The following is a 986,177-nucleotide window of genomic DNA, read 5'->3' as shown; positions in this document are numbered from 1 at the left end:
CGCTGCGTAACCCTAGTAGCGCTCTAGAAATGTTAAGTAGTAGTAGTAGTAGTAGTTCTTCAAATAGTACGGTTGGGATACACTCTCAATCTGGTTTCCAAGCCACCAAATTGCCAACCGAGAGCTCAATCCTTCAGCTTCCAGCACAAGCAGGTACTTGTAGAGGTACTCTCCACCCTTCTAAAGGCCAATGCGGTCGAACCCGTTCCACCAGGGGAAGAAGGGCTGGGATTCTATTCCAGGTACTTCCTTGTGCAAAAGAAAACAGGGGAGATGCGTCCCATCCTAGACCTAAGGGCCCTGAACAAATTCCTTCTCCGAGAGAAGTTCAGGATGGTTTCCCTGGGCACCCTTCTTCCCATGATTCAGGAAAACGATTGGCTATGCTCTCTGGACTTAAAGGATGCCTATACTCACATATTGATACTCCTAGCTCACAGGATGTATCTTCAATTTCAACTGGGAACTCGCCACTTTCAGTACTATGTACTGCCCTTTAGCCTCTCATCTGTGCCCAGGGTCTTCACAAAGTGCTTGGCAGTTGTTGCAGCATCGCTACGCAGACTGGGAGAGAATGTGTTCCCTTATCTCTATGACTGGCTGGTGAAGAGCACCTCGGAGGCAGGGGCTCTACAGTCCATGCGCATGACTATTCAATTGCTCGAACTACTGGGGTTTGTAATCAATTATCCCAAGTCCCACCTTGTCCCAGTTCAAAAATTGGAATTCATTGGAGCTCTGTTGGACACACGGACGTCTCAAGCTTATCGTCCCCAGGCAAGGGCAGACAACCTGACCCTTGTGTTCTTGGCTTGAGCGTCTCAACAGATTACAGCTTGGCAGATGTTGAGACTCTTAGGGCACATGGCTTCCATAGTTCATGTGACTCCCATGGCACGCCTACATATGAGATCAGCTCAATGGACCCTAGCTTCCCAGTGGTGCCAAGCCACAGGGGATCTAGAGGATATAATTCATCTGTCCACTGACTTTTCCAGTTCCCTTCAGTGGTGGACCATTCGATCCAATCTGACCTTGGGACGTCCATTCCAAATTCCTCAGCCACAAAAAGTGCAGACGACGGATGCATCCCTCCTAGGGTGGGGAGCCCATGTAGATGGTCTTCACACTCAGGGAGCTTGGTCCCTTCAGGAAAAGGATCTTCAGATCAATCTCCTGGAGTTACGAGCGATTTGGAACGCTCTCAAGGCTTTCAGAGATCGGTTGTCCAATTATATCATTTCAATCCAGACAGATAGGTTGCAATGTATTATACCAACAAGCAGGGGGGCACCAGATCTCGCCTTCTGTGTCAGGAAGCCGTCAGGATGTGGCTTTGGGCACACCACCACAGTATGCTTCTTCAGGCCACGTATCTGGCAGGTGTAAAAAATAGTCTGGCCGACAGGTTGAGCAGGATTATGCAACCTCACGAGTGGTCACTAAACATGGATGTTGTCCGCAAGATCTTCCGAGCGTGGGGCATCCCTCGGTGGATCTTTTTGCCACTCAGCTCAATCACAAGGTCCTTCAGTTTTGCTCCAGGCCCACAACAGACTAGAGTCAGATGCCTTTCTCCTTCATTGGGGAACAGGCCTTCTATATGCGTATCCTCCCATACCTCTAGTAGCAAAAACTTTGCTGAAACTAAAGCAAGATCGCGGAAACATGATCCTGATTATGCCCTTTTGGCCCCGTCAGATCTGGTTCCCTCTTCTTCTGGAATTGTCCTCCAAAGAACCGTGGCGATTGGAGTGTTTTCCGTCCCTCATCACCCAGAACAAGGGGTCGCTTCTACATCCCAAACTCCGGTCTCTGGCTCTCACAGCCTGGATGTTGAGAGCTTAGAGGTTGCCTCTTTAGGTCTGTCGGAGGGTGTCTCCCGAGTCTTGCTTGCTTCCAGGAAAGATTCCACAAAGAAGTGTTACTCTTTTAAATGGAGGAGGTTTGCCATCTGGTGTGACAGCAAGGCCCTAGACCCCTTTTCTTGTCCTACACGAGCCTTGCTTGAATACCTTCTACACTTATCAGAGTCTGGTCTCAAGACCAACTCCGTAAGGGTTCATCTTAGTGCAATTAGTGCTTATCATCAACGTGTAGAAGGTCAGCCTATCTCTGGACAGCCTTTAGTGATTTGTTTCATGAGAGGTTTGCTTTTGTCAAAGCCCCCAGTCAAACCTCCACCAGTGTCATGGGATCTCAACGTCGTTCTCACCCAGCTGATGAAAGCTCCTTTTAAGCCATTGAATTCCTGCCATCTGAAGTACTTGACCTGGAAGGTCATTCTCTTTGTGGCTGTTACTTCAGCTCGTAGAGTCAGTGAGCTCCAAGCCCTGGTAGTACATGCACCTTATATCAAGTTTCATCACAACAGAGTAGTCCTCCGCACTCACTCTAAGTTCCTGCTGAAGGTGGTGTCGGAGTTCCATCTGAACCAGTCAATTGTCTTGCCAACATTTTTTCTCCGTCCACATACTCGCCCTGGTGAGGACAAGTTGCACACCTTCGACTGTAAGAGAGCACTGGTCTTTTATGTGGAGCGGACGAAGCCCTTTAGACAGTCCACCCAGTTGTTTTGTCTCTTTTGATCCCAACAGGAGGGGAGTCGCCATCAGAAAACACTTAATCTCCAATTGGCTAGCAGATTGCATTTCCTTCACTTATGCCCAAGCTGGGCTGACTCTGGAGGGCATTGTCACGGCTCATAATGTTAGAGCCATGGCTGCGTCAGTGGCTCACTTGAAGTCAGCCTCCATTGAAGAGATTTGCAAGGCTGCAACATGGTCATCAGTCCACACATTCACATCTCACTACTGCCTTCAGCAGGATACCCGACGCAGCAGTCGGTTTGGGCAGTCAGTGCTGCAGAATCTGTTTGGGGTTTAGAATCCAACTCCACCCTCCTAGGCCCATTCATGTTCTGTTCCAGGCCGCACTCTCACTTAGCATTGTTTCTTTTTAGGTCAATCCATGTTATGTCCTCGCCGTTGCAAGGCCCAACTGACCAAAGTTTTTTGAATGAGCCTGGAGGCTAGGGATACCCCATCATGAGAATATTGAGCCTGTTTGTCCTTGGAGAAAATGAAGATACATACCTGTAGCAAGTATTCTCCGAGGACAGTAGGCTGAATATTCTCACAACCCACCCTCCTCCCCTTTGGAGTTGTTCCAGTTCTCTCTTTTGCTGTTTATTTAACTAGTAAGGACATGCTTGTGTTGCGGGCGGGAAGCCGTTTGTGCATGCGCAGTGCACTCAGGCTCGCACGACAGAGCGTTCTACAAACTTCTAGTTTTTTCTAAAGAATTCCGGTCTCCTGGTCCGTCGCAGAGGATGACTCATCTTGAGAATATTCAGCCTGCTGTCCTCGGGGAATACCTGCTACAGGTATGTATCTTCATTATATTGTATAGTATTGGAGAAAAGCACTCAGAAACCAGAGGAAAACACTCCTTGGTTTAAACTGGTTATATTGATTGACCAGCGTTTTCAGTTTCTATCATGGGGCTGAAAAACTCCAAATTAAATTTTTTCTCTTGTGATGTGAATCTTTATCTTTAAACATGTGTCAGTGCTTAAATTAAAGTGCAACTTAAAGTTTTCCCAAACACACTGGAAAGAATTTTTCAAACAGCAGCACTTAGCTTGTAAGGTTCATAGAGGCATACCGTCCAGGGACAAAACCCACCTGGTCTTCATGGATAACACTGGGAAGAAAAGTATTCATCCTCCGCACAAGAATAGCAGCTAAAAGCTTGATATCCTGGTTAAGTAGGAATATTGGGCAGTACGAACCCACTTGTGTGGGGTCCTTCCCTGGTTTAGATAGCATAATGTGAGTTAGGTTTTGTTGGAGGCCTACCCCTCCCTGTACTAAGCTTGTTATACATATCAGCCAAAGGCTGTGCCACTACATCCGACAGAATTCGGTAATACTCTGGGCCAAAACTATCGGGCCCTGGAGCTTTTGTCAATTTTAATGATTTAATACCCAATCTGATCTCCTTTGCAGAAATTGGATGGTTCAAAGTCTGTACTTGATCCATGGTGAATCTAGGGACCACTAAATCCTGAAAAAAATGCATCCCTCTTTTCCATATCTAAGTCCCTCGCCTCGTATAGAGATCAGTATATTGAACAAACTGGGTTTGAATTTGGGATTCTTTACGATAGCTCTGCCTAGACCCATCCTTAATATAGGTAATGACCTGTCATTTCTTATAAGTTTGCACTAAGTTGGCCAGACGTTTTCCAGCCTTACTGTCCCACTTAAACAATTTAAACCTTTGATAGTAAGTATCCCTCTCAGCCCGACCAGTGAGTAAAAGATCAACCTGACGTCTGATCCCCAGCATGGCATCTTTAGAAGATTTGTCTAAACGATGTAGATGTTACCAATGAATATGTTGCCAACGAAGGGACTGGTATTCCTGTGATAGTCTTAATAACTCAGCCTCCAATGGTTTCTTCTTGCTCGATGTGTATGCCAAAACATGTCCCCTTAATACAAACTTAGATGCCTCCCAAAAAATAACTGGGCTCACTTCTGAGGTCTCGTTAGTAAATTGGTAGTCTAACCATTTTTCCCTCAAGTAAATTCAGAAGGCAATGTCATTATAAAGTGAAGGCGAGAATTTCCAGGCCCTCTCCGGCAGATCTGCTGCAAAGGATAGGGCAAGCGATATTGCGAAATGATCTGATAAAGAGTTGTCAAGAATATGTACCTCCCTTGCTATTGAGAATAGTGATTGTGATATTAAAAAGTAGTCTATTCTAGAGTAAGTATCAAAGGGGTAGGAGTAGAAAGTAAAGTCCGCATCATGCGGATGCAATATCCGCCATATATCCAGGGCCGTGCCGACACGATAAGCGAGGTAAGCACGGCAGGGGGGCACCATCCTCTGGGGGGCGCCGCCGCACCGTACTTACCTCGCCCTCCCGCTCCCATGTCCCAACTGCCCGCCCTCTTCTCCCCCCCCCCCCCCCCACCAAGATCCCTTTCCTTTTTTTTTCCTTTTAAATTTACCTCCGTCCGGCAGCACAGCATCAGTGAAGGAGGCGGCGGTCCCAACATCTCTAGCCAGCCTTCCCTTCGCTCAGTGTTCTGCCTTCTTCTGACGTCAAGGAAATGATGTCAGAAGAAGGCGGGACACTGAGCGAAGGGAAGGCTGGCTAGAGACGTCGGGAGCGCCGCCTCCTTCACTGACACTGCGCTGCTGGATGGAAGTAAATTTAAAAGAAAAAAAAAAGGAAAGGGATCTTGGGGGGGTGGGGAGAAGACGGCGGGCAGTTGGGACATGGGAGCGGGAGGGCAGGGGAGAGAGAGGAGCATGGATGGGAGGGGAGAGAGAAGCATGGATAGGAGAGAGGGGAATTGCTGGATAGAGATGAATGGAGGGGGCAGGGGACAGATGGGCATGGATGGATATGAATTGCAGGGCTCAGGGAGAGAGGGGAATTGCTGGATAGAGATGAATGGAGGGGGCATGGGACAGATGGGCATGGATGGATATGGATTGCAGGGCTCAGGGAGAGAGGGAAATTGCTGGATAGGGATGAATGGAGGGGGCAGGGGACAGATGGGCATGGATGGATATGGATTGCAGGACTCAGGGAGAGAGGGGAATTGCTGGATAGGGATGAATGGAGGGGGCAGGGGACAGATGGGCATGGATGGATATGGATTGCAGGACTCAGGGAGAGAGGAAAATTGATGGATAGAGATGAATGGAGGGGACAGATGGGCATGGATGGATATGGATTGCAGGGCTCAGGGAGAGAGGGGAATTGCTGCATAGGGATGAATGGAGGGGGCAGGGGATATAGAGCAAGAAATGAAGAAGAAAGGAGGAAAGTAAAGAAATAAATGGAAAGGAAGCTCTGGAAACGGAGTTAAGAGGACAGGTAGCAGCAGAATCAGATACTGGGCCAGCATGATCAGAAAAAGAAAGTCAACAGACAACAAAGGTAGAAAAAAATCATTTTATTTTCATTTTAGTGTTTGGAATATGTCCACTTTGAGAATTTACATCTGCTATCTTATTTTGCAATGTATAGCAATTTGTTTCTAAGAATATTGCTGACAATTCCTGTCAGTGTGGCAAGTGGTGAGCGATCATTTTCACGGGGCGGGGGGGGGGGGCGCCAACTGATAGTCTGCAGGGGGGCGCCAGAGACCCTAGGCACGGCCCTGCATATATCCACCGTCCCCAACTGGTGCATCATGACATTGACCCCCTTATTCCCAAGAGCTCTCCCCCCCTAATTTAGCTGGTTTACAGTCAATAGTTGGATCTGCCTGGGTGTTGAAGTCAGGGGTGTAGCTACAGGTGGGCCTGGGTGGGCCCAGGCCCACCCAATTCCAGCCCAGGCCTGCCCAGCGCCAGCTCCCATTGCCGGCCACTGCTGCTTTTCCTGATGAGCAGCAGGGCCGGCGCCTGGCGCTACAAAAAGAAGAAGCGCTCAGCTGACTGAGCTGAGCGCCAACGCGTCGCTAAGGACAAGAAAAAATGTTTTTAAAAAAATGTGGCACCGCAGGCAGCCTCGAAGCATTGGCTGCTGGCTCTGTTCAGGCTCTTCCCGTCTCTTACATCACTGCCCCTGTAGCGAAGCAAGGGCAGTGACGTAAGAGACAGAAGGAGCCTGCAGAGCCAGCAGCCAATGCTTCGAGGCTGCCTGCAGTGCCGCGTTTTTTTTAAAACATTTTTTCTTGTCGGGTTAGCGACGCGTTGGCGCTCAGCTCAGTCAGCTGAGCGCTTCTTCTTTTTGTAGCGCCAGGCGCCGGCCCTGCTGCTCATCAGGAAAAGCAGCAGTGGCCGGCAATGGGAGCTGGCGCTGGTGGGCCTGAATGGGAGAGGGAAAATGGATGGCAGGATGGGGAGAAAGAGGAAAAATGGAAGGATGGGGAGAGAAAGAGGAAAAACAGATGGGAGGATGGCAGAGAAAGAGGGAAAATGGAAGGATGGGGAGAGAAAGAGGGAAAATGGAAGGATGGGGAGAGAAAGAGGGAAAACAGATGGGAGGATGGCAGAGAAAGAGGGAAAATGGAAGGATGGGGAGAGAAAGAGGGAAAACAGATGGCAGGATGGGGAGAAAGAGGGAAAATGGAAGGATGGGGAGAGAAAGAGGGAAAACAGATGGCAGGATGGGGAGAAAGAGGGAAAATGGAAGGATGGGGAGAGAAAGAGGGAAAATGGAAGGATGGGGAGAGAAAGAGGGAAAACAGATGGGAGGATGGCAGAGAAAGAGGGAAAACAGATGGGAGGATGGCAGAGAAAGAGGGAAAACGGAAGGATGGGGAGAGAAAGAGGGAAAACAGATGGGAGGATGGCAGAGAAAGAGGGAAAACGGAAGGATGGGGAGAGAAAGAGGGAAAACAGATGGGAGGATGGCAGAGAAAGAGGGGAGATGGATGAAAGGATGCAGAGAAAAAGGGGAGAGTGGAAGGATGTGGAGAGAGAAGGGACACTGAAAAGGGTAGAGAGATAGACACTGGTTAGAAGGAGGGATAGAGACATTAGATGAAAGGATCAGGAGAGAGGGTAGATGGGTGGAAGGATGGGGAGAGAAAGAGGGAAGACGCTGGATGGAAGGGTAGGGAGAAAGAGGTGACACTGGATGGAAGGATGCAGAAAGAAAGAGGGGAGACTATTGGAAGGATGGGGAGAGAGAGGGGAGACACTGGAAGGATGGGGAGAGAAAGAGGAGAGCTGCTGCATGGAAAGGGGGAGTAGTGAAAGATTGGAGAATAAGAGGAAGGGGCATGGGGAGAACAAGGGTGAGAAAAATATGAAAAGCCATAAGTAGATGAAGGAAATTAAAGAATGGATAGTAAGAATGAATTAAATCTGGACACAGAGAGAGGCAGAAAAATATTGAAGAAAGCAAAGAAAAAGGAGAGAAAAATGACAAATGGCCAGGAAACCCTGGCAGAAGAGTCAAGCGAAAACGAAGGAAAGCAGAATCTAGAGACTGGGAGCAACACAATGAGAAAAAGTAAATGGCCATACAACAAAGGTAAAGAAAATAATTTTATTTTTAATTTAGGATAAAGTAATATGGTGTTAATAAAGTTTCAGAGACCAATACTTCCTTCCTTAGGTCAGGAGAGGATACCGTAACAGCATTATACTGACCTGAGGCAGGAGGTTTTGGCCTCTGAAAGCTCACTGAAAAGGGTGTTAAGGCTATTAAATAAATTGTCTGAAATCTGATGCACTGAAAAGCAGCACTTTACCCTGTGTGACAAATGCATCTGAGTGTGACTACATTTTGCTGGGGGGGGGGGGGGGGGGGTAGAGAGAAATTTTTGTGCCCACCCACTTTGGGTTCAGGCCCACCCAAAATTGGCAGTCTGGCCACGCCACTGGTTGAAGTCCCCTCCTAAAACAAGTTGATAATCTAATGTGGTATCAGCTTGGCCACTACATCAGAGAAAAAGTTATGATTGTATAAATTAGGACAGTCAAGGTTACAAAAGTTTAGTTTGCGTCCCAAAGTTCACCTAGCAAAATAACATATCTGCTCTATCTTGAATTATTTTATGAATATTAAGAGGAAGCTGTTTATGAATTAATATAGCCACCCCCTCCCCTGGCCTGGTATTATATGAGGAGCAAACCACTTCCCCAACCAGTTCCTTTTCAGCTTAACATGTTCAGCGCTGGACAAGTTAGTTTCCTGCAGATAAGCAATGTCAACCTTTTCAGATTTCAACTATGCTAAAATTTGGTTGCGTTTAACAGGAGAGTGTATGCCATCCACATTAATAAATATGAATTTTAAATTAACCATGGCATGTAAACAGTCTGTTATTTTTCACATTATGCTCATTCCACGTCCCACAGGCCTCCCAACTGAGCCTACTGAACTCTTTCATCCCCGGAACAATGACCCAGACCGAATAACAGCAACAATGATTCCAGAATGCAGTACCTGCCCCCAGTGGTGTGCTGGAGCCGGTTGTTAAATTTTTTACCGACTTGCAAGCCGGTTTTTCCCGAGAGCGAGCCGGCTCTCCTTCCTTCCTTCCTTCCTCCCTCCCTCCTACAGGGTCCGTTCCCTCACCTCCCTTGTCCAGCGAATTCTTTGGGGCAGGTAGTCTTGCCTGCCCGCTGCCGGCGCTGACCATCCCCAGCTGCTGGATTGCTCTTTAAAAATGGCCGCCGAGACTTCCAGTGGCGACCTCGCGAGACTTCTGCTGAAGTCTTGGAGGCCGCCCTTGTAAGTCGTGGTGGCCATTTTGAAGAGCGATCCAGCAGCGGGGAAGAGTCAGCGCCGGCAACGGGCAGGCAAGACTGCCTGCCCTGAAGAATTCGCTGAACAACCTCAGTGGCTGCAGGGGGTGACAGGGGAGAGAAGGGAGTCGCTGGACATGGGTGGCTGGAGGGGGGGGGCAGGGGAGAGAAAGGAGTTGCTGGGCATGGGTGGCAGGAGGGGGGGCAGGGGAGAGAAGGGAGTTGTTGGACATGGGTGGCTGGAGGGGGGGCAGGGGAGAGAGGACATTCGCTGGGTATGGGTGGTTGGAGGGGGGCGCAGGGGAGAGAAGACAATCGCTGGCATGGGTGGCTAGAGGGGGGGGAGGGGAAAGAGGACAATCACTGGGTATGGGTGGCTGGAGGGGAGGGGCGAGGAGGGCAGGGCAGGGGGAGAAGAAATGCTGGACATGGATGGAGGAGCGGGAAGAGTGAGGAAGGAGATGAGATGAGGAGAAAAACTGCACATGGATGAAGAAAATAGGCAGAAGCTGGATCCACTGGACAGTCAAGTCTGTGGAGGACCCAGCTTTTACTTACGGACGTAGGGCAAGAAATGAAGAAAGGAGGAAAGTAAAGAAATAAATGGAAAGGAAGCCCTGGAAACGGAGTTAAGAGGACAGATAGCAGCAGAATCGGATATTGGGCCAGCATGATCAGAAAAACAAAGTCACCAGACAACAAAGGTAGAAAAAATCATTTTATTTTCATTATAGTGTTTGGAATATGTCCACTTTGAAAATCAGGTGCTCAACATTAAAAGTTTATATTTATTTACTTATTTATGGCATTTTATCCCACATGAATTAGATTGGAACCTGTGATCATTTAATTTTTTTTTCCTGGAGTAATGCATTGCCCCCCCAGGCTCTCTCCCCGGCTCTAGCCAGCTCTGCAATTTGAGGGGGCGCAGAGGTGGACCGGGGGGGGGGGGCACAGAAGTGGACCGGGGGAAGAGCCTGTTAAACATTTACCAGCACACCACTGCCTGCCCCCTCTCTCCTCTTACATTGCCATTCTTCTCTTCCCCATACACCCCCCAGTCATACCCCCTCCCTCTCAAACAAACCATTCATACACCACCCATCCCATCTCCTCTCCCCTTCCCCCCATTTAAACCTCTCTTCCCTCTTAAGGAACAAAGCCATCCTCCCCCCTCACTGAACAACAGAATATACACACCCCACACCCTCTCTGCCATCTGATTATGGTAAATGTTTGTCTTGTTTCGAATACTGTGAGCCCTTGGGTCCTGCTGGAGGCAGATGAACCACTGGCCTCCAAAGGACAGCTGGACAACCCCTAACTTCACCCGCGGCGACCACCGTTCACCGGGAGTTGAGCCCCCAGCTGCAGGCGGCCAACGGGACTTCAGGAACCACAGGGGTTGGTGGACTGGCCTGAAGAAAGAGGCAGGAGCAAGCAGAGATGATCAGGCAGTAGTCAGGGCTGGCAGCAAACATGGATAGTCAGGAACAAGCAGTAGTCAGGGCTGGCAGCAATCACGGGTAGACAGGAACAAGCAGTAAAGTCCAGAACCAGGAATACAGACAACAGATTCACACGCACTGCAACTTCCCTGGAACAGAGTAGTAGCCAAAGCACAGAAGGACTGAAGGCAGGGCTTTAAATAGAGAAGCAATCAGAGCCAACCATACTCAGCTGTATCCAACATGGCTGCCCCCATAGGAGATCCTCCCAAGACCAAATATGGAGTTCCTTCCTGTTCTCGTTACTACAAAATGGCTGCCCCCTCCTGAGCTAGCTAAGATGGCTGCTGTCCTTAGTCCAAATCGGATAACGGCTGCTGGACTAGGAAAACCGAAACATGGCTGATCCTCTGAGTTAACCAAGATGGCTGTGGTCTTGCTCCAAGCTAGATGACGGCTGCCGGACTCTGGAAACCGAACCAACCTTTCCTAAGCCTGATCCTCCTCTCTTTCTGAGGAGCCCGTGGCCGGTCGCAGTCGGGGGGAGCGCCGAACAGATGAGGAACGTGACAATGTTCCTCTCCATACGTTCTCCACAATCTATCAGAATGCCCTCCCCAAATCAGTACAATAAGCTATTTCAATAGAGAATATGTATAACTGTTTAACCCTTAATGTCTATGAATAAGAGGCCCTGGAAGCCCCATAAAGTCACCCCACTCCTCCAGTCTTATCTGCCCTTCTGTTGTAGGATTCCAGAGTGAGTGAGTCAACATCTGTGGAACCGCTGAATCCTATCTGCGTGGACTAGTACCCAGGAATATGGTGTCTGATATTAGATTCCCTGAGCGATCTCTTGTGGCCCCTCTCTATTAAGGCTGTCCAGAAAAGCCTGAGCTGCTGGTACTTCTGAAAACAAGACCGTTTGTCTTGCATATGGGAAACAGGTTCTGGAAGCCAAATTTAGGCTTTTAGGAAGAAAGCTCAAATCCAGATCCTCTAGGGTGGCATTTTCTGAAATACTACCCGTTCCACGCGCAGGGCCCAAGAGGCAGGCAGAGCTCTAGTCTCAATGTGTGGATGAGATGATGGTGCAGGGAGGAGGGTTTTAGATTTGTTAGGAGCTGGGCAACATTCTGGGGAAGGGGGAGCCTATTCCGAAACAATGGGCTCCATCTTAACCAGGGTGGGACCAGGCTGCTGGCGTAAGCATTCAAAAAAAGAGATAGAGCAGCTTTTAAACTAGATATGGGGGAAAGGCCGACAGTCGCACAACAGCGCATGGTTCGGGATAAGGTATCTTGCAAGGATACCTCACAAACCGGGAAGGTACGGTTTCTGAATAGTGAGGTTGCACAAGAGACCGTGGTAGGCCAGGTGCCTTTAAATACAACTAAAGATCAGACAAAAGATGGGAATCAATAGTGTCAAGTACTAAGCATCAAGCAAACAGGAACAACAAACATACTCTGAAATGTCTATATGTAAATGCTAGGAGTCTAAGAAATAAGATGGGAGAGTTGGAATATATTGCACTAAATGAAAAATTGGATATAATAGGCATTACTGAGACCTGGTGGAAGGAGGATAACCAGTGGGACACTGTCATACCGGGGTACAAAGTATATCGTAGTGATAGGGTGGACCGGACTGCTGGAGGGGTAGCATTGTATATTAATGAGAGCCTTGACTCAGATAGATTACAAATTCAGCAGGACATAAATCACACCTTTGAATCATTGTGGGTTGAAATTCCATGTATAAAAGGGAAAAGGATGGTGATAGGAGTGTACTACCATCCGCCTCGCCAGGATGAGCAGGAGGACGCAGAAATGATAAAAGGAATCAGAGATGCAAACAAAATGGGCAATGCGATAATAATGGGTGACTTCAATTACCCAAATAAAGACTGGGCAAATGTGACATCGGGACACGCTAGAGAGGTACAATTCCTTGATGAAATCAAGGCCGGCTTTATGGAGCAGCTGGTGCAGGAGCCGACAAGAGAAGAAAAAATTCTAGACTTGGTCCTTAGTGGAGTGCATGATCTGGTGGGCAACGTTATGGTACTGGGGCCGCTTGATAACAGTGATCATAATATGATCAGTTTTGATATCAACCTTGAAGTAACTATACATAGGAAGTCAAATACGTTAGCGTTTAACTTTAAAAAAAAAAGACTACGATAAAATGAGAAGAACAGTTAAGAAAAAACTTAAAGGGGCAACTGAGAGGGTAAAAACTGTACAACAGGCGTGGATGCTATTCAAAAATACCAACCTGGAGGCCCAGGCCAAACATATTCCGCGAATTAGAAAAGAAAGGTGGAAGTCCAAAAGACAGCCGGCGTGGTTAAAAAGTGAGGTGAAGGAAGCTATTAGGGCTAAAAGAAACGCCTTCAGAAAATGGAAGAAGGAACCATCTGAAAATAACAAGAAGCAGCATAAGGAGTGTCAAAGCAAATGCAAGGTGCAGATAAAGAAGGCCAAGAGGGATTATGAAAAAAAGATAGCAGTAGAGGCAAAAAAACATAGCAAAAATATTTTTCGGTATATTAAAAGCAGGAAGCCGGCAAAAGAATCGGTTGGGCCGCTGGATGACCGAGGGGTAAAAGGGGCGATCAAGGAAGACAAAGACGTAGTGATTAAATGAATTCTTTGCTTCGGTCTTCACCGAGGAAGATTTGGGTGGGATACTGGTGTCGGAAATGGTATTTCAAGCGGACGAGTCGGAGAAACTTACTGAATTCACGGTAAACCTGGAGGACGTAATGGGGCAGTTCGGCAAACTGAAGAGTAGCAAATCACCTGGACCAGATGGTATTCATCCTAGAGTACTGATAGAACTGAAAAATGAACTTCCGGAGCTACTGTTAGTGATATGCAATTTATCCTTAAAATCGAGCATGGTACTGGAAGATTGGAGGGTGGCTAATGTAACGCCGATTTTTAAAAAAGGTTCCAGGGGAGATATGGGAAATCATAGACCGGTGAGTCTGACGTCGGTGCCGGGGAAAATGGTAGAGGCTATTATTAAAAACAAAATTATAGAGCACATCCGAGGACATGGATTACTGAGAACCAAGTCAGCACGGCTTTAGTGTGGGGAAATCTTGCCTGACCAATTTACTTCAATTCTTTGAAGGAGTAAACAAACATGTGGACAAAGTAGAACCGGTTGATATTGTGTATCTGGATTTTCAAAAGGCGTTTGACAAGGTGCCTCATGAAAGGCTACAGAGGAATTGGAGGGTCATGGGATAAGAGGTAATGTCCTACTGTGGATTAAAAACTGGTTGAAGGATAGGAAACAGAAAGTGGAGTTAAATGGGCAGTATTCACAATGGAGAAGGGTAGTTAGTGGGGTTCCTCAGGGGTCAGTGCTAGGACCGCTGCTCTTTAATATATTTATAAATGATTTAGACATGGGAGTAACTAGCGAGGTAATTAAATTTGCTGATGACACAAAGTTATTCAAAGTCGTTAATTCGCGAGAGGATTGTGAAAAATTACAGAAGGACCTTACGAGACTGGAAGACTGGGCGGCTAAATGGCAGATGACGTTTAATGTGAGCAAGTGCAAGGTGATGCATGTGGGAAAAAAAGAACCCGAATTATAGCTACATCATACAAGGTTCCACATTAGGAGTTACGGACCAAGAAAGGGATCTGGGTGCCGTCATTGATAATACACTGAAACCTTCTGCTCAGTGTGCTGCTGTGGCTAGGAAAGCAAATGTTGGGTATTATTAGGAAAGGTATAGAAAACAGGTGTGAGGATGTTATAATGCCGTTGTATTGTTCCATGGTGCAACCGCAACTTGAGTATTATGTCCAATTCTGGTCGATGCATTTCAAGAAAGATATAGTAGAATTGGAAAAGGTGCAGCGAAGGGTGACTAAAATGATAGCGGGAATGGGACGACTTCCCTATGAAGAAAGACTAAGGAGGCTAGGGCTTTTCAGCTTGGAGAAGAGACGGCTGAGGGGAGACATGATAGAGGTATATAAAATAATGAGTGGAGTGGAACAGGTGGATGTGAAGTGTCTGTTCACGCTTTCCAGAAATAGTAGGACTAGGGGGCATGCGATGAAACTACAGTGTAGTACATTTAAAACAAATAGGAGAAAATTTTTCTTCACCCAACGTGTAATTAAACTCTGGAATTCGTTGCCGGAGAACGTGGTGAAGGCGGTTAGCTTGGCAGAGTTTAAAAAGGGTTTGGACGGTTTCCTAAAGGACAAGTCCATAGACCGCTACTAATGGACTTGGAAAAATCCACAATTTCGGGAACAATATGTATAGAATGTTTGTACGTTTGGGAAGCTACCAGGTGCCCTTGACCTGGATTGGCTGCTGTCGGGGACAGGATGCTGGGCTTGATGGGCCTTTGGTCTTTTCCCAGTATGGCATTACTCATGTACTTATGTCAGATCCAGAGTTTAACAGGGTACAAAAGTGAAAAATGTATACCCTTTCTATGCAGCATTGTACATATTGGCGCCATAACTCTTCGCTACCCCAGCTGAATAATCATTAAACAGTAGCAGACGGTGTCCCTCATACTCCAGTGACATCTTCTTAGATTGAAAGGTTTTCAGCAGTTGCTCTTTTTCTAGCCAGTTCATATAATGTATGATGGCGGTTCACGGTTTACTTTCGAGCTCTCCTCGCATCCCAATCTGATGTGCACAGTCACATTGAAATGTATTTATACGTCCTTCTATGCCCAGCTGTACTGGCAGCCACGTACTAAAGAACTGGTAAAGATCTTTATCTCTAACTGATTCGGGCAGTCCAATGACACGAAGACTGTTGCAGCAGTTCTGATTCTCCTGCTCTTCCAGACGATCTTCAAGGGCTGCCGCTTCTTTTTGTAATTCCACAATCTGCATCGCCATGCCATGTGCTGTATCTTCTTGCACCGACACACACTGCTCCACCTCGGAGATTCTCCGGGCCCGAGTGTCGAATTTCTCATTGATCTCATCCACCGCAGATTGGATTTTATTTAGCCGGACATCCAGAGCCATTGCAACATTACAAGAAATCTCCTGAACCCAATCTCCCGGCTGCAGCACATTCATTTGCTGTGGCTCTTGGCCCGCTGCCATCTTAGTTGCTTTTAGTGGGAGAGCATTTTTAGTTTTCAGGCCCCTCTGGCTCCTCGTGGGCATGCCATCACCCAGGACGTCCCCTCGTTCGCTCAGTTACCTGAGCATTTTCCGATTGGAGTGTATGTGGAGAAAATTCCACAGACTTGGAGAAAAGTCAGGTATTTAGCAGATTTTTGCAGAGATTTGGCGGACCTGTCTTTCCTGCTGCCTTTCAGGTGGCAAGAATCACGTGACCCCACTCTCACTCGATCTTACAGCTGCGTTTGACTTCGTTGATCATTCACTTTTCCTTTCCTGCCTCCACTCGATGGGGCTTCAAAGATACGGTATACAGTTGGTTCGGTTCTTATCTAGACCAATGCACCTATATAATATGGACTGCCCGTTCTGACTCTCTCTCTTTTCCCCATCCCTCTAGTGTGCCACAGGGCTCGATCTTGATTAGCACCTTCTTAGCACCATTTCTTACCCTGCTGCATTCCCTCTGGTTCACTGCATATGTCTATGAAGACAATATACAGTTACTCTGTACCCTTGACACAACCAACTTACAGGAAATTTCTTCCCTCAACTCCAAGCTTAGGCATTTAACTGACTGGCTCTGGTCCAATAAGCTAGCTTTGAACTCCCCCAAAATGCAAATTTCTTCTTTTTACTGGTGAAAAAGAATCATGGGCGTAGTTTGACTGTTTCATTCAGGGGGACAAAGGATGGGGGTGGGGCATATTAGCATATTCATTTTAACATTTACATATGCAAAGTAATATGCTAATATGGAGGAAGGAAGGGAGAAAGAGCTGGCTTTTTTGGGAATAACCATAATGAATATGTATGAGAGAATATGTATGAGTACATAAGTATATAAGTACATAAGTAATGCCACACTGGGAAAAGACCAAGGGTCCATCGAGCCCAGCATCCTGTCCACGACAGCGGCCAATCCAGGCCAAGGGCACCTGGCGAGCTTCCCAAACGTACAAACATTCTATACATGTTATTCCTGGAATTGTGGATTTTTCCCAAGTCCATTTAGTAGTGGTTTATGGACTTGTCCTTTAGGAAACCGTCTAACCCCTTTTAAAACTCTGCTAAGCTAACCGCCTTCACCACGTTCTCCGGCAACGAATTCCATATTCATTATGGTTATTCCCAAAAAAGCCAGCTCTTCCTTCCTTCCTTTCTCCTTATCCAGAACTCCTTCTTCCTCTCCAGTAGTATTTCCCCACCCCGTTTCCCATACCATGCCAGTGTAGACCTTAGAAATGCATAAGCTCTATATGTAGATCCTTCAAAAGATAGTGTGTCATGATTTAGGCTCTACACCCTTTCTGATGTTTTGGTGCCACCTCAGTAAGGCCAACACACAATCTCTCCACTGCAAAACACTATACACAAACTTGTGCAAAAACACACTCATAACCTTACCAAACCATAACAGCACTAATTCCAAGGCCAAGACGAACTACAATCCTATGCGTGGAAAGGCAGCACTGTAATTACACTGTGCTCTAAAACATTAATACACTTACCTAGTGAAAAAAAACAGAACAAAAAGGGCTGCAAATACTACACCCTAGCAGAATACTGCACCTTGATCACACATGAAAAACACATCACACAACTACTACTACTTAACATTTCTAAAACGCTACTAGGGTTACGCAGCGCTGTATAGTATGACACAAGGAACTAGAAATAAAAGAATATGAAGGCAAAATACTGAACTAGAAAGTTATCTCAAGAAGCCAGACTCAGCATGCAGCAATACTAGACAAATTGAAACTTTCATGCAAAATATCACAGATGCACATTTCCAAAAGCTGACATATTCCAATTAATAAATTCTGAATAAAATACTTTTCTACCTTTGTTGTCTGATCATTTAGTTTTTCTATTCGCTTTGGTCCCAGTGTCTTCTTTATTATTATTATTATTTATTGTATTTGTACCCCACATTTTCCCACCTTTTTGCAGGCTCAATGTGGCTTACAGAGTATAGATATGATAACGTCGTTACATGATTTAAAAACAGTCGATCATAAGCAGAGGTGAAAGAGGATTTAGATGGAAGGTGTTAGGTAAGGTCGTGTGAGAGGTGTTTTTTGGTGTACTTGGGTGGTTTAAGGAATGATTTGTTTCATTGAGGGTGACTTTTGTAGGCTTTGTTGAAGAGATGTGTTTTCAAAGCTTTGCGAAAGCTGGTTAGATTGGTCATGTTTTCCGGGCCATGGGTAGTGCGTTCCAAGACTGTGTGCTTTTGTACGCAAAGGTAGTACCATAAGCTTGTTTGTATTTCATTCCTTTACAGCTGGGGAAGTTCAGATTGAGGAATTTGCGGGCCGATCTTTTGGCATTTCTGGGCGGTAAGTCCACTAGGTTTAACATATAGAGTGGTGCATCTGCATGAATGATTTTGTGTACAGTCGTGCAGATCTTGAACTCAATTCGTTCCTTGAGCGGGAGCCAGTGCAGTTTCTCTCTTAGGGCTTTCGCACTTTCGTATTTAGGTGTTCCAAAAATGAGTCTGGCTGCGGTGTTCTGGGCTGTTTGGAGTTTTTTTGATGGTCTGTTCTTCTTTATTATGCAGTGTCTTCTTTCCATTTGATATTTTTTCACTCACCATGTGTCAGGTCTCTCAGGGAAATGTGAGCCCTTGGGCCGCTGTCACGGAGGTGGCAGCAGCAGGCAAAACCACCCAACAGGAGACAGGCAAACCTAAGACGGGCTGAAGTAGACAGGACTGGAGTGGCTGGGCTGGAGCTGAAGAGGAAAGCAATAAGGAATCCAGGAACAACGTCCTACAGCAGGGTTCAGGCTTGAGAAGTAGGAAACAGGATACTCAATACAGGCTTCTCCCACAGGATTCGGGAAACTGGCACAGCTTGACTGGATCCGGGTTCACCCAAACACTAGGCAGGCAGGGTGTTCATGGAAGCTTAGCTTGGCAGGAAAGAGGGTACAGGAGCTACATACAAGCTAAGCTCAAGGGAATGGAAATGACAGATACGCTTGCCAGAGGAAGGGTTAGACTGGAGCTACAGTAGCTAACAGATAGAAAGGAGAGAAATGGCTGCAGCATCAGCCACTAACCAACCTCAGACAGGGAGCAGAGCCACTGAACAGGGTTAACAGAAAGGCTAGAAGCCCACAGAGAATAATATACACAGAAAGGCTGAAAGCCTACAGGTCAGAGAGATACACCCAGAAAGGCTGGAAGCCCACAGAAGGGCTGGAAACCCCCAGACCGCAGTAATACACCCAGAAGGCCTAGAAGCCCACAGATAAGAGTGATATACACAGATAGACTGGAGGCCCTCAGAGCAATGGACACAGAAGGGATGGAAGCCCACAGAGCAATAGACACAGAAGGGCTGGAAGCCCACAGAACAGTAGACACAGAAGAGCTGAAAGCCCACAGAACAATAGACACAGAAGAGCTGAAAGCCCACAGCGCAATAATACCCTGAGCAGGAAAGCAAGAAGCCCACAGGTAAGTAGTAGACTAGGCAGAAAGCCTACGAGCAATAATACCCTGAGCCAGAAGGCAAGGCCCACAGGTGATAGTAACTAGCAAAGCAGAAGGGCTGGAAGCCCACAAGAAAAGACAAGGAAAGCTAACTGTGCAAACAGCACACTAACCTCAGGACCTAAGGCACTGCGGAGGCATTGGCAATGCAAAGGCACCGAAGACTAGAACACCAATTCCATAACAAGGCCCTGACAGATGAGGTCACCCCTTCAGGCCACAGGCATGGAGCATACAGAAGCCCAGAGAGACCTAACCCACACAGGTGTAGTCTAGTGAGGCTGGAAGCAGCCAGCCCACCCAGCCTGAGACAGAGCTACCTCAGGAACAGCCCACTGAAGTACAGAGAGGCCCAATACACACAAGTGTAGAGTAGTGAAGCAATTAGAGCAGCCAGCCCACAGTGACAGAGATACAGCTAACTCAGGAACAGTATACTGAAGCACAGAGAGGTTACACCCACACAGGTGCAGTATACTGAGGCAATCAGCGCCATGCTGGAAGTGGCCAGCACCTAGAGACAGAAACAGAGCCAACTCAGAAGTAGACCGAAACCAGCACAGACACTGATTCCCAGAAATAGGGTAAGTCTGTGGGTGGTCACGACCACAGACGTGACACCATGTCCACCATCCTCCTGTGTTCTTATGCGTCCTGTCTACCATCTGTAACCCTGTCCCTATCCTTCCTCCAGTTTCAGCATCTGCCCTCAAAGTGTTCCAATCCAGCCCTTAAATTCAGCAGTTTCTCCTCCATCCATTTCCAGTATTTCTCCTCACTCCCCTCCTCTCCATCCATGTGCATCTACTTCCTCTTTCCCTCCCCTCCATCCATGTCCAGCATTTCTCCTCTCTCCCTTCCCCTCCATCCGTGTGCATCTCCTTCGTCTTTCCTTCCCTCCATCCTTGTCCAACATTTCTCCTCTGTTCCCTGCCCTCCACTCCATCCATGTCTAGCATTTCTCCTCTCTTCCCTCCCCTCCATCCATGTGCATCTCTTACCTGACTTCCCTCCCCTCCATCCATCCATCCATCCATGTCCAGCAACTCTCCATTCTCCCCTGCCCTCTCTTCCATCCACCAATATCCAGCAAATTTCCTCTCTCCCCTGCCCCCTCCATTCATCCATCCATGTCAAGCAATTCTCCTCTCTCTCCTGTCCTCCCCTCCATCCATCCATGTCCAGCAATTCTCCTCTCTCCCCTGCCCTCCCCTCCTATCCATGTCTAGCGATCTCTTCTCTCCCCCTGCCCTTTCCTCTCATCCATGTCCAGCGATTCTCCTCTGCCCTCCCCCATCTATGTCCAACTATTCTCCTTTGACCCCACCCTCCCCTCCATGTCCAGTGACTTCCCCAGCTCCCCCTTTTCAGACCCCGAGTTCTAGTTCCCTCCTCTTCATCCATCCATGTCCAGCAACTCTCCATTCTCCCCTGCCCCCTCCATCCATCCATGTCCAGCAATTCTCTTCTGCCCTCCCCTCCATGTCCAGTGATTCTCCTCTGCCCTCCCCCCATCCACGTTCACCGATTCTCCTTTGAACCCCCCACCCTCCCTTCCCCTCCATGTCCAATGACTTCCCCAGCTCCCCTTTTCAGTCTCCTTCAGTTCCAACCCAGCCCCACCTGCCCGCCCTCAGCTCCCTGACAGCCCTCCTCTCCGTTTCTTCCTGCCCCCCCCCCCCCCCGTGTTTAAACCTTTTTATTTTCAGTGGAGAAAACAGCACAGCGGGCTTGCCTCCAGCCTTTCCCTTCCCTCACACAGTGTCCCGCCCTTGCAGAAACAGGAAATACATCATCACAGGAAGGCGGGACACTGAGTAAGGGAAGGGAGAAGCTGGATGTGAGCCCGCTGTGCTGTCTTCTTCACTGCCATCGCTACGACTGAAAATGAAAGGTTTAAACGCGGGGGGGGGGGGGGAAGGAAGGAACAGAGAGGAGGGTTGTAGGGGAGCTGAGGGTGGGAAGGAGGGACCGAGAGCTGCCTGCAGCATTGCGCCAGCCCTGCGTCTGGGGGGGCAATGCCCCTCATCGCTACCCCCAAACTACGCCCATGAAAAGAACTTGTGCTTGGCTCTCCACTGTTGATTTGACATACCCTTGTTCCTCTAGTACAAAATATGCAAATTCTTAGCATCATTCTGATTACTGCAGTTCCCCTGTAAGTCGCTTAGATTGAAGAATACTGCAGTTAAACTTACCCACAGTGCTCGCAAATATGATCATGTCACCCCACTGCTACATGCTTCTCACTGGCTTTCTCTCTCCTTTCATATTATCTCCAAAATTTGCTCATGGTTTTTAAGATATGTTCAACTGGAGATTGCTCGTTTCTCGCTTGTCTACTGTCTCAATATGCTCCAACTCAATCTCTCCGTTCTGCCACCCAACACTGCTCGATTGTCCCTTCTTTTTGAGAAATTGTTTACTCTAAAATCAGGAACTCTGTCTTCTCTGTCCAGGGCAACAAACAACCACCAAGGTAGAGAAACTGATTCCGCGAGAGGAACTATGCTGCAGAGGAGGAGTAGCGTGATCAACAAGACACTTTTAAAAAGCCAAGGAGACGGATGCTAGAAAAATGTTCTTTAATAACAGATAAGACTCGACACATGCAGACAATGCCTGCCTCAAGAGTCTAGAGATGAAAAAATCAAATACATAAATACCAAACCATAAAGATATATATAATACTTAAAAATGTATACATAAAAACTATATATATAAAAAATACATAAAAAGCTGTCACAGAGCCACCTGAAAGAACATTGATGCTGACCTGTATATGATGATAATTTGAAGGTGAATCAGAGGATGAACAAACCAAAGCAAGTCTAGAGTGAAGTTGAATACAGCATGCATATTCAACTTCACTCTGATCACTCTGTCCAGGGCCCAGAGCTCTGGAACCAGCTCTTAGAACATCTCAGATCACACACCACCTTGGAATGATTTAAATCTGAACTCAAAACTTATTCACAGAAGCATTTCATTGACCTCTGCTGTCTTACAGGACGGTTACGCACCAGCTGACTCTGAGAATACTCCCCTTCCTACTGTGTTTCCCTGCCCCTCTTTCCTATTTTGATTATTCTTATTTGTTACATTTGTATCCCACATTTTCCCACCTATTTGCAGGCTCAATGTGGCTTACATAGTACCATAGAGGCGTTCGCCATCTACAGCAGAGAGAAAAATACAAAGAGTTATTGTGGTCGAATAGGTTCATGTGTTATAGACACATTGGGGGATCGCAGAGAGCAAGAGTTATGCAATGTCTGTTTCTGGGTTTGGTTTTGTCGTGTTTATTTATTTATTTTATTTGTTGCATTTATACCCCGCTCTTTCCCGCTCGGTAGCAGGCTCAGTGCGGCTTACATAGTATGGAATTACATAGTATCACAGAAAGAACACAGCTGTAGAAATAGTAGAGGTATGATGTGGTTGTTAGGAAATAGGTTGAGATAGGTGAAATGGGCAGGGGATGTAGGGGTAGGAGAGGTAGGAGTGGTGTAGAGTGTGTTCATAGGTTAAGTCTGGTCATTTGGGTAGGCTTGTTTGAAGAGGTAAGTTTTTAGCAACTTCCAGAAGGGTAGATGGTCGCTGACTGTTCGAATGGGTCTTGGTAAGGCATTCCAGTGTTGGCTGCCTATAACGGAGAAGTTGGATGCGTAGTACGTTTTGTACTTGAGACCTTTGCAGTTGGGAAAGTGTAGATTGAGATATGTTCGAGAGGATTTTGATCCGTTTCTAGCTGGTAGGTCAATTAGGTTGGTCATGTAGCATGGAGATTCTCCGTAATCTTGTGAATCAGTGATTGGACTTTAAAGTTTATTCGTTCGTTGACAGGGAGCCAATGGAGTTTTTCACGAAGAGGTGTTGCGCTTTCAAATCGTGATTTACCAAAAATGAGTCTGGCTGCCGTGTTCTGGGCAGTCTGGAGTTTTTTCAGGATTTGGGCCTTACAGCCAATGAAAATGCTGTTGCAGTAGTCAGCGTGGGTAAGTACAGAGGATTGTACCAAAATGCGGAAAGTTTTTAGGGGGAGATATGGTTTTACTCGTTTCAGCACCCACATCATGTTGAACATCTTCTTCGTCATGGCTTTTGCGTGAGCTTCCAGAGTTAGGTGATTGTCTAATGTTACTCCTAGGATTTTTAGATTGTCGGATATGGGGATTGAGACATCAGGGGTAATCAGGGTAGTTGGGAGGAGTGTAGAGTATTGGGATGAGAGGATTAGGCATTGTGTTTTCTCCTTATTCATTTTCATCTTAAAAGTGTTAGCCCAGGAGGCTAAGATGTTCATGCCAGTGATTATTTTATTGGAGATTTCTGCTAGGTTGGATTGGAAAGGGATGAATATGGTAACGTCATCTGCATAAATGAAGGGGTTTAGTCCATGTTTAGATAGAGTCTTTGCCAAGGGGATCATCATAAGATTGAAGAGGATCGGGGATAGAGGCGATCCTTGGGGAACTCCGCATTTTGATGACCACGCAGACGAGATTATTGTGGTTGATTTGACTTGGTAGGATCTTGTGGTGATGAAACTTTTTATCCATTTAATGATGTTTCCGCTGATCCCTAGTTTGTCCAGTAGTTTTGTAAGAACGTCATGATTTACCATGTCAAATGCGCTAGATACGTCAAACTGCAGGGGAAGTATGTTGTTTCCGAATGATATTTCTTGTTTGAACTTGGATATTAAGGTGAGTAGTACCGTTTCAGTGCTGTGTGCAGGCCTAAAGCCCAATTACGACTCATGCAGTATGGAGAATCTATACAAATAATGGCCAAAGACCAAGCAAAACCAGGCAGACTTATCTGTGGTCTTTCAATACTGGAGGCTGGATTCAAAAGACCTCATGGGAGGCTCCAGTTCCCTCAAGCAGAATTTTAAACCACACCCAGGCAATTCAAAACTGTTTAGAGGAAACCAGGTGGGGGAGGGGGGGCTTCAGCACACTTTTTGATCAGAGGGAAAGAGCACTGCAGATTACAAACAGCCTTAATTCCAGTGTTCAGAGTGACAGACATCAATAAGATAATCAATAAGCAAGCAAATTTAGTAGAGCACATAAACTTAAGACTTGTGGACTGTTTCCTGCAAAATCTATCTGTAGAATCTATACAAATAATGGCCAAAGACCAAGCAAAACCAGACAGACTTATCTGTGGTCTTGCAATACTGGAGGCTAGATTCAAAAAGGTTTAGGCATTTAGGTTGGGTCAAAGGGGTATGCCTTTTTGAACAGGTTTGTTTTTAGTGATTTCCGGAAGTTTAGGTGGTTGTACGTTTTCACGGCTTTTGGTAGTGCGTTCCACAGTTGTGTGCTGATGTAGGAGAAGCTGGATGCATAAGTTAATTTGTATTTGAGTCCTTTGCAGCTTGGGTGGTGGAGATTTAGATATGTTCATGCTGATCTGATTGTATTTCTTGTTGGTAGGTCTATGAGGTCTGTCATGTAACCCGGGGCTTCACCGTAGATAATTTTATGGACCAGCGTGCAGATTTTGAAAGCAATACATTCTTTGATTGGTAGCCAGTGTAGTTTTTCTCAGAGGGGTCTGGCGTTTTCGAATCGCTTTTTTCCAAATATAAGGCTGGCTGCTGTGTTTTGAGCGGTTTGAAGTTTCTTTATGAGTTGTTCTTTGCATCCCACATAAATTCCATTGCAGTAGTCTACATGGCTTAGTACCATTGATTGTATCAAGTTGCGAAATGTTTCCCTTGGGAAGAATGGTTTCACACATTTGAGATTCCACATTGAGTGGAACATTTTCTTTGTTGTACAGTTAACTTGGCCCTCAAGTGTAAGGTTGTGGTTGATAGTAACGCCAAGGATTTTCAGGCTGTCTGAGATAGGGAGGGTGTAGTCTGGGGTGTTTATGTTTGTGGGTTTGTTCGTATTGTGTTGGGATGAGAGGATGAGGCAGTGTGTTTTATCTGTATTGAGTTTTAGTTGAAATGCATTTGCCCATGAGTTCATGATGTTTAGGCTGAGCTTGATTTCATTGGAGATTTCTGTCAGGTCATGTTTGTAAGGTATGTATATTGTGACGTTGTCTGCATAGATGAATGGGTTGAGGCCTTGGTTGGATAAGGACTTGGCTAGTGGTGTCATCATTAGATTGGTCGGTGATAGTGGTGATCCTTGGGGTACTCTGCATTCGGCTTTCCACGGTGATGATATGTTTGAATTTGATTTCACTTGGTATGTTCTAGTGGTTAGGAAACCCTTGATCTAACTATGTTGCCGTCAATACCGAAATAATCTAGGAGTCTTAGTAGTATGTTATGGTTTACCATGTCGAATGCACTAGACATGTCGAATTGAAGGAGAAGAATGCTTTTGCCTGTTGCTATTTCCTGTTTGAATTTGGCCAGGAGAGTAATGAGTACTGTTTCAGTGCTATGGAGGGGGCGGAATCCTGATTGTCGTTCATGTAAGATTGAGAATTTGTTTATGTAATCGCTGAGTTGTTGTTATGATTGGGGTCCGAACCCCTCTCAAACTTACCTCTTTCCTGGGGGTCAGCTTCTTAGCTGGCTTCTGTTTCTTTTGTCTGTCCTTTCTGAGCTGGCTCTGTCTCTCTGTGCTGGCAGCTTCCAGCAGCATGGGGTTAATTGTTTCACTATACTGCACCTGTGTGTGTTGCCTGAGTTGCTCTACCTCTCTTTGGGTGTACTGGCTTCAAGTGCTTCACGGTGTTGCATTGGTGTGGGTTGGGCCTCTATGAGTTTCAGTGTGCTTTCTGGGTCAGTGTGCTGTTGCCTAGGTCAAGGGAGTGTGACATCATCAGGGAGGGCCTTGATAAGGAAGTGGTGTTGTTTCCTTCAGAGCCTTTGCAACAGTGGTGTTTGCTTTAGGTAGGGTGGTGCAGTATGCACTTCTGACTTTGTGTCTAGTTTCCCTGCTTGCTTTTGCTAAGGGCCAGGTTAGTGTTAGTGCACTGTGCACTGGTGACTGTGTGTTTAGCTTTCCTGCTTTTCCTTTGGTTCCCCTGCTTTTCCCTCTTGGTTTTGGAAGCATTGCTGTGTGTAGGGCTTTGGAAGCTCTGTTGCTGATAGAAGTACTTCAGGGTTTGATGTTGTTAGGAACACTGCAGAGTTTGCTGTTAGAAGTACTTCTGGTGTTTGTGCTATTGGGAGCATTGCAGTCTTTGCTGTTGGTGTTTGGTGATTTAGAATCACTTTTGGCTTATGTGTTAGCTTCCCTGCTTTTTCCTTGTGGCTCCCTTGTCTTCCCTTTTAGTGCTAGGAGCTCTTCTGGTTGCTTGCCAGAGTAGTGCTTAGGAAGCTCCTTGTTAGTTTTGTATCTAGCTTGCTAGAGCAGTGCTTAGGTAGCTTGTTAGTTTTGTGTTTAGCTTGTTAGTGTAGAGCTCTGCTTGTAGCTTGGTGCTTAGTAGCACCTGTGTTAGCTTTGTGTTTAGTTCCCTGCTTTGTTAGTTTAGGGCTTAGGAGTCCCTTTCTTGAGCAGGGCTTAGGAGCTCCTGTTTAGTATAGGGCTTAGGAAGTCCTTTTGTCAGTTTACTGTTAGGAACACTCCTGCTGGTTTAGGGCTTGGGAGCACGTAGATCAGTTTAGGTTTAGGAGTACTTCTGTTTCCAGTCCTGGTCCCTGTGTCATCCGGTATCCAGTAAGTCCTGCCGGCTACTCGAACCCAGGAGCTCAACTCCTGGGGGGCTTAGTAGCTAAGTGCAGGTGAAGCTGTGTGGACCAGTCCGGTGTGCTCCAGTCCGGGGATTCCAGTCCAGGGGATTCCAGTCCAGTGTTCCAGTCCGGGGGATTCCAGTCCATGTGTTCCGGTTCGCTGGGCAGTGCCTGCAGTCCCTGCAGGTGTGCTTGCCCAGTATTGGTTGGTGGGTTTTGCCTGCTGCTGTCGCTCCTTGGCAGCAGCCCAAGGGCTCACGTTTGCTCCAGAGCCCGGCCCCGCGGGCTCTGAACCTGAGAACCTGACAGTTGTTTGGTTACCATGCTTTCCATCAGTTTGACTGCTAGTGGGATGGATGCAACTGGGCGGCAATTGGTGAGTTCACTTGTCTTTTTCTTGATGTCTTTTGGAATTGGGGTGAATAGGATGTTGCCTTTTTCCTTAGGGAAGAGACCTTGTTGGAGCAAGTAGTTTAGGTGGGATGTGAGGTCTGCTATGAAGCGGTCGGGGGCGGATTTTATTAGGTAGCTGGGGCACGTGTCCAATTTGCAGTGGGTGTTGGAGAACTTGTGGATTGCATGGGTAACTGTTTTGGTGGTGAGGAGGGCGAAGTTTGACCAGATTCGGTCCGCTGGGTATTCTCCAGGGGTTGGGTCCAGGCCGTTGATGAAGTTTTCGATATCAGTATTGACAAGAGGAAGTGTTTTGCGTAGATTTACAATTTTTTTGTTGAAATATTTAGCAAGTTTGTCTGCAGATGGGATGTCTGTGTTGGCTGAGGTGACCAAGGTGGTATCTAGTAGTTTGTTTACGAGTTGGTATAGTTTCTTCGTGTCTTTGTAGTCTGGTTCTATTTTAGTTCTGTAATATGACCTTTTGGCCTGTCTTATTGCGTATTTGTATTTTCTTTGTGCTTGTTTCCAAGCGTTGAGCGTGTGATCTTCTTTTATTTTTTTCCATGCTCTTTCGAGTTTCCTGGATTGTGTTTTTAGTTTTTTCAGTTCGTCGTTGAACCATGGTATCGAGATGTGTCTTTGTGATGTTCTTGTTTGTAAGGGTGCTATTTCGTCTAGTATTTTTCTGCATCTATTGTCCCAGTTAGAGAGGTAGTGTATGGAGTCTGTTTGTGTTGTCCATTCGCTATTATATATTTGTTGCCAGAATGATTTTGAGTCTATTTGGCCTCTTGTGCTGTAGGTTTTGTGTTTTTGTGTGCGGTGTCAGCCCTTCTTCCACCAATTTAGTGGTAGGTTTAGTTTGTAGTGGTCGGTCCATGGTGTTTCTGTTCATTTAGTATCAGTTATTATTAGGTTTTGGTCTGTGGACAATTTATGTGAAATGAGGTCAAGTGTGTGCCCTTTGATGTGGGTTGCTTGCATGTGTGGCCATTTAAGATCCCATAAGTAGAGGAATTCCTTGCATTCTCGTGCATTGGCGGAGTTTGGGTCTTCTAGGTGGAGGTTGATGTCTCCTAGTAGCAGTATGTTAGAGTTGGTTGTACAAGTGTTTGAGATAAAGTCCATGAAGTTTGACTGGCTTTTGTTCCAATTACCTGGTGGTCTGTAAAACAAGATAAAATTCAGGTGATCAAGCAGGGATTTGTTATGGATTCTGATTGAGGCAATTTCAAGTTGGGTTGTTATGGACTCGGCAGTGGTTTCGGTTGTAAAGTGGGATCAATAAATTAGTGCTATGCCTCCGCCTCTCTTTTCCTTTCTGGTCCAGTGAGTGGTTTTGTATCCTGGAGGGCATAGGTCAAGGATTATGGGGTCCTTTTGATCATGGATCCAGGTTTCACTGATTAAGATTAGATCAAGGTTTTCTGACGTGATCCAGTCTGTTACTGCTGTTGTTTTGTTTACGACGGATCTGGCGTTGATGTAACCCACTTGAAGTTTTTGGTATGGGGCTTCTATGTTTGGTGTTATATGGATTTTTGTTAGTTGTCGTTTCTTTGTTTGTGTGTTTTTGGTTTGACCTTTCTTTCTGTTCTGTTGATGTTGTCCGCATGTTGGTATTCTTCCTGTGTTATGGTTATTGTCAGTTTGTTGAGGTGTGGGGTATCTGGTCAGTCTTTGGTGATTATGTAGTATGGGTACGATGTTATTTTCTGCGAGTGGGATGGATAGAGTTAGATGGATCAGTGATAAGGAGTAGATGTTCATTTTGGATTAGTTCAGTTTGGCTGCTAGTAAGCCGTGTTCGAATGGGAGGGGAGGATAGTTCTGGGTGAGGTTCGTTCTTTAGGTTGTCTCCATCATCTAATTACTGTAGTTCTCCCCTCCTTCCCTCTCTATGTTGTTATGGTTGCTCTTCTCATATTTTTCTCCTTCTTTTATTAGCATGTAAGCCGCTTAATTGGTAACCCCAATAGGCTGGATAGTAAATCGTAAATAAACTTGACTTGAAACTTGAAACATTAACAAACTATGATTGACCAGGACGAATGTAGTTGATAAATTGAATTGCCTAATAACAGATTGTTTTCTTTTACTTAGTAAATGTCTGATCTGTGTCACTATACAGGCTCATTTTCAAAGCACTTAGCCTCCCAAAGTTCCATAGAAACCTATGGAACTTAGCCTCCCAAAGTGCTTTGAAAATATGCCTCCAAGGTTCCTAACACTGTCTCTGTGCTGTGGTCAGCACGGAACCGGATTGAGAGTTATGGAGAATGTTATATTGGTCTAAATAATCATCCAATTGTTTTATGACCAGACCTTCCATGATTTTAATGAAATATAAGGGACAGATGCTACTAGTCTGAAGTTTGAAGGGACTTTTACATTTTTCAAGGTTCAAGGTTCAAAGCAGATATTTGATAAAATCAATAGAAAGAAAAGAACTCGAGGGGGCGCTGGTGAGCTTTGTGCAGCATGGTTGCTTAATTCCCTTGATCCCAACTCCATTATAGAATCCTGCAATTACTTATAACCTAGAGACAATTTTCAGTATATTTTTGGACAATCATTCTTCCAAATCTTGCTTTTTCCATGGCCGGAAGAAATATAAAGATTGATACTAGCTCTGTTCCACTGCCAACTTCTAAAAGGCAAAAACAGGAGCCACACTCACCATCTAAAACGGCATCAAACAAGGGAAACAAAATTTCAATAAATTTCAATACAAGCGATTATGGAAGAGATACTTTTCCTTAAAGGACTAATGCAAGATAATCAAATCGCTCCGGCCAATATCACTGAAATGAAATTGCAAATTAATAATATTGGCACATGTACAGAAGCACTGGCTAAAGAAATTGATCATATTAAAAAAAGGGTTAGAAGATATGAACAATAGATCCCGCCACAATAATATTCGCATTCTCCGTATTCAGGAAGGAGCAGAAGGTACTGATCCTGTTGCCTGCCTTCAAAAATTGCTGCCGAAGTTATTGAATCTGAGCCCTGCCATACCAATTTAAAATCGAGCAAGCAGATCACACTCCACGACATCTGCTTCTCAAACTTTTCTGAGAGCATTCGTTGTTAAGCTACTAAGAGGCATATTTTCAAAGCACTTTGGGAGGCTAAGTTCCATAGGTTTCTATGGAACTTTGGGAGGCTAAGTGCTTTGAAAATGAGCCCCTAAGTTACCAAGAAGTTATCGAAATTTTGCAAAGGGCAAAACTTAAATCTCCAATCAACTTCAAAAGATATGCAGATCTCTTTTTCCTGATTTAAATAAAACCATCATGCAAAGAAGGAGAGCTTTCCTGTCTTACTGCCTCATGAATCTGGGAGCGCAATATGGGCTTTTCTATCCCATCCGAATGCAAGTCATCGTTCACAACACGAGGAATTTTGATGAACCGGACAGCTTAAAAGCCTTCTTAAGACACCTTTTCTGTACAAAATGGTGATATTAAGATTTTTTTAACCCAGATGTTATGATACCTGAATCCAAAACTTTTTAATATTATGCTTGCAATAGCATCTTGTCTCATTATTTGCAACTGGAAGGACAACTCCAAATTAGACTCCTCTAAATGGTAGACCCACCTCTGTGTTGTTAAAATAATGTGAAGCGGCTCTAGCTCTCAAACATCAGTCGTAAACATATGGGCACCGCTAGACTCATTTTGTGAACAAAATATGCAGTAAATATTTATTTTTATGTGTAGCTTAATCTTTATTCTATGTTTTCTTTGGAAGTAATTGAATGTTATTGTTCTCAAGTTTGTTTTTCCTGTGTGTACTTGAACATACTCAATAAAAATATTTAAAAAAGAAAAAGAACGAAAAGAACTCTATGTCATCAAATAGGAAAGAGAACAATAAATAAAAAGGAGAACACAACCAAAAAATTAAAAAAACAGAAAGATTAAAGATAGGGGTAAGTCTCAGAGCACAAGTTGGTATAATATTCTCACATGTGGGTGACATCATCCTCGGAACCTGGTGCAGACACTGCCATAGTGCACTGTCAATTTAAAACTTTGAGGCACTGCCCACACCATGCATGTGCCTTCCCGCCCAACCTCAAGCACCGGACCAGCAAATTAGCGTTTTCTATGGAGCAAAGTGGTTGGTTTTTTCATCTCTCAGCATGTCAAGCTTTTCTTTTTGGTGCCTTCCCTTTTTTGAGATTATTTTTCATATTTTTCTTTTCTTTATTAATTCTGTTCAATGTATTCATTATTTCCTAATTAATTTTCATTTTCCTTTTTTAGGTCTTTGAGGCCTCTGAGCCCTTCTTTCAGCTGGAGAGCATCAACCATTTTCAGGCACAGAACTACTCAAGCTCCCCAGGTCATTCAGCCTTTTCACCTCGCATTGGCCATTATTCCCTCCATGTCAATGAGGGTGCTGGGTGGCTTTAAGAAGTGTACTCATTGCAATGAGCCATTTTAGGCACAGACTTCCATAACTGGTGTGTTCAGTGCTTGGGTCCGGAGCACCAAGACATACAGTGTGGACTCTGTCTGCGCATGCAAAAGAGAACACTTAAAGCCCGCAGAGCCCAGTGTGAAAAACTGGACTCTGCATGGCAGAGGATTCAACTTTAGAAGCGGAACATGCATTGGTGTCAGCATCGATATCAGGTATGTCCGACATTGGACAGCGTAACCTCACAATGATAGTTCCTCTCCTGCCCCCTCCCCTTTTTGTGTGTGCTCCTTCCTCCCATTCTCCTCTCTTTTCCTATGCGCGTGTGTTGTTGCTTTCCTATCATATTTTGTAGTTCTTTTCCTTTTCTGAAATGTGTCTTAGCATTGTAAACTGCCAAATACTGCCAGTCAGTCCTGGTGGTATAGTAAATCTTAATAAACTATAAACTATCAGAAGCATCGCCATCGTTCTCCCTCCAGGCACTCTGCCAACACTTCTCCTGCTTCAACATCCTCGATGCACAGGAAGCATCCATGCCGCAGTGACTGCTCTCCTTCTCTACAACTTATTTCTCAGTGAGAGCCTCTGAGGTCCTTAGATCTCCTACGCCTGCACAGGCTATACCTCAGACGGCACTAATGCCTACTCTACAGGATGAAATCCGGGCTATTCTCAAACAAGAGCTCTCAGGGATACTGCAACACAGCCTATTCAGGCTTACAGGGTACTTGCACCAGCCTCAGCCCACCCGTTGATACATTGAAGAGATAGTCATGGGAAAGGTTCCACACACAAGCTCAGCATCAACCATCGTGGGGACCACGAACCCAACTGACACATGCGTCGACATTGGCAGAGGAACTTTCTCCAGCCTCAGAGACTCATCTGCCTCAATGCACTTCCACACAGAGCTGACACTTTAATCAACACAATCTTCCTCAAACTACCCAAGAGGAGAACTTTCAAGAGTCAGACTCAGACCTCCCTGGGACCCACTGGACCTTTCTCTGCCACCTGAGAGATGTAAGTTTGCTCCAGAAAGTATATCCTCTCCTGTCTTTGTCTGAGAGATGACCCAACCCATACCTTTCAAATTAGACATGGATGAGAAGCCTCGTTCAGACTTTTTGAGGTTCTAGACTATGATTCTCCTTCTAGAGAGAGACTCACTGTCCCACTTCATACAGTGATGAAGAATATTCTGATAAAAAAAACTGGGAGACCCCACTAACAGTTCAAATTGCTCCAAAGAAAATTGATACCATGTACAGAATACAGAAATGCCCTGGGTTTGAAAAAACTCAGTTACCCATTATTCTTTAGTAGTAGAATCTGCATTAAAGCATACTTGCAGTGTGAGATCTCATGCTTCAGCTGCTCTAGGCAAAGGAGCTAGAACATTAGACTCTTTTGGCAGGAGAACATTTCAGGTCTCTATGCTAACCAACCGCATATTAGATTCAGAAGTGTAGCTAGGTGGGGTGCAAGGGGAGCGGCCACTTCCCCATACGGATTTTAAATAAAATGGTACCTATGCGGATCAGCCCTTCAGCTTCACACAGATGCCTATTTTACAAAAGGTCTGCTCCCCATGACATCAAAACCTCACTATGCTTCTGATTAGATTATAAGCTTTTTTCCACAATTTACTTGAAGACTCTTTTTTCTTTGTTACATTTGTACCCCGTGCTTTCCCACTCATGGCAGGCTCAATGCGGCTTACATGGGGCAATGGAGGGTTAAGTGACTTGCCCAGAGTCACAAGGAGCTGCCTGTGCCTGAAGTGGGAACTGAACTCAGTTCCCCAGGACCAAAGTCCACCACCCTAACCACTAGGCCACTCCTCCACTCCACTTATACAAAGTACTCTCTCTTTTGCAGACTTCCTTCCTCCTGAAAATGCTGATGAGCTCCTCAAAATTCACAGCAAACTTCTAGATTGTCATAAATATCCAGGCCTTTGATGCCTTTGACATCTCTTTTTGCATTTCCGCCTTGGGAGTGGCAATGAGATGTCTTTCCTGGCTCAGAGTTTCCAACCTCGAAGCTACCGTCCAGGAGTGTCTGGTAGATGTCCCTTGTTGGGGAGACAACTTAGTCGGGAACAAAGTTGAGGCAGTAGCGAACCTAATAAAAAAAGCATACAGATACTATTAAAACTATCAGGCCCCAGACTTCTGCCTCTTCTTCTTTTTCTAGAAAATTTGCGGGAGGATTTCAACACTCTAATTACTATACATCTATGCATCTTTATACTACTATGCCTCCTCCAGCTCAAAGGACTATGCCCCAGCAGCCAAGGCAGCAGCAGGGACAGAAATTATAGACCCCTTCTCAAACTAAACAACAATCCAGTTTTTGACTCCTTCCTAGAAAGCATTGCCACTGTCCGGTTGTCCGTGCCAAGTAACCTACTAGTAGGAGACAGACTAATTCTCTTTCAATGGATGTGGCCACTCATAACCTCAGACTGTTGGGTGTTATGAACCATTCAGCATGGTTACACTCTGTGCTGGGAGAAAAGATCTCCCGACCACCCACCAAGAGAGCTCTTGGCCCTCGTCTGGCAGAATTCAATAGAACCAGTTCCTCCACTGGAGAGGGGTTGAGGGTTTTACTCCAGGTATTTTCTTATACTAAAAAAGATAGCGGGAGTATAACCAATTCTTGATCTATGAGATTTAAACAAATTCCTACTGAAAGAAAATTTTTGTATGATTTCCCTAGGATCACTTCTTCCCATGATCCAACTCAACAACTGGCTTTGCTCTCTAGAAGGCATACACTCGCATACCTATTTTCCCGGCCCACACAAACTTCCTGAGCTTCCGCTGTGGGTCTCTGCATTACCAGTATAAGGTCTTACCATTCAGCTTGGCTTCAGCTCCTTGAGTCTTCACAAAATCTGATGAATTGCTTGCAAAGTGTTGGCAAATCCAGCAATACTATTATTCCCAGATTCATCTGGCAAAAAGGAATTTTTCTTGTAGACAAATCCAAGAGGCAGGGAATTTGGCCAAACAGCTTTTTCGTATTTTTAATAATCTTACTGCAACTTTAAGTGAGAAAAAGATGACTATTCCATCAGAAGATCTATTATTGTATTTTACTGTGAATTTAGAAAAGCTTAGGGCTCCTTTTCTCTTATCAATACAATCCACTCGTATACATAGCCAGGTTTCACATGGGCCCTCCTCAATTACATCTGCTTCATGGTCATCATTTAATATTCCTATGCCTACATTAGTCTCCCAGCTCTGAATAGACTACATAAGACTTTTTGTTCACTTGATCCTTTTCCATCAGTATGGCTGAAACAGGAAAACTTGGGAGTGCTTCCATTTCTTCAGTCCATTATTGAACACAGTTTGACTGTAAGGACAATACCATCATCATTAAAACATGTGTCAGCTTGTCCCTCTTCCACTCTCCGGCCAGGGTCAACTCAGTTTAGCTTGTAGGATTCAATGTAGGCCCAGACACTCGGTCTACGCTCTTGTCCTTATTCCAGACACCCAGCTTCTGCAGCTCCTTTCAGGTAGCCGCTACTCAAGCTGTCCTTATGGTAGTAGTTAAACAAATGGGCAGCAACTCCAATACTTTTATAGGTCAAGGGTTTTTATTTACACAGGTTTAGTCACACAGTCTTATTCCTTTCCCAACTTCATCACTACAGGACAGTTCACCACTTCGAGCTTCTTACATTTATTCCACCTGAACAATATAGTTCAAGCTCCTGTCTCAAGACATTTTAACTACAGTCCAGTTTCTCTTGGCACTACCTTCTGTCCTTAGGTAGTTTACTGGCTACTTTCACTTTTCACAGTCAGTTCATTTCATTAACATAGCTTCAGCCTCCTCTCCTACAGTTGTCAGCTGCTTCTCTCGGCCGCGTAATTGTCTCTCTCCCTTATCCGTACTGTCCGCTTCCGACTCCACACTCATCAGTGCAGTTCGCTCTCACCGCCACACAGTCCTGCTAGCAAGGCTGTGCAACACAATTTAGCTTACCAGTCTTTTCAAACAAAGTTCAGCTAGTCAGGCTTTAAACACAGTTCTGCTAGCCAGGCTTTCCAACACAGCCCGCTTCAGCAAGGCCACAAAACAGTTTAACTTAGCTAGGCTTTACACCCAGCACAGCTTAGCCAGGCTTTCCCACAAAGTTCAGCTAGCCAAGCTTCCAAACACAGCCCTCTTCAGCAAGGCCTCAAAACAGTTCAGCTTAGCTAGGTTTTTTACACAGCACAGCCTAGCCAGGCTTTCCAACAAAGTTCAGCTAGCCAAGCTTCCAAACACAGCCCTCTTCAGCAAGGCCTCAAAATAGTTCAGCTCAGCTAGACTCTTTACCCAGCACAGCTTAGCCAGGCTTTAAAGATCCACCACCCTCATCTGTCAACACTTTACCTCTTGATATCCACCCGCCGAATCTCTCCTATTATTCTTTCCTTGTTACTTTGGGCTCATCTAGAAGTCACTCTTCTTCCCCAGCAACGTCCTCTATCACCTCCATTTCCTCTTCCACACCTTCTCCTCCTACTTGCTCCAACTCCTCCCATTCCATCCCCTCATTCTCCACCCCCTCCCTCAGGTGTTCCACCCTCTCCTCAGCTGATTCCATCTCCCAATCAGCCCCCTCTCTTTCCTTCTCCTGCGGCTCAGGTACTCGTTTGTCCTCCTCTCTCTTATTCATCCAGGCAGTCTGAAATCTGTGTTCTCTATGCTCCTGCCTCCTCCCCTCCCGCAATGCATTCTGGGATCTGTAGTTTCTCTGCTTCTCACAAAGTCCAACCTTTCAAGGCACTACCTTCTGTTCTCAGTTAATCTGCTGGGTTAATCTCCTCCACAGGTTCCTCCCCAACCGCATCAGTTTTGTTTCCCCAATCTTAAACAGTTGAGGTAATACTGTAGCTAGGAAACCTCTCACCTTGCCATCTGGAGCCTGTGCTAATGCCGAAACCTCCATGCTCTCCTCCCATATCGCCTCCCCTGCCTCCATTTTATCCCATTCCATATCCTCCTCCCTACAGGGTTCCCCCAGGTGCTCCCCATCTCCCTGATCAGAAACCATCTCCCAGTCCTGCCCCTCCCCCTCTATTTCCTGCGAGTCCTGCATAGGGTCTGGTGGGTTGTGGGAATGGTAGTTCCTACCCTTAGTTAGTATTCTGGTCGGTCTTTTGGCCACTAGGGGGCGAATTCCATGTCTATAATGAACCTGTGAACGAAATTTGCCCTTCTTCACGAGCACACCTTCCTCCCGCCTCTGCCTTTGCCCTTCTTGAAGCAGGCTTCTCTCAAACCCCTTAGACACGCTATCATTAAACCTATTCTTAAAAAGTCTACAATGGATCCTTCTCAACCAACTAACTATCATCCTATATCTAATCTTTCTTTTCTATCAAAAATACTGGAGACAGTTGTTTTTGAACAGCTTCAGCTTTGTACTGAATCTATTAATGCTTTGCACCCACACCAATCAAGATTCAAAACTGGACACAGTACTGAAACTGTTGTAACAGCACTGTTAAGTGACGTTTGTTCAGATCTGGAACTTGGCAAAATTGCATTACTTGTATCACTGAATCTATCGGCGGCTTTTGATCTTATTGATCATTCTCTTCTTCTATCACATTTAGCATCTTTGGGTATTTCATGGACAATTCACCTCCTTTCTGGAGAGTTGGTCTTTTACAGTAGGTCAATAAACATGTTCTTTATTATCTCACTCACTGTCTTGTGGTGTTCCTCAGGATTTGGTTCTTTTTCTTTCTCTCTTTAATCTTTTTGTAAGTCCTCTTGCACTTCTTATCCAAACTTGTGGTATTCGTTCAAATTCTTATGACAATGATTTCCTTCTGATATATTCTACTTCCCAGTCATGCCCCAACATTGATCCTCTCCAAGATTGCTTAGGAAATGTTGCTACTTGGCTTAAGGAACATCATCTTATTCTTAGCCCTTAAAAGACAACAGCATGTTGGATCACAGGATCTTCCTCCTTCACCCCATCTTTGGGACCAGCGTTATTTAACTGGCCAATCACCCCTGTTTTGTCATTTAGATATCTGAGAATAATTCTAGATACAGCCCTGACCTTTTCTCCTCAAATATCACAAGTTGTAAAATCTTGTAAAACTTTTTCTTTTGTGTTGTTTAAGAGCGGTTCGTAACATCTTGGATCAGCCTTCACTACATTATGCTTACATCAACTCCCGGTATGACTATTATAACTCTATCTATGCGGGTGTTACTAAAACTAATTTCAAACATTTACAAACATTACAAAATACTGCAGCACACACTATGTGCAATGCCAAACAACATGATCATGTTTCTCCTCTATTACAGCGCCTACACTGGCTTCCCATTGAATCCCGGATAAAATTCAAAATTTACTACTACTACTACTTAACATTTCTAGAGCGCTACTAGGGTTACACAGCGCTGTACAGTTTAACAAAAAGGACAGTCCCTGCTCAAAAGAGCTTACAATCTAATGGGCGAAATGTCAAGTGTCAAGTGGGGACAGTCTAGATTTCCTGAATAGAGGTATGGTGGTTAGGTGCCAAAGGCGACATTGAAGAGGTGGGCTTTGAGCAAGGCTTTGAAGATGGGCAGGGAGGGGGCCTGGCATATGGGCTCAGGGAGTTTATTCCAGGCATGGGGTGAGGCGAGGCAGAAAGGAAAATCCTTACGATGACCTTCAAAATTATGCACACCAGCCACTCCATCTTACTTCACTAGCCATATCATTCCCTACACGCCATTTCGTACACTTCGCTCCTTAACAGATAAGTTCTTCTGTCCCCATTAAGAGCCCGTTGGGAATCAATACATTCGGCTGCTTTTTACTTCTTGGCCCCGGCCCTCTGGAACTCGCTCCCTCTGCATTTATGACGCACAGAGTCAAATGAATCTTTTAGAGTCTTGCTGAAAACTATTTTTTAAATCTGGCTTTTGGACTAATATTTCTACCATCTGATGTATGGGGTGTTCAGACTACCTAGTTACACTTCTGCAACGGGAACAGGAAACAGTATTTGTGATATGCCTCACAAAATGAAATCTGGATTTTAATTACTTGTCTGTCAGTGATTTGAATATGAGGAATGCCTGTGTTATGATGATCGGTCTTGAGTGCATGAACTTCCTAATAAACATGGATTTCCAATGTTTATAGGTTTTATGTATTGTTTATATTTTTTGTTTATTGGTATATTGTAAACCATTTTGGTTTGACTACAAGGAAAACGGTATATCAAGTGAAATAAACAATACATGATAGTGGTGCTCCACAATGGGGCATACATGTCTTCCCCTACCCCAACAACTGGTTAATCAAGGAGCCTCCTGAGAGTGGCACAGACTTTAATCCTACATAAGAACATAAGCATTGCCATACTGGGACATATCAAAGGTCCATCGAGCCCAGCATTCTTTTCCAACAGTGGCCAATCCAGGTTACAAGTCCCTGGCAAGATCCCAAAACAATACAATACATTTCATGCTGCTTATCCTAGAAATAAGCAGTGGATTTTCCCAAGTCCGTCTTAATAATGGCTTATGGACTTTTCTTTTTAGGAAGTTATCCAAACCTTTTTGAAACCCTGCTAAGCTAACTGTTTTTACCACATTCACTGGCCATGAATGCCAGAGTTTAATTACACGCTGAGTGAAGAAATATTTTTTCCAATTTGTTTTAAATTTACTACAAAGTAGCTTCTTTTTTTTACTATGATATTTTATTGTTTTTAATATAATGTAAATAGTACATAACAATAACAAAACAGCAAAATATGGTAATGCATTTTAAAGGAAGTGTGCCAGAGAATTACACAATTATAAGTGTGATTTCGAGATGGGTATTCATTATCTTCTATGTAGTCTCAACAGCATTGGAAGCCAGATAGGAAGCAATTGGAGACCATAAAATATTTGTTTTGATTATTGATCCAGTAAGACTGGCTGAGGCCAATTCAAGTTTGTGATACATTAAAACAGATTGCCACCAAAAGTGTTCATTAAGTATTGAAGAGGTTTTCCAATTGGCAAGAATCATACGCTGTGCTATTGTAATTAAAATATCAAATAGTCTATAATTATGGGGAGAGAAGATGAAATCTGGAGAGCAGGATTTTAATATTATTATTATTTTTTAATTTATATGAAGTCTTTATTAATAAATGCTACATTCTTCCAACAGTACAATCAGTAATATTCATACCGATTAAAACATTATATAATGACAGAGGTATTAAGTTACAAATCAGGTTTCTCCAAACAATACTAAGATCACGGCACTTTAGCAGATGATATGTGTTACCTCCGCACCAGGGCGAGAAAGAAGTAATATTGATATCTTTCGGAACTTCAAATTTTTTATAGAATTTTTACAATAAAAGACAAACAAACTCCACTCCCCCCCCCCCCTCCCCTAACCCCCCCCTCCCTCACCCAACCCGAACTGGTTTTATGAATCAACAGTTAAATTATGTATGAAGGAGAAAGGAGTCCCAAATCAGGTGCCATCTATTGGTACGATTACTCCGCTCAGCAATAAGCCACTCCATCTCACACACATATCTCAGCTTTCGAATCCACCGAGTTAAAGGTGGGGTCGTAGTCTGTTTCCAACAGGCTGCTATAACAATTCGAGCTGCACATGTGGCATACACAACAGTGTTTGTTGATTAGATAAGAGGCCTGCTGCTTTAGTAGAGAATAAGTAGATAGTAGGTTGCCATGAAATCTGTACCCCCAGCCATACCTGCAGCCTACTGCGAACCGCTTTCCAGAAAGCTCTTATTTTCCTACAGTGCCACCAAATGTGTCCCATGGTTCCCTTCACACCACATCCTCTCCAACACAGCCCAGACAAGGTAGGGTAAATACGCTGTAAACGCTCTGGTGTCATATACCACCTAAATAGGACTTTAATGGCATTTTCTTTAAATGGCACATGAGATGACACCCCCGCCGCAGCCTGTTCCATCCTCTCCCATGCCCCCTTCTCTAGTTCAATACCCAAGTCCCTCTGCCAGCTTTTCCTGTGAAGTATGTAACAGGGTGTTTGTTGAGTAATAATGTGATGTAGGCGGGATATCAGTCCTGTAGTCGTGCCCGGCCCCTCACAAGTTTGCTTGAGAGCGGATTGCTTCCTGTGCAATACTTCCTGTATAGCTTTTGTCTTAAGAAAGTGGGTAAGTTGAAAATATGCATATTTATCAGTCACCACTGTCGGGAACTGTTGTTGAGCTTCTGCAAAGGACAGTAGGGCCTCGCCAACAATCAGTTGCCCCCATGTTCGCAAACCTCCCTCATACCATCTAGTAAATATGCCCCTCTCTGTCCCCGGAACAAACAATGGGTTATATGCTATAGGGGAGAGGCGCATCAATAGGCAGCTGCGCTGTGGAAATAGACTGTCCCAATTAGCCATGGTTACATATATAGAAGGACATAGCCCCTCTTCTAACAACCTAAGGGACCTCGGTAGCCACATTAATGCTCCCAGCGGTCTATCGCCCAAGGTAAACTGCTCCAAATCCACCCATTGCCGATCAGGATAGGCCTGAAACCATTCCACAGCAGCACGCACCTGAGCTGCTCTATAGTACCAAGCTATGTTAGGGACCCCAAGCCCTCCTCTTTTTCTATCCTGATACAAAAAGGCCCTCGCTAACCTCGGACATTTACCGGCCCAGATGAATCGCACAATACGATCTTGCAGTGCAGCAAGAAATTTGCGGGGCAACGAGATCGGAAGAGCCTGAAATAGATACAATAAGCGTGGTAATATGTTCAATTTAACTGCAGCGATATGGCCAAGCCAGGAAAGCGCAATATCTCCCCATCTCTCCATGTCAGCAACAAGAACCCGGCCCAGTCCCTTATAATTTGCTGTAAAGAGGTCAGGAAGCCTAACAGTTATGTTCACCCCCAAGTAGCGTATACTCCCACTAGCCCACCGAAAGGCATACGTATCCTTTAAGGTTTCCACCTGGTCTTCGGGTAGGGTCACGTTTAGAGCCTCAGATTTTGACATATTTACTTTAAAGCCGGAGACTGTCGAATACTGTTCAATATTTTTCAGGAGCTCAGGAAAGGATGTCAAAGGGCGAGTAATAAACAATAGCACGTCATCTGCAAAGAGGGCCAATTTATGTGCTCTCCCTGCTATTGTAATTCCAGTGATCCCCGGATTAGATCTAACCCTGGAAGCAAAGGGTTCCATAACCATGGCAAACAACAACGGGGAGAGTGGGCAACCCTGCCTAGTACCTCTGTGCAAGGTAAAAAAGTCAGAGTAGCCTCCATTCAGTCTGATACATGCTTTAGGCGAAGCATAAAATGCTTGAATCCATCTACAAAATTGGGGTCCTATCCCAAAGGTCTTCATCACCTTGTACATAAATGGCCAGTGCACCCTGTCAAAGGCCTTTTCAGCATCTAAGCTAAGAAGGCACATAGGCCTTCGCATTTTTTTTGCCAAATACATTAAATCTACCACTCGCCTCGTATTGTCCATTGCTTTTCTATAGGAAACAAAACCAACCTGATCAGGGTGGATAATCGCTGGAAGCAAGGGGGCTAGTCTATTGGCTAAAACTTTGGCTAATATTTTGACATCTGCATTTAGAACAGATATGGGACGATAAGACCCACATTCCGTGTGATCTTTGTCTGGTTTCGGTATCACTGCTATCCAGGCCTCTAGCATGGAAACTGGCAGAGACTCCCCCCGCCCAATTTGGTTAAACAGATCTGCCAGGAGTGGAGACAGTTCTGGGGCAAACATTTTATAGAACTCACTAGGGAGCCCATCCAGTCCAGAGGATTTACAAGATGGTAAATGTTGAATAGCTTTGTTTATCTCAAGCGGCATGACCAGCTCATCCAGCATGTCTCGTTGCTGGACTGTTAGAGAAGCTAGATCAGTCTCAGTTATGTAGTTTACAATGGAGTCTGCTGGGGGGGTTTATTTCACGAGTGTATAACTCCCGGTAAAATTCACTAAATTGCCTCCTAATAGCCTCGGATGTATGCAACATGTTTCCTCCCCTCTCCCGAATATGGGTTACAGCCCTTTCCACCTTTTGCCTACGCAACCGCAAGGCCAGGAGGCGTCCCACCTTATTGGAAAATTCATAAGAATAGACTTTCGATCTAGATTGCAGTTGGCTTAACTGTTCAGAGTAAATAGAGTCCAACTGAAGGCGCTGACCTCGCAATTCCTCCAGCACAGCCAAAGAGCCCTCTACTTTGTGCTGTGCTTCTAACTTCTTGATCCTATCCAAGCATTGGGCCACTTGCTCTCTACGAATCCGCGTTCTCTTACTGGCCAGCTGTAAAAAGTAGCCTCTCGACACTGCCTTCATAGCATCCCACACAATGTTCAGGGGGGGGCCCAGACTCCCTATTGATCTCCAGGTACTCTCTCTACATTTTCTTACAACCCTCCACCACCTCGCCCTCTTGTAACACTGTGGCATTAAGTGCCCATCTCGTATCTTTGATCTCCGTCTTAATTGTTGGTAAATTAACCCAAACCGGGGCATGATCTGATAGAGTTGCATTACCAATTCCCGCACCTGGCCCCTGCTCAGCTAAAGCTACATCCAGGAAGATATAGTCAATGCGTGAGTACGATGCATGCACTGCGGAGTAGTATGTATAGTCTCTCACTTGCGCATTATTCAAACGCCACACGTCTAGGGTCCCTAAGGAGGTGGTCAGGGATCCCAACGCCCATGCATCCCGGGTGCCTACAGGCTGTACAGGCCCAGACCGGTCCAAACTCGGGTCCATAACTCCGTTGAAATCGCCCCCCCCCCCCCCCCCCCCCCCCCCCCATTATTATAGATCCCTGGGCAAATGTTGCTAAAAGATTTTTTATTTATTTTTGTGTAGTAAGCCCTCTGGTGATCATTCGGAGCGTATATACAGGCTAGGGTTATTTCCATTTGATCTAATATTATGTGTATGAACAGATAACGCCCACCAAGGTCCCTTTTGATCTTTACTATTTGGGCTGCGATTGATTCATGAAACAACACTGCCACCCCCCTTTTTTTAGGTCCCTCATTTGAAGAGGCAAAGAAGGACTTGATAGCTAGGGTGGGAGAGAAGTCTTTCATGTTTTCGGCGGAGGTGTGTCTCCTGCAACAGGACTATATGAGCCTCTAACTGTCTGAGTTCTTCGAATAATTTCTGCCATTTTTGTGGCATGTTCAGCCCCTTCACATTATAAGATAGAATCTTAAGGTGTGTGTTCATAATTAAAACACAGGAGAAAACAATACAAGCATAGTATAACACCCACAGGGCTCCCTCCCTCCCCCATCCTCTTACAAAATACCAGTCCGATCCCACCCTCCCTTACCTTCTCCTTAAACCCTTTAATCAACCCTCCCTTCCCCCCCCCCCTTTGAACACCATCCCGAAGATACTTTCTCTCCGAGTGGGATGTGAGAAAGTAACCCACTGAGTAGCAGGCAGACCCAGCTCCCCCCCCCCCCCCAGCAATTACCATACTGCCATCAAGACCAAGAGCCCTCCTCTCCCTCATCTAATCAGATCAACTTCAAACATAGCTTACTTTATATAGATCATTTCTCTTCATATTACTCTTCTAATTACCCCTCTGGTAGTACTAAGACAATTCCCAACACATTATACACTTCTCCCCCTTAGGAGAGAATCCCCCTCTCCCCCTTCCAATAGTGGCGCATATACAGACCCTCCCCATATTAACCTTAGTACATCAAGTAAGCTTAAAGCAGGATAGTCCGAGAAACTCAATAATCATAGTCTTTTGGTTACCACGACTGTATCCATTTTCCTTCCGATATCCACAGAAACCAGGAACACAAGTGACGAGCCCCCCTGAAGCCGTCACACCAACATTCAGGTCCCCTCCGCTGCCACTTTCCTCTTCGGATTACTGCGTTTGTTGGGTGCAGGGATCCTCTGCCATTTTTGTAGTTTTGCTTTCGTTACGGGTGCCAGCTCTCCTGAAGGCGCCTTCGTGCTCACCAGGCCCTCTGCGTGCAAGATCGCCCAGGCTTCAGTTAAGGAGCAAACCCTGTGTCTAGATCCTTTGATGGTAAAATTCAATGAAAAAGGGAAACCCCATCTATAGATAATCCGCTCCTTGATTAAAATGTCCAGAGCCGGTTTCAGGAGGCGTCTCTGCTGCAGCGTGAACTGGGAAAGATCTTGATATACCATAATCCCGGCTCCGCCAAACTCCAGATCCTGTTTCTTCCGAGCCCAGGCAAGAATTTGTTCTTTTATTTCATATTTGTGAAATCAGACAATAATGTCTCGCGCTCTGTTTTCTTGACGCGGGCCCAAGGCTCTATGAGCTCTGTCCAGTTTAATGGTCTCTACTGCTGTCTCAGTTCCCCTCAGGGTTGTGCATATGGTTTGCACAATTTGTGGGACATCCTCCGTTTCTCCACCCTCTGGAACTCCGCGAAACCGGAGATTATTTCTTCGACCTCGATTTTCCAGGTCGTCCAGTTTGTAGGTCAGATCTTTTGCCTTTTCATCCAGTTCCTGCAGTTGTGCCTCATGAGCGGTTAAAGAATCCGTGTGCTCATCCAGCCGAAGTTCTGCTTCCTCGACTCGGCCCCTCAATTCGCGGAGGTCTGCGCTGAGCACCTCCATTTTATCTAATATTTCTTCTTTCGATTTTTGGATGTCCTCCTGGATACCAGACAGAATCTGTCTGAGTTCGCCCGAAACACCCTTTTTAGTAGAGGGCCTCCATGATTCCACCAGCGATAAAGCCGAATCAGAGTCAGAGGGTGAGGCCTGCGCCATTGCCTCGTGGCGCTTTGGAGTTTTACTCAGCCCACCGCTCGTCGACTTCTCCAGGTCTTTATTCCGCGCTGAATGCGATTTGCTCATGCTGATCGTCGATAGTTGCCTACCGAGAGCGCTTTGAGGTGGCAAAAATAGTAGATGGCTCCTATATTTAGCTTTTTATTGCTGCGGGGATCGGGAGCTAAGAAGCTAGGCAGCCATTGCCAGTGGTGACGTCACTTCCTCAGGATTTTAATATTATTAATGAATAAGTTATGTTAGATTCAAATATTTTACATATGGGATTCCATATTGCTTTCCAAAATATCTGAATGTGAGGACATTCAAATAACATGTGCAATAATGTTCCAGATGATTCATTACAATGCCACCAAATATTTGTGGGTATTAAATGTGCAGAGTGTAGCTTTTGTGGAGTCCATACAGATCTGTGGTAAAGAAAATACATTGATTGTATAAAGCTGGCAGATGGCAATGGTTTAATGAGAGAAGACCATAGTTTATCTTTAGACTCTTCTGGAAGTATAAGATGTAAATCCAAGAAGACAGGAGGAGCCTCCACGGAGAGTCAAAGCAAAACAGCAGAAGTAGAGGCTGACAAATGCGCAAACCAATAGGGAGATAATATCAAAAAACTGTTTATTCAGAATATTCATATCAAGGACCCGACACGGTCCGTTTTTCGGCGCCAAAGCACCTGCCTCAGGGTTCACAAACAACTTTCTCTGAGAAGAAGCTGATTGGCTTGAATAATTCTTTTATGTATGCACGTGGTTATAAAAACAAGTTAATACACAGAGAGAACAAAAGACCAGCCACATGGTGTTTGCTGATCGGTTGGCTGGTCTTTTGTTCTCTGTGTGGATTAACTTGTACATAAAAGAATTATTCAAGCCAATCAGCTTCTTCTCAGAGAAAGTTGTTTGTGACCCCTGAGGCAGGCGCTTTAGAGCGGAAGCACGGACCGTGTCAGGTCCTTGATATGAATATTCTGAATAAACTGTTTTTTGATATTATCTCTCTATTGGTTTGCGCATTTGTCAGCCTCTACTTCTGCTATTTTGTTTAGTATAAGATGTAAATCATTTTCCCAAATTTGTATAAGAGTGTTATAATTTTTATACATTGAAGACAAGAAAAATTTGTACAAGGCAGATGCAACATGCCCTGTATTGAGCAAAGTTTCAGAAAACTGAAGAACGGTAGGATCAGAGCCAGAAAAAGGCTTCCTTTTTAAGTGAATTTATACAATGTGATAGTTGTAACCATCTATAGTGTTGAGAGGAAGGAATATGAAATTTAGATTGCAAATCTGTAAATGAGCAAATATATTGTTCATTACTATTATATATATCTTTGAGATGCCAAATATTACAGTCAGACCATACTTTCCAATAAAAAGATTTATTATTTATAAGGAAATCTGGATTATGCCATAATGAGGAATGTATGGATTTAATTACCGGAGGCTCAAGAAGATTATCTAGGAACAAAAGGCTTGTTTTAGTGTTAGTGATGACTGGATTTTCTCTTTGTGCTGAGCTTAATGTAGATGTGAGGAGAGAAGAAATGGTTTAGCTAAGGTTTGTTCCAAAGATAGCCAAGCTGGTGTGTAGTTAGTGTTAGAGTAAAACCAATGACAGCCTTGCTGAGCTATGAAGGCTTTATGGTAGAGTAGGAAGTCTGGAAAAAGTATACCAAATTTTTCCTTTGGTGCCCTAAGCTTTTTAAGTGATATTCTGATTTGTTTGGATTTCCATAGAAAAGAGGTTAAGAGTGTATCGATTTGTTTGTAAAATGAAGAATGGAATAATACTGGTAAAGCAAAAGACACAGTCCAGCTCCAGGTAAAGGTTCAAGGCAGGTGGCAAGCAAAAGACACAGTCCAGTTCCAGGCAAAGGTTCAAAGGCAGTCCAAACAACGAGAGAAACAGGCGCCCAGGAATCCACACCAGTAGAAGCCAAAACAACGAGATCCACTAGCTGCTCCTCTTAAATAGCCCCCTCCAGGGCCGTGCCTAGGGTCTCTGGCGCCCCCCCGCAGACTATCAGTTGGCGGCGGCGGCGGCGGCGGCGGCGGCGGCGGGCCCCCCCCCCCCCCCCCCCCGTGAAAATGATCGCTCACCACTTGCCACACTGACAGGAATTGTCAGCAATATTCTTAGAAACAGATTGCTATACATTGCAAAATAAGATAGCAGATGTAAATTCTCAAAGTGGACATATTCCAAACACTAAAATGAAAATAAAATGATTTTTTTCTACCTTTGGTGACATTCTTTTTCTGATCATGCTGGCCCAGTATCTGATTCTGCTGCTATCTGTCCTCTTAACTCCGTTTCCAGGGCTTCCTTTCCATTTATTTCTTTCCTTTCCTCCTTTCTTCTTCATTTCTGGTCCTCAGCTTCTGCCTATTTTCTTCATCCATGTGCAGTTTTTCTCCTCTCTTCCTTTTCCCTCATTTCATCTCCTTCATCTTTCTTCCCTCCCCTCTATGTCAATAATTTCTCCTCTCTCCCTGAGCCCTGCCCTCCCAATCCATGCCCATCCATGCTCCTCTGTCCCCTGCCCCCTCCATTCATCCTTTTCCAGCAATTCCCCTCTCTCCCTGAGCCCTGCCCTCCCAATCCATGCTCATCCATGCTCCTCTGTCCCCTGCCCCTTCCATTCATCCTTTTCCAGCAATTCCCCTCTCTCCCTGAGCCCTGCCCTCCCAATCCATGCCCATCCATGCTCCTCTGTCCCCTGCCCCCTCCATTCATCCCTATCCAGCAATTCCCCTCTCTCCCTGAGCCCTGCCCTCCCAATCCATGCCCATCCATGCTCCTCTGTCCCCTGCCCCCTCCATTCATCCTTTTCCAGCAATTCCCCTCTCTCCCTGAGGCCTGCCCTCCCAATCCATGCCCATCCATGCTCCTCTGTCCCCTGCCCCCTCCATTCATCCTTCTCTAGCAATTCCCCTCTCTCCCTGAGCCCTGCCCTCCCAATCCATGCCCATCCATGCTCCTCTGTCCCCTGCCCCCTCCATTCATCCTTTTCCAGCAATTCCCCTCTCTCCCTGAGCCCTGCCCTCCCAATCCATGCCCATCCATGCTCCTCTGTCCCCTGCCCCATCCATTCATCCTTTTCCAGCAATTTCCCTCTCTCCCTTCCATGACCGCCCCCCCCTCGCATCCATGCTCTCGTCTCTCCCCTGCCCTCCCGCTCCCATTGTTCAATTCAACTGCCCGCCCTCTTCTCTCCCCCAACATCCTTTTTCTTTTTTTTTCTTTTTAAATTTACCTCCGTAGCGGTTCCGGCAGCGTCAGTGAAGGAGGCGGCGCTCCCGACGTCACTAGCCTTCCCTTCGCTGTGTTCCGCCTTCTTCTGACGTCATTTCCTTGACGTCAGAAGAAGGCGGAACACAGCGAAGGGAAGGCTAGCGACGTCGGGAGCGCCGCCTCCTTCACTGACGCTGCGCTGCTGGAACCGCTACGGAGGTACATTTAAAAATGAAAAAAAAAGAAAAGGGATGTTGGGGGGAGGGCGAGCGAGGTGAGCATGGTGCGGCGGCGCCCCCCAGAGGGAAGCGCCCCCTGCCATGCTTACCTCGCTTACCGTGTTGGCACGGCCCTGGCCCCCTCCATAGGAAGACAGGGAACAGCTGACAGGAGGCGTTCCCCTCAGGTAACCTTCCAAGAACCCCGGATTGGTCGACCAGCAGAAGGAGACGGCATCCAGCCGCGATTAGCCAATCCGAGCGTCGGAGGAGTGTCCACAGCGTTCCTGGGCTCCGCGCCCAGAAGAGAGTACCATCTTCGGAGATGCCGGCGCTGCAAAGATGGCCGGCGTTCCCCAGCAGTCACCAACGTGGCGCAGAGAGCCGGAGAAGCCCAGACGGCTGACAGAACACCTCTGGAGTGACGGGGAAGCCCAGCATCTGACCGCCCTTCCTGGCCAGCGCCTCCTCCAGCAGACCCGAAGTGCCAAACGGCCAAAGAGAGAGCGTCACGGGTGAGGGACGTGACACAGCATCAATTAAAGCTAAACTTAAATGACCTCATAGCTGGATTGAGCTTCAGAAGTTGGGAAGTAAGATCAATGAAGGGCAGACTTTTATGGTCTGGGTCCCGTAAATGGCAAAGACATAGGATCAAGGCTAGAGTGGGCTTTGATGGCAACTCCAGTAGTTGGGAAGTAGGAACAGTGCCGGGCAGACTTCTGCAGTCTGTGCACCAAAACTGGCAGGGAGAGATAAAGATTAAGTATACCAATGTTTATTTATGAACAAGTGGAAGCTATGCAGAGTACAAGATTTGACTCTAGCCACCTTGTTGGGCAGACTGGATAGGCCATGCAAGTCTTTATCTGCCGACATTTAATATGTTACTATGACTGTTTCACCAATTTCTTTTAGCTTTTCCAGATACTGTTTGTTGCCTGTCTTTCTCTTTCTGCAATTTCTTGTAGTTTATAATAACTAAACTCTCGGACTTCCGGTGATGCGGTGAGCGGGTCGGCAGCAGCTTAACTCGGCTCTGAGGTCCCTCGCTGTTGAGCGCCAACATTTATGAGGAATTAAACTAAAACAATCGCCTGCCACGATAGCGAACAGTGCACACACTGTATGGACAAGGTCCTCCACAAATCGCCGACGGAAATGGCACAGAAATCATCAAAAAAAGAAAAAACTAAAGCGGGGGGAAGCGAGTCCAAAATGGCGGACGCGATCGCGGTCACGGCACCAACTCCTATATTCACGGACGCACAATTGGAACAAATAACAGCGGCAGTAATAAAAGCCATGGATCCGCGCTGGAACACGCTATCTGAACAATTGGAGTCCTTCCAGGCAAGATTGGACGGCTAGGGGAAAAGAACTGGAGATTTAGAAACAAGAGTTTCAACTATTGAGGACGAAACTCAATCACAGACCCCAGACTTAGCTTTGTTAAAAAAACAATTAGCAGAGAAAGCCCAGAAACTGGAACACCTGGAAAACAGATCCAGGAGAAACAATATAAGAATCGTGGGCATTCCGGAGAAGGTTCCAGAGAAGAACTTGGAAACGTGGCTGGAGGCATGGCTGGCAAAGGAGCTAGCAGTAACAGATTCTGGAAACCCGCTAGTGGTGGAATGGGCGCACCGCGTGGACCGTAAGGATGACTCTAAAAACCGCCCCAGGGTGATTGTGGCGAAGATACTCAACTTTAAACACAAAGTGGAAATAATGAACGGATTTCGCCTCAGGAGAACAGAACTCGAGTATGAAGGGCACAAGATATTGATTTTCCAAGACTACTCTCAGTCTGTTCAGGAACAGCGGAGAGGATTTCATCCGTTATGCTCCTGGTTAATTACCAAACATCTGAAATTTGCCTTGATGTATCCAGCCCGCCTTAAGATTCTGTTTCAGGACAAGTGGCATCATTTTCAAACTGTGGCTGCAGCTAAATCTTTCCTCGCAGATAATGGGCATGCAGTGGAAGGTTGAGTAGATGCGTGTTAGATATTGTGCACTGTTATGTGAAATTTTGTGGTTATATTACAGAGTGGTGGTTGTTACTTAGGATGTTACAGGGAGCGCTGGGAGCGAGGGCCTCTTGCCTCTAACGGGAGAGAACATTCTGTGTTTGTTCACAGAATGACTGGGGTGCAAGATTGGGTATTGGGGAGAAGGGATGGGGGGGAGGAAGGGAGGGGGGTTGGGAGTTGGGTAAGGGGGGTAGGGTTAAGTATGGGGAAGGGAACAAGGAGGTTAATGAGGAATGTCATGTGCTCCATAGAATGAGGACAAGGCCACTGCTGCATAGGATGTGGAGAAGAGCTGTTAGTATTAGAATGATTATTTATACAACTCACTGGGGGGAGGCTGGGTCCCCTAGGGAGAAGATCAAAGATGGGAATGGCTACTGGGGTACGTTATTCACAATGTATAGCACACATTAAGAAAACACGTTTCATTTCATGGAATGTGGGAGGGATTACGTCGCCAGTAAAGCGGGCAAAAATACTAGCGGCATTGCGGCAACATGAGGTAGATATCGCTTGTTTACAAGAAACTCGTCTCTCAGAGGTAGAACACATGAAGTTAAAGAGGTCTTGGGTGGGAGAAGTATTCTCAGCCTCGGCAGATGGGAGGAGGCGAGGGGTAGCGGTTCTCCTTAAAAGGAGTGTGGCTGCTAAGGCAGAACTAATATCAAAGGATGAACAAGGAAGATACGTTTTAATAAAATTGTGGCTACAGGGGAAGGAAATGGCGTTGCTGGGTGTCTATGGCCCCAATATATATGAACCCACTTTTTACCAAACATTAATACGTCAGTGCGCTAAGCTGCAGTGCCCGCTGATAGTACTGGGTGATTTCAATTTAGTGGTGGACCCAATGCAAGACTGTTCAACTCCTAAAGGGGATACACAGGGAGGAAGTAAGGCAAAGGCGCTGAAGGTGTTTATGAATACCTTGGGGGTGTTGGATACATGGAGAGTAATGCACCCGGGCGAGAAAGAATTCACCCACTTGTCACGAGCACATGGGACTCTCTCCAGAATAGATTACATTATGGTAAGCAGAGAGCTATTCCCAACAGTCTTACAAGCAGAAATAGGCCCTGAGGAGATATCAGATCACAGCATGGTGTGGGTGGACATGGAGGCGCCTAGTTATTTTCAATCTAGCCGGGGATGGAGATTCCCAGGGTACCTTTATGGGAACAAAGACTTTGCGCAATTCATTGTAACAAAATGGGAAGATTATGCCAAATTCAATAGCCAACATTCAGATAATCCCAGTTTATATTGGATGGCAGCGAAAGCGGTCCTCAGAGGAGATGTTATAGCGTACGTGACGGCACGGAATAAAAAGATAGCTAGGGCTATAGTACAACTGGAAAAACAGGCACAGAGGGCAAAACGACAATATGCGGCTAGCCCAAATAAAAAGACATGGGAACATTATAAGACAATACAAGTAGGCCTTAACTCATACCTGCATGAGAAAACCACTAGAGCGATGTTTTATCAAAAATACAGATTGCATAGGCATGGGAACAGAGCAGGCCCCCTACTAGCAAAGTTAGTAACGAATTGGAAACCCCACCGGGTGGTCACAGCTGTGAGAGATAGTCAGGGGGCGCTAAGGACCAAAAATGAGGACATTAGACAGATATTCGTGCAATATTACTCCAAGCTATATCAGAAACAACAAACGATTAGAGAACAGTCTCTGGATACCTATTTGGGGAGGCTGGGTGTTCCGCGCTTGCAAGACCAGGAAATTAGACAGCTGAACGAACCTATTCAGGGCCAAGAGCTCCAAAAAGTGGTTAGAGGACTGGCGCTCTCCTCTGCACCAGGCCCTGATGGATTCTCAGGGGAGTTCTACAAACTATTGCCCGAGGCTTCCCTGGGCGTCCTCGGGGCATATTATGATACTGTAGTGGAGGCTCAGAGGTTTCCGCAGTACGCAAATACAGCGCTTATAACTCTGTTACCGAAACCGGGCAAGCCCGAAGACCAAGCTGAGGGCTATCGGCCAATATCACTACTTAATGTGGATAACAAAATTTTGGCAAAGATATTGGCTGATAGACTAGCAAAAATTCTGCCGAGGCTAATCAGGGAAGACCAGACAGGGTTTGTGCGCAATAGACAAGCAGGTGGGAATGTCCGTAAGTTACTCTTGGGAATGGCCCGTAGCAAACATGAGGAAGTACCAGCACTACTTCTGAGCCTCGATGCGTAAAAAGCATTCGATAAAGTGGACTGGGAATTCATGTTTGATACGATGCGCTATATGGGCTTTCATGGCTGGTTTTATGAGGCTACCACTGCATTATACACAGAGCCCTCAGCCGCGATCCTTCTTAATGGAGTGAAAAGTGAGAATTTTCAGATATGCAGGGGGACACGTCAGGGATGCCCCTTATCGCCCTTATTATTTATCATAGCGCTGGAACCCCTGCTCAGAGCAATAAAATTGGAAAGGGCAATACAAGGGGCTAAGATAGGAGCCAATGAGATTAAGGTGTTGGCATTTGCTGATGACCTGCTAATTTTGACTACTAACCCTAATGAAGCACTCCCGATATTATTAAATATAATTGAGAGGTATAGCCAACTCTCAGGGTTCACTCTTAACCTAGCAAAGTCAACAGCCATGATGGTGCATGGGGAAGGGACTCCCAGCTCTAGACAACTTAAGGTGAACTGGGTGGATAGCGAAATTCGGTATCTGGGGGTCCGTATACCAAAAGATTTAACGCAATTGTACCACCTAAATGTTTCCAAATTGATGAGGGACACATTTACAAGATTGCAATTGTGGCATGACTACCCACTTTCTCTGTTGGGTCGCATTGCTATAATTAATATGATAGTGCCTAGGTGGCTATATGTTTTTCAGGTACTTCCGCTATTCTTAACAACTTCAGTGGAAAAGAAATGGACTAGAGTCATCCAACGTTTCCTCTGGCGGGGGAAACGGGCACGAATACCGTTGTGGATACTTCACACCCCAGTGGAATATGGGGGTCTGGGGCTCTTGAAAATCAGACATTTAACAATAGCTAGTGGCATGCGCCACATAAATGACTGGCTCAGAGGAACGAGCTACTTTTCGGCCACAGCAATAGAAACCGCAGCGCTACAACAAGTACATCCTGGATACATGCTGCATGCTTCAAAAGCGATAATAAGTAAGGAGTTTGTGGACACAGGAATCTTCACATCAGCACGAGCGGTCTGGAGATGGGTTTGCAGACTACACCGCTTTTCAGCAAAGACGACACTGTACATGCCCATATGTGGGAATTTGGACTTTCCACCAGGGCAGCTACATAGCGCTTACCGGAGATGGAAAACACAGGGACTGACTTTTCTGGCACAGGTGTTGACAGCGGAAGGAAAGATTCAGCCCTTTGGGGAATTACAAAAAAGTTATCAGTTACCACCATCGGACATTTTTTATTATTATCAATTGAAACACTACATCACCGGTTTACCCTGGGACGATTTGACTGAGGATGTCCAGGAGGAGTTGGCGGAGGCATATACCATCAGATCCCAGCAGAAGGTTCCATTGAAGTTCCATCATAGACACCTTAAAGATGCAAATACAGAACTTGACACTGGAAAGCTGGCAGAGGCATGGAGTGCGGAGCTGGGTGTAACTATAAAAGCTGCAACATTAAAGGAACACATTTTGGGATTGAGGCAAATAACCCAATCCTCAAAACATTGGGAGATGCAGTACAAGGTAGCGCTCAGAGCATATATACCGCCAAGGCGGGCCTTTCATATGGGCTTATCCCCAGATGGGGCATGCCCAAAATGCGGGGCTGCAGGAGCCACTCTTGGACACATGTTTTGGGTCTGCCCGCAAATACGTACCTTCTGGGACAGACTTTTGAAATGGATCTCACATGCTTGGCAGGCTGGCTGGCAACCCAATCTGGAGATGCTGTTTGGAAAACTGCAAATACTTGAACCAATCCCACAGGGCATGCGTGAATTCTCGCTTCGAGCTATAATTGTGGCCAAGTTAAACATTTTAAAATCATGGTTGTCCATAAGAGCCCCCTTGCTTCAGTCTTGGAGAGGGGAGATGATACAGCTTATGAGATTTGAAAGGTTGGAAGCAAAACGACAACCCCCCGCCAGAGAGAAACGATTCTTTCGCAGATGGGGCCCCTTTTTGGACACATTGACTCCTAGAGCACGAGGCCATTTATTGAATATGTGAAAAGTAAAGCACGGACTTGATTAACAGGTTAAGAGACTGAGTTACCTCCAAAGGGGGGGGGGGAAGGGAGAGGGTGGGTAGTAGATTAACCAGGGAAGGGGGGAGGTGGGAGGGGGATGGGAGGTAAGGAAGGTTAAAGGGTTGGAAGATTAGTTGTTAGATGCAGAGACTTACAATGCTGGGAGTATGTTGCATAACGTTGAATGTATATGTTTTTTGAAAAAAATCAATAAAAATCATTTAAACATAACTAAACTCTCTTTCCTTATCATTTCAGCTACTACTTTTGAAAACCAAAGCAGCCTTCTTTTTCTCTTATTTTTATGTACTTTACTTACAAAAGGGTTTATTGCCCTTAAAATAGATCTTTTCAGTTTTGTCCACTGCTTTTCTACTTCTCTCAGCTGTTTCCATCTAGCTAAGAACTCCTTGAGGTATTCCCCCTTCTCAACAACGTTAGTTTTTTAAAGTCTAGGACCCTCTCCTCACCTTCTTAAAACTGAACCAATCCATCTGATGATCACTGGATGCCAAATATCTATAACATCAGAAACACTGTCCCCATTTGTAAGTCCTAAGTCCAGTATGGCCTCAACCCGCGTAGATTCCATTACCAATTGCTGGAACAGTTCCACTTGCAGAGAATCCAGGATCTCCCTACTTCTAGACCACCCCACAAAAAGGATATTCAGATCAACATTTGGCATATTAAAATCATCTATTAATAGCATGTCCCCTTTTAATGCTATATTTTGAATGCCTTCAATTAAATCTCTTTCCACCTCTTCTGCCTGTGAAGGAGGCCTGCATACCACACCAATGTAAATAGAATTTCCATTCCCTTTTTCCAGATTAATCCACATTGCCTCTAAGCCCTGCAATTCTGTTACTTTAATATTAAATAAGACCTCTCTTTCTTCCTACCCTATCCTTCCTGAACAGATTTCAGCCATGGTTCTCCATATGACTGCCACTAAATCCAAGAAAATGTGGTTAAATGGTAGAGAACAGCACTAGCTTACAGGACACAAACAGCAAGAACTGTATTTCTGAAAAGGCAACACTGACGATACAACATTAACACACCTCCTATTGGAAAAAGAAAACAAGACAGACTGCTATAGTTCTCAATAAATAAATATTTATGCCAATAGAATCCCTCCCTTTAGTCACCTCTACATATCTCACCTTCCAATCCACTCTACCATACCCCTTCCCTGTCCTTCTTTCAAACTACTGTCCGTCTGTCCTGATTTGGCACTACCCTCGCACTTCTTCCTTCTATACCATCCTTTCTGCCCTTCTCTCTTTCAGTTCAAGTTCACCACTCCTTACTAACTCAAATTAGTTTGGAGCACGAGCACTTCTTTTTATTAGATGACCTCGATTTCCATCTTGATGACCTTCAAGCTCCTTTCACACTAGACTTCTGTCAGCTAATCCAGGACCTTGACCTTATTCAAGATATCATTCTGCTAACACAATGCAGGTCATACTCTTAACATTATTCAATCTCTCTTTCTGGCCATATTAAGATTTCTCTTCTGGTCCCCCACCCTTGGACCAATCACCACTGTTCTCAAAGTGCATTGCTGCATTGTATTTTCAGTCACTATGGACAGGCAGGTTCCCTGGAGTCCTGCAGAGCTTGCCTGTCCCTCATTATTGAAAATGTGATAGTGAAATAGCACCCCCCCCCCCCCACACACACACACACACACAATGGCTAGACTATAGGTGGAGGACTCCTGTTCAGCTTAGCGGGAACAGTGCTGATCACTTCTCAGTTACCTTTACTATTCCTGTCCTAAGCCCCTAGAATCCCAATCTCACTTTATTTGTGACTTACATAACACTTCAGAAATTTTCTGAACAACTTCCCTTAGTACCAGCCGCTGTCTCTGGAGACACAGATTACCACATAGAACTCTGAAATGAGCTCACTTTATAACAATGTCTCCTCCCAAACCAAAAGATCCCTCAATGCCATCAGAAGCCACAAAGATCTGTGGTTCAACCCTGCTCTTCTACTTCTTAAACAATAGTTATGCCATTCAGAAACGCAATGGCACAAACGTCAATCGCCTTCTAGCTTATGGAGATATAAATCAATTGCATTCGCTTATAAAAACATCCATCACAAAAGCAAATACTATTCCACCCAAATTACTAAAACACCTCATTCAGCTAAAATGTATATCAGTGGTTCCCAAACCTGATCCTGTATGCACACCAGCCAGTCAGGTTTTCAGAATACCCACAATGAGTATTCATGAGAGAGATTTGCATGCTACTATGATTAAATCAGATTTAGCATCTTTCTTTTCTTTTTTTTTTTTTTTTCCAAATTTGTTTTATTATTTTCCATTAGAAACATAACAGTATTCACATTTTATCTTTGTACAGAAATTAGAGTTCCTCTTTCAACTAACATGTTTCCATCTAATACCCTCCCTCCCCTATTGTAGTCCCTCCTCTTAGGAAGTTTTGTGACCAATTCTCTTTAGACTTGTCCATGTGACACATCGATCTGGGGTGTCCGAGAGGTTAACCATTGTTCATAAGGGAGCATCTTTCTTTTCTGATAAAGTATCTCCTCTAACATCATTACCAGTTCCTGCAAGTCAACCCCTTTCTTTGTTTCAGTCCACCTCCTCATCCAATTTCTCCCTATCCAGTTCTCTGTCTTCTTTCAATCTCTCTACACCCTCAGTAATTGCACAAAAACTGAAGACTATAAAAAATCACAACTTCCCCTCTTGACCTCCTCTCCTGCTTCTATGATAAAAAAAATTTGAACCTGTTGTCATAATCACAGTCCATGATCACTACTGGGCTGATATGCAAAGCGATTTAAGTGGGCAGGAGAGGCTCCTGCCCACTTTAATCGCCTGTTGCTGCCTACCTCCCGATACTCCGGGACATTAAAGCGCCGCTGAATATCACCTCTGACCATCCCCACAAAAAAGGGGCAGGTCAGGGGTGGTATGGGGAGCAGCATTAGGGAGAATCCCGGGGTTATGCGGGTGCCAGTAATATTAAATGCCGACCCATGAATCGCTCAGTGACCTGATTTAGGACAGCTCAAATACTATCCTAAATTAGGCTGTGAGCATGCAGATGCCAGCACTAAATACTTGGCTGGCAATTGCATAATGTTTTTTTTTAAATATGAGCCCCCCCCCCCCCCCCCCACAAGCCCCTTCCTGTCCCCCAACAAGCGCTCTTCTTTCCTCCCCCCAGCTTGCGGACAGCAAGAAGTCCCCCCCTACTCCCCAGAACACCTCCCTGCCCCCAGCCATTCAGATAGTCCCCCGGGCTTTCTGTCTCTCCGGTGGTCCAATGGAGGTCATTGGGGGAAGGAGCACAACCCCCTTGCTTCTGCTCTTGCAGCTGCCTGTCAAAATTGCTGACATGACCTCTTGCGGCAGCTCGTAGTGTTACATGAAGTACTGCGAGCTGCTGTGAGAGTTTGCAGCAGCCATTTTGGATAACCACCACAAGGGGCAGGAGGAAGAGGGCTTCCTCCTGCTTGACCGTAATGGGAGTAGAGGGAGAGATAACAGAAGTGGGGAGGAGGGAGAGATGTCAGACCATTGGTGGTAGGGAAGGGAGAGATGACAGACCTACAGTGGGGGGGGGGGGAGATGCCAGACTGCAACGAGGAAAGATGCTGGCTGGCCCAAGGGTAGGGGGTAGGGGTGGCAGGGGAGAGAGAGGGAGAGTTGTTGGTTTGGAGGTGGGGGTTGTGAGAGGAATTGAGAGATGGGGAAGCTGGATATGAAGAGGGCCAGGGAAACAAAGACGAAATAACAGACATGGAAGGAGCATAGGGACAAGGACACAGAGTGGAGTGGAGGAGTGGCCTAGTGGTTAGGGTGGTGGACTTTGGTCCTGGAGAACTGAGGAACTGAGTTCAATTCCCAGCACAGGCAGCTCCTTGTGATGCTGGGCAAGTCACTTAACCCTCCATTGCCTGCCGCATTGAGCCTGCCATGAGTGGGAAAGCGCGGGGTACAAAATGTAACAAAAATAAAAATAAAAAAAAAATAAGAGGGGTGATGCTAGACATGGGGAGGGAAAAGGACACTGATGGCAAATGCTGGACATTTGAGGAGGCTAACTATGATTAAATCAGATTTGGGGTTACTAATACTGTATAAAACAATTCTGACTAGTGTTGTAATTGGTAATGCAATTTTTCTGGTTACGTGTGTCACCAGAACAGTACAGGGTCAATATTCAAAGTGATTTAACCAGACAGGAGAGCCTCCTGCCTGGTTAAATTGCTTGTGCTTGGCTCTCCGCTGATATTAAGCAGCGTTTAACCGGGTAGTGCTGCTGAATATCACCACTGACTGCCCCCATGCTAACCAGGTAGTGTTGGGAGTGGCCTGGAGTGGAGCTAGGTGGGTACAGCTCTTATCTGGGTGCTGGAAATATTCAGTGTCAGTGCCCAGATAGCTACCTGGGCAGATAGGACCACATAAACAGCAGATGCTAGACACAGAGTGAGGGATAAGGACACAGAGAGGAGATGCTGAACATGGCGGGGGGGGGGGGGTGAACACAGAGGGCAGATGCTGAACATGGGGCAAGGATAGGGATATGGGCACTGAGGGTAGATGCTGGACAAGACGGCTAGGAATACACAGGAAAGACGGATGGTGGGGGTGGGCATGGTGAGAGAAGAAATGTAAAATGGACAGGAGACCCTGGAGAGAGAGGAAAAACAGAGAGAAGCAAAAAAGAGAAACTGGGACCAAAGTGAATGGAAAAATAAAATGCTCAGACAACAAAGGTAAACAAAAGTATTGTATTCTGAATGTATTAATTGGAATATATCAGATTTGGGAAACATACATCTCTGACATCTTACATTTCAATTTCTATTTCTCTAATTTTACTTTACATGCAGAAGTTCTTGAGGTTTCCACTTAATTTTTGCCTTTATATTTCTTCTATGGATCACTGTTTCCTCTAAGCTGAACGGCAGTCTTGCCAGTAGGGGATGCTGTTTCACTGTTTCATTTTCAATAGCAAGGGGCAGCCTAGGCAAGCTCTGCAGGAACTCCAGGGAACCTGCCTGTCTCTACTGATTGAAAACATGATAATGAAACATCACCCTCTACTGGAAGAACTACAGTTGGATGACTCCTACTCAACTTAGAATGAACACTGCTACTGATTACTGGTTGTCCCCCACCCCCCACCCCCCACACTTGAGAGAGATGGTGCTATAATAGTCCATCATAATTTTTCCACCTGGGGATAATTTAATCCTAAAAATGGCACTGAAGTGCAATGGTGTTGAACTGCCAATGGAGAGGAGGGAAGCAGGCCCACAATATTTCCAGCTCAAACTGATAGCAACAGTGATCACTAGTATTGTGGAAAGCACAAATACGTATAGGAATTTCAAGTGTCCTTTTGTGCTCTACCCAGCCTGGAGGCACACATGGTTAAGGAAAAAATGGGTTTATTGTCTGTCAAAATTTGGGGGACACTCTGGTTGAGAACCACTGATCCAGGGGCATAACACATTCATCTTTATCTCTTACATTTGTTTAAAAACCAGCATGTGTGCTTTCATGGTAGGTGCACTCTATAACAGAACAGAAACATGGACTGCACTATGTGAGGCCTGCATGTAAGCCATATAGCCTATTTTCCATATGTCATACAGTATTTAAAGCACTGAATGCTAAAGAAAAATGTCTCTGTATTTTTTCATTCCAACCATTTTTTAACCACCTGCCGCCCACCACTGAAAACTGATGGAGTTTAGAACCCTCTCAGCATTAGAGTTTCTGAGATTGGTCTCTTGCTCACCTGCTGTACTGGTATAACTAGGAAAGCTCCACCCCCAGCACATTCCATCACTACAGCAATGAAGTGTTGGTTCACAGCGCAGAAGTGGTTATCATGCACATTTTTTGTGATAGGCACGCAGTCATAGCAGTTCTCCTTATTAGCAGCCTTGCCAAAAACATGGCGGAATTTTGAACTCCGATATTGAGGCTGCCATGACATCTGAAAGGAAATAAATAGAAATTTGGAATTTCTCTCAAAATGTACAAAGCTGTTAGGGGGGGGCAGGAAGGGTTGAAGGCAGAAATAAAAAGGAGAGGAAACGAACACAGAAACTTCATACCATACTTAAATGTAACACACCTTGAGGCTGCTATTACTGAAATGGCATTGGCCAAATCCAAAAAAATAAACAAGTCTACCCTTATACTAAGGAAGCTAGTCTCAACTTAATGGCCAGTTTAGAGTAGTTTGTTTTGCATTTACCATGACAGTAATAAACTTCACTCATAAACACAGTCTCAATCCCTCAAATTCACTGCTACTGCTCTTCCTAAGACTTATGCCAAAGAGGTTCAAAGGATGTAATTTATTTGGCTACATTTTGTTCATGCCTTATCCATGGTTGCCCAAGGTAAATCACAACATATGCATTCTAAAAATGTATACATAAACAAAACAACACAATATAAAAAAAATAGAGAGGTACCCACACGTAGCCATTAAGCAATAAAATCACAGACCTGAGTACAAACCAAATGAATCATTCTAAATTTAGGAAAATGAATTTTACAAATATCTATGGGAAACTTCTATAAATTAGTGCCAAGATGTAGGTGCCATTATGGGCGTGGTTTGAGCCAGTTCTATAATGGATTCTTGGCAAGCCTAATCCATTGTAGAACACTAGTGCAAAGCCCTTTGGTGTGCCAAAACGTAAGGTGTGCCAACTTAGGTCACTTCAATGGCTGGTGTGCCTAAGTATGCAATGCACTGTGCAAAACTGATAATATTCAATAAGTTGTGCATGTCACTTGGTGACATGTCTATGACACATCACAAAAAACGTTCTTCCTTTAAAATATTTCATTTCTTTTATTACAATACATACATCATATAAAACAACTTATACTATGCAAGTTCCGGAACTCATCCAGTCACACCTTTCACTGAACCTGGAGGTAGAATGGACATGATAGGTTTTGTCCCTTAGGTGAAAACGATTCAGTGAAATTTGATATAAGGAAGCAGTGTGATTCCCTGCTTTAGTCATTTAAGTTGCTGAGACGCTCACAGAGGGTCCTATGCTGGACTGGTGATTCCTAAGGGAAATGTTCCTCCTGAAGAAGGGGTGTTCGAAATGCGGTCTCCCATCAAGGAACAAAAGAGAGAAGGTGTGAAGAGAAGGTGCTTAAAGACTGGAAACAGTATGTAAATTCCAGGAAGCCCTTGACACACCACACTGATTCACTCTGAGGAAATAACAATACTCCGAGAAGAGTGCTGGAGAGATTTTGTTGTAACATTGTGCTCCCGTTTGATGTGATTCAGAAGATCTTCATGATTTATAAGGACTATAATTTGAATCTTTAAGGACAATAACTAAGACACAAGTGGAAGATTTGAAATTGAGGAAATAACATCAATGTGTAAAATAAGTGGGGAGAATGTACACAGTTTGTGGATATATAGAAATGTTTCCACATAAGGTTTATGTGAGTGGGTGATGAAGTGAAAGGTGTGACTGGATAAGTTCCGGAACTTGCATAGTATAAGTTGTTTTATATGATATATGTATTGTAATAAAAGAAATGAAATATTTTAAAGGAAGAACGTTTTTTGTGATATAGCTTTGAGATCTGTTCATCTAGTTTAAAGATTTATCCCCAGTAATATATATAATGTCTATGACACAGCCATACTCTGCCCACATGTATGCTCCTCCTGCAGTTGTACACTAAGCAACTTATGCACACTAGCTACAGAATAACACTTAGCACTTACACGCAAAACATTCAATTACTGGTGCCAATCGTGCGCATAAGCTGTAGAAGTCTACAACATGTGTCAGCTAAATTTTGCTGTCAGCTTTTTATAGTCTAAGTTATCTGGATAGTAGATTGAATTTTGTATTGTCCATGTAAATTCAAGGACTGCCCTGACTCTGTCAACATTCTGCCTCAGTATTATCCACATAGGGAATTGACATTATCCACATGGTGGTGGGGGGGGGGGCAATTCTATAAATGGATGCCTCCGTTTTGGTACCTCAATGTCACACTGTGAGAATTTATTCTATAACAGCATCTGGGCGCTCAGATTCCATTATAGACTACTAGTGTAACCCAGTAACACCACACCTAATATTTACATACCCACAGTTACACCAGCCATAGACCTAGCATAACTGCAAGCACCTAAATACAGCAGGGACATGTGTACCTTATAGTATTGTGTAAGTTATGTAAATGCGAATCCTTGAATACAACTTTCCCCCGATATTCAGTGTTATTAAACTAGCCAGGAACGGATCCTGGCCGGCTAAGTGCTAATATTCAGTGCGAGATAGCCAGTTATTTCCACTAAATATTAGTGCTTACCGGCTATATCGCGCTATATAAATGGGTAGCCAAGAATTTTCAGCACTTCACCGGCTAAGTTTAGCAGCCAAATTGGACCACATAAAAAATCCTATCTTTGGCCGCTATGCTCCCTCTGCCCCGGAACAGGAAGTAACCCGTTCTGGGGCAGGGGGAACGCGGAGCGGGCAGAGCAGGCAGGCGCGCGGCACCCTCCCAGCGGCGTGCACCCGGGGCAGACCGCACCCACCACCTCCCCCCCTAGGAAGACCACTGGCACTGCATACTGGGAAAAGACCAAGGGTCCATCAAGCCCAGCATCCTGTCTCTGACAGCGGCCAATCCAAGCTTCAAGAACCCAGCAACCCCCCCCCCCCCAATTTTTTAAATAATGTTCAATTGACTTTTCCCTCAGGAATCTGTCCAAACCCCCTTTAAATTCCGTAAGGCCAGCTGCTGTCACTACATTCTACGGCAACGAGTTCCAGAGTCTAACTACACGCTGAGTAAAGAAAAACGTTCTCCTATTTGTTTTAAATCTACCATATTCTAGTTTCATCTTGTGTCCCCTGGTTTTGTTGTTGTTTGAAAGTGTAAACAAACTCTTCACATCTGTCCATTATCTTGTAGACTTCTATCATATCACCCCTCAGCCGCCTTTTCTCCAAGCTGAAGAGCCCTAACCTTCTCAGCCTTTCCTTATAGGGAAGTCATTCCATTCCCTTTATCATTTTCGTCGCCCTTCTCTAACTCCTTTATATCTTTTTTGAGATGCGGCGACCAGAATTGGACACAATACTTGAGGTGTGATTGCACAATGGAGCGATACAACGGCATTATAACATTCTCGTGTTTGTTTTCCATCCCTTTCCTAATAATACTCAACATTCTGTGCGCTTTCTTAGCCGCCGCAGCACACTGAGCAGAAGTTTTTAACGTCTTATCAACGATGACTCCCAGATCCCTTTCTAGGTCCGTGACTCCTAACGCGGAACCTTGTATGACATAGCTGTAATTCAGGTTCCTCTTACCCACATGCATCACTTTGCACTTGTCAACATTGAACTTCATCTGCCACTTGGACGCCCAATCCCCCAGTCTTGTGAGGTCCTCCTGTAATCTTTCACACTCCTCCTGTGACTTGACGACCCTGAATAACTTTGTGTCATCTGCGAATTTAATTACCTCACTAGTTACTCCCATCTCTAGGTCATTTATAAATATGTTAAAAAGCAGCGGTCCCAGCACAGACCTCTGCGGGACACCGCTAACTACCCTTCTCCACTGAGAATACTGACCATTCAACCCTACTCTTTGCTTTCTATCTTTCAACCAGTTCTTAATCCATAGTAATAGCCTACCTCCGATCACATGACTCTCCAGTTTCCTCAGGAGTCTTTCATGAGGCACTTTGTCAAACGCCTTTTGAAAATCCAGATACACAATATCCACCAGCTCCCCATTGTCCACATGTTTGTTCACCCCCTCAAAAAAATGCAGTAGATTGGTGAAGCAAGACTTCCCTTCACTAAATCCGGCTGACTTTGTCTCATCAGCCCATGTTTTTGTATGTGCTCAAACGCTTGAAACCATTATTCCCAAAGGAAACATTTCGTAACCTGATTCAATCAATGGTACTAAGCCACGTAGACTACTGCAATGGAATCTATGCGGGATGCAAAGAACAAACCTTAAAGAAACTTCAGACCGCCCAAAACACGGCAGCCAGGCTTATATTTTGAAAAACGCGATTTGAAAGCGTAAAACCCCTTCGTGAAAAACTACACTGGCTCCCAATCAAAGAACGCATTGCCTTCAAAATCTGTACTTTGGTTCACAAAATAATCTATGGTGAAGCCCCAGGATACATGATAGACCTTATTGACATACCAACCAGAAACACATCCAAATCAACATGTACATAACTAAATCTGCACTACCCAAGCTGCAAAGGACTCAAATACAAATCAACTTACGCATCCAGTTTTTCTTACATAAGCACACAACTGTGGAACGCATTACCAAAAGCCTTAAAAACAACATACTACCACCTAAACTTCCAGAAATCACTAAAGACCAACTTGTTTAGTAAGGCATACCCCGCAGATCCAACTTAAATGCCTGGCCTCTGCAACACATCAAAAGTAAAGCACGTAATGGAAATAACACCACTCTTCCGCTGACTGATCCTTGCGAACTCTATCTTACCACAATATCACTTTGTATTTGTTCACACCGAAGTTCGCAAAACCACAATATCACTTCGTATTTGTTCACACCAGAGTTCGCGAACGCCTCTCTGGTACTATGTAAGCCACATTGAGCCTGCAAATAGGTGGGAAAATGTGGGATACAAATGTAACAAATAAATAAATAAATAATAAATGACTTATCCTTTCATCACAATATAACAAGATCAAAAACACCACTATAAACACCCCAGACTACACCCTTCCTGTCTCGAACAGCCTGAAACTTCTGGGAGTTACAATTAACCAAAATTTCACACTAGAAAGCCACGCAAAAAATATAACAAAGAAAATGTTCCATGCAATGTGGAAACTCAAAAGAGTAAAACCTTTCTTCCCAAGGGAAATATTCCACAGCCTGGTACAATCAATGGTGTTAAGCCACTTGGATTACTGTAATGCCATTTACATCGGATGCAAAGAACAAATCATTAAGAAACTCCAAACTGCCCAAAACACTGCAGCCGGACTCATATTTGGAAAAGCAAAATACGAAAGCGCCAAACCCCTAAGAGAAAAACTACACTGGCTCCCACTAAAAAAACCAATTACGTTCAAAATCTGTACTCTGGTTCATAGAATCATTCATGGCGCGGCCCCAGTATATATGTCAGACCTCATAGACTTGCCAACCAGGAACACAAAAAGATCATCACACACATTTTTGAACCTCCATTACCCTAGTTGCAAAGGACTTAAATATAAATCAATATATGCATCTAGCTTCTCCTACATCAGCACGCAACTAAGGAATGCACTACCAAATGCCATAAAAACAACGCACGACCTGGCAGCCTTCCGGAAATTACTAAAGACTATCCTGTTCAAAAAGACATACCATAATGATCCTTCATAATTGACCTGACATCAAAACTCTACCAGAACCAGACAAAATCGAACTCTCTATACCTGCTTGCTTCAATCAATTTGTCACTAATGAACGTTAATGCATTACCCCCTTATCTCTCACGCCTGAAATGAACTGTTTTATCTAACTTACTTTATAATTTATTTCAACATCTATGATCTTTAAATGTAATACTACTTTGTATTTCTCTTTCCGGAAATGGCAATTGCCATTACAGCATAATGTAAGCCACACTGAGCCTGCAAAAAGGTGGGAAAATGTGGGATACAAATGCAACAAATAAATAAATAAACTTAACCAGCCAGTGCTGAATATTAACTTGGCCAGTTAAGTTTAAGCCAGCCACGAAAAATTTTTTTTTTTTTGATATTCAATGCTGGTACTTGGAAACAGCCCGGCATTCAATATCCAGGCTTAGAGCCAATTGCATCAGTTAGCCAGCCGGCCTGCCACTCATGGGTTGAATATGTTTTCAGCCCTGGCTTGCAGGTTGCAGGGTGCAATGTGAAATAACCTAAAATATCTATAGCTCCCACACTTCCCTTATCAGACTGGGTCCAAACATGTTTACCATCAAAGTGTGACAACTTGGACAGTCATGAGATGGGAAATTGGAAGGTGGGCATGCAGCTGGTGCTGGGGATGAAGTTTAAGATCTGGCAGAGAAGAACAAACAGGATGTGAAAGGAAGCTGTGTATTCATGTACTTTTTTGCTGTTGGGTCTTATGTAAGGGTCATGACCCAAGGCATGACGTTCTACAAACAGTTACTGATTCTATTTTATGTTTTTAAAGAGATAACAGACAAAAAAGGGTATATTTCTTAGTCACAGAAGCCAGATGGTGGGTGAAGATAACATGACCTTGTGACTCAGGAGGCGTAACTGCTATTTTAGGGATTAGGATATGAACTGATAATTGATAGAATAGAAGTCAGATGTATTAGAACAGGAAAGTAGATGATTGATTAGTGGGATGTGCTAAGATGGTACTTAGTTTCTGGGTTATTGTCTAACTTGTGCTAAATCAATTGTATAGAAATTAGAGAAATCTATGCAGGGTGGTACTACTTTGTTCCCAGGACAGTGAACTGGTGTCAGGCTTCTTCCCTGGAAGCACTGGGTTTGTGAGCCCTTGGACCACTGCTGAGGAGCGGCAGCAGCAGGCAAGACCACCCTGGAACTGGATACACGGAAGAACAGGGCTGGACCTCTGGACTGGAGTCGGGACTGAGGCAGGCAACTGGAATACACAGGACTGGAATGCACCGGACGGGTGTGCACTGTACTGGAACCCACTGGACTGGTACACACTGGAGTGGAGCCCACTGGACTGGAACACACGGGACCGGAACCCACTGGACAGGAACACACTGGACCTAGGCTTCACCTACGCTTAGCCACCATTCTCCGAGGGTTGAGCCCTCAGGTTCGGGCAGCCGGCAGGGCTTACAGGAAAACCAGAACTGGAACTAGCAAGCAGGAACAACAGGAATCAATATACAGAAGTGCCCCCAGGCACCTAGGCAAAAGCAAGGCAGACAGGAAGGGAATGAACGGGTTCCGGCAATAGTCAGGTCTGGCCACAGGCAGAGAATATCCGGGTTCAGGCAGTAGTCGGGTCAGGCTACAGGCAGCAAGTATCGGGGTTCAGGCAGTAGTCAGGTCAGGCAGCAGGCAGAGAACAGTCAGATTCAGGCAATGGTCAGGTCAAGTAGCAAGACTATGGCTGGAGCTCCAGTAGCAAGGAGTTCTGGCAGTGGACAGGACTAGGGCTGAAGCTCCAAAAGCAAAGGGAAACACACACGGGAAAACCAGAAAGCTAAACACAAGAAAACTAGTAAAGCTGTACACAAGCTAACAAGAAAGCTATGCCCAAGTTAACTAGTCACAAGCTAGAAACTCACACTAAGCAAAACACAGAACTAGTAAAGCTGTACACAAGCTAACAAGCAAAGCTATGCCCAAGCTAACTAGTCACACGCTAGGAACTCACACTGAACTGGACAAGGTAGCAGTGCACAGAGCACTCTAACATACCAGGGACCTTAGATGATGCAAAGGCAAAGGCTGCAGTCTCTAAGTGATTAATAAAGCCCTTCAACACCTGAGGAGCAGCTGCAGCCATCAGTAAGCAACTACGGAGGCTGTCCAGGCACAAACAAGAGAGACATGTCCGGCAGCCTGGCAGAACCGGACCGGACTGGGCTAAAGTCTGGAACGGGTAGGAACAGCAAGACAAACTATGGCAGCCACTGGCTCTGGCCACCAGCGGGTGATAGGAGCACAAACCAAGGAGCAGGCAGAGCGCACACAGAACATAGAGAGACTTAGAATACCTAGGTGCAGCACAGAGGAGCAAACAGAGCCAGGCTGGAGACAGAGGTAGAGCTAACTCAGACAGCAACCCCAGATGCAGAATGGAGTAATTAGAGCCATGCTGAAAGCAGCCAGCACACAGAAGGAAAACTACTCCAGAAAGGATAGGCAAAAGCCAGCTTAGAAGCTGACCCCCAGAAATAAGGTAAGTCTGAGGGTGGTCATGGCCACAGACGTGACAACTGGTTTGGAGACAAAGTGGTCTCTCTAATTATATCTTTTCTGTATTTCAGACTTGTAATAGCCTCTGCTTGAGCTACTATTTACTTGTTTCCAGAATAAACTTTTATTTTCTTTCACTTCTGAGTATGTAAGTATTATTAGTGTAGGAAAATAAACTCCAAGAATTTGGGTATTCCAGCTGTTCCATGAAGCTGTCCTTGATTTCATCAAGAAACTTTATCTCCCTAGCGTGTACCGATGTTACATTAACCCAGTGTCACGACTGTGGTTGTGACTCCTCTTTTACTCACCTTATTTCCCGATGTTCAGCTTCCAAGATGGCTTCTGTCTGTTCAGCTTCCAAGATGGCTCCTGTCTGTCCAGCTTCCAAGAAGGCTCCTGCCTGTCCAGCTTCCAAGAAGGCTCCTATCTGTCTTTCCTGTGTGCTCACTTCCTGTATGTTCTAAGCCTCTCTTTTGTGTCAGTGTGTTCCCTGCTTCTGTCTTGCAGTAGGTGACATCATCAGTGAGAGTCTTTATAAGGAAGTGGTGTACTTGCATTCAGGGCCTTTGCATCTCCAAAGGTCGAGGTTAGTTTGAATGCAGTTTGCATTTCTGCCTTGCTTCTAGTTGGTGTGCCTGTGGCACTTCTGTTTGCTCTTGTCTAGAGTTCTGTTCCTTGTCTGTGTTTGTTAGTTACTGGAGCTTCCGCCATTGCTCTGCTCTCTGTCTGTGTTTGTCAGCTACTGGAGCTTCAGCCATTGTTCTGCTCTCTCTGTGTTTGTCAGCTACTGGAGCTTCAGCCATTGCTCTGCTCGCTGTCTGAGTTTGTCAGCTACTGGAGCTTCAGCCATTGCTCTGCTATCTGTCTGTGTTTGTCAGCTACTGGAGCTTCAGCCATTGCTCTGCTCTCTGTGTATACCCTACTTTGATTTGTACCTGTCCTCTTCAGGGCACAGACCGTATAAGTCTGCCCAGCACTATCCCCACCTCCCAACCACTGGCTCTGGCACAGACCGTATAATTCTGCCCAGCACTATCCCCGCCTCCCAACCACCAGTCCTGCCTCCCACCACCGGCTCTGGCACAGACCGTATAAGTCTGCCCAGCACTATCCCTGCCTCCCAACCACCAGCACCGCCTCCCACCACCGGCTCTGGCACAGACCGTATAATTCTGCCCAGCACTATCCCCGCCTCCCAACCACCAGTCCTGCCTCCCACCACCAGCTCTGGCACAGACCGTATAAGTCTGCTCAGCACTATCCTCGCCTCCCAACCACCAGCCCCGCCTCCCACCACCGGCTCTGCCACCCAATCTCTGCTAAGCTCCTGAGGATCCATTCCTTCTGAACAGGATTCCTTTATGTTTATCCCACGCATGTTTGAATTCCATTACCGTTTTCATTTCCACCACCTCCCGCGGGAGGGCACTCCAAGCATCCACTACTCTCTCCATGAAAAAATACTTCCTGACATTTTTCTTGAGTCTGCCCCCCTTCAATCTCATTTCATGTCCTCTCGTTCTACCGCCTTTGCATCTCCGGAAAAGGTTTGTTTGCGGATTAATACCTTTCAAGCTTGTTTCTGTATCCAATACCCTGTCTGAGTCTCCTGAATCCAGAAGTCCAGAACCCTGTTTTAGTCAAGCTTGTTTAGAGTCCTGTGTCCGGTGTGAGAATCCTGTTGGTCCAGTCTGTTTGCAGGCTCAGTCCAATAAGTCCTGCTGGCCGCCTGCACCTGGGGGCTCAACCCCTAGGGAACGGTGGTCAAGCGCAGGTGAAGACCAGCTTCTCTGTCCTGCTTATTCCTTGCTTGCCTATTGCTGTAGTTCCAGTCCTGTGGTTCCAGTTCGTACTAATATGTGGGTACTAATATGTGTTAATAAAAATCTACAATGTAATTATATAACAACATTTAGTATTACAAAAAGGCATGAACAGAATTGATCTAGAAAGGAACAAAATGAGTAAAGCTGACATGAAAGAGAAGATAAAATTCCTTACTATTATTTAATAATATATAGAAATATATTAGTATTATTAATAAAAAATATATATAAAACTGATATAAAAGAGAAGATAATAGTCCTTACCATTATTTAATAATGTTATTATTAAAAAATATATAATTAATTAGTAAATAAATATTAACAATAAAAACAACATCGCTTGAACCATCAAACACACTGGTTAGGTTAGAGGTAGGCCAGTGGTGGAGCATAGGCAGAGCTCCGAATTAGCCAGTTAGCGCCAACTTTTAGTCTGCTCACTGCCTAAGGAACCACATAAAGGGGGTCTTTTACTAAGTTGCACTATAAGCGCCTCAGCATTTAGCGTCAGCTAAAAACGCTAGTGCACCTTAGTAAAAGACCCCCAAAGTTAGGAAAGCAAAAAGGCTGCCCTAACGTTATGCACTGAGGTTAAACAGGCACCAGTCTAAATATTGACCATGCATGCAGGGTAGCATTAAATATCTGGAGTCAGTTCAGCCCGCAGCTGTGAGCAGCTCAGACACCGCTTACCGCCATGGACTGTATATCGAACGGATTATTTCCCCCATTATATGCCACAGTAATGGTAGGTCTAATAGAGCCACTGGGCTATGTAAACCTGAAGAACTGAGCAGCAGCAGCAGTTAGGAAGAGGTAACAGGAGACTACTGACAGAGTTTCTGGGGGGAGCAAGAGATATATTGCCTCGGATGCTGTACGTTTCCTGGTTTGGCTCTTTGACTTTCCTCCTACTTAACTGCTGAATCTTTGCTCTTGGTAAAGGTCAGCAGCCACCTCCCAGCTCTCGGCTCCTTGAACTAGAGACTTATTCTTTGGTCATTGGAGGAGTATCATGCAGGCAGGCCAGGACACAGTGGCTTAAGTTTGAGTGCATGCTCCCATGCCTTGGGCTGTGTAGGGGGAAAAGCCCCTTACCACAAAATAACCAGAGAATCACAGGCCTTAACTTGGCCAAGCTTGTGGTTCTAGCTATGATGCTCTGTGCTTTTTGCTTTGGGCTAATTTATGTCCTGACTTGCATCTGAGAAGGGTAGTGGCCATGACCCTGGGGAACTGTCTATCCAGTGACTCTTCTGACTCAGTTTGGAGGCATGCAAATATTGGGGAATATGTGAAGATGATGTAAAAGACATTCTTGGGGTTATGCTAAGCCACAACAGCAGATGGATGTACCCTAAAGACAGAGAGATGTCATCTAAAAAAACTTATCTGTTGGTACAAGGGCCTGTTTGCTCTTGATTTCCATGATTATGGCTTGACAGATATTCACAGTCCAAAAGAAGAAGGAGGTCCGATCCTCACGAATATGCAACAGCAACAAAGACATGGAGTGAGGAAACACAAAACGAGGATTCCAAATCACACTACCCACAGTCTTTATTGTGTGTCACATCAAAAAGTCTGTTGAGGAAAGACTTGACACAGGTGTGTTTTGGCGAAAATTGCCTATGTCAGGAGTCGATATCCCTTATAAGAAATGGAAAATGAAATCAACAAATATATAGCATAAAAATTACAATAAAAAGTCATAAATAATATAAACATACAATGTTAATATAAATAAATTAAAATATAAATAAGCAAATAAAACAAATTAAAGGCCCTGTTTACAAAGGTGTGCTAGGGTTCATTAGCATGTGCTAACTGTGTAGGCACCCACAGGAATATTATGGGCGCCTATTCAGCAAGTTAAAGAATGCTAGTGTGCATTTGTAAACAGGGCCCTAAAAGATTAATAAAAACATGCGTAAAAGCTTACAAATTAGAAAAAACACTAATGAACATCATGAATTAATAAAATACATGAATGAATTAACCAAACTAAATGGATCTCATGAGTTAGTAAATTAATGAATAAATAAAAACATGGTGAATAAATAGCAACAAATGCATGTGAAGAAAAAAAATGTAAATAATAGTAAAATGTAGCTCAAGTAAATATTAAAGAATGCACACAAAACACAAATGGCAAATGAAGTACAGTAACACTATTTGATTCTAAAAGTATATGAATATATATACAAAGATAAATTAATCAAAACAGTAAAAATACATAAATAAGTAAATTAGTATTGGAAAACCGAACTTATAAATATGAACCTGTCATAAAGTAAAGAAAATGATCCACTTAATGTGTTGTGCAGTAGCGAGGGGACTCAGACTAGCGACGATACAATTCCGACATCATATAATTGTGAAGTGAGAACAATAAAAAAGGAAGATACCAATAAAAGATGTCAAATGTGAAGTGCACAAACCCAACACGATCATGGATATAGATGGCGGAAGGCCAGTCTGTAAACCATAATCGAACCTGTAGTTTTTCACGGGAACCAACGAGGACTCCCCAAAAGAGGCACACACTTGGCCTTACTGGCCGCCCAACACCCCGTGTGGGCCATCATAGCACACTTGCCGAAACAAACGTCAGAGAAGTAAAAACGAGAACCAGTGCCGATTCCACAGCCTGCACGAAAACCAACGGCGATCGACCCATCCAACGGCACATGTTCGAGCGACCCAGCCGCCCGGTCACGATCTTGTAGACGCTATCTAGGACCCAGCCTGACACCACCGAGGTCGATAAACCGAGATCTCACCAGTTCTCACCCTGGGGTCCAATACGTGACCAACAGTGCCAGCGACCAGCTCGCGAAAGTCACCCCTGCTGATACACCTCAAGCAAAGAAGCAGCGACCCGGGGCGAGCATCGGAACCACTGGAGTACTGCTGAAAGGACTTCCAAAAATGTCCAGGCCCACTACTGTTAGGTCCTAGAAGCGACCAGGCCCTCTACCACTATACAACATCGAGAGGCGTCACAAAAAGAACCAGTGCAGAAACTACAATAAGAACTCCACCGTGACCAGCAGAGCAGACACCCGAACTACCTCACCGACCAAGCGGGATCTAACAAGGACTTCAACCGACTTGCAGAGAGAAAATCAGACATAATTACACAACCCATGTGCATGCACTCCTGACGCTCTGTAAGCTAAATTATTTATATATATAACCTGGCTTATAATACCCATATAACTACTTTTATTATATATAATATATATAATTATTATAGATAATATATATAATTATTATAGATTGTAAGCTCTTTGAGCAGGGACTGTCTTTCTTCTATGTTTGTGCAGCGCTGCGTACGCCTTGTAGCGCTATAGAAATGCTAAATAGTAGTAGTAGTAGTAATTATATACACATATATAATTATCCTTCTGTGTTCTTAGCGCTAATCTATTTATACTTTATGTTGCCATTGTCTTCTTTTATCCTACTGGGTCACCAACTGCAATGTATCCTTCTACCGTTTATCCTGTTAACAGTATCTGCTGAGACTGCCTTATTAGCATATTATAGTAGTACTAAATACAATTATTAAGCTATCTTACAGTCAGTTTACCATCTTCCAAATGAATGTATGCTACTATATTGATATGTTTGTATGCTACTATAATGACATGTTTGTCCCACCACACACATCCACTCCCCATCCAATCTAAATATTTCAACAACATGATCATCCTGATAATAACACTTACCATCCACTCACTTAATACAAGGCATACAACTCTCATAACCCCTTCACCTCAATTTACCATGACACCACTCCTCTAACAATACCCAAACATCCACACAACAACAACCTTAGAAACCTCCCAACATCCATACCATCCTTAAAAACAGGAACAACCCACCACATCACCAAAACACAAAAAACAAGACAACTTATCAAAATCCGCCCATCCCCCCACACCACCGAGCCATTTCAATCCGTCCGAATAGGATATATTAATGCTAGATCAGTGGTAAATAAAAATGAAATCATCACAGACTGGATCACATCAGAGAACCTTGATCTACTTTTCATCACAGAAACCTGGATCCGTCAACCAGAAGATCCTATCATAAACGATCTATGTCCCCCGAGCTATGAAATATCACACTGGCCCAGAAAAGACAAAAGAGGAGGAGGAATCGCACTCATCTACAGATCACACTTCTCCGCAGAACCCATCTCAACACAACTCGAAATTGCCTCTATAAAACTATATAGCCCCATGCTATACGAACATCTAACCTGCGTACTGTTTTATAGGCCACCCAATAACTGGAACCACAACCAAACTTTATTTATGGATTTTATATCAAATGCATGCATCAACAACTCCAACATACTGCTACTCGGGGACCTAAACCTTCATTTAGAAGACTCCAACTCTGCTCACACCCGGGACTGTATAGACTTCCTCCAACTATGTGATTTCAATCTTCCTCCAATAGTACCAACCCACAACAAAGGCCACTCACTTGATATCATCACTCACAAACAATCGACAGATCAAAACTTCCTACTATCTGACATGCACTGGGCCACCTCTCCCTGGTCCGACCATCACAAAGCAACCATATCCGATACTGGCAGATCGAAAAGGAAACCTTCTGGAAACGTATCTACGACAATAACTGGTCGATAGACCCAAACTCAAACCACTTCCTTACAGATTGGGACCACAGATGCAAACTCATTCTAGACGATATTGCTCCGCTACACTCCAAAACCCTAAACTCAAAGAAAAAACCCTCTCCGTGGTTCAGCGAGGAATTAAAAAAACAAAAAAAAGAAACCAGGAAACTAGAAAAGATCTGGAGCAAATCAAAAAATGATATCACTCTCAATGCTTGGAAACAAACACAAAAGAAATACAAGAATGACATTAAATGAGCCAAAAGAACTTACTACACAAAACAAATCACAACCAAAGGAACAGACATAAAAAAAACAATACAAAATAATAAAGAACCTTCTTAACACGAACCCAGTTACAACTTCACCCTCAAACTGTTCATCTGCCGACCAGATGACCAAATACTTCAACAATAAAATCACTAATCTGTGCAAAACAATTCCACACGATGACACCAATACTTTCCTTGACGAAATAGACCCTGACTCTGAAGAGGTCCCAGCTGATCACTACTGGACAAATTTTGTTCCTCTCACCACCGAGGAAATCTCCTCCACGCTATGCAAACTCTCCAAGTCTCATTGCCACCTCGACCTGTGCCCCAATTATCTGATGAAAAATGCACCAGAACGATTTATCACAGAACTCACCACCCACATAAATTTCCTACTTCAACAAGGCTCCTTCCCCTCTGAACACGGCAATATTCTACTCACACCGATACCGAAAAACCCCAAAAAACCAGCGAATGACATCACCAACTATCGACCTATGGCCGCCATCTCTCTTCTAACCAAACTGATGGAAAATAGAGTGACCTCCCAACTTAACGAATTCATACAAAAATTCTCCATACTACATGAATCACAATTGGGTTTTCGACCTGCACACAGTACAGAAACAGTATTACTCACCCTGGTAACCAAGTTCAAACAAGAAATTTCAATTGGCAACAAAATACTTCTTCTGCAGTTCAACCTATCCAGCGCATTTGACATGGTAGACCATGACATCCTTACGAAACTACTGGACAAACTAAGAATCATCAAGTGGATAAAAAGTTTTATCACCACCAGATCTTATCAGGTCAAATCAACCTCATCAATATCGCCTGCGTGGTCATCAAAATGCGGAGTCCCCCAAGGCTCACCCCTATCCCCGATCCTTTTCAACCTTATGATGATTCCTCTAGCAATATCCCTATCTAAACATGGCCTAAATCCCTACATCTACGCTGATGACGTCACAATATTCATCCCTTTCCAATCCACCCTTACAGAAATCTCGGAGAAAATAACCGCTGCCATGAACATCCTAACATCATCAAGATGAAAATGAATAAAGAAAAAACTCAATGCCTAATCCTTTTATCACAACACGCTACTCAGATCCAAACCACCCTGACCACCCCTGATGTTACAATCCCAATATCTGATAATCTAAAAATCCTAGGAGTAACATTAGACAAACACCTAACTTTAGAAACTCATGCAAAAGCCACGACGAAGAAGATGTTCAACATGATGTGGGTACTGAAAAGAGTAAAACCATTCCTCCCACAAAAAACTTTCCGCAATCTAGTACAATCCACAGTGCTCACCGATGCTGACTACTGCAACAGCATCTTCATCGGTTGCAAAGCCCACATTACGAAAAAAAACTCCAAACCGCCCAAAACACAGCAGCTAGACTCATTTTTGGCACATCACAATTCGAAAGCGCAACACCACTACGTGAAAAACTTCATTGGCGCCCCATCAAGGAACGCACAAACTTCAAAGCCCACACAATGATCCACAAGATCCTCCATGGCGAATCCCCAAGCTACATGTCCAACCTGATCGATCTTCCACCCAGGAACTGGCTCAAATCTTCACAAACATATCTCAATCTTCATCTTCCCAACTGCAAAGGCCTCAAATACAAAACCTACTACGCATTCAACTTTTCTGTTATAGGCAGCCAACTCTGGAATGCCATACCTCGACACATCAGGAAAACCAATGAACACCTACCCTTCCAGAAACTGCTGAAGACTTACCTCTTCAAACAAGCCTACCCAAATGAACCATCCTAACTCTCAAACCCAACTCCACAACACTAGTATTACCCAAACACCAATCCTTTCCCCACATCGCTCACTATTGTCCTACTCTATGTAATAATGTTATTTCTGATACTTTGTTTCATACATTGTATTAACTCTGTGATACTTGCACCATACTCCACGGGAGACGTATGTGTTAGGCGGAGAGAGTCTGATAGGTACGGACGGGGAGAGGGATCTTGGGGTGATAGTATCTGAGGATTTGAAGGTGACGAAACAGCGTGACAAGGCGGTGGCCATAGCTAGAAGGTTGTTAGGCTGTATAGAGAGAGGTGTGACCAGCAGAAGAAAGGGGGTGTTGATGCCCCTGTATAAGTCGTTGGTGAGGCCCCACCTGGAGTATTGTGTTCAGTTTTGGAGGCCGTATCTTGCTAAGGATGTAAAAAGAATTGAAGCGGTGCAAAGAAAAGCTACGAGAATGGTATGGGATTTGCGTTACAAGACGTATGAGGAGAGACTTGCTGAACTAAACATGTATACTCTGGAGGAAAGGAAAAACAGGGGTGATATGATACAGACGTTCAAATATTTGAAAGGTATTAATCCGCAAACGAACCTTTTCTGGAAATGCGAAGGCGGTAGAACGAGAGGACATGAAATGAGATTGAAGGGGGGCAGACTCAAGAAAAATGTCAGGAAGTATTTTTTCACGGAGTGAGTAGTGGATGCTTGGAATGCCCTCCCGTGGGAGGTGGTGGAAATGAAAACGGTAACGGAATTCAAACATGAGTGGGATAAGCATAAAGGAATCCTGTGCAGAAGGAATGGATCCTCAGGAGCTTAGTCGAGATCTGGAGGCGGGGCTGGTGGTTGGGAGGCAGGGATAGTGCTGGGCAGACTTATACGGTCTGTGCCAGAGCCGGTGGTGGGAGGCAGGGATAGTGCTGGGCAGATTTATACGGTCTGTGCCAGAGCCGGTGGTGGGAGGCGGGGATAGTGCTGGGCAGACTTATACGGTCTGTGCCCTGAAGAGCACAGGTACAAATCAAAGTAGGGTATACACAAAAAGTAGCACATACGAGTTATCTTGTTGGGCAGACTGGATGGACCGTGCAGGTCTTTTTCTGCCGTCATCTACTATGTTACTATTACTATGTAACTATCCTGCTTATTTTCTAAAGTGATCGACGGCCATCTTCCAACATAAATCGGGAGATGGCCGGCGATCTCGGGAAAGCAGCGAAATCGGTATAATCGACAGCTGCATTTTTTACAGCATCGCCGCTTTCCTGTCGCCTCGCCGGCAAAAGTTCAAAGGGGCGTGTCACCAGCAAAGCGAAGGCGGGACATGGGCGGGCATGGGCGTGGCTACCAGATGGTCAGCTTTCGTGGATAATGGGAAAAAAAAGCAGCATTAAGCAGTATTTCGCCGGCTTTACTTGGTTCTTTTATTTTCACGACCAAGCCTCAAAAAGGTGCCCCAACTGACCAGATGACCACTGGAGGGAATGGGGGATGACCTCCCCATAGTCCCCCAGTGGTCACCAACCCCCTCCCACACGAAAAAAATAAAAATAAAGCACTTTTTTTGCCAGCCTCTATGCCAGCCTCAAATGTCATACCCAGGTCCCTGACAGCAGTATGCAAGTCCCTGGAGCAGTTTTTAATGGGTGCAGTGCACTTCAGGCAGGCAGACCCAGGTCCATCCCCCCCCCCCCCCCCCCACCTGTTACACTTGTGGTGCTAAGTGTTGAGCCCTCCAACCCCCCCCCCCAACATCCACTGTACCCACATGTAAGTGCCCCCCTTCACCCATAAGGGCTATGGTAATGGAGTAGAAGTGTGGGGAGTGGGTTTGGGGGGGATTTGGGGGGTTTGAGATGGCCGGCATTTTATTCCATTATCGCTGAAAAACAAAACCAGCGATATCAAACCCGGTGAACTCTGGCATTTGGCCGGGATAAACCGTATTATCGGAAAAAAAAAAAGATGGCCAGCCATCTTTTTCAATAATATGGTTCCGGCCAGCTGTTGCGCCGCCGCCAAAATAGATCGCCGGCAATCTATTTCACCGGCAACGTTCGATTATGCCCCTCCACATCATCTCTGATACTCTGTTCCATACTTTCTATTAACTCTGTGTTACTTTGTACCATACCATGTAAGCCGCACTGAACTTGCTATCGAGCGGGAAAGAGCGGGGTATAAATACTACAAATAAATAAATAAATATGGACATAAAAATACCAGTACCATATTAGGAAAACCTTCAGATTTATAGACCACCTAGCACTAGGTGGTTTCCAAGAAACGTTCACAATATAACAAACATCACAAAATACATACAATACTTATAAAAGTATATATACTACTATAAATCATTTCTATAGCGCTACCAGTCGTACACAATGCTTCACAATTGAACATGAAGAAAAGACAGTCCCTGTTCAAAAGAGCTTACAATCTAAATCAGGACAGACAGACAGGACCAATATAACAATTTTCTTCATAAAATCACAAGGCTACCACAGCCAGACAAAAATCGCAGCCATAAATAATCGAGTCTTAAATAAACTGTGCAAAACTACCAAAGTGGCAGAGCTGATCAGAAAGTGCATTCCATAATGAAACTGCTGCCGGAACAAAGGCCAAAGCCCGTGTGTCAGCATAATGGAGCCGTACTACATCATCTGTACAAAGCAGCATAGCAACTTCTGACCTCAATAAACGTCTTGATAATAAACAGGCAGAACTTGCTTCAGATAGCATTGAGCATCTGTGTATAAAGCCTGATGTACAATCATCAATATCTTAAATTGTATTCTCTGTAGCGCAGGTGACCACTGCAGTTGTTTAACCACTGAAGATACATGGGAAAAGTTTGACATTCCTACTAGGACTCGAGCAGCTGCCTTCTGGACTACTTGCAATGCCCTCACACCTGAAGATGACATTCCAATGTACAGGGCATTGCAATAGTCCAGCCGTACCAAAATCATACTTTGCAGTACACATTGTCAGAAAGACACATTGGAAATCATATGCAGGTAGCATTGGTTTCAGTTTACATATCATATGTAAAAATTTGAATGCTGTTTGAACCACACTAACAACCTGAAATTTCATTGTAAGTTTATCATCCAACCCCTAATAATTTCAATTCTTTTCTCACAGGGACATACTTTCTCTGGCCACTCTAATAGTTCTTCTCTGCCAACAATCATTACTTCTCTTTTGGCCACATTCAATACAAAACCACTCTTTCTCATCCATTGCTGTATCTTCATCATGTAGTCACTCAATTGAGAATATAAATTGACAACGCAAGACAAAATCGGGAAAAAAAAAACCTGAACATCATCTGGATAATGTCACAATTGTGGCCGTGACCCCTCTTTTGACTCACCTTGTTTATGCAGGTCAGCTCATGAGCTGCCTTCTATCTGCATTGTTGTGTTTGTCCTGTGTGTTCCAAGCCTCACTTTGGTGTTCAGAGTGTAGGATTCTAATTCCTGTGTGTTTCAAGCCTCACTTTGGGTTCTGTGTATTTCCTGTCTCTGTCCTGTTATAAGGAAGTGGTGCACTTTCTTTCAGGGCCTTTGCAATGCCAAAGGTCTCCAGGTTGGTCCTGTGCTGTGTAGCACTTCTGCCTTGTTCTAGTCTCTGTGCCTGTGGGCACTTCTGTGTCTTGATTTCTTAATTAGGGTGCCTGTGTGCACTTCTACCTTTAGACTTAGTTCTGTTGTTTGTCTGTGTGGGTCAGGTTTCTATCCTGCTTGTATCTGCCCTGTCTGTCTCTGGCTTCAGTTCCCTTCCTGCTTGTCTCTGCCTTGCAAGCCTTCTGCTTTGGTTCTGACCCTGCTTGTCTGTCTTTACCCTGGTAGTCTTTAGCTCCAGTCCCCTTCCTGCTTGTCTCTGCCCTGTTTGCTTTTAGATTCCTGTTTCTGCCAAGCTTGTTTGTAAATCCTGAATCCTGTTCCAGCCAAGCCAAGTCCGTTCCAGCATTTGGTTCCAGTCCAGCCGAGTCCGTTCCAGCCATGCCAAGTGCATCCTGAATCCTGTCCAGTCCTGCTTGGGGTGGGGGGGTTGCCTCCTGCTGCCGCTTGACGACAGTAGGCCAAGGGCTCATGTTGTTCCAGAGTTCATGCCTGTTTGTTCAAAGCCTGGGATCGTGACATATAAAAGCAATAGGACAGTCCTAAAGATTGCAACAATTTATCCAGTGGTGCTAAATAGATATTAAACAGCAGCGCTGATACCGCCGACCTCTGTGGAACCCCACAATCAACCTCAACTAATACTGACAGTTGCGTTTGCAAGATGCATATTTTAATAAACTTGCCAATGCTATGATAAAGTGACATTGCTGCGGTAAAAAATAAAACAAAAGTGGTCTGTGTACAACAAAAACCTGAATAAAGTAATAATAAGAACGCCCACAATGAGAATAAATTGTTTAAACACCAATTCAATCATCGTGAAATTTGGCAGGCAAAAGAATGCATAACTGGGAAAAGTAAACTTACCAACTGTGATCTGCGCTCGATCAGAGAAACGAGCAGAATCTCGCATGCAAATGGAAGGAAACATGCATGCATCCCGACTTTAAACATACCAAATGGTGCCAAAAAGGAAAGCCAGTGTTAAACTGAAAATATGGAGTGGAATGTGATGGAAAGGGATACTTTACTACAAAAAATAGTGATATCCCCTACTAAATCAAACAGCAATAACCAAAATTTCATTTCAGTATTTTTATATACCGCTTAGACCTAAGCGGTTTAGTTTCATTTTACAGGTACTGGATCTGTCCCTAGTGGGCTGCAGAGGGAATTGAACCTGGTTCCCCAGGATCTCAACCCACTGCTGACCATTAGGCAGCAGCGGGATTCAAACCCAGTTCCCCAGGTCCACAACCCACTGCACTAACCATTAGGTTACTCCTAATAAATAACATATTCAATTAATAATAGTAAACTAATAAGCTGAAACAATAAATATTGCATCTGTCTTAAAGCAAGTGTGCTTCCCCATGGGTGACAGAGAGAGCAAAAACAAACTTAGCTATTTAAAAAAAACTGCCAATAAAAAACAGCAGAGTCAAAATGACAGAGGGGTCAGTAAAAAGGCAGAGGCATAAATGGAAAACGCAGGACATTTTGCCAATAAGAAACTACATTCTAAAAATAGATATGAAATTTGATTATATGGTAGTAGTGTATCTCACTAGCTTTTGTCAAAGCTAATTTGCATATTTTTGATCAGATGGCCATGATCAACAACCACTCAGAATTGAGGACATGCCCAAGGCTCACCCATGCCCTGCCCCCAACATATGACACCACTAAATGTGATGTTGTAGCCCTGCCCCCACTCCTTTTGCATAACTCCATCCCTAACCCCACTTATTTGTGTGAGAGAATCCACAAGCCCCCTACCCACACCCCCTCCCTTTTTCCCTGCAGTCAGCTGTATGAGATCATGCACACTGTTCCCTCTCCCTGAATCAAACCCAGGGGTGTGCTAGTAAATTTTTAACAACAAGCTCTTTCTCCGGATGTAGCCAGCTCTGCAGTTGGAAGGGCTAGGGGTGGCCGGGGTGGGGGGGAGCAACACTTGCCTCGCTCTCCTCGCTCCCTTCGTGCCGGCAGGCTAGGCATACCTTTGCTGGCAGCCAATAAATGGACTGCCACCACTCCCAAACTCTTGCTCTGAGCAGCATGCTGAAACTTCTCACACATGCTGGAGAAGTCCCAGCCTGCTGCTCAGAGCTGGAAACAAGGAGAGGGGAGCAGTAGCAGTTTATTTACTTGGCTGGCAGGGCTCAGCATCCCCACCAGCAAAGTAAAAGAGAATTCAGCAGGGGGCCCAAGCCCACATTTTGGGAGCCAGTTGTTAAAGTAGCCATGGAGGGCCCTACTTTAACAACCGGCTCCCAAAATTCTAAAAAACTTAACAACCGGCTCTTGCGAGCCTGTGAGAGCCTGCTCTAGCACACCACTGATCAAACCCCTTTATCATACATGACCCTTTGAATTTTTTTAAGTTCATTAGATTCAACAAGCCACCAAGCCTTGTTTTTGACTATCCCTTTTTGATGAATGGATATCTTAGGGGTCCTTTTACTAAGGTGCGCTGAAAAATGGCCTGCGGTAGTGTAGGCGTGTTTTGGGCGTGCGCAGATCCATTTTTCAGCGCACCTGAAAAATGCCTTATTAAAATTTTTTACCGAAAATGGCTGTGCAGCAAAATCAAAATTGGCGCATGTCCATTTTGGGACTACTACTACTACTACTACTTGACATTTCTAAAGCGCTACTAGGGTTACGCAGCACTGTACAATTTAACATAGAAGGACACTTCTATAAAGAAGTATATAGAAGGGACGGAGACCTTACTGCCAGCCATTGACCTAGAGGTAAAGTCTCACGCAATAACCAGGCGGTAATGACCTACGTGCGTCAAATGCCACTCGGCACGCGTAGCGGATGCGCACCAGTAAACAAAAATTATTTTTCGGACGCACGCCAAAAACGAAATTACTGCAAGAGCCACGCGGTAGCTGGGCGGTAACTCCATTTCCATAGCGTCCCCAGATCAATCCAGAGACTTGTGGGTTATGCCCCTCCTCTAGCAGGTTAGATAGAGAGAACTCAGAAGTTTGCTACAATAGAACATGTGCAGCCAGCCTCACTTCAGTATTCTCTCTATATAGCAGGTAGAAGGGAGCATAAAGTGCAGCTCTGTGGCCTGAGGCTCCTATCCCGTTCCCTCGGGTGTGTTGAGCTTTCTCTGGGGTTGAGGTGCTGGAGCACATTCTGGGATACACCTGGTGGTGCCAGGTCCCTACCCTTCTCCTCCTGTCAGCCTACTTCAATTCTGTTGAGGATTTTGGCTGTATTCCTCTCCTGTCTCTTGAAGAAAAAAGCGTTAACCAGGGAGTGGTGTTGCCATCCATCCTTCAAGCAAGAGGATTTCCCTCACAATTTTCAAGCTCTACGGGGTTTAGACGTTAGGAGACCTCTGATATGTTATTTGGAGGCGACTAATTCGTTTCGAAAGCAGATCATCTTTTTGTGCTGTTCGCAGGTCATAAGAAAGCGAACATGACCTCTAAGGCCACGGTCCATCGGTGGCTTAGGGAGGCTATTGCGTCAGCTTACCTGTTGTTGGGGGATTCTTTCCCTATTCGCATTCGGGCACTCTCCAAGAGGGTTCAGGCCTCTTCTTTTGCGGAGTGTCATCTGGTGTCGTTGGAGGACGTTTGTTAAGTGGCGTCTTGGTCGTCTTGGCATTCCTTTGTTAAGCATTGCCGTCTTGATGTTGCTGCGCGTCGAGAGGTGCTTGTTGAGACTTCTGTGTTGGCAGCCCGAGTAGGCCGCTCCCACCCTTGATGAGGATTGCTTTGGTACAGCCCACAAGTCTCTGGATTGATCTGGGGACGCTATGGAAGGTAAAATTATGTCTTGCCTGATAATTTTCTTTCCATTAGTCCCTCAGATCAATCCAGAGCCCCTCCCTGGAATTCGCTTTCGTAATCTCTGATCGGTTTCAGTATACTTCAGTCGGTTCACGTTCCTTTGTCTCTGGACGGGTAAGGCTGTTAGGGTGTGTTTATATTTACATTTCTAAGTTATAGCAGCTCGGAGAGTTTCTTCCAAGTTTATGCTGCTTTTCCAGAGACAGGAGAGTGTTCTATGGTTCTTACTGCTTTGGTATCGTTATACTGAAATGAGGCTGGCTGCACATGCTCTATTGTAGCAAACTTCTGAGTTCTATCTAACCTGCTAGAGGAGGGGCATAACTCACAAGTCTCTGGATTGATCTGAGGGACTAATGGAAAGAAAATTATCAGTTAAGACATAATTTTACCTTTGGCATGCATTGGGCATGCATAGACGCTTACGCGGCTTAGTAAAATGGCACCTTAGTTCATTCATTCAGTGGCACCCTCCGATCATAATCCATAACTAGCTCCTGTAGACTGCAAAAATGTATTTTCTCGCTGTTTTCGCTGTGAGTGTGATGCCTCTATACTAGTTGGGCGCTCAATAGTATTTTACAATTGACACATGCCACTTGCTTAGTATGAGTGAGTTATGCACTTAAGTGGTGCATTTATGCCTGCTGTTGACATGGCATAAGTAGGTATGCCTACAGTTAGGCACATAGATGCCATTAAATTAATGCTTTGCTACATCTAGGCACCAGAATTGGCAGTTCTGCATTTTTCACGCGAAACTGGGTGACCTTTTGACTTTTCTAAACTGGCCGCGGTTTGTTTTTGTGTGTTTTTTTAGTCATACCTGCTGGTTCCCTGCCACCACTCCTCACATTATTTGTTGGTGAGGCCACTTCCCAGGTAGCTCCAAGGGGGCCTCTCCCCCCACTACTCAGGTAGCTGTTTTGGGTGTTGGGTCACGAATTGGACTAGGAAATTTTCAGACATCTGGCACCTGTCACTTGATGCAAGTTTGTTTCACTAGACTGTGTCTGAAAGTGCAATGATAAACCTCTATAAAGACAGAGAGTCTGTTATTTATCTGTGCTCTCTCTCTCTCTCCATAATCATTTCATCAAGCCAATTAAAAAATTGATGCACTTGAACTGGAGTGTCCTAAAACTACTCAAGTGATAGTCTGCCTCCCTTCTGGCTCCATCCTCAGAAACTGGCCTGTAACCTAAATCAGGTCTCCTGAATCACAAACAAAAGGCATCTCAATTCAATGTTCGATAACACTTTATCCACAAGTTTCTGCCTGCATGCTTTTTTTGGTTTGTTTGTTTGTATTTCAGGGGAATGTTTTTCCCTTCCATGTAAGGTGTAGGAAATGGAGCCCTCATTTCAAAATTGTGCGAGCAACCTTGATTTGCCCGCTTTCCCCCAAATTCTGCATATGTTGTCCAAAGTTGAGCATGCAATTTTAAACGTGGATCACAGATCTGCATGTAAAGTACTTGCCTAAATGGTGATAATCAGTAATTGGCCTTAACAAGCACTAATTGGCACTAATTCCTGGTTATGTGCATTACTCTGTGCTCCTATTCTATAATCCGAATATCTAATTCATCTCGCACATAAATCTAAAGGGGCGTGGCCAAGGGAGGAACATGGGTGGGTCATGGGCATTCCCAGAGTTATAGAATACTTCCAGTTCCTCTCCTAACTGAAAGTAGTTAGGCACAAGCATTTACACCAGCCTTTGGCAGGTGTAAATGCTTGTACCTAAAGTTAGGAATGAAAATGACTTATGCTAGTAGTCTATAAAGACAGTTCCACACAGAACTGCCTTTACAGAATTTGTTCCTAATTTTGGGCACCCTTTACAGAATTTCCTCCTTTATGTCATTGTTACTCACCTTATACCTGATCTTTGCATAGGGCCCTAAATGGTTAATTTAAGCTACTTTCCTTTTCTATATAATATAGAAAAGGAAACCCCATGGCTCTGGAAATTCTGCTTCAAATCATGTGTTTGTTAGGCACAGCTTGGGGGATGGAGGATCAGTAACAGGGCTGTTGTAAGGGGTGAGCAAATAGTAAACTGCCCTTTTGAATCAGTCCGTGATACAAGCACATGAGCCCAAAAAAGAAAGGCAGTGCCAACAGCAACCCTCTCCTAGGTATCATTTTGGTCCAGAGAATGCCCTGGTAATATATTGTTGCAGAGGAGAAAGGGTTGATTCAGGAATAGGAGACAAGACAGCAGTTGATATTGTTGTGACTCCTGTCAACCCAAGGGGGCAGAGAAAGCCTTGGTACAGACTCCTGATAAGGGTGCTAGAATTCCTTGAGCATGTTGCTTGAGAAAGGGATGCAATCAAGTTTACAACAAATAAGCAAGGATGTGACTAGTGTTCAAAATCATACATTTGCTTAAAATAATGAAATAATTTCTCCTTAGATATGGAAAACACTGTGACAAATATATTCAGTTCACAAAAATACTAGAAGTCTCTATCTCCCCATTGTAAAATATTTGTGCTTGTTGTCTCCAGCCATGTTCACTGCAGAACTATAATAGACTCTGAAAGTCAGCATTTTTTTTAGAACGTAAGAGGTTATGTCCCTGACAAATGAAATGGACAGCTGCTAAATTCTGCAGTCTTGTGTTAAGTGCAGCAGTGGTCTTAAATGAGGCACAACTTTTGTTCCAAACAATTGTAAAAACATTTTTTTTTAAGTGATCTTCATACAAAAGACAACAGGGACCCTCCAGCCCAACTCTCAGAAACAGGTTAGCTGGTATTGTAAGGAACATAATAACATAGGAGCCAGCCCTGTGGGTTCTACTGGATGCTAAGCATCCCCAATACTGAGCAAGCTCCTTCACTGTTACTTGCGTCAGACTAGGGCGGGCCAGGGAGGAAAGTCCGAAGGGAGGCAATCAGCTGTTGCCTGCTGCAGCGCCTTCACACGCAGGTGAGAGGCGCTGTGAGGACCCGGCCTGGTTGCAGATGGAGGGGGGGCGGGTGGAGGGGGGAGCGGCGGCAGTGACGACCTCAGGGGTGCGGCGGGGGCAGGGCCTCGGATGGCAGGGAGGCCGGGGCACAGGGAAGCTGTCATTTCAATGCAGGGGGAAGGGGGAGCGGCGGCGATCTCGGGGGGGGGGCAAAGGACATTCATAGGCACAGTTTGTCTTTTTATATATATATATATATATATATATATATATATACATACATCCTATATAATAAAACGCACCTCCAACATTCTGAAGCTGACTGCATGGCTGAGGCATTCCTGCTCTCTGTATCCATCTCCTGAATTGACATCACGTACTTCCAGGTTCGTCACAAGCAGAAGTGACCAACCACATGAGGTTTCTCGGCTTCAGAATGTTGGAGGTGCATTCTATTAAATAGGATTGGTCAGTTCCTTGAAGCACAGCCAGAGCTCAGTGTCCTGCACAGTAACGCTCAGACGCCAGAGAGAGAGGGGGGGCCTGACACCAGAGAGAGGGGGGGTATCTCTGTCACACACACACTCTCTCTCACACACTCTCTCTCACAGTCAATGTCTTTCTCTCTCTCACTCTCACACACTCTATGTCTCACACTATTACATTTACTCTCTATATATCACACAGTCACTCACATACTCTCTTCGTCTCATACACTCAGTCTCACAGAGCGTCTGTGTCTCACACACACTCTCTCTCGCACACACTGTATCTGTGTGAAACACACTCTCTCTCACACTGTCTCACATACGCACTTGCACACTCTCATTCTCACACACACACACTCTCTCTCAAAGACACACTCGCACCCAGACTCACTCTCTCTCTCACATACACACACTCGCACATTCACTCTCTCTCTCACACACAGTCACTCTCACATACACTCTCTCAAACATACACACTCCGAGGAAAACCTTGCTAGCGCCCATTTCAATTGTGTCAGGAACAGGCCTTTTTTACTTATATATATATAGTGAAGGACGTCCATAAAAGACGTCCATAGGCACAGCTCGTCTTTTTATATATATAGTGAAGCCCCAACAACAGGTACAGACCTCTCGTTAGATTTTCCAGCGTTAAGGCAATCGGAAAAGGTTAGTGCATCTCATTACAATAGGGTTCCTACACAATTTGCTCATCTGCATTCTGTTTTCATTAGCTGCTACCGTCGTCGGAAAAAGGCTCTGAGAAGCCTTTAGTGCATGCCAGGGTTTACTACTTGCTCGTTAATGGCTCGTTAAGTTTAGTGCATCTGTCCAGGGAAAGGTAATTTGTATCAAGTTTGGAACCCTCAATTATTTTGAAGTGTTGACGACTATGCTTACCACTGCCAGTTGAAGGCAGAATTGGAAATAACAGTAGAGCAAGGAGAAACTGGCAGGTAAAAGCAAGGGTGCACCACACATCAGGGGCGTAGCCAGACACCCAATCTTGGGTGGGCCTGGGCCCAAGATGGGTGGGCAGAAGAACCCCGCCCCATCCCACAGGTGATTTGGTCTCTCCTTCTCTCACCTGCATGCCATATGGTCTCTCAAATATCCTCCCTCTCCTTTTCACCAGCAGCAAGCAGCAACTAATACACTGCTCATGTTGGTCCCACAGCATTCCCTCTGACGCAACTTCCTGTTTCCGCATAGGTGGGAATACGTCAGAGGGAAGGCTATGGGGCCGGTGCAAGTAGTATGTATCAGTCACTGCTGGCTATTTTTTCAAGGTATGCAGGAGGGAAAGTTGTTGGGAGTTTTCAGCTGGTGGGGCTTGGGAATCTCTGCCACCCACATCATAGGTGTTCTGCTACTAGGTGGGCCTGGGCCCACCCAGGCCCACCCTTGGCTACGCCACTGCCACATATAGCCCAGCTTCTGACCGAGCTAACTGGAATTATTTGCTAACTGTACAGGTCAGAAGAATGGTGGCAAGAGACATAGAGGTGAAAAGGGACTGCTTTCTCTATCCTTTATAAAAGTTAATTGGATACTAATCATGATAGTTAGGAAAGGCTATACAAGAATAAATCATAGTAACATAGTAGATGACGGCAGAAAAAGACCTGCATGGTCCATCCAGTCTGCCCAACAAGATAAACTCATATGTGCTACTTTTTGTGTTTACCTTACCTTGATTTGTATCTGTGATTTTCAGGGCACAGACCGTATAAGTCTGCCCAGCACTATCCCTGCCTCCCAACCACCGGCTCTGGCACAGACCGTATAAGTCTGCCCAGCAATATCCTCGCCTCCCACCACCAGCTCTGCCACCAATCTCAGCTAAGTTTCTGAGGATCCATTCCCTCGGAACAGGATTCCTTTATGTTTATCCCACGCATGTTTGAATTCCGTTACCGTTTTCCTCTCCACCACCTCCCACGGGAGAGCATTCCAAGCATCCACCACTCTCTCCGTGAAAAAATACTTCCTGACATTTTTCTTGAGTCTACCCCCCTTCAATCTCATATCGTGCCCCATGTATGTAGCCATCTTATTTTTAAAGACCAAACTTACACAAAGTAGAAAATTACACTTTGATGTTAATTTAAAGATAGTTGGGCCTGAACACAAGTACATGTGAGGCAGCCATGGGCAAAGAAAGTGTTAACTCTGAGAAATAATTATATATATATAAGAAATGATATTAAAAGCTTGAAGTTTGAATTCTTTTCACTCTGCCAGCAAAGTAGTGAAGGAATGCAGGCTGGAATTAATTAGAGTCTAGTTTGGCCGAGCTAAGGTTAGGAAAGGTCAGTGAGAAATGAAACTCTGTCCCTTGTGAATTGCCAATGCTAGCTGGCACATCTGTAAATTATTAGGCTTACTGAATAGTTTTGTAAGCAGGCACGAGCCAGACATATGACATATTGTAGTTTAAGAATAGGCTGAAATACTATTTAGAAGTGCTTAATATGTAGATAGCTTAGATATAGATATATCTGATTATGCTTATTTTAGAATATGCTGTATTCTGTGTAAATTAATAAGTTTTGTGTCTATGTAGAATGTCTGTTAAATCCTGTATTACTCTTTGTCTGACATTTCAAGCAAAGACTGCTGTGAGGAGATCAACATGTGTTTTGAATTAACTATGGTCTTAGCTAGTTCTGTGTATGGAGCTGAGAGGTGAAAAAGGTCAGAACTAGTCAGCTCTCTTCTCCTTGATTAATTATAGGTAAAATGCAGGAATGGTCTTGGAAGTAATAACCTGATATGTATGCTATTAATTAAGATTGGCTTTTGACCTCTTTAATGAATGCCAGAGTTTAGTTAGCAGTTAGTATGAACCAGACTAGGAATATGAGAATAACCAATGTTAGATGGGGCCTCTTAGTCTCTAAGGGAATCCAGTCTAAGCCATAGATGAGACATCAATCATAATGAGAAATGTAAGAGTTCTGGAGACCAAATGTCTGGCTTGAGGGGCCCCAGGTCACAGGTCAGTTTAGGATGTCTGGAACCTATGTAACTGATATTTCAAAAGTAATGATTGGTTGAGGCAAGGTAGCCAATCAATGTCTTAACCAATTGGGAGTAAAGGGGGCTGGGCTAGGCTAGGCTAGGAGGAGGGCTTAGGACCCTATTTAAGTGGGAGCAGAAGCAGTTTACGTCAGAAGGAGCTCAGAAGAAAGAGAAGGACAGAAGGAACAGACAGAAGAAGGAGAAGACAGCATAAGAAGAGAAGCAGCTGAGACAAAGACACAGAGAGCTGAGACAAAGACACAGAGAGCTGAGACAAAGACACAGAGAGCTGAGAGAGAGGAGAAGAGAGCTAGAACTGATGTCCTGCTTTGTTTGCTGGCAAATAAAGAAGATTTCTCTCTCATACTGGTGTGTGCTGTCTGACTCCTGAAGTATCACAAATTCCTATCTCAATTCCTGCAACAATTCTTGGTGGCAGCGGTGGGATTCTGAATCCTGCATTAATCCCAGCACCCAACTGACTGGAGAACATACGCCGGGTATGTATTCTGTATTTTGTATTGTAATTCTAGCTAGAAAATTGTAAACCAGCCCCTCAAGAAGGAGGGAAGGAGAATCTGATCAATTCTCAGCAAAGGCCCTAGTACCTTCTAGTCGCGGGGACTAGAAGCGAAAACGCTTGAGCTTATCTGTATCTGAGAAATCTGAAATTGTTGGGTGGGATTTTCTGTATGGAATGTGTGATGAGTGAATGCTAAATGAGTGCGGACTTCTTATAGCTGCATTTCCAATTAACGCGAGTTCAATTGGTCAGCAACGGAAGGAAGCGATTGCTGTCTGTCTACCTAGTGTCTCGAGAGTGCAGACCCCTTACTGCACTTTCAAAAACTCCCTCCCTTTTGTGTGTTGTAATTGTAAGCATTATGGGTGGGACATCATCTAGACAAATTGTTACCCCCCTAGACTGTATGCTTAGAAATTTTAAGAAAGGTTTTTTAATTAATGATTATGGACAGACTTTAAGCTCAGGTACTTTAAGAACCTTGTGTGAAGTTGAGTGGCCATCTATGGGAGTGGGGTGGCCCCCTAGTGGCAGCTTAGATATTGAAGTAATCCGGAAGGTCTACAGCATAGTTGTAGGAGAACCAGAATATTCTGAACAACTCCCTTATATAGATTCCTGGGACAGCCTTGTGACTGACCCTCCCTCGTGGTTGAAAACTTATATGGGATCCCCAGTAAAATTCATGTTAGGTCGTGTTCAAAGAAAGATTAGAAAATCTAAACTAGAAGAGGGAAAGAGCCCCAGGAAGCTTACCACCCAATCGGTGGCTTCCGCCCCTACCCTGTCCGAGAAACCCATACTCTCTGATGACCCCTCAGACCTTGAGCCACCACCTTATGGCCCATTGTTGGGGTTCCGTGCCGCCCCTAGAGATCCACGCCGCCCAGCTCAAGCCTCTCCAGTACAGGCTTCTCCGGATAGTTCTTCCCCTCCTGTGCGAACCCCACCACATCCTAGGTTGGACTTTTCACCTGGCCTCTACCCTTCTGTGCCAAATCCTCTCCTGTTAACCTCTGTAGACCCACTTTGGGCTCCACTCCCTGACTCCTCAACTCCTGACAGCCCAGCCTCTCCCTCTAGCACCCCTACCCACTCATTAGGGGCCCGGCATCCCTTTCAATGGACTGAATCACCTGTGACCACCTCTCAGTCTATGAGTACCCCTCCCCATCCCTCAGGGGTTCAACACACCTCCACTGAATGGGTTAGACCTGCTGCAATCACCTTTGAGCATGATAGGAGGGTAGCTCCTAGCTCTACCTCAGGTTCCATCCCCACTTCCTCGAGAGTTCTGCCACTTCGTCAGGTAACTACCACTCGACCGGATCCTAATAATCAGGGTCAGGTTATACAGGCACAGGCCTACCAGTATGTACCCTTCACAACCACCGATCTCCTGAATTGGAAGACGCATTACCCCTCTTATACTGAAAAGCCTCAGGCAGTGGTGGACCTAGTGACTAGCATTATGGCCACCCATAACCCAACCTGGACTGATTGTCAACAACTTCTCCTGACCCTCTTCACAACTGAGGAGAGGCGGAAGATTTTGCAAAATGCTGAGGCCATCACGCGAGAGCGTGTTCCCGACGGGACACAGGATCCAGAGGGATGGGTTAGAGCTCGGTTTCCTCGCGCAGCTCCAGCTTGGGATCCAAATGATGGGCAGCACTATGAACTGTTGTCTGGCTATTGCCGGGACTTACTGGAAGGTATGAGGAAAGGCATAAAGAGGCCCATTAATCTGGCAAAGGTCTCTGAAATTCTCCAAGGGGCAACTGAATCCCCTGGGGCCTTTCTAGAGCGACTAATTGAAGCCTACAGAACATACACCCCATTTGACCCTGAAGCCCAAGAAAACCAGAGAATGGTGAATAGCGCATTGGTGGCCCAGAGTATGCCAGATATCCGGAAGAAGTTGCAGCGTCAGGAGGGATTCGCAGGGATGAATACCACCCAGCTAATTGAGATCGCAACCAAGGTTTTCATTAATAGAGATCAGGAGGTGCGCCGAGAGGCTGACCGGAAGATGCAGAAGAAGGCCGACCTTTTAGCGGCAGCCATTACTAATTCCACCCTTAACCGAGGTCGACCTCTAGCTAATGGGAAGCCAAAGTGGGACCCCGGACCACCAGCCAGGCCCCGAGATTCCTTCAATCAATCCCGGCCAAGGGGGGAGAATCCCAGACCAAGATTGGAGAGGGACCAGTGTGCTTATTGTAAGGAAAGAGGGCACTGGAAAGATGAATGCCCCCAGAGGCGCCAGGGACTGAGAAGGGGACCAGGAGATCGAGGAAGCCGAGGCCGAGTTCGAGAGGGAAGATATGAGCCTCCTGAATCTGACATCATCGGGATAGCCGAGATGGCAGAATGGGACGAATAGGACAGACCGGGTTCCTACAAACTGGGCTCCCAGGAACCTATGGTCAAGTTAACTATAGGGAGCCGCTCAATTCCATTCATGATTGATACAGGAGCTGAACATTCTGTTGTGACGGAGCGATTAGCGCCTGTGTCTGGAAAAACTGTCCGAGTGGTGGGAGCCACGGGGGTGCAGAACCGGAGGCCCTTTCTGACAACCCGTAGATGCCAATTAGGCTCACACATAGTCACTCATGAATTCTTGTATATGCCAGACTGTCCAATCCCTTTGTTAGGTCGAGACCTGCTGTCCAAGCTTAGGGCCCAAATTTCTTTTGACTCTGATGGCCAGACTTCAGTCTCCTTTCGGCCCCCAACATCCAGCCCTAAGGGTATATTGAGTTTCTGCTGCCCTCTTGAAGAAGAATGGCGGCTGCATCAGTCGCATGGCCAAGTTGACCTACCCCTGGCAGACAGCTTTCAGGTCAGTGGGGTATGGGCAGAAGATAATCCCCCAGGGTTGGCCCGAAATATTCCTCCTGTACATGTAGACTTACTTCCAAGTGCCCGGCCAATCCATCTTCGTCAATACCCAATTCCCAGAAAGGCTCTGGAAGGGATTCAAGCACATTTGAATCGTCTGTTATCCCATGGAATTATTCGTCCTTGCCAGTCTCCATGGAATACGCCACTATTGCCAGTTCAGAAGCCAGGGACTGAGGACTACCGGCCAGTCCAAGACTTACGAGTGGTCAATAAATCCACTATCTCATTACACCCTGTAGTGCCTAATCCATATGTCCTGCTAGGATTGATACCTTCTGGGGCTACCCATTTCACAACACTAGATCTAAAAGATGCCTTCTTTTGTATTCGGGTGGCCCCAGCCAGTCAATTGCTTTTTGCCTTTCAATGGGAAAACCCAGTAACAGGAAGGAAGCTTCAGTATACATGGACCCGCCTGCCACAGGGGTTCAAGAATTCCCCCACCATTTTTGGGACAGCCCTAGGACAAGACCTTAAGACTTTTAAATCTGAGCCTTCCAGGCGAGTTTTACTCCAGTATGTAGATGACCTCCTGATTGCAGCAGTGACCCAGGAAGAGTGTTTTGAGGCTACTAGAGAATTGCTGGAGCTACTCTTGGATGCAGGCTATAAGGTCTCACGCTCAAAGGCCCAACTCTGTCAGTCAGAAGTGAAGTATTTGGGCTTCTGTATTTCCCAGGGAAGTAGGAGACTGGATGCTAGTAGGAAGCAAGCGGTAGCTGCAATTCCCCAACCCAAGTCCAGAAGAGAAGTTAGGGAATTTCTGGGAGCAGCCGGATTTTGCAGAATTTGGATTCCAAATTTTGCATTGATGGCGAAACCCCTTTACCAAGCCACAAAGGGGGGTGAAAAGGAACCATTTGAATGGGGACCTACTGCTCAACAATCCTTCATTGCCATAAAGAAAGCCCTACTCCAAGCCCCTGCGTTAGGCCTTCCTGATGTGGAGAAACCTTTCTCACTGTATGTCCATGAGCGACAGGGGGTTGCTCTGGGTGTGCTGACCCAGATGATGGGAGCCTGGCAGAGGCCTGTTGCATACCTGTCTAAACAGCTGGATGGAGTGGCTAAAGGATGGCCAGCCTGCATGAGGGCCATTGCAGCAACAGCCTTACTGGTCCAGGAAGCTGATAAGTTGACCTTGGGGCAAGAACTGGTTGTTAAAGTCCCCCATGCAGTTCTCACCCTCATGGAGTATAAGGGCAACCACTGGTTTACAAATAACCGCATGGTTAAGTACCAAGCTAGCTTGTGTGAGAATCCACGGATACACCTGGAAACAGTGGCTACATTTAATCCTGCCACCCTTTTGCCAGCATCTGAGGGACCACCGGATCATGACTGTATCCAAACCATGGATGAAGTGTACTCTAGTCGACCAGATCTTAAAGATGTTCCATGGAGGGACCCAGATGTAATTTATTTCACAGATGGAAGCAGTTATGTGGAGAACTCCAAGCGACTGGCAGGCTATGCTGTGGTGACAGAGGACAAGGTGATAGAAGCAAGAGCCCTGCCCCAAGGAACTTCAGCTCAGAAAGCAGAACTTGTGGCCCTCATACGAGCTCTGGAGCTAGCAGCAGGACTGGTGACTAACATTTATACTGATTCCAAGTATGCCTTCACAACTCTACATGCTCATGGAGCTTTGTATAAGGAAAAGGGACTCATAAATGCTGCAGGCCAACCTGTTAAGTATGGACCTGAAATACTTCAGCTGCTAGAGGCTGTGTGGGCCCCTAAGAAGGTAGCTGTCATTCACTGTAGGGGACACCAAAGAATAGATACTCCAGTGGCCCGAGGGAACCGCCATGCTGATCGGGTGGCCAAGGAAGCTGCTCGAGGACCCCCAGCAACTACTGTGACTCCCCTGTTCCAAATTCGATTGCAAGAATGGACACCTATGTATACCCAAGTGGAAGAGAAATGGGCTCAAGAAGAAGGTGCAGTAAGGAGACCTGATGGCTGGTTACATCTCCCTGATACCAGAGTTCTGGTGCCACGCCACCTAGCTTGGCCTGTAGTGTCTCAAGCTCATGACCTATCACACTTAGGGAAAACAGCACTAGCCCGTCTACTCAGCCGAGTAGTGGTGCTGGAAGGATTGGATAGTCTGGTTGCCACTGCCTCTGCCCGATGTACTCTCTGTGCCCAGAATAATGCTCGTCAGGGACCCCGTATTCCACCAGGAGTTCAGTCTAGAGGTCTAACACCCTTTGAGTCCCTAGTTATAGACTTCACAGAAATGCCCAAGAGCGGTAGGTTCCGATACCTCTTAGTCATGGTCTGTACCTTTTCTGGGTGGGTGGAAGCATATCCTACAGTCACTGAGAAAGCCACAGAAGTAGCTCGAGCTCTCCTTAGGGATGTCATCCCCAGGTATGGACTGCCCCTTGCCATAGGTTCAGATAATGGTCCCGCCTTTGTTGAAGCTACACTTCAGGCCCTGTCCCGCGCATTGCGCATTACCTGGAAATTGCATTGTGCCTATCGTCCCCAGAGTTCAGGGCAGGTTGAGCGAGCAAACAGAACCTTGAAAAATAGCCTAGCAAAGATTTGTCAGGAAACCCAACTGAAATGGCCACAGGCACTGCCACTAGCCCTCTTCCGCCTCCGATGTACCCCAACTAAAGGAACAGCCCTCTCTCCCTTTGAAATTGTGTATGGGAAGCCCCCAGCCATTTTACAGGGAATTAAGGGAGACATAGGGATTTTAGGGTCTACCCAGGTGCAGGAGCAGGTAGCCCTCTTGGGAAAGATAATTTCTGAGCTTCAGTCTTATGTGAGAGAAATAAACCCTGTCCCCTTCCAGGCTCAGGTACATTCCTTCCTGCCAGGGGATAGAGTTTGGGTGAAAGACTGGAGGCTTCAGCCTTTGGGGCCCCGATGGAAAGGACCTTTTACTGTTTTGCTTTCTACCCCTACAGCTGTGAAGGTCGCAGGGATTACTCCATGGGTCCATTGGTCTCGAATTAAGTCTGCTGATCAGACTGAGCCCAGCACGGATCAGACGGAGCCTAGACAGTGGAGAGCAGAAAGTGATCCAGCGGAGCCATTGAAGTTGCGCTTGACCCGAACCAAAGAATCTACTAGCTGAAAAGAAGGGTCAACTGCATACTGCAGGAGCGGCTGAACTTCGGCTTCACACTGAGACTCTTTCTTGCCTGATTCTGGCTTTTTTGGAATTTGAAAGCTTGATCCTTGTCAGTTGAGGGTCTATCCCAACTGGTATAAGAACTCAAAGACTGAGAACATTATATGAGAGTAATCTGTGATTAGCACAGACTGTTGAAATATTATTGCTTAATTAGTTTGCTGTATTTGTTTTAGATTAAGAAGAAAGAAAATGTTAGTACTTTGGATGCTTTTGTTGTTTTCTACTCCTTGCCTCCTTGTTCCTAATACCCCAACTCGCTCCAACCTTTGGTTACACTCAGTCCAGGAACTAATTAGCCAAGCAAAGATTACTTCCCCTTGTATTGTGTGTTCCCGATTTTCTCCTTATACCACAGATGTCCCAGCTGTTCCTGTTCCTGTGCAACTCCCAGCTCTTATACCTCCCTACTTTTCGAGTTCAGGTCCTTGGAGCCAGGATTATACTTGGTGGTCCTTTTATAATGCTACTTCCCCCTCTGAATCTTCTCTAAGGCCAGTTTTTACGTCTCCCTATCCAGCCTCTGGAGTGTTTTGTTTAACAAGAAGCATCTCAACTGTTCTTCCCATTCCCTGTAACTATACTAATGTTCTCCCAGAAAAAGGAGAATCTGTGTGGGTAGTTTCTCCAGGTACTCCTATGTGCCCTGCTACCATACCTGTAGATTATGACCCAGGTGATTATCTGGCTCCTAAGCGTACCACTGAGAAGACTATAGTGTCCAAGCTTATTTTCTACTTTCATAAGTCCCCGGGGTATGAAGAGTTACTAACAAATGAGCAGCCTGTCACAATTGGGGATTGGCGCCTATGGTGTGCAAAGTCTCCATTTCGTCTTCGTTCCCCCTGGGATAGGGGCTCGCATTATGGGCACCCTAAGTACCCTGTCCAGCCTGAGCCAACATTTATTGGGAACTTTCCTCACCCTCTCCTTGGTCATTACTGGCTCTGTGATAATGTCCTCCACATGATTCTTCCCCCCACATATGATTTTTGTGTATTGGTAACCTTGAATTATTTTCCTAAAGTTATTCCTCTTAAGCCGCTATCCCCGCACCGCTCTAAGCGAGAGGCTTTGTCCTTACCCTCCTCCGTTGCCACAGAGGATGAGGCGATTGAATTAGCCCTCCAGTATATTAATTCTACTTATCCTCTGACTAAAAAGAGACTTGTAGCCCTTTCTGCCACGGCCTGGATTCCAATTGGGGGCCCGGTAGCGGGTATTACTGAACTAGGTATGGCTACCCGGAGACTTCAATCCCTACTCCATGTTTAGTTCATGAGCTGAACGTGGTAGTCAATGCATTGCAGGATCAAATTAATGAATTAAGTATAGTTTCTCGGTATAACCGTATGGGTCTTGATTATCTCTTTGCAGCCCAGGGTGGCCTCTGCACAGTGCTAAATTCTTCAGAGTGCTGTACTATTGTCATAAATAGGACGCATGTAGTTAGGCATGCCATGGATAAAGTCCTACAGTTGGCTAGCCTTAATGTGGAGGATTACCGAGGAGGGTTAGATCTTACCTCCTGGTGGTGGTCATTGACCTCCTGGATACGTCCCTTGTTCATTTCCCTAATAGTCTTAGTTTTAGCAGGGTTTTTGTTTGTTTCCTGGCCTCATGTGCTTCGGCAGTATGCCGTCGGACCTTAACAAGTAGGGTAATGGTGATTCACAAGTCTATTCCTAGTTAGGATCACTATAATCTCCAGAGTTTGAGATGTGAGACTTATTTCTGCATAAGCTGATTTTAGTCTCAAAGGGGGGAATGAGGCAGCCATGGGCAAAGAAAGTGTTAACTCTGAGAAATAATTATATATATATAAGAAATGATATTAAAAGCTTGAAGTTTGAATTCTTTTCACTCTGCCAGCAAAGTAGTGAAGGAATGCAGGCTGGAATTAATTAGAGTCTAGTTTGGCCGAGCTAAGGTTAGGAAAGGTCAGTGAGAAATGAAACTCTGTCCCTTGTGAATTGCCAATGCTAGCTGGCACATCTGTAAATTATTAGGCTTACTGAATAGTTTTGTAAGCAGGCACGAGCCAGACATATGACATATTGTAGTTTAAGAATAGGCTGAAATACTATTTAGAAGTGCTTAATATGTAGATAGCTTAGATATAGATATATCTGATTATGCTTATTTTAGAATATGCTGTATTCTGTGTAAATTAATAAGTTTTGTGTCTATGTAGAATGTCTGTTAAATCCTGTATTACTCTTTGTCTGACATTTCAAGCAAAGACTGCTGTGAGGAGATCAACATGTGTTTTGAATTAACTATGGTCTTAGCTAGTTCTGTGTATGGAGCTGAGAGGTGAAAAAGGTCAGAACTAGTCAGCTCTCTTCTCCTTGATTAATTATAGGTAAAATGCAGGAATGGTCTTGGAAGTAATAACCTGATATGTATGCTATTAATTAAGATTGGCTTTTGACCTCTTTAATGAATGCCAGAGTTTAGTTAGCAGTTAGTATGAACCAGACTAGGAATATGAGAATAACCAATGTTAGATGGGGCCTCTTAGTCTCTAAGGGAATCCAGTCTAAGCCATAGATGAGACATCAATCATAATGAGAAATGTAAGAGTTCTGGAGACCAAATGTCTGGCTTGAGGGGCCCCAGGTCACAGGTCAGTTTAGGATGTCTGGAACCTATGTAACTGATATTTCAAAAGTAATGATTGGTTGAGGCAAGGTAGCCAATCAATGTCTTAACCAATTGGGAGTAAAGGGGGCTGGGCTAGGCTAGGCTAGGAGGAGGGCTTAGGACCCTATTTAAGTGGGAGCAGAAGCAGTTTATGTCAGAAGGAGCTCAGAAGAAAGAGAAGGACAGAAGGAACAGACAGAAGAAGGAGAAGACAGCATAAGAAGAGAAGCAGCTGAGACAAAGACACAGAGAGCTGAGACAAAGACACAGAGAGCTGAGACAAAGACACAGAGAGCTGAGAGAGAGGAGAAGAGAGCTAGAACTGATGTCCTGCTTTGTTTGCTGGCAAATAAAGAAGATTTCTCTCTCATACTGGTGTGTGCTGTCTGACTCCTGAAGTATCACAAATTCCTATCTCAATTCCTGCAACACATGCACACTATATTTCCAGACACTGTGGGTAAAAGAGTTTTTCAAGGCAGCAAGCATTGCATAAAATATTAGGGATCAACAGTATTATGGCAATTTCAAAGGTCTGCTGGGTTGAGAGGCCTCGCCCAGGCAGGGTCAAGGTGCAGTCCTCTATCAATATTTCTGCTCCTCTGCATTAAACTTTATTTTCCGTGAAAGTAACTGCAAAGCATTCCTAGCTGTAAAATGACAAACTCTGCAGAAATACATGACTAAAAATTCACTTTTACCGCCAGAAAGTCAATAGAATGAAAATGAGTAAGGAGTGGGGAACGGGAGAAGGAGGGACAGACAGAGCTCCCGCTGCTAGCAAACAGCGATCCGACGACATGCAAACCTTGTTACCTAGATCCTCTTTAATTAAACAGCGCAGGCCTCTAGGCAACCAAACACACCGCTTAAATAAACTTGTTTTTATTTTAAGTAACCAATGCAGTAACTTTCCCCTGTCAATGGAGCAAGATCAACTCACCTGCCTACTGCCAGGTGCGGTGAGAGAGGTAAGGATCGGGGTGCTGCAACAGAACTGCAGATTGGGGTCTAGGTAAAAGACGGATTTCCCGGATTGAGATTCGTCCCTTACCTTCTTCCAACAGATTGCGGCGCCCCCTGCCTCCCAAAGCTCCCCGCAAATAAGGAAAACCACAGCAGAACCAAAACAAAAAGAGAAACCACAAGGCAGGTGTACTGTCCGTAAAGATCAGACGTGTATTGCATTTCAATGCAGTGTATATATGCACACACACAGCCAGCACACGATGGTGTAGCTTAAGACCTAAGTCATCATAGGCAGGTACTTGAGGCTGGCCATCGGCGATGGAGGGAGGAGGCGGGGGCTCCTACACCACCTTGAAACCAGTATTCATGCAATTAACTCCGCAGTAAGGTGTCCACTGTCCTACCTTAGTGACAATTATACAGAACTGGATCCCTGGTCCTCCTGGTCTCGCCCAACGCACCTCAGTCTACCCCCCCCCCCCCCCCCCCCCCCCCACTGCAGTGACTCGCAGCAACTTAGCCCTTCCCCAGCTCCTACCCTCCGCCCTCCTCCTCCCACACCCAGGCAGACGGCCGAGTGGGCGAGTCAGGGATCCTGTGGCGAGCAGTGTTCATTCATAAACGCAAGACACCCGCCCTGACTTGTGGTTTCTGATTTCTTTCTCTTGATCTGGGAGATGCTCCTCACACTGAAGGGCGCCGGAGCCGAAAGAAAGGAGAAGGAAGGCCACAGACAACGGAGCGGGGAGTGGAAGCCACTGCCCTTTGTGTGCCCAAGGAACCATGCAGCCAGAAATGAGAGCCTCCCAGACAGTATTAGCACCAGACACAGGGCAGGCTTATCGCATTGGCCCAGACTAGGGCCCAAAGCGGTCCTCGTAGTTATAAAGGCTCCCAAAGCAGATGGTATAAAGGGGGGAGGGGTTGAAGAACCTATCCACAGCTTCCTGCAGAGGTCTATTTTACCAATCCTCTGTGCATTGTCCTCCAGTGATAATAAACACTTCTTACCTTCTGCTTCCTCGTCTGCCAGCTTTCCTCTGCAGTCAAAGCAGCACAGGGCCCCTTTTGTGGGAATTAAAACATGTATTTATATTATGATGGGGGGGGCACTGGTAGGTGTTTCTTTGGTTAGGGACCATCAAATGGTTACTCTTGCCCTGGTTGCCAAGGTTTTAGGGAAAACCCAGACTGCTGCCCCCCCCCCCCCCCCCCCAGAAGATTTGTATTTTAATGTGAAGGTGCCCATACTGCCCAACATCTGAAACCCTTGATAGGTTTTAAATATACTAATTGGAATTTGATAAATTAATAACATTTCAAAATATTTTTTTAAAACTTGCTAAACATAGGAGTGGTCTAGTGGTTAGGGTGGTGGACTTTGGTACTGAGGAACTGAGTTCGATTCCCACTTCAGGCACAGGCAGCTCCTTGTGACTCTGGGCAAGTCACTTAACCCTCCATTGCCCCATGTAAGCCGCACTGAGCCTGCCATGAGTGGGAAAGTGCGGGGTACAAATGTAACAAAAATTAAAAAAATTGTAATAGTTATCCAAATGGTTCCATACAGTCTGTGAATTCTAAGTGCTCTGGATCTCTACATTCATAGCATTGTGATAAACATGAATCCTGTATGGATGGCATGGAACCAAACAAGCTTAGAGGTGATTAGATGGCAGCACCAGTAATTGAGAAACAAAGCCAGTCCTGGGCAGACTTCTACAGTCTGTGCCCTGATCATGGCTGGACAGATTCAGCTTCAGCAGGGCCGCCGAGAGTCTGGGCCAGGCCCTGGACAAGGCCGCCCCTGGGCCCCCTCGAGGTCGCCGGGCCCCTTCCATCCGCCACCGGGCCGGGTCCTCTCTCCACCCCTGGGCCCTCTGCACTGACCTTAAGTGCCTCACCTTCGAAGGCGCAGCAAGCAGCGGCAGACCACTCCTTCCTTCCGTGTCCCACCCTTGCGGAAGTTACATCAGGCGAAGGCGGGACACGGAAGGAAGGAGTGGTCTGCCGCTGCTTGCTGTGCTTTCAAAGGTGAGGCGCTTAAGTTCAATGCCAGGGAGCGACGGAGGGCGGGCGGGCCGGACTGCAGCGGCGGCGCTGGGCCCCCCCCGGAGGCCCGGGCCCGGGGAATTTTGTCCCCCCTGTCCCCCCCTCTCGGCGGCCCTGAGCTTCAGTAGTTGGAGAACAAGGCCAGTGCGGGGCAGACTTCTACCGTCTGTGCCCTGAAACTGGGAAGGACAAATCAAGATCAAGAATGCATATTTAGTATCACATCATACCTTATGCTATGAGTTTATCTTGTTGGGCAGACTGGATGGACCATAAGGGTCTTTATCTACCATCATCTACTATATTACTGTATTAACTTTATGAAGACTTAACTGAGAAATAGCAACATGTGTTTCGTACCTACTGTACTCATCGTTTGGTTAATCTGTGCTGCTCTAACAACTTTATTCAGAGAGCTTTCTGACTGAAAATAAGAACTATAGCATTCCACTGCTCAAATATTCAATTTATAACAAACTTGCAACACAGCCATCTTGTTTCACATAATTTCAAAATCTTGTGGGTCTCTTCGCATGGTTTCCTGGTTCGGGGTGAAATTGTGATATTATTTACTGCTGCAAGAAAAACAGAAGCAGATACTACTACTACTACTACTTAACATTTCTAGAGCGCTACTAGGGTTACGCAGCGCTGTACAATACTCTTAACAAATGCTTCTAACCAGTCTAGAAGGCAGCTGCTTGCATTATTTATACAAAATGCAAATGAATGTCATTCACATCCCATGACAAAATGTTGGGAACATTTCTTCTTAGGTTGTGTTGGAATCCATTCTTCTACCTGTCTGGCAAATCCTATGATGTTACCAATAGGGATTTGCTTCCCTGGAAGCAGATTCCTAAAGGCAGTGTGCAGTCCTCTACTTCAATTAAAAGGGGCATTTTTGCTATAACGTTTAAATGGGGAGATAAATGTTTATCGGAAAACATCTGAAAACCAAAGTCCATAATGGAAGAAAAAAGATGTTTTGCAGTATTTGAAAATACCTAAAATAAACGTTTTGCAAAAGGACGTACTAAATTCACCTCCATGTGAAGGCACTGCAGCAGGCAACAGCTGATGGCTTCCCTTCAGACTTCCCTCCTTTCCTCCCTGGCCCGCCCTCGTCTGATGTAAGTAACCTACGTAGGTAACTTATGTCAGACGAGGGCGGGCCAAGGAGGAAAGAAGGGAAGTCCATCAGCTGTTGCCTGCTGCAGCGCCTTCACACAGAGGTGAGAGGCGCTGTGAGGGCCCGGTGGCAGACAGAGGGGGGGGAGCGGCAGTGGGGGCGGAGCCACGGAGGTGCGGAGGATGGCGGGGAGGCCGGTGCTGAAGCTGTCATTTCGATGCAGGGGGATGGGGGAGCGGCGGCGGCAACCTCAGGGGGGGCTGAGCTGAGCTAAACGCGCTCGTCTTTTTTTGTTTTTAAAGTGTTTTTAAAGTTTTGTTTTTTAAAGTGAAGCACGTCCATAAAGGACGTCCTTGGCATGCGCAGAGCAGCCAGCATAATGCTTGGCTGCTCTGCGCATGCTCCATGGGCTGACTGGCCAACTGTTTACCCATGGAATAGAGAATGCAAGTAAGTTACAATGAGCAGCTCATTTGCATTCCTATTCCTTGATGCATGCCCGTTCCTTACCAATTCGCTAAGGGAATCGGTAAGGGAGGGGCTCTAACGATTTTTTTTAGTGCATCTGGGCCTAAGGCTGCAGTGGAGAAACAACCTTCGGAGGAAACATTGACTGAATCTGCCTCTCTTAGTAAGTCTCTTTTGCCTTTAAAACCATCAACCATTACTTTAGACTCTATTTGGGATGCGCTTGTGGGGTTGGAAACCTCATTATCTCAAAAATTAATGTCTGTGATTCAGCATACAAAGATTCCTCTAGAAAAAAAATCTCTAAGCTGGAAACAAAAACAATAGAGACATAGGCGGTCGGTGGCCCAACTGTTTGTGGAGGCTAAAGGGGGTGGGATTATGGGGTGGAGCCAGGGGCGGAGCTTATATCCATAATTGTCTGACAACACAGAGAAAAAAAAATAAGTAAAAATAAAATAGTCACAATTAATACCTTTTATAGATATTAGATATGTATCATATGTCAAAGAATAAAGTGGTTGCTCAAAGTGGCCTAGTGGTTAGGGTGGTGGACTTTGGTCCTGAGGAACTGAGTTCAATTCCCGGCCCAGCCAGCTCCTTGTGACTCTGGGCAAGTCACTTAACCCTCCATTGCCTGCCATGAGTGGGAAAAAGTGTGGGGTACAAATGTAACAAAAATAAAATAAACCACAATTGCTCAACTGCAAAACACTATGCACAAATTTGTGCAAAAACACACTCAGAACCTTACTGTACCATAACACTGGGCAGACCCTAATAAACCAATATACCACCCATACGGAAAATGCAGACCATCTCTCGACCCTTTTCCATTCAGCATGTCCTGTCTCTCCCCATCCTTCCAGTGTCTCCTCTTTCTGCCCCCCTCCTTCCAGCATTTTCCCTCTTTCTCCCTCCTTTCATTCAGCATTTCTCCACCTGACAGCTATAGAGGCTCATTTTCAAAGCACTTAGCCTCCCAAAGTTCCATAGAAACCTATGGAACTTAGCCTCCCAAAGTGCTTTGAAAATATGCCTCAGGGTCTCCCCCAGTTTCTCCCCAGCAGCTTCTCTCTCTCTCTCTCCTGCCCATGTCCCCTCTCTCTCTCTGTACCCCTCTTCCATCCAGCATCTTCTTTCTGGCTCTCCCCTGCCCTTTTGCATGTCCCTGGCTCTCCCCTGCACGTTTCCACTTTCTCTCTCTCTCCTCCAGCGTCCTCACCTCACTTTCCTATAGACTTCCTGAATCAGTACTTCAAGCTACAGCCTTTTTGAGGCTGCTTGTAACTCCTATTCACTTGTTCAGTACCCATGTCAGTTGTGTCATTTCCACCTTAAGTAATTCCCTTATCCGTATTTGTCCTGTTTGTCTGTCCTGATAAGATTGTAAGCTCTGTCTAGCAGTCTTTTACATGTTCAGTGTACAGCACTGCCTAGGTCTATGATAAGTAGTAATAGTAGTTTTCCTAATTGCTTCTCTGCCAGTTATATTATGCTCACCTGGTTATCTCAAATTTTGTTATTCCAATATGAAGGTAATTAGAGTTGACCTGATGATCAATTAGAAAAGAATAAATAAGAGTCCATGGAACATAAGCCTCTGAAAATTGTATCTCAGCATAAACATACTTTGTAGATGTTTGCAATTGTATAAAAAGCTATGGAAAAGTTTAATCTCCACTTTTCTAAAAGCAGGAATTAGCCTATAGAGAATCAGCAAACATCAGGATTTTAAAAAGTCACTTTTTACAGGGAGCATAATTTTACAGAGGCTGTATCAGAGTGCTTTAAGAGCCATTTACTTTGTGTGGGGGGGGGGGGGGAACGACACTTACATAAAAGCAGTTTAGCTGCCAGGCTACTTGTAACCACTGAAAAAAAGGTTACAGTATCTTTCTTGTAACCACTGAAAAAAAGGTTACAGTATCTTTCCCTGGACCCAGGAGGTGTTAATAGACCCATCCATAATAAATCTCTGTCTGCAAGGGCAATGGCTTTTGAGAGGGGAAAGGGGGCTCCAATTCATTAGCACAGCCCAGGATGGAGTTTGCACACCTGCTCTGTACCCAGGGCTTGGAATATGCTTTATTTAAAGAGACTCTTCTTTTCAAGAATTCAAACAGAAAAGGAGCTTAGAACAAAGTCATTTTTTAACGTCGCTCTCATTTAGATGTCGCATGAAAGAGCTCTTTCAACAAAGTTGGATTAGGTGGAGTTTTCTGTTCGGGGTCATAATAATAAATGCTCGAGTGGAGTGGCTGAGTGATGTTTAGATAGGAAGGAAATAGCCAGCTCTCGTCCGATAGTTAAATAGTTAACGATGTCTGAACGAAGTCCTCCATGGGTACAGCTAAATATCTATTGCGCTCCAAAGTACTACCAACTCTTCCAATCGACACACTTTGTAACAGCTGTATGGACCCTTACCGTTTCCATTTTCCAGCCATGTTCCCTCCCTCCTCCAGGCCTCTTTAAAGCGCCGCTGACAAGAACAAAAAGAAGCACGGGGCCACACCAGCCTTCAGGCATGCGCTGTCGGCTCTGCCGCTCCTCTGCTACCGGAACAGGAAATTGACGTCAGTGAGGGCAGAGGACGGCAGAGTCGACTGCGCGTGCCTGAAAGCTGGTGCGGCCCCACGCTTCTTTTTGTTCTAATGATGGCTGTCGAGAGAAGCAACGGCTTAGCGCTGTGCTTGTTCCTGTCGCTGCTCAACAGAAGCAGCGGCAGAGGCAGAATTTAGCAGGACGGGAGTCTCGGGACATTTGGAGGAGAACGAGCGAGGCAGGCGGGGAAGACCACAGCTGGGCTGCCAAGCCTCTTATACGGGGTGCCTACGAATAGAGATGAAAAAGAATATCAAAACTAATACTAGTAATATAGGTAAATTTCAACAAGTTCAAGTGAACTTGATTAAAGAAAATTTGCAGCTACAATATGAGGTGGAAAACTTGGAAAATCAGCAAAGAGCTAAAACTTTGCATTTGATAAACTTTCCTAAAGTGTCTTCTATTGCTCCTCTTATTACCTTTAAAAAATACCTATCAGAGATACTGAAGATCCCGCAACAAGCTTTTCCTCCAGTCTCCAAGATATACTATTTGTCATTATATAAAAAGAAAGAAACGAATCAACGTATAACTGAAGGAGCTGATGTCTCGTTTGATACTTTAAACCTTACACAATTCCTTGAAGAGGATGAGCTGGGCTCCAAACCAGCAACTCTAATAATAACTTTTGTATTACAACCAGATCGAGACTGGATATTAAAACAATTTTTCCGGCATAGAGAAGAACTTTTTATGAATTATAAGATTAGAGTGTTTCTGGATATTGCTAGAGTAACTCAAAAGCGACGGCAACTTTTTCTTAAACTTCGCCCTCGGGTCACACAAATGGGTGGTCTATTTTGGTTGAATTTTCCTTGTAAATGTGTATTGAAAGTAAATTCGGTAAAATAAGTTTTTTATGATCCTACACATTTAATTTCCTTTTTAGACTCCAAGACTGTTGTAACTCCAACTACGCAACCTATGTAATATCTTTGTCCACTCCATAATTAACTTAATAGTCAGAGTTTCTCTTCTATTTGCTTAACCTAATTAATAGAATTTATATTTCCTAGAATTGTACCTTGTTCTCTCTCTCTACTGTGGACTAAAGATCGGATAGATTATATATTACCTGTAGTAAATTTGAGTAATATGATGTAATATTACTAATTCTTTCTGTATCTTTTTATTATCAAGTATGTTCTTGATTTAGTTTGTGAAAGTTCAATTAAAAAAAAAAGAAAGGAGCCTCAGTCCCTGAGACTGAATTCCTAGTTCACATATTCAAATTTCACCATCACCTGCCCCCACATAATCTAGCTTATTTTCGAAAGAGAAGGACATCCATCTTCCAACACAAATCGGGAGATTATTATTATTATTATTATTTATTACATTTGTACCCCGCGCTTTCCCACACAATGCAGGCTTAATGCGGCTAACATAGTAATTTGAAATACAAAGTTAAGAATAGAATTTTCAATAAAACAGTAGTAAAACAATGTAAAGTCGGGCTTAGTAGTGTATGATAAGTTGAGCTAGATAATATATGACCAGGATAAAAGAGAGTAGACAGGATAGGATAGTGTAATTTGGGAGAAAAGGGGTAAGAGATGGGTGTCCTTCTGTCAGGGTTGCCCAAATTGGCATAATCAAAAGCCGATTTGGGGCGTCCTCAACTGCTTTCCGTCGCGGGGATGACCAAAGTTCACAGGGGCGTGTCGGCAGTGAACCAAAGGCGGGGCAGAGGCGTGGTTAAGAGATGGGCGTCCTCGGCCGATAATGGAAAAATGAAGGGTGTCCCTAATGAGCATTTCGCCGACTTTACTTGCTCCCTTTTTTTTCACGACCAAGCCTCGAAAAGGTGCCCGAACTGACCCCCTCCCACCCAAAAAAGCAATATTAAAAAATATTTTTCCAGCCTCTATGCCAGCCTCAAATGTCATACTCAGCTCCATGACAGCAGTATGCAGGTCCCTGGAGCAGTTTTAGTGGGTGCAGTGCACTTCAGGCAGGCAGACCCAGGCCCATCCCCCCTCTACCTGTTACACTTGTGGTGGTAAATGTGAGCCCTCCAAAACCCACCACAAATCCACTGTACCCACATCTAGGTGCCTCCCTTCATCCCAAAGGGCTATGGTAGTGGTGTACAGTTGTGGGGAGTGGGTTTTGTGGGAGCTCCGCACCCAAGTTAAGGGAGCTATGCACCTGGGAGCAATTTGTGAAGTCCACTGCAGTGCCCCCTAGGGTGCCCGGTTGGTGTCCTGGCATGTGAGGGGGACCAGTGAAATACGAATGCTGGCTCCTCCCATGATCAAATGGCTTGGATTTGATCGTTTTTGAGACAGGCGTCCTCAGTGTCCATTATGGCTGAAAACCGGGGACGACTATCTCTAAGGTCGACTATCTCAATATTTAGGTCGACCATATCTGAGGTCGACCTAAATGTTGAGATTTGGGCGTCCCAGACCGTATTATCAAAACGAAAGATGGACGTCCATCTTGTTTCGAAAATACGGGTTGCCCCGCCCCTTCGCTGGAACGTCCTTAGAGATGGTCATCCCCGTTCGATTATGCCCCTCAATGTCTCCATGAGGGGCATATAAGAGCCACCCTGGGAAAGTAAGTGTGCAGCATTGTCCCCCAAGAACACAGTACCACTCGTGCAAGCGCCATACATAGGCAGGGTAACATGCACTGATGTCCCTTTCTTATTGCAATACTACTACTAAGTTATTGCTTTTTCAGAAGTTAAAAAACAACAACATTGCAGCAGAATATTTATTTATTTCATTTATATCACACATCCCAACAGATCAGGTTCAACCTGTCTAAGAACTTATTGTAATTAACAGTACAAAAAGTGATGCAGGATAGTATACATTAGTAACAGCAAAATAAATGAGGATTGAGTAATTACAATATATAATATGGAAATTAGTGCTAGATGCAAAAAGGTAACAATTTATAGTCATTCATGTATAATAATTAGAATGGAAATTGGAAATTGAAAGCACAATTAGGGGTTTAAATTAATTATGATCATCAGTGAGAAATTGCTTAAACAGAGAGGCTTTAATGTATTTCCTGAATATCAAATAATTAGATTGCCATCTGATGAATTTTGGGAGGGAATTCCACCATTTTGTACAGAAGTAAGAGACTCCTGACATGCAGACTGATTTGTAGATCACTTTTTTGCAACTTGGATAGTGGAAGGTTAGATAATCTCTTGAACCAGGGAGAGTGTTGCGAAGGGGGAGATCAAATAAAGGTTGCATATAATCAGGGGTTATGCCATATAGAGTTTTGAAAATAAATGTACATAGTTTGAATGTTATTCTGTCTTTGACTGGGAGCCAGTGTAACTTTATAAGCAAAGGGCCTGCACTTTCAAATCTTGTAGACTATTCTGGCTGCTGTATTTTGAGCTGCCTGCAGTTTTTTCAAGGAAGATTCCTTACAGCCAGTATTAATGGCATTACAATAATCAAAGTGTGATAATACTAATGTTTGTACTAAGGTTCTAAACATATCATTAGGGAAGAGATGCCTGATTCTTTTTAGTTTCCACATTGTTTTAAAGGTTTTTGTGATGACTGCTTGAACTTGAATGTCGAGTAACATGTAGGAATCAATTATTATACCAACTGCAGTGGCATAGCCAGACAGCCAGTATTGGGTGGGCCTGAGCCCAAAGTGGGTGGGCATAAAATTTTCTCTGCTCCGCCCTACCTCAAAATATAAATACTTTAGCTAATGAGGATCCTCAAGCTCAGTCAGCTGAAGACTTTCTCTGAAGGTGGCCAGAACTCTCTTTTACCAAGCTTGGCAGGCAGCAGCAATGACCCTAAGCCACTGATGCCAGAACCCCACACATGCTTAGCTGTCGATGGCTCAAGGATGCTGTTGCCAGAGCTTGGTAGAAGGGAGTTCTGGCCACCTTTGGAGGAGGTCCTTAGCTGGGGATGTCTGGGAATCCTCACCAGCTATACAGCAAGGGTTAGGACCAGTGGCGTAGCCAGAAGTCAATTTTTGGGTGGGCCAACAGGTTGGATGGGTGGGCACTAGACAGTGGTTTGCTGGTAAATGTTTAACAACAGGCTCTCTCCCCGGTCCACCTCTGCGCACCCCCCCCCCCTCAAAATTGCAGAGCTGGCTATAGCCGGGGAGAGAGCCTGGGGGGGGGGGGGGGAGGCAATGCATTACTCTCTCCAGGAAAAAAAAAATTAAATGATCCCAGGTTCCAATCTAATTCATGTTTAATGTGGGATAATATGCCATAAATAAATATAAACTTTTAATGTTGAGCACCTGATTCTCAAAGTGGACATATTCCAAACACTATAATGAAAATAAAATGATTTTTTTTTTCTACCTTTGTTGTCTGGTGACTTTGTTTTTCTGATTGTGCTGGCCCAGTATCTGATTCTGCTGCTATCTGTCCTCTTAACTCCGTTTCCAGAGCTTCCTTTCCATTTATTTCTTTACTGTCCTCCTTTCTTCTTCATTTCTTGCTCTACATCCGTAAGTAAAAGCTGGGTCCTCTGCAGACTTGACTGTCCAGTGGATCCAGCTTCTGCCTATTTTCTCCATCCATGTGCTGTTTTTCTCCTCTCTTCCTTTTCCCTCATATATCCTTCCTCTCTCTTCCCTCCCCTCCATCCATGTCAGCATTTCTTCTCTCTCCCTTTCCCTCCATCCATGTGCATCTCCTTCCTCTGTCTTCCCTCCCCTCCATCCATGTCCAGAATTTCTTCTTCTTTCTCCCCTCCATCCATGTGCATCTCCTTCCTGTCTTCCCTTCCTTTCCCTCCATCCATGTCCAACAATTCTCTCCCTGCCCTCCCCTCCATCCACCCATGTCCAGCAACCATCCTCTCTCCACTGCCCTTCCTTCCATCCATGTCCAGCAACTCTCTTCTACCCTCCCCTCCATCCACCTATGTACAACAACTCTCCTCTCCCCTGCCCTCCCCTCTATCCACCCATGTCCAGCAACTCCCCTGCCCTCCATTCATCTATCCATCCATATCCAGAAATTCTCCTCTCTCCCCTGCCCTCCCCTCCATGTCCAGCAATTTCTCCTCTCTCCCTGGTCCTTGTCCTCCCATCCATGTCCATCGATGCTCCTTTCTCCCCTTTGACCACCTCCCTCTCATTCCCTCTCCAGCACTCCCATTCCCCCCTCTGTCTCTCCCTTACCCAGTCTCCTAAATTCCTCCCCCATCTTTCACCCACTTCATTAGTCCCCCATTCCCCATACTCTGTACTTACCACCCCTCCCAGTCCCATCCATCTTCTGCGCCTTCCCTCAGCTCACTACCCCTCCCAGTCCCATCCTTCCCTCTGCTCACCACCCTCTGCTGAATAAAGAAGACAACGTGGATGCAGACAGCACAGCAGCTCACTGGTTTGCTTGCTGTGCTTTAAGTGAATGGCGACGGCTGCGCAGGGGAGTAGAAACAGATTTTTAAAAAATGGCTTCCTTCTGGAGTTGCAGCGGCGAACTGGCGGGCGGCGGCACTAAAAGCATAAAGCAGCGAAGCTCTTCGAGTCCGTCCTTCGCTTTCCATTTCCTGCCCTCTCAGCGTCCCGCCCGCCCGAAAGGAAATGACATCAAAGGAAGGCGGGACGCTGAGAGGGCAGGAAACGGAAAGCGAAGGACGGACTCGAAGAGCTTCGCTGCTTTATGCTTTTAGTGCCGCTGCCCGCCAGTTCGCCGCTGCTGCCCGCCAGTTCGCCGCTGCTGCAAATCTGGAGAGATCAGCTGGGTGGGCCTGAGCTGAAATTGGGTGGGCCTGGGCCCACCCAGGCCCACCCGTAGCTACGCCCCTGGTTAGGACTGGTGTTAGACCTGCTTGGGCCCAGGTCAGAAAATAAAGGAGGGCTCCCCTCCCCGATTCCCTCTGCTCTTTGCCTCCCCTCCAATTTCCCACCTGCCATTACTATCACACCAACAGACCCTCACCAAATACAGAACAAGGGATCACAAATTAGAAATAAAAATATTTAGACAAAAATTGAAAAGGAACCCCAAGAAGTTAAACATAGCATTACTGCAACACTGGAGACATAAAACAGAGATGCATTTCCTTTTCTACAGAACACAATACAAAGACATTTGTTATGCACATTTCCAAATGCTAACATATTCCATTTAAAACATTCAAAATAAAATGCTTTGTTTCTACCTTTGTTGTCTGGACATTTTATTTTTCCATTTTGCTGGTTCCAATTTCTCTTTTCTGCTTTCCTCTCTGTCGTCTGCTAATTCTTCTTCAAGTGGCTGCAGTCCATTTGTCTTTTCTCCTCTCTCCTGTCTGTTCCCTCACTATTCCTGCCTCTGACATATTGATCATTCCTTTGTAGCTCTTTTCTGCCTCTCTCTCACCCTTCTTTTCAACTACCTATCAAATTTCCATCTTCTTCTTTCACCCACTAGCTCTCCCATTCCTCATCTTACTCCTCCCCATCTCTACTTTCTCTTTTATCTTTAATCTACTTCCTATTACCGTATTTCTACTCTCTGTAATCACTATCTCTCATTCATTTCCTTGCCACCCCTCCTCCCCGTCTTGGCCTCTCCCACAGGGTTCCACAATTCCCATCGTCTTCCTCCCTCCACCCTTCTAACCAGCATCTGATCCCCTCCCCACCCCACCCTGGTAGCCTTATATTTTCCTGCCCTTTCTCTCTTCATTCCTGTCCTCTCCCCCATGGCCAGCATTTCCCCCCCTCACCACCTACTGTGTACCTCTCCCTCCCTCTCATCCACCCCCATGTCTATCTCCCCCTCTCATTCCCACTGTCTACCATTTCTCCCTCTCCTTTGTGTTCTGGGTCCAACATCTCTCTCCCCTTCACATACAGCATCTCTACCTTCCTCCCCTCTACCATCATGTCCAACATTTCTCTCTCTCTCTCCCTTGTGTTCTGGTCCAACATCTCTCTCCCGTTCCCATGCAGCATCTCTCCCTTCCTCCCCTCTACCATCATTTCTAACATTTTTCCCTTCCCGCCACCCCTAAGTTCAAAATTTCTTCCCCTCTCCCCCTCTTACCACCTATCCCCTCTCTATACAGCATGTCTCCCTCCCCTCCCCTCCACCTCATATGCAGCCAAGACTTCTCCCTTCCTCACCCCTCCACCCCTTTGCTGCATCTCTCCCTTCTTCCCCGTGCAGCATCTCTCCCACCCACCATGTCTCATCTTTCCATCCTCCCTCCTCCCTGTGCAGCATCTTTCCTTCCATCTTCCCTCCCCCCTGTGCAGCTGCTGTCCCATCTTCCCTCCCCCGTGCAACATCTTTTCCCCATCATCCCTTCACCTGTGTAGCAACTTTCACCCTATCTTCCCTCACCCTCCTTGCAGGCCCACCCAGCAGCGATTCCAGTCTCAGGCTCGGCTTGCAGAGGAGAGGCTTCCGGGTTAGCGCTTATAGCTGCACGGAGATTGTTGAGCAGCAGCCGTCAGGCAGCGTGTGGGAATCGATGCGACCGGAATCAGTGTGCAGGAAGGAACACTGCTGCTGGGCAGGCCTGACCCCTAATTGGGTGGGCCTGGGCCCGCCCGTGGCTACGCCCCTGATACCAAGCAGGGGCGTAGCCACGGTTGGGCCCAAGCCCACCCATTTCCACCCAAGGCCCACCCAAAAATAATGGATCAAAACCGCAACCGCAGCTTCACTTGAGTCTTCTTTTCTCTTTCCCCTCCCTCACCCCTGCCATAAGCAATAGCATCCGGTTTAAATTAAGGGCGGGGCCAGCAGTGATTCGCTGAGCACTCCAGAGCTTTCCCTCTGCCACGATCTGCCCTCTGGGAAACAGGAAGTGCACTGAAGAGAGCTGATCATGGCAGGGAAGGCTCTGGAGCAGGTCTCTTCATCTGTGATCAGTGATAGTGAGGGAGGAAAACGGAGTGAGTGGCTGTACCTGTAGGGTGGGAGAGGGACAGGCTGGGAGACAGTGGCTTCACCTGCGTGGGGGTGGGAGGTGGGGGGGGGGTCTTGAGGCATAGGGAAGGGATTGGAGAGAGGTTCTGGACCTTCAAAGGGGGGGGGGTTGGCTGGAGAAAAGGGAGAGAGGTTTGGGACCTGCAAGGGGAGAGGTTGCTGCTTGGAGGGTAGGGAGAGAGTTTTGGATCTGCAAAGGGGGGTGGTGGCTAGCTGGAAGGAAGGGAAGTTCTGGCCCTGCAATGGTGGGTGGCTGGCTGGCTGGAGGCAAGGGAGAGATGTGCTGGACCTGTGGGGAGGGGGGCTAGAGGCTGGAGGGAAGGCCTGCAGGGGAGGCTTGAGGGAAGGGAGAGAGGTGCTGTACCAGGAGGAGAGATTAGAGGGAAGGGAGAGAGATGGCAGATCAAGGGGATGAAGGAAGAGGGAGACAAATTGTTTAACCCACAGTGGGAGAAAGAGCCAAAAGCTGGAAGAGAGAAGCAGAGTAGCTGGATAGGTGGGATCGGAGAGCAGAGAGAGACATTGGTGTGAGTGAGGAAGAAAGGGGAGATACAGAAACAGATGTGAGATGCTGTATTGGAATAACATATGAACACAGAGGGGTAATGCCTGACAGAGAGGGGGGAATGTGAGAATAGAGAGGTTATGCTGGACACTTGGAGGGAGGGGTATATGGTCACAGGGGAGATACTAGACATAGGGGACAATAGGAACTCAAAAGGGAGATACTGGGCATGTGAGGGCATAGGGACACAAGGGGTGATGCTGGACACAGGGGTAGGGGATAGAAGGGTGGTGATGGATGCAGGAATTTGAACATACTGGAGATACTGGACAAGGAACTATAGGGACACAGAGATGGGAGATGGATTGTGGACATGGAGAGAGAAGAAATGACAAATAGACAGGAGACCCTGGTAAGTGAATTAAGACAGAAGAAAGCAGAAACCAGAGACTAGAACCAAGCTGATTTGAAAAATAAAATAACCAGACATCAAAAGGTAGAAAAAAAATCTTTTTTTTTCAATTTTGTGATTAAAATGTGTCACATTTGGAATGTACATCTTGCCAGAGCTGGTGTTAGACAAGGCTGGAGCCCAGGCCATAAATTTGGGAGGGAACCCCAAAGCCCATCACCAGACTGCACTGCCTTCAGCTTCCATCATGCTTGTGGCTCTCTCTGGCCAGGCCGCCAGGGGACCAAGAGCAATTGCTCTAGTTGCACTCCAACACCATCCCTGGCATGTACTATGTTTATATTTTGCACAGGAGGAAATGCATTTCTTTCTGTATCTCTGGTATTGTATTACATGCAAGTTTTGGCTTTTTGGGGTTTTGGTTATATTTATGTTTATACATTTTAGTCAATTATTCTATATTTGGCATTTTTATTCCGTGTGTGTGATCGAGGTATTCTGTTAGCATGAATTTTCTATGTAGCCTTCTGTAGTAAGTTTGGTTTGTTTAGTTTTCCCAATAGGTATATTGATATTTTACGGCCCCACTGTAATATGTAGGGCAATGCCTTTTTCATAGATAGGATCCTTCTTTTGGAAGTTAGTGCTGGCTTTGTAGATTTGCATTAGGTTATGAGTGACATTTTGTTTTAAAGATTGTTTAATTTACTATATGGCGGCTGTTGAGATTACGGTGAGTTTTGTGGGGAAATGTCCTAACTCTGCTCTGTACCCATTGGGGGAGGGACAGGGGGTTCTGTGGATGCAGAATTTATTTGCCTTTAATACTAGACTATACTTTCTGGGATCATTTCTATAGCGTGTAACTGGAAAGATATGTTGGAAAGTGTTTGGTCTTGCTATACAGGCTAAGTATGTGTGTTAGGGACCCGAGGCTCAATGGAGGCGGAAGAGTGCAATCTCTTGTACTTCCCCCTGAAGCCTGCACTGCTACCCTTATTGAAGTTATTGGGAGTGGAGTAGAGCTGGAGCATGGGGTGGGGTATCAGGTGGCAAGTTTTTCAATTTCAAAAAAGTTGGCAACCCTGGTGTCCACCCATCTGACTTGTTGGCCCACCCAAAAATTGCTTTCTGGCTACGCCACTAATACCAAGTATCTTTAGTTGGGACTCCAGTGGATGTTACATTATCAGTTGTGAAGTTGTGATAGTTTATGACACGGTGAGGGTTAAATAATAACAGAAAATTTGTTTTCTCTCTATTCAATTTTAGCTTAAAGGTGCAGGCCCAATTCTCCATCAGGTCTAGACCAGATTTGATGATAGATAGCTCTTCTACAATTGAATCTTTGAAAGGGATGTAGATGGTTCTCTGAGGACAAGCAGGCTGCTTGTTCTCACATGTGGGTCAACGTCCGCATTGGCCTAGGAATCAACATTTTACAAAGCAAAATATAAAAAAGTTTTGCCAGAGTCTTCTGGTGTGCGTGCAGCGTGTGCTGCGCATGCGCAGACTAATTTCCCAACAGCCACACGAGCACGTCTCCTCAGTTTTTTTTCCCCATGACGAGGTGCGGCAGGTGCCTCCTGTGCTCCTCGTTTAGGCCCGGGAAAAAGAGTCTTAGTTTTTGCAAGCTTTTCGCGCTTTTTATTTATTTTGTTTAAAAAAAAGAGTTCCTTCCTTTATTTTTTGTTTAGTATTACTTTTTTTTCCAATTTTTAAGTTTTATTTCTTTTTTGACGCAGCTGGCCTTTAGGCCACGCGGTTGGGTTTCTCCCCTTTTGTGCCCTTTTCTTTTTTGGCACAATCGCGTCGTTTGATTTCACTGAAGCCATTTTTCCTCCCTTGTCATCAAAGACACCCAGCGGCTTCAAACGTTGTACTCGGTGCAACCGGACCATCTCAGGTACCAACACTCACTCGTGGTGTATCCAGTGCCTTGGGCCCGACCATAGCCCAGCCGTTTGTAGTCTGTGTCTTCATATGAAGAAACGGACTCAAGTGTCTCGAGAAGCTCAGCGAAAAAACCTTTTGGGGCTCGGTCCGGTGTTTCGATATCGACATTGGTACCAAGGTCGTTGGCATCGACATCGAGGGAGGGATCGACGTTGGGAGGAGAGGTAATGGCTGCGGAGAGACCAGCTTGCGCTGGGAGCAGTGAGGCGTCAAGTGGGTCTCCACCTGCCTCAAGGCCTCCTGTTATCTGGCCATTCGCCTGTGGTGAGGTCCCTGACCTTGGTGCCGCCTGCGGCATCGGTGTCAGCTGCCACCCAGGTTGACTCCCCTTCGACGTCGGTGGAGGGAGCTTCACCGGAGTCCAGACGGGCGTCGACTTCTCGGCACCGCCATCGAGGACGTCGTTCCTCAGCATCCAGGCAGGCTTAGTTTCGGACTGCTCCGAGATACTGAAGAGGAGTGTTCGTTGGAGTCAGAGGAAGATCCCAGGTACTTTTCTTTTGATGAGTCCTATGGGATTCCCTCTGAACCTTCCCCTCCACCAGAAAGGAGACTATCTCCCCCGGAGAGTTTGTCCTTTACATCTTTTGTCCAGGAAATGACTAAAGCTATTCCTTTCCCTATGGAGGTTGAGGATGAGCCCAGAGCTGAGATGCTCGAGGTCCTGGACTATCCTTCTCCACCTAGAGAGGCTGTGATGGCTCTTCTACTGAAGAAGTCCTTATGCGGAACTGGTCCCTCCCTCTGTCTGGCCCCATGATCCCAAAGAAAGCTGAATCCCAGTATCGGATCCACGGTGAACCTGGGTTGATGAGGTCTCATCCCAGAATTCCATGGTATTGGACTCCGCCCTCAAGAGAGCCAAGAGTACTAGGGACTATGCCTCGGCGCCCCCAGGTAGAGAAGCTAGGACCTTGGACTCTTTTGGGAGGAAAACGTATCAGCTGCTATGCTCGCCGCCAGAATTCAGTCATACCAGCTCTTCACGAGCGTCCACTTGCGGAACTCGGTGAGGCAACTGTCCAGCTTGGTTGATGCCCTCCCTCCGGAGCAGGCCGAGCCTTTTCGCCAGGTGATCAGGCAGCAGAAGGCGTGTCGTAAATTCCTGGCCAGGGGTACTTTCGACACCTTTGATGTAGCATCCAGAATCGCTGCCCAGGGTATAGTGATGCACAGACTCTCATGGCTGCATGTCTCTGACCTGGACCATTCGGTCCAGCAGTGAATGGCGGATGTTCCTTGCCGGGGGGAATAACCTTTTTGGTGAAAAAGTAAAGGATCTTGATGACCAGATCAAGAAGCGCAATGATGCTATGGATTCTCTCTCCTGCTGGGCGTCTTCTGCTACAACCTCCTCAACTAGGAGGTATTTTCGAGGGAAGAAAACTGCTCCCTATTCTTATGCTAAGCGTAGGTACACTCCGGCAGTCTGCCCAGGCTCAGCCCAAGCGCGCTTATTCTCGTCAACAGCGTGCACCTAAGGCCCTTGCTGCTCCCAAGCAAAAGCAAGGGACAGGCTTTTGACTGGCTCCAGTTCAGCATAGTCTCTGTAAAAGTGTCTGTACTGAACGACTTGCCGGTTGGAGGGAGGTTAATGTTTTTTCACCAAAGGTGGCCTCTCATAACCTCCGACTGGTGGGTTCTTCAAATAGTCCAGTTAGGATACACCCTCAATCTGGAATCCAAACCTCCAAATTACCGACCGGGAGCTCATAAATATTGCCATACTGGGAAAGACCAAAGGTCCATCGAGCCCAGCTCATTCTTACACCTCCCAGCACAAGCAGGTACTTGCAAGGAAACTCTCCACCCTTCTAAAGACCCAAGCGGTTGAACCCGTTCCACCAGAAGAAGGGCTGGGATTCTATTCCAGGTACTTCCTTGTGCAGAAAAAGACAGGGGGGATGAGTCCCATCCTAGACCTAAGGGCCCTGAACAAATTCCTAGTTCGAGAAAAATTCAGGATGGTTTTCCTGGGCACCCTTCTTCTCATGATTCAAGAGAACAATTGGCTATGCTCTCTGGACTTAAAGGATGCTTACACATACATCTCGATACTTCCAGCTCATAGGAAGTATCTTCGGTTTCGGCTGGGAACACAGCGCTTTCAGTACCTTGTACTGCCCTTTGGTCTGGCGTCTGCGCCCAGAGTGTTTACAAAGTGTATGGCTGTAGTCGCAGTGTCGCTACGCAGACTGGGAGTGCATGTGTTTCCTTATCTGGACGATTGGCTGGTGACGAACACCTCGGAGGACAGTGCTCTGGAGTCCATGCGAATGACTATTCAGGTGCTGGAGCTACTGGGGTTCGTAATAAATTATTCCAAGTCCCATCTCACTCCTGTCCAAAAATTGGAGTTCATTTGAGCCCTGCTGGACACGAAGACAGGTCAGGCTTATCTTCCCGAGGCAAGGGCAGACAACCTCCTGTCCCTGGTGTCCATAGTTCGAGCGTCTCAGCAGATCACAGCTTGGCAGATGTTGAGACATTTGGGCCACATGGCCTCCACAGTTCATGTAACTCCCATGGCACGTCTACATATGAGATCAGCTCAATGGACCCTAGCTTCCCAGTGGTATCAAGCTGTGGGGGATCTGGAGGATGTGTTCCAACTCTCCACAGATTTTTAAAATTCTCTTCAGTGCTGGACAATCTGGTCCAATTTGACCATGGGACGATCATTCCAAATTCCTCAGCCACAGAAAGTGCTGACGACGGATGCATTGCTCCTAGGGTGGGGAGCTCATGTAGATGGGCTTCACACTCAAGGAGCCTGGTCCTTTCAGGAAACAGGTCTTCAGATCAACCTCCTGGATTTGCGAGCGATCTGGAACGTGCTAAAAGCTTTCAGAGATCGGTTGTCCAACCAAATCATCTTAATTCAAACAGACAATCAGGTTGCAATGTATTACACCAACAAGCAGGGGGGCACCAGATCTCGCCCTCTGTGTCAGGAAGCTGTTCAGATGTGGCTTTGGGCATGCTGGCACGGCGTGTTCCTCCAAGCCACTTATCTAGTTGGTGTAAACAACAGTCTGGCCGACAGACTGAGCAGGGTTATGCAATCTTACGAGTGGTCACTGAACATGGGCATAGCCCGCAAGCTCTTCCGAACGTGGAGCACCCCCTCAGTGGCTCCTTTTGCCACTCAGATCAATCACAAGGTCCCTCAGTTCTGTTCCAGGCTTTAGGCCCTCGACAGACTAGCATCAGATGCCTTTCTCCTTCATTGGGGAATAGGCCTTCTGTATGTGTATCCTCGCATACCTCTGGTAGGGAAGACTTTGCTGAAACTCGAGCAAGACCGCGGAACCATGATCCTGATTGCTCCCTTCTGGCCGCGCCAGATTTGGTTTCCTCTTCTTCTGGAGTTGTCCTCTGAGGAACCGTGGAGATTGGAGTGTTTCCCAACCCTCATAGGGCCAATCCCGGAGCTCTGCCGATTCCTCGGGGCTGGATTGGTGGGTCTTCCTCACAGGGGCGGGTTGGCGCCGGATTTAAACCCGGTTACCCAAGACCTCTTTGCTTCCGGTTCTGTTCTGATGCAGGTCCAGTGAAGTCGATTACCACAGACTGCTAGCCGCCCTTGCTAGCTGCTATACAGAGACTGCACTGAGGTTACCACAGACTGCTAGCCGCCCTTGCTAGCTGCTATACTGAGACTGCACTGAGGTTCCCACAGACTGCTAGCCGCCCTTGCTAGCTGCTATCCAGAGACTGTGCTGAGGTTCCCACAGACGGCTAGCCGCCCCTGCTAGCTGCTATCCAGAGACTGTGCTGAGGTTCCCACAGACTGCTAGCCGTCCTTGCTAGCTGCTATCCAGAGACTGTGCTGAGGTTCCCACAGACGGCTAGCCGCCCTTGCTAGCTGCTATCCAGAGACTGTGCTGAGGTTCCCACAGACGGCTAGCCGCCCCTGCTAGCTGCTATCCAGAGACTGTGCTGAGGTTCCCACAGACTGCTAGCCGTCCTTGCTAGCTGCTATCCAGAGACTGTGCTGAGGTTCCCACAGACTGCTAGCCGCCTTGCTAGCCGTTACCCATAGACTGAGTTTGCTGACTACCAGCCAGGCCAACCGTCAACCCCGCGGTTCCAGCAGTCCTGCTGGCCGCCTGCAGCTGAGGGCTCAACCCTTGGTGAACGGTGGCCGCCGTGGGTGAATATTCGGGGTTGCACGGCTGTCCTCTAAGGTCTTTCGAGGCCTTAGGGGACCTAAGGGCTCACCAACAAAAAGACAAGACAGAACCTTCTTCTAATTCCTCTATATCTTTTTTGAGATACAGTGACCAGAACTGAACGCAACACTCAGGGTGCGGACGCACCATGGAGTGATACAAAGGCATTATAGTATTTTAGGCAGGGCTGTGCCTAGGGTCTCTGGCGCCCCCCTACAGCCTATCAGTTGGCGCCCCCCCCCCTGCAGACTATCAGTTGGCGTTGGCGGCGCTCCCCCCCCCCCCCCCCCCGTGAAAATGATCGCTCACCACTTGCCACACTGACAGGAATTGTCAGCAATATTCTTAGAAACAAATTGCTATACATTGCAAAATAAAATAGCAGATGTAAATTCTCAAAGTGGACATATTCCAAACACTAAAATGAAAATAAAATGATTTTTTTTCTACCTTTGTTGTCTGGTGACTTTCTTTTTCTGATCATGCTGGCCCAGTATCTGATTCTGCTGCTATCTATCCTCTTAACTCCGTTTCCAGGGCTTCCTTTCCATTTATTTCTTTCCTTTCCTCCTTTTCTTCTTCATTTCTGGTCCTCAGCTTCTGCCTATTTTCTTCATCCATGTGCAGTTTTTCTCCTCTCTTCCTTTTCCCTCATTTCATCTCCTTCATCTCTCTTCCCTCCCCTCTATGTCCAGCAATTTCTCCTCTCTCCCTGAGCCCTGCCCTCCCAATCCATGCCCATCCATGCTCCTCTGTCCCCTGCCCCCTCCATTCATCCCTTTTCCAGCAATTCCCCTCTCTCCCTGAGCCCTGCCCTCCCAATCCATGCCCATCCATGCCCATCCATGCTCCTCTGTCCCCTGCCCCCTCCATTCATCCCTTTCCAGCAATTCCCCTCTCTCCCTGAGCCCTGCCCTCCCAATCCATGCCCATCCATGCTCCTCTGTCCCCTCCATTCATCCCTATCCAGCAATTCCCCTCTCTCCCTGAGCCCTGGCCTCCCAATCCATGCCCATCCATGCTCCTCTCTCCCTGAGCCCTGGCCTCCCAATCCATGCCCATCCATGCTCCTCTGTCCCCTGCCCCTCCATTCATCCTTTTCCAGCAATTCCCCTCTCTCCCTGAGCCCTGCCCCTCCCATCCATGCTCCTCTGTCACCCTCCATTAATCCCTATCCAGCAATTCCCCTCTCTCCCTTCCATGACCCCCCCTCGCATCCATGCTCCTCTCTCTCCTCTCGCTCCCATGTCCCAGCCTGGCCCGCCCTCTTCTCCCCCCTTCGCATCCATGCCCCCCTTCGCATCCATGCCCTCGTTTCTCCCCTGCCCTCCCGCTCCCATTGTTCAACTGCCCGCCCTCTTCTCTCCCCCCAACATCCCTTTTCTTTTTTTTTTCTTATTAAATTTACCTCCGTGGCGGTTCCGGCAGCGCAGCCATCCCCAGATCAATCCAGAGACTTGTGGGCTGTACCAAAGCAATCCTCATCAAGGGTGGGACCGGCCTACTCAGGCCGCCAACACAGAAGTCTCAACAAGCACCTCTCGACGCGCAGCAACATCAAGACGGCAATGCTTAACAAAGGAATGCCAAGACGACCAAGACGCCACTTAACAAACGTCCTCCAACGACACCAGATGACACTCCGCAAAAGAAGAGGCCTGAACCCTCTTGGAGAGTGCCCGAATGCGAATAGGGAAAGAATCCCCCAACAACAGGTAAGCTGACGCAATAGTCTCCCTAAGCCACCGATGGACCGTGGCCTTAGAGGTCATGTTCGCTTTCTTATGACCTGCGAACAGCACAAAAAGATGATCTGCTTTCGAAACGAATTAGTCGCCTCCAAATAACATATCAGAGGTCTCCTAACGTCTAAACCCCGTAGAGCTTGAAAATTGTGAGGGAAATCCTCTTGCTTGAAGGATGGATGGCAACACCACTCCCTGGTTAACGCTTTTTTCTTCAAGAGACAGGAGAGGAATACAGCCAAAATCCTTAACAGAATTGAAGTAGGCTGACAGGAGGAGAAGGGTAGGGACCTGGCACCACCAGGTGTATCCCAGAATGTGCTCCAGCACCTCAACCCCAGAGAAAGCTCAACACACCCGAGGGAACGGGATAGGAGTCTCAGGCCACAGAGCTGCACTTTATGCTCCCTTCTTCCTGCTATATAGAGAGAATACTGAAGTGAGGCTGGCTGCACATGTTCTATTGTAGCAAACTTCTGAGTTCTCTCTATCTAACCTGCTAGAGGAGGGGTATAACCCACAAGTCTCTGGATTGATCTGGGGACGCTATGGAAATGGAGTTACCGCCCAGCTACCGCGTGGCTCTTGCAGTAATTTCGTTTTTGGCGTGCGTCCGAAAAATAATTTTTGTTTACTGGTGCGCATCCGCTACGCGTGCCGAGTGGCATTTGATGCACGTAGGTCATTACCGCCTGGTTATTGCGTGAGACTTTACCTCTAGGTCAATGGCTGGCAGTAAGGTCTCCGTCCCTTCTATATACTTCTTTATAGAAGTGTCCTTCTATGTTAAATTGTACAGTGCTGCGTAACCCTAGTAGCGCTTTAGAAATGTCAAGTAGTAGTAGTAGTAGTAGTAGTAGTCCCAAAATGGACATGCGTCAATTTTGATTTTGCTGCACAGCCATTTTCGGTAAAAAATTGTAATAAGGCATTTTTCAGGTGCGCTGAAAAATGGATCTGCGCACGCCCAAAACACGCCTACACTACCGCAGGCCATTTTTCAGCGCACCTTAGTAAAAGGACCCCTAAGATATCCATTCATCAAAAAGGGATAGTCAAAAACAAGGCTTGGTGGCTTGTTGAATCTAATGAACTTAAAAAAATTCAAAGGGTCATGTATGATAAAGGGGTTTGATCAGTGGTGTGCTAGAGCAGGCTCTCACAGGCTCGCAAGAGCCGGTTGTTAAGTTTTTTAGAATTTTGGGAGCCGGTTGTTAAAGTAGGGCCCTCCATGGCTACTTTAACAACTGGCTCCCAAAATGTGGGCTTGGGCCCCCTGCTGAATTCTCTTTTACTTTGCTGGTGGGGATGCTGAGCCCTGCCAGCCAAGTAAATAAACTGCTACTGCTCCCCTCTTCTTGTTTCCAGCTCTGAGCAGCAGGCTGGGACTTCTCCAGCATGTGTGAGAAGTTTCAGCATGCTGCTCAGAGCAAGAGTTTGGGAGTGGTGGCAGTCCATTTATTGGCTGCCAGCAAAGGTATGCCTAGCCTGCCGGCACGAAGGGAGCGAGGAGAGCGAGGCAAGTGTTGCTCCCCCCCACCCCGGCCACCCCTAGCCCTTCCAACTGCAGAGCTGGCTACATCCGGAGAAAGAGCTTGTTGTTAAAAATTTACTAGCACACCCCTGGGTTTGATTCAGGGAGAGGGAACAGTGTGCATGATCTCATACAGCTGACTGCAGGGAAAAAGGGAGGGGGTGTGGGTAGGGGCTTGTGGATTCTCTCACACAAATAAGTGGGGTTAGGGATGGAGTTATGCAAAAGGAGTGGGGGCAGGGCTACAACATCACATTTAGTGGTGTCATATGTTGGGGGCAGGGCATGGGTGAGCCTTGGGCATGTCCTCAATTCTGAGTGGTTGTTGATCATGGCCACTTCTGATCAAAAATATGCAAATTAGCTTTGACAAAAGCTAGTGAGATACACTACTACCATATAATCAAATTTCATATCTATTTTTAGAATGTAGTTTCTTATTGGCAAAATGTCCTGCGTTTTCCATTTATGCCTCTGCCTTTTTACTGACCCCTCTGTCATTTTGACTCTGCTGTTTTTTATGTTTAAACGATTTTTATTGAAAATACAACAAAATACACATTGTCATACAGGGCTCTTCATATAGCGTACATCGAGTCTTGATACAATTATACAACGACTTATTTATCAACCTTCAGTGTTTGAACTTTATATTCCAACAAGATAATATTATTAGTATTGTTAATAACCCCCTTTTTAATGACTGAGCAGCCGTTCAACAGAGATCTAAATACATCCCCAATATCTTACCCACAACTGAAATACTCCTGTATCATACACAATGATCTCCATTTATGATACTATCCTTACAGGGATGGGCTCGCAGAGTATCGCCCCTCATAAATTATAATCAATTAAAGAACATATTCCCAATATAACCAACTTAGAAGAACCCTGAGATAAAAGCCCTCTCCCCTCTCTCAGCCCCTAACCCACCCTTTAACTACCCCCCTCCCTCCCCCTCTCTTAACTCCCCTCCCCGTCCCTCATTCTCCCCCCTCCCCCCCTCATTCCCCCCCTGAAGGAACGTTACCAAATCACCATAGGAAGTTCACCTTGCATTTAGAAGCAAGCTCCGACCTCTGGGATTTAGGATGTTTAAATAGGGACCCCAAATGGCCAAAAACGTAGTTCTCTTTCTTTGTGAGTGTCTAATCTCTCCAGCCTCCCAAGAGGCCAGTTGATGCACCTGGTTCCTCCAGTGCCAATATGCTGGAGGGTCTTTAACCGTCCAGTATTGTAAAATACATTTCCTTGCCAGTAAGCACATCTTACGAATCAATAATACTTCAAAACGATTCTGTCCTCGAAAAGAATCAGGTAAATCTAATATTAATTGTTCAACTGTCTTCCGAACTTTAATACCCAATCTCCTTTCCCAAAAGCCCCAAACCTGAGTCCAGAACCCTTTTACTCGAGTGCAACTCCAAAACATATGTAGGAACGTACCTGGGCTCTCTCCACATTTAAGGCAATTTGGGCTTCGGCTCCCTCCCATGTGTGCTAATTGTGACGTTGTTATATACCCTCTGTGGACACATCGGTATGCACATTCTCTCAAACGAGCATCCGTTACCAACAGGGGCATGCGCGCCACTATCCTCGGCACATCCCAAGACACTAATTCAAAGTTCAATTCTCTTTCCCACGCTTGTTTCAGTGGCCCATAATCTCTGGGGGGTTGCCATCTAGTTAATGCTTTACAAAGCAAGGAGACAGAAATTTCACCTTCGCCCAATGAATGAAAAAAATCTCTTAGCTTATCTCCCACTTGCCCGGTCAGAGAGGCCTCTGGCAATGCTGCCACGTAATGTTGTATTTGCTTTATGGCAAATCTGTTACCCCAGGAGTCCCCCACCTTACTCAACAAGTCTCTAGTTGAAAGGGGCCGCCCATCTCCATCCAGCAGATCAGCCAAGCACACAATTCCTCGCTTCGCCCAGTCAGCAAAATACCGACTCGACATCCCAGGTAAAAACTCACTGTTCCCACATATTGTAAGCTGGTCTGATACTGCCGGGTCTCCCCCCAGTTGGCGCACCAGCCTCCTCCACGCCTCTCTTAACGGCCGCACCAACACGCTTCTACGCAATCCCTCTGGTATGTTGCCTATTTTATGATGTAGCAATGAAAAAAGTTGATAAGGAGCCAGGTATGCCGACTCTAGTGCAGTAGGGGTGTATCGTTGCGACTTTAAGAACCAGTCCCCTAAGTGACGTAACTGGCATGCCTGATTATACAATGCTAAGTCCGGCATTCCCACCCCGCCTTGTCTCCAGTTACCTATTAAGCATGAAAACCGGACTCGTGGTTTCCTACCTTTCCAACAAAACTTAGATGCTAGTGCATAAAAGTTCTGCAAGTCCTTCTGACGCAACCAGATTGGAACCGTTTGCAGGACATAAAGCCACCTGGGGAATAGAACCATCTTTATTAAATTAATTCTACCCAGCAGCGATAGTGGCAAATCCATCCAGCCTTGTAACACATTTCGGGTCTCCCTCAGCAGCTTAGTAATATTAAGGTCATATAAGCGTGAAGTGTCCATAGGTAGCAAAAATCCCAAGTATGTAAAAGAGTTCTGTGCCTGCCTCAGAGGAAATTCGCCCCTCCAATCTCTCCATACTTCCCCAGAGGAGGCCAAGGCTTCCGACTTCTCACGGTTCAACCGAAAACCCGCATAATCTCCATATTCGGAAAAGATCTCCAGCAGCGCTTCCAACGAATCCTGCGGATTCGTCAGATGAACCAATATATCGTCGGCAAATGCAGCCACCTTAAACATCTCCCTCCCTATCTTTGTTCCCTCTATTTCCGGCTGCTCCATTATATCTCTCAATAAAGGATCTAACGTTAGTACAAACAATAGAGGCGATAGAGGACAGCCCTGTCTCGTCCCCCTTCCTATGACGAAATCTGATGTTTCAATCCCATTAACCGAGACTCGGGCTCTCGGATTCGAGTATAATGCTTTTATCCCTGAGAAAAATCTGCCCGAAAATCCATATTTCCGAAGAACCGAGTACAGAAAATCCCAGTGAACCCGGTCAAACGCTTTTTCCGCGTCGAAGCTTATTAATAGAGACGTTTTATTCTCTTTGCTGCTAGCCTCTAAGGAGGTCAGAACTTTACGGACGTTTTTAGCAATTGTTCGACCCTTCACGAACCCTGCTTGGGAATCATGTATCAACTTTGGTAAAATTTTTGCCAATCTATTTGCCATGATCTTAGCTAACAACTTAATCTCAAAATTTAAGAGCGAAATCGGCCGATATGATGCTGCCAATTCTGGATCTTTCCCTTTCTTAGGGATTACAATAATACATGCAGTGTTTAAGTTGGGGGGCACTTGCTCTTGTTCTATTAAGGTATTAAACATCGAGGTTAAGGGCTCTATTATCTCTTCCCCCATTAGTTTATAAAATTCCGCTCTATAGCCGTCCACCCCAGGTGCTTTGAACAATTGACTTTGATTAATGGCCAATGACACCTCCTCTGTTGTAATTAAATTATTAAGCCTCTGCTCATCTTGCATAGATAGCCTTGGTAGCTTTAACTGCTCCAAGTACGAATCTCCTGACAGACCTTCATCCTGTGGGCTCTCGTACAACTTTCTATAATAGTTGTAAAAAATTTCGCTAATTCCCTGATCTGTGGAAATTCGTCTATCCTGCTCATTTTTCATGATTAATATCCTAGTTCTCCCCTGTTTTGCCGCAATTAGACGCGCCATCAAACGCCCCCCTTTGTTGCCATACTTATACAGTTGGAATTTATAATAATTTTGTGCCTTCACTGCTTTTTGGTGAAGGAGTTCGTTCAACGCTGTCTGCAAAGATAGTAGATGCTGTTTACTCTCTAGGGAGGGTTGTCGGCCATATCTCCTCCTCGCCTTGCACACTAATTGGCTCAATCGTAGAATTTCCTGGAGCCGGGTTTTACGTTTATGGGCCGTATAGCTTATGATTTCCCCCCGAAACACCGCTTTAGCTGCCTCCCAATAGAGGACTGGACGTTCCACGTATGGCTCATTATGTGTCTTATATTCATTCCAGCTGCGAAACATAGAGGCCTTAAAAACTGGGTCTCGGTAAAGCTCTACAGGGAATATCCATCTACCTCCTCCTCCCCCTACTTGTTTTGGCATCCATTGCATTTCCACCCATGCATGATCTGAAATTACAGTGGCACCTATTATTGCCTTGGACACTGAACCAAACAGCTGCTCCGAGATCAACAGATAGTCTATGCGCGCCTGTGTGCCATGCGCTCTAGATAAGTGTGTGTAGTCTCTCCCTTGCAGGTCGAGAGTCCTCCAAACATCCACCAACCCCATCTGTCGACAGAGATTAGGCAGCCCCCGATTCTCCTGTCCAGGAATATGACTTCTGGGCCCAGTACTATCCATCAGAGGGTCCATCACTGTATTAAAATCCCCACCTAGTATTATGGGTAGTGGCCGCTGTTGTAACAACTTCTCCACAATCATCTTGTAGAACCTCTTATTATATTGGTTTGGGGCGTATATATTCCCAAGCAGCACTGTCTGGCGGTTTATGGTAACCTCACTGACCAAAAACCTCCCCCCCGGGTCAGTATATTTAATATCCAATTTATCTACTATCCCCTTTCTGAACAAGATGGCAACCCCTCCTTTCTTCCCTTGAGCCGCCGCCGAGGCGCACTCCCCCACCCACCAAGTGCGCAGCTTCTTATGTTCTTCATTTGATAGATGTGTTTCTTGTAATAAAGCTATATCTACTTTATGTCGTTGTAAATGTTGTAAAATTTTGGAACGTTTGATAGGGGATGAAATCCCACCCACATTCCATGTAACAACCTTCAAAGGACCTCACTCCTATTTGATATCATTCCTTGCAGTTTATACCCAACTTGCTTTAAAGGGGGGCGTCCCAGCCACCACCCCCCTTCTTTTTCAAAATTGTTACATATACTTCCCTTCCAAGCATTTCTGAGTCGTTTCCTCCAGGCCTCTGTTCCTTCCCACCCCCCAACCCCCCCCCCCTCAATCTCATAAACTCCCCCCCCCCCTAACTAGCCCCAGTCCCCCTTGATAATTCCCCCAGCCCCAAAATGGGACCATCACGTATAACGTCTCTTACCCCCCACCCTCTTGTAAGTCATTTCCCCCCATTTCTTACAGCAACGTCATTCTTAACAGATTGCATCAACATCTCTACATATTAGCATACTATATTCAACAACATTTCCACTCTTTAAACCTTCACCTGTCTTCACTGGATTGCTGAGCTGTATTTTCTCCTCTAAAGTCTTAAGAAATCCGGCAGCTCAGCCCAATATCAGTTTCCAGCTGATCTCAAACAGTTTGCACAAAAGGTATCCCTACTGATCCTCAAAGGGACATCTTATATGTTCAGCTGCCTTCTCTCCAATTCGGTTCTCGCAGCTAGCCGGTAAATTCCAGCGTTGAAATTGTTAATAATTCTCCAGAGTTTAAGCTTAGTGATTTGTAATCCATACCTGCTAGGCTGCAGTGCTGTCTTCGACTCTCAGCCTTGTTCAACACCACATGTCCTTCTTGCAGTCAGCGCTCTTCAATAGATCTCAGAAAGGCCTGCGCTTTTTCCACTGAGGTATAGATTGTTGTCTCCGCCTGATAAGTAACCCGCAGCTTCGCAGGATATTGCAAGGCAAATCGGATCTTCTTTTCAAATAATTTCGTGCAGATCGGGGAGAACTTCCTCCGTTGCATCGCAACTGCTGCCGAGTAATCCTGGAAGCATAAAATTTTCTTGTTTTCATAACGCAATTCTTGTTCTTTTCTTAGTGCCTGTAATATAGCCTCTTTATGTGCAAAGTTTAGGAGTCGACATATCACCACTCAGGATTTCGCGGTATCTGGGTGTCTGGGTCCCACTCGGTGTGCCCTCTCCACCCGGACGGTTCCCAGGTCTGCAGGCAATTGCAACTGTTTCAAAAGCCAGGATTCCAGAAAGGCTCTCAGATTAGAAGATTCTAGCGCCTCTGGTAGCCCCACAAATCTCAGATTATTTCTACGGGATCTATTTTCAAGATCCTCTAGTTTCTCTTCATAGGCCTCTAGTTGGTTCTTAAGTTTCAAATTTTCCACCTCCATTTGCGAAACTTTTTCCTCCAAGGCCCCTTGGCGCTGCTGGAACTCCGCCAGATCTTTATTTAGTTGCCCCAGGTTTTCCTGGACTAGATCTAGTTTATTGTCGATAGGTCCCAGGCGCCTGTCCAACAGCGGCTCCATGGCGTTCGTCACCTCCGCAACCACCTCTGCCACCCATGCCGAGCTCACCGTGTGCACAGGCGGACTTGGCGGGGCCGCCATTTTGTCTTCGCTGCCTCGCGTTTTGTCTTTGGCGCTACGAACATTTTTCGCTGCCATAATTTAGTTTTTAAGTCGCTCAGTTGCTGCACCTTGATTTCCGATTCTAGATTTGCAAAATTGGGGGATTCGCTGTCGATTTATTCACCCGATTTTGAGGGTTTAACGGGTAAGCTGGCAGGAGCGGGTAGTTCAGCAACCGCTCCTGTTCATGACGTCACGTGATCCTCCGACTCTGCTGTTTTTTATTGGCAGTTTTTTTAAATAGCTAAGTTTGTTTTTGCTCTCTCTGTCACCCATGGGGAAGCACACTTGCTTTAAGACAGATGCAATATTTATTGTTTCAGCTTATTAGTTTACTATTATTAATTGAATATGTTATTTATTAGGAGTAACCTAATGGTTAGTGCAGTGGGTTGTGGACCTGGGGAACTGGGTTTGAATCCCGCTGCTGCCTAATGGTCAGCAGTGGGTTGAGATCCTGGGGAACCAGGTTCAATTCCCTCTGCAGCCCACTAGGGACAGATCCAGTACCTGTAAAATGAAACTAAACCGCTTAGGTCTAAGCGGTATATAAAAATACTGAAATGAAATTTTGGTTATTGCTGTTTGATTTAGTAGGGGATATCACTATTTTTTGTAGTAAAGTATCCCTTTCCATCACATTCCACTCCATATTTTCAGTTTAACACTGGCTTTCCTTTTTGGCACCATTTGGTATGTTTAAAGTCGGGATGCATGCATGTTTCCTTCCATTTGCATGCGAGATTCTGCTCGTTTCTCTGATCGAGCGCAGATCACAGTTGGTAAGTTTACTTTTCCCAGTTATGCATTCTTTTGCCTGCCAATTTCACGATGATTGAATTGGTGTTTAAACAATTTATTCTCATTGTGGGCGTTCTTATTATTACTTTATTCAGGTTTTTGTTGTACACAGACCACTTTTGTTTTATTTTTTACCGCAGCAATGTCACTTTATCATAGCATTGGCAAGTTTATTAAAATATGCATCTTGCAAACGCAACTGTCAGTATTAGTTGAGGTTGATTGTGGGGTTCCACAGAGGTCGGCGGTATCAGCGCTGCTGTTTAATATCTATTTAGCACCACTGGATAAATTGTTGCAATCTTTAGGAGTGTCCTATTGCTTTTATATGTCACGATCCCAGGCTTTGAACAAACAGGCATGAACTCTGGAACAACATGAGCCCTTGGCCTACTGTCGTCAAGCGGCAGCAGGAGGCAACCCCCCCACCCCAAGCAGGACTGGACAGGATTCAGGATGCACTTGGCATGGCTGGAACGGACTCGGCTGGACTGGAACCAAATGCTGGAACGGACTTGGCTTGGCTGGAACAGGATTCAGGATTTACAAACAAGCTTGGCAGAAACAGGAATCTAAAAGCAAACAGGGCAGAGACAAGCAGGAAGGGGACTGGAGCTAAAGACTACCAGGGTAAAGACAGACAAGCAGGGTCAGAACCAAAGCAGAAGGCTTGCAAGGCAGAGACAAGCAGGAAGGGAACTGAAGCCAGAGACAGACAGGGCAGATACAAGCAGGATAGAAACCTGACCCACACAGACAAACAACAGAACTAAGTCTAAAGGTAGAAGTGCACACAGGCACCCTAATTAAGAAATCAAGACACAGAAGTGCCCACAGGCACAGAGACTAGAACAAGGCAGAAGTGCTACACAGCACAGGACCAACCTGGAGACCTTTGGCATTGCAAAGGCCCTGAAAGAAAGTGCACCACTTCTTTATAACAGGACAGAGACAGGAAATACACAGAACCCAAAGTGAGGCTTGAAACACACAGGAATTAGAATCCTACACTCTGAACACCAAAGTGAGGCTTGGAACACACAGGACAAACACAACAATGCAGATAGAAGGCAGCTCATGAGCTGACCAGCATAAACAAGGTGAGTCAAAAGAGGGGTCACGGCCACAATTGTGACATTATCCAGATGATGTTCAGGTTTTTTTTTTCCCGATTTTGTCTTGCGTTGTCAATTTATATTCTCAATTGAGTGACTACATGATGAAGATACAGCAATGGATGAGAAAGAGTGGTTTTGTATTGAATGTGGCCAAAAGAGAAGTAATGATTGTTGGCAGAGAAGAACTATTAGAGTGGCCAGAGAAAGTATGTCCCTGTGAGAAAAGAATTGAAATTATTAGGGGTTGGATGATAAACTTACAATGAAATTTCAGGTTGTTAGTGTGGTTCAAACAGCATTCAAATTTTACATATGATATGTAAACTGAAACCAATGCTACCTGCATATGATTTCCAATGTGTCTTTCTGACAATGTGTACTGCAAAGTATGATTTTGGTACGGCTGGACTATTGCAATGCCCTGTACATTGGAATGTCATCTTCAGGTGTGAGGGCATTGCAAGTAGTCCAGAAGGCAGCTGCTCGAGTCCTAGTAGGAATGTCAAACTTTTCCCATGTATCTTCAGTGGTTAAACAACTGCAGTGGTCACCTGCGCTACAGAGAATACAATTTAAGATATTGATGATTGTACATCAGGCTTTATACACAGATGCTCAATGCTATCTGAAGCAAGTTCTGCCTGTTTATTATCAAGACGTTTATTGAGGTCAGAAGTTGCTATGCTGCTTTGTACAGATGATGTAGTACGGCTCCATTATGCTGATACACGGGCTTTGGCCTTTGTTCCGGCAGCAGTTTCATTATGGAATGCACTTTCTGATCAGCTCTGCCACTTTGGTAGTTTTGCACAGTTTATTTAAGACTCGATTATTTATGGCTGCGATTTTTGTCTGGCTGTGGTAGCCTTGTGATTTTATGAAGAAAATTGTTATATTGGTCCTGTCTGTCTGTCCTGATTTAGATTGTAAGCTCTTTTGAACAGGGACTGTCTTTTCTTCATGTTCAATTGTGAAGCATTGTGTACGACTGGTAGCGCTATAGAAATGATTTATAGTAGTATATATACTTTTATAAGTATTGTATGTATTTTGTGATGTTTGTTATATTGTGAACGTTTCTTGGAAACCACCTAGTGCTAGGTGGTCTATAAATCTGAAGGTTTTCCTAATATGGTACTGGTATTTTTATGTCCATATTTATTTATTTATTTGTAGTATTTATACCCCGCTCTTTCCCGCTCGATAGCAAGTTCAGTGCGGCTTACATGGTATGGTACAAAGTAACACAGAGTTAATAGAAAGTATGGAACAGAGTATCAGAGATGATGTGGAGGGGCATAATCGAACGTTGCCGGTGAAATAGATTGCCGGCGATCTATTTTGGCAGCGGCGCAACAGCTGGCCGGAACCATATTATTGAAAAAGATGGCTGGCCATCTTTTTTTTTTTCCGATAATACGGTTTATCCCGGCCAAATGTCAGAGTTCACCGGGTTTGATATCGCTGGTTTTGTTTTTCAGCGATAATGGAATAAAATGCCGGCCACCTCAAACCCGGCGAAATCCAAGGCATTTTGTCGTGGTTAGGAGCCAGCATTTGTAATGCACTGGTCCCCCTCACATGCCAGGGCACCCTAGGGGGCACTTCTAAAAATGTTTAAAAAAATACAAAAAAGGTGCCAGGTGCATAGCTCCCTTACCTTGGGCTGAGCCCCCCAAATCCCCCCCAAACCCACTCCCCACACCTCTACTCCATTACCATAGCCCTTATGGGTGAAGGGGGGCACTTACATGTGGGTACAGTGGATGTTGGGGGGGGGGTTGGAGGGCTCAACACTTAGCACCACAAGTGTAACAGGTGGGGGGTGGGGATGGACCTGGGTCTGCCTGCCTGAAGTGCACTGCACCCATTAAAAACTGCTCCAGGGACTTGCATACTGCTGTCAGGGACCTGGGTATGACATTTGAGGCTGGCATAGAGGCTGGCAAAAAAAGTGCTTTATTTTTATTTTTTTCGTGTGGGAGGGGGTTGGTGACCACTGGGGGACTATGGGGAGGTCATCCCCCATTCCCTCCAGTGGTCATCTGGTCAGTTGGGGCACCTTTTTGAGGCTTGGTTGTGAAAATAAAAGAACCAAGTAAAGCCGGCGAAATACTGCTTAATGCTGCTTTTTTTCCCATTATCCACGAAAGCTGACCATCTGGTAGCCACGCCCATGCCCGCCCATGTCCAGCCTTCGCTTTGCTGGTGACACGCCCCTTTGAACTTTTGCCGGCGAGGCGACAGAAAAGCGGCGATGCTGTAAAAAAATGCAGCTGTCGATTATACCGATTTCGCTGCTTTCCCGAGATCGCCGGCCATCTCCCGATTTATGTCGGAAGATGGCCGGCGATCACTTTAGAAAATAAGCAGCATAGTTACATAGTAATAGTAACATAGTAGATGACGGCAGAAAAAGACCTGCACGGTCCATCCAGTCTGCCCAACAAGATAACTCGTATGTGCTACTTTTTGTGTATACCCTACTTTGATTTGTACCTGTGCTCTTCAGGGCACAGACCGTATAAGTCTGCCCAGCACTATCCCCGCCTCCCAACCACCAGCTCTGCCTCCCACCACCGGCTCTGGCACAGACCGTATAAATCTGCCCAGCACTATCCCTGCCTCCCAACCACCAGCCCCGCCTCCAGATCTCGACTAAGCTCCTGAGGATCCATTCCTTCTGCACAGGATTCCTTTATGCTTATCCCACTCATGTTTGAATTCCGTTACCGTTTTCATTTCCACCACCTCCCGCGGGAGGGCATTCCAAGCATCCACTACTCACTCCGTGAAAAAATACTTCCTGACATTTTTCTTGAGTCTGCCCCCCTTCAATCTCATTTCATGTCCTCTCGTTCTACCGCCTTCGCATTTCCAGAAAAGGTTCGTTTGCGGATTAATACCTTTCAAATATTTGAACGTCTGTATCATATCACCCCTGTTTTTCCTTTCCTCCAGAGTATACATGTTTAGTTCAGCAAGTCTCTCCTCATACGTCTTGTAACGCAAATCCCATACCATTCTCGTAGCTTTTCTTTGCACCGCTTCAATTCTTTTTACATCCTTAGCAAGATACGGCCTCCAAAACTGAACACAATACTCCAGGTGGGGCCTCACCAACGACTTATACAGGGGCATCAACACCCCCTTTCTTCTGCTGGTCACACCTCTCTCTATACAGCCTAACAACCTTCTAGCTATGGCCACCGCCTTGTCACACTGTTTCGTCGCCTTCAAATCCTCAGATACTATCACCCCAAGATCCCTCTCCCCGTCCGTACCTATCAGACTCTCTCCGCCTAACACATACGTCTCCCGTGGAGTATGGTGCAAGTATCACAGAGTTAATACAATGTATGAAACAAAGTATCAGAAATAACATTATTACATAGAGTAGGACAATAGTGAGCGATGTGGGGAAAGGATTGGTGTTTGGGTAATACTAGTGTTGTGGAGTTGGGTTTGAGAGTTAGGATGGTTCATTTGGGTAGGCTTGTTTGAAGAGGTAAGTCTTCAGCAGTTTCTGGAAGGGTAGGTGTTCATTGGTTTTCCTGATGTGTCGAGGTATGGCATTCCAGAGTTGGCTGCCTATAACAGAAAAGTTGAATGCGTAGTAGGTTTTGTATTTGAGGCCTTTGCAGTTGGGAAGATGAAGATTGAGATATGTTTGTGAAGATTTGAGCCAGTTCCTGGGTGGAAGATCGATCAGGTTGGACATGTAGCTTGGGGATTCGCCATGGAGGATCTTGTGGATCATTGTGTGGGCTTTGAAGTTTGTGCGTTCCTTGATGGGGCACCAATGAAGTTTTTCACGTAGTGGTGTTGCGCTTTCGAATTGTGATGTGCCAAAAATGAGTCTAGCTGCTGTGTTTTGGGCGGTTTGGAGTTTTTTTTCGTAATGTGGGCTTTGCAACCGATGAAGATGCTGTTGCAGTAGTCAGCATCGGTGAGCACTGTGGATTGTACTAGATTGCGGAAAGTTTTTTGTGGGAGGAATGGTTTTACTCTTTTCAGTACCCACATCATGTTGAACATCTTCTTCGTCGTGGCTTTTGCATGAGTTTCTAAAGTTAGGTGTTTGTCTAATGTTACTCCTAGGATTTTTAGATTATCAGATATTGGGATTGTAACATCAGGGGTGGTCAGGGTGGTTTGGATCTGAGTAGCGTGTTGTGATAAAAGGATTAGGCATTGAGTTTTTTCTTTATTCATTTTCATCTTGAAAGCGTTGGCCCATGATGTTAGGATGTTCATGGCAGTGGTTATTTTCTCCGAGATTTCTGTAAGGGTGGATTGGAAAGGGATGAATATTGTGACGTCATCAGCGTAGATGTAGGGATTTAGGCCATGTTTAGATAGGGATATTGCTAGAGGAATCATCATAAGGTTGAAAAGGATCGGGGGTAGGGGTGAGCCTTGGGGGACTCCGCATTTTGATGACCACGCAGGCGATATTGATGAGGTTGATTTGACCTGATAAGATCTGGTGGTGATAAAACTTTTTATCCACTTGATGATCCTTAGTTTGTCCAGTAGTTTCGTAAGGATGTCATGGTCTACCATGTCAAATGCGCTGGATAGGTTGAACTGCAGAAGAAGTATTTTGTTGCCAATTGAAATTTCTTGTTTGAACTTGGTTACCAGGGTGAGTAATACTATTTCTGTACTGTGTGCAGGTCGAAAACCCAATTGTGATTCATGTAGTATGGAGAATTTTTGTATGAATTCGTTGAATAACAAAGTTCACTTGATGTGTGAGCTGCTGCATGGACCATCATATATATACTTGTCTGTCTCATGGACTTGTAGCCATTGGCTATCATTGCCATATTGCATATTTATGATTCTGTAAAAACAATATAGGTAATCTTGGGTTTAGCCTGAGAGCATATAAAATGGCAGAGCCCACTGTTTGGAGTGGCAGCAGAGGCGTAGCCAGGTTTTGACATTCGGGGGGAGCAGACTTTTCTAAAATAGGCACCAGTGCAAGGATGAAGGACTGGGAGAGAGGGGAGGGTTAAAATCCTCATAGGCATATGCAGTCAGTGACTCAGCTGTTTTGGGAGGCTAGGGTGCGGTTGGGGTGGGGCTAGTTAAAATCCTTAGGGTGGGGGCAATACCCACGTAAGCAGTAAAGGGATAGTAGGGGTACTTTTGAACACAGCAGTGAAGGACCCCTTCACTGTATCTCTAGTGCATATGCACCAGCTATTTCCCCCTAGTATCTCTATTACTGATGGTATTATGCACACTGAATACACCCCAGAGAATTATGTGCCAAAAATTCAAATAATGTATGACAATAATGCAAATTATTAAACACAGGGCCGTGCCAATACGGTAAGCGAGGTGAGCATGGCAGGGGGGCGCAGTCATTTGGGGGGCGCCGCCGCACCATGCTTACCTCCTCGCCCTCCCACTCCCATTGCCCAACTGCCGGCGCTCTCTTCTCTCCTGCAGCAAGATCCCTTTTTCTTTTTTTAATACTTTTAATTTTACCTCCATCCGGCAGCGCAGCGTCAGTGCAGGAGGCGGCGCTCCTGGTCTAGCCTTCCCCTTTGCTCATGTTCCGCCTTCTTCTGACGTCATTTCCTTGACGTCAGAAGAAGGCGGAACATGAGCGAAGGGGAAGGCTACACACGTCGGGAGCGCCGGGTGGTCACGGACGTAAAATTAAAAGAAAAAAAAAAAGAAAGGGAATAGTTGCCGGAGTGCAGGGGAGAGAGAGGAGCATGCAAGGGCAGGGTTCATGGAAGGGAGAGAGAGGAATTGCTGGATAGGGTCAGGGATGAATGGAAGGGGCAAGGGACAGATGGGCATGGATTGATGGGAGGGTAGGGCTCAGGGAGAGAGGGGAATTGTTGGATAGGGATGAATGGAGGGGGCAGGGGACAGAGGGGCATGGATGAATATGGATTGCAGGGCAGGGCTCAGGGAGAGAGGGGAATTGCTGGATAGGGTGAATGGAGGGGGCAGGGGACAGAGGAGCATGGATGGGCATGGATTGGGAGGGCAGGGCTCAGGGAGAGAGGGAAATTGCTGGATAGGGTCAGAGATGAATGGAGGGGGCAAGGGACAGATGGGCATGGATTGATGGGAGGGTAGGGCTCAGGGAGAGAAGGGAATTGCTGGATAGGGATGAATGGAGGGGGCAGGGGACAGATGAGCATGGATGGATATGGATTGCAGGGCAGGGCTCAGGGAGAGAGGAGAAACTGCTGGACATAAAGGGGAGGGAAGAGAGATGAAGGAGATGAAATGAGGGAAAAGGAAAAGAGGAGAAAAATTGCACATGGATGAAGAAAATAGGCAGAAGCTGAGGACCAGAAATGAAGAAGAAAGGAGGAAAGGAAAGAAATAAATGGAAAGGAAGCCCTGGAAACGGAGTTAAGAGGACAGATAGCCGCAGAATCAGATACTGGGCCAGCATGATCAGAAAAAGAAAGTCACCAGACAACAAAGGTAGAAAAAAATCATTTTATTTTCATTTTAGCATTTGGAATATTTCCACTTTGAGAATTTACATCTGCTATCTTATTTTGCAATGTATAGCAATTTGTTTCTAAGAATATTGCTGACAATTCCTGTCAGTGTGGTAAGTGGTGAGCGATCATTTTCACCGGGGGGGGGGGGGGGGCGCCAAGTGATAGTCTGCAGGGGGGCGCCAGAGACCCTTGGCACGGCCCTGATTAAACAGAACAGTATTTGCAGTATTCTGGAAATATATGCAGGTACTTTAACACTGGACTCCTAGTCACTCCTAGCTCCCAGTCCAGCATCTTCCTGTTGGCTACGTGAACAGTGGAATTCCGCAGAACTGTAACTGAAATTTTGTGGTTACTGGCAACCATAAAATAGCCTATCAAATTTTTTAGTAAGTTCCCAAATGGCCAATAGGCTTTAGATCTGCTGGTCTTTCGTTTACTGTACAGTTACCATACATGTTTGGAAAAGTATTGTCTGTATTAACTGTTATTTAATGGGTTAGAGAAGTGAACTGAGAACCAGGGAAGCTAGGGATCACATCCCACTGCTGCTCCTTGAGAGCTTGGGCAAATTATTTAACTCTGCATTGCCTCCTGTACAAACTTAGACTGTAAACCTCTAGGGACAGGAAAATATCTGTTGTACATGAATGCATTTCACCTTCAGCTACTACTATGAGAGGTATGAGCTAAATGCAAACACAATACCAGGCATATTGTGAAGTAATATAAAAACCTACAAAAGTCATTCGGGAACAGTAGAGCAACTCTACTATAATAGCACTAACATCTAGGAATCTCACAACAAGGGTCTACCTAGGAAAAATCAGCAACATAAATATTGTAGTGGGCACTAGAACATCAGTATACCTATTGAAAAGATTAACAAGCCAGATTAATACAGACTGATCCTACACAGACATTTAGTGCTTAACAGAATACCTGGCCTCCTTCACACACAGAACATACAGACCCTCATCATATACAGAATAAGTAACCATAACCTAAAAATATAAATATATAGACAAATATTAATCTGAGCCTCCAAGAAGCCAGACATCGAATACATTGCAACACCAGAAATAAAGAAACAATGATGTGTGCAAAACAAAGATTGCAGCTGCAAATTTAAAAAAACTGATATATTCCAATCACTACATTAGAAATTAACAAATACAAATAAATAAAAAAACAGAACATAAGGTGATATATTTTCATTGCACTAACTTAACATATTTTTTGATTAGCTTTCAAAGACCAAAACTTCTTTCCTCAGGCCAGGGTGGTATAATGCTTTTATGGCATACTGTCCTGACCTGAGGAAGGTGGTTTTGGTCTCTGAAAGCTGGTCAAAAAATATATTAAGTTGGTCCAATAAAAAGTATTACCTAATTTTCCATTTGTTTTAAATTGTTTATTTTTATTAACTTTTGGAGTTGACTAACTGCACTAGCGATTCCCGGCGCAGCAAATGAGAGGAAGCCCATTCAATTCCAATGGACTTCCTCTCATTTGCCATGCATGAATCGCTTGCACAGCTTTGTAAAAGAAGCCCTAACGTGGCTACCACACTAATTTAATCAGAATTACAAATAAAATTCTTTTTCTACCTTTGTCTAGCCATTTAGTTTCTCTGGTTTCTGCTTCTTCAGTCTTCTCTTAACTCTCTTGCCAGGGTTTTCTGTCCATTTCTCCTTTTTTCTCTCTCCTTTCTTCTACACGTCCTCCACTACATTCATGTCTTGACACTCATCTTTCAACTTTCTTCTATTTTTTCTGCATTCCTAGCCATTTAGATTTTATTCATTCTTACTATCCAGTCTTTAAGCTCCCTTTTTTCACTGAATCTACCTACATTTTTCCATGTTTCCCTCACTCAAGCCCATCTATTCCTCTTTCTCTTATTCCCCAGTCTTTTGTTAACTCTTTCCGCTATTTCTTTTTCTCCCCTTCTCCCTCCTCCACTATGCAGCATCTCCTCTTAGTATCTCTTTCTCTTCCCCACCTAAATGCAGCATCTCCACTCTCTTTCTCCCCTTGCCAAGCAGCATCATCCCATTTCCTTCTTTCTCTTACTTCCCCATATTCAGCATTGCCCCATCTTTCTCTCTTCCCTGTTATCCAGAATTGTCCCATATCTCTCTGCTCCCCCATTCAGCATTAGTGTCTTTTTCTCTTCTCCCCCATCCAGCATTGTGATCTCTCTCTTCCCACATCCATCATTGCCCTCTCTCTCTTCCACTCAATTCAGCTTCACCCCATCTATCTGTGATCCCATCCACCCTCCCTGTCTCTGTCTCTCTTCCCCCCCCCCCATCACTCTCTCATCATCCATCATCGTGCAGTCTCTGTCCCCCCCCCCCATTTACTCTCTCATCAAGCATCACCTCATTTCTGAATCCCTTTTGTCTGTCTCTTCTTCCCAATATTCAACGTCATCCCCTTTTGTCTCTTCCCCTTTCTTTCCCGATCATCTTCTTTAACATGTTTTAAGTTTGGTGGAAGAGCACCCCCCCCCCCCACGTTGCATCTTTCAACCTTCTCTTCTGCCCGTCTCTCCCGTCCACGTGGTCACTTTGTACTTCCCTGAAGCCTTCTCCCTCCTGCACAGCACCGCACCGGCGATTCCCAGTCAGCCTTCTGCCAGCGTTGGGGCCTCTCCTCAGGTGTGTCCCACCTCTGCGGAAAACAGGAAGTTGCAATAGAGTAGGCGGGACGCGCCTGAGGAGAGGCCCCAACGCTGGCAGAAGGCTGACTGGGATTCGCCGGTGTGGTGCTGCGCAGGAGAAGGCTTCAGGGAAGTACAAAGTAACCACGTTGATGGGAGAGACGAGCAGAAGAGAAGAGACTGGAAATATTTATTGGCACGGGGCGCATAGGCGCCATTTTTTCAATACAGCTGTTTGGGGGAGCGACCACTCCCCCTGCGCCCCACCTAGCTACGCTTCTAAGTGGTGTGCTTGTGAAGCGTCTGTTTACGCGTTCCAAAAATACTAGGACTAGGGGGCATGTGATGAAGCTACAATGTAGTAAATTTAAAATGAATCTGAGAGAATGTTTCTTCATTCAACGTGTAATTAAACTGGAATTCGTTGCCAGAGAATGTGGTCAAGGTGGTTAGTTTAGCGGAGTTTTAAAAAGGTTTGAACGGCTTCCTAAAGGAAAAGTCCATAGACCAGTGATGGCGAACCTTTCAGAGACCGAGTGCCCAAACAGCAACCCAAAATCTAATTATTTATCGCAAAGTGCCGGTACTTTATGGGCGGGGTTCACCACCTATGACTCCACCCCTATGATAGCCACACCTCTTACACCAGCCATGGCGCATATAAACAGACATCATTGAAAATATTATACTAGTATAGGAGAAAAAAATAACATGATTTTCTTTCATTATAAATCATTTCTACAAGCTGTTACAGCTCTAGTATACCCAGTGCAAAATAAGACAGCAGATGTAAATTCTCAAATTGGATATATTCCAAACACTAAAATTAAAATAAAATGATTTTTTTCTACCTTGTTGTCTGGTGATTTTGTTTTTCTATCCATATTGGTCCTAGTCGCTGATTCTGCTGCTCTCTATCTGTTCTCTTAACTCCATTTCCAGAGCTTCCTTTCCATTTATTTCTTTACTTTCCTCCTTTCCTCTTCATTTCTTGACTCCATTTGTTTCTTTACTTTCCTCCTTTCTTCTTCATTTTTTTCCCTCCATCTATGTCCAGCCACCCTCCTCTCCCCTCCAGCCACCCTCCTCTCCAGCCACCCATGTCCAGCCACCCTCCTCTCCCCCCTGCCCTCCCGCCTGCCCTCCCAGCACCCAGCAGCACCAGGCCTCCCTCCCACCCAGCACGCAGCAGCACCCAGCAGCAGGCCTCCCTCACACCCAGCAGCACCCAGCACCAGGCCTACCTCCCTCCCACCCAGCACCAGGCCTGCCTACCTCCCTCCCTCCAACCAAACAAGCATCAGGCCGCCCGCCTGCCCGTCCTCCCTCCCTCCCAGCACCAGGGCCCCCCTCCTCCTCTGAAATTTAAAAAGCATACCGGGTTAAGGCGGCGTCGGCAGTGGCAGCAGCAGCAAAAAACATGTTCTTCATTCGGCGCGCCTTCCCTTCTGTCTCTCAAGCTCTGGTCCCGCCTATTGCCAGAACCCAGACATTTCCTGCCTGTCTGCCTTGCTTTCGCCTAGGTGCCTGGGGGCACTTCTGTATCCTGACTCCTGTTGTTCTTGCCTGCTAGTTCCAGTTCCGGTTTTCCTGTAAGCCCTGCTGGCTGCCTGAACCTGAGGGCTCAACACTCAGGGAACGGTGGCTAAGCATAGGTGAAGCCTAGGTCCAGTGTGTTCCTGTCCAGCAGGTTCCGGTCCCGTGGGCTCCACTCCAGTGTGTTTCAGTCCAGCGGGCTCCACTCCAGTGTGTACCAGTCCAGTGGGTTCCAGTCCAGTGCGCACCCGTCCAGTGCATTCCAGTCCTGTGTATTCCTGTGCAGAACTCCAGTCTGGGGTTCCAGTCCAGTCTTGCCTCGTCTCTACCTTGAAGGTGACCTTGCCTGCTACTGCCGCTCCACGGTAGTGGTCCAAGGACTCACAAACCCAGTGCTCCCGGGGAAGAAGCCTGACAGAATGCCAAGGTCCTTGAGAACGCGACAGTAATAAACAATATTAAGTGCATTTCTATAATAATATACCACTGCATTCCAACAAAACAAAAGGAATCTGTACTGGTACCGGTGCTATTTAACATATAGAAATCAGAACGACGAGTGAGGTGATTAAATTAGCAGATGATACAAAACTATTCAAGGTTATTAAAACATGTGTGGAAGACCTTAGGAAATTGGAAGACTGGGCATCCAAATGGCAGTTGAAATTTAATGTGCACAAATGCAAGGAAATGAAGCAATTGATGAGGCAAGACTTCCCTCAGCTGAACCCATGCTGACTCTGTCCCATTAAACCATGTTTGTCTAAGTGTTCTGTAATTTTATTCTTTATAATAGTTTCCACTATTTTGCCCGGCACCAACGTCAGGCTTACTGGTCTATAATTTCCTGGATCACCCCTAGAACCCTTTTTAAAAATCGGCGTCACATTGGCCACCCTCCAATCTTCAGATTATATATAATGTGCCAAAATTTCCACACGGAAATCAATGTGTATTCCATATAATGCATGTAACTTAATTGGTTAACTAGGCAATCAGTGCTTCTAATTGGTTGCTAATAAGCAATTAGCAGCACTAATTGGAATTTAGGTGCACTACTCACAAAGTGTATTGCATAATGTAGTCCATATAAATCCTACTATGCACCTCTGAAAGGAGGCATGCCAAGGAGTTTGATATGGGCATGACATAGGCATTCCTAAATTCTATGTGCATGATTAAAGAATTTGCTGCTCCACGCAGAAATTTGGACACTGGCATTTACCCAATTTCTCCTTGGAATAAAAAGCCAGGTCTTCTGGAACAGCACACATCCTGGCTTTAAGCGGATTCTATTTATGGTGCATTGGACTTAAGACTTTTTTTTGGAACAGACTACCTTTCTTATGGACTAATCTGTTTCTGTAACTTGGGCTTCAGCCATGTGAACCTTTTAGCCAAACATACTGTTAACTTCCTCAGAACTATCCAACATACACATTTGTCTCCTCACTAATACATTTAAATTGTCTCTGCAGTGTGGTCTAATGGCTAGCACACCAGCCTCTGATGCTACAGAGTGAGGTTCAAGTCATTCTGTAGCAGCTGGTCAGCAGATATATGTCAACCAATTCAGCTAGCTCGAGTCATGGAGAGATTTTGCTTTGGAGAACAGACCCAACCAGGGGCAGACTGACAGTGAGCTGGGCCCCTCAACACCTACCAAAAAAGGAAGAAACTCGGAAGCTAGGAGAAAGTGGGTCCTTTACTGCTGTGGACTCTCGGGCACTGCCCTATTGTCTCAATGGTAAGTCTTCCCATAGATGTGTGTTTGAGAAATCCCAGACTAGTTACTATGTCTCCTCTGTGAGAGGTCAAGACAGCAGTCAGTGGTCGGGTGTGCCATACTGAAGTCTTGTGTTTGTATGCTTACGAGGTGTAGGGGTCAATGGGAGATGGAGTTGCTGTTGTTGGCATGTGATAGATGCCTAACAGAATTGTTTTTCCAGCCCATTAGATATTGGCAGTTCAACCCTCTGACCTGAACATGCTGATCTCCCAAAACATCCTCAGATGACAGAGACGGTAGGTTACATAGTAGATGTGATTTGTCATATTTGGAAAAAGATCAGTGATGCACTCGGGCAGCTGCCTTGTGTACCCTGTATCATGTGGTTACTGTAATGGTACTCCTGGGAGGCTCTGGGCCCATAGATACACACTCTGTCCCCAGATCTGCAAAAGTGCCCATTCTCAGAGGGAGACTTTTGGGCTAGTCCAGAATTTCTCACCACCTCATCTGGTGCATTATGGGACCTGCCGCATTGATTGAAAGGAGAGAATCATGGACTACAGATACTACACTGCTTTGGGATGTAAGCACCAGAACCAGCCAAAAACTCTCCCTCCTGGAATGGGTAATGTAGCAGCTCTCTCTCCCTCACAATTATAAGCCTATTTCTAAATCAAGAATCTCTGTGCAACAAAAGATGAGCCATGCGGTTGAGAGAGCAAAGTACAGTATTCACCCCCTTGCTGTAGCTGAGACCAAGTCAACAGTAAATCAGTGAAAGGAGACACCAATAGGAAAGAAGACAGGCTCTGTTGAGGGCCCCTCATATAAGTGGGTGATGCTCCAATCTATAGCCTTGGGAAAGCTCCCCTAATTGTAGAAACTTCAACCTGCTGGTCTGACAAGATATGGCTACCCCGATATACAACAAGCTTACAGCATAGATGATCTGTTCAACAGGAACAGAGATCAAGAGAAAATAGCCACAAGATCATTACTTTGGCCAGAACAATAAGATTCAGTGCTTGAAAAATCAAGCAACAGATGCATGATCCTAGTAGCTGAGATGGTGTAGAGGTTAGAATAGTTGCCTTATTATTCTGGGGTTGCAAGTTCAAATCCCACCAGAAGTACCTTCTCCTGGTTCAACATGAACAGTGTTTTGTTTTGTTTTTTTACTCGGCGCTGATTTTCCACTCTAATCATGGGCACCATGTAGTGAATGTAATGACAATTAATTACCATGCCAAACCCCACAAGTGCTATAATTAGTGCTGAGGTGGACGCCATTTTGTCTTTAGGACTCCAGAGAGTGTGTTGACGTGCTCTTCTGTGATTTTGTTGTGACTTGGTGATATTTGGCGATTTTGCTGTGTGCTCTGACCCAACCGTATACCTATTTCCCCACCAACTTCCTCCCTTCTCACCTATACCTGCTCCACTTGTGTCTATTGCTCCTTTCCCACTACTTGCTCTTTCTGTCCCCTCTCCCCTATCCCAACCTGTATACCAGTGGTTCCCAAACCTGGTCCTGGAGGCACCCCAGCCAGTCAGGTTTTCAGTATATTCACAATGAATATTCATGAGATAGATTTGCATGCAGTGGAGGCAGTGGGTATCCTGAAAACCTGACTGGCTGGGGTGCCTCCAGGACCAGGTTTGGGAACCACTGCTGTATACCATCCCTGTATGCAATTTGGCATGTTTTTCTGTGTGGGGGTGTATCAGTATTGGTGTGTGTGGATTAGTATTTGGCTTAGTATTTGTATTAGTGTGTATGTATGTGTGGTGTGCTGCAGCCACTTGTCTTTGTTGTGTCCCTGTCATTTTTGTGTGTGTGTTTGTGACTGCAGCACACAGTGATGGCAGAGGTGTTCTTGGGATGGTTGATGGTATGGGAGGGACAGGCCCAACAGGGGAGGGGGAGGGGGAGAGGGAGAGGGAGGGGGAGGGTGGGGAGGGAGAGGGTGAGGTAGGTAGGTGCAGCAGTTATACAGGACCAGGTTTCTGGACCTAACAGAGGAGCAGTGTGTGGCTCGGTTCTGATTTCTTAGGGAGATCATAGCACACTTGTGTGAGGAGCTCCGGAAGGTAATTGAGCCTCTTTCCTGGAAGGGCCATGCCCTGCTGGTGCATGTGCAAGTCACCACAGCCTTGGCCATTCTGGCTACTGGAACTTGCTAGACTCCACTAGGAGCTGCAGTTGGGATCAACCAGCCAGCCAGCTGCTTCTCATATCATATCATATCTGGAGGCCTTCTTGAAAAGTGACACTGTGTATATCCGTTTCCCTATGCGTGAAGCTGAACAGCAGGAAGCAATTACAGCTTTCTAAGACATTGCTCATTTCCCCTCTATGCTTGGCACTGTTGATAGGACTCATGTGGCCCTCAGGCTACCTGCTCATAGTGAGGCTGAATATCGCAATAGAAAGGTTATCTGCAACGCAGCACTTGAGGTTACAGATGTCTATGCCAACTATCCTGGGTGTTGCCACAATTCATATCTGCTGTCATACTCAGGCATCTACGAGGCCTTCCAAAGTGGGGAAATCGGAGGCGGATGGCTAATAGTTGAGGAGCCTCCTACAACCTCTACACCCTTCTAATAATTGATCTGTTTGCTCCACAGGTGTGTGGCCAGTATGGGACTAGTGGTCTCAAGGATGGCACTTGTGGGCACTGCCAACAAAAGGTGTGTGTACTATAGAGGGGCATTTTTGACTGGGGACACCCATCTCTAAGGGTACCCATCTCCGAGGACAGCGCTGTGAAGGTGCGGAGCCAACCGTATTTTCGAAAAAGATGGCCGGCCATCTTTTTTTCGATAATACGGTTGGGGCCGGCCAAATCTCGACATAAATGTTGAGATTGCCGGGTTTGAGATGGCCGGCTTCGGTTTTCACCCATAATGGAAACCAAAGTTGGCCATCTCAAAAATGAACAAATCCAAGGCATTTGGTCGTGGGAGGGGCCAGGATTCGTAGTGCACTGGTCACTCCCACATGCCAGGGCGCCAACCGGGCACCCTAGGGGGCACTTCTAAAAATTAAAAAAAAACATTAAAATAGCTCCCAGGTGCATAGCTCCCTTACCTTGGGTGCTGAGCCCCCCAAAATCCACTCCTCACAACTATACACTATTACCATAACCCTAAGGGGTGAAGGCAGGCACCTACATGTGGGTACAGTGGATTTCGGGTGGGTTTTGGAGGGCTCCCATTTTCCACCACAAGTGTAACAGGTGGGGGGGGATGGGCCTGGGTCCACCTGCCTGAAGTCCACTGCACCCACTAAAACTGCTCCAGGGGCCTGAATACTGCTGTGATGGACCTAAGTATGACATGAGGCTGGCAAAAAATGTTTTTAAAGTTGTTTTTTTGAGGGTGGGAGGGGGTTAGTGACCACTGGGGGAGTCAGGGGAGGTGATCCCCGATTCCCTCCAGTGGTCATCTGGTCAGTTCGGGCACTATTTTGGGACTTCGACCTGAAAAAAAAGGGACCAAATAAAGTGGACCAAATTCTTGTGAAGGCTGGCTTTCTTTTTTCCATTATCAGGCGAAGCCGGCCATCTCAAAACATGCCCCCATCCCGCCTTCGCTACCCTACCAAAACATCCCCTTGAAGTTTGGCTGGCTCCGCGACAGAAAGCAGTTAGCGCTGGCCAAAATCGGCTTTCAATTATACCGATTTGGACGGCTTTAGGAGATGGTCGGCCATCTCCCGATTTGTGTCGGAAGATGGCCGGCGATCTCCTTCAAAAATAAGCTGGATAGCTAACCTCATATCCCTTCTCTGTAGCTATCTCCAAAGGAAATTGCTCATTACCCCAATCATCAATCCCCAGAGCCCAGAGGAGGTTTGGTACAATAGGGCACAAAGTGCTACCAGGGCAGTCACTGAGCATACATTTGGCCTGCTGAAAACCAGATTCTGCTGTCTCAACCACTCTGATGGCGAGCTGCAATTAAAAGGCGGATGCCAGAGCCAGAGCCACAACCCGAGCAACAGGCAAAGGTGGAGGAGAATGACAGTATGAAGTTCTATCCGTCTACTTGGCGTGCAAATGCAGATGCTGTTGTAAATTCTTGGTCAGTGTAATACTTTTTCAATTCAAAGTCTCTGTGTATCTCAGTCCAAAGCTTTTGGATACTGACTTTTGTTTGAAGCTTTGGACTGAGATACACAGAGACTTTGAATTGAAAAAGTATTACACTGACCAAGAATTTACAACAGCATCTGCATTTGCACGCCAAGTAGACGGATAGAACTTCATACTGCCAAAGCTAAGTAGAGGATATTTTCATACTTTTTAGGAAAACTATTCTCAGTTGTGCTGTGCTACAACTAGGTTGGAGGTAGGGCGTGCAATGATGTTAGCAGGGTGTTCACTTACATCTCGAGCCTTTGAGTCATTGTATATACACCAAAAAAACTGAGCACACACTTTTACTATAAAAAAGTTTTTTTGTCTTTATTTTCATTAGATTGCATAGTATTATCCTGGTTTCTGATAGTATTTACTAATTGTAACAAAAGAAACTGATTTTGTAGGACATCCAGTAATCCAATCAGTTAAAATTTAATGCCAAGAAATGCAGAGTGATGCATTTGGGGTGCAGAAACCCAAAAGAGAGATACCGGATAGGAGGGGAGAGTTTAGTAAGCTCGACTCAGGAGAGAGACCTTGGGGTGTTGGTGTCCAAGGATCTGAAGGTGAAGAAACAATGTGACAAGGCGACGGCCGTGGCCAGAGGGATGCTAGGCTGCATAGAGAGGGTATAACCATCAGAAGAAAGGAGGTGTTGATGCCCCTCTACAAGTCGTCGGTGAGGCCCCACTTGGAGTATTGTGTTCAGTTTTGGAGGCCGTATCTTGCTAAAGATGTAAAAAGGATTGGAAGCGGTACAAAGAAAAGCTAAAAAATGGTTTGGGATTTGTGTTGCAAACCGTACAAGGAGGGACTTGCTGACCTGAACATGAATACCTTGGAGGAAAGGAGAAACAGGGGTGACATGATACAGACGTTCAAATATTTGAAAAGTATTAATCCGCAAACAAACCTTTTCCAGAGACAGGAAGGTGGTAGAACTAGAGGACATAAATTGAGGTTGGAGGGGGGCAGACTCAGGAGTAATGTCAGGAAATATTTTTTCACAGAAAGGGTGGTAGATATGTGGAATGCCCTCCTGCGGGAGGTGGTGGAGATGAAAACGGTAATGGAATTCAAACATGCATGGGATAAATACAAAGGAATCCTATGTAGAAGGAATGGATCTACGGAACCTTAGCGGAGATTGAGTGGTGACACCAGTAATTGGAGAGTAAAACCAATGCTGGGCAGACTTCTACGATCTGCGCCCTGATCGTGGCTGAATGATATGGATGGGCTGGAGTGTAAAGTTTAAGGGGCTTCGACGTTAGCTTCATAACTTTTAGTACAGGAACAGTGCTGTGCGGACTTTTACTGTCTGTGCCCTGAGAAAGGCAGGGACAAATCAAATGGGTATACATTTAAAGTAGCACATACCATGTAAAATGAGTTTATCTTGTTGGGCAGGCTGGATGGACCGTTCAGGTCTTTATCTGCCGTCATTTACTATGTTACTATTGTGAGCACTCTGCAGTGCTGGGCGAGAACAGGGAGGTAGCTGTTCCTTTAAACGTCAGCGCCCTGTCTCCTTCATCCCTTCTAGGCAAACAACTTGCCCTCTAGTGGCCAGAGTGCCAGTGAAGTCTCTAGTTCAGGGAAAGAACTACTCTCCCCAGAAGCCACTGCGGTTGCAGCAGGACTTTCAGGAAGGGGAGGGAGGGGTGAATGATTGGGAGATAAGTTCTGATCCAGGAGAAGAGCAGCAGCTGGAGGAACTCAGGGAGGAGGAGGACATGGAATACAATAAAGAGGAAGTGGAGGGAGGAGAGAAACCCGGGTTACCATATGGCTCCAGAAAAAGGAGGATGGATTGAGCCAGCCGGGTTTTACTTCCATTGCTTTCAATGGAAGTAATTGAGTCAGCCGGGTTTTACTTCCATTGCAAAGCAATGGAAATAAAACCCGGCTGGCTCAATCTGTCCTCCTTTTTCTGGAGCCATATGGTAACTCCAAGAAGGAGGAGTGTATGGAGGTGGCTGGTTTTGCTCAAACTCGAGGGGAGAAGGTAAAAGGTTTTGTGGCCTCTATATTGCCTAAACTGTGGATGGTGGGTGAGACAAAAGTGAGCCAGTGGAGAAGAAACTGGTGGAGGCAACTAACCCAGAAATTGTCTGCTCATTGATGATAATGCTGAGGAGAGTTATGATAATATTGTAAGCAGGATTACAAGTGCTGATTAGAAATAGGACTGAACTAGGTGGAAACAGTGAATGTTAATGCTAAAATTGATCCTTCCTGTTGAAGAAGAGGGGATCACATGAAGACTAATGCTGTGTTAAAAGTGCTTGAGCAATAAAGCCTTGTGGTTTTCTAAGAACTTTGAGTTGGCTGGAATCCTTGAAGTTGTGTGGGAAAGAGCAGGATGGGCTCTGACTAACGGAGGGAGAGACCCGGTGGGAAGGAGCAGGTCTCGGCAGAGAGGTGAACCGATTTACACAGCCTGCAAGAGTTGGTGGAAGCTAAGCAGGGACAGCCTTGGTCCCACCTGGAAGGGTGACCTGGTTACACTATATAAATTCCGGTAAACATAGATCCCCAGTATCTTTATAACAGAAGAAAGTTATCTCCTAGTTTGATCCACCATTATATGATCCTCTAAAGGGGCAGGATTGTTATCAAAAAGTAAAAATTTGGTCTTATAGGTGTTTAACTTGAGTCGATATCGTAACATCCAGGACTTAATCAGTTTTGAACAACTGATGATATTGAATTTATAGATGAGTAAATCAGAATTAACACTGTAATATCATCGGCATAACTGTAAGTGATGTAACCCTCTCTAGTAAATTCCAAATCCAAAGAATGTAAGAAGATAATAAACAGTGTAAGTGACAAAGGAGATCCCTGAGGGACTCCACAAGGATTTCTCCATTATATTTTACTTTATATGACCTAGAAACCAAAAATCCTCTAAACCATTTCAATACATTACCATCAATACCTATATGATTAAGTTTGGAAAGCAAAACATCATAATCCACCAGATTAAAAGATGACAATAGATCGAACTGTAGGATTAAACCCTTACCATTTTGACATAGTATACACTGAACAGTGTCATAAATGGATATAATAGCTGTTTCTGTACTATGCCATGTTGGAAAGCCTGATTGGGTGAAATAGAGAAAATCATGTTGCATCAAGTATGAATTAAGATGATTACAAACTAAGCTCTCAATTTAAAGATAAATGGTATTGATGCGACCGGTCTGTAGTTACAAATTGAACCACTAGACTCTTTGAATCAAGCCCAACAACCATGACAATTATAAGCCCACAATATCAAATCATAATATTTCAATAAATCAGGATATAAAGACAGTTTTGCCTCCCCAATACACTAGCAAGCACATACAATCCTAATAACCAATTGAAAATCATTTTTGGGACTGACCCTGTTCCACTTCCTATCATCCTTAACTCCCTCTTTTTTTCTATTCAAAACCTTCCTCCTCACGAGCCAATAAGGCAAACAGATCTATATTCTTGCCCCTCACTTTGTGATCATACGTGATGATCTTAAGGTCGCCAAAACCAGTAGAAAAAGTGACAGCTAAAGCTAGAAAGATGCTTGGGTGCATAGGGAGAGGAATGGCCAGTAGGGGCACCTGTATAAGACTCTGGTGAGACTTCATTTAGAATATTGTGTACAATTCTGGAGACTGCACCTTCAAAAAGATATAAACAGGATGGAATCGGTCCAGAGAGCGGCTACTAAAATGGTCAATGGTTTTCATTATTAAGCTTTATGGGGACAAACTTAAAGATCTCAATATGTATACTTTGGAAGAAAGGCGGGATAGGGGAGATATGATAGAGACATTTAAATGACTATGCAGCATAAATGAAAGGAAGCTCTGGGGATGAAGCTGAAAGAGGATAGACTCAGAAGTAACCTGAGGAATACTTCTTCATGCAAAGGGTGGTGATTTCATGGAACAGCCTCCTTGTGGAAGTGGTGGAGACAAAAACTGTATCTGAATTCAAGAGAGCTCCCTCTAAGGGAATGGTAGCAGGGGCATAGCCATGGGTGGGCCTGGGCCTTCCCAATTTGGGCTCAGGCCAGACTAGCAGTTGGTGCATGTTGACAGTGCTGGTGTGGAGGGAATATGCTGGGCTTCTGCGGTCTTGTGTTGCTTTCTTCAATGCGGCAGTGATTCTTAGATGCTGCCTACCACCAGTGGTGTGCTGGTAAATGTTTAACAACAGGCTCTCTCCCCGGTCCACCTCTGCGCCCCCTCCCCCCAAACTGCAGAGCTGGCTATAGCTGGAGAGAGAGCCTGGGGGGGGGGGGGCAATGCATTACTCCAGGGAAAAAAAAACTAAATGATCCCAGGTTCCAATCTAATTCATGTTTAATGTGGGATAAAATGCCATAAATAAATAAGTAAATAAATATAAACTTTTAATGTTGAGCACCTGATTCTCAAAGTGGACATATTCCAAACACTATAATGAAAATAAAATGATTTTTTCTACCTTTGTTGTCTGGTGACTTTGTTTTTCTGATCATGCTGGCCCAGTATCCGATTCTGCTGCTATCTGTCCTCTTAACTCAGTTTCCAGGGCTTCCTTTCCATTTATTTCTTTACTTTCCGCCTTTCTTCTTCATTTCTTGCCCTACATCCATAAGTAAAAGCTGGGTCCTCTGCAGACTTGACTGTCCAGTGGATCCAGTTTCTGCCTATTTTCTTCATCCATGTGCAGTTTTTCTCCTCTCTTCCTTTTCCCTCATCTCATCTTCTTCCTCACTCTTCCCTCCCCTCCATCCATGTCCAGCATTTCTTCTCTCTCCCTTCCCTCTCCTCCATCCACCCATGTCCAGCAACCCTCCTCTCCCCCCTGCCCTCCCCTCTATCTACCCATGTCCAGCAACCCTCCTCTCCCCCTGCCCTCCCCTCCCCTCCAGCCACCCATACCCAGTGATTCTCTTTGCTCCCCTGCCCCCCTTCCAGCCACCCATACCCAGCAATTGTCCTCTCTCCCCTGCCCCCCCTCCAGCCACCCATACCCAGCGACTGTCCTCTCTCCCCTGCCCCCTCCAGCCACCCATACCCAGTGATTGTCCTCTCTCCCCTGCCCCCCCTCCAGCCACCCATGCCAGCGATTGTCCTCTTCCTTGCCTCCCCTTCAGCCACACTGGGCGTCCAAATGGCAGATGGCTCTCTCCTCTGCTTTGGACACCCTCGCTCCATCCACCTCCCGTCCCACAAAGCGTACTAATCCCCAGCCTTGGCTGACCCCTTCGCTCCTGCACCCGATCCGCTGAACGCCTCTGGAGGAAATCTCGTACCCATTCAGACTTCCTTCACTACAAATTCATGCTATCCTCCTTCCACTCCTCCCTATTCCTTGCAAAACAGGACTATTACACCCAATTGACCAATTCTCTCAGCTCCAACCCTCGTCGTCTCTTCACCACTCTTAACTCCCTCCTCAAAGTGCCCCCCGCTCCCACTCCCCCTTCACTCTCTCCTCAATCACTGGCTGACTACTTCCGCGACAAGGTGCAAAAGATCAACCTTGAGTTCACTACCAAGCCACCACCTCCTCTTCAGCCTGTAGTCCCATCCAACAATGCCCAAAAGGGAGGGTCCAAGAAAGCACAAAGGCAGACGGTCTGCAAACTCCAAGGTGGAAGATAAAAAAGAGCAGATCGTATAAAAAGATAAATATAGTTTATTTCAAACAATATATATATAGACAGCCCGACATGTGACTGTAATACCCACTCGATATTAGCGAGTTATGCTTTTGGCATCTCTGGTTCAGCTGTTTTTTTCAAACCAGATCCATTCTTCATACACTGGGCAATAGGACATTTTACATGTGCCTTATATCTGGTAGCAAAGCGCACCTTATATTTGGTAGTAAAGAATACTTATATAGCCCCTGAAGCAGCCCAGTTGGGCGAAACACGGCCTGTGTCGGGCTGTCTATATATATATTGTTTGAAATAAACTATATTTATCTTTTTATATGATCTGCTCTTTTTTATGTCCCATCCAACAACCAACCAACCATGGCCTCTTTCTCCTCCTTTCCTGAGATCACCGAGGATGAAACCTCCCGCCTTCTTTCCTCCTCGAAATGCACCACCTGTTCCTCCGATCCCATTCCCAGCAACTTACTTAACACCATCTCCCATACTGTCACCCCCTCCATCTGTCGCATCCTTAACCTCTCTCTCTCCACTGCAACTGTCCCTGACACCTTCAAGCACGCCGTAGTCACATCTCTCCTAAAAAAAACATTACTTGACCCTACCTGCCCCTCCAACTACCGCCCCATCTCTCTCCTACCCTTCCTCTCCAAAATACTTGAGCGCGCCGTTCACAGTCGCTGCCTTGATTTTTCTCTCCTCTCATGCCATCCTCGATCCACTTCAATCCGGTTTTCGCCCTCTACACTCGACAGAAACAGCACTCTCTAAAGTCTGCAATGACCTGCTCCTCGCCAAATCCAGAGGCCACTATTCCATCCTCATCCTCCTCGATCTATCCGCGGCGTTTGACACTGTCAATCATGATTTACTTCTTGCCACACTGTCCTCTTTTGGGTTGCAAGGTTCTGTCCTCTCCTGGTTCTCCTCTTATCTCTCCCACCGCACCTTCAGGGTTCACTCTCATGGATCTTCCTCCACTCCCATCCCACTATCTGTTGGAGTTCCCCAGGGATCTGTCCTTGGACCCCTTCTCTTCTCAATTTACACCTCTTCCCTAGGCTCACTGATCTCATCTCATGGTTTTCAGTATCATCTTTATGCTGATGACACCCAGCTATATCTCTCCACACCAGACATCACCGCGGAGAGCCAGGCCAAGGTATCGGCCTGCTTATCCTACATTGCTGCCTGGATGTCCAACCGCCACCTGAAGCTGAACATGTCCAAAACCGAGCTCCTCGTCTTTCCACCTAAACCCACTTCTCCTCTTCCTCCACTCTCTATCTCAGTTGATAACACCCTCATCCTCCCCGTCCCATCTGCCCGCAACCTCGGAGTCATCTTCGACTCCTTCCTCTCCTTCTCTGCACATATCCAACAGACTGCCAAAACCTGTTGCTTCTTCCTCTTCAACATCAGCAAAATTCGCTCTTTCCTTTCTGAGCACACCACACGAACTCTCGTCCACACTCTCATTACCTCTCGCCTTGACTACTGCAACTTACTCCTCACCGGCCTCCCACTTAGCCACCTATCCCCCCTTCAATCCATTCAGAACGCTGCCGCACGTCTTATATTCCGCCAGAACCGATATACTCATATCACCCCTCTCCTCAAGTCACTTCACTGGCTTCCGATCAGTTACCGCATACAATTCAAGCTTCTCCTCCTTACCTACAAATGCACCCGGTCTGCGGCTCCTCACTACCTCTCTACCCTCATCTCCCCCTATGTTCCCACCCGTAACCTCCGCTCACAGGACAAATCCCTCCTTTCAGTACCCTTCTCCACCACTGCCAACTCCAGGCTCCACTCATTCTGCCTTGCCTCACCCTATGCCTGGAACAATCTTCCTCAGCCCCTACGCCAAGCCCCCTCCCTACCCATCTTCAAATCTCTGCTTAAAACTCACCTCTTCAATGCTGCTTTCGGCACCTAACCTTTCGAGAAATATAGTATGCCCTATCAGATCGACTCTACACTTGTCTTTTAGATTGTACACTTGTCTTTAGATTGTACACCTGTCTTTTAGATTGTAAGCTCCTTGAGCAGGGACTGTCCTTCCATGTTAAAATTGTACAGCGCTGCGTAACCCTAGTAGCGCTTTAGAAATGTTAAGTAGTAGCAGTAGTATGAAGTTCAACGTTGACAAGTGCAAAGTGATGCACGTGGGAAGGAGGAACCCGAATTACGGCTATGTCATGCAAGGTTCCGCATTAGGAGTTACAGACCAAGAAAGGGATCTGGGAGTCATCGTGGATAGGACGTTGAAATCTTCCACTCAATGTGCTGCAGCGGCCAAGAAGGCAAACAGAATGTTGAGTATTATTAGAAAAGGGATGGAAAACAAGCATGAGGATGTTATAATGCCGTTATATCGCTCCATGGTGCGACTGCACCTGGAGTATTGTGTTCAGTTCTGGTCGCCTCATCTCAAAAAAGATATAAAGGAATTGGAGAAGGTGCAGAGAAGGGTGACGAAAATGATAAAAGGGATGGGACGACTACCTTATGAGGAGAGGTTAAGAAGGCTAGGACTCATTAGCCTGGAGAAAAGGCGGCTGAGGGGTGATATGATAGAGGTCTACAAAATTTTGAGTGGGGTAGAGCGGACAGATGTGAAGCATTTGTTTACGCTTTCTAACAATAATAGAACTAGGGGACACAAGATGAAATTAGAATGTGATAGGTTTAAAACAAATTGGAGAAAGTTTTTCTTTACTCAGCACGTGGTTAGGCTCTGGAACTCATTGCCGGAGAAGTTAGTGACGGCAGCTGGCCTTGCTGAGTTTAAAGGGGGTCTGGACAGATTCCTGAAGGAAAAATCCATTGATCGTTATTACATTTTGGGATTTTGCCAGGTTCTTGGGGCCTGGATTGGCCGCTGTCGGAGACAGAGTGCTGGGCTTGATGAACCTTTGGTCTTTTCCCAGCGTGGCAGTGCTTATGCTTATGCACCCATGCCAGTGGTTGTCTTCTCTCCCCTGCCCCCCCTCCAGCCACCCATACCCAGCGACTGTCCTCTCTCCCCTGCCCCCTCCAGCCACCCATACCCAGTGATTGTCCTCTCTCCCCTGACCCTCCTCCAGACACCCATGCCAGTGATTGTCCTCTCCCCTGCCCCCCCTCCAGCCACCCATACCCAGCGACTGTCCTCTCTCCCCTGCCCCCTCCAGCCACCCATACCCAGCGATTGCCCTCTCTTGCCTGCCCCCTCTCCAGCCACCCATGCCAGCGATTGTCATCTCTCCCCTGCCCCCCTCCAGCCACCCATACCCAGCGATTGCCCTCTCTCCCCTGCCCCCCTCCAGGCACCCATGTCCAGCGACTCCCTTCTCTCCCCTGCCACCCCCTCCAGCCACCGAGGCTGTTCAGTGAATTATTTGGGGCAGAAGTCTTGGCGGCCATTTTTAAAGAGCGATTCGGCAATGGGGGAGGGTCAGCGCCGGCAGCGGGCAGGCAAGACTGCCTGCCCCGAAGAATTTGCTGGACAAGGGAGGTGAGAGACCACCAGACCCTTTAGGAGGGAGGGAGGAAGGAAGGAAGGAAGGAGAGCCGGCTCGCTCTCAGGAACAACCGGCTCGCAAGTCGGTAAAAAATTTAACAACCAGCTCTTGCGAGCCGGCTCCAGCACACCACTGCCTACCACTAACCCAGAAGCCTCCTCCATCACTTCTTTCTGTTTCTCTGCCTGAGTGGGACACAACAGGGGAAGGCTTCTGGGTTAGCGGAAGGCAGCATGTAGGAATCAATGTTGCTGCCAGGGACTGAAGTGAGAGGGAGAATTGTGGGGTGGGTGGGGAGAGGGAAGAAACGAAGAAGAGAGGCTGAATGGGGGGGAGAGAGGGAGAATTTTTGGATATGGGGCAGAGGGGAGGAAAGGAGAGTTGCAGCAAAGAGGTGGAGAAGGGTGAGAAAGGGATGGAGAGATACTGCATGGATAGGGGAGAGGAGCAAGAGAGGGAGAAATGTTGGACATGGCGTGAAGGGGAGAGAAAGATGGTGCATGGAGGAGAGAGAAATATTGGGCGTGATGGAGGGGAGAAAGGAAAAGATGTTAGACCTGGGCACAAGGGAGGGAATAAGAGAGAGATGGTGGACAATGGGAGAGAGGGAGGGATGTTGGACAACAGGGGGTGAGAGGGAGGGAGAGATATACAGGAGGCGGAGAAGGGAAAAACAGGGAGAAGTTGCAGCCAGGTGCAGAAGGGAGTAATGGAGAGATGCCAGATGATGGGAGTGAAGGAAAAGAGGGAGAAATGCTGGACCAAGGGGGAGAGGGCAGAAGGGAAAAGAGACAGGAAGATGAGAGGCTATGAGGATGGGGAGGGGAGAAAGAGGGAACAGATGCTGAACTAGAAGGGCAGAGAGAGGAAGATGCAGAGAATTGTGGAACCATGTGGAAGAGGCCAGGAGGGAGAGGAGGAGGGGAGGTGACAAGGAAAGTAATGAGAGGATAGTGTTTACAGAGGGTAGAATATAGTAATGGGAATGGAGGGACGAGGAAGGCGTGCGATGGGGCATCTAATGGGTGACAGAAAAAGATGGAACTTTGATATGTAGTTGAAAAGTAAAAAAGAGGAGACAGGTGAGAAAGAGGGTGAAATTTGAGTTGACAGGCAGAAAAGAAAAAAAAAAGAGGAAAGAGCTAAAAAGGAATTATCAATATGTCGAGGTAGGTATAGTGAAGGAATAGAGGGGAGAGAGGAGAAAAGAAATGGACAGCAGCCACTTGAAAGAGAATTAGCAGAAATGTGCATAGCAAATGTCTTTACACTGTGTTCAATAGAAAAAGAAATGCATTTCTGTTTTTTTTTTCTAAATATTTTTATTTCTAATTTATGATCTCTTGTTCTGCATTTGGTGAGGGTCTGTTGGTGTGATAGTAATACTCAGCTAGTGGCTTGATTTAAAGTTTTAACTGAAACCATAAAGATAACAATTCTCAGGTTTCTCGGTATCCAGTCAATACTCAATATACTTATTTCGTCTGAATAAAGATCAGAATCTACTTCTTTAGCTCTTAGTTAGCTTCATTTTCTTTACATATACTCTTCATATATTATTATATATATATTTTTAGTGACCTCAGTGATGTTCATCGCCAATAACCCAAAAGTGTTTTATGGCAATGAAGATAACATCAACATCTTTATAGGTTCACTTTAAAGTATTACTCAATTTTTCTAGAAACACACTTCTCAAGTAAATTCACTTATAAAAAAATTGAGTAATACTTTAAAGTGAACCTATGAAGATGTTGATGTTATCTACATTACCATAAAACAACTTTCGGGTTTTGGCGATGAACATCACTGAGGTCACTAAAAAATATATATAATAATATATGAAGAGTATATGTAAAGTACATGAAGCTAACTAAGAGCTAAAGAAGTAGATTCTGATCTTTATTCAGACGAAATAAGCATATTGAGTATTGACTGGATACTGAAAAACCTGAGAGGTGTGATAGTAATGGCAGGTGGGGAAATTGGGGGGGGGGGGGGGAGGCAGGAAGGAGAGGTGACCCGGGGGTGGGGGCATTCTTGAGCCACTGACCAGTGGTGTAGCTAGATGGGGCGCAGGGGGAGCAGTCGCTCCCCCAAACAGCTGTTTTGAAAAAATGGCGCATATGCGCCTCGTGGCAATAAATATTATTTTATGCTCCCTCCCTCCCGAGTCTTAATATTTTCCAGTCTCTTCTGCCCGTCTCCCCCATCCGCGTGGTCACTTTTTACTTCCCTGTAGCCTTCTCCCTCCTACGCAGCACCGCACCGGCGATTCAGTCAGCCTTCTGCCAGCGTCGGGGCCTCTCAGGTGCGTCCCACCTCTGCGGAAAACAGGAAGTTGCAATAGAGTAGGTGGGACGCGCCTGAGGAGAGGCCCCGATGCTGGCAGAAGGCTGACTGTGCATCGCCAGTGCTGCGCAGGAGGGAGAAGGCTTCAGGGAAGTAAAAAGTGACCAAGCGGACAGGAGAGACTTGCAAAAGAGAAGGTGAAAGATGCAATGCTGGGGGGGGGGGGGGGGGGGGGCTTGAGAAGGGAGAAAGCTGCCCAGGGAGGCTTAATTGACCAGAGTGGAAGTGAGCCTATCTAGTCCACTTTAACAAGCCCCCCCCCCCCCCCCCGCGCAGCTGTCGTTGCCGTTCAGTTCAAAGCAAGCAAACTTAGGATCTGCTGCATACACATTGCCGTTCTTTATTGTTGGTCCATCTGTAACAATGCTAAACTGTTTTAGTTGGATAGGCAGTGCCTTAAAAGCTGGAGGAGTAAAGAAATAACAGTTGAATATCACTAAAACAGCGACAAAAATTATTGTTGCTGGTAGAATATGGTAATACTAGGGCCCAGCTGAACAAGTTATTTTGAGTTAGTCTTCACTGGATCAAAGTTACTTTCCTTCTGCCATCACTATCCAGCAGAATAGGCAGTTTCTTGAAAGGTGGAGGATAAAGGATTATTTAAAAAATATTTATATCACACATTATCCCAAGCAAAGTTGGATTCAGTGTGGCTTACATTTGAAAATACAGTGAGACAGAATAATAGAATTAAGTTATATCTTCTCTGCCCTTCTCTTGCGCCCTATGGAATGCCCGCTCTATCTGTAACAAACTCCCCTATATCCAGGACCTCTTTATCTCGCGTCACCTCCATCTGCTCGCCATAACAGAAACCTGGCTCTGCCCTGATGACTCTGCTTCAGTCGCAGCCCTGTGCCATGGCGGTTATCTATTTTCACATACTCCTCGCCCTGCTGGCCGTGGGGGCGGTGTTGGACTACTTCTCTCTCCCTCCTCCAGATTTCAACCCCTTCTTCCACCTCAATCTCACTGTTTTTCCTCCTTTGAAGTCCACTCTATCCGCCTATTCTCTCCTCTGCCTCTTCGAATAGCGGTCATTTATCGTCCCCCTGATAAGTCCCTTTCATCCTTTCTCAGTGACTTTGACGCCTGGCTTGCCTTCTTCCATGATCCTTCCTCCCCCTCTCTCATCCTTGGTGACTTTAATATTCCTGCTAATGATCCTTCCAACTCTTATATTTCCAAGTTACTCGCTTTAACGTCCTCCTTTAATCTCCAACTATGCTCCACCTCCCCCACTCATCAAAATGGTCACTGTCTTGATCTCATCTTCTCCTCCAACTGTTCACCTTCTAGTTTCCTTGTCTCTGATCATCCCTCCTCTGATCACCATCTTATAACTTTCACACTTAAATCTCCTCCCTCCCAGTCCCGTCCTATCCTATCTAATTTATCTAGGAATCTTCACGATATTGACCCTTCATCTCTATCCTCCCATGTTTCAAACCTCCTCTCTACTGTGGCACCATCCACGTCTGTCAACGAGGCTGTTTCTTCTTACAACAATACTCTATCCTCTGCCTTAGACACTCTTGCACCTTTGATGACCCGCCCTGTAAGGCGTACAAAACCCCAACCTTGGCTGACTTCTAATATCCGCTACCTACGTTCCTGTACCCGCTGCGCCGAACGCCTCTGGCGGAAATCTCGGGCCCTTGCTGATTTCTTACACTTTAAATTCATGCTGACCTCCTTCCAATCTGCTCTTTTATGTGCCAAACAGGATTATTATATCCAACTGACCAACTCTCTTGGCTCTAATCCTTGACTTCTCTTCACCACATTGAACTCTCTCCTCAAGGTGCCCCCTCCCCCAACTCCCCCTTCATTATCTCCTCAGACCCTTGCTGAATTCTTTCACAACAAGGTTCAAAAGATAAACCTTGCTTTCTCTACCTCACCACCTCTCCCTCCACTAGTCCGTTCCCCTCTCTCTCCTTCCCCTCATTCCCTTTCCTCCTTTCCTGAAGTTACTATTGAGGAAACTACACTTCTCCTTTCTTCCTCAAAATGTACCACCTGTTCCTCTGATCCCATTCCCACCCACCTTCTTAATGCCATCTCTCCTACTCTTATTCCTTTTATCTGTCACATTCTCAACCTCTCACTTTCCACTGCGACTGTCCCTGCTGCCTTTAAATATGCTGTGGTCACACCTCTCCTTAAGAAGCCTTCACTTGACCCTACTTGTCCCTCTAATTACCGACCCATCTCCCTCCTTCCTTTTCTCTCCAAATTACTTGAGCGTGCTGTTCACCGCCGCTGCCTTGATTTTCTCTCCTCACATGCTATTCTTGACCCATTACAATCTGGTTTTCGCCCTCTCCACTCAACCGAAACTGCGCTTACTAAAGTCTCCAATGACCTATTACTGGCTAAATCCAGAGGTCAATATTCCATCCTCATTCTTCTTGATCTTTCCGCTGCTTTTGACACTGTCGATCACAGCATACTTCTCGATACCCTGTCCTCACTTGGATTCCAGGGCTCTGTCCTTTCCTGGTTCTCTTCCTACCTCTCCCTCCGCACCTTTAGTGTTCACTCTGGTGGATCCTCTTCTACTTCTATCCCTCTGCCTGTCGGCGTACCTCAGGGTTCTGTTCTTGGTCCCCTCCTCTTTTCTATCTACACTTCTTCCCTTGGTTCATTAATCTCATCCCATGGCTTTTCCTACCATCTCTATGCTGATGACTCCCAAATCTACCTTTCTACCCCTGATATCTCACCTTGCATCCAAACCAAAGTTTCAGCGTGCTTGTCTGACATTGCTGCCTGGATGTCTCAACGCCACCTGAAATTAAATATGACCAAAACCGAGCTTCTCATTTTCCCCCCCAAACCCACCTCCCCGCTCCCCCCATTTTCTATTTCTGTTGATGGCTCTCTCATTCTCCCTGTCTCCTCAGCTCGAAACCTTGGGGTCATCTTTGACTCTTCTCTCTCCTTCTCTGCTCATATCCAGCAGACCGCCAAGACCTGTCGTTTCTTTCTTTACAACATCCGTAAAATCCGCCCCTTTCTTTCCGAGCACTCTACCAAAACCCTCATCCACACCCTTGTCACCTCTCGTTTAGACTACTGCAATCTGCTTCTTGCTGGCCTCCCACTTAGTCACCTCTCCCCTCTCCATTCGGTTCAAAACTCTGCTGCCCGTCTCATCTTCCGCCAGGGTCGCTTTACTCATACTACCCCTCTCCTCAAGACCCTTCACTGGCTCCCTATCCGTTTTCGCATCCTGTTCAAACTTCTTCTACTAACCTATAAATGTATTCACTCTGCTGCTCCCCAGTATCTCTCCACACTCGTCCTTCCCTACACCCCTTCCCGTGCACTCCGCTCCATGGATAAATCCTTCTTATCGGTTCCCTTCTCCACTACTGCCAACTCCAGACTTCGCGCCTTCTGTCTCGCTGCACCCTACGCCTGGAATAAACTTCCTGAGCCCCTACGTCTTGCCCCATCCTTGGCCACCTTTAAATCTAGACTGAAAGCCCACCTCTTTAACATTGCTTTTGACTCGTAACCACTTGTAACCACTCGCCTCCACCTACCCTCCTCTCTTCCTTCCCGTTCACATTAATTGATTTGATTTGCTTACTTTATTTATTTTTTGTCTATTAGATTGTAAGCTCTTTGAGCAGGGACTGTCTTTCTTCTATGTTTGTGCAGCGCTGCGTATGCCTTGTAGCGCTATAGAAATGCTAAATAGTAGTAGTAGTAGTAGTAGTAGATATGTCTGAAACATTTAACAAAGTTGAGATTAACATATATACCCAACTGGGCATTTAAAAGTTTGTCCTTTATTGATACCACATGTTCAGAAATCATAGCCATAAGTATAGACAGTTATTAAAAGATTATCACATGGGAGGGGAAGGAGATAGGGACACAAAGAGGGCACTACTGGAAAGGGGAGGAGGAGATAGGGACAGAGAGGGGCACCACTGGAAGGGAGAATGGGGATATGGGGACAATGGTGAAAATGGGTGAGATGGGGACAAAGAGGTAATGCTGGAAAAGGGGGAAGTTGGTGACAGGGGTAATGCTGGAAAAAGCAGGAAGATGGGGACACAGGACAATGTTAGAAAAAGGGAGAGGTGGGGGACACCAGGACGGCAGATGCTAGAAAGTGGGAGATGAGGAGACCAGGTAGGCTTGTGCTGAAAAGGGGGAAGATGGGGACACAGGACAATGTAAGAAAAAGGGAGAGGTGGGGACACCAGGACGGCAGATGCTAGAAAGTGGGAGATGAGGAGACCAGGTAGGCTTGTGTTGAAAAGGGGGGGGGGGGGAGATGGGGACACAGAAAGGGCAGATGCTGAGGGGTAGGATGCTGGGGGGTAGGATGCTGGGGGTAGGATAGGGACAAGGGACACAGAAGGGAGTGGAAGATGCTGGACAGGACAAATAGTGGTGCAGAGGGAAAAAGGATGGTGCACTTGGAGACAGAAGAAATGTCAGATGGACAAGAGACCCCGTAAAGGCAGAAGAAACAGAGAAAAACAGAAAAGAGACAGTGGGACCAAAGCAAATGAGAAAATAAATTGTTCAAACAACAGTAGAGGGGTCCGAGTGCATTTTCTTAAGTCATTTTGGATGTACTGCAACACAGATTTTGATGGGTAGAATCAGGGACTGCAAATCCCACATGAATTTGGGATGTGAGTTCACACTAGGACTGGTTGAAAAATCTCCCTTCTGGAACTGTATCACTTGGCAGCTCTATACACAGCTATTTGATAGTGGGGACATAAAATGAAAGATCAGTGCCAAACAGATATAGAGAACGAAAGGAAGAAGAAAAGAGGCGAGAGAAGAAATGGAAAGGCCAACCTGGAAAAGAATTTGTAAGGCTGACTCATGGAACATGGAAAAAGACTGGGACCAGCCAAATTCCCAGACAACAAAGGTAGAAAAAAATTATTTTTATTTAATACTTTGTAAGCACTGAGATGTACCTGCTTTGTAAAATGTACATTTTTTCCCATTTTTATTTTGCAAAGTACAGGAGAAAATGCATTTCTGTCTCTTTTTTTACCAGTATTGCACTGTTTAGAGTCTGGCTTCCTTGGGCAGGGGGTCTCTATTTCAATTTTTGTTGTTGTTGTTTTTTTTTTTTTTGTGGCTCCCTATTCTGCATTAGATTGGTAGCATGGAATGTTGTCACAATTTGGGTTTCTGCCAGGTGCTTGTGACCTGGGTTGGCCACGTTGGAAACAGGATACTGGGATAGATGGACCATTGGTCTGACTCAGTATGGCTACTCTTATCCTATATAATAATTGGCACCTCCAACGTTCTACGTCTGGATGCCGGGTTCTCAACACACTTTCCATTGGTCTGCCCTTGCGATGATGACAGAGGGCGGATCAGTGAAAGGGAAGGGAAGCCAGCACCAGCCAGCCACAGAACATTGGAGGTGAGTACAGAATCGCCCCCTCTCCTCCGAGTTCCAAGCCCCCCTACCTCCCTCCCTCTCCTCCGAGTTTCATGTTCCAGGCCCCCCTCCCCTTTGAGTTCCAGGATCGCCCCCTCCCCTTTGTTCCAGGACCGCCCCCTCCCTCCTTCGCCTCCCCTCTGAGTTCCATGCCCCCCTCTCCTCCCCACCCCTCCCCTCCAAGTTCCATGCCCCCCTCTCGTCCAAGTTCCAGACCCCCACGCCTCCCTCCCTCTCTCTCTCTCCCCTCCGAGTGCAAGCACGACCTGTCCTCCGCCTGCCCCTCACCTTCCTGCGTGCCGGCCAGAATTTAAAAATTCTTACCTCCAGGGTCCGGCATCAGCAGTGAAGGTGAGCGGCGCTTCAGCCTACCTTCCCTTCTGTCTCAGCTCTGCCTCTGGTCCCGCCCTTCTGGAAACAGGAAATGAGGGCGGGACCAGAGGCAGAGCTGAGACAGAAGGGAAGGCAGTCTGAAGCACCGTGCCGCCGGACCACAAGGTAACAAGTTTTAAATTACAGCCGGCACTTAGGAAGGCGAGGGGCAGGCGGACAGGTCATGCTTGCACTCGGAAGGGGGGAGAAAGAGAGGGAGGGAGGCGCGGGGGTCTGGAACTTGGACGAGAGGGAGGGCATGGAAAAGGGAGGGGAGGAGGGAGAGGGAGGTCCTGGAACTCGAAGGGGAGGGGGCCCTGGAACTCAAAGGGGAGGGGGGCCCTGGAACAAAGGGGAGGGGGAGCCCTGGAACTCGAGGGGGAAGGAGAGGCGGGGGTCCCTGGAACTCGAAGGGGAGGGAGGTAGAGGGGCATGGAACTCAGAGGGGAGGAGGAAGGAGATGGGGGGTCCCTGGAAGTCAAGGGGGAGGGGGAGGCGAGGGTCCCTGGAACTCAACGGGGACGGAGGTAGGGGGTTGGAACTCAGAGGAGAGAGAGGAAGGGAGGTAGGGAGGGGGGCTTGTAACCTGCTAGCGCCCGTTTCATTTCTATCAGAAACGTGCCTCTTTTACTAGTGTTATATAGATGAGGGTCTGTCCATATTCTGCATGTGTGACTGAGGTGAAGGATTCTGCCAGCATGTAGTATCTGTGTAGGAATGTGTAACAGTGCAGCTTGTTCCAGTTTCCTAATAGTAGGTATATTGGTGCTCCAGAGCTCAGTGTAATATATATAGCACTGTCTTCTGATAGATGGTTAGGGCTGTTATTATTATTATTAGCATTTGTATAGCGCTACCAGACGCATGCAGCGCTGAACACCTGATACAAAGAGACAGTCCCTGCTCAAAAGAGCTTACAATCTAAGTAATACAGACAAACAAGACAGTTACGGGTGAAGGAAGTAATGGGTGAGAAGGGAGGAAGGGACAAGGGGAGGGCAATTGTGGCTAGGAGCTAAAAGCAGCAGATCCCAATAATGTACAAAACATTTTATACTGCTTATCCCAGAAATAGTGGATTTTCCCCAAGTCCATTTAATAACTGTCTATGGACTTTTCCTTTAGAAAGCCGTCCAAACCTTTTTAAAACTCCGCTAAGCTAACCGCCTTTACCACATTCTCTGGCAACAATTTCCAGAGTTTAATTACACGTTGAGTGAAGAAAACTTTTCTCTGATTCGTTTTAAATTTACTACATTGTAGCTTCATCGCATGTCCCCTAGTCCTAGTATTTTTGGAAAGCGTGAACAGACGCTTCACAACTACCCGTTCAACTCCACTCATTATTTTATAGACCTCTATGATATCTCCCCTCAGCCGCCTTTTCTCCAAGCTGAAGAGCCCTAGCCGCTTTAGCCTTTCCTCATAGGGAAGTCATCCCATCCCCTTTATCATTTTCATCGCTCTTCTCTGCACCTTTTCTAATTCCACTATATCTTTCTTGAGATGCGGCAACCAGAATTGAACACAATATTCGAGATGCGGTCGCCAGCCAGTCAAAAACAAAGTACACCAATTTCAGGCGATGAGGTAGACAGCCTACATAAGCCCCATGAACAGGGCCCTACACACCAGCATTAGCAGCACACAAAATACTTGTCAGAATATGAGTGAACCAATTACCAGATCCTGTTTGAGCTGCAACCAGAGGCTTTCCTATCTGACAAAATAAAGGTGACCTACATCATCTCCCTGCTTTCCAGTGCCATGCTGGCTTGGGCGTGTCTGCTGTGGGAACAGCGGAGTCCAGTTCTGGCAAACCTGGAGGAGTTCTTGCGGCAGTTCCGGATGGTATTCGACGTTCCTGGCCGACCTTCTTCTGCCTCAGGGGAGCTGCTGCGGATCCAGCAGGGCTCCGGGTCGGTCGGGGTGTATGCCGTCCGTTTCCGTACCTTTGCTGTGGAACTCAGGTGGAACCAGGAGGCCTTGATGGCCATTTTTTGGCAGGGTCTGGATGGCCAGATAAAAGATGAATTGGCCGGCAGAGAGATTCCCGCTACTTTGGACGCCCTTATTGCACTCTGCACAAGAATCAATATCCGGTTCCAGGAGCGAGCCCAGGAGAGGGCCACGCAGCCGGCAGCACAGAGATCCAGAGGCATTCCCCGTCGCCCCGAGACACCCAGGTCCTTCGAAGAGGGTTTGGAAGGAACCAAGGAGGAACCCATGGTAATGGGGTGGCATCGCCTGTCCAAGAAGGAGAGGGCCCATCGTCTCCAGAATCAGTTATGCCTGTACTGTGGGCAGGCTGGGCACTTCATGGGCTCCTGTCCAAACAAGCCTGGGAGATCGGGAAATGCTCCGGCCCGAGCCCTATGAAGGGGGTGGCTCTGGGCCGGCTGTCTGCCCTTCCGGACAACTTGCTCTCTGTTTCCATACTGCTCCAAGGAGAGGGTTTCCAGGCTCATACTAGGGCCTTGCTAGACTTCGGGGCCGGAGGGAACTTCATCGATGCCAAATTCCTGTCGCAGCTAGGTAGCTCCACGGTGCCCTGTCACCTCCATCCAGGGGGATAGCCTTCCTCGAACCATCACCCGGATCATCTCGCCCCTGTGTCTACAGGTGGGGACGTTACATCAGGAGAAGATCCAGTTCCTGGTTCTTGCCCGAGCCATTCACCCGCTGATCCTTGGACTGCCTTGGCTCCAACTACACGCTCCTGTTATCGACTGGGCCACCGGGGAGATCAGGCAATGGGGTTCCCAGTGTGTCGAGCACTGTCTCCAGCAGGTCAAGCCTCCTCTGCCGCTCTGCTCAGCTAAGCTTCAGATTCCACAGGAAGGGTCGCCTGAGCTGCTGGAGGACTACCAGGACTTCCGTGATGTGTTTAGTGCTCGGGCAGCTGACACGCTGCCTCCCCATTGGTCCTTCGACTGCGCCATAGACCTGCTGCCAGGAACCAACCCGCCTAGGGGGCGCCTTTACACCTTGTCCCAGGAAGAGTCTCGAGCCATGAGGGAATATATCCAGGACAATCTTCACAAGGGGTTCATCCGAGCCTCCACTTCCCCTGCAGGGGCCGGATTTTTCTTTGTTTCGAAGAAGGATGGGTCACTTCGTCCGTGCATTGATTACTGAGGGTTGAATAAAATTACCATTAAAAACCGGTATCTGCTTCCACTCATCCCGGAGCTGTTTGCCCATCTTCAAGGGGCCAAGATCTTCACCAAGCTGGACCTACATGGGGCCTACAACCTGGTACAGATCCGGGAAGGAGATGAGTGGAAGATGGCTTTCAACACCCATGAAGGACACTTTGGATATCGGGTGATGCAGTTCGGTCTCTGCAATGCCCCTGCAGTATTTCAGAACTTTGTGAATTATATTTTCCAGGACTTGCTCTACTCCTCAGTGATCGTCTATCTGGATGACATTCTGATTTTCTCCGCTTCTCTGCCACAACATATTACCCACGTTCGCACCGTGCTCCAACACCTCCGGGAGCATCGGCTGTATGCCAAGCTGGAGAAGTGTTCCTTCCATCGACAGAGTCTGCCTTTCCTAGGGTATATTGTTTCCTCCACTGGGTTACAGATGGATCCCGGTAAAGTGACAGCGATTCGTGACTGGCCGGCTCCCCAGGGTCTGCGGGCCTTGCAGAGGTTCCTGGGGTTCGTTAACTACTACCAGCAGTTCATCCAGAGCTACTCCTTAATCATGGTTCCTCTTACTGCCCTCACGAGGAAGGGCGCCGACGTGAAGAACTGGACGCCGGAGGCCTTCACTGCCTTCGCCACCCTGAAGAAGGCTTTCTTTTCTGCCCCGGTTCTCCGCAGTCCGGATCCAGCCCAGCCTTTCCTGGTGGAGGTGGACGCTTCAGCTCTGGGAGTAGGGGCGGTACTCTCTCAGACATCTGCATCTGGGAAGAAGCATCCTTGCTTCTTCAACTCCCGTAAGTTCACCCCCACAGAGCGGAATTATACGGTGGGGGATCGGGAACTGCTGGTGCTCAAACTAGCCTTTGAAGAATGGCGCTACTTACTGGAGGGAGCAGCGCACCCAGTAACGGTGATCACTGATCACAAAAACCTTCTGTATCTACAAAATGCCACCAGACTGAACCCTCGCCAGGCCCGGTGGTATTTGTTTTTCGCCCGCTTTGATTTCCGTCTGATCTTCAGGCCGGGCGAGAAGAATGTCCAGGCGGATGCCCTGTCTCGCAGCTTTGAGGCTCCTGAGGACCAGAGGAGCCCTACCCTATGCTGAATCCGGCATGTATTCCCTCCATGCCCGGGGCCAGTGCCACTTGCCAGAAGGCCGTTCCGGTGGGTCTCCGTAGGAAGGTGTTGCCCCGAATGGCGCAGGATGTTCTACAAGACGTGTCTACCTGTCCGGTGTGCGCCCGAGCTAAGTCTTCACATCAGAAGCAGTGGGGGCTGATGCAGCCCATGCTGGTACCACAACAGCCATGGGAGGACCTCTCCATGAATTTTATCACCGACCTGCCACCCTCGCAGGGCAACACGGTCATTTGGGTGGTGATCGACCGGTTCTCCAAGATGGCCCACTTCATTCCTATGAAGGCTTTACCCACTGCTGCTACCCTTGCCACAAACTTCATCACACACATCTTCTGGCTCCATGGACTGTCACAGAGGATCATTAGTGACCGAGGCTTGCAGTTAAACCTCACACTTCTGGAAAGCTTTGTGTTCAGCTTTTGGGGTTACCACTTTATTCTCGTCTGCATATCACCCCCAGACCAATGGTATGGTGGAGCGGGTCATCCAGACTGTGAAGGCGTTCCTCCGGGCATACTCTAACCAGTGCCAGGATGACTGGTCTACTCTGCTACCCTGGGTTGAGTTTGCCTATAATAACAGTCTGCATTCGGCCTCCCAGACGACACCTTTCAGCACCATCTATGGACGCCACCTGCGTCTACCTCCGCCAATTTCCCCCGCGGAATTTCCACCTCAGGTGCAGTCCACCGTCTGTTCCTTTCAGGAAGCTTGGAAGAAGATCCAGGAACAGTTACGACGAGCAGCGGTCAAGGCCAAGGAGACCTATGAACATAGAAGACAAGCGGCTCCCACATTCCTGCCGGGAGAAAAGGTATGGTTGAGCACCCGATACCTGAAACTGCGGCTCCCATCTCTGAAGTTTGCTCCCCGGTTCATTGGACCTTTTGCTGTACGATCCAGGATAGGAGCAGTGACTTACCGATTGCATCTACCCAGCCAACTCCGGGTGCACAATGCCTTTCATGTGTCCCTCCTGAAACCTTTCTGCAGGTCCAAGTGGCATCCTGAACCCAAGAAGGTGGCTGTGCCTCAGAGTGATCCAGATCCAGAGTATGAGGTGGATCGCATCCTGGATTCCAAGCATCATGGAAGGAAGCTGTACTGTCTCCTCGCCTGGAAGCATTTTGGACCGGAGGATAACTCCTGGGAGCCGGCGGACAATGTGCATGCTCCAGATCTGATCCGGGAGTTCCACGCTCATCATCCTGCTAAGCCCAGACCGAACCGGTGAGGGGGAGATCTTTCCGGAGGGGGTACTGTTACGCTCTGCTACACTCCTCCAGAGGTACAGCCTGCTCACACAGGGTATGGGCATTCGAGGATGCGGCGGCCATCTTGGATGTGGTATCTCCAGGATAGGACAGCCATCTTGGAGTTGGCATCTCAGCTTGTGGCAGCCAACTTGGAGTTGAGCAGCTTCAGTAAGGAAGCCCATATTTGGGCATAGAGCATCTCCTCTGATGGGGGCGGCCATCTTAGAACAGCTGCACATGGTTGAGCCTAATCCCTGCACTATTTAAAGCCCTGTTTCCAGTCCTTCCTTGCTTCGGCTTCTATTCACATAGAGGTTGTGGTCTTCATCTGTTCCAGTGGTTTCCTGTGTTCCTGACCTCGGATTGTTTACTAACTTCACACTGTGTTGCTGCCGGCCCAGACTTTGGACTGTTCTCTTTTTGCTGCTTTGCTGACTCCTTGCTCCAGGACTGTGTCTGCGCTCCCGCTTGTCTGATCAGTGGTCGCGCAACCCCGCTGGTTCCGGAAGTCCTGCCGGCCGCTTGAACCCAGGGGCTCAACTCTTGGGGGACAGTGGCTAAATGCAGGTGAAGCTTGGGGTTGTCTGGCTGCCTGACCAAGTGCAGTGGCACTCCATCTTCGCCGTGCGCAGTCGGGGCACAAGGGCTCACATCCCCAATCATAACAGCTGGGATGGGGGGGGGGGGGGGGGGAGATGATAATGCTGTGTTAGCTCTAGGCAAGGAATCAGCATGAAGTCAAAAAGTTGAACCTAATTAGGTTTGACTCTGTTTCTCCTTCCCCACGCAGCTGTCTTTGCCGTAAACTCAAAACAAAGCAAGCAAACCTATGAGCTGCTGCATCCATGTCATTCTTTATTGTTGGTAGCATTTTTATTTAATCTCACATATTTTCAAATATGCCTGCTTTTGCTGCATACAGATGTACACAGAGGAAGTATAATAATGGAATAACGTTTCATAGGTATAGTAGTATAAATGTCATTTGGAGGGGCTAGTTATAGAGTAGCCACACTGGGTCAAATCAATGGTCCATCTAGCCCAGTATTTTGTTTTCCAAACAGTGGCCAAGCCAGGTCACAAGTACCTGGCACAAACCCAAATCACGGCAACACTCTAAACTACAAATCTTGGGGCAAGCAGTTGCTTCCTATGTCTTTCTCAATAGCAGACTATGGACTTTTCCTCCAGGAATTTGTCCAAACCTTTTTTAAACCCAGATACACTAACCGCTGATACCACATCCTCCAGCAAACAGTTCTAGAACTTAACTACTTGTTGAGTGAAAAAATATTTCCTCCTATTTGTTTTAAAAATATTTCCATGTAACTTCCTTGAATGTCTCCTAGTCTCCCCTTACCCGTCTCGTTTCCAAGCTGAAGAGCCATAACCTCTTTAGCCTTTCCTCATACGAGAGGAGTTCCATCCTCTTTATCATTTTGGTCGCTCTTCTTTGAACCTGTCATGTTCCGTGCCCCTACCTGCTCTCCCGCCGTGGGCAGTGGGAGCCAGCGGCCTCCCCGGCAATCGAGGACGGCAGGAGAGGGTCCCCGGAGGAGCCGGCGCTGCCGCGGGTCCGGTCGAGACCGGCGGCCCGCTAGGACGAACGCCGGCCTCGGGAAGAGGGGAGGTCAGAAGGAGGTTCGCGCCAGCCAAGATGGCGGCGCTGGAGCCGACGTCGCTGGGGCGTCAGAGCGGAGGGGTGCCGGAGCTCCTCCCACCTCGCCCAGGATTGGCGGACTCGGGGGATGACTCCACCCGAAGTTCGGGTGGAGCCAATCCCGGAGCTCTGCAGATTCCTCGGGGCTGGATTGGTGGGTGTTCCTCACAGGGGCGGGTTGGCGCCGGATTTAAACCCGGGAACCCAAGACCTCTTTGCTTCCGGTTCTGTTCTGATGCAGGTCCAGTGAAGTCGATTACCACAGACTGCTAGCCGCCCTTGCTAGCTGCTATACAGAGACTGCACTGAGGTTACCACAGACTGCTAGCCGCCCTTGCTAGCTGCTATACTGAGACTGCACTGAGGTTCCCACAGACTGCTAGCCGCCCTTGCTAGCTGCTATCCAGAGACTGTGCTGAGGTTCCCACAGACGGCTAGCCGCCCCTGCTAGCTGCTATCCAGAGACTGTGCTGAGGTTCCCACAGACTGCTAGCCGTCCTTGCTAGCTGCTATCCAGAGACTGTGCTGAGGTTCCCACAGACTGCTAGCCGCCTTGCTAGCCGTTACCCATAGACTGAGTTTGCTGACTACCAGCCAGGCCAACCGTCAACCCCGCGGTTCCAGCAGTCCTGCTGGCCGCCTGCAGCTGAGGGCTCAACCCTTGGTGAACGGCGGCCGCCGTGGGTGAATATTCGGGGTTGCACGGCTGTCCTCTAAGGTCTTTCGAGGCCTTAGGGGACCTAAGGGCTCACCAACAAAAAGACAAGACAGAACCTTCTTCTAATTCCTCTATATCTTTTTTGAGATACAGTGACCAGAACTGAACGCAACACTCAGGGTGCGGACGCACCATGGAGTGATACAAAGGCATTATAGTATTTTAGGCAGGGCTGTGCCTAGGGTCTCTGGCGCCCCCCTGCAGCCTATCAGTTGGCGCCCCCCCCCTGCAGACTATCAGTTGGCGTTGGCGGCGCTCCCCCCCCCCCCCCGTGAAAATGATCGCTCATCCTTGACGTCAGAAGAAGGCGGAACACAGCGAAGGGAAGGCTAGACGTCGGGAGCGCCGCCTCCTTCCCTGACGCTGCGCTGCCGGAACCGCCACCACGGAGGTAAATTTAAAAAGAAAAAAAAAAGAAAAGAAAAGGGATGTTGCGGGAGGGCGAGCGAGGTGAGCATGGTGCGGCGGCGCCCCCCAGAGGGAAGCGCCCCCCTGCCATGCTTACCTCGCTTACCGTGTTAGCACGGCCCTGATTTTAGGTCTTATTCACCATCCCTTTCCTAATAATTCATAGTATCCTGTTTGCTTTTTTGGCCACCACCGTACACTGAGCAGATGATTTTAGCGTATACAACAACACCCAGATCTTTTTCTTGAGTGCTGACCCCCAAGGTGGACCCTAGTGTCAGGTAACTATGATTCAGATTATTCTTTCCAATGTGCATAACCTTGCATTTGTGCACATTAAATTTCAACTGCCATTTGGATGCCCAGTCTTCCAATTCCTAAGGTCTTCCACACATGTTTTAATAACCTTGAATAGTTTTGTATCATCTGCTAATTTAATCACCTCACTCGTCGTTCTGATTTCTATATGTTAAATAGCACCGGTACCAGTACAGATTCCTTTTGTTTTGTTGGAATGCAGTGGTACATTATTATAGAAATGCACTTAATATTGTTTATTACTGTCGCGTTCTCGAGGACCTTGGCATTCTGTCAGGCTTCTTCCCCGGGAGCACTGGGTTTGTGAGTCCTTGGACCACTACCGTGGAGCGGCAGTAGCAGGCAAGGTCACCTTCAAGGTAGAGACGAGGCAAGACTGGACTGGAACCCCGGACTGGAGTTCTGCACAGGAATACACAGGACTGGAATGCACTGGACGGGTGCGCACTGGACTGGAACCCACTGGACTGGTACACACTGGAGTGGAGCCCGCTGGACTGAAACACACTGGAGTGGAGCCCACGGGACCGGAACCTGCTGGACAGGAACACACTGGACCTAGGCTTCACCTATGCTTAGCCACCGTTCCCTGAGTGTTGAGCCCTCAGGTTCAGGCAGCCAGCAGGGCTTATAGGAAAACCGGAACTGGAACTAGCAGGCAGGAACAACAGGAGTCAGGATACAGAAGTGCCCCCAGGCACCTAGGCGAAAGCAAGGCAGACAGGCAGGAAATGTCTGGGTTCTGGCAATAGGCGGGACCAGAGCTTGAGAGACAGAAGGGAAGGCGCGCCGAATGAAGAACATGTTTTTTGCTGCTGCTGCCACTGCCGACGCCGCCTTAACCCGGTATGCTTTTTAAATTTCAGAGGAGGGGGGGGCCCTGGTGCTGGGAGGGAGGGAGGACGGGCGGGCGGGCGGCCTGATGCTTGTTTGGTTGGAGGGAGGGAGGTAGGCAGGCCTGGTGCTGGGTGGGAGGGAGGTAGGCCTGGTGCTGGGTGCTGCTGGGTGTGAGGGAGGCCTGCTGCTGGGTGCTGCTGCGTGCTAGGTGGGAGGGAGGCCTGGTGCTGCTGGGTGCTGGGAGGGCGGGCGGGAGGGCAGGGGGGAGAGGAGGGTGGCTGGACATGGGTGGCTGGAGAGGAGGGTGGCTGGAGGGGAGAGGAGGGTGGCTGGACATGGATGGAGGGAAAAAAATGAAGAAGAAAGGAGGAAAGTAAAGAAACAAATGGAGTCAAGAAATGAAGAGGAAAGGAGGAAAGTAAAGAAATAAATGGAAAGGAAGCTCTGGAAATGGAGTTAAGAGAACAGATAGAGAGCAGCAGAATCAGCGACTAGGACCAATATGGATAGAAAAACAAAATCACCAGACAACAAAGGTAGAAAAAAATCATTTTATTTTAATTTTAGTGTTTGGAATATATCCAATTGAGAATTTACATCTGCTGTCTTATTTTGCACTGGGTATACTAGAGCTGTAACAGCTTGTAGAAATGATTTATAATGAAAGAAAATCATGTTATTTTTTTCTCCTATACTAGAATAATATTTTCAATGATGTCTGTTTATATGCGCCATGGCTGGTGTAAGAGGTGTGGCTATCATAGGGGTGGAGTCATAGGTGGTGAACCCCGCCCATAAAGTACCGGCACTTTGCGATAAATAATTAGATTTTGGGTTGCTGTTTGGGCACTCGGTCTCTGAAAGGTTCGCCATCACTGGTCTATGGACTTTTCCTTTAGGAAGCCGTCCAAACCTTTTTAAAACTCCGCTAAACTAAACACCTTGACCACATTCTCTGGCAACGAATTCCAGTTTAATTACACGTTGAATGAAGAAACATTCTCTCAGATTCATTTTAAATTTACTACATTGTAGCTTCATCACATGCCCCCTAGTCCTAGTATTTTTGGAACGCGTAAACAGACGCTTCACAAGCACACCACTTAGAAGCGTAGCTAGGTGGGGCGCAGGGGGAGCGGTCGCTCCCCCAAACAGCTGTATTGAAAAAATGGCGCCTATGCGCCCCGTGCCAATAAATATTTCCAGTCTCTTCTCTTCTGCTCGTCTCTCCCATCAACGTGGTTACTTTGTACTTCCCTGAAGCCTTCTCCTGCGCAGCACCGCACCGGCGAATCCCAGTCAGCCTTCTGCCAGCGTCGGGGCCTCTCCTCAGGCGCGTCCCGCCTACTCTATTGCAACTTCCTGTTTTCTGCAGAGGTGGGACACACCTGAGGAGAGGCCCCAACGCTGGCAGAAGGCTGACTGGGAATCGCCGGTGCGGTGCTGTGCAGGAGGGAGAAGGCTTCAGGGAAGTACAAAGTGACCACGTGGACGGGAGAGACGGGCAGAAGAGAAGGTTGAAAGATGCAACGTGGGGGGGGGGGGGTGCTCTTCCACCAAACTTAAAACATGTAAAGAAGATGATCGGGAAAGAAAGGGGAAGAGACAAAAGGGGATGACGTTGAATATTGGGAAGAAGAGACAGACAAAAGGGATTCAGAAATGAGGTGATGCTTGATGAGAGAGTGAATGGGGGGGGGGGGAACAGAGACTGCACGATGATGGATGATGAGAGAGTGATGGGGGGGGGAAGAGAGACAGAGACAGGGAGGGTGGATGGGATCACAGATAGATGGGGTGAAGCTGAATTGAGTGGAAGAGAGAGAGGGCAATGATGGATGTGGGAAGAGAGAGATCACAATGCTGGATGGGGGAGAAGAGAAAAAGACACTAATGCTGAATGGGGGAGCAGAGAGATATGGGACAATTCTGGATAACAGGGAAGAGAGAAAGATGGGGCAATGCTGAATATGGGGAAGTAAGAGAAAGAAGGAATGGGATGATGCTGCTTGGCAAGGGGAGAAAGAGAGTGGAGATGCTGCATTTAGGTGGGGAAGAGAAAGAGATACTAAGAGGAGATGCTGCATAGTGGAGGAGGGAGAAGGGGAGAAAAAGAAATAGCGGAAAGAGTTAACAAAAGACTGGGGAATAAGAGAAAGAGGAATAGATGGGCTTGAGTGAGGGAAACATGGAAAAATGTAGGTAGATTCAGTGAAAAAAGGGAGCTTAAAGACTGGATAGTAAGAATGAATAAAATCTAAATGGCTAGGAATGCAGAAAAAATAGAAGAAAGTTGAAAGATGAGTGTCAAGACATGAATGTAGTGGAGGACGTGTAGAAGAAAGGAGAGAGAAAAAGGAAAAATGGACAGAAAACCCTGGCAAGAGAGTTAAGAGAAGACTGAAGAAGCAGAAACCAGAGAAACTAAATGGCTAGACAAAGGTAGAAAAAGAATTTTATTTGTAATTCTGATTAAATTAGTGTGGTAGCCACGTTAGGGCTTCTTTTACAAAGCTGTGCAAGCGATTCATGCATGGCAAATGAGAGGAAGTCCATTGGAATTGAATGGGCTTCCTCTCATTTGCTGCGCCGGGAATCGCTAGTGCAGTTAGTCAACTCCAAAAGTTAATAAAAATAAACAATTTAAAACAATGGAAAATTAGGTAATACTTTTTATTGGACCAACTTAATATATTTTTTGACCAGCTTTCAGAGACCAAAACCACCTTCCTCAGGTCAGGACAGTATGCCATAAAAGCATTATACCACCCTGGCCTGAAGAAAGAAGTTTTGGTCTTTGAAAGCTAATCAAAAAATGTGTTAAGTTAGTGCAATGAAAATATATCACCTTATGTTCTGTTTTTTTATTTATTTGTATTTGTTAATTTCTAATGTAGTGATTGGAATATATCAGTTTTTTAAATTTGCAGCTGCAATCTTTGTTTTGCACACATCATTGTTTCTTTATTTCTGGTGTTGCAATGTATTCGATGTCTGGCTTCTTGGAGGCTCAGATTAATATTTGTCTATATATTTATATTTTTAGGTTATGGTTACTTATTCTGTATATGATGAGGGTCTGTATGTTCTGTGTGTGAAGGAGGCCAGGTATTCTGTTAAGCACTAAATGTCTGAGTAGGATCAGTCTGTATTAATCTGGCTTGTTAATCTTTTCAATAGGTATACTGATGTTCTAGTGCCCACTACAATATTTATGTTGCTGATTTTTCCTAGGTAGACCCTTGTTGTGAGATTCCTAGATGTTAGTGCTATTATAGTAGAGTTGCTCTACTGTTCCCGAATGACTTTTGTAGGTTTTTATATTACTTCACAATATGCCTGGTATTGTGTTTGCATTTAGCTCATACCTCTCATAGTAGTAGCTGAAGGTGAGATGCATTCATGTACAACAGATATTTTCCTGTCCCTAGAGGTTTACAGTCTAAGTTTGTACAGGAGGCAATGCAGAGTTAAATAATTTGCCCAAGCTCTCAAGGAGCAGCAGTGGGATGTGATCCCTAGCTTCCCTGGTTCTCAGTTCACTTCTCTAACCCATTAAATAACAGTTAATACAGACAATACTTTTCCAAACATGTATGGTAACTGTACAGTAAACGAAAGACCAGCAGATCTAAAGCCTATTGGCCATTTGGGAACTTACTAAAAAATTTGATAGGCTATTTTATGGTTGCCAGTAACCACAAAATTTCAGTTACAGTTCTGCGGAATTCCACTGTTCACGTAGCCAACAGGAAGATGCTGGACTGGGAGCTAGGAGTGACTAGAAGTCCAGTGTTAAAGTACCTGCATATATTTCCAGAATACTGCAAATACTGTTCTGTTTAATCAGGGCCGTGCCAAGGGTCTCTGGCGCCCCCCTGCAGACTATCACTTGGCGCCCCCCCCCCCCCCCCCCCCGGTGAAAATGATCGCTCACCACTTACCACACTGACAGGAATTGTCAGCAATATTCTTAGAAACAAATTGCTATACATTGCAAAATAAGATAGCAGATGTAAATTCTCAAACTGGACATATTCCAAACGCTAAAATGAAAATAAAATGATTTTTTTCTACCTTTGTTGTCTGGTGACTTTCTTTTTCTGATCATGCTGGCCCAGTATCTGATTCTGCAGCTATCTGTCCTCTTAACTCCGTTTCCAGGGCTTCCTTTCCATTTATTTCTTTCCTTTCCTCCTTTCTTCTTCATTTCTGGTCCTCAGCTTCTGCCTATTTTCTTCATCCATGTGCAATTTTTCTCCTCTTTTCCTTTTCCCTCATTTCATCTCCTTCATCTCTCTTCCCTCCCCTTTATGTCCAGCAGTTTCTCCTCTCTCCCTGAGCCCTGCCCTGCAATCCATATCCATCCATGCCCATCTGTCCCCTGCCCCCTCCATTCATCCCTATCCAGCAATTCCCTTCTCTCCCTGAGCCCTACCCTCCCCCATCAATCCATGCCCATCTGTCCCTTGCCCCCTCCATTCATCTCTGACCCTATCCAGCAATTTCCCTCTCTCCCTGAGCCCTGCCCTCCCAATCCATGCCCATCCATGCTCCTCTGTCCCCTGCCCCCTCCATTCACCCTATCCAGCAATTCCCCTCTCTCCCTGAGCCCTGCCCTGCAATCCATATCCATCCATGCCCCTCTGTCCCCTGTCCCCTCCATTCATCCATATCCAACAATTCCCCTCTCTTCCTGAGCCCTACCCTCTCATCAATCCATGCCCATCTGTCCCTTGCCCCCTCCATTCATCTCTGACCCTATCCAGCAATTTCCCTCTCTCCTTGAGCCCTGCCCTCCCAATCCATGCCCATCCATGCTCCTCTGTCCCCTGCCCCCTCCATTCACCCTATCCAGCAATTCCCCTCTCTCCCTGAGCCCTGCCCTGCAATCCATATCCATCCATGCCCCTCTGTCCCCTGTCCCCTCCATTCATCCCTATCCAACAATTCCCCTCTCTTCCTGAGCCCTACCCTCCCATCAATCCATGCCCATCTGTCCCTTGCCCCCTCCATTCATCTCTGACCCTATCCAGCAATTTCCTTCTCTCCCTGAGCCCTGCCCTCCCAATCCATGCCCATCCATGCTCCTCTGTCCCCTGCCCCCTCCATTCACCCTATCCAGCAATTCCCCTCTCTCCCTGAGCCCTGCCCTGCAATCCATATTCATCCATGCCCCTCTGTCCCCTGCCCCCTCCATTCATCCCTATCCAACAATTCCCCTCTCTCCCTGAGCCCTACCCTCCCATCAATCCATGCCCATCTGTCCCTTGCCCCCTCCATTCATCCCTGACCCTATCCAGCAATTCCTCTCTCTCCCTTCCATGAACCCTGCCCTTGCATGCTCCTCTCTCTCCCCTGCACTCCGGCAACTATTCCCTTTCTTTTTTTTTTTTCTTTTAATTTTACCTCCGTGACCACCCAGCAGCGCAGCATCAGTGCAGGAGGCGGCGCTCCCGACGTGTCTAGCCTTCCCCTTCGCTCATGTTCCGCCTTCTTCTGACGTCAAGGAAATGACGTCAGAAGAAGGCGGAACATGAGCGAAGGGGAAGGCTAGACCAGGAGCGCCGCCTCCTGCACTGACGCTGCGCTGCCGGTCGGAGGTAAAATTAAAAGTATTAAAAAAAGAAAAAGGGATCTTGCTGCAGGAGAGAAGAGAGCGCCGGCAGTTGGGCAATGGGAGTGGGAGGGCGAGGAGGTAAGCATGGTGCGGCGGCGCCCCCCAAATGACTGCGCCCCCCTGCCATGCTCACCTCGCTTACCGTATTGGCACGGCCCTGTGTTTAATAATTTGCATTATTGTCATACATTATTTGAATTTTTGGCACATAATTCTCTGGGGTGTATTCAGTGTGCATAATACCATCAGTAATAGAGATACTAGGGGGAAATAGCTGGTGCATATGCACTAGAGATACAGTGAAGGGGTCCTTCACTGCTGTGTTCAAAAGTACCCCTACTATCCCTTTACTGCTTACGTGGGTATTGCCCCCACCCTAAGGATTTTAACTAGCCCCACCCCAACCGCACCCTAGCCTCCCAAAACAGCTGAGTCACTGACTGCATATGCCTATGAGGATTTTAACCCTCCCCTCTCTCCCAGTCCTTCATCCTTGCACTGGTGCCTATTTTAGAAAAGTCTGCTCCCCCCGAATGTCAAAACCTGGCTACGCCTCTGCTGCCACTCCAAACAGTGGGCTCTGCCATTTTATATGCTCTCAGGCTAAACCCAAGATTACCTATATTGTTTTTACAGAATCACAAATATGCAATATGGCAATGATAGCCAATGGCTACAAGTCCATGAGACAGACAAGTATATATATGATGGTCCATGCAGCAGCTCACATAGCAAGTGAACTTTGTTATTCATTGAATTCTCTTCTCTAGTAAAAATGCCTGTGCATTTAAAAAATGTAGCCAAACTTTGCAATTCCTTCTAGCCAGGAATAAAGCAACCCTGTGCCAACAAGTCCCATCCTATTATATATTAAGTTTAAGTTTCAAGTTTATTACAATCTTAATATAACGCCTACTAAGAAAACCTTTCAAGGTAGTTTACAATATCATATAAAGATATAAAATAAAACTAACAGATTGAAAGGAATCACATTTGTAAATAAGAAAGCAAAAGGAGACAATTTTCTACAAAGTAAATCTCAACACTGCACACCAAGAAATGCCCACCAAGAAAGCCGAAAATTACTAAAGGCACCCGTATAAAGAAATTTTTAGCCCTGATTTAAATTTATCAAATACATTTTCTAAATGGAGATATTGAGGGAAGGAGTTCCACAAGGAGGGGACCATCACACTTAAAACACGTGTCCTGACAAAGTCAAAACAAATATGTCAGAGAGGAACAAAGGAAATGTACAGAAGAATATGGAATCAGCAGGCGGGAGAAGTAAAGTGGAGAACCAGAAAAATGGACTTTCCCCCGTTTCTGTATATGGTGTTGAGATTTCAGCATTGAAATTTGTGCATGGATCACAGATCAATGTGCAAATTGATGTTATTTCAGTTAATTGGCAATAATTAAAAAATTTTTTTGTTACATTTGTATCCTGCACTTTCCCCACTCATGGCAGGCTCAATGTGGCTATTTTAACATGGGGCAATGGAGGGTTAAGTGACTTGCCCAGAGTCACAAGGAGATGCCTGTCCTAAGGTGGGAATTGAACTCAGTTCCTCAGTTCCCCAGGACCAAAGTCCACCACCCTAACCACTAGTCCACTCCTCCACATGCCCCTGTGCCATGTTCTAAAACCTCACATGCTTAAATCCCCTAGCATATCATTCAAAAGGGGGTGTGGCCAGGGGAGTGGCTGGGCTATGCCTAAACATTTTGCACAGGGTTATAGAATAGCTCCATTTCTATGGCAAAATGCCGGAGTACGGTGCTGGCCTTTACACCAGGTTTCAGCTGGCATAAATACCAGTGCACAACTTTTGGTATGGAAATGGGCTATAAGCACTATTTCATTTCATTTAATTTAGATAAACATGGTTTAATGGGACAGAGTCTGCATGGACTCAGCCAAGGGAAGACTTACCTCTCCAATTTGCTTCATTTCTTTGAAGGCATGAATAAACATGTCAATAAAGGTGAGTTGATTGATGTAATGTATCTAGATTTTCAGAAAGCTTTTGCCAAAGTTCCTCATGAGAGACTCCTGAGAAAATTAGAGTCGTGGGATAGGAGGCAATGTTCTGTTGTGGATTAGGAATTGGTTACTGGACAGAAAACAGAGGGTAGGGTTAAATGGCCATTTCTCTCAACGGAGGAGGGTGAATAGTGGAGTGCCATAGGCATCTGTACTGGGACCAGTGCTATTTTAACATATTTATAAATAATCCGGAAATTGGAATGACAAGTGTGAAGAAACAGTGTTTTAAGCCTGTAAAATGTATTTGATATTTTCCTGTTTTAATTATGTCCTGAAGTGTATTTCTCCTATTTCGTCAGCAGGTGGTGTTTGTTTGCTGTAAAACTGTTATAGGGAACTGAGGGGCCATTTTATTAAGCCACGTAGGCACATACGCGTGCGCCCAATGTATGTCAATTTTAAGTTACCGCCCGACTACCGTGTGGCCCTTGCAGTAATTTCATTTTTGATGTGTGTCCGCTACACGTGCCGGAAATTTTTTTATTTTCTGGCGTGCAGGCGGTAATTAGACAGTAATCGCCATTTTACGTGTGTAGACCATTACCACTCAATTACTGTGTGAGGCCTTACCGCTAGGTCAATGGCTGGTGGTAAGGTCTCAGACCCAAAATGTACGCACGGCAATTTTCATTTTGCCGCATGTCTATTTTCGGCAAAAATATTAAAAAGGCATTTTTTACAGGTGCGCTGAAAAATGATTCTGCGCGTGCCCAAAACAGGCGCCTACACCAGCGCAGGCCATTTTTCACCATGCCTTTGTTAAAGGTCCCCTGAATGTTCTTTTTCTTTAACACAAGCAGGAAGCAAGCAGCAGTATACTTTTAAAACTTGTTGACTGGGTTCTGATTGGCCTGGAGTTTGAAAAATTACCCAGTAGTACTGACTATTGCTTCAATCTTAGCCCGGGAGAAAAGAGAGCCAGATCTTTTTGCTGAGGCTCAGTGAATTATATGTCCTGATCTTCCCAGGTACTGTTTAGACAGTATGCAAATGTTTAGTTAGCATTATAAGTAATCCACAATTCAGTTACCTGTTATTGTTTGCTGATTGCACATTTTTTTTGTTCAGTGTTCCAGTGTGATAACAGCAGTTAGTATATCTGGATTTAAAAAAGGTTTGGACAAGTTCTTGGAGGAAAAGTCCATAGTCTGCTATGGAGACAGACATGGGGGAAGCCACTGCTTGCCCTGTGATTGATAGCATGGAATCTTGCTATTATATGGGTTTCAGCCAGGTACTTGTGACCTGGATTGGCACAAGTACCTGGTTGGAAACAGGGTACTAGGCTAGATGGACCATTGGTCTGACCCAGTATGGGTTCTTATGTAATCCGCCCAGTATCTAGGGCGGATTACATAAGAACATAGAATAGAGCTTCGTGCCAATTTTTTCCAGCACCAAAATCTTGGTATCATTTATACAATGCCACCCTTTATCTTAAAAGTGATTCTATGGGTTCCTGGAATCCAGTGTTCTTCTCTTAGAAGTGGTGTAGCATGGTCAAATTTGCCAGAACCAGTTAAAAGTTTTATAGCCATATTTTAAACTCATCGGAGATAGCAAAGATCGGTAATACATAAGTAGTGAATATCACTAGCATTCGTCAGATTTGACAGGTGCCACGCCCCAGATTCAGCCAAACAGAAGTGACATGCCCAAGCCCCACTTACTCCCCACCTCTTTTGCTGATGTAAGCGCCCAAGCAATGCACACTCCCTGCCCCCATGGATGACATCACTGGATATGATGCATGTCCCACCCAAGCCCCACCCCTTTTGCATACCGTGCCCCTTGTCCCATCTTATTTACATAGCCCCTCCCCAAACCCCGCCCCCCTTTTGAATAGTGTCACCCCAACCCCTTTTGGTGATTTCATATATGGCCAAAACCCTTTCAAGATGGCGGCCACCTCCATATGCATCATGTCACTTCCTGTTTTCACTACTAGCCGCCATCTTGGATGGAGTCACATGATAGGAAGTGATGTCAAAACCACCCCCCTCACATTACCCTACAGCCTCGGTGGAATTTAGTCATGCATGCGCATTTCTCAAAGGAAAGAAATAGACTTTTTTTTTATTTCAAAAAAAGCTTTTAAAACTGTTTAAAAAAGGACACCTTTTTAAGCTGGATCTTTTTTTTTTTCAGCCTGCTTTATTTTTGTGAGATCAATTTACAACACGGAATCCCCAGACACCCCTCCCTCTTCTCTGTAGCCATTCACCACATAAAAAATAGACATTATCTAAATGCTTTATTTGACATTGAGCACTAAACATTCAAGATACAGATCACAAACTTCTCACACAGTCACATGTATAAAAATGTAACAACCTGCGGCAAAGCTAGGCATGGTCAAGTAAAAATAAAATCAATACCCGTAAGGCAAAGTGTTAGAATTTTGAATCAAACCCCGTTTATCATACATGACCCTTTGAATTTTTTTAAGTGGCCGCAGGATAGCACCAGGCAGGTGGGTAGGCGTTTCATGACAAAACATTTTATGCTGCTTATCCCAGAAATATTTTCCCCAAGTCCCAATTTAATAATGGTCTATGGACTTTTCCTTTAGGAAGCCGTCCAAACCTTTTGTAAACTCTGCTAAGCTAACCACCTTTACCACATTTTCTGGCAACGATTTCCAGAGTTGAATTACACGTTGAGTGAAGAAAAGATTTCTCCGATTCATTTTAAATTTACTACTTTGCAGCTTCATCGCATGCCCCCTAGTATTTTTGGAAAGCATAAACAGACGCTTCACGTCTACCTGTTCCACTCCACTCATTATTTTATATACCTCTATCATGTCTCCCCTCAGCCGTCTCTTCTCCAAGCTGAAAAGCCCTAGCCTCCTTAGTGTATACTCTAGTGGATCCTCTTCTACTTCTTTCCCACTGTCAGTTGGTGTACCTCAGGGATCTGTCCTGGGACATCTTCTCTTCTCCATCTATACTTCTTCCCTTGGTACTCTGATCTCATCCCATGGTTTTCAGTATCATCTTTACGCTGATGACTCCCAGATCTACCTCTCCACACCAGAAATCTCAGCCAAAATTCAGGCCAAAGTATCAGCCTGCCTGTCTGACATTGCTGCCTGGATGTCTCAGCGCCATCTGAAACTAAACATGACCAAGACTGAGCTTCTTATCTTTCCCCCTAAACCAACCTCTCCTCCTCCCCCATTCTCTATTTCTGTGGATAACACTCTCATCCTTCCTGTCTCATCAGCTCGTAACCTTGGGGTCATCTTTGACTCCTCCCTCTCCTCTGCACATATTCAACAGACTGCTAAAACCTGTCGTTTCTTTCTCTATAATATCAGCAAAATTCGTCCTTTCCTTTCTGAGCACACTACCAGAACCCTCATCCACGCTCTTATCACCTCTCGCTTAGATTATTGCAACTTGCTTCTCACAGGTCTCCCACTTAGCCATCTCTCTCCTCTTCAATCTGTTCAAAATTCTGCTGCACGACTAATATTCCGCCAGGGTCGTTATGCTCATATTAGCCCTCGCCTCAAGTCACTTCACTGGCTTCCTAGCCGTTTCCGCATACAGTTCAAACTCCTCTTATTGACCTATAAGTGCATTCACTCTGCAGCTCCTCAGTACCTCTCCACTCTCATCTCTCCCTACATTCCTCCCCGGGAACTCCGTTCACTGGGTAAATCTCTCTTATCTGCACCCTTCTCCTCCACTGCTAACTCCAGACTCCGTTCCTTTTATCTTGCTGCCCGGAATAGACTTCCTGAGCCGGTACGTCAAGCTCCATCTCTGACCCTCTTCAAATCTAAGCTAAAAGCCCACCTTTTTGATGCTGCTTTTAACTCCTAACCCTTGTTCACTTGTTCAGAACCCTTATTTTATCATCCTCACTTTAATATTCCCTTATCTCGTTTGTCCTGTTTATCTGTCCTAATTAGATTGTAAGCTCTGTCGAGCAGGGACTGTCTCTTCATGTTCAAGTGTACAGCGCTATGTACATCTAGTAGCGCTATAGAAATGATAAGTAGTAGTAGTAGTACTTAGTCTTTCTTCATAGGGAAGTCGTCCCATCCCCGCTATCATTTTAGTCGCCCTTCACTGCACCTTTTCCAATTCTACTATATTTTTCTTGACATGCGGCGACCAGAATTGAACACAATACTCGAGGTGCGGTCGCACCATGGAACGATACAAAGGCATTATAACGTCCTCATTTTTGTTTTCCATTCCTTTCCTAATAATACCTAACATTCTATTTGCTTTCTTAGCTGCCGCTGCACACTGAGCAGAAGATTTCAACGTATCATCAACGACAACACCTAGATCCCTTTCTTGGTCGGTGACTCCTAACGTGAAACCTTGCACGACGTAGCTATAATTTGGGTTCCTCTTTCTCACATGCATCACTTTGCACTTGCTCACATTAAACGTCATCTGCCATTTAGATGCCCAGTCTCATAAGGTCCTCTTGTAATTTTTCACAATCCTCATGCGATTTAACTACTTTGAATAACTTTGTGTCATCAGCAAATTTAATTATCTCACTAGTAGAGGAGTGTGGTAGCCATGTTAGTCCACTCTTAAGGTTATCAATAGAAATCAAACAAAATAAAACATGGAAAAGAAAATAAGATGATACCTTTTTTATTGGACATAACTTAATACATTTCTTGATTAGCTTTCGAAGGTTGCCCTTCTTCGTCAGATCGGAAATAAGCAAATGTGCTAGCTGACAGTGTATATAAGTGAAAACATTCAAGCATTACTATGACAGTCTGACAGGGTGGGAGGATGGGGGTGGGTAGGAGGTATGCATGGGGACATCAAAGCATATCATTGATATTCTAACAGGATGGGTGTGGATCAGGTGGGGTGATCAACAGAGACATACAGCTTTATGGTTTATAATGGGCTATCTCACTAGTTACCCCCATCTCTAGGTCATTTAAAAATATGTGAAAAACCAGTGGTCCCCGCACAGACCCCTGGGGAATCCCACTAATTACCCTTCTCCATTGAGAATACTGACTATTTAACCATACTCTCTGTTTTCTAGTGGTTAGGGTGGTAGACTTTGGTCCTGGGGAACTGAATTCAATTCCCACTTCAGGCACAGGCAGCTAGCTCCCTGTGACTCTGGGCAAGTCACTTAACACTCCATTGCCCCAGGTACAAATAAGTACCTGTATACAATATGTAAGCCGCATTGAGCCTGCCAAGAGTGGGAAAGCGCGGAGTACAAATGTAACAAAAAAACAAACAAAAAAAATCCACAATAGGACACTGCCTCCTATCCCATGACTCTCCAATTTCCTCTGGAGTCTTTCATGAGGTACTTTGTCAAACGCCTTCTAAAAATCCAGATATACAATATCAACTGGCTCACCTTTATCCACATGTTCATTCATCCCTTCAAAGAAATATAATAGAATGTTATAATAGGATATCCGGACTGCCCCAAATTGACTGCCCCCATCGTATTGTCTACTCACTTGTCCTTTAGATTGTAAGCTCTTTGAGCAGGGCCTGTCCTTTTATGTTAAATTGTACAGCGCTGCGTAACCCTAGTAGCGCTTTAGAAATGTTAAGTAGTAGTAGTAGATTGGTGAGGCAGGATTTCCCTTCAATAAATCCATGTTGCTTTTGTCTCATTAATCCATGCTTTTGAATATGCTCTGTAATTTTGTTCTTTATAATAGTCTCTACCATTTTGCCTGGCACCGGCGTAAGACTCACCGGTCTATAATTTCCCAGATCTTCTCTGGAACCTTTTTAAAAAGTCGGTGTTACATTGGCCACCCTCCAATTTTCTGGTACCACACTCTATTTTAAGGATAAATTACATATTACTGACAATAGTTCCGCAAGTTCATTTTTCAATTCTATCAGTACTCTGGGATGAATACCATCCGGTCCAGGAGATTTGCTATTCTTCAATTTGTCAAATTGCCCTATTACATCCTCTAGGTCAATAGAGATTTCCTTCAGTTTCTCCAAGTCGTCAGCTTTGAATACCATTTCTGGCACCAGTATCTCTCCCAAATCCTCAGTGAAGACCGAAGCAAAGAATTAATTTAATCTCTCCGCTATGGCTTTGTTTTCCCTGATTGCCCCTTTTACCCCTCGGTCATCTAGCGGTCCAACCAATTCTTTTGCTGGCTTCCTGCTTTTAATATACCTAAAAAAAATTTTACTATGTGTTTTTGCCTCCAACGCAATATTTTCTTTCAAAGTCCCTCTTAGCCTTCCTTATCAGTGCTTGCATTTGACTTGACATTCCTCATGCTGTTTCTTATTATTTATTTATAGCATTTATATCCCACATTTTAGTCTGTTCCTTCTTCCACTTTCTGAAGGATTTTCTTTTAGCTCTAATAGCTTCCTTCACCTCACTTTTTAACCATGCCGGCTGTCGTTTGGTCTTCCTCCCTCCTTTTTTAATACATGGAATATATTTGGCCTGGGCTTCCAGGATAGTATTTTTGAACAGCATTCATACCTGATGTACATTTTTGACCCTCAAAGCCGTTCCTCTAAGTTTTTTTTTTCACCGTTCTTCTCATTTTATCAGTCTCCTTTTTTAAAGTTAAACACTAACATATTGGATTTCCTGTTTATACTTACTCCAAAGCTAATATCAAATCTGATCCTATTATGATCACTATTATCAAGAGGCCCCATCACCACTACCTCCCGCACCAGATCATGTGCTTCACTAAGGACTAGGTCTAGAATTTTTCCTCCTCTTGTCAGCTCTTGTACCAACTGCTCCATAAAGCAGTCCTTGATTTCGTCAAGGAATTTTACCTCACTAGCATGGCCCGATGTTACATTTACCCAGTCAATATCAGGGTAATTGAAACCACCCACTATTATTGTGTTGTTAGCCTCCCTAATTTCCAATAACATTTCTACATCTGTCTGTTCATCCCGGCCAGGCGGACGGTAGTACACTCCTATCACTATCCTTTTCCCCTTTACACATTGTAACCCGGTACCTCTTAGTGCAGCCAAGGATAGAACAATCTCCTCCAGCCACAGGCTCCCGGTACAGTCAAGAAATAAATGTCCACCATCAACTTCAATCTTAATGACTTTATTCAATGCAGGTTTCTAGTAGACCTGATACACAGTTCCAACAGCAGCATTCACCTTCAGTCTTAAGCACATGTAAGCCACCTGAAAGTGTGTGGCAAATAGTCCCCTTTAAGCTGTAGGCTATCAGCACATATCAGGATTCAATACAGGCTCACAGTCAGCTCCAGTCTGGGCTCTTTATCCAGTGCACAATAAGCAGTAGTTCAATTCCAAATAGAAGCAGTTCATGCAATTCATCATCACAGTTAAATCACCAAGCAGCAGTTTCTACCTTCTACTCTCTTTACCTTCAGGAGAGTTCAATACTTTAGGGACTCCTCATACCCAAGGGATTTCACCCTACATCAGCTTCACTGGTAAATTCAATAGGGACCTCCCTTACCCAAGGATTTTCAGCCTGCAAATACTTTTGGAACTTCCTCACACCCAAGGGATTTCAGCCTGCTTCAGTACTTTAGGGACCTCTCTTACCCAAGGGTTTTCAGCCTGCAACTGCTTCTGCTTCTGTCTCCTGGGACTCCTTCCCACATGCTGTCATGATCATCACTGTTTTCCTGGTTTGTGCTCCCCTCGCCCTCTGGTGGCCAGTACCAATGACTGCTATAGACTAGCTGTTGCTGTTTCCCAAGCCTGTGTCAGAGGCCGGTCCGGATCTTCCTGTCTGCCAGAATTGCTTGTCTTATTTGTCAATAAGCAACACCCATACTTGTCTTGGGATTCCTGCAGCTGAGCCTCAGCAGGTGATGGTCTTTATTAAGCACCTGTGGGCTTTGCTACTTTGCCTTTGCATTGCCAAAGGTCTCTGGGTGAGTTGGTGTGCTCTGTTGCACTTCTGCCTAGTTTAGCTTCTTGTCTGAACTCCTTGTCTGGTTCTTGTTCAGTCTGTGTTGGTTAGCTTAAGCTTTATTACTTCCTAGTTTTGTTTCTTGTCTGTTTGTCTTGCCTGGTTCCTGTTCAGTCTGTGTGTAGTTTAGCTTTTAGCATATTGATTGTATCTCTCCTAGTGGCTGCTTGACAGCTTTCAGTCCCTGTTCCTTAGTCTGTCTGTTTTCTGCCTAGTGTTGTGTTATTTGTCTGTGAGTCCTAGCCTAGTATTCTGCCTTGCCTCTCATGATTATTCCTTTCCCCTCTGAACCCTAACTCTGCTTCAGTCTAGCTTGTTCCTGTACCGTGTGTCTTGTGTGGAATCCTGAAGTCCTGCAGGCCGCCCGCACCTAGGGGCTCAACCTCTGGGGAATGGTGGCCACCGCAGGTGAAGTCCAGTTGGTCCAGTCCTGTCTTTCCAGCTTTACTTGCCTATAGCTTAGTTCCACTCCAAATCTCTAGTCCTGTGTGTTCTTGCCTTGTTTGTCTGCATCTGCAGCTCCTGTCTTTGTTTGTTTGGTAATCCAGTTCTGGTTGGGGGGGTTTTGCCTGCTGCTGCCGCTTTACGGCAGTAGCCCAAGGGTTCACGTTTATCCCAGTGTCAGAGAAGCCAGAGATTGTGACAGAATGCAAAGGCCATGAGCTCGGCAAGATCACCCTACCCGCTGGGTTTCTAGCCTATGACTTTTTTTTCCCCTATTGGCAATCTGGGCCCCCACTTGGGTTTAGCTCCTGTTTCCCGTGTGAAGGTCGGTTCCAGCTTCATTATGGTTTTTGATCCTTTCATGACACTGTATAAGTATCGTGGAACACTCTTGTCTGATCCAGCTTTGAAGAGACTCCCTGAAGCAGCAGCAGAAAGAAAGCGTGTCCGGGAGCTTATGATTGCGGAAAACCCAGTGTCTGCTATTGACCCTTCTACCCCGCTCTGTGAATACCGCCACCTACTTGTCTCCTGTCCAGCCCTGCGGAATACACCGGAGGCCACCGCTGAAAGAAAGCATCTGATGGCTGCCGCTGCATAGAGCTGTTGTAACAGCGTTCCAACTTACTTGGGCAAAGCGATTTTCCTCTTCTAAAATGCCGCATACAAAGAGAAAAGGGGTGGTGAAGAAGGATCCCTTACCCTCCGCTACCTCAACACCAACCCAACTAAGTTTGGATCGATTTTTGTTATCACTCTCCCAAGTATCAAGGGAAGGTAATACCGTAGTGGAACGCACCGGAGAAGCGGAGTCTCCACCGGTTGATGAAACCTCCCTGTCTCCTCCATCGCAGTTGCTTCCTCCGTGTCCGGCAGCGTCAGCAGCCCTTGGGGCGACCCCATACACCACCGGAAGTGTGGTTGGAGAAGCGCCTGTTGAGGGACCTGAGCTGCAGTATTTGCTGCCGAGTCCTGAGAAGATTATCTCGGGAGGAAAACCGGAGGTAAATTTAAATTTGATTTGGACTATGTTGAGTAGAATGAATGAAACGTTGTTAAAAACGTCTGGGGAAGTTCATGCCATGAATGAAAAATTTGAGGAATTGAAAGTTACGATAGAGCAAGTTAAAACAGAAACCTCAACAAAGATTACGAATATCCAGAAAGAAGTAGATTTGCTACATGAATTTAAGAATGCAGCAATAAGAGATAGTGGAGATGTTCGGCGCAGAATTGAACAGATTGAGAACTACAATAGAAGACTAAATTTACGATTGCTTAATTTCCCAAAACTCCTAGGAAATTCTCCTTCTGATCTCTTTAGAAGATATCTAAATGAGATTTTAAAGTTTCCCCTTGAAAGTTTGCCGCCAGTAAATAAAATTTACTATATTGGGAATCCTATGGAGAAGATTGGGGAAAAACAGAATCTGCCGCAAACAAATGGCAATTTGGACATATCTGCTCTATTAGAACAAACTTTAGATAAATGTACTGACAGAGCGACCCTCATAGTTTCTCTGGTATTTGAGCAGGACTTGAATGCCATTATGAGAAACTACTTCAAAAATTCCACTACACCTTTTGGAGGAGAAAGGATATGGATATACCCGGACGTTACAAAGCAAACCCAGCAAAAAAGAAAACTTTTCCTGGCAATGAGAAAAAGGACATTGGAGATAGGGGGTTCTTTTTTTCTTGCCTATCCATGCAAATGTAATGTTAAGTTGGGTTTAAATAAGTATGTTTTCTATTCACCAGATCAGTTAAAATCTTTTTTAGATTTAAAGCAACTTAAATAACATCTAATAAGTAATTTTGATTGGGAGTATGCAGCGAATATTTCCTTAATATTTATTTCCACTTTGTAATCTTCTCTATTCTTTTGTTCCTCCATTTTTGAATTGTGGTCTGAGGAAGCTAAATATTTCCTTTGTTTAATTAATTATATGGCACAATCTCTTTAGCTGTATTTCATAAACAAGTTATGCTTGTTAATTATATTGAAATTAATAAACAAATAAATAAAAAAAAATAAAAAAAAGAAAGCATCTTGAGAATCCCAAGCTTCAGGCTTACCTGCAGTCCAGCCTGAGGGGCACTTCCCGCCAAATTGCTTCTGATTCCAGCATCCGTGTGGCGCTTCCAGCCAAGCCTCTGAGTCCAGTCCGAGTGGCACTTCAAACCGAGCCTCTGATTCAAGTCCAAGTAGCGCCTCCAGTCAAGCCTCGGAGTCCAGTCCGAGTGGCACTGCTAACTGAGCCTCCGATTCCAGTCCAAGTGGCGCTTCCAGCCAAGCCTCGGATTTCTGTCTGAGTGGCACTTCTTGCTGAGTCCACTCCGAGTTCCAGTTCCAGCCGAGATACTGATTCCACTACAAGTTCCAGTGCCAGCTGAGATGCTGAGTCCACTCCGAGTTCCAGTTCCAGCCAAGATGCTGAGCCCACTCCGAGTTCCAGTGCCAGCCAAGATGCTGAGTCCACTCTGAGTTCCAGTGCCAGCCGAGATGCTGAGTCTACTTTGAGTTCCAGTTCCAGCCGAGAAGCTGAGTCCACTCCGAGTTGCAGTTCCAATGCTGAGTCCAGTTCAAGTTCCAATTCCAGCCAAGATGCTGAGTTCACACCTAGTTCCAGTTCTAGCCAAGATGCTGAGCCCATGCCGAGTTCCAGGTCCCGCAGAGATGCTGAGTCTACTCTGAGTTCCAGTTCCAGCCAAGATGCTGAGTCCAGGCCGAGTTCCAGTTCTAGCCAAGATGTTCAGTCCATGCCGAGTTCCAGTTCCAGCCAAGATGCTGAGTCCATGCCGAGTTCCCGTTTCAGCCAATACACTGAGTCCAAGCCGAGTTCCAGTTCCAGCCCAGATGCTGAATCCAAGCCGAGTTTCAGTTCCAGCCCATATGCTGAGCCCAAGCCGAGTTCCAGTTCCAGCCCAGATGCTGAGTCCAAGCCAAGTTCCAGATCCAGCCAAGATGCTGAGTTCAAGTCAAGTTTCAGTTCCAGCCCAGATGCTGAGTCTGTGCCAAGTTCCAGTTCCAGCCTAGATGCTGGATCTACTCCGGGTCCTAGTCCCAGCCAAGATGCTGAGTCTTCTTCGAATTCCAGGTTCAGCCAAGATGCTGAGTCTTCTTCGAGTTCCAGATCCAGCCAAGATGCTGAGTCCACTCCAAGTTCTAGTTCTGGTCAAGATGCTGAGTCCAGTGCGAGTTTCAGTGACAGCCAAGATGTGAACTCTAGTCTTATACTCCAGGCTCACATCTCGAAATTCATCAGGAATTTTCACCATAGTTATCCGTGGAAACCTGAGTCCTCTGGGGAGACTGGAGGGCCTTTGAGAGGGAGGTACTGTCATGATTAAGACTGTTTTCCTGGTTTGTGCTCCCCTCGCCCTCTGGTGGCCAGTACCAGTGACTGCTATAGACTAGCTGTTGCTGTTTCCCAAACCTGTGTCAGAGGGCGGTCCAGTCTGGATCTTCCTGTCTGCCAGAATTGCTTGCCTTGTTTGTCCATAAGCAGCACCCGTACTTGTCTTGGGATTCCTGCAGCTGAGCCTCAGCAGGTGATGGTCTTTATTAAGCACCTGTGTTCTTTGCTACTTTGCCCTTGCATTGCCAAAGGTCTCTGGGTGAGTTGGTGTGCTCTGTTGCACTTCTGCTTAGTTTAGCTTCTTGTCGGAATTCCTTGTCTGGTTCTTGTTCAGTCTGTGTTGGTTAGCTTAAGTTTTATTACTTCCTAGTCTTGCTTCATGTCTGTTTGTCTTGCCTGGTTCCTGTTCAGTCTGTGTGTAGTTTAGCTTTTAGCATATTGATTGTATCTCTCCTAGTGGCTGCTTGACAGCTTTCAGTCCCTGTTCCTTAGTCTGTCTGTTTTCTGCCTAGTGTTGTTATTTGTCTGTGAGTCCTAGCCTAGTATTCTGCCTTGCCTTTCATGTTTATTCCTTTCCCCTCTGAACCCTAACTCTGCTTCAGTCTAGCTTGTTCCTGTACCGTGTGTCTTATGTGGAATCCTGAAGTCCTGCAGGCCGCCCGCACCTAGGGGCTCAACCTCTGGGGAACGGCGGCCACCGCAGGTGAAGTCCAGTTGGTCCAGTCCTGTCTTTCCAGCTTTGCTTGCCTAAAGCTTAGTTCCACTCCAATCTCTAGTCCTGTGTATTCTTGCCTTGTTTGTCTGCATCTGCAGCTCCTGTCTTTGTTTGTTTGGTATTCCAGTTCTGGTTGGGGGGTTTTGCCTGCTGCTGCCGCTTTACGGCAGTAGCCCAAGGGCTCACGTTTATCCCAGTGTCGGAGAAGCCAGAGATCGTGACCCCTGCCTAATCAATCCCTGACTTCTGCTCTCACAACCAATCATTCTCCTTCCATTAGCTTCCCCCACACCCATACCAGCTAAGTTAAGCATTAGACTAATGCTGAGCTCCTGCATACAGGGTTACCTATCTCTCTTTCCTCCTAGTGACAGCCAATCTACACATCCTGCCAGCTTACACCCATGTCTTCCCCCATTGCAGCTAGGAGTCCAGTCCGGGTTCTTCATCTCACCCCCTGGCTCCTTACCTGCAATACCTTCTGGGACTTGTATTTCAGACTGAAACTGCCTTAACCCAACTATCCTGGATGTGACTTTATCACAATATGGAATTTCAATCCATAGGGATTCCAAGATGTGTTTTGTCTCCTGCAGAATTTTCAATCTGTTTGATTCAAGGCCCTCATTAACATACAATGCTACCCCTCTACCAATTCGATCCACCCTATCACTACGATATAATTTGTACCCCGGTATGACAGTGTCCCACTGATTATCCTCCTTCCATCAGGTCTCAGAGATGCCTACTATATCTAATTTATCATTTTCCTGTTTTTTGGGGACATTGGTACTTGGACACCTATATTAGACTGGTGTTTCATCTCATGAGAGTTATAGGTATCGAGTCTGATGGTTGGTTGACAAGCCACTGGGGCCCTTATATTTTCTGGAAGTATTGAATTGTGAATTTTGTTCATTCAGGCGGTGACAATTCATTGAATATACTTTCCTGGAATGTCTCTGAGATTTCCTCCCCCCTGAAGCAAACAAAAATTCTTGCTGTACTAAAACATCGTCAATTGTATACAGGATCCTAAATTAAATGACTCTGAACATCTGAAGCTCAAAAAAGAATAGGTCGGCTCAGTATATCTTTCCTCTGTGGTACACAAAAGTGATGGAGTTGCAGTACTGATCCGAAGGGGCCTACCTTGTGAATTAAAGAAGTGGATACTCTATTTAGGAAGGATAGAGATGGTCGTAAAGGTGGAGGATTAGCTCTGTATGTGAGAAATGATATCACGGCAACTGAAATGACAGGGACCTAGGGAAAGGAAGAAGCGATATGGATCACCTTAAAAAGAGATGATAGAACCTCTGTCCACGTGGGTGTTGTCTACAGACCTCCGACACAATTGGAAGAACTAGATAAAGATCTGATCGCAGATATTCAAAAGTTGGGAAAGAAGAGAGGGGTGCTGTTGCTGGGAGATTTCAATCTGCCGGATGTAGATTGGAAGGTTCCGTCTGCGGAATCGGAAAGAAGTAGAGAGATCGTGGATGCTTTTCAAAGTGCTCTGCTCAGACAGACACATGAGGGAGGGAGCGACGCTGGATCTGGTGCTCACAAATGGGGATAGTGTGTCAAATGTCCGAGTGGGTGCCCACCTGGGCAGCAGTGACCATCAAACAGTTTGGTTTGATATGACGGCTGAAGTGGAGGGCAGCCACTCAAAACTCAAAGTACTGGATTTCAAGCATACTGACTTTAATAAAATGGGGGAATACCTGAGGAAGGCGCTGATGGGCTGGGAGTACGAATGAGAAGTGGAAGGACAGTGGTCCAGGCTGAAATAAGTTATAAATAGGGCCACAAACCTTTATGTAAGGAGAGTAAATAAAAGCAAGAGAAAAAGGAAACCGATATGGTTCTTCAAGCAAGTGGCTGAAAAAATAAAGGCTAAAGAGTTGGTGTTCCTGAAGTACAGAAAATCTCAAGAAGGGGAATACCGGATGAAACTGAAAGACGCCAAGAGAGAGATACGACTGGCGAAAGCGGAAGAACAAATGGCTAGAAAGGTAAGGAGGGGTGACAAAAACTTCTTCAGGTATATTAGTGAAAGGAGGAAGACTAAAAAGGGAATTGTGAAACTGAAAGATGCTGCGAACCACTATGTAGAAAATGATGAAGAAAAAGCAAATTTGCTAAACAGATACTTTTGTTCTGTTTTCACAGAAGAAAATCCTGGAGAAGGACCACGATTGACTGACAAAAGTACATATGAGAATGGAATGGATATAGCACCTTTCATGGAAAAGAGTGTGTATGAACAACTTAAAAATCTAAAGGTGGACAAAGCCATGGGACTGGACGGGATCCACCCCAGGATATTGAGGGAGCTCAGAGAGGTTTTGGCGGGTCCTCTTAAAAATTTGCTTAATATATCCTTGCAGACGGGAAAGGTTCCGAGGGATTGGAGAACGGCGGATGTGGTCCCTCTTCACAAAAGTGGTGATAGGTAAGAAGCTGGAAACTACAGGCCGGTAAGCCTCACTTCGGTTATTGGAAAAGTAATGGAAGCGATGCTGAAGGAAAGGATAGTGAATTTCCTGGAAGCCAATAAGTTGCAAGATCCGAGACAACATGGTTTTACCAAAGGAAAATTGTGCCAAACGAATCTCATTGAAGTCTTTGACTGGGTGACCGGAGAATTGAATCATGGATGTGCTATGGACGTAATCTACTTAGATTTCAGCAAAGCTTTTGACACGGTTCCCCACAGGAGGCTCTTGAATAAACTAGACAGGCTGAAGATAGGACCCGAAGTGGTGAACTGGATTAGGAACTGGTTGACGGACAGACGCCAGAGGGTGGTGGTAAATGGAATTCGATCGGATGAGGGAAAGGTGAGCAGTGGAGTGCCTCAGGGATCGGTGCTGGGGCCGATTCTGTTCAATATATTTTTGAGTGACATTGCCAAAGGATTACAAGGTAAAGTTTGCCTTTTTGCGGACGATACTAAGATTTGTAATAGAGTGGACAGCATGAAAAAGGATCTGCGGAATCTAGAAGAATGGTCTAAGGTTTGGCAATTAAAATTCAATGCGAAGAAATGCAAAGTGATGCACTTAGGGAGTAGAAATCCATGTTAGGCGGTGAGAGTCTGATATGTAAGGACGGGGAGAGGGATCTTGGGGTGATAGTATTTGAGGATCTGAAGGCGACGAAACAGTGTGACAAGGCGGTGGCTGTAGCAAGAAGATTGATAGGCTGTATAGAGAGAGGTGTGACCAGCAGAAGAAAGTGATGTTGATGCCATTGTACAAGTCATTGGTGAGGCCGCACCTGGAGTATTGTGTTCAGTTTTGGAGGCCATATCTTGCTAAGGATGTAAAAAGAATTGAAGCGGTGCAAAGGAAAGCAACAAAAATAGTATGGGATTTGCATTACAAGACATATGAGGAGAGACTTGCTGACCTGAATATCCAGCTTATAATCGAACGAGAAAAACGCCCAAGTTCCGACCTAAATCGGGAGATGGGCGTTTATCTCACAAAAACGAATAACGCGGTATAATCAAAAGCCGAATTTGGGACGCTTTCAACTGCACTCCGTCGCGGATGCGGACAAAGTGGACGGGGGCGTGTCGAAGGCGTGTCAAAGGCGGAACTGGGGCGTGGTTATCACCCGAACAGAGATGGGCGCCCTTCGCCGATAATGGATGCGTTTGTAGCTAGAATTTAGGGCACTTTTCCTGGACCCTGTTTTTTCACGAATAAGGCCCCAAAAAGTGCCCTAAATGACCAGATTACCCCCAGAGGGAATCGGGGATGACCTCCCCTGACTCCCCCAGTGGTCACTAACCCCCTCCCACCACAAAAAAATGATGTTTCACAACTTTTTATTTTCACCCTCAAATGTCATACCCTCCTCCCAGGCAGCAGTATGCAGGTCCCTGGAGCAGTTGTTAGGGGGTGCAGTGGACGTCAGGCAGGTGGACCCAGGCCCATCCCCCCTACCTGTTACAATTGTGCTGCTTAATGCTTATTAGTCGTCCAACCCCCCCCAAACCCACTGTACCCACATGTAGGTGCCCCTCTTCACCCCTTAGGGCTATAGTAATGGTGTAGACTTGTGGGCAGTGGGTTTTGAGGGGGATTTGGGGGGCTCAACACACAATGGAAGGGTGCTATGCACCTGGGAGCTCTTTTACCTGTTTTTTTGTTTTTGTAAAAGTGCCCCCTAGGGTGCCCGGTTGGTGTCCTGGCATGTGAGGGGGACCAGTGCACTACGAATCCTCGCCCCTCCCACGAACAAATGCCTTGGATTTATTCGTTTTTGAGCTGGGCACTTTCCTTTTCCACTATCGCTGAAAAGCAAAAACGCCCAGCTCACACATTGGCGAATAAAACATGGGCGTCTATTTTTTATCGATAATACGGTTCGGTCCGCCCCTTCACGGACCCGTTCTCGGAGATTAACGCCCATGGAGATAGGCGTTTCTGTTCCATTATGCCCCTCTATGTATACCCTGGAGGAAAGGATAAACAGGGGTGATATGATACAGACATTCAAATATTTGAAAGGTATTAATCCGCAAACAAATCTTTTCCGGAGATGGGAAGGCGGTAGAACTAGAGGGCATGAAATGAGATTGAAGGGGGGCAGACTCAAGAAAAATGTCAGGAAGTATTTTTTCACGGAGAGGGTGGTGGATACTTGGAATGCCCTCCCATGGGAGGTGGTGGAGATGAAAACGGTAACGGAATTCAAAAATGCGTGGGATAAACATAAAGGAATCCTGTTCAGAAGCAATGGATCCACAGAAGCTTAGCGGAGATTGGGTGGCAGAGCCGGTGGTGAGAGGCGGGGCTAGTGGTTGGGAGGCGGGGCTAGTGCTGGGCAGACTTCTACGGTCTATGCCCTGAAAATGGCAGATAATGGCAGATACAAATCAAAGTCAGGTATACACATAAAGCAGCACATATGAGTTTATCTTGTTGGGCAGACTGGATGGACCGTACAGGGCCTTCTCTGCCGTCATCTACTATGTTACTATAAGGATACTATGGGATGCTATCAGGCTTATTTACTAGTTTACTAGAGGGTACTGGGTTTAACTCAAAAGAACAGAAACAACAGTTATTTTATTTTTTGTCTATTAGATTGTAAGCTCTTTGAGCAGGGACTGTCTTTCTTCTATGTTTGTGCAGCGCTGCGTACGCCTTGTAGCGCTATAGAAATGCTAAATAGTAGTAGTAGTAGTAAATCGGAAGATGGGCGTCCTTCTCACAGAATCGTCCAATCTGTATAATCAAAAGCCAATTTTGGGCGTCCCCAACTGCTTTCCGTCGTGGGGACGACCAAAATTCCTGGGGGCGTGTCAGAGGCATAGCGAAGGCGGGACTTGGGCATGCCTAACACATGGGCGTCCTCGACCCATAATTGAAAAAAAGGGCGTCCCTTTTGACGAGCACTTGGGCGACTTTACTTGGTCCTTTTTTTGTTAAGACCAAGCCACGAAAAGGTGCCCAAACTGACCAGATGACCACCGGAGGGAATCGGGGATGACTTCCCCTTACTCCCCCAGTGGTCACTAACCCCCTCCCATCCTCAAAAAAACTTTTAAAAATATTTTTGCCAGCCTCAAATGTCATACCCAGCTCCATGACAGCAGTATGCAGGTCCCTGGAGCAGTTCTAGTGGGTGCAGCACTTCAGGCAGGCGGACTAAGGCCCATCCCCCCCTACCTGTTACACTTGTGGTGGTAAATGTGAGCCCACCACAAACCCACTGTACCCACATCTAGGTGCCCCCCTTCACCCATAAGGGCTATGGTAGTGGTGTACAGTTGTGGGTAGTGGGTTTGGGGAGCTCAGCACACAAGGTAAGGGAGCTATGCACCTGGGAGCAATTTATGACGTCCACTGCAGTGCCCCCTAGGGTGCCCGGTTGGTGTCCTGGCATGTCAGGGGGACCAGTGCACTATGAATGCTGGCTCCTCCCATGACCAAATGGCTTGGATTTGGTCGTTTCTGAGATGGGCGTCCTTGGTTTCCATTATCGCCAAAAATCAGAAACGACCAAGTCTAGGGACGACCATCTCTAAGGACAACCTAAATTTCAGGATTTGGTTGTCCCCGACCATATTACTGAAATGAAAGATAAGTACATAAGTACATAAGTAGTGCCATACTGGGAAAGACCAAAGGTCCATCTAGCCCAGCATCCTGTCACCGACAGTGGCCAATCCAGGTCAAGGGCACCTGGCACGCTCCCCAAACGTAAAAACATTCCAGACAAGTTATACCTAAAAATGCGGAATTTTTCCAAGTCCATTTAATAGCGGTCTATGGACTTGTCCTTTAGGAATCTATCTAACCCCTTTTTAAACTCCGTCAAGCTAACCGCCCGTACCACGTTCTCCGTTTCGGACGTCCTGAGGAAAACTCGGGCGTCCCTTTCGATTATGCCCCTCCACATCTTACTACAGATTACTTATCTGTCTCTTTGCAGTGTACGCTCCCAATGTGTATGACCATGCATTTTTTGTGGCTCTGACCCGTGCAGGGCTGTGTGACCTCGCGGTAACCCTGGCCCTAGTGGAAGATTTTAATCGGGTCTTAGACCCATCGCTGGATTGCTCAGTGGGGCAAGAGTCTCCTGAGGAGCGCAGTGAAATTCAGGGGGTTCGCTATTTATGTAACACCCTTAATTTGGTGGACCCTTGGAGGGTCACAACCCCTATTTGCTAACGTCCTTAAGGCTGAGCTAGGACCTCAGGGACTTTCTGATCACTCTCATTTCAGAGTGCTACTAGAATTAAGTGACCCAATAACTCACCATAGGCACTGGAGATTTCCTTATCTACAGGGGGATATGTGCTTCCGAGAATATCTGGCTAAATGGTGGCGGGAATATGTGACATTTAACAATCAGAATAAGGACTCCCCTCAGTTATCCTGGATGCAGCTAAGGCTATTCTCAGAGGGGACATTATAGCCTATGTTGCAGCTTGACAATGCATATCAATCAAGGGATCTTGCATTTGGAAAAAGTTAGTGCAAGCAAAGCGGGCATATATCCAACAGGCTATGCCCTCAGCGAGAGAAGCCTTCATGGCTACACAGGCTGCACTTCATAATTTGATTCATGAGCGGACTCGGAGAATGCTGGTCTTCTGTAAATATAACTGCCATCGTTTTGGGAATAAGCCAGGGAAACTATTGGCACATCTTACGAAGCATAGTCAGGGCACAAGGTACATGGCAAGCTTGGTCATCAGAGAAGGCCATATATTACACACGCCACAGGATATAATCAGTTTTATGTGCATTTCAAACATTTCTACTCAGTCCCCCGAGCAATACAGGCTCCTCGCTTGTGGACTATATAGAGGATTCAGGCTTACCAACCCTCACTTTGCCCCAGCAAGAAGTCTTGATGACTCCCCTACAGGCCAGAGAGCTATAGTGTGCTATTAAGCAACTACGTAAGCACTCCACCCTGGGTCTGGATGGTTATTCTTGCGAGTTTTATCAAATGCTCACACCAGACCTAGTAAGTCCTTTGTTGGCATATTATGAAGAGACCCTAAAACACGGAGCCTTCTCAGCATTTGTGGCATTGATTTCCTTGATACCTAAACTACTACTACTATTTAGCATTTCTATAGCGCTACAAGGCATACGCAGCGCTGCACAAACATAGAAGAAAGACAGTCCCTGCTCAAAGAGCTTACAATCTAATAGACAAAAAATAAATAAAGTAAGCAAATCAAATCAATTAATAAACCGGGGAAACAGGTATGAGCTGTGATATTAAGCTACTTGCTCGAATACTTGCAACTAGACTCTCAGGGGTTCTTCAGCATCTAATTGGAGATCACCAGGTGGGCTTCCTTGCTCGTCTTCATTCGGTGGTGAATGTCCGTAAAGTTCTATGGGCCATGTCACAGGCACAGTGGAGGGACATATCAGGTATAGTAGTGGGACTCGATGCGATGAAAGCTTTTGATCAAGTTGACTGGTCTTATTTCTTTCAACATTTGTGCTACGTAGGTGTTTCGGGCTGGTATTTTCAAGTCATGAAGTTACTGTATGAGGCCCCTATGGCTGCAGTGATGGCTAATGATGTCTGGTCCACTTCCTATCCAATAGAGCGTGGCATCAGACAGGGTTGCCCACTCTCCCCCCCCCCTTTTATTTGCACTTTATCTACAGCCTTTACTTCGCACAATCAGAAAAGATCCAGATATTCGAGGTCTTCCATTGGGATCAGGCTCTATAAAAAGTTTAGCTTACGTGGACGATATGTTAGTTACTCTGTCTGAATTGTAAGAGTCTTTGTCCAGAGCTTTAGATGTTATAGAGGAATTTGGCTACTTCTCTGGGCTTACATTGAACTTGTCTAAATCTATCATTTTGTCACTACAAGAGACAGTTTGTCGCGATTGGCATGGGGCCATACAGCTTAAGTGGATGAAGTATCAACTGAAATATTTGGGAGTGTGGATTCCGAGTGATTTGTCTAGCCTTGTTAAGATCAATATTCTCCCACTATTAGAAGTAGCCACTCGCAAATTGCAGACTTGGCAACACTTTCCACTTTCTCTGGCTAGTCAGATAGCTTTGTACAATATGGTACTTGTGCCGAAATGGCTATATCTGCTACAGATGATACCAATGGTTCTGACCGTAATGCAATGTCGTATTATCAATCGTCTTCTAGCTATATTTTTATGGCAAGGGAAGAGAGAGCATCTAACCATGGCAATACTGGCAAAGCCTAAAGCCAAGGGGGGCATTATTAAATCTGCATCTTTTCTCGATAGCACATGGGATGAGACATATCAACGACTGGTTTCGTGGGATGTCAGATTTTTCAGCTTGCTCGGCAGAGATTAATTTAAGTGAACGCATGCATTTTAGCTTTTTATTGCATACACATAGACCCATTGATTGTTCTTCGAGAGTGTACTCTTTGTTTTATGCTCCTCTGAGAAGAGTTTGGCATTTGGTGTGCAGACTAATGGACGGTGATGTACATACTACTCCGTTGCTCCCTATATGTGGGAATGCAGCCTTCCTACTGGGAATGGAGGGTTCAGCATTCATGTCATGGACTAAGCAAAGAGCAGTGTATCATTTGCATGTCGTTAAGGAATTGAGCAGTATGCGCTTGTTCAATGAACTATAGTGGATGTATAAGCTTTAAACACACCATTTTTTTCATTACTGTCAGCTGTGTCACTTTCAGGCTCATTTTCGAAAGATAAGGACGCCCATCTTTGGATACAAATCGGAAGATGGACGTCCTTCTCACAGGGTCGCCCAAATTGGTATAATCAAAAGCCGATTTTGGGCGTCCCCCAACTACTTTCCGTCATGGGGATGACCAAAGTTCACGGGGGCGTGTCAGAGGCATAGCAAAGGCGGGACTTGGGTGTGCCTAACACATGGATGTCCTCGACCCATAATGGAAAAAAAAGGGCATTCCTGATGAGCACTTGGACGACTTTACATGGTCCTGTTTTTTTTTACGACCAAGGCACAAAAAGGTGCCCGAACTGACCAGATGACCACCGGAGAGAATCGGGGATGACCTCCCCTTACTCCCCCAGTAGTCACTAACTCCCTCCCACCCTAAAAAAACATCTTTAAAAATATTTTTTGACAGCCTCAAATGTCATACTCAGGTCCATCACAGCAGTATGCAGGTCCCTGGAGCAGTTTTAGTAGGTGCAGTACACTTCAGGCAGGCAGACCCAGGCCCATCCCCTCCCCCCCCCCCCCGTTACACTTGCGGTGGTAAATGTGAGCCCTCCAAAACCCACCACAAACCCACTGTACCCACATCTAGGTGCCCTCCTTCACCCATAAGGGCTATGGTAGTGGTGTACAGTTGTGGGTAGTGGGTTTGGGGGGGGGGGGATTTGGGGTGGCTCAGCACACAAGGTAAGGGAGTTATGTACCTGGAAGCAATTTATGAAGTCCACTGCAGTGCCCCCTAGGGTGCCCGGTTAGTGTCCTGGCATATCAGGAGGACCAGTGCACTACAAATGATGGCTCTTCCCACGACCAAAGAGCTTGCATTTGGTCGTTTCTGAGATGGGCATCCTTGGTTTCCATTATCACTGAAAATCAGAAATGACCAAGTCTAGGGACAACCATCTCTAAGGACGACCTACATTTCAGGATTTGGGCGTCCCCGCCGTATTATTGAAACAAAAGATGGACATTCATCTTGTTTCAATAATATGGGTTCCCCCCCCCCCCCCCCCCCCACCGAGACATTTTGCGAGGACATCCTCAGAAAAACTTGGGCGTCCCTTTCGATTATGCCCCTCCACGTGTCCTCAATACTGGCAGTGGCTTTTCCGAGTTTGTTCATTAACAGCTAGTGGACACCTACTGGCTGAATCCCCAGCAATCTGGCCCTATGAAATGTTATCACAAATTTCTACAAGATAAAGATCCCAAAATAAACTACAATGTTTAATTAATTTGATGGATCACAGATCTGAGGGTCCAGCTCACAGTGGAATAATTTAAGTGTAGCCTCCTAACTCAGGACTCGCTAACGGGTAATGCATTGCATGGGGAACTGCATTATAAATGTCTTTTATGCCTCTATATTTCCCCACATAGAGCCTTTTTGGCGAGGCTCAGATCTACTGCTAATTGTATGAGGTACGAACATTTTCCTGTCACCTTTGGCCACGTTTGCATCATGTCCTGCCACTCAGTCTTTCTGGTTGGCAATTACATCTCATGTAACCTCCCTTTGGCGCTGGCAGTGGAGACCTTCTACGATATGTTTATTCGGCAAAATTGGCTGTACCATGCCCGCACCTCAGGGATATCTGGGCTTTATAAGGTGCTATATATTAATGGGTAAGAAATGTATTTTGAATTGCTGGTTGTCAGTTGAGGCCCTGACACTGGGACACTGGAGGACATTAATGCTACAGCAAGCAGCCATGCAGCATTATGGTATTGCAGACATGGATGCAGCACCGGGCAAGATATTTCAGCGTACCTGGGAACCTTTTTGAATGCCTTTAACTTCCGAAGCCTGAAGTCGTCTCCTCAACAGCTGAGGGACTTAGAGGAGGTGAATAGTGCCAGTGTGATGCTGTTTATCAGGGGGATGTGATGGGCCAGGAAAGGGTGGGTGGGGTGTGTAATGGTTCTTTTGTACCCAGTCAATTTTGCTGTTCTGGAATTGTGGTTCTGCTTTTGGACTGGTGAATAAACATGATTATAAAAAATATGTGTGATTCTTTCAGAATTCTCAAGCCTCTTGGTATCCATTGTTGTGCACAACAATATTGTAATAAAGTATCTATAACCCAAAATGAATAACTGATCAGTGATTGATTCTTCTTCCATATCATCAAACACCAAAGGTTCTTGTAATACATGGAGTAGTCTCTCTTCAGTGTAACTCAAAACATTGTCCCACCTGGAAAAGTCCATTCCTCAAAGAATGTAGAACGATCAGACTTTAGGGAATCACCAACATAAATGTAGCAAACCGAATAAACAATGAAGTGGCCCTCAGACAGGAAGCCTCTTCAGGAAGAACAATGTTTGATTTTCCATTTAAATACTCAAATACCAGTGGGTCTCAGCAGTGATATACACTGCACAGTGTTTTTGTAAATTAAGAGTTGGTTACACTGAGAGACATCCTATATAATAATTTGCACCTCCAACGTTCTACGTCTGGATGGCTGGGTTCATAACATCTATTTCCACTGGTCCGCCCTCGCGTCAAAACGTAATGACGTCAGAGGGCGGAACAATGAGAGGGAAAGGACCGCTGGAGGCGAGCTGACGTCAAGAGGGATGTTACGAACGGAACGGAAACCAGCGCCAGCCAGCCAGAGAACATTCAGGTACAAATCAAGGTGAGGCGAGAATTGCGGGACATCGAGGGGAGGGCAGGGCAGAGGAGAATTGATGGACATGGATGGGATGGGAGGACAGTAGAGGAGAGAATTGTGGGACATGGATGGGAGGGCAGGGAAGAGGAGAATCGCTGGACATGGAGGGGAGGGAGGGGAGAGAGAAAAAGCTTACAGGATAGCCTACCTAGGGCCCATTTCATTGTTGAGGAAATGGGCATGGTTCCACTAGTCTTCAACATGGCATCCAAATTAAAAACAAAAACACCTATCTCAAAATGACAAGAATAACACAGCTATAATGGATCATCAAGAAAGATTTTTTTCAATTTTCAAAAACACACCTTAAAACTGTCCACAGTTAAGACGCACCGCAGAATGGCATACACATCATCAGATAGCTGGGACACTGGGGGTAGGAATCCTGTCGTTGCAGTCACTTGAGAGAGGGAAACCCACAGAATGCTACAGGCAGAGTAACAGGCGTGCAAGACTGCAGCATAATGCTCAGTGCACAGATTTGGGAGCCCCGAGGTCACCAGTTCAAATTCTGCTCTGTCTGCCTTTTGATGTGGACTCTTACCCCCTCCCCCCAACTCCCTGAAAGGCCAAAAAGGAACAAAGCATTCCAGGCCTGCACTGACCCCTGACATTGCAGAGCACTTCCACTGTCCTGTATTCTTTACCCACCTGGTTGTGTGGCTGTAGTGCTTCCAGGGTTCTGAGGTGGACAGTGCATGAGACCCATCTTCTCCTCCACTGCAGGATCTCAGGGCATAAATAGGGTGCTGACACACAGTGGTAGTCCTCATCAATTGTGAGATTAGAGTGCTCATGAAGGGGTGTGTTCTGAGAGGGTGTGGCAGCTTAACATGGTGGCTCTAGCAGCTGAGACATGTGTTCCTGTAACAGGACCCTCAGCTGAGTAAATCAGGAGACAAGAGGTAACTGGTTCCAGCAAGGCAGCTTTATTGCTAGCAATGTACAGCACTGAGTTCCGTCTCAGAATACTGTGTGTCAGAAACCAGCTGACACTTACATTTATACCTCCCCTCTGGGCCTGCGCATTAGGCCCCTTATACATCACAGTTGTCATGCGCAGTAAACGTTTGTAGTTCTTGTAGTTCTTACAGTACATACACACGTCATAACACTGAAATGATACTGGCAGGGAAAATGAAACTTATCTCCCCTTTATAGCACACACACATAATCACACAATGCTTCTTTCACAGAGTTGATATGGCTCAATGGAGCTTAAGGCTCAGAGATGCAGGGTGGGGGTGGCTACACTCCCAGATTATCTTTTATTCATGTAGCAACTACGTGCAGGCTGATTTTGTGTACAAGCCTTGGCTACTAAATGTTACAAGCGATTATCTACTGCCCTGCATCCTGTCTCAAACAGTTATTCCAGCATCTTTGGTATAAGTACATAAGTACATAAGTACATAAGTAGTGCCATACTGGGAAAGACCAAAGGTCCATCTAGCCCAGCATCCTGTCACCGACAGTGGCCAATCCAGGTCAAGGGCACCTGGCACGCTCCCCAAACGTAAAAACATTCCAGACAAGTTGTACCTAAAAATGAGGAATTTTTCCAGTCCATTTAATAGCGGTCTATGGACTTGTCCTTTAGGAATCTATCTAACCCCTTTTTAAACTCCGTCAAGCTAACCGCCCGTACCACGTTCTCCGGCAACGAATTCCAGAGTCTAATTACACGTTGGGTGAAGAAAAATTTTCTCCGATTCGTTTTAAATTTACCACACTGTAGCTTCAACTCATGCCCTCTAGTCCTAGTATTTTTGGATAGCGTGAACAGTCGCTTCACATCCACCCGATCCATTCCACTCATTATTTTATACACTTCTATCATATCTCCCCTCAGCCGTCTCTTCTCCAAGCTGAAAAGCCCTAGCCTTCTCAGCCTCTCTTCATAGGAAAGTCGTCCCATCCCCACTATCATTTTCGTCGCCCTTCGCTGTACCTTTTCCAATTCTACTATATCTTTTTTGAGATACGGAGACCAGTACTGAACACAATACTCCAGGTGCGGTCGCACCATGGAGCGATACAACGGCATTATAACATCCGCACACCTGGACTCCATACCCTTCTTAATAACACCCAACATTCTATTCGCTTTCCTATTGCAAGCAGAAGCTGACAGTTTGTAGTTAAGGCACAGTGCAAGAGAATATAAAAGTTCTATAAAAGCTCTGGTTTGAACTGTAGTATAAAGAAGCCAAAGTCCTTGATTAAATATGCACAGGTCTTGAGGTAGTCCCATCAGTCCTGATCCGGCACCGATGCAGGCCAGATCCAGCCATCACTCCTACATTCCTAGTGCCCTTGCAGGCTAACCATGAGTTGGACTTTGAGGTGGAAGTGGGTCCCAGCAGCCTAGATCAGGGGCAGCCTGATCTTCAGGTGTAAGAGCAGACTGTGGCAAGAGAGAGCACCACAGCATCCACAGAAGCACAGGCGCAGCCAGGCCAGGTGACATCTGCAGGAGAGGAAGAGCAGCAGGAGTTAGCCCTGGAACCTGTCCCTCAACCCCCCAGCACAATAGCCACAGGGTTCACGGAGGGGAGCATCTTACCACAGATGGCAAGTTTTCAATCTGGCATCCAAAATCCTTTCTTGGATCCCATGTTCTATATACAATGTAAATGTAGGTTTTTGTATCAAACGATAAGATGTGATAAGGTGATTATGACAGTGAGAGAATTGAGGGCTATGTGTGAATGCGACGTGTGATTGTGAGTTCTGAGGATTAGGGCAAGAAATAGGTATATGTAATGCAATAAACAAGTTGAAGATACTTATGGTGTTAAGGAGTACTTTATGTAAGCAATTTCTGAGTCTGTACTCTGGTAATAAATTGAAAATCTCAGTTTGGTAGAATTGTAATCCAAAATCCTGTGACAGAACCAGCTGCTGGTGGACTAATGCTGTGAGAAGGTAGAGCTGCTCCGCCAGGCTGTCCAGCTACAGGAGCACAGTGTAGAGGCACAAGAGAGCAGCCTGCATGTGATGCGGGAGATGCAGTAGGACTCCTGGGAGGCTTGGGACAACCCGTTGCAGTAGTTCGTGGGTCACTGGAGTGACTTGCAGGCTAACCATGAGAGCCAGGCTGCCATCATGCCATCGGGTTGAGCCCTCAGGTTCGAGCAGCCGGTAGGGCTTACAGGAAAACCAGAACTGGAACCAGCAACAGGACAACCGGAGTCAGGATCCAGTGGTGCTCCCAAGTGCCTAGGCTAAAGCAAGGCAGACAGGCAGGGAAGAGGACATAGGAGCTACATACAAGCTAAGCTCAAGGGAATGGGAATGACAGCTACGCTTGCCAGAGGAAGGGTTAGACTGGAGCGACAGTAGCTAACAGATAGAAAGGAGAGAAATGGCTGCAGCATCAGCCGCTGACCAACCTCAGACAGGGTGCAGCACCACTGCACAGGGATAACAGAAAGGCTAGAAGCCCACAGAGAATAATAAACACAGAAAGGCTGAAAGCCTGCAGGTCAGAGAGATACACCCAGAAAGGCTAGAAGCCCACAGAAAGGCTGGAAACCCCCAGGCCGCAGTAATACACCCAGAAGGCCTGGAAGCCAACAGGTAAAAGGGATATACGCAGATAGACTGGAGGCCCTCAGAGCAATGGGCACAGAAGGGCTGGAAGCCCACAGAGCAATAGACACAGAAGGGCTGAAAGCCCACAGAGCAATAAACACAGAAGGGCTGAAAGCCCACAGAGCAATAAACACAAAAGAGCTGGAAGCCCACAGAGCAATAAACACAGAAGGGCTGAAAGCCCACAGAGCAATAATACCCTGAGCCAGAAGGCAAGGCCCACAGGTGATAGTAACTAGCAAAGCAGAAGGGATGGAAGCCCACAAGAAAAGACAAGGAAAGCTAACTGTGCAAACAGCACACTAACCTCGGGACCTAAGGCACTGCGGAGGCATTGGCAATGCAAAGGCTCAGAATGCCAGCACAGCACTTCCTTATGAAGGCTCTCACTGATGAGGTCACCAGCAGCAGGACAGAAGCAGGAAGTAACTTGACCCCAAAGAGAGGCTTGACACACATAGGAAGTGAGCACACAGGAAAGACAAGCAGAAGCCATCTTGGAAGCTGGCATAGAGCCGGTGGCAGCCATCTTAGATGCTGGCTCCCTAGAGAGGCATAGCCCACACAGGTGAGGTCTAGTGAAGTAATCAGCACACAGATCCAGAGACAAGACTAACACAAAGACAGACAGAAGCCAGCAGAGCTGCTGGCCCCCAGAAATGAGGTAAGTCTGAGGGTGGTCACGGCCACAGACGTGACAGTTCATTTTCATCATAAAGGCATTGGCCCAAGCGGTTAAGATGTGCATGCCCAAGTATATTTTGTCAGAAATTTCAGGTAGATTAGATTTGAAGGGAATAAATATGGTGACGTCATCAGCATATATGAAAGGGTTGAGACTATGTCTAAATAGAGCTTTTACTAGTGGGATCATCATAAGATTGAAAAGGATCGGGAATAGAGGGGAACCTTGAGGTACACCGCAGTTTGGTGGCCAGGGAGATGAGATAGTTGAGGTTGCTTTGACTTGGTAAGATCTTGAGGTGATGAAGCCTTTTATCCAATTAATGTTGTTTCCGCCAATTCCAAGTTTATCCATAGTTTGGTTAGGATATTGTGATTTACCATATCGAATGCACTGGATAAATCAAATTGTAAGAGGATTTGTATTTTGTTGACTTTGTCAGAGAAGCCTGTGGCAAATTCCTCACGTGTGATATTAGTAGATCTCAGTTTTGTGGAGCTCTCGTTTTGTGTCAGCCTCCTTACTATTAAAAACAATTCACTGGAGCTGGAGAGTGCCTGTTCAATCTCTCTGTTGTAGAACTTGCATTTGACTTTGTTAGTCATGGCTCTGTATTCAGCTAGCTTGTCCAGGTATGCAACCTGGGTCACTCAAGATGGATTCTTCCTTCATTCTCGTTCGGTTTTTCTCAGTTGTTGTTTCATAATCCTGACTTCATTGTTGAACTATGGTGCTCTGGTCAATCTTGTTGATCTTTTGTTGCACAGATGTGCAACTTTTGCTAGGGAGCTTAATAGAGCATACCATTTTCAACTAATAGATCGGCTGGGTCATCTTCACTGAGATTCATGATTGGTATTCATTATCTCTTTTTTTCAGGTCTGTTAGCTCGTATGGTTTCCTACAGAACCTTGTTTCCTGGTCTTGTAAGGGTGTGTTGTGTGTGTTGCAGTTTAGTATTATTTATTTATTGCATTTGTATCCCACATTTTCCCACCTATTGGTAGGTTCAATGTGGCTTACAAGGAACAATGGGGTCAGTTACAAGGTAACAACTGGAGTTAACAGTTCAGTAGAGACAGTGAAAGGGGTAAACAGTTCGATAGAGACAGTGAGGTTCTGTAGGGGTTTCTCACGGGAGAATTGAGCCAGGTTAAGACTTTAGGAGATTCGTTTACAAGATTCATTGTTGGAGGGTTACGAAGAGAGTCGAGTATGGTCACAACATAGTTGAGTAGGGTTACATTACTGGTCAGGCGGAATGTTGTTCCAGTGGTCAGTGGGTACGTAGTACATAGGGTGGGTTGGGTTGTAAGTTTTGTAAAGGTGTGTTATGTGTTTGGGTTGGTCGCTATAAGCTTGTGCCTTTTTCCATTCCACCTGTCTAGTTTATGGGTAGGACTGGTTGGTCCTCTGGATGGTTAGGTTGGTTCAGTGGGGATGTGTTTTTTGAATAGTTGAGTCTTTAGGTGTTTTCGGAAGGTTAGATAGTTGTCTTTCAGTTTTAGGTCTCTTGGAAGTGTGTTCCAGGTTTTTGTGCAGATATAGGACATACTAGCTGTGAGGGTAGATTTGTATTTGATGTCTTTAAATGATGGGAAGTGGAGGGTAAGGTAGGATCTTGCTGATTGTTTTGTGTTCCGGATTGGTAGGTCTATCAAGTTGGTCATGTAGCTTGGTGAGAGGCCGAATATTATTCTGTATACCAGTGAGCAGATCTTGAAGGCTATGCGGTCCTTAATCAATAGCCAGTGTAGTTTCAGGAGGAAGTGTTTGGCGCTATCAAATCTTCTTTTTCCAAAGATTAGTCTCACTGCTGTGTTTTGTGTAGTTTTTTAAGGATTTGCTCTTTGCACCCAGCGTAAATTCCGTTGCAGTAGTCCAAGTGAGCCAGGATCATGGTCTGAATCAGGTTGCGGAATATGTCTCATGGGAAGTAATGTTTTATGTGTTATAGTTTCCACATTGAGTGGAACATTTTCTTTGTGGTGACAGCTTGTTTTTCAAGAGATAAATCCTGGTCTATGGTGATACCTAGGATTTTCAGGTTGTCTGCAATTGGGAGCAGTGAGACCAGTGCATTGATTGATTTAAATTGTGTAGTGTTGTATGGGGACGAGAGTACCAGGCAATGTGTTTCTTCTCTGATAAGTTTTAGTTTGAAGGCAGATGCCCAGGCTTCCATGATGTTCATGCTGGTTGTGATTTTGGAGTCAATTGTAACGTCATCCATGTATAAGAACGGATTGAGTTCATGGTTGGATATGGACTTGGCTAGTGGGATCATCATTAGGTTGAATAAGATGGGGGAGTGTGGTGAAGAATGGTCTAACATTTGGCAATTAAAATTCAATGCGAAGAAATGCAAAGTGATGCACTTAGGGAGTAGAAATCCAAGGGAGACGTATGTGTTAGGCGGGGAGAGTCTGATAGGCACGGACGGGGAGAGGGATCTTGGGGTGATAGTATCTGAGGACCTGAAGGCGACGAAACAGTGCGACAAGGCGGTGGCAGTAGCTAGAAGATTGCTAGGCTGTATAGAGAGAGGAGTGACCAGCAGAAGAAAGGAGGTTTTAATGCCCCTGTATAAGACGTTGGTGAGGCCCCACTTGGAGTATTGTGTTCAGTTTTGGAGGCCGTATCTTGCGAAGGATGTTAAAAAAATGGAAGCGGTGCAAAGAAAAGCTACAAGGATGGTATGGGATTTACGTTCCAAGACGTATGAAGAGAGGCTTGCTGACCTGAACATGTACACCCTGGAGGAAAGAAGGAACAGGGGTGATATGATACAGACGTTCAAATATTTGAAAGGTATTAATCCGCAAACGAATCTTTTCCGGAGATGGGAAGGCGGTAGAACGAGAGGACATGAAATGAGATTGAAGGGGGGCAGACTCAGGAAAGATGTCAGGAAGTATTTCTTCACGGAGAGGGTGGTGGACGCTTGGAATGCCCTCCCGCGGGAGGTGGTAGAGATGAAAACGGTAACGGAGTTCAAACATGCGTGGGACATGCATAGAGGAATCCTGTGCAGAAGGAATGGATCCTCAGAAGCTTAGCTGAAATTGGGTGGCGGAGCAGTTGGGGGGAAGAGGGGGTGGTGGTTGGGACGAGAGGATAGGGGAGGGCAGACTTATACGGTCTGTACCAGAGCTGGTGATGGGAGGCGGGACTGGTGGTTGGGAGGCGGGAAATACTGCTGGGCAGACTTATATGGTCTGTGCCCTGAAAAGGACAGGTACAAATTCAAGGTAAGGTATACACATATGAGTTTGTCTTGGGCAGACTGGATGGACCATGCAGGTCTTTTTCTGTCGTCATCTACTATGTTACTATGTTACTATGTAACCTTGTTGGAATCCACATTCTGATTGCCAGGTGAGGGGAGATTTCTTCGTTTCCCTTGACTTGGTATGATCTAGTGGTCAGGAATCCTTTAATCCAGGAGAGTACTTTTTCTCAGATTCCTACCTTGTCCAGTATTCTTAGTTGAATTTGGTGGTCCACCATGTCGAAGGCGCTCGTCATGTTGAACTGGAGTAGTAGGATGTTGTTGCCTCTTGATATTTCATGTTTGAATTTGGTCAGTAATGTGATTAGAGGGGCAACTGAGAGGGTAAAAACTGTACAACAGGCGTGGATGCTGTTCAAAAGTACCATCCTAGAGGCCCAGGCCAAACATATTCCGCGAATTACAAAAGAAAGACAGAAGTCCAAAAGACAGCTGGCATGGTTGAAAAGTGAGGTAAAGGAAGCTATTTGGGCTAAAAGAAACGCCTTCAGAAAATGGAAGAAGGAACAGTCTGAAAATAACAAGAAGCAACATAAGGAGTGTCAAAACAAATGCTAGCACAGATATATTATGTAAGCCGCATTGAGCCTGCTAATAAGTGGAAAAGCACGGGGTATAAATGTTACAATACAATACAATAAAAAAGGCCAAGAGGGATTACAAAAAATAGATAGCATTAGAGGCAAAAAAACATAGTAAAAATTATTTTCGGTATATTAAAAGCAGGAAGCCGACAAGAGAATCGGTTGGGCCACTAAACAACCGAGGGGTAAAAGGGGCAATCAAGGATGACAAAGATGTAGTGGAGAGATTGAATGAATTCTTTGCTTCAGTCTTCACCGAGGAACATTTGGGTGGGATACCGGTGTCGGAAATAGTATTTCAAGCGGACGAGTCAGAGAAACTTACTGAAATCACAGTAAACCTGGAGGACATAATGGGGCAGTTCAGCAAACTGATTAGTAACAAATCTCCTGGACCAGATGGTATACGTCCTAGAGTACTAATAGAACTGAAAAATGAGCTTGCGGATCTTCTGTTAGTGATATGCAATTTATCCTTAAAATCGGGCATGGTACCGGAAGATTGGAGGGTGGCCAATGTAACGCCGATTTTTAAAAAAGGTTCCAGGGGAGATCTGGGAAATTATAGACCGGTGAGTCTGACGTCGGTGCCGGGGAAAATGGTAGAGGCTATTATGACAAACAAAATTACAGAGCACATCCAAGGACATGGATTACTGAGACCAAGTCAGCACAGCTTTAGTGTGGGGAAATCTTGCCTGACCAATTTACTTCAATTCTTTGAAGGAGTAAACAAACATGTGGACAAAGGGGAGCCAGTTGATATTGTGTATCTGAATTTTCAAAAGGCATTTGATAAGGTACCTCATGAAAGGCTACAGAGGAAATTGGAGAGTCATGGGATAGGAGGAAATGTCCTATTGTGGGTTAAAAACTGGTTGAAGGATAGGAAACAAAGAGTGGGGTTAAATGGGCAGTATTCACAATGGAGAAGGGTAGTTAGTGGGGTTCCTCAGGGGTCAGTGCTAGGACCGCTGCTTTTTAATATCTTTATAAATGATTTAGAGATGGGAGTAATTAGCGAGGTAATTAAATTTGCTGATGACACAAAGTTATTCAAAGTCGTTAACTCACGAGAGGATTGTGAAAAATTACAGAAGGACCTTACGAGGCTGGGAGACTGGGCGGCTAAATGGCAGATGACGTTTAATGTGAGCAAGTGCAAGGTGATGCATGTGGGAAAAAAGAACCCAAATTATAGCTACGTCATGCAAGGTTCCACTTTAGGAGTTACGGACCAAGAAAGGGATCTGGGTGTCGTCGTCGATAACACACTGAAACCTTCTGCTCAGTGGGCTGCTGCAGCTAGGAAGGCGAATAGAATGTTGGGTATTATTAGGAAAGGTATGGAAAACAGGTGTGAGGATGTTATAATGCCATTGTATCGCTCCATGGTGCGACCACACCTTGAGTACTGTGTTCAATTTTGGTCGCCGCATCTCAAGAAAGATATAGTAGAATTGGAAAAGGTGCAGCGAAGGGCAACTAAAATGATAGCGGGGATGGGACGACTTCCCTATGAAGAAAGACTAAGGAGGCTAGGGCTTTTCAGCTTGGAGAAGAGACGGCTGAGGGGAGACATGATAGAGGTATATAAAATAATGAGTGGAGTGGAACAGGTGGATGTGAAGCGTCTGTTCACGATTTCCAAAAATACTAGGACTAGGGGGCATGCAATGAAACTACAGTGTAGTAAATGTTTCTTCACCCAACGTATAATTAAACTCTGGAATTCGTTGCTGGAGAACGTGGTGAAGGCGGTTAGCTTAGCAGAGTTTAAAAAGGGGTTAGATGGTTTCCTAAAGGACAAGTCCATAAACCACTACTAAATGGACTTGGGAAAAATCCACAATTCCAGGAATAACATGTACAGTGGGGGAAATAAGTATTTGATCCCTTGCTGATTTTGTAAGTTTGCCCACTGACAAAGACATGAGCAGCCCATAATTGAAGGGTAGGTTATTGGTAACAGTGAGAGATAGCACATCACAAATTAAATCCGGAAAATCACATTGTGGAAAGTATATGAATTTATTTGCATTCTGCAGAGGGAAATAAGTATTTGATCCCTCTGGCAAACAAGACCTAATACTTGGTGGCAAAACCCTTGTTGGCAAGCACAGCGGTCAGACGTCTTCTGTAGTTGATGATGAGGTTTGCACACATGTCAGGAGGAATTTTGGTCCACTCCTCTTTGCAGATCATCTCTAAATCATTAAGAGTTCTGGGCTGTCGCTTGGCAACTCGCAGCTTCAGCTCCCTCCATAAGTTTTCAATGGGATTAAGGTCTGGTGACTGGCTAAGCCACTCCATGACCCTAATGTGCTTCTTCCTGAGCCACTCCTTTGTTGCCTTGGCTGTATGTTTTGGGTCATTGTCGTGCTGGAAGACCCAGCCACGACCCATTTTTAAGGCCCTGGCGGAGGGAAGGAGGTTGTCACTCAGAATTGTACGGTACATGGCCCCATCCATTCTCCCATTGATGCGGTGAAGTAGTCCTGTGCCCTTAGCAGAGAAACACCCCCAAAACATAACATTTCCACCTCCATGCTTGACAGTGGGGACGGTGTTCTTTGGGTCATAGGCAGCATTTCTCTTCCTCCAAACACGGCGAGTTGAGTTCATGCCAAAGAGCTCAATTTTTGTCTCATTTGACCACAGCACCTTCTCCCAATCACTCTCGGCATCATCCAGGTGTTCACTGGCAAACTTCAGACGGGCCGTCACATGTGCCTTCCGGAGCAGGGGGACCTTGCGGGCACTGCAGGATTGCAATCCGTTATGTCGTAATGTGTTACCAATGGTTTTCGTGGTGACAGTGGTCCCAGCTGCCTTGAGATCATTGACAAGTTCCCCCCTTGTAGTTGTAGGCTGATTTCTAACCTTCCTCATGATCAAGGATACCCCACGAGGTGAGATTTTGCGTGGAGCCCCAGATCTTTGTCGATTGACAGTCATTTTGTACTTCTTCCATTTTCTTACTATGGCACCAACAGTTGTCTCCTTCTCGCCCAGCGTCTTACTGATGGTTTTGTAGCCCATTCCAGCCTTGTGCAGGTGTATGATCTTGTCCCTGACATCCTTAGACAGCTCCTTGCTCTTGGCCATTTTGTAGAGGTTAGAGTCTGACTGATTCACTGAGTCTGTGGACAGGTGTCTTTCATACAGGTGACCATTGCCGACAGCTGTCTGTCATGCAGGTAACGAGTTGATTTGGAGCATCTACCTGGTCTGTAGGGGCCAGATCTCTTACTGGTTGGTGGGGGATCAAATACTTATTTCCCTCTGCAGAATGCAAATAAATTCATATACTTTCCACAATGTGATTTTCCGGATTTAATTTGTGATGTGCTATCTCTCACTGTTACCAATAACCTACCCTTCAATTATGGGCTGCTCATGTCTTTGTCAGTGGGCAAACTTACAAAATCAGCAAGGGATCAAATACTTATTTCCCCCACTGTATAGAATGTTTGTACGTTTGGGAAGCTCGCCAGGTGCCCTTGGCCTGGAATGGCCGCTGTCGTGGACAGGGTGCTGGGCTCGATGGACCTTTGGTCTTTTCCCAGTGTGGCATTACTTATGTACTTATGTACACTTCAAGTAAGCCTTACGTCAGTTAACAGAGACTATATGCTGTATGTATAATAATAAACAGTACTGTACATATGTTTATCAGATGTCAAACTTCTTTGGGTCACAACAGTTAAGTGCACGCTCTGGTTAACTGCATGTATTTCTTTGGTTCCAGACCCTTGCACTTAAGTGGATTGCACTGTATATGCCTTATGGGAAAGGGAAAGGGGACTTGATATACCACCTTTCTGTGGTTTTTGCAACTACATTCAAAGCGGTTGACATAGTATATTCAGGTACTTATTTGTACCAGGGGCAATGGAGGGTTAAGAGACTTGCCCAGAGTCACAAGGAGCTGCAGTGGGAATTGAACTCAGTTCCCCTGGATCAAAGTCTACTGCACTAACCACTAGGCTACTCCTCCACTCCACTATGGACTTTTCTTCTAGGAAATTATCCAAACCTCCTCTAAACCTTGTTAAATTAGCTTTTACCACATTCTCAGGCAACGAATTCCAGAGTTTAATTACATGTTAAGTGAAGAATTATTTTCTCTGGTTTGTTTTCAATTTACTACTTAGTAGCTTCATTGTGTACCCCCTAGTCCTAGTATTTTGAGATGCAGTGACCAGAACTGCACACAGTATTCAAGGTGCGGTTGCACCATGCAGAGATACAAAGGCATTATAACATTCTCATTTTTGTTTTCCATTCCTTTCCTAATAATTCCTAACATTCTATTTGCTTTTGTAGACGCCACTGCACACTGAGAAGAGGGTTTCAACATATTATCAACAATGACACCTAGATTCTTTTCCTGGGTGGTGACTCCTAATGTGAAACCTTGCATCATGTAGTTTGGGTTTCTCTTCCCCACATGCATCACTTTGCACTTGCTCACATTAAACATCATCTGCCATTTGGATACCCAGTCTCCCAGTCTTGCAAGGTCCTCTTGTAAATTTTCACAATCCTCTTATAATTTAACAACTTTGAATAACTTTGTGTCATCAGCAAATTTAATCACCTCACTAGTTATTCCCATCTCTAGATCATTTATAACTACGTTAAAAAGCAGCGGTTCCAGCATAGACCCCCTGGGGAACCCCACTATCTACCTTTCTGCTTTGAGAATTCTGACCATTTAACCCTACTTTCTGTTTTCTATCTTTTAACTAGTCCACAATAGGACATTACCACAATAGTCTGAGTCAATGCCTGCAGGTCACTGGAAAAACCTATCTCAATTGCTGGTGCTTAGATGTCATCCTGTCACATCCCTCCTGACTGAATCCCTCCATGTGCACATTGTCATTACAGGTGTGAGGATTGGCATTGTATGGACACACTCTATCTATGGTATAACATTCCACGTGATGGATATCCTGCATTGTACACGTCATTACCCTGGATAAAAGACATGCACACCTGTTAAAGGTAGAATAAGGGACAGTGTGAGCCCTTAGCAATGTCAGGGGTCCGTGACCCAGAGGTTTAAGGAGAGCAAAGAGGGGATAAAAGTCCCAACAACATTGAGAGGAGTGGTGGGACTCGAACCGGGTATCCTCTATTTCTTAGACCACTGGCCTATCCATTATTTTATCCTTCTGCTTCAGGCCAATACCCTCAGAAATCCTGGTGCTCTGCATGTAGCCTGTCACAGTTATATACTCTTTCTCTGAGGACAAGCAGGCTGCTTGTTCTCACACGTGGGTCGACGTCTGCATCGGCCCGGGAACCGGCATTTTGCAAGCAAAACATTAAAAAATCTTGCCAGAGTTTTCTGGTGTGCGTGCAGCGCGCAGTGCGCATGCGTGGATCGATTTCCCGCCCGTCGTGTTGAGGTGCGGTCAAGTTTTTTCCCCACTCCTCTCAGGCCCGGAAAAGAGTTTTCTTCGTTTTTCTGACTTTTGCCTTCTTTCTTTCTTAGTTTAGTAGAATTTACAGTTAAAAAAAAAACTTCCCGTAGTTTTCTTTATTTTTTTGCCCTTTTAAAGTTTCCTTTTTTTTGACGCGGCTGGCTTAGGCTGCGCGGTCGGGTTGTTCCCTTTTCGTGCCCTTTTTTCTTTTAACAGGCACGATCGCATCTTTTGATTTCGGCAAAGCTGTTTTTTCTTCCATGTCATCGAAGACACTCAGCGGCTTCAAACGTTGTAATCGGTGCAACCGGACCATCTCGGGTACCGATACCCACGCTTGGTGTATCCAGTGCCTTGGGCCCGACCATAGCACAGCCACTTGCAGTCTTTGTCTTTGCATGAAGAAACGGACCCAAGCGTCTTGAGAGCCCCAACGAGAGAAGCTTTTTGGGGCTCAGTCCGGTCCTTCGACGTCGACTTCGGGAGCGAAGGTAATGGCTGCAGAATGACCCACTCATGCTGGGAGCAGTGAGGCATCAAGTGGGTCTCCACCTGTCTCGAGGCCTCCTGTTATTTGGACCCGGCCCCGAGGAGACGTGAGGATTCCATGTCTTCCTCTTTGGTACCGAGGAGTCTCGATGGCGGGCGTCGAGCGAAGGTGAAGAAGCACCGTCATCGTTCTCCTTTGACACATGGTGCCGGGAGCTCCGGGGCATTGAGGGATTCGTCACCTGAGAAGCATTGGCTCCAAGAGGATTGCTCTCCCTTTATTCAGGAGGTGCCGATGCATTGGTCTAGCAGCCCAGAACCTGCTCCCGAGCTTCGACAGATTCTGCCACTGGCTCCATTACCGACCCCGCAGCCTTGTCCGACAGCGGCTCTCGACGAGCGCATCAGGGCCCTGATTCCAGAGCTTCTGAAAGGGTTGCTGCGCCAGTCTGCTTCGGTGTCAGGGGTGCTTGCGCCTTCCACACCGTCTGCTGCAGCGGTATCTGGCCCTTCGCCTGTGGTGAGGTCCCCGACCTCTGTGCCGCCTGCGGCATCGGTGTCAGCTGCCACCCAGGTTGACTCCCCTTCTTCGTTGGTGGAGGAAGCTTCACCGGAGTCCAGACAGGTCTCGACTTCTCGGCACCGCCATCGAGGACGTCGTTCCTCGGCGTCCAGGCAGGCTCAGTTTCGGACTGCTCTGAGAGATGTCTTATCCGATACTGAAGATGAGCGTTCGTGGGAGGAAGAGGAGGATCCCAGGTACTTTTCTTCTGATGAGCCCTATGCGATTCCTTCTGAACCTTCCCCTCCACCAGAAAGGAGACTTTCTCCACCGGAAAGTCTATCCTTTACCTCCTTTGTCCGGGAAATGGCTGCGGCTATTCCCTTCCCTATGGAGGTTGAGGATGAGCCCAGAGCTGAGATGCTCGAGGTCCTGGATTATCCTTCTCTGCCTAGAGAGACTGCAACGGCTTCTTTGCATAATGTACTGAAGGAAGTCCTTATGCGAAACTGGTCGTTCCCTCTGTCTAATCCCGTGATGCCGAAAAGGACTGAAGCCCAATATCGGATCCACAGGGAGCCTGGATTGATGAAGTCTCAGCTACCTCACAATTCCATGGTGGTAGACTCCGCTCTCAAAAGAGCCAAGAGTACTAGGGACTATGCCTCGGCACCCTCAGGCAGAGAATCTAGAACCTTGGACTCTTTTGGGAGGAAGGCGTATCTGGCCGCTATGCTCGCTGCCAAGATCCAAACATACCAGCTCTTCACAAGCATCCACTTGTGGAACTCAGTGAGGCAATTGTCTAGCTTGGTTGATGCACTCCCTCCGGAGCAAGCCAAGCCTTTTCGCCAGGTGGTCAGGCAGCAGAAGGCGTGTAGAAAATTCCTGGCCAGGGGTATGTTCGACACTTTTGATGAAGCATCCAGGATCGCTGCCCAAGGTATAGTGATGCGCAGACTGTCATGTCTGTGTGTCTCTGACCTGGATCATTCAGTCCAGCAGCGGAGGGCGGATGTTCCTTGCCAGGGGGATAACCTTTTTGGTGAAAAAGTAGAGAATCTGGTTGACCAGCTCAAGAAGCACAATTCTCCCTCCCGCCGGGCGTCTTCTGCTACTACCTCCTCATCTAGGAGGTTTTTTGGAGGGAAGAGGAGTGCTCCCTATTCCTATTATAGGCGTAGGTACACTCCTGCTTTTCAGCAGCCTGTCCAGGCTCAGTCCTAGCGCGCTCGTTCTCGTCAACAGTGTGCGCCTAAGGCCCTCTGCGGCTCCCCAGCAAAAGCAGGGGCCGGGCTTTTGACTGGCTCCAGTTCAGCATAGCCTCAGTAAAAGTGTCCGTGCCGGACAGCTTGCCGGTTGGGGGGAGGTTGATATTTTTTCATCAGAGGTGGCCTCTTATAACCTCCGACTGGTGGGTTCTACAAATAGTCCAGTCAGGATACACACTCAGTCTGGAATCCAAACCTCCAAATTGTCCACCGGGACCTCATTCTTACAGTTCCCAGAACAAACAGGTACTTGCAGAGGAACTCTCTGCCCTTCTGAAGGCCCAAGCGGTCGAACCCGTTCCACCAGGGGAAGAAGGGCTGGGATTCTATTCCAGGTACTTCCTTGTGCAAAAGAAAACAGGGGGGATGCGTCCCATCCTAGACCTAAGGGCCCTGAACAAATTTCTTGTCTGAGAAAAGTTCAGGATGGTTTCCCTAGGCACCCTTCTTCCAATGATTCAGGAAAACGATTGGCTATGCTGTCTGGACTAAGGATGCTTACACACACATCTCGATACTTCCAGTTCACAGGAAGTATCTTCGATTTTGGCTAAGAACACAGCACTTTCACTACCATGTACTGTGTTTTGGCCTGGTGTCTGCGCCCAGAGTGTTTACCAAATGCCTAGCTGTAGTCACAGCATCACTACGCAGACTGGGAATGCATGTGTTTCCTTATCTCGATGATTGGCTGGTGAAGAGCACCTCGAAGGAGGGTGCTCTAGAGTCCATGCAAATAACTATTCGAGTGCTAGAGCTACTGGAGTTTGTCATAAATTATCCCAAGTCCCATCTCACCCCAGTCCAAGCATTGGAATTCATTGGAGCCCTGTTGAACACTCAGACAGCTTGAGCTTATCTTCCCGAGACAAGGGCAAACAATCTTCTGTCCCTGGTGTCCATGGTTCGAGCGTCTCACCGTGGCTCAGCAGATGTTGAGACTTCTGGGGCACATGGCCTCCACAGTTCATGTCATAGTAACATAGTAACATACATAGTAACATAGTAGATGACGGCAGAAAAAGACCTGCACGGTCCATCCAGTCTGCCCAACAAGATAACTCATATTTGCTGCTTTTTGTGTATACCCTACTTTGATTTGTACCTATGCTCTTCAGGGCACAGACCGTATAAGTCTGCCCCGCACTATCCCCGCCTCCCATCCACCGGCTCTGGCACAGGCACAGACCGTATAAGTCTGCCCAGCACTATCTTCACCTCCCCAGCCCTGCCTCCCAACCCCGGCTCTGGCACAGACCGTATAAGTCTGCCCAGCCCTATCCCCGCCTCCCAACCTCCAGCCCCGCCTCCCGATCTTGACTAAGCTCCTGAGGATCCATGACATGTCTACATATGAGATCAGCTCAATGGACCCTAGCTTCCCAGTGGTTTCAAGCTGCGGGGGATCGAGAGGATGTCATCCAACTGTCCACCGACTTTTGGAATTCTCTCCAGTGGTGGACAATTTGACCCAATTTGTCCATGGGACGACCATTCCAAGTTCCTCAGCCACAAAAAGTGCTGACGACGGATGCATCTCTCCTGGGGTGGGAAGCTCATGTAGATGGGCTCCACAATCAGGGAGCCTGGTCCTTTCAGGAAACAGGTCTGCAGATCAACCTCCTGGAATTGAGTGATCTGGAACGCTCTAAAGGCTTTCAGAGATCGGCTGTCCAACCAAATCATTTTAAGTCAGACAATCAGGTTGCCATGTATTACACCAACAAGCAGGGGGGCACCGGATCTCGCCCTCTGTGTCAGGAAGCTGTCCAGATGTGGCTTTGGGCTCACCGTCACGGCATGTTTCTCCAAGCCACTTATCTGGCAGGAGTAAACAACAGTCTGGCCAAAAGGTTGAGCAGGTTCATTGAACACGGGCGTAGTCCGCAAAATCTTCCGAGTGTGGGGCACCCCCTCAGCGAATCTTTTTGCCACTCAGATCAATCACAAGGTCCCTCAGTTCTGTTCCAGACTTCAGGCCCATGACAGACTAGCGTCAGATGCCTTTCTCCTTCATTGGGGGACAGGCCTTCTGTAAGCGTGTCCTCCCATACCTCTAGTAGGGAAGACTTTGCTGAAACTCAAGGAAGACTGCGGAATCATGATCCTGATTGCACCCTTCTGGCCGTGTCAGATTTGGTTCCCTCTTCTTCTGGAGTTGTCGTCCAAAGAACCATGGAGATTGGACTGTTTTCCAACCCTCATCACTCAGAACGAGGGGTCGCTTTTACATCCCAACCTCCAGTCTCTGGCTGTCATGGCCTGGATGTTGAGAGCTTAGAATTCGCCTCCTTGGGTCTTTCAGAGGGTGTCTCCTGAGTCTTGCTTCCTTCCAGGAAAGATTCCACGAAGAGGTGTTACTGTTTCAAATGGAGGAGGTTTGCCATCTGGTGTAACAGCAAGGCCCTAGATCCTCTTTCTTGTCCTACACAGACCCTGCTTGAATACCTTCTACACTTGTCAGAGTCTGGTCGTTCACCTTACTACGATTAGTGCTTATCATCGTCGTGTAGAGGGTAGGCCTATCTCTGGACAGCCTTTAGTTGTTCACTTTATGAGAGGTTTGCTTTTGTCAAAGCCCCCTGTCAAACCTCCAACAGTGTCATGGGATCTCAACGTCGTTCTCACCCAGCTGATGAAAGCTCCTTTTGTGCCACTGAATTCCTGCCATCTGAAGTACTTGACCTGGAAGGTCGTTTTCTTGGTGTCTGTTACTTCAGCTCGTACAGTCAGTGAGCTTCTGGCCTTGGTAGTGCATGCACCTTATATCAAGTTCCATCACAAAAGAGTAGTCCTCTGCATTCATCCTAAGTTCCTGCCAAAGGTGGTGTCGGAGTTCCATCTGCAACGTGGTCATTAGTGCACACATTCACATCTCACTACTGCCTTCAGCAGGATACCCGACATGACAGTCGGTTTGGGCAGTCAGTGCTGCAGAATCTGTTTGGGGTTTAGAATTCAACTCCACCCCCCTAGACCCATTTTTGTTCTGTTCCAGGCTGCACTCTCAGTTAGTTGTTTATGGTTTCAGGTCAATCTCTGTTATGTCCTCGTTGTTGCGAGGCCCAATTGACCAATGTTCATTGTTTTGAGTGAGCCTGGTTGCTAGGGATACCCCATATGTGAGAACAAGCAGCCTGCTTGTCCTCGGAGAAAGTGAACATACATACCTGTAGTATGTACATACCCTTTGGAGTTGTTGTTTGTTATTTGCTTTTTGATTAAACTGAGCGGGAACGCTCATGCAATGGGCGGGAAATCGATCAGCGCATGTGTGCCAGAAGACTCTGGCAAGATTTTTTAATGTTTTGCTTGCAAAATGCCGGTTCCCGGGCCGACACGGACATCGACCCACATGCGAGAACAATCACCCTGCTGTCCTCGGAGAATACCCGCTACAGGTATGTATCTTCGCTTCTCAGATAATAGCTAGGACTGAAATGAAGAGTACCATTTCCCCTTGTGCCTGATTGCAAAGGTTGATATGGTGTGGACAGGCCAAGTGAATCCCTCTAGATAGTCAGATCCATAGGGCTGCAATCATTGTATGTGGGGTATATTCTTACCTGTTCCTCAGGATGTGCAAATCTGTCCTGGCTGCCCACTCCATGAATGGTGGCACAGGGGGAAAGTTTAGGGGATAGGAAGGTTGTTTGCGCTTGTAACAAAGCCTTCAGCCATGATTGCATAAGTACATAAGTGTTGCTATATTGGGACAGACCGAAGGTCCATCAAGCCCAGCATCCTGTTTCCAACAGTGGCCAATCCAGGTTACAAGTGCCTGGCAAGATCCTAAAACAGTACATTTTGTGCTGCGTATCCTAGAAATAAGCACTGGATTTTCCTCAAGTCCATTTTAATAATGGCTTATGGATTTTTCTTTTAGGAAGCTATCCAAACCTTTTTAAAACTCTGCTAGGCTAACTGCTTTTACTACATTCTCTGGCAACAAATTCCAGAGTTAATTACACGTTGAGTGACGACAAATTTTCTCTGATTCATTTTAAATTTGCGTGCCCTCTAGTCGTAGTATTTTTGGAAAGAGTAAACAAACGATTCACGTCTATCCTTTCCAATCCATTCGTTATTTTATAGACCTCTATCATATTCCCCTCAGCCATCTTTTCTCAAAGTGAGCCCTGCTAGCCCTTTCCTCATGTCATCCCATCCGATTTATTATTGTCATTGCCCTTCTCTGTACCTTTTCTAATTCTACTATATCTTTTTTGAGATGCGGTGACCAGAATTGCACACAATATTCAAGGTGCGGTTGCACCATGGAACAATACAAAGGCATTATAACATCCTCATTTTTGTTTTCGATTCCTTTCCTAATAATACCTAACATTCTATTTGCTTTCTTAGCTGCAGCAGCACACTGAGCAGAAGGTTTCAACGTATCTTCAACGATGACACCTAGATCCCTTTCCTGGTCAGTGACTCCTAATGTGAAACCTTGCATTACATAGCTATAGTTTGGTTTCCTCTGTTCAACATGCATCACTTTGCACTTGCTCACATTAAACGTCATCTGCTATTTGGATGCTCAGTCTCCCAGTCTCGTAAGGTCCTCTTGTAATTTATCACAATCCTCTTGTGATTTAACAACTTTGAATAACTTTGTGTCGTCAACAAATTTAATTGCCTCACTAGTTACTCCCATCTCTAGATCATTTATAAATATGTTAAAAAGCAGCTGTCCCAGCACATACCCCTGGAGAATCCCACTATCTATCCTTCTCCATTGATAATACTGACCATTTAACCCTACTCTCTGTTTTCTGTCTTTTAACCAGTTTTTAATCCACAGTAGAACACTACCTCCTTTCCCATGACTCTTCAATTTCCTCTGGAATCTTTCATGAGGTACTTTGTCAAATGCCTTTTGAAAATCTAGATACATAATATCGACCGGCTCACCTTTATCCACGTTTGTTCACCCCTTCAAAGAAATGTAATAGATTGGTGAGGCAAGATTTCCTTTTATAAATCCATGTTGGCTTTGGCTCATAATCCATGCTTTTGAATATGCTCTGTAATTTTGTTCTTTATAATAGTCTCTACCATTTTGCCTGGCACCGACGTCAGGCTCACCGATCTATAATTTTCCGGATCACCTCTGGAACCTTTTTAAAAAATCAGTGTTACATTGGCCACCCTCCAATCTTCTGGTACCATGCTTGATTTTAAAGATAAATTACATATTACTGACAATAGTTCCGCAAGTTCATTTTTCAATTCTATCAGTACTCTGGGATGAATACCATCCAGACCAGGTGATTTGCTACTCTTCAATTTGTCAAATTGCACCATTACATCCTCCAGGTTTGTAGAGATTTCATTTAGTTTGTCTGACTTGTCAGCTTTGAATACCATTTCTAGCACCGGTATCTCTCCCACTTCTTCCTCGGTGAAGACTGAAGTGAAAAATTAATTTAATCTCTCAGCTACAGCTTTGTCTTCCCTGAGTGCCTCTTTTACCCCTTGGTCATCTAGAAGTCCAACTGATTCTTTTGCAGGCTACTTGCTTTTAATATACCTAAAAAATGTTTTACTATATGTTTTTGCCTCCAACGCAATCTTTTTTTCAAACTCCCTCTTTGCCTTCCTTATCAGTGCTTTGCATTTGACTTGCCATTCCTTATACTCTTTCTTATTATTTTCATTCAGTTTCTTTTTCCATGTTCTAAAGGATTTTCTTTTAACTCTAATAGTCCTTCACCTCACTTTTTGACCATGCTGCCTGTCATTTCATCTTCCAGGATAGTATTATTGAACAAAATTCATGCCTGATGTAAATTTTTGATCTTCGCAGCTGCTCCTCTAAGTTTTTTTTCACCGTTTTTCTAATTTTATCATAGTCTCCATTTTGAAAGTTAAATGCTAACGTATTGGATTTCCTGTTTGTACTTAGTCCAAAGCCAATATCAAATCTGATCATACTATTATCATTGTTATCAAACGGCCCCAGCACCATTACCTCCTGCACCAGATCATGTGCTCCACTAAGGACTAGGTCTAGAATTTTTCCTCCTCTTATTGGCTCCTGAATCAGCTGCTCCATAAAGCAGTCCTTTCCTGCAGAATTTTCAATCTGTTTGATTAAAGGCCCTCCTTAATATACAATGCTAAACGTCCACTAATTTGATCCACCCTATCAGTACGATATAATTTGTACCCTGGTATGACAGTGTTCCACTGGTTATCATCCTTCCACCAGGTCTCAGAGATGGCTATTATATCTAATTTTTCATTTAGTGCAATATATTCTATCCCATCTTATTTCTTAGGATTCTGGCATTCGCATATAGACATTTCAAACTATGTCTGTTTTTCGTATTTACATCTTGCTCAGCAGATGAGTGTTAATTTGCAGTCTTTTGTCTGATTTTTACTTAGACATCTGGTCTACTATGGTCTCTATTGCAACCTTGCTATAGAGATACCCTATCTTCCCTGATTTGATCATATCTTTGAAAGATACCTTGTTCTGTACCATGCAATTCTGAATGACTGTCGGCCTTCCCCCAGGCTCCAGTTTAAAAGCTGTTCTATCTCCTTTTTAAATGCCGATGCCAGTAGCCTGGTCCCACCCTGATTAAAGTGGAGCCATAATTCCGGAATAGGCTCCCCCTTCCCCAGAATGTTGCCCAGTTCCTTACAAATCTAAAACACTCCTCCCTGTACCATCGACTCATCCATGCATTCAGACTCCGGAGCTCTGCCTGCCTCATGGGCTCTGCACGCGGCACTGGGAGCACTTCAGAAAATGCTACCCTAGAGGTTCTGGATTTGAGCTTTGTACCTAAGAGCCTAAATTTGGCTTCCAGAATCTTTCTCCCACATTTCCACTGCCAGCTCCTCCCCATCACTATCTAAAATCTTATCTAGGTTACAAGTGAGATCCGCCACCTTCGCACCAGGCAGGCAAGTCACCAGGCAATCCTCACGTCCACCTGCTACCCAGCAATTTACATGCCTAATAATTGAATCACCAACTACAACAGCCATCCTTACCCTTCCTTCCTGGGCAGAAGCTCCTCGAGACACATCCTTGTTGCGAGAGAATATTGTATCCCCTGGTGGGTTGGTCCTGGCTACAGGATTACTTCCAGCTGCACCAGGATGATGCTCTCCTTTTAGAAGACCTCCCTCCTCCAAGGCAGCACAGGGGCTGCCAGACTGGAGGTGGGACTTCTCTACAAAGTCCATATAGGCCTCCCCTATGTACCTCTCTGTCTCCCTCAGCTCCTCCAAGTCTGCTACTCTAGCCTCAAAATGGACTCGTTCTCTGAGAACTAGGAGCTCTTTGTATCGCGCACACACATTGAGCCTCTTTGAGAGGCCCTGTGAGCAGCTAATTGTCCTGTTCACCCCAGATACTATTTAGATAGTAAACAGATGTTTAGTTAGTTTTATAATTGATACATATTTTGGTTCCTGTTATTGTTTTGCTGATTGCACCTTTTCTGTTCATTGTTCTAATTTTTCATGACAGTAACCTAGAAATCACAGGGGATAATTTGAAAGCGGAAGAACATTACAGAAGTCCAGATTGCTAATCACAAAAGCATGGATAAGTGGGACCAAAGCATGGATGAAACAAGTGTCTGTAACAAAACAGTGGGTTTTAAGCCTGTAAAACTGTATTATTTCTTGAAGTGCATTTCTCTATTTTGGCCAGCAGGTGGTGCGTGTTTATGTTTAAAGCTTTTACAGACAACTGACTGTGCCTTCTTTAGTTAACACAGATCTGAGGTAACCTGCAGTGATGTGGCCAGCTATTTTATAAAACTTGTTGTTCTAGGCTCTGATTGGCCCAGGAGCTCAAAATTCAGCTAGGATATATTGGCCTTTTCTCCTTTCTTAGCCAGGGAGAAAAGAGACAAGGATCTCTTTGCTGAGGCCCTGTGAACAGTTATATTTGATAACCTGTGAGCAGCTATATGTCCTGTCGCCCCAGGTACTATTTAGATAGTAAACAAATGTTTAGTTACTTTTATAATTGATCCATATTTGTTACCTGTTATTGTTTTGCTGATTGCACCTTTTCTATTAATTGTTCTAAGTTTTCATGACAATAAACATTTTTATTTTATTTCCTCTTCTTGTCTGGACTAAGAATCCTGGTGGTTTGTGTGTTGGGTCCGTGAGTGCCGTCTAGGAACTGTTGGACCACTGGGAGTGTGGCACCAGTAATCTAGAAATCATTGGGGATAATTTGAGAGCAGAAGACTCGCCCAGAGGCGGTTGGGACTGAGTTGGTGGGAGGAGGGTGCTAATATAGAGTACAAACGGCAGGTGCAGGAGGACCTGAGCTGTGCTGGGGATAGAACCTCTATGTGGCAGCGGTGTAGCCCCTAGGCAGGTGGCTAGGCATTTTGTGACAGTGTCTTACAGACCTAATTTGATGTAATCTATAGAAGCGGCACTGTATAACAGATGTGATTTGCACCTGAAAATTAAGCTGATCATCTAAAAGAACACCTGGTATTTGTAATGTAGGAACAAGCTAAAGAGCCCTAACCTCTTTAGCCTTTCCTCATATTGGCGCAGTTCTATCCCCTCTATCATTCTGGTTGCTCCTCTTTGAACCTTTTCTAATTCCACTATATCTTTTTTTGAGATTCAGAAACCAGAATTGAACACCTCAAGGTGAGGTTGCACAATAGAGTCATATACAGGCATTATAGTATTTTTTGATCTTATTTTGCATCCCTCTCCTAATTATATAGCATGCTGTTTGCTTTTTTTTTGGCCACTGCTGCACACTAGGCAGAAGATTTCAGCATACTGTCTACAATGACACCTATGTCTTTTTCTTGAGTGTTAACTCCTAAAGTGGATCCTAGCAACAGATATCTATGATTCAAATTATTCTTCCCAATGTGAATCATGTTGTATTTGTCTACATGAAATTTCATCTGCAATTTGGATGCCCAGTCTTCCAACGTCCTAAGGTCTTCCTGCAATGTTTCAAAATCTGCATGCGTTTTGAAAACTTTGAATAGTTTCATGTCATCTGCAAATTTAATCACCTCACTCATCGTTCTGATTTCCACATAATTTATAAACATGTTACATAGCATCAGTCCCAGTACAGATCCCTGTGGCACTCCACTATTCACCCTCCTCCATTAAGAAAAATGGCCATTTAACCCTACCCTCTGCTTTCTATCCAATAACCAATTCTTAATCCACAGAACATTGCCTCCTACCCTGACTCCTTTATTTGTCAGAAGTCTCTCATGAGATACTGTGTCAAAAGCTTTCTGAAAATCTAGATACACTATATCAAACAACTCACCTTTATCCACATATTTATTCATGCCTTCAAAGAAATGAAGCAAATTGGTGAGGCAAGACCTCCCTTGGCTGAATCCATGCTGACTCTGTCCCGTTAAACCATGGCTGTCTACATGTTCTGTTATTTTATTCTTTATAAAAGTTTCCACTATTTTACCCGGCACTGTGTATCAACAACTTGGAAAGCTAAAGGTGGACAAAGCCATGGGACCGGACGGGATCCACCCCAGAATATTGAGGGAGCTAAGAGAGGTTCTGGCAGGTCCTCTTAAAGATTTGTTTAATAAATCCTTGGAGACGGGAGAGGTTCCGAGGGATTGGAGAACGGCGGATGTGGTCCCTCTTCACAAAAGTGGTGATAGGGAAGAAGCTGGAAACTACAGGCCGGTAAGCTTCACTTCGGTTATTGGAAAAGTAATGGAAGCGATGCTGAAGGAAAGGATAGTGAATTTCCTGGAAGCCAATAAGTTGCAAGATCCGAGACAACATGGTTTTACCAAAGGGAAATCGTGCCAAACGAATCTCATTGAATTCTTTGACTGGGTGACTGGAGCATTGAATCATCGACGTGCTATAGACATAATCTACTTAGATTTTAGCAAAGCTTTTGACACGGTTCCCCACAGGAGGCCCTTAAATAAATTCGATGGGCTGAAGATAGGTCCTGAAGTGGTGAACTGAATTAGGAACTGGTTGATGGACAGACGACAGAGGGTGGTGGTAAATGGAGTTCGCTCGGAGGAGGGAAAGGTGAGTAGTGGAGTGCCTCAGGGATCGGTGCTGGGGCCGATTCTGTTCAATATATTTGTGAGTGACATTGCCGTAGGGTTAGAAGGTAAAGTTTGCCTATTTGCGGATGATACTAAGATTTGCAACAGAGTGGACACCCAGGAGGGAGTGGAAAGCATGAAAAAGGATCTGAGGAAGATAGAAGAATGGTCTAAGGTTTGGCAATTAAAATTCAATGCGAAGAAATGCAAAGTGATGCACTTAGGGAGTAGAAACCCAAGAGAGACTTATGTGTTAGGCGGGGAGAGTCTGATAGGTACTGATGGGGAGAGGGATCTTGGGGTGATAGTATCCGAGGATCTGAAGGCGACGAAACAGTGTGACAAGGCGGTGGCTGTAGCGAGAAGGTTGCTAGGCTGTATAGAGAGAGGTGTGATCAGCAGAAGAAAGGAAGTGTTGATGCCCCTGTACAAGTCATTGGTCAGGCCCCACCTGGAGTATTGTGTTCAGTTTTGGAGGCCGTACCTTGCGAAGGATGTTAAAAAAATGGAAGCGGTGCAAAGAAAAGCTACGAGAATGGTACGGGATTTGCTTTCCAAGACGTATGAAGAGAGACTTGCTGACCTGAACATGTATACCCTGGAGGAAAGGAGAAACAGGGGTGATATGATACAGACGTTCAAATATTTGAAAGGTATTAATCCGCAAACAAATCTTTTCCGGAGATGGGAAGGTGGTAGAACGAGAGGACATGAAATGAGGTTGAAGGGGGGCAGCCTCAGGAAAGATGTCAGGAAGTATTGTTTCACAGAGAGGGTGGTGGATGCTTGGAATGCCCTCCTGCGGGAGGTGGTGGAGATGAAAACGGTAACGGAATTCAAACAAGCATGGGTTATGCATAAAGGAATCCTGTGCAGAAGGAATGGATCCTCAGAAACGTAGCCGAAATTGGGTGGCGGAGCAGGTGGGGGGAAGAGGGATGGGTGGTTGGGAGGCGAGGATAGTGGAGGGCAGACTTATACGGTCTATGCCAGAGCCGGTGATGGGAGGCGGGACTGGTGGCTGGGAGGCGGGAAGTACTGCTGGGCAGACTTGTACGGTCTGTGCCCTGAATAAGGTAGGTACAAATCAAGGTAAGGTATACACATACAGTATGTTTGTCTTGTTGGGCAGACTGGATGGACCGTGCAGGTCTTTTTCTGCCGTCATCTACTATGTTACCCGGCACTGAAGTCGGGCTTACCAGTCTATAATTTTACTGATCACCCTTAAAACCCTTTTAAAAAATCAGCATCACATTGGCCACTCTCCAGGTTATAGATCACTAGCAGCAGTTCAGCAATTTCATATTTGAGTTCTTTATGTTTCAATACCCAGGGGTGTATACTATCTCATTCAGGTGATTTATCACTGTTTAACTTTTCAATTTGGTCAGTACATCTTCCAAGTTCACTGAGATTTAATTCAATTCCTTTGCATCGTCACCCCTGAAAACCATTTCCAGTATAGGTAGAATTACATCTTCTTCTGTAAAAAAACAAAGCCTCTGGCAAATCTGATAGAATCAGCTGCAAAACTAACTACACATAAACACAATTTTTAAAAGGACATGAAGTGCTCTCTTCTTCCAGCTTTCCTCTCCCAGCTTCCCAAATATTTTCTCCTCTTCTCTCAATGTTCTCTCCCCCAACCCTCCCAAATACTTTTTCTTCTTCTTGCAGCTTTCCTCCATAACATTTTTCCTCTTCTCCCAGCTTTCCTCCTTCCCCTATCCCCTGGGGTATTCTCTCCTTTCAGCTCTCCCCTCTCAGCCTGCTACCAATAAAAGTTTTGTTAACTTTCTCATACCCCACAGCAAGAGTCATGATTCCTTTCCTCCCCGCCCCCCTGGACCTTCCTTACTCATTCCTTTCTTTTTCTCTCCTAGACTTACTGAGGAACTTTGAAATCCTTGCCAGCATTGGTGCCTGGTAGGAACATGCAGGCAAAAGAATGTGCTCAGATGCAGAGACAGTTTAAACGGTTCAGGATTGGGTTCCTCTTTGCAAGGCACATGGATTGGATAAAACGTGCCTTCTGGGGGCGGAGGGAGGCAGGGAGTGGTTGCAAAGAGGCCTCCGCATCTGTCAGAGGCACAGTGTGACACAGGGGTTATAGGGGACATACTGGGAGGCCGTCCAAAAGCCAGGGTGGGTGAGGAATCTGGGTGACAGCCATAGATGTCTGCCTTTTTTGTGTGGGGCAGGCAAGGGTAAGGAGCTCAAATTAATGGAGGAAGGTGAATTGTCTCCCCTTCTCAGATAGGCATTGACTAGCTTTCTCTTCTCTTCCCCCCCCCCCCCCCACCCCCCCCAAGCATGCATGCTATTATTATTTTCTTTTTTTGTGATAAGTATAGGTCATGCCCTGACATGAAGAAGTAACCAGGGACAGCTCTCCTAGTGAATGGCTGATGTAAGGACCTGAAGGGGCCCACTAGAGTGAGCTCCAACTTACAGATGACAGCCAAAAGCCAGAAGGCTGGAGGGAAATGATCTGCCCCTTGTATGGCTTAAGGGTGGGAGGGCCCATCACAAAAGGAAGAGAGTATTTCCCTTTTAACTGGTGGATCTTCTAGAAGCAAGAGGAGGGGCCCAAAAGGGGTGGGGAAGCTATTAGCAGCCCTATAAAAAGGCACTTCCCAGAAGAAGGAATTCAGAAGGGAAGGGGGCCTTGAAGAATGAGGAAGGATGGTGAATGGCAGTTAACGGGAGAAGCTGATTGGAACGGGCTGAGAATTCTGTGGCACGGACCCTAAAGAAGCAACTAGGAAAGCTGGACTTACAATAAGAAGGTTCTTACCTGATAGACTCAAAGGAAGAGGAGTTTTTTTTTAAGTACTTTGTGTTAGATGCCAGTGAGAAGAAAACACTGGAATAGCTTGTGACTTGGACTAACAGCCGGGGGTGGAGGACAGAGCCGTAAGGTGGCTGTCTTGAGACCCCATTTCTCCTGCAGGAGGGTTCAGTTAGAAGATTACTTTGTAAACTGTGTGTTTGAAGAATCCCCCCCCCCCCCAACATAGTGGTTGATGAAGGCTAGGAGTAGCTGATCTGCATATTGGTTGCCTAATTTGCATAATATCTGAGGCCTACTAACCAAGCATGTTTATTCCTATATGAGATGCCAGGGGGTGCATAAGATGTACCAGAACTGTTTTTGGGTCCATGAAAAACCTTAGTGGCGTTTGGACTGGATGGCTGGGGTGTGGAAAAATCACCCTACGTGTAGAGAGAACATCCTTGACATGGAGAGTACTGGCTGCTATAGTTGGGAGCTATCTCTGAGCTATTCCATAGAGCCAGACAGACACTCACTTGCACCCACTCTTCCTCCCAGGCCTGCTGCCATCAATCTCAACCTTTCCACTTGCTCAGTTGTAGCTACAGTAGGGTGACAGTAACATAATTTCAACCTTTGTATTTCCTTATATATCCTGCAATTGTTCCTCAGGGGCAGCAAAATCTCTTTTTATTTGGGGGGATCAAACAAACAAAGCTCTTTTCCTGCTCCTTCCACCCCCTGGTGCACATGTATGGAGCAACAAATTGGTAGGGTCCTGGTCCCTGTGCCCACCCCTCTCTGCAGTCTATGTTCTCCCTTCTTTCCCCTCCTCAGGACAATTTTCTTCTGTTCCTACTGCCAGACACTGTGTGAAGTAACACAAAACCCTGCAAATGGGCACTCAAGAGCTTGCCATACAGCATCAAATCCAAGAACTCAAAATGCACAACAGTACCTAATGAAAAGTCAGCAGTGCACTTCCAGTTGGGGAAAAAAGGATAAGCCAGACTATCAACTAGTAAAAATAAGATACTGTGAATTTGAAACAAATACACAGACAAAATATTAAATGGAAACCCCAAGAAATCACATACACTATCAACAGTGGAACATTGAAGAAAAGCAGAAATGCATTTTCCTCCTCTACAGAACAAAATACGAGTAATGCATATTTTTCAAAGTTGACAATCTTCATGCTCTAAAAATTGAAAAATACAGAGGGGTCACGTGGTACCATGAGAGAGAGCGGTCGCTAAAAAGCGGAGCTCCCACACTTCCTCGTTGATTAACAGCAATATCAGCAAACGACCCAAGCCCCATATCATCAAACCCTCTAAGCCATATCGGAAAGGGGAGAGCACGAGAAGCGAGCTTTAAATCGCTGGTTGGTAATAGCATGGCGTCTAAAATACAAAAGAAAGAGAAGGAGAAAAGCAAGGCCCAGGAGCCCAAAATGGCGGAAAGCCCGACGAGACAAGGCTCCTCGGTGTGTTCCGCGTGGACTGCCGAGATAACAGCTGAGGTGACGGCGGCGGTGGAAGCAGCACTAGATAAAAAATTACAAGCCTTATATGACATAGGCTGCTCACGAAAGACTGGACAGCTTTCATTTGGACCTTGATCACATGCAGCAGAGGATCGGAGACATAGAGGATCGTTTGCAAGAGGCTGAAGAACCCAGAGCGATGTTTCAGAAAAAAGTGGAGGTCTTAGAACAAAAATTAGATGATTTGGAGAACCGCGCACGGAGAAACAACCTGCGATTAGTAGGGCTCCGGGAAAATCTGAAAGATGGAGAGCTGGTGTGTTTTTTGGAGCGCTGGCTTGTAGAGACACTACATCTAAATAATCTACCAGACCCACTAAGAATTGAGCGAGCCCATAGGATCGGGCCAAGCAGCTTTAAGAAATGGCGCGGAGAAGAGTGTAATTCCACGCAATGTTCACTACAGGTTTTGCGAAGTAAGAACAAAAGGGGTGTGTGGCCCACACGGATCTGTGCGATAAGTTGACAGGCTTCAGACAAACCTCGAGTGGTAATCCTGAAGATCCTGCACTATGGGCACAAACAGGCGATATTGAAGGCGAACAGGACAGGCCCTGGGCTACAGTAAGAGGGCTGGAAGATCTTATGTTTCCAGGATTACTCGACCAGCGTGGCGGCAGCGAGGCGTGCATTCGCTCCTGTGTGTGCTGAGCTCTATGAGAGGAGGATAAAATTTTTCCTGATGTACCCAGCTAAATTACGGCTTTATCAAGACGGCGTGGAAAAGAACTTTGAAACTATGGAGAAAGCCAAAAACTTTTTGAAATCGCTACCAGCAAGAGAAGCAAAGTAAGGGTCGACCAGGCAGTTTGCATAATGGAACAAGGTTGAACCTGAGGGAATGGACCGCGGAGAACAACTGTGAAAAACTGGGACCAATTAATAGACTATACTGAGTGAAGATCTTACGAGAGAGTCAGGCAGAGCGCGCTGAAGTGTCCTCACAAGACTCTTGGAGGCCGCTTGATTTCAAAGCAGCTTTAAGAAATGGCGCGGAGAAGAGTGTAATTCCACGCAATGTTCACTACAGGTTTTGCGAAGTGAGAACAAAAGGGGTGTGTGGCCCACACGGATCTGTGCGATAAGTTGACTTTATATACTAACTAGTTATTTCTGATGTTTCCTATACCTTTTGATTTTTAGGGGTTTTGTGGGTACTAAATGCATAGAGAGATAGCATATGGTTATAAGAGGGGGGAAACTGACTGACACAGAGGCTTGGGACAAGAGGGAGAAGAGAGGGAGTGGGGTACTTATACATGACGAGTTCTGTATAGAATTCACTGGGAGGGACACTGGGGATGGGGGAGGCAGGGGGAGAGGGAAGAGGGGGAGGGCGGGGAGGGGTATCAGGGGGGACAAGAGAGGGGAGGAGGGCAGAATGAACAACTACTAGTTTCAGGCTTTATTAAAATCGGTATGATGATCGGGGGGATCGAAAAGTCACAGTTGACCAACTGGGGGAGAGGTAAGCTGGGATACCTTCTTCCCTTTGAAGATAATAACAATCATGATTATCAGCAACAGGGAATTATATAAGAAACGGGTAAGATAAAAATAATGTCATGGAATGTGGGGGGAATTATATCTCCGGTTAAAAGATCCAAAATTCTACAGGTATTGAATAGAAGTAAGGTGCATATAGCCATGCTTCAAGAAACACATTTTAATGAGTTGGAGCACAAAACGATGTGCCGATGGTGGGTTGGAGATTTGGTGGATAGTCCCACAACCAATAAGAAAGCAGGGGTGGCTATATTATTTCGAAAGGGACTTCAGTATGAAATGCAGCGACGAATTATAGACTCCCAGGGTAGATACATCATTCAACAAATTACACTAAACCAGAGGCCAATGCTGCTGGTTAACATATATGCTCCGAATCAATATGAAAAATTTTTTTTTCAGAATATTATTGGGCATATACAGAGTTTTGGCCAAATACCAGTGGTAATGGGAGGGGATTTCAACTTGGTTTACGATCCTATGGTGGTCTGCACTGGCCCTTCGCGGATTAGACCAGTGAACTATACCAGAGGGGTGCCATGGGTATGCTCGGAGTTGGGTCTTTTAGATTCCTGGCGTTTGTTACATCCTGACGGGCGCGACTATACCCACCTATCTAGGGCCCATGGCACGCAGTCACACATAGACTACTTGTTGATATCACAGCAATCTGCGACACATCTAGAGAAAGTGGAAATAGGGCCCACACAGGTATCAGATCACGCCACGATATGGATCACGCTGCACTGGGGACCGGTACTTGAGCGTCCATTTTACTGGCGGTTCCCCAGAGCTCTGTACTATGACTCACAGTTCCATACGTTTATGAAAGAGAAGTGGAAAGACTATGTAGAGACTAATGGGGATAGTTTCCAATCGGACCCTGTATTATTTTGGGAGGCGGCCAAAGCGGTGTTACGAGGGCATATTATATCCTACTCAGCCCACAAAAAGAAAATGAGGGAGGCTGCGCTTGTGCGCCTAGAAGAGCGGGTACGGAGGCTACGACAACAATATGGTAGGACACAATCACCTAATCACAAGAAACCCTTGGTAATGATGCAGATAGAACTGAATCAAATGCTTCAAGCTAGAACACAGAAATCACTGATATATTACAGATATCAGCTGTATAAACACGCAAACAAGCAGGGGATGTTGCTGGCGAGATTAGTTAACCAAGTGGGAGGGAAGAGATGGGTGACACAAATACAGGACAGTCAAGGAAAAAGACACCACACAAACGAGGATATAAATCAGGTGTTTGAAGCCTTCTATGCGAGACTTTACGCACAACCGATGGATGAGGGTCTACAGGCAGGGATGTATTTGGAGGACAAGGAGATACCAAAGATTACGGACCGACAACGGGCTACATTAAATGCGGAAATCACAGCAGATGAAGTCTGCTGGGGTATAAAAGATAGTCCATTATTTAAATCGCCAGGGGTGGACGGTTTTACGTCAGAGATGTATAAAATACTGGTGGAAGAGGGAGATCAAGTGATGCTTTGAGGGAGCAGGATGTGGAGTGTTAGCTCTCTGAAGCCTCATCCCAAAAATCGTTACCTAGACTGATTTTTCACTTGATTTTGCAAGCACCCCGACCGAGAGAAACTGGTGGAGTGGATGGAAAAATACTTGGAGAGTTCACCGAGCGGCATGGTGGGCAAGGGCCCGAAGCGCGAGAAAGGGAAGATCCCTGTGGATAGAACAAAGATGGCGGAGAAACATCAACCTGAAAGTTCGGCGTTTACAGAAGAGCAAGTTCAACAAATTACAACCGCTATGGGGATAGCGCTGGAACCAAAACTCGCGTGCCTCACAGAAAAGATAGTGAATGTTGAAGCCATGCTCGCGGATATCAACAAAAGTGCGGGAGAGTTGGAGCAAAGAGTATCAGCGCTCGAAGATGCGGCACCAGTAATGGAGACAGAGCTCGGCAAGCTGCAGAAGCAGGTGAAGGGAATGGCGGAGAAACTCGATGATCTAGAAAATAGATCTCGCAGGGCAAACCTCCGTATCATAGGGCTCCCAGAAGAGGTTGGAGAAAGGGACCTTACAACGATTCTAGAGAAGTGGCTGGCAGAAGAGCTTGCTTTGTCAGACTCGTGTGGCCCGCTGTGTTTAGAGCAGGCCCACCGTGTGGGGAAGTTACTGGAAGGCCGCCGAACACCGCGTGCGGTCATGATCAAAGTCCACAATTACACGCACAAAGTGGAGATTTTGAGAGGATATCGAATGAAGAGAGACAATTTGCAGTTCAAGGGTAATAAGATCTTAATCTTTCAGGATTACTCCCAAGCATTACAGGAACAGCGTAAGCAGTTTACTCCCCTGTGCAAAAAACTGCATGAGAAGAAGGTACGATTTTTGCTGCTGTACCCTGAAATCCTCAAAATCCACAATGATGGTCAGTGGAAGACCTATGCAGACCCAACTGATGCAAAGAATTATGTGGAACAATTATTGAATAAGTGAAGGTTATTACATATAGAAAAGGATGATAATTTGTAAGTGACAGAGATATGTTGCTGGATTTATTGATGTTTGGGTAAACAGGAGTATGGATCTCATATTGATAAGAGTTGGGGATGCTAATTGTTTAAAAGCTCAGATTGTATATTGTACGAACCTGGGATGGGGTCACAAGTGTTAAACGTGATCTTATCATCTGACTCATTATGGGTTGGATGCTAGAAAGGGATAGTGAAGAGGGGGGAAAAGAGCAGCGGGAAGTGGGGTGGGAGGGAGGGGCGGGGTGGGAGGGGAAAAGAACATGGAAGAGGCAAACACGGAGTGAGGGAGGGGTATAAGTGGGGGGGGGGGGGAGATTGCGGGTGCGACAGTGCTGGACCTACGGAGGTGGAGGGGCCATGATTTTTGTAAGTTTGGCAGTGGGGATTTGGTCACCGGGGGGAGGCTGGGCACCCCGGAGACGGACCATGAAGTGTTTGAGAAACATACTAATGATACGAGGATGATAAAATATGGTGGGACCCAAAAATAAAGGTGTTAGGATAGTGTCTTGGAATATCTGTGGGGTTAACTCGCCAGTGAAAAGAACAAAAATTCTGCAGGCGTTGAAAAGACACCATGCAGACATAGCGTGCCTGCAGGAAACAAGGCTGTCTTCTGAGGAACATCGAAAGTTGCAGCGCCACTGGGTGGGGGAAGTGTTTGACTCTCCCGCGAGTGGACGCTGGGGAGGTGTGGTGATTTTATTTAATAGAGCACTGGCGTACATGGCGAAATTGCTTTTTAAAGATACTGAGGGTAGATATGTGGGGCTGCAGGTAAATATGCAGGGACGAGATTTTTTGTTAGTGGCAGTGTACGCTCCTGTGGGCGCTAAATCGGCCTTGTTTGCGCATCTCTTAAAAGAATGCCAGGGCTACCCTAAATTACAATTAGTCCTAGAAGGGGACATGAATGCAGTTATGGACCCGGACATAGACCACACAGGCGAGGGCTCTCAACGCTATACACACCCTCCAACGGAGTTGGAGATGTTCACAACAGCAGGGATAGTGGACGCATGGAGACTGCTACATCCTGAAGAAAAAGAGTACACACATATTTCGAGAGCGCATAAAACACAAGCTAGACTAGATTACATTTTTGTAACACAAACCATTTTTCCTCAGATTCTAGAAGCCACGATGGGGACGGATCATGTGATGATCTGGGTGGACCTGGAGGCAGCAACTCATGTGCCTGGAACCCAGAACTGGCGATTCCCGACATATTTAGCGTCTTCAACGGAATTCACTAATTATTTGCAGTCTAAGTGGCAGGTGTTTGAATCTACAAATGGCCAACATCTAGAAGACCCGTTGCTGTTTTGGTCTACTGCCAAGGCAGTAATAAGAGGAGATATAATTTCTTACGTTAGTGGGAGGAATAAGAGAATAACAGCGAAATTAGTAGAGTTAGAAAACAAATTAAGGGCATTAAAAAAGAGGTACACGAGATGCCCCACACCTGCAATATATGATACCCTAATAGCAACCAGAATAGCTCTTACCAGTTTGATACATGACAGAACAACTAAAATGCTCCTCTACCAGAAATATAGATTTTTTAAATTTGGCGAGCGAGCGGGTGGCATGATGGCGCGTTTAGTTAAACGTATGCGAAGGTCTCATCATATACCTGTGGTTAGGGACGCCAAAGGCTCTCTTTGCACAGATTTATCTGAGATAGCGCGAGTTTTCCGAAATTATTATGCTAATATATATTCACAAGAAACTTTACAGAGGACGGAGGGAGAGATGGTAGACTATTTGGAGAAGTCTGGCATGCCACGTTTGACCCCAGATATGGTAGAAACCCTCAATGCATCAGTTACCATGAAGGAACTTTTAAAAACAATTAAAGCTTTGAGGTACTCCTCAGCTCCCGGGCCGGATGGGTACATGGGGGAGTTTTTCAAGATTCTACAGACCCAGGTTGCAGGCCCGCTGTTAGATTACTTTGCAACGGTAGTAGAAGAGAAAAGATTCCCACAACATGCAAATGTAGCTTTAATTAGCCTCATTCCTAAGATGGGAAAGGATCTTACAGCCAGGGTCATACAGACCAATCTCTCTGATCAATGTGGACATTAAGATCCTGTCTAGAATATTGTCGGAGAGATTGGCGAGATTGCTACCACAGATAGTGCAGAGAGATCAAACTGGATTTGTACGGGGTCGACAGTCTGGCATCAATGTAAGAAAATTATTAGTTCGCATGCTACAGGGGAGGGCCACCCAGAACCCATATTTAATAGTAAGCTTAGATGCAGAAAGAGCATTTGATCGGGTGGGGTGGCCCTTCCTGTTTGCAACTCTGAGGTGGTTGGGAATCTCGGGCTGGTTTTATGATGCTATCCAAACAATGTATTGTGACCCCCAAGCCAGCCTGCTGGCGAATGGGATAAGGACAGATTCTTTTCCTATCAACCGTGGCACTAGGCAGGGATGTCCGCTATCTCCCCTGTTGTTCCTCTTGGTGTTAGAACCATTATTATGTGTGATACGGGCAGATGAGGGCATAGGGGGAGTGCGGTTACCAGGGACAACACTGAAAGTACTCGCATATGCGGACGATTTGATAGTGCTACTGGGAGAGCCACAAGAATCGATAGTCAGGTTACTCACGGTGATAACAGAGTATGGGACTTACTCAGGCTACAAGTTGAACCCCACAAAATCGCTAGCACTGCCGATGAGTGAGGAGGTTCGGGTTAATTGGGCAGGGCTGTTTCCTCTAACATGGGCCACAGATCAGATTACATACCTGGGGGTAACTATACCAGTTGATATTACCAAATTGTATATGAAAAATGTACTGCCATTACTTATAGAAACAAAAAGAATATTGGGTCTTTGGGCAGATTGTCCTCTAACACTGGTGGGAAGAATCTCTCTATTTAATATGATGTTAGCGCCTCGTTGGATTTACATGTTTCAAATGCTACCCTTAGCGCTGCGGCGCAAAGAAGAGAAGGCCTTGCATAGAGCAATACAAGGTTTCCTGTGGAGGGGAAAGCGACCCAGGTTGCCTCTTGCAGTGCTGCAGACACCTAAGGAACAAGGTGGAATGGGATTGTTAAATGTTAAATATCTATCAGTAGCTTGTTCCATGAGACACATGAGAGACTGGCTAATGGAGACTAATCACTTTTCGGATGGAATAACAGAGGCTGCCTTAGTGCCGGACATTCATCTTAGCTGGCTTCTCCATACAATACCTGGCAAGCAAGTGAAAGAGTTGGTGCGTAACCCACTATTGCTGTCTGCCAGAGCAAACTGCAGATGGCTTTGTCGGAGACACGGGTTCTCGGCGGCGAGCACCCCATATTTACCATTACACAGAAATCCGGACTTCCCAGCTAGTGAACACTCTCAAGTATTTAGGCGATGGGAGGCAAAAGGGATAAAATACCTGAGTCAACTCGTCACAGAAGAAGGGGTTATAAAACCCTTCTTAGATATCAAGCAGTCGTTTGGTCTGTCGCATGCAGACTGGTTTGCGTACCTACAAACACGCCATTACATTGCATCCTTGGATTGGACTACCTTGACGGAAGATGTGCAGGATGTTTTCAATGAGGCACTCACACTAGGTGCGACTAATATTATACCTTTGCGCTTTCACCACAGATATCTTAAGGATACAACAGAGGAACTGGACTTTAAACAGCTGACAAGTGCTTGGGCAAAGGACTTACAAAATAATTTGACAGAGGAACAATTCCGAGCATACATGCACAAAATTCAAAAACCAGCAGTCTTCCCGAGGCACTGGGAGATGCAGTACAAGTTTGCGCTGAGACTATATATATCACCAAGGAGAGCCCTCAGAGCAACGCTGGGTTCCGACGGGACATGTCCGAAATGCTCATACGAACTAGCTACACTGGCACACATGTTTTGGCATTGCCCAGTTATTCAAGCTTTTTGGAGTCAGGTAGTGGACACAGCAGCTAAACTCTGGAAGTGGAACATTCCCATTTCATCTATGATGCTTTTTGATGAATATCAGTTGGGGAGCCAGCCCCCATCAGGGTTGACTCACTTTTTACATACGTAATTCTATGTTGATGGGGAAAAAAGTAATACTACTTTGTTGGAGAGAGGGGCATGGTCCGTTCTTGAGTGTGTGGAGAACACACGATAGACTTATTAAAATTAGAACATTGTAATTTACGTAAGAATATTTCTGCAGCCAACAAACATCAGTTCTATACTGTATGGCGCAGATTTTTGACTACACTTCACCCAGTGGCGAGAAAGAGACTTCTCTACCCACGGGGGGGGGGGGGGGGGGGGGGGGGGGGGGAGGGTACTGTGGGATGGGTAGGGGGAGGTGGGAGGAGATAGAGGGATAGGGGAGAAAAAGTAAATTGTTGCATAAGGATGTGATGATAGGACAGTTATCATGGTTTAGAATGTTCTTCTGCAGCATAATTTCTTTTTACATGACTGCCGGTTAGATAGTGAGCAGATGTATAGTTATATTGAGAGTTGAAAGTAATGCTCTGTAAAACCAAGATTGCTGATGTCTACTTTTTGATGCAATAAAAATGTTTGAATATAAAAAAAAAAAAATACTGGTGGAAGACATTGGGGCGTGTCTGGCAAAGGCTTTCAATCAACATATAGCCCGAGGGGAGCTCCCTTCTTCGCTGCGCACAGCCCAAATAGTTGTACTATTAAAACCGGGTAAAGACCCGACCCAAGCGGAGTCATATCGCCCAATTTCACTGCTACCGTACGAGGCCAAATTACTTGCAAAAATTCTGGCAAATAGACTGGCACGATTCTTACCTCAGATGGTACTGGATCCACAGGTGGGATTCATACAGGAACGGTCGGTTGCGAAGAACGTGCGAAAAATTTTACTAGCCCTAGAGCAGATAAAACTTGGTCACACTCCTTCAGTATTAATAAGTTTTGATGCCCATAAAGCGTTTGATAGGGTGAGATGGGATTTTATGTTCAAAGTGCTGGAAACATATGGGATGAACGGGTTTTTTCGGGAAGCTATTGAAACATTGTACCACGATCCCTCAGTGGAGGTGTCGGTGAACGGAGTGGTATCTAGGCGACTTAAGATTGCTAGAGGGACAAGACAGGGCTGCCCACTGTCGCCCCTCCTATTTGTGCTAGTGCTCGACCCGCTGCTGAGGGATCTTATGAAGATGCCCGAGGTGCAAGGGGTAAAATTGGGATCAGAACACTTCAAAATTTCTGCCTTTGCGGATGATCTATTGGTCGTCCTTCAGAGGCCCAGAATCTCAATGCCAGTTGTGTTGGAGATCCTCCGGGAGTACGGAGATTACTCTGGCTTCGGTCTTAATTTGGACAAGTCAGAGATACAACCACTAAATATGTCAGAGGAAGAATGGAAGGAATTAAACTGCCCACTAAAACGTACTGAACATTCATTTAAATATCTGGGAATCCAGCTTCCGGGGGATCCGGCGCGGCTGTATCAGTTAAATATAACGAAAATATTCGAGGATACAAAACAACTCCTACACCTGCCACTTTCATTACTAGGCAGAATTTCATTGTTTAATATGATAATTTTTCCGAAGTGGCTGTACTACTTCCAGACACTGCCAATATATCTTAAGAAACAGGACTGGGAGGAGAGTGATGGGAATGTTATCTAAATTCTTTTGGAATAAGAGACGACCGCAGATTGAATGGCACAATCTGTTGGATTCATGGGATAGAGGTGGATAGAGGTGGATTTGGGGTGTTAGATCTGCTGCGGTACAATAGGGCTTGCCTACTGAGACATCTAGGGGACTGGCTGTTGGGAACTACATTCTTTACCCCCCTTGGGATGGAGGAGGCATGGGTTAGCCCAATGCGGTTACAATACATGCTACAGGCCAAACAGACTTCATTGCCGAAACACATAAAACAGAGCATACTGATTAGGCCCCTTAGATTGCTGTGGAGTGAATTAGGCTGAGCGTGGGCATTTGATGCGCAAAGCAGTGGACTATTGCCCATCACTGGGAATGCTGACTTTTTCCCGGGTATGGACAATGTCCGATTTCGTAATTGGTGACAACGGGGGATAAATATTATACAGGACGTTGTGGAGGCTGAGGGGAATATCAGGAGCTTGAACTCACTGGGGCTTGGAGAGGTAACATGGGCTGATACATTTGCACACTGTCAGATCTCTCACTATGTTGCCGGGATACCTAAGCAATCTCTGGTTGTTGATGTGCCCAACCAAATAGCTCAGCTGTACGAAACACCTAATGCAGAAGCAGTATCAATCTCATTACTTCACAAAAGGCTGATGCAGAAGGAACTGCACAAAAACCTGCAACATTTGGCGCAGAAGTGGTCAGACTATTTTCAAAAGGTGGTTACACCACAAATGCTGTTGAGCTGTATGAGGAAAATTCCTAAGAGCATAGCCAGCGCAGAGTTGAGAGAGTGTCAGGGGAGGGTGCTGTTTCAAGCATATACATCTAAAACGAGGTTATACAATATGGGGGGTGTGGAAACTCCGGATTGTGAAAAATGTGAGGGAGGCCCATGCACATTCTACCATGGGTTGTGGGAGTGCCAGGGAGTTCAGACCTTTTGGGCTGCAGTATCTGGCTTTCTGGGGCGTCAGTTGAAGACACACGTCACACTTAAACCAGATCAAGCTCTATGGGGGGTGGACGTTCTGCGGGGGGTTGGTGCAGTCCATCACAACAAGTTGATATATAAAGCATGTTTAATTGGGAAAAAATGTATTATGGTCAACTGGGTTAACTCTGAATCCCCCTCATATTGGCAGTGGCGCAATAGATTCCACACTTTGTTGCTAACGGAATTGAGAGATGTAAAGCTGGCATTTAAACAACAGAAAGAGTTCTATCTTGTTTGGAAAGCTTACATACAGGGACTAGCGCCTCGCGCACGTAGTTCAATCCTCAATTAGTTGGGAGATCCCCACATTCCTACGTGACAACAGATATAATGGTAAGAGTGATAATAAAACAGCAGACATACTGGAAATAGTGACAATAGATCTCTTTGCTCGAGGGTAAGTTCATTCTGGAGGGGAGGGGGGAAAGGGGGAGATAAGGGGAGGTAAAGAGGGTATAACTTAAGTCATTAACTACATACACACTAGATGGACGGTCACACTAGAGGGTTACACAATTACTAAAAGGATCAGAGGCTGACGTTGCTGAGTTGAAGGATAGCTGACTCTACAGCTGTATAATCCAGTAGGACGGGCAAGAGAAAAAGAATAATACAGAGGGCAGCAATAGTTATTTAATCCCAAATGAAATAGCATAAATGATCTGGAACTAGGTGCCAACCTCTATAGGAATGTTGCATAAGGGATTGATGTCCGTAACAAAGTTGGCAGAATGCATGGGGAGGGGGAGGGGGAAAAACAGGGGGGGAGAGATATAAAATAATAAGTTTGATGACTGTTAATAGTATACGGTTTTATTTGTTTACATGGTTTGCATGGAACTCATGGACATTCAGTATGTGAAATGTGATAATTGTTTTGAAGTGTCATCAATAAAAACATTGAAACTTAAAAAATTGAAAAATACATATTTTGTACCTCTGTCTAATCATTTAACTTTTCCGGTTGGGTTGGTCCTGGTCTTATCTTTAGCACTTCCTCTTATTTTTGATTAAGTTCTTTTCAGGATCTCATTTCTGTTTCTTCCTTTCATCTCTCTATGGCACTGATCCTTCAGTTATAATATGCCTTTTATCTTTTAGCTGGTTTTTATTCCTTCTTTCTTGCCCTCCAGCTGTGTCCCTCCACTTCATGCACTTACCTCTCTAGTCCTCCTATTCCAACTGTCTCTCTCATTCCCCTCTTTCAACCACGTTCAAGCTCTCCATTTCCACTCTCTTTACTCATATCCTACCTGGTTTCATCTACCTCTACCTCTTAACCCCTCACTAATCCCAATCCTTCCCTGGCACTCATTCCCACTCTACCTCCAGTCCCTTTCTTATGTCTTACCCTTTTATAAAGGTTACACTTCCCGTCTTACTTCCCCATTTCCACCCTCTCTCACCTCCTTCAAAGTCTTGCCCCCTTCCTTGTCCACCCTCTTCAAAGCCCTCTGCCTCTTTCTCACCTTAGCCCAACATCCATAGCCCTGCCTCTTCTCATAATAAGATATAGCACGTGTGAGTTTGGAGTGCATTGAGGTTTTTATTGGAGTGAGTGTAGGAATTGACCCATTTTTCACTCTATGAATTATTAAAGGTATTGGATACACTTATAGCAATATTTTAACACAAGGGTGTGCCAAAAATTATTTCAAAAATACCTTTAGAGAAGTTCCATGATTGAGAATCTTATCCACCCTTAGAGGTGCCGCTTTGAATAGGGGCACCTCACTTGGGTGAGTGAATAACTCTGAGAACATCTCTATAAACAAAAAAATTTATTTATTTTTTAGATTAATTATTTGCATGGAGAGATTCTGAGTCAATTCCTTCACTTATAGATCTCCTAATAATTTGGCTCTGGTTAAATAACTTTTTTTTCTTCCCCATCCCTAGCATCTATTTCCCCATTTCATCCCCATATCCTCTTCCCAGCATCTGCCCACCTATTTCCTCCAATATGCATTTACCTTGCCTTTCCTATTTTTCCTAGAATCCATCCCTCTGCTCCTCTATCTCCATTTTTCGCTGCATATGCCCTTGCTTCATTCTCAGTATACTGTCTGTTCTCTTCTTCTTTCTTTCTGCTCCAGCATCAACCCTTTTTCCTACTGCCACCTGTCAAAACCTTTCCTCTTCTTCCAGAAACCCCTTCTATCAACTCAATCTCCAGGCCCTGTGACAGCCCTCAGCCCCTTCTCCCTAAATCAGCCCCTTTCTCTCAACTCCCCACACCCTGTGTCAATTCTCAGTCCCCTTCTCCCAGCCCCAGCATCATGCTTCCTCACTAAATCAGTTCAGAACCTCAATGTCAGCCTTCAGCCCCCTTCTCCCTAAATCAGTCCCTTTCTCCCAACTCAACTCCAAATCCCAGCTTTAAAAAAAACAAAACAGCAACCAGCACAGACTTGTGCTCAACCATTCAGGAGGAAGTGTGTGCCACAGGGGGCGTTTTAGCTGACAGTTGAAGCAATGGTAAGAAGTCATTTGAGGAGGGCAAGTTTGAAACGTGTATGTGGGGGAGGGGACAGGGAAAGCCAAGATGCTGGCCCACGTAGGGACCAGGAGGGAGGAGGCAGGCACTATGTTTTGTCCTGTTGGCAGGGGGTGGGGCAATCCCCTCCCCCTCCCAAACTAGGCATCCAGGGCAGTGTGCCTCTGGGGATGGAACAGGTGTACAGCTGCAATATGCAACTGAAGCAGGGGGAAGTATGAAAGCTTCTGTTTAATGCATTCAGGTAAGCCCTGGGCTGGCTGGCTTAACCTATGGGACTATTGATGTCAGAGCCTCAGATGTTTGGCACCCTTTATTACCTGCATCCTGAGCTAGCCATCCACTTTCTTTTTTGCAACCAGTACAGCATACACATAAAGACCAGTCAAGGAGGCATGCTGATTTCTTAGTGTCACGGTCGTGCCCAGGTTTCAGGCTCTCCGTCATCTCGCCCCCTGGTGGCCAGACCTGGTGGCTGCATTGGATTGTCTGTGTGCTGTTTCCCGTTCCAGACTTCAGCCCAGTCCGCATCTTCCAGCCTGCCAAACTTGCTTGTCTTGTTTGAGCTTGCACAGCACCCGTAGCTGCCTTGTGATTGCTGCAGCTGAATCTCAGCTGCTGCTGGGCTTATTAGCCATTTGGAAACTCTCTGCTTTGCCTTTGCATCACCTAAGGCCCTGGTATGTTGGGGTGCTGGTGCACTTCTGCCTAGTCCAGTTACAGTATAGTCTGTAATTCTTGCCTGATTCTAGTTTAGTCTTTGTGTAGCTTTGTGTTCTGTATTGCTTGTTTACTGTATTGCTTGTTTCCCAGTCTTGTTTCTTGTTTGTATGTCTTTGTCTAGTTCTTGGTTGCCTGTGTTTGTTCAGTGGCTGCCTGGCAGCTTTCAGTTCTGTCTCCTTATCTATCAGTGTTTGTTCCCTGTTTCAGTGGCTGCTTGCAGCTTTCAGTTCTGTCTCTTGTCTATCAGTGTTTGTTCCCTGTTTCAGTGGCTGCTTTCAGCTTTCAGTTCTGTCTCTTGTCTATCAGTGTTTGTTCCCTGTTTCAGTGGCTGCTTGCAGCTTTCAGTTCTGTCCCTTGTCTGTCTGAAAATCCTAGTCTAGTACTCTGCCTAGCCTCCCTGTGTGTTCTAGTCCCTGTGTGTATCCTGCTGGTGTCCAGTTCCGGCCCTGTCCGGCAAGTCCTGCCAGCCACCTGCATCCAGGGGCTCACCTCTTGAGGAATGGTGGTCAAGTGCAGGTGAAGTCTCTGCTTGTCCCAGCTTGTTTGCCTCCGCTGCAACTCCAGTCCGGGGTTCTAGTCCTGTTCTGCCTAGTCTACGGTGTGGGGTGGTTTTGCCTGCTACTGCCGCTCCTCATAAGTATATAAGCACTGCCACGCTGGGAAAAGACCAAAGGTCCATCAAGCCCAGCACTCCGTCTCCGACAGCGGCCAATCCAGGCCCCAAGAACCTGGCAAAACCCCAAAATTTAATAACGATCAATGGACTTTTCCTTCGGGAATCTGTCCAGACCCCCTTTAAACTCAGCAAGGCCAGCTGCTGTCACTACCTTCTCCGGCAATGAGTTCCAGAGTCTAACCACGCGCTGAGTAAAGAAAAGCTTTCTCCAATTTGTTTTAAACCTACCACATTCTAATTTCATCTTGTGTCCCCTGATTCTATTATTGTTAGAAAGCCCAAGGGCTCACGATCCTAGTTCCTGTGTTTTGGAAAACATGACAAACAAGACAACACAGAAAGTATTATCATGCATTATAGTTTATATTAAAACTTTTGAAGAGTGTCACATTCATGATTATGGATAGTGAAATCCTCCCTATATAGATACAACTGGTACAGCTGCAGAACATGCTTCTCCCAGACTACCTCAACCCTATTCCAGAGGGACTAGCTCATGATATGGGATGTTCAGTTCCAAAACAGTGCCTTGCTGTTCTGCCAAATTGTGACCATAGTTCTTCTGATACAGATACTTGTCCCCTTTGAACTGAACTGAGATCAAAGGTACTAAATGACTTTCACATGGCAATGATTTTCAGTTGCTGCCACTGTGTACGTGAATATGATCTTCCTTTATATACAGGAAAGCGGCAGGATACACTTCTGATTATATTTCTTCATCATCTTCACTCATGACTTCACCCAAGGGCTTAGTTCCAGAGTCATCCTTCTCCTTCACATATTTTTCTTTGATCAGCTCCAGCTCACTCAATTCTGTTTTCAGTTTTTTCATGTGTACGGCTCGCCAGTTCTGCAGCTGTTTCATGGGGAAAGGATTCATCTCATTAAATGCAATGTTCATCAACTTCCTAAAAAGAGAGAACAAAACACATGAAAAATAATATCATACAAACTGCTCATGTACTGGTTCAAAACTAGGACAGTAGGCATCACAAGCAGACCCCTACACAAAGATGAGCCCTAGAAGAAATGCGCCCTAGAAGAAAATTTACATGCCTCATTTATTAGGGTCCAAATTAAATTGCTTCCCATCAAGGGCAATTTTTGTTCAACTCATGGGCCTGCAAGCACATTTTCAAAAGGAAATCTTGCATGGGGTTTCCCTTTGAAATTTCATAGAGAGCGGACAACAGGTATTTAGTTGTACCTGCAATGAAGCAGGTAGAAATGTTTCCATACAAGGCCGCTAACATTCCTTCCTCTGACTTTTCTTCTCTCCCTTCCCACCCATTTCTGGACAGGGTAAGCAGCATGGAAGGAAGAAAATTTTCAATAGGGCTTTTCCATAGGTAAACAGCTCTTTAGCTTGGGAAAAACTGAAAATTTCTTTCTAAGGGGGAATTTTCAAATAGTGAGCATGGGCTAATTTTATAAAGATTTTTCTGTGTTTATGTAGCAATACAAGAAAATCTCAAAAATTCACAAAATTATATCATCGAGTTTCAAGGTACAGGGGCGCCATAACAGTTCACCACATACCTTTCAGTGGAGAAAAAACCTCAGTAAAGCCACCCAACCTGCAATACTTCTAAGGTATGGGCTCGGCTCACCATCATAGGAAAAAAACTCCACTTACCGCAGTGTAGGAACGTTATAAATGTTAGTCCCAATGACAATGAAGCCCACTGATCTGCTCTGTTGTTTTTCCAATTTCGATATAAGCATAAGCACAGGGACACTGAATCAGATATAACACCCCCGATGACTCACAATCTGTTTGCATTTTTAATATACACATTTTCCCGTTCTTCACATAGGTATAACAATTGGCTTCTAACATAATATGGCACACCGATCAGTGGCCACATTTTTTATGATGACCATTGACCTCCTCCAGGTGTTTACAAATCTATACATCATTAGGGCTTAACAAATTGCTCAGATTACACCCTCTTTGATAGGAAAATAGGGTGTTTGATGTTTCCAATGCCGGATGCACGTTTAACAATTCAAAATGATGTCTTATCGCACGGCTAATCTGCCCTGTATTGGCATTAAATTTCATAACAAAAGGCAGTAATCTTTTCCCACTGTTGCACAGCTTTATACTCCAGAAGCGAATCCCGTGGATTAAAGAATGCTCTTTTTGCTGCTTTTTTCACCAACGTATTGGGATAACCCTATGGGTGAATTTATTGCACAATTCTGAACTGCGTTCCTTGTACTCTGTGTCCGAAGAGCAAATTCTTCTATAGCGAAGAAATTGAGCAAAAGGAATATTAGACTTCATATGTGGCGGATGCATGCTGGAATAGTTTAACACAGAATTCCTATCGGTAGGCTTAGAATAAACCGTAGTCCAAAACCCATGATCTGCCTTCTCAATCTTCACATCCAGAAAAGTGATCCAGAATTTATTTGCTGTAACTTGAAACCGAATAGTAGGATGACAGGTGTTTAAAAAATCAACAAATTGTTGTAATTCATCATCAGTCCCAGTCCAAATACAGAAAATATCATCTATGTACCGCTTCCATCATTTAATACTTTGGGGAAAAATCTGATGTATACACCCATTTTTCCTCAAACACTGACATGAAAAGATTAGCCACCATGGGGGCAAATGATTCCCCCATGGCTATTCCTGATTTCTGCTGGTAGTAACGTCCATCAAAGATAAAAAAAAATTGGAACACATGGCTTCTTTACTTATGGCAACCAAAAATTCTGATGGAACCATGTGAGGATGTGTACGTTGTTCAGCTGCTTCTAAGATAATAGCCAATGTTTCATGCTGAGGAATGCGGGTGTATAAGGAACACACGTCCAAAGTCCACTGTGATGAAAAACTACTATTCAAGTCTTGCAGCAATTGTAAGAAATGGGTGGTATCCTTTAGAAAAGATATAACTCCAGTCAGGCATGGTTGTAGATGTTAATCGACATATTTGCATGACCATTCTAGCAACGAATCCCTGGCCAAAACTATCAGTCGGCCAGGAGGAGCCTCCAGATGTTTATGGATTTTCGGCAGCAAATAAAATACCGGTATCTTAATTCCTGTTTAGTCAGAAAACCTTGAGAAAAGCCTTGTTGAGTTATGTCCATGATTCTCTCAGCAATAGCAGGGGAAGGTTACATTGGCAGTTCAATATAGTTAGTATTATCTCGAAGCTGCATATATGCTTCCTGCATGTAGACTTCCTTATCTCATATTACTACAGGCCCTCCCTTGTCTGCACGGTAAATCACAATAGAAGCATCCTTCTGAAAGGCTTTCAAGGCTTGCCGCTTTCCATTGGACAAGTAAAATTTTACATATCCTATATAATAAAACCCACCTCCAACATTCTGAAGCTGACTGCTTGGACACAAGCCTTGAGGCATTCGTGCTTCTGTTGACGCCTCCCACTTCCGGGTGCGTCAGTAGCGAAAGTGCCCAATCGAAACACAGAAGTGTTCGGAACGTTGGAGGCGCAGTTTCAGCCCTTCACCACGCCCCCCAGGTCCCCGCTCCTCACCCCTCCACCCCCCCCCCAGGTTGCCACCGCTACCCCCTCCACCCCCCCCCCCCCGAGGTCACCACAGCCACTGCTCCACCCTCCACCCCCCAGGTCGCCGGCACTCCCCCCCTCCATTCGACATCAGCTCATCTGCCATTTCCGGCCACTGCTGCTTCTCCTGTTGAGCAGCAGCGGCTGGTACAAAAACAAAAAAAAACCAAATTGAACCTTCAAAAATGCTTTTAAAAAGGAAGCAGGGCACCGCAGGCAGCCATCGGCTGTCAGCTCTGCATCCGCTCCTCCTCTCACCTCTCTGCGCCTAGAGGAGAAAGACGAGAGGCCCCAGTGTATGCCTTGACTGAAGACATCCCAATGCTGTGATCGGGCTGAGGTAAGCCCTTGCTGCTAACTGAACTTTGCAAATTTGCTGGAGGTCTGGCCAGAGCCAGATCTGAGAAGTAAAATATAACTGAAAGGCTGTGTTTGGGGCGTGGCAACCCCACAGCCGCAGACTGTATTTGCGACTCCTGCCAGTGGCGGCTTACTGCTGTTTGCCAAACCTGCTGGGGTTTTTCCCTTCTACGCCACAGGCTCTGTGAAGAAACGGGCCCAGGAATTCCTGTTCTTAAAAATAAATACTTATTTTTGCATTCTATCTTTCAGCTGGCTGTATTATTCCTCTGTCCACGCCCGACCCCACTAGGGGTCTCACAACATATTTGAAAACTTTACTCCAGATGCAGTGATCTAATGACATGTGAATATAGCAGGTGTGAAAATGATCCTCCCCTCCGCCTGAGGGTCCTCGGGATCTCCCCTTCACCCTTGCTGCCCAACCTCCTGGTTCACTGCAGTCCACAGGGCAGGGCTCAAAGAAATCCACTTCAAAGCAAACTTAACAAGTTCTTTATTTTGCTTGGGATCCAACAGTCCAGCAGTGCAAAAAGACACAATACTTGAATCAACAAAAAAAACCTCACAATTCCCCCTGTTGCTCCTCTCAGGGGTACAAACACAGCAAGAAAAAAAAACTTTTAACTCCCAGGCTTCCAGCACCCAGCTGGGCTCCTTTTAGACAGTTTTATAGCCCTGGGTCTTCTTTCTCCCCCCCTCTACCTTGGGAGGGACCAAAACACTGCAAGCAGTTCCAAAAAAACAAACAAACACAGTTCTTGAGGCTTCAGCACACAGCTCAAACCCCTTCAGCTTCTTTTAGGCTTTTTAGCCACAGTTCACACTCCACCTTCTTCCTGCTGGGCTCAGCCCACTCCGGGAAAAATCTCTTGTCCCTCTTCAACCAGAACTCTTTAAACTCAAAGTTCATTCACAGCCTGAGCTCTGGAAAATGAAAAGGCCCCACCCATCTGGGTCACTCTCTCTAAGCACTGACCCGTCCTCCCACATGGCCTTTCCTCTTTCCTCTCTTAGCCCAGTTACCATACCATGAAGTTACCTGGTCCCTTAGCTTGTTACCTAAGGAGTGAGCCCAGGCTGAGAGGTCCATAGGCTCCTCTCTTTCTCTCTGCCCAGCTTCTTGATACTCCATGGGCTCCCCGTCCCACCCACTTTGCAGCTTTTCCTCTTTCCCTTGATTACCCTGCAGGGGCACCACCCTTTCCTTGTTAGAGTTCTCCCCCTGTTCCTGCTGGGGAAGGTAATCTCTGTACCAGGCTTTGCCCCGAGGTTGCTGGGAAATGTAGTCTCTTCCTCTCCTCCATTTTACAGGGGTCACGAACCTTTCTCTGCTCTCTCTCGGGGGATGCTGGGTAATGTAGTCTTTTTCCCTCTACCCTTTTCTAGGGGGCATTACTACTTCTCTCGCTCTCTGGGGATGGAATGGAGGGCAGGCTCTGTTCTGCCTATGTCTGCTCGTGAGCCGCCTCCCTTCTTCCTCTTCCACTTCCATCTTATCTACCCCCAGGTCCTCTCCTTCACACAGGCCGCGAAAATGCACTTTTCTATGCAGTTGCAGTAAGAATATTCTGGGGCTAAGCCTCCCCAGCCAGAAGTCCGTCGGATTTTGATAGACAGCTCAGCTGGTCGGATTCGGACCACCACGACGCCGACATGACACACACTGCATCAGCATCAGCCCCCAGTTCCGCCCGCGGGCCCCAGGGCTCGCCGCTCAGCCCAGCATCGTCTTTTTAAGACCCGCCGACGCGCGCGACCACGACGATGCCCACACACGGACGGACACACGCACCACCATCCTAAATTCAGCCCGCCCAGCCCCAGGCCCTTGAGTTCCGAACTTCCGCCCGCTCGGGCGCTCACCAGCGCGCCGGTTGGTCCTGTGCTGCTGCCTTACTGCGAATCAGAAGACAAGACGGATGTGCGGCTAGCGGCTTCTTTTTCTTTCTTCGCCCCGCCCTTGGCAGGGCTCGCCCAGGTCCTCCTCAGCTCACGTCAGCCTTCTTCGCGCGCTGGCTCGCTCCTGTCCCGTGGTGTACTGTTCCGCATAGGCGGGAATGCGCGGGACGGCACACGTAGTAGGAGAAGAAGAAAGACAGAGAGTACTCTCTATCTGATGATCCCTCCCACTTCCTTCTAGAAATTTGCCCCGGGTCTGGGGGGGCCGCTTGGATTTCAGGAGACAGAGAGGTAAGTGCTGTTCTGCTGTGCTGACTGACTGAAGGAAGGTTTTTTTAAAACAAAAGAAAGAAGTAAAAAAAAAATTTTAATATTTTGCTATTTTTGTAAGTTTCATGCAGATCTCTTTGTTTAAACATAACTTAGTTAAACAAAGAGATCTGCATGAAACTTACAAAAATAACAAAATATTTAATTTTTTTTTACTTGGGCAGTATGTTATACAAGGCTCTATGTGAACCCTTGCTTGAGCAGTAATTTCAATATTATTTGGAGCAAGTGGTAGCCATTTGTAGATAGTTTCAGTAGAATTTATGACATAAGAAATATTGCTGTTGATTTCATATCTTTTTTTGAAAGGTATATCATTTCACTAGCCATGGTAATATGGCTCAGGGCATGTTCAGACTGAGCTGGAAAACCAAAAAGGAATTAAATATTTTCCCCGTTTGGAAAAAAACATTCCTGTAACAGCTAGTGGATTTTGAAGCTGGTTTGAGAACAACCAAATAGGTCAAAGGGGATGAAGGAAATGCTGCATGTTGACAAGTACCATTAGAATTCTTACAATTCTTTTTTTTTAATCATTTATATTGGTGTATTAGGTTCTGCTCAGTGTAATATTTATGGTTCTGAGTGTGTTTTTGCACAAAGTTGTGCATAGTGTTTTGCAGTTGAGTGATTGTGGTTAGAATATGCTTTGAGAAAACCACTTTATTCTTTGACATATGATACATATCTAATATCTAAATTTAATAAAAGGTATTGTGACTTTTATTTGTATTTATTTATTTTTTATGTGTGTTATCAGACAATTATGGATTTAAGCTCCACCCCTGGCCCCACCCCTAACCCCGCCCCCTTTAGCCTCCCCAAACTGTTGGGCCACCGACCGCCTATGGTCTTCGCTCTTTCTCTCTGCCCTCCAGTGTCTGCCCTCTCTAATGTCCCTTCCATCCACTGTCTGCCCTCTCTCTCCCTTCCATCAACTGTCTGCCCTCTATTTCTGCCCCTTCCATCCACCATCTGCCCCAGTCTGCCATCTCTCTCTCCCCCTTCCATCAACAGGTGGGTGGTGGTGGTGGTGAATGGAATTCGCTCGGAGGAGGGAAAGGTGAGTAGTGGTGTGCCTCAGGGATCGGTGCTGGGGCCGATTCTGTTCAATATATTTGTGAGTGACATTGCTGAAGGGTTAGAAGGTAAAGTTTGCCTATTTGATGATACTAAGATCTGCAACAGAGTGGACACCCGGGAGGGAGTGGAAAACATGAAAAAGGATCTGAGGAAGCTAGAAGAATGGTCTAAGGTTTGGCAATTAAAATTCAATGCGAAGAAATGCAAAGTGATGCACTTACATAAGTACATAAGTACATAAGTAGTGCCATACTGGGAAAGACCAAAGGTCCATCTAGCCCAGCATCCTGTCACCGACAGTGGCCAATCCAGGTCAAGGGCACCTGGCACGCTCCCCAAACGTAAAAACATTCCAGACAAGTTATACCTAAAAATGAGGAATTTTTCCAAGTCCATTTAATAGCGGTCTATGGACTTGTCCTTTAGGAATCTATCTAACCCCTTTTTAAACTCCGTCAAGCTAACCGCCCGTACCACGTTCTCCGGCAATGAATTCCAGAGTCTAATTACACGTTGGGTGAAGAAAATTTTCTCCGATTCGTTTTAAATTTACCACACTGTAGCTTCAACTCATGCCCTCTAGTCCTAGTATTTTTGGATAGCGTGAACAGTCGCTTCACATCCACCCGATCCATTCCACTCATTATTTTATACACTTCTATCATATCTCCCCTCAGCCGTCTCTTCTCCAAGCTGAAAAGCCCTAGCCTTCTCAGCCTCTCTTCATAGGAAAGTCGTCCCATCCCCACTATCATTTTCGTCGCCCTTCGCTGTACCTTTTCCAATTCTACTATATCTTTTTTGAGATACGGAGACCAGTACTGAACACACTTAGGGAATAGAAACCCTCTGGAGATGTATGTGTTAGGCGGGGAGAATCTGATAGGTACGGACGGGGAGAGGGATCTTGGGGTGATAGTATCTGAGGATCTGAAGGCGACGAAACAGTGTGACAAGGCGGTGGCCGTAGCTAGAAGGTTGATAGGCTGTATAGAGAGGTGTGACCAGCAGAAGAAAGGAGGTGTTGATGCCCCTGTATAAGACGTTGGTGAGGCCCCACCTGGAGTACTGTGTTCAGTTTTGGAGGCCGTATCTTGTTAAGGATGTAAAAAGAATTGAAGCGGTGCAAAGAAAAGCTACAAGAATGGTAAGGGATTTGCGTTACAAGACGTATGAGGAGAGACTTGATGACCTGAACATGTATACTCTGGAAAAAAGGAGAAACAGGGGTGATATGATACAGACGTTCAAATATTTGAAAAGAATTAATCCGCAAACGAACCTTTTCCGGAGGTGCGAAGGCGGTAGAACGAGAGGACATGAAATGAGATTGAAGGGGGGCAGACTCAAGAAAAATGTCAGGAAGTATTTTTTCACAGAGAGAGTAGTGGATGCTTGGAATGCCTTCCCGCGGGAGGTGGTGGAAATGAAAACGGTAACAGAATTCAAACACGCTTGGGATAAACATAAAGGAATCATATTCAGAAGGAATGGATCCTAAGGAGCTTAGCCGAGATTGGGTGGCAGAGCCAGCCGGTGGTGGGAGGCGAGGATAGTGCTGGGCAGACTTATACGGTCTGTGCCAGAGCCAGTGGTGGGAGGCGGGGCTGGTGGTTGGGAGGCGGGGATAGTGCTGGACAGACTTATATGGTCTGTGCCCTGAAGAGGACAGGTACAAATCAAAGTAGGGTATACACAAAAAGTAGCACATATGAGTTTGTCTTGTTGGGCAGACTGGATGGACCATGCAGGTCTTTTTCTGCTGTCATTTACTATGTTACATCTGTCCTCTCTCTCTCTCCCTTCCATCCACATCTACCCTCTATCTCTGCCCCTTCCATCCACCATTTGCCCCAGTCTGCCCTCTCTCTCTCCCCCTTCCACCCACCATCTGCCCTTTCTCTCTGCCCCTTCAATCTGTCTGCCCTCTCTCTCCCATCCATCCAGGGTCTCCCATCCATCCAGGGTCTGCCCTCCCTCACATTCCCCCCTTCCATCCAGGGTCTGTCCCCTCTCTCTCTGCCCCCTCTTTTCAGCCCCCAGTTCCAGCCCCAGCCCCCCTTTTCAGCCCCACTATCCCACCAGTCCCCAGCCCTTTTCTTCCATTAGTCCCGAGCTTTAGCCCCCAGCCACTTCTCCCTATCCCCTTTTCAGCCCCCAGTTCCAGCCCCCTTCATCCACCACATGCCTTGCATCCCCCCTTTTCAGCCCTATACCCATTCTCCCACCTGCCCTAGGCATGGACCCATTTTCCCTCTTGCCCCTTGTCAGACCCCAGTTCCAGCTTCAGACCCCTTCTCCCATCTGAGAACTCCCCTCTGAGCACCCCCACCCCTCCCCAATCCCCTTCTTCCCTCTGAGCACCCCTCTGAGCTCCCCCAGCCCTTCCCAATCCCCTTCTCCCCTCCGAGCACCCCTCTGGGCTCCCCCTCCCTCCCTCCCCCCAATCCCCTTCTCCCCTCTGAGCTCCCCCACCCCTTCCCAATCCCCTTCTCCCCTCTGAGCACCCATCTGGGCGGGCTCCCCCACCTTCCCCAATCCCCTCCCATCTGAGCACTCCCCTTCTCCCCTCTGAGGTCCTCCTCTCTCATCTGACCCCCCCCCCAACCCGGTCCCGTCCCCCCTGGTGGAGAGCCAACAGAGCCCTGCCATCACCCTTCGTTTTTTTTAATCCATTGCAGCAACGCAGGCAGCGCTTCGCGTCTGCCCTGCGTGTGCTGTGAAGAGAGAAAATCACCTCGCTGGCGTCGGGCCTTCCTGCGTTGTGTCCCGCCCTCTTCTGAGGTAACTTCCTATTTCCTCGAGGACGGGACACAACGCAGGAAGGCCCAACGCCAGCGAGGTGATTTTCTCTCTTCACAGCACACGCAGGGCAGACGCAAAGCGCTGCCTGTGTCGCTGCAATGGATTTAAAAAAAAACGAAGGGTAAAAGCAGGAGACGAGGGCTGTCCGGAGCACCCCCCCACCCGCTGACACCCGGGGCGGACCGCCCCCACCGCCTCGCCCTTCCTACGCCACTGTCTCTATATATAAAGGCACCACCAACGTTCTAATGAAGCCTCCAGCCGGAAGTGTGAAGCGGCAGAGATATCCGGTTTCCCCATGAGTGTCTGCCCCGCCCACACTCTCTCGGTAACACAAACAGTGAAGGAAAACACAGAATAGCACCAAATCGCTCTCTCTGTAACAGTGAAGGACTCAGAGCGGGGAAGGGAGAGAGGGCAGATGCCCTCACTCTCTCTGTAACACAAACACAGCATAGCAGGAAACTTAACACTGAAGGACTCCACTCGAAGGGAGGAGGGGACAGAGAGCAGAGGGGACAGAAAGCACAGGGGAAGGGAGAGAGGACAGAGGGCAGGGACACACACACTCCCACATGCATACTCTGAAGAAAACCTTGCTAGCCCCCGTTTCATTTGCATCAGAAACGGGGCATTTTTACTAGTTTTATTATAATTAAGAACTGTTCCCCAACCACAATTTTACCTTTACTGTACCTATGAGATAATAATTAATAGAATTTAAGCCTGTCATTCGGTTTAATCATTTGTGTGCATTAAGAGATACAGCTTTGGAAGATCTCTGGTGTTCTAGCCACAGACCCTACTTAAAATGTTTGTGCACTGGGGTATCCCTCTGCCCCACTAAACTGAAAGGTCCTCTACCTAAATTACCGCAGCAGTAATACATGTGCAATGATGGAAAAAATATTGTAACATGCCGCTGTTTTGTGTGCCGAGCAGAGGTTTTATTTATTATTATTATTTATTACATTTGTATCCCACATTATCCCACCCTTTTGCAGGCTCAATGTGGCTTACAATTCATCGTGGATACTGGAAATAGAAAAGAATGTACATTTGGTTTTACAGCAAGTATTAGGTACATGATGGTGAAATACATAGTTCTGGAAATAGAAAAGAGTATACATTTGTTTTAGCAGAAGTTTTGGGTACATGATGGTGAGATACATGATAGTGTTATAGCCAAAGACATTAGGTACATGATAGTGTGAAAGCAAAAGACATTAGAGAATTCCTGGATATCTTAAAGAATGTAGAGTTACGCGTGTTGTTCTTTATGATATATTTTGTCGAAGAGATACGTTTTCAGGAGTTTGCAGAAATTGGTCATTTCGTAGGCCGTTTTCAGGTTACGTGGCAGTGTGTTCCAGAGCTGTGTGCTTGTATAGGAAAAGGTTGATGCATGCATTACTTTGTATTTCAAGCCTTTACATTTGGGAGGATGAAGGTTGAGGAATGTGCGGGAGGATTGTTTTGCATTTCTGGGTGGTAGTTCTATTAGGTCTGACATGTAGGCTGGGGCGTCACCATGGATGATTTTATGGACCAAGGTACAGAGTTTGAACGTGATGTGTTCTTTGAGTGGGAGCCAGTGTAGTTTTTCGCGAAGGGGTGTTGCGCTTTCGTATTTTGGTTTGCCGAATATAAGTCTGGCTGCTGTGTTCTGGGCTGTCTGGAGTTTTTTGAGTATTTGCTCTTTGCAGCCGGCAAAGAGTGAGTTACAATAGTCCAGATGACTAAGTACCAGTGATTGTACCAGGTAGCGGAAGACATTCCTTGGGAAAAATGGTCTGACTCCTTTTAGTTTCCACATTGAATGAAACATCTTTTTAGTTATGTTTTTTGCATGATTCTCAAAGTGTTAGGTGTCGATCAATGGTGACTCCAAGGATTTTTAGGGTGTCTGAGACTGGTAAACTTAGATTAGGTGTGTTGATGGTGGTAAATTCCTTCTTGTTGTATTGTGAGGTGAGAACTAGGCATTGGTTTTTTCAGCATTTAGTTTCAGTCGAAATGCATCTGCCCAGGAGTTCATTATGTGTAGGCTTGGTTGATTTCATCGGAAATTTCTCTTAGATCATGTTTGAATGGGATAAAGATTGTTACATCGTCAGCATATATATATGGGTTTAGATTCTGATTCAATAGTAGCTTAGCCAAGGGTGTCATCATTAGGTTGAATATGGTCGGTGAGAGGGGGGATCCCTTTGAAACTCCGCATTCAGGTGTCCATGTGGCTGATGTAGTCGAGTTTGATGTCACTTGATATGAGCGGGTAGTTAGGAAACCCTTGAACCATCTGAGAACGTTACCTCCGATTCCGAAGTATTCGAGTATGTGTAATAAAATTCCATGGTCAACCACGTCGAATGCGCTTGACATGTCAAATTGTAACAGTAGTATGTTGTTGCCGTTTGCTATCAGTTTGAGTTTGGTCATAAGCGTGACTAATACAGTTTCCGTACTGTGATTAAAGCGAAATCCTGACTGGGAATCGTGCAGTACCGAGAACTTGTTTAGATACTCTGTGAGTTGTTTGGTCACCATGCCTTCTGTTATTTTGGTGAATAAGGGAATGGATGCTACTGGTCTATAGTTCGTTAGTTCATTAGTATTTTTCTTTGTATCCTTGGGTATGGGGGTGAGTAGAATATTTCCTTTCTCCTTTGGGAACAGTCCATTTTGTAGCATGAAATTCACATGGTTGGTTAGGTCCATTATAAATTGTTGGGGGGCCGACTTCATGAGGTTGTTTGGGCATATATCTAATTTACAGCGAGATTTGGCGAATCTTTTAAGTGTCTGTGAGATAAGATCTTCTGGTAGTAAAGTGAATTCAGTCCAGATCCTGTCTGCTGGGTGGATTCCGGGTTCTGGGTCTAGGCATTCTAGGAGCGTAGTATATTCGATTGGGCTGGCTGGTATTTTGAGTCGTAGTTTTATGATTTTCTCGTTGAAGTATTTTGCCAGGTCGTCGGCTCCTGGAGTGTCTTTGTTGTTGTTGGTGACTGGGGTTGTGTCTAATAGTTTATTCACGAGTTGGAAGAGTTTGTGTGTGTCTTTGTAATTTGGCCCGACTTCAGTTTTGTAGTATTGTCTTTTGGTTTGTCTTATGGCATATTTGTATTTCCTTCGGAGTAGTTTCCAAGTGTTAAGGGTGGGATCATCTTTTTTTTGGTTCCACGTGCGTTCTAGTTTCCTAACTTGTGTTTTCAGTTTTTTCAGTTCTTCGTTGAACCATGGTATTGAGTTTTTCCTGTGCGAGGTTCTGGTTTGAATTGGGGCAATGTTGTCTAGTATCAGTTTGCATCTATTATCCCAATTAGAGAGGAATTGGATTGTGTCTGTCTTTGTTGTCCACCCGTCAATGTAGATCTGTTGCCAAAATTCAGCTGGGTCTATTTTCCCTCTTGTGGTGTAGGTTTTTTGTATGTGTTTGTTACGTAGGTCTTTCCTTCTCCATTGGAGGGTGATGTTTGCTATGTAATGGTCTGACCACAGTACAGGTGACCAATTAGTATTAGTTAATATAAAGTTAGCGTTGTGGTCAAATTTGTGTGTTATGATGTCTAATGTGTGTCCTTTTTCATGTGTCAGTTGCGTATTTGGTTCTTGTAGGTCCCAGAGCTGTAGGAATTCTTTGCAGTCTTGGGTACTGTTGTGGTGAGATCTTCCAGGTGTAAGTTGATATCTCCTATTATGATAAGGTTAGAGGAAGAGATACAGGTGTTCGAGATAAAGTCCATGAGGTGTGTCTGGCTATCTCGCCAGTTTCCTGGAGGTCTGTAGAGTATAACTGCGTTAAGGTGTTCCTGTAAGTTTGGGTGACTTATTCTTATGGAACTGATTTCAAGTTGTGGTAGTATGGATTCAGCTATGTTTGTGATGTTGAATTCAGATTTGTATATTATGGCTATTCCTCCTCCTCTTTTTCTGTTTCTTGTCCAGTGTGTAATTCTGTATCCTGGTGGACATAGTTCTAAGATTATAGGGTCTTGAAGGTTATGGACCCAGGTTTCGGTGATAAATAGGAGGTCAAGATTGTCTACTACTACTTAACATTTCTAGAGCGCTACAAGAGTTACGCAGTGCTGTACAAATTAACGAATAAGGACAGTCCCTGCTCAGAAGAGCTTACAATCTAAAAGACGAAATGTCAAGTTGGGGTAGATGAGATTTCCTGAGAAGAGATGAAGTGATTAGGTGCCGAAGGCGACATTGAAGAGGTGGGCTTTGAGCAATGATTTGAACATGGGTAGGGAGGGGGCCCGGCATATGGGCTCAGGGAGTTTGTTCCAAGCATGGGGTGAGGCGAGGCAGAAAGGGCGAAGCCTAGAGTTGGCGGTGGTGGAGAAGGGTACTGAAAGGAGGGATTTGTCTTGAGAGCGGAGGTTACGGGTAGGGACGTAAGGGGAGATGAGGGTAGAGAGGTAAGGAGGGGCTGCAGATCGAGTGCATTTGTAGGTGAGTAGGAGAAGCTTGAACTGTATTCGGTATCTGATCGGAAGCCAGTGAAGTGACTTGAGGAGAGGGGTGATATGAGTATATCGGTTAAGGCAGAAGATAAGACGTGCGGCAGAGTTCTGAATGGACTGAAGGGGGGATAGATGGCTAAGTGGGAGGCCGGTGAGGAGTAGGTTGCAGTAGTCAAGGCGAGAGGTAATGAGAGAGTGGATGAGAGTTCGGGTGGTGTGCTCGGAGAGGAAGGGGCGAATTTTGCTAATGTTATAGAGGAAGAAGCGACAGGTCTTGGCTATCTGCTGGATATGCGCAGAGAAGGAGAGGGAGGAGTCGAAGATAACACCGAGGTTGCGGGCAGATGAGACGGGGACGATGAGGGTGTTATCAATTGAGATAGAGAGTGAAGGGAGAGGAGAAGTGGGTTTGGGTGGGAAAACAATAAGTTCAGTCTTGGCCATGTTCAGTTTCAGGTGGCAGTTGGACATCCAGGCAGCAATGTCGGATAAGCAGGCCGATACCTTGGCCTGGGTTTCCGCAGTGATTTCTGGTGTGGAGAGATAAAGCTGGGTGTCGTCAGCATAAAGATGATAGTGGAAACCATGAGAAGAGATCAGGGAGCCTAAGGAAGAGGTGTAGATTGAGAAAAGAAGGGGCCCAAGGACAGAGCCTTGAGGAACTCCAACAGAGAGCGGGATAGGGGAGGAGGACGAACCATGAGAGTGTACTCTGAAGGTACGATGGGAGAGATAGGAGGAGAACCAGGAGAGGACAGAGCCCTGGAACCCAAAGGAGGACAGTGTGTCAAGAAGTAGGTTGTGATTGACAGTGTCGAAAGCGGCGGATAGGTCGAGGAGGATGAGGATGGAGTAGTGACCTTTGGATTTGGCGAGGAACAGGTCATTGCAGACCTTAGATAGTGCCGTTTCTGTCGAGTGTAGGGGCGAAAGCTGGATTGGAGCGGATCGAGGATGGCATGAGTGGAGAGAAAATCAATGCAGCGGCTGTGAATGGCGCGTTCAAGTATCTTGGAGAGGAAGGGTAGGAGGGAAATGGGGCGGTAGTTGTCTGCAGTAATCCAGTCTGTTATGGTTTCTGTTTTGATTACTACTGATCTAGCATTTGCGTATCCTATTTGGACTGAATGGTAGGGTTCAATTCGGGGCGTTGATGTCTTAATTTGTATTAGTTGTCTGCTTTCCTGATATCTACTTTTGCTATGTTCTTTCTTCCCTTTCTGGTGGTTATTTCCGTATATATTTGTTTTTCCTTTTAGTTGTTTGTTGTTCTTTTGTTCTGGTGGGTTATACGTAAGATGTATAAGGGGTGCGTATGTTGTGGGCAGATTGGTGTGTGTATTTGGAATAGTCCATGCGTGATATATTAGGGGGAGGAAGTAAATTATCATAATCAGTGTGTTGGTGTTCATTTTGGCTGTTATTCTGAGGTCTGTAGTATGTATTTCAATTTATGTAGCAGGTAATAGTTTGTATCTCTTTATGGTGTTATTAAATGTTTGGTAGGTTGTTTATAGAACATTTAAAAGGAAGGCTTTCAAGAATGTTTGGAATTAGGCAGATAGAGAGGTTTTGGCGTGTGTTTCACGGTAGCGAAACAGTTAATACGTTTATAATGGCATACATATTTAAATGGAGTTAAACATTTGTAATGCAATGCACTCAGAAACAATTATAAGCGGGCACTAAAAGCAATGCACTTAGGATCAATTATAAGCAGGCATCAAAAGCATTACATTCGGAAAACCTTGAGATGTATTTAAGAGTAGTAGTGCAATTGAGACATATAGGTTGGTCAGATTCTAGAGTTACTTATTGCAGTGATTTTAGTAAACATGGTAGGCATGTAGTTAGAGTGTCTATGCATGCAATTTATCATAGGAGTTCTTGCTACAATGTTGGAGCTGACAAACAAGCATGCAATCTATCATAGGAGTTCTTGCTACAATGTTGGAGCTGACAAACAAACAAAGAGTTAACCTGTGCAGGCATGCAAGAGGGGGGTTCTCTGCGTTCCCGGATGGCTTGGGGAACCGGCAGTCGAGTGATCCGGTGCTTGTTCGGATGCGCGGCTCCTCGCTTCGTCTCCTCTTTCTTGTCAGTGAGTGACCTGATCTCTATTCAGTATTTAATACTAAATGGGGGATTAGCTCACACACTGAAGGAAAGGAGTAAAAAAAAAATTCCTCCCAAAATTATCTTGTCCAGGACACCTGCAGGGTGATATGAAAGTATGGCCCAGGTAAAAGTTGATTCCATAAATATTCTGGACCTTAGCCATTCCTGGTCATAAATTTTAACCTAAAGGAAACTGCAGTTTTTTTAAACTCAAAAGCAAGAGCTGACATCAGTAGTTTCTCTGTCAAAATGACTATACATCTATATATATACTAAAAGGGTAACACCAGAACTGGTTTGAATTTAATTTGAAAGAAAGCAGATGTCAAATGTGGACTTTTGTATGGAAGCCTCTGAAAATGCTCTGAATGTTAAACAGCACCAAAAGTAATTTAGTCTCATCATCTGACTAACTCAATTCCAGTTACTTCCTATTCTATCAGTAAAACATACAAAAAGAGGCCACTTCAGAAGCGCCTGGCCCAAACATCCCCTTGAGAAAAAGAGCTTTGTGTTTTGGAGAGGCCATAGCAGGCATGCTTTTCCCAGTGCATGAAGCACCATAGGAGCTCGAAAGTAAAGAATCACAGCTGGAAATGTTTTCATCAGCTCTCTGCAGTAACTTTTTATTTTTTTTTTTGCTTTGACAGTTTGAAGTTTCATCTTTATTTGATATTACACCACACAGTACAACATTCACAGTGGTTTTATCTCCATCACAGAAAACCTGCTGCTCCTGAGTCCTTCAAGGAGATGAGAACAGAACCATACCCACCTGCCATCGCAGATCATTTTTGTGAAGAACGTGAGATACTGATAAATCTCAGCACTGTCATGGATCCGTAAGATCTCCTCCTCATTATATTTAAAGATTGCTAGCGCATAACGAAATATCACCTGTAACAAAGGACATACTTAGCAAAAGTAAATATTACAGATGTATAAGCAGGGCAGGATTAAGCCTTTGCTGAGCCCTAAGCATACAAAAGCACATTGGGCCTGCCACTGTAATTAGTTTTAAACTCACACAAGCATGTGAACCATAAAGAGGTGATTATGCCAGAAAGATGAGCTTTCCTCCCCCTATCTTTTTGGTATAATCACTTCACCCCCAACGTACTGTAATCACCTGTCCTTCTTACCCCCAGACATAATAATTATGCTAGAGAGTAAGAGTACTAGATTTGCTCAGAAGGAATCTACTAGACATCATGCTTTTTATTTTACTGTTCCCTACTTCTGGAACTCCATGCCCCTACCACTCCGTGCTGATCTCTCTCAAGTCATTTAAATCTGCCTTGAAAACCTGGCTATTTCATCAAGCGTTGGACTCCACAGAAAATGGTTAACTGTGAATTATCAATCACCATCCCCTTCCTCAAGCTTTTTCCACCCTTTCTCTTACATTATTATTATTATTTGTTGCATTTGTATCCCACATTTTCCCACCTCTTTGAAGGCTCAATGTGGCATCATGAATAATGAGAGTACATGAGAAAGTATACATTTAGTAATAACAGAAGGATTTTGGGTAACATGATAATGATAAAACATGGTAGTATTTTAACAAGCAAACATTGTAAGAGATATTTAAGAAATATATAAGAGTTATAAAGAAAATGTACATAGTAGAAGATCTTGGGTAATATGATAATGAAAAACATGATAGTAGTTTGGCAAGCGAATATTGTAGGGGCAATTCTGGATGTGTGTACAGGAATTCATATTTTTTGACCATTGTTGTATGCCTTGTTGAAGAGATGGGTCTTCAGTAGACTTCGGAAGTTGGCTTGTTCATAGGTTGTTTTTAGGTTTCGCGGTAGCGCATTCCAGAATTGTGTGCTCAGGTAGGAAAAGGTAGACGCATTTAAGACCTTTACAATTTGGGAAGTGAAGATTAAGGAATGTACGGGATGATTTTTTAGCATTCCTGGGTGTTAAGTCTATCAGGTCTGACATGTAGGCTGGTGCGTCTCTGTGAATAATTTTGTGAACTAGGGTGCAAATTTTGAACGTGATACATCTTTTAAAATTTTTTTCAAATTGAATCTTTGAAGAATGTTCCGCTTTCCTGTCAATAAACTGTAGTTCTTTCCTTTCTCTTGTCACTTACCTCTTTTGGTAAGCTTGATATAAACCGCTTGATCTGCAAGTAATGTTTAATTGCAAGTGGTAAATAAATAAATAGGGAAGAAAAAAGTAATTACTACTACTACTTAACATTTCTAGAGTGCTACTCGGTTCACGCAGGCGCTGTACAATTTAACAAAGAGAGACAGTCCCTGCTCAAAGAGCTTACAATCTAATAGACAAGTGAACGGTCGGTCCGATAGGGGCAGTCAAATTGGGGCAGTCTGGATTCATTGAACGGTAAGGGTTAGGTGCCGAACGCAGCATTGAAGAGGTGGGCTTTAAGCAAAGACTTGAAGACGGGCAGGGAGGGGGCTTGGCGTAAGAGTTCAGGAAGGTTGTTCCAAGCGTAGGGTGAGGCGAGGCAGAATGAGCGGAGCCTGGAGTTGGCGGTGGTGGAGAAGGGTACTGAGAGGAGGGATTTATCCTGTGAACGGAGGTTACGGGCGGGAACGTAAGGGGAGATGAGGGTAGAAAGATAGTGAGGGGTAGCAGACTGAGTGCATTTGTAGGTAAGAAGGAGAAGCTTGAATTGAATGCGGTATCTGATCGGAAGCCAGTGAAGTGACCTGAGGAGAGGGGTGATATGAGTATATCGGTTCTGGCGGAATATGAGACGTGCAGCAGAGTTCTGAACAGATTGAAGGGGGGATAGATGGCTAAGTGGGAGGCCGGTGAGGAGTAAGTTGCAGTAGTCCAGGCGAGAGTTAATGAGAGCGTGGACGAGAGTTCGTGTGGTGTGTTCAGAGAGGAAAGGGCGAATTTTGCTGATGTTAAAGAGGAAGAAGCGACAGGTCTTGGCTATCTGCTGGATATGCGCAGAGAAGGAGAGAGAGGAGTCAAAGATGACTCCGAGGTTGCGGGCAGATGAGACGGGGAGGATGAGGGTGTTATCAACTGAGATAGAAAGTGGAGGAAGAGGAGAAGTGGGTTTTGGTGGAAAGACGATAAGCTCGGTCTTGGACATGTTCAGTTTCAGGTCGCGGTTGGACATCCAGGCAGCAATGTCGGATAAGCAGGCCGATACCTTTGCCTGGGTCTCCGCGGTGATGTCTGGTGTGGAGAGATACAGTTGTGTGTCATCAGCATAGAGATGATACTGGAAACCATGAGATGAGATCAGGGAGACAAGGGAAGAGGTGTAGATTGAGAAGAGAAGGGGTCCAAGGACCGATCCCTGGGGAACACCAACAGATAAGGGGATGGGGGTGGAGGAAGATCCATGAGAGTGAACTTTGAAGGTGCGGTGGGAGAGATAGGAGGAGAACCAGGAGAGGACAGAGCCCTGGAACCCAAATGAGGACAGTGTGGCAAGAAGTAAGTCATGATTGACAGTGTCAAAAGCGGCAGATAGATCCAGGAGGATGAGGATGGAGTAGTGGCCTCTGGATTTGGCAAGGAACAGGTCATTACAGACTTTAGAGTGCTGTTTCTGTCGAGTGAAGAGGGCGAAAACCGGATTGAAGCGGATTGAGGATGGCATGAGAGGAGAGAAAATCAAGGCAGCGGCTGTGGACTGCGCGCTCAAGTATCTTGGAGAGGAAGGGTAGGAGGGAGATGGGGCGGTAGTTGGAGGGACAGGTAGGGTCTAGTGATGGTTTTTTGAGGAGTGGCGTGACTACGGCATGCTTGAAGGTGTCGGGGACAGTTGCAGTGGAGAAAGAGAGGTTGAGGATATGACAGATGGAGGGGGTGATAATAGGAGAGATGGTGTTAAGTAAGTTGGTGGGGATGGGATCAGAGGAACAAGTGGTGCATTTTGAGGAGGAAAGAAGGCGGGCGGTTTCCTCCTCGGAGATATCAGGAAAGGAGGAGAAGGAGGTCTGGGTTGGTTGGTTGAGGGAGAGGGTTGAAGGGTGAAGAGGAGGAGGTGGCTTGGTAGTTAACTCAAGGTTGATCTTTTGCACCTTGTCGCGGAAGTAGTCAGCCAGTGATTGAGGAGAGAGCGAGAGGGGGGTGGGAGCGGAGGGCACTTTGAGGAGGGAGTTAAGGGTGGCGAAGAGACGACGAGGGTTAGAGCTGAGAGAATTAGTCAATTGGGTGTAGTAGTCCTGTTAGGGAAGGAATAGTGAGGACTGGAAGGAGGATAGCATGAATTTGTAGTGAAGGAAATCTGAATGGGTGCGAGATGTCCTCCAGAGGCGTTCAGCAGATCGGGCGCAGGAGCGAAGGTAACGGATGCAAGGGGTCAGCCAGGGCTGGGGATTAGTACGCCTTGTGGGACGGGAGGTGGATGGTGCAAGGGTGTCCAGAGCAGAGGAGAGAGTGGCATTGTAAGCGGAGACAGCCTCGTTGACAGACTCGGAGGACATGATGGAGGGGAGGAGATTAGAAATACTAGATGATAAGGTGGGAGGGTCAATAGCCTGGAGATTCCTGGAAGTAGTGGTTAATGTTGGGCGGGGCTGAGGGGGAGGGTGAAGAAGTGTGAAGGTGATCAGGTGATGATCAGAGACAGGAAGAGCTGAGGTGTGGAAATTGGAGGGTGAGCCGGAAGAGGAGAGGACGAGGTCAAGGCAATGGCCTCACGGTGAGTAGGGGTGTGGAACATAGCTGGAGGTTGAAGGAGGATGTTAGAGTGAGGAACTGAGAAGCCTGAGAGTTGGACGGGTCATCAACGTGTATGTTAAAGTCTCCGAGAATGAGGGATGGAGATGAGGGTTCAAGAAAAACAGAAAGCCAGGCATCACTTTCCTTCTCCACCTCTTCTCCTCACATTGATCACCTGACCCCCCCCCCCCCCAAACAACTGTGATTACCTCTGGCTGGGAAGACAGAATGTATTTTACTTCCTGCCACAGCATCACCCCCTCCTGTTAGCTTTTCTACAAGACCTGGCTTCATGCTTTGACTTCCCAGGGAAGCCAGCAGAGAAAGAGAGAGCAAGCAGTGTACCTTCTCTGCTGCTAACTCCTCTTCCTGGTTGGAGGAAATTGTAAAGAGAAAGAATAGGCTAAGAATGCCAGGCTGTTGACCATTCCCTCTTCTCTCTCATTTACCATTCCAGGAAGAAGCCCCTCCCATCCATACTGCTGTGATTATGCAGATTAGCCACTTCTTCCTACCTGCCCTGTGTACTTCCAGATTCAGAGGGAAGCTGACAGGAGGAAATAGCACCTTGAAGTGGAGGGGGTCCAGAGCCCAAAGTGAGGGGTACATTTTTGGCCCACCACATACCTTGGCTGGCAGGGGTCCCCAACCCCCGCCAGCTGAAGTGTTTCTCCAGCACGCTGTCCTTACATTGCCTGCTCTTCTTCCCCTCATGTTCTGCATGCTCGATTTTAATGAAATTGAGCATGTGAAGTGTTACGGATGCTCGATGACCCCCCCTCCTGTCAGCCAAACCAGGGGCCCTGGATTCATTTTGGGAGGGGGGCCCAGACCTCCGTGGTCCCCTCCCCCCCGTAGCTACGTCATTGGTAGGTAGAAGCGCTATAATCCTCATGTGAGTGAGAAAGTGTCATACAGAAAAACAGGGAGATGAGACATGAAGATTTTGCTGTGGGTCATGAGCACGCCTGATAGAGCCCCTATAAACTTTAAGACCCTCTTTATGTGCTTAGTTTGTTTATGCCTTGATCCATTCATCCTCCCTAGGAAGGTAAGAATACTAAAAGGAAATTTCAAAACCATCCAGTAAATCTTTGAAGTTAAAATGATGAAGTATTTTGACACACGCCAGGCAGGACTTAACAAGATTTGGGTTTCCTATCACATCATCATAAACCATAAAATTATACTGCTTTGTCATCCTCTTATCACTTATCCATTTCTCCACCCCCCCCCCCCCCCCCCCCCCCCCCCCATAATCCTACCTTTCCCCATGAGACTGTCATTGGAATGCTTTTATGTTTCACATATATATTGGAGGACTGGAGGAGTTGCAATCCAGCTGGTGGCCGGTTCAAATCCCACTGCTGCTCCTTGTGATCTTGGGCAAATCACTTAACCCTCCATTGCCTCAGGTACAAACTTAGATTGTGAACCCTCCTGTGACAGATTTTAATGAAATTGAGCAGTGTGTATTGCTCATTTTTGATCTGAAGAGTAAGGTTGCTTTGTTTTATTTTATATATTACCTGGTTCAATATTCAAACTCGGCAGTTGGCTAGCTAGATAACGGTGCAGAATAGCAGGGCATAATGGGCTGAGCCCCAGATAGCAGTGATATTCAGTGCTGGTATTCAATAACCATTCGGATAACTTGGGATAGCAAATGCATCTGGCTAACAATGCTGAATATTGCCGGTCTCCAGGTAAGTCCTGCATCTGGCAGGATGCACCCTCGACCTGCTCTGGCACTATCTGGGTTGGGGGTGGGGAACAAAAGAGACTTTCACAGTGGCATTTTCTGCATGCCACTGAAATCCAGGTACAAGAAAGCACAAAGGCAGACGGTCTGCAAACTCCAAGGTGGAAGATAAAAAAGAGCAGATCGTATAAAAAGATAATATAGTTTAATTTCAAACAATATATATATATAGACAGCCCGACACGATGATGTCATTTATTTCACGCAAACAGTATATGAAGCTATTGATCTTATTTAAATAGCAGTCCTGGCTTAAGTTTTTTTAAAAATAACAAGCATCCTATGATGTTTAAAATGTAAAAGATACCATTGTGGTTATCTTATTGCGGGACCGCTACATTTCCAAACGTGACCCTTGAACTCTTGCTTCCGGTCATAAGTATTCTGTTCACCGTCTTCTTTTAGCTATCACTGAGATACGTGAGTATATAACAATTCCTGTAAGTAATACTTTTAAAGATATCACTTTCGGTTTCCTTGAGGAAAATATTGAATGACATCACTGATTTCACGCGAATAATAGCTTATGAGGATAACATTGAACGACGCTAGTTATCCTATACAAAGAATAGTCCTGTTTTTTCTAAATAGTAAGCATCATTTGAGGTTTACCTAATGCATACATATCATCACCTTCTCATTTTTTCCTCACATTAGATTAGCAAGCTATGCTTTTGGCATCTCTGGCTTAGCTGTTTTTTTCAAACCAGATCCATTCTTCATACACGTGAGTCTTTATTCAACAGTATTTTTCCAACAGCACTAATTCAAACAATATCTTCTAATTGCAATAACTTTCTTTGTGTCTTGTAGTGGCTAATAGGACATTTACATGTGCCTTATATCCTGGTAGCAAAGCGCACCTTATATATGGTAGCAAAGAATACTTATATAGGTGGGTGTCTTAATTTCTCCTTTATATTTTGGTTTGTTTTTGGTCTGTTTAATAATTTCAGTTTACTTGTCACTATGAACATATCACTATAATATAGGACATAATTATCTCTTTTTTGATATTCTTGTTTATTAATTTGTTATTAATATTCACTAGAATCTTTTTATATGGTTTTTTTATATAGAGCATGTTTTGGTATGATATCATTTAGATCTATATTTGTTGTATGTGCATATACATGTATGTATATATATGTATATATAATACATTATATATGTTTTTTTATATGTAGAATTTGATATTATAACTGTTAATTTATATGTTTTTATAGCCCCTGAAGCAGCCCAGTTGGGCGAACACGGCCTGTGTCGGGCTGTCTATATATATATATTGTTTGAAATAAACTATATTTATCTTTTATAACGATCTGCTCTTTTTTATCTTCCACACTGAAATCCAGGTATGATGGTGTGATAAGTAAGAGGGTGTCCTATAGGGGTGTAGGCCACTAGAGGGCGCTAGAAGAAGATGGAGGTCACTAGGACCGGGGAGAGCCCGGCGAGGTCCACAGGTGCAGGAGATTATGGGCTGGGTCCTGGGTAGCTAATTAACCACTTTATATCCCATCTGAGTGGTGAAAAGAAGGGTGGTGAGCTAGCAGCAGAAGAAGAGAGAGCCCCTGAAAGATACTGGCTAACCTTATGGACTTGGGGGTGGACTGGGTGTCCAAAGGAGATCAGCAGGCTGAAAATCCTGGGGTAAGAAGTCCCTAAAGCATTAGTGTTTGACTGTGTCCCCTCAGTACTTATAGGAACTGTGTGTTCAGCGGAGGGACTGTGTGTCCCAAAGAAGAAAAGACTGTGTGTCTAGAACTGTGTGTTCAAAGGAGAGACTGTGTGTCTAAAGTACTGAGAGAAGCAGGCTGCAAAGCCCTGGGGTTGAGAGTCCCCAAAGTATTGGTGTGGTACTGAGCCCATGTATCTGTGTGGGGAGGCTCAGTGTGAAGATCTATGAAAGTATAAAGTGTTAACTAGAAGAAGTGTGCCCAGGGGCTGGAATAAAGAGAAGCTAGAAGAAGTGTGCCCAGGGGCTGGAATAACGAGTTGCCTGAGAAATATGCAGTTGGTGAGACCTGCTTAATGTGCCCAGTGGAAACCAGGTCACCCTGAGTGAGAAGGGGTAGCCCACTAATCTGCATAGGATTTGCATATTGAGAACCAGATCACCCTGAGTGAGAAGGGGGATATCACACTGGGTCAGTGGCAGTTTTTCAAGTAGCAGCACCTGCTACCGATAAGAGCCACTGAATATCAGGTAGTTTATTAACCTCACAAGACATACATAATTGCAGGGAAACCTATACATGAGGGATCATTCTTTGGCTTGAGGACCACACTGGATAAGCATCCTGTGCTCTAGGAAGAGCAGGGGTGCAAGAGATCTCCTTAGAGCACTAGGGCAACTCTGTCAGCCACCACTTCCCCAGAACAGCTCTGCCTTTTACAGTGACACCATTTTTTATCTGGCGATAACCTATTATTCTTATTACAGTGGAAGGAAGTGCACTAATATGACCTGCAATGAAGGATGTAAAAGGGACATCTACCTTGGTTCCTTCATAAAGGAAGGCATCCCACACCCTTAGGAGAATGTCGCTGCCCAGACTGTCCACAAACACCACAAGGAACCAGTTGAAGGTGATGAGTGACAGGTCAATTTTGTGGTTCTCAAAGTGAGCTGTCAGTCTGGGCAGCTTCTCTGCCAAAAAGTCCTTAAACACTCTTTGATCCACCTATAGTAATAAACCAAAGAAACTTCAGAGGCAATCTGCATGCTGCAGTTGAAGCAAGAGAAATAATGCACTGGAACAAAACTATTCTAACTAAGTCATTCACTATGATTTTAATTTACTTAATCTATTTATACCCTGATTATCTAACCATACTAAACTGGTCACTGAATATCAGAAATGAATGTAACACTACCTCTTGTTATACAAACTTAACAATTCAGACAAATATTAAGACTATAACACAAGGACAGATTCCATATCATCATGCTGATCAATCCATAGACTGGTGGGTTGTGTCCATCTACCAGCAGGTGGAGATAGAGAGCAATCCTTTTGCCTCCCTATATGTGGTCATGTGCTGCCGGAAACTCCACAGTATGTTCTCTATCTCAGCAGGTGGTGGTCACACACAGCAGCAGCTCTGGCTAGGCCTCCAAGCCTAATTTTTAGGTTTTGTTGAGTGCCTGGGGTTGAGGGCTCTTCTTGAGCAAGTGTAAACCTGGTGGTGCCAGGTCCCTCCTTTTCTCCCCCCTCCCGCTGGCTCCGTTAAAAAAAAAAAAAAAAAAAAATTTTAGACGTCCTTAAAGGCGTTTATTTCGACGTTTATTTAAACGTTTATTGCAGCTACTCACTGGGACACCAGGTCGTTACAGCTCGGAGCGAGAAGCAGGTAATTTTTACCTTTTTTATAGCGGGCAGGGGGTTCCCCGATTGATCTCCACGTGGCCTATGGCGTCGGAGGGCGAGGGCGCGAAGAATCGCTCCCTGGACCGCGTGTGCGCTACTAGCGGGGATGCGGGGGTATTAAAGTCTGATTCGCCCTTGTTGGGTGTCAGTTCGGAGGCCGGTCAGTGTCCCGGGTCAGTGTGGCGATTTTTCCCGCCATAAACGCCCATCCCCCGCTGCTCGCCTCCGCCATCTTGGCCGGCCACTCTGCTCGGACGGCTTCTTCTTGGGCCGCCCTTGAGCTGGGAGACGTTCATGCCATGGCTGCCCTTGATTTGGGCGATGGCAAAAAAGCGGCTAAAGTTAAGCGCCGTTCTTCCCGCGCGGGGCTCCTTCGCGAGTGTCGCGCCGGACGCATCTTGGATGCGCAGCATGTTTCTCCCCCGCTCTTGCGAGCGCCGGTTGAGGGTGCGTCTAGGGCTGTGGCCCAGGCTGCTGAAGTGCACAGTCTGGGGGGTTTCTCCCCCGAGTTTATTTTGCTGCTGCATCAGGCCTTCATTATGCAAAACGCTGCCCCTTCTCCCTTGTCCGATAAAGGGGTTGAGGCCCCCGGAAGTAACGCCCTCGGGTGGATTCCCAGGCCTTAGAGACTCTGTTTCCTCGGATGTAGATGAGGGCAGCGTATCTGAGTTCTCCCAACGGTCCTTTGGGGATTCCTTGGAGGAGACGGATTCCCGCTCGGATGGAGCGGATGACCCCTCTGCAGCGCGGATCTTTCGCTCAGAGGATTTGTCCAACCTGTTAGTGCAGGCCATGAGCATTTTGAAGATTTCCTCTCCGGAGGACGTCTCTCCCTCAGCCCCTGTTGGCTCCGCCATTATGCTGGGGACAAAGCGCCCGCCTAGAACCTTCCACGTGCATAATGCCATGCACACCTTAATTTCGGCTCAATGGGATGTCCCGGAAGCGAGCCTCAAAGTGGCTAGGGCTATGTCCCGCCTCTATCCTTTGCCTGAAAGTGAACGGGAGGCCTTTCTTTGGCCTACTGTGGATGCTTTAATCACTGCGGTGACTAAGAAAACGGCGTTGCCGGTGGAAGGTGGCACGGCCCTAAAGGACGCCAAAGACAGAAGATTGGAAGCGGCCTTAAGGTCGTCCTTCGAGGCGGCTGCCTTAAGTTTGCAGGCCTCAGTTTGTGGCTCCTACGTGGCCAGGGCGTGCCTGACGATTGTGCAGCGGGCTTCCCCCTCGGATCCTTCCCTTGAGGGCTGATTGGCCGGCCCTGGATCAGGCTTGGCTTATTTGGCAGACTTGCTGTATGATGTCTTGAGAGCCTCGGCTAAAGGTATGGCTCATACAGTCTCTGCGCGGCGGTGGCTTTGGCTGAAACATTGGTCTGCGGACCACGCCTCTAAGTCCCGCCTGGCTAAGTTGCCTTTTAAAGGCAAGCTGCTCTTTGGGGTCGAGCTGGACAAAATTGTGACCGATCTCGGCACGTCTAAGGGCAAGAGGTTACCAGAGGTCAGGGCTCGTGGCTAGTGCTCGCCCCGGTATCTCCAGAGAACGGTTTCAGGAAGCCCGTCGGTACCGCCCGGGCAAGTCGGGCTTCCTCTGCCCCCTCTTCCTTCAAGAGGAACTTCTCCCCAAGCAGCATTCCTTTTCGCAGAGACCGCCGTCCCGGAGGTGCGCCCTCCGGTCCTCCCCCAGGGTCTCGTACCCAATGACGGGGTCCTGGTCCATGGCCCAGTGCAAATTGGAGGATGCCTGTCCTCGTTTCTGGGCGAGTGGACCAGGGTAACTTCAGACGCTTGGGTGCTGGAAGTCATCAGAGACGGCTACAAGCTAGAGTTCTGCGACCCTTAAGAGACGGGTTTTGTACTCTCTCCCTGCAAGTCTCCGGTCAAAGCTGTGGCAGTGCAGCAGACTTTGGACAATCTGATCCGCCTGGGTGCGGTCGTTCCGGTGCCACAAAATCAGCTTGGCAAGGGACCGTTACTCCATTTACTTTGTGGTACCAAAGAAAGGAGGTTCTGTACGGCCTATCCTCGACCTCAAAGGGGTCAATCGGGCCTTGAAAGTTCGGCACTTTCGCATGGAGACTCTCCGCTCTGTTATAGCGGCAGTGAAGGCAGGGGAGTTCCTGGCATCCTTGGACATCAAGGAAGCGTACTTGCATATTCCCATCTGGCCTCCTCATCAACGCTTTTCTGCGTTTGCAGTCCTGGGCCGACACTTCCAGTTCAGAGCCCTACCATTTGGGTTGGCTACTGCTCCGCGGACCTTCTCCAAAGTAATGGTGGTCATCGCGGCCTTCCTGAGAAAGGAAGGAGTACAAGTCCATCCTTATCTGGACGACTGGTTGATCCGAGCCCCCTCTATGCAGAGTGCGGCAAAGCTGTGGACCGGGTGTGATTGCTCTTTTGAGCTCCCTGGGGTGGATCATCAACTGGGAGAAAAGCCAGCTGCGCCCGACTCAGTCCCTGGAGTATCTGGGAGTTCGATTCGACACCCAATTAGGCAGAGTGTTCCTGCGGACAATCGGATTGTCAAACTTCAGGCTCAGGTGGACCAGTTCCTAGTAGCCTCTCGCTCGGGCTTGGGACTATGTGCAGCTGTTGGGCTCTATGACGGCCACGATGGAAGTAGTGCCCTGGGCCAGGGCTCATATGAGACCACTACAACACTCTCTGCTGCAGCGCTGGACTCCGGTGTCGGAGGATCTATGCTGTGCGCCTTCCCTTTGGACCCAGCAGTGCGCAAGGCGCTGAGCTGGTGGCTGCAGACAGACAAGTTGTCTGCAGGATGCCTCTTGTGACCCCGGAGTGGATTGTCGTCACGACGGACGCCTCTTTGTCGGGCTGGGGAGCCCACTGCCTTGGGAAGGAACAGCGCAGGGGCTCTGGTCTCCTGCAGAGGCAAAGTGGTCTATCAACCTCCTGGAACTCAGAGCCATTCGGTTGGCGCTTTGGAGTTCCTCCCGGTACTGGCGTTGAAGCCAGTACGGGTCCTGTCGGACAATGCCACGGCTGTGGCCTATGTCAACCGCCAGGGAGGTCGTTACCAAGAGCGCCCCTCTAGCCAAGGAGGCCATGAATCTATGCCAGTGGGCGGCAGCGAACCTGGAACAGCTGTCAGAGGCCCACATTGCCGGAGTCATGAATGTCAAGGCGGACTTCTCAGTCGCCATACCTTGGATCCCGGAGAGTGGCAGCTATCTGCTCAGGCGTTCTTGGACATCACGAAGCGCTGGGGCCAGCCGAGCCTAGATCTGATGGTGTCATCGGCCAATTGCCAAGTGCCGCACTTTTTCAGCAGAGGACGGGACCCTCGATCCCTGGGAGTAGATGCTCTTCTCCAACAGTGGCCGACACAGGAGCTTCTCTATGTGTTCCCGCCCTGGCCCATGTTGGGCAGGGTGCTAGAACGGGTGGCAAAGCATCCGGGCCGGATAATCCTGGTGGGTCCGGACTGGCCCAGACGTCCCTGGTATGCGGACTGATCAGGCTCTCAGTGGACGATCCTCTGCGGCTGCCAGTGGAGCAGGGCCTGTTGCATCAGGGTCCCGTGGTGATGGAGGATCCCTCCCCCTTTGGTCTTACGGCCTGGCTATTGAGCGGCAGCGTCTGAGAAAGAAGGGCTTCTCAGACAAGGTCATCGCCACTATGCTAAGAGCGAGGAAGCGCTCTACTTCTACTGCTTACGCCAGGGTTTGGCGTACCTTTGCAGCATGGTGTGAAGCAGGCTCACTTTCTCCCTTCACTGCTCCAATTTCTTCAGTGTTGGCGTTCCTGCAAGAAGGTCTGGAGAAAGGCCTGTCGCTCAGTTCCCTTAAAGTCCAGGTAGCGGCTCTGGCTTGCTTCAGGGGCCGCCTGAAGGGTGCTTCCCTGGCTTCGCAGCCAGATATGGTGCGCTTTCTCAAGGGAGTTAATCACCTGCGCCCTCCTCTGCACTCAGTGGTGCCTGCGTGGAATCTCAACCTGGTGCTAAGAGCATTGCAGAAGCCGCCTTTTGAACCCTTGTCAAGGGCATCTCTGAAAGACCTGACGTTGAAAGCAGTCTTTTTGGTGGCTATCACTTCAGCCAGAAGAGTTTCCGAGCTCCAGGCACTCTCATGTCGAGAGCCCTTTCTGCAGTTCACTGAGGCAGGAGTGTCTATTCGCACAGTGCCTTCCTTCCTGCCCAAGGTTGTTTCTCGCTTCCATGTGAATCAGCAGCTCTGTCTCCCTTCCTTTCGTAGGGAGGACTACCCAGAGGAATACTCTGCTCTCAAATATCTGGATGTGAGACGAGTCATCATCAGATACTTGGAAGTGACCAATGATTTCCGGAAGTCGGATCATCTGTTTGTCCTGTTTGCAGGTCCTCGTAAGGGTCTGCAGGCTGCTAAGCCTACAGTGGCAAGATGGGTCAAGGAAGCCATTGCAGCGGCTTATGTGGCCGCAGGGAAGGTGCCGCCTATCCAGCTGAAGGCTCACTCCACTAGAGCTCAGGCGGCCTCGATGGCAGAGGCCGGGTCCGTCTCCTTGGAAGAGATTTGCAAGGCGGCAACTTGGGCATCGGCCCATACCTTCTCCAGGCATTACCGCTTGACTGTGGCTGCTCGGGCAGAGGCCGGTTTGGAGCTTCAGTGTTGCGGTCAGGGATTTCTATGTCCTGCCCTGGGTGAGTACTGCTTCGGTACATCCCACCAGTCTATGGATTGATCAGCATGATGATATGGAAGGTAACATTATGTATCATACCTGATAATTTTCTTCCATTAATCATAGCTGATCAATCCATAGCCCCTCCCAGATATCTGTATTGTTTATATTCTGGTTGCATTTCAGGTTCAAGTTTAGTCTTCAGTTCCTGTTCAGGAGGACTTCGTGTTCAAGTTTTCAATGGATTCTTCAAGAGTTGAGACGAATTTGTGTTACAGTGAGCTGCTGCATTCCTCTCCCCTCCGTTTTACGGGGCTGGATTGAGACTTAAATTCTGCCGGCGCTCCCTCCCGCTTCGTGCGGCAGTAGGGCAGCTTTGTACCCCTCCCACTTCGGCGGTGTTAGGGTCAGTCAGCTCCTCCCGCGGTTGCGGTTGCAGGATAAGCCAGATCCCCCCGCATCGGCGGGTGTGGTGTCCCTCCCCCGCTCCGCCGGGGATGAGCTGGACGGATTCCCCTCCCCCACTTGTGTGGGGATGAGCTGGGTTAATTCCCTCCCCCATTTCGGCGGTGGTGAGCTGGGCAGAGTGTCCCTTTGTGGGTGTAATTCTCTAAGTGCTGAGTCCTGCGGATGGAGCTTGGATATCGACATACTGAGGAGTTTCCGGCAGCACATGACACATATAGGGAGGCAAAAGGATTGCTCTCTATCTCACCTGCTGGTAGATGGACACAACCCACCAGTCTATGGATTGATCAGCTATGATTAATGGAAAGAAAATTATCAGGTATGATACATAATTTTACCATAGCATATGGGAAAATTGATTAGCCTAGTCAAGAGAAATTTTTAAAAAATTCTTTGTTCTAGGGTACTAATAGTTTTTTCACTGTAATTATTGCTTTGCATGCTACATGTATTTTGTGGGGAACAGTTGTTCCCTCTCTGTCTCAACCTATGACATTCACTATATACTGTAACAGTAATATTTACCATTTTTACAGCACTATTGGACAGTGCGATACAAAGGTGAGAAGTATTCAGGTACAATTGTCCCTGTCCCAAAGAGCTTACAATCTAAGTAGGTCAATGAGGCAATGGGAGATAAAGGGGCTAATTTTCAAAGTACTTAGACTTGCATGTGTTTAGGGCTGAAGTGGCAGTAATGCTTAGGTGAGAATTTCAGAAATCTAACAAGGGGTATTAATAAGGTAAATACAAACCCTGAATAAGAATTATTTAACCTGGGGACAGTGAAGAAGAAGAATAACCAAAATACCTGTGAGTCCTAAACAACAGCAGTTTTCCATCAGATTAAGAAAATCCATGAGATTAAGAAACAAATGAGGAGGCGTAGATCTAGTAAGTGCCCTAGAAGTATATTCTATTGCCAATACAATCTGAAATCAAGTGACTACTCTATAGCAGATTATCATTAGACAGGACCAGTTTTAGCAATAGTGGGGCCCTGTGCAGACCAGTTCAGTGGGACCCCTTGCCCCGACTAGCCTTGCCCCTGTCTAGCCCTACCCCACCTAGCCACGCCCCTTGTTGACAAGTTGTGTTTTCACATTTTATTTATGAAATTACAAATAAAGACAAATCAAGCAAAACTTATACAGAAAAACTAATTCAAATAAGAGGGGAGGGGAAAGGGAATGGGACTTGCTAAACTGCCTTTCTGTGTTTTTTTTTGTAACTACGTTCAAAACAGTTACATAGAGGGGCATAATCGAACGAAACGTCTATCTCCATGGGCGTTTATCTCCGAGAACGGGTCCGTGAAGGGGCGGACCGAACCGTATTTTGGGAAAAAAAATAGACGTCCATGTTTATTCGACAATTTGTGAGCTGGGCGTTTTTGTTTTTCAGCGATAATGGAAAATGAAAGCGCCCAGCTCAAAAACGAATAAATCCAAGGCATTTGTTCGTGGGAGGGGCCAGGATTCATAGTGCACTGGTCCCCCTCACATGCCAGGACACCAACCGTGCACCCTAGGGGGCACTTTTACAAAAACAAATAAAAGGTAAAAGAGCTCCCAAATCCCCCCCCAAAACCCACCACTACACCATTACTATAGCCCTAAGGGTGAAGGGGGCACCTAATGTGGGTACAGTGGGTTTGGGGGGGCGGTGTGGAGGGCTCCCATTTACCAGCACCAGTGTAACAGGTGGGGGGGGATGGGCCGGGTCTACCTGCCTGACGTCCACTGCACCCCCTAATAACTGCTCCAGTGACCTGCATACTGCTGCCAGGGAGGTGGGTATGACATTGAGGGTGAACATAAAAAGTTGTGAAACGGCATATTTTTGTGGTGGGAGGGGGTTTGTGACCACTGGGGGAGTCAGGAGAGGTCATCCCCAACTCCCTCCAGTGGTCATCTGGTCATTTAGGGCACTTTTTTGGGGCCCTATTCGTGGAAAAAACAGGGTCCAGGAAAAGTGCCCCTAAATTCTCGCTAAAAACGCATATTTATTTTCCATTATCGGCGAAAGGCGCCTATCTCTGATCGGCCGATAACCACGCCCCAGTTCCGCCTTCACCACGCCTTTGACACTCCCCCATCAACTTTGTCCGCATCCGCGACGGAGTGCAGTTGAAAACGTCCAAATTCGGCTTTCGATTATACGCTTTATTCATTTTTGTGAGATAAACGTCTATCTCCCGATTTGGGTCGCAATATAGGCGTTTTTCTTTTCAATTATAAGCTGGATAGTGTTACAGGTACTTATTTGTACCTTGGGCAATGGAGGGTTTGCAATAATAGAAAACCTAATATTAAGCAATGAAAATGAACTGAATAATTTCTGGTTAAGTCCACTACAATTAGGAGTTCTAATTCTCATATCATAGAAGAGATAAAGGGAAAATATTAATTAACTAAGAAAAGATCCAGTATGTGGGCAAAGTACCTTTAAAATTCCCAAATTACTGTAACTCACCAATATAGAGAGGCAGCACCAGAGATCCCCTAGTAGCCAAAAAATGTCACAGTCACAGGTTCTCAAAAAGACATATTTCACTAAAGACAAAATCACAACATATTTACAGGTAGCAAAGTTTTCCCTAAATCAGCTATAGCAAGCCAAGAGTATCTAGGAAGACCTCAGCAGGTAGGAACACAAAGAGAAACAACCTCATCTATGAAAAGACAACCCTAAAACCCCAATACACTATCTAGTAAGAAAACAGAACTGGGACTGCTACAGATCTCTACACCGAAACTACATGCTAGCAGAATAACGTATGTTACTCACATGTGCAAAACACAGATAGACCATCAACAAAAATGAACAGGGCATGCATAGCAGGGGGCGCCAAAGACTGCCATGCTTACTCTCCCCCCACGGCCACAGCAGTCCTACTACCTTGCTGCCTTTCCTTGCGGGGGCAGGAAAGAATCTGACTCTTTCCTGCCCGCTGCCGCTACTTTGTATCTGGCGCTCTCCACTTTTCTGTGCCGCAGACGGCCCTTCCGTATTTTAAAAATGGCTGACGAGGCTTTTGGCGGCAATCTCTTTTTTTTTTTTTTTTTAATTTTTAACAAGAATCTTTATTAAAGGAATCAACATAGTACAATCGAAATCTTTACAAACATAAACCTTACAGATTCCTCTTCATATATCATCCATGATACATAGAGTCCTCAAATGACTTCTTCATATATTCTCAATAACATTTCTTGTAACATTTAAACCTTTTTATTATATATTTCCCCCTTCAAAACATCCCCTCCCCAGCACCCTCCCTCCCTTCTCTTTCCATTTCTCATCTATAAGGAGAAATTCTAACCCCCATGTCTATGCTAATGAATTTTGTACAGGTGCCCAAATTTTTTCCCATTTTGCTAGGGTTTTGTGTTCCCTAGCTATTAATTTTTCCATGTCAGTTATATACCAAACCAAATTATACCATCGCTGCATTGAGGGACATCCACTCTGTTTCCACATCCGTGCTATCAATAATCGAGCTGCATTAAAGCAATGCTTCGCCAATTGGCTTCCTACTGCGCTGAGCCCAATAATAGATTTATTAAATAAGAACACTGCTGGATCCCAGGGAATTTGTCTCTCCACCCATGCCTGCACTCTCCCCCGCCCACGATTTCCAAAAGGCTTTTACTTTTCTACAGGACACCAAATATGTCCCATTGTGCCACATGTCCCCATCCTCTCCAAACACATGTTCGATGTTCCCGGAAACATGTAATGTAACTCCTTACGGGTAAGGTACCAACGATATAATACCTTTGTACAATTTTCTTGTATATTAACTGCCCGGGAGCTATGAACCGATGCCCGCGCCATCTGTTGCCATTGTTCAGGGGTATATGTCACTTCCAATTCCCTTTCCCACTTATCACGATGTTTCGTACTACCCTCCAGTGAATCCCTCAAATGGCCATATAATTTAGAGATCAGCCCCTTAGTTTCTTCAGTCTCCACACATAGTCTTTCTAACAAAGTAACTTCCCCTCCTAATTTACTCTTCATACCTTTTGCCTGGAGAAAATGAATAATCTGATTATATGCATAACGATCTTGCTGAGGTAGGTCATATTCAGCTGCTAATTCCCCAAATGTAATAAAGTGTTCCTCTTTCATTAACTGCCCCCACCATATCAGTCTACTTTTTCGCCATTTAATAAAAGGGGATAGAGAGCAGCCAGGAGGAAATGCCGCATTATATGCTATGGGTGTCAAACGGGATTCATGGAACCCCTTCACTCTCTCCAATTTATCCCAACAGGAAAAAGTATATTGAATAATTGGATTAAGAGGCTGGGGGAGGCATCGGTTTCTAGGTGCCAACTAAAGCAGCTGTCCTAACTTTAGCGGACTATGAATCATAAATTGTTCCATCCTTATCCAGAGTTTGTGAGCTGATTCATGGAACCACTCGACTGCCGCTTTTGCTTGGGCAGCCCTATGATATAACCCCAAATGTGGCACCCCTAGTCCACCCTTACCTTTTCGAGCTACATATAAAATGGACCGGGGAAGCCGAGGCCGGCGACCCTGCCAAATAAATTGTTGAAGTCTAGCATATGCTCATCAATTGGTAGGGGTATGGACTGAAAAAGATAGAGCAATCGTGGTAAAACATTCATCTTTACAGTTGCTATTCTCCCAAACCATGACAAATGCAAGGGGTCCCACCTATCCAGATCGTTCCCAAGTTCTTTTATTAATGGCAGGTAATTAGCTGCACTCATGCCCTCCAACCATAGGCGGTCGGTGACCCAACTGTTTGGGGAGGCTAAAGGGGGTGGGGTTAGGGGTGGAGCTTAAATCCATAATTGTCTAACACACAGAAAAAATAAATAAAAATAAAAGTCACAATACCTTTTATTAAATTTAGATATTAGATATATATCATATGTCAAAGAATAAAGTGGTTGCTCAAAGCATATACTAACCACAATCGCTCAACTTCAAAACACTATGCCCAACTTTGTGCAAAAACACACTCAGAACCTTACTGTAACATAAATATTACACTGGGCAGAACCTAATACACCAATATACCACCCATACGGAAAATGCAGACCATCAACAATATGAAACTAGGGATCATAATATCACAATTCTCATGTAGAGCCACAAAACACCCTAATTCATATTTAATGTGGGATAAAATGCCATAAATAAGTAAATATAAACTTTTAATGTTGAGCACCTGATTCTCAAAGTGGACATATTCCAAACACTATAATGAAAATAAAATGATCTTTTCTACCTTTGTTGTCTGGTGACTTTGTTTTTCTGATCATGCTGGCCCAGTATCCGATTCTGCTGTTATCTGTCCTCTTAACTCCGTTTCCAGGGCTTCCTTTCCATTTATTTCTTTACTTTCCGCCTTTCTTCTTCAATTCTTGTCCTACATTCGTAAGTAAAAGCTGGGTCCTCCACAGACTTGACTGTCCAGTGGATCCAGCTTCTGCCTATTTTCTTCCTCCATGTGCAGTTTTTCTACTCTCTTCCTTTTCCCTTATCTCATCTCCTTCCTCACTCCTCCCTCCCCCTCCATCCATGTCCAGCATTTCTTCTTCTCCCTTCCCTCTCCTCCATCCATGTAATGCAACCCTCCTCTCCATCCATCCACTCATGTCCAGCAACTCTTCTCTCCCCTGCCCTCCCCCTCTATCCACCCATCCACCCACCCAGCAACCCTCCTCTCCATCCACCCATGTCCAGTAACCCTGCTTCCCCTTCATCCACCCATGTCCAGGAGCCCTCCTCTCCCCCCTGCCATCCCCTCCATCCACCCATGTCCAGGAGCCCTCCTCTCCCCCCTGCCATCCCCTCCATCCACCCATGTCCAGCAACCCTGCTCTCCCCTCCATCCACCCATGTCCAGGAGCCCTCCTCTCCCCCCTGCCCTCCCCTCCATCCACCCATGTCCAGCAACCCTGCTCTCCCCTCCATCCACCCATGTCCAGCAGTCCTCCTCTCCCCCCTGCCCTGAGCCCTCCCTGCCCACCACCAGCGACTCTTCTCTTCCCTGCTCCCCCTCCAGCCATCCTTCGATTTCCCCCCCCCTGCCCTGAGCCCTCCATGCCCACCACCAGCGACTCTTCTCTCCCTTGCTCCCCCTCCAGCCATCCTTCGATTTCCCCCTCCCTGCCCACCACCAGCGACTTTTTTCTCCCCTGCTCCCCCTCCAGCCATCCTTCGATTTCCCCCTCCCTGCCCACCACCAGCGACTCTTCTCTCCCCTGCTCCCCCTCCAGCCATCCTTCGATCCCCCCCCCCCCCCCGGGTCCTGTCTTTTCCGCCCGCCCACCCATCCGCGTTCTCTCTCACTCCGACGCCGGCGATTCAGATAGAAGCCAGCCTTAACGTGCCTGCGTCGGAGCCTCTCCCTCAGACGCGTCCCACCCACCTCTGCGTAAGACAGGAAGTTGTATTACAGGAGGCGAGACGCGTCTGAGGGAGAGGCTCCGACGCAGGCACGTTAAGGCTGGCTTCTATCTGAATCGCCGGCGTCGGAGTGAGGGAGAACGCTGATGGGTGAGAGCGAGAGTGGCGGCAACGGCGGGGGGGGGTCATCTTTTTGGGGGAGCAACCGCTCCCCCTGTGCCCCAGGAAGTCCACAATTTGGATGGGGAGGTTCAGCCTCCCCAAGCCTCTTATACGGGGCGCCTATGCCTCCAACCTACAAGTAAGTACCACCACCAGATATCGCAATCCCTTAGTGACCCAGGTTAACGGAAAGAGCTGACAACATGTCTGATATTCTACCTCCTCCATCCCTACAGCCATTGCCTCAGTCTTTGTGAAATTGATTTTAAAACCAGAGACCTGACTGTAGGACTCAATCTCAGCGAATACAACTGGCATAGTTGTTAAGGGGGAGGTTAGTGTCAGCAAGACATCGTCCGCAAAAAGGGCAATTTTGGACTCCCATGCACCTGCCTTCACCCCATGTATTCCCAAATTAGATCTAATATTATGGGCTAGTGGTTCCATGACAAGAGCAAACAATAGAGGAGAGAGGTGGCATCCTTGACGTGTACCTCTATACAATTCAAAGAAAGAGAAAGAACTGCCATTAATCTTGACACAGGCCCTAGGAGCATTATATAGTTCCTGGATCAGGCCTCTGAACATAGGTCCAAATCCGAACCTCTGTAAAACCAGATGCAGGAAGGGCCAGTGCACCCTGTCGAAAGCCTTCTCAGCATCGATACTAAGCAGGCAGCATGAGGATTGTTGTTGTTTCGCCAAATATAGGACATCTAACGTCCTTCTAATGTTATCAGAAGCTTGTCGGCCCTGAATAAAGCTGACTTGATCTGAGTGTATTAAAGTTGGTAAAATAGTCACTAGTCTAGTAGCCATGACCTTGGCCAAAATACGTACATGGGCGATAAGAAGCACCATTCCGTCACCTCTTTTTAGGTTTGGGAATAACTGCTATCCAGGCATCCTTCATGGTAGGGGGTAAGTGCCCTCCTTCCCTCACATAATTTATGACCTCTGTCAGGACAGGTGTGAGATAGGGAGCAAACGCCTTATAATACTCCCCTGTGTACCCATCTACGCCTGGAGATTTACCAGTCTTCAAAGACTTAATAGCTATGAGCACTTCCTTGACCTCAATCGGGGCCTCCAACATACTCCAATGTTCTGGTTGCAGAGAAGGGAGGTCCAGTCCTTCTAGGTATGCCTGAATAGCAGTATTTTGTATATTGGGATCTTTAGTATATAATTCAGCATAAAAATACCAAAATCTATTTCTGATAGCCTGAGATGTGGAAAGAGTCTTCCCCTCCCTGTCTTTAATTCGAAATATGTTTCTGTCCACCCTTAATTTACGCAATCTAAGTGCCAACTGGCGATTACTTTTATTTTTCTCTTTATAGGTATGTAGATGGAGTTTCTCATTAATAAAGTCAAGATCTTTAGTGTGAAGTGCATCTAATTGTAGCCTAGCCTCCTGAAGAGATCTATAGATCCTAGAAGAACCTGTTCGTTTATGTTGAGCCTCTAGATTTGCAATCCGGCTCCTCCAGTATCGTTTCAGAGAGTCATTTTGTCGTTTGAGGCGACCAGCTACTGTCATAAAGTGTCCTAGTGACACCGCTTTCAAAGCTTCCCATACTATAGCAATAGAGGGACCAGAGTGCAAATATTCTTTGAGTACTGCTACATAGTCTTTACAGATTTGTTCATCTCTAAGCATAGTATTATTTAAGGTCCACTGTTTATGTAAGACATCCTCCTTAGTGAGAGATAGCACTACCACACATGGGGCATGATCTGAAACGGTAATACTGCCTATTTGCGTATCTCTCACTTGACCCCCCCAATAATTTATCTATAAAAAGGAAATCAATATGAGAGTAGGAAGCATGTACTGAGGAGTAAAAGGAGTAATCCCGATCTAGAGGATGTCCATCTCGCCAGGCATCAAAAAGCCCTATCTCTTCTATACAGGAGGTCAGCTGTTCAGCTAGTTTTCTATCCGCTCGGGAGACCAACCCCGAACGATCTAAGTCCGGGTTTATGGTAGCATTAAAATCACCTCCTAAAATAAGCTGGCCTCCCTCTAGAGATCTTACATTCCTCTTCAATTTTTTAAAGAAAGAGGCTTGCCCCGTATTTGGCCCATAAATGGATCCCCAGGTATACTCCCTAGACTCCAGCATTCCACGAATCAAAAGGAAACGTCCAGCTGGGTCTCTCTTGATTTGCTGAACCTGTAGTGGTACACTATCATGAAAAAACAGTGCCATTCCTCCCTTCTTACTGTTTGCAATATCAGAAGCAAAATAAATTTTTGAGTAGGAGATAGGGCGAAACAAATGTTCATGTGCACGTTTCAAATGTGTTTCTTGTAACATTACCACCTGTGGACGCAGTCTAGCTATCTCTTGGTATATTAGTTGCCTTTTTCTAGGAGCATTTAGCCCCTTAACATTCCAAGTAAGTATCTTTAAATCAGACATCATCTATCTTCCAGAAGTAGAAAAAAAGCATAGACTAAAGTATATAGCATCACTTTTAATAGAAGTTTCCCTTCAAGCAAATACAAAAGAGAAGTACAATTCCCCTCCCCTCCCCCCACCCAAACAATATTTTCCATGTGGAAGAGAGAGAAAACCCTCCTCCTCTCAACCACACTGTACTCCCAACAAAATCAACCACCTCACTTCGACCTTTTATCCCGGCCTCCCGGCCCACCCAGAATAACGACCCTTCAATTCAGTATAGATATATCTCTCTTCTCACTCCTCTGATTGTGTTACCATCTCATAAGGCATAGCCTTGAAACTGTCCCAATTCAGGACGCAGGTCTTGTTGCCGCCACCCGTGGCTTCTTCGCTTTGTTAAAGACTTGCTTCCATTGGTGAACTTTATCGCGAGCCTTGTTTGCTGCCACAGTTTCAGCAGGCTCCGTTTCCATCAGACCTGCTAGCTGGAGTAGTTGCTTTGCCTCCTCTACCGTACGCATCCGATGTGCTTTACCCGATATAGTAAAGCATAATGCAAATGGAAAAGCCCATCGAAATTTAATATTGTGTTTGTTCAGAGCTTCCAGTATCGGTTTCATCTCTCTAAGCCATTGCAACGTGTGAGCAGACAAGTCTTGATATACAGTGATCTGGGTATCGTTATATATCAGTTCTTTTTGCTGGCGTGCTTGAATAAGTACATTTTCTTTATCAGAGAATTTCCAAAACCGAACAACTATATCCCTCGGTCTGTTGTTCTGAGGGGTGCCCAGGGCCCTGTGTGCTCGCTCAATTTCTGGCACAGGGGTCTCCGGTTGTGCCGCTAGCAATTGCCCACAAATCTCTTGTATAATTTTCAGGACCTCTTCCTGGGCCCCCCTTCAGGCACACCCCGAAAACGTAAATTTTTACGTCTACTGCGGTTCTCAAGATCATCAAGTTTATATTGCAGAGCGTTCATCCGCGTTCCAAATCCTTCTTCTCGCTTAACACATGGGCGTCCTCGGCCGATAAAGGAAAAAAGAAGGGCGTCCCTGACGAACATTTGGTCGACTTTACTTGGTCCTTTTTTTTACGACCAAGCCACAAAAATGTGCTCTAAATGACCAGATGACCACCGGAGGGAATCAGGGATGACCTCCCCTTACTCCCCCTCAGTGGTCACTAACCCCCTCCCACCCTCAAAAAAAGTTTTTAAAAATATTTTTTCCAGCTTCTATGCCAGCCTCAAATATCATACCCAGCTCCATGACAGCAGTATGCAGGTCCCTGGAGCAGTTTTAGTCGGTACTGCAGTGCACTTCAGGCAGGCGGACCCTGGCCCATCCCCCCTACCTGTTATACTTGTGGTGGTAAATGTGAGCCCTCCAAAACCCACCACAAACCCACTGTATCCACATCTAGGTGCCCCTCCCTTCATCCCTAAGGGCTATGGTAGTGGTGTACAGTTGCAGGGAGTGGGGTTTGGGGAGGGGGTTTGGGGGGGCTCAGCACACAAGGTAAGAGAGCTATGCACCTGGGAGCTTTTTCTGAAGTCCGCTGCAGTGCCCCCTAAGGTGCCCGGTTGGTGTCCTGGCATGTCAGAGAGACCAGTGCACTATGAATGCTGGCTCCTCCCACGACCAAATGGCTTGGATTTCGTGTTTCTGGCATGGGTGTCCTCGGTTTCCATTATCGCGAAAATCGGGGACGACCATCTCTAAGGTCGACCTAAATGTTGAGATTTGGGCGTCCCCGACCGTATTATCAAACGAAAGATGGCCGACCATCTTGTTTTGATAATACAGGTTTCCCCGCCCTTCGCTGTCCTCAGGAAAACTTGGGCGCCCCCGTTCAATTATGCCCCCTCCACACCCTCCCAGGGCAGATTACAACAACAGTTAAGAACCCCATCAGTAAACAGGACATCCTCACTGAAATTGGCGATTATAGTGCTGTAATTGTATAGAACAATGTAGTAAAAAGAGCACAAAATATAGCCTGTATTAGTGCTGTTTACATAAGTACATAAGTATTGCCAATCCAGGTCACAAATACCAGGCAAGATCCCAGAAATATGGATTTTCCCCAAGTCCATTTAATAATGGTCTATGGACTTTTCCTTTAGGAAGCCGTCCAAACCTTTTAAAACTCCGCTAAGCTAACTGCCTTTACCACATTCTCTGGCAACGAATTCCAGAATTTAATTACAAGTGAGTGAAGAAACTATTTTCTCAGATTCGTTTTAAAATTACTACCATTGTAGCTTCATCGCATGCCCCCAGTCCTAGTATTTTTGGAAAGCATGAACAGATGCTCACATCTACCCGTTCAACTCCACTCATTTTTTATAGACCTCTATCATTATTTTATTTATTTATTATAGCATTTATACCCGCTCTTTCCTGCTCAATAGCAGGCTCAGTGCGGCTTATAATGTCTAGGTACGAAGTATCACAGAGGTACTACAATGTATGGGTAAAACGTATCATTAGGATAATACAGTTATAGAGAAGGATAAAAGGAAGAGATGTGGGGGAAGGATTGAGGCATGTTTAATGTTAGTGGGTGGGTTAGAGTCATAACTTAAGTTGGGTTGTTTGGGTTTAGGCCTTGTTTGAAGAGGTATGTTTTCAGCATCTTTCAGATCGTATATGTTTCGTTTGTTGCTCGGATGAATCTTGGTGTGGTGTTCCAAAGTTGGCTGCCTATAACTGAGGAATGGTTGGATGCATAGTAGGTTTTGTATTTGAGACCTTTGCAATTAGGAAGGTGAAGATTGAGATATCTTCGAGAGGATTTGGACCTGTTCCGGCTGGAAGTCGATTAAATTGGGCATGTAACTTGGAGGACTCTCCGTGGAGGATCTTGTGGATCAGTGTGGTGGACTTTGAAGTTTATTCGTTCTTTAAGGGGGAGCCTAGTAGAGTTTTTCCACGGGAGAGTGGTGTTGCACTTTCGAACCTATGATTTACCAAAATGAGCCTGACTGCCGTGTTTTGGGCGGTTTGGAGTTTTTTTTTTAGAATGTGGGCTTTGCATCCATGAAGCATACTGTTGCAGTAGTCAGCATGGTGTGAGTACTGTTTGATTGGACCAGATTGCGGACGTGTCTTTGGGGGGAGGAATATGGTTTTACTCTTTTCAATACCCACATCATGTTGAACATCTTCTTCGTTATGGCTTTTGTGTGAGTTTCTAGAGTTAGATGGTTGTCTAACATTACTCCTAGGATTTTCAAGTTGTCGGATATTGGAATTTATTATTTATTTGATCATTATACCCCGCCTTTTTGCCCGCAGTTTTGCAGCATCAAAGCGGCTTACAATGAACCATTAAAATAAATGCAATGAGAACGTTGGGGTGATTAGGGTGGTTGGGAGTAGATTGGGTGTCTTGAAGAGAGGATTAAGCATTGAGTTTTTTCTTTGTTCAGTTTCATTTGAAGGCATTGGCCCAGGAGCTAAGATGGTTCATTCCAGTGGATACTTTATCAGAGATTTTCTGCAAGGTTGGATTGAAAAGGTATGAATATGGGTGACGTCATCAGCAATAAATGAAAGGGTTTAGGCCAGCTTTGGATAGGGACTTAGCCCAGAGGGGATCATCAGAATGTTGAAAAGGATCGGGGATAGAGGCGATCCTTGAGGGACTTCGCATTGTGTGGTCCCTCATGCAGATGATTAATCGATGAGTGTTGATTTGACTTGTGTATGTTCTTTTTTTGGTCGTGATTGAAACTTTATCCACTTAATGATGTTTCTGCCTATCCCTAGTTTGTCCAGAAGTTTTGTAAGAATATGGTGGTTCTACCATGTCAAATGCGCTGGATAGATCGAACTGCCGAAGGAAGTATATTGTTGCCAATTGAATTTCTTGTTTGAACTTGGATAATTAGGGTGAAGTAAGTACTGTTTCAGTACTGGTGTGCAGGTCTCGAAAACCCGACTGAGACTCATGAAGTATGGAGGAATTTTTTGTATGAATTTTGTTGAGTTTGGTAGGTCACTCGATTTTCCATTCGTTTGGGTTAGGCGAGGATGATGGCCACAGGTCGATTAGTGATGTCTTTTGCTTGTTTTTTTTGGTATTGGTGTGAGTAAATATTGCTGTGTTCAGAGAGGAAGGAGCCTTGTTGAAGTAGGAATTTAGGTGGGTGTGAGGTCCGTGATGATCGATCTGGTGCATTGTTTCATTAGATAATGGGGCATGGGTCCAGGAGAGAGTGAGATTTGGAGAGTTTGGATAATTGCTGTTGGAGATTTCCTTCGTAGTGAGGGGGGTGAAGTTTGTCTAGGAGCGGTTTGCCGGGATTTCTTCTGGTCGGGGTCCAGTTCGTGAGGGAAGTATCAAGGTTTGCGTTTGTCATGTGGAATGAGTACTTAGATTAAATGATTTTGTCGTTGAAATATTTGGCCAGTTTGTCAGCGGTATGGGCAATTTGAGGGTGGATGTTGTTACTGGATTCGGTTGATAAGGTTCTTTATGATTTGGTATTGTTTTTTTTATGTCTGTTCCGGTGGCCTGTGATTTGTTTTGTGTAGTATGCTCTTTTGGCTCGTTTAATGTCGTTCATTGTATTTCTTTTGTGTTTGTTTTCCACGCATTCAGGATGAATGTCATCTTTGATTTGCTCCAAGTTTGCTCGAGTTTTCTGGTTTGATTTTTAGCTGTTTTAGTTCCTTGTTCAACCATGGTTGAGGTTTTATTCGTAGAGTTTTGGAGTGTAGAGGGGCAATTTCATCCAGAGTGAGTTTGCATCTGTGTTCCCATTTTGTGAGAAAGTGGTTGAGTTGGATCAGTTGACCAGTCGTGATCGTAGATTTGTTGCCAGAAGGTTTCCTTGTCAATTCGTCCTCTGGTTTGGACTGTTATAGGGTCAGGTGGTTTGGATTGGTTCTTTTTCCGCCATTGTATGGAGAGGGTTGCTTTGTGGTGGTCTGACCAGGGGGAAGCCCTGTCCAGCTGATATCTGATGGGAGAAGAGGTTTGGTCTGTGGAGTATTTGTGTGTAATGATGTCAAGTGAGTGTCCCTTAATATGGGTTGGTACTGTTGGAGGAAGGTTGAAATCGCATATTTGGAGGAAGTCTCTGCATTCCCGGGGTGTGGACGAATTGGAATCTTCTAGATCAGTGATGGGCAACCATTTTGAGCTTGGTGTGTCAAAATTCGCCAAAAAACCGAGCATAACTCGTGGTGGTGTATCACTTCGAGAAAAAAACTATAATTTCGCGATATTTATAGTTTAAATAACAAAAAGGTATAATTGTAATATATATACCTGTATTTAATAAACAAAAAACTAATTATTTAATTACCTGCTTAGTGACTTCTTGTTATCTGTCAGTCGTTTTCTTGTTGTTGGTCTTGATATTATTTAACTTGTGTGGGGTGCGTGAACTAAGATAAGTGAGGGTGGAGGGGGAATTCTTTACTAACCTGCCTATTAGTGACTTTTTTTGGTGCTGAATTTCATTGGCTAAATCTTCAATTGAAGGTTGGTATTTGTACACTTCAAGCCCAAGCAAGCGCTACTAACTTTCATCTGTCAATCTGTTTCTTTTGTTGGTTTTGATATTATTTAACGCTGAGTAATAAGGTTTCACAAAAGTACGTAGAGGGGAAAAAATTGTGGCGTAAAGCCATTGCTATATTTTTCAGGGTGCTGAAAGTGTCTGGTAATCGGTTCCAGGCACTCCAAATTCCTGTTTTGTAGTGGCACTCCTCTGATTCTCCAAGCGGCTCTTTCCAGATTCTCAAGCTTTGACCTAAGTCGACAAACACCTGAGCCCAGATGCTGTCTTGAAATTCTACAAGTTGCATCTCCAAATCATCAATTTGCATCCATTGGAAACCATTTTTAATTCCAGACTATTGTAGACTACTACATCAGGAGACTTAATTATTTTCATGGTCTGTTCTAGGCTTCTAAATTGATTAAATCTATTCACCTGAACTGGTCAAGTACGAGTCTAAAACATGCTGTACCTTCTATGCAAGGGTACCTTATCTGCTAATATTGTGATTTACTTGCTGTGTTTTAAAAACTGGTTTTGATATCTGTTTAATCTGAAAACTAGCAAAAGAATTAGATCTTTTGTTTGCTCCCTAAAAGTGTACCCTTCCCCATCTGGCTTGTAAATCTGTAGGCTAACGGTGAGGCTGATAGTTGTGTTGTAGGAGGAGCAGTTAAACCACATGGTCTTTAATGGCTCATGCCTGAAGGATACACACAGAAAGAATTGCTCTGGCTTAATTCTGCATTTATATCTTTATATCTTTCCTGTTTTTGTTACATACTCTGCTAAAATTGTGAGTTGCATGTCCCAATTCCTTAGAGCTGTACCCTGGACAGTTTCTTCTGGTGAATTTAAGTGCAGCTCTTCAGATAGGTTACAGCGGAGACATTCCTATAGTCTTAAGCTTAAGCCCACCCACCCCAAGACGGACACTTCACTAAATAACTTCCCCAAATACACTACTTATCACAAATTAACTCCACCCATATTACACTGTCTCTGAAAAGAAACCCCTCATTATCACAGGAACCCAGTCTTCTACTCACCAGCTAAGGATTACTGCTCTCATAATAAGAATCTCAGCCAACAGATCCATAGGCTGCTGTTCTCACTATATCACACCTCTACATACCATTTCAACCAATCAGGATGACTTTTATTCTCTGTAATAATTGTGGGCTTTAGTTTCAAGACCATTATCTGGAGACTTAAGCAGTGGTGTAGCAAGGGCGGGGCGGTGGGGCGGTCCGCCCCGGGTGTCCGCGGGGTGGGGGGGGGGATTCAGGGGGGTGCTCCGTCGCGTCGCTTCTCCTGCCACCGCCTGCCTTTTTCTTTTTTTTTAAATCCGTTCAGCCACACAGGCAGCGCTTCGCGTCTGCCCCTGTCGTGTGTTGTGAAAGAAGTAAATCGCCAGCGCTGGCTTCGGGCCTTCCCTCGATGTCCCGCCCTCTTGTGAGGTAACTTCCTATTTCCTCGAGGGCGGGACACGAGGGAAGGCCCGAAGCCAGCCGTCTGGCGATTACTTCTTTCACAGCACACGCAGGGCAGACGCGAAGCGCTGCCTGCGTGGCTGCACGGATTTAAAGAAAAAGGCAGGCAGGGCAGGAGAAGAGGGCTCTGTGGCTCTCAATGGAGGGGGGACGGGACTGGGTCAGGGGGGGAGCTCAGAGTGAGAAGGGGATTGGAGAGGGGGTAGGGGGAGTTCAGAGGAGGGGTGCTCAGAGGGGAGAAGGGGATTGGAGAGGGTGGGGGGGCTCAGAGGGGAGAATGGGGAGTGGGAGGGGTGGAGGTGCTCAGAGGGGATTGGGGGAGGGGTGGGGTGTGCTCAGAAGGGTACTCAGAGGGTGAGAAGGGGATTGGGGAGGGGTGGGGGAGTTCAGAGGAGGGATGCTCAGAGGTGAGAATGGGATTGGGGAGGGTGGGGGTGCTCAGAGGGAGAATGGGGATTGGGGAGGGGTGGGGGTGCTCAGAGGGGATAAGGGACTGGGGAGGGAAGTGCTCCATGGGGAGAAGGGGTCTGGAAACTGGGGGCTGAAAAGGGGCAGGGGCTGAAACGTGGGGGACCTGGGGGCTTTAAAGGGGACAGGGAGAACTGGCTGGGCTGAAGCTCGGGACTGGTGAGAGAAAAGGGCTGGGGTTGAAACTAGGGCTGAAAAGGAGACAGGGAGAAGTGGCTAGGGGCTGAAGCCCAGGACTGATGGGAGAAAAGGGCTGGGGACCGGTGGATAGTGGGGCTGAAAAGGGTGGCATGTGGGAAATGTGGGCTGGAACTGGAACTAGGTGCAGGTGGAAAGAGGGGGCTGAAAGAGGGGGCAGAGAGAGGGGACAGACCCCAGATGGAAGGAGGGGGGAGCGTGAGGGAGGGCAGACCCTGGATGGTGGGAGAGGGGAGGGCAGACGGATTGAAGGGCAGAGAGAAAGGGCAGAGTGGTGGATGGAAGGGGAGAGAGAAAGAGGGCAGATGGTGGATGGAAGGGGCAGAGAGAGAGAGGGGCAGACACTGGATTTCAGAGAAGAGCGAAGACAAATGCTGGATGGAAGGAAGACAGTGAAAAGAAGATGAGGAAAGCGAAGAACCAGAGACAACAAACTGTAAATAAAATATATATTTTTATTTTTTTGCTTTAGGGTTATAGTATTGTATCTGTGTTTATGTGTTAATAAATGTTTATAAATAGAACATTTAATACATTTTGACTTAACTTTCAGAGAACAAAACCCCCTTCTCAGGTCAGGATAGGATCCTATAACAGCACTAACTGTATTGACCTGAGGAAGGAGGTTTTGGCCTCTGAAAGCTAAATGTATTAGTCCAATAAAATGGTATTTTATTTTCTATATTGTTTTATTTCTATTTGTTATTTGTAAAGTGGTGATCGGATTTGTTAGTTTTTTCAAATTTACATCCACTGTCTTTATATTTTGCACAGTACTAGGGGACATTTTCTGTTTCTGTGGTGTTGCACTGTATGCAGAGTCTGGCATCGAGGGTTCAGTTAATTTTTGTCTAAATAGAAAAGTTTATGATTACTTAGTTCTATAGTGGATTAGGGTGTATCTGTGTTTGTGAAATAGACATGGCTTTTGGTTGGCATTGACTGTGCAGGATCGACGATCTGTACTAATCTGTCTGTTTTCATTTTACGATAGGTGAATTGATGTTCTAGTGCTCACTGTAGCGTTTAAGATGCTTGTGTGACTTGTAGAAATGACTGCTTATGGTATGGTAGAATTGCACTATAGGTCCTGAGTGTTTTGTATTCTCGGTATGCCTAGTACTGGATTTGGGGGGGGGGGGTGTTAAAAAATGACCGGCCCCGGGTGTCAACTACCCTAGCTACGCCACTGGACTTAAGGCTTGTCCTATCTGTCTGCAACTCACTAGATTAAAACACGAGCTCAGTAAAGTAAAACAGGAACTAGATGCACTTAAAGCAGCATCTAAGACCGCACAATATCATACTGCACAGAATCATACCAAATTATCACCACTACCACAAAGGATAAAACCACCTAAAAATAGATGGATCACTGTAGGCTCAGGCAGACTTCGTTATGTGACAAGAAAACATCCGACCTCACAAGTGTTACCCCTACAAAATTCTTTGTACTCCATTACAGCAACTGTGATGTTCTGTGAAAACAGACGGAAGCCAAAGAAAAAATATAAAAGTGAACAAAAAGATATGAAGGTACCCAAGAGAAAAGAAACCCCCAAATCACTAATGTTGAACACGCATACCAGGAATGTAGATGGAAAGCGATGACCACAAATGCTCGCGTCTAAGCAATAAAGTTCATGACTTCAGGCCCTGATGTTGGAGGCAGACTTGGTATGTTGTTGCAGATCACAGAGACGGGGCTAATGGTTCCCATGATGGGATGCAACATACCAGGCTATAATCTATTTAGGAAGGGATAGAGAGGGTCGTAGAAAGTGGCGGAGTAGCTCTGTATGTGAGGAATGATATCACTGTGATTGAAATGACAGGGACCTGGGGAAAGGAAGAACCAATATGGATCACTTAAAAAAGAGATGATAGAACCCTCTGTCCACGTGGGTGTTTGTCTACAGCACCTCCGACACAATTGGAGGAATTAGATAAAGACCTGATCGCAGATATTCAAAAGTTGGGAAGCAAGAGAGAGGTGCTGTTGCTGGGAGATTTCAATCTGCCGGATGTAGATTGGAAGGTTCCGTCTGCGGAATCGGAAAGAAGTAGAGGGATCGTGGATGCTTTCCAAAGTGTTTTGCTCAGACAAATGGTGATGGAACCCATGAGGGAGGGAGCGACACTGGATCTGGTGCTCACAAATGGGGATAGCGTGTCAAATATCCGAGTGGGTGCCCACCTGGGCAGCAGTGACCATCAAACGGTTTGGTTTGATATAACAGCTAAAGTGGAGAGCGGCCACTCAAAACTCAAAGTCCTGGATTTCAAGCGTGCTGACTTTAGTAAAATGGGGGAATACCTGAGGAAGGAGATGATGGGCTGGGAGGAAGTACGAGAAGTGGAAGGACAGTGGTCCAGGCTGAAAGAAGCTATAAACAAGGGCCACGAACCTTTATGTAAGGAAAGTAAATAAAAGCAAGAGAAAAAGGAAACCGATATGGTTCTCCAAGCAAGTGGTTGAGAAAATAAAGGCTAAGGAGTTGGCGTTCCAGAAATACAGAAAAACTCAAGAAAAGGAACACATGGAGGAATACCGGATGAAAATGAAAGAAGCCAAGAGAGAGATACGACTGGCAAAAGCGCAAGCGGAAGAACAAATGGCTAGAAATGTAAGGAGGGGTGACAAAAATTTCTTCAGGTATATTAGTGAAAGGAGAATGACTAAAAAGGGAATTGTGAGACTAAAGATACTGCGAACCGCTATGTGGAAAATGATGAAGAAAAAGCAAATTTGCTAAATAGATACTTTTGTTCTGTTTTCACAGAGGAAAATCCTGGAGAAGGACCGCGATGGACTGGAAATAGTACAATTAAGAATGAAGTGGATAGAGCACCGTTCACGGAAGAAAGTGTGTATCAACAACTTGAAAAGCTAATGGTGGACAAAGCCATTGGACTGGACGGGATCCACCCCAGGATATTGAGGGAGCTCAGAGAGAGGTTTTGTAGCGGGTCCTCTTAAAGATTTGTTTAATATATCCTTGCAGAGGGAAAGGTTCCGAGGGATTGGAGAACGGCGAGGTGGTCCCTCTTCACAAAGTGGTGATAGGGAAGAAGCTGGAAACTACAGGCCGGTAAGCCTCACTTCGGTTATTGGAAAAGTAATGGAAGTGATGCTGAAGGAAAGGATAGTGAATTTCCTGGAAGCCAATAAGTTGCAAGATCCGAGACAACAGTGTTTTACGAAAGGGAAATCGTGCCAAAACTAATCTCATTGAGTTCTTGATTGGGTGACAGGAGAATTGAATCCAGGGACGAGCTATGGACATAATCTACTTAGATATCAGCAAAGCTTTTGACACGGTTCCCCACAGGAGGCTCTTAAATAAACTGGAGGGGCTGAAGATAGGCCTGAAGTGGTGAACTGGATTAGGAACTGGTTGACGGACAGACGCCAGAGGGTGGTGGTTTATTCGCTCGAAGAAGGGAAATGTGAATAGTGGATGCCTCAGGGATCGGTGCTGGGCCGATTCTCTTCAATATATTTGTGAGTGACATTGCCGAAGGTTAGAAGGTAAAGTTTGCCTATTTGCGGATGATACTAGATCTGTAACAGAGTGGACACCCGGGAGGGAGTGGAAAACATGAAAAAGGAATAGGAGGAAGCTAGAAAAATGGTCTAAGGTTTGGCAATTAAAATTCAATGCGAAGAAATGCAAAGTGATGCACTTAGGGAATAGAAATCCACGGGAGACGTATGTGTTAGGCGGGGAGAGTCTGATAGGTACGGGCGGAGAGAAGGATCTTGGGGTGATAGTATCTGAGGATTTGAAGGCGACGAAACAGTGTGACAAGGCGGTGGCCCTAGCTAGAAGGCTGTTAGGCTGTATAGAGAGAGGTGTGACCAGCAGAAGAAAGGGAGTATTGATGCCCCTGTATAAATCGTTGGTGAGGCCCCACCTGGAGTATTGTGTTCAGTTTTGGAGGCCGTATCTTGTTAAGGATGTAAAAAGAATTGAAGCGGTGCAAAGAAAAGCTACGAGAATGGTATGGGATTTTCGTTACAAGACGTATGAGGCGAGACTTGCTGAACTAAACATGTATACTCTGGAGGAAAGGAGAACAGGGTGATATGATACAGACGTTCAAATATTTGAAAGGTATTAATCCGCAAACAAACCTTTTCCGGAGATGGGAAGGTGTAGAATGAGAGGACATGAAATGAGATTGAAGGGGGGCAGACTCAAGAAAAAATGTCAGGAAGTATTTTTTCACGGAGAGAGGTAGTGGATGCTTGGAATGCCCTCCCTCGGGAGGTGGTGGAAATGAAAACGGTAACAGAATTCAAACATGCGTGGGATAAGCATAAAGGAATCATGTGCCGAAGGAATGGATCCTCAGGAGCTTAGTCAAGATCGGGAGGCGGGGCTGGTGGTTGGGAGGCGGGGATAGTGCTGGGCAGACTTATACGGTCCTGTGCCAGAAGCCGGTAGTGGGAAGCCGGACTGGTGGTTGGGAGGCGGGGATAGTGCTGGGCAGACTTATACGGCCTGTGCCAGAGCCGGTGGTTGGGAGGCGGGGCTGGGTGTTGGGAGGGCGGGGATAGTGCTGGGCAGACTTATACGATCTGTGCCCTGAAGAGCACAGGTACAAATCAAAGTAGGGTATACACAAAAAGTAGCACATATGAGTATCTTGTTTGGCAGGACTGGATGGACCGTGCAGGTCTTTTTCTGCCGTCATCTACTATGTTACTATTTAACACTGTCCATTTTGGCTCCCAAGCCTTTTCAATCGCCAGAGTTATTGTGCAACTGTAACTCTGTGAATGCTGCTCCTGGCGCGGCTATCTTGTCCGCCATCTTAGTGTCTCCGCCACTCGCTTTATTCTTCTCTCTTTTAGCGTTTTTTTGCGCCATTCCACTGGTGAATTCCTTGAGATATTTATCCATATAACAGAGCCGGCCTGCAAAGTTCTGCTATTCCATTGCCCTTTTGGAATCGGGGGTCTCAGAGCTTCGGCAGCGCGCTGCTCCTTAGCTCATGACGTCACCGGAAGTCTTAGTTACCATATACAGATCTGGGGGGAGGGGGGTGGGGGGAATGTATGATAGAAGGGGGAAGGAGAGAGGGTGAAATAACTGAGTAGTTTTGCTGATGGTTTTAAAGTGGAATTTGACAAAATGATTGAACTGAGTTGTGAGTTGTTCTGTTAGTATATCAGCCAAAAGGCTTTGAGGTAAGTGGGAGGTAGGGGAAGGGTAGTTTAGAGAAAAAGATGACTGAACTACATTTTAATCTAGTTAGAGTTATATTTTCAATTTGGAACTGTATGGTGATTATCTGGCTAGGATCTTCAGCTCAGAGAAGAGATGGCTGTGGGCAGATGTGATAGTCTATAAAATACTCAGTGGAGTGGAACAGATAGATATGAATCATTTGTTTACTCTTTCCAAAAATATAAGGACCAAGGAGATGTAATGAAGTTATAAAGTAGTACATTTAAAACAAAATAGAGAAAATACTTCACTCAAATGTGAAATTAAGCTCTGAAATTTGTTGCCAAAGAATGTGGTAAAAACAGTTAGCTTAGCAGGGTTTGTGTGTAAACATTTATTATTATTATTATTATTATAGCAGCATTTATATCCCACATTTTCCAAATATTTAATGTGGCTTACAAAAGAAGATATCAGAGGTAGAGAGTTACATTGTGGATGTACAATGGTGAATCACTGCAAAATCTATCGGTTATCTTACAGAAGGTATCTTGCAATAGAAGATACCAGAGGTACAGAATTAAATTGTGGATGTGCAGGGGTAAATTGTTATATTTAAGATGAACTATAGGCACAGAGTTATAGTTGAGCTCAATGGTAGGTAATCATCATGAGCACTTCAATAGGCAGAGAAAGGGAGGGGGCAAAGGACAGGGAAAATTTTTATTTGGTCATAATCCATCAATTCTATGTGGTCAGTTTTAGACCAAGGTTGGTTCAATTTTGTTGTCTGTGGGTAGGAACCAGGGGCGTAGCCAGACACCCAATTTTGGGTGGGCCTGGGCCCAAGATGGGTGGGCAGAAGAACTCCACCTTGTCCCACAAGTGATTTGGGTGTCTCCATCTCTCACCTGCGTGCCATATGGTTCTCAAACATACCCCCTCCCCTGCATACTTTTTAAATAGCAGATTTTCACAAATATCTGGCTGTGCCCCATAGCCTTCCATCTGATGCAACTTCCTGTTTCCAAATAGGAGGGAATACATCAGAGGAAAGGCTGTGTGGGTTAGTGTGAGCACTATGTATCAGTTGCTGCTCGCTGCAGGTGAAGATCTGCTATTTAAAAAGTATGCAGGAGGGACAGTTGTTGGGAGGTTTTGGCTGGTGGGGGCTTGGGATCCATGCCAGCACATCATAGGTATGCTGCTACTAGGTGAGCCTGGGCCCACCTGGGCCCACCTTGGCTATGCAACTGCTAGGAACTTCTTGAATAGGAGGTCTTGAGGTGTTTTCTAAATGTAGTGTGGGGTGTTAGGGACCTTAGAGATTTTGGCAGGACATTCAACATCTTGGAGCTTAGTTTGGGGAAGTTTGCAGCATTAATGGATTTGTAGACGAGTTTGTAGCAGCTGGGGTAGTGAAAGGTCAAGTAATTCTTGCCTCTTTTTAGCGTGTTTTTGAGGTGTGAGAGTGATCATGTCTAACAGGTAAGCAGAGCTTTGCCGTGGATTATGAGCCAGACCATAATACGGAGTTTGAAGGTTATGCGAGCTTTGTTGGGAGCCAGTGTAGTGAATATAGTGAGAGGTGGCTCTTCATATCTTGGTTTCCTGAAAATGAGTCTGGCTGCTGTATTTTGGACTGTTTGGAGTCTCTGATTTCCTCTTGCAACCCGAAGTAGAGAGCGTTGCAGTAGTCGTAGTGTGTAAGAGCAGGTGGATTGAACAATGAGTCAATACTTTAGTGGGGAAGTTGCTTCTAATTCTCCTGAGTTTCCACATCATGTGAATGTTTTTGTTGTAACCTTTATGACCCTGGAGTTTCGAACATCAGTGTTTGATCGATGATTACTCCCAATATTTTAGGTTGTCTGAGAGGAGGTATGTGGTGCTGTTGATGGTTATGTTTGGTGAGAGGTTTTGTTTGTGTGGTGCTGTTATTACCAGAAACTGAGTCTTGTCTCTGAGTTTGAGCTTGAAGGCAGTGGCCCAGTTTTCCAAGTGTTGTTCAGGCTTCTTTTGATTCTCTGAGATGTCTTTGATGTTGTTTTCGGATGGGATTGTATATGGTCATGTCATTTGCATATATGTAAGGGTTGAGTCTTTGATTGTCGAGAGTCTTGGCTAGAAGAATCTTCATGATGTTGAAGAGAATTGTAGAAATTACATAGTAACATAATAGATGACGGCAGACAAAGACCTGCACGGTCCATCCAGTCTGCCCAACAAGATAAACTCATATGTGCTACTTTTTGTGTATACCTTACCTTGATTTGTACCTGTCTTTTTCAGGGCACAGACCGTATAAGTCTGCCCAGCACTATCCCCGCCTCCCAACCACCAGCCCCGCCTCCCACCACCGGCTCTGGCACAGACCGTATAAGTCTGCCCAGCACTATCCCTGCCTCCCAACTACCAGTTCTGGCACAGACCGTATAAGTCTGCCCAGCATTATCCCTGCCTCCCAACCACCACCACTTCTGGCACAGACCGTATAAGTCTGCCCAGCACCATCCCCCGCCTTCCGCCACTGGCTCTGCCACCCAATCTCGGCTAAGCTCCTTAGGATCCATTCCTTCTGAACAGGATTCCTTTATGTTTATCCCACGCATGTTTGAATTCCGTTACTCGTTTTTCATTTCCACCACCTCCCGCGGGAAGGCATTCCAAGCATCCACTACTCTCTGCGGTGAAAAAATACTTCCTGACATTTTTTCTTGAGTCTGCCCCCCTTCAATCGCATTTCATGTCCTCTCGTTCTACCACCTTCACATCTCCGGAAAAGGTTCATTTGCGGATTAATACCTTTCAAATATTTCTCCTTCCTCCAGAATATACATGTTCAGGTCAGCAAGTCTCTCCTCATAAGTCTTGTAACGCAAATCCATACCATTCTCGTAGCTTTTCTTTGCATCGCTTCAATTCTTTTTATATTCTTAGCAAGATACGGCCTCCAAAAACTGAACACAATACTCCGGTGGGGCCTCACCAACGATTTATACAGGGGCAATCAACACCCCCTTTCTTCTGCTGGTCACACCTCTCTCTATACAACCTAACAACCTTCTAGCTATGGCCACCGCCTTTTCACACTGTTTCGTCGCCTTCAAAGCCTCAGATACTATCACCTCAAGATCCCTCTCCCCGTCCGTACTTATCAGACTCTCCCCGCCTAACACATACGTCTCCTGTGGATTTCTATTCCCTAAATTGCCATGTAGAGGAAAGTTTCATTTTGGCTTGGTATGATCTGTTGGTTAGGAATTTCTCGAACAGTTGGAGAACTACTCCAATCTTGTTGAGTATTCTTATTAAGGTGCTGTGGTCAACCATGTTGAAGGCTGAGGACATGTGTTGTAGTAGTAGTAGTAGTAGCAGCAGCTGCGTTGACTGATTTCCCTTCTGAAGTTGGTGAGAGTGTAGTTAGTGTCTGTTTCTGTGCTGTGGCAATTGCAATTTGGCATAAGGGGTAAGCATAAAGGAATCCTGTGCAGAAGGAAGGGATCCTCAGGAGCTTAGCCTAGAATGGGTGGCAGAGCTGGTGGTTGGAGGCGGGGCTAGTGCTGGGCAGACATATACGGTCTGTGCTGGGGCTGGTGGTTGGGAGGCGGGACTATGCTGGGCAGACTTATACGGTCTGTGCCGGGGCTGGTGGTTGGGTGGCGGGGATAGTGCTGGCCAGACTTATACGGTCCGTGCACTGAAGAGGACAGTACAAATAAAAAAGTAGCACATATGAATTTATCTTCTTGGGCAGACTGGATGGACCGTGCAGGTCTTTTTCTGCCGTCATCTACTATGTTACTATGATGTTAGAAACTGCGATGAATTACTGGGTAATGACCATGAATTGGAATAAATGTTCCAGAAGGTTTCATTGTTGATTCTGCCTCGGGATGCATAGATTGGTATGGGTGACTATGCTGTATAGATTTTTTTTATGTTTCTATAGTCTGAACCAATTATTTGCCTGTAGTGGTTGAATTTGATCTCACTTTCTCTTTTTATTGTCTTTGATTTCCAGTTTGTTTTGTTTTCATCCATTTTGTGTTCCTGCCATAACCTTCATAACCTTTCAAGTTTTTCTGCATTCTCTTTTTTGTGTTCTTTTCGTTTGCCATTATACTATCCAGCTTATTTTTGAAAGAGAAAGACGCCCATATTTCGACCCAAATCGGGAGGTGGGCGTCTTTCTCCCGTGTGCGACCAAATTGGTATAATCGAAAGCCGATTTTGGTCGTCTTCAACTGCATTCCGTTGCAGGAATGAACAAAGTTGATGGGGACGTGTCGGAGGCGTGGCAAAAGCGGGACTGGGGGCGTGGTTATCGGCCGAGGAGAGAAGGGCGTTTTTGATGAGGATTTCCACTATATTTGGACCCTTTTTTTCAGGTCCAAGTCCCAAAAAAGTGCCCCACTGACCAGATGACCACCGGAGGGAATCGGGGATCACCTCCCCTGACTCCCCCAGTGGTCACTAACCCCCTCCCACCAAAAAAAAAACCCACTTTAAAGACTGTTTTTCCAGCCTCTATGCCAGCCTCAAATGCCGTACCCCCCCCCCCTCCATGACAGCAGAATGTGTTCTATCCTGTGACAGCCTTTCCCTGGTTCTGATGTGGCTCTCAGGTGAGTGTGACACCTTTCTGTTATGCGCACTGCAGAGTCACATCAGCAATACCTTACACCCACCCAATGGTGGGTGTAAGGTATTGGGCTCCGTGATTCCACTAGCTTGTGTTAAATGCTCACGATGTTGGTAGTTGGTAGGCTCTACTCCCATGGTGCTTTTCCCCCTGGTTACTGGGTCAGAGTGTGCTCTGTTTAGTTTCCGGTAGTCCATAAGGTAGTTGCCATTTTTGTAACACAGTTGTAGATCCCTTTCATGTGTTAGCCACTTTACAGCACTTAGTTTCTTCCCTTGAATGTTGCTGAAAGATGGCATTGTACAGCATTCTGCCAGCTCTGACCTACTGCTAATCTCAGTACCAGGAAGACTCTGCCAGTGGGGTACAACCTCTGATCGGCAGTTAACTGTGAGTAAATGTGCTTATTCAAATAAAGGACGTTTTCCAAGAGATTAGTCTTCAGGTGTCACTGGTGTGCCAAGGTATACAGCAGCAACAAGGCCTAGAGGCCTGCGTGTATGCAGGTCCCGGGAGCACTTTAGTGGGTACTGCAGTGCACTTCAGGCAGGCAGACCCAGGCCCATCCCCCCTACCTGTAACACTTGTTGCTGGTAAATGGGAGGCCTCCAAAACTCACTGTACCCACATATAGGTGCCCCATTCACCCCTAAGAGCTATGGTAGTGGTTGTACATTTCTGGGTAGGGGGATTTGGGGGAGGGGGGTTGTGGGGGCTCAGCACCTGTGGTAAGGGAGCTATGCATGTGGGAGCGTTTTCTGAAGTCCACCGCACTGACCTCTAGGGTGTCCATTGGTGTCCTGGCATGTCAGGGGGGGCGAGTGTACTACGAATCCTGGCCCCTCCCATGACCAAATGGCTTGGATTAGGACTTTCCTGAGCTGGGCGTTTTTATTTTCCATTATCGCTAAAAAAACAAACTCCCAGCTCACAAATGACTAAATCCATGGCATTTTGGTCCGTACAAACCGTATTTTCGAAATGAAAGATGACGCCCATTTTTTTCGAGAATACAGTCTGTCCCACCCCTTCACGTACCAGTTCTCGGACATAGACGCCCATGGAGATGGGTGTTCGCGTTCAAGTTTTGCCCCTCCATGGTTCATCTTGGTTCTGACCATTTTCTTTGTTTTCAAAGATGCAATGTTGTTGAGGACTGTCAGACATCTGTCCTCTCAGGATGTTAGGAACTACAAGGAATTGCTGGGTAGCGACCATGAATTGGAATAAATGTTGTTCAAGAAGGCTTTGTTGATTTTGCCTTGGGATAAGTAGGTTGTATGTGGTTGGGTGGAGGCTTCCTTCCAGTTGAGGGTCGCGAGGAGTTTGAAGTGGTTGACCATGCGGAGCTACTGCTAGTGATATGCAACTTAGCCTTAAAATCGAGCATGGTAACCGGAAGATTGGAGGGTGGCCAATGGTGGGAGAGCGACCAAGGATGCCAGAAACTGGAGGATGTTCGTTAATAAAAAATTTTATTAAAAGTTTGAAGACTCGACACAGCGTCGTGTTTCAGCCGTCAGACAGTGCTTCTGACGGATTATTCCTCAACAGTCTTCTTAAAGACTACCTACGTTCCTTTTGAAGAATCATCCTTTATGTATCCAGTAATACTCTGCACAAGAGATTGCTGTGAGATCTTCAAAGGATCTCCATCATTATTGCTCTGCAGCATTCTGCACGGCAGACTCCTGATGCAGGCCTGACGGCCGAAACACGACGCTGTGTCGAGTCTTCAAAACTTTAATAAAATTCTTTATTAACGAACATCCTCCAGTTTCTGGCATCCTTGGTCGCTCTCCCACTCTTTGCATTCTTCTGTTTTTTACCGTGGGGTGTTTGAGTTTTCCGCTTGCCGGCGGATCTCCTCCCAGGGTGGCCAATGTAACACCAATTTTTAAAAAAGGCTCCAGGGGAGATCCGGGAAATTATAGACCGGTGAGTCTGCGTCAGTGCCGGGGAAAATGGTAGAGGCTATTATTAAAAACAAAATTACAGAGCACATCCTAGGACATGGATTACTGAGACCGAGTCAGAACGGCTTTTGTGTGGGAAATCTTGCCTGACCAATTTACTTCAATTCTTTGAAGGAGTAAACAAACTTGTGGACAAACGGGAACCGGTTGATATTGTGTATCTGGATTTCCAAAAGGCGTTTGACAAGGTACCTCATGAAAGGCTACAGAGGAAATTGGAGGGTCATGGGATAGGAGGAAATGTCCTATTGTGGATTAAAAACTGGTTGAAGGATAGGAAACAGAGAGTAGGATTAAATGGGCAGTATTCACAATGGAGAAGGGTAGTTAGTGGGGTTCCTCAGGGGTCTGTGCTAGGACCGCTGCTTTTAATATATTTATAAATGATTTAGAGATTGGAGTAACTAGCGAGGTAATTAAATTTGCTGATGACACAAAGTTATTCAAAGTTGTTAAATCGCGACAGAATTGTGAAAAATTACAAGAGGACATTACGAGACTGGGAGACTGGGCGGCTAAATGGCAGATGACTTTTAATGTGAGCAAGTGCAAGGTGATGCATGTGGGAAAAAAGAACCCGAATAATAGCTACGTCATGCAAGGTTCCATGTTAGAGTTACAGACCAAGAAAGGGATCTGGTGGTCGTCGTCGATAATCGCTGAAACCTTCTGCTCAGTGTGCTGCTGCGGCTAGGAAAGCGAATAGAAATGTTGGGTATTATTAGGAAAGGTATGGAAAACAGGTGTGAGGATGTTATAGTGCCGTTGTATCGCTCCATGGTGCGACCGCACCTTGAGTAATGTGTTCAGTTCTGGGTCACCGCATCTCAAGAAAGATATAGTAGAATTGGAAAGGTGCAGAGAAGGGGCGACTAAAATGATAGCGGGGATGGGACGACTTCCCTATGAAGAAAGATTAAGGAGGCTAGGGCTATTCAGCTTGGAGAAAGAGCGGCTGAGGGGAGACATGATAGAGGTATATAAAATAATGAGTGAGTGGAACAGGTGGATGTGAAGCATCTGTTCACGCTTTCCAAAAATACTAGGACTAGGTGCATGCGATGAAACTAACAGTGTAGTAAATTTAAAACAAATCGGAGAAAAGTTTTCTTCACCCAAAGCGTAATTAAACTCTGGAATTCGTTGCCGGAGAAAGTGGTGAAGGCGGTTAGCTTAGGCAGAGTTTAAAAAGGGGTCGGACGGTTTCCTAAAGGAGAAGTCCATAAACCGCTACTATATGGACTTGGGAAAAATCCACAATTCCATGAATAACATGTATAGAATGTTTGTACGTTTGGGAAGCTTGCCAGGTGCCCTTGGCCTGGATTGGCCGCTGTCGTGGACAGGATGCTGGGCTCGATGGACCCTTGGTCTTTTCCCAGTATGGCATTACTTATGTACTTATGTACTTCTAGGTGTATGTTAGATCACCGAGTAGCAGTATATTTGAGTGTGATAAGCATGTGATGGAGATGAAGATGGTGAAGTCTTGATAGGAGTCCGACCATTTTCCTGGTGGTCCGTAGAAGAGGAGGCAACAGAGTTCATTTTGGAGTGTGTTGTCTTGTATTGTGCAGGACAGTATTTCAAGCTGGGGGGAGCTGAATTTGAAAATGAGTTTTTGTTTTGAGGAAAGATTTGAAGATCAGTGCTATTCTGCCTCCTTTTTCCTGTGTCGTTGTTAGTGTGTAGGATTTTGTATCCTGAGGGGCAGATATCGTTTAGTATGGGGCCATTTTCATGATTGATCCAGGCTTCATGAATAGTGCTCCTAGGCTTTCCTCCTCTACCCAGTCTCGGATGATTTCCGTTGTTGTTCACCTACTGATCTGGCGTTTATGTATGTGATAGGTATTGTTAAGTGGGGGGGGGGGGGGGGGGGGGGGGGGGGGTGGGGGGGGGGGGGGGGGGGGGGGGGGGGTTGGGGGGGGGGGGGGGAGGAAGTCTTGTTGTTGCATCTAATTTTGATGAGTTGGGCTTGGTAGTTTTGTTTGGCAATATATTCTGTTTTTTTCCTTCTTGTTCTTCTGTAGATTGGGCTGTAGATGTTGTGCGGGTAGTGTGAGGGTAGGGTGTGCATGAGGAATGATTGGGGATGTTGTGTATGTTGGGTATGGCTGTGGTGGGGGGAAGTAGGAGTACTACGATTAGGATTGCTTTGAGGTATATGTGTTTGTTGGGTTATAGTGTTCATCTTCTCTGAAGTTTACTCTGGCGTAAGGGTTTTATTGTCATCACCTGGGTCAGGTTTGCTGTCGTTGGGCTTGATCTGGGCAGAGTTGTTGGGGATAGCATGGGATGAGCAGGGAGCAAGAGGATGTGAGGGAAAGGGGAGAGAGCAGAGGGGGAGAGGCAGAAATTTTCAGCTGAGATTTTGTGACAAATCCTGTCTCGTATGTGGTTTGTAACGGGTGGTGTGCGTCCTGAGGTCAGTTGATGCTCGTTTCTCTGTGGTGTAGTTATTCACGTGACCCTCATGTGGGTTGCATCACTGCTACTGTTCTGATACCGGTCCTTTCTGAGAGGTGGGGTCTGGGTCATGTGGGATATCTTCTTCTGGTGTAAGGGTCCGATGTCCTAGGAGCAGCTCTCTTGTCTCTGCCAGATCAGCTTCTCAGACAGCTGATGGGTGGATCAGATCATTGACTTCCTCACCTCCCAGGCTTCTAATGCCAGCTCTCCCTACCTCCGGGGTTTCCAGTGATTGCCAGTTCTCCCTGCTCTCTCAAGCCTCCATCACGTGAGAGGAAGATGTGGACTTGTTCACTGCCGCCTGCTCAGCCAGCTGTTCAGACACAGCGAGTGGGATGGCCAGCTCTCGGCACCTCTTTGTGCCTCAGGTGAGGGGGCACCTCCAATGGCAGTCGTGCATGGGGACGAAGTTGGAAGTGGTGAGTGCTATTGGCTTGATCCAGTCCCAGGGATCTTCTGCAGGTCTCTCCGCTGCTGACCGCACAAGACAGGTTCAGGTCCCCGGTCAGGCACCGCTCCAGGCAGACCGCATTCAGAGCGGTGAGCACCATTGGCACTTCTTGGGGTGCTCCGAACGGTAGCCTTGGCCGCCGGCCACATGTGCTTGCGACCACATTTCCTGACTCGGCCTGCAAGCAGACCTGGTCGCTGGTTGGTCACCTCACCTCAGGTCAGTCACCTGTTGGTCGCCCTCCACTGGTTGCCCTCGGTCAGACGTTCGATCGCAGCTAGGGTAGGTCAGGCCCACCAGGGTCCAGGAGCTTGTCACAGGGCTACCATGCTAAGTGGCCATCTTGTTAAACAGGGTTTTAAACCAAAAGTAAAACTCAGTGCAACATACATAAAAAGTGCAAAACAAGGGGGGAAAAAATGAACAAAGATGCCATGAAGCAACAATACTTGTTTAGATTAATTACTTGAATAAAAGTGCTAAGCTCCCATGTTGAGGTCCTCACAAAGCACTCATGTTCAAGTAATTTAATCTAAACAAGTATGAAAACAGTATATACAAGCAGTAAAATATTTTTCTAGATTGAGTATATACTGCTTCTTAACTTGAGTTCATTATTTTGGGTGACTAATGAAGCAACAACAACCATACATCAAAATGAGCACCACCATACATAACAAATCTTCCCCCTCATAATTCCCCAAGTGTTAGGATTTTATGATTTTTAAACAATTTTATTGAACAATTAAGAGTGATAATGCAATCTTTCCATTTCTCAGGTTGTTCAAAATTTTCCTTAACATTTTCATTCCATTTCCCAAAGAGCAAGACGATAATGAAGCATATAAACTCCCCACCCTTCCATCTCCCCTCCAAGAACCAATATCTAAATTTCAAAACTGGAGGGAATCTGTACTCTTAGAGTTCCCTCCAACATACATACAGAACAAACATAAAACCCCATCTGTCCCTAAACTCCCCCCTTCTTCCCATTCCCAACCCCCTCTCCATCCCTGTATCAACCAAACTTCAAGAACTCATACACAACATATCCAAACTCAGCCCTAAATTTAAAGCTGTCTAGAGGGTCCACCTTTATAATGGAAATTCTGGCTCTCGGAGAAAGAGAATTAAGATAAGGATCCCAGACTGTGATATTGTGAACGAGGGTCGAAGGTAGGCCTTCAAATAATTGTATGCCAGCAAAGGTAGTGGAAACAAGGTGAGTACTTCATTTGCTTAAACCTAAAGACTGTTACTTCATAGGGTCAGAAACAAAAGGTTTCTTTAATTCAGAGGGAAAGGTCTTAACATGGGCATGGGCAAGGTCCAAACATTCCATGGCTTGCCATGCCACACCCAAAACAATCTGTAGAAGTTTGCTTACCCTCACTGGGCCAGCCAAACCTCAGAACCAGATTTACAAGTATTCAAATGAAAAGGCTGGCTTACCTTAGGCAGATCATAGTAGTTACAAGTATGTAGTGCAGGTGTATGCTGGAGATCACTTCTTCCATCCCTGAGCCTCCTTAACCCAAGGAGGTTTGATAAACAGACGATGTATGTCAAGCTGAAGACAGCCCACCCACCCAAGGAGGTTTTCATTCTCCCCAGTGTAGCTGCCTTAAAAGATGGCCGACTGGTAAGATGTGCAGCAAGAAGCTCCTCCGGAATGAAGGAGACCTCTTCCTGCTAGCACCCTAAATACCCGAGATCGACTATCAAAAGTAGCTGAGGGTCAACAGAAAGCGGACCAGAATCAACTCTGCTGAGTCCGGAGTGGACCCAGAGGCTATCACCCTGCACAGAAGCACATACCTGAGCGGTCCAGAACGCCCGAAATTCCGGGGCCTCAAAGACATCGTCCTCGAGGCCCAAATCGGCGACCAGCCGAGGAAAAGAACAACTTGCGGGCACCACCCCACCAACACAACCGTCCAGTCGCGCGTGGACCAGCGAGAGCACCAGAACCCCAAGAAAGGTGAGCCTTTCCCCGGAGGCGATCAGACCTGCTGGAGCACTCCGGCCAGACGCGTGGGGACACAAAGGACCCGAGCCCCAGAGAGAAGACCAAACGGCCCTCCCGCGCTGGCCCAGGCCTGCAGGAACATCCCGTCCGTTGCGTGACGACCCGGAAAGATCCACACCCGAGAAAACAACTAAGCATCAATCCAAAACGACTAGGAATGCAGACCGCTTGGTCGGACCAAGCTAAACCCCGCACGAGTGGATAAGGCCAGGCGGCACCAAACTAGAAGACACCCCGGAATCAGCTCCAAGCTGCGGCCCACACACGCAGGCCGAATCGACCCAACACCACCTCGCCACACTGAACCCGAACGGCGATACAAACAGAAAACTTGGAGGTCACATAGAAGAACTCGAAGGAACTATGGAAAAGACCCTGTTTACATGATTTGAATCAACAACACCTCTGCATACAAAAAGTGGTACCTGCCAGAGCCCTGCTCTTCCAGCTGGTGTGTCCTCAGTTAACAGCATTGCTGTCACCTCTGAACATTAAACTATTCCTTCCTTTCCATCGGACACTACAGCAACAGCAGCAGCAGCAGCAGCAAATCTTTTCCTAATTTCAATGCAGACACTGAGCTACATCAGGATAGAGACTCCTCCCAGAACAGACTGTGAGTTAGTCCACCGGACTACCTTACTAGCATATTTTAGTAGTATTAAATGTAATTCTTTATCTATCTTTTAGTCACTATACCATCTTTCAATTGTATGTATGCTGATATATTGTTATGTTTGTCCCACCATACACATCCACCCCATCCAACCTAAATATTTCACCAGCATGATCACCCTGCTAATAACATTCACCATCCATGCAATCAATACATCGCATACAACCCTCACAAACCCTTCAACTGAATTCACCATGACACCATCCCCCCAATACTACCCAAACATCCACACAACACCCACTCCCATACAAACCAACATCCTCAGAAACCTTCCAACATCCATACCACCCTCAAAAACAGAAAAAAAAAACCCCACAACCCCAAAACACAAAAAACAAGACAACTTATCAAAATCCCCCCATCCCCCCATACCACCGATCCACTTCACCCTGTCCAAATAGGGTATATTAATGCAAGATCACTGGTAAATAAAAGCAAAATCATCACAGAGTGGATCACATCAGAGAACCTTGATCTACTTTTCATCACAGAAACCTGGATACGTCAACCAGACGACCCTATCATAAACGATCTATGTCCCACGGGCTACAAAATATCACACTGGCCTAGAAAAGACAAAAGAGGAGGAGGAATCGCACTCATCTACAGATCTCACTTCTCCACAGAACCTACCTCAGAATCCATCTCACCTCAACTCGAAATTGCCTCTATAAAACTATACAACCCCATGATATATGAACATTTAACCTGCATACTGTTCTACAGACCTCCCAATAACTGGAACCACAACCAAACCATATTCATGGACTTTGTATCAAATGCATGCGTCAACAACTCCAATATATTACTACTTGGGGACCTAAACCTCCATTTAGAAGACTCCACCTCTGCCCACACCCGGGATTGTATAGACTTCCTCCAACTATGTGATTTCAACCTTCCTCCAATAGTACCAACCCACAATAAAGACCACTCACTCGATATCATCACACATAAACAGTCTACACACCAAACTTCCTATTATCTTGCATCTATTGGGCCGCCTCTCCCTGGTCCAAACCACCACAAAGCAACCCTATCTGTACATTGGAGAAAAAAGATCAACCCAAACCACCGGGAACCCACAACAATTAAAACCAGAGGACGGCTCGAAAAGGATACCTTCTGGCAACTTATCTACGACAACAATTGGTCGATAGACCCAAACTCAAACCACTTCCTTACAGACTGGGCCCACAGATGCAAACTCATTCTAGATGAAATTGCTCCATTACACTCCAAAACCCTAAACTCAAAGAAAAACCCCTCACCGTGGTTCAACGAGGGAACTAAAAAAAAACTAAAGAAAGAAACTAGGAAATTAGAAAAGCCTGGAGCAAATCAAAAGATGACATCACCCTTAATGCGTGGAAACAAATACAAAAGAAATACAAGAATGACATTAAATGAGCCAAAAGAGCATACTACACAAAACAAATCACAGACAACCGGAACAGACATAAAAAAACAATATACAATCATAAAGAATTTTCTCAACACAAACCCAGTAACAACTTCACCCTCAAATTGTCCATCGGCCGATCAGATGGCCAAACACTTCAACAATAAAATCACTAATCTATGCAATACAATTCCACACAACGACGACACTAACATTGACACTTTCCTTGACGAACTGGACCCTGACCATGAAGAGATCCCAGCAGATCGCTACTGGACAAATTTCGCTCCCCTCAGCACCAAGGAAATCTCCTCAGCACTATCCAAACTCTCCAAGTCTCACTGTCACCTGGCTCCATGCCCCAATTATCTGATGAAAAATGCCCCAGAATGATTCATAACAGAACTCACCACCCACCTAAACTTCCTACTTCAACAAGGCTCCTTCCCCTCTGAACACGGCAATATTCTACTCACACCAATTCCGAAAACCCCCAAAAAAACCAGCGAATGACATCCACCAACTATCGACCTGTGGCCTCCATCCCTCTTCTAACCAACTGATGGAAAATAGAGTAACCTCCCAACTTAACGAATTCATACAAACGTTCTCCATACTACATGAATCACAATTGGGTTTTCGACCTGCGCACAGCACACAAACAGTACTACTCACCCTGGTATCCAAGTTCAAACATGAAATTTCAATCGACAACAAAATACTTCTTCTGCAGTTCAACCTGGCCAGCGCATTTGACATGGTAGACCATGACATCCTCACTAAATTACTGGACAAACTAGGGATCAGCGGAAACATCATTAACTGGATAAAAAGCTTTATCACCATCAGATCTTATCAGGTCAAATCAACCTCATCAATATTGCCCGCATGGTCCTCAAAATGCGGAGTCCCCCAAGGCTCACCCCTATCCGCGATCCTCTTCAACCTCATGATGATTCCTCTGGCCAAATCCCTATCCAAATCTGGCCTAAATCCCTTCATCTATGCTGATGATGTCACAATATTCATCCCTTTCAAATCCATTCTTACAGAAATTGCGGAGAAAATAATCACTGCCATGAACACCCTAGCATCCTGGGCCAACGCTTTCAAGATGAAACTGAATAAAGAAAAAACTCAATGCCTAATCCTTTCATCACAACACGCTACTCAGCTACCAACCACCCTGATCACCCCCGATGTTACAATCCCAATATCTGACAATCTAAAAATCCTAGGAGTAACATTAGACAAACACCTAACTTAGAAACTCATGCAAAAGCCACGACGTACCTAGGGTAGTTGACAACCGGGGCTGGTCATTTTTTAACAGCCCCCTCCAAAATCCAGTACTAGGCATACCGAGAATACAAAACACTCAGGACCTATAGAGCAATTCTACCATACCATAAGCAGTCATTTCTACGAGTCACACAAGGAAAAGGAAAGCACCTTAAACACTACAGTGAGCACCAGAACATCAATTCACCTATTGTAAAACGAAACCAGACAGAATAGTACAGATTTTCGATCCTGCACAGTCAATGCCAACTGAAAGCCATGTCTTTTTCACAAACACAGATACACCCTAATCCACTATAGAATAAGTAATCATAAACTTTCTATTTAGACAAAAATTAAACTGAACACCCAAGATGCCAGACTCTGCATACAATGCAACACCAAAGAAACAGAAAATGTCCCCTAGTACTGTGCAAAATATAAAGACAGCAGATGTAAATTTGAAAAAAAACTAACAGATACCAATCACCACTTTACAAATTAGCAAACAGAAATAAAACAAATATAGAAAATAAAATACCATTTTATTGGACTAATACATTTAGCTTTCAGAGGCCAAAACCTCCGTCCTCAGGTCAATACAGTATAGTGCTGTTACAGTGTCCTATCCTGACCTGAGGAAGGGGGGTTTTGTTCTCCGAAAGTTAGTCAAAATTTATTAAAATTAGTCCAATAAAAAGATTACCTTATTTACATGTTCTATTATAAACTTTATTAACACAGCTACAATACTACTTTATCCTAAAGCAAAAAAAAAAAAATATATATATATATTTTATTTACAGTTTGTTGTCTCTGGCTTCTGCTTTCCTCATCTTCTTTTCACTGTCTTCCTTCCATCCAGCATCTGTCTTCGGTCTCTCTCTGCCATCCAGTCTGCCCTCTCTGCTGCCCCTCCATCCAATGTCTGCCCTGTCTCCCTGCCCCTTCGATGCACACCTGCCCTCTATCCCTGCCCCTCCCATCCACCATCTGCCTTCTGTCTCTCCCCCTTCCATTCACTGTCTGCCCTTTCAATCCACCATTTGCCCTCCCTCTCCCCCCCCCCAATCCATCCATCCATCCTTCCACAGTCTGTCCTCCCTCTTCCCCGCTTCAATTCACTATTTGCCCTCCCTCTCCCGCCCAATCCATCCATTCATCCAGGGTCTGCCCTCCCTCTCCCCCATCCATCCATCCATGCAGGATCTGTCCCCTCTCTCTCTTTGCCCCTTTTTTCAGCCCCCAGTTCCAGCCCACATCTCCCACCCTCCCCCCCCTGTTTCAGCCCCCTTTTTCAGCTCCACTGAACCCCCCCCCTCTCCCATCTGAAACCCCCCACTCTCCCATATTAAACTCCTTCCCTCTCCCATCTGAACCCCCCTCTCCCATCTGAAACTCCTTCCCTCCCTCTCCCATCTGAAACCCCTCCCCCTCTCCCATCTGAAACTCCTTTCCTCCCTCTCCCATCTGAAACTCCTTCCCTCTCCCATGGGGAGCCGATCCGCACAGCGCACGCGCCTAGCAGTGCCTCAGAGCCCCGACTATGATGGCGCTTCCCAGAAGGTCCCCCCACACCGTTCTCTTCTTGCCATCATCACCTTCAGGCCCTTCCCTCAGTTGTCCCGTGACCACGCCTCACGTCTGCCCAGTGCCCTGCTTGTAAACGAACAAAGTAAATCTCTTCGTCGACTCGTCGGGCCTTCCCTCACTGGGTCCTGCCCTCCGCGAAGGCGGGACCCAGTGAGGGAAGGCCCGATGAGTCGACGACGAGGAGATTTACTTCGTTCATTTACAAGCAGGGCAGACGCAAGGCGCTGCCTGCCACGCCGCTTGCTTTTTCTTGGAGAAGATGAGTGCTGCTGGCTGCAGCGCCGCCAGCACCAGCGGAGCACCCCCCCACCCACTGACACCCGGGGCGGACCGCCCCCACCACCCCTCCCCCCTTGGTACGCCACTGGAATTTGGATGATCAGATCAATCTACTAGGTTGAAGGTGCTACTTAAGTCAAATTGCATAACAATTGCACATTGTCCTTTGCAGAGTAGCTCTTTAGCGTATGGCATTATGGTTGACACCACAGTTTCAGTGATGTAGTTTCTTCTGAAGCCTAATTGAGATGGATATAAAATGTCAAATTTTTGGAAATAAGTCGAGTTGTTCAGTCACATAGCTCTCCATAGTCTTAACAATTAAGGTATGGACCACAATTGGGTGGTAGTTGCTTACTTCGGATGTACTCAGTTTTGATTTTGGTATGGGTGTGAGGATGATGCTCCTGGCAAGAGGAAATGTTTCCAGGAACAGGGACATATGCAATGCATCTGAATGTAACTCACTTTGAGCTACTACTGAAAAATGTGTAAGCAAAATTCAAATAAATAAATGTTGGGGAAGCTAGCTTGATTAAATAGGGTGGGCAGATGTCAGTACAACAGGTTGATTTGGTGTATTTTGTAAAGACGTGTTTCTGGATGTCTCTCATCAAACTGGGAGCAGATTCTGTTGGCTGGTGTAGAAATGGGGGAATAAAGAGGTGGGTCGTAGATAGAATTTGAGAAGTTAAGTTGGTTTCTGACTTTCTGGATCTTGGATTAGAAATAGGTGGCTAGATCTGTTGCAGATGGGGAAGTGTTATCCTTGGTGGTTACTAAGTGGTTAACATTAGTCAGTTGATCAAGGAGCGAGAATAATTTCCTGACATTCAGTTTATCATTCCCAATTATCTTGGAGTAGTAGTTTCTTCTCTTCCTGGCCAGTAGGGATTTGTATTCCAGAATCTTGATTCACCATGCTTTGTTTTCTGGATGGTGTCTCCAAAACTGTTTAATCTTCTGCATGATCGTTTGAGGAATATGAGAGCCTGGTCTGAACCATTTGTCTGATTTACAGATGATTTTCGGTTTGCATTTAACTAGAGATAGGGTGTATAATATTAGCTCCAGTTAATAATGAGTTCCAGCTTTCAAAAAAGTTCTTGTCATGGGGGCAGGTCAAGAGAAGTTGTTATTAGCTTCAAGCCAAAATTCAGTTGGATTGATCTTGGCTCTGTAGTGAGAGAAGTATTGAGTGGCTCTTGTTTTGGACGTTTCTCCCCAAAATTTGTCTTAACCATGGGACTGTTGTGACAGTATTGAGAGACAGACAAGGATGTAGTTCCATTTGAGGATGTAGTAGATGCTATCAAATCCAATTGGTGACCTCTGGGAGTGTAGATCGACCTCTGTAGACCAACTGTTTTCTAAGGAATCAAGGAATTTCGTAACTTGGGGTTCAGAGACTTTTCTAAAATGAAGGTTGAAAAAAGTGGTGTGACAACTCTGACAGATGTGTTAGAAAACAATGGGGATATCAAACCATTGCCGCGGCTGCTAAACCATGAGGAAGTGAGTTGGCATGATACTTACGCATATTATCAACTCCAACATTATATACAAAAGCTAAATAAAGAAACACTTAACTTAGGACAGGTAACAAAATTCTCAATTTCTTTGAGGAAATTACAGAAAATGCCCCTACTATATCGCAACTGTATCAGAAAGTGTGGAGCATAACCCCTGAAAAGGACATGACTCTGTTAAGACAGAAATGGGAAAAGGATATAGGAAAAGAACTGCAAGCATGGGATATAGTAGCACAAATTAAAAGCATTCCAAATTTAATTGGAGGAATGGATTATAGAGAATGTGCATTTAGAATGATACATAGGGCATATTTTACTCAGATTCAACTGTATAAATCAGGGAGAATTGAAACAGCTCTATGCTTAAAATGTAATAGTGTTGAGAACTCCATATATCATGCGATGTGGACCTGTGTATTTATACAAAGATATTGGAGACAAATAACTACTTATCTTGCAGGAGTGTTGTGTAGCAGAGTGGCAATGAATCCGTTACAACTAATATTAGACATGAAAGAGACAAGACCGAATTTAAATGTGGATAAAATGTTGTTACGACGTAAATTGTGTCTGATAGCTAGGAAATGTATTATGCAACACTGGACGGCGCATAACCCGCCAATTTCTGGCATTGGCGGAACCAAGTACACCAATTATTGGTATGGGAAGCAAAAGAGGCTAAAGGAAATGAAAAAGAAAAAAGCAATTTCTTAGAATATGGGGGTGTTATTTGGAACAGATGTCGCAACAGGGAAGGAGTTTGATCATCAATACTTTATGAATGAATTCTATAAGATATCAGAATGAATAGAGATTGCAGAGGGTTGCAGAGGAGATTAAGAAGAAGAAGGGGAAAAAGGGGGGAGGGGGGGGGGGTAAAGGGGGGAAGGGGGGGAGGGAATAAGAAAAGAGAACTAATGGTTAAAGGTTATAAAATGAAGAAAGGCAACATACCACCATTGTGTAGATAAATATTGTTTTATTATGTTATTACAAGATAATTGAGGAACAGAAAATGCTTGTATTGGTTATATAATGCCAACAAGCTGTGGATGTGTTGATTTCTTTCATAATAAAAACAGTTGAAACATAAATGAAGGTTGAAATCCCCTAGTAGGAATGTAAAATCATAATGTACAGGGTATCTAGCAAGAATCTCCTGGAGAAGGTTTTCTGCTTCAGGCTGTTTTTCGGGAGGGACATTGCATAGGATACAGCATAATGGGTCATCCTTTATTTCACAGACTAATAGTTTGAAAGACAGGGAACTAATATTTGGGCCTTGTGTCAGTTGCTTGTTGGTCTTTTCAGAAACTTAGAACTCATTTTTGCATAGTTAGAAGGGATGTAGCCTAATAATCCTGATAAGAGTGCTACCATTAGATAGATTTGGCTGTCCCTTCATATAGTTACAGTGCCTACTATGGAACACTGCATCTGCTCCTTTGTCACAGCAGTCACTAGCAGGGGTATGAGCACCTCTGTATTGTTATCGGTACTTCCACCACCTCCATGCTAAAGCTGCGATGCTCCATGGTGCAACCACACCTTGAGTATTGTGTGCAATGCTTCATGGTGCGACCACACCTTGAGTATTGTGTGCAATTCTGGTCACCGTATCTTAAAGACATAGCAGAATTAGATTAGGTTCAAAGAAGGGCGACCAAAATGATTAAGGATGGAACTCTTCTCATATGAGGAAAGACTGAAGAGATCATGACTCCAGTTTGGAAAAGAGAGACAGTTGAGGGGGGATATGATAGAGGTCTACAAAATACTTAGGCCCAGATGCAGAAAACCTAACCTTTGAATATACTTCCACCGTGGAAGTCTGACCCTGGGATCATCTGATCAGGGACCTGAACAGACCAAACAACATTTCAAGAATGAAGCTAAGCACTGGCTTTCATACACGCAGCTTCTTTGTGTGTATGAAAGCCGTATACAAGTGCCATGCAGAGCAGCCACACTTAGCAATTGGCTGTTCGGCACATGTTCAGCTGACCGACTGGCTTCCCCTCATCGCATGCAAATGAGCTGTTCACAAAAGAAGCAAGCGGTTCATTTGCATGCGATTGGCTTTGAGAATTGCTCTGAATTTTCAACTCGGTAATTTTTACTGAAGTGAAAATACAGAATGTGCATCTGGGTCTTAGCGGTGTAGAACAGGTAAACCTAAATAGATTTTTTTTTACTCAAAGTACAAAGACTAGGGGACACTCAAGGAAGTTACATTGTACTATGATACCTTTAAAACAAACAGAAGCTATATTTGTTCACTCAACAAATAAAAGTTCTGGGTTTTAAAAAGTTTTGGACAAGTTCCTGAAGGAAATGTCCATAGTCTGCTATAGAGATAGACATGGGGAAAGCCACTGCTTGTCCCTGGGATCAATTGCATGAATCTTACTACTATTTGGGATTCTGTCAGGTACTTGACCTGAATTGACCATGGTTATTCTTATGTTGAGTGTGCTGTGCTTTTTGGAACAGTAGCCATTTCTTCTACATCATTTTCAATGCATCTAGGATGCCCTGTTATTTTATGGAACACAGAGGCAATGACCATGTGGTTGTTCCACCTACCTGAGAAGCAGATAAATTTTTGCTGTAGTATTCTGCTGGCATTATATTTTCAACGATATCAACCAGACACCAAAATGCACTCTCTTCCTCTTCTAGAACCAACAGTGCCAGGGCTGCCAATCTATGAGAGATCAAGGAAAGGAAATGGGAAAATTAAAGGGCTACTATCACAGAGTTCTTCTTGAAATGTAACATGCAATGTCATAATCTGTTGTATCTATTCTTAGAGTGTCCATACAGCACAGACCTATTTATTTTATTTACAACCCAAGTGGAATACAATAAAAACCAATTGTGTTTATAAAACAAACATGAAACAAAATATGCCTACTAGACATGGCATTAAAACAATGATTCAGACAAATAGTAAGGCCACATGTGATTTAAAAAAACAACAACACATGGACACCAAAACTTTAAATAAAATCTGAAAATGTACTGGTAACCAATGCAATCTTTGAAACACAGGAGTAATATATTGCTGTCAAGGCAAGTCACTAGCCTTGCAGCAGAATTTTGTGTCACGTGTAAAGCTTTCAGATGAGCATGAGCAATCCCCACATATAGTGCATTGCAATAATCAGTTTGTACAGCTGTTTTTAAATATCCCAGTGTGTGTGTGTGTGTGGGGGGGGGGGGGGGGGTATGCATCTGATAAAAAGACAATTTTATTTATTTATTTGTACATTTATACCCCATGTTTTTCCCATAGTTTTGCAGGCTCAAAGTGGCTTACAATGCACTGATAGGCTATTGCCAAATCAGAGGTGATACAGCTACAGTTAGAATAGAATCAAATAGATAGAATCAGTGAAACAGATAAAATAAGATAATAAGCTGACAGGTGAAAAGCGTTTAAAAATGGTCCGCAAATATGTCGCTAGGAAGGCGATATGTAGAAGCCTTGGAGTAGGCTAAATCTCTGTGGCTGCCTGTGCAAACTCCGAAGCTGAGAAGGTTTCGACCCATTGTGTGAGGCGGAATGAGATGAGAGCTGCCAAACTGGCCAAGTCGAAATAGCAGGCTGCAGGAGGAGGTGAAAGCTGCTCTTCAACCGACCACACCAGCTCCCCAGGCGATGGCTGCAGCATTCAGCTGTCGCAGTTCGAAAAGGCCCAACGGCCCGGCAACAACCATCAATGGATGAAGGCAATGCTCCGCCGCACAGCTGATCGCATTCAAAGAAGGCGGGGCCCAGGATGCAAATGGGCCCGTCAACGGCACCGCCAAGTAATGGCGCCGACATTAGATCACCTGGAGCAGAGTAACTGGAACCGGCAAGGCAGGCTGAGACATCCATGCAGTCACTTATCGTACGAACGGCCCGAGCAGGCGTCCGCAGCTGGCCGGCGACAGGCACACGGAAACGGCGGTAACCTGCCGATTCAAGCAGCCGGATGCAGTCTAACAGGCTCCCCACGACACCCCGGACCATGAGAGGCGCAGGACCAGCAATGCTATGCCAATCCGTGGCCAAATACTGGCGGTAAACCCGTGGGCCCCGGGAGCCAACGGTTTCCCGTCCCACTGTGCGGCGGCCATCTTGGACTGATCCTGCATTGTAAGCTATCCAAAATAACCTCTAAACTTGCAATTTTAGTTGTCAATGGAATTGTCTTATCCTGAAATACAACAGAAAGTGGTAGAGAAGGATCAACATTTCTCTCGACAATCATAACCTCAGTCTTAGGCAAAGTAATAGATGATCCATTCAGACAGGGTTACCACATTGCAGAGATTAAAAAAAAAAAAAAAAGGAAACCAAAAATAAAAATGGCTGCTAGCTTTGCTAATATCTAAACCAGTCTCTCAACTCCACCCCACCCCCCCATGTACCTTTTAAACAGCAGTTCTTCGCCGGCAGTGATTTGGGACTGATACATACTGCTCACGCTAGCCCCATGTATGCAGAATTATGTTGGTCCTAATCTCTTTTCCAGTTTCCTTGTGTCAGTCTTCTATATTATTTTCCAGATTTCCCTTTCCACTTTGTTTTTCTTCTTTTCATTCTCTACATCTGTCTGCCACTAATCCTTTTCCCTATTTTTCTCTGTGTTTATCTGGTAATTTGATTTTACCCTAATTCTCTCTCTCTTTGGGGCTCATTTTCAAAAGAGAAAAAAGTCCAAAAAGTGACATAAGTCTACATTTGGACGTTTATCTCACAAAAAACGTCCAAATCAGTATTTTCGAAACCTCTTTTTAGATGTTTTTCTCTGAAGTCCGTCAGAAGGACGTCTAAATCTCAAGGGGGCGTGCCAGGGGCGTGTTCAAGGCAGGACTTGGGCGTTCCTACGACTTACACATCTTTCAGCCATAATGGAACAAAACAAAAATGTCCAGGACTAAAACTTAAAGATGTTTTGAGCTAGACCTGTTTTTTTTATGAATAAGGCACAAAAAGGTGCTCCAAATGACCAGATGACCACTGGAGGGAACCAGGAATGACCTTCCCTTACTCCTCCAGTGGTCACTAACCCCCTCCCATCCCCAAAAATTGTGATGAAGAACATTACTTGCCAGCGTCAGATGTCATACTCAGGTCCATTACAGCAGCGTGCAGGGCCCTGGAGTAGTTTAGTAGTAGGTGCAGTGCACTTCAGACAGGTGGACCGAGGCTCCTACCTCCCCCTACCTGTTACACTTGTGGAGGAAACTGTGAGCCCTCCAAAACTCACCAGAAACCCACTGTACCCACATATAGGTGCCCCCTTCACCCGTAAGGGCTATGATAGTGATGTACAGTTGGGGGTGGTGGGTTTGGAGTGGGTTTTGGGGGGGGGGGGGGGCTCAGCACACAAGGTAAGGGAGCAATGGTCAGATGTGTACCTGGAAGCAGTTTATAAAGTCTACTGCAATGCCCCCTAGGGTGCCCTATTGCCAGTGGTGTGCTGGAGCAGGCTCTCACAGGCTCGCAAGAGCCGGTTGTTAAGTTTTTAAGAATTTTGGGAGCTGGTTGTTAAAGTAGGGCCCTCCATGGCTACTTTAACAACTGGCTCCCAAAATGTGGGCTTGGGCCCCTTGCTGAATTCTCTTTTACTTTGCTGGTGGGGATGCTGAGCCCTGCCAACCAAGTAAATAGACTGCTGCTGCTCCCTGCTCCTTGTTTCCAGCTCTGAGCAGCAGGCTGGGACTTCTCCAGCATGTGTGAGAAGTTCCAGCATGCTGCTCAGAGCAAGACGTTGGGAGTGGTGGCAGTCCATTTATTGGCTGCCAGCAAAGGTATGCCTAGTGTGCCTGCAGGAAGGGAGGGAGGAGAGAGGCAAGTGTTGCTCCCCCTCCCCCTCCCCCCCCCCCCCCCCCCCCCCCCCCGGCCACCCCTGGCCCTTCCAACTGCAGAGCTGGCTACGTCCGGAGAAAGAGCCTGTTGTTAAAAATTTACCAGCACACCCCTGCCTATTGCTGTCCTGGGATGTCAGGGGGACCAGTCATCTAAAAATGCCCCCCCCCCAAAAAAAAAACCCGTCCAAATCACAAAACGTCCATAGTATTTTGAACACAAAAGATAGACATCTATCTTTTTTGAAACTGACCTTCTTTCCTGTTCATTTGGGCGTTTTGTGTAAAATGTCCAAATTCTGATTTAGACATTCTATTGAAAATGCCCCTCTTAGTCTCCTCCATTTCACCTCTCATCTACCTACCAGCTTTACCCATTTCCCTCTCATGCTGAACCCAAAGTGGGTGGGTGGGCCTGTGCCTATGGCACTGTTGGGAACGATGTTTGTTTTTTTTAAAGTCTGGACAAATCAAGATCAAATATGCAAATCAAGATCAGGTATTGCATCATACCTAATGCTATGTTTATCTCGCTGGGCACACTGGATGGTTGGTACTATATGTTACTATGGTATAGCAAAATACCAAACCTCTGTCACATGCAAAACAAACAAACCTTTCATCAAATACAGAACAAGGGACCACAATTCAGAAATATATGTGAGGGGGTGTATAGCACACTTCCCCTCACCTATAAGAATAGTCCCTCAGATAGCCTGAGCCACCTTTAAAACCACTGGTTCTGCCCAGGGAGTAAGTGAGATGGGAGGGGTGGAGTCAGAACCAGGAAGTATAAAAGGCAGGGCCAGAGTGGGGGTTAAGGAGGCACAGGGAAGGAAGAACTGAAGCCTCAGCATATGCCTTTACAACCTATGTCTAGTGACTGTGACCTGGCTGAGGTAAGCCCTGTTCTGAGGTCTGGCTGGAGCTTGACCTGGAAACTCCTGGAGAGAGCGAGAAGAACTTACAGGCAGTGTTTGGGGCCCTGGTTAAGACTTATCTGAACTAAAGAAACTTTTTGTCTTTTATTCCTGTCCCTGTGATGTAACAGGTGGCCTCCGGTTTCTGTTAATAAAGCACTTGTTTCATTTTATTATTATTATTTATTGCATTTGTATCCCACATTTTCCCACCTATTTGCAGGCTCAATGTGGCTTACATAGTTTTATTAACATTGCCATTCCAGGATATCAGATACAGTTAGTATTATGCAGAGATTAAGTAGGGAAGAAGGGAGTGATTAGGGTAGTTATAGAAGGTTGGCTTTCATAACTGAGTAGGTTGGTGAGGTGGATTAGTCAAGTTATCGGTTCTCATTGTAGGCTTTGTTGAAGAAGTATGTCTTCAGAGATTTGCGAAAGGTGGTTATTTCATTGATTGTTTTCAGGTCTGTAGGTAGTGCATTCCATAACTGTGTGCTCATGTAAGAGAAGGTAGTGGCATGCATCATCTTGTATTTTATTTGACACCTTTGTGCAGGTCCACCCTCAACCCTCAACCCTTGCTTGATGTATCAAATGTGGTGTCAGGAGTAGGATCTTGAGCTTATCCTACCTGAGGAAGCCATATCCTTGACCTCCGGGGCTCTGGGCCTATTGGAGATACCAGGCCGGGCCATCGGTCAAAAGGGTTTAACCCTGCTCTAGTTTGGGTAGGCGTATAGTTAGTACCATACAGGCAGGTTTTATTTTTGTTTTCCTCACGAAGTACACGTTTCTGGTTGAGGCTGCTACAGCAGAAACATAGAGAGACTACTCCAGGCTTTAGTGGAAGGCCAGCAGCAGCTGCAGCAGCAGCAGCAAGTAGAACAGAGGCAAAGGGAACACCAACAAACCTCATAAACATCTCTGGAAGCCCAGCAGAGCTCTCTGACCCAGGTGACACAAGCCTTGTAGTCTCCCAGGTTGCATCCTCTGGTTCCGATATTACCAAAGATGGTACCGGAGGACAACCTGGACTATTTCCTGACCAATTTTGAAAGAAACTCCTGCCTTGCTGGTTGGCCAGAAGCATCGTGGACAGCTTAGTTAAAGAACGTACTGACCGGTAGCAGCCAGATGGCATTCCATGATTTCAATTCCAGTGGGACAGCCACCTAATGCATTAGTAAAAGCTGCCATTTTGGAGAGGGCAGGCTGAACCCAAGAAATCTACTGGCAGCGCTTCTGGAAGGGGTCCCTGCAAGTTACAGAAAACTGAGTTTTTTTTCTACTGACTCAAGAAGGGGGCCTAGAGATGGCTGCAACCAGAAGTCAAGACAGGCCCAGAGATCGCAAGAGTCATCCACTTGGAGCATGTTCTTTGAAGGGTTACTCCCCCCTATGAAACTGTGCTTTAGAAGCAGCTGAAGCCTTCTACCAAGCCCAACCATAGTCAGAACTCTATAAAGAAAAGTTATGGGCTGGAAGTCCTGGGAGGAAAAGAAAAAAAACCAGACCAGATAACCAAAGGGATCAAAAACCACCCTCCAGCCCAGAGTCTCTGAGGAAGGGTTCAGAGCAATGGAAGCCCTCATCCCCAGGAATGTACCACACACCTTTTACCCTGGTCATGGGATCATATAGCTAGACTGCCAGGATCTAACTGAAGATGCCATGGATGTGAATTTGGTAGCCACACACAACTGCAATTTTGTGGAAGCTTTCCATCCAGGAAGTAGAAATTGTGTATTACAAGTTAAGCTGGAAGGACATCTATACCAAGCACTAGTGGACTCCGACAGTGTTAAGACACTTGTTTGGAGAGAGATACTCAACCATCTGCAATTGAATTACGAGCGGACTGTAGGGCAAGCTCAACTGGCAGTGGCAGTCTTGCCTCAGTGGCTACCTTACCTAGTACTTTTGGTACAGAATTTCCCAAATTTCGGTGCCATATGGGTTCAGCTGATCACGGGCCCAAAGAATGAGGAGAAGTCCAAGTTTCCAAGTTTTATTATTATTTACTACCCCACCCTTAGAGACTTCAGGGCAGTTTACAATCTAAAAACACAAATAATATGGAACAAAACACTAATATAAAAACAACTAGTAAAAAAGGCCCGTTTCTCAAAGCAATGTAACGGGCGCTAGCAAGGTTTTCCTCGGAGTGTGTATGTTTGAGAGAGTGTGTATGAGAGTGACTGTGTGAGAGAGAGAGAGAGAGAGTGAATGTGCAAGTGTGTGTGTGTGACAGAGAGAGAATGAGACCGGGTGCGAGTGTGTGCCAAGGTCCCCCCCTCCCAGTTCCAGTGTCCCCCTCCCTCCGCCCCTCCGAGTTCCAGGGTCATCCCTCCAGGTTCGTCCCCTCCCTCCAACTTCCAGGGTCATCCCCCTCCCTCCCTCCGAGTTTCAGGGTCCCCCCTCCCTCCGAGTTTCAGGGTCCCTCCCAGTTCCAGGGTCCCCCCTTTCTCCCTCCCAGTTTCAGGGGCCCCCCTCCCTCCCAGTTCCAGGGTCGTCGTCCCTCCCTCCCATCCAGTTCCAGGCCCCCTCCCTCCGATTTTTAAAAGTTATCTTACCAAGTCAGGGTTACAGCGGCGGCCAGCAGCGGTAAAACGCGTGTAGGCTCAACTCTTCTCTCTCTTTCTCAGCTGTGGTCCCGCCCTTGCAGAAACAGGAAATGAGGGCGGGACCACAGCTGAAAGAGAGAAGTGCCGAGCCTGCATGCGTTTTACCGCTGCTGCCAGCCGCCATAACCCTGACTTGGTAAGTGAAGATGACTTTTAAAAATCGGAGGGAGGGAGCTTGGAACTGGAAGGGAGGGAGGGAGGAAGAGAGGAAGGGAGGGACGACGACACCCTCATGCGTGTGACGTGCCCTTCCCTCTCACTGTTCCGCCCTCGTCATCACGTTTTGACACGAGGGTGGGACAGAGACAGATGGTGACAGCCAGCACGAACCCTAAAACCCTTCACTGCCAAGGAGTCAGCTTCAGAACGCTGGAGGTGCTTTTTATTATAGTAGATTACGAGACCAGACCATAAGGATGAAAGAAGGGGTAGAAATCCAATATTTATAGGATGGGGGGGGGGGGGACAGAACAAAGATGGAAGGTATGATGAACCATTCAGAGGACCCTGACTTGTATACCAAAAACCCAAAGTTGCTTAAACCCCACCTTGGAAAAATTGCATTGCTCTCTGAATCTAGGAGCTGCAGTGGATGGAAATCCAGAGCTGGAAGAAGACAGCAGCCTGTACACCCCTTTAGACAGCCTACCTGGAGTAGTGAAGGAGCCATAGGGAATTTCAAAAGAGCACAGTCAGAGGATGAGTCCCTTAGAGAAACCCGAGCTAGGGTTGTTTAGGTAGATGGGAATCCCATGAGCAACCAGGATCCCTCTAAGGTAGTACTCCATTATTCTATAATAAAGAATAACTTGTATAGGGTGTCCAAGGGAACTCTGGAGGGGGAAGAGGTAGAGTAACTATTAGTTCCACAACCTTACTGTAGGGCAGGTCATGCAATTAGCCCACAGTCACCTATTAGGAGGTCTCCTGGGGAAACAGAAGACCTGAGAGTGGATTCTGCTTCATTTTTTCTGGCCGGGAGTATTCAAGCAAGTTGAGCTCTTTTGTCAGTCCTGCCCAACTTGCCAGCTGAGTAGTCCTGTAAGGGATTCACCTGCCCCTTGTCAACATCCCATTCGAAAGAGTAGCAATGGACTTCTCGGGACCCCTAGAACGCACCACCCGTAGCAACAAATATATCCTGCTTACTTTGGACTATGCCACTCACTTCCCAGAGGCCACTGTCCTGCATAATATGAAAATTACTATGGTGGCTAATGCACTGTGGAAAGTCTTTTTCCCAAATGGGGATCCCTGCTGAAATACTGAGTGACCAAGGCACCACCTTTATGTCCAGAGTCATGAAGCAAGTGTGTGCCCTGCTGAAAGTAAAGACCTTGCAGACATCCTATTTATCATCCGCAAACAGATGGTCTAGTGGAACGCTTCAATAAGACTGTCAAGCAGATGCTCAAGAAGTTTGTGGCCAAAGATGGGAAAAACTGGGAATCTTTACTCCCGTATGTACTATTTGCAGGGCTGCTTTAACCACCTATGGGCCCTGGGAAAACTTTTGTAGATGGAGAGGTCCCCCCTCCAGTCCAGTGGAACAGCTTCCTTAGCCCCCTGCCAAAAATAAAAAAAAGAAGAAACCAGCATAAATGTGTAGAGCCATTGCCTAGGCTATGCCATTGAAGTATCTGCTGGGTTTCCCCTCATAAAGAGGAAGCCCATGTCAGAAAGCAGCCATACAGCAGATTCATCAGCTATGTGCCATAAACATCAGCTCCATACTTTTTTAATGGGAAAGTGGAGGGGGAGGGGGTAAGGAAGCTGCTCAGTCGGGGAAGGGGAAGATGCTGGACCAGAGTGTAGAAATGCCTATGATGGCCCATTCCAAAAGGTGAAAGTGAAGACCAAAGAGTCAGTTTTTCTCATGGTGCATTTGGGGTATAAATTTGGCACGATGGTAAAGGGATCAAGGCCTGGGGAAGGGTTGCTGGCTATTTTTATTGACATGCAATATATTCATGTGAATCTAAAAATGAATTTCTGTGTCACAGGTGAAATGTTACATACTAATTATTTCAAACAAGTAGCCAACACTAAACCACACACACATCTTGTTAGTCTGGTCATAAGCCCTTGAATCTAGGCCGAGGCCTAGTATAGCTTTTAGGCCAAGGCCTAGGATGGACCGAACAGGCACTATACACGACACCAGCTACCAAGCCCTGCACACACACATGCAACCAACTTGCACTTCCAGAAAGGGGAAGATAGAGCATTCAGGCAGGCCTCACAGCCTACCGGGAACCCACTTGCTCAGAATACAGTCATACAGATCTCACGGCCTAACTGGAACCGAGTCACACCCAGGGAAGACAGAAAGGAAAAACAAGGGGTCCCCACGGGGACTAGAGCACCAACACACACTAAGTGCTCCCTAAGAACACAAGGGAAAAGGAACTAAGAGAGGTAACTATAGGAAACACGTCAGGCTGTACCCCACAGCGTACAAAGGAAATGAGGGACTGTGGAAATATGGATACAGAGAGCAGAGACCCATAGCAAATAGGAGAGGAAAAGGCAGCAAAACTAGAGTGCAGGGCCTGACACGCACCCCGCTTAGAAAGAGCAGTACACAGCAAATAGAGAGGGTAGTGACAGCAAACTAAAACAGACACAAGGGAAAAGACTGCTCTGAACACACAGCTGCCAGAGGCAGGATCACTGCAGTCAAAGGGTTAACCAGGCTCTGAATACACACAGCTACCCGAGGCAGTACACTGCAGTCAAGGGTTAACGAAGCACAGGGAAAGAACCAACAAACAACCCCCACAGTGAGAAACACAGGGTCCCGAGTTTGTTACAAGGGCAGGACATACAAAATACAGACACAGGACAAAAGGGTAACTCCAAGGGAAGGGAAGCCAAACAAACAACAGAGACAGGACGAGGCAGGAACTCACCACTCAGCCCTGAGCCATAGAGAGAGAGAATCCCAGGTGCAGGGTAAAGGGTAATTAGACACACGCTGAAAGCAGCCGGCAGACTAAGACAGTCACAGAAGGCTGAAGTAGAGTAGGAGTAACCAAACTCCACTATAACACAGAGCAATAGCCCAAAGCGCAGAAAGGCTTCAGCAGAAAAGGAATACGCCAAAGCAAGAGTTGTAGGGAAGGGGAAGCTTAAGTAGCTCAGACTGACGTCAGCTCAGCCCAGGAACGGTTCCAAGCATTCCCCTGTCAGAGTAGCAGAGTTCAAACAGAATCATAACACAGCTATGGAAACAATTCAACTGTAAAGACCCTTCAAGAGGCAGGGTCTCATAATTTAAACATGATCAGACACAATTCTGCTAAATTGACAACCCTCTCAACACACATCAGATCCTGCAAAATCTTCTAAAACCCCATCTATCATAATTAAACCTATATTACAGTTTTGATGTCCCTTCAGTAAGAACAACACACAAACAGAGGTGTAGCCAGGTTTTGACTTCAGGGGCAGCAGATTTTTCTAAAATAGGTGCCAGCCAGTGTCAGTCAGGCAGCGGTGCTGATGTTGTTGCTCAGATGCCAGCAATGATTAACACAGGCTGCCTCAGCTGCATCCTCCCTATGAGTAAACAGGAAGTTACATCAGGAGGCAGGATTCAGCAGAGGTCCCATGATTGGCTAGGGCAGGCAGCCTGTCTTCTTAACTGCAATTAAAAATGTTCAAATTTTGACCATCACCTCAGGAACAGTATATACACTGCTAGACTCTTTGTTTAAATCAGATGGGCTTTTGTTTGTGTGGTGACTTTGACCACTAGTCCTGAGCATTTTTAATTTTGGTGACAAGGGCTGCCAAAGACAGCCCTTGCCCAAGGGAATATTTTCAAATAGGGCCAGACACTGTGAAATAACACAAAACCCTGCAAAAGGACACTTAAAACCTATACAGAAAACTTACCACACTATAACAGCCCTAGCCCACCTATGAAAAAAACAGTGCTATATAAATATTACACTGAGTCCTAGACCACCAAACTTATCAAACCACAACAGCCCCAACCCATCTATGAGAAGACAGTGCTGTAAATATTACACTGGACCCTAGAACACCAATATACGTGCTACTTCAAAACTGGAACAAGCTGGACAGTTACAGATTCCTACACAGACACTACATACTAGCAGAATCTTTCACCTCAGTTGGAAGACATGGATAGATGTTCATCTGATACAGAATAAGCTCCAGGCCCTGAGGCCTGGACCGGGAGGGGCGAGACCGAGTGGCAGGCGGTGAGAGGACAGATGGCGACATCCTAACCGGTGGAGGCCAGGGAATCATCGGGACGCCGCCGAACCACACCGCCGATTCCCCGGATACAAGGAGAGGAAGGCGAACCTCTCCCCTCGGAGGACTATGCAAGGCCTGCCCGACTGCCTGAGACCTGATCCGGCGCAGCAGCGAACCTGCAGCTAAAACCAGGAGGGGGATCGCCTCCTTTCCCCGGCCGCCCGGGGCGGCGCTCACCCACCCAACCCTCTCCCTCGTGCTCACTGACCCGGGACGAGGCGAAGGCACCGGACCGCTCCACGTTGGGGACCACGAGACTGCATGGCTCCGACCCTGCGCCGATCACTGCTCTGTGCTGCCTGACCGACACCGACTAGCCCAGGAGGTTGGAGGCACGGGACCGGAGAAAATCATGTTGTTGTGGACACCTCACATAGAAAAAACTCAATACCATGGTTTAACGAAGAATTTAAATTTAGAAGATTGTTTACGAGTGAGAAGAGTTTGTGTGTATCCTTGTAATTTGGTCCTATTTTGGTTTTGTAATAGGTCCTTTTAGTTTGTCTGATAGTGTATTTGTATTTTCTTTGTAGTTGTTTCCAGTCTTTGTGTGTGTTTTCGTCTTTTTTCTTGCTCCATGCTCTTTCTAATCTTCTGACTTGTGTTTTTAGTTAACAATTTTCTAAATACTACCAAGGTCACCTCCAACAACTCAGATACCCCATCAGCAACCAACCTTGCAAACTACTTCAATGAAAAAATCATAAAGCTCCGACTCATGATACCCACTAACACAACGGATTACACAAATATCCTTGAATGTCTAGACCCTACACCCGGAGAATGCCCAGCAGATCGATCATGGACCGACTTTGACACGCGCTCATCAAAAGAAATCTCATATTGGCTCGGAAAATACGCCAAATCGCAATGCAAACTAGACATCTGCCCTAACAGTCTAATAAGATCCGCACCCAAACAATTCAATACAGACCTCACAAACCACATAAATTACAGGCTTCAAAATGGACTCTTTCCCACGGATAAAGGAAACATCCTACTCACTCCATTATCGAAAGATGCTAAAAAAAGCACAATGGACCTAACCAACTATCGACCAGTAGCATCTATTCCACTCATGACCAAACTCATGGAAGGCATAGAGGCGTATTTTCAAAGCACTTAGACTTACAAAGTTGGAAAGTAACCTATGGAACTTTGTAAGTCTAAGTGCTTTGAAAATGAGCACCATAGTGACGAAACAACTTACAGAATACCTAAATAAACACTCAATTCTACACGAGTCCCAATCAGGATTTCGGACGAATCACAGCACCGAAACTATACTAGTGTCCGCAATGAACTCATTCAAACAGGCAATTGCGACTGGTAACAACATCCTCCTACTGCAATTCGACATGTACAGCGCCTTTGACATGGTTAACCATGATATACTAATACATATACTAGAATACTTCGGAGTAGGAGGCACAGTTCTCAAATGGTTCAAAGGATTCCTGACCACAAGATCATACCAACAAAGAACGCAGACAGATCACCCCCATGGACACCTGAATGTGGAGTCCCCCAGGGATCCCCTCTCTCACCAACACTATTCAACCTAATGATGATACCTCTAGCCAAACTACTAGCCAATCAAAACCTCAACCCCTACATTTATGCAGATGACGTCACAATTTACATCCCATTCAAACATGATCTAAATGAAATCACCAACGAGATCAACCAAAGCCTCCAAATAATGCACACTTGGGCAGATGCATTCCAACTAAAACTTAACGCAAAAAAACACAATGTCTTGTACTCACCTCACAACATAATACAAAAAACTTCACCACCATAATCACACCATACTGTTCCCTTCCGGTCTCACAAAACTTGAAAATTCTTGGAGTCACCATTGATCGAAACCTCACTCTTGATACCCACGTGAAAAACACGATGAAAAAGTTTCCATGTGGAAACTTAAAAGAGTAAAACCTTTCTTCCCGAGATACATCTTCCGTACCCTGGTACAGTCAATGGTAATAAGTCATCTAGACTACTGCAATGCACTGTACGCCGGGTGCAAAGAACAGAATCAAAAAACTCCAAATTGCCCAGAATATGGCCGCCAGACTCATATTTGGAAAAACTAAATATGAAAGCGCAAAACCCCTAAGAGAAACTCCACTGGCTCCCACTTAAAGAACGCATTGCGTTCAAGATCTGCACGATTGTACACAAAATCATTCATGCAGACGCCCCAATCTACATGCTAAACCTCGTGGACCTCCCTCCCAGAAATGCCACAAGATCATCCCGCAAATTTCTCAACCTGCACTACCCCAGCTGCAAAGGACTTAAATACAAGCTGTTGCATGCCACTACCTTCTCTTACATGAGCACGCAGTTATGGAATTCATTACCTACAGACTTGAAAGCAATCAACGACACAACTATCTTTCGAAAATCTCTGAAAACATTCCTCTTCAACAAGGCCTACAATTGAGAACAAGCCTCACTAAGTCACTTCACCAACCCACTCTATTATGAACGCCCACCTTCTATAACTACCCTAATCACTCTCCTCCCTCTTCTCTCTTCCCTTCCTTGATCGCTACACATTACTAACTGTATCTGATATCATGAAATGACAATGTTAACAAATCTATGTAAGCCACATTCAGCCTGCAAATAGGTGGGGGAATGTGGGATACAAATGCAATAAAATAAATAATAGGGAACCACAAAAAAAAACATGCAGACAAAAGCTGAAATGGAGACCACCCCTCTTCAACCCTGCCCAAGAAAGCCAGACTCTATAAGCAGTACAACACTAGTAAAAGAGAAACAAATATATTTTCTCCTGTACTTTGCAAAATAAAAATAGGAAAAAAAATGTATATTTCATAAAGCAGGCACATCTCAGTCCTTAAAAAGTATTAAATAAAAATAATTGTTTTCTTTTCTACCTCTGTTGTCTGGGCATTTTATTTCTATAATTAGGCTGGGTTCAGTCTCTTTTCAACTTTCCATTTACCAGTCTTCTCTTAAATTCTTTTCTGGGTTGGCTTTTCCATTTCTTCTCTCTCCTCCTTGCCTTCTTTCTTTCTTTACATCTGTCTGGTACTGATCTTTCGTTTTATGTTTTTACCCCCACTTTTCTCTTCTCTGCGTTTATGCCCGCCCATTTGATTTGCTCTCATCATCCCTTTCTCTCACATTCAAGTCCTTAGTCTCATTTTCACTTTTCATTTACCTACTAGCTTTTCCCATCTCCCTCCCATTGCCCCTGTCTGTCCCTCTTCTCATCTTTCACCCACTTCCTTACTCTCCCATTCCCATCCTCTGCACTCGCTCTCTTACCCCTCATCTACCCTCCACTGCCTCTCATCCCCTCACCAGCCCCAGCGCCATCTCTGTCTTGCCTTCCTTCTCTTGCCTCCAGGACATTCTATCTTTTATCCTATACCCCATGTCCTACTGCCTCTTCCACCATCTTTTTAACCTCATTTCCATCCTCACACAATCTCTTCAGAGACCCAGCCCCTTCCTCCCATACCTCTCTGCAGTACCCCCATCACTTTTCAGTGCCTCTCATCCTCTCCAGTCTTCTGGGGATTTCACATTATTTATTATTTATTTATTTGTTACATTTGTATCCCACAATTTCCCACCTATTTGCAGGCTCAATGTGGCTTACATAGTACTGTAGAGGCGTTCGCCATCTCCGGCAAAGAAACAAATACAAAGAGTTATTTGTGGTCGAATAGGTTCATGTGTTATAGACACATTGGGGCATCGCAGAGAGGAAGAGTTATGCAATGTCTGTTTCCGGGTTTGGTTTCTTTGTGTTGCAAGGTTTAGGCATTTAGGTTGGGTCGAAGGGGTATGCCTTTTTGAACAGGTTGGTTTTTAGTGATTTCCAGAAGTTTAGGTGGTCGTACACTGTTTTCATGGCTTTTGGTAGTGCGTTCCACAGTTGTGTGCTGATGTAGGAGAAGCGGGATGCATAAGTTAATTTGTATTTTGAGTCCTTTACAGCTTGGGTGGTAGAGATTTAGATATGTTCATGCTGATCTGATTGTATTTCTTGTTGGTATGTCTCAAACTTCATCCCCTTTTTTTGTCCTTCTTCTCTTATACATTTCACACCCTCACTCATTCCCCCAACCCATCAACATACCCCTACTCATACTTACCAATGCCAAGTATGACCATCTCTCAAAATGCCATCTGTCCTATCTATAATTCCCTGCTCTGCTTCCCAACACTTTCTCATTGAATCACCAAGTCCCAGTCATCTTCTGATCTGTCCTCTTTCTACCCTCGTCCCATCCATCTTTTGATCTGACTCTTCTCCTCTAGTCACATCCATCATCTGCTTTCCAATGTCTCCTGTCCATTTGATATTTCTTCTTTCTTCATCTCTACCATCATTTCTTCTGTGTTCTTTATCTGTCATGTTCAGCACCATCCTCTCTGTGTCCCTGTCCTTATTTCCCTCATGCTCAGTATCTGCCCTCTGTATGATCATCTTCCCCCGTCCAGTTTCTCATCTACTCCTTTCTTTCCTTTCTCCTGTACTCCCTCCCACAAGCCAGCACTTCCTTTCTCTCCCCTGACCCTCCCCATGATAACAAATCTCTCTCGCTCTCTCTCCATCATCTTTCCTACTCTCCCCCGCACAACATAACCCATCTTTCTCTTTTCCCTTTGGTCAACCTCTCCCATCTCAGCATCTCTCCCTTTCTCTTCCCCTCTCTTCATTGGAGCTCTCTCTTTCAAGTTCCCTTTCTCCCTCCCTGTGGTCTGGTGACATCCTTATCCCTACCCCCTATGCGATGTGGCATATCTTTTACCATCCCTCCCATCTCTCACTTTCCAGCATTACACCCTGTGTCCCCATCTCCCTCCCTTTCCAGCATAACTTCCCTGGGTCCCCATCTTCCCCCTTTTCCAGCATTGTCCCCATATCTCTATCTTCCCCCTTTTCCAGTAGTGTCCCTCTGTGTCCCTATCTCCCACTTTTCCAGCATTATTGCCCTTGTGCCCCCATTTTGCTCCCTTCCTAGCATAACCTCCGCTTCCCCATCTTCCCCCTTTTCCAGCAGTGTCCCAATATCTCTAGCCCTCCTTTTCCAGCATTGTCCCCATATCTCTACCCATCCTCCTTTCCAAACAGTGGCCAAGCCAGGTCACAAGTACCTGGCAGACACACAATTAGCAGCAACATTCCATGCTACCAATCCCAGGGCAAGCAGTTGCTTCCCCATGTCTGTCTCAGTAGCAGACTATGGACTTATACTCCAGGAAATTGTCCAAACCTTTTTAAAACCCATATACACTAACCGCTGTTACCACATCCTCCAGCAAACAGTTCCAGAGCTTAACTATTTGTTGAGTGAAAAAAAAGAATTTCTTCCCATTAGTTTTAGAAGCATTTCCATGTAACTTCCTTGAGTGTCCCCTAGTATTTGTACTTTTGGAATGACGAAAAAATCGATTTACTTCTACTCTTTCTACACCACTCAAGATTTTGTAGACCTCAATCATATCTCCCCTCATCCGTCTCTTTTCCAAGCTGAAGAGCCTACTACTACTACTATTTAGCATTTCTATAGCGCTACAAGGCATACGCAGCGCTGCACAAACATAGAAGAAAGACAGTCCCTGCTCAAAGAGCTTACAATCTAATAGACAAAAAATAAATAAAGTAAGCAAATCAAATCAATTAATGTGAACGGGAAGGAAGAGAGGAGGGTAGGTGGAGGTGAGTGGTTACAAGTGGTTACGAGTCAAAAGCAATGTTAAAGAGGTGGGCTTTCAGTCTAGATTTAAAGGTGGCCAAGGATGGGGCAAGACGTAGGGGCTCAGGAAGTTTATTCCAGGCGTAGGGTGCAGCGAGACAGAAGGCGCGAAGTCTGGAGTTGGCAGTAGTGGAGAAGGGAACAGATAAGAAGGATTTATCCATGGAGCGGAGTGCACGGGAAGGGGTGTAGGGAAGGATGAGTGTGGAGAGATACTGGGGAGCAGCAGAGTGAATACATTTATAGGTTAGTAGAAGAAGTTTGAACAGGATGCGAAAACGGATAGGGAGCCAGTGAAGGGTCTTGAGGAGAGGGGTAGTATGAGTAAAGCGACCCTGGCGGAAGATGAGACGGAAGATGCGCCCTAACCTCTTTAGCCTTTCCTCATACGAGAGGTGTTCCATCCCCTTTATAATTTTGGTCTCTCTTCTTTGAACCTTTTCTAATTTTGCTATATCTTTTTTGAGATATGGTGACCAGAACTGAATGCAATACTCAAAGGTGCATTTGCAACATGAAGCTATACAAAGGAATTGTAGTGTTTTCAGTCTTATTCATCATCTCTTTCCTAATAATTCTTAGCATCCTGTTGGCTTTTTTGGCTGCCGCCACACACTGAACAGAAGATTTCAATGTATTATCTACAACGACACCTAGATCTTATTCTTGAGTTCTGATCTCCAAGGTGGACCCTAGCATCAGGTAACTATGATTTGGATTATTCATTCCAATGTGCATCACCTTGCATTTGTCCACATTATTCATCAGCCATTTGGATGCCCAGTCTTCTAATTTCCTAATGTCTCCCTGTAATATTTAATATTCCACACGTGTTTCTTGAATAGTTTTGTATAATCTGCGAATTTAATCACCTCGCTCGCTGTTCTGATTTCCATGTCATTTATAAATATGTTAAATAGGACTCCACTGTTCACCCTTCTCCATTGAGAGATATGACCATTTAACCCTAACCTCTGCTTTTTGTCCAATAACTAATTCCTAATCCATACCAGAACCTTGTGTCAGGCCTGTATCACGAAAGTGAGCCCTTGGACCAAACAACGTCTGGCAGCCAGACAGTTCTGATCTTACCTGGAGAATCAGGCCAGAGACCTCCCAAGAGGGATCGGCTTAGGGCAGACAGAAGCACAGTCCAGGTTCAACCAGAGGTTCAAAGGCCGGCGGCAGGTAATAGCAAAGTCCAGGTTCAACCAGAGGTTCAAAGGCCGGCGGCAGGTAATAGCAAAGTCCAGGTTCAATCAGAGGTTCAATGGCAGGCGGCAGGCAAAAGCAAAGTCCAGGTTCAATCAGAGGTTCAATGGCAGGCGGCAGGCCAAAGCAAAGTCCAGGTTCAATCAGAGGTTCAATGGCAGGCGGCAGGCAAAAGCAAAGTCCAGGTTCAATCAGAGGTTCAATGGCAGGCGGCAGGCAAAAGCAAAGTCCAGGTTCAATCAGAGGTTCAATGGCAGGCGGCAGGCAAAAGTAAAGTCCAGGTTCAATCAGAGGTTCAATGGCAGGCGGCAGGCAAAAGCAAAGTCCAGGTTCAATCAGAGGTTCAATGGCAGGCGGCAGGCAAAAGCAAAGTCCAGGTTCAATCAGAGGTTCAATGGCAGGCGGCAGGCAAAAGCAAAGTCCAGGTTCAATCAGAGGTTCAATGGCAGGCGGCAGGCAAAAGCAAAGTCCAGGTTCAATCAGAGGTTCCAAAGGCAGGCGGCAGGCAAAAGCAAAGTCCAGGTTCAATCAGAGGTTTCAAAGGCAGGCGGCAGGCATAAGCAAAGTCCAGGTTAAATCAGAGGTTCAAAGCAAATGGAAGGCACTCCCAAACCACAGAGCACTGGGATCCGTAAGTCGAAGCCGAAGCAACGAACACTGCCAGTGACTGCCCTTAAATAGCCCCCTCCATCTGGAGAACACTCAACAGCTGATAGAAAGGAGGGGCCCACAGCCAGCCCCAGGGCTCCGGATAGGCTGGTCCCAGAGAGAAGGCGGAGTCAAGCCGCGACCAGCCAATCTGGACCCTGAAGGGGCGTTTCCTCTGTTCCCAGGTTCCGCACCCGGAAGAGACCTGCAAGTTAGAGAGCGCCGGCCATTTTGGCAGCGCCGGCGCTCTCCGGCCGCCACCGCGCTGAAGCGGCGAACCGGCATAGCCCAGGAGGCGGGTACAACTCTCCGCCCACGCCGCCCATAGCCAGCGATACCCCGCTTTTCCCTGCTCGCGGAGAGGGGCATCCCAGCGGGCAAGGCGGCGCAGGTAAGGGTCGCGACAGTACCCCCCCCGTAAGCCCCCCCTCTCCGTCTAGGTCCAGGCTTAGTAGGATAACGAGAGTGGAACTCGTGTAACAAATCAGGGGCAAGGATGTTAGCCACTGGCTCCCAGGAGTTATCCTCAGGACCAAAGTTCTTCCACGAGATCAAATAAAACAATCGACCCCGCTGGAGTTTAGAGTCAAGTATCTCTTTTACCTCGAACTCTGGATCAGGGTCAGAATCAGGAACCAGTATCTTCTTTGGAGCAGGATGCCAGTGGGAAGTCCTAAAAGGTTTAAGCAGAGACACATGAAAAGCATTGTGAATGCGCAGATTACCAGGTAAGTGCAGGCGGTAGGCCACCGTCCCCACTCTAGATGACACAGAAAAGGGCCCGATGAAGCGAGGGGCAAACTTCAGGGAGGGAAGACGAAGCTTGAGGTACTTGGTGCTGAGCCACACTCTCTGTCCCGGCTGGAATACGGGAGCGGCACGGCGACGCTGATCAGCACATTGTTTGTACCGAGCAGCCGCCCTCCCCAACTGCTGACGGACTGTCCTCCAAGTTGCATGAATAGTGGTGAGAGTAGACTGGAGCAGTGGGGGAGCTGTAGTCAAAGGAATCGGAGGTGGAAGACGTGGATGACGCCCAAAAACAGTGAAGAAGGGTGACGTCCTCGAAGCCGAATGAAAACTATTGTTGTATGCAAATTCAGCCCAGGCCAGGAGATCAGTCCAATCATCTTGACGAGCATTAGTGAAGGCCCGAAGGAAGGCTTTAAGGGTCTGGTTTATCCGTTCTGCCATGCCGTTGGTCTGAGGATGATAAGCAGACGAGAAATGTGTGGTCACCCCAAAAGCAGAGCATAATGATCTCCAAAATTTAGAGGTGAACTGTGACCCTCTATCACTGATGATACGATGCGGCAGGCCATGCAGCCGAAAAATGTGCTGGATAAATTGGGAAGCCAGAGTCTTCGCGGATGGCAGGGACCGCATGGGAACGAAGTGAGCCATGCGAGAAAAACGATCCACCACCACCCAGATGATCGTGTTGCCCTTGGAACAGGGAAGATCCGTTATGAAGTCCATCGAGACCTCCTGCCATGGTAGATGTGGTACAGGTAACGGTTGAAGAAGCCCCCACGGCTTGCCTGGCAAGGACTTGGTACGAGCACAGGTAGGACAGGTAGAAACAAACTGCCGAATCTCCTGGGCCATGCGGGGCCACCAAAAATAACGGGAAATAAGGTGATAGGTTTTACGGAACCCAAAATGTCCCGAAAATGCCGCAGAATGACCCCACTGAAGAACCTTGCGACGAGATCGAGCAGGAACTGGAGTCTTGAGACAGGCGGATGCCCCCACCATAGGAGAAAGGCAAGCAGGGTTGAGCATAGGATAGAGCTCCTCAGGTTCCTCCGGTGCGTCAAAAGCTCGGGAGAGGGCATCTGCCTGAATATTCTTTTCTGCGGGACGAAACACCAAATGAAAAGAAAAACGAGCAAAAAATAGAGACCAACGGGCCTGCCGGGGATTCAAGCGTTTGGCATCCTGCAAATAAAGCAGGTTTTTGTGATCAGTGATGACCGTAATAGGATGCGCAGCCCCCTCCAGTAGGTACCGCCACTCCTGAAAGGCGAGCTTAAGAGCCAGCAGCTCTCTGTCCCCGATGGTATAATTACGTTCAGCTGGCGAAAACTTTTTAGAAAAAAAAAAACAAGGATGTTTCTTACCAGAAGAAGTGGTCTGGGACAGCACCGCCCCCACGCCCAGAGCAGAGGCATCGACCTCCACGATGAAAGGCTTCGTGACATCAGGACTCCGGAGCACAGATGCAGACAAGAAAGCCGTCTTTAAGGCAGAAAAAGCCTCCAGGGCAGCAGGAGACCAATGTTGAACATCCGCCCCCTTCCGAGTAAGTGCTGTCAAAGGAGCTGTGAGGAGTGAATAATGGGGAATGAATTGTCTGTAGTAATTAGCAAAGCCAAGAAAACGTTGCAAAGCACGGAGACCCTGGGGAAGCGGCCAGTCCCGGATAGCCCGCAGTTTAGCAGGATCCATTTGTAATCCAACCGCAGAGATAATATGTCCCAAAAAAGGAATGGTGGAGTGATGAAAAGCACACTTCTCCAACTTGGCAAACAGTCGATGATCCCGGAGTCGTTGAAGCACAGTGCGGACATGCCCGGGATGATCCTGAGGTGAAGCAGAGAAGATCAGAATATCGTCCAAGTAAACAATGACTGAAGAATACAGAAGATCCCGGAAAATGAAGTTGATGAAGTCTTGAAATACAGCAGGAGCATTACATAGTCCAAAGGGCATGACCCGATACTCAAAATGGCCTTCGTGAGTATTAAACGCAGTTTTCCACTCGTCCCCCTGACGGATACGAATCAAGTTGTAGGCCCCTCGCAGATCCAACTTAGTAAAGATGACCGCCCCCTGGAGTCGATCAAAAAGCTCCGGGATAAGCGGAAGGGGATAACGGTTCTTGACTGTGATGGTGTTAAGTCCTCGATAGTCAATGCAGGGCCGTAAGGACCCATCCTTTTTAGAGACAAAAAAGAACCCCGCCCCGGCAGGAGAAGAGGATGGACGGATAAATCCTTTACGAAGGTTGTCCCGAATGTAGGCCCGCATGGCAGCAGATTCCTCCCGGGACAAAGTATATAATCGCCCTCGAGGAGGCATAGTGCCGGGCAACAACTCAATGGGACAATCGAACGGGCGATGGGGCGGGAGGGAATCTGCCTCCCGGGCATCAAAAACATCAGAAAACTCCTCGTATTCCTTCGGAAGCTGAGCATCACAGGGGTGGAGGGCTCCAAGTAGCGCTGGCACATTAATAGGAAGAGGGTGCACTGGTGTCAGACAGGTTTCAAAACAATGATCACTCCATTGGCTGATCTCTCCCGAAGGCCAGTCTATGGAAGGCGCGTGCAGCCGCAGCCAGGGTATACCTAGAATTACAGGATGGATGGCCTGAGGTAAAATAAGAAATTGTATCTCCTCATGATGAAGAAGGCCCACCTGCATCTGGAGCGGGAGAGTGAGATGAGTAATAGGCTGAGGTAAAGTGGAGCCGTGAATGGAAGTGACTTGAAGAGCTGGTTTACAGGAAATGACCGGCCTTCCTAGGCCCTGAAGCAACCTAGCATCAATAAAGTTGCCTCCTGCTCCTGAATCTAGCAAGGCTAGGGTGTTTATCCTGAATTCTTGCCAACGTAAGATAATAGGTACAGTCATTAAGTTATCCGGAAGGGTTCCTGAACGACCCAAAACCACCCCCTTCACCAGGCTAGGGTCTAAGCATTTCCCGGCTTGTTGGGACACCCTTTCACAAAATGGCCAGGTTTCCCGCAGTACATACATAGTTTATTCTCCCTCCGGTGGGTTCGTTCCACAGCTGTCAATCGGTGCCTGCCAATCACCATAGGCACCTCCGGTGCCTCCACTGTTGGAACCACCGCCTCCTGGGGAGAGACAGTTCGTGGTCTTTGAGGGGAAAACCTGCGAGGCGGACGAGAGGCAGCTTGTTCTCGTGCCCGTTCCTGGAAGCGGACATCAATCCGAGTACTTAGAGAGATTAGAGCGTCCAAGGTACTAGGGATCTCCCGGCCGGCTAGCTCGTCCTTAATGCGCCCACTCAAGCCTTGCCAAAAAATGGCCGTAAGAGCCTCTTGATTCCATTTGAGTTCTGCCACCAAAGTACGGAATCGAATAGCATAGGCTCCAACCGTACTGCTTCCTTGTTGGATCCGTAGTAGTTCTCCTGCAGCAGAGGAGGGACGCCCTGGAACATCGAAGACCATGCGGAACCGACGCAGGAATTCTCCCAGTTCCGAAAGGAGAGGATCCTGTTGCTCCCAGAGAGGAGAAGCCCATGCCAGAGCCGCACCGGAGAGTAATGAGATAATGTGGGTAATTTTTTGTTTGTCCGTAGGAAAGGAGGCAGGTTGCATGTCAAAGAGCATTTGACATTGGTTCAAGAATCCGCGGCATGCGGAGGGTGTGCCGTCAAACCGGGGAGGTTCTGGCAAACGAAAGGCAGGCTGAAGTGGAGATGTCCTACTTGCCCCGGGAGTCGGTGCTCGCTGTGCTGACATCTGGGAACACACATCCTGCAGTACTCCAGACAATCGGTTGAGCTGGGCCTGCTGCTGTTGGAGAGCTTGGGCCAAGTCAGATAGATCAGGCTTATCTGGCGAGCTCATGGCTTCGGCTTTCTGTCAGGCCTGTATCACGAAAGTGAGCCCTTGGACCAAACAACGTCTGGCAGCCAGACAGTTCTGATCTTACCTGGAGAATCAGGCCAGAGACCTCCCAAGAGGGATCGGCTTAGGGCAGACAGAAGCACAGTCCAGGTTCAACCAGAGGTTCAAAGGCCGGCGGCAGGTAATAGCAAAGTCCAGGTTCAACCAGAGGTTCAAAGGCCGGCGGCAGGTAATAGCAAAGTCCAGGTTCAATCAGAGGTTCAATGGCAGGCGGCAGGCAAAAGCAAAGTCCAGGTTCAATCAGAGGTTCAATGGCAGGCGGCAGGCCAAAGCAAAGTCCAGGTTCAATCAGAGGTTCAATGGCAGGCGGCAGGCAAAAGCAAAGTCCAGGTTCAATCAGAGGTTCAATGGCAGGCGGCAGGCAAAAGCAAAGTCCAGGTTCAATCAGAGGTTCAATGGCAGGCGGCAGGCAAAAGTAAAGTCCAGGTTCAATCAGAGGTTCAATGGCAGGCGGCAGGCAAAAGCAAAGTCCAGGTTCAATCAGAGGTTCAATGGCAGGCGGCAGGCAAAAGCAAAGTCCAGGTTCAATCAGAGGTTCAATGGCAGGCGGCAGGCAAAAGCAAAGTCCAGGTTCAATCAGAGGTTCAATGGCAGGCGGCAGGCAAAAGCAAAGTCCAGGTTCAATCAGAGGTTCCAAAGGCAGGCGGCAGGCAAAAGCAAAGTCCAGGTTCAATCAGAGGTTTCAAAGGCAGGCGGCAGGCATAAGCAAAGTCCAGGTTAAATCAGAGGTTCAAAGCAAATGGAAGGCACTCCCAAACCACAGAGCACTGGGATCCGTAAGTCGAAGCCGAAGCAACGAACACTGCCAGTGACTGCCCTTAAATAGCCCCCTCCATCTGGAGAACACTCAACAGCTGATAGAAAGGAGGGGCCCACAGCCAGCCCCAGGGCTCCGGATAGGCTGGTCCCAGAGAGAAGGCGGAGTCAAGCCGCAACCAGCCAATCTGGACCCTGAAGGGGCGTTTCCTCTGTTCCCAGGTTCCGCACCCGGAAGAGACCTGCAAGTTAGAGAGCGCCGGCCATTTTGGCAGCGCCGGCGCTCTCCGGCCGCCACCGCGCTGAAGCGGCGAACCGGCATAGCCCAGGAGGCGGGTACAACTCTCCGCCCACGCCGCCCATAGCCAGCGATACCCCGCTTTTCCCTGCTCGCGGAGAGGGGCATCCCAGCGGGCAAGGCGGCGCAGGTAAGGGTCGCGACACCTTGCCTCCTATCCCATGAGTCTTTAATTTTCTCAGGAGTCTCTCATGAGGAACTTTATCAAAAGCTTTCTGATAATCAGAACACTACATCAACTGGCTCACCTTTATCCACGTTTATTCATGCCTTCAAAGAAATGAAGCAAATTGGTAAAGCAAGACTTCCCTTGGCTGAACCCATGTTGACTCTGTCCCGATAAACCATGTTTATCTACCTGTTCTGTAATCTTATTCTTTATAATAGTTTCCACTATTTTGCCCAGCATTGACATCAGGTTTACCGGTCTGTAATTTCCTGGATCACCCTTAAAACTCTTTCTAAAAATCAGAGTCACATTGGCCACCCTCCACTCTTCAGGTACTACAGACGATTTTAACAACAGGTTACATATTACTAACAGCAGATCAGCAATTTCATGCTTGAGTTCTTTGAGTAATCTTGGATATATGCCATCTGGACCAGGTAAAATAGTAAGATAGTAACATAGTAGATGACGGCAGAAAAAGACCTGCACGGTCCATCCAGTCTGCCCAACAAGATAAACTCACATGTGCTACTTTTTATGTATACCTTACCTTGATTTGTACCTGTCCTTTTCAGGGCACAGACCGTATAAGTCTGCCCAGCACTATCCCTGCCTCCCACCACCGGTTCTGGCACAGACCGTATAAGTCTGCCCAGCACTATCCCCGCCTCCCAACCACCAGTCCCGCCTCCCACCACCGGCTCTGGCACAGACCGTATAAGTCTGCCCAGCTGGTACCATCCCCGCCTCCCGCCACCGGCTCTGCCACCCAATCTCGGCTAAGCTCCTTAGGATCCATTCCTTCTGAACAGGATTCCTTTATGTTTATCCCAAGCATGTTTGAATTCCGTTACTGTTTTCGTTTCCATCACCTCCCGCGGGAGGGCATTCCAAGCATCCACTACTCTCTGCGTGAAAAAATACTTCCTGACATTTTTGAGTCTGCCCCCCTTCAATCTCATTTCATGTCCTCTCGTTCTACCGCCTTCGCATTTCCGTGAAAGGTTCGTTTGCAGATTAATACCTTTCAAATATTTGAACGTCTGTATCATATCACCCCTGTTTCTCCTTTCCTCCAGAGTATACATGTTCAGGTCCGCAAGTCTCTCCTCATACGTCTTGTAACGAAAATCCCATACCATTCTCGTAGCTTTTCTTTGCACTGCTTCAATTCTTTTTACATCCTTAACAAGATACGGCCTCCAAAACTGAACACAATACTCCAGGTGGGGCCTCACCAACGACTTATACAGGGGCATCAACACCCCTTTTCTTCTGCTGGTCACACCTCTCTCTATACAGCCTAACAACCTTCTAGCTACGGCCACCGCCTTGTCACACAGTTTGGTCGCCTTCAAATCCTCAGATACTATCACCCCAAGATCCCTCTCCCTGTCCAAACCTATCAGACTCTCCCCGCCTAACACATACGTCTCCCGTGGATTTCTACTCCCTAAGTGCATCACTTTGCATTTCTTCGCATTGAATTTTAATTGCCAAACCTTAGACCATTCTTCTAGCTTCCGTAGGTCCTTTTTCATGTTTTCCACTCCCTCCTGGGTGTCCACTCTGTTACAGATCTTAGTATCATCCGCAAATAGGCAAACTTTACCTTCTAACCCTTCGGCAATGTCACTCACAAATATATTGAACAAAATCGGCCCCAGCACCGATCCTTGAGGCACTCCATTACTCACCTTTCCCTCCTCCGAGCGAATTCCATTCACCATCACCCTCTGGTGTCTGTCCGTCAACCAGTTCCTAATCCAGTTCACCACCGGGTCCTATCTTCAGCTCATCCAGTTTATTTAAGAGCCTCCTGTGGGGAACCATGTCAAAAGCTTTGCTGAAATCTAAGTAGATTACATCCATAGCTCATCCCTGATTCAATTCTCCTGTCACCCAATCAAAGAACTCAATGAGTGTCAAGCCTATGCCCCGTGGCGTGAGCCTCTGTGCCAAACAACGTCTGGCAGCCAGACAGTTCTGATCTCACCTGAAGAGTCAGGATAGGAGAAGTCCAAGAAGAGCAGGGCGGACCCCAGCAAGTGAGCAGACAGATGACCAAAGACCAGGTCCTGGTTCCACCAGAGGAACGCAGCCGGAAGTCTCGAAGTCCAGGTCCCACCCAAGGTTCCGGGCAAGCGGAGGGCAAATGCAAAGTCCAGGTATAATCCAAGGTTCAGGGCAGGCGGAAGGCAAATGCAAAGTCCAGGAACAATCCAAGGTTCAAAGCAGGCGGAAGGCAAAGCAAAGTCCAGGTACAATCCAAGGTTCAGGGCAGGCGGAAGGCAAAAGCAACGTCCAGGTACAATCCAAGGTTCAGGGCAGGCGGAAGGCAAAAGCAAAGTCCAAGCACAATCCAAGGTACAAGGCAGGCGGAAGGCAAATGCAAAGTCCAGGAACAATCCAAGGTTCAGGGCAGGCGGAAGGCAAATGCAAAGTCCAGGAACAATCCAAGGTTCAGGGCAGGCGGAGGGCAAAGCAAAGTCCAGGTACAATCCAAGGTTCAAAGCAGGAAATCCAAAACTACAGAACTCAGGAACCCACATAAGCAGAAGCCGAAGCAACGAGTTCAGCCAGTGTTATCCTTAAATAGCCCCCTCCATCAGGAAACCACTATCAGCTGTCCGGGAGGTGGAGCCTCCAACCGAACCCCAGAGCTCCGGATAGGCTGGTCACCGAGAGAGGGCGGAGTCCAGCCGCGACCAGCCAATCCGGAGCCAGAGAGGGCGTTCTCCTTGCTCCCGGGCCCCGCGCCCGGAAGAGACTCTCCAGCTTGCGAGCGCCGGCCATCTTGGCAGCACCGGCGCTCTCCAGCCGCCACCGCGCTAAAGCGGCGAACCGGCCCCGTCCAGCAGGCAGACCAGCCTTTCAGAACATGCCGCCTGTAGCCCGCGATACCCCGCTCTCCCCTGCTCGTGGAGCGAGGCATCGCCGCGGCCAAGACGGCACAGGTAAGAGGCTTGACAGTACCCCCCCCGTAAGCCCCCCTCCTCCGTCTTGGTCCTGGTTTATGAGGGTACCGAGAGTGGAACTCGTGCAACAGATCCGGAGCCATGACATTCCCAACGGGCTCCCAGGAGTTATCCTCAGGACCAAAGTTCTTCCAGGAGATCAAGTAGAACAATCGTCCTCTTTGGAATTTAGAATCAAGGATCTCCTTCACTTCAAACTCAGGATCAGGATCCGAGTCTGGAACCTGAATCTTTCTAGGTGCAGGGTGCCAGTGGGAAGCCCGAAAAGGCTTGAGCAGAGATACATGGAACGCATTGTGAATGCGAAGGTTACCAGGTAAGTGAAGACGGTAGACCACCGTCCCCACTCTTGACTGTACAGCAAATGGACCGATGAAGCGAGGAGCAAACCGCAGAGAGGGGAGGCGCAGCTTAAGGTACCTGGTGCTGAGCCAAACTCTCTGTCCTGGCTGAAATACTGGAGCGGCACTTCGAAGTCGGTCAGCAAACCGCTTATACCTTGCGGCCGCCCTCCCCAGCTGCTGACGAACCGTCCTCCAAGTGGCATGAATGGTGGTAAGGGTAGTCCGGATCAGAGGAGATGTTCCACTCAAAGGAATCGGAGGTGGAAGCCGAGGATGACGTCCAAACACTGTAAAGAAGGGAGAAGTCCGAGAGGCAGAATGGAAGCTATTGTTGTAAGCAAATTCAGCCCAGGGCAGGAGATCCGTCCAATTGTCCTGACGAGCATTAGTGAAGGCCCGGAGAAAAGCTTTAAGGGTCTGATTAGTACGTTCTGCCATGCCATTGGTCTGAGGATGGTAAGCTGAAGAGAAATGTGTGGTAACACCGAAGGCTGAGCATAAGGCTCTCCAAAATCTAGAGGTGAATTGCGAACCTCTATCACTGATGATACGTTGTGGCAGTCCATGTAACCGAAAAATGTGCTGGATAAAATGGGAGGCAAGAGCCGCCGCAGATGGCAAGGATCGCATGGGTACGAAGTGAGCCATGCGGGAGAACCGATCCACCACCACCCAGATAATAGTGTTGCCTTTGGAGCAAGGAAGATCCGTGATAAAGTCCATCGAGACTTCTTGCCAGGGTAGCTGGGGCACCGGCAAAGGTTGAAGAAGACCCCACGGCTTGCCGGGCAAGGACTTGGTACGGGCACAGGTAGGACAAGTAGACACAAACTGCCGAATCTCCTGGGCCATGCGGGGCCACCAAAAATAACGGGAAATAAGATGGTAGGTCTTCCGAAACCCAAAATGTCCCGAAAAGGCAGCAGAATGACCCCACTGAAGAACCCTGCGACGAGACCGAGCTGGAACAGAAGTCTTGAGGCAGGCGGAGGCCCCTACCATCGGGGAAAGACAAGCAGGATTGAGCATAGGGTAGAGCTCCTCCGGTTCCTCAGGCACATCAAACGCTCGGGAGAGGGCATCCGCCTGTATGTTCTTCTCTGCAGGGCGAAATACCAAGTGAAAGGTAAAACGTGCAAAAAATAGGGACCAACGGGCCTGCCGGGGATTCAAGCGTTTGGCCTGTTGCAAATACAGCAGATTTTTGTGATCTGTAATGACAGTAATAGGATGAGCCGCGCCCTCCAGGAGGTAACGCCATTCTTAAAGGCGAGCTTCAGAGCCAGCAGTTCTCTGTCCCCGATAGTATAATTACGTTCAGCAGCTGAAAACTTCTTAGAAAAGAAAAAACAAGGATGTCTTTTACCAGAAGGGGCAGTCTGGGACAGCACCGCCCCTACACCCAGAGCAGAGGCATCGACCTCTACGATGAAAGGCTTCGTGACATCAGGACTGCGGAGCACAGATGCAGACAGGAACGCTGTCTTCAATGCAGAAAAGGCCTCCAGGGCAGCCGGAGACCAATGCCGAACATCCGCCCCCTTCCGAGTAAGGGCTGTCAAAGGAGCCGTGAGGAGCGAATAATGGGGGATGAATTGTCTGTAGTAATTAGCAAAGCCCAGAAAACGCTGCAAAGCCCGAAGACCTTGGGGAAGAGGCCAATCCCGGATAGCCTGCAGCTTGGCCGGGTCCATTTGTAATCCAACAGCAGAGATAATATGTCCCAAAAAAGGAATAGTGGATTGATGGAATGCACATTTTTCCAATTTGGCAAACAAGCGATGGTCCCGGAGTCGTTGAAGCACAGTGCGGACATGTCGAGGATGATCCTGGGGAGAAGCAGAGAAAATCAAAATATCATCCAAGTAAACAATGACTGAAGAATAAAGGAGATCCCGGAAAATGAAGTTAATGAAATCTTGAAACACAGCCGGAGCATTACAAAGTCCAAAGGGCATAACACGATACTCAAAATGGCCTTCGTGAGTATTAAAGGCAGTTTTCCACTCGTCCCCCTGGCGGATACGAATCAAGTTGTAGGCCCCTCGGAGATCCAACTTAGTAAAAATAACAGCCCCCTGGAGTCGATCAAAAAGCTCCGGGATAAGCGGAAGGGGGTAACGGTTCTTGATAGTGATCTTGTTAAGACCTCGATAGTCAATGCAGGGCCGCAAGGCCCCATCCTTTTTGGAGACAAAAAAAAATCCTGCCCCGGCAGGAGAAGAGGATGGTCGAATGAACCCCTTACGAAGATTGTCCTGAATGTAGTCCCGCATGGCCGCAGATTCATCCCGGGACAAAGCATATAATCTCCCTCTAGGCGGCATAGTGCCGGGCACCAAATCAATGGGACAATCGAACGGGCGATGAGGTGGAAGGGAATCAGCTTCTTGTGCATCAAAAACGTCAGAAAACTCCTCGTATTCCCTTGGAAGATGAGCCTCACAAGGGTGGAGAACTCCAGGTAGTGCTGGCACTTTAGTAGGAAGAGGGTGCACAGGTGTCAGACAGGTCTCAAAACAGCGAACACTCCATTGGCTGATCTCTCCCGAGGCCCAGTCTATGCACGGCGCGTGCAAGCGCAGCCAGGGTATACCCAGGATTACAGGATGAATGGCTTGGGGCAAAATAAGGAAATGTATCTCTTCATGATGAAGAAGCCCCACCTGCATCTGAAGAGGAAGAGTGAGATGAGTAATCGGTTGTGGCAGAGTCGAGCCGTGAATGGATGTTACTTGAAGAGCTGGTTTGCAGGGAATCATCGGCCTACCTAGGCCCTGAAGCAGCCTAGCATCAATAAAGTTGCCACCTGCTCCTGAATCCAGCAAGGCTAGGGTGTTTATCCTGTAGTCTTGCCAGAGCAAGATAATAGGTACAGTCATTAAGTTCTCTGGAAGGGTTCCTGATTGACCCAAAACCACCCCCTCCACAGGGCTAGGGTCTAAGCATTTCCCGGCTTATTGGGGCAGTCTTTCACAAAATGCCCAGGTTTCCCACAGTACATACATAGTTTATTCTCCCGTCGGTGCTTTCGCTCAACAGCGGTCAGTCGATACCGGCCAATTACCATCGGTACCTCCGATCCCTCTACGGTCGAGACCGCAGCTTCCTGAGGAGAGACAGTTCGTTGTCTTTGAGGGGAAAACCTGCGAGACGGGCGAGCAGCAACTTGTTCTCGTGCCCTCTCCTGGAAGCGGACATCAATCCGAGTACTTAAGGAGATCAGCGCATCCAAGGTGCTAGGGATTTCACGGCCGGCTAACTCGTCCTTGATGCGCCCACTCAAGCCCTGCCAAAAAATGGCCGTAAGAGCCTCTTGATTCCATTTAAGTTCTGCCGCCAGGGTACGGAATCGGATGGCATAGGCCCCAACCGTACTGCTCCCTTGCTGAATCCGTAAGATCTCTCCTGCAGCGGAGGAGGGCCGCCCTGGAACATCGAAGACCATACGGAACCGGCGCAGGAACTCTCCTAATTCCGAGAGGAGCGGGTCCTGTTGTTCCCAGAGAGGAGATGCCCATGCCAGGGCCGACCCGGAGAGTAGAGAAATGATGTATGTAATCTTTTGTTTGTCCGTAGGAAAAGACGCAGGTTGCATGTCAAAGAGCATTTGACATTGGTTCAGGAATCCGCGGCAGGCGGAGGGTGTGCCATCAAACCGAGGAGGTTCAGGCAGACGAAAGGCAGGCTGAGGTGGGGATGTCCTACCTGCTCCGGGAGCCGATGATCGCTGCGCTGACATCTGAGAACATACATCTTGCAATACTCCAGACAATCGGTTGAGCTGAGCTTGTTGTTGTTGAAGGGCTTGAGCCAAGTCGGTCAGATCAGGCTTATCTGGCGAGCTCATGGCTTCGGCTTTCTGTCAAGCCTATGCCCCGTGGCGTGAGCCTCTGTGCCAAACAACGTCTGGCAGCCAGACAGTTCTGATCTCACCTGAAGAGTCAGGATAGGAGAAGTCCAAGAAGAGCAGGGCGGACCCCAGCAAGTGAGCAGACAGATGACCAAAGACCAGGTCCTGGTTCCACCAGAGGAACGCAGCCGGAAGTCTCGAAGTCCAGGTCCCACCCAAGGTTCCGGGCAAGCGGAGGGCAAATGCAAAGTCCAGGTATAATCCAAGGTTCAGGGCAGGCGGAAGGCAAATGCAAAGTCCAGGAACAATCCAAGGTTCAAAGCAGGCGGAAGGCAAAGCAAAGTCCAGGTACAATCCAAGGTTCAGGGCAGGCGGAAGGCAAAAGCAACGTCCAGGTACAATCCAAGGTTCAGGGCAGGCGGAAGGCAAAAGCAAAGTCCAAGCACAATCCAAGGTACAAGGCAGGCGGAAGGCAAATGCAAAGTCCAGGAACAATCCAAGGTTCAGGGCAGGCGGAAGGCAAATGCAAAGTCCAGGAACAATCCAAGGTTCAGGGCAGGCGGAGGGCAAAGCAAAGTCCAGGTACAATCCAAGGTTCAAAGCAGGAAATCCAAAACTACAGAACTCAGGAACCCACATAAGCAGAAGCCGAAGCAACGAGTTCAGCCAGTGTTATCCTTAAATAGCCCCCTCCATCAGGAAACCACTATCAGCTGTCCGGGAGGTGGAGCCTCCAACCGAACCCCAGAGCTCCGGATAGGCTGGTCACCGAGAGAGGGCGGAGTCCAGCCGCGACCAGCCAATCCGGAGCCAGAGAGGGCGTTCTCCTTGCTCCCGGGCCCCGCGCCCGGAAGAGACTCTCCAGCTTGCGAGCGCCGGCCATCTTGGCAGCACCGGCGCTCTCCAGCCGCCACCGCGCTAAAGCGGCGAACCGGCCCCGTCCAGCAGGCAGACCAGCCTTTCAGAACATGCCGCCTGTAGCCCGCGATACCCCGCTCTCCCCTGCTCGTGGAGCGAGGCATCGCCGCGGCCAAGACGGCACAGGTAAGAGGCTTGACAATGAGATTCGTTTGGCACGATTTCCCTTTGGTAAAACCATGTTGTCTCGGATCGTGCAACTTATTGGCTTCCAGGAAATTCACTATCCTTTCCTTCAGCATCGCTTCCATTACTTTTCCAATAACCGAAGTGAGGCTTACCGGCCTGTAGTTTCCAGCTTCTTCCCTATCACCACTTTTGTGAAGAAGGACCACCTCCGCCGTTCTCCAATCCCTCAGAACCTCTCCCGTCTGCAAGGATATATTAAACAAATCTTTAAGAGGACCCGCCAGAACCTCTCTGAGCTCCCTCAATATCCTAGGGTGGATCCCATCCGGTCCCATGGCTTTGTCCACCTTTAGCTTTTCAAGTTGTTCATACACACTCTCTTCCATGAACGGTGCTCTATCCACTTCAATCTCATTTGTACTTTTTCCAGTCACCCCTTCTTACATTTCTAGCCATTTGTTCTTCCGGTTTCGCCAGATGTATCTCTCTCTTGGCTTCTTTCAGTTTCATCCGGTATTCCTCCTCGTGCTCCTTTTCTTGAGTTTTTTTTGTATTTCTGGAATGCCAACTCTTTAGCCTTTATTTTCTCAGCTATCGGTTTCCTTTTTCTCTTGCTTTTATTTACTTTCCTTACATAAAGGTTTGTGGCCCTATTTATAGCTTCTTTCAGCCTGAACCACTGTCCTTCCACTTCTTGTATTTCCTCCCATCCCATCAGCTCCTTCCTCAGGTATTCCCCCATTTTACTAAAGTCAGCATGCTTGAAATCCAGGACTGAGTGGCCACCCTCCTCTTCAGCCGTCATATCAAACCAAACCGTTTGATGGTCTCTGCTGCCCAGGTGAGCACCCACTCGGACATTTGACACATTATCCCCATTTGTGAGTACCAAATCTAGTGTCGCTCCCTCCCTCGTGGGTTCCGTCACCATTTGTCTGAGCAAAGCACTTTGAAAAGCATCCACGATCTCTCTACTTCTTTCCGATTCCGCAGACGGAACCTTCCAATCTACATCCGGCAGATTGAAATCACCCAACAACAGCACCTCTCTTTTCTTCCCCAACTTTTGAATATCAGCGATCAGATCTTTATCTCGTTCCTCCAATTGTGTCAGGGGTCTGTAGACAACACCCACGTGGACAGAGGTTCTATCCTCTCTTTTTAAGGTGATTTACTACACTATAATTTGTCAATTTGGCTCAGTACATCTTCCAGGTTCACTAAAATTTCTTTCAGTTCCTCTGCATCATCACCATTGAAAACCATTACCGATACAGGCAGGTCTCTTATATTTTCTTTTCTTTTTATTTAATATTTTATTAATTTTATCATAATTACATAAAGATGATAGTGCATCAAAATGTATAGGAAATTCATAATATCAAATAAACTGTAATACAATAAAGGAAAAAGAGAAAATTATATAATTTGTCCACAATTAGGGGATCCAAGATTAGGAAATAAATCAAGGTATCAAAGTACACTTCTGAAAATGAAACATATTATTAACACATTGATCGGAAGGATATTAGGATCATGAAGCCTAGACAGTACATTTAACTGGGAGGTACCACTTCCGGGGTATCCCTCACACTCTCTTTAGCAGTAATAAATTCTTGTAATCTCTTGGGACAAGAAAAAAGGTAATTAACACCATTTAAATAAACCATGCACCTACAAGGAAATTTAATAACAAAAGTTCCACCGAGGGAAAGAATTTTTGATTTAAAAATCATTAATTCCTTCCTTCTGACTTGAGTTTCTTTAGCTAGATGTGGGAAAATCTGAATTTTTTTCTCCCATGAAGATAGCATTTATTTTTCAGAAATAAGTACGCAATATCAAATTCTTATCCATCTCCAGTGCAAACGTGACAATCAATGTGGCTTGATCTGAAATTTCAGATCGCTCTAGAAAATCAGTTAAATTCAAATTTTGTGGAGATTCTGGTGCTTCATTTATTGACCACAAAGATTTTTTAAGATATTTTGTTCTTGTCACTGGAGGGTGACTTTCTTTAAGTATATCCAGAATCTCAGAGGAATACTTTTTCAAACGTTCAATAGGTGAGATAAATGAAGAAATCGGGAAATTCAAAAATCTGAGATTGTTCCTTCTAAGCTGATTTTCTGTATATTCCATTTTGCGTGCCTGGACTTTATTTTCCTTTATTATAGTCGCCACTATAGTTTGCAAAGATTTTAATTCAGAGTCAAAAGTATCAAGTTTAGTTTGATGGCTCTCAACTTTAGTGGACATCTGTAGATTATTTGTCTTAAGTTGACTTATTTCACTCTGAGCAAAATTAAATATCTGCTGTAGAGATGTGTTTACCCCTTGGATGGCCTCCCAGAGTGTGTCCATAGTGAGGTTTTCTGGTTTTAACAATCCACATCTTAACCTCAAAGATAAATCTCCTGGGGTTATACTTAGGGGTAAAAAACCCCTTTCTGTTGTTAAAGTACCTGGGGTAGAGGCAAGGGCTGGTCCTCCTACAGCCGACGAGAAGTCGCCAACTTCGGACGCCTCTTCATATGACCCGATCTTTGCCCTGCTTCTCCTTCCAGGTTGTGGAGGGGTCAAACCGAGAGGGGACTCAATGTTGCTCCCTCTGTACTGTGTTCCGCAGTTGGCGTTGTGGAAATTCTAGACGCTTGAGCCGACAATCCCGGTGGGCGGATTCCAAAGCTCTCCAGTGTGGGTTGCGACATGGTGGGATTACTAACTGCGCTCAGAGGTAGGAGCTACAGTTTTACCTTTTCTCTTCCCCATTTTGCCTGGGGAGCACTCCGTTTCGTCAACCTGTAGCGGTGAGTTTCAGGAGCTCACGCACGCACCTCCGGTCAGGCGGCCATCTTGGATCAGGTCTCTTATATTTTCTTCCATAAAGATAGAAGCAAAGAATTCATTCAGTTTCTCTGCTATGACCTTGTCCTCCCTGAGCACCCCTTTTGCTCCTTCATGATCTAATGGTCCCATGGATTCCCACACAGGCTACCTGCTTCTGATGTACCTGAAAAAGTTGTTACTGTGAGTTTTAGCCTCTGCAGCAAGTTTCTCTTCATATTCTCTTTTAGCCTTCTTTGCATTTGACTTGCCAATACTTATATTGCTTCTTATTTTCTTCATTTGGATCCTTTTTCCATCCTTTGAAGGACAATCTTTTGGCTATAATGGTCTCTGACAAGCTTTTAACCACACTGGTTGTCATGTTCTCTTCTTTCCATCTTTGCAAATACGTGGAATGCATCTGGACTGGGCTTCCAAGATGGTATTTTTGAATAACATCCACACCTGATTTAGTTTCTTAACCTTAGCAGCCAATCCTTTTAGGTTCTTTTTAACCGTTTTCCTCATTTTATTATAGTTGCCCTTTTGAAAATTAAATGCAGCTACAGTAGATTTCCTTTACGGGTTCATCCCAGACAGTAGGTCAGACTTGATCATGTTATGATCACTGTTTCCCAGGAGACACAACACCGACACTTCTCTCACTATGTCCTGCACACCAGCAAGCGCTAGATTCAAAATGTCTCCCCCTCTCGTCGGTTCCTGGACCAGCTGCTCCAAGAAGTAGTCGTTTATTACATCTAGAAATTTTATCTCACTGGCACTCCCTGATGTAACATTTATCCAGTCTATATCAAGGTAACTGAAATCATCCATTATGATAGTGTTGCCCAATTTGCCAGCTTTCTTAATCTCTGTAAACATTCATCTATCTGTTCGTTTTGTCCCAGTAGACAGTAGTACAGTCCTACAAGAATATTTCTTCCCTTCACACATGGAATTTCTATCCATAATGATTCCACGCTGCTATGTGTTTCATGTGGAATGTTTATTTTATTTGACTCAATTCCCTCTTTAACATATAGCGCACCCCCACTCCAATTTTATCCTCTATCATTGCGATACAATTTGTATCCTGTTAACACAGTGTCCCATTGATTGTCCTCTTTCCACCAAGTCTCTGAGATGCCTATTATATCTACCTCATCATTTAGTGCTATATATTCTAACTCTCCCATCTTGTTTTTTTAGGCTTCTAGCACATGTATACAGGCACTTCAAATTGTGTTTTTTCCTTTAACCTACAAGCTGCTTACAAGTTGAAGGGAATGAACTAACAAACCTCCGAACATTAATGAAGACCCATCTTTTTAAAAAGGCATACCACATAGAATAACAAATATAAATGTACACATCTCCCACACCTTTACTCAGAACTATTTTTATAATATCTGCTTGCTTTATACTTCTACTATATCACTCAAAATCTCTATTTAACAACAAGTAACTACTTTTATAATATCTGCTTGCTTTAAACTCTGTTATTCAACATCTCTATGTAACAGTAAGTGATTACGTTCTAATCTATTACCACCAAGAACGATACATTGTAAGCCACATTGAGCCTGCAAAGAGGTGGGATAATGTGGGATACAAATGCAATAAATAAATAAAATAAATTTGTATCCTTTATCCTGCTCTCTCATTAAGCACACCTGGCTTACTTTCAGCATTGTTGAAACCTCTCTACTGGGATTCCCTAAATGTCCTGTTTGAATAGTATCCTTCATGGATACTCCATACTGAACCATGCGCTCCTGGGTGACAGTTGGCTTTCTCCGCCATGCTACTTTAAAAGCTGCTCTATTGCCTTTTTAAAAGTGTCCCTCTGTGTCCCTATCCCCCTCCCTTTCCAGCATAACCCCCATTTCCCCTTCTTCCCCCACTTTCCAGCACTGTCCCCATTTCTCTATCCCCCCCCCCTTTTCCAGCATTGTCCCCATATTTCTATCCCCACTGTAAAGGATTTAAAAAACTGCTTTTCAAATCTGAGTGACCGACAGTGCACTCTCTCATTAAAGTGATAATTCTGTTTGTGTGAAAATGATTTAGAATGTGGAAGAAGATAAGACACGGCTCTAATTAATTTGGTATATGAAGAGTGAGGTGGAGCATGTTTCGAGTTCAGGCTGGCCACCTGAACAGAGAAACATGTGACCATATTCCCACGTTCAAGCATATTTTGTATGGCTTGTTTACCAAAACAGAGAAATTCTTAAACATTCTGTAATTTTCCTTAGCTCTGAACATGAGTTCTAAGCCTAATACAAAGGGGAATTTTTCCAGTGAAATGGGGAGCTCGTCTGTGAGTAACGTACGTACTGCATAAAGAACTACATTTCCTGGTCAAGATACTCCTGGCTTCCGCTGTGAACAGGGCCCCCCCTAGCTGATCATAAGAGCCTGGATTAGAGATTAATGATCGGTGATGTATGTATATTATGTATAGTTTATTATTGCTTTTCCTGGTCTAGAAACTACTGGCTTTGCTTGGATGTAGTGACCAGTGATGTATTGATTGTTTCTTTTTAACTATAGATAGGTATTGTTTCTTTTCAGTTATATAGCTTAATCATTTTGTATCTTAGACAATAATGACATAACTTCTAATAAAAGTCTCATTTGCCTAATATGAATCCAAAATAATCCACAGTAATTGTTGTAGTCTGTGTTAGTGCTGTGTTAGTGAGGCAGGCTGTAAAACCAGGTCAGAACACACACTTTTCCATTAGTGTCCCTATCTCCCCCTTTTCCAGCATTGCCAACCTTGTGTCCCCATCTTCCTCCAATAGGGAAACATGTGCATTCCCAGTCTGCATAGATATGTTTCAACGACCACTAAATATTTTGTGAACACTTCAGGAGCCAACACAAGACCAACTGGCAATAGATAGCACTGGTAATGGTGTTTCCCTATAATGAATTACAGATACTTTTGTGAGGCATGGATGTATCTAAATGTGAGTTTAAGCATCTTTCAGCTCCAGCTAGTCCCCTGTTTTGTAGGAATGGAATAAGGGAGCCTAAGAACACCATCCTGAACCTTTGCTTTGTAAGATATTTGTTTAGGGTGCTTAAGTCTAGAATTGGGTGGTATCCTCACCCTTTTTTTTGTAATCAGGAAATACTTGGTATAAAATCCCAGACATCTTTCTGTAGGAGCAAAATGCACTACATGCCACTATATAACAAAGTTATATAGAATTATAATACATAGTACCTTCTAGCATTACCAACCTGATATAAAAATGTAGACTTTGGCTAACTTCATATTTCACTGCTAAGGCCTGCTGTTTGTCAGGCCTCAGGCTTGCATGCAGTTTGCAAGGACACTGAAAAACATCACCAAGGTTACCAGTGGACAAGGAGAACAATAACTACATTACATCACCACCAGGGGAATTCAGAAGCATGTTGCTGCAGACTTTTGAGGCTCATCCTCATCCAAGAAAAGCACACTGTTTACTGGTATGATGATTTCAGGATTAAAGTGCACCTTCAACGTGGTGCCAGTGGGATAATATTGTGGTCCCTCAAACTGCAACATCTGAGGTGGACAAAGTTGTGCATTGACAACAAGGCCAGAATTCATGTCACCGACTCAGCTGCAGCCTGCAGTTTCTGCACAAGAAGTTCATAACTGAGGCAAATGGCTGTTTGCATTCCATCATCTGAAGTGCAATCCCTGCTCTGCCGTCTGAATGACCTGTCTGAGGAACACTCTGCCACGTGCCAGACTTCATATGTCATCACTGTCCAGGTTGTATAGTTGCCATGTAATTGCTGTGCTGGGCTAGAGTAGCTGGCTGAACTAAAAGCCTGCCTTAGGGTTCATGTGCATTTGCACTGAGCTGTTTCCATGATAAGATCATCATTGTCATTTTGTTCTTGCTGCTATGTAAATAAATAAGCAATCTATTTTTATAATAACTTTGGAGTGTTGTGTCAGTATTTGGTAGTATATCTTGAGCATTAGATCCATAGATAAAGGAAACACAGTTACTTTCCAACAGTGCACTGTCTAATGCTAAAGAGGCTGCTGTTTCATATTTTCCATAATTTATACTGAGTCACATTTCCCAATTACACTCAAAAAGAGTGTCATCTGTATATGCCCTACATTTCCCACAGTGGAACAGGTTTAATCACACTGGCCTACAAGAGTGAAGAGAGTTTCAAGTATTTCTTCATGCTAGGAGCTTAATCTTGATGCTCTCAGCAGGCGACTTGGAAGCTGATCTGCCAACTGAAGACGGTATTTATTTATTTATTCATTTACAACATTTGTATCCCACATTTTCCTACCTATTTGCAGGCTCAATGTGGCTTACATATTTCCGTAATGGTGATTACCAGTTCCAGAAAAAAAGAAATACATAGTTAAGGTAGAGGAGACAGAATGGAGTAAGTATATAGACTATTTTGAGAACCCACCTGTACAAGGTTACAAGGAGCCATCTGTTTGCAAAAAATATATAGCCTCTCTCCTACATATAGGTAATCTAGGATATGGGAACTGCGTTTATATTCTCATGGAAGCAGTCAAAACCCTATCCCTCTGTTGTTTGGGATGAGACCAAGAACCCTGCTAAAACTCGGAGAAGCAGGAGGGAGGATGATACAACCTCCACTGATCATTAATCTAGTACCTTCTGAATGATGAGGCCAGGTCAGAAGTGGGTATGGACAGAGTTACGGATGCTACTATGCTGCTTGGTGAGGGAAGCAGCTTCCTAAATCTTATCTCTGAAAAGATTCTCTATACGGCATGATACATCAGAAAGCTTTTCCTGCACATCTTGTCTACTGTCTGAGGCCTGCAGCCTGGCAAATTTGCAGGTGCCAATCCCCATAGAGGCAGCTCTTAACACCATTTTAGAAATATCATAATCACTTGACTACGTATTCACAAAATCATTTGCTTTGGCTACTAGCAAGTGGAATTCCTCTCACATGTCACCACTCTGTGCACTCTGTTCTGCAAATACATGCCCATAAAGAGCTGGTAGGATCCTATGCAGGATGAGAACTTAGCATTCTGAAAGAACCTTTTCCCAAAAGATTCCAATACCTCTCAGAGGGCAATGAGGAGCGAGACTTGGCTCTTTTGAGAGCAGATTCAGTCATTATAGAATAGTGAGAAAGATGTTTCTTCTTGAATCCCAGAATCTTCTGGACTCTATATATGAGAGTCGACCTTCTTAATGGGAGGTACAGAGAGAGGACTGTCCCACATGCTCATTTGTCTGTCCTTCAGGATCCTGTGAATAGGCAATGTTAAAGTCTCCTTAGGCTGGTGAATACTGGCCAATCTCGTATTACTGACAAAATGGTCAGGTCTCCTATGATATGCACAGAGAGGGTACAAAGTACAAGACAAAGTACAAAGCAGCAGAAAAAAAGCACTAAGATCCTTCAAAATAGGGACACAGATCTTTTTAATAACATAGCTTAAACCAGTGGCGTAGCCAGACCTGAGATTTTGGGTGGGCCCAGAGCTAATATGGGTGGGCACGCACTGTCTATATAAGTATGAGTAGTGTCTCTTGGGATCCTACAAAATAATGCCTTAGAATTCACTTGATGATGGATTTCTAAGTAGTCTGCCCAACAGCTACCCTGCATCAGTATAACCACATACATACTTAATGGAAACATTGATATTTTTAAATATAATTACATTATCCCACAATCTCTCCACTGCAAAATGCTATACACAAACTTGTGCAAAAACACACTCATATCCTTACTAAACCATAACAGCACTATTTCCAAGGACATGATGAGCTACAACCTTATGCTTGAAAAGGCAGAACTGTAATTACACTAGGCTCTAAAACACCAATACACTACCTCGTGAAAAAAAAGCAAAACAAAAAGGGCTGCAAATACTACACGCTAGCAGAATACTGCACCTTGATCACACATGAAAAACACATGACACAACAGACACGACACAAGGAACTAGAAATCAAAAAATATGAAGGCAAAATACTGAACTGGGGCATGGCATGAGAGTGGGACAAGGGAGGAGCATGGGCAGGGCAGGTGTCAGGTTTTTCTTTGGCAACTCTACCCAAGGAGAGGGCCCAGCACACCAACTGCATTAACTTTATTAGGGAAAGAACACCCTCTCATTCAGCCATGCATGCATCAAAGTGTCTCTTGGAAGAATAACATTACAATGCATTTGCAGTGCGGTAACTTTGCTGCTCTGTCTACTGTCCTTACAAAACGTGAAGAGCCGAGGGGTACTGCTTGCTTTCAACATCACAGACAGGAATTTTTCCAACCTTGTCTTCAGCTCTGGGGTCCAAGAATCCTGAAAGAGCTCTTTAAAAGAGGGATGCACTGTCAACCCCCTTCATGCATGTGCAGCACAGCACTACAGCTATGCTGCCCTCAGATGCCACGAGGCCGAGTGAGCCGACGACGGACAGACGGAGCGAGAGCGAGGCTGATGATGAGCACGCCCGCCGCTGCGCACATCCACGTCCGCGTAGGATGGATGGGAAGAAGAGAACACAACGCGCCAGAGAGATCATCAGTGAGCCGGCCCTCCCTGCCCTGAGCCGAGCGGGTGCCCGCGACATGGGGTAGCGCTTACGCTAGGCTGCTCAGCTCCAGCCTCCGCTGCTGCAGTCTGTCAGAGTATGTGCGCTTGCTTGGGTGGCGTGGTGGGGCAGGCCTGAGCTGAAATCGGGCTGGAAGGATTCAGGAATCAGCTGAGCCACAGCGCGAGCGGGTTGGTGCCGTCTCTGTCAGTCTGTCTGCCGTATGCTAGGAGGCTGCTGCTGCTGCATTGTGCGTGCGCTTGAGTCGGCGGGCCTGGGCTGAAATTGGTTGGGCTTGGGCCCACCCAGGCCCACCCATAGCTACGCCCCTGGCTTAAACATCAATCTTGTATTAATGACCCAACATGGGCCATGTTTCAGTGCACTGCACCTGAGTCAGGGGTCAATGAAATATTCTATAACAATTCTGTGATTCTGTGAATCACTTCCGGTCAATGGAGGATGGTTTCCCATTTGACTGTGAGAAGTAGAGAAATTAAATTCAATGTGCATCATGCAGGGAGGTATCTCCATTTGTGCATCAGAATTTTATAATCAGAATTGTTCAAGAATATTTCATTGATCCCTGACGCAGGCACAGTGCGCCGAAACACAGCCTATGTCAGATCATTGATACAAGACTGATGTTTAAGCTACATTATTAAAAAGATCTGTGTCCCTATTTTGAAGGCTCTTAGTGCTTTTTTTTTCTGCTGCTTTGGACCAGGTCTCCTATGGTGTCAAGATACTGATGATTCCTGGTGCCTCAATGAAGATTCATCCCCTGATGTACTAGAAATGCACACTGGTGCAGCCAACCTCAACTTCAAGCTCAGCATTGAGACATCTATTTCAGGCAGGTCATGGTTCGAATATCAGCTGATCTGTTCCCACCTTTGATATCAATGATTTCGAATCTGCAGCATTATGCTGAGTGAAGTACTCCATTCACTCATCAATCTTCTGCATGAATTGCTCCTTGGTTGCCATTGACAAAGGCAGGGACATCAACATTTATTTTCAACAAAATTAACTTTGAGGTGCTGAGGGGCCTGTGACTTGCAAAACAGCCTGAACAACTCTGCGGAAAAAATCCACTCAGAGATTCTGCACGATAGTGGAAGATAGGAAAGAGAGTGCATGCATGGTGAGGTAGGCCAAAGGTTTCTAGAAGTTGCTAGGGTACTGTCACCTATATGTGAGGATTCACAATCCTGCTTGTCCTCAGATTAAAAAAAAAATACATATATTTTAAGTGGGCTCATTTATAACATTTCTTTAAAATGTCCATCATTATGTAACACCAAAATCTAGGGGCTGGAATCAAGGAGGGTTCCAGAAGGAGCTCAGGTGCATGGCCCTAGCCAAGGGTGATTGCCACAGTGATCAGATGAGGCATACTGGAGAGGTAAAATAGGGGGAAAAATTCCTGGATAATTGTGAATGAAGAGACATGGCACCAGGGTTCCAGCTCTAATTTTCATCAAGCTAGAAGCTGCCAGGTCTAAAATGCTGGTTGTACAGATCAGTAAATTAAACTGGGATGAGTGAATGGAGCTCAGATTAATCAGGAACGGGCAACATCACCTCTGCCTTCCTCCCCCATATGCTCCCATTAGGCACAGATCTCAGAAACTATCATGACTTAAGAGGTTCACAATAGGCCACATCCACTTGTTTTCAAGGAGGGCAAGTTCATGCTATAACACCACTTTCTAAAGCAGATAATACTAAAATAATAACATTTAATAACATACACTTTTAGAAGAAACCAAGCAAACATTCAGCCTTCTCTTGCTATGCTCTGCCTGGTCCCCCTTCACTTCTTTCCAGGCTACTCAAGTTCCTGACTGCTGCCAGCTAGATTAGCCCTGGATATTCAGTGTGAGTCCTGGCACTGAATAACTGGGACTAATTTTCCCGATACAGGTCACCGAGGTTTATGTGGGCCCCGTCTGAACATGGGCCAAGACCCTAGGTAACTAACCCCTTCTTCACCCACCCCCACCCCCCATCTCCGGGCCTATCTGATGTCCCTGTTGGTCTGTGGGAGCAGGAGTGAAGGCCACTCGCTCCTGACATAGTAACATAGTAAATGACGGCAGATAAAGACCTGAACGGTCCATCCAGTCTGCCCAACAAGATAAACTCATTTTACATGGTATGTAATACTTTATATGTATATCCGAGTTTGATTTGTACCTGCCTTTCTCAGGGCACAGACCGTAGAAATCCGCCTCGCACCAGTTTTATTCTCCAAATACCAGCGTCGCCACCCAATGTCCGCTAAGATTCCATATATCCATTCCTTCTAAACAGGATTCCTTTGTGTTTATCCCACACATGTTTGAATTCGATTACCGTTTTCATCTCCACCACCTCCCGCGGGAGGGCATTCCACGTATCCACCACCTTCTCCGTGAAAAAATACTTCCTGACATTACTCCTGAGTCTGCCCCCCTTCAACCTCAATTCATGTCCTCTAGTTCCACCACCTTCCTGTCTCCAGAAAAGGTTCGTAAGCAGATTAATACCTTTCAAATATTTGAACGTCTGTATCATGTCATCCCTGTTTCTCCTTTCCTCCAAGGTATACATGTTCAGGTCGGCAAGTCTCTCCTCGTACGATTTGCAACACAAATCCCATACCATTTTCGTAGCTTATCTTTGCACCACTTCCAGACTTTTTACATCTTTAGCCAGATATGGCCTCCAAAACGGAACACAATACTCCAAGTGGGGCCTCACCAACGACTTGTAGAGAGGCATCAACACCTCCTTTCTTCTGCTAGTTATACCCCTGTCCATGCAGCATAGCATTCTTCTAGCCATGACTGTCGCCTTGTCACATTGTTTCTTCACCTTCATATCCTCCGACACCAACTCCCCAAGGTCTCTCTCCTGAGTCGAGCTTACTATCTCTCCCCTCCTATTCAGTATCTCTCTTTTGGGTTTCCACACCCCAAATGCATCACTTCTTGGCATTAAATTTTAACTTATATTATCATAAATAAATAAATATATACCACTAGAAACCACTAAGTTCTTTTATGCTTTATTTATTATTATTTTTTTATTGCTGTGATTTACGTGGCCCTAATAACCCATAGGTGGTTAAAAAAAATGCTGATCGAAGCTAAGGAAGATGAGTGTGTGCACCTTTAGGTGGATGATTATCATTACCCTTTCTTTTTGTATGTTGCAGATTACGATTAAAGAACGGGAGACTTCCATATTATCAAGTTCTCCTGATGACGCGAAAAATCGCGAAACACATTTGTGTTGAGAACTAGAAGATGAGAACTAGAAGACACAAGAGGACCAATAGCAGAACTATATTGGACTATTAAAACTTCACATTTATCACGGGCACATTATTCCACCCACTAAGCAACGGAGATCTTCTGAGGAGGACTATGTAGTACCCTGAGGATGAGAAGAATCAAGTCTTAAGCTAAGTATTCATAGTGCAGATTGCCATATGTTTGGTGCATATTGATATACACTGTAAAATATTTATTGAACTAGGCGAGAGGGAGGGCATAGTGCTATGATGTCTGGTATTGCATATTGCCTATCAGTTGACCAGTCGTTGCAATATGTGTTTTACTGAGCACTAACAAAAAATTTTTTTAGCACCTATGGGTTATTAGGGCCACGTAAATCACAGCAATAAAAAATAATAAAAAATAAAGCATAAAAGAACATAGTGGTTTCTAGTGGTATATATGATAATATAATGTTGAAACCAGAATGTTGAGCTACCCCAGTATTCGCAGAGTATCAATACATTCAATTTTAACTGCCAGACCCTCGAACATTCTTCTAACTTTCAGAGATCCCTTCTCATCGTTTCTACTCCCTCCAGGGTATCCACTCTACTGGCTATCTTCGTGTAATCCGCAAAAAGGCAAACCTTTCCTTCCAACCCTTCAGCAATATCTCTCACAAATATATTAAACAAAATGGGCCCTAGCACCGACCCCTGTGGAACCCCACTGCTCACCATCCTTTCCTTCAAGCAGATTCAGTTTACCACCACCCTCTGTCACCTGTCGGTCAACCAGTTTTCTATCCAGTTTACCACTTTTGGTCCTAAGTTCAGCCCTTACAGCTTATTCATGAGTCTTCTGTGGGGGACCGTATCAAAGGCTTTGCTGAAATCCAAGTAGATTACATCTAGCACATGGCCTTCATCCATTTCTTTTGTCACCCAGTCAAAGAAGTCAATGAGATTTGTTTGGCAGGATTTTCCTTTGGTAAAGCCATGTTGCCTCAGGTCCTGTAACCCGTTGTCTTCTAGAAAGTTAACTATCCTTTCTTTCAGCAGCGACTCCATTATTTTTCCTACCACCGACGTGAGACTTACCGGTCTGTAGTTTCCCACTTCTTCCCTGTCTCCACTTTTGTGAAGAGGGACCACATCCACTCATCTCCAATCTCACGGAACCTCTCCTGTCTCTAAAGATCTATTAAATAAGTCTTTAAGAGGTCAAACCAGGACCTCCCTATACTCCCTCAGTATCCTGGGATGTATCCCATCTGGCCCCATAGCTTTGTCCACCTTCAGATTCTCCAGCTGTTTATAAACTCTTTCTTCCGTAAATGGCGCAGTATCCACTCCATTCCCAGATATTACTTTAGCAGCCAACCACGGTCCTTCACCAGGATTTTCCTCTGTGAACACCGAAGAGAAGTAATTGTTTAGCACAGTCGCTTTATCCTCCTCACTTTCCACATAACCATTCTCATTATCTTTCAGTCTCGCAATTCCATTCTTATCTTTCTCCTATATATCTGAAAAAGGTCTTGTCACCTCTCTTTACATCTTTAGCCATTTTTTCTTCCACTCGCACTTTCGCTAGCCGTATTTTCCTCTTCTCTTCTTTGAGTTTAATCCGATAATCTTTTCCGTGATCCTCTCATTGCGTTTGTTTGTATTTCTTGAACAAAGCCTCTTTTGCTCTTATTTTTTCAGCTACTTGGTTGGAGAAACGTATAGGCTTCCTGTTTCTCTTGGTTTTTTTTACTTTCCTCGCGTAAAGATCAGTTGCCATATTTATAGCAGCCTGCAGCTTTGACCACTGATGTTCCACTTCTCCTACACCATCCCACTCCAACAGCTCCTTTTTCAGGTATTCCCCCATTTTATCAAAATCAGTATGTCTGAAATCCAGTACTTTTAGTTTTGTGCGTCCACATTCTGCCTTCGCCCTTATATCAAACCATATTGTGTGATGATCACTATTACATAGGTGGGCACGCACCTGGATATTAGAAACACTTCCTCCATTTGTAAGCACTAGATACAGCATTGACCCTTCCCTTGTGGGTTCCATCACCATTTGTCTGAGCAAGGCACTTTGACAGGCGTCCGCAATCTCCCTACTTCTTTCCGATTCCGCAGATGGCACGTTCCAATCCACATCAGACAAGTTGAAAACTCCCAACAGTAGCACCTCCCCTTTCCAAGTGGTTAGTGCAGTGGACTTTGATCCTGGGGAACTGAGTGCAGCTCCTTGTGACTCTGGGCAAGTCACTTAACCCTCCAATGCCCCTGGTACAAAATAAGTACCTGAATATATGTAAACCACTTTGAATGTAGTTGCAAAAACCTCAGAAAGGTGGTATATGAAGTCCCATTTTCCTTCATACCAATCTTTTGAATATCCTCTATCAGATCCTTGTCTGGCTTCTCTATTTGTGCCGGAGGTCTGTAGATAACCCCCATGTGGATACAGGTTCCATCTTCTCTTTCCAGGACAATCCATAAAGCTTCTTCCTTTCCCCAGGTGCCCCACATTTCAGCCGCTCTGATATTGTCTCTCACATACAGTGCCACTCCTCAACCCCTTTGGCCCTCTCTATCCTTTCTAAAAAGATTATAGCCCGGTATAGTCACATCCCATTCATGGGAATCATTGAACCACATCTCTGTAATAGCAACAATATCCAAGTTTTCTTCAAACATCAGGGCTTGCAAGTCTTGAACCTTTTTACAGCATTTGTGCTCATTGCTTTCTATCTGTGTAGAGAGTTTAGGTGGTTTTCTGTATTTAGATGGCCTTTCCCTCTGCCATCAAGTTTACTATGGGGGTGACTTTCCAAATTCCCTCGTTTCCTTTTGTCACCCCGCCTTCTAATTTAAATGTCTAGAAACATACGGTCTGAATTTCTCCCCAAGGATCCTTTTTCCTGTCACCGAAAGATGTAGCCCATCATTACAGTACAGCCTGTTATTTTTCCACTTATTACCCCATGCCCCTATGTGACTAAAACCTTCTTCTTTACACCAAGACTCAAGCCACTTATTGAATTCCACTGTTTTGCGGTCTTTTTTCTCCCTCCCCCCACATGGGAATTACTTCAGAAAAAGCCACAGTCCGAACCAAAGATTTCAGTCCCTCCCCAAGCTTCTGGAATGCTCTCTGTGCTGTAAATTTGCTATTGATGGCCAGGTCATTTGTCCCCAGGTGAATTACAACACCAATATTCGAAGCTTCGCTCTCTTCTCAGATCACTTTCTGAATCTGGTCAGTACATCTGGTAGCTGAAGCTTCTGGAAGGCATTTCACTAGGTTGGAGCCCTTGACCTGCATTCCTAAGTTAATGCCTCTGATAATGGAGTCTCCGAGCAGTAAAAGTTTTCTGCTTTTCACCAATCTGTCATTTTTGGGGGGGATAATTCTTGGGTTGTGCTGCTTTCATAGCCTCTGGTTCCACCACAGTACTTCTTTTTTCAGCATCATAATGATGCTGTCACATTTTCCAGGCAGAAACTAGGTTCGTGAGCCCTTGGGCCACTGCCATGAAGCAGCAATGGCAGGCAAAACCACCCCACACCAGAGACAAGGCAGAACTCTGACAGGAACAGCTAGACTTCACCTGCACTTGACCGCCGTTCCTCAGGAGTTGAGCTCCTGGGTGCAGGCGGCCGGCAGGACTTACCGGACAGGGCAGGAACTGGATTCCAACTAGGCTGAACATGGACTGAGGGTTAGAGGGGAAAGGAATATATATGGGCAGCAAGGCAGGAAACTGGGCTAGGACTCACAGATAGACAATACTACACAAAGCAGGAAATGGACAAGCTAAAGGACAGGAACTGAAAGCTGACAAGCAGCCACTGAAACAGGGTACAAACACTGACAGAAAAGAGACAGGACTGAAAGCTGCAGAGCAGCCACTAAGCAAGAGACACAGACAAACAGAAACTAGATCAAGAATACAAACCAGAAACAAGACTAAGAAATAAGCAATAAACCTAAGCTAAACTACACACAGACTAACTAGAATCAGACAAGGAACTATACAAGAAACCAGACTAGGCAGAAGTGCAACAAAGCACCAACAAACCAGGGACCTTAGACGATGCAAAGGCAAACACAGAAGTTTCCAGATGGCTAATAAAGCCCATCAGCAGCTGAAGTTTAGCTGCAGGAGTCACAAGGCAACTACTGGTGCTGTTCAGGTACACACATGAAAAGCAAGTCTGGCAGTCCGGAAGATCTGGACCGGATTGGGCTGAAATCTGGAACGTGTGACAGTCCATAGCAGCCACCGGTTCTGGCCACCAGACGGCGAGGTGAGAACAGACAAGGAAACATTCACATACGTGACAGTACCTCCCCCTCAAGGCCCCCCGACCTCCACGAGGGATTCAGGTCTCCATGGGTAACAATGGCGAAACCTACGGAGGAGCTTCAAAACCTGACCAGGGATAGCTGGGCTGGAGCAGGAACTCAGAGTGAACTCAACATCTTGACTGGACTCGGAACTCGGCGTGAGCTCAGCAGCTTGGCTGGGACTGGAACTCGGCGTGGATTCAGCAGCTTGGCTGGAACCGGAACTCGGCATGGACTCAGCAGCTCGGCTGGAACCGGAACTCGGCGTGGACTCCGCATCTGGGCCAGAACTGGAACTCAATCCAGCCTAAGCATCTTGGCTGGAACTGCAACTCGATCCAGGCTCAGTATCTTGGCCAAAACTGCAACTCGATCCAGACTCAGCATCTTGGCCGGAACTGCAACTCGATCCGGACTCAGCATCTTGGCTGGAACTCGATTTGGACTCCACATCTGGGCCAGAACTGGAACTCGATCCAGACTCAGCATCTTGGCCAGAATTGCAACTCGATCTGGACTCAGCATCTTGGCCGGAACTGCAACTCGATCCGGACAGCATTTTGGCTGGAACTGGAACTCGATCCGGACTCAGCATCTTGGCTGGAACTGGAACTCGGCTTGAACTCCGCATCTGGGCCAGAACTGGAACTCGATCCAGACTCAGCATCTTGGCTGGAACTGCAACTCGATCCGGACTCAGCATCTTGGCCAGAAATGCAACTCGATCCGGACTCAGCATCTTGGCCGGAACTGCAACTCGGCGTGGCCTCAGCAGCTTGGCTAGAACTGGAACTCAGCGTGGAAGCAGCTTGGCTGGAACTGGAACTTGGTGTGGACTCAGCAGCTTGGCTGGAAGCGAAGAAGGACTGCAGGAAAACCATGCACTCGGGACTTCTAACTCGCCTTCTCTCAGCGTCGGCTTCAGGAGTATCCCATAGGGCTGGATCAAAGGAAAGTCTGAGGCGGTAATTGTAGAGCTGGGTAGAAGGATCAATAGCAGAAACTGGGTTATCAATGAACCCAAGCCATGAGACACGCCTTCTCTCCGCTGCAGCTTCCAGGGTATTCTTCAGGGCTGGATCAGACAAAAGTTTATCACGGTAATTATGGAGTGTCATATAAGAGTCAAGAGCAAACATTAAGTTGAAACTGGAATCCAAACTGGAACTAGGAGCTACGCCCGGGCTGGGAGCTGGACTGCCAACAGAGAAGAAATTCATGGGCAGGAAGCCCCACTGGAAGGATGATTCTGCTGAGCTCATGGCCTTTGCATTCTGTCACGTTTTCAAAGCAGAAACTAGGTTCGTGAGCTTTTGGGCCACTGCCGTGGAGCAGCAGTGGCAGGCAAAACCACCCCACACCAGAGACAAGGGAGAACTCTGACAGGAACAGCTAGACTTCACCTGCAGTTGACCGCTGTTCCTCAGGAGTTGAGCCCCTGGGTGAAGGTGGCTGGCAGGACTTACCGGACAGGGCAGGAACTGGATACCAACTAGGCTGAAAATGGACTGAGGGTCAGAGGGGAAAGGAATATACATGGGCAGCAAGGCAGGAAACTGGGCTAGGACTCACAGACAGACAATACTACACAAAGCAGGAAATGGACAAGCTAAAGGACAGGAACTGAAAGCTGACAAGCAGCCACTGAAACAGGGTACAAACACTGACAGAAAAGAGACAGGACTGAAAGCTGCAGAGCAGCCACTAAGCAAGAGACACAGACAAACAGAAACTAGACCAAGAATACAAACCAGAAACAAGACTAAGAAATAAGCATAAACCTAAGCTAAACTACACACAGACTAACTAGAATCAGACAAGGAACTATACAAGAAACCAGGCTAGGCAGAAGTGCAACAAAGCACCAACAAACCAGGGACCTTAGACGATGCAAAGGCAAACACAGAAGTTTCCAGATGGCTAATAAAGCCCATCAGCAGCTGAAGTTTAGCTGCAGGAGTCACAAGGCCAACTACGGGTGCTGTTCAGGTACAAACAACAAAAGCAAGTCTGGCAGCCCGGAAGATCTGGACCAGATTGGGCTGAAATCTGGAACGTGTGACAGTCCATAGCAGCCACCGGTTCTGGTCACCAGAGGGCGAGGTGAGCACAGACAAGGAAACATTCACATACGTGACACAAAGCTGATAATTGGAGACATATAGGACAAGCTCTAAGGCTCCAGATAGTTTGCCTTAGGATTAAAGCATAACATGTATTGCACTGAATAAAGGACATATTGATGTGATTCACAAGTGTAAAAAAGGCTAACTATGATAGGGGTAACAAGGTATAAGTTTGACCAATTATGGTGTAATGAAGATACTTGTCCCTTGACTGCCCTATATAAAGGGAGTTCACCTAGGGGAAGGTGGGTGGGACTAGTACACAGGTAACCTCAGTTATCAATCAAACCAATTCTGAAAATGCCCAGCGTAGCTCACAGCTCCCAAGGTAAAGTGAAGTTCTGTTTCTTTTTTTTCTTTTTTTTTTTTTCTCTAACTACCCAGCTGTACACAAATTGCCCCTCCTCCCAAGGTATGTGTCACTAGGTACTATGTAACCAAATTGATTTAATTAGGTCTCTGGCACTGAAGATTCAAAACCCAATTCTAATAAACACAACTTTAAGACAGGCACCAGAACCAGAGTCACCAAATTTTGTGTAACCAAGTTGATTGGATTAAGTCACTTGGCACAGGTACAAAACACAGTTCTAGAGAGCACCTTTAAGACAATTGCAGCATAAAAATATGATATCACTGGCACAGAAGTTCAACACAGTTCAAATAAGAAACTACCAGCATAAAATTATGAAATGACAGATGAGCTATAATAGAGTCAACAGTTTTATCAGAAAGATTTTAGGACACAGGTAACCTCAGTTACCAATCAAACCAATTCCGAAAATGCCCAGCGTAGCTCACAGTTCCCAAGACACATGCAGCTTTTTAGCTGTCCTAAATTCAGCAGCTTAGCTATGCAGGTGCCAGCACTGAATATTGCCGGCACCTGCATAACCCTGGGCTCCTCCCTAATGCCACCCCCTATACCACCCCTGACCTGCCTTGCCCCCTTTTTTTTGTGTGTGGCGGTCAGTGGCAATATTAAACAGTACTACCTGCTTTAGTGCTGCTGAATTTTGGAGGTTAGGCGGCAAAAGGTGATTTAAGCTGACAGGAGCCTCTCTTGTCCACATAAATCACTTTGAATATTAGCTAGAAAGTATTTCTATAGTATAAATCTCTGACATTCTCTCATCTTACAATGACGAATCAAGACTACAGTACCTGTTCAGTCCCTGGCAGTAGCCAATGGTGGGGTTCTGCCAAGAAAAGGCAAGCAGCACACGTCGAAGCTTTTGCACAAGCTCTGAGGTAGGAGAGGAGAAGTATTTGTTGCTGGCTAGAGTGCGATGCAGGTCCAGCTCGATCTGTCGGGAAGCTGGGTGCTCAGTGCTTTCACACTTCTGCAGCAAGCTCTTGTAGTAGCTGGCAGAACGAAGATGCTGCACCCGGCAGCCAGTCACCCATTTCCAGACCCGTTGACGGTGCTCCCTTGGGATGCCACAACGGATAAGGTTCTTAAGCTCCACTGAGGGCATCAACTCGGCCAGGCTGTTCCACCGGGCTTTCAGCGGCTTCTCCACTGCCTCATGGCTCAACAGTTTGTTAGATCTGATCTCCAGTGCCTGGATTTTGGCCAGAAGCTTCAAATGCTCAACTTCACATTCAGGGATTGTCATAAAACCGTAGTCATCATATTCACTGGAAAGAAGACAAAGAAACACTGTTACTGTTCATGAATGGTATCGTAAGTGCATCACCTTTGCCTCACTGTTCCCTGGAATGAATCTCTTCTTGTAATGACATATACAGCATGCTTTAACTCACTGTAGGATCCCTTGGCCTAGGATTCCAAGCACAATGCATACAGGACTATGACAGAAACAAAGCCAGAGTCAGAAGAAAACAACAAAGCAATGGCAGTATAGGGAAGACATAGCCCAGAAAGCCAGAGAGAGAATGTTTACCTACGTCCATGATGGAAACATTCTAGTACAGTGCAGAATTATAGAACTTGCTGATAGGCCACTCTGTGGAACACGGATGATAGAGGACTGGGGTTCAAAAATCTTTGGCTTGTGAACAATATTTTTCTATAACTGAGGGATCAATTTTCAGACTGAGTTATGTTTTCACTAGAAGGTAGCAAATGCATAACTTGCTTATCCAGTGTTTACAAAAAGTTATATAATATTGAGTCACTTATCCACATAAAAAGGGGGCTGAGTTGGGGAGAGGTGAAGTCACTGAACAGATAATTTAATAATCAAGCTATAACAGTACATACAGGTCATCAAACTTTTCCCCTTTACTTACCCTCTTGTCCCACTACTACCTAAATGTAATGAATACATTGATTCTCCGAAACCATTAATAAATTATTGTTAAACCTCCACCTCCCCCATCCCCCCTCCCTACCCCCTTTCCCCCCTCCCCACATCCCTAATTTCTAACATTAGGTATCTCTTCCGATTCTCATAAGGTATTCACAATAAGGCTTCTCCCCCTAGGGCTCAAACTAGACAGGTAGGGGTTCCATATCGCCAGAAAATCCTTCCCCCTCCTAGGGGAACCCCTCGCATCTCCAGCCTCCCATGTTGCCAGTAAATGCACCTGATTCCTCTAGTTGGAAAATCAACAAAGCAGATCATTATGAAAAAATGTAATTTATTAATAGATATTAAAAATTATATACAGTACAGCCCGACACAGGCCGTGTTTCGCCCAGAAGGGCTACTTCAGGGGCTACACAATGATCCACTACTGTCAAATATGGTAGATTTGATGAAACCAAGTGTACTGAAGACCGCAGTCGTGAATCTTCTAGTATATATATTGAAAAAAACAGCTCAACCGAATAAACCAGAAAAATATGCTGACATAAGATATGTCGGACACTCTCTTGATTCTGGTAATGCTGGAAAAAAATTACATTTTTCATAACGATCTGCTTTGTTGATTTTCCATCTTGGAGTTTGCAGACCGTCTGCCCTTTTGCTTTCTTGGACCCTGATTCCTCGAGTGCCAGTATGCCGGTGGCTCCTCTGACACCCAGTTTTGTAGTATGACTTTCCGAGCCACTAGGGTCAGCTTGCGACTCAAAAGGGTTGCATGTTTCCTCAGCGGATAATATGATTTGGGCTTATCTAATACAAATTGTTCCACTGACCCCCTCACCCTCACCTCCAATATACTGGCCAAAGACCGCTGCACCTGTTCCCAAAATTGCTGTATCCGGGGGCATTCCCATATTGCGGGTAAAAACGTATGCCTGTATTGTCTACATTTATTGCAGTTTGCCCCCACCTGCGGATTCATATGGGTGAGCTGTACTCTGGTTGTGTAGGCTCGAAGTATCACCCTCGCTCCGCACTCCCTTAGTCTTTCATCTCTAGTCACCAAGGAAATTGACCTAAGCGTTGCAGCCACATCCCAATCTCCCAAAGACTTCCCCAAATCCTCCTCCCACCGTCTCTTTACCCCTGAATGATCCCTAGCCGGGGACTCCTTACTGAGAGCCTGTCGAACCCTGATACAGAAACCCCCACTTTCCACATCTGCTGAAAGAACTATCTTATCCTGGTCCCCAGCCGATTCCCTACTGAAGGCCCATCCAAATTGGACAAGTAATGTTTAATTTGCGCATATGCAAACCGATTGCCCCAGGAGGGGCCTACTCATTCTTGTATCATTTCAAATATCCTCAGCTTCCCTTCTTCCATTAACAGATCCTTCAAAAAAACTATTCCCTTCTGCTCCCACCTCCTAAATACAGGGCTAGCTAAACCCGGTCCAAAGTCCCCACTGCCTCTAATCAGAATCTGGTCTGAAATCAATGCATTGCCCCCCAATTTAGTCACTAACCCTCTCCACGCTTCTCTCAACGGGCCCAACAAAACACTCCCTTTCAAATGGGAAGGGATTTGACTTTTCTTACAATGCAGTAGGTACCTGAAGTTATATGGTTCATAGAACTCTCTTTCCAGCTCCACCGGTGTGTAATATTGCATATTCCCAAACCAATCACTCAAGTGCCTCATCAAACAAGCTTGATTGTATAGTCTTAAATCAGGCAGCCCTAACCCTCCCTGTGTCCAGAATCTCAACATATCCACCAAACAAATTTTGGGCTTTCTCCCCCTCCAACAAAAACTACTCAACATTCTATGTAAATGGTGCAAGTCTTTTTTCCTCATATACAGTGGATGACTCTGGAGGACATATAGCCAAAGAGGAAACTGAACCATCCGCATAAGGTTTATCCTCCCCAACAACGATAGCGGAAGAGCTCTCCACCTTTCCAGCTGACCTCGAGTGGCCTCCATAAGACACATAATATTGCTACGATATAGAGTACCTGTTGCCATTGTCAATCTAATCCCCAGATACTTAAAAGAATTAAACGCCCAACATAATGGGAAGTCAGAATTCCACAGTCGCTTAACTTGCTGCGATGAAGTCAACGCCTCCGACTATTCCAAAATTACATGAAACCCATACTCCCATAATCTCCATACTCCCAGAATATTTTCAATAACGCCTCCTAAGATTCCCTTGGTGTCCCCAGATGAACTAACAAGTCATCCGCAAAAGCCGCAACCTTAAAGCACTGATCCCCCACCTGAATACCTCTGATGTCCGGATTAGCCATTATCTCCCATATCAGAGGGTCTAGGGTTAACACAAAGAGTAATGGCGACAAGGGGCAACCCTGCCTTGTCCAACGCATTACTGAAAATGGCTTAGAATCCCTCCCATTGACCAGCACTGTAGCTCAGGGAGACGAGTATAACGTCCTGATGACCGAGATAAAACGACCCTCAACTCCATAGGCCTTTAAAGTATCAAAAAGAAAATCCCACTTTACATGATCAAAGGCCTTTTCGGCATCAAAACTAATGACTATAGATGGAAACCCCCTGCGTTCCCTGTATTTCAGTGAGGTCAGTATCCTCCGCATGTTCTTTGCCACCGAGTGTCCCCCTACAAAACCCACTTGAGACTCGTGTATAATATCCAGTAAGATCCTAGCTAACCGATTCGCCATTTTCTTTGCCAGTATCTTAACTTCAAAATTCAACAGTGAAGTAGGCCTATAGGAGGCCGTACAAGTGGGGTCTCTTCCTGGCTTAGGTAGCACTACAATTTGAGCTAAATCCAAGCAATGTCTCTTCCTCCACAATTTTGTTGAACATTCTAGTTAGCGGCGGAACCACCCCCCCCCCCTCCCCATAATTCTATAAAACTCCGGTCTAAAGCCATCTACCCCAGGGGCCTTTAAAAGGGGGCTGCGCTCAATTGTTGTTGCCACTTCCTCCTCCGTTATTAAAGCATTCATTAAGTTCCTCTCCCTCTGCCCCACCTGAGGCAGAGCCACATTACTCAGATATAATTCTCCCGGGAGACTCTTGTCTGGGGGAGCCGCATATAAGCCCTGGTAGTACTCCGGAAAAATCTCACATATCTCATCATCCGAGTGCACCCTCCGCCCCCCAGCAGCTTGATTCGCAAGAATCTTGCGGGGGGCTCCCCACCAGTTTAATCAGCCTTGCCATCAACCTTCCCCCTTTATTGCCATGTCGGTGTAGCATATACCTATAATATTGCTGTGATTTGTGGGTCCTCTGATGGAGAAGCATGTTTAGCGCCACTTGATATTCTAACAACCTCCTCCTACCCCCTCCCATTGGTGACAGCCCAAAGCTCTGCCTAGCTTTCCGAATCAGCCCCCCAAGCCTAAAACTTTCTTGTCCAGTGCCTTGCGTTTATAATGGGTATAACTAATTATTTCCCCCCTAAATACCGCTTTTGCTGCCTCCCAATACAATACGAGGTTATTATCATGTTCTGCATTCGTGGACCTATAGGAATCCCAACAGTTCAGCATCTTTTCCCGAAACACAGGGTCTTTATACAACTCACTAGGGAACTGCCAGTGTCTTGTGCGTACTCTAAATTGCCCCACCTCCCAATTCATCCACACTCAAGCATGGTCCGAAATAACATAGGACCCTATATTTGATTCCCGCACTTTACTAAACTCCCCCCTAGTCAGCAGCAGATAATCTATTTGAGCCTGTGTATCATGTGCTCGCGACAGGTGAGTGTAATCCCTATGCAAGGGATGTAATTCCCTCCAAACATCCACTAGGTCTAACAGTTTACTCAGCTGTAACAGTCTCACAGCATTTAACTTGCTAATTTCAACATTAAAATATCTTCCCCTCCCCCTTGAGATACACAGCACTCTCACTCATATCATATGATAATAAAATGATAAACAACAAGACATTTATGTGGGACCTGGGTGAATATTGGCTGGACCCACATAAGGGAATCTGGCCAGTTCTCGATTCCCTCTGAATATCAACAGGTCTTCCTCTTTCCCTCCATCCCTCCAACTATCCTTCACAGTACTGTGAGGCTGCTACTAGAGATCGTAGCAATCATTTTAATAGCGTATGTGATAGTGGTCATCACTCCTGCCCGTTCCTCCACTAGATCACCCTGCTGTATAAATTGCTTTAAATATCAACTAGATAATAGTTATTATACTACACAGAATTTTTAAAATGTAATGCATAGGGGGATCACGTGATGCCATGCTCGGAGGAAGACGCTACGAGGGCCCCCAGGCATCTCCCGTATAACTTGCAACGCAACTAATTAAAATCAACCCTAGATTTTGGGTGACGACGATAGCTGGAGCGATTCTGCAGCTGGTGAGGGGAGTTGGCAGAGTGAATATGGTGGCGAGGTCGGCACATAAAGAAAAATCAAAAAGGTGGCGGAGGCAAAAATGGCGGCACTTCTGAGCCCGGCAGCCCTCATGGTCTCTTCTGCATGGATTGCGGAGATGACAATGGTAATGGAGGATCTGCTGGAGATGCAGCTGGCCCCTCTGGATGCTAAACTGGAATATCTACATGCCCGAATGGAGGACCTGTCTAAAGATTGAGTGGTGGTTCAGACCCGATGGCGGACGTGGAAAACAGGATTGCCGTGGGTGATCGGGGGCTTTACAAAAGAAAGTGGTGGAGATGGAGGCCAAAATCGAGGACCTCGAAAATAGGTCTAGAAGAAATAATCTGAGACTGGTAGGCATGTCGGAGGCGCTGCCAGACAGAAACTTGCAAGGCTTTTTAAAAAAATGGATTACTGAAGAACTGCAGCTATCGGAGAGTAATGAGCCTCTACAGATTGAACGAGCACACAGGCAGCAAACAGACCTAGAGTGATTATTCTCAAGGTCCTCAACTTTGTCCAGAAACAGGAGATATTACAGGCAATCAGAGCAGGGAAAACGCTCACCTATGATAATAAAAAAAACCCTATGCTTTCAAGATTACTCTGCAGGGGTGGCAGCGCAGCGCAGAGCTTTTCCCCCCTTCTGCTCAAGGTTGTTTGCACTCAATATCAAGTCTGCATTAATGTATCTGGCAACCCTTAAAGTTACACAGGGAGGGTCGACCTCATCATATACTTTGGTGGAGGAAGCCAAGAAATTTCTGGCACAAGTGGAGGAGAGAGACGAGGAAAGAACAAGGAGGACTGCAGGAAACGCCTAGTGGAACTACAAGCTGCAAGATAGTGCGGTTGGACAGTGGAGATGGAGAGTATATTACAAACTGTATGGCTCTTTGAGCAGGGACTGTCTTTCTTCTATGTTTGTGCAGCGCTGCGTACACCTTGTAGCGCTATAGAAATGCTAAATAGTAGTAGTAGAATGGCCAAGAGAGATAAGGATTGGAGGACATTAAAGCAGTAAAGAACTTGAACTCTCTGACAATAGTTTTAATTCCGGGTGAACTAGCAGACTGGCATGATAGTGCTTGATGTCGGGGGAGTCTTGGCTCAGGGCGGCCACAGATAGTAGGTTCAGGTTGAACGGCTGAGAGGAGAATGTATGGGAGGGAGGGAGTTGGTGACTTAGAGGGGTGGGATAGGTGCATGAATCTGAATGCATGATGTGAAAAATTTGTGCTAGAGCCTGTGAAGTACAGGGATGGCTGGGGGGGGGGGCGTTTGAAGTGATTGTTCCTCTGGGGGGAACATGTTGTGGTGGGAGGGAGGGGGAGGGGAGGGGAGGGGAGGGGGGAGGAGGGAGGGTTAAGTGCAGGGGGGGAGGAGAAGGGGAAATAGGTATCTTGGTTCAGGGGGAAATGCAAGGTTAAGAATGAGGTGTTGGCAAGCAAATGAGTGGGAGAAGGGCTGGATACCGTTGGAAGGTGGGGGATGGAGGCTGGGTCGTCCCTTGGCCTGACAGGTTAAACAAGCAGTTGAAATGAAGCTGATATGTATCAGTAGGCTATGGTAAAATTAATTACTTGGAATGTGAGGGGAATACATTCGCTTATTAAGAGATCTAAAATACTGCAACATATGAATAGACACAAAGTGGATGTGGCCCTGCTTCAGGAGACGCATCTTGATGCACGGGAACATGCTAAGCTAAAAACTTGGTGGGTAGGAGGGTGTGTTGCAGTGGCTGCCCAGGGGAAGAAAGAGGGGGTGGCCAATCTGTTAAAAAAAGGAGTGGCTGAAGAGATAAAGATAATAGTGGAAGATCCAGGGGGGGCCTTTTATTTTGGTTAAAGCGGTCATTAATAGGCAAATAGTTTATATATTATATAGCAGGGTGGCTAAAGTTCTGATTACTGGAGAGTATGGCCCCTTGGTGGTAGGAGGGGATTTCAATGCAGTCTGGGATCCAAGGATAGACAAGTCTACATCAGGGCCCGTGGCTGGATATTATGCTAATAAGAGACTGTTACAGCTGAGTAAACTGTTAGACCTAGTGGATGTTTGGAGGGAATTACATCCCTTGGATAGGGATTACACTCACCTGTCACGAGCACATGATACACAGGCTCAAATAGATTATCTGCTGGTGACTAGGGGGGAGTTTAGTAAAGTGCGGGAATCAAATATAGGGTCCTATGTTATTTCACCTCCCAACCACCAGCCCCGCTTCCCACCACCAGTTCTGGCACAGACCGTATAAGTCTGCCCAGCACTATCCCCGCCTCCCGCCACCGGCTCTGCCACCCAATCTCGGCTAAGCTCCTTAGGATCCATTCCTTCTGAACAGGATTCCTTTATGTTTATCCCACGCGTGCTTGAATTCCATTACCGTTTTCATTCCAAGCATCCACTACTCTCTCCGTGAAAAAATACTTCCTGACATTTTTCTTGAGTCTGCCCCCCTTCAATCTCATTTCATGTCCTCTCGTTCTACCTCCTTTGCATCTCCGGAAAAGGTTCGTTTGCGGATTAATACTTTTCAAATATTTGAACGTCTGTATCATATCACCCCTGTTTCTCCTTTCTTCCAGAGTATACATGTTCAGGTCATGAAGTCTCTCCTCATACGTCTTGTAACGCAAATCCCTTACCATTCTCGTAGCTTTTCTTTGCACCGCTTCAGTTCTTTTTACATCCTTCGCAAGGTACGGCCTCCAAAACTGAACACAATACTCTAGGTGGGGCCTCACCAACGACTTATACAGGGGCATCAACACCCCCTTTCTTCTGCTGGTCACACCTCCCTCTATACAGCCTAACAACCTTCTAGCTACGGCCACCGCTTTGTCACACTGTTTCGTCGCCTTCAGATCCTCAGATACTATCACCCCAAGATCCTTCTCCCCGTCCGTTCCTATCAGACTCTCCCTGCCTAACACATACGTCTCCCGAGGATTTCTATTCCCTAAGTGCATCACTTTGCATTTCTTCGCATTGAATTTTAATTGCCAAACCTTAGACCATTTTTCTAGCTTCCGTAGGTCCTTTTTCATGTTTTCCACTCCCTCCCGGGTGTCCACTCTGTTACAGATCTTAGTATCATCCGCAAATAGGCAAACTTTACCTTCTAACCCTTCAGCAATGTCACTCACAAATATATTGAACAGAATCGGTCCCAGCACCGATCCTTGAGGCACACCACTACTCCGAGCGAATTCCGTTCACCACCACCCTCTGGCTTCTGTCCGTCAACCAGTTCCTAATCCAGTTCACCACTTCGGGTCCTATCTTCAGCCCATCCAGTTTATTTAAGAGCCTCCTGTGGGGAACTGTGTCAAAAGCTTTGCTGAAATCTAAGTAGATTACGTCTATAGCTCGTCCCTGATTCAATTCTCCTGTCACCCAATCAAAGAATTCAATGAGATTCGTTTGGCACGATTTCCCTTTGGTAAAACCAAGTTGTCTCGGATCTTGCAACTTATTGGCTTCCAGGAAATTCACTATCCTTTCCTTCAGCATCACTTCCATTACTTTTCCAATAATCGAAGTGAGGCTTACCGGCCTGTAGTTTCCAGCTTCTTCCCTAACACCACTTTTGTGAAGAGGGACCACCTCCGCCATTCTCCAATCCCTTGGAACCTCTCCCATCTGCAAGGATATATGAAACAAATCTTTAAGAGGACCCGCCAGAACCTCTCTGAGCTCCCTCAATATCCTGGGGTGGATCCCATCCGGTTCCATGGCTTTGTCCACCTTTAGCTTTTCAAGTTGTCCATACACACTCTCTTCCGTGAATGGTGCTCTATCCACTTCAATCTCATTTGTACTTTTTGCAATCCATCGCGGTCCTTCTCCAGGATTTTCTTCTGTAAAAACAGAACAAAAGAATCTATTTAGCAAATGCGGTTCGCAGTATCTTTTAGTCTCACAATTCCCTTTTTAGTCATTCTCCTTTCACTAATATACCTGAAGAAATTTTTGTCACCCCTTCTTACATTTCTAGCCATTTGTTCTTCCGGTTTCGCCAGATGTATCTCTCTCTTGGCTTCTTTCAGTTTCATCCGGTATTCCTCCTCGTGTTCCTTTTCTTGAGTTTTTTTGTATTTCTGGAACGCCAACTCTTTAGCTTTTATTTTCTCAGCCAATTGCTTGGAGAACCATATCGGTTTCCTTTTTCTCTTGCTTTTATTTACTTTCCTTATATAAAGGTTCGTGGCCCTATTTATAGCTTCTTTCAGCCTGGACCACTGTCCTTCCACTTCTCGTATTTCCTCCCAGCCCATCATCTCCTTCCTCAGGTATTCATTCCCCCATTTTACTAAAGATTTCTAGTTTTCCAAAGGCTGTGTTAGGTCAAGAGAATGGTTTATTCAGCCAAGATATATTTGGCTTTTGGTATTTTCTTCTCAGGAATAATTCTTACTGTAACAGAATATATAGATAGATTTCTATTTTGTGTAATTCTTAGTTATATCTTTGGTGTAATCCTAGTGGTATTAAATTTGTGTGCTTGCTTGCTATGTTGCTAAATATTATTATATAATAAAGATACATATATTTTCCACTTTGGCATATTGCTTCATTGGGTATTACCAGAGTGAAAATGAATATTGTTTGGTTTCTGTCGTACCAACCCCTAGACACAAGTACAGAGCATTGCTATATTGTCTGAACTCTGTATTTCTAAGCTTTTGCTTAGAAATTACCACTACAAATACTTGGGGGACTCATCCTTCTCCCTTTGTTGTTGTCCCTTTGAAGTTGTGCTTTGGGTGATAATTGCTGAAATGGCTGAGAATTTTTTGGCACCTTTTAAGTGCCGTGGAGAAAAAATGCTTTTTATCATGTGGCATCAGCTATTCTGTCTCGGGACAACCCTGAATGCTATTTCAATTTCTTGCTGGGAGTTTTCAAATTGCAGACAGCTGAACTGGAGAATAACACTGTCTATTTGACTAATGTTGCGGCAGAAATCTAATCTTTCTGTTGAAGCTACTGCTGAGTTTTGCTGTGGATTTTATTTATTTATTTGACATTTATATTCCACATTATCCAGAACATACTCAAGTTCAATGTGGCTAACAGTAAATAAACAGACAAGGTTTACAAAAGCCATAAACAAAATATTATATATAGACCATGGATGGCCAGTTGCAATCTAAGATACTCCATCAATGGATTGAAACCTCTCAAAGAGGAGAGTTCTCAGTCTTTTACGAAATACCAAGTAATCAGGCTGGTCCTCAATTGCCATTGGCAGTGAATTCCAGCACTTAGCACCCTGGTATCTAGTCAGCAGAGTGAACTGACTTATAATGCACTCTCTTGCAATCTGGAAGATGAAGTCTACGGTTAGTCCCTAGAACCAGAGGTTACACTGCATAGGGGAATAGTTATTAAGGGATGCATATAATCCTCTATCATGCCATATAATATTTGAAAGACAAAAACACATGATTTAAAAATAATCCTGGCCCCCTCCGAAGGGACACCACCTTGTAAGTGGAGGAGGGGCTTCCGTGTTTCAATGACTCAGAGGGCTATGCTGAAGGGTTACCCATATCAGACAGGCCTCTGAGGAGAAACCAGACAAAGAGTGTCCCAAATTAGGGAGAGGGGAAAGATGGTGACCTGAAGCTCGTACACTCAACGGCCCAGCTGTCCTCTGAAGTTCAGTTTTTGTTCACTTGAAATTTCCTCTCTGCATTGCAGTTGCCTTAACAGAGGAAGGGGACAATGGGGGGTCAGCCGCCGATGACCAGCGTTTTGTCCCCTGTGCAGCAAGTGTGGGACTGCTGTGTGACGAGCTGCCCATAGATGACTGGGTTGATGAGTCCTTTGATTAGCGCCGACGAAGGAGCGTCGATGCTCTTGGACCTGGAAACAACTTTATCGCTCAAAAATCATTTAACCACCATGCCCAAAGGAGTGGAGGAGTGAGTCAGGAGTGTATGCTGAAATGGAAGTCGTTTACAGCTGAACCCATGTCGGCGGTGCTACTCCTAAACCCTTAAGAGTTATCAGCTTGGAGTTTTTGGCTCCCGTGGAGGTTGCATTGAATGTCATCTGGAGGGTGCTCCAGGACCTGACGGTGGTAGAGAATGACTTTGCTTCAGATATAGTCTTGTTAATGAGCCACATGGATAATCTAATTGAATCCTTTGAGAATATACAGCAAATGAAGTTCTACTGAAGTAGGAAACGGTTAAGATTTGAAAATGATAAAAGACCAGAAAAATTTAAACAAAATGAATATTGTTACAGATGATTAATATCGAGATTGTTGTTTTCCCAGAGTTCCGGGTATGACTCCTAATGTTTTTTTTCCTCTGAAATGATTCCTCTTAATTCAAAAGGAGTGAAGCCTGTGAAACTGGGATTACTTTGATCAGCGGGAATTGGATTGGAGATTCAAGGGTTTGTATTGTTAAACAATTTCTGGTTTTAAAAGGGAAAAAAAATGAAATCAGGTGTATTACTTTCACTAATATTGGACAATACGTATGTTTCCAATGAAATTGATGGACTATGCACCGTTATGGTCTTGAAGAAACCAACCAGATGATCAATGTTTGCTGTTGTTTAAATTGATCTCCTTGTCTTGTTTCACTCTCCCTATTTATTTTGTGGTCTAAGAAAGAGAAAGATTGTATAAAATCCATTTATCTTGTTGAGATTGTTTTCTTCTAATATTATTTTAATGTACAATCATCTCTGTTTTACTGTTTTGCAAGTGATCCTTGTAAAATGAAAAAATTATAAATAAATAAACATAATAATAATCCTGGCTTCAATGGGCAACCAGTGCAGCTTGCATAATAATGGAATGGCTCTATCAAAACATGATACCTTGAAGACAACCCTAGCTGCAGTGTTTTGGGACATTTGTAGCCTGTTTAGGACACCCTGCTTATATCCAGCATAGATGGAATTGCAGTAATTGAACTGAGTTAAAACCAAAGATTGAACTAGCAGTCTAAAGATGTCTGGCGAGAAATATGATCTGATTCTCAGTTTCCAAAGAGACCAGAAGGATTTTTTCTCTACTGAGAAAACCTGAGGCTCAAATGTGAGGTGACTGTCCATTAATACGTCCAGTACCCTAAGCATAGAATCTAGGGATATGTCACATTGTCAACAGTAATATTATTATATGCAATACGGTCAAAGGGGTTGGTTACCACAAGAAATTTAGTCTTATCTCTAACTTAAACTTAAATTCAGAAGTCCAGGATTCCAACAAGGCCAAAGGCACTTGCATATCAAATTGCATCAATAAAAAGCCAAAGGAGATCACATGGTGCGATGCAGGAGTAAAGTCGCGTCTGACTGGAGCTCCTGTCATTCCCCCTCATCTAACGCTCTTATCAATCTCAAAGGGTGTCAACGAACCCTCATTTCGCCAGAATAACGCTTAAGCAAACGAGTGGGGTCAGCCAGTCAGTTGCGGAAAGCAGAATGGCGGCGAAAACGCTCAGAAAGGAAAAAGAGAAAGGCAAGGCCGCGGAACCTAAAATGGCGCCTGGGCAGCAATCGCCGACCTCGAGTGTTTGCTCGGCGTGGACAGCTGAAATCACCACAGAAGTAACGGTGGCTGTGGAGGCGGCCCTTGATAAAAAAATTGCAGGCGCTGTTTGACCGGGCAAAATCCGCCCATGAACGTCTGGGTGGGTTCCACCTCGACCTAGACCATATACAGCAGAGGGTCAGTGACTTGGAAGATCAGACAGCAGCGGCAGACCAACCTGCGAGGGCTCTGCAGAAGAGAGTGGTGGAGCTGGAAAACAAATTGGATGACCTAGAGAATAGGTCGCGACGTAATAATTTACGCTTGATTGGCCTTCCCAAACAGATTAAGGACTCAGAGCTGGGGAGTTTTTTAGAGTCCTGGCTTCCGACCACCCTGAAGCTGAACAATTTACCGGGCCCTCTGCAGATCAAGAGAGCACATCGTCTGGGGCTGCGGAGGCAAGGTACGGTGCGCTCATGGGCAGTGATACTGAAAATTCTTCACTATGGCCATAAACAGGCAATTTTACAGGCTGTACGGGCCGGAGGAGAACTAAGACACGAAGGTCAAAGACTACTTTGTTTTCAGGACTATTCTGCACATGTGGCCGTGGCGCAAAAGGAGTTTGCGCCCGTATGTGCGGCCCTCCACGAGAGAAAAATCAGGTTTGCACTGATCTATCCAGCGAAATTGAAGGTTCAACACGAGGGCAAGGAGCAATTCTTTGATGAGGTGTCTGCAGCCAAAGATTTTCTCCAAAGCCTGCCACAGGAGTCTGCAACTTGATGACAACAGAGACATGGAGGAGACGGCACAAAGTTTAAGGACTCACTCCTGACCCAGTAATTGAACAGGGACTCTGAGCATCGCGTTGGACTGATAAGTCTGGGACCGGGAGAATGATAACTATGAGTGCGGGAATGGCTGTTAGGATATGAGCACGTTTTAAGCGGATATTTGGTGGATGTTCCCGACTGAAGGGCTGACCTCAATAAGGGGGGGGGGGGGGGTAAGAACTACTGACAGATGTTAATGTTATGATACTCCCTAATGTGTAGCAGGGTTTATGACAAAGAGGGGAATGGGGCACCAATACGTGATGGGTTCCTTTTTGGAATTCCAGGGTTTTGGGGTATGGAGGGGAGAAGGGACATTGCTCAGGGGGAGGGGAGTGGGGGGGAAGGGAGGGGGAGAGTTTGGGGGAGGGGGAGGGTCTGCTCGGCAACAGGTTACATGGAGAAGGGGGGAGGACCATTGGGAGTGGCTGTGGGGGAAGTGGCTGGAGGAGAGAGGTGTAGGCTGGGGCGCCTTTCTCCTTATAACATACTAAACAGCGTTCCTTGCTATTTCTGGTAGGATATGGTTAAACTTATATCTTGGAAACTGGGGGGTATTTCCTCCCCAATTAAAAGGAGTAAGATTTTACAGACGTTAAATAGACAAAAGGTACATATTGCAATGTTACAAGAGACACACTTAACTGCAATAGAACATAAGAAGCTATGTAGATGGTGGGTGGGTGACTATGTGGAGAGTCCGTCGCCAAATAGGAAGGCGGGAGTTATCATTTTATTCCGCAAGGGGCTCCATATTACTAAGAAGCGGGTAATTGCGGATTCGATGGGAAGGTCCATGTGAACAACCAACCCTTTTTACTAATTAATGTGTATGCACCGAACCAATACAACAGGAGGTTGTATCAGACCTTGGTGAGACGAGCACTCCTTCGATCAGCTGCCTATAATTATGGGGGGTGACTTTAATTCAGTATATGACCCGTTACTGGACAGTACTGGTACCTCAAGAGTGGGGCCCGTGAATTTTACCAAGGGAATCCCACGGCTGTGTTCCTTACTTGATCTAGTTGACACATGGCGTCTGTATCACCCGGGAGAGAGGGATTATACTCATCTTTCCAGAGCACATGACACACTATCGCGTATTGATTACATCTTAGTTTCAGCGAGTAGGGTACCCTTCTTACAACAGGCGGAAATAGGGCTGACTCAGGTGTCGGACCATGCTTTAGTATGGATTGCCTTCTCATGCGGGGGGGGGGGGGGGGGGGGGGGAGGGGATGGAAATCCGAGAGCTCGCTGGAGGTTTCCTAGAGAACTTTACTATGATCCTCAGTTCGCCCCTTATATGCAATCCCAATGGAAAGAATATACAGAGTTCAATGAGGATAGTTACCAGAGAGACCCGCTATTATTTTGGGAAGCAGCCAAAGCTGTACTGAGGGGAGCCATCATCTCGTACTACTCCCATAAGAAAGAGCCAGAGAGGCGGAGATAATCCGGATGGGAAAGCTAGTGGGGCAGGCACGCCAGCGATTTGGAATAAGCCCAACGAGCCTCAATAAATCTAGGTTGTTGGAGGCCCAGACATCTCTGAACCAGCTACTACACGCTAAAGCAAAAAAATCAAACTACTATTATCGCTATCTCTGCAGCCGCTCCTCCTCTCCCCTGCACGTCGCTGCCCCTGGAGGAAGAAACTGGAGGAGCGCAGCGACGTCACAGGGGACAGGAGGAGCGGCTGCAGAGACGACAGCCAATGCCTGCTGGCTGTCTACGGAGCACTGTTTGAGGTTTGAAATGTTTTTTTGCTTTTTTCTTTTTGTCCAAGCCGCTGCTGCTCAACAGGAGAAGCAGCAGCAGCCGGACACTGTTAGTATTGCGGCTGCGGGTGGCGAGGGGGTTGGTGTGCCCGTGGGGGGGGGGGGGGGTAGGGGCTTGGGTTATGCGCCGGGGGAGGGGCTTCGGTGATGTGCCGAGGGGGGCTCTGGAACTCAAGAGAGAGAGAGAGAGGGAGGGAGAGAGAGGGAGAGAGGGTGGGTGGGTGGGTGGGTGGTGGTGGTGGTGGTGGTGGGATTACCTTGCTAGCGCCCGTTTCATCTGTTTCGGAAACAGGCCTTTTTTACTAGTTAATAAATAACTCAGATAAGCATCCAGAAGGCAATGTGAGGAAAAATACTATGTGAGAAAAGATTTGACAGACTCATGAGTAGGTAACAGAAAGAGGACCACTGTCGGCCAGCTGCAATACCTGCATTCGGACTAGGCTGCCTGAAGAAAGATTGAACATCAGTGGCCTTAAGTTGCAACACAGCCCCCCCCCTCCCCCAAAGTTACTTTTGTTTGAAATACATAGCTAATTGATTAGCAGAGGGAATGGCTACAGTTACTGATGTTACGTTTTCAATCAATACAAGCTTATTACTAAGGTTAAAGAGTGCTGTTTGGAACAGCACGGGGCTTCGATCATCTGCCCATAATATTCTACACTGCCTCTTCAGGAGGAGAATATCCATGAAAATCCAGTTAACCGATTTTCTCTCATTCTATATATACTGAAGCTGAGCTCCACACCCAGTTGGGCTCTGCCCTTGGTAGAGATGGTGTCGGAATAGGTTGGTTCTTGCTGAGCTCTCTGCTGGAATCTGCTTAATTTGAAAGTATAATGCATTCTGAATGCAGAATTGAAAGCCTGAACTAGATGGAATCACCCGGTGAACCCAGCTAATCATACTATGCAGAGAAAGGCAAGTAATTTTCTCCCTACCGAGATACCAGCGTAATAGCAAAGAACTAACGGCTGCCAGCAACCTACTTGCCCCACGCCGACATATTTAATTCTTCTTCACACTGCTCCGATCTAATACCTCATCCTCTGTCAATCACAGTCGAAGCGTTTGGAGGACAACGGGAAGCGGCAGAGTAAAGACATCCCCCTTCCAATTCGGCTGCCCACCCTGAACCACAGCAGCATTTAACGGTCGACGATCAGGCCTAAGCAACCAACACCTCCACCAAATCACCTGCTTGAAGACGCACTACTACAGATGGAGCTTAAGAAGACGGTCAGCTCTTCATCTTGACATCCATCTGAAACTGCAGTGTCGGGTAGCGAGCTGAGGAGGCATTAGAACAACCAGTAAGGCCCAACGAAAGGGGCAATAAACATGGCCGACGCTGCCCAGAAACGATAAGGGTGACCTGTCTCTCCCTCACAAGGCGACCACTGGGAGCCGCAAAGGATTGTCAACGTGGGGCGTCCAATTCACTCATCTCCCAAACAGGGCACCGAAGAGCGACTGTATCCCCCACCCGACAACCGAAGAACGTTCTCCTCTCCCACGTGGTGCACCACGAGGCCGACTGAGCAGAGCTCCACCTTCGAAGATACAGCACGAGAAAATAGTGCCCTGAACAGTGTCATCTAAACTACTTCTCTTCCTTCTTCCGCGGAACGCAGTATTAGAGCCTCGTGGCAGGTCAACTAAATTTCACTTTCTCTATTTTTCCTGTGGAATGCAGCACGAGAATCTCATGAGCAGGATCATCTGGATACATTGATCCGTCTCTTTATGAAGTGATAACTACAACCAGCAATACACTGGCCAATAATGTAAATCTCATCTAACAGGCAATAAATTCGCTCTGATAACTCTCACTGAATATTGCTCTCTTCCAAAATTCCAACATCCAGTACTGTTTTTGTCCTACCACAAAAATCTTTGCTCTAGTACCTGTTTCTCCTGCACTCTGGTTCCAGCACTACTACTAAAGGAATCTCTGTTTCCGGATTCTGAATATTACCTTCTCCAAACATCCAGCACTGTATTTGTCCTGCCAGAGAAATCTTTGCTCCAGTACCTGTTTCTCCTGCACTCTGGTTCCTGCACTACTACCAGGGGAATCTTTGTTTCCTTTGTGAAGTTAAGGATGTAAAAAGAATTGAAGTGGTGCAAAGAAAAGCTACGAGAATGGTATGGGATTTGCGTTACAAGACGTATGAGGAGAGACTTGCTGAACTAAACATGTATACTCTGGAGGAAAGTAGAAACAGGGGTGATATGATACAGACGTTCAAATATTTGAAAGGTATTAATCCGCAAACGAACCTTTTCCGGAGATGGGAAGGTGGTAGAACGAGAGGACATGAAATGAGATTGAAGGGGGGCAGACTCAAGAAAAATGTCAGGAAGTATTTTTTCACGGAGAGAGTAGTGGATGCTTGGAATGCCCTCCCGTGGGAGGTGGTGGAAATGAAAACAGTAACGGAATTCAAACATGCGTGGGATAAGCATAAAGGAATCCTTTGCCGAAGGAATGGATCCTCAGGAGCTTAGTCAAGATCGGGAGGCGGGGCTGGTGGTTGGGAGGCGGGGATAGGGCTGGGCAAACTTATACGGTCTGTACCAGAGCCGGTGGTGGGAAGCGGGACTGGTGGTTGGGAGGCGGGGATAGTGCTGGACAGACTTGTACGGTCTGTGCCAGAGCCGGTGGTTGGGAGGCAGGGCTGGTGGTGGGGAGGTGAGGATAGTGCTGGGCAGACTTATACGGTCTGTGCCTGTGCCAGAGCCGGTGGTTGGGAGGTGGGGCTGGTGGTTGGGAGGCGGGGATAGTGCGGGGCAGACTTATACGGTCTGTGCCCTGAAGAGCACAGGTACAAATCAAAGTAGGGTATACACAAAAAGCAGCAAATATGAGTTATCTTGTTGGGCAGACTGGATGGACCGTGCAGGTCTTTTTCTGCCGTCATCTACTATGTTACTATGATTCTGAATATTACTTTCTCCTATCATCCAGCACTGTATTGTCTTACCAAAGGAATCTCTGTCTCCTGCACCTGAATATTGCATTCTGCTCCTGTACTGTTACCTGCCGAAACTCTGTTCCCTGCACCTGAATACTGCTCTCTACAATTATTCAAAACTGTATTACCATATTTTTCGGACTATAAGACGCACCTAGGTTTTAGAGGAGGGAAATAGGAAAAAAAATTTTTTTCCTTTTTCCCTCCTCTAAAACCTAGGTGCTCCGGTGCGTCTTGTCCGAATCCCTCCCTCCGAGTTCGGGATCGCCCTCCCCCCGGCCCTGTCACCACTTCTCCCTACTCACGTCACGCGATCTTCCCTGGTGGTTTAGTGATGTCGGCGCAGGAAAGAGCCCCCTCTTTCCTGCCCAGCGCGCTGCTCTCCGTCCTCCTGTATGCTGCCTGACGGTCTCGGCGAGATTCAAAATGGCCGCCAAGAATTGAAGTCTCGGCGGCCATTTTGAATCTCGCCGAGACCGTCAGGCTGCATACAGGAGGATGGAGAGCAGCGCGCTGGGCAGGAAAGAGGGGGCTCTTTCCTGCCCCGACGTCACTAGACCACCAGGGAATATCGCATGAGTAGGGAGAAGTGGTGACAGGGCCGGGGGGGAGGGCGATCCCCAACTCGGAGGGAGGGAGGGCGGGCGGGCAGGCAGGCGATCCCGAACTCGGAGGGAGGGAGGGAGGGAAATCTCTACCTTCGGACTATAAGACGCACCCCCCATTTTCCTCCCAAATTTTGGGGGAAAAAAGTGCGTCTTATAGTCCGAAAAATACGGTACCTTACCAGAAGAATCACTTGAATTATTGCTGTTATTTACCCTATTTGCTTTAATTGTAGACAATTGTGTTTAGTAGTTGTTATTTACTTAACTGCTATTTGCTTTATTTACAGACAATTGTGCTTAGAAGTTGCTATCGAGATCCCTTTGAAAACTCCATTTGATTATAACTGCATTAAATATTATCTAATCATAGCTAGGACCAACTGCCATAACACACCTACCAATAACCTCACATAATTCCTGACTGGCACCAAAATGGAAATAACTAAACTGATTCTTATAATTTACTCCTTATCCCTGATACATCACATACTAACCACAACCCTTACTGTCAACCAAGAGCATACCTACTTTATTCAATATTAATAGCTCACCCACTAATATTTTATCCTACCAAAATAACTATAACCAGATTAACGGAAGATCCACTACATGAAGACAAAATCAATACAAAGGAAAGAAAGGACCTGTCAGGTTCTCAGGTTCAGAGCCCGCGGGGCTGGGCTCTGGAGCAAACGTGAGCCCTTGGGCTGCTGACGAGGAGCGACAGCAGCAGGCAAAACCCACCAACCAGCACTGCTCAGCGAACCGGAACACATGGACTGGAATTCCTCGGACTGGGGAACACAGGACTGGAACACTGGACTGCAATCCCCCGGACTGGAACACACACCGGACCGGAACACACTGGACTGGAGCACACCCGACTGGAACACTCACCGGACCGGAACACACTGGACTGGAGCACACTGGACTGGTCCCCCGGACTGGAGGACACAGGACTGGAACACGGGACTGGAGCACACTGGACTGGTCCACACAGCTTCACCTGCACTTAGCTACTAAGCCCCCCAAGAGTTGAGCTCATGGGTTCGAGTAGCCGGCAGGACTTACTGGACGACACAGGGACCAGGACTAGAACAAGCTGTAACTGAAGTGCACCTAACTCCTAAATTGACCAAAAGTGTTCCTAAGCCCAGCACGAACAGACAAGCTCCTAAGCCCTCCACTAACAGCAGTGCTCCTAACAGAAACTAACAGGGGTGCCCCCACGCCCTACACTAACAGAAGTGCAGGGAAACCACAAGGGAAAAGGAAGGGAAGACAAATGCCAGACCTAACACTGGTACTTCCTAAGCACCAAGCTGCAGCAGCTAAACATGGGTTCTCACCCTGGTGCTTCCTAAGCACCCAGCTACAGCAGCTAAACACAGGTCACGAGGAAAAGCGGGGAAAGCACAAGGAAACAAGCAGGAAAGCCAAATACCCAAACAACAAAAGGTGCTTCCTAAACACTTACTAACAAGGGTGCTCCCAGCACCAAACTCCAGCACTGCACTAACAGCAGTGCTACCCACTGTAACAAAAGGGAAAAACAGGGAAGACAAACACACAAGTCTCAAGTGCACACTGCACTAAACTAACCTGGACCTAAAGCAAGTAGCCAGAAGCAAACGCAACCGTTGCAAAGGCCCTGAAGGAAACAACACCACTTCCTTATCAAGGCCCTCCCTGATGATGTCACACTCCCTAGACCTAGGCAAAAGCACACTGACCCAGAGAGGCCCAACCCACACCAATGCAAAACCGTGAAACACTTGAAGCCAGTACACCCAAAGAGAGTTAGAGCAACTCAGACTACCCACATAGGTGCAGTATAGTGAAACAATTAGAGCCCTGCTGCTGGAAGCTGCAAGCACAGAGAGACAGAGCCAGCTCAGAAAGGACAGAGAAAGAAACAGAAGCCAGCTAAGAAGCTGACTCCCAGGAAAGAGGTAAGTTTGAGAGGGGTTCAGACCCCAATCATAACAGCACCTCCCCCTCAAGGCTCCCGTGTCCCCACGGGAGCCCCAGGTCTCAAAAGACAATTTAGGTCTCCATGGGTAGCTGTGATGAAATCTCCCAATGGGTTTCACAACATAAATCTGGGCGGCTGGGCAGGACGTGACAAGTACATCTGGAACTAGGAAACCAGAATGGCTTTGGCCGCCACGAGGCTCTTTAGAACGGCTGCTAGGCAAGATCAGAGTCTTGGATGCAACAAGTAGAGTTCTATTCAACAGGAACCATCTCCTGAAGGAGTCCACAACTTCCTTGACTTCCTGGCACTCCACTGTAGCAGCCAGAACTGGGCTAGAGCCCACACCCATTCTGGAATCTGAAGCCGGACAGGAACTCGAACAGGACTTCAGACTGGACCTTGACTCTTGGCTGGAGCTGGAACTCAGAAGGCGGTCAACATCTTGGCTGAAATGGGAACTCGGAGTAGACTCAGCATCTTGCCTGAGACTGCAACCTGGTCCGGCCTCAGCATCTTGGCCGGAACTGCCACTCAACTCGGACTCAGCATCTTGGCTGGATTTGGTACTCAGCATAGACTCAGCATCTCGGCTGGCACTGGAACTCGCCCCGGACTCAGCATCTTGGCTGGAACTGCAACTTGACCCAGACTCAGCCTCTTGACCGGGACTGCAACTTGACCCAGACTCAGCATCTTGCCTGGGACTGGAACTCCAACTTGACCCGGACTCAGCATCTTGCCTGGGACTGGAAATCCAACTTGATCCGGACTCAGCATCTTGCCTGGAACTGGAACTCCAACTCTCACCGGACTCAACATCTTGACCGGAGTTGCAACTTGACCCGGACTCAGCATCTTGCCTGGAACTGGAACTCCAACTTGGCCCGGACTCGGCATCTTGGCCGGGACTGCAACTTGACCCAGACTCAGCATCTTGCCTGGGACTGGAACTCCAACTCTCACCGGACTCAGCATCTTGGCCGGGACGGCAACTCTCACCGGACTCAGCATCTTGGCCGGGACTGTAACTTGACCCGGACTCTGCATCTTGCCCGGGACTGTAACTCAATTCTGATTCGGCATCTCGGCTGAACTCTGCACTCGGTGCAGACTCAGCACTCATCGTGGACTCGTCATCTTGGCTGGGCTCTGCACTCGGTGTAGACTCAGCACTCATCGTGGACTCATTGTCTCGGCTGGACTCTGTACTCAGTGCAGACTCAGCACTCATCGTGGACTCAGTATCTCGGCTGGCCTCTACACTCAGTGCAGACTCAGCACTCATCGTGGACTCATCACTCAGTGTAGACTCAGCATCCCGGCTGGGACTGCAACTCGATCCAGACTCAGCATCTTGACTGGAACTACAACTCGCTCCAGACTCAGCATCTTGACTGCCAATGCTGCAACTCGCTCCAGACTCAGCATCTTGACTGGAACTACAACTCGATCCAGACTCAGCATCTTGACTGCCAATGCTGCAACTCACTCCAGACTCAGCATCTTGACTGGAACTACAACTCGATCCAGACTCAGCATCTTGACTGGAACTGCAACTCGATCCAGACTCAGCATCTTGACTGGAACTACCACTCGATCCAGACTCCGCATCTTGACTGTCGCAACCCACGTTAGAAAACTTTGGTATCCGACCACCGGGATCGAGGGATCTTGCCTCTAGAACTTCCGTACCACTATCAACGGAACACAGCGCAGAGGGAGTAACTCTGAGCCCTCCGACTGGTCTGACCCCGCCACAACCCGGAAGGAAAGCGAGAGCTGAGAATGGGTCGACTGAACAGACGTCCGAAGTGGGCGACCTGTCGTTGGCGATGAGAGGTCCAGCCTTTGCTTCAACTCCAGGTATTGTTACAACGGAAAGGGGATATTTGCCCCTAGCCTTAACCCAAGAAGAGATATTCTCTGGGTTAGGAGGTGGTGTGGAAAAACCAGCAATTGTCACTATGGACACGATCTGGGAAGCCATACAAGGGGTAAATGCATCCCTCCAACGCATATTTAATTATACCCAGACTGAAATAAGACAATTGAATCAAAAAAACTGACCAATTAGCCACTAAAGTTGAATCCCATCAGGCTGAAATGCAAACTTTTGACTCTAATTTTAAATTAATGCAAACTAAAGTGGCGACGGTCATAAAAGAGAACAAAATCCAAGCACGAAAGATGGAATATATAGAAAACCAGTATAAGAGGGCTAATCTTAGGATATTGAGTTTTCCGATTTCACCATTCATATTACCAGCAGAACTCTTAAAAAAATATTTTCTGGAAGTTCTGGACATTCCTTTAGAAAGTCACCCTTTGGTGACTAGAATGCAATATCTTAAAAAACCTACACCAGCGACAACAGTTCCAGAAACTCCACAATATAATCTAACTGATTTTCTAGAACGATCTGAAATTTCAGATCGAGCAACTTTACTTGTCACGTTTGCATTGGAGATGGACAAAAATTTAATTTTGCGTTCTTATTTCAGAAAAATGAATGCTATTTTCATGGGCGGGAAAATTCGAATCTTTCCTGACTTAGCTAAGGAAACTCAGACCAGGAGAAGGGAATTTTTGGTATATAAACCAAGAATCCTTTCCCTGGGAGGTACTTTTATTCTTCAATATCCATGCAGATGTATGATTTCCTTAAGTGATGTTAAATACCTTTTTTTCTGTCCTATGAAACTACATGATTTCATTATAGCTAAGGAGAGTATGCAAGATGTCCCTGAGATGGCATCTCCCAGTTAATTGCACTGTCTAGGCTGCAGGCTCCCGACATCCTTCCAGTCTATATGTGATATAATTGTTAAATTCTTTTAGTAAAATTTGTTTCCTATTCTTGGATCCTCCCATTGTGGACAAAATAATAAGGAATGTTTCATTGTATTAGAATTCTTTAAAATTTATGTTTCAAATTCTTATACATTTTGATGTATTATTATCATGATGTAAACTATTGAAAAGTTATAAAAAAAAATTTAATTTAACCTCAAATCAGACCAACCCTTATCAAACAATTCGGCTGGGTTATATTAATGCTAGATCAGCTGTAAATAAAACAAATATAATAACAGACTGGATTACAACTGATAACCTTGAACTCTTACTCATCACTGAAACCTGGCTTCATGATCAAAATCACCCTACAATTTTAGACCTATGTCCTCCAGGTTATAAAATCACGCATTGGACAAGAAAAGGAAAACGAGGAGGCGGTATAGCATTAGTCTATAAATCCCAATTCATCATTACAATAACAGCCGAGTCTATAACGCCTCATCTTGAAATAGCCTCAATAAGAATCCACCATACATCCTTGATTGACCACCTGAATATTGTTCTGTTTTATAGGCCACAGGGAACCTGGCTTGAGTGACAACCACTACTTATGGAATTTATATCGAGCACATGTGTAGCTAACTCCAATGTTCTTATTATAGGGGACATAAACTTACACTTAGACGATTCTAATTCAACCAATGTTAGTGAATGTAAAGAGTTTTTTCAATTATGTGACCTTATCTGGCCAAATATACAAGCAACCCACACCAAAGGTCATACTCTTGACCTCACTACATACAAATTAACATCAGATCTAAATCTAACTCTAGTAGATACAAAATGGGAAGAAGTACCTTGGTCAGATCACCATAAATTGAACATATCCTTACAATGGAAAAGAAAAAACACACACCAGAACCAGGAACGCACAACCTATACCTCAAGAGGGAAAATAGATCCCATGACATTCTGGCAACAGCTTTATAATGACGAATGGACTATTCAAACAGACTCTAATAATTATCTCCAAGAATGGGACATTAGATGCAGGAATACACTAGACAATATAGCACCTCTACGAACAAAATCCTCACGAAGAAACAATTCGATACCATGGTTTAATGAAGAGTTAAAAAAGCTAAAAACCCAGGTTAGAAGATACGAAAGAGCATGGAATAAAAGAAAAAATGAAGATACATTAAACGCTTGAAAACAAATCCAAAGGAAGTACAAATATGCTATACGTCATTCCAAAAGATCAAAACAAAAATTGGACCAGACTTCAAAAACACACATAAACTTTTCTACTAGTGAACAAATTACTGAACACCACTCCAGTCACTTCATCTACCACAGATACTCCATCAGCAGACAGTCTTGCCAAGTACTTTAATGAGAAAATTGCTAAGATCCGAATCACATTATCATCTATTACTACCAACCATGAAATATTCTTCGACTGCTTGGATCCATCTCCTGAGGAAAATCCAGCTGACAGAATTTGGTCTAACTTCACTACCCTCACTGAAGAATCCATCACCCAAGCGATCAGTAAATTTGATAAATCCCATTGCAAGCTTGATACATGCCCCAATAACTTAATAAGATTCACCCCTCAACGCTTCATAACAGACCTCACAAAACATCTAAACCACATGTTACAACATGATCTCTTCCCTAATGATAAATGAAATATATTAATCACACCAATACCGAAGGACATAAAGAAAAAAGTAAATGATATAAGCAATTACCGCCCAGTAGCATCCATTCCTTTAGCAGTCAAACTAATGGAAGGAATGGTGACTAAGCAGCTTACCGATTATTTAAATAAGTTCTTGATTTTACATGAATCACAGTCAGGATTTCTATCTAATCACAGTACAGAAACTGTACTAATAACTCTACTAACCAAATTTAAACAAGCAATAGCAAAGGGAGATAGCATAGAAGGAATGGATCCTCAGAAGCTTAGCTGAAATTGGGTGGCGGAGCAGGTGGGGGGAAGAGGGGGTGGTGGTTGGGAGGCGAGGATAGGGGAGGGCAGACTTATACGGTCTGTACCAGAGCCGGTGATGGGAGGCGGGACTGGTGGTTGGGAGGTGGGAAATACTGCTGGGCAGACTTATATGGTCTGTGCCCTGAAAAGGACAGGTACAAATTCAAGGTAAGGTATACACATATGAGTTTGTCTTGGGCAGACCATGCAGGTCTTTTTCTGCCGTCATCTACTATGTTACTATGTTACTATGTTACTTCTTTTGCAATTCGACATGTCCAGTGCGTTTGACTTGGTTAATCACGAAATACTGTTAAATATCTAAGAATACTTGGGAATAACAGCAAACGTACTTAACTGGATCAAAGGTTTCTTAACAACTAGAACATACCAAGTGATATCAAATTCAATTTGAAAATCAGAATGTGGAGTCCCTCAAGGATCTCCACTTTCACCATCCCTTTTTAATTTAATGATGACGCCATTAGCCAAAACATTAGCTAGCCTTAATCCTTTCATTTATGCAGATGATGTTACGATTTATATCCCATTTAAACATGACTTAACAGAAATTACTAAAGCAATAAACAACAGCTTCCATATAACGAACTCATGGGCGGATGCTTTTAAATTAAAACTCAATGCTGCGAAAATACAATGTCTCAGTTTTTCATCACAGCACAATAAGTACAAACCCACTAAGTTAAACATCCCCAACTTTACTCTCCCTGTCTCTGAAACTTTGAAAATTTTAGGAGATACAATTGATCGCAACCTTACATTAGAGAACCATGCGAAAATCACAACAAAGAAAATGTTCCATTCCATGTGGAAACTCAAAAGAATTAAGCCTCTCTTTCCAAGAGAAGCATTCTGTAGACTGGTGCAATCATTGGTATTATGCCAGCTAGACTACTGCAATGCCATCTATGCTGGGTGCAAAGAACAAATTATCAAAAAAACTTCAAACTGCACAGAACACAGCAGCCAGACTCATATTTGACAAAATGAAATATGGAAGTGCCAGTCCCTTACGAGAAAAACTACACTGGCTCCCTTTAAAAGAACGTATTGCTTTTAAGGTTTGCACCCTGGTTCATAGGATCATACACGGCGAGGTTCCAGGATATATGTCAGACCTTACTGACCTACCAACCAGGAACTCTACTAGCTCATCACATAGATTCCTGAATCTCCACTAACCAAACTGTAAGGGACTGAAATATAAATTAACATATGCATCCAGCTTCTTCTACATATGCACGCAAATTTGGAATGAATTACCAAAATCCATAAAAACAACACATGATATAGTGACCTTCCGTAAACTATTTAAAACCTATTTATTTAAGAAAGCATACAATAATAACTCATCCTAAATGCACATTAACAAAACGCAACTATACAATATGTATTTTCTATATCGCAACTGTTTTTGCTAATTATCTTGATTTCAAGTTTAATGATCCCAATTGTTCAAGCTATTTTTGTCATGAATGAAGTTTAACCTATCACCTTTAGCTATCTGTCCCTCTACCTCAACTATGTATTTCTCCTATCCGGAACTGGTAATCACCACTTATGGAATTATGTAAGCCACATTGAGCCTGCAAACAGGTGGGAAAATGTGGGATACAAATGTTATAAATTAATTAAAAGGTGATTTCTAAATGTGGTGTGTTAGAACAGGAAACAATTGCTTTGTGTGCTCCATTTACTACAGCCTCTGAAAGAGTTACTCAACTGACACTACAGGCTGGTTGTTATGATTGGGGTCAGAACCCCTCTCAAACTTACCTCTTTCCTGGGGTTCAGCTTCTTAGCTGGCTTCTGTTTCTTTTCTCTATCCTTTCTGAGCTGGCTCTGTCTCTCTGTGCTGGCAGCTTCCAGCAGAATGGGGTTAATTGTTTTACTTTACTACAGCTGTGTGGGTGGACTGAGTTAGCTCTACCTCTCTTTGGGTGTACTGGCTTCAAGAGCTTCACAGTGTTGCATTGGTGTGGGTTGGGCCTCTCTGGGTCAGTGTGCTTTTGCCTAGGTCTAGGGAGTGTGACATCATCAGGGAGGGCCTTGATAAGGAAGTGGTGTTGTTTCCTTCAGAGCCTTTGCAACGGTGGCGTTTGCTTCTGGCTACTTGCTTTAGGTCCAGGTTAGTTTAGTGCAGTCAGTGTGCACTTGTGACTTGGGTGTTTGACTTCCCTGTTTTTCCCTTTGGCTCCTCTGCTTTCCCTTTTGCTATGGTGTGTAGCACTGCTGTTAGTGCAGTGCTGGAGTTTGGTGCTGGGAGCACCCTTGTTAGTAAGTGTTTAGGAAGCACCTTTTGTTGTTTGGGTATTTGGCTTTCCTGCTTGTTTCCTTGTGCTTTCCCCGCTTTTCCTCGTGACCTGTGTTTAGCTGCTGTAGCTGGGTGCTTAGGAAGCACCGGGGTGAGAACCCATGTTTAGCTGCTGCAGCTTGGTGCTTAGGAAGCAGCAGGGTTAGGTCTGGTGTTTGTCTTCCCTTCCTTTTCCCTTGTGGCTTCCCTGCACTTCTGTTAGTGTAGGGCGTAGGGGCACCCCTGTTAGTTTACTGTTAGGAACACTCCTGCTGGTTTAGGGCTTGGGAGCTCGTAGATCAGTTTAGGTTTAGGAGTACTTCTGTTTCCAGTCCTGGTCCCTGTGTCATCCGGTATCCAGTAAGTCCTGCCGGCTACTCGAACCCAGGAGCTCAACTCCTGGGGGGCTTAGTAGCTAAGTGCAGGTGAAGCTGTGTGGACCAGTCCGGTGTGCTCCAGTCCAGTGTTCCAGTCCTGTGTCCTCCTGTCGGGGGGGATTCCAGTCCAGTGTTCCAGTCCGGGGTTCCAGTCCTGTGTCCTCCAGTCCGGGGAATTCCAGTCCCGTGTTCCAGTCCGTGTGTTCCGGCTCGCTGGGCGGTGCCTGCAGTCCCTGCCGGTGTCAGTATGCTTGCCCAGCGTTGGTTGGTGGGTTTTGCCTGTTGCTGTCGCTCCTCGTCAGCAGCCCAAGGGCTCACATTTGCTCCAGAGCCCGGCCCCGCGGGCTCTGAACCTGAGAACCTGACACTGGTGGAGATCTTTTATCACTGTCTCCTACTGCTTTTAAACAGCAGGCTGCTGCTGTCCAAATTCTTTCAGATCTGTTCTCCAGGTGCCAGGAAGTGCACAAAGAATATGATTATCGAGCTTAAAAAATGCACTAGAAGCGCAAGTGACTCAGTTATGGGATGATTTATCTAACCGTACCCAGAAAGAGCGTGCATTATCTGACCATCTGGCTGCTCTGAAATGGCTCCATGCCGAGACCTTATCTAACACTAGACAACCCACCCAAAGTGATACACAGGAGAGGGCATCAAACAAATAAAATAATATATGTGAATATGGAAGGGTTTCAGTAAAGACCAATCACGGTCTATGAGCAAGTAATAGAGCGCCAATAAATTCAAAAGGGCTACATATTTATGCTTATCATACATCTTTTCACCTTCCATGTGATATAAATGCAAATATATACACAATATAAACATACTATCCATTTTAAAACAACACTCCAATTCGAGTGTGTGCTTCATATAATTCCAATATCATAGAATAACTTATAATTGGGAAGAAAGCCTTCCAACAGTTCAATCTCCACAGCACACAAAAAAGGGAAGCAAATCACTTATCTGTTTTAAAAGCGGGAAGCTGTTCAACAGAAGCTCTGTTCTGACTTTTCTTTTTCAGTAACAGATTCCCAATTCTGCACACAGAAAGACTACACCCAAGGATAACAGCGACGGCATCTTCCATTAATGTGGCGTTTATGTATAGCGCTTTTGAATTTATCAGCACTTCGTATTACTTGCTCATAGACCATGGTTGGTCTTTACTGAAATTCTTCCATATTCACATATATTTTTATTTTTTTGATGCCCTCTCTTGTGTATCACTTTGGGTCGGTTGTCTAGAGTTAGTATATAATTTTGACCCCTCCCCCCTTATTGCTTTAGGGATTATTATTTGGTGATTCCTGTGGAGACCTTATCTGAGGAAGAATTACAGGCTTCTCTCTTGGCTGCCCAGCAGCAGGCAGGCACTGATTTACAGAATCAGATCCAAGAGAAACTTAGCATATGACTGCAATTAGATACTCCTCATGTTTCTCCAAGGGTTAGCATGGGTTAACTCCAGAATGACCTATCTGAGCTTCAGCTAAAGACTTGTGATGCCCTCACTCAGTAAGCAGATTTTAAAGCCTAACAGATTATCCAGCTTCTGGGCGACAGGGATCTTTTGTTACGGTCTCTACAGATGTCTCAAATGCATCTCTCTCAGACACAGAGTGACCTTGCTTCCAAGCATACTAAATTATTTGTAATGCAACAGGAGAATAGTGATACAGGTTTCTCTGCTCCAATCTCCTGTGCCCCTTCCCCTACTGTGTTGAACCACACTCTCCCTTCCTAGGCTGAAAGCTGTCAGCTTGCTCCTCTCCAGGAGTCTGGGCTGGCTCATCAATGGGATGCCCTAAAGCAGAAAGGAATTTCTTTGTTTCAAAAGGAGAGCATGGTTCTTCTCACTTTCTTTCTGAGATGTTCTGAAAGATGAGGACATTTCTAAGTGAACATTATTTTGCTTTGGGAACTTAAAGATTGGGGTTTAAAGGAGGAATTGTAGGTCAGTGATAGGCAGAATAAAAATATAAAAAAGCAAATTTTTATCAACTAACAGTGGCGTACCAACGGGGGGCGGTCCGCCTGGATGCACGCCTGTCGGCTCCGCTCGTTCCGTGCTCCCTCTGCCCCGGAACAGGTTACTTCCTGTTCCGGGGCAGAGGGAGCATGGAACGAGTGAAGCCGACAGACACGTGGCACCCCCCCCCCCAGCAGGTAAAAATGCACCTGGGGGGGTGTCCTTTCGCCGTGGGGTCGCGCTACACCCAGGGAGGGGGGCGCATCGGCGATCCGCCCCAGGTGTCAGCCACCCTAGGAACGCCACTGTCAACTATCTCCATACTCTTTTCCCCCTAGTTTTAAAACTTGAACTTTGTACCACAGCATTAACAGCCTCTAGCAGGCACTGCAGGACCTAAAGAAAGATCTGTTCAGAAAAGCATACCCCACCGACCCAACATAAAAAACCTGGATACCTGTGACATTACGCAACCAAAGACCGTAATGGACATATCCTACTTCTTCCTCTCGCTCTCTTTTTTTTTTTAGGTCAATAAGTTTTATTGGTTTTTATAACAAAAATATGTCAACCTTGACAAAATTTAACAAAACATCCACATGTACTCAAATGAAGAAAATAAACAAATATGATACTATAAAACTAAATGGTAACACTGTTATAATTCACAGTATACAGAACAATGATTAAATAGGGGAGTGTATACACAAAAAGATAGGTTTAATACCTGATATTAGAACTCTGTTAATTGTCAGAGATATATTGTTGTAATTGTCAGAGATATATTGTTGTAATGGGGGCCACACTTTCTTAAAGGACAAAATGGATCCACATCTAACAGCAGCCACATACTCATACTGTCTGTTTTAACAGTTAAACAGACAGTATTCCACCACATGTGATATGTTAACTTTGTAAAGACTTTCCAATTATGGCGTAATAACCTGGCTGCATATGTTTTCATAGAAGTGCTTAGACCAAGATCAGCAGTGAGAATAATCTTGTAGGATAAGGTCTCTTTTATATCCAGAATTTTAGAAATAGTTTTCCATATTTGAGTCCAATATTCATCCAATAATGGACAGTAATAAAGAAGATGGTCCAATGTGCCAACATTGGAATTACAAGACCAACAGCGATTAGATGAGCCTTTAGAAATTTTAGATAATTTATTCGGGGTCCATAATGCTCTGTGTAGCACAAAGAAGGAAGATTGCATATATGCTGCTGATTTGGAAGATTTGTATATTGAAGACCACACTTGTTCCCATTGGGCAGGTGTCAGTGAATTGTTAAGTTCTTTCTAATGCAGATGGAGCTTTAAAAGACTTATCTTGTAAAATTTTATACCAACTAGAGGCAATTTTCCGTCCACTGGAGAATTGATGACATAAGTCCAAGCAACTTGGTTTATCATTCTTCTTCGTTATTATGTACAGCACTGCGTAACACTAGTAGCGCTCTATAAATGTCAAGTAGTAGTAGTAGTATCATTAGTTAGTGAGCCAATGTCAATGCTTGTAGATATGCAGTGTTTTAACTGCAACCATTGAAAATAACATTGGTGGTTCAGTTTGTATGTTGATTGTAGTGCTGTAAATGGGATCCATTTATTTCGATCTAGAAGTTGGTGTAGGTACCAGATACCAGCTGCTATCCAATTTGCCCAGGGGACATATTTATCATTGATCTTAAATCTTGGATTATTCCACATATGCATGTTTATGGCAGGGGCGTAGCCACGGGTGGGCCTGGACGGGCCCAGGCCCACCCATTTTCCCTCCAGGCCTGCCCATCCGCATCTTTCGCGCGCTGTCTCTATCCCTTTTGTCCCATGGAGGCAGCGCTTCCTTCCTGCCCTGTCTTCTCCCCAAGCTCCGCTGCATCAGTCCCTCCCTGCAAGTGGAATCCTCCTTCACCGGTCGCGCTGCGCTGCCATGCACACGCAGCTACACTCCCCCTGCTGCGTCTATCTGGCCCTCTGTGATGCACTTCCTGTTTAGGGCCGGATGAGCATGGCAGGGGGAGGAACGAAGCTGCGTGTGCATGGCAGCGCAGCGCAGCGCAACCGGCGAAGGAGGATTCCACTTGCAGGGAGGGACCGATGCAGCGGAGCTTGGGGAGAAGACAGGGCAGGAAGGAAGCGCTGCCTCCATGGGACAAAAGGGATAGAGACAGCGCGTGAAGGATGCGGATGGGCGGACCTGGAGGAAAAATGGCTGAGCTGCTGGGACATGGGAGGGAGAGGGACTGGAAGGAAGGGAGAGAGCTACTGGATATGGGAGGGAGAGGAAGAAGGGACTGGAGGGAAGGGAGAGAGCCGCTGGGACATGGGAGGGAGAGGAAGAAGGGACTGGAAGGAAGGGAGAGAGCTACTGGATATGGGAGGGAGAGGAAGAAGGGTCTGAAGGGAAGGGAGAGAGCCGCTGGGACATGGGAGGGAGAGGAAGAAGGGACTGGAGGGAAGGGAGAGAGCCGCTGGGACATGGGAGGGAGAGGAAGAAGGGACTGGAGGGAAGGGAGAGAGCCGCTGGGACATGGGAGGGAGTGGAAGAAGGGACTGGAGGGAAGGGAGAGAGCCGCTGGGACATGGGAGGAAAGGGAGAGAAAGAGGGGAGATGGATGGAAGGATGCAAAGAGAAAGGGGAGAGACTAGAAGGATGTGGAGAGAGAGAGAGGGGAGACTGAACAGAAAAGGGTAGAGAGATAGAGACACTAGATGGAAGGATCAGGAGAGAGGGTAGATGGGTGGAAGGATGAGGAGAGAAAGACACTGGATGGAAGGGTAGGGAGAAAAAGGAGACACTGGATGCAAAAGAAAGAGGGGAGCTGCTGGATGGAAAGAGGGAGAGGACAGAGTAGGGAAAGACTGGAGAATAAGAGGAAGGGGCATGTGGAGAACAAGGGTGAGGAAAAGATGAAAAGCCATAGGTGGTGAATGGACAGGAAACCCTGGCAAGAGAAAGACGAAGGAAAGCAGAATCTAGAGACTGGGAGCAACACAATGAGAAAAAGTAAATGGCCATACAACAAAGGTAAAGAAAATAATTTTATATTAATTTAGGATAAAGTAATATGGTACCTGTGTTAATAAAGTTTCAGAGACCAATACTTCCTTCCTTAGGTCAGGAGAGGATACCATAACAGCGTTATGCTGACCTGAGGCAGGAGGTTTTGGCCTCTGAAAGCTCATTGAAAAGGGTGTTAGGCTTTTAAATAAATTTTCTGAAACCTGAAAAGCAGCACTTTACCCCTATGTGACAAATGCATCTGATTAGTGTGACTAAATTTTGCTGGGGAAGGGGGATAGAGAGAAAATTTTGTGGCCACCCACTTTAGGTTCAGGCCCATCCAAAATTGGCAGTCTGGCTACGCCACTGGTTTATGGTAGTGTAAAAAGGATACTGTAACAAGAATCCATGGATTGGAAAGCTACCTGAGAGGCAGCTAATATTGGGATATTATCTGATTTAAGTAAGTATGATCAAGGTAGTAAATGTAGAGGTGTTGATTTGTATTTCCCCCCTCCCAATGTACCCATATAGGTAAATTCAGATGAAGTGATCAATTTAGAACTCTGTCAAATCATAAAGGCCATATGGTATTCCAAAAAACTAGGGAAGTTAACCCCACCATGTGATTTGGAACATTTAAGTCTCTGCAATGCAATCCACGGAGTTTTATTATTCCATAAAAATTTAGATAATAACTGTTCCATTTGTTTATATGTACAAGAATCAAGTAATATTGGGAGCATACTCAAAGTATAATTCACCTTTGTCGTAATCATCATTTTTATGGTATCTAGCCTGCCCCACCTGGATAATTTAAGTGGGGACCATTTGGTAGTCATCTCGGAGAATACCTTCTACAGGTATGTAGCATTCGCTTTCTCCAAGGACAAGCAGGCTGCTTGTTCTCACTGATGGGGTATCCCTAGCCCCCAGGCTCACTCAAAACAACAAACATGGTCAATTGGGCCTCGCAACGGCGAGGACATAACTGAGATTGACCTAACAATTTATCCAACTAACTGAGAGTGTAGCCTGGAACAGAATAAAAACTGGGCCTAGGGGGGTGGAGTTGGATTCTAAACCCCGAACAGATTCTGAAGCACCGACTGCCCGAACTGACTGTCGCGTCGGGTATCCTGCTGCAGGCAGTAATGAGATGTGAATGTGTGGACAGATGACCACGTCGCAGCTTTGCAGATCTCTTCAATAGTGGCTGACTTCAAGTGGGCCACTGACGCTGCCATGGCTCTAACATTGTGAGCCGTGACATGACCCTCAAAAGCCAGCCCAGCCTGGGCGTAAGTGAAGGAAATGCAGTCTGCTAGCCAATTTGATAAGGTGCGTTTCCCCACAGCCACTCCCCTCCTGTTGGGATCAAAAGAAACAAACATTTGGGCGGACTGTCTGTTGGGCTGTGTCCGCTCCAGATAGAAGGCCAATGCTCTTTTGCAGTCCAATGTGTGCAGCTGACGTTCAGCAGGGCAGGAATGCAGACGGGGAAAGAATGTTGGCAAGACAATTGACTGGTTCAGATGGAATTCCGACACCACCTTCGGCAAGAACTTAGGGTGAGTGCAGAGGACTACTCTGTTATGATGAAATTTGGTGTAAGGAGCATGGGCTACCAGGGCCTGAAGCTCACTGACTCTACGAGCTGAAGTTACTGCCACCAAGAAAATGACCTTCCAGGTCAAGTACTTCAGATGGCATGAATTCAGTGGCTCAAAAGGAGGTTTCATCAGCTGGGTGAGAACGACATTGAGTTCCCATGACACTGTAGGAGGTTTGATGGGGGGCTTTGACAAAAGCAAACCTCTCATAAAGCGAACAACTAAAGGCTGTCCCGAGATCGGCTTACCTTCCACACGGTAATGGTATGCACTGATTGTGCTAAGGTGAACCCTTACAGAGTTGGTCTTGAGACCAGACTCAGACAAGTGCAGAAGGTAGTCAAGCAGGGTCTGTGTAGGACAAGAGCGAGGATCTAAGGCTTTGCTGTCACACCAGATGTCAAACCTCCTCCATAAAAAGAAGTAACTCCTCTTAGTGGAATCTTTCCTGGAAGCAAGCAAGACACGGGAGACACCCTCCGACAGACCCAAAGAGGCAAAGTCTACGCTCTCAACATCCAGGCCGTGAGAGCCAGAGACTGGAGGTTGGGATGCAGAAGCGTCCCTTCATTCTGGGTGATGAGGGTCGGAAAACACTCCAATCTCCACGGTTCTTCGGAGGACAACTCCAGAAGAAGAGGGAACCAGATCTGACGCGGCCAAAAAGGAGCAATCAGAATCATGGTGCCTCGGTCCTGCTTGAGTTTCATCAAAGTCTTCCCCATCAGAGGTACAGTGGTGGAAATAAGTATTTGATCCCTTGCTGATTTTGTAAGTTTGCCCACTGACAAAGACATGAGCAGCCCATAATTGAAGGGTAGGTTATTGGTAACAGTGAGAGATAGCACATCACAAATTAAATCCGGAAAATCACATTGTGGAAAGTATATGAATTTATTTGCATTCTGCAGAGGGAAATAAGTATTTAATCCCTCTGGCAAACAAGACCTAATACTTGGTGGCAAAACCCTTGTTGGCAAGCACAGCGGTCAGACGTCTTCTGTAGTTGATGATGAGGTTTGCACACATGTCAGGAGGAATTTTGGTCCACTCCTCTTTGCAGATCATCTCTAAATCATTAAGAGTTCTGGGCTGTCGCTTGGCAACTCGCAGCTTCAGCTCCCTCCATAAGTTTTCAATGGGATTAAGGTCTGGTGACTGGCTAGGCCACTCCATGACCCTAATGTGCTTCTTCCTGAGCCACTCCTTTGTTGCCTTGGCTGTATGTTTTGGGTCATTGTCGTGCTGGAAGACCCAGCCACGACCCATTTTTAAGGCCCTGGCGGAGGGAAGGAGGTTGTCACTCAGAATTGTACGGTACATGGCCCCATCCATTCTCCCATTGATGCGGTGAAGTAGTCCTGTGCCCTTAGCAGAGAAACACCCCCAAAACATAACATTTCCACCTCCATGCTTGACTGTGGGGACGGTGTTCTTTGGGTCATAGGCAGCATTTCTCTTCCTCCAAACACGGCGAGTTGAGTTCATGCCAAAGAGCTCAATTTTTGTCTCATCTGACCACAGCACCTTCTCCCAATCACTCTCGGCATCATCCAGGTGTTCACTGGCAAACTTCAGACGGGCCGTCACATGTGCCTTCCGGAGCAGGGGGACCTTGCGGGCACTGCAGGATTGCAATCCGTTATGTCGTAATGTGTTACCAATGGTTTTCGTGGTGACAGTGGTCCCAGCTGCCTTGAGATCATTGACAAGTTCCCCCCTTGTAGTTGTAGGCTGATTTCTAACCTTCCTCATGATCAAGGATACCCCACGAGGTGAGATTTTGCGTGGAGCCCCAGATCTTTGTCGATTGACAGTCATTTTGTACTTCTTCCATTTTCTTACTATGGCACCAACAGTTGTCTCCTTCTCGCCCAGCGTCTTACTGATGGTTTTGTAGCCCATTCCAGCCTTGTGCAGGTGTATGATCTTGTCCCTGACATCCTTAGACAGCTCCTTGCTCTTGGCCATTTTGTAGAGGTTAGAGTCTGACTGATTCACTGAGTCTGTGGACAGGTGTCTTTCATACAGGTGACCATTGCCGACAGCTGTCTGTCATGCAGGTAACGAGTTGATTTGGAGCATCTACCTGGTCTGTAGGGGCCAGATCTCTTACTGGTTGGTGGGGGATCAAATACTTATTTCCCTCTGCAGAATGCAAATAAATTCATATACTTTCCACAATGTGATTTTCCGGATTTAATTTGTGATGTGCTATCTCTCACTGTTACCAATAACCTACCCTTCAATTATGGGCTGCTCATGTCTTTGTCAGTGGGCAAACTTACAAAATCAGCAAGGGATCAAATACTTATTTCCACCACTGTATGGGAGGATAAGCATACAGCAGGCCTTCCCCCCAATCCAGGAGGAAGGCATCCGATGCCAGTCGGCCGTGGGCCTGAAGTCTGGAACAGAACTGAGGGACCTTGTGGTTGGCTTGAGATGCGAAGAGATCTACCGAGGGGGTGCCCCACACTTGGAAGATCCGGCGCACTACTCTGGAGTTGAGCGACCACTCGTGAGGTTGCATAATCCTGCTCAACCTGTCGGCCAGACTGTTGTTTACGCCTGCCAGATATGTGGCTTGGAGAAACATGCCGTGACAGCGAGCCCACAGCCACATGCTGACAGCTTCCTGACACAGGGGGCGAGATCCGGTGCCCCCCTGCTTGTTGATGTAATACATGGCAACCTGGTTGTCTGTCTGAATTTGGATAATTTGGTGGGACAGCCGATCTCTGAAAGCCTTCAGAGCGTTCCAGACCACTCGTAACTCCAGGAGATTGATCTGTAGACCTTGTTCCTGGAGGGACCAGCTTCCCTGGGTGTGAAGCCCATCGACATGAGCTCCCCACCCCAGGAGAGACGCATCCGTAGTCAGCACTTTTTGCGGCTGAGGGATTTGGAAAGGGCGTCCCAGAGTCAAATTGGACCAAATCGTCCACCAGTGCAGGGATTCGAGAAAACTCGTGGACAGGTGGATCACGTCCTCTAGATCCCCAGCAGCCTGAAACCACTGGGAAGCTAGGGTCCATTGAGCAGATCACATGTGAAGGCGGGCCATGGGAGTCACATAAACTGTGGAGGCCATGTGGCCGAGCAATCTCAACATCTGCCGAGCTGTGATCTGCTGGGACGCTCGCACCCGGGAGACGAGGGACAGCAGATTGTTGGCCCTTGTCTCCGGAAGATAGGCACGAGCCATCTGAGAATCCAGCAGAGCTCCTATGAATTCGAGTCTCTGTACTGGGAGAAGATGGGACTTTGGATAATTTATCACAAACCCCAATAGCTCCAGGAGTCGAATAGTCATCTACATGGACTGTAGAGCTCCTGCCTTGGATGTGTTCTTCACCAGCCAATCGTCGAGATAAGGGAACACGTGCACTCCAAGCCTGCGAAGCGCTGCTGCTACCACAGCCAGGCACTTCGTGAACACCCTGGGCGCGGAGGCGAGCCCAAAGGGTAGCACACAGTACTGGAAGTGGCGTGTTCCCAGACGGAATCGAAGATACTGTCTGTGAGCTGGCAGTATCGGAATATGCGTGTAAGCATCCTTTAAGTCCAGAGAGCTTAGCCAATCTTTTTCCTGAATCATGGGAAGAAGGGTGCCCAGGGAAAGCATCCTGAACTTTTCCTTGACCAGATATTTGTTCAGGGCCCTTAGGTCTAGGATGGGACGCATCCCCCCTGTTTTCTTTTCCACAAGGAAGTACCTGGAATAGAATCCCAGCCCCTCTTGCCCCGGTGGCACGGGCTCGACCGCACTGGCGCTGAGAAGGGCGGAGAGTTCCTCTGCAAGTACCTGCTTGTGCTGGAAGCTGAAAGACTGAGCTCCCGGTGGGCAATTTGGAGGCATGGAGGCCGAATTGAGGGCGTATCCTTGCCGGACTATTTGAAGAATCCAACGGTCGGAGGTTATAAGAGGCCACCTTTGTTGAAAAACTTTCAACCTCCCCCCGACCGGCAGATCGTCCGGCACGGACACTGTGATATCGGCTATGCTCTGCTGGAGCCAGTCAAAAGCTCTCCACCTGCTTTTGCTGGGGAGCTGTGGGGCCTTGCTGAGGCGCACGCTGCTGACGAGAGCGCACGCGCTGGGGCTTAGTCTGGGCCGCAGGCTGTCGAGAGGGAGGATTGTACCTGATGAGGTAGATGCTGAAGGCTGCCGGCGGGAGAATTTGTCGAAAGCGTTATCCCGCTGGTGGAGCTGTTCTACCACCTGTTCGACCTTTTCTCCAAAAATGTTATCCGCTCGGCAAGGGGAGTCCGCAATCCGCTGCTGGATCCTATTCTCCAGGTCGGAGGCACGCAGCCATGAGAGTCTGCGCATCACCACACCTTGAGCAGCGGCCCTGGACGCAACATCGAAGGTATCAAATACCCCTCTGGCCAGGAATTTCCTACATGCCTTCAGCTGCCTGACCACCTCCTGAAACGGCTTGGCTTGCTCAGAAGGGAGCTTGTCCACCAAGTCCGCCAGCTTCCACACATTGTTCCGCATATGGATGCTCGTGTAGAGCTGGTATGATTGAATCTTGGCCACGAGCATGGAAGAATGATAGGCCTTCCTTCCAAAGGAGTCTAAGGTTCTGGGGTCTTTGCCCGGGGGCGCCGAAGCATGCTCCCTAGAACTCTTAGCCTTCTTCAGGGTCAGATCCACCACACCAAAGTCTTGAGGCAACTGAGTGCGCATCAGCTCTGGGTCCCCATGGATCCGATACTGGGATTCTATCTTCTTGGGAATGTGGGGATTAGTTAGTGGCTTGGTCCAGTTCGCCAGCAATGTCTTTTTTAGGACATGATGCATGGGTACTGTGGATGCTTCCTTAGGTGGAGAAGGATAGTCCAAGAGCTCAAACATCTCAGCCCTTGGCTCATCCTCTGCGACCACCGGGAAGGGGATGGCCGTAGACATCTCCCGGACAAAGGCTGAGAAAGACAGACTCTCGGGAGGAGAAAGCTGCCTTTCAGGGGAGGGAGTGGGGTCAGAAGGAAGGCCATCAGACTCCTCGTCAGAGAAATATCTGATGTCCTCCTCCACCTCCCACGAGGCCTCATCATCGGTATCAGACACAAGTTCACGAACCTGTGTCTGAAGCCGCGCCCGTTCCGACTCCGTGGAAACACGGCCACAGTGGGAGCGTCGAGAGGTGGACTCCCTGGCCGGCAGCGGCGAAGCTCCCTCCAACCAACGTCGTCGGGGAGTCCACCTGGGAGGCAGCCGAAGCTGGTACCACAAGCGGTACCGGTACCGGGGACCTCACCCCGGGCAAAGGGCCAGCCGTTGCCTCACTCGACGGCACTGGAGGCGCAAGCACCCCCGGTACCGGAGGAGAAGGGCGTAACAGCTCTTCCAGGATGCCTGGAAGAACGGCCCGGAGACTCTCGTGCAGAGCGGCTGTGGAGAAAGACTGAGAAGCCGGTGCAGGCGTCGAGGTCAGAATCTGTTCCAGGCACGGAGGCGGTACCGGGCTGTCCGGGGTAGAGTGCACCGACACCTCCTGGATGGAGGGTGAGCGGTCCTCCTGGTGCCGATGCCTGCTGGGTGCCGACTCCCTCGGCGACCCAGAGCTCCCGGTACCAAGTCGGGAAGGTGACCGGTGACGATGCCTTCAAGCAAAGCATATCACCGGAGCTCCCCAGTACCGATGAGGAGGACGTTGAATCCAGACGTCGCTTCCTCGGGGCCGGGTCCAAAGAAGGTCGATCCTGGGGGGGGGGGGGGGGGGGGGCTGTACCGCAGGAGCCCTCAGGGCAGGAGGAGACCTACCTGAAGGCTCACCGCCACCAGCAGGGGAATGGACAGCCCTCACCTGCTACTACTACTACTACTACTATTTAGCATTTCTATAGCGCTACAAGGCATACGCAGCGCTGCACAAACATAGAAGAAAGACAGTCCCTGCTCAAAGAGCTTACAATCTAATAGACGAAGCACCACCGTCCGACGACGACATCAGCACCAGCGGGGGTCCCGGTACCACCGACGCCGACGCACTCTTCCGAAGTCTCGGTACCGTCGATGCAGGAGGAATACGCCTCGATGCCGTCGACGCCGATGCACTCCCCGAAGACTTCGGTGCTGCTGACGCCGATGCACTCGACGAATCCCGAGATGCTGTTGCCGTCGAAGCGCCGGAGAACAGAACTTTCCACTGGGCTAATCTCGCTACCCGAGTCCTCTTCTGCAAAGAGCACAAAGACTACAGGCCTGCGGGCGGTGCCCAGCCCCCAGACACTGAAGACACGAAGCGTGCCTATCAGTGAGCGAGATTATCCGGGCGCACTAGGTGCACTTCTTGAAGCCGCTGGAAGGCTTCGATGACATGGGCGGAAAAATCGCGCTGGCGAAATCAAAATTCACGATGATGACAATAGGCACCGAAAGAAAAGGGGGAAAAAACCCGTACGGGCGGCCAACAAGGCCGCTCCCGAAAGCGAAAGGACACTTACACTGGGAAAAAGCTAGAAATACAGGAAAAAAGGGGAATCCTCTTTTTTTTTTTTTTTTTTACAAACAAACAGAAAAAAGTAGAAAAAACGCGAAAGACGTGCGAGGTCTTCTGAGGGGCACGAAACGGTGGCAAAACACGACCGTCCCGAGCGCGGACAAAAGAAGACTGACGAACACGAGCCGGTTCGGGCGGGAAGACGGTCGCGCATGCGCGGTGCGCATGGGAGCGCGAGGGCTAGCAAACGTCTTTGCTGGTGAAGATTCCGATTGGAGGGGGTGCCGTGGACGTCACCCATCAGTGAGAACAAGCAGCCTGCTTGTCCTCGGAGAAAAAATAATACCATTTTATTGGACTAATACGTTTAGCTTTCAGAGGCCAAAACATCCTTCCTTAGGTCAATACAGTATAGTGCTGTTACAGGATCCTATCCTGACCTGAGGAAGGGGGCTTTGTTCTCCAAAAGTTAGTCAAAGTGTATTAAAATTAGTCCAATAAAAAGATTACCTTGTTTACATGTTCTATTATAAACATTTATTAACACAGCTACAATACTACTTTATCCTAAAGCAAAAAAATAAACATATATATTTTATTTACAGTTTGTTGTCTCTGGTTTCTGCTTTCCTCATCTTCCTTCCATCCAGCATCTGTCTTCGTTCTCTCTCTGCCATCCAGTGTCTGCCCTCTCTGCTGTCCCCTCCATCCAATGTCTGCCCTCTCTCCCTGCCCCTTCCATCCACATCTGCCCTCTCTCTCTCCCCCTTCCATTCACTGTCTGCCCTTTCTATCCCTTCCATCCACTGTCTGCCCTTTCAATCCACCATTTGCCCTCCCCCTCTCCCATCCATCCAGGGTCTGCTCTCCCTCTATCCCCCCCTTCCATCCAGGATCTGTCCCCTCTCTCTGCCCCTTTTTTTAGCCCCCAGTTCCAGCCCCCTTATCCCACCTGCCCCTAGTTCTAGCCCCATCCCACATCTCCCACCTGCCCCCCTTTTCAGCCCCCAGTTTCAGCCCCACTATCCCACCAGTCCCCAGTTTCAGCCCCAGCCCTTTTCTCCCACCAGTCCCGAGCTTCAGCGCCCAGCCACTTCTCTCTGTCCCCTTTTCAGCCCCCAGTTTCAACCCCAGCCCTTTTCTCTCACCAGTCCCGAGCTTCAGCCCCAGCCACTTCTCCCTGTCTCCTTTTCAGCCCCCAGCCTCCACAGTTTCAGCCCCTGCCCCTTTTCAGCCCCCAGTTCCAGTGCTAGCCCCCTTATCCCACCTACCCTCCTTTTCAACCCCCAGTTCCAGCCCCCTTCATCCACATGCCTTGCATTAGGGCCCCCATTTTCAGCCCCAGACCCATTCTCCTACCTGCCCCAGGCATGGCCCCCATTTTCCCTCATGGCCCCTTCTCAGACCCCAGTTCCAGCCCCCTTCTCCCATCTGAGAACCCCTCCCCACCCCAGTCCGCTTCTCCCATCTAAGCCCCTGACCTGTCTACCAGCTCCATCGACAGACGACAGCCCTCTTCTCCTGCCACTACCCTGCCTTTAAAAAATATCTGTGAAGCGGCATCGCAGTCAGCGCCTCGCATCTGCCCTGCTTGTAAAAGAAGCAAATCTCTTCCTCGTTGTCGGGCCTTACCTCACTGTGTCCCGCCCTCGCAGAAATAGGAAGTTACCTCAGAGGAGGGCGGGCACAGTGAGGGAAGGCCCGAGGAGGAGGAGGAGATTTGCTTCTTTTACAAGCAGGGCAGACGCGAGGCGCTGCCTGCGACGCCGCTTCACAGATTTTTTTTTAAAGGCAGGGTGGTGGCAGGAGAAGAGGGCTGTCGTCTGTCAATGGAGCTGGTAGGCAGGTGGGGACTGCAGCGCCAGCGGCCTTTTGGGTGGGAGCAGTGGGAGCGGAGCACCCCCCCACCCACTGACACCCGGGGCAGACCGCCCCGCCTTTGCTACGCCACTGGGGATAAATGTGTCTTGAAAAGCTAAGTAGAATTCCAGTGTTAAGCCATCTGGTCCTAGGACCTTTTTTTGCCATAGATTTTATGGCCGTAACTACATCTTGTTCAGTTATGGGAGCCATCAGTACTGAATTATCTATCATCAAGAGTATTATTATTATTATTTATTGCATTTGTATCCCACATTATCCCACCTCTTTGCAGGCTCAATGTGGCTTACAATTCATCATGGATACTGGAAATAGAAGAGAATATACATTTGGTTTTACAGAGGGTTTTGGGTTACATGGTGGTGAAATACATAATAGTGTTAAAGTAAAAGACGTTATAAGACATTTCTGGATATATGAAAGATTATACAGTTAAACGTGCTGATCTTTGTGATATATTTTGTCGAAGAGATAGGTCTTCAATAGTTTACGGAAATTGGTCAACTCATAGACCGTCTTCAGGTTGCGCGGCAACGCGTTCCAGAGCTGTGTGCTCATATAGGAAAAGGTAGATGCGTGCATTAATTTGTATTTCAGACCTTTACACTTGGGAGGATGAAGATTAAGGAATGTGCGAGAAGATTTTTTTTTGCGTTCCTGGGTGGTAATTCTATTAGGTCTGACATGTAGGCTGGGGCGTCACCATGGATGATTTTATGGACTAGGGTACAAAGTTTGAACGTGATGCGTTCTTTAAGTGGGAGCCAGTGTAGTTTTTCTCGTAGAGGTTTTGCGCTTTCGTATTTTGGTTTGCTGAATATTAATCTGGCTGCCGTGTTCTGGGCTGTCTGGAGTTTGAGTATTTGCTCTTTGCAGCCAGCGTAGAGTGAGTTACAATAGTCCAGATGACTGAGTACCAATGATTGTACCAGATTGCAGAAGGCAGTACTTGGAAAAAATGGTCTCTTTTTTAGTTTCCACATTGAATGAAACATCTTTTTAGTTATGTTTTTCGCATGACTCTCAAGTGTTAGGTGTCGATCAATGGTGACTCCAAGAATTTTTAGGGTGTCTGAGACTGGTAAATTTAGTTAGGTGTGTTGATGGTGGTAAATTTATTCTTATTGTATTGTGAGGTGAGTACTAGGCATTGGGTTTTTTCTGCATTACGTTTCAGCTGAAATGCATCTGCCCAGGAATTCATGATATGTAGGCTTTGCTTGATTTCATTGGAGATTTCCCTTAGATCTTGTTTGAATGGGATGAAGATTGTTACATCATCAGCGTATATATATGGGTTTAGGTTCTTATTCGATAGTAGTTTGGCCAAGGGTGTCATCATTAGGTTGAATATGGTCGGTGAGAGGGGGGATCCCTGTGGAACTCCGCACTCAGGTGTCCATGTAGCTGATGTAGTTGAATTTGATGTCACTTGATATGAGCGTGTAGTTAGAAACCCCTTGAACCAATTGAGAACGTTGCCTCCAATTCCGAAGTATTCGAGGATGTGTAATAAAATTCCATGGTCAACCATGTCAAATGCACTTGACATGTCGAATTGTAACAGTAGTATGTTATTGCCGTTTGCTATCAATTGTTTGAGTTGGGTCATGAGGTGGGTTATGATCCAAGTCCTGTAAAAATGTTAGATCATTATCATCTAGATTAGATTCTGACTTATATAATGATGCATACAAGTGTTGAAAAGTCTTTAATATGTTTTGTTGATCTGTGATTAGAATATTATTATCATCTTTAATAGCAGAAATATCATTCTTTTCAGCTCTTGATTTTAGATAACTAGCTAACAAATGGCCAGCTTTATTATTATTGCCATAATATTGGGATGTTTTCATGAATATCTCATTATTAGCCTTAGCAGCTAGAATTAAGTTATATTTATATTTTTCCAAAGTATCTAGATCAGAAGGGGTGTACTGTTTTTTTTTTCTAAACATGATATAGATTTTTCCAAATCACTAATTTCTTGTGATTATTTCTTTTTTTTGTTTGGATGAATAACGTATGATTGAGCCCCGTATATACGCTTTGAATGCATCCCATCTAGTTATCCTAGTATTTTCCAAAGTGTTAAATTGAAAATATTCAGTAATGTCTCTCTTTATTTCTTCTATAAATTCAGGGTGTGCAAGTAAGTCAGCATTAAAGCGCCAAGATTTTGCACGTGGCTTAGAAGAAAGATCAATGAGCTGTAAAGAAATATGTGCATGATCAGATAAATTTATAGTGTCTATATTAGTATCTGAAACTTTACTTAACAATGCCTCAGAAACCAGGAAATAATCAATGCGCAAGTATGAATTATGTGGTGAAGAATAAAATGTGTAATCACGATCTTTTTCATGCAGCAGGCGTCAAACATCACATAGTTTAAGCTGTTGCATCATTTCTGTCAAAATGAACCAAGCTTTGGTTTTCTTGTATGGAAACAGGGATTTCCTGTCCATATCGGGATTCAGGATGAGATTAAAATCACCACCTATTATGTAAGATTTATCTCCTGCAGTGGCAATGAGATCAGCAATAGTATGGAAAAATTCAGGGCAATCAGTGTTTGGTGCATATAAATTCAATAACATTAAGGCATAGGTGCCCGGTATAGGAGGCTTGGGGAGGCTAAACCTTCCCAGCTGAGGTCCGCTCACTTGCTAAATCTTTTACTTGAAGTTGTGATTTTCCTCTCTCCCCTGACCAAGTCGCCCTGGCGAACTGGAAGTGAAGGCAGCACAGCAATGCTCACTGAGGCAGGCATGCTCTGCTGAATTTGCTTAAAAGAATACAACCAGTGCTATATATGTCTTTGGTATGGGAAGAATTTCTCATTCGGGGTGAGCATGAAGTGAACAACATTCAAATTAAAGAGCACAGGTTTAGAGGGAGGTGTGCAAGTGAGACTGGGGAGAAATAAAAAATAAATAGTGTAATTGTTAAAATCTTTAAATGGTTCAAAGTTTTTGTTTTTTTTCTGAGCATGTACACCGAGAGGAGGGCATGACTGCAATGATGCGTGCATAATTATCAGGTAACCTGGGATAGCTACAGCTAAAAGTCATTTCAATAGATGATGGTTCCAACAGTATGTTCAAAGAGGAAGTTTAGCTAACATAGTGTTGACAGAGCTGGTAAGTGAAAATCTGATTGCTTTTTTTGTGTTTGTTTTGTATATAAAACATTCTTGGATAGGAAGAGTTTGTGATATGTGAAAATACATTTTGCTTTAATGAAATTGCTAAACTTTAGATTCAGAGACTTATCAATGAGGGATACATACAGTGCTTTTTTTTGTGCCGGTACAGCATACCGGCACCTTTTTCCTGAGGTCCGGCTCACTTGCCCGCTCCCTTCCGTTCCTGTTCCCGCGCTCCAAAATCTTTTACCCGAAGTCGCAATTCTCCTCTCTCCCCTGCCCTCCCCTCCATGTCCAGCAATTCTCTCTCCCCTCCATGTCCAGCATGTCGCCTCCCTCCCCCGCCCTCCCCTCTCCTCTCCAAGTCGCGGCAAACTGGAAGTGAAGTCAGCGCACCAGTGCTCACTGAGGCAGGCAGGTTCATCTCCTCTCGCGTCGTTTCCCTCTCAGTGCGTCCTCTGCAGTGCCCAGGTTAAAAAAATAATAATATTATTATTTAAAAGCTTTATATTTAATGTGGGCAGGTTTCTGGGTGGGGGTGAGGGGATGCCATACTAGGGAGTTATGGGTAAGGGGGTAGGACAGGGTGAATGCTAGGCTGCGTGCAGGGAGGGCTAGGGCAGATGCCTACCAATCAGATGGATGGTGGGGAAGGGAAGGACTGATGCTGGGCTATGGGAATGGATAGTGGGGGTAGAGTAGAGAGGGGAAGGGCGGGATGGTGGGAAAGGGAAGGGAAAGGCCGATGCCAGGCTACAAGGATGGATAGGGGGGTAAGGAAGGGAAGGACTGATGCCAGGCTACAAGACAATTTCTGATTTTTGGTCCTTAATTCTATAATTGATGAGGGTTGGTCTGTGTTTTGCATGTGAACCAGCAGGTGAGAGATTTTGCTGGCATGTAGTTTGTGTGGGGGATCTAGGAGTCTGACTTGTCTGGCCTTTCCAATGAGATGCGTATTGCTGTTGTGTGTATTCACTGCTGCCTTTTTAAAGGTACTGTTATTGGCATTTGTATTCAGAATTGGTTAAGGTTTGCAACATAGACTCAAGCTTCTTTGCAGGATTTTCTGTTACTTCACAAAGTACCTGGAGGTGAAGGGATTTTGTGTTGTTATTATTGAGGTGCTACCTGAATTTAAATACATTTTTCCTATGGAAAGCTATAAGAGGAAACATTCTAGCTATGTCCTCTATATGCAACACATTCCATAGTAGGTAGAAAAGGAAGAAGTCTTCAAAGGTTACAGCTTAATAAGGCATTTATATTTATTACAATGTAAAGTTGAAGGATATGTACCAAACCGTGGTCATTTTATTTTGTCAGCATCAGAAGGGAGATAGAGTAGAGCTAGAGGAAGTGAAAAAGACTTCAAAGTTTACTTAATCAGGCATTTGTTATAAAGCAAAGTTTGAAGGATCTATGCTATTGCTGTAATTATATTGCAGGATCCTGTCATGTGTATTGAGATGTTTGCCATTATTGCAGACTTATGTCTGGTCAAGTTTAAGATATGGGATAATGTAACTGTATTACAAATATCTGTTTTTCTATTAAGTATATATGTGGTTTATATTGATGCAGGGCAGCTGTTGGGCAGACTACTTAGAAATCCATCATTAAGTGCTACACATACCTATATTTTTATTTATTTATTGCATTTGTATCCCACCTTTTCCCACCTATTTGCAGGCTCAAAGTGGCTCACATAGTATTGTTAACATAGTTATTCCAGTATCAAGTATATCAGGTATAGTTAGTATTGTGTAGAGATTAATTAAGGGAAGAAAGAGGAAGGAAGGGATTTATTAGGGTATTTATAGAAGGTGGGCTTTCATAACTGAATGGGTTGGTGAAGTGAATTAGTGGGGCTGTAGGTTTTCATTGTAGGCCTTGTTGAAGAAATATGTCTTAAGAGATTTGCGAAAGATAGTTGTTTCGTCGATTGTTTTCAGGTCTGTGGGTAATGCATTCCATAGTTGCGTGCTCATGTAAGAGAAGGTGGTGGCGTGCATCAGCTTGTATTTTAGTCCTTTACAGCTGGGGAAGTGCAGGTTGAGAAATTTGCGAGATGATCTTGTGGCGTTTCTGGGAGGTAGGTCCACGAGGTTTAGCATGTAGGTTGGGGCGTCTGCGTGAATGATTTTGTGTACAATCGTGCAGATCTTGAATGCAATGCATTCCTTAAGTGGGAGCCAGTGAAGTTTTTCTCTTAAGGGTTTTGCACTTTCATATTTAGTTTTTCCATATATGAGTCTGGCAGCCGTATTCTGGACAGTCTGGAGTTTTTTAATAGTCTGTTCTTTGCAGTCAGCGTACAGTGCGTTGCAGTAGTCCAGATGACTTATTACCATTGACTGTACACCAAGGTACGGAAGATGTACCTCGGGGAAGAAAGGTTTTACTCTTTTGAGTTTCCACATGGAGTAGAACAACTTTTTCGTGGTGTTTTTCACGTGCCCACCCATATTAGCTCCAGGCCCACCCAAAATGTCAGGTCTGGCTACGCCACTGTCTGAGAGTAGACCAGTCGACTGACTCCAGTCCTCTCTCTTCTTTGCAGTGCTGCCGGCTCACCATCACCTGAGCGCCATGCCCATGCCCAGTTCCGCCCGCCCGGGGCTACTTGGTCTCTCACTGGCGCGCTGCGTCCCTCCTCCTCTTTTTGCCTCCACACCGCCGATCCGCCTTAAACCGGCTTCGGGCTACCCAACGTCACCGATCGTCATCATGATGTTCTTCTTCGCCTCAGGCTCAGCCAGTCAGAGTCAGCCTTCCCTACGAGAGCTCCCGTCCCGTCATGATGCAACTTCCTGTTCCACATAGGCGGGAATGCGCAGGAGGGGCCGTCACTGAGAGGGAAGGCTCAAGGCTGGTTAAGAGTGGCTGTCTGAGGTGTTCCCACTTCCTTCCCAGACCCAGACCATAATAATTTGAGGAAATTGTAGCACGCAGCGCACGTTCGATTTCAGGAGAGGTAGTTGCTGACTCTGAAGGGTTTAAGTCAAAATAAAAAAATTAATATTTTGTTTCATGCAGATCTCTTTTGTTTAAACATAACTAAATGGGCTATAAGCACCTAATGCTTTTGGTTTTCCTATATTTTGTTTGTGATGACTTATACTGTGCCAAAATTGAAATTTGAAAACTCTTATCTCTATCTGGTCATTAATAAAAGGAGCTCATTGTGAACACTATCCACCCTAAAAGGGTGTTTTGTGGCTCTACATGAGAATTGTGATATTATGATCCCTTGTTTCATATTGTTGACGGTCTGCATTTTCCGTATGGGTGGTATATTGGTGTATTAAGGTCTGCTCAGTGTATTATTTATGGTACAGTAAGGTTCTGAGTGTGTTTTTGCACAAAGTTGTGCATAGTGTTTTGCAGTTGAGTGATTGTGGTTAGTATATGCTTTGAGCAACCACTTTATTCTTTGACATATGATACAGATCTAATATCTAAATTTAATAAAAGATATTAATTGTGACTATTTTATTTTTACTTATTTTTTTTTCTATGTGTTGTCAGACAATTATGGATGTAGGCTCCGCCCCTGACCACACCCCTAACCCCACCCCCTTTAGCCTCCCCAAACAGTTCGGCCACCGACCGCCTATGCATTAAGGGTTCATCATTCACTGTTAGATGGACTTTAACCCATCTACCAACTGAATCACTATCAGAGGATATTAATTTTATATTATCTTTTTTCCTTATGAGTATGGCCACAACATTTTTTTTCCATCGGCAGCAGAGAAAACAGGGGTTAAAGACCATGAGGTTTTAAGTTTAAGTGACTCACGCTCAGATAAATGTGTTTCTTGAAAAAAGATAATATTGGGTGCATATCTATTTATGTTTAAATCTTTTTATTCATCACAAGAGTGACAACTGCAATTACAATTCACAGGTAAAATTGAAAACTTAACATGTCTGCAATCCAACTCTAGTAAACATATAATGCATAAAGGAATAAGGGACTTCCCCCCTCCCTTCCCTCCCTATTCCCCCCCTCCCCCCCCCCCCAAAGCGTTCAGGCAATGCATCAGAAAGGCGTGGCACATTTCAACACTGTTTCACAGAGGCATTAACTATTAAGGAGACTGCTCCTGGCTGCGGGCTGTAGTGTGTCCCAGAAACGACTCCACACCGACCGCAAACGTCTGTCCTCCGGTGACTCAAAGTTCTTGATTCCCCGTCTCTCCAGTTTTAGTCTCTCAATCATTTGCACCCTCCATTGCGCCACAGCTGGGGCGGTCGACTCCCTCCAGTTCAGTAGCAACACTCTCTTTCCCTGCAGCACAGATCTCCTCAAGAAATCTTTCAGACCAGATACGTGAAGATCTCCTAGTTTAAAGTCCTCAAATAAGAGCAGAGGCTGCAGGGGCACTGAGTTGTTCCAATATTTCCGAATAGCTGCTAGAATCTCTGTCCAGAAGCTTGCCACTAATGGGCAAGTCCAAAACATATGGCCCAAAGTAGCTGGATTCCTGCCACACTTTGGACACGCCCCTGTAGCTCCAAAACGTGCCTTGAATGCTCTATTAGGCGCAATATATAGTCTTAGCGCAAACCTGTATTGCAGCTCCCAGTCTCGGAAGAAGGTGGCCTGTCTCAGGATGCTTCTAAGAAATTCTGTAAGCAAACTCTCCGAGACCTCCACCGCTAAGTCCTCTGCCCACTTCGCCGCATAGCCCGCATAGTCCGGATCTTCTGTCGTGTCCAACAAATTTCGATGGAAAAATCTTAATGGTACTGTATTTTGAGAGCCCAAGGTAAGGGCCGAGCTTAAAATATCTTGAACATCCTCGCATAAGTTCTCCCAGCCGAGCGATGCTGCATAATGCCGCACCTGGTAATAAGCAAAAGAGTCCTTAGCTGGTAATTTAAACTCCTGCTGCAGTTCTTTAAAGTCTTTTATCCTCCCCTCCTCATCCAGCAGCTGATATATATAATGGATCCCACATTTCTGCTAAGCGAGGAAAGTCTTTGAAGATGTGCCCACTGGGAAATCTGGGTTGCTTCTCAACGGCAAAAAAGATGTTGCTGCGGGCGAAAAATTGTGGCGCCTGCACAACCACCTCCAAGCTGCTCTTGCTGAACTGATAAATGGATTTTTCCGAATCTCCAGCTGTGGTTTTCTGCCCGTTGTATGTACCAGCCATCCCAGATGCTCTTCAGGGGCCAACGATGTTTCTATTGCAGTCGGCGTGAAGTCCTGGGTCCCCGCCAGCCAGTCTCGAACATGCCTCAAAACACAGGAAACTACCAAGTACCTAATATTCAGTAATCCCATTCCCCCATGAGCCTTTGGTTTTTGTATCACTGCCATCGGCAGTCTAGGGCGCCGATCCCTCCACAAAAAGCCTTGCACCATGCGATGTAATATCCGCTCTTCTCTGTGCCGCAAATACAGCGGCAACATTTGAAATAGGTAGAGCCACTTAGGCGCTATCATCATGTTAAAAAGTGCTATACAGCCGACAAGTGAGATGGGATAGGCGCCCCAGAGTTGTAGTAATCGACGGGTTTCCGCCAGCAGTGGGAACACATTCATTCTATATAACTTAGCTAGATCGGTCGGGACCATAACCCCCAGGTATTTTATTTTCTCAATTGCCCATCCTAAAGGGAACCGGTCTCCCCAGCCAACCTTCACCTCCTCTCCCAGGGGCAGGCCCTGTGACTTTAGTAAGTTTAGCTTAAATCCTGACATCGCCCCATAACCCCTCAGAACTTCTAACAGGCAACGCAGTGTCGAATGGGCCGGGTCTAGAATTAATAAGAGATCATCAGCATATGCAAGTATTTTGGGAACTGCCCCCTGAGTTTGGATGCCCCGTATCTGCTCCGCCGCCCGAATCTCACATAAAAGAGGCTCCAAGGAGAGCACAAATAGCAGAGGAGACAGGGGGCATCCCTGTCGTGTCCCACATCGAATCTCCATCTCTCCTGTTCTAATCCCATTTACTATCAGCATAGCTTTTGGAGATGCGTAAAGTGCTCTTATAGCCTGCAGGTGCCAACCCGTGATCCCCACCCATTGTAACACTTCGAACATAAAGGGCCAAAACACTCTGTCGAAGGCACGTTCCGCATCTAGGCTAACTATCAACCCCGATGTGCCTCCCACTGTGTTGTGTATTACTGCTGCTAGTAACTTGCGCACATTTAGAACTGACTGGCAACCTCTCACAAAGCCTACCTGATTCTCCTGAATTAACTGGGGCAACAAAGTGGCCAGTCGGTCTGCCAGGACTCGTGATAGAATCTTCACATCAACATTTATTAATGAGATCGGCCGATATGAGCCAGGGTCCAATAAATCCCTCCCGCTTTTTGGCAGAAGGCTGACTAACGCTGTATTTGCCTGAGGAGGAAACGCCTCGTGCTCAATGATTTCTGTATAATATTCCCATAATGGTCCCAGTAGCTGGGGGCCTAGCATTTTGTAAAATTCGCCCGAAAAGCCGTCAGGCCCCGGTGCTGAATGTAACTTTAGGGCCTTGATGGCTCTCTGAACTTCTTTGGCCGTTAATGGCACATTAAGCCCCTCCACTGCTTCAGCCGGGAGCTGCGGCATGCCTGACTGAGCTAAGTAGTCCCTTATTCCTTTTCGCTCCCCAGGTTCTCCTTGATATAACGCAGAGAAGTGCCTCCAGAAGGTCTCCGCCACCTCCTCAGCTCTAGACACTCTATGTCCTGCACTGTTTCTCAGGACCGGTATATAGTGTGACCTGCGCGCTCCTTTCACCAGGCGAGCTAGCTGCCCTCCCACTTTGTCTCCATATTTGTAAAGTTTAAACTTTCTATAAATATGGGAACGGGTCGTTCTCTCGTGCAAGAGTTCATTTAGTGCAACCCGCGCTGCCATTAGTGAGTCATAATTTTCTGCTACAGGGTCTTTAATGTATTGTCTCTTCGCCAGTCTAAACTGGCGCTCTCGGGTTAGAATCCCCTTTGCGATCTGACGATTTCTATGGCTCACATAGGCTATTATCTCTTAGCACAGCTTTGGCAGCTGCCCAAAAAAGAACTGGGTCTTCCGCATGCTGAGCATTGAAAGTGCTGTATTCCTCCCATTTTTTAAGAAGATATTTCTGAAATTCCGGCGATGAGTATAGATAGGCCGGGAAGCGCCAGTGCCTCGCTGCTTGATAATATTTATTTATTTATTGCATTTGTATCCCACATTTTCCCACCTTTTTGCGGGTTCAGTGTGGCTTACAATAAGAGTTAAATGTTAGAAATACATTTTGTTACAGATTGGTTATGGATTACATTGTGCAGAGTTATGCGAAACAATTGAGGTATCGTTAGGTAATGTAACAATGGAACATAAACATTGAAACTTTGGAAGAAAACACAGCGAGCTCGGAGGGTGATAAAAAGGCATGAGGACATATGGTATATATCTTTCTGTGAGTAAAGGTATGAGAGATGTGATATTACGGGAATGAGAATTTAGAGCTGAAAGTATGATGCATTAGTGAACATTAAGTGTGGCCTTTATGTGTTTTGTTTCGTTCCGTAAATTTTTTCGAAAAGATGGGTCTTCAATAACCTGCGGAAGGAATCTTGCTCGTTGATTGTTCTTAAGTTGCGCGGCAGTGTATTCCAAGACTGCGTGCTCATGTGAGAAAAGGTTGACGCGTGTAGCGCTTTGTATTTCTCGCCCTTGCAATTGGGGAAGTGGAGGTTAAGGAAGGTTCGGGATGATCTTTTGGTGTTTCTAGTTGGTAAGTCTATCAACTCGTACATGTAGGCTGGGGCTTCGCCGTGAATGATTTTGTGGACTAATGTGCATATTTTAAAAGTGACGCGTTCTTTGAGTGGGAACCAGTGCAGTTTCTCTCGTAATGGTTGTGCACTTTCATATTTTGGCTTTCCAAAGATGAGTCTGGCTGCTGTATTCTGGGCTGTTTGAAGTTTCCTCAGTATTTGTTCTTTGCAGCCTGCGTATAGTGAGTTGCAGTAATCCAAATGGCTGAGCACGAGGGATTGCACTAGGCTGCGAAAGACGGATCTTGGGAAGTATGGTCTTATCCTTTTCAGTTTCCACATGCTGTAAAACATCTTTTGTGTTGTGTTGTTAGCGTGAGTTTCAAGCGTTAGGTGGCGGTCTATAGTGATTCCAAGGATTTTTAGCGTTTCAGAGATTTGAAGGTTCAAGTTTGGTGTGTTTATGGCTGTGAATTCTTTTGTATTGTATTGGGAGGTGAGAATCAGGCATTGAGTTTTTTCTGCATTTAATTTCAGACGAAATGCATCCGCCCATGTGTTCATGATGTGTAGGCTTTGATTGATTTCATTGAAGATTTCGTTAATGTCTTGTTTGAAGGGGATGTATATTGTCACATCATCAGCGTATATATATGGGTTGAGGTTATGGCTGTGCTTCCAGGTCTATCCAAATCATGGCATGATCTGACAGCTCCTCAGGTCCTATCTTTGCTGCCTGGACCTGCGAGAACAGTTCTTGGGAAAGTAATATATAATCTAGTCTAGATTGGGTACGGTGGACCCTCGACGTATGGGTATAATCTTTCTCATCCATGTTCAGCAGCCGCCATGGATCAACTAACCCTGCGGCTTGACAAAAAGATTCTAGCAGTGTGGGCCCATCAAGCTCCCCTTTTCTCCTTGGTCCCGTACGATCCAGCCCCCAGTCAAATACCTGATTCATGTCCCCTGCTATCATTATGGGCAGACCTGGGTACTGTTGGCACTTGCTTAATAACTGTGAGTAAAACTTTTTATTCATCCCAGTTGGTGCGTAAACAGCCACCAAGAGTCTATCTCTGCCCTGCAAGTGTATCTTAACTCCAACATATCTCCCCTCGCTATCTTTGAATAAGGGCGTTACTTGACAGGCCAAGGCCTTATGTATTAAAATTACTACCCCTCCTTTTCTGCCTACCGCTGGGGAACAGAGCATCTCCCCCACCCACTGCTTTTTTAGCTTTTCCTGCTCCTCTTGGGAGAGTCTCGTCTCTTGAACGCAGGCTATCTGGGCCCCGTGACGCTTCAAAGCCTCCAATATCTTTGTTCTTTTTATTGGGGTCGTGATCCCACAAACGTTCCATAAGATCACACGAACCTCACTCCCCCGTGGCTTGCTCAAAACCCTTGTCTGGTGTTGCAGTCATATTATCTTCTCTGCATTCCCGGGAGAGCCCAGCCTCCCTCCCAGGGAATCTTCCTGTTAAAGTCCAAAGGTCAATGTCCTTCCACTTTCTCTCATGCCCCTGCCCTTTCTGTATCAAGTGATCTTTACTACAAGTGCCCCACCTTTCATTGCCCCAATTGCTCACAAAACTGGTTCTATTACCCCCCCAGTAACCCCTTCCCATGCCCACCCTCTTCTTCTGACCCCTCCCTCCCCCCGCAGCTCCCCTCTGTCTTCCTGCCCCTCCCCCTTTCGTTATCCTTCCCTTTATTGTTCCTCCCATCTCTGTGGCCCAACCCATCGCTCTCTGGGTGGGTAATCGGGGTTTCCGTGCCTCCGGGCCCCAACTCTAGCGTAATCAAGGCAGCCCTTCTATAACCGATCTTAGGCATCTCTCCCTAGATCCCTGTATGATTCTCTACTATATTATTACTAACACTCCAACATAGCAATAAACATATAATACATTACATTAGGTAAATTATTTCTCTTTCTCTCCTCTGTCAGGCCTGTTTTTCTTGTCTTCCAAGTCCTCCACGTGGTGTTGCGCTGCAGAAACTGTGTCACAGAATTTCCATTTGCCTTCACTCTTGACTTTAAGTACCGCAGGGTATATTAGCATAAATGGTACTTGCATATCATGAAGTCGCTGACACCATGGAGTAAATTTCTTTCTCTGCTCCTGCAGTGCAGCCGAATAATCCTGGTAAATTCGGACTTGGTGTCCATTGTATTTAAGTTCCTGATGTTTTTGTCTGTAGCCTTGCAGGATTTCTACTTTGTGCACGTAGTTGTGCACTTTAACTATAACTGTTCTCGGGTTTTTCTTCCCCTCTTGATATCTTCCCACCCGGTGGGCCCGCTCCAGACAAATCTTGCCCGCGTGGTCAGATAGCGCGAATTCTTCTGCTAGCCACTTTTCCAACACGGACGCTAGCGCTTGGTCTGGGACCGCTTCTGGGAGGCCCACCAGTCGCAGATTTCCCCGTCGCGACCTATTCTCTAGGTCATCCAGTTGAACCTTCAGCCGCTCCACGTTTGCTGTAAGGTCTGTTACTTGGCGCGCGGTGGGGCCCGACGCATCTTCGACGTCCGAGACTCGCTTTTCAAGCTCCCCCGTCCGCTGCACAGTGTCCGTGAGGAGCGACTCTGTTCGCGGTTCGCACACATAATTGATCTAGTCTTTGCGCCATCACCTCTTCCATCACGTCTTTGAGCTGTTTTAACTGCTCCTCCGTGAACGCGGCGTTCCCGCTCAGCGCCGGGCCTTCCTCCGCTCCACCCGCTGCCTTGGGTTTGTCTTTTTCTTTTCTCGTGCTTCTGCTAGTCATCGCTTTTGCTGGAGTGCTCAGAAACTTATCCATAAAGGTTCTCCGCTATGTTTTAATGTTTTAGGGGCTCTTGCCTTGCAATGTAATCGTTTAAATTACAGATTTCAAGGGTCAGGGCCTCGGAGCTCACGACACCACGTCTGCCTCCTTTCAGAGCATCACGTGACCCCCCGGGTGCATATCTATTTAAAGAGTTTAAAATTTTTTTACACTTGATTGGGTTGTTGAATCCCTCACATTAAGGGATAGAATGTTAAGCGTCATGTAACACTTGGGATGTGCATTGGTAAATACAGTAGTAAGCATACACTCCTAAGTAAAGGGATGAAATTATGCATATAAAGTATCATATTTTTAAAACTGAGTACATTAACATAAAACATAACTGTGTATGATAAACAAACACAATATGTCCTAACCATGGGATACGGATACCCAGATGGCCAGCATCCTCTCACTGACTCCGAGGATTATAGGAAGCCAAAAATGGCGTTAGGATTATCATTACTAATATTATTACAATCTAGTACTTATTTTAAGTCATATAAAATTTAGAAAAAAACACATTAGTCAAACTAAGACAGCCCTTGTAAAAAGTAAGAACAAGATGGAGAAGATAGAAAAGAGGAAAAATAAACCTGAGTAGTTGTTAAGGAGGCTCACATAAAAGTACAGTATAGCCCTAGGAACTACTGAAGTGTAATAAAGAACAGCCATAATTAAAGTTTAAGCTCAAATTGCGTCTATTTTACTTGGAGCTATTTCATCCAGATATGAAGCCAGGGCGTCAGCCAAGGTAAAATCTTTGGTAACATTGTTATAAGTTACCCTCAGCTTGGCAGGGTATAGCATGCCATATCTTGCATTGATCTCTTTCAGTTTTGGCCGGTAAGCCAATAATAGTTTCCGCACTTGAACCGTTGCCTTGCATAAATCTGGAAACATTTGTAGTTCTTGGCCTTTATATTTTACTGGGGCTCGAACACAGGCACGTTGTAAAATTTCCGAAGCTTGAGGGAGACGCAGTACACGCATGATGATAGGTCGTGGATATTTATGTTTAAATCATTTTTATTAAGTTTCAAAAACAACAAGACATAACTTGCAGAAAACAATCCTCAAAAGCATATTTTCATAACAGGTACAAACAACCTTCCCAATATTATTCCCTCCTATCCAAATCCCCTAACCCCTCCCCAGAGTCCTCCCTTCCCCCCTACCCCCCCCCCCCATACCCCCCATACTATCTCTGTTCTTTGCAAAGAGTCCAAGTCACATGGATCCCGTCCAACAGCGTATTCCATTCAGTATTCTGCTTCTTGCCGCTGGTTGCAGGGTATCCCAAATGTTCGCCCACGTTTTCTCTAGGCTCCTGCCCTCTTTAGAGGCGAAATCTTTAACTCCACATCTTTCTAATTTTAGTAGTTCAATCATCTGCGTCCTCCAAACGCTTATTGGCGGGGTTATTGTTTCTCGCCAGTTCAATAGTATAGTCTTTTTCCCAGTCAACACTGCTTGCCTGAGGAAGGAGGTAAGTCCCGGAACTGTGGGTGTCGCCTCTTTGTATATCCCAAAGAGCAGTAACGGATGTTTCTGTATAGTGCAACCCCAGTATATCTGAATTTCGACCAGTACCCAAGACCAGAAGTCCGCTATATTAGGGCAATGCCAAAACATATGACCAAGTGTTGCAAGTGACTGTCCACAACTGGGGCACGCCCCAGAGTCACCAAACCCCGCCTTCAGCGCTCTTGATGGAGAAACATACAGCCTCATCGCAAATTTATACTGTAACTCCCAATGACGCGTGTAAATTGCGCCGCTCTGGGCTGAACGAAGAAAGTCTCTGAATATCTCTGTTGTTACCTCGGTCTCCAAGTCTCTGGCCCAGGCCTGTGCTCTGCTAATATAGTCAATGTCCTCTGTAGAGTCCTGGAGAAACCTGTGGTGATATCGGAGGGGCACAGAGTCTTGGGCCCCAAGGGTCATAGCCGTGTTTAAAGTATCTTGTACATCTTCACTAAGGTTAATCCAGCCCAGGGCTTTCAGATAGTGCTGAATCTGCAGATATGCAAAATGATCAGCCTGAGCCAAATGGTGGTCTCGCTTAAGCTCCGCAAAGGGCCATATTTTCCCTTCTTCAGTCAGAAGTTGGTACAGATAGAATATTCCTTTGTCTCTCCAGCGTTTAAAGGATGCCGAGGAGGATCCCTCTGGGAAGTCCGGGTTGTGGTATAAAGGCAGAAAAGGGGTCACCTTCCAATCGAAGTGGTGCCTCCTGCAGAGCCACCTCCAAGCTGCTCGTGCTGATGTAACTAGTGGGTTATTCCCTACTCTGGCAGCTATCTCCCTTCCAGGTGCATGTAACAGCCAACCTAAATGCGCATTGGGAGAGAGGGACATCTCCAGTCGCGTATTAGAAAAGTCTTTCTACCCCGTCAGCTAATATCCTTAATACCTTAGCAAGTTTTAATTTATTGAAAAACTAAAAAATACTAAGAAAGAGTCAGAAGTCCAGCAGCGAGAGGGGTGCTATCTAGTCTTTTGCATTCAGTGTCACATGTATGATTATCTCCCAGTTGGTGTGCGATTATATGTGTGTGTCCGATACAAAGAGCTCCTACCTCTCAGAGAACAGGTCCGTTCTCCTGAGGCTAGAGTGGTAGACGAATAGTGGAGCTAAGGGACACAGAGAGATACTTGGAGGGGCATAACTGAACGGGGACGACCATCTCTAAGGATGGCGCTGCGAAGGGGCAGGGAAACCAGTATTATCGAAACAAGATGGGCAGCCATCTTTCGTTTCGATAATACGGTCGGGGACGCCCAAATCTCAACATTTAGGTCGACTTTAGAGATGGTCGACCTAAATGTTGAGATGGGCGAACTTAGAGATGGTCGTCCCCGGTTTTCATCCATAATGGAAACCGAGGACGCCCATCTCAAAAACGACCAAATCCAAGTCAATTGGTCATGGGAGGAGCCAGCATACGTAGTGCACTGGTCCTCCTCACATGCCAGGACACCAACCGGGCACCCTAGGGGGCACTGCAGTGGACTTCACAAATTAGTCCCAAGTGCATAGCTCCCTTACCTTGTGTGCTGAGCCACCCCAAATCCCACTCCCCACACTGTACACCACTACCATAGCCCTTATGGGTGAAGGGGGGCACCTAGATGTGGGTACAGTGGGTTTGTGGTGGGTTTTGGAGGGATCAACGTTTACCACCACAAGTGTAACAGGTGGGGGGGGGGGGATGGGCCTGGGTCCGCCTGCCTGAGGTGCACTGCACCCACTAAAACTGCTCCAGGGACCTGAATACTGCTGCAATGGACCTGAGTATGACATTTGAGGCTGGCAAAAAAAGTTTTTAAAGTTGTTTTTTTGAGGGTGGGAGGGGGTTAGTGATCACTGGGGGAGTCAGGGGAGGTCATCTCCAATTCCCTCCAGTGGTCATCTGGTCAGTTCGGGCACTTTTTTGAGGCATGGTCGTGAAAAAAAATGGACCAAGTAAAGTCCGCCAAGTGCTCGTCAGGGACGCCCTTCTTTTTTCCATTATCGGCCGAGGACGCCTATCTCTTAATCACGCCCCAGTCCTGCCTTCACTACGGTGCCGACACGCCCCCTTGAACTTTAGTCGTCCCCGTGACGGAAAGCAGTTGGGGACGCCGAAAATCGGCTTTTGATTATGCCGATTTGGGCGACCCTGAGAGAAGGACGCCCATCTCCCGATTTGTGTCGAAAGATGGGCGCCCTTCTCTTTCGATTATGCCCCTGACAGAGACCTACAGGGATGTTGTAGAGAAGTCCCACCTCCAGTCTGTCAGTCCCTGTACTGCCTTGGAGGAGGGAGGTCTCCTAGAAGGACAGCATCACCCTGGTGAAGTACTTCTGTAGCCAGAACCTGGCCACCAGGGAATGTACTATTCTCTCGCACCGAGGATAAATCTCCAAGAAATTCTGCCCAGGAGAAAAGGGTTAAGACAGCTGTTGTAGTTGGTGATTCAATCATTAGGCATATAGATAGCTGGGTGGCTGGTGGACGTGAGGATCGCCTGGTGACTTGCCTGCCTGATGCGAAGGTGGCAGACCTCACGCGCCACCTAGACAGGATCTTATATAGTGCTGGGGAGGAGCCGGCTGTCTTGGTACATGTGGGTACCAATGACATAGGAAAATGTGGGAGGGAGGTTCTGGAAGCCAAATTTAGGCTCTTAGGTAGAAAGCTGAAGTCCAGATCCTCCAGGGTTGCATTTTCAGAGATACTCCCTGTTCCACGCGCAAGACCCAAAAGGCAGGCAGAGCTCTGAAGTCTCAATGCGTGGTTGAGATGATGGTTCAGGGATGAGAGATTTAGATTTGTTAGGAACTGGGCGACATTCAGGGAAAGGGGGAGACTATTCTGAAAGAATGGGCTCCACCTTATCCGGGATGGAACCAGGCTGCTGGCGCTAACTTTTAAAAAGGCAATACAGCACCTTTTAAACTAGAATGGGGGGGGGGGGGGGGGGGGTCCAGTGGAGCTGCTGGCCAAGATGGCCGCCGTAAGCTGAGTTCCGCACAGTCACGATCATGAACTCTGAAGAAAACCGATGCTGCCTACCTCACCACAGCATAGTTGGAGGAAAACTGCAGGGAGGTAATCGAGAAGGAGATCCGACCCCCGGAAACAAAGCAGCAGCGAAAGCAGAGTGAGGAGAATCGGCAGCAGCGATCTACCCCTCCCCCATACCACGAGGCGAACGGCCAGCACCGAAAAGACACTGGAACGTAGAGCACTCTCTGGTCAGAAGATAAGAGCAGATCGAAAACAGTTCCAGCCTGCTGACAGAGTGAGTTCCATAAAGAACAAGGGTGAATCCAGGATGGGGGGGGGGGGGGCAGATAACGAGAGAGCTGGTGCCGTAGCAAGCAAAACTGAAAGTGGGGGTCGGAGTGACTAACAGAGTGGATAAACAGCAGCATAAATTATGCAATCCGTTGTAACCAGAGCTCAGAGCTGGTGCAGTAGGGTCAGAACATTTAAGGAATAACAAAAGCTCGGCTGCAAGCAAGGCAATTTGGTTTGGAGAGTACAGCATGGATATTTAAAGAGACAGGGGCACCCTTCTTCAACTAATCTAAATTTAGCCGAGGAAGAACTGTGGGTGAAGTACAGCACTTAAAATCCCAGCAGGTAGGCTACACTAGTGGTGCAGAACTTGTCTTATACTTGACTGCAGAAGCAGCAGAGCTTGGGAAGTTCCTAGACACCGAAAAAAGCCATCTCAAAAGCGCTACTTTACTATACTGTGTATGGCGACCCGTGGATCCAAAAAAGAACCGGAAAAATCCAAAGGAGGAGGCTCCAAGATGGTGGAGAAAAGCTCACCGCCATCACCGTCGGTGAGTTCTGTATGGGCCTTGGAAATCGTGGCGGAGGTTAAGATGGCGGTGGAAGACACAATGAATCACCAATTGCAACAAATAATTGACAAGCTGGATGGCATGGATCACCGCTTTACAACTTTTACAAAAGACTTTCAGGATGGAAACATCGACGCAGGAATCTTCCACAGCCATAGTAGACCTTACATGAAAAACAGCAGTTTTGGAAGATAAAGTGGATGATTTAGAAAACCGTTCTCGACGGAATAACATCAGACTGGTAGGAATACCAGAATCTATAAAGGACAATGATCTGAGAGAATATTTGGAATCCTGGTTAGCTAAGCTACTGCCCTCCGAAAGCACAGCAGGCCTCCTTAAAATAGAGCAGGCACATCGTTTGGGACCCAGGAAAGCCCCTAATGAACGGCCAAGGGTGGTCATAGCGCGGCTGCTACACTACCACCACAAAATGGAGATCCTTACAGCGCTCAGGAAAGGAGCAGCTCTCGAGATAGAGGGTCACAAGATACTGTGTTTTCAGGATTATTCCACTAAAGTCTCTCTCCAGCGTAAGCAATATTCACAGGTCTGTGGGAGACTGCAAAAACTGCAAATCCGTTTTGGCCTATTGTATCCAGCGAAATTACGGGTCCAGCACAATGGAGCAGTGAAGTTCTATGAGACTGTGGAGGCGGCCCAGGCGTTTTTCAGACCAGATGGAGAGAGAAACACCGAGTCCGTCTAAAAACAAGTAGACTGTGTTGGTGAGATGGGAATCCTGAGTAAATACGGGAAGAATAGTAGAAGAGTTGAAAAAACCTTATGCTGGGATGGAGTTAATTATCTCTGCAAAGGTTAAAGCGGTTAATGCTGTTATAAAAGTTATGTTGTTCAAAGGGGGGGCACATGGTTACATAATTTGCGACACATTTGTTAAAGGGAGTCCCCGATCGGAGACACGGAAGTCGAGCACCTTAGGTGCCCAGGAGGTCCGAGAGTAAGGGGAAGGAGATACGACAGGGGGAGGAAGGGACGGAAGTAGAGCACATGGGTGCTGCAAGGCAAGGGGGGAGGCGGGGACGCCAGGGATGGGATGGGGGGAGGGCAGAGGGGGGAACATTGAGGAACAAACATTTCATGGTTCAAGGAGAACAGGAGAAAGTCGATAACGTCTTAGAAATGACACGGAAAGCATATTCTTGTAGAACACTGTCTGACCACAGGTGGTGGGGGTATAGGCTGGGATGCCCCTCCTGCCCAATTAGCGAAGATATTGGGATCCTGTACCCTAGGTCTAAAGATCATACGTGATGATCCTTAAAATAGTGACCTGGAACGTGGGAGGGATCTCATCACTGATAAAAAGACAGAAAATACTCCAAGCACTTCATAAACAACAGGTCTCAATAGCAATGCTTCAAGAAACACATTTAAATGCCAAAGAGCATGAGAAATTATGCAGCTGGTGGGTGGGCTCATATTATGAATCTCAGGCACAGGCTAAAAAAGCGGGGGTCATAATCTTGATTAAGAAAGGGGTTCATGTTATGACACACAAAATTATTGCTGATGAGGAGGGCTGATTTGTAGTGGCACATTTAATAGTAGAGCGTCAACCTGTAGTCCTGTGTAATATCTATGCGCCCAATACATATAGCAAGGTGTTCTACAAACAACTTTTGTGCCATTTAATAAGTTTTGAAGGAACTCCCCTGCTGGTTGGAGGAGATTTCAATGCAGTGGGAGACCCTAGACTGGACAGGTCGCAGGGGGAGAAAAGGGGATTGGGAGCGGACTCCAGAGGCATAGGAATGTTGAGTGAGGTCCTTGACCTGGTGGATGTGTGGAGAACCCTGCATCCATCAGAGCGTGACTATACTCATCTGTCTCGCGCACATGCCACCATGTCAAGGATTGATTACATATTCATTTCTCGACCCCTATTTACAAAAAATTATGTGGCAGAAATAGGCCCTATCAAAATATCAGACCATGCTATGGTAACGGTAATGTGGGAAACATCAGAAGGAGATCCTGGCCCATTTCAGTGGCGATTTCCTATTCGGCTATATAAAGATCAGAGTTTTCGAGAATTCATACTTTAAAAATATAAGCAATTTCAAGACACTAATCAGGTACACAGGACGACTCCAATACTCTACTGGGATGCGGCCAAGGCTGTACTTAGAGGGGAGATTATTGCCTATACAAGTCACCAGAAAAAGGCATGGGAGAAGGAACAGCTTCGGTTAGAAAAGGAAGTAACACGGGTTCAGCGAGAATATGGACGCCATCATACCATAGCACTAAAAGCCCAGCTTTTGGAACTGCAGCAAACCATGAATGAGAGGCTGCATAGCAGGGCACAAAAAAGTTATGCCTATTATAGATATCATTTATACAAGCATGCCAATAAAAGTGGAAGAATGTTGGCTAGATTAGCAAAACCTCGGCAAGGCCCCTATAAAATAAATACATTGTACTCAGCTACAGGAACCTTGGAAAACGAGGATATCCAAATTAATAAAATCATACAGGAATACTATAAGAAATTATATGCCATTCCAGATCCACCCCCGCTAGACAGTGAGATATATTTGGATGGGCAGGATCTTCTGCATTGTCACGTTTTCACAGCAGGAACCTGGGTTTGTGAGCCCTTGGGCCACTGCCAAGGAGCAGCAGTGGCAGGCAAAACCACCCCACACCAGAAGCAAGGCTGAACAGACGTACCGGCAAATCCAGGCAAGGTCTCTAGGCAGTCAGCCAGCAAGCAGAAGACAGGTCCAGGCAACGGTTCAAAAGGCAGGCGGCAAGCAAAGCAAAGTCCAGGTCCAGGCACAGATTCAATAGGCAGGCGGCAAACAAAGCAAAGTCCAGGTCCAGGCAAAGATTCAATAGGCAGGCGGCAAACAAAGCAAAGTCCAGGTCCAGGCAAAGATTCAATAGGCAGGCGGCAAACAAAGCAAAGTCCAGGTCCAGGCAAAGGTTCAAAAGACAGGAAACCAGCAAAAGCAGAATCAGGTCCAGACAAAGTCTCTCAGGCAGAAGTGCACCAGCACCCACATACCAGGGCCTAAGACGCAATGCAAAGGCAACTGACTGCAGTCTCTAGGTGATTAATAAAGCCCATCCACACCTGAGATGCAGCTGCAGCAACTCTGAGTAACAATGGAGGCTGTTCCCACAGGAGATCTCTAAGGACCAAATAAGGGCTTCCTTCTTGTCCTCGTTACTCCAAGATGGCTTCCTATGATATGATCTATCCAAGATGGCTGTACCCCTTGAGCTATCCAAGATGGCTACGACTCTTGAGCCATCCAAGATGGCTGCCGCCATTGATCCAACCCAGATGAAACCGAAACAGATCTTCCCAAAGACAGAACTACTCCAGAAAGGATAGTCAGAAGCCAGCTCAGAAGCTGACCCCCAGAAATCAGGTAGAGGCTGTGAGGGGTCACAACCACAGATATGACACGCATATAGATACAAAGAGCCTAGACATGCTAAATGCTCCCATAACAGTAGAGGAAGTCTCATGGGCTATACAACAGGGGCCATTGGGGAAAGCTCCAGGCCCGGACAGGTATAGAGGAGAATTCTACAAACTATTAAAAGAAGAAATAGTAGCACCTCTTACCTCAATGTTTAATACCTTAGTGCAGGAGAAACAAATGCCCACCTCCTTAAGAACAGCACAGATCATAGTGATCCCGAAACCAGGGAGGGATATTCAGAAACCTGAATCTTATAGGCCAATATCGTTGCTTAATTATGAGGCTAAACTATTCGCTAAAGTCTTGGCCAATCGCCTATCTCGAATACTGCCAGACATAATTGAGGAATCCCAGGTGGGATTTTGTACAGGGCAGAACTATTACCAAAAACATGAGAAAGATTTTGGAAACATTGGAGAAGACGTCCACACAAGCCATGCCATCGGTATTAGTTAGTTTTGATGCCGAAAAGGCGTTTGACAGGGTAGTATGGGGCTTTCTATTTGGAACTTTACTTGCCTATGGTATAAAGGGATTTTTTCAAGAGGCGATTCGAGCTTTATACTATTTACCACAAGCCCAGGTGTGGGTTAATGGTATTTTGTCTTCTCCCTTTCCCATATATCGGGGAACTAGGCAGGGCTGCCCACTGTCGCCCTTATTATTTGTTCTGACCCTAGATCCATTGATAAGAAATATCCAGCAGACACCCGATGTACAAGGTGTTCAGATGGGAACAGAAACTTTCAAAATAGCAGCTTTTGTTGATGATTTACTAGCCTATGTAATTTACCCAGAAGCATCACTGACGGCTCTCTTAGAGTGTATGACAAAATATGGTGACTTCTCTGGATTTAAGCTCAATTTAGTCTGAAGTTTTGCAGAGGGAGGGAGACCAACTAAGAGATAGGCTGGGACGGTTACCGTTAAAGTGGGCAGAGGAATCTTTTAGGTATCTGGGAATTCGTCTGACAATGGACACCACCAAACTTTATAAAATCAATATAGAAAAGCAATTACAGGATACTAGACGCTCTCTTGAAAGATGGAACCATTTACCGATATCATTAATAGGTAGAATAAATCTATTTAAAATGATCATATTCCCAAGATGGCTCTACCTCTTGCAGGTACTGCCAATACATTTGATCAGTAAAGATTTACGACAGCTGAATAGGATCTGTAGGGGATTCCTATGGGGGGGGGGGGAAGAAATCCAAAGTGCGCTTTGAATATCTGAATGATGGATGGGCACGGGGTGGGCTAGGATTACCTTGTATTAAACGATACAATCAGGCATGCCTTCTGTCAGGTTCTCAGGTTCAGAGCCCGCGGGGCCGGGCTATGGAGCAAACGTGAGCCCTTGGGCTGCTGACGAGGAGCGACAGCAACAGGCAAAACCCACCAATCAACGCTGGGCAAGCACACCGACACCGGCAGGGACTGCAGGTACCGCCCAGTAGCCGGAACACACGGACTGGAACACGGGACTGGAATTCCCCGGACTGGAGGACACAGGACTGGAATTCCCCGGACTGGAACACTGGACTGGAATCCCCCGGACTTGAGGACACAGGACTGGAACACTGGACTGGAGCACACTGGACTGGTCCACACAGCTTCACCTGCACTTAGCTACTAAGCCCCCCAGGAGTTGAGCTCCTGGGTTCGAGTAGCCGGCAGGACTTACTGGATGACACAGGGACCAGGACTAGAACAAGCTGTAACTGAAGTGCACCTAACTCCTAAAGTGACCAAAAGTGTTCCTAAGCCTAGCACCAACAGAAAAGCTCCTAAGCCCTCCACTAACAGCAGTGCTCTTAACAGAAACTAACAGGGGTGCTCCTACGCCCTACACTAACAGAAGTGCAGGGAAACCACAAGGGAAAAGGAAGGGAAGACAAACGCCAGACCTAACACTGGTGCTTCCTAGTAAGCACCAAGCTGCAGCAGCTAAACACGGGTTCTCACCCCGGTGCTTCCTAAGCACCAAGCTACAGCAGCTAAACACAGGTCACGAGGAAAAGCGGGGAAGACACAAGGAAACAGGCAGGAAAGCCAAATACCCAAACAACAAAAGGTGCTTCCTAAACACTTACTAACAAGGGTGCTCCCAGCACCAAACTCCAGCACTGCACTAACAGCAGTGCTACACACCGTTGCAAAAGGGAAAGCAGAGGAGCCAAAGGGAAAAACAGGGAAGTCAAACACCCAAGTCACAAGTGCACACTGACTGCACTAAACTAACCTGGACCTAAAGCAAGTAGCCAGAAGCAAACGTTGTGAAGGCTCTGAAGGAAAGAACACCACTTCCTTATCAAGGCCCTCCCTGATGATGTCACTCTCCCTAGAGCCAGGCAGAACACATTGAAACCCCGAGATGCCCAACCCACATCAATGCAGCACCAAGAAGCTCTTGAAGCCAGTACACCCAGGGAGAAGTAGAGCAACTCAGACCACACCCACAGCTGCAGTGAAGTGAGACAATTAGCCCCATGCTAGCAGCAGCCGGCACAGAGAGACAGAACCAGCTCAGAAAGGACAGAGAAAAGAAACAGAAGCCAGCTAAGAAGCTGACCCCCAGGAAAGAGGTAAGTTTGAGAGGGGTTCTGACCCCAATCATAACACCTTCTGAGACATCTTAGGGATTGGCTGTTTAACACAAATCAATATACCCCACTTAGTTGGGAGCAGGCACTATTTAGGCCTTGGCATTTGAATTCCTTATTACAAGCAAAAACAAAAAGCTTACCACTTAGCATTCAGAACAGCATATTGCTTCAACCTCTGAGAAGTGCTTGGAGATTTCTTATGCAGTCTTGGAAATATAACCCCAATGTTAGTGACCAGCTCCCATTGCGAGGGAATGGGGCCTTTCCACCGGGGCTGGAGAAGGGTTTATTTAATAGATGGTCGGCACAGGGGATTACTTTGCTAGAACATTTAATGAATGAAGAGGGTGTTCTGTACAGTTTTCCGGACCTGCAGCAGAGATTCTCTTTAGCCACTAAAGATTATTACACATATCGACAATTGCATCACTATTGGTTCAGTGTGGACCAAGATGCACTACGCACGAGGTTGGGCTCTAGGCTTCAAGATTTTTTGAAAGAGGATGCACACGGACAGGTGTCAATATCGAGTTTACATAAAGCATTGGAGTCCCTTAGCCCCCTCCCTCCCCCCCCCCCCCCCCCCCCCGTGCCTATGAGATACTTGAAAAGACATGGAGCAAAGACTTGGGCTATGAGCTGAAAGGAATAAATTTTGCAAAATTGATAAAAGATATACCAAAACAAGTGGGAGGGGCGGAGCTGCAGGAGAGTCAATACAGGGTACATATCACAATCACAAGCAGTAAGGGCAGGATGGATATCTGATGCTCAATGTCCTAAGTGTCATAGAGATAATAACACTTTTTTGCATGCATTTTGGCGATGTGATCGAATAAAACACTTTTGGAAAATGTTACAGACATATCTTGAACAACTATTGGGACATAGACTGCTTCCCTCCTGGAGGGGAGTGCTTTTGAATAAAAGCAATGTTTATGGGATCTCAGACAAAAATCAGGAGTTATTCTTGTGTAAGGCCCATGCAGTGGGGAAAAAATGTATACTCAGACATTGGCTGCAGGCTGAGCCACCCTCCTTTTGGTACTGGAGAAATAGGTTCCATGAGCTAATGCTCTGGGAGGCCAGGGAGGCTTACGGTAACCCAAAGAAAAGAAAGATCTTTGTTAATATATGGTCTAAATATTTACAAAATGTCTCCCACAAGGCTAGAAGTGCAGTGCTTAACAAATTGCATACGTCCTAGATAGTGAGACATCCAGCAGATATTTGCTCCGGATTTTGGACTGGTTAAGACCTGTAATAGATATTGCTAGTATAATTACCATGAAATACTGTAAGTAGATAAAGGTAAAGGAGTAAAATAAAGGGGAGGTTGGGGCGGGAAGGGGGAGGAAAGGATGTAAAATAATGTTGATGATGTTAGACTAGATGCATATGCACAATTATGACATGACTGAATGTTTACAAAATGTTTGACTTTATTGGTTTTGTTTGATGTGGTACATCATCAATAAAAAACGTTGAAATATAAACTAGAATGGGGGGGGGGGGGGGGGAGCCGACAGTCACCCAGAAGCACATGGTTCCGTGTGACGTATCCTTGAAGGATACTATTGAAACAGGACATTTTGGGAATCCCAGTTTGTATAAGAGGAATACTAACCCTTTCTGTATTAGCATCACTACTGTTTTTTCCCCTACAGCTAGGGTATCAAAACTTGTTCCAAACCACCACCTTTTCAGTTTCCCATGTTCTAAAGTAGTCAGGTGAATTTACTGTAAAAAAGCAACAGTAGCTTTCTGCTTTTGTAAAGCTTGATGTATTTTGGTTTTCTTGATCGGAGAGGCAATTCCTCCAACATTCCAGGAGATAATCTTCACTTTATTAGACAGTATATGGGCATTGAGAGGACCAGTGAAATAAATGACTGCATATCAAGAAAGATTGCTCCAGCCTACAACACTTCTCTTATCTGTGCAATAATAATTTCTTCCCTTCTGGTCAAACATTTTTCCATCCCCATCCCATTCCCTCCCAACAAGAACCCTGTCACCTCACTGTTCTCCCCATCTCCATATCCTTATGAAGATCTAATCACCTACTCCCTCTAGCCCAATTTAGATCCCCTCTAAAGGATCAGTCATTTACCCGACACTAACCCTCGTTACCATCCCCCCTCCAGATTAATGTCTTGCTACCCCTTCTAAAAGCCCTACCTGCTAACATTTTCCCCTCCACCCTCTACTATTGCAAAGTCTTACTCAGTTGAGCAAATTAAACACCAAAACATCCACAACACTCAATGATATGACAAACACTATGTTAGAAATTTATTTATATAAGAAACCAGTTCCAACAAACTTCTAGTGATGGATAAGGGGGATAAAATAAGATATAAGTACTATACTATACTATACTATACTATAAAACAAAAACTCAAAATTGGAAGTCTAATGCCCTTGAAAATAATTCAGTTTTCCATTAATTAAAGTTTATATTTCAACACACTCCAATTACTTAGTGCAATAAAAAAAAAGAAAAAAATATACATAGGGAGCATGTGTGTACATTGCCAGTCAGTTGCTATCTTTATATATGGAATAACTAAGCAAGTCTTAATAGCCTCTAGAGCTGCTCTTTTGCCACTAACTGGACTTCATCCTAGAATATGTCAGTGTGTGCAATCAAGAGTCTTTCTTGGGTCTAAGATTTCCCATTCACAACTAAAAACTGCATTATGGTTGCCAACTCTCCAAGTACACGTATTAAGCTGAGCTCATTAGATCTAGGCTCTATGATAATCTTACTACAGAGGCCCTGTGATGACTTCCCATATGCATCCTGAATATACCAATAGTTGCATTATTTCCACTAATGAGTTGAGGGTTCAGTATTGAATCAAGCCCAAACTGTTTTTGCGTCTTGCACAGACTCTATATATAACATTTTGCCGTCCACACACAGTCTGGCTGGGAAAAGCAGGGCAAATTTAAACTTTTCTCTCAAATAGGCGGGGAAAGATAAGGGCAGCCACCTTGGCCAAATAATCTTGACAACAAAGAACTCAACACCCTTGGTATGTAAGAGAGCTACCAGAATGCAATGCTCAAAGGATCTCCTGTTTAAGTGAAAAGTTCAGCATTCAGAGGATTATTATTCTCAACTTGGTTCCTTTGTTCCGCTTCGAGCAGACCATGTGTGCTCATTCGATTAAGTCTGGTTTGTGAGCTGAAGTGAATTGCCAGGTCTCCAAGAACACTTGTAGCTCACCATCCAGGAATAACTCAGGAAGGCCTACCAGCTGCAAATTATTCCGCCACAACCTATTTTCTAGGTCATCAATCTTGAGTTCTAGATATGTAACTTAGTGGTCTCTCTACCCCTCACAAAGTCTCCAGATTTTGCACAATATTTTCCATCTCACTCAATCTGTCATTTTCCCAAAAAATCACGTCGAACCTCTCCAAGACTGTCTGCAACTAAATTGAGCTTTTCATTCATCTGCACACAACGTTGGAATGCACTACCGACTGTCTTAAAATCAACATATGATTTGACAGCCTTCCGGAAATCGCTGAAAACTAACTTATTCAACAAGACATATAAAAAATCCTTCATAAACATTCATCATCAGAACTGTATTAGTACTAATCAACACTGAACTCCTTAATCTGACTACTTTAATTTCACGATTATCATCTAATGTTACTCTTGATCCTACATTTTACATACCTAATATGTATTGATTATTTCTTTACTTCTAATTTTTTGATATCTTATGTACCTTAATTGTATATCATTCTGTTCTCTCATTCCGTAATTGGTGACTGCCATTACGGCATAATGTAAGCCACATTGAGCCTGCAAAGAGGTGGGAAAATGTGGGATACAAATGCAGCAAAATAAATAAATAAATAGATTGGAGCTTCTTTTCTTGTGTGCTTTCTAGTGTGGTTGTACCAACGCAGAGCTCACCGTAGGCGCAGACAGGCTGCGAGGATCTGCCATCTTGGAATAAGCAGTGTGTGGACATTCTTTGTCCTTACAGAATGATTCTGAAGCCATGTGCTCTATTTTGTGGTTCTCCAACACTAGGTCTGGTACAGTTTCACTTGGAGTGTCTCTCAGGTCTGTTCAACAGATTTTTAAGGAAACAGCAAGGAACGCAATCCACAAGATCCAAAACAGCAATATGAAAGGCGCAGATCACACAAGGAAAAGTCCCTTGAGAAATACTTTATTCATGTGAGGTCTAAAATTAAAATGAGCCTGACACTGATCGTGTTTTATCAATGCAAGGTCTGTGTCAGGGGCTCTCTCAATCAAACAGTGTAAACAAGCCACTTCACCTCCTTGGTCTAAAGCAGTATATACCAAAATAAGGCAAATTCACACAGCATTTTAGTAGTACAGCTAGCAGCCCCCGAAGCAGACCTTGTGTGGACGAAACATGGCCAGAATTGGGCTCATATAAATTTTAGACCTCACACAAATAAAGCAGTTCTCAAGGGACTTTTTCTTGTGTGATTGTCTCCTTTCATACCACCGCTTAGACGTTTGGAGGAGTTTTAGCAAGAAGGGCTCAAGAGCTCAAATTATTCACTTCTTCCCTTGAGCATGATGTCACATGACCTAAAAGCAATAGATTTTATGCAAGAAGATAACAAAGGTTATGCACAAACAGATAATCAGAATGTGTAACAAAATTTAATAGAATATCTGTTCTAAAAATAGCTCCAAGAGAAAAGGTCAAACAAGTTTGCTGTGTCAGACCTTGTTTCTTGTTTGTGGATCAACATCCCAATTCTAATTAAAAGATTCTCTCATCCTGATATAACTGATATTGTAACTTCTGATTCTGTTATAAATTAATATATTTTCTTTAATTAATTTCCATCAAGGTGGAACAGGGTTATTCTATGCTCTCTCTCACAGAATATATGCACATAAAAATAGCTATACTGGGTCAGACCAATGGTCCATCTATTCCTGTATCCTGTTTCCAACAGTGGCTAATCCACGTCACAAGCACCTGGCAGAAAGCCAAATAGTAGCAAGATTCCATGCTACCAATCCCAGGGCAAGCAGTGGCTTCCTCAAAATACTAGGACTAGGGGACATGTGATGAAACTACAGTGTAGTAAATTTAAAACAAATCGGAGAAAATTTTTCTTCACCCAACGCATAATTAAACTCTGGAATTCGTTGCTGGAGAACGTGGTGAAGGCGGTTAGCTTAGCAGAGTTTAAAAAGGGGTTAGACGGTTTCCTAAAGAACAAGTCCATAAACCACTACTAAATGGACTTGGGAAAATCCACAATTCCAGGAATAACATGCATAGAATGTTTGTACGTTTGGGAAGCTCGCCAGGTGCCCTTGGCCTGGATTGGCCGCTGTCGTGGACAGGATGCTGGGCTCGATGAACCCTTGGTCTTTTCCCATTTTCCCAGTGTGGCATTACTTATATACTTATGTCTATCTCAATAGCAGACTATGGATACTTCCTCCAGCAACTTGTCCAAACCTTTTTTAAACCCAGATATTGTAAGGTCTCCACCACCGGGAGACTCTTGGAAAAGTCCCTCGGCCCTTTAGCTGAGCTGTGTGCTGTAATCCACTGCTAAAGAGCACACGGCAATCCACAAGGTCAAATCATTATACTTTATTGTAATCCCTTTGTGTCAACTGCTCCTCCAAAGGTAGTTCCCACCACAGCATTTCAACAGCATAGTATTCAAAACAAAACAAAAAAAGCAACCCAAAAGGTTTCAAAATCTCAGCAGTTCATATAAAGCAGTTATGCAAAGCAATTCTTCAAACAAAGTAGCTCAAAAAGGGCTCAAACTCCCAGCAGTTCATGTATAGCAGGTGTGCAAAGTAATTCTCCAAACACGGTGGATCAAAAAGGGTTCAAACTCCCCAGCAGTTCATGTAAGCAGTTATACAAAACAATTCCCAAAACACAGTAGTTCAGCAAGGGTTCAAACTCCCAGCAGTTCATGTATAGCAGTTATGCCCAAAGCCACCAAAAGAAATCAAGCTAGGGAGAGTGGCAAGGGTCCCTCCCCAACCAGGCCAGCATTATACCCTGACCACCACCCGCATGACCTTTCCATGGTAAACCTGTTCTCTCAGCTCCCCTCTTTTCCCTTCTTCTACCAGGCTCTCCTCCCGAGCAGCCCTCTCCTGTTTCACCTCCTTTCCTTCCAGTTTAGTCAGAGCAGCAATCTCCATCGGCTCCTCTTGCCCTAGTTCCTCCCCCTTTTCTTCCCCTTGCCAGTCTATAGGTTCATTGCTCAGCTGCTCTCCATTTGCTTGATTGGGCAGGTTCAGAACTCCTTCCTTCATCCTGGCACTCTGGGACAGGTTTTTCCAACTCCCTTCTCTTGCCCTTCTCCTGACCTCCTCTCGGGGCTATTTGGGATTGAAGTTCCTGTTTCTACCATGGGACCTACTCAGGGGCTGCTGGGAATTGTAGTCTTTTCCTTTTCACCAATCCCCCAGGGGAAAAGACTCCTTCCTTTCTCTACCTAGTCTCCCTCCCTCTCAAGCCTCCTCGTTCCTCCATGTGCCTTCATTCTCTCTCTCACCCTCATATTCCTCACAATACGCTAACCGCTGTTACCACATCCTCTGGTAATGAGTTCCAGAACTCAACTATTCATTGAGTGAAAAAATATTTTCTTCAATACACAATAATAATAATAATTACTAGCATCCTGTTTGCTTTTTTTGCATGCTGTTGAACACTGGGCAGAAGATTTCAGCATATTGTCTACAATAATACCTAGATCATTTTCTTGGGTGCTGACTCTCAAGGTGGACCCTAGCATCAGGTAACTATGATTCAAATTATTCTACCCCATGTGCATCATTTTGCATTTGTCAACATTAAATTTCATCTGCCATTTGGATGCCCAGTCTTCCAATTTCCTAAGGTCTCCCTGAAAATTTTCACAGTCCGCTTATGTTTTAACAACTTGTCATTCCAATTTCCACATCATTTATAAATGTTAAATAGCACTGGTCCCAGCAGGGCCGCTTTAACCACCTATGGGCCCCTGGGCAAACTATTATAGACCACCCCCAGGGCCATCGGCACATCTTTTAGCCCCTTGTCTGCCAAGCTTTTTCCTGCTGAAACAAATGTGGCACAAAGTTGCAGAACCACTTTCTAGGTCACCCTGCTGATCACTCTACTGGTTCTGCACCTTAAAAATAGGACGTTCATAACAAAAGACGTAGGACCAGCAGAGCCATCAGACGTGCATCCTTGACAGCAGCTCCACACTAATACTTCTTTATTTTTTGCTGGAAGAAGTGGGGAGTAGGAGGAGGAAGCTGCTGGAGCTGGAGAAGGGAGGGAAGGAAAGACGCTGGACCACAGTACAGCATGCCACGGGTAGTTTATTTATTTATTTATTGCATTTGTATCCCACATTTTCCCACTTATTTGCAGGCTCAATGTGACTTACATTATTCCGTAATGGCGAGCGCCATTTCCGGGATGAGAAATACAAAGTGGTATTGCATTAAAGTTCCTAAGTGACAGAGTAAATTAAGCAGTAAAATACAGAGAATTCATTCCGGAATGAGAAATACAATGGTATTGCGTTAAAGTTCATTAGTGACAAAGTAAATGAAGTAGTCAAATATAGAGCGTTCGGTTATGTCCAGTTCTGGTATAAATTTCGTTGTCTGGTACATAGGATGGATTGTTATGGTATGACTTGTTAAACAGGTTGGTTTTTAGTGATTTTTCAGAAGTTTGTTAGGTCGTGCATTGTTTTTATGGCATTTGGTAGTGCATTCCATAGTTGCATGCTTATGTAGGAGAAGCTGGATGCATATGTTGATTTATATTTTAGTCCTTTGCAGCTGGGGTAGTGGAGATTCAGGAATGTGCGTACTGACCTTTTTGTGTTCCTGGTTGGTAGGTCAATAAGGTCTGACATGTAGACCGGGGCCTCGCCGGGAATGATTTTATGAACCAGGGTGCAGATTTTGAACAAATACGTTCTTGAAGTGGGAGCCAGTGTAGTTTTTCTCTTAGGGGTTTGGCGCTTTCATATTTCGTTTTTCCAAATATGAGTCTGGCTGCTGTGTTTTGGGTAGTCTGGAGTTTCTTAATGATTTGTTCTTTGCATCCGGCATAGATTGCATTGCAGTAATCTAGGTGGCTTAGCACCATTGATTGTACCAGACAACGGAATATTTCCCTTGGGAAGAAAGGTTTTACTCTTTTGAGTTTTCACTTTGAATGGAACATTTTCTTTGTTGTATTTTTTGCATGGTTTTCTAGTGTGAGATTTCGGTCAATTGTAACTCCGAGTATTTTCAGGCTATCTGAAACAGGAAGGGTGTAGTCTGGGGTGTTTATAGTGGTGGGTTTGTTCGTGTTATATTGTGATGACAGGATGAGACGTGTTTTTTCTGTGTTACGTTTTAAGTGAAATGCATCCGCCCATTAATTCATAATTTGGAGGCTGTGTTTGATTTAATTTGTGATTTCTGTTAGATCATGTTTGAATGGGATGTAGATCGTGACATCGTCTGCGTAGATGTAAGGATTAAAGCCTTGGTTGGATAGCGATTTGGCTAGAAGTGTCATCATTAGGTTGAAAAGGGTCGGTGAAAGCGGTGATCCTTGGGGTACTCCGCATTCTGGTTTCCATGGTGATGATGTATTTGAATTTGATATCTCTTGGTATGTTCTTGTGGTTAGGAAGCCTTTGAACCAACTAAGTACGCTTCCTCCATTCCAAAGAGTGAGAATGAAGACCAATGAGTGAGATTTTCCTCCTGGTACATTTGGGGTACAAATTTGGCACCGTGGTGAAGGGACTGAGGGGTAGATGCACTAAGGTCCTCGGAAGAGCCCTTCCCTTACCAATTCCATAGCGAATCAGTAGGGAACGGCCATGCATCAAGGAAATGGAATGCAAATGAGCTGCTCGTTGTAGCTCACTTGCATTCTCTATTCCCTCGGAAGCCAGTTGGCCGGTCGAGCATGCGCAGAGCAACCAAGCATTATGCTGGCTGCTCTGCGCATGCCAAGGACGTCCTTTATGGACGTCCTTCACTCAAAAAAAAACTCGTCCCCATAATCATTGCAGATTTTCACATGCCAAGGACGTCCTTCACTCAAAACACAACAAAACAAAAAGGACGTCCCTGACCAGCAGGAAACTTGTCAGCAGCCTGAAATCTCAGAAGAGAAAGAGTGCTGAAAAGAGCCCCAGTTAATTTAAGTGCTATTGCTCTTCGCTTGTGTAACATTTCCATTGTTTACTGCTTTGCATGTTAAAGGCAGGCTTACATCAGGCAATTGGGAAGGACTTCTCTGAAGAAAAAAAAAATCCAAGTGCTCGTCAGGGACGTCTAACACGAGCTGGACGTCTTCCTGCAGCTTTTGTGATGGGCGTCCTTCTTGGACGTGTTTTTCTTACCTGCAATTAGGAAGGACTTCTCTGTGGAAAAACAAAAAGGACGTCCCTGTTTTTCTTATCTGCCTAAACTGACCACAACCACAGTTCTCTCAAGTCCCCTCCAAGGTTGTTTTCAGCTTGCGCGCCTCCCCCCCCCCCCCCCCCCCACACACACACACACAAGATCGGGACATGCGAGAATGTCCAAATCAAAACTTTTTGGACGTCCCTCCCTCCAGGTCTCTCTCAGCCAATCCCAGCGCATTTAGCTGATACTGGGCTGCTTCCTCCTCTGCTGCCTCGGTTCCTGGCAGTTTCTTTAAGCCTCGCGGCTGTACAGAGGCCCACATGTCTCAAAGGTACACTTGGGCCCAGGATGGCACAGAAGCAGAAAGCAGCCTGATGTGCAGTTCTCTCCTCCTTCTCCTCTAGCACTGGACTGGTGAGTGTGCGGGGGGGGGCTCAGGAAAAATATGGTGTGGGTGCAGGTAGAGGGGCTGCAGTGTAGATGCAGGAAGGGGGGTGGAAAAAAGGATGGATGGAGTATGTGTGCAGGGTGGAACTGGAAAAAAGATGAATAGAATATGGGAGATTGAAAAAGGTGTATGGAGTGTGGATGCAGGGAAGGGGCTGAAAAAAAGATGGATGGAGTGTGGGGGAGCTGGAAAAAGGCAGATGAGATATGTGTGTGTGCCATGGGAATGAGGTCTGCATAAGAGCAAATGGAAAACTGGGGTGGGAGTGGGGGGATATTTCATGCCTGGGGGAGATGTCAGCCCTTATAATTGGGAAATTCCACACAAAAAATGCCACAAAGTGCAGAATTTTGAAGAATTTTCAATTTTTATGTGCAGAATTCCCCCTGAAATATTATATTAATGTTTTGATGTAATCTCGGTAAGGCCAACACACAATCCCTCCATTGCAAAATACTATGCACAAACCTGTACAAAAGCACACTCAGATATCAAAACAACACTAACTCCCAGGACTCAAAGAGAAACAAACTTATCCATAAAAAGATAACACTATAAATATTACACCAGGTCCTAGAACTCCAATAGACCACCTAGTGGGAAAATAGTGAGAGAGAGAGAGAAAAAAAAAGAGAACGGGACTGCTACAGCTCTCTACACACAAACTACAAGCTAGCAGAATACTGCACCTTGGTCAAAAGCAAAAAATACAGACAGACCCTAAACAAATATAAAACAAGGGACCACACATCAGTACTAGAGATATGATGGCAAAAAAACTAAATTGGAACCTAAAGAAACCAGACTCTGCATATACAGCAAATAAGAGAAATTGCAACTGAATTGCAAGCAGTGGCATAACTATGGGTGGGCAAAGGCTCACCCTGTCTGGCCCTCAAAACAGCTCAGCAGCAGCCACTTTGCTCCCCTCTCTCCCTCTCATCTGCCCCAGGATCCAGCATTTGCCCCCCCCCCCCCCCCCCCCGTCCAAGGCCGAGCAACACCCCCTCCCCGCTGTACCTCAGTACCTTCACCAATGGCAGCAGAGATGCACATCTGCTGCCTGCGCACGGCTCGAAGGCTTCTCTCTATGCATCCTGCTACCTCTCTGGTGGGATGTGGCAGAGGTAAGCTGACGGGACTAGCACAGGCAGTGGATGTGCATCACTGCTGCTGCTAGCAAAGGTGCTTATGTAAAGCGAGGAGAGGGGTTCAGAGAGGCGGAAGTTGCCAGACTGCTGGAGGGGGGGGGGGGGCAAATGCTAGGTCTCGGGGGGGGGGGGGGGGGCAGAGGAGATGGAAAGAGATGCAGGACAAAGAAGAGAAGGAAATTTGGAAGGTCCAACCAAAATAACAGGTCTGGCTACGGTCCTGATTGCAAGAAATCAGAGATGCATTTAGAAAAACTGTAGTATTACAATTAATGTGAAATTCAAAATAAAATACTTATTTCTACATTTATCCTGTCAATATTGGGATAAGTGAAATCACCCACTGTTATGCTGTTGCCCAATTTGCCAGCTTTCCTAACTTCTGTAAACATTTCTTCATCTGTCTGTTCATTCAGTCCTGGCAGACAGTAGTACTGCCCTCCTTCCCTTCATAAATGGAATTTCTATCCATATGGATTCCATGCTGCCATCTTTATTTTGTTTGACTCAATTCCCTTTTTAGTATATATTGTAACTTCCCCTCCAATTTGATCCACTCTATCATTGTGATATAATTTGTACCCTGTTAATACAGTGTCCCACTGATTGTCCTCCTTCCACCAGGTTTCTGAGATGCCTATTAGAGCTACCTCTTCATTTAGTGCTATATACTCTAACTCTCCCATCTTATTTTTTTAGGCTTCTAGCATTTGTATACAGACACTTCAAATTCAGTTTTTTTCCTTGCATCTACAAGCTGCTTAGAAGTTGTCAGGGATAATGTGCATCCTTTATTCTGTCCTCCCCTTAACACTCTTGGCTTTCTTTCTCCATTGTTGAAACCTCTCTGTTGGGATTTCCTAAATGCCCTGTTTCAATAGTATCCTTCAAGAATACCCCACACCGAACCATGCGCCTATGGGTTACTGCCGGCTTCTCCCACCCCCATTTTAGTTTAAAAGCTGCTCTATCTCCTTTTTAAATGTTAGGGCCAACAGTCTGGTTCCATCCTGGTTAAGGTGGAGTCCATCCTTCCAGAAAGGAAAGGGAAATAGGACTTGGTAAACCGCCTTTCTGTGGTTTTTGCAACTACATTCAAAGTGGTTTACATTGTATGTACAGGTACTTATTTGTACCTGGGGCAATGGAGGGTTAAGTGACTTGCCCAGAGTCACAGGGAGCTGCAGTGAGAATCAAACCCAGATCCCCAGGATCAAAGTCCACTGCACTAACCACTAGGCTACTCCTGCACGCCCCCTTTCCCAGAACGTTGCCCAGTTCCTAACAAATCTAAATCCCTCATCCCTGTACTGTCTCAACCACGAATTGAGACTTCAGAGCTCTGCCTGCCTCTCAGGTCCTGCGTATGGAACAGGGAGCATTTCCAAAAATGCCACCCTGGAGGATCTGAATTTCAGCTTTCTACCTTAAAGCCTAAATTTGGCTTCCAGAACCATCCTCCCACATTTTCCTATGCCAATGGTACCCACATGTACCAAAAGAGCTGGCTCCTCCCCAGTACTATCTAAACTCCTATCTAGGTGATGTATAAGGTCTGCCACCTTCTCACCAGGCAGGCAAGTGACCAAGCGATCCCCACGTTGACCAGCTATATGCCTAATGATCGAATCACCAACTACAACAGCTGTCCTAATTCTTCTGTCCTGGCAGAAGTTTCTAGAGACACATCCTCTGTGTGAGAGAATATTGCATTCCCTGGTGGGCAGGTTCTGACTACAGGATTACTTCCTACTTCAGGATTACTCAGTCCTCCAAGGCAGCACAGGGGCTGCCAGACTAGAGGTAGGTCTCCTCTGTGTACCTCTCTGTTTCCCTCAGCTCCACCACGTTCTAGTCTCAAGAGAACAGACTCGTTCTCTGAGAGCTAGGAGCTCTTTGCATCGAGCAAACACATATAACCTCTCACCAACTGGGAGATAATCATACGTATGATACTCAATACAAAAGACTGGATAGCACCTCTCTTGCTGCAGAACTGCAGTAGTATTATTGAGTTGTTTAACAAGTACTAGGGAAAGTAGACTAAAATAAAGAGTCTCAAGATTATATGGTATATTTTGTGATTTATTTCCCGTTTGCTTCTCAGAAAGTAATGAAATGTAATTAAAACTCTGTAATGAAAACTCCCCTCTTGTTATCCTAATTAGAATAACTGACTATAAATCAAGACTATAAATGAAGAGATGTGCTGAGGTGGGTGGGAAAGAAGACTGCCTCTAGAAGGTACAGCAGAGCTTAGTTCAATCTGTTAATGCTATAGGCTGTGGCAGAAAGTTCAAGTTTAAAACTATGGGAAAAAGGGTTTTACACTATGGAAACTAGCTAATAAAGTTTGCTTTTAAACTCAAATTGTCTTTATCAATAAACCTACAATTCCTCTTTTATCTCAAATCTTTAAATCAAAGTACAGAGCAAAATAATGTTCACTTAGAGAAATGTCTTCTCTCAGAACTTCTCAGAAAGAAGGTTACCTGAGGCCTTTCCTCTATATATATTCTAAAGGGATTGCTTCAAACAGACCATTTGAAAGCTAACACAGTAATCAGATTGCCCTAGTAACATATGCAGCTATTATATCTTCCTTGCAGTACCATAACACCTAATTCAGGTCAGTAGCACTGCTACCGCTCTCCTCCAGTCAAAGAATAGAAATAACTTTTTCTTTTAAGACAGAAAGTTTGAGCCCTGCTCTGGTACTATCCAACTGGGTGCACGATCACCAGGACAGACTTCAGAAATTCAGCTCTGCAAACTAAACAGTATTTGATTTCTCAGAGAATAGGTGAATAGAGAACACTGTTGTGTACTGCAGGCCATGAAACCATACCTACATCTTACCTGAATAGGTTCAGCCGACTGAAGGACTGCCCCGCTCTCTCCTTGTTAGGTCCCTGCAGCGCATCTTCAATCAGGCTCTTCACCATGTCATGGTACTCCGTGTCTAGGTCAGGCAAGGCTTCCTGCAACTTCCGCAGAACTACCAGGTACTTGCTTTCAAGCTGACAACTTTTGGCTTCTAGGAAGGCAGACTGTAAGATAAGGACAGTCACTGCAATCAGTGGGGAAAAGAGGTGGGATAGAGTGCTAAAAAGTCAAATCTTCCAGCCCCCAATAAGCAAATTAATCTGTAGCAAATGGAAACCTTAAAACAGACAATTAATTGTGGCTGCTACAATATTAACCAGACAGAAGCCTTCTCCAACTCAGAGAAAAAACTGTGCTTTATTTTTTCTTAAAACTCATATTGCCATGTTTATTAAGTTATTAAATCCCATTCTCCGAGGACAAGCAGGCCTATAATTCTCACAGATGGATAACACGGGTCCACGTTGCCAGTCCAGAGCTTGTAACAAGCTTTAAAAAAAATAGGTTTTGAGCACGAGACGTGCTCCATCACGAATGTGCAAGTGTCTGCCCATCCACCATGACAGAGCGGGACCAACAGATCTGTTTTTCTGCAATGGAAGAGAGGGTGTGTCATTATCCACTCCTCACAGCTGGTTTGGATGGTCTTTTGTGACTTCCTTTTCTCTCTCTTTTTTTTAAATACCTCTTTCAGGGTTTACCTTATTTTATCATTCCCTGTATATTATTTTAGGTTATTTTTGCCTTTTCTCTAAGTTTTCTTTGTTTTTACCATGTTTGCTAGGCCGCATTTAGGCCTGAGCTCTGGTCGGGTTTTTCCCTTTTCTCTGTTTTGGTGCTCTTCCTTTTGGTTTAGCACCATTAAGACATTTGATTTGGCTAGGCCTGTTTTTCCTTTCATGTCATTGAAGATTCCCAGTGGCTTTCAGTGATGCACTCAGTGCAAGAGGACCATCTCTGGCAAGGAAACCTATTCTTGGTGTCTACAGTGTTTTGGGCCTGATTATACCCTTGCAAACTGTATTCTCTGTCTTTGTATGAAGAAGAGAACACAGTTGGCCAGAGGCTCTTCTCCTCTTCCTCCACTTTCTATCTCAGTTGATAACACCCTCATCCTCCCCGTCTCATCTGCCCGCAACCTCGGAGTCATCTTTGACTCCTCTCTCTCCTTCTCTGCGCATATCCAGCAGATAGCCAAGACCTGTCGCTTCTTCCTCTTTAACATCAGCAAAATTCGCCCTTTCCTCTCTGAACACACCACACGAACTCTCGTCCACGCTCTCATTACCTCTCGCCTGGACTACTGCAACTTACTCCTCACCGGCCTCCGACTTAGCCATCTATCCCCCCTTCAGTCTGTTCAGAACTCTGCTGCACGTCTCATATTCCGCCAGAACCGATATAATCATATCACCCCTCTCCTCAGGTCACTTCACTGGCTTCCAATCAGATACCGCATTCAATTCAAGCTTCTCCTTCTTACCTACAAATGCACTCAGTCTGCTGCCCCTCACTATCTTTCTACCCTCATCTCCCCTTACGTTCCCGCCCGTAACCTCCGTTCACAGGATAAATCCCTCCTCTTAGTACCCTTCTCCACCACCGCCAACTCCAGGCTCCGCTCATTCTGCCTCGCCTCACCCTATGCTTGGAACAACCTTCCTGAACCCTTACGCCAAGCCCCCTCCCTGCCCGTCTTCAAGTCTTTGCTTAAAGCCCACCTCTTCAATGCTGCGTTCGGCACCTAACCCTTACCGTTCAGTGAATCCAGACTGCCCCAATTTGACTGCCCCTATCGGACCGACCGTTCACTTGTCTAATAGATTGTAAGCTCTTTGAGCAGGGACTGTCTCTCTTTGTTAAATTGTACAGCGCTGCGTAACCTTAGTAGCGCTCTAGAAATGTTAAGTAGTAGTAGTAGTAGAAAAGAATTTTGGAGCCAGGTCCAGAGACCACCAGATTGCCCACCAGGAACACATCACTTCAGCTCTCAGCACAAGCAGGTACTTGCAGAGGAACTCTCCGCCCTTACCAAGACTTGTGCAGTCAAACCCATTCCAGCAGGGCAAGAAGGGAGGGGATTCTATTCCAGGTGCTTCCTTGTACAAAAAAAAAAACATGAGGATGTGTCCCCTCCTAGACCTGATAGGCCTGAACAAATTCCTGTCCAAAGAGAAGTTCAGATGGTTTCCCTGGGCACCCTGCTTCTCATGCATCATGAAAATGATTGGCTATGCTCTCTGGAGTTAAAGTATGATTATAATCATATCCCAATACTTCCAGCTCACAGGAAGTATCTTTGGTTTCGGCTGGGGATATGTCACTTCCGTATTGCGTGTTGCCTTTTGGCCTCGCATCAGCTCCCAGGGTTTTAACTAAGTGTCTTGCAGTAGCTGCAGCATCACTACGCAGACTAGGAGTCTCAATGACTGGTGGGTGAAGAGCATGTCAAGGGACAGGTCTCAGGAGTTCATGCGGAGGACTATTTGGGTGTTAGAGCTACTAGGGTTCATTTTAAACTACCTCAAGTCCCATCTTCTCCCTGTCCAACGATTGGAGTTCATTGGAGCTGTGCTGGATTCTCAGCTGGCTCAGGGATTTCTCCCTGAGGCACAGGCAGATGCTCTTCTTGCCCTTGCTAATTGCGTCCAAGCAGTTTGGCAGGTCACAGCACAGCATATATTGTGGTTGTTGGGCCACATGGCCTCTGCTGTTCATGTGACACCTATGGTACAACTTCAAATAAACTGCCCAATAGACTCTAGCTTCCCAGTGGTGTCAGGCCATGGGGAACCTAGAGGATGTAATCAGAGTTCTGCAGAGCCAGTTCAGTCCCTACTCTAGTGGACAATTTGATCGAATTTGACTCTGTGACTCCCATTCCAAATTCCACAGCCCATGAAAGTGCTGACGACAAATGCATTTAGATGAGCTTCACACTCAAGGTGCTTTGTCAGTCAAGGAAACAGATCTTCTGGAGCTCTAAAGGCTTTCAGGGATCAGCTAAACAACCAAACTGTACTCATTAAAACACACAATCAGGTTGCCGTGTACTACACGAACAAGCAGCGGAGCACCGGATCACACCCTCTGTCAGGAGACCGTCCAGATGTGGTTTTGGGCAAATCAGCACAGGAAGTTCCTCAAACCTACTTATCTGGTGGGAAAATTCAATAGCCTGGCTGACAGACTGAGCAGGGTCATACAACTGCATGGGTGGTCCCTTAGCATAGGCATTGCCCGCGAGATCTTCAGAGAATGGGGCACCCCCTAGGTGGATCTCCTTGCCACTCAGTCCAATCACAAAGTTCCTCAGTTCTATTCCAGACTCCAGGCCTATGACAGACTAGCATCAGATGCCTTCCTCCTTTATTGGGGGACAGGACTTCTGTATGTATATCCTCCCATTCCTCTTCTGGGGAAGACTTTGTTGAAACTCAAGCAAGACTGCGAGACTATGATCTGGATCGCTCCCTGGCTCCGGCAGATCTGGTTCCCTCTTCTTCTGGAGTTATTCTCCAAGGAACCATGGAGACTGGAGTGTTTTCCAACTCTCATCACACAGAATGAGGGATCTCTTCTGCATCCCAACCTCCTGTCTTTGACAGGAGAAACAGGGGTGATATGATACAGACCTTCAAATATTTGAAAAGTATTAATCCGCAAACAAACCTTTTCCGGAGGTGCAAAGGAGGTAGAACGAGAGGACATGAAATGAGATTGAAGGGGGGGGCGGACTCAAGAAAAATGTCAGGAAGTATTTTTTCATGGAGAGAGTAGTAGATGCTTGGAATGCCCTCCCGCGGGAGGTGGTGGAAATGAAAACGGTAACAGAATTCAAACACACGTGGGACAAACATAAAGGAATCCTGTTCAGAAGGAATGGATCCTAAGGAGCTTAGCCGAGATTGGGTGGCAGAGCCGGTGGCGGGAGGCGGGGATAGTGCTGGGCAGACTTATACAGTCTGTGCCAGAGCCGGTGGTGGGAGGAGGGGCTGGTGGTTGGGAGGCGGGGATAGTGCTGGGCAGACTTACACGGTCTGTGCCCTGAAAAGGACAGGTACAAATCAAGGTAAGGTATACACAAAAAATAGCACTTATGAGTTTACCTTGTTGGGCAGACTGGATGGACCATGCAGGTCTTTTTATGCCGTCATCTACTATGTTACTATGTTACTCACAGCCTGGATGTTAAGAGCTTAGAATTTGCTTCCTTCATATTCCTGAGGGTCTTTCCAGGGTTTTGCTGACTTCCAGAAAAGATTCCACTATGAGGTGTTACTCTTTCAAATGAAGGTTTTCTGAATGGTGTGAGGGCAAGGCCCTAGATACTACTTTCTGCCCTGAATAGACCCTGCTTGATTAATTTCTACACCTCTCCAAGTCTCAAGACCAACTCCATAAGGGTTCACCTCAGTGCAATTAGTGCTTATCATCAATGTCTTGAGGGTAAGCCCATCTCTATACAACCTCTAGTCGTTCGCTATTGACAAAGCCCCATGTCAAACCTCCACCTATGTTATGGGGCCTCAACGTCATTCTCGCCCAGTTGATGAACGCTCCTTTTGTGCCACTTGATTCCTATCATCTGAAGTACATGACCTGGAAGGTCATACTTTTGATGGCTGTTACTTCAGCTTGCAGGGTCAGTGAACTTCAGACCTAAGTGTCCGATGCACCTAATACGAAGTTGCATCATAACACTGTAGTCCTCCGCACGCACTCTAAGTTCCTACCTAAGGTTGTGTCTGAATTCCATCTGAACCAGTTGTCTTGCCAGCATTCTTCCCCTGACCTCATGCCCATCCTAGTGAAAGAGCACTGTACACCTTGGACTACGAGTATTGGCCTTTTACGTCGAGCAGACTAGGCCCTACAGACAGTCCACCCAACTTTTAGTTTCTTTTGATCCCAATAGGATGGGGGTCACCATTGGGCAACACATCATTTCCAATTAGCCAGCAGATTGCATTTCTTTCAATTATGCCCTGGCTGCATTGACCCTTCAGGGTCATGTCAGGGCTCACAATATCAGAGCCATGGCTGTGTCGGTATCCCACTTGAGGTTGAAGAAATTTGCAAGGCTGCGATGTGGTCTTCAGTCCACACATTCACATCTCATTACTGCCTTGAGCAAAATACCCGACAGTCGGTTTGGACAGAAAGTTCTGCAGAATTTGTTTGGGGTCTAGAGTGTAAATATTTTAATTTACTTAGACCTCGCTAGCTCCCAGACCATTTTACACAGCCTGAGTACTAAGATATTCCACAAACAGGAGGACACTGGGACTTTGTAAATATGAGAAAGTAGTTCTCCAAAAGTTTATTAGTTACTTACCAAAACATTAACACAATATCATCACAGAGCATTTCAGAGACATTCTTTTCTCAGATTGGGAAAGTAGAGCACTGTGCCACATCAGGTGCCGTCACCATTTAGTATAGATTCTCCACCAATACCCTAGCTATCAGCCTTTAAATACATTTCTTCTACCATTGATCCCTATTAGCAATTCATTTTCTCACCGGCAATCTTTGCACATTATCAGCTAGTAACTCTTTAGACATCAACATCTTTGACTGCCATGACTTCACATGTTTCCAAGTTTCCCTTCAGCCCCCCCTGGATGTTCTTATTGTATTTTCGTCTGACCTACTGTTATCTGCCTTTACCCAAAACATCTTTGCTCATAACCTCTTCATATTGTCTTGTTATTGTCTGTCCACCTGTTGTTTTGAAAACAGATTCTGTCTTCCTCTGTCAGCTTCTCAGTTGCTTAATTCAGCATTTTGCTGCAGTGACATTATCTGAGTCAGACATGGTCTTTGATTTTTGGAGGCCTAGTTCTGAGCTCTAAGCCTGCCTTGATCTGTATTTCACTGAAGGCAACTGATAGCATTTTTCTACAATGCTAGGAACAGTGAAGCTGGACTTCTGTTCCAGAGAGAAGGAAGAGCAGCTGAAGGGACTGTGAGTGATACTTACTGTAAGTGTTTCTGTTGCTACTGACCTTGGAGCTACTCTGAATTTTACTCAGCTACTCGATGTTTGGCACAGCTTAGAGGGAACATTGCTCCGCTGTATGAGCACCACTCAAAAAAAAAAAAAAAAAAGGACAGTAGGGGCACTTTGAACACAGAAGGGAAAAACCCCTTCACTGTCTACCAGCTGCCTTCCCCAGTATCTCTGTTATTGATGGTATTAAGCACACTGTATACACTCCAGGGAATTATGTACCCCCCCCTCCAAATCAAAACAATATATCATATTAAACAGAAAACGCACTTTAAATCTTGGGATTCAGTCAGCCCTAGCTTCCTAGACCAGCATCTTCATCTTGGTCATGTTCAGCAGCACTGTAACAAAAATCCTAAGGTTACTGGCAATCATAAAATAATTTATCTATCAATGTTTTTGGCAGGTTGCCAAATGGCCACTAGGCTTCAGCTCTGCTAGCTTTTAGTTTACTATTCAGTTAACAAACGTTAGGCATAGCTAATATATATTATCTGTATCTAATGGTTAGAGTAGTAAGCTGAGAATCAGGGAAACTAGGATTCAAACCCCACTGCTGCTCCTTAAGAGCTTGGATGTCACTTATCCCTCACTGCCTCAGGTACAAAAAACCTAAACTGTAAGTCCTCCAGGGACAAGAAAAGACCTACTGTACCTGAAAGTATCTTCCCTTGAGCTACTACTGAGAAAGGTGTGATCTAAATCCAAATCTAAAATCCAGTACCAAGCATACTGTGAAGTAATACAAAAACACAACAAATGTCACTCAAGACCTACAGAGCAATTCTACCATAACATAATAGCAGTAACTTCCAAGAGTCATGCAACAAAAGCCTAGCAGTGGGCACTAGATCATCAATACACCTTCAGGAAAACTAATCAAGCCAAATTAGTATAGATTGACCTTGAACAGTCAATACTAACAAAAAAAAAAACATGTCTCTTTCACATATGCAGTATACAGATAAATTCTTACCTAGTACAGAATAAGAAACCACAAAATAAAAAAAGAAATATGTAGACAAAAATTAAACTGAAGCCCAAGAAGCCAGACTCTGTATACAATGCAACACCTGATAAAGAGAAACTGTGATGCATGCCCCCTGTACTGTGAAACTTATAGATAGCAGATGTAAATTTCAAAAACTGACATATTCCAAATCACTGCATTAAAAATTATGAAATACAAACAAAACCATGGAAAATAAACGGATACCATTTTATTGGACTAAATACATTTTCAATTAGCCTTCGAGACCAAAACCTTCTTCAGTTCAGGACAGTATACTGCTGTTCTGGTATCCTGTCCTTACTTGAGGAAGGAGATTATAGTCTCTGAAAATTTATTTATTAATTTGTTGCATTTGTATCCCACATTTTCCCACCTATTTGCAGGCTCAATGTGGCTTACACAGTATCGTGATGGCGATCGCCAGTTCCAGTAAGAGAAATACAGAGTGGTCTAGTGTCGATGTTTGTAAGTGACAGAGTATATTAAGCTTTCCAGGAAAGAGAGTTAAGTTTTATCCAGTTCTGGTAAGAGTTTTGATTGTGTTGCAAGGTTCAAGGTGTTTAGGTTGGATCATTCTGGTATGCCTTTATGAACAGGTTGGTTTTTAACGATTTCCGGAAGTTTGTTAGGTCATGCATTGTTTTCATGACGTTTGGAAGTGCATTCCATAGTTGCGTGCTTATATAAGAGAACCTGGATGCATATGTTGATTTATATTTTAGTCCTTTGCAAATAGGGTAGTGGAGATATAGGTATGTGCGTGCTGACCTTTTTGTGTTCCTGGTTGGTAGGTCTATAAGGTCTGCCATGTAGACTGGGGCCTCGCCGTGAATAATTTTATGAACCAGGGTGCAGATTTTGAATGCAATTCGCTCTTTGATTGGGAGCAAATGTAGTTTTTCTCGTAGGGGCTTGGCACTTTCAAATTTCGTTTTTCCAAATATGAGTCTGGCTGCGGTGTTTTGGGCAGTTTGGAGATTTGCTCTTTGCATCCAGCATAGATTGCATTGCAGTAGTCTAGGAGGTGTATTTTCAAAGAACTTAGAATTCTAAAGTTCCATAAATTACTATGGAACTGTGTAACTCTAAGTGCTTTAAAAATGAGTCCCTAGGTGACTTAGAATCATTGATTGTACCAGGTTGCGGAATATTTCCCTCGGGAAGAAAGGTTTTACTCATTTAAGTTTCCACATTGAGTGGAACATTTTCTTTGTCGTATTTTTCGCTGGCTCTCTAGCGTGAGATTTCTATCAATTGTTACTCCGAGAATTTTCAGGCTGTCTGAGACAGGAAGGGTGTAGTCCGGGGTGTTTATATGTGTGGGTTTGTTCGTGTTGTGTAGTGATGAGAGGATGAGACAGTGTGTTTTTCTGCGTTCAGTTTTAATTGAAATGTATCCGTCCATGAGTTCATGATTTGGAGGCTAAGTTTGATTTCGTTTGTGATTTCTGTTAGATCATGTTTGAACTGGATGTATATTGTGACATCGTCTGCGTAAATGTAGAGGTTAAGACCTTGTTTGGATAGGGATTTGGCTAGTGGGGTCATCATTAGGTTGAAAAGGGTTGATGATAGCGGTGATCCTTGGGGTACTCCACATTCTGGTTTCCATGGTAGTGATGTGTTCGAGTTTGCTATCACTTGGTATGTTCTTGCAGTTAGGAAGCCATTTATCCAACTGAGTACGCTTCCACCGATCCCAAAGTATTCTAGTATGTTGTCACGTTTTCAAATCTGGAACTGGGTTGTGAGCCCTTGGGCCACTGCCGAGGAGCGGCAGTGGCAGGCAAAACCACCCCCCACCAGGGGCAAGGCAGAACTCTGACAACAGATAGGCTTCACCTGTACCTGGCCACTTTCCACCAGGAGTTAAGCTCCCAGCTTCAGGTGGCCGACAGGACTTTGCAGGGCAGGGCAGGAGCTGGATAACAGCTAGGCAGCACAGGGACTGAGTGTCAGAGGGGAAAGGAAGGAACATGGGCAGCAAGGCAGAAAACTGGGCTAGACAATACAACACAAGGCAGGAACAGGACAAGCTAGGGGACAGAAACTGGAAGCTGCAAGCAGCCCCTGAAACAGGGAACAAAACACTGACTCACAAGACACAGAACTAAAAGCTGCAGAGCAGCCAGCAGGATACAAACAGACAAGGACTAAACACCAAACTACCACTCAGAGACAAGCAAACAAACAACAATCTAATCAAACTATCCACAGACTAGCAAGAACAGACAAAAATCAAGGCAGGCATAAACTAGAACTGGAAACAGCAGAAGTGCACCAGCACCCCAATATACCAGGGCCTTAGACACAATGCAAAGGCAAAGCAGAAATGTTCCAAGATGGCTGATAAGCCCAGAAGCAGTTGGAACTCAGCTGCTGCAATCACCAGGCAGCTACGGGTGCTGTGCAGGCTCAAACAGCACAAGCAACCCTGGCAGCCTGGAAGATCCGGACCGGACTGGGCTGAAATCTGGAACGGGTGACGGTCCACAGCAGTCACCAGTTCTGGCCACCAGAGGGCGAGGTGAGCACAGACGTAACATATATTTAGTAGTATTTTATAGTTGACCATGTAGAAGATGTCGAATTGTAGGAGAAGTATACTCTTGCCAGTTGCAATTTCTTGTTTGAATTTGGTTAGAAGAGTGATTAGTACTGTTTTGGTGCTGTGGTTGGAGCGGAATCCTGATTGTGATTCGTGTAGTATTGAGAATTTGTTTAGGTAGTCAGTAAGTTGCTTGGTTACCATGCTTTCCAATAGTTTGACTACCAGAGGGATAGAAGCTACCGGGCGGTAGTTGGTAATATTGTTTGCTTTTTTCTTTGAGTCTTTAGGTATTGGGGTGAGTAGTATATTGCCTTTGTCCTTAGGAAAGAGTCCATGTTGTACCAAGTAGTTTAGGTGTGATGTGAGGTCTGCTATGAAGCGTTGAGGGGTGGATTTTATTAGGTTATTGGGGCATATGTCCAGTTTACAGTGGGATTTGGCGAACCTGTTAATCGCTTGGGTGACAGTTTCAGCGTTGAGGAGTGCGAAGTTTGTCCAGATTCGGTCTGCTGGGTATTCACCTAGGATTGGGTCCAGACTGTCAGTGAACTTTTCGATGTCACTGGTGTTCTGTGGTAGCATATTGAGTAGGTTTACAATTTTCTCGTTAAAGAATTTAGCAAGTTTGTCTGCCGATGGGGTGTCTGTGCTGGTTGTGGTAACCAGTGTGGTATCTAGTAATCTGTTGACGAGTTAGTAAAGTTTATGAGTGTCTTTGTAGTCTGGCCCTATTTTGGTTTTGTAGTAAGACCTTTTGGTTTGCCTAATTGCATACTTGTATTTTCTTTGCATTTGTTTCCATGCGTTGAGTGTGTGTTCATCCTTTAATTTTATCCATGCTCGTTCAAGCCTCCTAACTTGTGTTTTTAGTTTTTTCAGTTCTTCGTTATACCATTGTATCAGGTTATGTCTTCGTGAGGTCCTTGTTTGTAGTGGTGCTATTTTGTCTAATATGCTTCTGCATCTGTTATCCCAGTCTAGGAGATAATGTATCGAGTCTGTTTGTGCTATCCATTCATTCTTGTAGATCTGTTGCCAGAATATTACCTGGTCTACTTGGCCTCTCGTGGTGTAAGTTGTACATTCTTGTTTATGGTTAGAGCCTTTTTTTCGCCATTGTAGGGATAGGTTTAATTTGTGGTGGTCAGACCATGGTATTTCTGACCATTTTGTATCTGATAGTATTTGGTTCTAGTCTGAAGATAGTTTGTGTGTGGTGAGGTCGAGTGTGTGCCCTCTGACATGGGTTGCTTGCATGTTTGGCCAATTAATGCCCCATAATTGGAGGAATTCCTTGCATTCTCATGCATTCGTGCAGTTTGGGTCTACTAGGTGTAAGTTTATGTCCCCTAATATAATTAGACTGCAATTAGTTACACAGGTGTTTGATATGAAATCCATGAAGCGTGATTGGCATTCGTGCCAGTTACCTGGTGGTCTGTAAAACCAGACACAGTTAAGGTGGTCAAGCAAGATTGTATGGTGGATTCTGACTGAGGCGATTTCAAGTTGGGGTGTTATGGACTCAGCTATGGTTTCTAAGGTGGTGGGATCTATGGATTAGTGCTATGCCTCTGCCTCGGTTTTCCTTTCTGGTCCAGTGAGTGATTTTGTAACCAGGGGGGCATAGATCTAAAATTATGGGGTCCTTTTAATCGTGGATCCAGATTTCACTGATTAATAGTAGTCTAATAAAAAGATATTACCTTATTTCTATTTTATATTTATTAACATTTATTAATACAGCTACCAAACTACTTTAACCTAAACTAAAACTAAAATTAATTTTTCTACCTTTGTTGTCTGGGCATTTACTTTTTCTAATTGTGTTGGTCCCAGTCTCTGGTTTCTCTTTTCCTCACCTTCTCTTAACTCTCTTGTCAAGGATTTCCTGTCCATTTGTCATTTTTCTGTCTCCTCCTTTTCCTTTCAGCTTTCTTCAATTTATTTTTCTGTCCAGATTTAATTCTTTCTTACTATCCAGTCTTCAAACTCCCTCTTTTAATGTGTCTATCTACAGCTTTCCAACTCTTTCCCTCACCCCAGCTCTCCTACTCCATAACTCATTCTCTCACTAATTCTATCCTCTTTCCCCTCCCTCCATTGTTACGTCCCTCACCTGTTCGACGCTCCTCCCGGCTAAGTCATTCCTCAGCTCCGTCCAAAAGGGACAAGGGTCAGTCTGTTTCAGTTTCCTAAGTCTGGCAGCCGTCATCCAGCTTGGAGCAAGGGCAGCAGCCATCTTGGCTAGCTCAGGAGGGGGCAGCCATCTTGTATAAACGAGAACAGGAAGGAACTCCATATTTGGTCTTGGGAGGATCTCCTATGGGGGCAGCCATGTTGGATTCACCTGAGTTTGGTTTGCTCAGATTGCTTCACTATTTAAAGCACTGCCTCCAGGCCTTCATTGCTTCGGCCTCAATTGTTCTGAGGAGTTGCTGTCGAGTGCTGTTCACCGAATAGCTTCTGTTCCTGTTTTCCTGGCTACTTTTCTTTGATTTAGCTTGTTTGCTGCCTGCCTTGACCCTGGACTGCTTTTGACTATTCTTTCCTATTGGAGTTCTGGTTCTGGACTGTGTCTGTTCTCTGCCATCCTGGTCAGCGGCTGTGCAACCCCGCCGGTTCCAGAAGTCCTGGTGGCCACCTGCAGCTGGGAGCTCAACTCTCGGTGAACAGTGGTCGCTTCCCAGGTAAAGCTAGAGGTTGTCTGGCTGCCTGACCGAGCGCGGCATCACTCCATCTCAGCCTTGCTCAGTCAGGGCACAGGGGCTCACTATTACTGGGTCATAACAGTAGGCCGAAGCCATGAGCTCGCCAGACGGTTCCGAGCTTCCTAAGCTGGCTCAAGCGGTACAGGAGCAGCAAGCACAGATAGCACGATTGTCCAATATGCTGCAGAACATCTGCAATCAACTTCCAGCAGCCCAGCAGCAGGCGGAGGCTTCCACCGCACGTCTGCGTCTCCCAGAGCCACCGCGTTTTGATGGGACCCTGGCAGCCTGCAGGGGGTTCCTTAATCAATGTCAGATCTTGTTTGATTTACAGCCGGAGGCTTTTCCATCTGACAGAATTAGTGACTTATATTATTTCCCTGTTGTCTGGGGCCGCCTTGGCTTGGGCGTCTCTGTTGTGGGAACAGCGGAGTCCGATACTGATTAACATGGAGGAGTTCTTGCGGCAGTTCAGTATGCTGTTCGACGTACCTCGCCAACCATCTTCTGCCTCTGGAGAACTGCTGCGGATTCAGCAGGGCTCCAGGTCGGTTGGGGCATACGCCATCTGGTTCCGCACACTGGCCGCAGAGCTCCGGGTGGAACCAGGAGGCATTGACGGCCATTTTCTGGCAAGGACTGGACGGGCGAATCAAGGATGAGCTGGCTGGCCGAGAGATTCCGGCCACGTTGGACGGCCTTATTGCTCTCTGCACTAGGATTGACATCCGGTACCAGGAGCGATCTCTGGAAGGGGGCATGTTGTGGTCAGGGCAGAGATCCAGAGGTCCGTCTCGTCATCCAGAAGCACGTGAGTTCCACGAGGAGGGTTCAGAAGGAATCCAGGAGGAACCCATGGTAATGGGCCGACATCGCCTGTCCAGGGGAGAAAGAAACATCGACTCCGAAATCGTCTGTGCTTATACTGTGGGGAGGCTGGCCATTTCTCAGGCAGTTGCCCAAGCAAGCCTAAGAGGTCGGGAAACGCTCCGGCCTGAGCCTCATGAAGGGAGTGGCTCTGGGCCGGTTGGCTTCCCTTCCAAACAATCTGCTTTCAGTCCTGGTCCTGCTCCAAGACGGAGAACGTCGAGTTCAGACTAGAGCCTTGTTGGACTCCGGGGCCGGAGGGAACTTCATTGACGCGGAGTTCCTGTCCCAGCTGGGAAGTCCCATGTTACCCTGTCAGCCGGTGCTCCGGGTCACCTCCATCCAGGGGGACCGTCTTCCCTGGGCTATTTCGCAGGTTACCACAGCTATCCATTTTCAAGTGGGGGCGCTTCATCAGGAGAAGATCCAGTTTCTGGTGCTCGCCCGAGCCATACATCCGGTGATTCTGGGACTACCCTGGCTCCGGCTGCACGCTCCTGTGATTGACTGGAACACCGGTGAGACTGGGCAGTGGGGTTCCCGATGCTTTGAACACTGCCTCCCGCACGTCAAGGCCCCTATGCCACTCTGCTCTGTGTCACTGCAGACCCCGCAGAAGGGGTTGTCTGGTTTACCCCATGACTACCAGGACTTCCAGGATGTGTTCAGCGCCCGGGCAGCGGATACATTACCCCCGCACCGGTCGTTTGACTGTGCTATTGATCTCCTGCCAGGTTTGGAGCCACCTCAGGGGCGTCTGTACACGTAATCTCGGGAAGAGTCCCGTGTTATGAGAGAGTACATTCGGGAAAATCTCATCAAAGGGTTTATCCGGCCTTCTACTTCTCCTGCAGGGGCAGGGTTCTTCTTTGTGTCCAAGAAGGACGGGTCCCTTCGCCCCTGCATAGACTATCGGGGCCTGAACAAGATCACCGTTAAGAACCGGTATCCGCTTCCACTCATTCCGGAGTTGTTTGACCGCCTTCAAGGAGCTCGGATTTTCACCAAACTGGATTTGCGTGGGGCCTACAATCTGGTGCGGATCCGTGAGGGGGATGAGTGGAAGACGGCTTTTAACACTCATGAGGGGCACTTTGAATACCGGGTCATGCCATTTGGACTCTGCAATGCCCCTGCGGTATTCCAGAACTTTGTGAACTTCATTTTTCAGGATCTATTGTACACATCTGTCATAGTGTATTTGGATGACATCTTGATCTTCTCTGCCTCACTGCCCCAGCATGTGTCCGACGTCCGCATTGTGCTTCAGCGACTCCGGGAGCATCGCTTATATGCTAAGTTGGAGAAATGTGCTTTCCACCAGCAGAGTCTTCCGTTCCTGGGATATGTGGTATCCTCCACCGGTTTGCAGATGGATCCTGGGAAGTTGACCACGATCCAGGACTGGCCGGTACCCCAGGGTCTGCGGGCCTTACAGAGGTTCCTGGGGTTCGCCAATTACTACCAGCATTTTATCCAGGACTATTCCCTCATCACGGCTCCTCTTACAGCCCTCACTAGGAAAGGAGAAGATGTCAAGAACTGGCCGCCGGAGGCGGTGGCTGCTTTTTCTACTCTGAAAAAGGCATTCCTCTCAGCACCGGTCCTCCGCAGCCCGGATCCTACTCAGCCCTTCCTAGTAGAAGTTGATGCTTCAACCTTGGGGGTAGGGGCCGTGCTCTCCCAGACGTCTGCTGCCGGTAAGAAGCATCCCTGTTTCTTCTTCTCCTGCAAGTTTACCCCCACGGAGTGGAATTATACAGTGGCGGATCAGGAGCTGCTGGCACTCAAGTTGGCTTTTGAAGAATGGCGCTACTTGTTGGAGGGGGCCGCACATCCGGTCACAGTAATCACTGACCACAAGAACTTACTGTATCTCCAGAATGCTACCAGACTAAACCCTTGCCAGGCCCGCTGGTCTCTGTTTTTCGCGAGGTTCGACTTCCGTCTGATATTTAGGCCAGGAGAGAAGAACGTCCAGGCTGATGCCCTGTCTCGCAGCTTTGAGACTCCTGGGGACCAGGAGGAGCCTTACCCCATGTTAAATCCAGCCTGCATTCCTTCCATACCCGGGGCCAGTGCCGGGTGCTGGAGAGCAGTACCCGTGGGGCTCCGCAGGAACGTGTTGCGTTGGGGGCATGCTTCCGGATTTGCGGGACATTTTGGGTTCCATAAGACCCTCCATCTGATTGCCCGGTCGTACTGGTGGCCTTGGATGGCGCAGGATGTGTTACAGTATGTCTCTATCTGTCCGGTGTGCACCCGGACAAAGAGTTCGCATCAGAAACCATGGGGTTTGATGCAGCCCATGCCAGTACCGCAGCAGCCCTGGGAGGACCTGTCCATGAATTTTATCACTGATCTATCGGTCTCCCAGGGCAACACCGTCATTTGGGTGGTAATCGACCGATTCTCCAGAATGGCTCACTTCGTTCCCATGAAGTCCTTGCCCACAGCAGCCAGCCTCGCCTCTAGTTTCATCACCCATATTTTCAGGCTCCATGGACTACCTAAAAGGATAATAAGTGACCGGGGTTCCCAATTCACCTCTTGGTTTTGGAAGGCCTTGTGTTCGGCTTTTGAGGTAACCACTCTTTTCTCATCAGCATACCACCAGCAAACTAATGGTATGGTGGAGTGGGTCAACCAGACAGTGAAGGCGTTTCTCTGGGCTTAGTCGAACCAGCACCAGGACGACTGGGCTGCTTTACTGCCTTGGGCAGAGTTCGCCTACAACAACAGCTTGCACTCGGCCTCCCGCACTACCCCGTTCCATCTCATCTTTGGGCGCCATCCACGACTTCCTCCGCCAATTTCTCCTGCTGAGGTCTCACCTCTGGTCCAGCCCATGGTGCGCACGATTCAGGAGGCTTGGGACAAGGTCCAGGCACAACTGCGTTGGGCAGCCGTCAAGGCCAAGGAGACGTATGACCGCAGGAGGCAGGCTGCTCCCATGTTCCAGCCTGGAGAGAAGGTTTGGCTAAGCACCCCATATCTGAGACTGCGACTCCCATCACTCAAGTTTGCCCCTCGGTTCATCGGTCCTTTTTCGGTACGCTCCAGGATCGGAGCGGTGACGTACTGGTTGCATATGCCCGGGCAGCTGAGGGTGCATAATGCCTTCCATGTGTCCCTCTTAAAACCTTTCCACAGGTCCAAGTGGCATCCGGAATCCAAGAAGGTGGTAGTGCCAGAGAATGATCCCGATCCTGAGTACGAGGTAGACCGAATCCTTGACTCTAAACGGCGAGGAGGAAGATTGTTTTACCTGCTGTCCTGGAAACATTTTGGCCCAGAAGATAACTCCTGGGAACCAGCAACCAACGTCTATGCTCCTGATTTGGTTCGTGAGTATCACTCTCTTCATCCTAATCGCCCCGGGCCAGGGAGAAGAGGGAGGCTTTCGGGGAGGGGGGATACTGTTACGTCCCTCACCTGTTCAACACTCCTCCTGGCTAAGTCATTCCTCAGCTCCGTCCAAAAGGGACAAGGTTCAGTCTTAGGAGGGTCTGTTCCAGTTTCCTAAGTCTGGCAGCCGTCATCCGGCTTGGAGCAAGTGCAGCAGCCATCTTGGCTAGCTCAGGAGGGGGCAGCCATCTTGTAATAAACGAGACCAGGAAGGAACTCCATATTTGGTCTTGGGAGGATCTCCTATGGGGGCGGCCATGTTGGATTCACCTGAGTTTGGTTTGCTCAGATTGCTTCACTATTTAAAGCACTGCCTCCAGGCCTTCATTGCTTCGGCCTCAATTGTTCTGAGGAGTTGCTGTCGAGTGCTGTTCACCGAATAGCTTCTGTTCCTGTTTTCCTGTGTACCGAACCTTGGCTAGTTTTCTTGGATTTGGCTTGTTTGCTGCCTGCCTTGACCCTGGACTGCTTTTGACTATTCTTTCCATGGAGTTCTGGTTCTGGATTGTGTCTGTTCTCTGCCATCCTGGTCAGCGGCTGTGCAACCCCGCCGGTTCCAGAAGTCCTGGTGGCCACCTGCAGCTGGGAGCTCAACTCTTGGTGAACAGTGGTCGCTTCCCAGGTGAAGCTAGGGGTTGTCTGGCTGCCTGACCGAGTGCAGCATCACTCCATCTCAGCCGTGCTCAGTCGGGGCACAGGGGCTCACTATTACCGGGTCATAACATCCATTTAGCATCTGCCCTCTTTCTCCCTCTGCTACCTCCATCCAGTATTGACCCTCTTTCTCTGCTCCCTTTCATCCAGCATCTCTGCTCTCTCCTTCCCTTCTATCGGTATCTCCCTCCTCATTGTCTCTCCTCCCACCGTTGCTGCTTTTCGAGACTAGCAACAGCAAAACAATGTAAAGCCACTGCAGGGTCATACTCTGCATAAGTGCAGTTGCCTGCTCTGCCCCAGGACAGGAAGATGGCATTATAGGGGGCAAGAATGGCAGCCAAATGTATGCAGAATGCAGCCCCGTAATGACCTTATTTTGTTTTTCGGAAGCAATTTTTCATTGTCCTCTAGAGATTTAACAACTTTGAATAACGTTGTGTCATCAGCAAATTTAATTATCTCACTAGTTATTCCCATATCTAGATCATTTATAAACATGTTAAAAAGCAGCAGTCCCGAGGAGGAAGTGACGTCACGAGGCTGAATGGCCGCTTAATCCCGGAGCTCCGTTCTTCCCTCCAGTTAACAGGCACTACTTGCTATAATTCATCCTCTCACTGCATTCGCACGAACTGCAATTTGTTGCTGACTTACCTGGCTCCAGTAAGATGAGTAAAAAAAAGCAGCGTGCCGCATCGGGAGAGCGAGCGTTTGTCGGTGAAGCAGACGGAACGAGGCCTAGCGCACCCCGCTTCCCCCAAGGTATGCAGACTCCCGGAATCGAGCCAGAGTTCGTCCCGTGAAGAGCGCCACGAGCCCGCCCCCATCCAGGCTCCCTCACAGGACCTGACTAAATGCTTGGAGGCGCTCAGTGCCGAAATTGTGGCGTCAAAAGAGGAAATCCTTGAACACGTGGATGCCCTGAGCGTCGACTTGAGAGAGCTGGGCGGGAGGGTGGAAGCTTTAGAAGAGCGCGCGGACGAGCTGGGAGAGCGACACGAGGAGACAGACAGACGCCTGCAAAAATTGACGGATCAGACAGAAGATCTCCGATTTAAACTGGACGATCTTGAAAACAGGGGACGCAGACAAAATCTTCGGTTTCGGGGAGTCCAGGAGAATGGGGACAAGGAGGATGTCCACATGGTCGTGCGAGCCATATGTGCACAATTGATGGGCCCGGAGTTTGATGTCAGTGAGCTAGCAATGGACAGAGCACATAGAGCGCTGGGGCCTGCAAGGGATAACAGGCTGTGAGATATTGTGGTGCGTTTCACCACCTATGCCTGCAAAGAGCGAATATGGCAAAAGGCTCGCCAATCCCCCAATCTTCAGTTTAATGGGGCCCGCGTGGCGGTCTATCAAGATCTATCCTTGTACACGTTGACCCTGAGGAGGAATATGAAGCCGGTCATAGAGATCCTAACCAAGGAAAAAATCTTCTACAGATGGGCATTTCCGTTTGCAATTTGCTTCGAGCTTAAGGGTGAGAAGCTCCGTTGTCGCACTGTGGCAGCAGCTTGGAAGAGCCTTCATGAGGTGGGCTTAACATCTACGGAAAGTCCGCCGACAGAGCTGGCTCCTTCAACAAAAGCACGGCTGCAGAGATGGAAGAGAGTTGAGAAAGGGGCAAAGAAACCGAGACCTCAGACCTGAGAAGCAACAGCTGGACAGCTTTGTGAGAACTCATTTTTGGAGTCTCAAGCCCCAATGGGGGAAGAGACGAGTTTATGTTTAAGTGAGAGTGATTTAAATGCTAGAATGCGACACAGGGTAGTAGACCTTCATGAGTAAGTGTTAAGAGAGGAGGAGGGAGGAACGTGGGAAGGGGGGATTGAGGGGAATTGTTTATTTTTGGTTAAAACGTTGTAGTAAAATATTTGAGATTTGGCTAGTGGGGTTTCTTCTTTAAAGTCCCAAGCAGTGCCGTATGGCGCTGGTTGGTGGGTTGAGGAGAGGGGATGGAAGGGAGGGGAGTTGGGGAAGAGAAGGGGATAGGGTGGGAGGGTGAGGGGGGGTTTGGGTAGTAAGGGTAGGGAAAAGTAGGGGAGGGAGGGAATTAGAGTTAGGTTTAAGTCTTCCCTGGTTCACATCTTATTCTTTTTTTCACCGAAGTCTAAATGGTGGACTTTAGGGTTTGCACATATAACATAAAGGGGCTGAACTCACCATATAAGAGGCACGCCTTGATGCGGGAATTAGATTTGATGAGACCGCAGGTGGTCTTCTTGCAGGAAACTCATTTCCTTTGAAGATATGAGGGGCTCTTGTCTTCTAAACAATACCAACAGGTGTACTGTGCCTCTGATGTTGCTGGTTCTAAGAAACGAGGGGTGGCCATAATGTTCCATAAGGATACCCAGGTGCAAGTACTACATTCTAGAAAGGACAGGGAGGGCAGATTTCTGTTATTGCATGTGTTGTTGGAGCAGGAGGAATGCACACTGGCTAGTGTATATGCCCCAAACGAGAGGCAGGATAAATTTTTCCTGCGCCTGCGGAGGGAATTACAGGCCTTTGTTAAGGGTAAATTGATAGTGGCTGGTGATTTCAATGCCACCATGCAGCCAGGTATAGATAGGTCAACTCCTCCTGCTCCGACTGACTGTAGAATTTCCCGCGCTTTGAACTGTTTGGTTGATGAGATGGGATTATATGATGTCTGGAGAATTGGGAACACCAGGGGGCGGGAATATACATTTTACTCAACAGTGCACCTCTCTTACTCCAGAATTGACTTCATTTTTTTGGATAAGATGTTGTCGGTTGGGGTGGGGGGGGGCCAATATAGGTCACATCAGTATCTCAGATCACGCTCCAGTCTGGGCCAATATCCCATCTTTGCGTGAGGAACAGAGTGATAGGAGATGGACGATTAACAATTCATTGCTACAAGACCCGGAACTGGTGGTGAGATTTTACCCAGTATTAAAAGAGTATTTTGATATTAATATGGACTCTGGACCATCACTGGGTACAGTCTGGGACACTTTTAAAGCAGTAGCGAGAGGGTATTTCCTTAAGCAGGCTGGTCAGAGGTCTCGAGTTCATAAGGAACGCCTGTCCCAATGTATGGACAAGTTGGGGGATCTGGAGCTTAAATATAGAGAGACTGGATCGGTGTCCGATTATCGGAGACTGCAGGCTATGAGACTGGAAATAACTGCCTTACACGAGGATAGTTTGAAATTTGTGCATGCAAGGGTTAACCAGGTGTATTATGCATGTACTAATAAACCAGGAAGATTATTGGCCACTAAATTACGAAAGATGAGATCTGACCGGCACATACTAAGGATGAGAGGTGCTAGAGGTGAGGTGCTGCACAAATCCACACAGATCAGAGATTGTTTTGCACAATATTATGAAAATTTATATCGAGAGGATGCTGCTGTACAGACGGACAAAATAGATGAATATTTGGCGGCGAGGGGGTTGATGGTTCTTTCTGAGGCACAGAGGTTGGAGCTAGACCGGCCGGTGGGAGTAGATGAAGTGATAAAGGTTATCAAGGCACTGCCAACAGGGAAAGTGCCGGGGCTAGATGGTTTTACTAACAAATTTTATAAGGCCTTTGCAACACAACTAGCGCCCTATTTGACTCTGATCATTAATTCGGTACGTGAGGGAGCTTCTTTGCCATCGACGATGCTGGAGGCATGGGTGGCAGTAATACCAAAGCCCGGTAAAGACAGAACTGAATGCGCCTCATACCGGCCAATATCAATACTGAACACGGATGTCAAAATTTTGGCTAAGGTTCTGGCCAACAGACTGGGGAGGGTGTTGCCTTGTTTAATCCATCCTGACCAGGTAGGCTTCGTGGCTAATAGGCAAGCTATGGACAACATCCGGAGAACAGTGGACCTCTTATACGCAACCCGGACAAGGGCTAGTCCAGTGGTTCTCTTGGGGCTGGACGCTGAAAAAGCCTTTGACAGGGTCCACTGGGGGTTCCTTGACAAGGTCCTAGCTAGAGTTGGGATAGGAATCCAATATAGGACCTGGATTGGGGCATTGTACACGGGGCCACAAGCGTGTGTGAGGGTGAACGGCGGGCACTCGGCGGCATTTCAGCTAGGTCGAGGTACGAGGCAGGGTTGCCCGCTGTCTCCCTTGCTTTTCGCCCTGGCAATGGAGCCCTTGGCGGAGGCGATTAGAGAGCATCCGGACTTTGCCGGAGTGAGGGTGGGAGGACAGGAATACAAACTAGCATTATTCGCAGACGATGTCCTCCTGTCACTGACAAATCCGCTAATTTCCTTACCTAATCTCATGAAAGTGATAGGGGAGTACGCTGGAATTTCAGGGTATAAACTCAATGCTAGTAAGTCTATGGGAATGGCGGTTGGGGTAGCCCCGAATGTAATGGAAACGTTGAAGACATCTTTTCCTTTTAAGTGGGAGGAGAGTGCCTTGAGCTATCTGGGTGTGAAGATTCCTAGTAACCTATCTGCGCTGTTTGATAATAACTACCTAGCCCTTAGGAGGGAGATACAGAGGGATTTGGACAGGTGGTTGAATATGGGCTTATCCTGGTTCGGGCGCATTGCAGCAATTAAAATGAACATTTTGCCCCGACTGCTATACTTGTTCCAGGTATTGCCTTTGAGACTGTCCAGGTCCTTCCTGTCTGGGCTTCAAGATTCTTTGATCCGGTTCATCTGGAACCATAAAAAACCGCGATTGCCCCGAGCATTGTTATACAAGAGCAAACGGGAAGGAGGTCTGGGAGTTCCCAATTTGACATGGTATTACTGGGCGGCACAGGCTAGAGGGGCTATTGATTGGTTTAGAGGGGAGGACCATAAAAGATGGGTGGCTATTGAGCAAGCTATGGTGGGTTCGCGTGCCCTAGGGCACTTAATGTGGCTACCCAGTAAGTATAGGGGAAGGATAGATAGATTTCCACCCACAGTCCATGCCACTTTTTATTACTGGGACTCAATGTTCCCGGATCGCCAACCAATCGTATCAGGCTTAGCCCCAATTGTGGATAACCCCTTATTTGAGCCAGGTATGGGCAGTAGACTTTTCTGTGACTGGGCAGCCGCAGGCCTGGATTTGCTGGGGCAGTTGCATGTGGGTGATAGGGTGGTCCCTTTTGAGACTTTGAGGAAAGATTATGGACTTGGCTCCAGTGACCATTTTGCCTACTTGCAGCTTCATCATTTTCTTAGGGGGCCTGTTTACGGTACATGCTTGAGGCGTGACACGCACCCGATGGAGGAGGTGTGTGTGGACACTAAGCGCACGCGTGGTCTGATATCCTTTTTGTATGATTACCAAATGAGGCGTTCAAAACCATCTGTATTACATAGACAGAGATGGGAGCAAGAGCTACAATTTACACTTCCAGAGGCTAGCTGGTTGACACTTGAGAAGAGTATTAGGAGTATCAGTATTGATATTGGCCTTACAAGAAAACGCGGTTAAGGTGTTTTACAGATGGTATTTGACACCCGCTAGATTACACCACATGAACGCCCAAATATCACAGAGTTGTTGGCGAAATTGCGGTGCGGTTGGAACCGCAGGGCACATTTGGTGGACATGTCCTAAAGCACAGGCTTATTGGAGGGGAATTCAGGCACGCCTTCAAAGATGGATTGGTGGGTCTGTGCGGTGGCATCCCTCGATCTTTCTGCTGGGGGCACGGCCCGAGGGTCTTGCGCCCCATCAGTGGCTCTTTGTGCGTGCCTCTCTGAATGCGGCACGGGTGAACTTAGCTCAAAGCTGGAAATCTCCATTGGTTCCCCCAATGGTAAGATGGATAACCAAGGTCAGATACATTTGTGAAATGGAAAGGTTGACCGCTGTAAAACAAAGAACGCTGCCTAAATGGCAGAGAATTTGGGAACCCTTTTTGGATAAGTGCGTAGAATAATAGAAGTTTTTGGATGAGAAAATTGGGAAGACGGGTGGGAGGGGGGAGGGAGGGTTAGAGATTGATAGAGGGGGATTAGGACACATGGGTGGGGTAGGTTCAAATGTAAAATCACAAAATGTTTGAAGTATGCTGAGCTTCTTATATGATATTGTTAATCTGTTAGCAGTTTTGCTTGTTACATTGACTAGATTGACCTGGATTGATAATGAGCCAGTATAATTTACTTGTACTATGTAAAGAAGGTTAATGGTTGTGTTTGATTAACAATGCTGAATAAAGACTTCTATAAATCAAAAAAAAAAAAAAGCAGCAGTCCCAACACAGATTCCTGCAGAACCCCTCCATTGAGAATACTGACCATTTAACCCTACTCTCTGTTTTCTATCTTTTAACCAGTTTTTAATCCACAATAAAACACTACCCCCCTATCCAATTTCCTCAGGAGACTTTTATGAGGTACTTTGTCAAATGCCTTTTGAAAATCCAGATACACAATATCGATTGGCTCATCTTTATCCACATGTCTATTCACCCCTTCAAGAAATGTAGTAGATTGGTAAGGCAATATTTCCCTTCAATAAATCCAGGTTGGCTTTGTCTCATTAATCTATGCTTATGTATATGCTCTGTAATTTTGTTTTTTATAATAGTCTCTACCATTTTGCCCAGCACCCACATCAGGCTCACCAGTCTGTAATTTCCCGGATCACCTCTTGAACACCTTTTAGAAATCAGCGTTACATTGGCTTCCCTCCAATCTTCCGGTACCACGCTTGATTTTAAAGATAAATTACATATTACTAACAATAGTTCCGCAAGTTCATTTTTCAATTCTATCAATACGCTGGGATGTATAGCATCCAGTCCAGGCAATTTGCTACTCTTCAGTTTGTCAAACTGCCCTACTACATCCTCCAGGTTTATAGAGATTTGATTCAGTTTCTCTGACTCGTTAGCATTGAATTTCTGGCACTGGTATCTTTCCCACATCTTCCTTGGTGAAGACCGAAGTTGTTGAAGGAGAGGTGAGACGATCAAAACATGAGGCTCAACAGAAAATGCGTGCGTCAATATTTTGTAAGTTTGTAGTCTTCTAAGATTGTATATAGTGAACCCTGTGAAGACGATATTACAATAGTTGTACCTAGTGTGAAGAAAAACATAGCACAGAGTGTATTGAAATCTAAAAAATGACAAATAGACTTAATTTGCGTAGAAAGAAAAAACCTTAGTGTGGAATCCAAAAATATAGGCCTATCAAACAGAAATAGAGGAATATTGGATGGAGATAATGAACCAGTGATCCAGCAAGCTACCATTTTTTCTGGGTTCAGAACTAAATGGTTGTCTTTTAACCATCCTTCCACATGCTTTAGGCAGGTTTGGAATGATTGTAATACATGGAATATATTTGGCTTGGGCTTCCAGGGTGGTATTTTGGAACAGCATTCATGCCTGATGTAAATTTTTGACCTTTGCAGCAGTGGCGTTCCTAGGGGGGCGGACACCCGGGGTGGCGCCCCGCCCCCCCGGGTGCAGCGCGGAACCCCCCCCCCCCAGGTGCACGCCACTGGGGGGGGGTGCCGCAGCGCAAGCCTGCTCAGAGTTCCCTGACTTTGCGCGTTCGCTGGAGCTCCCTCTGACCCGGAACAGGAAGTAACCTGTTCCAGGGCAGAGGGAGCTGCAGCGAAGTCAGAGAACTCACAGCAGGCGCGCGCCGCGGCACCCCCCAGCGGCGTGCACCCGGGGCGGACCGCCCCCACCGCCCCCCCGCCCCCCCTTGGTACGCCACTGCTTTGCAGCTGCTCCTCTAAACCATTTTTTCACCCTTCTTCTCATTTTATCATAGTCTTCTTTTTGAAATTTAAATGCTAACGTATTGGATTTCCTGTGTGTACTTACTCCAGAGCTTATATCAAATCTGATCATCTTATGATCAATGTTATCAAGTGGCCCTAGCACCATTACCTACTGTACCAGACTAGGTCTAGAATTGTTCCTCCTCTTGTTGGCTCCTGAACCAGCTGCTCCATAAAGCAGTCCTTGATTTCATCAAGGAATTTTACCTCTCTAGCATGACCTGACGTTACATTTACCCAGTCAATATCGGGGTAATTGAAATCACCCATTATTATTGTGTTCCCCCCCAGTTTGTTAGCCTCCATAATTTCTGATAACATTTCTACATCTGTCTGTTCATCCTGACCAGATACTATCCTCTTCCCCTTTACATTCATAGTGATTCCAAGATGTGTTTCGTGTCCTGTAGAAGTTTTGTAATGCTACCCCTCCACCAATTTGATCTACCCTATCACTGCGACATAATTTGTGTCCTGGTATGATAGTGTCTCACCAGTTATCCTCCTTCCACCAGGTCTCAGAGATGCCTATTATATCTATTTTTTCATTTAGTGCAATATATTATGAGCCTAGGAGAGTGATTTCTGTTCTATGGTTTTTACAAAAACCAGATTGATGTGGGTGAACTGTATTAGTTTTCTCAATACCAGTGGTGTTCCTAGCTTGGTCGCTGCTGTGCCCCCTGCACATCACCCCTCTCAAAGTGTGCCACCCCCCCCCCTCCCCAAAGTGCATCACCTGACCTTTCCACCCAGCAACGATGTGCAAGGAGCAGGTGCATGGTTGTCAGCTCTGCTGGTCCCCTGCCTCAAAACAGGAAGTAACGTTAGAGGGAGCAGGGGACCGGCAAGAGCCAACAGCCGTGCAAATGCTCCACGTACCCCCTTGCTGCCTGCACCCGGGACGGACTGCCCCGACCTTGGTACACTACTGATCAATAAAATTTGTAAGCTGGTTATGGACCATAGCTTCCACCACTTTCGCTAGAAATGGAAGATTTGTGATTGGACGAAAAATACTAGGATTAGATGAAGACTGGGAAATATTCTTAATTTAGGATACACTGATGCAGATTTCCAGGAAGTGGGGATTTCTCCTGATAAGAGACTTAGTTGAATCATAGTATGAATAAATGGGAAAAATGTATCCAGAGATCTTTTAAATAAGTTTGATTGGAGAGGATCAGTTGGAGATGTGGTGCTGTTAAGTGACATAATAGTACGTCGAAGATCTTGACAGGAAGGAAGATGAAAAGAAGATAGCTACAAAAAGTCGAATCAATTAATGGGGTAGAGGGGAGCAAATCTGTGAAATATAAATTATTGAAAAGAAAAGGTAGCAGTGTAGAGAAGGTACTCCTAAGCATTATGATTTTTTTCACTGAAATGATCTGAAAGCAATTGTGCTTCCAAAGGGCAAGAATTGTTAATTGCAGGAATCTGATTCGTGGTGAGTTTGTTCAGCATGGTGTATACAATGGCTGAATATGGTGCTTTCGTAATTTTACTTAAGTAGTAAGTCTTTTTAGCTTGCACAACTTTTTGCTTGTAGGAAGTACCTGCAGCTTTATAATTTGCCATTGTAAAAGAAAAGGGAGATTTATGCCAGCAATGTTCAGTCTGATGTAATTGGTGCTTATAAAGACGTAGCTCTTGTGTGAACTAGGGATTAGATAATGTGCGAGTCAAAGAAACAGCATGGGATGTAAGAGGAGCTAGATGGTCGTAAGTAGTCTTAAGGGAATTGTACCATTGGTCAATTTGGGCCTCCAATGGTAACTTTGAAAAGGAATCTAGATTAAGTGCAGAACTTTGGATCAGGTTACTGGGTATTAGATTGTTAAAGCTTCAGGTAATATAAACACGAGAAACTGGCAACATGTTATTATAAGGCAGTGATCTGTCCATGGCAGACAATGGAGGGAAATGGAATGGAATGTATAGGAAGCTAGAGTAGTAGTGAGAATGAGATCTTGTATATGGCCTACAACATGAGACAGAGACCAAATATGTTGTAGAAGATGTAAATCAGAAACAAAGGCATGAAGATCATCACTGAAAGTTGCAGTAATGTCATCAAAATGAATATTACCCCCACCCCAACCAAGTCAAGCCACCCCAACCAAGTCAACAAAAACAACACACTCCATAGTTTCTACTAATTTTAGATGTGAGATCCTTCAGCTCCCTCCATGTTCCAGAGTATGTGTGGAAACAAAGCACCATTGGTAGACCTTATGCCTCTGTTCTCATTTCCTCCATCATGTGTTTTCTACCTTGGCAGTATCACTGGTGGTGGGAGGCGGGGATAGTGCTGGGCAGACTTATACGGTCTGTGCCAGAGCCGGTGGTGGGAGGCGGGGCTGGTGGTTGGGAGGCGGGGATAGTGCTGGGCAGACTTGTATGGTCTGTGCCTTGAAAATTACAGTTACAAATCAAGGTAAGATATACACAAAAAGTAGCACATATGAGTTTGTCTTGTTGGGCAGACTGAATGGACCGTGCAGGTCTTTTTCTGCCGTCATCTACTATATTAAAATCACCCAAAATGATGGGGTTGGCTGTAGAGAGGCAATGATCAGTGATAAGAGTCTGCAAAACATTATAAGATGTTACTGTAGGTGGAGGTGGGTGATAGAGAAGTAGGAAGTCTATAGGAAGGGTGGTATGGAGACAGAAGGAAAGATAATGTAACCCTGTACTTGAGTAACTTGAAATTCTCAGAGTACATCAGAGCTATGCCTCCTCCTTCATGGATACAACAATTGGTTAAAGATAGCACTAACCAGGGGAAGTGGCTTGGTTTATGTAGGCAGCGTCAGAATCAGATAGCCAGATTTCTGTGAGAATCTAAGTCATGAGCTGTGATGAGGTCATAGATAAGATTAAATTTCCCTCGAAGAGACCTACAGTTTAAGAACTCTATAGTGATGGGACATGATTTAAAGTAGGAAGTATTATGAGAAGGAAGAGGTAATTATCGGAACATGTTGTCTTACCTGAGGTTTAATAGAGACTGGATGAGATAGCAGCGGTCGACTGCCCCAATGAACTGTAGGTAAAACAAATCATAAGGAGAAAATTGTGGCCAAATATTTAAATCTAGGGAACGTCCAAATAGATAAGATATGCGCCATCGTAGAGGTGTGCACTTGGGATGTGCACAAAGGAGCGTACAAAGGAGCACAACCTGCTTCTTATGCGCGCTCCTTTGGTGCGCACCTACACAGAATGCACCACTAAGAATCAAGATAAGAATAAGCCAGTACCCTAAGTCACTTCTGGGGGGAGGGAGTTCAAGCTGTTGCATTTGCAGTGGCTACAGAGACAGTAGAGAAGTGCAAGTAGCCCGGATGATCTGAAAAACAGAACAGCACAATCCATAAGGTATCATGTACAGCGTATTACACAAACAACAAATGTGCACCACTAAGGAATGAGATAAATCATTTTTATGTATCCAATTAATTAATGTATGTTATGATCTGATCTAGTTTTATTTATGATTTCTTATGGTATTACTAACAAGTGATTATTTATTTTAACAGTTCTTTTGCCCCTAATGCAATACTGGGTAAAGCATGGCCGTGTCAGGCACTGTTTTGTAATCTTGTAGTACCACAATAAAATTGATGGATATAATTTTATTTATTTATTGCATTTGTATCCCACATTTTCCCCACATCTTTGCAGGCTCAATGTGGCTTACAATACATCATGAATAATGGAAATACATGATAAGATAGATATTTAGTATTACAGACAGATCTTGGGTGACATGATTATGATAAGACAAGATATAAAAGACTTTCTTTCTGATTTGCTATTTTATCTCCACCTTGGCTTTTGCAGATCCATTGCCTTGTTGTTTTCTTGAAAAATAGCAGCATCACATATCCCCATCTGCAGTCTAAAGCCCTATGGGAAATAAAGAACTAGCTGAAAGCGCAGGCAACTGACAAATTCTCACAGAACTTGGAAATGAGAATAAAAGCGATTTATGCTGTGATACTAATGTCTGAATCACTGATTGTTATTGGAGGGCCAGATGTAATAAGCTGTGCTATCTATTAATATGGTGGTATACTTTTAATTTTCCCATGCTAATTTTTCTCCTAATGTGCTAAGGTTAACATTGTTGGCATGCAAATCATATGCAAACCCACTGAACTGGGGCTGAAGAATCCTATATGGGGGCAGGGTCATAAGATGAAGTGCTAGTAGGAATGGACAAACTGACTTTCAATAAAATCCAAAACGAGGCTCTCAAGGATAAACGTAGATATATTATTTATTAAAGCGCCAACTGTAGAAGACTCTATGTCTGTTTTAATACCCAAAGTCTTGATATGGAGCCATGATTCGGCATAAACTCTCAGTTTGGAAAGAACAGAGAGTGAGAGCCAGTGCACAAGTTTCAATGTTAAAAAACTGTGTGCAGCATGACTGCAGTTGAGCAGGCAGCAAAAGCTTAGCATATACAGTAATTTCCAAATGCTCTGAAATGTGGAGGCCATCAATCAGGTCTTAACTTTGTCAGCCAAATGTAGTTGCTTTGTACAACATTTAGCTGTTATAAACATTGCTGTTTCCCTATGGGCGCTTTTAAATACCCACCAACAGAGGAGGATTAAACAAGATTATATGACTCCTGAAGCAGGCGTGTTTATGCCAAAACATAGCTCCATGTCTAATCTCTGGGTACTGTAATAAGTCCTTGGGTACTGCAACAAACATTGAGTCTTTTACAATTGGTGCCTTATTAATAAAAAATATATCTACGTTTATCCTTGAGAAACTCGTTTTAGATTTTATTGAAAGCCAATTTGTCCATCCATACTCTCTCTTGCTTTCTTGGACTTGTGCAAAGAGTTGTTTTTCCTTTTTTTGTGTGTGTGATGAGATAAAGTGCACAATTGCATCTCAGAAGAGAGTGGCTCAAGCATCCAGGTAGCCAACCCAACCTGAGGCTACCTGGTCCACTGCACTATTTGGCAGACTGACCCCTAATGGTACATCCCTATGCACCACTAAGGATCAGTGTCAGGACCTCCTCTAGACAGGAATGTAGATGGGGTGGCTAGGCCCAGGGCAGGGTGGAGCAGTACTAATCCCTAGTTCACACAAGAGGAACAGGGACCAGGTGAGAAGTAGGAACTAGGTGCAGAGCAGGAACCAAGAAAAAAGACCAGTAGGGTAGAACTCTACTGGACAGTAAAGAGGAGCTGGATAGCAGTAAACATAAGGAAGCCTACCAAAAACTGCTGTACCAGCAAGGGTGTCTCTGCCTGTCTCTGCTTATATATGATCACTGATTTGACACACCTCTTGCTAGTCCAATGGCCTGCTCCTATGTGGGCAGCATTTCTTTTTACCACTGGAGCTGCTTCCTTAAACTTGTATTGCAGCTAAGTGGCCTTTGCAACTCTGAAGCCAAGTCTTCAGTCTCTAGTCATGGGTTTGAATCCTGCACCACACAGGTTTAAATGTGATAACAGGTACTTCCTTTTTTGCATTTAAACTAGTGGCAATGCAGGGAGGAGGAAAGTACAGCTGTGAGATCAGAGGAATACACTCTTGTCACGGTTTAAAGGAACAATGCTTGTGAAGCTGGCCAGAAGACATGGTAAAGAGCTGATGCTGGTGGGAAATGGCTAGAAGAGGGCTAATGCTGGGAATGGGGGAGCCGTTGTTGATACTAGGATTAGAAAAGTGCTGATGGTAAGAACTTAGATTGAAGGGGGCTTAGGCTAAAAGGGGGCTGAAACTTGGTGGGGCTCAAGCTGGGAGAATGGGACTGTAATAAAAGGTAAAACTATGTATCATACCTGATAATTTTCTTTCCATTAATCATAGCTGATCAATCCATAGACTGGTGGGTTGTGTCCATCTACCAGCAGGTGGAGATAGAGAGCAATCCTTTTGCCTCCCTATATGTGGTCATGTGCTGCCGGAAACTCCTCAGTATGTCGATATCCAAGCTCCATCCGCAGGACTCAGCACTTAGAGAATTACACCCACAAAGGGACACTCTGCCCAGCTCACCACCGCCGAAACGGGGGAGGGGAATTAACCCAGCTCATCCCCACACAAGTGGGGGAGGGGAATCCGTCCAGCTCATCCCCGCGGAGCGGGGGAGGGACACCACACCCGCCGATGCGGGGGGATCTGGCTTATCCTGCAACCGCAACCGCGGGAGGAGCTGACTGACCCTAACACCGCCAAAGCGGGAGGGGTACAAAGCTGCCCTACTGCCGCACGAAGCGGGAGGGAGCGCCGGCAGAATTTAGGTCTCAATCCAGCCCCGTAAAACGGAGGGGAGAGGAATGCAGCAGCTCACTGTAACTCAAATTCGTCTCAACTCTTGAAGAATTCATTGAAAAACTTGAACACGAAGTCCTCCTGAACAGGAACTGAAGACTAAACTTGAACCTGAAATGCAATCGGAATATAACCAATACAGATATCTGGGAGGGACTATGGATTGATCAGCTATGATTAATGGAAAGAAAATTATCAGGTATGATACATAATTTTACCTTCCATATCATCATGCTGATCAATCCATAGACTGGTGGGATGTACCGAAGCAGTACTCACCCAGGGCGGGACATTGAAATCCCTGACCGCAACACTGAAGCTCCAAACCGGGCCTCTGCCCGAGCAGCCACAGCCAAGCGGTAATGCCTGGAGAAGGTATGGACCGATGCCCAAGTTGCCGCCTTGCAAATCTCTTCCAAGGAGACAGACCCGGCCTCTGCCATCGAGGCCGCCTGAGCTCTAGTGGAGTGAGCCTTCAGCTGGATAGGCGGCACCTTCCCCGCGGCCACATAAGCCGCTGCAATGGCTTCCTTGACCCATCTTGCCACTGTAGGCTTAGCAGCCTGCAGACCCTTACGAGGACCTGCAAACAGGACAAACAGATGATCCGATTTCCGGAAATCATTGGTCACTTCCAAGTATCTGATGATGACTCGTCTCACATCCAGATATTTGAGAGCAGAGTATTCCTCTGGGTAGTCCTCCCTACAAAAGGAAGGGAGACAGAGCTGCTGATTCACATAGAAGTGAGAAACAATCTTGGGCAGGAAGGAAGGCACTGTGCGAATAGTACTCCTGCCTCAGTGAACTGCAGAAAAGGCTCTCGACATGAGAGCGCCTGGAGCTCGGAAACTTTTCTGGCTGAAGTGATAGCCACCAAAAAGACTGCTTTCAACGTCAGGTCTTTCAGAGATGCCCTCGACAAGGGTTCAAAAGGCGGCTTCTGCAAGGCTCTTAGCACCAGGTTGAGATTCCACGCAGGCACCACTGAGTGCAGAGGAGGGCGCAGGTGATTAACTCCCTTGAGAAAGCGCACCACATCTGGCTGCGAAGCCAGGGAAGCACCCTTCAGGCGGCCCCTGAAGCAAGCCAGAGCCGCTACCTGGACTTTAAGGGAACTGAGCGACAGGCCTTTCTCCAGACCTTCTTGCAGGAACGCCAACACTGAAGAAATTGGAGCAGTGAAGGGAGAAAGTGAGCCTGCTTCACACCACGCTGCAAAGGTACGCCAAACCCTGGCGTAAGCAGTAGAAGTAGAGCGCTTCCTCGCTCTCAGCATAGTGGCGATGACCTTGTCTGAGAAGCCCTTCTTTCTCAGACGCTGCCGCTCAATAGCCAGGCCGTAAGACCAAAGGGGGAGGGATCCTCCATCACCACGGGACCCTGATGTAACAGGCCCTGCTCCACTGGCAGCCGCAGAGGATTGTCGACTGAGAGCCTGATCAAGTCCGCATACCAGGGACATCTGGGCCAGTCCGGACCCACCAGGATTATCCGGCCCGGATGCTTTGCCACCCGGTCTAGCATCCTGCCCAACATGGGCCAGGGCGGGAACACATAGAGAAGCTCTTGTGTCGGCCACTGTTGGAGAAGAGCATCTACTCCCAGGGATCGAGGGTCCCGTCCTCTGCTGAAAAAGCGCGGCACTTGGCAATTGGCCGATGACGCCATCAGATCTAGGCTCGGCTGGCCCCAGCGCTTCGTGATGTCCAAGAACGCCTGAGCAGATAGCTGCCACTCTCCGGGCTCCAAGGTATGGCGACTGAGAAAGTCCGCCTTGACATTCATGACTCCGGCAATGTGGGCCGCTGACAGCTGTTCCAGGTTCGCTTCCGCCCACTGACATAGATTCATGGCCTCCTTGGCTAGAGGGGTGCTCTTGGTACCTCCCTGGCGGTTGACATAGGCCACAGCCGTGGCATTGTCCGACAGGACCCGTACTGGCTTCAACGCCAGTACCGGGATGAACTCCAAAAGCGCCAACCGAATGGCTCTGAGTTCCAGGAGGTTGATAGACCACTTTGCCTCTGCAGGAGACCAGAGCCCCTGCGCTGTCCTTCCCAAGCAGTGGGCTCCCCAGCCCGACAAAGAGGCGTCCGTCGTGACGACAATCCACTCCGGGGTCACCAGAGGCATTCCTGCAGACAACTTGTCTGTCTGCATCCACCAGCTCAGCGCCTTGCGCACTGCTGGGTCCAAGGGAAGGCGCACAGCATAATCCTCCGACATCGGAGTCCAGCGCTGCAGCAGAGAGTGCTGAAGTGGTCTCATATGAGCCCTGGCCCAGGGCACTACTTCCATCGTGGCCGTCATAGAGCCCAACAGCTGCACATAGTCCCAAGCCCGAAGAGGCTACTGGGAACTGGTTCACCTGAGCCTGAAGTTTGACAATCCGATTGTCTGGCAGGAACACTCTGCCCACTTGGGTGTCGAATCGAACTCCCAGATACTCCAGGGACTGAGTCGGGCGCAGCTGGCTCTTCTCCCAGTTGATGATCCACCCCAGGGAGCTCAAAAGAGCAACTACCCGGTCCACAGCTTTGCCGCACTCTGCATAAGAGGGGGCTCGGATCAACCAGTCGTCCAGATAAGGATGGACTTGTTCTCCTTCCTTTCGCAGGAAGGCCGCGATGACCACCATTACTTTGGAGAAGGTCCGCAGAGCAGTAGCCAACCCGAAAGGGAGGGCTCTGAACTGGAAGTGTCGGCCCAGGACTGCAAAACGCAGAAAGCGTTGATGAGGAGGCCAGATGGGAATATGCAGGTACGCTTCCTTGATGTCCAAGGAAGCCAAGAACTCTCCTGCCTTCACTGCCACTAAAACAGAGCGGAGAGTCTCCATGTGAAAGTGCCGCACTTTCAAGGCCCGATTGACCCCTTTGAGGTCGAGGATAGGCCGGACAGAACCTCCTTTCTTTGGTACCACAAAGTAAATGGAGTAACGTCCCTTGCCAATCTGATTTTCTGGCACCGGAACGACCGCACCCAGGCGTATCAGGTTGTCCAAGGTCTGCTGCACTGCCACAGCTTTGACCGGAGACTTGCAGGGAGAGAGTACAAACCCGTCTCTTAAGGGTCGGCAGAACTCTAACTTGTAGCCGTCTCTGATGACTTCCAGCACCCAAGCGTCTGAAGTTACTCTGGTCCACTCGCCCAGAAACGAGGACAGGCGTCCTCCAATCTGTACTGGGCCATGGACCAGAACCCCGTCATTGGGTACGAGACCCTGGGGGAGGACCGTAGGGCGTACCTCCGGGACGGCGGTCTCTGCGAAAGGAATGCTGCTTGGGGGAGAAGTTCCTTTTGAAGGAAGAGGAGGCAGAGGAGCCCGACTTGCCCGGGCGGTACCGACGGGCTTCCTGAAACCGTCCTCTGGAGATACCGGGGCGAGCACTGGCCCGAGCCCTGACCTCTGGTAACCTCTTGCCCTTAGACGTGCCGAGATCGGTCACGATTTTGTCCAGCTCGACCCCAAAGAGCAGCTTGCCTTTAAAAGGCAACTTAGCCAGGCGGAACTTAGAGGCGTGGTCCGCAGACCAATGTTTCAGCCAAAGCCAGCGCCGCGCAGAGACTGTCTGAGCCATGCCTTTAGCCTAGGCTCTCAAGACATCATACAGTAAGTCTGCCAAATAAGCCAAGCCCGATTCCAGGGCCGGCCAGTCAGCCCTCAAGGAAGGATCCGAGGGGGAAGCCCGCTGCACCATCGTCAGGCACACCCTGGCCACATAGGAGCCGCAAACTGAGGCCTGCAAACTTAAGGCAGCCGCCTCGAAGGACGACCTTAAAGCCGCTTCCAATCTTCTGTCTTGGGCGTCCTTTTTAGGGCCGTGCCACCTTCCACCGGCAACGCCGTTTTCTTAGTCACCGCAGTGATTAAAGAATCCACGGTAGGCCAAAGAAAGGCCTCACGTTCACTTTCAGGACATAGCCCTAGCCACTTTGAGGCTCGCTTCCGGGACATCCCATTGAGACAAAATTAAGGTGTGCATGGCATCATGCACGTGGAAGGTTCTAGGCGGGCGCTTCGTCCCCAGCATAATGGCGGAGCCAACAGGGGCTGAGGGAGAGACGTCCTCCGGAGAGGAAATCTTCAAAATGCTCATGGCCTGCATTAACAGGTTGGGCAAATCCTCTGAGCAAAAGATCCGTGCTGCAGAGGGGTCATCCGCTCCATCCGAGCGGGAATCCGTCTCCTGCAAGGAATCCCCAAAGGACCGTTGGGAGAACTCAGATACGCTGCCTTCATCTACATCAGAGGAAACAGCGTCCTCTAAGGCCTGGGCATCCACCCGAAGGCGTTTACTTCCGGGGGCCTCAACCCCTTTATCAGACAAGGGAGAAGGGGCAGCTTTCTGCATAAGGAAGGCCTGATGCAGCAGCAAAATAAACTCGGGGGAGAAACCCCCCAAACTGTGCAATTCAGCAGCCTGGGCCACAGCCCTAGACGCACCCTCAACCGGCGCTCGCAAGAGCGGGGGAGAACCATGCTGCGCATCCAAGATGGCGTCCGGCGTGACACTCCGCGAAGGAGCCGTGCGGGAAGAACGGCGCTTAACTTTAGCCGCTTTTTTGCCGTCGCCCAAATCAAGGGCGGCCATGGCATGAACGTCTCCCAGCTCAAGGGCGGCCCAAGAAGAAGCCGTCCGAGCAGAGTGGCCGGCCAAGATGGCGGAGGCGAGCAGCGGGGGATGGGCGTTTATGGCGGGAAAAACCGCCGCGCCGGAGGAAGACCTGGGACACTGACCGGCCTCCAAACTGACACCCAACAAGGGCGAATCAGACTTAAAAACCCCCGCATCCCCGCTAGAAGCGCACACGTGGTCCGGGGAGCGATTCTTCGCGCCCTCGCCCTCCGACACCATAGGCCACGTGGAGATCAATCGGGGAACCCCCTGCCCGCTATAAAAAGGTAAAAATTACCTGCTTCTCGCTCCGAGCTGTAACGACCTGGTGTCCCAGTGAGTAGCTGCAATAAACGTTTAAATAAACGTCGAAATAAACGCCCTTAAGGACGTTCAAAATTTTTTTTTTTTTTTTTAACGGAGCCAGCGGGAGGGAGGAGAAAAGGAGGGACCTGGCGCCACCAGGTTTGCACTTGCTCAAGAAGAACCCTCAACCCCAGGCACTCAACAAAACCTAAAAATTAGGCTTGGAGGCCTAGCCAGAGCTGCTGCTGTGTGTGACCACCACCTGCTGAGATAGAGAACATACTGAGGAGTTTCCGGCAGCACATGACCACATATAGGGAGGCAAAAGGATTGCTCTCTATCTCCACCTGCTGGTAGATGGACACAACCCACTAGTCTATGGATTGATCAGCATGATGATATGGAAAGGTTAATTCTGTGGGGAAAATGGAAGAAAGGCATATAATGGATTCATAAGGGAGAACAGGATAGATACTGTAGGGGAGAGGCATATGCATGGGAAGGTGGAGGATGAGGAGCATGGGGATGGTTGTTGGGGTAAGGGGAAGAAAAATCAGTGAATATGGAGGAAGAAATAAACGGGTGGGTGCTGTGGAAGGGGAAATGAGACTGGAGGGCAGATATTAGGGACATAGGGATGTCAGAGAGCAGCGATTCAGATGTATGCAGAGACTCTGGAATTGGGTGGAAGGCCAGAAGAAGACAGATTATACGACTGGCTAATTATTGGGAGTTTAAGTGGATGGGATTCAAGTTCACGTTCCATTTATTTGATATACTGCCAACATGAACAGTCTAAGCAGTTTACAACCTTAAGCAAAATAATGGGGGAAATGAATTGAAAATTACACAACAGTTAACATGAGAACAACAAAGAAAAAAATTTCCATGAGAAGGGAAAGGGTACAATGGGAAGAATTACAATTGCAACAACTGGGAGAAAAAAGGGGGTGTGGGTGGTATGCCTTGAAGTGAAACAAATTTGTCAACAGAACCTTTTAATCTGATAAAGTGGGACACCAATACAGAGGGTAGGAGCAGCCAGGTGAAACATGATGTTCTAGTAGTGTCCAAATAGGCTTGATGAAGACCTGATGAAATGAGGGCACTGTGAGAATATGCTGTTGTGCTTAGCGAAGAGTCTTTAAAGTGGCATAAAGAGTCCATCTAGCCCAGTATTCTGCTTCCCACAAGTACCTGGCAGAAACACAAATAGATCAACATTCCATGCTACCAATCTCAGGGCAAACAGTGGCTTCCAGCATGTCTATCTCAATACCAGATTGTCACGAAATGCCTAGCCACCCACCTGGGGTTACCCACAGCCACTTTGAGGGTCTAGCCCCAGCACAATTCAGGTCCACCTGCCGCTTGTGCTCTATGCTAGCATCCTCCTCCCACTGACTGTGTCACAACCGCCTCTGGGTGAGTCTCCCACTCTGAAATTATCCCCAGTGATTTCTAGGTTACAGGAGGCCACACAGTTCCCAGAAAGCGCTCACAGACCCAACACATAAATCACCAGTCCACACAAAGAGGAGGAGTGGCCTAGTGGAAAAGGGTGGTGGACTTTGGTCCTGGGGAACTGAGGAACTGAGTTCGATTCCCACTTCAGGCACAGGCAGCTCCTTGTGACTCTGGGCAAGTCACTTAACCCTCCATTGCCCCATGTAAGCCGCATTGAGCCTGCCATGAGTGGGAAAGCGCGGGGTACAAATGTAAGAAAAGGTAAAATTATGTATCATACCTGATAATTTTCTTTCCATTATTCATAGCTGATCAATCCATAGACTGGTGGGTTGTGTCCATCTACCAGCAGGTGGAGATAGAGAGCAATCCTTTTGCCTCCCTATATGTGGTCATGTGCTACCGGAAACTCCTCAGTATGTTGATATCAAAGCTCCATCCGCAGGACTCAGCACTTAGAGAATTACACCCACAAAGGGACACTCTGCCCAGCTCACCACCGCCGAAACGGGGGAGGGGAATCAACCCAGCTCATCCCCACACGAGTTGGGGAGGGGAATCCGTCCAGCTCATCCCCGCGGAGCGGGGGAGGGACACCACACCCGCCGATGCGGGGGGATCTGGCTTATCCTGCAACCGCGGGAGGAGCTGACTGACCCTAACACCGCCAAAGCGGGAGGGGTACAAAGCTGCCCTACAGCCGCACGAAGCGGGAGGGAGCGCCGGCAGAATTTAGGTCTCAATCCAGCCCCGTAAAACGGAGGGAAGAGGAATGCAGCAGCTCACTGTAACACAAAATTGTCTCAACTCCTGAAGAATCCAATTGAAAAAACTTGAACACGAAGTCCTCTTGAACAGGAACTGAAGACTAAACTTGAACCTGAAATGCAACCAGAATATAAACAGTACAGATATCTGGGAGGGGCTATGGATTGATCAGCTATGATTAATGGAAAGAAAATTATCAGGTATGATACATAATTTTACCTTCCATATCATCATGCTGATCAATCCATAGACTGGTGGGATGTACCGAAGCAGTACTCACCCAGGGCGGGACACAGAAATCCCTGACCGCAACACTGAAGCTCCAAACCGGGCCTCCGCCCGAGCAGCCACAGTCAAGCGGTAATGTCTGGAGAAGGTATGAGCCGATGCCCAAGCTGCCCCCCTACAAATCTCTTCCAAGGAGACGGACCCGGCCTCTGCCATCGAGGCCGCCTTTGCTCTAGTGGAGTGAGCCTTCAGCTTGATAGGCGGCACCTTCCCTGCGGCCACATAAGCTGCTGCAATGGGTTCCTTGACCCATCGTGCCACTGTAGGCTTGACAGCCTGCAGACCCTTACGAGGACCTGCAAACAGCACAAACAGATGATCCGACTTCCGGAATCATTGGTCACTTTCAAGCATCTGATGATGACCGGTCTCACATCTAGATATTTGAGAGCAGAGTACTCCTCTGGGTAATCCTCCCTACGAAAGGAGGGTAGACAGAGCTGCTGATTCACATGGAAGCGAGGACCAATCTTGGGCAGGAAGGAGGCAGTGTGCGAATAGACACTCCTGCCTCAGAGAACTGCAGAAAGGGCTCTCGACATGATAGTGCCTGGAGCTCGGAAACTCTTCTGGCTGAAGTGATAGCCACCAAAAGACTGCTTTCAACGTCAATTCTTTCAGAGATGCCCTCGACAAGGGTTCACCAGGTGGCTTCTGCAAGGCTCTTAGCACCAGATTGAGATTCCACGCAGGTACCACTGCGTGCAGAGGAGGGCGCAGGTGAATAACTCTCTTGAGAAAGCGCACCACATCTGGCTGCAATGCCAGGGAAAACACCCTTCAGGTGACCCCTGAAGCAAGCAAGAGCCGCTACCTGGACCTTAAGGGAACTGAGCGACAGGCCTTTTTCCAGACCTTCTTGCGCGAACGCCAACACTGATGAAATTGGAGCAGTGAAGGGAGAAAGTGAGCCTGCCTCACACCACGATGCAAAGGTACGCCAAACCCTGGCATAATCAGTAGAAGTAGAGCGCTTCCTCGCTCTCAGCATAGTGGCGATGACCTTGGCTGAGAAGCTCTGCTTGCTCCGACGCTGCCGCTCAATAGCCAGGCCGTAAGACCAAAGGGGGAGGGATCCTCCATCACCACGGGACCCTGATGCAACAGGCCCCGCTCCGCTGGCATCTGCAGAGGTCCGTTCACTGAGAGCCTGATCAAGTCCGCATACCAGGGACGTCTGGGCCAATCCGGACTCACCAGGATTATCCGGCCCGGATGCTTTGCCACCCGGCCTAGCACCCTGCCCAACATGGGCCAAGAAAGAAACACAAAGAGGAGCTCCTGTGTCGGCCACTGTGGGAGAGGAGCATCTACTCCCAGAGATCGAGGGACCCGTCCTCTGCTGAAAAAGCGCGGCACTTGGCAATTGGCTGAAGACGCCATCAGATCTAAGCTCGGCTGGCCCCAGCGCTTCGTGATGTCCAAGAACGCCTGAGCAATATTCATGACTCCCGCAATGTGGGCCGCCGACAGCTGTTCCAGGTTTGCTTCCGCCCACAGGCATAGCTTCATGGCCTCCTTGGCTAGAGGGGCGCTCCTGGTACCTCCCCGGTGATTGACATAGGCCACAGCCGTAGCATTGTCCGACAGAACCCGTACTGGCTTCGGCGCCAGGCCCGGGAGAAACTCCAAAGGCGCCAACCGAATGGCTCTGAGTTCCGGGAGGTTGATAGACCATTCTGCCTCTGCAGGGGACCAGAGCCCCTGCGCTGTCCTTCCCAAGCAGTGGGCTCCCCAGCCCCCACAAAGAGGCGTCCGCCGTGACGAAAACCCACTCTGGGGTCACAAGAGGCATTCCTGTGGACGGCTTGTCTGGCCTCAGCCACCAGCTCAGCGCCTTGCGCACCGCTGGATCCAAGGGAAGGCACACAGCGTAATCCTCCGAAGCTGGAGTCCATCGCTGCAGCAGAGAGAGCTGTATAGGTCTCATATGGGCCCTGACCCAGGGCACTACTTCCATCGTGGCCGTCATAGAGCCCAACAGCTGCCCATAGTCCCGAGCCCGAAGAGAAGAGGCTGTAAGGAACTTGTCCACCTGAGCCTGAAGCTTGACAATCCGATTGTCTGGCAGGAACACTCTGCCCACTTGGGGGTCGAATCGAACTCCCAGATACTCCAGGGACTGAGTTGGGCGCAGCTGGCTTTTCTCCCAGTTGATGATCCACCTCAGGGAGCTCTAAAGAGCAATCACCCGGTCTGAAGCTCTGCCGCACTCTGCATAAGAGGGGGGCTCGGATCAACCAGTCATCCAGATAAGGATGGACTTGTACTCCTTTCTTGTGTAGGAAGACCGCGATGACCACCATAACCTGGAGAAGGTCCGTGGAGCAGTAGCCAACCAGAAAGGGAGGGCTCTGAACTGGGAGTGTCCTCAGAACTGCAAAACGCGGAAAGCGTTGATGAGGAGGCCAGATGGGAATATGCAAGTAAGCTTCCTTGATGTCCAAGGATGCCAGGAACTCCCCTGCCTGCACTGCCGCTATAACAGAGCGGAGAGTCTCCATCTGGAAGTGCCGAACTTCCAAGGCCCGATTGACCCCTTTGAGGTCAAGGATAGGCCGGACAAAACCTCCTTTCTTAGGTACCACAAAGTAAATGGAGTAACGTCCCTTGCCAAGCTGATCTTCTGGCACCGGAACGACCGCAACCAGGCGGATCAGATTGTCCAAAGTCTGCTGCACTGCCACAGCTTGACCGGAGACTTGCAGGGAGAGTGCACAAACCCGATTCTTAAGGGTCGGCAGAACTCTAGCTTGCAGCCGTCTCTGATGACTTCCAGCACTCAAGCGTCTGAAGTTACCCTGGTCCACTCGCCCAGAAACGAGGATAGGCGTCCTCCAATCTGCTCTGGGCCATGGACCAGCGCCCCGTCATTGGGTACGAGATCCTGGGGGAGGACCGGAGGAGGCACCTCCGGGACGGTGGTCTCTGCGAAAGGAATGCTGTTTGGGGGAGAAATTCCTTTTGACGGAAGAGTGGGCAGAGGAGGTCGACTTGCCCGGGCAATACCGATGGGCTTCCTGAAACCGTCCTTTGGAGGAACCGGGGCGGGCACCATTGGCCCGAGCCCTGACCTCCGGAAACCTCTTGCCCTTAGACGTGCCGAGATCGGTCACAATCTTGTCCAGCTCGACCCCAAAGAGCAGCTTGCCTTTAAAAGGCAACTTAGCCAGGCGAGACTTAGAGGCGTGGTCAGCAGACCAATGCTTCAGCCAAAGCCACCGCCGTGCAGAGACTGTCTGAGCCATACCTTTACCCAAGGCTCAAGACATCATACAGCCAGCCTGCCAAGTAGGCCATGCCCGATTCCAGGGCTGGCCAATCAGCCCTCAAGGAAGGATCCGAGGGGGAAGCTCGCTGCGCAAGCGTCAGGCACGCCCTGGCCACATAGGAGCCACAAATTGAGGCCTGTAAACTTAAAGCAGCCGCCTCGAAGGACGACTTTAAAGCCGCCTCCAAACTCTTTTCTTGGGCGTCCTTTAGGGCCATGCCACCTTCCACCGGCAACGCCGTTTTCTTAGTCACCGCAGTGATTAAAGAATCCACGGTAGGCCCAAGAAAGGCCTCCTGTTCACCTTCAGGCAGAGGATAGAGGCGGGACATAGCCCTAGCCACTTTAAGGCTCGCTTCTGGGAAATCCCATTGAGCCGAAATCAAGGTGTGCATTCATGCACGTGGAAGCTTCTAGGCGGGCGCTTAGTCCCCCGCATAATGGCAGAGCCAACAGAGGCTGAGGAAGAGACGTCCTCCGGAGAGGGACTCTTCAAAATGCTCATGGCCTGCACTAACAGGTTGGGCAAATCCTCTGAGCGAAAGATCCGTGCTGCAGAGGGGTCATCCACTCCATCCGAGCGGGAATCCGTCTCCTCCAAGGAATCCCCAAAGGACCGTTGGGAGAACTCAGATACGCTGCCCTCATCTACATCAGAGGAGACCTAGTCCTCTAGGGCCTGGAAGTCCACCTGAGGGCGTTTGCTTCTGGAGGCCTCAGCCCCTTGATCAGAGGGGGGGAGCCGCGGCAGCATTTATCATAAGAAAAGCCTGATGCAGCAGCAAAATGAACTCAGGGGAGAAACCCCCTAGACTGTGCACTTCTGCCGCCTGGGCCATGGCCCTAGATGCACCCTCAACCGGCGCTCGCATGGGCGGGGGAGAAACATGCTGCGCATCCAAAATGGCGTCCGGCGCGAAACTCCGAGAAGAAGCCGCGTGGGAAGAACGGCGCTTAACAGTGGCCGCTTTCTTGCCGTCGCCCTTATCAACGGCGACCATAGCATTAACGTCTCCCAGCTCGAGGGCGGCCCAAGAAGAAGCCGTCCGAGCAAAGTGGCCGGCCAACATGGAGTGGGCGAGCAGCGGGGGATGGGCGCTTATGGCGGGAAAAAAAACCCGCCGCACCGGAGGAAGAACCGGGACACTGACCGGACTCCAAACTGATGCCCAACAAAGGCGATTCAGGGCTTTGAAAACCCCCGCTAGACGCACACACGCGGTCCGGGGAGCGAATCTTCACACCCTCGCCCTCCGACGCCATAAGCCACGTGGAGACCGAACGGGGAACCCCCTGCCCGCTATAAAAAGGTAAAATTACCTGTTTCTCGCTCCAAGCTGTAACGAACTGGTGTCCCAGTGAGCAGCTGCAATAAACGCTGATATAAACGTTGAAATAAACGTTGAAATAAACGCCCTTAAAGGACGTCAACATTTTTTTTTCTTTTTTTTTTTAAACGGAACCAGCGGGAGGGGGGAGAAAAGGAGGGACCTGGCACCACCAGGTTTGCACTTGCTCAAGAAGAGCCCTCAACCCCAGGTACTCAACAAAACCTAAAAATTAGGCTTGGAGACCTAGCCAGAGCTGCTGCTGTGAGTGACCACCACCTGCTGAGATAGAAAACATACTGAGGAGTTTCCGGGAGCACATGACCACATATAGGGAGGCAAAAGGATTGCTCTCTATCTCCACCTGCTGGTAGATGGACACAACCCACCAGTCTATGGATTGATCAGCATGATGATATGGAAAAAATAGTTTAATGTCTTTAAAAATTGAACAGTGTAAAAAAAATGTGCAATTAGCAAACAATAACAGATAACTGAATATGGATCAATTATAACACTAACTAAACATTTGTTTACTTTCTAAAAAGTACCTGGGAAGATCAGGACATATAGCTGCTCACAAGTTATCAAATGTAACTGTTTACAGGGCCTTAGCAAAGAGATTTGTCTATCTCTTATTCCTGGCTAAGACTGGAGCAAAATCCAGTACTCTCCAAATAAAAATGAACTCCTGTGCTAATCAAAGCCTAGAGCAAGAAAATTTCAAACACATACTGCTTCTTGCTTCCTGTTTGTGGGCTAATACTAAAGAAAGAACATTCTTTTCTCAGTAACAGCTTTACAGCAGAGAAACACTGTTACGTGTTGATATGTGCCTGACCTTTTATGGTAGGGGAATTAATATACCTAGATCAGCTAAGGTGTTGCTTCATTCTCACCTATGAAAAATAATTGTCATTTACCCTCATCTTTCACTCAGCACGAAGAGAGGAAGGAATGTGCTCAGAACTATGTCAATTTCAAAAGCAGCTAAAGCAGTTTACTGCCCAGTAAATGCATATGAACACCCAATTAGCAATTAGATATAACAGTAATATTCTATATTCCTAATATGTGCAGTAAATAAATATACTCACAAACTTTTTCACTTTTCCCCTTCTCTCATTGTTCCCTGCCACCAACACAGCTCACGTCAGCAAGATTATTCAGTAGCTGAAGTAAAACTTATGATCTCTCTTGCTCTTCTCACTAAATCAACCCCTCCCCTCTGGGTTGTCACACATGGAAGGAAAAAAAACCCTGCTGGATGCCGATTGCTCTCAGTCTCTTTCAGGTAAGTTCTCTCTGTGGTCAAACTGACATGAACTGAGAGTCTGCTCTTAGCACACGATGGAGAGACAAAGTATTTGGCAATGTTGGAGCTACGGTGTAAGGGCTCAAGTGAGATAGCTATTCAGTTAGAAGGGCTTCTGGCTTCGTGTTGGAGTATAATACTTATGATATGATACTTATGCTGACCCAGAATATTTGTTTTCTGACATGCAGAATGTTTGTTTTGACCTGTTGCTACCAGAATATTTGTTTGACAGGTTGCTACCACAACACTTCGTGCAGTGGGTAACTCACTACAGGACTGTGCTGAGAAACAAGTCCAAAGGCTGGTGTTTTCATCAGAGGGTGCCTGGGAGAGAGGAATGCAGATTGGCCACTCATTGTTCTGTTCTAGGCACACTTGTTTGTGAGCTGTTATAAAAAGAGGGGAAAGCTCTGGCTAAAACAGAAGCTCTGTACCTGGTTGAGGGACGCCTCTCCTGTGTGGAATTGTCCCGCAGAATCTCTGGGCGGTCATCGGTGCTTCCCCGATTGATGTTGCAGCTCAGATGAAGGCTACAATCCTGTGGTGATGTATGTATACTGCATAAGAGTGTTATGTAATATGTGGGTGCCTATTGATGTGTGAACTGCATAAGAGTGTTATGTAATATGTGTGTGCCTATTGATGTGTGAATAAACAATCTTTAAAGCAATATCCGAACCCTTGATTTGCTACATTTGGCGCTGTGAGCAAAAAAAACAAACAAAAAACGTTTCGGAAAGGGAAAAAACAGAACCATAACAGTATTGGTGCTGGGATATCAGAGGATACTGTGCAGGCACAGTTACCTCAGTTATTTAGTATCCTAGGGTGGGATAAGTATCCCTATCAGGCATTGGCAACTGAATGGGCTACTGATATGGGTTTAAGTGAGAATTGGGATGTTTGCCTAGGAGAGGGAAAGTGTGAGGAACTGTTGCAATATCTACAGAAAGCCCCTGTAATTATAGGCAAGGAGTTGTGCTCAACAAGTCAGCAGCAACTGCTGGAAGCACAGGGGGAAATGCTGACAGTAAAAAGTGATTTGGTAATAGCACAATATCAGGGAAAGTTGATGATGGATATGTGTACAGGGTACCAGAGAGTTGCAGAAAGGGCGGCTATAAGGGTAGCCCAGTATAAGTATCGTAAGAAATGAGGGAGAGTAAGCAAAAAGAAGGTAGCTGTTATGGTATAAGCCAATCATCAGAATTAAATGTGTAGCATGATGTTGTGTTGGATCATATATATATATACAGTATATATATTTGTGCAGCTTTTAGCAGAACTGGCTTTTATTCCAAAAGCCCTCTTCCCTCTCCCTTTGGGGAATATTTACAAGACAAAGGTACTGCTGCAGGGGCAGGGACCTCACCTTGCCTTTTCTCATTCCTTAAACAAGACTTAAGACTGCTTTAAAGTTTTAAATTGAATCTATTCCTCTGATCAACACAACAAAGATTGGACCTAACCAGAGGATGCAAGGAGACAGACAGGTGGGAAAGGTGTGAAGAGCCCATTGAAGACAAAGACTTCAGAGGGAAAACCATAAACAGGACATTTGCTTGTCAAAGGTATACCTGCCCCTCCCATCAGCTTTCAGACATGTGCAGAAAGGAAGGACTTATAATGTGGTCATGTGAACAGACTACATTAACCATAATGCCTTGCAAAATATCCAAGACATGCACACACCATGCTTCTCTGCTAACATTATAAAAGGCCTGGAAACAGCCCAGCTCGCTCTCTTGGGACCTGCCTCCTCTTGGGACCTGCTGCTCTCTTTGGGGTCTGCTGACGCCTTGCCCCTCAACATGTGCTCATCAATCAGCTGGACCACAGCATGCTTGTAACAAGGACTTGTAAGTTAACCTACCTGCTACTTTGTTCTATTTTATGCACAGATTACCTGTAAAGATCTCTTAAAACCTACCTCTCGTGTGCAATTGTATATTAAATCAACCTTTTTTGAAGCTAAAAATACGGTCTCCTTGTGTTCTGAGTATATATACTTAATTTATTTAATTTATTGCAATTATCACCTTTGGTGATTGGTGGAGAAATTAATATCCTAAAACTTATAAATACAGCGCCTGCTCTTAAATTATAAACAGTGGCGAGTTGCTCTAGAGCTATTTTCCCCAATATAAATCATTTCTTGTAACATATTAATTGGTGCAGAACGTGGGCAGGTATTCTGTGCGAGTAGCAGTGTTCTTAAATTATATTTTGTATTTTGCTGCTTTATAGAGAACTGAGTATCAGGTTTCATTAATTAAATTTCCGATTGATAAATTGATAAGGTTTTCATGGCATTTAGAATATTTAGAATGCTGTGCTGGATGGATGTTTGGTCTTATTTAGGTACTTATGCACTCATGTACTTTATGTATTTCATAATCAAATCTTTAGGCATGCTCTGGCATAAAATAAAAAACAATTTTGCAGTTTCTTTTGAGAAGGACATAGATAACCCCACTTTGCCTAAGCAATGCGTAGAATCCTCTGGCCCTAATCCTTGGACCCATAATGTAACTGAAACAAAATGTGATTTATATTCAATTAAGGAAGGGAGCAAGAGAATTTCTGCATGCACTTGGTTAATGTGGACCATATATAAGAAAGCCTTAAGGGAACATGCAGAATTGAATGAGAAATTACTAGCCAAAGAGAGAGAATGTATGCAGATAGAGAATGAAAAGGAGTTCTTAATCACAATGACTAGTTGCTTAAGTTATCAAGTAGATTCTCTTAAACAGCAAGTCCAACAGCAGGTAGCCCAAGAAAATCAGAAGCAGACCCAAATTTCAGCCTTAGAAATACAAGCCAGCCAGGTTCCAGACTTGAAGCATTTAATCAGAGAATTAACACTGCAGATGCCCCCTATAGATGAGAATATTGATCATGTACAGGATTCACATTTGCAGGGGTCAGCCATTACAGGTCTCCCATGTGCTCCTCCAGACCCAAATACAGCTACAGCCATGCCTGTTTCAGCTGTGGTAACAGTATCACAGTCCACACCCGTAGCAGGAGGTTCAACTAGAACCATTAGTTCTCAGACCCCCTCACAGCATCCAAAACCTCAGCACATATATGCACAACCTGTTCTGCAGTCTAATTTAAATGCTCATGATTCAGCTCCTCAACACACAGATGCACCACCTGGGCTGCATTCTGATCTAAGCTCCCATAGAAGGGAATCTCTAATAAAGAAATCAGCTCCTAAGTATGTAGCTACTGAAAACCGCCAGCAAGCATGTGACATTTTAAAATCTCATGGAGCCTTGCAGATATTGCAGATAGCTAACAATAAAAAGAGAAATTTGCCGCCAGATAAACAGAAACCTATAACTGCAGGTCCTACTGGACCAAAAACTGACATTCTGTCAGCTCTTCCTGCAATTTAATTCCTAATAAACATGAGGAGATGCATCCAGCCTGGACTGGACTTCTCCACAGCATGACCCACTCTGCAGATGGCAGGGAAATCCAGGTGCTAATTTTTAAAATAGGTTGGACAGGAAAATAGAAAAAGTTTTTGCTATAAACCTTTTGTAACACTGATAAGAATTAAAAATGTAGCTTCTATTGTTCTAAAGAATTTAAAATGTAGCTTCTATTGTTCTTTTAATTAAAAATGTAGCTGCTATTGCTCTTTTGAGTGTGTAAGATTTAGTAATGTCTCTTTGCAATAAGTAAGATTTAAAATGTCTCTCTATGATTAGCTTATAATTGCATAATTTGTTTTTGATAATATTAAGAATTCAGAAATGTCTTTTTTTCTGATGAGTGACTCCCACTGGAGTTGAAACTAAAATACTGGGTAAGAAGTTTTAAAAATGCCTCCTTATAATAGGTAACTCCCGCTGGAGCTGAAACTTAATATTGTGCTTTAATGTGAATTAACAAGATATGCTTACCTTTATAGAAAAGAAACTAAAGCTTAAGAAAATAAAGCCTGTCTGCACTGCACGCTGCTCGTATACAATGGTCTAAGATTATGGGAAGGAACTGTGAACAAGAGAGGGACCCCCCCCCCCCCCCCACCAGAACCAGCCATGTGACCTGCTAAAATTAATGTGAAAGTGTCTTTCTGTCTTTTTCAGTTCTACTTATGAGATATTAATATTTTTATGGCGCTAGTAATTAATACATACATGGCTATCTCAGATACTTTTCTAAATAAATAGATCTGATTCTGTTCTACGTACGAGATTAATATTTTTATGGTGCTAGGATATTTTAAAAATAAACAGATCTATGTTGTTCTACTTATGAGATAGTAAATGAAACTGCTGTGGTAATCCAAATGGATGCTGCAGGTGCTGCTTTTTGGTGCTTTATTAATTTTGCTAATTGTTGCTTAGTTCTAAATGAATGAAAATGCTTTGGCAAATCCAAGATGGATGCCGCGTACATTGTTTTTGGTTTTTTTTTATGTTCTACTTGCAGGTTAAGCTCAATCCTGGATCTGGAATGGATGATCGGAGACCTAAAGGCCTAATAGAGTTCTTTGTTTGTTTGTCATGTGGTCTCCATGTTACATGTTTGTTTTATGTTATGGGGTACCCAAGAAACTATACATAGACATTCATAGACCCTCCCTACTAACAGTCCCTCCATTAGTTCACATTGTCCAAGAAAGAAAAAAAAAAAGAGACCATTTTCAGTGGCAGAAAAGCTACGGAAAAGATTATCATACAAGCTACAGACATATATTAAGTTCTACCAATTGCTATCTAAGGTTATATATTCACAGGTGTATATTTGAAAATATGAGCAAAGGTTTCTCTTTACATGATCTATCAGGTACAATCAGTACAGGGAATGTTTCTGACCTTTTTAGTTTCTTCTACATCACAGCCAGTACGTGCAAAATGCTCTCTCTGGAATGAAATATTGGCTGTGTGCAAAGCACAATTAACATATCTTTTCTAAATTCTTTACAACATTAAACACATGAGTATTGTCTATTAAAGTGCTACATTAAACACTGCTAAAGCAGATAAATATGGTAACCTTTTACCACACTCATTACCCATAAAAGGTTTCTCTCTGAAGAATATAAAGTTTCTCTCTGAAAGGTAGTTCATGGCACTATACCATGACTCTGTTTTTGTTTATTGGTCAATGATTAAGTAAATATTATTGCATAGGATTGATAGGAATAATTGTTTTGTGTGTAATAGTAACCTAGGAAATTATTATAATTGCATACATATGTCTTTCTTGTTTCTAATGAAACAGTAGTATAATAGCTCCACATTTACACTCTTGCTTATGTATTAGAATCACTGCTGTGAATACCTCAGTTAGCCTCTGAAATAGAGAATATAGGGAAACATTCACAGTGTTAGGAAACATTCATAGAATATTTTTCCTTGGAATGTCAAACGCTGAAAATATGACTGAATAGATTGTTCCACCCCATTGTGGTGGTATAAATTGGTCAATTGTGCACTCTCATGCTATTGATTTGGTTAGCATACTGGGTAAGATATCCTGTGGCACAAACTTGGGAGCAGCCTATGCCCCTGAGCAGGTGACACAAAAAGAGGTGGTCTCTGGAAATAGAGCAAAATGGCACTTCTGTGGCTGAAGTCATATAAAGTGTACTTGCAATCCTATTTTAAACCAGAGCAAAGCCATACTCTGCCACCTGACTGAATGGAAGCCTAATGAAACTGACCACAGAAAACTTAACCCTAGCTACCTAAATGTAAGTCATGAGTAAACAAAAGTAATAATGATGAGTCTTTTTGCTTATAACAGTCATATTCCAGCTAAGGACATATTCCAAGATTCATAGTGATGTGACATAGTAGATGACGGCAGGAAAATACCTGCACGGTCCAGTCTGTTCAATGTCCATTATTAAAAGATTCACCTCTTCCAGTACACATGCCCATGTAAACAGTTCAGTACCTTTGCTATTGTTCTTTTGAAATTATGCTACTGTACTAGGTTAGAGTTGTTGTTTTTTTTTTAATTTTAGCTTTTATAGTTCATTTTATGGTTCCTCATTCCAATATATTAAAATTTTATTTTCACTCGCAACCAAGAGAGGGACTGTTATGGTATAAGCCAATCATCAGAATTAAATGTGTAGCATGATGTTGTGTTGGATCAGATATATATATATATATTTGTGCAGCTTTTAGCAGAACTGGCTTTTATTCCAAAAGCCCTCTTCCCTCTCCCTTTGGGGAATATTTACAAGACAAAGGTACTGCTGCAGGGGCAGGGACCTCACCTTGCCTTTTCTCATTCCTTAAACAAAAGACTTAAGACTGCTTTAAAGTTTTAAATTGACTCTATTCCTCTGATCAACACAACAAAGATTGGACCTAACCAGAGGATGCAAGGAGACAGACAGGTGGGAAAGGTGTGAAGAGCCCATTGAAGACAAAGACTTCAGAAGGAAAACCATAAACAGGACATTTGCTTGTCAAAGGTATACCTGCCCCTCCCATCAGCTTTCAGACATGTGCAGAAAGGAAGGACTTATAATGTGGTCATGTGAACAGACTACATTAACCATAATGCCTTGCAAAATATCCAAGACATGCACACACCATGCTTCTCTGCTAACATTATAAAAGGCCTGGAAACAGCCCAGCTCGCTCTCTTGGGACCTGCCTCCTCTTGGGACCTGCTGCTCTCTTTGGGGTCTGCTGACGCCTTGCCCCTCAACCAGCTGGACCACAGCATGCTTGTAACAAGGACTTGTAAGTTAACCTACCTGCTACTTTGTTCTATTTTATGCACAGATTACCTGTAAAGATCTCTTAAAACCTACCTCTCGTGTGCAATTGTATATTAAATCAACCTTTTTTGAAGCTAAAAATACGGTCTCCTTGTGTTCTGAGTATATATACTTAATTTATTTAATTTATTGCAATTATCACCTTTGGTGATTGGTGGAGAAATTAATATCCTAAAACTTATAAATACAGCGCCTGCTCTTAAATTATAAACAGTGGCGAGTTGCTCTAGAGCTATTTTCCCCAAAATAAATCATTTCTTGTAACAGTAGCAATGGCGATCGCGAGGGCCAGTGTAGGGGAAGACTGGGATCCTGAAACATGGGATGGCTTTTTCCCTCTTTATAAATACTTTTTTTCCCCCTTTCTCTTCTGCCTTGTCTTCAGATAAACTGGTTTTCCCAGTCTGGCTGTCTCCATATTGATAAGGATCATTCTTAGCCTGAAGTAATTACCTGCTGCCCTGACATTATTTTAACATCATGAAAGAGACACTACAACTAGTTTGCCAACTGTACCCTAATCTTTTCAGTTTTAATTCAATTGGCTTAATTCTAATATTTGTTTGATAACCTTTGTGCAGTCCATATGTATTTTGAGACATTTTGTTGTTGAACAGGTCTCAGCCCAGAGTAAGGGAGGCTAGAACTTTAGTAAAAATAGCACAACTATTTGTTTTGGTCCTATATTCTCTTCCACTGTGGAGAGGGAAGATTAAAGATTTGTTTTACATTCCTGTCTCCTCTTTACAAACTGTGTTCAGAACTCTCTGATTACGAATTATTTGTCCAGTTTGTTGAGGCTTCCTTTTGCACTGTAAATATGTGTAAAGTATGTGTTACAGTTTTAATAACTGAAAATATGAGAAACTTTTCCTTGAAATAGATATTCCTTATGCCCTGCATTTATGCCCTGCAGTGAACTTCCTGTGGGACAGTGCCCTTGTCCGATTTCATTATATTTTATCTTTCCAGTGCACTAATAACATTTTTGTATTATCATGTACTTATGTTCACAAGATTACTTGTACTGTGTTTTTTTATTTTCCCTGCTACTGAGATTCCAGAGAACCCCCCACCCCCCCATTTTGGAAAGTGAATCTAGCTGAATGTTTAGATTAAGAACTTTATGCTATTTATTTAGTTCTTAAGCAGCAACTATCTCACGCCCATATTTACACAGATTCCTGGGCAGTAGCCAATGGCTTAACTACCTGGTGGCCCATTTGGAAACAAAATAATTGGAATTATTCAAAACAGGTATGGGGTGCAGAACTCTGGAAGGAGATTGTACAAATGCTTTTCAATATGAAGGTTACTGTTTTTCATGTTGATGCACGTTTCTCCTTTAACATCTGATCATCTTTATAACCAACAGACAGACAAATTGTCTAAGATTTTACCAGTCAATGTCGTCACTGGAACAGATTCTGCGCCTATTCCTGGGGATTCGCAAGAGAGAGGTTTGGCGCAATGGGCACACCAAAAAAAAGTGGACATATGGGCAAACAAGCCACACTGCATTGGGCACGACAGCGTGGATTAGCACTCACCACTTCCCTCATTAAAGATATTATTGCACATTGTCCAATCTGCCAACATTTGACTAAACGTCCGGAACCCCATCCAGTGCGAGGTCATTTGCCCCGCGGAAAGTTGCCTGGTCAAATCTGGCAGATTGATTATATTGGCCCTTTACCTTTGTCTAGAGGATGCCAGTATGTCTGTGTCGCTGTTGGTACTTTTTCAGGTTTCCTGGTTGTACATCCCTGTCGCAGGGCAACTGCACAGAATACTGTTGTGTTATTGAACCTCATCATTCGCTACTATGGAGTGCCACTGCAAGTTTAGTCAGACAATGGGGTTCTGCAGAAGTATTTAATATCAATCCAGGAGGTCGTATTGCTCAAGTAGTGATAATTAGTATCAATACCACCACACCACAAAAACGTTTGCCACCTGCACGATCCACTACTCGTGGAGTGGCTGGTTTTGGATCCACTGATTTGCAACTTGGACAGAAGGTTTGGGTTAAGGACCCTACTGGAGCTCAGCCTCCTATGCCGGCTGAGGTGGTGGCCAGAGGACAAGATGGCACAATGGCTATTGTTAAGCCTGGTGATTCACAGTTGCATAATGTTCCCATAGATCGTTGTTATTTGCGAGAATAACATGCTTGTTGTTTATCCTTTGTAGTACGTCGTCATACTCCTTTTGGGTGGTTACCCACTAGTGTATACCCGGAAACCGGCGACGGAAATCCTCAACCAAACGAACATGGTCCGCTATTGGTAGAAGAATTCGGAGAACAAGACGCTGACTCAAGATAACTACACTTGTACTACCAGCTGCCTTATTATTTTTAAAGGGTTGTAATATGTGCAAGAAAGATTTAATAGTGATAAATCGGACCGGGGGATGGGTGTTCGCAAATGCCACCCCAATTACTAACCGAAGTACCTGGATGGACTTCTTGCATGTTTTCTGGAAACAGGAACCGAGTATGTTATCTTCCCGCGTAATGCGTCTACCACAAACTTGTAAAAATATGTCAATAAAGCATCAGCGCATGATCTTAACATATAACATCACTTTCCCTAAGATGCCACATTGTACACGGTATCGGAGGGCTTGGTATGATACCATTTTAGGAACTGTTGGTACTGGGTTGGGAGTGTTAAATACTGTAGACACTAACACTTTGTATAACAAATTATATTACTTAGGGAAAGCCTTATACGAAGAATTGAATATTTTAGCGAATTGGATGCCTGCTATTCCTTCACTGGGACAATTGGGGTTACCAGCAATGAAAGGACATAATCGTTTATTTCAGCAGGACTTTATGTTTCAAAATGATTCATGGACGAATGTCACAAAAGCTTTGAATTACACATGGTGTACCTTGCAGGTACTGTATGCTATTCAACAGAGAGATAATTTTCAGATGGCTTTGCAGTTGGGGATGCATACCCATTTGCAAACCCTGTTTGGTAAGTATTGGCGTGGAGAGGTTTGGTTGGTACCTCAGAATAGTCTTACAGTCTGCAATATGCACTTGTTATGATTGGGGTCTGAACCCCTCTCAAACTTACCTCTTTCCTGGGAGTCAGCTTCTTAGCTGGCTTCTGTTTCTTTCTCTGTCCTTTCTGAGCTGGCTCTGTCTCTCTGTGCTGGCAGCTTCCAGCAGCAGGGCTCTAATTGTTTCACTATACTGCACCTGTGTGGGTAGTCTGAGTTGCTCTAACTCTCTTTGGGTGTACTGGCTTCAAGTGTTTCATGGTTTTGCATTGGTGTGGGTTGGGCCTCTCTGGGTCAGTGTGCTTTTGCCTAGGTCTAGGGAGTGTGACATCATCAGGGAGGGCCTTGATAAGGAAGTGGATTCTTTCCTTCAGGGCCTTGGCAACAGTGGTGTTTGCTTTAGGTAGGGTGGTGCAGTGTGCACATCTGACTTTGTGTCTAGTTTCCCTGCTTGCTTTTGTTAAGGGCCAGGTTAGTGTTAGTGCAGTGTGCTCTGGTGACTGTGTGTTTAGCTTTCCTGCTTTTCCCTTTTGGTTCCCTTCTGTTCCCTCTTGGTTTTGGAAGCATTGCTGTGTGTAGGGCTTTGGAAGCTCTGTTGTTGATAGAAGTACTTCAGGGTTTGGTGTTGTTAGGAACACTGCAGAGTTTGCTGTTAGAAGTACTTCTGGTGTTTGTGCTATTAGGAGCATTGCAGTCTTTGCTGTTGGTGTTTGGTGCTTTAGAAGCACTTTTGGCTTATGTGTTAGCTTCCCTCCTTGTGGCTCCCCTGTCTTCCCTTTTAGTGCTAGGAGCTCTTCTGGTTGCTTGCCAGAGTAGTGCTTAGGAAGCACCTTGTTAGTTGTATCTAGCTTGCTAGAGCAGTGCTTAGGTAGCTGGTTTAGTTTTGTGTTTAGCTTATTAGTGTAAAGCTCTGCTTGTAGCTTGGTGCTTAGTAGCACCTGTGTTAGCTTTGTATTTAGTACCCTGCTCTGTTAGTTTAGGGCTTAGGAAGTCCCTTTCTTGAGCAGGGCTTAGGAGCTCCTGTTTAGTATAGGGCTTAGGAAGTCCTTTTGTCAGTTTACTGTTAGGAACACTCCTGCTGGTTTAGGGCTTGGGAGCAAGTAGATCAGTTTAGGTTTAGGAGCACTTCTGTTTCCAGTCCTGGTCCCTATGTCATCCGGTATCCAGTAAGTCCTGTCGGCTACTCGAACCCAGGAGCTCAACTTCTGGGGGGCTTAGTAGCTAAGTGCAGGTGAAGCTGTGTGGACCAGTCCAGTGTGCTCCAGTCCCATGTTCCAGTCCTGTGTCCTCCAGTCCGGGGGACCAGTCCAGTGTGTTCCGGTCCGGTGTGTGTTCCAGTCTGGTGTGCTCCAGTCCAGTGTGTTCCGGTCCGGTGTGTGTTCCAGTCCGAGGGATTGCAGTCCAGTGTTCCAGTCCTGTGTCCTCCAGTCCGGGGGATTCCAGTCCAGGTGTTCCGGTTCGCTGGGCAGTGCCTGCAGTCCCTGCTGGTGTGCTTACCCAGTGTTGGTTGGTGGGTTTTGCCTGCTGCTGTCGCTCCTCGGCAGCAGCCCAAGGGCTCACGTTTGCTCCAGAGCCCGGCCCCGCGGGCTCTGAACCTGAGAACCTGACAGCACTATTGTACTGGAGAACTGTATGTTTATGCAATTCAGAATACACAGATTGTATGTAAATATTATATTGTACCTATTATTGTTCAACAGAATGCACAATTACAATTTTGGAGTCCACATGTAAAGGGACAGCATATCACTAGGTATAATAATACTTACGATCTATCATATTGTATTTTTAGTTTAAATAGATTAATTTGTCCTTTACAAACACCTTTATATGAACCATGCTTATCACCTCGTTTTGGTGAATGTACCTTCACGGTGTACCCCAAAGATTATGAAATGTTTGTAGAGATATCCGCTCAGATGGTATGCGTTACCACAGCTAATAGCTCGACCGTACAACATAATCCATTTTTAGGGAATATGGTGGTTAGCCAATGTTATAGTAATATATCAGTATTTTGGTGGAAGGGTGCTAAATATTTCTTTTTCCCGTATACTGTATACAGATAAGCACCTCCACAATCTATATGTATAGTTTATTCCGTGCTCCTCTGTTATATGTTAATTATAGTAGACTACAGCAAATGCTAAATGAATCTGAGATTGTACATCAGTATTTAGAAGACACTAATCAAACTCTACGTATTATGAAGGTGGATGCCCAGTTAAATAAAACCCAAGTTCTCCTAGTCGCTGAAAATGTTCGGAGCAAACTGCAACATCATTGGTGGGATCCGTTAACTGGTCATTCTCCTGGAGCAGATAAATTTCTCCAATGGCTTGCACATCCATTACTAATAGTTTTATTACTTAGTATTGCTTTGGTGGTATGGAATTGTATTCTTACATGTAAAATTTGGCACCCTCCAGCAGGAGCGGTCCATAATACCATGTATACTTCTGTGTCAGCATAGGTATCAAGAGGTGGAATGTGTTGGAGTATAATACTTATGATATGATACTTATGCTGACCCAGAATATTTGTTTTCTGACATGCAGAATGTTTGTTTTGACCTGTTGCTACCAGAATATTTGTTTGACAGGTTGCTACCACAACACTCCGTTGCGGTGGGTAACTCACTACAGGACTGTGCTGAGAAACAAGTCCAAAGGCTGGTGTTTTCATTAGAGGGTGCCTGGGAGAGAGGAATGCAGATTGGCCACTCATTGTTCTGTTCTAGGCACACTTGTTTGTGAGCTGTTATAAAAAGAGGGGAAAGCTCTGGCTAAAACAGAAGCTCTGTACCTGGTTGAGGGACGCCTCTCCTGTGTGGAATTGTCCCGCAGAATCTCTGGGCGGGCATCGGTGCTTCCCCGATTGATGATGCAGCTCAGATGAAGACTACAATCCTGTGGTGATGTATGTATACTGCATAAGAGTGTTATGTAATATGTGGGTGCCTATTGATGTGTGAATAAACAATCTTTAAAGCAATATCCGAACCCTTGATTTGCTACAGAGTTGTATAGGGTTTTTTCCATACCAAAATCTCCCTTGTCAGATGCTGGGAAGCCTTTCATGACACTATCAGAAGACAGCAAACCTCCTTGAGCCTGGGCACTGTTCAGTAGTCAGAATTCCAGCTTCCAGCCACCTTGCCACACCTCCCCTCCCCCTTTTCTGTAGCTACTTCAGTTCACTTCCATGCAGTGTCTCTGATCATCTCTCCATCATTTCATCTCTCTTCTGTATTTTTACCTATCTCCCTCCCCCGTAAGTCAGTCTGACCTCTTTTATACTGTTTACCTTGTTAGTTCTGGAATTTTCCTTGCACAAACTATGAGAAAAACAACTGGTTTACCTCCCCATGAGATGTTGCCCGAAAGATCTCCTGATATCTATCAGAAGCATACATGCATGGGCATCTCTCATATCAGAGAGGGTCAGTCTGACAAAAATGTCATATTTCTCAGAACTGTGTACTCGTTCTTGTTCCAAATTTAAGTAAACAACCAGTCCGGTTCTTTCCACTTAGACAAATCTCAGGTCTAGTTACTCTGGCTACCTAAAAAAACAGATTAAATTACAGAAAATACCTATATTCCAATTAAAAATACCACTCCCCAATTTTGATCCTTAACACCACCACCTGCTGGCCAAATAGAAGAAATACACTTCAAAACACAATTAAAGCAGGAAAATATACAATACATTTTACAGGCTTAAAACACACTGTTTCTTCACACCTCCCCTCTTAAGAGAGAGACCCCAGACTGCGGTTTCTACAGAACACTGATTAAGTCTTGATAGTCCAGTGTCAGGGTGGTTCTGGCTCTTCCTTTCTGGAGAGGCCATCAGCTTTGCCAAGTTCCTTGCCGTTCCGGTACTTATAACAGAAGTTTTTACCACACTCAGTACATGTGAATGGTTTTACTCGTGTGTGTTTCTCTGGTGCTTTGTTAGCTATGATTTATGAATAAAGCTTTTACAACATTCAGTGCATATAAACGGTTTCTTCCCTGAATGGATTCTATGCTGCATTGACAATAATATCCTGCAACTGAAACTTTTCTTACAGTTCGTATTTGAAACTGGTCCCTCTCCTGGGTGAAATTTTGCATTTCTTGTGGAGCTTTCTTCCTGGTTGAAGGTACTGTCATAATCAGGACATGAAGATATTCTATTATCAGTGTTTTCCTGATATTTTTTTTTGTAGGAAATTTTATTGAAGTTTTCAATAACAGAATGAAATAATACAAAGATTCTGTAATGCTTGCTTTACTGATACAGCTTTTCCCATATTCTATACTTGTACATATCCCAGTTTCTTTATTATTTTTCAGGTGTAGCATTAGCTCTTTCTTCATACTGAAATCTTTCTCATATTTAGAGCATGTAAAATGTGTGTTTTATATACATGTTTCCTGTTCTTCTAGTTCTACGTTTTGACTGAAAGTTTCTCCACAGTCTGTACGTTTAGATGTTCTCTCTTCAGTGTCAGATCCCTCTGGTAATGTCTCTGCTAGAAGATCAGGTATAGGCTCACTATCCTGACATTCTTCTGGTAGGCTGCACACAGCTAGCGCCATAGCTGTGCGATTTGCATAGGCTTTTAACATATTTACATGAAAGGTATGCTGCTTTCTGTCTTGAGAGTCCATATAAATATAACATAGATTGTATCATTCAAGCACCTTATGACCTTGTAAGGTCCCACCCAATTAGCTTGAAGTTTATTCTGACGTACTGGGACTAAAACAAGCAACTGCTGGCCCTCATAAAACTCTCTATTTAAGGCCTTACGATCATACCAGGTCTTTTGCTTAGTCTGGGCTGCCTGCAAGTTATTTCTGACAAAGTCCACAAGTTCTTCTAATCTCTGCCCCATATTAACTACATATTCAATTACAGGGGTGTCAGAGGTATCAACTTTCCCCTCCCAATGTTCTCTTATTATGTCAAGGGGACCTCTCATCCTCTGGCCATAAAGCAGCTCAAATGGGGAGAACCCTGTAGACTCCTGAGGCACTTCTCTGTATGCAAACAGTAGGTAGGGCAAGTATTTTTCCCAGTCATGGTCCCGATCTCTACAAAAGGCTTTAACATATGTTTTAAGGTTCCGTTAAATCTCTCCACTAACCCATTAGTTTCAGAGTGATATGGGGTAGTGGGGTAGTATGCCCACAGATTCTGGATCAGCTCAGACATAAACTGTGTCCATAGGCGCCCCGTATAAGAGGCTTGGGGAGGCTAAGCCTCCCCAGCCCAATTGTGACCATCTTCTTGTGTTTCTTCTGCTGCCCGCCGTCTCCGTCGCCATTTTTACTGCCCTGAAGAGTTCTGCCTCAGCACCGATGATTCAATCACAGTCAGCCTTCTGCCAGCGTCGGGCCTTTCTCTTCAGGCGCGTCTCACTCCCTACCTCTGCGGAAAAGAGGAAGTTGCGTTAGAGTAGGCAGAAGTCCAGGACGCGCCTGAAGAGAAGCCCCGATGCTGGCAGAAGGCTGACTCTGAATCGCCGGTGCTGAGGGAGAACTCTTCAGGGCAGTAAAAATGACGACGGGAGACAGCAGGCAGCAGAAGAAACAGGGAGAAAGATGCAAGACTCCGGGGGGACAGCTGCCCAAGGAGGTTTAATAGACGAGTGGGCCTTTCTAGCCCAGTAAGTAAGCAAGGAAGCCAATTTGGTTAATGTGTTTCCCCCCCGTAGCCGTCATCATCACTGTCTTCTCCCCAAACAAAACAAGCAAACTTATGAGCTACTGCATCCACATTGTCGTTCCTTATTGTTGATCCGTAATAAGGCTAAAGCTGTTTCTGTTAATAGGCATTGCCTTAAAAGCTGGGGGGAGAAAGGAAATAAAACGGCTTAAAAAATTATTGCAGCTGGTAGAAAAAGCAATTATAAACTCTGTGGTTTGTGCTCATTTTTCTTCACTGTTCTTCTATACAATACATATGACCAAGATTTAAGTGAGGATATCCTGTTTCCTGATGAGTTTATCTTAACTGTTGTTGTACTCTGCCTTGGGAAGCTGGTGTTATAAAGATGATAGAATATATTGAAATTAAATGGAAGTAGAATTAAACTCACCTTTCATTGGGGCACATGGAATCACATTTTAACGTCATCTCATTTGTAGGAATTTACATTTTAGATACAAAACTGGATTATTCTGTTTTTAGGCATGTTTCAGGGACAAGTGGTTTTATAGGTCAAAATAAAAATAAATATTTTTTAATGCAGATCTCTTCTGTTTAAACATAACTAAATGGGCTATAAGCCCCTAATGGTGTATTAGGTTCTGCCCAGTGTAATATTTATGGTACAGTAAGGTTCTGAGTGTGTTTTTGCACAAAGATGTACATAGTGTTTTGCAGTTGAGCGATTGTGGTTAGTATATGCTTTGAGCAACCACTTTATTCTTTGACATATGATACATATCTAATATCTAAATTTAATAAAAGATATTAATTGTGACTTTTATTTTATTTTTTTTTCTGTGCGTTATCAGACAATTATGGATTTAAGTCCCACCCCTGGCCCCACCCCTAACCCCGCCCCTTTAGCCTCCCCAAACAGTTGGGCCACCGACTGCCTATGACTGTGTCCCTTAGTCTGAGAGTATTTCTCATGGCTATCCTACCCGGGAAAATATTTCTGGCAGGGCAGTGGCAATTTTCTCTGACTGTATGGAGGATAAGGCTACCACTTCAGGATATCTGGTAACAGAGTCCACTACTGCCAATATACATCTTTTCCCAGTCCAGCTAGGGACAGATAGAGGCCCCACTATATCCACAGCTATTCTCTCAAAGGGCTCACTGATAATGGGTAAAGGTTGCAGTGGAGCTCGAGTTTGATCTTGGGTCTTACCCAGGGGCGTAGCCAGTCTTCCGTGGGGGAGGGGTCCAGAGCCTGGGGGGAGGGGGCACATTTTAGCCCTCCCCCCGGCGCCACTCCCCCCCTCCTCCCCCCTCCTCCCGCCGCGAACCCGCCGCCGCTGCAGCCTACCTTTACTTTTGCTGGCGGGGGATCCCACTCCCCGCCAGCTGACGTCTTCTTCTCAGTCGCTTCCTGCTCTTCAATTTGTTTGCTGACGTCCTGCACGTACAACGTGCAGGACGTCCCAGATAGTGCACCCAATCTTTCTGAGGAATCTCACTGAGGCAGCAAATTTTTTCAAAGGCAGTTAGATATCCATCTATGTCACCTCTGGTATCATCAAACTGTGAAAACAGGTTGGGCCCAATCCAGGCTGTGAATCCTGCTTCTGATCTTGGCACAGAGATTGGGCGGAAGCTTTGGATATGAGCCATTCACATCTCCAGCTGGAATTCCCGTTCCCGCTGTTCATGGTACCATTCCTCTTGCCGCTGTCGCTCTTCCCATTCCTCTTGCTGCAGTTGCTGTTGGTCTAGCCGATGTCGCTCTAGAATGTAGATCTGCTGGGACACTGTTACTGCTGAACTTGTTCTGCTGCACTTGTTCACTGTGCTCTGTGTCTGGAGGTTACAGATAAAAAGACTCTGAACCACTCAGTGGATGGTGACCTTCACTCCACGCACTGAGTCTGACAATCCCACCATGCTGCCACCAAAAAAGAAGGACTAAAGGTCTGTCATGAAATGCCTAGCCACCCGCCTGGGGTTACCCCACAGCCACTTAGAGGGTGTATCCCCAGCACAGTTCAGGTCCATCTGAACCTGCTGCTTGTGCTCTACGCTAGACCCTCCTCCCACTAACTGGATCATAACCGCCTCTGGGCGAGTCTCCCACTCTCAAATTATCCCCAGTGATTTCTAGGTTACTGGAGGCTACACTCCCAGTGATCCCCCAGTTTCCAGAAAGCACTCACAGACCCAACACACAAACCACCAGGATTCTTTATCAGTCCAGACAAAGTATGGCAACACTTATATACCTATGTACTTATTATCTTTAAAAATTGAACAGTGTACAAAAAAATGTGCAATCGGCAAACAATAACAGATAACTGAAATATGGATGAAATATAACACTAACTAAACATTTGTTTACTTTCTAAATAGTACCTGGGAAGATCAGGACATATAGCTGCTCACAAGTTATCAAATGTAACTGTTTACAGGGCCTTAGCAAAGAGATCTGTCTCTCTCTTCTTCCTGGCTAAGACTGGAGTAAAAGCCAGTACTCTCCAAATGAAAATGAGCTCCTGGGTCAATCAGAGTGCAGAACAAGAAAATTTCAAAAATATAATGCTTCTTGCTTCCTGTTTGTGTGATAAAACTAAAGAAAGCACATTGTTTTCACTATAACAGCTTTACAGCAGCTTTACCACCTGCTAGCACAATAGGAGAAATACGCTTCAAGACATAATTAATGCAGGAAAATATCCAATACATTTTACAGGCTTAAAACACTTTCTGAGCTGGTACGGCAAGCTCCATCTCTGGCTGTCTTCAAATCTAGGCTAAAAGCCCACCTTTTTTATGCTGATTTTAACTCCTAATCGTGACTTCCGGTTGGGCTATGGAGGAGTAAGGAGGGGAAGAGCTGCTGCTCCGGAGCGCCCAATTAAACAGCGTACTAGTCGGCATCCAAATCCCGCAGCAAAAGTAAACGCAGAGCCTTAAAAAGACTCCAGCAGCAGAGAGGAGGTGTAGAAGGCTGGAGAAGTGTGGATGGCAACGAAAGTAACGCGAAAAGAGAGACGTGAAAAAGGGCGGCTCGCGGAATCTAAAATGGCAGAGAAAAGCTTACCACCGTCTCCCACGCCGAGCTCTCAATGGGCTGCTGAAATAATAACTGAAGTGCGAGCGGCAGTAGAGCAGGCCATAGCAACTAAGCTCCAGAGAATTATGGACAAATTAGATGGAATGGAGGAGAGGCACGTGTCCATGATGGCGGAGATCCAAGCAGTGTAGCAGCGGATGGGAGAGGCGGAGGCAGAGCTCCACACAATATCTACAGAGCAGCCAAAGCTCCTTAAAAGTGTATGGTAGCTGGAGGAGAAAATTGAAGACCTGGAGAACCGATCCAGGCGGAATAATTTGCGTCTGGTCGGTCTCCCAGAGATCCTTCCCGAGAAAGACCTGCAGAAATTCCTGAAGACCTGGATCCCAACAGCAGCGGCATTACCAGAACTGGTAGGTGAATTCCGAGTGGAAAGGGCTCATCGCCTGGGGCAGCGGGCAGCGGGAGGAGACCGCCCCAGAGTAATCATTTTTAAAATGCTTAATTATGCCCATAAAATGAAAATTTTACAAGCCCTGAGAGGAGGAAACCACTTACAATACCAAAATCAGCAAATCCTCTGTTTCCAGGACTACTCAGCAAAAGTTTCAGCTGCTCGGAGAGCATTTGTTCCAATATGCTCGAGATTATTTGAATTGAAATCCCGCTTTAGCCTCCTTTACCCAGCGTGCCTGAGAGTTCAAGATGGAGGCCAAGTGCATTATTTTGACCGCATGGAGGAGGCTAAGACTTATGTGGACAAAATGCAGGACACCAGAACACGGCAAGTGTAATCGGCGATGAGGGCACGGACAGGTGTGCTCCAATGGAGATAGTTAAGACTGTTCTACAACAGCTCACAAGACTTTTGTAGCTTCTCCCCAAGACTTTCGCTCCAAGCGTGGGCCTGTCCAGTTGGAAGTTACAGCGGGCTGGAGATTGGCGGGTTTTGAGTGTTTTCTACTATCTTGGAGACAGAAGATGGCCTAGGACGTTCTAATTGATAAGATGCAGTGGCGCTGGCTGAAACCCACAAAGACTGACAAAGGATGTAAAGATAGCTGCGATCAGGGCAGAAGTGACTGCGAAATCACAGACTGACCGTAAGAACATTGAATGAGTGGATTTTGGAGTGCATGCACTGCAGAAACTGTTCTTTGGAGTACCATGTTTGCTAAAGCAGTGGATGCGGAAGGAACGAGAGGTGGATGGTAGGATGCATGGTTGAAGGAGGGAAAGAGAAGAGAGAAAGATACATTTTTTTTTCATTTTTTTTTCTTTTTCTCTTCCTTTTTTTTCTCTCTCTTTTTTGGGGTAATGTTTATGTTCAGGGGAGTGGAGGTATAAGACGAAAAGCGTCTACAGGAGGAGGGATTGGATGATATACCTATTAGAAGGGAGGGCGGCTCTAAGTCCAGAACGGAATGGATTCGGGTGACTGAAAGGGAGGGTTGGGGGAAGAAGAGGGGGGGAGGGTTGGGGGGAAGGGGGGGAGAGGGAGAGAGAAGGGAGATATGGGGGGGTTACAGAGGGGGGGAGCACTGCTCAAGGCACGTTGGGAAAATGGAACAGGGGAGAAGGGGCGGAAAAGGAAGTGTAAAATATTGGGGGGGTGGCAGCTGGGACGCTCCCTCATAAACTAAACTCAGAGGTTGGTATTAGTTTGGCATATAGGCTACAAGGAGCGACTGGGGATAGGATAACATGTCCAAGCTAACCTTTACTACTTGGAATGTTGGAGGGTTTCAGTCGCCAATTAAGAGGCATAAAATCTTGAAAGTACTTAGAGTCAGGGGGACCTCCGTTGCCTTTCTACAGGAATCGCATCTTTCCACGACGGAACATGCCAAGCTCAAAAGATGGTGGGTGGGAGATCTTGTAGAAGCTCCAGCAGTGGGACGGAAAAGAGGTGTGGTAATCTTGTTCAAGAAGGGATTGCATTTAGAGATTAAGAAAGTTATCGCAGATCCAGAGGGCAGATATGTACTGGCATCGGTGACACTTGAACGCCAGCCTCTCCTGTTGTGTAACCTGTATACCCCGAATATTTTTGATAGAGAATTTTACACAAAGGTAATTAGACAGATACTAGAGCTAGGTGATATTCCAATAGTATTGGGGGGCGATCTAAACGATGTGGCAGACCCCATGCTAGACAGATCTCAGCCAACAGACAGAGAACCAGCAAGAACAGTGAGAGGGGTGAACTTATTAGGGTCATCTTTGGGACTAGTGGATGTGTGGCGGACTCTTAATCCTTTGGAGAAGGATTTCACACACATGTCAAGGGCTCACTCCACGCTGTCACGGATAGACTATCTGTTAATCTCCAGAGAACTTTTTACACAGGTAGATAGTACAAAGATAGGCCCTATTATGATCTCTGATCATGCGTGGGTAGAGTTGGGTTTTCAGGGATGTCGCAATCAACAGTCTGAGAGTGGCTGGAGATTTCCCTCTCACCTATATAGGGATAGTAAATTTCTGCCGTTCTTGCTTTCTAAGTGGCAGCAATATAAAGCAGACAATGACCAGCACCGGTCGGAAGTTACATTGTTTTGGGAAACAGCTAAAGTGGTTCTCCGGGGAGAAATTATCTCTTATGTGCGCTTCCAGAGGAAGGTGAGAAAACAAGAAATTTTTAGGTTAGAAAAACAAGTAACAGGCAGGGGAAAAAGCTTCCAAAGAGGACATACAAAGACAATTAAGAGATTTAGGACTTCACAAAGTAACGGAGACCCAGAAATTGGAACTGGAGAAAGCCATAACGTTGGAAGAAGTATTAAAGGTGATTAAGGGGCTAAAAGGAGGGAAAGCACCGGGATTGGATGGATACACCGGGAAATTTTATAAAGTATTTGGAAGGGACTTAGCCCCAATTCTGGTGAGAGTTGGAAATGCGAATTTTGGAGGAAATGGGCTCCCTAACAGTATGAAAATAGCGGGTATTACAGTATTACCAAAACCAGGAAGGGACCCAACATGTTGTGGATCATATAGACCTATATCATTATTAAATATAGATGTTAAAATTCTTGCAAAGGTTATGGCTGATCGCCTAGCCCGTATAATGCCACAACTTATACACTCAGACCAATCCGGATTTATACTAAATAGAAAGGTTGCTGATAATATTAGACGTACATTGAATATTATATGGGGGGCACAAAGAAGAGGAGATTCGTTGACGCTATTGGCAATAGACGCCGAGAAAGCGTTTGATAGAGTGGAGTGGGAGTACCTATGGGAGGTAATGAGGGCAATGGGCATGGGTATACCATTTATAGAATGGATAAAAGGGTTATATTCATCACCGATTGCAAGATTAAGGATAAATGGGGGATACTCCGAAATTTTCCAGATTCAAAGGGGGACACGCCAGGGATGCCCACTCTCACCCCTACTGTTTGCGTTATCCATTGAACCCCTGGCACAGAGAATTCGAACCTTGAGTGCGGTGAGGGGAATAAGACTAGGTGGAAAAGAACATAAAATTGCACTATTCGCAGACGACATTCTATTCTATGTGGGCCAACCGATACACACATCACCTATCATAATTAAAGAACTTGAAACATATGGGAGACAAGCAGGATTTAAAGTAAATTATGACAAATCCGAAATAATGGGCATTACGATAACAGAAGCAGAAGGCAACTATTTGAAGGAAAGGTGTAATTTTAAAATAACGGAACTGGGTTTCCGGTACCTAGGAATAAAAATTCCCAAAGATTTACAGAATTTATACGCTTGGAATTATGAACCCCTGCTTAGTTCAGTGAGGAAGGATTTGAATAGATGGGGGTCAGGTTGGTTGTCATGGTGGGGGCGGATAGCAGTAATAAAAATGAATATCCTGCCGAGACTTCTATTTCTGTTTCAAACATTACCCATACTGGTACCGAACAGGGAGTTGACAAGACTGCAATCAGAACTATGGAAATTTGCTTGGGGTCGGAAACCGGCTAGGTTATCCAAGAGGATAATGTGGGGAAGAGTACAGGAAGGAGGGAGAGAAATGCCAAACATGCAATGGTATTACTGGGCAGGGCAAATCACACAAATAGCAGAATGGTGTAAGGTAGATCTGTCACACATAACCACATTAGAGCAAGTGTTTGTCAAAGAGGGATACTTGGAGGGTCTTTTATGGGCCTCCATCCCAGAACAAAGTTATGGGAAAATGACATTAAATCCGTTTATAACACACTTATTGACTCTCTGGGGTACCCTAAAAAATAAGCTAAGGGGGAGACAACAGAGATCCTCATATGCGTGGATTACACAGGAGGAGGGATTCCCGGCGGGGAAAGAATCGAGGGTTTTCTCCACATGGTTTCAGAAAGGTTTAATCAGATTTCGTGACTTTATGGATGGAGGTCAAATTAGGACATTTGAAGAGCTCCAAGAGAAATACGATTTACAAGAGACAGATAAATACGCATACTTGCAAGTCAAACACTTCATCATATCAGAAAAATGGACAAAACACCCACCAGTAGACCATGAGAAATTCGAAAATTTATGGGGAGAAATAGATGTGTCAGGTAGGGGAATCTCCAAAATATATGGACACCTCCGGGGCCAAGATTTTAGAAAACATGCTTTTATGGAAGCATGGGAAAAAGACATGGGTCAGACTTTAAGCGAGGCTGAATGGAGGAGGGTGTGTATAGAAGTTAAGAAAACATCAATATGTGTGTTGATCAAAGAAAATGCCTACAAGATACTGAGTAGATGGTACTATACACCAGACAAAATTAATAAAATGTACCCTGGGGCCTCTGCGGAATGCTGGCGTTGTGGGAAAGGGAAAGGTACATTTTATCATATATGGTGGGAGTGTATCCAGATACAAGAGTATTGGAAAGAGATTGTGAACGAACTATCAATAGTTTTGGAGATTCCCTTCCCACATGAATCCAAATGGTGCTTACTTGGATGGGGAAATCATAGAGGGCAAAAATGGCAACAAAGAGTTAAACGGATAGGGCTCGCAGCAGCGAAAACGGGTATAGCACGCCATTGGAAAAGCAAATTGGGGCCCACAAAGACTGATTGGAAGGTAAAGTTAAGAGAGCTCATAGAGCTGGACAAATTAACAGATAAAAGAATAGGGAGATATAACTCTGAAGCAAAAGAATGGGCAAGATTGCAGGAACTTCTGAGAGATACGGGGTAAGAAGACATTGGTATGATATCCTGAGGATTAAAAGAAGGGGGGGAGGTTTGAGGGGAGAGGGAGGGGGGTGGAGGAGGGTTGGGGGGAAAACTGTAAAAAATATAGATGAGCATTGTTACAATATTACGAGAAATGTAATGTTAAGTCATGTTATAACGCAGTTGTGATATTTTGCTTTCAATAAACTTTACAAATTAAAAAAAAAGAAAAACAAGTAACTTCCCTGGTGTAAGCCATTCCCTGCAAGTAAAAACACAACTGTTGGAAACCCAACAAGCTTTAAATGAGTTATTACATACAGAGGCGAAGAAATCCTGGGCCTTTTATAAATTTCAACTTTATAAATATGCAAATAAGAGCAGTGCCCTGTTGGCCCGGTTAGCAAAGGGAGGTATGGGCCATGGCAAGATAACCACATTGGTGGATCCTAAAGGGGTAAGGGTGAACGAAGATAGGGCAATAAATAAAGTGCTTCGGAACTTTTTTACTAAATTATATGAGTCTCAGCATTCACAGTTGGTGGGTAGTGAGGTTTACCTAAATAGTATGGACTTGCCACAGGTATCGCGGAAGGAGTTGTCACAGCTGAGCGCCCCAATTGATAAAGAGGAAGTGGCATGGGTAATCAAGCAAAGTGCTCTGGGAAAGGCACCGAGCCTGGATGGTCTACAGAACGTGTTTTATAAACTGCTACAAGATGACATAAGCCCAGTACTGACAGAAGTCTTTCAGAGGTCTGTTAAGCAAGGCAAGCTTCCAGCACATTTAAACACAGCACAGACAATAGTACTTCCAAAACCCGAGGATCAACCAGAATCATATCGCCCCATCTCACTGCTCAATACTGAGGTCAAGCTGTTGGCCAAGATATTGGCCAACAGGCTGGCGAGAGTTCTGCCATCATTGGTAGCAGAGCCTCAGGTAGGGTTTACACGGGGGAGAGTAATAGCCAAAAATATCAGATGGATCTTGGCAGAGTGGACTGGGGCTTTTTGTTTGGGATATTGAAGGCTTATGGGATAGAAGGCTGGTTTAATAGGGCAATACGGACGCTATATGAGGACCCGGAAGCGTGTGTGTGCGCTAATGGAATTGTATCAGACAGATTTCAGATCCAAAGAGGGACCCGGCAGGGATGCCCGCTCTCCCCTTTATTATTTGTTTTAACCTTAGATCCGTTGTTGAGAGAGTTACAGCTTAACTCTGATGTGAAAGGGGTGCATATAGGGGACTTTCTCTTTAAGACAGCTGCTTTTGCAGATGATTTATTGGTATTAATAACTGATCCTCGGGATTCCCTGGGTTATCTTAGGGAGAGCTTGGAGGAATACGGGGATTTTTCGGGCTTCCGATTGAATCTATCTAAGTCGGAAGCATTGGCAAGTTCAGACGACCTGCGGCGATTGTGGGGAGAGGGGTTCCCACTACGCTGGGCGAAAGACTCGTTTAAATATTTAGGGATACAATTGACAATGGATCCATCAAAATTATATGAAATTAACGTTTCACGGTTCCTTAGGGAGATGAGGGAGCAGCTGATGAAATGGACTGCATTGCCATTAACCCTTTTGGGTCAATTACATCTGTTCCGAATGATGGTCTTTCCTAGATGGCTTTATGTATTGCAGACGCTTCCTCTGTGGTTGCTAAAAAAGGACTTAGAGGCACTCCGGAAATTAGTGGTGAAATTTTGCTGGGGGGGAGGGAAATCTAAGGTGAGGTGGAAGTATTTACTAGGGTCACAAAAGATGGGAGGTTTAGGGTTCCCTGATATAAGGAGATATAATCAGGCCTGTCTGTTAAGACACTTGAGAGACTGGTTGCTGGATTTAGATGGTTATACGCATGTGGAACTAGAACGCGCTTATCTCCGGCCTTGGCATTTGATTTCTTTGCTGCACTCGCCAAAAAGCGATTGGCCAGAGAAAGTACGGGGCAGCGTTTTGTTGAAGTCCTTGTGGTATTTGTGGAAAATGGTGCTCCCACTCTGGGGGCAAGATAGTAGGGGTAGTGTATGGTTACCATTAAGGGGGAATGTTTCCTTTGGGCCTGGAGATGGAAATGTAGTTTTTCGATCACTGGTGGACAAGGTAATACATTATTTGGAAAATTTGGTAACAGAGACTGGAGCATTACTTCCGTACACAGACTTCTTGGTGAAATGTGGGCAGGGGACAGCCACCTGGTTGGCGTATAGGTAGTTATCTCATTATGTGAGCACATTACCAAAGGATAGTCTGCGCCCACAATTCGGGAGACAACTAAGAGAATTGTTAGAAGGAGACGCAGCGGGGCAAATCTCAGTGTCCTGGTTCTATGATAGGTTGAGCAGGTTGTCAATGTCCAGGGACATGACAGAGGTTGCAACTAGCTGGAGCATAGAGTCGGGCAAAAACATCTCCTCCCAATTGATATTGGCAGCCCTTCAGAGAGGGGTGTCCATAGTACATAGTGCAGAACTACAGGAGTGTCACTTTCGCACTATAAATCGAGCCTATTTTTCTCAGAGGCAAGCTTTTCGAGCGGGAGTATCGGATACACAACACTGCAAGAAGTGTCACCGGTTAGAGGCAAATTTTTATCATGGTATCTGGCAATGTAGATCGATTTCGCTATTCTGGTCAGCGATTGGCCGCTACCTGAATAGAGTGCTGAGGAGAGCAATAACTCTGACTTTTGAAAGAGCGATATTCAGCGCACCTAGACTATGGATGGGAGGTACAAGAGGGGAGAAATTGTTCCTTGGCAAGGCTTGTATACTGGGGAAAAAATGCATTCTCCTTTATTGGATACGAGATTGCCCGCCCAACTTTTGGCACTGGAGAAATAAACTTCACGAATTGTTGGTTTGGGAATCAAGGGGGGCAGGTCTGTCACCGGGAAGGCAGCGGAGGTTCCTAGCAGTGTGGGGAGCTTATATAAATACCATCTCATCGAGGGCGAGGAGTCATATTTTGAATAGGCTCCCATGGGATAAATGAAGGGAATTTGGAGTACTGAGCAGTGCTGGAGGGGCGGGGGGAGGATTTGGAGAAGAGGGAAGAAGATTCGGGGAAGGAGATTAGGGACAAGTTATGGTTCTGTCTGTTATGGTTGGCTTGTTTGCTAGGTTAAATATGTATCAATGCACCTCAGGTTGTTCAGTTTGCACTGTGGAAAAATTGTACTACTGTTGTATGCTGATGGGTTTCTATGAGTGTCGAAGTGCAAGCATACCTGGGGAGGGGTGGGATTGGGGGGATGGGAGAAAATGGATAAAATACAAAATTGATGACAGGTGTCTTCCAGGTCGTATATTGGCGAATGACAGGATGTTGGCAATACACACATATCAGTGGCAGTTCATATAACAGACTATAGAGAAGGTGGGAGAAGGAGGATAAAACTGTTAAAAGCTTGATGACTACCACTACCAACCTATCTTTATTACATATGCTCTGATATGAATTGCTGTATACTCACACTGTTGGAAGTGTTATTTTGACATATCATCAATAAAACTGATTAAACATAACTCCTAATCGTTACTCACTTGTTGAGTACCCATATTTTATCATTACCACCTTAGTAATTCCCTTATCTCTTATTTGTCCTGTTTGTCTGTCCTAATTAGATTGTAAGCTCTGTCGAGCAGAGACTGTCTCTTCATGTTCAAGTGTACAGCACTGCGTACGTCTAGTAGCACTATAGAAATGATAAGTAGTAGTAGTAAAAGGGCCCCATAGTAAACTATGGAGAACTTTGTAAGTCTAAGTACTTTGGAAATTCTTACCTTCATCAGAAGAACTTTTTCTTTTTCTGAAACAGTCCTCCAAATATTAGCTACTTGATGGATCTCAGAGTTCAGAAATTTGTTCTGAGTCTTGTAGGCTTCAATGTCATCCTAATAAAGGAAGAATACAGAAAGGTTAATCCCTATAAACTAGAGATTCTCAAACCAGACCTTAGTACATATATCCAGTCATGAGACGGATCAGCATGCACTACTTGCATCATATGCAAATCTACCTCACACATATTGATTATGGATTCCTGAAAACCTGACTGCATGTGTCTCAAGGATTGGGTTGAGAACCACTGCTATAAACAAATTACAAAGAACCTCTAAAGAGTTCAATTGAAGAATTCCATGTAGGAATGATATCCATTTTTAATGTATAGTTTCTGTACTTCCAATTTCATTCCATACCAGGAAGCTGATGGTTGTGCATGGAAACAGATTTAGTTTGTTTTGGATCATCTTCAGATTTTCTGGTAAATTTTTGGACTTTTTTGTTTTATAAATTAATGCATGTAAAAATGTAAAGAAAGTGGACACTGCACAGAAAAGCTGGTTGGGCTAGTGACAATGAGTCTAGCATCTAATTGCCTGGTTGCCTTTTTAAAAAGTTCCTTTGAATACTTGATTTTATATTTCCCGATTAAGACAGAAAAATCTGGCAGGAATAGATTAAATGAAGACAGCAAACAAAGAAATGAGAAATAGAAGATGACCAGAAACAGAACATGTCCCTCTAAATAACATTCAAATGTTGTAGGAGGGGCAAAAGTAGTGTACCTCACCTACATTGTCTAAATTAATCGATTTTGACAGGTGACAGTCCCACTTCTGGGTTTTTAGACAATCAGAAAAGAGGATATACCTAATACAAGCCCACTCCCCATCCCCTCAAATGACATCACTGCCTAAGCAACACCCACTCCCCACACCTTTGATGGCATTATTGGATATGACATTTTGACCCCAGCAGAGCCCCACTCCTTTTGCATAGCCACGCTCCTTTCTCCGTCTTATTTGTGTAGCTGTGCCCCAAACCCTGCCCCTTTTTATGCAGCCACACCCCCAAATCCCACCCCTATGGGTGATGTCGAAGGAAGTGAAATCATAGCCGTGCCCATTTTGCTAGATGACAGCCACTACTGTATGCATCAAGTCACTTCCTGTTTCCATGACTAGCTGCCATCTTGGATGGGGTCATGTGACAAGAAGTGACATTTAAAAAAAAAAAAAAACCACCACCACCCCCTACAGCCTTGGTGGAATTTAGTTATGCATGCACACCTTAACCTTTTTTTCTCACGGGAAAGAAAAACAAGCATTTGTTTTTTCTTTTTTCTTTCAAAAAAGGACACATTTTTAAAGCTGGAAAATCTGCTTTAAGAATGATAGGAAGGGTTGCCCTGCTATACAAAGCCTCCCAGTTTTCAAGAGAAATTGCAATGGCTCTCACTCACCAGCCTTCCTTTTTTTTCAAAGTTGTTGTAAGATAAGTTTCACAAGAAACCAGAGGTTTGTTTTTCTGAACAATGTGGCAAAAAAAACCCCAACCTGTTCTCTGTCTTTGTGAGATCAATAGGGTCTATAGCCTGGTGTTTGCTTTTTCCCTCTGGCAAGCAGGCTGTTCTGTATCTGTCTGTGTGAGATCAATACAGTCTATTGTCCTCCCCTGTGATCCTTCTCCTTTCCCCTAGCTAGAAATAAACTTACAAGAAGCAATAGTCTTTAAGGCAGATGTATTTTACTCCCTGATTTTTTAAAAGAGAGATCCTAAGAAATCTGATTTTGCTTTTAGACCCATTCACACAGGCAGAAGCCTGTTCACCTTCCTTTTTTCAAAGTCTATTATAAAAAAAGTTTCACAAGTAACCGGAGTGTCAGGTTCTCAGGTTCAGAGCCCGCGGGGCCGGGCTCTGGAGCAAACGTGAGCACTTGGGCTGCTGACGAGGAGCGACAGCAGCAAGCAAAACCCACCAACCGACGCTGGGCAAGCACACCGACACCAGCAGGGACTGCAGGCACCGCCCAGCGAGCCGGAACACACGGACTGGAACACTGGACTGGAATTCCCCGGACTGGAGGACACAGGACTGGAACACCGGACTGGAGCACACCGGACTGGTCCACACAGCTTCACCTGCACTTAGCTACTAAGCCCCCCCAGGAGTTGAGCTCCTGGGTTCGAGTAGACGGCAGGACTTACTGGATACCGGATGACACAGGGACCAGGACTGGAAACAGAAGTACTCCTAAACCTAAACTGATCTACGTGCTCCCAAACCCTAAACCAGCAGGAGTGTTCCTAAAAGTAAACTGACAAAAGGACTTCCTAAGCCCTATACTAAACAGGAGCTCCTAAGCCCTGCTCAAGAAAGGGACTTCCTAAGCCCTAAACTAACAGAGCAGGGAACTAAACACAAAGCTAACACAGGTGCTACTAAGCACTACTCTGGCAAGCAACCAGAAGAGCTCCTAGCACTAAAGGGAAGACAGGGGAGCCACAAGGAAAAAGCAGGAAAGCTAAACACACAGACACCAGTGCACACTGCACTAACACTAACCTGGACCTTAGCAAAAGCAAGCAGGGAAACTAGACACAAAGTCAACAGTGCACACTGCACCACCCTACCTAAAGCAAACACCACTGTTGCAAAGGCTCTGAAGGAAACAACACCACTTCCTTATCAAGGCCCTCCCTGATGATGTCACACTCCCTAGACCTAGGCAAAAGCAAACTGACCCAGAGAGGCCCAACCCACACCAATGCAACACCGTGAAGCACTTGAAGCCAGTACACCCAAAAAGAGGTAGAGCTAACTCAGTCCACCCACACAGCTGTAGTAAAGTGAAACAATTAACCCCATGCTGCTGGAAGCTGCCAGCACAGAGAGACAGAGCCAGCTCAGAAAGGACAGACAAAAGAAACAGAAGCCAGCTAAGAAGCTGACCCCCAGGAAAGAGGTAAGTTTGAGAGGGGTTCTGACCCCAATCATAACAGCACCTCCCCCTCAAGGCTCCCGTGTCCCCAAGAGAGCTCCAGGTCTCAAAAGACAATTTAGGTCTCCATGGGTAGCTGTGATGAAATCTCCCAATGGGTTTCACAACATAAATCTGGGCGGCTGGGCAGGAAGTGACAAGTACATCTGGAACTAGGAAACCAGAATGGCTTTGGCCGCCATGAGGCTCTTTAGAACGGCTGCTAGGCAGGATCAGAGTCTTGGATGCAACAAGTGGAGTTCTATTCAACAGGAACCATCTCCTGAAGGAGTCCACAACTTCCTTGACTTCCTGGCACTCCACTGTAGCAGCCAGAACTGGCCTAGAGCCCATACCCATCCTGGAATCTGAAGCCGGACAGGGACTCGAACTGGACTTCGGACTGGACCTCGCCTCTTGGCTGGAGCTGGAACTCAGGAGGAGGTCAACATCTTGGCTGAAATGGGAACTCGGAGTAGACTCAGCATCTTGGCCGTAACTGCCACTCAATTCGGACTCAGCCTCTTGGCTGGACTCGGTACTCAATGTAGACTCAGCATCTCGGCTTGCACTGGAACTCGCTCCGGACTCAGCATCTTGACCGGGACTGCAACTTGACCCGGACTCAGCATCTTGCCTGGAACTGGAACTCCAACTTGACCCGGACTCAGCATCTTGGCCGGGACTGCAACTCCAACTTGACCCGGACTCAGCATCTTGGCTGGGACTGCAACTTGACCCGGACTCAGCATCTTGCCTGGAACTGGAACTCCAACTTGACCCGGACTCAGCATCTTGGCCAGGACTGCAACTTGACCCGGACTCAGCATCTTGACCGGGACGGCAACTCTCACCGGACTCAGCATCTTGACCGGAGCTGCAACTCGATTCTGAGTCAGCATCTCGGCTGGACTCTGCAATCGGTGCAGACTCAGCACACATCGTGGACTCGTCATCTCGGCTGGGCTCTGTACTCGGTGTAGACTCAGCACTCATCGTGGACTCATTATCTCGGCTGGGCTCTGCACTCGGTGCAGACTCAGCACTCATCATGGACTCAATATCTCGGCTGGGCTCTGCACTCGGTGCAGACTCAGCACTCATCGTGGACTCATCATCTCGGCTGGGCTCTGCACTCGGTGTAGACTCAAAATCCCGGCTGGGACTGCAACTCGATCCAGACTCAGCATCTTGACTGGAACTACAATTCGATCCAGACTCAGCATCTTGACTGGAACTACCACTCGCTCCCGACTTAGCATCTTGACTGGAACTACAACTCGCTCCAGACTCAGCATCTTGACTGGAACTGCAACTCAATCCAGACTCAGCATCTTGACTGGAACTGCAACTCAATCCAGACTCCGCATCTTGGCTGCCACTGCTGCAACTCGATCCGGACTCAGCATCACGGCTGGCCTCAGCACTCAGTGTAGACTCAGCCCACAGCGTGGACTCAGCAGCTCGGCCGGGACTGGCACTTGGCCCGGGACTATTAAGCCAACTTCTTTCAGCTTGGGCCTCAGGAGTATCCCGCAGGGCTGGATCCGATAGGAGTTGGAAGCGGTAAAAGAACAGCTTGGTAGAGGGATCAATAGCAGAAACTGGGTTTTCTTCAAACCCAAGCCAGGAGACACGCTTTCTCTCTGCGGCAGCTTCAGGGGTATCCTTCAAGGCTGGATCAGACAAAAGTGCAACCCGGTAATCCTGGAGTGTCATAAGCAGATCCAGATCAAAAATTGGGTTGGAACTGGGATCCAACCTGGTACTAGGAGGCTCGGTTTGAAGCGCCACTCGAACTGGACTCAGAGACTTGCCTGGAAGCACAGCTTGGACGGGACTCAGAGACTCGGACTGGAATCGGCGGCTCGGTCAGCGTCCCTCGGACTGGACTCCGAGGCTTGCGTGGATGCGCCACCTGAACTGGGATAGGAGGCTTGGTTCGAAGTGCCCTCTGGACTGGACTCTGAAGCTTGGCTGGACGCGCTGCTCAGACTGGATTCAGAGGCTTGTCTGGGTGCGCTGCCTGAACGGGACTGGACCCCTGCTGGGCCCAGAGCGTGGAATTCCCAAGACGTCTCCTCTCAGCGACAACTTCAGGAGTATCCCACAAAGCTGGATTCAAGACAAGGCTGCGGCGATACTCTGAGAGCATGATGAAAGGGTCCATATCTGAAACTGGGTTTTCAGCGATTCCAAGCCACCGGACACGTTTTCTCTCAGCTGCCGCTTCAGGGGTCTTCTTCAAAACAGGATGAGACAAAAGTTTCCCACGATACTGACGAAGAGTCAAAGAAGGATCAAGAACAACAATGGAGCTGGACCCCAGCTGGGTCAGCTGGACGGGGGTTCTTGCCGGGCTCATGGCCTTTGCAATCTGTCAGGTTCTCAGGTTCAGAGCCCGCGGGGCCGGGCTCTGGAGCAAACGTGAGCCCTTGGGCTGCTGACGAGGAGCGACAGCAGCAGGCAAAACCCACCAACCGACGCTGGGCAAGCACACCGACACCGGCAGGGACTGCAGGCACCGCCCAGCGAGCTGGAACACACGGACTGGAACACTGGACTGGAATTCCCCAGACTGGAAGACACAGAACTGGAACCCCCCGGACTGGAACACTGGACTGGAATCCCCCCGGACTGGAGGACACAGGACTGGAACACCGGACTGGAGCACACCGGACTGGTCCACACAGCTTCACCTGCACTTAGCTACTAAGCCCCCCAGGAGTTGAGCTCCTGGGTTCGAGTAGCCGGCAGGACTTACTGGATACTGGATGACACAGGGACCAGGACTGGAAACAGAAGTACTCCTAAACCTAAACTGATCTACGTGCTCCCAAACCCTAAACCAGCAGGAGTGTTCCTAACAGTAAACTGACAAAAGGACTTCCTAAGCCCTATACTAAACAGGAGCTCCTAAGCCCTGCTCAAAAAAGGGACTTCCTCAGCCCTAAACTAACAGAGCAGGGAACTAAACACAAAGCTAACACAGGTGCTACTAAGCACTACTCTGGCAAGCAACCAGAAGAGCTCCTAGCACTAAAGGGAAGACAGGGGAGCCACAAGGAAAAAGCAGGAAAGCTAAACACACAGACACCAGTGCACACTGCACTAACACCACTTCCTTATCAAGGCCCTCCCTGATGATGTCACACTCCCTAGACCTAGGCAAAAGCAAACTGACCCAGAGAGGCCCAACCCACACCAATGCAACACCGTGAAGCACTTGAAGCCAGTACACCCAAAGACAGGTAGAGCTAACTCAGTCCACCCACACAGCTGTAGTAAAGTGAAACAATTAACCCCATGCTGCTGGAAGCTGCCAGCACAGAGAGACAGAGCCAGCTCAGAAAGGACAGACAAAAGAAACAGAAGCCAGCTAAGAAGCTGACCCCCAGGAAAGAGGTAAGTTTGAGAGGGGTTCTGACCCCAATCATAACACGGAGGATTTAATTTCTGACCAATGCTGGAAAAAAAAATTCAATCCCTCCCCCCTACTCCCCTTCCAATACACCCCCTCCTTCCTTTTTTCGAGACATCTGTATGAGCTCAGTCTGCATGCAGTGTTCACCTGAGAAAACTACAAGTTACAGATAAGCAAACTTCTCTCTCTCTCTCTCTCTGCATCACCACTCCTCTGGACAGTCAGGCTACTGCACAAAGAGAAATGCAACGTGTGGCTAATCCTACACCCCCTTATACAGCTCTCCACCTACCCTATAGTGCTACTGTTGAAACACACACTGCTGCACGTACAAGAAAATCCTAAGCAGAATTTACTATGATCCGGAGGTGGTTGGGGATTCACATCTCTATGGCTACTGATGAGTTTGGCGCCTGCTTTTGCTACCCCTTCTCATGCATCATAGGGGGTTCCTCCAATAGTGGTAAAAGTTACTTTGTTAAAAAAATTGTTAGAATACGCTAATCTATCGTTTAACGTGAAACCCAAGCAAAATGTATGGTATTACACCTGTTGGTAACCTACATATGAATTGTTAAACTATTACCTGTTTATAACGCTGCCTGTGACATTTTAACACTGACCTGTTGTTTCAACCCTCAAAAGAAAATCTGGTCATTGTTGTTGATTTTAAGGAGACTGGTTGTAAAAATGATGAGATTGAAAAAGCCTTTACCAAATATACACACCACAGAAATTTAAAATATATATCGTCCAAAACATTTTTTGTCAAAGCAGAACAAGCTGTACCATCACCTTAAATACAAAATATATGGTGTTGTTTAAGAATCCGATAGAGATAAAGAACAGATAGCTGTTCTCACCAGACAAATGTATACGGGCAAGATACGTTTCTATCTCAAGGTCTTCGAAGAGGCTACCAGAAAACCAAACGACTTTCTCATCATGGATTTGAACATGTTGACGCCCGAGGCGTACAAATTGAAGACAGACATCTTTTTCTCCACTTTGACAATCATATATGGTGAGACAACAGCGGGGGCCTATATCAAGAAATGACGATCCGTGGCTTTTTCCACACGCTGTAATTGTACTCACAAAGGCAACAACATTCTAGCCGTCTGAAGAGGAACCTGGAACTTTTAAATCGTTTAATTCAGGCTTTGCCCCACCACAGAAAGGCCATCCTCGGTATCGCTTCGGATGACTTAATAGCGGCTATAGTGGAGAGACAGTGGCGTACCAAGGGCGGGGCGGTGGGGGAGGTCCGCCCGGGGTATAAGCATAAAGGGGGGGATGCTCCGCTCCCGCCCCGTTTTTTATTCATGCTGCTGGCGCCGCAATCCACAGTCTCCACCTGCCTACCCTCAGCTCCCTCAACAGCCCTCTTTCTCTGCCATCCGGCCCCCTGCAATGCATTTTAAAAACATCTGAATCGGCAGTGCAGCGCCACCATGCAGCGCCTCGTGTCTGCCTGTGAAAGAAGCAGATTGCCTTAGGCCTTCCCTCACTGTGTCCCACCCTCCTCTGATGTAAATTCCTATTTCCATAAGGGAAGGCCCGTTGTAATCTGCTTCTTTCACAGGCGGACACGAGGTGCTGCACACTGGCGCTGCCGATTCAGATGTTTTTAAAATGCATTGCATGGGGCCGGGTGGCAGAGAGAAGCGGGCTGTCGAGGGAGCTGAGGGTAGACAGGTGAGGAATGGGTCAGGGGGGCTCAGAAGGGGGCTGGAGCTGGAATTGGGGCCATGCCAGGGGCAGGGGCAGGAGGGAGAGTAGGGGCATGCATGGGGCGGGGTAGGTGGGAGAATGGGTCTGGGGCTGAAAAGGGGGGGCTGATGAGAGAATGGGTCTGGGGCTGAAAAGGGGGGGCCACAATGGAAGGCAAGTGGATGAAGGGGACTGGAACTGGGGGCTGAAAAGGAGGATAGGTGGGATAAGGGGATTAGTTCTGTAACTGGGGGCTGAAAAGGGGCAGGGGCTAAAACTGTGGGGGCTGGGGGCTGAAAAGGGGCCAGGGCGAAAGTGGCTGGGGCTGAAGCTCAGGTACAGGTGGAAGAAAATGGCTGGGGCCATAGGCGCCCGGTATAAGAGGCTTGGGGAGGCTAAGCCTCCCCAGCCGCAAGCCCCAAGCGTCTCTCTCTCTCATCCCCCCCCCCCCCCCCCGATGCACCGTTTATCCCTCGCACTCCCTCCCTGCAGTCCCTATAATTAGCGTCTCTCTCTATCCCTCTCACTCCCTCCAATGTGCTTTAGATCGCCCATCGCTGCCAGTAGCGGCACACCAACCTTATTACAGCTTGCTTCGGGTCTTTGTCCTGACGCTGACGGCATGACGTGCCCCGCCTCCTCTGACCAGCCTTCCTTATGATGCGTCCAGCCCTCGCGGAAGCAGGAAGGCTGGTCAGAGGAGGCGGGGCACGTCATGCCGTCAGCGTCAGGACGAAGACCCGAAGCAAGCTATAATAAGGTTGGTGTGCAGCTACCGGCAGCGATGGACGATCTAAAGCACATTGGAAGGAGTGAGAGGGATAGAGAGAGACGCTAATTATAGGGACTGCAGGGAGGGAGTGCGAGGGATAAATGGTGCATTGGGGGGAGGGGGATGAGAACCTGTCAGTAAAGGGGGGTGGGCTCATTTAAAGGCAGGGCTACAGAAATTATAGTGGGACTTAGAGGGAGAGACTGGAGGGGGGTGGCAGAAAAGAGCTTGCTTGCTGAATCTTTGGGGGAGAGAGAGATGAGGCCTTCACCTCTCTCACAAAGGTTCAGCTTGAACCTTTGGGAAAGAAAGAGAGCTGAAAGTGCTGCTCTGATAATCCTGGGTGGGGCAGGGAAGGAGGGCAGGCAGGAGGAAGAAAAAAATATGTAAGACCCTGGAGGGGGAGACAAATTATAGATGTGGACTGGGGGGCAGAGGGGGAAAGAAAGCTTGCTGAACCTGCGGGGGAGAGCTGATATTCAGCCATGGTGGTAATATTTGATTTAAAGACAGAAAAACTGCACATGGAGGAAGAAAATAGGTAGAAGCTGGATCCACTGGACAGTCAAGTCTGTGGAGGACCCAGCTTTTACTTACGGATGTAGGGCAAGAAATGAAGAAGAAAGGCAGAAAGTAAAGAAATAAATGGAAAGGAAGCCCTGGAAATGGAGTTAAGAGGACAGATAGCAGCAGAATCGGATACTGGGCCAGCATGATCAGAAAAACAAAGTCACCAGACAACAAAGGTAGAAAAGATCATTTTATTTTCATTATAGTGTTTGGAATATGTCCACTTTGAGAATTAGGTGCTCAACACTAAAAGTTTATATTTATTTACTTATTTATGGCATTTTATCCCACATTAAACAGGAATTAGGGTGTTTTGTGGCTCTACATGTATCATGATATTATGATCCCTTGTTTCATATTGTTGACGGTCTGCATTTTCCGTATGGGTGGTATATTAGTGTATTAGGTTCTGCCCAGTGTAATATTTATGGTACAGTAAGGTTCTGAGTGTGTTTTTGCACAAAGTTGTGCATAGTGTTTTGCAGTTGAGCGACTGTGGTTAGTACATGCTTTGAGCACTGTGAGGCAAGATGGCCGCCAGGTAGGAGGCTCCGTGTTGAGCTCCGGAGGTCCTAAGATTAGGACTTACCAGCGCTGTTCAGCGCTATCCTGGACCGTCCTAAATCGAACCGGAACGGACCGAGAGGAAGCACTGCGAAGAGCTCCGCTGAGAACCGATCGAAGGGTCGGTTCCCAGTGTCTCGCAATCGCAGCGTGAACCCCAGGACAGTAGCCAAGGAGGGAATCGCTCACGGAGTCAGCGCCTCCTACTGCCTCGTGTCGCTGTACGGATCGGCGTGGCTGTATCAGCGCACAAGCAGGCAGGAGGTCGAGAGCAGCGGTGGCGGGGCAATCGAAGCTGTGCGGCCCAGGACCGCGCGTCCACGTGGCAGCCGTCTCGTTCCGCTGCCTGGTGACCGGCACAGCGTGGGAGTTTGAGGTAGGGTGGTGAGTCGGCGGAGGGCGGCCGGGACCACGCGTCCACGTGGCAGCCGTTCTCCCTAGCCCATCTGAGAGCCAGGAGACCTGGGCAGCTGGCCCTGGTGTTAATCCTGCTGACGTGGGAGCTTGGGGAGCCAGGTGTCCACAGGCAGCTGTTCCCTAGGACCTCATGTTCATGTCCCGTGGCCCTCACTGGCTCTGGTCCTGCCTGTCTGCCGCCTGCCCTCTGTCCTGGCTTGCTCTGGCCCTTCAGCCTGCTCCGACCCGGCTTGCTCCAGCCCGCTGCTCTGCTCCCTCCTGCTTCTGCTTGTCCCAATCTGTCTGTTCCAGCTTACTCGGGCCCTGCTACTCCTACTCCTGCCTGTTCCAGCTTGTTCCAGCCCATCTGCCTGAGCCTGTTCCAGTCCATCCGCTCCAACTTGATCCAGGCCATCCGTTCCAGCTTGCTTAGTCCGTCTGTTCCGACTTGCTACAGTCCACCTGCACCTGCCTGTCCAAGTCCGGCTGTTCCTACTTGCCCCAGTACATCTGCACCTGCTTGTCCTAGCGTGTTCCAGTCCTGCGGTGCCGCTGTCTTCTGCTCCAACTTGATCCAGCTTATACCAGCCCATCTGGCCTAGCCTGTTCCAGCTTGTTCCAGCCCGTGTGCCAGCTCGTTCCTGCTCTAATGCTCCAGCTTGTTCCAGCCCATTCCAACCTGATCCAGCCCACTCCAGCTTGTTCCAGTCAATCCCTGCTTGCTCCAGTCAATCCGCCCCAACGTGTTCAAGCTTGTTCCAGTCCTCCTGATCCCAGTTTGTTCCAGTTCGCCTGACCCAGCTTCCCCCGCTTGTTCCACTCCATCGGCTCCAGCGTGTTCCAGCCCGCTTGTTCCAGTCCATTGGCTCCAGCGTATTCCAGCCCGCCTGATCCAGCCAGCGTGTTCCAGCTCGTTCCAGTTCTCCTGAGCCCAGCTTGTTCCAGCCCGCCTGATCCTTCCAGTCTATCGGCTCCAGTGTGTTCCAGTCCGCCTGATTCAGCTTCTTCCGGCTTGCCCCTGTCCACCGGATCCAGCGTGTCCAGCTAGTTTCAGCTGCCGATCCAGCCTTCCCCTTGCTGTCCATCGGCTCCAGTGTGTTTCAGCCTGCCTGACCCAGCCTCTCCTTGCTTACTCCAATTCTTCTGCTCCAGCGTGTTCCACCTCGTTCCAGTCTTCCTGATCCCAGCTCGTTCCAGTCTTCCTGATCCCAGCTTGTCCGTCTGCTCATCCTGACACAGTTCATCTGTTCCTGCTTGTTCCAGCTTGTCCATCTGTACCTGCCTGTTCCGGCTTGTTCCTGCTTGCTTCAGCTTGTTCCGGCTTGCTCCAATCCATCTGACTGTTAACACATCGAGTAACCTGCCTGCCTGCTTGCGAGCCTCTCAGCCATTGACTTACCTACCTGCCTGCTAGCTTATCAGCCATTGACTTATCTAATCGCCAACCCAAAACCTAGCTTCAAGCCCTATCTATCTGCTTAACACCTCAGTCATTACATAGTCACCCATTAACACCTGTTAACTGCTTAACACCTCAGTCACTATATTGTCACCTGTTACACCTCAGTCACCACCTATGGCCCCTGTCCATGTTCTCTTCCTTGCCCTGTCCCTTCCTAATCTCCTTTCCCCCCCACTCCCACTGTCTACCATTAGAACTACTCGCTGCCCTCCCACCCTGCCCGCCACCGCAATACCCTATTCACCTCCATCCCTCACATTACCATCCCTCTTGTCCCCCTCCTTCCTGGCTCTCAACCTTCGGCACTTCCTTCCTGCCATTAACCCATCCCCTTTCCTCCTCAGTACACCCCGTCTTCGTCGCCTTCGTCGCCCAACCTCCCCCACCCTCCTCCGCACTCTCTTGCTCCTCCTCCTGCTATCCGCGGGAGACATTAACCCTAATCCAGGTCCCCCTCACCTGTCCCCGTCCTATCCTTGCGAACGATCCCGGGATGTCTCCAATCTCGTCTCTATTCCCCTCCTTCCCCCCTCCTCCCTCCCCTTCTCATGCGCCTTGTGGAATGCCCACTCAGTCTGCAACAAACTGCCTCTCACCCACGATCTCTTTATCTCTCGCTCCCTTCAACTGCTCGCCCTAACCGAAACCTGGCTCTCCCCGGAAGACTCTGCCTCCGTTGCAGCCCTCTGCCATGGAGGCTATCTCTTCTCCCACACGCCCCGCCCAATTGGCCGCGGCGGAGGCGTTGGGCTACTACTCTCACCCTCCTGTAGTTTCCAACCCCTCCACCTACCGCAGTCTCACTGCTTCTCATCCTTTGAAGCCCATTCCATCCGGCTATTCTACCCGCTACCACTCAGAGTGGCAGTCATTTACCGCCCCCCTGATAAATCCTTCCCTTCCTTCCTTACCGACTTTGATGCTTGGCTCTCTGTCTTTCTTGACCCCTCATCTCCGTCCCTCATTCTCGGAGACTTTAACGTACATGCTGATGACCTATCCGACCCCCATGCTTCTAAGTTCCTCACCCTAACATCCTCCTTCAACCTCCAGCTGTGCTCCACCACCCCTACTCATCGTGACGGCCATTGTCTTGACCTCGTCCTCTCCTCCTCCAGCTCACCCTCCAATTTCCACGTCTCAGCTCTTCCTCTCTCCGACCATCACCTGATCACATTCACACTTCTTCACCCCCCCCCTCCACCCCGTCCAACTTTAACCACCACCTCCAGGAACCTCCAGGCTATTGACCCCTCCACCTTATCATCTACTATCTCTAATCTCCTCCCCTCCATCATGTCCTCCGAAACTGTCGACAAAGCGGTCTCCGCCTACAATACCGCTCTCTCCTCTGCTTTGAACACCCTTGCGCCATCCATCTCCCGTCCCACAAAGCGCACCAATCCCCAGCCCTGGCTGACTCCTTGCATCCGTTACCTTCGCTCCTGCACCCGATCCGCTGAGCGCCTCTGGAGGAAATCTCGTACCCTTCCAGACTTCCTCCACTACAAATTCATGCTATCCTCCCTCCACTCCTCCCTATTCCGTGCAAAACAGGACTATTACACCCAATTGACCAATTCTCTCAGCTCCAACCCTCGTCGTCTCTTCACCACCCTTAACTCCCTCCTAAAAGTGCCCCCCGCTCCTACTCCCCCTTCTCTCTCTCCTCAATCACTGGCCGACTATTTCCGCGACAAAGTGCAAAAGATCAACCTTGAGTTCACGACCAAGCCACCACCTCCTCTTCACCCTTTAACCCTCTCCATCAACCAACCTACCCAGGTCTCTTTCTCCTCTTTTCCTGAGATCACCGAGGATGAAACTTCCCGCCTTCTTTCCTCCTCGAAATGCACCACCTGTTCCTCTGATCCCATCCCCACCAACCTACTCAACACCATCTCCCATACTGTCACCCCCGCCATCTGTCGCATCCTCAACCTCTCTTTCTCCACTGCAACTGTCCCTGACACCTTCAAGCACGCCGTTGTCACACCTCTCCTCAAAAAACCTTCACTTGACCCTACCTGCCCCTCCAACTACCGCCCCATCTCTCTTTTACCCTTCCTTTCCAAAATACTTGAGCGCGCTGTTCACAGCCGCTGCCTTGACTTTCTCTCCTCTCATGCCATCCTCGATCCACTTCAATCCGGCTTTCGCCCTCTGCACTCGACAGAAACAGCACTCTCTAAAGTTTGCAACGACCTGCTCCTGGCCAAATCCAGAGGTCACTACTCCATCCTCATCCTCCTCGATCTTTCCGCCGCGTTTGACACTGTCAACCATGATTTACTTCTTGCCATGCTGTCCTCTTTTGGGTTCCAAGGCCCTGTCCTCTCCTGGTTCTCCTCTTATCTCTCCCACCGCACCTTCAGGGTACACTCCCATGGATCTTCCTCCACTCCCATCCCACTATCTGTTGGAGTTCCCCAGGGATCTGTCCTTGGACCCCTTCTCTTCTCAATCTACACCTCTTCCCTGGGCTCGCTGATCTCGTCTCATGGTTTTCAGTATCATCTTTATGCTGATGACACCCAGCTATACCTCTCCACACCTGACATCACCGTGGAGACCCAGGCCAAGGTATCGGCCTGTTTATCCGACATTGCGGCATGGATGTCCAACCGCCACCTGAAGCTGAACATGTCCAAGACCGAGCTCCTCGTCTTTCCTCCTAAACCCACTTCTCCTCTTCCTCCACTCTCTATCTCTGTTGATAACACCCCTATCCTCCCTGTCCCATCTGCCCGCAACCTCGGAGTCATTTTCGACTCCTCCCTCTCCTTCTCTGCGCATATCCAACAGACTGCCAAGACCTGTCGCTTCTTCCTCTTCAACATCAGCAAAATTCGCCCTTTCCTCTCTGAGCACACCACCAGAACTCTCGTCCACGCTCTCATTACCTCTCGCCTTGATTACTGCAACTTACTCCTCACCGGCCTCCCACTCAGCCATCTATCCCCCCTTCATTCAGTTCAGAACGCTGCTGCACGTCTTATATTCCGCCAAAACCGATATACTCATATCACCCCTCTCCTCAAATCACTTCACTGGCTTCCGATCAGTTATCGCATACAATTCAAGCTCCTCCTCCTTACCTACAAATGCACTCAGTCCGCGGCTCCTCACTACCTCTCCACCCTCATCTCCCCCTATGTTCCCGCCCGTAACCTCCGCTCACAGGACAAAGCCCTTCTCTCAGTACCCTTCTCCACCACTGCCAACTCCAGACTCCGCCCATTCTGCCTTGCCTCACCCCATGCCTGGAACAATCTTCCTTCACCCATACGCCATGCCCCTTCCCTACCCATCTTCAAATCTCTGCTTAAAGCTCACCTCTTCAATGCTGCCTTCGGCGCCTAACCACTCGAGATATATAAAATACCCCAATCTATCCACCCTATCAGACTAACTGTTCACTCGTCCTCTAGATTGTTCACTTGTCTTTAGATTGTTTTCTTGTCTTTTAGATTGTAAGCTCTTTGAGCAGGGACTGTCCTATGTTTAAATTGTACAGCGCTGCGTAACCCTAGTAGCGCTTTAGAAATGCTAGTTAGTAGTAGTAGTAGTAGTAGCAACCACTTTATTCTTTGACATATGATACATAGCTAAAATCTATCTAAATTTAATAAAAGGTATTGTGACTTTTATTTTTATTTTTTTCTGTGTGTAATCAGACAATTATGGATTTACGCTCCACCCCTGGCCCCATCCCTAACCCCGCCCCCTTTAGCCTCCCCAAACAGTTGGGCCACCGACCGCCTATGGCTGGGGCTGAAACTAAGCTGAAACTGGGGACTGGTGGGATAATGGGGTTGGAACTGGGGGCTGAAAAGGGGGGCAGGTGGGAGAAGTGGGCTGAGGCTGGAACTGGGAACTGGTGGGATAATGGGGTTGGAACTGGGGTCTGACAAGGGAGAGCAGGTGAGAGAAGTGGGCTAGGACTGGAACTAGGAGCAGGTGGGATAATGGGGCTGGAACTGGGGGCAGAGAGAGAGAGAGGGCAGACCCTGGATGGATGGGAGAGGGAGGGCAAATGGTGGATGGAAGGGGCAGAAAAAGAGCAGACAGTGGATGGAAGGGAGAGAAAGGGCAGACAGTGGATGAAAGGGAGAGAAAGGGCAGACAGTGGATGGAAGAGAGAGAGAGCAGACAGTGGTTGGAAGGGGGACAGAGAGAGAGGGCAGACAGGGGTAGACCTTACCTGTCCCTCCAACTACCGCCCCATTTCCCTCCTACCCTTCCTCTCCAAGATACTTGAACGCGCCGTTCACAGCCATTGTCTTGATTTTCTCTCCTCTCATGCCATCCTCGATCCACTTCAATCCGGCTTTCGCCCCCTACAATTGACAGAAACGGCACTATCTAAAGTTCGCAATGACCTGTTCCTTGCCAAATCCAAAGGTCACTACTCCATCCTCATCCTCCTCGACATATCCGCCGCTTTTGACACTGTCAATCACAATTTATTTCTTGCCACACTGTCCTCATTTGGGTTCCAGGGCCCTGTCCTCTCCTGGTTCTCCTCTTATCTCTCCCACCGTACCTTCAGAGTACATTCTCATGGTTCTTCCTCCATCCCCATCCCGCTCTCTGTTGGAGTTCCTCAGGGATCTGACCTTGGACCCCTTCTTTTTTCAATCTACACCTCTTCCCTGGGCTCTCTGATCTCATCTCACGGTTTCCAATATCATCTTTATGCTGACGACACCCAGCTTTATCTCTCCACACCAGACATCACTGCGGAAACCCAGACCAAAGTATCGGCCTGCTTATCCGACACTGCTGCCTGGATGTCCAACCGCCACCTGAAACTGAACATGGCCAAGACCGAGCTTACTGTCTTCCCACCCAAACCCACTTCTCCTCTCCCTCCACTCTCTATCTCATTCGATAACACCCTCATTGTCCCCGTCTCATCTGCCCGCAACCTTGGTGTCATCTTCGACTCCTCCCTCTCCTTCTCTGTGCATATCCAGCACATAGCCAAGACCTGTCGCTTCTTCCTCTATAACATTAGCAAAATTCGCCCTTTCCTCTCTGAACACATCACCCGAACTCTCATCCACTCTCTCATTACCTCTCGCCTTGACTACTGCAACCTACTCCTCACTGGCCTCCCACTTAGCCATCTATCCCCCCTCCAGTCCGTTCAGAACTCTGCTGCACGTCTTAGCTTCCGCCTGGACCGATATACTCACATCACCCCTCTCCTCAAGTCACTTCACTGGCTTCTGATCAGGTACCGCATACAGTTCAAGCTTCTCCTACTAACCTACAAATGCACTCGATCTGCAGCCCCTCCTTACCTCTCTACCCTCATCTCCCCTTATGTTCCTACCCGTAACCTCCGCTCTCAAGACAAATCCCTCCTTTCAGTACCCTTCTCCACCACCACCAACTCCAGGCTCTGCCCTTTCTGCCTCGCCTCACCCCATGCTTGGAATAAACTCTCATACGCCAGGCCCCCTCCCTGCCCATCTTCAAATGCTTGCTCAAAGCCCACCTCTTCAATGTCGCCTTCAGCTCCTAACCACTTTACCTCTATTCTGGAAATCTAGACTGCCCCAACTTGACAATTTGTCCTTTAGATTGTAAGCTCCTTTGAGCAGGGACTGTCCTTCTTTGTTAAACTGTACAGCACTACATAACCCTGGTAGCGCTCTAGAAATGTTAAGTTGTAGTAGTAGTAGATAGTGGATGAAAGGGGCAGAGAGAGGGCAGACACTAGATGGAAGGGAGAGAGGGCAGATAGTGGTTGGAAAGGGCAGAGGGAGAGAGAGGGCAGATGGTGGATGGAAGGAAGGAAGAGAGAGGGCAGACGGTGGATGAAGGGGCAGGAGAGAGAAGGCAGACACTGGATGGCAGGGAGAGAGCGAAGGCAGATGCTGGATGGAAGGGGGAGAAAGTGAAGAGAAGATGAGGAAAGGAGAAACCAGAGACAACAAACTGTTAATAATTTTTTACTTTTTTTGCTTTAGGATAAAGTAGTATTGTATTTGTTAATAAATGTTTATAAATACAACATGGAAATATGGTAATCTTTTTATTGGACTAATTTTAATATATTTTGACTAATTTCCAGAGAACAAAACCCCCTCCCTCAGGTCAGGATAGGATACTGTAACAGCAGTATACTGTAATTACCTGAGGAAGGAGGTTTTGGCCTCTGAAAGCTAAATGTATTAGTGCAATAAAATGGTATTATTTTATTTTTTATATTTGTTTTATTTCTATTTGTTAATTTGTAAAGTGGTGAAATTTACACCTGCTATCTTTATATTTTGCATAGTACTAGGGGACATTTTCAGTTTCTGTGGTGTTGCATTGTATGCAGAATCTGGCTTCTTGGGGGGGTTCAGTTTAATTTTTGTCTGTTAATCTGATCGTGAGCCCTTGTGCCCAGGCTATGGCTTAGGAAGGACCTTGGCCAAGGCCTAGGGTAGACCAAACAGGTGCTAAATAATACCACGGGCCACAAAGCCCCGCACACTCAGGAAACTCAACAAGCACCACCAGAAAAAGAAAATAGACCACTCAGGTGGGCCACAAGGCCAATCTGGAACCCATTCGTACAGAGTTCAAGCATACAGGCTGCAAGGCCGAACTGGAACCGAATCATACACTAGGGAAGGGAAAAGAACAACTAGGGGCCCCAGAAGGGACTGGAGTTCAAGCAGCTCACACAGTTGCAGACAGTAACACAAAGGAAAGGGCGACAGACCAAACTGGCGGATACACACTACAACCAGAGGGAGAGAATACAAACAAAGGCTACACCGTAACCCAGGTCGCGGAGGGCAGAGCCCACGGGGAAAAAGGGAAAGCCAGGATCAGAGCAGGACACTAAAGACCCGGAACCTAAAAAGAGCGAAGCTCCACAGAAATGGCTGAGTAGGAAAAAGTAGACTGAAGGAAAAGGTTGCTAGAATTCCCCAGGCAGAGGAGGGCCAGGACCCCCTCAAGAGCCAAAGCAAATATAGCAGGCCAAGGGCAAGAGCAGACAGAAAGAAAAGGCAGTTTCTAACTAACTAAACCAGGAAAGGAGGACAGAGCTCCCCAAAGTCAAATACCAGACACAGGGCACCCAGAGTAAAAGCAGAACAGAGGGAATGACCGCCTTCAAACACACAAACAAGAAAAGGGCCAGAGCCCACAGGAAAATAACAAGCAAAAGCAGACTACACAGAAAGGACAAGAAAGAAGCAGGGCACACAAGAGTACAGAAAAGGTTAAAGCAGAGTAGAGGGAAACTAAACAAACAAAGCAGGAATGAGCTTACCATGGACAGAAAGGCTGCCTAAGAGGCAGGGCTCACAGAAAGCAAATACTAAGCACTGCACATAAAGGGTTAAACCTGAGAAGAGGGAAACTAAACAAACAAAGCAGGAACAAGTTTAGCAGGGACAAAATAACACCACAGCCAGGCAGGGAGAATCGAGGCAGAGGACAGACCCAGCTGTACGGCAGTGAAGCAATCAAGGACATGCTGGTAACAACCAGCACACACACAGACCACAAACAAAGAGGAGAGCAAGCAAACTCCAAAGAATACACACTGTGCCACAAGCACAGCCTAAGTAAGAGAACCAGAACTCAGCTGAAAGGAAATAACGCTAGAGTGTCCGCTGTATGGAGAGGTAAGTTTAAATAGGTCTGACGTCTGATGTCTGCTGCTTCAGACGTCAGCTCAATCCCTGACAGGCCAATCAGAAGCGAGTCCCAGTAGAATCATAACATTGTCTAAATAGAAAGTTTATAGTTACTTATCCTATAGTGGATTAGGGTGTATCTGTGTCTGTGAAAAAAGACATGACTTTCAGTTGTCATTGACTGCGCAGGATCGACGATCTTCGTTTTATAATAGGTGAATTGGAGGGGCATAATTGAACGCCCATCTCCATGGGCGTCTATGTCCGAAAATGGGTATGTTAAGAGGCAGGACAGACCGTATTATCAAAAAAGATGGGCGTCCATCTTTTGTTTCGAAAATACGGTTTGGACTGACCAAATGCCATGGATCTGGTCCCTTCTGAGATGGGCGGGGTTTTTTTTTTTTGCGATAATGGAAACTAAAAACGCCCAGCTCAGAAACGTCCCAATCCAAACCATTTGGTCATGGGAGGGACAAATGTACAACACTACCATAGCTCTTAGGGAGAAGGGGCAACTACATGTGGGTACAGTGGGTTTTAGAGGCCTCCCATTTACCACCACAAGTGTTATGGGTGGGGGGGGGGGATGGGCCTGGGTCTGCCTGCCTGAAGTGCACTGCAGTACCCACTAAAAGTGCTCCAGGGACAGGACTTGTTGCTGCTGTATAACCTTGGCACAGCAGTTCACACCTGAAGACTAATCTCGCTGAAAACGTCCTTTATTTGAATAAGCACCTTTACTCACAGTTAACTGCAGATCAGAGGTTGTGCCCCACTGGCAACGAGTCTCGCTGGTATTGAGATTAGCAGTAGGTCCGAGCTTGCAGAATGGTATACAATGCCCTCTTTCAGCAACATTCAAGGTAAGAACTAAGTGCTGTAACGTGGCTAACACATGAAAGGGATCTAAAAGTGTCTTACACAAATGGCCACTACCTCATGGACTACCAGACACAAAACAGGGCACACTCTGACCCAGTAAGCAGAGGGAAAAGCACCATGGGAGCCTACCAACTACCAACATAGTGAGCATTTAACACAAGCTAGTGGAATCACGGAGCCCAATACCCTACACCCACCACAATGCATTGCTGATGTGACTCTGCAGTGCCCTTAACAGAAAAGGTGTCATACTCACCCGAGACCCACATCAGAACCAGGGAAAGGCTGTCAGAGGATAGAACACATTCTGCTGTCATGGAGGTGGGTACGGCATTTGAGGCTGGCATACAGGCTGGGAAAAAAAGTTTGTAAAGTGGGTTTTTTTTAGTGGGAGGGGGTTAGTGACCACTGGGGGAGTCAGGGGAGGTCATCCCCGATTCCCTCCAGTGGTCATTGTATAGAAATAAGATGGAAAATTACAGAGACTCAGAAAAAGCTGAGAAAGTAATAACCTTGACATGGTCAGCGGAAAGCTGAATTGTGTAAGACACAGGAAAGAACAAGCCTCGCCTGACATATGAGATTAGGAACAGACAATGTCTGATAAAAGAAATGCTGATTTGTGGTTAGAAGAAAAAGCAAGGACAAAGATAAGGGAAAAATAACAGGACACAGATGTGAGCAATTAGGTTATACAAAGTTTAAGTAAAGAACATTGTATGCAAAAGAACAAAAGGAATGCCAAAATATTCTGTATATAAGTAAAGACAGAAAATTGTTAGCAAGCAACTTCATCTCTGTACCTGATGAGATTGTCCTATGTATAACTTGCTTCCTATGTAAAAGTTCTTTACATAGCTCTGTCATGGTATTGACAGTTGAATAAAAAGAAAAATTATTACCTATTGGGAGAGTCTTGTACATAATTATTTTAAAAACAGAAAAGAATTTAACAATTGGCGACCTGCGCGGCAGGACGGTAATATTGTTACCTGTCCGCTTATCTACATTTTTGACGGAGATTGCCATTAAGCTCGCGATACTGGCCAGCTCGTGAGAAGGCTATCTGTCCCGTGCGCTTGATGAGAAAATAGAAAACGACGAGAAAGGTTTCGGATCCGTAAGTATATATATTTTATATTACCTACACGCTGTCTGATTTGTATTTTTTGTTATATTTAATCTGCTCTTTCTGTCTTTTTCTTCTATTTTTTGCATTACCATTTCTTTGCTGTTATTATTGTCAAATAGCTATGGCAAATTGTGCTCAGAAAGATACTGAATCGGAGACGTCCGAAGTACAGTATACATTGTATATAGATAGCACACGCATGTGTACACCTTTGCAACATGTAATGGAATCCTTTCCATTTGATAAGAAAGAGGTAGAGACAATTCATACTAAATGGGTAAAATATGCGCAGAAGGATTCTTTTTTGGGCTGGCCCCAGAATGGATCTTTTGAAAAGCACTCATTGTTGCAATTGTTTAAGTATATTGAGAACCATAAAAAGGGCAAATCGTTAGTTAAACATTTGCATTTCTGGAATCTTTTTCTGTAACAAGTGATATGTGGCATCATGATAAAAAAGAGAGCCTTAGAAAATCGTTAGAAAAACAGGCAGTTGAACAAATATGCACAAAAATAATACTGAGCCCACGGCACCACCGCCGTATAATGAAAATACAACTCCTACAGTTGTGATTCATCCCCCTACTTCACTTTATCCTTTAACATTGTTAAAAGATTTGGAAAAAGCAGAGCAGGAAGATCCCGATGGAGTAGCCGCGGGATATAAACCATGGACTACTACTGCCACTGCTAAGAAGGGAACTGAACCTGTAGTCAAACCTAAACAAAAACCTATTGTAATTGAAGTAGAAGATGTCACAGAAACTGAAGGGACAGAAGCTCCCAGTGCAGTTGTGAGTGAAGAAGCAGGTGTTGAGATAAAGGGATCATTTACAATGAAGGGCAATGTTAAGTTAATTGAGAAAAGAAGAATGAGGAGGTAAGTGAAGATGAGGAAGGGGATACGAAAGGAGATAGAGATAAAGGGATTCTCAACCAGGAACAAGTTTTAAGCCACCAGAGAAAGGAAAAGTACGGTTGACATTAGATAAGTGTATTTTCCTTGAAAATCTGTTTGCTACTCTAATACGAAAGAATATACCAGGATATGGGTTTGTGTTTTGGGATCAGTTAGTGGAAATTTAGAAGCAGAAATTAGGCTTCCCTGTAATATTAAAGGTCCTGGAAGTCTGAAAGAATTACATGAGTTAGAAAGGATTGTCACTGAAAAGGGAAAGGAATGGAAGAAACAGGAAGAATTACTTTTAGGTCTAAAAACCTGGATTGAAGTAGTACAGCAACAGATACAAGAATGTAGTAAGGATGAAGGGACCACCCAATCGGCATATCCTGTGTTTATACGTACAGATGCATTGGGCAATACTTCACGAGTTTATAAACCTTATACTCCTGTAGATATAAGTACAACGATAAATAAACTGCCCAATATTCAGAAGGGAGCAAGAATTTGGTTGGAACAGATGGATGCATTAACAGCAGGCACTCAATTAGCAGTGGGAGATTTTAAAGCATTTTGTACAGCAGCAGGAGTTAGTTTAGCACAATTGGCAGTACAGGCACAGAATCCAAACTTAGTGCTGCACACCCAAGATGGAGCTATGTTTACTGGTAATGCACGCAGAGATCTTTCCCGTGCATTGCAAGTAATGTATCCAACCGCTGTTGATTTTTCAGCAATCACAACTGTTAAATGGGACGGTAAATCTGATTTTGTTACACATTTGACCAAATGTATGCAGACTTACAAAGCACAGACAGGGGAAGATGCAGATGTAGCACCAGCATCGGCAATATTTTTGCATTTGTTTTATGCTACATTACCTAATAACATGAGAAAAAATTTGGATAATGTTGTAGCACTAGTCACGAAACCATGGCCAGAAATTAGAGCAACATTAATACATTTCAGTAATATTCACATGAAGGTCTTAGAGACAACAGCTAAGGATCATGCTAAAACGACAGAAAAGCTAATGAATATGCAGATTAGGGATTTGGAAGAAAGAAAGGAAAGACAGAATAAAAACCAGAGAAGCAGGACAGTTTATTATATGACACCGCAAACACAGTCAGCGCAGAATTTCCCTGGACAGTACCAGGCCCCATATCAACAACAACAAATGTTTCCCCCTTACCAGAATCAAATGCCGATGCAGTATACGAGGGGCAGAGGTTTGAATAGAGGGAGAGGAAGAGGACGAGGTTTTAGCCAACCATCACCAAATAGAAGAGTAAATGTTCAATGCTGGAATTGTCATAATATGGGACATTATGCTAATGAGTGTAGTATGAGAAATCAGGGAATGGGACCTGTGGTTCCCCAGGTGATACCCATAAGTCAACCAATCCCAGTGCCAGCACCAACAGTAGGACAGGTGGTAGATCCGAATAGCATTCAGGTACAACCACAACCTATACAACAGGTACAGCAACAATATGCTACCTGGGTTGATGATACGCCAGAGACAGATGAATGTTATTGACTAGCTACAGAGGGGTGTGGCGAAGAAGTTTCCTTTTCTTTAAATAATTCGGAACCATTCATTACCTTGTATATTGGAGCGTTACATGTTCCAGTTAGATTTTTGATTGACACAGGAGCAACTAAATCTGTATTGTCACAGAAACCTAAGGGCGTATATCTCAGCAGAGAAACTAATACTTTAATAGGCTTTGAGGGAAGAAAGCAGGAAAAGCGCATCACGACACCAACTGTAGTGGAATTGAATGTTAAAACAAGCAGCGAGAAGAGATAAGTCGAGTTGCATCAGTACAATTGTTATATCAGAAAATTGTCCAGTAAATTTGTGTGGACGAGATTTACTGACTCAGCTAGGCTTAACTTTAAAATTCCCGCAAGAAAAACAAAGCCTTTTAATATCTCTAGTCCAGAAAGAATTACATCTGGGAGATAGTGAAGAAGAGGATAGAATCTTGAAAGAACTCCCAGAGGAATTATGGAGTACAGATTCAGAACCCTATGGAAAGGCCAAAATGGTACCTCACGTTATTAGGCTTTTAAAAGATGGTGAGGGACCTAAATTAGGTCCATACCCTATCCGACCAGCCCTGTTATCTAAGACAATGCAACATTTAAATAAACTTTTAAAATTTGGAATAATAGAACCATCAGTATCACCGTACAATACACCCTTGTTCCCAGTACCAAACCCTAATGGAGATGTAAGAATAGTACATGATTTACGAGGATTAAATGATTTGGTGAAAGCACAATTTCCTGTGTGTGCTAATCCCTTGACGCTATTACAAAGTCAGCCTATTCATAACTATAACACTGTCATTGATCTGTCTAATGCTTTCTTTTCTATACCCCTCGCTGAAGAGTCAAGAGATTTAACATCTTTTATTGTTGGTGAAACACCGTATCGTTGGACACGGTTACCACAGGGTTATACAGAAAGTCCGTCTGTTTTTTCTAAGCAAATATTGAAAGATTTATCTGATTTCAGACAATATTTACCCGACAATATTTCCTTGTTTGTTTATGTTGATGACATACTGCTATCAGCACCCACAAGGGAGGAATGTATATATTGGACAAAACAATTATTTCAACAACTATTGCAGGCAGGATACAAATGCAATAGGGATAAGTGTGTTGTAGCCCGTACTCGGGTGACGTTTTTGGGACAAGCAATATCAGGAACATCAAAAATAGTAACACGTGAGGCTTTACAGGAAATTCTGAAGGCACCTTTGCCACGTACATTAACCCAATTACGGGGATTGCTAGGATCTTTTAATTATTGTAGACAATGGATTCCTAATTATTCGCAGATTATTGCCCCTTTGTACCGCCATCTAAAGGTTCCAGCAGGAACTCAATTAAAAACTGCTATAGAATTAACAAAAAGAGATATTGACATTATAAAGGTTGTTGTACAATATTTGTCACATCATAATCCTCTAGCAACGGTAGATCCTTGTAAGAAAGTACACATTTGGACCAAGGATATGGGAACATCATGGGCTGCAATGGTAAATCAGGAAAAGGAATTTACAAATCCTGTTTCATATTTATCAGGAAGTTTTAGTGCAGTAGAAAAGGGTTTACCTCCGTTGTCAAAATATCTAGTGGCATTAGTTGCCGCTATAGAAAAATGGAGAGCAGTTATGCCACATACTCCTATTGTTCTGCATACAGATCATACCATACATCACATGTTGTCTAATAGCCAGGCAGCACTTACAAGTACACGATATGGAAAATATCAAGCAGTACTTATAGGACAGGATATAGAAACAAAACCAATGACAAAGGAACAGAAAAATAATATGGACTTAATCTTCTGTATGGAAACAGAGGTAGAAAAAGAGATAGAACAATTGATTAACATACCTTCATTTTTTATGCTGTCTTTTTCACCATTAGACAAACTAGATGGTAAGCATTGGTTCACAGATGCAGCTCAGTCAGGTACCCAATCGTCCTTTGCAGCATTAGAAGTAACCTTATATGCTACAGATTTGAAGGTAGAAAGGAAATTACAGTATAATGCACCAGCAGGCAGCACGGCACAAGAAGCTGAACTAATGGGTGTTTGTGCCGCTTTAAAAGAAACTGAAATTAATCAGAATTGTACTATTTATACGGATAGCTCATATGTCGTGAGTTCTCTGCAGTATCATCTGTTAAAATGGCAGAGGAGGGGATTTTTGACGGCGAATGGAAAGCCCTTGCAACATTGCAAAACTTGGCAGCATGTCTTTTCAAATCTTAAGTGAGCGAGAAAGTCATGGTAGTAAAATGGCCATAGTATGGGTGGCAGCTCATACTGGTGAAAATACACTTGAAGCAAAAGGAAATGATTTAGCAGACAAAGCAGCAAAAGAAGTGTTGCAGAATAAAATAATGGTACATACGCGATCCCATACAGGGGACATTGGTGAGACACCATTCCCACCAGATCCCACACAAGAAAGGGTAGCTCCTACTGAACAAGAAAAATTGAAATGGCAAAATCTAGATTGTAAGATGGATGCGGGAAAAACAAAATGGATACACCCTAGTGGAAAAATTTGCATTTCCACTTCAGAACTGATAAATAATTTTTATAATTGGCATATAACGTTGCATTTACCAGCGTCTGACATGAGCAAAGCTATGGAAGTTTCTTTTTGGCATCCAAATATATTTGCTTATGCCACACGAATTGTATTAAATTGTATGGTTTGTTCTAAAATATAGTACATCGAGGACCAGTGATTTCTCCGGATCCATACCCATTCCATCGGGACCAGGTATAGAATGGCACCTGGATTTTACAGATATGGTAATACCGGTAAAAGGTAAAAGGTATCTTTTAGTTTGGGTGGATGCATTTACAAAGTGGGTAGAAGCATTTCCATGTACAAAAGAAAATGCTCAAGTGGTAGTGAATACTTTCTTGCATCATATACTACCAGCACATGGATGTCCAAAAAAATTAGTTTCAGATAATGGAAGTCATTTTGTAAATGCTTTGGTGAAAGATATGACTCAACTTTGTGGTATACTGCATAGACAGGTGGCAGTATATAGGCCTACTTCAAATGGCCTAGTGGAACGCTACAATGGTCTTATCAAAACAAAACTTAGAGTTCTTTTAAAGGCTTTGAATAAAAACAATGAAAAACAGTATACTTGGCTGGATGTATTACCGCTTGCCTTGTTACAACTGAGAAGTCATCCAAGCTCAAAACTACAAATCTCCCCGTTCCAATTGCATACAGGCCGAGATCCAAGAGGGATACCTGTAGTGCATGTGGATCAATCACTGGAGGGAGTAACAAATTATTGGAAACAAGTTAATCCAATAGTAAATTTGACTACGGATATGGCAATCAGAGAGTCAAAGAAACTACCTAACATGACATTTTGTTCTCATTTTTCTATAGGACAAAAGGTGCTAAGGAAGAACTTCACCCACAAGACCTGGAAAGATCCAATTTACGTAGGGCCATTTGAATAAAAGAATTGACTCATACTGCAGCAAGACTTAGCGATCACTCTACCTGGGTACATTTATCAGATATAAGGACAATAAAAGACAATGATGTATAGTGTACTCATAGTAATGTGGGTATGTATGATATCACTATTGGTGAATGGATATTCACCAGCCATGTCTATTGTTAGGATACAAAAAAATACGTTAGTGGGCAATCTCACGTTGGAATCAGAGAGGGCGACACGAAAGCAGGATAACATGACATGCTACAGTGGTACCACATGCACTTTCTGGAATACTACTCTCCATTACCATCGGAGGTTTGGCTTGAACATACTGCAATTATGCGAAGAATGAAAAGATTGCACTTTGGTCCCAATTAGTAATTCTAAAGAGTTCCTTTAATTTACTATCACTAACGCCACAAAAATACATTACTGTAAAAAACCGAAGGGATATTGGCCATTTACTTGGAAACATATAAATTGGAATAAAAGGATAGAAGATATAAAAAATTGTAATAATACACAAATACCATTTGAAATAAAGGAAGAGGTACATTTGATGATTACGAATGGGTCAGAAGTAGTTAACGGAACCTATTGGGTACATTTTATAAAGATAGAAAAAGAAGCAGAATTAAGAGAAATAAATGACACAATAATTAGACGACCAAACACATGTGAGTGGGTAGCTTATAGTCCTCAAAGACTTACTATAAGTTATAATATAACATTTCCCATATTACCAAAATGCAGACATCGTCGGGCTTGGTATGATACCTTGCTGGGAGGTGCAGGTACTGGACTAGGAGTTTTAAATACAGTGGATACCCAAACATTATATAGTCGTTTAAGTGACCTGGGCACAGATTTGAACGATGAATTACACATACTTGGAAGATGGTTGCCACGAATACCAAAGATTGTAAAATTATGGGAAATGCCTATAATGGGACATAATGATGTATTACAAGAACTAATACAATGGGAAAATGCTACATGGGAAAAAGTGACGAAATTCCTGAATAAAACATGGTGCAACATGCAATATATTTTTGCACTACACCAGAAAGATCAAGTTCAAAATGGTCTCCTTCTTGGACAGACACGAGTGCTTGATGAACTATTTGGAACAAATGAAAAAAAGGGAACAAAATATTGGTACAGCACAAAGAAAGGACAAAGTCAGTGTACAGAAAAATTTTGTTCAGGAGTAATTGTGAGGTATCAGATAAGTAAAAAAATGCAGCTTTGTAAATTCTATTTGAAACCATTATTAATAAAAATAGGATTTGAAAATTGGTTGCTTAGTCCAAAATTAAGAGGGAAATATATTGACAACGAAAATAGGATACATTCTCTAGAAAATTGCGAACAAAGTACGCTAGGATATGTCTGCCCGAGGGAAAGTGAGATAAATGAAGAATGCTTATTTACAGAGAATGGAATAAAAACTGTGAAATGATAATGTTTGATTTAAAGTATGAAAGCTTTTCTGAAATAGCACCTCAGACGCTATGTATTATTACTCATAACAATGAGACTATACAAAACAATGCCTTTTTGCGTATATGAATAATATTATTATCAATGATTGTTTTTATAATATAAGCAAATGGCAGTGGAAAATCAAACATATTGGCTGTACCCAGAGGAGATAGATAAGTATATGAACAGTATAACTATACTTTGTTAAAACAACCACAGTTAAATGTAGATATGACTCACTTATATGAAATATTGAACAACAGTAAGGAAGTGAAAGAAATGATAAGGAAAGTGCATAAAGATGTGAATATAATTACGGCTCGGGCAGTCCTGATGAGAAACAGGTGATAGTTATGAGTGAAATGATACAGAGTAAACGGCACATCATGGTGGGATCCATTGACAGGACACTCCCCATCAGCAAATAAATTTTTTAATTGGATAGCACATCCATTGTTAATAGTGTTATTGGTCAGCATTGCTTTGGTTATTTGGAATTGTTTGTTGACATGCAAAATATGGAAAAGGAAGGAAGTAAGAATTAACAACGTACAGAATATGACAAATGTACTGTATAGTAAAGTGAAACAACAAGAGGAAACAGTAGAATGATATCTGTAATCTAACCACAAAAAGGCAGTATGAATGTAATAAAATTGATTGTCCAAATTACATACACTTGAAGAAAATGTTCTGTGGCTACGACGGCCCAGTTGGAAGGAATGATGAAAAATTCCCATATCCTAAACTGGCTCAAACATGCTGGCAGAACTATAGTGTGGTGAACACTGTAAAACAGTGTTCAAGGGAGGTTTGTATAGAAATAAGATGGAAAATTACAGAGACTCAGAAAAAGCTGAGAAAGTAATAACCTTGACATGGTCAGCGGAAAGCTGAATTGTGTAAGACACAGGAAAGAACAAGCCTCGCCTGACATATGAGATTAGGAACAGACAATGTCTGATAAAAGAAATGCTGATTTGTGGTTAGAAGAAAAAGCAAGGACAAAGATAAGGGAAAAATAACAGGACACAGATGTGAGCAATTAGGTTATACAAAGTTTAAGTAAAGAACATTGTATGCAAAAGAACAAAAGGAATGCCAAAATATTCTGTATATAAGTAAAGACAGAAAAATTGTTAGCAAGCAACTTCATCTCTGTACCTGATGAGATTGTCCTATGTATAACTTGCTTCCTATGTAAAAGTTCTTTACATAGCTCTGTCATGGTATTGACAGTTGAATAAAAAGAAAAATTATTACCTATTGGGAGAGTCTTGTACATAATTATTTTAAAAACAGAAAAGAATTTAACATCATCTGGTCAGTTGGGGCACTTTTTTGGGACTTGGACCTGAAAAAAAAGGGTCCAAATAAAGCGGACCAAATTCTCGTCAAAAACGCCCTTCTTGTTTCGATTATCAGCTAAAGACGCTCATCTCTCCTTGGCCCACGCCCCAGTCTCGCCTTCGCCACACCTCCGACACGCCCCCGTGATCTTTGTTCGTCTCCGTGACGGACTGCAGTTGATGACGCCAAAAATCGGGTTTCGATTATACCGATTTGGGCCCCCACGGGAAACGGACGCCCATCTCCTGATTTGGGTCGAAATATGGGCATCTTTCTCTTTCGAAAATAAGCTGGTTAAGGTTCTAGTGCTCACTGCAGTGTTTAAGATGCTTCCTTTTCCTAGGTACACTTTGTACGACTCGTAGAAATGATTGCTTATTATATGGGAGAATTGCTCTATAGGTCCTGAGTGTTTTGTATTCTCGGTATGTCTAGTACTGGATTTTGGAGGAGGGTGTTAAAAAATGACTAGCCCTGGGTGTCAAATACCCTAGGTAAGCCACTGAGTGGAGATAGCCCTAAACATTCTGAAAGATAACATACCGTTATCACAGTATCAGATTAGTGTCCTGAAAAGAAATAAGCGTGCAATAAAGAGTCTTGGGGACAAAGGATACCTCTTAAAAAATAGAAGAAGCTGGTGATGCAGTCTGAGAGTTTTATTGGACCTTTGCTAAGCTTCACCTTACCGCTCATCATGAGCCTGATCGGTAATGCAAAACACTAAAAAGATGTACTTGGTTCCTAGCTGGCACCTCGATCATTTAAGAGGTCCTCCAGAACCCCATGAAAATATTAGTAGTTCAAAGGCTCAATAAAGAAATGAGCAGTATTCTTCAAAGTTCCGGACTAACTGACTATGAAAAGTCTATACGTTATTCAGCTGTATTACAGTGCTGCATGTCGTTTACCAGGACAGTGTGAAAAGGAAAAAGAAAAATAGGTCTGTATCTCCCCGAAAAAGTCCTGAAAAGATGGAGGTGTCGCTAGACAATGATGGACCTCCTGACCCTGTTCTTCAGGAAATGTGAAAAAGAATTGGTGAATGTTATAGGAAAAACGCCAAAGTTTTGCTAGACAAGCTATCCGGAAACAAGGATGTGCGACCTGGGATGCCAATGGGACTTTTGTATACAAGGGATATTCCATCAGTGAGTCTAATCAGCTCGACCTAGTTTGCAGGGCTAGACAGACACACCCTCTTTTTCCCAACAAAGGAAATTGATTGATTGGGAGAAATTCATGAGCTCCATGGCTGAATTCAATATGCCCTTAACTGTAGTCGGCAATGCGAGAAACAGGCATTTGCTTGAAATTCTTAAAGAAAAGCCCACTGAGGTTTCTGTGAAATTCACCACCCCTTTTAAAATGAAGAAACTCCTCCCCTTAAGAAAAAGAAATGTGTGAAATATATTAGCCTCTCCTATAAGAAACCGTTTGGATTGAACAGATGACAGTGGTTAAATATGTAATATGTATAGTTGTAATAAAAAATACTGTGTGCACAGACATATGACGTGAGAAATGTGATTCCTTTACAGAATTTTATTTATAAGCCATATGGCACTCTTTGTAGGAAACACATCTCTGTTGGTTATAAAAGACTTCAAAAAGATCTACACACACAGCACTTCGTTATTTTCACAAACTGTAACAACATTTCATCATTTTTTAGAAAGTCCTCAGAATTTTTGTTGCTACAGATACCAACTCCTGTTGTAGTGAGTAATTAAAACCTCCCTTTTCTGTCTTTTGGTCTCTGTCTGACTTTATTCGTCATGAGAATAGCTCTAAACATAACATTACATAATACAATTGTAAAACATCTTCAAAAGACAAGTCTTTACAATGGTGGTGTAAGAAAAACAAGCAGTGGTGACCACAGATAATCAATAGAGAGTGTTGTAACTGTCTGTTGTGTTACACAATGGTTTCATGGTGGTTCTGTATAAAGTCCATAATACCGCTAGGAAACAAACTATCGGGGGTGTCCGTAAGAATTAAAAAACTCGCTGACGCCGTTCTGAGACAGGTAGATGGCTAACCAGGATAGTCGTGTGGGTGGGTATTTATCACTATCACTAAAGGTCACCACTGCAAGCGCTGCCCAAGTAACCAATTGCTGGCTAACACATCTAAAAACAATTCTGCGACATACAGGTCCTCCTTCAGCAAACGATAAATCTGTAGGTGATGCATGTGGGAAAAAAGAACCTGAATTATAGCTACATCATGCAAGGTTCCACGTTAGGAGTTACGGACCAAGAAAGGGATCTGGTTGTCGTCGTCGTCGATAATACACTGAAACCTTCTGCTCAGTGTGCTGCTGCAGCTCGGAGAGCGAATAGAATGTTGGGTATTATTAGGAAAGGTATGGAAAACAGGTGTGAGGATGTTATAATGCCGTTATATCGCTCCGTGGTGTGACCGCACCTTGAGTATTGTGTTCAATTCTGGTCGCCACATCTCAAGGAAGATATAGTGGAACTGGAAAAGGTGCAGCGAAGGGCGACTAAAATGATAGCGGGGATGGGACGACTTCCCTATGAAGAAAGACTAAGGAGGCTAGGGCTTTTCAGCTTGGAGAAGACACAGCTGAGGGGAGACATGATAGAGGTATATAAAATAATGAGTGGAGTGAAACAGGTGGATGTGAAGCGTCTGTTCACGCTTTCCAAAATACTAGGACTAGGGGGCATGCGATGAAACTACAGTGTAGTAAATTTAAAACAAATCGGAGAACATTTTTCTTCACCCAACGTGTAATTAAACTCTGGACTTCATTGCCGGGAGAACGTGGTGGAAGGTGGTTAGCTTGGTTTAAAAAGGGGTTGGACGGTTTCCTAAAGGACAAGTCCATAAACCGCTACTAAATGGACTTGGGAAAAATCCACAATTCCGGGAATAACATGTATAGAAAGTTTGTACGTTTGGGAAGCTTGCCAGGTGCCCTTGGCCTGGATTGGCCGCTGTTGTGGACAGGATGCTGGGCTCGATGGACCCTTGGTCTTTTCCCAGTGTGGCATTACTTATGTACTGTGTTCACTGTTTTACATGTAGTCAAAAATGACTTTTCTTCGTTGGTTAACTTCTATTACATTGTCAAACACCTCATAGGCGATCATGTTTATGGTGCGGGGCAGAGCATTCGAAAAACAGATTTCTGCATGCAGATTACCAGTTTTGATCAAGTAGTAATCTGTGCATTCTTGGTCAGGTGACAGATCAAAAGCCTGCAAAGTATAACCTCTGTAAAATTCCATACAGTTGATCATTAAAGCGCTATTTTTCATATTTTTATCAGTCACTTGTACCAGCTATATTTATTCTCTCTTGCAATGACTGTGTTCAAAGTCTGGTTGAAGAGGCTTTTCTGACACTTGTTCGCCATCCACATACAGAGCGTCAAAGTTGATATTGTAATGTTGAAAATTAAAAGGACTTTTGCCATAGGACCCGCTGTAGGTATCATTGTCTACAAACCCCAGGACGATGAGTTTAGGCAACTGGCCCAGAAAGAGGTTTTCCAGGTTGGTAACAAGCTCTGCCGGGTATGCTAAAACCTTCAGCCACACGAGATCAATGGCACACTTGATGTTGGACTTCAACAGTGCTTCAGCATGACCCAATCTTTCTCCCAGTGACATTTTTACTCTCTTTACAAACAATGATGGAGACAGGATCTGTACTTTGTAGTGTTCGTCGGCACCCCACTCATTAACAGAACTTTTTTTTATAACAGACTTTGAAAAAAAGGAACGTGAACAGGCTTCTGCCTGTGTGAATGGGTCTAAAAGCAAAATTAGATTTCTTAGGATCTCTCTTTTAAAAAAATAGGGAAGAAAATACATCTGCCTTAAAACTATTGCTTCTTGTAAGTTTATTTCTAGATAGGGGAAAGGAGAATGGTCGCAGGGGACTGGCAACAGACTCTATTGATCTCACACAGACAGACAGAGAACAGCCTGCTTGCCAGGGGGAAAAAGCAAACACCAGGCTACAGACCCTATTGATCTCACACAGACAGAGAACAGGTGGGTTTTTTTTTTTTTTTTGCTACATTATTCAGAAAAACAAACCTCTGGTTTCTTGTGAAACTTATCTTACCAATTCAACACATATTCAAGATATCTGTAAATCATATACTGTATACATATTCTACATTGATTTATGTGTACCATAATCAATTTTTCTTTTTCATTTGATACTTTTTGTTTAAAAGAAAAAATATTTTTATACTATATAAATTTTTGAAAAGTGCTCAGTTCGCACATCAGTCATATTAACAGTGACTGGCTGAGTAGAGAACCATCATCGCACTTCAGCGTTCTCAATTTTAGGAAGTCTGTTTACTTCGCCCTTAATTATATATCTGAAATTTGACCCTCATCTCATGTGGGTACTCCTGCAGATAATCACTAAGGTTATAAAAGCCCGGCACTATTCCAAACAGTGCTCTAAAAATAGGGGCTTTACCACCCTTATGATCAGAGATAATAGCACGCAAATTTAAGCATGCTATAATCTCTGATCATAGGATAAAAGTGCAGGAGGATTGTGCCTGAACATGCACTCACAAACCCCTCGACACAACTTCACGGAAGGCTGGAGATCCACCCCTAACCCCCTCTAGCACTCCCCCCAAAAAGTCCGTGGGCTGAAAACATCAAGTGCCCCAAACTGGTGGTTAGCGGCCCCCCTTCCCAAGCACCCCTGTACCTTAGTGGTGGAGAAGGGAGTAGTACACTTCCTCCTCTTCCAGCACCCTCCTTGAAAATGGTGGCACCCAGCCCTGCCAGTGCATCCTGGCTGAGATGGGCAGGGCTTCACCACCATATAGGGAGTTCTACTACTTCCTCCTCCACCACTAAGTATGGGGGGGGCAGGGAAGGGGGATGCTAGACCACCAGATTGGAGGGGCGGCTTGCGTTTGATGGTCCACTGGGCTATCAGGGCTTTCTTTTGCAGGGGGGTGAGGGGGGCTTAATGGGGGGGGGGGGGTTGGGGGAAATGGAGGTCCGCCGGACCTCCAGCCCCCGTGTTGCTGGCTTGGAGTGGGGGCTCAAGGCTCCTACAGGAGGGGGTTCAATTGGGGGGATGGGGGGGCCTGCTAGCATGCAAATGTATGCTGGACAGGGCTCCCCATTCTTCCCCAATGTTCCGCAAATCCTAACGCCAGATCCAAGCTGATGTAGGATTTGCCAATGGCAGGGCGCCAATGTTTGGCATGCTGGCCACTGATCAATGGGGAGGAATAATAAATTCTTGTTTAGCATGCATTTGCATGCTACTTGTGGGTCAGATTCTCCGAGCAAATGTTTCACGCACTCAGGGTCTTCTGATCATTGGGCAGTAGCAAACGTGGGTGCTAGTATGGCGCTAATAGCCAACACCCGCATTTGCTTCTGATCATCGGCCGCTAGTAACTTATAAACTGCTTGTCTTCCTATCTTTGACTAGAGCACCATACCTGGAGATGGTTCTATCTTTTCAAGCTGCTGGCAAATGGTCTCAGTGGGAAAGGGCTCAGTCTCTCTCTCAGAGCTAATGTTGGTTGCTATTGATATGATCCATCAACTTGACAATGTACTGCTGCTTGGCACTGTCTTCTGCATCAGCAACTGAACATGTTCTGTCAGTTCAGTGATGTGCTCTTCCTTTTGTGCAAGGCTCTCACTCAGCTCCTGTCGATCCCTTTCCAGGGCCTCCACTTGTTTCCCCAGCTCCCTCAATCTGTCTGACTTTGTGCCGCACCAGCTCCAGACGGTCTTCTCCTTCTGGTTGCAAGCCAGGTAGGTGCTGCAGGCTCTCTTTTCCTGTTGTGCTGCTTCCAGAGCCTTATGCAAAGTCTGACAAGTTCCTAGCGGGAAAATTAAAAACAGATATTATACAATTAGATAAAGCCACATATAATCCATTCAAATAGCTGCATTCTACAAAAAAAGTTCTCATTTTTATTTTCCATAATCTAGCATGGTATTAACTGAAGTTTAGTTTCAGTTTAGTTTTACACAACTCCCCCCTACATAACCATTCCCCCACCCCCACTCGGGATTTTATACAATTGTCATCTCTTTTCCAAGCTGAAGAGCCCTAACCTGCATAGTCTTTAAAGAAGGTGTTCTCACCCTTTTATCATTTTTGTCACCCTTCTCTGCTCTGCTACATCCTTTTTGAAATGGAGAATTGCACACAAACAGATACAGAGGTACAATGATATTCTCACTTTTGTTCTCTATTCCTTTTTCAACAATCCAGAGCATTCTATTTGCTTTGTTTTTGCAAGTGCACATCATTCATTTTAAAATTTAAATGTATTATCCACAATGACCACAAGATCTTTTCCTTGGGTGGTGACTCCTAATAGAGCATTTTGTACACTGTAGTTTAGGATTATTTTTCACCATGTGCACTTCTCCACATTACAATTTCATCTGCCATTTAGATGCCACCTCCCTTAATCTCACAAGATAATTTCTGACAATCCTTTTCACTAACCTTTGCGTCATCTATAAATCTGATCATATCATTCGCCATTCCTATCTCTAGATCATTTATGAATACGTTTAAACAGCACAGATCCCAGTACAGACTCTTGGGTCATACAAAATATAAGCATTGCCATACTGGAGCAGACCAAAGGTCCATCAAGACCAGTATCCTGTTTCCAACAAAGCCCAATCCAGGTCACAAGTACAGATTTATGCTGCTTATCCTAGAATATGGTTATGGACATTTCTTTAGGAAATTATCCAATCTTTTTTTAAACTCTGCTAAGCTAACTTCTTTACCACATTCTCTGTCAATGAATTCCAGAGTTTAATTACTTGCTGAGTGAAGCAATAATTTCTCTGATTTGTTTTAATTTAATACTAGTAGCTTCATTGCACACCCCTAGAAACTAGTGTTTTTGGAAAGAATAAAAAGCGATTCACATCTACCTGTACCACTCCAATCATTATTTAAATACCTCTATCATATATTCCCCTCATCATATTCTTCTCAAGCTGAACGTAGCCCTAGCTGCATTAGCCTGTCTCATAGGGAAGTCATCCCAGCTCTTTTATCAATTTTGTTGCCCTTCTCTGTACCTTTCTAATTCCACTATATCTTTTTTTGAGTATGCGGTGACCAGAATTGTACACAGTATTCGAGGTGTGTGGTCACACCATACAGCGATACAAAGGCATTATAAACTTTCTCAGTTTGTTTTCCATTCCTTTCCTAAAAATTCATAACATTCTATTTGCTTTCTTAACCGCCACTGCACATGAGCAGAGGGTTTCAATATATCATCTACTATGACATCTGGTGGTGACTCCTATATGGAACCTTCCCCCACGTAACAATGTTTGGGTTTTCTCTCTTCCCACATGCATCATTTTGCACTTGCTCACATTAAATGTCATCTGCCATTTTGGATGTCCAGTCTCCCAGGTCATCTTGCAATTTTTCACAATCCTCTTGCAATTTAACAACTTTGAATAACCTTCTGTCATCAGCAAATGTAATAACCTCACTAGTTATTCCCATCTCTAGATCATTTATAAGTATGTTGAAAAGCAGTGGTCTCAGCAAAGACCCCTAGGGAACCCCACTATCTATCCTTCTCCAATGAGAATACTGAACATTTAACCCTACTCTCGGTTTTCTATCTTTTAACCAGTTTTTAATCCACAATAGGACATTGCCTCCTATCCCACGACTTTCTAAATTCCTCACGAATCTTTCATGAGGTACCTTGTCAAATGCCTTTTGAAAATCCAGATACATAATATCGACCAGATCACCTTTATCCATATGCTTACTCACCCCTACCATATCCGCTAAGAAAACTCTGAAATCACTATTTTGGGTCTGCTTTCCGCGTAGGACTGTCCCTGCCTGGCTTGTTTAACGTTGTTTCAGGCATTATGCCAGTTTATAGTTAATCTTATAGCTATTTCAGGGTGTTTTTTTTTTCAGTGGAGGTATATGGTGCAATTAAATTAAGTTGACAGCAATTTCAGAGTTTTCTTAGCGGATATGGTACAAAATATATAGAAAATATACTGGTATGCTACATCGGGTTCATTGAGCAAGTGCTGTGGTATCACCTTTTTAATATATATTATAATATAATATATGTTTAGCCCCTTTCCATGTTTTATGTCTTAATCGTGGTCTATATAGATTTTGCAATTATGCATATGTTCAGGTCATATTCAACTATTCATTGTTGATCTAGTATGAGTCATGTTTTATTTCATGTCTTTAAGTACGTTATATAGGTACATAGAGTTTTTTTCATATTATTATTTTTTTTCTTCACTTATTATTATTTTTATAATTTACCCCCTTCTTTTTTTCATTTTTCTGATGAATTTTGTCTGTGATCATCTCCTTATATTTTCACAATTCATATTTTTTTAATTTTATTTATTTTGAACCTATGTCATATTTATTTTCATGTATTTTTGGTTTTTTCATTTGTTATTTTTCTATATATATTTTCTCTGACATATATATATAATATATATATATATACTTTTTTCTGTAATCCTTGTTGCAATTTTCATGTGTGATAGTATCAAATATCATTTGTTTTTCATCTATTCATATTAATTTTGGTTTTTCCATTTTTATTTTTCTATATATATATATTTTTTTCTGATAATATATATTTTAAAAATCCTTGTTGTAATCTCCATGGGTGATAGTTATCTCAAATTTCATTTGGTTTTCACTACAATACATATGTAAACAGGTTTATGTATGTTCGATGTCTTTTACATCTTTCTATTAAAGTGTTTCCTGATTTGACTTTTAAATGTATAGCTTTTTTTTTTTGACATCTTTGTATGCTGCAAAGTGTTTTTTTCTGACATATATTGTTCTGAATGATGATAGTTTTTGTATTTCATGGGTAACATTTTTATCTTTTTTATCTTATTGTCTCATGATTTACTTTGATATATATAATATCTATACTATATATATCTATATCTATATATATCTATATATATATATATATATATCGTACGTTTTTTTCTAGATAACCTTTCTAGACTATTGTTTTTACACCAAAGGTCTATAGGTACGTTTCTTCAGTAGTGTTAACTATTATATTATACTAGTAAAAAAGGCCGTTTCTGGAACGAATGAAACGGGCGGGCTAGCAAGGTTTTTCCTGGGAGTGTTGTATGTTTGAGAGAGAGAGCCAGAGTGAATGTGCGGGGGTGTGTGACAGAGTGAGACTGTCTGTGTGACAGTGTGTGTGTGAGAATGAGAATGTGTGACAGGGACCCCTCCCCTGTTCATAATTCCCTCACCCCGTTCCCTCCCCTCCTTTTCCTCCTCTTTTCCCACACTTTGGGTTCCTTAAGGCTTTCAAAGGTCTATGTACCCCCGTGGGTCCAGTCTCCGGATACCCCACCGCTTTCCTCACTCACCCCTCCCCAAGATGTAATACTTTTCATGTCCTTCATTTTTTTTTTTCAGTGTCCTATGTACCCTGTGTACAAATGCCTGGCATCAGATTGTGTTCCTCTCGTAACTTTGCATTTCTTTCATTCATTCAGAACTTCCCCCCCACCCGAACTACTTTTTGGTTCCTTCAGTCTTTTAAAACTGTCCTATGTGAGGAGTCACGTGATGCGTTGAGAGAGTAGGACGTGTGTCTTTGCTCTCCGGGGCCCCCACGCCTGATTTTACCATAAAAACCGCAGAAAACGGTTGACAAGCGAACTAACATATCAGCAGAAGCAGTACAACCAATGGATAAGTTTGTAGAAACAGCAACTAAATCAATGCCGCCACGCAGCGCTAAAAAGGAGAAAGATAAGGCAAAGATGGCGGATACCTCCGAGGAGAAGGCCTTGCAGCGAAGTGAGCAGAATTTTACTCCCGCGCAGCTGGCGCAATTGACCGACGCGGTAACGCAAGCATTGGAGCCGCGATTGGAATAAATCTCGGCACAGCTAGAACAATATGAATCGCGTCTGATAGACGTAACACAACGGGCTGGGGAGCTAGAGCGGCGAGTATCAGAGATTGAGGATGCGCTTTGCCCAGTGCAGGGTCGGCTCCGGAACACGCAGTCCACGGTCGAAGCGCTGCAACAGAAGGTGGATGATCTAGAAAACCGGGCCAGAAGGAGCAACTTACGCCTGATCGGTATACCAGAATCGGTGAATGACTCGGTGCTGGCCACGGTGATACGAAAGGTGGCTGAATGCTGAATTTGCGCTGTCTGTACCATGCAGGATGTGCTGTGCTTAGATCCGAATACACCGAGTGGGCCGCACCAAGATGGCCCCCCCAGAGCCCGCGTTGCAGTCATACTGAAAGTACATACATTACCTGCACAAGATGGAGATTCTGCGAGGGTCTAACGCTTAAAGCGGGACGATCAAAGTTGAATGAGGAAAGACAATAAGAATCTTCAGGACTTTCTTTCAGTATCTTTAAGGACCGTCGATAGAATTCACCCCCCTGTGCAGAGCGACTACAGGATTGCAAATTCAAGTTCATGCTGATTTATCCCAGCAGTGTTAAAATCGCAAGATGGCAAAGGAGGCCCTTTGATTCAGATGGCTGCTGCCAAAGAGTACATAACAGCGCCGGAAACAGAGGGAACAACAAACAGGCGGCAAAGCGGTCTGAATAAGGACGATTATAAGACCCAAAGTGGGTGAGAACTAATACTAATGATTGTTCTGCATTTGTACACAGTAAAGAGCTGGTTCACAACACAATGTGGTGGATCGGGTAGGGGGGCCTCGGGCATGGCAGGGGCTCCCACACAATTTGTTGTCTAGGGCATGTTGGGGAGTGTAGAGATTAATAGGGGGGGGAGGGGAGTTAGGGAAGGGTGGGGAAGGGAGGGGGGGATTAGCAAAGGCAAAAGAAGTATCCTCAGGTATTGTAAATTGGAGAGGGAACCTACACAAAGAAGTCTAGGGTGGCCGGTGTGGAAGGAAGCAGGCAGGAAGGAAATACACATGTTGATGCAGAGGGGGAGAGAGATGTCTTCGGGCTAGGCTGGGAGCCTGGGAGACAAAGGCCTCAAAGGTATTTATCAGTGCAAGTTCCAAGACACCAAGGAGAAGGTGGTTAAAACATGTTTGATCTCTTGGAATGTAGGCGGCATCACATCCCCAATCAAGAGAACCAAAATCCTAGCAGCTATTAAACGTCATGGGGTAGGCATTGCCTGCCTGCAGGAAACGAGGCTATCCAAAGAGGAAAGTGATAAGCTAAAAAGAGGATGGGTGGGGGAGGTATTCTATTCCCCAGCAACAGGTAGGAGAGGAGGGACAGCAATTCTGCTGCACAAATCACTGATGGGCGCGGCGAAAATGCTGTTCAAAGATGGAGAAGGGAGATATGTTGGAATTCAGCTCAATTTACAAGGAAAAGAGATGCTACTGGTATCAGCGTACGGCCCTAACACCTCAGCTACACACTTTTACGCTCAGCTGTTGGCCCTTTGCCATACTCATGCATCCCTCCCAATAGTGATTGCTGGAGATACGAACCAAGTGATAGACCCAGTGTTAGATAGGTCAAGGCAAGCGCGCCCTGACGCCCTATCAGAGGTGTCCCTCCTAGATTCCTTTTGTCAGAAGGTGGGCCTTCTTGACCCCTGGAGGATATTACATGGAGATGAAAGAGATTACACGCACATCTCCAGGGCACACCATTCACAGTCTCGCTTGGATTATATATTAACCTCCCCTGACATATTCCAGAAAATAACGGGAGCGGTCATAGGCCCTGAAGAGATATCGGACCACTCCATTATATGGGTGGACTTAGAGATTGCAACATATTTTCAGCAATCCCCTGGGTGGAGGTTCCCTGCATATCTGTACACCTCAAAAGCGTTCACAGAGCACATACATAAGAAATGGGAGGAGTACCAAACACATAACCAGGCACACGTGGATGACCCCATTCTGTTCTGGTCTGCTGCTAAAGCAGTACTCAGAGGAGAGATTATAGCATACGTAAGTAGACGGAACAGGCAGATAACACAGGGTATAGTGGAGCTGGAAAGGAAGATCCGGGTTATAAGGCGGCAGTATGGCAGACACCCCACGCAGCAAAATTATGAACTCCTTACATCCACTAGAGCGGCGTTGAACAGCCTACTTCAGGAACGCACGACACGATCCCTGCTATTCAGGAAGTACAGGTTGCATAAGTTTGGAGATAAGGCGGGAGGGATGCTAGCGAGGCTGGTGAAAGGCACAAGGAAGTCCCATTATATTGCTATATGCAGACAATCGGGGGGGATCACCAACAATCCAGACGAGATAGCGCAGGTATTTCAACAGCATTTTGCTAAGCTCTACAAAGGAGAGGAGGGTGAGAGAGACGTCAGGAAGGCTATAGCTGAGTACCTAGCCACAGTTAACATGGGGAAGATACATCCAGAGCAACTAGACCCCCTCAATAAACCGATAGAGGCAAAAGAGCTTCAGAAAGCTATAGGCGCATTGAAGATGCACTCTGCACCGGGACCTGATGGTCTCTCCGGTGAATTTTACAAGATGCTGAAACTGCAGATCTTGGGACCCCTATTAGAATACCTTAACGAAGTAGTAGAGAAAGGCCGATTCCCACTACATGCCAACACGGCTCTCATCAGTTTAATACCAAAAAAAGGAAAAGATTTGCTGCAACCCAGCTCCTACAGACCAATTTCACTGATTAACATGGAGGCAAAACTGCTGTCTCGGATCTTAGCAGATAGACTAGCACCACTGCTGCCACAGCTAGTGAAGGAAGATCAGGCCGGATTTGTTCGAGGGCGTCAATCTGTCCTTAACGTGCACAAATTAATCCTAGCCACTTTAGCAGATCCTGACACAAAATCACAAAGGCTGGCGGTGAGCCTTGACGCTGAACGGGCATTTGACCGGGTACAATGGCACTTTCTGTTTGAAACATTGCAGTGGATAGGTCTTACTGGATGGCTCTTGAAGGCTATCACCACACTATACACTGACCCCCGAGCCATGATATTAGTCAATGGGATAAGAACAGAGGGGTTTGACATTAAGAAAGGGACGCGACAGGGTTGCCCACTTTCCCCACTGTTATTCTTGTTGTCCCTAGAGCCGTTGCTGAATGAGATCCGAACACACGAACAAATACAGGGCATCAGGCTCCAGCAACATGAGATTAAGGTGCTGGCGTACGCTGATGACCTGTTGCTACTGCTGAATAATCCTCAGACATCTCTAAAGCATCTCCTGCATACAGTGCATAAATATGGTAGACTCTCGGGCTTTAAATTAAATCTGGCCAAGTCACTGGCGCTGCCTCTGGATCCGGAGCTGCGGTGGGGTTGGAAGGGCGCATTCCCGCTGCAGTGGGCGGAGGATCAGATTCAGTACTTGGGGGTAATCATTCCATCAGACATAGGGCGACTGTATGATAAGAATGTGATCCCGGTTCTGAGAGAGACCAGGGGCTTGCTGCATCTTTGGGGTACATGTCCACTTTCCCTGTAAGGACGCATAGGACTGGTTAATATGCTGATAGTCCCCAAATGGCTCTACACATTCCAGATGCTTCCCTTATACCTAAGAAAGAAAGAGGAGCTGGCACTTAACAAAATGATTCAGGTATTTCTGTGGAGAGGACAACGGCCTCGGCTTCCTCTGCACATAATACAAAAACCAAGGGGGCACGGGGGGATGGGTCTACTTAACATAAGATACCTGACAATTGCATGCTCGATGAGGCACATTAGAGACTGGCTCACGGGACAGCAGGAATTTTCAAACACACAAATAGAGCAGACACTCTCTCCCGCAATGCATCTGGGGTGGTGGTTACACGCATCAGGCACGGGACTCATACATAAACATGGAAACAACCCATTTTTACTGTCAACAAGAGCAGCTTGGAAGTGGCTGTGTAAAAGACATTGGTTTAAATGGACTGCAACGCCCTTCCTGCCTCTGTTTCACAATCCAGATTTCCCAGAAGGAACATCTTCAGTGATATTCGCTCGATGGCGGAGAAAAGGAATACACTACTTGTACCAACTGCTGACAGATGAAGGTAAAGTGCGACCTTTCCAGGAACTGCAAAGAGAATTTAATCTGCCAGGGACAGACCAATTGGCGCACCTGCAGATCCAGCATTATATGACAGAACTGGGATGGATTAACTTGAGTGAAGATGTGCAGGACACGTTGAACACAGCACTGACACTGGGGGCACAGAACACAGTACCCTTGCGGTTTCACCACAGATACCTTCAAGACTCCACTGAGGACATTGATTATCGAGGCAGGGTGCAGAAATGGGCGTCAGACTTGACAGCAGAGGTCTCGGACGAGGTGTTCCAGACCTTTTTGGCCCTTGCCCTAAGGACCTCTGTATACACTCGACATTGGGAACTACAATATAAGTTTGCGCTGCGGCTATATATATCACCAGCCGAGCATCAAAGCGGGGTTTGGTTGGCACTGGAGCCTGCCCTCGCTGCGACCAGAATACCTGCGGGGGCTAGGGCACATGTTCTGGTCTTGCCCACAAGTGGTGAGCTTTTGGTCTCAAATGCTAGACAAAATCAAACGGTACTGGGGCTGTAGCACAATACAAAGACAACCACTGTTACTTTTTGGCAAATATGAATATACAGGGCTCGCCCCGCCAGGACTTAATTCCTTTCTTCATAGAGCGGTTTTTGAGTGGAAAGAAGATCATTTTGTTGACCTGGAGAAAGAGTTAGGCCCCCTCTTTTTGGGGCCTGGAGGACAAACATGATCGAACTTTTGAAAACTGGAACGGTGTGGAATTCACGATTTCTCCCCTGTCGAGGGGAAAAAGCTGGTAAAACCTGGGTGAATTTTTGGGACACATTACAACCAGCAGCTCGAAGCAGAATTTTAAATTGAGAGACTGTGTAGACGATGAGAGGACTAATACTGTGGTATGATTGAGGTTCATAGGTTCTTGGACGGGGAGGGTAGAGGGAAAGGTTGAAGGGGGGGGGGGGGAAGGGGGGTTTGAAAGAGGGAGGGGGTAGTGGGATATGTTTATAGTACATTCTGGTTAATAGTGTTAACTTGAAAGACCGGAGCAAATATGTACACTGTTTATTTACCTGCTCTAATAAAGATAATTGAAACATAAAACTGGCCAGCATTGAGATTGTTTTCCTGGTCCCAAATTTGCTTGTCTGTTCAGTCATTCAACAACTCCCCCCCCCCCCCCCTTCTCAGTTTAACGACTGTCATTTCCTTCAGTCTTTTAAAACTCTCCTATCTACCCTGTGTCCTAATGGCCAGCATTCAGATTGTTTTCCTTTCCCAAATGTTCACGTCTTTCAGACCTTCAGAAACTCCCCCCCTTCTCCAGTTTAACACTTTTCATTCCTTCAGTCTTTTAAAACTCTCCTATCAACACTGTGTTCCTAATGGCCAGCACTCAGATTGTTTTGCTTTGCCAAATTGTCTGTCACTGATGTCACTGAGGTCAGTGCGTGCCTGCCTAGCAGACCACTCCGGCAGGCACGGTCCCAAGCACATCCTGTTGGAGGTGAGAATTATTATATAGGATACTTTTGATTGTATTACAATATTTTAATCATTTCATATGTTTCATTCTGACTATTTTTATGTATAATTATTTTAAGATATGTGTGGTTTGATTTATTTGTGGTTTTTATTCATAGACCCTGAGGCAGGCCTTTGTGGCCGAAACACGATTCGCGTCGGGTCATTTTATTGATTTAAATAAGACCTTGTTTGGGAAATACCATTTGTGAGAGGACTCTTTTTGGCATCCATTGTTTTGTACATTTGACTTCCGTTTCTCCTGTGGAGAAATCACCTTTTGTGGGTGTTGAACCCCATCATCTACCCTTCTCCATTAAGAATACTGACCATTGAACTCTACTCTCTGTTTTCTATCTTTTAACCAGTTATTAATCCACATAGAATGCTACATCCTATCCCATGACTCTCCACTTTCCGCTGGAGTCTTTCATGAGGTACTTTGTCAAATGCCTTTTGAAAATCCAGATGCACAATATCGACTGGCTCACCGTTATCCACATCTTTGTTCACCCCCTTCAATGAAATGTAATAGATTGGTGAGGCAAGATTTCTTCACTAAATCCATGTTGGCTTTGTCTCATTAATGTATGCTGTTGAATATGCACTGTAATTTTGTTCTTTATATTAGTCTCTACATTTTGCCCAGCACCAAGGTCAGGGCTCACTCACCGGTCTATAATTCCCGGATCACCTCTGCAACCTTTAAAAAAAAAAAATCGGCATTACATTAGCCACCCTCCAATCTTCCGGTACCATGCTTGATTTTAAAAATAAATTATATATTCACTAACAATAGTACTGCAAGTCATTTTTTCAATTATTGGTACTCTGGGATGAATACCATTCAGTCCAGGTGATCTGCTACTCTTCAATTTGTGTCATTACATCTTCCAGGCTTATAGAGATTTCATTCTGTTTCTCTGACTCATCAGCTTTGAATATCTTTTCTGACACTGGTATCTCTACCAAATCTTCCTTGGTGAGGACCGAAGCAAAGAATTCATTTAATCTCTCTGCTATGGCTTTGTCTTCCCTGAGTGTCCCTTTTACCCCTCGGTCATCTAGCGGTCCAACTGATTCTTTTGCTGGCTTCTTGCTTTTAATATACCTAAAAAACTGTTCTACAATGTATTTTTGCCTCCAACACAATCTTTTTATTCAAAGTCCCTCTATCAGGCTTATTGTTGAAAGAGAAGGACACCCATCTTTCGACACAAATCGGAAGATGGGCGTCCTTCTCACAGAGTTGCCCAAATCGGTATAATCGAAAGCCAATTTTTTAATGTCCCCAATTGCTTTCCGTCGCAGGGACAACGGAAGTTCACAGGGGCGTGTCGGAGGCATAGCGAAGGCGGGACTTGAGTGTGCCTAACACATGGATGTCATCGACCCATAATGGAAAAAAAAAAGGGCATCCCTGACTTTACCTGGTCCTGTTTTTCTTACGACCAAGCCACAAAAAGGTGCCCAAACTGACCAGATGACCACCGGAGAGAATCGGGGATGACCTCCCCTTACCCCCCCCCCCCAGTGGTCACTAACCCCTCTCCCCCCTCAAAAAATATCTTTAAACACTATTTTGTGCCAGCCTCAAATGTCATACTCAGGTCCATCACAGCAGTACGCAGATCTCTGGACCAGTTTTAGTGGGTGCAGTGCACTTCAGACACTACCCCCCCCTACCTGTTACACTTGTGGTGGTAAATGTGAGTCCTCCAAAACCCACCACAAACCCACTGTACCCACATCTTCACCTGTAAGGACTATGGTAGTGGTGTACAGTTGTGGGTAGTGGGTTTTGGGAGGGGGTTGGGGGGCTCAGCACACAAGGTAAGGGAGCTATGTACCTGGGAGCAATTTATGAAGTCCACTGCAGTGCCCCCTAGAGTGCCCGGTTGGTGTACTGGCATGTCAGGGGGACCAATGAACTACGAATGCTGGCTCCTCCCACAACCAAAGGCATTTGGTGGTTTCTGAGATAGGCATCCTTGGTTTCCATTATCGCCGAAAATCAGAAATGACCAAGTCTAGGGACGACCATTTCTAAGGATGACCTAAATTTCAAGATTTGGGCGTCCCCAACCGTATTATTGAAACGAAAGATGGACGTCCATCTTGTTTCGACAATACGGGTTTCCCCGCCCCTCCACCGGGACGTTTTCCGAGGACATACTCAGAAAAACTTGAACATCCCTTTCGATTTTGCCCCTCTTTGCCTTCCTTATCAGTGCTTTGTATTTCACTTTCCATTCTTTATGCTGTTTCTTATTATTTTTAGTCAGATCCTTCTTCCATTTTCTGAAGGATTTTCTTTTAATTCTAATAGCTTCCTTCACTTCATTTTTTAACCATGTTGACTGTCGTTTGGTCTTCCTTCCTCCTTTTTTAAAACTGGGCTTCCAGATGGTATTTTTGAACAGCATCCATGCCTGATGTAAACTTTAGACCTTCACAGCTGCTCATCTAAGTGGTTACGATTGTTTCAGTGCTACTGCATGGTCTGAAGACTGATGAGAGATGTGAAGGACTGAGTAGTGCATTAGGTATTCCATTAATTGTTTGCTACTAGTCCCTCCATGTTTTTGACAGCAGAGGTATTGAGCCACTGGTCTGTAATTAGTGAGTTCACTGATCTTTCTGGTAGCATCATTAAGGATTGGAGTAAGTATGATGTTGCCAAATGGCCTTTCGAGACCAATTAAGCATTTGATGAACCAATCTGGAGGGTTTTCCATCATGTAATTGGGCAGCTGTCTAGTAGGCAATTGGCATGTGCATATTTTGTCAGTAGTGCTTTAACTGAACTGGTTGTTGGTATCTTAAAGGAGGATCAGACTCTATCTACCTTGATGTGGTCTTTGTTGATTTCACATTTGTGTAGGAAATCTATGAGTGTTGTTTGTGTTGCAGCTAGATTTGATCTTATTTTTATTATTTTTTCTTCAAAATATTGTTCGAGCTGATCTGCTGTTGGTGGTTTTTCGTTTGACATTAGCAGAGCTTGTGTGTTCAGTATAATTTTCATTAGTTCATATATTTTTTTTGTGTTTATCTCTTCTGGGTGCACGTATATGCTATAGTATTCCACTTTGGCTCTTTTTATGGTTTGTTTGTAATTGCTTAGGGCTTTCCTCCATGTGGTTTTGTTCATATATGATTTATTCTTGGACCATTTTCTTTCCAGATTCCGGCACAGCTTTTTCATCTCTAATGGTTCCTCATTGAACCAGGGGTGCTATTTTGCTGTGTTTCCACTTAGTTCATCCCAGTTTCTCATGAAGTGAATGTTAGTGGGTATTATGTTTGTTTGGTCATTCATTGCTGTTGACCAGAAGCTATGGTGGTCCACTTTTCCTCTGGTTAGGGCAATGTGTGTTGTCCTCGGTTCTCTGTTTTTGCAGTTCTCTTTCCATTGAAGTTTGAAGGTGAGTTTGTTATGGTCTGACCGTGGCATCTCTGCCCAGATATGATACTCTATTATATGGTTGTTATTGGCTAATAGTCTGTAAGCTAGTATGATCTTTTACATGAGATGGTGGATGGTGCCATTCTGAAGTTCCATTGGTTCAGGAAGTTTGTTAGAAGCCTGGTGTTGGCGTCATGTTGCTTATCTAGGTGTAGATAGAAATCAGCTAGTAGAAGGACGTTTGAGAAGGTTGTGCTTATATTTGGTATGAACTTTATGAAGTCGTCTTGGGTGTTGGACCATCTTCCAGGTGGGCGGTAGAAAAGTATACCGCATAACTGATCAGTTAATGTTGAGTCTGTGATTTTGCATGCCAAGATTTCAATCACAGGGGATATATGTTCAGCTATAGTTTCTACTGTAAAGAAGGATTTGTATATTAAGGCGACCCTGCCTCCTTTCTTTTTAGTTATGTTGATGTGTGTTATTTTATATCTTGGCGGGCATAAGTCAAGCAGTACTGGGTCATCTCGCATTTGCAGTCATATTTCATAGTATACCTAATTGCTCAGTTTCAATCCAGTCTCTAATTATGGTTGACTTGTTAACCGCTGATCTTACATTTATGTAACCTGTAGGAATGGGTACATATGTATCAATGTTGATATCGGTGTACTTTACAGTCTGTAAATGTCTGTGCGCTCTATCTCTTTTGATGTTGTGGCCATTGCAATCATTTGTGCTTACCTTTGTGGTATTGGTTAGGGTGTTGATCTCTGGCTTGTTTTGGTTTTTATAGTTCGGTCTTTTCAGTTGTTGAGGGGGGCATCTTCTTGCTGTAATAAGTACGGGGATTTCGTTCCATTCGTTGATTGGGGCAGCTTGTAACCCCATTATCCATAGTATTATCATGCAGTAGAAAAACCATGATCTAATATTGGTGTTAGGTTGATCATTAGCCCTTGGGCCTAGGCCAGGGACTAGGCCGAGGCCTAGGACAGACCAAACTCATGCTACAAAGAAACAAAGGACTACGAAGCCCAGCACACTCAGAGAGACCAGCGAGCACCACCAGGAAGGGAAATAGACCACTCATATGGGCCGCAAGGTCAAACTGGAACCCACACGTACAGAGTCGAAGCGTATGGGCCACAAGGCCGAACTGGAACCCAAACATGCCAAAGGGAAGGGAAAAAGAACACAGAGAAGTCCCGGAAGGGACTGGCACTCGGGCCGCACACACAGACACCAACGAAAGGTCACCAGGCCAAACACAAAGATACAGACAATAACCAATCACGCAGAGAGGAAACCCAAGCTGTGCCACACAGCTAAACGAAGGAGCGGCCTACACAAGATCCAAACAAGAGCTACAGCAAGAATAGGATAAAAGGGAAACCACATAAAAGACAAGAGCAACACAGCTAGATAAGGAGCAGTCCTCAGTATAAGCAAACAGAAGGTAAAGGGTTGGGGTAGGCTACACAGAGAGACTGCTTCTAGCTACACAGCTCAGACAAGGCGCAGAGCTCACAAGAACCAAGCAACAGATACAGCAGGTAAAGGGTTATGGCAGACTACAGAGAGAGATTGCTTCTAGCTACACAGCTCAGACGAGGAGCAGTGCTCAAAAGAACAAAGCAACAGATACAGCAGGTAAATGATTAAGGTAGACTACAGAGAGAGACTGCTTCTAGCTACACAGCTGAGACGAGGAGCAGAGCTCATAAGAACTAAGCAGCAAATAAAGCAGGTAAAGGGTCAAGGCAGACTACAGAGAGAGACTGCTTCTAGCTACACAGCTCAGACGAGGAGCAGAGCTCACAAGAACCAAGCAATGGATACAGAAGGTAAAGGGATAAGAGAGACTGCTCAAGACATGCAGCTTAGAAAAGGAACAATCCTCAACAGATACAGCAGGTAAAGAGTTAATAGGGAAACCCAATCAAAGGAAGTAAGCTCCTACCATGGACTCACCTAGTGTCAGGCTTCTGTCAGGCTTCTTCCCTGGAAGCACTGGGTTTGTGAGCCCTTGGACCACTACCATGGAGCGGCAGTGGCAGGCAAGGTCACCTTCAAAGCAGAGACGAGGCAAGGCTGGATTGGAACCCCGGACTAGAGTTCTGCACTGGAATACACAGGACTGGAATGCACCGGACGGGTGCGCACTGGACTGGAACCCACTGGACTGGTACACACTGGAGTGGAGCCCACTGGACTGGAACACATGGGACCAGTACCCGCTGGACAGGAACACACTGGACCTAGGCTTCACCTACGCTTAGTCTCCGTTCCCCGAGGGTAGAGCCCTCAGGTTCGGGCAGCTGGCAAGCAGGAACAACAGGAATCAGGATACAGAAGTGCCCCCAGGCACCTAGGCGAAAGCAAGGCAGATAGGCAGGGAATGTCCGGGTTCCGGCAATAGTCAGGTCTGGCCACAGGCAGAGAATATCCGGGTTCAGGCAGTAGTCGGGTCAGGAAGCAGGCAGAGAGTAGTCAGATTCAGGCAATGGTCAGGTCAAGTAGCAAGACTATGGCTGGAGCTCCAGTAGCAAAGAGTACTGGCAGCGGACAGGACTAGGGCTGAAGCTCCAGAAGCAAAGGAAAACACACACGGGAAAACCAGAAAGCTAAACACAAGAAAACTAGTAAAGCTGTACACAAGCTAACAAGAAAGCTATGCCCAAGCTAACTAGTCACAAGCTAGAAACTCACACTAAGCAAAACACAGGAGAACTAGTAAAGCTGTACACAAGCTAACAAGCAAAGCTATGCCCAAGCTAACTAGTCACACACTAGGAACTCACACAATACAACACATAGGAGAACTAGTAAAGCTGTACACAAGCCAACAAGAAAAGCTATGTCCAAGCTACTAGTAACAAGCTAGAAACTCACACTGAACTGGACAAGGTAGCAGTGCACAGAGCACTCTAACATACCAGGGACCTTAGACGATGCAAAGGCCAAGGCTGCAGTCTCTAAGTGATTAATAAAGCCCTTCAACAGCTGAGGAGCAGCTGCAGCCATCAGTAAGCAACTACGGAGGCTGTCCAGGCACAAACAAGAGAGACAAGTCCGGCAGCCTGGAAGAACTGGACCGGACCGGGCTAAAGTCTGGAACGGGTAGGAACAGCAAGACAAACTATGGCAGCCACTGGCTCTGGCCACCAGCGGGTGAGAGGAGCACAAACTAAGGAGCAGGCAGAGCGCACACAGAACACAGAGAGAATACCTAGGTGCACCACAGAGGAGCAAACAGAGCCAGGCTGGAGACAGAGGTAGAGCTAACTCAGGCAGCACCCCCAGGTGTACTAGAGTGGAGTAATTAGAGCCACAGACGTGACAACTAGCACATACAACAGGGAAGGGAAAGCAAGGTACACAGGGAAGCCATGTACACAGAGAAGCTGAACACAGCTGAACAGCAGCAAAGTAATCAGAGCGGGAGCTGACTCCTACAGACTCACAGAACAAACACAAAGAGAATAACGGCCACCATACAACAGAAGATACACACTGTTCCACACGCACAGACTATGCAGAAGCAAGGTAAGCTCACAGCTGAAAGAGATAACGCTAGAGTGTCCTATTCAGGCAGAGGAATGCTTAAATAGGGTCTGGCATCTGACGTCAGCTGCCTCAGATGTCAGCCCAATCCCTGACATGGCCAATCATGAGCGAGACCCAGTCACTACCCTGCCTGCCTGTAGGATCATAACAATTGGCCATAATGGGATATGTTGTGGGACTTGTGGTAGAGTGGTGGTAATCAGGGGTTAATTGTCAGAGCCACCAGTGGTCTACCCAAATCACATGGAGGGGCATAATCGAACGTAGCCGGCGAACTATTTCACCGGCAATCTATGTTGGCGGCAGCACAACAGCTGGCCGGAACCGTATTATCGAAAAGATGGCCGAACATCTTTTTTTCCGATAATATGGTTTAGCCCGGCCAAATGCCAGAGTTCGCCGGGTTTGAGATCGCCGGTTTTGTTTTTCAGCGATAATTGAAAAAAATGCTGGCCATCTCAAACCCGGCGAAATCCAAGGCATTTGGTCATGGGAGGAGCCAGCATTTGTAGTGCACTGGTCCCCCTCACATGCCAGCACACCAACCGGGCACCCCAGGGGGCACTTCTAAATTTTTTTTACAAAAAACACAAATAGCTCCCAGGTGCATAGCTCCCTTACCTTGGGTGCTGAGCCCCCCCAAACCCACTCCCCACAACTCTACACCATTACCATAGCCCTTATGGGTAAAGGGGGGCACCTACATGTGGGTACAGTGGGTTTTGGGGGGGGGGGGAGTTGGAGGGCTCAACGCTTAGCACCACAAGTGTAAGGTAGGGGGGGATGGACCTGGGTCTGCCTGCTGAAGTGCACGCACCCATTAAAAACTGCTCCACGGACTTGCATACTGCTGTCAGGGAGCTGGGTATGACATTTGAAGTTGGCATACAGGCTGGTAAAAAAAGGTTTTTATTTTTATTTTTTTAGTGTGGAGGGGGTTGGTGACCACTGGGGGAGTACGGGGAGGTCATCCCCCATTCCCTTCGGTGGTCATCTGGTCAGTTGGGACACCTTTTTGAGGCTTGGTCGTGAAAATAAAAGGACCAAGTAAACCCGGCGAAATACTGCTTAACGCCGCTATTTTTTTCCATTATCTGCGAAAGCCGGCCATCTGGTAGCCACGCCCATGCCCACCTATGTCCCGCCTTTGCTACGCCGCCGACACGCCGCCTTGAACTTTTGCGGCGAGGCGACAGGAAAGCGGCGATGCTGTCAAAAAACTGCTTTCGATTATACTGATTTTGCCGCTTTTGAGAGATCACCAGCCATCTCCCGATTTATGTTGGAAATGGCCAGCGATCACTTTCAAAATAAGCGTGTTAGTAAACTTGAATTTATTCCACAGCTTTTCATTAATGCACAATGGTGCAAATTGTGTATTATAAAGACTGAGACAGATCAGTCAACAAAAAACTTGTGACAGTAATCTGATCTATCATATCTAGGGGGCTCCACAGTCAATCAGAGCTGGAAACAGAGACCATGAAAAAAGAGTGTTTCCCTCCCTGTTATTAGGTAGGGTTTCTCTTTCAGGCTGCCATTATTCCATAGTGAGTCATGCAACTGTGAAGGGAGAGTTTAGAGCAAGCTATAGGCTACAGTGCAGCTCTCATGTTCATAGATTTCACAATTTCTTTAGTTTACTGTTTGATGGAAGGTTACAAATGCAGACAGTTCTCTTTTTCAAGATGCTGGCTTGGAAGGGGGGGAGGCGAGCTCAACAGGATAGGTATTTGTGAGACAAAGGTAACTGACCTTGAGATTGGAATGTGGCTATGAGAAAAAGCTACCACAGTGCTTGTTTTAAATCTCCACAAAACGTATCGCTCATTGTTATTAGGTATGTTCCTCTTTCATACTGCTGTTCTTCCATAGCCAGTTGTGCAGCTATGAAAGGAGAATTTAGAGAGGCCAACAGGCGATAGTGTAGATCTCATTTTCATAGATTTGTCAATTTCCTTGTTTGTTTTTTGAAGGAAGGTTACAAATGCAGACAGTTCTCTTTTTCAAGTTGCCGGCTTGGAATTACTGCGGCAATGGAGAGAGAAGGAGGGAGGTGAGCTGAGTAGGACAGGTATTTGTGAGACAAAGGTGAGTAACTGGCCTTAAGCACTTCTTGGAATGCAGATATGAGAAAAGCTTCCACAATTCTTGTTTGAAATCTCCACAAAACTTACATCTTGATAGATACATTTACATATCTTTATTCATCTTGATTTACTTTATTAATTCTTTCCCAAATGCCCTGAAACAGTTTTATTTAAGTCAGAAACATTGCTTTTCTTGAGGCTGTTGTGTCTTCTTCCCCAGATTACTAGGCTGTTTGAAGATCCTTGATTTATTTGGTCAGAGCAGATTTTTTGTATTAACGTAGGTGAGATTTCAGAACTTTCTAATCTATTCAGTACAACAAAAGTTTGTCTTTGACAGCAATTACAGGGATGTGTTAATTTCACAGACTGATAGATATGTAGTGGTTCAGTAGAACTACTTATTCTATTTATATTTTGTACTTTTATATCTTGGAACAAGGTAAAATAGTTTTCAAGGGGAACGATCCAAGATGGCTGCCTGAGCAGACGTGCAGGAAAGAGCTCCAGACATCCTCCGAAAGTTTGCTAATCGAGAAACCACGGTCCCGTAATGGGAAAGCGGAAGGGTAAACTCGGAGTACCTACCTCCACAGGTACAGTTGATCCCTCTCTCCTGCGGCAACTAACGCTGGAAGAATCTGGACTCCGAATGCCGAGACCGGAGAGAATGCTTTGGGTGGTCCGGGAGAACATGTAGACCTAAGCGCTGAAGGAGTGTCTTTGAGCCCTCCGTCGATAACGGTTCCTCCGAGACCGGGAAGGGAAACCGCGGGAGCGAGTGCACAGCCAGCTGAATCCGGAAGGCAATGTTGTCTGATAGAAACCCCGACGAACCTTCTACTAGTCTCGGAGTTTTGAATAAACCATCGACCGTTACACTGGATTCCTTGTGGGAAGCACTACAGGGACTAACTACCAACCTGCAGCAAATAACAGGTATTTTGAGGGGTGAAGTAGCGGAGGTAAAACAAATACAAAATGACCTAGTAACAAAAACTGCTTGAACAATTTACAAAGATGGAGCATTTTGATGAAGAACTTAAAAGTGTAAATTCCATTACACAGACATTGATGAAGGACAATAGTCTCCAAAAGCGGGAAGATAGAGTATCTGGAAAATCAGATTCGGGGAAATAATTTGCGCTTTTTGAATTTTCCGAAGTCTCCTCTTATACCAGCTCTAGATATGTTAAAAAAGTATTTTAATGAAGTACTAGGTATTCCCCTGAGGGATATCCACCTATTACAAAAGCATTATATATTTCCGGAGCTGGAGAGACTAGATTGCCTAATCCCCAATCTGATTTAAATTTAACAGAATTTTTAGAGTCCTCATTGGATGTTGTAACCGAGAGAACTACGCTTTTGGTTACTTTCGCATTGCAACTAGATCAGAATAATGTTTTCAAACTTTACTTCCGCCACACCAAATTCACCGTTCTTGGGCTCAAAAATACAAGTATTTCCCGATTTTGCACGAGAGATTCAAAGAAAAAGAAAGAAATTCTTGTTGTTAAAAGAAAGAGTATTACGTATAGGTGGAACCTTTATGTTAAGGTTCCCCTGTAAGTGTTATGTAAGTGTTATATTTCTTTGAATTCAGTTAATTATATTTTCTTTGAACCTGAGAAATTATCAGATTTGTTTCCTCTAAAGAAAGTACTGTAGTAGTTCCTGAGTGATAGCGTGAAGCCCAGCTGCAATCCTCTAGGCTCTGTCTGTTTCAAAAATGTATTAATTTACCCACATTATATTTCCTAGTTCTTGGATCAATATTATGTGGACTAAATGTTATAGATTTTGCCTTTATTAAGGGAATTAATTCCCATTTCAGATATTTGTTTTATTTCTAAAAGTGAATTTATGTTGATTGCATAAATGTATATTGAATAAATGTAAAAATAAAATTAAAAAAAATTGTTTTCAAGTCCATTATCTGATATCTAGAAAACACTTCTGTTCACTAGAGACATCGATCTAATGATTGTATTTCACTTCTGTGACATTATTTCGAAGTTTAATTGATGGAGAGCTTCAACAGGATATCAGAAATTTAGAGATGATATAGATTAAAGATATGAACTTTAACTCAAAGAATGACAGTTATGGTTTCATCATTATGCAGTTCCTGAATCCTGATGTTGTTTGATGATCCAACTGATCACTGAAGGCTTTTTCTTTTGTTGTTGTTGTAGATCCAGCTCTTCACAGGAAATTAAGAGGCTTCTTGCTTGTAAGGTGCAAGGAGACAAAATGTAGCTTTTACCCAGTCAAAACAAAACTTAAACTAAGTGAGAAAAGAACACTCAAAATAAATTCAGTGCCAGTAACCCAACATATACTGAGCAGAACATTCACATTAGCCCTGCCCCTAACTGCTTTATGTCATAATCTATGCTTATGTATATGCTCTGTAATTTTGTTCTTTAGAATTGTCTCTACCATTTTGCCCAGCACCAACGTCAGGCTCACCATAATTTCCAGGATCACCTCTGGAACCCTTTTAAAAAATCAGCGTTACATTGTCTACCCTCCAATCTCCTGGTACTATGCTTGATATTAAAGATAAATTACCTATTACTAACATAGCTCTGCAAGTTTATTTTTCAATTCTATCAGTACTCTGGGATATATACCTTCCAGTCCAGGTAATTTGCTACTCTTCAATTTGTCAGACTGCTCTATTATATCTTCTATATTGTTAAAGAGATTTGTTTCAGTTTCTCTGATTCATCAGCATTGATTACCATTTCCGGCACTGGTAACTCTCCCACATCTTTCTTGGTGAAGACCAAAGCACAGAATTCATTTAATATCTCTGCTACGGCCTTGTCTTCCATGATTGCCCTCAGTCATCTAGCGGTCCAACTAATTCTTTTGCTGATTTCTTGCTTCTAATTAAAAAGTTATTATTCTGTGCTTTTGCTTCCAATGCAATCTTCTTTTCAAAGTCTCTCTTTGCCTTCCTTATCAGCACTTTGCATTTGACTTGCCATTCCTTATGCTGTTTCCTCTTATTTTCAGTCAGATTCTTCTTCTATTTTCTGAAGGATTTTCTTTTAGCTCTAATAGCTTCCTTCGCCTCACTTTTTGACCATGCCAACAGTTATTTGCCCTTCCTTCCTCTTTTTTTAATACATGGAATATGTCTGGTCTGGACTTCTAGGATGATATTTTTGAACAGCATCCATGCCTGATGTAAATATTTGACCTTGGCAGCTGCTCCTCTAAGTTTGTTTTGTGTTTTTGACCTTTCTTTCATTTTATCATAGTCTCCCTTTTGAAAGTTAAATGCTAATGTATTGGATTTTCTGTGTGTACTTACTCCAGAGCTGGTCAAATCTGATCATATTATGATCACTGTTATTAAGCAGCCCTGGATAGTCAATGTTGGGCCATGTCCGGGCACTGGCTAATTTGTTTTCAATCCACAATAGAACACTACCTCCTATCCCAAATTGGAGAGTCATGGGATAGGAGGTAGCGTTATATTGTGGATTAAAAACTGGTTAAAAGATAGAAAACCAGCAGTAGGGTTAAATGGTCAGTATGCTCAATGAAGAAGGGTAGTTAGTGGGGTTCCCAGAGGTCTGTCCTGGGACCGCTGCTTTTTAATATATTTATAAATAACCTAGAGATGGGAATAACTAGTGAGGTAATTAAATTGCTGATGACACAAAGTTATTCAAAGTCGTTAAATCACAGGAGGATTGTGAAAAATTACAAGAAGACCTTACGAAACTGGGAGGACTGGACGTCTAAATGGCAAATGACGTTTAACGTGAGCAAGTGCAAAGTGATTCATGTGGGAAAGAGGAACCCGAATTATAGCTACGTCATGCAAGCTTCCACGTTAGGAATCACGGGCCAAGAAAGGGATCTAGGTGTCGTCGTTGATGATATGTTGAAACCTTATGCTCAGTGTGCTGCTGTGGCTAAGAAAGCAAATAGAATGTTGGTATTATTAGGAAAGGAATGGAAAACAAAAATGAGGATGTTATAATGCTTTGTATCGCACATTGGTGCGACCGCACCTCGAATATTGTGTTCAATTGTGTTCAATTCTGGTCGCCGTATCTCAAAAAGATATAGTGGTTGTGGCAAGGGAAAAGAGCACGAATTGGGATCAAAACACTAATGCGGCTGCAGGGGAAAGGGGGACTGGGGCTCTTAGATCTGAGACTTTTCTCCATAGCTAGCTGTCTACGTCATCTATCAGATTGGTTTCGATCCACTGAATTTTTTTCATGCACGGAGATTGAGACTGCTTTGATGGAACCCCTTCATTATGCATACTGGCTACAGGCCCCCACAGATCAACTGCCCTCCCTGGGTCCCTACAAAGTCATCCTGAACCCCTTAAGCAAAACGTGGCAATGGCTAAGCAAAACTTTCAAATGGGACAAATCAGTGTCGCCCTTACTGCCAATCCGGGGTAATCCGGCATTTCCAGAAGGAGGGTCCTCAGTCCTGTGGAGGAGTGGGTCTTCTCGGGGGATCCACTTCCTGTTCCAGGTGGTCACGGAGCAGGGATGTATGAAATTGTTTCAGTCCCTGTGTGAGGAATTTGGCCTAGATAGGGGTGATGCATTTGCTTATTTACAACTGAAACATTATGTTCGGTCACTGCCGGCTAAATCCTGGATCAGAGAGGTGTGGGAGCTCCAGGATGAACTGCTAGGGCTAGAGGCGCAACTGAGAACTCCTCTAAAATACTATCATGGTTGCTTACGAGGCTCTTTATCACCACTTGACACTACCCCTGTATGCGCCCGGTGGAGCCAGGAGCTGAAATGGCATTTGGAGCCTCAACAGCTGGAGCTTTGTCTGAAATCGCTTTGCAAAGTGACTGAGAACACGGCGTGGTGGGAGTTGAATATAAGTTTTTGCTGCGCTTACACATCTCACCCCACAGAGCCTTTAGAGCAACCTTGAGAGAGTCAGATGATTGCCCCCAAGTGTGCTGGAGGGGCGCCTCCTTGGGCCACATGTTTTGGTCATGTCCGGTGGTGCATGCATTTTGGTTGGCCATGGGCAAACAGGTATCAGGAATGTGGAAAGTGCGATGGAAGACCACCCCTGGCCAGCTGTTTGATGCATTCTCGGTGCAGGGCCTATGCCGGAGGGCATGAGAGACTTCTTGAAGAGATCTGTGTTGATGGGGAAAAGAACCATCTTGCAGCAGTGGCTCTCCCGGGAGGCCCCCTGCACGTCGCATTGGCGAAGCGCTATGATGCAATGTTGTTCAGTGGAGAAGCAGAGGGTCCGTGACCTTGCCTCTAAACGTGGAGACCACTTTTGTCTCCGTTCTGGGACTCACTCACACCCATAGCAAAAAGTAGAATTTTGAATTGTTAGGGGGGAGAGGTACTGGTGGGGTGGGCTTGCATGGGATCAGGGGGGGCAGGGGGGGGGGACATATTAAAAAACAAAAGGAAAATTGTATTTGGCATCTTTCTGTAGAGACTCCATGCTGTTCTTGTCATTCAGTGGAATGTTTCTGTGGTTCTAGTATTTTGTTACATATTGTGTTGTGCCAATAAACAATAATTATTAAAAATATATATATATAGTGGGATTAGAAAAGGTGCAGAGAAGTGCGACAAAAATGATAAAGGGGATGGGACGACTTCCCTATGAGGAAAGGCTAAAGCGGCTAGGGCTCTTCAGCTTGGAGAAAAGGCGGCTGAGGGGAGATATGATAGAGGTCTATAAAATAATGAATCGAGTGGAATGGGTAGATGTGAAGCATCTGTTTACGCTTTCCAAAAATACTAGGACTAGGGGGCATGTGATGAAGATACAATGTAGTAAATTTAAAAATCGGAGAAAATTTTCTTCACTCAACGTGTAATTAAACTCTGGAATTTGTAGACAGAGAATGTGGTAAAGGCGGTTAGCTTAGCGGAGTTTAAAAAAGGTTTGGATGGCTTCCTAAAGAAAAAGTCCATAGACCATTATTAAATGGACTTGGGGAAAATCCACTATTTTTGGGATAAGCACTATAGAATGTTTTGTACTTTTTAGGGATCTTGCAAGGTATTTGTGACCTGGATTGGCCACTGTTGGAAACAGGATGCTGGGCTTGATCGACCTTTGGTCTTTCCCAGTATGGCAATGCTTATGCACTTATGTTTTGTGCCAGGTCTTATGCGGGTTCTGGTCGATATTCAGCAGGGACCCACATAGGGATATCTGGCTAGGTACCGAATCCCCCCTCCCCAATGATTCCAATCCCTCTACCAATCCTGGAACATTCAGCAATTTCCCATCCAGTATCCCCCTTCCCTCCCTCCTACTCCCCTGAAACACATCCAGACCCCTCCTCTCAAATATACATCCTCCACTTCCCAGGTTCACCAAAGGCTTATCTGCCCGATCCTTGGTGGTCTAATGGGAAACAGACAGGAACGATGCCCCTACATGCTTCAAAGTGCTCCCATCCCTGATTACCTCTTCCTTGCGGGGCCTCTCTAAAATGGCTGCCCGACCTCTAGTGCTGGCTCACAGTACTTACCATGAGCTTTTGTGAGAAGTTGTGGCAGCCATTTTAGTGAGGCGCCGCAAAGGGCAGAAGCAAAGAGGCTGCGCTCCTGCCCACAATGACCCCGCTAGACCACCAGGGATATAGGTAGGCCTGAGGGCCTCTTTGCATGGCTGAGGGGTATTGAGGAGAAGTCTTGACACAGGCTGAGAGGAGAATGGAGGGAGCTTTTTTTATATAGAAATTTGTTTTTAAATTACACGGGCACCGGCCCGATATTCAGAGCCAGCACCTGCATAGCTAAGGGGCCTTATTTAGGACAGCTTTTGAGCTGTCCTAAATAAGGCTGCTTAGCTGAATATTGTTGACACTCGCATAACTTGGGGCTCCACCCCAGTGCTGCCCCAACGCCACCCCTGGCCTGCCCACTTTTTGATTGGGCAGTCTGTGGATATGCTCAGCAGCACTCTCCGGTTAACTGCCGCTGCACATCTTCACTTAGGTGGTGGGAAGTGATTTAAGTGGGCAGGAGCCACTTCAATCGCTTTGAATATTGGCCCATTTGTGTTCATGAGGTCCCTGCAGCATCCCAGGTGTTCATTCTGTGCTTGTAGGGGAAAACACATAGCATTGCACCAGTGGACCTACAAAATGCATTGCACCTTTATAGCGGCAGAACAAAACATAATTTTGCATGTCTGGCAGCACTAAACATATAGCACTAAATGCATAGTGGCATAAAAAAACATATAGTGCCATCACGGTCGCACAAAATGTATAGTGATAGTGCTGCTGGTATAGTACTAAATGTCTAGTGCTACACTTAAAATTCCAGTTGGCAAGAAACATCTGGTAAACTGGGGAAATCTTCCATTATCATTGAGAGGACGGATAAATTTAGTGCAGATGATGATATTTCCCACGTGGCTCTATGTGCTGCGGACACTACCGCTTCGTCTGACCCGGAAAGATTTGAAGAGGCTCTATGGAATTTTCGGCAATTTCTGTTGGGCAGCAAAGAAGCCAAAGATAAGGTTTTCCTATTTGCTAGGGAATTGGAATCAGGGGGGCATGGGAATCCCCGACCTATATGTGTATAACCAAGCTTGCTTGCTACGTCATCTGGGGGACTGGGTTTGTAGGACCAACATATATACCCCGACTGATATGGAAAGGGAGTATTTTGCCCCATATGATTTCCTCTCTTTGTTGCATATGACCCAGAAACAACTTCCGCGACAATTTAGAGGATGTGTGATACTCACATCAATGAGGGAGGTATGGAAAGGGTTGGCGAGGAAGTTGTGGGGGAGCTATACAGTGTCTGACCAACTGGCAATAAGGGGGAATCCGACTTTCCAGTCAGGCACAGATAATCCAGTATTTATAAAATGGGAAAGAGAGGGTATTAGGAAACTGGAACACCTCCTGGGGAGAGAGCGAGACCTAATAGGTTATGAAGAATTGCAGAGACGAGTAGGAGTTTCTTGGGGGAATAAGTTCGCGTATGTCCAAATTAAACACTATATATCTGCTTTAGATCAACCTATGCTGAGACAGGGTTTGGGGCAAAAAGTAAGGGACTTTTTTCAAGAAACAGAAGCAACAGGCCTGTCAGTGTCGGCACTTCATAAAGCATTGACCCGTCGGGGACCTCCTGCAAAGAATTATGAAGTTATAAAAGGTAGATGGGAACAGGAGGCAGGCAGAACCCTGGTGGGCTGGGAAGGGGGAACCATGCTGAAAGGAATAGCAACCCTTACGTCAGATGAAAGGTTACGTGAGTGTGGCTATAGGACAATCATGCGGCATATATGTCAGGGCAACAGTTGTCACATATAGGCTCCCCGCAAGGAGCGAGTTGCATTAAATGTAGTCAAACCCCGCATACATTGTTCCATGCGTTTTGGGCATGTCCAGGGGTAAGGGCTTTCTGGACACAGGTTGAGAGATTCTTGTCCCGGATGCTAGGTTCATCAGTAACGGGAACGTGGGATCACTATGTATTGGACACAAAAAGGGCCTTCAGGACACACTCAGCGGGGGCACGTACCTTATGCCGTAAGCTTAGCTTGGTGGCGCGGAAGACTGTTCTGCAGTATTGGACGGCTCCGGAGTCGCCGGCTTACTGGCACTGGAGAAATCAGGTACACCTTTAGCCACATGGGAAGCACGGGAGGCTAGGGGCTCCCGAAGAGATATGCACATTTTTAAACAGATATGGGGCCCTTATTTGGAGGCATTAAGCCCTAGAGGACGTAGTTTACTACTTAATTGGCATAATGCGACACCCTGAAGGTTAAAGATAATTCTGATCACACATATTCTGTAGTCAAAAGACAGCGGGGGGGGGGGGGGGGGGGGGGAAGGGAGGGGGAAGGGATCTCTCAGGGCTATCAGAATACAAGCCAGGAGGGAGATCGGGGAGAGAGGGGTGAAGGAGTAAACAAATGGATGGTATCATTGGAAAGAAGAGGGAGGGAGGGGTGGGGGGAGGAGGGTGAAAAGGGGGGGGGGGAAATAATGTTGGATGCTGATAATGATCACAGACGACAATTGGCTTTGTAGATTCATATGTGCAAAATTTTATTTCTGTTTCGGTTGGTCAATAAAAATGTTGAAACATAAAAAAAATTCCAGTTGGCAGCAGAAAACATTGAGTCCGCACACATACAGAGCTGCTCCTGGCAATGATCTGGCCATTCCTGTAGGCCGCACTAACAATATATATCTTGTGCCATCTACTGAAGCCTCACATGTAAGTGAAAGATAAAGGCTAGAAGGGAGAGGAACTTCTCAAAAAGGAAGAGTTACCTTGCCCTCTTGGTCCTCCAAAATGAGCTCAAACTATATACAGAGAGAGGGCACATGGAGTGTCCCAGACCACAGCTTTGAGGGTTTTGTAGGCACTTATAGAAATAGCAGATAATCATTCATATCGTAATTATTCTGGGCTCGTTTGGCTAGAGATATGACAGTGCCTAAAGCGGCTATTTGGGTCCTAGCTAGGCTGTCCTCAATGAAGGAAATCTATATATTATTTATTATATATATACAGTGGGGGAAATAAGTATTTGATCCCTTGCTGATTTTGTAAGTTTGCCCACTGACAAAGACATGAGCAGCCCATAATTGAAGGGTAGGTTATTGGTAACAGTGAGAGATAGCACATCACAAATTAAATCCGGAAAATCACATTGTGGAAAGTATATGAATTTATTTGCATTCTGCAGAGGGAAATAAGTATTTAATCCCTCTGGCAAACAAGACCTAATACTTGGTGGCAAAACCCTTGTTGGCAAGCACAGCGGTCAGACGTCTTCTGTAGTTGATGATGAGGTTTGCACACATGTCAGGAGGAATTTTGGTCCACTCCTCTTTGCAGATCATCTCTAAATCATTAAGAGTTCTGGGCTGTCGCTTGGCAACTCGCAGCTTCAGCTCCCTCCATAAGTTTTCAATGGGATTAAGGTCTGGTGACTGGCTAGGCCACTCCATGACCCTAATGTGCTTCTTCCTGAGCCACTCCTTTGTTGCCTTGGCTGTATGTTTTGGGTCATTGTCGTGCTGGAAGACCCAGCCACGACCCATTTTTAAGGCCCTGGCGGAGGGAAGGAGGTTGTCACTCAGAATTGTACGGTACATGGCCCCATCCATTCTCCCATTGATGCGGTGAAGTAGTCCTGTGCCCTTAGCAGAGAAACACCCCCAAAACATAACATTTCCACCTCCATGCTTGACAGTGGGGACGGTGTTCTTTGGGTCATAGGCAGCATTTCTCTTCCTCCAAATACGGCGAGTTGAGTTCATGCCAAAGAGCTCAATTTTTGTCTCATCTGACCACAGCACCTTCTCCCAATCACTCTCGGCATCATCCAGGTGTTCACTGGCAAACTTCAGACGGGCCGTCACATGTGCCTTCCGGAGCAGGGGGACCTTGCGGGCACTGCAGGATTGCAATCCGTTATGTCGTAATGTGTTACCAATGGTTTTCGTGGTGACAGTGGTCCCAGCTGCCTTGAGATCATTGACAAGTTCTCCCCTTGTAGTTGTAGGCTGATTTCTAACCTTCCTCATGATCAAGGATACCCCACGAGGTGAGATTTTGCGTGGAGCCCCAGATCTTTGTCGATTGACAGTCATTTTGTACTTCTTCCATTTTCTTACTATGGCACCAACAGTTGTCTCCTTCTCGCCCAGCGTCTTACTGATGGTTTTGTAGCCCATTCCAGCCTTGTGCAGGTGTATGATCTTGTCCCTGACATCCTTAGACAGCTCCTTGCTCTTGGCCATTTTGTAGAGGTTAGAGTCTGACTGATTCACTGAGTCTGTGGACAGGTGTCTTTCATACAGGTGACCATTGCCGACAGCTGTCTGTCATGCAGGTAACGAGTTGATTTGGAGCATCTACCTGGTCTGTAGGGGCCAGATCTCTTACTGGTTGGTGGGGGATCAAATACTTATTTCCCTCTGCAGAATGCAAATAAATTCATATACTTTCCACAATGTGATTTTCCGGATTTAATTTGTGATGTGCTATCTCTCACTGTTACCAATAACCTACCCTTCAATTATGGGCTGCTCATGTCTTTGTCAGTGGGCAAACTTACAAAATCAGCAAGGGATCAAATACTTATTTCCCCCACTGTATATAAGCATATATGGCAAGCAAGTTACAAAAATATATATATACTGAGCACAAAATACTGATGATTACACCTCCAAAAAAATATCTATCTATAGATAGATAGATAGATAGATAAATAGATAGATAGATAGATAGATAGATAGATAGATAGATAGATAGATAGATAGATAGATAGATAGATAGATACGTAATTACACAGCTGCAATATTATTTTGAGAAGAAATTACAAACTTAGCAGCTAGGTTAGGCTAATGACCACGTGCCTGAGCAAAACCTGTCCTTCACAGGCAAAGACCACAAACCGTTTCTCACACCCTTGTGGTTCACAACTTCAATGTCCAGATGGGATGATGAATTGGCTCTTCAGGGTTCTAGCAGAACCCCCTGTAGACCCCTCCTGATATCAGGTTGTAATCCAATGTGTCTTTTCACTGCAAAGTAGCTGCATACTCAGTCTTTGGGAAGCCACAAAGCTGCTTCTGAACTTGGCCTTGTGCTGCACTTAGTACAAAGAAATAAAGTTCACAGGTGTGCTGGCAAATCAGTCCCTCTCTTCAGAGAGATGTGTACACCATCAGAACTTATTCTCTTCTCCTTTGTTCTTTTCTTTTCTTCTCTCAAGTCCAGCATTGGTACAGCCCTCTGGGTCCCCAGGTGACAATCAGGGACCAATAATGAACTGTATACCTCTGTCCAGCAGGTTACATATGATCATCGTAATGTGGCCTTGGGCTGCAGTAGTAGTCTCACAAACGAGGTAAACAGTTAGCATTACCTCATTCATGTCCTGCAGTGTAAAACTCTCCTCCACAATTTCACACAAGATACTGGAGACATTCTGTGTGAAGTTCTCTCCTACACAGCTTCCCAGAAGAAAAACTGGAAGGTCACATTGAGGCGGCATGGGCATAATTATATATATATAAGAAATCATATTAATTGTTAATTCTGTTTAAAAATCTGGGGTTTAAAAGTTTGGAGTTTGAATTCAACTTTTCACCCTGCAAGTGAAGGAATGGCAGCTGGATTTAATTACTTAGAAAGTCTAGCTTTGGCTAAGCTAAAGGTTAGAAAGGTCAGAGACAGAAACTTTCTTTGACCCCTTGTGAGTGATGGATTGCTAATGTTAGCACATCTGTATACTATTATAAACAAAGCATGAGCCAGACATGCTGCAGTTTAAAAAGTAAGCTGAAATACTGTTTAGAAGAAAATAGTAGATTTTAGAAGTTCTGTGTATTTTAGAATATGTCTTATAAGGATGCTTATTTTAGAATATGTTTATTCTGTGTAGTTAATATGTAGAATACCTTTTTAAATCTAATGTCTGTCCAACTCTTTGTCTGACTTTCTAAGTAGGACTGCAGTGAAAAGGTCAGCATGTGGTTTGACTTAGCCACAGTCCTAGCTAGTTCAGTGTGTGAAGCTAATAGATGAAAGAGGTCAGAGAAGTCAACTCTCTTCTCCTTGATTGATTAGCTAAGTATAGGAATGGTCCTGAAAGTAATAACAGACTATATCTGTATGCTATTAAGTAAGACTGGCCCTTGACCCCTTAATGAATGCCAGAGTTCAGTTAGCAGTTAGTATGAAGTTGACTAGGAATATGAGAATGTCCCTTAGCCCCTAAATGAACTCAGTTTAAGCTATAGCTGAGAAATTAATCATAATGAAAATGTAAGAGATGGGAGCCACAATGTCTAGTGTGAGAGGCCCCAGGTCATAGGTCAGTTTAGGATATGTCTGGAACCTATGTAACTGATATTTTGAACATATGTATAGAGATGATTGGTTGAGACAAGGTAATTAATCTATTCTTTACCATCTGGAAAGTAAGGGGGGCTAGAGAGGGGGATAGCACGGTATATAAGTGGGAGCAGAAGCAGCTTACGTCAGAAGGAACAGACAGAAGAGGGAGAGACAGCAGAAGAGAAGGAGCTGAGACAGAAGCCACAAAGACACAGAGAGTTGAGAAAGGAGAGAGAAGAAGAGACTTAATGCTGATGTCCTACTTTGTTTGCTGGCAAATAAAGAAGATTTCTCCCTCATTCTGGTGTGTGCTGTTTGACTCCTGAAGTACCACAGATTCTGCTAACAATAGGGGTAATTCATGTATCAATTCCTGCAACAACATCAAGTAAACATTGTGTCCTTTAAAGATGCCAGCCAGCACAATGCTGCCAGGAAGAACTGCAGAATCCACTTTGTAGTAATAAAAGATGGACAAAAAAGTTGGTTCACACCCTTACCAGGCCTCAAACCAGCAAATGTGAGATCCAGGGAAACACCCCTACAGTTTGGTAGAAGATCTGGCAAGGTGAGCAAACACAGTCTGCAGAATACCACACACACATCTCAGAATAGAACAAGCTACACAGCTACCATACTGGAGTCCACACATGAACCCTGCTGCTCAAAGCACTGGTCACAGCACAATGCCAGGTTCCACAGTACAGCAAACCAGTGCATACATGCTGTCCAGTTCAAGAATGTGACCCCTGTGGGCCCTTCCCCCACCAGTGTGTGGGGGAGGGGCCCACAGGCACCTAAGAAACAAGAAGGCAGGCAATCTGCAAGATTTGAGATGGCATAAATAAACAGCAGACCAAATGAAGAACGTCTGTCACCAAAATAAATTCACTGCAACAAGCGCAGTCCCTCAGTCATTGTAAAAAGCTAAAGAATTCAACTCCAAGGGAAGATGGGAGGCTATGTGAGAATATTTGGCCTACTGTCCTTGGAGAACACCTACTACAGGTGAGTAACTTTGATTTTTCCAAGGACAAGCAGGCCATTGTATTCTCACAGCTGGGAATCCCTAGCTACCAGGCTCACCGAAAACACAATGCTAGGACAACAGAGGCTCGAAAATTTGAGACCTGTTATTCAATCAACCTGAAACAATTTGTTTTGTTTTGTTTGTTTTCTGCCCCAATTTGACTGCCCCTATCGGACTGACTGTTCACTTGTCCTTTAGATTGTAAGCTCTTTGAGCAGGGACTGTCCTTCTATGTTAAATTGTACAGCGCTGCGTAACCCTAGTAGCGCTTTAGAAATGTTAAGTAGTAGTAGTAGTAATAGTAGTAGTACTAATTGTGGAGGTGCAGCCTGAAACAAAAGAAAACTGGGCCTGGGGGGTGGGAGGGGGAGTTGGATTGTAGACACCAAACAAATTCTGCAGGACTGCTTACCTGAACCAGCTGTCTCGTCGGGTATCCTGCTCAAGGCAGTAATGAGATGTGATTGTGTGGACAGATGACCATGTTGCAGCTTTGCAAATCTCCTCTATGGAGGTTGACCTCAAGTGGGCTACCAACATAGCCATGGCTCTGACATTATGAGCCTTGACATGCCTCTCTAGAGTCAGCCCAGCCTGAGCAAAAGTAAAGGAGATGCAATCTGCTAACCAACTGGAAATTGTGGATTTGTCAATGGCTACCCCCATCCAGTTTGGGTCAAAAGAAACAAAATGCTTGGTGGGCAGTCTATGGGCTTTAGTCTGCTCCACATAGCAGGCTAAGGCTCGTTTGCAATTCAAGGTATGCAGTACACTTTCGCCAGGATGGGCATGTGGTTTTGAGGAAAATGTTGGTAGAACGATTGACTGATTAAGATGGAACTCTGACAATACCTTAGGAAGGAACTCAGGGTATGTGTGGAGAACTACTCTATTGTGTGAAACTTAGTGCAAGGTAGGTCAGCCTGAAGATCACTGACCCTGTGAGCTGAAGTGACCACCACTAGAAACATGACTTTCCAGTCAAATACTTCAGAAGATAGGAATCAAATGGCTCAAAAGCAGGCTTCGTCAGCTGGGTGAGGACAACACTGAGATCCCATGACACAGTTGAAGGTTTGATAGGGGGTTTTGTCAATAACAAAACTAGCATGAAGTGAATAACTAGAGGCTGTACAGAGATGGGCTTATCTCCCACACAGTGATGATAAACACTGATTGCACTGAGATGAACCCTTACAGAGTTGGTTTTCAAACCAAACTCAGAGAGGTGCAGGAGGTATTAAGAACTTGTGTAGTAACACCTCTTAGTGGATTATTTTCTGGAAGCTATCAAAATGCGGGAGACATCCTCCAGAAAATCCAAGGTTTCAAATACTATGCTTGCAACATCCAAGTTGTGAAGGCCAGGGATTGGAGGTTGGAATGCAGAAGAGACACCTCATTCTGCATGATAAGGGGCAGAAAACAGTCCAATCTCCACGGACCTTTGGAGGATAACTCCAGAAGAAGAGGGAACCAGATCTGTTTCAGCCTGCAAGGCGTAATTAGGATCATAGTTCCCTGGTCTTGCTTGAGTTTCAGTAACGTCTTCCCTATGTGAGGTATTGGAGGATACACATACAGAAGACCCTCCCCTAAATGTAGGTGAAAGGCATCTGATGCTAGTCTGCTGTGCGATCTGAACCTGCAGTACAACTGGGGAACCTTGTTTTTGAGATGAGTGGCAAAGAGATTTACCAAGGGGGTGCCCCACTGTCGGAAGATCTTGCAGGCTACACCCATATTGAAAGACCACTTGTGTGGTTGCAAAACCCTGCTCAGTCTGTCCATCAGGCAGTTGTCCTTTCCTGGGAGGAATGTGGCTCAGTGATCCATCCCATGAAGGAGGGCCCACTGCCACATCCCCACTGCTTCCTGACACAAGGGATAGAATCCTCAAGAATAATTTGGTTTTGCAGCCGATCTCTGGAAGCCTTTAGAGCGTTCCAAATGGCCCTAAGCTCAAGGAGATTGATATAGCGATCTATTTCCTAAGCAGACCAACAAATAGTTAAGCTCTGGAACACTTTGCCGGAGGATGTGATAACAGTGGTTAGCGTATCTGGGTTTTTAAAAGGTTTGGACAAATTCCTGGAAGAAAAGTCCATAGTCTGCTATTGAGACAGACATGGGAAGCAACTTCTTGCCCTGGGATTTGTAGTATGGAATGCTACCATGATTTGGGTTTCTGCAGGTACTTGTGACCTGGCTTGACCACTGTTTGGAAAACAGGATACTGGGCTAGATGGACCATTGGTCTGACCCAGTATGGCTACTCTTATGTTCTTATGAGTATGCAGCCCATCTACAGCCATCCTAGGCTGGATGCATCCATTGTTAGCACCTTCTGAGGAGGTGGAATTTGGAATGGTAGTCCCAAAGTCAAATTTGTCCAAACTGTCCATCAGAGAAGGGCATAAGTCAACTCTGAAGGAATATGGATGACATCTCCCAGGTTCCTAGCGGCCAGAGACAATCAGGAAACTAGGGTTCACTTGGCTCCTTCTCTAGTGCAAACGTGCCATGGGTATGACATTCACTGTTGAGGCCATGTGGCCTATCAAATCTCAACATTTGCTGAGCTGTGACCTGCTTGCTGCTTCGGACTTGAAAGGCAAGCACTGATAAAGTCTCTGCTCTCACTTATGTAAGTAAAGCCCAAGCCTCCAATGTATCTAGCAGGGCTCCTACGTATTCCAATCACAAATTTAGGATTTGAGGTAGTTTATGACAAACCCTAGTAACTCCAACATCTGAATAGTTAGGTGCATTGACTCTGATTCCCCCTCCTGTGATGTGCTCTTCTCCATCCAATAATCCAGACAGGTAGACAAGTACACTCCCAGCGTGGCTGAATAAGCTGCTATTACCACTAGACATTTGGTGATAACTCTGGAAGATGAGATGAGGAGATACTGGTAATGGTGTTTCCCTATTCAAAATCTGAGATACTTCCTGTTACTGGGAAGTATTGAAATGTGGGTATAGGCATCCTTTAAGTTCAGAAAGCATAGCTAATCATTTTCCTGAATCTTGGTGAGATGGGTGCTCAGGGAAATCATCCTGAACTTTTCTTTGTCCAGGAATTTGTTCAGGGTCCTTAGGTCTGGGATGGGATGAAATCCTCCTATTTTCTTGGGCACAAGGAGACACCTGGAATAGAATCCCTTCCCTTCTGCACCTGATGGCATGGGTTCAACCACATTGACCTGAAAAAGAGTGGAGGTCTATCCCTTTTCCCTATGTGTCCTATCTGTCTGTCCTTCCCTTATCCCTTATTTGTCCTGTCTGTCTGTCCTGATTTAGATTGTAAGCTCTTTTGAGCAGGGACTGTCTTTTCTTCATGTTCAATTGTGAAGCGCTGCGTACGACTGGTAGCGCTATAGAAATGATTTGTAGTAGTAGTAGATTTCCTCTACAAGTGCCTGCTTATAGTGAAATCTGAGTGAGGATGCTCTCGGTGGGCAATTTGGTGGTCTTTGATGCAAATGCAGGGCATATTAAAGAAGTACTATTTGAAGAACAGAATGTGGCCACCTGTGATGGTAAAAAATTCAGCCTCCACCCTACTGGCAGGCCGACAAGGATGGTTACTTTTGAGTACGGCTCTGCTCTTTTTGGAGCCAGTCAAAAGTTCGTCCCTTGCTTCAACTGGGGCGCCAGCTGGTGCTTCTGAGGATGGGGTTGGCAAGGCTGAAAATACTGGGCCTGGGGCTGCTGGACAAAGCCAGAAAGTGGTGGGAACCTATGCCTTTGAGAGTAGTCGGTTCGTCATCTAGGCCCACTCAAAAACCTCCATAAGGAAGAGGATGCAGCTGGAGGGTACCGAGATAGAGTTTGGATGGTGTTCTTATGTTTCTTTATGAGGTCATCAACCTCCTCCACCTTATCTCCAAAAGTCACCACAGTGAACATTTGCCAACCTCTCCTGAACCACCGGTTCTAGGTCAGTGACACACAGCCATGGGAATCCGCGTATCCCCACACCCACAGTAGAGACTCGAGACTATATATCAAAAGAGTCATACACATCCCTGGCCAGATATTTTCTACACTCCAGCTGCTTGCTGGCCAACTAGGAAAGCTCTGCAGCCTGCTCCTGTGGGAGAGAATCTGCAAGACATAGCATACTGAGGACCAAAGACTGCAAGTAAAGGCTCGTGTAGATCAGCTAGGAATGGATGCAGGCAATAAGCATCAAGGCCTGAAAAGCTTTCCTCCCAAACAAGTCTAGTGTTCTGGCCTCTCTACCTGGGGGCACCCCAACATAACAGCCCCAACAAAAAAGCCTTGTAACAAAATAGTCCTTGACAAAATGGTCCCTAACAAAATGGCCCTTGACAAAATAGCCCCTGTACCAAAATAGCCCTTCACAAAAATAAGAAGCATTGTAAAAAGTCTGTCTCGATCCCTCTGGGGGTCCAGCATCTTTTCTCACTCTCTATTCCCCACTCCCTCATCTGAGCTCTCTCTTCCTTCAACTCCCTCTCCTGTGCAGCATCTTTCACTCTGCACCCCCGTGTTCTGTCATCTCTGTCTCACTATCCCCTTCCCTGCATTCTGGCATCTCGCTCCCTTTCTCCCCTTTCCATGGTCTGGAAATGCTTCTCTCCCAGCACCTCGCATCGAGGAGGAGCGATGCCTATGCGTGTTGGGCTTTCTCCAATGCACAGCATCGCGGTCCTTCAGTGCTGATCATGACATCAAACCCATATGTGCTCTCAGTGTCAGGTCTGATGCTGACCGGTCCCTGGGCCTACTCTCAGTACCTGATGTCAACAGAGGTAGAGACCTTCTTGATGCTGTTACACTCCCTGTGGATGCTGAAATCTTCACACCATCGAGGTCAAAGCTTCTGGTGCCGATGTATTGGCCTTTGAGGAGCTAAAAAGCTTCTCCTGTTGAACCTGCTGTGCCTTCTGTGTCCTCAGCTGCATTTGCAAACAGAGAGGACAAGAGCCAGGCTCATAGTCTGGTCAAGGCACCTGATGCATCAGTTGTGTGAGTCCATCAAGGAAATCACTCAATTACATTGGCCGCACCTCCTGAAGCCACTGGGGGTCTTCTTGGACATCGAGAAAAGGATAGCGACAAAACTAAACTTCTGAATTTTGAACTGGATAAAGGGTCAGTGTTCAAATCAAGGTCAGAGCTCTGGCCTAAAAGGGTCTAGCAATACACAAAAAATAAAGAAAACTTCAGGGGCCGAAAAACTAAAAGAAATTAAAAGGAACACTGAAAAAAGGGTAAAATAATGAGAAAAATATCTGAGAGGAAAGGCACAAGAAAAAAAGCACAAATTACATTTATAGAGATCACGAATATGCACGATAAAACAGACTGAAGGACCCGCACTCGCACATCGGGCGGGAAGGCACCAGCGCATGCATGGTGGGATGCTGCCAGAAAGTTATTGATTTCGCTAGTCAGCATCCCCACCAGGCTCCTTTGGATGACGTCACCTAGCTGTGAAAATACGATGGCCTGCTTGTCCTCAGAGAAATAAAGTTACATAAGAAAAATAAAGGTAAATTATTTAAAGTCAACATCATTCATCCAAGTCCACAAACATGAGGGAGTGAAGAATAAAGTAAATATTCAGGCAAAAATCAATACATATAACAAAGAAAGGAGGATGGTAGACCATTTATATTGCCTCAGTATACCTTACTTTTGTGAGATCTCAGTGATTCCACTAAACTGAGAGGTCTGGAAGACAATAGCCTATGAGCAGTGATAAAAGATGACAACTGTGAAGGTTGGCAAAAAATATACGTGGAGGGGCATAATCGAAAGGGGTGCCCAAGTTTTCCTGAGAACGTCCTCGCAGGACGTCCCGGCGAAGGGGCGGTTAAACCCTTATTATCGAAACAAGGTGAGTGTCCATCTTTCGTTTCGATAATACGGTTGGGGACGCCCAATTCGTGAAATTTAGGTCATCCTTAGAGATGGTCGTCCCCGATTTTCGGTGATAATGAAAACCGAGGACGCCCATCTCAGAAATGACCAAATCCAAGCCCTTTGGTCGTGGGAGGAGCCAGCTTTCGTAGTGCACTGGTCCCCCTCACATGCCAGGACACCAACCGGGCACCCTAGGGGGCACTGCAGTGGACTTCAGAAAAAGCTCCCAGATGCATATAGCTCCCTTACCTTGTGTGCTGAGCACCCCAACCCCCCCTAAAACACACTCCCCACAACTGTACACCACTACAATAGCCCTAAGGGATGAAGGGGGCACCTACATGTGGGTACAGTGGGTTTGTGGTGGGTTTTGAAGGGCTCACATTTACCACCACAAGTGTAACAGGTAGGGGAGGGGGGTGGGCCTGGGTCCACCTGCCTGAAGTGCACTGCACCCACTAAAACTGCTCCAGGGACCTGCATACTGCTGTCATGGAGCTGGGTATGACATTTGAGGCTGGCCTAGAGGCTGGCAAAAAATATTTAAAAAGGTTTTTTTTAGGGTGAGAGGGGGTTGTTGACCACTGGGGGAGTAAGGGGAGGTCATCTGGTCAGTTCGGGCACCTTTTTGAGGCTTGGTTGTAACAAAAAATGGACCAAGTAAAGTCGCCCAAGTGCTCGTCAGGGACGCCCTTCTTTTTTCCATTATCGGTCGAGGACGCCCATGTGTTAGGCACGGCCCAGTCCCGCCTTCGCTACACTTCCGACACGCCCCTGTGAACTTTGGTCATCCCCGTGATGGAAAGCAGATAAGGACACCCAAAATCGGCTTTCGATTATGTCGATTTGGGCGACCCTGGGAGAAGGACGCCCATCTCCCGATTTGTGTCGAAAGATGGGCGCCCTTCTCTTTCGAAAATAAGCCTGATAGTGGACTTATATTTCAAAATACATTTACATGGAAATTTAAGAAAGAAAAGAACGCCCATCTGAATAACAGCCAGAAATTTTCTTCTGCTTTTGCTTTGTTACATCTGGAAATATTCTAATTTTAGAGTTCAGAAATAATTCATCAAGATGCTGGAAAAAAAAGAGTCTAAGGGGTCAATATTAAAAGCGATTTAACCAGCCAGAAACAGCTTCTGAGCAATTAAAATCACTTGTTCGATGCTATCTGATTATATTCATCAGCACTTAACCAGCTAGTGCCGCTGAATATAACCACAGACCACTAAACTCAAAGTCGGCTATTTTGTGGGTGGTCCTTGAGTGGAGTCAGCACTTACGCGGTTAAGTGCAGATATTCAGCACTTAACAGCTTACATTTACATAGAGGGGCATTTTCGAAAGAAATGTCTAAGTTTGGATTTGGATGTCTTTGTAAAACGTTCAAATCCAGAGGCGGGGAAAAGCGTATTTTCGAAAAAAGATGGATGTCCATCTTTCGTATCAAAAATACCAAGGATGTCCTTGGATTTGGACGACTCTAGATATGGACGTCTTTGACTTTCGGCGATTTTCGAAACCAAAGACGTCCATGTCTAAAACGTCCAAATGCAAGCCATTTGGACGTGGGAGGAGCCAGAATTTCTAGGGGTATGGGCCTGGGTCCGCCTGTCTGAAGTGCACTGCACCCACTAAAACTGCTCCAAGGACCTGAGTATGACATCTGAGGCTGGCATAGAGGCTGGAACATAATATTTTGAATGATGTTTTTTTAGGGTGGGAGGGGGATTAGTGACCACTGTGGGAGTAAACGGGAGGTCATCCCCGATTCCCTCCGGTGGTCACCTGGTCATTTCGGGCACCTTTTTGTGCCTTATTCGTAAAAAAAACACGTCCGGGTGAAAACTTCCAAGTGTTCATCATGGACGTCCCTGCTTTTTTCGATTATGGGTCAAAGACATCCAAGTCTTAGGCACGCCCAAGTCCCGCCTTCACCGCACCTCTGATACGCCCCCTTGAGATTTGGACGTCCTTGCGACGGACTTCAGCTAGAGACGTCAGGTTTCGATTATACCAATTTGGACGTCTCTGGGAGATGGACGTCCATGTTCCGATTTATGTCTGTCATGGTCTCAGGCTCTAAACAAACAGTCACGGACTCTGGAACAACATGAGCCCTTGGCCTACTCTCGTCGAGCGACAGCAGGAGGCAACCCCCCCCCAACCAGGACTGGACTAACAAGCAAGAATGGAACTGAAGCTGTAGGCAGGCAGGGCTTGAACAGACAGGACTGGAACAACAGGACTGGAGCTGAAGCTGTAGGCAGGCAATGCTGGAACAGATAAGACTTGAGCTGAAGCAGTAGGCAGGCAATGCTGGAACAGACAGGACTGGAGCTGAAGCTGTAGACAGGCAATGCTGGAACAGACAGGACTGGAGCTGAAGCTGTAGACAGGCAATGCTGGAACAGACAGGACTGGAGCTAAAGCTGTAGACAGGCAATGCTGGAACAGACAAAACTAGAACAACAGGACTGGAGCTGAAGCTGAAGGTAGAGGAGACTAGAGCAAGCATGGCAGACTAGGCAGAACACAAAGCTGACCCACACAGACAAACAACCAACAGAACTATGGCTGAAGGCTGACCCTAGCACAAAAACAAACAGAGAAGAACAGAAACAGAAGTGCACACAGGCACCCTAAACAAGAAATCAAGACAGAAGTGCTCACGGGCACACAGACTATGAACAAAGCAGAAGTGCTTCACTGCACACGGACTAACCTGGAGACCTTTGGCATTGCAAAGGCCCTGAATGAAAGTCCACAACTTCCTTATAAAGGCCCTCACTAATGATGTCACAACTACAGGACAGAAACAGGAAACACACTGAACACCAAACTGAGGCTTGAAACACACAGGAAGTGGAAACACTACAGGAAAGAAACAACAATGCAAGGTGAAAGGACAGGAGCCAGCTCAGAAGCTGACCATCGGGAAATAGGGGTCACAACAACAGTCGTGACAATGTCAAAAGATGGATGTCCATCTCTTTCAAAAATGAGCCTGATAGTAACATAGTAGATGATGGTAGATGAAGACCTGTATGGTCCATCCAGTCTATCCAATAAGATAAACGCATATGGTATGAAGTGATACATCATATGCATACCTGCTCTTGATTTATCCTTGCCATTTTTGGGGTATAGACTGTAGAAGTCTGCCTGGCATTGGCCTTTTTCTAAAAATTTCTGAAGTTATTGTCAAAGACCCTGAATAGCTCTACTCCAGCACATCCAAATCTATTCAGCCTCAATTAGGGCACAGACCGTAGAAGTCTGCCCTGCACCAGCTTTCCTACTTAAACTCCACTAAGCTTCTTTGCATCCGATTCTTCTAAACAGGATTCCTTTGTGTTTGTCCCATGCACTGTTAAATTCCATTACCATTTTCATCTCTACCACCTCCCATGGTGAAATTTAGTGGTGAAATCAGACCGCATCAAAGTCAGTTCTATCTTTATGTGGTGCCGCTTATGCTAAATATCGCACTTAACCGCATAAGAGATAGCTGGCCGCATAAATCCAGATATTCAATGCTGGTTCCCGGACATGGCCCATAACTGAATATTCGGAAATAATGCCAGTGGCAGTTAAACGCTCACCATTACTGTCTAAACATCAAACCCTAAGCAACCAGTCTCTGTCTAATTTCAGAGCAAAAGAACCCACCAGTGTTGCGGAGACCATCAATTTTCTGAGTCCAATGACTCCAAAATATCAGATATGTTTAAATTAGGATCAGAGGTCTCAACTGTCCCATCTTTAATAGGAGGCACTTTCCAAACATCCTTCATATATTGAAAAAAAGATCTCTCTAGCAGACCTCATAAGCACCTTTACGAAATTCAATACTCTCAAATTGGTAGCTCTTGATTTTCCAAAGCCTCCACTTTTAAATTCAGAAATATACTATTTTCAATCAGTGTCACATTTTGCAAAACATTCTTACAATCTTCCAATGAATCTTTCAGAGTAGAACAACTTAATTCAATATTTCTAATCTTAAATTCTCATTCCTGAATTGTATGTGAAGGAGTATTAAATTGGGAACATATAGCTTGACTTAGTTTGAGGATAGCTGGTCAGATTTGTTCTAAAGTAAATTGCTCAAGTCTTTTGGGTTGGAAAACCACCACTGGAGAGACAGTTTGTAAATAGTCGTGGAAAAGGTCAGTCTAAAAGTTAGGCATCATTGCTGGAATCCAATTACCCTCCAAACCTTCACTTTGCAGTCCTTCATTAGCCAAAACTGACCACATCTGTATCCGGGTATCTGCCTGATACATACCTCTCTGGTATCAGGCAGTTCAACACACAGAATTTTAGGCTGCGGAGGACTAGACTGCAATGGTAGTATTCTCACTTCTGGACAGCAATTTTTCAGACACCAAGGAGCCCTCTGTATCACCTGACCCAGGAAGTGCTCCAAGCAGCGTACATAAGTATTGCCATACTGGGAAAGACCAAAGGTCCATTAAGTCCAGCATCCTGTTTCCAACAGTGGCCAATCCAGGTCACAAATACCTGGCAAGATCCCAAAAAAGTACAAAACATTTTATACTGCTTATCCCAGAAATAGTGAATTTTCCCTAAGTCCATTTAATAATGGTCTATGGACTTTTCCTTTAGGAAGCCGTCCAAACCTTTTTAAAACTCTGCTAAGCTAACCGCCTTTACCACATTCTCCGGAAACAAATTCCAGAGTTTAATTACATGTTGAGAGAAGAAATTTTTCTCCGATTCATTTTAAATTTACTACATTGTAGCTTCATCGCATGCCCCTAGTCCTAGTATTTTTGGAAAGCATAAACAGATGCTTCACATCTACCCTTTCAACTCCACTCAATATTTTATAGACCTCTATCATATCTCCCCTCAGCCGCCTTTTCTTCAAGCTAAAGAGCCCTAGCTGCTTTAGCATTTCCTCATAGGAAAGTCGTCCCATTCCCTTTATCATTTTCATCGCCCTTCTCTGCACCTTTTCTAATTCCACCAGAATTGAACACAATTGAACACAATATTCGAGGTACGGTCACACCATGGAGCAATACAAAGGCATAACATCCTCATTTTTGTTTTCCATTCCTTTCCTAATAATACATAACATTCTATTTGCTTTCTTAGCCGCAGCAGCACACTAAGCAGAAGGTTTCAACATATCATCAATGACGACACCTAGATCCCTTTCTTGGTCCGTGACTCCTAACGTGGAACCTTGCATGACATAGCTATAATTCAGGTTCCTCTTTCCCACATGCATCACTTTGCACTTGCTCACATTAAACGTCATCTGCCATTTAGACGCCCAGTCTTGTAAGGTCCTCTTGTAATTTTTCACAATCCTTCTGCGATTTAACGATTTTGAATAAGTTTGTGTCATCAGCAAATTTAATTACCTCACTAGTTATTCCCATCTCTAGGTCATTTATAAATATGTTAAAAAGCAGCGGTCCCAGCACAGACCCCTGGGGAACCCCACTAACTACCCATCTCCAATGAGAATACTGACCATTTAACCCTACTCTCTGTTTTCTTTTAACCAGTTTTTAATCCACAATAGAACACTACCTCCTATCGCATGACTCTCCAATTTCCTCTGGAATTTTTCATGAGGTACTTTGTCAAACACTTTATGAAAATCCAGATACACAATATCAACCAGCTCACCTTTATCCACATGTTTGTTCACCCCTTCAAAGAAATGTAGTAGATTGGTGAGGCAAGATTTCCCTTCACTAAATCCATGTTGACTTTCAGGCTTATTTTCGAAAGAGAAGGGCGCAAGATGGGCGTCCTTCTCACAGGGTCGCCCAAATCGGCATAATCAAAAGCAGATTTTGGGCGTCCTCAACTGCTTTCTGTCGTGGGGACGACCAAAGTTCACTGGGGTGTGTTGGAGGCATAGCGAAGGCGGGACTGGGGCGTGCCTAACACATGGGTGTCCTCGACCGATAATGGAAAAAAGGGTGTCCCTGACGAACACTTGGACGACTTTACTTGGTCCTTTTTTTCTTACGAACAAACCACAAAAATGTGCCCTAAATGACCAGATGACCACCGGAGGGAATCGGGGATGACCTCCCCTTACTCCCCCAGTGGTCACTAACCCCCTCCCACCCTCAAAAAAATTTTTTTAAAATATATTTTCCAGCCTCTATGCCAGCTTCAAATATCATACCCAGCTCCCTGACAGCAGTATGCAGGCCCCTGGGGCAGTTTTAGTGGGTGCAGTACACTTCAGGCAGGCGGACCCAGGCCTGCCCCCTACCTGTTACACTTGTGGTAGTAAATGTGAGCCCTTCAAAACCCACCACAAACCCACTGTACCCACATGTAGGTGCCCACCTTCACCCATAAGGGCTATGGTAGTGGTGTACAGTTGTGGGGAGTGGGTTTTGGGGGCTCAGCACACAAGGTAAGGGAGCTATGCACCTGGGAGCAATTTCTGAAGTCCACTGCAGTGCCCCCTAGGGTGCCCGGATGGTGTCCTGACATGCGAGGGGGACCAGTGCACTATGAATGCTGGCTCCTCCCTTGACCAAAGGCTTGGATTTGGTCGTTTCTGAGATGGGCGTCCTCGGTTTCCATTATCACCGAAAATTGGGGCCGACCATCTCTAAGGACGACCATCTCTAAGGTCGACCTAAATTTCGCAATTTGGGCGTCCCCGATCGTATTATCGAAACGAAAGATGGACCTCCATCTTATTTCGATAATAAGAGTTTCCCCGCCCCTTCGCCGGGACATCCTGCGAGGACATCCTGAGGAAAACTTGGGCACCCCTTTCGATTATGCCCCTCCACATCTCATTAATCCATGCTTTTGAATATGCTCTGTAATTTTGTTCTTAATAATAGTCTCTAACATTTTGCCCGGCACCAACGTCAGATTCACCGGTCTATAATTTCCCGGATCTCCTCTGGAACCTTTTTAAAAAATTGGCGTTACATTGGCCACCCTCCAATCTTCCGGTACCACACTCGATTTTAAGGATAAATTACATATTTCTAACAATAGCTCCGCAAGCTCATTTTTCAGTTCTATCAGTACTCTGGGATGAATACCATCCGGTCCAGGAGATCTGCTACTCTTCAGTTTGTAGAACTGCCCCATCACATCCTCCAGGTTTACAGAGAATTCATTACGTTTCTCCGACTCGTCAGCTTCGAACACCATTTCTGGCACCAGTATCCCACCGAAATCTTCCTCGGAGAAGACCGAAGCAAAGAATTAATTTAATCTCTCCGCTATGGCTTTAATCTCTCCTGATCGCCCCTTTTACTCCTCGGTCATCTAGCGGTCCAACCGATTCTTTTGCTGGCTTCCTGCTTTTAATATACCTAAAAAAAGTTTTACTATGTGTTTTGGCCTCTAACGCAATTTTTTATTGAAGTCCCTCTTAGCATTCCTTATCAGCGCTTTGCATTTGACTTGACATTCCTTATGCTGTTTCTTATTATTTTCAGTTGGTTCCTTCTTCCTTTTTCTGAAGGATTTTCTTTTAGCTCTAATAGTTTCCTTCACCTCACTTTTTATCCACGCCAACTGTTGTTTGGTCTTCCGTCCTCCTTTTTTAATACGTGGAATATATTTGGCCTGGGCTTCCAGGATGGTGTTTTTGAACAGCATTCACACCTGATGTAAATTTTTGATCCTCGCAGTCACTCCTCTAAGTTTTTTTTTCACCGTTCTTCTCATTTTATCATAGTCTCCTTTTTTAAAGTTAAACGCTAACGTATTTGATTTCCTATGTATACTTACTTCAAAGCTAATATCAAATCCGATCATATCTGGAGCGTAGCTCCAGATTGCTGTGCTGAAGCCGGTCTGTGAAGGACAAGAGTCGATAAGCCCAAAGTTGGGGCAGTGTGTGCCTCCAAGTGATAGATTCTCACCTTATCACAGTATTTATTTATTTATTAATTAGGATTTATTTATCACCTTTTTGAAGGAATTCACTCAAGGCGATGTACAGCAAAAGTAAGTCAAACATAAGCAATAGAGAATTACAGCAGTAATAATATTCAAACAACAATAAAAAGTATGGCATAGTATGCTACATTGTGTGAGGGTAGGTAATCCACCAAAGTGGAAGAACACGAAATCCCATGGAAGTCAAAATATAAGAAAAGGAGTGGGAAGTGGACCAATGATTCCAGGAGGCTGTGAAGTACGATGAACAACTCCTTTTCTTACATAGTATGCTACATTACAATAGCAACAAAACATTTGTTTAGCCATGAGGAAATAAGAAACAGAGGAGCCACACAGAAACGTAAGTCATGCAGCTGCCATATCGACTCTGCCCCCTAGTTGTAAGTTTTTGTGCATAAAATCTACATATAGTTAACTTTCTACATGGCACGGTTTTATGTTTGCTGTAGAAAGCACACGATCATACACCCACGAGCAGCTCTACTGTGAGCCTTTCTGCATTGGCCCAATGTTTTTATCTTGATCCTTAGTTTTACTTTTCTTTTTTTTTGACTGGGGAGGGGGGATTGGCTCAACAGTTCCCAATTTTTCCCTAATTCATTTTGCTTCCAGCTTAGCTGGAACCAGGGCTGAGATCTATCACCATGAGCTATCATAAGTAAATATCTTTGGCCAGAGACCATGAACTTGTAGAGGCAGGAATCAAGTTACTATGTAACAGTGACAGCTAGTGATCAGATTCAAGGCCATGACTGGAAAGGTTTAGAATGTGTCCTGATGCATTGCCCTTAGCCTAGGGCTGTAACTACAATAACTGAACTAAAATAAGTTGAGAGGGGGTATAAAATAGAGGAAAAGTTCCTGGGTAGTTGCAAATGAAGGTACCTAGCACAAGATCCCAACTCTTGTTCCAAATAAGCTGGAAGTCAAAAGGAGGAGGAGGGATTTTCCAGGTCCAAAATAAAAAGAGAGGCCATTGACCAGAACTGCTTCCCAAATCTGTCAAATATGGACTCTATGGCTACATCACTTTTTCTCTTCCACTTCATGAAGATTCACTCAGAATGCTAGTGAAATATGTAAGACCATAGTTAATAATATGACTGTTTAATGAACACACATATTTTAACTTTCTGACCAAAAGTGCTAATGATTTCAATGGCAAGAAACCTTACTCTGGTTTTGTGCTTCTTTTAAGTGATTATACACAACACAAACATCAACAGCTATCCAGTGAGACTCTTACTAGGTGCCCTCTGGCATCTAATTATAGGCATCCAATTTTGTCTTCCACATGCTTTTTATCTTAATTTTACTATGAAATGCAAGGGAAAAAAACAACTTCTAAGCTTTCTAACAAATGAATCTGTTGTTGTTGGTTTGGTTTTTTTTTTGCTTGCTTCAGGGATGGTTTAGAATTGATAGAACACACATAGTAGTATCCTGTTTCTAGTCTGCTGTAATTCTCTAGCAGCTGAACTCAAAGTGAATCCTACAATTCTGCCTCCTACAGAGGTAAGGCAAAACTAATAAAGGAATAAAGGAGATAAGTGATACGTTTTTGTTTGTATTCACCTTTAAAAATGGACGACACAGCTAACCACACTGTTTTATCTTACAGAGCTGACACTTCTGGCTTAGAGAAAGCACATGAGAACCTTAACAGTCAGCACTTAACTTTTCAGCAAGATCTAACATTAGTCAGCTTTTTCAATGTGCAGTGTGATCTCAGCTAGCTCTCCTTCTCTCCTCCCTCCACCCATTCCATATACAGTTTTATTTTCTATTGATTACACAATCAGATGCACTTGCTTAATCCACTCTCTGTTTTGAGAGTTGGAAACTCACCCTTTTTCCAGAACTCCACCTCATAAGCACAAACACACACAGTGCTAACTTATTCATTCAATATGAACAGCAGCTTCTCCATGGAACTGCTAATCTCCTATCATTGCCTTGTAAGCAGTATAAGAGGCTTTGCCCAACTTTAACTTTTTTGGTCCAGAAATCTCCTAGTGCACATATTATCCATCCTAATCTTGTCCTACCTTTTGAGACTTTAGTTCCTCAGAGAGAGTGAAGACCTGTTGTTGAAGACTGGTGATCTTGTCCTGAAAGTTTCTGTCTAGCATGGTCGTTTCCAGAAGTGGAGGGATACTGGAGCTCAACTTCTTTGCCATCCTGGCTAAGTTTGCTGATGGAGATGATTTTTGTATAGCAGGCTTCATCACATTCTCCATCTGACTCTCTTTCTCAGCTGAGAGGGGACACACATGATTGTTTATCATATCATCCACTTCATCAACACATGGATTTAAAGCTGACATAATTCTACTATAATGGTAACATTAGTGTTTCACTAACACATCACTTGCTAGAATGTTACTCCCAAAACAAAGGTGTCATAAGCCTCCAAGAAATAAAGGGCAAGAATGTTTTGATTTCCAATTTTTTCAATGTTAAAATTATTTTGACTTTCAATAACATGAAAATATATAATCATTTAGATAAAAATAAATTTTAGTTTCAAAACCAAAAATCCCTACTTTATAAACCAGCTAAAAAAATAGCTGGAAGGAATCCAAACTAAACAAAAATATATCACTATCAGAAGAAAGCAAAGAAAACTGCATATTCTCTTCCACAGTCAGAGAGAACAATATCTCATCTCACCTCATACCACCAGCACATCAGATAAACTCAACACACTTTTCAATCCATCTGAGAAATATGAAGATCAAACATACCAGAAGAACATGACAGTATGCCCACACTGATGGAAATCAAGTGAAGATTATAAACCTCTCTAACTAGCAGTTAACATGAGTACTAGATAAGGGGCTTTCATTTTACCCTTCCAGTAAGCTTGATGAAATTCAACTATACTAGGATCTAGAAGAATTTTCTTTATGAAACTCCACTTGAATGTACATTTCCATAAAAGAGGCAACACCTTCAACAGACTAGATTATAGTACACAAAATGATTGAAAAATGTTATCAACACATTTCCTGACCAACAGTTACATCAGGAAAAAAACATACCAAACCATTTTTCTACATGCTTCCTAAGATTCACAAACCTGGAAACACTGACAGACCAATCCTATCTGGTATTGACACACTCAGAAGAAATACCTGGAAGTACAGAAGGAAGTTCTATAAGGAGCTGCCTAGTTTTAGACAACAGGAAGCACATAAATGGTGGTACTCTAGTCATTTCCATGCATAAATAGCCACTTATGTGGGTAAATGACCTCTTATAGAATACTAACAGAAAAGTACTGATGGATGTGCACATGGACAGAGCACACAGGTATGTGAATTACAGAATTTTATCATTTACACACTGTGAGGAATGAGGGTGAGAGGGAGAATGAAGGCACATGGAGGAACGAGGAGGCTCGAGAGGGAGGGAGACTGGGTAGAGAAAGGAAAGAGCAGTGGCGTAGCTAGGTGGGGCGCAAGGGGAGCGGTCACTCCCCCAAATGAATTTCTCAATAAACGGCGCCTATATGCACATGCGCGCTGCTGCTGCTGCTGCCTTCCCATGTGGAGTCCTGGACCATGACACCTAGAGTGCCTACTGCTGCTCTGCACCGGGAAGGGAACAGACTGTGATGAGCTGCTGCTAAGCCGAGTTACCCGCTCTCATCAGCGCTCTCGACTCATCTCAACGGCGTTCCTCCTGAGTCCTGTGACCCCTGTCCTCTTGTTTTCTCCGACACAACTCCAAATAAGCAGCGCAGCAGCACTGTGGGGCAGGCAGAGCAGAGCCCCCAGAGCCAGGACTGCCCCAGGGGTCCTCCTCAGGCACAGTGCCGCGGTCAGTATGGTGTGTTGTTAGGCACCACCAGTGCAGATCACGCTGCCCATCCACGCCCCGCTGTTCGGCGCTCAGAGAGCCTCTTGGCCTTGGCTTCAGCTGAGCTCTTCTCTGGGGTAAGGTAAGGCCAAGGGACCGCGCACGCTGTGCTGGCAGTCTGCAGGCTGACTGTGTGTGTGCCTTGGGATGTAAATTGGAAGGGTTCCTCGGGCACTAATATCATTTTCAGGGCCAGCCAGCCGGGGGGGGGGGGGGGGGGGGGGGGGGGGTTGGGTTACAGAAGGTGATCGATGGACAAGAAAGGGAGGGTACACACACAGACTTTTTTTTTTTTTAGCCCATAAAATAAAAATAAAAAAGATGGGGAGGGGTGGTGATAGTCAAAACAGGAGGGGTCATCAAGAGAAGCAAGAGGGAGATCTCAGGTGGGGGGGGAAGCAAGGGAGATCAATGGACAGGAGGGGGAAGGTATACACATCCTTTTTTTCTATTTAGCCCCTGAAATAAGAAAAGAAAGGGGAGGGGAGGGGTGGTGATAGTCAAAACAAGAGGTGTCATCAAGGGAACAAGAGGGAGATTTCAGAAGGGGGGGGGGGAAGCAAGGGAGACCCAGAGAGGAGGGGGGCCAGGGAAGCAAGGGGTGATGTCCAAGGAGACTGAAGAAAACTTTAGTTCACTCAAAACAATAGCAAATGCTAAAGCAATAGCAAAAGATTATTTAAAGCTGTTCCAGTTGGATAGGCAGTGCCTTAAAAGGTAGAAGACAAACGATTTTGTTTTCTTTTTTACTTATTTGATAGCTTTTTAATTTATTTGAAAGCTTCCCGTATCTAGATATAAATATCATGAAATAAAAATTGAACATCACTAAAATAGCTTAAAAATTATTATAGCTGGGAGAAACCACAGTTATAATCTCTGTATTTTGTGCTCATTTTTCTATATGTTCTATACTATACAAATGGCAAAATTTCAGTGAGAATATCCTGTTTCTTGTAACTGTTGCTGTAATCTGCCTTTGGGAAGCCTGGTGTTATGATGATTCAATATGCTGAAATTAAATGGAAGTAAAATTAAACTCTTCTTTCATTGGGGCACATGGAATCACATCTGCATCTGATGTCTGTTTTTGGTGACCCTTTACTAGGTGAAAACATCTCTGCACGAATACAGGGGGTGAGTCCCTATAGCCAGAGTATTTTGTAGAGTACAGGAGAAAATGCATTTCTGTTTCTCGTGTACTGATATTGCATTGTTTATAGAGCCTAGCTTTCTTGAATAGAGGGGAGGGGGTCACCATTTCAGTTTTTATGAATGTTTTTTGTGGTCTCCCTATTTTGTACCAGGTGTGTTTCTGCATGTGCCTAGATCACAGATCAATCGTTCTTAACCAAGGAAGTGTGTTGTGGACCAGCAGCATGAATTGCTCTCTGCGCCTTGCTTTGTATTTATTAACCTGTATGTCTGTAAATTCAGATTCAGTACTGTACCAGCACTGTCACTAAATCCACCTCAGCATTTTTCTAACTGCAGCCTATTGTATGAAATTCCACTTCACAGTACACAAATTCAAACGTCTTGACATGCTATAATATAGGCTGCAAGTGTAAAAAATATTTCTTCCATCTATGTTTGTATTTGTGTTTGCACTTGGCTGCCACTTGGCAGTACATTGTAAAAGGTCAGAGAAGTTCCTATTTGGTTGTTACCTTTATAGGAGAGTCATAGCCTAGGTACATTCCCCTTGGAAAATGTGCTAATCCCAATGAGACTCTAAAGCAGCCACCAGTGTCCCCTAGGCTTGGGGCGCATTAGCAGTGCCTTGATTTGTCTATGAATGTCTAGTTGCACCTTCTCTGCTGTGGGATGCTATGGCTGGCCTACCCTTCTGGCGCCTATTTTACAAAAGTCTGCTCCCCCAGACGTCAAAACCTAGCTACGCCTCTGGGAAGGAGTTTTTTCCCCTGGGGAATTGGAAAAAAGGAAAAGACTACAATTCCCAGCAGCCCCTGAGTAGGTCCCATAGTAGAAACAGGGACTTCAATCCCCAACAGCCCCCAGAGGAGGTCAGGAGAAGGGTAAGAGAAGGGACTTGGAAAAACCTATCCCAGAGAGCCAGGATGAGGGAAGGAGTTCTGAACCTGCCCAATCAAGCAAATTGAGAGCTGCTGAGCAATGGGTGTGGGGAGGAACCTATGGACCAGCAAGGGGAAGAAAAGGGAGAGAAACTAGAGCAAGAGAAGCCGATGGACATTGCTGCTCTGACTAAACTGGAAGGAAAGGAGGTGAAACAGGAGAGGGCTGCTCAGGAGGAGAGCCCAGTAGAAGGGAAAAGGTGGCTATCCCATGAGGGGAGCTGAGAGAACAGGTTTACCACAGAAGGGTCATGCGGGTGGTGGTCAGGGAATAATGCTGGCCTGGTTGGGGAGGGACCCTTGCCACTCTCCCTAGCTTGATTTCTTTTGAAAGGGAGAGAAGAGGAGTGGTGGTTTTGGGCATAACTGCTATACATGAGCTGCTGGGAGTTTGAACCCTTTCTGAACTGCTGTGTTTGGGGAATTGTTGTGTCTAACTGCTGACATGAACTGCTGGAGAGGGTTTGAACCCTTTCTGGAGTTACCATGTTTGGAGAATTACTTTGCATACCTGCTATACATGAACTGCTGGGAGTTTGAGCCCTTTCTGAGCTACTTGGTTTGAAGAACTGCTGAGATTTTGGGACCTTTTGGGTTGTTTTTTTTTGTTTTGTTTTGAATACTATGCTGTTGAACTGCTATGCTGGTTGAGAAATGCTGTGGTGGGAACTACCTTTGGAGAAGCAGTTGACACAAAGGGATTACAATAAAGTATAATGATCTGACCTTGTGGATTGCCATGTGCTCTTTAGCAGTGGATTACAGCACACAGCTCAGCTAAAGGGCCGAGGGACTCAAGAGTCTCCCGGTGGTGGAGACCTTACAACACATGTTTAAATCAGCCATAGGACTGATGTAAATAATAGCGCCTCAGTGCATGTGCATTTTTGGGAAAACTGACTGACATAAGGGGATCCTATTCATGCTCTTCTTCAAATGTAGTATATATAGTATTCAGTGCAAAAAGGTGAAGGATGCTATGATGGAGATGTAGGGGTACAAGCCCCTGCCACCATATCACAAAGTTTGACTGGGTTACACCTATACTTAAAAGAAATCAACCATCCTTCAATGCCCAGTGATTCACAATACTGAGACTTTTTGCTGACTACAAGACTTTTGCATGCCTGGACATGTTTGTGTTACTGTTGAGCTATCTGGCTGATGCAAGTGTGAAGGGGCTGCACAGCGAGAGTTTCAAAGAAAATATCCAGAATGATATTAACAGATTGACCCTCCAGTCTCTTCGGAGCTGGAGTTCCAAGAAAAGTAGCAAGAATGGCATTAAAAAACTGTGAGGAGCCAGAATTCCAAGAAATGCAACTCAAATAATGCCAAAGACATTCATGTGGTTTCATCAGCCAATCACCTTCTAAAATGTCATTCATATAGCCATTACTGGTACCAGAATTATTATTATTATTATTTATTGCATTTGTATCCCACATTCCCCCACCCATTTGCAGGCTGAATGTGGCTTACATAGGTTTGTTGATATTGTCATAACAAGATAACAGACACAATTAGTAATGTGAAGCGATCAGGTAGGGAGGAGGGAAGAAGGAAGGGAGTGATTAGGATAGTTGTATAAGGTGAGCTTTCATAATTGAGTTGGTGAGGTGACTTAGTGAGATTATTAGTGTTCATTGTAGGCCTTGTTGAAGAAGAATGTTTTCAGAGATTTTCGAAAGATAGTTGTTTCATTGATTGCTTTCAAGTCTGCGGGTAATGCATTCCATAACTGCGTGCTCGTGTACGAGAAGGTAGTGGCATGCATCAGTTTGTACTTCAGTCCTTTGCAGCTGGGGTAGTGCAGGTTGAGAAATTTGCGAGATGATCTTGTGGCGTTTCTGGGAGGTAGGTCCACGAGGTTTAGCATTTAGATTAGGGCCTCTGCATGAATGATTTTATGTACAATCGTGCAGATCTTGAAATGGTATAAAGACAGTCCTTTCTAGCTAGAAGTCAGCTTTATCTTCTTGCCCTTTCCTTCCTTAGCCTCTCTAGTTTCAGAATTTCATCTGATCTTCTGGCAAAAAACGGAGTACCCTTCAAGATATCCAACCCTGCTTCTTCAGACATTCCCAAGTGATTCTGGTAAGATATACAGGTTGTATGGTCAAACTTTGTCTTTGCTAAGAAGTGACAGACTAGGCATTAGCCTATAGGGTAAAGCATGAGTTTGTACTAACTGATTTCAGATAAGGGTATTTTATTTCAAACAACTTTATTCCTGAACATTTCTTATGTGGTAAATTGACCTACCCTCACCTCGACCCCAGAAAGATAAGGCCAGCATTCTAACCACTCTGCCACCTTTGGAGGACAGACTGCTCATGCCTTATTCTTTGCTGTGCCAATATCTTTGATTGTCCAAAGTCTGGTCCTGCTAACGCATCCTTTGCTCCTTCCTTGTTAAGACAGCGGCTGCAGCCGCGCACGGTGATGGTGAGGAGGCCACCCCAGAGGTGGCAGACACTGCTGCTGCTGGCGTTGCTTAACAGTACGGCCTAGGAGATCAGGCTGCAGCAGAGTGTGACAACATGCTGTCTCTGGAGGGAGAAGAAGACATCCAGGACACAGATGTCCGGGCAGGGGAAAAGAAAGAGGAGTAGGAGGAAGAAAGGGTGCCAGTGGAGATACCACAACATCCAGATGCCCCCTCACGTCAGCGAGAACACCTGGCCCATTCTGAGTAGAAACCAGCTGATGAACCACTACAGGGAGAGGTGAATCATCAACCAACAGGCCCTTCTCAGTGGTCGGTGGCTTGCGAAGACTGATGGTGTGCAGCAGGAGCTCGCTGCTGTGCGCCAGGAGCTGGCAGGCATCCTGAAGGCACTGGCTGGTGTGCAGCAAAGACTTGTGGCAGCTGCGGAGGACTGGGCAGTCAGGAGGCAAGCTGAGCAACAGCTGTTGCAGCTCCTGACCTCCACCCTTCCCCAGCTGTTACCAAGTCACCAGTCAGTACCCAGTTCCCACAGATCGCTGGGCCCTGTGTCACAATTGAGTCCCTCACCTGGGCCACCATCCACTGGGCCCAATGCCCCACCCCCAGCTCCTCCAACCCCATCCCATGGCAGAGGCTGTGGGGTAACCCCACCCCCAATGGCCAAACCCAGGGAAGGGAAAAGGAGAAACGGTGATGGGGTCATTTTGGCCCTACCTCTCTCCCCCAGACCTTGTGGGCCATGCTGCTGGGACTCTTGCCTTTGGTCCTCATGTCACAGTTTCACCCTGCCCATCCCTCACTTTGTCTTGATTGTGATCCTTCACACGACAGTTGGAAGTGGGCCGTTGAGGCGCTGGCCTATGTATTGTCAGAGAACAGGTTGTACATTGACCTTGACCTTAAATGCTGTAGGCCCATACAGGACATTGAAGTTTGGAGGAAGGGGGAGGGGGATGATGGAAGGCTAGGGTCAGTGTGGGAAAATTTGAACAAGTATAGCGCTGTAGGGGAGGGGTCAACATTTTGCATTTCAATTTCTGTACAGAACTGTGGCAGGAAGGATTCAATATTATGTATTTTAATTTGCATACATCGCTGTGGGGGAGGGGGAAGGCTAGGGGTCAATTGTTTTGTACATAAAAATGTAAAGTGCTATGGGGAGGGGGGACTATTCACCTTTTGTCACTTGTAGATAATAAAATAACTCACCTTCTTCATTACAAATGTGTCTGGATGAGGTTATTGCAGGTTTGTTGACCTCTCCAGCATGCCTGGGGAGGTCGCAGATCATCCAAGTGTCAATTGGGACTTTCTAACTCACTGTCACCTTTGTCTTCCATGGCCTGTTTCTCTGGTTCTGCCATATATCTTATAATAGCAAGATTGGAGTCCTCGGTGCTGGCTGCACTCTACACACAACCCTTTTCTGGCCTGTCCAAATTGGTGTGGTGAACTAGATCCTGATTTGGCTGACACGGCCGAGCCAGTCCTAAGATTACCCCATCATATGCTGGGAATTATCATCCTGTTTTTCTTAGGGAATCCAATTGGAAAATCTTTTTTTTTTAGTTCCAATATTTTTATTGTGTTTTATAAATGATAACAAATGGCTAAAATAAAGCAATTAGCCAGCTTAACAAGTTAACAGTAACAAGCATCAGCATACATGTTCAAGTTAGGGCAAGTCCGGGATTATTTCGATAACAGATCATAATCATAAGTCACAGGAGTAATACATAATTTCAATTCTGACAAAGGTTATTACGTAGTGAGTTTAGTAAAGTAGACCATATTTTGTTGTACTTAACAAGTGAGTTATGTTTTTCAGCCGCAGCATATTCATATTTAGCTAAAATACACACAGAATTCCACCATGATAAATAAGTTACTTTGTCAAGATCTTTCCAAAAAAAGAAAAGTGTTCTAAGGGCTTGATGTAACATTAAATCCAGTAATTGTGCTTGATATTTGTCTATTGATGATTGTAACATTAGTGATCCACATATAACTATATTATATGATAAAACATCTTGAATATTCAAGGTGGAAGATATTGTGTCCCATACAGAATTCCAATATTCTTGAATATATGGGCAAGAATAGATGATATGTTTAAGATTTCCAACATCTTTTTCACAGGTCCAGCATTTATTCGCACTGTTTTTTGGTTTTATTGTGTTCAATTTGGCGAGTTTAGCAGGAGTCCATAGGGCTCTGTGTGCTAAGTAGAACATAGATTGTGAAATGGACGCTGATTTGGTGGTATGAATAATTTTAAACCAAAATTTTTCCCAAGTTTTTTCATCTGAAAAAGCATTTGATCGTGTAGAATGGCCATATTTGTTCAAAGTACTACAATGGTATGGTTTATCTGCACAATCAATCAATATAATTAAAGTCCTGTATACCTCCCCAACTACATTTATTCAAATTAATGATGTAATTTCTAAGCCTTTTACACCAACAAGGGGCACTAGACAGGGTTGTCCCTTATCTCCATTATTATTTAATATAGCCCTTGAACCATTATTAACAGCGATTCGTCAACACCCCCTTATCAGTGGCGTTAAAATCGGTCAACAAAACATTAAATTAGCTGCGTATGCAGATGATGTCCTACTATTCACCTCTCCTACATCAATCCCTCACATACTGTGTTTAATATCTAAATATGCCAAAATATCCGGTTATAAATTAAATACCACAAAAACGGAACTTTTGCCCATAAATTGTGTTCATCTGAAACATATTATTCAACAATATAATTTTCAATGGAATGATAATCAAATTAAGTATTTGGGAGTTTTATTTGGCCCCACTATTGAGGACACTATTAAATATAACTCTGAAAATATAATTAAAATTACTGAATTACAAACTCAAAAATGGTCACCATTAAGGCTTAATTGGTGGGGTAGACTAGAAACCATAAAAATGATGATAGTGCCAAAAATTAACTACATTCTTAGCATGCTACCTATGTTACTAAATCCAACAACATATAAGAAGGTTGAAGCTAAATTAGTACAATTTTTATGGAATAATAAAACACCTAGAATTTCAGTTAAAAAATTGAAGGCATGTCCACTAAAAGGTGGTGTCAATTTTCCTAGTTTCTATGATTATCACATATCTTTTCTCCTAAAGCAAAACTCAGCATTTATGTATGATAAAGAACAACTCAACACCTCATCATGGTTCCAGATTGAAATGCTAAAGCAACCAGACACACCCACACATTTCTTCCCTTGGTCTCAAAAGACTAATGTTTCTTCTAATGTTTTGTTTAAAACTCTTAGAACTGTTTTTAATGAACTTGATTCAGTTGTCACACATCCCATAACACATACTATGTACATCCCAATTTGGAACAATCCAAAATTCAAAATTAACAATTGTTACATAAATTGGAATACTTGGAAAAAAGCTGGTATATGGACTCTCAATGATGTTATAAAAGATAATTCTTGGCTACCTTTTACCCCAATAAGTATAAAATATGGTCTTAAAAGTTCTCAATACTACAAATGGGTTCAACTGAAACACTGTGTAACTAACTCCGTAGATATAAAAAAATTAACTACTGATTACCCTTCTTGTTGGCAACTTTGCAAGTCTTTTATGACTTCCAAAAACGTCGCATCTAAATGGTACAAAATACTACAGTTAGCTAAATTCAAATAACCTACTAATAGGGTTTGGAGATTAACCCTTGCATGATTAACCCTTGCATAACATAACTAACTGGTAAATCAGAACTAAAGAAATTCAGGTTGCTATTATTTCAGAGCTATGTTCAGATAAGACTAGCTACAATTGAGAACCGTATCTCTGGAAGCAGATAAAGTAATAACCTTCTCTTCCTCCTTTTCCTCTCCTGAAGTATTAATTCTATGAAGACCAATTCCACCAGCATGAAGTTTTAATACGAAAACTTGAACTTACAGTTTTTGTCTGATGTTTAATCCTATCTTCAGTCACCATAATGTCCAATGCTTGTAGTGAGTAGTAAACTCAAATTAGACACAGGAAGCACCGTTATTTCATGATTTCCTTAAGACCGAATGATAGAGATTAACCCTTTGTAGTTCTTATTTTCTCTAAAGTTCATCTTTATAAATGCTTTGAACTCAGTATATGATGCAGGAATTCATTACGTGTTTCAGATTTTTAATAACTGGATGGGTTATTCTATGATTCTGTGTTATCCTTGTTACTTTGTTTAGAATTCAATTTACAATGTAGGCCTACAAGCTGTTCCATTTATCATACTGGTCCATATGAACATACCCTAAGGGTCAATTTATGCATTTATTGCATTAATAAAAATTATTATTATATCCTTGAATTTTACTAAAATGTTTTAAGAAATGCTCCTACGTGTCTCCTGCTTATAAATTGGCTCCTCCTCTGTATTTAAAATATACTCTAAATTGTAAATTGATTCCTGGGAATATATAAGCTTATTTTTAGCTATCCCTCTGAAGGTGAATCTTGATATGCTGTCATAATTTAGGGCCCAAATTGTGAAAGCATAGAAAGGATCATTTTCGAATTTGATATAATTTTCATTTTCCAAATTGGCTCTGAACTGTTACAGAGGACTATAGGTAACTGTCCTTCTCATTTGATCTATGAGGAGGCCTCATAGAAATATATAGTTTTTACATCTTTCTTTTCTGATATTGGCTTTTCTCTATCTCTCTAAATATCATATTAAAGGCTACATTTTCCTGGAGCAGACTCTGACCACGGTGTTTCCTCGGACTCTGCTGACTTCCTGTGCCGGCACCATCAACTCTTCAGAGAAAACTTGTTTTCTACTTGTAATTTGTGATATTATATATTGAGTCTATACTCCACATACTGGTGCACCAAGGAACTAACAATGCATTCTTTGATTTTTTTCTTTCTAATGATCCTGTACTAAGATTTAAATACTAGGCATTACTCGTATGTCATCTCTATTTAATCAGTACTGTAGGTTGACTGAAGACTGCAAATCCAATTCCTGATCTACCGCCTCTATTCCAGTTTAGTACTTCTGCTGCAACTGACCTCTGACAAGAAGAAGGAGCACCAACTTCTCCAATGAGAATTTTCTTTTGTCCAAATGATGTCCTTAATTTAGACCTTCTCGGTTATGCTCTTAAATATTCTGCTATATTAAATATTTTTGCAGGCTCATCTTTTCCAGAACATACAAGGCACTTTACATACGAGCTCTCTATTACAACAGACAGCGACCGTGATTCCAGAAGATACTTCCAATACCTGGACTAGTTATGAGTTTTAAATTTCTGCACATTAGTCTTCTGCTTTAACTATGACTATTTCCTAAGCTACCCTTCTTTCTGAATCATCTAGCTCGTAAGTCCTGCTGGCCTCCTGCAGCTGAGGGCTCAACCCTTGGTGAATGGTAGTCATCGTAGGTGAAGATTCCATATCTATTGGCGATAGATTGCGATGCATTGCCCTCCATACATCAATAAATGAACATTTACCATCATCTCTTTTGTTCCACATACTTAACCATTGTTATTTGATCATGTCTTCGTAAAGATTACCAATCTGTCTTGCACATTATGCAAGCCACAAGTGGAGATATATTATGCAAATCCCAATTCCTAGTATTAAGAGGGTTGAAGTTGAAGCTCTGATCCCTACCAATCAGGAGATATAATTTCATATATACTATTGCTATTTATGTAAATTGGCTTTTCATTATTGAACCCTTCTGGGTTCCCTTTTGCTTTTGCACTTAATTAGCACTGTTTTCTCCATGTTGACATTGTCTTTCATGTCTATTCAATTCACACTGATTATGCCCACTAAGATATAGCAATATATCATTCAGGCATACAGTTATTTTGCTTATTCCTTTGCCAGCCTCTGGCTCTTGATGGACTGATTATGATGGTGTATGCCTAGAATAAAGACATGAAAAGATCCCACTTTGTACACCACAAGTACGTCTTCAAAATCTATCCTGGCCCAAATGATGTTAGATCCCCCAAGTTTATGGCAATAATCGTTACACCTTGCAAACTACTGGACCACAAGTCTTGGGTCCATGTGAAAGATATACGTGTTTACTCAGCCGCAGAACCAGATGTTACGAGCCTAACCATCTCAAGACCGGCAACTTCCTTCAGCAAGCCAGCCTGAAAATCCAGCCCTGTTAGATCTTCCAGATCTTCGTCCAGATTCTTCAACGCTTCCACCGCCTCGACCATGTTCGATGAAAAAAACTTTTGAACTGATACTTAATTTGAGAACTACTGTTGCTGTTTATGGACATTATAGATTCATATTATGTTTTATTTTCAGTTTAGCTGCAATCCTGTCTAGATATTGAAAAGGTTTTATTTTTATTTTCCTATTATTTCCTTTAATTGTTCTAATTGTTTTTCCACGAGTTTCCCCGTCATTTCTGTTTATGTAATTTAAATTGAAGTCGATATTGCTCGGATACAAGGGTAACATCAAACCCTAATACTGGCTCTGATATCATAATGTAGATGTAAACTCTGTTAGTATCAACCTGTTATGCAATTGTTTAACTTTGGTGTAGGCTTACTTGAGCTGCATGTCTTTCTGTAGGTCTGACTAAGCTCCAAGAGGGGTAACGGATATATACAATGCTTCCCATACTTCCAGGTCATTATGCATATGTCAAGATCCATGCATAACCTTGGTTAATATAAATTTTCCTAGGATTGACCATTTTTGCTGTATGAGGCAACCTCATACTTGCTATCCACTTATTAGTGCTCATGATTGGATGCCAATGATGAGTACTAGTAAGGTCCAGGAATCCCGACCTGTTTAAGGATTCTGAATACCTACAACCTTAAACAGCCTATTAGTATGATCCACTTGAAATTGCTATTACCCGCATACCTATATTTCATGGGATTTTGTAAATGAGCTCATGGATTAGTCCCATTCATAAAAACATTTCTCGCTACAGGTTTGAGTAAGTCTCAACCGAAAACTAAACAAATTGTACCAGTTGATCTTAAGACTCAGATAATTTGATGGCCTCATAGAATACCTTCTGGAACGGATGGTACCAAGGTACGTTAACCCTGGTGTCACCCTATGGGATAGGGTGAAGAGGGGAATGTTAATATATGGCCTAGCTTTAAGGCTACCACTGGAATAGTGATGGCCAAAGCTATGCAGCCTAGAACAACTGAAAAAAGTACTAAGTAGGCCAAACAACAAGTAAATGATTTAATATTTGAGAATCTGCAAAAAGCAGGTCTGAATAATGACTTCTGACACAAATTGGTACAATTTTTAAATCAAATATAGCATCTGTAATGAAAGATCAGATGAATAAAATGGAGCTTATTAGTTTTGGTATACAATGATACAGAGGTAATACAGAGTTCATGAGATGGTATGAAAGGTATGAAAAGTATTGCAGCCGGAAGATGTGAAACTGTTATCTCAACGCTTCCCAAAACATGTTGATAATTAGCAGTAGCTGAGAACGGAAGGAGTTGGGTACATCAGATAGCAGATCGCGTGGGAAAGTATGATCTCAGAAAGTGAGAAAGATTAGGAGCAAGGTTTCTCACCATTCACTTCTATGGAGAGGATAGAGTATAAAAGATGGCAGATTTTGGCTTAGTTTGAGAGTCCTCTCCAAAGCTTCTGTCAGACGGCGAAGCCCTGTGCGGCTGAAACCAGAATCTGATGTCTGTATTTGTATCAACTTGAAGACTTGTGTTTGGGTAAGAAATAAAATGTACCTATCTATTTACACTATCTAAACCTATCTCTGTCTCTATTTTTATTGATTCTATCTTCTCTTTACCTAACATTTAGCCTAAGGTAGATCACATACAAGTGACACTCAGTTTTGGACAGAAAGCAGTAGTTATGGGAATTAGTTTTCAATTACAGCTCCTAATGCCACCCCCTTATGATTGGGTGACAATGGAGGTCAGAGAAACTATACAGAACCTGATATATGAAATAAGTACCTTTAGTCCCCCGTGTGACGGAGTCAGAAAGAGGTCTATAAAGAGGGGGGATTAAAAACAATTCTTAGCATGCTACCTATGTTACTAAATCCAACAACATATAAGAAGGTTGAAGCTAAATTAGTACAATTTTTATGGAATAATAAAACACCTAGAATTTCAGTTAAAAAATTGAAGGCATGTCCACTAAAAGGTGGTGTCAATTTTCCTAGTTTCTATGATTATCACATATCTTTTCTCCTAAAGCAAAACTCAGCATTTATGTATGATAAAGAACAACTCAACACCTCATCATGGTTCCAGATTGAAATGCTAAAGCAACCAGACACACCCACACATTTCTTCCCTTGGTCTCAAAAGACTAATGTTTCTTCTAATGTTTTGTTTAAAACTCTTAGAACTGTTTTTAATGAACTTGATTCAGTTGTCACACATCCCATAACACATACTATGTACATCCCAATTTGGAACAATCCAAAATTCAAAATTAACAATTGTTACATAAATTGGAATACTTGGAAAAAAGCTGGTATATGGACTCTCAATGATGTTATAAAAGATAATTCTTGGCTACCTTTTACCCCAATAAGTATAAAATATGGTCTTAAAAGTTCTCAATACTACAAATGGGTTCAACTGAAACACTGTGTAACTAACTCCGTAGATATAAAAAAATTAACTACTGATTACCCTTCTTGTTGGCAACTTTGCAAGTCTTTTATGACTTCCAAAAACGTCGCATCTAAATGGTACAAAATACTACAGTTAGCTAAATTCAAATAACCTACTAATACCATGCAATCATGGGAATGCGATCTAAATGCCCAATTGGAAAATCTGATCCACCAGTCCATGCCTGCTATGGGGTAAGGCCACAACTTTATCCACTCTGTTGCCCAAATCTGGATCTAGTTGCCAAGCCTAGTCCACAAGATAACCCCCACATCCCTCAAGGAACCACTTTGAGCTCTGGTATTGGGAACAGGGAGACACCTAAGACAAACACAAGTGGCCACAGCTGCCCACCACCACCACTACCACACTCACACTCACATTCATACCCATACTAATACACATACCAAAACTGAGACACACACACACACACAGAAGCGAGAAAGCAGGAGCAGCAAGAAAAGAATGTCATAGAAATGGTTATGGGGTTGGGTAATGGCACAGCAAACACCACATATGTTATTACATATCATTCATGTGTGGGGGGGGGGGGGGGCACTGGGAAACATGTCTTTTTTTATAGTCCCTAGCCATAGGAGATCCTGTCTCTGATATAGGAGGTTATAGGAGCGGCTGACTGCAGCTTATAATTCTCAAGCCTCATTCCCCAGAGATGTAAATGTAAACAGTATGCAACATACTGTACACAAATTACGTTCACGATTGTTGTGGTTAGGTGGCTCTGGCTACTTCCACCCTTGCTTAGGGAGCCATATTTGAATGCGAAAACCGCTGCAGAGACAGAGGCTAGTAATGGAATTTGAACTCACCAACCCAGAAGGATAAGTCCACCCACTCTGCCACCTCTGGTAAGCCACCTCATCTGCACTAGGGCCAGTATCATCACTGAGCCATTAGGAGGGCAGCATGTTCATGTCAGATTGTAGATTTTCCAAATAACACCACAAATTAGTGCTATATACTCTGCAAATCAATGCAGACTGACAATCACACCAGTATCTCTATCAGCATGTTACACTGTGAGAAGGAGGTGGAGGCAGGAACTGGCATGCCATGTTAATCAGCCGTGTGAAAAATTATGTACAGGAAGAGAGCCTTTTTCAAATGGAGAGCTCTGGAATGAGGGGGCATATGACAAAGTTAAGAGGGAATAGGCTTAGGAGAAACTTAAGGAAGTATTATTTCACAGAAAGGGTGCTGGAGGTGTGGAGTCTAGGACTGTTCCAGAATTTTAAAAGGCAAGGGATAAGCATGTGGGATCGCTTAGGAACAGGTAGAATTGGGGGGTTACAGAGGATGGGCAGACTGGATGGGTCATTTGGCCTTTATCTGTCGTCATGTTTCTATGTTTCACTTAACTTCCCTCTACCTTTCCACCTCCATAAAGATAGAGAACCTGCAGAAAAGGGAAAGGTATCTGCAGCAGCACATACAGGACTACCTCCAGGGGCTGCGTGAGGAGCTGCACACTGAGGCAGGTGACTAACACTTTAGTGTCACATGACCCTCTCCACATCTCCCTCGTCTCTATAGCAGCACTATGTGTCAAGGCCTAACCAACTGGCAACAATAGGAATCAAAATACTAGTCCCTAACTCCCATGGTTGACTCCCAAACCTCAATGCCCACCTCTGAATATGTTATGGTCAAAGGTTCAGGTGCTGGACAGTATGACGGTAACCAATGTCTATGTTTTCCATCTTTATAGCTCAACCACCACCTGCCCCACCACCCCTGGACTTGAGGCCACAGGGCCATCCCCCAAGAGGGTGGTGGAGGAGGAGGAAGATGCAGATGAAGAGGAAGGGGACACCTATGGACACAATTTCCCCACCACCAGACCCTGCCCGCCCACGCTGGAGCCCATGTGCCACCCCAGAAGCAGCTGGAGCAGCTTCAGGAGGGGCTTGCCAGCTCCCCAGGACAGGGCAATGGCCTCTTGCCTCGACCCTCGTTCTTTCCAATACAGAGAGCAGGAGCTCAACCAGTTCCAGGAACAGCTGTTCTTTGTCCCTGCCCCTGGAATTATGCCTGTATTGGAGAGGATCGAGGCTCAAGAACATTGACTGGCGACTAAGGATCAAGGACGGGGCTCTAGCTAGCCGGGCTCATGTTCAGGCCCTAGGCCCAGATCCCTCCCATTACCCTTAAGTCTGCCCTTCCCTCCTCCTGAGGCAACTCCAGGAGTTCTTTGGGGGGGGGGGGGGACCCTCCTTCCCTCTGCCCTCAGTGAACCTTTCCCCTTCAGTCATCCTTTTTACTCCTACTATAAATGTCCTCTTTTTTTGGTTAGGCAGTCATTGTGTTCCTCCCTCCTATAATAGTTTTTCAGTTTTAGATCTTTTGTACATAGTTTGGATAGTTCTATATTTTGTTCTATTCCATTACACATATTTGAGTCACATTCTTTTATTTTAGTTTATTTTATTACAAAAGTTTTCTATTTGCAGTGTATATGGGTGTCCAGTGTTTTCATCTCAATGTCTATGGCTGTCCTGTCTGATATCAACACAACTACACGTTTCTTGAGCACAGTGAAGAGGGGAAGGGATAGAGGAATAAGGAGTCCTACCACAGAGCCCTGCTACTCCAAGGGATGGTGTGAACTCGTGTCATCTTTGAACTGCAATACTTGCTCTCACTGGGCCCAGGCCTTCCAAATACAAATTGATAGAATGAGAAAAGAGGAAGTGAGCCCTTTATTGGCCTTCCACAATCACGCAAAACAGAACACGCATTGATACAAGATAACTGGATCTGTAAATGTCTACACATGGTATGACGCAGATTAAAAGTCTGGCCCACTGGTACACAAACAACGAACACAGCTTGAGAACAGAACAATGATGCTCCACACACACCTTTACCCCATGTCCCACAGCCAGAAGACAGATCCAAATGTCTAGTTTAACTGGAAAACACACTCTCAATGGGCACGGTCTATAGTACAGGGTGCCAAGATGTTACACAAATCTCTCTATGTCCCTGGTGCACACTATCCTTGTCTAGCAAACACTCAAGCTGTAAAGAGTTACATAAGTGGTTGAGCAGTATATAATGTGGAAATCTAAACCACTATCCCTGGCTTCTAGGCCCCAGCCCTGGTCTTTCTGACTCCTGGAACTTTCCTGAATCCTCTAGGAGCTGCAGCAAGGAATAGCCTATTAGAGGACCTGGAGCATACTGCTTGGAGGCTGCATGCTCTAGTGATGCATGCGCAAATAACCACAGCCCTGGCCTTCCTGGCTACTGGAACTTGCCAGACTCCACTAAGAGCAGCAGCAGGGATCAGCCAGCAAGCCAGCTGCTTCCCATATCATTAGGCATTTTCCATGAAAAGGGACACTGTGAGGGGCATAATCGAAGGGGGTGCCCAAGTTTCCCTGAGGGCGTCCTCGCAGGACGTCCCCACGAAGGGGTGGGGAAACCCGTATTATCGAAACAAGATGGGTGTCCATCTTTTGTTTCGATAATATGGTCAGTGACGCCCTTCTCTTTCGAAAATAAGCCTGTGTGTATATCAGTTCCCGCATGCATGAAGCTGAACAGCAGAAAACAATGACAGCTTTCAATTACATTGTTCATTTCCCCTCATACTTGACACCATTGATGGGATTCATGTGGCTCACCATTTGCTCATACTGAGGCCTGCTCAAACTGAGGCCAAATATGGCAACAGAATGGCATACCACTCAATCAATGTGCAGGTTATGAGCAACAAAGCACTTGAGGTTACAGATGTCTCTGATAGCCTGCACATTGATGAAGGGGTATGCTTTTCTGTTGTGATATTCAGCCTCACTATGAACAGGTGGCCTGAGTGCACATGAGTCCCATCAATGGCCCAAAGCACAGAGAGTAAAAGAGATAGAAAGCTGTCATTGTTTCCTGCTGTTCAGCTTCACACATAGAGAAACGGATATACATAGTGTCCGTTTTCATGTAAGCCTCCAGAACCTGGCTAATGATATCAAAGGCAGCTGGCTGGCTGATCCCTGCTGTAGCTCCTAGTGGAGTCTGGAAAGTTCCAGTAGTCAGGAAAGCCAGGGCTGTAGTGACTCGCACATGCAATGGAAGGGCATGACCCTCTAGGAAATAGGCTCCATGTCCTCCCGCAGCTCCTCGCACAAGTATGCTATGATCTCCCTATTAAATCTGAACCAAGCCACACTGCTCATCTGTTAGGTCCAGAAACCTGGTCCTGGGCCTTTATACCTGCTGTGCCTGCCCTCAGCCTCTCCCCCTTCCCCTGTTGGACCATTAACCACCCAGTACTCCTCTGTCATCACCGTGTGCTGCAGTCACAAACACACAGATACCTCGCTCACTCACACACACAAACACATGCAAACACAGGGACACCAACAATGACAGAAACTCAACAAAGACATTCGGCTGCAGCACTCCCCCCCATCCCCCCCACACACTGATGCAAATACTAAGCAAAATACTAATCCACACACTAAAACACACACCAATACTGATACACCCACACACAGACAAGCACACCAAGTTGCATATAGGGATGGAATACAGAGTGGGGTGGAGTGGGGAGGGGGGTTGGATAGGAAGAGCAGGTAGTGGGAAGGGAGGAATAGACAGAAGGGAGGAGGTTGAAGATGAAATGGGTATAGGGTTGGGTCAGAGCACACAGCAAATGTCACAAACCTGGAGTGTCACGTGCGGAGCCAGATGCATGCACCCACAATGCTGTTGATCCCTTCCCTTCAGGGCGCCTACAGTCTGGGCACGCCAACAGTCTGGGCGCGTCTACGTCTGGGCGTGTACACTCCGAGAGCGTCTATGACTGGGCGTGCCTACAGTGACGTCAGACGCCTTCAGCTTAAAACCAGGAGCCTTGCACTGCTTCTTCGCCTCAGCTACTGCCTTGTTGGTTGCACTGGTGCGTTCTCTCCTGTTGTTTGCTGCCTAGCCAGACCTCTGCTTGAACCTGACCTTGCTTCCTGACCGCCGCCACCTGCCTAGACCTCTGCTTGGACCTGACCTTGCTTCCTGACCGCCACCGCCTGCCTAGACCTCTGCTTGGACCTGACTGCTTCCTGCTTGCTGACCGCCTGGATTTCTGCTGAGACATGACCCTATCTGCTGTGGCTGTCTGCCTCACTCCCTTGCTGCCTAGTCTGGTTCCCTTCCTGATAGTCCTTCCCACCCAGATCCTCCAGAAATCCTGCCGGCTGCCTGCACCCAGGGGCTCAACCTGTGGGGAACGGTGGCTATCGCAGGTGAAGCACTGGGCTTTCCGACTGCCCATTCTAGAACCGATCCTGCACCTTCGGGCCTGGAACTTCTGCTCTAGGATCAGCACAAGGGCTCACAACCGGTGACTGCGCCCAGGTCGCTCGCAACAGCCTGGGATAGACCGTGACAGCAAAATTGCCAAATATCACCACATAACACCAAAATATCTGGTTTTGGTTTTATTACTGTAAACCACTTAGAACTATTTGGTATAATGTGGTATATAAGCGCAATATAATGTAAAATCACAGAAGAGCATGCCAATACAATCTCTGCTAGCATGCAGTTTGTCTATTATTAGCGATGTGTTACAGCTGATCATTGGCAGGAGAACACATTTCATAACTGAGAGCTACTGGTAAGAATTGAGACCCCCAGCACCCCTTGGTGACCAGTATTACGCTCCTTTTATATTTGATTTGCTTTTTCTTCCATACATTTTTTGTGATTTCATGATGTTTTTCCACAGTATGTAAGGGTTAGTTTAGCTGCCTTTATTGAAGCTGTATGTATTGAATATTATGTTCTTCTTTTTACTTTTTTGTTATTGTTGTTTCTTTTTTTCACTGTCTCTATACTACACACTACATATAGGCTTCGGTGGTTGTTGACTTTTTATTTCACTTTATTTTGTTTCCAGCACCAAGACCTTATTTTGATGTCTTTTTAAAGGTTTGTGACACCTCTTTTTCTTTTTCTATTTTGTTGTATAGTCACTTTTGGTAGGATTTGTTTTCTATAAGTATGTTACACTATTCCATAATCTCAACATCCATTGCAGATAATGATGTGTATATGTAATGATTCTTATTTTGCATGCTATACACCAAAATTCTGGTGGCATATAAGTTAAACACTGGGAGGGTCAACAGCAATCCGTTTGCACACTTTTCCTCATTTTATTGAATGCATACTTATATTCGTTATTTTCTCTTTTTTTAGACTGGTTTGTTATTCATTTACTGCTTATATTACGGATCATACATTGTAATATTATTTATTTATATTTATTTCAGCATTTGTACCCACATTTTCCAAACTAGTAGTCAGTTCAATGTGGCTAACTAACAGATAGCTTAGGTTATGATGTGTATCATGTTACAGATTGGGATAGGGTTGGTGTGGGCCTTGATCAGTCTTGTGATGTTCAGGTATCGTAATGTGTTGGCCGGTGATTTGCTGATTATGAGGGTTCAGTGCAATAAGATTGTTTGAAGAAGTGTGCTTTGAGGTGTTTTCGGAATGTGAGGTAGTGGTTCATGCATTTGATGTCTTTCAGTAGTGTGTTTCATAGTTTGGTGCATACGTATGAGAAGCTGGTTTTGTTTGTTGATTTGTATTTTAGTCCTAGATATCTAGAGAAGTGTAGGGTAGGTAGTTTCTTGCGTTCATGATTGCGTTGCATAATGGAAATTCTATTAGGTTTGTCATGTATTCTGTTGCAAAGCCGAAGATTATCCTGTAGGCCAGAGAACATATCTTGAAGGATTTACATGATTTGATTGGTAGCCAGTGAAGGTCTCGTAGTAATGGTCTTGCGCTTTTGAATCGATGTTTTCCAAATATTAGTCTGGCTGCTGTGTTTTGTGCACTTTAAAGCCTCTATAGTGCTTGTTCCTTGCATCTGGCGTAAATTCCATTGCAGTAGACTGCATGGGCGAGGACTGTGGATTGGATTAGAGTGTGGAATGTTTTTGTTGGGAAATAGTGTTTGATTTGTTTCAGTTTCCACATTGTGTGGACCATGTTCTTCATGGCGTTGGAAATCTGGGTTTTTAGTTTAGGATTTTTAGATACTGGTAGGTCTATTCCCGTAATAATGATCTTAGTGAATTGTTCAGTGTTGTACTGCGATGTTAGGCAGTGTGTTTTTTCCCTGTTCAGTTTTAGCTTGAAAGCTGATGCCCACAGTTCCATGGTGTGGAAGCCATCCATGATCTTGGTTATGATTTCAGCCAGATTCTTTCTGAAAGGGATGAAGATGGATATGTCATCGGCATATATGAAGGGGTTGAAGTCTTGTTTGGATAGTGATCGGGCAAGTGAGGGCTATGATTAAATTGAACAGAATTGGAGATCCGTGGGGGACCGCGCACTCTGCTTTCCATGGAGGAGAGGTTGTGGAGTTCATCTTTACTTGATACAATCTGGATGACAGAAATTCGGTGAACCATTCAAGCGCCTTCCTTCCGATGTCGAATTTGTTGAGAATTCTTCGTAGTGTAGTCGACCATGCCAAATGCACTTGATATGTCGAACTGAAGTAGGAGTATGTTGTTTCTGTTTGAGATTTCTTTCTTGAAGTTAGCCAGTAGTGTGATCAGCACTGTTTCTGTGCTGTACTGAGGGCGGAAGCCAGATTGGGATTCATGTAGTATGGAGAATTTATTAATATAATCAGCTAGCTGGTTGGCCACGATTCCTTCCATTACTTCTGTTATTAGTGGTATGGATGCCACAGGTATGGCTTTTGTATTAGCACACCTTTAAAATTGAGTGGATCTACTCTGACTATAAATATTGTCTCATTGTCATCATGTTTGTTTTTAACCTACTCATTTAATGTTATAATTTAATATTGTTCAAGGGCATCATTTTTGTTCACCTTAGATTATTTTTATGTACATTATTTTTATGTAACTTAGATTATGTACATAATTTTTACATATTATAAATTTTATTTATTTGTTACATTTGTATCCCACATTTTCCCACCTATTTGCAGGCTCAATGTGGCTTATATAGTACCGTAAAGGCATTCGCCAATTCCAGTATGAACAAATACAAAGTGATGTAGTGGTAAAATAAGGTTCCTGTGTGATAGACGTGTTAGGGGAATCGTAGAGAGGAAGAGTTATTTTATGTCCATTACGAGCTTTGGTTTCGTTGTGTTGCAGGGTTCAGGCATTTAAGTTAGGTTGGTAGGGTATGCCTTTTTGAACAGGTTCATTTTTAGTGATTTCCGGAAGTTTAGGTGGTCATAGGTTGTTTTCACAGCTGTTGGTAATGCACTCCATAGTTGTGTGCTTATGTAAGAAAAGCTGGATGCATAAGCTGATTGTATTTGAGTCCTTTGCAGCTTGGGTAATGGAGATTTAGGTATGTTTGTGTTGACCTAGTTGTATTTCTGGTTGATAGGTCTATGAGGTCTATCATGTATCCCAGGGCTTCACCGTAGATAATTTTGTGAACTAGGGTGCCGATTTTGAAAGCAATACGTTCTTTGATTGGGAGCCAGTACAGTTTTTCTTGGAGAGGTTTGGCGCTTTGAAATTGCGTTTTTCCAAATATTGGTCTGGCTGCCGTGTTTTGAGTGGTCTGAAGTTTCTTTATGATTTGTTCTTTGCATCCCGCATAAATTCCATTGCAGTAATCTGCGCGGCTTAGTAGCATTGATTGTATCAGGTTGCAAAATGTTTCCCTCGGGAAGAATGGTTTCAGGCGTTTAAGCTTCCACATTGAGTGGAACATTTTCTTTGTTGTAGTTTTCACTTGGTTCTCCAGTGAAAGGTTATGGTCGATTGTAACGCCGAGAATTTTCAGGCTGTCTGTGATTAGAAGGGTGCAACCTGGGGTGTTTATGTTTGTGGGTTTGTATGTATTTTATTGGGATGAGATGATGAGACAGCGTGTTTTTTCTGTGTTGAGTTTTAGTTGGAATGCATTTGCCCATGAGTCCATGATGTTCAAGTTGAGCTTGATTTCATTGGTGATTTCTGCCAGTTCATGTTTGTAAGGGATGTATATTGTGACATCGTCTGCACAGATGAAAGGGTTGAGGCCTTGGTTGGATAAGGACTTGGCTAGTGGGGTCATCATTAGGTAGAAAAGAGTTGGTGATAGTGGTGATCCTTGAGGTACTCCAGTCTGCTTTCCACGGTGATATGTTTGAACTTGATTTCACTTGATATGTTCTGGTGGTTAGGAAGCCCTTGATCCATTTAAGTATGTTTCCGCCAATCCCGAAGTAGTCTAGGAGTCTTAGTAGTATTTTATGGTTTACCATGTCAAACGCACTGGACGTGTCGAACTGGAGGAGAAGTATGCGTTTACCTGTTGCTATTTCCTGCTTGAATTTGGCTAGGAGAGTAATTAGTACTGTTTCAATACTATGTAGGGGGCGAAATCCTGATTGTGATTCATGTAGTATTGTGAATTTGTTTATGTAACCACTAAGTTGTTTGGTTACTATGCTTTCCATCAATTTGACTACCAGTGGGATAGATGCTACTAGGTGGTAGTTAGTGATTTCGTTTGTTTTTTTCTTGGTGTCTTTTGGTATTGGGGTGAGTAGGATGTTGCCATTTTCCTTAGGGAAGAGACCTTGTTGAAGCAAGTAGTTTAAGTGGGATGTGAGGTCTGCTATGAAGCGGTGGGGGGTGGATTTTATTAGGTAGCTAGGGCAAATATCCAATTGACAGTGAGTGTTTGAGCACCTGTTAATCGTCTGGGTAACTGTTTCGGCGGTGAGGAGAGCGAAATTTGACCAGGTTTTGTCCGTAGGGTATTCGCCAGGGGTTGGGTCCAAACCGTTGATGAAGTTATCGATATTAGTGTTGTCCTGAGGTAGAGTTTTACGTAGGTTTGCAATATTTTCATTGAAGTATTCAACAAGATTGTCTGCGGATGGGATGTCTGTATTGGTTGTAGTGACTGAGGTGATGTCTAGTAGATTGTTCACGAGTTGGTATAGTTTCTTCGTGTCTTTATATTCTGGCCTTATTTTAGTTTTATAGTATGACCTTTTAGTCTGTCTTATTGCGTATTTGTATTTTCTTTGTATTTGTTTCCATGCATTGAGTGTGTGTTCATCTTTTATTTTTTTCCATGCGCGTTTGAGTTTCCTGGATTGTGTTTTTAATTTTTTCAGTTCTTCGTTGAACCACTGTATCGAGTTATGTCTGCGTGAGGTTCTTGTTCGTAAGGGTGCTATTTTGTCCAGTATGCTTCTACATCTTTTATCCCATTCTGAGAGGTAGTATAAGGAGTCCATTTGTACTGTCCAGTCATTGTTGTATATATGTTGCCAGAATGTTTCTGAGTCTATTTGGCCTCTTGTGCTGTAAGTTGTGTGTTCTCATATGCGATGTGAACCCTTTTTACGCCATTTTAGGGATAGGTTTAGTTTGTAGTGGTCGGTCCATGGTGTTTCTGTCCATTTGATTTCTGTTATTGTTATATTCTGTTATTGTTGTTAGAATATTGTTAACATATTTTTACCTTTTTATGTTTCTATATGTTTTTTGACCCTTGACGCAGTCACTTGAGCCAAAACACGGTCCATGTGGAGTCGTTTTCATTACAATAAAGATCTTCTGCCAACCATCGTCCACTTTGCTGTTTCTGTTCTATACCATTACAATAACCGGATGATACAGGGTATGCAGGGCAACGCATCAGGGGCATCACTGCTCTTTTTTCAAGCATGACAAACCTTATCTAATATAATAAAACGCACCCTCAACTTTCTGAGGACAACGTTCTGAAGCCATCTGACGTCACTCCCAGGCTGAAGGATTCGTGGTGTGAAGCCTTCAAGCCAGCCAGCCAGCCGTCTCTGCCCCGCCCTCGCGTCAAACGTCATGACGTCGAGGGCGGAATAAAAAAAACTAAATCCGGCAGCGAAGCGTCAGGGAAGGAGGCGGCGCTCCTGACGTCTAGCCTTCCCTTCGCTGTGCTCCGCCTTCTTCTGACATCAAAAGAAGGCGGAACACAGCGAAGGGAAAGCTAGACGTCGGGAGCGCCGCCTCCTTCCCTGACGCTTCGCTGCCGGAACCGCCACGGAGGTAAATTTAAAAAAAAGAAAAAAACCAAAAAGGGATGTTGGGGGGGAGAGAAGAGGGTGGCCAGTAAAGTAGAACAATGGGAGCGGGAGGGCAGGGGAGAAACGACAGCATGGATGAGAAGGGGGGGAGAAGAGGGCGGGCCAGGCTGAGACATGGGAGAGAGAGGAGCATGGATGCGAGGGGGGGGTCATGGAAGGGAGAGAGGGGACTTGCTGGAAAAGGATGAATGGAGGCGGCAGGGGACAGAGGAGCATGGATGGGCATGGATTGGGAGGGCAGGGCTCAGGGAGAGAGGGGAATTGCAGGAAAGGGATGAATGGAGGGGGCAGGGGACAGAGGAGCATGGATGGATTGGGAGGGCAGGACTCAGGGAGAGAGGGGAATTGCTGGATAGGGATGAATGGAGGGGACAGATGTGCATGGATGGATATGGATTGCAGGGCAGGCCTCAGGGAGAGGGGAATTGCTGGATAGGGATGAATGGAGGGGGCAGGTGACAGAGGAGCATGGATGGGCATGGATTGGAAGGGCAGGACTCAGGGAGAGGGGAATTGCTGGATAGGGATGTATGGAGGGGACAGATGGGCATGGATGGATATGGATTGCAGGACAGGGCTCAGGGAGAGAGGGGAATTGCTGGATAGGGATGAATGGAGGGGGCAGGTGACAGAGGAACATGGATGGGCATGGGTTGTGTTGTAAATTTAGGGGTCCAGAGCCCCCCAAGAAGGCTGGAGTGACCTTAAATCTGACTCCATCTCTAAATAGCACTAGTACTGGGGTAATCAAGGAGTTGTGAAGTTCTAAAAGGAATTGCCACTAAGGGAGACGTTAGGTCTAAGGAAAAGATACCAGCCTTATGACAAACTGGATTTAGGTTACAGGTTATACAATGCAGTGAAAGACAGCCTGATACAGCAAAAGCATTTATACTTACAGCCTTTCATCATTAAGTGAAGCCCACAAATCATCATTTGGAATGAGGAGTTTATTTGCCAAGGTACAAGTCAAATCAGTGATTGACAACAGGCACGTACAATCAATTAGTTATAGGAATATAATAATCCAGCTGCAAACAGGTGTTAATTAGTTCCTAATCTTTTATAATTTCTCTTACCAATTAGAGGTTTTACAAGGGAAAGCAATTAGGTAATTTGTCAATTCTGCTGGGCACAATGGTTTCCCTTGGAGAGAGAGAGTGGCAACCCTTTTCTCTCTAACTTAAACCAGGAAATACCCTGATTTTTATAGGTGCCCTCAGGATATGGATAATATGACAGTATATATACCTGATTGGATCTATGCTAATGTCATGGTTGTCACTGATTGGCTCATGCTAATGAGTAGCTTCTATCTTGCTAACATGGTTTTGTCTTTAGCTCGCTTGACCACAAAGCTTAAGCAAGACCCTGCATCCAGCTACACCTTTCCTTTCTCACACCATGGCTGACCACAATCCTGCTCACAGGAAAGTCTCATTTCTCAACTTGTTTTTCTAACTTACATTACAGAAAATTCCACTTTGTAACAGATACGGCTTCCATTTTGTGCTGAAATCCTCCATTTTGTTTCCATATCTATTGACCTAACTTTTCCTAATTTAGCTTATTTAGGCCTCAATCCGGGCTACAAACTAGGCCATACTTTTCCAGTAAGCTCCCAGTTATGTCAGCCATCAGATTTCTGACTCAGCCAAGGTCTGTAATGGCCTGAGCTCTATGACTGGGCCCTCCACCATTCCAGTGGGGGGTCTCTGGCTGTACCATAATTATACATTCCCCACTTGTCACCCCCTCTGGGGAGGGGTGACACAAAGCTCGTCAAGCTTGTCATCATCCATTCCAGAAGGTGGCAAGCTATCAAACGAGAGGGCGAGTTTTGGTCTTACAAATTGCTAGAAGGTATGGTGCAAGACAGGAAACTTCATTCTCAGGTGATATATTATTTGGGGCGTATGGAATTCCCTTTATATTACCCAACCCCTTGGGCCTTAATCCTGATGTCACCTCTCTTGAGACTTACTCAAACCTGTAGTGAGAAATGTTTTATGAATGGGACAAATCCATGAGTTCATCTACAAAATCCCATGAAGTATAGGTATGTGGGTAATAGCAATTTCAGGTGGATCATACTAATAAACACTTTCAGGTCTTTCTATGGCTTCTATTGTATCTGTAGCATAGTGCATGGGGAGATAATCTAATGTATCTATCTCAGTGGTCTTGGGAAGGAATAGTGGTTTTGATTAAGCATTGTTATGGGCTCAACAAATATATGGTTAGTACTCTGATTGCAGGCTGTTTTAGGTTGTAGGTATTCAGAATCCTTAAACAGGTCGGAATTCCTGGACCTTACTATTACTCATCATTGGCATCCAATCATGAGCACTAAAAAGTGGATAGCAAGTATGAGGTTGCCTCATACAGCAAAAAATGGTCAATCCTAGGAAAATTTATATTAACAAAGGTCATGCATTTTATATATCCGTTACCCCACTTGGAGCTTAGTCAAACCTACAGAAAGACATGCAACTTAAGTAAGCCTACACCAGAGTTAAACAATTGCATAACTGGTTGATACTAACAGGGTTTACACCTACATTATGATATCTTAGCCAGTATTAGGGTTTGTTGTTACCCCTGTGTCTGAGCAATATCAACTTCAATTTAAATTACATAAACAGAAATAACGGGGAAACTCTTAGAAAAACAATAAGAACAATAAAGGAAATAATAGGAAAATAAAACCTTTTCAATATATAGACAGGATTACTGCTAAACTGAAAATAAAACAAAATATGAATCTATAATGTCCATAAACAGCAACAGTAAATCTCAAATTAAGTATCAGTTGGTTCTGAATTCTCTTTCCTTGATCATGGTTGAGGTGGTGGAAGCACTGAAGAATCTGGACAGAGATCTGGAAGATCTAACAGGGCTGGATTTTCCCAGCGACTTGGGCAAGGAATCAGTAGAAGTGACAGTCTTAATACTAGGTATTGGGATTTGCAGAATGTATCCCCACTTCTGGCTAGCATAATATGCAAGACAGATTGGTAATTACTACTAAGAGATGATCAAATAACAATAGTTAAGTATATGGAACAAAAGAAAAGGGTACCAAAAAACAATAAAAATTAAAATTTAGAGATGATGTTGATTGTTCAAGTTATTGATGTATGGAGGGTCAGAAATATGGTGCACAAAAATAGTCAAAAGGCACGGGCAATGCGTTGCAATCTAGCGCCAGTAGGTATGGAATCTTCACCTGCGATGATTACCATTCACCAAGGGTTGGGCCGTCAGCTGCAGGAGGCCAGCAGGACTTACGAGTTAGATGATTCAGAAAGAAGGGTAGCTTAGGAAATAGTCATAGTCAAAGCAGAAGACTAATGTGCAGAAATTTAAAACTCATAACTAGTCCAGGTGATGGAAGTATCTTCTGGAATCACGGTCGCTGTCTGTTGTAACAGAGAGCTCATATGTAAAGTGCCATGTAGGTTCTGGAAAAGATGAGCCTGCAAAAATATTTAATACAGTAGAATATTTAAGAGCATAACCAAGAAGGTCTAAATTAATGACATCATTTGGACAAAAGAAAATTCTCATTGGAGAAGTTGGCGCTTCTTTTTCTTGCCAGAGGTGGAATGGAGGCGGTAGATCAGTAATTGGATTAGCAGTCTTCACTCAACCTACAGGACTTAATAAATAGAGCTGATATAAGAAGTAATATCTAGTAGTCAAATCTCAGCACAGGACCATTAGAAAGAAAAGTCAAAGAATGCATTGTTAGTTCCTTGGGGCACCAGTAGGTGGAGCATAGTCTCAATATATAAAATCACAAGTTACAAGTAGAAAACAATTTGTCTCTGTAGATTAGATGTTACTGGCACAGGAAGTCAGCAGAGTCTGAGGAAACATTGTGGTCAGAGTCTGCTCCAGGAAAATACAGCCTTTAATATGATATTTAGAGAGATAGAGAAAAGCCAATATCAGAAATGTAAAAACTATATATTTCTATGAGGCCTCCTCACGTGACCTTTACAAGGTTTAAATAGGTCAAATGAGAAGGACAATAACCTATAGTCCTCTGTAATAGTTCAGAGCCAATTTGGAAAATGAAATTTATATTAAATTCTAAACTGATCATTTCTATGCTGTCACAATTTGGGCCCTAAATTATGAGAGCATATCAAGATTCACATTCAGAGGGATAGCTAAAAATAAGCTTATATATTCCCAGGAATCAATTTACAATTTAGAGTATATTTTAAAGTACAGAGGAGGAGCAGCTTTATAAGCAGGAGACAAGTAGGAGCATTTCTTAAAACATTTTAGTAAAATTCAAAAATCAAGGATATAATAACAATTTTTATTAATGCAATAAATGCATAAATTGACCAGTAGGATATGTTCATATAGACCAGTATGATAAATGGAACAGCTTGTAAGCCTACATTGTAAATTGAATTCTAAACAAAGAGTAGCAAGGATAACACAGAATCATAGAATAACCCATCTAGTTATTAAAAATCTGAAACACGTAATGAATTCCTGTATCCTATACTGAGTTCAAAGCTTTTGTAAAAATGAACTTAAGAGAAAATAAGAACTACAAGGGTTAATCTCTGTCATTCGGTCCTAAGGAAATCACGAAATAACGGTGCTTCCTGTGTCTAATTTGAGTTTACTGCTCACTGCAAGCATTGGATATTATGGTGACTGAAAATAGGACTATACATCAAACAAAAACTGTAAGTTCAAGTTTTCGTATTAAAACTTCATGCTGGTGTAATTAGTCTTCATAGAATTAATGCTTCAGGAGAGGAAAAGGAGGAAAAGAAGGTTATTACTTTATCTGCTTCCAGAGATACGGTTCTCACGCCATTTGGGGTTTGAGAACCAAAAATGCTGGAACTCTATACAATAATATATCTTAAAACTATAAATCTTTAAAAGGCAGGAAAGGAAGTTTGAAAGTAGTAGATAAGCCGTGAAAAGGAAAATTAAAACAGTTAATTCATTATTACAGAACACATCCCCAATAAAGAGCCAGGAAGTGAACATCAGCACTAGTTATTTTAAACAACGTCACAAATAAACAGTGTTTTAGATGGCATATAATATAGAACCTTTTATAGTAAATATCTGGAATAATTATGCAATTTTCAAAGAACACATACACGGACGCACACCTATAAAATTAAAACTCTAAGTGGATCTCTTTTACTAGAAAGTCTGTCATATGATACCTGAATAAGTATCATGTCCGGTATATCTGTCTTATCCAGATTTAGAATCCGGATGTGAGTACCGGAGCCAACAAAGATAAATTATTGTAAACCCTTATTCTATTTATAGCTACTAGAACTAAAAAGTGCTTGCATTTCTAGTGAAAGCAATTTACCGGAAATCAAAAACCATCAGATATTTAACATCACGTCACAAATCAAACAAACATTGCTTAAATGAAATAATATACAATCCTGGAAAAAAAACACTCCTTTGAGATTTACTACCACTGCAGTTGATAGGCAATCTCGCGGAGTAACCTTAAAGCACTAATTTAAAACTAAAGAGATGATTCCTTAATAATTAGCTGGTTTAATATATGCCATTTACCACAGGACACACAGGAACATATAGACATAAAATTAAAACAGTAACCTAATCCTGATAAGTAGAAAACTTAAAGCTTAGAAGAGGAAGCGAGATATTTCTAAATGTAGTTTAAAACCAATCATTGGAATTGTGCACGGTTAAGGAATTGCTTAGGGTTTCAAAACAAAAAACATAAAAATAAATATTCCAGTAGCCAATCACAAGTCACAGCACACAGACAGAATAGAAAAGGAAAACCACACTCATACACATACACAGTTATTGTCCCACATACAGAGGTGTCCCTATGTATTGAGGACAAAATCTTAATCCTAAATTTGGTAAAATAAAACATTTAAATTAGAGCTAATCCAACAGGCCATGAAAGTATACAAAGGCAAGCTTAATAGTAACACATACAATAAATGAAAATATACTCACGATTCGTGCAATGTACTCTCCAGCGCAGAAAATCAATTGAGAAAGAGGACAGTTGGCGGGATCACTACGCCCTTCCGAACTCTCGGTGGCATAGGGAGGTCAACCGCAAAATAGAAAGGTTTGTTTCAGAAAGTCCTTACCAGAGATCTGAATAGATGTCAGATCACCAGTATCTGGTGTTGGGTGCGGAGAGGAAGATATGATATAATGGGTAGTGAACAACATCACCCAATATGTATAATAACGGGACCTAGTGAGCAAGTGGTCTACAAATAAGCTTCAGACCTGTAACATGCTATAGAAAAATGAACTAGATTAGTAATATATATATATTGACCAGACCTAGAACCTGGTACAAGGTCAGTGGTTCAAAAAGCAGCTTCAGAGATAACAGGGAGACCTAGAAATGATAATGTGCTAACAGGTTACAAAAACATGCAATGATTATCCTGATAGCAAAACATGCAGAGACATAACACAATCATACTCACGCATCTGCTAATGTTCTCCAACAGAGGGACCCAAAATAAAAAGTACTAATTGGCGGAAAGCTCCACGCTTTGACCGTAAGTGACATTAGGAGAAAGCAAGACAAAAACTGCAAACAGAAATGCACCTAAAGAGTGGGTGTATAAGTGAATAAATACCTAGTGTCAGCTAACGTATGTATCCTTCTCTACCAATTCAATAAATACTACTCCCCAGAGTGTGCTTCTAAAGACAGGAACAAACCCTGTTTCTACTGCCTGCCAAGAACTATCCCGGTTACTATTGGCCATGGGCTCCAACCCATGATAGAGCCCCCAAAAAGGGACAATGGCACTACTCCCAAAAAGAACCCAAAAAACCAGCGAATAAGGTCTCATAAGTCGAAGAGCAGCGGTCCAATGGGTTTCCGCTGATTAGGAAGCCTCTCGTTTGCGACTAACCACCCCAATGGACCTCCAGTGGTTTGGAAACATCTGCGCTTACGACAAACCACTCAAAAATTTATGGTTAGGAAGCATCTCGTTTACAACTAACCAGGGTTAGGAAGCATCTCGTTTACAACTAACCATCCTAAAATATTGAAAGGTTAGGAAGCATCTCGTTTACAACTAACCGTCCAAAAATATTGAAAGGCCCTAGTCAACTAGTCCAAATTTGCAACTTAAGGATTTTAGACGTCTCTGTATATCCCCAGCGCGCATCTGTGCTAGATAACTCCTGTGTGGGCAATAATCCCGAATAGTGGAAGCAGGCCACTCCGAAAATGGAATGGAATTTCTGCTCAAAATCTAGTAATTGAGATACCGTCATCCATCGAAGGGTCTCCGACCCTCGGATGGGTGTAAGCCCCAGGCATCGATATCAAAGCCAATGGTTATAGCGTGACACTGGTACATAAGAAAGTAATAAAAGTATAGCATATCCCAGGGAAAAGCCCCTGAAACCTACTTCAGAGGTGGTGAAATAAAAGAGGATAAAAAGGAAATAAATATTTTAAAGCAAAACAAAACACATGTAAGCTCATGGGGAAAAAGGAGCCATTAGTTGGAACACATTAGCCAGAACAAAAAATGTGAAAAATTCCACGTTCATCATTCACTAGACAATATATTTTCCACTCAACAAACCACGGGAAGGAAACTCTAAAGCATTAGAACGGAACAGCTGACAGTAAAGAAGCCTGCAATGCAAGGGCAAACAGTACAAAAAATTCATTCATGCAGTTATACCTGTAGTAAAAGAAGAAAACTATTTAGGATAAATAAGGAAAGAAAAAAGTTTTGCAGCTTGGCAACAAATCTAAATTCAAAAGTGAGTACTGCAATTCAAGCATGAAAGTCTGAAAGAAAAGTGACATGCACTAAAGAGGGAAGTGGGTGGGATAAAAAAAATTGACAGACAACTTTAAGAAGGTTTGTTCTTCCAGCTATTAAAGCCTAAACCCTGCATTGCCAACTAGGAAGACTGCTGATCTACAGGGTGTACTCCAAAGAGTGGATTGCAGCGCCACCCAGTGAAATTTTACCTAACTAGCTTCTGACACAAAAATGTGTTATGCAAGCATCCCAGAAGTGTGTGGGAGAGGAAACCATAACCCCAACAAACCAAAGAGAAGGCAAAAGAGCAAGAGGTCAAACACCTACATAACAGTACTTAAAAGATCACCTCATTGTCACACCAAAGCTACCACAGCACCCCCAGACCACCCTTGGGAACTATAGGACTGGTGAATGCCAGATCAGCTGCAAAGAAATCCTTGGTGATCCATGATGCCATATATGAACAGCATCTTGACATCCTAGGAATAAGTGAAACCTGGCTAGATGAAAGTGGGGGTTTACCACTGACTGAACTATGCCCAAAAGGTTTCAACATCCAACATCAACCAAGACCTGGAAGACAGGGTGGAGGGGTAGCAGTCTTGATTTGAGACACAATCAAACTGCGCAGAATATCCATCCCCCAGCTACATGGATCAGAATCTCTTTTAATCTAACTTGAAGAGGAGAAACCAATCTGGCTGCTCATGGTTTTACAGAGCAACTCGTAACAACACATTATCTGTGCAAGAACTCCTAGACCTGATTACTCAAGTGACCCTGAATTACCCTAGGTTGGTGATCATGGGAGACTTCAATCTATACATCAAAACACTAGATACCACCACAGCTGCCTTTCTGGACACGATGACAGCTCTAGGATTTACACAGGTGATCAATTCTCCAACCCACAAAAAGGGTCACATACTAGACCTGGTATTCTACAAAGGGGTGGATATCTCTGAATTCTGGGATAAAAGTATTAAAATAACACCCCTATCATGGTCAGACCATTTTCTAATTAAATTCTCCCTAAGTGACCACCTGAAACAAATGGCACCTTCCAGAGTTTGGAAGGAGATCAGAGACAAAAAGCTGACCGCTGAGAATTTCCTAGAGGCCTTGGACTATCCACATGTAGATGAAAAGACAACACTGTCAGAACAAGTTGACATCTGGAATACACACTTAGCCAAGACCTTAGAGAAAACAACACCACTAAAAAAGATCTTATGCCCCACTCACAAACGCTCACCTTGGTTTTCTCCAGAACTTCGGATCCTTAAACGCGAAGGACGAAAACTGGAAACGAGATGGCGCAAATCTCACCTGGATGAAGACAGGCTAAACTGCAGGAAGCACATGGCAAAGTACCGCCAAGCCTTAACAGCAACCAAAAAACAGTATTTCTCTCAATGCATTGCACAGGCTGCCAATTCAACCAAGCAGCTATTCAGTATAGTAAACAGCCTACTGCAACCCCCACAACAGAACTAGCCTGCCCAGTCTAAACTGAACTGCAATGATTTTGCTGCATACTTTGCCAACAAAATTAAAAATCTCCACCAGGATTTACAGGCAATCCCACCCAGTGCCCAACCAGTCAACCAGGGGTGCACAAACTCGCCCCCTCCAAACAGAGACAGATGGAACACTTTTAACCTAATGACAGACGAGACCATTGACAAAATCCTAAGAGACCTTCGACCAACTACCTGCCCTCGATCCCTGCTCATCAAAGATAGTACAGCAGGCAAGTATGGGCCTTATAGAAGGCGACACAAAAATTGTAAACATCTCTCTTTATAATGGGCAATTACTAACAACATTAAAAAGGGCAGTGGTTCGCCCTCTGCTGAAGAAAAACAACCTTGACCAGGACAAACTTGAAAGTTACAGGCCAGTATCCAACATCGCATTTCTAGGGAAACTCATAGAACAAACAGTCTGTGTTCAACTTAATGAATGGCTAGAAAAGAGTAACTGGCTAGAACCATGTCAATCTGGATTCAGACCTGGTTATGAAACAGAAATGGTCCTCGTATCCCTGCTAGATGATCTTCACAGAAACCGAGACAAGGTATTTGCCTCGATGTTAGTACTGCTAGATTTCTCAGCAGCTTTTGACACTGTGGATCATGATATCTTGCTAGCATGACTGACAGAAACAGGTATCAATGGAACAGTACTTGCCTGGTTCAGATCCTATCTATCAGACAGGCAACAATCCATAATCTTTGGCAGCAACTCATCACCACCATGGACACTGACCTGCGGGGTACCACAAGGATCGATACTGTCACCTATTCTGTTCAATATCTACCTCAAGCCACTAGCTGAGCTGATTCGGTCAATGGACACTGAGTTCTACATCTATGTGGATGATGTGCAGCTACTCATACCCATTGAACCTGACTTACCTACAGCCTGTCTAACATCAATTCAAGAATGGGCTAAACACAACAAACTTTGCCTGAACCCAAGTAAAACCAAGCTTCTCTGGGTCCCTAACACAAGTGGATACATACCTGACATCAAAATCCCTTTTGGTAAGTATGAACTCCCCCTCAAATCACAAGTCAGGAACCTTGGAATACAGCTAGATTCAACACTTACACTGATTCCTCAAATCCAAGCAACCTTCAAGAGCTGCTTCTACTATTTGCGACAGCTACGCTGCCTCTCTCCTTACATCGAGAAGGTAAATCTTATCCCAGTTGTGCATGCCATGGTAACATCAAGACTGGATTACTGCAATGCACTACACAATGGTCTGACTACAAAGGGCCTGCACCAGCTCAAGTTGATTCAGAATGCAGCAGCAAGACTCATAGAAGGTTGCAAGCGACGTGAACACATCACACCATTTTTGCAAAAACTTCACTGGCTACCAGTACAATACAGGGGCGTAGCCACGGGTGGGCCTGGATGGGCCCAGGCCCACCCACTTTCCCTCCAGGCCCGCCCATCCACATTCTTCCTCACTGGCTGCCTTTTCTCCCCAGGCTCTGCTTCACTGCATGGCTCTGCATTCTTCTTCTCGCCTGTCACGCTGCACGCAGCACTGCCATTCACACAGGCAGCTGCGCTCCCCCCTATCACGTCTATCCGGTCCTAACAGGAAGTGCATCAGAGGACCGGATGGACGCGGCAAAGGGGAGCGCAGCTGCCTGTTTGAATGGCAGCGCTGCGTGCAGAGTGACAGGCGAGAAGAAGAATGCAGGGAGCAACGATCATGCAGCGAAGCGGAACCTGGGGAGAAGTGCGCATAGCTACATTTTGGGCTCAGCCAAGGTACCGGGCAGGCAGCGGAGCAGAGGGAGAAATCAGTTGTATATAGTGGGAGGAGAGGGAGAAATGCTGCCTGGAGGGAGAGGGGGATAGGGACATGGGGTGGATGGAGAAGGAGAAATGTTGCATGGAGGGGGAGGGAGAACACAGGGAGAAATGTTGAACACAGAGGTGAAGGGGAGGGAGAGATGGTGCATGAGGGTGGAGGGGAGGAAGGGAGAGAGAGACAAAGGGGTAGAGGAGGGCAAGAAAGGGAGAAATCTTGTATATGGGGGTGGAGGGGAGGGAGAGATGGTGCACGGAGAAGAGAGGGAGAAATGTTGGGCATGACAGTGGATGGGAGGAAGGGAGAGATGCTGTTTGGGAGGAGGAGAAAGAGATATTGGACCTGGGGCACAAGGGAGGGGGAGACAGAGATGGTGGACAGTGGGAGAGAGGCAGAAATGTTGGACATGGTGGAGGAAGGAAGAGAATGCTGCATGGGAGGGAGGGGGAAGACAGATATTGGATCTGGGGTACAAGGGAGGGGGAAAGAAGAATGTGGACAATGGGAGAGAGGGGGAGAAGTAGGACATGGGGTTGGATGAGAGGCAGGGGAGATTCATGGGAGAGAGGGAGATATTGGATCCAGGAGCAAATGAGAATGATGGAGAGATGCCAGACAATGGGAGTGAGGGAAGAGAGAGGGAGAAATGCTGGACCATGGGGGACAGGGGAGGAGAGAAGAGAAGGGACAGGGAGATGTTGGGCTACAAGAGCAGGGAGGGAAGAAAGAGGGAGTAGATACTGAGCTAGAAGGGTGGATGGAGGAAGATGCTGGGAATGGTGGAACCATGTGGAAGAGGGTGGCAAGGAAATGGATGAGAGGATAGTGATTACAGAGGATAGAAATATAGTAATGGGGAGTAGATTAAAGATGAAAGGGAATGGCTAGAGAAGGAGTGAGTTGGGTAATGGGAGAGGTAGTGGGTGAGAGAAGATGACGATCTGATAGGCAGCTGTAAAGTAAAAAGAAGGAGAAAGGCCAGAAAGAGAGTAAAATCTGAGTTGACAGAGAGGCAGAAAATAAAAAAAATAAAAAAAAGAAGAAAGACCTAAAAAGGAATGATCAGTATGTCAGAGGTAGATGTAGTGAGGGAATAGACAGTAGAGAGGAGAAAAGACAAATGGACAAAAGTCACTTGAAGGAGAATTAGTAGACGACAGACAGGAAATTAGAAGCAACATAATGGAAAAATAAAATGTCCAGACATCAAAGGTAGAAAAAAGCATTTTATTTTGAATGTTTAAATGGAATAAGTTAGCTTTGTGAAAAGTGCATAGCAAATGTCTTTGCATTGTGTTCAGTAGAAAGGAAATGCATTTTTGTTTTTATTTCTCCAGGGTTGTAGTACATGTTAAGTTTAACTTCTTGGGGTTCTCAATTCAATTTTTGTGTAAATATTTTTATTTCTAACTTGTGATCCCTTGTTCTGTTTTTGGTGAGGGTCTGTCAGTGTGATAGTAATGGCAGGTACAGAAATCGGAAGGGAGGCAGGGAAGAGAGGGGATTGGAGAGAGTGCACTTCTTTATTTTCTGACCTGGGCCAGAGCATGTCTAACACTGGCTCTTACCCTTGCTTTATAGCTGGTGGGGCTCCCCAAGCATCCCAGCTGAGGACCTCCTCCAAAGGCAGTCAGAACTCCCTTCTACCAAGCTCTGCAGTTGGCAACAGCATCTTTGAGTTACTGACAACTAAGGATGCAAGGGGTGCCAGCTTCGGTCGCTTAGGGATGTTGCTACTGCCTGCCAAGCTTGGTAAAAGGAAGTTCTGGCCACTTTCAGAGGAAGTCTTCAGCTGACAGAGTTTGAGGATCCTCATTAGCTAAAGTATTTATACTTTGAGGTGAAGGTAGGGCGAGGCAGAAAAACTTTTCTGCCACCCACTTTGGGCTCAGGCCCACCCAAAATTGGCTTTCTGGCTATGCCACTGGTACAATACAGGGCTAAATTTAAAACTCTATGTCTGATATTCAAGACCCTGAAAGGAAATGGCCCGAGTATCTAAAGAATAGGATGATCCTCCACATACTGGCAAGGACACTAAGGTCTTCCCAAGAACTTTCACTAACTACACCCTCTCCAAAAGACAATACACGATGTCATACCCGCAAGCGAACCTTCTCCGGAGTACCCCCACACTCTGGAATGCATTGCCTGAAAGGCTCCGCTTAACACAAGACTACCTCTACTTCAGGAAGCAGGTGGAAGCTTGGATCGTCAACCAAGCCTTTAATGGAAGAAGTAACTAACTTGTTAGTCTCACACACACACACACACACACACACACACACGCAAGGAGTGACTCAGGCTGCACATACTGAAGCGGGACATGTTTATCCAATCCTCCATGTGCAATTTTCTTCAAATCAAACTTTACTTTCTAATTCTTCCTACTTTCTAACCCATCTATATGTTACAACTTTGCCTTACCCTTCACTACCAATTATAATGTTGTATTAAGTATTGTGTTGACATTGCTACTATACCATGCCATACTTTGTATTGTTTTCGAATATTTTTACTGCTGTAATTGCCTATTGCTCATGTTTGATCTATTCTTACTGTACACCGCCTTGAGTGAACTCCTTCAAAAAGGTGGTAAATAAATCCTAATAAATAAATAAATACTTTGAATGTATTAAGAAGTCCATGTCATGGAAAACCGCTAATATGCAAGCTCATAAGTCAAGAGTATACTGCAGTACACAAAAGCAATAATGGAAACGTACAGCATCTGTTACATAGTAACATAGTACATGTATACCTTACCTTGATTTGTACCTGCCTTATTCAGGGCACAGACCGTACAAGTCTGCCCAGCAGTACTTCCCGCCTCCCAACCACCAGTCCCGCCTCCCATCACCGGCTATGGACAGACCGTATAAGTCTGCCCTCCGCTATCCTCGCCTCCCAACCACCAACCCCTCTTTCATCCACCTGCTCCGCCACCCAATTTCGGCTAAGCTTCTGAGGATCCATTCCTTCTGCACAGGATTCCTTAATGCATATCCCACGCATGTTTGAAATCCGTTACCGTTTTCATCTCCACCACCTCCCGCGGGAGGGCATTCCAAGCATCCTCCACCCTCTCTGTGAAAAAATACTTCCTGACATCTTTCCTGAGTCTGCCCCCCTTCAACCTCATTTCATGTCCTCTCGTTCTACCGCCTTCCCATCTCCGGAAAAGATTTGTTTGCGGATTAATACCTTTCAAATATTTGAACGTCTGTATCATATCACTGTTCCTCCTTTCCTCCAGGGTATACATGTTCAGGTCAGCAAGTCTCTCTTCATAAGTCTTGGAACGCAAATCTTGTACCATTCTCGTAGCTTTTCTTTGCACCGCTTCCATTTTTTTAACATCCTTCGCAAGATACAGCCTCCAAAACTGAACACAATACTCCAGGTGGGGCCTCACCAACAACTTATACAGGGGCATCAACACTTCCTTTCTTCTGCTGGTCACACCTCTCTCTATACAGCCTAGCAACCTTCTGGCTACGGCCACCGCCTTGTCACACTGTTTCGTCGCCTTCAGATCCTCAGATACTATCACCCCAAAATCCCTCTCCTCCTCAGTACCTATCAGACTCTCACCGCCTAACACATAAGTCTCTCTTGGGTTTCTACTCCCTAAGTGCATCACTTTGCATTTCTTCGCATTGAATTTTAATTGCCAAACCTTAGACCATTCTTCTAGCTTCCTCAGATCCTTTTTCATGCTTTCCACTCCCTCCCGGGTGTCCACTCTGTTGCAAATCTTAGTATCATCCGCAAATAGGCAAACTTTACCTTCTAACCCTTCGGCAATGTCACTCACAAATATATTGAACAGAATCGGCCCCAGCACCGATCCCTGAGCCACTCCACTACTCACCTTTCCCTCCTCCGAGTGAACTCCATTTACCACCACCCTCTGTCGTCTGTCCGTCAACCAGTTCCTAATCCAGTTCACCACTTCGGGACCTATCTTCAGCCCATCGAGTTTATTTAAGAGCCTCCTGTGGGGAACAGTGTCAAAAGCTTTGCTAAAATCTAAGTAGATTATGTCTATAGCACGTCGATGATTCAATTCTCCAGTTACCCAATCAAAGAATTCAATGAGATTTGTTTGGCACGATTTCCCTCTGGTAAAACCGTGTTGTCTTGGATCTTGCAACTTATTGACTTCCAGGAAATTCACTATCCTTTCCTTCAGCATCGCTTCCATTACTTTTCCAATAACCGAAGTGAGGCTTACCGGCCTGTAGTTTCCAGCTTCTTCCCTATCACTACTTTTGTGAAGAGGGACCACATCCGCCGTTCTCCAATCCCTCGGAACCTCTCCAGTCTCCAAGGATTTATTAAACAAATCTTTAAGAGGACCCGCCAGAACCTCTCTGAGCTCCCTCAATATTCTGGGGTGGATCCCGTCCGGTCCCATGGCTTTGTCCACTTTTAGCTTTCCAAGTTGCTGATACACACTCTCTTCCGTGAACAGTGCTTTATCCACTCCATTCTCAGGTGTACTTTTGCCAGTGCCTCTCGGTCCTTCTCCAGGATTTTCTTCAGTGAAAACAGAACAAAAGTATCTATTTAGCAAATTGGCTTTTTCTTCATCATTATCTACATAGCGTTTCGCTGTGTCTTTTAGTCTCACAATTCCCTTTTTAGTCATTCTCCTTTCACTAATACAGGTCAGTACAAGTGGAATAAAATATCAACAATGCTAAGTATTGCAAGCAAAGCTATTAATACCATGTATGAGTAGGAAACACATCTTTATGATGGAAAAAAAACTACAGAATTTATTTGCACTAGTATAACAGTGGAGTTCATTTTAAAATAGTAACAACCTATTATATATTATAGACAATGCAGATAAGTACACAAGTATTGCCATACTGGAACAGACCAAAGGTCTATCAAACCCAGCATCCTGTTTCCAACCGTGGCCAATCCAGATCACAAATACCTGCCAACATCCCAAAAAAGTACAAAACATTTTATGCTGCTCATCCCAGAAATAAGCAGTGGATTTTATATAAGTATTTAAGTATTGCCATACTGGGACAGACCAGAGGTCCGTCAAGCCCAGCATCCTGTTTCCAATAGTGGCCAATCCAGGTCATAAATACCTGGCAAGATCCCAACAAAGTACTAAACATTTTATACTGCTTATCCCAGAAATGGTGGATTTTCCCTAAGTCCAATTTAATAATGGTCTTTGGACTTTTCCTTTAGGAAGCCATCGAAACCTTTTTTAAACTCTGCTAAGCTAACCGCCTTTACCACATTCTCCGGCAACGAATTCCAGAGTTTAATTACACGTTGAATGAAGAAATATTTTCTCTGATTCATTTTATATTTACTACTTTGTAGCTTCATCGCGTGCCCCCTAGTCCTAGTATTTTTGGAAAGCATAAACAGACACTTCACATCTACCCTTTCAACTCCACTCATTATTTTACAGACCTTTATCATATCTACCCTCAGCCGCCTTTTCTCCAAGCTGAAGAGCCCTAGTTGCTTTAGCTTTCCTCATAGGGAAGTCGTCCCATTCCCTTTATCATTTTCATCGCCCTTCTCTGCACCTTTTCTAATTCTACTGTATCTTTTTTGAGATGCGGCAACCAGAATTGAACACAATATTCGAGGTGTGGTCACACCATGGAGTGATACAAAGGCATTATAACGTCCTCATTTGTATTATTATTATTATTTGTTACATTTGTACCCCACATTTTCCCACCTATTTCCAGGCTAAATGTGGCTTACATAGTACCATCAAGGCAATTGCCAGGTCGGTTGATAACAAATACATGGATGCATAGTGCTTGAATGAGGTAATTATAGAGGGTCGAAGGTAATGAAGACTGTATATTGTATATTGTTTTCCATTCCTTTCCTAATAATATCTAACATTCTATTTGCTTTCTAAGCCGCAGCAGCACTCTGAGCAGAAGGTTTCAATATATCATCAATAACGACACCTACATCCCTTTCTTGGTCCGTGACTCCTAACATGGAACCTTGCATGATGTAACTATAATTGGGGTTCCTCTTTCTCACATGCATCACTTTGCACTTGCTCACATTAAACGTCATCTGCCATTTAGATGCCCAATCTCCCAGTCTCGTAAGGTCCTCTTGTAATTTTTCACAATCCTCCTGCGATTTAATGACTTTGAATAACTTTGTGTCACCAGCAAATTTAATTACCTCACTAGCTACACCCATCTCTAGGTCATTTATAAATATGTTAAAAAGCAGTGGTCATAGCACAGACCCCTGGGGAACCCCACTAACTACCCTTCTCCATTGAGAATACTGACCATTTAACCCTACTCTCTGTTTTCTATCTTTTAACCAGTTTTAATCCACAATAGGACACTACCTCCTATCCCATGACTCTCCAATTTCCTCAGGAGTCTTTCATGATGTACTTTGTCAACGCCTTTTGAAAATCCAGATACACAATATCAACCAGCTCACCTTTATCTACAGTACATGTTTGTTCACCCCTTCAAAGAAATGTAGATTGGTGAGGCAAGATTTCCCTTCACTAAATCCATGTTGGCTTTGTCTCCTTAATCCATGCTTTTGAATATGCTCTGTAATTTTGTTTTCTATAAAAGTCTCTACCATTTTGCCCGCCACCAACGTCAGGTTCATCGGTCTATAATTTCCTGGATCTCCTCTGGAACCATTTTTAAAAATTGGCGTTACTTTGGCCACCTTCCAATCTTCAGGTACCACGCTCGATTTTAAAGATAAATTACATATTACTAACAATAGTTCCGCAAGTTCATGTTTCAATTCTATCAGTACTCTGGGATGGATACCATTCGGTCCAGGAGATTTGCTACTCTTCAATTTGTCAAATTGCCCCATTACATCCTCCAGGTTTATAGAGTTTTCATTCAGATAAAATGAAAGTAATACATGCAATAGTAATATACTTGGAGGTATATTTTCAAAGCACTCAAACTTACAAAGTTACATAGAGGGGCATAATCGAAAGGTCGTCCAAGTACAAATTAGGACGTTCTCACGAAATCGTGCAAAATCAGGCATGTATAATCGAAAAATAGTGTGGACGTTCTTCGACATTCGATTATCACAGTTCCAAACGACCAGATGAGGGGCGCACAAAGGTTAGTAAAAAGGGCGCCCTACACATTCGATTATCGCAGGTGAAAACGACCAAATCAGAAAGTATAGTAAAAGAATGTACATAGTTGTTCCGCAAGTACAGTGCATGCAGTTCTGGACATCCAGGTACGGGAAATATGAAGAACGTTCATAAGCGTAAAATACAGGAGGATCATGCTGGTCCACCGAATATTCCTCATATTTCACGTATCTGGATGTCCAGAACTGCACCTTTTCACATATACACAATATGCATATAGCTGCATGTTCAGTAGGTATGAAAAGGTTCGCATTCTTCATACTGATCTATATAAGGCAAGCTCCGCACGCATCAAGGGCCCGCACGCATAACAGGGACGTCTATGCTTACGACGGCGTCCACGTGCTGACTCGGCCATATATGAGATGGTAATCCATATATGGAGCTGTGCAGGAAACGACGTCCATCACGCAAGGGCGTCCATATAAGGCGCTTGTTTTCCAACGCTTATTCACTGAGAAATATGGAGGAGCTCCGTAGAGAGCCCAATTTCAGTGAGGCCGAGAGCCTGCTGCTGGTGCGGCTGTGCCTTAGGCACCGGCTGTTCATCCACCACCACCACCTGCCCCCCAGGGTACAGGCAATGAGAGCCTGGTCCCGCATAAGGGACAGGCTGGAAAGGTAAGTGTTTGCTCCCCCCCATCAGGTCCCCCTCCTGTAGCTACACATATAACAGCTCCGTCATCAATGTAAGCACTAACTGGAGTCTGAATTCAAGGATAATGAGTAATAGGTGTACATGCACAATCAGTAATAAAATGAATGTACTACAAAGGAACACCATTCCCACATCCCTACAATAATGCATACAAATGGTACTTTCTGGCCTCATGGCCACCTCTATGACATCATCTGTACCAATGGAATGTCCCATTCCCCCAACATTGTTGTGCCTCTCTGCTATTTGATTTACAAATGAATTTGTGTGCTGAAGGCAAGAAGGCTCATCCCCTGACTCCTGCTGTACAAACTTATATCTTGCAGAAGGTTTGGTATTCACAGAGACTTGGAGTCCCTGCGCAGGAGGTTCCGCCGTGTAAGGCGGGAGAGCCCTGACATCATCAGGGCAGTGCGACGGCACCTGAGGGCTCGACGTAAGTATTAAAAACAGGACACCTGTACTCATTTGTAAATGTATTTATCAAATAATGCAAATGTACTGTACAATATCAGTTTCCATGTGGCTAATATGCAACTAGTAAGTCATAAAGTGAATGATACATACCTGTAGCAGGTGTTCTCCGAGGACAGCAGGCTGATTGTTCTCACGACTGGGTGACGTCCGCGGCAGCCCCCACCAACCGGAAAAAAGCTTCGCGGGACGGTCGGCACGCAGGGCACGCCCACCGCGCATGCGCGGCCGTCTTCCCGCCCGTGCGCGACCGCTCCCGCCAGTTGAATGACTAGCAAAAGATGAAACACACAACTCCAAAGGGGAGGAGGGAGAGTAGGTGAGAACAATCAGCCTGCTGTCCTCGGAGAACACCTGCTACAGGTATGTATCATTCACTTTCTCCGAGGACAAGCAGGCTGCTTGTTCTCACGACTGGGGTATCCCTAGCTCTCAGGCTCACTCAAAACAAGAACCCAGGTCAATTGAACCTCGCAACGGCGAGGGCATAACAGAAATTGACCTATGAAGAACAACTAACTGAGAGTGCAGCCTGACCAGAATAAATTCGGGTCCTGGAGGGTGGAGTTGGATTTACACCCCAAACAGATTCTGCAGCACCGACTGCCCGAACCGACTGTCGCGTCGGGTATCCTGCTGGAGGCAGTAATGTGATGTGAATGTGTGGACAGATGACCACGTCGCAGCCTTGCAAATCTCTTCAATAGTGGCTGACTTCAAGTGGGCCACCGACGCTGCCATGGCTCTAACACTAAGAGCCGTGACATGACCCTCAAGAGCCAGCCCAGCCTGGGCGTAAGTGAAGGAAATGCAATCTGCTAGCCAATTGGAGATGGTGCGTTTCCCGACAGCGACCCCTAGCCTGTTAGGGTCGAAAGAAACAAACAATTGGGCGGACTGTCTGTGGGGCTGTGTCCGCTCCAAGTAGAAGGCCAATGCTCTCTTGCAGTCCAATGTGTGCAACTGACGTTCAGCAGGGTGGGTATGCGGCCTGGGGAAGAATGTTGGCAAGACAATTGACTGGTTAAGATGGAACTCCGACACCACCTTTGGCAGGAACTTTGGGTGGGTGCGGAGCACTACTCTGTTGTGATGAAATTTGGTATACGGAGCATGAGCTACCAGGGCTTGAAGCTCACTGACCCTACGAGCTGAAGTAACTGCCACCAAGAAAATGACCTTCCAGGTCAAGTACTTCAGATGGCAGGAATTCAGCGGCTCAAAAGGAGGTTTCATCAGCTGGGTGAGGACGACGTTGAGATCCCATGACACTGTAGGAGGCTTGATAGGGGGCTTTGACAAAAGCAAGCCTCGCATGAATCGAACGACTAAAGGCTCTCCAGAGATGGCTTTACCCTCCACACGATAATGGTAAGCACTAATCGCACTAAGGTGATTCCTTACTGAGTTGGTCTTGAGGCCAGACTCTGATAAGTGCAGAAGGTATTCAAGCAGGTTCTGTGCAGGGCAAGAACGAGGTTCTAGGGCCTTGCTCTCACACCAAACGACAAACCTCCTCCACTTGAAAAAGTAACTCTTTTTAGTGGAATCCTTCCTAGAGGCAAGCAAGACCCGGGAGACACCCTCAGACAGACCCAACGCAGCGAAGTCTACGCCCTCAACATCCAGGCCGTGAGAGCCAGGGATTGAAGGTTGGGGTGCAGCAACGCTCCGTCGTTCTGCGAAATGAGAGTCGGAAAACACTCCAATCTCCACGGTTCTTCTGAGGACAACTCCAGAAGAAGAGGGAACCAGATCTGACGGGGCCAAAAGGGCGCTATCAGAATCATGGTGCTGTGGTCTTGCTTGAGCTTCAGTAAGGTCTTCCCCACCAAAGGTATGGGAGGATAAGCATACAGGAGGCCGGTCCCCCAATGAAGGAGAAAGGCATCTGACGCTAGCCTGCCGTGTGTCTGAAGTCTGGAACAGAACAGAGGCAGCTTGTGGTTGGTCTGAGAGGCGAAAAGATCCACCGAGGGGGTGCCCCACTCTCGGAAGATCTTGCGTACCACTCTGGAATGGAGCGACCACTCGTGCGGTTGCATGACTCTGCTCAGTCTGTCGGCCAGACTGTTGTTTACGCCTGCCAGGTACGTGGCTTGGAGGAGCATGCCAAACCGGCACGCCCAACGCCACATCCCGACGGCTTCCTGACACAGGGGGCGAGATCCGGTGCCCCCCTGCTTGTTGACGTAATACATTGCAACCTGGTTGTCTGTCCGAATTTGGATAATTTGGTAGGACAGCCGATCTCTGAAAGCCTTCAGTGCGTTCCAGATCGCTCGGAGCTCCAGGAGGTTGATCTGCAGATCCTTTTCCTGGAGGGACCACAGACCCTGGGTGTGAAGCCCATCGACATGAGCTCCCCACCCCAGGCGAGATGCATCCGTCGTCAGCACTTTCGTGGGCTGCGGAATTTGGAATGGACGTCCCAGGGTCAAATTGGTCCGGATGGTCCACCAGAGCAGTGAAGTGCAGCAACTGGTGGAGAGGCGGATGACATCTTCTAGATTCCCGGTGGCTTGAAACCACTGGGAAGCTAGGGTCCATTGAGCAGATCTCATGTGAAGACGAGCCATGGGAGTCACATGAACTGTGGAGGCCATATGACCCAGAAGTCTCAACATCTGCCGAGCTGTGATCTGCTGAGATGCTCTGGTCTGCGAAGCCAGGGCCAAGAGATTGGTGGCCCTCGCTTCGGGAAGGTAGGCCTGAGCCGTCTGGGTATTCAGCAGCGCTCCTATGAATTCCAGAGACTGAGTTGGCTGGAGATGGGACTTTGGGTAATTTATCACAAACCCCAGCAGCTCCAGAAGTTGAATAGTGCACTGCATGGACCGGAGGGCTCCTGCCTCCGAGGTGCTCTTGACCAGCCAATCGTCGAGATATGGGAACACGTGCACTCCCAGCTTGCGTAGATACGCCGCCACCACCACGAGGCACTTTGTAAACACTCGTGGGGCAGAGGCGAGCCCAAAGGGTAGCACACAATACTGAAAGTGCCGTGCGCCCAGGCGGAATCTGAGATACTGTCTGTGAGCTGGCAGTATCGGGATGTGAGTGTATGCGTCCTTCAAATCCAGGGAACATAGCCAATCGTTTTTCTGAATCATTGGCAGAAGGGTGCCCAAGGAAAGCATCCTGAACTTTTCTTTGACCAGGAATTTGTTCAGGCCTCTCAGGTCTAGGATGGGACGCATCCCCCCTGTTTTCTTTTCCACAAGGAAGTACCTGGAATAGAATCCCTGCCCTTCCTGCCCGGGTGGTACGGGCTCGACCGCATTGGCGCTGAGAAGGGCGGAGAGTTCCTCTGCAAGTACCTGCTTGTGATGGGAGCTGAAAGACTGAGCTCCCGGAGGACAATTTGGAGGCAGGGAGGCCAAATTCAGGGCGTATCCGCACCGCACTATTTGGAGAACCCACTGGTCGGAGGTTACGAGAGGCCACCTTTGGTGAAAAAATTTTAACCTCCCTCCGACCGGCAGATCGTCCGGTACGGACACTTGTAGGGCGGCTATGTTCCCGTGGATCCAGTCAAAAGCCCGTCCCCGGCTTTTGCTGTGGAGGCGCAGGGGGCTGCTTAGGCGCACGCTGTTGACGAGAACGAGCGCGCTGGGGCTGTCCCTGTGCCTGACGAGGCCTTCGGGGCGGCTGGTTGTACCTACGCTTCGCGAAAGAATAGGGTGCAGCCTGCCGGGCCCGGGAAAAACGTCCACCTGCAGAGGTGGACGCTGAAGGCGCCTGGTGGGAGAGCTTGTCGAGAGCAGTTTCCCGCTGGTGTAGTTGGTCCACCATCTGCTCGACCTTCTCACCAAAAATGTTATCCCCCCGGCAAGGGACGTCGGCCAGTCTCTGCTGGGTGCGGTTGTCCAGGTCAGAGGCACGCAGCCATGAGAGCCTGCGCATCACTATCCCTTGGGCCGCAGCACGAGATGCCACGTCACAGGTGTCATATATACCCCTGGACAGGAACTTTCTGCACGCCTTCAGCTGCCTGACCACCTCCTGATAAGGCCTGGACTGCTCCGGCGGGAGCTTCTCGACCAGGTCCGCCAGTTGTTGCACATTGGTCCGCATGTGAATGCTCATATAGAGCAGGTATGACTGGATGCGGGTCACGAGCATGGAGGATTGGTAGGCCTTCCTCCCAAACGAGTCCAGAGTGCGAGACTCCCGCCCCGGGGGCGCCGAGGCGGTATCCCTCGAACTCCGTGCCCTCTTGAGAGCAGAATCCACGACCGCCGAGTCATGGGGCAATTGTGGCCGCATTAGCTCTGGGTCAGAGTGGATCCTGTACTGGGACTCTGCTTTCTTGGGAATGGTGGGGTTAGTTAATGGTCGCACCCAGTTCCGAAGCAGCGTCTCCTTAAGGACATTGTGCAGCGGCACCGTGGAGGACTCTCTAGGTGGTGATGGATAGTCGAGGACCTCGAGCATCTCGGCCCTCGGCTCTTCCACAGAGACCACGGGAAAGGGAATGGTAATAGACATATCCCGCACAAAGGAGGCAAAGGAGAGACTCTCGGGAGGTGAGAGTTTCCTCTCCGGTGAAGGCGTGGGGTCCGAGGGAAGGCCCGTAGACTCCTCTGAGGAGAAATATCTAGGGTCCTCCTCTTCCCCCCACGAGTCCTCATCCTCGGTGTCGGACATAAGCTCATGTAGCTGAGTCCTGAACCGGGCCCGGCTCGACGTCGAGGCACCAGGGTCTCGGTGTCGTCGAGCGGTGGACTCCCGCGCCGGCGGGGACGGAGCTCCCTCCATCGACGTCGACGGGGACTCCACCTGCGTGGCGGTCGAGACCGGCACCGCAAGCGGCGGCGGTGTCGACGGCCCCGGCGCCGGGCTAGAGCTCGCCGGCGCCACAGTCATCGGCGCCGAGAGCGCAAGCACCCCCGGCGCCGGCACAGCCTGGCGCATCAGCCCTTCCAGGATCCCCGGAAGGATGGCTCTGAGGCACTCGTCCAGGCCCGCTGCCGAGAAAGGCGGTGGGGCCGGTAGGGGTGTCGGTGCCCGAATCTGGTGGGAGCCAGGAGACTGCACCGAGGTGCCGGGACCCTGTTGCGTCGGCACCTCTATCACCGACGGGGATCTCTCCTCTCGATGGAGAAGTCGACTCCTCTCCGATGTGCATCGAGGGCGACCGGTGACGGCGCTTCTTATCCTTCTTCCGATGCCCGTCACCGGCGCCGGGAGGCATGGAGGAGGAGGATGACGATCCCCCTCGGTCTCGAGGAACCGGGTCAGACAGGGTTCGGTCCCGTGGGCCATGGGCTGAGGGAGTGACCGGGGCCGACTGCCCACGCGGCCTCTCACCTCTACCCTCACCGGAGGACCGGCGGGCCGACGGGACCTGTTCTCCTGGGGTCGATGCCATCGGTGCCGATGTCTCGGGCATCGATACCGGTACCGAAGGACCGGGCGTCGATACCGATGCCGTCGAGGTCGACGTCGAGGGGCCGGCGCAAGTTCCAAAAATACGGTCCCGTTGAACTTGCCTCGCAACCTGAGTCCGTTTCCGGAGACCGAGACACAGGGGACACGACTTGAAATTGTGCTCCGGCCCGAGGCACTGGAGGCACCAAGCGTGGGTGTCGGTCTGCGAGATGGGCCGGCCGCACCGACCACACTTTTTAAATCCACTCGGGACCTTCGAGGACATTGACGGAAAAATCGCGTCGGCGAAATTAAAGTCGTCGATGGTGGCGGAAATCACACCTCGAAAATGAAAAACGACCGTGCGGCCACCAGGCCGCAACGCAACGTCCCCGCTGGAAGCGAGAGAAAATGGGAGCGCGTGCTCCTTTTTTTTTTTTAAAGAAAAGAAAAGTGGAGCGCGCGGCAATTAATTAAATATAAAAGAAATTAAAAGAGGTTCGCGTAAACACGACGGTTTTTCCGGGGCTGAAACAGAGAGAGCGGCACAGGCACGACTCTCTCCAGGCGCGGAAAAAAAGGAACTGGCGGGAGCGGTCGCGCACGGGCGGGAAGACGGCCGCGCATGAGCGGTGGGCGTGCCCTGCGTGCCGACCGTCCCGCGAAGCTTTTTTCCGGTTGGTGGGGGCTGCCGCGGACGTCACCCAGTCGTGAGAACAAGCAGCCTGCTTGTCCTCGGAGAACACCTCTGTCCCAGATTAAGGCCTCAGGTTGCAGGTGCCCTCCCATGAGTGTGGCTGCAACTTCCAACGAACCTCCTCTGAGATGAATGAGATGACATGCCTCACTTTAGTATCCCCCTTTCTGGGGTGGGTGGATACTGTTTCCTGGTGGTCCTGCCTGAGGTCCTACTTTTAGTGGATGTCATTGCCTCATATTAAAGTTATGTGCTTAACCCCCTCCCCCCCCCAAAAAAAAAACAATACAAAGAACAAAAACAGGTCAGCAAACCCTAGTCACATATCATAATGCAAACATGCTGGTCACCAATGAGTGTTGTCTGCCAACATGTCCTGTGTGTTCTGTGTCAGAGCAGCTTCCAGGGTTCCCTGTCATGTCATCTGAAGCATCTCAGTCCCCATGGGTATAGGCTACACCTCACCACACCTTTCCCCATCCCCCACCTCAGGCCACCCAGCTCCTGCACTATGCAAGCCATGTTGCATGTGCTGATCTCAACCACAATCCTTTTACATACACAGGGCTCCAGCAGGAGGAGGAAGCGGACGAGGAGGAGGAGGCGGACGAGGAGGGCAAGCAGGAGGAGGAGGAGGCCGAGGAGGCGGACAAGGAGGGCCAGCAGGAGGAGGAGGAGGGGGTCCTTATCATCAATGAGGCCATTATGGAGGAGCCCTCACCACCTGCAGCTCCATCCCCTGGGCCAGCTCCATCCCCTGGCCCAGCTCCAGCCCTGCGCCTCCTGCAGCAGCTGGTAGATGGCCAGAACCACGTGCTGCAGGAGCTCGCAGCCATAAGGCAGGGCAATGAGCAGCTCCACAGGCCACTGAAGGTGCTTCTGGTGCTGCTCATTACCCTGCTACAAAGGGCAGTACACACAGGGCATGGCCGCCCTTGAAAGACTTTGGGGGTTTGGGGGGGATTTGTAGGGTTGGTGGGGATTTGTAGGGTTTGGGGGAGGGGGAATGTGTCCCCATTTTTCAATAAATATATGTTTTCTATATTGCATATAACAGGGTGTGTGTGTGTCTGTACCTTGTGCGTTACATATTATCAAATGCTGGTGTTGATGTGAGGAGGCAGCAATATGGATTGCATGAAATGTGAAGTGTGAAAGAGAAATTTGATGCATATCTGTGATAATTGTGGCCATACAGAAGGCCACCTGTTCATTCCGACCTGCATGGCTGTATGTGTGTGTGTGGGGGGGGGGGGGGGGGGAGGCTATGAGGCATATTTTCAAAGCACTTAGCCTTCCAAAGTTCCATAGGTTTCTATGGAACTTTGGAAAGCTAAGTGCTTTGAAAATATGCCTCTAAGTGGCCATTACTGTTGAGGAACACAAGCCAAGCCAAGCCAAGCCAAGTCCCCTCCCTGCCCATCTTCAAGTCTCTGCTTAAAACCCACCTCTTCATTGCTGCGTTCGGCACCTAACTCTTACCATTCAGTAAATCCAGACTGCCCCAATTTGACCGTTCACTTGTCTTCTAGATTGTAAGCTCTATGAGCAGGGACTGTCCCTCTATGTAAATTGTACAGCGCTGCATAACCCTAGTAGCGCTTTAGAAATGTTAAGTAGTAGTAGTAGTAGTAGTAGGAACACAAATGGCCATCCAGCCTCTCTCCCTCCCCCTTACCATAAAGCCCCACAGCACAGAGTGCTGTAAATAATAGATTTGTTGTCTAGCACTTGTGATCTGCCAAGTAGAAACTTGCAGATAACCCTAGGTAGCGCATAGACGATGTTTGCTCTCTGATCACCAGACACCCTTACCCACAACCACACCACATTGGTGGGGGCCACAAAGGAGCTACAAACAGCTGGCTCATCTTTTCACATTCAATGCATCAGCAATGGTATATAGTGCTGAGGAGAAAAGGGAATAGAGTGTTACTAACATTACATGGATGGTTACTTCAGCACAATTGCAATATAATACAACACAAGGGCACAGGCTAGGGGACATAAATAAATATGTTTCTAATTATTTGGATTCTGCTCACACTTTTTTTCAGTAGTAGCTCAAGGTGAGTTACATTCAGGTATTCTGGGTATTTCTCTGTCCCAGGATGGGTCTAAGTTTGTACCTGAGGCAATGGAGGGTTAAGTGACTTGCCCAACATCACAAGGAGCAGCAGTGGGAATTGAACTGGCAACCTTTGGATTACAAGGCTGGTGCTGTAACCACTAGGCCACTGCAACCACCAGGCTGTAGCCACCTGCAAGTAATTTGGGTTGGGGCCTGTAACCACAAACCCTCTCCCTCACCATGACTTCAGGGCTCAGTAGGCAGTACCTGTGGCCACCTTGAAACTAGTTTGCAGGCTACATGTTAGAAATGTTGTTGTTCCATAGCTATGAAGGATTGTAGGACTGTGTTTGATAATGTGGTAAAGACATTCATTGCATATATTAAGCCCTCCTCCCCCTCCCAGCACACTTCAGAATGGGTGGGTACTTCATAAATGGGGACTGGGGTTCACCACATAAAGAAGGATGGAACATACCGGGAAGCAGTACAGCAGCTACAACAGCTGGAGCACAGCATTGAGGACCTACGGCAAAACCACACAGTACAGCCCTGATGGTCTCCAACCATCACTGCTACAACCACTGCACAGCAACCTGGTGAAAAGAGAGTTAACAGTTGAATGCACCATACATACAGTGAATGGAGAGTCCTTGATCATGAGCAGAAAGAGAAGAGGTGGCTGAGAAGTATGAGCTTACCTTGAACTTCTGTTGCAAGATTGTGTATATGATTGGTGTGTCTTTTATTTATGTATTTATTTATTGCATTTGTATCCCACCTCTTTGCAGGCTCAATGTGGTTTACAACATATCGTTCTTGGTGGTGATAGATTAGAACGTAATCACTTATTGTTACATAGAGATGTTGAATAACATATGAGTTTAAAGCAAGCAGATATTATAAAAATAGTTCTGAGCAAAGATGTGGAAGATGTATACATTTGTATTTGTTATTCTATATGGTATGCCTTTTTAAAAAGATGGGTCTTCAGTGATGTTTGAAAGTTTGTTAGTTCGTAAATCCCTCTCAGGTTGTGAGGCAGTGCGTTCCATAGCTTGGCATTCAATAGGTGAAGTTTGCTGCATGCGTAAGTTTGTATTTTAAACCTTTGCAGCTTGGGAGATGAAGATTGAGGAATGTGCAGGCTGATCTTTTAGTGTTCCTTGTCGGTAAGTCTATCAGGTCTGACATATACGCTGGGGCGTCTCCATGGATGATTTTATGAACTAGTGTACAAATCTTAAACGTGATGCGTTCTTTGAGTGGGAGCCAGTGTAGCTTTTATCTCCCGGACCAGTAACTCGATTTCTGGAGCAGTCAAATGACCCTTACCGGTGGGCGCTTGCTTTGGTGCCATTGTACCAATCTCTTCGCTCCCACAGATTGGCTGCTACAACCACGCACAGAGAATGGGAGAAAGTAAGGGAGCAGCTCAAGGGATGTGGAAGAGTGCAAACGGAAGTGGTGGCTGCCGGCAAAATTAAGAACCCCCAAAATGAACAGGTGTACTAAAGCATACAGTGGCAAACACAAAGGTTACTATAAGTGAAGCTAAAACGCTTTGAAATACCGACGCATAATGTAAAGAACAACCGGAAAGGTGCAAGCACAGAGAATGGCGTTTTAAAGGGCCATCAATAAAGGGTATGCAGCTGTGGACGCCCATAGTTCTCCACCCATAATCGAAATCACGCAGCCCAAATCGCTAGAGCAGGTGTGGACGTTTAGGGATTTTGTACATAATCAAAATTACTACACACGTCAGGCCCCCCTATCCCATTCCTACACGGGCGTCTCTGGCGAGTATTTAGGCTTCTTCTCCGTATTTTCGAAACTTTTTCGTATCATGGCACCACGGCAGCCCCTGACCCGCAAGGGTAATTTTAGTGATGGTGAAGTGGAGCTACTGGTCCAGGAGATCGAGAGAAGACACAGCAATCTCTTCGCTCCCACAGGCCAGAGGCTCACTGCCACTATAAAGCAGCGGGAATGGGAGGCGGTAAGGGACCGCCTGAATGCAGTCTTTCATTGTGGGTGAGACGTGGAAGACTGTAAACACAAGTGGCACAAACTGAGGCGGGATTTGAGGAGGAAGGCTGGTGCCAACCCCCCAGCAGATGACACCGGTAACCTCACCCCCTTGGAGCGCAGGATTCACGGCCTGTTACCCCAGAAGGGGATCCATGGGATCGGAGCCCTTGACACCTCAAGACAGCCTGAGGGCTCAGGTAGGTTGACCATTATGAAGCTGGGGTATCTGTTGTGCTGCACTACACTGTGTTAGACAAGTGGGGGACAGGAGGAGGGAGGTGGGGGGAGGAGGGAGGTGCGGTTTGGAGTTTCAGCAATGTGTCTCTGACTGTGTTGAAGTGTAGACTAAAAGGCCACCTTTATGATGCTGCCTTTAACTCCTAACCACTACTCACTTGCTCAGTACCCTTACTCACTATCCCCACCTTAGTCATTCCCTTACCTCTTACTTGTCCTGTCTGTTTGTCTTCATTAGATGGTAATGTAAATGGGGTATTAAAAAAATAAATAAATAAAATGCCTGGGTGTCCCCTGTAAAGGAGCCATCCTGAGTCTGCTAGGGCTGCCCCGGGGTCTGCTGGCACTTTGGGGGGTTTTACATGCAAATGATGTGAAATGGTGCCTATTTATGGTTAAAAAAAATAGAACAAGGATTGGATTCAGGAAAATGTGACCTGGATGGTGGCACAATTTTTATTAAAGTGTAATGTAATTTATCTTGTATTTTGTATGGAAATCCATTTTCTCCATACACTTTAATGGGAAAATCTGATTTCAAAATGGAGTTTGTGAAAAGTTTACAAACTGTAATAGTTGGTTAACCTTCCACAAGCTAGCGTCTGACTGGTGCTGCTAGGTCAGATGGCCTAGCTGCAGTCCTGTTGCTAGGGGGAGGCAGAGCTGGATACAAGGAGAGGAAACTGAAGAAGCTGAAGGAGCCAGACCTGTGTGATGAGTGTCCTGGTCTGAGAGAGAGAAATTGACTGTAATTCAGTGAGAGAGTGTGAGGAACAAATTGTGTTGCAATGCAGGGCAGCTGATGACTGGAAGAAAGAAATGTCTGATTCCACAGGAAGATTGGTGAGTGCATGTGTATGGTGAATTCCAGACAGGACCCCTAAAAAAGTAACCCAGTTTGGAGGACACTATTGTAAACAGTAATATTACACTTAGTGGAGGGAGAAATTATTTCCCTTTTAAGGAAATTTTGGGAGAGAGAGGGTGAAGAGAATAGCTGGTAGGCTCAGGCCTGAATTGGTTCTGTTTGCGCCTTTTGTACTGCGCCCCAGAGCCTTTACCCAGCCCTACTCACGCAAAGCAATCCTCTCAACTGGTATCTTAGAAACTCTGACAGCTGGATTAAGCCTATTAAAACAACAACAAAAGAAAAAAAAAAAAGAACCAAGGAAGCTTCCTTTGGGGGAAAACACAGGTTTATTTATTTATCCAAAGATTAGGATAAACAATAATAGTTACAGGTATAGTACAGAGAGAAGAACATATACAGAAATGAAATTACAATTGAAAGTGGTCAGGGCAGTCTCTCAGTTCTCTGGCGTGAGACTAAGAGCGCTGCACACTGACCAACCTCCTCCTATCTGGCAGAGAAATATTATATAGGGTTTCTTTTCCCTTTCAATACAAAAGGAGCACAAGAAGGAGGAGGGTTTCTCTCACCCCCTTAATTAGCATCTTACAGTCAGTCAGGATATCCTGTCAATAAAGAAATACATAGCATCTGTTTACATTTCCTTTGAAGATGCAGTTGGTCTGTTGTCCAAATGTTTTAGATCATTATATCTCTTCTATTCATCTTTACAGCTTTTCAGAGCCTTTGATCTTTTATCTTAGTATTTCTCCTATATCCTTATTCTAAAAGTGGAGACAAGAGTTAAACTGTTTCCTTTTAGATGTGATATATTTCTCATCTGATAGCCCAGCCTCTGTGTTTTGGAAAACATATCAGAACATAGTTTCTCTTGTTTTTCAAGGAAATGCATAATAAAGAAAGCTACAAAAGGCTCCAGTTGCCTGGCCCCAGTAGTCTGCTTCTCAGAGAAGTTCAATTGCCTCTCCTTTGTGAGATACAGTATTGATCTTTTGTTTTAGACAGAAAGATGTCTTCTGCAAGTGTTATTTCCCTCACTGTTACAAGATAAAGTCAATCTCATTTGCTTTGAAGTGGCCTTATACAAAAGACATGGGAAAGACTTCTGTCTCCTGAATTCCCTTAGGCCTGACCATATTCAATGGGAGAGATCGTGGGCAATCAGGTTTAATTACCTGACTTGGCAAGAGGGGGGTAGAGAGTGAATTGGTATTCCAGCAAGCTTTCCCCATGATTAGAAGGAGAGGAATCTTCATTTCTCTCTGTCCAAAAATATGAGGAATTAATTCTATATATTAAATAATTGGAGGCCTTCCGCCTCCTCCAACAGTTCTCAGCTGTACACAACCTATAAGGATTTGATATACCTGCTAACGGTGTTTGCCTTTATCAGTGTCTCCAAAAGTTTTGGAGTAAAGGTTGTCTGACTATGAGAGGAACTGAAGACACCACAGTGAACAGACCTGTGTGAGAGTTGCTCTGCCAGTGTGTGTGTGTAAAATTGATATGTATATAGAGAGAACTTAAGTAAAGGGGTGCTTGATGAAAGCAGATGAACTAAAGACACAGGAGGAGACAGATCAGTGAAAAAGGTTCTGCCTGTGTAATAGGAAACCAGAGCTTAACCAGAGCAGCTGGTGATTTAGAGACAGTGGAATTTTGTGGAGCAGACCTGGTGATGACAGACCTGTGTAGAGAGTGCTCTACCCGTCTGTGTGTAACTAAGTGTGTTCAGGAGAGGCAGCCTGAATGAAACATAATTTGGTTGAATCAGAGTATCTGGTGATACAGAGAGAGAGTAACCCGGTGGGACAGAAGCATTCTGAGTGTGTGCACATGTGTTGACCTGTCAAGGGGTTATAAAAAAAAAAAAAAAAGGAAAAATGCTTGCCTGATTTTAAAACCAACTACAAACTGTTTGTTGGTGACTAGTGAATGTGTAAAAGCTGGAGTGCTTTATTTATTTGTGAAGAAGCAAAGCTGTAACCACGGTACACTGGTTTGCAGTGAAGATGTGCTAACTTGAGTTTAGAGGGAATTATTTCCTTAACTGGGCCACTACTGATAAAGGCACTAGTGTGGGGAAATTGTGTAATGTGAAAGTGAGATTGAATTCCCTTTCTGTACTGTTTTGTGAAAGGTGTGACTGGTTATAAAGGGTGATCAACCCGTATAAACAGAAGAGTGTTCCTCATTAGGCAGGGAAAAGTAACAAGGCAGGTTCTGCAATAGGGAACATTAATTATCCATTGATTTAATCTAGATAGGTTGGCCACAGTTTTGAAAATAACATAAATCCTTATACAAATTCCCACACGTGCACTAACTACCAAGAAAGACCAAAGTTACCATCATACAAGAGCAGCTAAGTGTTCCAGCCACCATTTCTTTCAGTAATTTACGGGACTATGTATAAATATGGGTACTTACCTTATTGCTGAGAGTAGTCCATAAACCGTCTGAGTCACTTTAAGCAGAATTTTGGGTTCTGAAACAAAGAATTGAATACAAAGAATCAATTCCCTTACTTAAGTGTACGAAAACTGGTGAAATTTTGGGTAAAGAGAGGAAAATTTGTTTAATGTACTTATCTGATGTGTTAAGTTATGGTTTGAACAGAAATTGATCGCTTCACAGCATATGTTTTCCTGAAATTATACAAGAGTTGAAAGTTATTGTGTGTTACACTTGCTTATTATTCTGAAACGTTCATTGCATTTTAAAACCATCTTGTGCAATAAATTATTTAAATCCAAAAGTTAGTGTGCAATATTGTCATCATTAAAATTTTGTAACATCTAGGGAAATTCGCTTAACATCTTGAATTGCACACTGTATAATATACAGAATACAGAATTTCCCCATCTTTCTTTGTACCTTCCCTAAGTGCTGAGTGTTTAGTGTGGGATCCTACACTGTGATTTTATTATTGTACCACCCTCTTTATAAACCTCACCCATAGGGGATCTACAGTAAGCTCTATTTGATTAGTAGTAGTAGTGTGTGTAGGTTACCAGTGTTTCACAGCTTGGGGAACCTTCCCCACTCCCTCCTCTTTTCCCATCATCAAAGCCTGCATATGTCCTTCCCACACCTCTGTGCTGTAGCCACTGTGGCCCACATGCATTAAAGTAAAGGAGCAAGCAACCTGGGTCATAAAGCAATTCTAGGCAGTCTAGCAAGTCAGTAGTAAAAGAAGACATGCACAAATGTCCTTCACTTAAACAAATATACAACAAAAAGCTTGTCCAGAATTTGTGAGCGGTGTCCTTCTCTTGGCTCTCTGTCCACCATCTCTACCCAGCTGCCTGTGGGGCTCTCTTTCACATTGGTGCCAATCCCATTCCTCCTCACCATCTCTTTGCTGGGTCATCAAGTGTGGGGCAATGTATATGAATGCTGATAAACAAAAGAAGGTTATTTACAACAACACACTTCCACCCCTTTTGCTATACAGGTGAAGACTCTGATGAGGCTGGCCCTAGTGGCCTCCAGTCCCAGCAACAAACTACAGCAGCAGTAGAGGCTCTACCTCCACCACCTGCAGAAGCAGCAGAAACACCAGTAGAGGCTCTACCTCCACCACCTGCAGAAGCAGCAGTAGAGGCTCTACCTCCACCACCTGCACCAGCAGCAGTAGAGGATGTACCTGCACCACCTGTAGCCTTTGCTGATGAAGATGCAGAAAGGGAGCCACCTCATCAGCAGAAGCCATTCACCCAGAGAAGGCAACTACTGCGTATGGCCACTGAATTGCTGCGGCACAATGTGCACATGCACGAGTACCGGCAGCAGAAATTACAGCTGCAGCAGGACGCCCTCCAGGCTCAGAGGGAGGCACACCAGGAGGCACTCCAGGCTCAGAGGGAGGCACACCAGGAGGCACTCCAGGCTCAGAGGGAAGCCCACCAGGAAGCGGTACAGGCCCAACATGCTATACTCCAGCAACTCCAACGGCTGGAGCATAGCATTGAGGGCCTGCACTGTCACCTCACACCACCAACTCCAGCCCTGATGCAGCCTCAAGAACTGGCGTCCACTTCCTCCAGTGCCCAGGAACCACTGGCTAAGAGGAGGAACTTGAGATCGTCCGCCTCCCCAGCCACTGGTGCAGCACCCACCCCACCAGCTCCCGTTCTGGGTCCTGTGCACAGGTTAAAGCCCACAAGGTGGCCGGACTTCTACAGGGCAGCCGAGGCAGCAGGCTGCTGTGTGGATACAGAGGAGGACAGTGAGAGCAGCACATCAGAGGAGTGTAAACAGACTTCCCCTGCAGCACCAGCTGCAAAGGAACACGGTGGGAGGGGTAGGCGGGGAGGGGGAGGGGACGGGGAAAGTGATGGGACATGCTGGAGGGTGAGGGTTGGTGGGAGGGGGGGTGGGGTGGTGTTGTTCTGTAAATACTTATGTGATAGAAATAAATGTGCACTTACTCTCACAGAAAACTTGTTTCGATGAGTCTTTGTCTAGCTCTGACCCCCAGCTGGTGAGCAGTGAGCTCTGCTCTGTAGGCGGGAGGTGGAGAGGGCTCCTCATCCGGCTCATCTGGGGCCTGCTCCTCTGGTGGCTGTGGCTCTTCTGGGAGGGCCTGTCCTCTGCGCTGGGCCAAATTGTGTAACGTGCAGCAGGCCATGAAGATGTTTGCCACCTTTTGGGGGCTGTAGAGGAGCTCCCCTCCAGACCGGTCCAGACAGCGAAATCGGTTCTTGAGTAGTCCAAACGTCCACTCAATTATCCCACGGGTGCTCCGATGTCTGGCGTTGTATGTCTCTTCTGACCCTAGTTGTGGGTTCACCACGGGGTCATTAGCCACGTCCTCTGTGGGTAACCTCTGTCACCTTTGGGGAGAAGCAGAATGAGAAAGATGAGTGTGTGTTGTTTGGTGCAGGTACCTTGAGGTGGTGGTTTTTAGTGGCTTGTGCAGGAGGTATAGTTTGGGCAGATCCATGCTGCACTTACCTAGTAGCCATCCACCAGGGAACTCCCCTCGCTCAAACCTCTGGAAGATGCCCGAGTGCTGCAGGATATACGCATCATGAGTGGACCTTGGGTAGCGGGCACACACATCTATGATCTCCCCCTGGGCATCACACACCACTTGCATATTCATGGAGTGAAAGGCTTTGCGGTTTCTGTAAGTGGCCTCTCGTCCCGGGGGGGTCTCAGTGCAACATGTGTGCAGTCTATCACACCAATGATTGAGGGAAGTGAGCTACAGCATAGAAGGCAGCCATGTTGTTCTGCAGGGCCTGGGGGGTGCTGGGGAAGGTGATGTATTGAGAGGTGTAGGTAAGGAAAGCAGCAAGGAACTAGGTGAGACAGTTTGAAATAGAAGCCTGGGTGAGACCTGTGTTAACAGCTAGTACAGACTGGAAACTCCCAGTGGCCAGGAGAGAGAGAGAGGCAGTGACTTTGAGGTGGACAGGGATGGAGTTATTCATACGGGTCCTGGGCTGAAGGAGGGGTTGCAGCTGCTCACAAAGCTGCTGAATGGTAGCCCTATCGAACTGGAACCTTGTGAGACACTGCTGGTCAGTGAGGTCTAGGAAAGTGGTGCGGGCCCTGAACACTCGGGGCCATGAGTAGCTCCTGCGGTGTGTGTCCTCTTCCTCCACCATGCAAGCCACCAGTGAATTTAGTCCCTCCATTTCCCCACCAGTGCTCAACAACAACAAACAGAACCTGACTCCAACCACCGACAAACACGCTGCAATTGCAAGCACTCTCTCTGGCCACTCACTTGACAAACAGGAAATGACTGTGGTCACACACACAGCTGCAGCACTACAGAGGTAAGGGAATACAAATAGTAACTTGGGGACAGTGAATGGAGATGGATAGGGGGAGGGGATGGGGCAGATAGAGGAAGGGGTAGGGAAAGGTGAAAAGGTAAAACACAGAAGACGCAGGTGAGGGTGAAAACATTCGGACTAGGGCACATAAAGGTAACAGGTACTGAACAAACTCAGTTTTCTCTCCAAACAACAATTCAGCTCTCCCAACAACGATCTCGCCACTCTCCAACTCCGCACAATCGCTAATGGGTCTAAAGACGATTTTGCCCTTACTCTGGTCGCTTTTATTTCAGGTCCAACTACTAACGCCCATGTCCCCGCCCATGCCAAACCATTTCGCTATCCGTTATACGTTTGAAACGTCTATCTGGTAATGCCGCCCCTAACATGCCCCCGACAAGCCCCTTATGTCGGCCGTCGATGGGTGTTCACGCGCAGAGAGCGCCTTTAAAGTCCTGTTTCGATTATTAGGTTTGGGCGCACTTTGGTCACGGAGGCGCACATATGCCTTTTGGGTCGCTTTTTGGACGCCTTTGACTTTCGAAAATAAGCTGGATAGTAATATATGAAACTTTGTAAGTCTAAGTGGTTTGAAAATGAGCCCCATAGTCTAACCTATAAGGTATAAATGTAACATCATTATATTAGAAGTATATGTACTGCAATCAGAACAATGTAAGTAAAACCATAAGAATGGGAAAAACCTTACCTATCTCATAGCAAAAATGAAATCATATCAAATAACAACCATTCATTAGCCAAGCGTAGAACCTAAGATATATGCATCACTTAAAATAGATAAATATCACTGTCAGTAAGATGACACAATCAGTGTGAAAATATGTATAAGTGTTGATATGAATGCTAAAACAAATGTTGGTACCAACAAGCATATACAAGATATGGAAACACTCAGCTGTGTGTGATATAAAAGTAAATTAAGTTTTTCTACTACCTAATCATGACTATATCAGGGGTGTAGCTACGGGTGGGCCTGGGTGGGCCAATTTCAGCCCAGGCCCGCCAACTCAAGCGCACGCACAATGCAGCAGCAGCAGCCTCCTAGCATACGGCAGACAGACTGACAGAGACGGCACCCACCCGCTCGCGCTCTGGCTCAGCTAATTCCTGAATCCTTCCAGCCCGATTTCGGCTCAGGCCCGCCCCACCATGCCACCCAAGCAAGCGCACATACTCACTCTGACAGACTGCAGCAGCGGAGGCTGGAGCTGAGCAGCCTAGCGTAAGCGCTATCCCACATCGCGGGCACCCGCTTGGCTCAGGGCAGGGAGGGCGGCTCAGCTGATGATCTCTCTGGCGCGTCGTGTTCTCTTCTTCCCATCCATCCTACGCGGACGTGGATGTGTGCAGCGGCGGGCGTGCTCATCATCAGCCTCGCTCTCGCTCCGTCCGTCCGTCATCGGCTCGCTTGGCCTCGTGGCATCTGAGGGCAGCATAGCTGCAGTGCTGTGCTGCACGTGCACGAAGGGGGTTGACAGTGCATCCCTCTTTTAAAGAGCTCTTTCAGGATTCTTGGACCCCAGAGCTGAAGACAAGGTTGGAAAAATTCCTGTCTGTGATGTTGAAAGCAAGCAGTACCCCTCGGCTCTTCACGTTATATAAGGACAGTAGACAGAGCAGCAAAGGTACCGCACTGCAAATGCTTTGTAATGTTACTCTTCCAAGAGACACTTTGATGCATGCATGGCTGAATGAGAGGGTGCTCTTTTCCTAATAAGGTTAATGCAGTTGGTGTGCCGGGCCCTCTCCTTGGGTAGAGTTGCCAAAGAAAAACCTGACACCTGCCCTGCCCATGCTCCTCCCTTGTTCCACTCTCATGCCATGCCCCAGTTCAGTATTTTGCCTTCATATTTTTTGATTTCTAGTTCCTTGTGTCGTGTCTGTTGTGTCATGTGTTTTTCATGTGTGATCAAGGTGCAGTATTCTGCTAGCGTGTAGTATTTGCTGCCCTTTTTGTTTTGCTTTTTTTTCACGAGGTAGTGTATTGGTGTTTTAGAGCCTAGTGTAATTACAGTTCTGCCTTTTCAAGCATAAGGTTGTAGCTCATCATGTCCTTGGAAATAGTGCTGTTATGGTTTAGTAAGGATATGGGTGTGTTTTTGCACAAGTTTGTGAATAGCATTTTGCAGTGGAGACATTGTGGGATAATGTAATTATATTTAAAAATATCAATGTTTCCATTAAGTATGTATGTGGTTATACTGATGCAGGGTAGCTGTTGGGCAGACTACTTAGAAATCCATCATCAAGTGAATTCTAAGGCATTATTTTGTAGGATCCCAAGAGACACTACTCATACTTATATAGACAGTGCGTGCCCACCCATATTAGCTCTGGGCCCACCCAAAATCTCAGGTCTGGCTACACCACTGGACTATATATATGTGATATAACATTTAAAAAACACAAAAACTTTATTCAGAAAAAACTAAATAAGAATATCATAGGTTGAAACATACTTGTAACTAAAAAAAAAAAAACACGAACAGGTAGTGGAGGAGTGGCCTAGTGGTTAGGACTTTGGTCCTGGGGAACTGAGGAACTGAGTTCAATTCCCACTTCAGGCACAGGCAGCTCCTTGTGACTCTGGGCAAGTCACTTAACCCTCCATTGCCCCATGTAAGCCGCATTGAGCCTGCCCTGAGTGGGAAAGTGCAGGGTACAAATGTAACAACAACAACAACAATACACAATCAATAGAAAAAGAAAAATCCCATATGCAAATAAATACAAACCTACCATGTGAGGCTCTCATTTGATACCCAGATACATATTTGAGTGAACCAAAATCCTTGTGTGAATGCAACAAGTGATAAACTAAATAAACTCAATATATATATCCACTACTAACAGTTAACCCCCCGTTTACTAAAGTTTAGCTCAAGTTATCTGCAGCAGGGCCCACTTTATTCCTATGGGCCCTGCTGCAGATAACTCGAGCTAAGCTTTAGTAAACAACCTCCTAAGTCTGGTGTCCCTAGTAAAACAGGAAGACTCCATTGCTGAAAATATACCTTTCACCAAATATTCTGCTTAGGAGTCATAATTTATTTTTTGTTACATTTGTACCCCGCGCTTTCCCACTCATGGCAGGCTCAATGCGGCAGGCAATGGAGGGTTAAGTGACTTGCCCAGAGTCACAAGGAGCTGCCTGTGCCGGGAATAGAACTCAGTTGTAGTTATCTTACTAATAGTAGAAAACTATCAGAACTCCAATCGCTGGCTGATTCTAGAATATCCATGGTATATGGTAGAACATTTCCTGCTACATATTTATTTGCATATGGATTTTTCTTTTTCTATTGATTATGTATTCCCTGTTCGTGGTTCTTTTTCTTCTTTGACTTACTATTCTTCAGAACTGAGACAGCACTTCAGATCTGATAGAAGCAAAAGCATCAGCCCAACCTCAGATATAAGCCTCTTTTTATGCAGAAATTACAGGCCGAAGAAGCTGAGTGCACAATTCAGAAACTTAAAAATAACCTACCAGAATGGAGAACCATATATATAAGATAGAAAACTGCAAAATTTCAGACTTCTATCCAGTGGCGTTCCTAGGGGCGCTGACACCCGGGGCGGATCGCCGATACGCCCCCCCCCCCAGCGAAAGAACCTCCCCCCGGGTGCACGCCGCTGGGGGGGGGGGGGGGGTGCCACGCGCCTGCCGGCTCTTCGTTTTCATGCTCCCTCTGCCCTGGAACAGGAAGTAACCTGTTCCGGGGCAGAGGGAGCATGAAAACGAAGAGCCGACAGGCGCGCGGCACCCCCCCCTCCCCAGTGGCATGCACCCGGGGCGAACCGCCCCCACCGCCCCCCCCCCCCCCTTGGTACGCCAATGCTTCTATCTTTAACAGTTTTCAAGGTATCTGCTTTTTATCCAACAGTGGATCAGTACAGTTTGCAGCCCACTGTAAGCTTGGACACCTTTTAGGTCTTATATTTAAACGTTTTTTATTGATGATCAAACATTTGAAACAGTTTTATAAAAGGCAAACGTTCTGTAATCATAGTGATTCATCATATGCATTTATGTACATCTTAACTGTATCATCAATTTTTACAACATTTACTCCCCTTCTACCCCCCCCCCCCCCCCCCCCCCATATAACCTCTGTACCGTGATCTTCTTACTTCATGGTCTCTATTCCTTCCAAAATTCTGTCACCAAACTTTACTGTCTTGTACAAGGAGTATATGTCTACTGGATTCCCTTTACATTAGGGTTTGCTAAAATTATTTAGTACAGCACTTCTTGCTTTATGAGAAATATTTTGCAAATAAGGGTTCCATATATTAATAAAATTCTTTCGTCTCTTTGGGTTGCCATGGGCCGCCCTGGCCTCCCAGAGCATTAACTCATGGAGCCTATTCCTCCAGAGCCAAATGGATGGTGGTTCCTCCTGCATCCAATGCCTGAGTATACATTTTTTCCCCACTGCATATGCCTTACAGAAGAATAACTCCAAATTGTATCTGAGACCCCATATGCATTGCTTTTGTTCAAAAGTAATCCTCTCCAGGAGGGGAGCAGCCCTTGCCCTGATAATTTTTCAAGATATTTCTGTACTGCTTTCCAAAATAATTTTATTCTGTCACATCTCCAAAATGCATGTAAAAAGGTATTCCTCTCTCTGTGACATTTAGGACATTGGGTATCAGATATCCAACCAGCCCTTGCTGCCTGTGATTGTGTAATATATCCCCGATGGATGATCCTATATTGACTCTCCTGCAGCTCCGCTCCACCCACTTGTTTGGGTATATCTTTGATCAATTTAGCAAAATTTATTCCCTTCAACTCATATCCCAAATCTTTACTCCATGTGTCTTTAAGCATCTCATATGCACAAGGAGGCCTGAGCGACATAAAAGCTCTGTGTAAGCTCGATATTGATACCTGTCCATGTGCATCCCCCCTCAGAAATTCACACAGCCTATGGCCCAGCCTCGTGTCCAGAGCTGTCTGGTCTAGACTGAACCAATAATGATGTAGTTGTCTATATGTGTAATAATCTTTATTGGCAAGTGAAAGCCTCTGCTGCAGGTCCTGAAATCCATACAGTCCCCCCTTTTCACTCCTCAAATGTTCAAGGATAGTAATTCCCAATTCAGACCATTTATCAATATCCCTTTCTCTAACCCCGGGGGGAAATCCCCATTCCCTCGCAATGGGAGTTGATCACTAATATTGGGATCTTGTCCCCAAGATCGCATAAGGAATTGCCAAATGCGTCGCAGTGGCTGCAGCAGTATGCTTTTCCTACAAACCAGTGGCAAGCTTTTTGTTTTGGCCTGCAGGAGAAAATTCAAATGCCATGGTCTAAATAGTGTACTTTCCCAGCTAAGTGGCGTATGTTGATGTGTACTGAACATCCAATCCCTAAGATGTCTCAGAAGGCATGCCTGATTATATCGTTTTATACAAGGGAATCCCAACCCTCCCTGTGCCCATCCATCATACAGATATTCAAATCGTAATTTTGACTTCTTCCCCGCCCCCCCCATAGAAATTTCCGACTCATCCTGTTCAGCTTACGTAAATCTTTTCCAAGAATGTGTATTGGCAACACCTGTAAAATATAGAGCCATCTCGGGAATATGATCATTTTAAATAAGTTGATTCTGCCCATTAGCGATATAGGTACATGGCTCCATCTCTCAAGAGAGCATCTGGTGTCCTGTAACAACTTTTCTATATTGATTTTATAAAGTGTGGTGGTGTCCATAGCCAGCCTTATTCCTAGATATCTGAAAGATTCCTCCGCCCATTTCAACGGAAGCTGTTCCCGCCAAACTCCAACTTGGTCTCCCTCCCTCTGCAAAGCTTCAGACTTCTCCAAGTTTAGCTTAAAGCCAGAGAAGTCACCAAACTCTGTCATGCATTCTAAGAGAGCTGTCTGTGATGTTTCAGGATGGGTTACATGTGCCAACAAATCGTCAGCGAAAGCTGCTATTTTAAACATTTCTGTACCAATCCTGACTCCTTGTACATCGGGCGTCTGTTGGATGTTTCTAATCAGTGGGTCTAGTGTTAATACAAACAATAAAGGCGATAGGGGGCATCCCTGCCTAGTCCCCCTGTGTATAGGAGAGGAAGGTGACATGATTCCATTTACCCATACCTGTGCTTGTGGAAGATAGTATAATGCACTGATTGCCTCTTGAAAAAACCCTCGTATACCATACGCGTCTAGGACGCCAAATAAAAAATCCCAAACCACCCTGTCAAATGCCTTTTCGGCATCAAAGCTGACTAAAACCGATAGTATGTGGACACCGCCTCCAAGGTTACCAATATCTTTCTCACATTTTTAGTAATAGTCCTGCCCTGTAGAAATCCCACCTGTGAATCTTCGATAACATCAGGCAGTATTCGAGATAAACGGTTTGCTAATACTTTAGCAAACAGTTTGGCTTCATAATTAAGTAACAATATTGGCCTATAAGATTCAGGTTTCTGTACATCCCGCCCTGGTTTAGGGAGCACTATAATCCGCGCTGTTCGTAAAGAAATGGGCATTTGCTTCTCCTGCACTATGACATTAAACATTGAAGTCAGGGGTACCACTACTTCATCCCTCAGTATTTTGTAAAATTCGCCTCTATAGCCATCTGGGCCCGGGGCCTTCCCCAATGGTCCTTGCTGTATAGCCCATGATACCTCAATCTGCTGTTATGGGAGCATTTAGCATATTTAGGCTTTTTGTGTCTATTTGCGGAAGCTCTTGTCCAGCCAAATATATCTCACTCACTGTCCATCGGGGGTGGATCTGGGATAGCATATAACTTCTGATAATATTCTTGCATGATTCTATTAATAAGGACATCTTTATTTTCTAAGGTTCCATTTAAGGAATACAGGGTGTTTATTTTATAATTGCCCTGCCTAGGATTTGCCAACCTAGCCATCATCCTTCCGCTTTTATTGGCGTATCTGTACAATTGATATCTATAGTACACATAATTCCACTGGGCCTTATGGTGAAGTCTCTCATTTATGGTTTGCTGCAATTCTAGGAGCTTGGCTTTTAGTTTAACGTTATGTTGGCGCCCGTACTCACGCCGCGTCCTTGTTATTTCCTTTTCTAATCTGAGCATGTCCCTCTCCCGCGTCTTTTTCTGGTGACTTGTGTAAGCGATAATTTCACCCCGAAGTACAGCCTTAGCCATATCCCAATAGAGTATTGGAGTTGCCATGTGCGCCTGGTTTGTATCTTGAAACTGCTTATATTTATTTAGTATGTATTCCCGGAATTCCTGATCTCTATAAAGCCAAGTAGGAAACTTCCATTGGAATTGACCCGGACTACCCTCTGAAGGTTCCCATGAAGCCATCACCATTGCATGATCTGAGATTTTGATGGGACCTACAGTGGGGGAAATAAGTATTTGATCCCTTGCTGATTTTGTAAGTTTGCCCACTGACAAAGACATGAGCAGCCCATAATTGAAGGGTAGGTTATTGGTAACAGTGAGAGATAGCACATCACAAATTAAATCCGGAAAATCACATTGTGGAAAGTATATGAATTTATTTGCATTCTGCAGAGGGAAATAAGTATTTGATCCCCCACCAACCAGTAAGAGATCTGGCCCCTACAGACCAGGTAGATGCTCCAAATCAACTCGTTACCTGCATGACAGACAGCTGTCGGCAATGGTCACCTGTATGAAAGACACCTGTCCACAGACTCAGTGAATCAGTCAGACTCTAACCTCTACAAAATGGCCAAGAGCAAGGAGCTGTCTAAGGATGTCAGGGACAAGATCATACACCTGCACAAGGCTGGAATGGGCTACAAAACCATCAGTAAGACGCTGGGCGAGAAGGAGACAACTGTTGGTGCCATAGTAAGAAAATGGAAGAAGTACAAAATGACTGTCAATCGACAAAGATCTGGGGCTCCACGCAAAATCTCACCTCGTGGGGTATCCTTGATCATGAGGAAGGTTAGAAATCAGCCTACAACTACAAGGGGGGAACTTGTCAATGATCTCAAGGCAGCTGGGACCACTGTCACCACGAAAACCATTGGTAACACATTACGACATAACGGATTGCAATCCTGCAGTGCCCGCAAGGTCCCCCTGCTCCGGAAGGCACATGTGACGGCCCGTCTGAAGTTTGCCAGTGAACACCTGGATGATGCCGAGAGTGATTGGGAGAAGGTGCTGTGGTCAGATGAGACAAAAATTGAGCTCTTTGGCATGAACTCAACTCGCCGTGTTTGGAGGAAGAGAAATGCTGCCTATGACCCAAAGAACACCGTCCCCACTGTCAAGCATGGAGGTGGAAATGTTATGTTTTGGGGGTGTTTCTCTGCTAAGGGCACAGGACTACTTCACCGCATCAATGGGAGAATGGATGGGGCCATGTACCGTACAATTCTGAGTGACAACCTCCTTCCCTCCGCCAGGGCCTTAAAAATGGGTCGTGGCTGGGTCTTCCAGCACGACAATGACCCAAAACATACAGCCAAGGCAACAAAGGAGTGGCTCAGGAAGAAGCACATTAGGGTCATGGAGTGGCCTAGCCAGTCACCAGACCTTAATCCCATTGAAAACTTATGGAGGGAGCTGAAGCTGCGAGTTGCCAAGCGACAGCCCAGAACTCTTAATGATTTAGAGATGATCTGCAAAGAGGAGTGGACCAAAATTCCTCCTGACATGTGTGCAAACCTCATCATCAACTACAGAAGACGTCTGACCGCTGTGCTTGCCAACAAGGGTTTTGCCACCAAGTATTAGGTCTTGTTTGCCAGAGGGATCAAATACTTATTTCCCTCTGCAGAATGCAAATAAATTCATATACTTTCCACAATGTGATTTTCCGGATTTAATTTGTGATGTGCTATCTCTCACTGTTACCAATAACCTACCCTTCAATTATGGGCTGCTCATGTCTTTGTCAGTGGGCAAACTTACAAAATCAGCAAGGGATCAAATACTTATTTCCCCCACTGTATTTCTGCTGCACTAATTTTTGTAAATAAGAAACGAGAGATAAAAATGTAATCAATCCGCGACATGGTGGCATGCGCACGAGACAAATGAGTGTAATCACGCTCTAATGGATGCAAAGTGCGCCACACGTCCACCAGGTCCAAAACTTCACTCAACATACCTATTCCTCTGGATTCCGCACCCGATCCTTTTTTGCCCCCCTGAGATCTGTCCAGTTTAGGGTCTCCTACTTCACTGAAATCCCCTCCTATCAGCAGGGCAGTTCCTTCAAAGCTTGTTAAATGATATAAAAGTTTTTTGTAAAATGCCTTATTATACGTGTTGGGAGCATATACATTACATATAACTACTGGTTGGCACTCTATTGTTAAGTGTGCCAATACATATCTTCCCTCCTTATCCGCAATAGTCTTATGTGTGATGACTTGAACCCCTTTCTTAATTAAAATTATAACCCCTGCACTGGCGATTCATAATATGAACCCACCCACCATCGACATAGTTTCTCATGCTCTTTGGCTGTTAGATGTGTTTCTTGAAGTAATGCAATTGATGTCTGTTGCTTATGAAGTGCTTGAAGTATTTTCTGCCATTTAATAGGCGAAGAAATGCCCCCCACATTCCATGCTACCACCCTAAGGGCCATCACGTATTGTCAGGCACCACAAAAAATGTGACCTTGATGCCTTCACTGAGTGGGTAGGGGGCATCCCAGCCTATACCCCCACCGCCCATAGTTAAACCCAATTCCACAGAAATATGCTCCTCGTGTTGTTCCTAATGTGTTGTCTGTGTTCCCCTTCTCCACTGTAACCATGACATACCTGCTCTCCCATGTACCCCCTCCCCCCTCTCTCCCTCCCCCACCCATCTCCTGTCTGCCCATCCTCCCCATCTCTTAGCGGCACCTAGGGTGCACTACTTCCGTGACTCCGATCCGGGATCCCACCCACATTGACACTATATGATTCTCTCTTCTCCCACCCCTTCAACCATACAACCACCATAAACAGCAGTAACAATTTCAAAAGTGGAGGAGTGACCTAGTGGTTAGGGTGGTGGACTTTGGTCCTGGGGAACTGAGGAACTGAGTTTGATTCCCGGCACAGGCAGCTCCTTATGACTCTGGCCAAGTCACTTAACCCTCCATTGCCTAACGCATTGAGCCTGCCATGAGTGGGAAAGTGCGGGGTACAAATGTAACAAAAAAAAATGTTAAACTCAACCACTTATATTTTCAAGCCTTCAGGCTTCTTTCGATCCACTTCCATCAATGGCATCAATCTCACAGTTGTCCTTCCAGGGGATTGTTCATGTATTTCTTGATGCTCTCGGCCTGTCCTCCTCTAATCGATCCACCAGTGCTTGAGTGGCTTCTACAGTGTCGCAAAATCTTACTGTACCATTGTGCTGGATTCTGAGTTTAGCCGGGTACAATAAACTGAATCTTATCTGCATTTTGTGTAATCGCCCACATACTTGCGAAAATTGTTTACGCTGGAGGGAGACTTTAGTAGAATAGTCTTGAAAACACAGTATCTTGTGTCCATCCATCTCCAGCGTTTCCCCCTTCCGAAGAGCCGCTAACACATCCATCTTTTGTTGGTAGTTGAGCAGTCGCAAAATAACCACTCTAGGGTGACTGTTGGTCTCCTTTCTTGGGCCTAGGCGATGTGCTCTTTCTATCTTCAGCGGCCCCGTCGTATTCTGATTGGGTAAGATCTTAGCAAGCCAGGGCTCCAAAAAGCCTCTCAGTTCTGCTTCCTGTATTGATTCTGGTATTCCTACCAGCCGCAGGTTATTTCTGCGAGAACGATTCTCCAAATCATCCACTTTATCTTCTAAAGTTGAAACTGTTTTTTGGAGATGCTCTATGGATTTTGAGGCCTCTTGTGAGAAGTTTTCCACGTCCCCCAGTCGCTGCTGGACCGCCTGGAGCTCATTAGTAAAAGTGGTAAATTTTTGATCCATGCCATCAAGCTTATCAATAATTTGCTGTAACTTGTGGCTCATGGTGTCCTCCACCGCCATTTTTACCTCTGCCACAATTTCTGAGGCCCAGACAGAGCTTTTTTCCCCGCCATTTTTAGTCCCCCGCTCTTATTTTTATCCAGCTCTTTCTTGGAGCTTCTGGTCGCCATACAAGAGTTCTGGGGGCGAGTATAATTTTGTCTGCCGATTAAAAGTATTGGTCTCTGCCCCTACTGCGATCAATCTGCTTCGGTGGATCAGACAGTGTTTGTCTTTAGATTGTGTTGAGTGCTGTTTGAATGCTGTTTAAATCTGCTTCTGAGTAACTGCCAAAGCTCAGACCTCCTTCCGCATGTTGTCAAAGGCTCTGCATTTTTTTTAGGCCCCTTCACGGACTCATATTGCTTCACTCCGCACTAGAGAGTTCGTCTTCTTTTGTGAAGCGTTCCGATGGACTTAATAAATGCGGTGATTAAAGCCGTGTCCACTCTCAGTCTCTCAGGCTATACTTATACGCTGCGTTGCTCCCTGCTCTTTGTGTCCCGTTCTCTCTCCCGCCTTCCGCCACACCCTCCGTCTGCCCGGATTGCCGGTTCAAGTCACCCGCTCTAGGTCCCACCAATTCAATTTCCAACCTGTGTTCCGGTCCCTCGCCAACTATGGGCCTGTGGCTGATATCCTTCTTAGGGTGCTCTCCGGCTCTTGCTGGTCGTGGTTTTGCACGGGTGTGGACGCGCGCTAATTCGCTGATTTACACCATGCCGTCTTCACGGATCAGAATTCGCGGTGCTCGTTTGGGATTGGGAGTCCTTCCGAGACAAGGGACAACAAATTCGCTGTGTTTTGGGGGCGAAAACACGCGTTCTGGTGGGATCCCTGATCTTCGCCCGCAGGAGCTTACTGTGCGGCGGCCATCTTGACCGGCAGCTCCACCGGAAGTCCCCTTTTAGGTCTTAATAACTCTGCCATTAAGTGTTCTACAGCTGTGAAGTTTGCACTATTTATTCAGAACTTTATAGATTTAGAAACTGCAACCCAATTTGAGCTGGGATCCGTGGCTTCTGCGATATTAATTGTCAAAAATCTGATTTTATTCAATCTTGCATAACAAAATGCCACTTTCAGTAAACCGCTGTGTCAAACATATTGAATGAAAAGCTTTCATATTTTACCTGTTAGTAGCTCTGCTTAAAATGAGAACTATGTATCAGTGCTTTGCATTTGACTTGACATTCCTTATGCTGTTTCCTATTATTTTCAGTTGGTTCCTTCTTCCATTTTCTGAAGGATTTTCTATTAGCTCTAATAGCTTCCTACACCTCACTTTTTAACCATGCCGGCTGTCGTTTGGTCTTCCTCCCTCCTTTTTTAATACACGGAATATATTTGGCCTGGGATTCCAGGATGGTACTTTTGAACAACATCCACACCTGATGTAAATTCTGGACCCCTGCAGCTGCTCCTCCGAGTTTTTTTTCACCGTTCTTCTCATTTTATTGTAGTCTCCTTTTTGAAATTTAAACACTAATGTATTGAATTTCCTGTGTATACTTACTCCAAAGCTAATATTAAATCTGATCATATTATGATCACTGCTATCAAGCGGCCCTGGCACCATTTCCTCCCGCACCACATCATGCGCTCCACTAAGGACTAGGTCTAGAATTTTTCCATCTCTTGTTGGCTCCTGTACCAGCTGCTCCATAAAGCAGTCCTTGATTTCATCAATGAATTTTACCTCCCTAGCATGCCCTGATGTTACTTTTACCCAGTCAATATCGGGGTAATTGAAATCACCCATTATTATTGTGTTGCCCGTTTGTTAGCCTCCCTAATTTCCAATAACATTTCAACATCTGTCTGCTCATCCTGGCCAGGCGGATGGTAGTACACTCCTATCACTATCCTTTTCCTCTTTACACATGAAATTTCAATCCATAGGGATTCCAAGATGTGTTGTTTCCTGCAGAATTTTCAATCTATTTGATTCAAGGCCCTCCTTAACATACAATGCTACTCCTCCACCAATTCGATCCACCCTATCACTATGATATAATATGTACCCTGGTATGAAAGTGTCCCACTGGTTATCTCACCAGGTCTCAGAGATGCCTATTATATCTAATTTTTCTTAGTGCAATATATTCTAACTCTCCCATCATATTTCTTAGGCTACTGGCATTCAAATATAGACATTTCAATCTATATTTGTTGTTCTTATTTACATCATGCTCAGTACTTGACAGTATTAATTTGCAATCTTTTGTCTGATTTTTATTTTTATCTAAGGACACCTGCCTGCTTATAATCGAAAGAGAAAAACGCCTATATTGCGACCCAAATCGGGAGATGGGCATCTTTCTCCCATGGGCGCCCAAATCGGTGCCTTGCCTCACCCTATGCCTGGAACAATCTTCCTTTACCCATACGCCATGCCCCCTCCCTACCCATCTTCAAATCTCTGCTTAAAACTCACCTCTTCAATGCTGCCTTTGCCGCCTAACCGCTTGAGAAATATAGAATGCCCCAATCTATCCACCCTATCAGATTAACTGTTAACTCGTCCTCTAGATTGTACACTTGTCTTTAGATTGTTCTCTTGTCTTTTAGATTGTAAGCTCTTTGAGCAGGGACTGTCCTTCTATGTTTAAATTGTACAGCGCTGCGTAACCCTAGTAGCGCTTTAGAAATGTTAGTAGTAGTAGTGGTATAATCGAAAGCCGATTTGGGCGTTTCCAACTGCAATCCGTCGCGGAAACGGGTAAAGACGGGGGCGTGTCGGAGGCATGGTGAAGGCAGAACTGGGGCGTGGTTATCGGCTGAGGAGAGATGGGCGTCTTTAGCTGATAATCGAAAAAAAAAAAAAGCGTTTTTACCGCGATTTTGGGTCACTTTATTTGGACCATTTTTTTTCACGAACAAGTCCCAAAAAAGTGCACCAACTGCCCAGATGACCACTGGAGGGAATCGGGGATGACCTCCCCGGACTCCCCCAGTGGTCACTAACCCCTCCCACCAAAAAAAACCCACTTTAAAAACTTTTTTTCTAGCCTCTATGCCAGCCTCAAATGCCGTACCCACCTCCATGACAGCAGAATGTGTTCTATCCTGTGACAGCCTTTCTCCCTGGTTCTGATGTGGCTCTCGGGTGAGTGTGACACCTTTTCTGATATGCGCACTGCAGAGTCACATCAGCAATGCATTGTGGTGGGTGTAGGGTATTGGGCTCCGTGATTCCACTAGCTTGTGGCAAATGCTCACGATGTTGGTAGGCTCTACTCCCATGGTGCTTTTCCCCCTGCTTAATGGGTTAGAGTGTGCCCTGTTTTCTTTCCAGTAGTCCATGAGGTAGTGGCCATTTTTGTAAGCCAGTTTTAGATCCCTTTCACGTGTTAGCCACGTTACAGAACTTACAGTAGTTCTTACCTTGAATGTGGCTGAAAGAGGGCATTGTACACCATTGTACCAGCTCTGACCTACTGCTCATCTCAGTACCAGGGAGACTCGTTGCCGGTGGGGCACAACCTCTGATCTGCAGTTAACTGTGAGTAAGCGTGCTTATTCCAATAAAGGACGTTTTCGGAGAGATTAGTCTTCAGGTGTCAACTGGTGTGCCAATGTTATATAGCAGCAACAAGTCCTAGAGGCCTGCTTGTATGCAGGTCCCTGGAGCACTTTTAGTGGGTACCGCAGTGCACTTCAGCCAGGTGGACCCAGGCCCATCCCCCCTACCTGTAACACTTGTGCTGGTAAATGGGAGGTCTCCAAAACCCACTCTACCCACATGTAGGTGCCCCCTTCACCCCTAAGAATTATGGTAGTGTTGTACATTTGTGGGTTTTGGGGGAGGGGGGTTGGGTGCTCAGCACCCAAGGTAAGGGAGCTATGCATGTGGGAGCTGTTTCTGAAGTCCACTGCACTGACCTCTAGGGTGCCCAGTTGGTGTCCTGGCATATCAGGGGGGCCAGTGTACTACGAATCCTGGCCCCTCCCATGACCAAATGGCTCGGATTAGGACGTTTTTGAGCTGGGCATTTTTAGTTTCCATTATCGCTAAAAAAACAAACGCCCAGCTGAAAAACGTCCATTTTTTTGAAAATACGGTCTGTCCCGCCTCTTCACGTACCCGTTTTCGGACATAGACGCCCAAGGAGATAGGCGTTTGCATTCGATTATGCCCCTCTTGATCTACTATGGTCTCTTGTGCAACCTCACTATCGGAATACCCTATCTTCCCTGTTTTGGTGGTATCTTTAAAAAACAGTGCAGAGAGGGTTCAAACTACAAAAAAAGTCCAAAATCAAACAGAAGCACCAGGAGCCTTCGGAAATGGGACACGATTCTTTATTAATGACTGTCAATATTCTAAATAGACCCGACACGGGCCATGTTTCGGTGCTCAGCGCCTGCGTCAGAGGTCTATATTGAACATACATAAACATATCAATCAGAATGACAATATTAAAATACAAACAAAACATGAAATAAAAACATGTAGATTTAAATTATTAAAAACAATAAATAAAAATGTTTAATATAAACCATATCGCCGAAAATCGGAGACAACCATCTCTTGGGACGACCATCGCTAAGGTCGACCTAAATGTTGAGATTTGGGTGTCCCCGACCATATTATCGAAACGAAAGATGGCCACCCATCTTGTTTCGATAATACGGATTTCCCCTCCCATTCACCGGGACGTCCTGCGAGGAAGCCCTCAGGAAAACTTGGGCGCCCCGTTCGATTATGCCCCTCTTATTCTATATTGTCATAGGATTTAGCAAGTATGCGTTTTTTAACTTGTGTTGCCTTGTACTGTACCTGCAATTAACTTTTTGGTTATTGTACAATTTTATGCTGACACAGAGGGGCATAACTGAAAGGGGGGCCCAAGTTTTCCTGGGGCCGTCCTCACAGGATGGCTCCACGAAGGGGCGGGGAAACCCGTATTATCGAAACAAGATGGGCGTCCATCTTTCGTTTCGATAATACGGTCGGGGACGACCAAATCTAAGGTCATCCTTAGACATGGTCGTCCCTGGTTTTCGGCCATAATGGAATCCGAGGACGCCCATCTCAGAAACGATCAAATCCAAGCCATTTGGTCGTGGGAGGAGCCAGCATTCGTAGTGCACTGGTCCCCCTCACATGCCAGGACACCAACTGGGCACCCTAGGGGGCACTGCAGTGGACTTTAGAAATTGCTCCCAGGTGCATAGCTTCCTTACCTTGTGTGCTGAGCCCCCCAAAACCCACTCCCCACAACTGTGCACCACTACCATAGCCCTAAGGGGTGAAGGGGGGCACCTACATGTGGGTACAGTGGGTTTCTGGTGGGTTATGAAGGGTTCACATTTACCACCACAAGTGTAACAAGTAGGGGTGGATGGGCCTGGGTCCGTCTGCCTGAAGTGCACTGCACCCACTAAAACTGCTCCAGGGACCTGCATACTGCTGTCATGGAGCTGGGTATGACATTTGAGGCTGGCATACAGGCTGGCAAAAAATGTTTTTTAAGTTTTTTTTGGGTGGGAGAGGGTTGGTGACCACTGGGGGAGTAAGGGGAGGTCATCCCCGATTCCCTTCGGTGGTCATCTGGTCAGTTCAGGCTTGGTCGCAAGAAAAAATGGACCAAGTAAAGTCGCCCAAGTGCTCGTCAGGGACGCCCTTCTTTTTTCCATTATCGGCCGAGGACGCCCATCTCTTAAGCATGCCCCCGTCCCACCTTCGCTATGCTGCCAACACGCCCCCGTGAACTTTGGTCATCCCCGCGACGGAAAGCAGTTGATGGCGCCCTAAAACGGTTTTCAATTATGCCTATTTGGGTGACCCTGAGAGAAGGACGCCCATCTGCCGATTTGTGTTGGAAGATGGGCACCCTTCTCTTTCAAAAATAAGCCTGACAGTGTCTGTGTAAACTACATAAATGAATTCTGATGATGTTTTAACAACTGCTGTCACTTATGGATGCAACATTTGCACTGTTGTTTTAAGATATCATTTTTTATTATTTTTTTAATATATATTTTTTTAGTTTACAAGATTTTTATCATAATATCTTATTATAGTTAGAAACATTTCTAGATATCATCATCACTGTTTCTAATGCTGTGGTCTAATGATAATTATTCATTGAAAAAAATATTTATTTTTTTTTGTTTCAGAAACATATCGTTAAACCTAGACACTGCCAGAGATACTGTAATAAATGCGTAATTTACAATCACTGTTTTTAGGCACTGTAAACGACATTATTATATTTTTTGGCTTAAGAAAACCAATATTGTTAAACCCAGACATCGCCAGATACACTCCCGATATACCCCTCATAAATACAAGGGAATTTATGTTTGAAATAATACGGGTTCATGCTCATTTCTCACCTTCACCTATTTACATGCAAAAGAAATAGGATAAGACATCACTCGTGACGTTGACCAATACGTCACTCTAACAAATTTAAACTGCATGATTTGATGGTACCTCTGTTTGATCTCTGAACAAGATACGAAGGGACTTTACATTCCTGACATATCGAGTACAACTTTCTTTGATTCCTAAAGGTAAGCTCAAGCTGGCTGGTTTCCAGCACATTTAACATTCGTTTTTGAGAATTACGTTTTTTAAACTAAAAATATATTTTACGGTTTCTAAACACAATCAAGTGTAAAATATAGATATGCTTGTGGGATATTTATGATACTGACCACGCATTTATGAATATTGTATTTTGGAAACTTTTAATTTCAGCTTATTTTGCAATATTATTTTTTAATTTACGATGTTCTTCTGTTTTCCCGCACTTTTCAGTTGTTGGTAATGTCCGAATTAAAAAGATAAATTTGTAAGTCCTATTCATATTGTTTTGAGCAAAGGGATTAATCTATCATTTGCAAAAACCATTTAGACTACCTCACACTCCATGAACATAGTTTTTCTCACTTTTAACACCCAGTTGGCGACGCCAAGAAATGACCTGCACCTTAACCAAGCATTTGTAAATGTCAGTGTTTATTATTTATATATTTTGTACCTGTGATCTATTAATCAGTAGACTCGACTTATACTTTGTTGTTGCATAAATAGCTATACCACAGCCTATACAACGCACATTTAGAATAAGTATCCAAATCGTTACTTTTCTAGATCGCTATCCTACTGTATAGTAAAGAAACTTTGGTCTTCAACACCCCAGGTGAGCAGTTCCATTTCATAAGGTTTCTACTGCAACTAATGTTGACGCTGTTACAATTTATATGGTTGTATTGTTACAATGTTTATATCCTTTTGAAAACTATATTCGCTATGATAGAAATTGTGTTTTGTTTTTATTGTCCACCTTTGCTGCGTAGTAAATTATTATTATTATTATTATTTTTAAAAGTTTTTTTAAAGGATTTCTAAAGACATAGCCCTTATGTTGACGCTGTTACAATTTATATGGTTGTATTATTACAATGTTTATATCCTTTTGAAAACTATATTCGCTATGATAGAAATTGTGTTTTGTTTTTATGGTCCACCTTTGCTGTGTAGTAAATGATTATTATTATTATTTTTAAAAGTTTTTTTTACAAAGGATTTCTAAAGATTATAGCCCATATGTATAGTTACATAATATCATCTTTTTACGCTTTTATCAACATATCATTAAGTGCAATATACAGAACTAATGATTCTATAATGTCAATATAAGTGACCACATAATATTTTCGTGTGTAATTTTAACATGTAATTCATATTTTTGAGATGCTTTCATAAAAGAATGGCTAATATGGTTTATATTTAAAAAAAAATTATTTATTGTTTTTAATAATTTAAATCTACATGTTTTTATTTCATGTTTTGTTTGTATTTTAGTATTGTCATTCTGATTATGTTTATGTATGTTCAATACAGACCTCTGACGCAGGCGCTGAGCGCCGAAACACGGCCCGTGACGGGTCTATTTAGAATATTGACAGTCATTAATAAAGAATCGTGCCCCATTTCTGAAGGCTCCTGGTGCTTCTGTTTGATTTTCGTGGTATCTTTGTAAGATACCTTATTCCAAACCATGCGCTCTTGAGCAACTGTCGACCTTTCCTCAGTTTCTAGTTTAAAAGCTGCTCTATCTCCTTTTTAAATGCTGATGCCAGCAGCCTGGTCCCACCCTGGTTAAGATGGAGCCAATCCTTTCGGAACAGGCTCCCCCTTCCCCAGAATGTTACTCATGAATGATGAGTGGTTTTATTCACACAAAAAAATGGTCACTCTGTCCTTTCTTTGTTTAAAGCCTTCCTGTTTGTGTACATCATCTTTTGGGTAACATTTTTAAACACAGTCCTGTTTTATCGCAATTGTACACTTGATCTTTAGTGTGCCCTCCTTCTTCCGGCAGTTTTTAAAGTTCTCTTGGTAAGAATGTGATGCATCCTTGTAAGCCAATTGGATCTCCCCTGAGACAAGGACTTGACAGATGGCATGCCTCTTCTTAAATCTGTCAAGCCATCCATTACTGGCTTTGAACATAGACTCTTGGCCATTTAGCTGTCAGTCAAATTTTTCCGCTTGCACTGTCATGATGGGGCCAGAAATAGGGATTCCTTGTGACTGAGCTTAGACGAACCATTGATATAGCGCTGAATCCAAATTTTCATCACTAGCCACTTTAATTTTGTTTCTCTGTAATCCTGCTCCTCTTCTAAAATACTGGGCACTGGTAACAGCCTTCAGCCATGTAGAAAGAGCTCACCCAATTTTGTTTTCACACCAGCACTGGGTGCGGCCTTCAGCCACGTAGAAAGAGCTCACCTGATCTTGTTTTCACACCAGCACTGGGAGTGGCGTAAGCCGCATATACAGAGTCCATCTGAGGCTTTTTCACACCGGTACTGGGAACAGCCTAAACTGCGTATGCAGAGTCCACCCAAGGTTTTTTCATACCGGCACTGGAAGCAGCCTTCAGCCACATAGAAAGAGCTCACCCAAGTTTTTGTCATACTGGCACAGGTACAGACAGAGCTCATCCAGGGGTGGGCCCAGGCCCACCAAGGCATAGCTAGACATTGGCTGGAACAGTTTTCATGTAGGGAAGGGGTGGTAGACGTTGGCTGGAGTGGCTTTCATAATTTAATTTATACATTTATTTATTTATTCTTTCTATTTAAGTTACACAAGCATTAAACTTGTTATATGCAACAATAGGGAAAATACAACATATTCTCTTATACAAAGTAAATAAAAGAAAAAATTTTTGGAAACAATATAACAACACAACAAAACGTTGTGAAAAACACAACGAAAAAAATGTTCCACTCCATGTGGAAACTCAAAAGAGTAAAACCCTTTTTCCCTAGATCCATCTTCCGGATCCTGATACAGTCAATGGTATTAAGTCACCTGGACTATTGCAACGCACTCTAAGCTGGCTGCAAAGAAGAAACCATCAAGAAACTCCAAACAGCCCAGAATACCGCCGCCAGACTCATATTTGGAAAACCAAAATTTGACAGTGCAAAATCATTAAGAGAAAAACTTCACTGGCTCCCACTTAAAAAACGGACCACATTCAAGATCTGCACGATCGTACACAAAATCATCCACGGAGATGCCCCGACCTACATGCTAAACCTTGTGGACTTACCTCCCAGAAATGCCAAAAGATCAGCTCAAAAACTTTTGAATCTACACTTCCCCAACTGTAAAGAACTAAAATACAAGTTTATAGATGTGACTTCCTTCTACTACAGGAGTACGCTGCTATGGAACGCATTACCAGCTGACCTGAAAACAATCGAAGAACTACCTAACTTTCGAAAATCCTTGAAAACGTATCTCTTCAACAAAGCCTACAAAGAGGACCCATAGCTTAACTCTACAACCACACCAATCCTCACTAGTCTGAAACTCATCTCTCAATATCTATTTTCTTAGAACTTTTTCCCTTTCTCAACCTCTTTCTCAATCTACATCACCAATTGTATCTGACTCCCTGGAATGGCAATGTCATTACAGATCTCTGTAAGCCACATTGAGCCTGCAAATAGGTGGGAAAATGTGGGATACAAATGCAATAAATAAATAACGTATTTATCCCTTCCTTAGACCACCAATGATGGGAGAGTGGCAAATAAGATGAGAAAATCAAATCAGTATAAGCTTAACAGGTAAAGCCCAAGACCAATCCACAGCTATATTACATATACAGCCTGTTAAACAAATGTTACTTCCCAGTCACCCTCTTCAGGTCAATAAAAGCTCTAAGCTGGTCTGGTACAAAGAAAACATATTTTACTCCCAAATATCTCACTATACATTTTCATTACTTAAAATCTTTCCTGAGTTCCCAAATTTCAATCTGATTACAAATTATTATCTGCTTACTTAAGTAATTACTTTCTACCAATATATATCATATCAAACTTCTTTATTAAACATATACATCAATATGCACATGATTTGTACCATGTAAATATTCATAACAATTCTAATACCCTAACCTCATCTCATTTATCCAATCCACACACTCTTTGCTACCAACTACGTAGTACTCGGTTGTCTCCCTGAATGCTCTCTTTTTTTATATCTACCTTAAGGATCCTATTAATACTGATTATACCATCATCATCAATATCTAGTAATGTTATAACATACCAACTCTTAACAATATCATTACAGTTCTGTTCTTCCTTCTAAATATAATGGTCCTTAAATTCCATCAATGCCAAAAATATTGCAGTTTTATTTATCCTTTGTTATTGCAATTGGCTATTGACAATCGCTGTAATGCCTCAGTTCTCATATATAAAAATGAGCATTCATTCCGAGTCACAACTTTTCCTCTTCCTTCAAAAAATCACTTGTACATATGTCTTATCTGTTCTTCCATTTATCTTTCAGTTACACTCCTCAAGATACCTCTCCTTCACTTTTACTTCTCTCCTCCGCTTGAGGTATAAATCCAAACTCCTGCCACACCCTACACAAATGTGTTTCGCCGTAGTGCGTCTTCGGGGGTAGTGACTTTAACTTGCTTTTTTCTGTGTTCTAATTATACATGCTGACCAACCCTGGAAAAGCCCTTGCTGGGAATGGGGAAGAAAATGGTGACCAGGCATCAACTGATGGCAGGGTTCAACAATCCCTTCCTTTCCAGAGTCGTAAGTACCGCATTGAACGCTCCGAGGAAAAGCCATTACCACTGTCCCCAATCTGGGCGACTTCCACGAGGTTGAGGCCTGTCTTCTCCTCCCGCGTCACAGCGGGGCATGGTGGTGTTTCGGCTTCCGGAGGTGAGAACGTTGTCTCATGCTCCTGGAGCATCAAGGTTCCTCCCTCAGTGCTCAAAGCAGAACCCCCTCCGGTATTAATCTGTGGGTGCCGAAGTGTGAAGCTGTTTAGGGTTTGCTGTATCAGGGAGGAAGTAAGGGCGGGTAGTGGTAAAGCCCTTACTATTCCCTTTCTCTTAGTATGAGGCATAGCAGGAAAAGCAGGAAAAACCAAGGAAACTTCAGCAACCCATACCAGGCAGTCTCGCTCCTCTCAGCATGTCGGCGGCATCTTGGCCACTGCCCCGCACCTTCCAGGAGCCACAAGTGGTTTTCATGTAGGGAAAGGAGTGGGCTCTACCTCAGCATAGCTAGACATTGGCTGATGTGGTTTTCATGCAGACAAGGAGGTAGGGCCCCACTCCAGTGTAGGTAAATATTGCCGAGAGAGGAACTTTATATTAAAGACATGATCGCATTATAAGTGGATTTGCGTTATTGCAGGGTGTGCTATAACAGGGTTCCACTATATCTTTGGATTTGGTTTGGTCAAGTCAATAAAGTTTCTAGCCAATGAGAGCTTGACAAATATGAAATTCTGACCAATGAGAAGCCTGACACAGATTTATCTGACCAATGAGAATAAGTGGGCACAGGTCACATGATTACATTTCAGACTCCATATTGACTCTGTTCAACAGTGATGTTATACAATATTTTAGAAATCAGTGCACTAAAGTTGCTTGACTGTGATCTCTGGACAATTTCTTAACAAATGTAATGTGATTTTTAAACTCTTTGGATCTTTAGTGACAATATGGCTGAGAAATTAGGGTCTTGCTCTGTTGGAATTCATTGTCACTAGAAAACTTACTACAGGAAGGCTGGTCTGTTGAATCTGTCATTTTTAACTGAGAATGAGCATGATCTACTATTTGCAAGAATCAGTGGATTAGAAGGCAAAGTTTCATCTCCAGATGCTACATTATGCTACTATCATATAAAAGTTTACTTGGACAAGTATGAATTCAGGTAGAAGTCACATGCTGATCCATTTTCAATTCATGCTACTGCAGTAAATGGTACTCCGAGAGCAGTATCCATGGATCTTGCTAGGAAATTTTCTTACAGCAGTAGATGTCAACAAGAAATTAAAACCTGGACAGAAACCTTGTCCCAAGTGTTTAACATCAGTTTCTGCGGCAAGTACCACACTCCTCTGCAGCAAGTAACAAATGGGCATAGGTTGGTGGTGAGGAGAGTTACTTGTGGCTGGAGGGCAGGGTGAGCTGGGAGTGGTGTGAGCCTGTAGGGCAGAAACTGTGAGGTGGGAGAATAAGTGAGGATACAGGAGCTGCAGATCTCCTTTTTTGGTTTGAGGGGCCAAACAAACCAATCTCTAGCCCTAACCTCAAGCTCTCTAGTTGCTGATGCTGTGTTTTTTTTATTAGGTTTCAACTTTATTTAGGACTTTCTATACCGCCCAACAGAACAAGCCATCTGGGCAGAGTACAATCTAAAAAAAAAAAAAAAAAGAAGAGAATGAAAAGGGAGCAAAAAGGAACTGGAGTAAAACTACAATATTGACAGGAAAAAGGGGGAAGAAGGAAAAAACAGTATGGCGAGACTGTCTATAAGGCAAAAGTTGTTTCTTCACATGGAACCTAAGTATAGGCATCTTGAAAGAGAAATGTCTTGAGCTCAGTTTTGAAGAGGGATAGTGAACTGATTTGCCAGAAGTGAGAAGTTAAGGAATTCTATATCTTTGGCCTTGAAAAGAAAACATGGAGTGTCTGCTATGTTCATGGAAAATTTCTCAGTGGGTAGGAATCAACAGGAGATTAAGTTGTGACGACTTCAGGACTTGGGTTTGAGTGTAGGGCAGGGCCGGTCTTAGGGCGAGGTGACCGAGGAGACCGCATAGGGCCTCGCGCTCAAGGGGGCCCTGCGAGGCGCGCCTGAACTTGCCTCGCCCCGACTGCCCGAGCTCCAGTTCCCCCTCCCTCTGAATTTTAAAAGTTACCTCGTCGACGTCGGGTTACAGCAGCCGGCAGGTAGCAGCAGCAATGAAAAGCGTGCAAGCTGCTCGGCGCTTCGGGAGCCTTCCTTTCCCTCTATCAACTCTGGTCCCGCCCTCGTGGAAACAGGAAATGAGGGCGGTACCAGAGCTGAGAGAGGGAAAGGCTCCCGAAGCGCCGAGCAGCTCGCACGCTTTTCACTGCTGCTGCTACCTGCAGCTGTAACCAGACGTCGACGAGGTAACTTTTAAAATTCAGGGGGGGGGGGGGGCCTTGGAGCTGGGTGGGAAGCAGGGAGGCCTTGGAGCTGGGAGGGAGGGAGGCCTTGGAACTGGCAGGGAGGGAGGGAGGGGGGCCTTGGAGCTGGGTGGGAAGCAGGGAGGCCTTGGAGCTGGGAGGGAGGCAGGGAGGCCTTGGAGCTGGGAGGGAGAAGGGGGGAGCCCTGGAACTGGGGGGCCCTGGGGGGGAGGGGGGAGGGGGGGGATGGCTGCCCTGGAGCTCGGAGGGAGGGCTGGCTGGCCCTGAAACTAGGGTGGGGGCGGGGCTAGGATGGGGCCCCATCAAATTAGTCTGCATAGGGCACGCAACTTGCTAAGACCGGCCCTGGTGTAGGGGATAAAGTATCTCAAAAAGTAAAGAGGTTCAGAAACAGTGAGGGTTTTAAAAATTAACAGAAGAATTGTATAAAGTTACTGGACAGGAAATTGGGAGCCAATGAGAGGATTTAAGATAAGGAGTAATATAATCAACTTTTTTAAGATGGAAGAGAATTCTTATGGTGGTGTTTTGAATTAATATTAGGCCATGACCCCAGTGGCAAGGAGCTGACAGTGTAAATGGGGGATATTATTGAGTGTGGATGTGAGATGAGGGATGAAGAGTGAAGGCAAGGCAGGAGATAGTTTGAAGGACCTGGAAATCTAGGAATGGGCAAAGAGGATATACATGTGGAGCTCAGGAGCTGTAGAACTGGAGTAGACACAGCAGAAAGAACTTACTCTACTCCTCATTCTTTATTATTACCCACCACAGATAGACATGATGGACTTTTGCCTTAAAACAACAGAGGAAGGGCTACAACAGACAAAACAACACAGGAGTAAAGAGAGAGAGAAAAAGGCATCAGGAATTAATTTGGAAGATAGGGAAAAGAGGGATTAAACTAGAAGAAGGAGGTGCACCCCTCGGAAGGGACACCACCTTGTAGTGGTGGAGGGGCTTCTGTGTTTCAATTACTCAGAGGGCTATGCTGAAGGGTTACCCATATCAGACAAGCCTCTGAGGAGAAACCAGACAAAGAGTGTCCCAAACTGGGACAAAGCGAATGCTACATACCTGTAGAAGGTATTCTCCGAGGACAGCAGGCTGATTGTTCTCACTGATGGGTGACGTCCACGGCAGCCCCTCCAATCGGAAACATCACTAGCAAAGGCCTTTGCTAGTCCTCGCGCGCCCATGCGCACCGCGCATGCGCAGCCGTCTTCCTGCCCGAACCGGCTCGTGTTCATCAGTCCCGTAAGTAGCAAGACAAAGACAAGGGAAGACACAACTCCAAAGGGGAGGCGGGCGGGTTTGTGAGAACAATCAGCCTGCTGTCCTCGGAGAATACCTTCTACAGGTATGTAGCATTCGCTTTCTCCGAGGACAAGCAGGCTGCTTGTTCTCACTGATGGGGTATCCCTAGCCCCCAGGCTCACTCAAAACAACAAACATGGTCAATTGGGCCTCGCAACGGCGAGGACATAACTGAGATTGACCTAACAATTTATCCAACTAACAGAGTGTAGCCTGGAACAGAATAAAACATGGGCCTAGGGGGGTGGAGTTGGATTCTAAATCCCGAACAGATTCTGAAGTACTGACTGCCCGAACCGACTGTCGCGTCGGGTATCCTGCTGCAGGCAGTAATGAGATGTGAATGTGTGGACAGATGACCACGTCGCAGCTTTGCAAATCTCTTCAATAGTGGCTGACTTCAAGTGGGCTACCGACGCTGCCATGGCTCTAACATTATGAGCCGTGACATGACCCTAAAGAGCCAGCCCAGCCTGGGCGTAAGTGAAGGAAATGCAATCTGCTAGCCAATTGGATATGGTGCTTTTCCCCACAGCCACTCCCCTCCTGTTGGGATCAAAACAAACAAACAATTGGGCTGACTGTCTGTTGGGCTGTGTCCGCTCCAGATAGAAGGCTAATGCTCTCTTGCAGTCCAATGTGTGCAGCTGACGTTCAGCAGGGCAGGAATGAGGACGGGGAAAGAATGTTGGCAAGACAATTGACTGGTTCAGATGGAACTCCGACACAACCTTTGGCAAGAACTTAGGGTGAGTGCGGAGGACTACTCTGTTATGATGAAATTTCGTGTAAGGGGCCTGGGCTACCAGGGCCTGAAGCTCACTGACTGTACGAGCTGAAGTAACTGCCACCAAGAAAATGACCTTCCAGGTCAAGTACTTCAGATGGCAGGAGTTCAGTGGCTCAAAGGGAGGTTTCATCAGCTGGGTGAGAACGACATTGAGATCCCATGACACTGTAGGAGATTTGACAGGGGGCTTTGACAAAAGCAAACCTCTCATGAAGCGAACAACTAAAGGCTGTCCTGAGATCGGCTTACCTTCCACACGGTAATGGTATGCACTGATTGCACTAAGGTGAACCCTTACAGAGTTGGTCTTGAGACCAGACTCAGACAAGTGCAGAAGGTATTCAAGCAGGGTCTGTGTAGGACAAGAGCGAGGATCTAGGGCCTTGCTGTCACACCAGATGGCAAACCTCCTCCATAGAAAGAAGTAACTCCTCTTAGTGGAATCTTTCCTGGAAGCAAGCCAGATGCGGGACACCCTCCGACAGACCCAAAGAGGCAAAGTCTACGCTCTCAACATCCAGGCTGTGAGAGCCAGAGACTGGAGGTTGGGATGCAGAAGCGCCCCTTCGTCCTGTGTGATGAGGGTCGGAAAACACTTCAATCTCCACGGTTCTTCGGAGGATAACTCTAGAAGAAGAGGGAACCAGATCTGACGCGGCCAAAAAGGAGCGATCAGAATCATGGTGCCTCGATCTTGCTTGAGTTTCAACAAAGTCTTCCCAACCAGAGGTATGGGAGGATAAGCATACAGCAGACCTTCCTCCCCAGTCCAGAAGGAAGGCATCCGATGCCAGTCTGCCGTGGGCCTGAAGCCTGGAACAGAACTGAGGGACTTTGTGGTTGGCTCGAGATGCAAGGAGATCTACCAAGGGGGTGCCCCACACCTGGAAGATCTGTCGCACTACACGGGAATTGAGCGACCACTCGTGAGGTTGCATAATCCTGCTCAGTCTGTCGGCCAGACTGTTGTTTACGCCTGCCAGATATGTGGCTTGGAGCACCATGCCGTGACGGCGAGCCCAGAGCCACATGCTGATGGCTTCCTGACACAGGGGGCGAGATCCGGTGCCCCCCTGCTTGTTGATGTAATACATGGCAACCTGGTTGTCTGTCTGAATTTGGATAATTTGATGGGACAGCCGATCTCTGAAAGCCTTCAGAGCGTTCCAGACCGCTCGTAACTCCAGGAGATTGATCTGCAGATCGCATTCCTGGAGGGACCAGCTTCCTTGGGTGTGAAGTCCATCGACATGAGCTCCCCACCCCAGGAGAGACGCATCCGTAGTCAGCACCTTTTGTGGCTGAGGAATTTGGAAGGGGCGTCCCAGAGTCAAATTGGTCCAAACCGTCCACCAATACAGGGATTTGAGAAAACTCGTGGACAGGTGGATCACGTCCTCTAGACCCCCAGCAGCTTGAAACCACTGGGAAGCTAGGGTCTATTGAGCAGATCGCATGTGAATACGGGCCATGGGAATCACATGGACTGTGGAGGCCATGTGGCCAAGCAATCTCAACATCTGCCGAGCTGTGATCTGCTGGGACGCTCGTACCCGGGAGACGAGGGACAGCAGATTGTTGGCCCTCGTCTCCGGGAGATAGGCACGAGCCGTCCGAGAATCCAGCAGAGCTCCTATGAATTCGAGTCTCTGTACTGGGAGAAGGTGGGACTTTGGGTAATTTATCACAAACCCTAGTAGCTCCAGGAGTCGAATAGTCATCTGCATGGACTGTAGAGCTCCTGCCTCGGAAGTGTTCTTCACCAGCCAATCGTCGAGATAAGGGAACACGTGCACTCCGAGCCTGCGAAGCGCTGCTGCTACCACAGCTAGGCACTTCGTGATCACTCTGGGCGCAGAGGCGAGCCCAAAGAGTAGCACACAGTACTGGAAGTGACGTGATCCCAGATGAAATCGAAGATACTGTCTGTGAGCTGGCAGTATCGGGATGTGTGTATAAGCATCCTTTAAGTCCAGGGAGCATAGCCAATCGTTTTTCTGAATCATGGGAAGAAGGGTGCCCAGGGAAAGCATCCTGAACTTTTCCTTGACCAGATATTTGTTCAGGGCCCTTAGGTCTAGGATGGGACGCATCCCCCCTGTTTTCTTTTCCACAATGAAGTACCTGGAATAGAATCCCAGCCCTTCTTGCCCGGATGGCACGGGCTCGACCGCATTGGTGCTGAGAAGGGCGGAGAGTTCCTCTGCAAGTACCTGCTTGTGCTGGAAGCTGAAGGATTGAGCTCCCGGTGGGCAATTTGGAGGTTTCGAGGCCAAATTGAGGGTGTATCCTTGCCGGACTATTTGGAGGACCCACTGGTCGGAGGTTATGAGAGGCCACCTTTGGTGAAAAACTTTCAACCTCCCCCCGACCGGCAGATCGCCCGGCACAGAAACTTTGACATCGGCTATGCTCCGCTGGAGCCAGTCAAAAGCTCGCCCCCTGCTTTTGCTGGGGAGCTGTGGGGCCTTGCTGAGGCGCTCGCTGCTGACAAGAGCGAGCGCACTGGGGCTTAGCCTGGGCCGCAGGCTGTCGAGAGGGAGGATTGTACCTACGCTTACCAGAAGAGTAGGGAACAGTCCTCCTTCCCCCATAAAACGTCTACCTGAAGAGGCAGATGCTGAAGGCTGCCGGCGGGAGAATTTGTTGAAAGCGTTATCCCGCTGGTGGAGCTGCTCTACCACCTGTTCGACTTTTTCTCCAAAAATGTTGTCCGCTCGGCAAGGGGAGTCCGCAATCCGCTGCTGGATTCTATTCTCCAGGTCGGAGGCACGCAGCCATTAGAGTCTGCACATCACCACACCTTGAGCAGCGGCCCTGGACGCAACATCAAAGGTATCATATACCCCTCTGGCCAGGAATTTTCTGCATGCCTTCAGCTGCCTGACCACCTCCTGAAACGGCTTGGCTTGCTCAGAAGGGAGCTTGTCCACCAAGCCCGCCAACTGCCGCACATTGTTCCGCATGTGAATGCTCGTGTAGAGCTGGTAGGACTGAATCTTGGCCACGAGCATAGAAGAATGGTAGGCCTTCCCCCCAAAGGAGTCTAAGGTTCTAGAGTCCTTGCCCGGGGGCGCCGAAGCATGCTCCCTAGAACTCTTAGCCTTCTTTAGGGCCAGATCCACCACACCAGAGTCGTGAGGCAACTGAGTGCGCATCAGCTCTGGGTCCTCATGGATCCGGTACTGGGACTCGATCTTCTTGGGAATGTGGGGATTAGTTAGAGGCTTGGTCCATTTCGCCAGCAATGTGTTTTTTAGGACATGATGCATGGGTACTGTGGACGCTTCCTTAGGTAGAGAAGGATAGTCCAAGAGCTCAAACATCTCAGCCCTGGGCTCATCCTCCACAACCACCAGGAAGGGGATGGCCGTAGACATCTCCCGGACAAAGGCCGCGAAAGACAGACTCTCGGGAGGAGAAAGCTGCCTTTCAGGGGAGGATCAGAAGGAAGGTCATCAGACTCCTCGTCAGAGAAATATCTGATGTCCTCCTCCTCCTCCCACGAGGCCTCACCATCGGTATCAGACACAAGTTCATGAACCTGTGTCTGAAGCCGTGCCCGACTCGACTCCATGGAAACACGGCCACGGTGGGAGCGCCGAGAGATAGACTCCCTCACCAGCACCGGCGAAGCTCCCTCCACCGACGTCGTCGGGGAGTCTTCCTGGGAGGCGGCGGCAGCCGGTACCGCAAGCAGTACCGATGTCGGAGACCTCACCCCGGGCAAAGGGCTAGCCGGCGCCTCACTCGACGGTACCGGTGGCGCAGGCACCCCCGGTACCGGAAGGGAAGGGCACAACAGCTCCCCCAGGATCTCTGGGAGAACGGCCCGGAGACTCTCGTGCAGAGCGGCTGTGGAGAAAGACATGGAAGCCGATGCAGGCGTCGAGGTCAGAGTCTGTTCCGGGCGTGGAGGCGGTTCCGGGCTGTCCAAGGTGGAGCGCATCGACACCTCCTGAACAGAGGGTGAGCGATCCTCCCGGTGCCGATGCCTACTGGGTGCCGACTCCCTCGGCGACCCAGAGCTCTCGGTACCGATGCGGGAAGGAGACCGGTGTCGATGCTTCTTTGATTTCTTCAAGCGAAGCATGTCACCGGAGCTTCCCGGTACCGACGAGGAGGACGTAGAATCCAACCGTCGCTTCCTCGGGGCCGAGGCCGAAGAAGGTCGGTCTCGGGGGGGCTGTACCGCAGGAGCCCTCAGGGCAGGAGGAGACCCACCCGAAGGCTCACCGCCACCAGCAGGGGAATGGACAGCCCTCACCTGCACTCCAGTCGAAGTACCACCATCCGACGACATCAGCAACAGTGGAGGTCCCGGTACCACCGACGCCGACGCAGCCTTCCGATATCTCGGTACCGACGATGCAAAGGGTCGAAACCTCGATGCCGTCGATGCAGTCGATGCCGAGGTCAAAAGACTTCGATGCTGTCGACGTCGATGCACTCGATGCCTCCGGTGCTGTTGTCGACGAAGAGCCCGAGAACAACACGTTCCACTGGGCCAATCTCGCTACCTGAGTCCTCTTCTGTAAAAGAGCCAAAGACTACAGGCCTGCGGGCGGTGCCCAGCCCCCAGACACTGAAGACACGAAGCGTGCCTATCAGTGAGCAAGATTACCCGGGCGCCCTGGGTACACTTCTTGAAGCCGCTGGGAGACTTCGATGACATGGGCGGAAAAATCACGCCAGCGAAATCAAAATTCGCGATGGTGACGAAGGGCACCAAAAATAAGGGAGAGAGAAAAAACCCGTACCGAGGCCACAAAAAAGGCCTACCCCGAAAGCGAAAGGAAACTTACGCCGGGGAAACAAACTGGACACACGGGAAGGGAAAAAGACCAAGGTCTCTTCTTTTTTTTTTTTTTTTAGCGAAAATCGCGAAGACACGCGAGGGTCGACTTGAGGGGCACGAGACGGCGGCAAAACACGACCGTCCCAAGCGCGGACAAAAGAAGACTGACGAACACGAGCCGGTTCGGGCGGGAAGAGGGCCGCGCATGCGCAGTGCGCATGGGCGCGCGAGGACTAGCAAAGGCCTTTGCTAGTGAAGTTTCTGATTGGAGGGGCTGCCGTGGACGTCACCCATCAGTGAGAACAAGCAGCCTGCTTGTCCTCGGAGAATAGTAAGATGGCAACCTGAAGTTCGTATGCCCAACGGCCCAGCTGCCCTCTGAAGTTTCGTCTTCTTTACGTAAATTTCCTCTCTGCAATTGCAGTTACCTTGAGAGGAAGGGGACAACCGGCGGTCAGCCGCCGATGGCCAGCGTTTTGTCCCCTAAGCCACATTGAGCCTGCAAATAGGTGGGAAAATGTGGGATACAAATGCAATAAATAAAATAAGTGCGGGACTGCTGCGCGACGAACTGCCCACAGATGAAAGGGTTGGCGAGTCCTTTGATTAGCGACGGCAAAGAAGCGTCAATGCTCTTGGACCTGGAAAAAACCAACTCCATCGCTCCCAAATTATTCAACCAACATGTCCAAAGGAGTGGAGGAGTGAGTTAGAGGCATATGCTGAAACAGAGGGCGTTTACAGCAGAACCCGAATCGGCGGAACCACTCCTAAGAGAAATCAACTTGGAGTTTTTGGCTCCCGTGGAGGTTACACTGAATACCATCTGGAAGGCGCTTCGGGACATAATAGTGGCAGTAAATAATTTTGTTTCAGATATAATTTTATTAGTTTCATGGACAATTTAACTGAACCCTTTGAGAGTGAAAAATTGATATAACAAATGATTCTACACGAGCAAGAAGTGGTTATGATTTTGAAAATGGTAACAGACCAGAAACTTTGAATAATAAAATTAATATTATTATAGATGATTAATATCGAGATTATTGTTTTTCCCAGAGTTCCGGGTATGACTCCTAAAGTTTTCCTCAGAAATATTTCCTCAATTATTACTTTAAAAGGAGTGAAGCCTATGAAAAATGGGATTACTTTAATCAGTGGGATTTGAATTAGAGACTTAAGTTATTGTTAAATAACTTCTGGTTTTTAAAAGAGAAAGAATGTAATCAGATGTATTATTTCTAACTAATATTGGACAATAAGTATGTTTTCAATGAAATGATTTGACTATACACCGTATTGGCCTTGAAGAAGCCAACCAGATGATCAATGTGGAATAATGAATTAGACGAGTAATATCTGGGGATAATCAGGTTAATACCACAGGGGTTTTTTTTTATGTTTACTGTTTAATTGCTCTCCTTGTCTTGTTTCACTCTCCCTATTTAGTGGTCTAAGGAAGAGAATAGAATTATCTGACTGAAATAATTCCTATATATTACTTTCTCTGTATTTCCAGCAAGTTGTTTTATCGCTTGTAAAAATTTAAATGGTTATAAATAATAAAAAAAAAATTTTTTAAAGAGGATGGAGGTGCACAAAAGCACTGGTGATAAAGCAGATAGGAGAAGAGAGGAGGGGCAGATAAATTACCTACAGGAGAAAGGTGGAAAGCAGAGAAAGAGTATCTGAATAAATGGAGAAAATGCAGTAGCAGAATGCAGGAGAAAAGACAGAGCTGAAGAATGAAAAGAAGACACATGGTTTTACTAAAGTTAAATCTTTTCAAATGGATTTGATCAATTTTAAAGTATGGGTCTTAAACTACTACTTATTGACTGGGTTGGAGACAAGATGAGTGGCATGCAGCAGGGGGTTGTGATGTATAGAGTTCATTTTGAGGAGATGGGTCATTGTCAGTGGTGTGCTGCAAGTATTGTTTCTTGGCCCTGTTCTTTTTGACATTTTTGTAGGCGATGTTGCAGAATGGCTGTCTGGTGAGGTTTGCCTCTTTATGGATGATGTCAGGATCTGAAGTGGTAAATTCAAAAACCAAAACCAAAATAGAGGAACATGCAAACATATAACAAGTAGAAAATATCCCACAAACAAAATAAGCATGGAAGTAAAACTAATGAAACTATAAATAAAATGAGGAAAATGGTGGCTCTCAGTTATCTAAGCTATGACGCATCCAGCGTCTAAAGCTTGCTAAGGCAACAAGAACTCTGAGCACACTTATTTATGCTCTATCATTTGATGCCCAGATACATTATGCTAGTATATAATCAATGAAAAAAAATCCCAACCATAAAGAAAGTGCCCCCAAAAGTCTTTCAGTAATTATTAGATCAAAATCACTTATCTGAAAATAAAACTATACAAAACTATTCAAGGTTGTTAAATCACGTGCAGACTGTGAAATATTGCAGGAAGACCTTCGAAAATTAGAAGACCTGGGCATCCAAATGGCAGATGAAATTTAATGAGGACAAATGCAAGGTGATGCACATTAGAAAGAATAATCCGAATCATAGTACCTGATGCTAGGGTGACCCTTGGGGGTCAGCGCTCAAGAAAAAGATCTGGGTGTCGTTGTAGATAATACGCTGAAATCATCGGCTCAGTGTGCGATGGCGGCGGCCAAAAAAGCAAACAAGATGCTAGGAATTATTAGGAAAGGGATAGTGAATAAGACCGAAAATACTATAATGCCTTTGTATCGCTCCATGGTGCGTCCGCATCTTGAGTATTGCGTTCAGTTCTGGTCGCCGTTTCTCAAAAGAGATATAGCGGAATTAGAAAAGATTCAAAGAAGAGAGACCAAAATAATAAAGGGGATGGAACTCCTCTCGTATGAGGAAAGGCTAAAGAGGTTAGGGTTCTTCAGCTTGGAAAAGAGATGGATGAGGGGAGATTATGATTGAGGTCTACAAAATCCTGAGTGGTGTAGAACGAGTAGAAGTACATCGATTTTCTACTCGTTCCAAAAGTACAAAGACTAGGGGACACTTGAGGAAGTTACATAGAAATACTTTTAAAACAAATAGAAGAAAATATTTTTTCACTCAACAAATAGTTAAGCTCTGGAACTCTTTGCCGGAGGATGTGATAACAGCGGTTAACATATCTGGGTTTAAAAAAGGTTTGGACAAATTCCTGAAGGAAAAGTCCATAGTTTGCTATTGAGACAGACATGGGAAGCAACTGTATGCCCTGGGATTTGTAGTATGGTGTGTTGCCACAATTTGGGTTTCTGCCACGTACTTGTGACCTGGCTTGGCCACTGTTTGGAAAACAGGATAGTGGCCTATACGGACCACTGGTCTGACCCAGTATGACTACTCTTATATTCAAATGAGCCTAAGGTCCTAGCCTCTCTACCTGAGGGTACCGAGGCATGAGACTTGGAATTCTTAGGCCATTTGAGAGCAGATTTGACCACCGTAGAGTGGTGTGGCAGCTGGGTCCACCCAAATCCGAGAACTTTCTGGACATATTACTGCGCATCCACCTTCTTTGGTGCAACTTGCACCATGAGGGGAGATTCCCAGTTCTTCAACAATGCATCTTTAAGGATAGGGTGCAATGGTACAAGTGACCCCTTCCTTAGGAGACTTACAACATCTACGCCCTCCGTCTCCAACTTAAATGTGGCAGAAGCCATCTCTTTAACAAAGCATGTGAAAGAGTCCCTCCTCTGAGATGTAGAGCAGATTCTCCTCTGACTCCCATGAGTGGTCCCAGTCAGACTCCTCAGGATAGTCAGACAGTAGACCTAACTGGTGGAGTATGCTCCAGCCTCGACATAGTAAAACTGTGTCCACGTCCTGAAGAGCCACAAAGTGAAGCCCTACTCTCAGACTCCAGGGAAGCTTCCTCCCCAGATGTTGACAGCAGTATTGTATGCATCAATGTTCACATCAACACCTTTCTAGGTGCCAGCATTGAGAATCTCTGTACCGTCATCAATGGAGCCTCAGAAAGGAGCAGGGGCTGTTCCGCTGCAAACGCAAGTGCCCTTGATGCCTAAATGGAGTGCCTGTGAAATAACTGTGCCAGCTGCTCTCTGATCATGGTCCGGAACTGCTCATTGAAGGTGGGTATCGAGAAGGAATGGGAGCCAGATGATGGTGTTGAACCGGTAGCTGGGACCTGGCTGCTCAGTAACTCTACCAAAGAGGGAGAGCATGCTGCCTGGTGCCAGCACTTCTTGGGTACTGGAGAATCCAATGCTCTGGCACTCTGGACTGTGTGTCGAGGACAGGGCCGTGCCAACACGGTAAGCGAGGTAAGCACAGCAGGAGGGCGCCGCACCATGCTTACCTCACCCTCTCCCATTTCCCAACTGCCCGCCCTCTTCTTCCCCCCACCCCCCAAGATCCCTTTTAAATTTACCTCCGTCCGGCAGCGAAAGCACAGCATCAGTAAAGGAGGCAGTGCTCCCGACGTCTCTACTAGTCTTCCCTTCGTTCAGTGCTCCGCCTTCCCGTCAGAAGAAGGCGGGACATTGAGCGAAGGGAAGACTAGTAGAGACGTCGGGAGCGCCGCCTCCTTCACTGACGCTGCGCCTTCGCTGCCGGACGGAGGTTAATTTAAAAGGGATCTTGGGCGGGGTGGAGAAGAGGGCGGGCAGTTGGGACATGGGCGCAGGAGGGCAGGGGAGAGAGGAGCGTGGATGGGTGGGCAGCGATCACCTTCACGGGGAGAGGGGGCGCACGTGCGCAACTGTTCGTCTGTGGGGGGGCGCCAACTGATCCTCTGCAGGGGGGCGCCACAGACCCTTGGCACGGCCCTGGTCGAGGAGGACCGGTGCTTATGCTTCTTGAGTTTCCCCCCAATGCATACGGTTCCAGTCCCTCAGCGCCGACAAGGACAACGTTATGCCCTTACATGCCCTCGGTGTCGAGTCTGATACTGGTTGTCCTGGGGCCTGAGTTCTCACCAGCACTTGCAAATAGAGAGAACAAGCAAAGGGGTCATGGTTAGGTCCCAGGCACCCTATTTACCAAAAGTGCGAGTCCATGACAGAAATCACCTAATTACATTGGGCACAGCTCTTGAAGCCACTGAGGGGGGGGGGGGGGGGGAATCTTCTGAGACATCGAAAAAAGAATTGTGGCTAAATTAAACTCCTTAATCTTGAACAACAACAAAGGGGAAGAGTTCAAATTAAGGTCAGGGCTAAGGCCTAACCATGAAGCCACACCTGAAAAAAAAAAAGGAAACTTGTAAAAGCCGAAAAATACTACGAAAATTAAAAAGAGGTTTGAGGAAAAGGCGATGGAAGAATAAATGATGCAACTGAGCACAAAAAACATGCACAGGAAGGCATGAAGAAAAATTTAGGCACAGCATGAGGATGAGAGAACACAAACACGCTCTCTCAGCTTCACAGAAAAAGTAAGACTAGGGTACCAGTGAGTTAGTGGTGGGATGCTGCTAGAAACTTCTATAATACTCGCTAGTCAGCATCTGCACTGGCCTCTATAGGGATGAAGTCACCCAGATATGAGAATATGAAGGTCTGCTTGTCCTCGGAGAAACTATAGTATTTTATAATTTAGGTGTATACATTTACCCTCTACCTATGCTCCGCCCAAACTTCACTCATGAGAGTGGACACAAAATCAGAAGTGTCATAAGCACCCCTGCTTCCTTCCATCTGCTTATTGGTCACCTGGCAAAGCTCTTCAGCCTGCTTCTGAGGGAGAGTACCTGCAAGTTTTGGTGTACTGTTTACCAAAGACTCACATACCAATAAAAGTACGTGTCATTTAAACAAGGCGCATACTTTTAGGCTGGTATTTTATACAGTGCTTTTTTTGTAGAAAAAAAGGTGCCAGTACCCGTTGTGGGCGGGGTCACCAATGACCCCCACCCCTATTATAGCCACACCCACATTAGCCACACCCCTTATACCAGCCATGGCACATATAAACAGACATTATTATTATTATACTAGTATAGGAAAAAATATTATACTAGTATAGGAAAAAAAATAACGTGATTTTTTTCATTATAAATAATTTCTGTAAGCTGCTACAGCTCCAGTATACCCAGTGCAAAATAAGACAGCAGACGTAAATTCTCAAATGGGATATATTCCAGACACTAAAATGAAAATAAAATGATTTTTTCTACCTTTGTTGTCTGGTGACTTTGTTTTTCTGATCATGCTGGCCCAGTATCTGATTCTGCTGCTATCTGTCCTCTTAACTCCATTTCCAGGGCTTCCTTTCCATTTACTTCTTTACTTTCTGCCTTTCTTCTTCATTTCTTGCCCTACATCCGTAAGTAAAAGCTGCGTCCTCTACAGACTTGACTGTCCAGTGCATCCAGCTTCTGCCTATTTTCTTCATCCATGTGCTGTTTTTCTCCTCTCTTCCTTTGCCCTCATCTCATCTCCTTCCTCCTCTTCCCTCCCCTCCATCCATGTCCAGCATTTCTTCTCTCTCCATTCCCTCTCCTCCATCCACCCATGTCCAGCAGCCCTCCTATCCCCTGCCCTCTCCTCCATCCACCCATGTCCAGCAACTCTCCTCTCCCCCTGCCCTCCCCTCCATCCACCCATGTCCAGCAACCCTCCCCTCCCCCGCCCTACTCTCCCCCTGCCCTCCCCTCCATCCACCCATGTCCAGCAACTCTCCTCTCCCCTGCCCCCCTCCAGCCACCCATGTTCAGCGACTCTCCTCTCTCTCCAGCCACCCATACCCAGTGATTCTCCTCTCCCCTTCCCCCCTCCAGCCCCCCCTACCTAGCGATTCTCCTCGCTCCCCAGTCCCCCCTACCCAGCGATTCTCCTCACTCCCCTGTCCCCCCTCTTCCAGCCACCCAGGTTGTCCAGTGGATTCTTCGCGGCAGGCAGGAAAGATCCCCAGTCTTTCCTGCCCACTGCCGGCGCTGACTCTCCCACGGCGCTACTGCATCGCTCTTCAAAATGGCCGCCGAGACTTACAAGGGCGGCCTCCAAGACTTCAGCACAAAAAAAGCACTGTAAGTGTTTATAATACAGCCACTTACACGCATTAGGCACCTCCTTATAAAAGTAGCCCCCATAACATTGACAGTTTGCAGTATAGTTTCAGGCAATGCATTTATCTACTTAGCTGTATGCAGAGGCCTTCCCTTGTATAGCCATCTGAAAGAAATTTTTTCATAAATATATGTCTTCGCACCCCACACCTGTGCTTTTTCCTTCTGCTTGTGCATTTCCATCCTCCTCCTTCTTCTCCATGCTCTCATGAAATTCATCATGAAAAGCGCTCCTCATATTTGCTTGTCCTAGCCGGCTGGCACAGAGGTTACGCACTGTATTTCTGAAAATACAAAACCACAATGAGTCACACTCACAGCTATTCAGATAAGCCTTAGACCAGTCTGAGACAGACAGGAAAGCAGTCAGCAATAATTAACTGGACACTTAGGGCTTGGCAATGCATGATTAAACAGCACATGACTTCCAAACAAAATTAAGCTGCATGTCTTGAAATTCTGCCTGTGTTCAGTAGATTCATAGCCAGGCAATTTGTTATAGCCAGATTCCTGGTCTCCCATATTTCTGTATCCATGGGAAGGACTGCAAAATTTGACTCCGCCTGCAGAATTCCCAATGGGGTCAGGTCAGGGTCTTGAAGGAGTTGGCTATTCTGCTGTGGCACGGTACTTGAACTCCACCTTTCCCCCATCCCTTCAACTACCCACAGCCTCTTTTTTACACTTCGTTCCATCCCAAACATCCACTATCCCCCATCTAAGCCGCTTGATTCCAAATTCTTCCTCCAGTCCTCTTCCTGGTTTTCCTCTCAATTTTTTTATTTATTTTATTTTATTGCATTTGTATCCCACATTTTCCCACCTATTTGCGGGCTCAGTGTGGCTTACAATACATTGTAAATAATGGAAATACGATTTGTTACAAATCAGTTATGGATTACATTGTGAGAAGTTAGGCGAAGACAAAGTCAAAGTATCGTTAGGGAATAAAACAAGGAAAAGATCAATGGGACAGTGGAAAGAGACAACGGGAAATTGATTGGGTAATAGAACATTAGCAAAAGAACATTCGGTATAACATTTTCCGTAAGTTAAGGTATAAATGTGATAAATTCCATCTCCTTCTCCCACTCCAGTTCCTGGTTTCCTCCATCCCAACTATCTCTTCTCAGTCTCCTTCCTAGCTCTTCACCACCTCCTCCACTGCCTCTTATACCAGGCGCCTATGCCCTCCTTCCTACTTTTATACAACCCAAGTGTAGGCATATTTGGGGCAAGAGTATGGGCAGAGTTTGCGTAGGCAGAGTTGTGAAATATACATGTATTTTATAAAATATGCAGGTGGAGGGGCATAATCGAACGGGGACAACCATCTCTAAGGGCGTCCATCTCTAAGGATGTTCAGGCGAAGGGGCGGGGCAACCCGTATTTTCGAAACAAGATGGACGTCCATCTTTCGTTTCGATAATACAGTCGGAGACGCCCAAATCTCAACATTTAAGTCGACCTTAGAGATGGTCGACCAAAATGTTGAGATTGTCGACCTTAGAGATGGTCGTCCCCGGTTTTCAGCCATAATGAAAACCGAGGACGCCCATCTCAAAAATGACTAAATCCAAGCCATTTGGTTGTGGGAGGAGCCAGCATTCGTAGTGCACTGGTCCCCCTCACATGCCAAGACACCAACCGGGCACCCTAGGGGGCACTGAAGTGGACTTCACAAATTGCTCCCAGGTGCATAGCTCCCTTACCATGGGTGCTGAGCCCCCCCAGAACCCTCCAAAACCCACTCCCCACAACTGTACACCAGTACCATAGACTTTAGGGATGAAGGGGGGCACCTACATGTGGGTACAGTGGGTTTCGGGTGGGTTTTGGAGGGCTCATATTTACCACCACAAGTGTAACAGGTAGGGGGGGGGGGTGGGCCTGGGTCTGCCTGCCTGAAGTGCACTGCATCCACTAAAACTGCTCCAGGGACCTGCATACATTTGAGGCTGGCATAGAGGCTGGAAAAAATGTTTTTTAATATTGGGGGTTTTTTTCGGTGGGAGGGGGTTAGTGACCACTGGGGGAATAAGGGGAGGTCATCCCCGATTCCCTCCAGTGGTCATCTGGTCAGTTTGGGCACCTTTTCAAGGCTTGGTTGTGAAAAAGAAGGGAGCATGCTCATGAGGGACGCCTGTCACGATTGTGACTACGCTCCCGGTTGGACTTGCTTTGGGGTTCCTCCAGCCACGCCAAGTCTATGTGTAAATCCTGAAGCCTGGGGGAAAATCCTGAAATCTGGTCCAGTCCAGGCTAATCTGTTCCTGGATCCTGTTCTTGCCAAGCCATGCTCTGCTGTTCCTGCAATCAAGCCTCACCCTTATTCGTGACCTCAGCTGGGATTGCCTTTATCAAGCACCCGGGAACTTTCTGGTTTGCCTTTGCAACAGAGGTCATCTGATGAGCTTCTCATCGGTGAGTGTTGTTGCAGTGCTACCTTGTTACTTCTTATCCTGCCTTTGACCCTGCCTGTTTGCTGGCGTATTCTACTGTTTGCTGCCTGCCTTTGGCCCTGCTTGGTTCTTGGGAGTATTCTACTGCTTGCTGCCTGCCTTTGACCCTACCTGTTTGCTGGAGTATTCTACTGTTTGTTGCCTGCCTTTGACCCTGCTTGTTTCCTGGAGTATTCTACTATTTGCTGCCTGACCCCGCTTGGTTCCTGGAGCATTCTACTATTTGCTGCCTGCCTCTGACCCCGCTTGGTTCCTGGAGTATTCTACTGTTACTGCCTGCCTCTGTTCCTGCTTGTTTCCTGGGCTACTTGTCTGTTTGCTGGCCACCTGCTGGAACCTGCAGTTCTGGGTTTTCCCTTCTGTCTCATAGTCCTGCCAGCTGCCTGCACCCGGGGGCTCAACCTCTGGGGAACAGCGGTCAAGCGCGGGTGAAGCCTTGCCTGTTCCAGTCTGCTCTACTTCAGCTGCAGCTCCAGTCAGGCGGTTTCAGTCCTGTTCCTACCAGCTCGTCTGAGTTCTGCCTGGTCTCCTGTTTGGGGTGGTTTTCCTGCCGCTGCTGCTCCTCAGCAGTGGCCCAAGGGCTCACAAATCCAGGTTGCCCTAGAAAGTCTGACAGTCTGCAAAAGCCATGAGCTTGGAAGAATCACCCATTCTTAGGGAGCTACAGAGACAGATTGCTCATTGCTGTAAACTTTTTAATGAACTGAGCCCACACATAGAAGGACTCGCCAAAGAAATGTCCCTCCAGATGGATCGATTACAGAGATATGTGCAAGACAATTGCCCGGGACCGGAAGCGCCTCAAGTTTCGGCGCTGTCACTTGCAGATTCGGTACCGGCTATGGTTCCTGTCACGTCAGGTATCCTTCTTAAGTCACCACCGAGATATGACGGTAATCCCAGAGACTGTAGAGGGTTTCTCAACCAGTGTGAAATAATCTTTGAGCTTCAGTCTTTCCTTCTGATAGAACCCGGATAGCTTACATTATGTCGTTACTGTCCGGGCGAGCATTATCCTGGGCATCCCCTCTCTGGGAAAAGAATGATCCAGTGCTTCATGTTCTCCATAGTTTCCTGGATCAGTTTAAACGGGTTTTTGAGGAGCCCGGGAAAGTTACTTCTGCAACGTCTGCACTCCTGAGACTAAAACAGGGAACCCAGACCCTGGGTGACTATGCTATTAGGTTCTGCACTCTGGCTTCTGAATTGGCCTGGAATACTGAGAGTCTGTTCGTGACCTTCTGGCAGGGGTTGGCACCCCAAATTAAGGATGAGTTTGCTGGACGTGAACTTCCGACCAGGTTAGACAACCTGATTGGACTTTGTAACATGATAGACATTCGTTTTCAGGAGCGTAAGTGGGAACGGCGCTCTACAGAAAAGATAGGCTTAAAGAGACTGAGTGTTTGGGATACCCCACAGGATCCTAGTCCCAGAAGGACTTCACCTTTAGAGCCGTCAGAGCCTATGCAGTTGGGTCATACTCCTCTCTCGATGCAAGAGAAGCAGAGACGGCGGACCCTTAATCTATGTCTGTATTGCTGTACTACGGGGCATTATGCGGACTGGTGCCCAAATAAACCTGGACCCTCAGATCAGAGTCTGACCGCAGGTACCACAGTGGGCTTATCTTTTGGCTTAGCTTGTAATCAAGTGTTATTATCAGCAGTGCTTAATTTAGACCAAGGAAAGGAGTATACTGAGGTCTTTGTAGATTCCGGGGCAGGGGGAAATTTTATAAATGAATCCCTGGTCCGTCAATTTAACATTCCTACACAAAAGTTATCGAAGACCATTCCGATTCTCTCAGTCTATGGAAACACGCAAGGATACATAAGCACACAAACGGCTCTGGTGCTCCTATGTATTGGGGACCACAAGGAAGAGATCTCCCTGTATGTCTTCCAGACAGCCGTACAACCCATCGTGCTGGGGTTACCTTGGCTACAGAGACACAAACCGATTTTTAACTGGGGAAGTGCGGAGATCACGGACTGGAGCAAGTCTTGCAGAGAATATTGTCTCGTTCCTCTGACTTGTAAGGCGGATGACGAGCCGCAGGACTTAGATGCGGATGCCACGCGCAGGGCCCAAGAGACAGGCAGAGCTCCAGAGTCTCAATGCGTGGATGAGACGATGGTGCAGGGAGGAGGGCTTTAGATTTGTTAGGAACTGGGCAACATTCTGGGGAAGGGGGAGCCTATTCCGAAAGGATGGGCTCCATCTTAACCAGAGTGGGACCAGGCTGCTGGCATCGGCGTTTAAGAAGGAGATAGAGCAGCTTTTAAACTAGAAATGGGGGGAAGGCCGACAGTCGCTCAAAAGAGCATGGTTCGGGATAAGGTATCTTTCAAAGATATCACCATAACAGGGAAGATAGAGTATCCTGATAGTGAGGTTGCAAAAGAGATTGTAGTAGATCGGGTATCTTTAAATAACAATAAAAATCAGACAAAAGATTGCCAATTAATACTGTCAAGTACTAAGCATGATGTACTTAGGAACAACAAACATAGTTTGAAATGTCTATATGCGAATGCCAGGAGCCTAAGAAATAAGATGGGGGAGTTGGAATATATTGTACTAAATGAAAAATTAGATATAATAGGCATCTCTGAGACCTGGTGGAAGGAGGATAACCAGTGGGACACTGTCATACCGGGGTACAAATTATATCGTAGTGATAGGGTGAATCGGATTGGTGGAGGGGTAGCATTGTATATTAACGAAAGCCTTGAATCAAATAGATTGAAAATTCTGCAGGAAACAAAACACTCCTTGGAATCACTGTGGATTGAAATTCCATGTGCAAAGGGGAAAAGGATAGTGATAGGAGTGTACTACCGTCCGCCTGGCCAGGACGAACAGACGGATGCGGAAATGTTAAAGGAAATCAGGGACGCAAACAAACTGGGCAACACAATAATAATGGGGGATTTCAATTACCCGCATATAGACTGGGTTAATGTAACATCTGTACACGCAAGGGACATAAGATTTCTTGATGAAATCAAGGACAGCTTCATGGAACAGCTAGTTCAGGAGCCGACAAGAGAAGGAAAAATACTAGACTTAGTCCTTAGTGGTGCTCATGATCTAGTGCAGGGGGTAACGATACGAGGGCCGCTTGATAACAGTGATCATAATATGATCGGTTTTGATATTGGCATTGAAGGAAGTGAAACTAGGAAATCAAGTACGCTAGCGTTTAACTATAGAAAAGGTGATTACGACAAAATGAGAAAAATGGTGAAAAAAAGACTGAAAGGAGCAGCTCGCAGAGTAAAAAACTTGCATCAGGCGTGGATGCTGTTTAAAAACACCATCCTGGAGGTTCAGGACAAATATATTCCACGTATTAGAAAAAAGGGAAAAAAGACTAAACGTCAGCCGGCGTGGCTAAACAGTAAGATAAAGGAAATCATTAGAGCCAAAAAACAATCCTTCAGAAAGTGGAGAAGAGAACCAACTGAAAGTAACAGGATAGATCATAAGGAATGCCAAGCCAAATGCAAAGCGGAGATAAGGAGGGCAAAAAAGGACTTTGAGAAGAAATTAGCGTTGGAAGCAAAAATACATAGTAAAAATTTTTTTAGATACATTAAAAGCAGGAAACCGGCCAAAGAGTCGGTTGGGCCGCTGGACGAAAATGGTGTTAAAGGGGCGATCAAGGAGGACAAAGCCGTAGCGGAGAAATTAAATGAATTCTTTGCTTCGGTCTTCACCGAGGAGGATTTGGGGGGGACACCGGTGCCGGAAAGAATATTTGAAGCGGGGGAGTCGGAGAAACTAAACAAATTCTCTGTAACCTTGGAGGATGTAATGGGTCAGTTCAGCAAGCTGAAGAGTAGTAAATCACCGGGACCTGATGGTATTCATCCCAGAGTATTAATAGAACTAAAAAATGAACTTGCGGAGCTACTGTTAGAAATATGCAATCTGTCCCTAAAATCGAGTGTAGTACCGGAAGACTGGAGGGTAGCCAATGTTACTCCGATTTTTAAGAAGGGTTCCAGAGGAGATCCGGGAAATTATAGACCGGTGAGTCTGACGTCGGTGCCGGGCAAGATGGTGGAGGCTATTATTAAGAATAAAATTGCAGAGCATATACAAAAACATGGACTGATGAGACAAAGTCAGCACGGATTTAGTGAAGGGAAGTCTTGCCTCACCAATCTAATGCATTTTTTTGAGGGGGTAAGCAAACATGTGGACAATGGGGAGCCGGTTGATATTGTATATCTGGATTTTCAGAAGGCGTTTGACAAAGTGCCGCACGAAAGACTCCTGAAGAAATTGCAGAGTCATGGAATCGGAGGTAGGGTATTATTATGGATTAAGAACTGGTTGAAAGATAGGAAGCAGAGAGTAGGATTGCGTGGCCAGTATTCTCAGTGGAGGAGGGTAGTTAGTGGGGTCCCGCAGGGGTCTGTGCTGGGTCCGTTGCTTTTTAATGTATTTATAAATGACCTAGAGATGGGAATAACTAGTGAGGTAATTAAATTCGCCGATGACACAAAATTATTCAGGGTCGTCAAGTCGCAGGAGGAATGTGAACGATTACAGGAGGACCTTGCGAGACTGGGAGAATGGGCGTGCAAGTGGCAGATGAAGTTCAATGTTGACAAGTGCAAAGTGATGCATGTGGGTAAGAGGAACCCGAATTATAGCTACGTCTTGCAAGGTTCCGCGTTAGGAGTTACGGATCAAGAAAGGGATCTGGGTGTCGTCGTCGATGATACGCTGAAACCTTCTGCTCAGTGTGCTGCTGCAGCTAGGAAAGCGAATAGAATGTTGGGTGTTATTAGGAAGGGTATGGAGTCCAGGTGTGCGGATGTTATAATGCCGTTGTATCGCTCCATGGTGCGACCGCACCTGGAGTATTGTGTTCAGTACTGGTCTCCGTATCTCAAAAAAGATATAGTAGAATTGGAAAAGGTACAGCGAAGGGCGACGAAAATGATAGTGGGGATGGGACGACTTTCCTATGAAGAGAGGCTGAGAAGGCTAGGGCTTTTCAGCTTGGAGAAGAGACGGCTGAGGGGAGATATGATAGAAGTGTATAAAATAATGAGTGGAATGGATCGGGTGGATGTGAAGCGACTGTTCACGCTATCCAAAAATACTAGGACTAGAGGGCATGAGTTGAAGCTACAGTGTGGTAAATTTAAAACAAATCGGAGAAAATTTTTCTTCACCCAACGTGTAATTAGACTCTGGAATTCGTTGCCGGAGAACGTGGTACGGGCGGTTAGCTTGACGGAGTTTAAAAAGGGGTTAGATAGATTCCTAAAGGACAAGTCCATAGACCGCTATTAAATGGACTTGGAAAAATTCCGCATTTTTAGGTATAACTTGTCTGGAATGTTTTTACGTTTGGGGAGCGTGCCAGGTGCCCTTGACCTGGATTGGCCACTGTCGGTGACAGGATGCTGGGCTAGATGGACCTTTGGTCTTTCCCAGTATGGCACTACTTATGTAGTTATGTACTTATGTACTTATGTACTTATGCATGGACTATTAGTGACTCACAGTCTCTGGACTAATGCTTCGTCGCTCGTCGCAGCCACCGCTTGTATATTACCCCAGAATCAACACTTTCAGGTTGAAGCCTGCACTACTTCCAAGCCTACGTTCACCTCCAGAGGAGGTTCTAGGACAGTGATGGGCAACCTTTTGAGCTTGGTGTGTCAAAATTCGCCAAAATACCGAGCATAACTCGGGTGGTGTGTCACTTGGAGAAAAAAAACATAATTTCGCGATATTTATAGTTTAAATAACAAAAATGTATAATTGTAATATATAACTGTATTTAATAAACCAAAAACTAATTATTTAACTTACCTGCTTAGTGACTTCTTTGTTCATCTGTCAGTCAGTTTCTTTTGTTGGTCTTGATATTATTTAACTTGTGTGGGGTGCCGTGAACTAAGATAAGTGAGGGGGAGGGGGAATTCTTTAACTAACATGCCTATTAGTGACTTTTTTGTTGCATATCGTGAAATAAAACTGGTGCACATCTTAGGAGAGTTTCTTTAATAAATTCTCCCTCACTGAGTGCTTTTCCATGCTGAGCTATGGAGTGAGCAATGCTCAAACTTGCAGATGTTAAATTTGTAGAACCTTTTACAAATTTAAGGATGGAATTAGATTGGCTTTTATAAAAATGTAGCTGCCTGGAAACGTATTCCTTCCTTTCATGCTCACTTTTTTTCAAGAGCTGTTATCAATAGAAATCAAACAAAATAAAACATGGAAAAGAAAATAAGATGATACCTTTTTTATTGGACATAACTTAATACATTTCTTGATTAGCTTTCGAAGGTTGCCCTTCATCTTTACTTTCAAGAGCTGGGAATGATTAGTTTCAAAATGTCTATTTATATTCCACGTTCTGCTTACTACTGTTTCAGTACATAGAACGCAAAATGATCTGCCGTTTTTTTCTATAATGCCATACATCTCGGTCCATGTCTCTTGAAAGGGTCGGCTACTGCTACTACCATTTCCTTTACTTAACACTGTTTTTTTATTTTTTGGGTTCTCCATCAGGGGGGCAGTGACAGAAGATAGAATTATAGATAGCCTGTTAGCCCTGCAGGCAATTAGGGATTAACTAGCCTAACTCTCACCGACCATAGTCAACCTAATGATGACACCCTTGGCCAAATTACTATCGAATCAGAACCTAAACCCATATATATACGCTGACGATGTAACGATCTTCATCCCATTCCATCAAGATTTAAGGGAAATCTCCAATGAAATCAAGCAAAGCCTACATATTATGAATTCCTGGGCAGATGCATTTCAGCTGAAACTCAATGCTGAGAAAACCCAGTGCCTGGTACTCACCTCGCAATACAATAAGAATAAATTTACCACCATCAACACACCTAAACTAAATCTACCAGTTTCGGACACCCTGAAAATCCTTGGAGTCACCATTGATCAACATCTAACACTTGAGAACCATGCAAATAACATAACCAAAAAGATGCTTCATTCAATATGGAAACTAAAAAGAGTTAGACCATTTTTTCCAAGGATTGTCTTCCACAATCTGGTACAATCACTGGTACTCAGTCATCTGGACTATTGTAACTCACTCTACGCTGGCTGTAAAGAGCAAATACTCAAAAAAATCCAGACAGCTCAGAATACGGCAGCCAGACTAACATTCGGCACACCAAAATACGAAAGTGCGAAACCCTTACGAGAAAAACTACACTGGCTCCCACTAAAAGAATGCATCACGTTCAAACTTTGCACTTTAGTCCATAAAATCATCCATGGTAACGCCCCAGCCTACATGTCAGATCTAATAGAACTACCACCCAGGAACGCAAAAAAATCTTCCCGCACACCCCTCATTCTTCATCCTCCCATGTGTAAGGGTTTGAAATACAAATCAATGCATGCATCTACCTTTTCCTATACGAGCACGCAGCTCTGGAATGCGCTGCCACGTAACTTGAAAACGGTCTATGAACTGACCAATTTCTGCAAATTATTAAAAACCTATCTCTTCGACAAGATATATCACAAAGATCAACATGTGTAACTGTATAATCTTTTGAACTTCTAGTACTGTCTTATAATGTCTTTTGCTTTAACACCATCATGTAATTCACCACCATGTAACACAAACCCTCTGTAAACCTAATGTATATTCACTTCTATTTCCAGTACCCATGATGTATTGTAAGCCACATTGAGCCTGCAAAGAGATGGGATAATGTGGGATACAAATGCAATAAAATAAATAAATAAATAAATAACTGACCACCTTATGTAAATTAAGATGGCTGCCGCTATTTCTAATGGGCCCCCAGAGATGCGTCCCCCACGGCATTCCGCTGCTCTCTGCTCCGCCGGCCGGAAGTGAGATCAAAGATCCCCTAACGGCCGTGCAGGAGCCGGGGCAGAGGGAGCAGCAGGGAGGGAACGAGCAGAGGACACGGAGGGAGCCAATAGGAGCGCACACGGCACCCCCCCAGCAGGTAAACATGCACCCGGGGGGGGGGGTGATTTCGCCGGGGGGGGGGAGGTTGTGCTGCACCCGGGAGGGGGGGGGGCATCGGCGATCCGCCCCGGGTGTCAGCAAGCCTGGGAATGCCGCTGGTTCTCTGTATGCGGCCGCATGCCATAAAAAATGGCTACGCGTGTCACTGCTGACACGTGTGTCATAGGTTCGCTTTCAAGGTTCTAGGAAGTCCGCAAAGTTTCCATTCTCCTACTATGCCCGTAACACAGAACCAAGGTATGGCTTGTAGTTCTGCTCCAGTGCGAAATGCTAGACCTAGCCCTAGGCACAAGGTTTTCCTGCCGCTGCTGCTCCTCAGCAGTGGCCCAAGGGCTCACAAATCCAGGTTGCACTAGAAAGTCTGACAACGCCCTTCTTTTTTCCATTATCACTCGAGGATGCCCATATCTTAACCACACCCCCATCCCGCCTTCGGTACACTGACACGCCCCCGTGCACTTTGGTCGTCCCCACGACGGAAAGCAGTTGAGGACACCCAAAACTGACTTTCGATCATGCCGATTTGGGCGACCCTGAGAGAAGGACGGAAGATGGGCGTCCTTCTCTTTTGAAAATAAGCTAGATAGTGTACAGCAATCCCCTAGCAGGTGTAAGTGTACATGAGTGCATTTCACCCACAATTGTTGCATGTTTTTTTTAGGCTATTTTGTAAACATATATGAAGCCTATGTTGTGTTTATAAACCAGCCCCAAAATAGGCACCGGCTTCAATTTTCTTCCTATGCCTCAGGCAGTAGACCTTCGATTCTGTGGTGGACATGGAATAGAACATCCCGACCAGTCCTTAACTGGGTGGTGCCTGCAGCACTGAAGAAAGGTGTGCAGATGACCGTGAATGCACACGGTCCAATGTAAAGAGACAGAGACACTGAGGGGTGCTGGCTGATGATCCATATCTAAGGTGATTGAGAGAGTGGATTTGTAAATATATGCCTTCGGAGACATCCAGTGGTAAGTTATATATGTATATATTTTTTTCTGGTGTATTGTAGGTGTAGAAATTTTAGTTGTGTGTGTGTGTGAGTGTGTAACTTCATAGTACTGTTTAGGTGCTAATATGTCTACCCCGTTAGAACAAGTTTGTTTGCAGTATCCCCTATATAAAGATGACTTAGTCAAATATTCAGAGAAATGGGTTAAGTTGACTAGGAAAGATTCACAGTTCCAGTGGCCTAAAGAAGGTACTCTGGAGACATGTTCATTGCTTACTCTTTTGAACATCTTAGAGCAGGAGAAAAAGGGGAAGTCTTTAATTGATCATTTAAAATTATGGGACCTCTGCAATAAGACAACTGATAGGGGTAGTTCCCCATCGGCTCCACTGCCTCCTCCATATAATCAAAATGAGACAGGCTTATTTCCATGTGTAAACAAAACAATTCCATTAACGGAATCCCCTGAAGTAGCAGCGGGATATAAGGCCCCTCCATTAGATGAGGATTTCATGTCTGAAACCTCCTCTACACTTTATAGTGTCCATGCCACGGTTAACACCTCAGAAAAATTAGTTCCTAAAGAATCAAGGGCTTTGCTATCTTCTACTTCTATACGTTCTTCATTAGATAATAATACAACAACTGATATGCAGTGGAGTTATATTTCAGGGGCAGTACAAACAATTCCTTTAATGGATCCTGTAGGGTTTGTGTAAACTTTAGCTGGAATGGGTGAGCAGGAGGAAACAGGGCAGGTAGATGAACGAATTAGGCGTTTGGAAGAGGAAATCAGCATCATCACTAATTTCTCTGTCCAGACTAAAGGGGAGATGCACTAAAAAATCGTTAGAGCCCTTCCCTTACCGATTCCCTTAGCGAATCGGTAAGGAACGGGCATGCATCAAGGAAAAGGAATGCAAATGAACTGCTCGTTGTAACTCACTTGCATTCTCTATTCCATCGTTAAACAGTCGGCCGGTCAAGTATGCGCAGAGCAGCCAAGCATTATGCTGGCTGCTCTGTTAATACCAAGGAGGTCCTTTATGGATGTCCTTCACTTAAAAAATAAAAGGACGTCTCCGACGAGCATCTGCTACACAGAGGAGGTGGAGGAGGCCCCCGAGCCTAGCTGGAGGCAGGAGCCTGGGCGCGTGCGTCCGAGATGGAGAGCTGCCACTCCGGATTCCACTTGGAGCAGAAATGTGAATGATGACAGGAGCACATGTGGCCTTGAACCCAGCCCTGGCTCTCCAGGCAGAATAATGAATGGGGGGAGGGGGGAAGAGATGTGCGTGTGTAAATGATCACAAGCCCCCTTCGCTCTACCTCCAGCAGCAAGTTGTAGGGGACCGAGAAGGACATCTCTGCCGAGGCACACCTTCTCTCCCGCATCTGCAAGCCGGGGATCGGGGAAATGATCTCTCTCCTGTTCACAGCACGTCCGATGCCCCTCCTCCAGGTCTCTCTCAGCCAATCACAGCGCGTTTAGCTGTCACTGCTTGCTCGTTAATGGCTCGTTAAGTTTAGTGCATCTGGCCCTAAAACCCCTAAGAAAACAGCAGCTCATGCTGAAAACTCAAACTATTTTGTGGACCTCTGGATTGCTAACTTAGCGGGATGGACGGAAAACCTAAGCTCTCAAATAGTACCATATCCCAGGGAGGGCTCCTTTAGCCCTACACATATGAATACTGCCTAGTTATGCATTAGGGGAGCATTAGGAGACCCTTCATAGGATTTTAAGTATATGCGGGCTGGATTACAGGTATGGGAAAAGTATAAAGTTCAGGATAAAATAAAACAGGGTCAGTACCCTATGCTATATGGAAAAAGGACTGGGAACCAACCTGTGCCTAAAAAATATGTTCCCTGGACTTTTACAGATTTCAATACTTTAATTGCATCTTTACCACTCCTAGAGCAGGGTGCCAATGCCTGTACAGCAACATTTGAGAGAACTACTGCAGGGACTTGTTTGTGCTTAGGAGATATTAAGGCTTTACTGGCTTTACTGTCATACCGGGGTACAAATTATATCGTAGTGATAGGGTGGACCGGAACGGGGGAGAAGTAGCATTGTACCTTAACGAGAGGCTTGAATCAAATAGATTGAAAATTCTGCAGGAAACAAAAGACCTCTTGGAATCACTGTGGATCGAAATTCCATGTGTAAAGGGGAAAAGGACGGTGATAGGGGTGTACTACCGTCCGCCCGACCAAGATGAGCAGACGGACGCAGTCATGTTAAAGGAATTTAGGGAGGCAAATAAATTAGGCAACACAATAATAATGGGTGATTTTAATTACCCCCATATAGACTGGGTTAATGTACCATCAGGGCACGCTAGGGAGCTAAACTTCCTCGAAGAAAAAAAGGACAGCTTTATGGAGCAGCTGGTACAGGAGCCGATGACAGAAGGAAGAAGAATGATCATTTGTGGAGCGCATGATCTGGTACGGGAGGTAGTGGTCCGGGGGCCGCTTGGCAATAGTGATCATAACATGATCGCTTTTGAAATTTGCTTTCAAAAAGGTAAACATAGGAAGTCAAATATGTTAGCGTTTAACTTTAAAAAAGGAAGCTATGATAAAATGAGAAGAACGGTAAAAAAAAGAGGAGTGACTGAGAGGGTAAAAAACCTACAACAGGCGTGGATGCTGTTCAAAAACACCATCCTGGAGGGCCCAGGCCGAACATATTCCACGTATCAGAAAAGAAGGACGGAAAACCAAACGGCAGCTGGCGTGGTTAAAAAGTGAGGTAAAGGAGGCTATTGGAGCTAAAAAGGAATCCTTCAGAAAATGGAAGAAGGAACCAAATGAGGAAAATAAGAAGCAGCATAAGGAATGTCAAGTCAGATGCAAAGCACTGATAAGAAAGGCAAAGAGGGATTTTGAAAGAAAGATAGCGACAGAGGCGAAAACTGATAGTAAAATTTTTTTTAGATACATTAAAAGCAGGAAACCGGCAAAAGAATCAGTTGGCCCGCTGGATGACCGGGGTGTAAAAGGGGCGATCAAAGAAACAGCAGAAAAACTAAATGAGTTCTTTGCTTCGGTCTTCACCGAGGAAGATTTGGGTGGGATACCGGTGCCGGACAGGGTATTCGAAGCGGAAGAGTCGGAAAAACGTACTGAAATATCTGTAAATCTGGAAGACGTAATGGAGCAATTTTGCAAACTGAAGAGTAGCAAATCTCCTGGACTGGATGGTATTCATCCTAGGGTACTGATAGAACTAAAAAATGAGCTGGCGGAGCTACTGTTATTGATTAGATTGGAAGGTTCCGTCTGCAAAATCAGAAAGAAGTAGAGAGATTGTGGATGCTTTCCAAAGTGCTCTGCTCAGACAAATGGTGAACGAACCCACGAGGGACGGAGCCACGTCAGATCTGGTGCTCACGAATGGGGATCTTGTGTCAAATGTCCGAGTGGCTGCACACCTGGGAAACAGTGACCATCAAACGGTTTGTTTTGATGTAACGGCTCATGTGGATGGCGGCCACTCTAAACTCAAAGTCCTGGATTTCAAGCGAGCTGACTTTAACAAAATGGAAGAATACCTGAGGAAGGAGCTGATGGGCTGGGAGGACGTACGAGAAGTGGAAGGACAGTGGTCCAGGCTAAAAGAAGTAATAAACAGGGCCACAGACCTTTATGTAAGGAGAGTAAATAAAAGCAAGAGAAAAAGGAAACCGATATGGTTCTCAAAGCAAGTGGCTGAGAAAATAAAGATTAAAGAGTTAGCGTTCCAGAAATATAGAAAATCTCAAGAGGAAGAACACGGGGAGGAATACCGGATGAAACTGAAAGAAGCCAAGAGAGAGGTACGTCTGGCGAAGGCGCAAGCGGAAGAACATATGGCTAGAAATGTAAGGAGGGGAGACAAAAACTTCTTCAGGTATATTAGTGAAAGGAGAAAGACTATAAAGGAAATTGTGAGACTAAAAGATACAACAAAACACTATGTAGAAAATGATGAAGAAAAAGCCAATTTGCTAAATAGATACTTTTGTTCTGTTTTCACTGAAGAAAACCCTGGGGAAGGACCGAGAGGGACTGGCAAAAGTACACCTGAGAATGAGGTGGATAGAGCGCCGTTCACGGAAGAGAGTGTGTATCAACAACTTGGAAAGCTAAAGGTGGACAAAGCCATGGGGCCGGACGGGATCCACCCCAGAATACTGAGAGCTCAGAGAGGTTCTGGCGGGTCCTCTTAAAGACTTGTTTAATAAATCCTTGGAGACGGGAGAGGTTCCGAGGGATTGGAGAACGGTGGAGGTGGTCCCTCTTCACAAAAGTGGGGATAGGGAAGAAGCTGGAAACTACAGGCCGGTAAGCCTCACTTCGGTTATTGGAAAAGTAATGGAAGCCATGCTGAAGGAAAGGATAGTGAATTTCCTGGAAGCCAATAAGTTGCAAGATCCGAGACAACATGGTTTCACCAAAGGGAAATCGTGCCAAACGAATCTCATTGAATTCTTTGACTGGGTGACGGGAGAATTAAATCAAGGACGTGCTATGGACGTCATCTACTTAGATTTCAGCAAGGCTTTTGACACGGTTCCCCACAGGAGGCTCTTAAATAAACTAGACAGCCTGAAGATAGGACCCGAAGTGGTGAACTGGATTAGGAACTGGTTGACGGACAGATGCCAGAGGGTGGTGGTGAATGGTGTTCGCTCGGAGGAAGGAAAGGTGAGTAGTGGAGTGCCTCAGGGATCGGTGCTGGGGCCGGTTCTGTTCAATATATTTGTGAGTGACATAGCCGAAGGGTTACAAGGTAAAGTTTGCCTTTTTGCGGATGACACCAAGATTTCCAACAGAGTGGACACCCCAGAGGGAGTGGAAAACATGAAAAAAGATCTGAAGAAGCTAGAAGAATGGTCTAACGTTTGGCAATTAAAATTCAATGCGAAGAAATGCAAAGTGATGCACTTAGGGAGTAGAAATCCAAGGGAGACGTATGTGTTAGGCGGGGAGAGTCTGATAGGCACGGACGGGGAGAGGGATCTTGGGGTGATAGTATCTGAGGACCTGAAGGCGACGAGACAGTGCGACAAGGCGGTGGCCGTAGCTAGAAGGTTGCTAGGCTGTATAGAGAGAGGAGTGACCAGCAGAAGAAAGGAGGTTTTAATGCCCCTGTATAAGACGTTGGTGAGGCCCCACCTGGAGTATTGTGTTCAGTTTTGGAGGCCGTATCTTGCGAAGGATGTTAAAAAAATGGAAGCGGTGCAAAGAAAAGCTACGAGGATGGTATGGGATTTACGTTCCAAGACGTATGAAGAGAGGCTTGCTGACCTGAACATGTACACCCTGGAGGAAAGGAGGAACAGGGGTGATATGATACAGACGTTCAAATATTTGAAAGGTATTAATCCGCAAATGAATCTTTTCCGGAGATGGGAAGGCGGTAGAACGAGAGGACATGAAATGAGATTGAAGGGGGGCAGACTCAGGAAAGATGTCAGGAAGTATTTTTTCACAGAGAGGATGGTGAACGCTTGGAATGCCCTCCCGCGGGAGGTGGTGGAGATGAAAACAGTAACGGAGTTCAAACATGCGTGGGATATGCATAGAGGAATCCTGTGCAGAAGGAATGGATCCTCAGAAGCTTAGCTGAAATTGGGTGGCGGAGCAGGTGGGGGAAAGAGGGGGTGGTGGTTGGGAAGCGAGGATAGGGGAGGGCAGACTTATACGGTCTGTACCAGAGCCGGTGCTGGGAGGCGGGACTGGTGGTTGGGAGGCGGGAAATACTGCTGGTCTGTGCCCTGAAAAGGACAGGTACAAATTCAATTCAAGGTAAGGTATACACATTTGAGTTTGTCTTGGGCAGACTGGATGGACCATGCAGGTCTTTTTCTGACGTCATCTACTATGTTATGTTACTATGATTTGTAATTTATCCTTAAAATCGAGCTTGGTAACGGAAGATTGGAGGGTGGCCAATGTAACGCCGATATTTTAAAAAGATTCCAGAGGAGACCCGGGAAATTATAGGCCAGTGAGTCTGGCGTTGGTGCTGGGCAAAATGGTAGAGACTATAATCAAGAACAAAATTACAGAGCACGTTCAAAAGCATGGACTAATGGGACAAAGTCAACATAGATTTAGTGAAGGGAAGTCTTGCCTCACCAATCTGCTGCATTTCTTTGAAGGGGTAAACAAACATGTGGACTAAGGTGAGCCGGTTGATATTGTGTATCTAGATTTTCAGAAGGCATTTGATAAGGTCCCTCATGAAAGACTACAGAGGAAATTAGAGGGACATGGGATCGGAGGTAGTGTCTTACTGTGGATTAAAAACTGGTTGAAAGATAGGAAACAGAGAGTAGGATTAAAAGGTCAATATTCGCAATGGAGAAGGGTAGTTAGCGGGGTCCCTCAGGGATCGGTACTAGGACCTCTGCTTTTTAACATATTCATAAATGACCTAGAGATGGGGGTAACTAGTGAGGTAATCAAATTTGCCGATGACACAAAGAGGCATATTTTCAAAGCACTTTGGGAGGCTAAGTTCCATAGGTTTCTATGGAACTTTGGGAGGCTAAGTGCTTTGAAAATAAGCCTCAAAGTTATTCAAAGTAGTCAAATCACGGGAAGATTGTGAAAAACTACAAGAGGACTGTACGAGACTGGGAGACTAGGCATCTAAATGGCAGATGACGTTTAATGTGGACAAGTGCAAAGTGATGCATGTGGGAAAGAGGAACCTGAACTATAACTACGTCATGCAGGGTTCAGCGTTGGGAGTCTCGGACTGAGAAAGGGATCTAGGTGTCATTGTTGATGATACGTTGAAGGATAGAGAGGGCCGAAGAGGTGGAGGTGTGGCTCTGTATGTGAGAGAGAATATCAGAGCGGCTGAAATGTGGGGAACCTGGGGAAAAGAAGCAGCTTTATGGATCGTCCTGGAAAGAGAAGATGGAACCTGTATCCAACACGGCAGTTATCTACAGACCTCCTGTGCACATGGAGAAGTTAGACAAGGATCTGATAGAAGATATTCAAAAGATTGGTATGAAAGGGGAGGTGCTACTGTTAGGAGATTTCAATTTGTCTGACGTGGATTGGAACGTCCCGTCTGCTGAATTGGAAAGAAGTAGGGAGATTGTGGATGCCTGTCAAAGTGCCTTGCTCAGACAAATGGTGACAGAACCCAGGAGGGAAGGGTCGATGCTGGATCTAGTGCTCACTAATGGAGGTAGTGTTTCCGATATCCGGGTATGTGCCCACCTCTGTAATAGTGATCATCACACGGTATGCTTTGATGTAAGGGCGAAGGCGGCGTGCAGGCGCACAAAACTCAAAGTACGGGATTTCAGACGTATTGATTTTGATAAAATGAGGGAATACCTGAAGAAGGAGCTGTTGGCGTTGGGAAGGTGTAGGAGAAGTGGAAAAACAGTGGTCCAAGCTAAAGGCTGCTATAAATATGGCAACTGATCTTTTTGTGAGGAAAGTAAACAAAAACAAGAGAAGCAAAAAGCCTGTATGGTTCTCCAAACAAGTAGCTGAAAAAATAAGAGCAAAAGAGACTTTGTTCAAGAAATTTATTTATTTATTTACTTACTGCATTTGTACCCCACATTTTCCCACCTCTTTGCAGGCTCAATGTGGCTTACATTATGCCGTAATGGCGATCGCCATTTCCGGAAGGAGAAATACAGAATATTATTGCATTTAAAGTACAGAAAATATAAAATAAATTAGAAGTAAATAGATATACAAATCATTTCAGGTATAAGAGGACAAGAATAATGTGTAACATTAAAAAATGACATTATGATTACAGTAAACAAATAGAAAGAGATCAATGGTAACTTGTTCTGGTAAATGTTTTGCTCAGTTCATTTAAGAGGATCTTTATGATAAGTTTCTTTGAACAGTTTAGTCTTTAATAATTTCCAAAAGGTTGCCAAGTCGTGCATTGTTTTTATGGTGTTTGGTAATGCATTCCATATTTGCGTGCAGGTGTAGGAGAAGCTAGATGCATATATTGATTTGTATTTGAGACCTTTGCAATTGGGGTAATGGAGGTTCAGGAATGAGCATGATGATCTTTTTGTGTTCCTTGCTGGTAGGTCTATGTGGTCTGACATATATATCGGGGCCTCGCCATGAATAATTTTATGAACTAGGGTACAGGTTTTGAATGTAATTCGATCTTTTAGAGGGAGCCAATGCAATTTTTCTCTGAGGGGTTTGGCGCTTTCGTATTTCACTTTTCCAAATATGAGTCTGGCTGAAGTGTTTTGGGCTGTCTGGAGTTTCTTAATAATTTGTGCTTTGCAACCGGCATAGATGAAATTGCAGTAGTCCAGATGGCTTAACACCATTGACTGCAATTTCATCTATGCCGGTTGCAAAGCACAAATTATTAAGAAACTCCAGACAGCCCAAAACACTTCAGCCAGACTCATATTTGGAAAAGTGAAATACGAAAGCGCCAAACCCCTCAGAGAAAAATTGCATTGGCTCCCTCTAAAAGATCGAATTACATTCAAAACCTGTACCCTAGATTGCGGAATATCTCCCTTGGAAAGAAATACAAAAGAACGCAACGAGAGGATCACAGAAAAGATAATTGGATTAAACTGAAAGCTAAGCGAAGAGGGAAATACGAATAGTGAAAGTGCAAGCGGAAGAAAAAATGGCTAAAGATGTAAAGAGAGGTGACAAGACTTTTTTCAGATATATTGGAGAAAGGAGAAGAGACAGGAATGGAATTGCGAGACTGAAAGACAATGAGAATGGCTATGTGAAGAGTGATGAAGATAAAGCAAACATGCTAAACAATTATTTCTCTTCGGTGTTCACGGAGGAAAATCCTGGAGAAGGACCGCGGTTGGCTGCCGAGGGAATGTCTGGGAATGGAGTGGCTACTGCGCCGTTTACGGAAGAAAGAGTTTATAAACAGCTGGAGAACCTGAAGGTGAACAAAGCTATGGGGCTGGATAGGATACATTCCAGGATACTGAACGAGCTCAGAGAGGTCCTGGAGGGACCTCTTAAAGATTTATTTAATAGATCTTTAGAGACGGGAGAGGTTCCGTGAGATTGGAGACGAGTGGATGTGGTCCCTCTTCACAAAAGTGCAGGCAGGGAAGAAGTGGGAAACTACAGACTGGTAAGTCTCACATCGGTGGTAGGAAAAATAATGGAGTCGCTGCTGAAAGAAAGGATAGTTAACTTTCTAGAAACCAACGAGTTACAGGACCCGAGTGTTATGATTATGGTCATGACCCCTCTCAAACTTATCTTATTTCTGGTGGTCAGCTTCTTAGCTGGCTTCTGTCTGTCCTTCCTGAGTTAGCGCTGTCTCTGCATGCTGGCTGCTCCCAGCATGGTTCTAATTGCTTCACTATACTGCACCTGTGCGTGTTGCCTGAGTTAGCTCTGCCTCTGTCTCTGTGTGCTGGCTGCTTCCAGCGTGGCTCTAATTACTCCACTATATTGCACCTGTGTGTGTTGAGCCTCTCTGTGCTTCAGTATGCTTTCTGCCTGAGTCCTGTAGCTGTGACATCATCAGTCAGGCCCTTGATAAGGAAGTGGTGTTCTTCCATTCAGGGCCTTTGCAAACGCCAAAGGTCCAGGTTAGTGTTTGGTGCTGTTAGCACTTCTGCCTTGCTCTAGTCTGGGTACCTGGTGGCACTTCTGAATCCTGTGCTTTTAGCTTCATTTCCCTCCTGTCTGAGTACCCTGAACCCCTGTCTGCCTTGCTTTTGTCTAGGTGCCTGTGGGCACTTCTGAATCATGATTCCTGGTGTTCCAGCCTGCTAGTTCCAGTACCGGTTTTCCTTCAAGCCCTGCCGACTGCCTGCACCCGGGGCCTCAACCCTCAGGGAACGGCGGCTAAGTGTAGGTGAAGCCTAGGATTGGTCCCGTGTGTTCCTCTCCAGTGTGTTCCAGTTTAGTGCGTACCAGTCCGGTGTGTTCCTGTCCAGTGTGTTCCAGTTCAGTGCGTACCAGTCCAGTGTGTTCCAGTCCGGTGCGTACCAGTCCAGTGTGTTCTAGCCCAGAGTTGGTTGGTGGGTTTTGCCTGCTGCTGCCTCTCCTCGTCAGCAGCCCAAGGGCTCACGATTACTCCAGAGTCCATGCCTGCGTGTTTTGAACCTGAGAACCTAACACCGAGGCAACATGGCTTTACCAAAGGAAAATCCTGCCAAATGAATCTTTTTGACTTTTTTGACTAGGTGACCAAAGAACTGGATGAGGGACATGCGCTAGATGTAATCTACTTGGACTTCAGCAAAGCCTTTGATACGGTCTCCCACAGAAGACTCATGAATAAGCTGAAAGGGTTGAACTTAGGACCGAAAGTGGTGAACTGGATAAGAAACTGGTTGACCGACAGGTGGCAGAGGGTGGTGGTAAATGGAATCTGCTCGGAGGAAAGGAAAGTAAGCAGTGGAGTTCATCAGGGGTCGGTGCTGGGGCCTATTCTGTTTAATATATTTGTGGGAGATATTGTTGAAGGGTTGGAAGGAAAGGTGTGCCTTTTTGCGGATGACACGAAAATAGCCAATAGAGTGGATACCCTGGAGGGAGCAGAAACGATGAGAAGGGATCTCCGAATGTTAGAAGAATCATCGAGGGTCTGGCAGTTAAAATTTAATCAAAAACTAGAAACCTTGCAATTTAGTCATATAAACTTTACTTCTATGTGAAATGATGTATGGTGATATACATTCGTGTATGAAATATATAATAGTGCTCAGATATTAGTGCTTGAATTTTAAGCCATAGGACAGCTTATATCATCAAAACACCCTTACCACCATCATTGCACTATTGGTCCCTCCCTACTTCCTTGCAGATATCTTATATAAAAAAAATTTTAAAACAAATATATCATTAGGAATAATGTTATCTCCTCAGCAGCAAAAGTATTTGATGTATTGCTTCCAAGTGCTAGGTGTGTCAACGGGAAAAAAACCCACTGCCCATGCGTTGCTCTTATAACGGCTTTCTTTTTTTCTTTTTTTGTAAATATGCTGGTGTTACTGCAAGATGAATATTAGTGCTCAGCCCTTAGTGAATAGCATCACGCTCTCAACATGCATTGCATGTTTCACCTTCAGGCGTCATCAGGAGAACAAGATCTAAATAAAAATAACTCGATGAAGAAACAATGCGACAAGGCGACGGCCTTGGCCAGAAGCATGCTAGGCTACGTAGAGAGGGGCATAACCAGCAGAAGAAAGGAGGTGTTGATGCCCCTCTATAAGTCGTTGGTGAGGCCCCACTTGTAGTATTGTGTTCAGTTTTGGAGGCCGTATCTTGCTAAAGATGTAAAAAGACTGGAAGCGGTGCAAAGAAAAGCTATGAAAATGGTATGGGGTTTGCATTGCAAACCATACGAGAGACTTGCTGACCTGAACATGTATACCTTGGAGGAAAGGAGTAACAAAGGTGATATGATACAGACGTTCAAATATTTGAAAGGTATTAATCCGCAAACAAAACTTTTCCGGAGACGGGAAGGCGGTAGAACTAGAGGACATGAATTGAGGTTGAAGGGAGGCAGAGTCAGGACTAATGTCAGGAAGTATTTTTTCAAGGAGAGGGTGGTGGAGATGAAAACGGTAATGGAATTCAAACATGCATGGGATAAACACAAAGGAATCCTGTTTAGAAGGAATGGTTCCGTGGAATCATAGCGGAGATTGGGTGGCGACGCCGGTAATTGGAAATAAAATGTGAGCTGGGCAGACTTCTACGGTCTACGTCCTGATCGTGACTGAATAGATAGGGATGGGCTGGAGTGTAAATTTTAAGGGGCTTTGATGTTAGCTTCAGAACTTAGTACAAAAACAGTATTGGGCAGACTTCTACGGCCTGTGCCCTGAGAAAGGCAAGGACAAATCAAACTCGGGTATACATATAAAGTATCACATACCATGTAAAATGAGTTTATCTTGTTGGGCAGACTGGATGGACCGTACAGGTCTTTATCTGCCATCATTTACTATGTTACTATGCTGAGACTGAGAAAGAATGTTTGAAATACACTCATGAATTGCTTAATTTGTTGCAAGAAAAGGGATATAAAGTTAATCCACTGAAGGCTCAGATTTGTAAGCAGCAAGTAAATTTCTTAGGATATACATTGGGCTTTAAAGGAAAGACTTTGACTTGTGATTTACAAAGACGCTTTCTGATTTGAGTGTACTGTAGGGGTATTTCCCTGTGATCTCACCTGAGCTAGTCTTGGTTCATACAAGCCTAATGCAGCCGGTTACAAACAAGATGGCTGCTACAACCTCTGACCTGAACCTTTCTGTGTCAGTGAGATCCAGCTTTTCAGCTTGTGGAAAATTACTAGCAGGCAGACCACAGCCAAGGACACTCTGTGTTACAACCACTCTGTTATCACCCTGAGAAGCTGAGAAGGGAGTGAGACCTATGGCTCCAGAAATCCTGGTTAGAACCAGAGATGCAGACCAGAAAGTTACCATTTTCAAGGACATAAAACAAAGGACTCTTCTTGCCCATGTCGTGAGCTGGACAAGATCATGATTGGTCCCTGCTGTCACCTGACCAGGGGGTAGTAAGAAAGTGGGAACAGAAGAAAGACAGTTAGTCAGAATTGGCAGAGACCATCGGAGAGTTTGGACTGACAAGAAAAGGAAGAAGAACTGAAATGCCTGTGAACTGCATATCTGGTGAGAATACCTTTGGGTTCAGCTATTCCAGGTCTGAAATACGGCACAGAGTGACTGACACCTGCTATCTGCAGAGAGACCCTACACTACATCTAAGACTGACTCGCTGGGGAGACAGCTCGAGTCTAAGAAGGAACCTGCATCTACTGCATCGTGAGGCTGCCAGACAGCGCGGTGAGATACAGTGATTTACTTTCTATAGTCTGGGATTTGTGATTGGTGTTTATCTAGGAAAGACTGGTTACGTCATAGCTCCTGGTCAGGAGATTGCTGCTAACCTTTGTATTTGGCATAAGAACCGTAGTTTAGGTTACAAATCAGGCTTGTGCAATTATCTTGTAGTCCAGAAAGAATCATTGTGTATAGTATTCAGTAGCAATCTAGTTCTGTTTTATTATTATCAGCAAGTTCTATATTTTTGTATTTTGCTAAGCCTTGCTATAGAGTGATTCTATATTTGTACATTCTTATCTAATAAATCTAATATATATCAGCTTTGGCTTTGGTTCCACTTCTCAGTAACGGCAAGTTTGGCTAGGTGCCAAAAGCAAGGTCCTAAGTTCCCCTAACAAGAGTCCAGAATATTTGCTTATGCAGAGTTCTGCATCATAGGACCTTGGCATAAATAATAATCTGTTGGGAGTTATTTTCCTATAGGAATTATTTATGGTTATTCTACCTACAGTACCTAAAACTATTAAACAGCTTACAGAATTATTACGGTTGTTGAATTTTTGTCGACTGTGGATTCCAGCTTTTAGTACTGAAACTATCCCTTTAAGAAGGTTTCTTAAAGGCAATCCTGCTAGTGATACATACATACAATTGTCTGAATCTGATGTGCAACTGATTGAGAATTTGGTGGCAATTGTGCTAGAATGTTACTGTAAGCCCTGCCTCATCTCAGGCAGTTTGAATCAGATGAATCAGAGTACTCTGTATTAGTAGTCGTGTCAGTAACTCTGAATCCTCTGCTGGAGCAGGGCAAGGGATACAAAAAGAACTAAAGAAATGGAGCTGATTTTAAGTTTTTTTTTATTATTTAGGACAGCGAATGATACATACCTATAGCAGGTGTTCTCCGAGGACAGCAGGCTGATTGTTCTCACGACTGGGTTGACGTCCATGGGAGCCCCCACCAACCGGAAGAACACTTCGCGGGCGGTCCCGCACGCAGGGCACGCCCACTGCGCATGCGCGGCCATCTTCCCGCCCGTGCGCGACCGTTCCGCTCAGTTGAATGACAAGCAAAGGAATGAGTAAAACGCAACTCCAAAGGGGAGGAGGGAGGGTAGGTGAGAACAATCAGCCTGCTGTTCTCGGAAAACACCTGCTACAGGTATGTATCATTCGCTTTTTCCGAGGAAAAGCAGGCTGCTTGTTCTCACGACTGGGGTATCCCTAGCTCTCAGGCTCACTCAAAACAAGAAACCAGGTCAATTGAACCTCGCAACGGCGAGGGCATAACACAAATTGACCTAGAAGAACAACTAACTGAGAGTGCAGCCTGAACAGAATAAAATCGGGTCCTGGAGGGTGGAGTTGGATTCAAACCCCAAACAGATTCTGCAGCACCGACTGCCCGAACCGACTGTCGCGTAGGGTATCCTGCTGGAGGCAGTAATGTGATGTGAATGTGTGGACAGATGACCACGTCGCAGCCTTGCAAATCTCTTCAATAGTGGCTGACTTCAAGTAGGCCACTGACGCTGCCATGGCTCTAACACTATGAGCCGTGACATGACCCTCAAGAGCCAGCCCAGCCTGGGCATAAGTGAAGGAAATGCAATCTGCTAGCCAATTGGAGATGGTGCGTTTCTCGACAGCGACCCCCTTCCTATTGGGGTCAAAAGAAACAAATAATTGGGCGGACTGTCTGTGGGGCTGTGTCCGCTACAGACAGAAGGCCAACGCTCGCTTGCAGTCAAATGTGTGCAACTGACGTTCAGCAGGGCGGGTATGCGGTCTGGGAAAGAATTTTGGCAAGACAACTGACTGGTTAAGATGGAATTCTGACACCACCTTTGGCAGGAACTTAGGGTGAGTGCGGAGGACTACACTGTTATGATGAAATTTTGTATACGGAGCATGGGCTACCAGGGCTTGAAGCTCACTGACTCTACGAGCTGAATTAACTGCCACCAAGAAAATGACCTTCCAGGTCAAGTACTTCAGGTGGCATCAATTCAGTGGCTCAAAAGGAGGTTTCATCAGCTGGGTGAGGACGACGTTGAGATCCCATGACACTGCAGGAGGCTTGACAGGGGGCTTTGACAAAAGCAAGCCTCTCATGAATCGAATGCCTAAAGGCTCTCCAGAGATGGCTTTACCCTCTACATGATAATTGTAAGCACTAATCGCACTAAGGTGGTTCCTTACTGAGTTGGTCTTGAGACCAGACTCTGATAAGTGCAGAAGGTACTCAAGCAGGTTCTGTGCAGGACAAGAACGAGGTTCTAGGGCCTTGTTCTCACACCAGACGACAAACCTCCTCCACTTGAAAAAGTAACTCTTCTTAGTGGAATCTTTCCTGGAGGCAAGCAAGACGCGGGAGACACCCTCAGACACACCCAACGAAGCAAAATCTACGCCCTCAACATCCAGGCCGTGAGAGCCAGAGATTGAAGGTTGGGGTGCAGAAGCGCTCCGTCGTTCTGCGAAATGAGAGTCGGAAAACACTCCAATCTCCACGGTTCTTCGGAGGACAACTCCAGAAGTAGAGGGAACCAGATTTGACGGGGCCAAAAAGGCGCTATCAGAATCATGGTGCCGTGGTCTTGCTTGAGCTTCAGCAAGGTCTTCCCCACCAAAGGTATGGGAGGATATGCATAAAGGAGGCCGTTCCCCCAATGGAGGAGAAAGGCATCCGACGCCAGTCTGCCGTGGGCCTGTAGTCTGGAACAGAACTGAGGCAGCTTGTGATTGGTCTGAGAGGCGAAAAGGTCCACCGAGGGGGTGCCCCACTCTCGGAAGATCTTGCGTACCACTCTGGAATGGAGCGACCACTCGTGCGGTTGCATGACTCTGCTCAGCCTGTCGGCCAGGCTGTTGTTTACGCCTGCCAGGTATGTGGCCTGGAGAAGCATGCCAAACTGACAGGCCCAACGCCACATCCTGACGGCTTCCTGACACAGGGGGCGAGATCCGGTGCCCCCCTGCTTGTTGATGTAAAACATTGCAACCTGATTGTCTGTCCGAATTTGGATGATTTGGTAGGACAGCCAATCCCTGAAGGCCTTCAGTGCGTTCCAGACCGCTCGGAGCTCTAGGAGGTTGATGTGGAGATCTTGTTCCTGGAGGGAACACACCCCCTGGGAGTGGAGCCCATCGACATGAGCTCCCCACCCCAGGCGAGATGCATCCGTCGTCAGCACCTTCGTGGGCTGCGGAATTTGGAATGGACGTCCCAGGGTCAAATTGGTCCGAATTGTCCACCAGTGCAGCGAATTGCGGCAACTGACGGACAGGCGGATGACATCTTCTAGATTCCCGGTGGCTTGGCACCACTGGGAAGCTAGGGTCCATTGAGCAGATCTCATGTGAAGACGAGCCATGGGAGTCACATGGACAGTAGAGGCCAGGAGTCTCAACATCTGCCGAGCTGTGACCTGCTGAGACGCTCTGGTCTGGGAAGCGAGGGAAAGGAGATTCTGCGCCCTCGCCTAGGGAAGAAAGGCCTGAGCCGTCTGAGAATTCAGCAGAGCTCCTATGAATTCCAGAGATTGGACTGGCTGGAGATGGGACTTCGGGTAATTTATCACAAACCCTAGCAGCTCCAGAAGGTGAATAGTGCACTGCATGGACCGAAGAGCTCCTGCCTCTGAGGTGCTCTTGACCAGCCAATCGTCGAGATACAGGAACACGTGCACCCCCAGCTTGCGTAGATACGCCGCAACCACCACGAGACACTTCGTGAACACCTGTGGTGCAGAAGCAAGCCCAAAGGGCAGCACACAATACTGGAAGTGCCGTGTCCCCAGACGGAATCGGAGATACTGTCTGTGAGCTGGTAGTATCGGGATGTGAGTGTAAGTGTCCTTTAAATCCAGGGAACATAGCCAATCGTCTTCCTGAATCATGGGTAGAAGGGTGCCCAAGGAAAGCATGCTGAACTTTTCTCGGACCAGGTATTTGTTCAGGCCTCTCAGGTCTAGGATGGGGCGCATTCCCCCTGTTTTCTTTTCCACAAGGAAGTACCTGGAATAGAATCCCTGCCCTTCCTGCCCGGGTGGCACGGGCTTGACTGCATTGGAGATGAGAAGGGCGGAGAGTTCCTCTGCAAGTACCTGCTTGTGATGGGAGCTGAAGGATTGGGCTCCCGGTGGACAATTTGGTGGAGGGGAGACCAAATTCAGGGTGTATCCGCACCGCACTATTTGGAGAACCCACTGGTCGGAGGTTACGAGAGGCCACCTTTGGTGAAAAAGTTTCAACCTCCCCCCGACCGGCAGGCCATCCGGCACGGATACTTTGATGGCAGCTATGTTCCCATGGATCCAGTCAAAAGCCCGTCCCCTGCTTTTGCTGTGGAGACGCAGGGGGCTGCTTAGGCGCATGCTGTTGATGGGAACGAGCGCGCTGGGACTGTCCCTGTGCCTGAGGAGGCCTTTGGGCTGGCTGGGTGTACCTACGTTTGCTGTAAGCGTAGGGGTGCAGCCTGCCGGGCCCGGGAAAAACGTCCACCTGCAGAGGTGGACGCTGAAGGCGCCTGGTGGGAGAGCTTGTCGAGAGCAGTTTCCCGCTGGTGTAGTTGGTCCACCAACTGCTCGACCTTCTTGCCGAAAATGTTATACCCCGGCAAGGGACATCCGCCAGCCGCTGCTGGGTGCGGTTGTCCAGGTCAGAGGCACGCAGCCATGAGAGTCTGCGCATCACTATACCTTGGGCCGCAGCTCGAGATGCCACATCACAGGTGTCATAGATACCCCTGGACAGGAACTTTCTGCACGCCTTCAGCTGCCTGACCACCTCCTGAAAAGGCCTGGACTGCTCCGGAGAGAGCTTGTCGACCAGGTCCGCCAGTTGCTGCACATTATTCCGCATGTGGATGCTCGTGTAGAGCTGGTATGATTGGATGCGGGTCACGAGCATGGAAGATTGGTAGGCCTTCCTCCCAAACGAGTCCAGAGTGCGAGACTCCTGCCCAGGGGGTGCCGAGGCGGTATCCCTCGAACTCCGTGCCCTCTTGAGAGCAGAGTCCACGACCGTCGAGTCATGAGGCAATTGAGGCCTCATCAACTCTGGGTCTGAGTGGATCCTGTATTGGGACTCCGCTTTCTTGGGGATGGTGGATTAGATAGTGGCTTCAACCAGTTCCGAAGCAGTGTCTCCTTGAGGACATTGTGCAACGGCACCGTGGAAGACTCTCTAGGTGGTGATGGATAGTCGAGGACTTCCAGCATCTCCGCCCTCGGCTCATCCACAGAGACCACGGGAAAGGGAATGCTGATGGACATATCCCTGACAAAAGAGGCAAAGGAGAGGCTCTCAGGGGGCGAGAACTTCCTCTCCAGTGAAGGAGTGGGGTTGGAGGGAAGGCCCACAGACTCCTCTGAGGAGAAATATCTGGGGTCCTCCTCCTCCCCCCACGAGGCCTCCTCCTCGTTGTCGGACATGAGCTCTCTCAGCTCAGACCTCAACCGGGCCCGTCTCGACTGCGAGGAACCACGTCCTCGATGATGGCGTCGAGCGGTGAACTACTGCGCCGGCGGGGACGAAGCTTCCTCCATCAACGTCAACGGGGACTCCACCTGCGTGGCGGTCGACACCGGCGCCGCAAGCGGCGTCGGAGGCCTCAGCATCGGGCCAGAGCCCACCGGCGCCTCCATCAACGGCACTGGGGGCGCAAGCACCCCCGGTGCCGGCAGAGCCTGGCGCTTCAGCCCTTCCAGGATCCCGGGAAGGATGGCTCGGAGGCACTCGTCAAGGCCCGCTGTCGGGAAAGGCAGAGGGGCCGGTGTGGGTGCCAGTGCCGGAAGCTGCTCGGGTCCAGGAGACGGCACCGAGGTACCCGCGGACTGACGCAGCGACACCTCTTCGACCGAGGGGGAACGCTCTTCCCGGCACTGCCGCTTCCTGGGAGTCGAGTCGTCCCTCGATGTACCGGAGCTGGCAGTCCCGTGCGCCGTGGGCGACCGATGACGGTGCTTCTTGGCTTTCTTGCGATGCCTGTCATCGGCGGCAGAGACAAGGAGAAGGTGGGAACCCCCCCCCCTGGCCTCGAGGTATCGGATCCGACAGGTTCGGTCCCGATGGCCCTGAGCAGAGGGAGTGGCCGGGCCAGACTGCCCACGCGGCCGCTCACCACCGCCGTCACCAGCAGGCCGGCGGGCCAAAGGTATTTGTACTCCTGGGGTCGATGTCAGAGTCGGCGCCGACTTCGTCGACATCGGTACTGGTACCGAAGACCCGGCAGTCGACACCAATGCCGTGGAGGTCGACGTCGAAGGGCCGGCGTAAGTTCCAAAAAGACGGTCCCGCAGAACTTGCCTCGCCACCTGCGTCCGCTTTCTTAAGCCGAGACACAAGGTGCACATATTGGAATTATGCTCCGGGCCGAGGCACTGGAGACACCAAGCGTGAGTATCGGTCTGCGAGATCTGCCGGCCGCACCGACCACACTTTTTGAATCCGCTTGGGACCTTCGAGGACATCAACGGAAAAATCGTGTCGGCAAAGTCAAAATCGTCAATGGTGGCGTTGAAAAGCACACCCGAAAAAGAAGAAACGACCACGCAGCCACAAGGCCGCAACGACGAGCCCTCGCGGTTAAAAACGACGAGGAAAACTCTTTTTCGCTGTTTTTTTTTTTTTAAAGAAAATAACACGTAAACGCGTACTTGAAAAGAGAAAATGGCTAGGCCGCAATCTGGTTTCTGGGGCTGACTAAGAGAGAGACGGGAACACGTCTCTCTCCAGCGCAGAATGGAAAAAAACTGAGCGGGAACAGTCACGCACAGGCGGGAAGACAGCCGCGCATGGGCGGTGGGCGTGCCCTGTGTGCGGGACCGCCCGCGAAGTTTTCTTCCGGTTGGTGGAGGCTGCCGTGGACGTCAACCCAGTCGTGAGCACAAGCAGCCTGCTTGTCCTCGGAGAAAATTATTAACCCAACATTTCAATCATTTTTAACATATACACTAAATGGTATTTCACTGCTTGTTCTCTATGCTTAAAATTGTAAAAGTCACTTAAGCTTCTATGTTTCCATTTTTCAATGCAATTCTGTTTTTATTAACAACTCTTAACCTTTTCAAGAATAAACACTGTGACTATTAACATTTGCTTCTTTGTTTCTACACAGGATCACCTTACCAGCTGAAGGATACAACTAGCATCAGATACGTGTTTTTGTTTCTCTTATGCAACCTCTCAACTTTGCAAACCCCTTCTGTCAGTACATTCTGCAATTGTTCTTTTCTTTGTAACTGCACCAAGAATTTGATTCTTTGTCAATAAATTTTGTTTTACACAACCAAACTCTTTGGGCAACAGGAATTTGTTCCCCAACCAGAATACCAGGTAAGTATTTCTTCCTTTCTCTTCCTTTTTAGTAATGAGGCAGATGTCACTTAGCTGTGAAGAACTTAGTCTCTTTGTTGGCGTAGGGAAGCCTTTCTTGCGTGGGGGCCCAGAACCTCTTCAACCACCAGCTCCTTAGGATTCTTGTCTTCTCCCTACACCTTCCCTTAAGAAAATAAATGGGAGGCAATACCCTTTCTCCTTATCTTAAAATAGTGTTTCCCTGCATGTGACATCACATTTAGTTGATCAACACTGGGGCCTCTAGCTAATCAAAAGAAAAGTAAAGTACCCTTGCTTGTAAACCCTAATCTCACTTTGTTACCCTATTCTTGCAGAAGCAGGTCTGAAGCACATTCACACTTTCTCTGCTGCAGCATTCACCCTCTACATTCCTGCTCCCATAACATTCTATTACATCCCTCTCCCTTACACAAGCACTTTAACACTGATTTAACCTTTAAGTACACTGGATACCAGATTAATTCCCCACTAAATCACATCCACTCCCTCCTACTATCCCTATCCTGTTACCCCTCATACATTCAGAACCCAATACTCCGAATTTTCAACTCTAAACCAGAAAATAACCTCAAGCCCTTAAGAAACTGGAATTCAGGCTCTCACTCCAACTCCTTTCCGTCACTCCAAACTCCACTTACTGTCAATTAGTGACTATGATGCTCTGCCAGTCCCAGTGATACTGCAGCACACAAACCTCTTCCTCCTCTGCTTCAACTGCTTCTTCTCCGCCCAACTTTTAACTGAACAGCAAGCTGATGCCAAGACAACCAGGACTCAGCTTGCTCAGCTGTTGTCCCATAGTGATGTCACTTTAGAACCCTTATTTTTTTCCTCTGGAGGAGCCCAGGTAAGATTATTTTAACCCCTTAGGGTTACATTACCTTTTGCAGATTTACAGGATGTCATTCATTTGTATTGAGGCAGCTTGGGCAAAAGAAATCAGATTAATTTGGTGTTTAACTCTTCAGTCCTGCAAGTGATGGAAGAACGCCATCTGGTTTTAATTTGCTCAAGAAGTCTAGGTTTTGCTAGACTAAGAGGTTAGAAAGGTCAGAGAGAAGTAATTATTTACCACATCTGGAGGCCATTCAATCTCGAGGGGATCAGCGAGCCAGGCATACTGTAGTTTTAAAAGGATTAGATTGAATGCTGGTTAGAAGGAGATAGAGTAGATATAGATATTCTTGATGAGTTAGATTTTGTCTTATAAGGAATTCTGATTTCTGCTTATTTTAGAATATGTTTTATTCTGTGTAATTAGTAAGTTCTATTTCTATGTAGAATATCTTTTCAATCCAGTGTTACATTTTTGACTGACTTTTCAAGTGGAGCTTTGTCTGCAGTTTTAAGAGGTCATCATCTGGTTTGAATTATCCACAGTCCTAGCGAGTTCTGTGTAGGAAGCTAATAGGTGAAAGAGGTCAGGGAAAGTCTTGATTAATTATAGCTAAGTGAAGGACTGGTTTTCTGAAAGTAATAATAAATGTATGTGTACCATTAAGTAAGATTGGCCCTTGACCCCTTAATGAATGCCAGAACCCAGTTAGTATGAAGTTAGCTGGGAACCTGAGAATTTGATCATAATAAAATGCAAGAGATAGGTGCCCCATTGTCTAGCATGAGAGGCCCCAGGTCATAGGTCAGTTTAGGAAATATCAAACCTATGTAACTGATATTTTTAAGTAATGTGTAAGTAATAATTAGTTCAAGGCAGGGTAATCAATCTATTCTTTACCATCTGGTGAGAAAGGGGGGCTAGAGAGGTGTAAGACCCTATATAACTGAAAGCAGAAGCAGCTTACGTTAGAAGAGAGACAACAGAAGAAGAGAAGGAGCTGAGACAGGAGAAGCAGGGTCCAGAGAGCTGAGAAAGAGAAGAAGAGACCTAGTGCTGATGTCCTACTTTGTTTGCTGGCAAATAAAGAAGACTTCTCTCTCATTCTGGTGTGTGGTGTTTGACTCTTGAAGTACCACAGATTCTGCTAACAATAGTGGTAATTCCTGCAACAGTATGTGTATCATGGAGTATCAGGCTGGGCTGCGGCTGCTGCTCAGAATGGAAAAGAGATCCCACTAGCATATTTTTCAGGAACATTTACACCCGTAGAAGCAGGATTTACTTCAGGTGAACAAGGATTGGCAGCTGCTGCAGAAGCAGTTGGTAAATTATAAGCACATCTGCCAGGTTGTAGAATAACTCTACATACTTCACATGATGTAAAAATGTTGCTTACCCACCCTCGACTTACTTTTACTAGTACAAGATTGGGGAAGTGTGTGGCCTTATTGTTAAATATAGCTGTGAAATTAGAACCTTTACAGAAAAACAACCCTTTTAAATTCTTACAGGATTTATTAGATTTTTCTTCACAAATTGATCATCTGAGAGGTATTCATGAACTACCTCTGCCTGGGTATGTTAATCTTGGTAAGACTATATTGTTTGACCACCCTGTATGGTTTATCGACGGCTCTGTCAATGGGCTAGCTGCAGTGGTGTGCTGGTAAATGTTTAACAACAGGCTCTCTCCTGTCCCCCTCTGCCCCCCCCCCCCCGTCCCCCTCTGCGCCCCCTCCCCCCAAATTGCAGAGCTGGCTATATCCGGGAAGAGAGCCTGGGTGGGTGGCAATGCATTACTCCAAGAAAAAAAATTTAAATGATCCCAGGTTTCAATCTAATTCATGTTTAATGTGCAATAAAATGCCATAAATAAGTAAATAAATATAAACTTTTAATGTTGAGCACCTGATTCTCAAAGTGAACATATTCCAAACACTATAATGAAAATAAAATGATTTTTTTTCTACCTTTGTTGTCTGGTGACTGTTTTTCTGATCATGCTGGCCAAGTATCCGATTCTGCTGCTATCTGTCCTCTTAACTCCATTTCCAGGGCTTCCTTTCCATTTATTTCTTTCCTTTCCTCCTTTCTTCTTCATTTCTGGTCCTCAGCTTCTGCCTATTTTCTTCATCCATGTGCGGGTTTTCTCTTCCTTTTCCCTCATCTCATCTCCTTCCTCCCTTCCATCCATGTCCAGCATTTCTTCTCTCTCCCCTCCTCTCCCCTGCCCTCCATCCACCCATGTCCAGTGACCCTTCTCTCCCCCTGCCCTGCATGCACCCAGCGACCCTCCTCTCCCCTGCCCTGCATGCACCCATACCCAGTGACCCTCCTCTCCCCTGCCCTCCATCCACCCATGTCCAGTGACCCTCCTCTCCTCTGCCCTGCATGCACCCATGCCCAGCAACCCTCCTCTCCCCTGCCCTCCATCCACCCATGTCCAGCAGTGACCCTCCTCTCCCCTGCCCTGCATGCACCCATACCCAGCGACCCTTCTCTCCCCTCCATCCACAAATGCCCAGCGACTCCCTTCTCTCCCCTGCCACCCCCTCCCGAGTTGTACGGCGAACTCTCCTCCCTCCCTCCCTCTCACGAGGCCGCCTCTGGAAGTCTCGGCGGCCATTTTTAAAGCGAGAACAGCAGTGTCAGCAGGGGAGAGTCAGTGCTGGCAGTGGGCAGGCAAGACTGCCTGCCCCGAAGAATTCAAAGAGTCAGGTCGGTGACGTGAGGGACTGGATCCGGAGGGAGGGAGGGAGGGAGGGAGGGAGGGGAGCCGGCTCACGCATTTCAACAACCGGCTCCAGCACACCACTGGCTAGCTGTGGCTTTTGCTATTGTCAGATATACTCCTGACGATGAGATTTTGAACTGTCAGACCTTTAGCCTCCCAGATTTCTATAATGTTCAGCAGGTGGAATTAGCAGGTATTTATTTATTTGTTACATTCGTACCCCACATTTTCCCACATATTTGCAGGCTCAATGTGGCTTACGTAGTACCGTCAAAGGCGTTCGCCAAGTCGGTTGATAAATACAAGGTTATGTGGAGGGGCATAATCGAATGTCACCAACGAAATAGTTCACCGGTGATGTATTTTGGCGGCAGCGCAACAGCTGGCCGGAACCGTATTATCGAAAAAGATGGCCGGCCATCTTTTTTCGATAATACGGTTTAGCCTGGCCAAATGCCAGAGTTCGCCGGGTTTCAGATCGCCGGTTTTGTTTTTCAGCGATAATGGAAAAAATGCCGGCCATCTCAAACCCGGCGAAATCCAAGGCATTTGGTCATGGGAGGAGCCAGCATTTGTAGTGCACTGGTCCCCTTGACATGTCAGGACACCAACTGGGCACCCTAGGGGGCACTTCTAAACATGTTTAAAAATACACAAATAGATCCCAGGTGCATAGCTCCCTTACCTTGAGCCCCCCAAATCCCCCCCAAACCCACTCCCCTTTACCATAGCCCTTATGGGTGAAGGGGGCACCTAGATGTGGGTACAGTGGGTTTTGGGTGGGTTTGGAGGGCTCAACACTTAGCACCACAAGTGTAACAGGTAGGGGGGGATGGACCTGGGTCTGCCTGCCTGAAGTGCACTGCACCCATTAAAAACTGTTCCAGGGACTTGCATACTGCTGTCAGGGAGCTGGGTATGACATTTAAGGCTGGCATACAGGCTGGCAAAAAATGTTTTTATTTTTATTTTTTTAGTGTGGGAGGGGGTTGGTGACCACTGGGGGAGTAGAGGGAGGTCATCCCCCATTCCCTCCGGTGGTCATCTGGTCAGTTGGGGCACCTTTTTGAGGCTTGGTCATGAAAATAAAAGGACCAAGTAAACCCGGCGAAATACTGCTTAACGCCGCTTTTTTTTTTTCCATTATCCGTGAAAGCTGGCCATCTGGTAGCCACGCCCATGCCCGCTCAGGTCCCGCCTTCACTTCACCGCCGACATGCCCCCTTGAACTTTCACCAGCGCGGCGACGGGAAAGCGGCGAAGGTGTCAAAAAAGCAGATTTCGATTATACCGATTTCACCGCTTTTGAGAGATCGCCGGCCATCTCCTGATTTATGTCAGAAGATCACCGGCAATCACTTTCGAAAATAAGCCTGATAGTGATCGAATGAGGTGGTTGTGAAGGGTCAGGAGGAATGAAGATTGTATATTGCCCAGTACAATCATTGGTCTTGTTGTGTTGCTGGATGAACGGGTTTACGTAGGATCATTGGGGTAGGCCTTTTTGAAGAGGCTGGTTTTTAGTGATTTCCTGAAGTTCAGGTGGTCATGGACTGTTTTCACAGCTTTCGGGAGTCCATTCCATAGTTGTGCGCTTATGTAGGAGAAGCCGGATGCGTAAGTTGTTTTGTATTTAAGTCCTTTACAATTTGGGTACTGTAGGTTTAGGTATGATCGTGATGAATCTGTTCTGTTTCTTATTGGTAGATCTATAAGGTCTATCATGTATCCTGGGACTACACCATATATAATTTTGTGGACCAAAGTGCAGATTTTGAAGATGATCCTTTCTTTGACTGGGAGCCAATGCAGTTTTTCTCGAAGGGGTTTGGCATTTTCGGGGTTTGGCATTTTCGCAGCATGTTTTGCTATGTATCAGTCTGGCTGCTGTATTTTGGGCAGTTTGGAGTTTTTTTTGTGAGTTGTTCTTTGCATCCCGCATAGGTTCCGTTGCAATAATCTGCATGGCTTAGGACCACTGATTGTATTAGGGTTCGAAAAGTTTCCCTTGGGAAGAAAGGTTTTACTCATTTGAGTTTCCACATTGAATAGAACATTTTCTTTTTTACAGAGTTTACTTGGCTCTCGAGAGTGAGGTTGCGGTCGAGTGTGGTATCATTGTAGTACTACAGCAGACGTTACCCACAGAGCCAGTAACTTGTGTGACAGACTCTCACTATCTGGTTAATTCTTTGCATGATCATATAAGGAAATGGAATAAAAGAGGATTTATTTCTGCAAATGGTGAACCATTAAAAGCTATGATATTATGGCAACATTTGTTATCATTATTAGCAGAACGGGCGGATAACAAGACGCTTACTTCTATAGTTTGGCATCCTGCCCATAAAACTACTGATACTTGGGTAGCTAGAGGAAATGCAATTGCAGATGCTGCAGCTCATGACGCTGCTCTCTCACTAACAGTTATTCCAGAGGAATATTTTGTTGAACGCACCAGGGGAGGCTCCTGTATGGCTAAATTCATTTCCTACTGTACAAGCAATGCAAGTCACTGCTACTGCAGATGAACAGAATAGGTGGAATCAATTGGGTGCCACACACAGTCAACAGGGATGGTTTGGGAAGAATGGTTTGCCTTGTTGTCCTAAAGATACTTTACATTTACTATTACATGAGCTCCATAACAATGGTCAGTATTTAACTTCTGCAGGGCTATATGATAAATTGTCACAATTAATTTGGGTTCCGGTTTAAAACAGGTTTGTGATGATTATGTGAAGCACTGTTTGATTTGCAATTCTAATGTTGTGAAAAGGGGTCCTGTCATACCTATTGGCAGTTTATCCAAACCCTCAGGACCCTATCTAGAATGGCACTGTGATTTTACTGATATGATTCAACCATGTGAGCGAAAGCGTTATATTTTATTGTGTGTATGTGGATTTAGTCAGTGGATCAAGGTTGAACCATGTATTCATGAATCTGCTCAGAAAGTGGCTACTTTTCTGTTTGTGCCTCATTTTGGAGTCCCTCAACACATTATCACTGATAATGGGACACATTTTAAAAATACTTTAATGACAGCCTTAAGAGCAGACTTGTCTTTTGACTGGTGATATGTTTCTGTTTATTCTCCGAGTTCTAATGGATTGGTGGAAAGGTGTAATGGTTTGCTGAAACAGAAGCTACGGCTGATCATGGCACAAGAGCCTCATCTTTAAGGTTTCTAAGGTTACTCCTTTTGAATTGTGCAGTGGGCGATTAATGCCTTTGCCTATTTTGTCACACCCACCAAATGTAATTTTATCACCTGATAAATTGTCTGTTTTGTTCGCAACTTGCAGATTGCAAGACAACAGTTGACGGTGTTATGTGAATTCACTTTTGCCACAGGTGATCCTGTTTACAAATATCAGCCTGGTCAGCTGGTATATAAGAAGAATTTCACCCATAAAACGTGGCAAGATCCAATCTATACAGGACCGTATAGTATCCAAACAGTGACACCTACAGCTGCATTGCTGGAAGGAGACTTTAGTTGGACTCATTTGTGTGATTTAAGACCTGCTCCATTTACTGGATGAACTGTTAAACTCTAATCCAGCATTTAAACTTGATCTGTTTTGAAGGAATACCGGTATTACTCTTTTTGTATAATCTTTAATTAAGTTACATTTTGAGTTATGATGATTTCTTTCTTTGTTTCTCTCCTTCTAACCCTAAGTACTTTCTGCTTACTAGGTGTAAATTCATATATTAATTCCTTTATTCAATTAGCACAATCAGCTTTAAATTATTCTGATTTCTGTGTTCATAGTACTTTTACTGCTAGTGAAACCTTAGCCACATGCTTTACTGGAGTTGCTTCTAATTTTACTGGAATGAAAAATGTCCCCCGGTTTAGAATTTACCCTGATGCTATCACTAATCAGTTTAATTTCGCATCTACCCTGTATACTCTAGGTGCTGTAAAAGCACCCACATTATATACCCAAATTCTTCTAGTGAATATACAGTATATGCCCCTAACATAGACTCTCCTGACTTTTAGTGAAACTGAGCATGCTCAATTTCACTAAAAGAAGCGTGCCGGATGTGAGGGGAAGAGAGAGCAGGGCAGGCAATGTGGCAGCACTGGAGACCAGCGCTAGACGAAGTCTTCAGCTAGCGGGGGTTGGGGACCCCTGCCAGCCAAACCAGGGACCCAGAGCAAATTTGGAAGGGCCCAGGCTCCCATGGCCCCACATAACTAAGCCACTGGTATAAAAGCACAAAATGCTCTTTTAAAATAAGGCTTAATAGCACACTTCCTTCAGGGCAGTGCATTTCCACCACAGATAAGAAATAGAGAATCTGCCATGCTGTTGAAAACTACTAGCTTTATTCAATACTGCTGGGGTAAAAGGTCATAAAATAAATAAATAGCCAGCAGTCAATGACATATGTAGCTGTCAACAGCCACTAGTGACACATGGTTTAGAAAGAGAGTGTGAGGGTTTCATTCATAAGCTAAAGGAGTGCAGAAACCAAAAAAGTTTAGAGCCCTTGATTTAAACAACTACTGTGATAGACGGACAAAACGTCCATGTGAAAATAAATGGAAGAAGCACTAACCATCTAGTTACATATACAAAGACTAATATCAGCTGCATATATTGTAGCAAGACTTGCTTATCTACTTCTGCACTTGCTAAAATCATTTTTCGCACTTTTTTTTCATGTGCAATCTTATCAGTCTATATGTTCCACTTTTGCTTACACCCTATGCTATTTAAGATGTTTTAATGTATATTGTGTTGACATGTAAGTAGCCATAATGTGTATTTTTCTGAATATGTTTACTGCTGTAATGTTTGGCTTATTCTTGCTTACACCACCTTGGGTAATTTTCTTCAAAAAGATAGGGCCCTGTTTACTAAGGCGCGATAGCATTTTTAATGTGCCTACAATGTGTAGGTGCCTATAAGGATTTTGTAGGCGCGTACACTGTTAACGCACGTACATGGTTAACGCACGTTAATAATGCTAATGCGCTTATAACACAGCTTAGTAAACAGGGCCCATAGTAAATAAATCCTAATAATATATACCACTATTCAGCTGTGAGCTGTGTAAATGAATCTTGCCAGGAAATCATTTTAATCATACTTAGAAACTACCACCTAACCATGCGGCTGCGCAAGATAGTGAAAAAATGAGAGGCGACAGTGTTTCCCAATATGTGTTGTAAATCATTTTATGGCATCAAGAAATTGAACTGAACATGTAGAGAGTGATACTAGCAGTATGTTATCACACCAATATTTGCAAAATGGCTCATGTGTGACTTCATAGGTGGTTGGTGGCCCAACTTGTTGGGGAGGCTAAAGGGGGCAGAGTTAGGGGTGGGGTCAGGGGTGGGGCTTACATCCATAACTGTCTGACAACACACAGATAAAAAAGTAAAAATAAAATAATCACAATTAATACCTTTTATTAAATTTAGATATTAGATATGCATCATATGTCAAAGAATAAAGTGGTTGCTCAAAGCATATACTAACCACAATCGTTCAACTGCAAAACACTATGCAAACTTTGTGCAAAAACACACTCAGAATCTTACTGTACCACAAATATTACACTGGGCAGACCTAATACACCAATATACCACCATATGGAAAATGCAGACCGTCAACAATATGAAAAAAGGGATCATAATATCACAATTCTCATGTACAGCCACAAAACACCCTTTTAGGGTGGATAGTGTTCACAATGAGCTCCTTTTATTAAGGACCATATGTAGATCCTTCAAGAGGTAGTGTGTCATGATTTAGGCTCTACACCCTTTCTGATGTTTTGGTGCCACCTCAGTAAGGCCAACACACAATCTCTCCACTGCAAAACGCTATACACAAACTTGTGCAAAAACGCACTCATAACCTTACCAAACCATAACAGCACTAATTCCAAGGACAGGACGAGCTACAACCTTATGCGTGGAAAGGCAGCACTATAATTACACCTGGCTCTAAAACACCAGTACACAACCTAGTGAAACAAAAAAAAACAAAACAAAAAGGGCTGCAAATACTACACGCTAACAGAATACTGCATCTTGATCACACATGAAAAACACATGACAACAGATATGAAGGCAAAATACTGAACTGGAAAGTTACCTCAAGAAGTCAGACTCAGCATGCAGCAATATCCCATTGAAACTTGCATGCAAAATATCCCAGATGCACATTTCCAAAAGCGGACATATTCCCATTAATAAAATCTGAATTTAAAAAAATGTTTTCTACCTTTGCTGTCTGAGCATTTAGTTTTTCTATTAGCTTTGGTCCCAGTGTCTTCTGTTTTATGCAGTGTCTTCTTTCCATTTGATATTTTTTCTCTCACCATGTCCACCATTCTTCTGTCCCCTTATGCGTCCTGTCTACCATCTGTAGCCCTGTCCATATCCTTTCTCCAGTTTCAACATCTGCCCTCAAAGTGTTCCAATCCAGTCCTTAAATTCAGCAATTTTCCCTCCATCCATATCCAGCATTTCTCCTCACTCCACTTCCCTCCATCCATGTGCATGTACTTCCCCTGTCTTCCCTTCCCTCCATCCATATCCAGCATTTCTCCTCTCTCCTTTCCACTCCATCCGTGTGCATCTTTCCTTTGTCTTTCCTTCCCTCCATCCATGTCCAGCAATTCTCCTCTCTCCCCTGCCCTCCCCTCCATCCACGTCCAGGAACTCTCCATTCTCCCCTGCCCTCTCCTCTATCCACCCATATCCAGCAAATTTCCTCTCTCCCCTATCCCCATTCATTCATCCATCCATGTCCAGCAATTCTCCTCTCTTCCCTGCCCTCCCCTCCATCCATCCATCTCCAGCAACTCTCCATTCTCCCCTGCCCTCTCCTCCATCCATCTCCAGCAATTCTCCTCTCTCCTCTGCCCTCACCTCCATCTACTCATGTCCAGCAATTCTCCCTTGTTTCTCCCCCCCATTGCAGTATCTATCCCTCTCCCTCTTTCCCTACAGAATGCAGTGTATATCCCTCTCCCTCGTCCCCCCCCCCCCGAATGCAGCATTTATCCCTCTTGTTCCCTCCCTGCAGTCCCTCTAATTTGATCAGATCGCCGCTGGTAGCACGGATTAACTTTGGGGCTTCATACTGACAGGCTCTCTCTCATCCCCCCACCTCCCAATGCAGCGTCTATACCTCTCACTCCCTCCCTGTGGTCCCTCTAATTTGATTTAGATAGCTCATCGCTGCCGGTAGCGGCACGCCAACATTGTACTACAGCTTGCTTCGGGGCTTCAGCCTGACGGCATTCCTTGTGACGTGTCCCGCCTCTTCTGACCAGCCTTCCTTATGATGCGTCCAGCCCTCGCGGAAGCAGGAAGTTTCATCAGAGGAAGCGGGGCACGTCACAAGGAATGCCGTCAGGCCGAAGCCCCGAAGCTGTAGTACGATGTTGGCGTGCCGCTACCGTCAGCGATGGGCGATCTAAATCAAATTAGAGGGACCACAGGGAGTGAGAGTGATAGACGCTGCATCGGGGGTGTGGGGATGAGAGAGAGAGAGAGAGACGCTTGGGGCTTGCGGCTCTCCCAAGCCTCTTATACCGGGCACCTATGTGTGACTTATTATAAAATTAATTTGTGCTACAAGGATTCTTACTGTATTTCCGTCAAGGGATGTTTCAGGGAGATGTTCTGCATGGCAGATGACTGCTGAGGATCCAGCAAGGAGGCTGTCATCCCTATCACTTCTGTTGGGGTTTTCACTGGAGGCAAAAAATCCACTCTTTCTGGGGATAAAAACACAGATGATTACAATCATAACTCTGAATAAAATATCATGTCTATTCATTGCTGTTAACTTAACATTTTAAAGGTAAGATCTTGCTGTATATGTGTGTGGGGGTGGGGGTGGGGGGGGGGAGGTTAAAGACCCTTTTTTTTTTTTTCATTTAGCTTTTCCACATATCACTAATATCTAAGGAAATGCTTTCCAGTAAAAAAGACAGCCATGTTCTGATCTTGCAGATATTGACACCACTTTTCCATTCCCCATCTTTCTCCCTTTGAATGAATGTTTGCTGTCCTGTTATTAATAGCGCTCTTTTTTCACTCTTTTATTATTATTATTATTTTATGTTGTAAACCACTTTTACCAACTTGTTGTATAAGCAGTATATCAAGTTTTTAATAAACTATTATGAAGAAGGGAAAATATCCCTTCAGGTAATTTGATGCCAGATCTCAGCCTGGTTCTGTTTGGAGAGAAGATGAGCAACTGGTAAGTATTTAAAAAAAAGAAAGAAAAAAAGAAAGAAAAAGCAGCACAGCTGGGGCTGGCAGAATTTTAGGTGTACCAGAAAGGAATTGTGCTTGGGTTCTTGTATAAAAAAGGAGGTAACAGCTAGTATCCAAGTCTATTGGAATAGCCATTGGTGGGGCCGGATCCACCCACTCTGAGTTCAGGCCCACCCAGCAGTGGTGCACCCTTGCTGTAGCTGGCAGGAGGCCCCAAGCCTTGCCAAATGAAAACCTCCTCCAAAAGGTACCTAGAACTCCCTGCTGCCCACTTGGCAGTTGGTGGCAAAATGACACAGGGGCTGGTGGTACCTTATGGATTATCCAATTTTTGGGGAAATAAGGTCTCAAGGTCAACACTCTATGCAGCCAGATGCATGAAGTACAGTTCAAGAGGTGGATCAATATGCACACTACTCTGCATTTCTCAACCGCCTTGGGTGACTCTCTTCATAAAGGCAGTTAACAAATCCCAATCCTATATAATAAAAGGCACCTCCAACGTTCTGAAGCTGAGAAAGTGAAAACTTGAAGCATTCGTGCTCCTGCTGTATCCATCTCCTGAAATGACGTCACGTTCTTCCGTGTTCGTAAAGACCAATCACTGGAAGGGAACGCTGCAGAGTTGCCAGGCAACGGAACGCGACGTCACACGCATGAGGGTGTCGTCGTCCCTCCCTTCATCCCTCCCTCCCATCCAGTTCCAGGCCCTTTACCTCCAAATTTTAAAAGTCAACTTCACTTCTGAAGTCGGGTTTACGGCGGCTGGCAGCAGTGTAACAGGTGTGCAGGCTTGACCCTTCTCTCTCTCTCAGCTCTGGTCCCGCCCTTGCGAAAACAGGAAATGAGGGTGGGACCAGAGCTAAGAGAGAGAGAGAGAAGGGCCAAGCCTGCACGCCTGTTACCGCTGCTGCCAGCCGCCGTAAACCCGACTTCGTAAGTGAAGATGACTTTTAAAATTTGGAGGTAGGGGGAGACGATGACACCCTCATGCATGTGATATTGCGTTCCGAGGGGGGGGATCCTGGAACTGGGAGGGAGGAAGGGAGGGAGGGAGGGGACGACCCTGGAACTTGGAGGGAGGTAGGGAGGGGGGGGGACGACCCTGGAACTTGGATGGAGAGAGGGAGGGGGGGACGACCCTGGAACTCAGAGGGAGGGAGGGGGGACAACCCTGGAACTCAGAGAGAGGGAGAGGGAGGACGACCCTGGAACTCGAAGGGAGGGAGGGGGAGGACGACCCTGGAACTCGGAGGGAGGGAGGGAGAGGACGACCCTGGAACTCGGAGGGAGGGGGACAACCCTGGAACTCGGAGGGACAATGACCCTGGAACTCGGAGGGAGGGAAGGGGGGACAACCCTGAAACTCGGAGCGAGAGAGGGAGGGGACGACCCTGGAGTTCGGAGGGAGGGAGGGGGACGACGACACTGGAACGGAGGGAGGGGATGACCCTGGAACTCGGAGAGAGGGAGGGGGACACTGGAACTGGGAGGAAGGGAGGGAGGGGGGAACCAATGGCACACACTCTCATTCTCACACACACTCTCTCTCTCACAGACACACTCGCACTCAGTCTCACTCTCTCTCTGTCACACACACACACTCGCACATTCACTCTCTCTCTCTCACACAGTCACTCTCACACTCTCGAAAACATACACACTCCGAGGAAAACCTTGCTAGCGCCCGTTTCATTGGTTTCAGAAATGGGCCTTTTTTCCTAGTAAATAAATAAAATGTCAGAGAAGACTCCACCATCATGTATATTAAGTGACCTTAGCACTTCAATAAGAGGATCATTTACTAACAGGCATTACATGAGTAAAAGCCATTATAAAATTATCCCCAGTGAAGGTAATTTTCAGAGAGATCTGACCTGCATTAACAGGCTATCTGAAAACTGCCATTCCTCAATGCAGTGAAAAATACCCTTAGGCAAAGGCACCGACTCCGTGGGTGCTGTCGGTGCTCGAGCACCCCCAATATTTTGACCGGAAGTCGGAAGTTCTCTTCCCAGCCAGCCTGACCTGCCCGGTGCCCGCCCTCTTCTCCCTCAACAGTCTTCCGCCTTCGCCTTCTACCGCCCAGAATTCATCTTACCTCGTGGTCCCGGCGGCAGCAGTGAAAGGCGAGCAGGCTCGGCGTTTAAGACTTCCCTTCTCTCTCAGCTCTGGTCCAGCCCTTGCGGAAACAGAAAATAAGGACGGGACCAGAGCTGAGAGAGAAGGAAGGGCTGAAGCGCCGAGCCTGCTCGCCTTTCACTGCTACTGATGGGACCCCGTGGTAAGATGAATTCTGGGCGGCACGCAGGAAAGTGAGGGCGGAGGACTGTTGTGGGAGAAAAGGTCGGGCTGGGGTTGGGACTGGCACTCGAGTCGGAGAGGGAGGCCTGGAACTCGGAGAGGGAGGGAGGGGGCCTGGTACTCAGAGAGGGAGGGAGGCCTGGAACTCGGAGGAGAGGGGGGATGAAAAGGGGCAGGTGGTGTTTGGGACGAGTTACTGGACATGGACGGGAGGGAGAAGAAATCGTTGGACATGGAAGGGAGGGCAGGGGAGAGATGAGACTTGTTGGACATGGATGGAGGAGAGGGCAGGGGAGAGAGGAGAATTGCTGGACAAGAATGGAGGGGGGGAGAGGAGGGGAAGGTGGGAATGCACCACCTGTTAAAAAAAAACAAAAAATAAATTTTCAGCACCCCCAATCATTTTGAAAAGTTGGCTCCTATGCCCTTAGGGAGTAATTCTCAACCGTTCAACTAAAGTTAAGCACCGGGATAATGTGCACTAAGCGCATAACTCCCAATGAAAGAATACTGATATGCTTAAGAAGCTAGTTTCAGAAAGAAAAAGACCATACAGGTCTTTCTCTGCAGTCATCTACTATGTTACTATGAGGGGCATAATCGAAAGGTCATCCAAGTATGAATTTGCGTATCCTTGCGAAGTTGTCCAAAATCAGGTAGGTATAATCGAAAAATAGTATGGACATACTTAGACATTCCATTATCACAGTGCGAAACGCCCAAATCAGGGACGCCCAAAGTATAGTAAAAAGGATGCCCATCTTCCAGAACCGCGAAAGGACGTCCCTAAAACATTCACTGTATTTGCCCAATTTGTCATATCAACGACCTTCGCCGGTTCTATGAGAAAGAAGTCCTTATTACTTTTATTATACTTTGGACTTCTCTGACGTACTTGGTTGATCCACATGTAGTTGCGGACATCCAGGTACAGGAAATATAAGGAACAGTCATAAGTGCAACGTACAGTAAGGACGTTTCTTGCAGAATTGCCAACGGACGTCTGTCTTACTAGGCCTGCTGAAGGACGGCAGGCCTGTAAGAGGGACGTTCTTCGATAGTTCTGTGAGAAATGTTATTATGAATTTTTTTTATATTTCCCGTACCTGGATGTCCGCAATTACATGCACTGTACTTGCAGAACATGGAGCTATGGGAAATATAAGGAACATACATATTTTATTGTGTATATATGAAGAAGTTCGCACACTTGATAATGATCCATATAAGGAAAGTTCCACACTTGTGAAAACGTACTCATCCAGATAAGACCCCGCACGCGTGACGACGGTCCATTCACGTCATGGACATCCATGCGTGATGGTCGTCCACGTGCGGACCCATTATATGTGCCAGGACGTCCACATGCTGACCCGTCCATATACGGGATGGTCACCCATATATGGAACTGTGCATGTAAGGACGTCCATCATGCACAGGCGCCCATATAAGGCGATGCACGTTCCCCAACGGTTATTCACTGAGAAACATGTCTGTGTGCCGGGAGCCTCATTTCAGCCTCATGGAAAATCTTCGCTTGATTGAGCTATGCCTAAGACATCGACGGGTACTATTTATGCACCACCACAACCACCTGCCCCCCAGGACTGTCTCTTGTCAGCAGGCCTCCTCCTTCAGGTCTCCCAGCAGGTAGGTACTCGGCTGACCCTGAAAGGGCCCTCCCCTGGACACCGCACTCCAAGAAGACAATTCCAAAAGATATGCTTAAAATCGCTTTTATTCCATCAGTAAGGACAAGACATTTCCTCTTCCAGACACAGTCCTTGGTCATACTACATGCCAGCCCTCATTCCCCTGTGGGCCACAGTTCCCAGGTACAGTTTAAGTCACTCACTGCCTTCCCAGCCTGGCAGAGTTTCTAGACACAGTTGAAATCCCTCACTGCTTCCCCAGCACGGCAGAGTTTCTGGATATACTTTAAATCACTCTCTGGAAGAGGTCACGTGGTGTGATGCAGGAGTGAAGATGCGTCCGAGCGGAGCTCCTGCCAGTCCCCCTCATCAAACGCTTTAATCGACCCAAAAAGGGAAACGAGGGTGTTCTCTGTGCAAGCAGAAAGCAGTGCAGAGATCGAGCCTGCAGTTGACAGAATGTCCGAGGACAGAGAGGTCAGAATGGCTGCAAAAGTGCCATGGAAGGAGCGTGAAAAACCTAAAGCAGCAGAGCCCAAGATGGCGGCCGGGCAACAATCTCCAAACTCGAGCGCATGCTCGACGTGGACAGCGGAAATAATTGCGGAGGTCACCGTGGCGGTGGAGGCAGCCCTCGAGAAAAAATTGCAGGCAATTTTCGACCGCACTGAGTCAGCACACGAACGCCTGGGTGGTTTCCACCTTGATCTTGACAATCTGCAGCAGAGGCTCAGTGACTTAGAGGACCGCGTGGTAGAATCTGATCGACTGGCGGAGGCCCTGCAGAAACGTGTGGTGGAGTTAGAAAACAAATTAGACAACATGGAGAACAGATCCAGGTGCAATAATCTGCGTCTGATAGGCCTGCCAGAACATCTGAAAGAAGCGGAGCTGGGAGGTCTCTTGGAGAACTGGCTCCCGAAAACAATGAAACTTAACAATTTATCAGGGCCGCTGAGGACTGAAAGAGCCCACAGGCTGGGGCTGAAAAGATCCGGAGCCACGCGGCCACGTGCAGTGATCATAAAAATACTACACTATGGACATAAACAGGCGATCCTACAAGCAATAAGAGCCGGAGGTGAGCTTCGTTATGAAGAGCAGCGAGTGCTCTGCTTTCAAGACTACTTGGCGCGTGTGGCTGCTGCACGGAAGGCATTCGCGGCAGTGTGTGCGACGCTACATCAGAAAAAGCTCCGGTTCGCCTTGATGTACCCTGCAAAGCTGCGGATCTATCATGACGGAGTAGAAAAGTACTTTGATACAGTGGAGGCAGCTAAGGATTTTGTGCAAGAACTGACTCAAGAACCGAACACCTGAATCACTCTCCTGCAGAGCTAGTAAATGCAGGGTATGACGGACCTTGGGTGAAGGACTGGAAAAGAAATGAAATGTGGGTCTGAAACTGTAAGGTCAATCTTGAAGGCTGAATGGGGGAGTATAATTGTGAGTACGAGGAGTGGATGTTGAGGTAGAATGAATGTAGGGAAGGGCAGTCTGATACATTGAATGTGTGTAACGGGCGAATACATATTGGAGAGAGGGGGGAGACAACTACTGTTTGTAACTGATTAATCTCTACAACTGGGTTGAGGGAAAAGTCTTTTGGTGGGGACTGGGGACACCAATACGTGATGAGTTCTTCTAGAGAACTCGAAAGGGGGGTAGGCATAGAGGGGGATAAAAGGAGGGGGAATGGGGGGGAGAAGGAGGGGACACCCCTATATGCAGCAAACAGGAAGGAGAGGGAGAAGGGAGAGCAGTTCTAACTTTGTGGAAGATAGACGGGAGGGGTGTAGGCTAGGACACTACTCCCGATACCTCAAAACTGATCGATCATTTAAACCACTGCCTGCAGGATATGGTTAAATTAGTGTCTTGGAATGTGGGGAGGATTTCCTCCTCAATAAAACGGAATAAGATAGGCAAAAAGCACATATTGCTATACTGCAGAAGACACACTTTACGGCGGCAGAGCATAAGAAGCTATGTAGATGGTGGGTGGGGGATTACGTGGAGAGTCCTGCACCCAATAAAAAGGCGGGGGTCATTATCTTATTTCATAAGGGGCTCCATATAGTTAAAAAACGGATGATCACAGACCCACTGGGTAGATATGTCCTCCTGGAGGTACTTGTGGATAAACACCCTTTATTACTAGTTAATGTTTACGTGCCGAACCAATATGATAAGCGGTTCTTCCAAACCATAGTGAGCCTGGTGCATTCTTCTGAAAAGATCCCAATAATTATGGGGGGAGGGGTTTAATGAAGTTTACGACCCGTTATGGGACAGTATGGGCGCCTCTAGAGTGGGCCCAGTGAATTTGCAGCGGGGTGTACCGCGAATATGTGCACTGTTGGATCTGGTGGATACATGGCGGCTGTTTCACCCAGGGGAGAGAGATTACACTCACCTCTCTAGGGCCCACGACACTTTATCCCACATTGACTACATACCGGCATTGGCGAATAGTGTGGCCACACTCGCACAGGCAGAGATTGGCCCGACTCAGGTGTCGGACCATGCGTTGATATTGGTGACTCTATCCTGGGGGAGAGATGGGGGTCAGGGAACACGGTGGAGATCCCCCAGGGAATTGTATTATGATGCAAAATTTGCTCACTACATACAGTCTCAATGGAGGGATTACACAGAGTTTAATGAAGCAAGCTACCAAGAAGATCCGGTGCTGTTTTGGGAAGCGGCGAAGGCGGTATTGCGAGGCACGGGAAGCGGAGTTGCTTCGGTTAGGGAAGTTAGTAGAGAAGACACGCCAGAGGTTTGGGTATAAGCCAACGGCCTTGAACGCCCCTGGCATTTAATTAGGATGCTTATGTACTTTTTCTCTTTCATAGAAGTCTAAATGAAGGTGTCCAAATAGTGGTTTAAATTTATGCTTAAATGTATGGAGTGAAGTTATAAGGGAGCTGGGGAGACTTGGGAGTAAACCCCTATCCTTGGAGAAATCTGTGTTGAAGGAATTTTGCTAGAAATTAAAGAAGGTTGTTTGAGAGAATAGTATTGGTAACAAGAAATGTGATTTATTGCAATTTATTAGTTGCCATTCAGAGAGTCGTGATAACAGCATAATAGCAAATTGTCATAGCAAAGATAGGATGGATGTCAGCACAAACATGAATGATACTATGTTAGGCAAAATGTTTAGAAAAGAATAAAATTGCAGATTGATAAGAAGATATGAGTAGTGGAATACTTATGATAGCGCATAAAATGAGATGGCAAATATAAATTATGATATGCACCTTTTAGAATGTTATTTCAGGTTACGTGACGCTATGCACAGGAGCGGACGCTAGTTACCTCGCTCATGCCAACTCCTCGAGAACCTTGCGGATAAACAGCAGAAATTCGTGCGACCTCTGACCCATTCCACCAGAATAACCTGGAGGGAAACTTTAAGACCAACCAGTCCCGGCGGCGAGACTCAATGGCGGCGAAATCGCTTAGAAAAGACAAAGAGAAAAACCGGCCGACAGACGACAAGATGGCGGCCCCGGCTAGTCCGTCTTCCTCCCAGGTCAGCTCGATGTGGACGGCAGAAATAGTTGGGGAGGTTACTAATGCGCTGGAAACAATATTAGAGAACAAGCTGGGTTCGCTGGAGTCGAAGCTGGAATCGCTGAACAATAATGTCACGCAAATTAAGGAAGACATGGCGTCCTACCAACAGCGGACAAGCGATATAGAAGATCGTGTCGCTAAAATGGAGGCTAGCCATAGCGAAATGGAAAAACAACTATCCCAATATGTTGACAAAATCGAAGATCTCGAGAACAGGTCGAGACGCAACAATCTTCGATTGGTGGGAGTAGCAGAAGATTGCGGAGACCGGGATTTGAGAAGTTATTTGGAAAGTTGGCTCACCAGGGAATTGGACCTCCCGCAGGAGTTAGGCCCTTTAAGAATCGAGAGGGCACATCGGCTGGGACCAAAACAAACTAATGCAACAAGACCCAGGGTAATTATTTGTCGTGTTCTCAACTTTGCACATAAAACGGCTATTCTGCAGGCGCTGAGAGGCGGGAGAGAGCTGCACGTTGTAAACCAGAAAATACTTTGTTTTCAAGATTACTCCGCCGGAGTCGCGGCCAGGAGAAAGCAGTTCTCACCTGTGTGCTCTGAACTAGTGCAGCGCAAAATTCCGTTTGCTTTATTATATCCAGCGAAGCTGCGTATAGTGCACAAGTCGGAGACAAGGTTTTACAATACAGCAGAAGAAGCCCGTGCCTTTATAAAAGATTTGGAATCGCCTAGAGCAAGCTGAAAAGAGATGTTATGATTAAATGGATGCCTATAATTGGAGGTCAAACTTTTGGCGAAGTGGCAGCGGAACAATGCAGATTTGTATAGGTTGCAACTTAGTGGATTGGTGAATTCATCTACAGCAACATTGTGAGAGGGTTTGCTGCTGCAGGAAAAGATCAATGACTGGGGAAACAACCAGAGCTCCGGGAAAGAGAGAGACATTTTCTCTGCAGCTTTATGGCCCTCAGCTGAAACGGCTCATCAAATCAGGGTCATTTGTTATCAGGTGACTGGTTGCTTATAAGCTCTAATGCAGCAAAAAGTGAAGTCAATTTCGTTTGAAATATGATGTGTTTCTATTTGTTATGCTCACTGTTTAGAGTGAATAATGTTGTTTGCAATGTTTTTGGTTCCCAGAATGGGGTGAAATGGGAAATAAGGGAGTGAAAATAGAGGTTGGTAGAGGCTGCCTCGGTTTTCTGGGTAATAATGGCAGGGAGGTCAGTGGATGATGAGCGGTGGATGGGAGGTGGTTGCACGGGGGGGACAATAATTGATTAGTGGATTATCAGGTTGTAGAGGAGGGGCGTTTGAAGTGACCTGTATCCCATAGGGATCGGAGGGGGAAAAGGGGGGATTCGGGGGGGGATTTGGGTGGGGGGATGGGTATGGGAGGGTGGGAGTGTAAAAGCAGGTATAATAAGGAAGTTAGTTTCGGGGCAAGAATGGAAAGAAGTAGGAGTAGACTGGGGTTTCGACTGTAAAGATGAGGTAAGGACAATTTTGATCTATCACTGGAAGTTAAGGAGTGACAAGAGACATGAGGGACATACCAATGGGATGTGGAAGAGGGGCCAGAGGCTGGGCTGGCTCCTCATGTTAGATAAAAGATTCATCTGGCTGGGTACTTTTGAATACTGTGAGAGGGATGCTTAAGATTGTTACCTGGAACGTGGGGGGTATACATTCCCCAATAAAAAGGTCAAAAATTTTACAGTACTTACAGCGGATTAGAGCGGACATAGTATTCCTCCAAGAAACACATCTGTCTGGACAAGAACATGCTAAGCTTGCGAGGTGGTGGGTGGGAGAATGTGTGGCTTCAGCAGCTAAGGGTCGAAAAGGTGGTGTGGCAATACTTATTCGAAAGGGGGTGGCTACACAGCTTACCAACATAGTACAGGATCCCGAGGGACGCTTTGTCTTTGGAACAGCTACAGTGGCAAGGCAACAAGTGAGGCTTGGTAGCATTTATGCCCCAAATCAGCTCGACCTCCAATTTTATAAGAAATTGAGGACGACTCTACTGAATGTGGCACCCACCCCCTTGGTGCTAGGGGGGGATTTTAACACGGCTTGGGACCCCTCATTAGATAAATCTAGTCCTCCGACTGGGCCAGGGTCTAGAAAACATGCGAAGGGATTGCCTGATTTTTGTTCATTGTTAGACCTTATTGATGTATGGAGGACTTTGCACCCTCTTGATAGAGAATATACACATCAGTCCAGAGCACATAACACCTTTTCTAGGATTGACTATCTGTTGACCTCTAGAGAGGCCTTTTCAGATATAGGAGAAGTTGAGATTGGTCCCTGTGTGATCTCTGATCATGCCGCAGTTTGGATGACATGGAATGTGGGGGGCCAGGGGGAAGCAAAAGGGGGGTGGTCTTTCCCTAGCTACCTTTATAAGGATGTGCATTTTCGGGAATATTTGTTAACTAAATGGGGTGAGTACTCACATTTTTTTATTTATTTATTTATTTATTTATTTATTCATTTATATAATTAACACAAGCTTAAATCTTGTTACATGTAATTCAGACAACAAAGAAATATATATACCTAGTATACCAACATCATAGTATATCTCCATGACAAAAAAAGGAAAAATTGTTATTAATTTCTTTGTCCCTTTCTTAGACCACAAATCTTTAAGAGGGGGTGTAGAGGTAAAGATCAGGAAAATCTAAATTTAAAAAAAGAAAAAGGTACAAGAATAAGACATGGCTGCCTCTCCACCAAAGTATATTTAAAATTTACCCTTCAGATATTATGTCTTTACTACTTTTTTCAGGTCTATGAAAGATTTCAATTGCTCTGGCATGAAAAAAACATATTTAAATCCTAGATATTTAACAACACATTTACATGGATAAGCTAATAAAAATGTAGCACCCAATAACCGTGTCTCCTCTCTTAAATCCAAAAATTTTTCCCTTCTATCCTGTGTAACTTTAGTGACATCCGGAAATATCCATATCTTCTGACCACAAAATGTTTGATGCATATTTTTAAAGTAAAGTTTCATTACCATATTTAAATCCTGTTCAAACACATATGAGACCAAAAGTGTAGCCCTATTTGTTACTTCGGATAGAGAGTCCTCCAAAATTAAAGAAATGTCTTTCAATTCGTCAGGGTTTCCATGATCCAGAGCCGCATGGTTCTCTTCCTGGTATTTTTTTGGCAGATAATATATTTTATTCACAGGGGGAAAATTTTGAGGTAAAATTTTCAAATTTTCAGTCAAATATTTTTTAAAGAGTTCCAAAGGAAGGATTCCAGTTGGTCTAGGAAAATTTAATATTCTCATATTCAGTCTCCTATTATAATTTTCTATTTGTTCGATCTTTTGTCTAATATTCAAATTGTCTTTAACTATCACAGACATATTTTCTTGCATTTTTAATATATCTTTTTGAGAAGTCCGTACCTGATCGTTGAATTCTTGTTTTAAATTATCTATTGATTTAGAGAGTTGGTCCACAGTTACAATTAAATTTGCTGTTTGTTGAGTAGATTTAGTTACAATTTCTTTCAAGCCTTCCATAGCCTGCCAAAGAGCCTCAAGAGTAACCACCGTGGGAGGCATCGGGATTTCCACCCTACCTCCTGTCCCTCCTGCCTTTGATTCTGGGAGGAAACCTCCTCCGCTGGCACCAAGTTCTCCGCCTTCCGGGTCTTGAATAACAGCTTTACCTTCCCGTACTAAGGCAGGGCACGGTGGATTGTCGGGCGCTGGAGGAGAGAGTGTTATATTATTTTCCTGAGGTGTCGGGTTTCCTGCCCCGACATCTAGCAGAAATTCAACTCCAGTCTGTTTTGGTGGCTGCCTCAGAGCGAAGCTGTCGATTGTAAGTTGCTTCGGGGAAGATGTCAAGGTGGTGGAGGGTTTTTCCCTAACATTCCCCTTTCTTTTTGTATGCGGCATACTGTAGCTGGTAAAAAGGAAAAAATTTTCAACAAACGCTCGATCAGTCTCAGCGTCTTCAGCACAGCGGCGCCATCTTGTCTAGTACTCACATTTTAATGCAACACCAAATGTTGATGCCACACTCTTCTGGGAAGCGGCAAAGGCCGTTCTAAGGGGGGACATAATAAACTATGTTAGTCACCACAAGAGAGCTAGAGATAGGGAAATTCTTCGATTGGAAAAACAATTGCTGGGTTTGAAGAAACAATTTAGTGTGCACCCGATATCAAGGGTTCGACAAGATATAGTGGCGGCCCAATGCGCTTTGAATTCATTAATACATGAACGCGCAGTTAAATCCCAAACGTATTATAAATTTCACCTTTATAAATTTGGTAGCAAGGGAGGCAAGATGTTGGCTCGTTTAATTGCTCCTAGGCACACTTCTAAACAAATTTTAACCATTAGAAATGATAAGGGGCAACTGCTTCATACTGATAGAGAGATACGTGATGTCTTCAAAAAATTTTTCAAGCAACTCTACAAGTCAGAGGCGGAGAGGGTTCTTGGAGGGGAGCTATACTTAGAAAACATTGACCTTCCTGGCATTACGCAAGCAGATCGTAAAATGTTAAATGCCCCTATAACTGATGACGAGGTGAGGTGGGCAATCGGACATAGTAAGTTGGGTAAAGCCCCAGGCCCAGATGGTCTCAAATTAGAATTTTATAGGATGCTGGGGGAACCGATAGCTCCGTCAATAGCGAAAGCATTTAATAGGTGGGTGGAAGTTGGCCGGCTACCAGATCATCTCAATCTAGCTCAGATTATAGTGCTACCTAAACAACAGAGAGACCCTACTCAGGTGACTTCATATAGGCCGATCTCTCTCCTAAATCAAGAGGTAAAACTATTCGCCAAAATTTTAGCTAACAGGCTGAGTAGAGTGTTACCGAGAATCATTCAAGAAGCACAGGTAGGGTTTGTTCAGGGGCGCTCAGTGGCGCTTAATTTGAGAAGCATATTGGCTTCACTAGAGAGATTGGAAACCACTCAAGAGTCGGCTATCATGATTAGTTTTGATGCCGAAAAGGCATTTGATCGTGTAGAGTGGCCTTACTTATTTGCAACTTTAGCCAAATATGGGTTTCAGGGCTGGTTTCAGACGGCGATCTCAGCACTGTACACGTCGCACCGAGCTAGGATGTGGGTGAATGGGCTGTACTCAGGAGTTTGAGATTTTTCGAGGGACCCGACAGGGATGCCCACTGTCACCTTTACTTTATGCTCTATATTTGGATCCCCTGATCCGAGACATATGCACATGCCCGGCAATTAAAGGAGTTAAATTTGAGCACCAGGAATTTAAAGTGGCGGCATTTGCCGACGACCTGTTAATCATACTCACGAAGCCATGGGAGACGCTGACATATCTTTTAGAGATATTTAAAGAATTCGGGTCCTATTCTGGTCTTAAATTAAATTATGACAAGTCTGAAGCACTGGCTCTTACTGCTGAAACTCGTAGTGCATGGCCGGGTCATTTCCAACTAAGATGGGTGGAGGAATCATTCCGTTATTTAGGTATTCTTCTACCAGCCCGGACAAGGGGGATTTACAATATAAATATTAAGCGGCTGTTGGATAAGACCAAACAGCAATTGGAGACCTGGAGAACTATGACATTATCACTATCGGGGCGACTGTGCTTAATTCGCATGGTTATTTTGCCAAGGTGGCTTTATGTGATGCAAACGCTGCCATTGCAATTATTGAAGAAGGATGTTAGAGTGTTCTATAGCATGGTAACGAAGTTTTGCTGGGCATATAAGAAAGCAAAAATTCGCCAGCAGTTGCTAATGGGAGGGTGGAGTCAAGGGGGGTTGGGCCTACCTAATATTAAATATTATAATCTCGCTTGTTTGTTGCGACATGTGAGGGACTGGGTATTCTCATCAAATTATCACACACCTATAGAGTTGGAGAAATCGCTTTTTAGTCCTTATCAATTGATTTCATTATTGCAGGGAAATAGATCTTCATTGCCACAAAAAATGAGAGGTTCGATACTATTAGGCCCTTTACAGGGAGCCTGGAGATTTATGGGGAAATTATTAGGTGGAGACCCATATACGACAGAATTGCTAACTATACAGGGGAATCCGCAATTTTTACCTGGCAATGAGAATTCAGTATTCCAACATTGGGAGAGACGGGGACTTTATAACTTGGGGGTCGTGGTAGATCAGACTGGAGTGATTAAACCACTGGAGCAATTGATCCCTAATGAGTCATTAAGCTGGGGAGACACTTTTGCCTACTGTCAGTTGAAGCACTATGTACAATCCTTAGACAGGACGTCCCTGAGTTACAAACTGGGGGAGAAGATTCAGACACTGTTTGAGGAGGCTGCTGAGGAAGCTCCTTCAATCTCGGGCCTCCAGAAGAAAATATGGTTCTTGGCACCAGCCAGGGATTTAACACAGCTCAGACGGAGATGGGAACTAGATGTGGGATGTGATCTCGCCTCCTGGGATATTATAGCACACCTCAAAGGTATTCCGCAGATAATCAGTGGGGCGGGGTACAGAGAATGTGCATATCGAATCATCCACAGGGCATATTTCTCACAAGTACAATTATTTAGAGCGGGAGGAATTGGCTCGCCAACCTGTATGAAATGTAATCTAGCTGATAATACATTATACCATGGTTTATGGGAATGCGGGATTGTAAGATGTTTTTGGAAACGGGTGGTGGCCTTTCTTTCCTTGATGATGTCGAGAAGGGTGCAGGGCACGCCTCAACAGTTGTTGTTGGATTGTCCTGGCTCTTTTGGGGGACTAAGGGCGGAAGAAGTCCTGCTGTGTAGAAAGCTTTGTTTACTAGCACGTAAATGTATCTTGCAAAACTGGACTGTTTCGGATAGACCTGAATTTTGGCACTGGCGCAATCAGGTACACCAACTGATGACTTGGGAGGCGCAAGAGGCCAGGGGTTCATTTAAGCGGAAATCACGTTTTTTAAAGACGTGGAGTCCCTTTATGGATGAACTCACACAAAGAGGAAGAAGCCTCATCCTTAACAAATTATGAGACTCCATTGTTGCCTTTAGGCAGATTATAGGGAGGGTTACCGGGAGGGAGGATGAGGGGATTGGGGGGTGGGGGGGAAGGGGAGGGATGAAAAGACTATGTAAAGTTTGCTGTTACTTTAACAAAGGATGTGCTATTGACTTTAGAGCTCACATTTTGGTGATTGTAATTGATGCTTAAATGTTGTGGTTGTGACATCAATAAAAAAAAGGTAAATTAGAAGGGTGGGGGGGGGAGAAGGGAAGAAAATGTTGTAAAAATTGATGATGCAGCTAAGATGTACATAAATGCATATGATGTGTCATTATGATTACAGACTGTTTGCTTTTCATAAAGCTGTTTCAAATGTTGATCATCAATAAAAACCGTTTAAACATAGAATGTTATTTCAGTTAGCACAGGAAGAGTTGGACACTTCTTGAAGGTAACATAGTAACATACAGGCTCATTTTCGAAAGAGAAGGGCATCCAAAAAGCGACACAAAAGGCACATGGGCGACCCTTGAAAGAAGGTCGCCCAAATCCAATAATCAAAACAGGGCCGTGAGGACGCCCATCTATGGTCGTCCCCAAATGGGGTGTGTTATGGGCGGCGTTACGAGATGGGCGCCCCCAGCATATAACGGCTAGCGAAATGGTTTTGCATGGGTGGGAACATGGGCATCCTTAGTTAGACCTGAAATAAAAGCGACCAGGGTAAGGGGGAAGTCGTCTTTAGACTTATTAGTGATTTTGTGGAGTTGGAGAGTGGCAAGAGCATTGTTGGAAGAGAAAGCTGAATCATTGTTTGCAGAGAAAGCTGAGAGTTTGTTCAGTACTTGTTACCTTTGTCTGTGTGCTGTAGTCGGAACGTTTTCACCCTCACCTGCCTCATTTGTGTTTTACCTTTTCAGCTTTCCCTACCCCTTCTAGCCACCAAACCCAGACACCACTACTCCTTCCTTTATCCCCCCCATCCCCTCCCCCTATCCCTCTCCATTCACTGTCCTCAAGTTCATATTTCATTCCCTTACCTGTTTGTATTCTCTGTTTGTCTCTTTGTCCTGTTGGCTCTGCTGTGTGTGACCGCATTGTTTGTCGGTGGTGGGATAGTGAGTGTCAGCTTCAGTTTGTTGCTGCTGTGTTTCACCAAGTTGGTAGGGAGAGGTGTGCACTGCATTGCACCTGTAGTGTGGGGAAATGGAGGCACTAAATGCACAGGTGGCTTACATGTTGGAGGAAGAGGGGAGGCACCGCAGGAGGTACTCATGCCCCACAGTTTTCAGGCTCCGTAGCAGTTTCCTAGACCTCACTGACCTGCAGTGTCTCACTAGGTACCGGTTTGATAGGGCTGCCATTCAGCACCTTTGTGACTAGCTCCAACCCCTCCTGCAGCCCAGGACCCATAGGAACAACCCCATTCCTGTGCACCTAAAAATCACTGCTTCTCTATCTTTCCTGGCCACTGGGACTTTCCAGTCTGTCCTATCTGTGAATACGAGTCTCACCTAGGCTTCCATTTCTAACTGCCTCACCCAGTTCCTTGATGCCTTCCTTACCCACACAACTGAGTACATCACCTTCCCCACCACCCCCCAGGCCCTGCAGAACAACATGGCTGACTTCTACGCTGTAGCTCGCTTCCCCTCGGTCATAGGCGCCATTGACTGCACACATGTCGCACTCAGACCCCCCCCCCCCCAAGGCACGAGAGGCCACTTATAGGAACAGGAAAGCATTCCACTCACTCAATATGCAAGTTGTGTGTGACGCCCAGGGGGAGATTCAAAGACGTGTGTGCCCGATACCCAGGTTCCACCCATGACGCCTATATATTGCAGCACTCGGGAATCTTCCGCAGGTTTGACCGAGGGGAGACCACCGGTGGATGGCTCCTAGGTAACTGCAGCATGGATCTGCCCAAACTATACCTCCTCCACCGGGCAACCCTCCACAACCCACTATTTCCCCCCCCCCCCCCCACCTCCACAAGGAACCCACTCCAAACAATACACACTCATCTTTCTCATCCTTTTTCTCCCCAAAGGTGGCAGAGGCTACCCACAGTGGAGTTGGCTCATGACCCCCATAGTGCACCCACAAACAGGATCAGAGGAGAACTACAACAGTAGACATCGGACCACCTGTGGCATCATCGAGCGCACCTTCGAACAATTAAGAACAGGTTCCGATGTCTGGACCGTTCTGGAGGGGAGCTCCTGTTCAGCCCCCAAAAGGTGGCAAAGATATTCCTGGCCTGCTGCATTCTACATAATTTGGCAATGCGCAGAGGACAGGACCTCCCAGAAGAGCCACAGCCATCACAGCAGCGGCCCCAGATGAACAGGATGAGGAGCTCCCTCCACCTCCCGCCCACAGAGCAGAGCAGTGCACACCAGCTGGGGGTCAGAGCCAGGCAAAGACTGATTGAGACAAGTTTTGTGTTGAGAGTAAGTTCACATTTATTTCTATGACATAGTATTTACACACCACCACCACCCCCCTCCCACCACCATCACCCGCTCTGTGCATATTTCCCTCCCTCCAACCCTCAACCCCCACCCCCCTAGCATGTCCCATCACTTTCCCCGCCCCCTCCCCTGGCCCCATCCCCATCCCCTCCTACTCCTCCCACCGTGTTCCTTTGCAGCTAGTGCTGCAGGGGAACTCTGTTGAGAGTCCTCTGATGAGCTCCCACTCTCCTCCTCTGTGTCCACAAGGCAGCCTGCTGCCTCGGCTGCCCTGTGGAAGTCCGGCCACCTTGCGGTCTGTGGCTTGTCCTGCAACCTGGGCACAGGACCCAGAAGGGGAGCTGGTGTGGAGGCTGCTGGACCAGTGGCTGGGGAGGCTGAGGATCTCAAGCTCCTCTTCTTAGTGGGTGGTTGCTGTGCAGTGGTGGAAGTAGACGCTGTGCTCCAGCCGTTGGAGCTGCTGTACCACTTCACGTTGGGCCTGTACCGCTTCCCGTTGCACTTGGAGCGCTTCCCTTTGCAGCTCCAATTTCTGGCGCCGGTAATCTTCCATGTGAACATTCTGGCCCAGCAATTGTGTGAGAGGCGCAGTAGCTGCCTCCTCTGGCTGGATGGTCTGTGCTGAGGAGGGGCCCCCTTCTGCTTCTTCTTCTTCTTCAGTGCCACCATCGGCAAAGGCTGCAGGTGGTGGAGGGAGAGCCTCTGCTGCGGGTGGTGGAGGGAGAGCCGGCGCTACTGCTGCTGGGTCTTGTGGTTCCACCCCATGGTCCTGTGTGCTTTCTTGTGCAGGCCCACTGGTTTACTGCTCTGTGTGCTGGGGCTGGTGGCCACTAGGGCCAGCAAAAGGGGAGGAAGTGTGTTGGTCAAAATAACCCACTTTTGTTTTTCAGCATTCATATACATAGCCCCACACGCAAAGACCCAGCAAAGAGATGGTGAGGAATGGGATTGGCAGGAAAGCCACAGATGTCATTGTACATGGTACAGAGCTGGAGACGAGGAGCGCAGTGTACTACAGAGACTGATGTGGAAGAGAGCCACACAGGCAGGTGGGTAGACATAGAACTGTGGAAGGAGTGCAGAGGACATAGTGGCCACAGCACAGAGGTGTGAGAAGGAGATATGCAGAGTTTGGTGATGGGAAAAGAGGAGGGAGTGGGGAAGGCCCCCAAAGCTGTGAAACAGTGGTAACCTACACACACATTGCTGGAAATCCTCTCGCCTCCCCCCCCGGATACTCCCTGTGTCATGGTCTGTAATGAATAGTGATTTGTATTGCATGTGGTGTTCTCACCGCTTCCCCTACTGAGGAGCACCACACTGTCCCCCACTTGTGTAAAACAGAGTGTAGTGCAGCACAACAGATACCCCAGCTTCCTAATGGTCGAGCCCTCAGGCTGTGCTGATGTGTCAAGGGACCCAATGCTGTGGATCCCCTCCTGGGGCAAGAGCCCATGAATGATGTGCTCAATGGGGGTCAAGTTAGTGGTGTCATCTACTGGGGGGTTGGTACCAGCCTTCCTCCTGACATCACGCCTCAGCCGGCGCCACTTCCGTTTGCAGTAGCTGCCTCTTCTGGCTGGATGGTCTGTGCTGAGGAGGGGCCCCCTTCTGCTTCTTCTTCTTCTTCTTCAGTGCCACCATCGGCAAAGGCTGCAGGTGGTGGAGGGAGAGCCTCTGCTGCGGGTGGTGGAGGGAGAGCCTCTGCTGCAGGTGGTGGAGAGAGAGCCGGCGCTACTGCTGCTGGGTCTTGTGGTTCCACCTCATGGTCCTGTGTGCTTTCTTGTGCAGGCCCACTGGTTTACTGCTCTGAGTGCTGGGGCTGGTGGCCACTAGGGCCAGCTTCTTCCTTTGACTGGCTGCCATCACCTGCATAGCAAAAGGGGAGGAAGTGTGTTGGTCAAAATAACCCACCATCCGACTATTCCACCCATTACCACTCAGAGTTGCCGTCATCTACCGCCCCCCTGATAAGCCCCTCTCTTCATTCCTTACTGACTTCGACGCCTGGCTCACCGTCTTTCTTGATCCCGCATCTCCATCCCTCATTCTTGGTGATTTTAACATTCACGTTGACAACCCATCCAACTCCTACGCTTCTAAATTCCTCATTCTGATATCCTCCTTTAACCTCCGACTATCCTCTACCGCCCCTACTCACCGTGATGGCCATTGTCTCGACCTCGTTCTCTTCTCTTCCTGCTCACCTTCTAATTTCTGCACCTCAGTCCTTCCTATCTCAGATCATCACCTAATCACCCTCACACTTCATCACCCTCCCCCTCAACCTCGCCCAACTATAACCACTACCTTCAGGAATCTCCAAGCTGTCGACCCCCCTACCCTATCCTCTCACATCTCCAATCTCTTCCCGTCCATCTTGTCTTCTGAATCTGTCGACACAGCTGTCTCTACCTACAATGAAATTCTCTCCACTGCTCTGGATACCCTAGCACCATCTGTCTCTCGCCCCACTAAGCGCATTAATCCTCAGCCCTGGTTAACCCCATGCATCCGTTACCTTCGCTCCTGCACCTGATCTGCTGAACGACTCTGGAGGAAATCTCGCACCCTGTCAGAATTCACACATTACAAATTCATGCTATCCTCCTTCCAGTCCTCCCTATTCCTTGCCAAACAGGAATATTATTCTCAATTAACCAATTCTCTTGGCTCCAACCCTCGTCGCCTCTTCACAACCCTCAACTCCCTACTTAAAGTGCCCTCCGCTCCCACCCCCCCCCCTCACTCTCTCCTCAAACATTAGCTGACTACTTCCGCGATAAAGTGCAGAAGATAAACCTTGAATTCACCTCCAAGCCTTCTCCTCCCTGTGACTTCTTAACCCACTGCCTCAACCAACCTAACCTGTCCTCCCTCTCCTCCTTCCCTGAGATCACCGAAGAGGAAACTGCTCGCCTTCTTTCTTCCTCTAAATGCACCACCTGTTCCTCTGACCCCATTCCCACCAATCTGCTTACCAACATCTCTCCTACAGTTAACCCCTCAATCTGTCACATCCTCAACCTCTCTCTCCACTGCTACTGTCCCTGACACCTTCAAGCATGCTGTAGTCACTCCACTTCTTAAAAAACCATCACTTGACCCCACCTGTCCCTCCAATTACCGCCCCATCTCCCTTCTACCCTTCCTCTCCAAATTAGTTGAACGAGCTGTCTACAGCCGCTGCCTTGATTTCCTCTCCTCTCGGGCCATCCTTGATCCGCTTCAATCCGGCTTTCGCCCACTACACTCAACAGAAACAGCTCTCTCCAAAGTCTGCAATGACCTATTCCTTGCCAAATCCAAAGGTCACTACTCCATCCTTATCCTCCTCGACTTATCTGCCGCCTTCGACACCGTCAATCATAATTTACTTCTTGACACACTGTCCTCATTTGGATTCCAGGGCCCCGTCCTCTCCTGGTTCTCCTCGTATCTTTCCCAACGCACCTTCAGAGTATCTTGTAATGGCTCTTCTTCCACCCCCGTCCCACTCTCTGTTGGAGTTCCCCAAGGATCTGTCCTTGGACCGCTTCTTTTCTCAATATACACCTCTTCCCTGGGCTCACTGATCTCATCACATGGTTTCCAGTACCATCCCTATGCCGATGACACCCAGCTCTACCCTCTCCACTCCCAACATCACAGTCGAAACCCAGGCCAAAGTCTCGGCCTGCCTCTCAGATATCGCCGCCTGGATGTCCAACCGTCACCTGAAACTGAACATGGCAAAGACTGAGCTCCTTGTCTTCCCACCCAAACCCTCCTCTCCTCTTCCCCCACTCTCTGTCTCTGTTGACAACGCCCTCATCCTCCCCGTCTCGTCAGCCCGCAATCTCTGAGTCATTTTCAACTCCTCCCTCTCCTTCTCTGCTCATATCCAGCAGACAGCTAAGACCTGTCGCTTCTTCCTCTATAATATTAGCAAAATCCGCCCATTCCTCTCTGAACAGACCACCCGAACCCTCGTCCACTCACTCGTTACCTCTCGTCTTGACTATTGCAACCTTCTCCTTGCTGGTCTCCCACTTAGCCACCTATCCCCCCCTTCAATCCGTCCAAAATTCCGCTGCACATCTTATCTACCGCGTGAACCGATACTCTCATATCACCCCTCTCCTCGTCGCTTCACTGGCTCCCGATTCACTACCGTATTCAGTTCAAGCTTCTCCTAATGACCTTCAAATGCACTCAATCTGCAGCCCCCCATTACCTCTCTACCCTCCTCTCCCCCTATGTCCCCACCCTTAACCTCCGCTCTCAGGACAAATCACTCCTATCTGTACCCTTCTCCACCACCGCTAACTCCAGACTCCGTCCCTTCTGCCTCGCATCACCTTATGCCTGGAACAGACTCCCCGAGCCCATACGCCATGCGCCCTCCCTGCCCATCTTTAAGTCCTTACTCAAAACCCATCTCTTCTCCCTTGCTTTTGGCGCCTAACCACCTTCCCCATTCATGATACACTGACTACACTGACTACATAGTTTGTTACCTTTAGATTGTAAGCTCTCTTGAGCAGGGACTGTCCTTCCCCATGTTTTAACTTGTACAGCGCTGCGTAACCCTAGTAGCGCTATAGAAATGCTAAGTAGTAGTAGTAGTAGCAGTCTTCCACTTCCCTGCCACAGTGGAAGACCAAGTTGACCCAGTCCCTTACTGCTTCCCATTCTCTCTACTTCATTGTAGCAGCCAGCCTCTGGCCCATGGGAGCAAAGAGATGCATGTGCCTCCTCTGTATTTCCTGAAGCAGCAGTTCAATTTCAGGGTCACTGAAATTACCGTTGCGGGTGGGTGGTTGCTTTGGTGCCATTGTACCAATGCGATGCAAAGAATCAAAAATACAGAGAAGGGCAATAAATATTATCCCAGGGACGCCCATGTAAGAACGCGATGGATGTCCCTGAGATGGGCGTCCTAATTTCGATTATTGACAAAATCCCTAAACATCCCCAGCTGCTCTGGGATTTGGACGTCCTCATTTCGATTATGTGTAGGGAACTATGGACGTCCCCAGCTGCTCTTGTTTTGGGCATCCTCAATTCGATTATGGGTGATAATGATAAACATCCCCAGCTGCTCTTCCCATTTGGAAGTTTGCATTCCCTTTATTGGCGCCTCTTTAAAACGTTTTTTTCTTTAGTTTATGGGGTGGTATTTCAAAGCGTTTTAGTTTCAGTTATAGTAAACCTTGTTTTTGCCACTGTATGCTTTTGTATACCTGTTTGGTTGTTTTTTTTTTTTGGGGGGGGGGGGCGGGGAGCACTTTTTGGCCAATTCTTGAACGATAACTGGTGTGTTGGTTTTCTTTCAGACTGGGTGTTAGCTGGTAGCTTAGCATATAGTCTGCATTTTCTACATGTGACCAACTCTCCATTCTCTACCCTCCAGCAGCTCCTTCCTGTGTGTGATATGCTCCCTCACTGCCCCCCATTCTCTCTCCTTTGTTGAAGCAGGCAGCCTCTGGTCCCTTGGAGCCAACAGATTCTTGCACCACAAGTTCAAGGTAAGCTCATACCTCTCAGCCACCTGTTCCCTTTCTGCTATGTAGGTGCTAAACAAACACTTCTTGCATCTTGCAGGACAGCTGGTCAAGAGGATTGCAAGAGACAGCAGTGGATTGTAATACACTGGACTCTGAGAGCTATGATTTTTTTCTACCCAATTCATTGTACTGAGGCAGCCATGGCATAATTATATATATAAGAAATGATATTAAAAGCTTGAAGTTTGAATTCTAGCTTTTTACCTGGCAACTAAAGTGAAGGAATGTCATCTGGTTTAGGTTATTTACGTTTGCCGGGCTGGGTTAGAAAGGTCAGAGACAGGAATTTCTTTCACCCTTGTGATTGATGGATTGCTAAGCAAACACATATGTATTCTATTATGAGCCGGCATATTGCAGGCAGTTTGTTTGGGATTGAATTGAACACTGCTTGGAAGGAAATAGTTAGAGTCTAAATAATTTTAGATATAAATGAGTTAGATTTTAGAAGTTCTTGCTTATAAGGAATACTGATTCTGTGTATTTTAGAATATGTTCTATTCTCTGTAATTTCTATGTAGAATACCTTTTTAAATCTAATGTTACTCTCTGCTGTATTTTCTAAGCAAAGACTGCAGTGAAGAGGTCAAACATGTGTTTTGACTTATCTGCAGTTCTGGCTGGTTCAATGTATAAGCTGATAGGTGAAAAAGGTCAGGAAAAGTCTTGATTAATTATAGCTAAGTGTAGGACTGGCCTCCTGAAAGTAATAACAGACCATAGCCGTATGCTATTAAGTAAGACTGACTTTTGACCTCTTTAATGAATGCCAGAGTTTAGTTAGCAGTTAGTATGAACCAGACTAGGAATATGAGAATAACCAATCTCACTAGGGCCTCTTGGTCTCTAAGGGAACCCAGTTTAAGCTATAGATGAGACATTAATCATAAGGAAAATATAAGAGTTCTGGAGACCAAATGTCTGGCATAAGGGGCCCCAGGTTAGAGGTCAGTTTGAGGAATACCAAACCTATGTAACTGATATTTCAAAAGTAATGATTGGTTGAGGCAAAGTGACCAATCTATTCCTTAACCAATTGGAGAGTAAGGGGGGGCTAGGCTAGGAGGGGGATAGAACAGTATTTAAGTAGGAGCAGAAGCAGTTTACGTCAGAAGGAGCTCAGAAGAAAGAGAAAGACAGAAGGAACAGACAGAAGAAGGAGAAGACAGCATAAGAAGAGAGCTGAGACAAAGACACAGAGAGCTGAGACAGAAGAGAAGAGAGCTAGAACTGATGTCCTGCTTTGTTTGCTGGCAAATAAAGAAGATTACTCTCTCATTCTGGTGTGTGCTGTCTGACTCCTGAAGTATCATAAATTCATGCATCCATTCCTGCAACAGTACAGATGTCTTGTTCTCTATTGGGCACACTCAGTTGTGGCTGCCTGTGGGGTGGGGTGGGGTAGGGGGAGGCGAAGAGGCCCTGAGAATGGATGTGTGCATCGCTCATGGCCAAGGGCTCCCCATTCTCTGTATGTTCCCCGCATTCAAATCTTACCTCTTTTTTTCACTAGGTTAATGGGTATCCACAGCTGGTAGTTTTTCTTCCGCTTTCCACCTCATGTGTCTCCCTGCTAGGTTCTATCCTTCTTTATGTGGTGAACCCCAGCCCCTTTTATGAAGTGGCCACCCATTCTCAAGGTTGCTGGGGGTGGAAGCATATATGCACTGAATGTCCTTTCCACATTATTCAACACAGTTCTACAATCCTCCATAGTTATGGAACAACAACATTTCTAAATTCTATCCTGCAAACCATTTTCAAGGTCGCCACAGGTGCGTGCCTACCACGGCCTTGAGCCCTTAAGTCATGGTGAGGGAGAGGGGTTCTGGTTACAGTTCCTATTCTAAATTACCTGCCTGGTGCCTATATAATTCCCCTAGCCTGTGCCCTTCTGTACCTGATGTATTATATTGCAATTGTGATGAAGTAAACATCCCTCTAATGCTTTTACCGTTGTTTTCCATTTTCTCCTCAGCACTATATACCATTGCTGATACATTCAATGTGAAAAGATGACCCAGCTGTTTGTAGCTCCTTCCTGGCCCTCACCAATGTGGTTTGGTTATGGGTAAGGGTGTCTGGTGATCAGAGAGCAAACATCGTCTATGCGCTACCTATGGTTATCTGCAAGTTTTATACTTGGCAGATCACTCGTGCTAGACAACATACCTATTATTTACACAACTCTGTGCTGTGGGGCTCTATGGTAAGGGGGGGGGGGTGGAGAGGCTGGATGGTATTTCTGTTCCTCAACACAAATGCCCTCCCAGCCTCCCCCACCTTACCATACAGCCATGCAGTTTGGAAGGAACCGGTGACCTTCTGTATGGCCACATTTATGACACATATGTACCAAAGTTTCTCTATCACAGTTGACCTGTCCTGCAACCCAGATTGCTGCCTCCTCTCACATCAACCCCAGCATTTTATAATATGTAGTGCACAAAGTAGAGACACACACCCTGTTATATGTTTAAGTGAACCCCCCAAAAATAAAACTATGTACAATTTCCCTCCCCCCCCCCAAAGTCTTTCAAGGGAGGCCACGTCCTACTCCCTGCATTGCCTTCTGCAGCAGGCTAATGAGCAGCACCAGGAGCAGCCTCTGTGCCCTGAAGTGCTGCTCGTTAGCCTGCCACATCGCTGACACTTCCTGCAGCAACTGGTTTTGGCTATTCACCAGTTGCTGCAGGAGGCGCAGGACTGGTGATGGGGATGGGGATGGTGTGGAGAGGGCGGGTGGTGGTGGGCCCTCATCCCCTTCAAGGGGAGTCATGTCATGCTAGGGTCTGGCCCTTCTGTTGTTGCCGCCTCCTCCTCATCCTCCTCCTCTTCCACCACTGGTGCCTCCTGTTCCACCACTGGTACTGCCTCAACCTCCTCCTCCTCCTCCTCCTGCTGCCGGCGCCCTGTGTATGTAAAAAGATTGTCCTTGAGATCAGCACATTCAACATGGCTTGCATAGTGCAGGAGCTGGCTGGCTGGCATAAGGCAGGAATGGGGAAAGGTGGGGGTCTGTGGTAAGCCCTGGCTTAGACACATGGGGTGCGAGATGCATGAGTTGACATGACAGGGAATCCTGGAAGCTGGTCTGAAAAAGGAGTACTGTGAAGAAGGGGATAAGTGAACAGAGAGGTGGGGGAGGTACCGGCAGAGGAGAAGATAAGGCCCAGAGGAGGGGACAACTCCGATTCTTAGCTCAAGGAGTTCCACATGTCAAGAGGAGGCATAGATCATTTTCCCCAGAGGGCTGTGGGCAGGGTAAAAACTACGATTCCCAGCAGCCCTTGAGGAGGTCTTACAACAGAATCAAAGACTTCCTATCCCAGCATCACCCAGTGGAGCCCAAGGGAAAGTCAGGTAAAGGTGAAACCCAAGACACAGTCGGGAGGCCAGGAATGGAGGGGGAGCCTCTAAGCAGAACTAATCAGGGGGAGGAGGATCAGCTGGAGAATGGGTGGGGCGAGGGATTGTAGCTCTGGCAAGATCCAAAGGTAAAAGGTAGCAGGTAACCACTGCAGCAGGTAACCACTGTAAGGAACCACTGTAAGGAATGAAGAGAGGGGCTTATCAGGGGGGCGGTAGATGACGGCAACTCTGAGTGGTAATGGGTGGAATAGTCGGATGGTGGGTTATTTTGACCAACACACTTCCTCCCCTTTTGCTATGCAGGTGATGACAGCCAGTCAAAGGAAGAAGCTGGCCCTAGTGGCCACCAGCCCCAGCACACAGAGCAGTAAACCAGTGGGCCTGCACAAGAAAGCACACAGGACCATGGGGTGGAACCACAAGACCCAGCAGCAGTAGCGCCGGCTCTCCCTCCACCACCTGCAGCAGAGGCTCTCCCTCCACCATCCGCAGCAGAGGCTCTCCCTCCATCACCTGCAGCCTTTGCCGATGGTGGCACTGAAGAAGAAGAAGCAGAAGGGGGCTCCTCCTCAGCACAGACCATCCAGCCAGAGGAGGCAGCTACTGCAAACGGAAGTGGCGCCGGCTGAGGCGTGATGTCAGGAGGAAGGCTGGTACCAACCCCCCAGTAGATGACACCACTAACTTGACCCCCATTGAGCACATCATTCATGGGCTCTTGCCCCAGGAGGGGATCCACAGCATTGGGTCCCTTGACACATCAGCACAGCCTGAGGGCTCGACCATTAGGAAGCTGGGGTATCTGTTGTGCTGCACTACACTCTGTTTTACACAAGTGGGGGACAGTGTGGTGCTCCTCAGTAGGGGAAGCGGTGAGAACACCACATGCAATACAAATCACTATTCATTACAGATCATGACACAGGGAGTAACCGGGGGGGAGGCGAGAGGATTTCCAGCAATGTGTGTGTAGGTTACCACTGTTTCACAGCTTTGGGGGCCTTCCCCACTCCCTCCTCTTTTCCCATCACCAAACTCTGCATATCTCCTTCTCACACCTCTGTGCTGTGGCCACTATGTCCTCTGCACTCCTTCCACAGTTCTATGTCTACCCACCTGCCTGTGTGGCTCTCTTCCACATCAGTCTCTGTAGTACACTGCGCTCCTCGTCTCCAGCTCTGTACCATGTACAATGACATCTGTGGCTTTCCTGCCAATCCCATTCCTCACCATCTCTTTGCTGGGTCTTTGCGTGTGGGGCTATGTATATGAATGCTGAAAAACAAAAGTGGGTTATTTTGACCAACACACTTCCTCCCCTTTTGCTGGCCCTAGTGGCCACCAGCCCCAGCACACAGAGCAGTAAACCAGTGGGCCTGCACAAGAAAGCACACAGGACCATGGGGTGGAACCACAAGACCCAGCAGCAGTAGCGCCGGCTCTCCCTCCACCACCTGCAGCAGAGGCTCTCCCTCCACCACCCACAGCAGAGGCTCTCCCTCCACCACCTGCAGCCTTTGCCGATGGTGGCACTGAAGAAGAAGAAGAAGCAGAAGGGGGCCCCTCCTCAGCACAGACCATCCAGCCAGAGGAGGCAGCTACTGCGCCTCTCACACAATTGCTGGGCCAGAATGTTCACATGGAAGATTACCGGCGCCAGAAATTGGAGCTGCAAAGGGAAGCGCTCCAAGTGCAACGGGAAGCGGTACAGGCCCAACGTGAAGTGGTACAGCAGCTCCAACGGCTGGAGCACAGCATCTACTTCCACCACTGCACAGCAACCACCCACTAAGAAGAGGAGCTTGAGATCCTCAGCCTCCCCAGCCACTGGTCCGGCAGCCTCCACACCAGCTCCCCTTCTGGGTCCTGTGCCCAGGTTGCAGGACAAGCCACAGACCGCAAGGTGGCCGGACTTCCACAGGGCAGCCGAGGCAGCAGAGGAGGAGAGTGGGAGCTCATCAGAGGACTCTCAACAGAGTTCCCCTGCAGCACTAGCTGCAAAGGAACACGGTGGGAGGAGTAGGAGGGGATGGGGATGGGGCCAGGGGAGGGGGCGGGGAAAGTGATGGGACATGCTAGGGGGGTGGGGGTTGAGGGTTGGAGGGAGGGAAATATGCACAGAGCGGGTGATGGTGGTGGGAGGGGGGTGGTGGTGGTGTGTAAATACTATGTCATAGAAATAAATGTGAACTTACTCTCAACACAAAACTTGTCTCAATCAGTCTTTGCCTGGCTCTGACCCCCAGCTGGTGTGCACTCTGCTCTGCTCTGTGGGCGGGAGGTGGAGGGAGCTCCTCATCCTGTTCATCTGGGGCCGCTGCTGTGATGGTTGTGGCTCTTCTGGGAGGGCCTGTCCTCTGCGCATTGCCAAATTATGTAGAATGCAGCAGGCCAGGAATATCTTTGCCACCTTTTGGGGGCTGAACAGGAGCTCCCTTCCAGAACGGTCCAGACATCGGAACCTGTTCTTAATTGTTCGAAGGTGCGCTCGATGATGCCACAGGTGGTCCGATGTCTACTGTTGTAGTTCTCCTCTGATCCTGTTTGTGGGTGCACTATGGGGGTCATGAGCCAACTCCACTGTGGGTAGCCTCTGCCACCTTTGGGGAGAAAAAGGATGAGAAAGATGAGTGTGTATTGTTTGGAGTGGGTTCCTTGTGGAGGTGGGGGGGGGTGGGAAATAGTGGGTTGTGGAGGGTTGCCCGGTGGAGGAGGTATAGTTTGGGCAGATCCATGCTGCAGTTACCTAGGAGCCATCCACCGGTGGTCTCCCCTCGGTCAAACCTGCGGAAGATTCCCGAGTGCTGCAATATATAGGCGTCATGGGTGGAACCTGGGTATCGGGCACACACGTCTTTGAATCTCCCCCTGGGCGTCACACACAACTTGCATATTGAGTGAGTGGAATGCTTTCCTGTTCCTATAAGTGGCCTCTCGTGCCTTGGGGGGGGGGGGGGGGTCTGAGTGCGACATGTGTGCAAGTCAATGGCGCCTATGACCGAGGGGAAGCGAGCAACAGCGTAGAAGTCAGCCATGTTGTTCTGCAGGGCCTGGGGGGTGGTGGGGAAGGTGATGTACTCAGGTGTGTGGGTAAGGAAGGCATCAAGGAACTGGGTGAGGCAGTTAGAAATGGAAGCCTGGGTGAGACTCGTATTCACAGATAGGACAGACTGGAAAGTCCCAGTGGCCAGGAAAGATAGAGAAGCAGTGATTTTTAGGTGCACAGGAATGGGGTTGTTCCTATGGGTCCTGGGCTGCAGGAGGGGTTGGAGCTAGTCACAAAGGTGCTGAATGGCAGCCCTATCAAACCGGTACCTAGTGAGACACTGCAGGTCAGTGAGGTCTAGGAAACTGCTACGGAGCCTGAAAACTCTGGGGCATGAGTACCTCCTGCGGTGCCTCCCCTCTTCCTCCAACATGTAAGCCACCTGTGCATTTAGTGCCTCCATTTCCCCACACTACAGGTGCAATGCAGTGCACACCTCTCCCTACCAACTTGGTGAAACACAGCAGCAACAAACTGAAGCTGACACTCACTATCCCACCACCGACAAACAATGCGGTCACACACAGCAGAGCCAACAGGACAAAGAGACAGAGAATACAAACAGGTAAGGGAATGAAATATGAACTTGAGGACAGTGAATGGAGAGGGATAGGGGGAGGGGATGGGGGGATAAAGGAAGGAGTAGTGGTGTCTGGGTTTGGTGGCTAGAAGGGGTAGGGAAAGCTGAAAAGGTAAAACACAAATGAGGCAGGTGAGGGTGAAAACGTTCCGACTACAGCACACAGACAAAGGTAACAAGTACTGAACAAACTCTCAGCTTTCTCTGCAAACAATGATTCAGCTTTCTCTTCCAACAATGCTCTTGCCACTCTCCAACTCCACAAAATCGCTAATAAGTCTAAAGACGACTTCCCCCTTACCCTGGTCGCTTTTATTTCAGGTCTAACTAAGGATGCCCATGTTCCCACCCATGCAAAACCATTTCGCTAGCCGTTATATGCTGGGGGCGCCCATCTCGTAACGCCGCCCATAACACACCCCATTTGGGGACGACGATAGATGGGCGTCCTCACGGCCCTGTTTTGATTATTGGATTTGGGCGACCTTCTTTCAAGGGTCGCCCATGTGCCTTTTGTGTCGCTTTTTGGATGCCCTTCTCTTTCGAAAATGAGCCTGTATGTTACTATGTTACCTTCAAGAAGTGTCCAACTCTTCCTGTGCTAACTGAAATAACATTCTAAAAGGTGCATATCATAATTTATATTTGCCATCTCATTTTATGCGCTATCATAAGTATTCCACTATTCATATCTTCTTATCAATCTGCAATTTTATTCTTTTCTAAACATTTTGCCTAACATAGTATCATTCATGTTTGTGCTGACATCCATCCTATCTTTGCTATGACAATTTGCTATTATGCTGTTATCACGACTCTCTGAATGGCAACTAATAAATTGCAATAAATCACATTTCTTGTTACCAATACTATTCTCTCAAACAACCTTCTTTAATTTCTAGCAAAATTCCTTCAACACAGATTTCTCCAAGGATAGGGGTTTACTCCCAAGTCTCCCCAGCTCCCTTATAACTTCACTCCATACATTTAAGCATAAATTTAAACCACTATTTGGACACCTTCATTTAGACTTCTATGAAAGAGAAAAAGTAATAAGCATCCTAATTTAACGCCAGGGGCGTAGCCAGACACCCGATTTTGGGTGGGCAGAACTCCGCCCTGTCCCACAAGTGATTTGGTCTCTCCCTCTCTCACCTGCATACTATATGGCCTCTCAAACATTCCCCCTCCCCCACATACCTTTTAAATAGCAGATTTTCACCACCAGCGAGCAGCAACTAATACACACTGCTCATGCTGGCCCCACAGCCTTTCTTCTGATGCAACTTCCTGTTTCCCCATAGCCATCAGAGGGAAGGCTGTGGGGCCGGTGCGAACAGTATGTATCAGTCGCTGCAGGCAAAGATCTCCTATTTATAAGGTATGCAGGAGGGACAGTTGTTGGGAGTTTTCAGCTGGTGGGGCTTGGGATCCCTGTCAGCCACATCATAGGTGTGCTGTTACTAGGTGGACCTTAGCCCAAAAGTGGGTGGGCCTGGGTCCACCCTTAGCTACGCCACTGAATAACACAGAACACTTAATTCTTGATGATTTTTACGTAAGTTCAAAAATTATTTTAACACCTTACATAATCCTCTAATTTCCTTAAATTTAGCTCTTGTTAATTCTTAGACAGCAACTTGGTGCATATTTGCTGTACTTTGTGGAAAGGCAAAACAGTCAGAAATGTGAACACAGTTAGATGCAGACAATTTTAAGAATATTTTAGAAAGGCACTGAAAAATAGGATCAAAATATAGCTTATAATTGAACATCTATGCTGGAACAACACTTAAATCTTTAAATAAACAATAAACAATACATTTTTTTCCCAACACATTTCATAGTGTTACACTCCTTCCAGTCACTAGAAACAGGATGTAGGCATTAAACCATTGTAACTTCGAACTTAAAAGCTGGAACAAAAATTTCATGTCTAGAACAGCAACACTGCAAACAACTTTTGATACTGCTCATCGCTTATAAAGAAAACATCACTTAAAACCAATAGTATGAATTATCAGAGCAAATTAAGACTGACATCCGGTACTTGTCATTACATATTTTAAACAAAACACATTTATTTATGGCATTTATACCCTGCATTATTCCAAACACGTTCTGGTTCAATGTGGCTTACATCAAACTTTTAAAGCAAATTACAATAAGAGAACTATAATGAAAATACAAAACAATAATAGGTAAAAACATCCAAACAATAAGATGACTCATTTTGAAATAACAAATTAACTAAAAGAATAACAATCACCAACAGTGGTGAGGAATTCACTAAATAGGAATGCTTTCAACAATTTACAAAGTTTCAAGTAGTCAGTAACATATCTGATTGACTTTGGTAGGGAATTCCATTTCCTACCCTGTTTCCCCGAAAGTAAGACATCCCCCGAAAATAAGACCTAGTAGAGGTTTTCCTGAATTGGTAGATATAAGGCCTCCCCCGAAAGTAAGACCTAGCAAATTTTTGTTTGAAAGCAGGGCCGCCGAGAACCGGACAAGGCCGCCCCTGGGCCGCCGCCCCCCCCACCCAAGGTCGCCGGGCCCCCCCTCCACCCACCCTCCGTTGCTCCTGGAACTAACCTTAAACGCCTCCTTTCACCTTCGCAGCAAGCAGCAGCAGGGCAGACCTCTCCTTCCTTTTCGTGCCCCGCCCTCGCGGACGTTACGTCAGGCGAGGGCGGGACACGGAAGGAAGGAGTGGCCTGCCCTGCTGATGCTTGCTGCGAAGGTGAAAGGAGACGTTTAAGATTAGTTCCGGGAGCGATGGAGGGCGGGCGGGCCAACCTCGATCCAACCCCGATGTTTCCCCGAAAAATAAGACAGCCCCTGAAAATAAAACCTAGCGCATTTTGGGAGGCAAAAATTAATATAAGACAGTGTCTTATTTTCGGGTAAACACAGTAGTAGCTTGATATGAGAAGCTTGCATCATGATTAGATCTGTAATGATTACATGGGCGTAGCCAGACTTGACATTTTTGAGGGGCCCAGAGTTGACATTGGGGGGGCACTAGGCATACAGGTGTGGTGTTTAGGTGTTTACCAAATAATGCCTTAGAGTGAACTTTATGATGGATTTATAAGTAAACAATCTGTTCTGCATCAATATAAACCACATTCACACTTATGGAAACTTTGCTGTAGCTGGTCTGAGAGCTGTCTGTGCCCCTCTTCAATGTATTTTTGTGTGTCCATAATTACCACTGCGCCTCCTGCTTTATCACTCTCCTCTCAACTACCCACACCCATCCTGTTAGACTATCAATGAAATGAAATGCTTTGATGTACCCATGCATACATCCTACCCACCCCTACCTTGCTAGACTGTCATTGAAATGCTTTGAAGCTTCACTTATATATATACTATCAACTAACGTATTTGCTTATTTCCGATCTGACAAAGAAGGGCAACCTTCGAAAGCTAATCAAGAAATGTATTAAGTTATGTCCAATAAAAAAGGTATCATCTTATTTTCTTTTCCATGTTTTATTTTGTTTGATTTCTATGGAAACTTTGGAAACACTGACATTTTTAAATCTCTTACTTCATCACTCACAGAACATTGCCCCAGGTAAGCCGCATTGAGCCTGCCATGAGTAGGAAAGCGCAGGGTACAAATGTAACAAAAAAAAAAAACCACAGACCAATCTTCACCAATTATAGAATAAAGGACCAAAAATTAGAAAAGGAAACAACACTAAGAAATCACGTTCTCTATAAGCAGTACATACAGCACAGGAAAAATAAAAATGCATTATATCTACTGTAGGAAGCAAAACGCAAGATCACTTTCTACCCCAAAATAAACTCACAAATAAATTAACTGGATACCCATGAAACGTAAAAAAAAAACTTGTGGGACACAGTGGGCCCAATATTCAGACTGCAGGAGGCAGCCCGTATAAGTGCCTCGATCAGCACTGACCCTGGATATTTAATGCCAGGCTGCAGTGACTGGCATTGAACATCCAATAGGACCCAAAGCAATGCAAAACATGTAAAGTCATAAACAACACAGTTTATATCAAATTTTTTTAACCACCCTTAGGTTTTGCCTTTGAGCTTAACAAGCAATACCATCTGCATGTAAGGTCTAGATAAATGAATTTAAACAATCTATATTGAAGGCATATGCCCTAAATATGTAATACTTGGTAGTAATAATGAAACAGTGATGGAATACTCACACAGCAGGCAGCCAACAAATTTAATTTCCACTGAAAATAATTAACTTTGTATGAACATAAATGTCATTCAGCTCCAACTGTTCCACTGCTGCTTTCCCTTAGCCATCATTATTCCAGGAACTCATCTATACACAAAGATTAACACCCTCCCCCCAACACACACACACACATACACACACACACACACACACACACACACAAATGCCTTTTACAACCAAACAGGCTGGAAGAAGAAATAAATATATACCACAGAACTGGAAAATATTGGCACATTTAGACTGACTCTGGACTTCTGCATGAAGATAGCTCTGTTCTATCTCTCTCTCTCTTATAAATAGTAATAAATAATATCAAGCGCATTTTTATAATATATCACTACATTCCACAAAACAAAAGGAGCAAGTTCCCATAAACCATCTTTCTCTTTTGATCTAGGCACAGGAAAAAAAAGATTTTAAATTCTCCCAGGTTTCAACCTAATTCATGTTTAATGTGGGATATAAATATCATAAATAAGTAAAATGAATAAATAGATAGAAACTCTGAATGTTGAGCACCTGAATCTTATAACATGATGTCTGTTTTAGTGTCCGTTTACCAGGAGAATCTCTTCATGAATACAACGCATGCTAGGGTGTCCTTAAAACCAGCCCCTCCAAATGATACACTGATTACAATTTATATCAAATTACTACTCTACCTATGAAAAGTTAATCTGTTATTGTACGTCCTCTGTGTACATTCATAAGCTGCACAAGTCGGCGTGTTTATTTTTATTTATAACTAGTAAAAAAGGCCTGTTTCTGACACAAATGAAACGGGCGCTAGCAAGGTTTTCCTCGGATTGTGTATGTTTGAGTGTGTGTGAGAGTGACTCTATGAGAGAGACAGAGTGAATGTGTGAGTGTGTGTGTGTGACAGACAGTGAGACTGGGTGCGAGTGTGTCTGTGAGAGACAGAGTGTGTGTGTGTGAGAATGAGAGTGTGTGCCAGGGGCCCCCCCTCCCAGACCCAGGGTCCCCCCTCCCTCCCAGTTCCAGGATCGTCATCCCTCCCTTCTTCTCCTCGTACGTGCTCCCACTGTGTGCTGGTGGGTTGTGTGCTCTGGTTAGCAGGAAAGGCCGGCGTGCGGAATCTCAACCTGTCCCGGATGGAAACGGAAAGAAGAGAGCTTGGAAGTCGTTAAAGCCCGGAGCCTAGCCACCTTCGGCTGTTTGTTAAGAAAGTAAAAATGGCTGTGGCGGGGCACCGCTGCGGCAGCTGAGCCCATGCGCGTGCTGTGTTCCAGCGCCATGGAGTGCCCGCATCTCGGCTCCAGCATCTCCATTGCGCCCGACTCTGCCACGTTCCCCAGCGGCTCACCTTGCTCCTGGTGCTGCAGTGGTGAGTGTGCCCCTTCCTCACCAGCTCCTGGCAGGCTGCGTGAGGCTCAGGGAAGTCACCGGCCGCGGAGGGCCTTGCTGGGTCTCCCGACAACCACTTCCTTCTCTCACAAATACTTTACGCTGAGAAAGAGCAGAGAGACAGTTCTGTAGCCAGGGAGTCAGTTTTCTTTGTGGGACCGAGGAAATAGGCACTGGTAGACGCAGAACCTCCGTACTCCATATTCTCGCGGCTGCGGCTCCTGATCGCCACGGCCTGGCTGCTGCCGCCCGCCCTGCTCTTTCCCATCGCCATCCCCGGCGGCGCCGTGATCCACATCTACTTCTCCCTAATCGCTGCTGCTGATGGCGCTCATCTTCTTCCCTTGCTCGTCCACAGTCACCGTGACCAATGGGCGCCTTTTTTCACAGTGACGTCAGTCCCTTGCTTGTCCATCATCACCGTGACCAATGGGCGCCTTTTTTCGCGGTGACGTCAGCCTGTGTTATGGAGCCTAGCAGACCAACTCCGAAGAAGTCACGAACACAGGCAGCAAGACCAACAGAACATTGGAGGTGAGAATTATTATATAGGATGACATTCGTAACCCACATTATCCCAGAGTTCAGGTTCAATGTGGCTTACAATCCAATCTAGTATAAACATATTATAGTTACTCAACATTTTTCCTTTATCAGAAGATTTATAAATCTTTTATATTCAGACATATAAAAAACTTTACAAAAAATAGTTTATGAATTATTTTACAAGGTTGTATTGTGTAACAAACACAAAATTATACGCAACTAGTAAAAAAGGCCCGTTCAGTTACAGCTTGGCCTCCAGCCTCCCTCCCTGTCATGCACCCGTCTTTGGAGTTCCAGGCTCCCTCCCTCTCTCTCTCTCTGTGGCAGTCTGACCTGCGTTGGCTGCTCCCCCCTCCCCTGCAATTTCCATGCCCCCCTGTGTTTGGAGTTCCAAACTCCCGTGCCTGTCTCCCTCCCTCTCTTTCTCTCAGTGGCAGCCCGACCTGCGTTGGCTCTGCCTCTGGTCCCGTCCTCATTTCCTGTTTGCGGAGTGGGACCAGAGGCAGAGCTGAAACAGAAGTGAAGGCAGTGTGAAGCGCCGTGCCGTGCCTGCTTGACTTCACTGTTGCCGGCAGACTAGGAGGTAAAAAGTTTTAAATAACAGCCGGCACTTACAAAGGGGAGGGGCAGCCGCACACATCCTGCTTCCACTCGGAGGGCACAGAGAGAGAGGGAGGGAGGCGCAGGGCGGTGGAACTTGGAGGAGAGGGGGGTATGGAGAGGTAAAACGTTTTAAATAACAGCCGGCACTTACGAAGGGAGGAGGCAGCCGCACACGTCCTGCTTCCACTCGGAGGGCACAGAGAGAGAGGGAGGGAGGCGCGGGGCGATGGAACTCGGAGGAGAGGGGGGGGCTTGAAACTCGGACGGGAGTGGAAGGAGGGAGGTAGGGGGGCATGGAACTCGGAGGGGAGGAGGCTGGAACTGGGGGGGGGGGGGTGATTCTGTACTGACCTCCAGTGGCTGGTGCTGGCTTCCCTTCCCTCTCACTTCCCATTGGTCCGCCCTGTGACATTATCCCCAAGGCGGACCAATGGGAAGTATGTTATGAACCCAGGCATCCAGACGGAGGTGCAAATTATTATATAGGATTATACAGGATAAAGTTTGAAACAGCATTTTACATAAAAGTAGTAATTCCTGTCTTCCATTATCTTGTTGCAGGAACTATCTTAAAACCAGCCCTGGGTTGAGCTGAACAGTTATTACCTAAGTTTCTTTATTCAAAGATTTTGCAAAATACAAAAGAGAAACAAGAAACTGCAATGTAAAACATAAACTACTCCTAATCATCTACTGTCTCTACCTAATTCACCACGCACTAACAACTCCTCTCGCAGACAATAATCTACCCACAGCACACAAACCATGCACACAACCCAAATATAACACACCTAACCAAAAGATTAAAAAATGGAATGGACAACCGATCACCTACGGAAACAAACAACAGAAAGGAAAGAAGGGACACAACAAACTCAAAGACCAAGACAGACAGACAACTAATAAAAATCATCACATCCCCGAACACAATTGAACCCCACCGAATATTTATGGGTTATATAAATGCCAGATCTGTAGTTAACAAAACCACAACAATAACCGACTGGATTACAACAGATAATCTCGATTTTCTACTTATAAGTGAAACCTGGATTCATGACCTCAAAGACCCCATAATTTTAGAACTATGCCCGCCAGGGTACAAGATCACCCATTGGACAAGGAACGGAAAAAGAGGAGGAGGCATAGCTATAATCTACAGGTCCCAATTCACCGTCACAACAACAGCCGAATCCATACTTCCCCAACTTGAAATTGCCTCAGTCAGAATCAACCACCCAACCCTACAAGACCACTTAAACCTTATCCTGTTCTACAGACCACCAGGCAATTGGCAAGACTGCCAAACACACTTTATGGATTTCATATAGAACACTTGTGTTTCTTCCCAAAACCTCCTTATAGCAGGTGACATCAACCTCCACCTGGAGGATACTAACTTAACAAATGTGTGTGAATGCAAAGACTTCCTTCAATTATGGGAACTCCAATGGCCAAACATAAACCCCACCCATACTAAAGGACACACACTAGACATAATTACATACAAATTCTCACAGGAACTAAATATCACAATAAAAGATACAAAATGGACATCCATACCATGGTCCGATCACCACAAAGCGAACAGCGAATGCTACATACCTGTAGAAGGTATTCTCCGAGGACAGCAGGCTGATTGTTCTCACTGATGAGGGTGACGTCCGCGGCAACCCCTCCAATCGGAATCTTCACTAGCAAAGGCCTTTGCTAGCCCTCGCGCGCCGATGCGCACCGCGCATGCGCGGCCGTCTTCCCGCCCGAAACCGGCTTGTGCCGGCCAGTCTTATGTGTAGCAAGACAAAGACAAGGGAAGACACAACTCCAAAGGGGAGGCGGGCGGGTTTGTGAGAACAATCAGCCTGCTGTCCTCGGAGAATACCTTCTACAGGTATGTAGCATTCGCTTTCTCCGAGGACAAGCAGGCTGCTTGTTCTCACTGATGGGGTATCCCTAGCCCCCAGGCTCACTCAAAACAACAACCATGGTCAATTGGGCCTCGCAACGGCGAGGACATAACTGAGATTGACCTAAAAAAAATTTACCAACTAACTGAGAGTGCAGCCTGGAACAGAACAAACAGGGCCCTCGGGGGGTGGAGTTGGATCCTAAAGCCCAAACAGGTTCTGAAGAACTGACTGCCCGAACCGACTGTCGCGTCGGGTATCCTGCTGCAGGCAGTAATGAGATGTGAATGTGTGGACAGATGACCACGTCGCAGCTTTGCAAATTTCTTCAATAGAGGCTGACTTCAAGTGGGCTACCGACGCAGCCATGACTCTAACATTATGAGCCGTGACATGACCCTCAAGAGCCAGCCCCGCCTGGGCGTAAGTGAAGGAAATGCAATCTGCACGGGGAAAGAATGTTGGCAAGACAATTGACTGGTTCAGATGGAACTCCGACACGACCTTTGGCAAGAACTTAGGGTGAGTGCGGAGGACTACTCTGTTATGATGAAATTTGGTGTAAGGGGCCTGGGCTACCAGGGCCTGAAGCTCACTGACTCTACGAGCTGAAGTAACTGCCACCAAGAAAATTACCTTCCAGGTCAAGTACTTCAGATGGCAGGAATTCAGTGGCTCAAAAGGAGGTTTCATCAGCTGGGTGAGAACGACATTGAGATCCCATGACACTGTAGGAGGTTTGACGGGGGGCTTTGACAAAAGCAAACCTCTCATGAAGCGAACAACTAAAGGCTGTCCTGAGATCGGCTTACCTTCCACACGGTAATGGTATGCACTGATTGCACTAAGGTGAACCCTTACAGAGTTGGTCTTGAGACCAGACTCAGACAAGTGCAGAAGGTATTCAAGCAGGGTCTGTGTAGGACAAGAGCTAGGATCTAGGGCCTTGCTGTCACACCAGACGGCAAACCTCCTCCACAGAAAGAAGTAACTCCTCTTAGTGGAATCTTTCCTGGAAGCAAGCAAGATACGGGAGACACCCTCTGACAGACCCAAAGAGGCAAAGTCTACGCTCTCAACATCCAGGCCGTGAGAGCCAGGGACCGGAGGTTGGGATGCAGAAGCGCCCCTTCGTCCTGCGTGATGAGGGTCGGAAAACACTCCAATCTCCACGGTTCTTCGGAGGACAACTCCAGAAGAAGAGGGAACCAGATCTGACGCGGCCAAAAAGGAGCAATCAGAATCATGGTGCCTCAGTCTTGCTTGAGTTTCAACAAAGTCTTCCCCACCAGAGGTATGGGAGGATAAGCATACAGCAGACCCTCCCCCCAATCCAGGAGGAAGGCATCCGATGCCAGCCTGCCGTGGGCCTGAAGCCTGGAACAGAACTGAGGGACTTTGTGGTTGGCTCGAGATGCGAAGAGGTCTACCAAGGGGGTGCCCCACACCTGGAAGATCTGTCGCACTACACGGGAATTGAGCGACCACTCGTGAGGTTGCATAATCCTGCTCAACCTGTCGGCCAGACTGTTGTTTACGCCTGCCAGATATGTGGCTTGGAGCACCATGCCGTGACGGCGAGCCCAGAGCCACATGCTGACGGCTTCCTGACACAGGGGGCGAGATCCGGTGCCCCCCTGCTTGTTGACGTAGTACATGGCAACCTGGTTGTCTGTCTGAATTTGGATAATTTGGTGGGACAGCCGATCTCTGAAAGCCTTCAGAGCGTTCCAGATCGCTCGTAACTCCAGAAGATTGATCTGTAGATCGCGTTCCTGGAGGGACCAGCTTCCTTGGGTGTGAAGCCCATCGACATGAGCTCCCCACCCCAGGAGAGACGCATCCGTGGTCAGCACTTTTTGTGGCTGAGGAATTTGGAAAGGACGTCCCAGAGTCAGATTGGACCAAATCGTCCACCAATACAGGGATTCGAGAAAACTCGTGGACAGGTGGATCACGTCTTCTAGATCCCCAGCAGCCTGAAACCACTGGGAAGCTAGGGTCCATTGAGCAGATCTCATGTGAAGGCGGGCCATGGGAGTCACATGAACTGTGGAGGCCATGTGGCCCAGCAATCTCAACATCTGCCGAGCTGTGATCTGCTGGGACGCTCGCACCCGCGAGACGAGGGACAACAAGTTGTTGGCTCTCGCCTCTGGGAGATAGGCGCGAGCCGTCCGAGAATCCAGCAGAGCTCCTATGAATTCGAGTCTCTGCGCCGGGAGAAGATGGGACTTTGGGTAATTTATCACAAACCCCAGTAGCTCCAGGAGGCGAATAGTCATCTGCATGGACTGCAGGGCTCATGCCTCGGACGTGTTCTTCACCAGCCAATCGTCGAGATATGGGAACACGTGCACCCCCAGCCTGCGAAGTGCTGCTGCTACTACAGCCAAGCACTTTGTGAACACCCTGGGCGCAGAGGCGAGCCCAAGGGTAGCACACAGTACTGGAAGTGACGTGTGCCCAGCTGAAATCGCAGATACTGTCTGTGAGCTGGCAGTATCGGGATGTGTGTGTAGGCATCCTTCAAGTCCAGAGAGCATAGCCAATCGTTTTCCTGAATCATGGGAAGTAGGGTGCCCAGGGAAAGCATCCTGAACTTTTCTTTGACCAGATATTTGTTCAGGGCCCTTAGGTCTAGGATGGGACGCATCCCCCCTGTTTTCTTTTCCACAAGGAAGTACCTGGAATAGAATCCCAGCCCTTCTTGCCCGGATGGCACGGGCTCGACCGCATTGGCGCTGAGAAGGGCGGAGAGTTCCTCTGCAAGTACCTGCTTGTGCTGGAAGCTGTAAGACTGAGCTCCCGGTGGACAATTTGGAGGTTTTGAGGCCAAATTGAGGGTGTATCCTTGCCGGACTATTTGGAGAACCCACCGATCGGAGGTTATGAGAGGCCACCTTTGGTGAAAAGCTTTCAACCTCCCTCCGACTGGCAGGTCGCCCGGCACTGACACTTGGATGTCAGCTATGCTCTGCTGGAGCCAGTCAAAAGCTCGTCCCTTGCTTTTGCTGGGGAGCCGAGGGGCCTTGCTGAGGCGCACGCTGCTGACGAGAGCGAGCGCGCTGGGGCTTAGCCTGGGCCGCAGGCTGTCGAGAAGGAGGATTGTACCTACGCTTGCCAGAAGAGTAGGGAACAGTCTTCCTTCCCCCAAAAAATCTTCTACCTGTAGAGGTAGAGGCTGAAGGCTGCCGGCGGGAGAACTTGTCGAATGCGGTGTCCCGCTGGTGGAGCTGCTCTACCACCTGTTCGACTTTCTCTCCAAAAATGTTATCCGCACGGCAAGGCGAGTCCGCAATCCGCTGCTGGATTCTATTCTCCAGGTCGGAGGCACGCAGCCATGAGAGCATGCGCATCACCACACCTTGAGCAGCGGCCCTGGACGCAACATCAAAGGTGTCATACACCCCTCTGGCCAGGAATTTTCTGCACGCCTTCAGCTGCCTGACCACCTCCTGAAATGGCTTGGCTTGCTCAGGGGGGAGCGCATCAACCAAGCCCGCCAACTGCCGCACATTGTTCCGCATGTGTATGCTCGTGTAGAGCTGGTAAGACTGAATTTTGGCCACGAGCATAGAAGAATGGTAGGCCTTCCTCCCAAAAGAGTCTAAGGTTCTAGAGTCCTTGCCCGGGGGCGCCGAAGCATGCTCCCTAGAACTCTTAGCCTTCTTTAGGGCCAGATCCACAACTCTAGAATCATGAGGCAACTGAGTGCGCATCAGATCTGGGTCCCCATGGATCCGGTACTGGGACTCGATCTTCTTGGGGATGTGGGGATTAGTTAAAGGCTTGGTCCAGTTCGCAAGCAATGTCTTTTTTAGGACATGGTGCAAGGGAACAGTGGACGCTTCCTTAGGTAGAGAAGGATAGTCCAGGAGCTCAAACATTTCAGCCCTGGGCTCGTCCTCCACAACCACCGGGAAGGGGATGGCCGTAGACATCTCCCGGACAAAGGAAGCAAAAGACAGACTCTCAGGGGAAAGCTGTCTTTCAGGAGAGGGAGTGGGATCGGAAGGAAGACCCTCAGACTCCTCGTCAGAGAAATATCTGGGGTCTTCTTCCTCTTCCCACGAGGCCTCACCCTCGGTGTCAGACACAAGTTCACGGACCTGTGTCTGCAACCGTGCCCGACTCGACTCCGTGGAGCCACGTCCACGATGGGGGCGTCGAGAGGTAGACTCCCTCGCCCGCATCGGCGAAGCTCCCTCCGCCGACGTAGTCGGGGAGCCCTCCTGGGAGGCGACGGCAGCCGGTACCGCATGCGGCACCGACGCCGGAGACCTCACCTTGGGCGATGGGCCAGCCGGCGCCACGCTCGACGGTACCGGTGGCGCAAGCACCGCCGGTACCGGAGGGGTAGGGCGCAGCAGCTCTCCCAGAATCTCTGGGAGAACGGCCCGGAGGTTCTCGTTCAGAGCGGCTGCAGAGAAAGGCATGGAGGTCGATGCAGGCGTTGACGTCAGAACCTGTTCCGGGCGTGGAGGCTGTTCCGGGCTGTCCATAGTGGAGCGCATCGACACCTCCTGAACAGAGGGTGAGCGGTCCTCTCGGCGCCGATGCCTGCTGGGTGCCGACTCCTTCGGCGACCCAGAGCTCTCGGTACCGACATGGGAAGGGGACCGGTGACGATGCTTCTTCGACTTCTTGGGACGAAGCATGTCACCGAAGCTTCCCAGTACCGACGAGGAGGACGTAGAATCCAGCCGTCGCTTCCTCGGGGCCGAGACCAAAGAAGGTCGGTCTCGGGGAGGCTGTACCGCAGGAGCCCTCAGGGTAGGGGGAGACCCACCCGTAGGCTCACCACCACCAGCAGGGGAATGGACAGCCCTCACCTGCACTCCAGACGAAGCACCACCGTCTGACGACATCAGCAGATGAGGTCCCGGTACCACCGACGTCGATGCAGCTGTCTGATGTCTCGGCGCCGATGCAGAGGGCCGATGCCTCGATGCACTCGATGTACTGGCCGCCGAGGTTGAAGGTCTGGACGCTGAAGACGCCGATGCACTCGATACCCCCGGTGCCGATGCCGACGAAGAGCCCGAGAACAAAATGTTCCACTGGGCTAACATCGCTACCTGAGTCCACCTTTGCAAAAGGGAACACAGACTACAGGCCTGAGGGCGGTGCCCAGCCCCCAGACACTGAAGACACGACGCGTGCCTGTCAGTGAGCGAGATTACCCGGGCGCACTGGGTGCACTTCTTGAAGCCGCTGGAAGGCTTCGATGTCATGGGCGGAAAAATCACGCCGGCGAAATCGAAAGACGAAATGGCGAAATTTGGCACAGAAAAAAGGGAAATTTCGACCGGGGCCTAAGTAAGGCCTACCCCGACGACGAAAGAAAACTTAACGGGGCGAAAAAAACTCGAAGAAGAGGAAGGAAAAACCAAACGTGGTTAATCCAAATAATTTCTGGAATTTCTCACAGAAAGTAGTCGAAAACGACGCGCGAGGTCGACTTTTCGGGGCACGAACGGTAAAACACAACCGTACCGAGCGCGGAGAAAAGAAGACTGGCCGGCACAAGCCGGTTTCGGGCGGGAAGACGGCCGCGCATGCGCGGTGCGCATCGGCGCGCGAGGGCTAGCAAAGGCCTTTGCTAGTGAAGATTCCGATTGGAGGGGCTGCCGCGGACGTCACCCTCATCAGTGAGAACAAGCAGCCTGCTTGTCCTCGGAGAACTCTTTCTTCACTGGCGAACAAAACATTCACAACACAAACAAGAACAATCAACTTATACCACGAGAGGCAAAATAGACCCACTAATATTTTGGCAACAATTCTATGATAACGAATGGACAACACCAACAGACTCACCCCAATTTCTCCATGATTGGGACAACAGATGCAGAATCATATTAGACAACATAGCACCACTCCAAACCAGAACCTCACATAGAAAAAAACTCAATACCATGGTTTAATAAAGAACTAAAAGAACTAAAAACACAAGTCAGAAGACTTGAACGTGCATGGAATAAGAAAAAAGACGACTCTACACTCAACGACTGGAATGAACTACAAAGAAAATACAAATACACTATCAGACAGACCAAAAGATTATATTATAAAACTAAAATCGGTCCAGGCTACAAGGATACACATACTCTTCCAACTCGTAATCTACTAAATACCACACCGGTTACTTCTAATAACATAGATACCCCATCAGCAAACAACCTTGCTAATTACTTCAAAGAGAAAATCATAAAGCTACGAACTATGATACCCAGCAACACAATTGATTATACAAACCTCCTTGAGTGTCTAGACCCAACACATGGGGAATATCCAGCAGACCAATCATGGACCAAATTTGACTCGCTATCGATCGAAAATATCTCCCAATCACTCAAAAGATACGCCACATCGCAATGCAAATTAGACACCTGTCCTAGTAATCTGATAAGAAATGCTCCTCAACAATTCATAACAGACCTCACAAGACACCTGAATTACATGCTACAAAATGGTCTCTTCCCAAAGGATAAAGGAAATATTCAGTGGTGTGCTCGTAGATGTTTAACAACAGGCTCTCTCCCCTGTCCCCCTCTGTGCCCCCCCCCCCCAAATTGCAGAGCTGGCTATAGCCGGGGAGAGAGCCTGGGGGGGTGGCAATGCATTACTCCAGGAAAAAAAATTAAATGATCCCAGGTTCCAATCTAATTCATGCTTAATGTGCGATAAAATGCCATAAATAAGTAAATAAATATAAACTTTTAATGTTGAGCACCTGATTCTCAAAGTGAACATATTCCAAACACTATAATGAAAATAAAATGATTTTTTTCTACCTTTGCTGTCTGGTGACTGTTTTTCTGATCATGCTGGCCAAGTATCCGATTCTGCTGTTATCTGTTCTCTTAACTCCGTTTCCAGGGCTTCCTTTCCATTTATTTCTTTCCTTTCCTCCCTTCTTCTTCATTTCTGGTCCTCAGATTCTGCCTATTTTCTTCATCCATGTGCAGTTTTTCTCCTCTCTTCCATTTCCCTCATCTCATCTCCTTCCTCACTCTTCCCTCCCCTCCATCCATGTCCAGCATTTATTCTCTCTCCCCTCCTCTCCCCTGCCCTCCATCCACCCATGTCCAGCGACACTTCTCTCCCCCTGCCCTGTATGCACCCATACCCAGTGACCCTCCTTTCCCCTGCCCTCCATCCACCCATGTCCAGCAGTGACCCTCCTTCTCCCCTGCATGCACCCATACCTAGTGACCCTCCTTTCCCCTGCCCTCCATCCACCCATGTCCACCCTCCTCTACCCTGCCCTCCATCCACCCATACCCAGTGACCCTTCTCTCCCCTGCCCTGCACACACCCATACCCGGTGACCCTCCTTTCCCCTGCCCTCCATCCACCCATGTCCAGCAGTGACCCTCCTCTCCCCTGCCCTGCATGCACCCATACCCAGCGACCCTTCTCTCCCCTCCATCCACAAATGCCCAGCGACTCCCTTCTCTCCCCTGCCACCCCCTCCCGAGTTGTTCGGCAAATTCTCCTCCCTCCCTCCGGATCCGGAACCCTCACGTCACCGACCTGACCCTTCTAATTCTTCAGGGCAGGCAGTCTTGCCTGACCACTGCCAGTGCTGATTCTCCCTCGCTGGCGCTGCCGGTTCGCGCTTCAAAATGGCCGCCGAGACTTACAAGAGCGGCCGCCAAGACTTCAGCAGAAGTCTTGTGAGGCCGCCTCTGGAAGTCTCGGATAGTTTGTGTTAACCAATGCTTGACAAAACACATCTATAGCTCCAAAGTCTACATTATTTTTTTTTATAACAAGAACACCATACTTGAAAAAATTTCAACTATTAATAGCTGTAAGGTATTTTAACTAAAACTAGGGTACCATAAACATCTAATGTACATCATCTCCCACGCCCAAAGAGAGCTACTAGCCCTAACCCGACTACATCTCTTGATCATGAACAGCAGAGGACGCGGGAACACAGCGAGCGCTTCTCTCCAAGCTCCAGCAGGACCAGTAAAAGACGCAGGAAGTGGAAACCCCCCATATAGCAAGGCACATGCATTTCACCAACCTCAAGAGCTCACTCGTCGAGCACCCCTCTTGTCCAGGGTCCCCCCCCCCCCTTTGCCCCATGGTCAGTCTGGTATATTTCCCTCTCGCTCATCCACTGTCCCCGGTTCAGCATGCCTACCTCTCTCCTCCCCATCAGTGGTCTGGTATCTCTCTCCATTCCCCTAACCCGCGCAGTCCGACAGTCCGGTATTTCCCCTTCAATCTCAAACTGAAAAATATAAGTGGGATGAAATAAAAATGGTAAGAACAAGATCAAATAAAGATGGTACCAACAAGAACGAGAATGTGGATGCAGTGGCTCATAGGTTTGTTTGCTCTGTTTTGAGGGTACGGGGAATCAATATGACGGCTGCATGGGGGAGCAGAAAGAGAGATTAACCTCCGTGGCTTCACCTTTTTGATGTCTTGCTCCTGTTCTCAATCAAACCTCCTTGAGCAGTGAGCCGCACGGGTAATGCTGAAGACAGCTGCTTCTCGCTGCCCTGGTCCATTTCACTGCTTCTTACCACTCACAAGAAGTTGAAAAGGCGGGATGAAGCAGCAAACTGACCGAGCAGCCGGAAGCAGCTGCCTTCAGCTCTGCCCGTGCCGCGGCTCACTGCTGGAAACAGGGAGGAGAGATGTAGCCGGCCGAACCCAAAGTAAGGGAGGGAGCACTCAGCTGCCTGACACAGGGACAGGGAGAAGGGAGCCTGAGGAAGCAAAAAAAAAAAAAAAAACGCTTGGTTGGCCACCATTGTTGGGGGGGGGGGGGGCTGAGACAGAAATGGGGGACCTGGGCCCCTAGGCTCCGTGTAGCTATGCCACTGGTAACGAAGATTTGTACAACACAGAAAATAGAGGAGAAGATAGTCTCTCGACATTGGATGAGCATTACGTAACGGTAATTCTAATAGCTATTGCATATAGTCAGGTAAAAGACCAAATTAAACTTGATAAACAAGTACACATAGTTAAAAGGTAACTCTTGCATTTATTGGAAGCCAATGCAGTTTGATTAAAAGAGTTGCTGACTTGGTGAATCGAGGTGCTTTACATACAAGTCGAGCTGTATTATTCTGAGCTGTTTGAAGTTTTTTGATAAGAGAGACTTTTAGGCCTGAGTAAACAGCATTACAGTAATCAAATTTGGATAGCACAAAAGTTTGAACAAAAGAGTGAAAAAGCGAGTTAGAAAAGAAAGGCCCAGTCTTTTCAATTTCCACAGAGAATTAAGACACTAGACCTGAGGTTCAAATGATAGGTATTGGTTGATAGTTATTCCCAAGATTTTTATGGTGGTAGAAAAAGGGTAGGACACATTGAAAAATAGTGAAGTTTTTATTAGTCATTGGGTGAGCAGAATTGATTAGAATTAGGAACTTGCTTTTATCCTTATTCAGTTTTAATTTAAAATTGGCAGCCCAAAATTTCATCAGATCCAAGCTGGACTTAATTCTAGGCAAGATTTCATCTAAGTTTTCTTTAAATGGTATGTAAATAGTGACATCATTAACGTAAGGGAACGTCAAGACAAGATTATAACAGATATTAAATTAATTCTACAACATTCAATCGCAGTTACTATTACCTAAATCCAAAATGTCCCTATTTATTTATACATTACATTATGGGGCAAGTAAACTCGCTCTGTTTCTTTGATAACCCAAATAAATAAGGAAAAAGACTTCAGAAACTCCGCGCCAGCTGGTCCTAATAATAACCGGACCACTGACGACACCTCTCAGCGTGGCTCAATACTGAGCTTACGCTGGCGAGAATCCTCATTAGTCTACTTCCTCTAACACACTAGCAGTGATCATTTTACATATTTTCAATTTATTTGTACATGCTGTGTGATATGAGTACTAAAAAAGTACTTAGCTGTGGCTGTGCTTGAATAATAACGAATGTCCATGCCGAACAGCAAGCTCCTGTTTCGCTCTACGCTTCTTAAGGAGCCGGACCTTACATCTTTTCACAGCACCTTCCAAAGAGCCACCAGCTGCTAACAGCAAGCTCCTGTTTCGCTCTACGCTTCTTAAGGAGCCGGACCTTACATCTTTTCACAGCACCTGCAATAATGAAAACATTTTCTTACTAATGGTTATCCCTCCAGAGAGGGGAGCCCTCACCTATCCCTACCTACATGGAACCGGTACCTTCCAAAGAGCCACCAGCTGCTCCAATCATCACTATTAAAACTTAGCAAGGACAATTTAAACTATTTCCGGATGGTTATCCACCAATCCTGACTAAAGATTTGATTACTTTAAATGTGTAGCGATCGATCATATCCCACCCATATTCGTGATGGGGATCGCGATCGCTGTTTAACACAAAAAGAACAGTGTTGGATTTACAGATTACAGTCTTTCACACCTCAAGGTCTTAATAGTAAAATTGAATGGAAGATATTTCTTTAATTAGTAGGTGGTTAAAAGGTATGCTGGCCCTGGAAACTCCTCCTCGACAAATAAGGGCAAGAAAATAGGTTGGTTTAGGTGAAACGCTGAAACCACCTTAGGCAAGAAGGAAGGCATGGTCCGAACCGTGACCCCGGACTCTGAAAACTGCAGAAAAGGGTCTCTACAGGACAGCGCCTGGAGCTCTGACACCCGTCTCGCCGAAGTAATGGCCACTAACAAGATGGCCTTCAGTGTCAAATCCTTCTCTGAAGCACGCCGAAGTGGTTCAAAGGGAGCACCCTGAAGGGCCTTCAGCACTAGCCCAAGGTTCCAAGCTGGACAAGATGCACGCACGGGAGGACGGAGCCGAAGCACCCCTCTAACAAACCGTGCCACATCTGGATGAGCAGCTAAAGACATGCCTTCAACCTTGCCACGCAGGGAGGCCAATGCTGCCACTTGCACCCGCAGGGAATTATAGGCCAAGCCTTTTTGTACACCATCCTGCAAAAAGTCCAGGAGCCCGCAGGGGTGTGATCTCTTTAGAAGCACACCAGATTTCAAACTGGCGCCAAATCCTGGCATAAGCCACGAAAGTGGAACGCTTGCAGGCTTGCAGGAGAGTGGTAATTACTTTATTGGAATAGCCTCTGCCTCTCAATTGCGCCCTCTCAATCGCCAGGCCACAAGACCAAATCGGCTGGCGTCCTCCATGGTCACCAGACCCTGTGACAACAGGTTGGGAACCAGAGGTAACTGAAGGGGATCCTCCACGAGCATCTGTCGGAGGTCCGCATACCAAGTCCTCCTGGGCCAATCCGGGGCGACGAGAACCACTTCTCCTGGATGCAGCCGAATCTGCAGGAGCACTCGCCCTATCAAGGGCCACGAAGGGAACACATACAGTAGGCCCGGAGGTCAGGGTTGCGCCAAGGCATCCAAACCCGCTGCGCGAGGATCTCTCCATCTGCTGAAGAAGCACGGGACTTTGGCATTGGAGCTTGTCGCCATTAGATCCATCACGGGCTTGCCCCACTTGGCACATATCTGCAGGAACACTTCGTCTGCAAGTTCCCACTCCGCTGGATCGATCTGATGCCTGCTTAGATAATCGGCTTGCACGTTGCTCTGACCTGCAATGTGAGCTGCCGACAGAAACTGTAGATGCAGCTCGGCCCAGTGGCAAATTTGTTTGCTGTCGTGTTGAAAGGCCAGAAGCGCCTGAAACACCGCTTTCAACTCTAGGCGGTTGATGGACCACTCAGACTCCTCGGGTGTCCATAGACCCTGGGCATGCTTCCCCTTGCAATGTGCGCCCCAGCCTTTCAGACTGGCATCTGTCACCACTAGGCACCAATCGGGGAGCGCCAGCGGCATTCCTCGCCGCAGCATGCTGTCTGAGAGCCACCACTCCATGCTGAGTCGGGCCGCAGGGAGCCAAGAGAGTCTGCATTGGTAATCCTGAGATACTGGAGACCATCTTTGGAGTAGAGCATACTGTAGAGGTCTCAGGTACGCTCTCGCCCAGGGCACCCGTTCCATGGTGGCCGTCATTGATCCAAGCAGCTGGACAATGTCCCAAGCTCGCGGGCGGGGCATCCTCAGGAGCAGACGGACCTGATTCTGAAGCTTGCACCGCCTTTGCTCGGGTAGGTACACATACCCCGAGGCTGTGTCGAACCTGGCCCCCAAATATTCTAGAGACTGCGAGGGGGTCAGGTGACTTTTGGCCAAATTGACGACCCAGCCCAGAGATTAAAGTACTGAGACCACTCTGGCTGTTACATGCTGACTCTCTGCAGCAGAGTTTGCTCGAATGAGCCAGTCGTCCAGGTACGGGTGAACCCGAATACCCTCTCGCCTTAGAAAGGCAGCTACTACCACCATAACCTTTGAAAAGGTGCAGGGAGCTGTGGCGAGGCTAAAAGGCAAGGCCCGGAACTGGAAATGCTTTCCCATCACCGCAAACCTCAGAAACTTCTGGTGCGGGGGCCAAATTGGAATGTGCAAGTAAGCTTCTTTCAGGTCCAGAGACGTGAGAAACTCTCCTGGCTGTACCGCCGCAATGACGGAGCGCAGGGTTTCCATGTGAAAATGCCGCACTCTCAGGGACTTGTTTAATTCTTTTAAGTCCAGAATAGGGTGAAAAGACCCTCCTTTTCGGCGGGAGGTACCGGGGACACGGCCCCTATCTGAATCAGACCTTGTAAAGTCTTCTCTACCGCCGCCCGTTTGGCAGCAGAACCGCATCGGGACTCCACAAACACGTCTCTTACAGGGGCGTCAAATTCTATTCTGTAACCGTCTCTGATCAGATCCAAGACCCACTGATCTGAGGAAATGTTGGCCCACTCCTCGGCAAAGAGGGAAAGACGTCCTCCGATGACAGGACTCCAGGAGAGGGCCGGCGCACCATCATTGAGAGGGTCGCCCCTGAAGTCCAGGCCTTGAGAACGTTTGTCCGCACGAAAGGAGTTCCTCTGCTGAAAATGGGCACGAGAAGTGAACCCAGCAGAACGCCCCGGGCGGTACCTTCGAGCTTCACGGAAGCGAGGTCTGAGGAGTGGACCGCCGCACCCTTAGAGGAAGGCCGAGGCCTATGTTCGGGCAAGCGCTGGGGTTTAGCCTCACCCAGGCCCTTCACAATTTTCTCCAACTCCTCACCAAACAGGAGAAGGCCTTGAAAGGGCAACTTCACCAACCTTTGCTTAGAGGCCATGTCCGCCGCCCAATGCCGAAGCCAAAGAAGACGGCGAGCCGCCACTGCTACTGCCATGTGTTTAGCCGAAGCTCTGACAATATCATAAAGGGTGTCAGCAAGAAAGGACAAGGCCGACTCCATCCGCGGAGCCACATCTGAAAAGGGCTCCACTCCATCACCGGGCTGTTCCACTGCCTGTTGCAACCAAGCCAGGCAGGCTCTAGCAGCATAACAACTGCATGCAGACGCCCGAATAGTGAGACCTGCAATTTCAAATGACCGTTTAAGTGCTGATTCCAGTCTACGGTCTTGAATATCCTTCAGGGAAACACCTCCTTCAACCGGGAGAGTAGTTCTCTTCGCCACAGCTGTGACTAGGGCATCCACTTTAGACATAGCAAAGCGAGCCATATGCTCCTCACTCAGAGGGTATAATTGCCCCATAGCCCTGGAAACTTTCAATGGTCCCTCGGGGTCAGCCCATTGAGGCAAAATAAGCTCTTGGATGGAGTCATGCAAAGGAAAGGCTCGAGCAGGCTTTTTGGTACTAGCCATCCTAGGATTCACAGAGGAGGCTGTGCCACTGGCAGGGTCCTCAATAGAGAGCGCCTGCAGGGCATCAGAAATAAGCGCTGGCAGCTCATTACGGTGGAAAATCCTCACCGCGGAGGGATCGTCCAGATCCTGAGTCACTTCTGCACTAGACTCTGGCTCCTCGGACCATGAAGGCCTGCCAGAGTCCTCCGAATCCTCGCAGCCCGACCACGGGGGGGGGGGGGGGGGGGAAGGAGGTGCAGCACTCTCTGAAGGGGAATGAGCCCTTCTGCGCTTCATATTCTGCCAATTATCAGGGAATAACGCCTCAGAGGGCATACCCAGGCTAGAATCCACCGGGGGGGGGGGCATTAGAAGAGGCCCGTGCCGGGCTTTGTGGGAGAGCTCTTTTAAGCATGTATGCTTTATGCATTAATAAGACAAAATCAGGGGAGAAAAACTCACCCTGGGCACCCGGATCTCTGCCGGGGCTAGTAGCTCCCATATCAACCTCACTCCGAGGCCTCCCCCCGGGCTCAGGACTCTCCGTCTCAGCAGAAGTCGCACCATGTGGTAAAGTCAAAATGGCGCCCACTGCCAGCTCAGAGCGCGAAGAATCATCACTTGCCATGCTCGGGCCAGCTCTAACGTCTGTACAGCACGATTTACAGAGCCCCACTGCTGATCTGCGCTTGCCACACTTGGAACAGCGCTTTACTGTCTCCGCAGCCACTGCCGAAAACAGCGGTAAAATTCAAAATGGCGGTTCGCGCCAAAATCGCCCGATCGCGGGCCCACCCCGGAGGAGTCAGAAAACACTCTTACCTCACTGGACCGAGTATCACAGCTCCGGTCCCACAGAAAAAGGCAAGGAAAAACCTCTGTTCCAGCTTCTAAGCGCCAAAGCGCGACGCAACTTTTTTTTTTTCTTAACACTGTGAGGAAAGCAGAGGTAAATAGAACTCCGGAGGCTCAGGTGAGTGGGAAAGGCAGGGAAAGGGCGAACCTATGTGCCTGCATCCACTGTTGGTGGGGAAGGACAGGGAAAGCTAAGCAATGTGTCCACATCCACGGAGGTATGGGTAAGGCAGGGAAAGGGCGAACCTATGTGCCTTTAAAGTGAAGCTGCTATAGCCTCCAACACCCCTGCTAACAACTGGCAAAAGCACAGGAGCAACCTCCAGGCAGATTTTAGATGGAGCTAGAAGAAGCTGCAGCCACTCTGCTAGAGATAGAGAATACTGAAGAGAGGCAGTGGAGCAAGCTGGTATGAGGCACTGAAAAAAGTGTGCTCTCTATCTCCCTCGTCTGGTTGATGGACACAACCCATCTGTAATGGCTGCATCTGCTTGATGACAAGGAAATTTATGTTTATTGTAACTTGTTATACCGTTCTAGCTGCCTAGACAGAGCAGAGCAGTTTACATATAACGAGAAAGAGAAGAAAAAGGAATACCATAAAATAATAAGAAAGATATTCATTCATAGCACAAAGAAGGATAGCAAAGCCAAAAGAGTATTATATTTTTTAAAAAATCCCTTGCTGGTTGGTCTATCACCCCATGTCACCGAAAGCCTGCTGAAAAAGGAAGGTCTTCAAATTTACTTTAAAAGATTTCATAGAAGAGTCACTGCATAGGAAGAGAGTTTCAGATAGCCAGAGACAGAAAGTAAATGCAGAATTTATGGTAGATTCATAGCGTGCATTTTTAGGGCTGGGTAGAAAGTCGTGATTATTGATGGAACGGAGAAGCCTTGCTGGGGAATATGGGATAGTCATACTTGCTAGATAACCTGCATATAACCTATAGCGCTGTGTATGCCTTGTAGCGCTATAGAAATGCTAAATAGTAGTAGTAGTAGTAACCTGGGAGGCCAATTCTGAGAGCTTTGAAGGTCAAGAGTGCTATCTTATAGGTATACACTTGTCAACAGATAGCCAGTGGTATTGTTTGAGTAGAGGAGTTAAATGGTCTGAATGGTAAGCACAGCAGAGTAATTTGATTGCAACATTCTGAAGGGATTATAATTTTTTCATGGAAGAGTGAGGTAGACCAGCATGGAGGAGTGGCCTAGTGGTTAGGGTGGTGGACTTTGGTCCTGGAGAACTGTGGAACTGAGTTCAATTCCCACTTCAGGCACAGGCAGCTCCTTGTGACTCTGGGCAAATCACTTAACCCTCCATTGCCCCATGTAAGCCGCATTGAGCCTGCCATGAGTGGGAAAGTGCGGGGTACAAATATAACAAAAATCAAAAATAAATAAATAAATATACCACATTACAATAATTGAGTCTAGATGTGAAAAGTGAGAGAAGAAGGGCATGAAAGTGGTTAGTATCAAAAAGATGACAAACAGTGCGTAATTGGCGAAAAGTGGAAAAACTCTTGGCTAGTTGAGAGATTTGGGGAAGAAATGAAAGAGTGGAATCCCAAATGATTCTCAGGTAACGGAAGCTGGGGACTGGGGTAATATTTGATCCAAAGAGTGAAACAGGAACAACAGGAGGGGTGTGGGAGCCCGAGAACCAACAAGCTACTGTTTTGCCAGTATTACTAGTCGGTGTATATTATTCTCTGTTCCATGTCCTTTCCCTTATTTATAAGATAGGCTAGACAACTTCCGGCATCTGGACAGGACATTCATTAATAAACAGGATTATACCTGTCAGTTCAGCAAATAAAAAGCATTTATTAGAAGCCAATACAGCTTGATTAAAAGAGGAGCTGACTTGGTGAATTGAGGGGCTTTACATATGAGATGAGCTGCATTATTCTGAGCTTTTTATCTTATTTTCCTCTTTCAAACACTTAACTCCTATATTCCCTTCTGAACCAGGAGCACCATTATTTTCATATATGTTCTCAATATCATTACTACAATAGAAACAAGCTTCCAACAGATCTTCTACTGTACTCAAAATGATGTCCAGACCCAATGTCCAACAGGTGTACCCCATCTGGGTGATAAAGCCCTGGACAATCCGTAGTTAACAAATCATAACTCAGCAACATCTCCCCTAAAGCAGTAACAAATCTGGACACATTCACATTCATCCTCATTCTAAGTCTCAACTGCCTCAACCTTTCTAACATCCCTCCAAACCAATCTGGGTATAATACTGGACCACACTAATTGCGTGAAAGGAACATAGAATGCAGCTAAGAAATAATCCCTCTTCATTTCACAAATGGGAAGCACACCTTTACCCAACACAAATCATTACCCCTCAAATGTACGAATAAGTTCAGAAGATGAGAAATATTAGGTCTGCAGAACTGCTGGAAGGCACTGGTCCCACCCACATGCCATAAGACCAAACCAACAGATCCTGACACTGCTCTGCCAGTCCAAGGTTTGCTCCCCAGCAAGACTCTGCTGTATTCTTCCTGGACCAAAAGATATGAGTGTCCACACAGTCAAACACAGATGTCTGGAACAGAAACTACCACAGAAGAAATGAAATAATTATAATGCAGCAGAGCCCCAGGGTGCACATATCCTCGATTTTTACTGAAATACCAGCATCTCAGCCTGCGAATAAATAGTGAAAACTAACAACATTCTTTGAATTTTTTAAAACTAAGGTTTCAAAGAATTAATCTTTAAAACTCACAGGCATATACATTAAGTTAAAACATGTTTGCATTAACATAAAAGTCTATGTAAAAGACTCCATATATGGACAGATCATGAGGTACCATCATGCAGCGAAGAGGTTAATTAGTTCAGATCCTGTACCCCACACATTTCATCCCTTATTATTTGTTACAAAGTGCGGCGATTTAATCCCAATGTGTTTGCAGAATCTTGAATCTCCGAGTGGAGTCTCTCTCTTTGATAACATGCTGATGGCCTATAAGATACAAGGCAGGAGACAAGAAACACTCCCGAGCAGGTGATCCTAAAAAGGTGGCTGCATTGATTCCTCCTAAACACTTCGATCAGCTCCGCATCATCAGGTGAGATTGTGACAGAGGTCACATTGGCTTTCCAGGCAATACTGGCGTAGAAATTACAGCATATTATCGATCGGGTTGATGCAGTTCATGAACAATTCAATAGTCTGGGGGCTTGAACTGGATGAATAAAAGCATATATTATTAATTCTATTTGGGCAATGAACTTGCTCTTAGAAATATTCCAATCTATAATACATCAAGTTATTTTCAATCATCAAAGCCTTATTATATTTCGAAGGAAAAGACTTCAGATGCTTAGCTTTTCTGTTCCTTATAAATACTTTGGGGCATGTTTACTAAGGTGTGCTAGTGTATTTAATGCCTGGCTTAACGTGCGTTTTGCGCATTAGGTGCTGAAGCGTTGAAGTCTGCACTTGTGCATGTTGACTCATGTGGTAATGCCTAACATGGTCCTGGTAGGAGAAAGAGGTATTTTGTAGGCGTGGTGAAGGTATGTCTACGAGAGAGTGGTATTGCAGGTGTGCGTAGTTGCATAACGCACGTGTTAGCACGAGGCCCTCGTGCCATGAAAAAAGGTGTAGTTAAGGAATTTTTGCCATTAACGCGTCAGATTTCATAACACGTGGAACAGCACCAGAAATGGAAATTGCATGACGACTCAATGCCTCCACCTACATACACCATCAGCCTACACACAGCCATCAATCATTTCATTCACAATGGCACTCCTTTTAGCTGCAGCCTCAGCCTCAGCAGTGTTGTGGGTGTTTTGGAGCCTCAGGCCCCAGGCTAGCTTCCAGCTCAGATTGCAGCACAGGCACAGGGGATTCCAGCACAAGGACAGCAGCAGCAGCCAGTAAAGAGGCAGCGCCGGTGCCATAGGCAGGAAAAACACTCTCCAGTGCCCACGTATTTGCTGAGCCTGCACATTGCAGCGAGGGATGCATGAGGACAATGTGGTTGCCCTGTACCAGCTGAGCTTGGCAGCTATAATGGAGTTATCTGAACTCCTAAGGGCTAATCTCGATCCCATTACAAACAGGTCCCACCCGATACTACTACTACTACTACTATTTAACATTTCTAGAGCGCTACAAAGTGTACGCAGCGGTCTGACTAAGCTGTTGAGATTCTTACATTGTGTGGCCTCCGGCAGTATACACCAGGTACTACATGTCATGATGCGCTGGCTTAGGGAATACATTCATTTCCCTAATACTAGGCAACAGTGGGAGGCCCTGGGTGACCAGTTTCTGAACATCGCAGGGCTACCACACTTGATGAGAGCAATCGATTGCACACACGCGTCCCTCGTACCACCCAGTGAAAGGGAAGGTATATATCGGAACTGTAAGTGCTTTATGCAGGTGGTGTGTGATGCAAATATGCAAATCCTGAAGATGGTAGCCAGGTTCCAAGGGTCCACCCATGATTCCACCCATGATTCCTATATCCTGCATCACTTGGACCTGGGCAGGTATAGCCACGGTTGGCTAATAGGTAAGTGGAATGATGCTCTTTTTAAAACACGTAGTCCTGCTATGATATATATACTCAGTATGTCATGCCTGTCATTTATTCAGCAATTATCATAGTGTTAGTGAAAGTGGGGGAACTCTCCTCAGTGTATGCCTACGCTTGGAATGCTGAACTGATAAATTGCCAATTCCTCTATCTTATAAAATTGTAATTCTTCGAGACACTGGCTTATCTACCTCAACTGAAGATCATAAGACCAAACTACTATGTGTTTTACTACATATTGCTATCAAGATGGTATGTCACTGCTGAAAGGACTTGTCCAAACTCCATTATAAATTATGGTGGAATAATGTGTGTTTAGTTGACAAATAGGAAAGAGTAGCAGCTGAAAAAAAACCAGGGGGCCAATATTCAGACCACATGAGTTTATCGTTTATTTATTTACTATACTGTCTCTTATTGCATAGCAAATCAGAACGGTTTCCATATCAAAAAATACACAAATAACATATGACATAATTTAAGCTATGAACTCCATTTTACGATAGGACAGCAAAGACACAACTTCCATACCGAAGAAGACATAGAGGGGCATAATTGAACGGGGCGGAATGGGGGCGTAAAGCCATAAAGCGGCGTCCCGACCGTATTATTGAAACAAGATGGTCGGCCATCTTTCGTTTCGATAATAAGGCTGGAGCCGGCCAAATCTCAACATTTGGGCCGGATTTAGAGATAGCCGGCTTTGGTTTTCAACGATAATGGAAACTAATGGCGGCCATCTCAAACCCGGCCAAATCCAAGCCCTTTGGTTGTGGGAGGAGCCCGCATTTGTAGTGCACTGGTCCCCCTGATATGCCAGGACACCAACTGGGCACCCTAGGGGGCACTGCAATGGACTTCAAAAATAGCTCCCAGGTGCATACCTCCCTTACCTTGTGTGCTGAGCCCCCCAAATCCCCCCCAAAAAACCCACTCCCCACAACTGTACACCACTACCATAGCCCTTAGAGGTGAAGGGGGGCACCTACATGTGGGTACAGTGGGTTTTGGGGGGGGTTGGAGGGCTCCCATTTACCACTACAAGTGTAACAGGTAGGGAGGGGGCCTGGGTCCACCTGCCTGAAGTGCACTGCACCCACTAAAAACTGCTAGAGGGACCTGCATACTGATGATGGAGCTGGGTATGACATTTGAGGCTGGCATGGAGGCTGGCAAAAAATGAATTTTAATTTTTTTGGGGGGTGGGAGGGGGTTGGTGACCACTGGGGGAGTAAGGGGAGGTCATCCCCGATGGCCATTCTCCGGTGGTCATCTGGTCATTTGGGGCACTTTTTGGAGGCTTGGTCCTAAAACTAAATGGACCAAGTAAAGCCGGCCAAGTGCTCGTCAGAGCCAGCCTTCTTTTTTCCATTATCGGCCGAAGCCGGCCATCTCGTAACCACGCCCCCGTCCCGCCTTCCGTACCTTTAACTTTGGCCGGCCCTGCAACGATTTGTGTCGGACGATGGCTGGCCACCTCCTTCGAAAATAAGCAGGATAGACATTCAGTACAACAGTCATACATCTCACATTAATCATACTTTATGTCCAATAATTCATATCTTCCAAATAATATAGAGACCTTATTTCTAACTTGGCTAACTCCCGCAGTCACCGCTAAACCCGGATATTAAATGCCGGGATTTTTCCAGTGACTGGCATTGAATATCTGGTTTGTTTTTGGCCATTTAGAAGATAACCGTCTATGTTGATATTCAGACTTAGCCCGTTATCTTGTAACTGGTCAAAGATATCACACATATTCACTTGGCCAAATACAGCCGTTAAATTAGGGATGAAAATTGGCAGATAGCCAGTTATGTCAGCCAATATAACCGGCTATCTTCTAGCCGCTAATCGGCAATATTCAGCAGGAGATAGCCAGCTATCACCTGTTGAATATCACCGGATAGCCAGTTATGGGGCATTTAACCGGCCAAGTGTCGACAGTGGCCGGTTAAATGCTTTTGAATATCCACCTTTCGTAAAGTTTGGGCACCTTTACTTGCCTATTCTAAACTTAAGTAACTTGGATCCTTTGTACTCTTTATCATGGAAGTGACTTTCACTGCTCAGTGTTAGTGTATGTATTATTAATCTGTAAACAGGTAATGTTTTCTTAATTATTAACATATTTTTTCTTCAAATGTTCTTATTGTAATGGTATACTTATATACTGAAAATCTTAAATAAAAGTTTTGACCAACCCCCCCCCCCCCCCCCCCCCCCCCATGGTTTCTAGCTCAATGACAATGTAATCTACATAAAAAGAAACCAACAGATAACAAGCTAATTCTATATTAACAAAACTCTCAGACTCCTTTATTCTACTATAAAATACCCTTTACATAGTACACAAACACCAATACCATCATCAGATACATACGTTGAATGTGCACATCAGGCAAGGCAGAGGAAATTTTGCTTCCAAAACGAACTGCAGACTGGCTGTTGCAGAACTCCCAACGCTTCATTTGCAGCTGCTGCAGCCAGTACATCATTGCATGATTGTTAACCGCCTGCACAGTATTCAGCAAAGGTTAGAATTAATGTATGGCCTAAGTTAACAGTCAGTAAACCACTAAACAGGTTTTGATAGAGCCAGTAGTCAATCTTCCACAAGCTTCCAAGCAAGCACTGTGAAGCTCAGACATGGGCTCCACTGCACTATGAGACACAGTCTGAACTGTAAACTTCAGCTCTGACCCCCCCCCCCCCCCAAAAAAAAAAAAAAGTGCACAAGCATCATGTCTAACCTTCCTTGGTCACATATGAAAATTGCCCACTAGTGGTTATAGACAAAACAGCAGATCACACTTGAAAAGATGGATGCATATTTATGGAAGGATCTCACATAAAAATTACCTGAGGGAAAGGAGGGGGCACCAACAATCCCAATGATTAAGCAGAAGGGGGACAAAACGGCCTTTACATATAGACATTAGGGCCAGTGCCGTAGCGAGGGTGCCTGACACCCGGGCCGGGTCGCCGCTGCGCACCCCTCCCCCGGGTGCAGGGCACGGCGCCCCCCCCCCCGAAACGCACCCTACCTTGCAGCGGGGGGCAGGCGGGAGGGCCGATCCGCCCCCAGTGCACGTCACTGGGAGCTGCGTTAGCTCTGCTGCTTCCCTGCTTTCTCTGCCCCGGAACAGGAAGTAACCTGTTCCGGGGCAGAAAGAGCAGGGAACCAGCGAGCCGACACCCCCCCACCCAGTGCGTGCACCCGGGGCGGACTGCCCCCCGCCCCCCCCCCCTTCATACGCCACTGATTAGGGCTCAACTGTTGACAAAGGAGGGGAAAAATTTAACAGTATGTAGGTCATAGACCCATCTCCCTCTTAAATACTGATGTGAAATTAAACCACAAAAGCCAAAGTGCTTTCCCATCAAGACCAATCTGGGTTCGTCCCTGAAAGCCAAGTAGTGGATAATATAAAATGCATTTTGCAGATTAAAAGGTCCTTTTACTAAGCCGTGCTAAAAAGTGGCCTGCGGCAGTTTTAGCGCGTGGCTTTCCTGCGTGCTGAGGCCACTTTTAGCATGGCAGTAAAATAGCCACATTTTTACTTTTTGCCTTAAATGGCCATGCACTAATTTCCCAATTAACGCTTGGCCATTAGCACAGGAGCCCTTACAGCCATCTCTTTTGTAGGTGTTAGGGGCTCCCACACTAACCTACTAGAGCAGGACATGCCTACTCTCTGCCCATAAACATGCCTCCATGCTAAAAAATAAAATCTATTTTTTTGGAGTAGGATTGGAGCGTGGCGATCAGTGAACTACTACAGGATGCCTCAGTGTATCCCACAACAGGGCTTTTTGGCACTCAGTAAGCATGACTAGTGCCTACTGCCACTTAGTAAAAGGGCCCCTATGTGGGCAATGCAGCAGGAGCAGGAACAGGTCTTAGTCCTTGCAGTAGACCTGGAGATAGCTTTTAATAGGGTCAGTTGGAATTTTCTGTTTAAAGTTCTGCAGAAGGTAAGATTGGGAATAATTTTTGCCATTGGGTTAGGAAATTGTGGGGCCCTTTTACTAAGTTGCATAAGGCTCTATGCGCACCAAAATGGAGTTACCACCCAGCTACCGCATGGCTGTTACGGTAATTTCATTTTTCGTGCATAGCCCGAAAAATAATTTTTATTTTCAGATGCGTATATCGGATGTGCGCCAAGTGGCATTTGGTGTGCATAGGTCATTACCGCCCGGTTACCACATGAGACTTTACTGCTAGATTAATGGCTAGTGGTAAGGTTACAGACCCAAAATGGACGCACAGCAATTTTGATTTTGACGCATGTCCATTTTCGGCAAAAAAAATTTTTAATTTTTATTTTTGCAGTTTTACAATATATTTCAAGAATAATCTCTTGATTATGAAAGTGTTAACAAAGATCAAATTCAGGAAATTATAATAAACATAATTTTAACACTCAAGTCCACTATTAAATGGATCCATGGTTTCAAAATACAGCAAAATTAAAGGAAATTAAAAAAACAAAACACATTAGGTTTTACTAAGGTTATTCAGCACCTAGAAAGGACAGAAATAATGCTTAATTTAAACTCTTTCAGTTCTTAGAGAGGTTATGAGTGATGTCAATTGTGAAGGTTCCGTGAATATATATTTAATTGATTTAAGTTGAATTATGCATTTACAGGGAAACTGTAAACAGAATATTCCCCCAAGTTGTAGAATGGCAGGTTTCAACAACAAAAATTGTTTGCGCCTTTTCTGGGTTTCTTTTGAAATATCAGGAAACATATTTATTCTTAGACCTAGGAACAATTTCTCCCGGTTCCTAAAGAATAATCGAAGAAGCAACTGCTTGTCAGGAATTAAAGCAACAGAGAGGCATATTTTCAAAGCACTTAGCCTTCCAAAGTTCCATAGAAACCTATGGAACTTTGGAAGGCTAAGTGCTTTGAAAATATGTATGAGAGCCTACCAAAGTAGCAGCTTGAGCTTGATCTATTTCAGAAGTTTCCAGAAATGCAGTCAACTCTAATGATTCTTTCCTCTGAGATAATTCCTTCTGTGGAATATAATACCCCTGATTAAAAGGTGGTAAACTTGTTTCAGGTATTTCTAAAACTTCACGAAGATACCTCTTTAACATATCATATGGTTTAACCATTTTAATCTTGGGGAAATTTATAAGTCTTAAATTATTATTCCTCATAATTATCATAAGTTTCTGTTTTTCTTCTCAAGTTAGCAATGTCTTTTAGCATCATTGCTTGTAATTGTCCTGATTCTATAACAGTTTTCTCGATATTTCCTTGTTTCTCGCTAAAAGATTTTATATCCGTTTCAGTTTTAATCATCCTTTGTTCGATTTCAATGATATTCTCAGATATAGCATCAGTTTTTTGAGTAGAGTTTAACATAAACTGGGAAATTAAATCCCATAGAGAGTCAAGAGTTTCCTCTGCTGGTTTCTGCAATATTCTTAGAGGAACATTACCAAATTGTTCCGGAGTCTTCAACAAATTCATACCTTGTGTCCCCACAGTCATATCAGCAGGACTGCTCACCTCAGGCGACCTTATTTGTCCCTCAAGTTGCCCTTCGAGTTGAAATTGACTTTGGCTGAGGTCCCACCGATGCATTGAAGAGAGAGCTGGTCATCTGCGGCTGCGGGGGTGGAGTTCGTTGATCGGGGCTTAGAGTAACATCTTGCCCCGAGGATGCCGATACTTCCTGCCTTATGCCGGCGCCCTCCAGGGGTCCACTCACACTCGAATGATTTTGTCCCGAGGTTCTCACAAATCAGTCCATAGGGCCTGGGGAAGGTAAGGAAGGGGGTTGCGAAGCTCGGGCTGCCGCCTTCCCACGTCTTTTCAGCATTTTCAATCAGGAAAAATTTAGCTCCTCTCACTGCCTAGGTGCTGGCAGCCATCTTGGATCCCCTCAGCAAAATTTTTTAAAAGGCATTTTTTACAGGTGTGCTGAAAAATTATTCTGCATGCGCCCAAAAAACATGTCTACACTACTGCAGGCCATTTTTCAGCACACCTTTGTAAAAGGGCCCCTGTATAAGGAACCAAAAGTTAGGGTGAAAGTTAACGGGTGGGGGTACTATTCCTTCAATATAGAAAGAGGCACCAGGCAGGGTTGCTCTCTATCGCCCATGTTATTTGCATTAACAGTACAGCTTTTGGAAGTGAAAATCTGCGCCAATGTTGACATCAACGGAGTAACACTGGGGGAGTTCTACAATAAAATACTTCTCCATTAGCAGTGCCACTTTTTATTAAAATAATTCACACAATATGGGAAGATATCTGTTTTCAAAATTACTATGGACAAATTTTTATTTATTAAGGTAAATCTCCACCCATTTGACGTGGCCTAGTGGGATTATATTATCTGTATTCAGATTTGTTTATTCTTGTATTATGTTTTCTTAAATTCCCTTTGCCTTTTTCTATGTGAATGGAAATGTACTTGAAAACTTCTCAATTAAAAAAAATTACTATGAACAAAGCAGAGGCTCTGGGAGTTACTTTGGTGGATAGGGACATAGATTTGTTGAAAGGGTCCTTTCCCTTTCGATGGGCTAAAATGATAATTTGATATTTAAGTGTTCAGATTAGCACTGATTTATACCAATTATTCGACCACAACTGCGGGAAAATTATTCAGTGAGTGGAGTGGGACTTAAGTAAATGCTAAATAGTAGTAGTAGTAGTAAATGGAGAAGGGGATATATATCTTGGTAGGGCCATATAGCAGTATTAAAAATGAATATTCTTCCCAGACTCCTGTTTTTATTTCAAACTCTACACTCATAGGCGCCCGGTATAAGAGACTTGGACAGGCTAAGCCTCCCCTGCTGTGCTCTGAGAGGAATTGTTGATTTACCTCCATCCTCACAGCAGGAGCTGCAGTGAAAGCCCTCTAGCCTTGTGTAACCAATTGTAGAAATTGGTTTGTGGTTTGTTTACCTTACTGCTGGGAGAGCAGGGGGGGGGGGGGGGTTGGCTGGGTTGCCAGGGAGATATTTAACGAGGATGACTTCCTGACCTGCACTGAGAACAGATAGCAGCAGAATCGGACAACCAGACAACAAAGGTAGAAAAGATCATTTTATTTTCATTATAGTGTTTGGAATATGTCCACTTTGAGAATCAGGTGCTCAGCATTAAAAGTTTATATTTATTTACTTATTATGGCATTTTATCCCACATTAAACATGAATTAGGGTGTTTTGTGGCTCTACATGACAATTGTGATGATATGATCCCGTTTCATATTGTTGACGGTCTGCATTTTCCGTATGGGTGGTATATTGGTGTATTAGGTTCTGCCCAGTGTAATATTTATGGTACAGTAAGGTTCTGAGTGTGTTTTTGCACAAAGTTGTGCATAGTGGCTTGCAGTTGAGCGATTGTGCTTAGAATATGCTTTGAGCAACCACTTTATTCTTTGACATATGATACATATCTAATATCTAAATTTAATAAAAGGTATTAATTGTGACTTTTATTTTTATTTATTTTTTTCTGTGTGTTATCAGACAATTATGGATTTAAGCTCCACCCCTGGCCCCGCCCCCTTTAGCCTCCCCAAACAGTTGGGCCACCGACCGCCTATGTCTACACTACAGCATATTTTTAAAAAGTTAGAGTGGCTGTTATTCCAACATATATGGGGTGATAAAAACCCAAGAATGGCTAGGAGGGTGCTGTGGCAACAGAGCAAATATGGCGGCAAAGCGGTACCAAACTATTACTTGTACTATTTAGTGGCTCAACTCAACATAGTAAATGATGGCAGATAAAGACCTGAACAGTCCATCCAGTCTGCCCAACAGTCACACTCTTTATCAAGTCATAATTAAACCAACAATGAATATAATATAAAATATTTGATCACTGTCTCTTTTGGTATTTCTGGGACATAGACCATAGAAGTCCACCCGGCCCTGTCCTTAGGTTCTACTACTACTACTCATCATTTCTAAAGCGCTACTAGACATACGCAGCGCTGTACACTTGAACATGAAGAGACAGTCCCTGCTCGACAGAGCTTACAATCTAATTAGGACAGACAGAACAAACAAGAGATAAGGGAATATTGAAGTGAGGATGATAAAATAAGGGTTCTGAACAAGTGAATAAGGGTTAGGAGTTAAAAGCAGCATCAAAAAGGTGGGCTTTTAGCTTAGATTTGAAGACGACCAGAGATGGAGCTTGACGTACTGGCTCAGGAAGTCTATTCCAGGCATATGGTGCAGCAAGATAAAAGGAACGGAGTCTGGCGTTAGAAGTGGGGGAGAAGGGTGCAGATAAGAGAGATTTATCCAGTGAGCGGAGTTCCTGGGGAGGAATGTAGGGAGAGATGAGAGTGGAGAGGTACTGAGGAGCTGCAGAGTGAATGCACTTATAGGTCAATAAGAGGAGTTTGAACTGTATGCGGAAACGGATAGGAAGCCAGTGAAGTGACTTGAGGAGAGGGGTAATATGAGCATAACGACACTGGCGGAATATTAGTCGTGCAGCAGAATTTTGAACAGATTGAAGAGGAGAGAGATGGCTAAGTGGGAGACCTGTAAGAAGCAAGTTGCAATAGTCTAAGCAAGAGGTGATAAGAGCGTGCATGAGGGTTCTGGTAGTGTGCTCAGAAAGGAAAGGGCGAATTTTGCTGATATTATAGAGAAAGAAACGACAGGTTTGAGCAGTCTGCTGAATATGTGCAGAGAAGGAGAGGGAGGAGTCGAAGATGACCCCAAGGTTACGAGCTGATGAGACAGGAAGGATGGGAGTGTTATCCACAGAAACAGAGAATGGGGGAGGAGGAGAGGTTGGTTTAGGGGGAAAGATAAGAAGCTCAGTCTTGGTCATGTTCAATTTCAGATGGCGCTGAGACATCCAGGCAGCAATGTCAAGACAGGCAGGCTGATACTCTGGCCTGGATTTTGGCTGAGATTTCTGGTGTGGAGAGGTAGATCTGGGAGTCATCAGCGTAAAGATGATACTGAAAACCATGGGATGAGATCAGAGTACCAAGGGAAGAAGTATAGATGGAGAAAAGAAGAGGTCCCAGGACAGAATCCTGAGGTACACCAACTGACAGTGGGATAGAAGTAGAGGAGGATCCACTAGAGTATACACTAAAGGTACGCTGGGAGATATAAGAAGAAAACCAGGAAAGAACAGAGCCCTGAAATCCAAGTGAGAACAGAGTATCAAGGAGTAGGCTGTGATCAACAGTGTCAAAAGCAGCAGATAGATCGAGAAGGATGAGGATAGAATAGAGACCTTTGGATCTGGCCAGGAACAGATCATTGGAGACTTTAGCAAGCGCTGTTTCAGTTGAATGAAGGGAGCGAAAGAAGTGGATCAAGAATAGCCTCCAAATACTAAAGCTGCTGTCAAAGTCCATCCAGCCTATCCAAATCTGTCTTGTCATTTCCGGGAAACAGACCATAAAATTCTGCCCGGCATTGTCCTCACAATCCAAGTTACTGGAGTTTCCGTTGGAGCCCTCTCCAACTATCCTAAACCAGATTGCCATGTATTGGACTCGGACCATATAAACTTGCCCAGCTCCGGACTTAGTTCTTCACTACTACTACTTAACATTTCTAGAGCACTACTAGGGTTACGCAGCGCTGTACAGATTAACAAAAAAAAGGACAGTCCCTGCTCCAAGGAGCTTACAATCTAATGGGCAAAATGTCATTCATATTCTGTACAATTTTAACATAGTACAAAGCAAAATAAAATGAACCTAGAATGCCCGATTGCTTTTACATATGCCAGCTGATATTCAGCCGGCAGCGTTTAGCAATTTTATATCCGCCACTGAATCTATTCCCAGATATTCAATGCTGGGCCATGTCTGGGCACCGGCACTGAATATCTGGTTTTAGGCTGGACACTAAAGCTTATACGGTTAAGTGCAATATTCAGCCCTTGACCGCATAAACAGAATCGCTTAAAGACAGAACTGCTATTTATGCATCCCAATTTAAATGGTTATCCTATGCAGTCAAGGGCTGAATATCTGCACTTAATTGAATAACTGCCAACTTCGCTCCCGGAACACCTACAAGTTAACTGGCTTCGGCACCGGCTCTAACTGCGAACATTCAGCAACACTAACTGGTTAAGTGCCACTGAATATCAGCTGTTAACCACAGACAAGCAATTTAAGCAGGCAGAAAAGGCTTTAAACATTTTGAATATCACCTGGAATGTATTCTGCGATGTTCATTGTAAAAGTTTGCACAAACTATATAGGAGCCCAAAACCACGAACACATATCTGGTGAAAAGGAGGAAAAAAGCCACAAGAAGCTCCCAGGTTTTCTTTTTTTTAATAAATAACCTTAAAGGAGCAGGACTTCCTCATCATGGGCAAAAACCTCCATTATGTAGTGTGTTAACTGGAAACTTAATTAACATAATAAACAGCTCGATTAATGAACTGCTCAAAACTCTGGAAAAAAAACCACAAAAAAAAACCTGGGAGCTTCAAGGCCCCCCTCCTCCCCTTCACCAGAAGTGCGCTCACAACCTTGAGCTCCTACATAGTTTGTGCATATTGGCAAATCAAGGAACTCCTTTTTTTCCCCGTACAGTTCACAGCCGAAGTCGCCAACTAAGTGCCACTTGACATACAAACACACATGCAGCCATTTATGTTTTGCTGTTTATACCATTCACTTTCTAATTCATGTGCAATTTTCTTTAAATTAATCACCTTATTTTCTAACTCATCTTACTCTCTTACCTATTTATATGTTCCATCTATGCTCATACCCTACACTGTCTAATAAAATTTCTATTACATATTGTGTTGACATTGTAAGTAGTATACTATGCTATACTTTGTATTGTTTGAATTATTTTTACTGCTGTAATTATTGCTTATGTTTGATATATTCTTACTGTACACCGCCTTGAGTGAATTCTTTCAAAAAGGCGGTAAATAAATCCTAATAAAAAATAAATGAAATAATTACAGATCCCCTGTGTTCATCCCACACCTTTTGGAATTCTGTCTCCATTTTCTTCTCCACGACCACACTTCGGAGGGCATTCTAGGCATCAACCACCCTCTCCATGAAAAAAAGAATTTCCTGACATTACTCCTAAGTCTACCACCCCACAACCTCAAATCATGTCCTCTAGTTTTACCATTTTCCCATCTCTGGAAAATATTTGTTTCTGTATGTCACGATTGTGGTCGTGATCCCTCTCAGACTCACCTTATTTCTGGTGGTCAGCTTCTGAGCTGGCTTCTGTCTGTTCTTCCTGAGTTAGTTCTGTATCTGTGTGCTGGCTGCTTCCAGCATGGCTCTGATTACTCCACTATACTGCACCTGTGTGTGTTAAGCCTCTCTGTGCTTCAGTATGCTTTCTGCCTGTGTTTTGGCTTGTTTTCCTCTTGCCCTCTGGTGGACAGAACCGGTGGCTGCCATAGACTTTCTAGACTTTCTTTCTGGTCCGGTCCGGTCCAGATATTCCAGCCCTCCAGACTTGGTTTGAAGTTTGGCAGCTAGCCTCACCCGTAGCTGCCTCATGATTCCTGCAGCTGAGTTCAGCTGCTGATGGGTTTATTACCACCTGGAAACCTTCTGAGTTTGCCTTTGCATCGTCTTCAGTCCCTGGTTTGTTGGTGCTTTGTTGCACTTCTGCCTAGTCTGGTTTCTTGTTTAGTTCCTTGTCTGTTTCTAGTTATCTGTGTGTAGTTTAGCTTAGGTTTATTGCTTACTTCCCTAGTCTTGTTTCTGGTCTGTATTCCTTGTCTAGTTTCTGTTTGTCTGTGTCTCTTGCTTAGTGGCTGTTCTGCAGCTTTCAGTCCTGTCTCTTGTCTGTAAGTATTTGTACCCTGTTTTATTGGCTGTTCTGCAGCTTTCAGTCTTGTCTCTTGTCTGTCAGTATTTGTACCCTGTTTTAGTGGCTGCTCTGCAGCTTTCAGTCTTGTCTCTTATCTGTCAGTATTTGTACCCTGTTTCAGTGACTGCGTGGCAGCTTTCAGTTCCTGTCCTTTAGCTTGTCCATTTCCTGCTTTGTGTAGTATTGTCTGTCTGTGAGTCCCAGCCCAGTTTCCTGCCTTGCTGCTCATGTATATTCCTTTCCCCTCTGACCCTCAGTCCCTGTTCAGCCTAGTTGGTATCCAGTGCCTGCCCTTCCAGTAAGTCCTGTCGGCCGCCTGCATCCAGGGGCTCAACTCCTGGGGAAGGGCGGTCAAGTGCAGGTGAAGTCTAGCTGTTTCTGTCAGAGTTCTGTCTTGTCTCTGGTGTGGGGTGGTTTTGCCTGCCACTGCTGCTCCACGGCAGTGGCCCAAGGGCTCACGAACCTAGTTCCTGCCTTGAAAGCCTGACACTATATTAATATCTTTCCAGTATTTAAACATCTTATGATATCTCCCCTGTCCATCCTCTCCTCTAGGTTATACATATTCAGGTATTCCAGTCTCTTCTCATAAGTCTTTTGGTGAAAGCCCCATAAAAATTTTGTTGCCTTCCTCTGGACTGCTTAAAGTCTTTTTACATCCTTAATACAGCAGTGGCGTAGCCAGACCTGACATTTTGGGTGGGCCCAGAGCTAATATGGGTGGGCACTGTGTATATATAGGTGTGAGTAGTTATTTTTGGGATCCTAAATGATTTTTAATAAACGGTCTGCCCAACAGCAACATAAACCATATACATATTCGGAACCTATGTTGCAAACCTTAAAACCACCATACCGAGAATACAAAACATTCAGGACCTATAGAGCAATTCTACCATACCATAAGCATCATTTCTACGAGTCACACAAGGAAATGGAAAGCATCACAGTGAGCACTAGAACATCAATTCACCTACTGTAAAATGAAACCAGACAGAATACAGATCATCGATCCTGCACAGTCAATGCCAACTGAAAGCCATGTCTTTTTCACAAACACCCTAATGGACTATAAAATAAGTAATCATAAACTTTCTATTTAGACAAAAATTAAACTGAACCCCCAAGATGCCAGACTCTGCATACAATGCAACACCAAAGAAACAGAAAATGTCCCATAGTACTGTGCAAAATATAAAGACAGCAGATGTAAATTTGAAAAAATAACAAATACCAATCACCACTTTACAAATTAACAAATAGTAATAAAACAAATATAGAAAATAAAATACCATTTTATTAGATTAATACATTTAGTTGTCAGAGGCCAAAACCTTCTTCCTCAGGTCAATACAGTATAGAACCTCAGGTCAATACAGTATAGTGCTGTTACAGTATCCTATCCTGACCTGAGGAAGGGGGCTTTGTTCTCCGAAAGTTTGTCAAAATGTATTAAAATTAGTCCAATAAAAAGATTACCTTATACTACTTTATCCTAAAGCAAAACAATTAAAATATATATTTTATTTACAGTTTGTGGTCTCTGGTTTCTGCTTTCCTCATCTTCTTTTCACTATCTTCCTTCCATCCAGCATCTGTCTTTGTTCTTTCTCTGCCATCCAGTGTCTGCTCTCTCTGCTGTCCTCTCCATCCAATGTCTGCCCTCTCTCCTTGCCCCTTCCATGCACATCTGCCCTCTATCTCTGCCCCTTCCATCCACCATCTGCCCCTGCCCTCTCTCTCTCCTCCTTCCATCCACTGTCTGCCCTTTCTCTCTGCCCCTTCAATCCACTATTTGCCCTCCTCTCCCATCCATCCAGGGTCTGCCCCCCCTCTCACTCCCCCTTCCATCCAGGATGTGTCCCCCCTCTCTGCCCCTTTTTTTCAGCCCCCAGTTCCAGCCCCCTTATCCCACCTGCCCCTAGTTCTAGCCCCAGCCCACATCTCCCACCTGCTCCCCCTTTTCAGCTCCACTACCCCACCAGCCCCCAGTTTCAGCCCCAGCCCTTTTCTCCTACCAGTCCCGAGATTCAGCCCCGAGCCACTTCTCCCTGTCCCCTTTTCAGCCCCAGTCTCAACCCCAGCCCTTTTCTCTCACCAGTCCCGAGCTTCAGCCCCCGCCACTTCTCCCTGTCCCCTTTTCAGCCCCCAGTCTCCACAGTTTCAGCCCCTGCCCCTTTTCAGCCCCCAGTTCCAGTGCTAGCCCCCTTATCCCACCTACCCTCCTTTTCAACCCCCAGTTCCAGCCCCCTTCATCCACATGCCTTGCATTAGGGCCCCCCCCTTTTCAGCCTCAGACCCATTCTCCCACCTGCCCCAGGCATGCCCCATTTTCCCACCAGCCCCAGGCATGGCCCCTATTTTCCCTACTGGCCCCTTCTCAGATCCCAGTTCCAGCCCCCTTCTTCCATCTTAGACCCCCTCCCCTTCTCCCATCTGAGACCCTCCTCCCCTCCCCTTCCCTCCCATCCCCTTCTCCCATCTGAGACCCGACCCCCTCCCCTCCCCCTCTGAGATCCCCCTCCCCACCCCTTCTCCCATCTGAGACCCCCCCAACCTGACCCAACTACCAGCTCCATCGACAGCCCTCTTGGTTCTCCTGCCACCACCCTGCCTTAAAAAAAAATCTGTGAAGCCGTTTCGCAGGCAGCACTTCGCGTCTGCCCTGCATGCATTGCAAAAGAAGGAAATCGCCTCGTCGTCTTCGGGCCTTCCCTCACTGTGTCCCGCCCTCCGAGGTTTAGCATCCCCCAGGTCTTTAACAATCTTTTCCAACTCCTCTCCAAATAACAGAAGGCCCCAAAAGGGCAACTTCACCAGCCTTTGCTTAGAGGCCATGTCAGCCGCCCAATGCCGTAGCTATAGAAGGCGGCCGGCGAACACCGCCACAGGCATCTGTTTAGCCAAAGCTCTGACCAGATCATAGAGGGTGTCAGCTAAAAATGACAAGGCCAACTCCATTCGCGGTGCAACCTCAGCGAGGGACTCCGCACCATCCACGGGCTGTTCCACTGCCTGTTCCACTGCCTGTTGTAACCAAAGAGAGGCAGGCTCCAGCAGCATAAGAACTGCAAACAGACGCCCTTAAGGCTAGGCCCGAAATCTCAAAGGACCGTTTTAGTGCTGATTCCAGCCGCCAGTCCTGAATGTCCTTCAGGGTGACCGCTCCCTCTACTGGGAGGGTGGTCTTTTTTGTCACTGCCGTGACTAAGGCATCCACTTTAGGCATCCCAAAATGGGCCAAGTGCTCCTCACTCAGAGGGTAAAGATGCCTCATCGCCCTGGCCACTTTCAAGGGCCCCTCAGGGTCAGCCCATTGAGCAGAAATAAACTCTTGGATTGAGTCATGCAAAGGAAAGGCTCGAGAAGGCTTCTTAGTACTCGCCATCCTCAGATTACCAGAGGAGGCCTCGCCTTTAACAGGATCATCAATAGAGAGGGCCTGTAAGGTATCAGAGATAAGTGCTGGCAGCTCATCGCAGTGGAAAATCTGAACCGCAGTGAGATCATCCAGATCCAGTGGCAAACCGGCACCTTCCTTTGGCTCCTCAGACCATGAAGGCCTGCCAGATCCCTCAGAGTCCCCACAGCCCGACCACGGGGGGAGGGGGGGTGCGCCACTCTCCGACGGGGAATTTACCCTTCTATGCTTAGCGTGCATCCAACGCTCAGGAGAATCCACATCTGACATCAGCCCCGGGCCATCATCAGTCGGAGGGGGACCAGGTAGCAACGCAGTGTCAGACACCTGTGGCAGAGCTCTTTTCAGCATGAAGGCTTTATGTAAAATAAGCACAAACTCGGGGGAGAAAAACTCACCCTGACCTCCCGTTTCCGAATTAGGAGCCACAGGGAACGGAGCTCCTCTGCAGGGCCGTGCCTAGGGTCTCTGGCGCCCCCCTGCAGACTATCAGTTGCCCCCCCCCCCCCCCCCGCAGACTATCAGGCTGCGGCGGCGCCCCCCCGTGAAAATGATTGCTCACCACTTGGCACACTGACAGGAATTGTCAGCAATATTCTTAGAAACAAACTGCTATACATTGCAAAATAAGATAGCAGATGTAAATTCTCAAAGTGGACATATTCCAAACACTAAAATGAAAATAAAATAATTTTTTTCTACCTTTGTTGTCTGGTGACTTTCTTTTTCTGATCATGCCGGCCCAGTATCTGATTCTGCTGCTATCTGTCCTCTTAACTCCGTTTCCAGGGCTTCCTTTCCATTTATTTCTTTCCTTTCCTCCTTTCTTCTTCATTTCTGATCCTCAGCTTCTGCCTATTTTCTTTATCCATGTGCAGTTTATCTCCTCTCTTCCTTTTCCCTCATTTCATCTCCTTCATCTCTCTTCCCTCCCCTCTATGTCCAGCAATTTCTCCTCTCTCCCTGAGCCCTGCCTTCCATGCTCCTCTGTCCCCTGCCCCCTCCATTCATCCCTATCCAGCAATTCCCCTCTCTCCCTGAGCCCTGCCCTCCCAATCCATGCCCATCCATGCTCCTCTGTCCCCTGCCCCCTCCATTACTACTACTACTATTTAGCATTTCTATAGCGCTACAAGGCATACGCAGCGCTGCACAAACATAGAAGAAAGACAGTCCCTGCTCAAAGAGCTTACAATCTAATAGACAAAAAATAAATAAAGTAAGCAAATCAAATCAATTAATGTGAACGGGAAGGAAGAGAGGAGGGTAGGTGGAGGCAAGTGGTTACAAGTGGTTACGAGTCAAAAGCAATGTTAAAGAGGTGGGCTTTCAGTCTAGATTTAAAGGTGGCCAAGGATGGGGCAAGACGTAGGGGCTCAGGAAGTTTATTCCAGGCGTAGGGTGCAGCGAGACAGAAGGCGCAAAGTCTGGAGTTGGCAGTAGTGGAGAAGGGAACAGATAAGAAGGATTTATCCATGGAGCGGAGTGCACAGGATGGGGTGTAGGGAAGGACGAGTGTGGAGAGATATTGGGGAGCAGCAGAGTGAATACATTTATAGGTTAGTAGAAGAAGTTTGAACAGGATGCGAAAACGGATAGGGAGCCAGTGAAGGGTCTTGAGGAGAGGGGTAGTATGAGTAAAGCGACCCTGGCGGAAGATGAGACGGGCAGCAGAGTTTTGAACCGACTGGAGAGGGGAGAGGTGACTAAGTGGGAGGCCAGCAAGAAGCAGATTGCAGTAGTCTAAACGAGAGGTGACAAGGGTGTGGATGAGGGTTTTGGTAGAGTGCTCGGAAAGAAAGGGGCGGATTTTACGGATGTTGTAAAGAAAGAAACGACAGGTTTTGGCGGTCTGCTGGATATGAGCAGAGAAGGAGAGAGAAGAGTCAAAGATGACCCCAAGGTTTCGAGCTGAGGAGACAGGGAGAATGAGAGAGCCATCAACAGAAATAGAAAACGGGGGGAGCGGGGAGGTGGGTTTGGGGGGGGGGAAATGAGAAGCTCGGTTTTGGTCATATTTAATTTCAGGTGGCGTTGAGACATCCAGGCAGCAATGTCAGACAAGCACGCTGAAACTGGTTTGGATGCAAGGTGAGATATCAGGGGTAGAAAGGTAGATTTGGGAGTCATCAGCATAGAGATGGTAGGAAAAGCCATGGGATGAGATTAATGAACCAAGGGAAGAAGTGTAGATAGAAAAGAGGAGGGGACCAAGAACAGAACCCTGAGGTACGCCGACAGGCAGAGGGATAGAAGTAGAAGAGGATCCACCAGAGTGAACACTAAAGGTGCGGAGGGAGAGGTAGGAAGAGAACCAGGAAAGGACAGAGCCCTGGAATCCAAGTGAGGACAGGGTATCGAGAAGTATGCTGTGATCGACAGTGTCAAAAGCAGCGGAAAGATCAAGAAGAATGAGGATGGAATATTGACCTCTGGATTTAGCCAGTAATAGGTCATTGGAGACTTTAGGAAGCGCAGTTTCGGTTGAGTGGAGAGGGCGAAAACCAGATTGTAATGGGTCAAGAATAGCATGTGAGGAGAGAAAATCAAGGTGAAGAGCACGCTCAAGTAATTTGGAGAGAAAAGGAAGGAGGGAGATGGGTCGGTAATTAGAGGGACAAGTAGGGTCAAGTGAAGGCTTCTTAAGGAGAGGTGTGACCACAGCATGTTTAAAGGCAGCAGGGACAGTCGCAGTGGAAAGTGAGAGGTTGAGAATGTGACAGATAAAAGGAATAAGAGTAGGAGAGATGGCATTAAGAAGGTGGGTGGGAATGGGATCAGAGGAACAGGTGGTACATTTTGAGGAAGAAAGGAGAAGTGTAGTTTCCTCAATAGTAACTTCAGGAAAGGAGGAAAGGGAATGAGGGGAAGGAGAGAGAGGGGAACGGACTAGTGGAGGGAGAGCTGGTGAGGTAGAGAAAGCAAGGTTTATCCAGCAATTCCCCTCTCTCCCTGAGCCCTGCCCTCCCAATCCATGCCCATCCATGCTCCTCTGACCCCTGCCCCCTCCATTCATCCCTATCCAGCAATTCCCCTCTCTCCCTGAGCCCTGCCCTCCCAATCCATGCCCATCCATGCTCCTCTGTCCCCTGCCCCCTCCATTCATCCTTTTCCAGCAATTCCTCTCTCTCCCTTCCATGACCCCCCCCCTCGCATCCATGCTCCTCTCTCTCCTCTCGCTCCTATGTCCCAGTTGGCCTGGCCTGGCCCGTCCTCTTCTCCCCTCCCCCTTCGCATCCATGCTCTCGTCTCTCCCCTGCCCTCCCGCTCCCATTGTTCAACTGCCCGCCCTCTTCTCTCCCCCCAACATCCCTTTTCTTTTTTTTTCTTTTTAAATTTACCTCCGTGGCGGTTCCGGCAGCGCAGCGTCAGTGAAGGAGGCGGCGCTGCGCTCCCGACGTCTCTAGCCTTCCCTTCGCTGTGTTCCGCCTTCTTCTGACGTCATTTCCTTGACGTCAGAAGAAGGCGGAACACAGCGAAGGGAAGGCTAGAGACGTCGGGAGCAAGCGCCGCCTCCTTCACTGACGCTGCGCTGCTGGAACCGCCACGGAGGTAAATTTAAAAAGGAAAAAAAAAAGAAAAGGGATGTTGGGAGGGGGGAGAAGAGGGCGGGAAGTCGAACAATGGGAGCAGGAGGGCGAGCGAGGTGAGCATGTTGCGGCGGCGCCCCCCAGAGGGGAGCGCCCCCCTGCCATGCTTACCTCGCTTACCGTGTTGGCACGGCCTGCTCCTCTGGTAGCCTTGGCCCGAGGCGCCCCTCTGCTCTCAGACTCCTCCGCAACCGCGGGGGTCGAGCCATGCGGCACTTCCAAGATGGTGCCCGCTGCCAGCTCCATCGAGCGGGAAGAATCATCGCTCGCCATGCTCGTACTGGCTCTACCGTCTAAACAGCACGTTTTACAGAGCCCCGCTGCTGATCTGCGCTTGCCACAACAGGAACAGCACTTAACTCCCTCAGCAGCCATAGCTGAAACACGGCGGAATAAAATTCAAAATGGCAGCTTCGCACCAAAATCACCCCGATCGGAACTCCGTCCGCGGGCCCTCCCCAGAGGAGCTGAGTACCGCTCTTACCTCAAAGCACCGAGTCCACGAGCTCCAGTCACGCTGCACAGTCAGGAAAAGCCTCAGAAATAGCAGCGCTATCAAAGCGCGATTTTTTTTTAACGCTGTGAGGAAAGTTGGAGGCAAACAGCTATAGAGGTACTCCGGAGGCAGAAGAGGGTGGGAAAGGCAGGGAAAGGGTAAAGCTATATGCCTGCATCCACACAGGGGGAAGGGGAAGGCAGGGAAAGGGCGAACCTATGTGCCTTTAAAGTGGGCTCTACTTAGCCACAACACCCCTGCTACAACTGGCAAAAGCACAGGAGCCACCCCAGGCAGAATCTTCAAGGAGCTGAACAAGCTGCGTCCAACCCTGCTGGGAGATAGAGAAATACTGAGAGGCAGATGGAGCTAGCCGTCCTAGAGGCACTATGGTTTTCAGTGTTCTCTATCTCCCCCTGCTGGTAGGTGGACACAACCCATTTGTAATGGATTCATCTGCTGCTGATGACAAGGAAATGGCGGATCACTCGTGCACCTTTGAATTCTGAAGAACATGAGATTTATCCTTTGGACATTACTAAGTTAACATATGCCTGGACATTTCAAGTTACGATGTTTGTGTAATAAAGAATGGATGAATGGACTGAGTTGATGATAACAGGCTCAGTATGATATAATCATTGGATGCTGGCATTGTTGAAATATTCTATGGTGTATGGAAGGTCAAGCGTGTGAGTGATGTTTTAGTGAAGAAGTGTACTATAACAAAAATTTCTCACATATAATTTGATTTTAAGAGATTGTTTGCATATAATAAAAGGTACTGAAAGTTAAACACAGTTGTGGATATATTGTACAATGAATATAAGATCTATTTGCATGCAGTGCCTCCACTGTATGCAAATTGATCGCATGCATATTTATTGGGGAAATCCTGAAAACCCAACCTGGCATGGGCCGAGGTTGGACACTCCTGTCCTAGAACATATGGCTCCCTTGGCTTTCTACTCCCAAGTGCATCACTCTGCATTTCTTTGCGTTGAATTTTAATTGCCAAACATTAGGCCATTCTTCTAACTTTTGCAGATCCTTTTTTATGGTTTCCAAACTCTCTGGGGTGTCCACAATGTTACAAATCTTGGTATCATTTTGCAAAAAGGCAAACCTTACCTTCTAAGCCTTTGGCAATGTCGCTCACAAATATATTGAACGGAATCTGCCCCAGCATCGATACTTGAGGTACTCCATTTGCCCTCTGTCACAGGTGCCCGAACGAAACATGGGTTCCTGTACTTCAGGGGCAGGGGGAGAAAAAATTTTTAGGCAGGATGGAGGATGGGTTACTAGATAGGGAATTTTACTTAAGAATTGTTTTGGAGCTGTTTGTTCTGAATTCACAATACTGGAATTTTGTACTGTTATTTTAGTTTGCACTGTTCTGTCAATTCATAAATGTTTAAAAAATTTCAAAAGAAAAAAAAATTGCCTGGCATGGCTATGTTTCACCCAAAATTGGGCTACATCAAGGCTTACTAACACTGGATGCTGCTACCTGTGTGACATTTTGACCTACATTTTTGCCTCATTTAAAGGAAGGGTGGATTAGGAAGGAAATTCATATGAAATAAATGAAGGATGTATTAGGAAGGGAATTTATATGCAACACAATCTCCTATTAATAACCCCAGACACCAGCCCAAAAAATGGACACCGGGCAATTTTTGTGTGAGATCCTTTAATTTCCTTCAATAAGTAAGCACCTTTTATCCATCTTTTCATGTGTGATCTGCTGTTTTGTCTACACCTTCTGTTATTTGCAGATCTTATAGGCCTCTCAATTTTTCAACACGAGTAGTTATATGGACTCATACTCGGGGAATTTATTAGTGTTGACTCAATCACCATACAACCAAGTAATAAATGCAAGCAGAAAACGTATTTGTAAGAAAAAAGTTAAGTAAAATTTCAAGTTCAACCCGAAATGTTTAGATCACACAATAAATATAATAATAAAAATAAATCATAATAAGTAATATATCAATAAAATACATAATAATAATACAACACTAAAAAATTGAAAGATGTGATGGAAACATGTTCTGGGAATGGTCTGAATAGGCCTTCAAGGTATATGTTTATTCCACATTTTATAATGGTAGTACATGTTTATCCTTGAAAATTTCCCTATTGGCATTTACACCTGCTTAGTTGTTTTACTTTATCTTTTATTAAAGACTTTGAATTCCATTCTATACAAGTCCATTATAAAACACACATAAAAGCAAATAAAACAATACACAAAGAGGACTATCCCAATATCAACCATAACAACTGTCTGCTGTAATTGTCTATTGCTTATGTTTGATTTATTCTTACTGTACACCACCTTGAGTGAATTCCTACACAAAGGCGGGAAATAAATCCAAATAATAAATAAATAAATAAATAAGTACATGTATGGAAACCCTAGTCTTCAGCTCATTGTGAGCCCGCTAGTGGTTCTACTGAATGATTGACTCTGCTTTCATCTTTACTTTCTAGAAAAGAGGAGCTCCCCCTTGTCCAGTATTATAATCAAGGGAGGAAATTATTTTTGGAAGGAACTTGCCAGGGGTATAAAATGCAGAGCATAGTTCAAATTCTTTTCTTTAGCTCCTGCTTCCCCATCCACTGACCTACATGTGGGGCCAGCCCATCCATTCCAAAGGTCCTACTCAACTAGACACAGCATAAATACAGAATAGAGTTCTGGCTACTCAAGTCAGACCATCTAATTAAGATGACCCTAAAATTTAGTAGGGTAAGAAGCTGCTTAAGATCTGTACAGTGACAGGAATGGGGAACCCACTGTACCTACTCCTGAAGTAAAGGAGAAGCTGGGCACCCAAGATCCTTATCTGTATAGGACCCTGGAACAGCTGCAGAGGCTGATGATATCAGAACCACTTACAGCCACAGGTATCCTAGGGACCATTTATTTGTCATTATTTCATATGCCACCATTCCCATGGGCATCACAGCTTTTTCCCGGAGCTGATCAGCAGATATAGAACAGTGATTCAACAAAGCACACTACTCGAACAGACAAGGCGATGTTGAAAGAGAACTTTGAAATCGCTGAAGTATGTCCTCAGCAAAACATATAATACTAATTCATCTGAATACCTCAGCGACCCAACATAAATGCCTGAACCCTACGATACTACAACAATTTAGTTCATAATGATCTTCAAACAATCTCTTCTCCTCTTGTCTTTCCGTTATGCGGAGATTGGATGGCAGAGGCGGGGCTGGTGGTTGGGAGGCAGGGTTAGTGCTGGGCAGACTTATATGGTCTATGCCCTGAAAAAGACAGATACAAATCAAGGGGCTGGTGGTTGGGAGGCGGGGCTAGTGCTGGGCAGACTTATATGGTCTGTGCCCTGAAAATGACAGATACAAATCAAGGTAAGGTATACACAAAAAGTAGCACATATGAGTTATCTTGTTGGGCAGACTGGATGGACCGTGCAGGTCTTTTTCTGCTGTCATCTATTATGTTACTATGAGGGGAATAATCGAACAGCGCCGGCGATCTATTTTGGCGGTGGCGCAACAGCTGGCCGGAACCGTATTATCAAAAAGATGGCCGGCCATCTTTTTTTTCAATAATAAAGTTTAGACCAGCCAAATGCCTTGGATGTCGCTGGGTTTGAGATGGCCGGTTTTGGTTTTCAGCGATAATGGAAAAAAATGTCAGCCATCTCCAACCCGGCAACATCCAAGGCATTTGGTCGTGCGAGGAGCCAGCATTTGTAGTGCACTTACATGCCAGGACACCAACTGGGCACCCTAGGGGTCAGTGTGGTGGACTTCAGAAACAGCTCCCACATGCATAGCTCCCTTACTGTGGGTGCTGAGCCCCCCCCCCCCCAAACCCCCTACTCACAAATGTGCACCCACTAAAAGTGCTCCAGGGACCTGCACACACACTCAGGTCTCTAGGACTTGTTGCTGCTGTATAACCTTGGCACAGCAGTTGACACCTGAAGACTAATGTCTTTGAAAAAGTGCTTTATTTGAATAAGCACCTTTACTCACAGTTAACTGCAGATCAGAGGTTGTGCCCCACTGGCAAAGAGTCTCCCTGATACTGAGATTAGCAGTAGGTCCGAGCTGGTAGAATGCTGTACAATGCCCTCGTTCAGCAACATTCAAGGTAAGAACGTTTTCTAACATGGGTAACACATGAAAGGGATCTAAAACTGGCTTACAAAAATGGCCACTACCTCATGGACTACCGGAAACAAAACAGGGCACACTCTGACCCAGTTAGCAGGGGGGAAAAGCACCATGGGAGTATAGCCCAGTACCCTACACCCACCACAATGCATTGCTGATGTGACTCTGCAGGGCACCTAACAGAAAAGGTGTCACACTCACCCGAGAGCCACATCGCAACCACAGAGGTGGGTACGGGATTTGAGGCTAGCATACAGGCTGGCAAAAAAGGTTTTCATTTGAACTTTTGTAGTATGGGAGGGGGTTGGTGACCACTGGGGGAGTAAGGGGAGATCATCCCCCATTCCGTCCGGTGGTCATCTGGTCAGTTGGGGCACCTTTTTGAGACTTAGTCGTGAAAATAAAAGGACCAAGTAAACCCGGCCAAATACCGCTTAACGCCGCTTTTTTTTTTTTCCATTATCGCTGAAAGCCTGCCATCTGGTAGCCACGCCCATGCCCCGCCTTCGCTTCACCGGTGACACGCCCCCCTTGAACTTTCGCTGGCGAGGCGACAGGAAAGCGGCGATACTGTTAAAAAGCCAGCTTTCGATTATACGCTTTTAGCCGCTTTTGCAAAATCGCCGGCGATCTCCCAATTTGTGTCGGAAGATCGCCGGCGAAAAGTTTTGATTATAAGCTGGTATGTTACCCATGACGCTTCATGCGGTTCCACCACAAGAACCTTATCCTATCATAACATAGCCTTGTATTTGTTTACTCCGGAGTCTAATAACACCTCTCCGGCACCATGTAAGCCACATTGAGCCTGCAAATAGGTGGGAAAATATGGGGTACAAATGTAATAAATAAGTAAATGAGGACAAGGGGATTGCAAAGAGTAAGAAGAGATCGCAATTGAAGATTATTTCAAATTTCCACAGGAGAGGAAGCAGGTACATTATTTCACAAACAACATCCCAATGCCTATCCGGTTAGCTACATGAAACGTGTGGGGGGGGGGGGGGGGGGGGAGGGTTACGTCTCCAATTAAGCGTTCAAAAATTCTCACCGCACTTAGAAGGCATAAGGTTGATATAGCCTGCTTACAGGAGACTAGACTCACAGATACAGAATATTTAAAGCTGCAGCGAAGCATGAGTGGGAGAGGTCCTAACAGCTTCCCCACAGGGTAGGAAAGGGGGTGTGGCTGCCTTATTCCATAAAGGTATCCCTCACAAAGTGTCCTTGGTAGAAAAAGGGACTAAAGGCAACCTTTTGCTTCGTGTGTGGTTGCAGGGCATAGAGCTTCTTCTCCTAGTCTTATATGGACCTAATTTGCAAGACCCTAGCTTTTTCCAGCACTTGACAAGCTACTAGACAATCAAAACCTCAATCCATATATATATGCAGATGATGTCACGATCTACATCCCGTTTAAACATGATCTAAAGGAAATTACCAACGAGATCAACCAAAGCTTCCAAATCATGCACGCCTGGGCGGATGCATTTCAACTAAAGCTCAACGCAGAAAAAACACAATGCCTTATACTTACATCACAATATAATACAAATAATTTCCCCACCATATCTACCCCAAACGTTTCCCTCCCCGTCTCTAACACTCTGCAAATTCTTGGAGTTACCATAGATCGACATCGCACACTTGAAAACCACATGAAGAATACAACTAAGAAAATGTTCCACTCCATGTGGAAACTCAAAAGAGTAAAACCTTTCTTCCCAAGGGCCATTTTCCGAAATCTGGTACAATCGATGGTACTAAGTCACCTAGACTACTGCAATGCACTTTACGCTGGATGTAAAGGAGATTGAAGGGGGGCAGACTCAAAAAAGATGTCAGGAAGTATTTTTTTACGGAGAGGGTGGTGGATGCTTGGAATGCCCTCCCGCGGGAGGTGGTGATGAAAACGGTAACGGAATTCAAACATGCGTGGGATATGCATAAAGGAATCCTGTGCAGTAGGAATGGATCCTCAGAAGCTTAGCCAAAATTGGGTGGCGGAGCAGGTGGGGGAAGAGAGGTTGGTGGTTGGGAGGCGAGGATAGTGGAGGGCAGACTTATACGGTCTGTGCCAGAGCCGGTGATGGGAGGCGGGACTGGTGGTTGGGAGGCGGGAAATACTGCTGGGCAGACTTGTACGGTCTGTGCCCTGAAAAAGGCAGGTACAAATCAAGGTAAGGTATACACATATGAGTTTATCTTGTTGGGCAGACTGGATGGACCGTGCAGGTCTTTTTCTGCCGTCATCTACTATGTTACTATGATTATCAAGAAACTTCAAACCTCCCAAAACACCGCAGCCAGACTCATATTTGGAAAAACAAAATATGAAAGTGCAAAACCCCTAAGACAGAAGTTACATGGGCTCCCTCTTAAAGAACGTATCACGTTCAAGATTTGCACGATAGTTCATAAAATCATTTACGGAGACGCCCCGTCGTACATGCACGACCTAGTGGACCTCCCTCCCAGGAATGCCAAAAGATCTGCCCGTACTTTTCTTCAGTTACACTTCCCCAGTTGCAAGGGATTAAAATACAAACTAATACATGCGTCCAGCTTTTCTTACATGAGCTCGCAGTTGTGGAATACACTACCAAAATACTTAAAAACAATTAATGAAATAACCAACTTTCGCAAATCGTTAAAAACCTCTCTCTTCACTAAAGCTTACCACGAGAATCCATAACTAACCACAACATACCACCACGACTCCTTGACTATGACTGTCTCCTTTCTATAACTGTTTGATTATATTGACATGTGAACCTTGTTATTCTTATTATCTTTGTAACACCAATTGTATTTTGTACCCTGAAACGGCAATGCCATTACTGGTATTTGTAAGCCACATTGAGCCTCCAAACAGGTGGGAAAATGTGGGATACAAGTGCAATAAATAATAAATAATAATGTAACTCACTGGCCCTTCTCAAAAGCTGCGAGAATTTACAGCACCCACCTCCTCATCGGTGTTAAAGACCATAATGAGCTAAGCTTGCGCTAGTGGCGATTTAGGGGATGGTCCTTGAGACAGCCCTATGGACAAAACATGATCATGTTGGACATAGGGTCCCCTATCTGACAGAAGCCATATATCTTTTAAAGATAAGTATTGGCTAAGAACATTAAGATATAGTGAAGAATTCGTATTGCCAATATAAATCATTATAAACCAAACAATGAATATAGCATAAAACTGAAAATAGCCAGTTTAAGATTTAGACTGTAACACTGATGAGGAAGAGGGTGCTGTAAATTTTCACAGCCTTTGAGAATGTCCAGTGAGTTGCACCGCTGAGGTGTTCAGATTAATTAGTATTATATGTTTTGCTGAGGACATAATTTGGAAATTTCAGAGCTGTGATATTGTCCTACAGTAAAGAACAAAGCCTTGGTATATGCTGAAAGAGATACAGGTGAAAGGAGGTGAAATAGCACAACACTGTTATTTAACCTTGTATGTATTAAATAACTGAGAGTACAGTAGGTGTAGATAGGATAGGGAGGGCTGACCCTACCGTGGAAAGAAGAGGAAGTAAGGGAATAATATAGATGGAAAGTAGCCAAGCAAGATCTTGCTGAAAAACCACGTTTCAAAAGACCTTTAAAATTTCTTCGTGTGGGTTGTGTACAAAGAGTAGGAGGTAACTGATTCCAGAGGGAGGAGGCTAGACATGGAAAGGCCAGTGAGCAAGATGAGGCCAATCGTGTCATGGATATAGACAGGATAAACAGAAAGTTAGTACATAAGTACATAAGTAATGCCATACTGGGAAAAGACCAAGGGTCCATCGAGCCCAGCATCTTGTCCACGACAGCGGCCAATACAGGCCAAGGGCACCTGGCAAGCTTCCCAAACGTACAAACATTCTATACATGTTATTCCTGGGATTTTGGATTTTTCCAAGTCCGTTTAGTAGCGGTTTATGGACTTGTCCTTCAGGAAACCGTCCAACCCCTTTTTAAACTCTGCTAAGCTAACCGCCTTCACCACATTTTCCGGCAATGAATTCCAGAGTTTAATTACACGTTGGGTGAAGAAAGATTTTCTACGATTTGTTTTAAATTTACTACACTGTAGTTTAATCTCATGCCCCCTAGTCCTAGTATTTTTGGAAAGCGTGAACAGACGCTTCACATCCACCTGTTCCACTCCACTCATTATTTTATATACCTCTATCATGTCTCCCCTCAGCCGTCTCTTCTCCAAGCTGAATAGCCCTAGCCTCCTTAGTCTTTCTTCATAGGGAAGTCGTCCCATCCCCGCTATCATTTTAGTCGCCCTTCGCTGCACCTTTTCCAATTCTACTATATCTTTCTTGAGATGCGGCGACCAGAATTGAACACAATACACAATACCATGGAGCGATACAACGGCATTATAACATCCTCACACCTGTTTTCCATACCTTTCCTAATAATACCCAACATTCTATTCGCTTTCCTAGCCGCAGCAGCACACTGAGCAGAAGGTTTCAGCGTGTTATCGACGACGACACCCAGATCCCTTTCTTGGTCCGTAACTCCTAACATGGAACCTTGCATGACGTAGCTATAATTCGGGTTCTTTTTTCCCACATGCATCACCTTGCACTTGCTCACATTAAACGTCATCTGCCATTTAGCCGCCCAGTCTCCCAGTCTCGTAAGGTCCTCTTGTAATTTTTCACAATCCTGTCGCGAGTTAACGACTTTGAATAACTTTGTGTCATCAGCAAATTTAAATACCTCGCTAGTTACTCCCATCTCTAAATCATTTATAAATATATTAAAAAGCAGCGGTCCTAGCACAGACCCCTGAGGAACCCCACTAACTACCCTTCTCCATTGTGAATACTGCCCATTTAACCCCACTCTCTGTTTCCTATCCTTCAACCAGTTTTTAACCCACAATAGGACATTTCCTCCTATCCCATGACCCTCCAATTTCCTCTGTAGCCTTTCATGAGGTACCTTGTCAAAACGCCTTTTGAAAATCCAGATACACAATATCAACCGGCTCCCCTTTGTACACATGTTTGTTTACTCCTTCAAAGAATTGAAGTAAATTGGTCAGGCAAGATTTCCCCACACAAAAGCCGTGCTGACTCGGTCTCAGTAATCCATGTCCTCGGATGTGCTCTGTAATTTTGTTTTTAATAATAGCCTCTACCATTTTCTCCGGCACCGACTTCAGACTCACCGGTCTATAATTTCACGGATCTCCCCTGGAGCCTTTTTTTAAAATGGGCGTTACATTGGCCACCCTCCAATCTTCCGGTACCACTCTCGATTTTAAGGATAAGTTGCATATCACTAGCAGTAGCTCCGCATAGTACTGCATAAATAGAGAAAGTGAGAGGGAGCATTGGGAATAAGCATCGAAGACAGATAACAAGATATACCAATAAAAGTGCACCTTGTGTGTAAGAAGAAAATTTTTAAATTGAATTCTACAGTTAAATTGGAAACCAATGCTGTACGTGCGGGGGGGGGGGGGGGGGGGAGTCATGTGATCTTATTCTTGAGTCCTATAAATCAACTTTATGGCTGCATTTTATACTAGTTTTAATGAATGGATTGAGTAAAGGGAGTAATCAGCCAACACTGAATTGCAATAATCTAAACGATTCAGTATAAGAACATGAAGTAGTATCCTCAATGTTTTGTTATCTAAAAAAGGTTTCAAAGATCATATTTGCCTGAAAGCAGCAAAGAATTTTCAATAATCTGAGAGATGTGTAATTTAAAAGATAGTGAAATGTCTATGAGTACCACAAGTAAACAGACAGTTTCCTTAAAAGCTATGGAATCTGAGTTTATCACAGGATAAAAAGGGGGAGGAGGATGACTTGGAAACCAGATAACTTCAGACTGTGACAGATTTAAGACCAGCCTGTGCTGAAGAAGCCAAGAAAAAACCTGGGAAAGACTTTAACAAAGGTTGTCTAGAAATCAGAGTCCCAGGTGTCATGACAATTAAAGCTGAATTATCCCCAAGATCTTGAATAAGAGTTGCCAGAGGGACCATGAAAATTATTGAAAACAGTGGCAGCCATGGGGACCTCACATGAAAGAGTGGTGGGAGATGAGAGATTGTTACAATGTTACTACTTGATAGGTGCGGAAATATATGAACGGAACCAATTAAAAGCCACCCCTTTAAGACCTGCTTCCTGAAGATGAACAACAACAGGTCTAGCTGAATAAAAAGTATGTCTTTTCCTGGGTCTAGATGTCAGTGCTGTTCCTGTACTATTACCTTCCCTAAAGCCTGACTGTTTAGGATGAAATGTATTATTAGTGTTCCAGAAATTAGGGGCCCTTTTATTAAGGGGCACCGAAAAATGGCCTGTGCTGGTGTAGGCGCATGTTTTGGACGCACAAAAGTCAATTTTCAGCACGCCTACAAAAAAGTCCTTTTTTTGTGGCCAAAAATGGACGTGCGGGAGAGAGGAGCATCGATGGACAAGAATGGACATGGATGGGAGGGCAGGGCCCAGGGAGAGAGGAGAAATTGCTGGACATGGAGGGGAGGGGAGGGAGGAGAATTGCTGGATATGGATGGATGGAGGGGGCAGGGGAGAGAGGAGCATCGATGGACATGGATGGGAGGGGCAGGGCCCAGGGAGAGAGGAGAAATTGCTGGACATGGAGGGGAGGTAGGAGAATTGCTGTATATGGATGGATGGCGGAGGGGAGGGAAGACAGAGGAAGGAGATGCACATGGATGGAGGGGGAGGGATAGAGAAGAAATGCTGGACATGGATGGAGGGGAGGGAAGAGAGAGGAAGGAGATGAGATGAGGGAAAAGGAAGAGAGGAGAAAAACTGCACATGGATGGAGAAAATAGGCAGAAGCTGGATCCACTGGAAAAGTCAAGTCTGCGGAGGGCCCAGCTTTTATTTATGGATATAGAGCAAGAAATGAAGAAGAAAGTAAAGAAACAATTGGAAAGGAAGCCCTGGAAACGGAGTTAAGAGGACAGATAGCAGCAGAATCAGATACTGGGCCAGCATGATCAGAAAAACAAAGTCACCAAACAACAAGGGTAGAAAAAAATCATTTTATTTTCATTTTAGTGTTTGGAATATGTCCACTTTGAGAATTTACATCTGCTACATCTTCTATCTTATTTTGCAATGTATAGCAATGTGCTTCTTTCTGTTTTTCTGGTATTGTGCTGCATGCAGAGTCTAACTTCTTAGCATTTCAGGTTAATTTTTGAAGAATTTGAAGAGGGGCTATCTCTGTTCTGGATGGGTAGGGGTGCCGACTAATAGGCTACAGGAGGGCGCCAGAAACCCTAGGACCGGCCCTGCTTTTGTGATCCTAGATCAGAAGAGTACCATAGAAAATGGGTCTCAAGGTGAATGGGGGCATCCCATGAAGCGGCTTAGTTGATCGAGGGAGTATGCCTATTCTTATGTTCTAATGTATTTACCATGAATTAAACTGCCTAAGGCGGAGTTAATGTGGAACCACTTAAAGTCTCTTGTCTCTCTAGGCTCAGCTAGCAAGTCAGCAGCAGCAGCAGCAGCAGCAGCTGGGCCTCAGTTTCATTTCTTCATTCCAGCCTCAGCCTACAAGTCAGCACTGCAGCAGAAGCAGGGCCTCAGTCTCTTGTCTCTGCACATGCAGAACCACACCATAGCCTCATCAGAGGCTTTCTTCACTGACTGTAGAAATTAACAAAGCAGGCATCTCTGCACAGTGCCCAGGTATAAAAATTATTTTATGCCAGGTTTTGGAGTAGGGAATGCAGGTTGGAAAGGGTACAAGGAAGGGATGGGGGATGTGAGGGAAGAAGCTAGACCTCTGGAAAGGGGTAGAGAATGAGGAGGTGAGTGTGAGGTTATAGGGCAGGGCAACAGGACAATTTCTGTATCTTTCTGCCACTTTTCTTGCTCTCTTACTGCATTAATGTGCACCTGCTCAGGAGAGGGCTCCAGTCCAAAAAGAACACCACTTCTTGAGTGATGTACTGCTGTGCTGTCTGTCACTCTTCAAACCACTGCACCACGTGAGGTGAACCCCCACACCAGGACACGACAGAGTGTGCTGCAAAAATTCAAGGAGCTGGTAGTACTCTGGTGCTGCCTTGAAGTTGGCACAGCTGTCTAATGACCAACCCCTGTCCTATGCCATTGGGAATTCCGGGGCCTCAATCTCTTGTCTCTCCCACCTCAGACAGCAATTCAGCAGCAGCAGCAGCATACCGTGTGCGCACACTACACACTTATCCAACTGGGGCCACACTCTGCAGTCTACTGAAGAACCTTGCCAAGTGCACAGCACATTAACCATAGCTCTTGTTTAATTTATTTAATTTTGTTATAGCAATGGAAAAGAAAGACAAAATTCATAAGAACATAAGAATAGCCATACTGGGTCAGACCAAGGGTCCATCCAGCCCAGTATCCTACTTCCAGCAGTGGCCAATCCAAGTCACAAGTACCTGGCAGAAACACTATTAGTAACAACATTCAATGCTACCATTCCCAGGGCAAGCAGTGGCTTTCCCCATGTCCATCTCAATAACAAACTATGGACTTTTCCTCCGGGAACTTGTCCAAACCTTTTAAACTCAGATATACTAACCATCGCTACCCACATCCTCCAGCAACAAGTTCCACAGCTTAACTATTCTTTGAGTGAAAAAATATTTCCTCCTATTTGTTTTAAAAGTATTTCCATATAATTTCATTGAGTGTCCCCTGTCTTTGTACTTTTTGAAAGAGTAAAAAAATCGATTCACTCTTACACCACTCAGGATTTTATAGACCTCAATCACAGTGGCGTACCAAGGGGGGGCAGTGGGGGCGGTCCGCCCCGGGTGCACGCCGCTGGGGGGGGGGTGCCGCGCGCCTGTCGGCTCTTCATTTTCATGCTCCCTTTGCCCCGGAACAGATTACTTCCTGTTCCGGGGCAGAGGGAGCATGAAAATGAAGAGCCGGCAGGCGCGCGGCACCCCCCTCCCCCCCCCCAGCGGCGTGCACCCAGGAGGGGGGTTCCTTCGTTGGGGGATCGGGGGTTCTTTCGCCGTGGGGGGGCGTCGCGCTGTTCCGGGGGGGTGCTGCACCCGGGGGGCGGGGCGCATCGGCGATCCGCCCCGGGTGTCAGCCCCCCTAGGAACGCCACTGCTCAATCATATCCCCCCTCAGCCGTCTCTTTTCCAAGTTGAAGAGCCCTAACCTCTTTAGACCTTCCTCATATCGGAGAAGTTCCATCCCTCTATCATTTTGGTCGTTCTTCTTTGAATCTTTTCTAATGCCACTATATCTTTTTGAGATACAGCAACCAGAGTGCTTGCTACAGAGGCATTATAATATTTTTGGTCTTATTTTCTAATCCCTCTCCTCATAATTCCTAGCATCCTGTTTGCTTTTTTGGCTGCCACCGCACACTGGGCAGAAGATTTCAGCATATTGTCTTGTCAGGTTCTCAGGTTCAAAGCCCGCGGGGCTGGGCTCTGGAGCAAACGTGAGCCCTTGGGCTGCTGACGAGGAGCGACAGCAGCAGGCAAAACCCACCAACCAACACTGGGTAAGCACAACGGCAGGGACTGCAGGCACTGCCCAGCGAACCGGAACACATGGACTGGAATCCCCCGGACTGGAGGACACAGGACTGGAACACTGGACTGCAATCCCCCGGACTGGAACACACACCGGACCGGAACACACTGGACTGGAGCGCACCAGACTGGAACACACACCGGACCGGAACACACTGGACTGGAGCACCCTGACTGGAACACACACCGGACCGGAACACACTGGACTGGAGCACCCTGGACTGGTCCCCCGGACTGGAGGACACAGGACTGGAACACTGAACTGGTCCACACAGCTTCACCTGCACTTAGCTACTAAGCCCCCCAGGAGTTGAGCTCATGGGTTCGAGTAGCCGGCAGGACTTACTGGACGACACAGGGACCAGGACTAGAACAAGCTGAACTGAAGTGCACCTAACTCCTAAAGTGACCAAAAGTGTTCCTAAGCCCAGCACCAACAGAAAAGCTCCTAAGCCCTCCACTAACAGCAGTGCTCCTAACAGAAACTAACAGGGATGCCCCTACGCCCTACACTAACAGAAGTGCAGGGAAGCCACAAGGGGAAAGGAAGGGAAGACAAATGCCAGACCTAACACTGGTACTTCCTAAGCACCAAGCTGCAGCAGCTAAACATGGGTTCTCACCCTGGTGCTTCCAAAGCACCCAGCTACAGCAGCTAACCACAGGTCATGAGGAAAAGCGGGGCAAGCACAAGGAAACAAGCAGGAAAGCCAAATACCCCAACAACAAAAGGTGCTTCCTAAACACTTACTCACAAGGGAGCTCCCAGCACCAAACTCCAGCACTGCACTTACAGCAGTGCTACACACCGTAACAAAAAGGGAAAAACAGGGAAGTCAAACACACAAGTCACAAGTGCATACTGCACTAAACTAACCTGGACCTAAAGCAAGTAGCCAGAAGCAAACGTTGCGAAGGCCCTGAAGGAAAGAACCCACTTCCTTATCAAGGCCCTCCCAGATGATGTCACTCTCCCTAGAGCCAGGCAGAACACATTCAAACCCCGAGAGGCCCAACCCACATCAATGCAACACCGTGAAACACTTGAAGCCAGTACACCCAAAGAGAGTCAGAGCAACTCAGACTACACCCACAGCTGCAGTGAAGAGACAATTAACCCCATGCTGCTGGAAGCTGCCAGCACAGAGAGACAGAGCCAGCTCAGAAAGGAAAGAGAAAAGAAACAGAAGCCAGCTAAGAAGCTGACTCCCAGGAAAGAGGTAAGTTTGAGAGGGGCTCAGACCCCAATCATAACATGTCTACAATGTCATCTAGGCCTTTTTCTTGAATGATGACTTCTAAAGTGGACCCTAGCATCAAATAACTATGATTTGGATTATTCTTCCCAACGTGCATCACTTTGCATTTGTCTACATTACATTTTCATCTGCCATTTGGATGCCCAGTCTTCCAGTTTCCTAAAGTCTTCCTGCAATTTTTCACAATCTGCATGCATTTTGACAACTTTGAATAGTTTCGTGTCATCTGCAAATTAAATCACCTCAATCGTCATTCCAATTTCCACATAATTTGTAAATATGTTAAACGGTACTGGTCCCAGTACAGATCCCTGTGGCACGCCACTATTCACCTTCATTCATTGAGAAAAATAGCCATTTAACCCTATTCTCTGTTTTCTGTCCAATAACCAATTTTTAATCCACAGAAGTACATTGCCTCCTATCCCGAAACTCCTTTCAAATAGCGACTGTAAAACAAGGGTAAGAATGAAGTATGGACTTTTTAAAAGTAATAATGGTCGATGCCAAAGAGTTGTCCTTTGTGCTTTGCTCGAAATGCAAGACAATTCTCTCTTGGAGATCACATGATGGAACCAATGGCTTGTGGGCTCACAAGAACTATTGTGCAACGTATGCCAGCAACAAAGATTACAGCTATAACAGGTTTTTCTCCGAGTAATACCAACCAAGTACCTACAAACATCAAATCTGAAGAGGCAGACAATGTGGTCACATTTGTACAACAGATGTCAGGCTCTCTTCTACTGAAGGGGACGGATTCAGGAATTTAACATCAAAGCTCATCTCTGTTGGTGCTAAATAAGGGAATGTTGACCTATATCACGTCATGCCCTGTGGGTCAACTGTCTCAAGTCATCTTGATGGTGTTGTGGAGAAAGAGATCGCACTCATCAACAAGCTAGTTTTAGTACTGCAGTTCAGAGTGACAACTGGCCTGTGGATACAGAACCTAAGCAACCACAGCTACATATCTGTGACTGTACAGTAGATTGATAACTGGCAAACAGAATCATATATTTTGGCTACTCGATTACTAGATGAAAATCATACCTCTGAAAATATAAAACTCACAGTGAAGTCGATTCTGGACGAGTTTAGTGTGCAACATCAAAACAATATGTACACTACAGACAATGCCAGTAATATGAAGGCTGCTTTTCAAGAATTCTCATGGATTGGATGTTCATGTCATAATCTGAATCTTGTTTTGTTGCACATCCTGCAGCAGGCAAATATGGATGGCACTGGTTTGCCACTTGAGTTAGCCAAACTTACTGACACCTCAAAAGAACTAGTGACATTGGCAAAATAAATAAAAATTATCAGTTGGTAGGAACACTTAAGCAGTGTGTAGTAACACAATGGAACAGGGTACTGTTAATGCTGAAATCAGTGGCAACACATTTTTCAGGTCTCCATACACTGAGCCAGGTTTTAATAGGGATTTTTTTCATCTGCTGGCTGATATCAATGAAGACTTGTTGGCTGATGTCATTCAAGTTTTGGAACCAGTTGATGTAACCACAAAATGCCTCTCTACTGATAAAAGCCTTTCATTGAATCTGGTGTTACCTACAAAACTGCAAAAGCTCAGAAAGTAGCATCAATTTACAACTGACAACACATCTGCTTAAAATGCAGAATAAATACTTCACAGTTCATCAGTGGCATTGTACTGCAGCTTTGTTGGAGCCATAGTTTGTTAACAACTTTGGAACACTAGCGCCAACTGAATATGCACAGTAAGATGATGAATCTAGAGAAAATTTTCTTGGGAGACTTTAGTAAAATGGGGGAATACCTGAGGAAGGAGATGATGGGCTGGGAGGAAATACGAGAAGTGGAAGGACAGTGATCCAGACTGAAAGAAGCTATAAATAGGGCCACGAACCTTTATGTAAGGAAAGTAAATAAAAGCAAGAGAAAAAGGAAACCAATATGGTTCTCCAAGCAAGTGGCTGAGAAAATAAAGGCTAAAGAGTTGGCATTCCAGAAATACACAAAAACTCAAGAAAAGGAACACGAGGAGGAATACAGGATGAAACTGAAAGAAGCCAAGAGAGAGATACGTCTGGTGAAAGCACAAGCGGAAGAACAACTGACTAGAAATGTAAGGAGGGGTGACAAAAATTTCTTCAGGTATATAAGTGAAAGGAGAATGACTAAAAAGGGAATTGTGAGACTAAAAGATACTGCGAACTGCTATGTGGATAATGATGAAGAAAAAGCAAATTTGCTAAATAGATACATTTGTTCTGTTTTCACATAAGAAAACCCTGAAGAAGGACCACGATGGACTGCAAAAAGTACAAATGAGATTGAAGTGGATACCCCACCATTCACGGAAGAAAGTGTGTATGAACAGCTTGAAAAGCTAAAGGTGGGCAAAGCCATGGGACCGGATGGGATCCATCCCAGGATATTGAGGGAGCTCAGATAGGTTCTGGCGGGTCCACTTAAAGATTTGTTTAATATATCCTTGCAAACGGGAGAGGTTCCGAGGGATTGGAGAACGGCGGAGGTGGTCCCTCTTCACAAGAGTGGTGATAGGGAAAAAGCTGGAAACTACAGGCCGGTAAGCCTCACTTCAGTTATTGGAAAAGTAATGGAAGCGATGCTGAAGGGAAGGATAGTAAATTTCCTGGAAGCCAATAAGTTGCAAGATCCGAGACAACATGGTTTTACCAAAGGGAAATCGTGCCAAACGAATCTCATTGAATTCTCTGATTGGGTGACAGGAGAATTGAATCAGGGACCAGCTATAGACGTAATCTACTTAGATTTCAGCAAAGCTTTAGACACGGTTCCCCACAGGAGGCTCTTAAATAAACTGGATGGGCTGAAGATAGGACCCGAAGTGGTGAACTGGATTAGGAACTGGTTGACGGACAGACGCCAGAGGGTGGTGGTGAATGGAATTCGCTCGGAGGAGGGAAAGGTGAGTAGTGGTGTGCCTCAAGGATCGGTGCTGGGACCGATTCTGTTCAATATATTTGTGAGTGACATTGCCGAAGGGTTAGAAGGTAAAGTTTGCCTATTTGCGGATGATACTAAGATCTGTAACAGAGTGGACACCCGGGAGGGAGTGAAAAACATGAAAAAGGATCTGAGGAAACTAGAAAAATGGTCTAAGGTTTGGCAATTAAATTTCAATGCAAAGAAATGCAAAGTGATGCACTTAGGGAATAGAAATCCTCGGGAGACGTATGTGTTAGGCAGGGAGAAGGATCTTGGGGTGATAGTATCTAAGGGTCTGAAGGCGACGAAACAGTGTGACAAGGCGGTGGCCGTAGCTAGAAGGTTGTTAGGCTGTATAGAGAGAGGTGTGACCAGCAGAAGAAAGGGGGTGTTGATGCCCCTGTATAAGTCGTTGGTGAGGCCCCACCTAGAGTATTGTGTTCAGTTTTGGAGGCCGTACCTTGCGAAGGATGTAAAAAGAATTGAAGCGGTGCAAAGAAAAGCTACGAGAATGGTAAGGGATTTGCGTTACAAGACATATAAGGAGAGACTTGATGACCTGAACATGTTTACTCTGGAAGAAAGGAGAAACAGGGGTGATATGATACAGACGTTCAAATATTTGAAAAGTATAAATCCGCAAATGAACCTTTTCCGGAGGTGCGAAGGCGGTAGAATGAGAGGACATGAAATGAGATTGAAGGGGGGCAGACTCAAGAAAAATGTCAGAAAGTATTTTTTCACGGAGAGAGTAGTGGATGCTTGGAATGCCCTCCCGCGGGAGGTGGTGGAAATGAAAACGGTAACAGAATTCAAACACGCGTGGGATAAACATAAAGGAATCCTGTTCAGAAGGAATGGATCCTAAGGAGCTTAGCCGAGATTGGGTGGCAGAGCCGGTGGCGGGAGGCGGGGATAGTGCTGGGCAGACTTATACGGTCTGTGCCAGAGCCGGTAGTGGGAGGCGGGGACAGTGCTGGGCAGACTTACACGGTCTGTGCCCTGAAAAGGACAGGTACAAATCAAGGTAAGGTATATACACAAAAAGTAGCACATATGAGTTTATCTTGTTGGGCAGACTGGATGGACCGTGCAGGTCTTTTTCTGCCGTCATTTACTATGTTACTTCTATTGTTGTAATTCATTTTCTTCAAATAAATTTGAGATATATATCCTCTTTCATGGAAACAGGAAATGATGTCAGAAGACGGCGGGACACTGACTGGAAACGAAGGGAAGGCTAGAGACAGACGGCCTTTCGCTGCCGCTGCTGCAACGGAGGCAGGGGAGCGAGGAGAATCGCTGGGTGGGTATGGATGCCTGGGGGGGGCAGGGGAGCGAAGGGAATCGCTGGGGGGTATGGATGCCTGGGGGGGGCAGGGGAGCGAAGGGAATCGCTGGGGGGTATGGATGCCTGGAGGGGGGGGCAAGGGAGCGAAGGGACTCGCTGGGTGGGTATGGATGCCTGGAGGGGGGCAGGGGAGCGAAGAGAATCGCTGGGTGGGTATGGATGGCTGGAGGGGGGGCAGGGGAGAGAAGGGAATCACTGGGTGGGTATGGATGGCTGGAGGGGGGGCAGGGGAGCGAAGGGAATCGTTGGGTGGGTAAGGATGGCTGTAGGGGGGCAGGGGAGCACAGGGAATCGCTGGGTGGGTATGGATGGCTGGAGGGGGAGCAGTGGAGAGAAGGGAATCGCTGGGTGGGTATGGATGGCTGGAGGGGGGGCAGGGGAGCCAATGGAATCGCTGGGTGGGTATGGATGCCTGGAGGGGGGCAGGGGAGAGAAGGGAATCGCTGGGTGGGTATGGATGGCTGGAGGGGGGGCAGGGGAGCGAAGGGAATCGTTGGGTGGGTATGGATGGCTGGAGGGGGGGCAGGGGAGCACAGGGAATCGCTGGGTGGGTATGGATGGCTGGAGGGGGAGCAGGGGAGAGAAGGGAATCGCTGGGTGGGTATGGATGGCTGGAGGGGGGGCAGGGGAGCCAAGGGAATCGCTGGGTGGGTATGGATGGCTGGAGGGGGGCAGGGGAGCCAAGGGAATCACTAGGTGGGTATGGATGGCTAGAGGGGGGGCAGGGGAGAGAAGAGAGTTGCAGGACATGGATGGCTGGAGGGAAGAGTGAGGGATGTGATAAGATGAGGAAAAAGGAAGAGAGGAGAAAACCTGCACATGGATGAAGAAAATAGGCAGAAGCTGGATCCACTGGACAGTCAAGTCTGCGGAGGACCCAGCTTTTACTTACGGATGTAGGACAAGAAATGAAGAAAGGCAGAAAGTAAAGATATAAATGGAAAGGAAGCCCTGGAAACCGAGTTAAGGGAACAGATAGAGAGCAGCAGAATCAGAGACTGCGACCAATATGGAAAGAAAAACAAAGTCACCAGACAACAAAGGTAGAAAAAAATCATTTTATTTTCATTTTAGTGTTTGAAATATGTCCAATTTGAGAACTTACATCTGCTGTCTTATTTTGCACTGGGTATACTGGAGCTGTAACAGCTTACAGAAATTATTTATAATGAAAAAAAATCACGTTAATTTGTTATCCTATACTAGTATAATATTTTCATAATATTTTCAATGATGTCTGTTTATATGCGCCATAGCTGGTATAAGGAGTGTGGCTAATGTAGGTGTGGCTGTCATAGGGGTGGAGCCATATGTGGTGACCGCACCCATAATGAGTACCAGCACCTTTTTTTCTACAAAAAAAGCACTGAGCAGCACTAAAGAAATGATTATTAGTAGTAGCATAATACCATTTTCTTTTACTCAAGTGGATGCATACTTGACTACTACTGATGAAATCACAGATGATATCTGGTATTACTGGAAGGCAAAATCAACAAAGTGGAAAAATCTTTCTGCCAGCATATCATCCGAACGGTCTTTTTCATAGGATGGACATGTTCTTGAGGTTAGACGATCACAGTTAGGACCACATGATGGACTTCTGTTTCTGCACAGACTTGAGAAATAACTACCCTCTCAATTTCATTGTAAAATTGCTAGCCAGTTTTTTAGCAAGATCACACTCAAACCTTCCCCAGAATACTGGAAACCAATTCAAGATGGCCTCAACGTTACAGATAGTGGAGAAAAAAGGACCTCACTGTCAATCAGTAATGCTATTCAAACATGAGTCTAACATAAAAACACTTATTAGTAGTTTAAAAAACCCCTCCATTTTTACAAATGTAAACTAAAACAAAATCAAGGTCACTTATTCATAACATCCATAAACTTCTTTCTGAAGGAAAGAAGGCTTTGCTGCTACAGTTTGACCTATCTAGTGCTTTCGATTTAGTAGATCACGATAAACATCTTCAAATATTGGGAGATCTCGGTGTGAATGAAAAGATTTACAATTGGTCCCCTGGATTCGAGTTTATAGGGTAAAGCTGGACAGTAAATTATCAGCAAGATGGAATAATTCTACTGGTGTCCCACAGGGCTCATCTTTTCTCCACTACTTTTTAATGTTTATATGCATTCATTGGTTTATGCTTTAGAGAAGTTGGGTATCTACTTTTATAGTTATGCTGATGATATAACAGTGTTACTCCAATTATCTCTCGAGTTTCATTCCATTCAGCTTTACTGCACAATATTAACACCTTGGATGAATGGATGAAAATGAATAAGCTTAAACTGAATTCCTTTTGAACCAGCCACTCTGCAGGTTAAGAGGAAAACAGTATGAGGATTAATCAGATTACATATCAATTTTTATCCTCTATACAAGTCTTGGGGAGATCGAACTGGATGCTAGGTTATCTTTAGAATCATAGGTTAATTTGCTTACTCAAAAGGTATTTTTTCTCCTGCACAATCTTTGGAGGGTGTGCAAATACTTTGAGCAGGACTACTTTCATCTTATAGTTCAATAGTCTGTTGGACTATTGTAAAATCATTTATTTGGGATCTTCTAAACAGTTAGTAAAAAGGTTGCAGTCCATTCAAAATACTGTGCTCCATCTGATATACTCACTGAAGAGGTATGATAGCGTTTCACTATGTTTCAGAAAAAGTCACTGGCTTCCAGTGTACACTAGAGTTATGTTAAAATTGTTCTCCCTAGACTAGCTCCACAATATCTGACTGATCATTTTATCTTTTTACAAAAATCTAGGAGTACTAGAACTGCGGCTTTATTTACTTTTCCCTCTTTGAAGATTTTGAAAAGATTGAAGTTATTAGATTATTTTTTTAATGTCAAACTGCTTGTTTTGCGTTGAGCAGATGGGTGTCAGATATCCTCCTCATCCGGGGGAATTTATTGTTTCAGCCGGGTTTGGATAAAGAGGTTTTCCGGATTTGGGCACGGCAGGGCATCACCAGGTTAGAGCATATGTTACCTCTACAGGGTACAATACTGAATCTGGGAACCCTTGGATTGGGTTTTGACATGAGGGGTATCTGTGTCTATACTCAGCTAAAGCACTATGTTGATTCATTAGATAAGGTGGCATTGGGGTCAAGGCATTGTCATTTTTTGAGACAGTTTTTTCATTCGGTAATAGGAGAGCGCCTTTCTATTTCGGGTCTGCATAAGGCGCTGGGTAAGTATTGGGGCAAAAAAGATCGAGATCTAATTCTTCAACGGTGGGCAGGAGACCTCTCGAGGCCACATCTTTCCTTGGATTTTGATATCTTGACATCCAGAATACCTAGACTTACAGGTAATGCGGGGTTAAGGAAATGTCAATATCGGATCCTGCATAGGGCCTATCTCACAAAGGCTCAGGTCTTCAAATTGGGAGGAGTATCTACGCCCTTGTGTGGGAAATGTGGGAGGGTCCCGGGATCTTTCTTCCATTGTCTGTAGGGGTGTTATAAGGTGAAAAACTTCTGGAATTCCATTGTTCAATATCTAGAATCACTTCTTGGAACGAGAGTCATGTGCTCCCCGATGGGAATTTTGCTAGATAAGCATGAGTTGTTTATTTTACAGAGTGGAAAGGCACATCAGCTGATCAGGAAAGCTTGTTTGATAGGCAAAAGGCTCATAATGAGTCAATGGATGGTGGATTCCCCCCCGGACTTTTGGCACTGGAGAAACAAATTACATGAGCTCATGTCATTTGAAAGGAGGGGTGTGGGCGGTTCCCCTAGGCGGCGGAGGCAGTTTCTGGACATTTGGGGGCCATATATTCATAGCTTGTCTGCCAAAGGGAGGAGTTTGGTGGTCAATTCCCTTTAGGGTCGCAGTACCGAGTATGCCAGTTCGGTTGCGAATTGTTGTGGGGCTGGACATCTCCTTAGGGGTGGGAGAATGGATGAGGAGAGGGGGGAGGTTTTCTGTCATGTTAGTAGTGGTTTTGGGAACCAGCATGGTTACTTGTAATTCTGGAGTTTGGGGGTTGGGGAGAGGGAGGGGAAGAGGTTGGGGGAGGGGAGGTTTATAAAAATTTGTAAAAACTTTAGATGCTAAGATAATTGCTTTGCTGTTCATCAGGTGCTCACATCTCCTTTTAGTCGACTGGGTAAATTTGAGAAACCTATCTTAGTTTGCAAAGTATTGGCACTGATTTGTCTATCACAAAACTGCTGGAATGGCGCATTAAGGGTGTCAATACAAAAGATATTTTATTCTGCCCAATTGAAGCAAAGCAGCTCACGGTAGAGGCAATAAGTTTTTTAGTATGGGATTATCAGAAACAAGGTCCCCTTTGTAGGTTCAGGTTGCAGTTGTGCATGTTGCCTCATGTATACCTGATTTCATTTGTTTCGCTGCAAGTTCTTGATGTTTATCTGGATTGTTAATAATAGATTTAAATATGAAATTTCATCAGGGCTATATGGCAGAGAGAGGGGTGGGAGGGGGGAAATAACATGATAAAAGCTTGATGACTATAAGTAGTAAACTGTTTTATCCATGTATTTTTATAGGATTGTGTTGGTAACATTTAGAATGTGGATTTTGTTTTGACGTGTCATCAATAAAAAATTGTTGAATACTAAAAAAAATTTCAAACTGTTTGTCTTGATAAAGTTGTTCAAAAATTTTCTGCTCTCAGCTACCAGTTACTTTTCTTTTCGAAAACAAGCCAAAACTTACCTATTTGGGAAATACATTCTGAAATCTATTGATTAATGGATCTATTGATTAATGGATCAGGCAACCCTCAGGGGGAGGAATGCTGGCTTCAGCCTAACCCCTGGTAAGCCTTTCCTCAGCTGAGAGGTGCCCAGCTCTACCACCAGCTGCCTTTCAGGTGCTGTGGAGGACTTGCATTTTTCTCTTTACATTTAATTTTCTCCCAGTTACTACTTATGACTCCAGTATACTTTTTCTTCTTGGTACTGTCCCTTCCTAATTTGTTTCTCCATCTTAAACCACTGTACACTGCAGGAACACATTGTCCACCCTCTGTATTCATTATCTCACCATCTCTTTTTTCCTCTTCCTTTTTCTCAGCTCTCAACCTTCAACATTTCCTTCCTTCCTTCCTTCCTTCCATTCATCCATCTCCTTTCTATCTGAGTACATCTCGCCTTCGTAGCTGTCGTCATACCTCTCCTACTCTTCTCCATACTCTCTCGCGCCTTCTTCTGCTCTCCGCTGGGGACATTAATCCCAATCCTGGTCCTCCACATCAGCTCTCATCCTATTTGTGCAGGTCACACCATGATATCTCCAATCTAATTTCTGTTCCTCTCCTCCCCCCTTCTTCCCTGCCTTTCTCTTCCGCTCTGTGGAATGCCCGCTCTGTCTGTAACAAACTTTCCTACATCCATGACCTCTTTATCTCTCAAACTCTCCATCTGCTTGCCCTAACTGAAACTTGGCTTTACCCTGAAGACTCTGTTTCAGTCGCGGCCCTATGCCATGGAGGTTATCTTTTCTCCCATACTCCTCGCCTGGTTGGCTGCAGAGGTGGTGTCGGGCTACTACTTTCACCCTCTTGTAGATTTCAACCTCTTCTTCCACCTCAGTCTCACTGTTTTTCTTCCTTCGAAGTCCACTCCATCCGTCTATTTGCTCCTCTGCCTCTCCGAGTAGCAATCATTTATCGACCCCCTGATGTCCCTTTCTCACTGACTTTGATGCTTGGCTTTCCTTCTTTCTTGAACCTTTATCTCCTTCCCTCATTCTTGGGGATTTTAACATTCATGCTAATGATCCCTCTGACTCTTATGCTTCGTAGTTTCTTGCTTTAACATCCTCTTTCACTCTTCAACTGTGCTCCACTGTCCCCACTCACCAGAATGGCCACTGTCTTGATCTTATCCTCTTCTCAAACTGCTCACTCTCCAGTTTCTGTGCCTCAACTCTTCCCCTCTCTGACCATCATCTGATAACTTTCATACTTAAACAACCTCCTCCCCAGTCCCGTCCAATCTTAACCAATACATTTAGGAATCGTCAGGCTATTGACCCTTCTACTCTGTCCTCCAGTGTTTCAAAACTCTTCTGTACCACTATGTTATCCAAATCTGTCAATGAGGCTGTCTCTTCCTATAGTTATGGAATGCATTACCAGCAGACTTGAAAGCAATCAACGAAACAACTACCTTTCGAAAATCTCTGAAGACATTCTTCTTCAACAAGGCCTATAATGAAAACCTATAGCCCACTAAGTCACCTCACCAAACCACTCAACTCTGAACGCTTACCCTATAATTTCCCTAAACACTCTCTTCCTTCCCCCTTTTTTTTCTTTTCCCTTCCTAATCACTACACATTACTAACTGAACCTGATCTGACACCCTGTAATGACAATATTAACAAATTTATGTAAGCCACATTGACCCTGCAAATAGGTGGGGGAACGTGGGGTACAAATGCAATAAATAATAATAATAATAATACTATTCTCTCCTCTGCTCTGGATACTCTCGTTCCTCCCATTCCCCGTTCTGTAAAACGTACCAAACCCCAGCCTTGGCTGACCTCTAGAATCCGCTACCTACTTTCCTGTGCCCGCTCTGCTGAACGCCTTTGGCTGAAATCCCGTGCCCATGCTGACTTCATACATTTCAAATTCTTGCTGACCTCCTTCCAGTCTGCTCTTTTACTTGCCAAACAGGACTAAGTATTACATCCAGTTGACAAATTCTCTTGGCTCAAACCCTCGATGTCTCTTTGCCACACTGAACTCTCTCCTCAAAGTGACTTCACCTCCAACTCCCCCTTCACTTTCCGCCCAGACTCTGGCTGGGATAAGGTTCACAAGATTAAACTTGAATTCTCAACCAGGTCACCTCCACCTCTCCTTCCCTTAGTCTATTCTCTCAACCTTCCAACCCCTGTCTCCTTTTCTTCCTTTTCTGAAATCACTGAAGAGGAAACTACACATCTGCTTTCCTCCTTGAAACTAACTACCTGTTCCTCTGATCCTATTTCCACCCATCTACTTAACACTATCTCTCCTACTGTCATCCCTTTTATCTGTCATATTCTCAGTCTTTCAATGGCCACTGCGACTGTTCCTGATGCCTTCAAACACGCCGTAGTCACACCACTCCTTAAAAAACCTTCATTGGACCCTACCTGTCCTTCCAACTATCGCCCCATCTCCCTCCTCCCTTTCCTATCCAAGATACTTGAACGTGCTGTTCACCGCCGTTGCCTTGACTTTCTTTCATCTCAAGCTATTCTTGATCCACTTCAATCTGGCTTTCGCCCCCCTTCATTCAACTGAAACAGCGCTTGCTAAAGACTCTAATGATCTGTTCCTGGCCAGATCCAAAGGTCTCTAGTCTATCCTCATCCTTCTCGATCTATCTGCTGTTTTTGACAGTGTTGATCACAGCCTACTCCTTGATACGCTGTCCTCACTTGGATTTCAGGGCTCTGTTCTTTCCTGGTTTTCTTCTTATATCTCCCAGCGTACCTTTAGTGTATACTCTAGTGGATCCTCCTCTACTTCTATCCCACTGTCAGTTGGTGTACCTCAGGGATCTGTCCTGGGACCTCTTCTTTTCTCCATCTATACTTTTTCCCTTGGTACTCTGATCTCATCCCATGGTTTTCAGTATCATCTTTACGCTGATGACTCCCAGATCTACCTCTCCACACCAGAAATCTCAGCCAAAATCCAGGCCAAAGCATCAGCCTGCCTGTCTGAAACTGCTGGCTGGATGTCTCAGCGCCATCTGAAACTAAACATGACCAAGACTGAACTTCCCATCTTTCCCCCTAAACCAACCTCTCCTCCTCCACCATTCTCGATATCTGTGGATAACACTCTCATCCTTCCTGTCTCATCAGCTCGTAACCTTGGGGTCATCTTCGACTCCTCCCTCCCCTTCTCTGCACATATTCAACAGACTGCTCAAACCTGTCGTTTCTTTCTCTATAATATCAGCAAAATTCACCCTTTCCTTTCTGAGCACACTACCAGAACCCTCATCCACACTCTTATCACCTCTCGCTTAGACTATTGCAACTTGCTTCTCACAGGTCTCCCACTTAGCCATCTCTCTCCTCTTCAATCTGTTCAAAATTCTGCTGAAAGACTTATATTCCGCCAGTGTCGTTATGCTCATATTACCTCTCTCCTCAAGTCACTTCACTGGCTTCCTATCCATTTCTGCATACAGTTCAAACTCCTCTTACTGACCTATAAGTGCATTCACTCTGCAGCTCCTCAGTACCTCTCCACTCTCATCTCTCCCTACATTCCTCCCCGGGAACTCCGTTCACTGGGTAAATCTCTCGTATCTGAACCCTTCTCCTCCACTTCTAACTCCAGACTCCGTTCCTTTTATCTTGTTGCACCATATGCCTGGAATACACTTCCTGAGCAGGTACATCAAACTCTATCTCTGGCCGTCTTCAAATCTAAGCTAAAAGCCCACCTTTTTGATGTTGTTTTTAACTCCTAACCCTCATTCACTTGTTCAGAACCCTTATTTTATCATCCTCACTTTAATATTCCCTTATCTCTTGTTTGTCCTGTTTGTCTGTCCTAATTAAATTGTAAGCTCTGTCGAGCAGGGACTGTCTCTTCATGTTTAAGTGTACAGCGCTGCGTACGTCTAGTAGCGCTTTAGAAATGATAAGTAGTAGTAGTAGTAGTAGCAGTTTATATATTTGTCAGATTAAGATAGGAATTGATATGAACGTGTGGTTAAATCATGTATTTCCTGGAAATGTCCAGTTTCATTATAATGTGATCCACATTAAACTGCAAGGTATATAGCAGAATATAAGTAGTGCTGTTAATGTTAAAACAAGGAAAAAATTGATGGACGGTTCATCAATTTATCATTTTTAAATGTGTATTTTTCATAAAACCATGATATTTGCAAAATTGGATAATAGATTTGATATACCTCCTTTCTGTGGTATAGCCAAAGTGGTTTACATATTATGTTCAGCACACTTTCTCTGTCCCTATCCCTAATGAACTCACAATGTAAGGTTTTTGTTCCTGGGGCACTGGAAGGTTAAGTGACTTGCCTACAGTTACAAGGAGATGCAGTGGGACTAGAACCCAGTTCCCCAGGTTCTTAGGCCACTGCCACATTAACCACTAAGCTACTCCTCCACTTATCTCTGTATGGTAGAAATATTCCACTTTAACTTGGTGAATTTCTAGTGGTGCAGTAGATTCAACAAAAGGCTGATTGGCTTTGAATGACTATCAGGTAAACACTTTTGCAATGCTATTAATTCTGCCACCTGATATAGCAAAAGAGCTTTGGAACATTCGTGCCAACTGAATAAGGACAGACACTGTTGAGAGTTAGTGGATAGGCTGCCGGCAACAGAAAATTCAGATGATGACTTCTCTATTCAGAAGGAGCAGGGCCGGTCCTAGGGTTTCTGGCGCCCTCCTGCAGCTTATTAGTTGGCGCCCCTACCCATCCAGGGGCGGGATCACTATGGCTTCACCCCTACAGTAGTCACACCCCTTTTACTAGCCATGGCATCACTGAAACTATTACACCAGTATAGAAGAAAAATAACGTGATTTTTTTTGGTTTTCATTATAAATAATTTCTGTAAGCTGTTACAGCTCCATTATACTCAAAATAACACAAACCAAATTAGCATACAAACCATAAATTATGACAACAGACAGTCTTGCCAACTCTGAAAAACAATGTGTTAGCAAAATCTCTGAATCTAACAAACAGATCCCTATTCAGACACTTGGCCTTGCAGTCTTCAAATTCTTCAAAAATTAACCTGAAATCCTAAGAAGTTAGACTCTGCATGCAGCACAATACCAGAAAAACAGAAAGAAGCACATTGCTATACATTGCAAAATAAGATAGAAGATGTAGCAGATGTAAATTCTCAAAGTGGACATATTCCAAACACTAAAATGAAAATAAAATGATTTTTTTCTACCCTTGTTGTCTGGTGACTTTGTTTTTCTGATCATGCTGGCCCAGTATCTGATTCTGCTGCTATCTGTCCTCTTAACTCCGTTTCCAGGGCTTCCTTTCCAATTGTTTCTTTACTTTCTTCCTTTCTTTTTCATTTCTTGCTCTATATCCATAAATAAAAGCTGGGCCCTCCGCAGATTTGACTGTCCAGTGGATCCAGCTTCTGCCTATTTTCTCCATCCATGTACAGTTTTCTCCTCTCTTCCTTTTCCCTCATCTCATCTCCTTCCTCTCTCTTCCCTCCCCTCCATTCATGTGCATCTCCTTCTTCTGTCGTCCCTCCCCTCCATCCATGTCCAGAATTTCTTCTCTTTCCCCTCCATCCATGTACATCTCCTTCCTGTCTTCCCTTCTCTCCCATCCATCCATGTCCAACAATTCTCTCCTTGCCCTCCCCTCCATCCACCCATGTCCAGCAACTCCCTTGCCCTCCATCCCATCTATCCATCCAAATCCAGCAATTCTCCTCTCCCCAGCTGCCCCCCTCCATCCATCCATATGCAGCAATTCTCCTCTCTCCCCCCTGCCCTCACCTCCATGTCCAGCAATTTCTCCTCTCTCCCTGGGCCCTGTCCTCCCATCCATGTCCATCCTTGTCCATTGATGCTCCTCTCTTCCCTCCTCCTCCATCCATCCATATCCAGCAATTCTCCTCCCTCCCCTCCATGTCCAGCAATTTCTCCTCTCTCCCTGGGTCCTGCCCTCCCATCCATGTCCATCGATGCTCCTCTCTCCCCTGCCCCCCTCCATCCATCCATCCATATCCAGCAATTCTCCTCCCTCCCCTCCCCTCCATGTCCAGCAATTTCTCCTCTCTCCCTGGGCCCTGCCCTCCCATCCATGTCCATCGATCAATGCTCCTCTCTCTCCTGCCCTCCCGCTCCCATGTCCACCTGCCCGCCCTCTTCTCTGGTTTAAATCTTGTGTTTAAATTTACCTCCGACATCACAGCAGCTGCGCAGCATCAGTGAAAGTGCTGCTGCCGACGTCTCCCAGCCTTCCCTTCGCTCGTTCGTTCCCTCTCAGTGTCCTGCCCTCGCAAGGAAATGATGTCAGAAGAAGGCAGGACACTGAGGGAACGAACAAGCGAACGGAAAGCTAGAGACGTCGGGCAGCAGCACTTTCACCGACGCTGTGCAGCTGCTGCGAAGTCAGAGGTAAATTTAAATACAAGATTTAAATCCCCCAGGGCAGCGCGGGCACCGGAGCAGGAAACCGAAGGCAGGGCTGCTGTCGTGATCCGGGAGAGGAGGTAAGCGGCGAGGGTAAACATGGCGCGGCGGCACCCTCTAGAGGTCGGCGCCCTCCTGCCATGCTTGCCTCGCTTACCGGGTTGGACAGGCCCTGAGAAGGAGGGGGGCAGTGATGATGATGGAAGAAGGGACGACACAGGGCGGGTGGGGGGGAAGGAGGGAAATAATACCACACATTGAGGGGGAGGAAGGAAAAAGAAGACTACTTGACTATAAACCCTCAGTTTCTATTCCAGTTAATATTTTCCCCATAGAAATGGGAGGAAAAATGTTTTCTCAATTTACATTCAGATGAGTTTATATTTGAGTATATAAAAATACAATTTTAAAAATATATTAAAAATAATAAATTGGGGGGGGACTTCCGGTGACGTCATGAGCTAAGGAGCAGTGCTACTGAAGCTCCGAGACACCCAGCTCTGCAATACCGCTGAACGAAAGAGAGAAAAAACCCCAAAGACCTAAATCGGTATATGGAAAAGTTCCTTACCACCTTACCTACAGGAATGGCGCAAAAAAGCCAAAAAAAAGAGAAAATTAAAGCGAACAGCGGAGACGCCAAGATGGCGGACGATCAGGTCCCGCCGGGAACCGCGTTCACGGAGGCGCAACTCGCTCAGCTGACACAGGCGATCGAAAAGGCATGGACCCCAAAATGGTCTGAATTAACGGCCAAGTTAGAAGCATACCAAGCTAGGCTAGATGGCATAGCAATTCGCGTGGGGGATCTAGAGGCCAGAGTGTCGGCAACGGAAGATGAAACGAGGGGGTATGGACCCGACATTGCTAACTTGCGCAAGCAACTGAAAGAACAAAAAGATTTACTTGACGACTATGAAAACAGAGCGCGCAGGAATAACATTAGGATTGTAGGACTTGATGAAAGTCTTCCGGAACGGAATCTGGACACATGGCTAGAAAACTGGCTTTCTAGCGAACTTGCAATAACGGATACCATAGGCCCCTTTGTGATTGAAAGGGCACACCGAGTAGGCAGGAGGATGCCAGATCGTAACAGGCCGAGGGTTATTATTGCAAAACTTTTGAATTATAAGCATAAGATAGAAGTCATCCAAGGCTTCAGAATTAAAAGAAACACCCTCAAATACAAAGACAAGAATGTTTTAATATTCCAGGACTTTTCAGCCCTGGTACAAGAAAAACGGAAGCTGTTTCACCCACTATGTGCAAGCTTAGCAAATCAGAAAATAAAGTTTGCTCTGCAGTACCCGGCCCAGCTAAAAGTTTTCTATCAGGATAAATGGCAAACTTTTACAACTGTGCAAGAAGCCAGAAAGCAACTGAAGGAAAACAAGGTAATAGAAGAAGATTGAAATGATCCTAAGTGCACAATAACAAAATGGTCTTTGGGATAAAAAAGCAATGCTACAGTACGGGAATGGAAGTAAGAATACATACAGTTATAGTAAATGCGGGGCTGGGGTCTCTGGCTGAATCCGGGGTCACACTCATCTCACTAAGGGAACTAGGGAGATGAGGCAGGGTACTAGAGGGGTAGGGGAGAATTTGGAACAGGGGGGTTGGACAAGGGAGGGAAAGTGGGGGTTCTCTCTGCGCAGTCAAGGGGACACAACACGAATGAACTCCAGACACTTGAAAGATCTTAAAAGAAAAAGAAACAGAAAATACTTAGAAAAAAGTCAATTTCACGTAGCTAACGAGATAACAGGAAATTCGAAAGATAGAAACAACACCCACAGACTATCGCCATGCCAGTGAGGATAATAACCTGGAACGTGGGGGGCATAACGTCTCCCATAAAAAGAAATAAAATATTGCAATTCTTAAAAAGACATAAAGCAGACATAGCCTGCCTACAAGAAACGAGATTAAGTGATCTAGAACACGCAAAGTTACAAAGGAACTGGGTGGGCGAGTGTTACGCGGTGGCCTCTAAGGGAAGGAAAGGTGGAATAGCAATATTATTTAGGAAAGGGCTCACATATAAAGTAACTAAGATAGAAAAAGGGGAGAGGGGGAGAACCATAACATTGAGAGTATGGCTACATGGAGTAGAAATCTCGTTGGTGGTGGTTTATGGTCCTAACGAACACGATCCAAAATTTTTTGGTTCTCTAGAGAACAAATGTTTACAAAATTCAAATTTGATAGTTCTGGGAGACTTCAATTTAGTTCGGGATCCTAAAGAGGATTCCTCCAACCCAAATTCAGCTCATTACTCAGGACAGAGGGCTGGAGAACTTCAGAGATTTGCTAAGACATTGAATTTGGTGGATGTTTGGAGAACATATCATCCGGGAGAAAGAGATTACACCCACAGATCACGTGCCCACAGTACGTTAGCGAGGCTAGACTACATATTAATGGAACACTCCGTATTCCCAATGGTGAAAGCAACATCGATAGGCCCAGAGGAAATTTCAGACCACGCCCCAGTTTGGGTAGACCTGGAAGCCCCGGTGGATAAGTTGGGAGGAATAGGATGGAGATATCCTGCATATCTACATACAGACCCGCAACTAGGGAAGTACGTAGTAGACAGATGGGAAGAATATAGAACACATAATGGAGAGCATGCCCTAGTAGATCCCACATTGTATTGGTCGGCCTCTAAGGCAGTTCTCAGAGGAGATATTATTGCATTCTGCAGCGCAAAGAAAAAACGCCGGGCGGCTAGTATATTGCAACTAGAAAAGCAGCTACGTAAAGCTAAAAGCACACACATAAACCACCCCTCACCAGGAACACTAGAGACATGGAAAACAATACAGAACACGTTAAACTCACTAATTCATGAAACTGAATCTAGAGCACTCATGTTCTACAAATATAGACTACACCGTTATGGTAATAAATCAGGCAGATTATTAGCGAAAGTGATAAAAAATTGGGGGGGGACACGAACGGTGGCCTCATTAAAAGACAACACAGGTAAACTTACCACAAGTCAAAAAGAAATTGGGCAACTTTTCACGGAATATTTTACCTCCCTATATAGCGCTACAACTCCAACACCAGAACAGGGAATACAAACCTATTTGCAGAAAGTAGGACTTAAGACCCTGACGCAGGAAGGAATTAACACCCTTAATGCACCCCTAACATTAAAAGAACTACAACAAGCAATTAAGAGGCTGAAATTACGTTCTGCCCCTGGCCCTGATGGGTACACGGGAGAGTATTATAAAGTCCTCCCGGCGGAGGCCTATATGGCACTTCTGGCCTATTACGAAACGGTTATAGACAAAGGACAATTTCCGCAGTACGCTAACAGGGCCCTCATTACTCTAATACCGAAACCCGGAAAAACTTTAGACAAACCAGAAGATTACAGGCCAATCTCGTTATTGAACGTGGATATCAAAATACTAGCAAGCATGTTAGCTGCCAGATTGGCCCAATATTTACCTAAGCTGGTGGGTAAAGATCAGGTGGGGTTCATTAGGGGAAGGCAGGCAACACACAACGTTAGACGTTTGCTACTGGCAATGGCAACATGCCAGGAAAATGGAACACCGGCAGTGGTAGTCAGCCTTGATGCTGACAAGGCTTTTGACCGGGTGGGATGGGACTACCTATTTCATACACTAACAGCAATGGGAATAACAGGATGGTTTCAACAAGCTGTACGCACCTTATATAGCAACCCTGGGGCAAATGTATTAGTAAATGGCATAAAGGAGCCTGAGTTTGATATAATGAGGGGCACAAGACAGGGATGTCCCCTCTCACCCGCATTGTTTGTACTGTCCATAGAACCATTGCTATGTGCACTTAGGACACAGAAAGATATCATGGGAGTCCAGGTAGCAGAAAAAGAAGTAAAAGTATTGGCATTTGCGGATGACTTATTGCTGACGGTGAAAGAACCATTAAGATCTATAGGAAAATTACTGGAAGAGCTAGAAATATTTGGCAAATTGTCAGGTTTTAAACTGAACTTAACAAAGTCATCAGCCCTGGAGGTGGTGGAGTCTAGTAGTAATAACTGGAAACAAACGCTGCCGTTTACATGGGCTACCACGCACATTAAATACTTGGGAGTGTGTGTCCCAGCTAGATTAGAAGATTTATATGGATTAAATATACAACGATTGATGTCGGAAAGTAAAACAAAACTACAAGCCTGGACTGAACTTCCCATATCGCTGCTGGGACGCATAGCCCTATATAATATGATAATAGTACCAAAATGGACATATATCTTTCAAACAATTCCAGTATCTTTAAAAAAAAAAGATGAACGTATTCATAATACAACGTTACAAAAGTTTCTTTGGAAAAACAAGAAGGCTCGGCTTCCCATCTCAATATTGAGTATCCCAGTAGAATACGGAGGCCTGGGGTTACTAAATGTGAAATATCTCAACATAGCTGCAGGCATGAGAACTATTAATGACTGGTATCGGAATACCGAGGACTATACAAATACAAGTTTAGAGCTGGGACTAACACCAAAGACCCATTTCAGCAATTTTCTACATGGGACCGAAATGCGGATACCATATGCTTTGCAACTATCTGGAATTATGGGGAATGCAAAGACAACATGGAAATGGATATGTAATTTGTATAGTTTCTCAGCAAAAGTTACACCATTTCTGTCAATATGTGACAACTCAGCTTTTCCACCTGGCCAGATGTACGCCGTCTTTAAAAACTGGCGAAAGAGAGGAATTATATATTTGCTGCAGGTGGTGACCCGGGAAGGACGTATGAGGTCATTTGCAGACTTGCAACAGGAATTCCACATCCCAAATAAAGACAAATTTTATTATATGCAGCTGAGCCATTACGTATCCACTCTACCATGGACTTCTCTTACGGAGGATGTTCAGGAAGAATTATCATCAGTGTTTTCATTAGGATCGCAACAGAGAGTGCCCATGTCGTTCCATCACCGGCAGATACGAGAGACAACACCGGAATTGGAATTCCACAAATTGGCACAACGGTGGTCCACGGATTTACAGATACCGGTACAAGAGACACTGTTAAAAAAGCATTTACTGGAGATTAGAAAAACTACAAATTGGTCTTCACATTGGGAAATGCAGTATAAAATGGCCTTGCGCATATATATACCACCAAGACAGGCGTTCCATATGGGACTCTCCCCTTGGGGGGAGTGCCCAAAATGTGGACAGAGTGGAGCAACATTGGGCCACATGTTCTGGATATGCGCAGGTATCCAGAAGTTTTGGACACTGATAACAACAACTGTTTCCAGCATGTGGGGGCAGACTTGGAGGAATGACCCGGCCATGTTGTTTGGAAGCCTGGACCTTGGACTACCATTAAAAAAAGGCTATAAAGCATTTGTGAAGAGATCGATAATAACTGGAAAACAAGTCATTTTGGCGGAATGGTTAACAAACAGATACCCAACGAAACAACAATGGCGCACACGCATGCTGGCCTTGGTGCGCATGGAGAGACTAGGTGCAACACCGCTTGACTCTGAACAAGGGAAAAAATTTCAACAAAGGTGGAGCCCTTTTTGGGACACAATGACCCCAGCGGCCAGAAGTTACTTATTGAATATCTGACCGAAATGTTGACCGTGATTACCACAGGAAGAGAACTTATAATGCAGAGAGAAGGGAAGGGGGAGGGATGGGCAGTTGAATTGTTAAGAAGTAAAGGAAAAAGGGAGTTAGAGAATTGAACCATCTTCTGAAAAAGTATATTGTACAATGATGTTAGAATCTAACTACTGCTAAAGTTACATAATCTAGGCGGGTAATCCGATGTTATTTAACTGGTTGAGAGTGGGGGGGGAGGAGGGGGGGGAAGTCGACGAAGTGTTATTATTGCTTAACCAGGAAAGACATGTTATAAAAAGTTTATGAACATTGAATGTTAATTGGTTAATGTGTTACAACTTGAATAAAAAACCATTGAAACATAAAAATAATAAATTGAAGTCTAAACTAAAACAATGAAAAATGTATGAAGGACGCTTGTAAAAACAGAGTTATTATAGAACCAATGATAGTGTTTTGGTGTTAGTGTTACTGATTGAGGGCAAGATCCATTTTCTCCATTATACATAAAGTTAGAGGTGAAATCTTGAAGTGGTTTCCAGTATTTTGAGAAGGGTGGAGTGTGATTTTTCCCTTCTCCTACTCTAGTATTTTATTTGTCTAGCCAGTATTTTAGCTCACAGCTGAATGCTTTCACCAGGGACTCTCTATACCAAGAAACCCTGCTGCATTTGCAATGTACATCTAGAGCAAACGCGCCCCCTCCCCGGGGCAACATTCTGGGGAAGGGGGAGCCTATTCCGAAAGGATGGGCTCCACCTTAACCAGGGTGGGACCAGGCTGCTGGCATCGGCATTTAAAAAGGAGATAGAGCAGCTTTTAAACTAGAAATGGGGGGAAGGCCAACAGTCACACAAAAGCGCATGGTTCGGGATAAGGTATCTTTCAAAGATATCACCAAAACATGGAAGATAGGGTATCCTGATAGTGAGGTTGCAAAAGAGACCATAGTAGATCAGGTGTCCTTAAATAAAAAATAAAAAAACAGACGATTGAATATTAATACTGTCAAGTACTGAGCATGATGTAAATAGGAACAAACATAGTTTGAAATGTCTATATGTGAATGCCAGGAGCCTAAGAAATAAGAAGGGAGAGTTAGAATATATTGCACTAAATGAAAAATTAGATACAATAGGCATCTCTGAGACCTGGTGGAAGGAGGATAACCAGTGGGACACTGTCACACCGGGGTACAAATTATATCGCAGTGATAGGGTGGATCAAATTGGTGGAGGGGTAGCATTGTATTTTGAGAGCCTTGAATCAAATAGATTAAAAATTCTGCAGGAAACAAAACACATCTTGGAATCACTGTGGATTGAAATTCCATGTATAAAGGGGAAAAGGATTGTGATAGGAGCAGTAGTGTGCTGGAGCAGGCTCTCACAGGCTCTCGAGAGCCGTTTGTTAAGTTTTTAAGAATTTTGGGAGCCGGTTCTCCATGGCTACTTTAACAAATGGATCCCAAAATGTGGGCTTGGGCCCCTCCTGAATTCTCTTTTACTTTGCTGGTAAGACAGAGCCCCCTGTTAACAATTTACCAGCACACCCCTGGATAGGAGTGTACTACTGTCCGCCTGGCCAGGATGAACAGACGGATGCAGAAATGTTAGGGACGCAAACAAACTGGGCAACGCAATAATAATGGGTGATTTCAATTACCCTGATATTGACTGGGTAAACGTAACATCGGGGCACGCTAGGGAGGTAAACTTCCTTGATGAAATCAAGGAGCAGTTGGTACAGGAGCCGACGAGAGAAGGAAAAATTCTAGACCTAGTCCTTAGTGGAGCGCATGATCTGGTGCGGGAGGTAATGGTGCTGGGGACGCTTGATAACAGTGATCATAATATGATCAGACTTGATATTAGCTTTGAAGTAACTATACATAGGAAATTAAATACATTAGCGTTTAACTTTAAAAAAAGGAGACTATGATAAAATGAGAAGAATGGTTAAAAAAAAAACTTAGAGGAGCAGCTGCGAGGGTCAAAAATTTACATCAATCGTGGATGCTGTTCAAAAACCGCTAGAATAAATCACTGGATGTCCCCAAATAGTATAAATAAGCAAGCAGCTATACACACTATGTGCTTTATGGAAGGAAAAACAGCCTCAAAGAGCTCATGGATATCTCTTATCTCTAGAGCTAAACCAGATCAAATAGATCCTCTCTTCATCATAGGCACGTAAAAAACCTTCAACAATAGAGTCCAGACCACAGACCTATACATGTGGTTACTAATCAATTGTTACTGCAAAAAAACATAATCAAAAAACTGTAGTTTAAGCTGCGAGCTAAATGGTACATCGAGTGTACTACAGTAATAAGAAAAGCACTTATCTGTGTGGCTTATGCCTCCAGGCTAGTCTTGTGCCTGTATTCGCTGCATATATCCCTGTGCAATGAGTGCACTATCTGCTGCTGCGGCAGTTGAACTAGTCGCGCCAGATTACAGCCACGGACAATCGCGATTGATGCTGTACAGCACTTGTCTGTGGCTGTAATCTGGCTGACTTCTGCAGTACTTCAGCTTCCAAGACCCTGATGCAGCAATAATGAAACGCTGGCCACCGTCGGCTTGGGACATGACTAGTTCAACTGCTGCAGCAGCAGATAGTGCAGATAGTGCACTCACTGCACTGCAGCGAATACAGGCACAAGACTAGCCTGGAGGCATAAGCCACACAGATAAGTGCTTTTCTTGTTACTGTAGCACATTCGATGTACCATTTACCTTGCAGCTTAAACTACAGTTTTTTGATTAAGTCTATGTTTTTTTGCAGTAATGATTGATTAGTAACCACATGTATAGGTCTGTGGTCCGGACTCTATTGTTGAAGATTTTTTACGCTGAAGAGAGGATCTATTTGATCCGGTTTAGCTCTAGAGATAAGTGATATCCATGAGCTCTTAGAGGCCGTTTTTCCTTCCATAAAGCACATAGAGGCATATTTTCAAAGCACTTTGGGAGGCTAAGTTCCATAGGTTTCTATGGAACTTTGGGAGGCTAAGTGCTTTGAAAATGAGCCTGATAGTGTGTTTAGCTGCTTACTTATTTATACTATTTGGGGACATCCAGTGATTTATTCTAGCGATTTTCTGTTCCCATTCCCCATCATTATTTATTTAGTGCTGTTCAAAAACACCAACCTGGAAGCCCAGGACAAATATATTTGCGTATTAAAAAAGAAGGACGGAAGACCAAACGACAGCCGGCATGGTTAAAAAGTGAGGTAAAGGAAGCTACTACAGTTTTTAAAAAATCCTTCAGAAAATGGAAGAAGGAACCGACTGAAAATAATAAGTGCATAAGTAGTGCCATACTGAGAAAGACCAAAGGTCCATCAAGCCCAGCATCCTGTTTCCAACAGTGGCCAATCCAGGTCACAAATACCTGGCAAGATCCCAAAAATCTACATAACATTTTATACTGCTTATCCCAGAAACAGTGGATTTTCCCCAAATCTATTTAATAACGGTCTATGGACTTTTCTTTTAGGAAGCTGTCCAAACCTTTTTTAAACTCAGCTAAGCTAACCGCCTTTACCACATTCTCTTGCAACGAATTCCAGAGTTTAATTACACATTTGAGTTAAGAAAGATTTTCTCTGATTCGTTTTAAATTTACTACATTGTAGCTTCATCGCATGCCCCCTAGTCCTAGTATTTTGGAAAGCGTGAACAGACGCTTCACATCTACTCGTTCAACTCCACTCTTTATTTTATAGACCTCTATCATATCTCCCCTCAGCCACCTTTTCTCCAAGATGAAGAGCCCTAGAAGCTTTAGCTTTTCCTCATAGGGAAGTCGTCCCATCCCCTTTATCATTTTCGTCGCCCTTCTCTGCACCTTTTCTAATTACACTATATCTTTTTTGAGATGCGGCAACCAGAATTGAACACAATATTTGAGGTGCAGTCGCACCATGGAGCGATACAAAGGCATTATAACATCCTCATTTTTGTTTTCCATTCCTTTCCTAATAATACCTAACATTCTATTTTCTTTCTTAGCCTCAACAGCACACTGAGCAGAAGGTTTCAACGTATCATCAACAATGACACCTAGATCCCTTTCTTGGTCGGTGATTCCTAATGTGGAACCTTGCATGACGTAGCTATAATTCAGGTTCCTCTTTCCCACATGCATCACTTTGCACTTCCACACATTAAATGTCATCTGCCATTTAGACGCCCAGTCTCGTAAGGTCCCCTTGTAATTTTTCACAATCCTTCCGCAATTTAAAGACTTTCAATAACTTCCGCGGCACCCCCCCCCCCAGCGGCGTGCACCAGGGGCGGACCGTACCCACCGCGCCCCCCTAGGAACGCCACTGGTCCTGACAGTAAGTTTTTTAGGATATCCAAAACGAATATGTATGAAATAGATATGCATACCAAGAAGGCAGGGTATGCAAATCAATCTCATGAATATTCATTGTTATGACACAGCTGTGGCCATGCCTCACACGTCCAGATTTATTTTTTCTCAGTAACCTGGCTCTGTGACGTCTGCAGACTGCCTTTTACCTGCATGGTGGCTTCTGCTGTGGGTGTTCCTGCAGCTAAGCCTTGCTCTGGCGTTCCTGCAGCCAAGCCTCATTCCTAATTGTGACATCATCAGCCAACTCCTTTATAAAGGACCTTGGAACTTTCATGCCTTGCCTTTGCAACAGATTTTTTTTTACCCTTTTCTTGTTGTAGTGTTGTTGTTTGAATCTGAGTGAACTGGTCTTCTTGTTAGCTGTGCCTCCGGGCACAGCCCTGAGCTGTGTGTGTGGATCTTGTTTGAACCTGAGTGAATTACTTTTCTGTTAGCTGTGCTTCCAGGCACAGCTCTGTACTGTTTCTTCGTGGGTCTGGTTCTTGTTTGAACATGTGTGAATTACTTTTCTGTGTATGGTTGTGTGGCACAGCCTTGCTTCTTTGTGTGTTCTTTCTGAACACGCCACCAAAACCCTTATTCACACCCTTGTTACTTCTTGCTTGGACTATTGTAATTTACTTCTCACTGGTCTTCTGCTCAATCATCTTTCTCCTCTCCAATCTGTCCAGAATTCTGCAGCTCGACTTATTTTCCGCCAGAATTGTTATGCCCACACCAGCCCACTCCTCAAGTCACTTCACTGGCTCCCTGTCCGCTTCCGTATACAGTTCAAACTCCTCTTACTGACCTTTAAATGCATCCACTCTATGACCCCTCACTACCTCTCCTCTCTCATCTCTCTCTACATTCCTCCCCGTGAACTCCGCTCTCAGAACAAATCTCTCCTGTCGTCCCCTTTCTCCTCCACCGTCATCCCAAACCCATACATCTAGCTCCATCTCTACCTGTCTTCAAATCTATGCTGAAGGCTCACCTTTTCACTACTGCCTTTGGCTCCTACCACTACTCATTTGCCCTCCTCCCCTGTTCCTCTTTACCCTGTAATTTTCTTGCCCGTAATGTCTTGTCTGTTTGTGTTACCTAGATTGTAAGCTCTTTGAGCAGGGACTGTCTCTCTATGTCAAATGTACAGTGCTGCGTGCGTCTGGTAGCGCTATATAAATGCTATTAGTAGTAATAGTAGTAGTAGTGGTTCCCCTTTACCCTTTGCTTGCTGTATTTGATGTTTGATTCTGAGTGGCTGTGTGGTACAGCCTTGCTTCTTTGTGTGGTTCCCCTATACTCTTTGCTTGCTGTATCTGATGTTTGAAACTGAGTGGCTGTGTGGTATAGCCTTGCTTCTTTGTGTGGTTCCCCTTTACCCTTTGCTTGCTGTATCTGATGTCTGAATCTGTGTGACACAGCCTTGCTTCTTTGTGTGGCTTCCCTTTACCCTTTGAGTGGCCGCGTGGCCCAGCCTTGAGTGCTTCTTTGTCAGGTTTCCCTTTACCCTTTGAGTGCCATGTGGCGCAGCCTTGAGTGCTTCTATGAGTTGCTTCCCTTTATGCTTTGAGTAGCTGTGTGGCCCAGCCTTGAGTGGCTTCTCTGTGTGGCTTCCCTTTACCCTTTGAGTGGCCATGTGGCCCAGCCTCGAGTGCTTCTTTGTGTGGCTTCTCTTTACCCTTTGAGTGCCATGTGGCACAACCTTGAGTGCTTCTATGAGTGGCTTCCCTTTAACCCTTGAGTGGCCGTGTGGTCCACCCTTGAGTGGCTTCTCTGTGTGGCTTCCCTTTTCCCTTTGAGTGACTGTATGGCCTAGCCTCGAGTTGCTTCTTTGAGTGGTTCCCCTTTACCTTTTGAGTGATATGTGGCACAGTCTTCAGTTGTTTCCATGAGTGGTTTCCCTTTACCCTTTGAAAGCAGTCTGAGTGCCAAGTGGCACAACCTTAAGTGCTTCTATGAGTGGTTTCCCTTTATCCTTTGCTAGCTGTCTGAGTGCCGTGTGGCACCGCCTTGAGTTGTTTCCTTGTGCGCCTTCCTTTTACTTTAAAATATATGTGGCTGTTATGATTCTGTTATGTTTCTGCTTGAATCCTAGTAGTCAGACAGGGGAATGCTTGAAACCACTCCTGATTGGTCCATCAGGGGCCTGTCTACATAAGCGCACCCCTCCCAGCAACCCCTGCTTTGGCGTTTACTCTTATCTGCTTAAAGCCTCCTTTGCTTGTGTGAGCTGTTAGCTCTGTGCTTGTGTGAACCCCTTTGCTTTGTGTGAGCTGTTAGCTCTGTGGATTCCTTTGCTTTGTGTGAGCTGTTAGCTCTGTGGATTCTTTTGCTTTGTGTGAGCTGTTAGCTCTGTGCGTGTGTGGAGGATTTCTCCTCTCTTGGCTGCAGTTTCTGTTTGCTCTGTCTCTATCCGTGTGTGGCTAATTACCCTTCTCCCTTCACCTGGTAATCTCTGTGTAGCTCTGGTGCTGAGTGGTGCGTTACTTCTCGGTTTGTGCTAGTTTCTTGTTTTCTGTCTTCCTTCTGAGTTCCCTTGTGTTGTGTTTATTGCTGCCTGTCTGGTCCTGTCCCTTGTTTCTCTCTGTGAGGGTTGTTTGCTTGTTTTTCTTTGTGCTTCTGATTACTGTGTGCCTCAGCTTTCTGTTTGTGTTCTGAGTTGGGTTTAACCCTTTGTCTGCAGAGCTCCTCTGCTTCCCTGTTACTTGCCTTATTCTCTGCCTCAGCTTTCTGTATGAGTGCTGAACTGGGTTTAAACCCTTCGTCTGCAGAGCTTCTTTACCTCTGGAAGTTATCTGGTTAATACAGTCTTCCCTTGGTGACTGTTCCAATACTTCCTTACTGTACTGCCTCCTGGTTACTGAGTACTGTCCTTTCCCTGTTTTGCTGAGGGTCTCTGCCTACAGTATCGTTTGTCGTGTTCCTGTGTATGCTACCTTTTCTCCTAGACCGCTAGCACCAAGGGTGTTGCCGGTGCCCCGGTCCCCGGTATAGGACACCTCACTTAGTCTCTTTCTCCCCTCCCTAAGAGTGTATCAGTGTTCCAGGTAGGCCATGAGGCCCGCATGCTTGAGTTCTGAGTGTATCGGTTCCAGATAGGCCATTAGGCCCGCTTGAACGCCCTATCTTCTCCTTTCTGGTAGTGTAAGATTGGTTGTGTGTGTCTGTGCAGAGATTGGTAGCTGGGGTCATGTATTGTACCTCTTCGGTCCATCCTAGGCCTTGGCCTAAAAGCTATATTAGGCCTCGGCCTAGGTCCAAGGCTCATGTCCCGACTAACAGTGGCCTTGTCTTGAGTTGCTTCTCTGTGTGGCTTCCCTTTACCCTTTGAGTGACCGTGTGACACAGCCTTGAGCTGCTTCTCTGTGTGGTCTGCCATTTATTTATTTACTTGCAGCATTTTGTAAGAAATATAATGTGAAAAGAGTTGAATCACAGCAGCAGGAAGTGCTGACAGTGATTAATGCAACCTCCCCCCCCCCATGTCTTGAGAGAGAGTGCTGCAAAATGGGCAAGGCGCCTGAGTGTCTGAAAGAAAAGAAAAGGGACCAATAATGGGAACCAGATGCAGCATATGCTTTACATAAAGGATTTGTGGTATGGTATGGTACAGCCTGCCTGCATACAGCATGCACGTGATGCCAGGATTCATAAAACTATATAAGCAAGGTAGAACAAAGAAGCATAAGCATTTTGAATTTGTCTTTGTCTGTATATAGATTTCTCTCTCTGCATATAGCATTCTGATTTCTTTGCTTTACATTGCTTTGTTTTAATCATTCATTCTGGCTTGTATATTGCTTATCAAGAAATGCTTCCTGCACTAGCCCATTCAGTTATGCAGAAAAATTGTAAATACACTGTTTATATTAAATATTAAATATCGTCTAGCCTTCTCTACAAAAGTGGCGGCATCCTTTTCTTCAAAGTGGCGAGCCAGCCAGGAGTAGGCCGCAAACGGAAAAGAGAAGGCGAGACGAAGAACAAATTAAGTGTGTGTTGTTAATGAAGTTTTTTACAGGATTTTGAGAGAGCAAGCGTTGTTTACGCCTGATTACTGTGTACCACTGAAGTGGACGTGATCAACCTACTGACGTGAACATACAGGCTACGACTCCTGAGCTTGCTAAAGAGAAATAAGAAGACGCGTGAGTAAGCTTACATTGTGGACTTATGTATATTTGTTTAGCTTTGTAGTTTTCTGTTTTGTATATTTTCTTGGTTTAGGTGCAGTAGTATATTTTTGTAGATTGTGGCTTTATAGGAGAAATTGTAATAGTCAGAATACAATGAAAGGGAAAGGGGCAGATAAGAAAGAAAAGCCTCCTGTATATGCTATGTATTTAGATTTAGATAGTTCAAAAAAATGCTCCCCTTTGCAGCATGTCATAGAATTATTCCCATTAGAAAAAAAACAGATTGAAAAAATACATGAGAAATGGTATGATGCAAAAGATTCTTTTTTGAGCTGGTCTCAGTATGGATCGTTTGAAAAAATACAGCAAGAGCGGGAAAAGCAACCTTTTGTTCAGCCTGAAGGTTGAGGAATGTCATCTGTTTTTGATTTCTCGGTGTCTGGCTGTTGCTAAGCTAACGGTTAGAAAGGTCTGAAAGAACTGAAATTTTTTTTTGTTCCTTTTAAAAGATTGTTTTAGATTAGATTTAAATAAGTTCTTTGTCTTATAGGGAATTCTGATCTCTGTTTATTTTAAAATATGTGTTATTCTGTTTCTAGTTCTCTATGTGGAATGTCTTTGCAATTTAACTTTGTTTGACTCTTTTTTAAGTGAGATTCCTGCAGTGTTAAGAGATCATCTGTCTTGAATTAGTCACAGTCCTAGCTAGTTCTGTGTGTAGGTTTAATAGAAGAGGTGATTTAAAATCTTTAATAACATCTGAACAATATGATTTGTCAGCAATTTGGTCACTATGCTTCAGAATGTTATCAGAATGCAGGAATGCCCCAAGTACAAATGCAGACGCAGCAAGGATTGATGCCACAAGTAGTAGGGATGCCTGTGAGTGCCCCGCAGACTGCAATACAGCAGCCAGCGACGCAATCACAGGGACCAGGGGCTGCAGTACAGAGACAGGGTACTGTAAATGCTTTTCCAACTTGGCAGAATACTCCAGACCAATGCTATTGACTGGAAGCAGACCAGTGTCAGGAAGAGGGAATGATTTTCAGGTTAGACACAAGGGAACCCTTTATTACATTGACAATTGGAAAATATGGAACTCCTGTGAGATTTTTGATAGATACAGGGGCGAGTACCTCTGTGTTGTGTGCAAAACCACAGGGAGTTAAACTTTCAAATCAGTATAGAACAACAGTGGGATTTACGGGGATAGAACAAAGAAAAAGGCTAACAGAACCCACTCTGGTGCGCTTGGAATGCCAACCGCACGGTTCAAGGGAGGCTGTGGTACCCTTTTTAGTGGCACCTGATTGCCCAGTAAATTTGTGTGGTAGAGACTTATTGTCTCAATTAGGATTGTGTTTAGATTTTGGAAATAAAGAAATACCAAGTTTGCTCACCATGGTCCAGCAGTTGAATAATGAAAATAAAGTAAGGGTTATGGAAGAATTACCACAACATATTTGGAGTACAAGTGATTCACCATATGGACTAGCCGTAAATGCAAAACCCCATAAGATAGAATTAATAGAAGGGGCAAAGGGGCCGAAGCAAGACCCTTACCCCATACGACCTAAATTAGTATCCAAAACCCTGGAACACATTGGTAAATTATTGAAATGTGGTATTATTGAACCTTCAGTATCCCCGTACAATACCCCATTGTTTCCTGTCCCAAAAGGGGAAAACAATGTAAGGATAGTACATGATTTAAGAGAGCTAAATGAGGTTACAAAAAATCAATTTCCAATTTGTGCAAATCCTGCTACACTTTTGCACACTCAGAATATATATGCATATAACACTGTTATTGACTTGTCTAATGCATTCTTTTCAATACCTCTTCATCCAGAGTCTAGGGATTTGACGTCATTTATAGTACAGAATGAGGCATACAGGTGGACTAGGATGCCTCAAGGCTTTACTGACAGTCCATCGGTATTCTCAAAACAACTAATGATGGATTTAAAGGATTTCAGGAGTCAATTGCCTGACACGGTGTCATTGTTTGTCTATGTAGATGATATTCTACTGTCTGCTGAGACTGAAGCAGAATGCCTAGATTGGACTACAAAATTATTTTTGTTATTAGGAGAGTTAGGATATAAATGTAACAGGGAAAAATGTGTTATAGCTCAGTCTACTGTCACCTTTTTAGGACAAAATGTTTCAGCAGAACATAAGGTCATTATACCAGAAGTTATATCTATTTTAAATGAAACTCCGGTACCGCAAACAGTTACCCAGTTACGTGCTGTTTTGGGAATGTTAAATTACTGCAGACAATGGATACCAAATTATACACAAAAAGTAATGAGACTTTATAAACATTTGAAACTGCCCGCAGCCACACCAAAGAATACACTAATTGTATTGGAAGAACAGGATAAAATAGTGCTGGCTAAGATTGTGAGGGATTTGTTATCTCCAGGACAGTTAGCAGTAATAGATATCCAATCACCTGTGCATTTGTGGGTAAAAGACATGGGAAATAGTTGGGCAGCTATGATTAATCAAAACAATGAAGTAAATGCACCAGTAGCTTTTTTGTCAGGCTCTTTTAATCATGTGGAAAAAGGAATGAAAGAAATACCAAAGTTACTGACAGCTATAGTGGCTGCAGTAGGCAAGTGGAGAGCACAAATGCCTTTTGTTCCTATTGTAATACATACTAACCACACGATTAAAACGCTGTTGAGCCCTAGCCAGACGGCATTGACAGCCACTAGATTTGGAAAATATCAAGCAGTACTTTTAGGACAAGATATAAGAATAATACCATTAACTAAAGAACAGAGAAATAAGATAGATCTGCTTTTTCCTGTCGATCAAGAGGGTGAGATCGATACTATAGAAATCCCTACATTTCACTGTCTTACTTTTGAACCCTTATCTGATGGGTTAATATGGTTTACAGATGGAGCTTGTGAAAGGACTGTTGCAGGCTTTGCCTGCGTGCAGGTAGATGAGAATCTAAGAAAGATAATGCAAGTACAATATAAAACCCCTCCTAACCAGACTGCACAGCATGCTGAACTTTTAGCCGTTATTACGGCCTTACAACACACTGATATGACTCAAAATGTCACTATATATACTGATAGTGGTTACGTTGCAAGTTCACTACAGTATCATATATTAAAATGGCAGCGTAGGGGGATGATAACCAGTGCAGGTAAAAATTTACAACATTACACATATTGGAAATTGCTGTTTGAAATTTTGGCAAGAAGGGAACGTGAAGGTAGAAAAACTGCAGTTGTGTGGACCCCGGCCCACACTGAAAAGCCAACCTTTGAAGCACTAGGTAATGCAATGGCTGATGCAGCAGCAACGGAGGTGGTTAAGCAAAGTGAAAAGATTTTGTATAATACTAGACAGACACAGGAAGGGCCACTTACGAATGTAGATAAGATTGAAATGTGGCAGCCAGAGGGACAGGAAAGTGAAAAATGGTTGAAGAGAGGATGTATGAAATTGGGAAGTGAATGGTTTAATGCAGAAGAAGGATTACCTTGCATGCCAATGAGCCAGGCGATTAAGGTATTGGCTGAGTGGCATGCAACCATGCATTGGAATAAGGAAACAATGAGGCAACAATTTGAGCAAAGATTTTGGACTTTAAAAATTGATAACCTGATTCAACAGATTGTGCGTCTTATTAAAATCTCTCAATAAAGAAATGGTGGGAAAATTATATACATGGCTTGGTGTATTGCCATTAGCATTAATGACAATACGGGCCCAACCTAATGGGCGTACAAAATTGTCCCCATTCCAAATTCAGACAGGACGTCATTTCTTCCCGATGCAGACAGCAAGTACTGATAGCACAGCTCAGTACTGGCAAAAGCTACAACCTATGTTAAACCTGACAAGTGATATGATCCGAACAAATGTAGTATCACAGGCAGGAACTACTAATGATGTTTGTGCTTTTAAAGTAGGTGACCTAGTGCTACGAAAGAACTTTACACATAAAACATGGAAGGATCCTGTGTATGTAGGGCCTTTTGCTATCACGGCCCTTACTCAGACCGCTGCCTATCTGGAAGGTCATACTTCTTGGATACACTTATCAGATATTCGACGAACTAATAATATTGAAATGGACAAAGAATAAACAAACATGTCCCGAAACATGATGGTATTGGACTGTTGTTGTTTGTTAATGGACAATGAACACATATGAGAATAGACTTGTTACAGTGGCCAAGATGTTGAATTTGACTGATTGTATCATATGTGCCCACTGACTGACATCATCCTTGTCCTTGCCAGCTATGATATATGGGACTACAATGATAAAATCATGTCTGTTATCCCAATAATACCTGTGTAAGGGACTTCATTGGACAAATGAGACTATTTATAAGCAAGCCTTGCTTATGGACAAGTACCCACAGACATCATGTTGGTGTCTGATTAATAGTATGACAACTGAACACATTCCCCTGATAAAGTGCACTTACATGCAGAATGTTGTAACAACTGATTCAATGAATGTTATGCTTTTAATTTGTGTAATTTTTAATGCCACATTAATTAATGAAATTGGGCATTATCCTTATAATTGTTCTTATATGAAACATAAGAATGACAGTGTACTTCCCTTTGATGAAACTCACTGTCTGTATTCAAAAGGAAATATAAATTTTGTACCCTAGTACAATTGAATCTGTTTAATGTGTAACATGTGTATTAGCATGTTTGCAAAGATGTGCCAGGATGCTTTTAAAATGATAATGGTAACTGAAATCCAGAATGAATAGAACTTTAATATGTCAACAGAAATATTGAAAGATGTATGATAAAGATGATGAAAAGACAGAGCTTGCAGGCATAGCATACCACAAATAATGAGGGGGTGGATTAGAGGAGGTGTGTATATGAATGTCCTATTTTCTAATCTCGCAGACAAAAGGAAGCCAGTTCCAGACCCAAAAGAATACTGCACGCACATAAGAAAGTGTGAGACCTGACAAGTCAGATCTCCCAAGGGAGGATTGTAAGAAATATAATGTGAAAAGAGTTGAATCACAGCAGCAGGAAGTGCTGACAGTGATTAATGCAACCTCCCCCCCCATGTCTTGAGAGAGAGTGCTGCAAAATGGGCAAGGCGCCTGAGTGTCTGAAAGAAAAGAAAAGGGACCAATAATGGGAACCAGATGCAGCATATGCTTTACATAAAGGATTTGTGGTATGGTATGGTACAGCCTGCCTGCATACAGCATGCACGTGATGCCAGGATTCATAAAACTATATAAGCAAGGTAGAACAAAGAAGCATAAGCATTTTGAATTTGTCTTTGTCTGTATATAGATTTCTCTCTCTGCATATAGCATTCTGATTTCTTTGCTTTACATTGCTTTGTTTTAATCATTCATTCTGGCTTGTATATTGCTTATCAAGAAATGCTTCCTGCACTAGCCCATTCAGTTATGCAGAAAAATTGTAAATACACTGTTTATATTAAATATTAAATATCGTCTAGCCTTCTCTACAAAAGTGGCGGCATCCTTTTCTTCAATTTGTATCCTCCATTTTCCCACACATTAGCAGGCACAATGTGGCTTACAAGACACCGCACTGGGGAGCACCAGTACAGTCGATATAAACAAATACAATTAGAAACAGGGTAAGGGAAGGTACGGGTAAATGGGAACAATAAATGACAAAGAAATCAGAAATAACATTGTCTTTTAAATCAGTGCAGAGTTGAGGCAGCTAAGCGGAATCAGTAGGGTAGGCCTTACAAAACAGATAGGTCTTTACCCTTTAATATGCTGTATTTGTTGTTTGGATCTTGTGAGGACTGCGCTCGCTTTAAGCTTTGTAGCTTGAACTACCTCTCTGTGTGCTTTCTGCTTGAGTCCTCTTTGTGACGTTTCCGTTTGTGCTCTTTCGTTTAGCTGTGGCTACTGATACAGCCCTGAGCTTCCTCTCTGTCTGGTTTCTGTTTCAGTTTGAGTGGGTGGTTCTTCTGTTTAGATGTAGCTACTGGCACAGTCCTGAGCTGCCTCTCTGTATGGTTTCTGTTTGAGTTAGTTTGGGCTGCTCTTCTGTATAGCTGTGGTTCCTAGCACAGCCCTGAGCTGCCTCCCTGCGTGGATTCCCTTTAACATTTTACTTGCTGATTGTACTATGTGAGCCTGTGTAGGTGGCTCTTTTGTCTGACGGTGCTTTCTGGCACAGTGTGTGCTATTTCTTTGTGCGGGGTTGTCTTTTTCCCTTCAGTTACTTTGTGCCTGTGTGTTGGGTCCCAATTGATCTCTTATATGTGGCTATGTTTTGCGCAGTATGTGTGAACTGCTTGGTTAGTATTTGCCTAGGGGATTTCATTCTGTTTCTTTCCCCTTTCTTTCTGTTTGTTTAGGTTCCATTTCGGCCTTGCAGCCTGTATGCCTGGACACTGTAACGTGTGGGCTCCAGTTTGGCTTTGCGCCCCCGTATGAGTGTCCTTCCGTTTGTTCCTGGTTCCTGCTACAGCCAGGCTCTGTTTCTATCTTGCCTTGAGTGTGCACCGCTTGATTGCCATATCTTGTGCCTTGTCTTGCGTTGTTCCTTTAATGTCTGGATCCAGTTCTTGGTCTGCCTTCTCGTGTCTGGATTCAGCGTCTGGTTCACCTCTGCTTTGTGCCTGTGCCATCTCAGAGGATTTGTCTGCTGCAGCCCTGGCTGCAGTCCAAGGGCTCACCATCCCTGAATCCTGAAAACTTAACTGGCTGGGGGAACCACCAACACAGGTTTGGGAATCACCAAAACAGATCAAAAGCCATTCACCCAGAGAAAAGATTTTTGCAAATTACCCTAATTATGTATAAAAAGAAAACAAAGTTTATGTATTTATTTATGCATTCTTATATCCCACAATTATCCAAAATCAAGTTTTGGTTCAATGTGGTTTACAGTTTTGTTATTCCAGTTGTTGAGACACCTTAGTGGCACATGTGATTAACTGTTAAATTTCTTGAAAACATATGTTTTAAATTGTTTTCTGAACTGAAGATAGTTTGTTATGCTTCATATGACCTTGGGTACCCTTCCTCTCCAAAATACTTGAGCGCGCCGTTCACAGTCGCTGCCTTGATTTTCTCTCCTCTCATGCCATCCTCGATCCACTTCAATCCGGTTTTCGCCCTCTACACTCGACAGAAACAGCACTCTCTAAAGTCTGCAACGACCTGCTCCTCGCCAAATCCAGAGGCCACTATTCCATCCTCATCCTCCTCGATCTATCCGCGGCGTTTGACACTGTCAATCATGATTTACTTCTTGCCACACTGTCCTCTTTTGGGTTCCAAGATTCTGTCCTCTCCTGGTTCTCCTCTTATCTCTCCCACCGCACCTTCAGGGTTCACTCTCATGGATCTTCCTCCACTCCCATCCCACTATCTGTTGGAGTTCCCCAGGGATCTGTCCTTGGACCCCTTCTCTTCTCAATCTACACCTCTTCCCTAGGCTCACTGATCTCATCTCATGGTTTTCAGTATCATCTTTATGCTGATGACACCCAGCTATATCTCTCCACACCAGACATCACCGCGGAGACCCAGGCCAAGGTATCGGCCTGCTTATCCGACATTGCTGCCTGGATGTCCAACCGCCACCTGAAGCTGAACATGACCAAAACCGAGCTCCTCGTCTTTCCACCTAAACCCACTTCTCCTCTTCCTCCACTCTCTATCTCAGTTGATAACACCCTCATCCTCCCCGTCCCATCTGCCCGCAACCTCGGAGTCATCTTCGACTCCTCCCTCTCCTTCTCTGCGCATATCCAACAGACTGCCAAAACCTGTCACTTCTTCCTCTTCAACATCAGCAAAATTCGCCCTTTCCTTTCTGAGCACACCACACGAACTCTCGTCCACGCTCTCATTACCTCTCACCTTGACTACTGCAACTTACTCCTCACCGGCCTCCCACTTAGCCATCTATCCCACCTTCAATCCGTTCAGAACGCTGCCGCACGTCTTATATTCCGCCAGAACCGATACACTCATATCACTCCTCTCCTCAAGTCACTTCACTGGCTTCCGATCAGTTACCGCATACAATTCAAGCTTCTCCTCCTTACCTACAAATGCACCCGGTCTGCGGCTCCTCACTACCTCTCTACCTTCATCTCCCCCTATGTTCCCAACCGTAACCTCCGCTCACAGGACAAATCCCTCCTTTCTGTACCCTTCTCCACCACTGCCAACTCCAGGCTCCGCTCATTCTGCCTTGCCTCACCCTATGCCTGGAACAATCTTCCTCAACCCCTACGCCAAGCCCCCTCCCTACCCATCTTCAAATCTCTGCTTAAAACTCACCTCTTCAATGCTGCTTTCGGCACCTAACCTTTTGAGAAATACACTACACTACACTTGTCTTTTAGATTGTACACCTGTCTCTAGATTTACACCTGTCTTTTAGATTGTACACTTGTCTTTAGATTGTACACCTGTCTTTTAGATTGTAAGTTCCTTGAGCAGGGACTGTCCTTCCATGTTAAATTGTACAGCGCTGCGTAACCCTAGTAGCGCTTTAGAAATGTTAAGCAGTAGTAGTAGTAAGTTCCACCATTTTGAACCCAGATAACTAATCCAGCCGAATAGATGGATTTGAATTTTATGTTTCTGCAGCTGGGTAAGTGTAGTAATAGGTAGCCTCTTGATTCTGGACTAGCATTTCTTGGTGACAGGTCAATCAGATCCGACATGTAGTCAGGAGATATGCCAAACAATATTTTGAACAGTAGAGTGATAGTTTTAATTGGTAGCCAGTGTAGCATTATGAGCAGTGGAGTTACTCTTTCGTATTTTGACTTTTTGAAAATCAGCCTTGCTGCTGTGGTTTGAATGGTCTTTAGTGATTTTAGCATGTTTTTTGTGCATCCTACATATGCTGCATTGCAATAATCTAGTTGGGGCATTATCAAAGATTGCACTATAAGATGGAATATTGGCTGGGAAAATAGTCTCTAATTCTCAGTTTCCATAGAGTTTTGAAGCATTTTGACGTGACTGCTGAAACCTGATTTTCAAGGGACAGTTGTTTGTCAAGAATAATTCCTAGTATTTTTAATTGTGGTTTGATTGCGTATGTCGTTTGGTTGATTGTGAAATGTGCAAGATAGATAAAACCAGGAATTTCAGTTTGAAAATTGGGGCCCAGTTTTCCATGAGGTCGAGACCTTTTATAACCTTGCCCGATATCTCCGTGATACTGCTATTAAAGGTTATATAAACGGTGATATCGTCAGCATATATAAATGGATTGAATCCCATGTTTTCGTTTTATGCCGAGTGGAGCCATTATAACATTAAATAACATAGGTGATATTAGGGACCCTTGTGGCACCTCACATTCAGAGGTCCAAGATGATGAGAACTGGTTGGATATCTTTACTATATATGATCATGTCCTTAAGAAGCCACTGAACCAAGCTGCCACTATACTGCTAATTCCCATGTTGTCTAGCAGGGTCATTAATGTTGTGTGGTCTATTACATCAAAAGTACTCGACACGTCAAACTGTAGTAGTAGAATTTTCTGGCCTTGGCAAATCAGTCTCCTGAATTTTGATATCAATGTTGTAGTGACCATCTCTGTGCTGTGTAATGGTCCAAAACCTGATTAAGAATTGTGGAGGATTGAGAAATGCATTAAATATTCCATTAACTGTTGTGCAACTAGACCCTCCATCATTTTGGTCAGTAGTGGTACCAAAGCCACTAGTCTATAGTTTGTGAGATCATTGATGTTATTCTTGGTGTTTTTAGGGATTGGAGTGAGTATAATGTTGCCCTTATTGTTCTGTCCTCTGACAGCCTCGCACTAGTTTATAACATGATCCTAAAATGTGTATAATGCCTTTACTGTTATTCTCATTTCTAAGGACTTTCGCTGCTGCAGTCTCTCATTGCAAAGGTACATGAGCAAGGCATTGTGGGTAATCTAGCTCACAGGCAGTGCAACCACACTTGCTTGGTTGTGAAAGAATTGTTACCACTGGTTGTGAGGCTGCCCAGACCTCCCTTCTCTCTCTGCTGAGCTTGGCTCTTTTGTCTTCCAGCTATCACTTCCTGTTCAGTCTTACTATCTCTGTCCTGAGAGGTCAGCCAGGTATGACCTTTCCCTCCTATCTCTAGGACCACCCCTTGCTACCCGATGGCAGGCTCTGTTCCCATTGGCCTCTATCTGCTCCTCCCTGAGCCTGTGTAAAGCCCCAACACCTCTTTGTCCTTTCAGCAACGAGGCTTTCTAGTACCATCTAGCCAGAGACATGGAGCATGCATCATCCTATGCCAGATAGCTCTGTCCGGCTGAAACTCCCTGTAACGAACCTGGATTTTTACCCTGAAAATATCTCCTCCCAAATGAGATATTGCACATTCCAGTCACCCAGCTTTGGACTATTTCTACCTGTTCAACTACCTTTTTCCCTCTCCTGCAATACAACTACCTCTCCTCAGATCTCCACCTCCCACAGCCTCCAGATTAAGAAGTCTCTGTATCTTGAAGCAGCATCTCTGAACATCTATCTGTGAGTAAATTATCTGTGATTTATTCAATAAAAGAGACTTCATAAAAATAAGAGACTTCAGGTGATTGGTGTGCCAGGGTTATACTCCATGATATTGGGGCTTCTAGTTACCAAGCCCCAAGAGTCATGACACTTATCAGAAGGGAAATGGCCTGATAAGAGCATGTATTCTAGGTGTTTCGTGAAGCAGTTGACGAACCAGTCTGGTGGATTTTTCATCATATAATTAGGGCAGTTATATAGTTAGCATGTGCGTGTTTTGTTAGCAGTGTTTTGACTGAGCTGGGTGTAGGTGTTTTAAAAGTGGTCCAGATTCTGTCTGCCTTGATGTGATTATAATTGGTTTCATACTCGTGTAAGAAATCTGTGAGGGATATTTGTGGTGCAGTAAGAGTTTATCTTATTTTTATTATTTTTTATTCAAAATATTGTGCAAGCTCGTTTGCCATTGGTGGTGTTTCAATTGATGCTAATAAATTCTGGGTGTTTAATAGACTATTCATAAGTTCATATATTTTTTTATCTTTATCTGTTCTGGGCTCACATATTTACTGTAGTATCCGGCTTTAGCTCTTTTTTATTTTGTGTTTGTATGTTCTTAAAGCTGTCCTCCATGTAGGTTTGTTTATGTCCAACTTATTTTGGGACCAGTTTCTTTCCAATTTCCTGCAGAAGTTTTTCATCTCTAGAACCAGAGATGAGGTTGGTTTTTTACTTCTTGTTTTTGTTTTAAGTGTTGCTATTTTGTTCAGTGTGTTTTTACTCAGTTCATCCCAGTTTCTCATAAAGTGGATTTTGGTTGTTGGTATGACTGTTTGGTCATTCTGCGCTGTTAGCCAGAAGCTATGATTGTCCACCTTTCCTCTAGTTATGAAGTTGTGTGATACTCTTGAGTCTCTGTTCTTGCCGTTTTCTTTCCATTGAAGTGTAAATGTGAGTTTACTGTGATCTGACCATAATACTTCTTCCCAGTTATGATTTTCTAATATATGGCAAATCCCTGAAGACCCACCTATCCAACAAGGCATACCAATAAGAGCAGCAACTAGAAATGTAATGCATCACAACCTTACCATTATCAACAATGTTCTTGCTTATATCTACTTGTCTGAATTTCGATTACGATATTCTCTATGACATCTCCACCTTACCTATTATCAGTAATGTTTTCTACTTATATTTACTTGTCTAATTTTCGATCATGCTATTATCCATGTAACACTAACTGCTATCTCCTAATCTACTATCTATTAATAACGACACATTGTAAGCCACATTGAGCCTGCAAACAGGTGGGAAAATGTGGGATACAAATGCAATAAATAAATAAAGAAATAAATGGTTATTATTTGCTGAGAACCTGTAGGCTAGTATATCTAGTAGATGACCTTTTGCAAAAGATGAGGTAGCATGCAGTATTTCAAGGTTCCATTGGTTTAGGAAGAAAGGGAAATTTCTGGTGTTTGAGTCATAATGTTTTTCTAGGTGCAGATTGATATCTCCTAGAAGTAGGACATCAGAGAAGCTTGTGCAAATGTTTGATACAAAATCCATGAACTCTTCCTGAGCGTAGACTAATTTCCTGGAGGACAATAGAAAAGTATGCAACATAACGGGCCAGTTAGTGGTGTGTCAGTGATTTTGCATGCCAGCATTTCAATTGCAGTGGATCTGTTTTCTGCAACAGGCTCTACTGTGAAGAAGGATTTGTATATTAAGGCAACCCTGCCTCCTTTCTTTTTGGTTCTGTTGATTTATTTTGTAGCCCGGTGGGCATAGGTCAAGTATTATTGGGTCATCTCTGAGATGCAGTCATGTTTCTGTTATAAATAGAAAACCTAGTTGTTCATTTTCAATCCAGTCTCTAATTATAGCTGACTTATTAACTGCTGATCTTGCATTTATGTAGTCTACAGGGATTGGAACATATGCATCATTTTTAATGTTGTTATACTTAATAGTTTTCAGTTGTCTATACCTTGTGTCTTTTTTGATTTTATGTTTATTTTGATCATTCTGATTTGTTACTGGTTAATGTGTTGAGTTTGGCTGTTCTACTTGATAGTATGAGCGTTGTCTGGTGGTGATAAGTATAGGTATTTTGTTCCTTTCATTAAGTGCGGCAACTTGCAGCCCGATTAGTATTATCAGATAGTGGAAAAGCCATGCCCTTATATTGACCATTTTTTGAGTTATGTTGAAACACAGGCAGTGAAACAGTCAGTAGTTATTCACTGGTCTTGATTCACTATCTATTTTATGTTATAGTAATAAATTTATGTTTCATATTTGTGTATTACTATCAGACAACCTTTTGTTATCTTGTTTAATACTGAAACATACAAACACCAGTTTGACGTTGGAATATAATGAAGGGAAAATAAGGTTCTTACCTTGGTAATTTTCTTTCCTTTAGTCACAGCAAATGAATCCATTAACTGATGGGTTGTATCCGCCTATCAGCAGGTGGAGATAGAGAACACTGAAAAACCATAGTGCCTCTTGGATGGCTAACCCCAACTGCCTTCAGTATTTGAGATTTCCAAAACAGAGTGAACCATAAAGGTATAATAACAAACTTTCCTCACATCGAACAAACGCCCCAGAACAGGAGCAATAACCATACAAAAGAGAGATGAACTCAACCTCCTGTAGTAGAACATCATGTAGAAATTTTGAGAACTGGTATCCAACTTCTCCCAATGAGATCTATATCTGCATGAAAGATCTGAACGAAAAACAAGTCAGACAGGGAGGGATCATGAATTCATCTGCTGTGAATAAAGGAAAGAACATTACCAAGGTAAGAACCTAATTTTCCCTTCCTTGTCTTCAGCAGCAGATGAATCCATTACCTGATGGGATGTACAAAAGCAATCCCTACTTAGGGTGGGAACAGGCCACACCGCGAGCAAGCACTTGTGCTCCAAAAATCGCATCCTGCTTCGCTGCAACATCCAGCCTGAAATGCCGGACAAATGAGAGCTGAGAAGCCCAAGTAGCCGCTCTACAGATCTCTTGAAGAGAGAGTGCACCCGTTTCAGCCCACGAGGAGGAAACTGCTCTCGTGGAATGCGCCTTAAATGCTTCAGGCGAAGACCGACCTGAAAGCAAATACGCAGCAAAAATGACTTCCTTGAGCCAACGGGCTATAGTAGCCTTAGACGCCGGGCCTCCACGCCGAGGACCTGACAACAAGACAAAAAGGTGATAAGTAGTACTGAAGTCATTTGACATCTGTAGATACTGCAACAGCGCCCTGCGGACACCCAGAAGATGTAACTGCCCAAAGGAGTCCGAGAACTCTTCCCTAGAAAAGGAAGGAAGAAAAATGGGCTGGTTCAGGTGAAACGCAGGAAGGAAGGCACTGTAAGTACCGTTACTCCGGACTCCGAGAATTGCAGAAAAGGGTCCCAACAGGACAGCGCCTGCAGCTCAGACACGCGTCTAGCCGATGTCATGGTCACCAAAAAGACTGTCTTGAGAATGACATCCTTCTCCGAAGCTCACTTAAGCGGCTCAAAGGGCGAACACTGAAGAGCCTTTAACACCAGCCCCAGGTTCCAGGCTGGACAGGGCAACCGGACGGGAGGACGGAGCCTAAGCACCCCTCTGAGAAATCGGGCAATGTCCAGATGAGCAGCAAGGGACAAGCCAGCGACTTTCCCTCGATAGCATGATAATGCTGCCACTTGCACCCGCAGGGAATTGTAAGCCAGGCCTTTTTGTAAGCCCTCCTGTAAAACGTCCAGCACTGTCGAGACTGTAGCCCGCATGGGTGTGATCGCCTTTGAAACACCCCACGCCTCAAACTTGAACCAGATCCGAGCATAAGCTGCGGAGGTGGACTGCTTGCGGGCCTGCAAGAGAGTGGAGATGACCTTGTTAGAGTAGCCCTTGTCTCTCAATTGCGCCCTCTCAATAGCCAGGCCGTAAGACCAAATCTGCAGGAATCCTCCATAGACACCGGACCCTGAACCAACAGTTCGGCACCAGGGGCAAATGCACCAGAATGTCCACCAACATCTGGCGGAGATCCACATACCACGGACGCCTTGGACAATCTGGAGCAATGAGAATCACCAGACCTCAGTGCTGTCGAATCCGCAGTAGGATTCACCTTATCAGGGGCCAAGGAGGGAACACATACAGGAGCTCCGAGCGCCAGGGTTGAGCCAGAGCATCCAACCCCACCGAGTGAGGATCTCTCCTTCTGCTGAAAAAGCGAGGTACTTTGGCGTTTGCACTTAACACCATGAGATCCATTCCGGGAGTCCCCCATTTGGCACAAATCTGAAGAAAAACTTCTGCCAGTTCCCATTCTGCCGGGTCGATTTGATGCCTGCTGACAAAATCGGCTTGCACGTTGCTCTGACCTGCTATGTGAGCTGCCGACAGAAGCTGCAGGTGTAGCTCGGCCCAGTGGCAAATCTGGGCAGCCTCCTCGGCTAGGGCCCTGCACTGAGTGCCTCCCTGATGATTTATGTATGCTACCGCTGTCGTGTTTTCTGACAGAACCCGGACAGCAAGCCCCTTCAGTGTCTTTTGAAAGGCCATAAGAGCCTGGAATATCGCTCTCAGTTCCAAGTGATTGATGGACCACCCCGCTTCCACAGGTGTCCACAGACCCTGAGCATAGCTTCCCTGGCAATGCGCTCCCCAGCCTAGAAGGCTGGCATCTGTTATCACCAGGCACCAAAAAGGAAGCGCAAGAGGCATTCCTTGGTGCAGCATCCTTTCGGAGAGCCACCACTCCATACTGAGCCGGGCCGCAGGGAGCAACGTTAGTCTGCGTTGATATTCCTGGGACATTGGAGACCATTGTTGAAGCAGGGCAATCTGAAGGCCTCATATGCGCTCTCGCCCAAGGCACCACCTCCAAAGTGGCTGTCATCAACCCCAGCAGCTGGACAAAGTCCCAAGCTCGCGGGCGAGGCATCCACAGGAGCAGAAGGACCTGATTCTGAAGCTTGCACCGCCTTTGGTAGGGGAGAAAGACAAACCCCGATGCCGTGTCGAACCGGACCCCCAAATACTCGAGAGATTGAGAGGAGGTCAGGTGACTTTTGGGTATATTGACCACCCAGCCTAGCGCCTGCAGGACCGCCACCACTCTGGCTGTGGCAAGACAACTCTCGGTTGCCGAATTATTATTGTTAGCATTTGTATAGCGCTACCAGATGCAAGCAGCGCTGAACACCTGACATAAAGAGAGACAGCCCCTGCTCAAAAGAGCTTACAATCTAAATAATACAGACAGACAAGACAGTTACGGGTGAGGGAATCCGCTCTGATGAGCCAGTCGTCGAGATAAGGATGAACTCTGATACCCTCTCACCTGAGACAGGCAGCTACGACCACCATTACCTTGGAAAAGGTACGGGGAGCTGTGGCTAGGCCGAAAGGCAAGGCCTGAAACTGGAAATGCTTTCCCAACACCGCAAAGCGGAGGAACCGCTGGTGTGGAGGCCAGATAAATTCTTTTAGGTTCAGAGACGTGAGAAACTCTCCTGGCTGTACCGCCGCAATGACGGAGTGCAGGGATTCCATGTGAAAATGTCGTACTCTGAGAGCCTCGTTGACTCTTCGTAAGTCAAGGATCAGTCTGAAAGACCCGCCTTTTCGAGGCACGACAAAATAAATGGAATAGCGGCCGCAGCCGCGTTCGGCGGGAGGCACCGGGATCACCGCTCTGAGGTGCAGCAAGACTTGTAAGGTCTCCTCTACCGCTGCCCGTTTTACGGCAGTGCTGCATCGAGACTCCACAAACACGTCTCTCACCGGGGTACCGAATTCCAGTCGGTAACCTTCTCTGATCAGGTCAAGGACCCACTGATCTGAGGTAATCTTGGTCCACTCCTCTAGAACGAGGGAAAGACGTCCTCCTATTGCAAGCAAGGAGGAGTGGACCGGCGTCCCATCATTGTAGAGGACGCCCCTGAACTCCTGGCCTTGAACCAGCCCCTGCGGAACGTTTGTCCGAGCGAAAGGAGTTCCTCTGCTGAAAATGGGCATGTTGAGAAAACCCAGCAGAGCGCACCGGGTGATACCTGCGAGCTTCACGGAAGCGAGGTCTGGAAGAGGAGGGAAATACAGAACCCTTGGAAGAAGGCCTCGGCCTATCCTCAGGTAACCACTGGGGTTTAGATTCCCCCAGGTCTTTCACAATCTTCTCCAATTCCTCTCCAAATAACAGGAGGCCCCGAAAGGGTAGCCTCACCAGCCATTCCTTAGAAGCCATGTCAGCCGCCCAATGCCGCAGCCAAAGAAGAAGGCAGGCGGACACCGCCACAGACATCTGTTTAGCCGAAGCTCTGACCAGATCATAAAGGGCATCAGCCAAAAATGACAGGGCCAAATCCATCCGTGGGGCAACCTCAGAAAGGGGGCCCGCACCATCAGCGGGCTGTTCCACCGCCTGTTGTAGCCAGGAAAGACAGGCCCGGGCTGCATAGGAACTTCAAATAAACGCCCTCAAGGCAAGGCCCGCAATTTCAAAGGACCACTTCAGCGCAGACTCCAACCGCCGGTCCTGCATGTCTTTCAAAGTGACCCCTCCCTTTACTGGGAGAGTGGTCTTTTTTGTCACCGCCGTGACCAATGCATCCACTTTAGGCATCCCCAAAGGGGCCAAGTGCTCCTCACGCAGAGGGTAAAGCTGACCCATAGCCCTGGCCACTTTCAAAGGCCCATCGGGGTCAGACCATTGAGCAGAAATAAGCTCTTGGATGGAGTCATGCACCGGAAAGGCCCGAGTAGGCTTCTTAGTACTCGCCATCCTAAGATTAACAGAGGAGGCCTCGCCTTCAGCTGGATCATCAATCGAGATGGCCTGCAAGGTGTCAGTAATGAGTGCTGGCAGCTCGTCGCGGTGGAAAATCTGGACCACATTGGGATCATCCAAATCCAGTGGCAAACAGGCACCCTCCTCTGGATCATCCGTCCCTGAGGACCTGCCAGATCCCTCAGACTCTCCACAGCCCGACCACAGGGGGGAAAAAGGATATGCGCCACTTTCAGACGGGGAATTTACTCGTCTATGTTTAGCGTGTTTCCAACGCTCGGAGGAGGAAATAACCTCTGAAGCCATCCCCGGGGCATCAACACCCGGAGGGAAGCCAGGATGCAACGCAGTGTCAGACACCTTTTCAGCATGAAAGCCTTATGCATTAAAAGCAGAAACTCAGAGGAGAAAAACTCACTCTGACTGTCTGCCTCCGAATTAGGAGAAACAGATGTAGGAGCTCCGTTGGCAGCCCCCTGCACTCAGACTCCTCCACAACCGAGAGGGTTGAGACATGCGGTGCTTCCAAAATGGCGCCCGCTGCCAGCTCCATTGAGAAGGAAGAAACATCGCTCGCCATGCTCATACTAGCGTGAGTGTCTAAGGAGCATGTTTTACACAGCCCCGCTGCTGATCTGCGTTTACCACAACGGGAGCAGCGCTTAACTCCTTCAGCAGCCATCATCCGACAGGACGGGAATATAGCAATAAAATGGCGGCTTCGCCCCAAAACTTACCCCGATCGGAACGGCGTCCGCGGGACCTCCCCAGAGGAGCTGGGCACCACTCTCACCTCAGAGGACCGAGTCAACGAGCTCCGGTCAAGCTGCACAGAACCAGAATCACTGGAAAAAGCCTCAGAACAGCCATGCAGTAAAAGCGTGCTCTTTTTTTTTTTTTTTTAACGCTGTGAGGAAAGTTGGAGGCAGGCAGCAACAGAGGGACTCCGGGAGGCGGGGGGAATGGGTAAGGCAGGGAAAGGGCGAACCTATATGCCTTTAAAGTGGGCACCACCAGCCACAACACCCCTGCTCAACTGGTAAAGCACAGGAGCCACCCCAGGCAGTCTGAAATCCAGGAGCTGATCAAGCTACGTCCACACCTGCTGGGAAATAGAGAAATACTGAAGGCAGTTGGGGCTAGCCGTCCAAGAGGCACTATGGTTTTTCAGTGTTCTCTATCTCCACCTGCTGGTAGGCGGATACAACCATCAGTTAATGGATTCATCTGCTGCTGATGACAAGGAAGGTAAAATTATGTATCATACCTGATAATTTTCTTTCCATTAATCATAGCTGATCAATCCATAGACTGGTGGGTTGTGTCCATCTACCAGCAGGTGGACATAGAGAGCAATCCTTTTGCCTCCCTATATGTGGTCATGTGCTGCCGGAAACTCCTCAGTATGTCGATATCAAAGCTCCATCCGCAGGACTCAGCATTTAGAGAATTACACCCACAAAGGGACACTCTGCCCAGCTCACCACCGCCGAAACGGGGGAGGGGAATTAACCCAGCTCATCTCCACACAAGTGGGGGAGCGGAATCCGTCCAGCTCATCCCCGCGGAGCGGGGGAGGGACACCACACCCGCCGATGCGGGGGGATCTGGCTTATCCTGCAATCGCAACCGCGGGAGGAGCTGACTGACCCTAACACTGCCGAAGCGGGAGGGGTACAAAGCTGCCCTACAGCCGCACGATGTGGGAGGGAGTGCCGGCAGAATTTAGGTCTCAATCCAGCCCCGAAAAACGGGGGGGAGAGGAACGCAGCAGCTCACTGTAACACAAAATCGTCTCAACTCCTGAAGAATCCAATTGAAAAAACTTGAACACGAAGTCCTCCTGAACAGGAACTGAAGACTAAACTTGAACCTGAAATGCAACCAGAATATAAACAGTACAGATATCTGGGAGGGGCTATGGATTGATCAGCTATGATTAATGGAAAGAAAATTATCAGGTATGATACATAATTTTACCTTCCATATCATCATGCTGATCAATCCATAGACTGGTGCGATGTACCGAAGCAGTAACGTTTGGGGAGCGTGCCAGGTGCCCTTGACCTGGATTGGCCACTGTCGGTGACAGGATGCTGGGCTAGATGGACCTTTGGTCTTTCCCAGTATGGCACTATGTCAGCCCTTGACCCTCAGAAAGTGAGCCCCTGTGCCGAACGGAGTTAGGCAGCCGGACAATCCTGATCTTACCTGGAGAGTGAGGCAACAACTCCTCAGGAAGTCAGAGGAGTGTAGACACAGGTGAGACTTCCAGGGCAGATGAGAAGCAGGAACAAAGTCCAAGACCAGGCAAGCCTCAGAGCAGGGGACGAACCAGAGCACAGTCCAGGTCCAGGCAAACACAAGGCAGGTGGTACAGAAGCAAAGTCCAGGTCCAGGCAAGTTTCAGGGCAGGCTGCAAACAAAAGCAAAGTCCAGGTCCAGGCAAGTTTCAAGGCAGGCTGCAAACAAAAGCAAAGTCCAGGTCCAGGCAAGTTTCAAGGCAGGCTGCAAACAAAAGCAAAGTCCAGGTCCAGGCAAGTTTCAAGGCAGGCTGCAAACAAAAGCAAAGTCGAGGTCCAGGCAAGTTTCAAGGCAGGCTGCAAACAAAAGCAAAGTCCAGGTCCAGGCAAGTTTCAAGGCAGGCTGCAAACAAAGCAAAGTCCAGGTCCAGGCAAGTTTCAAGGCAGGCTGCAAACAAAAGCAAAGTCCAGGTCCAGGCAAGTTTCAAGGCAAGAGCAATCCAGGAAGAATCCAACGCCACAGAATCCACCAAAGCAGAAGCCGAAGCAATGAGAGTTCTGCTTTGCTGCTCCTAAATAGCCCTCCCCATTAGGAGGACCGGTAACAGCTGAAAGGAGGCGGAGCTACCCACAACCGTGACTCAACAGCCCCGGATTGGCCGGCCAGAAGCAGGGGGCGGAGTCAGCCGCGATCGGCCAATCCGGACGTTGTGGGGAGTGACATCGTTCCTCTGAGGCTCCGCGCCTGCAAGGGATCCCTTTCTCGGGGAACGCCGGCCCTGTCCACCTGGCCGGCGTCTCCCCGCCGCCACCGAAGCGGACCGGAGGGCCGGAGCAGCCCAGACTGCAGACAGGATCCCAGCGGTGCGACGCAGGGGCTTGGTGCCCGACCACCTCTCCTGGCCAACACTCCCTGCGACACCCTGACAGCGTGGCATGCCCGACGGAGAAGCGGCACAGGTGAGGGACGCGACAGTACCCCCCCCCCGAAAGCCCCCCTCCTCCGTCTCGGCCCAGGTCTAGAAGGATAACGAGAGTGAAACTCTCGAACCAAGTCGGGTGCATGGACATTCTTTGCTGGTTCCCAAGAATTATCTTCAGGACCAAAATTTTTCCATGAAATCAAATAAAAAAGTCCTCCCCTTTGGAGCTTGGAATCCAGAATTTCCTGTACCTCAAACTCAGGATCCGGCTCAGAATCAGGAACAGTAATCCGCTTAGGTTCAGGATGCCACTGTGAGGCCCGGAAAGGTTTGAGTAACGAGACGTGGAAAGCATTGTGGATATGCAGATTACTAGGTAAGTGAAGACGATAGACTACCGTCCCCACTCTAGATTGAACAGCAAATGGACCAATAAATCGGGGAGCAAACTTCAAGGACGGAAGACGAAGCTTCAGATATTTGGTGCTAAGCCACACCCGTTGCCCCGGCTGGAAAACGGGAGCGGCCCGACGATGGCGATCAGCAAATCGTTTATACCGGACCGCCGCCCGCTGCAAGTGGTGCTGTACTGTTCTCCAAGTGTCCTGGATAGTGGAGAGAGTTGGCTGAACTAGTGGAGGAGCGTGATCCAAAGGAAGCGGAGGAGGAAGACAAGGATGACGTCCAAAAACAGCAAAAAAGGGTGAAGTCTGGGAGGCAGAGTGCACACTATTATTGTAGGCGAACTCAGCCCAAGGCAAAAGATCAGTCCAATTGTCCTGACGGGCGTTAGTAAAAGCCCGGAGGAAAGCCTTAAGCGTCTGATTAGTCCGTTCAGCCATGCCATTTGTCTGCGGATGATAAGCTGAAGAAAAAAGTGTGGCGACACCAAAAGCGGAGCACAAGGACCTCCAGAATCGAGACGTGAATTGGGAACCTCTATCACTGATGATACGCCGAGGAAATCCATGTAACCGAAAAACATGCTGGACAAAATGAGAGGCCAAAACAGCAGCAGAGGGTAGGGTTCGCATAGGAACAAAATGTGCCATGCGGGAAAAACGATCCACCACCACCCAGATGACAGTGTTACCCTTGGAGGGAGGAAGATCCGTAATAAAGTCCATAGAAATGTCCTGCCACGGATGCTGAGGTATGGGCAGGGGTTGCAGAGGTCCCCAGGCCTTGCCTGGAGGAGACTTGGTGCGAGCACAGGTGGGACAGGTAGAAACAAACTGTAGAATGTCCTGAGCCATATGAGGCCACCAAAAATAACGGGAGATGAGCTGATAGGTCTTTCGGAACCCAAAATGTCCAGAAAAAACAGAAGAATGACCCCACTGTAACACCTTGCGTCTGGAGCGGGCAGGAACCGGGGTCCGCAGAGAAGCAGCAGCCACCACCGACGCAGGAAGACAAGCCGGATTTAGCATAGGAGAAACCTCATCCGGGTCCTCGGGCTCCTCAAAGGCTCGGGAGAGCGCATCAGCTTGGACGTTCTTTTCAGTAGGTCGGAAGATCAAGTGAAAGTCAAAACGGGCAAAAAAAAGAGACCATCTGGCTTGCCGTGGGTTGAGACGCTTGGCATTCTGTAGATAAAGAAGGTTCTTATGATCAGTGATCACAGTAAAAGGATGAGCGGCCCCCCCTCAAGAAGATAACGCCATTCCTGAAAGGCAAGCTTCATGGCTAGCAATTCTCTGTCCCCCACCGTATAATTACGCTCCGCTGGGGGAAAACTTCTTAGAAAAGAAAAAACAAGGATGCCGTTTACCAGAAGAAGCCACCTGTGATAAGACAGCTCCAGCTCCAAGAGCAGATGCATCCACTTCAACAACAAAAGGCTTAGCAATATCTGGAGTACGGAGTACTGGAGCAGACACAAAAGCAGTCTTCAAAGTAGAGAAAGCCTCCAGAGCTGTGGGGGACCAATTCCGCACATCGGCCCCTTTTCTGGTTAAAGCTGTCAAAGGAGCTGTAATCAAAGAATAATGTGGAATAAACTGTCTGTAGTAATTGGCGAAACCAAGGAACCTCTGCAAGGCCCGAAGTCCTTGAGGCCGGGGCCAATCTTGGATAGCCTGAAGCTTAGCAGGGTCCATCTGAAGGCCATCGGCGGAGATAATATGTCCCAGAAAAGGAATAGTCGACTGGTGAAATGCACATTTCTCCAACTTGGCAAACAGTCGATGAGCCCGAAGGCGTTGGAGCACCGTGCGCACGTGCCCTGGATGATCCTGAGGAGAAGCAGAGAAGATAAGGATATCATCCAAATAGACAATAACGGATGAATACAGTAAATCCCGGAAAATGAAATTAATAAAGTCCTGAAAACAGCTGGGGCATTACACAGGCCGAAAGGCATGACCCGGTATTCAAAGTGGCCTTCGTGAGTATTAAATGCAGTCTTCCACTCATCCCCCTCACGAATGCGGATCAAATTGTATGCACCTCGGAGATCCAACTTGGTGAAGATAACCGCCCCCTGAAGACGATCAAACAACTCAGGGATTAGAGGAAGGGGATAGCGGTTCTTAATCGTGATAGCATTCAGTCCTCGATAGTCAATACAAGGTCTCAGCGACCCGTCTTTTTTGGACACAAAAAAAAAAACCCGCACCAGCCGGGGAGGAGGAGGGTCGAATAAATCCCTTGGTAAGATTCTCATGAATGTATTGCCGCATAGCAGCCGACTCAGTTCTGGACAGAGTATATAATCGTCCCCTAGGAGGCATCTTGCCCGGCAGTAAATCAATAGAACAGTCAAAGGGGCGATGGGGAGGGAGGGAGTCAGCCTCCCGTGCATCAAAAACATCTTGAAAGTCACTATATTCCTCAGGAAGACAAGCTTCATAAGGTCGAAGAATCCCAGGTGAGGCGGCAATGCTTCTAGGAGGAGGTTCCACAGGAGTCAGGCAGACCTCAAAACAACGTTTACTCCATTGACTGATCTCCCCAGTCGGCCAGTTGATGCTGGGTGCGTGTAGACGTAACCAGGGTAACCCTAGGATAACAGGATGGATAGCATGGGGCAAAATAAAAAATTGGATCTCCTCATGATGCAAGAGACCCACCTGCATCTTCAGTGGTGGGGTGAGCTGGGTAACAAGATGAGGCAGAGCCGAGCCATGAATGGACGTTACCTGCAGCGCGGGTCTACAAGGCACTGCAGGTTCACCCAGCTTCTTAAGAAGAGATGCATCAATAAAATTACCTCCCGCTCCAGAGTCCAACAGAGCTAAAGTGTTTACCCTGAAGTCACGCCAAAGGAGAATTATGGGCACAGAAATCAAGTTATCTGGAAGGAAATTCGAATGACCCAACGCCACCCCTTCCTCAGGGCTTGGGTCTAGGCATTTCCCGGCTTATTGGGACACTCCTTCACAAAGTGACCAGGTTTACCACAATAAAGGCAAAGTCTATGGTTTCGTCTATGGGCCCTCTCAACGGCTGAAAGACGATGTCTGCCAATCACCATAGGTTCTTCGGACCCCTCTGTGGTTGATCTTGACGCACCCTGAGGAGACGTGGGCCGTCGCCTAGGAGGAGAAGTTCTTCGAGGCGGACGCGAAGTTCCTTGTTCTCGTGCTCGCTCCTGGAATCGAACATCAATCCGGACACAGAGGGAAATAAGTGCATCCAATGTACTAGGAACCTCCCGACCAGCCAACTCATCCTTGATACGCCCGTTCAGACCTTGCCAAAAAATCGCCGTGAGGGCCTCTTGATTCCACTTCAGCTCTGCAGCTAGAGTACGAAATTGGATAGCAAAGGCCCCGACTGAACTGCTTCCTTGCTGAATACGCAGCAGTTCACTAGCTGCGGAGGAAGGGCGTCCCGGGACGTCAAACACCATGCGAAACCTCCGCAAGAACTCTCCCAGATCAGACAGAAGAGGGTCCTGTTGTTCCCACAAGGGTGAGGCCCATGCCAGGGCTGACCCAGACAATAGCGAGATGATGTACGTAATCTTGGCTCTGTCTGTAGGGAATGAAGCAGGTTGCATGTCAAAGAGCATTTGGCATTGGTTCAAAAACCCGCGGCAGGTGTACCGTCAAACCGGGGAGGCTCAGGTAGACGGAAGAGAAGCTGGGGTGGAGTTGCTCGGCTGGCACCAGTAGTCGGACTGCGCTGGGCCGACATCTGTGAGCATACATCTTGAAGGACTCCCGAAAGTCTATTAAGCTGGGCCTGCTGCTGTTGAAGAGCTTGGGCCAGGTCGGTCAAATCAGGCTTATCCGGCGAGCTCATGGCTTCGGCTTACTGTCAGCCCTTGACCCTCAGAAAGTGAGCCCCTGTGCCGAACGGAGTTAGGCAGCCGGACAATCCTGATCTTACCTGGAGAGTGAGGCAACAACTCCTCAGGAAGTCAGAGGAGTGTAGACACAGGTGAGACTTCCAGGGCAGATGAGAAGCAGGAACAAAGTCCAAGACCAGGCAAGCCTCAGAGCAGGGGACGAACCAGAGCACAGTCCAGGTCCAGGCAAACACAAGGCAGGTGGTAACAGAAGCAAAGTCCAGGTCCAGGCAAGTTTCAGGGCAGGCTGCAAACAAAAGCAAAGTCCAGGTCCAGGCAAGTTTCAAGGCAGGCTGCAAACAAAAGCAAAGTCCAGGTCCAGGCAAGTTTCAAGGCAGGCTGCAAACAAAAGCAAAGTCCAGGTCCAGGCAAGTTTCAAGGCAGGCTGCAAACAAAAGCAAAGTCCAGGTCCAGGCAAGTTTCAAGGCAGGCTGCAAACAAAAGCAAAGTCCAGGTCCAGGCAAGTTTCAAGGCAGGCTGCAAACAAAGCAAAGTCCAGGTCCAGGCAAGTTTCAAGGCAAGAGCAATCCAGGAAGAATCCAACGCCACAGAATCCACCAAAGCAGAAGCCGAAGCAATGAGAGTTCTGCTTTGCTGCTCCTAAATAGCCCTCCCCATTAGGAGGACCGGTAACAGCTGAAAGGAGGCGGAGCTACCCACAACCGTGACTCAACAGCCCCGGATTGGCCGGCCAGAAGCAGGGGGCGGAGTCAGCCGCGATCGGCCAATCCGGACGTTGTGGGGAGTGACATCGTTCCTCTGAGGCTCCGCGCCTGCAAGGGATCCCTTTCTCGGGGAACGCCGGCCCTGTCCACCTGGCCGGCGTCTCCCCGCCGCCACCGAAGCGGACCGGAGGGCCGGAGCAGCCCAGACTGCAGACAGGATCCCAGCGGTGCGACGCAGGGGCTTGGTGCCCGACCACCTCTCCTGGCCAACACTCCCTGCGACACCCTGACAGCGTGGCATGCCCGACGGAGAAGCGGCACAGGTGAGGGACGCGACACACTACTTATGTACTTATGTACTTATGTAGTACTCACCCAGGGTGGGACACAGAAATCCCTGACCGCAACACTGAAGCTCCAAACCGGGCCTCTGCCCGAGCAGCCACAGTCAAGTGGTAATGTCTGGAGAAGGTATGAGCCAATGCCCAAGTTGCCGCCCTACAAATCTCTTCCAAGGAGACGGACCCGGCCTCTGCCATCGAGGCCGCCTGTGCTCTAGTGGAGTGAGCCTTCAGCTGGATAGGCGGCACCTTCCCTGTGGCCACATAAGCCGCTGCAATGGGTTCCTTGACCCATCGTGCCACTGTAGGCTTGGCAGCCTGCAGACCCTTACGAGGACCTGCGAACAGCACAAACAGATGATCCGACTTCCGGAATCATTGGTCACTTCCAAGTATCTGACGATGACTCGTCTCACATCTAGATATTTGCTAGCAGAGTACTCCTCTGGGTAGTCCTCCCTACGAAAGGAGGGTAGACAGAGCTGCTGATTCACATGGAAGCGAGGACCAATCTTGGGCAGGAAGGAAGGCACTGTGCGAATAGACACTCCTGCCTCAGTGAACTGCAGAAAGGGCTCTCGACATGACAGCACCTGGAGCTCGGAAACTCTTCTGGCTCAAGTGATAGCCACCAAAAGACTGCTTTCAACGTCAATTCTTTCAGAGATGCCCTCGACAAGGGTTCACAAGGCGGCTTCTGCAAGGCTCTTAGCACCAGATTGAGATTCCACACCAGTACCACTGCGTGCAGAGGAGAGCGCAGGTGAATAACTCTCTTGAGAAAGCGCACCACATCTGGCTGCAATGCCAGGGAAACATCCTTCAGGTGACCCCTGAAGCAAACAAGAGCCGCTACCTGGACCTTAAGGGAACTGAGCGACAGGCCTTTTTCCTGACCTTCTTGCAGGCACGCCAACACTGATGAAATTGGAGCAGTGAAGGGAGAAAGTGAGCCTGCCTCACACCACAATGCAAAGGTACGCCAAACCCTGGCGTAAGCAGTAGAAGTAAAGCGCTTCCTCGCTCTCAGCATAGTGGCGATGACCTTGTCTGAGAAGCTCTGCTTGCTCCGACGCTGCCGCTCAATAGCCAGGCCGTAAGACCAAAGGGGGAGGGATCCTCCATCACCACGGGACCCTGATGCAACAGGCCCCGCTTCGCTGGCATCTGCAGAGGTCCGTCCACTGAGAGCCTGATCAAGTCCGCATACCAGGGACGTCTGGGCCAATCCGAACTCACCAGGATGATCCAGCCCGGGTGCTTTGCCACCCGGCCTAGCACCCTGCCCAACATGGGCCAAGGCGGGAACACAAAGAGGAGCTCCTGTGTCGGCCACTTTGGGAGAGGAGCATCTACTCCCAGAGATCAAGGGTCCCGTCCTTTGCTGAAAAAGCGCGGCACTTGGCAATTGGCTGAAGACGCCATCAGATCTAGGCTCGGCTGGCCCCAGCACTTCGTGATGTCCAAGAACGCCTGAGCAATATTCATGACTCCTGCAAAGTGGGCCGCCGACAGCTGTTCCAGGTTTGCTTCCGCCCACAGGCATAGCTTCATGGCCTCCTTGGCTAGAGGGGCGCTCCTGGTACCTCCCCGGCGATTGACATAGGCCACAGCCGTGGCATTGTCCGACAGGACCCGTACTGGCTTCAGCACCAGGCCCGGGAGAAACTCCAAAGGCGCCAACCGAATGGCTCTGAGTTCCGGGAGGTTGATAGACCACTCTGCCTCTGCAGGGGACCAGAGCCCCTGCGCTGTCCTTCCCAAGCAGTGGGCTCCCCAGCCCCACAAAGAGGCATCCGCCGTGACGAAAAACCCACTCCGGGGTCACCAGAGGCATTCCTGCGGACGGCTTGTCTGGCCTTAGCCATCAGCTCAGCGCCTTGCGCACCGCTGGATCCAAGGGAAGGCGCACAGCGTAATCCTCCGAAGCTGGAGTCCATCGCTGCAGCAGAGAGAGCTGTATAGGTCTCATATGGGCCCTGACCCAGGGCACTACTTCCATCGTGGCCGTCATAAAGCCCAACAGCTGCCCATAGTCCCGAGCCCGAAGAGAAGAGGCTGCTAGGAACTTGTCCACCTGAGCCTGAAGCTTGACAATCTGATTGTCTGGCAGGAACACTCTGCCCACTTGGGGGTCGAATCGAACTCCCAGATACTCCAGGGACTGAGTCGGGCGCAGCTGGCTTTTCTCCCAGTTGATGATCCACCTCAGGGAGCTCAAAAGAGCAATCACCCGGTCTGAAGCTCTGCCGCACTCTGCATAAGAGAGGGCTCGGATCAACCAGTCGTCCAGATAAGGATGGACTTGTACTCCTTTCTTGCGTAGGAAGGCCGCGATGACCACCATAACTTTGAGAAGGTCCGCGGAGCAGTAACCAACCTGAAAGGGCGGGCTCTGAACTGGGAGTGTCCTCAGAACTGCAAAACGCGGAAAGCGTTGATGAGGAGGCCAGATGGGAATATGCAAGTAAGCTTCCTTGATGTACAAGGATGCCAGGAACTCCCCTGCCTTCACTGCCGCTATAACAGAGCGGAGAGTCTCCATTTGGAAGTGGCGAACTTCCAAAGCTCGATTGACCCCTTTGAGGTCGAGGATAGGCCAGACAAAACCTCTTTTCTTAGGTACCACAAAGTAAATGGAGTAACGTCCCTTGCCCGGGTGATCTTCTGGCACCGGAACGACCGCACCAGGCGGATCAGATTGTCCAAAGTCTGCTGCACTGCCACAGCTTGACCAGAGACTTGCAGGGAGAGTGCACAAACCCGATTCTTAAGGGTCGGCAGAACTCTAGCTTGTAGCCGTCTCTGATGACTTCCAGCACTCAAGCGTCTGAAGTTACCCTGGTCCACTCGCCCAGAAACGAGGATAGGCGTCCTCCAATCTGCTCTGGGCCATGGACCAGCGCCCCGTCATTGGGTACGAGACCCTGTGGGAGGACCGGAGGAGGCACCTCCGGGACGGCGGTCTCTGCAAAAGGAATGCTGCTTGGGGGAGAAATTCCTTTTGATGGAAGAGGGGGCAGAGGAGCTCGACTTGCCCGGGCAATACCGACGGGCTTCCTGAAACCGTCCTTTGAAGAAACCGGGGCGGGCACCATTGGCCCGATCCCTGACCTCCGGTAACCTCTTGCCCTTAGACGTGCCGAGATCGGTCACAATCTTATCCAGCTCGACCCCAAAGAGCAGCTTGCCTTTAAAAGGCAACTTAGCCAGGCGAGACTTAAGAGGCGTGGTCAGCAGACAATGCTTCAGCCAAAGCCACCGCCGTGCAGAGACTGTCTGAGCCAGACCTTTAGCCGAGGCTCTCAAGACATCATACAGCCAGCCTGCCAAGTAGGCCAAGTCCGATTCCAGGGCTGGCCAATCAGCCCTCAAGGAAGGATACGAGGGGAAAGCCCGCTGCGCGTCAGGCATGTCCTGGCCACATAGGAGCCACAAATTGAGGCCTGTAAACTTAAAGCAGCCACCTCGGACGACTTTAAAGCCGCCTCCAAATTCCTGTCTTGGGCGTCCTATAGGGCCATGCCACCTTCCACCGGCAACGCCGTTTTCTTAGTCACCGCAGTGATTAAAGAAACCACGGTAGGCCAAAGAAAGGCCTCCCGTTCACCTTCAGGCAGAGAATAGAGGCGGGACATAGCCTAGCCACTTAAGGCTCGCTTCTGGAAATCCCATTGAGCCGAAATCAAGGTGTGCATTCATGCACGTGGAAGGTTCTAGGCGGGCGCTTAGTCCCCCGCATAATGGCAGAGCCAACAGAGGCTGAGGGAGAGACGTCCTCCGGAGAGGAACTCTTCAAAATGCTCATGGCCTGCACTAACAGGTTGGGCAAATCTTCTGAGCGAAAGATCCGTGCTGCAGAGGGTTCATCCACTCCATCCAAGCGGGAATCCGTCTCCTCCAAGGAATCCCCAAAGGACCGTTGGGAGAACTCAGATATGCTGCCCTCATCTACATCAGAGGAGACAGAGTCCTCTAGGGCCTGGAAGTCCACCCGAGGGCGTTTGCTTCGGAGGCCTCAGCCCCTTGACCAGAGGGGGGAGCCGGGGCAGCGTTTATCATAAGAAAAGCCTGATGCAGCAGCAAAAAGAACTCAGGGGAGAAACCCCCTAGACTGTGCACTTCTGCCGCCTGGGCCACGGCCCTAGACGCACCCTCAACCGGCGCTCGCAAGAGCGGGGGAGAAACATTCTGCGTATCCAAAATGGCGTCCGGCGCAAAACTCCGAGAAGGAGCCGCGTGGAAAGAACGGCGCTTAACTTACGCCGCTTTCTTGCCGTCGCCCGAATCAAGGGCAACCATAGCATTAACGTCTCCCAGCTCGAGGGCGGCCCAAGAAGAAGCCGTCCGAGCAGAGTGGCCGGCCAACATGGAGTGGGCGAGTAGCGGGGGATGGGCGCTTATGGCGGGAAAAACCGCTGCACCGGAGGAAGAACCGGGACACTGACTGGACTCCAAACTGATGCTCAACAAAGGCGATTCAGGCTTTGAAAACCCCCGCATCCCCGCTAGACGCATACACGCGGTCCGGGGAGCGAATCTTCGCGCCCTCGCCCTCCGACGCCATAAGCCACGTGGAGACCGAACGGGGAACCCCCTGCCCGCTATAAAAAGGTAAAATTACCTGCTTCTCGCTCCGAGCTGTAACGAACTGGTGTCCCAGTGAGCAGCTGCAATAAACGCTGATATAAACATTGAAATAAATGCCCTTAAAGGACGTCCAAATATTTTTACTTTTTTTTTTTTTTTAAACGGAGCCAGCGGGAGGGGGGAGAAAAGGAGGGAACTGGCACCACCAGGTTTGCACTTGCTCAAGAAGAGCCCTCAACCCCAGGTACTCAACAAAACCTAAAGATTAGGCTTGGAGACCTAGCCAGAGCTGCTGCTGTGTGTGACCACCACCTGCTGAGATAGAGAACATGAGGAGTTTCCGGCAGCACATGACCACATATAGGGAGGCAAAAGGATTGCTCTCTATCTCCACCTGCTGGTAGATGGACACAACCCATCAGTCTATGGATTGATCAGCATGATGATATGGAATATTGAGTTTAATTATCAAAATTGTGGAGGACTGTGGTGGGCTTAGGAGTCTAAAAGTTAATTTGGAGGGGTGGGTGTCGTAAGGCTCAAGGTTCACCTAGAGTGCCTAATATCTTTCCACCAGCCCTGATTATAACAGGGGCGTAGCTAAGGGTGGGCCTGGGTGGGCCCAGGCCCACCCAATCACAGCTCAGGCCCACTCAGTTTTCTCTACTCGTCTAACCAATCAGTGCACAGCCTTTTAGTTCTGCCATGGCAGCTGACAGGAAAAAGAGCAGAATGCATGGGCATAGTTTGGGAGGCAATTGTCCCCCCCCACAAACGAACTGCTGCAGCAGCAGCAGCAGCATCCATCTCAGGCTCTCGGCATGTCCCCCCAGCACCGTCTTCCCGCTCCCGCCGCAGACTGCAGTGATGCTGCAGACACCGTCACTTCCGAGCAGCCCCAGCCTCCTCCTGCACTGCACCGCACCGCATGGGAGCCGCAGCTCCTCCTCCTCCCCGGTCAACCCCCGATGTCTCCTCTGGATCAAGGCGCTAACTGCTCCCGTTTTTCCAGCATCGCAGCGCCCCGCATTGCTCCCCACCCTCCCAAGTCCTCCAATCCACGAGCCGCGGCAGCCTCAACGAGAAGCAGTACACACGCTGCTTTAGACCTACCCCGGAAGCCCCTTCTCTCTGCTACAGTTTCCCTCCTACGCAGGAACAGGAAGTTGAAGCACAAGAAAGGCTTCTGGGGGCAGGTCTAAAGCACGTGTGTACTGCTTCTCGTGAGGCTGCGGCGGCTCAGGGATTGGAGGACTCGGGGGTGGGGGGGGAAGCAATATGGGGCGCTGCGATGTCTAAGCGGAATTGCTGGCGACTCGAGGCAGGGATTGGAAGACTAGGGGGGTGCGATACGAGCGCACGGGCCGGGGCTAGGAGAGAAAGAACTGACTCCGTGCGGCGGTGGCTGGTGCAGCGGGGCGGGGCGGCCCAAGGAAAGCAAGAGAGACAGGGGCGAGACCGCTGACAATGGGGAATAGAGTAAGAGAGAGAGATGGAGAAGGAAGGAGCACAAGATGGATGGGACTAGGGGGGTGAGAGAAGGGAGAGGGAGCAGAAGATGAATGGGACTAGGGGGTGTGGGAGATAGTAGGAACAGAAGATGGATGCAACTAGGTATGTGGGAGAAGGGGAACAGAGAAGAAGATAAGTGGGACTTGGTGGGGGAGGGAGAGGGAGCAGAAGATGAATGGGACTAGGGGGTGTGGAGGAGAGAGAGGGAGCAGAAGATGGATGCAACTAGGGATGTGGGAGAAGGGGAACAGAGAAGAAGATAAGTGGGACTTGGTGGGGGAGGGAGAGGGAGCAGAAGATGAATGGGACTAGGGGGGGTGGAGGAGAGAGAGGGAGCAGAAGATGGATGTGACTAGGGGTGTGGGGGGAAAGGGAACAGAGCAGAAGATGAGTGGGACTTTGGTGATTGAATGGGAAAGGATGATGACAAGAGGAGGGACAAGAAATGGAAAAGCCAACCTGGAAAAGAATTTAGAAGACTGACACATGGAAAGTGGAATAGAGTGGGACTAACCCAATCACAAAATAAGTGCTCAGACAACAAAGGTAGAAAAGAAAAATATATTTTTATTTAATATTGTTTAAAGATTGAGATTTGCCTGCTTTGTGAATGTACCTTTTTAAAAATTAAAATGTTTATGATTTTTTTAGTTTTGTATTTTGCAGAGTACAGTAGAAAAAAAACATTTAGGTTTTCTCTGTTACCCATATTGCCCTGCTTGTAGAGACTGGCTTTCTTGGGTGGAGGGAAGGGGGGGTCTTCATTTCAGTTTTTGTCTGAATTTTTTTGTGAGTGTAATGTTGGTGGTGGGCTTCTGGGTGGGGATGGCTCTTCACTGCCTAGGGGAAAAAAGGTATATTTAATCTTTTTTCCCTAGCCAGTGAAGAGCCCACCCCCACCCAGTAACCCACCAATAATGTTGGGGTAGGCTCATTGCATAGGTTAAAAAAAACTAAACCTTTTAAAAAAAATTTATGTTGGTGGGTTTTGGAGTAGGGATGGTCTCTGCAGTGCCCAGGTTTAAAATTTAAAAAAAAAACCCCTTTATATTTAATGTAGGCAGGTTCCTGGATGGGGGAGATATTAAAAGACAAAAAGTTTTATATTTAATGCTGGTGTGCTTCAGGGTTGGGGGGGGGGGGGTACCAGGACTATGGGGATGGGTAGGGGATAGGACAGGACTGACACTAGACTATAGGAAGGGGTGGAGGTTAGGGTGGGGCCGATGCATAGCAATGGGATGGATGATGAGGAAGGGAAGGGCTGATGCTGGGCTATGGGTGGGGGGGGTAGGGTAGATAAGAGAAGGGCTGATGCCGGGCTAAGGGGCTGGATGGAGGGGTAGAGAAGCAAAGTTTAAAGGATTACATCATTGCTGTAATTATACTCTAGGATCCTGTCATGTGTGTTGAGATGTTTGCCGTTATAGTAGACTTACGCCTAGTCAAGTTTAAGATGTGAGATAATGTAACCATGTTTTAAAATGTTGGTTTTTCCATATTTTGATGCAGGGCAGATGTTGAGCATACTACTTATTAATCCATCATCAAGTGCATTCTAATGCATTATTTTGTAGCAAGAAACATTACTCATACCTATATGCCCAGTGCCCATCCATATTAGCTCTTGGCCCACCCAAAATGTTAGGTCTGGCTACGCCACTGGATTATAACCAAATGTAACCATACTGCAGCAACCATTCTAGGCCTCCACTTCCCCTTCAACCTTTCCTCATATTCATAACCCTTGATTGCTGAGCTGTTTCATCTCTGGAAACATCTCTCTCCAACTCAAATATCAGTCCTTTAACTCCTTTAACTGACTGCAAAATAATTTCAATTACTTCTTGTCAAATAATTTTAACATTAAAACATTTGAAATATATGACATGAGGCAGACAAGAGCGAGCACATACCTTAAGTATAAAAACTCGACCTGGTGTCTGGATTTCAAACATCCCCTCTTCTGCCTCCACCTTGTAATCAAAGACAGCAGTAGACAGGTCGATGCTCCCTAGAGGAACAACATCCCTTGCTGTTCTGTAGTAGTATAACTGACACTTCTTGTCATCATAGGAGAACCAGCGATACTTCCAAGCCTTTATTGGCCCCCTCATGCCAAATTTGTTTAAATATCCACAGAGTTTCTTTCTAGGTGCCTTGCTGTCTTGCATGGCAGGTTTCAAGCACATAATTTCTGAAGGAAGGTCTCTATCAGTCTGTTTTCCCAGATCGGCAAAATCATTGTCAAGATGAGCCAGATCAGAGTCCATAGAGATCGCAGCCCCAGTGCAATTTCCATCTCCATGGGCTTCCATTTTTTCCTAAAATAAAGATGGTTTATTTTTTAATTTAAATTAGAAAATAAATATTAACTGGAGAATTTTATACAAAATCATTTTGTTTTCAATAAAAACAGGGACATTCTTGAAAGGTGAGAAAAGGGGCGCAGAGAGTAATTAAAATGGGGGTAGTAGTAGCACATTGCGAAATTAAGACATGGCAGAATAGACTAAGACATTCAGACAGGAGTAGGTGAGTGTTTCCTTGGTGACACTTCTGCACTGAGGCTGGAACTGAGCTACCATACGGCTGGGAATAGCTTAGTTGGCCTGCTGGGCCAGGAGGAAGTGGGAAACCCTGGAATGGAGTAGAATGGAGAGGTCCAACCAAGGATCTTCCCAGGGTATTCTAGCTTGGTTGCAGTATCTGAGGGGAGTTCCCGAGAAGAGGAATGCCCTTAATTCATATGCACACACCCTGTGTTGTAAAGAAACCTAGAAGTCTACATGTCCAGGGACTATATGTGAGGTAAGCCAATTATCCCTTGGTTGATGAAACAGTGGAGCCATGTCAGGTACAGGCTGCTAAAACTGTGACTGTGGAAGAGACTTTATTGGAAGTACCAAGCCCGTGAGGAAACTAGGCTAGCTATTTTCCTTTGTGTACGTAAATAAAGTAGTTTGATGTTTACCTGCAACCTGTGTGTGCTATAGTTTATGAGACCCTGCAGGCAGCCATTAATCCACGCTACCACAGGGAGAGGAGTGGGAGTGGCTGGGGCATATTTGTGAAGGATGAAGCTTCATCTATGCACCATCTGCAATATCATCTAGGCAGTTTACAAATATACAGTGGGGGAAATAAGTATTTGATCCCTTGCTGATTTTGTAAGTTTGCCCACTGACAAAGACATGAACAGCCCATAATTGAAGGGTAGGTTATTGGTAACAGTGAGAGATAGCACATCACAAATTAAATCCGGAAAATCACATTGTGGAAAGTATATGAATTTATTTGCATTCTGCAGAGGGAAATAAGTATTTGATCCCCCACCAACCAGTAAGAGATCTGGCCCCTACAGACCAGGTAGATGCTCCAAATCAACTCGTTACCTGCATGACAGACAGCTGTCGGCAATGGTCACCTGTATGAAAGACACCTGTCCACAGACTCAGTGAATCAGTCAGACTCTAACCTCTACAAAATGGCCAAGAGCAAGGAGCTGTCTAAGGATGTCAGGGACAAGATCATACACCTGCACAAGGCTGGAATGGGCTACAAAACCATCAGTAAGACGCTGGGCGAGAAGGAGACAACTGTTGGTGCCATAGTAAGAAAATGGAAGAAGTACAAAATGACTGTCAATCGACAAAGATCTGGGGCTCCACGCAAAATCTCACCTCGTGGGGTATCCTTGATCATGAGGAAGGTTAGAAATCAGCCTACAACTACAAGGGGGGAACTTGTCAATGATCTCAAGGCAGCTGGGACCACTGTCACCACGAAAACCATTGGTAACACATTACGACATAACGGATTGCAATCCTGCAGTGCCCGCAAGGTCCCCTGCTCCGGAAGGCACATGTGACGGCCCGTCTGAAGTTTGCCAGTGAACACCTGGATGATGCCGAGAGTGATTGGGAGAAGGTGCTGTGGTCAGATGAGACAAAAATTGAGCTCTTTGGCATGAACTCAACTCGCCGTGTTTGGAGGAAGAGAAATGCTGCCTATGACCCAAAGAACACCATCCCCACTGTCAAGCATGGAGGTGGAAATGTTATGTTTTGGGGGTGTTTCTCTGCTAAGGGCACAGGACTACTTCACCGCATCAATGGGAGAATGGATGGGGCCATGTACCGTACAATTCTGAGTGACAACCTCCTTCCCTCCGCCAGGGCCTTAAAAATGGGTCGTGGCTGGGTCTTCCAGCACGACAATGACCCAAAACATACAGCCAAGGCAACAAAGGAGTGGCTCAGGAAGAAGCACATTAGGGTCATGGAGTGGCCTAGCCAGTCACCAGACCTTAATCCCATTGAAAACTTATGGAGGGAGCTGAAGCTGCGAGTTGCCAAGCGACAGCCCAGAACTCTTAATGATTTAGAGATGATCTGCAAAGAGGAGTGGACCAAAATTCCTCCTGACATGTGTGCAAACCTCATCATCAACTACAGAAGACGTCTGACCGCTGTGCTTGCCAACAAGGGTTTTGCCACCAAGTATTAGGTCTTGTTTGCCAGAGGGATTAAATACTTATTTCCCTCTGCAGAATGCAAATAAATTCATATACTTTCCACAATGTGATTTTCCGGATTTAATTTGTGATGTGCTATCTCTCACTGTTACCAATAACCTACCCTTCAATTATGGGCTGCTCATGTCTTTGTCAGTGGGCAAACTTACAAAATCAGCAAGGGATCAAATACTTATTTCCCCCACTGTATGAGGGGTTAGCAGTGGAAGTGTTCAGTGAGCAGTAGCTGGAGGGAATAGGGGGATAGTAAAGGAAGGTTAGGATCCTAGTGCATGGAAGGAACAACATGGTACTAGGGGATTTGAAAAGAGGAAAGAAGGCAATACTTAACCATACTTCCCGAGGGAAACATTTCGCAACTTAACATACTTAACCATACTTCCCGAGAGAAACATTTCGCAACTTGATACAATCAATGGTACTAAGTCATGTAGACTACTGCAATGGAATCTATGCGGGATGTAAAGAACAAATCATAAAGAAACTTCAAACTGCTCAAAACACGGCAGCCAGGCTTATCTTTGGAAAAACGCAATTCGAAAGTGTCAAACCCCTCAGAGAAAAACTTTTTTAATTTGTATGGTCTTTATTGAAAATTTCTCAAAACAGTATCACAAAATACAGCACTCCAGAACAAGTAAGTCATAACATAACTGATCAGCAAGATCGAAATATCCAGAAGTACCAGTGCACTACGAATGCTGGCCCCTCCCACGGCCAAATGCCTTGGATTTGGCCGGGTTTAAGATGGCTCGTTCCAGTTTCCATTATCGCTGAAAAACAAAGTCGGCCATCTCAAACCCAGCGATCTATGGCATTTGGCCAGCCCCAACCGTATTATCGAAACAAAAGATGGATAATACGGTTCCGGACAGCTCTTTGCGGCGCCGCCAAAATAGATGGCCAGCGCTGTTCGATTATGCCCCTCCACGTTACTTTGACAGAAGTGAACGACAACCCAGAATTGGACAAATGGAGAACATATTCCAAAACAGCTGAGATGGAACAGGAATACGAATCCAATTTTTTGGAAGAACACCATAAAGAAATCGTTTCCATTTTGATGTATAGCAGCTGTTAGTTGAGTTCTTTCTAGTTGCCATGAGAACCTGTAAAAACTGAGAAGAGAAAATGGTGTTATCTACTGAACTGGAGTGATGAGCCATGCTGTCAATTTTAATGAGGTTAGTTTTGGGTATAGTAGGCGCCCATTGTTCTGGGTGATGAGGCCCGCTGTTTGAGGAAGATAAACTGGAGCAGATACTGCCATTTGTTTTAGGAGTATACAATTCAAGCTTCTCCTATTGACCTTCAAGTGCACTCAATCTGCAGCCCCCCATTACCTCTCTACCCTCCTCTCCCCATATGTTCCCACCCGTAACCTCCGCTCTCAGGACAAATCACTCCTATCTGTACCCTTCTCCACCACCGCTAACTCCAGACTCCGCCCCTTCTGCCTCGCTTCACCTTATGCCTGGAACAGACTTCCTGAGCCCATACGCCGTGCACCCTCCCTGCCCATTTTCAAGTCCTTACTCAAGGCCCATCTCTTCTCCCTTGCTTTTGGCGCCTAACCACCTTCCCCATTCCAGATACATACACTGACTACATAGCTTATTACCTTTAGGTTGTAAGCTCTCTTGAGCAGGGACTGTCCTTCCCCTTGTCTAAACTTGTACAGCGCTGCGTAACCCTGGCAGCGCTATAGAAATGCTAAGTAGTAGTAGTAGAGTGGGAAACACGGTTGTCTTGTCCGACGGGGAATGACAAGAATCATGTGCGATCCATCTGAAACTGCTTTGTGGAGAGTTTTTGATATGAGAGATATTGGAGGGTAAGTATACAGAAGATTCCCTGTCCAAGGAATTTGAAAAGCGTCCTCTGCTATTCTGCTGACACTGGGCCACCTTGAACAATATTGTTGACATTTGTTGTTATGTGGGGACGTGATAAATCTATTGTTGGACAACCCCATAACTGGAAGAGATGCTGTGTAACTGTGGTCTTTTAGAGCCCATTCGTTCAGCTGTAGAGACTGAGATGAGCTCCCCATCCGTATTTGGATGCATCTGTTGTTAATATGACTGAAGGAGAGGTGGCTGAAACGGAGCTCCTAGAAACAGATGTGCTGGTGAAGTCCACCACTGTAGTTGTTGCTTGAGAAGAGATGGTATTGATATTTGAGTACTTAAATAACGATATTGAATCCAATGTCATTTTAAATGCCACTGAAGTAGACGCATCTTGAGTCTTGTCAGAGGATGTAGATGTATGGTAGCTGCCATCGGTCTCAGGAGATGAAGGAGAGTTCTTTCTGGCTGTTGTGAAGTTGACAGCTTGTACATGTTATACTTGAGTGAGAATGTCTTGAAATCTCTGTTCTGGAAGTTTCACTAAAGTTAAGCGAGTGAGAAGAGTTGCTCCTATAAAGTCTAAGCGTTGACTTTTTTGCGTTGATTAAAAATCCGAGATTTGTGAGCAGACGCAACGTGGTATGCAATACTTGAAGATTTGACTGTGGTGAGGCTGCTACGATCAACCAATCGTCGAGGTATGGATAAATCTGATGACCCTGTTGATGCAGGTGAGCAACAGCCAGCACTATACACTTGATAAATACCCTGGGAGCCGATGTTAGGCCAAAGGGTAACACCTTGTATTGATAGTGGTTGTTGCCTAACTGAAATCTGAGAAACTGCCTTGAAGTTGGGCAAATCAGAATGTGTAAATAAGCATTCTGGAGATCAGTAGAGGAAAGCCATGCATTTTTCTGAAGGAAAGGAAGAATCATTGCCCAAGTTGTAATTCGAAAATGCTCTTTCACAATAAAGCGATTCAATGACCTGAGATCCAGGATGGCCCAATATCTACCTCCCTTCTTTGTTACAAGGAAGAAGCGAGAATAAAAACCTGTGTCCCTATGGTAAAGGGAACGGTCTCTATCGCCTGGATGGATGATAAGATGATCCACTTCCAGCTGTAAGAGTTGGAATTGATGTTCTGGAAGGAGAATAATTTTTAGGATTCACTTGAGGTGGCCTGTAGAAAAAAACGTAAGGCATAACCGTTCTGGACTATTTTATCTGTCGTGGGTAGTTTCCAGGCAGTGTAAAAAATGTTGGATGTGACCTCCTATAGGAAATGAAAGGGATAATCCCTGGTCAAAAAACCAGTAGCAGGTTTTTGACTCTGTGACAAACTGTGGCCGCCTGAACTCTTCAGTCTCTATTGTATCTGGGATTGTATTGTTGATGCCGTTTATGTTGTTAGAACATAGTTGGAACAGTGTTATGTTCGCAATGTTGAAATCTTTGATTTGGTTGCATAAAAAGGTAAGCTTCCACAACTTCACCAAGCCACAAAAGCAGCAGGAAGTCTGCAAAAGTCCTAAGAGAAGGAACTCGATGATCTGCTAGACGGTGCTGTAAATAGGGAAAAACTACTACAGCAGTAATGATTTGAAATTGTAGAAAACATAGAAACACATGGCAGATAAGGGCCAAATGGCCAATCTAGTCTGCCCATCCTCAGTAACACTACCTCTTTCTTTCCTAAGGGATCCCACATGCCTGTCCCACGCATTCTTAAATTGACAAAATTGTCTCTACAACCTCCACCAGGAGGCCATTCCAAGCATCCACCACCCTTTCTGTAAAAGAGTATTTTCTTAGATTCCTCCTAAGTCTACTCCCTCAACTTCATCGTATGCCCCCTCATTCTAGAGTTTTCCTTCATTTGAAAAAGGCTCAACTCCTGTAAATGTCTCTATCATATCCCCTCTCTCTCACCTCTCTTCCAGACTATACATGTTGAGGTTCATAAGCCTGTCCCTATATATTTTATGACAGAGACCGCTTACTAATTTTGTAGCCACCCTCTGGACCGACTTCATCCTGTTCATATCTTTCTGTAGGTGCAGTCTCCAGAATTGCATGCAGTACTCTAAATGGGGCCTCACCAGAGACTTATACAAGGGCATTATCACCTCTTTTTTTCCTGCTGGTCATCCCTATCCTTATGCACCTAAGCATCTTTCTGGCTTTGCCCATTGCCTTTTCTACCTGTTTGGCCACCGTAAGGTCATCAGACACAATCAACTCCAAGTCCCGCTCTTCTTTCATACACAAAAGTACTTCACCCCATATACTGTACCGTTCCCTTGGATTCTTGTACTACAGGTGCATGACCCTGCACTTCTTAGCATTAAATCTTAGTTGCCAATTATCGGACCATTCTTCAAGCTTTGCTAGACCCTTCTTCATACTAACCACACCCTCCGGGGTGTCCACCCTATTACAGAGTTTGGTATCATCCGCAACGAGACAGACCTTACCAGACAGTCCTTCTGCAATATCACTCAGAAAGATGTTAAAAAGAGCTGGCTCGAGGACCAGACCCTGCGGTACAGCACTGATAACATAACAAAACCCAGAGGTGAGTAAAACAATACCCGTATGTTTTTGACCAATGGCCAATATTTCCTAAATATCTTAATCAGATCTGATGACATATGGTCAAAATATAAAGTACATACAATTCTATTCTCCTTATTGCTACTGTTGTATTTGTAGTGTGGATGAGATCTAGTCTCTGATGTGTGATGTTCTAAGCATACCTTCTTTTATATATCTTTTCGGGTATCCACTTTGGGTGAATCTATTGGCCATTATGTTCATCTGTCTCTTAAATTCCTTATTGTCTGAACATAATTTTTCACCCTTAGGAATTGGCCTGTAAGGAAGATTTCTCTTAAGCGGGCTGACTATGACAGCTGTTAAATGAAGTAACATTTCTGTCTGTCGGTTTTCGATATATGTAGTTATAAATTTACCATTACTAAATTGGAGTATTGTCGGAGGATTAAGAGTTACAAAGAACCAAAATGTATAATGAAGACGCTGATTTTTTACTCAAATGGGAAGCAAATCTCAATAAATGTTCTTTGGATTTAATGATTCTGATTATTCAAACAGCTAATAAGGAGATGGAAAAAATTAAAGCAGATCTTGACAACGAGTTGGTCTTCTTGAAAGAAATAATAGATGTTTTAAAGATTTATTTGAACGATTTAATCTTACAGTTGGAAAGATTTAAGAAGGATGTAAAAAGTGTTTAAATTATATAAATACAAAAGAGATGAACTACATTATAGATATAACAAGGTATATACAAGGCATCAGAGAAATAATAAACCAAGGTATTATGAAAACAAAAACAAAACTTTTAATTTTAATAATGACAAATTGAAGAATGTTATTGAACATAAGAGCCCCACTACCCGAGCGTGAAATCAAAAAGAATAAGGTGCAATAATTAAGCGGTCTTTGACCCATCAGCGCCTTTATTTTCAACACCCTCTAGGCCAAATCTATCGTAGCAGGTTTTTCAATTAGGGAAAATTTGGAAGAAAGGTTCAATTACAGACCCACCCATAATACACAAAGAACAGGGGGGGGGTCAACTACCCTATATATAGGGAGGAGGAAGGAGAGGAAGGGGGAAATTCTGTAAACAGAACAACCCAACAACAGGAACATATTTCAACACACAAGACCAATAGAAGATTATTGGAAATAATAGATTTTAATTTGTCTAACCCATCAGTTGGTTTGGGCCATACAAATGACATGTATTTGTGTATATCAGAGGATGAATATAATTCACAGAATACTATAAATTTATTGAAAAGAAAATCAATATGAGGTTTCGATTTTAAATAAAGGGTTGTAATTTATACCAACACCATGCTACAATGCTTTAAACACACAAATAGATTTATTTAAACTTACTAGGAAATTATGTATTCTTGATTTTTTTCTCTAATAGAAATGTTTCTACTGTAGAGAACTCAGTAATCAGAAAAAAAAAGTACATGGGTTCCTCCGATGCAAATGGTAAATTATGTATCATACCTGATAATTTTCTTTCCATTAATCATAGCTGATCAATCCATAGACTGGTGGGTTGTGTCCATCTACCAGCAGGTGGAGATAGAGAGCAATCCTTTTGCATCCCTATATGTGGTCATGTGCTGCCGGAAACTCCTCAGTATGTCGATATCCAAGCTCCATCCGCAGGACTCGCACTTAGAGAATTACACCCACAAGGGACACTCTGCCCAGCTCACCACCGCCGAAACGGGGAGGGGGAATTAACCCAGCTCATCCCCACACAAGTGGGGGAGCGGAATCCGTCCAGCTCATCCCGCGGAGCGGGGGAGGGACAACCACACCCGCCGATGGCGGGTGGGATCTGGCTTATCCGGCAACCGCAACCGCGGGAGGAGCTGACTGACCTAAAACCCGCCGAAGCGGGGAGGGGTACAAAGCTGCCCTACTGCCGCACGAAGCGGGAGGGAGCGCCGGTCAGAATTTAAAGTCTCAATCAGCCCCGTACAAACGGAGGGGAGAGGAATGCAGCAGCTCACTGTAACACAATTCGTCTCAACTCTTGAAGAATCCACTGAAAAACTTGAACGACGAAGTCCCTCCTGAACAGGAACTGAAGACTAAACGGGAACCGGAAATGCAACCAGAATATAACCAATACAGATATCTGGGAGGGACTATGGATTGATCAGCTATGGATTATGGAAAGAATTATCAGGTATGATACATAATGTTTACCTTCCATATCATCATGCTGATCATCCATAGACTGGTGGGATGTACCGAAGCAGTACGCACCCAGGGCGGACATTGAAAAGCCCTGACCGCAACACTGAGCTCCAACCGGCCTCTGCCCGAGCAGCCACAGCCAAGCGTAATGCCTGGAGAAGTATGGGCCGATGCCCAAGTTGCCGCCTGCAAATCTCTTCCAAGGAGACGGACCCGGCCTCTGCATCGAGGCCGAAGCCTGAGCTCTAGTGTAGTGAGCCTTCAGCTGGATAGCGGCACCTTCCCCGCGGCCACATAAGCCGCTGCAATGGCTTCCTTGACCCATCTTGCCACTGTAGGCTTAGCAGCCTGCAGACCCTTACGAGGACCTGCAAACAGACAAACATAGATCCGATTTCCGGAAATCATTGGTCTCTTCCAAGTAGCTGATGATGACTCGTCTCACATCCGATATTTGAGAGCAGAGTATTCCTCTGGTAGTCCTCCTACGAAAAGGAAGGGAGACAGAGCTGCTGATTCACATGAAGCGAGAAACAACCTTGGGCAGGAAGGAAGGCACTGTGCGAATAGTCCACTCCTGCCTCATGAACTGCAGAAAAGGCTCTCTACATGAGAGCGCCTGGAGCTCGGAACTCTTCTGGCTGAATGATAGCCACCAAAAAAGACTGCTTTCAACGGTCAGGTCTTTCAGAGATGCCCTCGACAAGGGTTCAAAAGGCGGCTTACTGCAAGGCTCTTAGCACCAGGTTGAGAGTCACGCAGGCAACCACTGAGTGCAGAGGAGGGCGCAGGTGATTACTCCCTTGAGAAAGCGCACCACATCTGGCTGCGAAGCCAGGGAAGCACCCTTCAGGCGACCCCTGAAGCAAGTCAGAGCCGCTACCTGGACTTTAAGGGAACTGAGCAACAGGCCTTTCTCCAGACCTTCTTGCAGGAACGCCAACACTGAAGAAATTGGAGCAGTGAAGGGAGAAAGTGAGCCTGCTTCACACCACGCTGCAAAGATACGCCAAACCCTGGCGTAAGCAGTAGAAGTAGAGCGCTTCCTCGCTCTCAGCATAGTGGCGATGACCTTGTCTGAGAAGCCCTTCTTTCTCAGACGCTGCCGCTCAATAGCCAGGCCGTAAGACCAAAGGGGGAGGGATCCTCCATCACCACGGGACCCTGATGTAACAGGCCCTGCTCCACTGGCAGCCGCAGAGGATCGTCGACTGAGAGCCTGATCAAGTCCGCATACCAGGGACGTCTGGGCCAGTCCGGACCCACCAGGATTATCTGGCCCGGATGCTTTGCCACCCGGTCTAGCACCCTGCCCAACATGGGCCAGGGCGGGAACACATAGAGAAGCTCTTGTGTCGGCCACTGTTGGAGAAGAGCATCTACTCCCAGGGATCGAGGGTCCCGTCCTCTGCTGAAAAAGCGCGGCACTTGGCAATTGGCCGATGACGCCATCAGATCTAGGCTAGGCTGGCCCCAGCGCTTCGTGATGTCCAAGAACGCCTGAGCAGATAGCTGCCACTCTCCGGGCTCCAAGGTATGGCGACTGAAAAAGTCCGCCTTGACATTCATGACTCCGGCAATGTGGGCCGCTGACAGCTGTTCCAGGTTCGCTTCCGCCCACTGGCATAGATTCATGGCCTCCTTGGCTAGAGGGGCGCTCTTGGTACCTCCCTGGCGGTTGACATAGGCCACAGCCGTGGCATTGTCCGACAGGACCCGTACTGGCTTCAACGCCAGTACCGGGATGAACTCCAAAAGCGCCAACCGAATGGCTCTGAGTTCCAAGAGGTTGATAGACCACTTTGCCTCTGCAGGAGACCAGAGCCCCTGAGCTGTCCTTCCCAAGCAGTGGGCTCCCCAGCCCGACAAAGAGGCGTCCGTCGTGACAACAATCCACTCCGGGGTCACCAGAGGCATTCCTGCAGACAACTTGTCTGTCTGCATCCACCAGCTCAGCGCCTTGCGCACTGCTGGGTCCAAGGGAAGGCGCACAGCATAATCCTCCGACATCGGAGTCCAGCGCTGCAGCAGAGAGTGTTGTAGTGGTCTCATATGAGCCCTGACCCGGGGCACTACTTCCATCGTGGCCGTCATAGAGCCCAACAGCTGCACATAGTCCCAAGCCCGAAGAAGAGAGGCTACTAGGAACTGGTCCACCTGAGCCTGAAGCTTAACAATCCGATTGTCTGGCAGGAACACTCTGCCCACCTGGGTGTCGAATCGAACTCCCAGATACTCCAGGGACTGAGTCGGGCGCAGCTGGCTCTTCTCCCAGTTGATGATCCACCCCAGGGAGCTCAAAAGAGCAACCACCCGGTCCACAGCTTTGCCGCACTCTGCATAAGAGGGGGCTCGGATCAACCAGTCGTCCAGATAAGGAGGGACTTGTACTCCTTCCTTTCGCAGGAAGGCCACGATGACCACCATTACTTTGGAGAAGGTCCGCGGAGCAGTAGCCAACCCGAAAGGGAGGGCTCTGAACTGGAAGTGTCGGCCCAGGACTGCAAAACGCAGAAAGCGTTGATGAGGAGGCCAGATGGGAATATGCAGGTACGCTTCCTTGATGTCCAAGGAAGCCAAGAACTCTCCTGCCTTCACTGCCGCTATAACAGAGCGGAGAGTCTCCATGCGAAAGTGCCGAACTTTCAAGGCCCGATTGACCCCTTTGAGGTCGAGGATAGGCCGGACAGAACCTCCTTTCTTTGGTACCACAAAGTAAATGGAGTAACGCCAATCTGATTTTCTGGCACCGGAACGACCGCACCCAGGCGTATCAGGTTGTCCAAGGTCTGCTGCACTGCCACAGCTTTGACCGGAGACTTGCAGGGAGAGAGTACAAACCCGTCTCTTAAGGGTCGGCAGAACTCTAACTTGTAGCCGTCTCTGATGACTTCCAGCACCCAAGCGTCTGAAGTTACTTTGGTCCAATCGCCCAGAAACGAGGACAGGCATCCTCCAATCTGCACTGGGCCATGGCCCAGGACCCCGTCATTGGGTACGAGACCCTGGGGGAGGACCGGAGGGCGTACCTCTGGGACGGCGGTCTCTGCGAAAGGAATGCTGCTTGGGAGAGAAGTTCCTTTTGATGGAAGAGGGGGCAGAGGAGCCCGACTTGCCCGGGCGGTACCGACGGGCTTCTTGAAACCGTCCTCTGGAGATACCGGGGCGAGCACTGGCCCGAGCCCTGACCTCTGGTAACCTCTTGCCCTTAGACGTGCCGAGATCGGTCACGATTTTGTCCAGCTCGACCCCAAAGAGCAGCTTGCCTTTAAAAGGCAACTTAGCCAGGCGGGACTTAGAGGCGTGGTCCGCAGACCAATGTTTCAGCCAAAGCCAGCGCCGTGCAGAGACTGTCTGAGCCATACCTTTAGCCGAGGCTCTCAAGACATCATACAGTAAGTCTGCCAAATAAGCCAAGCCCGATTCCAGGGCCGGCCAGTCAGCCCTCAAGGAAGGATCCGAGGGGGAAGCCCGCTGCACAATCGTCAGGCACGCCCTCGCCACATAGGAGCCGCAAACTGAGGCCTGCAAACTTAAGGCAGCCGCCTCGAAGGACGACCTTAAAGCCGCTTCCAATCTTCTGTCTTGGGCGTCCTTTAGGGCCGTGCCACCTTCCACCGGCAACGCCGTTTTCTTAGTCACCGCAGTGATTAAAGAATCCACGGTAGGCCAAAGAAAGGCCTCACGTTCACTTTCAGGCAAAGGATAGAGGCGGGACATAGCCCTAGCCACTTTGAGGCTCACTTCCGGGACATCCCATTGAGCCGAAATTAAGGTGTGCATGGCATCATGCACGTGGAAGGTTCTAGGCGGGCGCTTCGTCCCCAGCATAATGGCGGAGCCAACAGGGGCTGAGGGAGAGACGTCCTCCGGAGAGGAAATCTTCAAAATGCTCATGGCCTGCATTAACAGGTTGGGCAAATCCTCTGAGCGAAAGATCCGTGCTGCAGAGGGGTCATCCGCTCCATCCGAGCGGGAATCCGTCTCCTGCAAGGAATCCCCAAAGGACCGTTGGGAGAACTCAGATACGCTGCCCTCATCTACATCAGAGGAAACAGCGTCCTCTAAGGCCTGGGCATCCACCCGAGGGCGTTTACTTCCGGGGGCCTCAACCCCTTTATCGGACAAGGGAGAAGGGGCAGCGTTCTGCATAAGGAAGGCCTGATGCAGCAGCAAAATAAACTCGGGGGAGAAACCCCCCAAACTGTGCAATTCAGCAGCCTGGGCCACAGCCCTAGACGCACCCTCAACCGGCGCTCGCAAGAGCGGGGGAGAAACATGCTGCGCATCCAAGATGGCGTCCGGCGCGACACTCCGCGAAGGAGCCGCGCGGGAAGAACGGCGCTTAACTTTAGCCGCTTTTTTGCCGTCACCCAAATCAAGGGCGGCCATGGCATTAACGTCTCCCATCTCAAGGGCGGCCCAAGAAGAAGCCGTCCGAGCAGAGTGGCCGGCCAAGATGGCGGAGGCGAGCAGTGGGGGATGGGCGTTTATGGCGGGAAAAACCGCCGCGCCGGAGGAAGACTCGGGACACTGACCGACCTCCAAACTGACACCCAACAAGGGCGAATCAGACTTTAAAACCCCCGCATCCCCACTAGAAGCGCACACGCGGTCCGGGGAGCGATTCTTCGCGCCCTCGCCCTCCAACGCCATAGGCCACGTGGAGATCAACTGGGGAACCCCCTGCCCGCTATAAAAAGGTAAAAATTACCTGCTTCTCGCTCCGAGCTGTAACGACCTGGTGTCCCAGTGAGTAGCTGCAATAAACGTTTAAATAAACGTCGAAATAAACGCCCTTAAAGACGTCCAAAATTTTTTTTTTTTTTAACGGAGCCAGCGGGAGGGGGGAGAAAAGGAGGGACCTGGCGCCACCAGGTTTGCACTTGCTCAAGAAGAGCCCTCAACCCCAGGCACTCAACAAAACCTAAAAATTAGGCTTGGAGGCCTAGCCAGAGCTGCTGCTGTGTGTGACCACCACCTGCTGAGATAGAGAACATACTGAGGAGTTTCCGGCAGCACATGACCACATATAGGGAGGCAAAAGGATTGCTCTCTATCTCCACCTGCTGGTAGATGGACACAACCCACCAGTCTATGGATTGATCAGCATGATGATATGGAAGAAGCCAATGATTCAAGTTTTTGAAAAATGGTACTAAAAGATGTTGATACCATAGAGGAGATGGAAAGATAACCATTCTATAACATAACCAGAGAAGAGAGAAAAGCCAATAGAACACTGAGAAAGGATAATAGCATTGTAATAAAACAAGCCAATAAGGGCGGAGCGATAGCGGTAATGGATAAGGATCAATATGTTAAAGAAATTAAAAAACAGTTGAGCGACACGAGTTTCTATTTACCAGTAGTTAAGGACCCTACGTCCATTTTAAAATCCAAAATAGACTCCCTTATATCCTGTGGATTACAGGCTGGAATATTTGACGGCTAAAGAAGGGGATTTTTTGAAAGTAGATCATCCACGTACTCCTGTGATTTATATTTTATCCAAAATACATAAATCTTTAATAAATCCCCCAAGTAGACCCATTATTTATGGGATAGGTTCTCTTTTAGAACCTTTATCAAAATTCACCGATATGTGTCTTAGGCCCCTGATTCCCCATATCCCCTCCTATGTAAGGGAATCATCTCACATTATTAATATATTAGAGGAACTAACAATGACAAACAAAGATATCCTTCTAGTAACATTTGACGTAGAATAATTATATACGAATATTCCGCAAGATGAGGATCTGGAAGTGATTAAGCAAGCATTGGCATATAGGACAACGGTCAAAAGAATACCTATAGAATTTATTATGCAACTGATTTTGATTCCTTTAAAAGAGAACTTTTTTGGTTTTGAAGGTAGTTATTACAAACAGGTGAAAGGAAAGCTATGGGGGCAATGGTAGCCCCCTCATTAGCCAATCTTTTCATGGCACATTTTGAAAAATGCTACATACAGAATAATCCTTATAAAGATCATATTATAATATGGAAGAAATTTATTGACAACATTCTGATGATATGGGAAGGTGGTGAGGATGTTCTTTAAAAACTTTTTAAATAGTTTAACACAAGGGATACAAATTTATATTTTCTTTTTGTTACATTTGTACTCCGCGCTTTCCCACTCATGGCAGTCTCAATGCGGCTTACATAGGGCAATGGAGGGTTAAGTGACTTGCCCAGAGTCACAAGGAGCTGCCTGTGCCTGAGGTGGGAATTGAACTCGGTTCCTCAGGACCAAAGTCCACCACCCTAACCACTAGGCCACTCCTTTAATAAAAAAAGAGATACCCTTTTTAGATATAAAAATCCAATTTAGTAATGGTAAATTTATAACTACATTAAATCGAAAACCGACAGACAGAAATAAGTTACTTCAATTTAACAGCTGTCATAGTCAGCCGCTTAAGAGAAATCTTCCTTACAGACAATTCCTAAGGGTGAAAAAATTATGTTCAGACAATAAGGAATTTAAGAGACAGATGAACATAATGGCCAATAGATTCACACAAAGTGGATACCCGAAAAGATATATAAAAGAAGGTATGCTTAGAACATCACAACATCAGAGACGTGATCTCCTCAACACTACAAATAACAACAATAGCAATAAGGAGAATAGAATTGTATGTACTTTATATTTTGACCATCCTGCTTATTTTCGAACGAGAAGGCCAGCCATATCGGTATAATCGAAAGCCAATTTTCGCTGGCTTCAACTACTTTCCGTCGCAGGGTCGGCCAAACTTCAAGGGGGCGTTTCGGCAGGGTATGGAAGGCGGGACGGGGGCATGGTTATGAGATGGCCGGCTTCGGCTGATAATGGAACAAAGAAGGCCGGCTCTGACGAGCACTTCGCCGGCTTCACTTGGTCCATTTATTTTCAGGATCAAGCTTCAAAAAAAGTGTCCAAACTGACCAGATGACCACCAGAGGGAATCGGGGATGACCTCCCCGTACTCCCCCAGTGGTCACCAACCCCCTCCCACCCTAACAAAAATAAATTTAAAACATTTTTTGCCAGCCTCAAATGTCATACCCAGCTCCATGACAGCAGTATGCAAGTCCCTGGAGCAGTTTTAGTGGGTGCACTGCACTTCAGCCAGGCGGACCCAGGTCCATCCCCCCCCCTACCTGTTACACTTGTGGTGGTAAGTGTTGAGCCCTCCAAACCCCCCCAAAACCCACTGTACCCACTTGTAGGTGCCCTCCTTCACCCTAAGCGCTATGGCAGTGGTGTACAGTTGTGGGGAGTGGGTTTTGGGGGGGATTTGGGGGGCTCAGCACCTAAGGTAAGGGAGGTATGCATCTGGGAGCAATTTTTGAAGTCCAGTGCAGTGTCCCCTAGGGTGCCCGATTGGTGTCCTGGCATGTCAGGGGGACCAGTGCACTACAAATGCTGGCCCCTCCCAAGACCAAATGCCTTGGATTTGGCTGGGTTTGAGATGGCCGGCCTCGGTTTCCATTATCGACGAAAACCGATGCCGGCCATCTCAAACCCGGCCATCTCTGACATTTGGCCGGCCCCAACAGTATTATCGAAACGAAAGATGGCCGGCCATCTTTTTCGATAATACGGTTCGGGACCTCTCTTTGCGGCACCAGCCATATAGATGGCCGGTGCCGTTCGATTATGCCCCTCTGTCATCAGATCTGATTAAGATATTTAGGAAACATTGGCCAAAAACATATGGGTATTGTTTTACTCACCTCTGGGTTTTGTTATATTAAACTTTGTTGTTATTCTTATCAGATATTTTCATCAGTCTGCTTTTGTGGTTTTTACTCACTATTGTAAGCAGATTTTTGCCTTTTTTGTTTTTTTTGATCAGCACTGATAACATCCCTTTCCTCAGAGCACACTCCATTTACTACTACCCTCTGTCTCCTTCCACTTAACCAGTTTTTAACCCAGTCAGTCACTTTAGGTCCCATAACAAGAACATTCAGTTTATTTATCAGTCACCTGTGCATGTCCATATCAAAGGCTTTGCTAAAATCCAAGTACACCACATCTAGCACCCCTCCCAAGTCCAACTGTTTGGTTACCCAGTCAAAGAAATCAATCGGATTTGTCTGACACGACTTGCCTCTAGTGAAGCCATGATGCCTCTGGTCCTGCAGTCCATACAATTCGATAAACCTCATGATCCTCCACTTTAGAAGCATTTCCATTAGTTTACTCACCACCAAGGTCAGACTGACAGGTCTGTAATTCCCAACCTCCTCCTCACTTCCGCTTTTGTGCAGAGGGACCACATCCGCTCTTCTCCAGTCCTCTGGGACCACTGCAGACTCCAAAGAAGCATTGAAGAGGTCAGATAGTGGTGCTTCCAGAACATCTCCAAGTTCCCTGAGTACCCTTGGATGTATTCCATCAGGCTCCATCGCTTTGTCTACTTTCAGTTTAGCCAGCTCCTGCCAAACAGTCTTCTGAAAATCAGTCCCAGTCTACCATACATCCATCCCCATTAGCATTTGTTTTTGCAGTCCTACCCCCAGCCTTTCGTCCATGAACACAGAAGAGAAATAATTCAGCTATTACGTTCAAGAACCAAAGCAGCCTTCTTTTCCTTTTACTTGTATGTAGTTTTAAAGGTTTGTTGCCTTTAAAATAGCTCTTTTCAGTCTCACCCACTGCTGTTCTACTTCCTTCAGCTGTTCCCATCCAGCTAATTCTTTCCTGAGAAATTTCCCCCATCTCGGCAAAGTTAGTTCTTTTGTAATCTAGGACCTTCAGTCTTGAATAAGCCCTCTCCTCCTTTGTCTAATATTGAACCACACCATTCAGTGGTCACAAGATGCCAAATGATCTCCCACTGTAACATCAGAAACATTTTCCCCATTTGTGAGCACCAGGTCTAGGATAGCTCCATCCCGTGATGGTTCCGTTACCTACTGCTGAAACAATTCTTCCTGTAGAGAATCCAAGATCTCTTTGCTTCTAGACCACCACGCGGCAGGGATGCCCCAATCATTGAATTCATCAGTACTACTTACCCTTTCCTAGCTATTTTGTTGATGTCTTCAATTAAGTCTGTCTATTTTTTCTGACTGTGAAGGTGACCTGTATATGACACCAATGTAAATACATTTTCCTTTCCCTTTTACCAGTTTAACCCACAGCACTTCTACCTTACCCCATACATCCTGCAGTTCTGTCACTTTAATATAATGCTACTCTTCCACACTTTTTTCCTACCCTGTCCTTCCTGAATAGATTATAGCCAGGTATAACTACATCCCAGTCGTGAATCTCCATGAACCATGTCTCCATGACTGCTACTAAATCCAAGTCATTGCAGCCTCTAGATCTATACATTTGTTGCCCATACTACAGGCATTGGTATACAAGGCTTTCCAGATGTTACTTTTTTTTCCTTTTCTATAATGGTATTTGACGTCTTACCTCCCTGGGGTATCAAAAGAAAACCTCGGACTGTGTAAACAATAGAGGCTGTGGTTGAAGAAGTGATCTGAAAACAGAAAAAGCACCTCTATAAAACCAAAAGTTAGGAGAGGATAGTAGGAACTGATCTGTCAAAGCTCAAAATGTGCTGACATCCATCAGTCATTGAAAATACCAGGGCAGAGAATCAGGCTGATGATGCTGCTGATAATGAAAGAAGCAGCTGAAAGTATAACAAGAATAAAAGTCAAGTCAGTGATAGATGCTTGCCTAGAAATAGATACAAGCAAATATTGATGTGAAAACAGCTTGTAGGAAGTAGAAGCAGCATATATAGAAAAAACACACCTGCATTAGTTATTGTACTATGGTCATCAGGATGGAGATACTCATCCAAATTTGAGAAATTGTTGCATGTCTATGTTGGAATCGTGTATACTAACAGCAACAGTTGCTAGAGTACCAAAAACTGTGAATGGCACTCTAAGTGTATTTTGATCTCCCAGCGACCCCGGATAGGAGAGACAGCAGAAAATAGCACCAATGAGCCATGAGTTCGGCATTAAGAATTAGTTTGATATTGATGATGCCTGTCAGTCCATGTCCAAGTCTAAAAGATAAGCGTCTCAGAGAATAACTACACTGAGATGGAGACTTTGGAAACTGATTGGCTCCCAGTTGTGATGGGCGAGCTGTGTGCGTAATATAGGAAGTTCTCACTGTTCAAAACTGAATGTTGAGGATTATTAGTATGCAATTTAACATCTTGTTGTCATGAGGAGGCAGAGGAATAGCATTCTCCCAAGCGGGCTGCATCTTTTGCATGGCTCCGACAGCCTTGGCGTTGGTAAGCATACCTATGAAATTTCAATGCCGACAATCTGTCAACGTTGACTGAACAACCCCTGTAGAACTGCGCATTGATGACGATAATGGCATACGAGGAGCACTGCGCATTCTGATTAGTAGTGGTATTGGAATCAATGCACAGATCATACCATGTACTAATGGTGATGGCAGACAGATTCGGCATTCATGGGTCTGACATCGAAGCCTTCCGAGAGATGCCAACCAGTTCCTGTTTATGTCCCTGAGTCATGCAAGTCAACATCAGCATCAAGATAGTTCCAAAATTGGTCTAGATGTCATTGGGAACTCGGAATCCAGGTCTCTCAAGAGGCACATAACGAGTCGTGTATTTCGACTTCAGCAAGCTTTGTCTGGCTGCATTTTGGTATTAGCATAATGTAGGAAGGTCCTTGGCATCAAGGAGGAATCCTTAAGGGAGCCGTAGTGCCTTGTAGAGACCTCTGCAATTCTTGAAACAGAGTGGAGTATATCGGCATCAGCATTAACGCTATTATTGAAGTAGCTTTGTGCACAGATTGTCTGGACCCTGATCTCCTAGTGCTCAGCATGGTAGAGAACCGTCAACAGGCTTTGTTGAAAATGATGCCTGAACAGCTGATGAGATAGGTGTCATGGGACTACCACGGAGTCTGGAATAGTGAGCCCTTGGGCCACTGCCAGTGACCAGCAGCAGCAGGTAAACCACCCACACAGGAAGCGAGGCTGAACACAGACAGGCTGGTACAAGCAGGACCGGAACTAGCAGGATGGGAACTGAAGCGGTAGATGAGCAGGGTTGGAATAAGGACTGGAACAACCGGATTCTGGAACGGTGTCACGTTCGTGAGTTCTTGTGCCCTTCAGGAACACAAGAGGCGAAGACTCGAACCTGCGCTCCATTGGGCAGCCAAGCAACCCCGCGGCTTCACCTGTGATGACCACCGTTCCCCGAGGGTTGAGCCCCCAGGTGCAGGCAGCCGACAGGGCTTTCCGGATACAGGCAGGGGTCAGACGGCCGCAGGCAACAGGCAGAGAGCAGTTTAGGTTCAAGCAGAAGTTAGGTCAGGCACCAAGCAGAGAGTAGTCAGGAAATCTAGCAGGAACCAGGTCAGGCAGCGAGCTGAGCACAAACAGGATTTAAGCAGGTATCAGGTCACAAATAGAGAGTGGTCAGGACTCGGGCAGGCGTCTGGTCAGGCGGCAGGCAGAGAGTAATCCAATGTCCAGGCAACAGTCAGGTCTGGCAGCAGACAGAGAGTAATCCGGTGTTCAGGCAAAGGTCAGGCAGCAGACAACTTAGGAAACGATACAGCACCAACAATCACCTACCGAAGTAGAAGCCAAAGCAAGGTTTGTGGGGAGACACTGCTCCTTAAATAGCCCTACCATCAGTGAGACACGTCTCAGCTGGCAGGAGGCAGGGAGACAAGGGGGCAGGGTGACAGGCATCAGCAAGCAAGGAAACCCGGATTGGCCAGCCAGTAAGAGGAGGCGAAGACTAGCTGCAGGTGGCCAATCCGGGCATCGGAGGCGTGGCTCGAGTTCCCAGACCCCGCGCCCGAAGAGAAGCGATCCCACTGGGATGCCGGCGCTGCCAAAAATGGCCGGTGTTCCCAACAGCCACGGGGCCAGAGCTGTGCGCAGATGCAGCCAAGACGGTCGGCGGGGCAAGCAAGGCAAGGCATGGGGAGTCAGAGCATCGACCCAGCCAGCTTTCCTCTACAGTGGCAGAGCCAGAGAGCGGGTAGGCCGCGAGGAGCGTGCAGCAGGTGAGAGGCGCGACAAACGGGCTTGGCTTGGCTGGAACCGAATTCTGGAACGGGCTTAGCTGGAACCGGATGCTGGATCGAACTTGGCTTGGCTGGAACTGGATGCTGGAACCAGATTCTGGAACGGGCTTGGCTGGAACCGGATTCAGGATTCTCAAATAGGATTCAGGATTCTCAAACAGACTTAGCTGGAACAGGATTCAGGATTCTCAAACAGGCTTGGCTGGAACAGGATTCAGGATTTTCGAACAGGCTTGGCTGGAATGGAAGCTGAAAGCAGACAGGGTTGGAACAAACAGTGTAGGAACTGAAGCTGAAGACAAACAGGGCAGACACAAGCAGGATTAGAACTGAAGCTGAAGGCTTGCAGGGCTGGAACAAGCAGGGTTGGAGTAGAAGTTGAAGACTGGCAAGACAAGAACTAGCAGGGCTGGAACTGCAACAAACACACACATACGAAAACTCATCTGAAGACCTCTGTTGCAAAGGCAAGCCTGAAAGTTCCCAGGTGCTTAATAAAGGCAATTACAGATAAGGTCACAAGTAAGAGCACGGCTTGGCTACAAGAACACCAGGGCAGTGGCGTAGCTACGTGGGGCCTGAGAGGGCCGAGGCCCCCACAGATTCACCCCAGGACCCCTCTCCCGGCGAACCCGCCCCCGCTGCCACCTACCTTTACTTTTGCTGGCGGGGGATCCCACTCCCCGCCAGCCGATGTCTTCTCAGTCCTTCCTGCTCTTCAATTTGTTTGCTGACGTCCTGCACGTAATTGTACGTGCAGGACGTCAGACTCAGAGAACAGTTCTGCAGCGGCGGCGGGTTCGCGGCGGGAGGGGGGAGCGGCAATGTCGGCGGTGGGGGGGGCGGCGCCGTGGGGAGGGCTAAAATGTGCCCCCTCCCCCCGGGCTCTGGACCCCTCCCCCACGGAAGGCTGGCTACGCCCCTGCACCAGGGCAAGGCTTGGTTGCAAGAGCACCAAAGTGAGGCTTGGCTACAGGAACCCCAAAGCAAGTCTGGAATGCTGGAACATTAGAATAGGACTGGAATGAACTCTGGAAAATGTTTGGGGAAACAGGAAGAAGACAGTCCACAGCAGCCATAGGGCCTGGTCACCAGGAGGCGAGGTGAATGTAGGCATGAGATACAGTCACAACTGTGACAATAGGCTGTTAAACTGTAGCACTGTGAGAACACGTCTTCACAGCAGCAGCTGAGGTATATGCCTGTGACATAGTGCTGCTGACTTGGTTATTTCTTTTTTATGATAAATGTAAATAATTAACTGAACTAAAAATAAAATAAAAGACAGACAGATTAAATTATAAATCTTGAAGGGAGTGAAAGGCAGCATGGGTCTTGTTGCAACTGCAGAAAAAAAATAAAACTGACTGCTCGGAGGGTTGTAGACGTATATAACATAGAAGTACAGTGATGGGAAGCAAGATGCATGCACAGAAAGTTCTTTGAGAGCTTTCTGAGCTTTTGGAAGGCCAGGTTGGTAATGTCACCGTGACATCACCTGTGTGGCTAAAAGAGATTTCTGTCTATGCAGAATAAGTGGTTCTGGCTGCAGGAGGACCTCTTCCAGCTGGCAGAGCTTGGCATCCCCACCAATCATTAACACTGGATGGGATCCACCCCAGAATATTGAGGGAGCTCAGAGAGGTTCTGGCGGGTCCTTGGAGACGGGAGGGGTTCCGAGGGATTGGAGAACGGTGGATGTGGTCCCTCTTCACAAAAGTGACGATAGGGAAGAAGCTGGAAACTACAGGCCGGTAAGCCTCACCTCGGTTATTGGGAAAGTAATGGAAGTGATGCTGAAGGAAAGGATAGTGAATTTCCTGGAAACCAATAAGTTGCAAGAACCGAGACAACATGGTTTACCAGAGGGAAATCGTGCCAAACGAATCTCACTGAATTCTTTGATTGGGTAACTGCAGAATTGAATCATCGACATGCTATAGACGTAATCTACTTAGCTTTTAGCAAAGCTTTTGACACAGTTCCCCACAGGAGGCTCTTAAATAAACTGGATGGGCTGAAGATAGGGCCTGAAGTGGTGAACTGGATTAGGAACTGGTTGACGGACAGATGACAGAGGGTGGAGGTAAATGGAGTTCGCTCGGAGGAGGGAAAGGTGAGTAGTGGAGTGCCTCAGGGATCGGTGCTGGGGCCGATTCTGTTCAATATATTTGTGAGTGACATTGCCGAAGGGTTAGAAGGTAAAGTTTGCCTATTTGCGGATGATACTAAGATTTGTAACAGAGTGGACACCCGGGAGGGAGTGGAAAACATGAAAAAAGATCTGCGGAAGCTAGAAGAATGGTCTAAGGTTTGGCAATTAAAATTCAATGCAAAGAAATGCAAAGTGATGCACCTAGGGAGTAGAAACCCACGAGAGACTTATGTGTTAGGCGGTGAGAGTCTGATATGTACTGAGGGGGAGAGGGATCTTGGGGTGATAGTATCCGAGGATCTGAAGGCGACGAAACAGTGTGACAAGGCGGTGGATGTAGCGAGAAGGTTGCTAGGCTGAATAGAGAGAGTTGTGACCAGCAGAAGAAAGGAAGTGTTGATGCCCCTGTACAAGTCATTGGTGAGGCCCCACCTGGAGTACTGTGTTCAGTTTTGGAGGCCGTACCTTGCTAAGGATGTAAAAAAAATGGAAGCGGTGCAAAGAAAAGCTACAAGAATGGTATGGGATTTGCGTTCCAAGACGTATGAGGAGAGATTTGCTGACCTGAACATGTATACCCTGGAGGAAAGGAGGAACAGGGGTGATATGATACAGATGTTCAAATATTTGAAAGGTATTAATCCGCAAACAAATCTTTTCCGGAGATGGGAAGGCGGTAGAATGAGAGGACATGAAATGAGAATGAAGGGGGACAGACTCAAGAAAAATGTCAGGAAGTATTTTTTCACAGAGAGAGTGGTGGATGCTTGGAATGCCCTCCCGCGGGAGGTGGTGGAGAAGAAAATGGTAACGGAATTCAAACATGCGTGGGATATACATAAAGGAATCCTGTGCAGAAGGAATGGATCCTCAGAAGCTTAGCCGAAACTGGGTGGTGGAGCCGGTGGGGGGAAGAGGGGTTGGTGGTGGGGAGGCGAACATAGTGGTGGCCAGACTTATACGGTCTGTGCCAGATCCTGTGATGGGAGGCGGGACTGGTGGTTGGGAGGCGGGGAATAGTGCTGGGCAGACTTATACGGTCTGTGCCAGAGCCGGTGGTGGGAGGCGGGGCTGGTGGTTGGGAGGAGGGGATAGTGCTGGCGAAACTTATACAGTCTGTGCCCTGAAAAAGACTGGTACAAATCAAGGTAAGGTATACACATGAGTTTAACTTGTTGGGCAGACTGGATGGACCGTGCAGGTCTTTTTCTGCCATCATCTACTATGTTACTATGTATATGTTACTGGTGCCAGAATTTTGGTGGGCCAAGGCTACGCTACTGAATCCAGCAATGCATATTGTTTGGATCAATTGTAGATAAATATATCAATGAACATTTATTACGGAAATGCAAAAAGCAGACTTCATGTACTTGTAGATGGGAGTTCATCATCCCTGCACTAGAGTAACCTCAAGTTTACATATGCACAACATATAGAAATGTGTATGTATTGTGTTACTCCTTTGAACTGCCAGAGTTTTCCCTTTTGTCCTGCCCCCTATCCCCTCTCTAAAAATTTAGTTCTCCCCTCTCTTCCCTCACTCTCTACTTTGTCATATAATCACACTCGTATCTCCTCTCTCTCCTAGATGCCAAAGCTGACTGGCCGATTAGAAATTTCAAACAAACTTGAAACGTGTTACAAATATGAAGAAAAAAAAAACAACAAAGCAGCTGCTAATAGATTCCAGCAGTACTCTGTATAGATAGTTATAAACTTCTATACTATAATAACATTTTACACTGAGCTACCTGACCTCTGGCATCCTGATGTATGGATTTTATGATCTTTGAAACAGCAGCTGCAACACGGAAGCTCCGAGGATCGACGTGTTTAATTAATAAAGGGTGTGTAAGTAAACGACAAGTCTCGGGAAACACAAGAATGCATTTCTGTTTGCTTAAAGGTAACAGATAACAAGAAGACGTACAGTTTGTTATTAATTGTGGAATTACTCAGTCTTCTAAGCTGAAAGCTACTGTTCCCGGCAACCTCTTTCTTTCCAATATATTCCCTGGAAGTCGCTTCGTCCTATAATCTTGCTGTCCAGAGGGTTGGCAGGAAACGATTCTACCTACTTTGCAGGGAAGGAGTCCCCCTAAGATTAATGCAAGAGCTCAGAGAAGTAAAATGCTCAAAAGTTGACGGCATACCCAAGAAAAGCTTCAGTTACTCTCAAACTCTGTGGAAACCTCTAAAAATTAAGTGGAAGTAGTAGGCAACTTGCAAAACCCCATTCATCTTATACATGGAGGAATCATCTTAAAGAGAAAAAATAAGGCAAAAATTAGGCAACTTTCACACGCCCAGCATCCCTCCCCGTGGTGTGCCATCTCTCTTTCACTCACCTCCTTGTCCGCGATCCGACACCTCTCTCCCTCAAATCCCCCCCTGTCAAACTCATACCTGAGATTTCCCACGAACGATCCCGCAGCTTTCCTTCTCCGTCCCTTATGACATAACTTCTCTGAGACGTCCCGCCTTGCCGGAAAAAGGAAGAAGCGTCAGAAGAGGCATACCGATGACAAATTTTCTACACTGTTCTAACAATACAGAAGGCCGAATTTCAGTGAGGATATCCTGTTTCCTGATGAGTTCATCCTAATGTTGTAATCTGCCTTGGGAAGCCTGGTGTTATAGAGATGGAATATATAGAAATTAAAGGGAAGTAAAATTAAATTCTCCTTTCAGTGGGGCACATGGAATCACAGCTTCACGTCATCTCTGTTGTAGAAGTTTACGTTTTAGATACACAAATGGATTATTCTGTTTTGAGCATGTTTCAGGGACAAGTGGTTTCAAAAGTCAAAATAAAATTTTTGTTTCCTGCAGATCTCTTTTGTTTAAACATAACTACGTGAGTTATAAGCCCCTAACGCAGTCCATTGGTTTTCTTATGTTTCGTTCTTGTGATGACCTATACTGTGCCAAAATTGAAAACTCTTTATCTAGATAACAAAAGGAGCTCATTGTGAACACTATACACCCTAAAATATTGTTCTATGGCAGTACATGAGGAGCTGTGATATTGAATACATATTTATTTTTGTTCCTAGTCATCATGCAGACAGGGCAGTTGCCCTGGGTCCCCATGCCACAGGGGTCCCCAGCCTGCCTCAGGTTAAAGGAGGCATAACTTCCAGGCAGGCTTTGGGGGCCCCTTCCTAGTTTCTGCCCTGGGCCCCTGCATGTCTCACACTGGCCCTGTCCAGAGATTATATAATCCTTTCAAGAAAGCCAGTTAATCCTTTAACTTATTAATGGAATATAACTACAGAGGCATGATCTGGTTGCTTTTTCAATATGGTAATACTGGAGCCCACCTAAGGAACAGGTTATTTTGAGTTAGTCTTTCCATGTGCCATCACCATCCAGTTGGATAGGCAGTGTCTTAAAAGGTGGAGGAATTTTTTTGATATTTATATCCCACCTTATTCCAAGCAAACTCAGGTTTAATGTGGCTTACATTTGAAAATACAGTGAGACAGAATAATAGAATTCAGTTATATCATGGGAACAAGTAGATAGATATGTCTGAAACATTTAACAATGTTGAGATGAGCATATATAATCAACTGGGCATTTAAAAGTGTGTCCTTTAATGATGCCGTATTATCACATGCACACACCAGAACAGAACACACACTGCAAAAGTTAACAACTTCTACAGAGTACTTCCAAAACGTAATTTTTATTTTCTCAATTCCATTTAGACAGCAGATGTGCAGATCAGTAGAACCCAAAGCAGTCCTAAACAAGTAAAGTCAGAAACAACACAGTTTATACCTAATTGTTCAACCATCTTTGGGTTTAAAAAGCAAAATTATGTGCATGTAAGGACTGGATAAATTAATTAAAACAAACTTTCAATGCCCTTAATATGTGATACTTGGTAGCAATAATTAAACAGTGATGGAATATTCACATAGCAAGTAGCCTGAGCCAACAGATTTATTTTCCACTAAACATAATGAACTTTGTATGAACTTGGCTGCTAATAGTGTGCTGAACTGGACAATGTTGGCAACCTTAGACTGACTCTGAATAGAACTTCTGCATAAAGAAAGCCTTTCCCTCATTATTCAATACACCCCTGTGAAATAGTAGTCATAAAAAAGGTAAATGCAATTTTACAATATACCACTGAATTCCACAAAACAAAAGGAGCAAGTTCCCAATGCCATCTTTTTCTTTTGATGTAGGCACAGGAAAAAAAAAGTGTTAAATGCTCCCAGATTTCAAGCTAATTAATGTTTTTAAAAAAGTTGTACTTTATGACTTCACTGATATCACGTAGAATAGTGGGTACTCCTCTGCAATTGATATTGGACTGCCCAGGTGCATTCCGGGGTTTAACAGCAGATGAGACACTTCTTTGTCGAAAGTTATGTCTGGTGGCAAAAAAATGCATATTACAATCTTGGACTTCAGATAAACCTCCTGACTATTGGCATTGGCAAAACCAGACACATCAACTGATGACATGGGAAGCAAGGGAGGCTAAAGGTTCATGCCGCCGTAAGGCGCGTTTTCTAAAGCTTTGGGGGCCATTGTTAGACATATTAACCCAAAGAGGACGGAGTCTTGTACTTAACACGTTATAACCGAGAAGCAGTCAGAGATACATATTTATGACCTTATTTTTAGAAACACACATTCGATGAGATTCAAGGAGGGAGGGGGTAATGGGGGGATAAAGGGATGGGGGGGGGGGGTAGGAGCATTATAAGGAGTGTTCACTTGCTAATTTGTTATAAAAGTTCCTTTGAGTGTTGGTTTAATTGGAAGATGAAAACACTAAGATGCTGGTTGTATACCATGTTCATTATAGCTGACAATCTTTGTGGCCACAATTAATAAGGCCAAAGGTTAATGTATACTCAAACTGCATGTAATCTGATGGCATACAGGTAGAAACAACACAATGCACAGACTGATGAACAACTGGCTATTAGAAAACCTGTTTGTTTAATTATAGACTCGCAATAGATTTACTACATAAAGGTTAAAGACTATAAAGGACACAGTTTTATAGTTATCAGGGTATATGGTTTACATACTGTCCATTTAACAGCGAGCAGATGAGGATAATAGCCACACAATTGCTGATTGTATGGAGCCTCTTGTATTGACTGCACAAAAATTTCAGATATTTACCTGAGGTTCAGATCCATAATCTGTGTGAGAATTCCATGTACAGTCACTACTAAAGCAATGTGTAAATGACATGGGGACATCCCTCCTATCAAAGAGGGGGAAGGGGATAAAATGTGATAATTGGTTGGCACTCTGTATTAGCTTAACAAAAAAAGTTTCTTTATGAACATTTGTACCTGTGAGGCTGTATATATATGGTCAAGCATGTATTTTATTGAAGTGTCACTAATAAAAATGTTGTAAAATAAAAAAAAGTTGTACTTACAATTAGTAATTGTTACTACTACTACTACTTAACATTTCTAGAGCGCTACTAGGGTTACGCAGCGCTGTACAGTTTAACAAAGAAGGCCAGTCCCTGCTCAAAGGAGCTTACAATCTAAAGGATGAAATATCAAGTTGGGGCAGTCTAGATTTCCTGAATAGAGGTATAGTGGTTAGGTGCCGAAGGCGACATTGAAGAGGTGGGCTTTGAGTAAGGATTTGAAGATGGGCAGGGAGGGGGCCTGGCGTATGGGCTCAGGGAGTTTATTCCAAGCATGGGGGGAGGCGAGAGAGAAAGGGCGGAGCCTGGAGTTGGCGGTGGTGGAGAAGGATACTGAAAGGAGGGATTTGTCTTAAGAGCGGAGGATACGGGTTGGAACGTAAGGGGAGATGAGGGTAAACACTTGGTCCTCATAACATGCTGCTTTGGTGGCCCTTTACTAGGTGAAAACATCTTTTCACAAATACAGGGAGTCCCTATAACCAGCCCCTCCAAATGACACAATTTAAAATTTAGAATTAATTACTGCTCGAACCAATTAAATCAATACTTCCTCTGTGCACATTCATATGCTTCACAAGTTGGCATGTTTGAAAATAGATGTGAAATCAAATAAAAATGCTACCAAGAACAAAGAATGACAATGTGAATAGAGCAGCTCATAGGTTTGCTTCCTTTGTTTGGGTGAATGGGGATGATGGCTGCGCTTTTTGACCTTATAACATCTCCTGTTTTCAAACTAACCTCCTTGCCTGTAACGGTGCTTCTCCATGGACTGAAGATGTCATAGCCACACAGCTGACGTAATGTTATGGTGACATTACTGACCTGGCCTTTTAAAGCTCAGAAAGCTCTGATAGAACTTTCTGTGCATGTCCCAGGGCTCGCATCCTACTGTACCTACTATATATACCAAACACAATCACTTCCTGCCTCAGTTTAGTCCAGCTGGTGACAACTTCAGGTGGGAGAGTGGGTCTTTGTGGCTATCAGATCTTCAATCCATGGAGAAGTACTGTTACAGGTAAGTAACTCTCATTTCTCCCCCGGACTTTCAGATCTCATAGCCACACAGCTGAACACTCTTAAGCTAACACAGGTAACAGTCATCTTAATAACCAAGCTATGAAACTTAGAAACTGTAATGACTGTTACCTGGTGTTGGAGAAGGAGGAGAGTTGATGCTTCATAGGAAAGATGATAAAACAGCTTGACCAAAAGTGGAATCAACTGATGAAGCAGCATCTATGCAGTAATGTGGTGTGAATGTATGCAAAGATGTCCACATTGCCACTTTATAAATATCAACTGGAGATGATCTCTGCATTGCATGGTCAATGCTTTAGCATGCACTGTGCTGTTACGTGAGGAATGCTTGAAGTAATGCATAGTCCGGCTTGCATGTAGCAGAATTGAATGCAAGTTGCTGTGCAACGAGACATGGTGCCTTTAGTAACAGGTTGCAGATGATGTGAGGGCCTCAATGAAAGAAATAGTTGAGATGGTCTATCTGCAGTGTGAGTTTGTGCAAGGTATATTCTTAATGCTCTAGCACAGTTCAGAGTATGTAACTTGACCCGAGACTCAGAAGTATGCGGAGGTGGTGAGAGAAAACTGGAGTGGTGAGATTGACTGATTCAGATGGAAAGAAGATACTACCTTAGAGAGAAACTTAGGGTGGGTACAAATTAACACCTTAACATGCAAAATTTGGATATACGGTTAATAGAAAACCACAGCTTGGAGTTCTCTAGTATGTCAAGCTAAAGTAAAAGCAATCAGAAAAAAATGTTTTCCAGGTTAGGAATTTATGCTCAGCTGTTGCTAAAGGCACAAACAGAGGTAAACTAAGGACATTTAAAACTAAATTTAAGTTCAATACCAGAGGTGGTTGAATAGAACAAAGATGTGGCTTCTGAAAAATCGTTTCATAATAGAATGCTGAATGGGAGTATAATTATCTACTGTATCGTAAAGACAAACAACACAGCAAGATGAACTTGAACTGTTGAGAACGATAAGCCACTGTCTCTTAGGCTTAATAAATAGTCTAAAACCTTGGATATCCTAAAGGTGAAAGGGTCAAAATAATGAAAAGAACACTATACAGAATATCTATCCCATTTAAAGGCATAAGATTTTTTGGTGGAATCTTTCCTAGATGCCAGGAGGACCTCCAATATACCAGGAGAAAAAATAGCCATCGTTCAATGGCTATGAGGTTCAGAGATTGAAGGTTTGGATGAAGAAGATGACCTTGGTCTTGAGTGATTAAATCCAGTTCTTGTGGGAGGAACTCTGGTGGGTAGACTAAATAAAAGGTCTACCTTATATGCATGAATGGTGACAAAGTTATTACTTATATGGATTAAGCTAGTTCAATAAAAAAAAGTATCACTTTATTCTTTTTGTTTGTTTCTTTTTATGTTTTAATGTCTGTTTCCATGCTTTAAAATATACTAACATACAATCACACCATTTTATCCATGTATAATGAGTGTAGCAATTTAAATAAATGGAACAACTGAATTTGAGCATAAAGATAAGAGCTAGGAGAACAGAAAGAAATAATTTATAAAATAATAACATTAACTACCACGTTCTGTTGGTAGCAGTTATTGTTCCTGCTTAGATTATAGTTCTGGCTTGGTGATAGGATCCAATATATGTTATTCCTATAGCTGCTGTTCCTATATATAGTGACTAAAACATTGGCACAGAAATCAGTGCTGACTAATCATATTCTGTAATTGGCGCCTAGATTTAGATTATAAAATACACTTAATTGATATATTAGCGCCTAAAACTATGCACATCCATTTATACCAACGAAAACGTGGTATAAATCCCGGCTCATAGATTTATTTTTTATTTATTTATATTTGTTACATTTGTATCCCACATTTTCCCACCTATTTGCAGGCTCAATGTGGCTTACATAGTACCGGAGAGACGTTTGCAGACTCCGGTGTAAACAAATACAAAGTGACGGTGTGGTAAGATAAAGGTCATGTAGCGCAGCTACATTAAGGGATCGTACAACGGAAGAGTTGAGTTATGTCCATTGCGTACTTTAGTTTTGTTGTGTTGCAGAGATCAGGCATTTCAGTAGGATCGGTAGGGTATGCCTTTTTAAACAGGATAGTTTTTAGTGATTTCTGGAAGTTTAGGTGGTCTTACGTCGTTTTCAAGGTTTTTGGTAATGCGTTCCACAGTTGTCTGCTTATGTAGGAAAAACTGGATGCGTAATTTGACTTGTATTTAAGTCCTTTGCAGTTTGGGTAGTGCAGATTTAGATATGTTCGTGTTGATTTGGATGTGTTTCTAGTTGGTAAGTCGATCAGGTCTGTCATGTATCCCAGGGCTTCGCCATAGATGATTTTGTGAACCAGGGTGCACATTTTGAAAGCAATGCGTTCTTTGATTGGGAGCCAGTGTAGCTTTTCGCGGAGGGGTTTTGGGCTTACAAATCACGTTTTTCCAAATATAAGCCTGGCTGCTGTGTTTTGAGTGGTCTGAAGTTTCTTTAAGGTTTGTTCTTTGCATCCCACACAAATTCCATTGCAGTAGTCTACGTGGCTTAGTACCATAGATTGTATTAGGTTGCAAAATGTTTCCCTCGGGAAGAATTGTTTCAAACGTTTGAGTTTCCACACTGAGTAGAACATTTTCTTTGTTGTGGATGCCACTTGGCTCTCTAGTGTTACGTTACGGTCCATTGTAACGCCGAGGATTTTCAGGCTGTCTGAGATAGGGAGGGTGTAGTCTGGGGTATTGATACTTGTGGTGTTGTCCACGCTGTATTGGGATGAGAGGATGAGGCAGTGTGTTTTTTCTTTATTGAGTTTTACTTGAAATGCATTTGTCCATGAGTCCATGATGTTCAAGCTGAGATTGATTTCGTTTGTGATTTCTGTCAGTTTGGTTTTATAAGGGATGTATATTATGACATCGTCTGCGTATATGAAAGGGTTAAGGCCTTGGTTGGATAAGGCGCACTGGGACATATTCTATAACTATGCATGTAAATTTCAAAACGCCCACAAAATGCCCATTGCCCCGCCCATAACTGTGCCTGTTTTTGCCTACACACATTAGAAATTCAGTGCACTTCATTACAGAATACGCTTAGCAAGTTTTGCATGTAAATTCTAATCAGTGCCAATTAGTGCTCATTATTGTTTGTTAAGAGCTGTTATCAATGCTGATTAACTTGTTAAGCCAATTAAGTTACGCGCGTTATTGTAACATTTGCGCTGATTTTGGTGCTCGTCTCTAGGTGCGCTATATAGAATCCAGGGGTTAGTTTTCCGGTGGTTCATTCTGGTACTACAGATGTGTTCTGCTTAAGGCAAGCAGTTGTACTATGCAATTATTCTTCCACTTTTCTGTTTCGAATTTTCTTTCTTTTTATATATGATCTGTATTCAGTTCAGTGCCAGATTAAGGTATAGGCAAATTAGGCACGTGCCTGAGGCCCAAAAGTTTAGGGGGGCCCTTGCAGATGTGCTGAGGACTCAGGAGCCTTGGATTGCCAACTGTCTGAATTTTTTTAGGATTCTACAAATATGTACATTACTGGGCTCAAAGTTAGAATGATGGCTAGTGTATGGATATTTTTCACAGTATAGCCCTCTGTAGCTCTCCAATCTGCCCCCCTTCTGGTGCAGAAACTGTGGTAGGATCCAGCCAATGGGGAGGTGTAAAGCGCTGCGTACGATTGGTAGCGCTATATAAGTGATTTATAGTAGTAGTAGTAGTCTAGTCACAGGAGGGTGGAGCTTGGCTGAGCAACTTGGGCGCCGGAGTAGGTGGAGGCTGCGCCCTGTATGGGGTTTTGGAGAGAACTGTAGTGCCAGTGAGTATTGTGAGGGAATGGGATTGTTCAAAGGGAGTAGGAATTTAAGAAGAACAGAAGAAAGTGTGAAGGGTCTGGTGCAGGCTGAGGAAAAGAATTGTCAGCAAATGGAACAACTTTGCATGATGGTGTGGAGGTGGGGACACTGCCTAAGAGAGTGCATGCACTTGTGTATGTTTCTGTGTCATATAAATAGAGCCTCCCTTTGAAAATGTGGGCTGAGATTCTTTTTGAAAATCTTCCTTTTGAAAGTCCCTGCTTCAAATGTACCTCTATATTATATACTAAATGAAAGGAAGTTTTCAGCTCAGGGAATTTACCTAGCTAGCTATTGTTACCTGGGCAAATTCCTTTGAACACTGTCCATTTCTGTGTCTATATCCTTTCATAAACATCAAAGAAAGTGAAATTTTTTAGTGTTTAACAATTTTTATTAAGGATCAAACAAATCCAACATCTAATAACTAAACAACAAGTCTGAACAAGACAGCAATCAAACAGAACTGAATAATAAGTGAAAACATCATACAGAAAAAAGCTAGATAACGGAGTAGCCCCCACAATCTGGAATGCATTGCCTGAAAGGCTCCGCTTAACACGAGACTACCTCCCTTCAGGAAGCAGGTGAAAGCTTGGCTCTTCAACCAAGCCTTTAATGGAAGAACTAACTTGTTAGTCTCACTCACACACACACAAGGATTGATTTGGGCTGCACATACTGTAGCGAGACATGTTTATCCACTCCTACCCTAGCTGAGATAATATTTAACCATCTCTCTGACTTCACATGCAACTTTCTTCAAATCAGTTACCTTACTTTCTAATTCTTCCTACTTTCTTACCCATCTTGTTACAACTTTGCCTTACCCTTCACTACCAATTATAATGTTCTAGTACATATTCAAGCTCATTTTCAAAGCACTTAGCCTCCCAAAGTTCCATAGAAACCTATTGAACTTAGCCTCCCAAAGTGCTTTGAAAATATGCCTCATTGTGTTGTAATTGCAAGTAGTATACCATGCCATACTTTGTACTGTTCGAATTGTTTTACTGCTCTAATTGCCTACTGCTCATGTTTGATCTATTCTTACTGTACACCGCCTTGAGTGAATTCCTTCAAAAAGGTGGTAAATAAATCCTAATAAATACATAAAAATAAATTATCCCTTACATAAGTACTGCCATACTTATGTAAGGGATCATGCGTTATATAGCTTTTTTCTGTATGATGTTTTCACTTATTATTCAGTTCTGTTTGATTGCTGTCTTGTAATCGATTTTTGTTTTGTGAGAAAACTCCCACACCCCTCATTACCCTAGTTTCCTCCCAAATTTAACATTTGTTTGCGAGAGCACGCCCTCCCCCAACCCTACTTTAACCTATATCTCAAACGGACACTGAGATGACCCGGCATATGGACTCTTATGAACCCAGGCCATCACTGAAGAGTTAACATCCAATATTCCGAAACCGCCCTCCCATACCCCAAAACATTCCTAATTTAACAGTACCAACTTAGGAAACACTATGAAACCTGTTTAATACTGCACTTCTTGCTTTGTGGGAGATAGTTTTGCAAGTAACAATTAAAGATAGACATGAAAGCCCTCCTTCCCTTTGGGGAATTCCGAACATCCCTTGCTTCCCATAACAAAAAAACCTGCAATATATTTATCCAGTATCAAAAAGAGGGAGGCTTCTCCTGCATCCAATGCTTAAATATGCACTTCTTCTCCAGTACACAGTAGTAAACGCAAATTTCTGTTCAAAAGCCCATAGGCCTCCCATTTATTCATATCAAACTCACAAAGTACTCACTATTTACTTATGTAATAATACCTTTACTTATAACCTTTATTCAGTTATAATCAGTGGATACAAACAACCTTCACATATAACACAAAGCAACCCCAGTATTCCTTAACTACTAGCCCCTCAGCCGCTCACATTCGCACATAGCCTTCATATATTATACAATTCATTCATCCACAACCATCTGTTCTTAATGACTACATACCCAAAAACATAATTTCATGACATGACATGTAACCTTTACGAGATGAATCTCAACACCCCTCCCAATGGTATTCAACCATTTAACTGTCCATGTCCAACTCCTTGAGAGTTTACTTGCAATCACATAAAAAAATGATGATAGGCGTATTAGATGTCACCAAATCAACGATGAAAGCCTTTTCTTTCTCTGCTGAACTGGCTACTTCCTGGTGAGAATATAGCGTGGAGCTACGGATAGGCTGCTGGGGACACCCAAAGCGTCAATTAAAATGTTCTTAACACATCCTGGTTCTCAGTGCGAGACCACATTTCGTCAACATCTTCCTCAGGAGAACCAAACCACGCAATCTGTGAATGCATATATATCAAATCCTAATTTAAACGTATCCACTTTATATCTTACATACATCTAGCAATTACTTCATATACACGATAAATCACTACCAAACCAATACTTGGCAGCTTACCCATGAGACTGCTCTCCAAGCCTGAGAGACCGGAAATGACGCCTAAACGTTCACTCTACTGAAATTACCTTCAAACTAAATACCCTCTCATCCGTCCGCCCACTGCCCTACGTCATAACCCTTACAGCCATTCAACTTCAAGATTTAAACCGCCCGGGGCTACGGTGTTCCACTGAAAGATATACCGCTGCTCTATATTAAATAATAAACTACTGACATCTTCACCCCGAGACGGTACAGGAACCTGTACCAAAACCAAACATCGGAGGTTCTCCACGCTGTGTTTGTGTTCTACCCAATGGGAAACTAAAGAGGCTTCCGTTCTCAAATTTCTCAGATTACTGATATGTTCAGCCAACCTATTTTTTAATTTCCTTTTGGAGTGCCCTATATAGTACTTGCTGCAGGGGCACATAATGCAGTATACTATCCGTTCACTATTACAGTTATTAACAGCTGTAAATAAAAATACCTGTTAGTTCCTGGAATCTTAATTGCATTTGTGGTAATAGCATACCTGCAGTAGACACAAACACTGCATGGAGAATGTTGACCCCCCGTAGCTACGTGTACTGGGTCTTTTCAGCAATTCGCTTAGATTAGATTTTCGGTGATAAGCCATCTTGGGATGTTCTTTAAATACCGGATGTACACCCAGTACATGCCAATATTTATGTATGACCTGACCGATCACGGGGGCCTGGTGAGAAAACGGTAACAAACATGCTATGGGCTTGACCATTGACGTCTGCTTCGGAGATAACAACCACGATCTATGAGCATAGCGTGCCCTCTTATATGCACGTTTCAAAATATGCATGGGATACCCACACTGCCTGAACCTTTGAGTCATCTTATGAGCCTGGATTTTAAACTCTTCAAGAGATGAACACAACCTTCTTAATCTCAAGAATTGTCCGACAGGAACACCCTGCCTTAACGCTACATGATGATGGCTCAAATAATGCAACAGGGTGTTCCTGTCGGTAGGCTTCCGAAAAATCGAAGTGGACATAACTCCATTAGCTGATCTACAAATTTTTATATCCAAAAATTCGATCTCCTCTTTGGATACCCGAGAGGTAAATTTGACACTAGGGTCCACTGCATTCAATGCAGCTACAAACTCAGCCAGTTCATTTTCTGAACCCCGCCAAAACAGTATAACGTCATCTATATACCTCCGCCTGTCCCGTTTGTGGCCGTGCCACCCTTCAGACTTACCCTGTTTCTGGGAGTCAGTGTCTGTGCTGGCTTCTGCTTGTCTCTGTGTCTGTGTCTGTCCTAGGTTCTCTCTGGCTCTGTGTGCTGATTGCCCTACTGAACCTCACCTGTGTGGGCTATGCCTCTTCCAAGATGGCTGCCGCCTCTTCGTCCCTGCCAGTATCCAAGATGGCTCCCGCTGTTACTTTCTATGGGATGCCTGCTCTGAGTGTCAAGCCTCTGTTTGGTTGCAAGGTGATTGCTGCAGCTGTAGCTCTGGGGTTGAGGGCTTTATTAATCACTTGGAGACTACAGTCCTGGCCTTTGTATCTACTCACCTCATCTAATCTCATGCAAAGGTCCTGGAGTATAGAGTGCTGTACCCAGCGTCAGTGTTTGCTCTGTGTGAGTGTTCTATGTTTGTTTGACTAGCTAGCTTAGGCACCGTGTAGCTTATAGCCTGTGTATAGCCTTGCTAGTGTTTTATGTTTGTTCAGACTAGTGAGCTTAGGCACCGTGTGGCTTGTTGCCTGTGCATAGCTTTACTAGTACTATGTGTTTGTTTCCAAGGTATGACTAGTTAGCTTAGGCACCGTCTGGCTTGTTGCCTGTGCATAGCTTTACTAGTGCTCTATGTTTGTTTCCAAGGTATGACTAGTTAGCTTAGGCACCGTCTGGCTTGTTGCCTGTGCATAGCTTTACTAGTGCTCTATGTTTGTTTCCAAGGTATGACTAGTTAGCTTAGGCACCGTCTGGCTTGTGCCTGTGCATAGCTTTACTAGTGCCCCATGGTTGTTCCTCGTGTCAGCTAGCCGTCCTGCTAAGCTATTTCCAAGACCATGTTTGTTCCTCGTGTCAGCTGGCCGTCCTGCTAGCCATTTCTAAGTCTGTGTTTGTTTCTAGTGTTAGACTAGCTGCCCTTGCTAGCCACTATTCCAAGATTGTGTTTGTTCCTAGAGTGAGACTAGCCGCCCTTGCTAGCCACTATTCCAAGATTGTGTTTGTTCCTAGAGTGAGCCTAGCCGCCCTTGCTAGCACTATTCCAAGACTGTGTTTTGTTCTTAGTGTAGACTAGCCAGCTTAGGCCCCGCTGCGTGTAGCCTGTGTCAAGCCGTGCTAGTCCTCTGCGTTTGGGTCCAGGGCATGACTTGTTAGCTGGGGCACAGCGTAATGTTAGCTGGTGTAATAGTCTTCCAAGTCTCTTGAGTTTGCTCTGTGTATGTTCTTGTGTATGACTGGGTTGCCCGGGTACAGCGTCTCTATGAGCCTGGGTCCAGCTTACTTGTCATTGTGTTGATTCCTGCTGACTGCCAGAACCCGGATAGTTCCTGATTGTCTGCCTTGCCTTCGCCTAGGTGCCAGGGGGCACTCCTGGATCTTCATTCCTGCTGCTCCTGTAAGTCCTACCGGCTGCAAGAACCTGAGGGCTCAACCCGAGGGGGAAGGCAGTCAAGTGTAGGTGAAGCCTAGGTCCAGGGTGTTCCAGTTCCGTGGGTTCCGCTCCCGTGTGTTCCAGTCCAGCGGGTTTCACTCCTGTATGTTCCAGTCCAGTGGGGCCACTCCAGTGTGTCCAGTCCAGTGGGCCCCACTCCAGTGCGCACCAGTCCGGTGCGTTCCAGTTCCGAGTGTTCCGGTGTACAACTCCAGTCCGGAGTTCCGGTCCAGTCTTTTCTCTTTTCTACCTGGAAGGTGATTTTGCCTTAAGGACTCACAAACCCCGCGCTCCCGGGGAAGAAGCCTGAAGGTATGCCAAGGTCCTCGAGAGCGCGTCGAGCGCGTGAGGCGCGACAGAATACAAAGGCCATGAGTTCGGCGCGATCATCAGTCCAGGTGGGCTTCATGCCCATAAGTTCATGCCCTACGGACAATCCGAGGGGAACTTCTGAAAATTTTTTTGATTCCCAGGATAGTCCAGTTTCTATTTTGGATCCCGATTTAAGCCTGGAGGAATACCGAGAGGAACTTCTGTCGAATCCAGCATTTACAGATACTCCTGAAGCAGCAGCGGAGAAGAGGCGTATCTACCGGAGTCTGGGCCACTATCACCCAGTTTGTGGCCACTATGACCCCGTTTCTGACATGAATTCAGCCATCACGCTCCGTGAGTATCGCCTCAGACTTCGGGAAGACCCTGCTCTGAGGAATACTCCGGAGTCTGAGATTGAGAGAAGCCGCCGGGAACGTTCTCCGCCCGGGTCTTTCCAACCACCTCAGCCGAGTAGCCGGTGGTACCCTGGGAGGGCAACTCCGGATTCTTACGATGACCTTGACAACCCAGTTTCTGGTTTGGATATGATGATGACTCTCCAGGAGTACCGGGTAGAACTTTTGTCTGATCCGGCCCTGGAAGATACTCCCGAGGCAGTCCTGGAGAGAGAGCGTGTTTCAGAGCGACGGTCTGTTGAAGACCCAGTTTCTGCTATGGATCCCTCCACCAGGCTCTTCTTTTACCGCTTCCAGCTTTGCAGGGAGACAGCTCTGCGGTATACTCCTGAGGCTAGGGCCGAAAGAAGGCGCCGTGGGTTGCCTCCGCCCGAGGCTCTTCAGCAGCCTCACAGGCCAGGCCGTGTGAGGCGGCGGACTAAGCCTCTGAGTTCAGTTCCAGTAGTGACGCCATCAAGAAGCCTGAGTCCAGTTCAGGGGATGCTTCATACTGAACCTCCCATTCCAGTCCAAGTAACGAGGAAGCTTAAGGCTCCGAGGCCAGCCAAGGAAGGCATTCGATGGAGCCTCAGATTCCTGTGCAAGTGGCGCTCCAGTCGAGCCTCCAGTCCTCCTTCAAATGGCACGCCCTTTGAAGTCTCCGAGTCCAGGTCCGAGGGAAGCCTTGATGGAGCCTCAGATTCCTGTGGCAAGTGGCACTCAGGTCGAGCCTCCAGTCCGCATTCAAGTAGCACGCCTTGGAAGAGCTTCCGAGTCCAGTCCGAGGGAAGCCTTCAATGGAGCCTCAGATTCCTGTGCAAGTGGCGCTTCGGGTAAGTCTCCGGTTCTTGTCAAGTGACCCGTCCAGTCAAGCCCCCTGGGATGCCAGTTCGAGAGGGGCTTCTAACCAAGCCTCCGGTGCCAGTCCACAGGGTGGTTCAGGTGGCACCACCGCTTCCAGTCTTGAAGGCACCTCCAAGCAAGCTCCGAAGCCCAGTTCGAGGGGTTTTTCAGATCGAGCGGCCGATCCCTGCCCTAAGGGTGTGTTCGGCCAAGCCTCAGTTAAAGTTCCGTCCCTGCCAGGAGGCAGAGGGCATCTCGAGTTGCAAGGTCCAGCAAGATATTGAGTCTGGACCGAGTTGCAAGTCCAGTCAAAGATGCTGAATCTGCACCGAGTGCAGAGGTCAGCCACGATACTTGAGTCTACTATTGAGGAAGAGATGACGTTCCCAGAGGACTGTGATAGACCTTGTGTTGATTCAGCCTGGGGAGAAGATCTGCCGGGCTATAGCTGAGAGAGGGTGTGTTCAACGGCTTGGAGCCCGGGAGAAACACATTTTCAGCATTTCAGCCTGCTAGCATGCGCGGGGGATACCCAGGGCCGTCTCCTCTTGAACCCTGCTCGGCAGAGGCCGCCCGAAGCTAAGCTTAGAGAGACGTCCCAGTCCGGCCAGAGAGGGGCGTCCAGCCCTGCAGCTGAATCTCTTCCAAGTTCCAGTTCTAACCAAGATGCTAAGCCTGTTCCGAGTTCTAGTTCCAGCCAGGAGGCTGAGTCCGTGTCTAGTTCCAAGTCCGACCAAGATGTTGAGGTCGTCCTAAGTTCCAGTGTCCGTCAGGAGGCTGACTTTCTGTTGAGTTCCCGTTCCAGTCAGGCTCCTGAATCCAGTTCCAGTCAAGGGGTGAGGTCAACCCGGGTGCTAGTTCCAGATCCATTTCTGTTCAGACTTCTAGCGCCCTGTCAAGATTGGGAAGGCCACCTTGAGCCTCAGCCCAGCTTCTGATGTCAGCTGGGGTAGTGACTCCAGCCCTGTTCCTGTCATTTCATGGATTTGCCAAGAGGTTCAGGACATTGGGGGTTCCCTCAGGGGAGGTTACTTTTGAATTGTGTTCCTCTTGATGTATCCATGTTCCTGAGGTTGCCCCATGGTGACTCGAAGGAGCTTCCTGGTCACAAGTTCTACTTTTGTCTGCCAGTTTTGATCTTCCTTGTGACTTCCAGCCCAGTGATCTATGTCTGGCTTTTGAGACCTATCAGGAAGTTTCATCATAGTTACCCCTGGATACCCGACCGCCTCCGGGAGGACCGAGAGGGGGGTCTTGAGGAAGGGATACTGTCCCGTTTGTGGCCGTGCCACCCTTCAGACTTACCCTGTTTCTGGGAGTCAGTGTCTGTGCTGGCTTCTGCTTGTCTCTGTGTCTGTGTCTGTCCTAGGTTCTCTCTGGCTCTGTGTGCTGATTGCCCTATGAACCTCACCTGTGTGGGCTATGCCTCTTCCAATATGGCTGCCGCCTCTTCGTCCCTGCCAGTATCCAAGATGGCTCCCGCTGTTACTTTCTATGGATGCCTGCTCTGAGTGTCAAGCCTCTGTTTGGTTGCAAGGTGATTGCTGCAGCTGTAGCTCTGGGGTTGAGGGCTTTATTAATCACTTGGAGACTACAGTCCTGGCCTTTGTATCTACTCACCTCATCTAATCTCATGCAAAGGTCCTGGAGTATAGAGTGCTGTACCAGCGTCAGTGTTTGCTCTGTGTGAGTGTTCTATGTTTGTTTGACTAGCTAGCTTAGGCACCGTGTAGCTTATAGCCTGTGTATAGCCTTGCTAGTGTTTTATGTTTGTTCAGACTAGTGAGCTTAGGCACCGTGTGGCTTGTTGCCTGTGCATAGCTTTACTAGTTCTATGTGTTTGTTTCCAAGGTATGACTAGTTAGCTTAGGCACCGTCTGGCTTGTTGCCTGTGCATAGCTTTACTAGTGCTCTATGTTTGTTTCCAAGGTATGACTAGTTAGCTTAGGCACCGTTTGGCTTGTTGCCTGTGCATAGCTTTACTAGTGCTCTATGTTTGTTTCCAAGGTATGACTAGTTAGCTTAGGCACCGTCTGGCTTGTTGCCTGTGCATAGCTTTACTAGTGCTCTATGTTTGTTTCCAAGGTATGACTAGTTAGCTTAGGCACCGTCTGGCTTGTGCCTGTGCATAGCTTTACTAGTGCCCCATGGTTGTTCCTCGTGTCAGCTAGCCGTCCTGCTAAGCTATTTCCAAGACCATGTTTGTTCCTCGTGTCAGCTGGCCGTCCTGCTAGCCATTTCTAAGTCTGTGTTTGTTTCTAGTGTTAGACTAGCTGCCCTTGCTAGCCACTATTCCAAGATTGTGTTTGTTCCTAGAGTGAGACTAGCCGCCCTTGCTAGCCACTATTCCAAGATTGTGTTTGTTCCTAGAGTGAGCCTAGCCGCCCTTGCTAGCCACTATTCCAAGACTGTGTTTTGTTCTTAGTGTAGACTAGCCAGCTTAGGCCCCGCTGGCGTGTAGCCTGTGTCAAGCCATGCTAGTCCTCTGCGTTTGGGTCCAGGGCATGACTTGTTAGCTGGGGCACAGCGTAATTGTTAGCTGGTGTATAGTCTTCCAAGTCTCTTGAGTTTGCTCTGTGTATGTTCTTGTGTATGACTGGGTTGCCCGGGTACAGCGTCTCTATGAGCCTGGGTCCAGCTTACTTGTCATTGTGTTGATTCCTGCTGACTGCCAGAACCCGGATAGTTCCTGATTGTCTGCCTTGCCTTCGCCTAGGTGCCAGGGGGCACTCCTGGATCTTCATTCCTGCTGCTCCTGTAAGTCCTACCGGCTGCAAGAACCTGAGGGCTCAACCCGAGGGGGAAGGCAGTCAAGTGTAGGTGAAGCCTAGGTCCAGGGTGTTCCAGTTCCGTGGGTTCCGCTCCCGTGTGTTCCAGTCCAGCGGGTTTCACTCCTGTATGTTCCAGTCCAGTGGGGCCACTCCAGTGTGTCCAGTCCAGTGGGCCCCACTCCAGTGCGCACCAGTCCGGTGCGTTCCAGTTCCGAGTGTTCCGGTGTACAACTCCAGTCCGGAGTTCCGGTCCAGTCTTTTCTCTTTTCTACCTGGAAGGTGATTTTGCCTTAAGGACTCACAAACCCCGCACTCCCGGGGAAGAAGCCTGAAGGTATGCCAAGGTCCTCGAGAGCGCGTCGAGCGCGTGAGGCGCGACACCGCCATAGTACTACTTTACTGTACCATGGGTATATACATGTTTATTTTCGAAGTCTGTCATGTAGAGGCAAGCCAATGAGTGTGCAATAGTCGCCCCCATGGCAATGCCTCTTTTCTGCAAATAAAAATTATTTTCAAATTGAAAATAGTTATACCTGTCACGTTTTCAAAACTGGAACTAGGTTTGTGAGCCCTTGGGCCACTGCCGAAGAGCGGCAGTGGCAGGCAAAACCACCCCACATCGGAAACTAGGCAGAACAGAACTGGAACCCCGGACTGGAGTTGCAGCAGAGGCAAACAAGCAGGAATAAACAGAGCAGGCACACTTAAACTTCACCTGCACTTGGCCGCCTTTCACCAGGAGTTGAGCCCCTGACTGCAGGTGGCCGGCAGGACTTACTGGGCAAGGCAGGACTGGATATCCACTAGGCTGAACCAGGACTGATGGTCAGAGGGGAAAGGAACAAACAGGGGCAGCAGGGCAAGGAAGGGAAGCTAAAGGAGGGCAGGACTGAAAGCTGCAAGCAGCCACTAAAACAGGGAACAAAACACTGATAACAAGACATAGAACTGAAAGCTGCAGAGCAGCCACAAAGACACAAACAGACAAAGACTAAACACAAAAACTGTAACCCAGAGACAGGACTAGCAAACAAACAACAACCTAATCTAAACTACACACAGCCTAACTAGAAACAAACAAGAATCTCAGGCAAGAACTTAAACAGAAGTGCAACAAGCACCAACATACCAGGGCCTAAGGCGATGCAAAGGCAAAGGCAAAGGCAAAGAATTTCCAACTGACTAATAAGCCCCGCAGCAGCTGAGGCTCAAGCTGCACCAATCACCAGGCAACTACGGGTGCTGTGTAGGTTCAATCCAAGCAAGCAAGTCTGGCAGCCCGGAAGATCCGGACCGAACTGGGCTGAAATCTGGAACGGGTGACAATAACCAGACAGTCCATTGCAGCCACCAGGTCTGGCCACCAGGTGGCGAGAGGAAGGAGAGCACGAAACATGGGCACAACCGTGACAATATCCGATGACCCAAGTTAATAACTGCTGTATAATCAACTTTTTAGCTCTCGGGATAGCGACCAGATATGCCCCAGCTACTGTGATAACTTCCGCCTGACGCAGGTTGGTATACAAAGCTACGACGTCGAGTCCAACCATAAGGATATCCTCTGAATCAGCCTGCTGTAAACTACTTTGATCCAAAGACTGTATAAAATCAGTGGAATCCCGGACATACGAACCCGCCCTACTAACAAAAGGCCGAAGTAACTTATCGATAAATTTCGATAAGGGCTCCAAAACTGAGTCACAAGTGCAAACAATAGGGCGCCCTGGTGGGTCCACTGTGGATTTATGGACTTTAGGAATAAAATAAATATACGGTATTTTGGGTTTAGGATAGCATAAATATTTTCGTTCCCTCATCAAGCACTGCTCTCCCCACAAATTCATTAATCAACATTTTTAAATTCTCAGTGGGGTCCTGATCCAACTGATCATAATATTCCACTTGCAGTAGTTGTCGTAACCCCTCCGCAATATACTTTTGTTTGTCCAATACCACAGTGGACCCACCTTTATCCGCCCTTAATATTATAATCTGTTCATTGTTCGCTAGTTGTTGGATACTCTGCTGTTGACTAATCGATAGATTATACCCATAAGTTTTTTTTAATACTCTCAATTCTATTAGTTTTCAGTCAATACTGGTTTTTGGAATGCCATAATGGAGGGGTCAGGAAGGCCCGGAGGGAGGACATTTTGATTTTGTTGCCAGCGTGGGCAAAAATTAACATCATTTTCATTTATAGTCTGCTGATATTACCAAAAAACAGGCGCAGGCGAAGCTCTCTAAAACATTTGAATAACCCTTGCCGGGTTGCAAATGAATCATATTTAGGAAAACGGAACAAAGGAAAGCCACTTTGTTAAGCACGTCAAGTTGATCCTGTGTCAAATCAATATGAGACAAATTAATCACTGTGCTAATTTCTTTGTTTTCCATGATTTGACTACTGCCTTGCCTGTTTCTATTTTGGACTCGACCGCCATCTCCTATCCCTGAGTCAGTAATCGTAAAAAAGAGGCAGGTAACAAACATAGTAACATAGTAACATAGTAGATGACGGCAGAAAAAGACCTGCATGTTCCATCCAGTCTGCCCAACAAGATAACTCATATGTGTATACCTTACCTTGATTTGTACCTGCCTTTTTCAGGGCACAGACCGTACAAGTCTGCCCAGCAGTATTTCCCGCCTCCCAACCACCAACCTCTCTTCCCCCACCTGCTCCGCCACCCCAATTTTGGCTAAGCTTCTGAGGATCCATTCCTACTGCACAGGATTCCTTTATGCATATCCCACGCATGTTTGAATTCCGTTACCGTTTTCATCTCCACCACCTCCCGCAGGAGGGCATTCCAAGCATCACCACCCTCTCCGTGAAAAAAATACTTCCTGACATCTTTTTTGAGTCTGCCCCCCTTCAATCTCATTTCATGTCTTCTCGTTTCTACCGCCTTCCCATCTCCGGAAAATATTTTTTTTGCGGATTAATACCTTTCAAGTATTTTGAAAGTCTGTATCATATCACCCTGTTCCTCCTTTCCTCCAGGGTATACATGTTCAGGTCAGCAAGTCTTTGCTCATACGTCTTGGAACTCAAATCCCATACCATTCTCGTAGCTTTTCTTTGCACCGCTTCCATTTTTTTAACATCCTTCGCAAGGTATGGCCTCCAAAACTGAACACAATACTCCAGGTGGGGCCTCACCAACGACTTGTACTATCTGCCTCTGCTACGGCATAAGGTATTGTCACGTTTGTGACTGTTTTCCATGTGGGTGCTCTCCTTGCCCTCTGGTGGCCAGAACTGGTGGCTGCTATGGACTGTTTTTCTGCTGCCTTCCATGTTTCAGACTTCAGTGAGTCCGGTCCGGATTTTCCAGGTTGCCAGACTTGCTCTGCTGGTTTGTCCTAGAACAGCAACCTTACTTGGCTGGTGATTTACTGCAGCTGTGAATCAGCTGCTGAGGGGCTTATTAGCTTCTGTGAGCCTTGCTTGCCTTGCCTTGGTATCAAAGGTCATCCTGAGTTCCTGTTGGTTTGTTGGAGTTCCTGCTCTGTAAGTTTCCTGTATGTTTGACCCTTTGCCTGGACCTGGACTTTGAGTTTGCTTTCTGCCTGCCTAAAAGACTCTGGTTAGTTTATGGATTACCCATGTTTGCTGCCTGCCCTTTGACTTTGCTGTCTACTGGATATTGTTACTGTCTACTATTAAAACCTCTTCTAGTTATATTCTGTGGTTCCTGCCTGTTGTGTTTCAGCACTGCTTTCTGCTTGGGTGATTTGCCTGCCACTGCCACTCCTTGGCAGTGGCCCAAGGGCTCACAATTTTAGAGACTGGGTGAGAGCCCTGACAGAATACCAAGGCCATGAGCTCAGCAAGATCACCTGACCCTGCTGGGCCTCCAGCCTAGAACTTCTGCTCCTGTTTCCCTTGTGAAGTCCTGGTTCTGGCCTTATTGTTGTTTTCATGACACTGGAAGAATATCATAGAGAACGTTTTTGTCTGAATCCTCGTGTGAGGAAGCTGCATGAAGCTTCAGCGGAGAGGAAGCGTGTCCGGCAGCATGGGCACAGGGTGAATCCAGTTTCTGCCATTGATCCTAGGACCCCGCTCTGGGAATACCGTTGCCTACTTGTCTCCGACCCAGCCCTGCGGGATACTCTGGAAGCTGCCGTTGAGAGAAAGCTCGGACAGGAATCAGAGCTTGGCTGGACCTGAAACTTAGCATGGGCTCAGCGGCTTGCCTGGAGCTAGAACTCGGCTTGGACTCTGGAATACTTTGGCTGAGAGCGTCCCTCCAGATGGACTGATAGTATGCCTGGACCTCAAGATTCGCAAATCAGTCCATCTGGAGGGACGCTCTCAGCCAAAGTGTTCCAGAGTCCAAGCCGAGTTCTAGCTCCAGGCAAGCCGCTGAGCCCATGCTAAGTTTCAGGTCCAGCCAAGCTCTGATTCCTGTCCGAGCAGCGCTTTAACCAAGCCTCCAATCCAAGTTCAACTAGCGCCTCCAGTCAGCCTCTGAGTCCAGCCCGAATGACGCTTCTAATTGAGCCTCCGGTTCCTGTCTGAGCAGCGCTTCTAACCGAGCCTCCAATCCAAGTTCAAATAGCGCCTCCAGTCAAGCCTCTGAGTCCCAGCCCAAGGGACGCTTCTAATTGAGCCTCTGATTCCTGGTCAAGTGGCGCTTCTGGCCGAGCCTCCGGTCCCAGTTCAGGTGGCATGTCAGTTAAGCCCCTGAGTCCAGTCCGAGGGACGCTTCTGATCGAGCCTCCGATGCCAGTTCGATGTGGCCCCTGCTAGCCAAGCCGCTGCCAAGTTCCAGTGCCAGTGAAGAATGGTCTAACGTTTGGCAATTAAATTCAATGCGAAGAAATGCAAGTGATTGCACTGTGGAGTAGAAATCTAAGGGAGACGTTATGTGTTAGGCGGGGAGAGTCTGATAGGCACGGACGGGAGAGAGGGATCTTGGGGTGATAGTATCTGAGGCCCTGAAGGCGACGAAACAGTGCACCAAGGCTGGGTGGCAGTAGCTAGAAGATTGCTAGGCTGTATAGAGAGAGGAGTGGACCAGCAGAAGAAAGGAGGTTTTAATGCCCTGTATAAGACGTTGGTGAGGCCCCACCTGGAGTATTATGTTCAGTTTTGGAGGCCGTATCTTGCGAAGGATGTTAAAAAAATGGAAGCGGTGCAAAGAAAAGCTACGAGGATGTGTATGGGATTTACGTTCCAAGACGTATGAAGAGAGGCTTGCTGACCTGAACATGTACACCCTGGAGGAAAGGAAGGAACAGGGGTGATATGATACAGACGTTCAAATATTTGAAAGGTATTAATCCGCAAACGAATCTTTTCCGGAGATGGGAAGGCGGGTTACTAGAACGAGAGGATATGAAATGAGATTGAAGGGGGGCAGACTCAGGAAAGATGTCAGGAAGTATTTTTTCACGGAGAGGGTGGTGGACGCTTGGAATGCCCTCCCACGGGAGGTGGTGGAGATGAAAACAGTAACGGAGTTCAAACATGCGTGGGATATGCATAAAGGAATCCTGTGCAGAAGGAATGGATCCTCAGAAGCTTAGCTGAAATTGGGTGGCGGAGCAGTTGGGGGGAAGAGGGGGTGGTGGTTGGGAGACAAGGATAGGGGAGGGCAGACTTATACGGTCTGTACCAGAGCCGCTGATGGGAGAGGGGGTGGTGGTTGGGAGGCGAGGATAGGGGAGGGCAGACTTATACGGTCTGTACCAGAGTCGCTGATGGGAGGCGGGACTGGTGGTTGGGAGGCGGGAAATACTGCTGGGCAGACTTATATGGTCTGTGCCCTGAAAAGGACAGGTACAAATTCAAGGTAAGGTATACACATATGAGTTTGTCTTGGGCAGACTGGATGGACCATGCAGGTCTTTTTCTGCCGTCATCTACTATGTTACTATGTTACTATGAAGATGCTGAGACCGGATCGAGTTGCAGTTCTGGCCAAGATGCTGAGTCCACTCCGAGTTTGAGTTCCAGCCAAGATGATGCCGAGTCCGCTCCGAGTCTGAGTACCAGCCCAGATGAGCCTGAGTCTGCCCTGAGATCCTGCCAAGCACCAGAATCTGCTCTGAGTTCCAGTCAAGCTTCTGAGCCTGTCCTGAGTTCCAGCCAAGATGTTCCTGAGTCTGCACTGAGTTCCATCCAAGTGCCTGAGCCTGCTGTGAGTTCCAGACAAGCGCCGGAGTCTGCTCTGAGTTGCAGTCAAACTTCTGAGCCTGCCCTGAGTTCCAGCCAAGCTTCTGAGCCTGCTCTGAGTTCCAGCCAAGACCCTGAGTCTGCTCCGAGGTTGAGTTCCAGCCCAGCTGTTCCTGAGTCCGCTCCAAGGTTGAGTCCCAGCCGAGTTCTTCCTGCTTTGAGTCCCAGCCAAGCTGAGTCTGCCTCGAGTTTCTGCCAAGCGGTTCCTGAGTCTGGCTCGAGTTTCAGCCAAAGCGTTTGAGTCCAGTTCTAAGTCCAGTCCGAGTTCCAGTCTGAGTTCCAGTCCTGAAAATCCTGATTCCAGTCCGAGTTGCAGTCCTGAAAATCCTGAATCCAGTCCGAGTTCCAGTCCTGAAGATCCTGAATCCAGTCCGAGTTCCAGTCTGTTGCAGTCTTGAATCCAGTTCAAGTTCCAGTCTTGCTTTGAATCCAGTCCGAGTTCTGGTCCTGCCTCCAGTCTGAATTCCAGTCCAGCTACCCCTGGTCACGTTTTGAAACTCCTCCATTGGTTTCACCACTGTTACCCATGGAGACCGGAATCTCCTCTGGAGAGTGGGGGGGGGGGGGGCCTTGAGGAGGAGGTACTGTCACGTTTGTGACTGTTTTCCATGTGGGTGCTCTCCTTGCCCTCTGGTGGCCAGAACTGGTGGCTGCTATGGACTGTTTTCTGCTGTCTTCCATGTTCCAGACTTCAGTGAGTCCGGTCTGGATTTTCCAGGTTGCCAGACATGCTCTGTTGGTTTGTCCTGGAACAGCAACCTTACTTGGCTGGTGATTTACTGCAGCTGTGAATCAGCTGCTGAGGGGCTTATTAGCCTTGCTTGCCTTGGTATCAAAGGTCATTCTGAGTTCCTGTTGGTTTGTTGGAGTTCCTGCTCTGTAAGTTTCCTGTGTGTTTGACCCTTTGCCTGGACCTGGACTTTGATTTTGCTTTCTGCCTGCCTAAAAGACTCTGGTTAGTTTATGGATTACCCGTGTTTGCTGCCTGCCCTTTGACTTTGCTGTGCTACTGGATATTGTTACTGCCTACTATTAAAACCTCTTCTAGTTATATTCTGTGGTTCCTGCCTGTTGTGTTCAGCACTGCTTTCTGCTTGGGTGATTTGCCTGCCGCTGCCACTCCTTGGCAATGGCCCAAGGGCTCACAATTTCAGAGACTGGGTGAGAGCCCTGACAGGTATTGAGGTTTTTTGTTGTCCTTTACCCCGTCTAGTATCCTCCTCACTTGATGAATCACTTGATGATATTTTAAAATTTTCTCTCCTACCCGCCCCCCCTTCTTCCGGTCCCTGCTTCATTTGTCCATCCACCCATATACAAAACCCTTAGTATAATCGTATTCATCACATTTGTACTTCACTATCTTCAGCTCTCTTTGTTGATTATGATATTGCTCAATTTTAGAATTATTTTCTTCTAGTTGTTTATCAAATACAGACTTCTCATACACCTGTTTAATATTGTCAATTTTAAGTCTAATTTCCTAAGTTGGTCATCTCTTCCTGCAAGACGTCAATGGTCAACAACATGAGATCTAATGAACATCGAGTGATCACTGCATTCCACTTTGCAACATACTGCTCATTTCCCAGAAATCTAGGTTCCTTGTTAATACCTAGTCCACGCGGGACCCGTTGTACATGGCAGTATTCAATCAATGCTGCAGAGTTCAATTCAGTTCTCACTAACGTTTTATGTGTCCTAAAAATCTCTTCCCATCCACAAATCTGCTGCTGAATCGGGTCCCTCCAAGCAGTTCAGAAATTCTGTCCTCTGACAACCCAGATTTGGATTCTCCTTGGGCAGCTGCCATCCCCCACTACTGGGGTTGCTTTGTGTTATATGTGAAGGTTGTTTGTATCCACTGATTATACCTGAATAAAGGTTATAAATAAAGGTATTATTACATAAGTAAATAGTGAGTACTTTGTGAGTTTGATATGAATATATGTACTCTATTAGGCAAGAGTTACCCCGAAGGTTAAGGATAGGGGATATACAAAGTGGGGGACAACGGGGAGCGGAATATGGAAGGAGAGTATTGTATGTGGAAAATGGAATAAAATTATTGAGTTTGTTCATGTTGGAATTACAAGGCAGGGGTGTAGTCAACCTGTAGCGATGAGGTAAAGAAATGGTTGTACACAGTGGTATATGTTGAATGCTCGGACTGTTTCTATGTTTTACAAATATTTCAAAACATTCAATAAAAATTAAAAGTAAAAAAAAAAAATAATAATAATAATTGCTCCCATTTATTCAGCAAGACTCCTTTCCAGGAATAGACTATACAATGACCAAAAAGAGTCTCCAAGTATCGATGAAGCAATCTCCAAAATGCTTGAATGCCACTACATCGCCAAAAGGCATGAAAAAAGGTATTGTCCCCCCGCTGACATTCCAGAGTTTAATTACACGTTGAGTGAAGAAATATTTTCTCCGATTCGTTTTAAATTTACTAAATTGTAGCTTCATCACATGCCCCCTAGACCTAGTATTTTTGGGAAGCGTAAACAGACACTTCACATCTACCCGTTCAATTCCACTCATTATTTTATAGACCTCTATCATATCTCCCCTCAGCCGCCTTTTCTCCAAGCTGAAGAGCCCTAGCTGCTTTAGCCTTTCCTCATAGGGAAGTTGTTCCATCCCCTTTATCATTTTGTCGCCCTTCTCTGCACCTTACCTAATTCCACTATATCTTTTTTGAGATGCGGGGACCAGAATTGAACACAATATTCGAGGTGCGGTCGCACCATGGAGCGATACAAAGGCATTATAACATCCTCATTTTTGTTTTCCATTCATTTCCAAATAATACTTAACATTCTATTTGCTCTCTTAGTCGCAGCAGCACACTGAACAGAAGGTTTCAACGTATCATCAACGACGACACCTAGATCCCTTTCTTGGTCTGTGACTCCTAACGTGGAACCTTGCATGACGTAGCTATAATTCAGGTTCCTCTTTCCCACATGCATACCTTGCACTTGCTCACATTAAACGTCATCTGCCATTTAGACGCCCAGTCTCCCAGTCTCGTAAGGTCCTCTTGTAATTTTTCACAATCCTCTAGCGATTTAACGACTTTGAATAACTTTGTGTCATCAGCAAATTTAATTACCTCACTAGTTACTCCCATCTCTAGGTCATTTATAAATATGTTAAAAAGCAGCGGTCCCAGCACAGACCCCTGGGGAACCCCACTAACTACACTTCTTCATTAAGAATACAGACCATTTAACCCTACTCACTGATTTCTATCTTTTAACCAGTTTTTAATCCACAATAGGACACTACCTCCTATCCCATAACTCTCCAATTTCCTCTGGAGTCTTTCATGAGGTACTTTGTCAAACATCTTCTGAAAATCCAAACACACAATATCAACTGGTTCACCTTTATCCACATGTTTGATCACCCCTTTAAAGAAATGTAGTAGATTGGTGAGGCAAGATTTCACGTTCACTAAATCCATGTTGACTTTGTCTCATTAATCCATGCTTTTGAATATGCTCTGTAATTTTGTTCTTAATAATAGTCTCTACCATTTTGCCCGGCACCGACATCAGACTCACCGGTCTATAATTTCCCGGATCTCCTCTGGAACCTTTTTAAAAAATTGGCGTTACATTGTCCACCCTCCAATCTTCCGGTACTACGCTTGATTTTAAAGATAAATTACATATTTCTAACAATAGCTCTGGAAACTCATTTTTCAGTTCTATCAGTACTCTGGGATGAATACCATCTGGTCCAGGAGATTTGCTACTCTTCAGTTTGTAGAACTGCCCCATCACATCCTCCAGGTTTACATAGAAATTCATTAAGTTTCTCCAACTCGTCAGCTTCGAATACCATTTCCGGCACCGATATCCCACCCAAATCTTCCTCGGTGAAGACCGAAGCAAAGAATTAATTTAATCTGTCCGCTACAACTTTGTCTTCCCTGATCGCCCCTTTTACTCCTCAGTCATCTAGCGGTCCAACCAATTCTTTTGCCATCTTCCTGCTTTTAATATACCTAAAATATTTTTTACTATGTGTTTTTGCCTCCAACGCAATTTTTTTTTCAAAGTCCCTCTTAGCCTTCTTTATCAGCGCTTTGCATTTGACTTGACATTCCTTATGGTGTTTCTTATTATTTTCAGTTGGTTCCTTCTTCCATTTTTTTTAAGGATTTCCTTTCAGCTCTAATAGCTTCCTTCACCTCACTTTTTAACCACGCTGGCTGTCATTTGGTCTTCCGTCCTCCTTTTTTAATATGCGGAATATATTTGGCCTGGGCTTCCAGGATGGTGTTTTTGAACAGCATCCACGCCTGATGTAAATTTTTGACCCTCACAGTCGCTTCTCTAAGTTTTTTTTTCACCGTTCTTCTCATTTTATCATAGTCTCCTTTTTCAAAGTTAAATGCTAATGTATTTGATTTCCTATGTATACTTACTTCAAAGATAATATCAAATCCAATCATATTATGATCACTGTTATCAAGCGTCCCTAGCACCATTACCTCCCGCACCAGATCATGCGCTCCACTAAGGACTAGGTCTAGAATTTTTCCTTCTCTCGTCGGCTCCTGTACCAGCTGCTCCATAAAGCTGTCCTTGATTTAATGAAGGAATTTTACCTCCCTAGCGTGCTCTGATGTTACATTTACCCAGTCAATATCGGCCTAATTGAAATCACCCATTATTATCATGTTGCCCAGTTTGTTTGTGTCCCTAATTTCCTTTAACATTTCTGCATCCGTCTGTTCATCCTGGCCAGGCGGAAGGTAGTACACTCCTATCACTATCCTTTTCCACAGTGATTTCAATCCACGGTGATTCCAATAAGTGTTTTGTTTCAGGCAGAATTTTTAATCTATTTGATTCAAGGCTTTCATTAATATACAATGCTACCCCTCCACCAATTCGATCCACCCTATCACTACGATATAATTTGTACCCCGTTATGACAGTGTCCCACTGGTTATCCTCCTTCCACCAGGTCTCAGAGATGCCTATTATATCTAATTTTTCATTTAGTGCAATATATTCTAACTCTCCCATCTTATTTCTTAGGCTCCTGGCATTCGCATATATAGTAATTTCAAACTATGTTTGTTGTTCCAATTTACATCATGCTTAGTACTTGACAGTATTAATTTGCAATCTTTTGTCTGATTTTTATTTTTAGTTAAGGACACCTGATCTACTACAGTCTCATTTGCAACCTCACTATCAGATACCCTATCTTCCCTGTTTTGGTGATATCTTTGAAAGATACCTTATCCCGAACCATGTGCTTTTCAGCGACTGTCTGCCTTCCCCCCATTTCTAGTTTAAAAGCTGCTCTATCTCCTTTATAAATGCCGATGCCGGCAGCCTGGTCCCACCCTGGTTAAAGTGGAGCCCATCCTTTCAGAATAGGCTTCCCCTTCCCCAGAATGTTGCCCAGTTCCTAACAAAGCTTAAACCCTCCTCCCTGTACCATCGTCTCATCCACGCATTGAGATTCCTGAGCTCTGCCTGTCTCTTGGGCCCTGCACGTGGAATGGGTAGCATTTCAGAAAATGATACCCTAGAGGATCTGGATTTGAACTTTCTACCTAAAAGCCTAAATTTGGCTTTCAGAACCTCTCTCCCACATTTTCATATGTCATTGGTATCCACATGTACCAAGACAGCCGGCTCCTCCCCAGCACTATCTCAAAATCCTATCTAGGTGACGCGTGAGATCCACCACCTTCGCACCAGGCAGGCAAGTCACCAGGTGATCGTCATGTCCACCAGCCACCCAGCTATCTATATGCCTAATGATCGAATCACCAACTACAACAGCTGTCCTAACCTTTCCCTCCCGGGCAGCACTTGGAGACATAATCTCGGTGTGACAGGATAGTACATTCCCTGGTTGGCAGGTCCTGGCTACAGAAGTACTTCCTACTTCACCAGGGTGATGCTCTCCTTCTAGGAGACCTCCCTCCTCCAAGGTAGCACAGGGGCTACCAGACTGGAGGTGGGACTTCTCTACAACATCCCTGTAGGTCTCCTCTATGTACCTCTCTGTCTCCCTCAGCTCCACCAAGTCTGCTACGCTAGCCTCAAGAGAACGGTGGAGTATTCGGTATTGACTCTCCTGTAGTTCAGCATTTCCAACCTGCTTCAGGATAGCTTTAATCAATTTGAGAAAATCCACCTCCAATTCATACCCAAGATCTCTACTCCAAGCTTCCGTAAGACGACCATACTCTCAAGAAGGGAGAAGAGAAAGCAAAGCTTTATGTAAACCTGATACAGACACCTGGCCAAAGACATCTCCTTGCAAAAAAACTCTAATTTTCTGACCCAGCCTTGTATGTACAGCCCCTTGTTCTAAGCTACTATAATAGTGGTGCAGATGCCTATAAGCAAAATAATCTGTGAGTTAGAGAAAGCCTCTGCTATAAATCCTGAAAAGAATAAAAAACACCTTCTTCATTGAGAAAATGCTTGATCAAAATAATGCCCATGTCTGACCATCTCCTAAACTGTCCGTATTCCAACCCTGGTAAAAAAAATCGGCATTACCCCTACATTTATTTATTTCTTACATTTGTACCCCACATTTTCCCACCTATTTGCAGGCTCAATGTGGCTTACATAATACCGTAAAGGCGTTCACCAGTCGGTAGATAACAAATATAGGTTCTATAGTGGTCGAATGAGGTAGGTGTGTGTCAGGCACCTTGAAGGTCGAAAGGGGATGATGGTTGTATATTGTCCATTGCAATCATTGGTTGTGCTGTGTTGCTGGGTGTTGGGAGTTATGTTGGCTTGGTGGGGTAAGGCTTTTTGAAGAGATTGGTTTTTAGTGATTTTCTGAAGTTTAGATGGTCGTAGATTGTTTTTACAGCTTTTGGGAGTCCATTTCATAGTTGTGCACTTATGTAGGAGAAGTTGGATGAGTAAGTTGTTTTGTATTTAAGTCCTTTGCAATTTGGCAATAAATCACTTATATTTGGGTTCTGTCATATCCTCAACCTCTCTCTCTCCACTGCAACTGTTCCTGACACCTTCAAGCATGCTATAGTCACACCACTCCTCAAAAAAACATCACTAGACCCTACCTGTCCCTCCAACTACCGCCCCATTTCCCTCCTACCCTTCCTCTCCAAGATACTTGAACGCGCCGTTCACAGCCGTTGCCTTGACTTTCTCTCCTCTCATGCCGTCCTCAATCCGCTTCAATCCGGCTTTCGCCCTCTACACTCGACAGAAACGGCACTATCTAAAGTCTGTAATGACCTGATCCTTGCAAAATCCAAAGGTCACTACTCCATCCTCATCCTCCTCGACCTATCCGCCGCTTTTGACACTGTCAATCACAATTTACTTCTTGCCACACTGTCCTCATTTGGGTTCCAGGGCTCGGTCCTCTCCTGGTTCTCCTCTTATCTCTCTCACCGTACCTTCAGAGTTAATTCCCATGGATCTTCCTCCACCCCCATCCCGCTCTCAGTTGGAGTTCCTCAGGGATCTGTTCTTAGACCCCTCCTTTTTTCAATCTACACCTCTTCCTTGGGCTCGCTGATCTCATCTCATGGCTTCCAATATCATCTTTATGCTGACGACACCCAGCTTTATCTCTCCACGCCAGACATCACTGCGGAAACCCAGGCCAAAGTATCGGCCTGCTTATCCGACATTGCTGCCTGGATATCCAACCGCCACCTGAAACTGAACATGGCCAAGACCGAGCTTATTGTCTTTCCACCCAAACCCACTTCTCCTCTCCCTCCACTCTCTATCTCAGTTGATAACACCCTCATCCTCCCCGTCTCATCTGCCCGCAACCTCGGAGTCATCTTCGACTCCTCCCTCTCCTCTGCGCATATCCAGCAGATAGCCAAGACCTGTCGCTTCTTTCTCTATAACATCAGCAAAATTCGCCCTTTCCTCTCTGAGCACACCACCCAAACTCTCGTCCACTCTCTCATTACCTCTCGCCTTGACTACTGCAACCTACTCCTCACTGGCCTCCCACTTAACCATCTATCCCCCCTCTCCTCAAGTCACTTCACTGGTTTCCGATCAGGTACCGCATACAGTTCAAGCTTCTCCTACTAACCTACAAATGTACTCGATCTGCAGCCCCTCATTACCTCTCTACCCTCATCTCCCCTTACGTTCTACCCGAAACCTCCACTCACAGGACAAATCCCTCCTCTTAGCACCCTTCTCCACCACCGCCAACTCCAGGCTCCGCCCTTTCTGCCTCGCCTCACCCTATGCTTGGAATAAACTCCCTGAGCCCATATGCCAAGCCCCCTCCCTGCCCATCTTCAAATCCTTGCTCAAACCCCACTTCTTCAATGTCGCCTTCGGCACCTAACCTTTTACCTCTACTCTGGAAATCTAGACTACCCAGCTTGACATTTCGTCCTTTAGATTGTAAGCTCCTTTGAGCAGGGACTGTCCTTCTTTGTTAAACTGTACAGCGCTGCGTAACCCTAGTGGCGCTTTAGAAATGTTAAGTAGTAGTAGTAGTAGTAGTGATTCAAACAATTCAAAAGAGCCCACCAAATGCCTCTCAGTGGCTGCAGCAATATACTTCTCTGACATGAGCGAGGCAAATTTTTTGTCTGGGCATGCAGAAGAAAATTAAAATGCCAAGGTGTAAACAATTCTTTTTCCCAGTGTGTAGGAGTAAACTGCTGAGTACCAAACAACCAATCCCTAAGGTGTCTCAGAAGACAAGCCTGGTTATATCTCTGAAGGCAAGTTAAACCTAAACTTCCCTGTAGCCAGGAATCATACAGATATTCAAGACACATTTTCAGTTTCTTCCCCCCCCCCCCCCCCCCCCCCCCCCCCCCCACCACACACACACAAAAACTTCTTACACATCTTGTTTAACTGCTGGAGATCTTTCCGCAAAAGGCCAATGGTAAAACTTGCAAAACATAGAGCCAGCAAGGAAAAATAATAATTTTAAAGAGATTTATCCTGCCTATTAAAGATAAAGGTAAATGACTCCATTTCTCAGAAATGAAGAAGAAAGGAGGAAAGGAAAGAAATAAATGGAAAGGAAGCCCTGGAAACGGAGTTAAGAGGACAGATAGCAGCAGAATCAGATACTGGGCCAGCATGATCAGAAAAAGAAAGTCACCAGACAACAAAGGTAGAAAAAAAATCATTTTATTTTCATTTTAGTGTTTGGAATATGTCCACTTTGAGAATTTACATCTGCTATCTTATTTTGCAATGTATAGCAGTTTGTTTTCTATTTCTGTTGATGGCTCTCTCATTCTCCCTGTCTCCTCAGCTCGAAACCTTGGGGTCATCTTTGACTCTTCTCTCTCCTTCTCTGCTCATATCCAGCAGATTGCCAAGACCTGTCGTTTCTTTCTTTACAACATCCATAAAATCCGCCCCTTTCTTTCCGAGCACTCTACCAAAACCCTCATCCACACCCTTGTCACCTCTCGTTTAGACTACTGCAATCTGTTTTTTGCTGGCCTCCCACTTAGTCACCTCTCCCCTCTCCAGTCGGTTCAAAACTCTGCTGCCCGTCTCATCTTCCGCCAGGGTCGCTTTACTCATACTACCCCTCTCCTCAAGACCCTTCACTGGCTCCCTATCCGTTTTCACATCCTGTTCAAACTTCTTCTACTAACCTATAAATGTACTCACTCTGCTGCTCCCCAGTATCTCTCCACACTCGTCCTTCCCTACACCCCTTCTCGTGCACTCCGCTCCATGGATAAATCCTTCTTATCTGTTCCCTTCTTCACTACTGCCAACTCCAGACTTCGCGCCTTCTGTCTCGCTGCACCCTACGCCTGGAATAAACTTCCTGAGCCCCTACGTCTTGCCCCATCCTTGGCCACCTTTAAATCTAGACTGAAAGCCCACCTCTTTAACATTGCTTTTGACTCGTAACCACTCGCCTCCACCTACTCTCCTCTCTTCCTTCCCGTTCACATTAATTGATTTGATTTGCCCTTTCTGAACTAGTATAATAACACTGGCCTTTTTGGCCTGTATCGGAGATTAAAAATAACAGCCAACTCACCAATGGCACAGCTTTTGATGCTCCTTAGCATCTAAATGCGTTTCTTGGAGGAAAGCAATGGGCAATGGACACCTGTTGGTTTACCGCTTGAAGTATTTTCTGACACTTAATCAGGGAGAGATACCGCCCATATTCCAAGTCACTATTTTAAAGGTCATTATGCGATAGCATATTCAAATGATACCAAGAGCTGATAGCCATTATTAAAGGGCGATAAGGGCATCCCAGCCAGTACCCCCACTACCACATCCATACTATCTTCCATTGCATGTATTCCCATTCAACAATCCAGAGTTCTCTGCTGACTTCTAACCTCCCACCCCTCCCAAACCAAACCCCATCTACCCCAACCCTCCCTTCCTCCCCTTTCCTTCCCCCTCCCCTCTCCTAAAGGGTACCATGAGGTGCACGACTTCCATACCCCTGACTGTAGCCCCAATTTGTAAAATAAGATTCATAAAGGCTAATGGCTCCCAGTTTCCCCACCTCAGCCGAATAGAACAGCTTGAGCAGCAAAGATTCAACCTGTGAAATTTAATAGAAAACAAAAATTACAGAGGCTACATTGAAGATGCTCCCCCCAGCCTCAGAACCACAACCTGAAAAGCCCCAGCCTTGATACTTAGATTCTCAAAAGTCATTTGGAGGCACTCGGCCTATCTCGTTCCAGCTGATCCACATAAGTTTGTGCCGCTTCAATGGTATCATAATAATGGAAAGTGCTGTTATGATGAATCCGCAGCTTAGCCGGATACAACAAACTAAAACGTACTTGCAACTTGTGTAAACAGCTACAGAGTAGGGAAAACTGTTTACGCTGAAGAGAGACTCTGGAAGAATAGTCTTGAAAACACAAGATCCTATGTCCTTCATAATCCCAGAGGGCCAGCTGTACTTTGATGTTGCAAAAATCTCGGGAACAATGCTTCCAAAAAAACGTAGTTCTGCATCAGATACCAATTCTGGTAATCCAACCAGTCTCAGATTGTTCCTGTGAGGCAATCTTTTCTTGAAGACTCTTGATTTCCAATAAAGATTCATGCGTCGAGATTTCCACCTCTCCAATTCTCTGTTAGAGCTCCTGAAGATCTTTAGTGAAAGTAGCAAATCAGTGCTCCATGCTATCCAGTTTATCAATGATTTGTTGCAACTGTGTACTCATGGCCTGTTCCACGGCCTGGCGGACCTCTGCAATGATTTCCGATGCCCAGGCGGATCCCACTGTAGGCGGAGAGTCACTTCTGTCTGCCATCTTTGATCCTCCGCCACAATTCTCTGCAAAAATTCTTCTCCAGTTCCTTTATGGAATCACGGGCATCCATGCTGGACTACTGCTCCCTCCAGACAGTGCTAATACATCAGCATCACTCCACAATCAGTATAGCAAATCAGCGCCACCAGGAGGCAGAAAGAAAGAGAAAAAGAAAAAAAAAACTCTCAGCACTACTCACGGCCCATGTGAAAATCAGTCCAAGAAGCAGCCCTCGATAACACACTCTCCAGGCCTGGGGAGTAACACTCTGAGGGATATCAGCCAATTATTGCCACTGCTCACTCCCTTCCATTATCCAGAACATGTCCAGGGGCCCACGTCAGAGTACATGCTACTGTCGACGCCCCCACCCCCACTGATCCGATGCTGCAACTCCTGCTCTTCCAAGGTGCTAATTGCCATTGGGCTGCCTCCGCGCTGCTGCCTCCCCCCCCTCCCCCAATTTGCCTCTTAGGCTGGTCACCGCGCCTCACCATATTCCACCAGCAGATTCTCCGTGTGGTCCGCCAAGTTTGCTCCAGTGGGAGAAGGGAGGCAAAGGCGCGCGCCTCAAAGGACTCCATTCGGTGCTCCGAAGCTACAGGCAAGTGTGCTCACAATCCCCTCCAACAGAACCAGATGAAGGTGGGTGAGGAGACCCAAAGAAGACTGCAGGAAGGCGATCTGGGAGTTGAGTTCAGGGGCCTACAATCAGGGGTCACCAGAGCTCATCTCATTGTGGCCATCTTGGCCGGCAGCTCCACCGGAAGTCAGAAAGTGACATTTTTTATTTTGCTGCTTTGATTTGTGAAACTTTCTCACACATAAAACTTTGTAAATATATACCTCAGACATATTGTCCCTTGGCACCTCTGGTTTGTACCAAAGGCAATGGAGGCTGAAAATGACTTGTGTAACTTCTTTGGTTCTTGGCTTACTGCTGCAGAGCTGCAAAGATACCCAGCTCCAGGAGGGAGACTTTTTGGTCAATCCTGTGGTTGAACTTACATGCCAATTCAGCATGTTATTTGCAGTCCCTATATAACCAAGTTAAATCAGTGCTTCATGTCCCATAATGTACAAGGATAATGTTGCAGAAATTCAGAACTAGTTCAGAATTTCCTTCCAGGAACTTGGTAACTTGGCTGTTCTCCAGCGCTAACCATTAAGCTTCTCTATTTGAGGCATTTGCTTGCAGGATCTTCTTGCTCACTCACAAAGTATTACTGTTATGAACAAAATGAAATCATTCTATGTATGTATTGTGATTATGCTTACCTTAGAGAAATGCATGCTAGAATTAGTTAGGCCTTACTGCAGAATAGAGTAAAGAAAGGTCATGCATAGGCCATGACTTTAGTTCACTAGCTCGTTAGCAAGGAAATAGGATGAAATCATCTCAATCAGCTGAGTATGTGAGCCTTATTTTAGTAGCCATTAGAGGGAAAAGCGAAGAAATGTTTACTTCATTAAATGTTGTCCAGAAAGTTCTGCAGCTGTGAAAAGCTTGCTAGTCAGAAGACCTTCTCAACTATATCATTACATTGGTATGTTTTAATTAGCTAGAAGTCTACTTATCTTATTAGAGAAACATGTCTTGAAAGGCAAGAAGAGTTTTATTGTTTTCAAGCTCATTAAAAACTTAGTTAGAAGCTGCACCTGGTGATTGGAACGATAACAGTAGTTCTTTACTATTTAAAGGGTATACTGAATCAGTATAGTCAGACTGCATCAGGATTTTTGCCTTGATGGATTCTCCTGATGGATTCTCTCTGTGCACAGATCTAATAAACTGCAGAATTTGCTCAGAGTCCTGAGAGTGTGCTTTTCTTTGGTGAGAGATTTAAATTTCCCTAACCTATTGGTCCTTCGAAAAAGCCAGACCCACTCCCCTCTCCCTGGTTACAGGGTCGAGATTGAAACTGCACGGACCATCACTGTCCATCAACCGAAAGTCCTCCAGCGAGCACCACTGTAAAATAGAGGCCGATCTCTCTGTGACCAGGGGTGGTGTTGGGTTCGAACCAAATTTAGACCAAGGAGAGCTGCCAGGATTCTGGGTAAGTTTTGTGTTTTTTTTCTCTTTTTGTGTCCTTTTTTTCCTCTTTTTGTTTTGTTTTGTGTGCAATGAATCGGGGATTCATTTAAAGACCACAGCCTGTCTGGGACGGCTACTGGCAAATAGTGTACACTTGAAAGCTGTAATAGGAGTCCAGACCGGGTTTTGGAAACCCGTGGTCCTGAGGACCGTGCTTTATAGGAGTCTGGATCGAGCTCTGGGATTTCTCAAGTCCAAATAGAAAATCCTGCTAGTGCAAAAGTCCACAAAAGACCAAATAGAGTAAACAGTGCAAGTCAAGTTTTGCAAGTTCAGTGGCAGTGCAAGTTTTGCCCCCTACAATCCCCCCTTTGATACTTTATCAATTGTTCAAGTGAAAAGTATCACAACAACGGAGGTGGTGTAAATGTAGAGAAGTTCAAGAAGTGATGGCCCTAAGATTCCTTTCGTGGCCGTTGAGTTCTTCACCGGGGTTGAGACGAAAGGTCCCTATTGGACGCTCCCCCCTTTGTAACCGGTCTTTGCCAGGAAAGGTGTAGATGGCCCAGAGGGCAAGTCGTGCACAGTATCTGGAAAAATACAAAGGAGGTTAGGTTAGTGTGGGAGGATAGAGGTGTGGTGGAATGTTGCTGAAGTTAGGAGTCATCAGAGGAATCAGGATCCTCCTCTACCGAAGGCAGGGAGTAATACATCTGGAGAGACATAATTTGCAGAGTTGCGCGCTGATCAGCAATGCGTTCCATGGCCCTGCGAGCAAAAGACAAAACACATGGAAGTAAACAGGGTAAGAACACAAGGCCCCCAAACAGGCAGATCCCGAAAAATATCAATTTCTTCCACCACGTGCCCCCAAAAAGAGAATCCCACCAACTATCACCTAGCATAGATGTCCATCTCTGGACGGGAACATGTGCAAGCTTTCTAATGTCATTAGCTATATTTAGTACTGCAGCTGCAGTATCATCAATGTTCAGGCAACATTTGGAAGTATTCCACTTCCCACAGACCCCGCCTTCTTCCGCAAGAAGGTAATCCAGTGCCAACCGATTCTGATAGATGGCAGTTCGCATTTGGGTTTGTTGCTTGGCTATAAGCTCTAGAGCTTCAGCCTTATGATTGGTGATGACTTCTACTACAGCTTGCAACTGGATAATACGATTTAACATATAAATAGGAGTGCGATATCCCCAAGATCCATCTTGGGCCCATGTTGCGGGTCCATATGTCTCTATGATCCGCTCTGGAGGCCACTCATCCGATCCCCACTTCTATTCTCCTCCGATGGGGAAGTACCTGCGGGAATGATGAGTTAAATCATCATACAATGGTGTGCCTAAATCTGCAGCCGCAGAGTGAGGCAGCAAGAAAAAAACAGGATAAATTTACCCAATAGTACAAGATCCTGACCAGGTATCCGGCAAGCGGGCATATGCAGTATATCCACAGATCCAGAATAACCCATCAGGTGCTTGCCAATTTCGAGCACCCCGAATGCCTGGGTTATTCCAGTGGCTTCTCAACTGAGAGACTCCCTGAAAGGGGTTAGGTCCAGAGCAATTAAACAGTTGGATGGTATCAGTAAAATTATAAGGGAAACATAAGTTGTTGGCAACAGAGCTGGGATACCATGTGACAGCGGCCGGCCAGTATTGCACCTGAGTGCCATTAACAGTAAGGATGGAAACACAAGGAGTGTCTCCTACAGGACTAGTGAAATTGCCATCAGGATACCGAGAAATACAT

General features: G+C 45.9%; 2 protein-coding genes across 3 annotated transcripts in view; both read right to left on the bottom strand.

The window, feature by feature from the left end:
• The window catches only part of CORO2A (coronin 2A), a 467,084-nt gene extending 364,563 nt beyond the window's left edge, over positions 1 to 102,521 (bottom strand). Inside the window, exons 1-2 of one of the 2 annotated variants that reach the window (XM_030194343.1) lie at positions 102,466 to 102,521; positions 61,193 to 61,393 (exon numbers count right to left, since the gene is read on the bottom strand). In XM_030194343.1, coding sequence (XP_030050203.1) covers positions 61,193 to 61,393 — 201 coding nt within the window. In that variant the 5' untranslated portion in view covers positions 102,466 to 102,521. Of the gene's footprint in view, positions 1 to 61,192; positions 61,394 to 102,035; positions 102,104 to 102,465 lie in introns of those variants that run through there. The other variant, XM_030194344.1, reaches the window with a different exon arrangement.
• Positions 102,522 to 255,408: 152,887 nt separating this feature from the next.
• TBC1D2 (TBC1 domain family member 2) lies at positions 255,409 to 947,632 on the bottom strand. Its single transcript, XM_030194342.1, is given in 20 exon segments — positions 255,409 to 255,975; positions 272,473 to 272,594; positions 280,641 to 280,826; positions 329,352 to 329,472; positions 382,512 to 382,988; positions 465,166 to 465,356; positions 537,307 to 537,417; positions 573,081 to 573,089; positions 573,091 to 573,165; positions 573,167 to 573,216; positions 573,219 to 573,336; positions 573,338 to 573,391; positions 573,394 to 573,459; positions 581,644 to 581,655; positions 622,047 to 622,255; positions 723,291 to 723,424; positions 765,998 to 766,127; positions 826,314 to 826,446; positions 921,699 to 922,106; positions 947,570 to 947,632. Coding segments are annotated over 19 exon segments (2,802 nt in total). The 5' UTR covers positions 922,101 to 922,106; positions 947,570 to 947,632; the 3' UTR covers positions 255,409 to 255,773.
• Between the last annotated feature and the right edge of the window lie 38,545 nt (positions 947,633 to 986,177).

This window comes from Microcaecilia unicolor, chromosome 2 (assembly GCF_901765095.1).
Source record: "Microcaecilia unicolor chromosome 2, aMicUni1.1, whole genome shotgun sequence".
In the NCBI taxonomy this organism is placed as follows: domain Eukaryota; kingdom Metazoa; phylum Chordata; class Amphibia; order Gymnophiona; family Siphonopidae; genus Microcaecilia; species Microcaecilia unicolor.
Note: the sequence above shows the minus strand (reverse complement) of the source record. Positions and strands in the feature narration are given on the sequence as shown.